Source organism: Choloepus didactylus, chromosome 4, assembly GCF_015220235.1.
Source record: "Choloepus didactylus isolate mChoDid1 chromosome 4, mChoDid1.pri, whole genome shotgun sequence".
In the NCBI taxonomy this organism is placed as follows: domain Eukaryota; kingdom Metazoa; phylum Chordata; class Mammalia; order Pilosa; family Megalonychidae; genus Choloepus; species Choloepus didactylus.
Window position 1 is genome coordinate 116,160,278 of NC_051310.1, and position 1,074,725 is coordinate 117,235,002.

At 41.7% G+C, this 1,074,725-nt stretch overlaps 4 protein-coding genes, 1 non-coding gene and 2 pseudogenes across 33 annotated transcripts; 4 read left to right on the forward strand and 3 right to left on the reverse strand.

Moving 5' to 3' along the window:
• Positions 1 to 73,807: 73,807 nt before the first annotated feature.
• TPM1 (tropomyosin 1) lies at positions 73,808 to 99,824 on the reverse strand. Of its 23 annotated transcripts, none has more exons than XM_037833790.1 (10): positions 99,546 to 99,820; positions 98,611 to 98,736; positions 98,299 to 98,424; positions 87,274 to 87,407; positions 85,386 to 85,503; positions 84,167 to 84,237; positions 83,314 to 83,389; positions 82,792 to 82,854; positions 82,432 to 82,501; positions 73,808 to 74,661 (listed from the first exon to the last, which is right to left on the reverse strand). In XM_037833790.1, exons 1-10 carry the CDS (start codon positions 99,657 to 99,659, stop codon positions 74,579 to 74,581), a joined length of 981 nt encoding a protein of 326 aa, XP_037689718.1. In that variant the 5' UTR covers positions 99,660 to 99,820; the 3' UTR covers positions 73,808 to 74,578. The 23 variants fall into 23 exon arrangements, with proteins under 23 accessions (XP_037689718.1, XP_037689710.1, XP_037689707.1 ...); XM_037833776.1 differs by lacking the exons at positions 73,808 to 74,661; positions 98,299 to 98,424 and adding exons at positions 75,908 to 79,487; positions 80,953 to 81,031 and having other exon boundaries at positions 99,546 to 99,821; XM_037833782.1 differs by lacking the exon at positions 98,611 to 98,736 and having other exon boundaries at positions 73,808 to 75,901; positions 99,546 to 99,821.
• A 1,549-nt stretch (positions 99,825 to 101,373) lies between these two features.
• LOC119533334 (pre-mRNA-splicing factor SPF27) lies at positions 101,374 to 102,257 on the reverse strand. The gene has a single exon (XM_037835388.1). It carries the CDS (start codon positions 102,240 to 102,242, stop codon positions 101,565 to 101,567), a length of 678 nt encoding a protein of 225 aa, XP_037691316.1. The 5' UTR covers positions 102,243 to 102,257; the 3' UTR covers positions 101,374 to 101,564.
• A 40,063-nt stretch (positions 102,258 to 142,320) lies between these two features.
• LOC119532772 lies at positions 142,321 to 149,529 on the forward strand (annotated as a pseudogene).
• A 142,973-nt stretch (positions 149,530 to 292,502) lies between these two features.
• Positions 292,503 to 766,260, reverse strand: TLN2 (talin 2). Of its 6 annotated transcripts, none has more exons than XM_037833796.1 (59): positions 766,127 to 766,260; positions 689,778 to 689,867; positions 582,192 to 582,269; positions 512,646 to 512,817; positions 510,822 to 510,919; positions 509,405 to 509,534; positions 508,451 to 508,603; positions 506,493 to 506,635; positions 504,731 to 504,858; positions 463,192 to 463,255; positions 462,056 to 462,160; positions 454,715 to 454,870; positions 452,283 to 452,384; positions 451,492 to 451,568; positions 448,831 to 449,011; positions 447,800 to 447,913; positions 445,618 to 445,726; positions 444,741 to 444,949; positions 444,129 to 444,227; positions 440,842 to 441,009; positions 439,308 to 439,602; positions 436,895 to 437,061; positions 433,007 to 433,135; positions 431,764 to 431,877; positions 429,502 to 429,615; positions 426,921 to 427,055; positions 424,868 to 424,996; positions 413,403 to 413,505; positions 403,807 to 404,015; positions 402,507 to 402,626; positions 401,295 to 401,492; positions 400,101 to 400,240; positions 394,109 to 394,202; positions 391,615 to 391,704; positions 390,403 to 390,525; positions 388,787 to 388,930; positions 387,027 to 387,188; positions 379,579 to 379,719; positions 379,076 to 379,257; positions 377,867 to 377,999; positions 374,886 to 374,987; positions 369,990 to 370,160; positions 363,556 to 363,702; positions 359,828 to 359,929; positions 357,282 to 357,401; positions 349,950 to 350,096; positions 348,243 to 348,409; positions 347,152 to 347,335; positions 343,540 to 343,665; positions 343,217 to 343,333; positions 340,385 to 340,570; positions 332,708 to 332,815; positions 323,806 to 323,911; positions 322,830 to 322,954; positions 300,198 to 300,323; positions 298,083 to 298,145; positions 297,809 to 297,991; positions 294,817 to 294,942; positions 292,503 to 293,392 (listed from the first exon to the last, which is right to left on the reverse strand). In XM_037833796.1, exons 4-59 carry the CDS (start codon positions 512,779 to 512,781, stop codon positions 293,264 to 293,266), a joined length of 7,629 nt encoding a protein of 2,542 aa, XP_037689724.1. In that variant the 5' UTR covers positions 512,782 to 512,817; positions 582,192 to 582,269; positions 689,778 to 689,867; positions 766,127 to 766,260; the 3' UTR covers positions 292,503 to 293,263. The 6 variants fall into 6 exon arrangements, with proteins under 6 accessions (XP_037689724.1, XP_037689719.1, XP_037689720.1 ...); XM_037833791.1 differs by having other exon boundaries at positions 297,764 to 297,991; XM_037833792.1 differs by lacking the exon at positions 766,127 to 766,260 and adding an exon at positions 765,273 to 765,594 and having other exon boundaries at positions 297,764 to 297,991.
• Positions 532,430 to 533,046, forward strand: LOC119531935 (annotated as a pseudogene).
• Positions 766,261 to 951,938: 185,678 nt separating the features above from the next.
• On the forward strand, positions 951,939 to 952,045 carry LOC119533521. The gene has a single exon (XR_005216651.1). It is a non-coding gene; the product is annotated as a U6 spliceosomal RNA (small nuclear RNA).
• Positions 952,046 to 971,232: 19,187 nt separating this feature from the next.
• LOC119533335 (C2 calcium-dependent domain-containing protein 4B-like) lies at positions 971,233 to 976,497 on the forward strand. 2 transcript variants are annotated; one of them, XM_037835389.1, is made up of 3 exons: positions 971,233 to 971,270; positions 974,758 to 974,996; positions 975,186 to 976,497. In XM_037835389.1, the coding sequence occupies exon 3, from the start codon at positions 975,225 to 975,227 to the stop codon at positions 976,341 to 976,343; it is 1,119 nt and encodes a 372-aa protein (XP_037691317.1). In that variant the 5' UTR covers positions 971,233 to 971,270; positions 974,758 to 974,996; positions 975,186 to 975,224; the 3' UTR covers positions 976,344 to 976,497. The 2 variants fall into 2 exon arrangements, with proteins under 2 accessions (XP_037691317.1, XP_037691318.1); XM_037835390.1 differs by lacking the exon at positions 971,233 to 971,270 and having other exon boundaries at positions 974,731 to 974,996.
• The last annotated feature ends 98,228 nt before the right edge of the window (positions 976,498 to 1,074,725 follow it).

Sequence of the window (1,074,725 nt, forward strand, 5' to 3'; positions counted from 1 at the left end):
TTCCTCCTCATTCACACACCATTCGGCACTGTTAGTTATTCTCACATCTTGCTACCAACATCCCTGTTCATTTCCAAACATTTAAGTTCATCCTAATTGAACATTCTGCTCATACTAAGCAACCACTCCCCATTCTTAAGCCTCATCCTATATCTTGGTACCTTATATTTCATGTCTATGAGTTTACATATTATAATTAGTTCCTATCAGTGAGACCCTGCAATAATTGTCCTAATGTGTCTGGCTTATTTCACTCAGTATATTGCCCTAGAGGTTTTGTCATCAACTCATTTTTTTTTAATATGGTTTTGTTCACTCACCATACATTCCATCCCAAGTAAATAATCGATGGTTTTCTTCATGGTCATACATTTATGTGTTCACCACCTTCACCATTATCTATATAAGAGCATCTACATTTCTTCCACAAGGCAGGAGGGAGAGTCAAAGAAGGTAGAGAGGCAAAAGAAAGAGGAAAAAAAAAGACAGCTAGGAAGCAGCAAAAGGAAAAATAATCTTAAATCAAAGTAGAATAAAGAATCAGACAATGCCACCAATGTCAAGTGTCTAACATGCCTCCCCTATCCCCCCCTCTTATCTGCATTCACCTTGGTATATCGCCTTTGTTACATTAAAGGAAGCATAATACAATGATTCTATTAGTTACAGTCTCTAGTTTATGCTGATTGCTTCCCTTCCCAATGCCTCCCCATTTTTAACACCTTGCAAGGTTGACATTTGCTGGTTCTCCCTCGTAAAACAACATACTTGTACATTTTATCACAATTGTTGGATACTCTAGATTTCACCAAGTTACACAGTCCCAGTCTTTATCTTTCCTCCTTTCTCGTGGTGTCTCACATGCTCCCCACCTTCCTCTCTCAACCATATTCATAGTTACCTTTGTTCAGTGTACTTACATTGTTGTGCTACCATCTCCCAAAATTGTGTTCCAAACCACACACTCCTGTCTTCTATGACCGTGTAGTGCTCCCTTTAGTATTTCCTGTAGGACAGGTGTCTTGTTCACAAAGTCTCTCATTGTCTGTTTGTCAGAAAATATTTTGAGCTCTCCCTCATATTTGAAGGACAGCTTTGCTGGATACAGGATTCTTGGTTGGTGGTTTTTCTCTTTCAGTATCTTAAATATATCACACCACTTCCTTCTTGCCTCCATTGTTTCTGCTGAGAGATCCGCACATAGTCTTATTAAGCTTCCTTTGTATGTAATGGATCGCTTTTCTCTTGCTGCTTTCAGGATTCTCTCTTTGTCTTTGACATTTGATAATCTGATTATTAAGTGTCTTGGCGTAGGTCGATTCATATCTCTTCTGTTTGGAGTACGCTGCGCTTCTTGGATCTGTAACTTTATGTCTTTCATAAGAGATGGGAAATTTTCATTAATTATTTCCTCTATTATTGCTTCTGCCCCCTTTCCCTTCTCTTCTCCTTCTAGGACACCAGTGATACGTACATTATTGTACTTTGTTTCATCCTTGAGTTTCCGGAGACGTTGCTCATATTTTTTCATTCTTTTCTCCATCTGCTCCTTTGCGTGTAGGCTTTCAGGTGTTTTGTTCTGCAGTTCCTGAGTGTTTTCTTCTGCCTCTTGAGATCTGCTGTTGTGTTTCCATTGTGTCTTTCATCTCTTGTGTTGTGCCTTTCATTTCCATAGATTCTACTAGTTGTTTTTTTGAACTTTTGATTTCTGCCATATACATGCCCAGTGCTTCCTTTACAGCCTCTATCTCTTTTGCAATATCTTCTCTAAACTTTTTGAATTGATTTAGCATTAGTTGTTTAAATTCCTGTATCTCAGTTGAAGTGTACGTTTGTTCCTTTGACTGGGCCATAACTTTGTTTTTCTTAGTGTAGGTTGTAATTTTCTGTTGTCTAGGCATGATTTCCTTGGTTATCCAAATCAGGTTTTCCCAGACCAGAACAGGCTCAGGTCCCAGAGGGAAGAAATATTCCCACAATCAACTTTTGAACATTTTCATTACTCCAAAAAATAAAAATTAAAAAAAAAAACAGACAGAACAGCCCATACCCCTTATCCACTCCCCCATTATTTATTTATTTTTCTTTATTTTATCACTCATCTGCCCATACACTGGATAAAGGAGTGTCAGCCATAAGTTTTCACAATCACATGATCACATGATAAAAGCTATATAGTTATACAATCATCATCAAGAATCAAGGCTATTGGATTACGGTCCAACAGTTTCAGGTTATATCCTTCTAGCTATTCTAATACACTTGAAACTTAAAGGAAAATCTCTATAATGCATAAGAATAACCTCCAGAATGACCTCTCGGTTCTATTTGAAATCTCTTAGCCACTGAAACTTTATTTTGTTTCATTTATCTTCCCCCTTTTGGTCAAGGAGGCATTCTCAATCTCATAATGCCAGGGCAGGCTCATCCCTGGGAGTCATGTCCCACATTGCCAGGGAGACTTACACCCCTTGGAAGTCATGTCCCACGTAGTACAGAGGGTAGTGAGTTAATCTGCCAAGTTGGCTTAGAGAAAGAAAACACATCTGAGCAACAAAAGAGGTTCTCTGGGGATGATTCTTAGGCATAGTTATAAGTAAGCTTGACTTTGCCATTGGAGAGATGTTTCATAAGGGCAAGCCTCTAGATTGGGGGCTTGGCTTATTAAATTGGGAGTCCCTATTACTTAAGAGAATAGCAGGAATTTCCCAGGTGGGGAAGTTTAATAGTTTCACATTTTCCCCCAGTCCCCAAGGGGACTTTGCAGATACTTGTTTATTTTCTGCCCAAACTATTCTAGGATGTATTGGGGTATTACATTAGTCTATACAGAATAACAAGATCTCATTCCCTATTCTAGTTTCCATCTAATTACATTGCTTAAATAAACTGATCAGACAGGTTAAATTAGATAGTGTGCTCCAGCAAATAAAAATTTTGTACCAAATAAACCTCTCTTCCTTTGGTCTCACACAGAAGTTGAAGTTTTAAAATACAATTAATATCATCTTTTACCCTGTATTCTAAATACCTTAGTCCTTACCAAGTCTGTTTCATTTATAGCTCTAATTCTGATCTCTTTTTCAGCTTCTTTAACAGTTGCTGTATGGAGTAATGTTGACTTTCAGAGCTGAAGAGCTCTAACTCTGAGTCTCAGGTGTCACACAGATGCCCAAACTTCCAGGGAACTACCAAGTTATACTCAAAAAGCTCAGCATCTCAGAATTTAGAAATAACAGTTAAAAATCAGGAATAGATGTGACTGCTGTAAGAACTTACAATCTAGGAATCATTACAATGAGCCTTATCTGTACCATGCCAACTGATTTTTGACAAAACTGCCAAGTCCACTCAACTGGGAAAGAACAGTCTCTTCAAAAAAATGGTGTGGAAGAATTGAATATCCATATGCAAAAGAATGAAAGCGGACCCCTATCTCACACCATATACAAAAATTAACTCAAAATGGATCACAGACCTAAATACAACAACCAGGACTATCAAACTCTTAGATGAAAATGCAGGGAAACATCTTCAGGATCTTGTGTTAGGCAACAGTTTCTTAGACTTTACACCCAAAGCACAAGCAATGAAAGAAAAAATAGATAAATGGGACCTCCTCAAAATTAAGAATTTTTGTGCCTCATAGGAATTTGTCATGAAAGTGAAAAGACAATCTACTCAATGGGAGAAAATGTTTGGAAACCACACCTCTAATAAGGGTTTAATATCCAGAATATATAAAGAAATCCTAAATCAACAATAAAAAGACAAACAACCTAATTAAAAAATGGGCAAAAGACTTGAATAGACATTTCTCCAAAGAGAATATACAAATGGCTAAAAAGCATATGAAAAGATGCTTGACAACACTATCTATTAGGGAAAGCATATCAAAACCATAGGGAGGTCAGTGTGCCCACTGTGTCCACACAGAGAAGCTGAGGTGACTGAGCTCTGGCCAGAGGCACTGGGGCGCCGGGACAGCTAAGATGTGAGCAAGAGGAAGCTGTATCCCACCCGGGCCAACCTCACCCTGACACCTTCAGCAGTAAACAAGATAAAACAGCTTTTAAAAGATAAGCCTAAACATGCACGTGTGAAAGTTAGTGTTGGAACCAGGGGATGTAATGGCCTTTCTTATACTCTAGATTATACAAAGACAAAAGGGGATTCTAATGAAGACGTTATTCAAGATGGAGTCAGAGTGTTCATTGAAAAGAAAACACAGCTAACACTGCATTCTGAAACGAGTGAGTTGGCTTAAAGTCCCGCAGCCATGCTGCGGTTTGGGGAAATGGTGGGCTGGTGTTTGGTGATGGACTAGTTCTTTAAAAAAAAAAGCCCGGGAGCGGCTGCAGATATGATGGGGAGAGCCGCACAGTGAAGCACAGAGGGAGCAGGCTGGGCTAACGACTCGGTGTCTGGCGTGGAGGATATCCCTTCCCACGCCTGCTGCTGATCGTCTCAAGACCAGAGGAGCAGAGGGGAGCCAAAAGGAGAATAAAAACCGCATTCCTTGCAGCCATCTCCCCAGTGGGCGGGGGATACTCCTGCCCGGGGCCAGACCCACAGCCCAGAGCCATGCCAAGAAACCCAGTGTGATGGGGAATCTTTCCCGCAGCACTACACACAAGCCACAATATCAGCCATAGACAGTGGCCTTTAATACACCCACGGATGATTGTCCCAGAGCTGGGAGGGCGGAGCTGTGCGAAAAGGGGGAAGTTTAATGCATCCCATTCAATCACCTTTGAAGTGGGCTGGGAGCGCCCCTGCATGGCCCAGCGGCCCAGGGCTTCCCTAGCAGGCCGGCGCTCACTAGTGATGTGGCATGGCCCTCCCTCAGCAGAGGTCCTGGAAGAGCACAGCTGGGAAGGGGGAACTACTCGGAAATCCCAGGGACCCTATGCGAATAACAAGGACTTGTGGGTCAGCGGGAAAGACAATCAGTGGAAAGGCTGAAATGAAGGCTTAGGCTCCGGCAACAGCCTTAAAGGTCTGGGAACACCTGGGAGGTTTGATTATTAAAGCTGCCCTGCCTGCCTAACCACCCAGACACATGCCCCACATTCAGGGCAGACAGCACCAGCAACACACCCAAACTTGGTGCACTGATTGGACCCCACAAGAATCAGACCCCCACACACCACAAAGACAAAGTGGGGGAGAACTGACTTGAGGGGATTAGGTGACTCATGGAGGCCATCTGCTGGTTAGTTAGAGAAAGTGTACACCACCAAGCTGTCAGTTCTGACAAATTAGGGATCAAGTAAAGCAAATGCCAAGAGGCCAAAAACAACAGAAAATCTTAAAGCATATGATAAAACCAGACGATATGGAGAACCCAAACCAAAACACCCAAATAAAAAGAACAGAAGATACATAGTACTTGGCACGATTAATCAAAGAATTACAGACAGGCAACAAGAGCATGGCACAGGATATAAAGGACATAAAGAAGACCCTAGAAGAGCATAAAGAAGAAATTGCAAGAGTAAATAAAAAAATAGAAGATCTTATGGAAATAAAAGAAACTGTTGGCCAAATTTAAAAGACTCTGGATATGCATAATACAAGATTAGAGGAAGTTGAACAATAACTCAGCCTCCTTGAGGACCACAGAATGGAAAATGAAAGAACAAAAGAAAGAATGGGGAAAAAATTGAAAAAAATCAAAATGGATCTCAGAGATATGATAGGTAAAATAGAACATCCAGATTTAAGACTCATTGGTGTCCCAGAAGGGGAAGAGAAGGGTAAAGGTCTAGAAAGAGTATTCAAAGAAATTGTTGGGGAAAACTTCCCAAACCTTCTACACAATATAAATACACAAAGCATAAATGCCCAGAGAACTCCAAATAAAATAAATCCAAATAAACCCACTCCAAGACATATTCTGATCACACTGTCAAATACTGAAGACAAGGAACAAGTTCTGAAAGCAGCAAGAGAAAAGCAATTCACCACATACAAAGGAAACAACATAAGGCTAAGTTGTGACTACTCAGCGGCCACCATTGAGGTGAGAAGGCAGTGGCATGACATATTTAAAACTCTGAGAGAGAAAAATTTCCAACCAAGAATACTTTATCCAGCAAAACTCTCCTTCAAATTTGAGGGAGAGCTTAAATTTTTCACAGACAAACAAATGATGAGAGATTTTGCCAATAAAAGACCTGCCCTATTTCAGATACTAAAGAGAGCCCTACCAACAGAGAAACAAAGAAAGGAGAGAGAGATATAGAGAATTTTAACAGACATATATAGAACCTTACATCCCAAATCACCAGGACACACATTTTTCTCTAGTGATCACGGATCTTTCTCCAGAATGGACCATATGCTGGGACATAAAACAAGCCTCAATAAATTAAAAAACAAACAAACAGAAAAAACAATTGAATATATTCAAAGCACATTCTCTGATCACAATGGAATACAAATAGAAGTCAATAATTTTTGATTTGTAACTCCACTATTTACTTCCTACATGATATAATATACACAAACTCTAATGACAAATCAGTAGTTTTGGACTCAATGTAAAATATGTAATTTTTGACAAGAACTATATAAAGGTCGGGGAATGGAGGAGTATAGGAACATAGTTTACGTGTCCTATTGAAGTTAAGTTGGTATCAAAGAAAAACAAGATTGTTATGGATTTAAGATATTAAATTTAAGCCCCCCAGTAAACACAAAGAAAGTATCAGAGAATATGACCATAGAGATGAAAAGTAGAGTAGGGGTTCTGAGAAGTGGGGGAAGGAGCAATCGGGAGTTAAGCGACGAGTGTAGGGTTGCTATTTGAGGTGAAGGGAAATTTCTAGTAATGGAAGGTGATAGCATTACAACATTCTAAATGTGATTAATCCCACTAATGGAATGCTAGGGAGGGGGTGGAATGGGAAGATTTAGGCTGTACATATGTTTCCACCATTGAAGAAAAAAAAAAAAAGAAAGTCTAAATAGGTGACAATTGAATGTCAAGGATGACCCTGGATGGGATCTGAGGATGGAGGACAGGAGGCTCAAAGGGACACAGCTGAGACATAAGGAAAAAAAAAAAAAAAAAAAAAAGGAAATACAGAATGTAAGCTTTGTATCAATGTTGAATTTCTTGAACTTCTTAGCTGCACTTAATGGGATTGCATAAAAGAATGTTCTTGTTCATGGGAATTGTATATGTGAATTATAACGTTTGTTCAAGGTTGTGTGCAGCTAGCTCCCATATGTTTAGAAGACAGAGCAATAGATGATGGATGATTGATAGGGAGGGAGGGAGGGAGGGAAAGAGAAATGGTAGTGTGACAGCATGTTAAAGTTGGTGGATGGGGTATCAGGGGAGGGGGTCAGGGTATGCTAGAGTTCTGTGTATGGGGTTTGTATTGTTCTTGCAACTGTTCCTATAACTTTGAATTTATTTCAAAATAAAATTTAAAAAAAATAAGCACCTTTAAACAGTAGAATCACACTGAGGACCACGTGGACATAGCTGAATTTACTTAAGTTGAATGAATTTTTTTTTTTTTATTTTTGTATTATCTTATTGTATGTTTTTTTTTTTTTTTTTTTTTGAAATTAGAGAAGTTATGGGTTTACAGAAAAATCATGCATAATATACAGAGTTCCCATATACCACTGTGCTGGTTTGGATATATTATGTCCCCCAGAAAAAGTCATATTCTTTAATGCAATCTTGTGGGGGCAGACTCATTAGTCTGTTGATTAAGGTGGAACCTCTGATTAAATTATTTCCATGGAGGTATGACCCCACCTACTCAGTGTGGGTCTTGATTAGTTCACTGGAGTACTCAAGAGAGCTGCAGAGCTGACACAGGCGCTTGCTGACGCTTTGAGATGCTAGCCCAGAAGTTGCTCTGGAGAAGCTGAGAGAGACAAGTCCAGAGATATTTTGGAGAAAGTCGTTTTGAAACACAACCCAGGAGCAAAGGACCAACCAGCAGATGCCAGCCACCTGCCTTCCCAGCTGCCAGAGATGTTCTGGACGCCATCGGCCATTCTTCAGTGAAGGTATCCTCTTGTTGATGCCTTAGTTTGGACACTTTTATGGCCATAGAACTATAAATTTGTAGCCAAATAAATCCCCTTCATAAAAGGCATCAATTTCTGGTATTTTGCATGATGGCAGCATTAGCAAACCAGAACAACTACCCTATTATTAACACTTTGCCTAAGTATGGTACATTTGTTACAAATGATGATAGCACATTTATAAAATTCTACTCTTAACTATGGTCTATGGTGTGTCTTAGGTGTCACTGTGTATATTGACTATCCCATGGATTTTTAAAATTTTCATTCTAGCAACATATGTACAACCTAAAATTACCTTCTTTTAACTACATTCAAATATATGATTCAGTGCTGTTAACTACATGCACCCTGTTGTGCTACTATCACCACCATTCATTATCAAAACTTTCCATCAACCCACATAGAAACTGTACGATGTAATCCTGAACTCCCTATTCCCTACCCCCACACCCTGTCCCCTGGTAACCTATAGTCTAGATTCTGACTCTTATGAGTTTGATTATTCTAATTATTTCATATTAATGAGATCATACAACAACAACAACAACAAAATCAGTTGTAAAAGACTGACATTGAAGGGGTTATATTAATTTTCTAGTATTTTAATAATATCTTCTTGTAACCGTTTTTTAGGCTGTGGTACTCTGAATCCCCTAGGTACTCCATTAACCTGCTGTTGGGTCATAGTGCTTGCCCCCTCTCCCCACAACACCTTTTCCATCCCCTAGATGATTCCTTTATACTAAGAAGAAGCGAGAAGTTATGAGTGGATGTGATTCATGGAATTGTAACTCATCCTGTCTTTTTGTTAAGTGAGATTTTAAACTCTTATTTTGGGATTCAGATTTTCAGTTACTTGTTGAAAGCACACTAAGTGTTGCACCTCTAATTAAAAAAAAACAAACAAACTTTGGAGTTATGTTGAAGGAAAAGAAGCAAACCCCAAATGGTTACACACTGTATGATTCCATTTATATAGCTTTCTTGAGATGACAAAACTATAGAAGAGCAGAACAGATTAGTGGTTACCAGGGGTTAGGAACTGGGGTGGTATAAAATGGCAACATGAACAATCTTTATGGGGATGGGAATGCTCTCTATTTTGACTATAATGGTGGACACATAAAACTGCACAGAACTAATGTCTCACACAATGAGTATAAGGAAAACAAGAGAAATCAAATAAGATCAGTGGACTGTCTCTATGTCAATGTACTAGTTCTGATACTATATTTAATAATTTTGCAAGATGTTACCATTGGGAGAAACTAGGTCAAGACTTCACAGGAACTCTCTGCACTATGTTCTTCAACTGCACGTGAATTTATAATTATCTCAAAATAAAGTTTAATTTAAAAGTGGCAATTAAATAAAAATCCTTGCCAACCTCAATATTTTGTCTATTCCTGAGTGTGATTATTTCCCAATTACCAAAGCTGGACTCAAGTCCTGCCTTCCCCTGTGTAGACCTCCTTGATCAATATCAGCTCTAAATGTTCTCTTCTCTGCCCTCAATCATAAATCACCTTTAATATACTAATTTTGTCCATGTGGATTCTTCTGATTTAGATTGCAACCCACTGACGGCATGGACTGTGTCTTACATGTGTTTGTGTCCCTTGAATACTTAGTACAGGACTTGTTTTGTTATCCTATGGGTCTGAGTGTGGGTGACTAGCTTGGTTTCTTCACCTGTTAGTTGTGAAGATTAAAGGTGCTTCCACCTGTTAAAATTAAAAATGTAAACTGTAATGAGTAGACTGGCTGAGTAGGGGTAGAAATTAGAACTTGTATATTCCCTAATATTTTTCATGAAAATGAAAAATAAAATGCCAACTACTAAAATCCCTAGATCTTTCCTTGCTACATGTGAACTAACCACCCTGCTTGTTTTTTTTGGAATTTGTTTTCCCATACACATCTCTTTCCTTCGACCTTTCAATTTAATTGTTTTGTCATTGCCCCTGTTGATTGAAGGCATAATAGGAATTCAATTTCCATCCTCTGAAGAGCCAGCCTGTGCCCTTCCTGGATTGGGACAGTCAGTAAAGTTAATGGAGAGCACTTTCTTGAAATGTCATGATGACTCTTTTAAAGGAGTAACTGAGTCATACATGAATTCATTCTCACTATAGTAATGGGAATTTTAAATTCTGGAAAACTGGGACCGAACTGTGTAGATGCCTCCACATCCTGCCTCTACAGACCAACAGAGTGTCTTTGAAATACCTGTCTTGAGCTATGTAGCTCCAGCTGACTGTTCTTCCACATTAGCCAGGAGGGCCTGATGGGCTTCCCGACTTCACTGATGCGCAAGTTGTGCTTGGGATCCAACAGAGAGCCTGTCACGGTTGGCAACTTCTCCTATGGCCTTAACAACTAGCCCCAGACTGATTTACCTTTAGTGAAGGAGCATTTGTTTAGGTCCAAAAAGCAAAGAATGGGGTATTTGATTGCTATAGGCATCTACTTTAGTCTCACAGCACTAAACAGCTTGCAGCTGCAAGTGTTAAAAATCTAGACTCTGCTGGAGAACCTGGCAGACTGCATCCTTCTTACTCCCTACCCTGCTCGGAGGGCCGTACACAGCCCACAGCCTTCCATTCACTCCTGTGTGGAGCCATCCCCACCTGGGGCTCGCAGGCTGCATGAACTCACTTCAACTCATGAAACCTTTTACAGTCACTACAGGGCCAGACTTCTCTGCTGGGAACATACAGGGATGAGCAAGGACCAATGGCCTCTCAAGGTGTCCACAGCGAGCGGGGAAGATGGGGGAAGAGCCCTTGTGCATGCTATGACCTGCATGAGGGTGCCTGGTGAGGGGGGAAGGTGGGGCGGAAATCTGGCCTGTGCACCCAGCTTTGGAGGAAGGGGTACTTTTTTCTAATATGCACCAAGGAGCAATAAGTGTTCCCAGCTGCTCTGAACCAGTGTACAGACTTAGAACTCAATACAGTAAGATAAGTGCTACAACAGAGGTAGATACCAAGAACTATGGGAAGAGGAGGGCAGGAAAGTCTCCCTGGAGCAGGGAGTCAAGGAGGTGGTAGAAATGGAGTGACATTTCAGAAGGGCCTTGGAAGAGGAACAGGAATTCACCCAGTAGAATTGGTGAAAGAAAGGAAAACAAGGCAGGGGAAACAGTGAGCAAGATGCAGAGGCATGACAACACAAGGTCTCCTTCTAGAATATGGCTGGTGGAGACGACCAGAAGGTAGGCAGGGCCAGGTGGTACAGGCCCTGTAAGCCACACTAAAGATTCTGGGCTTTCACCTTTAGGCTGGTGGTTCTCAAATGTTGGTGAGATCTATGACATGCAGAGGAGGGCTGGTGGTAAGTGTGGCTTCTTTGGCCCAAGCTCCAGAGAGGGGTTCTGATGCAGGAGACCTGGGGATGGCCCCTAGAAAGAACATCTTAAATGAGTTTCTCAGGGGATGCCAATACAGTGGCCAAGGGAGAAACAGTGCTGAGCCACAGCCTGTAACAGTCTAGTGGGTTCCCTGGGAGCAAAAGTCACCAGCTGCAAGGTGCAGGGTGGGGACAGCTGGTGGAATTCCTTTGCCAGTGCCCTGCTCTTAGCAAGCTACTATATAGAAATTAATCCATCCTCAAGTGTGAAGGTCAGGTAACAGCTTAAAGCACGTGAATAAAGCAGTCAGTAGGAGCAGGAGGTAAGGATTTCAGGCCCCTCTCTACCACCAACCAGCTGGGTTCGTTCAGGCTAATCATCTCCCACCTAAAGCTCGGCATCTAAATCTCTAAACAAACTTGAACATTGAGGCCCTTTCAGCCATATGCTACCAAGAATCTAATCTTCCCAGTGAGAGGTTCATTTCTTAAGCGGATGCTTGATGATGGTAGAGGGGGAAGGAATCTCTGCCAGTGGAAGTTGGAACAGGCTCAGAGGTGTTTGGGGAAGGGAAGTGTTCCTGAAACCTTCTTGAGCCTCTCTCTGGGCCTCACAGCACCCAGCAGTGCTCTGTATCTGGTAGGTGTTTAATGAATCTTTCTTAACAATGAATACCCTCTAGGATGTTAGTGTTGGACCGTCAGGGCTGGGGCACACCTGTTGAACTCCTCTGCCGGTGCTATTCCAGCCCTATGATAACCAGACACTTAAAACAGTGTCCCTCCTGTTATCCAGATAATTAGGATTTTCAATTATCCGGATATTTTCCAATATCCCTAGGTAATGATAAGGCCACAATGATAACCTTGGGGTTGTTGTACCCTATATGTGATGGGGCTGGGAGGGGGGTGAGATTTAGAGATTTGAAAGGTGATGAAAGGCTATTTTTAAACTTGAATACACTTTAATAAATGCAAGGCTGTAGCTTTAAAACTTGGCAAATGGAGGTGGCAACGTAACAGAAAGCAGCCTTTGGTTTGCTGGAGAAATGGTCTTCTTTCCTGTCTCAAGTCAAAAGACAGGTATAAAGTTCCTTTCATTTGTCAGTTTGCAAATTAAGGAGCCTCAGACCAGGATGCAGTTAGGCTGGAACAATGCAGAAAGCACTTGAGCATAGGGAATGGGCCAGCCCGGTGTGGCCGCTCGGACCAGGGTGACCCTACATTTAGAAGATAGTGCAGCCTGAGCGACGCTTCTCAGGTGAGGCAGACGCTGTAGGTGTCCTGCCTTGTCTACCTGCCGGCGCTGTGCCTAAGGACGTTGCAGTGTCAGGGTCTGGCCTGCCCATGAGCAGAACAGGCAGGAAATGCTGGGGAATTATTCCTTCTGAGAGGGGCCCTCAACCAGAGACCGATGGGAATAGGTAGAAAACGCCTCAGCTCCCTTCCCCTCCTGGATAATTTTGTTTCTGATTTTCCCAGGGGGATTAAGCTCCAGTTGGCCATGTGATAACCTGCTTAATAACACATCCTTTTTTGTTTTCTTCCTTCTCCTGTCTCCACCCCCACCCACCACCCCCCACTGCTGTTTCCGGGAACCGTCTCCCAAACAAACTATTTGTACTCGACTCCTTGTCTCAGGCTCTACTTCTGGGGATCCTCAACTAAGACTTCAGATCACCAGGACGTGATCAGTGAGGTCATCGACCTGTAGCCAAGAAGCCAACAGAAGACAGCAGGGGGGGCACAGGAGGAGGTAGCTGAAGCTTCCTGAGGAGTAGTAGCTGAGGAGGAGGAGGAGGAAGTAATTGAAGGGTTCAGCACCAAAAGAGGGAGACTCACCCCACTGGGCAGGGGGCACTACCTTGACTGGATGCCTCTACTCTGGGCCTGACCTTGTGTTTGGTGTAAGATGGATAGTATCTTAAACCACCCTCACCTCAACACCATAAACTAGGAAGACATCATCTCCATTTTACAGGTTAGGAAATTATGATTGAAAGAAGCCAAGTACCTCATTTACAATCACACAACTAGTGAGTGGGGAAGAGAAGGGATGTGAACTCAGACCTGCCAGGTACCCAAGTCTATGATCTATTCCCAAGAGCTCACCTAACAGCATGCACAGAGTAAGTCCCTGTTGGTGACCTGTCCCTGTGGCCTTTACCAAGAAGAGTCAGCAGCAGTTTCTCAGGCCAGGCTTTCCAGGGTAGAAAGACTTTAGAGAGGTCAAAAGGACAGCCACACCGGTTTTCAGCCTAACAAATCCAGAAACTTGATTTGTCAACACCCCCAGTGGTGATCTGGCTTAGGGGGAATTGAATGATACCAACCAAACTCTCCAAAGACTTGTGTGTGATCCAGGTACTACTCTGTTGACCATTCACATTCATTGGTGTATTAGTTTCCTGTTGCTGCTGTAGCAAATTATCATAAGCTTATCGGATTAAAACAAATTGTTACCTTATAGTTCTGGAGCTCAGAAGTCCTAATATCAAGATGTGTGCAGGGCTGCCTTCCTTCTGGTGTCTCCAGGGAAAAGTCCGTTTCCTTGCTTTTCCCAGCTTCTAGAGACTGTCCTCGTTTCTTAGCTCCTTTATCCATCTTCCAAGCTCTCTGCCTCTGATGTGCCTGCCTTCCGTTTACGAGGACCCCTGTGATTACATTGGGCTCACCTGGATAATCCAGGATGCTCTCACCATCTCAAAACCATTAACTTAATCACACCTGCAAAGTTCCTTTTGCCATGTAAGGTGACATACAAGTTCTGGGGATTAGGTTCTGGGAAACTTTGGGGGCCATTATTCAGTCTAGCACAGTTGGTCAGTTCTTTCTTTCCCCTGAAGCAGGAAAGGCTACTTGCAAAGCCAGTCTATGATCAGAGGCTGCTTGGGAAACCTGAAACCAGAACATGGGGATATGGATGAACTCCAGTGACAGGGCCATTGGCCAACTGTGAGCATGCTGGGCACCAATCCTTGGCCAACAAACAGGGAGTAAAACTTCTGAAAGTTGAGCTTTGCTTCTCATAAACACATGCACTTTTGTCAGACAGACTACAGTAACAATTATCAGGTTGCAGCTCTCTGTACTTACAGATTTGGGTGGCTTCCAATTCCCTATCCCCAGCATGTTCACAAATCAGCTTTTATGGATAATTGAGCCCTTTAACCTACCTTTCCAAGGGACCATGTTACAAACCAGCCCTTGGAAGCTTGTTTGCCCAGAACCTCACTGCTCCCTGACCTTCTTTCCCTGACTCTCTTTTGGCCACATACTCTGGGTTCCAAAATCCACTCTGGTCTTCCTCTATGGTTTTGACAACCAGTTTGGACTTTTTCCCCTCTGGATTCTGTGCCCAGGTAATCCCATCCATTGTGTGTTGATTTTGATGAGAAACCTTGTCTTGAGGTTTTGAGAATAACTTACTGTAGCCCCATATGTGCTGGCCTTTTTAAAAAAACTGATTCTCTGTTGCGTGTTTCCCACTTGGTGCCTACTTCTCTGAAATTCATTCAATAAATATTCCATGGGGACCTGCTTATGTGCCAGGTACCAGGTAAGACCCTAGGGATACAATGGTGAGCAGACTTGCCCCTGGTCTCATGGAGCCTAGAGACTAGTGGGGAAGATGGATCTTTATTAAATAATCACACTCATGAATATGTAATTATAAATGGAGATAATTGCTCTTTAAGGAAAGGAACATGGTTAATGAAATCTTCAAACAAAGCGACCTATCCTAGATTGGGGGTCCTCAAGGGAAACTTTCCTAAGAAGTGCCATTTAAACTGTGATCGGGTGGGTAGAGTGGAGAAGAGGGGAAAGCTGGGAGGTTAATGTGATTGTAGGGAGAGAGGGAGGGGGAGCAAGGGTCAAGATGAGGCTGCAGAGGCAGGCAGGGGTCAAGTGAAGGGTTTTGAGTCAGCCTAAGAACAAAAGGTTTTAAGCAAGAGGAGGGTGGTGACACAATCAGATTTGTGCACTGAAACCATCATCTGTTTGTAATATGGAGAACAGATTTTGGGGGTGGGGGCAGAGGGCAGGATAGGTGCAGAGAGAGCAGCAGGGAAGCTCTTGCAGTAACAGAGGCGAGACATGAAGGTGACTTGGCCAGGGTGGTGGCAATGGAGAAGGAGAAAAGTAGTTGGTTCCTTGGAGGTATTTTAGAGGTAAAAATCAATAGGACTTGGTGAAAGTTTGAATATGGGGGGCAAGGGAGTGGAAGGTTTCAAAGATGAACTCCAGTTCAATAGCTTACATAAGGTTACAATTAACTGGATGGATGTTTACACTCAACTGCAACGAGACACTTTTAACAGGATGAAATGCCAGCTCTTGTATATTTTATGACATGCCTAATGAGAACAGCTGCCTTCAGCATGAGGCGGTTGCTCCATCCCCTTGAACCTCAGACATGAACATGGTGGTGGCTTTTGGGAGAAGTTTACACATTCAAATTCAAGTCCTTGGGTGGCCGCAATGGTTGATGCTTTTACCACCAGGCTCCCCCAACATTCTTTGTAGTGGGGGGAGGATTATCTCTAAAACCAAACCAGCAGCAATTGAAGCCTGATCCTGGAGTAAGAGGCTTACGATAAATTGGAGAATTCTAGGAAGCCAACCCCAAGAATGCTGGTTTATTTCCCCACTTATGACTGTTTTTTGAACTTTAGGATTTGGCAGTCAGTCAAACCAATGGAGTGCAAACAATTCCTGCCCCATTGTTTCAGACTAGCTGTCCTTAAAGGGCATGGCTCAGAATCCTTGCCCTTGTCCCTTTTTGGTTAGAACGAAGTCTCTGGTATAATGAGAATCTGCATGAACATTTTTTTCTCAACATGCTTTTCTACAGAAAGGCATTTGGTTGCCTTATTGGGAGAGAATTTCCAAGATTACAAATTTAAGACTCTGGTCCTAAGTATTCTGGTGGCACCATCTGGATGTCCTAATTAATGTCACTTGTTAAACTGAGTGGTTCCTTTAGGAGCTATCAGTCAGATTCTGCTACTCAAAGATCAGCGAACTGGCATCCCAGCTCAGCAGAGGGGTGGTTGAGGGATGAGTGTGCACCCTGGGATGAGCCCTAAAGGCTTGCAGAGAGAGCTCCTGGCCAGGGGCTCAGAACTGGGCCATTATTTTTATTCACTTATACATTATAGAAGAAGCATTGATGAAAGCAAATTAATGCTTAACAATAGTTGCATACAACATATATCTAAGACCCCTGCACCTCATATTTGAGATCTACACCTGAGCTATGACCCCTATTCCCCCTTAACTCCTTCCATCCCCCTTTCCCACCCCCTACTTCATCATTTACATCTGTGATTCTCAACCTTGGTTGCACTTTGAATCACCTGGTGATGAGAGGGGTAATTTAAAACAACTGATGCCTATGGTAATCAGCCTCCTGACTCACCCCATTCACATCTCACCTGACGGCCTGTAAGGCAAGCTATGGGCACTTCAGTTCCATTCTCTGCAAGCACCTCATTTCCGCTCTACTGCCCCTGCCCAGCACAGTCCTGTTTGGGCGCCGTCTCTATACCTTGTCTCGGGGCTGGAACCTCGTGCTGTTCAAGAACTGGACCCTCACTGACCCCTCTGGCTCTCTCCTCTCTGAAATCCCCCAATTCCAGCCTCCAGGAATCCCATGGAGGCTCTGACCTGCTTGGCTGGTGCTTAGGCCTCCCAGAAGGAGTCGGGGGCAGATATTTAGATCTGTTTAAACAATTTGTGAAGTAGGGACTAATATTATTCCCCTTTACAGCTGAGGAAACTGAAGCTCAGAAAGGTTGAGTTATTGACCACCCAGCTTTGGGCTTTACTACTTTTGATTCTGTAATCCAGGGAATCCATTATCCTAGTTTTAGTTGTAAAACAAAAAAGTCATCACCCGCTTACTTGGGTGGTGAGGATTAAAGAGATACAGATGTAAATCTAGTGAGATTAGCATAAATAAGGCTCTGGCTTTGGGAGCCATCTGAATAAATGGCGGGCATTAAATAGCCCTCCAAATGTTGCTACAGCAGTCATTAAATCTCAGAGTTGGAAAAGAACACTATGACCATCTTTTTATTTGTACATTCCTTCCCAATAACTCATTTTCCTCCTCCTCTCCTGGGATGGGAGGGGGGCACCTTTCTGTCTAGATTCTACCCTTGGCTCCAGAAAAGCTCATCCAAATAGACTTTCAAAGGCCTTTCCTGCCCTTGGGTTGCTTATTCACACAAAAGGTTCAGGGATTCCCAGAGGAAGCCCCCCAAATCCTAAGAAGCTGGCTTCCACCTGGATTCAATACCTGTTTGAAATGTCACTCAATCAATCTTTCCACCATTGGCAAGGAAAGGGAAAAACTTTAAATTGCAGGGCAGTTTTTCTTATTCCCCGGGCCATTTTACACTTTAGGTGTGCAGGAAACTGGAAACAGTCCCAAGTGCAAGCCTAAAGGACTCTTCCCAGTGACAGAAGCAGCCTCCAAAAGCACGCTCCAAGGTATGCGGCCAAAGGTTTCGCTTCCCTCTGAAGGACCATAACTTCCCATTTTGTTTTACGAGGCTTTTTCTTATTAAGTTGTTATGTGGGCTTTTTGAGAAAGTCCTAAGAGTCCCAGCTGTATCAGCAGGACACTCCTAGAAAGGAGAAATGAGAACATTTTCTTGTATCAGGAGTTGAATCACCATTAAGAAAACAACTTGAGAACTTTCTAGAAGAGGGTGGGCAGTTTCTCCGAGGTCTTTTCCTTTTAGATTGAGTTTAAGGGTCAGAACCCTGAGGAAGGAAGCTCCAAGTTTCCCTCTCTTCAGGGTACTGGCTTTGGAATTGCTTACCACATTGTTGCCAAATTATCCTTTTTGAGCCTCAGCACATCCCTGAGAGTGAAGAGCTCCTTAAATCTGCAAGTTCTCACTCTCCTCACCCTGGATAACAGTATCTACCTCACAGGGACTGGTGAGGATTAAATTACATAATGTACAAGGAACTGCCTGGCACACAGTCCACATTCAATAAAGGTTAGTTTTTCTTTCTTCCCCTCCTTCTAAAAATATCATTTTGGGAGGGACTATATCCTCAATTACCTCCTAAACTCTGAATAACGATAGCTAACATTTATTCAGCTCTCACAGGCAGAGCACTGTGTCGATAATGATCATTCATTGCATTCTATGTGTTATGTGCTTTATAGGTATCATCCTAAATAATATACTCAACAGTTTGTGACTTAGGTATAATTATCACCACCAATTTACAGGTGCGGAACCTGAGGTGAGAGATTAAATAATTTGCTTCAGGTCAGAACCAGCAGTTTGACTTCAGAGCCAGCCGTGAGAACAAACTTAGGACACAAGCTACATTCTGAAAGGGGAGAGGGAAGAATGAAGGAGGGAAATTTTTTTTTTAAATTTCTTTGCAAGAACTATTGTGTATTTTTACCTCCGTCTTCCAAGTGAATCCTTAAAAGGTAGGTAGACCTTTATTTTACAGAAAGGCTCACAGAGGTGAATTTTCTCAGTAGTGGTCACCTGCTCAGAAATCCATACATGTGCCCATGCAAGTTTTTTTTTTATCATACATCTTCCTTTCCTCTAAAAAAAGTTGGCAATAAAAATCTTTATAGCAAATTGCAGAAAGTGGCCTGGGTTTCAAGGTCCCCACACCTCCAAACACCATTCTATATTCCTTGGACACCATCCTTTCCCCTTTCCCTAAAATCCTAGAAGAAAATACCTGAGCAGGTGGAAGATGCCCCAGACAGGAGAACTCCCAATCCCAGATGTCTTGGGCAGGTCAAGACATTGAGGAAATAAACTGGGGGCCCAGGAGCTCCTGGCTGGCCTTGCCCAGCTGTCTCGCAGACCCAGCAGTAGGGCCTCTGGCAGAATTCTCCATGTGAGTTTTTAACTGAGAACAGTTGTACCGACAGAGTTTGTTCTTGGTTCACAAATACTGCACCAATCAAGTGCTTATTCTCTGCTCACATTTGCTTTTTGGGGGGTCAGGAATTCTTTGTGGTGTCCATTTCAGGTAGGCATTAATTTTGTTTTGTGGCTCAGTGTGTATTTAATAGATTTAGCTTTTAACAGCTGTAAAACAGCTACAAGCATAAGGAATTTGTATATAATTCCATATTGATATATGTTGGTATATATTTAAGAGGGATTCTGATAAAGTTAATTTTAGTAAGCCTGGCAAGTCCATGAGAAATATTTCCCTTTAAAAGTATGTAACTACAATCACAAAATAATTCAAATTACATTAAAGTGTTTGGCTGAAACTGAGTTGCTATTAGCAACATCAATATATGATGCTGATGCCCAAACTGCAGGTTGCTGAAGGACAATTAATTTTGAAAAAGGTAAAATCATGACACTCATGCAAATATAAAATGAGCATGTATCAAATATTGTACTCAACTGAATTAATGACAGAAACAGGAAAAGGCAAACATCAATTTAAAGGGTGTTGAGAAGCTAGGTATTTATAAGCTACTTATAAAGGAATGTTAGACTATGGTTGCCAGGTTAGATACAGAACTAGACAATGTCCTATTGGCAATAAATCATAATCTTTGGAGTCACCTTTTCTTCTAGACAAAAATTTTCTGCATCTCTACCAGGCAAAAGTCATAAGCTAACATGTAATTTTACTAAGTCTGGGGCTCTCATAAACAATGAATCAATTAAGTACATTCCCCCAGTTCAATGGTTCTCAAAGTGCGGTCCATGAGGCAATCAGGAGTCCTAGAAGGCTTCCAGAGGATCTGTGTGTGCAAAACGGTTTCATAATAATACTAAGACATTATTTGCCCTTTCCACTGTGTTAACATTTGCATTGGTGGTACAAAAGTAATGGTGGGTAAAATTGCTGTCACCATCACACAAATCAAGGCAGTAACACCAACTGAAATAGCAGTCATTGTATTCTTCATTGCTATGTACTTGCAAGAAAAAAAGTCCAGTTGCACGTAAGAATTTCTTTTATGAGGTTTTATTAAACCTCAACCTTGAGTACAAATCTTTTTTTTTCATTCATCAAATATTTATTGAGCACCTTGTGTGAATTAGATGGATACAGTATCTGACCTCAGACATCAAAGGGAATAAAGGAAGCCACGTACAAAGTGAAAAGTTGAGTACAATTTTTTAAATATTTGGTGTGACGAAATGGGAAGTACAATAATGCATTTCTGTTATGTATCCAAGTATGAGAGTTGCCTTGAGGAAAAGCATGTGTACAATTGAGTTGTGAACTGAACTAACCACTTTTTTGCATGGTGCACCATTACCATCCAAAAGAATAGCTGACAGACAAATGACGGTTCTTCTGACTCAGGACTTTGGCAGACATTTTCTTGAAAATGAATGAAGTGTACCTGACATTTCAAGGAAATTTTGACAGTATTTGATTCCAATGATAAGCTTTAAGCATTCAAGTAAAAATTAATTGATCTCATTTTGGTATTGATGTGCCTTTTCCTGAGCATTAATAACACTGAACATCTTTTCATGAGCTTAGGGCCATTTGTACATTTTCTTTGAAGAAATATCTATTTAAATCCTTTGCCTGTTTTAAAAAGAGGTTTGATTTTTTATTGAGTTGTTAAGAGTTCTTTTATATTCTAGATACAAGTCCCTTAGATGTATGAATGGCAAATGTTTTCTCCCATTCTTTGGGATGTCTTTCACTTTCTTGACAGGGTCCTTTGAGGCACATGAATTCTTAATTTTGATGAGGTCCAATTTATCTATTTTTCTTTGGTTGGTTGTGCTTTAGGTGTCCTATCTAAAAAACCATTGTTTAATCCAAGGCCAAAAGGATTTATACCTATGTTTTCGCGTTAGAGTTTTGTAGTTTTAACTCTTACATTTAGGCCTTTGATCCATTTTGAATTAATTTTTTGTATATGGTGTGAGGTAGGAGTCCAAATCCATTCTTTTGCATGTGGACATACAGTTGTCTCAGCACCATTTGTTGAAAAAACTATTCTTTCTCCATTGAATTGTCTTGGCATACTTGTCAAAAATCAACTGACCATAGATGTATGGATTTATTTCTGGACTCATTACTTTTTTTAATGCAATATTATTGAGATATGTTCTCATACAAGATAATCATCCAAAGTGTACAATCAGTGGTTCATGGTATCATCATATACCTGTGCATTCATCACCACAATCAATTTTTGAACATTTTCATTACTCCAAAAAAAATAATAAAAATAAAAATAAAAAAGAACACCCCAAACATCCCACACCCCTTATCCCCCCTATTATTTATTTATTTTTTTGTCTTTATTTTCTTACACATCTATCCGTACATTGGATAAAGGGAGTGTCCGTCACAAGGTTTTCATAATTACACAGTCACACTGTAAAAGCTATATAGTTATACAATCATCTCTAAGAATCAAGGCTACTAGACTACAATTCAACAGTTTCAGGTATTTCCTGATACACTAAAGACTAAAAAGGGATATAAGAAAGCTTGAATGACCTCTTGACTCTATTTGAAATCTCTCAGCCACTGAAACTTGATTTTGTTTCATTTCTCTTCCCCGTTTTGGTCCAAGAAGGCTTTCTCAATCCTGTGATGCCAGGGCCAGGCTCATCCCCAGGAGTCATGTCCCATTTTGCCATGGAGATTTACACTGCTGGGAGTCATGTCCCAAGTAGCAGGGAGGGCAGTGAGTTTACCTGCTGAGTTGGCCAAGAGAGAGAGGCCACATCTGAGCAATGAAAGAGGTTCTCTGGGGGTAACTCTTAGGCACAATTTTAAGTAGGCTTAGCCTCTCCTTTGCAGTAACCAACTTCATAAGGGCAAGCCCCAAGATTGAGGGCCTGGCCTATGAAACTGGTAGTCCCCAATGCTTGTGAGAATATCAGGGATTCCTAAGGTGGGGAATTTTACTATTTCCACATTTTTCCTCAGTCCCTCAAGGAAATATTGCAAATACTTTTTTTTTTTTTTAATTTTATTTTGAAATAAATTCAAACTTACAGGAACAGTTGCAAAAACAATACAAACCCCATACACAGAACTCCAGCGTACCCCAACCCCCTTCCCCCGATACCCCGATCCACCACCTTTAACATCCTGTCACACCACCATTTCTTTCTTTCCCTCCCTCCCTATCATCCATCATCTATTGCTCTGTCTTCTGAACACATGAGCGCAAGCTGCACACATCCTTGAACAAACAATATAATTCACATATACATTTCCCATGAACAAGAACATTCTTGTATGCAATCCCATTAAGCGCAGCTAAGAAGTTCAAGAAATTCAACATTGATACAAAGCTTACATTCTATATTTCCTTTTTTTTTTTTTCTTATGTCCCATCTGTGTCCCTTTGAGCCTCCACTCCTCCATCCTCAGATCCCATCCAGGATCATCCTTGGCATTTAATTGTCATCTATTTAGACTGTCATTTTTTTTTTTTCCAATTGTGGAAACATATATACAGCCTAAATCTTCCCATTCCAACCCCTCCCTAGCATTCCATTAGTGGGATTAATCACATTTAGAATGTTGCAATGCTATCACTTTCCCACCATCCATTACTAGAAATTTCCCTTCACCCCAGGCAGAAACCCTACACTCATTTCTTAACTCCCCATTGCCCCTTCCCCCACTTCTCATAACCCATACTCTACTTTTCATCTCTACGGTTATATTCTCTGCTACTTTCTTTGTGTTTACCATGGGGCTTAAATTTAACCTCTTAAATCTATAACAATCTTGTTTTTCTTTGATACCAACTTAACTTCAATAGGACACATAAACTATGTTCCTATACTCCACTATTCCCCCACCTTTATGTAGTTCTTGTCAAAAATTACATATTTTACATTGACTCCAAAACCACTGATTTATCATTACAGTTTATGTATTTTAGATCCTGTAGGGAGTAAATAGTGGAGTTACAAATCAAAAATACAGTACTATTGGTATTTATATTAACCATGTGATCTTTACCGGAAATCTTTATTTCTTCATGTAGTTTCCGTCAATTGTTTAGTGTCCCTTCCTTTCAGCCTACTCAACCCTCTTTAGCATTTCTTATAGTACTGATCTACTGGTGATGAAGTCCTTCAGCTTTTGATTATCCAGGAATGTTTTCATCTCCCCCTCATTTTTACCCTCCAGATGTTTGTGAATTCTCCAAGTCTCTGATGGTTATTGACTTCTATTTGTATTCCATTGTGGTCAGAGAATGTGTTTTGAACAAATTCAATTTTTTCTTTTTTAAATTTATTGAGGCTTGTTTTATGTCCCAGCATATGGTCCATTCTGCAGAAAGATCAGTGATCACTAAAGAAGAATGTGTGTCCCGGTGACCTGCAATGTAATGTTCTATATATGTCTGTTAAATTTCTCTATATCTCTCTCTCCTTTCTTTGTTTCTCTGTTGGTAGGGCTCCCTTTAGTATCTGAAGTAGGGCAGGTCTTTTATTAGCAAAATCTCTCAGCATTTGTTTGTGAAAAATTTAAGCTCTCTCTCAAATTTGAAGGAGAGTTTTTCTAGATAAAGTATTCTTGGTTGGAAATTTTTCTCTCCCAGAATTTTAAATATGTTATGCCACTGCCTTCTTGCCTCCATGGTGGCCGCTGAGTAGTCACTACTTAGTCTTATGTTGTTTCCTTTGTATATGGTGAATTGCTTTTCTCTTGCTGCTTTCAGAACTTGTTCCTTCTCTTCAGTATTTGACAGTCTGATCAGAATATGTCTTGGAGTGGGTTTATTTGGATTTATTCTACTTGGAGTTTGCTGGGCATTTATGCTTTGTGTATTTATATTGTGTAGAAGGTTTGGGAAGTTTTCCCCAGCAATTTCTTTGAATACTCTTTCTAGACCTTTACCCTTCTCTTCCCCTTCTGGGACACCAATGAGTCTTAAATCTGGATGTTCTATTTTACCTATCATATCTCTGAGGTCCATTTTGATTTTTTTCAATTTTTTTCCCCATTCTTTCTTTTGTTCTTTCATTTTCCATTCTGTGGTCCTCAAGGATGCTGAGTTGTTGTTCAACTTCCTCTAATCTTGTATTATGAGTATCCAGAGTCTTTTTAATTTGGCCAACAGTTTCTTTTATTTCCATAAGATCTTCTATTTTTTTTATTTACTCTTGCACTTTCTTCTTTATGCTCTTCTAGGGTCTTCTTTATGTCCTTTATATCCTGTGCCATGCTCTTATTCATGTCCATTATATCCTGTGCCATGCTCTCATTGTTTGTCTTTAGTTCTTTGATTAATTGCACCAAGTACTGTGTCTCTTCTGATCTTTTGTTTTGGGTGTTTGGGTTTGGGTTCTCCATATTGTCTGGTTTTATCATATGCTTTAAGATTTTCTGTTGTTTTTGGCCTCTTGGCATTTGCTTTACTTGATAGGGTTCTTTCAGGTTATAAAAAATACCAATCTCTAATTTGTCAGATCTACAGCTTGGTGGTGTACACTTTCTCTAACCAGCAGATGGTGTCCACGAGTCACCTATTCCCTTCAAGTCAGTTCTCCCCAACTTTGTCTTTGTGGTGTGTGGGGATCTGATTCTTGTGGAGTTCAGTTGGTCCACTAAGTTTGGGTGTGGTGTTGGTGCTGTCCGCCATGAATGTGGGGCATGTGTCTGGGTAGTTAGGGAGGCAGGGCAGCTTTAATAATCAAACCTCCCAGGTGTCCCCAGATATTTAAGGCTGTTGCAAGAGTCAAAGCCTTCATTTCAGTCTTGCCACAGATTGTCTCTGCTGCTGACCCACAAGTCCTTGGTATTGGCATAGGGTCCCTGGGATTTCTGAGCAGGTCCCCCTTCTCAGCCGTGCTCTTCCAGGATCTCTGCGGAGGGAAAGTTGTGCCACGTCACAAGTACCTTCCAGCCCTCCAGGGAAGCCCTGGGCCGCTGGGCTGTGCAGGGGCGTTCCCAGCCTGATGTAAAGATGGTTGAATGGGGCATGTTAATTTCCCCGTTTTCACACAGCTCCGCCTTTCCGGCTCCGGGACAATTAGCTGTGGGTGCACTAAAGGCCACTGTCCATGGCCGATATTGTGGCATGTGTGTGGTGCTGCGGGAAGCATTCTTTGTCACACTGGGTTTCTTGGTGCAGCTCTGAGCTATGAGTCCGGCCCTGGGCAGGAGCATCCCCAGCCCGCTGAGGAAATGGCTGCAAGGGGCATGGTTTCTTTCTCCTTTTGGCTTCCCTCTGCCCCCCTGGCCCCAAGACAATCAGCAGCGGGTGTGGGAAGGGCTATCCTCCACGCCAGACACCGAGGCGTTAGCCCAGCCCGCTCCTGCCGTGCTTCACTGCGCAGTTCTCCCCATCGTATCCACAGCTGCTCCCGGGTTTTTTTTTTTAAAAAAGAACTAGTCTGTCTCCAAACGCCAACCCATGGTTTCCCCATACCACAGCACGGCTGCCGGACTTTCGGCCATCTCCCTCACTCGTTTCAGAATGCAGACTCCCGGTTTCACCAAATGCACGGTCCCTGTGGATTTAGCAGACCTTGTCCAGCTGGTCCATTGCTGGAACTGGTGTTCTGGGTCACCTTCTGGTTTTTATCTAGTATTTTTCATGGAGGTGTTTTTTGTCCTGTATCACCTAGCTGCCATCTTAAGTTCCCTCGCAAATACTTTTTAATTCTCTGCCAAATTACTCTCGGATATATCAGGGCATCACACTAACCTGTAAAAAACAAGATCTCACTCCCTATTCAAGATTCCATTAAATTATGGTGTTCACATAAACTGACCATGCTAGTTAAATTGGATAGTGTGCCACAGAAAATATAACTTTTGCACCAAATAAACAACTCTTCCTTTGGTCTCACATATAAGTTGAAGTTTTAAAACACAGTCAATATCATCTGGACTCATTTCTATTCCATTGACCTATGTCTATCTTTATGCCAGGACCATATTATCTTATTACTGTAGCTTTGTACCAAGTTTTGAAATGGGGAAGTGTGAGTCTCCAACTTTGTTCTTTTTCAAGATTGTTTGGCTCTTCTGGGTCTCTTGCATTTCCACATGAATTTTAGGATCAGGTTGTCCATTTTGGCAAAAAAGGCAACTGTAATTTTGATAGGGATTGTAGATCAATTTAAGGGAATATTACCATCTTAACAATATTAAGTCTTGCAATCTATGAACATGATATGTCTTTCCATTTATTTAGATCTTACATTTCTTTCAAAAACATTTTGTAGATTTCAGGGGGCAAGCCTTAAATTGCTTTTGTTAAATTTATTCCTAAGTATTTTGTTCTTTTTAATGCTATTATAAATGGAATTATTTTCTTAATTTCACTCTTAGATTTTTCATTGCTAGTGTACAGATATACAATTGATTTTTATATATTAATCTTGTATCTTGCAGCCCTAATGAACTCATTTATTAGCTCTAAGAGTTCTTTCGTGTATACCTTAAATTTCCTATATGAAAAATCATGGTGTCTACAAATAGAGATAGTTTTATGTCTTCCTTTCCAAAGCCTTTTATTTCTTTTTCTTGCCTCACTGTACTGATTCGAACTTCCAGCACTATGTGGAGTAAGAGTAGTGAAAGCAGCCATCCTTGCCTTGTTTTCAAACTTAGGGAGAAAGCATTCAGTGTTTCACCATTAAGTACAATGTTAGCTGTGCGTTTTTCATAGATGACCCTTATCAGATTGAGGAATTTCACTCCTATTTCTAGTTTGTGGAGTGTTTTTATCATAAAAGAGTGTTGGATTTTGTCTAGTGTCTTTTCTGTGTCTATTGAGATGATCATGTTTTGTTGTGTCCTTGTCTTTAATGTGGTGTATTACATTGATTTATTTTAATATTTTCAACTAGCCTTGCATTACTGATATAAATCTCACTTGGCCATAATAAATAATCCTTTCTATATGCTGCTGCACTGGTTTGTAGTACTTTGTTGAAGATTTTTCTTCTATATTCATAAGGGATATTGGCCTGTAGTTTTTTTTTGAATGTGATGTCTTTGTCTGATTTTGGTTATCAGGATATTACTGGCATCATAAAATGAGTTGGGAAGTATTCCCTCCTCTTCTATTTTTCTGGAGGACTTCGTGAAGGATTGGTGTTGATTCTTCTTAAACACTAGGTAGAATTCACCCCTGAAGCCATCTAGTTTTTATTGTCATTTTTAAATGAATTAAGTAAATAAATTTCTCAGTTTTAATTTCTGACATGTAAATATCAATAGCTGTGGCCCACATAAATCAAAACTCTTTGGGGTTCTCAATAACTTTTAAGAGCATCAAGGAGTCCTAAGACCAGAAAGATCATCTTTGAGTTGTCTTAATGCCCATTATGACATTGACAGGATATGCTGCCCACCTTTTTTGCCTTGTTTCCAAGTTTCGGATAATATTTTTATAGGGTTCTTCTGAATTTGGCTTGTGTATATCCTATGGTCTATATTCTGCATCTCCACCAGTTTTGGGTTTGAATGACTGGGAAAATTTTCTTCATACAATATTTTGTGATGTCCTGTGACCTAAACTTGTTCACATATCAAGTTTATCTCTGTTCTTTTTCCCTCTAGCCTGTGAAATTAAAATAGTATTATCTGGCCCCAATACTATCTAAACACAGTGCCAAAGTAGACTATGGTATGTGATGGCTGTCCAGATGACCCAGGATATTCAAACATTAATCTTAGTTTTAGTAATCATCAAATGAAAAGATGAAATTTGAAGTCCTTATGGAGAACTTACACATGCTTGAGGAAGAGTCTGCAGATGCCAGTTGTGAAGCCAGAGCTAGCTGGCCCAAGCACAGAAGCTTGGAACCACACTTTGAGAATGGTATTGTCATCACCAGTTGATGGTTACTTAGTAGTTTCTTAAGAGCTATCCCTAAAAACCTTAAGAGTTATTCGTATTCTTTCTATGCTGCAGTCTAAGTTTGAAAACTTTTCCTCTCAGCTTCTTTTGAGCGCGAAGAGACCAAAGATCAAAATTCAGGTCCACCCTTAGTTCTTCCTCCCAAAGTCTCTGCCAGGCACTTCAGAAACATCCTCTTCCTCTCACAGATGCCTCTTTGTTCTAGGTAGAGAGGTCTGAGTCATCTTCCCTCAGTTGTGCCATACTCTGGCCTCTCCAACAGTTCACTGTGTGGTCTTCCCCAAGCGGCTAAACATTTTTGTCTCACAAAACACTCCTTTCTTCCCCTAAAAAGTCAATCAGTATTTTCTCTCATAATTCTTGTACCCTCAGAGTTCATATGCAGATGCTTACGGAGAGTCTGGTCATGTCTTCTTATACCAAACAATTCTTAAATATTTAGTTTCCGTTCTGTCACCTACTAGGTAGCTACTGGGTAGCTTTCTGTCTCAGGGTCTCCATCAATAAAATGGTCATAATACTTCATGCACTGCCTGTCTTATGGGGTTTTCTTGAAGCACAAAATTGATAAAGGATGTGAAAGTAGTCTGAAAATTGTAAAGTGCTAGTCAAATGCAAAGACAGACTTTGACCCAGAAGAGAAGAGAGAGGCCAGGAGAGGCCTCCACGTGCACTGTCATGTGACAGAGGAGCCCAGGACCAGCGATCACCAGCAGCCACAGTCTTTGGGGAGAAAGCATTACCTTGATGGCGCCTTGATTTAGCCTTTTTCCTAGCCACAAAACCATGAACCAGTAAGTGCTAATTGTTAAAGCCAACCCATTGCATGCTATTTGCTTAAGCAGTCAAGAAAATGAAAATACCACATTAAAGAGAATTTAGGGGAAAAAGAAGTAACAATCATCCAGAATCCTACTATTCAAACACAATTCTTTGTGTATTTGCTTATTACTGCCTAGTGGTTACCCATAAGTACAGATAGTTTAAGATGGCTGCAATTATAATGTATAGACCATTCAATATTGTCTTTTTTCACTTAAAATTATGGCAAACTTGTCTCCATATTTCTACATAGCCCCCATGTTTATCATTTTAATGGTCAAATAATATTCCAAGAACTTAATTACCTTGATCTCTTTTGAGTCAGGATTTAGATCATCTCCAGGATTTTTCTTCTGCTATTATTAATGCTGCAATGGACAGCTTCTTATATATAGCTTTTTACATTTGCTGAAAAAAAAATTTCAAGAATAGAATTACTAGTTCAAAGGGCATGAAAAATCTTTATGGTTCATGCAGATATATTTCCTTACTGCTTTCCAAAAGGATTTCACAAATTGCAATGCTACAGGCATCTTTGAATTTGTCAGTTTCATTGCAAATATTCCCACATTGAGTGATTTACTGTTTTATACATTTTTTTACTAGTTTGATAGGTATAAAATGTTATCTTAGCTCTCCCAGTTGACAAAGATGGCTACGTAAGATGCTGCAGGATTCCATTCCCCACAGAATCTCTGAACAGCTAGCAGAAATGGGCAAAGCCATCTTCCTCAAAACTCTGTAAAATAGTTAAAAGGTTGCAGTAACTGGGCAAGTGACAAACAAAAAAAAACACAGCTTAAAAATGGTAGGAAGAAGGTGGATTAGGAGAGGCAGAGCAAAATTTTCCACTATGAAAAAACTAGATAAAAAAAAGCACTCTAGAATAACAGTTCCAGGGTGCCACTGGCTGGGCAGGGGCTTCTACACCACATTGTGGGGACCTAGCTGGAGAGGCAGAGACTGCATTGCTAAGGACTGGAGAGTGTGTTCGGTCCAGACTGCCACCAGGGATGGGTGGCTGGAGCCGGATGACAAGCACGGGAGGGAGCAGATTTCCACGCCCCATGTACCCTTCTCAGCAGTTGGCTAGGAGATTATCCTTCCAAGCCTTGCCGCTGACACCTTCCCTGCTGGATACTAGTGGCTAGAGCCAGCTGCCGAGCTCAGAGTGAGCAGCTTTCCAAGCCCTGTGCACCCAACTCAGCAGTTGGCTGGGGAGATAACCCTTCACAACCCCAGGGACTCATGGGCACACGGTGCACAGGGTCCATGGAGCATTTGAGTTGGAAGGTAAAGACATGCAGTTCCACAGGCCCAGGGTGGTCCACTCACAGCCCCAAGAATTGCTAGGAGGATCACTGTGCCCTGGAGCGGACTGCCTGCTGAACTGCGTAGGGCCCACCCCCCTCCCACAGGGCTGGCAGTCCCAAGTGTACATAGAAAACTGGTGTGCTGACTGGATTTCCACCCAGTTTAGACCCTGCCCAGCACACAGACGAAGTTGGGGAAGAGCTGGCTTGAGGGTAAGAGGTGGCTCAAGAACACCATCTGCTGGTAGGACAGGGAAAGTATACTCCACCAAGCTGTAGCTCAACTAAATTATAGATAAATGTTCAAATAATCCCAAAATAACCTTATCAAGATAAGCAAATGCCACAAGACCAACACAAAAAATCATAAAGCACATGAAGTAACTAGAAGATATGGACAACCTAAATGACCAAATTAAAAAGCTGGAGGAGACACAGAACCTGGAACAATTAATCAAAGATGTACACATAAATCTCTAAAACAACTTCAATGAGCTGGCTAAGGACATAAATAACATCAAGAAGACTCTAGAAGAGCATCAAGAAGAATTTGAAAGAGTAAATAAAAAATAGCAGATTTTATGGAAATAAAAGATACTGTTACTCAAATTAAAAATAGACTTGAGACACATAACAGCAGATTTGCAGGGGCAAAAGAAAGAATAAGCAAACCAGAGGAAAGAGCAATGGAATGCGAACACACAAAAGAACAAATAGTGAAAAAAATAGAAAATTTGAAATGGATCTTAGGGAAATGATGGACAACATGAAGTACACAAATATAAGAATGATTGGTCTCCCAGAAGAGGAAGAGAAGAGTAAAGGGCTAGGAAGACTATTTGAAGACTAGTTGGAGAAAACTTCCCAAACCTTCCAAATGACATAAATATGTAAATCAAAGATGTCCAACGAACTCCAAATAGAATAAATCCAAATAAACCCACTCCGAGACATATACTAATCATATCTGTCAAATGCTGAAGAGAAGGAGAAACTCCTGAAGGCAGTAAGAGAGAAGTGATTCACCACATACAAGGGAAATAACATAAGACTATCTATGGACTACTCAGTGGGCACTATGGAGGCGAGAAGACAGTGGTATGACATATTTAGGATTCTGAAAGAGAAAAATTGCCAGCCAAAAATTCTTTATCCTGCAAAGCTCTCCTTCAAAATTGCAGGAGAGCTTAAAATTTTCACAGACAAACAAATGCTGAGAGAATTTGTTAACAAGAGACCTACCTTGCAAGAATATTAAAGGGAATTCTACCCGCTGAGAAAAGAAGAAAGGAGAGAGAGGTCTGGATAAGGGCACAGAGCCGAAGAGAATTAGTAAGGGAAACAAATGGAAAATAAAATGAGAGAAACGGGGCAAGAACAGATCTGACAAACAAAAACAAAGGATAAGATGGTTGATTCAAGAACTGCCTTCACAGTAATAATATTGAATGTGATTGGATTAAACTCCCCAATTAAAAGATATAGATTGGCAGAATGGATTAAAAAGTATGAACCATCAATACGCTATTTACAAGACACTCATCTTAGACCCAGTGACACAAAGAGATTGAAAGTGAATGGGTGGAAAAGAATATTCCATGCAAGCTACAGCCAAAAGAAAGCAGGGGTAGCGACACTAATATCAGAATAAAATAGAGTTTAAATGCAAAGATGTCATAAGAGACAAAGAAGGACACTATATACTAATAAAAGAGACAATTCACTAAGAAGAAATAACAATCATAAATGTTTATGTACCCAATCAAGGTGCTCCAAAGTACATGAGACAAATATTGGTAAAACTGAAGGAAGCAATAGATGTTTCTATGATAATCATGGGAGACTTCTATACTCTTCTACAGATAGAACAACCACACCGAGGACCAATAAGGAAATTGAGAACCTAAACAATGTGATGAATGAATTAGACTTCATAGATATATATAGCACATTATATCCCAAATTACCAGGTTATACATTCTTCTGTAACATTCACGGAACATTCTCCAGGATAGATCATATGTTGGGGCATAGAACAAGGCTCAATAAATTTTAAAAGATTGTAATTATTCAAAGCACATTCTCTGACCACAATGGAATGCAACTAGAAGTCAATAACCATCAAAGAACCAGAACATTCACAAATATGTGGAGGTTATACAACACACTCCTAAACAATCAGTGGGTTAAAGGAGAAATTGCAAGAGAAATTGCTAAATATCTACAGATGAATGAAAATGAGAACACAACATATCAAAACCTATGGGATGCAGCCAAGTTGGTGCTGAGGGATAAATTTATAGCTCTAAAATGTATACATTTAAAAGGAAGAAAGAGCTAAAATCAAAGAACTTGAAACAACTGAAGAAGCCAGACAATGATCAGCAAACTAAACTTAAAGCAAGTAGAAGAAAAGAAATAACAAGAATAAGCACTAATAAATGATATGGAGAATAAAAACAAACAAAGAAAAAAAAAACAATTGAGAGAATAAATTAAACAAAAAGTTGGTTCTTTAAGAAGATCAACAATATTGACAAACCCTTAGCTAAACTGACAAAGTCAAAAAGAGAAAAGACCCAAATAAACAAACTCATAAATGAGAGGGGGGACATTACTGTGGATTCCGAAGAAATTAAAAAAAAAAAAAAACCACAAGAAGATACTATGAACAACTGTACACCAACAAACTAGACAATTTAGAGGAAATGGATAATTTCCTGGAAACACACAAACAGCCTAGACTGACCCAAGAAAAAATAGAAGACCGCAATAAACCAATCACAAGTAAAGAGATCCAATCAGCCATCAAAAAGCTTTCTACAAGTAAAAGCCCAGGGCCAGATGGCTTCACAGGGGAGTTTTACCAAAATTTCCAAAAAGAACTGACACGATTCCTGCTCAAACTCAAAAAATTAAAGAAAATGGAATACCACCTAACTCATTTTATGAAGTTAAAATCACTCTAATACCAAAACCAGATAAGGACACTATAAGAAAGGAAAACTACAGCCAATCTCCCTAATGAATATAGATGCAAAAATTCTAAAAAAAAAATAGTTGCAAATCGAATACAAAGACACATTAAAAGAATCATACACCACAACCAAGTGGGGTTCATCCCAGGCATGCAAGGGTGGTTCAACATAAGAAATTCAATGTAATACAAAACATCAATAAATCAAAAGGGAAAAATCAAATCACATCTCAATAGATGCTGAAAAAGCATTTGACAAAATTCAGCATCCTTTTTTGATAAAATCACTTCAAAAGGTAGGAACTGAAGGAAACTTCCTCAATATGATAAAGGGCATATACAAAAAACCCACAGCCAGCATACTACTCAATGGTGAGAGACTGAAAGCCTTCCCCCTAAAATCAAGAATGAGACAAGAATGCCCACTATCACCACTATTATTCAACATTGTGCTAGCGCAATCCGGCAAGACAAAGAAATAAAAGGCATTCAAATTGGAAAGGAAGCAGCAAAACTGTTATTATTTGCAGATGATATGATTGTATATTTGGAAAATCCTGAGAAAACAATGACACAGCTACAAATTCAGCAAAGTGGTGGACACAAGATTAATGCACATAAGTCAGTAATGTTCCTATATACTAGAAATGACTTACCTGAAGAGATACTCAAGAAAAAAATTCCATTCACAATAGCAACTAAAAAAACCAAGTACCAGGAATAAACTTAACCAAGGATGTAAAAGACCTTTATACAGAAAATTATATAACTTTACTAAAAGAAATAAAAGGGGACCTAAAGAGGTGGAAAGATATTCCATGTTCTTTGATAGGAAGGCTAAACGTCATTAAGATGTCAGTTCTACCCAAACTGATTACAGATTCAATGCAATTCCAATCAAAATCCAACAACATACTTTGCAGACTTGGAAAAGCTAGTTATTAAACTTATTTGGAAGAAAAAGGTGCCTCAAATTGTTAAAAACATTCTAAAAAAGAAGAATGAAGTGGGAGGACTTACACTACCCGACTTTAAAGCCTACTAGAAAGCCATCAGTGTTCAAAACAAGCATGGTATTGGCATAAAGATAGACACATTGATCAATGGAATCAAATCAAGAGTTTGGAAATATACCCCTGATCTATGGTTGACTGATTTTTCATAAGGTCCCCAAATCCACTGAGCTGGGACAGAACAGTCTTCAAAAAATGGGGCTGGCAGAACTGGATATCCATGTCCAAAAGAATGAAAAAGGACCCCTACCTCACACCCTACACAAAAATTAACTCAAAGTGGATCAAAGACTTCAATATAAGAGACGGTACTATGAAACTCCTAGAAAGTAATGTAGGGAAACATCTCCAAGACCTAGTATTAGGAGGTAGCTTCATAGACCTTACACCCAAAGCACAAACAATGAAAGAAAAAAATAGATAAATGGGAACTCTTCAAAATCAAAAGCTTCTGTACCTCAAAGGAATTTGTCAAAAAGGTGAAGAGGCAGCCAACACACTGGGAGAAAATATTTGGAAACTATATATCTGATAAGAGACTTATATCCTGCATATATAAAGAAATCCTACAACTCAATGACAATTATAAAATGGGCAAAAGATATGAAAAGACATTTTTCCAAAGAGGAAATACAGATGGCTAAAAAACATGAAAAAATGTTCATATTCACTAGATATTAGGGAAATGCAAATCAAAACCACAATGAGATATCTCACACCAATAAGAATGGCTGCTACTAAACAAACAGGAAACAATAAATGCTGGAGAAGGTGTGGAGAAACTGGAACACTTATTCATTGCTGGTGGGAATGTATAATGGTAATAGCCACTGTGGAAGACAATTCTGTAGTTCCTCAGAAAACTAGATATCAAGTTACTGTATGATCCAGCAATTTCACTTCTTGGTGTATACCCAGAAGCTCTGAAAGCAGTGACTCGAACAGACATTTGCACACCAATGTTCATAGCAGCATTGTGCACAATTGCCAAGAGATGGAAACAATCTAAGTGTCCTTCAACAGATGAGTGGATAAACAAAATGCGGTATATACATATGATGGAATACTATGCAGCAGTAAGAAGGAATGAGGTCCTGAAACATATGACAGCATGGATGAACCTTGAAGACATAATGCTGAGTAAAATAAGGCAGACACAAAAGGAGAGACATTGTACGTTACCACTAACATGAACTCCCTGAACAATGTAAAATCAGCATCTTATAATATAGAATATAGGCTCCCTAGAGATAGACAGAAGCTAGTGAGGGGGGAATGATAACCTAATATGTACAGACATGATAATGAGGGTGAACGTAAAGGTATGGGAATGGACAGGGGTGATTTTGGTTTATTAATGGGACTATAAGTGCTGCATTGGAGGCAAAAATGATTGAAAGCGGTTGTTTAAAGGCATGTAACCCACAGAGTAGCACCACAAATATAAATAATTGTTTGCATGACATACTTCTAAGGTATGACACTGGTACAAAGAGTAAACAACAAAGTGGTATATGGAAAACCTACCCATTACATATAATAGATTATATTTTGTAGGAATATCTTACTAGCACTACACTAATACTAGGGATGAATAATTAGGGGCTGATAAGAGCTCTGGGATGTTTGGTGTTATGATAATTGTTTAAAATTGAGGGTGATGACTGCACAACTAAGTGAGGATAATGTGAGACACTGTTATCTTGGACAGAATATAAGCTATGTGAAATTAGGAACCCCCTACTTAATAAGTAAGCCCCCAACCTTGAGGCTTGCTCTTGTGAAACTTAGGGTTATAAATGGGAAGATAAGCCTTCCTATAATTAGGCCTAAGAGGCACCTCCAGAGAACCTCTTTTGTTGCTCAGATGTGGCTTTCTCTAAGCCCAAATTGGCTAATAAATTCAATAACCTCCCCCTTACGTGGAAGATGACTCCCTGGTGATGTGGGACATGACTCCCAGGAATGAGCCTGGTCCTGGCATTAAGGAATTGAAAATACCTTCTTGATCAAAAGGGGGAAAAGAAAGGTAACAAAATAAGGTTACAGTGGCTAAGAGATTTCAGACAGAGTCAAGAGGCTACCCTGGAGTTTATTCTTATGCAAGTTCCAGCTAGACATCCCAAATGGCCACAGCATGCCATGCCCTTACCAGCAATAGTCCCGAAATACCTAGGTCCCTATCTGACATTCTATAAATGTTTCACTCACTAAGTTTATCTCTCAGGAACTTAAATCCAGCAGAGTGTTTCTATGCCAGACAAGTCCTAAAACCCAGAGACAACAGCCTGTTTAAGAACATCAATCAGATGCAGCCCCCTTTCTTTCTTTTTTTTTTAAATTTCTTTTTATTTTGAAATAAACTCAAAGTTATAGGAACAGTTGCAAAAACAATACTAACCCCATACACAGAACTCCATCATACCCTGACCCCCCTCCCCCGATAGCTCAATCCACCAACTTTAACATGCTGTCACATCACTATTTCTTTCCCTCCCTCCCTCCCTATCTATCATCCATCATCTATTGCTCTGACTTCTGAACATACGAGAGTTAGCTGCACACATCCTTGAACATACACTATAATTCATGTATACACTTTCCATGAACAAGAACATTCTTTTATGCAATCCCATTAAGCACAGCTAAGAAGTACAATAGATTCAACAATGATACAAAGCTTATATTCTATATTTCCTTTTCCTTATGTCTCAACTGTGTCCCTTTGAGCCACCTGTCCTCTATCCTCCAATCCCATTCAAGTTCATCCTTAGCATTCAATTGTCATCTAGTTAGACTGTCTTTTTTTTTTTTTTCAGTTGTGGAAACATATATACAGCCTAAATCTTCCCATTCCAGCCCCTCTCTAGCCTTTCTTTTTTTTTTTTTTTTATCTTCATTTTATTGAGATATATTCACATACCACGCAGTCATACAAAACAAATCGTACATTCGATTGTTCACAGTACCATTACATAGTTGTACATTCATCACCTAAATCAATCCCTGACACCTTCATTAGCACACACACAAAAATAATAAGAATAATAATTAAAGTGAAAAAGAGCAATTGAAGTAAAAAAGAACACTGGGTACCTTTGTCTGTTTGTTTGTTTGTTTCCTTCCCCTATTTTTCTACTCATCCATCCATAAACTAGACAAAGTGGAGTGTGGTCCTTATGGTTTTCCCAATCCCATTGTCACTCCTCATAAGCTACATTTTTATACAATTGTCTTCGAGATTCATGGGTTCTGGGTTGTAGTTTGATAGTTTCAGGTATCCACCACCAGCTACCCCAATTCTTTAGAACCTAAAAAGGGTTGTCTAAATTGTGCGTAAGAGTGCCCACCAGAGTGACCTCTCAGCTCCTTTTGGACTCTCTCTGCCACTGAAGCTTATTTCATTTCCTTTCACATCCCCCTTTTGGTCAAGAAGATGTTCTCCGTCCCATGATGCCAGGTCTACATTCCTCCCCGGGAGTCATATTCCACGTTGCCAGGGAGATTCACTCCCCTGGGTGTCTGATCCCACGTAGGGGGGAGGGCAGTGATTTCATCTGTCAAGTTGGCTTAGCTAGAGAGGGCCACATCTGAGCAACAAAGAGGCACTCGGGAGGAGGCTCTTAGGCACAATTATAGGGAGGCCTAGCCTCTCCTTTGTAGCAACCGTCTTCCCAAGGGTAAAACCTGTGGTACAGGGCTCAACCCATCAAACCACCAGTTCCCTATGTCTGTGGTCATGTTAGCAACCATTGAGGTGGGGTAGGCGAATACCCCTGCATTCTCCACAGGCTCCTCAAGGGGGCACTACATATATTTTTCCTTTTTTTTTTTTTTTTTCAACCTGTTCTTCCTTTTTAAATCAACTGTATGGAAAAAAAAAAACAAAACAAAAAAGAAAAACATACAATAAAAGAACATTTCAAAGAGACCATAACAAGGGAGTAAGAAAAAGACAACTAACCTAAGATAACTGCTTAACTTCCAACATGTTCCTACTTTACCCCAAGAAAGTTACCTAATACAGCAACATTTCTGTGAACTTGCTCCTACTATATCCATCAGAAATTAACAGACCATAGTCATTCCTGGGCATCCCCAGAATGTTAAATGGCTTATCTGTTCTTCTTGGATTACTGTTCCCCCTTCCTTAATTGCTCTCTATTGCTAGTTCCCCTACATTCTACATTATAAACCATTTGTTTTACATTTTTCAAAGCTCACATTAGTGGTAGCATATAATATTTCTCTTTCTGTGCCTGGCTTATTTCGCTCAGCATTATGTCTTCAAGGTTCATCCATGTTGTCATATGTTTCACGAGATCGTTCCTTCTTACTGCCGCGTAGTATTCCATCGTGTGTATATACCACATTTTATTTATCCACTCATCTGTTGAAGGACATTTGGGTTGTTTCCATCTCTTGGCAATTGTGAATAATGCTGCTATGAACATTGGCGTGCAGATATCTGTTCGTGTCACTGCTTTCCGATCTTCCGGGTATATACCGAGAAGTGCAATCGCTGGATCGAATGGTAACTCTATTTCTAGTTTTCTAAGGAACTGCCAGACCGACTTCCAGAGTAGCTGAACCATTATACAGTCCCACCAACAATAAATAAGAGTTCCAATTTCTCCACATCCCCTCCAGCATTTGTAGTTTCCTGATTGTTTAATGGCAGCCACTCTGATCGGTGTTGGATGGTATCTCATTGTGGTCTTAATTTGCATCTCTCTAATAGCTAGTGAAGCTGAACATTTTTTTCATGTGTTTCTTGGCCATTTGTATTTCCTCTTCAGAGAACTGTCTTTTCATATCTTTTGCCCATTTTATAACTGGGCTGTCTGTACTATTGTCATTGAGTTGTAGAATTTCTTTATATATGCAAGATATCAGTCTTTTGTCAGATACATGGTTTCCAAAATTTTTTTCCCATTGAGTTGGCTGCCTCTTTACCTTTTTGAGAAATTCCTTTGAGGTGCAGAAACTTCTAAGCTTGAGGAGTTCCCATTTATCTATTTTTCCTTTTGTTGCTTGTGCTTTGGGTGTAAAGTCTAGGAAGTGGCCGCCTAATACAAGGTCTTTAAGATATTTTCCTACATTGTCTTCTAGGAGTTTTATGGTACTTTCTTTTATATTGAGATCTTTGGTCCATTTTGAGTTCATTTTTGTGTAGGGGGTGAGGTAGGGGTCCTCTTTCATTCTTTTGGATATGGATAGCCAACTCTCCCAGCCCCATTTGTTGAAAAGACCATTATGACTCAGTTCAGTAACTTTGGGGGCCTTATCAAAGATCAGTCGGCCATAGATCTGAGGGTCTATCTCTGAATTCTCAATTCGATTCCATTGATCTATATGTCTATCTTTGTGCCAGTACCATGCTGTTTTGACAACTGTGGCTTTATAATAAGCTTCAAAGTCAGGGAGTGTAAGTCCTCCCACTTCGTTTTTCTTTTTTAGAGTGTCTTTAGCAATTCGAGGCATCTTCCCTTTCCAAATAAATTTGATAACTAGCTTTTCCAAGTCTGCAACGTAGGTTGTTGGAATTTTGATTGGGATTGCATTGAATCTGTAGATGAGTTTGGGTAGAATTGACATCTTAATGACATTTAGCCTTCCTAATCATGAACATGGAATATTTTTCCATCTTTTAAGGTCCCCTTCTATTTCTTTTAGTAGAGTTAAGTAGTTTTCTTTGTATAGGTCTTTTACATCTTTGGTTAAGTTTATTCCTAGGTACTTGATTTTTTTAGTTGCTATTGAAGATAGTATCTTTTTCTTGAGTGTCTCTTCAGTTTGTTCATTTCTAGCATATAGAAACATTACTGACTTATGTGCATTAATCTTGTATCCCGCTACTTTGCTAAATTTGTTTATTAGCTCTAGTAGCTGTATCGTCGATTTCTCAGGGTTTTCCAGATATAAGATCATATCATCTTGCAAACAATGACAGTTTTACTTCTTCTTTTCCAATTTGGATGCCTTTTATTTCTTTGTCTTGCTGGATTGCCCTGGCTAGCACTTCCAGCACAACGTTGAATAACAGTGGTGACAGCGGGCATCCTTGTCTTGTTCCTGATCTTAGAGGGAAGGCTTTCAGTCTCCCACCATTGAGTACTATGCCGGCTGTGGGTTTTTCATATATGCTCTTTATCATATTGAGGAAGTTTCCTTCAATTCCTACCTTTTGAAGTGTTTTTATCAAAAATAGATGGTGGATTTTGTCAAATGCTTTTTCAGCATCTATTGAGATGATCAATTGATTTTTCCCTTTTGAATTTTTAATGTGTTGTAATACGTTGATTGATTTTCTTATGTTGAACCATCCTTGCATGCCTGGAATGAACCCCACTTGGTCATGGTGTATGATTTTTTTAATGTGTCTTTGGATTCGATTTGCAAGTATTTTGTTGAGGATTTTTGCATCTATATTCATTAGGGAGATTGGTCAGTAGTTTTCCTTTTTTGTAGCATCTTTGCCTGGTTTTGGTATTAGATTGATGTTAGCTTCATAAAATGAGTTAGCTAGTGTTCCATTTTCTTCAATGTTTTGAAAGGGTTTGAGTAAGACTGGTGTCAGTTCTTTCTGGAAAGTTTGGTAGAATTCCCCTGTGAAGCCATCTGGCCCTGGGCATTTATTTGTGGGAAGACTTTTGAAGACTGATTGGATCTCTTTGTTTGTGATGGGTTGGTTGAGGTCTTCTATTTCTTCTCTGGTCAGTCTAGGTTGTTGATATGTTTCCAGGAAATTGTCCATTTCCTCTACATTATCCAGTTTGTTGCCATACAGTTGTTCATAGTATCCTCTTATAATTTTTTTAATTTCTTCAGGATCTGCAGTTATGTCACCTTTTTCATTCATTATTTTGTTTATATGGGTCTTCTCTCTTTTTGATTTTGTCAGTCTAGCTAGGGGCTTGTCAATCTTGTTGATCTTCTCAAAGAACCAACTTTTGGTGATATTTATCCTCTCTATTGTTTTTTTGTTCTCTATGTCATTTATTTCGGCTTTAATCCTTGTTATTTCTTTTCTTCTACTTGGTTTAGGATTGGTTTGCTGTTCATTTTCTAGCTTCTTCAGTTGATCCTATTAGTTCTTTGATTTTGGCTCTTTCTTCCTTTTTAATATATGCGTTTAGTGCTATAAATTTCCCCCTTAGCACTGCTTTTGCTGCATCCCATAGGTTTTGGTATGTTGTGTTCTCATTTTCATTCGTCTCTATATATTTAGCAATTTCTCTTGCTATTTCTTCGTTAACCCACTGATTGTTTAGGAGTGTGTTGTTTAACCGCCAGGTATTTGTGAATTTTCTAAGTCTCTGATGGTTATTGAGTTGTAATTGTATTCCATTGTGGTCAGAGAATGTGCTTTGAATAATTTCAATCTTTTTAAATTTATTGAGGCTTGTTTTATGTCCCAGCATATGATCTATTCTGGAGAAAGTTCCGTGAGCACTAGAAAAGTATGTGTATCCTGGTGATTTGGGATGTAATGTTCTGTATATGTCTGTTAAATCTAATTCATTTATCAGATTGTTTAGGTTTTCAATTTCCTTATTGGTCCTCTGTCTGGTTGATCTATCTATAGGAGAGATTGATGTGTTGAAGTCTCCCACAATTATTGTGGAAACATCAATTGCTTCCTTTAGTTTTGCCAGTGTTTCTCTCACGTATTTTGTGGCACCTTGATAGGGTGCATAGACATTTACGATTGTTATTTCTTCTTGTTGAATTGCCCCTTTTATTAGTATGTAGTGGCCTTCTTTGTCTCTCAAAACATCCCTGCATTTAAAGTCTATTTTATCTGAGATTAATATTGCTACACCTGCTTTCTTTTGGCTGTAGCTTGCATGATATATTTTTTTCCATCCTTTCACTTTCAGTTTCTTTGTGTCCCTGTGTCTAAGATGAGTCTCTTGTATGCAACATATTGATGGTTCATTTTTTTTGATCCATTCTGAGAATCTGTATCTTTTAATTGGGGAGTTTAATCCATTTACATTCAACGTTATAACCGTGAAGGCATTTCTTGAATCAGCCATCTTATCCTTTGGTTTATGTTTGTCATATATATTTTTCCCCTCTCTCTATTAATATCCTTTATTGTACCCATACCGAATCTCTTTAGTACTGAACCTTTCTCCAGGTCTCTCTGTCCTTTCTTTGTTTCTCTGTCTGTAGGGCTCCCTTTAGTATCTCTAGTAGGGCAGGTCTCTTGTTAGCAAATTCTCTCAGCATTTGTTTGTCTGTGAAAAATTTAAGCTCTCCCTCAAATTTGAAGGAGAGCTTTGCTGGATAAAGTATTCTTGGTTGGAAGTTTTTCTCACTCAGAATTTTAAATATATCATGCCACTGCCTTCTTGCCTCCATGGTGGCTGCTGAGTAGTCACTACTTAGTCTTATGTTGTTTCCTTCGTATGTGGTGAATTGCTTTTCTCTTGCTGCTTTCAGAACTTGCTCCTTCTCTTCCGTGTTCGACAGTGTGATCAGAATATGTCTCGGAGTGGGTTTATTTGTATTTATTCTATTTGGAGTTCGCTGAGCATTTATGATTTGTGTATTTATGTTGTTTACAAGATTTGGGAAGTTTTCCCCAACAATTTCTTTGAATACTCTTCCTAGATCTTTACCCTTTTCTTCCCCTTCTGGAACACCCATGAGTCTTATATTAGGACGTTTTATATTATCTATCATATTCCTGAGGTCCATTTCGATTTTTTCAATTTTTTTCCCCATTCTTTCTTTTATGCTTTCAATTTCCATTCTGTCATCTTCCAGGTCACTGATTCGTTGTTCAACTTCCTCTAGTCTTGCACTATGAGTGTCCAGAATCTTTTTAATTTGGTCAACAGTTTCTTTAATTTCCATAAGATCATCTATTTTTTTATTTAGTCTTGCAATGTCTTCTTTATGCTCTTCTAGGGTCTTCTTGATATCCTTTGTATTCTGTACTATGGTCTCATTGTTCATCTTTAGTTCTTTGAGTAGCTGCTCTAGGTGCTTTGTCTCTTCTGTTCTTCTGATTTGGGTGCTTGGGCTTGGGTTATCCATATCGTCTGGTTTTTTCATATGCTTTATAATTTTCTGTTGTTTTTGGCCTCTTGGCATTTGCTGAACTTGATAGGGTTCTTTTAGGATGTGTAGACTAATTGAAGTCCTTATCTCTAATTTATCAGATCTACAGCTTCGTGGAGTACACTTTCTCTAACTAACCAGCAGGTGGCGTCCACGAGCCACCTGTTCTCCACAAACCAGTTCTCCCCTGCTTTGCCTTTGTGGTGAGTGGGGGAGTGAGTCTTGTGGGGTCCAATTGGTGTACCAAGCTTGCGTGTGTAGTTGGTGTTGCCCGCCCTGTATATGGGGCGTGTTTCTGGGCAGTCAGGGAGGGGGGGTGGCTCTAACAATCAAATCTCCCTGGTGATCCTGGAGTTTTAAAGCTGCTGCAATAGTCTAATCCTTCAGTTCAGTCCTGCCACAGTTTGTCTCTGCCACTGACCCACAAGTCCTTGGTATTGGTGTATGGCTCCTGAGACTTGTAAGTAGGTCCCTCTTCCAGGCCGTGCACCCCCTGGTCCTCTGTTGAGGGATGACTGTGCTATGTCACAGGTGAGTGCCGTCCCCCCAGGGTGGTTCTGGGCTGCTGGGCTGTGTAGGGAGGCTCCCAGTCTGCTGAATTGATGGCTGAATGGGGCTTTGTTAATTCACACTGCTCCACCTTCCCAATTCTGGGACAATCAGCTGAGGTTGCAGGGAAGGCTAATGTCCACACCCAGTTTTGTGGTGTGTGCCTGTTATTTGAAGCACTTCCGTCACACTGGGTTGTGTGGGGCAGCTCTGGGCTATGGGGCTGGCGATAGGCAGGAGTGTTTCCTGTCCACCAGGATGATGGCTGGGAGCGGACACCCCCCTTTTCTTGGGAAGTTGTGGTGTTTAGTGAAATTTCTCAGCCACTGGATTATTGCCTTTTGTCTCAGAGCTCTCTTAGTTCTGCTCTTGTCTTGACCTGCCCAAATTGCAAGTCTTTGAAGCTTTCTGTATTGGGCTTCTTAGAGTAATTGTTTTACAAAGAGAAAAAAGGATTAAAAAAAAAAAGGGGGGGGGGCCTTCTCACAGATCTAATGGGTTATTGAAATGCTAAGAGACAAAGCAATTAGGGCCATTAAGGAAAGGTCCACAGGGCAGAGAGATCAGCTTTTCTTCAGGATTTGCATATTAGCCTCAGGGCCTGAGCTCTGCCCTTCCCCTTTCTATGTTCACCAGAACTCCAAAAATCCTCCGCTTTTATTTTGGAGTTTTTCGTGCTGTTTTTTTTCTATGTCTGTCTCCTCTCTGCTGTGGTGGCTGCTCTCAGATTCTCTGGTGTCTGGTCTCAGTCTATGTATGGTTGGAGTTTGGATCAGTAGAATGAGTTTCCGATAAGAGCTGCCACTGCAGTTCTCCCTTCTCCTTCCCGGAGCTGACAGCCCCTCCTCCCACGGGACTGAGCCTGGCAGGGAGGGGCGCGGGTCCCCTGGCCGCAAAAACTTACAGATTTCGCTGATCTCAGCAGTTCCACATTTTCTTGAGTGTTGTATGAAGTATGCCCAAAGTCAGATTGCTCTGTGGTGTCCAGTCCACGCAATTCCTGGCTTTCTACCTACTTTCCTGGAGGAGTAACTAAAACATACGGCTCACCAGTCCGCCATCTTGCCCCCTTATCCCCTAGCCTTTCATTAGTGGGATTAATCACATTTAGAATGTTGTAATGCTCTTTCCCACCATCCATTACTAGAAATTTCCCTTCACCTCAAACAGCAACCCTACACTCATTTCTTAACTCCCCATTGCCCCTTCTCCCATTTCTCTTAACCCAAACTCTACTTTTCATCTCTATGGTTATATTCTCTGATAATTTCTTTGTGTTTACTGTGGGACTTAAAATTAACCTCTTAAATCCATATCAATCTTGTTTTTCTTTGATACCACCTTCACTTCATTAGGGCACATAAACTATGTTCCCATACTCCTCCATTCCCCCACCTTTATATAGTTCTCTAAAATTACATATTTTACATTGAGTTCAAAACCACTGATTTGTCCTTAGAGTTTGTGTATTTTTTATCATGTAGGAAGTAAACAGTGGAGTTACAGTTCAAAAATTATTGACTTTCTCTTTGTATTCCATTGTGGTTGGAGAATGTGCTTTCAGTATATTCAATTTTTTTTTTTTTAAATTTCTTGAGGCTTGTTTTATGTCCCAGCTTATGGTCCCTTCTGGAGAAAGATCTGTGATCACTAAAGAAAAATGAGTGTCCTGTTGATTAGGGATGTAAGGTGCTATATATGTCTGTTAAAATTCTCTATATCTCTTTCTCCTTTCCCTGTCTCTCCACCGGCAGGGCTCCCCTCAGAATCTGAAGTAGGGCAGGTCTTTCATTGGCAAGTCTCTCAGCATTTGTTTGTCTGTGAAAAATTTAAGCTCTCCCTCAAATTTGAAGGAGAGTTTTGCTGGATAAAGTATTCTTGGTTGGAAATTTTTCTCTCTCAGAATTTTAAATATGTCATGCCACTGCCTTCTCGCCTCCATGGTGGCCGCTGAGTAGTCACTACTTAGTCTTATGTTATTTCCTTTGTATATGGTGAATTGCTTTTCTCTTGCTGCTTTCAGAACTTGTTCCTTCTCTTCAGTATTTGAGAGTCTGATCAGAATATGTCTTGGAGAGGGTTTATTTGGATTTATTCTATCTGGAGTTCGCTGGACATTTATGCTTTGTGTATTTATATTGTGTAGAAGGTTGCGGAAGTTTTCCCCAACAATTTCTTTGAATACTCTTTCTAGACCTTTACCCTTTTCTTCCCCTTCTGGGACACCAATGAGTCTTAAGTTTGGAAGTTTTATTTTATCTATCGTATCCCTGAGATCCATTTCGATTTTTTCAATTTTTTTCTCCATTCTTTCTTTTGTTCTTTCATTTTCTGTTCTGTGGGCTTCTAGGACACTGAGATGTTGTTCAGCTTCCTCTAGTCTTGCATTGTGAATATCCAGAGTCTTTTTAATTTGGCCAACAGTTTCTTTTATTTCCATAAGATCTTCTATTTTTTTATTTACTCTTGCAATGTCTTCTTTATGCTCTTCTAGGGTCTTCTTTATGTCACTTATATCCTGGGCCATGGTCTTCTTGATGTCCTTTAAATCCTTTGCCATGTTTTCCTTCCTCGATTGTAGTTCTTTGATTAATTTTACGAGGTACTGTGCATCTTCCGACATTTTGATTTGTGTGTTTGGAGTTGGATTCTCCATATCGTCTGGTTTTATCATATGCGTTAATATTTTCAGTTGTTTTTGGCCTCTTGGCATTTGTTTTGCTTGATAGGGTTCTTTCAAGTTGTAAAAAAAAAAAAAAGGGATATCGATCTAATTTTTCAGAAACACAGTTTGGTGACGTACACTTTCTCTACCTAACCAGCAGATGGTGTCTGTGAGTCACCTATATCCCTCAAGTCAGTTCTCAACCTTGTTCCCGCGGTGTGGGAAAGATTCTTGTGGGTTCTGTTGGAGAACTCAGTTTGGGTGGGTTGCCGGAGCTGTCTTCCCTTAATGTGGGGCGTGTATACTGGTGGCCAGGGAGGAAGGGCAGTTTTAATGTTCAAATCCCCCAGGATCCTGGAGAGTCAAGGCCACCACAAGAGTCTAAGCCTTCATTTCAGTTCAGCCCCAGACCCTCTTTCTCGCTGATCCACAAACCACCAGACTTGGCATAGCATCCCTGGGTTCTCCGAGTGGGTCTCCCCTCCCAGCCGTGATCCTCCAGGAGCTCAGCCGAGGGAATGCCGTGCTATGTCACCAGTGCGCACCGTCCCTCAAGGGAAGCCCTGGGCTGCCAGGCTGTGCGGCGGTGCACTCTCAGCCTGAAGCAAAAATGGCCTAACGGGGGGTCTCAGCCCCCTCCTCTTCGCACAGTTCCTCCTTCCCAGCACTGGGACAACTGGCGGGCTCTGGGCTGTGGGCACGGCCCCGGGCAGGAGTTTGTCCAGCCCTCCGGGGGGCCAGCTGCTAGCCGCGGGTTTCTTTCTGCTTCCGGCTCTCCCCTCCATTCCCCCGGCCCCGAGGGTATCTGCAGCGGGTTATCCTCCAGGCCAGACACCGAGAGGCTGGCGCAGCCCCCTCTTGCTGTGTTTTACTGCATGGTTCCCACAATTGCAGCTGGAGCCACTCCTGGGTTTTCCCCCCCTTTTTTTTTTAAAGAGCCAGCCAGTCTCCAAACGCTGAACCCTGGCTTCCCCAGACTGCCGTGCAGCTGCGGGTCTTCCAGCCAGCTTACTCACTCGTTTCAGAATGCCAACTCCCGGTTTCACCAAGTATACAGCCCCTCTGGAGCTAGGAGCCCTCGTCCAGCTGGTGCATTGCTGTAACCGGTATTCTGGGTCACTTTCTGGTTTTTAGCTAGTGTTTTTCACAGAGGCGTTTTTTTTGCCCTGTCTCAGCTAGCTGCCATCTTAGTTTCTCCCTCAGCCCCCTTTCAATATGAACAAGTTAGGGTGGTCACTGCCTAGACACCCCTGAAGATGGAGAATGAGATTAAATGAGAGGAAGGGGTAGCAACAGACAAGATAGGATTTAACACAGGATTACAAATTCTGCATCTCTATATAAATTTTTTTTTAGGTGCTAGGGTATTAGAATAGCTAGAAGGAAGTAACTAAAATGGTGTAACTGTAACCCATAAACTTCTTTGAAATTTGCTCTCTGGCTACTTGTTAAATCCTACTTTGAAAGTTATCACAGCTATGTATATATGTTAAATTTCACAATAAAAAATAATGTAAGAAAAAAAATTGTAGGAGAAACTTGTGGCACCCTTTCTGGTCCCTCCCAACCCTGTCCCCTGCCTGGAGTGGAGTGAAGCCAGCCTGTGCTTCCACTGTGGGTCCCCAGCCCTGTTCCAGAGAGACCAGAGTAACCCCTGTGCACATACTAGCTGCCTGTATGTCGGTGACAATCTAATGGGTGGAAGTCTGAAAGACTGAACCAGGACACTAGTCTCCGATCGCCATTCCAGAACTTGTACTGCAGACAGAAGCAGCTTGCAGACAGCTAAAACTGTAAGAAACAATTAGATCAAAGCAAGCTGGGGCAAAGGATTACCTGCTTTAAGTCATTTAATGGAGCACCAGGGAGGGGGAGAAAGTCTTTTTCATCGGAAGTAGAGGGGGCATTCAAATTCCTATAAATGGGGGAATTCCCAAGGCCACCAGTGAGTACAAGCCCAGGACAAGAGGCAGGCTCAGAAAAGACGGAGAGAATCCTGTGCTTCGCATCACCTGGGCTAATCTTCTTGATAGGAAGGCTAAATGCTGAAGGACAGCACCAGCCAGTGCAGATCCAGTTTGCAAAAACTGTGAAAGTTGTTGCTTGTTTTTTTTTTTTTAATTCCTGGCACTCAAGAAAATCCCTGTCACATCACTATTGGATACAAACTTAAGGAACAGATAGCTTAGGGACAAAATCCCACAGATAACACATTAAAATATTAAAATACACAGTGCTCAACAAAAGATTATAAGACAAACAAAATGCTCTCTTAGAGTTGCTTTCTTTTTACTTCCATAAAGGAAAGACAATTTTCGAGGGTTATTTTTTAGAGGGAAAACTTTTGGCAGCAAAAATGAGAAATCCAAGTGGATTTAGGCACTTTGTCCATTTTAAGAAGTGGGAGACTGGTTGGTCCCCAACGTCCACTTTAGAGGATAAGACCAAGATTTGCCCCTCTGCTTGCTGGAACTTACCAATAGAGAGTTCAGATTTGCTGAACTTCTAAACATGAATAGATTCAGGAAGGAATATCAGAGTGGCAACCTGCAAGTTGGTTATCATTCAACCACTGGCACCCATTTCCAGTCAGCAGGAATTTCCAGGCAAACAGAATCTGCTGTGATGTTTACACCCCCTTAGAGGGAGCCAGGCCTCTTCACTTTGCTATTTGCATCAGTTCTCAAGGGAACTGGAGGGAGGAAAATTCCCACTCTGGTTTCCTCATTTGGGGTTTCCCATTTTCTAGATGTCTTGCCTGAAAGAGGTGATATAAAACTTGTGGACAACCATCTTGAAAATGCTGTGATGATCTCAGATGGAAGGTATAATTTTAATTGTAAAAGTTCTTTCCATTAAAAAAAAATCAGATCCCTTTTTCACTCTTTCATATTCTGGTTCAGCTACTCTTTTTTTCTTTTTTTTTTTTCCTTTCCTTTCATTCAATTTTTTTTCCTTTTTAATTTTTATTGGGATTGTTCAGATACCATACAATTATCCAAAGATCCAAAGTGTACAATCAGTTGCCCCAGTACCCTCACACAGCTGTGCATCCATCACCACACTTAATTTTTGTTCAATCTTTAGAACCTTTTCATTACTCCAGGCAAGAAATAAAATGAAAGATGAAAAAAGGAAAAAAGAAAAGTAAACTCGAATCCTCCCATATCCCTAACCAACCCCCCTCAATTGTTGACTCGTAGCGTTGGTATAGTACCTTTGTTACTGTTTATGAAAGAATGTTGAAATACTACTAACTGTAGTATATAGTTTGCAATAGGTATATATTTCTTCCCTATATACCCCTCTATTATTAACTTCTAATTGTCATACATTCGTTCTGGTTCATGGAAGAGATTTCTAATATTTGTACAGTTAATCATGGACATTGTCCACCATAGGATTCAGTTTTATACATTCCCATCTTTCGATCTCCAACTTTCCTTCTGGTGATATATATGACTCTGAGCATCCCCTTTCCACCTCATTCACACACCATTCAGCACTGATAGTTATTCTCACATCTTGCTACTGACACCTCTGTTCATTTCCAAACATTTAAGTTCATCCTAGTTGAACATTCTGCTCATACTAAGCAATCGCTCCCCATTCTTAAGCCTCATCCTATATCTTGGTACCTTATATTTCATGTCTATGAGTTTACATATTATAATTAGTTCCTATCAGTGAGACCCTGCAATATTTGTCCTTATATATCTGGCTTATTTCACTCAGCATATTGCCCTTGAGGTTTTATCATCAACCCATTTTTTTTTTAATATGGTTTTGTTCACACACCATACATTCCATCCTAAGTAAATAATTGATGGTTCTCTGTATGGTCATATATTTACGTATTCACTGCTTTCATCACTATCTATATAAGGGCATCTACATTTCTTCCACAAGGCAGGAGGGACAGTCAAAGAAGACAGGCAAAAAAAAAGAGGAAAAAAAAAATGACAGCTAGGAAGCAGCAAAAGGAAAAATAACCTTAAATCAAAGTAAAGAGTCAGACAACATCACCAATGTCAAGTGTCTAACATGCCTCCCCTATCCCCCTCTTATCTGCATTTACCTTGGTATATCGCCTTTGTTACATTAAAGGAAGCATAATACAATGATTCTGTTAATTACAGTCTCTAGTTTACGTTGACTGCATCCCTCCCTCAATGCCTCCCCATTTTTAACACCTTGTAAGGTTGACATTTGCTTGTTCTCTCTCATAAAAGAACATATTTGTACATTCTATCACAATTGTTGAAAACTCTAGATTTCACCAAGTTACACAGTCCCAGTCTTTATCTTTCCTCCTTGCTTCTGGTGTCTCACATGCTCCCAACCTTCCTCTCTCAACCATATTCATAGTTATCTTTGTTCAGTATACTTACATTGCTGTGCTACCATCTCTCCAAATTGTGTTCCAAACCACACACTCCTGTCTTCTCCTATCACTCTGTAGTGCTCCCTTTAGTATTTCCTGTAGGGCGGGTGTCTTGTTCACAAAGTCTCTCATTGTCTTTTTGTCAGAAAATATTTTGAGCTCTTCTTCGTATTTGAAGGACAGCTTTGCTGGATATAGGATTCTTGGTTGGCAGTTTTCCTCTTTCAGTATCTTAAATATATCACACCACTTCCTTCTTGCCTCCACGGTTTCTGCTGAGAGATCCGCACATAGTCTTATTAAGCTTCCTTTGTATGTGATGGATTGCTTTTCTCTTGCTGCTTTCAGGATTCTCTTTGTCTTTGACATTTGATAATCTGATTATTAAGTGTCTTGGTGTAGGCCTATTCAGATCTATTCTGTTTGGACTACGCTGCACTTCTTGGATCTGTAATTTTACGTCTTTCATAAGAGATGGGAAATTTTCATTAATTATTTCCTCTATTATTGCTTCTGCCCCTTTTCCCTTCTCTTCTCCTTCTGGGACACCAATGATATGTACATTCCTGTACTTTGTTTCATCCTTAAGTTACTGGAGACATTGCTTATATGTTTTCATTCTTTTCTCCATCTGTTCCTTTGTGCGTAGGCTTTCAGGTGTTTTGTTCTCCAGTTTCTGAGTGTTTTCTTCTGCCTCTTGAGATCTGCTGTTGTATGTTTCCATTGTGTCTTTTGTCTCTTGTGTTGTGCCTTTCATTTCCATAGATTCTACTAGTTCTTTTTTTGAACTTTCAATTTCTGCCTTATGTATGTCCAGTGTTTTCTTTACAGCCTCTATCTCTTTTGTGAAATCTTCCTAAACTTTTTGAATTGATTTAGCATTATTGTTTAAATTCCTGTATCTCAGTTGAAGTGTACGTTTGTTCATCTGACATTTGACTGGGCCATAACTTCGTTTTTCTTAGTGTAGGTTGTAATTTTCTGTTGTCTAGGCTTGGTTTCCTTGGTTACCCCATGTATTAGTTAGGGTTCTCCTTGGAAACAGAATCAATGAGAGATGTCTCTTATTATCAAGTTGTAAAAGTGACTCACGCAACTGCGGGAGCGCACGAGTCCAAATTCTGCAGAGCCGTCAACAAGCTGTCAACTCCAAGGAAGATGTCTGATGAACTCCTCGGGAAACGAACCAACAACTTTGATGAACTCCTCAGGAAACGAACCGGCAACTTTGAAGAACTCCTCAGGAAACGAACCGACAACTTTGACGAACTCCTCAGGAAACGAACCGGCAACTTTGACGAACTCCTCAGGAAACGAACTGGCAACTTCGACGAGCTCCCCAGGAAAAGCTTCACTGAGCAGCTGAAGAAGAAGTGCAGGTTCTCTAACCATCCGGCTTATAAGCCTCCAACTGATCACCCGGACCAAATCCAGCCAATTGCATTCTCTCACTGTGGAAGCACGCCCCTTGATGAGTCATCAGTCAGCTGCAGCCAATTGACTGATGATCTGACAAACCAACCAGCCTCAAATAGCCTCACAGCAATCGTCAGGCCAGTGCCCGCTTGACCAGACAGCCAGGCCACGTAGCCAAGTCGACACATGAACCCAACCATCATACCCCAATTAGGTTTTCCCAGACCAGAACAGGCTCAGGTTCCAGAGGGAAGAAATATTTAGTATCTGGTTTCCCTGAGGGTGTGTCTTAGAAAATTGGTACACCCTGTGATGCCTCAGGTCACTATGCTTTTCTGCCCAGCAGGTGATGCCTGTTAGCCTATAACTCTTGACTGGTGTGAGGAGGTGTGGCCGTGTTCCCACCCCTTTCCTCCTAGAGAAGATAGACCCCCCAAGTGGAGGTCATTAGCATTTCAATGGTCTCTCTCTCTGCCTGTGCTATCTCCACCATTCTCTGAGTCACAGCACTGGGAACTGAAAATGGCTGGGGCTTTCTCCACCGAGCCGAAAAGGAAACAGATAGTCCTCTTAAGACCTAGTCTGAGGCAACCCTCCGGCATTCCAAGGTCAGTTGTCACCCAAAGCCTCTGTCTGTTTTTTGGGGATTCGTACCTGTAGTGAGCAGTTCACACTCACTGCTTAAAACCCCAGTTGGAGCTCAGCTGAGCTATATTCACTTGCTGGGAGAGAGCTTCTCTCTGGCATCACGAGGCTTTGCAGCTCAGGCTATAGAGGAGGGGGTCTCATGACTTGGATCCGCAGGATTTACTTACAGATTTTATGCTGTTATCTCAGGCATTCCTCCCAATTCAGGTTGGTGTATGATGAGCAGATGGTCTCGTTTGTCCCCCTGCAGTTATTCTGTATTCTTTACTAGTTGTTTATGGTTTTTTTCAGTTGTTCCAGGGGTTTACTTAGCTTCCACTCCTCTCTATGCTGCCATCTTCCCTCTCTTTCAGCTACTCTTAATAAAATCAAAGAGAATGACTCAGCTTTAATTTTGATAAATTCAAAATCTGTAGCAAAATATAAAGGGAAATGCTTTACTAAGAAAAATATTTAAAAATCTAATATATGAATATAAGCAGGGGTGACTTTAGGTATTCAGAGACATTTAATTGTTCCCCACCCTGGTTTGCCCTTTATATAGCTAACATTTTTCTGGTAGGAAGGTAGATTGCAGATGGGAAAAAGTCATATAGAACCTTAACAAATGACAAACTCCAGTTTGAAATATGATCTTATTTCATCTTAACAAGTTATATGAAGCAGATATCATTGTTGTCTTCATGATTAGGAGGAAATAGACTCTAAGAGGCTAAGGGTCTTGCTCTGAGGTCACATGGCTCAGAAGTGTATCTTGACTCTCTTATCCTAGTACTTCCACTTCTGCACTTGAAATTGAGGAATGGCTGAAATTCTTGTACCTTGGCCATAGAATGGGTGTGGGAAAGACAGTAATGAAGATCCTGAAAAGATCATGAGTGAAGCCACTGGAGAGAAGTTGGATGCAGAATGTCTGAACAGCAGGTGGCAGCAGTGTCCTTGGAAAGCAAGGTCACTGCATACCAGAGAAGCTCTGACCTGTCTCCCACCACTCACCCACTTCCTAGATGGCATCTAGAAACACATTTCCCATTCTCTGCAGCGACTTCCTGAGGAACCAGTCAGGGCGAAGATTGGGAAAGAAGATGAGCAATGAATCCCTTGAAGTCATTTATAGCTGAAAGGCTTCCATCTAGGTAAGTGTGATAACGTACAGTTGTGTAACTAACTTCGGCATATCACCCTCTCTATTCTGGGATATCCTCTTCTGTAAAATGGGGATAATGGCCATCTGCCTTGCAGAGCCATTGCAAAGATTAACAGGACATGACACATGCACAGCACTTAGAAGGGCACAGTGCCTGGTGCACACTGTGCATATGATACATGTCACTCATATTATTCTCTCAGTAGAGGGCTTTATCATTTGCAGAAGGCTTTCATACCTGTCATCTAAGTTCATCCTCCCACCATATTTTGAGATGCAGATATAATGCCCGTTTAATGAAGAAGGAAATTTAAGATGAGCCAGAGAAGGGTGAAAATTAGCATGAGCTTTGAAGTCAGATTCCTCCAAGGTGTGGGACCAAGTGAAGTTACTTAATGCCTTGGATTCTCAGTTTCTTTATCAGTAAAATGGTGATAATATTACCTACCAGGTGAGTTTGTTATGAAGATTAAATTAAACAATGTAAATGAAGCCATCTGGTGTAGTTCCTATCACATAGTAAACACTTAAAATTATTAAAACAGTGTGTATAAATAAAATATATAGAAAAATATAAGGAAGGCAAGTAAAGTTATTCAAAATCCCATCACCCAGAAATAACCTTGTTATTATTGTGATGTGTTTCTGTCCAGTATTTCTAAGTAATAGAGCTGAGATAACATTACATATGTTCAAGTAATTTGACCAAAGTCCTGCAGCTAAGAAAGTGGTAGAGCTGGGCGTGCAAGCCAGGCAGGCTGTCTCCAGGTCCCCACTCGACCACTTCTCTACGCAGTCTCTCTGAAGTTAAAACTTAAATGCCTTTTGAGAAACAGGAGAGAAAATATTCAACATGTTTCATGTTTGAAGATATATACTTACATGTAAAGAAACTGGAAGTCAGCGAAACAATCCAGTAAAGGCTGGAATTTTGCCTAGAAAAGCAGCGTTTCATAAAGAAAAAGTGTTAATTTCTACAATTTCTGTTTAGCCAACATTTTTCATTGTTAAAACATTGCTGTTCAAGGTGTTACAACTATAATGATAAATTTGGTAAAATTAGCAAATTAATCGTTTGACAAATTGATCAATTGACAAACCAAGTGAATTAATTATTCAGCAGAATGGGTCTCTGGGTGTATTGAGTTTTCGCAAATTGGCTTGTATCTATTGGACATGGAGTAGGGCTCAGTATATGTATTTGTGAATAAATTAGTACATGAATGAATGAATGAGTGGAATTGAATCTTGCCATAAACTAAATGTTTGACCCTCTAGAAATCAATGATTTGCATGACATTGGCATTTTAAGAGCCTTGTAAAACTTTCCTGAGACAGAAACTCTGGTTCTAGGATCATGGATACTCACAGCATGTGTACTCCCACCCCACCACTCCCCTCCACTCTCAGTTTCCTCCACGGGCAGTGTTGTCTCAGCCTAGTGGGTTCTCAGTGACAGCTGGTGCTTCCCTGTTGGATTTCAGGGTTGCAGCCCACTCAGTCAGGAGCTTGGTCAGACAAACCAGGTTCACGTCTTGCTTGGCTCATCCACCTGCTAGACATTGGCCAAATCAGTTTACCCTTGAATGGTTTTCTCATCTATAAAATGGGGATAATTCTGATGTCTGCTCCATTCTGCTCCTAGCATCACTGTCAGAATTAAATATGTGAATGTTCTCAGGAGCAGGAAAGGGCTGGATGAAGAGCCTTGGACCTCAGGGCTTAGGGAGCAGGAGGGCCAGGCCTGCTCTGGAGGAGCATCACTCCTCCCCTTTGCACTTTGGTTTCTGCCTTTCTGGTCACTGACACCCACGGAAGAGAGGCCCGTGGAACTATTAAACTTAAACTGCTGCCCCAGGTCATGTGCCAGTGAAGAACAGCCAGGCACAGTCCTGCAATGCCCCTCACTGGCCACATCACAGAGAGGTTGACACAGAACCCCCAGGCCTGGGGAGAGGAGACCACGCCTGGTTCTTCCTTAGTCCCTCCCAATTCCACAGGGCCTGGCTGGGTGCGTTCTCCTCGGCCGGGCCTCTCTACCACCTGCTGCTCTGAACCCAGCCCGAGAGGGCTCTGAAGGGGTGTCTGCGGGCCCCAGAAAGAGACCTGCAGGCAAAGCACCTGGCTGGGGCAGGATGCCGGGGAGAGGGAGAGCAGCCGGGTGTAACAGGAAAGGGGATGTAAGGGTTTAAAAGGCTGAAAGCAGGATCAAAACAGGAGTGAAAGAGAGCTGTCTGGACAGCACAATTTTTTTCTCCTCCCTTTGCTCACATGAATTTTTAAGAGTGAAATGATTAAGGGAAAAATTCAAAAATATGTCCTTCAAAGGGAAAACAGTAGTCAGTGTCTGCTTTTAGTGCTTGAGTGGGTGACAATACGTTCTGCTATAAAACCAGAAGACCTAGCAGGGCTAAGTGAAAGTGCAAGGCCCCCAGCCCCCAGCTTCAGATCTGGACCACCTGCCCTAAGCAGGCTAGCTGCTAGCGAAAGGAGCATTTTACCACTAGTTCCTCCTGATTCACTTCCAGGAGTTATAATAGTTCTAGTAGGGACAATATAACAGGGCATTGCATTTGAAAGGTGCATCTTCCTTCCAGAGAAACTTCACACCCACCATCTAAAAGCCCATGCCTTTGAATAACCCTTCAGGGTTGAAAGCACTTGTGTACAATCCGACTCTGACCTCCTTCAACCTGGCCTGAACCCCAATTCCAGGGCCTGTGACCAGGGCTGGTTAAAGATCTTTATGGGCCCCAGGACCTTTAAATTGTGGAGTCTGCGTTCTACACCACAAACACATTATAATATACCCATATTCACATTAAATATATAAGTTTTGCTGTGAAAAGTTGAAAGGATTTTATTAATCTTGTTCTTGAAATTATTTGGCTACCAATGAATCATTTGCCATATGGCTAAGATTTCTGAGCTGTCATCCTGCATGCATGGGAAATTTTATAGTGAGAAAATCAAACCTTAAAATTATTTTCAAATATAAAGAACTTATCCATTTATAAATTCCAAATTAAAAAATGAAGTTGACATAATTTTATGTTTCATAAATCCTTAATTAAAATGTGTTACTTTCAATTTTATAGTTTTCTCTTTGTGTTTTATAGCCAATAAATTTCTTTTGCGGTTTTACGTGTTCTCACAGGCCTGTGATAAAAAGCTCCTCCTCTTGACCAGATATGGCTCTGCTTGTGATGCTGAAAGCTCTCCCCAAGATTTTGGCTGGTCCTTCATTTCACTCCCAGCACCTTTCTGATTCCTTGCCCCTGCCTATCTGCCTGTGCTGTTTTGGTTTCAGCTTGTATCAAAACTGGTCACAAAGCTCAGCCCTTCACTGTTTCCTACAAAATATCCTACCACACTGGACATTTCATGAGGTTGGTGACTTGATAAATTCTGAGGGTCATGGAGAGGGATCACGTACACACCTCTCAACCTTCCGCCGGCTGGTGGGCCCCACCCTGGCCCTCCCCTGCAGTTCACACCCTCTCTCCTGCCTGTGCTAGTAGTAGTGTAGCCACCCAGCCACCGGCAACTCTGCAGCAAGATGACATCACGGCATCCATGTCCCTGTTCTGGTTGCTTCTCTCTTAGCCAGTAAACGTGCCAGGAATGCTTGCGCTATCCAGTCTCTCTGAATTCGCCCAATAACATTTCCTCCATCTCCTTACACAAGCATCATCTGGCGCATGGGACCCCCTTGAGACCTTCCTGGCAGGAGCTGCCTAGGAATGGGGACCTCCCCATCTCTCAGGTGTTGCCTTCAGGCCCGTCTCACCTGGAGAGTAATGAGATTACTCTGAATGTGCTTTCTTCTAACACTCCTGGTCCTGCCCCTGGGCTCCTCTGCCCTTCCCCATACCCAGGTACAGAGTGGTATCTCCATGGGGCAATTGAGGAGTCAAATGGCAAGGTCCCAACTGAGATACAATCTTGGGCTTTCTCAGGTTCACTTCTATTTCCTGTCTTTTAGTATTGGGATTTCTGCAGGGACGAGATGCACTGCACTGTGAATCTCCATCAGCAAATACAGACTCTCTGCTTGTTTAATTAAACCTAACCATGGTGGGGGGTGCCATGGGGGGTGCAGAGGTGGGCAGCAGACCAGCCTCTCCATTAGGCATAGTAGGTACAGTGTCCAGGACCCCCAATACTTTTAGGGGTCCACAAAAACATTTTATTTTCTTTTAGCATCAGAGGGAAAAAAATGAACCTTTAGGTCAAAGAAAAGGTTTAATATATAATATTCATATATTCATGTTCATACCAATGCTGATGTAAAATATAAAATTTATATATATCTCTATCCCTTTCTATCTATCTATCTATCTATCTATCTATCTATCTATCTATCTATCTTTGATAGGCAGGGACCTCCTCACTGAACTTTAAATGGGCGGGTGGGTTTAAGGAGGCAATTGGGCTCCTGTGGGGATAGAGGGCTGGCACGTGCCCTCCCGCCCAGGAGCAACCATCACCCCCACCAGGTGAACAAGATGACCCAATTAAAAGGCTGGTTCTGCCATCATGGTCAGCATGCACTGAGTCCAACTGCCCAGTCCGTTTAGGGAATTTCCGTAAGAGGAGACATCTATACAAAGCATGTAGTTGTTTTGTTGCTGAAAAAGAGAAATGGCATAAAACTTAGCTGAGGTTTAGATTAGAATTGGTTCTTTATCTCATAAGCTCAGTGAGCCTGAGTACAGTGCTCTGCCCTAAGCATCACAGGGGATAAGAGAAGTGATGCCATGGACTGTTGTCCCGGGAAAGGGGGTTAAGCTGTCTCTGGCCAGGGGCGGTTTATTTTTTCCTTGGACTTCTACCCCAGGTCGAGCTCAACCCAGGGCCTCCCGGAAGGACAGGTCAGCAATCCACCAGAAGGCTCTGCTGCCTTGTCTGACTCATCCTCAAACTGGACCCCACCACTGGGCCCTCTCTCTGCAACTCGTTAGCATTCTCAGCAGGGAAGCAGCATAAAATGGTCAAAAGGATGTGAGCGTTGAAGCTAGCCAGCCCTGGGTTCAAATCCTAGCACTTCCACTTCCCAGCTCTGTGTCCCTTCTGAGCCTCCATTTTGTAATCAACTACAATGGGGATAATATTACCTACTCATGTAGTTGTTGTATTAAATAAGCTATACAAAGTTCATAGAAGCTTAGGGGTGTGTTAGGCATTGAATTGTGTTCCCAGGAAAGATATACTGAAGTCCTAACCCCAAGTATCTTAGAATGTGACCTTACTTTGGAAATAGGGTCATTGCAGGTATAATTAGTTAAGATGAGGTCATCCGGGAGTAGGGTAGACACTTACTCGATTAGTCTGGTGTGGTGTCCTTATAAGAAACAACAAAAAGGGACCCAGACACGGAGGAGAGAAGGCCGATGGTGGCACACACCATTGTCATTTAACTACAAGTCATGGACACCAAGGATTGCTGGCCACCACCAGACGCTAGGAAGAAGCAGGAAAAGATTCTTCCCTAGAGCCACTGAGAGAGCATGGCCCTGCTGACACCTTGATTTCAGACTCCTAGCCTCCAGAACTGTGGGAGAATAAATTACTCTTGTTTTAGGTCAGCAAGTTTGTGCAAGTCTGTGGTAATTTATTACAGCAGCCCTAGGAACAGAGAGTGGCAGTGTGAAAGTAGGGTCTAGGACACGTGAAGCTGTGTTTTCACAGCACGTTATTTATATCAGAGATGAGAATGGGCATCCCTTGGCACCTCCTCTATCTGGCATATGGTAGTTCTTCTCTCTTCTTTTTAACAACTTGGTTCCATCCATCAATAATTTTCCTTCCTGGTTCTACCTGCACCTCCCACCCCCTCAGCCGCTGGAAGACAGGGATGTAACAGGAAATGTCAGGGTTAAATGTGAACCCTGCTGCCCATCAGCTGCAGGACCTTGGGCAACTGGTTTCAACAATCTAGTCTTCAGTTCCACATCCAAAGAGTCACATCTCCCTTCCAGTTTTAACGTCTTTGATTTTATGACTCTGGGCAATTTCATAGTTTTTTCACATCAGGAAAAGATTGGGGATTCTTTGTTTACAAGGTATTTTGTGACATACACCCCATTACAATATGTAAACAGGGAGATAGAAAACTTCATGGACCGGGCAGTTAGCGTGCTGCCTTCCACTAACTCCCCTCAGTTTGCATCCTGAGTGGAGCTGGTGTTTAAATTACTCACCAGCAATCCAGAACACATAGGAGGTTCTGCTAATTCTCATGCATTACCCTGCTGTGACACTCTCCCCTTGACTATGATTTTGACCAATGTGAGAAGGGAAAATGGAGCTTCAAGGCACATACCACTGAGCCCAACAAAACCCCTTAGCAAATACAGGAAAATCCAAAATTCCAGAGAGCCAGGGGAAATCACACCAGAAACAGACTGCATCAACTTTCCCTACTGGGAGGTGACGTCTTGGCTTAAAAATCCCTGTGCTGGCAACTCAGCCCAAGTTTACTTCCCTTGAAGCTGACCAGCTGCAAAACCACAAGTTTGGGGAGAGAGCCCAGGTGGGGAAAGGAGGGCTAAAATGCACAATCCAACATTTACCAATTAATTTGGGGGTGGGGTTGAAGAGAATGGGAGAAAAGCCAATTCTGAATTCCTATCTTTGTCTAGCCCCCCCCCCCCCCCCCCCCACACTCCTTGCAGTATGGAAACAATTTAGCTGCAGACAGATGACTTCCCAGGCATATTGCTGGGAGTACCCAGAGTAAATCACTTCCTTCTCTACCCCTGGGAAAACGTCTTGCTTGGCTCATAATTCAAACAGTCTGCCTCTAGTGAGCTGAGACTTGGAGATTAAGTATGGAGCACACCAGCTCCAATGGGCTTGAGCTTGGAGAATTATGAACAAAGACAAGAGAAGGTGCCTCTGGGATAAGGCAGATCCTGATTCAGACAAACCTGACCCCCCAAAATTGGAGAGAACATTTTTTTTCCCTGTAAAGCAAAGTAATTACTTTAAATAGAAATATTTTTAAAAATTTAAATATTATTTTATTCATAAGATTTCTATTTACTCATAATTTTCTGGGAATCTATATATCTCACTATAGTTCATTTGTCTCCAGTGATTTTGCAAAAAATACTGGATCAAGTCGATGTGATAATTATAGGGGTATAAACAGCTTCCCTTTAGAGCAGGGGTCAACAAATTCTGTAAAGGGCCAGATAGTAAACATTAAGCTTTGTGGGCAATCCAAGCCTGCAATTTAGCACAAAAGCAGCCACAGACAATGTGTAAACAAATGGATGTGGCTACGTTCCAATAAAACTTTACTTATGGACACTGAAATTTAAATTTCATGTAATTTTCATATACAACAAAATATTACTCTGAGGTCCCCCTCTCCCTCAACCATTTTAAAAATTTTAAACCATTCTTAACTCTCAGGCTGTACAAGGACTAGTGGGGGGCTCAGTTTGACCTACAGACCATAGTTTGCTGACCTCTGATTTAGAGCAGTCCCAGGACAAAACTGCAAAGAAGGCACTTTTGGTTTTGGTAAATGTAAACCTTTTTCTATGGCACTGATATATTAAAATAAGACAAGTGGGTGAGGAAAATGAAAGTCAAAGGAATAACTTCTTAATAGAAGAATTTCAAGAAGAACAAGGGAACTATTTTGAAGAAGGTCCCTCGTTTGACACCTGGTAAACAACTTCTAACTCTACCTTCAGGCAGAATGAGTTGTACCTCTATCAAATTCAACAGAATTTTATTCATTTCTATTAAATTCCAGGAGCACACTAAGTGCAAAGATAATTAGAAGACACAGGCCTTGCCCTCTGGGAGCTGGCAAACGTTATTAAGTAATAAAAGGTCTTTTACATTTAGTAATAGGATTCATCCAATCATTAAACAAACATTTACTGAGCACCTTCAATATGCTAGGCGTAGTGTTATGTGCTGCACATTCTGAAAATGTTAATGGTGAGCAACTTTCTTCTTCACTACTGCCTTGATCTTTTTTTTTTTTTTTTTTTTGAGGGTAAAACTGAGGCACAGAGGGTCAAGCTGGCTTCCCAGATGTGCTATCAAACAAGGAGACCAAAGCATGACTATGGCCTGCCTTAGCAGGGCTGGGGCTAAGTGGAGGCAAGTGAGGTGCCCAGGGTGCAAAATTCAAGAGGCACTCACCTGTAAGTTCCTGCACAACCTCGGGAGTGAGCCTCTCCTTAACCTTTGTACCCTAGATGCCTCCTTGCCTCATCCTAATCCCAGCCTGTGCCTTAGCTCCCCTTGAGAACTGCTGTGATCCTGGGGGCTTGAACCCCGAGTCTCACTGTAGAGCCTGCAGGCTCCTCACGCACTCCAGCCAGCACCACCACTCTCCACATCCCTTTCTCCCTCTAGGGTCCCTGCTCTCTGCTACTCCCCAGCTCCAGGGAATCCCCTCTGGAGTGGGCATCCCCATTGCAGTAATTCCTGGTGAGGAATTCCTTCTTTCTCACTGTATCACTCTTGTGGAGTTCCCCTGTGGGCCTCCCTCTCCCAGAGCCTAGGCTGGTGCCAGGCACTGGGACTGGACCATCAGTTGCTCCCTTCTTGGACTATGAATCCAAGGCAGAATGAGTTGGTTTCTGATTCTTGCTGCCAATGACCGTGGCACCCACAGTCTTCCTGAGTGATGCCAACCTCTACACCAAATCAAACTCCAGTTATGCCTCTGTCAGAATCTGTATTTTAATGCAACGATCCCCAGGTAACTCCTGTATGCATTGAAGCATGGGAAGCGCTGTTTTTTACCTCTTCCTCGCCCTCCCCCCCACTGCTTCCCCTCTGTCCCTTGAATTTCAAACCTCAAGGGTCCTGGGGAAGGGGACTTTCCTGGAAATGCACGAATTACTGAAGCTAGGGAGGCCCAGGGCTGGCCCTGCCTTTCCCAGAAGGGCCTCAATCCCTGAGGAATCCTCAGCCAAGGTCCTCTCAGACACACTCACCTGGTGCCTGCCTCTAAAATAAAAGAAAGGTTAGGCACTGATCTCAGAAAATAATGTCAGCACCACCCTTTGAACAAGCTTCTTTCCAGAGAAGCCCCTCTTCTTCAAAGTTTTGTGGCACTGGAGGCAGCAGACCCAAGAGGCTCCTTTAAGGGGAAAAGTTTCCATACAAAATCCCTCAGGCTAACATGGCGTTCTGCTTACCTTATGCTGCTGTTATGCAAAATAGCAGAAATGGGTTGGCTTCTATAAAGGGGATTTATTTGGTTAAAAAGTTACCATTGTAAGACCATAAAAGTGTCCAAACTAAGGCATCAACAATAGGATACCTTTACTGAAGAATGGCTGATGGCATCTGGAAAACCTCTGTCAGCTGGGAAGACCTGTGACTGGCGTCTGCTCCGGGTTCTGGTTTCAAAATGGCTTTCTCCAAAATGTCTCTGGGCTTGTCTCTCTTAGCTTCTCTGGAGCAAACTCTGGGCTACTGTGAGAATTAGATTAAGTTTAGCTCTCACACAGGGTGGGGGCAGTTAAGGAATTGGCAGAAGGTTAAAAAGACAAACTGTAATCCACAGTCAGTCCCCCTGCTTATCTGCCCACTATCTACTGTCCCTGCAAGGTGGAGACTCGGGGTAGAGTTTCCTTAAACAGCTTCATAAGTTGTTACCAAACTAGCTCAGACTGGCTCTGCAGCTCAAGAACAAAGGAAAGAGGGGTGGATACTTGTTTCAAACAGTCCAAGTTTGCACAGGAGACTTTTTTTCAAATGTTTCCAATTTGGGCGGGCTGCATGTTTCAAATTTGGGTGGGCTAGTTAGGCTTGTCGAATAGAATGTAACCTCTGAAGTATCCAGCCAATGGAGAAACAGGGGAGGGACTTGTGGTTAGGTGTAGGGAATAAATACTGCTGGGTCTATTGTTCTGCGTGCCAACCCCCACATTTTGGTTGGGTGCCTGTTCTTGCAAGACCGTGAATAAATTCATTTCTTCTCCACAATCGGGTGAGCGTTTATTCCTTTTTAGGAATAGTGCTTGTTTCTCACAGCTACCACCTCCAAAGTGTCAGCTCCCAAGCATCTCTCCAAAAGTCTCTCTCAGCTGCAGACTGAGCCCCTTCTGTTTATGAGCTCTTACAGCACCCCAGTGATTTAATTAAGACCCACACTGAATGGCTGGGGTAACCCCTCCATGGAAATAATCTAACCAAAGGTATTACCTACAGTTGAGTGAGTCACATCTCCATGGAAACAATCACAAGTTTCCACCCAGCAAGTTTGGGTTAAAAAATCATGGCTCAATTCTGCAGGTAAACTCACTGCCCTTCCCCTTACATGGGACATGACTCCCAGGGGGGTAGGTGTTCCTGGCAACATGGGACATGACTCCCGGGGATGAGCTTGGCCCTGGCATCATGGGATTGGGAAAGCCTTCTTGGACCAAAAGGGAGAAGAGAAATGAAACAAAATAAAGTTTCAGTGGCTGAGAGATCTCATATAGAGTCAAGGGGTCATTCTGGAAGTTATTCTTATGCATTATATTGATGCCCCTTTTTAGTTTTTAGTATATTGGAATAGCTGGAGGGAAATACCTGAAGCTGCTGAACTGCAACCCAGCAGCCTTTATTCTTGAAGACGGCTGTGTAACTATATAGCTTACACTGTGTGATCATGTGATTGTGAAAACTTTGTGGCTCCCACTCCCTTTATCCAGTGTATGGACAGATGAATAGAAAAATGAGGACAAAAAGTAAATGAATAATAGGGAGGGACAGGGGGCTTTGGGATGTTTTAGGTATTCTTTTTTACTTTTAAGTCTTATTCTTTTTTGTGTGTGGTAATGAAAATATTCAAAAATTGATTGTGGTGATGAATGCACAACTATATAATGGTACTATGAACTGACTGTACACCATGGATGACTGCATAGTATGTGAATATATCAATACAATTGAATAAAAAAAAAAAGATCATGGCTCTTTTTGGGGGACATAATATACCCAAACCAGCACAGATGGGATGGTGGGTGGTGGTGGTTCCATTTCATAGAAGGAGCTTGCTTTCTGTCCCTTTTAGAAAGGGCCAGGAGTGAAGAGCAGGTCTGAACAACTCCAGTATTTCTTGATGGCCTACCATGTACCAGGCCCTGGACATCTTTTACCTTTTCATCTTTAATCACCACCATAAGGGACATGCTTTTACAGAGGAGGAAACGGAAATTCAGATTGGCCAAGTAATTTGCCCCAAATCCCCAGTTGTTAACTGGGAAGAACCTGGGATAGAACCCAGGTTTTATCAGTATTGCAGACTAACAAAAACACATGAGACATAACACATGATGTCTTCCCCCTTGGGAGGAGTGGTGGTGGTGGGATGACGGCGGCTCTGGGTGCGGCCGTGTGTGAGCGTGAGATGTGGGAGAAGGAGGCCTGGGGTCCTCAGGAGTCAAGGGCACATGTGAGATGCCTGCAGAGGGGCTCAGTGGTGAGCCAGGGCACTGATGAGAATGGGTCCACTTAAGACACCCTTCACTCAGAATAAAATATCACTTAATTACAAAATAAGCGTAGGTAAGGCCGAGGAAGTTCAGAGTTTTCCAGTGATTATTTTGTCAATGCTCTTCTTTTTTTTAAATTTGAAATATTAAATTCCATGTTTTTTTCTCAATTTTTGAGTGCCCTGTTCTGCTGATACACTCAATATATATCCCTGCAGAATAATCCGGCCTTCTGCCTGCCAGCTCTAAGGCCAAGAACGCTCTCCCAGCTATGTGGAGGCAGCAATAGCACTCTCCACCTGGAAGACAAGCAGTGTGCACTGTCACCAGAGAAGCATTTGGACTGAAAACTCATGTGAGCCACTGCTCCAGGATTTCTGGAATGCCCGCTATCCCCATTCCTGGGCTCTGAGTCAAGGATGTAACTGAAGCCCTAGAACAATAGAGTGTGAAAGGAAAGATGTTCCTGGTATCACATACCCTGGCCAACCAGACCTGAAAGCACAGAGCAGTCTTGGCTTTTTTTCCCCTTGTGCTGGTTGGTTTCCTTCACTGTTTCACAGCCCAAAGCCTCTCCAGGCAAAAACCACAGCTAACTAAGGAGCTCAAGCTCATGCAGGATCTCCCCTGGCTGAGAACCACATACACCCCCCTGCAGGCACCCTAGTTTAAAGGTTCAGAGGCAGGAGCCCACCAGAGGAAACCAAGAAACAGAACCTTAGATGCCAAGGATTTCATCAGAGGTGGAAGACGATATTGTTATTGTCTGAAATCAACTTTCAAGTGCCCTAGGTAACCTTCCAGAGTCTGAGAAGATCAACAACCAGGTGAGCTGGATTTTCAGAGTGTCATCGAGAAGTCCCCAAGAAACCAGACCAGAGGTTAACCCCCACCGTGCCCTGGGGAAGACACAGGACCTGGACTCTCTCTTCTGGGTGTCCTGGGGAAGGAGGCTCTCTGGAGAGCTGGTGATGGTTGGTCATTCGGGGTCTACTCAGACCCCTCCTCTCACCACCTGAGAGGGGCCATTACTATTACTCACCAAAGCTGGATTTTAGAACTGAAGGGCAGTGAAGCTTTGTCTCGTGATTTCAGGGGGATCTGGCCACTGAAGACCAGAGGCAGCTTTGAAAGAGAAAAGACAGCACAATATGCAGTCTCCCGGGTGAGTATCGAAGAGAGGAGGTGCAGCCATTTCTTTGAAGCCCGGGCAGGGTGGCTATAATAAGGGCGGAAGGCATGGGTACAAGACTCAGGTGTGTTTAAGTAACAACACAGCAACAGAAGGTGTCCATTGTTGAGGGTTTACTGTGTCAGGCCCAGTACTAAAAACTTCACATGCAACTTCTTATTGAATCATACCCTGAGCTTTGTCAGGCAGGTACTATTATCATCAACAGCATTTTGCAGCTGGGGAAACAATCAGAGAGGTTAAGTAGCTTCCTCAAAGTCACAACTAGTAAGTGGCAACGAGGGTGAGTTTCAAATTCTGACCTTACTTCAAAGCCAGGGTTTTTAACCATTATCCTCTCAGTGAAGTGTTAACTTTCCTTTACCTCTGTTTTCCTCCATCACTGTTCATTATCATTAAGGGTCTTAAAATCGAAGGCAGGAATAGCCCTGGGCAGTGCCACTTTTATCAACTCTGGGTCTAGACATGGGGTACAGGAAAGAGAAGCGTATTTTTAAGTCCAGCTGTGTGTTTTGGGGGAGGAGACTGGGGAGATGTGGAGCTAGATTTCTCAAAGGCTTCCACACCAAGCAGTTTGGGAAAAGTGTTTTTGTTTTTTAAAGATCCTAAATCCTGGAAATAAAAAAAAAGGGGGGGGGGGAGCTGTTTGGTCCAGTCCAGGCTGGTGCAAAAATCACTACATAGTTAAAACAAACAAACCAAAAACCAGCTTAATAATGTATTTATGTCTATGCTTAAAAGAAACAGCTTTTTAAAAGAGTGTATACTATCATTTCCTAAAAGTCAGAAAATATCCAAATTACAAAGAATCTCACATCAGCCCTGGTTATGAAAGCACAGATGGAACAGCACAGATGATCAAAAATAGGAGAAAAATAAATTATGGCACGTTAACCAGATGGAATATCATACAACATTATGAAGACAAGGTTAGCAATATAGGAAGGTACTTATGCAAAACTCTTTGAATAAAAAATAAATTTTTGAATAAAAAATCCTACACATACACAGGCAAAGCTCATGGAAAATAATTATTAAATGGTGGTGGGATTATGGGTGATCTTTTTATTCTTTATAGGTTTTTCTTTATTGTTTTTGTCATGTTTTGTGATAAAAATCTCCAAATGTATGCAATGATACAGTGGCTTTTACCTTATGTCTATATTTTGGCTTATTTACTTTACAACTCTGTATCCAATTGTAACAAATAGCTTTTCATTTGAACTTGAAAATTGCTGCATGAAATTTCTATCTCTCTTTACAAACATATCACACACCTATTGCTGTTAAACAAATTGGAATTACTTCTTCAGGATAGTCTTTTTCATCCAAATAATTATTCCATATTTATCAGCAATACTTTCTCTCTCTTGGGTGGGAACCATAACTAAAAAAGCAAAAGGAGTGCTCCCAACCCCCAACAATTCATATTAATACAGTTGTGAAACCAGATTCTCTCTTGCACACTGCCCCACTTTTCCTCTTTCCTGGAAGGCTGGAAAATGGATTATCTGGACACCTCCAGGGTTCCTAACCCATCAGGAAGGCTCTGCACTTGGCTGAATTTTCTGAAGTCTGGCAACTCCAGCTGATGAGGCCACTGTCTTCCCTAATGACTGCAAGAAAACAGCACTAGGGATTCTTCCCATGGGAGAAGTGAATGTTGGTGGGATTCTTATTCATTTGCTTTCCCAGAAATCAAACATTCTCTCCAGACCTCACTAGTGGAGTAGAAAGCTGATTTCATAGTCTCTGTAAGAGTTTATGTATTTATTTATAGTCTTTGCTCTGAAGAGAAAGAGATGCCCTAACATAAAAGCAAAAGTAGAGTAAGACCAAAATTTAAAAAGTTAAATGGGACAAAACAAGGAATGGGGAGTGGGAATGGAGAGGGTGGATTTTTATGAAAGTCTGATAGAAGGAAGCTACAATAATGAACAAAAAGGTTGGTGACCAGAGTAAACAGAAAAAGCAAAGCATTTGTAAATCAGCAGAGCTCTCATTTCTAAGATTTGAGAGGTGATGCTCTTAAGCTGTGAATTGCCTGTGACTGGAGTGTCCCTGAGAAAATTAGACAGCATGCCCAAGAGTCTTTTCCACTGGTTTTTGGTGGTTAAAAATCTTCCAGGAAAGGACCATGATGTCTGTTTTCTATGAACTCTGTATCACTTACTCTTTAATTTGCTATGTAATCATATCCTATCTAGCATTATTTAATGTGTGTGCTTATATTCAGTTGTTTCCTCCAGATTAACAAGTTGAGGGCCAAGAACTCTATTTTATACTTTTTCTCTATTGTCCTCCAACCTCCAACCCATAGTCTTTAAAATAATGTAAATAATTCTTAAATGGAAATGGAATTTAATTCAAAGTCCCTTAGGCCAAATCGGGTCATTTTAATTTCTAAATAGTCTCTAGTTAGTGGGATACAATATGGAAGTCCTTTCTGTGTCTGTGAGAGCAAGCAAACAGGAGGACAAGAGATTAGGGTAACAAAAAAATTGTAGCAAGAGGGAGAAGAGAAAAAAGCAAGCTAGAAACAGGAGACATTCGAGAGAGGAGTTTGAAGAGAGGTGAGCAGTTCTGCCAGGATCTGGGACCAGGAACAATTAACTGAGGCACATTTTCTTTACACCCATTACATTCCTATTCCTAGACAAATTATTCTGCTTTTCTATCTTTTAAATTTCCTGGGAAGGTGCTAGGCAGACATCCCCAGAGTGTTCTGGAAGGGAGTGCTTTGTGTGAACATGGCAAGAAAACAGAATGGCAGTCTTTGAGCTGAGTAAGCCAGCAATTAATCACTTTCCAGCTGGGTTCCCAAGATGCAGATATGCTAGTCATCCCAGTGAAGCCAGCACCCCTATTAAAAACAAAAACTCTATTGCCTGTGCACTGGTTCACATTTCTAATATGCTGATGGCTGGACTTGTAGCAACAATACTTAATTCCTTTTGGGAATAGTGACAGGGCTCACTTCGGAGAATGGAGACTGTGACCACAACATGGTTCAAACAGTTACTTGGCAGTTTTATTGTGAAACGTGGTTTTCACAGAGGAATTGGGCTTGGGATGGGGGTGCTGACACAAGATGTGGTCAGCCCATAAAAAACCTTGCTCATCGGAAGGCTGCAGGGCTGCAGGGCTACAGGTATTACAACACAGGTACCCAGGAATGTAGTATTTGATTTGAGTCTAAGCAACAAGAGTTCCACTGGAAAGGAAATATTCCACATCCTTTACTGAATATCTCCTGAGTTGGAAAAAGATATGTGTGGTCCCCTCCCCTCAGCATCTACCAAGACAAGCCAGCCCTTGGGTTCCTCTAAATTAGCCAGGCCTGGTGCCACACACACAAATATCTTTTTCCCTTTCCCATCGCTTTCCTCTGGAGACGCGGATTCCACAGCAGTCCTGCTGAGAGGCTCCTCAAGAATGAATGAGGACTGAACTGCTTCATTTATATCTGCTCCCGCCAACAAGCAATATTCTGTATTCTGTAAACTTCCGCTCAGCACCAAATCCAGATGTGATTTGATAATGGAGCAACAGAAACTTGTTCTCAAAGGCCAGTGTTCTCCTTAAAAATGAAATTTCAACCTTTTACTATGAAACATTTTTCACCTGTGCACCAGAATTGTTACTTGAGCGTTTTTTCCTTTTTTCGTCTCTGAGCCATTTGTCCAATCAACAAATGTATTTTGAATGCCTTTTAGGTACCATTGCAGTGCAATGTCCTTCGGGAGAATGGTTCTGGGGATTTTCGTTTCAAAAGAAAAGAAGTTAACTTTCAATTTCCTGAAAGACTCAACAGTCATCAGAGTTCATGTGCAGAAAAGGGACGGAGGAGTAAGCGAGGGGGTGGCATCCTACACACATCACCTTCTCTCGTTCTTAGCTCTGTGAGGAAGTACACGAGCATGGGAAGCAACTGCTGCACAAATGGTCAAATTCACCTGGGGTCACACACACACAGTGAGTGGTGGAGCAGCATTCAAACTGGGACCTCAGGTTTCCACGGCCTTCTCCCCACCGCGCTGCCTGCCTTCCTTGGGAGGGGGTTGCACTCCACCAGCTGAATGTCTGGGTAAGCTGCTGAATCTCTTTAGGTCTCACTTTGCTCTGGCCTCTTCCAGCTCTGAGTCAGCACTAAGGCTTAGGGCATCAGCCTTGGCAGGCCCTGATAAAGGCTTAACTCTGCTCTTTGTTCTCCATGGCCTTGGTAATAAACTGAAATAAAACTCTTACAAGCAGCAGGAACCAGCCTTATCCGCTGGATCGAAGCCCATTTGTCAAAAATTTGGCAAAAGTTGCATTCATATTTGTGAGCCCTTTACATAGCTTCATTCATTGTTTGACACAAGATTTATGACATCTGACTCAGGAATGTAGCTCTGAAAATGCTCAATGTCAAAAAGTATATATAATGGAAGGAATACTTCTTGTACTGCCTGATGTTTCTAATTCTTTCCAAGCCCCTGTCTCCAATTCCAGAAACAATGGCTCCCCAACTAGCCCACTGCTTTTTGCTTTGATTGGAGAATTCAGACTTTTTTCTGTAGGTACATCTGACAGTGGAGTTAAAAAATTTACATCTACAAATAGCGCTGACAAGTTGAAAAAATGGTTAACAGACTCAAATATTTGCTCAAGCAAAAAAGATATGTTCCTTTTTCCCAGAGGGGAAAAAAAATCAGGTCAGAAGTATTGAACTCAGAGATACATACCAGTATACACAGAAATCATATATATATTTTTTGTCCTAATGTCATCTCTATGAGCAATAAGTGGAGAACTGTTTTCTCTTCAATGCCAGTCTCAAAGATCTCAGAATTTGCACTCCTCCCTGCCTGCCTTAGTAACAGACTGTAAAACTCTTGGCACAAATTTTAATTTTTGAAGATTCTAATGTTTTTACCCTGTATCCTTTCCTCTGTGGACAGAGTTCACGTTTTACTCTGAACAGGGCAACTTTTCCAGCTGCTCATTCTGAAAATTTGGGCCTGCTAAGTTTCAGCAATGGAATTTAGAGTATGAATCTTGAATTCTTTCTCTATACTTGATGGTTTTCTAAGTGGTGACTCTATTGGCTTTCCAGACTGAAGAGTCCTAATCTCCTTACCAGGACCTCCCAGGCAGCATGTTCGAGGTCAGAGCCAAGGTGCAGGTCAGGGAGACAGGGCTGTTCTCCCTTCTGTTAATCTGAAAGATCAGGCTATAACAATTCTTCAAACTGGCATGATGCTCCATAATTGCTCCTGCCTGACAGAAAGAACCCAGGGAGGAAGTTAAAGGTTACACCACTCACTGGGCATGTCAGTTGCTAAGTGGTAGATTCAACCTGCATCTTCCCTGCCTCATTCTCTCCTACCTATACCTGCTGCCTCATGTTTTTACCTCTTATGCCTAATAGTCACTTTTTTTCTGCTGTAAAACGTTTGCAACAAGTAGAAGGGCTTTGGAGTCACACAGGCCCGAGTTTGAAGCCTGAATTCATCACTTGTGAGCTATGTAACTACAACGTTTCCTCAGTCTCCTTGAGTTAGCTTCTGGGTTAGTAAAATGAGGATTGATGCTAGGCCTAAATGAAACATACATTCATTGCTTATTCCAGGTCCTGGCAGATGTAAGTGGTATCTGAGAATACTATTTATAACCACCATCATTTGGGGCAAGGTTAGTGTCATCCCAGCTTCACAAAGATGGATACTGGATATCCTCTATGGCAGTTTTGGAGCACATGCAGCAGACCTGATGACAGCAGTAGTTAGCTTTCACTGAGTCACGCCCTAGGTGCTGGCACTGTGCTAGGTATTTTACATGGGTTATACATTCAACTCTCACAATCTTATGAGCTAGGTGCTGAGCTCATCCCCATTTTACAAATGAAGCAACTCAGACTTAGGGACTTTCCAAGGTTAGGCAGCTAGTAAAGGGCAGGGTCATGAGGTGAAGAAAGTATGGTTCTAAGAGAGGAGTGCTTGGTTTAGGAAAGGCTTCCATGATTTCAGTGAGGCAGAAAAGCTTTTTTTTTTTTTTTCCCCATACTGGGTAAGCCTAGGGGGTGGTGAAGACCCAGACCATTTATTTGCCTTAAGCAAGGGGATAACTTTTGAGAAGTAGGATCTACAAGCTAGGCCTCTGGGCTTCTGTTTGAGTTCTTTGCCTTACACCCTTTCTCTTTCTGCAGAGACTAACCTGATTATGTTATATGGAAGAACAGTTCCAGAGATATCTAATGCTTTGGGAAGAAAATACTATACCTGCATCCAAATGAGTTTTCACTTTTTCCCACTCTATGGTGCTTACTTTTCATGAAAACATCCTTTTGTTCCCCCTCCAGCACAAGTTAAGCAACTAATGTTGTTTGCAATTTATTTTTGTTTCCTTAAAGTTTTCAGGGGCTAGAGAAACAACCTATGATACTTCAGTTGTCCAAGTATGGGAAAATGAAGAATTAGAAAGCAGAAAATCACAAGGATCTTTTAAAGCAATACTTTGAAGTACAATCACATTGCTGGGGACAACAGATTTGGTGTAAGTAATTCATAATTTGTTGATGTGTGTGTATGCACTGCTAAAGATGCAGCTAATATTTGGGGAGAAAATACCAAATATTATCTAGTAAAACTACCATAAAAGGCCTAGATATACATGTAGGTGTACACCAATAACATGACAAGTGACTTTAGGCAGGATCTTGCCTGCTTGGCTGCAACTAGAACAGAATAAAGTAACGCTGCCTCTAGTGCTTCAGAGAGGATGACTCTTGAAGCCCAGTTTCACCCAGACTTCAGGAAGTTGTTCTAAGAAACCATTTGTGATGGAAGGAAGTACAATTGCAAGTTCACAAAATAAAAACACAAATGACAGTACCACCGAATTTAGAAAATGTCCTACAATGTGCATTTTATTCCATATCATCATACAATGTTTACATATAGATATAACTCTTAAGAAAATGTTTTTTTACCAATTGTATGTAGTGCCTAAATCTTTCACTTTAACATGGAGAACTGAAGAGTGGAAATCCAAACTGAATGCTATCCTACAGATTGTAATGAGCTGCAAGAGTGCCAAATTGAAAGAAACTGAAGTCTTAAGAAGAGCAGCGTGGCTTACAAACCCTTGGCTTTCGTGAATTCAGGCATATAGGATCCATATTCTCATTTCATAGTTAAACTCAAGACAAAATAAATTAGTGTTGGACAGAATTCTAAATTGTACAATATTGAACAAAAGATCACAGAGGGACCTTTTGTTTAAAGTAGCACCAATCCACACCTGATTGTGTTTCTGACATGAATCTTCCTGTTGAATATATCGTTGGCACTTTGAGTGGAAATCTTTCTGCTTCAGAGAGGATTCCTAGACTGACTAAGCATACTGTGTTGCTAAACTCTCTACAAAGCGTGGCAACGTCAACCTGGGAAATGGCACATTGAAATCACTGTTGCCCTGACACGGGCTTGCCTTTTTTGTGTGTTTTCCCCACCCCCTGACCTAGCTGGTATTTTTGCAGCTGTTTCTGTGACAGTGGTAAAAGTAAATAAAAATGCATTTAAGGGGTTCCATGGCAAGCAGGTGTTTAAAAACAAAACAAAAAAAACAACAAAAACAAAATGAAAGAATGTGGTCGCAGCTAAGGATGTTTTCACATGTTGTTTAACTCCAGTAAAGTCTGATCCAGCATCTGATGCATACTAAGGTTTTCTTCTTTGGCATGAGCCACTTTCTCTGTGGTGGGATTAGAAAATTAAGTCATGAATATGGCTGCGCTTTGGACACATTAGTGATTTGTACATTTAGGCAAGCAAACATCAATCACAAACACAGGATGAGATGATTAGAACTAGGCATGCTCATAAGACATTGCTCATTTCCAGACAAGGACCTAAGAAGGGAAAACACATCTCTGACCCAAAGGACCCACAGGCACAGCAGGGTCTCAGAGCCATCACGTGCACCTTCACCAGCAGCCTACTCTGAGAATGAAACGCAAGTGGCCCTTGGTGAAGGTTCACTGATTGTGTGCCGTGGGAACAGGGAGAGGCAAAAACCAAATACAGCTTGCAGTACTGTTATACAAACTGGAGAAGTTAATAACGGCAGACATTTCTGAGTTACAGGCAGTTACAGGTTCTGGGAGTTGTGATTTAAAACAATCTCACAGAAAACAAAGATGATGTCAGTAGGTTTTCTGACAACTCTTTAAATGATTTATTCTATTGCTCATTAAAAAAAAGATTATCAACATGTTTCATGCACACTTCATTAGGACATTCTCTTAATAGTCTTACAGTGTTCTATTTATTATTAGCATGACATTCCCAACCAGATCCCAACAACACCGTTATACTGAACAAAGCATACCTTTCAGATAACCAGGGACTTCTGACATGAGCTCCTGTTTTCAAAAGCTATTTTGCCCAAGCATAGGTACATTTAATCGAACAGCATACCAGATAGTAAGAAGTTAGGAATATGAATATTTAATATAGGAATATGAATATTTAATATACGCACACCACACACACATACTCTCTGCTTTGGCCTTCTAACTTAAAGCAGGACACTCAGTTCTCCATGGGAAAGAGAAAATATTTTGGTCCTCATCATCAATCAGTTCAAACAAGAGGACCTTCTATTGCAAAGAGGAGTGCTGAATTGCTTGTTATAAATTTGTATCTGTATACACAATAAATGTATTTTAGCATAAAGCTGTTTTGGGATGAACAAGGACGTAGTTGTTCCAAATATAAAGAGGAAAATATAGGCAAGGCCAGCCTTTCAGCCCATCCCTTTCATTGGCATTTCTGCAGAAAGCAACTGTTTTCAAGCCTATTAGTCGCAGGTATGACAGTCATTCCTAGAATTCAGCTCAAGTTCTTTCACACTTAAGTTTAATCCTCATTCAGGGCCAGCTTTAGTTCATTAGTTAGACGGCGGTTTTGCTCAAGTTGCTGGTAGAGTTGGTCTGTACAGGTCAGCAAGCAGGTTAGCAGAAAAAAAGAGGCAGAAGGAACAGAAGTTAGCCAGGTGTGGTAAGAAGTTAACAGAGAACAAAGAGACTCCTTAGGCAGAGCAGCAGGTGGTCACTTGCCCAGCAGGCTACCGCTTGCCCCATGGCCACCTGCCTTGTGACCAGGGAGGGTGAACGGTGAAAAAGCCAGTAGACTTAGCATGGGCCAGCATTTTCTCTAAAGGTGGGGAGAGGAGGGAGAGAGAGCAACAGGATACGAGACAGAGAAAGAGTGAATGTTCCTCTTGTACTTCACTAAACTACTTTGGGAATTAAGCTGTATGTATAGTTTCCGGCAACAGCCTCAGGAACTGAGGCAGGGCTGGAGGTGAGCCCAGCATCACCCCTCCTTGCTAGAGCTCACTGGAGATCTTATGGTAAAACCTTGACTTGACCCTCTCCTTTCCACCCACCTCTTCTCAGAACCCTATCATCTCCACCCACAGGGTAGGATTTATGTTCAGATAGTACCAAGAGGGGGCTATTGCTGTCACATTAAAATTTTTTGAAAGGCAGAACTAAGCTTCTTGTCCTTCCGTCAGTCATTGTGATAAAGGTGCAAACTCTGAATGCTTGTCCAACAATGATACACAGTGTGCATTACTCTACTCAAATAGCAATAAACATTTAGCTCCACTCAAAGCTGATTTAGAATTTATCTACTTATTTCTTAGAGAGCATGGCATTTATGTTTGCTTTTTAGATAGATGTGTATAAAAATGAGAAACTCTTGAACATATACATGGAGATACATTTTAAATATTAATATGTAATCCACTCACAGGGCAAGTAAACCAACAAGAGTCAGTCTCTATCTGATGATCCAGGGGAGATCCAAACAATTACAAGAGCCATGCACCCTCCATAAAAAGCTGGAAGATACATGACTGCTTTGAATTATGGAAGGGTCAAGGATGACAACCAGAAATTCTACTTAATGATCTTGAAAGGCTAATAATCCTACTCCTGGGGAAAATATCCAGTCTTTAGCACCCCTGTCTACTGGGAAGTTGGGCAATTCTCATCTTAATTTTCCCTCATATATGGTGGGAGATGGAGAAGATGCTATGTTCACTGTTTTCTAGTTTGAAATCTTCTCTGCCTTGTCCTCTTTGCTCGTCCATATTTTCTGAATACTCAAAACCCCATTCAAATGACACCTCCTCCCGGAAGTTCTACTTGTACACTGTCTTCTACTAGTTTAGTCTCACTTCACTTATCTATCTTCCCACAAGATGGTCAGCTCACTGAAGGCAAAGAATATTTCCAGCTCATCTCTGTACCATACCCCTAAACCTTCCAGTATCTTGAGGGCCCATGTTTGGGGGCTGCAAGATGAAAATTCCACCGCTACATTCACACACTCTTGGGAACTATCCCCATGGTCAGGCAGGATGTCTTTGTTTGCTGAGCCAATGTTTGGCCAAACTGGAATGGGAGAACTTGGAAAAATTCCAGAGAATCCAGAGGGTCTATGTGAATTCAGCTTAGAGGACAGCTGTCCTTACCACAGCCTCCTTTGAACCCTATATGCTTCAGTTGCCCTGGGGCTGGTGTGCTTGAGGGCAGGGACCAGACTTGGTTATCCACTTGGAAGTATTTTCCACTGGGAAGAGTGTTCTACTTCCTAGTTCTCTGCAACCTCTAGTGCCACACAGCAGTGCTTCTGGTTTGGTCCAACTGAGGTTCTTGCAGCAGCTAATGCTATGGCCTGAACCCCTGAACCAGAAGCCTGGGTTCTGACAGTTTCTTGGTAGCCTCAACTTGCTTTTTTATCCTCTTGTGTGCCCACACATTCTTGGGCTACCCCAGACATGCCTTCTCAGGCTGTTAGTTTCCCATTCCCTCAGTAGAAGATACATTTAGAAAGTGTGGAAGTCTCAGGAAGAATTTCTCAAAATCATATGCCTCCAGAATAAACTGAACATCTGCTCAGCAGAATTCAGACATGTCATTTTTTTTCTATGGCAGGAAGCAGGATTATTCAGAGAAGGGCACACTTCTACTCTATATTTTAAAGCAGGCCCAAGAGCCTTAGAAAAGGGAAAAAAAAAAAAAATTACTGAAGTCCCTATACTCTCAAGGGAGACATCATCCAGATTCTAAATCAAAAAACAAAACAAAACTACTCTGCCACTACTAAAATACTTCAATTCACAGCACTCTTAAAAAAATATTCTCTCTCTGTTCTGAAGTCTTTGTAGGTTGACTGACACTATTTCAAAAGTCTGTCTAGATTTCAGTTTGGTAGTATGGCAACCCTCTTGGATTAATACAAACTACACACAAGGCAGATGAAACTTACCCACATTTAAAATACGGGAAAAATATAGCCAGAATGTTGAGGATGGAGAAATGTTGGAAATTAAGAAACAGAAGTTCACATCATTTGAAGGTCCTAATTTTGTAACACGTACTTTTAGAACAATTACTTAATTGCTCTTTGTGAAGTAACAGTGAAGCCCAAATGAAACACAACAGTATTCTGAACAATTTCAACCAACTACTTTTCAGAAAAAAATAAGAATCAACTTTAATGACTGGACTTTAAAAAAAATTCCACAAATGAAGAAAACAGCTATTAAATACAAAGATTACGTACATACAAATCCCTCCTAAAGAATACACGATATCCTTAAGAGTACAGAAATAAAGCTCAACTTGGACACAGAAATCGTTTAGAAAACCTAAGATATCATTTGCATGATCAAAACGAAGGCACCTGAGCAATGGATATATTTTAAAAAAGCTTTAGCTCTTCTCTGTCCTGTGAAAGGATGTTTAACAATTACCTTAATTTAGATTGTTTGGATCAAAGTTCTTTTTCATCTTTCTCAACTTAGCTATGAAGCCATTCATCATGAGCCTTCATCAGTTCGCCACATCCTCTGATGCCCAAACAGGGCCACATACATATCAATAGAGGGGTCACCACACCCCAATCTAAACCTCTGGCACAGGAAGGTACTGCTCAAGGCAGATCTTCTGACTCCAACAAGCAATGCCCCAGGGCAGTGGTTATCAACTGGGGTTGTGTACCAGACCAATGTGATCTTTAAAATATACAGATGCCCAGGCTTACTCTAACCATTGGGAATCAGAACTCTTGAGAGGACCAGAGCATGAGTATTTTTTGAAAGTTCTACAAGGAACTACTGCTTTAAACATACTTGATTTTGTACTTTTGACATTAACACACAATGTTCATAATGAAGAAAAAAAAAAAAAGCAGCCGCCAAAAATTAACCCTTTACATGCATGAAGCAGATTTGTAGTTTTATTCAGTGTTGAAACTGAAATGTCAATAAATACTAAGGAGTAAAAGGAATAGCAAACAGAAATGGCTTACACACAGTGTTTATTTTACACTGAAATGAAGAGCTTCTGTACAATAGAAAGCACAGTGTGTGCTGGCCCTAAGACAGGATGCTAAAAGAAAGAACCAGGGTCAGCTGGAGAACAGACAAACTGCAGAGCTCAGAGAGGTGGAACATCCAGCTTGATGAAGGAGTCTTGGGAGAAGTGAAGCAAAGAGATTTATCTGCGTGAACATAAAAGATGGGAGAGAAAGAAAAAAAGTGGCAGAATGGCAAAAACAAAAACCAAACTAACAGATGAGAGCAGCACTTGAAACACAGGCAAGAAGCAAACATGCAAAAAGCACTGCCAGCGGCACCTGGGGAGAGATGTCTATCCTTGCCCACCAATGTCTGGACCACTACAGGCCCACTTTGGGTAAAAGTCCATTGCAAGAAAACCCTTGAACAGATTTAAAAAAACACATTTTCAGCAAAACCCACCTTTCAGAATATTTAATCATATTGGATGCTATACGTTTTTCTCCCCATAGACTCACCAGAATTTTAGCACTGGAAAAGACCTTAGAGACATAGGATCTGATCCATCCCCTCATTTACAAGTGAGGTAAGAGAAGATGGAATTCTCCCTAGTCTCCATGGTGACAGTCATGTCTCTAAGGGTAATTGTTTTCTTTCTGAGTGCCGAGATTCTATAACCTTTAAAGCAGCAAGCACATGCCACACTCCTCAAGTTTCCATTTTTCTCCATGGGTGAAGGAATGACAGGTGGGCCTGAAAATTAATTTCCAGCTTCAATGGAATTCAGTCCAATATTATTAGAATGAAAAACCCTCTGTGAAACATTCCAGGTTAGAATTTAAAGAGGCTGAACAAGTTTAATGTTTAAATATGGTTAGTAATATGAAAATTAGGTATGTGCTCAAGCTTCTGCTCATGAGAACAAGACTATCTACCCCAACTCTCACAGCCCCTGTGCTCACTGTGAAACCTAGGCCACTAACTCCAAAACTCACACTGCACAATCTGTGTTTTATTTCACATTTCTTTGACAGAAGTTGTGGTAAATGTTTATTGTGGGTATTTTAATTCTTTTTACACAAACAGAAAATTAAGGAAAGACCTAGTTACTCAGCAGAGGGCTCCTTTCTCTCTAGAATTCTTAAAAGTCAGCACCATTTTTTAGGCTGTATTGGATTCTGTCAATTTCCTTTCCTTCAAATCCTCAGTAACGTGAAACTTTAGAATTTCCTTAAATTTATATTTCATTTATGAAAAAGATCATGCTGCATTTGACTGAATCTCAGGAAACCACTTTTGGTATTTCTTGGGACATTCCTGTACAATTGCATGGCTTTCTACTTTCATTTGAGCCTAGTTCAATTTCCTAAAAGGATAGTGGCTCAAAATCATCTGTTTTGCAGTCCATTGCTGGATGGTAAAAATCTAGCTCAGAGACTGCAAATTTAATGCATCCAGACAGGAAAATGATTTGCATGGACAAACTTCACCTACTTGGCCCTTATATTAATAGACTGTAAAAAACAATGCCTATCGTAGATGATGTGAAAGAGAGTGAACAGAAGGGTGTAAAGATGGAGCTTATGGCGGTGAAGAAGGGAGCAGTGGTGAGTTTATCATATTAGCAGGAGGGCACGGTGTGAGCAGGCAGGGTGGATGAACATTTACATGGAAGTCATATCGTTGAGAGCGTGGTCCAGCTCCTCGCTGATGGCTTTGTACTTCAGTTTCTGAGCGTACAGCTCGTCTATGACCAGGAAGTGGAAGGCAGAGGTGCAAGGACATGGAGAGTGATCAAGAGATGGAGGGTGAGCGAGGGTGGCATGGACACCACCCCGACACAGCAGCAAGGAAAGGGCAATGCATGAAGGAATTGGTGCCGCAGCAGGTGGCCAATGCAGGAGGCGTGCGTTTTGTTTTTAAATGAATTGAAACAAAAACAAAAGAACAAAACCCATTAGAAAATAAAATAAGAAAGACTCAATAAGAAAATCATAACAAACATGGTAGGTCTATCAGTAAGCCACGTTAAACCCTAGACAAGACCATAGATGGCTGTTTCCTGGGTGGGTAATGGAACATCTTTCTTTTAAAGAGCTCTATTTTAATTATACCACAGTAGTCAGCCACCTGCAGCTATAAACGGTGGAAAAAAATATCCAAGGGCAGTGTTTTGGAGGAACACTCTAATCCTTAGCTGACTCCACCTTCAAACCACTGAGTTCCTGAAACGAGATTGTCACAAACTATTCTTGCGCTCTTCCCACTCAAGCTACCTCATTACCTCATTACTGGTACAGGGGGCTGGACAAACAAGGAGAGTCACACTTTTTGTGGTGGTGGTGTGGCAAGTCTGCAATTATATTTTTGCAAAGATGAAGGCTTCATATTTTGTTGTGCCTTGACAGAATGTTTTATAACCATTTGTCATCTCTTCTCCACTAACTTGGTTATTATATATCTGCACCAACATCCAGTTCCTTCTCCAGCCTCTTCTGCCTGTGATACGTACACTATAGGTATTTTTTCTTTCTTTTTCACAGCTGACCCTTCATAAACTTCAGAGCTCAACACTGAAGATTTCTGTGAGATAGAGCAGGTGCTACAGAAATATTTTAGGAGTGAAATGCATAAGCATAATCTCAAAATAGAATCCCTACTGACATCTCTCCTTTTCAGGATATAGAACATTTTGCTAAGGCAATTATGACTTAAAATAAAACCCAAAACCTTACATTGAATTGATACCCGGAGATAGGATGGGCTGTTTCTAAAAACAAATTGATACTATTCTGACGATGAGGAAGTATCCTCAAGAAGCAAATTATACTTGAGTCACTCACACCTACAACCACCACATGACAATGAAAAATAAACCTGCCACTCTGCAGAGCATGAAGTAAAGCTGGGTGGCACCTGCTATTACAAAGACATGCCCCGTCTGGTGCTAACCAGTCACCTGGTGAGCAGAGGACTCAGGTCCAAGAGTTTAAGAGCCAAGCATGAAAACCCCAGAGGAGAGGGAGGGGGAATCCGCAAGAGCAAAGAAGTACATCAAGGTGTATGCACTTAAGATTGGAAAATCATTTTTGCCAGGTCAATGTTCAACCGTAAGGATTAAGTTAAAAACAAAACTTAAGATCTTACCTTCTAAGTCATCAATGCTTTTCTCCAATTTAGTTACTGACCTCTCTGCAAACTCAGCCCGAGTCTCAGCCTGCAACGATTCAATTTATTTGAGTTGAAATTGGGAAGTTTTAACTGTCTAGGAGCTACAAATATAGGGAAAACTAGAGAAGGGAAATCAAGCACAGCACCCACGAAATGGGCCTGAAACTACCTGTACTAGTCACTACAGCGAGAAAAGGCTGATAGCACAGCACATGAACTCCAAGACTAGTTTGCTATTTCTGACTCATCATAACTTCTATGAAAAAAGCATTGACCACAGCCATGAAAATGAACTTGTCTAAAATGCAGCTGACTTCACCCAAACTCTCATATTACCTCCTTCAGCTTGTCAGAAAGGACCTTGATCTCTTCCTCATACTTGTCTTCCTTCTGCGAGTACTGAAATTAGAAAGCATTCCAGATGTCAAGCTGCAGCTCACGCTATCGTCATGTCTTCTAATACAGAAAAAGCACCAGCCCAGCCAACAGATGTTAAGGCTCTCTTAGGAGGTAACGGAATCTCTGATATTAAATGGCGCTCTACAATACCTTGTCTGTTTTCTTGCCTATTGTTTTACATGGGATAAGAACAAGATAACTTATCTGTTTGGCCCTGGGTTTAAATTAAATTGTCACAGATGACTCATGCATTCAACATAAAATACATTATTATTTGTTTTTATAAGAATCTGTTATCTAATAACCATCAGGAAATCACCTCAAAATGTTGCCATTTACAAAAATGCCTACTAGACTGTTGCTTTCGTTGGCAGGGTCTCAGAAGAGAAAAAGTGGGCCTCTTTTGAGCAGCTTCTAAAAGACGCCTTTTCCCCCACACCATGCTGCTTGCTGGCCTACCTTCTCAGCCTGAGCCTCCAGTGACTTCAAGTTGTTCGTCACAGTTTTCAATTCTTCTTCAAGTTCGGCACATTTGCTAATGTTTTCAATCAGAGGCAGAAAGGGTGGGAGACAAGCCAAAAGGAGGAAGAGAGAAAAAGGAGAGGGATGGGAAAAAATGAAAACTGAGTCCTAGAGATGAAGGGCTGCCTTAAAGTAGCCAAATCATCAGGTATTAAAATGCTCATTTTTGCCATGGACCCTGCCTCCCAACCTTGCAACAGCAGAAAGGCAGGGTGACAAAACCCAACAACTTTGAAGTGTGATAATTTGGCTTCTTTTTTTGGCTGCACCAAAGAGCATTTATGAAGGAAAAAACCAAAGGAGCATACAGGGCCAAAAGAGAGCACTTAAAGCAAGATATAAGATACAGAGGGTGTAGTGAAGGTGCAGTCGTTATACCAAACGAACCAGTAGGCATTGGAAGCTAAAAGACTTCTGGGTTGCAGTTAAACCTAGAAACCACACATGAGCCATCAGTACCTTATCCTCTGCAGCCATTAATGCTTTCAAGGTCTGATCCATTATTCTTAATTGTTCTTCCAGCTGTCGAACTTGGCTGTTAGTGGACACAGGAAATGCACAAGGCCATTCACAAAATCAGTGTGCAGGTAAGTCATGCAGTGGCACACGCATTCATACACAGACACCCCACACAGTTCTCTGTGTTCCATCCTCATGGCTCATTCAAGTCAAATGAGCATATAAGGAGCCGGAGCTGAAATAGGTAAATGTGCAGCTGCCAGAAGGTCATGCTGTTTAGTCACTGCTCTGCAGCACCCCACACACAGCCTCCTGTGCCGGGCCCGCTTACCCTTCTGAGAGCTCGGCCCGCTCCTCTGCACGTTCCAGGTCACTCTCAATGATGACCAGCTTACGGGCCACCTGCAGCAGGACAAACAACACATGTGCCATGGGGCTTGCAAGCTTTGCTGTAAGTGCAGGTTGGGGCTGGGTACTGGAGCCATCAGCCCCTCGAGGTTTTTGACCACAAACAAGACAATTCTGTTTTCCCACAGACCGGAGAGAGGCAACTGTCTATCAGGAGCTGCTCACCAAGACCCAGAATGGTTAGCTATGGCTAGAAGTCTCAATTTTATGTCTGGCCCAGGTGAAATTTGTACAATTACCCACAGCCAGGCCAAAGTGTAGATGGAGAGAGAGATACAAAATGATACAAAATGCACACTTGCAAAATAGCAGCATGATGAGACATGATCCATATTAGGCTGAAAAGGTGGGGACTGCCAAGAAACTGCAGAAAATATTCTTTAAGAACATCGTCAATTCAGAGCTCTGTACATCAACCCCTTTTTTGTGGAGGAGGTTAAGAATGCTGACAGAACAGCAAGAGAAGTTGACATAAGTTGGTATGACTAAAGAAGTCAAATATGTATTCAGTAGAAGAAAGAATCTGCAAAAAGAAATGTTCTGAAGCAGTACCAAATTAGCAGGCACACTGTTGTCTGGAGGTAATAATAACCACCACCAAAAAAAGGTGGATCAGTGCTGTTTCAGCATAGCCATGACTTGATAGAATAAAAGAAAAACTAAAATCTTAACAGTCGTGTTGATTTTGCTACCACAGGCACAGGCTGACCTGTGAGCCTGTGTAGATAATGGGATTCAAACACCCTTGGAGGAGACAAGGGGACAGACTGCAAAAGGCTTTCAGAAAAATATCCAGGTCTAGTCCACAGTCTCTGAGCTGGACTAGACTGCCACTAAGTGAATTAGACTGGGAAGAATGACAGCAAGAGGGTCCTTCCACAACACACACAAGTCCAACTCTCCCTTCTCCTGGCCAAAAATCTTGTGACTTGCCTCTTGATTGGATTCATGATAACACTGAGATTCCCTAGCAGGATCAAAAAAGAACTGTTTTCTAGAGAAAAGAATCTGCTTCTCAAAACCACCCATTTGTGCCAAGAAGCAGATCACGTCACTCAGGAATGTTAGGCTATACACTGCTTCCTGGCCATCCCAGGGCCACTGCTGGGAAGTCCATGAGGCTTTGGGCCCCAGTAACTGACCTCTTCATACTTGCGGTCAGCATCTTCAGCAATGTGCTTGGCCTCTTTCAGTTGGATCTCCTGAATTTCCATTTTTTCCTCATCCTTTTGGGCTCGACTTTCAATGACTTTCATGCCTCTGAAAGGAAAGATAAACAGAAAAACCCAAGACTTAGAGTTGACCTCTACCAACTCACACTGCACTGCTGTGGTTTGTGAGGCTTGGTTTAACTGGCCGACCAAAATAGAGCACAGAGCTACTTTTATTTTCCAAACTATGAAGCAAGAATTTCCAGTGCTAATGACAGAAAAAAGCCATATACTTCTCTCTGTTCATTGTGAATTAAATCTCACATTTTGGGTATTGGTGAAACTGTCCAGGCACTTAATGCTAAATGAAAGGTAACAACCTGTCAGGATCCTATCTGAACCTGGGGAGACCTGGAAATAAGAAAAGACAACATGCTTTACTTGCTAAATAAACACTGGGAGGGCTTCCTTTCCCTGGTGGGAAGCTTTAGCTTGAAAACAGACTAAACTTAGAACAAAAGCAAATTCATCTGCATGTATCTCTTCCTAAAAAGAAGGTAGCTGTTCTCACCCTATAAACCACAAACAAAAATATTAGGTTGAACCATTTAAAATCGCTGATATTTGACCATTTCAGACCTGCAAAAATGGCAATTTCATATACTTCAAATTTATACTTTAGATAAAAGAAAAGATTAAAAAAAACTGAGTTTTGCCTTTAATGGACTAAATGATCTCTAATGGACTAAATGACCTCTAAGTTCCATTTTATTCCAAAGGTTTAATATTACCAGACTGCCTTTTAGGCTCACTAACAAGCATATTTCAGGAAGAAGTCAGTCACCAAACCACTGTTATGTGTACACAGTTTGAGATGATTAGGCATCTAAAGAATCCTAAAACTTTTGGTTAGAGAAGAAACAATAACCAGCAGTGAATAATGAGGTGAAAGCTTTTTTAATCCTAAAGTTTGAAACCATCATACATGGTAAGCAGGGAGCAGAAGCTCACTTTAAATATGGAGAAATGGACAAAATGGCTTGACCATGTTCACCTGCCCAGGTCAAGCACAGGTGGAGACCAAATACTGCTGTGTCATCCCTAAAGCAGCAAACATTCTCTAGACTCACAAAGTCTTTTTTGGAGTGCTTCTATGCAACATGGCAAGTACATTTACTTGAACAGGTGAACATAAGAGAAAATGTCTTCTAGAGTAGTGCTGGTCTGTAGGAGACAGTCTCCCTTTACTACCACAAAGCTGAATCTTGGAGTAATAATTCAGGTAAAGCCAGGTTATGGTGGAGGTGGGCTCAGAAGACATGAGTACCTGACTATATTTATGTGTGTGCACATCTTATTTAAATTAAACTAAAAGTAGACTAAAACAATTTACTTTTGCAGATCATATTTGTTTTATCTGCCCTTTTCTTCCACCAATTTGTCAGGCTATTCAACAACTGACAGCCTATATATAGTGCATTTATCTAGGCCTCAGCCTCTCTGGTATATTTTCAAATAAAGTTAAACTTTTAAAAACTGTATATTGTTCTGTGGTCAGCAGAAATGAAAGAACCAACAGGTATCCCTGGAACTTCTTACTGACATGCCCATCTTCCTCCCTGGTTTGTGTGCTCTGAGATGGAAGGAACAGAATCTTTTCCTTCTTTATAACCTTGGGGCTAGGAACAGTGCCTTGCCCCCAGGAGGTGCCACACTAATGTTAAACAAACAAAACCAACAAAGTTATATCTGGGATCAACTGAGGAAATGATCCCACCAAGAGACTACAAAACTCTTAAACCCGAAAATCAGAGCCGCCCTCCATTCTACCAGGAGGAAAGGCCTGTGCTATGTAACGTATCAGAGGATGAGTCCTCACCTCTCGCTCTCATCTGCTGCCTTCTCAGCCTCTTCCAGCTTCTGCAGAGCTGTTGCCAGCCGCTCCTGGGCACGATCCAACTCTTCCTCAACCAGCTGGATACGTCTGTTCAGAGAAGCTACATCGGCTTCAGCCTAAGCAGGGAGAGTAAAAGCCATTTCAGATTTGGAGAGCAAGTGAGGGTGGTGCCATCAGGAAGTAGCTAAGACTGAAACACTGATTTCAGGCAGGAAGCCTGAACTGACAAGCCCTATCAACTTTGGAGTTCTCACATACGTTCATAGGTGGGTTTAAACAGCGCATGACCGTATTTGTGTATATACAAACACACAGACACAATTCTCATTGGGCAAATGGACCTTGTTAGTTAGTAGATGCTCTTTCACTTGGTTCCTTTGTTCCACAGATGTTAACGCACTGGCTTTACCTGCTTATTAAAGGACAACTGTTACAGCCACCTCACTCACTAGGGTGTGAGGTATGCACAGAGACCTCAAGACTTCCCCAGGCTCAGCCACATAAGACAGGAGCAGCACAGCCAGAAGCTGAACTCGGGTCTCAATTCTCTTTTCTCCTGGCCACTTTCTCAAAGGGGCCTTATAAAGGAACTAAAACATTCAAAAATTCAGTAGTTATGAAATAGACACCATATAGAAAGACCCCAAAAACCTAGTTAGTTTTCCCCCCACCCCCCACCCCCTTTTTTCAGTAACCCCTTTAGAATAACTGTTCACACTGAAACATGGCCAAGATTTCCCAAGTGCTTTTGACATAAGCCTACTGGAATATCTTACAAGTCAAGGTTGCAATGAGAAATGTATCAAACTCTTAAGGAGAAAACCAATACAGATACTGTTTTACTTGGTATCCTCTCTGAAATAAGATGTTTCTCTCTTAGGAATGCAAAGATGACTTAAGGCCACAAGCCTCTGTTTCTATGAGCCTCAGAACACTTTCCAGAGTGTGATGGTCCAAAATACAAACTTGGGTCGGTGGACACTGGATTGTTATGGATGGAAGTGGAAAGATGGGATTTACTAATCAGTTACCATTTCCTCATCCTTGTCTACCTTGCATGGATCCCTATCAAGGTGCCACGGGATTTTTCAAGGCACTTGGGAGTTTTCTAAAAATTTTAATACATACTTAGGGACCCATGTTGTTCTATACATACATTCCTGTCTCGTTTGCTAAACTGTAAGCTTCCTAAGTGCACAGTTCTCTGCACAGAGTGTGGGTTCAGTAAATGTCTAACGAATAAAATGAGTGAAACCAACCTTTTAAACTTTTAAACAAAAGCAACTTTCCTGGCTCATGGATCCATGGGACTCAGGTAGAAATGCACACGTAATTAGGGAAAGGCTGTGGTTATGCCCTTAAATTGAAAGAACATGAGAATATTCAGCTCTTTGCTCATCTAAACGTGGAAGATTTTTAATGCGAGTTTTATCTAGGAAAGAGAGGTGATTAGGGCATCTCCAACCACGGTGGGGGACTCTCAAAACAAAACAAAACTGGAAGGGTATCTGTTAAGGGAATAATTTGGGGTCAGATTTCCTCATGTTCCTTTATTTTCTATTTCCAATAAAATTGTTTCTTTTACTAGCAGAGGGAAAACAAGCAAGCAACGCTGAAAGTTAAAGCAAAAACAAAAACAGATTGCAAAAAACCCCCAGTGTCTGGGTCAGGCACCCAAAAAGTATATTTGTTTTCTTTTTTTTACCCCTTTTTATTTTTATTTTTCTTAAGTAGGAAGACAAATATTCTTGTTACAGGTGCTAAGGTCAATTAGAAAAATGTCAACAAGTCTCTCAAAACATTTTTACAGCCTCTAAGTTCTAAGTTCCCTGCCCTGCTCTAGATCTGGGCCCAAACCTTGAGGACTTTGTACCCACGGAAAGACTGTTTATGCTTCAGGAATAGAACCTTGTGGGTGACAGTCCAGCTCCCCACACCACTGGGGCCAAGGCCACCAGAGAGTAAGGAGACAGTATCCAGAGTTTGCTCCCACCTCTGCACATGAGATGTTCCTATTGGAAAGTCCCCTCCTGCCTCCATCCATCTGGGTCTCCTCTCCTTTTGTACCTCGCTCCAACCCTACTTTCCCTTAGCTCTTGAAGCTGAGTTCAGCAAAATGACTGTTTTATAAATGTCACTAACCTTTTTCCCATAGGAGCACTGTGTAGAACCTTAGACTTCTTGATGTTAGAGGCCCTGTCCTCTAGGAAGACCAGCTAACCAGGTCTCATGCAGAGCGCCCAAGCAATGATTCTGAGTAGAGATCTGTTTCTAGAAGCCAATTTGCAAAACAGGCAGGATTGGCACACGCAAAGACAGCAGACCTGTGGGCAGCTGGTCCTTCCAGAGGAGCTGTACAGGTCTTCAAACCAGGTCTCAATTTTAGAGCTGGAAGTGTCCCCAGGCACTGGTCAGCTCAGCAGTTCCCACAACTGACTGGGCATTAGAATTAACTAGGAGCTGCTTATTAAAAATATAAACTTCCAGGTCCCATCCCCAAAGACTCTGATTCGGGAAGTCTGAGGCGAGGGCAGGACTCTGCGCTATAAATAAGTAATCTCCCCTCCTCCCAAGAAGCTGGCAAATCCTGTGAGAACCACTCATCCAACTCCATCTATTCATTAAAAAGAAAAAAGAAGAGGGAGGAATCTTTGACTCAGAGTGCTGAAGTATTTGGTCAGGTCACACAGTTTGGTCAGCAGGAGGTAGAACTAAAACCCAACTCTCATAGCTCCCTGTGTGCTGGCTCTTGTCATTTACTTCTAGAACCTCACAGAAGCCCTGGAGTTAGCAGTTCTTACCCTGGAGTCCTCTTCCCTTCTGATGTCAGAGTGGGAGGGTCTCTCCTATGTCCCCCTCCCCAAATGAAAAGGAAGGACTCCAGGGACAGATCCTAACTATGACAATGAGAAGGGCTATCAAACAGCATCCATTAAACAAGTCATCCTAAGCTGTTTTGAAACAAAGTAGGGTATAATATGAAAAACCTCACAAAATACCAATAGATAATACGCAGCTCATATAAGGACATGGAGCCTTTGCTCTCTACTCCAGAAGCCAATGCCTGCCGCCCCCAAGATCCCCAAGATCTTAGAGCAGGAGAGGCACTGGGGCCTGTAGATGAGAACTGGAACTCAAGAGTAGTGTCTGAGGCACACATCTTTAGGTAAGCTTCCCCTGAGAAAACCCTGGACCCTGACTGGCTTGTCAGGCCCTACTGTACAGATCAAATCTTAATTTTGTTTATGATATGTTTAATTACATAATTTAATTAAAGGTGCTTCTTTTCCTCTCTTTTTATTTATTTTTTCTGATTTATTATGCTCGGTGTCCAAAAGGCCCACCCACATCTCTCATCCTCCCCAGCTTTCATTTCCCATAGGTTTCCTCTAAGCTCAGAGGCATATACGGATATTTTCTAAAGCTCCTTCCATCACAGCACCTGGGCAGACTTCAGTCCTGCTACTGCCTGTTGGTAAAAGACCACTGTCACATGACAAAATAAGGCATTTGGATAGGGTTGTGACCCCAAATGCAAGTTATTTCCAGGCCTGCAAATCACCCTTAGTGTAGCAGGGAAGCCGTCTTCTAACAACGGCCCATGTGTTGACACTGTCAGCTAAGTCTTTCAGTTTGGGATACTAATTCCTTTTATTTCAAAACTGCTATTGTGTCCCAACATGTAATGAGCTACTCAGAAAAAGAGACTGCTGTAAGTAAAGGCTACCCATGTCTTCCTGCAGATCTGTTGTTAAACAACTACCTAGGGTGCTGCACTTGTGAGCACTTTAGAGCTGCATGAGCCCCACCTCTCCAAGGTCCTAGCTACCCATCCAGAAAACAGGGGCATGCCTGCCCCAACACAGCAAAATAATACTCCAAATCAATTTTGAAAAAAAATTTCACAAGGCCTAGATTTTCCTGAAGGCCAGATGTTTGGGCCCTCAAATAAATTAAAAACAGCAATGACTTTTACTTTTTTTAAAAAATAATTCCAGTTAGAATTATTAAGCGACTGATAAAAAGAATGTTATACCCTAAAAATGAATCCTCGGGAATGTTTTCAAAGTCCTGCCTGAACAAGAGTGGAGCATGGCATGATCAAAGGTCAGGCCTTTTTATTTCATGCAAACTGTAGTTATCTAGAAAAGATTTCACCCAACTTGCTGTGTAAGACCAAGTAACTTCAGCCAAGCTAAACTTCTGTCCTTATATGGTAAGGAAAGGCAAAAAACCCCGCACTGATGACATTAAGGGGCACTCCCATGGATAACAGATAAACACAACCTTCTCATTCCATGCCAAAGCCTATAATTTATGAGGCATATTTGTATTATGAGGGAGAACGGACAAGAACAGGACATTGTAGTGCCTGTGCCCTGCCTACATATGAAAGCAGAAATCAAGAAACATACCAGTTACAGCTACCCTGGGAGTCCCAGTGCAAGCACAAAATGCTCTCTCAGGTTCCCAGACCCAGAAATATCTAACAACTCTAAAAAAAGCAAGGGCTGGGAATGTTTGTAAATTGGTTATTTCCCTTGATTTAATAAAGTTATCAAATAAGATCCTACTGCTGCAACCTTACTTCTCTTTGTTTGCTGGGTACTACCCAGAAAGGAAGGAGTAGATTAGCTCTTTGTTTACACACACACACAAGACCTAGAGTTAAGCAAAATAGCCTCATTCCAACATTTTGAAGTGTCCGCACATTTTGGAAAAACAAATGAGGAGGAAATAAGGGATGGCTGCTTTTTTGAAGGTAAGTGCTGGTTTATCAGGGTCTATTAACTACAGACTGTCTGAAGTTTTGAGAATCTGAAATTAAGGCCAATTCTCCAAATACTTCTTGCAGTGGCTCATGACTCTGTCACTAAACCTTTATCTTTGCTGCCAAGAGAAACAGCTACTGCTAGCCTCACAGCCCAAACTCTATCTGGCAACTACCAAGAAACAACCTTAAATGAGTTACCTTTAAGTTCAGTTTCAGAAGTCAGGAACAACTCTAAAATTCTCTCTTCAGTGGTCTGACTCCGTCTTCCAGTTGCTATCTTGTAAGGTACTGGGTCCTGCACCTCATATCCATTGCTAGGCCAAAAGTCAGTAAAAGGTGCTCCTGCATAGGGCCACACATCCCCTTCTCAGCAGGGGGAGGGCCATTTCACTGAGTTCCACCACTAATACCACTTCAACCCACTAAGCATTCCTTCCAGTCTGCCCACTTTCTCTCCTCAAGTTCCAAAATGGAAAACTGCCAATTAAAAGCATTTAAATGGAGTATTTTAAGATGAAAGAATTAGTAAGAGGAGCAGGTCATCTTCAATGCCCTTCACTAGTAGTGAATCGAAGGTGAAGGAGCACAGTGCAGCTGGTGCTTCTACAGCATTTAACTCTGTAGTGCCAGGCACACTGAAACCTCTTTACACATACTAGCTCCTTTAACCTTCACCATAGGTGACCCACATTTTGTATTAGGGCACAGAGAGGTTAAGCAACTTGCCCAAGGTCTCGCAGCTAGTAAGGAGTGGAGCCAGGATTCAAATCCTGGCACACTGGGTCCCGAGTTCTCATTCTTATCCATCATGTTCTATTAGTTCTGATGGTTCAAGGACAGTTGCTGGCCAGAGAGGGAGTCAGAGCTCCCTTATCACTCAGCCAAGTTCAGAGACATTCACAGAATCTTTGCTGACTTGCCTTTAAAGCAAATACTGAAAACTATCTTTTGCCAACTGGTTTCTTTACCCCTGTCTGTATTACGTTAAACTTTCTCTCGTTGGACTGTCCTCTTAAAAGGATGTGTTTGCTTCTCTATTTCATGCAAAACATGTCTTTCGGTTTCTGTGGCCAGCCATTCTGCCATCAAAAACATTACTTAATGAGAATAATTTACTCAATTGAGAATATTAAACACAAATAAACATATTATCACTTGTCATAAAATCCCCAAGATGTCTGAGTCTCCTGACTTAAAATACACACACACACTCAAAATCAACAAATAACAACTACCTAAACTACCTCTGAAATCCTGTTTCCGTATGCTGGGTACATTTGCTTTAAGAGAAAGGAAGCCAGGTATTACATTCGACGAGGAGGAGGGGGAAGCCGGCAGGAGAATACACCCAATAATTGCTGACACTTGGCCAACTTTTCTCAAGACAACAAAGGAACATCTATCTGTATAGGAGAACTTGGGAGGGGGATGTTAAGACATGGAAGGGTAAAAGGGTTGCATACTATGAATTCCTCCATCAAAACCAGACGCTGTCAATGTCTCAAACACCAGAGAAACAGGCTTCCAGGCAACCAGTTCAAAGGAGATGGTAGACTTTAACATCTCCAGGCCCCCAATTCCGCCTCGCAGACTTGAACTGTGAGCGTTACTTCCCAAAGGAACGATTTCCAAAACGGGGAATCTCCTCCTCCCTCCGCTAGAAGAAATAATGCCAACAGCGCAAGTGCACATCCCGGAGGCCCCAAAGGACGAGCGTCCAGCCTAGTGAGAAGGCCACCACCCCAGAAACAGAGCCCCTTCCTGGGAAAATGCTGTTTCCAGAACCTTCTCAACACCATTCCTGCTTCTCTTCGGAGATTTACTTTAGAATCAGACAAATGGAAAGGAAGGGTTGAGGCAGATGGGCAGGGCCACTCCCCAAAGCCCGACGCTAGCTGGCCCAGGTGCGCCCCGGAGGCTTAGGGTCGACTGCGGAGGGGGCGCCTCCGGCTGGGTGTGGGAGGATTGCCTTACGGTCTCCCGCAGCTTCCTCTCGTGGTCCAGCTCACGCTGCAGGCTGCCCGCACGTTCCTCCGCGGTATCCGCCTGCTCTTGCAGGCTCCGGATCTTCCTCCGCACCGCCTCTAGCGAGCTGCTCCCCGCCATCGCGCAAGGCGGCGGCGGGCTGGCGCACAAGCTGCGGTAGGAGAGGCCGGCAGCCACTGCTGCTCCCGAGCGCCGGTCCGTCCCGCCCAAACCGCTCCGCGCTACAGCGGCGCCCCCTGCGGCCTAAAAGCAGTCCGGAAGTCGCGGCCACTGTGGCCGCGCGAACCGCAGGCGAGTGCGCGAACGCTGGGCGGGCACAGTCGGGCGGGGCGGGGCGCTACGGACCCCGGGAATTTGCAAACCGCCAGAGGCACTGCGCATGCTCGCGGCTGCTTGCGGGGATGGTTGCGTGCGAGGGCATGGTGCTCCGACACCGGGTGGGCTGGACCCTGGGTTTCACTTCGATCCAGCGCTCCTCCGGGACGGAGGTGATCCGGGGTAACGGACCTGGCTGCTAAGGGCAAGAGCTCCGCCTGTTGGCCGCTGGAGCGCTCCATTCCAGAGCCCAGGATTCCCCGTGTACGGGAGGAAGAGAAGCAGAACAAGGGGTTTGGGGCTTGAATGTGCCCCCACGGGAGTGTTCCTCTCATGTAAAGAAACCCAGAACACAGACGTTGACCACAACATCCCTCCAAAGCTCGCGAAGTGAACACCATTAATATATGCAGCATAATGGTTAAATCTCCTGTTCTAAATGCAGCTTTCCTAGGTTTGAATTTGGCTCCTAGTTCCTTGCTGGCTGTGAGCTTGGGCAAATAACTTGACTTCTTTGGGCTTCACCGGTACAAATGGGGCTAATAATACTACCATTCCCATAGGGTTTCTGTGAGGATTTTGAAATAATTAATGTAAAGCACTTAGCACAATGTCTTGTACACAGTTATGCACTGAATTGATAGCTGTAATGATAAATATGCAAGTACTGTCTTCAGAGTCAGGCTGGTACCCATTACCAGCTGTGATCTCAGGCACACCAACCTCCCTAGGAGGCTCACTTTCCCTTCCGTAAAAAAGGAGGTTAAACAATCATCTCGAGGGTCCTTTCTTTAATTACAGCCTTCTCTGGTTTTAGACTGGCCCCTGAGACATTCTGGAATCTCACTGATTCTGGGCTGGACTGGGATGCCTTTAAAAGGTACCCCATGGAAGGCCACAGAACCCAATGGGAGCCTCTGGCTGCAGCTGAATGAAAACCACCAGTGGACACAATCTCTGGGAACTGACCTCTGCAGGTTCTCCTCTTGAGCTGTGTTTTTATGCCTTAATCACAGGGCTTTCTTTCCTTACCTTTCTTACAGGAGACCCTTAAAGTCAGTTCCTGAGGAGTTCGAGTGTAGGAATAATGAAGAAAAAGAAAACATTCTTGACAATTCTCTCCTTCTCCAAAGCTCTAAGGAACCTGCTCTGCCTTCCTAACTCATTTTCTATGGAGTTTCTCAATCTCTGTGGCCCCTCAAAAACCCCAGCATAGGCTCTTACATCCTGAAAGTAGAGCCTCTTGCTTTGCTTCCACACAGTTCCTCAGGTTAGGCCTGGGGTGGGGTGGGGGTGGGGGGGTAGTTGCAGCTCCTTCCCTAAACACTGTTCTTAGATAGTGGGCCTCCAAACTTCAGGGTGGGGCAGGGGGTGTCTGGGGCCTCTAAGAGGAGCCAGGGAAACTGTTGGATACTTGCAAATGCTCTAAGTCAGCCAACTAGTGACTCAATGTCTTGCTTTTCAAACACCTGGGAAGGTCAGTTTCAGGTGAGTTCATTTGCATGCTGATGTCACTATACAAGAATTGGGAACAGTTGTTCTTAGCCTTGGCTACACATTGGGATCACCTGGGTATTTAAAAAAACTATTTCGATGCCTGCATTTCACACCGGCCCCGTCCTAGATTCTCATTTAACTGGTCTGGGGTGCAGCCTGGGCTTGGAGTTTTAAAAACTCTCCAGGTGATTTTGTTTAGATAAGGTTGAGAATCACTGATTATGGAGTAAAGACTCATATACTGCAAATATCAGATATATTACAGTTATTGGGGAAGGGACTGGAGACAAGAGCGAAAATGGAGGCCTTCATCCACCTGAGCCTCACTTAGGTGGAACAACAACAAAAAATTCAAAACGAAACCATCAGTTATGCTACCCCATGAATTATAACCTTCTAGCATAGGAAGAACCCGTTTCTGGAACAGGGTTTGTAAAGTACAATAAATTAAATAGTAGAAAACAAGATTTATAGAAAAATGTTTTTACACTGGTGGATAATGACAGCAAAATGCCATAATCCCAAATGTAATATGATTCCACCTCAGGAAGCTGAACTCTTGCCCCTTTACTTAGTGACATCTGTCCCTTCCTCCTGATTTAACTATTTATACTAGTTCAGGAATAACTCTAAATATAGTATTTCTCCACAAACTTCTTCAACATCCCTACAGGGGTTCTAAGCAACCTAAAGTGTCATAAAGGGGAAAAGCATCGATACACTATACATACTCAAAAAGGGATTTTTCCACTGGAAGAAAGAACCAAAGCAAGTTTCAAAAACCTACCTTCTTGGCTAGCCCCATCCCCCACTTCCCAGTTGGCTTTAAATACCCTCTTTTCCACTTCTGCCCCACCCCATTCCAACACTCCCTTAAACAAGACTTTTCAATAAAGATATGATAGCACTATATAGTTACAATAATTATCTTTTTTTTTTTTTTTTTACGAATTGTAGTAGCATTTTTCTCTTTGTCATGCCTTCAGTCTCACTAGGCTATTTTCAAATTCTCTGCATTCTTTTCCTTATAAGGAATATCTCCCCATCTATCAGCGGCTCTTTTGAAAAACCTAAGTAAACGTCCTGCTGGAGAATTTGGGAGAGACAGGCATCCTCCATTTAGCCATATACAGAGCAGACATCTGATCTAAATTACACGAAACAGATTCAGTGTTATATCTGGTTTTGGGTTCTTTTTCCAAAGCCAGGTAGGTTAGAACTTAAATGTTTTAGCTAACTCACTGCTTCCCTGAAACCCCTTTCCAGGAACCTCGATTTTGACTGAAAAGTTCTTTATATTAATTCTAAATATCTAGATTTCTCATTTACAAAGCACACCTGGGGATACCTTTCAAATCTTTCATGCCACAAACAGCCTTTACCGATTTCATGACCCAAGACCTTCTAGTAATTTGCATTTCACTCTCTGCAGTTGCCCATGATGCTTCAACTTCTGGGTATAGTTTTTCCTGATCCTGATGCTCATAAATCCTTTGAATTGTTACCAACTTCCCAAGGAATTCTTTCCTAATTGGGCCTCTAGGCTTACTTAGCTTCTAGAATGGAAATGAGCGGTGTGAAAAAAAATCTGTCCTTTGGAAATCTAATGCTTGTTTTGACTTTATGTGGCAGAAGAGGAAAGCTCTTCAGTTAAAATGATTGTAAAGGGAAGTGGACAAAGTGTTTATCTGAGCTTTAGCAGTAAGTGCATCACCCCTGAAACTATGTGGTGGTTGTCAGAGGGCTGACAGGTGGGGGTGGGGCAAGCAGGAGGGGCAGGGGGCAGCTAGCTCACTATACCATATAAAGCACTGAGCTATATATAACTCCCTTTCTGGATCTTAAGCCCTCAGACTGCAGACTCAAGCAAGTATCATCTTCCCAGGCAGATCTTAAGGGATGGGTTAAAGTTTCCCTAGTGAGAGAGGAGGCCTCACCATCAAGCTCAGCCTCGTAAGTAAAAGTACCACCATGTCATTCCTTCAGTTTAGGTGCCAGGCGCTCTATACCCTGACTAGACCCACTACCAACTCTAGGCCTTCCCACCCTCCGACCACGGCAAAAAGAAAGTAAAGTCATTCTCTGTTTGCACAAACCTTGGCGATGAAGCTTCAGAGATTTTCTGCCACCAAGGAGGCAAGGTTCACCTCCAGAGTCCAATTTCAGCTGCTCTATTCTGGCTTCTCTACCCACCCACCTCCAACCCCAAAGGGGAAAAGAAGAGGGAGAAAAAAATAGAGGAATGGAATGGTTGAAATATAAATGAATGTGTGCAGTAGCAGTAGGAGGGGGCATCCAGTGCTCTGGGCCATGGCAGGGCTGTGTGCAGGTGTCCAGCAGGAGGAGGTGACCCTCATCCATTGCTTTCTGGCCCCTGTGGTGATCCCAGGGAGGCCAGGCAGGAGGTGAGGGAGACAGTGTGTGTGTGCACTTACGTCGGTGGCCTTTTTCTCCGCCAGCTCCAGCTTCTCTTGGGCATCTTTGAGAGCCTCGGAGTATTTGTCCAACTCATCTTCGGTGCCCTTGAGTTTCTTTTGCAGTGCCACCAGTTCATCTTCCAGCTGGGAATTGGCCGTGGGGGGCGGGAGGGGGGTGCAGCAGGCAGCGTGATCCCGCAGGGGAGAGGTGTGGGTGCACAGAACCAGAAGGACAGGGACAGCGGGAAAGAGAGGGAGAGACAGGGAGGGGAGAGAGAGAGAAAGAGACAGAATTAGCCATTCGTGCGCTGCGCTGCGCGCCCCGGGTACCTTGGCGGCGGTCTCGTCGGCGGCCAGGAGGCTGTCCTCCGCCTTGTGCAGCTCCTCCAGCACCCGGTCCCGCTCGTCCTCCGACACCCGCAGCAGCTTCTCCTTCGCCGCGATGTCCTCCTCCAGCTGGGGGGGGGCAGCGGCGGAGCGGGCGCGGGCGGCCGGCACGGACCGGGTGTTAGACACACACAACAGACGGGCGCCCAGTTGGCTGGGGCCCTCGGACTTGGGGCGCCGCCGAGTTGGGGTTCAAGGGACCCTAGGAAACCTTCTCTCGCCCGGGCTGGAAAAGAACCGTGGCCCACCCCGCACCCCCGCCTCCCTCGGGGCGGGTCGCCTGCGGAGGTCTCAACAGGCTCGAGTCCACAACTTGGGGGAGCCGAAAAACGCCCCAGTTTCCTTAGCCTTAAGACTGTATCTTCCATCCTGTCCCATCTTTGTTCTTTGGGAACGACTCCGTGACTCCCTCAATGCTCCCAAAGTTTCCATTCCACTTTAAGGTCCTTTTCTCCCCAGGCAAAGAGTCCAGAAGAACTAACACCTTCAGGACTTGACTCCCTTCCCTTCCTCCCCCTCCCGTCTTTCAAACGCCCCGGGCAGCGGTCACCCACCCTCCACCCTCCCGGATCCAAAACAGGTTCCCAATCCTGAGAATCTACTGCCTTTAGGACTTGAATTTACTTCACGAGCTATGGCAACTAAAGAAAGGGAATGAGCTTCCTTAGAAGAGTCCAAAAAGTGAGAATAAGGCTGTCTTGCTTTTCCCCCTCCCCCTTCTCAGACGCGCGCCCCTGACCGCTCTGGGTGGGGGTTGGAGCTCCCCGCGTGCTCCGCGGGGCAGAAAGTGGGTGCCGGGCCCGGGTTCTGGGGCCCTGGGGCACCCAGGCCCGCGGGGCGCGGGCGCTCGGCGGGCGCGGGACCCGGGAGGCGCAAACCTGCTTGCTCCGGTCCTCCGCCGCCTTTTTATCGGCCTCCGCCTGCTCTGCCCGATCCAAAGCATTCTCCTTGTCGAGCTTCAGCATCTGCATCTTCTTCTTGATGGCGTCCATGGTGGCGGTGCTGAGGGGCCCCTAGGCTGCGGCGGGAACCCGGGCGGGGAGCGGCGAGATGAGCGCGCTGTCGGGCAGCCGAACCAGAGTGCGAGCGCCGAGCAGCCTGCTGCCTCCAGATATGTACTTTCCCAAGGGGGCCACTGCATTCCTCAAGACAGCCAATACTTTTTTGGAAAAGCTTTTTTCTCCTGCCCCCTTTCCCTCTCCTCTCTCCGCCCCTGCCTCCTCCCCTCTCCTCCCGCGGGAGCTCTCGCCCATTCGCTGCCGCCTGCCGGCCTCCCGGTTGACGGTGGATATGACTATATATGGGGACCAGAGCCGCTGAGGCGGCGGCCGGGCGAGGCCGTCCTGTTTCCAAACTTGTGCGCCAGGGAGAGGGCGCTGGGGCTGAGCCGGGGGCAAGGCGCTAACCTCTGGTCTCTGTCTTCGGAGCCCCCTCCTCTCAAGGCCGGGCGTTCCCAGGCCAGCCCGCCCTGAGCCATGGGAGGCCGGGGGAAGGGGCGGGCAGTGGGTGCGAGTCGCACGTCACCCACACGATCCTCTAGCCTCTCCGTGTGGAGCCTCAGGCCTCCAGAGCCCACAGCGCCCGGCCCGGCCCACCGCCGCCAGGCAGCTCTCAGCCCACCAGGTGTCATCCAGGGCGCTCATGTACTGGAAATTGAACTGGAGCAGAAAAAGGGAGGAAGGCTTGGGAGCCGTTCCTGCGACTTTCGTTGCTGGTGCGGGTCTGAAACCAGGGTGTGGCACAATAAAACAGGGAATCTGTCGTTTGGATGTCCTGCCCTAGGGGAGAGAAAGTCAATTACTCTAGGGACACAGGACCCAGTTGACTTAGTTCTGCCTGTTCCTGTGTGTGGTACTTCTGCAAAGGGTAGTGTGTATGTGTGTGTGTGTGTCTGTGTGTGTGTGTGTGTAGGTAGGTAGGCAGGTGGCAGCTTAAGGGGAGAGAATATTGAGCTTAGACACAAGCAGTTTCTTGGTCTTTGGTCTCTAGTCTTTCACCAGCAGCTGAGTGACCTTGTCAAGTGACACAGCCTCTGGTAGTTTCCTCACCTTTAAACCCACCGGGTAGATAGTCTCTGAGATCCTTCCAGATCTAAGTTTTAATCATTTCTCTTGCACTAGTGTTTTTTTGTTTTTGTTTTTGTTTTTAATAGAAGATCCCGAACACTCATATATTGCTGGCAAGAGTTAAGTTGATAAAACTACATTAGTGAAAACCACCGTGTTTGCTAAAGTTAAACATTCACATATTCTCTATGTCCCAGCAGTTTTACTCCTGTATATACACCCAATATAAATTAGTGCTTAGGCCTATTAAAAATAATCATAATACATGGAAGGCTATTCAGAGCATCTTGCACTGGTTTTTAGGAGTCAACCTGTTTCTGTGCTAGGCACTGTGGTGCCATGTTGCTGAAAATGTGGGGTAAATACCATCCCAGCGAAGTCATTGTATTTACAGCCATAACCCTGATGAGGGAATAGGCACAGCTCTGCCTTGTGAGCTCTGCTTGGAGGCAGGAGGACTTCCCCTACCCCTCATGGTTGCTTTTAATTTTACTCCTCGCAGCATCCAAAAGGGAAAAGCCTGCTCTTTCATCAGAGCTATGGTGGGGGTGGGAGAAAGGGGGACCACCTCAGGCCTTGCCTGAGACCTGGTGAGGCAGAGTTAGTGAGGGTCTTGTTTTTTTTTTTTTTTTAAGTTGAAAAGTTTTTATTTTGCTAAGATATACAAATGGAATTAATACAATAGTCCACACATTCTATGGTTTCTAAACATTTACCACCAATGGTTTCCATAAGAGGCTGTTTTCCTTCAGAATTCAGAAACAGTTCAGATGTTTGAAATTCTGAGAAAGTCCAACTTTCCCTCCTTCCAACCCAAATTAATTTTTCTTTTCAGAAGTCTTGCCTGATGTTTTCTTTGTTTGCCTCTCCATGTTGCTGCTTAATTTGATAGATTTCATTTTCTAGTTGTACAATAGTCCGTTCAATCTCATAATTCTTACTAACCAGGGATACCCAAGTTGACTCCATTTCTCTCAATTTAGATCCAGCTGTTAGTTGCATGTTCTTTCGCTGCCAGTTTAAATCTTGAATGTGTTTCCTTAACTTCTGGAGCTCTTTCTGGGCATGTTCAATCATATGAACTAAATTTTCATTATATACTTTCCAGGCATTGCACCCATGCTGTGACATTAGCTCCAGATTCTCAATTCGAACAGCCTGATGCTCTAACTGGGCCATAGAATTGTTTACACATTCTTGCCATGCAGTAATATCATTTTTCTGACCTGAGGAAGGAGCTGGAAGCTCATACCGTTTCATACTGAGCAATTCAATTGGTTGTCGGGCAGCCAGTCTTTCAAATTCATTTCTCATTATATCGGTTTCAAAAGCAGAATAATCCGGGGCTGTGAGGTAGCTCAGGTAGTTCTTAGTAGGTCGGTATCTGCGAGTTTCCTCCTCCACGAGCGCAGCAGCCGCTTCCCGCACACCAGGTGCTTCATAACCTTGATCAAAATAGGGTAGCGCATCCACCACAACCTCTCCAGCAACCAAACCTGTGCCCGCCATTCCAGGAACCTTAAGTTCGTGAGAGTTTTCTAGGGTCTTGTTAACAGTCCCTGCAGAATAGTTCACAACGTGTACTACATGGATACCGAATATTCCCCGGACGGTATCTACACAGATTAGGCAGGCCAAACAACTTGTAAGCCCTTCAGAGAACGATCAAATTCCCCTTCAGGATTTTATCAGGTTTTTTACACTAACCCAACTGCCCAGGAGGGAAAAAAATACCCTGACCTAATGGTCAGAACATTAGACCTCTGTGCATAGGGGCTACATGGTACAGAAATTCACCAGAGCCCTTTAATCACTATATGTCAACCCAGACACTGGAGCACTGATAGTCTTCAAGGCCTATGGGCAATAGACAGGTGGCAGCACAGGAAGCTGACTCCCCAGCTTGAAGCTTGGTAGAGGGGGCAAGAGCAGGGACTTGGGAGTTAGACCCTGGGAGCCAAACCTGGTCTGGCCACCTCCTTGCAGGATAGCTTTGGCCATGTTACAACTTCTCTAAGCCTCAGTTTCCTTTTCTATAAAGGCAGGTGGAAATACTTCCCTCTTAGGGTCATAAAAGGATGAAAATGAGATAAAGAATGAAAAGCATTTTGTCTTGCACACAGCAAGCATTCAATTAATTGTGGCTGCTTGGGCATGAGGCAGTGGGCAAGTCATTTCTCCTCTCTGGGCCTCAGTTTTGTCAATTATAAAATGAGGCAACTGCAGTAAAGAAACTCTTTCTTAACTGAGAAGGAAAAATACCGACTTTTTTTCTTCTCTGCTGAGGCTAACATAGGTGAAGAACTCATTAAATTTTCTTTAAATGAGTTGGTGCTACATATCAACACATCATTATTTATTTATTCACACCAATTTTGAGTATCTGCTATATACCCAGCAGACACTAGGCTCCAGAATCCAAAAATGGTAAGACACATCTATGCCCTTCAGGAATTACATGAGCAGCATTATTCAGAGGAGGTAGAAATAGAAATCACCAGGTTGGAGCAGGCAGAAAATGCTTCTCTGAAAAGGTGGTAGCTTTTAAGCTGATTTCAGAGATCAGCAGTGGTTAGATAGAGAGGAGGGGCTTAGTATGAGCCAAGGAAACAAAAGGGAATATTTGAAGGTGGTTGTACAGTAAGTTGTGTAATAGGTAGTTGTATAGCAGACCTCACCCTGCTCCTCCCAATAACCCTTGTTGGACCAGTAGCAAGATTGAGACATAAAACTTTGTTAGTTTAGGCCACTGAGATCTGGGGGTTGTTTGTTATGGAAGCATGTCTAGCTTTCCCTGACTAATATACCACAATAGGCCATGTGTCATCTAAGTAACCAGGAAGTAGAGAAGTTGGTTATAGAGAAAGGAGAATAGAACAGATATCGAGATAAACAGAAGTACCACTAAGTGAAAGAGACTGGGAGAATATGACTGAATTTCAGTTCCAGGGGACTTATAATAACACCCTTTATTTTCTGTGGTTTCTTGACAGAATCTGTGCTCCTTGAAAGTGAAAAATACTGACCACATCATGGTGGTATGGGAGCCTACACTACATCCTTAGACCAGAGCTTCTATGTGAATGCCAAGAATATGCTTTGAGTTTTCAGGAGATTTCTCCAGTAGGCTTGGCATTCCATTAGTTCTCAAGAAATGTGGAGGACTATGTTCCAGTTTGCTAAAGCTGCCATTATACAAAATACCAGAAATGGATTGGCTTTTATAAAGGGTATTTATTAGGTTACAAATTTACAGTTCTAAGGCCATGAAAGTGTCCAAACTAAGGCATCAAGAAAAGGATACATTCACTGAAGAAAGGCCGATGGTGCCCAGAACACCTGTCAGCTGGGAAGGCACATAGCTGACGTCTGCTGGTCCTTTGCTCCCAGATTCTGGTTTCAAAATGGCTTTCTCCAAAATGTCTCTTGGCTTCTGTCTCTCTTAGCTTCTCTCTCTCAGCTCCTGTGCATCCTTGCTTGTTCTCCCAGGGCATTTCTCTTTAAGCATCTGGGGGTCCTCTCTTAGCTTCTCCAGAGCAAACTCTGGGCTTCATCTCTTAGCTTAGCATCTCCAAATGTCTGTCTGTCTGCATCTTCACGCATCTGGGTCTGTGTTAGCTCTTAGCTTCTCCTGGGGGCAAACTCTGGATTAAACTCTTAGCTTCTCTCCAAAATGTCTCTCTCAGCTTCTGTGAGCTCCTTCTCTCTGTGGACTCCTTGCTCTCTTAAAGGACTCCCGTAAACTAATCAAGACCCAACCCGAATGGGCAGGTTCACACCTCCGTGAAAATAATTTAATCAAAACATCTCACCCACAGTTGGGTGGGTCTAATCCCAATGGAAACATTCAATCAAAAGGTCCCACCCCACAAGATAGGATTAAAAGTTCATGGCTCTTCTGGGGTCCATAATAGCTTCAAACCAGCACAGACTATTTATTGGCTATCAGCCACACAAGTAAATGGGAGAAACAGTAACCTGGAAGGCAGGGTAACAAAACTCGGCTCAATTCAAAATCTGAAGTCTATGTTTGATTTTCTGAAGACTGAATATAAATACTGTGATAGTAGGACAAAAATCCCATAAGAATTTTCTGAACATATTCTGTGTCAGATGTTTAACTAGGGTTAATGGGATAAAGGAAGGTGGATAAGAGACATACATTGTTTCCTTTAGGAAAAGTGTCGATACATAATCCCAAGTAAAACCCTCTCTCTGGGTGTCATTGAACATGTATTTCCAACAGTGTTCCAACAAATGCTGCCTGAGGTCCCCTATAGCTGTGAGGATCACATATCTCAGGTTTTCTTGGAGAGTTTTAATATTGAATATGCTGTCACTTTCCCCACATAAGAGTGCCCATAATTGTCATACTACATTTCCCAATACGTGATTAGAAAAGAGTCAGTATGAGCATAGCTTACTAATCACTAAATTACTAAAATTACTAAATTGCGACACCTTTGACAGAAGCACTTGCTTGGTTATGTACACCAGGGTTTGTTTGTTTGGAAAAAAACATAGAACCTCATTACCTGATAGTCACACCTTGCTTAACAGCAATAGCTCTACCTGTGTTTGCTGACTCCCCCAGAGTCCACAGTGCTTACTCAAGCAATTAAGGGAATGAAGAATCTATAATTAAACCAAGAGACAATTGTTTCTTCCATTGGGTTTTGGAATGCAAAGTGTTATGCTCACGGCTCATTGTCCCATGGAACAAGATTCAACATGCTCTCCCCCTACACAAGGGAGCTTTCTTTTCCAAGGATTTTGTGATGCTACCACCAGGAACACAGGGAGAACAGCTCTGCTTTCAGAGAGGGTTTCAAGCTCTGAGAAAGGTCTTTAGGTCCTTGTGGATGCCTTCCTTCTCTTCACTGCTTAGTAAAACAGCTGGTCCTGGTACTTCTGAGAGACCCTTGAGGATACTTGCTACCTGGAAGCTTTGTGCACAGGCAAAATGGCTCTCCAGTGGAAACAGATAAATACGTTTTCCTGCCTTACACCTTCTCTTGTGTCTTTTCAACAGTGGCAATTCTCTCTAGGGTTAATCAAGTCAGTCTCATGGTAGAATTTAGCTGTCTCAAGAATGGTAGTATTCCCGTATCTATGTAAAGTTCGAAAAGCACTTTTGAATTCATTTTCTCACACCCTCCTATGACAGCGTCAGGATGAGTGTTGTTATTTCTACTCTATAAGATAGAAAACCAAGGGCAGTGACTAGTTCAAGATCGCCCAACTAGGAGGCAACAGAGCAGGGACAAGAACCCAGATGTCCTGGCTCCCAGCAACAGTGCTCTTTTCATCAACCACCCTCCATCCTGTTTTTATATTCATGTTTGATTTCATATTTAAAAGCTGTACATTATCACGTGAAGATGAAGAGGAGAGGGGGCCAGCAGAGATCTTTTCTACATGTTGAACATGGTTAAAACCTAATTCTAACGAGGCTGAGACTGAAGGGGGTCTTATCCCACATGGGACAGCTCAGTACTGCAGCCTGGGATTTTAAACTCACCCGTGCACACTTTGCTGGTGACAACCTTTCCTCACTCTTCGTTTATGGCCCAAGATGGGGCAATAAAGACATCTTCATGAATATAGAGAGGCAGGTGCATTAATTCTTTCCAGTAGCTTCAAGGAAGAGTTTGAGATGGTCATTGAAAATCTAAATCTGCTTCTCTCAAAACCCTTGGGGTGGCAAAGGAATGAGCCACCAGATCAATCTTGGCAGTATGTTTGGGGAAAAATAAAGACAAAATGCATGGTCAGGATGGCATCTAGTGTCTCATCAAGCCACGGATTGTGGAGAAATGAAAGTACCCTCAGGCTTTGCAGTCCAGAGACCTGAGCCAGCTCTAGGGACCACATCTAAACATTGGAATTGTTTTAATCATTACTTTCTGGCAAACTCTGCATTCTTTTCATATTGAATGCCACCTGTTCATTTCTATATTTTTATACTTGGTTCTCAAGTTTCCACTGATGTCCTTAACAGGAACATACGTGAAAGTGACCTTTGCAGTCTCCTGAATGGCAAGTAGAAGCCCACTCTTCCTTTGCAGACAGTGAAACCTGATGCAGAAGTGTCATGGATATGGACAACGCAGATGCTTCCTGCTCCAGCTGACATCCCTCTACAACTCACCGGGCCTCTAGGAGGGCCACCATGTAGGCAAATTCAAAATTGGGATTTCTAACAGTTTGTCCCTGTGGTCTACTTCATACCCACTGCCAACAGCTTAATTTTCAGTAGAGATGACTTGGTTTGGTGACCTATGGGTTTGGATCCTAAGTTACTGAAAATAGGCAGTGGGATTCCTTTTGTTTTTGTGAAGTCCCTTTCTTGGCTATTAGGAAAACCCTTCTACGCAGGCACTTTTTACCGGGACCCTGGACTCTCTTTAAGAAAGCCTGTTTTTGCTGGATTTAAGAGAAATTGCTATTCCTCAGTAGAGATGCTTCTTGAAATCGTTTTCTTCATAGTACCGTATCCCCGTCAGTGACTTCAATGGAGTAGGGAGCCGGACAGCAGACCTTTCTTACTGCTTGAGGCCGAGGTCCTCTTTCTCTGAGGTCCTACCACTGGAGGAAGGAGTGCGGGGCTGCCTGCTGAGTTCCAGAAGAGGCCAGGTATTTTTAGCATGGCCTTCTTCACTTCCCAGCACCTGCTATGATCTGTAATGCAAGGGGCTACTTGAATGCCAGGATGATGACTGAGGTCAAGGCAGCCTGAGCTAATGTCTTAAAATATCACCTTTTTTTGTGGGAGCCATCTCATGTCTAGCTCATCTCGTCTCCTCTGAACTGTGGGGCTGCTACAGATCCTGGCTGAGATGTGACTTTGGGGACACATTAGAGGAGACCTCTGGATTCATCTATTGGCATGCCAACCAGCTATAGTTATGGTGATTTTACCTTTGGCTCCCAATTTAAATCATTCTCTGTAATGTTCATGCCAGGTGCAGGCAATGAAAGACTATCTAAGCATATTTCCCTGAAGCAAAATCTTTTGATATCCATGAAAATATGTGAAGAAGAGAGACCAAGTTCAGTTAGTGTTTTAAATCAGATAATGGTAATGGGCATGCAAAAGTTATGGCATAAAGCTAATGGGCATAAAAAGTTATATCTCATGGATATAACTCATGGAACTCATTATCCCCTAAAGATGGTACAGCTGGAAATAGAAATGTGTTCTCAAGAAGCCTAGATCCAATTGTGGGACAGGTGCATCACAGGTCATGAAGGATAATGAGAATGTCTTAAGATGTCGCTAATCCTGGAGTTTGACATCAGCCTTTCCCATCCACAACATTCCTTAGTGCCTCTGTCAGACATGCAACACTGGGCTGATAAATTCTAGGGATGACCCAGCATGGAAGCTCTTATGTGCCTCTGATGATTTCTCCAGCTACACTAAATTCCCCCAAAGACCTGGTTATAAAGTCAAGAACTTAATTTAAAAGGAAGTGAAACAGAAATTAAATATTGAAATGGGTTTTGTCCCCTTTAAAGTGGTCACTTTTAATTTAGTTGTTTAAAAAATCCAAGTCGAATCATACAAATGGTGACACAATTTAGTAAAAAATGATGTGTAATACATATCGTACCTATGTATGAGTCGGTCTGTCTATCTATCTATCTATCCTTAAAAATTATGCATCCATCTTTTAACTGAGTTCACTTCCTCTGGAAAGTTGGGAAGGGACTAGGATTGGAGATGGTGGTCTAAAAGAAGTGTAGCCGTATCTTTAAGGTTTAATTTTTGTAAGTAGAATATGTTTATAAACCATATAATTAAAGTATTAACAATGTCTTATTTTCCCTTTATTGTGATTTTAAAAATACATTCTTGAGTGTATTACAGAAAATTCTTGAGGGCTTATACTTGCCTGTGTTTCTTTGATATATATGTTAGCCAGAGAAGTACAGCAATTAACAATTAATTAAAAATTAAAGTGGTCGACCTCCTTCAGGGCACCCAACTGTTTTTAAGGACCTATTATGTGTCAGGCACAACTCTGGGCATCAGAAATTTAAAGATGAGCAGCCCAGCAATCTGGCCATCCATGAGAGATCTTTTGTTACTAAGTCGCTGCTTGTGGCAAACTCAAGTTTCAAACTACCCTTTGGAACTGCTATTAGTGTTGGTTTACAAGCCACCCAATAAAATTAGTTTTATTACTTTACCATCTTGTGTTTGGACAAAAAGCTACATGCCCCCAGCTTGATCACTTATCAAATTTGCACACCTGTTTCCTAATGACTTACAGATGTTTTCAAAACTACAGCCTACCTTCAAAGGATGGAGACTTGCCTCACTAGTCAAAGTGAGGCAAAGAATGTGCTAAGGGAATAGAAGCTCCAAATGTGAAGCTCCAAAATACTTTTGGCATGGGATTAAGAATGCCTTCTTAACTAAAAGGGGGAAAAGAAATGAAATAAAATAAAGTTTCAGTGGCTAGGAGATACCAAATAGAGTCAAGAGGTCATTCTGGAGGTTGCTCTTATGCAAGCTTCAACCAGATATTGCAAATGGCCACAGTATGCAATCCCCAACCAACAGTATTACTGAAAACTCTAAAGAAATCCCTTGGCTCTAAGACTCGATAAATGTATTACCTAGCAAGTTTATTTTTTCAGAAATTTAAGGCCACCAGATTGTTCCTATGCCAGATAAACCCTGAAACCCAGAGGACCAGTCTCTCTAAGAACATCAACCAGTTCCATTCTTCTTCCCCATAAAGTTGACACCACTTTCCAGCATGAAGAAATTAAAATGGTCATTGCTCAGATATCCCTGAAGATTGAGAAAATGATCAAATGAGTGGGAAGAGGTGTAACCGAGAAATCAGAATTTGACAAATGATTATGACTACTGCCTCATTATATAGATATTTCTTTTTAGTTTCTAGTGTATCAGAATAGCCTGAAGGAAATACCTGAAATTGAACTGTAATCCAGTAGACTTGATCTTTGATAATGATTGTATAAATATATAGCTTTTATCATGTGACCATGTGATTGTAAAACCCTTGTGACTGACACTCCCTTTATCCAGAGTATGGGTAGATGAGTAATAAAGACATGCATGAAAAAAAAATAGTAATAATAGCTTGGGAATAGGGGGGAAATGCTCCTACATAAATTATGGACAATAGAAATAGTACTACTTTAATAATCTTTCATCAATTTTAACAAATGTAACTACTGTTAAAAAAATAGTAGAATTACAAAAAAAGTTTTATCATCAATTGTAACAAATTTTCCACACCAATGCAAGTGCTGGTGGTGGCATGGTGTATGGGAATCAGGTATTTTTTTTTTTTTAATCTTCATTTTATTGAGATATGTTCACATACCCGCAGTCATACAAAACAAATCGTACTTTCGATTGTTTACAGTACCATTACATAGTTGTACATTCATCACCCAAATCAATCCCTGACTCCTTCATTAGCACACACACAAAAATAACAAGAATAATAATTAAAGGGAAAAAGAGCAATTGAAGTAAAAAAGAACACTGGGTACCTTTGTCTGTTTGTTTCCTTCCCCTATTTTTCTACTCATCCATCCATAAACTAGACAAAGTGGAGTGTAGTCCTTATGGCTTTCCCAATCCCATTGTCACCCCTCATAAGCTACATTTTTATACAACTGTCTTCGAGATTCATGGGTTCTGGGTTGTAGTTTGATAGTTTCAGGTATCCACCACCAGCTACCCCAATTCTTTAGAACCTAAAAAGTGTTGTCTAAAGTGTGCATAAGAGTGCCCACCAGAGTGACCTCTCGGCTCCTTTTGGAATCTCTCTGCCACTGAAGCTTATTTCATTTCCTTTCACATCCCCCTTTTGGTCAAGAAGATGTTCTCCGTCCCACGATGCCGGGTCTACATTCCTCCCCGGGAGTCATATTCCACGTTGCCAGGGAGATTCACTCCCCTGGGTGTCTGATCCCACATAGGGGGGAGGGCAGTGATTTCACCTTTCAAGTTGGCTTAGCTAGAGAGACAGGGCCACATCTGAGCAACAAAGAGGCATTCGGGAGGAGGCTCTTAGGCACAACCATAGGGAGGCCTAGCCTCTCCTTTGCAGCAACTGTCTTCCCAAGGGTAAAACCTGTGGTAGAGGGCTCAACCCATCAAACCACCAGTCCCCTATGTCTGTGGTCATGTTAGCAACCATGGAGGTGGGGTAGTCGAATACCCCTGCATTCTCCACAGGCTCCTCAAGGGGCACTACATCTTTTTTTTTCCTTGTTTTTCTTTCTTTCTTTTTTTTTTTAACTTTCCCTTCTTTTTTAAATCAACTGTATGAAAAAAAAGTTAAAAAGAAAACAAACATACAATAAAAGAACATTTCAAAAAGACCATAACAAGGGAGTAAGAAAAAGACAACTAACCTAAGATAACTGCTTAACTTCCAACATGTTCCTACTTTACCCCAAGAAAGTTACCTAATATAGCAACATTTCTGTGAACTTGCTCCTACTATATCCATCAGAAATTAACAGACCATAGTCATTCCTGGGCATCCCCAGAACGTTAAATAGCTTATCTGTTCTTCTTGGATTATTGTTCCCCCTTCCTTAATTGCTCTCTATTGCTAGTTCCCCTACATTCTACATTATAAACCATTTGTTTTACATTTTTCAAAGTTCACATTAGTGGTAGCATATAATATTTCTCTTTTTGTGCCTGGCTTATTTCGCTCAGCATTATGTCTTCAAGGTTCATCCATGTTGTCATATGTTTCACGAGATCGTTTCTTCTTACTGCCGCGTAGTATTCCATCGTGTGTATATACCACATTTTATTTATCCACTCATCTGTTGAAGGACATTTGGGTTGTTTCCATCTCTTGGCAATTGTGAATAATGCTGCTATGAACATTGGCGTGCAGATATCTGTTCGTGTCACTGCTTTCCGATCTTCCGGGTATATACCGAGAAGTGCAATCGCTGGATCGAATGGTAACTCTATATCTAGTTTTCTAAGGAGCTGCCAGACTGACTTCCAGAGTGGCTGAACCATTATACAGTCCCACCAACAGTGAATAAGAGTTCCAATTTCTCCACATCCCCTCCAGCATTTGTAGTTTCCTGTTTGTTTAATGGCAGCCATTCTAACCGGTGTTAGATGGTATCTCATTGTGGTCTTAATTTGCATCTCTCTAATAGCTAGTGAAGCTGAACATTTTTTCATGTGTTTCTTGGCCATTTGTATTTCCTCTTCAGAGAACTGTCTTTTCATATCTTTTGCCCATTTTATAATTGGGCCGACTGTACTATTGTCATTGAGTTGTAGGATTTCTTTATATATGCAAGATATCAGTCTTTTGTCAGATACATGGTTTCCAAAAATTTTTTCCCATTGAGTTGGCTGCCTCTTTACCTTTTTGAGAAATTCCTTTGAGGTGCAGAAACTTCTAAGCTTGAGGAGTTCCCATTTATCTATTTTTTCTTTTGTTGCTTGTGCTTTGGGTGTAAAGTCTAGGAAGTGGCCGCCTAATACAAGGTCTTGAAGATGTTTTCCTACATTATCTACTAGGAGTTTTATGGTATTTTCTTTTATATTGAGATCTTTGGTCCATTTTGAGTTAATTTTTGTGTAGGGGGTGAGGTAGGGGTCCTCTTTCATTCTTTTGGATATGGATAGCCAACTCTCCCAGCCCCATTTGTTGAAAAGACCATTATGACTCAGTTCAGTGACTTTGGGGGCCTTATCAAAGATCAGTCGGCCATAGATCTGAGGGTCTATCTCTGAATTCTCAATTCGATTCCATTGATCTATATGTCTATCTTTGTGCCAGTACCATGCTGTTTTGGCAACTGTGGCTTTATAATAAGCTTCAAAGTCAGGGAGTGTAAGTCCTCCCACTTCGTTTTTCTTTTTTAGAGTGTCTTTAGCAATTCGAGGCATCTTCCCTTTCCAAATAAATTTGATAACTAGCTTTTCCAAGTCTGCAAAGTAGGTTGTTGGAATTTTGATTGGGATTGCATTGAATCTGTAGATGAGTTTGGGTAGAATTGACATCTTAATGACATTTAGTCTTCCTATCCATGAACATGGAATATTTTTCCATCTTTTAAGGTCCCCTTCTATTTCTTTTAGTAGAGTTATGTAGTTTTCTTTGTATAGGTCTTTTACATCTTTGGTTAAGTTGATTCCTAGGTACTTGATTTTTTTAGTTGCTATTGAAAATGGTATCTTTTTCTTGAGTGTCTCTTCAGTTTGTTCATTTCTAGCATATAGAAACATTACTGACTTATGTGCATTAACCTTGTATCCCGCTACTTTGCTAAATTTGTTTATTAGCTCTAGTAGCTGTATCGTCGATTTCTCAGGGTTTTCTAGATATAAGATCATATCATCTGCAAACAATGACAGTTTTACTTCTTCTTTTCCAATTTGGATGCCTTTTATTTCTTCGTCTTGCCGGATTGCTCTGGCTAGCACTTCCAGCACAATGTTTAATAACAGTGGTGACAGCGGGCATCCTTGTCTTCTTCCTGATCTTAGAGGGAAGGCTTTCAGTCTCTCACCATTGAGTACTATGCTGGCTGTGGGTTTTTCATATATGCTCTTTATCATGTTGAGGAAGTTTCCTTCAATTCCTACCTTTTGAAGTGTTTTTATCAAAAAGGGATGTTGGATTTTGTCAAATGCTTTTTCAGCATCTATTGAGATGATCAATTGATTTTTCCCTTTTGAATTTTTAATGTGTTGTAATACGTTGATTGATTTTCTTATGTTGAACCATCCTTGCATGCCTGGAATGAACCCCACTTGGTCATGGTGTATGATTTTTTTAATGTGTCTTTGGATTCGATTTGCAAGTATTTTGTTGAGGATTTTTGCATCTATATTCATTAGGGAGATTGGCCGGCAGTTTTCCTTTTTTGTAGCATCTTTGCCTGGTTTTGTTATTAGATTGATGTTAGCTTCATAAAATGAGTTAGGTAGTGTTCCATTTTCTTCAATGTTTTGAAAGAGTTTGAGTAAGATTGGTGTCAGTTCTTTCTGGAAAGTTTGGTAGAATTCCCCTGTGAAGCCATCTGGCCCTGGGCATTTATTTGTGGGAAGATTTTTGATGACTGATTGGATCTCTTTCCTTGTGATGGGTTGGTTGAGGTCATCTGTTTCTTCTCTGGTCAGTCTAGGTTGTTCATTTGTTTCCAGGAAATTGTCCATTTCCTCTACATTATCCAGTTTGTTGCCATACAGTTGTTCATAGTATCCTCTTATAATTTTTTTAATTTCTTCAGGATCTGCAGTTATGTCACCTTTTTCATTCATTATTTTGTGTATATGGGTCTTCTCTCTTTTTGATTTTGTCAGTCTAGCTAGGGGCTTGTCAATCTTGTTGATCTCCTCAAAGAACCAACTTTTGGTGATATTTATCCTCTCTATTGTTTTTTTGTTCTCTATGTCATTTATTTCTGCTTTAATCCTCGTTATTTCTTTTCTTCTACTTGGTTTAGGATTGGTTTGCTGTTCATTTTCTAGCTTCTTCAGTTGATCCATTAGTTCTTTGATTTTGGCTCTTTCTTCCTTTTTAATATATGTGTTTAGTGCTATAAATTTCCCCCTTAGCACTGCTTTTGCTGCATCCCATAGGTTTTGGTATGTTGTGTTCTCATTTTCATTCGTCTCTATATATTTAGCAATTTCTCTTGCTATTTCTTCTTTAACCCACTGATTGTTTAGGAGTGTGTTGTTTAACCTCCAGGTATTTGTGAATTTTCTATGTCTCTGATGGTTATTGACTTCTAATTGTATTCCATTGTGGTCAGAGAATATGCTTTGAATAATTTCAATCTTTTTAAATTTATTGAGGCTTGTTTTATGTCCCAGCATATGATCTATTCTGGAGAAAGTTCCATGAGCACTAGAAAAGTATGTGTATCCTGGTGATTTGGGATGTAATGTCCTGTATATGTCTGTTAAATCTAATTCATTTATCAGATTGTTTAGGTTTTCAATTTCCTTATTGGTCTTCTGTCTGGTTGATCTATCTATAGGAGAGAGTGATGTGTTGAAGTCTCCCACAATTATTGTGGAAACATCAATTGCTTCCTTTAGTTTTGCCAGTGTTTCTCTCATGTATTTTGTGGCACCTTGATTGGGTGCATAGACATTTACGATTGTTATTTCTTCTTGCTGAATTGCCCCTTTTATTAGTATGTAGTGGCCTTCTTTGTCTCTCAAAACATCCCTGCATTTGAAGTCTATTTTATCTGAGATTAATATTGCTACACCTGCTTTCTTTTGGCTGTAGCTTGCATGAAATATTTTTTTCCATCCTTTCACTTTCAGTTTCTTTGTGTCCCTGTGTCTCAGATGAGTCTCTTGTATGCAACATATTGATGGTTCTTTTTTTTTGATCCATTCTGCGAATCTATATCTTTTAATTGGGGAGTTTAATCCATTTACATTCAACGTTATAACCGTGAAGGCATTTCTTGAATCAGCCATCTTATCCTTTGGTTTATGTTTGTCATATTTTTCCCCTCTGTCTATTAATATCCTTTATTGTACCCATACCGAATCTCTTTAGTACTGAACCTTTCTCCAAGTCTCTCTGTCCTTTCTTTGTTTCTCTGTCTGTAGGGCTCTCTTTAGTATCTCCAGTAGGGCAGGTCTCTTGTTAGCAAATTCTCTCAGCATTTGTTTGTCTGTGAAAAATTTAAGCTCTCCCTCAAATTTGAAGGAGAGCTTTGCTGGATAAAGTATTCTTGGCTGGAAATTTTTCTCACTCAGAATTTTAAATATATCGTGCCACTGCCTTCTTGCCTCCATGGTGGCTGCTGAGTAGTCACTACTTAGTCTTATGCTGTTTCCTTTGTATGTGGTGAATTGCTTTTCTCTTGCTGCTTTCAGAACTTGCTCCTTCTCTTCTGTGTTTGACAGTGTGATCAGTATATGTCTCGGAGTGGGTTTATTTGGATTTATTCTATTTGGAGTTCGCTGAGCATTTATGATTTGTGTATTTATGTTGTTTACAAGATTTGGGAAGTTTTCCCCAACAATTTCTTTGAATACTCTTCCTAGACCTTTACCCTTTTCTTCCCCTTCTGGGACACCAATGAGTTTTATATTTGGACGTTTCATATTATCTATCATATCCCTGAGGTCCATTTCAATTTTTTCAATTTTTTTCCCCATTCTTTCTTTTATGCTTTCATTTTCCATTCTGTCATCTTCCAGGTCACTGATTCGTTGTTCAACTTCCTCTAGTCTTGTACTATGAGTGTCCAGAATCTTTTTACTTTGGTCAACAGTTTCTTTAATTTCCATAAGATCATCCATTTTTTTATTTAGTCTTGCAATGTCTCCTTTATGCTCTTCTAGGGTCTTCTTGATTTCCTTTGTCTCCCGTACTATGGTCTCATTGTTCATCTTTAGTTCTTTGAGTAGCTGCTCTAGGTGCTGTGTCTCTTCTGGTCTTTTGATTTGTGTGCTTGGGCTTGGGTTATCCATATCGTCTGGTTTTTTCATATGCTTTATAATTTTCTGTTGTTTTTGGCCTCTTGGCATTTGCTGAACTTGATAGGGTTCTTTTAGGATTTGTAGACCAATTGAAGTCCTTATCTCTAATTTATCAGATCTACAGCTTCGTGGAGTACACTTTCTCTAACTAACCAGCAGGTGGCGTCCACGAGCCACCTGTTCTCCACAAGCCAGTTCTCCCCTGCTTAGCCTTTTTGGTGAGTGGGGGAGTGAGTCTTGTGAGGTCCAATTGGTGTATCAAGCTTGCGTGTGTAGTTGGTGTTGCCTGCCCTGTATGTGGGGCGTGTTTCTGGGCAGTCGGGGAGGGGGGGTGGCCCTAACAATCAAATCTCCCTGATGATCCTAGAGTTTTAAAGCTACTGCAATAGTCTAATCCTTCAGTTCAGTCCTGCCACAGTTTGTCTCTGCCACTGACCCACAAGTGTTTGGTATTGGCGTATGGCTCCTGAGACTTGCAAGTGGGCCCCTCTTCCAGGCCGTGCACCCCGGGTCCTCTGTTGAGGGATGACTGTGCTATGTCACAGGTGAGTGCCATCCCCCCAGGGCAGTTCTGGGCTGCTGGGCTGTGTAGGGAGGCTCCCAGTCTGCTGAAATGATGGTTAATTCACACTGCTCTACCTTCCCAACTCTGGGACAATCAGCTGAGGTTGCAGGGAAGGCTAATGTCCACGCCCAGTTTTGTGGTGTGTGCCTGTTATTTGAAGCACTTCCATCACACTGGGTTGTCTGGGGCAGCTCTGGGCTATGGGGCTGGCGATGGGCAGGAGTGTTTCCTGTCCACCAGGATGATGGCTGTGAGCGGACACCCCCCTTTCCTTGGGAAGTTGTGGTGTTTAGTGAATTTTCTCAGCCACTGGATTATTGCGTTTTGTCTCAGAGCTCTCCTAGTTCTGCTCTTGACGTGACCTGCCCAAATTGCAAGTCTTTGAAGCTTTCTGTATTGGGCTTCTTAGAGTAATTGTTTTAGAAAAAGAAAAAAGGATTAAAAAAAAAAAAAAAAAAAAGGGCCCTCCTCAGAGATCTAATGGGTTATTGAAATGCTAAGAGACAAAGCAACCAGGGCCATTAAGGAAAGGTCCACAGGGCAGAGAGATCAGCTTTTCTTCGGGATTTGCATATGCGCCTCAGGGCCTGAGCTCGGGCCTGAGCTCTGCCCTTCCCCTTTCTATGTTCACCAGAACTCCAAAAATCCTCCGCTTTTATTTTGGAGTTTTTCATGTTGTTTTGTTTCTATGCCTGTCTCCTCCCTGCTGGGCTGGCTGCTCTCAGATTCTCTGGTGTCTGGTCTCTGTCTGTCTATGGTTGGAGTTTGGATCAGCAGAATGAGTTTCCCATAAGGGCTGCCACTGCAGTTCTCCCTTCTCCTTCCTGGAGCTGACAGCCCCTCCTCCCACGGGACTGAGCCTGGCAGGGAGGGGCGCGGGTCCCCTGGCCGCAAAAACTTACAGATTTCGCTGATCTCAGCAGTTCCACGTTTTCATGAGTGTTGTATGAAGTATGCCCAAAGTTAGATTGCTCTGTGGTGTCCAGTCCACGCAGTTCCTGGCTTTCTACCTACTTTCCTGGAGGAGTAACTAAAACATACAGCTCACCAGTCTGCCATCTTGCCCCGCCTCTACCTCTCGATTTTAAGCCTGTGTGTGTAAAGTTCGTGGGAGGGACCAGATACTCTATTGCAGTGACTCTCTCTCCTACTGCCTGCGCCTTCTTACACCTTCTTATGTCTCTTTTGCTGAATCCCAGGCAAGGCAAGAAATGCTCGGGAATCAGGTATTTTTTGCATGGTTGTCCTGTAAACCCACAACTTCTCTAGTTAAAAAAATAAAGAAAAGGAAAAAATACTTTTGGAAAAAAATACAAATAAAAGAGCATACACCAAGATGTTGCCAGTAGTATTTTGGATGATGGTATCATGCGTAGTTCCCAAATTTTCAGAAATATTTTCTGTATTTTCCAAAGTTTCTAAAATGAACATGCTTTACTTTTATAGGAATAAAAAATCAGTAAATGTTGTTTAAAAACTCCTGTAAGCACAGCAGCAGTGTTTTATATGTAAACATGAGGCCTCCCAAAGGGACAATTTTGAAAGGGACGGTGTTTATAACTCTGAATTATCCGTTTGGTTATTTGTCATATTCTGGCATGTTTCCTATTTCACAATCACAGGCTATCTGTGTGCTTTTTTAATGCCTCACCTAGAACACTCCTTGAGCACTCTCTCCCTACCAGTACCCAGTAAAGGACTTTCACTGAATAATATTATAAGTAATAACAACAGCAGACCCTCACATGATGCATTCTCTGTGCCAGGCACCATTCTGAGTGCTTTATAAAGATTATCAAGACTAAGAATTATAAACCCCAGCACAACCCATGGGGCAGGTACTTTTATCCCCATTTGACTGAGAGATTAAGGAACTTGTCAAAGGTCACCCAGTTTGTAAGTGGAAGGTTAAGACTTGAACCCAATTTAGAGAGTTCGTCTTCTTGACTACATGACTATATCACCTCTCACAAATACCTGATGGTATTGCTGGAGAGAATCAGGAGCCCTGAGAAGTAACCGCCCAGTCACTGAGCACCCCTGACCTTGACAGGCCACACCCAGGCCTTCCAGTTCAGCTCAACAGCAGAGAGGGACAGTTCAGAAGTCAACACAAGGATGTAGATGGCCTTGTTTGGGGTTAAAAATGCACTTCTGGGCTTCAGAGCCACTCAAGGAAGAGTTTGAATTGGGACGAAGGCCTTTCATCTCTCCCAGCTTCAGTTTCTCCTTCTGTAAACTAGAGATGAGGATACCTACCTCATAAAATTGTTGGGAAGGTTAAGTGTGATAATGGGCTTATGTGTCTCTTGCTTCCCCTCCAATATTCGCATATGGAAAAATGATCAGCAAGTGAATTATCTATTTATCCCTTGAAACAAACAAGCTCACTTGTCTTGCTATCAAATGTGTCTTCATTACAAGCCATTGATGAATGAAACAGGACAGTTCCTGTCTTATATTTCACACAGGGGAGCCAAGGGCACAGACCCTGTGTTTGTATTTTTTTTCTTTTTGTGGAGATTGGAACTATTATTTTGAAAGTATGGTTTTTTAAAATTAGACCAATCTGGTTTTTACTTTAGCCAAGTCACTAAACCTCTCTGAGCCTGTTTCCTCATCTGAAAAATAAGGATAATAATGGTACCCACTTCAGTGGGTTTTTTGGTGACAATTAAGTTGTTCAGTGCAGGTAAACCACAGTGTTGGCAATGTAAAAGTGTTTAATAAGTATTACTTTGATAATTATTACAAATTTAACAAAAGGTCCAAGGCATGTGCACACATAAATATGTCCAAACACCTGATAATTACACCATTTGGGGATGACTCCTTGGCAATGAGCTCTCCCCTACCCCAGCTTTTCTCAGAACACAAGTACCTTTCTGTGACTTGGCTCCTGATTCCTATCCATTTCCAAGCCACTTTGGTTGTTTTGTATTAATCAGATATTATTTGTATGAAAATGTGAGGGAAGTGGGGCCTTGAAGTCTTGTCCAGGACTGTAGCAGGTGGGCTTTGGGGATGAGTCAAGACTTGCCGCCTGTTTGTTGCATTTTTAAACTTTTATCTGTGTATAACATGCATACTGAGATGTGCATATAACATACTCACACAGCTCACTGAATGTTCACAAACTCAACATACCCATGTAACCAGCACTCAGATCAGGAATCAGGATATTCCCAGCACCCTCAAGCTCCTTGCACCCCTCTCCCCCCTTCCCCAGACTATTTCCTCCAAGGGTGACCACTATCCTGATTTCTAGTCCCCCTCCCCCCTTTTTTTTAACTTTATAGAAATCTAGCTCCTGTTTTTGAGCAGCTCAGAGAATATGTTATTAGGTTTTCACCTGTCATTGGTTATTAATTCAAGTGTTCAACAAACTTTTATTCAGTAGCAGCTATGTGCAAGGCACTGCTAATGAACTAAAGCAGTGAGGCAAAGGAAGTTCAAAGACTTTGGTGAGTGCTTTTTGCCATATTTCTCACATGGAACCTCCCCTATGAGTTGTGTCTCTGTTCTAGTTTGCTAATGCTGCGGAATGCAAAACACCAGAGACGGATTGGCTTTTATAAAAAGGGGGTTTATTTGGTTACACAGTTACAGTCTTAAGGCCATAAAGTGTCCAAGATAACACATCAGTAATCGGGTACCTTCACTGGAGGATGGCCAATGGTGTCCGGAAAACCTCTGTTAGCTGGGAAGGCATGTGGCTGGCGTCTGCTCCAAAGTTCTGGTTTCAAAATGGCTTTCTCCCAGGACGTTCCTCTCTAGCAAGCTTGCTCCTCTGCAAAACGTCACTCACAGCTGCACTGAGTTCCTTCTCTTTGAGTCAGCTCATTTATATGGCTCCACTGATCAAGGCCCACCCTGAATGGGCGGGGCCATGTCTTCATGGGAACATCGCATCAGAGTCATCACCCACAGCTGTGTGGGGCACATTCCAAGCAAATCTAATCAGCACCAAAACGTCTCCCCACAAGACTACATCAAAGATAATGGCGTTTGGGGGACACAATACATTCAAACTGGCACAGTCTCCCTGGAGTGAGGCACAAGTTTCCCACATTCTATTCTCTTCTCTGGCTTCCAATCTGTGTCCTATGCCATTTGCTTCCTAGGTCAAGATCCCAGCAGTTTCTGGCTAGCATATCCAATTTCAATTCCATAATTCCAGGAGACAGAATTTGATTGGCCTGGCCTGGTCCACTCTTGGTTATGTGAACTGTGGCTCGAGGGTTTAGGAATACATGATGCCCAAAGACTGGGGTCCCACCCCAGCAAAGAAGGAGCTCTGCTGAGATAAGGGAAAGATGTGGCTTTGGAGGTTTGCAGCCAAGGCATTGGTTGCAGTTCTGATAGTCTATGATTTCCTTGTCTTCTCAAACACGTATTCTTGACCAAATGTCTAAACTGACTTCTTGTTAACCCTCTGCACCAAATTTGAACAAAAACAGTTAGATAACACGGATCATGGAAACAGTTAGATAACATGGATCATGGAGTATACGGCCACTGCTCCCCACAGTGCCACGTGAGGGGCGTTGCTGGCTCAGACACAATGGCCTGCCGCCCAAGGAGGCAGCATGTTGATCTGGCTCTGAGGATCAGCTGAGTTTTATAGACACACACGCTCTGCAGCCTCTCCCTCTGAGGGAGGGGAGTGCTCCATCGCAGCACAGATCTGGCCCCTGAAAACTAATTTCCTGGTTGCAGGGACCACCAGCTGTTTATGATGATGGTGATGATGGTTGCAGGGCATTGGAATTCCTGCTGAAGTTCCCAAAGTCACTCATGTGACGGTGTGTTTGCAATAGGTTCTGCATCCTGAGCAACTCTGGTCAGAGTGAAGAGCACACTGCTGGGTCGATGGGCCAAGCGCTGCTTCCGACATGTGCCGGGCCAGAGACCGAAGCCGGACCTGGACTCAGTTAGCTTTACAGGCACAATCTTGTTTAACCCTCAGGGAAAATCTAAGAGGGAGACGCTACTCTCCATTTTTATGGATTTGTAAATGGAGACAAAGGCTAAGCGTAATGCAAGGAAAGCACATCATCGTTTATAATGTGCTTTCTTCTTTATCATCTCATTTCATCCTCGTGAATCCCCATTTTACAGATGAGCTTCTTGTGGCTCAATTTCCCAATTTTGAGCAGCTCCTAAGTAGCAGAGCTAGGACACAGACTCAGAACTCTGGTAAGGCAAATCTGCAAAGAACTATACTAAGAAAGGGTGTGGATGAATGCCTTTAGATCACTCAGGTGACACTCTATGGTGTGTCAGAGAAAGGTAAGCTCATATACAGATGGAGAAAATTGGGGAAGATTTGAAGGAGCAGATGATACTGAGACCTGGTTCTTATAGGTTGGCAGGAATTGGACAAGCATAATTTGGGGGAGTGGTACTCTAGAAGGAGAAATCAATATAAGAAAAAGCCTTGGGGGGGTATATTTGGGAAATAGTGGGAAGTCATTTGATGTATTGGGGAGACTGACGGCACAGAGTGTGAGATGATACTGGAAAACCAACATGCCTCAAATGGGCTTTGGTAATTGCCTCCTTGAGATGAAGCAGATGGGACAGTGGGTTGTCAACTCACAGGTGGATATCCGTGACCTCAGAATCACTTGACCATGTTTCGTCCGCTTCACTGGATGTGTGTGGTTAGGGACAGGGTGGGGGTAGTGGTTGGAGTGCCACGTTATTTACAAGTGCTAAGGAGATCCAGCAACTTTCTAAAAGAAGGAACAATAAAATTTTTATATGCCATTACAGAGTCAGATGCCCCACCAAGGTAGTCAGACTGTGTGTGTGTGTGTGTGTGTGTGTGTGTGTGTGTGTGTGTGTGTGTGTGTGTATTGCGAAGATTGCAGGGCAGGGGGGGCAGAGAGCAAGCCAGCCAGGGGCTACCAGCCCTGTATGGCCCCCTCTGGCCCCACACATTGGTTACCTACCCCCAGAGGCACGGCCTATTGGAGGACAGCATCCCTTCTCTGAGTCTCAGTTTCTTCATCTACAAAAGGGGAGATCATAATACCTGCCTTCCAGGTTGGCTGCAAGGATCAAATGGGAAGTGTCTAAATGCGTCTTGTACCATTACCTTCATTGTTATATTACCTTTAATAAACATAAACCTTCTCATGGGTGCATATCTACCCAGCTAAGAAATAAAAGTCCTTAGGAGCAGGGCCCTGACAACTACTTTTAATCTACCAGTACCTAACAAACACACAGGAAATTGTTTCAGCAAACAAAAAGGACAAATATTTAGTAGGGTGTATTTACCTGTGGCATGAGCCTGTCCCAGGGTGTATGTTTCTGGAAGCCTCACCTTAGTTTCTGAAATTGAAATGACCCAGATCTCAGTGAGCTGAGAGCAGCAAGGTGGGTTTCAGGGACCTCACACTGTCCTTTGATGTCCATGTAGTAAACCTGCCTTGAGCCCCTCTTGGGGCCTGGCCATGTGAGTCCTGGGCTTGTCTGAGTCCTGTTCCATTGGACCTTCTGCTCTGCAGAAGTAGCTTATTTTAGAATGAAGAGCATGAATGTGTTTAGGGGATGATAAATTAATGGAACCAGTTAATGAAAAATGAAGATGTTGTTTTTCCTGCTGCTACAGGCTCAGCAGCAGCAGAATGGAGAGTTAATTCTCAGTTGAGCCTCACTGGAGCAGGCAGCCTGCCTTCCTCTTCTTGAGTTCTGCACACTTCGCCCCGTGGGATGGGATGAGGGGCTGATAATGAACAAATTTTTTGTGACTCCAGGAGCAAGTGGAAAAACATATGGGCTGTTTTGGAAGGTCCATGTCTACCTAGGGGGAAGGTTTGATTGTTTTAGAGGAGAAGGGGTTAGGGGCTTAGGGCTTGGAACGGGGAAAAGATGGGAAATCTTCATTCCTGAGGGTGGTAGGACCTGGGATGGAGTCCTGGATGTTTTGGGGCCATGGCCCAAGCATCACACCTCCAGAGCCTTGGCAGAACCTGGCAGGGGACCATGGATAAGTCCATGGAGCAGTCTACCTTTGAAAGTGGACCAGGGACCCTGACAGTGACCATAATGGGCCATAACCAGAGGCCTTGCCCCATTTTCTCATGGGCCATGAAAGCCCTGGGGTCCTGGAACAACTCCAGAGAGAGCAAGGGAGGCACACACACAAAATGGCCAACACGGGACTTCACGCCGAGCACGGTTTGTGAGGAATTGGAGTCCAATTTGATTTAATTAAGAAACGTTTCCATTTATAACATTTCTTACAGCTCAAGACAGGCACAGAGATTCATATTAGCTAGCGTAACTATGGTGAATGTTATGCAGAGAAATTGCTATAGAATAACTGTTCTCAGACCTGAAGATAGGGGTGTTGAGGGCAGAGGTTGACATGGAAGAATTCAGAGCCGATCTGCATAATGTTTGGGAATAAAATTTTTTTGGAGAATTTACTTTTGGGGTGAATGCCTGGAAAATTTGATCAAATTTGAGCCTTTGATATATTTCAAAATTTGAGCCTTTGATATATTTCAAAAATCAGGAGATGCCACAAAACCACAGGTAGTCGTTAGATGGGAATTTGGATTTGAGCCTGTCATTTTACATTGTTTTCTACTTTTGTGTTTGGATAGTATTTAGCTTTTGGAGAAGGCACGGATATTTTTGGAAGGCAAGGGCCTTATCTTGGTTGCCTTGTGTTTTGTTTCCATTTGATTACCCCAGGATTCCTGGGCTGACTGAGTCCTTTTGTGTTGATGCAGTTTCCTGCCTTGACAGGGTCTCACAACCTGGTGTTATCACTAGATTTTGTACTGTTACCTGTTTGGGGGACAATTTTTAGTGCCTCAGGAGCCAAACGACTGCAAATGAGAAACCTGTGAAGGTGTGACTAAGGAGGACTTCTTCACCTGAGATTTTGATATGGAAGAACTGTGTTACAGCTCCATAATCCCAAATCAAGGCAAATTCAAGACTTTGGAGTTGCAAGTCTTTGGCGTGAGTCGGGTGGGAGCTCCACTGGAGGGAGGGGTTCCTGGGGAGAAGTTTCCAGGATCCTGGATGAGGGGGGAAAGGGCAGCTCAGGATGCTTTGCCGGGTTGAGGATGAAGAATCACAGTGGAAAGGAGGTCAAAGCTGCAACCAAAACGAACACACTATGGGTTATATTGAAAAGGTGTCTTAAGTGGAAGAGGAGAAGGAGCAGAAGGAGCAGGGGAGAGTGGGGGGAAGAAGTCAGGCTGAAGGATGAGGACCAGGTCTGTGCAGGGACATGATACGCTAAGGCTCCCTTGACACTCAGTGGCTGGTCCACTCCCCCGAGGAGAGTGCTGCTCCAGCCAGCCAGCTGGACTACCACGCACCCCGGGGTCCTTTGAGGATCTGTGGAATTTACCTTCTAGCCTGTCTGCTTTTCCAAAACCATCTCACTGTCTAGAATCTGGGCTCTGACTGTCTGGACCCTTCTATCTACCTGACCCTCCATCCCAAAGTGGGCAGGGGGAAGGAAGCACAGAAAAACTACAAGAGCCCTCTTGGCCACAAACTGATAATAAAAATGAAAAACAGCTTCAAATGAGGATCAGAGGCTGAAATAAGTAAACTTTTCAACTCATGGTTTAGTTTCTGTCTCCTTACCTCTCATTACTCGGGGGAAAGAGATCTAACAGTACTCACCAGCACAAGCCCTCTCCCAAGCTGCAGATGGATCTAATCTCTGTTCATTCTTCTCTCCGCTTTACAGGGCTGGGCCTCTTTAACTGCCTCCTCTGCACCCTGAACTCTGTTCTGGGCTCCCGGATTAAGCTAGACCTTAGACAAGGGGTATTTCAGGGGCCTGAACCTGCAGTTCTACAAAAGCCCGTTGAGTCAGGCTTGCTCCTGGTCCTTCTCTGTTCTGGGTGCACCCCTCAGCTCCTCCTGCACCTGAGCTCCAGGAATTACTTTCTGACTTGCTTAGCCTCTCCATCTTGATTCCCTAGTCCTCTGTGACTGGGTTCCTCCATTTTGTACCCCCTCTCACAGGTATCTCTTTGTCTAAAGTCTTGCCCTTGAGTCTCAGTACGTGTCCTTTGATGATGACCTTCCCTTCCTCCAATCCAGTCCCTCCAAACTGCATCTCCCCGACCGTAGTGCTCTGACTAGTTATCCTCAGGCCTCCCTCAGGCCAGCCCTCCTGGACTTCTAGGATTGCCTGTGGCCAAAACCATTCTCAACCACCTGCCCAGATTTGGAAGTCACAGACTCTCACTTCTAACATATTCTATTGGTCCCACAGTTCAGTACCAATTCACTGTGGTACAGAATAATACAAAGGCATAGACAATAGGAGGCAAGCATCATGGGGGCCATCTTGGAGACTGACTGCCAGACCAAAGAATCCTTCAGCAGAAAGACCAGTAAACAAATCAGTTTTATTTATTAAAGAGATAATATTTGTTTATTGCTCTATCTTCAATGCTAGAACAGTGCCTAGCATATAGTAGGTGCTCAATAAATATTTAGTGTCTGACTAATTGAATGAACAATATACCTTACCTTTAAGAAGTGCTTTACAGTTATAAATTACTGTTCTAGTTTGCTAATGCTGCAGAATGCAAAACACCAGAGATGGATTGGCTTTTATAAAAAGGGGGGTTATTTGGTTATGCAATTACAGTCTTAAGGCCATAAAGTGTCCAAGGTAACACATCAGTAATTGGGTACCTTCACTGGAGGATGGCCAGTGGTGTCCGGAAAACCTATGTTAGCTGGGAAGGCACGTGGCTGGCATCTGCTCCAAGTTCTGGTTTCAAAATGGCTTTCTCCCAGGATGTTCCTCTCTAGGCTGCAGTTCCTCAAAAATGTCACTCTTAGTTGCACTTGGGGTATTTGTCCTCTCTCAGCTTCTCCAGAGCAAGAGTGCTTTCAACGGCTGTCTTCAAACTTTCTCTCATCTGCCGCTCCTGTGCTTTCTTCAAAGTGTCCCTCTTGTCTGTAGCTCCTCTTCAAAACATCACTCACAGCTGCACTGAGTTCCTTCTCTTTGAGTCACCTCATTTATATGGCTCCACTGATCAAGGCCCACCCTGAATGGGTGGGGCCATGCCTCCATGGGAATATCTCATCAGAGTCATCACCCACAGCTGTGTGGGGCACATTCCAAGCAAATCTAATCAGCACCAAAACGTCTGCCCCACAAGACTACATCAAAGATAATGGCGTTTGGGGGACATGATATATTCAAACTGGCACAAGTACTTTTACAGACTTTATATGATTTGATAGTCACCTCTGTGCAGTATATAAGCTAGTATTATTAATTCTATTTTAGAGAAGAATAAACATATACTCAGAAATGTCAAGCATTGCCCAAAGTCATACAACCCCATATCTGAGACTCTTCCCCATTTGTGAGTGCAACATGTCCGTGCTCACTGGCTGAGAGGCAGATCTTGAAGTGTAGGTGAAATGACTCTTGGGAGGCTGGGCCAACCCCCAGTTATGGTTCACTGGGACAGATTTACCGTGAAGCCAGTGATGCATAAGCTTGAAAGTCTCTCACTTGCAGGATTCTCCTAGAGCAATTTCCAGCTTTTTTGCCAAGTGAAAGCCATCTATCTACGACTTCATTTAACAAAACTAAACAAATCTGGAAGATTGTTATTCTGTTGTTTGGTGCCATTCATAGTCACTCATGACAACACAGCTGTTAAGAGGTGAGGACAAAGGTCTGCACTCATTTTTTCAAAACATTCATAAGCTTTCAGAATAGGTGTCATGTATAGCTTATTTCCTCAGTCTCACAGGAGAAATTTCCCTTTCATGGGATTTGAAATTGTTGACCTTTCCAGTGTTTTGCAACAGTTCTATTTTTGCTTTTCAGTTTTGTATTGTAGATGGAATATTTTCAATATAGATGCTAAGTTGAAATTTTTTTGCTAAAGCAACCAGTTTTTCTTTAGCTCAAGAGCTGAGAAAATTCAGAAAAAATTAATAGACTATAAATTAGATGATATCAATATAAATTTTTCTGATATCAAGAATTGAATTGTAACAAAAAATTTCTTCATATCATATCCAAAGTAGTAATTCATTAAGAAGAAGAGATAAATTTTGGCAGTAAGTAATAGGGTCTTAGCCTGTTGATAGTCCCATCTCTGGGGAGGGGCTCCTCTGGGTGGGTGGAGGCCTCCCCCAGAACAGCCGAGCAGGGGAGCCCCAGGAGCTCAGACTTCTCCTGCAGGCTCTTGACCACTCAGGTCCTGCTGTGGCCCATGCGACCCAGCCTCTGTCTAACGAGCCAATTAGGGGTTCTTAGGCATGAGCAAATAAAAAGAAACCCAGAAGAAACATTCTTTGTTTATTTAAAATAAATATTTGCTCCCCCTGCCTCCTCCACCCTTCTTCAGTTTCAGAAGACCCTTTGTCTCTGGATCAGTCCAGCTGAAGTTATTTTTCTTACCCTCTGTGAGGAGGATTTTCCACTTTTCCAACAAGAAAATGACTCTTGGGCCAAAGGAACTGTAAAAATGTTTAGTCTCCAGAAAGGCATGCAGACTCTCGGGGTGGCAGAATCCTTGCAACCTGACATTGGAGAGAGCCATTGTGTCATTTATGAAAGAATCTCTCTTGCTTTTCCTTTGCACACACAATATCAAATTCCTAACCCCCATAAATTCATAATAATTTCCCCCTGGGATGTCATGAGGAGATTTATGGAGGGGGGCTGTGCTGGAATGCATGGTTATCTGAATAGATGGTGTGGAGCACAAGAGTGGGTGCTGGGCTTGGACTCTGGAGACCTGACTCTAATCTCAAGTCTCTTGCTGGCTGATCATGAGAAAGTCCTTTCCTCTCCCTTGGCCTCAGTTTCTCAAAGTGTAAAAAGACCATGATGAATTGGATGATCTTCTTTTCAGGTTTCAGGATTTATATGTTACCCTGGAAGGGGGAGGGGTAAAACCAGAAGCAGGGTAGTGAGAATGGAGTTTATACAATGATTTACATGAAATAAGGGATGAAGAAGGCCGATCTCTGTGTATGCTTGGGGAAAAATGAGGCCTTATTTTAAAAGTATATATTCTTATTAGTAAAATGTATCATGCTAGGCCAATGGATAGCAGGGGATATTTGGAAAGATTGTGGTCATTGAAGCAAGGTTGACAAGAACCTGGCTCAGGAGGATTGTGGCTGAAGCTGTCAATTAAGGCAGATCAGGAAGACAGAAGCCAGTTGGAAGCCAGTTCAATAGTTAGGTACCAGAAGACAGTCAGAAGGCCAGGATAAATGCAAAGCAGAACAAGGAACTAATGGGCAGCACAAATAGCAGCAGCTAAAAAAGATGCAACTAAGGTCCCTCCTGCTCCATCTAGGGAGCCTCTTACAGGCTTTCTGCTGAGCCAGGGGCTAATGAGGAGGGCCCAGGCCTGGCCAACCCACTGGGAGATAAGTGAGTGTGGCTTGAGTGGGGAGTGCAGGATTAAATTCAGAGCAAGCCCTGGCAGGAGTGTGTTAAGAAGAAATTTATGAACATGGAAGGAAACTCTGCAAACCACAATGAAGTGTAGTATTGCGAGTTTCACAGTGGATTCTGTCAGGATCATCAACTTCACTGTGGAGGGATGGATGGGGAAGCTCAAGTAAGGATTTGACTATGACAAGGATTGAGTATGTTTCCAAATACAATGTGTTGCCTGTCCTTATTAGAAACTTGAGCATTTTGACATCTTTAGAGAGTTAAGCCATGACTTTTGGACTTGGTTAAGGTTGATGTGGTCAGTTGTTTTTCTAATGACAAAGTTTCTGGCATTGAAAGGGATTGAAGACTGAATCTTTACTTTAAGCATATTTGATTTCCTTCTCACCCATTCTGGGATTTTGTTATCAATTGTTACTGAAGAGCTGCAAATTGGGTGAAGAATGGCTTGACTTTGGCAGACCGGGATCCAAGGAGAGGCTCAAGTTTGACTGGAGTCTTTTATAGCATTGATTGTCTCGTAGAGATAAGAAGCCCAGCAAACCTGGGATGATGACTTTTGTCTATTGTTCTCTCTTGGGAAGAACCTGTAAAGAAGAGTAACAGGACGTTCAGGGGAATAGGGAAAGGGAAAGAATGATACTGGCTCGACTGTACTTTGGTGCTGAAGCAGAGCAGCAGCCATTGGTGGTTTCAGAAATGGTTAATTGTATCGATTCCTGATTCCTCAGCGTCCCCCTGTAGGAGTATGCCTACAAGGGGGTCAAGTTCTCCACCTACTGAAAGGTGTTCTTTGACCTCTTTGTGGCCAATGTTGTCCTGCAGGAAATGGGAGCAGTCACTTGCACATGTAGGTATGCTGTTGCCTATTCTTAGATATTCATAGGTGAATAAAGGCCAGTAGGTTCTTCTTTGTATTTACTAGCCAGTGGGATCTTCTTGTTGCTGCCTTGCCTTCCCTCTGTTCAGTAAGAAGGGATGCTACACTGGATAGGATGCTTAGAGATAGATGTTTGAATTTTAAAAACACAGGGCAGAGGCAATAGTTTGAGAGAAAAGGCTTTGAGTTACAAAAAAATTGTAGACTTTTGAGTTCTAAAAACGTAGCCCCTGAGGATGCTCAGGTCATAGAGAACAGGTGATAAGTCAGACCTAGAAGAGAGCTGGAGAGCAAGTATGAGAGCTTAAAAGGAATATGTCCTCGACGACGGCTTTGTAGTCTCCCCCCTTTCCCAGCCAAATCTTCCAGAGAGGGACAAAGAATGCCCCAAAGATTTAGGGAGTCCTGTACTGTTCACCTAGGAAAATGGCAAGACTTGGATCTCTTTGCCCCTCGTGTGTGGTATCAAGAAGCAGTAAAATGGTTTTCCCTGTGCCTGAGAGGGACCCGGTGATAGCTGAGAGAGAGTCAGACTAGAGATGCCTGGGGTCTGAAGACAGGGACAGCACTGCATGGACTGATGACCAAGGGCACCGATGGCTGATGGCAGGCGGGGAGGGCGATTGTCCACCTAACACTTGCTGGGCTGAGAAGAGAGTACAAATGGAGGCCCACATGTGGTACGTCTCAAAATTTAAAACTTACAAATCAGGCTAACAGATTGTTAAATCAAATATGTTCTACTCCTCTCACCTGACAAACGGACCTTTGTAACAACAGCAAAATTTACTTGGCCACCAACAAATAATACTTGTATACCAATGTTCGGAGTAGCTTTATTTGTAATATCTAAAACTGGAAACAGCCCAATGTTCATCAGCAGGTGAATGAATAAACAAAATAAACAAATGAATAAACAAACAAATGGTCTATCTATACAATGTAATACTACTCGGCAAATGAAAGAGTGAGCTATGGATACATGCAACGACATGGATGTATCTCAAAATAATTAGGCTGAGTGAAGGAAGCCAGACAAAAAAGAATACATACTGTCTGATTCCATGTATACAAAATTCTAGAAAATGCAAAGTAATTTATAGTCACAGAAACAGATTTAGCAATGGGAGTGAGGGTGGGGAAGAGGCGGGAGGCAGGAATTAACAATAGGTACCCAAACACTTCTGAGGGTGATGGATATGTCAATTATCTGTATTATGATAATGGTTTCATGGGTGTTTACTTATGTTAAAATTGATTAAATTGTGTACTTTAAATACCTACAGTTTATTGTATGTAAATTATATCTCAATGCAGTTGTGAAAAAGGGTCAAGATGTGTCTTTACACAACTACATATGCAAAATTATCTATTAAAATTGAGAAGCTATAAATTAATATCAACTTCAAAGATAAAAATTACACAAAATTGTTATTTAATCTTTTGAAAATGCAAATAAATCTTTAAAAAGTATCTTTTTTCTAACTTAATTCTTCTGCATGTAGATATCCAGTTTTCCTAACTTCATTTGTTGAATAGACTGTTCTTTCCCCAATTAATGTACTTGGCCAACCATTTTGAAAGTCAGTTGGCCATAGATGTGTGGGTCTATTTCTGCAAAGACATTATGCTCAGTCAAATAAGCAAGGAACATAAGGACAAAAATTGTATGATATCATTTATAAGAGAGGACTAGAAATAGCAAATTCGCAGAGACAGAAAGCAGATAGAGGTTACTGGGGGGATGGGGAAGGAGTCGGGGAGTGTTTATTAAAAAATCAACAATTTTTTTAATAGAAATAAAACTATTTACAATTCTAGTTTCAAAATCTGCCTATCATCAACATAAATAATTAGTATTGTGCTTCCTGTAAGTTATGAATAGGCCTGGATATATACAAATAAAAAGTATTATGATTTGTTTAATATGGGAAAATATTCCTTAGCCATCATGTGCAACCCTTGTGAATATTGCATTTACTTTTGAGTACCTCCAGAGCCACAAATTAGAACACAGAAAGATGCAAGAAACAGACACTCAGCATACTAGGGTTAGATGCTTCATCTTGCATGAGTCTATTGCATTCATGCTATCTGAGAGGAAGAATTTTAGAAGTTAATCAATTTGCGTTTATTCTTATCTGCCTGTCTGCTGTTCAAATCCTGCTAACACTCCAAAGGGAGGAGTTCACTTTCAACACTGGCAGCAGCACAACCCATAGGCCTTCATGTCATCTGGATGTTGTTCCCTTTTGACTCTTAGACATCGGGCAAAGAGACATGGAGGTGGGGAAGTGTTTCCCTGGGGCCTGAACAAAGTCTCAAGAACGGATGTTTATGTTTACGGATTGTGCTGTGCCAATGCTAAGTGATAGAGAGCGCGCAGGTTCTTTAATACATTCATTTATTTTGTGTTTATGAGATGTGAGACTTACTAAAGCACGGGGCTCAGAGAAGGGGGCCCTCTTACCCAGGTCTCAGGGTGGTACTACGGGATGATGGACAACTTGGTAGATGCCAGAGTAGATGGACGATGGCTAAAGATTAGACACTCAACAAAGAAAAGAAGTTGAACATAGAAAAAGTTCCATTTTTAATCACTCCTCTGTGAAGCCTTTCCTAATTTCTCTTCTTCCTCTATTGACAGAATCAATCATCATCCTTTGAACTATTCCTATATGTAATTTTTATTATAAGTATCACTCTATAATATATAATTTTAAAAATAGATTAATATTTGTCTCTCTGGCTAGGCTGAGATTCCGAGAGTGGAGATGCTATGTTAATTGTCCCCATGTTTCTAGTATGTCGCACAGTGGCTGATATATTGCAGATATGTGAGCTGAAGTGGACTGTGAACGTTAAGAGCCTGCACTTTGGTTCCAGATACATCTGGGTTTGAATCTTGGTCTCACCACTTCCCAGGTGGGTGACTTTGGGAAGTTTCTTAATCCCTCTAAGCCTCATTAACCATCTGAAAATGGGGAGAGTGACATTCCCACCTCATACGGTCGTTCTGAAGCTTATGTATGATAGTATTTTTAAATGTTTAGCACAATTTTAGCTGTGTAGTTGTTCCATTATTAATCATTCAATAAATATCCAAAGCAAACCATCCCCTTGCCCTGCCTCACAGCGCTGATATGAGATAAACCAGGCTGTGTGGACTAGGGCACTTGCAAGGGTTTAAAGTCTGTACAGACAGGAGGCATGATTATTAGGTTAATTCCTAAACTTAAAAGGGACACTGAGTGTGTAGAAGGGCCACAGGTCATTGAGCCAATGGGGAAGGAGGAAGGATTAAGGATTCATCTAAGCTAAAAGAGTCCTGGAACAAATGAAAAGTAGATCTTCAGTTGTCATTTTCCTCCTGAGGGTGATGCTCTCTGACAAATATTTCCTGTCACTAACGGAGTGGTGGTGAGGGCCCTGTCCTGACGCAGCTCCCATCAAAAGTTGAGGAGCCTGAGCGGATGCGTAACCTGAGACCTCGCTCCAGTGGGGCCTGAAATCTCAGCTAGATAGCGCCCTCATTCCTGAGCAGCCGATTTGGATTGGGTTCTGCGACACATCAGGGATGGCTGTGTCCTGACTGTAAGGTACAGTGCACGCTCTTCCTCTTCAAACACACAAAAAAAGCACAGGCTGTCCTAGGGCTGGCATGTTCCTACCTGTCAGCCGACTTTAGTAATCCTCTGCCCTGGCCCTGAGAGGCCTCAGCTTCCCATTGCCTCCTGGACCACAGTATTCGCTATTTGGGGCCCCGATAGGTGGGGTCTGTGGCCTCCGCTCTGAACCATCCGTGGAGCAGCTACTCAACAAGCATTTAGTAACCTGTGACTAATCTCCAGGCACTGTGCCTGGTGTGCAGGGAACAGGAAAAGTGTTTGGAGGCTCTCAGGTGGCTTACACTCTAGTTGGGAAAAGATATCAGATGCTACTCAGCTGGTAAATATTTATAATAAATGTGTGTGTGTGCACATTTGTTTGAAACAGTTTGAAACAGTTATGGATCCCTGCAGAGCCATGTTCTTTTAATCCAGTCCTGTTGGGTGGGACCTTTTGATTAAATGTTTCCATGGAGATGTGACTCACCCAACTGTGGGTAAGACCTTTTGATTAGATCATTTCCATGAAGGTGTGACACCACCCATCCAATGATTAGTTCACTGGAGTACTTTAAGAGTCATAGAGAGAAGGCACTCAGAGAAGCTGAGAGAGACATTTTAGAGTGAAGCTAAGATATGTAATCCAGTTTGCCTCCAGGAGAAGCTAAGAGCCCACATAGACGCAGACGCTTGGAGGTGCAGACAGAAAGACGTTTGGAGATGCTGAGCTAAGAGATAAAACCCAGAGTTTGCCCCAGAGAAGCTAAGTGAGAACCCACATACACTTAAAGAGAAGGCCACTGGAATCAGAAGCTGAAAGCAACACAACCTGGGAGCAAAGGACCAGCAGATGCCAGACGTGACTTCCTAGCTGACAGAGGTGTTCTAGATACCATTGGCCGTTCTGCAGTGAAGGTACCCTCTTGTGGATGCCTTAGTTTGGACACTTTTATGACCTTAGAACTACAAATTTGTAACCTAATAAATCCCCTTTATGGAAGCCAATCCATTTCTGGTATTTTGCAAAACAGCAGACTTAACAAATTGAACAGCATGCTAAGTGTCAAATTAGGGCTTTGGAGGGCAAAGGGGGGTTGATTGGGATGTTCAGTGAGGGAATCTCAGAACAAGTGAGGTTTCTTTCCATGTCAGGATGAGTCCCTACCTCTCTGTTGCCCATTTATCTTCAGTGCCCACAAAACCAGCATAGGTACCACCATCCTATTACCAGGATTGAGGTGCGGGGTGGGGCTCAGGCTCTTGCCCCAACAGGTATGAGAGTGTACTAAGAGCAGCCTGGTGTCGAGTTTGCCAGTTACTTCAGGCTCAAGGGCAACCTTTAGAAAAGGTGAAACCACCATGGAACAACTTCCTCTAGCTCAAAGTTGGGATGGGGGAAAACAGAGCTCCTGTTGGAATATAGAGTCTTGGAGTGTGGGCTTCCATCCTTATGTCTCTAGCAGCTACAAGACTAAACAGGCAAGGGACTCAGGCAGGCCAAAGGTCTGGCTAAGCTGAGGTGACTGGGTCCACGCCATAGATCGCAAGAACCACAGTGGGGCTTAGAGTAGCACGTCCATCTTGGATGCTCTAGAGTCTCAAGTCAGGCCACAAAGAGTTACATTTGCAAAGCATGTCTCAAACATGCTCTGGACTAATCCCTGAGGGACTTATAGCAATTTCCTTATTGGAAGATCCTGTTGAAGTCCAGGAGTAAAACCAGCTTTGAGGGTTCTAAAGAGCAATTATTACTGAGAGGCTGGTCCATTCCAAGTTGTTCAAAAGAGCTGTTATCAGATGGGAGTAATTTGCCTCTCCAAGGAATCCTGAAATGGCACCACATTAGGAGGAACTATAACATGTCTATCAGCATCATCATCATCATCATCACCACCATTTATTATACATGAGCAGTCATTAGGCACCTACTATGTGTCAGGCATAGTGTTACATGCTAATCCTCATAACAACCTTGTAAGCTAGATGGTATTTTTCCCATTTTATGGTGAAACAACTGAAATTCAGTATAGTTAAATAACATGTTGAAAGTCGCAGTGCATTAAAGTGGCAGGGCTGGGATTCAAACCTACGTCAGTCTGATTCTAAAGTCCATGCTATACTTCAGCCATTGTTTCCACAACAGCAGCAGAGATGTAACATGGTGGCTTTGGCACAAAGTGAGCTTCTGCTGAGAGTAACTGCCAGAAATGTGGGACCAGCCAGAATTCTAGGTTGCAAGCAAAAGAAACTGACAAGCTAGCTTAAACAGCAGAGGATTATTGGAAAGACAGACTAACTCAAATACTGACAGTAAGACTGAAGAACCAGGTAGGAATCTGTCCCCGCCAAGACTCATATGATGGGAAATTTCTGTATGAAGGTATTTGAATGCTGGAGGGCCAAAAGAGAATGACAAACATCTGCTGCAGACTCCTAGGAATGGCAGGGGACCCAGAATGCTGGAATTAGAGTCATAACAATGACAATTTGTGGCCAAATGTAGCTGAAAATCTCAGCCATTGGCACCCAAGCCTTCATACCCTTAAGGCTGAGGGTCTGAAAAGACAAGTCATCCGGGTAGGTTTGAGCAAACAGGCAATTGAGGCCCTTCCATTTGCCCCTCCTCACACATCAACCAAACTTAAGTAGGAGAGCTGTATGTAGCAACTGAGATGATCCATCCCTCAGGACCCATTCATTCTAACCAACACTCCCATGATTAATACCTTTATCACCTCGGACTGGCAGTATGGTAGCCAGCCTCCAAGATGGCACCCAATGATTTTCACCTCCTGGCATTCATGTCATTGTATGGTCCCTTCCCATATTGAATCAAGGTTGATCTACGTGAACAATAGAGTTCGGTTGATGTGACAATATGTGATTTCCAAAGCTAGGTCATAGAGGCATTGCAGCTTCCTCACTGGCTTCTTGGATAGGTAGCTATGGGGGAAGCCAGTCGTCATGCTGTCAGGACAGGCAGCCTGATGGAGAGGTCCATGTGAACAGGAACCAGCTTTCCAGCTATGTGAGTAAGCCATTGAGTTTTCAAAAAATTGCTATAGAATAATAACTGGAGATGAGAAAGAAAGAAGGTAACATGTGAAAGCAATAACCACTGGGGTGGTGTCTGGCACACAATAACCAGGATTGAAAGGAACCTCTGGCAGGTGTGGATATGTTCTCAGTAACATCTCTGACATGGTGCCCAGACTTTCTGAAAACCTGGAGCTCCCTTACCTATTCTTCATGTGTAATTGTTGTTTGCAAGAGATGCTGAGTACCTTGGCCTTATGGGACAAGGCCAGTGTTCTGGTTTGCTAATGCTGCCATTTGCAAAACACCACAAATGGATTGGCTTTTATAAAGGGGGTTTATTTGGTTACAAAGTTATAGTCTTAAGGCCATTAAGTGTCCAAAGTAAGGCATCAAGAGTAGGGTACCTTCACCGGAGAAAGGCCACTGGCATCTGGAAAACCTCTGTTAGCTGGGGAGGCACGTGGCTGGTGTCTGCTTGCTCCCAGGTTGCGTTTCAAAAAATGGCATTCTCCAAAATGTTGCTTTTGGGGCATTTTATCCTCTCTTAGCTGCAGCTCTCCGAGCTCCTTCTCTCTGAGCTCTTACAGTGCTCAGGTAAATTAATCAATACCCAGGTTGAATGGGTGGGGCCACACTTCCATGGAAACATTCAATGAGAGGCCACACCCTAACCAAAGGTGTCACTCACAGTTGGGTGGGTCACATCTCCATAGGAACAACCTAATCCCAATATCCCATGGGATTGGATTAAAAGATCATGGCTTTTTCTTGGGGAATATAATATATCCAAACTGGCACAGCCAGTAAGTAGGCAATGGTGGAACCAAGGGTAAGGAAGTTCAGGAGCAGGGTCCCCACTATGGGAAGTTTCCCTTCTGGCCCTTAAGCCTGTCTTCAAAGCTAGATCTAACATAGATCTTCAAATATTGTGTTTTCCCTTTGTTTAAATCAGGGGTCAGAAAACTATGGCCTATGAATTGGCTGCCTAGTTTTGTAAATAAAGCTTTATTAGAACTCAGCCATGACCACTTGTTTATGTATTGTCTATGATTGTTCTTTATGCTATGATGGCAGAGTTGGGCATTTGCATGGATAGTGTATGTGGCCTGCAAAGCCTAAAATATTTACTATTGGTCCTTTTAAGAAAATTTTGATGACTGCTGGTATAAAAGGTCAAAACATTGTTGACCAGTGCAGCTGGGAGCCTGAGAGGAAGCATCAGTTGTCTAATTTCCGCTTCTAACTCTAAGAGGGGAGAGAGGTGCGGTAGCTTCTCTCTTTTCCTTTCTCAAGATGAAGGACTTGCTAACGGAGAGAGAGAGAGTGGAAATGTCAAGGGGAATCTCACAAAATCCTGACACATGGGCCAACAGATTGTCTACTCTTCTGTATTAGTTATCTACTGCTGTGTAACAAATTACCCTGAAACTTAATGGCTTAAAACAATAAATAGTTATTACCTTTAACAGTTCCTGTGGATTAGGAATCTAGTAATGGCTTAGTGGGATGGTTCTGTCTTGTGGTCTTTCATGAGGTTGCAGTCAAGATGTCAGCAGGGGCAGCAGTCATCTGAAGGCCTGGCTGGGGTTGGAGGATCTGATTTCAAGGTGGCTCATTCACTTGCCAGGCAAGTCAGTACTGGTTTTTGGGAGGAGGCTTCACTCCATGGGCTTCTCCACAGGTTGCTTGAGCTTCCTCACAACATGGCAGATGGCTTCCCTGAGAGAAAGCAGTCTCTCATTTCTGCAACATCTTGTTGATCACCGAGGAGGTGGGGGAGAGACTACACAAGAGGTGAACATCAGGAGGCAAGAATCATTGGGGGTCTTTTTTGGAGGCTGGACATCACACATACCACCCCAAATAAGAGTGCTCAGGAATGATGGAAAGTGTTCTTTGGACAGAGAAAGAGATGGATGCTCTTACTGGTCTGTGCGTGGTGGGGTAGAAAGAACTATGAGCTGACAGTCAGGAGACCTGGGTGTCAGTCCTGGCTCTACTCCTGACTTCCTGAGTGTCCTTGAGCAAGTCATTTCCCCTGTTGGAGCTGCAGTTTTGTATCCATGAATAAGGAAGGTTTTTAAACTTTAGTCAGTTCGGAATAGGGGGCTAGCCCCCACCACTTAGCAAGTGCCTTCATCTCCATGGACTTCAGTTTTCTCATCTGTAAAAAAATAAGGATAAAAATTCCACATCCCTCTTAAGGGATAAATGTGAGAATAAATGAAATAGGCCATGTCATATGGCTAGCGTGTAGAAGGTGCTCAACAAATGTTAGCTGTAATTAGTGCCAGCAGAAATAGCAATATCACTTCCAGCTTTAAAATCTTTGATTCTACATCTGCTCTGAGCTCTGAGCACATGGGATTTCTGTACCTTCCCTCTTCCTCTATCAGTTCTGGTTCTGGGTTCACTCTGAGGCTGGCTTTGGGTAGGTGTGCTTAGGCCTTTAGGGTAGACGGGGAGTGTCTGTTTCCTTTCTCGGCATCCAGAGGTCAAGACACTTGCAATCTTGTTACAACTGGTTGAAATCTGAAACTGAGCAACCAGAATAGCTTCACACTGTATCTTGGAGTTGGGGCCAGTCCTTGAGACAACAAACAACGAAGTGTGTGATCACAGGGTGGCAGAGATGGAATGGACCTCAGACCTTATCTAGCCTTTGATCTGGCCACCTCTCCAGCCTGTGGGGCCACCATCCCTCCTCACAATCCCTAGTTGAGTCATCCTCTGAAGACCCACAATCTACCACACAGGGTCCATGAGGCCTGAGGCCTGCCAAAGTCATTCTGTGGTCAAGCCAGTGTGTGAAGCCTTGGGCCCCAAGTGCTTACCTCATTACTAGAGATCACAGGAGTGACACTCATCACATCCAATGCCCATTCTTAGTCAGAGCCAGGAGCCCAAGCTTTTCCATGCCCCCATTAGCTTTCAGACTCCATCTGCACATTGCTGTTTGCTTTCTCAGCTGGCCCAACCCTCCTACCCAATCCACCCAGACCCCTCCACTGCTCCATGACATACATAACTCCTCTGCACCCTCCACATTTTCTGGAACATTCTCTTCTTAGCCCATTCTTGTCAATCGGGGACTGTTTATTCTCACATACCCCACTCAGGTTCAGAGGGGCAGTCTGAAACCCTCCTGGCTTCCCAGGGCCACTTGGGAAAGCCCCTGCTCCTTTGGACTCATGCCATTCAGCTCCTTCCCCATCCCCGATGCTCTATGGGTCTCCTGGCCAATCCCCTCACTCACTGACCTCCATGGTCTCTGGCCTCTGAATGCCCTTTCCAACCTAACTCCCTTATTATTCTTGGGCCCTTTATCCATTGTCCATGTAGATGAGTTTTTCAGGATCCTAACCTGGACCTCCTCATTTCCAAGAAGGGTTTCATCCATTCTACCTCAGCCAGCCACTCCATGGTTAATCTTGACCCATTTTAGAACCAAAAATGGCATAATCACCCAGATCTCTAATTCAAGTATCTTACTCTCTGACCATTATCTCCTGTCCTTCCAGCTCACTTCCTCAAGGCTCCCTACAACATAGTTCTTTCTCATGATTCATCAGCCTCCTCCTGGGCATCGCTTTCCTTGATTTCTTAGTTTCCATGGTCCTTCACTGGAATCACTCCCTTGCAAACACTCCAACTCCCTTGCTTCTCTGGCCCCCCTTCACATTTTACAATACTGGCAATAATGCCTTACATTAGCACAGGGCTTTTTGGTTTACAGAGCTTTTTAAAATGTGTGAATTCCGTTCGATATTTCAATGGTCACAGATGATGTTGGGCAGGCAGCAGGGAAAGTATTAATCCTTCTGTCTTATAGATGGGATACCAGGGTTCAAAGAGGTCAAGTTGCTTTTTTGAGTTTGCCCAGCTTGGGCCTTAAAACCTCAAACCCATGTCCCTTGGCTCCAAGTCACCTTGCCTTTTTTTTTTTTTCCCCCTCAGCATATAGGACAGACTAATGGATTTTAATGTAACAGAGTGCAATAAGTTCACTGATATGGGTCAAATTCTACATTGCAACTAACCTTTAAGAAACAACCACTTGAATTCTGGCATACTATCAAATAAAAATATCCATAATTTATTTACCAAAGCCCATAAAGCTTTAAAGCACAAAAGAATGAACCTTAACATATACATGCAAAAAAAATCATTTATAAGGTCTGGGGATTCCAGGAAGGAATGCAGACAGACTATGACCAAAAATTCCAACTATATTACAAATGTATGAAACAACTTCATTGATTAGTTAGGAGGAAAAAGTTATGACCTTTGGAAATCAGTGGAGTCTGTAAGATTAAAGGCAAAAGGAATTGCACATAAGTATTGTACTCCAGCTGATGGAGTTGTTTTCCATGGAGGTATGGGTTAACAATTTTGATGTTGCTATGCAACTGTACTAGAATTGAACAATTGCATAAATTGATGGAGGACGGTGGGAGCCAGGCTTTTCATTGCTGGAGTTGGATTTTACAAAAAAGCAAGGGAAATAGGCTAGAATGATCCATGTAGTAGTGGATAGAGTTGAAAACATCAATATGCTCATGTTTAGCTTAATATAGATTTAGATGGTTACATGTTGAAGTACATATGTGTATATATACAGATTGGTATACATACATTTTTTTCCTTGCTCTGTCAGCTGAGAGAGCCTAGAAGCAACAACATCCCAGTAGCAATGAGTAGATCTTTGTTTATAATAATCTTTGTTTATAATAATATAATAAATAATAAATAAATATAATAATAATTCTCCAATCAAAGGAACCAGGTTCATTCAAGAAATGGCTGGTTGTAGGACTGTGGCAGGAAATACACAAGATGATCTTGGAGTATTTTGTAGAAAATATCAGAAAATAAGGAAGAGCTGAAAATAAAAACAAATACTCTACATTGACGGGGTTGTCAAAGGGACACAGGAGCCAACTGAATGAGCTCCCAATGGCCAAAGCTAGAACAATATGAGCAACAAAATAAATTACTACTGGATTATAACTCAAAGCATAAAATAATATCCATGAGTCCATGCTGATATAAATAAATGATTGAATACATAAACAAATGAGGTAGAAGAGACAAATCTCTGCAGAAGAATTCCAAATAATTTATATGGTTATTCCTCCCTCAAGGAGGGGAAGCATAAATCCCTACTCCTAAAGTGTGGGCTGTGTGTGGTGAAATCCTTCCAAAGAGTACAGTATGCGGAGGGGGGAGTAATTTTACATTGGAGAAACCTAGCAACACTGTGTCAGTCAGGTGATTAAGGTCAATATCAACAGCGGTAAATCATTTTGATATCATGTACCCTGGATAGATGTGATTAAAAATGGCACTTTACCTCTGTGGTCTTCTTCTCAAACCATAACCCCAGTCTAATCATGAGAAAAATATCATACAAATTCCAATAGAGGGTATCCTACAAAATACTTGACCAGTGTGATGGTTTGAACCTGTATGTACCCCCAGAAGATCATGTTCTTCAAGCTGATCCATTCCTATGGATGGGACCTTTTGATTAGGTTACTTCAGTTGAGACATGCCCCAGGTGGGTCTTAATCCTTACAGAATTCCTTTACAAGAAGATGAAATTCAGAGAAAGAAGCACAGAAAAGAGCCACAGAAGCTGAGAGAGGAAGCCACTGAAGCAAGAAGCTGAAAACAACAAAATCCAGAAGAGAAGGGAGGGACCAGCAGACATCACCCTGTGCCTTGCCATCTGACAGAGGAGCTGAGGATCATTGACAGCTAGTTTCAGGGAGAAAGCGTTGCCTGTTGATGATGTGATTTGGACATTTTCATGGCTTCAGAACTGTAAGCTTGTGAGTTAATAAATCCTCATTGTAAAAGCCAACCCATTTTATGGTAGCTGAATTAATGCAGCTTTAGCAAATGAAAACAACCAGTAACCCTCAAAATTGTCAAGGTCACCAAACATAAGGAAGGTCTAAGAAACAGGCCTCACAGCTGAGAGGGACTTAAGGAGACATGACAAATAAATGTAAGGTGGCATCCTACTACACGGGATTCTGGAACAGAAACAGACAGTCGGTAAAAAGTAAGGAAATCTGAAATAAATTATGGTCTTTAGTTAATAATAATATGTCAATATTGGTTCATGAATTGTCACAAATAAACCATACTAATGTAAGATGTTAATCACAGGGGAAACTGGAAGGGGCATGTGGGAATTCTGTGTACTCTCTTCTTAATTTTTCTGTAAATCTAAACCTGTTCCAAAAAGTAATATCTATTTTTAAAAAAGTATATTAAAGTCCTGACTAAAGAGGACTGATACGCAATTATAAAGGTAAACTTGATGGCTATGTCAGAAAAGTCACCTTTCAATGAAAAACCTTGAAAATTCCACAATTCAGCTACATTAGGTCTACACACTTCTAAATAAATAAACAGTTTAACAATGTGCTCTTCAACCTACTATTTTTTCCTCCCATCTTTTGGCATTGTTTATAAATATAAAACTCTTCAAAATTAACTTTATTGAGGGACTGAATTACATGAATCACTTTGGAGGATGTAACTAGACTCCAACTGTAGACTCTATAAAATTTGGAGTCCTCAAACAAAATTCTAAACCCAATATTCTTTGATACTTGAATTTTCAAATGGAAATTCTGGTTGAAGAAGTTTCCAGAAATGACCAATAGTCCAACCTAATGACAAGTCCATGCATCTTCATCAAGTGATTATTTATTGTGTTATCAGATCATTGATATCTCTTGAAAGCAAAAAAACAACTCCAACTTTTGGTTCACAAATGCATTTCATTCTGTGAAATGGGTCAGTGGTTAAACCTTAAGTTCTGCTTCTGGATTTTCAACTGCAGTGCATTTCCTGCAGCTCCGGATTCCCGGCTGTTTAGGAATAGCCTCTTGTTAAGGATGAGGAAGGGGGTTGAGAATTCCGGGCGCCCGTGTCCCCTTCTCCAGCCTGGTACGGCACGCTGCCGCCAGCGGGAGGCTGCCAGGCCGGGTGCGGCCCCCGCGCACAAGGCACAGGGCTCGCGGCGTCCCCCGTCCGGGCGCCTTCGTCCCGGGGAGCCATCGGGGGACCGGTGGAGCGGGCTCCACTGCCTGCTCCCCGCCGGCTGACGCGGGGAGTTCCGGGCCGGCCGTAAGGACTGCGCTCCGCCCGCTCCGAGGGCGACGCCGGGTTCCCCCCGGGGGCGGGATCTCTCCCGACTCCACCCCATCGACACCCCACCGCCAGGGCGCAACCTGGGCGGGAAGTACCTCACCATTTACCAGCCGTCACCTCGGCTGAGGTAGAGGTAGTATGCAAACCCACCTTGTCTTTTGAAGGCAGCCCTTCTAGAGAGGTTGACTTTGTAAGTAGAATTGTGTCCCCCCAAATGATCTGTTCAAGATCGAATCTTCCTCCCGGGAATGCGACGTGATTTGGAAATAGGGTTAAGATGAGGCCAAATCCAACATGACTAATCCAATAAGAGGAAATTTGGACACAGACACAGAGAGACACCAGGGAGAAGCTAATATGAAGATGAAGGGGTAAGAAATTGGTGTGATGAACCTACCAGCCAAGGAATGCTGAGGCTTGTTGGCAAACACTGGAAGCTAGAAGCGGTGACAAAGGATGCTCCCCTACAGATTTTGGACTTCTAGCCTCCAGAACTGATACAATAAATTTCTGTTGTTTTAAGCCAGCCAGTTTGTGGGGCTTTGTACCGCAGCCCTGGGAAATTAAGATGATTGGGATTTGGATCCTTGGCAATGGGAGTGTGGATAGGGGGAGGGCACCCCCAGAAGAGGGAAGAGGGCTTCAAGGCATGATGGGGCAGGAAAGCAGCTTCAAGGCATGATGGGGCAGGAAAGCAGCTCTGCTGAGGGTCTGGGATCTTGGTGCCCCTCTCACGCCCTGCAGAGGCTGAGAAATCCTCTCCCAGAGGCTGGGTTGCAGAGGTGTGCTGGCGGCGAAATGCAAAACCAGATGCCATTGGTAACACACACTGTCTGAAACAAAATTCCTCCAGCTTCCCAGCCTTCTGCAAATACCGTTTTCTTTTCTTGCCGGAGGCTCAGGGAGCAGAGGGCTCTGCATCACTCTGCACTTCAAAGGCACCACCAGCTTTCCTAATACACCCCTCCAAGGTTTTCAACCAATCTTTGACAATAAAATGGCTTTTAAATAAGAACTAAGACTCAATATTGGGCAGGAAAGGGATTAACAGGAGCAGTCGGGGGATGACATCATGCTATTTTTGTTGGCAAGGCCCCAGCTCAAGTGCAAAGAGTCTGGGTGTGGAGGGTAGAGAATTTTTTTTCTTTCTTTTCAACTGACTTGGCTGTTCTGAATCTAGGTCTGGAATATCCGGGAGTAGGAGGGAGTCGGCAGGCTGAGGCAGCCCTCCAGCAAGGCCAAGGCATCCATCTGAGGAGATGAGGACACGGGCCTTCAGGACAAGAGCAGGGAAAGAGATGGACTTTGTGCTGAGTCATTCTCCTGAGACCTCAGGCCACAGGAAAAGAAAGGCTCCTTTTGCTGCTTAGACCCAGAACTCGCAGAAAGGGGCCCTCCAAAGTGGGCAAGTGCTCTGGTATGATCAGTGGAGAGAGGCTGGGCCTAGAGAATCCAGGCTCAGCTCACTCATGCAATGGTCACTCAGCAATGCCCACAAAGAAGGAAGGACGAGAGCCTTAGAGGACACCCTTCGAGAATTTTGAAACTTATATTTTTAGTTAAGAAGCTCTTGCTTCAAATGAGACACTAAATGCATCCCACTACATACAGCCAAGTAGTGGAGTGGAGCTAGAAGCCTTGAAGCCTCCTCCTGGGCCGCACTTGGAATTTGACACCAAAAATACCAAAGGAAAACCTCTGGAGAGTCATTAATTCATTCCTTCACCCAATCATTCATTCACCCATTCCTTCAGTGAACACTGCTGAGTGCCTGCCCTGTGCCTGGCACTTCTCTAGGTACAGCAGGTGCATTGGTGAGTCAATGCAGGCACAGCCCCTCTCTGCCCTCATGGGGCTTATAGTTTGGTGTGGGAGACAGACATTGCTTAATCAAAGAATCACACAAATAAATATGCACCCCCTCCACACCCTAATAACTGAACAAACTGCTATGGGAAAGTGCCAAATTCTTTGCTGGGCATTCAAGGCTACCTTTCCAACTTTGCCACATAGTACTTTTCTACCTGAACAGCCAGCACCCTCCAGACCCTTGCCTTCCTCCAGTGAGCTGCTTTATCCCCCCTTTCCCTCCTTCCCACTTTCTCCCAGAAAGCCCAGTGACAATCCTATGCATCCAGAAGTCTTCCTGGGCCTCCTCCACTGCAAGCATGTGGGTTCTGTGACCTAATATCTCTATTAAATTATTAATGTCTTCTCTCTGAAACAGTAATTAATTTGGGGGTATGGTACAATTTAAACCACATAAGAGAAAGTTAACGGCATGCTGGAGCTGGCCTGCACTGACTTGCAAGAGCTAACTGATAAATTTTGGGGGATTTTGCAAGCTGGTTGTTAAATGCTGCCATTATTAAAAAGTAATTATATAAATGTACAATTACATATATATTAAAATGAATGTAAGAAATACTCAAAACTCAGCACTTGCTCATTATTTTACTACAGTTTACAATTATCTATGCTCTTGAAGTTACTTATGCCCATGGAATTGATAGAGTGGAATACTATATGTCTCCTACTGTGCATCTCTGCCCAACTCCAAGTTCAGTGACATCATGATGGTATCATGAAATCAGCCACGATGGCAGTATTCACACCATGAAACCTGGCAGCTGCTAAAATCAGGGCTCCTTCCCCCAAACCAGAGGTAAATGGTAAACATTTACCAGCAGCTGACTGGAGAAAGACCATGTTCCCTCAGTTGGCTTGCCCCTCGCCTCCCCAGTATGCCTCGTCCTTTTTCAGGGTAGTACTTGGTTTCTTGCCTGTCCTGCCTGGGGCTGTCAGAGCTAACAGCCCTTAATGGCAGCTTCCTTATTACTCAAGGAAGTACTGAGTCACTATTTTAGAGGGGGAAGAGTTGGCCATTCTTCTGGCAATGAGAGGTACATTTTGCCTGCTCCTAACTCTGCTTGCTGGAGTGGAGTTCAGGAAGGCTTTCCAGAGGAGCAGGTGCTTGCACTAAGGTAGACTCCACATTGCCGGAGGATGTGGGACCTGTGCCATGGGGTAGGAGAAGCCCTGGGATAAACCTGAAGCCTCTCTCAAGAGTATCAGTTTGCTCAATGGTAAGTAGTTTAAAATATTTTAAAAAAATGAAAATATTATGTAGCAGTATACAAAATTTGTATAAATTAAATAATTTTTTTCATTGTGGTAAATACACATAACATAAAATTTACCATTTTAACCATTTTAAAGTTCAGTTCATTGCCATTAAGTACATTCCCAATGCTGTGCAATCATCACCACTAGTTCCAGAACTTTTTCATCACCCTTAGAGAAAACCCCCTACCATTAAGAACTTTGGATGAATTTTTCAATTAAAACAAGAAACTGCAAAGAAATTTCTCCCATATGGCAGTTTCCTCCAGGTTAATGCCCCAGACCCCAGGGGTAAATACTCACTCTCTCTTATGTTAAAAGTCCCTTGGCAGAAAAATCTGAGCAGCCCAGAACTAAGGATTTTTGAGATATCAATAGGAAATAGTTGAACAGAGGGGTGGGGAGGAAATGGCTAGGGCATCTGAGAAAGTATAATTCAGTCAAAGAGCGAGGGCTTGGATCCTGGGGTTGAGTTCCTGCCCTGCCACTTATTAGCTGTGTGAACTTGGGTAGGTTACTTAATTGCTCTGTGCCTTTGTTTCCCCCAGCTATAAACTGAGTATAGTTAAGAGTGCCTATCTAATAATAGGTTGTTTCAGAGATGAAATTAGATGTGTGCACAGAGCGTAGGGTGGTGACAATTCGTTTCCATTTATTCCAAGAGAGGAAACTGCATGAGCAAAGTGTGGGGCCTAGAGGGGTGGTATAAGAAATGGCAAGCTGTTCCACATGGCCAGGGCATGACGGGCAAGTAGGGAGGGGCGCAGGAAGAGGCTGGGGGCTCCCCTGGCTCATCAGCCAGGAGACCTAGTGCCCCTGGGCAGCTCACATCCCCCGCCCAGGTTCTTCCTGCAGTGAGGGGAGTGGGCTTGCTGCCCTCCAAGGTCCCAGCTAGCGACTCCATCCACTTGTAAATGCGCACACACCTGTCTGCTGGGGCAGCCTCAGCCCCAACAGAGTGAGGTCAAGTAACTGAGTCCTGATGGGAGGTGCTAGGGTTTTTTCCTTCCTGACAACACTTAAACTAGATCGTAAAGAACAAAGTCCTATGTGGATTTTTCTTCCTTGTGTTTTAATGCCAGATACTGAGCATGGTCTAAACTCTAGGTGTAGCTTCCTGGGACTGTAGGTGATGTCAGTCTAGCGAAGGTGAGGAAGACTCAAGCGTGGGACTGGAATGGTTTTTCTCCCTTGCTCATCACACAGCCTCTGCTGAACCTTGGCAGATATCCCTGGGTCGTCTCCCCTCCTTGTTTAACTATCCGGCCATGGTGAGGGCTGCCACCGTGATTATTATTATTATTTTTTTTTTTAGTTTAATGTATTTTAATAGCAAACTTACAGGAACATTAAAAATATGTACTTGCATGCTGGACAACTCAGAAAAGTATAGTGAATGGGTGGAATCTACTGTATGATAAAAATGCTACAAACAACATTTAGTTGCTATCAGTAAGAAATTTTCTTGTTTTAAAATCTGGAGCCATGTGCACTGTCACCTGAGACATCTGCATAGCTGGGTGTGGCTTACTGCAGCCCAGATTTTTGGACTGCTCTTTGACTCTTGTGAACCAGAGGAGCTTGTTAGAGAACGGACTGCCAAAAAGACTGAGAAGAGATTCTTGCAACCTGTAGCAGTCAGGTTTCTAACAAGCAATCTGGACCAAAAGATGAGAAGTATCTCTCTAGCCTCTTGCCAGCAGTTGCATTCCAAATTCTTGGACCAATCTCTAGGAAAGCAGGTTGTTAAGAATTTGTTGTTTGTAGCCGAAGTTTTGTATTTACTGGTACCTGATTCTGACGATAAGCAAGATGAGACAAAAGAGGCACAGAAGAACAAGAAGCTTTAGGAGATGGTGTGGCCAAAGAGGAACTAGAACACGAGGCCCATGCAGATGAAAAGGTGGAATCTGACAAAGACGAGAATGAAGAGGCAAAGGAAGAGCCCCACGAGCCAACCACGCTGCTGTAGTTGATCAAAAAGTTATCCTGGATAGCAAAACTGGAAGCTGTTTATTCACTTTGAAACCCATTAACAAGAACATGCATCTTTAAATTTCTTGGAGCCACAGCAACAGATCTTGGAATAGACAGAATAAAACCATATCTCCTAATGATCATTACTCCTTTGTTTTGAGAACTGAACAGGACCTATTCCAAACAAGACCCTTTGCTGAAGAATCTGTCCCAGGAAATTATAGAATTACTCAAAAAGCTGGCTGGGCTCAAGAGCTTCTCATTAGCCTTTGCCTCTGTGTAGAAACAGGCTGGAGAGAAAAGGACACTCCGGAAAAAGAGGAAGTCTTTAGAGTTTGTAACTAATCCTGATATTGCGGTCAAGAAAAAGCTGAAGAAACATAAAAATAAAAGTGAAGCAAAGAAGAGAAAAATAGAGCTCCTGCATCCAGGCTATAAGGCGAAGAGACAAAAAAGCCACAGTCTGAAAGATTCAGCAATGGTGGAGTAAAGTGCTCCCTCGATTGAGACCCAAGCAGTGATTGACATCCAAAGTCTCAACTCTCCCCAAAGCAGAAATTTTCTGGTGTATCCTGCTAGTCTGAAATCACATCTTGTGCTATTGGTTATATAAATTTAAGTTAAACTTTGGCATAGATTGTATAATATACAGTTTAATATAATCATGCTTATAATTTTTTAAAATTAAAACATGCTTAAAACATTTCATAAAAAAATGTAGCTGATGTTTCATTTCATCTTTTTTCCCATCTCTTCCCCATTTAGACCCCCAAAGTTTAGTGATTAAATAATTTTTTATATTGTTCATCAATTACCCTGTGAATTACTTTCCATCCCCAAACAATGACAATTATGTATTATAAAGGGGGGGGGTGGTGGTGGTGGGAAGTGGTTTCAACACTTTTAAACTAAGGCAGATAGTCCAGTCTTATAAAATTGTCTTTTTTTTAAAATAAAATTTGCATATTTCATAGCACACTATGGCACAACACACCAGAATGGAGGAATTCTATGGTCTGTGGAGCCAGAGAGATTTGGGTTCAAATCCTGGTCCTGCAACATACTAGAACTGGACAACTTGTTTCTCCTTTTTATTCATCTCTAAAATGGACAGACAATAAGAGGACCTACCCTACAGGATTACTGTGAAAATTAAATGAGATAAACCTGGTCAAATGCCCTCTGGATCCTCTCTCCACTGACTGGCTTCCCCCTGCTGGGTGTGGTCAGCAGACTGTGCCCCCCAAACCCCCCACATGGCCCTGTCACACTGCCCTATCACACGCCCTCTCCACAGGGCTCTCGGTCTCCCACCTCTCACCCCTTTAGTTCCTGGTGGTAATGACTCCCACTCTCAACCCTAAGGTCCTGCATTCTCTTGAGGGGTTTCTCCACACCCTTCCCACACCTTTGTAAGTAGGCCTTTTATTCAACTCTCCTCAAATTACCTAGTTTGAGTGTTCAGTCTGCTTCCTATTGGTGTCTGACCAAAACACTGCACATAGTACCTGGCCCATAGTAGGTGCTCAATAAATGGAAGTGATTATTTACATGCAGGTAGAAAACTCGGTCCCCGTTAAAGGGATACCTGGGCATATCTAGCCAATGGCATTCACTGATACAACAATTTGCCATATGCCATTTCTTAATTTTATTTTTCATTTATCATGAAGCACCCACTACTTGGCAGACAGCAAGTTCCCTGGGGATTAACTTCTTGCCTACTGATTTCAGCAGGGAGAGGCTATTTCCTCATTCCTGCCAACTGACAAGAAAATTCACTAGTTCAAGAGCACCAGTCAGTGCTTTTACCTAGAATTGAGCAGTTAATCATTACCAGGAAAGTGAATTCTATTTACTGAGAGCTCTCTAGGGAGGATACATCTCCCCACACAGAGGGGGGTTAATAATGGCCCTGTCCAAATGGACCCTTCCTCTGGCCCTCACCCAGATGTGAAGTCCTATGTCAGACTTGGGGGATTCCCAAGAGTGAGGGAAGAGACCCGGGTGGGCAACAGGAGACTGACTTTCTGTGGGTGCAGGGATGGCCCTCTTTGGGACTTGGTGTCTTCCTCTGTAAATTGAGATGGTTGGATCATAGGTTTGCATTAGTTCTTTCAAGTCCCAGCCCTTGGAAAGTGGGAGGGTGTGTGGGATTTCCTGGTTAGGCAACTCGCCTTGGCTGGGAATACTTTAAATATATTGGGCAAGGGAGAACATCCTCTGGGCTTTGTGAGGACAATCAGTGATCATCTGAGGGCCTAACTACCACCAGCAGCACTATTACTACTCAGAACTATTACTATTACGCATTCTTGTTTCTACTCTACACTACCATAGCAAACTCCCAGTGTTAATAAGCTATACTACCATAGCACCCCTCCCCCAATTACTGCTCAATATTACTATAGCACCTCCCTCACTGCCACTACTCAATATTACTATAGCACCCCTCCCCCATTGTTACTACTCAACTCTACCATAGCACCCCTCTCCCACTATTACTACTCAGTATTACTATAGTGCCCCTCCCCATTGTTACTACTCAATATTACTATAGCATCCCTCCCCAACGTTATGACTCAATATTACTACAGCACACACCCCCATTGTTACTACTCAACTCTACCATAGCATCCCTTCTCCACTGTTACTACTCAGTATTACTATAGCACCCCTCCCCATTATTACTACTCAATATTACTACAGCATCCCTCCCTCCCCAATGTTATGACTCAATATTACAATAGAAGCACTCCCCCCATTGTTTCTACTCAATTCTACCATAGCACCCCTTCCCCACTATTACTACTCAGTATTATTATAGCAACACTCCCCCCATTGTTACTGCTCAACTCTACTATAGCACCCCTTCTCCACTGTTACTACTCAATACTACTATGACAGCTACAGTCCTTGCCACCAGTGCCCTTTACTGGCTTCTCTTATGTCCTGCCTCTGTACTAGGCACCAAAATAGGCACTCTTCCATCCTTCCTTTCTCTTCTTCCCAGGGTGCCATGAGGTTAGTGTTATTACATCCCCAGTCAAAGTTAGGAAACTGAGAATTCACGTAGCTACAAAGTGGCAAAACCAGGATCTGAGTGCCTGTCTGGCTCATCCAGAGCTCACATTCCTTCCATATATCCGGATATTTTAACAGTAGCGAAATAGGCCTCAGTGTTCGCTTTTCTTTGATGATACTTGTTTTTCAAGGCAAAATTGTGAAACTGGCAACCTGAGTTCATAAAGTTTCCCTCTGGGTTGCCTCTTCCTGTCTTTCTCTTTCTCCCCATCCAGCAGAGCCCCACTGGCGGAGTGGATTACCTGAGCCTGCTCTGGTGCCCTCACTTCCTTAGGTCTCTCATTCCCACTAAGTTGGGGATGTCTGATAACAGCATACAGTGCTGCCCACACCCCATCTTCAACTCGCCAGGGGGTTCTGTGTTTTACTAGCATCTGGCCCCAAGTGTGTGAAGTTTTTATCACTGAGTCTTCCTTCCTTTGCCCCTGTTCCTTCTAAGGGCCAGGCCAGGCTCTATGTAATTGACCAGGGCAGACTTTCTTGCTCCACTTTAACAGTTTTTATTGTATTTTTATATAGTATAACCTCTTATTTACTTAGTAATTTTCTCTCACTCAAAATACTTTTTTTAAAAAAAAACTTAAACACATCCTTTAGCCTGGTCCTAAACTACAATATTCACAAAAGCATGGACTCTCTGTGTGTTCCATATTTTTTTCTAATACTTACCAAAATTTGCTCATTTACCCCTAATATTGTCTCCTGTACTCCAGTGGCATGTGAGCTGCATTTTGGGCAGCTATAATAATGTTCTACTGTCCATGTGAGGTGCTCTAACGATGTTGGAATTTGAGGTTGGGGGAGTGGGGATTAGGAAAGATCAGAAGGAAAAGTTTGGGGCCTACAAATTGATATAACTCTTTTGGAAATTGGTTTGGTGATATGTATTGAAAGTCTTATAACATTTAACCTTATAATTCTACTTCTAGAAAATAATTTCGGAGATGACTCCAAAGCAGATGAAGCTTGATTTATTTTATAACGCAGCAATTTAAGATTCTAATGACAGGGAGAGGATTCTGTAATTCCTGGTATACCCTTTCTTATGGAATATTATGCAACTATTAAAATGATGTTTATTCCACAATATTAATTGAAAAAAAGCAGGGCGCACATAAATGAATATCCAATATATAGCATGATTACTAGTAAAATAAATAAAATATGCATAAAAGAAAGACTGGAAGGAGATATAGCTAAATGTTAACAGAGGCTTTGGAGAGTGGAAATACAGATAATACTTTTCCCTCTAATTTCTACCTTGACATATTCCAAGTTTTAGTAAATAAGCCTAAGGATGGGGGATTAAATGATTGACAAGATTATTTATGTACTTTTATGTTCACTCTCTGGATAGGGCTACCACCATTTCAAATACCACAGTGATGGCTCCAATTTATTCAGTCTAAATCAAAGTCTCCAAAAAAGAAGAGGCATAATGGTTTGTGTTTGGGAGTGGGGGGAGGGTGAGGGTTATGGGAGTATGGGTGAAAGGGGGGTGTCACATGAGTGCCTACTGAGGACACTAAAGATTGACAGGCAGTTCCAAAACAGCCCCTGAGGGTCCAGGCCCAGCCTGCACACTACTGCCCTGGCAGGGCTTGTGCTTAAGACACACTGACCTCTAAGAGAAATGCCCAGCCTGACAGCTCAGATTACAGCCCAGGCAAGGGGAAGACAGCTCAGCGATTCCCCAGCAGTGGGGTGCCTCCTCCTGGATGTCTTAAGGATGGTTCTTTGGTCACTGAAGTTCTGAAAGACCTTTGTCGGCAAGTGGGAGACCTTAGATAGGTGCTGAGCTCAGCACTGGCGGGCTAGAAAACAAGCCTTGAGATGACATAAACTAATGACAATGAATAACCATAACCACAAAGTAGACTCTATTTGCTAAGTGCTACAATGCATATGCATACAGTGATATGTCCTGAATTATCCTGTTTAACACTCACAACCATCCTAGGGGAGGGAGGGGGGTGCTGTAGCTGGGATTTTGTGAAAGAGGAAATAATTCAGAGAAGTTATGTAACCTGCACAAGGTCACACAGCTGGGATTCACACTCAGGTCTGGTGGGTTCCAACACTCCAACTCTTTCAACTGTTGGAGTGACTCTCCACAGAAGAGAACTAGCACTATTCATACCCTCCCCTGTTTCACCAGTTCTATTAAAGGGTTGGGTAATCGGGTAATAAATCAAGCAGCGGTTCCCAGGCGATACGAACCACAAGCACTGCTTCTACTTGCTCGAGCCATGTTCATTTTACCTTCTTTGGGCTGCCAAAAAAAACCCAGCCACGGAGAGAGTCAGAATCCGTGGGAGGTGCTGAGACGCTTATGAGTACGTATGTGGTCTACTGTGGCCTCACCAACCAGGTTAAATACTTTATTAAATGGTCATGTTCATTACCTTCATATTAATAGGAAAAAGTATAGTTAGGCACCCCCTTTCTCCCTACGTTCCTCTTAGTCCTCAGGAGCCTGGAGCACATACTTGTGGCTAAATTATTAACCCCTAACACAGGTTAGAAATGATGACAGCTGTAATCCCTAAACACACACACACACACACACACACACACACACACACACACACACACACACACTCTCCTTCACGCCATAATTATTTGTGGAAAATGCTGACTTAATTGTATTAACCTAATTGCTAAGATGAAATGATGATGATGACAGTAATAATAAAAGGATTGCTCTCAAATTATTCTGAATGATATTGCAACATCGTTTGCCATACTCATTCCCCAAGAAAGAATTCGCATTTTAAGATTCAGTTCACATCAGACAAATGGCTCCCTAGGAAGATAAACAACAGTCTTCAGCGAGCTTTTCCCTGGCCGAGAGTAAAACCTTACCCCTCTCTGCAGAAGCAGGTCAACACCAATTTCTAGACAGGGTTCTGGCCAAATTTTCAAATATCCAGACATCCAGGGGACAGATTGGAAAATGCAATCTGCTAAAATTGGGGGCTCTTGAGTTAAAGCAGTTTCCTATAGGGCAGCATTGCATTTTAGCTGTGGTTTCAGCAAGGTCCATTACCTGGTAGGAATGTGGCTCTCCAGCTTTCTCTGGCACAGAAATGCTGAGAGCTTTTGTGAAATGTGTGTGGAAATGAAGGTGGGGATCTTTCCTAAGGCCAGGTCAGTCAAGCCATGGTCTGAAATGCTCCAGGCAGTTAAAGACATAGGGTTGGGATGGAGTCCCATCTGCTGTGTGGGGCACTCTGCTAGGCTCTACGTAGATGAAGATGACTAGAATACAGCCTCTATACTCTGGAGTTGACAGTTTGCAAAGAAGAAAGACATATAAACAGATAATTAATTGAGTTCAAAAGTTCTTTACAAAAGAGATGCTTAAAGCACTTTGGAAGCCAAAGGGTGGGAATAAGGAGTTGAGTCCATGACAATTGAACTGGGTCTTAATAGATGAAAAGTATTTCTGCAGACGAGGGTGGGAGTGGGGAGGTGGGTGTGGGGGAAGTAGGAGAAGACGGACATCCCAGACAGAGATAGCAGCATAAGCAAAAGCGTGGAGGAATAAAAGGGCATTTCAGAAATAGTCTTCTCCAGAATTACTAAAATTCTTCCTTCTGTCCACTTGCCCTTGTTTTCAGGGTTCCCATCTGCTGTCTTAGTCCCCAGTCTCCCGGGATGTCCCTGTGGTCTGGAGGTGTCTGGGTGACAGGAACCACATTTGTGCTGCCCTTTGTGATTTTGATATATAATACTTTGTTGTCATTCAATTATAAATGTTTTATAATTTCCATTATTATTCTTTCTTTGGCTTATTAATTATTTAGAAGTGCATTTTAAAATTTTCTTAACATTTAGGCTTAATGGGAAAATATTTGGTTACTGACATATAATTTTATTGTTCTGAGGTCAGAGAATGTAACCTGCATATCAATTCTTAGGTATCTTTTGACATTTCCTTTGTGGCCTAGGGTACATGGCTAATTCTTGTAAGTATGTACTTGAAAAACATGTTTATTTTTTATTTATGAAATGCAAGAGTCCAAAAATATCTGTGATTTTTAAATCTTCTGTATCTTTAATTTTTTGTGTGTTTAAACAGTTTCTAAGGGAAGTAATTAAAATTTACCACTAAAATTGTGGATTGTCAATAGCTCCTTTTAATGTCAGTTTTTGCTTGATATATTTTGAGGCTATCTTGTAAGGTGCATTTAGCTTTGGGATAATTTTCTTGATGAGTTATTCCCTTTATTAAGAACTTCTTTATTGCCAGGTTTCAGTCTTAAGGTCTATTTTTTTTCAAATTAATATTGCTAAATCACTCTTCTATTATCATTTATCTGGTACCTTTTTTTTCCCCCCTAATCTTTTGCCTTCAAGCCTTTTCTGTCTTTGCTGTCTTTGATGTTTTTAAAGATGTGCCTATGAATAGCTTTTAGCTGGATTCCGGTCCCCCGGCTAGAACCTAACATTTACTAGGGGCTAATAATTATTTGTTGAATGAGTGAATGAGTGGAATGGAAAAAAATTAAACCCAGTCTGAAAATCTGTCTTTTAGCAGATGAGTTTAATATGTTTACATTTGTTGTGATTACTGATATATTTTACTTATTTCTATCACCTTTTGATTTCTAATTACATGTTTTGTCTTTACTTCTCTCTTTTTTTTTCCAATTTATTGCCTTCTACTGGATTGGTTAAATATTCCTTATTTCATTTCCCTCTTCCACTAGTTTGGAAGTGTTTTGTTTTCTGTTCTTTAGTTAAATAATGGCCCAATCACTTCCAATCATGCTTGACATCGATCCTTTGATCAGCATAACAGCACTGTGAGTTTGATATTATTATTCCCATTTTACAGACAAGAAAATTGAGACTAGAGAGTTTAGATCATTTGTCCCAGGCCATACAGCCAATGAATAGCAGATCTGGGATTAGAACCCTGATTTGCACGATTCTGAAGGTTGTGTACTTCCCACTGTGTGCCACACTGCTGACACAAAGACCAATCTCATTTGCTGAAGGACAGTTATTAGTCCCCACAGCCAGCTGTATTCGGATCAGTGGACCTTGTTATCTCTGTATCCCAGCGATAACTCAGAAATAGAAATGAATCACAGACCCAAGTACAGGTTCTGAGCAGGAGAAAGCCAAAAGCTGATAAGCAAGCAGAGCTTTTTAAACCATCTCCTCACTGACCACAAATGAAATTGACCACAAACTGGATGACTCTTGTTGACTTTTTAAAATGACATCTCAGAATTGACCACTTACTGTATTTGAGGATGCTTTCTCTTTTCCCGCTGGCTATTTGTCCTCAGGCAGAGCCCATTAATAAGCAGACCTAAAGAACTGTAGTTCTTGTCACTAGTTCTACAAACCACTTTTCACATATTTGTTCTTTCTTCAAACAGTTTCCATTCTACTTTGATTCCCTCCCTCTGGAAGGGGTCTAGGGACCCAGATTAGTGAGAGGGAGAAACATAGGGCCATGGAGTCCCTGGTTATAGGAAAGGAAGGACAGAAGCTTCTGAGGTGGAAGTAAGATTTGGTGAAGGACAAAGGATGGATGGGAGGCTGGAAGGGCCTCAGGAGCCTTTGTGGAGGAAGCAGGTGCTATTACCCGCAATTCCACTGGCTCCAGTGAGTTCCTGTTGTGCACACAGCGCCCTCTGGAATCACAATCCTGGCGGTGATGTCTCTCTGGTCTTCCAGGGGTACATGTACGTCTTTGTCTGAGAGGTTGGCATTCCTTTTAAGAAGAGAGTATGAAAGAACGTGACAAATACATGAAATATTGTGCAGGGACTGAGGCATGCCCAGTTAACTGCACCAGCATTGGAGTTCCTGGAGCATGTGCCCTGAGCCCTGTTCAGCAGTTCGAGGTCTCCAGCGGTTGCATATGAGGTGGACCGTCCCTTGAGAGGCATATTTCAAAGTGCAGATCACCTGAATCAGAATCCCCTGGTTTGGGGGCAGGGTGGGAGGGATGGTCGTGCTTGTTAAAAATGCTGATTCTGGCCCTGACCCTAGGCTTAGTGAATCAGAGTAGGATGGGAAGACCTCAGGAATCTGCATGTTCAGGAAGAGGCCCAGGTAATTTGGGTACTGATTCTCACTTGTTCGTCCAGGTCTCTCCGCAGGTGCCGAGAGCTTCCTGCAGAGTGGCCTGGCTGGAACGAGGAGGCATGTGTGACGTGGTAGGAGGGTCGGGCCCTGGACTAGGAGTCTCGAGTTCCAGCTTTCCCTTGGTCTTTCTTTGCCATTCTGGGCCTCATCTCCTTGTCTGTTAAATAAGAGTCATCCAGAACTTCTTAATGGAGAAGCCAGATCAGAACTAAGAACTTGGGTCTCTATTTTGAACCTATGTGTCTGAGGGAGAGCAGGACTTCCAAGTGGATGTAATAACTATGGCTAATTTTTACTGAGTGCTTATTATGTACCAGGCACTATTTTAGAGATTTATGTATATGAGCTCATTTTCTTTTCACCACAGCCCTACGAGTTGGGTACTTTTATATTCCCATTTTACAGATAAAGGAATTGAGGCAAAGAAAGGTTAAGGTCATATAGCTAGTAAGAGGTGGAGCTGGGTTTCAGACTCAGACAGTCTGACTCCAGAGCCTGGGTTCTTGACAACAAAGATATACTATCTCTCAGCCATAAATGTTCTGCTGGCAATTGGAAATGCCAGACACAGCTGAGAGGCTTTGTTATTATCAGGCAAATGTGGCAGTCATCTAAATAGAGGTGAGGTGGGAAGCTAGAAATGGGAGGAAAAGTGTATAAAGAGCAGAGAGCTGGAGTACCAGTAAGTACCCATTGACTCACCAACCCAAGGCAACACCGCTTACTGCATCTATATGGTTGTAAAACTGTGACTCAGATGGTGGAAATTTAAAGCATAGTGACAGGTGGGTGGGGGAAGTCATTTCAGAGCACCCTTTGCCCAGCATGTTCTGTGGTTCAGGATGGCTGTAACTATATTCTTTCCTTTTAAAGAGATCTGAAGGCAGAAATGGACCCCTCCTTGAAACAAATGTTCCAAAGCTTTGAAGACATCTTTGGGAAGTTCCAGAATACCTACAAAGCCACACTTCCTTCATCAGACTTAAATGTCCAGGGCCTAATTTTGGCCCCAGACAGAGACCTGGCTTGAAATGTATAATAGTACAGCAGGTAAAGCAAGTGCCTACAGAAAGCTAAATTACAGTGTGGGTTCTCTCCTGTCCTGGATTAGCAAGGGGCTGGGTTTTCCATGAAAGTGAAGGTTTTTGTTGGTGATGGATGCCATCATCCTATAGCCTTCATGTCTGTGTGCTCTTCCTGGGGGGGTTTCTTTCCTGACCCAGCATCAATTCTCACCCTCATGATAAGGAGTCTCCCATCTCTGCCCCAGTCCTGGCCTCTGTCTGGGGAACCAGACTGTTAATATCCAAAATCCTCCAGGACATCATCCATGGGGAGGCCCTGCTGGTGTCTCAAACTCAACTTGTCCCAAACTGAATTCAGTGTCTTTACCCCTAACCCTGTCCTCTTTTGTTCTCCTCTCCCTTGGTTAATGGAACCACTGTTTACCAAGTCCTTCCACAGTTTGCATCCCTATGGGGTAATTTCCCGACTCTTCTCACATGGAAACCAGGGATTTTGGGGAGTTAGCTCCACTCCCTTCCCAGCCCCATAAGCAAACCCAGCCTTTTGCATTTCAGCCACACCTGTGACCTTTTACACCTTGGTGCATTTCCTCCTACTATTTTCTTTTCTTAGAATGCCCTTTCTTGCTCTGACAGTCTAATTACTTTCTTGTCCTTCAAGACCTGGCCCAACTCTTGAGAAACCTCCCAAGGATTGCAAACTCTCTCCCAGGAGCTTTTTGACGTACCCACTTTTCACTTTGCATTGCTAATATCTGTTCACATCTCCTTCCCACTGGACAGCAAACTTCTGCAGCTTCTCCGCGAAGAGAAGCTCCATCAAAGATGTTTATGCGATCTTGTGCTCCCAGTACACGGTAAATGTGCAGGAGATGCAGTTGAACAAATGAGCATGTGATTCAATAAATGGATCAGAATTTCTGGGAATATGGGCCTGCAGTTTATGGAGCACATCAGGATTCTAGCCACAGCATAAAATCATGGTAGAGGGAAGGACGGATACCTGGAGAGACAGGCCAGAGACTGTGCAGCCTGGGACTCTGCAGGTGATTGATTCTCCGAGAGTGCTGGGCTCAGGCTGGGCATGACTTCTGGGCACCCTGGCCCACCTTCCATGCTGCTTTCTCCTCGCACTGTCCCAAACACTGCAACCACCCACCCACCACCTTCACTTCCATGGAAGACCCAGCCCCTTGCTAACCTAGGGCAGGAAGCAGCACATACTATAATTTAGCTCGTCTGTGAGACCAGGACTCTTCCTTTGTTCTGGTCCTTTTTGAAATTCCTCACCTCTTCTAGGAGACTGTGAGTTTTTCCAAAGCTCCAAAGTCAAACAACCTTCCCTTCCTTGACACCTCAGATTAATTTACAGAGTGAGGAGGGGAAGCACAAAAGAGGACAGGGGTGTGCTTCTTAGCCCTACTAGAGCAGCATTTCCCTACGTGTCTCACCGGCATCGTCTGGGCTATTGGTCAACCATCCACATTCTGGGGTCCATTCTAGACCTACCGAATCAGAATCTTCAGGGGAGGGGCCCAGAAACTCTATTTTTGACAGGTTCCTCAAATACCTTTAAAAATCATCAGACATGTGCATAACCTACTCTCAAATGTTTAGAAAAAAATAGAGACAGGCAGACCGGACAGACAGACAGATGCATAGATGGATAGAAAGACAGAATGATATGGAAAATGTGGCAAAATGTTAAAATTGGTGGATCTAAGTATCAGGAGTGAGGTATGTTGGAGTTCTATTAATGAGCTTTCTATTACTGCAACTATTCAAAAAAGTTTGAAATTAGTTCAAAATAAAATTTAAAAAATCATCAAGCTTGAGAAATGCTGTGTTAGATTTTAAGTGCCAAATAAATCAAATGAGCTTCTGTGAGCTCATTATGTGGAAGTGCTATGTAATAATCAAAATCCTTATAGTGAGCACTTACTTGGCACAATTTCAAGTCATTTATATGTATTAACTCATTTGATCTCTGTAACAACTCTATGAGGTGGGCACTATTATCATCTCCACTTACCAGAAGAGGAAACCGAGGGACAGAGAAGTGAAGTGAGTTGCCAAGGTCACCCAGCTAGCAAGAGCTGGGCTTAGAATCTAAGGAGTCTGAGTTCCGAGTCCACGCCCTTAACTCATGAAACACAGAAAAGCAGGCGCATGCTGCTACACGCTGTAGACGATGAGTACATATTCATTGAAAGGATAAATTGGAAACAGACATAATGGGAATGTTTGATTTATGAGGCTCATCACTCACAGAGGGCCAGTTCTCTGCCCACAATAACTTGTTCACTTTCACAACCTCCCAGGGGAACAGCTCTGGTTCTGTAGATAAAGAAATGAGGTCGAAAAGGAGCAAGAGTCAGACCACCCCCACTGGCCTGGGGCACCCACGTCCATCTGTGTGATGGTTGGGGAGGTCTGTGATCTCATGCTCACAGGCGTTCACAGGCAGGACTTCCATTTGCTGGTCCTTTTCATGCTATACCACTGACTTAAGGCTACAGAGGTCCAGTGCAATGAATCATTTATGGAAATAAGTAAATTGGGTAACAGGAGTGATAACTAACCAAGAAGCTACCGGCCTAGAGCTGGCTCCCTGTTCCCACCCCAGCTCACTCTCTGTGGCCTAATCGGATGGCATCAGGTTAGCAGGACTGCACCACTCTGGGGCCTTGGGGCAATGCCCCTGCCCCTCCTTTCATGTCCCTGGTGAATCCAGGTGAATTCCAGACTATGATCTAGCTACTGCTGGCTAAGGAAACTCACCTTTTCCCTGGGAAAGCATCAAGGCCTTGGGGCAGTGCAGGCCGACCTTGACAAAGTGGGGGCAAGCCCCATAACACCATGTGCCTGGGCAGAATCTCTAGGGCCTGCAGGTGTTGCTGTTTCCTGAGAAAATGCCTGAGGGGGTGTTGGGAGCTGGCGGCTGCCCTGCTCCAGGCTCTGCCCTCCCTTGAGCTGTGCACCTGGGGTCACCGCTGGCTATGGTGAGAAGCACTATATGAGTTTCTCTTCATTCCTCTGAGGCCTCTGAGGCAGTGAGTGGGGAGAGGGAGTGAGTGAGTGTGTGTCTGTGTGTGTGTGTGTGTGGGGGGGGTGGGGGCGGCACAGCGACAGCAGACTATCTCTGTGCACCAGGCCCAGCCCTATAATTCAACCCAGCAGACTCTGTGCTGTGGCTGAAGAGAATCCCCAAAGGCCCTCTCTATGCTGATTTGCTCACCATCACTGCATTTGAGCCATTCCTTGGAAGGCCTCTTTTAAAAGCAGCTTTGCGAGGGAGCTAAGAAGTCAAGCTCCTGGAGGTGATGAAGCCATGGGCTAGCTAGCTGGGATCAAGCAGAATGTGGGCCCTCAGAGAACGGGACCATGAGAGAGGAGTTGCTAGGATAGAGGTAGTGATGGGGGAATTTGAACTTCTCAACTGTGTCCCTTTATCTCCCAATCTTTCCCTTAGAATACTGGTTTACAACCTTGGCTGCACATTGGAATCATGTGGGGCCGTTTTAAAAAAGTACCCGTGGCTGCTCACTCCCACCCAAACCCAGATTCTGATTTAAACGGTCTGGGGGTGGGGGGAGGTCCTGGCACCAGTACTTTTCATAGCTCCCAAGGTGATTCAAATGTAAGTCAGGGCTGAGCTCCTCAGCCTGGTCTCCCACACTGGCAGATATGGATCACTAACATTTGTTTGTGGCAGGACAAGTAACACTTACTTGGGCCCAGCTTTGGTCCACTGAGAAAACAATTTCTTTATCTTTCTCACTAATTGCTGAGCTAAAGACCTCTAGGCAGAGAGAATTTGCAACCCTAAAATTTTTGGATCTAACCTCCAAGCTCTGAGTGGACATGGACCACACTTGCTTTGTTTTATTGGGACCTCAGCAACTTATAAGAATGAATGTTTGGTATCAGAGTACCAAGACAGCTATTCATGTTTTCCTGATATCTTTTGAATTAGGGGAGCTCACTGCTTTGACTGGCCCTTAACTTCCTCAATAATACAATGGGTTTAACAATAATAATGTCTACCTCACAATGTTGTGAAGATCAAGTGGGGTTGGTATGTGAAAGAGCTTTGGAAAGTCTGATTTAACTGTTAATTGTTGCATTGCCTGCTTTCTCTGCAACATGAACTCCTCTTCATCCTTTAAAACCTAGTCCAAGTGTCACATCCTCTGTGAATCCTCCCAGAAGATTAATCTTCACCCTTATCACACATTTTACACAAAGCTCTATTTATGGCACTTACCACTCTATACTCAACATGTTAGTCAATGGCTACTGAGCTCTGACTTTGCCATTTACAGGGTCAAAAGGTTTAACACAATGATTTGATACTTACACATCTCCGTCATGGTATTTGTTGTTCTTCAAGAGCAGGAGCATATTTAATAAGGTAAATCAATATATCCCTGGCAATGCATAGAAGGGTTCACTTCTAAGAACTTTGTAAGCAACCAAGAGAATGTCAGTTCTTGTGTTGCTGAGATGTGAGTAACTATTGGGGATTTATGAAAAAAGTGGGATCTTGGGTTGGGAGAACAGAGAACAAAGAATGTGGTGTGTGGGAGCAGGTGGTTTCAGAATGTAGGTCAAAGGATGGAGGAAAAGTTAACAGGGTCCCACAAGGGCACTGCAAGGTGAAAAGTCTTGCTGCTATGGAACAGTTATCATGGTTGAAAGGCCAAAGCCATACAACCCCATGAACTGGGAGGATGTTGAGGAAGACCTACTATGGTGGGTGGGTTAAATAAACACCACCCCAAACGTGATCCATCTCAAGCTTCAGAGTTTTTCTGCATCCATTGGAGTCAGACAGTATCTCAGCAACATAAACGCTGAAAGGCATAAACTTTGATTAGATGATGGCTACAGAAAAGAGTAAGAGTCTTATTGTGTAGGGTATCAGTAATAGAGTGTAATGGATCTATAAGCCTTTTAGTAGTACTTCAGAGGAGGGAGAGAGTTTCTAGTGAAGCAAGTATAATTCTGATAACAGGACAAAGATAAGGTTTCCAAAGTCCATGCCTCAGATATGAGTTCTGCAAGATGTTAATATGAATGATCTGAAAGAGAGGCTCTGTGGGTAATTATTTTGGGAAATGCTGGATTGTACAAGTTTAAATATGGATTTCTTTATCTTCTTCAACTGTAGCATGACTTAGAGACTTTGAAACAGCAATATATCTTGAGTATCTCCAGGAGAGGTATGTAACATTTACCAAACCAGTTTTAACACATAATTTTTCTTTTCTTTTCTTGCTTCCCTTTTTTTTTTGGCAACACAGCTCATAGGAATAGTGTTCCATAGAACACAGTTTAGTTTCCACTGCTGTAAACTAATCTCTCCTTTGAATATAACAATTGTGAAGATCCTAAGTACAATACAAATAAATCAAATTCAATAGAACATTTAAAAAATTCATGTTGACAAATAGGTTTGATTTCAGAAATGTAAAGATACTTTAGTATTTGGCAATTATGACAGCAATTCCTAAGATTAACAGGGAAAATAAGAAAAAATGATAAATTCAACAGAAAATGAAAATTTATTTGTTTTTTTTATATCCATTCCTGATTTAAAAACCTAAAAATTAAGGTTAGGCAAATAATTCCTTTTGGGAAAAAAATAATCCTTGGCATATTAAGACAAGATCACTGATATCACTGCAGTTCTTTAACATAGTTTTTGAAGTTGTATGGTAATTCATGGAATAAAAATTATACATATAAAGGAGAAGATAAAATTATCATTTGCAAATGGTATAATTATTTTCCTAGGAAAAAGGAAATCAATTGAAATAGTATTAGAGTTATTCAGAGAAAGCAAGAGAATAGCTAGATAAAGGGTATGTTTTCAAATCAATAGTTCAGATTAGAAGCATTTAGAGAAAAAAGATCCCATTGTTGATATCTCAACAAAAATTAAATTGTATGGTAATTACCTCAACAAGGATCTTTGGACTCATTTGAAGAAAACCTTTGAGCTTTATCAAAAGATATTAAAGAAGGTCTAACTAAATAGCCAGAGATGTTATTGATGGAAAATTTGAGTATTGTAAAAATTACTATTTTTCCCAGTTTATAAATTTAATAACTTTGCAATCCAAAAAGCAATGGTGCGTTTAGTTGTTTTTCACAATACACACAGACCCTAGACTTATATATATTATATAACTATATATAGTATATATATAATTAGTGTACGTGTACAAACTAAGTAAAAGAACTGAAAGGAAATACATTAAAATGTTAATGGAGGTTTGTCTGGATGGTGGGTTTATGGGTTCTGAATTTCTTCTTTGTGTTCTTTACAAATTTTCTACAATGGACATGTGTTGGTTATCTAATCAGAAAAATAATAAATGTGTGTGTGCATGCATGCGCGTCTGCACGTGCTTAAAGAATGTGCTCTTTTACCTATGAAGATCCCTGGGAAAGAGTAGCCTTTATGCAGCTGTACTAATCTATGCCTTCCCAAGTGTGCACTGTTGTGAAAGGAGGGGGTGGTAATAAGGGCCTAGGGTTTGCATGTGTTGGGGGCAGGGAGGGCGATGGGCTTTGAAGAGAGAAAAGGGTACAGAGCAGACAGACATCAATGGTGGTGAAGATGAATGTTTCCAGCTTCTTGATTTTCCCTGAGCTGGGATTTTTGAAGCCAAGAAAACAACAGAAAGTGGAGAACCTTTTCCTCGTCAAAGGAGCTTGGTTCCAAGGTTATAATGCTGCCCTGAAGGTTAAGCAATGGTGAACAAAGAGGGAGAGATTATCAGACATGTTCTGCAACATTTGCCCCCTGTGACTTCAATAAAACCTCAAACTGGAAGGAGTTAGGGGGATGCATGTGGAAGTGGCCCTGAATATCCCGTGTGAGCTGGAGTTGCTTGTAAACATCCCTGAGAGCTGCTGCGGCTCCCTGCCTGAATTGCTCTCAGAGTGGGCTTGGAGAGACCCGAAAGCTGCTGTCTCACCAGCTTCCTCTCTATCTGCCTGGGAAGCAGAGCGCTGTGTGCAGGGGCGTGGCTGGGGATGCCGATGGAGCTGGTTCTAATCCTGACTTTGCCACTTGCTGAGTGACTTTTTGCAAGTAACGTAGCCTTTGCTAACCTCAATGTCTTTCTCTGTGGAATGGAAATAGCAATCCCTATTTCCCTTTAGCAACTTTCCTTGCTCCCCAATTGGACTTTCCAAAAGACTGGTTAGGAATTCAAGTTTGGGTCAGAGGAAAAGGAAGACGAAAAACAAAAAACACAAGTAGCATTTGAGCAATAATTTTCTCTGTCAAACCACAAAGGACTTTGCTAAGTTCTCCAATTTCTGGAATGACAAATGGCAGCCCTGGGGGAGGTGGCTGGGCCGGTCATTTGGGAGAGGGGGTTGGGGAAGAAGGAAATGCTCAGGACACTGCTTTGGGATCATAGGACACTCAGCTATGCTGCCCCTTGGTTTGAGAATTTCAGGCTTTCAGAACTGGAAGAGGTCTCAATTTGACAGGAGGGGTAAGAAGCTAAATAACTTACACCCAAGATGGTGCTGTGGATTAATGACAGATTCCCAAATGAGGACCCAGCAGAGGCTCTTACCCTGCCTCACTCATGGGCCTTTGGTCTGGGAGAAGTAGTGCTGTCATCCCAGAGTGGTTTCCCATTTCTTCCTCTTGTTAAGGTTATTCTACATTTAGAAGGTGGTAGCTTGTGCTATTATTTTAACTGCCCAAAGAAACATTCTTGAGAACTTTGAATCTTCCTTGGCATTAATTTTCTTTCAAAATGCAATTTCAGGGAAATGTAAGTCAGGATGATCTTTTCAGGATCCTCTGTCTTTAAATGCAGAATAAAGAAAGTCTAAATATAAGAAGAGAAAAATAAAAGGACAGGTACACTTAAAAGCAAAACAAATATCTTGGTGTTCAATAAACATCACAGGACACAGACCCACGAGTGGGGTAGGGCTCAGCTGGGGCCACATGACTCAGGGTCTGGAAGCAGGCAGGGAAGATTGGCTATTTTGGCTCCTCTTGATGTAACGGGGAGTCAAAGGATCAGTGTCAGGTGGGGATGAGAGCCAGGCTCACTGTGTGGGACCAGGGTGGGACAGGACTCCCCTCTCTGTGAAAGGAGGCTGGAGAGCAGTGACCGCTGCCTGGGCTCCCTACCGCTTCCCTAAGGCTGCCTTCCGTGGGAGACAGAAGGAGGTGGACACTGCTGTGTAGCCAGGTCCTGGGCAAGGCCAGCCTGGACACTGCGCTCAGATCTGTTGCATCACAGAGTCGCTAACAGAAGCTTGGTTCTGAACCCGGGTTGCTCGCTCAGGGTGGAGGCAGCAACACAGCTGCTAGAGAGGGAGGCAGGGGTGACCACAGAGGAAGGAGAAATGCAAAACGAAATGCAGCAAGCTCTAGCTCCAGAGGTACCTGCAAAGCCAAATTCTAAAACCCAGGTGGAAAAGGGATGCTAAGACAGATGGCCAATAAAACCAACAAATGGGAGAATGTTTCACAGAGATACCAGGAGAGGTAACCTTGGTGGAGAGAAGCTCAAGAGATTTGTAAAACAAAAAACCGGCAGAGTGAGGCAAGACCAGATGGATATGAAAATGAACCAATTATAAATCCTGTCAATGGAAAATAAAGTTACTGAATAACTCAAAGCCAGGATAAAGTTTAGTTTGGCACAGTGGGAGAAAGGACTAATAAGATGGAAGAGAGGACTGAGGAATCCACACAAAAAGTTTCAAAAATGTGAAAGAAGATTTATGAGGAATTTAGTCTTGATTGAGAGACTCTAATATATGTTTAATTTAATAGGAATTCCAGAAGACAAGAATAGAAGGAATGTTGGAGAACTATTTGAGGAGAGGGTGGTTAAGAAGTTTCCAGATTCGAAATAAGCACAAATTGGGCAATGCAAATCAGTGCTTCCCAGGTGGACTCATGGGAGCTCTTGTTTTCTGTTAGTGCAGACACACTGCAGGCTGCTGTTTCCTGGGCTACCCGTTTACTCCTTACAACCACCTTCTGGGACAGGTGTGATGAGGAACCTGGGAGACATGTGGGTGGTGAGACTTGCCCAGCATCCGACAGTCATAGGTGGTGGAGCTGAGCTTTGATGTCAGCAGAGAGCTCCAAGTCAGCAGAGGGTGACCAACTTGCCCTGGTTTGCACAGGACTTTCCTGTGTTGAGTAACCCCTGGTTCCTGGCAAACAGGGAGAGCTGATCACACTAGGTCACGTGCAGGGGCTTTGGAATTCAACAGACCTCCCCTTGAATTCCATTTCTACATTAATTGGCTGTGAGACCCTGCGTAAATTATTCAACCATTCTAAGCCTCAGTGTTCTGATCTGCAAAACGGTAATAACATAAAGCAGATAGGCAGATTAAATGGTGATTCATTTAAATCTCTTAGCCTGGTATCAGACACCTGACATGCAGTCAAATGTTAGCGGCTGCTGTTATTTATATCATTACTACACCGTGTGTCTGTTTCCTATTAAGATGCTCCACCTCCACAGGGGGAGGACCAGCTCCAGAGGGTGTGGGTGGCGCACTTAGGTAGGTAGTTCCAAAACCTGACTGAGCATCAGAATCAGCAGGCAGCTTCGTTTAAAACCTAGATTCCCAGGACACGGCCCCTAAAATGCTGATTCAGCATGTGTGGAGGAGGGCCTGCTGGTCTGCAATAAAAAGTCTCTGAAAATTGTTTAAATACCACAGAAACATTAGAAAACTTTCTAATGTGCGTGCTGGGCAGTTTGCTGTGCATGGATGTTTTGAGTTGCGGCAGGCCTTAACTGCTGTGGTCAGATGGGCAAAGTTAACGCAAGGTGAGCCCTTGCTCTATCCAGGACAGGAGAAAAGCCTATTGTTTTGTTCTGCTTCCCCTAGGGCTTGAGCCTGCAGGAGGGTGAAACTATGAAGCAGCTTCCTGAGACCCTCAAAGAATTCTAATCTGCAGGGCGAGGGCAGAATTCCTTTTCCTGGAGGCCTGTGCCCCACTGCCCCACTCCTGGCAGCAGTCCCAGGCCCCCACCTCTGCATTCCCTCCCCATGACCTCATCAGAAACGCTCCCCTCCTCCAGACCAGGACTTTCACTGCAAATTCTTCATGCACAAAGGCCCCGCTGGCAGACTGAGAGTGGGCAGTGTGTCACACACGGTCCCATTTTCTCTAGCTCTGAGTCCAGACTGAGGACTCCTAAATGTTGGGAGATTGCAGAACAGCAACCAATATAGTTTATACAGATCACCTGTGAAAATTTTCCTAAGACCAATGACCAGACCAAAAAAAAAAAAAAAAGGAAACTAACTCTTGCTTCTAACCTCCTTCCCCTTTAAGTGGAAATATATCCAATAAAAACAAAAAGGAAGCCATTAAATCAGACTTCTTTGCAAGGAAGAGAGAGTGTTGTGTCTTCTTTTACTTCCACGTTATATGTAACATTGAATTATTTTTTTCTCTCATGGCACACCTGTGTGTTGTTCAGGGCACTGGTGTTCCGTTAAGAATATAATTTAGGAAGGCCTCTAAATGAGAAAGCTCTGAATTGGGAGGCAGAGAGATCTGGGATGTTGCTGTGGTTTCATCACAAATGGGCCCAAGGCGTCTGGTAAAGGCCGTCTCTCTCTGGGCCGAGGTTCTTCCTCTGCAAGAAGGGGTGGGGTGGGTGGGGTGGGAAGTCACTGGGTGTTGTGGGATTAGTTCAGGGCTTTGCTGTCCAATGGAGTAGCCCTAGCCACATGGGGCCATTTAATGTAAACTAGTTAAAACTAAATAAAGTTAAGAATACAACATTTCAGTTGCACCAACCACATTTCAAATGCTCAATAGCCCTATGTGGCTGGTGGCCACCATACTGGATGGCACAGTTGATAATTTCCAGTATTGCAGTTCTATTAGGACACAGTTCCTTTCTACCTCTCCTTTCCATGTTGTGCCCTGAGAGCCCTCGCTAATCAATCACAGCATTCTTTTCTGCTGTGTCCTGAGGAGTCTACCAACTTTCTCAGAGATCCAGCTGTGTTCAATTGACATGGGCTATGTGTATGATACAGACTATGTGCTTCCAGGGACCGGTTCCGAATTCTTAACTTTTTTTGTCCTGTGGTTCCTTTGCAGTCTGGTGAAACCTTTGTCTCCTTGCCCTATCTCAGAAAAATGTTTTTAAATGCACAAAACAAAATACAAAGAATTATAAAAGAAACCAATTATGGTGACCTACATTTCCAAATATTTAAAGAATAAATGCTTGACAGAGTAATAGATATTTCCCTACTAATGCATAAAATAACAAGATCTGGTAGCAGGTAATTTTTTTAACATATAATTTTCTAATTTTACTGTAATTTTGAAGTAGCTTTGAAGGTAAATGATATTTTGAGATTTATGCAGCAACTATAATGAGATTAAAAAAAATAACTATGATTTCTTTGGTGAGAAAGTGACAGATACGCAACCCTACTGTGGCGTTGCCTCCATTCATCCCTGAAGGAAGTGCTCGATTTCTGCTAATGATTAGTGAAAATAAAGACGTAAATTTTTCCGCCCAAATCCACAGACTCATTGAATTTTATCGACAGAGCCCTTGGAGATCCATGGATCCCATGTGAGGAATCTCTGAAGTAGGTAATGTGACACCCTCCCATATTTGTTATTTTGTGACCCCATAAAATAAATTTCTCCAATATGTTAATGCATTTAGGGAATCTCAGCGTGCCAGAACTGAGCTCTAATCACAATCCTGTTCTTTAATAACATCCGTGCAGTTGAGGACTCTTGGTGGTGGGGTGATGGGGCTGTTGGGAATGGGGAAGGGAGAGGGGAGTGAGAATGAAGAAAGGAGTCAAAGAAGACTGGAGAAATTTCTGACACCTCTGTCACTCCCTGTGGTGAAGAGAGGGAGGAGAGGGGCTAATTGGCACTGTGAAATGGACCACAGCTGATCACAAAGCCATTGCCTCCACAGAGAGCACAGAGTTAACACCATGAACTCAGTGCATGGAGCTAGGAAACCGAACGGTCAGCATCTGGAAATGACACCCTCTCCTCCCAGTCCCCCCACCAAAGGCTGCTTATGTTATGACCTTCAGTGCTTTGGGGACAATTTTAGGTCTTTTAAAAACAAATGAAATGCCCATTAGTGAAAAAGGAGTTTCCACAAACACCAGTGACAATGTAGGAATAAATATTTATAGCCTGGGCTCTGAGACTCACATATTCTCATCTCTTGTGGAGCCTGGAGCCAAGCGTATGCCAGTGAAAATTGATTTACACAAGACTTTCTTTTCAGTGTATATGAAACATGTGCCTGCCACTTTCTTCTGGAATCATGACAGATCACAAACGCAGTCAAACTTAGAAAAATCAGCTGGCCATAGCAGCACCCAAATCAAACTTGACTGCTCATTAAATCAACATTTCAGGATCTCGGAGCTGAGCAGCAGATAACCCCTCTACAGGCTCTCTCCTGGCAGAACCTTCTCCCATGCCAGTCAACGGAACGCTCAGTTTCCCTGGCAGGACCACTTTTGTGTATTCAGAATGTATTATTTCATTCTTTCAGTGCTTTGTCATTTGTGTACTCATTCATTCATTTGGCAAATAATTATTTAATAGTTACTAATTGTCAGTTCAGGATTAGATGTTGGGGGGACAGGAACTAACATTTATTGGGCACCTTTTATGGTCCAAGTACTCTGTGATGCACCTTCTCATCCCTTATCACACTTAATTCTTGCAACAACTCTGTGATGTTGGGATTATTATTCCCAATCCTAGAGATGAAGGGTCTGAGGCTCAGAGAAGTAAAGTAATTATCTAGTTAATTAACCAACTATTAACTAGTAACTAGTAATTAACTATTTAAGTGATTTCCTGGAAAGGGAAAAATGCATGATTCTGATTCTCCAGGAGCTTACAGTCTAGATGGGGAAAGAGTATAGATATAGTTGAAGTTAGTTACAGCTATAACTATAGATATGAGAAAAGATTAAACAACAATGGGAGATGGGGTGATCACATTTTGAAATGAGAGATGAGATAAGGAATGGGCTGGAATGGTCAGTAAAGATAATGGCGTTTCCATCAGAGGATGGAGAAGACTTAGATATTGGTAAGGGGATGAAAGGGGGTATTCCAGGTGGTGGGGTGGTGGTAAGCAAAGACCTAGAATCAGAAACACAAACTTGGGTGGCGGGTGGAGCACCCTGTGAGGGTACAGACCTGTTGCAGTGAGGGTATTCCTTAGCATAGTGCCTTACATGCAGTCAATACAACATAAATACTTGATGGAGGCACACTAGATGCATAAGAGAATGTAAGAATGAGTGAATATGTGGGTAGGAACGATGTTGTAGGCCTGGGTCATGGAGGGTTTTGACATCAGGCTGAAGACTGGTGTGTCCACTCATGGGAATACACTGTAATCCAGCCCCCTGGAATCTAGCCTGCACATGACTTTGGAGATAGATTTGATCTATGTTGAAGGGGACCAGATGATTATTCCTGATTCTTTATTTGTAAAGCATAACGTACAGTTAAATATATTACTATCATGACATCAAAATCCAAGCTAATAAAGAATTCAAATAACAACCCCCCCAAACATTTTTGGTGTTAATCACATATAAAAAATACCTAGACATTCCGCAATAGAAGAGTGGTTCTAGATAAATTGTGGGGCAAGACTGGATACAAGGGAGATCAGTTAAGAGGTTGTTGATGTAATGATGGTTACTGGTCTTGGAGCACTTATAGTAGGAATGAGGAAAAGTGGAAGGATTCTAGAGCTATACTGGAGGTAGAATCCACAGGTCATGGCGGCTGATGGATGTGAGAGATGAGGGAGAGGGTGGTGTTGAGGGTAGTGAATGTCTGGGTTGCTGACTTGGGAAATTGAGTGGATAAAGGTGCCATGTACTGAGATGGGGGTGGGGGGGGTGGAGGACACAAGAGGAGAAGCAGGTGTGTGTGGGGAAATGATAAATCCTGTTTTCAACAGGTTGAGTCTGAGATCTCACTGAAGATATTCTTCAGTTAGCTATGCGGGTTTGAAGCTCATGGGAGAGATCAGGGCTAGAGGCATAGATTTAAAAATCACTAGCTTATAGATGGTAAATGAAGACACTGGAGACTGCCCTTTGAGTATAAGTAGAGTAAGAAGAGGGTCTAGGACAAGGTTTGAGGCACCCAACATTTAAAGTGTATATAGAAGAATAGGAGCCCAGAACAAAGACTGAGAAGGAATGTCAGAGAAGTAAGAGAAAAACAGGGAAGGAAAATTTTGGTCAACAGAGTCAGATGGTGCCAAGAGGTCAGGTTAGCAAAGGACTTAACAGTGTCCATTGGATTTAGCATCGAGAAGGTCACTGATAGCCTTGGCAGGGGCAATTTCCATGGAGTATTTGGAATTTGAAGCCTGATCAAGTGGTTTGAGGAGAAACTGGGAGGTTAGGAGTGTAGATTGGTTGTTTAAGAAGTTAGGCTCTGAAGGGTATGAGAGAAAATTAGCAGCTGAAGGGGAGGAGACAGGCTAGGAAAGGTTTGTTAAGATGGGGGATCCTTGATCATCTTTAAAGGCTGTCAGGGGGGAGTGGAAAGGACATAGAAAAGACCTGGTAGGAAAAATGCCAAAATGTTAACAATGGTTATCTGTGGGTAGTGGAATCATCTTCAAGAGGCCTCTGAATGTTCAAAGACAGGCCAAATAATGTTCAATGGAGTTAAGTACTGTCTATTTTATTACTACCAAAATCCTTGAATGTGTGTCCATTGGTGTTACTCAGATATGCAGAGATTTGATGAATGGGAACAGCAGAGAGCTTAGCTTAAAGCATCTGTGATGATGAATACCATGGTAACTAGCATCTCAGAGGGCCAACAATGATTCTCACCTCCTGGTATTAAAGCCTTCATAGAAGCCCTTCTTCTTTTGTGTCAGGAATGGCCTGTGACCAGAAAGGTCTAATGGGCAGAATATATAGTGTGACAGTATGTGACTGCCAATGCTAGTTCATAAAAGGCATGCTGCTTTAGCCTTGGTTTCTTGTACTGCTCACTCTGGAGGAAGCCAGACACTATATGTTAAGGACACGCAAGCATCCATGCAGAAAGGCCCACAGGGAGAGAAACTGAGGACCCTAGCTGACAGCCAGCACCAACTTGCCACTCATATGACTGAGACGCCTGAGAAGTGAATCCTCCAGCTCAGTCCAGCCTTCAGATGTAGCCCCAGACGACGGAGGATGGCAACCTCCTGAGAGACCCAGAGTCAGAACCTCCAGCTGGGTTGCTCCCAAATTCCTGACCCAACAAATTTTTTTGTGAGAGATATTAAATGACTGTTGTTGTTTTAAGCTACTACATTTTGGAGTGATCTGTTATATGACAATAGATAACAAATGCAGGTATTTTACATGCATTGGGGAGCCCAGAGAAGGTTGCATCCGATAACCAACAGTCTGGATGCAACAACACTTCAAAACAGATGTATCGATTGTGTGTTAGATTTTAATAATGGACCACATGGCTCAGGCAACCTTTCTTACCTCATGACATAAAAACTTGATAACTAGTTATTTTGCAGATAATACTTAGCATGCGACTATTAGGCATGACCCAAATATGAGTCAAGTATGTGCGGAGACTTTCAGATGCCATAGTTTCAGCATGTAATTTTGGTGAAAGTGGACTAGAACAGTTGGAAATTGCATAATTAATGACATTCCATTTCCATGACAACCACTAATTAATCAAGCTTGTTAGCATGAACTTTTAGCTTGTGGGGGTTTAGGTCCTTCTAGGCTCACATGCGAGAGCAGCTATGTTAGACTTTCTTTCTTTCTTTCTTTTTTTGGTAAAGTGACTAGGGGTGGAAGAAAGGGGTGGTGTGGAGGTGCCGCTCCTTGGGAACCACCTGACCAGAGAACTTAGCACCTGGCCTTGTCAAAAACTCCCTACAGTCAGGGATTAGGACAATCTTTTTCATAGTTGTTTTCCCATTGCTGGCACAGTTCCCAGGCTGTGGTGCTAGTTCTAAATATTTGTTGAATAAATAGCAGCTGAATACATCGTAATTCCATTCCTCCTCTCTCCCTCTACTCTTAGAGTTGAACTGAAATCCTTTTGAAGGTTTCAGCCGGTTTCAGCTCTGTGGAGGGGAACTGAGGAAAAGCACTTCCCAGGGGACCTGAAGCCAATATTTTGGTGGTAGGGATTAGAGTACCAACCTAGCCGGAGGATGTGGGACCCGGCCCCTCACACAGACCCCTCTCCTTTCAGTCAATCAATGCTAGTTGGATGAATAAACGGAGGCCAATGGGGAGGTTGACAACAGTCATAGTGGCAGAGACTCGAGTGTTTCTGGAACATCTCAGGAAAGGTCTAGTGGGCAGGAGTGAAGCGATGGAAGAGAGACCCATTAGGCATCTGGCTGGGCCTTCCTGGTTTCATCTTGTAACCCAGGGGGTAGAATATGGCAGGTGGGAGGTGCTCTGGTTTCCCAAACAAGCTTGACCAAGTCTCCCTCTGTCCTCCTGAAGGCAGGCAAGTCTCCCTTCAGTCAGTCAAGGGATTTGTGTCTGGCTATTGTGGTCATTTCCAGGAGGAAACAAAAACACGTTTTCCACTCCCACAGCCTGGCCACTATGTCAGGCAGACAAAGACATTCCTGGCTCACCCTGGGGCATTCTTTGAGCTCATCACCTGGACCTGATGACAAGAGACAGAGTTGTTGTTGTGGGACATGTGGGCCAGGGAGCTTTGATGGATCTGAGGGAGGATCCAGATCACGAGACCGGATTTGTGGCCACGGCCACCAGCAGCTCTTTAACTCCCATGATGATGGGGAGAGATCAGCCGCGAGAGATGGATGGCTGGAGATTGGCAGCAACAGGTGTCCTGGATTTGGGTGGACTGGGGACACCAGGATACCTACTGTTGGAATATTTGTAGCAAGATTACTTGTTGCTGAAACCGGATACCTTGTAGTAAACAGTTCCGTCTCCAGTTATAAACTGCTGAGGCAGTTGGTCTAGGGAGATAACAACACAGGAATTAGAAAAACCGTGTGCCAGCCCAGCCTAAAGGCTCTGCGTGAGGGGGGCGCAGTGTGTTTCTGGTGCTCTCAAGTGTCCCTCTTTCGAACACTTTTTGAGCTCATGGATGCCCCTGTGCTCACTCCCTCCTCTGCTCTATCAGAATCTTTCAACAAAGGGTCTGGTATCAGTCATGTGCACTGTAGTGAGAATTCAAGTTGTTTAAGCCTTTTCTCTGAATATGACTCTAATGGCTTGAGGTCTCATCAGTGAGAGGCAATCTATGTTGATTCATCAAAGGCTGCAGTGCAAATCTTGCTTAATTGAAAGAAATTCTGGTCTTTTTGTTTTTGCTTTTTCAAAGTACATTAATTTTTTAACCTTCCTGTAACTTTGGGAAGTAAGTTGGACAATTATTTTTATTTCCAAATTGCAGAGAGGAAACAGGCAGAGAGCTTAAATGCTGTGCACAAACCCCCACAATGATTCCATAGACTGGTTTTGGCATGAAAGTCTCCTGACCCAGGCAAAAAGTTCTTTCCAAGGAACCATACGTTCTTTTGTAGGCCAAAGGCAGCTCCCCATTTTGGGCTTCTCTGAGAATGCCAAGGGCTTCATGTCCGTGCGTCATGTAACCCATACAACAGTATCACCCATTTCACAGATGCAGGGATTGGGGCTCAAAGAAGTTCTGCAACTTGCCCAGTTTCTCATAGCCAGTAAGTGGTGGCGCTGAGATTTCAGTCCAGGTCTCTAACTCCTGACTGGTGCTCTCTCTGGGTCATTTAGAGACTCCTGGCCCTCAGTCCCTCTCAGCACCTGAGCAGAGGGGTGGGAATTGTGAGGCGGAGGCTATAGCTCCCCGGCCTCCACCTCTGATGGGAAGGGATGGGGTTGTCATGGGCACATTTCCAAGTCCTGGTGGCACTGCAAGTTCCCATGGACATAAGATCTGACAAGTTTGGCAGGAAAAAGTAAAAATGCACCTTAGGCTGTTTTAAAACTACATCACATTTTAGTGATGTAATATTTTATAAAGGGAACAAGTGATTTCCTATGGGGAGAAGGGGACTAGTCTCTGCTGTGTTGTTTATATAGGATGGCTGATGGAATTCCCCTCCTGCAGTGTCTCGGGCAAGGGCCTGTGATCCTCCAAATTCCTCCTCCATGTTGTCACAAGACAGGGAGTCTTGTAAAACACCAAGAAAGGGCTTCAATGTCTACTGCCAACTCCCCACTCACTCCAACCCTCTCCCAACCTCCAGGAGACTGTTAATTAGAAAGGAAAGCTCACGGCTTCTCTAGCAAACCTGCCCAGCAATTCACTGAAATAGTCAAAGAATTTCTCCTAGCTCATCTATTCATAAAACATTTTCATAAAACAATCATTCATAAAACATTTTCCCCAGTGTCCATTTGTATGAGGTGCCGTGTTATAAATACAAAAAATAATAATACTTAGCTAATATTTGGTGACATTTACCATGTCCCCAGGCACTGTTCCAAGTACTTTACATGTAATAACTCATCTCATCCTTATGCTAGCTGTATGAGGTAGGCATTTTATTACTCCCTATTTATGGTTTAGGGAAATGAGGCCCGGAGAAGTAAAATATCTTGGTCAAGGCTACATATAGGTGTGACTCCAGCCTGCCTGAAGGCCATGTAGCCCTCTTACCCATCACGGATACCCTCTCCACAGAGACAAGGGTGCCTTGCTGACAGAGGTACGGACAAATGCTGGAGGGTACAGAGGAGGGAGGGACCCTCGGCCTGGGAGAGGCTTGTGGGAGAGAAGCTTTCACCGAAGAGGCATTTTGTGACCTGAGAGCTCATCTTGGCCTTGAAAACAATTACTTTATTGCTGACTGTACCAGTTTGGATATATTATGTTCTCCAAGAAAAAGCCATGATCTTTTAATCCAGTCTCGTGGGATACTGGGATTAGGTTGTTTCCATGGAGGTGTGGCCCTGCCCATTCAGCTTGGGCCTTGATTAATTCACTGGAGTCTTATAAAAGCTCACAAATAGAAGGTCCTTGGAGCTGCAGCTAAGACAGATATTTTGGAAGATGGCCATTGAAAGCTGACACTTTGGAGAACGCCATTTTGAAATGCAACCTGGGAGCCAGCAGACGCCAGCCATGTGCCTTCCCAGCTAACAGAGGTTTTCCAGATGCCAATGGCTTTTCTCCAATGAAGTTGCTCTACCCTGGATACTTTATGGCTTTAAGACTATAACTTTATAACCAAATAAACCCCCTTTTATAAAAGCCAATCCGTTTCTGGTATTTTGCATGACGGCAGCATTAGCAAACCAGAACACTGGTATAATCCATGGTTGCTGTCTAGTCTCTCCATGGGAACAGGATAACGGTGGTAGTAGCAGCAGCAGCAGCAGCAGTGATTGTAGTGATAACAATGATGCAACGTGCAATGTTTAATTTGTCCAACATCGTGGCAGGGATCCAGGGTTTTAGATCTGCCCATTTTCCCTGATAACTGAAGTCTAATCCTTAAGGGCAGCATCTGTGCTGGCTGCAGTCTATGTGGTATTTTAGGCCTCTCCACCTTTCTGTGAGGCAGCTCTTGCCATTCCCCTTGTGCATTTAAGGAAACTGAGGCTCAGAGGTGTTAAGTGGCCTCATTGGGATGGATGTGGATTTGAATCCAGGTCAGCATGGCTCCCAAACCTATGGTTTCCCAGCTTCACCTCATTACCATTTTTAAGTAAAATTTTCCTAAAATATGCCTCACCCTTACTTTCCCTACTAAATGTAGCACAACATGATTTCGCTTTTTCTTTTTGACTCAAGGCCACCACTGTGAATGCAAACCGTGGTGTGTGGTGTGCACTTGGGCAATAAGGAAGGGCCTGGTGATAAGCTTGAGTGATTGCTGACTTGATCCAAACTGCCCTGCTGCTGTCTACCTCCCCAGAGATACTTCCAGGGATTATTAAGTTTTACAGAGTAATGGAGTTTTATAGCCCTATAAATAGCTCAGACTGTTCTGTCCTCAGATTCCCACCCTGTGACCTTCTTTGTTCTCTGTTATCACTCCTTCAAGCCAGGCGCCAGAGCATCTATTTCCAGCACCTTCACACGTCCAAACCAGCATTTCCCCAACTTCAGTTTAGAATTTAGGCTGGAACTAAATATAGATTGCCCAAGGAAATCAAGGATTGTGTTTAGAATTAATCATATATGATCTCTACCCAAGGAAGCATAAAGTGAACGGGATCTCTGACATTTCTTTAGATCGACTTTCTAGGTATTTTGCTTCCAGGTTTACATCTCCCCAAACCCTGTGCTATAGGGAGAAAGAGGAATAATTCCACAGCTTGACAGATCTGGAAACAGAAACTCTGGGATAGTAAGTGAACCTGCTTAGGATCACGCACACTCATGAGCTGGGATTTGAAACCAGGTCTTTTACTACCCAGCTTCCTGCCATTCCCACCGGGTCACCTTGGAGCCCTGCAATGATGGTCAGGCCCTTCCAGCCACTCACCTGTGGCTTCACTGCAACAGTGAACTTTCAGACAAGATATGATCAAAAAGGTCTTTGGATCAGGGTCCATATTGTAAAAAACCTCCCGAACAACTGTCTCTGCTTAAAAGCATCATTTTGTGTGACACAAATGGCTAATGAAAATGTTTTGGGGGGCACTAACACACTAAGTCACTGTAGCCCACTAACAGCTCAGCAATTAATTTATCATTTATTCATTTGTATGCCAGGTATCCAAGTATCTTAGCCTTTAAGATTCAGATGAAATAGTTTCAACCCAATCCCATGCATGGGAAACTGCTTCTCCTTTTCCCCTCACTCCTAATTTTCCCAAGGATTATGGTAGAAAGGGGAGCTTGAGTCTTTCCTCATAACCTTGGCCTCTGAGAATCGGCTTCTGTTGAATAAGTTCAGTGGATGGACTAATTTCCTGCCCCTATTCTCTGGGGCTTCACTCCAGATGTGCAAGACAGCTCTGTTTCCTTGATTTCCCACAGAAATATCACCCGCACAGGGTGTCTGTAAGTGCAGCAAACTCCAAAGAAGATTGAGGATAACAGTGAAAGGTGGCTACATCCACACCCTATCAACCACTGATTCAGAGATTACACTACCCCATCCCCCTTTTCTTAAAAATTCCTTGGCCGTTTTTATTTACTCTGGGTTTCTACTATGTTTTTGTTTTAGCCTTCTGCCTTCCTCTTTTCTCTCCCTCACTCCCAAATTCTAGTTCATTTTTCATGCTGAGCAAGCAATTCTGCTCCCTCTAACCCTTACCTCAACGGATACCATTTTCTCTTTCTGTTTCTCATTCATTCATTCTTTCAACAAAGGATTCATCAACATCAACTGTGAGACAGACTGTCAGGCACTGAGGAGGGTACAAAGATGAACCAGACCTGGGTCCTGAGCCCATGGAGCTGTTAATACACTAGGGGAGATAAGATACGTACCAGATAACCAGAACGTAAGGTAGGATGATAAGTAATTGACAAGTGTGGGAAAAGAGGCCATGCTGAGGGTGACTGGACAGACAGGGTTCAGAAGGGATTTGACCCTCCCTGGAAAGGTGAGAAAAAAGGTGTGAAGTTTAAGGCAACCTGGCTGAACTGCCACAGCTGGGAAGCCAGGGGAGCTGAGGGGCTGAAAGGAAGAACCCAAGTACCTGGGGTACAGAATCCAAAGGAGGGTTCAGGGCACAGAAAGTCCTTGCGTCAATGTTTCCCCCTCCCTTCCTCCATCTTCAAATCCTGACTCTCATATCAGGCTGGATATAGTAGGGGTGAGGAGGGATGCTCCCACCCCACCACCCCCACTGGGCAGCAGAGCTTGGACCTCTTGGACTCTCACCCTCAACTGTGTGTGTGCAACAACTAGAGGAAGCACCTGGCACATAGAAAGTTCTCAATGTCCATTTGCTAAATGAATGAATGGATGCTGGACAGGACTGGCAATGGGCCTCTGAGTCAATTGGGTTTGGTACACAATATAATTTAATCTACTGAAAGGATAGAAAGATAAAAAAAACTGGGCTGGGATTCATGAGATCTGAGTTTTATGTTCTGGCTCTTTAACCTTCTATCTTGGGCAGGAGATTGCTTACTCCTTCATTCATTCAGTCAGTCAGTCATTCAACAAGTACCTACTCCATGTCTGACTCTAGGCAATGAAAGCTGAGCAAGGAGTTCAAGTCTTGTAGAGCAGACAGAAATATACCCAAATGATTAAAGCATAATTTTATACATACATTACAACAGAGAGGAGCTGTGGGATCCCTCATCAAATGTTGGGGCTCAGAGAAGATGGAATGACCGTCTCAACCTCCCTTTGTCTAGCCTGTCTGGGCAGTCTAATTCAAAACAATATCCTTGAGGTGCATTTAAGTTATTTATAGCCTATTACACTGGAAGTAGTGAACTCTGCTTCATTCTGAGGAGTACCATCATACCAAGGAGTAAGAGGCTGGATATGTGGATCACATTTAAAAAACATAAACCAGATTTTCTTTGATCCTGTATACTTCATAGTCGCTAGGTGAGTTTAGGAGGAGCTTACACCTCTAGAGGAGGACGGCTTCAGCCTGACTGCCAACGAGGGACATGTGGAGGTGTGTGTGGAACTGAGGGTGTGGAAAGAAGGCTGACTCTGCTATATTCTGGACCTGAAATAACAACATTCACTCCTCACTCTGGAAAAGTGCTGGGACTCGGCTTCCATTTTTATACATGGGTGTGTATATGTCTGTATAACATACATTTGCATAGAGAAAATAATGAAAGGATGCATATAAAAATATTGTTACTAATAACTGTGCATTGAGTTCTTTCTATGTATCAAGTGCTTTATAAGTATTATTTCAGTTAATCTTTACAACCAACCCATGTGGTAGAGTATGACCCTATTTTACAGACTAGAAAAATAAGTCATCAAAAGGTGGAATTGACTATTTCATAGCCACTAGGGTTGTTATTATTTTAAAAAATGGAAAATAAGTATTGGTGAGAATGTGGAGAAAATGGAACTCTCATACATTGTTGGCATGAAAGTAAAATGGTCCAGCCACTGTGGAAATTAGTTTGGTGGTTTCTTAGAAAGTTAAACATACAATTACTCTATAACTTGGCAATTACACTCCTAGGTATATACCCAAAAGAACCGAAAACAGACTCAAATAGATATTTTTATGCCAGTGTTCATAGCAACATTATTCACAACAGCCAAGAGGTGGAAACAAACCAACATCATCTGTTGTCCATCAACAGATGAATGGATAAACAAAATTTGGTATATCTGTGTAATAGAATATTATTCAGCCATAAAAAGGAATGAGGTTCTGATACATGCCACAACATGGATGAATCTTGAAAACATTATGCTACATGAAATAAGCCAGGCATAAAATAACAAGTATTATATGATTCCGTGTAAATGAAATATCTAGAATAAGCAAATTCACAGAGACTGAAAGTAGATTGGCAGTTACCAGGGGCTAGGGGGAGGGGGAAATGGGGAGTAATTACTTGAGTTTCTCTTTGGGCTGATGAAGAGGTTTTGGTAATGGATGGTGATGAAGGTTGCACAACATTGTGAATGAAATTAGTTCCACTGAATTGCACACTTAAAATGGTTAAGGTGGTGTGTGTGTATCACCACAATAAAACAAAAGAAAGAAAAAGAGCAAGCAATAAAAGTGGTTTCTCAACATGTTAAAAATGTTACACAGCTAATATTTACTGTGGTCACACAGCAGTAGGTTGATGGTGCTTGGCTGTTGTAGACTGCTTCCCCAAGAGGAGTGAGATGTTGGTCACTTAATCTCTGGGTGGTAGGATGTTGGGTTGTGTTTAACTTTTCTTCTTGACTAACCATATTTTCTAGATTTTACTAAATGAATAAATAAATATTGCCTTTGTAATAAGGAGAGAGATTGACACATCTCTATCCTTCCCCCTCTCCTTCAGAACCGTTCTCTGGGGTTAGCTGGACTTTTCCTGCATCCTGTCCTCTCACATTCATGGAGTGCCACTGGCCCAGTCTCTGCCAGGTCCTGGGAGCCACAGTACTGGGCAGGAAGGAGCACAAGTCTGATGGAGGCCACTTCTCTCACATGGTGGTTTCACCTCTTCAGATGAGAGAGTCAGAATCCAGGAATAGTGATGCTCAAGGCAAGACAAGATGGAGGGCGGACCCCATGACCCTCCCATCTTAAAACATGTACATAAGATTAAAATAGCCAGATCCCAATTCTAAAAGTCATTCTTATTTTTGAAAAGCCCAATTAAAGTAGAAAAGAAGTGTGATCAAGGAGAAGAGAAAATAAGAGCAAAAGTATAGAATACAATCACGAGGAAAGGAAGCCTAATCATAGATCTAGGAGAGATTGGAACAGTTGTAGGCACACGCAAGTGGAACTTACAGCAACAAATTTGAACACCTAGAAAAAATGGATGATTTCCTGGTGATAGACTCAATAAGAGATGAAAAACTTGAATCAATTACTGCCATAAACTTATATACAAAACCTGATACATTTGGTACAAAAACAAAAACTAGATAATCTAACTTGTGAATGGAGATGTTGACTCACTCTTACATATCTGAGATAAACCCTTTGGGGTAGAATATATTATTCTTTTGATATAATGGTAATATTTTATACTTTTCCTTTTGTGTTCATCAGCAGATTAAAGGAGGAAATATGTGATCAGATGTTAGAGGTTGGCAAGGTAGTCAATAAAATTCAGCAGTCTTTCCTAATAAAAACCCTAGGAAGAACAGAAATAGCTATATAAATTCTATTTATCAAAAACCGACAATGAATGTTATTATAGATGGTGATATGCTAAAAATGTTTCTGTTAAAATTAGGAATGTCCACTATCTCCATTATTATTCAGCATTGTTGTGGAGGTTCTAATGGGTGCAACAGAACAAGAAAATGAAATAATTTGTGTGAAAAATTAGAAAAAAAACAAGAGGTGAAATTGTCCCTGTTGCTGATGCTATGACTGTGTCTTGAAAATCCAAGATTCCTAGAACTTGTAAAAAAACAGCCAGAATTAATAATGGATTAGCCATAGATAGAAATGGGTAAAATAACTCATTCATAATAGCAGAAAACTGTAATAAACTTAGGAGTAGTTTTTTTTAAAAAAGGTGCAAGAACTATATAAAGAAAACTTAAAGCACATTGAAAGCCTTAAACAAGAACTGAACAAATAGAAAAAAACACCCATTCTTGGATAGGAAGCTTAAGATAATAAAAATTTAATAAAATTCCTATTGGAATCTCAATGGTACATATGTCTGCTGAAAATCAAGTGTTGGCCTATAGCCATGAAAAGTATTAAAAAGAGATTTGAAAGCTTTACAAGATATTAAAACATACCACAAAGTCTTTGTAATCAAAGCCAGCATTAGTATCAGCATAGGAATAGATGAACAGAAAAATGGAACCAAAAGAAAGCTCAGAATAGGCATGATGTTTATGTGACTGTAATATATGACAAGGGTGACATTTTATTTCAGTTGAAAATAAATATTTCTTTAATAAATGGTGATGGCATAATTGGCCATCCATCTGAAAGAAAATAAATTCCAGATTAAAGTAAAACAAAAGATATTAGAAGAAAATCTAGGAGAATATAAGTATAATCTAGGGATTAGCAATACCTTTTAAACTAAGACAATAGTCCCAGAAGCTATAAATGAAATTACAGATACATATGACTGCATTAAATTTGAAATAAATGTATGGCAAAAGATAAAAAAGCAAATGTTAAATCGGAGGAGGAGTTGTATAACATATGACAAATAAAGATTAGAATCTATAATACAGGATTCCCATTAATTGAATATAAGAGATGAACATCTCAATAGAGAGATAGAACAAATCCAAATAGAAAAAGAGAAAAGCAGACACAAATGGTTAATAAACATATGAAGAGATGCACAACCTCACCAATGGTCTAGGAAATGGAAGATAAAGTAATAACAAGATATCATTGACAGATGGATATGGGGAATGGTGGAGTTTTTGCTCATTCAATGCCAAAGAAATGTGAGTTTTGTTGTAGTAGTTAGGGGCAGGGAAGCTATCTGGCAGTGAGTATCTTTACAACAACAAAAAAACACATGTATATTCTGACCCAGCAATCTCATTCCTGGGTACGCATCTCATAGAGATAAAAGTATCAGAATGTAAAGTTAGCCATAGAATAATATTAATTGCTACCCGGGCTGCAGGGCTGCCTTGGAGGTGTGTGCAGCACCCTGGCATGGACTGAAACAGGTGTGTAGTGGCTGAACACTGAAACCAGGCCACAGCCTCTTAATAGGTGAATGGCTGACAAGTTGGGCATATGCACACCATGGAATATTGCACAGTCCTTCAAAAGGATGAGTTGAGTCTGTACTAACTGACTTGGAGGGATTTCCAGATTGAGTTGCGAGATAAGAAAGGCAAGGTACAGAGAAATGGATATAACAAAGCCCCATTTTTGTGAAATAAACAGTGCTCCCGACTCCCTCATGTTTGAACGAGCATGTAGAAAATACTGGGTGATACATACGGAGGAGGGAGTTTGGGGAGGTAACCCAACCCAACCCAACCCAACCCAACCAAACCAAACCAGCCCAGACCAGATTAAGCCAGACCAGACCAGACCAAATCAAACCAAATCCAACCAAACCCCAATCCAACCATAAGAGACCAAACCAGAAAGCAGATCAGATGTATTAGGATTCTTCAGAGAAACAGAACCAACAGGATATATAAATGTAAATATTAAGAGAGTTATTATAGGAATCGGTTTATGCGATTGTGGGGATTGACAAGTTCGAATTCTGTAGGGTAGACTGCAAGATGGGAACTCTAATGAAGGTTTCAATGAATTCCCCAGGAGAAGGTGACTGGCTGAAGCAGAGATAGAAATTCTGACTGCTGAAATCATCAGTTCTCCTTTAGGGCCTTCCACTGATTAGATGAGACTTTTCTCAGTGCTAACTGCAATCTCCTTTGTTGATTGTAGATGTAATCAGCCATAGATGCAATCAATTCACTAATGATTTAAGTTTACAAAATATCCTCACAGTAACAATCAGGCCAGTGCTTGCTTGATCAAACAACTGGACACCGTAACAGGGCGAAGTTGATACATGAACTTAACCATCCCATCAGACGACACCAAAGCAAACCAAACTCAACCCAACCAAACTCAGCCCAACCAGACTAGACAAAACCAGTACAGACCAGACTAGATCAGACTAAGTCAGATGAGACAAGATGAGACCAGACCAAATCAAAATAAACTTATCCCAAACAAAAACAGACTGTTACAGTGTCCATGATTAAGCAACATATTTGATATCCCTTTTAAATGATGCCCGTGGGTCTGTGTGTAGATGCATACAATAATGAATGAGTGAACTGATAGATGGTTACTAAATTATTAGTGGTGACATCTCAGTGTGGTGGGACCTTGGATGACTTTTACTTTCCTTATACATTTTTGTGTTCGATTTTTTTTTTTTCCAGGAATTTTGGGAGAAAGGGGTGACTGCAGAAAGCAAAGCTTGGCAGATCCCCTTTCAGGGCTGGAAACCAAGCTCTGCTGTGGCTCACACAGAAACTAAAAGGAAAGTTGATCGTGGCAGAGGGCTGAGTCATGGCTAAGGGAGCTCACATTTGATGGGACAAGAAGAATCTCCAGTTACACTGGCGTGATTATTCAGGCTTTTCTCCCTTTGGTTCCAAAACTGGACTGGAGCATGTGGTTTTCTGGGGAGCCTGTGGGATTGAGAAGAGAGTGGGCTCATGATTCTATCTCCAGCTGCGTAATATTGAAAACACAACACAGGCTCTCATCTCAAGCTCTGTGGGCCAGGCCTCTGGTGGGCTTCCTGGAATCTTCTTGACTCGGGAGCTCATGGGGGGATTACACCCTCACCCTTTTGCTCCCCTCTGTGGTTGATGATGGAAGGAAAAGAGTTGCAAAGCCACAGCTCAGTGTTGCGTCTGTTTCCACACTGAACTTGGGCTTCTGTGGGCTCTCTTTGTGCTCACTTCTGCCATCTTTTTTCACGTGCCTGCCTAACTTTCTCCTATGACAGAGACGTCAGTTCTAATGGCTGGAATATGAGAAATCTTGAAGACAGACACAAGAATTAGGCCAGGGGGTGCCCCTTCCAATTGCTTTCTCAAGTAATCTTCTCAGCTTTGGGGGACACCAGCAAGTCTCCCACAGGGCCTTGCACTAATTAGTTGCTCAGTGAACACGAGTTAAGGTAAGGCCTTGTGTCTTTCCCCATGCGTGCGTGAGAGGCCACACAGGAACCCACCTGCCCTCATTCACATGTCAGCACAGACTCATATATCAGGTTAACTTGCAGAACCCCATCTGTTAGAAAAGTACTTTTTTGACTCTCTGGAACGCCTCAAGCTCCTCCTGACAGAAGGGGATAAAAGCAGATACCTTTTGAGGCCTGGGGCAGTGGGGGAAAGGAGACAGGCAGGGCAAGGTATAGCTGCAGAGGTTCTGCCTTGGAGAAAGGTGGAAGGGAGTGGGGGAGAGGAAGAGGGAAAGGGAACTGGGTAGACCTCAAAGGTAGCCGATGAGAATAACAGCAACAACTGTCATCCATTAAGTACTTCCTTACAACCTGGGAGGCAAATCTTTTCCCCTCTTGCTCTGTAGGGACTGTCTGTGGGGTTGCTTTTATTTTAATTTTCAGTCCCCAGAGCCAGAAGCAGCAGGAAGGGATCACTGGGCCAAAGCCACTTGCCCCAGCCCTGGTTGCTTCTGTCATGCCTGGGGTGCTGGCAGCTGCCCCTCTCGGCAGGAGATTGGTGAAGCAGGAGGAAGGCCCTGCACACCTAACGAAACAAGCAGTCTTGCCAGCCAGCTGTGCGGAGGCGAGGGAGGCAAGGCTTTAGGGGAGGCTGCGGCGGTGTAGGAGTTGACTGTGGCCAAACCAGAAAGGTGGGCTGAGCCTGAGCTCCAAGCCCCTGGCTGAGTCCTTTCAACACAGCTGTGGGCTCGCCTGGGGAAATGAGATCATGGCTGGCTCCAGCCCAGGTCTGATCTGCCCAGGACTGCCCTGTCGCCTGCTCTGGGCCCCTCTCCTGCAGGGCTGACTGGTCTGTAGGGAGGCAGAGGGCCAGGCCTCCCTCCTTCAAGAAGCCTTCTGGGCTCCCTGGGGGTCAGGGCACCCTGTGACCTGTGGATCTCTGTGCACCTTGTCTTAGTGACCCAGGGTAAGCTGTTTCTGGGTGGGGCCTGGCATCCCTGCCTTCTCCAGCCTCCCCAGCACTTAGCAAGGGGCCTCCTACACAGGTGGGTCCTTAGGGAATGTTTGAGAACCTGCTGTGAGGGCTGGCAGACTTGGGTGCAAATCCTGCCTGTGCCTCCAATCAGCTGTGTGCCTGTGGGGCAGAGGCAAACTCTGAGCCTCAGTTTCCTTGCTGGGGAGTTGCTGATAAATACTTCTTGGAGCAGTTGTGCAAATTTGATGAAACAATGCATGTGAAATGCTTGTAGCTCAGGACCGACACACACAGGGCTTCCACCAAGACTGGAAACATGGGTCGTTATCTACTTGACATGCATTGTAATGCAATATCGAGAAACCCTTGATCAGGCTGTGGCACCACACTGCACTAGCAGTTATCTTGTTCACTGCTACACACTTAACAGTTTCAAAGAAAAAGAAGCAGCAGCAGTTTCAGTTAAGAATAGCTTTGATGAAGCACTAGGATTATTAATTTGATTAAATCTTGACCTCTGAGCAGATATCATTTTAATATTCTGTGTGATGAAATGGGACATATGTGTAAAGCACGTGGGCTGATACCAAAGCCCAACATTTGCCTGAGGAAAGGTATTTGTGTGATTTTTGAGTCATAAGTTGAATGAGCTGCTTTTCTATGGAACATGATTTTTACTTGAAAGAATGACTGACATGCAAATTCTGGTTGTTTAGGCTTGTATTTGGCAGACAATTTCTTGAAAAGGGATGACGTAGACTTCTACTATCAGCCAAAAGGGAGCAATAGGAACTAAATTTACCCTTTCACCTTAAAAAAACTGAAAAAAAACAGACAGACCAAATATAGGAAACAACTGACTTCAGCCATTGGACAACAGATGCACCCTACAACTGCCCAGGCCACAGCACCGGGTTGGAGTTGGGGGCCCAAACAGAGGCAGTGCTCTCCCCGAGTTGAGAATTCAGGGAGGCTGAGGTAACTAAAATTTGCAGCCCAGGGTCCTGATGAGGAGAGAGCAACACAAACAGAGATCCAGAGATCTGCTGTCAGTCCTTCTCAAGGCTTCAGCTAAGTACCGAGTGAAGCCCAGCACATCTGTGCAGAAAATCATTGCTCCCATTAAAAGGGTTTAAGGAAGCAACAACTCTAGGTCAATGAGACTTCAAGTAGCACTTTGGGACCCGGAAACGACTCTTTATGAGCCCTTTTCTTTCACCCCTGTACTTCTAACCTCTCAGAGCCCAAATTATCTGTCGGGACTGTGGTACAGGAAAGGGACAGGCTAGGGGAAAGGACTTGCTGGGAAGAAATCCTCTTTGTCTGTACCTGACGCTCCCAAGCAGAAGTGCAGGGAGAAGCTCTTGGGGCTGCCCCCACTCGGGGCCACAGGTGGATGGATTTGCCGGGAGGCTTTTGAGTCCTTCACTGCAAGTAGCGGGATGGGCCAAGACGTGCACTCCCAACCTTGTATGTTTTTGTAAAATTTATAGTGCAATTTTTGATATTATTTTTCTTAAGAGGGGTGCCCAAGATACATAAGCTGCAGGTGCTACAAAACCTGGATCTTCCTCTGTGAGGCGGCTTCCCTCCCAGATCCCCATCTGGAGACTCTGTGACAGCCTTTGGGTAGCGCAAAAAGTCCTGCTTAAAAAGCAGCTCATTTTCATTCATTTGTCCATTCAACAAATATGCTCTGGTGCCCTGGGCCTGCTCTGCCAAGACAGGGATAAATGACAGCCCTTAGGAACATTCACTCTGACGGGGAGAAGGGAGGGAAATAATCACCCAACTCATGATTAACTGAGTGTGTGGTTGGTGCAATGGAGGAGTGACATGGGGCACGGTGAGCAAGGATGTGTGGCTCTGGAGGGTGGTGGTCAGGGAACAGGAGCAGGAGCTGGCCTGGCCAAGGGCAGGTGTTGGGAGGGGCAGCTTCGAGGCAGAGTACACCCCGGGTGGCAAGGCCCAGAGGCGACAGGGAGCCTAGACATTTCGAGGAACCGAGGAAGGATAACAGGGGTGAGCTGAGGCTGGGGCGCTCAGAGGGTATCAATACCATAGGCTGTGGCCAGCTGTGTTAAGGATTTTGACTGCTTGTTATTTCTTTTCAGAAAGACCCAAAGCTGAGACAAGACGGCTTTGGCAGAGTTTCAGTCCAAATCATAGGCTCTTTTTGTTTCTTTGTAATTCTGCTCAACATCAAAGTCAAAATTGCCTGCATCTGACGGGTACTCTATCCAGGCCAAATTACAGACATTGCTCTTGGACTGTCACCACTTCCTCACCACGACTCCTAGCCTGAGGACCCAGCCAGAGCCAGCCTGATAGAAAGACAGTGCAAGGCAGAAACAGGGGTGTGGGCTGACGGATGCATGGACAGATGGCTCCAGACGTCCCTGGACTTTGTGCCACCTCAGGGAACATTAGCACTTGGAGTAAATTATCCCTAAGTGCTCCTCACCACCAGGTCACACTGCCCTTGAGCCATTTTCTAGGAGTGGGCAGATGCTCAGAAAACCTTCAGCAACTTCCAGGGCCTGAAATGCCCATTATCAGACTCACCCCTTAAAGAGACCTGTCCTGCAGGGTTCAGTTAGGTTAAAGTACTGTCCTCTGGGATTGAGCCTAGGGAAGGAAGGATGCAGGAGGGGGTTGTGGGACCCAGAACCTGCCCATCTTGTGCCAGTCACTGTGCTGCTGGGTTCTGCAGACATGGCCTCAATTCAACCCTCACCCGCAGCCCAAGTGGGAGATGTTAATCTCCCAGAATAAATGGGGCCTCCTGGTTTGAGCTTTAGCTTTCATTCACAGGGTGTTGCCTTCAGAAATAACACCAGCCCTCCATCCAAATATAACTGGAAAGCAATGTAAATCTTTTCTGCTGTCTCTTGAAAACATCACAGTGGGGAGGGGAGTGGTTATAAAGCCATGATGCTTAGCAAAATATTTAGACATCTGCACCTCCATGGACTTGCCCCATGCCCATCCACAGGAGAAGAGCAGCTGCTCTGAGTTTTCTCATGCCCCTGCCTTGCAAAATTCCCCCAAACTCACAGGGAACTCACCTTGCTGGCTCCTCCCCCCACCACCTCTGTCCACCTCTCCCTTTCAGGGTATCTTTTTTGTTCTTTCCACTGATGATCAATCCAACCTTCCCTTGTTCCATTCAGTTCTACAGACACATCTTCCAACCTAGATGGGGACTGGGCCTTCTTTCCAAAGGTTACATTTTGTGGAGCCTTTTCTGGTGTTTGGGAGGAGGGAGAAGGAGGAAAAGGCCAGGGTCTTGAAAAACCAAAATGTCACTAGCACTAGGCTGGCGGGTCCCGGTCCCCCTGGACGCTGGCTCTTGTGCCCACCTTGTACCTGCAGGGAGGTGGGCAGCAGGCACAGCCTTCCCTTCTTCTCAGTGTGCAGACTGCCTGCAGTTTACACAGACAAATGTCCCCACCTCTAGGAAGCCTCTGCTGAGAGAGTCAAGGGGATCCTTAGGATACTAGGACTCCTTGGGCAGAAGATCTCAGTCACTGGTTCTTTATCCCCTGGGGATGAGAAGAAATACCTAAAACTCTCCCATAGGGATCTAAGATGGCAGATTAGGAGCAACAGAGCAAAATTCTTCCCCGTGAAAAACACTAGATAAAGGACAGAGAGTGCTCCAGAACAGTGGCTCCAGGGTTGCACCAGCTGAGCAGGGGCTCCTACATCCATAATGAATGTGCACTTGGGGAAACTGAGATGTTGCATGCAGAAAGTCACCAGGAAACAGGCAGCCAAGCTGCAGATGAGTGGGTGAGTGTCCAGCCTGAAAGCTACCGGGGTACAGGCAGCCAGTGCCACAGAAGAGTGGACCCACAGACAAGAATCCCCGTGCCAGGGACAGGCCATTGCAGCAGGCAGAGGAGAGAAGAAGGGGTAGCTCTCTACGCCCTGTACAGCCATCTTTGCAGCTGACTATGAGACACCCCTGCAGAGCACTGCAGCTGAAAGCCTCCTTGAGGGAATTCGGGATTCGGCGGGCTTGCAAAGGCATCCACCCTTCCTCCAGGAAGGTGTTATGCACAGCCTAGAGGTAGGGGTGCCACATGGAAGTGCCAGGAGCACTCCCCCAATCCCAGGGACCTGTAGGGGTCCCGCAGAGAGGGACTGCAGGGCATTTGAACAGGAGGGGGAGACGTGCAGGTCTGCAGCCCCAGGGTACGCCACCTGCAGCCCCAGGAAAGGCTGGGACCACTGTGTCCTAAAGTGGTCTCCCTTCCAAACTGCATAGGGCACACACCCACCTACAGGGTTGGCAGTCTCCACCGCACATGGAAAATTGGTGCACTGATAGAACTTCCACATGGTTTGTAGCCCCACTTAGTGCATAGACAAATTTGGGGAGAACTGGCTTGAGGGTAAGATGTGGCTCAGGAGCACCATCTGCTGATAGGTCAGGGAAAGTGCACTCCACCAAGCTGTAGCTCTGTCAATTTATAGATAAGTGTTCAAATAAGTCTACATATCCTAAAAGAACCCTATCAAGATAAGCAAATGCCAAGAGGCCAAAAACAACAGAAAATTATAATGCACATGAAGAAACCAAAGGTATGGATAATCCAAATGCCCAAGTTAAAAAGCCAGGGGAGACACAGAATTTGAAACAATTAGTCAAAGAAGTACTCACAAACATCAATATCATGGCTCAGGATATAAGGGATATGAAGAAGACCCTAGAAGAGCATAAAGAAGAATTTGCAAAAGTCAATAAAAAATAATTGATCTTATGGAAATAAAAGATTCTGTTGATCAAATTAAAAATATTCTTGAGACACATATGACAAGAACTGAAGAGATAAAGGAAGGGATTTGTGAACTTGAAGATAGCATGATGGAAAGTGAAAGCACAAAAGAACAAATGATGAAAAAAATTGAAAAATTTGAAGTAGAGCTCAGGGAAATGAGGGACAACATGAAGCACACAAATATAAGAATCATCAGCATTCCAGAAGGGGAAGAGAAGAGTAAAGGGCTAGGAAGAGTATTCAAAGGCATTGTTGGGGAAAATTTTCCAACCCTTCTAAATTACATAAATATGCAAATCATAAATGCCCAATGAACTCCAAATAGAAGAAACCCAAATAAATCCACTCTGAGACATATTCTGATCAGATTGTCAAATGCTGAGGATAAGGAGAAAGCTCTGAAAGCAGAAAGAGAGAAGTGATTCACCACATACAAGGGAAATAATGTAAGACTTAAGTATTGACTACTCAGCAGCCACCATGGAGACGAGAAGTCAGTGGTATGACGTATTTAAAATTCTGAAAGAGAAAAATTGCCAGCCAAGAATTCTTTATCCAGAAAAGCTCTCCTTAAAATTTGGGGGAGAGCTTAACATTTTCACAGACAAACAAATGCTGAGAGAATTTGCTAACAAGAGACCCACCCTACAAAAAATACTAAAGGGAGAGAGGGAAAAAATACATCTGACAAATAAAGAGAGAGAGGGAAAAAATACATCTGACAAATAAAAACAAAAGGATAAGATGGCTGATTCAAGAACTGCCTTCACAGTAATAAAATTGAATGTGAATAGATTAAACTCCACAATTAAAAGATATAGATTGGCAGAATGGATTAAAAAATATGAACCATCAATATGTTGCTTACAAGAGACTCATCTTATACCCAGAGACATGAAGAAACTGAAAGTGAAAGGATCGAAAAAAATATTCCATGCAAGCTACAGCCAAAAGAAAGCAGGGGTAGCAAAATTAATCTCAGATAAAATAGACTTTAAATGCAAGGATGTCATAAGAGACAAGAAGGATGCTATATACTAATAAAAGGGACAACTCAACAAGAAGAAATAACAATCATAAATGTCTATGCACACAATCAAGGTGCCCCAAAGTATATGAAACAAACATTGACAAATTGAAGGAAGCAATAGATGTTTCCACAATAATTGTGGGAGACTTCAATACATCACTCTCTCCTACAGATAGATCAATGAGACAGAGGGCCAATAAGGAAACTGAGAACCTAAACAATATTATAAACAAATTATAATTAACAGACATATATAGAGCATCACATCCCAAGTTACCAGGATACACATTCTTCTCTAGTGCTCATGGAACTTTCTCCAGGATAGATCATATGCTGGGGCATAAAACAAGCCTCAGTAAATTTAAAAATATTGAAATTATTCAAAGCATATTCTCTGATCAAATTGGAATACAACTAGAAGTCAATAACCAACAAAGATCTAGAACATTCACAAATATCTGGAGGTTAAACAACACACTCCTAAACAATCAATGGATTAAAGAAGAAATTGCAAGAGAAATTGCTAAATATCTAGAGACAAAACAAAACAAGAACACAATGTATCAAAACGTATGGGATGCAGAGAAGGTCATATTGAGGGGGAAAATTATAGCTCTAAATGCATAAATTTAAAAGGAAGAAAGAGCTAAAAACAAAGAACTAATGGAGTTGTAATAGAAAACTGAAGAAGCTAGAAAATAAATAAACTACTCCTAAACAAAGTAGAAGAAAAGAAATAACAAGGATTAAGGCAAAAATAAATTATATAGAGAACAAAAATTTTGTTCTTTGAGAAGATCAACAAGATTGAAAAGACCTTAGCTAGACTGATAAAATAAAAAAGAGAGAAGACCCAAATAAAATAATAAATGAGAGAGGGAACATTACTGTGGATTCCAAAGAAATTTAAAAAATCATAAGAGGATACTATGAACAACTGTATGCCAACAAACTAGATAATTTAGAGAAAATGGACAATTTCCTGGAAATACATGTTAGGTTCAGGCCCTGGGCCCTCATCCCACCCCTGCCCTTAGGAATTCTGCTATAGAGCCACCATTCCTTACCCCACCCTAGGAACCCTGCAAATCTCCAATAAGCCACTGCCTCCACCTTTAGGAATCCTGAACGTTAAAATTTTAAACTTTCCCACTTCTAAGACCCTGCTTTCAAACCAGCCAATGAAAACTTGCCAGCTACCCCCTTTCCCAAAAGTAGCCACTGAGAAACTGCCATATCTAGACCTGCCAGCCTCCCCTTCCCTGGACAAAGAACTTCCCGCCAACCAACCTTTATAAGCCCTACTGTTCCCTTGGCTCGGGTCTGTTGCCATTTTCTTAGGCTTCAGCCTGCCCGTGCATGGCTGGACAATAAAACTCCTTTTGATCACGTTTTTGTCTCTCCTCTTCTCAACTGCAAAACCTAACAACATGGACAACCTAGACTGACCAGAGAAGAAATAGAACACCTCAACCAACCAATCACAAGTAAAGAGATCCAGTCAGTCATCAAAAAGCTTCCCACAAATAAAAGCCGAGGGCCAGATGGCTTCATGGAGGAATTCTAACAAGCTTTCCAGAAAGAACTGACACCAATCTTACTTAAACTCTTTCAAAAAATTGAAGAAAATGGAACACAACCTAACTCATTTTATAAAACCAACATCACTCTAAAATCAAAAACATGTAAAGGTGCTACAAGAAAGGAAAACTACAGGCCAATCTCCCTCATGAATATAGATGCAAAAATTCTCAACAAAATACTAGCAAATTGAATCCAAAGACACATTAAAAAAATCATACACCATGACCAAGTAGGATTCATTCCAGGCATGCAAGGATGGTTCTACATAAGAAAACCAGTCAATCTTATACAACACATTAACAAATCAAAAGGGAAAAATCAAATGATCATCTCAATAGACGCTGAAAAAGCATTTGACAAAATTCAGCATCCTTTTTTTGATAAGAACACTTCAAAAGGTAGGAATTGAAGGAAACTCCTTCAATATGATAAAAGAAATATATGAAAAACCCACAGCCAATATAGTATTCAATGGTGAGAGACTGAAAGCCTTCCCTCTACGATCAGGAATGAGACCAGGATGCCTGCTGTCACCACTGTTATTCAACATTGTGCTAGAAGTTCAAGCCAGGGCAATCCAGCAAGACAAAGAAATAAAAGGCACTCAAATCAGAAAAGAAGAAGTAAAACTGTCATTATTTTCAGATGATATGATCTTATATTTGGAAAACTGAGAAACTGATGACGCAGCTACTTGAGATAAAAAATTTAGCAAAGTGGTGGGATACAAGATTAATGCACATAAATCAGTAATGTTCCTATACACCAGAAATGACCTAACTGAAAAGACACTCGAGAAAAAGATTCCATTCTCAAAAGCAACTAAATAAATCAAGTACCTAAGAATAAACTTAACCAAGGATGTAAAAGGACCTATACATAGAAAATTACATAACTTTACTAAAAGAAATAGAAGGGGACCTAAAGAGGTTGGTAACTAAAGAGGATGGAAAATATTCCATGTTCATGAATAGGAAAGTAGAGGTCATTAAGATGTCAAGCCTACCCAAACTGATCTACAGATTCAATGCAATTCCAATCAAAATTCCAACAACCTACTTTACAGACATGGAAAAGCTAATTATCAAATTAATTTGGAAAGGAAGGATGCCTCGAATTGCTAAAAACATTCTAAAAAGGAAAAACAAAATGGGAGGGCTTACGCTCCCTGACTTTGAAGCTTGCTATAAAGCCACAGTAGTCAAAATAGCCTGGTATTGGCACAAAGATAGACATATTGATCAATGGAAACAAATTGAGAATTCGGAAATAGACCCCCAGATCTATGGTTGACTGATCTTTGATAAGCCCCCCAAACCCACTAAGCTAGTTTGGATATATTATGTCCCCCCAAAGGCCATATTCTTTGATGCAATATTGTGGGGGCAAATGTATTGGTGTTGATTAGGTTGGAACCTTGTGATTGAGAGTTTCCATGGAGATGTGGCTCTACCCATTCATTGTGGATCATTATTGGATCACTGGAGTACTTTAAAAAGAGCCACACAGTGCCAAACGCTGCTGCAGCCTAGAGAGGAAAGTCCTGGGAGAAAGCCATTTTGAAACCAGAACTCCGGAGCAGGCACCAGCCATGTGCCTTCCCAGCTAACAGAGGTTTTCTGGACACCATTGGCCACTCTTCAACAAAGGTACCCTATTGTTGATGCCTTACCTTGGACACTTTATGGCTTTAAGACTGTAACTTTGAAACCAAATAAACCCCCTTTATAAAAGCCAACCCACTTCTTGTGTTTTGCAAAAGGGCAGCATTAGCAAACCAGAACACCCACTGAACTGTGTCATAACAGTCTTTTCAACAAATGGGGCTGGGAGAACTGGATATCCATATCCAAAAGTATGAAAGAGGACCCCTACCTCACACCCTACACAAAAATTAACTCAAAGTGGATCAAAGACCTCAATATAAGAGACAGTACCATAAAATTCCTGGAAGATAATGTAGGGAAACATCTTCAAGAGTTAGTGTTAGGAGGTCGCTTCTTAGACCTTACACCCAAAGCATAAGCAACAAAAGAAAAAAATAGATAAATGGGAACTTCTCAAAATTAAAAGCTTCTGGGCCTCAAAAGACTTTGTTAAAAAAGTGAAGAGGCAGTCAACTCAATGGGAAAAAATATTTGGAATCCATGTATCTGATAAAAGACTGATATCTTGCATATATAAAGAAATCCTACAACTCAATGACAATAGAACAAACAACCCATTTATAAAATGGGCAAAAGATATGAGAAGGCATTTCTCTGAAGAGGAATACAAATGGCTAAAAAACACATGAAGAAATGTTCATCTTCACTAGCTGTTAGGGAGATGCAAATTAAGACCACAATGAGATACCATCTCACACCAATTAGATTGGCTGCCATTAAACAAACAGGAAACTACAAATGCTGGAGAGGATGTGGAGAAATTGGAACTCTCATTCATTGCTGGTGGGACTGTATAACGGTACAGCCACTCTGGAGGACAGTCTGGCGGTTCCTTAGAAAACTAGATATCAAGTTACCCTATGATTCAGCAATTTCACTTCTTGGTATATACTCAGAAGATCTGAAAGCAGTGACACGAACAGATATTTGCACACCGATGTTCATAGTGGCATTAGTCACAATTGCCAAGAGATGGAAACAATCCAAATGTCCTTCAACAGATGTGGATAAACAAAATGTGGTATATACACATGATGGAATACTACACGACAGTTAAGAAGGAATGAGGTCATGAAATGTATGACAACATGGATGAAACTTGAAGACATAATGCTGAGTGAAATGAGCCAGGCACAAAAAGAGAGATATTGTATGTTACCACTAATGTGAACTGTGAAAAATGTGAAATAAGTGTCTTATATTGTAGAATGTAGGGGACCTAGAGATAGACAGCAACTAGTGAAGTGGGGTCAATAATCCAGTAACAACAGATAAGATATGAGGGCAATCTTAATGATATGGGAATGCTCAGGAATGACTATGGTTTGTTAATTTTCTTGGGGAATGGTAGGAACATGTTGGAAGCAATGTAGTTCTTTTAGGTTATTTGTTTTTCTTATTCCTTTGTTTTGTTTGAAAAATTTTTTTTTTTTAGTTTTTTGATAAATAAAGTTAAAAAAAAAAAAAAACTCTCCCACAGCACACAGACAGCAAGAGAGGGGCAGCCGCCCTCATTGCCTTTTGCCGTCTGTCTTTCCCCTCAATCTGATCAGCCCCTTGGTGTCAGGGGCTATGGGGCCAGTTCTTTATTATTTTTTTCTATCACTCCTCCCCAAGAGGACTAGGCTTAAAAATTTTCCTTGATCTCATTTTCAGTATCTGCACATTAGATTCAAGTAGGGAATCTTTAAAAAAAGGGGGGCGGGGCCTTTCCTCCACCAGACCAATTAAATCAGAATCTCTCAGGTACAGCTAGGGCATCAGCATTTCTAAAACCCGAACCATGACACACAGAGATTGTTAGGACTGGGCGGGGCCTTGGCGCTCTGTGACATCCAGGTCTCTAGTGGTTCACTCACAGAGCTGGGGCCGGAGCCCCTGAACTTTGACGGCTGGGCCTTGCTTGGCACAGGGGGCTGCCCATGGTGCAGGCAGGAGCTGCAGGGCCGTGCTCCCGGAGAGCAGCTTTGGAGGCTGGGCTCGTCTGGCAGTCTTCCCCACCTTCCCCAGCGACCCACCTGCTCTCGAGGGCCTGAGGCATCTCCTGAGAAGGAAGGAGAGAGGCCCCAGTGCCAGGGGGCTCTGCCATCAGTCATCTTTCCAGCTTTCCCAAAGAGCATTTCTGCTGTTCTGGTTTCCCAAACCCAGGGGATTTGGGGCAAGTTATTAATCCCTATTAAGCAAGCTATTAATCTCAATTAACCTGTCTGCTTAATTAGGCAGTGCAAAAAAAGAAGGAAGCCCATTGAAATGAAAACTGCTGATGGGGCACAGACAGTCTGTGTGGTCTTTGTGAGCCAACAGGAGTCAGGGGGTCTGAGTTCTGTTCTGCCCTTTTTGGCCAAGACCTGCTGCGAGCTCAGGATTTTACAACGCACATTGCCAGGTATATGAGCAATTGTCAAAGAATTGGAAAAAAAAAATAGTTTCCAATTTAAAACCATACTGAACAGTCTGTCCTTTCTCTTTGCTACAAATTGCATTTCAGAAGTGTGCCCTGTCATTGGTATGGCCATGTGAACGTTGATCAGAATCACACAGCACTGGAAATGGTAATAATAGGCACTCAGTAAAAGACATAAATATCTTTCTATTGTTCTTAACCAGGATATCAGTGATTTACTTTAATTGTGGCTTTACATTAATGAATATTCATTGTAGCAGGTTTGAAAAACACAATGAAGTCAATCTGGACCAATGAAGTTTTGTGTATATATTTGTAGATATCTGTTTTCTATATACAAAGCTTTAAAAAATAAACTCTCTAATATGAAAATCAGTAGGGTTGGGCCAGTTGCCTGGATGAGATTTATGTCCCTGTAGTAGATTCTGTTGGTGGCCTGCCCAAATCCTCTATACTAGGGAGGCCCCATCTCCCAGGTGCTGTGACTATTGATGCTGACGCTCACAGTTGTACCCTTCTCTAGAGACTTGCCCTTGAACACATGGGAACTGCCAAACCTGCAAATGCCTGGCAGGCTATCCCGGAGGTTACACTCTTCTCCCAGGGGCAGCCTGCAGCCAATGACAGTCTGATACTGGGGGCAAAACCCTGGCTCCCTTGCTTCAGGGCAGGCCAACTTTGTGGTGTCATTTATGCTTCAGAGCTCCCTATGGGATCAGGCTGAGGTTAGACTGCAGCTGAAACCACCTCTTTGCTTAGCTTTTTTCCCTGCCTCCTCTGACTTCCTTCACTGCCTTACAAATTTCTCCTAAAAGCACTCCTACAAGAATTCCTGGTTGAAGTTCTGCTTCTAGAGAACCTGACCTCCGACAGCCTCTTTCAGCTCTAATACCTTAGGACCAAGGTGTGAGTCTAATGTCTCGCTGCACAAAGTGTGGTCCCTGGAACAGCAGCGTCAGCATCTCCCAGGAGCTTGTCAACAATGCAGAAGCTGAGGTCCCACCCCAGAGCTACTGAATCTGCATCTGCATTTTAACAAGATCCCTGCCAGACTTGTGTGCTCAATAAAGTTTGAGAAGACTATCCTAGATCATCAGTGTTGTGAGAAAGAGAGCTCTGAAGTAGTGTAGTGGGGGAAGTTGATTCTTCTTTGGCTTAACTTCTCCTGGAGCTTGTCAGGTTGAATTCAGAGGGAAGACTGGGTTGGAGTTCTAAGGATTTGAGCTGCATCCCCGTAGAAAGGGTAAAGAGTACCTTTTTGAGGAGACTAGAGATGGTGGAAATATGTGAGGAGCTGACAAAAGTTGTGGGTTCATCCTAGGCAAGAGGATGACAGGTTCCTGGATAGAGGAGACCTGGTTTCTAATCCTGCCCTTTCCACCAATTCACAGGATGGCCTGTGGTGCATCTCCCCTTCTCCATTTCTGCCCTTTCATATATAAAATAAGGGATTTTGACAATTTGATTTCTAAGATGGTCTGCATACATTATTATCCTGTATAAGTCTAAGAAGAAAACAACAACAACAAAATGGCCTCTGTAACTACAAAGACAAGTATCCAGCAAAGATGACAGATACATTAGTTGTGAGAGGCAGTGGCTGAGATGATGGGATCCATGGGGGCAAATTCTGTGAATACATTCTCTTTCATTGCATCAAAGCATTTTTTTTAAAAAAAGTTGAAATCACAGAGAGGGCACTCTCTGGAAGGTACATGCAGGGATCAGGGGAAACAATGGGGTGAGCAGCAGTTCTTCCAGTTTGTGGGATCAAATGGGATGGCAGAATGGAGTTGATTCAAAACATATTCACTGTCAAGTTACATTGCCTTCTGCACAGCAGGGTGCCTCCCAGAGCTGGCACAGAGCTTAGAGGTAGTTGCATACCCTGGAGCCATGTCTACTAGGCCAAATTCCAGATGCTAAATGATTAGAGCTGTGTCTGGGCAAACTTGAGTTAACTAGCATGTCTTGATACTCTTTCATCCATTCTCCCTTTGGAATTTTCCTTCCTTGCCTCAGATGCCCAGAGCTGCTTGGGAATGCCTCAAGCTGGTGCCCCATTGATAGCTCCATAGATCATGGTCTATGTTCCAGTACGTCCATCAAAATGCATCTGTTCAATGTCAGGATTTGGTTAGGATAGGCTAGGTTGGCTGCTGAAACGTATCTCAGTGGTTTATAAAAACATCAGGCACAGGTCTGGTTGACCAACATAGGGGCAAAAGATGCTCCAGGGTGCTGTCCCCACCACAAAACCTTTGAACAATAGCAATAACTGGCCGAGCCATCTTCCTCAAAACTCTGCAAACAGTTAAAGGGTTTCAGTAACTGGGTGACTGCTGAATCAAGAAATGCAGCTTTAAAAGTGACGACTTGTGATGCCCCTCCTGGCAGCAGCATCTTATGTTTATCTTATTGAACTCAAGAGTGGCCATGTGACTTTCTTTGGCCAATGAAATGTGGACAGAAGTGGCATGCATTATTTCCAAGCAGAAGCTCTAAGAGCCAGCTTGTGGTTTGCCATCTCTCTCTTTTCTCTCTGCCTGACACCAGCGCTGTTTCAGACAGACACTCCTGGAGAGAAGACAGAGTAGAGCAGAGCTGTTCCCAACCCAGGAAGGACAAGCAATGTGGAGTTCAGATTCCGTCCACCCTCACACCCCAGGTTAGCCCCGAGAGGGTGGGGATGAGGGAATGAAGAAGTTCTATTCGGCTCTGCAGCTATCAAGGAAAGAAATGCAACCTTGGCATGACTTTGTTTATGCTTTCATCCTCTCCTAGAAGGCCATTCCCTGCAAGTACTACTTTATATCCCAATCTTGGGACCACCTGTTCCTTAAAACCTGGCAATGTTCCAGAACTTTGCCAACCCTTTTCCTTCCACCAAAACCCCAAAACCATGGGTTTTCCAGCTGTTGACCTCTGTAGAGTTACATATTATTTGACACTTAAAACTGTGCTCTTGAATCAGCAAACTTTTATTATGTATTCATCCTGACTCTTTAACCTGATTACAGTTTCTTTGAGGAGAGGGACCATATCTAATACCTGTTTGTATTTAAGAACTTATCACTTAGCAAGCACTCAAGATCTATGGTTATAAATTCTAGGTTAGTTTTCTTTCCTGTGTCTTAGTCACATGTGGCTATTTAGATTTAAATTTAAGCTAATCAAAATTAAATAAAAATGATTCATCAGTCACACAAACCACATTTCAAGATCTTAAACATCCATAAGTGAGTAGTGGTCATCATATTGAACAGAGCAGATAAATAACTTCTCCACCATTGCAGAGGGTTCTACTGAACAATACTACTCTAAATTACTCCTGTGCTTTATTCACTTGATAGTACATCTGGACAGTATGTGAACATACAGGAGGTGAAGTATTCAGAATGCCTTCCCACTTCTCCCTCAGTATGTCTCCTGCCAATTCTAATTTCACTCTTTGCCTTCAGACACATCTGCTGTTGGCTGAATGTTCTGTCTCTGGGGTCTCTGTGAACCCCTCTCCCCTTCCCTTTATCCCCACAGATAACCAAGGTGTCCACCTATCACCACTGTGCTGAAATCCCCAACATGTCCTCAGAGTTGCATTAGGAGCCACTGCATGGTCATCACTTAGATTAATCACAGAAGTTGTAATTTTTCTAACAATGGAATTGAAAGTGAGGGTGTAAAGCAGCCATGGACATGAGTTCTCCAAACCATTTTCTATATACGCTTCCTAATCCAAAGTCTTGGTAAGGAGGCCTCAGAATCTTGCAGTTGAGGCTAAGGTCATGTGATAATGTTTCAGTTTTCAGGCATTTAACCTGGCCAGTAGCATGTCTCTCTCAGGCCCAGTCTATAAACTATTGAGCACTTTCTATGGGACAGGTGCATACATCATTTCATTTAAACCAATTAAAGTATTACATTAATTGGGATATTAAGACCCTTCTTTGGGTAGTGTAAGGTATAGGACCATAAGACCATCCTTACTTCTGACACCAATTTCAAATTTGGGGATCCCTAAGACCACCTTCAGGCTTCATAATTTGCTGGGAGGACTCACAGACCTCACTGAAAGCTTTTATACTCGTGGTTATGGTTTGTTACAGCAAAAGGATACAGATTAAAATCAGCCAAAGGAAGAGACGCATGGGGCAGAGCACAGGAAAGTTCCATGCATGAAGCCTCCAGTTGTCCTCTCCCAAGGGAGACATGGATGGCTCTAACTCCTCTCAGAATTAACATGTGACAATACTCACACACAGAGTACTGCCAACGGAAGTTCACCAGAAGTGTGATATCCAGAGTTCTTACTGGGGCTTGATTATGTAGACATGGTTGGCCTTTAGTTTCCAGCCACAATGGAGGTTGAGCTGACACTGAGTGACCCAAAGCCCTCACCATAAATCACAATGGTACTATCCAACTGAAAGCCCCCAGGTAAACTGAGACACTCTTCTCAGGTAGGACGTCCCTAGGGCTTAAATTTCACCTCCCAAGAACCAAGGGAAAAGCCAGACCTTTGGGTAAGTCAATTCTTTCCTACACAGGTAGTTTCTGTAATCTACATTGAAGTTAATTTTGTTATCAAGGTGAGAGGGAGGGGTGGACGGACGAAGGAAACAGGGTTGAGGTCCTTTGCAGACATCACCCCATTTACACCTTACAATTGCTCTGAGTGTAAGTCAAGCAACTGCTGCCAGCGTGACTGTCCTACCTCAAGACTGGCAGTGTCACTGTATCACAATGTATAACAGTGATATAGCAATAAGGAATGATATTTACAGTAATGGTAGCTCACATTTGTTTACCACTTGATACTTTAACTGTCCTCACAAAGTCTCAGGAATTACATTGAGTATGTGGTATTATCCTTATGATAGACATGATAGACATGATAGACATGAAGAGGCTTAGAGAGGTTGTGACTCACCCAAGCTAAGTAAACAGGCCTTCTGAACTGCTATCACGCATTCCCTTAGCTCAGCATCAACAGATATAGGTCCAAGTACTGGCTCTAGAACTTTCTGGTTGTGATTTGGGGCAAGTCACTTAAACTTGTCAAGCCCCAGTTTTCTGTAGCATGGGAACTATGCCATTTATTTCATAGTGTTGTTGTAAAGATTAAGTTAGATAATGTATATAAAAAGCACCCAGTCCAGAGCTTGGCTTATAAGAAATGCCCCATCAATAGTACTTAAATTGGGAATGATAAATGCTCAAAAATATCTTTTATGAAAATAATGAATTGTATGGTCGTTTAATTCTCCAAATGCAATATCATTTCTCCCATTTTTGCCTCAGTTTTCTAGAATCATCATCACTATATATAGCTAGTTCCTCAGGTTTGTAAGTGTACCAGCTTCTGTGACTGAGGGATATGAACCAGAAATGGAGCCCAGGAGGGCCACTAAAGAAGAATTCATCTGACTCTCTCTTTCTTAATATGTATTTCAGTAAGGAATATTCAAGGACTTCAGATGCCACTAGAACACAAACACTTCTATGCAGTAAAAAAACATACAGTTTTTTGCCCAACCATTTGTGAGACTCTTTTTGGGATTTGGTTTTCCTCATGTGCACAGTGAGGGGGTTGAATTGATGATTTCTAAGAGTATTTCTAGATTTAAAATTAAATAACTTTATGGTATTGGTTTATTTGACACAATCTGTTTTTAAGTGCAATTGCTGTTCCCCTCCTGGATGGATGGCCCATTAATTAAGTATAGATTATTTAAGCTAATTTTATTCACTGACACTTGCTCTCAGTTTCTTGTTCTGATTTTGTTTAAATATAACTTAGCCTTGTTTAAAGCAAAGCTCTGGTTTCCTGGTTTCCTCTAGAAATGTGCTGGGGAGAACAACTGTACAATAGAGAGAGGAGAGATGTCAGAATTAGACAAGCTTGGGTTTGAATCCCTGCTCTGCCACATACAAGTTGTGGGACCTTGGGTGAGCTACATCACCTCTTTGAAACTGCCACCTCATCTGTCAAATGAGTGCAGAAATACTGCCTCACAATGAGGCATGAAATTGCCCGGCACAAGGTCTGACCCATAATAGGAACTCAGCAAAAATCAGACCCCCTCCTCCTACTAGAATTAAGGCCACAGCCCTTTGCACTTTACCCCCAAAAATTGTCAATTATTTTCTTCTTCTTCCAAAGGCTTTGAATGCAGTGGCTTGCCATTTCTTCTCAACCTGCTGACACTTGAAAAGAGTAGACATTTAGTATCTGCAGTTTTCTTTTCCCTAACTGTGCTAATTTCTCTGCGAAACACTGACCCCTTATTTTTTGCAGTTTTGTAACTTACAAATTGATTGGGGTATTTCCTACAACTTGGAAGGTACCCAGTGATAATCTTCTCTGAGGGTTTATCAAACTGCTGGTTATGACTCTTTTTATCCAAGCCCCTTATATAGGATTTGGAAACAGTTTTGTGGGTTGGCAGAGGCCGCTTAGCAGGAGACATCCCAGCCACGGAAGTCCGGCTCCACTGAATATGCCAGTGGGACATGTGCAAGCCCCACAAGAAGGGTCAGGCAGCAGAGCTGAGAGGGTGAATACGGCACAGCCCCTCCTCCCACTAGGCAACAACACTACAACACTAGGCAACGCTCACTGCAACTCCACACACAATGGAACCCTCAGTCATCAATCAAGGTGTCGATCCAGATGGCCTGTGAATAGGGGATGGGGGCCGCAGGTGGCCTGTGGGTAATGGAGCTCCGCAGCCCTCTCCCAGTGCATGCTTAATGCATGAGAAGATATTCAATCGCCTCCCAGTGCAGCAGTTGGCATCAGGAGAGCAGTTAACTACGCACCAAACTAGAACCCTAATGACCAGGAGAGCTAGCCTGTGACTGAATGGTGGCCCTGGACTTGTCACCCAGTAAATTATTTCTTCAGAGAGGGTTTCCTAGGGATTGGATTAAATAAGCCTGATTCTTCACTCATGCACAAAGAGATGGCAGCAGTGGGGCTGTCCAGCTTCCGTCTCGTGCTCCTGAGTGATGCCCCAGTGGGTATCACTTTCAATCCTGTGCAATTTTGGAGAAGGCTGGCATATGGAAAGGCTGGGCCAGGGCAAGAATTTGACTGACAAGGAAACTATTTTAGGCCAGGATTTGGAAACAGAAACCTGGGAGACAGAGGCGGGAGCTGCCAAATCAAGGAGAGGTGCATTTTTCTGAGAAGCGACTAGGCTAGCGAGAGCTAGCTGCTTCGCAGCTGGGTGGCTGGCTTGGCCCTGCCTGGAGGCTGTCCATCCTTCCATCTGGTCCTCCAGGGTCCAGCTGATTCCTCTCCTCCAGTCCTAGAAACCCCTACGTCCACCTGGAGTTGGGAGGGAGAAGTCCCACACCCTCAGGGTGGGTGGGAGCTCTCGGCCAGACTTGGAATGAATGCCACATATTCTCAAGATTCTTTCTGATTTGTTCTCTGAGGTCAGAGCTAGGAGTGGTTCACAGATGGGGAGGGAACGCTATTCCAGGAGGAGGAAATAGTGTATGCAAAATTTCAGTGGCAAGGAAAAGCATCGTGTATTTGGGGAGCTACACGTGGTTTTAAGCACGGCCCAGGCATGTTGCATAGGCATGTCAAGGTTTCCACATCCCAAACACCACCCCCCCAAATCTGCTCCTCCCTCGCTTGAGTAAATGGCCACTCCATCCTCCTAGCCTTCTAGTAACTCAAGCCAAACCCTTTTCAGTTATCCTGGCTCCTCTCCTTTCAAACCCCACATTCAGTCTCTCAGCAAATCTTGTTGCTCCTCCTTCAAGATTTTTCAAAAACTCAGACCACTTTTTACTGCCGTTAGTTCCACCATCCAAGTCTAAGCCACCACCCCGTTGTCTTCCAGCTAGTCTCCCTGCCTCTGGTGTGGCCCCCTTCTAATCCATCCTCCACCTTGCATCCCAAGTGATCTTCCTGAACACAGCCCCCCCCACTTTGAAAAGTCCCCCTGTGGTTCTCTACACTCTACAGGAAAAAGGAAAATCTCCTTAATATAGCTTATAATGTCTTTTGTCATATGATCCTGTCCCACTTCCCAGGCTCATCTTTCTCCACTCTCCCGGCCAGCACCCCCCACTCCCTCAAATACCATCCAGCCTGTTCATTATTCATTTATCAGTAACTCATTCATCAAATATTTATTGAATGCTTATGATGTACCAGACCCTGTTCCCAGTACTGGGAATATTGAACGAACCAAAGAAATTATTTGCCCCCAGAAAGCTTACATTCTAGTGGGGTGGGGTGGGGAGGAAGCAGGACAAAAAATATGTAAACAGGCAAATGCACAGAACGTCAGACGATGCAAAGGGCTATGGAAAAATAAAGCGGAGGAGGAGGGGGAGGAGGAGGATGGGGAGTGCAGGGGTAGGATGGTCAGTTGAGGTTTCTAGTGCTCACCCATATCCAGATGCCCTCTCCTCTGGGCTGCATGACACAGGAGGACCGCCCTTCCTGCATCCCCAAGCTCCTTGCAGTTAGGTGGAGCCACATCACTAGTTTTGACCAACGGTTGTGAGCCAAGGGGCTGTGAGTGTCACTTCTGGGCTAAAGTATGTGTTGGTGTGGGGCCTTACAGCACTCACTTCTGCCCCAATATCCAAGGAGGCCAAAGGTTCCAGCTGGAGTCTGGATGGTGGAGGTGCTCCTTGGAGTTGGCCAGCTCTGCAGCAGAACTTAGTGGAGAAATGATAAGACCCTGAACTGAGGCAGAGGCAATGAGGATGGCAAGGAGGGCCAGGGTTGGAGGCTATTTAGGAATGGGACTCACCGTGCTGAGAATAAATTTAAGAGTTGAGGATGAGTCCCTGGATGGGTGCCTGGGTGCCAGAGGGTGGGAGAGGGATAATGAATTCAGTTTTGGGCTTGCTGAATTTGAGGTGTCTGTTTGTGGAGCCGTCTCCTAGGTATTTGGATCTATGGGTCAAGCACCTGAGAGAGTTTTCTGTGCTGGTATAAAGGTTAGGGAGTCAGTGACAGGCAGACGGTATTGGAAGCCATGGGAGTGGCTGAGCTCACCCAGGGAGAGGGGCAGAGGAAAAAGGAAGAGGGCTGGGGATCTCCTGGCATTAAAAGGGGCAGATGAGGGTGAAGGGGCCTGCAAGGGAGGCTGAGAAAGAGTGGCCAGGGAGCTATGAGAAGAGAGGGACTTCTCAGTCTTCAGAATACACACAAATAACCTGAGGATTTTGTTCAAATGCAGACTCTGTCTCAGTAGGTCTGGGATGGAGCACATGATTTTGTTTCTATAAAGCTCCCAGGTGATGCTTATGCTATTGGGTGCAGGCCAAATCAAGAAAGAGGCTTTTCCCAGGGATAAAGGGGTTGGCTGTGTGCTTTTCTCTGCACAGCTTGTCTGAGGTAGGGTCAAAGAGTGGGAAGGACTGAGCCATCCAGGATTGAGGAATTCCAGGGCAGGAGGATCTTGCTCATGGGTGACCTGGATCACCTGGACCAGGTGATGCCAGGGGTTCTGGGCTCCATTCAATGGGTTTTGAAAGCCATGCTTCCTCCGAGTGGCCTTCCTGCAGAATGTGCATGTCCCTGGGGCTGCCAGGTAGAGCAGAGGTGTCCCCTCCACCATATGAGTGGCAACAGGGATATCTGAGATGACCTATAATAAATAATAGCTGGATGGGCATTCTGTAGACTCTTCCTGCACTGTTGACAAGAGACATTGGACAAATGGCTCAAGCTGCTCCAAGCTGCCCCTTTGATCTCTAGGACATGGTCATATAGACACCTTCCTCAGGGACTTCCATGGCTGTTGTCAAGATCAGCCCCAGGGCAGGCTCTGGAAGCTGCAGTATGAAGTCCCCATACAAGACAACCCCACATACGAGAGACACTCAGGATGGCAGGATTGGAGAGAGAACTTCCCATTCTAAACCTTCACTGGTTCTCTCCAGTGCATGTTTCTCAGGAGGCCACCCCAAAACACTCCTATCTGAGGTCCCACCCTGATTCTTATCTCCAACATCCTCCTCTCTGGTCTCCTGTCTTAACCCCCTGGCTCTCCCCTAGTCCAGCAATAACAATCTATTCACCTTGGTAGAAGACACTAAGAAATCTTGTGCCGCCTTTCTCCACTCCCATATCAGCCAACATTTCAAGGCCCAGCTCAAATTCCACCTCCTCAGGAAGACTTCTCAGATTTCCCTGTCAGAGCACATCTCTCTTGTGAGCAGGACCCCACACAACCATTTGCACTCCTGTTTTAGCATGTCCCACAGGCTACTTTTGGTTAGTTGATTGGTTATGTTTGCCAATGAGTCTATGAGCTTCAGGGACTTGAAGACTCTTCCGTATTCATCTCTGCTTCTGGAACTGCTGCATCTGGTTGTGCTGGTTGGACACTGCACAAGGGCACCCAGCTGAGGGGATAGAGAGGAATCTGATTCAGCATTGAGCACTGCTCATTAAGCTGTGCTCCTGGCAAGGGCCTGCCTTAGCCTAGAGGAATGAGGTGTCTTTTTCTGTTTCACACAAAGATGCTCTACCAGCTCAAAGGGCCCAGTCTTGTACCCTTCTCAGCACCTGACCACTTAGCGTTGCCGTGATAAGGACTTCACAAATGTCTGTGGAATTGATGCAGTCCTCTTCTTTAACATAAGCTAAATATGGAATGAAGAGTGCTTTCTCCCTTGAACAGAAGCTGGGCATGTCCTATTTTCCACTCTTATCTCTGTGGAATCCTCGAGTGATTTACTTTGTTATTCTGAAGAGGTTTATGATTCTCTGTAAGGATTCTAAAAAACTCTGTCCAACATCCTGACCTGTCTGGAAAGCTCTCAGCCCCTCCCTCATGAACAGCAATGTGCCTCTCTCTGTCCTCATCCGATTTCAGGGCTGGGCCGTATCTCTGGGTGGCTGGTGGGAGACTAGTTATCACCAGAATCATGTGAGGACCGGGTCTAGCTGAATAAATAATTGTGAATTTCTTTCCCCTGGAATGAAAACTGTCCACTTTTCCTATTTCCACCCAACCCAGCCCTTGGTGTTGTCACAGCTACCTACTCTTTCCCAGGCCCAGACGGAGGAAGGAGAAATTAACAGGAAATTCCTTCAGGAATGTGCAGAGGCCACCTGGAGCTCATGTAAGAAAGTCCTTAAAGGAAGCAAAGGAGAGCCTGCTGGAGCCCACTGGGGCTTGGGAAGTTGGGGGCGGGGGAGAGTGAAGAAGGTGAGTGGAGACAGGAGAGCAAGTTGCTCTTTCATGTCCCAAGGCCTCACTGGTTTGAGGCCTCCAACCTTGGGGGAGCTGGATCTGAAATCTGTCCATCCGAGACTCTGCCAGGTAGGCCTCAGTCTTCCAGCCTCTGGCCCTGCTGCTTTTATCTTTGCTGCCCCCTCGGACCCTTTCCAGGTGCCATATCTCTGGAAGTCTTGGCTGCTCACCCTATTTCTTGAAAGGCTGTGATCTTCTGGCTTCCGTGACATTGCATACCCCAGGCCTCTGTACCCCTCGCCCCCAGCCTACACTCTCCTCTCTCTCCCACCCTTGAATGCTGGCGGACCAGGACACTCCTCCCCACACTGCCCGTTCCTCAGTCCCGTCTCATACGACAGACTTTCTCTGGCTGGCCAAGTGTGATGTGTGTCCTACGGCTCTTCTATGCTTTGACAAATGTCTGCACCTGAGTGTGCTCACAGGTTATTCTGTTAAAACAAAAAGTGGAATCCTACCATAAGCATCGGCAGTGTTCTTTACGTTCAGTGATAGCACATCATCCCCTAGGTCAAGGCAGAAGCCTGGGGATCACCCTTGACTCTTCCTGTCTCACACACATTCCAGCTGAACTTTCTAGATAGCTCTGGAATTGTCCCTTCTCTTTATTTAACCTGTCTCTGCCCACTCATCACTCCTCGCCTGGGTTATTATAATCACTTTTTAATTGGTCTTCCTATCTCCAGTCTGGCTTCCCTTAAGTTAATCCTCCACACCAGGGTGGTTTTTCAAAAATATTTTTGTTGTTGTTGAGATAAAAGTCACATAAAAACTATTTTTAACCATTTTAGAGTGTGCAATTCAGTGGTTTGGGTGCATTTGCAATGCTGTGCAACCATCACCACTATCTATATTCGTTTCCTTGGGCTGTCGTAACGAATTACCACAAACCTGGTGGCTCAAATCAAGAGAAGTGTATTCTCCCACAGTTCAGGAAGCCAGAAGTCTGAAGTAAAGGTGCCGCAGGGCCGCCTCCTCTGAAGATTTCAGGGTAGGATCCCTCCTGGCCTCTTCTGATTTCCGGGGGCTCCAGAAGTTCTGACCTGTGGCTTGTAACCCGTCTCAGCCTCTGCCTACGCATGGCCTTCCCCCCTCCCTCTGGCTGTCTTGTCATTGGACTCAGGGCCCACCTTGGTAACCCAGGATGCTCTCCTCTTGTGATCCTTAACGTAATTAAGTCTGTAAAGATGCTGTTCCCAAACAAGGCCATATCACAGGCTCTGGGGTTTAGGACGCTGTTTGTGATGCTTGGTTTTGTGTGTTACCTTGGCCAGGTGATGGTGCCCTGGTGTCTGGTCAAGCAAGCACTGGCCTAACCGTTACTGCAAGGACATTTGTGGCTGGTTAGTAAGCCAGAAGGCTGATTTATTAAATCATCAGTCAATTGATGGCATCTGTGTCTGATTATATCAATGAAGGGCGCATTCTGCAATGAGAGAATACAATCAGCTGGATTTAATCCAAACAGTTGAAGACTTTTAAGGCAGAAGAGAGAACTTGCACTTCTTCAGCCAGCCAGCCTCTCTTGGGGAGTTCATTGAAGACTTTCATTGGAGTTGCCAGCTTGCTGCCTGCCCTATGGAATTTAGACTTGTGCATCCTGCCCTATGGAATTTGGACTCATGCACTCCCACAGTTGCCTAAGACACTTTTATAAAATCTCATATTTACAGATATCTCCTGCTGGTTCTGTTTCTCTAGAGAACCCTAACTAATACAGACGTGGACATATCTTTTGAGGGGCCTCCATCCAACCCCCTGCACTAGCTCATTTCAGAACTTCACATGACTGGTTTTGAAAACATACACCTTCATCCACAGGTGGGCTGTGAAATCAATTTGGTGGTTTCTAACCACCATGTGCTTTTGCAAATGAAAGAGCCATAGAATAGACCAGACGAGATGACATCACAAGGCACTCATTGCATGAGGGGAAAAGAGTACTTATTGTTTCATGAAACTTTGGTTTCAGTCAGATATTTACGTCTGTTTGTGTGTTCATCATAGTGTGTGTACCAGGTCATAGTGCAAAATGATTCCTTACTCTGGGTCATGATGAAAAAAGTAGAGTGGGAAAACCACCATAAGTCTACACGATGCAGCTGGAGTGATTTTAAAGTGTAAATCTGCTTGTGTCACTCACCTACCTAATGCCTGTCAATGCCTAGTCACTCATTAGTTCAGAAATATTTATTGAGAGGCTGCAACACACTAGGCACTGTGCTATGTGCTGAGGATCTAGTAGTAAACAAGGGCACACAAATCCCTGTCCTGGTGGACTTGATAATCTAGTTGGGAGGGAACATAGTAAATAAGAATATTATACAGTATGTTAGAAGGTGATGAGTTCCTTGAAAGGAAATAATTGAACAGGGTAAGTGGGTTCAGAGGTATGGAGTGGGGAAGAAAGGTGGTGTAGTTTTGAAGAGGGAGGTCAAGTCAGGACTTACCAGGAAGGTAACATTTCAGCAAAGGGGGTGAGGGAGAAAGCTGTGTAGATACCTGGGGAAAAGCATTCAGGACAGGGAGGACAGCCAGTGCAAAGGTCCTGGGGCAGAAGCTTCCTATCTTATTTGAGGAACAGGGAGACATGAGCTGCAGCAGAGAGTGCAAGGGAGGGCTCTGGGAAGAGATGTGGTCAGAGAGGTGACCGGACGCCTGGGGGCCGCTGTAAGGACTCTGGCTTTAACTGTGGGGGAAGTGAAGCCATTGTGGATTGAGCAGAGGAATGACATGATCTGGGTTATGGTTTAAAAGGACTGTGCATAGGATTAAGTTCAAGATCCTTAGGCTGAGGTTCAAGGCTCTTTCTATTTTGTTCCTGCTCACAGATCCAGAATCATTTCTTGCCACTTTCCCCTCCTCCTAGGCCGGGTGGTGTGCCACCACCCCACCCCACCCCCCCCAAACTCCTAGCCCCTTCTATTTATCTCCACCAATAGTTTGCTCGATTGTACTGTAACTCCTGTGTCTGCTTTCTTTCCTGTCTCTAATCCCTGGAATAGATAGGAGCTTGCCCTTTTCATCTTTTTATCCCTATTGCCTAGAACAGGCTGCACACAGATGAAGGCACAGTACACAATGCTTGTTGAATAAGCTTTTGCTAATGGGGACTTAGCAAAGCTGAGTCAGGAGTGAAGCTGGGCCCCAAATCCAGTGCTCTCTGCTCCTTGTCCAGTTCTCCTTCCACAACACCATGGGACTCCTGTCCTGAGGTTCCCTGAGAGAGGGCAGCTTGCCTAGGGTTACACTGTGTTCCTTGAACTTGGGAGCCCACTTGCAGCTGCTGGCTGTGCAGTGAGATAAGTGTTCACTGATACTTCACCAGGCTTGCTGTATCTCCTCTCAGCCTCAGATCCCCTTTCACCCAAAGGGCTTCAGCAACATTACAACCCAAGAGGGGGGCGCCAGGCCCTGTGGCCCGTGACACTAACAAGGCTCTGCATAACCTGGGGGCAAAGATGGAGACCCTCCTTAGACTTCTGAGGGGATCATGACCAGAGCTGCCCTGCCAAGCCCTTGGAGGTTAGAGGGATTTCCCCCTAAGTTCCCCTCTCCTGTAGGAAGAAAGGCTCACTGACATATACAAGGCCAGGCTACTCTAAATAGCTGTTGAAAAGGAAAGAAAATTCCCCACCTCCAGCAGAATTGGAGGTTTCCTTCCTCCTCTGCTCATCTTCCCAGAGGCAACCAAGAACAAAACTTTTAAAGTTTACTCTGTAAAGCCCTTCTACCAATGATCGTTAACAGCCTCCGTTTTCCATTCTTCCTTCCTCTGTCTATTCCCTTATAAATATTCCAAGGTGAGGCTGCCAGGGCTGATATATTTACAAGGAGGTATCACTTGCTGCAGCCGTGCACGGTGGCCCAGCAAATGGCTGTCTACAGCGCTCACCAAACTCAGCCTCGTTGTTGTCTAGTTTAGATTAGACGGGGGCAGTTCATTCCGTCTCTAGTTTCAGCTCCAGCCGAGTTAAAATGATTTTGCTTTGAAAATGTTCAGAATGGGGAAACAACAAAACAAAACAAAAAACAAATAAAAATGACTTTTTTAGGAAACTCAAGCCTTATTTTGACATCTCACTATATGGGATGCTATCGTAGAAAAGTGCACACACGTGGCAGGCGGCAACACTGGTGCCTCCTCAAAGCTCCCCACACAAATCTGTGACCTTACAAAAGAGACGGAGGAGGACCCGCCCTGCCCACTGCCAGACCAGTCTCTAATGGACTGCTTTATTCAAAACCTTCCCAGGCCTCCCTGCCTCCTCATTCTCACCCAGGGGTTCTAAGTATTTGCTCATTCGTGCATGTGTGTGTGCATGTGTGTGTATGTGTCAAGGACTCCTCCAGGATATCCCAGAGAAGTACAACTGTGCTCACATGCAGACTATTTCCACCATTTCAGGGGCATGACTGGCAGCAGCTACACAGTGGCCAGTGCAGAAGGAGCCAGAAGAAGAAGCAATCCAGGAGGCTGTGCAGACTGGGTGGTAGCTGGGGCTCAGATCTTGGGTTGGGACTTGGCTACAGGGAGGAAATTAGAAGGAAAGCTAGGCAGGAGAGATGGTCGAAGGTAAGGAAACTGAGATTCTGACAGCATGCCTGCAGAGAAACAGTAAAGGGAAGGAAGTTAATGCTTGCTGGATACCTACTATGTCCCAGCCACTGTGATATGTGCCAGAGGGATAGAGACACAAGAAAGGCGTGGCCCTCCCCTGTGGGAGCACAGGGTCTAGAGGGGCAGGCAGCCAGGTGCTGGAGTACCACTAACCATCACAAGAGTCAGAAGGAGCAGCAGCCCCCACACAAAGCCCTGAGCCTGCAGGGAGGCTGGGCTGGATGCGGATGAATGGCTCCTGGAGCCCCCACCACAGGGTAGAGACGTCAGGCTGGCTTGGCTGGGGTGGGGTAGGCGGGGCCTTTCGGTGTCCCCAGTCTGAAAGCCTGCTGCCCTCTCCAGGGATGCTGGGTCCCAAGGGCAGGGGCTGGCCCCTCAGCTCAAATGGCAGGTGACATCTCAGTTAGGGCTCACTGTGGTCCTGAGATCCCAGGCACCCCACCCCTCAGACCAGACACAAGGTGGGGTCACATCTTGCTTACCGGTGGGTGACTCAGCTGACAGAATTAACTCATGCTAGCGGCAGCTTTTTCTACATCTTATGAGCTGGGAACTGGTCCCCTGGGAAGGGCAAAAACCACCAACCGGTGACATGTGAGGAGTCTTCCATCTGACTCAGCCAGGGAGAGGGGGAGAGAGACATGTATTCTGAGGAGCTGAGGGGCCTCTTGCACTGAGGCCAGGATGTGCCTCAGTTCTTGATCCGCAGCTGGGGAGGTCATAGGGCGTCCACCTCCAGGGAAAACCCTTTCTAATTCCCAGGCTCAGAATGCCGTCCAAGGTATTACAGAGCTTAACTCCAAGGCAGTGCGATCCCTGCAAATGGGCTCCTCCCAGTGTCGGTTCACAAGGCAGCTTCCAGCCCTTGCAGGCTCCCGAAGTGCCCGTTGCTTGCCTCCAGCTATGGTCTTGTACCTTCTGTTCTCAGGGGCCTCTTGTCTTGACTCTTGGATGCAGAGTCCGAATGTGCACCTAACTGGACAACTTACCATGTGGCCCACTCCAAAGACAGCCTCATCTGTGATTTGGACTTTGTGGATGAGGAGGATGCCCTCTTTCTCACTTATCCACATCCAGTCCATCCACTGCGGTTCATTTTATCCCTACTTCTTCCATTTAGAGTCATTACAAAAAAGGAAGTTCACATTTTTAAGAAGTCTGGCCTCCTGCTGTGTACTTACCAACATCATTTCCTTCCATTCAGACAATAATCCCAAGAGATAGATACTATTTAGCAGGTAAGAAAACTGAGCTTACAGAGGATAAATAATTTGCCCAAGGCCACACCATTAGCTGGGGTGGACCTGGAGTTTGGACCCCGGGCTTTCTGTGGTAGGGCACTCAGTAGTGACAGGCTGCCCCACCTCCGAGTTTGACTGTGGTGCTCTCAGCCTCGGCAACTTATCTGAAAATGGGGATTATTTTACATTAATATCAAATGGAGCCCTCTTATCCTATGTGATTGGGACTAGTGGTTAAGTTGAAAATTTTGGTTAAGGTGGGAAATCATAAATCAGGGCATGTAAAAAATTTTTTTTTTATATTTGTCAGAGGCCTTTTCTTTAAAAAAGGGCCCTCTACTGAAAATTCTCCCTGTCTGTCTTGTGTAAGCTCCACCTATAATTTTGTTTCTGTTTTTGGAGAAAAGAGAATGTAAGATATTTGTGAAGAAGTTCATGTGTGGAATCCTTCAGGATTTAGATAACTTCCCTCCTGTATTTTTTTCTTTTTTTTTTTTTTTTTGCAGTTATCTCAGCCAAACTTCATTCACCAATTTTTTTAAAGTCATTCACATTTGTTAAGTCTTTCCAAAGCATCTAACGTGTTGGTCACAAAACAGTAACAATTTTTTTGTTGTTGTTCTACACTCTTCTTTTTTGGTTAAATTACATAATTACAAGGTGGCATAAATATATTTAGGAAAAACATAAGTGGTTCTTGGTAAACTTTCTACTCATTTGCTGGGAGCAGAGGCACGGAGGCATTATTATAGATAAGTCCCTAGCTGGGTGCATCCACTGGTATATTTAACACAAAGAAAGAGAGCTGGTTAACCTGACATGTCAGTTAAGAGGAGTTGGGTTAAGAAACTTTGCACAGGACTTCACAGAAGGGTTGAGGTAAGGATAACTGTAGATACCAGGTATGAAGGGATTTTGCAAAGAGGCATTTGTACATAAGCCATCTTCAGGATTCCTAAGCCTTCCCAGGTAACTAAGCCCACACGGACCTCACACTCTATGAATCCTCCTTTCCTGGGGAACATTAGAGAGCCCCAAATCAGCAGTCCATGAAAACCAGATCTAGTTCCAGCTCTGCCACTAAGCACCACTGTGGCTTTGGGAAAATTAATCTTCTCACCTAGCTTTTCTTCTCTATAAACTAACAGGATTGAATGCAATTGTCCTTAAAGGCTCTTTCGGCCCTGCTAGTTCTGAGCATCTTAGGGCCAAGCTTCTTGCTTCCTCCACTCTTCTTCCTGGGGTCTCAGTCACATTCTGAGTCACAGCAAAGCCCTCCAAAGCCACAACAGCCCCACTTACATCCTGTACTGAATGCCAGACCCATGTTTCCAGTTGTTTACCTGGGCGCCCTGTAAGTGGGATGACCTGATCTCCCAGTTTGCCTGACAGGCTTCCAGTTTACACCCTACTATCCATGCATAATTGGTAATAGTGCCCCTTTTCAGTTGCAAAAGTGTTGGAGGTTGGGCAGCACATTATTTGGTCACCTTAGCCACATGCAGCTCAAACTTCATAGGCAATACAGCCCACAGAGGTGGGTCTCCTGGGCAATAGCAGGGGGGAGAACGGGTCTTGAGGGGCCAACAGAGAAAAACGAGCAAGCCACTTTTCCAAACTTGTCCCTGCCCCCCTCCAGCATTGCACATTTCTTCACACCAACGTACTTGGAATCCTTTCCCCATGCCGTGAGCTTTGATGTTCTCTTGCCTTTATACGTGCCGGTGCCTGAGTCGGGGATGCTTCTTCCCTCTTCCTGTTTTCAGCTGCTGCTCAGATATCTTCGCTTTGATGCTTTCTCCAGGTCTCCCAAATGGGTGGTGGGTGCTCCTCCTTCTGCACTCCCACAACAGACGTTTTATTCTTCCAGTGGAGCACGAGCAAGTTCTGCTGTAATCATTTGTTGATGCGAAGGCTCTGACATGAAACCATGATGGCTGCTTTATTCATTTTGCTTGGAATAGAGTCTGCCATAGGGAAGGTGCCCAACAAATGCTGGCTGAATTGCACAGTATCTTCAAATTCTTCGAAGTTTCTCCCAACCCCAACCAACAGCACCAACCCCAATGCTATCACTGGCTCAGAGGATGGATTTTTTTTTTTTAATTCAGTTTTATTGAAATATATTCACATACCATACAATCATCCATGGTATACAATCAACTGTTCACAGTACAATCATATAGTTATGCGTTCATCACCACAATCTATTTCTGAACATTTTCCTTACATCAGGAAGAATCAGAATAAGAATAAAAAATAAAAGTAAAATAAGAACACCCAAACCATCCCCCCCCAATCCCACCCTATTTGTCATTTAGTTTTTATCCCCATTTTTCTACTCATCCATCCATACACTAGACAAAGGGGGTATGATCCACAAGGTTTTCACAATCACACTGTCACCCCTTATAATCTACATTATTATATAATCGTCTTCAGGAGTCCAGACTACTGGGTTGGAGTTTGGTAGTTTCAGGTATTTACTTTTAGCTATTCCAATACATTAAAACCTAAGAGATGTTACCTATATAGTGCATAAGAATGTCCACCAGAGTGACCTCTCGACTCCACTTGAAATCTCTCAGCCACTGAAAGTATTTCGTCTCATTTTGCATCCCCATTTTGGTCAAGAAGATATTCTCAATCCCACAATGCTGGGTCCAGATTCATCCCTGGGAGTCATATCCTGCATTGCCAGGGAGATTTACACCCCTGGGAGTCGGGTCCCATGTAGCGGGGAGGGCAGTGAGTTCACCTGCGGAGGTGGCTGAGTTAGAGAGAGAGAAGGCCACATCTGAGCAACAAAGAGGTATTCAGGGGGAGACTCTTAGGCACAATTATATGCAAGTTTAGCCTCTTCTTTGCAGTAATGAGCCCCACTAGGGCAAGTCCCATAATAGAGGGCTCGGCACATCAAACTGCCAGTCCCAATGTTTGTGACAACATCAACACCAGTCCAGGTGAGGAAGATCAAAGGATGGATTTTAATAAACCAGCGAGTAATGAATAATTTTGAATTTTAAGTTTCTTTCTGAGATAAGTAAAGTTCATCACAGCCTCAGATTTCAAAAATATGCAAACAGTACAATGAAAGTGGCAAGGAAAGGTATGAATGTGTCTTTGATAGGAGTGCAAAGTGATTTCCTCATACTTTCAATCAGCTTCAGTTGTTTCATTTTCTCCACCTTCTCCTACGTTATTTCAACCTCACTAACCTTTTTGCTCAGCACTGAGCAGGACTCGTCATCTCTGGTTAGGAAGAAAAATATCACCCATGAAACAGATCTGACAGTGTCCATAAGACAATACACCTAAAGAGTGAAATGGGGGTGAACCTAAAGAGTAGTACAGCTAATGAGAACTCAGTCCAGAGGAGAAACCTGCTTTTTATTATCAGATATTTCTCCAACTTCGCTGGTTCTCAAAGTCCTGCAAAATCATCTGAGGAGAGAAAAGGAAACCCAAAAGCTTTGAGACTCAGACACTTCTCCGGCAGAATAGACGCTTCTGTGTGCAGCCTGGAGGCTGGTGGCATTCCCTGACTGGCCCCATCAGGGACATTGTCCTCCAAATATTGTCCCTGGCAGTGAGGCTCTCAGCCGATGCCCAACCCTCCTGCCGGATGGCCCAGAGGGTGCAGGCGACAACACAGAATTGGGATGATGCTGCAAAGCAGGCTGGAAAAATCCCAGATGTCAGGCTGTGGGGCAAAGTTAGTTCTCTAGAAAGAGGAAAGGGGTGAAGTGTGGGAGGCTAACTACTGGCTCCCGGAACAATTCAGAATGAATACAATGCTACCCAGATTACCATGAAAATGCCCCTTCCAGGACTAGTTCAGAGAGGCAGAGTGGTATAAGGAAAAGATTATCCTTTCAGAAGGCCATGTTCAAACTCTGGCTTTGCCACTTTTGGCTGTGGACCTGAGGATTCCTAGGAGTCCATTAGAAAATAATGCCCCGTTAGCTTCATCCTAGGAAGGCAGAGTAACATAGTAGAAAGGCGATGGCTTTGGCTCATACAGGCTTGGTATTGAGTATGTGTTCTGTCGTTTAATAGATGTGCAATCCCATTTTTAAATAGAAATCTTAGCTGAGCACAGAGTCACAAAGCTAAAAGCTGCATTTCCTAGCCTTCCTTATAGCTAAGTGAGATCCCACAACTAAATTCTATTCTTGTGAGTGGGAGTGAGCACACAGCACCCTCATTTGCTGTGAAAGTGAAGAAGCATGCCCTGCCCTGCCCCTTTATGCCTTTTCTTGTGGTCTGGAATGCAGACTTGGTGGGGATATCATCTTGGATCATGCTGGTACTCTCAGGTGACTGACAGAAGCAAACAAATCATCTCTGGAGTAATGTGATTTCAACCCATGCCTCAAAGAATTCCGCAGATGAAGTTCCAAGGCACATAGGCTCACAGTAAGAGACAAGATACAGGCTGGGAGAAAATATTTGCAAATAATATATCTGATAAAGAACCTGTATCCAGAATATACAAAGAACTCTTATAACTCAGTAAGAAGACTACCTAATTTTAAAAGGGGCAAAAGATTTGAATAGATATTTCGCCAAAGATATATGAATGGCTTACATGCACCTGAGAGGAAGATCAAAATTATTAGGGAAATGCAAATTAAAACTACAATGAGATACCATTTCATACCCATTACAATGGCTAAAATCAAAGAGACAATAACAAGTGTTGACAAGGATGTGGAAAAATGGGAAACCTCTGATATTCCTGGTGGAAAGTTACTTTGGAAAGCAGATTAGCAGTTTCTTAAAAAGTTAAACATAAATTTATGACCATATGGCCCAGCAATTTCATTCCTAGATATATATCCAAGAAAAATGAAAACTTATGTCCACACACAAAGACTTGCATAATGGTCACAGCATCATTGTTCCTAACATCCCAAGAGTGAGGTCAAGCCAAATGTCCATTAACTGGTGAATGGATAAACAAAATGTAATATAGTCATACAATAAAAAGGAATGAAATGTTGATACATGGCACAACATGGATGAATCTCAAAAACATGCTATGTGAAAGAAGCCAGACACAAAAGGCCACATATTCTATAACTCCATTTACATGAAATGTCCAGAAAAGACAAATTTGTGAAGATGGAAGTAGATTAGTTGTTGCCTAGGTCTGGGGGTGGAAGCTGGATTAATGTAAATGAGTATGAGGGATCTTATTGAGATGATTAAAAAAAGTTGTAAAACTAGATTATAGTATGGGATGGTAATGGTAAATTTACCAAAAAATCATTGAGCTGTACAATTAAAATGGGTGAATTTTATGATATATAAATTATACCTCAATAAAGTTAAAAGAATATAGAATTTTATACCATTAAAATCATCTTTCATGAACAAGAGCAAAATATATTTTCAGATAGACAAAAATCAAGCTCCTTTATTAAAGGAGCTTCTAAAGGACACTTTGGAAAGAAGAAAAATAATGTTAGAAGGAAAGTTGGGCATGTTAGAAGAAATGATGAGCAAAGTAATTGGTAAATCTAAAAAAACGCTGTCTATATAAAATAATACTACATCTACTTTGTAAATTTAAACAAAGAAAACTAAAATATTGGACAACAAAAGGATATAAATTAGGAGAAGTATTTAGAGTTGAAGTATTTTAAGTTTTGTACTATGAAAAAAGGATAAACATATTGATGAACAAAGAATGAACAAAGAAAATAAAAATACTCATTTTCAAAGAATGAAAAAGGTTAAAAATCACCCTCAATCAAGTAATTCAATATCCAACAAATATTCATTAAGTGCCTACTAACTGCTAGAAACGATTTTAGGTACTAAGGGTGCAACAGTTAGAAACAAAAGTAGGGAAACTTGGATGAACCTAATAAAAAAGCTTCAATATATACAGCAATAATTGAAATAACTTCAAGGAGGAATAGACATATTCACATCATCATAAAAGATTTTTAACATGCCTCTCTCAATATTTGGTGTAGTAAGGAAACAAAAAGGCAGCATAAAACTGACTTTTATACATTTAAGTAGTATAAATAACAAGTTTGAGCAAATGGATTTATATCTACAGAAATTGAGAATGCTTTAACACTAGTAAATGGATTAATAATTGAAGAAAGCATATTCTTTAAAAGCATCTATGGACCATTTACAAAAACTGACTATATGATAGGCCATAAAGCTTCACAAATACCAGAAAATAGGTATTATTAAAAACACTTTTTCTGAACACAATGCAATTAAATTAGAAACAATAATAAAAAGACAATTAGAAAACATCCATATAATGGATAAATAAATGTCCATAAGTATATACAATCTGAATGATAATAAAAATAATATTTATCAAGACTGGTAGGATGTAGACAATGTAATATTTAAAGGAAATATATTGCTTAATTCTTTAAAAAAGAAGAAAAGCGGCTATGTCAGAAACATGAAAATAAGTCTAAAGAAAGTAGAAGGAGCAAAAATTAATGAACGAAAAAACAAACATAACAGCAAGAAACAAAGTTAAAAGTTGTTTCTTTAAAAAGACTAAAAATAGGCAAAATTCTGGGAAGATTAATCAAGGTAAAAGACAAAAGGCACAGATAAACAATATTAGTAATAAAAAAGAGGACATAGCACAGATGGAGCTGAGAGTAAAATAATTTGATGACAGTATGAACAATTTCATGATAATACATTAGAAAACCTACAGCTTTAAAAAATCCCATAACCCTTACAGATATTGATCTAGTGGTTGAAACTCTTTAGGAAAAAATACCAAGCCCAGGTGGATTTACAAGTGAATTCTACCAAACACTCAAGGAACAGATATTTGCATTATTATATAAACTCTTCCAAAGAATAGAAAATGAGGCTGCTTCCTAACTCATTAATGAGGCTAGCATAAGCTTGATTCCAAAACTGGACAAAGGGAAATAGTAGAAAGGAAAATTAAATTACAGGCCAACCTCACTCATTAACATAGATAAAGAAATCCTAAGAAAATTCTTATAAGCTAAATTTATCAAGGTAAAAAAAGAGAATACACCATGACCAAGTTAGGATCATACAGGGGATGAATGAATGCTTTAATATTAGTAAAAAAGATTAATAAATTTTGACACATGAAAAGATTAAAGGGCCATCTCAATAGAATAAGACAAAAGTGTGGTAAATTTCAATATCTATTCACGATAAACAGAAAAACTCTAAATAGGAAGAGAAAGAAATTTATTAACCTCATTCAACGCAGAAGTAAAGCACTATTTTTAATGATGAAGTGTTGGAGATTTTCTCTTTACCAACAAATGCAAACAAGGATATGTACCATCTCCATTTCTTTCCAATTTTGTACATTCCAGCAAAAAAAAAACAAGAAGAAATAGAAGGAGTAAGGATTGGAAAGGAGGAAATAAAACTGTCATTATTTACACATTGCATGAGTGTCTTCTAAAAAAATCCAAGGGAAGTTATAAAGTTTTATAAATAATAAAATATTTTAGCACAGTTAGATAAAAATCAATCCATAAAATTCAATTAAATTTCTATACACAACCAACAATCAGTTTGAAAATATAATCTAAATGGTAACATTTATAATAGAAACAAAAAATGCCAAATACTTAGGTATAAATCTAACCAAGAAGTGCAAGCGCTTTATGGAGAAAATTGCAAAGCTTTACTGAAAGAAATTAAAGAAAACTTAGATAAATTGAAAGCTATACCAATTCTTGGACAGGAAAATCCAATATCATAAAGATGCCAATTCTCCACAATGCAGTTCTAATAAACATCCTAACAGGATCTTTTGTGATACTCTAAAATTTACATTGAAAAGATAAAAAGCCAAGAACAGCTAAGACACTCTTGAAAAAGAACAAAGTTTTGGGAATTACTCTGTCATATAGCAAGACTTATTAATATATAGTAATTAAGATAGTGTGGTAACTGGTGCAGTAATGGATAAATAGATCAATGCAACAGAATAGAGAGATTATAAACAGACCTATATATATGTGGAAACTTGTTTTCTGTCACAACAGGCAAAGCACATCAGTGAGGAAAAGGATGGACAATTCAGTAATTGCTAGAACAACAACTGGCTATCTATATAGGGGGAAACTAACTGAATCTCTGCCTCATGCCATGCACAAAAGCAATTCCATGTGAATTAAACCCTAAAAGATTAAAGGCAAAGCTGCACATAGCATTCAATTGCATAAAAACTGCACACATACATGCACACACACTCACAAACGTTGGTATGCATGTAAAAACTGGTGAAAACTGAATAAGGTCTGTAGTCTAGTTAACAATATTGTACTAATGTCAATCTCCTGGTTTTGATATTGTACTACAGTTACATAAGATATCACCATTGGGGCAAGCAGGGTGAAGAGCTCATAGAACTCTATGTACTATTTTTGAAACTTCCTATGAGTCAATAATTATTTCAAACTTAAAAGTAAAAAAAAAAGAGAAAGGAAAAACCATAAAATATTTAAAAGACAATATAGAATATGTTTATGACCTTAAGACAGAAAAGACTTTCTTAACCAAGACACAAAATGCAGAAACCACAAAGGAAAAAGTTAATAAATATAACAACTTTAAAATAAGACCTATACTGAGGAGAAAAACCAATCAATTGAAACCTATTCAGGACTGACACTGATGTTAGAGTTAGCAGAGGAGGATGTTATAAGAGTTGTTGAAACTGTATTTCATATGCTCAAGAAGACAAAGGAAAGACTGAGCATGTTTAGTAGCAATATGGAACATAAAAAAAGATTCAAATTGTATTTTTAGAGATGAAAACTACAATGCTGAGATGAAAAATACACTTGATTAGATTAATGGCCGATTAGACATTACAGAGAGAAGACTAGTGAACTTGAAGATGTAGCGTAAGAAACTATCCAAAATGAAACACTGAAAGCAAAATGACTGAAAAAAAAAATAAGCAGAGCATCAGTGGGGTGTGGCCAATTTCAAGCAGTCTAATATATGTATAATAGGGGTCCTCCAAAGGAGAAGGGGGAAAAAGCTGGGAAACAGAAAGAAATTTGAAGAAATAATGGCCAAAAATGTTCCAACTTGCTAAAAACTGTAACATATCCTAAGAACAAGAAATGTGAAAAAAATGACACCAAGCCACATCATAATTAAATTGCCCCAAAACCAGTAATAAAAAACTCTTAAAAGCAACCAGAGAAAGAAGACAAATTATGTACAGAGGATCAAAGATAAGAATGATTGCAACCATTCTGTTTGGAAACAATGCAACCAAGATGACAGTGGTACAGAAAGAAAAAAAAATCTGTCAACCTGGAATTCTATACCCAGCAAAAATATTTCTCAAAAATGAAGGTGAAATGAAGAATTTTTTCAGAAATCCAGAAGCTGAAAGAATTCATCACCAGGAGACCTACAGTACAAGAAATATTACAGGAGGTCTTTTGGGCTGAGGGAAAATGACAACACATCGGAAGGATGGCTCTACACAAAGGAATGAAGAACATTGGGATTATACTAACTGTGTGAATAAATAATAAGAATTAAAAAATTTTTAAATATCTTTAAAAGATATTTGATTACATTGAGCAAAAAATAACAACAATGTAGTGTGGAGTTTATAAACTAGGAAGAGGTAAAATGGCACAAAGGCCAGGAGTGGAGAAGTGGAGGCATACTGCTGTAAAGTTCTCACACTGTGCATGAAGTGGTGTACTATCACTTGAATGCAAACATGACAATAAAGATGTATACTCTGAGCTCTCTGTTGGGACCATCTGATGAGGACAGATGGGAATGGGAAGGTACAGGTCAGAAGTTACTGGGATGAGATGAGAGCTCTGGGCAGGAGGTAGACGCTACCCCACAAAGTCAGCAGCACTGCAGGGGAAAGGGAAGTGTGGGGATCCAAAGGCAACCTTGATCAAGCCACAATTTCTAAGATTCAGAACTGAACTAAGGAAAGAGTGGCAAGGGGGAGCTTTTTGGTGTTGACTCTCACAGGCTCCACCTCTGGCATTCACATATGTGTATTATTCCAGAGTGTAACCAGATAAGCTTACATATTCCCAGAGGGCGCCACATGCCTTTTGATATATTTGAGGCCAAATACCAAAAGGTCATAGGGTGAGGCATTCAAATCAAGGAACTATTCTTTGAGATTGAGGAGCTGTGAGAATCAAGAATCAGGAGTGAAAAGGCATGCTTCCCCAACCAAGATAGTGTCTACATGGAAAAAGCTGGATTTTATGAAATAAAATTTTAATCAAGCACTGGCTTCCCAAAATTAACAGTGAAATAACACAAAGATGACCCACTACTACCTCTTCGTATGCCAGGTTTCTTTTGTGTATAACAAAGCACCTATCTAGGAAGTATAGGAAGAAAGCTTTATCTCCATTTCACTGCTGAAAAAACTTAAGCACATAGAGATCGATATGCCCAAGGATATGAACAATAATCAGAATCAGGTCTAAGATTCAGGTTTCTTGAATTCTGATTCAGATTTCTAACTATTTTTTAAATTGGTGGATCCTTAAAACATTTAATTGAAATATAATATCTAGAAATAATATAATCTAGAAATAAAATATCTAGAAATGGCTAAGCATTATTTTTGTGAGGTTCATCCATATTATTGCATATTCAGGTAGATTGTGAATTCTCACTGCTATATTCTATCCCATTATTTGATTATACCACAATTTATTTATCTCTTCTACCAAATGCCACAGGTATTTTCCAGTATGGAGTTATTACACAGAGTGCTGCTAGGAAAATTCTTTTAGGTATCTTTTGATGAATATATATACATAGTTCTGGTGGGCATATACTTAGTACTGGAATTGAGGAGTCTGAGGGTATGAAGATGTTAAGCTTTAGTAGATACTGCAATTAACAGATTTAAAATTTTTCTATCAAAGTTTAAAAATCACACAAGACTAAAAGTTTGCATTTGTTTACATCTAGCCATCTGTCTTATGTTGCTGGCTCACTGTCTTCTCTCCTCACCTAGATTTTTGAGGAACGGCTCATGACTTGAACTTCCCTCGTATCTCTGTGTTGCCAGGTCCTTCATGGTGCTGGAACAGAGAACTTGTTCCTTGAATATTTTCTTATTCAAATGCATAAAGAACTGCATAGACACAGTTTCTGCTTCCAGGAAAGAGACACTGACTCAGACACACATGGGAAGGACATGAAATGTCTCAACAGAAAGAAGAACTAAACCAAGACTGGTTTAAAAACTTGAGAGCGCAGATCATGGCTCACAAATCTTTGTCTCCCTCAGTGTGTCTGACATAGAGCCTTACACATAACAGGTGTTCAATAAATATTTGTCAAGTGAATGGAATCGAGACAGAAGTGATTATGAATTGTTTATATCACATCTAGCTCAAAGGCAGGTGCATTTTGAGATGGGAAAACAAAATGAATACAGAATTGGGTAGAAGTTCAAGAATATACATTGATCTTACTCCTGGAAGACGTTTCATATGGGGAAAGCAATCTCACTGTTTTATTATTTTATCAGCCACCCCTAGCAGGCAGAGAAATCCCAGATTTCTTACTCTGATCCTAAAACAATGTAAAATGGAAGACCAGACAAATTTGAGGGGCTGGAGATTCATCTTAATTCCTAAATAACTAGATGTAGTGGGAGAGGCAAGATTTGAAAAGTTTTACTAATGCAAAAGAAGATTTTCTCTCTAAGAGACCCCAACCTCAAAGACTCAAGAGTTGGAGGAGGAGGTGGGGGTGGTGTGAGCAGAGGACCACTGGAAGCTCTGTCCTGAAGCACTGGCTCCAGATTTAGGGAATTAAGGCTGATCTTCTCTGCTGTGGGCAAGGACATTCAGCAAGTCAGGTTCAAGTTGTAAGAAATAAAGTTGAGCTGCTGAGACTTTTCCTGCAAGGACATTTTGGAGAAAAGGAGAGCTTGGAAAGAGATCTGAACTTGAACAGTGTCTGAATCCCTGGATCTGCCAGCAGTCCCAAACAAGTTACACCAACGTGAGCATTTCTGCTGAGGGCAAAACAAAGGAAGCATCTTTCATCCATTTCAAAACCAGATGGAATGAAATCTAAACCTCTGGGAGTTATGCTCAGTGGCATGTTTTGACATCTCACAGGAAATCGGATTTCTGCCAAGGAAAAGCCAAGAGTTTTTGGTTGGGACCCAAAGGTCTTTTGCAAGCTTTTCATTAGCAAGAAGAGAGTAATACGAGGCTTAAACCACTCTGTAAACCTCAGTATCTCCCCTTTCTTAGAATCAGACAAATCAAAGACTATTTTCTAAAAGGAAAAAGAGCTCCAAGTGGAATATCAAGGCTTTCCTGAAGCCAAGGACAGGAAGAGAGCAACTGTCTTCAAGGCCACTGTAGTCATGTCTGCCAAACTCTGTCACCTTTGGGCCTCAGAGTAAAAGGAGAGAGGGAACAAGGCCGGGGTTGCAGAATGGGAGGGATTATAGAGGGAAAGTGTGCCAGTTTGGATATATAATGTCCCCTTGAAAGACATGTTCTTTAATGTAATCTTGTGGGGACAGACTGATAAGTCTGTTGATTAGGGTGGAACCTCTGATTGAATTATTTCCATGGAGGTATGGCCCCGCCCATTCAGGGTGGGTCTTGATTAGTCCACTGGACTGCTTAAGAGAGAAGCTAAGAGCCGACACAGACCCAGATGCTTGTTGACACTTGGACATGCAGACAGAAGGGCATTTGGAGATGCTAAGCTAAGAGATAAATCCCAGAGTTTGCCCTGGAGAAGCTAAGAAAGGACCCCCAGACATTTAGAGAGAAACACTCTGGGAGAAAGAAGCAAGGACACAGAGGAGCTAAGAGAGAGGAGCTAAGACAGAAGCTCAGAGACATTTTGGAGAAAGCCATTTTGAAATACAACCCAGGAGCAAAGGACCAGCAGACGCTAGCCACATGCCTTCCCAGCTGACAGAGGTGTTCCGGACACCATTTGCCATTCTTGAGTGAAGGTATGCTCTTGTTGATGCCTTAGTTTGGACACCTTTATGGCCTTAGAACTGTAAATTTGTAAACCAGTAAATCCCTTCTATAAAAGCCAGCCCATTTCTGTATTTTGCACAACGGCAGCTCTAGCAAACCAGAACAGAAGGGAGAGAAGGACAAGGAGGTACCAGGCAGGTCAGAGGCAGGAAGAAAATGAACATTTATTGAGCATCTATGCATGCCAGGTTTTTTATATAAAGTATTTCATTCTTAATGTTATTCTCATTTTTATGGGCAAGGATATTGATGCATGCCTGAAATCACATGGCCGATAACCCCCTTAGCCCTGAGCAAGCGGGGCCCCTGCTGGGCACCCATGCTTTAGAAGGCCTTACTTTGGCCCTGCTCTGGCCACACCCCTCCCCATGAGGTAAGGAGTCTATGGAGCAGGGGATATGCTCACCTGGAGCCTGGGATCCTGGAATTCTCTGCCCATATGGCCCTAAGCCTCCTCTCAAGGCTCACATAGACCCTCTTTCTTGGGTCCGTACTCTCAAGGGTGGGCTGGGATATTGGTGAGTGCACTCCCAGGCCTCTGGGTAGCCAAGAGGGTGCTGTTTGCAGGGGTGTGTGGGCTAAGTTCTCTACAGACAGGCATGTGAGGCCCCTTATAATGTAGGAGGAGAGGGGTGTGAGGAGAGGGGAGGGTCAAGGGTGGATAAGGGAGGAGGCTGGAGACTGGGTCTCCTCCTTCAACCATGTTGGCACAGAACTCCAAGGAGTCTGAGAGTTCTAAATCAAAGCTGGCCTTCCAGGTCATTATGAAGGTATATTTGCCACGGTTGGAGGGTAGAACTTATATATTTAACTGTTTGCTATTTTTTTTAATAACTTGTCAATATTGCAATATAAGTATGGAGTCTTCATTTGTACTCTTGCCCAGGTCCCTCAAATGTCGGTAGCAGGGCTGCCTGCAGCCAGTTAGAAGTGGGGCTGGTAGAAAACAAACCCAGCTCTGTCCAATGCCAAGGGTGAGTACGTTTGACTGTCCCATGATGCCTGACCCTACAGAGAAGTCAGGGACAGGATTAGGGCTGCTAAGTATGTGATAAAAATGATCTCATTTTATAGAAATTATCCCTGAGATCCTGAGCTGCCCTGAACTCACTGTGTGGCCCTTGGAAAGCCACTCACATCTCAGCTCAGTCCACAGCTCTGGAAAGTGAAGGGCCCCACAACCTCCAAGGGCCCATTCCATTGGAGACACCATAATTCTAGAGAATAACAAATCTGTTTCTTAATACTACCGGGGATTGGGGGTGTCGGCAAAAGATCTTTTAAGATTGCAAAGCACTTTTTAAAGACTAACAACAAATAATAATAGAAAGACCAGAAAGGGTAAGGGGAATAAGATGCATGGATTGCCTCAGGCAACTGAAAGGCCAGGATGAGGACCTCGGCAGTCAATGTCTTGAAAGGGCAGGGGGCTGGGGCCGGCAGTAGGAAAGAGGGTTGGGAACACCTCGAAGAGACAGAAAACAAGAGGCACAGGAAAGCTTTTGTGGCAGCCAGACTGCACTGCTCCCACCATGTTCCCCGTGTCCCTCAGGGGAAAGGGCAACGGGAGGCACAGGGCAGACTCTGGACAGGAAGGGAAGGCTTTGTGCCCCCAGCCAGTCAGAGCCCAGGCTGAGGGAAGGGGTCTCAGGTCCAGAGGCAGGGTGGGACCCTGTCCAGCCCCCTGGGGGCTCCCATGTAGGCCCATGAACATGGCCCCCGCACTTCTGCCTCCTGGCCTCCATCCCCTCTGTTCTCTCCCTCTCCCTGGAGAATCCTGCCTCCCTCCTTCCCATTCTTTGGCTCAAAGAGACAACTTGCTGCCGAGATTCTCACTGGGGGGCCTGTCCCTCTAGGGAGACACACTGACTTCCCGGCCCATACTCCTGAGCCCCAGGGAAATATAACGCATCTCACCGTGAGACTCAGTGCCAACAGTCTGTGCTTCCCTGCAGGCCTGTGTCCTGCCCCTCGGGCGTGCCATGGTGGGGGACAGCTTGAGAACCCCAGGATGGAAAGAGTCTGGGCTCTGGGGCTGACCTCCAGCTCCTTTACCAACTGACTTTGTGTCCTAGGGAAAGTTTGAGTCTTTCTGAGCCTCCGTTTTTCTCATCTGTAAAATGGGGATATTTTCTCCCATTATGTGGGTTGTCTTTCCACTTTCTTGATGGTATCTTTTGAGACATAAGATGTTAAAATTATTTGATGAAGTCCAGTTTATCTATTTTGTCTTTTGTTGCTTGTGATTTTGGTGTCATATCTAAGAAACATCGCCTTATCTAAGATAATGAAGATTTACTCCTGTTTTCTTCTACGAGTTTTATAGAGTTTAGTTCTGACATTTAGGTCCCTGATTCATTTTGAGTTAAGTTTTGCATATGGCCTGAAGTAGGGGTCCAACTTCATTCTTTCACATTTGGGTATCCAGTTGTCCCAGCATCATTTGTTGAAAAGATTTTTTTTCCTCATTGAATTGTCTTAGCACCCTGGTTGAAAATCAATTGCCCATCTCTTGGCTTCTACCTGCAATTCATTCCACAAACTTTTATGGAGATCTACTCTGCAAAAGCATTGTTTCAGATGCAATGGACCCTGAAAAGGAACAGCATATTGCATATTCCCTGTGCTCAGTGGTACGTGAGGCTAAAGTGCTGGGGTCAGCCTAGGAATACAGATAGTGCAATAAGATAAGACAGAGTATGCTTGACAAGCTAAGTCTGACTATGCAGAATGTCCACTGCACAACTCCAGGGTCACCAGTCACATAAACAACTGGATATGTGAATGGTGCATAATGAAGTTGGACTACACAGTAGCCCTGGGATAAGTGCAGTGACTGAGAGATGCATCAATAAATCTGGAAACATAAGCGAGAGGGCCATTATTTCTGACTCTGTGGAGGGGAAGGCAAGGGCAGCTAAATATCAATATTTATTCTCTCTATACCTCCTCTATACCTTCATTCTATACCACCCTCTTTCTTTTTGGAAAAATATTCCCACTTTTTTGACAGAGCATCATGGTTGCCAGAATGATTCTTGGCCCCGTAATTCTTTGACATACATAAAACTTGGCAGACTCACAGGAAAATGAAGTCATTCTACAAAAGCTTTGTAATGATCGGAACCTGTGCTTTCTATCTTGGGCAGCAAGGCATGACGTGGAACAGGGGAGGACGAGAGTCACTTGGGAGATAGTTATGTCAGCCCAAAGCCTACAAGCTAGGAACCTGTCCTCCCACGTGTGACAGATGGAGCCTTCTACTCCTGTGAAAGAGCTTCATACCAGTGACAGGAAGATTTTCACCTCTGTGCTGAGAGGATGGCTCGGGCCCCTGCTCTTCCCAGCAACGTTGCACATAAGCTCTGAGTGAGCTCATTTTAGAAAGGCATTTAACGCTGATGCTGAAGGACTGCTCCACCAGGGCGCCCACGTAACTGGGGCTGAGGCCGGTGCCAGTCCACCACAAGCTGTAGGGCAACCAAAAGTTGTACTGAGTGACATGAGGCGTCTGGGGAATAAACCCAAGAGAGAGCCATTTTCATCCTGTCCTCTGGAGTTGCCAGATCACATTCTAGCAGGGCAGCGGATTAACAGCTACAGGTTTTCTCCCCACCTAGACTCCAGAGATCTGCTAGCCAGCTTCTGCCAGGAATACTTGGTGAAGTCAGTTTTTTTTTTTTTTTTTTTTTTTTTTTGGCAGTACGGGATGGTCTGTGTATATATACATATATACAACAACCTGGTTTTTAATTTAAAAAAAAAAAGAAAACAAGAAAATTTCCCTGGCATTCTAATCTTTCTCTATTTGAAGCTTATCTTTCTGGCATTGTTTTTAGAAGTAGATCCGATGTGTCTCTATAGAAGTGTTTTGGGAGTTAATTGGTGATGTTTGCTGTGAGGATTCAAAAATGAGGCATCTTTTTGGTCTGTTAAGAGCTTTTCTATTGTAGAGGCACAGAGGACTCACTGAATGTAAATGGCAAGAGGAGAGGGTGGGGCAAAGTTGGGTGCTGGGAAGAACCAACAGCTCCAGGTCTGGTTCTGGTTCTGCTTCTAGTGTGCAGGAGCTGAGGCCCTTGGCCAGACCCCGTGACCTCGCTTTAGGTTTCTCTATCACATGGGGATGACACCTGCCTTCTCCTTGGAGTCAAGATCAAATAAGATAAAGCACTGAAGGATACTTTGAAAGTTAAAAGTACAGTAGCATTACAGAGGATTATTGTTATTTGGCTATTTAGTCAATGCTGGATTAGTCTTCCTTATGAGCCCTAATACTATTAAATGATATGGTTGAAAAATCCAATAAATTCTCCCAACCCACGTATATGAAGAATCTACTATGTGTCAGGAACTGTGTTGGCCACTGAGGATACAAAGATAAATATTGCATGATTTCTATTTTCAAAACTAATATTCACTGAATTTTAAGTGCTTTTTATACACTTGTGGGCTGTATAGATAAAAATTAATGCACTAATGTGCACTTCACTTCCATCTGCCTTTGGAATCCAGGCAGGACATACAAAGACACACACACATGCACACTCACACAATCATTCTCCACTCCTTTCCAGAACCATGATTCTGCAGGTCTTGCTCATCTGCCTGCAGCTGAGGTGCACCAGCGTGGGGTGCACAGGCCACCTTGGGTTGCACAACTAACGTGACACATAGATAAAAGAGAGTTCAGCAACATGTTGCTGCCAACACATGGACCTTTTAAGTCCTCAGTCGGTTATCAGTGTGGTTCAGCCTCTATGGAAAAGACAACACTTTCTTTGGAATTTTTTCCAAGGACGCAAGAGACCTTGAAATCCCAAACAAGTGTATTGACTTGGCCATGTTCCTCTGACACGGAATAGTTGCTTGGGTTTTATTTATTTTACAGACAAGTGCCTTATTTTATTTGCTGTCTGACTTCTGGGGAAGAATTAAGTTATGACTTAGATCTTAATCTGTTCCCAGTGTTTGCTTTCCAAATGAAATGGCTGCTCTCAAGTTGCCCCAAATAGAAAGCTTATGTCCGCAGTTGCACAGTGGCGGGCACAGGGAATTAAGAAACACGTTGACCATGGTGCTCGTGGCCTGGCCATATAGCACGGGCACAGCGAGGGCGAAGAGCTCTCATGTTGGCAGGTGACCTTGGATGGTTGGCTGTCTGCACCTCAGGGGCCTCTTCTCCCAGTGACGCTGCCACACCCCCACCTGCCTTGGGATTATTATTTTTTTTAATTTTATTTATACAAACGCCGTATCTATCAAACTTGAATTTTTTCGAAAATATCTCAGGATTTTTGTGAGGACCAAATAAAGTAGCAAGATGCTTCTTTGAAACACACACACGCAACAGCGCTATCATTTAAGGGACCCCTCACTTTCTATATCTTGATATAGCCATTATCCTCTTTATGCTCATTTTTATTTGAGTCATTAGTTTTTCTTGGTAGAGAAAATGGAATCCCCTGCAGAAGTTATAAATCTGTCACTCTGGACCAAAATATAGCCAGTTGCATTTGCCATGATAACAAGGAGAGTGGACAGAGGCAAAGGAAATAAGTGTGGGGATGGAAAGGAGGCAGAAATGAAGGGTTTGCCCCCAGGTTACAGAAAAACTGTCAGCAGGAGGTGAAGCCACCAAGCCTGAAGCCAATCTCCCCAGCCTGTGGGGAGAGGGGTGCGGTAAGCCCTGGCCTACAGCCCACAAGACAGCTCCCCTGGAGTTTGCATCCGGCCAGCCAGGCTGGGGGTCAGGTTTCTTGGCCCTGTTGAAGGCACCTTTCATTGAGCAAGGCACTGGCCAGGGCTGGCTCTCCTCAGTCACACACTGGTGCCTTAGGGGCCACGAGGCCAGTGTGGGGATGGAATGGGTGGGGGTGGGGGTAGGGATAGCGGTGGGGCCTCTTCCTCCAGGGCTCCTGTTGCTGAACCGGGAACATTTCACTGAGATGTACAGCCAAGGCCCTCAGGGTGGGAATGGATACCACAGAAATCCACTGTAGTGCACAATAGTTCCTGCATATAGGGTTGATCAGAGGACGAGTGGAGAGCAAACAATAAAACACTTGCACAGTGCCTTGTCCATACCAAGTTGTCAACAATGTTTAGCTGCCCTTATTGTTACTTAGTTTAACCCCCAACAACTCTGCAATGCATTGCCTCCATTCCCATCTGGAGACTCAGATTGGTGATGCGAGTTCAAGGTCGCACAGCTCCAAGTGCCAAGCAAGTTCCGGACCCCAGCAGAGCCTCCAGAGCAGGCTACATGATTTTCAGGGCCCTGTGCAAAATGGAAATGATGAACCCTTGTTCAATAATCAGGGGAAAAGTGCCCTTAATGAACTAAAATATTAAGCTTTTTCCACCACGTCTCTCTCACTTTCTCTTGGTGTTTTTTATTTATTACTTAATGCCATTCTAAGTAAAGCAAAATTAAAATTTTAAATTATTTGCATGACTTTTACTGTTCTTATTTTACATTGTGCAATGCCAGTTTTAAATGCAAATAAGAGCATTTAACTCATGCAGAATCACCAAATCATTTTCAGCCTAAGTAGTTGGCTAATACAGGGAAGCAACAGGAGTAAGAAGGGATGCGATAGGGTTCCTTGGCTGGTCCTTCTTAGACCATCACCTTCTTTCTGCATTTGAAGCAAGTTTGGATTCAAATAAGCATAACCTCTTAGGGGTTGTCAGTGCCCCTCTTAGTCACAGACATTAACACACTTACCTTGCACTCTGAGCCTCGCCGAACTCCCAGGTGTCATGGGTCCACTGATACTCTGTGCTCAGGGCATCACGAAGGCTCTATGCAAATAGAGCAGCAAGGAACAGCCATTGTGCACATATTACATGATCGCCTCTGCTCACACGTGTGCACCATTGTCCATTGGACTTCACTTAAAAACACAAGTTCAGAGATCAGATTATTAAGGATTTCAGGACTGTGAAAGCAGAGAATTACACCAGGTGCCAGGCCCTTCTGAGCTGGCTCTGCTTGCCTTTGATCTCAGAGTCATGGCTTTTTAGAAGACACGTACCCCCAACTCCAAGATTCAACACGCTTCTGTCTCAGTTGGGTTTGCTTTTGGCTTTATGAGGGAAACCCTGAGTTCCTTCACCAGGGCTGCAAGAGCTGGGGGAAACCTGAGCTCATGGGGAACCAAGCAGGTGAGCAATCTGTGTCCAGGAACCTTTTTCTCCACAGTGTGGGACCATAGGGCTGGAGTGCAGGACAGGTGCCTGCCCTCAGGGGCAATACAGTGCCACATCAAGCAGAATACGGCAAGAGAAGGAAGCAGTCCTGCGATTGGAATCCTCATTCCCTGAGTCGAAAGCTCAGAATGAATTTGCGCAGCTTCATCCAGTGAGAGACTGGGGGGTGGAAGGGATATGCATCCGGGCTGCAGTTGGCTCCCAGGATCAGCTGCCCAGGGAATATTAAGCACCCACTGGGCTTGGCCTTGGGCCAAGAGCTGAGCTGGGTGCCCTGCCAGCTGCCCCCCAGCCCTCTCAGCGCACCTCCTCCAGCTCTGTGGGGTGGGCTGTGAGGTCTCTTGGAAAAGCAGACCCACATCCCCGTAAACACGGTGACTTAGCTAGGACCCCTTCTGGAGGCCTTTAGACCAGTTCTGGTCATTCCTGTCTTCTCCCTCCCCACAATCCATCCCCAACTCTTACTTGGGTGTTTCCTAGGATTTTACTGGCAACACAGCCCCATTTTTCTGGTGAGCCACTGCAGTGACCAGCAGCCCCCTTGATGAGGGTGGGAGAAGGTGGCAGTCAGCAGTCATTTCTCCTTAGAGCTTAAAGGAGAGTAAAGAGGGCTTGGATTTGTTCTCTGTTCCAAAGAAGCCAATGAGGAGATTAACTTTATGACTCAGTTCCTTGTCTGCAGAACTGAGGAAATAATGCCTAGCATTTCCAGAGGAGGGAAAGAGAAGAGCAAACTGCAGAGACTAACCCTCTAATGGCCATGATGCCACCCACCATCTGCACTACCTTGTGCAAGCCCTACACTGGCTCGGCCTCTGCTCCCCCATCTGCAAAATGAAGACACGGTCCCCACCCTGCAGGTTGTCATGAGGATTCAGATCACAGACAACGTGAAGGGCCTGGCCCACAGCAGGCCCCCATAAACAGTGGTATTGCATTGTTGTTTTCTAAATAAAGGGGTTTTAAAAGCTGCTGGAAAGCAGATTTGCCTCCCTTTAAACAAACAGAATCCATACAAACAATAACCTTTGTCTTCACCAGTTCCAGTATTTTTACTTTAAAGAAAGAGCCATTGTAACAGAGGACAGGAAATAGGATTTGACCCACATCTATTTCAGGTTTACCAAACCTGCCTGAGGGGAACTACTTGGCAGACACCCTCCTCCTTTAGAAGCTTGTGGGAGCTTTGAGATCTCCCTCCATACCTGGAGGGTCTTTGTCTGCTCAGCAGAAATGGGACCTTTCGAGACATGCTGGAAGTCGTCTCTGGTGAAGGAGCCCGGGGGCCGCAGCCTGCGTGGGTTGGAGGGCATCAGGCAACATCGCCTTTTAGGATAGGGAGCACCTTCAAAGGACGCTCCCCCGCACCACACAGAAATGCCGTATATGTTGCACTTACAGCCATGGGACTTCTTGCTCCTTGTTCTAGAGAAAAGGTAGGCGTGGCGCCCAGAAAGTACTGAATTCTCCACCGACTGGACCTGTCTGGCTAATGTCCCAGGAGCAGGTCTGTGCCGTCCAACAGCTGTGGTAGCTGAATAAATATTTCGAGGGCTACAATTTGGAAACATCTGCCGTGAAATTGCCTCTCCCTGGCTCGAGTCAGAAGTAAGAGAAGTAGAAAGCTACCCTCACAGGTTAGTGTTCATGTTCCTGGGCCGGTATATTTAAGAGCTGCCTCCTAAGCTTGCCCCTGTGGCTCTCCGCACCCAGGGCACTCTCGTTAGGCTTGCTCTGGTGGCAGCTGCTGCCTGTCCGGGGGGAAGTGGTGGCTGCATTTTCAGCACAGATGCCACCAGCAAATCCCCTTCCCTTACGGTTGCTAGGCCATGCCAGGTCAGGGAAAGACCTAGGCCAGTGAGGCCGGCGACCCCTGAATCAGGCCGGAGAAGGCCCTGCCTTCATCCTCTCGCCTTCTGACCCCACTACAGCACACTCCAGGATGGGGCTGAGGGGATCTAGGAATGTGCCAATTGGAGGCAGAACTGTCATGCCCCTGTATGATAGGGTGTCTGGCTCACAACCCAACTCCTCCAGGAAGTCTTCCTTGACTTCTCCAGACAAGATGAATTGCTCTTTCTTGAAAATCCATACAGCATGGGTAACTTGGACTATACAATGTACCCATGGTTAGCAGCTCAGTTCACCTGGACTCAAATCCCAGCTCTACCGTTCACAACTGTGTGACCTTGGGCAAGTTTCTTAACTTCTATGTACTTCAATGCTTTAACTATAAAATGACAATAGTGAAGATACATGTTATTGTTGAGGAAAATTATCCAGAATTTAGAAATAAAGCAAAAGAGAGTCATAAAGGGGTATCACTTAGGATCATCCAATGATTTTTTAATTCTCTAGGGGATGTCCCTGTGTTTGACTCACATATTTGCTATTTGGGGTGCAGAAGGTGGTGTCCTCAAGGCAGGCCTGGGGGCTGGGCTGCACTGGCTGGTCAGGAACCTAAAGCGGGAGTCCAGGGCCTCCCGGTGAAGTTCCCCCAGGGACCCAGGAGTCAGTGGTGGCCACCAGCATGCTGTTCTGAATAGACAACCCGGACTTGGTACCTGCCCAGAGGAACCACACTGGGCAAGCTCCGAAACCCTCTAGAATTCCTGAACAACCCCAATACTGCTCTTCTGTCTCTCCTATTGCACACAATGGAATGGTCCTGGCAGCGCACTGAACAACGCCCTCTAGCCAAACCTTGTGTTCCTGCTGTAACTCTTCTGGGCAGGGAGAGCCAGGGCCACCCGGACAGAGCCCTCTCCAGTCCTCAGTGCTCTGTCGAGCTCCTACTGTGTGCCAGGCACTGTCTGCTGCCACAAGTCCTGGCAGCAGTGTGCGAGCAGGGGCCATGTCTGTCCTGTTCACACTGAGCCTCAACGCATGACATTGTCCAGCACATACTAAGTGTTTTTTAAATGAATAAAAGGAAAAACAAACATAAATACAGCTCAGAGTCTGGACCTTAAGTAAATCAGTGTGGAAACTGTTGTGAGTTGCCTCAGAACACTCCCATGAACAGGAGTTAATTTCTTTCTTTTAAATTAAGCTCTGCCTTACAGGCAGCTGTCCATAGTGTTAAAAGTAAGAACTCTGGAGTTGCCCACCTGGGTTCAAGTCCTGGCTCTGCCACTCATCAGCTTGGTGGCCTTGGGTAAGTTACTTAACCTCTCTGTGCCTTAGTTTCTTCTTCTGTAAAATAGGGATGATAATAGTATCTACCTCATAATGTTGTTATGACGGTTAGATTAAATTTAACAAGCCCTTAATAGAATGCCTTGCTCACACTGTGCACTAAGTCAGTGTTAAATAAAGTATGTTAAGAACTACAGTAATGTCCAACAATGAACTGGATACCTAATGAGGAACTGAGCTGTCCATAACCAGAGCTATGGGAGGATGTGTTAGGCATTCAGGATCATTAATAATAACCAATGTCTTTTGAGCACTTACTATGTATCCAGCACTGTGTTAGGCACTTTACATTTATTAGTCTCCTTTGGCCTTTACAATAACCCTCGGAGGTAGGTATTACTGTCACTACTTGACCCAGGAATCCGAGGGTTTGTGGCTGCCTGAGCTCCCAGTGTGGAGTGACAGAGCTGGGATGTGATCACTGTTGACTCTGAGGTGAGTCATGCTCAGAGTTCAGGGAACACCTGGCGTCTGAGATCATGAGATGCATGAGAACAGGGGGGAAGGCAGGTGAGCTCTCTGTGGGCTGGAGGGAAGAGACTCCACGGCCTGCCAGAACCAGGGGTGGCAGTGATAAGGAACCCATTGTGCTGGGCCCAAAGGCAGAATAAGGGTGTGTGAGGGCGAGAAGGTGGAGGCAGCTCTGGCAGATCAACCAACCAACCAAGAAACCAACCAACCAACCAACCAAGAAACCAACCAACAAACATGCCATGTTCCACATTGAAGGGAAGGGGGTGTTGGAGGTGGCTCCTGAAGGCCCCAGGTATAAGGCAGTATTACAGCAGGTCCGGGGAGTTCTCTGAAGTAGGATAGTGTCCCTGGAAAGGAAAAGTGACTGAAAATCCTGGGGAGGAAGGGAACATAGATAGATGGGACAATACTTGGAAAGGAGGGAGACAAACCTTCCATGGTAGGATACAGAGAAGATGAATGTAGAGACATAATTAGAGCCAAAGAGGAAAGTTGAGGGAGCTCTGACCCTATAGCTTTGCTTCACAATAAAAGGAGTTGAGATCAGCTGTTGGGGGCAGAGGGGAGGCAGTGAGGAAGGAGTTTGAGGCTTGAGGTAGGCAAAGTTGGGAATTAGCCTGTGTAGGGTGTGTTAGGAGAGCAAGAGAGGCAAAGAAGTCTTACTGATTAGCAGAAGGACCTGCTGGTGAAGGAGGACAGGAAATCTGGGTGGGCACCTCACAATTCAGCAACAGGAGGACATTTATTAGGGGAGGTGATGACTAGGCCACTTTCACTGCTACTCAGTCCCCTGGTTTTCCACAAGCACCCCAAGTTCTGGGGCTATGGGATCTACCCCATCCACCTAAGGGTAATTCTACCTCCCAGAACTCTCAGGGACCATGAAGGCCCCTTCCCAAGAGCACATGTAGCTTTCCTGCTAGTCCCAAAGGGCTCCAGTGCATAAACTGTTAGAGCACCTTCTACCCAGCTTGTAAATCCCGGTGCTTCTCCACACTACTCTCTAGAAAACATCGGTGACCAAAAAAAACGTAGCACCAAGTCCAGACTGCTGTCTTGGATTGATGTGACATCTCATTTCTAAAGCATTTCCACGGTTATTTCATAGGCTTCTAAGTGGGCACAGCATGAGCAGGATGACTTTGTTCTCCAGGCAGGAAAGCTGACTAAATTACATTCTGCATCACCTGCTAGAGGCATCATGCTTTCTGAGCAGCTAGGCAAGAAGTGTCTGGATTTCTGGTCTGTCCCTTCCTCTGCCCACTACCCCCCAGGGCCCTCCCATCATTACTCTTACTGTGGGGTTCCAGGGAGGTACTGGGCAGAGATGGCAAATACCTGAAACACATGCCTCATCATGCCCTTCCCTGGCACCATTGGCAGACCTCAATAATCAGCCATGCCATGTTTCTCAACCCAGTTCTCCAAGTGGTCATCATAAAACAACTGCAGTTGAGACTCCAGGCAAACACTTTTTGCCATGTCAAATGTAGGAGCTGTATAGCTCCAGCAGGTTTCCCCCTATTGTCTATGAAGCAGGATGAGGCCGGGTAAAAGGTGTATCTTTGGTTTCTAAGCCCTTCTCCCCCAGCCACCTTCCTACGGACCTCTAGAAGCGGGTTCTCCCCAAGTCACTCACGCTCCATTCCATCAGCTCTCCTCAGCATGATCATCGATTGGCAATAATGGGAGGAGCGACACATTCTAATCCCAGCTGCAACGCTGTGACTGCATCTCTCTGAGGCTGTTTTCTTGTCTCTAAATCATTGTACTAATACCCACCTGCAGAAACTTATCCACAGGAACGAGAATCAGAGTGGAAGCCAGGTAAAGGCCTTTTAAAATTCTGACACCTGGAAGTAAGCCTGAATATCTTCTAATTACCAGGACCAACTCCCCTGGATACTTTAACAGGGGTCTTTCGGGGACACAATTTTTCAGTCTGAGAGGAATGCTTCTAATGGTGGCATTTTTAACTTGTAGAGACATTTGGAACCAGGCAGGGCCTTGTGGCACCCATCAAATCCTACCTCATTCTGCAGCAGAACCCACATTTGTGTGGTGCCTGACGGTTGATAAAGGGGCTGTCAGTTTCTTTCAGGATCTCTCACTGTTGCTACTTCAGTTGCTTCAGCAAGTTGCTGTTTCTGGTGAGGTTTTGTAACTTTTGAGCTGGTAGACACTGTGAATCTCTTTCTTTTCTTCTTTTCTATTAAGAGATCTGAGGCGAGCTGAGCAGAGGAATATGGCAGTAAAAAATGTCATCCAGACTGAAAACTCCCAAACTTTGGAGCATTGTCCCCATTTCTGCCACCGGAGCAGGGGGAGCAGCCAAGCTGAACCAAGGGTCATTTTTAATCCCAAAGTTACAGCATTTGAGAACAAACAGCACTGGCCATGGGGGAATCTGTCAAATGAGTGTGGGTCTTGAGAAGGTGTCAGAATGTGGCTGCTTCATGGTCCCAAACCCCTCCAGAAACCAGAGGCGACTGACAGCGCGTATTTTTACACAAGCTGACTTGATGTGACTCCTTTTGCCAAAGGGTCCAGTGAGAACGGGGGTCAGAGCCCCATGCACTGTGACCTTTAAAGCCAGCGCCGGGCCAAACAAGACAACTTCGCAAGGGCCCTCCCGTCTCACATCGCCCTCACCCTCTTCCTGCTGCTCTCATCCCCACCCCATGAGAGAATCATTTTATTTCTTCCTTTCTGTCTTCTTTCCACCTCTTTCTTTCCTTTCTTTACTCTCCATAACACAAATAATCCATATTCATTGTAGAAAAATTAGAAAATAGCAATAAGCAAAAAACAAAAACAAGAAAAACCTTATAACCCCCTGCCTCCTCTTCCACGGTGGATAGTGGAAGTAGGCATTTGTTAATATTTGGTCAATATCTTTCTTGACTTTTTTTTTATGGACATTTACATAGATGTACTTTATAAGGTCTTTATTTTTTCAAAACATGGAATCCCACCCAAGGCCTGGCACCGAGAGAACCAGGAGGGTCACTCAGTTCAAGCAGGGCCTCTGATTCAGATCACTAATGTTACCTCCAAATGAGGTTTTATGGTCATGCTTTGTGCCTGGGATTTGTAATTTGTTCCATGTAAACATTCGTAATATGCCATAACTTTTATAAACATTTTTGGGGATCATTTCTTTATTTTTCAAATATACCAAGAAAGAAGCCTTAGCATGTAGTCCTGGCCTCTGTTGACCTCCAAGAGGCCTTGGTTTAACCAACTTTTTGACACTTAACACTATTCTGTGAATATTTTTCCATGCCAATAAATACAGATTTGCATCTTCATTTTTAATGACTGCTTAGTATTCCATTATATAATGTCCCAGTCCTTTGTCAGTGGACATTTAGGTGATTTCTAATATTTTCTTATTATAAACAACATGGAAATGAACATCTTCATACAATCACCACTAAACAGTTGTCTGATTATTTTGCATAAATTCTATTGATGGAATTTCTGAGTTGGGATAGGCAAAAGGCTTTTGATATACATTTAACAAATCCCTAAATTAGTATAGAAAGATTGCACCAATTTATAATCTCTCCAGCAGAGAATGAGAGGATCATAGGGGTTTTTTTTAAGCAGTTATCTTAGGTTAGTTGTCTTTTTCTTATTCACTTGTTATGGTCTCTTTGAAATGTTCTTTTATTGTATGTTTTTTTTTTTTTAATTTTTTTTTCATACAGTTGATTTAAAAAAGAAAGTTAAGTTAAAAAAAAAAAAAGAAGAAAAACAAGGAAAAAAATATGTAGTGCCCCCTTGAGGAGCCTGTGGAGAATGCAGGGGTATTGGCCTACCCCACCTCGATGGTTGCTAACATGACCACAGACAGGGGACTGGTGGTTTGATGGGTTGAGCCCTCTACCATAGGTTTTACCCTTGGGAAGACAGTTGCTGCAAAGGAGAGGCTAGGCCTCCCTATAATTGTGCCTAAGAGCCCCCTCCCGAATGCCTCTTTGTTGCTCAGATGTGGCCCTCTCTCTCTAGCTAAGCCAACTTGGCAGGTGAAATCACTGCCCTCCCCCCTACGTGGGATCAGACACCCAGGGGAGTGAATCTCCCTGGCAACGTGGAATATGACTCCCGGGGAGGAATGTAGACCTGACATCGTGGGACGGAGAACATCTTCTTGACCAAAAGGGGGATGTGAAAGGAAATGAAATAAGCTTCAGTGGCAGAGAGATTCCAAAAGGAGCCGAGAGGTCACTCTGGTGGGCACTCTTACGCACACTTTAGACAACCCTTTTTACGTTCTAAAGAATTGGGGTAGCTGGTGGTGGATACCTGAAACTATCAAACTACAACCCAGAACCCATGAATCTCAAAGACACTTGTATAAAAATGTAGCTTATGAGGGGTGACAATGGGATTGGGAAAGCCATAAGGACCACACTCCACTTTGTCTAGTTTATGGATGGATGAGTAGAAAAATAGGGGAAGGAAACAAACAGACAAAGGTACCCAGTGTTCTTTTTTACTTCAATTGCTCTTTTTCACTTTAATTATTATTCTTGTTATTTTTGTGTGTATGCTAATGAAGGTGTCAGGGATTGATTTAGGTGATGAATGTACAACTATGTAATGGTACTGTAAACAATCGAATGTATGATTTGTTTTGTATGACTGCGTGGTATGTGAATATATCTCAATAAAATGAAGATAAAAAAAATAAAAACACTGAGTCAACATTTAAAGTTAAAAAAAAAAAAAAGAGTCAGAGAAGAGGAAATGGGAATAAGGAGACAAGGAATCAGCCCTCTAGAGCTCGCCCTCATTCCCGCAGGGTGCAGTATCCTGTCCCAGGGATGGTGTCACAGCCGCTGCCACAATCATCGATACCAACATGGCCACAGACACCCAGGGCCAACAGTCAAGAGGAAGCTCATCCTAATTATACCAGGTCAGACCTGGATTCTTGTACAGATTCTTGGGGCCTCTTTTAGCAGGTGAAACACCAACAAAAGAAATGATGTATAGGAAACTAGTAGAGATGAATAAAACTGATTTGGCCTGGAAATCAGAAAGAGATAAAAGATGACTTTCAGGTTTGTCATAGTCCAAATTCAAAGATGAACTTGACTTGGCTGTATCTCCCTAGGCCCAAAAGATGAAATATAAGACCCACAGGAGATAAAATAACTAGGATATAGAGGGCTACTCTTTGCATATTTCTTTGTCAGTATAAATAAACACAACCTCATTCCACCTGAGATCATTTTGTAGCGATTTTAACATAGGACTGCCCCGCCTATGAAAGTACAGATAAATAGCATCCTAATGATAAAGCCCACTGCAGACTCATGTGTGTTGACATGAAAGTTTCACCTCTGGCCAAAGTTTACTTCCTTATTTTAAAAATGATCCCTATGTGTCTGGACTAGTGGATTGTGCCACCAGCGAGACTTGGGGGATTGCCCAACTGTGCCACCTCTTTTCTGGGTGAGCTGGGAGAGTCTGAAGTGAACTGTAGGATTGCTGGGAAAAAACGATATTAGCCTCCTGGGGAATGTCAGCCTTTGGCACTGCCAGGCAAAAGGGCACTGAACTGGGAGGGCTGATGCCAGGTTCTCATCCCTGCTGGAAGAGAATGAGTCCGAAAATAATTCTGAGAATCAGAGGACAGGTACAATCCCCAGGGCCTCAGAGCTTACAGCTTTTCCTTGCCATTCTTTTTCTGTATGAGATCTAGTTGCAATACTGGGGGGAGCAGACGCAGACAGACACAGACCCAAATCCTGACTGGTTACTTACTAACTCCGTGCTCTTGGTTACTTTGCTTAACCCTCTAAGTGTCGGTTTCCTCCCCTGCTAAATAAGGTAGTGGGGCGTGGAAGTAATACCTTGCGCCCTGTGAGAAGGGTTTGTTAGGACATCAGGGGGCATTAGGGAGAGAATATTTAGCCAAGTACCTTGGCAACTTTCCTCTCCATACTTGCCTTTTCCAGGAGTCATTTTGCCTGCTTCAGTTTTTGTTTCAGGGGTCACCTGAGGCAGAAACCCCCGGGGGAATGGTTAGGAGGGTAGGGTCTGGAGTCAGGCAGCGTGGGTTTAAATCTTTGCTCTACCTCTAAATAACTGTGAAATTGAACAAGTGTCTTAACTTCTTTGTATCAAATTTCCCTATTTGTGAAACAGGGATAAAGCTAGGATAGGTCACAGCCTGGATAATTCAGTGAGATAATAAAGGGAGAGCACCTGCTCAGTAAGCAGAGCTCTGATTCTGCTATTACTATTTTTCAACATTGTGGAGCACCTCCCAGGTGGCATGCACTGTGCTAACTTCCTGTTTGCTTTGGAGCAAATTAATTAACTTCTCTCTTTCTTACTTCCTAAGATAGGCACTAAAGAGCATTGGGGAACGAGATGGGGAATAATTTCAGATTCACATATGGAGTCACAGGAGCTCATTAGCATGCTGGAAAGATTTAACTGGTACTTTCACAAACACATCACTCCAACTGTGGAAGGTGAATCATGAGTGCATGGGGGTTCATCATGTTATTCTTGCTACTTTTGTGTTTGTTTGAAATTTTCCAAAATAAAAAATTTATATATATATACATATCCTGAAAAAACCCACACACATCACTGTTTACTTTCATCTTTTTTTACTTTTTCTGAATTGTTTATATGCATATATTCACAATGTTCATGAATCTTTTTTCTTAAGCAAGACAATATTGAAAGTATTAAAAACACACTGGTGTTGACCGATGCCACTCTGGCTAAAGAGTGTCTTCACTCTGGACTGGTCACATTCCATTGCACTGATGACATGCAGAAGTCACAGCCGACAGGTGATGGGGACAAAGAGCAGACACGTTGGTTGGCACTTGGTGCCAGGCTGCCCCCACCCGCAAGCATCCCAGTACTGGCTTCCAGCCCTTATCATGGGTAACACTTATCTTATCAATGTCAGTACCCAGCACTCGGTGTGCCCCAGTAAAACTGTGAGAAAAGAAGAGGTGATGGTTAGAGATGCCCATCCCGAGCAATCACAGAACTTTTCGCCTCAAGGTCGGGGTCCCTGATGTCTGTCCCCTCCCTCTTCCAGGCCAGCCAGCTGGCTGATCATCCCTTCTTTTCTCTGCCCCTGGCACCCTGCTGGACTTCTGGGAACAACACAACACAGATGTCACATCTATGTAGGACTGAGTTCACATTGCTTTTTGTGATCATCCAGATGCTTTGGTTGTTTTTTGTTGCTACCATTGTTATTATCATGAATAGTTATAGCTTCCATTTATTGCGTAATTATTGGGTAGCAGTATCTCATTTAATCCCCACAACAGCCACTGAGGCAAATATTACTATTATCCCATTTACAAATGAGAACTGAAGCTTACAGAGGTTCAGTGACTCGTCCAAGGTCACAGAGCTATTGAACGGTGAAACTGATTCAAACAGCTTGTCTTGATTCCAAAGCTGCACCAATTAGAGATTGTTTTCCCATCCCCCAGAAGGAGGAGGAGGATGTAAAAGGATGGGTAGCTTTCACTAGACCTACAGTTTTGTTGTTGTTGTGTGTGTGTATCATAATCTGAGACTACCACAGTGGGGGCACTTTTGCTGTCTGGGCTATAATATTCCACTAAGGGACCCTAAGGGTGTGTGTGTGTGTGTGTGTGTGTGTGTGTGTGTGTGTGTGTGTGCGCGTGCACGTATGTCTCTACAAATATGTGCTTCTAAATGTAAAGTGAGTAATCCAATTGGTAGAAGAGTGTCAGAATTGACCCTGGAATTCAACACAGGTGGAGGTTGTGACTCAGAGCTGGCAGCTTGCTATCTTGAGCAACCCACTTTTCCCCTCCCAGCCTCGGTTTCCTCATCCGTAAAACATTGATAATAAAACCTAGGTCACAGTAAAATGAGACCATTGAGGTAAATAGAAAGTGTTCAGCAGAGCGCCTCACCAAAGCAGGTACTGGTCAAAAAAGGTGGTCCTTGCTCCCATTTCCCGCTGCAGGAGGGAGTTTCCTAAAGCAGTGTTGGGAAGAAAAGAGTTGCGAGTGAGCAAGGGAGCCAGAGAGTGGTGTATTAGCTTAGGCCTGTGTGTACAGGATGGGGCGGGGTGAACAACTTTTCCCAGGAGATAGATGGACTGAAGAGCTCTGGAGTCAATTTGGCCTCCCCACAGCTCCTCCGTGTCCCCAAGCCCAGCTCCCCACACACCCAGCCCTCCCCGCTCTTGCTGCCCGGCCTCTCGGCTCCTCCTTTCCCCATCCCTCTCAGGGAAACAAACTTTTGCGCCCAGCCCCCACCTTCTCACTTGCCATAGTTCAGGCCATGTGGGGCCAGACAGCAGGTGGCCTGCGGGTCCCAGAGGGGGTTTCCGGACTGTAAACTGCCTTCCCTTAGGAAACCAAGATTCGAATCAAATGCATTCCAGTTCCCCTCTGCTCGCCACACAGACACAGACACATGGAAACATAGAGAAACACGCAGAGACACGTAATCCCCGCTCCTCACCCCCGTTGCCTGAGGTTCTGCCCTTGTTCTAAAGGGTCGTGGGATTCCAGAGATATTTCCCAGGGCTCTCCTCCTAAGGCGCTTCCCGAGGAACCGCTCAGCTCTGGGCAAGCATCCAGGGTCCACAGGCCCCGAGCCTGAGTCATGCAGAGGGGGGTTTGGGGCCCCAGTCGTAGGTCCAGCCGGAACCTGAGCCCCGGGCTGTGGAAACCCTGCAGGCCGCCCTCCGGAGTCAGCGACTTCCCACAGAAACTCAGTTTGGTGTGGATATAATCGCAGAGTGCTTTTAAAGGCTCATCTGGAGGTAATTTTGAATTTAAGTGACCAGGGTAGGAGATATTTTTAACAGAAGAAGGGCTTGGAATAGTTATGTCATGCCAGTTATTGATCAACTGTTTCCGAGGGACTGCAAAAAAGAATGTTAAGACCTGTTTTACCAAATATGTTAGAAAAATTTCCTTCAATATGTTGTCATTTTTAGTGCAACTGGTATCAGTTGTTTCACAATACTTGGAGCAAGAAATGGCACATTTCACTAATTTTCTAAATCAAATTAAATTCTATTTAGGCTCTCCCTACCAGGATCTCAGGAAATTCAACCCCAGCCTTTTTCAGGGCCCTTCCCTCCACATAGAACCCTGAGGCCTTCAGGATGCTGGAAGTTCCGGGCAGGGGCATCCTGTCCCTGCTGATGTGCTCGTGGTCCAAGCCCACAGGGCCAGTCAAAGGCTATCACTGCTGCTCACAGCAGCCACCCCACATTCAAGGCCACGGTGCAAGTGTGGTGCCCAGGCATCCCGCTGCCCCTGCACTCCCCACAGGCTCTGCCACCTCCCGCCTCCGTGGGCTGGGTGGGAGTTCCCGCCTCCTGAGGGAGCTCAAGGACCCTGCGGCTCTTGAATGACCTCAGGGCCCTGGGCCTCTCCTCTAACCATCAGTGCTAAGTCGCCAGACTTTTAGAAAACCCACAAAAAGCCTCTGACTTTCCCTTGGGGCAAGAGAAGCCCCATCCTCCAAGACATAAAGGCCTCTTGAGAGGAAGAGGGAAAATACCTCACATTCTTTTCTAGTGAGCCAACAGAAGAAAAACAGACGTGGTTAATTTCTCAATCACTGTAGCTTGCCATTTAGTCAATAATTACCTGAGTTACTTAGTGATCCACGCTCTTTGGAGAGATGGAGCTGTGGTTTAAAAAAAAAAAAAACCTTCAAAAAACAAAAAAACCCAAACAAACAAACAAAACCTCCTTTGAATAAAGGTTCTGAAATCTCTTAGTTTCTGTAATCTTCAGAAAGTCTCTTTAGACTACTACTGTTTGGACAGAGGTGGGTTCAAACCTCACAGGCTATTTAGTAGCTTGGTCTCGTTTCTTTTCATGCAAGCATTGCATCCCATTTGAGGACTGGTGAAGGTGAGATTAGAAGTGTTACTATAACTCTATTCAACATAGGCTAGATCCAATTTATGTGCAGCACCACACAAGGCAGTATGACTTATGGTTAAGAGGAAGGACTGGAATCAAATAGATCAGAGTTTGAATTCTGGCTCCATCACTTTTTTAGCTGTGTGAATTCGGGCAAGTTACTTCACCTCTCTGAGCCTCGGTTTCATTTCTAAAATGAGAGTGATAAAGTGCCTCATAGGATGACTAGGAATTAAATGACAGACTTCTGGCCAGGATGAACTTACATGCTGTGGGGAATACTCTCTGCCCTGAACACATAATAATAATATATGAGATACAGAAAGAGAAAATTAAAATGAGGTAGCCCCAATTGAACACATAATAATGATATATAAGATATAGAAAGAGAAAATTAAAGTGATGTAGCCACATTTGAAAAACAAGATTAATACTTCTGTGGACAAGTCTGAGGTGCATCCTGCATAGCGGGCTCCACCGGGGGTCCCTGGTGGGATCGAGTTCCATTTGCCCATGGTGGTGATCAGCTTTCTCTTCTGTGTTTAATTCTTCCCAGTCCCTCACTTCTATTCTTTGACTCATTTCACAAAATATCCAAGCTACAGGCAAGTCCTTATCTCAGCCCTTTTGGGGAGGGGGGAGTCTAGGCTAAGACAACAGAAGAGAAAAAAAGGAAGCAGAGAAAAGAAGAGGTAAACAGAAAACAAAACGACATGGCAGAAATAAGTTAAAATATATCAGTCATCATAATAAATGCAAACAGGTTACCTATTAAAAGACAGACTGTCCATTTCCCTAAAACAAATGAACAAAGTTTATGAGATACACCTACAGCAAAACCACAAAGAAAGATTGAAAATAAAAAGTTAGAAAAAGATATACCAGGCAACTTCTAACCAAAAATAAACATATAGCACTATTCATATCAGACCAAATAATTTTTAAGGTAAAAGTATTAATAGGAACCAATAGGAACCATATATTAAAGCAACATCCTACCAAGAATATACATCAATTACCAAGTTGTATGCATCTAATGCGACTGAATTATAAAGGGAAGTTTATTAGTTCATGTCATAGTGAATTTTCAAAATACATTTCTATCAGGAACTACCTGATCAAAAAGACAGAAAATATTCCAGAGCTATGTAAGATATGAGCAGCTAATTAATAAGCCTCATCCAAAATATATATAGGGAATCATGCACCCAAATAGAGAATACACATTCTTTTCAATCACATGAAGACTATTTTAGCAAAGGAAATCTCAACAAATTTCCAATAATTTATAGCATATAAATCATATTTTCTATCTACACTATTAAATTTGAAAAAAAAAAACACACTCCTATATATGTTGTAGATTAAAGAGAAAGTCAATAAAAATTACAGAAAAATTAGACTTGAACAACAATGAAAGAACTACATAACAAAACTTTGGGATGCAGATAAGTATTACAAAATATTTAGACTTGAACAACTATGAAAGAACTACATAACAAAACTAGTGGGATGGAGATAAAAAGAGTATGGTGATATATTTACAACCTTAAATAGGCTACTGGAAAAATCTTTCAGCAAGATTTTCCTTAAATAGGTTACTGAAAAAATCTTCCAAGCAAGCACACCCATGTAGAGGTACCAGATGATACTTATTGTTGCTCTAGTTTGTGCCTCTTTGGATGGGCCTTTTCTTAGTTTCCAGGAGTCTGAACACACTGGGGAAACTGAGGTAGCTGAGGAGCTGTAGCCATCACTGCCCTGTGAACAGTTAATTGCCTGGCTCTTGTAGAGAAGAGTTTCTAAGGTTACCTGGCAGCTCCTGGGCACCAGCTCTTGGAAGGGGTTGGTTGCTCTCATCAGGGTAAAACCTAGCATCTGTGCAACGCCCTGTCCTTTTCATTTATCCCCACAACACGCCTCTGGGGTCGGAAGGCAATGTTCTGTTGCCTCCTTTTGACATGTGAGGAAGCTATATAGACCCAGATAACAAAAGGAAAGGAGCTCTGTCTATTGGGCTATAGCTCACAGATGCAACCCGGAGGGAGGAAGACGGGGAGGAGAGGATGCTAGGTCCTAAGGCCCTTACCCCCTCCTCCCGTACCCTGCTTCCCTGTGGGACAAATGAACCTAGCCCGTCCCAACCCTCCCTATGCCCAGATGCAGCAACACCCACTGCACCTTCTTGGCGGTCGTGCAAGTAACATAAGGCAGCACAGCACATCCATTCATACCACACGTGTTTAATGCGTGCCCACTGTGGGCCTGGCTCTGTGCTTGGCACAGGGGATGCTGTGAAGAGCCAGACGGACACAAATCACTACTGAATGTCAAGATGGCCTGCCCTTGCAGCAGAAGGACGCATGTTTCTGTGGAAAATGGGGCAGCAGTGAGCAGCCAGGATCGTAATGACCTTCTGTCTGGCTTCTCCTCTGGACTAGCAGCAGAACTGATTTCCTTTGGCAGTGGCTTCAAAAGACAAAGCCCAGCACAGCAGAGAGCTTTCACCAAATCCTTCGGCCTGAAAGATATATGACGCCACAAGGGATCATGTGGTTTCCCTCCTTGTTTAGAGGGTCCCCAAGGCATCAAGGAAGGCAAGGGGGGAGCCCCAAATATCCCTCTCCTCTCCAGCCTGTGAGACAGTTGGCCATCTGCAAAGGGCCCCTCCCAAGGCCTCCAGGAGCAGCCTGGCCCTCCTCCCTTCCCAACGCCTTCCAGCCGCCAGCTCCATGTTGGGTCTGCAGGGTCTCAGTCTGAGCTATAGATAAAACAGCCAATTATAACTGAAATGAGTATACAGTATCCAGGGTTGTTTCCAATTAGAGGTGTTTTGTGTTGTCTTGTTTTCACTTTTTATAAAGCAGAGGGGGTCAGAGTTTCTTAAGTGCTGCTCTCAACATTTGGTAATCACCACCTTTGGCCTCCCTGAGCAGAATGTCCAGAGCACATTCTATTGGGTCCCTGGATAGGAACTCAGAAGTCTCCATTTCAGGTTCATACGTAACTATTTCCTTTTCCTGTTAGTAAAAGTTGTACCTCATTAGATGGTAAGATAACTGAAGGTGACAACAAATTTGAGGTTTATGATGTCTACAAAAAAATATAAACTCATGTGAATGTCAAATCAAGTTTTTCCTGGTGAGATGTCTCTCCTTCGCCAGCTCTATCTCCAGTAAAGCTGCCCAAGTGGAGATTTGTATAGAGGCTTGGCAAGCTGGTAAATGTCTGTTTTAGTTTCCTAGCTGCCAAAACAAATATACAATGGGTTGGCTTAAAACAGGAATTTGCCAGCTCAAGATTTCAGGGGCTAGAAGGCTTGCTTCCTCCCAGGATCAGCATCTTCTGGCTGCCAGCAGTCTTTGGAGTTCCTGGATTTTCTGACACATGGCAATGAACTTGGCAGGGTCTTCTTTCTCCTCTGGGTTCTGTTGAATTCCAGCTTTGGGCTGCTCCAGGTGGCTTCTCTATAGAGCCTCCAGTAATAGGATTAAGACCCATCCTGATTCAGTTGGGCCACACCTTAACTAAAGTAACCTCAGCAAAAGGTCCTTTTTATAAGGGTTTCATACCCACAAGAATGGATTAAGATTAAGGACATATTTTCCTGGGGTACATAACTCCAAGACACCACAGTGACCTCAGTTTGTTTGGGAGTGAGGGTTGTGTCAATTGAGTTCATAAACTACTCGAGGAAATCAGCTGGATCCTTTGGAAAACTGCCCTTTGAGCAGGAGTGAACCCATCATGGTTAAAACCTATTTGTATTAACACTGAAATCATATCATAACCCCCCTCTCCCCTGATAATTCATGAAACATTGACATACATAAGATGTAAGTGAAGGACCTCAGAGTTACCACAAACCCCTGGTTGGACCTCTGGAGGTGGTTGATGAAGGGCCCTTCCTGAATGCCCAGAAAACCCGAGTTGTATGAAGTTCTGGGTAGATGTACAAGTGACTGCAACCTTGGGGCCATCTCCAAGCCTCTGCTCACACTTTTCCCCTCATCTGGGGTGCCACCCTCTCCCCTCTTCCCACTTACCCAAAACCTGGTCCTTCTCAAGGGCCAACTGAAGTCTTGCAAATTAAATATCGGGATCAGTGTTGGAAGAGATCTTAAATGTCACCTACTTCCATGATCTGCTCCCTTCTAAAATGGAATTCCTTCTACAATTTTCCTACCGAATGGTTTTCTAGCCAGGGTTTAAACAGCATCAATGACTGTGGGCTCCCAGCCTCCCTGAGAGAACCCATTCTACCTCCATATAGCTTTATTTTTATTAATAATAATAATACTGACCATTTATTGCATGTCAATTTATTCCCAACAGCTGTCACATGAATGCAATTCTCACAACACTATGAGGGAAGCATCTTTATCGTCTTCTTGTCCCATTTTACAGAAGAGGAGGTCAAGTCTGAGGGAGGCTCAAGGGCCTCCCCAGGGTCACAGAGCTAGGAAGCAGTGGAGCCTGGATGTCTAACTCCAAAGACCCACCCTTCTCCTCTGCACGGCACTCTCAAGGGCCTCCTGAGATACAGAAGTTTCTCACTTCTGTATCTCAGGTAGAGTTGTAAAGTTGTGTACAGTTGTTGAATTTCCTTTGAGAATTCTCAGGGCTTAGAATCTGTTCCACGCACAATGCAGCATACAGTGGTCTCAATTTGCAGTCTTCCACTGGGCATCATTTCAAGAGTTCAGTTTCATTCTCCAACGAAATTGTAAGTTCTTCAAGGGTAGGACCATACCCTATGCTTATTTTGTGTAGTTACTCTTAGGGTATTTAATTTTCAAGACTTTTTGTATCCTTTTCAGAATCCAGTATAGACAGCACTGAGCACATGCCAGTTGCTTCACACACCTGCCAATCAACTGAGCAGTATTAGAGAGAATACCAAAGAGTCAGGAGCGCCAGGTTCTGGCTCCAGCACTGCCACTGCAAGATCAGTCCACTCCCCTCGCCACCTCACCTCCCCACTTTGTCTCTTTGCTCATGTGAACTGGATGGTGGTTGCCATGACAAATTTTGACGCAACCAGCTAAATGTTGGGTGTTCTCCCAGACCACAGGACTGGTGGCTGTCAGCACTTTGCTTTGGTGGCGAGGGCAAGGCTAGAGAGCACTACTAGCCCAGACTCAGATACCCACCCGTGAAGCAGTGATGGACCCCAGAATGCACAGCTGGGACAGGGCTGGATATAACGTGTGGGGTATGAACTCATTTCTGCCAGCACCCCTGGGCTGTTTATCCCTTACCCTCCCTAGACTGGCAAAGCAGAAATCCTGCATGATTCACCATCTTCCAGCTTCTAATCCTTTAGGATCGCTCTCAGTGTTTCAAAAGAGAGTTTTACACAGCATCAGTGAGAATTGTACCAGAATTGCAGAAATTTCTCTGGGAAATCCCTCACTGATTAAGTCAATGCCACCCAATAAGGAAGTTAGTCTGGGTTCAGCCTTCACCAATGTGCTGGGCAATTTTTCATTCGTTTGTTCGTTTGTTTCATAAACATTGTTTGTGGGCTCATCAAGTTCCAGACATTGTACTGGGTGATACAGAAACAATGATGAATAGGGTAGTTCCTGCCCTCAGGGTGCTTGCTGTCTCACTGGAGAGGGCAATATAAACCAAATGATCACACAAAGATATGACTAGTGCCATAAAGAAAAAGGACACAGGGTGCAAACAGGGAGAGCTAACAACCTGGAAGTGGGGGATAGATCAGGGTAGGCTTCCTGGAGGAAGTGACATTTAAGCTAAAACCTGAAGCATGAATAGGAGACAGCCCAGAAAGGGGACACCAGGGGATGGGGGTGGGGTTGATGGCACTAGGGGAGTAGGCTGGATAAGGATCAGATTGCTATCCCAGCTGTGGCTCCCCCTGGCTAAGAGACTTTAAGTCACCCACATTCTCTGGACTTCAGGGGGTTTTTGTTTTGTTTTTTTGTTTGCTTTGTTTTTCTAAAATGGGGGTTGTAGCTGCTACTTCAAGCAGATGTTATGATGCTCAGGTGAAAGCAATGGCTAAAATATCACCCTGAAAGCTATAATTCTACACAAATAAATATGAGATCCTTATTACTGACTCTTCCCTCTTGGAATTTACTGCATCTGTGGAAGTGAGATTGTCCAAGGGAGAACTTCATTTAACATTTTAAAAATGAAAGGGAAATGAGTTTTCCTTCTTTGGATTCTCCACTTTATACCCAATATACCCAGATTAGGTACAGACACATGAGGGGGATGCAGAGGGATTAGGAAACCTGGTCCCAGATACATTTAGAGGGAAAAGCCAACTGACATGTGACAGGAGAAAGGGGCTTATTAAACGAAACTTGCTGATGGTCCTTCTACTCTCTTCTTTTCCAGATGTAGCTCAAAATGCTTTGCCAAGAATTCTAATGAGAAACAGATTCTCTTGCTCTCCGTCCTTCACCTGCAGATTTCTAAGCAGAGATATTGCTGCCCACTTCTGCTAAGAGTCAAAGGGTGGTTTGTTTTAAATTCTCCCCTGTAGGAATCAGGGCTTTGAGAGTCAGAGAAAACATTTCAGAATTTTCCTTTCTTTATACTTCAGCCAAAAAGCATGGGGTCAAAATATGAAAGGGGAAAAACACAGGGCCATTTGGTGGGGGGTGGGGTGGGGGGAGTGGGGCTAACTGCCAATGGGAAGCCCTCGTAGTTAATTAGCAAAGCTCTTAAATAGAAAGAAAGCAGAGGGTTCCCAGTTTGCACGTAGGAATGTACGTGAATGTTCATGTTTGTGGTCCCCACCCGCTCGCCCACAACATACTCCTGCGTATGTCAATGAATCTATTGTTGAAGCAAAGACATCCCAGGCAAGACCTTAGCCAGAGAAACATAAAACCTGAGGTTATAAAAGATTTGCCATCTTCTACCATTCTGGGGAAGGAAATGTCACGAATTTTTGTAACTGCCTAGGGTTCTCAGACAAACATGGTGTAGGCTTTTGCCCTTGTGGCCAAAACTCCAGCCCTATCTTGCTTCTCCAGGGCTGTGGCATTGTCTTCCTGGGGCCTGTCTCGAGCTGCCATGTTTGTTTGTTGCTTCCCACAGCCTTCGCCTGCTCAGCCTGCGGGGCGGAGGGTGGGGGCACACTGGCCTGCCTCCCCAACCTCCCCTTCAGGAACCCAGCACAGACCTTCTGGGTTTACACATAACCGTGGAAAAGTCATTCTTTTCTATTTCCCATGTCATTTTGTCTCTTTAAACAAAAATCCTTACTTAAAAAACTTCCCTTCCTAGGAGAGCAATCAGGATGGAGATTTCTTAAAAACAATTGGAGCTGTAATCAGTCTGATGTAGTGGGAAAAACAGTTCTTTAATTTCCTGTGGCTCCACCATCTCAGCATCCATTCCCACAGCATCCAGCTCCGTTAGAGGAGGGTGATTTCCTCTTTGAACCCCGTTCCATCAACAGCCCGGCCAAGCCAAACTTTACTTGAAGGAACTGCATTCACATCCTGGTGTTCAGCAGTGTGCAGGCCACAAAACGAATGTTCAAAGGTAAAAACTAGGTGGAAAATGGCTTATGTTATAAAGTCATATAGGAAAAAGAAAGCATCAAGCAAAATTGGATTTTAATGAATGCAAAAACTATGAAGCCCAAGCATTACATCAAAGATAAAAATGCTTGCTTAAAAAAAAAAATGTGGAAGTAAAGAGTGGAAAATGTTCTCTGGTTGTGAGGTATAGGAGATAAGAATTTGCTTTGGGGCTGGGCTGCCTGCACTTAGAGACTGAGAAAATCCGTGGGTCTGACCGAGCCTCAGCATCCTCAACCGAATTCGGGAAAGATGGTTCTCCCCTCTGAGGATTCTTGTGGAGATGAAATGATAAATATGAAACTCCTAGTGTGGTACTTGTCATGCAAAAACTTTCATCATCCTTGTGTTAGGCTATACTAGGTAGTTTTCTCTTTCTACTGTTCTGCATTTTCTACATTTTCCATGATGTGCATATTACCCTTATAGTGGGAAAATGTAAACTTAAAATAATTACAACCACCATCTGGTTCATGCTATGTGGAGATGTCAAACAAGCACAGTTTGCCCCAATCAGATGTCATATCTGAGCTGGGAAGAGATCTTTGTTAACACCTCTAAAGGCATCCTAAAGCTTTTGTAATAACTGGCCTAAAAACACAATCATTTTATCCTGCCAATTCTCAGCCTCAGACCCCGATCTGCCGTTTTAGAGAGACGGTTCCATTTGTTAGTAACTGACGACCACTACAGGCAGCACATTTCAGGGATGTTGTTGCCTCTTATAGTGATGCAAGGAACTTTGCTTTCTGCTTTGAAAGATGCCCAGCAGGCCAAAGCCCTAGGAGAAATGAGATTTCCACATATTCCCTGAAGTGGCAATATTCCTCTCATCAAATGTTTTCATTAGCATCTTTCTGAAACCCATTAAGTCTTCAGCAGCAGCTTCCAGGAGTGCCACCTGTTTTCCATCAGGATTCAACCCTAAGCCAGCACAAACATGTGTGATAAGTTGATGCTAAAATACCATGACACACTCCCTGGATTTACTAGCATTTAATAAATGAAGGAGAAAGCTTTACCTTGTATAGCCCTGAGCCTCCTGGGCCCAAAGCAGACATAACAGTTGATTCCTGCTAAGCATTCACGACCCACTGCTTTCAGATCCGAGCTGATGGCCATCTCAGACTGCTGGGCCATAAGGGCAGGAAGACCCCTTTCCCTAAGAGTGGCAGGTCCAGTGTCCTCAGCCCTGAAGGTAGATCAGTATCAACTGAGGAACTTTTTAAAAACACCCATGCCCAGGCTGTAGCCCCAAAGATTTGGATTTAACTGGTCTAACATGGGACACAGGCATCCGTAATTTTTAACAACTCCCCAGGGACCTCTCAAGTGCAGACAAGATTGAGATCTGTTAAAAGTGGGAAGAACAAGGAATTGGAGGTAGGAAGGAATGGATTTGACTTCACCCTCTGAAAAGGATGAGCTGTGTTATCTTAGGCTTTCTAAAAATCTTTCAACCTCAGTTTCTTCATCTGAAAAGTGGGATTATTAATACCTATTTCATAAGGCTGGGGTAAGGATCAAATGAAATAATACAAGTAAATTGCAAAGTACCAGGGCTTAACATACAGCAGGTGCTCAATAGGTGTAAATTACTACTATTAATGAGCTGAATGCCATTTTCTTAGAACCAAGATTCTTTAGGAGAATATAGTAATTCCAGTGTCATCTTATGGGGATGACAAAGCCTTTTTTCAAGCCACAGTGCCTACCATATAATGATCTGTTCAGCATTGTACTGGAGTTTCTAAGCCAGTGTAATAAGGCCAGAAAAAGAAACAAAATGCATGGAATTGCCAAGGAAAATATAATGTCTGTGTTTGCAGATGACAGGAATGACATAGAAAACCCCAAGAAATCTTAAAATGCTATTGGAACTAATGAGTGAATTTGGCAAGGTTGGAGGACACAGAACAATATATAAAAATCAATAGTATTTCTATATACTAGCAATGGACAGTTGGAAATCAAAAATTAAAAAGCAGCACCATTTACAATAGCACCAAAATCCATGTAATATTTAGTTATAAATTTTACAAAATAAGTGTATAAGCGGTATACTGAAAACTACAAATTGCTAATGAAAGAAATTGAAGAAGTCCCAAATAAAAGGAGTGATATGCAAATTGGAAGATGAAAGATCATTAAGATATCAATTCTCCTCAAATTAATCAATAAATTAAAAGCAATCCCAATCAAAATCATAGCATTTTTTAGTAGAAAACAGATTTTTTTTTGGTAGAAATCAACAAACTGATTCTAAAATTTATATGGAAAGATAAAGGACCTAGAACAGATAACTCTGAAAAAGAAAAATGTAATAGAAGGATTCACACTACATTATTTAATACCTACTGTGAAGCTAGTGTAATTTTTTTTCCAGAGAAAAAGGGACTAGAAATAGACCTACACATATATAGTCAATCAATTTTTGGCAAAGGTACAAAAGCAATTCAATGGAGAAAGGACAGTCTTTTCAATAATTTTGCTGGAAAAATTAGATATGTAAGAAAAAAAAGAAGAATCTTGACCCATATCCCATACCTCATACAAAAATTAACTCAAAATGGATCACAGACCTAAATGTAAAACCTAAACCTATAAAACTCCTAAGAGAAAACATAGGAGAAAATCTTCATGACATTGGTTAGGCAAAAATTTCTTAGCTACCAGACCAAAAGCGTAATCCATAAAGGAAAAATTGATAAATAGGACTTCATCAAAATTAACTTCTGCTCTGGAAAAGCCGCTGCTAAGAAAATGACAAGACAGCCACAGACCAGGAGAATGTATTTGCAAAACACATATCTAACAAAGGACTTGTATTCAGAATATATTAAGAACCCTCAAAGCTCAATAAGAAAACAACTCAATTTTTAAAATAGGCAGAAGATTTGAACAGGCACCTTACCAAAGAACACACATCGATGACAAATAAGCCCATGAAAGGATGCTCAGCATCATTAGTCATTAGGGAAATGCAAATTAACATCATAATATAATACCACTACATACTTATTAGAATGGCTAAAATGAAAAAAAAACACAACAAAACCTGGCAATATTAAGATGTCATAAGGATGGTGGGCAACTACAACTCTTACAGATTACTGGTGGGGGTGCAAAATGGTACAGCCACTTTGGGAAACAATTTGGTAGTTTCTTAGAAAGTCAAATATATACTATGAGACCCAGCAATCCCATTCCTAGGTATTTATCTAAAAGAAATGGAAATTTACTTTCACACAAAAACCTGTATACAGATAATTTATAGTGATTTTATTCAAAATTACCAAAATGTGGACACAACCCCAAATCCATCAACTGGCAAATGGGTAAACAAATTGTACGACATCATGCAATGGAATACTACTCAACAATAAAAAGGAACAAAGTGCTGATCTGTGCAACGACATGGATAAATCTCAAATGCATTTTGCTACATGAAAGCAGAGGGACACAAAAGGCGATGATCTTATAATTCTATTTACGTGACACTCTGTAAAAGGGAAAAACTTTTGGAACAGAGAGGATCCATGGTTGCCGGGGCTAGAAGTGGAGGGAAAGGAAGATGACATTGCAGCACAGGGGAAGTTTTTGGGGAGATGGAACTGTTCTATATCTTGATTGTGGTGTTGTTTATATGACAGTGTGAGTTTGTCAAAACTCATAAAATTTTACCTCAAAAAGTATGAATTTTGCTGTATGTAAATTATACCTCAATTAAAAAAAAAAGATGGGACATCTCTGAATTGAGCAACTATGGTATCTCTTTATACATAGATTGGCTTGATCCAAAGCTAGGAGCTGTGAGTGAGGGTGATCCCTCCCCAGGGTCACCCAGAAAGTTAAGAGAACTGTATGGACTAAATTAATCCAAAGGTTTCAAATCAGTTCGCTGGAGCCCTGGGAGTTTGTCAGAAAAGACAGTGACTGGGACTTTGGAATTACTTTCCACATTTCAAGAAAACGCCTAAGGAAAATCATGTTTTACCTTAGATACGGTTGTCAAGAAGGCTGAGGAAAGTAATGTCTTTTGCTTTTGGCTAGAGTTCTCTTTTCTCTTGATCGTGTCTAGTTCATAGAGAATTTTAAAAGCCAACATCCAGCCTGCTTGACAAAATCCTTCAAAAGAACAAGCCCATGGAGGAAGAGTTATAAAATGGGTTTTTGGAGGTGAAGTTTGTGAACCACCAGAGTAAATCAGACATTTGAGGGAGATGAAGGGACACTGTCTTCTAGGAAGGTCTGAAAACCCAAACAACTTTTTACTTGCTCAAGATAGGTTTGGGGTTGTTCCAGTTTGCTAATGCTGCCAGGATGCAAAATACCAGAAATGGATTGGATTTTATAAAAGGGGGTTTATTTGGTTATACAGTTACAGTCTTGGGGCCCTAAAGTGTCCAAGGTAATGCATCAACAGTTGGGTTCCTTCACTGGAGTTGGCCAATGGTGGCCGGAAAACCTCTGTTAGCTGGGAAGGCACATGGTTGGCGTCTGCTCCAGAATTCTGGTTTCAGAGTGGCTTTCTCCTAGGATGTTTCTCTCTAGGCTGCAGCTTCTCTTCAAAATATCACTCTTAGTTGCTCTTGGGGCATTTGTCCTCTCTTAGTTTCTGGGCGTTCTTCAAAGTGTCCCTCTTTGCTGTAGCAAGTTTGCTCCTTCTGTCTGAGCTTATATAGTGCTCTGGTAAACTAATCAAGGCCCACGCTGAATGGGTGGGGCCACATGTCCATGGAAATTATCCAGAGTTATCACCTACAGTTGGGTGGGGCACATCTCCATGGAAACACTCAATCAAAGAATTACAATCTAATCAACACTGATATGTCTGTCCAGACAAGATTGCATCAAAGATAATGGCATTTTGGGGGACATAAAACATTCAAGGGTCATCCTGTCTAATGTAGGGAATGAACCAACTGGCCCTCCCCAGGTCTCTTCCAGCCAGCAGAAGTTCCAAACCAGACAGACCTGTGTAAACTGGAGATGGGCAAAAATACACCCCACCTGAGGATCAATGCTGCAGGTATGTGCCCTACCAGAGCAGCTTCTCTCTCTGGACTAGAACACTCAATGAAAAGAAGTACATTTCCAGGGCCAAACCTGAGCCTCTTTGTTGACATCCAGCATATCCATTTTATAATGTCTCAAAAAAAGTTAGGGTTTTATACCACTAACACTAGAAAAAGTGGTACTGTCTTGGTTGAGGTGGGGAGATGTGGAAGATTATAACAGCAACATTGGACTCAGGCCACTTAATGTGCCCTCCCTACTCAGTTTGCATCGAGCTCAAAGAGCTTAAAAGGATTAGGGGTAAATACCTTGTTATTTTAAACAGAGCTGACTATCTTATCTCTCCATTGTCCTTGCAAATAACCTCTTCATAAAGGGAGATCTCCAACCTTAGAGACATAACAGGCAAGACTAGATAATAATTTGTCTGAGGTTTTACCTGGGAGTGGTCTATTCAGTTTGGTACCTATAAAAATAGAATCATCATCTTTGACATTTTTGCCTTTATGGCATGGAGAAAGTTCATGGGCTTTAAGTCAGATATGTCTGGATTTGAACCCTGATTCTGCCACTAGGTCTTGGTGAAGTCATCTTTCCCCTTTAAACATAAATTTCCTCATCTGTAAAATGAGGATATTGCCTATCACACAGAATTATAAAGATTAGAGGTAAGGAATGAATAGTACCTGACATGAAACATGGCACCAAATAAATCCTCAATAAAGGTTGGCTGCTTTTATAGGTACAGGTATATAGATATATTTAGTTAAAATTAATTAACAAATAATTAGGAGAATTAGGAGAATAAGACACATACTCTTCACTTTTGAACATCAACTGATGTAAACAAAAAATTGCTAACACAAAGAGGAGTAGGTTGTGACATGGCTGTCATTACTGGATGCAAACAATCAAATCTCTCTAAATGGATCACAGAATCACGAGCTGGGGGAGGCTGCGGCGGCTAACTTGTGCCTTGTGGAAGATTAACACTACACATCCATTGGCCAAAAGTGCCTGGCTAGCTTTCAAATTTCCAGTGATATGTAATTCAATTACAGAGAAAACAAAACCATGAGTTTAAGCAAATAAGAAATGTACACAAAATCTGACTTATTATCTGTCTCACTCAGGAGTTCATGGGCACAGGATCCATAAATCTACATTTCTCTGATAGTATTTGCCTCAACTGGGAAGAAACTTTAGACCCTGAATGCAAAGAAAACTTAGAATCAATTTTAGATGATGATGTTAAAGGACAAAATGGTATGAGATTATATAGATAAATGTGTGCACTATTATCAATTTTAATAAGTTGTGTAATTTGATATGCCATTTTTTTCCTGAAAATCTATATTAAATTGATGTTGCACCTTACAATTGATGAAATCTTATGATATATGAAGCATGGTAATACTAACCTACTTCTCTCATCCCTGGATGGTATCACATTTGCTCATTTTAATGTCTTCTGTGACATTGGCTGACTGGGTTGATTGAAAATTAGCAGTGGCAGGCAAAATATATGGCCAATGAACATATTCAACTTCATTAATGAACAGAAAACACAAATCAAAACTGCAATGAGATGCCATTTTATAACCACTCATTTGTGGGGAGAGGTAGGGATATAAAACAGTGACAATACCAAATGTTAGAGAGAATGTGGATTCACGGGATCTTGTATACATTCCTTGCAGGGATGTAATTTAGTACAGCCACTTTGGAACACAGTTTGATATTTTCTCATCAAGTTGAATATATACATACTCTATGATCCAGCAATTCCATTCTTAGTCCAAGAGTCTTTTGCACATGTGCATCAAGAGTCATGCACAAGGAATTGGCTAGTTCAGCAGGCAACTCAAACAATTGCAGATGCCTTTCCTTAAGACACCTATTGCATTTTGATGCCCAGCAGAAGTGCTTTATGCATACTTCCTGTTTTGTCACACAGAATATTAAAAAGATATACTCAAGGGTTGAGACTTAATAAAATTAATAATTTTTACTGCTTCATCAAAATCATTCTTAAGTGAAACTGGTACATTTTTACTGAGTGAGGCGATGAAGAATACAACGACTACTAGTACATTTTGGTGCCACTGCCTTGACTTGCGCTAAGTCGCCTGCGGTTTTATCCACTATTGCTTTTGCACCATCTGTGCAAATGTCAACGTAGTAGGAAAGGAAAATAATATCTTAGAATTTTTATGAAAATTGTTCTGATCTCGCAGACCCTCTGAAAGGATCGCAGGGATCCCTAAGAGTCAGTGGCTCACACTCTGAGCATGCTGGTGCATGGTATTTCAATATATGAATAAACTATAATTTAATTTATTTGTTCTTCAATTGGTGGATATTTGGTAGTTTCCAATTTGAGGCTATTACAAGTAGTGTGTAGCCAGATACTCAAATAATTTGTTTCTTCTCGCTGCATATAAAATGTACTTAACCTAGTACCTGATATATAGTAGACATATAATGAATAATGGTCATTAAAATTCCTTTACAGAGGGGTTCTCATTATGCTCTTTTCAGGATTCCCTGAACCCCTTCACTTTTAGTATATATTAGCATCTCCATGCCTCCAGATGATAAGACATTTTCTTAAAAGGCCATAGAAAGAAATGAATTAGTCACATTAGAAAAAGCAGAAACTAGAATTTCTGCCCCCACCCTCCTGGCTCCTGGGACCCCCTTTGCCTCAGGCTATTACTGTATTTTCCAAAGCCTAAGTGTGAAACTAAAACTCCTGGAAGAAGTAAAAGTTCTTCCTGGCAACCACTGCCCATTCCCCATAGGAAGCTCAATAGCCCAGAGAGACCACCGAGAAAGGCCGGATGCCTGTCATTTAAGGCCTCTAGGCCTCCCTTCCCCAGATGCCAGGAGCCAGAGGTCCTGCTCTCTGCTCTCTGGGCCAGAACGCTGGGCTGAGATCCAAGTCTCTGCTATCTGGGTCTCAGACCTGTGAAGGAAAGATGCCAAGATGCAGGACAACTGAGAGCGTACCCATGGCAATGGTGTGGTGTTTCTGTGACATGACTGCAACCTGCTGGCTGCCTCTCTTGGTTCCTATTTTCCAAGCCCAGTTTCTCCAGATTTCCTGCTCATTCTGTGAAATTCCCCAAGGCCTCCCTATATTTTCCTTCTTTCCTTAAATTGGTTTCTGTTGTTTGTACCCAATGATTCTGACTTATTCTACACCTTCATCAAAAGCCTATTGCCAAGAATCCTCTCTCAGGAGCAGGTAGAGGCCCAGCCTGTGACCCAAGGAATCACCTTTGGTGTTACAACATGGGCCAGCTCCTCTACCACTCCCTTTCAACTCCCCACCTCATCCTCCATCCCCACGCCCGTCTCCCTGTTAATCTCTCCAGGCCTCACCTGGGCACACACTCGGCCTTCTAATCAAGCAGTATGGAGGCAGAGGAAGGTGGCTTCATGCCTTCAAAGCCTCTTTTGCTCCCATAGGCATTAGTCAAGACCACCTCCCTCTCCCAGTGCTTTGTCCTCCTCGCCCCCGTTGCACGCCAAATCACAGTCTCTTACGGCTGTTTGTTTGCCCATCTGCTGTCCGGCTGCCTCTGATCTCCTCGGGGCTGTGGGCCTTCAGTGACTGATTCAAGAATGGTGATCCAGGAAGCAGTTTACACCTTAGCTGACCCCAGCACAGAAATGACCATGAGCGAATGACAAAATACGCTTTTCTCCCACTCCCATGTGAGTCCAAGGGCTGAATAACATAGTTCTATAAAGAGAAGGCAGGTTAAAAATGGGTGGTTGGTTTTCACAGAAGGAAATTTGGGGTTTGCTTGGTAGAAGGTTTTTCCTTAGATTCCAGGGGCTCTCTTACCAGGGGAGCTGGGAGGAGCTGGCCTCCACCGGGAAGGTTAGAATCACCAACCAGCTCCACACCACCCTGAGAGAGTGGCTCCAGGGACCCCTTCATGGAACCTCTCGGGACACAAGAAGGACTTCAGTGGAATGAAATACATTTTACTAGAGGCAAGAAACCCTGAGTGTCCACAAAAATGCTCCTCCTCTCAACAGTCCACCTCAGAACCTGTAACTGCTGGGAAAAGCCAACAAACCCAGAGAGGAGTGACAGTGGTTGTGGTCTGAGGATCCTCTCTGCTGCTCACTAACGCTCATGTACTAACAGGTCCTTCCTGACAACTCTAACTGGACACTGGAGTCCAGTGTCCTCGGCCAGGCTGCAGGTGAGCTTCTTTGAGCTGCACTAGGATTCGTCCGGGTAGAGCATCAGGGATAGCATTGGCCTCTTGCTCCTGAGGCTTCCGTTGGCCCCTTGCAGCCTGCTCTGGTCCTCATTTGCCCAGCAGCCTCTGAAAGGCCCGTTACACGCAAAGGCCCAGGGTAGGGTGGTCCTGGGCAGGCCTCCACCACTTCAGAACTGGAAGAGGCCTCGGGGGGTCATCCCGGCTGGTGCCTGTCAGAGATAACTCAAAGTTTTCCCAGTTCTGGTCTGGGCAAACAGTGGTTCCCCCAAGCTGGCTTCACCAGGGAAAGCATTCCCCCTGGGCCCTGAGAGTCAGGTTAGCCCCTTCCTTGCTGTGACCCAAGGCCAGGGAAGGCAGGGCCTGGTCCTGTCTCATTCCCTCCCACAGGGCACATTATTAAATAACCTGCTTGGTGGCTATGATGACAAACACAAAAAGGATTTTGAAGGCTACTTCACCCCCCAATGCTGCTGAGAAGAAGGGCAGCCTGACAGATTACCAAAGGTAGGCTCCTCACCCCCAGGAACAAGGAGGCAGAAAGTAACTGGGCACAGGAGAGTCGCTTCAATGCGACATCTCTTGAGGAGATAGAATTAAAGTTAAATGGACTGCTCAGCAGATGGAAGATTCCAATTTGCACGCTTCCAACATCAAAAAGCCAATTCCTCAAGGAACCAAGGGCAATAAGCAATTAATGCCTCTCACTACCAATGACAAAGGCGAAGGGGCTCTCGGCTCACTATAACCATTTTCTTCAATGCTGTCGGCTTCCCCTTATACCCTGAAACACTACACAGCAGAGAGGACCCTGGGCTGAGACAGAACGACATGGAATCCAGCTCTCCCACTGAGGAACACCTCCTGCACCCTGCTGAGCCCCAGTTTCCTCATCTATAAAAGGAGGGCAAAGGGCTCTACCCTGAAAACCTTGTGAGGTCTTTGTGAAGCTCCAATGAGATGGGGCATGTGAACTGATGTGTAAAATATCAAGAGCTTCAAATCTGTTCTGGTTTGCTAATGCTGCCGTTTGCAAAATACCAGAAATGTATTGGCTTTTATAAAGGGGGCTTATTCGGTTACACAGTTACAGTCTTAAGGCTATAAAGTGTCCAAGGTAAGACATCAACAATAGGGTACCTTCACTGGAGAAAGGCCATTGGCATCCAGAAAACCTCTGTTAGCTGAGAAGGCATGTGGCTAGCATCTACTTGCTCCTAGTTGCATTTCAAAAGGGTGTTCTCCAAAATGTCTGCTTCAGCTTCCAAAGGCCGTCTTCAAAATGTCTGTCTCAGCTGCAGTTCTAAGGGTCTTCTGTTTGCAAGCCCCTTTATAAGGCTCCAGTGAACCAATCAAGGCCCACGCTGAATGGGCAGGGCCACACCTCCATGGAAACATTCAATCAGAGGTCACACCCTAACCAAAGGTGTCACTCACAGTTGGGTGGGACACATCTCCATGGAAACAACCTAATCCCAATATCCCAAGAGATTGGATTAAAAGATCATGCCTTTTTCTTGGGGGACATGGTATATCCAAACTGGCACATGGGGCATGTGAAATGATGCATGAAATATCAAGAGCTTCACGAGGCAAGCTGTTGTTAGTGCTATTTTTGCTTGCAAAATGTGTCCATCCCTGCCTGGAAGGTGGCAGAATGTGCTTGCTTGGCAGAGAATGTGGCCATGGGGACCTGGCAGTGGCTGTGATTCCAGGAGCCAGGGATCTGAATAGGAGAAGGTGGGCAGGCCTGAGGGCGTGTACACTCACACTCCATTCCCTCCCAAAGGGTCTGAGAGGGTAGGTTTCAGGACCTGAGGTTCTTAGAGCTGGAAAGTAGAGCAGGGGACCAGATTCTGAGGCTGGAGGTGGGGATGGGAGCTGCACTGAAACTGCCTTGAGCATTTGCTGTGGGAAAGCCAGTGCCCATAGTCTCTTTGTTGCTGGTCATTGCCCTCCTTGCTGGTGAGACGGAGCTTATACACCTTTAAAATTGTTTGACGTCTCAGAGATTAGAAACAGCTCCCCAGCACAAGGCCTGCAGTAGCTATGGAATGCTGTTTTAATATAAAACTCTCGCTCGCAGTGGATTTAAACTGATACTCCCACTGTTAGGCTTTGGAGAGAAATCACCTATTATGGTCCTGGAAAAGGCTTCGGATTCTCTGAGCCAAGTCGTCTGTTCAAATACTGGCTCTGGAGCCAGAAGGCAGGGTTGAATTCTGGCTCTCCTATTAAATGGCTGTGTTACCCTGGGCAAGTTACCACACCTTTCTGATCCTCAGTTGGTTTCCTCACCTATAAAATGGGAATATTAATTGTACACATTTCAGGACTTTATGAGAATATATAACAGCCTAGCACAGCAGTTTTCAAAGTATGTTCCAGCAACACTTAGAGTGCGTAAGACCCTTTCACGGTATCCATGAAGTCAAAACATTTTCATGAAAATACTAAGATGTTATTTGCCTTTTTCATTCTTATTTTCTCACAAGGGTACAGTGAAGTTTTCCAGAGGCTACTGGCTCTGACAGCTAATGGAATGTGCTTTCTTGTTTTTAAGTTTTCCTCAATTTTAATTTATAATTAAATGGCAATAGAAATAATCCACATAAACAAAAGCTCTTTGGGGGTCACCAATAATTTTTAAGGGTATAAAGGGGTTCTGAAACCAAAATGTTTGAGAACTGGTAGCCTAGCACAATACTGGAAACATAGTAGTTTTGCTTTTGTTTTTTTTTTTAATTGCCCCTGAGCCTGTCCTCCTCACTGCATGTTCCCATTCCTTAATTTAGTAAGTCCATCCTCCACACTACCAGGAACTCATTTTTTTGTTCACTTCTTCCCAGTCCCCACTTAAACCTTCATATGTTGAAAGATTCCAACTACCCAACCAGATGCCTTGGTAATGTTTCCTTGTCTCATTGTGTAATGCTGGATACATAAATGACAACCAGGCCAGCAGTATTCCCTCCCTATGTTGATTTCATTGTGGTCAAAAGCAAAGAGGATGGGCCATTTAGAAAACTGAGCAGACTAAGACCTGCAGGCTTCCCCTGGCTAGACACTAACAGGAAGGCAAGAGAGGGTGGCTTTTGCCTTGATCATCAGCCAAGATCTGCTTGGCTTTGTCTTCAGCCTTTGGAAGTTCAAATGGTTGAATTCCTACTTCGAGACACATTGTTACCCCTAAACTGGAGTGTGATCAATTATCTTGTGACTGTGTGTGTTACTTTATCAGTCATGGCTTGGTCGGGAAAAGAGAAGCCGCTCTAGAAAGTTAGGGTAAGGAGAAGTTTGACACAGGGAATTAGAGGTATTCACAACCTTTGGAAGAGCTGGGGGAGGGGAGGTCAGAAGGAAACTCTCAAGTGTGGACACGCTGGGATCCCAGGGGAATGGTCACTAATGGTCTCCGTTTCCTGCAGCACCAAAGTGGGTGGTTCTCAAGGAGTGACCCCCAAACCGCAGGCAAAACCCCACAGATGGAAGTTGTTTCAGTGTCTGCCTGCTCTACCTCTGAAACACTGGCTTCTCCTCGTCCGCATTCTAAAACTCAACTGAGTGCCTCTCATGGTTAGGATGTAACCTGACGCTTGCTAGCCGGGGAGTCTGGAAGTGCTGTTTCCAGGGTTTTTGTCCCTGTGGTTTAGGTAACCGCTTAGAAGGTAGGGGAATCAACAAGCAACATCCACATGACTGCATGTCAGAGCTAATCTGTGAAACAATGTCAATAGGATGACCAAGGATGTCATTCAGATACATTGTTAGTATTTGATTATTTCCTCTCCAATTCTGATAAGCATTCTAGATGTACACTTTGGAAAAAAAAAATCTTGAAGTATATATGTAAATATTTATTATTGCGTGAATAAAACAATGCAAAAAATAATGATTGTGAATGCTGTTCACATTACATAAATAAAACTATTAGGTTCAAATAGTTATGAAAAAGGGGAAATTAAAAGAGGAACCATTATCTAGATAACTTTAGAAAGACTATTGTTTTTTTTAATTCTAAATTGATACATTTTAAATAATACTAGGCAAAATAATAGAGACTAGTTTATATCATAATTCTAATCTTTGTAGAATTGTTTCATGGACTAATCTTTTAACATAACAAATGGTAGTTTTTATCTATTTAATCGTTTGAGGCCAAAAATCTTTCAAAAAATATGCTATTTGGAAATTCTTCACATTTTATGAGGATTAATTAAAAGCAGAACGTCAGCTTTGACACCTACCTCACGATTTCACAAGGTGTAAAAAACCTAAAATAATGTGAACATGCATGACAAATCATCTTTAATCCAGAAATAATAAAGGATACAAGAATATGAATCAAAGAAGTGTTAAAGAAAAATGCAGTGCCCCAAATATATTTTGATCTTACTAATCGCACTTCAAAGATTTTTATAAAAATTCCTTAAGAAGATAATTCCTTATCTTTTTGAATTATGAAGATTATATTTTTAAATTTTCAAGATGATTGCTCTAGACCATCAACCATTTTCACAACTTGAAGAATTTTTAAAGATTTCCCAAAATTATCATATTAGTTTCCTATGGCTGTTGTGACAATCACCACAAACTTAGTGGCTTTAGACAATACAAATTTATTCTCTTTCTGCTGTAGGTCAGAAGTCCAAAATGGGTTTTATTGGTCTAAAATAAAGGTGCTCTGTATAGATCCCATTTCCTTGCATTATCTAGCCCCTAGAGGCCACCACATCCCTTGGCTTGTGGCCCACAGCTGGCCATTGCCTCACTCCATCCTTTGCTTCTGACTCTTCGTCATCATACATCTCCTCCTCTGACCCTGACCCTCCCCCTCCCTCTTACAAGGAGCCTTGTGATAACACTGGACGTACCCAGACAATCCAGGATAATCCTCCCATCCCAAGATTTTAAGTAAATCTTGAAAGTCTCTTTGGCTGTATCAGGTAACATATGCACAGGTTTCAGAAATTACGATGTGGACATCTTGGGAGGATATTATTCTACCACATACAAATCACAAAAGCATGTTACTGAAAAACATTTCCTTATATTATATTGCCATGTGTCAAAAAGGTTAGTGATATTAGTAAATGTGTCAGCTGAAAGTGAACGTCTACTTACAATGCAAATGTGTGGTATAGTAACTATAGGGACAATCTAGCAACTGAAGTGCTGAGAAATTATATTTCTTGTGGTGTCATGTGAAAGTTTAAAATGTTAATCACGAATATAACTTTTTCTTAGTCACATTGTAAAAATAATCAAAAATTAAAAATAAAATTTCAGATTTATTCTTGTATCCCAGAAGTTTTTTCTATGATCATGATATTTGACTCTTGCTGACTGTTCATTTTAATACTTGGTCTTTCAGTATTTGGCTAAAATGTGTATTTGGTGCATGTGGTAGGTTGAATTATGTACCCCAATAAACACACGTTTTTTAATCTGTGTCCCTGTGGGTCTGACCCATTATAAATGTTATTTATGTTTTGAAGATGTTGCTTTTAGTTAAGGTGTGCTGGGCCTGAATCTGGATTACTGGAGCATTTAGGAAGAGAACCCACAAGTCACAGAAGCCGGAAAGGAGAGGACATCGCCATGTGATGGGAGGCACAGATAAAAGCCAAGGAATCCCAAAGATTGCCAGCAGCCAGCCGCAGAAGGTACAGACTGCTGGGAGGAAGCACGCCATCTAGCCTCCAAAACCATGAGACAAAAATTCCTGTTGTTAAAGCCAGCCCAGAATGTGGAATTTGTGATAGCAGCTGAGGCAAACCAAGACGGGGTACTCTTGCTGAACTTCCAAATGAATATAGAGTTGGGTGGAGAGACCCTTTCTTCACAGGATACCTCTTTCTTTACATTCAAAACAATGGATTATTGCATGCATCGAATATAATACATTTTAACTTACAGAGATGGTCTTTCATTGCATGTTTGTCTGTTATTTGTAAACGGAGGGTCTCACCCGCTCACGGAGGGCATGGTTGTAGTCCCAAAGTCTATCTGTCTGCTCTTTGAAAGTTTTCTCTTTTAATACACTGACTTTCATAGTCTAAGTTCCCTCTTTTGTTAGCTTTTGTGATTTTCTGGGAGGCATCTAAAAAGATTTATAACGTGGCTAACAGCACTTGAGTGAAGGGCACTAGGGCAGGCTTTACTCGTTTCCACTCGCCTGGCCGACCAGCCTGTTGCCCCAGGTCCATTGACCAGCTGGATTTAGGGCTGGTGGCACCGCCTGTGAGTGCCCCCATATCTCTCCCTCAGGGGCAGCCCAGAGACATGCCAGTGTCCTGCCAGTGCAAGAGGGATCTTTCCTTCTCATTTCTTCTCGCAAAAGCCATCAACTTCATTCACCTCTGGATGCCTAAATAAGTTGTCCTTGGAGACCTGAGCTAAGTGGCCTGTGCTTCTGACTTAGTCATGTTTTGATGCCTTCATAGATCAGCCACCTGGACAGCTGCTTGGCCGGCCCAGCGGTTACTTCAGCTCCATTAATAGTAAAAGGTGTGACGTCTGTCAGACTCTTTGAAAGGCTGAAAGTCACTGTGCACATCCCGTCTCCTCCCTTACCAGTTTTGCCTACTGTGTTCTCCATAATCTTCACCTTCTCTCAGATACTTGAGGTCTCAGTGGGACCAGACGCAGAAAACAAGAAATTCCCTAGGGGGTTCCCAGGGCTTTCTGGTCCCATCACTCAGAGACGAACATGGTAGGAATTAGGGACAATTTGAATCCATTAAAAAATAATTCCGGGGGCCCAGTGGAAAGGCGAGAGTGGCTTCATTTGATACCCGGGTAGCGGTGGAGAGCAAGGGCTCCGCTGCAGAGGGGCTGGAGATACGGTGCAAGAGAGCAAGCTGATACCAAAAAGTGACTTAAAAGGCACACAGTAAAGAAAATATTGCATATATGTCATGACTTCGTTCTTTAAGTACTATGCATACACATAAACACACAGACATAGCACATGCAGGAAAGGAGGGTCGACAAAGTGTTCATCTCTGGGTAATTTAAGTTGATTTTTTTCTCATGCTTTCTTGTATTTTAAACAATTTTTACCTTGAAAAAAAAATATATATATATGTATCAGCTGTATAATCTGGTAAATATTCTGATAATTAGATAATAGGAAAACAAAAAATGAGTAAAGGCGGTAGAGTCAGATTGCCTGGGTTCAAATCCTGACTCTGCCACTTAGTAGCTGTGTACCTTTGGGTAAGACCATTAGCTTCTCTGCGCCTCGGTATCCTCACTTCTAAAATGGGAATAATAAGTTGTACTTGATAGGGTTGTATGAGGAGTACATGAGTTAATGTGCATGAAGTGCTTACAACAGAGATGACAAAACCATCAGCTGTTCATTCATTGCACCAATATTTTTTTTGAGCTCTCATTATATACCGTGCTAGGTGCCACAGACAGACAAGTGTACAAACAATAATAATAGTTAAAGTGTATTGAGCACTTTCTAAGGACCAGGCACCATTCTAGACCTTTTAGGGGTACCTGTTCATTTAACTCTCACCATAACTCTCTGACATAAGTACTATTTCTATTCCTCTTTTACAAGTGGGAAAACTAAGGCACAAAGACTATTAAGTGGCAGAGCAGGATTTGAACAGGCAGTCTGGCTCTTAATTGTTTTGCTTCCGTGTCCCAAATGCACGCAATAAAGAACAAAAGGAGGGCTAAGATGATAGAAGTCTGCCCAGGACATTACCAATGATGGCACATAAGCTATTTAGGAAGAAAAAATACTTAATGTATTTAGAGAAAATACCTCAAGGCCCACACTGGGGGGCACCCGCAGCCACTACTTTTATGAAGTGGTGTCTCTTGGCTGGATCAAGTGGTGCAGATTCCTAGATTAGAGTTAGGTTGCTTCGAACAGTTCTTTTATAATGACATTAAAATTTGCATCGAGTCCCATGACCTCAATCTCATTTCATTCTCAAGAGGAGTCTGTGACTCAAGAAAACCCCAGTCCAGAGAGGTTTAGCAGCCTGCCCAAGATCACAAAGAGGGACAGAAATCAGATCTCCTGACTCCCAGCCCACAATTGCTATTTCCACTCTGCAGCTTTCCCAAGAAAGTGTCCTCTGCCCAGTGGAGTGTAGAGACAGGGTGATTCTCCCCAGGACAAAAGAGCTTCCATATGCCCAGGGAACCTCTCCCCTGGGCTCTGCTCTATGCCTGGCCATGCTCCCAGAGGGCAGGGTCTCCAGCTTTGTGCCTCCCCAGCATAGAACATTACCTGGCACAGACACTCACAGAGGGACAGGCCTGGAAGGGACATGGGATGGCCTGGTTTTCAAGCATGTTTTAAGCAGTAGAACCCTTTTGTCCAAATGGGGTTATACATGGAAGGCAGTACAAAAAGCAGACTAAAGCAGCTTGTTGAAGCAGATATGGGGGTCCAGTCCTGACCTCTAGCCTTCCCTTCACACCTTCTTCCATAGGAGGCCCCTGGGAATCTCCTGAAAACCTAAACTCCATGCAACTTCAGTGTGAAAACTACAAGCTAGTCCAGATCCTCCCTCCTGCAGCTGGGAAGACAGAGAGGGGAGGTGACCAACTACTGGTCCTCTAGCAAGGGTGTTCGAGCCAGGGTCATGAAGACAGGTCCCTGACTCTTAGTCCATACTCTTTCTAGTACCCTCAGCCTCCTCTCCACATGGCAGGTGTTAAGTAAATATTTGTTAAGTGAATATATGAACTTTCCCAGAAAGTAGTTCATGATTTTCCCTTGTCCTGACCCCATTTCCTTCACACCCAGAGTCTTTTTGATTCTTGGACTGGTTCAAAGTACAAAGCACATAGTACTCAATCAACATTAATTGCTTCTGTCACTAGAACCATATTGTCCTGTTTATAAGTCCCACAGGTACTCAAGCCAAAGCTACATCTAATACTAAGACTGGAGTGGTACCTATGACATTGTCATATTATGGGGCATCAGAGCTGCAAGGAACCTCCAAGGCCATCCTACTCTATTCCATCTCCATTGGTCAGGTGATTTGACCAACATTTATAACCACCGGCTTTGCACAAGGCAGGACCCCACTCCAGGGATACAGATGAAGATAATATAACAACCCAAAGAGTTGTCAGCTATCTTAGACTTACTATGTCAAGATTCGTTGCTAAGCACTGTACACACTAACCCCATCAGGACTCATTTGATGGCAATCAACAGAAACTCAACTCAGACCAATGTTAGCATAGAGGGGAATTTCTCAGAGGGACCCCGGGGTGGCACACAGAACCAAGAAGGAAGACCTTTAGGAGGCAGGTCAGCTCCAGGACCTTGGGAACTAATTCTCTCTTCTTTCCTGCCTGCTTCCTTCTAGACATCTACCGCATGCCCAGGAACAAGGCTTCTAACACCTCTGAGGTCAAATCTCCATAGTCCCCCCAAGAAAAGAAAATAAAAAGAGGTTCTTCCCTGCTAGATCCAGTCAGAAAAATCATGGAGTAGAGTTTTCTCTCAAGGACCTTAGAAATCATTGGGGGAGATGGGCACACATGCAAACCGTTCTGAGATAGGCTGAAAGGACAGTGTTCTCTGGAGGAAACGCCTGGTTAATGCAGCAGCTTTTCAATTTGTTCTCTACCCCTTCATCCTGAGACGAATTTCCCCCAAAGACTGTATTGTGTGTCCCTCTGCTTAATATGGCAAGCTGGGTGTACCGGCCATGCCCAAAGCCTCTGCCTTGTCTGAGCCAAACCAGGGCAGCACAGTCTGAATTTAGATTCCTGCCAGTCTGGGTGGCAGCTCTGTGCAGCTGGTCCAGGCCAGTGCCTCCTGTAGCTGTGAGGAGTTTGGGCCTTCCTGTTAGCTCTACCTGGGGCATTTGCCTTGCACAGAAATTTTCTGGTTCTGTAAACCTTGAGGAAAGAGACAGTTCCAAGATCTATGCCCTCAGCCCCACCCAGGTGGCACTTATTTGCATTGCTCTTCCTGTCCTTTCCTGTAGACTGTGTGTTTGCTGAGGACAAACTCCCTGTTCAATTTACCTTTGACTTTCTGCACCAGTCCACACCTGGGCAGAGGGTCCCTGAGCATTGACTGTGAGCTTGCACGGTGCTGACGTCTCACCAGATTGCTCATCTAATACCCACAGCAAGTTCCCGTATTTCATCAACTCTAGGGCCACCGTCAAGGATACCTCCCAGAAAAACTCTTCTTCACTTTTTAGAGCTACTTTCTGCGTTGGAGTCTTGATGTATATGTTTTCCAACACAATCTGATTCTCTGTGAAATGATGTCTTATTTCGTAAAAGAACCCTCCGCCACTGTCTGAGATTCTCCTCTGGGCTGCTGACAATATTCTGCAAGTTTGATGGGCAAGTGAGGGGAGATCACTATAGCACAACTGACTGCTGCTTGCCTTCAACTATTTTAAGACAGATGTTGATTTCAGAGGTGTTAAAGTGTGGGGAAAAAGGGTGTCTTAGAACGGATGAAGTGCAGGATTCATCCACTTAGAGTCTTAGATCCTGAGATATCCATTCCTACCCCATGGGAGACGCTGAGATGGTCCGTCACAGCTGGATAAATGGTAGTTCCCCAATCAGACCCCACTTACGTTGTTTCCCACCCCAACTGCCCATTGTGGTTACCCGAAGTGGTGATACAGTAAATATCTATTGAGAGATTGATTTTGGGCAGTCACTGCATGATTCAGTGCCTCAGTTCCCCTGTTAGTAAAATACAGATTACCTCCCCATTTAAAATTAGAAAATAACAGGGGGCCCAGCTGAGCACACACTGAGATGTAAATGGGTCTGAGTAATTAGGGGCATGGATGAGAATTTTTTAACTTCTTTATTGAGGTATCATTTTATAGAATTATTATAATCTATATGCCATAAATCCCATCCATTTTAGATGTATAGTTAAATGATTTTTAGTAAATTTGCCAAGCTGTGCCACCACCAGCACAATCCAGTTTTAGAATATCTCCATCACCCCTATTAGATCCCTCATGCCCAGTAACCCCTGCCCAGGCAACCACCAAGCTACCTTCTGTCTATAGATGGGACTTTACCTTATATTTCCTGTAAATGAAATCATAACATATTCTTGTGCATGATGGGGCTTGTGTGTGTGTGGGGGGGGTTGTTCCCATGGCACAGTGCCTGAGAGATGGGCGGTAGGGAAAGCTGTGTGGAGTCACTTCTCCCACATGGCTCGGGGACAAGGCCTGAGCCCCAAGGGAAGGGGGGCTGGAGGCAGGCGGAGAAGGGGCTGTGAGCATGGGGGGACTTTGGAAGACACAGGGGAGGAGAGGTCCACTCTTTGAACTGTCCCTCAAAATTCAGGAGCAGCATTAGTTACAAAAATGAAAAGTTGGAGAATAAACTAACTGTCCAGTTGTCACGGAATTTCTAAGAACACTAACTTGTGCCTACAGCAGTCCTTGGGACAGGAACTGCCCAATCAGTGTTTGGAATATGAGTTTTGGGAACCATTCCAAGTAAGCATGGAATGTTCATTCAGCCAACCCCTTACTGAATATCTGTGGTTAACAGGCACTGCTCTAGGAGCAGAGAAAGATGGGATTAAGAGATCAAATAATGACACAAGTGATTGGCCAATGCCTGTCATAGGGTCCTGAGGAACTCTGTGTATTAAATTGTAGATCTACTGTGATTATGTAAGAAGTATATGCTCTGGGAATTCTAATAAGGGTTTATCCTGCAAGGTTTAAAAGTCAATCACTGATGTAATTCAGCTATTTATTTGTTTATTTATACCCCCACCTTACTCAGATAAGGATCTGAGGTGGCTTAGAAGCTGGTTTCTGGTTGGTCCAACTGGGGGACTGAGGTCAGTCTTGGGTGGCTACAGGATTTGAGCCTTTACCTTAAGGGCCAGACACGGAAGGTGAGAGAGCAGGGTTTCCTCGGGAACCACGTGCTTCGGAACCACACGGTGCTCATTAACAAGGGTGGTGACTGGGCCTCAGTAACACCAGCTGAGTCAGAGTCTCTGGGGTTGAGGTGCCAGAATCTGTGGTTTTCTAAATTTCCTTGGGTTATTGGTCAGCAAGACACATTTTGGGTCTTCTGGGGTTAATGCCCTGCTGCAGTTCTGTCTGGGATCCTTCCTCTTCAGTGTGAGGACATGGTTGGGGCCTGGTTCCTCACCTGCACCCTGATCTCCCAGCATAGCAGGACAGCGGTCGGGGACACCCTCTAGTCACACACACAGCCAGTAGCGTGGACACGGAAGTGAGTGAATGGAAACAGGATGCAAATCGTCCCTATGGCAGTGGTTCTCAAAGAGCAGTCCCCAGAGCAGCAGCAGTGCCTGGGAACATAATAGGAATGTAAATTCTTGGGTCCCACCCAACAGACTGCACAGAATCGGGGGATGGGGCCCTGCATCTATGATTTAATGAGCCCCCCAGGGGATTTCGATTGACACTGAACTTTTGAGAATCACGGATCCATGAAGTAGACCCTTGTCATAATTATCATCTTTAAACCTCCCTGGCAGCTGTTTGAGGTGAGGGTACTGGTCCCCTTTTCGGGGAGGTGGTCACAGAGCCTGCTGGCGGCTGAGGCAGGAGCCACGCCCGGTAGCTGGACTCTGAGCCCATCTACCTGGCAGGGGCTGAGAGCCCAGATGGGCAGGCGTGGCTCCTGTGGCTCCCCCCACCCCTCCTCCTCAGAGAGGGAGGGCAGGATGTGGGAAGGAGGAAGCGGCTGCAGCCCCAGGAAGGCCTCTGGGGGAGCAGGGAGCCCCCAAGCTTATTCCTGCCCTGCCCCACCACCCACCCCACCCTCTGTATAGCATGGGCTCCCCCTTTCCCTCCTACCCTCAGCGTTCCTAGTAAGTGTGTTGGGGGGTGGGGGGTGGGGGATGCTCAGGTAAAAGCCTGGATATGAAATTTTCATTCAAAAAATGCCCTGCCAGAGTTTCTGTTTGGGATGATGGAAAAGTTTTGGTAACGGATGGTGGTGATGATAGCACAACATAGTGAATATAATTAATCCCACTGAATTGTAAACTTGAAAGTGGTTAAAATGGCAAATTTTGGGTTGTATGTATGTTACCACAATAAACAAATTGAAAAATGTCCTGCCAGATTTACAGGAGCTGCGGTGGAGGTGACAAGGGGCTTTTTCCCTTGGGGAGGTACCCACTGATAAGGAAAGCCGCGACTGCCAGGGGTCTATTATAGGTGAGGACTGCTGTGTGCTCAGGTAGGTCCCTGCCCCTCCTGGACACCTTGCTATGCAGGTAGTAGCAGCAAATCCATTCTACAGGCAAGGAAACTGAGGACCAGCAGCAGAGGGCGGTGCCAGGGCTCCACAGGCATTTGGATGCTTAGACCACACTCTCGTTTGCAGCCTGCCTTGGGCTTGCATGCTGACTTGTCTGGTACAAGGTGGTCCAGGCTTCCAATTGCTCGGGGAGACGCTGGCCACCCTGGTGGTCTCTGTCCGTCCAGCCCAGCCCCTCTCCCACTGGACAACAAGGGGGCTGGGTAAATATAAATGTTTTCATGCCAAACTAGAATTTGGGTTTAGTAAAGGCTGCAGGAATGGAGAGGTGGAAGACGGAGTTTCTCTGACTTGGTTTTGTAGTGATGAGAAAAACTTTGTTTCCTGACTTGGAAAGGGCACTTGCCCCCTAATATTAGGTAAGTGCTTCTTTATCTGTAAGTGGGGACAATACAACAACAGAATTTTTCTGAGTAGTAAATGAGATAGTATATGTGATTTTGGTCTAGCAGTATCTGGCATGAGAGGTACTGCATAAATATTTGTTGCTTTATATGCAATACAAATTCCATCTGTGAGAATTTAGGTCCCTGGCACTGAAGAAACAGTAGCCAAAACTACAGGCATAATTATGAAAACCCAATCTGCCAAAATAAAAATTTGCAAACCAAATAAATGAAGGTAAATTATTCTCTTTGCAGAAGGATTCTCCTTTTTACAAAACACACACATACACACAGATTCCCTTTAAATGGCCAATTTCCCAAAGTCCTCCATGTTATGATTTTATCTATTCACAGTTTTTTCAGGAACAGATTTATTGGCTAAAGCAAAGAATTAAGGACGATCTGGGCATCTACAGCTCAGAATTGCCCCAGGTCTGAATCCCAAGGATGGGAGTAGGAATTTGCCTCTTAAATGAGTTAACCCTGAGCCATTGAGATTAAGGAAAAAAAAAGTCCTGTTAGAGATTCTCAGCATAAATATTCCATTGTTCTGAACTAGGAGCCATCAAAAAATGTCCATAAAGGGAAACATCGATAAAACTATAAGAACGTATTTTGTGAGAGAAACCACCTCACTGGAGCCTCTTACCGAGCTCATCTCTCTCTCTAATGAAATTGTTGATTAACCCTGGGCCAGCTGGGTGACCTCTCTAAGCCTGGGTGTTTGCATCTGTAAACAGAGCCTGGGGGAGGCATCAGGGGCTAAGGACCCATCAGACAACCGGCAAGGCCAGCTTCCTTCCACCTGTGGCCACTGCCACTTCGACCATTTCCATGCTCTCAGAAAAACACTTATTTCTTTTGACACGAGACAGTCTTTCAAGCTGGTGGCTCAAACAAAAGTTTCAGCCGTAGTAGACTGGGGGAAATGCTCTGCTTTGAGGGACTCCCGGCTTAGCTGGGCAAGTGCAGAAACAAGGCCACCAGAGAGGCCACGTGACGTCTGCCTGGACGAGTTTTCAGACCACCTGCTGGGGATGCCCCTGTACCTGGCAAAGGTGGGGACCCTCCTTGTTGGGGGTTCTCAACCATGGCTGCTTGTCAGATGCATCAAGGAGGGGGCGTACCCACTCCTGACACGGTGAATTCAGATTTTTCAGGGAAATGCCACACAGCCCGGTCTGATTCCAGGCCATTAGCATAGAACCGTGGTCCCCTTTTGTGTCTCCTGCCCAGAGCAGCTTTAGCCATTTTAGGGTTAAACAGGAACTGATGTGCCTTACTAATGTCATGTTCCTTTCATTTGCCAGGCCTTTTCCATATAACGTCTGCCTCATAACCATTGCTTTTGTGCCTGGCAAGGTAGTAACATGTGCAGCAAGCACTTCCTGAAAGAATTTTCTCGAATGAGTACAATGATGCTCAGAGGGATAAGGAAATTCCCCCAGGCTCACACAGCTAGAAAGAGGAGAAAACGGGATTCCAAGTTGGGTCTCTAAACTCCCAAAACTGCTCTTTCCACTGCTTACAGAAGCATCGAGTCAGCCATCTATGGAAACTTATGAAAACTTAGAGATTTTCATTGCCAAGTGATGACTAGAAAAAACAAACCCACACACAGCCAGAACTAGAACCCAGGTAAAATCTAGCCTGCTGCCTGTTTAAGTAAAGCTAGCTAGCTGAGAATGGGCTTTACATTTTTAAAAGGTTGTAAAAACCCCAAAGAATGTACAAGAAAGAAATTCTGTGTGACCTGCTAAGCCTAAAATATTCACCACCTGGCCCTTTACAGAAGAAGTTTCCTTGAACCCAGATTAAGACACTGACATATGTCTGCTTGTGAGCTCATCTTGGGACAGTAGGGGAGATGACATGGGCCCATGTATCCAACCGAAACTTCACTGTTAAAAACGCCCTTCACAGCAGTTCTGAATCATTTATGGAACTTGGGACGCTCGTCAGTTGAAATCCTTGTTCTGCTGGCTTGGCCTGCAGGTGGCACATGCTCACTGGGACATGTCCGTGGTTGCCAGAGCATCACAGAGAGCTGAGCGCTTTTTAATTTTTCCCCTGAGTTTTCTAGCAAGGGCAGCCCTTTAACATCTAGGGGCTGGAGCCAGTGGCTAATCCCCCTAAGAAGCCAGAAAAATGACTGTCCCAGTCCTGTTACCCTCATTTGATTCTTGCAAAAATTCTGTAAGATTAAAAGGAGGGTATTTCATGCCAGTTAAAAAAAAAAAAATCTTTACAGATGATGAGAGTGTGGTGCAGAGACTGTAGCGATTTGCATGAGTGCATAAAATGGCGGGGCCAGAACTTGAACCTCGGGGTCTCCTAATCTAAAGCATTGTGCTCTTCTAGGCTACGGTAGCCGCAGGTATTCACCAGCTCAGTGTCCTGTGTTAAGAAAAAAGTACCCCAAGCTTAGAGTTAGTCAAAAGAACGACTGCAGGGGGCATGAGCTGGGCCCATGTGAGGATTATCTATATCTCTAGGGAGATATTCCTTTGTTTTGACCTTCTATTTACTATTAAGTAGGATGTTTTAGGACTCTGCATAGACATTTAAGCTGTAGGAGACCAATAATGATGCAAAATACTTGTCTTACTGAGGTGCCATGATTTTGTCCAATAGGATAGATTACAACCCAAAGGTTATAGTTTTGCTGTCTTATTGGGCAATCAATTTTGTAAGTGATTTAGCAACATGAACCCAGCATTCTTTCTTTCAGCCTTGCCATTCTGTTTATGGTTCCCTTCTTAATGACTTAAATCAATCTTTGACATATGCTCACTGTATATTTGCATGAGGGTCATGTTTTTAAATTTTTGAAAATTATTTTGACACCCTCATCATGGTTATCAGTGGAGACCTCCAAGCTCAAATCCACCAGGCTGCAGTCATCACTGGGGAGTCTGAAGGTTCTTCTCTCTTTGGGCACATTAATCCATCGAGAGGTGGTACAAAGTGGTAGAAACTTATGCATCATACATATCTAGGTTTAGCTTGTCTCCATCATTTAAAAGCTGTGTAACCTTGGCCAAATTGCACTTCTTTCAGCCTCAGTTTTCTCATGTTTTTAACAAAAAATAAATACTATACAACAATAGCACATAATGGTTAAGGATACAAATTCAGGTTTCAATTCCTGCTATTTTCTAGCTATGTGACCTTGGGGAAAGTAATCAACTTTATCGTGCCTTAGTTTTCCTCATCTGTAAAATGGGGTTCATACTTATAGGGTTGTTGTGAGAATTAAATAAATCTATCTATAGTAAGTGTTTTGGACTAGCATATTGTAAGCACTTAATAAATGTTATCTGCAGTGAAGAGGATGATCATAGCAGAGCACTTAGAATATAATTAGTACTCTAGAAATTTTTAGCTGTCAAGCATGAAGGATGTTGTCTACCATACTGACCCATCTGGAGTCATGGGCAAAATGCCTGTTTACACATGGAAATAGAGAGGCCTGAGAAGTTAAGAAATGTGCAAAAGTTCACCCAGCCAGAACTAGAACCCAGATCTCATGACTTCCAGTCCCCGGCACAAAGCTAAGGAGCTGGACAATGAAAGTGAAGTACAACGATTCATGTCATAGTGTCTTGTCCTGCCCTGTTATCCCCTGTGGCTTTCAGTGATTCTTCTCCCCAAGGAAATGCCTTTCCTCTGCTGTTCCTGCTGCTCCTAAAGTGACTCAGCCCCTCTTGGGAAAAGTCAGAGCCTGAGCAAACACGACCAGACAGGGATGGTGCCATCCGGTCCCCAGAAGAGGAAAGGGGCAGGACTGTTTAAGTCCCTCCCCTACCTTCCACTCCCTGGGGCCCTCAGCTCCATGCTGATGCCTCTAGACAAAATAGTTAGAGATTTTCATTGCCAAGTGATGACTAGAAAAAACAAACCCACACCATACCACATACCCTAAATACCAGACATTCCTCAGATGGACTGCCTTGGAGGTGAATGGCCAGAGTTCTCTAGCTTACCATTGGCAGGCATCTTAGAGAGCAGGGGATGGGACTGCGGGTGTGGGAAGGGGGAGGGGAGGGACTTGTGCTCCAGCTCTTCATCCCAGGGCCTGCAAACAGGACTGGGGTCTCTAGTTTTCTATAAGTAAGACGGTTATTTTTCAAACTCACCAAGCTAGCTACACGTTGCAATCTGGGCATTATGAACATCAGACTCCAGAGGTGAATCACAAGGAGGAGGCATTCAAATATTTACTGAAGACCTACTATGAGTCTGACACCATATTAAGCCCTAAGAGAGCACTCCAGTTAAACCTTGAAAGTGAAGAAATGGGGGTTTCTTTGGTCACATTTTCTAGATTGCTTTTTAGGTAGGTGTGAGGGAAAGGGGAAATAAAATTTTGTTGGACACTCTATTAGTTAGGGTTCTCTAGGGAAACAGAACCAACAAGAGACATCTGAAAATATAAGATTTTATAAAAGTATCTCAAGCAACTGTGGGGATGCATGAGTCCAAATTCTGTAGGGCAGCCAGCAAACTGGCAACTCTGATGAAGATGTTCGATGAACTCCTCAGAAGATGCTGGCTAGCTGAAGAAGTGAAGGTCCTCTCTCTTTCTCCCTTAGAAGATTTCAAATGATTGAATTCTCTCATTACAGAAGACACAACCTTTGTTGATGTAATCAGTCACGGGTGTATAGAAGGGTTAAAAAGGTCACTGTTACAGCTGCAGCCAATTGACTGATGATTTAATAAACCAGCCTTCTGGTTTATTAACCAGTCATACATGTCCTTGCAGTAAGGGTAAGGCCAGTGCTTGCTTGACCAGACACCTGGACACCATCACCTGGCCAAGTTGACACATGAACCCAAGCATCACAGGCACCTAATATGTGGGCCAAATGCTTGCTGACCTTTCCCTATACAACTGCTGTATGGGGTAACTTAGGGAGCATTTGGTAGCAAACCCAACTCAGGCTGGTTTAAACATGGCAGAAATGTTTTAGGTTAGGGATTAAGAATTGAGGTTAGACAAGCACATGGACAATGTCATCAGAGATGCAGATTCTTTGTCATCCTGAGATGGCTTCTTCATTCACTACTCATGTGGGAGAGAGGCTCACAACTCCAGCAAACATCTCCCCTCATCTCCTTGGCCAGAATCAGGTTGCATGTCGATCCCTGAACCAATCACTGGCAGGGGGAATGGTGTTATTTCCTTCCCTCAAATATTGCTGAGGTTCCACAGTGGAGAGGGGAATAGAGGTTGGGGAACCAAGTACAGTGTCCACCATAATCTCCCCTGAGGGTTTGGAAGCTAAATGACTTCCTCAAAGCTGTGTCTATCTGAAGGCCAACCCTCGGGCAAGTTCTTTTCACTCCATTGCGTTGGCTCATGCGGCAAGAAAAGGGAAGGAAGGAGGACTGGGGAGCTGAAGTCCAAGTGCCTTTATGAGGAAAGGCAATGGAACTGCAATAGGACACTCGAGGTTTATTAAAGAAGTCTGCTCCTGCAGCCTTTCCCTTTTCTTCCAGATTGCCTTCACATTTCACTGGGATTTGGGATTTTGGTTGGGATCAGCTCATACTATCTGAAGTCCTTTCAGTATTTTAGTAAAACCCCTTTCTGGCTGGAGCCCACCTTCTGGATCTTGCTGGACAATGGTGAGTGTTACCAGGAGGTTTTAGGATATTTAGGACCAAGTTGTGTTTTTTGCAGGGAACCCCAGAAAAGCAATTTTTGGAGACAGTAATTTAGGCAAGAGTGTTGCCCTGTGGTGTGGAGGAGCCATCTGAGGAGGGAGGAAGGGGCAGGTGTGGGAGGTGGTACCTATTTGAGAACAGTTATTTTTTTTTGCTTGTTCAAGTCCAAATCATCCAGAGTCCAAAACAACTGATCTCCAAACAGGTCATAAATACTGGTTGCAAACTGCATGGTCTGAAGTTGATCACCCAGGCAATCAATCTTTATTAAATAGCTCATCTATCCAAGCCTCAGTTTTAGGTGCTGGGGAGGCTATATCTGACAAGATGTGATCCCTGCCAGTGAACTGGTTGAGGCCGCTGCACAGACAAAACAACACCTAGACAGAGAATGCTACATAGACTACGGGGGAGGGGAGGAGGCCAGACAATAATTCCAATGGGATTTTAGAGCAGGGCTTCCCAAGGTGTATTCCTTGGAACATCTGTCCCTCAAAGTACACTGGGATTTTTTTAAAAAAGGGCTCTAAGACCAAAAAATTTGGCTAACGCTCTAAATTATAAGCTCCTTTTGGAGATTCCCAATACATAATAGTATTAAAGTCCCTAAGATGTTTTCTGGTAGATAGGCCCTTTTAACTTTTAGCACCTTGATTCCTAAATGTATCTGCTCATGCAATATCCCCCTTTTTTTTTTCAAGGAAAACAGGAATACCATATCTACTCATGTCCCATGGAACCACACTGCCCCCTGTGGTCAAAGCGCCCCAGGATGGATAACAACGAGGATAGCAAACTTGGGTGCAAAGGGCTTTTCCTCCATGTAACCCAGGAATAGCATGTCCCTGATTGCAAAAACTGCATTGTCAGGATCCATCTAATCAGCAAATACGGATCCCTCAAGGATGCAAACCGGAGAATAGGACTGTCAGGTTGCTTGCTCGTAACCAAACGTAACTCCCTGATCCATCAGGTGAGCTGAAGGTGAGCTCCCAGGAACCTGGAGACTGGCTACCATGCAGAAGGCAGACAGCCTGAAGGTCTGCTGCGTTCCACCAGGCTTCCCTGTCCCCTCCTTCATTCTGGATGAAGCCGTGTGTCCGCAGAGGGCTGGCAGCTCCATCCTTACTTGTCCCACCAGCTTTAGTTGTCTTCATGGTCCTTTCTTCCCATCTTGGTCTGTTTCATTTCTGTCCAATCTGCCAGGCTCAGACCCAGGCTTTCCACAGACTATTGGCTAAAAACGTGAGCTTTGGAAACGAACTGGAGTTGGAGGCTCTGGTCTCACAGCAGCCCCTGACCCATTTTTCATACCACCCTCCCAACCACTTTCTGAAACATCTCCCACCCTAAGATGCAAAAGTTTCCATTTATCTTTTCTCCAATTTCCAAAATCCCCACCTACACTCCCCATAGATAAGTTTTTAACAGCTCCAGCCAGACCAGTCTTAATTGGCTTCAACCGCAAGTATATGTGTAGTTAAAAAGAAAGTTAACCTAGAAGAAAACTTTGTCTAATTACAATAGTAAAAATCACACACTCTGAACCATAACCCAGACACCTTGTTTTGCTGATACTGTTTTCAATCTGAACCCTGTAACTGGACAATAACAAGACGACTTGTGACTGGCCCCATTTGTATCCCCTTATCTTGTTTTGCAACCCTGAAGTCGGGTGCCCTTGCACGTAGCCCCTTATTAATATGTGTCAGCCCAGAACCAAACATCCCGAATTCCTAAGCTATCTCACTGAACTAAGCCAGTTGTAATCAAGAGTCAGCTCGCCTGACATGCCCTGTAGCCTAAGCATGTAATCACTCCGTGCTACTAGTAATTGGACTATCTCCAACCTTGTCATCTCGAACTGCCTTGCTCATTATCCTAAGCCTGCCTGTCTTTGGATGCTATAAAACAGTTTCTCCAGTTTGGGGAGACAGATTTGAGTACTGCTCTCCTGTCTTTGCGAGGCTGGTCTTTGCTAAATAAACTCTTTCTTTTCTCAAAATCTCTGTGTCAACTGATTGACTCCATGTACATTGAGCAAGGACTTACTTTTGAGCCACAACAGTTTGATACTCACTGGCTGGGTGATCTTTTCATAGCCTCTGGGAGCCAAATTGCCTGGGTCAGATCCCAGCTCTGCCACTTGTTAGCTGTGTGGCCTTGGACAAGTTACCGAACCTCTCTGTGCCTCAGTCTCCTCATCTGTCAAATGTGGATAATAACAGTGCCTGTGCATCATGCTTTCTGTAGCTGTGGTGGTGATTAAATGGGGGTAAAAGGGTCAGTGCATGCTCTTTGGTAACTGTTGGCTATCTAGAGGGAATACTGCTTCCCTGGAAGTAGCCTGTCCTGCCTCCCCAGCAGCAATCCCCCTTCTGCAGTGCGTCACACTGGAGAGGCTCTGTGGCTTGGCTCTGAACTTCTATGGCACAACAGGGTGGGACCTAATTTACTCCCTAGTTGCAGTACTAACTCCCTTTGTTAGTACAGATTGTGAAAACTCCAAGGACAGACTATCTCCTCGGATCTCCCGATGGAGCGATTCCCCCTGAGAAAACATCCCAGTTGAATTCAAAATCCCCTGGCCTCTCATCGTGTGTCCCGCCCACCCTCTTCTCCATGCCACATGCCCCAGCCGTGGCCTCGTGGCCTCTCTGAATTGCTCCAGCTCCCTGTAGGCCATCCATGCCGCCTGCCATCTTCCCCACTCTTCTCTGCCTGGTAAAGTATTCATTAGGAGGCAGGAAAAATGCCCTGCTCTGGGAAGCCTTTCCCACCTCCAGGGCTCTGTCCTCTTCTTCAGCAGCCCAGGGCTGCTCCTCACAGTCGGTTTTGGGGCTCTCAGTCAGGTCTTTTCCGATGGGTTGTTTGGTTTAGCCTCGCAGAGGATCTGAACTCCTGTAGATGGCTTCTAACTCCATGTCTGCCACTTCCAGGCCTTGCTGACTCTTGGTTTGCCCTCTTTAAGAGGCCACATCACTTCTCCACAGCTGCCGAGGACTGGGCGAGCTTCTAGTACCGCGTTGATGCAGGAGACTCGACAGCGTCTGCTCCTTCACCCCTCCTAGCCTGTGTCGAGGCTTCTCGCTCAGTCCCAACCCCAGCTTTTGTCTCAAGTCAAAGACATGAGAACCATGTTTATCATTGGCTTAGAGACCCCAAATCACTATTTTAAGAGGGAAAGCAGTCACTGTTGGTTGCCATAGTGATTCCTTGATGCCCCTCTCTTGCAGAATAGAAATGCCTCATATTTCCAAGTCTGGTTCCTCCAAAACAAGGACTCTGGTTAAGCAATCTTGTACCTACTCCACTAACCCCAGGAAGGAGGGGGAGTGGTAATTTTCGGAGGTTGCATTTTCTACTTCAGCTGTGGGAGGTGAACCTAACCTTCCAGTTTTTCCCGTGTAAGGTCCCACATCAGGTTTGGAGATGAGCACATGCACTTCTGTATTTCGCTGTGTGTAGTCCAAAGCTCCTGAGCTACTTGTCCATGAAGCCTGTTCTTTCAGAGGAAAATGACTGCCTCTTCCTACCCAAAGTCTATTTCTTCTTTGAATTTCCTCAGGCATCAGTGAAGCCTTATGGAATTCCGTGGTACCCTGTGCCTTTGCCTCTGTCTCTTTCTCTCTCTCTCTCACACACTGAAGCCATCCTCTTGCTCGATGCTCTGAAAGGAAAGCTCCCATTCCCAGATGCAGACTCATACCTGCATTATCTTCCTTTGATGGAGAACCAGAAGTCCCCTCAATGTCACACCTACATAGTGCCTCATAAATAGTGCCCAGGCAAACCACACCTTTTAATAATTTTATGAAATGAGAAAAGAACAAATCAGCTGTAGGCCTTTCACACAAACATGCAGAGTGGATGAGGAAGGGACATGAAAAACCAGGACCACGCCAGATGACAACTGGGAACCAACTCCCAAAGAGCTCCTAGCAACAGCAAATCCAGACAGGGGGTATTTATATAGATCCTCAAAAAGAAACTTTGTTCCATGCCTACTCTTTAAAGCTGTAAAGGACAGGCTTTTCCATTTGGTTTGTCTCTGGAGAAGTTTCTGGTATCAAATGCAGTAGAGATTTTAAACGACTGAGGCAGGGAAAGAGAACTCACTGCCAATCTCCGTCTTGATCCTGGGATGCCAGGATGTGACAGGGTGGGAGGGAAAGAGGGGCAGCTGTCCTGGGCATAGCCTGGAAGAACAGAAGGTGGAGGGGTGGGGTGGGCTGGGCCAGGGAGTTGCTACCCAGAGTCCCGTGACATGAGACCACTAACGCAACTTGATTCTGAGCCTTTGGATCTGACTCGTAAGTATCTCAGGAAGCATCCTGTGCTCACCCTGTGACCTCCAGTCCGAGGGGCATGCAGTGACCCTCTCCCCATATACTCTCTCCACTTGCTTTTCACTTAGACTGTATTACCTCTAACTTTTTACTAATCTGGAAAAAATTTTAATATGTGTAGCATTTACAGATCTCAAACATGAGAAACTGTCAAAAACTGAACTATATTTTAAAGCCATAATGTGGGCTAGGTTCTGCTCAAACAGGGGCACTGGGCAAGGTCTCAGGGTGACCCTTTCTGGGGACCAAATCCCTCACTTCCCCCCTGGGCAGGACTGTGCCGCTATCCCGGGCATGAGGTGTGATAACATATTACAGAGAAGAGGAGACTGAGCGCCTTCAACAGACAGCAGTTTTGAAAACCATGGATGTCCTAATACTAACTCATCTTCCATTGTGAACACTTTCAAAGACACTTCCTATTCGGCATGAAGTCTACCCTGTGAGCATTCATCCTTCATATGCTGTACTGTCCTGGGTAAAGGCTCAAATGAAAGTTAGAGTCAAGGTCTTAAATGCCCTTCCAAGAAGACATCTCTGAAAAGAAGAGAGAAAAGGAGAGAGGGGGAAAGATGGTATAAAATTCTAGGACTGTGGCATCCATAAGATGGCCTCTGAATAAGAGAAGTCTTCTCTTATAAGGTAGGCTAATGAGCATAACCACTATATTAAAGGTTCACCTTAAATTTAGGAATATTAAAATGTAGAATAATTGTCCATCTTGGAAGAGAGGATGGATGACAGATTTTTAAACAGAAGCCTTCCAGTCCTGAATTCTGACCATTTTGAGAGCAGAGAAGCCAAGGCAGGACCTGGAAGAGATAACAGTCACCAAGGCATTGCTTTATTCCAGCTGAAACCCCACCTTGGAAACTTTAAGAAAGGGATGTTGTCTTGACTGTCATCTGGGGGACACGGATTTGTGTGGGTGAATTTGTATGAACTGAAACAGCCTCTGCAGAATAAGGAGCCCACGTGTTTTATTACAGGCCCTGCTTGCCAAGCCCTGGCAGGCCTCCCATACCTCTGCCCTTTGGCTTATGGAGGCAAAAAAAAAAATAACCATTTGATTTTCTGGGCCACAGAATACAAGATGGGTCAAGATTGTACAAAGAGCTTATACACTGAGGCAGGAAAGCGTGCAAACGGGAGCGGAAATTCTTCACCTGCTGGGGTGAGCCAGAGCTCAAGACATGGAAGGAGGATCCCAGTTACCCTCCTGGAGTCCACACTCGTTTATGTTTCTGGCTTTTATTATCCGTGTCCAACTCCAACTTCCATCTTCTCCTGAGAAGAAGAATATCTATATACGTCTCTGACATCATGATTTTCCCCGAGCCATTACTTTTTTCCAATTAAGATTTCACAAATAGGCCCGAGAGTAGGCCTAGAGAAGGACCAACAAAAGCACAGGTGTCTGAGAATGACATAATACTGACTTCTCGTTTTTTGGTAACAGTCCATATAAACATGCGCCCCTCTCTCCTGAGATGTGGTGAGGCAGAGGGAGGTGGCAGCGGAGCTGTGGGTGGGACACTGTACCGTGTGACATCATGATCATGCAGCCGATGCCCGATGGGACACAGGAGGGAGGATGAACACTCAGGGCCCTGGCTCGCCCCAGGGGGAGGAGGCAGTTCCTAGGTAAGTGTCCAGCCTCCCAGGAACACTCTGTCCAGTTCTGGCAGGGCTGTCCCCTGGGGCTTGCTATTGCGGTTCTGGCCTTAGCTCTCATCCTCCCTCAGCTCAGTGGGAAGAAATTTATACTGTTGCTGACGGATCTGGGCCAGTTTTTTCCTTGCTTCTTCTAGTTCTCGCTCTTTCTTCAGCATTTCCTCCTGGGCGGCAATGATCTAGAATAAAAAGCAATATGGTGGATGATCAAAGCCTTTTCAGGAAAGCACCCTCCCATGCCCCCACTACAATGGGACACAGCAGTGCATTGGGACCAATGATCCAGGTGGTCCAAGAAGACAAGGTGACTTCTGGCCACAAACAAACATCTACCGAGTCCCTGTTCCGCTCCAGGCTGTGGTGGGAACACCTTCCGTGGATTATCTCATCTTCATGCAACCCTGTGAGGTAGGCCCTGTGGACAGTCCTACTCTTTCCAATGAGGAGCCTGAGGCTGAGAGACGTGAGTCCACTTCCCCAGAGTCACCCAGACAGCAGAGGAGGACGTGGTCCAGGCAAGCTTGAAGTTAAAGCTGGTGCCCTTGACCCCTAGATGGCCTTCGTGTATGTACTCCATCTTTCTAAGGTGTGGTCTGTGGGATACTAGTTAATAGTATCATGTGAAAAGGGGAAGTTTATTTTCAAGAAAGTGAAGAGGTTTCTTTCCTGTGGGACTTTTCAGTCTTAGATATGCTAATGAATTTGTAATGCTCCAAGGCAGGGCAGAAAGCATAGTTTTCCCAGACTTATTTGATCAGAGACCGTTCCGTGTGAAACATCTCATGGAACTTTCCAGAAACACATTCTGGGGACAAAATATATCCCAGGGCATTTCCAAACACAGGGAGCGGTTCAGGAAGAGCCAAGAAAGGCATGGAGAATATGTAACTTAGGTGACAGCATCTCCATGCTCCAGGTGGTGATAAGAAAAACAACTTCGTATAACTGATTCATATTAACACACACCCAAAACTGCAGGTCTGATTTCGTGGAATCTCCTCCACACTCCCATGCATGACAATGCAGTCTTGCATAAGTCAGAATCTCACTTACTTCTGTAAAGGTCAAGGAGGGCCAGCATTCATTCTCTCTGTAGGGCCAAATATCTGGAGTGCGCAGCAGCTCCATATGCATCATTTTATTTAAATGACAATATTGCTGTTCTTCAATTTCTAGTCTTCCCTTTTTCTATAACAGAATCCCTGATTTTTAGCTAGGCACATTATTGCTCAGAAAGTAATACTGCATTTCCCAACCTCTTTTGCAGCTAGGTTGGCCATGTGACTAAGTGCTGATCAAGGCATGGGAGTGAAAGCAATGTATGCAACCTCAGTCATGCCCTCCTCTCCTCCTTTCCACCTTCCTGCTAGCCAGAAAGCAGAGGTGGTTGTTGAGACAGCTTGGACAAAGTGGCCAGGAGCAACATCCTGGGGAAGGTGAAGCATTAAGGCAGATGGTGTCTGGGGCTTGGACATGAAGGAACCACCATACCGTTCCTACCTAGATTGCTAACACCCATATTATTTAAGCCATTGCTATTTTGGCTCTGTTACAACACAGTGCCCATTTTGGGGTAGACACTGTTCTGGATTTAATCACACACCTGAGCAATACCCCCCACAAACTTTGTTTTCACTACGACATCATCATCATCAGCTTTGCCAAATGCTGCCTTCTGGGCTGCACGAACAAGATTGTCTGAGGCTCTTTTCACAGCATTTCCTGCTGCCTGGAGAGGGAACAAACACAAAATACATCATCAGAAACAGCCATTTGGATCTGGCAAGAACAGACATGAAGGCACAGTTTCATGAGCCCATGAGTCAATTTACCATTCAATGATAAGACAGATGTTCCCTCTAGCCAGTGAGTATCTGTCTGTCTGTCCTTCCATCCATAGATTCTACTAACATTGGCACCTACCACTTGCCATCTCAGCTTTCCTCACAGATGAATGAATTACAGTTCCTGGCCCCCAAGAAGCACACACTCTCTTGTGGAAAACAATCATGTAAATAAATAAGTACAGCAATGTGATAGGTGTGTTACCAGAAACACACTCAGGGGCTGCTTCCTTGGCTTCGAAAACTTCTTCCTGCTCCCCAATCCAGTTCAGCACATGTTTGTAGGACTTGGCTCAGGTATCACCTTTTCCTCTCCAACTTGTCCTTACCTAATTCTCCCCCTCAAGGCTCCTGGAGTGCTCCAGGCTTGCTTCTTTGTAGCCTTTACCATGCTTGTGGGTGCCTGGCTCCCTCCTAGACAGTGAGCAACTGGAGGCCAGGGGCTGTGACTTGTGTCTTTGCATCACCAGCACTTGGGACAAAGGCTGCCCAAGTTGGTGCTCAGTGAATGCCTTTTGAAGGAATGAAAGGCCATCCATGAAAGGACAAGCAAGGGAGCTCCCTGTGTGGGAGGGCTGGGAGCCTCAGAATAGCTAGGACCTTTCTAGATGTCCTTGTACAATCATAGCTTGGCTTTATGTTACATGCTCAAGCTCAAGGATGGGGCAATTGTTAAAGACAGTTTAAAAAGCTTTTCAGTATGAATTCCAGAGCTTCATTAAGCGCTACGGTTCACACTGGCTTACCAATGTGGTAATAATACACATGGAGGGTGGCTCTCAGAATATGCCCTCTCCCGCTGGAAACTGGAATTTTCCAGTCCTGGTCAAAGTTTCATTAATCCTCCTGTACGCCCTTCCCAACCCTCCTCAGAGTCAAGGGCTTGTGCTTGGGGGTTAGTCATCAAAAAGTTGGGATTCTCTCTGTTCTCAAAGCTAAATGGCCCGGCTAAATGGTGATCCACTGTGACCAGTGGAGACAGTGAGCACTTGCTTATATCACATGCCATCGTGTGCTTATCTTCTAAATAGCTTTATGGGGTCAGAAATCATTAGTTCACTTTTCAAACGTGGAAACTGAGGTTAAGTAACTTGTCTAAGGTCCTGCAGCTGTAAAGTTGCAGAGCTGGGATTTGAACCCAGGTTTAGCTCAGTAGTTGCTAAAGCTCAGTGTAAGGGGTCAGACATGACAATTCCAGCATCTGATTAAATCTGTATGATGGTAACAAGAGTGATGCTTTGTTACATCTGTGTAAGTCCTCAGGGCTTACAAAAGCACTTTCTTATCCGTTATGCTATTTAATCCTCATAAGAGGCAGTACAGGTATCTTTACACCCATTTTACACATGAGACAACTAAGGCCTAAAAAGTTTTGAATGATTTATATAAGATTGGGCACCAAATGCATGGCAGAGGCAGGACCTGAACCCAGGTCTCCCTTAACTCATGATATTTTCCTTGGAAGTGATCCCAAAACCCAGGAATCACACAAAACATGCTGCTCCTCAATTTCCTCCCTCCTGAAAGTCAAATGGAGATGAGGGAGGTGGGTCAGACAAACAGAAATGTACTCGACAACTCTCAAAATAAAACTAGAGTTTTTAGTTTTTGTGGAATTGTGCACACATTTCTGCCATTTATGATTTTATTCATTGACATATAAACATATATTTAGCAACATAAACAGTCTGCATTATAATACTTAGAACAAAAATCCAGAAAATTGGAAATTAACTGTCCAATCTATAGGGAAATTCTGGCATAATCACTTCATGTAATATCATGCAATCATTAAAAATGAGACTTGTGAAGAATGGAGCAGTTAGCTTTGCACAGAGAAATTATGAAGCCTTTTCTCCAAGAGAAAAAATATGTTATGATTAAATGCTAAGTGAAAAAAAAGCAGAATGTATCTCATGATTACAACTAGACAAAATTATTTTGTGTGTACCTAAAAAAAGGAAGAGAAAAAAACTGGTAACATTCGATGTATGAAGATGTTGAGGCTATGTGATTTTTCTGTTAAACCTTTCCTTTGTTATGTTTATAATATTTTTATCATTAAAGCAATCAGGAAAAAGTATATGCTCTGGGAAGGTCTTGATTTTCAGGTTCATGAGCATGCTCTTTAGGCTCTGGGAAACCTTAGCAATTGTATTAGATGAATCCTTCCATCCTTTCACTCCCTTCTTTAGCAAACATTGAATGAGGGCCTCTATCAGGTGTAAGATGCAGAGCTGAAGATATGGTACCTGTGCCTAAGATGTGCACAGTCTTGTCCAAGACAGACAGCAAAATAAATGTGGTGGTGCAATGTGATGGGAGCCTTATGCATGGTCTGATCAGAGGCTCTGACGGGACAGAGGTGGGACTAACTACCTGAGGCCTGGGAGTCAGGGAGGGCTTCCCTGAAGAGGTGACACTAGCAATGAGTCACAAAGGACAAGCGGAAGTCTGCTACGTTGGGTTGGAGTGAGGAGGAGGGTCAGGGCAGTCTAAGTGGAGCAAAGACTTGAGTGAAGGCCCCAAGGCCTGAGTCTAGAAGTCACACGTGGAGAATGTGAGTTTGGTGGGGCAGGAGGTGTAGGACACATGGAAGCAAGTGGTAGAAGATGAGGCTGGAAAGTGCGACAGGGTTGGCTGATGGAAGGCCAGGTGTGTCATGCTAAGGAAGTGAGACTGTCCCTTTTGGTGACAGACACTTACCCGCTCCAACAGGAGTATTTTCCTACCAGCATCAGTGACCATTACCTGTAGCCGCCTCATGGCCTCTGAATCCTGATCTGCTTTCACCTTGCAGGCCACAAGCAGCTGAGCGGTGGAAGCGGCGACTTGCTTGGCAGATGAGATGAGTTTCTCTTCACTGGCATGTCCCTGAACGGAGGCATTGGCTGCCTCACAGAGACTGCTGGTTGCTGCTGCCACCATCCGGGCCTGGGGACAGTCAACAGAGAGGTGACCCAGGGCCCCCACCTCCCTCAGGGGGTCCAAGAAGCAAAGGGGGAGTTAGGAGAAGGTGACTCACGGCAGAAATCAGCCCCTGTGACCACTGTCCATCATCTGCAGCATTGGCGGGGATGGAGCCGACCTAGAGAGTGGAGTTTGGAAATGTGAAGTGAGAGCTGGAAGGCTCAGGGCAATCAGCACCCTCACCTTGCTCTGGAGCTAGAGAAGAACAAACATCTCAGTTGGGCCACACTGCCTGCCAGCCACTGCCACAGACAGCACCAGGCCTGGGATGGAACCCCCTTTCTCACAGGGGACCCTGGCCAGCTGAAGACTGCACTGGCACACCCTGGCTGGTTCCACCAGGGCCACAAAGAATCTAGGAAAAAGGCTCCGGACTAGCCACAGATACTCTCTTCCTCTGAGGACCTTTCTCCGTTTGAAACACCGGAGCCACCAAGGGAAACTTACATCTCTCCTGATTCCTGGCCCTGAAAGCTGCAAGGTGACTTTTCTGGTAGACGATGTAAAAAAGGGTGGGGCATCCCCCTCCCTGTGAGTGCAGACCCTTGTCGTAAGGAAACACCGACCATCTTGTCAGGGGTGGGGTGAGAAGAGGCCTGATGTAAAAGATCTCCGTTTCTATTTACAGATCATGGCCACGTGTGAAACATTTTCTGTCCAGACCTAGAGGGAGCCGCTATGGCAGCAAAAGACCTTTATACTTGTGGGAGGTGGCTGGAGAGGGAAGACGCGAGTATCTGAATATGACAATGAAATGGGGGATCCGTCAAGCAATTTCAGGCACCACATTAGGGTTTGCTGAATGCCAGGTAGAATCCCAAGGTCCTGCACATAATCCTCCAGTTCACCCCAGTTCAGCTGAAGTTCCTTTACTGACTTTTTGAATGCTGAACTTAAGTTTCTTAGAGGACAGTTCCCATGCCATATTCAAGTCTGACTCTCTGGTACCTAGCAAGGTGTCTGGCAAATAGAACACCCTTTAGTGATGTTGAAATAAACTGAAATTGTTAAGTAGGCTGTTCTTCTCAATCTTCCTTTTTTTTTTGTCTCTACTTGTTGGCCGGTCAACAAGTACTTGCTGAGTCCTAATGACAAGGCCAGCACGTAGGTAGAGCTGAGGATAAACAAGGAGTGTAAAGAGACAGACTGCACGTCAGCTAGGGAGATATACAAATACCCACATTGAATAACACATGATGCTTTAGAAAGAGGAGACCAGGTATGGGGCTTGGACTAAGACCTGGCTGAGTTCACAAGCCAGGGAGACTTCCTGGAGGAAGACGGACAGCAACTGGTCTGGCAGAACTTCCTGTCTGTGTTACGAGCTCTTAGATCAAGATGCAATCATTTCTGCCTATCTGTGCACTAGCAGCAAAAGCCTTTATATATCACACAGAGGAGACTGACAATTATGGTGACCAAACTTTCCCAACCCCAACTCGGGCCCAGGCGCTGATGGGATTTATATAGTGTCTCTTGTCTGAGAGGCTGTCTGCAAGACACAGCTTGGATGGGGTGGTTCAGTGTTGTATGGGAGTAACAGGATAGATGGAATACTTCAAATTGGAAGTTCTTCCCATAGCCAGGATTAGTCTAATGTATTTTAATCCTCTGGATGATTAAAAAAGAACTCTGCTTCCATGCTAATGCTGATGGAGTGGGTGACTGGAGATGAAGCGGACTGAAGAAATCTTGGATTTAAAACCAGACTAGCCCTCTGACCAATGGGCTCAGGAAAATGCTAACTGTGTAAAGTGGGATAGCATTCAGCTTTTCAGTCCTAAAAAAGGACTGGAGCCATTTAAGGTTGGAAAATGGTACAATAAAGCCCCCTAGCGCAGGGTTTACACAGTTGTCCACCAGGAAAATATGACAGTTTATGTCTTTAAATGGCCTAGTGTACAGTGGGAATATAAATGTCTTGTTTGGAACCTGACCGCCTTTCAGAGTGCAATGCTTTCCTTAATAAGAAGCAGATGAGAGGCCTGGAAGCCAAATCCTTAATTCTATTTGTCAGGTTTAAGCAAACAGAGTTTTCAGTTAGTTGGGGCAAGGCCCGGCAATTCAGTGCATGTCCTTGGTCAGGCCCAAAGTTGCTGCACCTCTTCCTCAGCCCTTGGGGGCTCTCCCTATCGAATGTTCCACCCCTTGGCCAGTGGGGTTCACCCACCTTTCCTTGGGCCACCAGCTCCCTCTGGGCTGCTGAGGCCGATTTGACCAGGGCGCTTGTGGCAGCAGCGATGGATTTAGCAGCTTCCAAGATCTGTTCTTCGAAATCCAGCGTCTCATCTGCTTGCTATAATCAAAAGAAAACAATGTCATGTGCAATTCGTATCCACAGAGCTCCTGCTGCCAAACTACTTACTCTTGGCCATTTGACCCTTCATCTGCCCATTCTTTTTGTTGACAAACCATATCAAGGGTAGAAATGCCTTTCCGTCTGCTGCCCACTCCCCACCTCCCACTCTATAAAGGGTGAAAGCTGTTAGCATTGATGTCTTACACAAATTCAAAAACTGGAAATTCCAAGACAGACTGTTTTATTGGACCAGAACCCTTAAAGTGACATAATAAAATATACTCAAATGTTTCCATCAGCATCAATAATCAACATCAAAATAATCAATAATCAAAATTCAAAGACTGGATAGTGGAACGCTTTTGGAGCTTAAAGCTCAAAAATGGGTCAAAAAGGGGAAAGGTGGCTATTTTTTTTGTGTTTGTGAAAAGCCTTGTTTTTCTTGGGGAAAAACAAAAAGCAAACTAGCATTTGCATTTCTGTTGTTGAGCATGGAGAGAATTATATACCAACCACTGATCACCCAGCAGTAGATAAGAAATCCAGGCCACATGGCATCAGGGTGGAGCTTGTTTGGTGACCTGGGGCACCGAGGCATGGCTCCATCTTGGGAAGATCATTGGACACCAATGCGAAGGTGGTTAGGCCATCAGGACTCTAGTCTAAATTCACCACCACCCTTATGTCACTGTCAAGATAACACAGGAAGTTGAAGAGAAGCTTTGGGGAAGCAAGTGGAGCAATGTGAAGACTATGGTCCGAGCTGGGTGGGATGGAGTGCCACAGTTTGGTGTAGCTCAACTGGATGACCCCCAAGGTTTAACATTCTTTGATTCTAAGTCAATGTGGTTCAATTTCTCTTGGGTCACATGATGTTGAAGATATGGCTGGTACCTTTTAGGCATTAAGAGATGATGATCAGGCATAATGATGTGTTTATATACTGTCTACTATGTGCCAAAGATTTTATAAGGCACTTTCACATACATTAACTTATTTCTCACCAATAGATTAAAAAAAAATCCTACACTGTAGCTGTCTTTATCCTTATTTTTACAACGAGAAAACTTGGCCTCAGGGAGGTAGAGTATTGGGCTCCAGGTATTTGCCAGCATGAATCAAAAACCAAACTTAAGTTTCTTGACTCCAAAAGAACATGTCTTACTATCCTAGGCCACACCTTAAGGCATCAATGAGAAATGACTTGGCTACACAATTCCAGTGGCCAAGGCTCAAAGTCATCTTTGTTAACAGTCCCTATGAAACATCAGACTGGATGGATACAATTTTTCCAGTCTCTTATTCTTAATGGCTACATTTTAAATCATGAAAGACGGCAATCTTATTTTTTACAACCCATATCATCAAAACAAAATTTCAATGCATATCTAGTGGACGTAAAGAAAAATGGCAGCATTTTGGAAGTTTTAGGATCATTCACGATGGAACTGGATTCGGTTCTACTGGGTTCATTTTGGATTCCTTTACTATAATAGGGCAGGGGTAGGCTGTAGTGGTAGTGGAATACAAAATATGTTTACTGAAATAAAAAAAAAATGATTCATAAGACACTCCAGCATAAAAGGTTTTCTCATACAGATTCAAAAGAAATTACATTAGACTCTGATGTGTTTATATGTATGTGTGTGTATATTTATGTTTACATATTATATATATATATATTATATATGTATGTATGTATGTATGTATATCTTGAGATATAAAGAGCTTTTCCGGAAATCCATTCTGCAAATGAAAGTCAACCATATAACAGATTAAGGCACTGGGGAAATCACAGACTTTCTGAGTACAAACAGACCCCCGAATCAGCTCCTTGTTTTGCAGAAGAGGAAACAGAGGTTCCTCCAAGTCTCCAAGGAGACTCAGGAGGCCTCATCTATACTTTGGGTTCCAAGCCTCAGTCCACGTGACAGTGTGAAGCACCCGGTCAGCAGATTTCTGTTTTCTCAAATTTTAAGATTCATAGAAAATGGAGTTTCCTATTAAAATTAAGTGCTAACTATCAGCACAGATAGAGCCGACAGATGCCTCTCATGATAACTGATTTGAAGGGCCTCTCTCATATCTTCTGTTGCCCTGAGTTTTTATTTTTTTATTTTGTCAACACCTGCTTGAAATATTCAACTTGGAAATATTTTTGACACTCATAGATTTTTCTTTTGATAGCTATTGTTGTACAGCTCTTTGATGAATGTTTATTTTTCTTTCCATAACATTTCTATGCCTTAGAACGTTTTATATCTGGGAGACATCTGCTCTGATTAGAAGCCATTGGATAGTTTTCCAAGAATGGTGCAATAAAGCTGCCTGCGTAGGCAACAGGGATCCCCAGGGCGGACGAGGAAAGTTTAGATGCTGCAGTTTGGGTGGAGCCCCAGAGGATGTCAGCTTTCAGCTTGCTGGATTGGTATCTTCCGGATGCCAGGTTTCTCATTAAGGCTAAATGCCCACCCTCTCTCTCCTGCTGAAAACAGACATCGCCACTTAATGTATCCTCACATCATACAACTTCTAGCCCAAAGGTAAATGGAATTGCCCCAAGGCAAGGGGACCCATTAGCTTGGTCTTCCACCAGCACACAGAATGGAATCTGGGAGAAGGGTGGTGAGGGTGGGAAGGTGTGCTGGTTTGAATGTATTATGTTTCCCAAAATGCCATTATCTTTGATGCAGTCTTGTGTGGGCAGACGTATTGGTGTTGATTAGATTGTAATTCTTTGAGTGTTTCCATGGAGATGGGACCCACCCAGCTGTAGGTGATAACTCTGACTGGATAATTTCCATGGAGGTGTGGCCCCGCCCATTCAGCATGGGCCTTGATTGGTTTACTGGAGCACTATATAAGCTCAGACAGAAGGAGCGAGTTTGCCATAGCCAGGAAGGACACTTTGAAGAATGCACAGGAGCTGAGAGAGTAGCTGCAGCTTACAGAGACATTCTGAAGATGGCTGTTGGAAGCTGACACTGAGATTTTGGAGAATGCCATTTTGAAACACAACCTGGCAGAAAGGAGACGCCAGCCACGTGCCTTCACAGCTAACAGAGGTTTTCTGGATGCCACTGGCCATCCTCCAGTGAAGGTATCCGACTGTTGATGTGTTATGTTGGACACTTTATGGCCTTAAGACTGTAACTGTGTAAACAAATAAACCTCCTGTATAAAAGCCAATCCATTTCTGGTGTTTTGCAAAAAGGCAAGCATTAGCAAACCAGAACAGAAGGGAAGAAGGACCCCAAGCCTAAGCATTCTACAGAAAAGGAGAAAGACTTCAAAGGGCTTTCCTAAACAAAAGGATCACAATTAAAATGCAGGATTAGTTAATAGAGCAATCCCCACTGTAGCTGAGAGACAGGAGAATAAGCACAGCCATGTGGCGCTCCTGCCAGGGGACCCTGGACCCCATGAACCGCTGAGGCCAGGCTCCTGTCACTGAGCTCTCACATTCACCTACTCATCCCAGAGGCTGGATTGGTTGGCCTCTTAAGATTCTCTTTAGCAGAGATACATTGACATGACCAAAGGTTCCCAGATATGTACTTCCAGCTTAGGGCAGACTGAGAACACTGAAATCCTCATTCCTGAATTTTTTTCAACAACTGGATTATGAAAAGAGATTTTAACATTGTTAAAATAATTTTTTAAAGATGATGACTAATACTATGCATGTGGTGGGCTATTCTTATTTCTTTATACCAAATGGCATCAAGCAAAGGCTACCAACTTAAGAAAATGTAATTACGAAACAGGTTAGACTGAGGACCTCACTGCAGAATCACCTGAGGATCTGGTTAAGGATGCAAGTTCTGTTTCAGTAGGTCTGGGTGGAGGCTGTTAAAAGTGTTTCTAATGGAGGTGATTATGAATTACTTTATGGAAAATTCTGGCCTAGACTAAGGAAAAGAAGCACTAGTTAACTTAATCCCACCAGCCTGTGATCTCCTTCAGGGCACAGATTGTGTTCTATTCAATTTATATCTCTCTAGCACAAAATCAGGGAGAGGAGTCCATGTGATAGATGTTTGTTGAATGAATATTTCTATTCAGAGTGTAGCGAGAGTACCCTTTATATGGTAAAAGAAGGAAAAATACATAGACTAAGCATTCATATTAATAACTGTCCATTCCTGAACCACGGAGGACAGATGCACCCACATCTGTGCACTGGCTTCTGCTCCACTGAAGGCTGTGGGTTAACTCACTCTGCCAGAATCCCTCAACTGTCATTCACAGTTTGTGACATTTAACCATTTATACACATAGGCAAATACATGAGCTAAAATTTTACCGAGAGGTACTCCTACTTAAAAAAATAGTGCTGGGAAAAAGTACATCGTACAAACTAAGAACCTGTTGATGGTTTTTCCCTAATGAAGGTATTAGCTGTACTCTCTGAGTGCTGAATTTGTCTTCTCATCCTTTGTAACAATGTTCTTTTCCCCATTCCCCTCCACCTGGAAAGATCACCACTAGTTCTTAGCAATTGTCTTTTGTGGCTGGTCTTTCAGATTCTAGCTAAGGATGGATTTATCCTCACCTTGGCTTTTCATTAGCTTTGAGAGGGTCTAGGCACATTGGGCTGGTATTTTTTCCTGTTTGATGACCTTCTGCAGAGCTCAGCTATTTGAAAGTTAGAGAGGCATGGAGAGATTCCCTTTTGGGAAAGGCTTCACACTGGGTTGGCTGCCTTGGTTGTCTGCTTCCCACCCTTGGGAGGATATCTGAGGCCCTATCTAGCTGACAGGTCTCAACTTCCAGGAGCGAGAGGTCCCACTGGAGAAGGAGAGTGGAAAGGAGAAGAGAGCAGTGGAGGACTGTCCTAATTTATATTTTTCAAATTACTTTTTTTTTTTGCCTTTCAAGGATTCTGAGAAAACCATCTTTGCAGTGATTCATTCATTCAATAAGACTAGCTTCTCTCCTACCTATAGGAAGTAAATGGTTAGTATATGTAAAGCATGATTGACTCATGGTAAATGTTCAATAACTATTAGAATTCTTTTCATTATTCTTTCTATTATGTTCTATTACACTTTTTGTGGTTTTAAAATTGTTTTTCAGACTCTGGGCTAGGCTAGTCTGTTTCTCAGTCTGAACACTGTTTTACAGTCACAATTATTCTAGCTGTCATTTCTGATTACAACTTAACAACAACAAAAAAAAATCAAAGATAGATGAGAGGATTGTAGGAAGATGGTGGAGTAGGACGCTCTAGGAATCAGTCCCTCCACTGGAACAATTACTAAACAGGCAGGAATGTCTGAATCAATTATTTTGAAACTCCAGAGTCTAATGAACACTTCGCAGCATCCGGGAAGAGGCTGGTAAGTACCAGCAAATAGAAGTGAATTTCACTTTCCAGTGCAGCAGCTCCCGTCGCCCATCCCCCCCCCCCTCACAGTAGGCAGCACTGAGGTCCTCCACCCCGGCTCCTGGTGCAGCTTGCTGGTGTCAGGGTGGGATATAAAGACTTAGCTCCCCAAGATCCGGGGGCGTGAGGTCCGACGGCTGAACGCTGCGTGTGACCAGCCACTTCAGATTTCTGGGGTCCAGCTCTGAGGGCAGCCATTGTTGCCACCCACCTTGGGAAAAACTGGCAGAGGCATCTTAAAAACCCTTAAACCTTTCCCTCAAAACTATGGAAAACAGGTGAAGGGCTGTATTTACTGGGCAAGTGCTGAATCAGGAAATAGCCATGGTACTTTGCTGGTGCTCGCTTTGTGGGTCCCTGGCCTCCTTGCAGCCGGGAAAGACTGACTTGGGAAGCTCCCCTCTGGCTCACCCCTCCTCAGAACTTGCCTTTCAGGCAAAAGCAACCTGGGCCAGGGAAAGCAGTGTAAGAAACCAGTGAGTGAGGCAGCCTGGGGCAAAGGCTTACCTGCTCTGAGTTCTGCTGTGGAGTACCCAGGAGAGGGAAAAGGTCTGTTTCCTGAGGAATGGAGGGGGTATTCAAATTCCTGAGAACAGGAAAACTCTGCATGCACAAACCCAGGACAAGACATAGGTTTAGAAAAGACAGGGAGGACCCTGCACTTCACATTCACCTTGAGTTGACCTTCTTCATAGGAGGGCTGAACACTGAAGGAGAGTGCCAGCTAATGCAAAGTCAATTTTCAAAGAGTGTGAAAGATGGTTTTTGCAATGGTGTGTTTGGTTTCATAAATTCCTGGCACTCAAGAAAATCTCCATCACATCACTAGCTGATACAAACTCAAGAAATAGACAAGATCAGGGACTCAATAATCCCAGAGTTAACGCTTTATAAAATATTAAAATGTACAGTATGGAACAAATGACTACAATACATTAGATAGAGCCTATCAAAAGGAAGAGGGTAAAAATCCAGGAAATATCAATGAAGAACACCGGACTGTGGACAGACCAGACAAAGACTTCAAAAAATGATTTTCAATACACTCAAAGGGAGGTAGGAAAACACAGAGAAAGAACTAAAGGATATTAGGACAATGATGAATGAACAATATGAGAATGTCAATAAAGAGAGAGAAATTTTTAAAAGGAAACAGACAGAACTACTAGAGTTTGAAGACCACAGGAACTAAAATGAAAAATTCCAGAATTTGTCTTGTCCCAGAAGGCAAGACAATTGAAAGGAGTCAGGCTGAGGAGCAGAAAGAAGAAAGTGCACTGTATGCTATTAAAGTTAAATTGGTATCAAATAAAAAATGAGAAATGATACAGAAAAGATGGCAGAGTAGGGAGCTCCAGGACTCAGTCTGTATTCCAGAGCAGCTACTAAACAGCCAGGAATTACCTGAAACAACTGTTCTGGGGCTCCAGAGGAGTGGGAGGGAGAGACCAATAAACTCTGGTGAAGAAATGTGAGTAGATCGCTCTGTAGCAGTGGCTGGTATCTATCCCTCACTCCTGTGGCAGGTCACCTTGGGATCCTGTTCCTGGCTGGCTGCTGCTATTAGAAAGGGACATAAAAGTCCTCTTCCCCAAGAATGGGAGAAGGGCATGGTCAAACACTGATTGTGGCTGTTGATTAGCGAATTCAGATTGCTGGGTCCTGGCTCAGAGCTATGGTTTCAACCTGCCCCAGACAAAAGCAGCTGGCAGTTCTTGTTTCAACCCCACCCCCAACAGGGGTGGAATCAGTGGAGACTTAAAGGCACAGTACCTCCTCAGGACGGCAGTGAATAGTTTGATGAAGAGTGCCATCTGCTGGGCAGGCTAGAAAAGCACAGATTCCGGGAGTGTCAAAGAGACCTTTGGTGTCTTTCATGGTCTCCTTCCCAGGGCACTTTGGAACTGGTCTACACCCACTTTGTGGGCTGTGCCCCTGTTTTGACTGGGAACTACTGACTTGGGAAAGTCCTCTTTGGGGTGACCCCCCTCCCCCCCAGCATTTGCCCTCCAGGAAAAAGCAGCTAGGGACAATGAAAGGAGTGTTAAAAAACTAGAGTCAAATAAAATAACAAACAGAAAGATCAACATTCCTGAAGAAGGAACAGAGGAAAGAAAGCTTTCTCCTGGAGGAGAAACAAATTGCACAAAGGGTGCAATCTCAAAAATTTTTCTGTATATTTAGGGCAAAAATCAGATTAAGAAAAGCTGAAAATATCTGTTTAGCGAAATATGGGCTATTCTGAAGGTCTAGAATAAGTTGAACCAAGTGTCAAAGAAAACCATTAACATAAAGCCAATCAACAATAAAATCCTATGCAAGAGAAAGTGATCTCCAGAGTAAACTCAAAATGATAATCAGATGCCTAGATGTCAGCAAAAAATTACAAGCCATACTAAGAAACAGGAAGATATCGTTCAGTCAAAGGAACAAATCAAAACTTCAGAGAAGATACAGAATTTGGAACAACTAATCAAAGATGTTCAAACAAATATCCTAAATCAATTCAAGGAGATGAAAGGATATATGGCTAAAAGAGATAAAGGATGTTAAGAAGATAATGTGTGAACATAAAGAAGAATTTGAAAGTATAAAAAGAAACATAACAGAAATGATGGGAATGAAAGGCACAGTAGAAGATTTAAAATATATTAGAGGTTCATAACAGCAGATTTGAATAGGCAGAAGAAAGGTTCAGTGACCTAGAAGTCAGGACAATTGAAATCTTACAGACAGAAGAACAGAGAAAAGAATGGAAAAAATTGAGAAGAGTCTCAGAGATTTAAATGACAGCATTAAGCACACAAACATAAATGTCATGAGTGTCCAAGAAGAAGAGAAGGGGAAAGGGGCAGAAAGAATATTTGAGGAAATAATGGCCAAATATTTCCCAAATCTAATGAAAGGAGCGCAATGTACTCCAAACAGAATAACTCCTAATAGACCTACTCTGAAATACATATTAATCAGAATGTAAAATGCCAAAGATAAGGAAAGAATCCTGAAAGTAGCAAGACAAAAGCAATTTGTCACACACAAGGGAACTGCAATAAGACTAAGTTCTGATTTCTCATCAGAAACCAGGGAGGCAAGAAGGTAGTCGCATGATATATTTAAGGTACTGAAATAGAAAAACTGCCAGCTAGGAATTCTCTATCCGGCAAAAGTATCCTTCAGCAATGAGGGCATTTGAGAGAGTTCATTAACAAGAGATCTGCCTTACAAGAAATATTAAAGGGAGTCCTACAGGCTGAAAGGAAAAGACAGGAGAGAGAGGCTTGGAGGAGAGGGTAGAAATAAAGAGTATCAGTAAAGGTAACCAAAAGGGTAAAAAGAGAGACAAAATAAGATATCACATATAAAAACTAAAGGATAAAATGGTTTAAGTAAGTACTGCCATTACAGTAATAACATTGAATGTTAATGGATTGAACACCCCAATCAAAAGACACAGACTGACAGAATGGATAAAAAAAAATGAGCTATGTATATGCTGCCTACAATAGACTCACCTTAGACCCAAGCTTGCAAATAGGTTGAAAGTGAAAAGCTGGAAAAAGATAGGTTGAAAGTGAAAGGCTGGAGAAAAAGATATTTCACACAAATGGAAAAAAAAAAAAAAAGCTGGGGTAGCTGTACTAATATTGGACAAAATAGACTTTAAATGCAAAGATGGACATTTCATATTAATAAAAGAGGCAATCCACCAAGAAGAAATAGCAATCATAAATACTTATGCACCTAATAGGGAAGTCCCAAAATGTATGAGGCAAACACTAGCAAAATGGAAGGGAGAAAAAGATGTATCTACAATAATAGCTGGAGACAACAATACACTACTCACATCAATAGAACATTTAGACAGATGATCTGTAAGGAAAGAAAAATTTGGATAATTTGATAAATGAACTAGACTTACAGACATATACAGAACCATGCACCCCAAAACAGCAGGATATGCATTCTTCTCAAATGCTCATGGATCATTTTCTGGGATATCACATTAGGTCACAAAACAGGTCTCAATAAATTTAAAAAGGCTGAAATTGTACAGAGCACTTTCTCTGATCATAATGGAATGAACTATGAATCAACAACAAGCAGAGGATTGGAAAATGCACAATTTATGGAGGTTAAGCAACACACTCTTAAACAATCAGGGGGTCAGAAAAGAAATTGCAAGAGAAATCAGTAAATACCTCGAGACAAATGAAAATGAGAACACAACATATAAAAATTTATGGGATGCAGCAAAGGCAGTGCTGAAAGGGAAATTTATATCCCTAAATGCCTACATTAAAAAAGAAGAGCTAAAATCGAAGACCTAACTACATACCTGGAGGAACTAGGAAAAAAACAAACAAACAAACAAAAAAACCCAGCAAACTAATCCCAAAGCAAGTAGAAGGAAATAACAAAGATTAGAGCAGAAATAAATGAAATTGGGAATAAAAAAAACAATAGAGAGAATTAACAAGAGAGAAAATTAACAAATCCAAGTTGGTTCTTTGAAAAGATCATTAAAACTGACAAACTTTTAGCTAGACTGACAATGACAAAAAGAGAGAAGATGCAAATCAAGTCAGATATAAGATGGGGGACATTACTACTGATCCCAAAGAAGTGAAAAGGATCACGACAGGATACTGTGAACAACTGTATACTAACAAATTTGACAACTGAGATGAACTAAATTCCTAGAAACACACAAACAGCCTACACTGCCTCTAGAAGAAACAGAAGACCACAACAGATCAATCACAAGAGATTGGGTCAGTCATCAAAAACTTCCCGTCAAAGAAAAGTCCAGGACCAGATGGCTTCACAGGTGAATTCTACCAATCATTCCAAGAAGAATTAACAGCAATTCTCAAACTCTTCCAAAAAAAAAAATCTTAGAGGAGGGAATACTACCTAACTCATTCTGTGAGGCCAGCATCACCCTAATACCAAAGCCAGATGCTACCAGAAAAGAAAATTACAGACCAAATTTCTCCAATGATTATAGCTGCAATCGAATCCAACAGCACATTAAAAGAATTATACACCATGATAAATAGGTTTTATCCCAAGTATGCAAGGGTGGTAAAACACAAGAAAATCAATTAATGTAACATATCACATCAACAAAACAAAGAGAAAAAGCCACATGATCATCTCAGTAGATGCAGAAAAGGCATTTGACAAAATCCAGCATCCTTTCTTGATAAAAACACTTAGAAAAATAGGAATAGAAGGAAACTTCGGCAACATGATAAAGGGTGTATATGAAAAACCCACAGCTACTCAACAGTGAAAGACTGAGAGCTTTTCCCCTAACAAGACAAAGATGCCTATTGTCACCACTATTTATTCAATATTGTGCTAATAGTTCTAGCCAGAGCAAATAGGCAAGAAAAAGAAATAAAAGGCATCCGAATTGGAAAGGAAGAAACCAAACTTTCATTATTTGCAGGTGACATGGACCCTATATATATAAAGTCCTGAAAAATCTACAACAAAGTTACTAGAGCTTATAAATGAGTTCCGCAAAGTGGTGGGATACAAGATCAATATGCAAAAATAAGCAGTGTTTCTATACACTAGTAATGAGCAATCTGAGGAAGAAATAAAGAAAAAAAATTCCATTTACAATAGCAACAACAACAACAAAATCAAATATCTAGGAGTGAATTTAACCAAGGACATAAAAAATGACTGTTATATTTTAGTTTACTAAATTAAAAAAAAATTTTATTCTACAATAAAATATATTCTCCAATGAATACAGCTGCAATCAAATCCAACAGCACATTAAAAGAATTATACACCATGATCAAGTAGGGTTTATCCCAAGTATGCAAGGGTGGTAAAACACAAGAACACATATACATAGAAGTGATAATTTCTCAAGTGCAATTTAACAAGTAGTGTTAGAGAGCAAATTTCAAAGAATATATAGGTTACAGTTCCAGTTTCAGTTATTTCCTTAATGTGCACCACAAAGAAAATGCATGAAAAATATATCAAGAAAGAAATGAAAAGGGATTCAATACAAAAAAATCAAATGAATATGAAAGTACACATTAACAGGAATTTGAGGGTAAAAAGAGGTATAAGACTTAAGTAGCAAAATGGTGAAGAAAGTCCTGCATTATCAGTAGTTACTTTAAATATAATGTTATTAAACTCTCTAGTTAAAAGGTAGAGATTGGCAGAATGGATAAAAAAGCAGGACCCAATTATATGCTATCTATCAGAGACTTAATTCAAAGATGTAAGTAGGTTGAAAGTGAAAGGATAGAAAACAATATATCTTGCAAGTAATAATATAAAGAGAGCTGGGGTAGGTATGTTAATATCCGATAAAATAGACTTTAAATCAAAAAATGTTACTAGGGACAAAGAAGGTCATTATATACAGATAAAGGGGTCATTTCAACAAGAAGGAATAACAATTATAAATACATATACACCTAACAGCAGAGCCTCAAAACATATGAAACAAATACTGACAGATTTGAAGGGACAATAGAAATTCTATATTAATAGTAGAAAACATTAATACACCAATTTCAATAATGGATAGAACATCTAGACTGAGGATCAATAAGGAAATAGATAAGAAATAAACTATACTCTAAAACAACTAGACCTAACAGACATATATAGAACCGTTCACCCAACAAAACTAGAATGCACATTCTGGTCAAGTGCAACTGGATTATTCTCCAGGACAGACCATATATTAGGTCACAAAACAAGTCTCATTAATTCAAAAATATTGAAATCATACAATGCATATTCTCTGACCACAATGGAATGAAACTAGAAATCAACAACAGAGGGAGAGATGGAACATTTACAAACCTGTGGAAATTAAACAACATACTCTTAAACAACCAATGAGTTAAAGAAAAAGTCACAACGGAAATTAGGAAATATCTGGAGGTGAATGAAAATGAAAACACACTTACTTAAACACAGAACTTATGTGATGCAGCACACAGTGCTGAAAGAGAAATTTGTAGCTCTAAGGGCTTACATTAAAGAAGGAAGAACCCAAATAAGAGACCTAACCTCAAAACTAAACAATCTAGAAAAACAAGAACAAACTAAATCCAGAGAGCAGAAGGAAGGAAACAAAGATGAGAGTGGAGATAAGTGAAATATAGAATGAAAAAACAACAGAGAGAATTGACAAAACCAAAAATTGGTTCTTTGAAAAGATCGACAAAGTTGACAGACCTTTAGCTAGACTGACTGAGAGGGCGGGGAGAGAAGGAGAATGGGGTCACAAATAACTAAAATCAGAAATGAAAAGGTGGCCACTACTACTGACCCCACAGAAATAAAATGACTTTAACTCATTCTATGAGGCCAGATAAAGATATCACAAGAGAAGTACAGAACAATTATCTCTTATGAACATAGATGCAAAAATCCTTGACAAATTACTAGCAAACCAAATCCAACAGCACCTTTAAAGAATTATATACCATGATCAAAGTGGAATTTATCCCAGGTATGCGATGGTGGTTCAACATAAGAAAATCAATTAATGTAACATACCACATTCACAAAATTAAGGGGGAAAAAACCCACGTGATCATCTCAATTGATGCTGAAGTGGCAATTAACAAAATCCCGCAGCCCTTCTTGATTAAAAACAGAAAACTAGGATTGAAAGGAGACTTCTTCAATATGAAAAAGGACATATATGACAAAACCCATTGTTACCATCATGTTCAATGGTGAAAAAACTGAAAGCTTTCCCTCTAAGGTCTGAAAGAAGACAAGGATGCCCTGTCACCACTGTTATTCAACATAGTATTGGAAGTTCTAGCCAGAGCAATTAGGCCAGAAAAAGAAATAAAAAGCATCCAAATTGGAAAGGAAAAAGTAAAACATTCCCTCTTTGCAGATAACATGATCCTATACACAGAAAATCCTGAAAAATCCACAACAAAGCTACCAGAGCTAAAAATGAATTCAGCAAAGTGGTAGGGTACATCAACACCTCCAAATCAGTAGTGATTCTATACATTAAAATGAACAATCTGAAGAAGAAAATCAAGAAAAAAATCATTTACAATAGCAACTAAAAGAATCAAAGATCTAGGAATAAATTTAACCAAGGATATAAAGGATTTGTATGCAGAAAACTACAAAACATTGATAAAGTAATCAATGAAGACTGAAATAAATGGAAGGACATTCTGTGTTCATGGATTGGAAGACTCAAAATTAAGATATCAATTCTACCCAAAGTGATTTACAGATTCAACCAATCTCAGTCAAAATTCCAAAGCCTTCTTTGCAGAAATGGAAAAGCCAATCATCAAATTTGTGTGTAAGGGTAAAGGGCCCTGAACAGTCAAAGCCATTTTGAAAAAGAACAAAACTGGAAGACTCAAACTTCCTGATCTTAAAATTTACTACAAAGCCATAGTAATCAAAACAGCATTGTACTGGCACAAGGACAGATATATAGACCAATGGGATTGAATTGAGAGATCAGAAATCAATGCTCATATTTATGGTCAACTGATTTTTGACAAAGGTGACAAGTCCACTCAATGGGGAAAGAACAGTCTCTTCAACAAATGGTGCTGGGAAAACTGGATCTACATATTCAAAAAAAGAAGGTGGACCTCTATCTCCCCCTATATACAAAAATTACCTCAAAATGGGTCAAAGATCTAAATATAAGGACCAGAACCATAAAATCCCCAGAAGAAAACATAGGGAAGCATCTTCAGGACCTTGTGTTAGGAAATGGTAGAAAAAACAGGTAAGTGGGACCTCATCAAAATTTAAAACTTTTGGGCATCAAAGGACTTTTCCATGAAAGTGAAATGACAACCTACATAAGAGGATAAAATATTTGGAAACCACATATCCAAAAAGGGTTTAATATCTAGACTATATAAAGAAATCCCACAACTCAAAAATAAAAAGACATACAACCAAATTGAAAAATGGGCAAAACACCTGAATAGACATTTCTCCAAGGAAAATATACAAATGGCCAACAAAGCACATGAAAGATGCTTAACATGGTTAGTTATTAGGAAATGTAAATCAAAACCACAATGAGATACCATTTCATACCCACGAGTATGGCTCCTATTAAAAAAAACAGAGAATGTGGAGAAATAAGAATTCCCTCCATTGCTGGTGGGAATATAAAATGGTCCAGTTGCTGTGGAAGACAGCTTGGCAGTTCCTCAGATAGTTAAGCACATTACTACCATATAATCCAGCAATCCCACTTCCAGGTATATACCCCAAAGAACTGAAAGCAGAGACTCAAACAGATATTTGCATACCGATGTTCATAAAGACATTATTCAAAATTGCCAAAACACAGAAGCAACTCAAGCGTCCATCAACTGATGAATGGAAAAACAAAATGTGATATATATATATATATACACACACACAAAGAAATATCATTCAGTTGTAAAAAGGAATGAATTCTGATACATGCCACAATATGGTGAACCCTGAAGACATCATATTGAGTGAACTAAGCCAGACCCAAAAAGACAAATATTGGATGATCTCACTGATATGAAATAACTAGAATAAGCAAATTTGTAGAGACAGAAAGTAGAATATAGGTTACCTGGGTCCAAGGTAGGGGTAGGAAATGGGAAGTTAATATTCAAAATGCACAGAATTTCTATTTGGGATTATGGAACAGTTTTGGTAATGGATATTGATGATGGTAGTATAACATTGTGAATGTAATTAACAACACTGACATAGATATTTGAATGCAGTTAAAAGGAGAAAGTTTAGATTGTATAAATATTACTAGAATAAAAATTAAAAACAATTCCATGGAACTGTACGACACAAATAGCAAACCCAAGTAAAACCATGGACTATGTTAATGGAATAATTACTAAAATGTGCTTTTATCAATTGTAACAAATGTACCACACCAATGTAAGGTGGAAATAGTAGGGTAGTATATGGGAGCTCTGGATTTTCTGTAGGATTTTTCTGTAAATCTACAACTTCTCTAAAAAAAAACAAACAAAAAAAAACCAAAAAAAACACCATAGGGCAAACATAATTTCAAAAAGTTTACTGAAAGGGCTAAGTAAATAATAGTACAAACAAAAGATAAAGACAAGAAACACAGGGTGCAGACTAGCTGTGCTGCCAACTTCTCACTCAACACCAGACCAGGAAACGGGCAGCCTGGATTAGTCTCTGCTCTGTACTTCTGAACTGGGACTCTTCACTGCCCTTCTCCAGGTATCAGCTAACCCGTTTCCTGTTTGTAATTTAAGGAGCAACTCAGGCTTCCCAGTCCTTTACCTCAGACATGTTATGGTATCAGGTTAACCCTTTCTAAGAAAGTGTCAATTGAAATAAGCAGGGTCTACTTCTTTTTCTTTCTTTCTATAACCTGGCTTCTTCCTCAGGGGGGCCCTGCCCCCTGCCTGCAGGATCCCCGCCAGCCTACCCCCTCCGCCCCCCAGCTCACTCACCCTGCAGGCCCTGGGCAGGTGCTGGACCAGTGAAGAGGTTTCTGCCCAAGGCCCTTCTTCTCACCCTTTTCTTTGTGAGTTGTACCCCTGCACCCTGCTGGCCGCTTCCCCCATGAACTTGAAGGAGGGAAAGGAGTCAAAGGCACCCACAGGAGAGGGCCAAAGGGTCAATGCCCTGTTTTTTGCACCCTTTCTCCCCCAAAAACCTCCTTTGAGGGACTGCCTTGCTGACAGTTGATCAACACAACGATCACTTTTCTTACAGGTGGGTATATAAACCACAGAACAACTCCCAGTACCATCTTTCCCGTCAGGTTTACTGAAAGTCTTGCAGAGGGCTTGCTATTTACAACAGGTAATATCACATCAGAACCTGAAAAGAAAGTCTTTGCATATCATCTATTGTTTAAAATCAGGGTGAACATTTTGCATGTAATTGAAATGTCCTTGCGGGAGAAAATAGCCCAGCTCCTAGAATGCTCACAGTGAGTGAGGGTGAGGCATTTTCTGCTAGTTGGAAGCCTGGAGTGCAACAGGGAGCCATGTGTCTCCTTTTTTTTGTAGGGAGTTTGGCTGCTACCAGTTTGCTCCTGGTAACGAATTAAGAGGAGCCTTGAGGGAGACCTTAGCCTGTAGGCTAAGACCCAAACTGCTCAAAAGCCAGATCAGCGTCTCTTCTGGAGGACCACAGGTGGGCTTGGCTTTAGGACCATCAGCGTTACTAGTGCTAATAAAAACGAAACCTCCCAGAACAACTGGAACTGCCTGGTCGCCCCCCGGCTGGCCTGGTCTCAAGGAAGGCTCCAGGGAGACCACAAACAGACAAAGTGGGCGACAGGGAGAGGAAGCACAATGATTACGCCTGCTACCTGGGAGGGACCACCTTCTGCATCCAGATGTGGAATAAATGCAAGTTCATGCAGCATCCACTGGAAAAGGTCCAAGCTTGCATGATTAGTACCTTGGGAGTGGTTTTCCTATGGTATCCACTCCTTCATTGCTTTTCTTTTTCTAAAATGAAAAGTAGGACCACTAAAATGATCTTTTAATCACTATTTCTGCTTCATAGAAAATCCTTAAAGATTTTGTCATGCTTTCAAAAAAAAATAATAATAAGCATTTGAATGTCTATACAGGAGGCAGGGACAAAGAAAATATAACAGAATTCTTTCAAAGATTTAATCAGGTAAATGTGCTGCATCTTCGATACGAGTCCTCTATGTGTCTGAGGGCCTGTTCCACACTGGTGGGACTCACGTGGTAATGCGTGTTGGCCGAGTTCCCAGCACACTTCTGCTTTTTATTCCCTATACATCTTCTGGGCTGATATCAACTAGTGCCAGATGAGCTCAAAGCCTGTAGTTTAACCATACAGCAAATGCCTTTTTTGCTCCTCCTCCTCCCTGTACATATGATTTTCTTTTCCCATTTGCCACATTAATCCATACAGAGAGCATGCTGGTTGACAGCAAAATTACCAGAAGAAACACAAAAACCACATCAATTTAAACAGACGGGCTTCATCTTAAGGTTCTCTCGAAACGATGCTTTTCTTTATCCAAGAGAACCTGTTTCTTTTCCAGCCAGTGTCATTTTGGTCGAACAACTTTAATTGGATTCAAAACCAGAAATGATGCTCTCTAGTTGCATGAAGCTGAGATTAACTTTGGCAGCACCTTGAAAACAGTCTGAGTGACACACACAGACCACTTCTCAGTGGAAAATGACCCCAGGGACAGGTTCCACTTGATAGCTCAGGAAGCCGGGACTCCAACTCTTTCCCTCCTTCTCCTGTGCCATCACTTCTATGCACTCTGCACCCCCTGTAAGCCAGCAGAACATGACTCCTAGACATGTCTGGGAGGCTTTCATGACCAGCCTGCTTAAAACGCTGTCTCACCACCTGTGCCCCCTGAGTGAAAGGACACCTGTGTGGGGATGCTGCTAGCTAATATATAATATACATAACTCAGGAGTGCTCTTTAACAGACAGCTTTTCTCCTCCAAACCTAGCTATTAGCAAAGCAGTCCTCTTTCCAGAAAGGAGTGTTCACCAAGTCTTTTGTTGAGGAGGCTCAGAATGAACTTACACATATTTCACAGGCTGTGCTATGAGGAAGGGGTTAAGACCAACTGAAGAAGATTGTTACATATCAGGAAAAATATTTTCTACACCACTATCCCCAACTTCTGCTGTAGCCAATTAGCCTATAGAATTACTGTGATTGTTGGCTTATTCTAAGTATTATTGGCATCTGCTGACAAGTTAAACCATAACAGGAAATTCAACAGACAGTGTGTAGTCCACATTACATGATCTTTATTAGATATATTTAGTCCTAACCAAGGTTTGTAGAAAGACCAGTGACCCACCATCCACATGGCTGGTGGTTTATATGTGTGATTTGCTTTATGCACTTTGTTACTAGGAGTGGAAAGGAAAGTTACTGATGATTTGTGCTCCTTGAATTTTAGCTGACACCTTGATTATGAAAATCACTAACTACTAAATTGAAGATCAGGATAAAAATGAACCAAAATGAAAACAAAATATGAATCTAAATGTGTTTGGAGGTTATAATCCCGACCATTATCCCATGTCACAAGCATGGACTAGAACCTTCTATTCCCCACCCCCACTCACAAGTATATTCCTTAGGGATTTATCATTGCATAAAACTAAGCTATACATAACATCTCAAGCTCTATGAAACATCAGTATTTATAATTTGTTTCTGTAATAAACAATCTAATGAATATTGATACAGGTCTCAAATATGACAAGAAGAAATGGAATATAAAACATAATGAAATATAACACTCTGTCTTCTAAATCTACTTGTGATTTTAACATATTCTTCCCTGTTGTCTTATAAACTATATTAGGAACCCCCGGAGACAGGGCAAGACACTGTAGGAATATGTTTGATATATAGTTGGATTAAATAACAACCTAATATATCAAACATATCACACAGAGGCCTGCAGAAAAGGCATCCAGGTTTGACTGAGCTCGAGAGCAGACACAGGACTGAAGGCTACAGTGCGGGGTGGTCACTCACTGCAGCGACTCCTCTACCTGCCTGTGCAGGCACAGGTCTGTCTGCGAGTTGGCAACAGGCCTTTTGAGATACTGTGGGTACACGCACCAGAGCTCACGGACATTCTCATTTTGCCCTCATGCCATCTTCCCAAACAAAAGGTGAATTCAACAGTACAACTTTGTTCTTTACTCATTTCAGGGAGATTCCAGGGAAAAAGAGATGCTCAAATTTTAAGGGCCTGAGGTGGGAATATACCAGGAATCATCTTCAAAACTATAAGGACCATTCCACTTTTTAAACACACGACCTGAGAATGTGGTGAGCAGAACAGCTAAACAAAAACATTGTCCCTCCCCGAAACTATTCCTCAAAGCAGTGCAAATGCTCCCCAGTTATGGAAGGAAGGCATATTCACCTGATACTGAGGGTGGGGGGAGGGAGGGAGAGGGTTCTAAGTATAGGGATGAGATAGCAATTGTTTATTTCCAGTATTCTGAAGATGTTTTATTTTTATTTTTTAAGATCATGGGAGAGGGTGGAGAGAAGTAATTAACCTCAAAAGACTGGCTGATTATTGTGTCACACTGAATTTTTTCTACAGAGGAAACAAATCTTTTACAGAGGCAAGGATCTTTTATTTCACAAAGATATTATGGCAAAGTGGATGGTGCTCCCAGACAGGCACAAAACCTAAGGTTTGGGTTGATGGCTTCTTCAGAATGGTTTTTTAGATAGTATAATCCACGTAGCAAGAGACTCTGGTCATTGCACAGAGAAAGGCTTCAGACCATCCTTAAAATATCCTAGAAGTGTCAAGCATCCTTCCTAATGCAAAGGTGGGACTGCCCTGAAGGAGGTGCCCCCACGTGAAAGGACTCAACTCAGCAGCTTACGGTAACTTGGATCCTCACTGAAGGATCCCTTGGCTTTCCTATAAAAACCTCCACTGTAAATGCCAAGTCTAGATGATCCTGGAGTGTTGGAGGGAGTGCTCTCTGGCTGCTTCAGCAGTCATCACCAATTTTTAAAGTGCTGTTATCCTTAAAACCTTTGCTTTATAAAATATTACAACACAGACCCCCCTTTATCTCAATTCTACCATGATTCTTGTGCATTCCTCACCCACCTCCTTCACATGCAAGTGCTTTTTATAGAGTTCTAATCACAATGAGTGTATAATTCTGCATCTTGGGTTTTTGTTTTTAAAAACTCTACATTAGACCACAGAATACCATCATTATATTTAATGGCCGTTCAGCATTCCTTCAAGGAGACACCAAGTTTGCATCGAACTTCTCACTACTACAAACATGGCTGCAGGAGACAACCCTCTCATACACACAGAACTCGCTTCCTAAGGACAGATTCCTCTTGGAGGGATTAATGGCTCAAAGGACCCGGGCAAACCACAACAGCCCCTTTGGGGCCGCACCAGCCTTCTCCCACGCTGGGTGGACACGTGCAGTCCTCCCAGCTCAGGCATGGTGATCTGACCCTGACAAGGTAATTCAGCTCTCGGGGCCTCTAATTCCACATCTGCCGAGAGTGGATGAGAACAATGCCCATCTTGTGGCCTTATTCTAAGGACCAGGCAAGTTAATCCATGTAAAGCACCTAGAAGACTGTCTGGCACATACATGGCATTCAATAAATGTGAGTTATGGGTTTTGTTTTTATTTTTCCTTTTTAATTTTTGTTAAGGACATCAGTTCACTGGCCTCTGGAGTAATTTTTATTTCAGGCATTTTCCTAGGAAGAGGTAGACAAAAGTCCCCAACAGCATTTGTCTGCAGTGCTAATGATGATGACAACAAGGTTGATACAGCTATGGTTTCCTGAGTCTTATTATATGCCAGGCACTGTATTCTCACATTATCTCATTTAACTGTTATAACAACAATCCAATCATATGGGGTAGGAACCCTAATAATTTTGTTTTTAAGATCAAGAATCCTAAGGTTAATAAATGGCTGGACAGAGGGAAAGCAGGATGCAGAGACAGACAACAGTTCAGAAGGGCCCTGAAAAAGGACAAAGGGAAAGGGATCAGAGCAGGAGTTCTTGGAATATGGTAAAGTACTAATATTAAATTAGCACCAGGTTAATTCCCCAGGAGAATCAAAGTTATCAACTGACATGGCTCAGGCATTAGCCGGCAGAATCTTTCCCAAGATAAAGCACATAAAGAAAAGGAAAAACAAATTAAGCACCAAACATCTGTGTCTTAGTTAAGGGTTGCTTTTTAAGTTTAAGGAACACTTTTCATTCATGATTAACTTGATTTACTCAGCAGAAACAAAGACAACCAGGAAATGGACTTTCTTCTCTACTCACACTTTGCTCTTATGCTTGTAAGAAAACCTGGGACAACCTCAGACAACCCAAAACCCTCTCACTAGAGAGGCCAGCAGAGAGAACACTGGTGAACCCAGAAATCAGAAGCCAGACTTACAAGTTATATCTGGATGAGAAATTAATTATTTAAACAGTTTTATCAATGCTAGAGAAACTAGTAAGAGATGGGGTGTAAGAATCCCATGGTTCCAAGAGTGTTTTCAAGCTTCATCAACTCACTATATTATTATGCCTGTTGTATACACAACATTGGCCTGGGCACTGCTTTTTAGTGGTTCAGTATATTTCAGCACTCAGATTCCTCCCATTAGTCCTATAAAATAAGCTGGGGTTTTAGGCATACCTAAACTGAGGGATCCAATTTTTTTTTTTTTTTTTGAGGGGAGGAGCCAGATTCTATTTCCTAATGTATTTGGGTCCTTGGGTGAGTTTTACAGGTATCAGCAACGACTTGCTAGGATGGGGAGAAAAAGAGGCCTCTGGTTACATCATCTTCACGCTGAAGACAGTCATGAGGGAGGTGTGTGTGTGTGTGTGCGCGTGCGCACGTGTGTGCGTGTGTGGTTATAGCTTCTTAACAGGGTTGGGTTTTGCTCCTGGGCAGCACTGGCTTATAGACCTTTTGTTTAATAATTGCCTTCCTGACTGCCCAATCTAAAAGTATCTGTTTCCTTTAAATGGCTGTTTCTTTTACAATACTCTCATGATCTTAATTCTAAAAATTATCTAGATGACAAACGTAAATGAAGAAAACACACAGTCTCCATCTATATTGGAAAAGTCTGTTAATGGGTAGACTTTGGAGATTCATATTACTCTGTAAAGATTTTAAGAAAAGGAGAGATGAAGCATTGCTATTTCTTTGTAGAAAGCATAATGGAACCCCGGAAATTGGAGGCTGACAACCTCATGTTCAGTAAGAGGAACTTTCTGAGGGAAGCACTTGATACTTGCTTTATATAATGGAACTAAATCAAATTGCAAATCCCTGATTCTTCATCTGGATACCCAAAGGTATTTTTCTGGGTGGTTAACTTGAAAGAATCACCTGTTGTTGTTTTTTCCATACCCTGTAAAAAGGTGGTGGGCAGGTAGAGCAGGATGGCAGCTTGCTTCTCTAACCACCTGGAGGGCAGGAGACAAGCCACCGGAGCACACCTCACCCATTTCATAGCTACCCACCAGAAGATTTACTCACATCAGACAAGTGCTACAAACAGACACTCACCTTTGGTTTTGCTCGTGGCTTCAGCTGCTCTAACTTCTTAGCAGCAGCCTCAATGGATGCTGCAGCCCCCAGCAGTTCTGTTTCTGCAATGACGGTTGGGTCTTCTGGATCCACCCACTCAGTTCCTATAATCAGTCCAAAAGAGAGTCATTCTTGGAGCTGCAGACCTGAGGGCTCTGGCTTAATTAAGAACAGTATCTGGATTTGCAGGCAGGAAGGCTCTCTGGGCCTACCACTAGCACTGTCCTAAGGGATCTTCCATCAAGCTCTCACAGAGGTCATCTGGCTACAGGGGGGCTGTAGGATCCTGGTTTTCTAAATCAGTTGTCTGTACAGTCATTTCACGGGAGCAGTCATCAATAATGGTTTTGAAAAATCAAGATCTCATGTTGAAGGTAAGGCTGAGCCTTACTCTGACTTCCAACTTAAAGCCCATGGATGCAGGTAAGCATCCTCAGGAGACTGGAATATGCTGACCACAGATACTTGCCGTTCTCTTCCCTTGAGCACATAGGAGGAATAGCCACTCACCTCAACTCAAAGAAAGGAAAATCTGTGCGAAAACCTTTCCCTGATGAACTGAACTGAAGAGGTGGACAATGTACTCAGCACTGTTTTCTAAACACGAACGTATTATTTGAATGGGAATATTTTGATGAATGAAAGTGCAGACAAAAAAAAATGGCAAGATCCTTATAGAGAGAAGGGAACAATTCTAGACTGATTATACCAATTAAGTAGAAGACTTAATACAAAGACTGGAGAGAAGATTTGCTTCAAGGAGATGTTACTTTTTAAATCAAACTCTATACCCATTTGTTTTAAAAAGCAGCTCCGTGTACTCCTGACTGCACTTGTCTACAAGGGGCCTGTGTTGGCTGTGCTTTTCCTCTGCTCGGTTCACTGGACTAGCCCTGCCTTGGGGTGGGGCAAGCACTGCGGCTGGGTACAAGAACACAGGAGAGGACCAGCCTACCTTTCATGGCCTCCGCTGCCTGGATGAGCTCGGTCACCGCCCCCGCCACGCGCTTGGAGAAAGCAGCCAACTGTTGCTTGAGTTCTGGAGTTGGTTTCTGAAGAACCTGCGGGTGAAGAACATGTGAAATGTTTAAGGAGGAAGGTAACCATTATGCAACCACTTGCTGGTGGATGCACAGTTGAACATCCTGCTTTTAATTTTAAGTTGTAGCTCCGTCCCAAGGTGACTTCAGAATCACTTAAGACTCATCTTTCGTTCCTCATGTGAGAAATGAAGAGTTGGGCACAATAAGGGATGTCATTGAAGTTCTTTCTAATATATTTCACAAAGGTCATGCACAAAAGCCCTGCACTACAGGCCACCTGGTACTTATTAACAAAACAAATATAGGACCAGAGGAAATGTGTGACATCAGTGGGCTCTTGGAGACAAAATCCCCAAGCAAGCAACAACTAACTGATTGACAGGGTCAGTCTTGAAAGAACAGTCCATCTCTGGAGTTTTGACTACAAGTTTTCTGGGAGAAGTCCTGAGGATTTGCCCTGTCTTTAACTAGTTTCAAAGGCTTTTTAAAATTTGTTTTTGATTTTTATTTTTCATAGTATTAAAAAAGGTGTTGAAAAATCCTACTCCCAATCCAACTTAAAGAACATCCTCACCTGATTTCTTCTCAAATTCATCAAGGAATGGAACTAAGAAATGAGATGGGTTTAAATTCTAATTTATATCACCCTATGCCTTCCTAAATTTGAAATTCCTCTTCTGAGCCTCTTTTCTGCATTTCTTCCTCATGTTTTACAGTGGTAACACTCAGATTTGGAAATGTTAACGGAGTCAGGAGGAAAGCACAATGGGAGGTTTATTTGTAAGAATCAAAAACTAGAAAGAACTCACATGTCCATCAACAGGTAAATGGATAAAGAATAAACAAATCCATACAATGGAATACTACTAGGCAATAAAAGGGGACAAATTATTAATACATACACATAGACGGAATTCAAAATACTGAGGCTGAGTGAAAGAAGCCAGACAAAAAAGGAGTACATGCCATATGATTCCATTTATATAAAATTCTAGAAAATGCAAACTAATCTATAACAACAAAAAGCAGATCAGTGATTGCCTGGAAATGTTTGGGGGTGATGGATATAATTCATTATTTTGCTTGGGGTGATGGTTTCACAGGTATATTCATACATCAATACTCAAATTGCACACTTTAAATACGTGCTGTTTATTACATGTTAGTTATACCTCAATAAAACTGAAAAGAAAAAAGGCTTAAGGGTGTGGTGCAGAGAACTGGATTATCAAAGTGGCATGATTAAAAACTTATGTCTTTAAGAGAAGAGCCCTTGATGGAGAGAGAGCACCACATCTGTGTACTCTACAACCCCATAAGAAAGGAAATGCCTTATGGTGAAGAACCCTAGCTTTGGGAAAGGCAGGAGGAAAGAAGCTCTATTTTTATTATACCATTAAGTCAAAATGATTCCTAATAGCAGGCCACAGACAGAATGAAATTAAAGCTCTGCTAGTGGAACTGAGGGTAATTATAGCCCTGTCAAAGATCTCATATTGTGGTTTTGTGTAAACATTGAACTGTGATTGCTGCAGAGGCAAAGGGACTGCCTCTCACCCTGCAATCCAAATCCTCCACGATGAACTGGCAATCAGCAAATGTGTCAGGCCACCGCCACTCAAACGAGCATCTCTGGAGCTTCACACAGCTGCTTGCAGGGCAGTAGGGAGATGGCTCTACCCAATTTTGATTCCGCTGTTGGGAGCTAACTGGATTCTCCAAAGAAAAGGTTTTGCCGAGGAGGAGCTCTCATTTTGGAGTCTCAGGTGCCAAATGGATTCAGTTGGGCACTTGGGTCTGTGAAAACTCTTAATAATTTAATGAGCGTTTTGTGCCTATGTGCTGATGTATCTTTGAGAAGGGTGGGAGAGGCAGGAAATGGCCAAGGTTTCAACTCAAAGGGGACCAATATCCACAAAAGGTTTCTAAGAATGCTAAAATCATGATCCTGTAGTTATTTCCTTCCAACAAATTAGACCGGGATGGGATATAAAATTAATCACTATTATCATACTTCAAGACATAAATAGGACAAAATAGGACAAAATGGTAGTTTAAATTAAATACAGATGGCGGGCACATGGGCATTGGTATTATCTTCTGTATTTTTAAACCTTTTCCATAGTAAAACTAGTAGGATACACAAACCAACAAAAAAGTTAGGAATCCTTGGCTCTAAGGGATTTTAATTGAGCAGGGGTAAACTAGCATAAGTTTGCCTGCATACTCATGTACTAAAATGTAGGAAAAGCAGTGCACTAAAGAGCTCTGAATCTCCTTGTGCTGACTGAAAGTGACTTCAATTTACTTCTGTAAATTGTTGAATTCTTTGTTCAAACCTTAACTTCCAGAATTTTCTTGTTTTCCGTTTGTAAAAAATTATCTGGCCTTTCTTCAGTTTTCAAGAATCTTACCAATTCTCTTTGAGTTGTTAAAAACAAGGGATCAATATCTCAAGTGTTCCAGGAGGTGTCGTAAGGGTCTCCTGTTCCAGTGCTGATTTAGGTTGACTTTCTTTCCAGAACGGGGATACCATGGTCATCTGATCACACCTGGTCTGTCTGTTAAGATCAAAGAATGGGGTAGGGGGTGGTGGTGGTCTAGGGAGTCTAAATCTCCAGATTCTTTGTTGCTTTTTTATCTACCTCTGCCCCAAATATCTAACCCAATCATAGTATTGTATTCCATCCTAAAGAAGAATAAATTTCAATGCAATTTTGATGAAAATCTTTTGTCTTTTCTAAATTAACAATTTGGCTTCCACTTTCTCATTCTCTCTCTTAAAACTTCCTCAGAAAATGAACACTCGTTTCCATGCTGGGCATCCTCATTCTCCTTGTTTCTTACGGGGTCTCCACATGGTACCCGACCTCCTCAAGGTGGAATAATCTTCCCTCACTCTTAAGACCCATTTTAGCCTGGATTTCTCTGAAGTCTGCCACGGGAACTTAAAATTTTGAAGGAGTTCGGCCTAATAGTGTGAATATGAACTTAGTTTTAGCAGTGGGCCCAAGTAAACTACAGACACCCACAACGTGGGTGAGAGATCACTATCACAGCGGTTCTATAAACATCAGTTAGTAGTAACTTGTATTCCACATAGGTTTGATAATCCCATGGAAATTGAGGTGTATTTTTCCCTATATTTTTATTAGGAAATACCCTTCGAAGACTGTGTCTAGCTTTCTAAAGAGAACTAAGAAAGAAAACACAAATAAATACATGAAGCAATAATCATTCATTTTACCTTGGAAGTCAAAGTCATCAATACTTGTCACTATTAAGGTGCAAAAACATCCTTCTTGCAAATTCAAGAAATTCTATACATTTTATAAAAACAGCTTTAACATCATTTAGTTTTGCCTTCTACAATGATTTCATTTTAGCAGCAGCTACTTCATACCATGAACCTCCAAATGGCCATGGAGAAATAGGACATTTATATTTCTCCCACAATTACACGTTACAATTACAATAATTTTATATAAAGAAGTTTTTAACAGATGCATAAATCTCTCAAGTTTGCAACACATAAGGTGTGTCTTATTTGTACAGTAATACAAGGAAGAACCTGTGAACAGCAAACAACTAAAATGTGAGCAGCCATGTAAGAAGCATGTCTAGCAGCAAAGTGCAATCTGCTCTTGCCCAGGGCTCTGTAAAGGAAGGCAGTGGTCCACACCCCTCCTTCCAACCTGTCCTCTACAGTGACATCCCAGATGAAACCTCCCGAATTACATGTGATGTTAGGGCTCCTTGTGGCAAGTGCCTTGCTTCCTTTTCCAGAAAAGCTGCTGATTTTCATTAGGGCTGATGTCTGTCATGATGATATGTGGACATTAGGGGTCCACCAATGTGTAGCCTGGCAGTGGTCCCTAGACCTTCTCTAATGTTAACAGAGGCCCCTGACTCCTCAGTGAAGCCAACCATCCGTCCACCCTTTCAGGATTCCCCTCCTTATTTTGCTCACCAAAACGAGGTGGGCATGGAGGGGAAAGGTGAGGAGGGAAAAAGAAAGGCTTTGGCAGATGCAGCAATGGGTTCCTAGATACTGGGAAAAGGTGTAAAGTTGGCATGAGGTTGGGAGAGGACCCTGTCAGGGTTTCATTTTCCTTCTCTCCTGGGAGGAACTTCTCGAGACAAGTGTAGGTACTTGAACTTTATAAGAGAGAATTCTTCTCCTGAGTACAAGCTGTCTTCTCACTGGTGAGTGAAGGAGATCGTGATGTCACTAAACATCTTAAAGGCTGTTTGTCCTCTTTTCACCCAGGTCTCTGGATTTGTAGGAGATGAAGCTGGAGTTGGACCTCTACGCAGCAGCATTCTTGATAAATGCTTACCAAGAGCAAAGGTGGAAGGTGTCTACTTGATGGCCGCGTGTGCAGGGTCCTGGACCTACAGATGCTATGATGGTCCTAGGACACTCTTCCTCCAGGCCTCCTCACCATTCCTCCCCCTAACTTCACCACCCGAATGACCATTTCTTACAATCATGTAGCACGGTCCGTTCATAAAGCTTGCCCATTTACTAGTGGGTGCCTCAACTGTTCTGGGCCTCAGTTTCTTCGTCTGAGAAAGAAGGGGAGCATTAATGCTCACCACTAGTGTGGTTCTTGTGAGGATTCAACAGAATAATGTGGGAAGGGTATTTGGATGTGCACAGTACTTAGCAGGTACCTTCAAAGGCTTACCACTAATAAGAGTAATAATCATGTGAACCGCCTGACAACTCAGGAGGTCAAGAGAGCAGGTATTATGCCCATTCCAAGGTGATACAGTTGCTAAGCGGCAGAGCTAGCATCTGGACCCAGGTGTTCACAGCCCAAGTCCACTGCAATTTCCACCAAACGGAAGACTCCTCCCCTATGCAGTGATCATGGCCCTGATGCCAGGCTCCATGAGGCAGCAGGGGCCCATGGTCGGGTCCCTTCAGCACCACTCACCCGATCCTGGAAATCTGTACAGCAAGCTTCTTATATGTCCCCCATGACATGCCCTACTTGAGAAGGCCACTTTTCATGTTGCCAGGTCAAGGGTGATGGTAGAAGTACAGAGGGAAAGGCGTATGTCTTCCCTACGACCTTGCTGAAATGCCTACTTGGTATTCCAGGCTCTTCGCAGCACCTCTGAGTGGAAGGCTGAGTCAAACGTGGCAGTGCCAAACTGCGGTTAGAGCCTGAAGAGCTGGGCTCTCATCCTGACTCGGCTCCTAGGAAAGCTCTGGATTCGGGATAGGTCACTTAACCTGTGCCTCAGTTTCCCAGACTGTGAAGATAACACCTTCTTCCTAACACGTTCCATAGCTTTGCTATGAAGTTAAAATGAGATGTAAAGAAGTTTTTTGAAATAAAAAACAGATGTCCAAGTATAAGATGTCATTTAACATAACTTAGAGGAAACTGGTGGCTGCTCATTGTATAAATTCTATCTCTTAAGCCCTCTATTGATCATTGGGATAGATATCTGATGATAAAAAAATGTCTGCGACGTCATTTCTCACACCTAGTTCTAGAGTACTACTTCTGGAAAAGTTTGAAAAAAGAAATATTTAATGGTCGAACAAGCTGATTATTATGTTCCCTACTAACACTCCCCAAAGCAAGTTAGCACAGACAACTCTGAGAAGTTCTGCAATAAATGTCAGCTCTGCTTAGCAAAATTTTCTCAAACAAATCTGGCCATGAAATCTTCTCACTGAAAATTCCTACTACTACTCCTGCACAGAACATTGGTTCCATGGAGCCCAATTTGGGAATTCTCTTCTACCTCCCTGTACAGGGAACAGATGATAGCTCACAGGTCCTTTGTCCTAGGGCCTTCATCATCTGTGGGCAAACGTCTATACAGTGGGCTGCAAAATAGACCCACAGGGAAGCTCTGGTTTAACATATATGGTAGAGTCATTATTATTGCATAAAATGTCCCGATTAAAGGTGTTTCCCACAACTCGATAAGATGCCAGAGCCGTCTGTCTCCCACAGCTGTCTCTTCCTTGACCAAAATGTGATTGGCCTTAAGGAAGGTTCACATCAGGACTCTGCCTGCAGTTAAGAGGCTCAGAAACCAGTGTCTCACCCCTGGGACAGAGAGTGACAAGTTCCGGGCCCTACCTTCCCTGGCAGGACAGGGCAGAGAGAATAAATGCTTTGATGCTAGTTCCCAGAGAGTGCACAGAGAGTGGACAGCCTGATTTGGGTGGGGACACAGTCTGGGCTCACCAGCTGATCTCTGGTGACAGGTGCTACCAAGCATCCCAAATCCACCCTCCCTTCGCTGGTCAGGTTCCTGTGGCTCTTGCAGACACAGCCTCATGCACCGCCCCAGTGTGCTATGCCTTTTCAACCTCCAAGCCTTTGCATGTGCTCTTCCTCATCTTAAAATGCTCCTGTCCCTTAGGTGACCTCCTTTCTTTGTCCAGCCAATTTTTACCCTTAATTGAAAAGGCACAAGCCTTCCCTGATCCCCACGTCTTATTTATAATAATGCCTGCCTCTGGGCATTTTAATTATCCCTCTGCCTTGGTGCCTTTTAGTGGCCTGTTTTCTCCCCCACTAGACCATAAGATCCTCAAGGGCAGGGATTTTGGGTCTCCATGAAAACTTGACAAACGGTGAACAGATGACATGTGGTAACCAGTTGGAAAGTGTACTTGAAAGCATTATGGCTAAAGCAGCTGTGATGATGCTTTCCTTTAGCAAATACAGAGACACAGTTTCCAATGGGCAGCATCTACTCAGGAAGTATCAGTTATCAGTGCTGCACAGATACAGACACAGGTGCTGGAAAAAAATACAGTTTAATAAAAAAATGGAACTGGAGAAAAGTGACAAAATAGAAATGAGTATCCCTTCCCAATTAACAGACAAGACAAATGCAAAAGAGAGAGAGAAAGAGAGAGAGAGAAGAAAACAAGAAAGAGAAATAGGGTGCAGGGGAAGAGACTGCGCTCAGCAAGCAGCAAGGGCTCCACGCTTGTGAGCCCAGCCCCACTGCTCAGTGGGAGACGGCACATACCAGACAGGGGAGTCCATTCGGCAAGGGTTAGCTCAACCACACAGCCTGGGTTTCTAGACATTCTCATTTAATCCTCCACTCAACTGTCTGTTTGACACTTGAAGAAACTAAAGTCCATATAAGACAGTGATGATTTATTATGGCATTTATTGCACTATTTATGTGGCAGACAAATGATTCAAACTCAAGTCTTCTTAAACCTAAGCCTAACACTGTTTCCACTCATACTTCCCAATTTTCATGGATGGTAAGAATATACTGTTCCATAAAGAAAAGGATTCCTTTTGGAAACCTTGCCAGTTTCATCCTCTTTACTGTCAGTTTCCTGCTAGGCATGCCCATGGACTGAAGGGCTTTAGCTGGATCCCAACACTCGGAGCGAGCCTGGCTGGAGAAGCTCTTGCCTGTGGACACTGACAAGCTAAGACGCTCACCATGTGTGATAACCCTGGTTTCTAGTCACAAGGGGACAGGCCTTGGGGGCCCTATATTAGCAAGTCCAGACTGGCTACTCTCCCAAAAGATATACTTCTGCACTGACCACAGTTACCTGGGTGAAAAATAACAGCAATAATTGCTTAAAAGACCTAAAATGGTTAACATCGAAAGGTAGTGGGCATTTGTTTCTGTTTGTTTTTAAGGGAAAACAGTGAAATGACAGAATGAACACAGAGCTGGGAACAGGGAGAGTTGGGAGTTGGTACCAGGTCTGTCACCGGGTATCTGGGTGACCTCAACCAAGGGGCTGGACATCTCTGGTCTTGGGTCATTCCTTTGCCCTGCTAGCCTCACATGGCCACACAAGGACAAAATGAGAAAACAAACGGAGAATATCCAGCAAATGAAAAGTGTGACAGTCCTCCTCCAGGGACATGTATTGTGTGTCCGACGGTGGCCTTCTAGTCTGGGGGAAGAGTGAGGGCAGTAATGGGAGGGGAGACATCTTCAGTTCTCTTCTGGGGCGGCCCTGCCACCTGAAGACACTCTTCCATGGCCTACTCCAGACCTCACACAGTTCTAAATGTGGTCCTCAGGGTCTGACAGAGATGGATGCACACCAGTATACCTCTTGGTTCTCTGTGGTTTGGTCCTCAGGGTCTGGGGGGACTCAAGTCACCCCAGGAACTGGGAATCTGGGAAAGCCTGAGGCTCACACAGCCAGGACCCTCACCCCAACCCTTCCAGGGCAGGGGTCTTCCATGTTGGCCCTCTTAACCCAGCCTTGTGCTGGGCACTTCAGGCTCAGAGGAAGGGAAGAGTCATTTTCAATGTCATCTAAGCCACTCATTCAAGGGCTGAAGGAAGCCAGGAGAGGCTACTCAATCACCTGTTGCACTGCTGAGGCTTTGTCTTAACTTGTCACATAGGCTGGTGTGGCTCCTGCAGGAGCATCCCTTGCCCTTGCAGGATGAAGTGGGGTCTTCATAACAAGGACCTCCTGACACTGTTTCAGTGGTGGCACCGACTGCCACCCCCGTGTCCCTCCCTCTGCTCACCCCTCATCCTCCCCCTTCCATGTCATCCTGCTCTTGCCTCTTTGGTGCACTGAGAGAGCTGGGCTGCTCTAACTTCAACTTCCTCATACTATGTTTTTAACTGTGTGCTGGATCAGTGCAATCTGGGAAAATTTCAGCTCAACACGGTCTCAGCCTCACAGGTGGTGCCTGGACAATGCCCTAAGAGGGGTTTTCCTGAGGGACAGATGCTCTGGGTCTGAGCCAGCCATGGCAGGACTTTAGCCAAGGCGGTGCCTCCTCGCGTGCAGACGGTTCTTCCCCAGCCCTGGCCCACACTCCTCACCACCAAGACGTGCTCCAGGAGGCCCAGGTAGCCGAGGCTGCATTCCGTCCCGTACCGCAAGGCTCTGGTCCGCACTTCTTCACTGACATCAGGGTGGAAGGACGCTTGCTGAAGAGAGAAGAGAATGTTGACAACTTAAACAGGAAGAGCCAGACGCTGAGTGGACCCAGGTGGCGAGGAGGGGTCACCTACTCAGCAGTGGTGGGCGACCTGGACCCAGAGTCAGGAGAACGTGATTCTGGAACCGACTATCTTAACCTCAGTGGCTTCTCTGAGAAACCCTGACTCTCTGGATGGAAGTGGCGCCCTCCTCCACATTCTGCCATCTCCCACCTCTCTCCACAGCAGGTTTTCTGACAATGGTCTGTGTCTTGATTTTGCTCATCCAGGGCCAGACAACAGAAGCAACTCAGTCTGGTCCCTCTTTCCTTCTTCCACTTCTTCTTCTTTTTTTTTAATGTATACTAAAAAGCTCTGGAAAGATTCACGATTAGGGCTTAAGACAGGCTACACACTGTCCTGTGTCAGCCTGGCCTCCTTCAGCAATGTCAGCTCCGAAGGCTCCTCTCTGTTCACAGACTACTTGAGCCCAGGTTCTCACCCCTTGGTCTGATGAAGCTGCAGTCACAGTGAGATCTCCTGCAACCAGGGCCCTCTGGCTCTTGGGAAACCTCAGACAGTGAGCTCCCAGTACTGGCAGAGGCATCATCAATAACTCCTGTCACACTGTATACATCAAGATAAGCAAACCAGGGCATATGGTTAACACAGCATCTTGCACTTGAGCCCTGCCAATTTGAGTCATTCACGATCTATCATTTCAGGCAGCATACCCCTTCATGGGGTTGCCAGATAAAATAGAGAGTGCCCAGTTAAGTCCGAATTTCACACAAACAATGAATATTTTTTTAGTGTAAATATGAGGTGCTCTGTTTTTTTTTTTCATTTGCTAAATCTGGCAGCTATACCTCTTCAGCTTTCCTCCTTCTAGAGCCTTGCTCTGGAAAGAACCTGGAGGGGCTTACAAGAATACATAAAATAGAAACTGCAAATAATTCACAAATGAGGGCAATTATCAAATGTACAATAGAATAAGTCAAGGCTGAAGGGGAGTATCGAGCAGCTTCCCCACATTTCTTCTGTTATAGCCTGTCCCCCAGTGGGGAGTGCAGCTGGGGGCTCTCCCGTTACCTGCTCCCCACTTCCTCCCCCAAAGGAGTGGGGCTAATTCGAGTGGCCAGCGTCTGTCACTGTGAGCCTGGTTTAACTCCTCTGAGCACTAACGTGCCGCAGTAGCAGGAGACAGGAGTTCAGAACCACGCCCTTAATCACTACCACATTTTATTCATCCTTGAACCCCTGTGTCTGGAAGTGTAAGGCAAAGAGCAGCATTTCTGATGAGACACCGTTGTAGGAAGATGCTGGTTATATTTACTACTCGACATCACCATCATTAGGTCACGTGCAAGGCCCTTATTTTAGGGGTGTGTGAGAGGTGAGGGTGAAGTGTTTCTATCCCCTGAGAGTGGCTCTGTAATTTGACAGAAACTTTGAGAGCACAATCTGGCAATAATTAAAATGTTGTATCACTTGACCTACTAATTCTACTACTGGGACACTTGTCTAAGGAAAGAATGCAAAGCATAGAAAAAACCAATATGCCCCAAGATGTTTACAGCAGTATTGCATGTTTAAAAAAAGTCATGGACCATCTAAATTTCTGACAATAGGGGAAGGATTATATTCACTAACAGAGTATTTTATAGTCACTAAAAAGTTGGTTATAATGATTCACAGCAACATAGAAACAATCATATAATGTTAACTGAAATTGTAGATACACAATTGTATTTAACAGAAATATATGCACATGGAAGACAGACCAGGAAGAAATACACACTGGAAAAAACTTAGGGTGTAGGTAAATCTGTCCCTGCCTGAGGAGTCAGTGGAATCCTCCCATTCTGGTAAGATGAGCCTGCGTGTAACTTACTGCACTTCCCTTTTGCCCTGGCTCCCGACACTCTGCCCCAGAGACAGTGTTCAAGCACATCAGCTTGACCCTTCTGCTTGGGATAGACGGGTTTCTTTGTGATCTACCACTCAGCATCCCCAGACCTAGTTCTCTGTAGCCACCTCATTGTATGCACACCCTTTCTGGCAAGCTGCCTTGTTTCCTTTCCTTTCTATAAAAGGGTGGGGAATACAGGAGACCAAAGGAAATGCAAATGTTTATAAGTTTACTGAATAAGTTCTATCCTAAGAGGAGTCTTAGGGCTCTGCAGCGATGCTTTTTATCAAGCCTGCTTTCAGCATGTAAAGCCAACACACAGGCTTCAGAGCTCTGGCTGTTATTCTGTCCTGCAGAGTCAGGATGGCCTGATCCAGGGACAAAATAATGGAGAGAAACCGAGAGGGTAAGCAGCACCCATACTTTTCTATCTAACCTCCTCCCCTGAAAACAGGGGAACCTGTGTTAAGGAAGAGACTTGGAAGTATGAGCTGCCTTCTGTTTCCACCTTAATCAGGACTTTTTCATTCTGTTTAATCTCCCCTTTTCATTTGCTGTCTATAACATGGGGACAAAAGTGACTGTCTCTCATCAATCACAGTGATCTTGAGCATTATGGCTGAGAAGCCACAGGCAGCAGAAACAGAACTGGATGTGAAATCAGAAGACCTGGTTTCAGTTTCAGTTCTGATTGTAAATAGCTGTGTGTCTTGGTAATGCCACTTCATCTCTCTGAGCCTCTGTTTAATCACGCAACAAATCTGGATATTTACACTTCCCCTTCCCCTGTAGGATCAAATGACAGCACATATACGACAGTACTTCCAAAACCATGTACAAGGCAGCACTCAGGACCATGTTCCACCAGGTAAGTACTAGTGTCTGCGACTAAACCTTCTCGAGGTTATCACCGGTGTGATATACGGCAAATATGTGTGGCTTCAGGACAGAGTCCAAACTCCCTGGCCTGGTACTCATGGTGCATCATCAAGCTGGCCCCACCTGTCTTCCCACACTTGCCTCTCCACCCCACCCTCACACTCTACCCTCCATCGTGCCCAGGAGAACCGTACGTGTGGTGCTGTCTCTGACTGCCAGGATCTTGCACGCCAGTCCTTCAGCCTGGCTGCCTCACCCCCTCTTCACTGATCCTTCAGGGTCCAGCTGAATAGTCACTGGCTCCGGGAAGCCATACTCAACCCTGGACAGGGTGAGCTGCCTCACCTCTGGTTAGAGCATCCCTGGGTGCACACTATGGTAGCACTTTCCATCCTGTAAGTTTGCACACTCTCGTTATTTGTGGTGGGTTGGCTCTATAGAGTCAATATGAGCACTGAATTGTTAAATATTGAACCATTGCTCCTGGGGGAAATACAGAGTTAGGTCCCTGATGGATCAACTCATAACTTTGTTTGATGTATGTTTCTGTTTAAAGACATCTTATTTAATATATATTGTTGATTCATTAACAATGAATTCACTGCCCATAGCACTATTCTTATGCTCGAACGAAGCTTATTGAACATGTGAAATTTCTCCATCAGGCCTTCCTGCGCTTAGGAACACTGGACAGCACTTTAGGACTATACTTGGGGGTCATTTTAAACAGCAAATCACTAACAAAAAGTACAAAAACAAGAAAAATGTGGCACTAAATGTACCATGAAAAGGATACTTTACAGTACAAGAGCTGAAACTAGAAGGTGGAATGTCACCTGTTTGACCTCAGCTGGGCACACGTGCATCAGCAGACTCAAATTTTTCCTGGCTCTGTGTGTCCTCGCTTGATGAATCAATAGTTAATTTGAGGGTTACAAATAAATTTTAGCAAGTAAGTGAATTTGCAAATGCAGAACACATGAATAATGAGGTTTGAGTATAAACAACCCCAACCCACCCACATGCGGGCAATCCTGCCCCCTGGACCAAGAGGGGAACTCCTTGAGGGTGGAATTTGTTCTCTTCACATAGGATCCCAGTGTGCTTGAGAGTGCCTGGAACATAGCTAGTTGGTGCTTCTTGTATGCTGAGTCCCCTGGAAAAGCTAATGGACTCCAGAAAGTACCTAACTTCCAGCAAAAACACACTGACCACACTGAGCTGGGCAGCTTTCTTGAAATGAATGTCGTGACAGTGACGGCACTGCCACCACCAAGCCGCGAGACTCACGTGTTCGTTCAGCGCTAACTTTGGCCCAGCCCTTGATTTATTCTACTGAGAGGCTGCCAGTAGGTCCCACTGACAGCTGCTTGCTTGGTGCCAGGGCCTGTGCCTGGAGCTGGGGATACAGAGAGGAATAAGACTAGGCCTTGTGGAGACACGGAAGGTTCCCTGGCTTGATAGGTTATACAGGGAGGCCGCCTCCTAAGCATTGTGTGCCTGAAGGCAGGCACCAGGCTGGGAGAAGGCCAAAGCTTTGTGGGCCTAAAGGCAGGCAATTTAGATAAGGATAAAGTTGCCTGGCTCCTTCCCATCCAGCCCTGAAGAGATTGTCCCTTGAGATCAAAGACATGCAATCATGACCTTATGGCTTTAGAAAAAAACGCACCCTCCCTGTAAAACCTGAAAACAGTCACTAGGAGACTACCTTGTATGCTATAAAAACCTGTAGGAATGAGTAGAATAAAGTTTCTTTTGCATGAACACAGAGATGGAGTTGGCTCCCTCCTTTCACAAGGCCTCACTCCCGAAGATAGCAGGATACAGAGGGCCAGACCCCAGCACACAGCCACGATCACAACCCCCAAAACCTGGGTAGCAGCGCACAAGCTAAGTGCTGCGGGAGTGCAAGAGAGGGTGCAATTGCCTCTCCTTGCAAGGTGGGGGGGAGGAGGAGGGCTTGGAGGGTGGCGGGTAGTGAGGCATTCGAGCTGAAAGGGTAGGATGCAGGTTGTGCACAAGGGGCTTCTAGGCCAAAAGAAGAATGTATGTATGAGAATGTCTACAGGATCTGGAACAAATCTTTTTTTTTTTTTTCCCCTACCCATTACCCCAATTCCAGATAGTCATCAATATAACACCTCTTTTCTTCTATGTTTTGGGGTTCCATTTCATACCCATAACACATGCCTCTATAGCACAATCCAATGACAGGAAGGCTTTACATAACCAGACTGTGAAATTCCAAACGGGGAACCCCCTGGTTCGAGGACAAACCAAAGGCCCCCACCAGGTACCAGATCTGTGCCGTCCTCTCCCCACATCCTGCTTCCATTGTGGGGAGAGGAGAGGCTGTCGGCTGGGAGTCCTGAGTCTTGTTCCAGTCTTGGCTCCTTCACTAACCAGCTGTGAGGCTTTAGCCAAGGCACTTGGGCTTTAGTTTCCTCCTCTGCAAATTGGACTTCATAATCAGATGAGAACATGGAATCATGAAAGGCTCTAAAAAATGTCCGATAACATAATTATATGCCCAAATGCAGGGATCCAATCCCTAGCTGGTGACAGAAGAATAAACTAAGTCTACCACAACTCTCCAAAGTTAGCCCTGGGCCTGCACGTCTGGATCACAACAGCCACCCTTTTCAGGGCCATGACTTTCTTGCCAGACTCTACTAACCCTCAAGAGTTAACTGATGGCAAAGGCATCAGCTGCTGTGTCCCTGCAAGGGGCTGATTTTGCCATTAAACCCTCTCTGTCCCTGAGACTTGGGGAAGACTTTGACCACCCTCTTTGCTGAAGCTGGAGTTTCCCACATCAGACTTCTTCTTCCTGGCAACTCCCTAAAAAGAAGCCACATAAACAGGTTTCAGAGACCCTTTGAGAACTGCCTCAATGCCTCAAAAGGACAGGCTTACACTCTCAAGTTCTCATCCTTCGACTGGAGAAAATGCCTAAGGAGGAAACAGTGGTTCATCTTGACCTGCACATTTGCTTGTGGAAATGCTCACTGGACCCCTGCATAAGGGACAACCGTATTCTCGCTGGTGTGAAGCGAGAGCTGTCTGTGGTCAGAGGTGAATGGAGGAGGTAGGGGAGGCCTTCCATTTAGAAGAGTACCAGATGTCAAATGGCTGTCTCTGTGCTCTTCTTTTGGGGTGGAGGCTGGATGTTAATTTTGACATTGACCTAGTGGCCACCACAGCAGCTGACCGGCCAGGAAAGGCTCTGATGTGACTCTAACTCAGTGAAGGCAAAATGACCAGTGATGGTGAGTGAAGTGGGTGGGCCGGGAGGGGAGGGGGTGGTGGTGTACTGGGGAGCAGGATGGGCTTGGGTGAGTCCCACCCTACAGCAACAAAACCCAAGGGACACAACTTCAGGTCAGATATCCATCTCTCGCTTGCTCTTGGCATTAAAAAACCAAAACCAAAAACAAACTTTGGCGTTCTAAAGTAACAATTTATCCTATTGAGACTTCCCTAAGGAACTTTTTCTCCCCGATTGTGATAGGGACAGGGGAGTAATAGCAGAAAAATTGAACTTGTAAAGACCCTATTTTTAAAATGCTATCAGCTCTGTTATAAAATGTGGATGATAAACCCTAATCTCCATGTTCTCTCCCCAATGCCTTTTCACAGCTGCTGTTGTGAAAATTTTTTTCTATACCACTATGAGGATAATTTTATATCTGTATGTATATTTTAACACTGTCAAGTTTAATAGCTTTCATTCCAAAGCATATATATATAAGTTTTAAGAAAATATCATCTGATTTTTAGTGAGAACGTTAATAATGACCATTTAAGTATAACCAGTATCCATGTACACAATAGTGAGCTTAGCAGAGAGTTTCTTAGGGGTGCAGATAAGACTTTGAGAGAAGTAAATATCCAGTACAAACAAGAAAATTCAATTTTGGGGGCTCAACATCCTACTCTTAAATTTCACAACGCTTTAAGATTCTCAGGTTTTTTTAGTCCTTACATTCTGAGGAACCTCTGAGAAGTCAGAGTTGGACCTTACACTAGCTCGCCCTGGAGAACTCTCTTCCATAGGGTGGTCTTTATTCCCCCAGACCCTGAGCTGTAGAAGCTGGTGAGCAGTCTGTGATTAACTCCCACCCCTTGCATGGCACTTGATCATCAATCAGTCACTGGGGCAAAGTTGGCCCTCACTTGATTAAAAAAAATAAAATAAAGGTCACTGGGCTCAGGTCTCCCCAGGTTCCTCACCACGCAGGGCCCAGGCAGCTGCCCTCGGTGCTTACCCAAGGGTCGAAAGAGTTTCTCCAATGTCTGGCACAGAGAGCAAAAAGGCAGTACCTTAAAGTTCTAACTCACTTCATCACACAATTATAGCAACACGTCTCTTAGCACAAAAGGGCTGACCTAATGGAGATGGGAAGGGGTCTGGGCAGAAGAGTGAACCTGGTTTTCATTTGGAGGACCTGGAAGAAGACGCCGCAGTCCCTATTTACTACTCTCAGTACAGCTTGTACTACATTCTCTGTAAGAAGGCTTCCTGCGTCATTAGGAAGAATTCAAAGTGAAAGAACTGGGAGGGTTAAGTCAACAGGGCAGAATCCATCTTCTGCATATAAAACTATCCTCAAGTCATTTTCCACAGGCTGATGCATATGCCTTCAGCATTCGTTTTATTACCAAGTTTAAGGTATTAAGCCATTACCTTCTATACATTCTGGCCCTTCCCTTTCTCCAGACCAACCCAACCAACTCAATCACAAGACCGACTATCTATCCAACCACAACAATGCCAAGGCCGTTACCTTGCAAGCTGTCAGCATATCTGACACGGCTTTCCGGCTCAGGTTGGCTGTTGCAATCACGTCCTCCTGTCTGCATGAGTTCCCAGCTGCCACGGCTTTGGCTGTTGCCATGGTGATGCCTTTCGTCATCCTTATCGACTCTTCAGGTGATGATGTCTTTTCAGGTACCTCCTTGGACTGGAACACCTGGAGGTAAGAGGCAGTAGGAAAAAAAAATCAAAAAGGGAAAGATAGAAATAATTTATTTGTCTCCGATCAGTCTGCAGCTCAGCAGCTTAACATCACGCCAGCTATGGGAAGAAACCATCAAATGGCAGGAAATTAGGAATTTAATTCTAACGAATACAGTAACATCATTCTTGCTTTCAAGATTCTATCACTCATAAGGCTTTAGCACTTCATTTGTGGGAACAATATGGTGAGGGAGAAAGTTAAATGTTAACCTGTTCATCTGCAGAAACTGACACCCAATATTTGTCAACTATCTATTCCCAGGGAAGGTTGTTGTGAGGCTTACCTGTTCTTTTCCCCTATCTCTGCTGGTGCTTCAGCAGTTTTCAGAAATTCCACAGTCCTGATGGTGGTTCCAGGTAGGACTAACCTGGATGCATCACTCAGGACTTGCCTCTCTCTTTAAGAGGGTGTAGGGTTGAAGGAAATGAAGCATTCAGTTCCTTCTATTCTTAGTCTGTCTTACAAATATAACTACATAATTGTGCAGAGGCGTGCATGTCGAGTGCGCCATGGTGACATTGTGAATTTTTCAACAACACACGTGTGCATGCGTGCACCTTTAGAGAAACTGAAATAAATTAACTGTGGTAGCCAAATATTCCACTTTAAAGTTCCACCTGTCAGTCAAGACAGCTGCTTCTGGCTCAACCTCATCTGCCTTGTCTTTCTAATATGAATGAAGGGTGTCCTGGCTGTGTGCTGAATGTGCATCTGTTCCCAGAAAAGGAGCCCCATCAAGTCAGTGCTGCTCTGTCTGCAGCCAGAGGCAGCCACGTTTCAGTAGGAAATGCTTCCCAGAGGCCTGCCCTGCAGCGGAGTGGAGCACCCAGCCAGCATCCCAGCCATGGGCCACCCAGTCTCAAACATCACCAGCACCCCAAAATTGGGCAGCTGCAATTAAGCAGCCCCAGACCAAAAATCTCAAATCCAGCCTTGAATGCTATCCCCTGTGGAATCAAGGCTACATGTACAGTGTACTCCACACTAACGTGGTCCTCCCTTGTGGCACATGCTTTGCAAACCTCATCTATACATAGAAATGCACTCAGTCTGGTAAATTCTAAATCACACTGGAAGACAAATTGACCACGTGTCTGTAATTTCGCAGGACAGCTCCAATGTCAAATCTTTTCTTCTGTTGCCACCATTGAACACACCCTCATGTCAGAAAATGTGTCTAGACTTTAGATAGGAAATACCCAGCCTGGGCAGCCAGGTGAGTGCCAGGAAGCAGTGCTTAAGGATGCTGTCATCTTTTTTTTTTTTTTAAACTTTTAACTGTAGTAACATATATACAACTCAAATTTTCTCATTTTAACTACTTTCAAGTGTACAACACAGTGACATTAATCACATTCACAATATTGCGCTACTATCACCAACATCCATTACCCAAACTTTTACATTACTCAAACAGAAACTATGCACCCACACACCAATAATTCCCTGTTCCACTCACCTCCTGACCCTGGCTCCTAGTAACCTTTAATCTACTGTCAGTCTTTATGAATTTGCTTATTCTAGGTATTTCATGTAAGTGAGATCATGTAATACCTGTCCCTTTGTGACTGGCTTATTTCACTCAACAAGATGTCTTCAGGGTTCATCCACGTAGTTGCATGTATCAGAAATTCATCCCTTTTTTATGACTGAATAATATTCCATTGTATGTATATACCACAGTTTGTTTATCCATTCATCTATTGATGGACACTTGGGTTGCTTCCATCTTTGGCAACTGTGACTAGCGCTGCTAAGAACACAGGTGTGTATATATCGGTTTGAGTCCTTGTTTTCAATTCTTTTGGGTATATACTTCACCATTTTACATTCTCACCAACAATATATCAGGGTTCCAATTTCCCTGCATCCTCACCAATACTCATTTTGTTTTTAATAGCTAGCTTAGTGGGTGTGAAGTGGTATGCCACCAACTTTTGAGTTGGTCCTGTATTTTTCAGTTTTTACTGTAAAGTGTGGACTAAGTACAATATCAACAAAGTGGACTCATTAAAGACAAGACAAAAGAACCCAAGGCTCCATCACCAAAACCCAATGGAACTGCTCATGTATTGATCCTCAGGGGCTTATGGCCTCCACAGTTGACCTTGTGAAGATGTGGAACAACCAGCAGCCAAAGGAGCCCAACTCCCCCCCCCCAAAAAAAAAAAAGGGAACCAGTGACTTAAAAATCCACAAATGTGCAGCAGCATGAGCTGTTGCTGACAACAAAAGAGAATCAAGTGGGGCTGTTTGTGGCTACACATTATATACATGATTTAAACTCAAGGCAAGTGCAAACAGCTGTACTGACTTCTTTTGCTGGGGATCTTCTGTAATGTTTAAATTTTATGCTACAATTTTAGTAGAATTAAGTCTGAATAGCCCTAAATGATACATTTCATTTTATTCCTTATCAATTACCATTGCAAACTGATCCAAGCCTTCCAACTAAACTCGGGAGTGCTCAGTTATACAATGGGTGAATGTGCCTCCCTCTTTCACGTGCACCAGGTAAAATCTCAGGAGCCCCACGCCGGGGCCAGGCAGGCTGCTGTTGGACACGGTGCCTGAGGGAGGGGGCGGCTGGCTCCTTACCGTGAGCTCCTGCTTTATGTACTCGATGGTGGCCTCAAGTGCTCGTGTGCCTCGGGTGGCCTCGTCCTCCACTGCCTTCACGGTCTTGAGGAGGGAGGTGACGTTGGTCACCATCACCTGCACGGGGAGAAAGGCCACGAGAGAGCACTGAGGTCCAGCCCCTACTTCTTTAACTTGGGGATCTAATACCATAAGCAAAAACATTCTCTTTCCTTTAAGTGAGGAAGGTGCTGAGATGCATTTTCTCCAAATATTCCTGTATCTGCTCCTCTCACCCCAGCACTCCCCCTGCATGCTTGTCCCCACTGGGTGCTCCATTCTACCTTGGCAGCCCCCTTGAGCTGGTACATGGAGGGGTCATCCGCGGGTTTGCTGGCAGCTCCCTTGGTAGCACCAATGAGATCCGAAAGGGCCTTGGCCACGTCTTTGATGGCGTTGATCAGCACCACCTGAAAGAGAGTATGAAGCCCAGGTGAGCTGGGCCAAGCAGTCATCTGCTGACTTCAGCCTGTGTCCAGGCTGCGGGTATCTGGGACACGAAAAGGAAGGTCTCAAAATCAGCAGCTCTCAAGCCTGTCATGTGGCAGAATCACCTAGGGAGCCACCTCTGGAGGTTGTGATGCAGGAGTCTGGTGAAGATCTAGTACCTGGACATCCCAAGTTGAGGCTAAGGCTCAGCCAGGATGGAAAACTCAGGTCTAAATACACAGCACATTTCAAACACCATCTAGCTGGGAGCTAAGTTGACAAGTTGCCTATGAAAGGATGAAGTCAGTTAGGTAGACACCTGTGCTCTGGAACCAGCGAGAACAAATCTAATCCTCATGCCGGGGCCTGCAAGGCCTTCATGGCAGCCCTGCCCACCCCTCCAGCTTTGATCTGTAGGATTCTCTGCCTCACTCAGCATGGATTCTGCCACACTGGTCTTTTTTCTACTCCGTGAAGACCCTAACTCATTCCTGCCTCAGGGCCTTTGCCCTTGCTATTCTCTCTGCCAGCATCTGGCTCTTTCTTGTGGTTCAGGTCTCAGCTCCAACATCATATCCTCGGAGATCTTTCCTGACCACCGGAGCTGCGGGCCCAGCCCCCACAAACAGCCTGTCACTCTCTGTCAGGTCACTCTGTTTTATTTAGAGCACTTATCAGTATCCGGAATTATTTTATTTATTCACTTACACTCTGGTCTCCCCCCCCCCAACTTAGATGTAAACTTCAGAAGGGTTGGCCTACACTTCCATTTGGTTCTGTAGTTGCTGAGTTAATATTGTGGAACGACTGAGCAAATAGATGTGTACCCACATTAAGGGTGATATGACAGATTATTGATAGATTATCTACATTCACTTTTCTAATTGGGCAGAGACCACTGACCATTTGACAGATGGAGACATCTTTTCAGTGTGTTCTGGACTTGGAACCCAAAGTCCCAGTTACTACATGATACTACATTTAAGTCTTCTCAGAAGCTAAAACTACTACTTGTATTATAATAATAGTTAGAATAAATAATAACTTCCAAGTCCTGAGGGCAATGTGCTGGGTACCGCACCAGGCCCTCAGCACACATCATCCCCTGAATCTCACCACCGCTTTTTCAAGTGGGAACCAATGTCCCACCCTGCCTGAGCCCAGGAGTGGCAGCATTGGGATTCAGACTCGGGTCAGTGAGATCCTAAGGGTCGTGGTCTTAACTTCCACACTACTTAACCTCCTCATCTACAAGTGGCTTTAGCAATGCCAGCCCTGTCTACTTTACAGCACTGTTGAGGATAAACTGGGATAATGTACGTGGAACGTATTAGAAACTCTAAAGTCCCAGACCCCTGCAAGCTTAGCAGTACTGTGACTCTACAGCCTCCTGCCCTCTCCCACCCCTCCATTTCATCCTGCCTCTTCCCCCTCAGTCTTCAGAAACCACAGGGCAGGCAGTGCCTGTAAGGTGCTGATTCCTGAGATCACAGTGGGGAGGGGGAGAGAGGAGACTGAGGCTCAGCAAGCAAAGGTCTGCAGCCAACACTCAGGGCATGCACACTGCTCCATCCCTGCTCACTTAACAACTGAGGACATTTTTTGGGTGGTGGTGGTAGTGGTGGTGGTGCATTTTTTACTAGCAAATTCTCACTAGAAGTTGGTGCTTCAGGATCTCTATCTAGACCATTTGGGAGTTAAGACCCTATAGCAATTCAACACATTTCCCTGTGCTCAAAGATTTAAATCCTCTGGTCAATTCACTTTTTCTATGGCTGAATCAGGTTAGGAGAGAGGGCTTCTGCAGTATAGTTCCAATTTCTGTGACCATGTTTTCAAATTTTTCCTTCCTCTATGGAGGTAAAAACAATACCATGGGCAGGGATTTCTGTGAATGCTTAGAATTCCAGAGGGCAGCCAATTTGAATTCGGATGCTATCAAAATGAAATCCAGCAGAAGGAATAAAAGGCTACATAAGGAACGTTTCCTCCCCCAGCTATGCGTAGTAGAGGATGGCAGAAAGGAAAGGGGCATGGCCATCAGAAGCAAAACTGTTGCCTTACACTAATGAGCACAGTAGCGACTACCTGGGCACTGGAGGAGGAGGGGTGGGGGTGGGTTCCTATCTAGTTTTGGTCAAATGGGCCAAGAAAGACGAGTTTGCTGAGTGAGGATTAAGCAGTGAAAACTGAAGGATTTACCATCTGATGGTGCTGGGATAGAGGAAAACAGAGGGATTCTAAATTTTGCTCTCTGGGAATGGGCAGAATCAATTTGTTGATGGCTTTGGTTGGCTGTCAGTCCCACATCAGTTGAACAAATATTTGTTGGGTATCCACTATGTGCCAGGAACTGTGTTGGGTGCATACAAAGATTAATACTTACAAAGATGAATTGCATTTCAATTTGAATTTCAAAGATTAATAAACCATGGTTACTGCCCTTGAGGAGTTTGCAGCCAAAGATGGGGGACCAAGAAACAGGCAGGTGGTTTCAATGTAATTGCTAAATCTGAAGCAGGGTGTCAGAGTTGCTCAGAGCCCTCCCTTAACCTCTCCAGCTCCTCTCTCTGCCCACCTTTCAGAGCCAAACTTCTCAGATGGGTTGACTCCATGTTCTGACTTTATTTCTTCACTCTCATCTGGCTCCTGCCCCACAATCCCAAACAAATAGCCCTTGCTGAGGTCACCAGTGCCCTCCATGGTTCTAGAACAACGGCCAACTCTCAGACCTTCATCCTTTTTGATTTCTCAACCATCTCTGGTGGGTTGAAACACTCCCTTCTCTTAATATCAAACCCTCCAGGATTTCCTCCTACTAGCTGCTTCTGCTTCTCAGTCTCCTTGGGCATCTCTTCCTCCTTAATATGGTCCTCACTACTGGATTCCTCAGACCTCTTTCTTGGGCCCCCTTCTTCTCCCACTCTAGGCTTTTCCTCTCCTGTAGTTTCAATCAGTGCCTATATGTGAACAATCCCTGAATCTGTGTCTCCATACCTGAGCAGGCGTAGGTCCACTCACTAGATCCACATGCGTGTCTCACTGGCACTTCCAACTTAACACTGCCCAAACTGAACTCCCCATAGTCTCCCCACCCGAACTGGCTCTTCTTCCAGGGAGCTCAACCTCAGTGGAGCCACCAGCCTGAAACAAGGGAGTCATCCTGCACTCCTCCCTCTCCCTCACATCTGGATGTTCACTGCATTCGGTTAATCACCAAGCCCAGTTGAAACTTCCTTCTAGATTTCTCTCAAGTCTGTTGGTTTATCCATCCCCACTGCTACCAACATAGTACATGCCCATCTCTTGCCTGGACAACTGCTTCCTACAAGTTCCCCAAAGCACAGTCACACTCACACACGTATTGCTTGCTTTAAAAATTCCCATTGGCCTTTAGACTTCTTCTGAGGCAGACATAGTGCTCTGTGGGAATGCAAGGAGGACCCACTACCCGGATCCACCCATACCTGGGTCTCAGGGTCATCGGAGCCCAGGCTGGCTGCCCCCAGCTTGACCACCTCGGCAAGCTGGGTGATGGTGGCTGCTGAGGACTGGGCTGCCTGCGCCAGCTTGTCTGGAGTGGACGCAGCCCCAGACACCAGCAGTTTTGTGTCTTCAACCAAGGCCTTGGCTGTTTTTAGAATGTTCTCCCTGAGAAAGAAGGGAGGGGGGTGGAGAGAGAAGAGGGAGACACAAGCTTGATTACTTGCAGTTAGGAAGAAAAGATACCCTTCATAGGGGGCTTTTCACTACAGGGCTTTGATGAAGAGAGACAGTGTACTCCCCCCGCCCTTAGCATGGGGGCTGCCATCTTCTGTGTAGGCAAAATTGGAGAGGGAAGTGAACTTAAAAGTCATGTATTAGAGTAATACTAATGCTTCAGTTAAGGATTCAAACCCACCAATTGGCTTCCTTACCCAGGCCCTATAGCTAAAATAAAAGGCCAGCTTCTTTTCTGCGGCTCCCACCAACCCCTTAAAATACTTTATAGGTACAAGGAGCGGTGAGGACACATGGATTGGAGCATCTTGTCCAAGACATCAGAGCCCAAGGAACTGGGTTCTGGAAGGGATGACAGAATACTGGAGAGTCCCAGAAGTAGCCTTTTGCATGGGGGCTGAAGAGCTAGCATTCTCAGTACAAGCCCAGGAGGGACAGCAGGCTTTAAACCACACTCCTCCAGTCTTCTGTAAGAACTAAATGCACCTGCCCCTGCAATACCCAGCCCTGCTAGGGTCAGTGAGCTAGAAAGTCAGAGGACAGTCTCTCTAGCTTGGAGAGCTAAGAGATCAAAAAGCCACTCTCTGCTGGAGCAGGTTGGATTTAGGACTGTGACAGACAAAGTTCAAACACGACTCCGTGTTTACAGTTGGCGGAAGGGGCTTCTTTTGATTATGTAGTTCACTTTTCCGACTTGAACATCTTGTTGAAATCAAAACAGATAACCATGTTTCTGGATCCTGGGCCACGTCTCCTAAGTTGATCATGGGGATTCAGACGCAGGCCAGCCTGGAGCTCTACCCGCCTGGGAACCTCCAAGGGGCCTCCGCTCCTGTACCTGTGGTCTGCGAAGGTCTCATTGTTCTCTGCATTCAGGGTCCCTGCCGTTGCAAACATGATGGTGGTGTCCAGGTCAGCGATTATCCCGGACACGGCAGTGGCGGCCGTAATACATGCCTGGGTCCCCTTATTCCCAGCCTGGAGAGCTGACAGCACCAAGGACACCTGTCGGCAGAAAGAAAATGTGAGGAGGAGCAGGGAAATGGAGAAAATGCAACCCAAAGGTGTGCTAACTCTGAAAACACTGCATTTTTTCTCCTGAGAGTCAGTGTAGCTTAAGGGTTACCAGTACATGTTTGGAGTCAAATAGACTAGGTCTGAATCCTGGCTTTGTCATTTACTGGCTGTGTTACCTCGGGCAAGCTGCTTCTCTTAAACTCAGTTTCCTCATCCTTAAACTGGGGCTATTATTTCTTACCTGTCAGGATTGTAGTGAGGATTAAGAGGGGGTAAAAAATGGATATACAGTGTCTAGCATGGAGCTTGGCACATAGTTAGTATTCAGTGGAAGGCCCATGCTATTCTCTATTTAACTACTGTTATGTTTCTGAAACCACAAAGAGAGATAAAGGATTAGGATCCTGTGAAAAGCATGGTCATTTCTTGTCTTTTTCCCATTGCCGTGTCTTCCAGCGATCGGGTTTTCTGTAGGAACCACCCACTGCTAACGCTGTTCAGTCCTTCCCTTGACTGCTTCCTGATTGGAAATTCTCCATAATGGACCCAAGAGAGGAAAGAACCTGGAGGAAAATCTACCAAGCTCCATGTCCTACAAATCCAAGCAAACCGAGAGGGAAAAGCCACACAAAGCACAGATACTTCAGCCTATGCTCAAAGTAGCCTGCAAAATAACTGACCTGAAAAATGATTCCCAGAAATGTAAGCAAAGCAAAAGATTAATACACTGTGGGTGAAAAAGAGAGCTACTGGGAATGAAAGGATGTTATACAGAAATGAGTTTTGGAGGCAAGTTTTTAGGAAAGATGTGTTTAGTATTTACTAAATGCTTAGCCCTGTGCCCGGTACTGTGCCAAGAACTTTTACGTATAGTAGCATCTTTAATCTTCACAACCCTCTGAGCTATCTACCATTCCTTTATCCCCATTTTGCACACTGATAATCAAGGCTTGGAAAGGTGAAATAGTTTAGCCAAAATTCTAGGGCCTTGTTTACTGCACCTTGCAATTCTCTTTAAAACAGTTGCCTTTAGAGTTAGAAAACCCAGTGCAAGTTACAGCTCTTCCATGAAGGAGCCATGGGACTTAAATTAAGTTGCCCATGTCACTGTCCTTAGTCTACAAAAAAAAAAGGTTGCACAAAAGGTACCCTTAACACTTAGGAGCCTCTTGACAAGGAAGACAAGGGGCATAACTTGTCAGAAGCCCTTGCAGAAGAATTTCCAGCTCCAGGCCTCCCCACAGCAGTCTACTGGCTGCTGATCGGGACTCTGAGGCGCTCTGTCCGCAAGAGAGCCTTCAAGAAGCTTGCCCACGAGAGACCTGACATTCACAGGACACTATGGATGTTCCCTGTTCCCTGACGTGTCCCCCATCCCTGGGGAAAAGCCGGTGATGAGGGAAGATGAGGTAGCTGTCTTGGCTGCATTATTTGGCTTAGTGTCCCACTTACATCCTGGATGATGGCAGACAACCAGGAGCCAGTGCTGGTTGCCGTGGCAGAGTCCAAGCCGATGACAGCTCCTTACCTTCTCGGTCACGGCTCGGGCACACTCGATCAGCTCCCTCTTGGTGTAGCTGTCTGTGGGACACACTTGGAGGGCCCCCGCCTTCTGGACCAAGAAGATACAGCCGTGGCCCAAGTCCTGTACACGGGTACGGATCTGGAATCCAATCTGCAGAGGGAAACCCAGGATGGGGAAGGAGAAACATGATGGACCCTGTCATCAAGGGCTTCCCTACATGGAACATTCCCCCCATGTCCTATGGGAGCCTGGCTAGGAAAATTCCACTCCCATCGGGAGTCTGTGTTTGGTTAAGTATGGACTTTGGTTGACTTTGCTGCCCCTTCAGAGATTGTAAAATGCCCACAGCCCCCATTGGGCAAGCCAGTACAGCCAATCATTTGATCATAATGCCTTCTGAGTATCTGCTTCCTTTTCTGGTTTACAGCTTCTCTGTATCCTGAGCCACCTGGTAGGAATACTAACTATGTGAACTTTGTGGGATAATTCAGTTTATTCAACAGCATTTATTGAGCCCCTGTGTGTTAGAATCTCTTGAGGCAGGTAATACATTTAATTTCATTTATTCCTCACAACAACCCTAGAGGTTAATTAGAAGTTCATCTAGTATTAAGCATATTTTAAAGTGTTCAGATTCTTGCAAAATTGGTAAGTTACCAAACAGAACACTCCCTTCCTCAGCTGCACCACATGGTGAGATTGACCTTACTGAGTCCAGGCTTCCTTTCTATCAGGCCAAGTTTGTGGTTTCTTTAAAAAGGCACATTTTATTTATTTATATATTTTTTAAAGACACATTTTTGCAGTGAAGGGTTCAGCAGGCACGCATTCTTTTAAATGACCACTGGTTGTGGGATTATAACGTATGCTGCCTAAGTTCCATGCAGACTGAGGAGCCAAATGAGCTCCACTGTGCATAGCTCCTTTAAGGTGTAATGAATTCCACCCCAGCCTCTCCCAAAGTTTGCCTTCCTCCCACTCTGTTTCACATCAATTTTCACTTTGGTCTGATCAATGCAGCTGCCAAAAATAATCTGCCCTCCAGCTCAGGTAAGCAACTAAAAACAAAGCAAAACAAACTGAAGCATGAATCGGTAAGGGCTATTTTCAAGAATCCATAATAGCTAGAAGCCGTGGCTTATCCCTCCAGCATCTATCAAGAATATTTATTAAAAGAGCTCAGCTATTATGGATAAAACCTGGGAGCTTCTGGCCACCTGGATGCCATCTTCTGCTATCACCTCCTTAGTTCAAATTTAAGGAAGGGTGACTTCGGGGAGTGGACTGTGATTGCTCACTTTGTCTTATTATTGAAACATCCTACTTTTTGGAGAAAAGGTTACTCCTTTAACCATTTACAGTCCTAAGGACTTTTAAATCCATTTAATAGAATTTTCTCCTGATACAGAACATTGAGCTTCTGCTCTTCTGGGTGTTGTCTATTTTACATTGGGAGCTGCGAGAGCTTCACACTTAGGCAGGGCTGTCTCCCTGACCAGCCCCATGGAGAACGCAACCTCAACTGCATCCCTGGATTGTTCTGTGCAGCAGCTCTGCAAACAGGTCTGCACTAGGGCAGCAGCGACGCTGCCACTGAGGTGGGAAAAGACATTAATTCAGCCCACACAGTGGTAATGTCATTTAAACATATCTGTTCGCCAGACATGTTTGTTCATTTACAAACAAGGTCCAGCTGAAGCAGGATGATAGCCCTTTAACATTTTAAACTCAACCTGGCTCTCAAGGCCTTTCAGATCCACTGAATTTAACCCTAAGGGTTCAGAGGTCAGGGTGAATCCACAGGCAAGGGCTCTGCAGTCAACGACCACCATGGATCTCTAAATGTTAAGGCTCTGCTGGGAAAGTCAGGGGAGAAGAAAATGGAGTAAGACACATTCATGGAATTCAAGATAGGAGAGACCTTCCTGGTTCAACCTCCTGATGTAACAGATGAAGAGACTGAGGTCTAGAGAAGTAAGATAATTTGCCCAAGACCACATAGCTGCTCTCTGGCAGAGCTAGGTGATGATCCAGGTCTTTAATCCTGGGCACGGTGCTCTATTCATTGGATCAATATTTTTCTAACGTCTTCTATTTTTCCACTTAACAGCAGAACCCTTTGCCCCACCCCCCACCCCCCGCAATGAAATGTTTTCTGGAAACTCAACATGTAAAATAGATAGAAATAATCTGTTATTAGTATACTCTTCCTTTATAAGTTAAAGTTGATATCCCTGAATCAATAAAAAAATCAACAACGAGACTGCATGACCCAAAGTTTTAAGGGAGTGAGGGGTGGGGTGGGTGTGAAGGCAAGTTGTGGCCTCAGCCACCAACTTATTTCCATACTGTGTTTGGTTGCACAGTGTTGAGAAAACCCTGTTAGGCATGTAAATAACTGCAAATAGGAGCAGTTTTCTCACAGTTCCTCAACCATAGCAGTGAAGACTGAAGTAGCATCAGTCTGAAGTCTGCACAAAAGTAACCTAGCAGCCCAAGTTACTTCACTTCGTGACTCCCAATGGGTTATCATTTAGCCTAGAACATACTCAAGAGAACATGCAGCTTTTCCCAACAGTTTTTAAAATAGTTAACATGTTTAAAAAGTGAGTCTTGAGACAAACATGTTGCAGAACCTCCAGAGTCCTTCCCTGGTTGAGGGCTCTTAAGGATACGGTTGGAAACCATTGTACTAGATTAGGTCCAGTCTCTCAAACAGCATTTCCCCTGCATTCCTCCTGCTCCCGGCACAGAATCAAGCCTGAGCTTTCTGTTTGCAGAGTGACGGTGCACTGTTACAAATGTACCCCTCTGAAATAACCCTGGGCCCAAGGGGGAGGAGGTAGGAGGGACCTGCCCATGAGCTGTCTCAAACCTGAAACAGATGTGAAGACAGGTGATAAATGAGAATATGTCCTCAGCAACACTCCTGTGATCCCTCAGCCCCTCTCAAAAGGCACCCAACATCCTGCTGCTCTGCCCCTTTCTTGGAAGTAGCATAATGCATGTAGCAAGGGACCCTATAAATCCAGAGGTGGAGCTGGCAACACTGATGAAATTCCAGTCAGGAATCTCCAGGGAAAACTAGCATCAGAAAGGAAAGGGATGAGACAAAAACAAGGCAGCAGATGCAAAAGTCCTTGGAGTTCTTGGTTATCTCTGGTTTTGTCGTGACAGTGATCTGTGCCTGGATACAATGATCTCCTAAGCACCCAGAGGCCCCTTGGCTCCTGGCCATACAAACCTCTTATATACTTTGCTGCACAACCCTACTTAGACAGCTTGAGGGGGACTTAAGTGTTATCAGGGACAAATTGAAATGGACCTCACTCACTCATTTTCATGGGTGAAGAGGGCTGAATGTGACAGTAGGGAAGGGATCTCAGGAGTCCAGTCCACTGCCACACCTCTCAATAAACTACAAAGGACTCTAGACCCGGCTTCCAGCTCTGCCCTTACCCTGGCCATTGGACTGTATGGGTGAGCCCACTAATCTCACAGGGCCTTTGTTCTCTCACCAGTGAAACTGAACAGTACCGGCCCTGCCCACTTCCCAGGGCTGATGGGAAGACCAGATGAAAAGGTGCATGTGAAAACATCTCAGAAAGTAGGAAGTTTTGATAAAGAGGCAGCTTGGTATAGGTGAAAGAGCAAGGGTTGTAATGCCCAACAAACCTGGGTTCAAATGCTGGCTTTTCCATTATTTACTAGTTAACATTCACTTATTTGCTTACTTGAAATAGTCACTTATTTCAAAATATTTTTTAAAATGGCTCTAACACTAACTACTGCAATTGTGTGGTCTTGGGCAATTTTAATGAAGCTTCCTGAGCCTCAGTTTCCTTATCTGTATAACAGAGAGCAAAGGATCCCTGTCTCATATGGTGCAGTTGTGCAGGTCAACAGGACAGTATGTATAAACCACCCAGCACAGCTTCTGACATGTGGTATGGACTTTAAAAATAACTCTATTATTTTCCATGGGCACAAGGGAAAGCTGGGGCACTTAAATGAAAGGGGACAAAAGAACTAACATACTACCCTGGCAATTTCACAGAACATTTTGTCCCATGGGAGGAACAGCCTAGAAAGGGAAAGCATTTCTAACACTGCACCAACCAGATAAGGGATTTTTAAATGCTAAGCTTCTCAAAGCAACACTCACTTCTCAGCAAATACGACCAGCCCCAAGGGTAATCCTGCTGACAGTGTCTATTATAAAGGAAAGTTGCTCAAAGTGCTCAAAGACACAAAACTTGGGATTTTAACTGGAAACTGTGGTAAAGCATGACTTGAGCCTTAAGAAAAACCCTCAATTTCCTTCTTACCCAGATAAAAGTAAAATGGTGAAAGATGTCTCCTGATTTGTGCCTTGAGGGAAATTAGAAGCCTGGCCTTTATGAAGTTTCAGACCAAATTTCAATGGTCAGGATCTACAAAATACCAATCATCTTCCTTATTGCATAAAACTTAACACAATGCACTGATTTTTCTCAAGTCTTAAAACAATTATCTTTGAAACCAGATCAAATATAATTTGTCTGGGATATTTTGGGAGGGTTCACAAGGTAATAGCAGAAGTTATCTGACAAACTTTGTAGCTTCTCCTTGATAAAGGGAGGGAAAAAGAAAGTGGCTACAATAGAAGCAGTGCAGCACTTTCCTATCTACTGAAAGTATGTCTTGGAGTGGAAAATTTTAGAGAATTCTCGAGTGGACACCCATGTCATCTGGGGAAAAGGGCTGTGGTTCTCACCACAGGCGCTATGAGAAATATTCCTGCCAGCTTTTCAGACATCCAGTATTACAAGTGACCACAGCAAACTTTCCTCAGAGAAAAATACTGTAGTCACTAAATCTTTTCCTCAGAATTTACGTTTCAGGAGTTGTGGCTCATAGGATCTAAACTTCTTTCTTCTTTTTTTTTTAAAGAGGAAACTAATCTTAAATTGCAAAAGTGCTTATGGATTTTAACTTTTCTGAAGAAATAAGTTTTTATGGTGATGTCCATAAAAGTTTGAATTTTCCATTGCAAAACGAGCAGATAAAGGCCCTGCCTGGCGTTTAGAGGGCAGAGCTTTATGTGCAATTGTCACAGGCGTGGAAAAGACCAAAATGCTGACTCGGTACAGCAGACTGCAGGACCGCAGAGAAGGGGAGCAGCTTCTTATTTGCCCTGAATACAAATATTTTCACATGGTGTGATATGGGACCCTCTTGGGTACACAAATAATCTCAAGATCTTGGAATAGAAAACTACATTGCTTCAGGGAACTCCTAACCTTCTCTGTTTCCCCCAAATATCTGTCTGGCAAATGCACACCATGAATTTTCCTTTGCAAGCCAACGGTAATCTTATATCCTCTCTGCCCCTTTTCATTCCAGGTCACACTGCTCTTATGTCTGGAGTGTAAAATATGTCTCAAGCTGTAATGGTGAAAAGGGAATATCTTAATGAAAACGTCAGCTGCTACAAACGCAAGGCCAATAGTTATAGTAACAGCAAGTTACTGCTTTTAGCCGTATGTGTTCTTTCCTGGCTGCTTTGGCATTATTTCCTATTTTGCTTCAATGGTCTGGATTGCAATAAGAAAATCTGTTTGTTTCACACATGGGGAGGGTAGCTTATAGGAACTCAGATTTGGAAAGGGCTCCACACAGATCATCTGGTCTCCACTAGAAAACTCAGGCAGGTCAGTATGCAAACTAACTTATGGCACGTTGTCGATTCCATTTTTAAAGATCTCTGGAGACAGGGATCCAAATCTCCCTCACAATCAGTCTGTTACAGTTTTCAATCCCCTTTCAAAGCCAAACACTTCTTTCTTTTGTCCAACCAAACTTTTCCTTACTGTTATGTAAGTTACCTTATACTTATTTATGAAATTCAAGATTACTTGTTAATCAAATGGCTTATGAGTCCAAGCAATCTTACTAAAACAGGGCATCTACTAAAAAACCAACAACAAGAATGGTGGGCCTGCATAAAGGATCAACAGAATCCTGACACAGGTCTTTGATAACTGTTCTTGGTAAAGACTGAACAAACTACAAATAGAATTATTCATGCTGTAGCCTAATTCTAAAATCTCAAAATGCAGGCACTGTTAGAAACTTAAGTAATCCCATGCTCATATATATATATATGTAAGTACATATATATCATAATTCTATTTACATGCATTGTTATGACACACGTTAGAAAGTGATTTTGTTTTGGATCTTTGTTTCTACAGTATCTCTCAGAGTCTTTTTCCCTGGAGAAATGGCAGCATTGCGTAACTTGGGGGACCCTGACAGTCATCACAAGCAGAAGGGAAGACAAGTCACAACCATCTGTCTTGACAGCCTAGCTCATTTAGGGATTTCTTGAACAGGGTTTGAGCTCAATAAATGGCATGCCGAATTTCGTGGAATGTAGCTACCGTCATCTTCCCAGTGGCCCCTGCAATCCTGTACATTATTATTTTAGATTGAGCCTTCTTTTTCTAAGAAGGCATGTATTTGCCTGGGACCCAGGGCCCCCTGTGTTTTAACCCTGACATCGGTGCACTAAGGCACCTGGAGCTCTGCCTACCCTGGGTGCTTTCGAATGGACCATTCGATTTCTCAGAGGATTAGAGATGGGAGCTTGTAACAAACTGGCATTAGGAGTAATTTTGCCCTTGTAAGACTCTTAGGGGCCCAGCAATTCTGAGGCAAAGTTTACACTGGCCACTAAAGAAAGCCAGTTTAGGAAAGCAGTAGGTAATAGCGAGAGGAGTCCATGTGAGTTATGGAGCAGAAATCTCAGCCACTTCTTAGAAAGCCTCCAACACAATTTGGGCAAGACTTTGTTTCATGAAAGTAGATTATGAGCTGTTTCTCAAGAAGGGAGCAACAAAATCCCATAGGTGGCTCCTCTGACCCTTCTATGAACCTCTGTAAAACTGAATCGAAGGGGATGTGCTATCTGGAAGCAGGAGTGAGAAGAAGGTGGGACAGTGTGTGGCTCTGCCCTTGGCCACCGCAGGCTCAGGCACGTGTGAGCGGCATCAGCGAGGGGCTGGGGGTTGGGTGATCTGCCTGAAAAACAGACCCCTTCAGTCTGAAAACCCACCTCCCCATGTGGCCCCAGATGTTGGCCACCCTGACTCAGAAATGGCAGTCCGCCTTGAGCAACGCCTGGGGCGCCCTGCCTGAACCTGAGGAGCTGGCAGCCCAGGAGCATGAACTAAACCTGCTTCTGGCTATGGGGTCGGGGTCTTGTGGAGAGGAGCTGAGCTATGGAGAAACCCTGGGAGTGGGCACCAGCGTGCGCTTGCTTCTCAACATAGGGGCTTTGAGATGGCAGACCTCCTCTGGCTCCGCCGTGGCCGCTGCCATCTGGCCCTGGAGAGCCAAGTGCCCATAGTCACTGGTCATTTGTGAAGCCAGTCCTCCCAACTCCTCCGGGTTAGTAACCGACTTAGTCATCTGGAAAAAGAAAACAAGCAAGACACACACACAGAGAAAAGCATAAGAACTGTGTGTTAATACCACTGGAAGCCAAAGAGTTTCATTCATTTTAAGCCCCTGACAGGGTAAAAGGCCAAAACTTGCATTTGGGGCTGGGGCGCTGGAGAGGGTGGTTCAAGCCAAGCCCATGCTGCATCGCACACAACAGGCCAGGGAGGTCACTGCCGCGTTCGTCTCGGGCCAGCGGGTTCTGGCAGAGCCGGTGGGCGACATGCTCAGCGTGGAGGCCGTGCAGAGTGGAGGCCAGCCCTCGGCGCCCATCCTCTGGGGCAGTGAGAGCGGCAGCTTCAGGCCAGCCCCGCCCGGTGGGGTTGCCCGAGAAGTTCCCCCGAGGAAACCACCAGAGGGAGCGCCCCGTGCAGCATATATTCCTGCTTACACCCTTCCACGGGAGCTGCTCTGGTCTCTAGGAACCCAGAAGCAGTCCCACACGGGCGAGAGAGGGCATGAGGACAGGGCTGTTAAGGAGACCCTGAATGAGAAATGAGGAGTAAGCCGAATGTTTTGGAGGAAGAAACTCCTAGAGAATACGGCTTTGTAGTAAATTTGTGCCGAAAAATGACAAGGTTTTGGCCCCTAAATTAGCTTAGGGTTTACTACAGCCCAAATGTTCAAGTTCTACTTCCTTTTCGTTATCAAAATAGTCAATAATTTCTTCCTGTTTTAAAGAAAAATCTACCTCAATTTATCTGACCTAGCTAGAATGCTGGTTTCTAGTTTTTCCTCTTTCTCTGACAAAAATGCCTCTTAATCCTCACAACAGCAGTTTCAGCCCAGAAAGGTGTCCCATCCCTCCCGTCCACCTTTTCTCACTGGACAAAGGTTCTGACTCTCATGTTGTGGCATTTAAAGGCCTTGATTTTAAAGGGAGTTTAAAACCCTTTTTAAGTGACTCTACATCCACCCAGGCAGGATGGGAATGTCCAGTCAGTCCAAGGCATGTTTATAAGCAAATGTCACAGGTTTCCAGGCCAACATGTAGTTCAAAGGGATGCATGCCGAACCCCAAGGGAGTGAGGCTACACCAAGAGCTGCTCCCCATGAGTCCTGCCAAATGGGAGCACAATGATTCTGGGGGTGACTGATGGGTCAAAGGCGGTTCTCACCAGCTCTCTGACGGGCAGCAATGCAGCTCGAGGTGGGGCTCCCCAAGAGCACAGACCTCAGGAGTCAAGACAGACAGTCCAGAATCTCGCCTAAGAGATATTCCAGAAATCTCAGGAGGCCACACAAAAACGTGTTAACCTACTGCTGCCCTGTGCTTCCTGCTAAGGGCTGCAGATTCGACCTACCATCAGCGCCGTGAGCTGGCCTGATGATGGCCAGTTTGGGCCCAACTCCAACCTTTTTACAATCCACTGTAATGGGCATCGTTCCTACCTCCTTCCCCAGCCCAAATCCTTTTAAACAACAACAAACCTGGCACAAACACTGAGTTTCTGTGAACTCTGCAGCGGCAGCCAGGGAAGCCTTTGTGGTCCAAGCTCAACCTCTAGTGGACACGCGATTATATGACAAAACCATTCAGAGGCGCCTGGGCCTGTGCGGGCAGGAACCAGGTGGCGGCCTGACTGTGGTCCCTCAAGGACACTGGATTTCTCAGCTCAGACCGATGTGGCAAGCATCAAAGAGACATCTTCCAAATTTTAGCCTGCAATAGGAACTTTGTTTCTATGTGCTCCTATTAATTCTTTGAGAATACCATTTGTCATCTTTTGTAAAACTATTTAACATCTCAAGATATCAATCACTGTCTTTCAATGCCATTTATATTTGAGGATCCATACAATCCAATTCTGACTGTATTACATTTACATTTTAACTCCCAAAATATTACCTCCAAAATTACATGCCTTCTATTGTCAGGAAAAAAAAAATTATGTAACCATACTGTTTCATTTTGCCTAAAGAGTGGCAATACACTTACTTTCCAAGTATTATAATTTGCTTCTGTCAGACAATTTCTGTTCTATCCTAAAATGTCTTCTCTTATGCTCTAATTTTAATCTGCAAACACACCCCAAGTCCCCTGAGAGAAGAGAATTTTTTTTCTTTCTCCTTACCTCCAACTTCCTTCTTGTTCCTCCTTGATTCTCATTTTTAATCCTTCCTTTGCTCCCCTGTCCTCATGCCCGAGTCCCAGTCATCTTTAATTAACCTCTTGCAGCTTTATCATGAGAAGGTTAACACCAGGGTATTGGGACTTTTAAGTCACAGGCAGCCAGAAGAACCACAGAAAAACGACAGAAGCTGGGGCCCAGGAGAAACCAGAGACAAGGCCCAGGCCCTCAGCTCTCTGACACGGACCCCAATTTGAAGACTCAGTGGTGGTGGTGGATAAAAGGCAGCCAGTATGTAGGTGGGGCAGCTCTTTCTCTTCTTACCATTTCCTGAGCTGTTACCGCAATGGCTTTGGAGTATTTAACCGCGGTCGTCTGATAGTCGACAAACGTTCCCTTTGGTTCTGGAGGAGTGCCTTCATCCAGCTACAGAGGGGAGGAAAAGAACCCCAAAGTCATAAGACACATGTGGACACGTGGACTGTATGTAATAGAATTAAGAACTTTGAAAACTGAAGAGGTCCTCAATGATCTTTTGACCCAGAGTCTAGAGAATTCTCCAACTTCTGTGATAAGGATTTCAACAGCGGTGCTTGTAAGGCACTCAGGGCAGGCAAGGAGAGGCCCCAGCTTTCTCTGAGAGGAGCAGGAGGGCTTCCGAGAGGAATGGATGCTTCAGGTGAGTTTTACCAGGTGAGGAGGGACCTGCTACCTATAACGGGTGGGAAGGGTGTTCCGAGAAGGGGAACAGCATTCAGGCCATGGTGTGTGAATGAGCCTGACACCTCCAGGTAAGCACAGAGTGGCGGAAGATGAGGTGGGAGAGAAGGCAGTCTCTACACTGCGAAGGGCTTCTCCAGGAATGGCTTAGCCACAGATGCCTACACCCCAGTGCCCTCAGTTAGGATCTATGTGGGCAAAAAGAAGAAGAATTACATGTCAAAGCACTAGCCGAAACATGAGGCTCACCTAACTCTAAGCGCAAAAAGACTTGAGAGATGGGTGAGATCATTGTGGGGTGAAACAGCTAAAGCAAGAAGGACAGCGGCTGTGTCTTGAAAGATTGGGGTTACATTGTTTCAGAAGACTTGTATTTGAAACCTGGCTCCAGAGCTTGTGAATGGACCCTAAGCTGGTTACTTAAACTCTCTGAGTCTCAGGTCTCTCACCGGTAACTTCCAAATTTGCAGGTTGTAGTAAAGACCTCAATCGGAGACTATATTGGGCCAAGTGCCACTGTACAAAGGAAGAGGAGACAATGACCGTGATAATAAAGCTAATGATGATAAAAATGATGATAATGTCAGCAATGACCATGATGAAGAAGGCGGCAACCCATCTTCACCACCGTCACCATCGTTACCGTCATCACTGACCACTGAATGATATTCCAGGTGAGGAGACCAGGTGAACAGAAATGAACTTGGAAGAGTGAGTATAGTGAGGTCAGCCTGACTCGGACAGAAGAGGGCTGCTGAGAGAGTAGCGGGAATGAGGTTGGATTTGTTTCATGGAGAACCTTGAAAAGGAAGAAGAAAACAGTGGGCTCTGGAGGTAATTGATAGAGTTGAGAAGATTTGCCTGGCAGCTCTGGGCTAGATAGTTCGGAGTCAGGGAAGAGAGCAGAGGCCAAGAGGTCAATTAGGAAAATGTTAGATGGAGCCTTCGATGAGAACTACAGGTCAATAAGGCACAAACTTCAATACGAGTAGAAGGAACACCTCACTGTAGCCATTGACCTGGCTGCATATCCTGGGGTATAATTTTCACCAAATAATCAACACAAACTCCAGGCTAGATCTTAGATTTTTTTTTTTTTTTTTAATTAGGGAAATAGATGCTGCCAAATATCTCCATCACAATGCCCTGCTAATGAAATGAGAGCTGAGTTAAACAGAGTTTTTGTTTGTTTTGTTTCTTTAATTTCCTTTCTTGGCAAAAAACAACAACAAAAAATGTACTGGATCATGAAATCTCAAAGGCTGAGAACCACTAGCCTCATTGAATTCTTTCGTTCTATAGGTGGGAGCTTCAGAAGGGTTGAGTGATTTATCCAAGGTCTCCCAGAAAACTGATTACTTCATGTTAATCTATTAGTTTCAAAACTTTCTAGGGCTTAAATACAGGGAATTTTGGTGAGAACCTCCACAGCAGAAGCCGCAAGGGTGTCAAAAATTGTGTCTAAGTTAGAATCACCTTTGGCTATATTCAGTTTTTCTGCCAGTCACTGCCTTTGAAAATTTTAGAGAATGATTCTAAGAGTACAATGTTTTTAACCAAATAACTGACATTTTGGTGGAAAACACCCACTGTTCTAATGACTTGCTGCTAGGGGCCCAAAGGATATGCAATACCACTTAATATGAAGTTCCCCGTGTTGGGCAGGCCGGCATGGGCTGAGTAAAGGAGAATAGGGGCAGAGGTGTTGTGTGGTGCCTTGGGTGCCAGGCTGGGGTGGATAAGAATTCAGGGATACCAATGAAACTCCCAACTGTATACTCTGTAGAACTGGGGGGAAAAGCAAACTACAAAAGCCTTTTTTCCTGGCCCCTGTGGCTCATGTTGTCAGCAGTTCCTAATTACTGCTATCAGGTAATACCAGACTTATTTCCCAGCCCTTCCAGAAGAATCGAGTGTGTCCTGGGCTGAGAGAACTGCTTTCTCTGTTGATATCACATAACAGTACACGAGGCTCGAAGGTTATGAACAAAAGCCTTCAGGGATAAGATTTCCATCTACCAGGGATTTATGGAACTCTTCCCTATTTCTAGAGTGATTCTGAAAAACATCTAAGAAGAGAAAGACCATCATTTGAATTTCTAATTTCTACCAAGAACCCTTGGGCTCCATTATTTAATGACTCTGGTAGATCCATGGCTTATTCTCAAAGCTCTGGTGTTCCGATGTCCTGAAAACCAAACAGACTCACTGAGACTTATCCCAGGGCCCTAGGAAAGAAGAGAATCTCATTCATTTTCTGCCAAACTGTCCGATTCAAAGTATGAGAAGTTCACACCAAAAATTAATCGAGTGCCTTGATGAGGCAGAGCCCTGGGTCTCCAACCGGAGCCACAGCATCTCAGCTTGGACTTGTTACTTTATCAGTCTAATAATGACTACATAATGTTTAAGGATAATTATTCCAATTATAGTGCTATCTAGTTTTAGGCTATCATTTCTTCATGGAGATATGAACAAATAATTTTCTCAAGATTAGCAATTAAGGACTGTTTATTATCCCGAAAAACCGTATTAATGTATTTACGATCTGACAATGGACGTTACAAAACACAGATGATGTCTAAATGCTTGGCTATGCTTTCACAGGATGGCAATTAGATGTTGATGAACAATTGTTAATTCTAATGAATATTAAACTGATATGACTAATGAAGGATTCTTTGGGGGAAAGAGCAGGAAATAATGGAGTTAAAGCTATCTCCAGTAGTATTTCCCTACTGACCTAAATGAGAAAATGATAATCATTTTATCTTAGATTTCTGTTGCTTGTGAGAGTGCACCAAAGCTTTTACTCATACTATTTCAATAGATGTCACATCTGTTTACACATCAGAACCATGGGGAGATTTAAAAGTTAGAGATTCCTGGGCACCACCCAACAGATTTTGATTAAGCAGGTCTGGGGTGGGGAATCTGCATTTCTGTTAAAACTCCCCAGAGATTCCAAAGTAGGCATTCCAAAGGCCAGTACTTAGGAATCACTTTGTTATTTCGTTTTGAGATTTGTTCCTCGCAACAGCCCTATGAGGTAGACAGGGTAGGTCATTATTTTCATTGCATAAATGAAGAAACCAGTTCATGTTTTTCTTTCCCTGTGTAAAACTGGAAGGAAGGGTGCTACTGGCTTACAGAAGTGAGAATGGGTGATTTGATGGAACTAGGACTGGACCTGTGGACATTCACCAGAGTTTCTGAGGAAAAGGCTTCTTGGTCTTAGCGTTCTCCCTCAGGCAGCTCCTTAGAGAAGAGCACTAGGGGACCGACTCTGTGGGAAGCCGAGGAGGAACCAGAGCCCCGGAGCCCAGACCCACCTTGCTCATGGCTTCGGCTATGGCGTCGACCATGCCTCCCACCAGCCCCACCTCGCTGGCGGCCTCGTTCAGCGTCACCATGATGTCGTCCACAGCCTCCTTCATCAGCTGTGTGGCTTCCATGATGGCATCGTGGGTGTGCTGTGCCTGAGAGGGGACGGGAGACGAGAACTGGGAGCTGTTTCTTTAGGCAGAAGAAGACAGTGTGCAGTCTTTTAAGAACCACTTTGTTTCCTTTAAGAATAACCTTAAAAAGCTGAATACAAGACTATATCTACGTTACGGAGCATGACAATGTATTTCCCTTTTCTTTATTATGTTTCTACATTGGTTCACAAAAAAAATAGAAATCAGAAAAAGAAAAAGATCTCTTTTCATAATTGAAAGGAAAATAAAACTGCAGTAGCAAACAGCATCTTATGACATGTCTAATTGTATATGGTACTTTGCTCATGGTGGTAGGAAGAGAATTCACAGATTTCTGAATACATAAGTTGACACATTTAATTAAAAACTAACATAAGGGAAAACTGTGTTCACAACAATTGTACTTCTTTTCCAAGTTGTGCAACACATATAATTTCCTTTCTACAAATAAATTTGGGTACAGAAATGTGGGTACATGCAGGAGAAATAAATCTGTATGAGGCCTAACATGCTTTAGAACTGTCACAAATTACACTGCCATGGGCTTGGAGGGATGAATGAGGATAGTTCTCCAAGGAAAACTGCTCTGCTGGCAACGCCCCAAGGATGCGTGTGCCCTACACTGAACCCAAAGGTGCCTTGAAACCTGCAGGCATTTCACCCATATGTCAAGCACTGAGCAGGGGCTCAGTAAATGAATGAATGAATGCATGAGACAGCGGCAGTGACAGGATCCCTGAAAGATACCTCAAGTGGCAGTAAGATGCAGGAGAAAGAACAAAGTTCCTGGGGTCAGCAGAAGCTGGGTTCTAGTTCTGGCTGCACCACTAACTACCCTAGGGGCTCTGGGCTCGGCTTCTTCCTGAGAAAACTGGGAATAACTATAACAACACCATGCAGGGAGATTCTGATGAGATAATAAGGGAGTAGGCACCTAGAAATGATAAGCCTTTGTGTAAATGTCAGCTATGACCAGTACTACTAAAATTACCTTAGGAGATAATGAAAAATAACCTTAAGGAACAATGGTTCCTTGACTTTTTAACCAAGCTGGTGTCCAGCTCTCTCCCTGATTGCTCAGGTCCTCCATTGGGTGGGGAAGGCAGCCACCCTCTCTAGACTTATTTCTGCTCCTCGCTGGCATGGAGTTCTGGCTGACACCTGGCTGGCCTCTTCACCGCTCCACCCTCTGCCTACAGTGTCTCCTCCCTCCTCCCTTCCGCCCAAATCCTCCCCTCCTTTCGGGTCCAGCAGAACACCACCTCCTCCCAGAAACCCTCCTTGGGTGATTTTCTCTGCAAGCCCTCACGTCCCTTCCTTTGGACTCTTAGAGCCCTGAGAGGCAATTCTGGAGCCAGAGTCGAGAGGTGGAGTCTGTTTTCCCTCCCCTGGAAGCTGGGTGCCTCGGTGAATAGACTTTGGCAAAAGTGGCACTGCTTGACTTCTGAGGCCAAGTCATAAAAGATGACATAGCCTGCATGTGACTCTCTCCCGCAGCACACGTCTTTGGAACCCTGACCCTCCATGTAAGAAGCGTGGCTCATCTGAGGCTCTGAAACTGCAAGGAGAGACCGTGTAGAAATAGACAGGGGAGCCTGGGGAGCCCCAGCTGTCCCAGCCCCCAGATATTTGAGTGCTTTCGGCCCAGGCACCAGACACGAGTGACTGACTGTGCCTCAAGTAATTCAAGCCCCAGCCACCACCTGACTGCAGTCACATAGCAGACTTTGAGTGAGGACCACCTAGCTGAGCTCAATCAACCTGCCAAGCCTGGAGAGAGAACAAAGTGTGGCTGTTTAAAACCACTAGTTTTAGAGTGGTTTGTTTGCAGCAACAGAATAACTGGAACAGCATCCAAGGAGGCCCCCTAACTGGGCTGTGGAGCTTAGGGAAGACTTCTCAGGAGAGGTGTCCAGGTTGAAGCTGAGACCTGAGGGAAAAATTCACATCAGCCAGGCCGAGGTGATGGGGTGACGAGAGAGGTGGAGTGGTGGTGGTGGTGGTGGAGGGAGCCTTCCAGGCAGAGGAAACTCCTGTACAAAGCCCAGAGGCAAGAAGGAACGTGGGTTGCGCTTATGTGAGGTAATGTAGGCAGTGTCCCGGCTGGGGCTGCCCACAGCTCCTATCCCTCCGTTGTTAACATCTCACCCACACCAGCCCCATTTGCCCAACCAGACTGCATCCCTCTTGCAGACAACTTACTCTGCTCCCCTCTAGAAGCACAGCATTTCTAGGAAATGAAGGGCTTGATAGTCACCAGGTGCTTTACCAGCTCAGGTGAGGCTAAGGCAGCAGGTGAGACTAACTAATTCTTATATTCAGAGGCACTTTCATGAGGATAACCTTCACAGGCTGTTGGGGCAAATTTCTCCTCTGGAGACTTGTTCAGAAACAAATTGGACCATCTGTTGTTTGCTGCAAAACAGGCACAGGTGAGGACAGACGGCCTGGGGTGGGGAGGTCACAACAGACTGTGCTCATTCAGGCCATGATGACAAGCTCTAGCTCTCTTCCACCTGGAGCAAGGATCACCTGCCTACATTCACCGGGACACTGGTAAGACGCCAAGGGGTAGTGTATCTGATACAACTCAAGAGCCAACTTCTGAACCCAATGTGACACTGCACAAAGAGTCTATATTCTTAGGACGTCATTAAAGTCTATATTCTTCTATCTTGAATGAGGCTTTTTCGGATTTTATAGACAATGCTTTGTCCTATGTGACAGATGGGGAACTGAGATTAACAATAATTTCAAAACATATAATAGCAGCAACTGCAAAGACAGCTGCTACCATGTTTTAGGGACGTCTCTGTGTGTGGCACTGTGCTGGTCACTTCCATGCGTGTCTCCTTTAGTCCTCACACCCCAGTAAGGGAGGAATTGTCCAAGCTCTAGTACTTAATTGGAACTAAAGCACTAGCACTTACAAACCTGGTGGACGAAAACTGCCCGAGACTGGCTGGTTGTCTACTAAGCCTATGACACTGGTCAAAAGGAAAATGAGGATAGAGCCAACTCAGATTAAATTATCACCACTATTGAAAGCATAATACTCAGAGCAGGCAATATCCTATCTACAGAGGCGGTTTTAGCCTGTTCCCTGCAGGTGCTTTTAAACCTGGTGAAGTCACCTAGGCCCCACGTGGCAGAGGCACCTCAGCAACCTAAGTCCTTGCAGTTGGCTTGGGGCCCCCTCGCTCCATGTCCTCCTCTTTATTCCAGTAAGAACCTGACCCCTGGCTCTCTGGGTTCTGCCTCCCATTGTGGGCTTCACGCCTGTAACTGAAGTTGTTCAGAGTCCCCATGTTTCCCCTGGGAGCTCCTCAGGACACAGCCTGCAGGTACCTTCTGGCTCCTGTTAGCTCACCACCAGGTGAGCCCTGACTCGGGGAACTTGACCAGGCACTGGGTCACTATGCAGTGGCTGTGGTTGCCCTGACCCCCCTCAGGGGCAGAGGGCCCTTCCAAAAGACCCAAGAAATTGCATTTTTACCTTGGTAAATGAGAAAGTAAGAAAGTCAGTGAGAGAAGATAAATGATAACTTTTAAGTGATTTTAAATAAAAGAGAAGAATTCCAAGAAGAGGGTATGTGAGTCATAGGAACTGGCCCTCTGCTGAAAATCTATTTCGTGCAGTAAAGGGTTAACTCAGTAGATTTGGGGTGTTCAAATGCTGCACATTCTAAACAAAAGGACTGGCCCTTGACCGGCTCTTGGGAAATAACCTCTAAGCCTTTGGAATATCTTGCTTGATAAAAGTTCCTTTGGATACCTGTGGCCTTGGGCCATGCCAGATAGTTTATGCCAACAATGTGATTTGTGGGGAGGGGGTGTTGGGCCCTGCTGTATCTGTTTGACCTCTGGAGGGTCTGGAGATTGAGTTCCTAAAGTCAGTCACATGGGTGTACCATGTCTCGGTGACTGACCCCAGTAAAAACCCTGGACACCAAAGCTTGGGTGGACTTCTCGGGTTGGCAATATTTTGTACATATGATCACGCATCATTACTGAAAGAAGGTCCATATGACTCCACTGGGAGACGACAACTGGAAGCTTGCTCCTAGGTCTCTCCTAGACCCTGCCTTACACATCTGTTTTCTTTGCTAATTTTAATCTGTATCCTTCACTGCAGCAAACCATAACCATGACTGTAACAGCTTTTCTGAGTTCTGTCATCCTTCTAGTGAATCATTGCACCTGAGGGTAGTCTTGAAGACCCCAACACACATGGAAGCAAGAAGAGCTCTTCAAATACAACATCTGATGAGATATGAAATACGTTGACCATGGATGGTCATTCTTGGGGCAACTATGTCAGGATTGATAACTTTCTTTCTTAGGGATGGGAGGGAGTAAACTGGTAATTTAAGTTGAAAGCCGATTTCAACATGTACCAGGCCATTTGACACAGAGACAGTAAACACAAAAATAAAGAGATCGCTTTATTTTGATCATGGGAATCTAAAAGTGACATTGCCTATATATAACTCTCCAGAGAGAGCATCTCATATAAATACATTGTCATTTATATAGAAGGTGAAATGGAAGGTGTTTATTTCTCTAAATCTCACTTTGAATGAGATAGCTGTGGTAGCATAAAATGACAGTAATTCTATAAATACATATTAAAACAAGGCACACATACATTTTGGGGAGAGGTGAGAGTTGCATGTCAAGTATCTCCTCTCCCATGTGGGCTTAGAAAGTTATCAGAAGCAAATTTTGGGGGCAGAAGTAGCAAATTACAAAATTACTCCCTGAACTCCATCAGAAATTTAAGGGACACTTGCCCCACAACGGGTCCCAATATCTACAAAAATATACCCTTGCTGTTGGCTACACCAGAATTGACTTGCCCTTCCATCTACCTCCACACACTGCTTGTGCTGGTGAACTCTCTAGAAGGCTTGCTTTGCTTTACTCTAGGTGTTCAAATTTTACACGTCCTTAAAGGGTCAGCTCAGGGTCTCTCTCTTCTCGGAAGCCTCCTCCAATTACTCCAGGCCTCATCCAGGGGCTTTGCCTTTGAACTCCAATGGCAAATCTCATCTTCATTATACAGCCTAGACCCCATTATACACACCCGCTAGCTGATCACAACAGTTTCAGATACCCAAAGTCACAGTAGGACGTCAATTAAGGCATGTTTAAAAGACTAACAGCAATCTTGAAAATGGACTTAGTAGAAGTAACAAAAAAAGCTGTTATTTTAGATTCTGGGAGAGCTCCTTGTTACTGCCCCTCACAGCGCAATACATGAGAAAAAATCAGATTCTTTTCTTCTTTTAGAAAATGTGTCTTAAATCCACTTCCAAGGGAGCCTTACTTCTTTATTATAGTGCTTCAAGTATAAAGCCCGGTATGGCAGGCAAAGACATCATGGGAGTATGGAAAATGGAAGACAGCTACAGGGTGCAGGTTTCAACTTTAGTACAGGGGCAAAACAACTAATAATTAGCACTGCCTGACAGCGGACAGGGCTGTGATTTTGCTGGAGTGTTGCAGACAGCAGCTGGAGGGGTCCATCAAGGAGGCTGTAGAAAGGAAGCACCAGGGAGGGAAAGATGATGGCAGAAGGGCCCTGCGGGCGGGGATGGGGGTAGCAGAGGGTGAGGCTACCCATGCTTGTGAGTCACTGACACCTGGCTCTGGGGCTACCGCGTTTTAATTTTTTTTTTGCTTTTTTTACTTTTTTAAACACCTGTGGTGTCAGGCACATTATCTCATTTAATATCTCCAACTGCCCCACGGAAGCAGTCATTAGTAACCCCACTGTTTAGATGACAAAACAAAGAAATTGTGTCCGATCCCAAAGCTTGTGCTATTTTTTACCAAATCAAAGTCACTGATCATTATTCAACCACATTGTCCCCATTTCTCTGCAAACAGGGACCTACTAAACCTAACACATAGCAAGCTCCTAATTAATATCTGCCCAATGAATAACAGGCAATCTGATTAGGCCTGGGTATCATACTCTTTAGGAAAGGGCCTAAAGAAAGCAAACCTCTAGTGTTCCAGGCATCCACTGTGATGAGCCAGTCAGGGTTTGCAGAGAGGGGAGAGAAAACTTAGCTTGCCTTCACTCATCACGTTTTATTTATGTACATTTCTCGCTTTTCCCCTAATGACCATGGGGAGGGCCAAAAGAAGACTATTTCCCACCTGACAGTGGGAAATCAAATGTCAAACAGTGAGCACGGGAGGTGTTTTTCCTCAGAGGGATGCAAATACATCAGGAATGACTTCTTAAGTGTTGTAAGTGAACCCCTAATATCACTTACCTTGGGGTTCCCTCCACCTTCTTTGGCTGCATACAACATCTGTAGGGCAGACTCTGCGAGTGTCTTGGTCTGGTCCAGCACTGTCATCTGCTGCTGATGGTCAAGAATCTTGGAGGCGACACCAACCGCAGCTAAGATCAAGGGTTCAAAGTAGCTTGCTAGCTGGGTAACCTTACAAGAAAAAAAATCCACAGATGCATTATGTAAGCCCATAGATCTCCTTCAGGGACACAACTGGCTGGGGAGTGGGAATGCAATGAATCACAGGAGAGGCAAAAATCTTCTAACATTTGCCTTTGAAAGTACTAGCTAGTTAATGAACTCCTGCTTAGTTTTTACTTCCTTTGGGGAGCTCTATATCTCTTCTTTAATTATAGCATAAGTGCTAAGAAACCTACTCTGAGATCCGGAGTTAGGTGTGAGAATTGAATTCAATTTTACAAATTGTCAGTTTGCAAATAAACAAGCTTTTTAAAAAACCAAAGATGAGCATCTTAAAAAAACAGAAGTAAGGAGGCTTAGGAGAGGAGCAGGGGGGTCAGGGAAGCTGAGAAAAAAAGCTTTGCAATCAAGGCACCCTCCCCAAAGCTGTTGGGGAAGCCAGTCCAATTGCCTTCTGCCCTGCTGTCTGAGCATTTCAATCAAGCCTTGAATTTGGAAGAAAAGCAAAATGATTTCCTGTCATCTTAGATATTCTGTTCACGATCAGCCCAAGCTGGGAAAAGAAAAAAATCAGCCACAGCAACTAGCCACTGTCACAGAACAGGTCTATTTCCAAGACGCCTGAAGGAAGCGAGGAGAGTGACAGCATATCACCAAGGCTCACAAGCTGGGGATGACAGAGCCACATGTTGCAAGCATTTATTGGGTAGGTCCTCTATGCCAGCTTCTGTGCTAAAAGCTTAACATGCATTTCCTATTTAATCTCCACAAAATTTTTATAAGGTAGAATCAATTGTTATTCCCATTTTACAGATGAAGAAACGAGGCTTAGACAGATGAAGGAATTTGCTCAAGCTCGTGTAGCTGAGAGGCAGAGCTGGGGCATGACCCAGGACTGAGTTGTCAACCACCATGCTCTACTGTCTCTTTACTGCTTTGAATTTTTATTCCAGTTCTGCTGCTATTGTAGTATTTTATAAACAACAGAAGTTTATTGCTCTGAAATGTCTTTAAAATAAAGTTGGAGAATATTATAGTGTGCTAGTTTGAATGTATTATGTCTCCCAAAATGCCATTATCTTTGATGTAATCTTGTGTGGGCAGACGTATTAGTGTTCACTAGACTGTAATTCTTTGAGTGTTTCCATGGAGATGCGCCTCACCCAACTGTGGATGATAACTCTGATTGGATAGTTTCCGTGGAGGTGTGGCCCTGCCTTGGTTAGTTTACTGGAGCCCTACAAAAGCTCAGACAGAAGGAGTGGGCTTGCTACAGACAAGAGGGACACTTTGAAGAATGCATGGTAGCTGAGAGAGTAGCTGCAGATGAGAGACAGTTTGAAGACTGCCGTTGAAAGCAGACTCTTGCTCTGGAGAAGCTAAGAGAGGACAAATGCCCCAAGAACAACAGAGAGTGACATTCTGAAGAGGAGCTGTGGCTTAGAGAGGTATGTCCCGGGAGAAAGCCATTTTGAAACCAGAACTTGGAGTAGATGCCAGCCACATGCCTTCCCAGCTAATAGAGGTTTTCCAGACACCACTGGCCATCCTCTAGTGAAGGTACCCCCTTACTTTGGACACTTAGGGCCTTAACACTGTAACTGTGTAACCAGATAAACCGCCTTTTATAAAAGCCAATCCATTTCTGGTATTTTGCATCTGGCAGCATTAGCAAACTAGAACATATAGTAATACCCAGCACCAAGAATACTAGATTTTAGCATTTTTCCATATTTTTTCAGATACCATAATCCATTTCCTTTCAGATATAACACAATAGCAACACTCACATTTTTCTGTTCAGTCCTTCATTTTGTGTGGCAATCACTAAGTGCTAAATTACCCCCATCAAGTGGAAAGAAGTTCAAACTTTTAGCCGGCAATTCCCTTAATGCTTCTTCCTATTACACGGAAGGAAGAGTGAGTGTCATGGGGATGTTTGCAGGCAGAACACTTCACACTGGTAGCAGAAGTCAGTGGGTCAGAAACAGAGGGAGGAGGATGGAAAGGGTGGGTGGTGGCTGGGCAAGGTGGGGGTGGGATGGGGTGGGGAAATAAGAAATGAAAGTCCATTAAAGCTAGTAATGAGGCAAGAATATTGGCTAGCAATAAATGTACTTTTACTTTTTTATCCCTGATTCCAGTTATTTTACAAATAGGTTTTGAAGCACCTGGGTGGGGCTGCTGCTGGCCCTTATGGCTCCAACGTATAAATTTTAAAGAGGCACCTCTTCCTCTGGATGGATGGGATCGGTGCCAGGGCACGTGACTTAGCAACAGAGCACAGGCTGGATTTTGGTCCCACTTCCCCCTCTGGCCAAAGGCAGGAGGCAGCCCTATACCCTTGCACTGGATTCCATCTTCTTCCCTGGGAGGGATGCTAGGGTCACCAACAAAGGGAAGAGTGCACTGTTGAGGCATCAGGGGTCAGGGCTCAGGATAGGCCTTGTATTTACTAGAGAAGGGGTCAAAATGGTTAATGCATTAGAGTCTTGCGTATTTGCTAGATTTTCAAAGTACATTCCATGAATTCAACTGTAAAATGTCTAGGGGTTGATGAATGATAAGAATAATTAACTGCAATAACTAAAAGGCACCCTACTTCCCCATGGAGGTCTATGGCTGGGTGAAGTCTAAGCTCTAGCTTCAGAGCCACTGGATTTGAATCCTCCCTGACACTTGTTTTTTTTTTTTCAATTGAGAAATGTTAGACAAACTGCTTTGTATTAAGCTTCAGTTTCCTCATCTGACATATGGGGATTAATAATGGCACCAAGTTCATTAGGACTGTTAGGAAGATTAAATCACTGTCCATAAAAGCACTTAGAACAATGCCTGCCACGTAGTAAGTTATGAGGGGCAAGAAATGCTGGCTATTGTTCTTCTTCACATAGAACAACGTGTGCTTTTCCCCGTATTTAGGAGCATAAACAAGGACTCTAACACCTTCTGTTCTTGAAAGACATGACAGAACAGGAAATACCCTCATCTAGGTTAGCACATAAAGGAAAATAAGACAGAATTTTGAATTTTTTGGCACATGACGTTGAATCACTATTTCTGGGGAGGGAGAGTGGGTTGAATGGTGGCCCCCAAAGATACATCCATGTCCAAATCCCTGAAACCTGTGGATGTGACTTTATTTGGAAAAAAAGTCTCTGCAGATGGAATTAAGTCTTGAGGTCATCCTGGATTACCTGGAGGAGCCCTAAATGATGAGTGTCCTTATAAGACAGCAGAAGCCACACAGAGGAGCAGGAGTCAGTGTGACCAGGGGGGCAGGGATTGGGGTGAGACAGCCAAGGATGCCGAGCAGCCACCAGAAGCTGGAAGAGGCAAAGAATGGATTCTCCCCTAGAGCTTCCAGAGGAGTCTGGCCCTGCTGACGTCTTGATTTTGAACTGCTGGCCTTAACAACTGAGAGAATAATCGTGTTGTTTTAAGCTACCCAGTTAGTGGTAATCTGTTACAGCAGCCACAGGAAACTAACCCAGGTGAGGTCTGTGAATCTGCATTTCCAATCACTCCCATGTGATGCCCAAGCTACTGATGGGGGACTGTGGACCATGAGCACCGTAATAAAGCATTTGACACAATGTGGGTATTAAAATGTGGGTAGTAACTCCTCAACCGTGAATCCTCTGGATTGAGGGTCCCTCAGGCTTCCTTTGTACAAAACACACAGAAGGTGAGAGACTGACTTAACACAAGCAATGAGAGTAAATTTCCAACTTAAGTAACACAAATATGTTGATTATTTTTGATGCCACCCATCGACACATATTAACATGGAATCTGCAGAGACAAGAACACTGCCCTCTAAAGAAGTCTAGAAATATTTTCTTACAAAATTCCTACTGAAATGATGTCCAGCTTCTCTGCCAAACCCAGTTTCCCTGTCATAAACAAACAGGCAATGGCCCCAGGGAAGTCTCTGAAACCTCTTCACACAGGTGGACAAGCACTTTTATCCTAAAGCAACTCAGCTGAAAAATGGAATTTGCCACACTTGAAACGGCAGAGACACTGGCCATTTTAAATCTCAGAAACCCCACCTCAGAACCAGCAGGAAGCTTGGTAGATCCTTAGGCTATTCTGTAATTTAAAAAAAGCAAGAATATTGATTTTTAAAAATCAATACCTGCAGAGAAGATTTTGGATTTCTTGATATGCACATTAATACTGACGGTTGCACTGATAAATGCTAGGAACTCCAGTGGGGTTAAAAATCCAATTTCTGGCCTCGTTCTGCTGACGCACAAGCTATATGACATGCCAATTATCCTGGAAGGATTTGCAAAATGAACCCCAAATAGTCAAAACAGCATTCAGCACTTAAAATGATGTGTGCGTTAACTCTTAGTCGAACAAATTCCCTGGAGTGGGCCCACTGGAAGGCTCTGGTTGTCCAGAAGTTAAGATGGCAGGGATTGCCTTCCTCATATATAAGGACAGACACCATATTAGAAACCATGGAAAACAATGTACCCCTACATACACAAAAATGGGGCCAGATGAGGACAAAAGATGTCAGAGGCAGACATCAGGCTAGGAATGATTGGCTTATTTTAGAGAAGGTTACGATCAATGAATGACTATAAATGCCCTGTTGGCTGAAAAGGCTGATCGCACAGAGCCTGGCACCACAGACATCTGGGAACAAAATATGCTGTTACAATCTTGTCTGTCGTGGACATACACATGCTCTCTGCACGATCCTCCCGTGTGCATTACCTTATGTCCCAGCTGGGCTGCTTCTCCCCGAGCTGCTGTGGCAATGGGATCTATAAGGTGCCCGATTTCCTGGACCACTGAAGTCAACTGCTCCTGTAGTGCCTGAGAAGGAGAGAACTGTCAAGTTTATCCCACTGCGGTTCCCCATGCAGCTGCAGATTCAAAAACCCTGTGCCATCAAGCTCCTGCTCCACCTGGCCCTTCCTGGTGATGCCTCAGCTCTCTGGGGTTCCAGGTCCCCTACAATTCTTCCTGAGCAAGACCAGAGCAGTTCTGAAAAACCCTCTCAAGACTTCCTGACAGCCCTGATCCTCCTACTGGCTTCTCACTCCTGCTAACCAGAAGTGACAACTGAAGCTACTGGGATCTTCCTTGAGGTTACTCATCATAATTACTGGAAATGTGGAGCAGTCATGGCTTTTGAGGAAGGAAAGACAACTTTGTCCAAATGCAGAGAGCTAATGGTGGGGACTGCAGGAACACCAGGTGGTTGTTCTCAGAACTAATAACCCCTAAAGTGGGGAGGGGGTTGACAGAAGGATGAGATCACCTTGTTGACAGCAGGAATGCTTCCCAAAGAGGGCTTTGTGAAAATGCCAGCTGAAATGCCCACTGAGCTCCACATGGGCTCTCAGTTCCCTGCATTTTGGTGAGGCTGACGCAAATATGGAAAATGGCACCCTCAAGCTCTTCCCAGGCTTGAGAGATGGCTAAATCTCTCCATCCCAGTGAAATGAACTCATCCTAGGAAGAGATGGGGCAAGACACCTAGATGATGCTGGGAGGGTGAGGGGTGGGGAATCCAAAGGTGGAGATTATTAGCCAGTAGCAGAAAAGATCAGATCCCTTTGTAGGCATCTTCACAGGGGCTTTGCTTATTAGACATAGGATTAACATATCAGAACACTGACATTTAAGTCTGCAAACACCACCACAGGATTGGGGCATTCCAGACATAGTGACAATGTCTGGCTCATCAGAAATGAGACTGGTGCCTGGAACTTTCCACAGAATAATGCTGGGTATGGACTGGGGACTTTGGGTTGACTTTGGTCAAATGAGAGGAACAGCCTTATATTCTAGCTTAAAAACAAAATCCTGGAAAAGAAAAGGAAAGAGATAAAAGAGAGGGTATATATATATATATTTATGTATGTATTTTAGATGCTAGGGTATTAGAATAGCTAACAGGAAATAACTGAAATGGTGGAACTGTAACCCATAACATTTTTTGAAATTTGCTCTATAGCTACTTGTTAAATTGTACTTTGAAACTTATCACCTTTCTGTATATATGTTATATATCACAACAAGGAAATAACTGAAATTGTGGAACTGGTAACCCATAATATTCTTTGAAATTTTCTCTCTACTTGTTAAATTGTGCTTTCAAAGTGATCACTGTACTGTATATATGTTAAATTTCACAATAAAATTGAATTAAGAAAAAAACAGAGAGGGACGGAGAGAGAGAGAGAGGGAAGGAAGGGGAAGGGGGAGAGAGGGAGGGACTGAGGGAGAGAGAGAGAGAGAGATTGAGAGAATGCAGGTGAGAGAGGAACTTCCACACTTCCAAGGTTTGTTTAGCTAATTACTTATCTTCACACTCACAGTGTGACTCTAACCAAGAAGGAAGAATACTCAGTAATGTTGTCTTATTACAGACGGTTTATTAAGTTATTAAGTTAAATACAGTATAACTAGGGTGCACATGCAGTTAAAGGGGAGGGGTTTTCTCCCCAGTGCAGTAATTCCGTACCTAACAGACAATTTCAACTATACAGCAATGACAAAATGGATGAATTGCAAAGAAAACCATACTGCTATGTGAAAGATGCCAGATACAGAAGACTATACACTGTAGGATTCCATTTACTTAAGGGGAAGGAAGGCAGGGAGGGAGGGAGGGAGGACGGAAGGGGAGGACAGATAAATGGGGGCACAAGGAGGGCTTCTGAAGTGCTGTCGTCTTTGTTTCTTGATTTGGACACTGGTTAAAGGGTGTGTTCATTTTGCGAAAATTCTTCAAGCTGTACTTGTATGATACGTGCACTTTTCTGCATAACATGGTTTAATAACAAGTTAATAATAATTCTAGCATACCACACAGGGTGAACATGCTTGGTCCTTTCTTTTCTTGGAATTTGGTGCGTGCATGTGTGTGTGTGTGTGCATGCATGTGTGTGAAGGTTTGATGCTAGAATGAAATAGGTAGCTCTGTTAGTAAAAATGGGCAATATTGACTCTGGGCTCACTGCTATAGACAGGAACCAAAAGTCCACTGATAATGAATTCAGTGGCAGTAAGGTAAACACCAGCAAACAGATTTATATTATGACACACCTTTGGAGTGTCAGGCAGTATGTTTTCAATAGAGAGAAAGAAGTATGAATCAAAGGCCTTTGAGAAGTAATAGAAAAAACTCAAAGGAGAAAAGAAGGAAAATGCTATCATCAATTTTGGAAAAACCAACAGTAGAGGGCAAACTGGACCTAAGCTAATAACGGAACGTAAAAGGACTTCAAATACTAGATATTGAATAACTTAGGGTAGAATCCTTTAGCTTTGAACGGACCAAAGGCACTAGAGTTTAATGCTAAACTTGCACATTAACCAAAAAAGTGCACTGATGAAATATGACAACAGAGAAACATTCAAATTTACATGCCTCGGTCTGCTCTGCTGACTATGGTAACCATACCCCGCCATACTGGCACACTCTAGATGATTTGACACTAAGTATCCCCAAATCTCAGCCTCACTTGAACTCCTTCTTCCCCCAGCAGGATGTGTGTCCCTTCACCAAACCATCATTCTCTATTCAGCATTTGCCCCACCCTGTCCAGAGACAACCACCCAAGTTATTTTCAAAGGGGAAGGTTTGTACAATGATGAAACTCCAGCATCAACACATTTTGGTCCCTCTCCCCACTTTACCCAAAGCCTCCAGAGGCGTCTGAGCTGGCCAGGGCCCAGCGTACCTCCACGGAGATGTCATCCCGTGTGGCCAGGCTCTGACTGACGGCTGCAAGCGAGGCCTGCTCGATGTCCCGGATGCACCGATTGATGCTGTCGATGGAGTAGTCACACTCCCGCTGGCCGGGGGCCTTGTCCCTGGGAGGGGCAGCACGAGTCAAACATGGGCTCAAGTTCCACAACCTGTCCCCGCTTTGGTGGGCCCAGAGCCTCTGTCTACTTCCTATCTACTTAATCATCTTATTTAAGGAGTGATTCTCCGACCCTCGCTTGGCACTGCCTCTCTGTACATCCTGTGCATTTCCTCATTTAACACTTGAGATAATTCGTTTTTCTGGTTGAAAGGATATGGTGCTGTCCTCCATTTCAGGTAGCGGCCAGGCAACTGCACAGTGGAATAATTCGGATTTAGAGTTTCCATTTATTGGTTTAAGCAGAGGACCCTTATGAAAAAAAGTCAGCACTATTTTCAGTGCAAACATACTATGCTCTCTATATTACATGTGATTTGCAAAGTCCTGGGCTACAGTAAGAGTTAAAATATGTAGTGGATTTTTCTTTTCAAGGCATTAAGAAAGAAAGTTAACTGTGGTCCTGAGCTTCCAAAGTAATTGAGAAACAAAATATAGCTAAGGAAGGGGATGCATTCTACTCTGTGGGGTATTAATTTAGGTAAACTTCGAAATGCATGTCTACTTGGAGGATGTTTTTTCAGGGTCCTAAAATCACCAGGGATGTCAGAGGTGCCCACGGTTACTGTGGGCAGTAGAATATTCTTTTTGTCTTATCAGCAAACCAAAGGTAACTCCAAATCTTGCTAGATAAACATGGGTGATGACAACATGGTACAATGGTTAGAGGGACTGGGAGTGGAGTCATGGGACCTGGGTATAACCTTGGGAATGTGACTAAGTCCTTTCTGCCTGAACTTTCTCATTGGTAAAATGGAGATAATGGTAGAATCTTCCTTACAACACTGATGTGATGACCAAATAGGTAATTTAGGTAGTAAAATGCCCGGAACAGTATCTGGTACACAGTAAGTGCTTAAGTGAGCTATTGTTACTATGACCAGGGCTACCACTGGTTCCATAGAGATGGAGAAGGTGGTAGTGATCAACAGTGTAATTATTAAGTAAAAGGCCCAAGGGGCTTCTCTGCCTCCTGCCCTGCTCAGTCGCAGGGCAACAGCAATGTCCAGAAGGGAAACTGACCTGATGGATGTGATGAGACTCTTGATGGAGTCCGACACGGTGTGGGAATGTCCAGCCAGCACGGACCACGTCGGGGGGTCTTTGGGGTTGATGGCCAGGGAGCGTGCGGTGCGGATGAGGTATGAAGAGCTCTCCAGCATGGTCTTGGCTGAGACCAGGATCGGTTCCTGTGCCTGGGAGCCCTGGGGCCAGACAGCAGAAGTGAAGGGCAGGGTGCACAGACCAACTCACCACCTCTGCCCTTTGGAAGGACACAGAGGGTAAGGTACAGTGGGCCTGGAGGATTTTTCAGCATGCCCCAAATCCATGCACAGAGACTGTTCTCAACATCTAATGCTAAGATATTACCTCCTAGGTGTGCAGAGATTGACTGTCATCAACCTGTGCATGTAACAGCAACAGAACAACTAGAACACCCTACCTAGTGACAGAGGGAGCTTTGGGATTTGATGCTATGCAATCCTGCCCAAGACCTTAGCCCTGCCTCTGCTGCAGGCTCCTACCTCGGAGCTGATCTGGGCAGGAATGCTAACAAACTCAGGGTTCGACGCGAACGCCGTCAGGTTCTCCACCGCCTCGATCAAGGGCGCCGTGGCAATGCGGCACTTATTGCGGTTGTCTTCAGAGAAGTCCCCGTCCAGGGCCTGCCAGGAGAAAACACAGACATTTCCCTCTAATGAGAAGCAGAAATCATCCTGGAGCACGGCGATCATCTCCCACTGAAGGAAGGTGGTTTAGTGGGAATACTGAATGCGTCTGGTGAATTCATAAAGGGTAAGAACTGACTAGTGAGATCCCTTCCATAGAGCAGTCAGCAACTGTAAGGAATAAAGCTGCATGTGTGGCTCACAGGACAGCTGATCTTACAGCCAACTTCCCATTCACAAGAGACAGATTCAGGTAGTGCTCTTCTCTTCCTACTGATAAGCCATTCTGCCAAACCTTGCAGCTGAGCCACTTTCTTTCCCACTTTTTGGACTATAACCCTTCAGCTCTTCTGCACCCCCCATTTCCACTTGGATCAAATTTATTTCTTCCCAAACTATAAAAATACTTTCCATTGGATAGCACCTTTAACTTCTATGTTTTACCTGGATGTCCCCGAATAGCTCTGAGGGAGATACAGCAGACATAACCGCCACTTTGAGAAGGAATAGACTGTGACTGCCCCCAACAACAAACACCAATCTCACAAACATAATGTTCAGTGAAAGGCCAGACACAAAAAAGGACCTACTATATGATTCCACTTGGGCAAAGTACAATAACAGGTGAAACAAATCAGGGTGTTAAGACTTCAGGTCACTCTTTGGGGCAGGTGAGACTGGAAGGCACCATAAAGAGGGATTCTGGGCACTGGTAAGGTTCTGTTTCTTGATCTGGCTGTAGTTAGCCCAGGTGTGTTCAGCTTGAAAAAAATCCATTATGCCATATGCATGTGTTTTTTCTCTATATACCTTATGCTTCAATCCTTTTTTTTTTTTTTTAAATTAGAAGCATCGTGAATAGCACAATGGCATTAAGTGACCAGTCGCAGAGATGATTAATGGCTCAGGACAAGAATTTAGGAATGTGGCCTGTGGCCCCTGCTGGGCTGCCTCGCACAGTGTTAACACTTAGATTTGAGGCCCCCCCACCCCTGGGCCTCCACCTGGCAGAACAAGACTGTTAGAGCCAGCCAACTGGGACCAGCAACAGCTTCCCTGCCTCCCTGCAAAGGGCTACATTTAAGGCCAGTTACATTTAGAGAAGAATGTAAATTCCCTAGTTAAATGACCACTTAAGCTTTGAGTTTAAGTGCTATGAAAGCAATACATAAAAGCCAATTTAAACATTTAATGAACAAAAATCCAGAGGTGCCAGCATTGCAAAACAAGCAGGATCGGAGATGGGAACATTTCTGTTTTTCAATAAGGCAAGAGTAGGCAGGCATGGCCGGTTTGAAGGCTATTTCTGAATAACAACCGCATCCCAATCAAGCCTCAGCAACTTGGGACAATAATTACACAGCCACCACGCTAATATTTTCAGAGGAATTCCCATGGGCCTGGCTAATTTACTGTTACCTCTATTTCTGTGCCTTGCTGGCCTCTGTACACACGCCACCCCCCACCTCCGGTGGACACCGGCCCCACCCTAACTTCTCCCATTCCGCCCTTCTTTCAGGCCCAGTGGAAAACGTACGTGCCCCTATCTTTTTTTTTTTCTTTTTCATGGCTCACTCTTTTTTAAAAATCAGTTTTATTGAGATATATTCACATACCACACAATCATTCATGCTGTACAATCAACTGTTCACAGTACCATCATATAGTTGGTGCATTCATCACCCCCAATCAATTTTTGAACATTTTCCTTACACCAGAAAGAATAAGAATAAAAGAAAAAGTAAAAAAGAACACCCAAATCATCCCACCCCATCCCACCCTATTTTTCATTTAGTTTTTGTCCCCATTTTTCTACTCATCCATCCATACATTGGATAAAGGGAGTGTGGGCCACGAGGTTTTCACAACCACACTGTCACCCCTTGTAAGCTACATTGTTATACAACTGTCTTCAAGAGTCAAGGCTAATGGGTTGCAGTTTGATAGTTTCAGATATTTACTTCTAGCCATTCCAGTTCACTAAAACCTGAAAAGGGTATCTATGTAGTGCGTAAGAATGCCCTCCAGAGTGACCTTTCGACTCCATTTGAAATCTCTCAGCCACTGAAACTTTAGTTTGTTTCATTTGCTTCCCGCTTTTCGTCAAGATGTTCTCAATCCCATGATGTCGGGTCCAGGCTCATCCCCAGGAATCATATCCTGCATTGCCAGGGAGATTTACACCCCTGGGAGTCAGGTCCCATGTAGGGGGGAGGTCCCCTACTTCTTGCTCACATATAAGGACTCATTTCTAATTGCCACTGCTGTATCTGATGAATGTTGACTTAGCACCTGCTAACTGCCAGGCTCTGTGCGAGGCGCTGATGATGTGGAAGTGAACTGTCTCAGCTCTCTAACCTCTCTTCACTTTTAACATTGGCATCTCCTTGAGGTCGGGCTATACAGGCTTTAGAGCAATGGGGGATACCAGTGGGAGGCAGGGTGGGAGCCACATAGCAGCAGCAGACACAAACAGCCCCAGTACAGGCAAACCAGGGAAGATGCATGGCAGGAGTGGATCCTGGATTCTGAAGGACTCAGTCCCAGTTCCGCCAGTGCAGGGATGAGCTCTGCCAATCAACACCCCTCTGGATAGGATGACTGACTTCTAGCTCAGTGGGCAGCGCTAAGCCTCCCGTTAGTGCTCCTCACCTTTCCTGCTGCTTACTCTCACACTCTTCCCTTCCCACTCCCTTCTCTACCTCCCAGGGCCCTCTCAGCCTGGCACTTCTGAACAGGAAGGCATCTGATCAAACCCCAACCCTTAGCCACGCTTATTCAAACTGAAAAGATGACTAACCAAGGTAAATCCAAGGGAATGGTTTTCTAATTGCACAGTTTCAAAAACTGCACCAACAGGATGTAAAAAGGATTTTTAAAATTTTAATTTTAATTTTTTTGAGCAGGAGATTTAAAATCACGTAACACTTCGCCCACTGGCTCATCACAGGACAGGGCCTCAACTAACTGTGGAACAGAAAGCCAAGCTACTTCAACCCCTTTTTGTTCTTCTTCAACAGGGAAAAAATATTTCCTCCCCAAGGAGGCAGTTAGCATCAGAAAGGATACTTTGCAGAGATACTATTTCACTTCTGAATGCCTCTTCCACAATGGGCACAGACAGCTGAGCCACCTGAGAAAACTGAATACTCATCTCTGACCACGGCGGAACCTTAAGCAGCCGTGCACAGGTTCCCTGCAGTCCTGCTACAGGATGCCTTGCACACCAGCCAGGGGAGTGAAAAAAGAATAAATTCTCTTTGCCAAATGCCCAGGCCCTGTCAAGACAAGGGATCCTGTTCCCTGGGCCAGCTCCTCTGAGTGTTCTCACTTGATAAATTCTCACATGGATTCTGAGAGAAACAATTTCTGCATGGATACAAGAATCAAAGATTCACTGACTTTGGTGGCCAGAAGAGTCCTTAAAGATTCCAAACATCCATTTTCCAGATGATAAAACCAGCACCTTGAAAGTGACATGATCTGCCAAGGTCACCCCCTACTTACTGGCATGCCTTAAACGAGAACCCAAGGCTCCTGGCTCCCTTCTCTACTCCTTTTTTTAGACAAAAGCAATAAGAATAAGGAATAAGAGAGGGCAAAGTTATTTTTATCCTTTCTCTTTTGAAGAAACCTACTTTACCAATCCAAACATTAAGGATGACCAAGAAAACATACTTACAGCCAAGTCAATTTCAATTAAAGAGAGATGGATTGGGTGTCTTTGGAACACACTGCAAGTGCTTAATTGCAAAACACTGAGCTTCAACTTTGCTGTGAGAGGCAAGGCCATCCTCCAACTTCTCGGAAAAACAAGAGCTCTTGTTGCACAATTTCTACTTGGCACCCAAACCTAAGCAACCACACAGTTAAAATAACATTCCATTCCACACATCTGATTTGAGACTAGGTAATGGGCTGACTGAAGAGAGAAGAGCTGGCAGCCACATACGTGGTGACCAGCTGAGAGATGGCCTTGTGAGGGGTGCGTGTCCTTCTACCTTGCCCAGCATTTAGAGCAGTGCCTGTATGGAGTAGGGGCACAGATGTTAACTGCTCCTGAGCTATATGTTGGGGTTTTAAAGGATGCTATCAACAGAGATTTAAGATTCCTGGAGTCCCACCACAGGTAATTGCTTTTTGCTCCCCAGTCCTCCTTCAACTGGGATTTAGGGCTGGGCAAATCACCATGCTTAAAAAGGCATATTAAAAAAAGGTCCTAAGAAGCATAAATCTTGGAGAGCAGTGCAGCTGTCTGAATGCAGCTGTCTGAGCTTTTAGAGTATTTAATATTCATTTGTTTCTCTAATTGACAGGATTCTTAACTATGCCTTCAAATAGGAAACCTATCCTGTACCTGGTGTGGCATGTAGAGTGGAATGACCTTTTCCATTTTCCTAATAGTAAATTAAAAACAGAGCTCATAGCTCCTGGCAAACCCTGCTACACTAGGGGAACTGAAAAATCAAGCACATTTTGATGAGTTGCGGGGCAATGTGTTCATTTCTGTTCCGGTGTTACTGATCCCTAGGTTGCTCACAGGCGACAGGGGACTTTATCTCCCCTACACTGCAGTCACCCTGCATTCCTCCTCTTGTGTTTCTGCACAGGCCTATCTTTCAGGCCATCACAAGAGCTCTTTGTTGCAGGGAATTGGAAAGAGGGTTTGACACTGTGGGGAGAATCTGAAAAGATGAAATCTTAACAGAGATGTGTTTTACAGAGATAGATCAGGATTTTAAACCAAAGAGGAGGCAGAAAATAAAGGGCTCAAGGAATTTTTATAGAAGAGTTTCTTTTCTTTTTTTCTCCCTTAATCCATCTAAATAACATCTTTTTTTTTAATTATCAGAAAGTGGCCAACTTTAACTGAGATAAGTTATAATTATACAGCAACCAACAATGATGCCACTACTATTAATTTTAATGCCCTCTTTCAATTTCTGCCTCCCGCAAAATGTTTACCAAAGCTCTGTAAACACATCAAGATATTTCTCCCCAGCTTGAAAAACTGGAAGACCGATTTGTCTTTCTATTGCAAAGATGTGAACAGCATGCCAGGAGTGAGAAGTAGGACTGAGAGTGGTAAGAGGAGGGGCTGGGTCACCTTGAGAAAGTTACTTAACCTCTCTGTGCCTCAGTTCTATGTCTGTAAAATGGGGATGATAGCCACAAGGTGGCTGTGGGGATTAAATGAGTTAACCACAGAATGATTATCTGGAACAGGGTTTTGCACAAAATAAGCAAATATGTAAGCTTTATTAACTTCTAAACTATATTAACAGATGAAGCGAGCTGCCTCTTGGATCACAAGGGCACCTGGGCACAGGCCTTAATTTATTTGTTCATTTTCATTCTCTTTTGATTTTGTGTTTCAATCAGCTTTGTTTAAACACCTAAGTGACTGCTGACTGGGTAACTATGCCATGTTCTCGCAAGTCTGTTTTCAACTGCTACCGGGCTAGATGTGTTCTCCTTTGCTTTTGCTTGGCTCATCCTGTTGACTGATTTCTCTAAGTGATTACATTGGTTTTCGTTGTGAAAGGAAAAATAGGTGCGTAGTGTTATGTCCTATGGAGAGAACTGGAAAAAATCTGATTTTCCCAGGACTTGACCCAGCTACAGTGCAGAGCCTCCTATCTAAATACATGTGAAAAGCCTTAAATAAAAACGGTTACCGCCTCCTGTGCCTTTCCCTTCTGCATGTCAGGGTTTCCAGAAAGCTGCTATCTTGCCTCCATGACAGGGTCCACTGGAGGCTTGGCGGCGGAGGGGGGCACTGGGCCCTGGGCCTGTGGTCTGCTCGCCAGGCTGTAGCTGTTTCCCCACAAGGTCAGCCGCCTGCAGCCTGCTTGGCCTCAGCTTAGGGCACTCAGTGTTTGTGGTTTTCACACCCATCTACAACAACTACAGTCCAGCTGCTCCAATTCCCTCCTTGCAAGTGCACCCCCCTCCTCCCCAATATGGCCTGGAACCAAGACATTTTGTTGCTTTAAAATCTCCCAGGCCATTAATTGTTTGAAATTCTGTAATTTTCTTGAGTGATGAATTACTAGAGTAAACTAAATACTCAGAGACATTAAAGTATCTTTCATCTAGGTCTTAGACCATCTGGTCTACCACCCATAGGCTACATTATGAAAAACTCTATATGAGACAACCCTGTTTCTTCAACAAATTACAAGGAAAACAGATGGGAGGGGGAAGTCTATACATTAGAGAAAAAAAAATTGTCAAATAGACCTCAAAAAAGATGTCTAAAAATAAAAGGGACTTAAGAGACATATCAGTGGGGAAGGGGAGGAGGAGGTGTTGAAAAGGAGGAAGAGAAAATGGGGGAGATGTGAATACAATGGACACTGGACGACAGTAAAGAATTCATGTTCACTTTTAAACAGTGTGATAATGGTGTTGTGGTAATATTATCTTTCAAAGTGTCCTGATCATACAGAAATACTTACGGAAATATTACTGATAAATGACATCACAGATTTGCTTCAAAGAAGTCAGAAGGGGGAAAGATGCAGTTTATAAATGAAACAAGATTGGCAAGGATTTGACACTGTTGCAGTGGGTGAAGTGTACATGGTGTCCATTTATGCTATTACATATGTGAAATTTTCCCAAGATAAAAACTTAAAATCATTCATGAAATATCAACCATGACTATCCAAGGATGGCCATTTTGTAATTGGTAGAGAAAGATGGTATCTTCACTGTTAATAACTTTCTCCATAACCACGAGTACCTGTATTTCTACGTAAAGATGCACTTCAGCCTGTCTATGGCTTTTATCACCAAGATTAACTTTTCTGAATATGGAGTACTCTATTTTAAAAAGTTGATACTCCATTAACAGAATAGATATCACAGGAGAGTTTAAGTGATAGCCACACACTCTCTGGGTCCACATACTCCTTGGAACAAAGGAAGAGCCATCCATCAATCCATTCAAAACTATCCCAAGTAAACACAGTGTAAGAAAAACCGGGTGTTTGCTACCCAAACATAGCTTCGAGAGGTGTCCCACAGCCAAACCCTTCCAATCAGATTTCTGCTTCTAAGCAGAAAGTAAGAGCCCCTCCAAATCTACAAGGTTAGTAGAGACCAACACTGTTAGTTTTCACGATGAATACCTCCATTAGTAAGGAACTCTTCTCCTCAATGACATGAGCCATGAGACTGAATTGGAAGTTAAACATCACTAGGCTTAAGTCTTAGCAGAGCAGACCTTGAATCCTGCACCTTTCCTCTCTGTGACAGGTTATGCAGGAATTTGTAAGAGCGATAGTTCCATGACCTACCTTGATGGTCTTCACCAGGTTGGCAGTGCTGTTGGCGACTTCCTTGGCTGACTGAACAAAGTGCCTTTTGGCCACTGGGTTGGCTGTCTTGGATGAGGCGATGCGGCAGGCGTTGCACAAGGCTGAGGTGTGCTTGGCGACAATCGTGGCAGCTGACAGGACCTACAAAGCATGGAGCTGGGTTGGGGGCACCCACGCTTCCGTGCAGATGGGTTCAGATCACTCTCATCCCAAGCCCTGGATTCCTCCTCAACTGTCATGCAGAATAACCTCAAGATGTGGGCCTAGCTCTGCCACCCCCAAAGTCCCTCCAGGAAAGGAGAGGGCTGAAAATATAAAGCAAAGGAGAATAAAAAAAGAAAAGGAAAGGAGGTACTGATGTAGTGGTGAGAGTAGGCCCCATATAGTCTTAAAGAGGATGCAATCAGCCTATCCTTTGCTACCTTCAGCTAGGAGGGAAATGGTCCCAGGTCTAGACCAGTACTGCCCAGCAGAAAAATAATGCAAGCCACATGAAAAATTTAAATTTCCTAGTAGCCATATTAAAATAAGTAGAGAAAAAAGAGGAATTAATTTTAATAATACATTTTATTTAACTTGAACTATCCAAATTACCATTTCATCAATATAAAACATTATTACTGAGATACGTTACAATCTTCTTTTCATAAATCTTCAAAATCCATTTACAGTACAGCTCAATTTGGATTAGCTCCATTTTGAGTGCTTAATAGCCACATGTAGCTAATGTCTACATATTGGAGAGTCCAGGTTTAGAAGATGCAGCTGAGATGATGAAAGTCAACATCAAGGTGATGTCAGGCTGTGTCTCATCCACAGGTGGGCTGAAGGCACCTTCTTAAGTGGTCTGGCTCAGGAATCTCCACGGGCTCCAACCTCCTACCCCCACCCCCCCCCATTTGCTCTCCTGAATCCACCTGCTCTACTTTACTGAGGCTGGTAACACTCCTTTGGCCTAAACGGAACAAGTAATGAATTCCAGCTGCACTGATTCTGTATCTGTCAGCTCTCAGGCCTGTTGTAGATCCAGATGGCTCCTGTATTGCCTCCTCTACATGGGTCCTTCTTCTGCCTTAAGAACGCCAGTCCCAGGATTCACTTAGGATGTGCCACTGGCAAGGCTGCCTGTGCTCCCCATATCAGACTGTTCTCATTCCTTACAGCATAAAATGCTTTAGTAAGTGAATGGGTCCTATGCCACTTGGGTATTAGAAGTGCCATGGAAGGTCACATACACAGTCTACTGCTAAAATGTCTCTCTGGCTCCTTTCTGCATTGTGGATTCTTACCCAGTTTTGAGGGCTGGCTCAGATCTGCCATCTCTGTGAAGTGACCCACCCCCCTGCATCCCTGGCATCATCATCGTAGCCTGATCACTGCATGGTCCAGGCTTTGTTCATGCTCACCTCCTCCACTAGACTAAGAGCCAAGGGGGTGGGGGATCAGGTCTTAGCACATTCACCTTAGTGTTAACACAGAACAAGCTGCCTTGAATTGAATGTAATTGTGACTCCCGAGGAATCTCACTGACGACTTCACTCCTGCTGCCTTCAAGCACCTCATTTCATAGCACCCACAAACTTCCACTTTCACATTTTACGGTCTATCCTATTGTCATCATCTATAGTGATGCATTTAGCCAGCATTGTGTGAGCTCTGAAAGAACAGTCTTCACTACTCTTGCTCTTCCCACAACCCACCTAGAAGAACTCAAGGACTTGCAAACCTCAAGCGGTTACCTGTGATGGGCTGCTTCCGGGGTCCACCAGGTTCTGGCATGCCATCTGGATCGCCTGGTTAGCCCTGGCAAACTGGATGGGGTCCACAAGGCCCTGGTGGCCTGCCTGGCTGTTTGGATCAGAGATGCCGACTAAGTACGCAGCCTGGAAAGTGAGGAAAAAAGCCACAGCTCAGGTTCCTTCCTCACAGATGAGCCTGTGGTGGACAACGGTCCAGCTTTGTGCATGTGGTGGTCATGCACGGGTCATTTGTGCAAGCCAGGCAGGGTAATCTCATCCCTCTTGCCAATAAGGCCTTGGAATGGACAGGCCTGGGCCAGCTTGGGCTAGCGATACACCAGCAGCCTGACTGGCTTCAGTCTTCTGGGAATGAAGTCTCCTTATTCTAAATAGAGAGCCTCAAGATGCTCTTCTGCAGGACCTGAGCAAGAATGGATGCAGCCCTGATGGCTTCAGGCAGCCATTTTATGACCATGAGGGTAACCAGCCTCAGCATGCAGCTGATGTCATGACTGGCAGAAAGAAGTAGGTGCAGAGACAGTGTAGAGCTGCTTGCTGGGTCAGCTGCCTTGGATTCCTCCTCACATAGCCAAACTTGTCCTTATTGTTTACGCCAGTATTTCTAATAGCAGGAAGAATCTTGGCAATCAAGTAAGAAGAATGTGCCAACTAATTCTAATTAGGCAATTACATGGCTCTGATGGCTCAAAAGAAAGGGGGGGGGGTAGTATTTGGTCCCCCGGAGGACCAGAGGCTACAAGAGAAGGGCTTCTCTTTAAAACCTTTTGGATACATTAGGCAAATAAAAAGGAGAATGTGAATTTCTGAGTAAGATTTTTGAACTTAATTCATTTATCCTGGGATGAGAAGGGAAGGATGAAGGTAGAGAATTTCATCCCCCAAACTAGGATGCTTTTCTTGAGTTCAGTAAAATCGTCTAAGTTCAAGATAATTGGCAAAAGATAAATTCTGACATTTTTGAAGGCTCAGTCACATAAGCCCAATAATTATTGGAAATGCACAGAAGAGTAAATAAAAAAAAGAGGAAAGACATGCCACATCTTGCCTCTGTGTGATAGTATCTAATTTTTTCTTTCTTTGATCCAAAAAAAAAAAAAAACCAACCAAACAACAACAACAAAAAAACAACAAAAAACCGACTTGCATTTTTCCAATTCTAAATCCTCAAGGCAAATTTAAATTATGTAGTGCCTATTTTTCCCCAGAAACAACTCACCTGCAACAGTGGATCACACACACACAAAAAAGTTGGGTCTGCAGTGTTCACTGAGTCTCAGGGTCCCAAACTCTCCCTTTTACTATCCTCCCCAGACTGGCTCCACTGCTGCTCAGGCAGCCAAGGCAGGACGTGACCAGGGCGCCCTTCCTAGGCTCTGCTCCCGGGGCATAATTGGCTGACATCTGCTACCCCACCCAGCACAGGAACAACTGCCTTCTCCATGGTTTCTGATGTGCTGGTTAGAGGAGCTGAAGCGGGTGCTCCCCAGGGCCTCCCACAGGCATGCGGTTACTCCTGGTGTCCGAGATCCGGGACAAGACACAGGTGGAAGGTTTGCACCGCAGAGGTCATCGGGACATCGGGACCAGTCCCTTACCTGGGCAGCGGCCTCTGTGAGCCCACAGAGAGCTTTGGATGCAATCCCCACACATTCCCCAAAGGCAGGGAGGTCCCCGGTCTTGGCATTCTGTGAAATCCCTGCCATTGACTCGCCCAAAACCTGGAAAACAAACAACCGGGGATATTCTTTGTCCAGCATTGCTTCAAACCATGGGGTAAGGGAGGCTACACTTGCAACTTTAACATTCAAGGCTACTTAACTTATATTTATACTCTTTGTCATTTTTCTCCTTTACATATGGATCATCCCCTTGGAAGTCCATTACTGCATAAAGGACTATGCAGTAGAGAGCAAACTCTAGTCTTAGCCCAACACAAACCAAACCCTCCTAACATCATCAATACGGATAGTCTCCCCAAAGCTAACATAAAAATGTTAACAAACACACACTCATGCTCCAAGTATAGAGCCAGATCGCAACAGCTCAGCATCCACTCATCTCAGATGCATTTCATCTTAACCTTCTGATTTCCAGGCATTCTCAAAGGACAGTCAAAGGATTACACAGATCAGTGTTTCTCAACCTTTTTTTTTTTTTTTTGGAACTGCTTCCCTAAGGAGCCTTTTTAGACTTTTTTCTTAATTGTTCCCTTCCCCCAATCAAATCAAATAGTAAGAAAAAAAATTCTGTTGAGTAGATGGTTTGAGGGCCACAAACCATTATAACATCTAAGATTTTCTTGTCCCCCCCAAACCCAATTTATACTCCCCTTGAGATTACATGCCACAGATGGATGGCACAAAGAACATCCAAGAGGGCCTAACATAAGCCAAGGTCACTGAAGAGCTTTCCACAGCAATTCAGCCCCCAGGTGTAAAAAATACATGATCTGATTCACAATGAGCCATCTGTGATACAGTATAGAGCAGTGGTTCTCAAAGTGTGGTCCCCAGATCAGCAGGACAGGCACCACCAGGGTGCTTGTTAGAACTGTACACTTTGGTCCTTCCCAGACCTCCTGAATCAGTCTCTGGATGTGGGGCCCAGCAATCTGTGTTTAACAAGCCCTCCAGCGGATTCTGATGCAGCCCAAGTTCCAGAAGCACTTGAGCAAAGGACTACAAACAAGGCGTTGACATATGCAGTCATATATAGTGGATACATGCAAATGCACACAAAGAACATCTTGATTTTATCCACCCTGAGAAGCAACATTAACTACTGAATTATAGCACAGACAGTCTTACCTTGGAGTTTTCCATCACACTCTCAATGCAGTCAAAGTAAGAGAGGTCACTAACAGGTTCATTGGGATTATCCAACATCCCCTTAACCGTCTATAGAAGGAGAGTACAACTTAAAAAGCAAGCAAGTGTTATACAACACGTAACACAAAATACCAAATATCAACTTCCCCTTTGTATATAATATAGGGTTTTGGTCAATGATCACTTGTTTACCCAGTTTATTGAGAGGAATTTTGATCACAGTATCCATGATTTTGGGTTTCTTAATCAAATTTTAATGCTAGAACAATGATTGGGGGGGTGAGGGGGGATGAGGTCCCGTTAGCTTTCCCCGAGATAAGTCTTCCATGTTTAGGAGAAGCAGCATGGCATCAACAGAAGGATGTTCTATTTTGTTTTAAAGAAATTTGAAGGTTAATGCAAGGCAAGATATTTATGGTCAATTAGTGCAATTTCTCTGCTGGATAACTCCAAGGGATTTAAATTTCAAGGACACATTCTTTCATTTCTTCTTGCCTGAAAACTGCTAAGAACCTTCAGTCCTTAAATTCTGGGAACTTTTAATGGGTAGACATGAAAGAAGGCAATTCCCCAAGATTATCCCCTGGGATGTTTCCTTTGTTTTTAATTTTAAAAATATAGAAAATGTTCAGTCTTATTTAGGCCCCCATCAAGGAACTGGGCATTGGACCTACCTTTTCTTTGTCCCAGGCCACTGAAAATCATTGCTAGCCTTCATATTGTAATGACCTTGGGTCATCACTAATGAAGGACTTTTCTGGGGGAGAAAAGCCTGGTGATGTCTCTGTTCAAACATCTCCCCATTGAGTGAGAATGTATGTACACACGATGGAATACTATGCAGCAGTAAGAAGGAACGAGGTCGTGAAACATATGACAACATGGATGAACCTTGAAGACATGATGCTGAGTGAAATAATCCAGACACAAAAGGAGAGATATTGTTTGTTACCACTAATGTGAACTCTGTGAAAAATGTAAAATAAGTGTCTTATATTGTAGAATGCAGGGAACCTAGAGATAGACAGCAGCTAGTGAAGGGGGAACAATAAGAACAGACAATATATTGAGGCTGATCTTAATGATATGGGGATGCTCAGGTGTGACTATGGTTCATTAATTTTCTTTTGGTATGGTAGGAGTATATTGGAAAGAAAGAAATTATTTCAGGATATTTGTTTTTCCCATTGCTTTGCTTTGTTTTGTTTGGAAATTTTTTTTATTTGATAAGGTAATTTTAAATAAAAAAAAGAGAGAATGTACATTAGATCTCAACAGCTAAAAGCCTTTGGGGCACAGCCAGCAAAAAGACAAGGACATCTGAATTACAAAGGGTTGAGGGAAAGCAATGGTGGAAACTGCTGAGCTGTTCAGCTAAAAATACGTGGGAAAGTGGGCAGCATAAAGAATGAGCCAATTTCATTGAAGTACCACTTCCCACTCCCTGGGTAGTCAGAACTGCCTTAGTAAGAGTTACCCTGAAATAATAGTTTCAGGCCCAATTATTTTTGTGGCCCAATGGTATCAGTAAGGGACAGTAAATGCTCCTAGGCCAACGAAGCCCACTTAGACTGACAGCCACATAACATTTATATCTGCAAGTGTGAACAGACCAGAATAGGGCAGTAATTCAGCCAACTTAAGAACATTCTCAACCATTTCAGTATACTTCAGTCCTGGGAAAATAAGCTGGCAGTACAACAATGGCTAATTGCCATCATCAGACAGGGTCTCAGTCAAACTCTTCAGCAACTGCTTTGGATATTCCCACTCTCCCAGCCCTAAGCTAACCATCCAGAAAACTAAAGCCCCACCGAGTACAACCATATCTACTGAGATAGTCATTTGGCTGTTTCAGTATAACCTGCATTGGTTGGCACTGCTCTACATACAAGTGCACACACTGATTTTATGGTACGCACACACATTCTATGGGAGAAAATGAATTTTTACAAATAAACACACACTGCAGGTTTATTGAAGAGCAACCATAGCTGTGCTCTGGGCTGCTGGGGGCAGGGGTGTAGGAGGGCTCCTTGATAGTGTAGAACTCATTGTCACTCCAGGCTTTCTGCTTGTGTGTCCCTTGTATGTTACAAAATAAAATCCATGGGGAATTCATTTTTACTCAATAAATATACCTAATCCAGTCTATATTTCTCTCTCAATTGTCCCAGAATAATCTCTCCAAAACTTTTTAGTAGACCTCTTATCTTCTGCCTACATCCAATACCATAGGCCCCTTCCTGTTGGAAACCAAGAATCTTTTAACAAAAAAAAAATCTCATGCTGGTGAAAAAGAGAAGGTAGGGATAATGATTCTAACAAATCTAATTTTAATTCAGTTTCTTCTCACTGGATTGGAACTTGGGCCCCAACAGTCTCCCAGGAACATGCAAGGCAAGGACAGAGAAGAAGAAAATAACGCTGTAGGGAAAGGGCAGGAGCACACCCCGGCCCTCCCAGGACCTACCTCCAGCTCCCGTAGGGCATTATCACACTCTTTCTGGCCAGGGGCCTGCTGCGTGCACAAAGTGATGAGCTGATTGATGCTCTCTGTCACAGCTCTAGGAGAAAAGGTATTTTTTGAAAGATCAACAGTAATTTCCCCAAGAATGGTTTGCAGGTTCAAGAGAAATACAATTAATTCACTTGTAGGCTGGAGTCCTCATCATAGTTCTTCCACAAGCCAAAGGCTCTAAACATCCAGAAATAACCCCACCCAGGGAAGACAGAACCCTTTCAAGCAAAAGAAATCGCTGTCTTGCTTCCAATTGTTCATTTGATTTACTTACAGTTCTCTCTTAAGACATTATGACTATCATTTAATAGATTCACAAGAAAGAATTCCCAATGAAGTTGCAAATAGCAAAGAGATCATGTTAACATGGATTTCAAGGCCCTTCCTTAGAAACTCATGAGGAATAAGATTATCTGAATAAGGCTATTTTGGAATATGGTAGATATATTGTAAACTGTGCCTATGATTTAAAAATCTCTACTCTCCATTAAATGTTACATGATTGATTAGTTCCTAGAAATTGCCCCCAAATCATTCTTTAAAACAGCTATTCTTTTTGTTAACATTAATAGAAATAAATTAGAGCCTCTTGTATGATTTCAGATGTGTGTTTATTCTTAGAACTTAAGAGAATCCCAGATGTTTTTCTCTACATTGGCAAGAATTCTACCCCTCCCTAGGATTCTATACCCCCTCCCTGCTTAACTTGTCTTAGGTTACAACATGGATTATTTAGAAAGCCCATGATCCATTTTGAGTTAATTTTTTTTATATGGTATGAGAGATGAGTCAAGGTTCTTTTTTTTTTTGCATATTGAAGAACAATTTTTCTAGCACCATTCATTGAAAAGACTATCCTTTCACCACTGAATTTCTTTTCTTTGCTTCTTTGTTGACAATCAATTGGCTGTATTTGTGTGGTTCTATTTGAACTCTATTCTGTTCCATTGATCTTTGTCAACACTACTACAACTGTAACTTTACAGTAAGTCTTAAAATTGAATGCCCATGTTTTATATATGAAATAACCAAGAGACAAGAGATAACTCCCTAAAGGGATGCTAAAAGTAAGGAGGAGAAACAAGTTCACACCTCTCTGATTCCAAATCCAGAGGTATTACCACTTTCTACTGGGTCACAGCTAGTCTACACTCTAGCAGAACCTGAAAGACTATGCACAGTTACTAACCACTGCAGCTAAAGGGTAACTTAAAACAAAAACAAACAAAGGCACACACTGCTGCTAATCACCAATACCGCCTAATATAAAAGATACCTCATTTTATTAGCTAAATTGGCTTTACAGCTTCCCATAGAATATGAAATTAGATGGAAAATGATGTTGCGAATGTACAAAGGCAATCAGTTTAATTATTTGATGAGGAAATACTGCTTTGAATTTAAATTTACCTAGGATGATGAGCTGGGAAAGAAGAAAAACATCCCTGAACTCAAGAAAGAATTCCCAAATAGTTTTTCTAAGACTGACTCTAGTGATTCATTTATTTGGGAAAAAGTGCTCCATTAAGGTATGGTTAGAAAGCACTGTGTTCTCCATTGTGCAAAGGAAAAAATGAGAAGAATAAGACAGAGGACAATCCCTCGTTCCGACCACCCTGGAGGGTTTGGTCCCTGATGTATTCATTTCAGGTGCCCCTCAGAGAGTCTGAACCACGTTCGACGTGCTAGCTGTCATGACACACTTCTGGGTAGACAGACTGGCATATGTTTATATTACAACAGATGGAAATGGATGGAGATGACACTGCCACATATAACATGAGCTTTCCATTTAACTTATTTCTTTCAATGTTTCCTGTTTATCTAGTGATTTTGAAAACTTAGTTTCTACATGTAAAGATTTTTCCATTTAAAAACTGCTTAAAATCGGCTCATCCATAGGGTATACAGCTGTTTGTTGTCCTATTCTTTTAACTTTTTTTATAGATGTGAAAATTTTTCAAATAAAAACCTGGGGTAAAAAAAAGAAACAACTAAGGGTTTGTAGCTGTATAATCCATAAAAGTCAGTCCAGCACCGTAGGCCTGAATGAATCACTTGGGTAATATTGATCCATGAGTAAGGAGGTATCATTTATCCTCGCAATTCATTTTAGAGACCAGGTTACATAGTCAAATAATAAAATATTGGCCTAGTGGCACATGGTTACGTAGATTTGACAAGGAAAACAACTATTTTTCGACTTCAAACTATAGCAATTATCCTAAAGAGCAAAACAGAAGCAACCCCAATATGCAACAATAAAGTATTGATTAATACAGCCCACAACAGAATTCTGGGGACCCATGAAAAATCATGGTGTACAGCTTATCACTAATGCCACTGAAGAATATTTATGATACACACACAAGGAAAATAAAATCACTATATACAATATGAACCCACCACTGTAAAAATAAATATGTACACATAGAAAAATGACAGAATGACATACCAAAATGTTTTTAACAAGTTTTTACAGAGAAATCCTTAATAAATCTACCAAAAGTCATGAATTAAACAACTTACACTATCATAAAAAATATGCCTGAAATTAGAACTATCCCTCTTTTTTCCCACAAATTTGTGAAAAAACTTTTCACAATTTAAAAAATAACAACTATCCATGTTTATTAAAAAAAAAAAAAAACACACAGAAAAGTTAAATTATCAAAATTCCACCATCCAGAACTTTTTTTGTATTTTATTTTTTAGGCATTTAAAAATGCCTAGATTTAAAAAAAATCGGTATCTATGACCTCAGAAATTAAAAAATACTTTCTAATCTAAAAACCGCTTAGTGTCCAGAGATACCAAAATGATTCAAATGGAGTTTGGAATCTCTGGAAATTTTAAATAATTACAGAATTGGGGTGGGGGTGGGGGTGGAGAAGATAATCAACCAACTTCTACTTTTCATTGACCTACTAAGTACAAATCTCTTGATAAGTAGCTCAGAAGGGAAAAGAAAAGAAATCCAGATTAGACCTTTCTCTTCCTCAAGGGAGGAACATTTAGGAAGAAAGAATAAACCAAAATCCACACACAAGGATTCCCTAGATCCTGCTGTGCACAAGTCATGGGTATTAATAAATAAGATAGTTTAACTTGCTCTCTGATGGCAAGGGGCTCATAACCTAGCTAGAGAGGCAAGATGACAAAAAGAAAAGACACAAAGAAGCTGAGCCAGAGAAGGCAATGTGAGGGGTGTGACACCAGATGGGGCAGGAGGGGTGCTGAACCAGAGGCCAGGCTCGTGCTGGGGACTTGCAGGGAGCACGGAAAGGAGAGCTCCATGTGGATGGAAGCAAGGGAAAAAAGGCAGGCCTGAGCGAGATCCTCATCTGGGTAAGGGGGAAAGAACATTCTAGATGAGAACAATAGGACGCGCAGTCCCCATAGGCAGAAGGTATCTATTCCCCAGAAGCAAGCTTCTTTCTTCAGAGCAGGAAAGATCCCAGAGGCCACAAAGAACAAGGGATTCAAATTTGCTGACAAGAGCCAAGTTGGTCTGGGTCTGAGAAGCCGCAGTGGCATCTCTGGGGCCTGTGGGGATCTCTGTGTGTATGAGAGGCAGGGCTCGGCTGTCTCAAGAACAGGGAAGGCAGAGGGACCGACAAGGGACGGCAGTGAAGCCCAGATCCCCGCTGCTCAGCCTCCATGAGCACTTAGGTGCAGGGCCTGGTGAGGCTCAGAATGAAAAGGGGGAGCATGCTCTGTGGGCACCCTCTGCCCACACCTCTGTCTTATTTGCATCACATGCCAAGCACCCAGAGCTGGGCCTAGCCCATATTAGGCATGCAATAAATACCTGCATAATGAGCAAATGCAAGAATGAATTTATGAACAAGAGAATGAATTAATGAACCCCACTGCGGTGGAGCTTTACCTCCCAAGAGGAGCTCCCCTGACTCACTTGATCTGGCGGGAGCTTCTACTGGGAAACAACCTCGGGGATATAGAAGCTTGCCAAAATGCACCAAGGAAGCCAAGGAGACTGTGCCAGCATCTTCTTGCAACAGTTCTATCCTGAGACAAGCATTCTCATGTGATGATTTTTACTTGCTCACTTGGCTATAAAACCATCAAGTGCGAACTCCCTGTCAAACAGCAAGAAAGTCAGGATGGAAAAGGCAGTTTTAAAAACTAGCCTCTAGAGCTTTTCCTCATTATCACCAGCAGGGGGCCTTCAGGTACCCACAGAACCACAACATCAGCAACATTCCTTTGGGGTCTGTGTTCCTTCTGTATCTGGCTTTCAAAGGCCAAATTTATTCCCTCCCCTTCTTTCTGTAATGAAAGAGAATGAACAACACGTTCCAAGTGGAAACTGTGATTCTGAAATGATACAAAAAAAGTGAAGATAATGAAAACCATCTGAACTTAGATACCTGGAAACATCAAAGGGTTGTCTTATCCAAAGGGTCTCTGTAGGAATAAAGAAGTGATCCAGAGAAGGTTTTATATCAGAAACAGCTGCTCCAGAGAGCAGCTATCACCTCCACCCCCATCCTTTATCATTACCACCACCAAGGGAAGATACTCATTTACTGGAATAATCACAGGCAAAGATAAGATAGAGGTGGCAAGATATGAAGATATTTATCCAATTCCCTAGTGGCTCTAGGGGTTGTCTGAAGCTAAAATATCTACTTCAGAATAAAGCAAGAAACTCAAGGGTTTTTGAGAGAGCTGCTTTGACAGGGCCCAACCCCCCACCAAAAACAAAACACAAGCCAAGAGGGAGCCAGACATATTTTAACCATTAGTACCATGAGACTTTATACTTTGAGAGCTGGAAAGAAGCTTAAGGATGATCTAGCACACACCCTCCTTTTGTGGATGGGAAAGTTTAGAGAAGTGACCTGACCAATGTCACTGAATTACTCAAACATTAAAGCTTGGAATGAAATTCAGATTTCCAAATCAACCATCGAGCTCCCAGGGGAAACAAAAAACATGAAAAACAAATAGGCAAACAAAGACAAATTAAAAAAAAAAGAGCAGAATTGAAGCTGTGCATTTCAAAAGTCACCGATCTGCACATTTTGATAAGGTTTCTAACAATTCTACATTCCCTAAGAGTCCTGCATTTAACCTCTCACTGCTGTCAGCTTTCCTATACATAAAGCCATGTCAAAAATGCAAAACATGTCTACACCACCACAGGATCACAAAATACCCCATGGGTTCAGGAAAATGAATGTGGTCTTGATAATATAAGATCTTCCTGGGCTGACATCTCAATTTCTCCACATACCAGCAATTCAATCACTAATTACTGAAATAAATTGCCCTAGTGGCCGTGGAGCAGAAATTGGCCTTGGAGCAAAAGCAACAATGAAGAAAAACATTAACATCATCCGAAACTTAGATTCATTTTTAATATCTTCCAAAAAAAATTTTTTTTAAAATTTTTTACTCCCCCTATCCATCCTAAGCTGAGCCCTTTCACGTGGGACAGACTGAATGTTAAAAACCAGTCTAAATAACATTGATGCCAAGCACATAGTAAGTGCTCAATAAATATCTGTTGCATGACCAGTTGAGCATAATTTTCCTCTTAATACTTTTCAGTATTTTCTGACTTTCCTTTCAATGAACATATATTACTTCCATAACCTGAAAAATATAAACCTATTTTTAGGAAATATACTAAAGCCATTGTGTTTACAAATCAAGGGGAGACTTAAGTCTGAGCACAGTTTCTATCGAAAAGGTCATATGAGAAGACAGCAGACATTTTTAGTAGGGAAAGCACATGCAAATGAATATAGTATTTTATAAACTACTAAAGACTCCATCACTCTTATCTCTACCTCTGACAACATAAGGACAGCATCATTTCCTTGCTCAGTAACAGCAGCAGGATGTCAGGCGTATCTTTCAGATGGCAATGACATTGTTTAATCACAAACGAAAGCACATATTGTCCCAATCTTACCTTGCAGCTGCTGCCAAGAGATTTTTTGCATTGGGGGCTCCTGGGTCTACAGAAAGAGACTTGGCAGCTAACAACAGCTTGCTGGATGCCATAGAGATATTCTTGAGGTTGCCTATCACTTGCATCTGGTCTTCTTTTGTCTGGAAGGTGAAAAGGTGTCAGATTAATTAGGGACAATCCATCTCCTCTAGGAAGAATTCAGAGACCTAGGAGCAACATCCTAAAATGGAAACAGGTTATTTGCATTGGGCACATTAAGGCCAATTAGTTCTGCAGATGCCTAACTCGAGACACTGAACAGTGCCCACCCTTACCCAAGCAGATGCCCAGATCAAGACGCATGCAACAAGATCAGAAATCCATACCCAAGTGGGTCAGCCAAGAGCTGTGCTTCTCACAAACAGAGGAATTAAAAGGGGAGAGAGAGAGTGCGCCAGCGCACAGACCAAGCAACAATCCCAGCATCTTGCTTAACAATGCTAGAGTTGTCAAATAGCTTGTCCATCTCAGCCTGGCACAAACGATCAGCACTGTCTTGATATTCTGAGCTGATCACATCCCAGAAGTTCCTGAATCGGGAAGTTCTTATTTCTCACCTGATTTGCCATCAGAGAAACAACTCTTATAGATCAAAGCAAGAAACAACCTGGATATCTCTTTTTGGAAGTTCATAGGAGCTTAGGGGGAAAAAAAAAACAGCTCAGCAAGCTGGCTTGAGACCAGTTAGGCTCCCTTGTTCTAAACAAGGAGTTTATCTGTTCATCTGGAGGAGGTAATTTTAATAGTATGACACTCAGTATTAGACACAGACCCTTCAACTGGGCCTGCTTAACCTCAAATACATGGTTTTTTTCTCCTACTATATTACACCATGTTCGAAGAGCTCTCCTAATCTATGCTAAACATTCTCCCTCCTTCTCCCACCCTCTCTCCAAAAGTAAAACGATGGATTCTGTGGGAGGATCATGGGAAAAGTTATTCTGCATCACTGAGAAGCACTTCACACACAAGTTGATAGCATCTTTGGGAATGCCATTCCTGTGAAGTCATGGAGCATCCTCAGCAGCAAAGAGAATGCAGCCAACTGTGGTCTGCTAACAGGTACCCTCTTCCTGTTTGCCCAGTCTCAAAGGTGGAAAGTCCAACAGAGTAGAGAGGACAGGGTCAACTCCAGACAGCCACCTGCACACCCACCTGAGCTTGGCCAGCCATCTCAATGCCGGCATCAAGGAACTCGTCGAAATCATCACTGAACTTTCCGGAGGCTGCAGCCAGCTCTCCACTCTGGCCTCGGGTTGCATGGACTACTTCCCCAGCAGACTGGTTTAGATCAGCTGCTGCCTGGTTCAGCTCACTCTGGGCTTCCTGGAAAGGCTTCGTGCTTGGAGGTAGCTATGGGGAACAGAAGGTACACCCCATGGGAAGTTTAACTCTGCTCAGAAGGGACAAAGGAAGGCATAATAGAGGGAAGAAAGACTCCCCAGAGACTTATGTCCGAGTTATCAAGACTAAAAGGCTGTGTGGTCTGAGCCCACGTTACATTTGACCTTCCACATATATACGTTCATTCATTCTGTTAAAATTACTAAACACCCCTTAGTGCTAGATACCGCAGATATAAAAATGGTGAGGGCAGCTCTCTTCAGGGGCTCACGGTCTCCTAAATGGCAGAGCCAGGATTCATGTCCAGGCAATCTGATCCCAGAATCTGCTCTTTCACCCACCACACTATCCTGCCTCAAGATGAAAGCTCTCAAAGTTTTTGCCTTCTAGAACTAAAAGGCAGCGACTATCAACCTCCAAATCCTGTTCTTCCAAACTAATAGCAACCAATTTTGTTTGATTAGTGGTCTCTGCTGATAACATAACTTTTCTACGGAATGAAAATGTCACTAAAAGAACTAGAAGTGTTTGCGAAAAGTTCCAGAGAGTTAGGCTAGTCTATATTAATCACTCACATACATTGCTTTTGTACCCACTCTGTGCCAGGCAGTGCACAGAGAAGTAATAAAGATGAATGAGCACAAATCCCACCTTCAGGCGGCTCACAAGGCAGGGAAGGGGACAGACCCCAAGTTGAAATTCCTCCACCATTCCCTTTCTCATTAGCCTTGGATCCCTGCCCTCCATCACCTGATCATGCCTGTCTGGGATGTCCAGGTAAGAAGTCAAATGACCACATATCCCCTTTCCTGTCCCCCTGGGCTGACTAGAGAACAAACAGCAACATGGGCGCAAAAAAAAAGTAAACTTTAAGGCTCCATGTGGGAGACTGATTCTGATCAGAAAACAAAACAAGGAAATAGGACTCCTGCTCAGCTGCTTGGAGATCCCACAGAGGGGAGAAGCCCCGCTCACACCTACAGAGAAGCCCAGTGTCCCTTGCCAAATCCAAGAACCTCTCACCGAATCCACAAGCAGCTTCTTGCTGGACTCTCCGATGCTCTTCAAGGCCACATCCACATCCTTCTGCCCGGGGAGGCAATTCACACAGCTATTCAAGGAGTGTGAGACGGCTTTGGCCACCTGAATACACAGTGGTTGTGGGGTGGGGAGTAAGAAGTGCCGTAAGAAAGGAGCTCCGGGAATTTCAATAGAAACATTTTTGCACATCTGTTGGGAATGAGCAGGGACAGTATGCAGAGCTGAAACAAAATGGGGATTCCGGCCTCATACTCCAGGAGCATAATCTCCTAAAGGTATAAGATGGGGACATTGCCCACCAACATCTACCTGACACTGTTTACTACATTAAGTAACCTTGTCTAGGCCTCTTGGCCAAGAGCAAAGCCAAGCCCTCTCACGGGGTTAATATTCTGTCTTGGCAAAGGATATAACACAATGATCCCCAAAGCATGGGTATCAAAGTCACGGTTCTGTGATTCAAACACAGAACTCTCCATATCAGGGCAGGAACTGAAACAATGATATCAAATGCCAAGAAAATGGAAATACCTCCCTTCTTGGGAGCTCTGCTAAGGTCACGGAGGTACAAGTAGGCCTGGAGTCCTGGGATCACAGGTAGCTAGCCTTGTGGTGGATTTCTGCTCAGAGACCCTCTGGTACAATCATTCCCAAACCTCACTCTTTCCAGGGGCAGGTAGGATGCTCTGAGCACTACCAGAAACCAACTTAAGCTATAATGTTCTGGAGCTGCTCACCTACCACCTGGAAGGATATATAAGTGACTCCTTTCTGTGCTCTTGGCTGCATCATGCCCCTTAAACCCTAAACCACCTCCTTCTCAGCCCCATGACGAGAACTTTGCCTGGACAGTGTCTAGCCAATTGGTTTCATTAGGTAGTTGAAAATCATCTGAAGGGGAAATTGAGAATCAGGGTTAAAAACTTTGAGCAGCTAGACTGTACATTGACCTTACCTTCCAGGCTAAGCATCAACAGGCCTAACGCAAACATATTACCTCCTGGCTCCTAAATTTCCAAGGACAGATTTCAATAAAGCCTCCCCACCCTCTCATACCCTCTGTTGACTGTGAATTAAGCAAATCTCAACTTCATCTGGGGACTACTAGGTAAGACTGACAAAAGCGGCTACCATTTACGACCAGTGTTGTTATGGCACTTTGCAAGGCTGTGAAAACACTCACTGAGTAAATGTGTTCCTCTCAGGCAAAAAAGCGCTCAGGAGACAACCTGACAACATGTTCCCATTATTGATGACCACAGTCTCCAAGCCTGGGCCTCACCTGAGCTAGTCTTTGTTGCCGCTCTGCATCTCCAGGTGCAATCAGGGCCTGCTTGGCTTCCTGAATGAGCATGGCTGAGCCCTCCATCACGTCTCGAGCAGAATCTAACATGGCATGTGCAGCTGTGGGGTCAGTGGTGGATGCCGCCACTCCACGAGCAGCTTGGGCCAGTGTTTTCAGCGCTTGGGCCGTCTCTCTAGCAGCCACTCCTGGGGATAAAAGCCCACCAGATCGTCTATGAGATGTCATCTAAAAACCACACTTCTACTTGGGAGTAAACCTCCAGACGGTGGCCCTCTTGAAAGGAAAGAACCCTATCACGCTGCCCGGAACACAGTGAGGTCCAAGTTACTTTTTATAAAATTTGAATTTGCTGTGTTTCTCAAAGAAGTAACCCATACTGTTGGCTCTAGGACAATCCAAGAAAGATGTTCATAACAAATACAATGCTAAAAAATATCCTTCTGGCTCCCCCTTGCTTCCACTGCCCCCATGTCCCTAGACCTGAAACACCAAGTGCACGGGAATAAGTACACAGATGCTCATACCTGGGTGGACACATAGGCTTGTGGGAGGTTATTTAAACTCACTTTTCTTCCCAATTGGCTTAGTGGGGCATAAATGACATATATAAAGTGAACAAGTCTTACGTGCGCAGTTCAGTGAATTTTAACATGTATATACATCCATGCAACCACCATCCAGATTGAGATAAAGAATAGTTTTATCATCTTATCCCCTTTCCAAGTTAATAACTCCCCCATACCAGAAATAATCATTATTCTAACTTCTATCACCTTAGACTAGTTTCACCTATTCTTAAACTTCATGTTAACAGAACTACACAGTATGTATTCTTTTGTGTCTGGTTTCTTTCTCTGACCATAATACTGTGGGATTCACCTGTGTTGTTACATGAGGCAGATCATTCTTTTCTTGTAATCTATAGTATTCTATTATATGAATACACCAAAACTTACTTATCCATTCTTCAATTGATGGGACATTTGAATTGTTTCCAATCTGGGACGATTATGAATAAAGGATATATGGACTCATTTCTCTTGGGTATAAATGTAGGAGTTGAGTTGCTGGATTATAAAATGCATATTTAGCTTTAGGAGATACTGCAAAACAGTTTTTCAAAATAGTTTTATCACTTTACACTCCACTAGTAATGTATGAGAGTTCCAGGTGCTCTACATTTTAACCAATGCTTGATATTATCTTTTTCCATTTTAGCCATTTCTGGTGGGTGTGTAGCTCTATCTCACTGAGGTTTTAATTTGTATTTCTCTGATTAGTAATGATGTTGAGCACTTTTTCATATACTTATTGGCTATTTGGATATCCTCTTTGTGAACTGCTGTTCAACTTTAAATTCACTTCTAAACTGACACTGGGACTTGGTGATAAACTGAGTATAAGCCAATCCTTTAAATCTACAGCACACCTCATGAGGAATAAACACGAGCCTGACTACATGGCGACCAGCCTCTGGCACACCCAAGAACAGGATGAAGACTGCAGATGCCAGGGCACATGCCAAGGGCCCAGGAACTGCCGAACAGCTGACCTGAAAGCTCATCTCATCTCCATCTCAGCCGACCATTTCACAGATGAGGCCTAGCGTTGCAAAGTACCTTGTCCACAGACACACTTTTACAGGCATCACCAGACCTAGATCTGAGGTTTCTTAACTTTCAGGCCAGACTCTTTGGGATAGAGAGCTATGAGGGCTTCTTATTAGAACACCTGTATGAAAAATATACACATCAATCTCTCTCACATCCTAAACTTTGACCTGACTAGTTTCTGAAGGATTCAGCTATATGGTCTATAGGCACACATTGAGTGTGGCCTTTACCAGCAGTTGCTTTAGCTAAATCAGCACAGATGCATTAGGCGGTCCTCTTCTTACTAAGGATGACACTTCATTATACAATTAAGTGTGGAATTGGCCCCAGATCCATAAAATGAGACAGCTTTGCAGTGCCACAGACTTGCTAATTTGTAAATATTTAGTAAGTCACACAGCTGGGACATAACTCTGCAATCTAATCAAGGCAAATTACAAAGCTGCCAATCTCCCATTTATCACACGGCACTTCTGAGTACAGCTTGTTAAGTGAAAGAATTTTAAACAAAGTGGTTTTTTTTTTTTTTTTTTAAATGGCAGAGGAGAAGCCCAGAAGAGAAAACACAAAGGTAAATAAAATCAAGGTGAAGGAGAGGAACAGGAAAGTAGAACGGTCCTTCCACTTTATGCTTAAGCTTGGTCAGGGTTGCTCAGAAGAGTACCAGATGAGGTAAGAACTCATCCTGGCTCTGGCTCTGTGATAAGATGCGTGATCCAGACTGTTGCCATCTTTCTCTGGCCACTGAAGATTCTGGACCTCTCTTCTGTGATTTCTAGCCCTCTCTTCTTCCCTTCCCACTTATTATACAGACTCTTGAATTCATTTCTATTTCAGTTGTATAGGAATTTAGAAAACATATCATATGCAATCTGAAAAGACATGTTTATGCAAAAGTCATTTATTGAAAAAACTTTTACATACTTAGACAATTTAAAAAAGGCAGAAACTGGAAGAACTAAGTTCTAAAACCCTAGGCCTATCCATCCACGTGTCTTCCACTGAGGACTCATTGTGAAATCTCAAGACACATCAACGATTCTCTCTGGAGGGATCAGGTTTCCTGGAAAGAGGAAGCCATATCACCAAAAAGATGAAACAAGGTCACTAGGGGTCACAGAGCTCTGTGAACAGTCCAGGCCGTACGTGGCTGAAGTCACAACAGCATTCTCAAAGAGAATCACCACAGAGGCAGGAGTGAGAACAGACAACATCTCCAAAAGAAAATGCCCCTGCGGGTAAGAGTGCATCACAATGCCACAACCACCAGTGGGGAAATACTGAAGCAGACTTTTGTTTCAATAACCACAGTCTCAGAAAATACAGACTACTTTCACAGTATTCTTGCCATCTGGATCTTAAATTATATTAGTAGCAGAGTCTTAAGATACATCAGTGATACGAAATACAGAACTCCTTCTAACAGTTGCTCTTTATCAGAATTCATGTAGACTGTGTGTAAAGACAGTATTGGGCCACATAACAAGCGCACAAAATAAAAACCAGGTGTAACAGATTTTTTAATCTGTCCCAAATTTCTGAAAAGGATTCTATGTAGAAGCACATTTTTGAATACTGAACTGGCCAAACAAAAACACATCTGACCACTGGCAGTTCATGTGTAACTTCTGAATCTCCCACAAACCTCAGGTGAGTTACACAAGGGGATTGAGACAGTTGCTCTCTTTCTTGCCTTCCACTCATTCCTTAACTTTCCTGAAATCACCTTCAACAAGGAAAGCCATGACCTCCTTATTCCTGAAGCTTACGGGTACTTCTTTAGTTCCACTCTTACATGACCTTTTGGGCAGCAACTGCCACTGTTGGCCATTCTCTCTAAGTTAATAGTCTCTGGCTCTAGAGACATCCAGACTCCAGCTGCCTTGTTCTCTCCGGGGCTGGATGTTCCCATTGCTTTCAAAGGTTCCTACTGCTCAGCCTTCCCCTTAAATACTTGGATTCCTCAGACAAACTTTTTCTCACTCTACCACTTCCCTTTGGCAAACTGATCTACCTCCATGATTTCAATCATTATCATTTACTAATAATTTCCAAATTTATATCTCCAGCTAGCCTTCTTTACTGAGTTCCAGAGCCAAATGTCAGGCCACCTAACAGGCACTTCTTCTTGGCTATCCTGCAGGCACTTCAAACAGAACACATTAAAGCTGAACTTGGCACCCCTGAACTTCACCCACACACAGATCCGCCAATGGTCCTGTGTTCCCGTCGCAGTGATTCATAATCTTTTTGTTCAGTTATCAGGCCAGACAGAGTTAACCATGTTACCCTCCTTACCCCATCCCTGACAATTTCTAACCAGTTGCCAAGAATTCAGTCTATTTCTTTAATCCACCCCTTTGCCTCCACTGTAAGTCTCTATCTTCTCTTATCTGGATTAATGCAACACACTCCTCACTGGTCTCCCTGTCTCCAGCCTTGTTCCCTCCAGTCCGTGATGCACACAGAAGGTGAGGCAACCTATACAAAAAGCTGAACTGTGTCCACAGCCAAAAAGACTTAATTTTTTTCAAACTTTCTTGGGTTAAATGCCAAATTATTTAAATTGACTTCTGAGGCCTTTGGGATCTGATTCCAGCCTACCTTTCCAGACTTATCTTCTTATTCTCTACCTTCCTTGCCTTTTACTTGAAACTTTCTCAGTTCCTTCAGTCAGTCTTCTATATTCTCACCTCTGGGACTTCATACATGCTGTTCCTACTTCTACAACCACCTTTTCAGCATTGAAACTAAATGAGGTACTTCCAAGCTACTGTCCAAACACTAACCAGACAGTCTGTCATCCTGGATGTTATCAGTATCAGATGATGCAACCTATAAACCTATCTTCCCTCCACTAAAGACGTATTTCATTGTCCAAGCAAAATCTGGCAAGATCTCACTAATGTGGAAAGTTTAGAAACTTAAGTATGTCATATACCCTATGCGTAAGCATCTATACATACTTTTCCAGTAATGCTAAATGATTATCAAAACCCTGATTAGATTTCAATTCTGCTCTAAAACTTTCCCTTACCTTCCCATTAGGGCAGAATTATACATTCTTATTACGATAGGCACTATACTATAACCTAATTCTTTTGTCCTCCTAATGTGCTTTTTAAAATTTTTAATTTCAATGTAATAAATATACATAGTTTTAAAAATCAAAGAGGATTTTACTTATAGTAAGGGCAAAATAACTTACTGCAGATCAATCGTCCCACTGAAAAAGCAACTAAAACACTGGAAAAATATACAAAACGCGCGTTCATATGCACTGGCGAGGGAGAGATACTAAGGCACAAAGAAAAGAGGGCCAAGATCTCTAAGAGAAGGAAAGAACAAAATGGTGAGTCCAATGTTCAGGGATGCTTTCCCCCTCAAGGCATTTCCTAATTTGTAAACTGTTGCCAAGAAGCTGAGAAGCTAAGCAGAGTTTCCTGAAATTTCAGGGAACTAAGAGGATAAAAATGTAGAATTCTGGGTCCAAGAAATAGGAGGGGCCATGGTAAATACCAGGGACCCACAAAGGGGTACAACCTACAGGATAAACTGGAAATGGACTTGTGCCAGTTTGAATGTATTATGTCCCCCAGAAAAAGCCATATTCTTTGATGCAATCTTGTGGGGCAAGCATAATAGTGGGGATTAAGTTGGACTGTTTGGATTAGGTTGTTTGAATGGAGATGTGCCCCACCCAGCTGTGGGTGGTGACTCTGGTGGGATACTCCCATGGAGGCATGGCCCCACCCATTAGGGCTAGGCCTTGATCAGTGGAGCCATATAAATGAGCTGGCTCAAAGAGAGGAACGGAGTGCAGCTGTGAGTGATGTTTTGAAGAGGAGCAAGCTTGCTAGAGAGGAATGTCCTGGGAGACAGCCATTTTGAAACCAGAAGTTTGGAGCAGATGCCAGCCACGTGCCTTCCCAGCTAACAGAGGTTTTCCGGATGCCATCTGCCATCCTCCAGTGAAGGTACCCGATTACTGATATGTTAACTTGGACACTTTATGGCCTTAAGACTGTAACTGTATAGCTAAATAAACCCCCGTTTTATAAAAGCCTATCCATCTCTGGTGTTTTGCATTCTGCAGCATTTTAGCAAACTAGAACAGGACTTCATAGGTCCAGTAGGTCCAATAAACTCAGTCCCTGACTGGATTATGGTAATCTGCCCCTATTTTATCCACCTGCCAGAAGAAAAAGAAAAATCCTCTCTAGGGAAGGAAATACAAGCTAGAGCCTCAAATTATCTGTACAATTTCAAACACCAATATCCAGCATTTAAAAGAAAAAGAAAAAGAAAAAGAAAAAGAAAAAGAAATACCAAATACCAGAGAACAAATGGCAGGAAACCAAGAGGAAAAAAACACAATAAAAATGGGCCCATAGCTGATACAGAGTTTGGAGTTATCACACTTGGACTTTAAATAACTGTGATAAACATGTTGACAAAATTAGATGGCAAGATAAAGAACTTTGGCAGAGGAATGGAAACTATACGAAAATAATCAAATGGATATTCTGAAATTCAAAAATATGACATTTAAAATAAAAAATCAACAGAGAGGGTTGAAAGTAGAATAGACACAGCTAAAGAGGAATAGGGAGCTAGAAGATAGAGCAAAAGAAAATACTGAGATAAGCTACAGAAAGAAAAGATGCCAGAAAATATATAAGAAGGAGATATATGAAACACAGTGAAAAGTTCTAACATATGGGGTAACTGCAGCCTACAAGGAAGAAGAGGGGGAGAATGGGGTAGAGCAATATTTGAAGACACAGTGGTTGGGCATTTTCCAGAACTGACATGAGACAAAAATCCCATTTTCTAGGAGTATTACAACCCAAAGCAGGATAAATAAAACACAAGAAAACTTCTATGGCACACTACTTGAAAACCAGAGACAGAGAACATTCAAAAAGTAGGCAGAGGGGAAAAAATAAAATCACATTACCTTTAGAAAAGTAAACTGACAGCTGACTTCATAAGAGAAATAAAGGAAGCCAGAAGACAATGGAATAACATCTTCAAAGTGCTGGAAGAAAATAACTGCCAACCTAAAATTTTATAATAAGTGAAATTATACATCAAAAATAAAGGATAAGCAAAGGCACTTTCAGACAGACAAAAACTGAGAGAATTTGTCACCAGTGGACTCACACTAAAGGCAGAGGGAAATGATCCTAGATGGAAGCATATGGTGATGCAGGAGGGAATAAAGATCTATGGAAAGGGTAAATATGTGAGTAAATCTAAAGGAATACTTATTGTATGAAATAATATTAAGACTGATCTGAGGAGATTAAAATATAAGAGGAATTAAAATACACTGTTAAATGAAGCTAAAGTGTCCCAAGATCCCTGTACTATCCAGGAAGAGGTAAACATACTAATTTATAAGACTTGAAAAAAAATGAAAGAATAATAAATGAACCTACAACTAACAAACTAATCAAGGAGACAAAAATAGAATTTAACAAAAACATAAAAATCCAAAAGAAGAAAAGGAGAGAAAATAACAAATAGTCAGATGACAGATTCAAACCCCAATATGTATGTAAATACACAAAATAATCCAATTGAAAGAAAAAGACTGCATGCAAATAAATAGATCCCTACCCCACAAAAGAACAACTACAGGTAACTCGCAAGCTACATGTTAAATATAAAAATACAGAAAAGCTGAAAGGATGGAAAAAGATATACCATGTACACATTAACCAAAGCAAGGCTTCTTGCAGAAAACTATAAAACAGTATTGAGAGAAAGAAGGCCTAAAAAAATGGAGGGACGTATGTTCACAGATTAGAAGCCTCAATAATTAAGAATATCAATTCTCCCTAAATGACTCAGTGTAATCCCAACTTGGAAAAGAAATTGACAGATTGATTCTAGAATCTATGTGGAAATGAACAGAGTCAAAAAAAGTCAACACTAGCTTGAAGAAGAAAAGTTGAAGACTTATATAATCAGATATTAAGACTTACTATAAACTGCCATAATTAGGAAAGTGTGGTATTAATATAAGGACAGGCAATTAAATCAATGGTAAAAAATGGAAAGACCAGAAACTGACCCACTTAATTTCACTTAATTTATGACAAAGGTGGCCCTAAAGACTATTGGGGAAAGGATGGTCTTTTCAATCAGTGGTATTGGTCAACTGGATATCCATGTGAAAAGCAATTAAACTGGAACTTTATTTGCACATACACAAAATTCAATTCCAGATGTAATTCAAAATATGAAAGACAAAACAACAAAGCTTCCTGAATATAACACAGAAGAATATCTTCACGATCTTGGGATAGGCAAAAACTTTTACATAGGACAAAAATAGTAACTATAAAGGAAAAGACTCATAAATTAGACTACTAAAATTAAACAAAAAATAAAAAACAAACTTTGTTACACAAAAACCCTGTTGAGAGTGAAAAGGGAAGCTACAAACTGAGAGATGATACAAGAAATACATAAATGATAAAGAAGTCCTACAAATAAATAAGAAAAAGATAAGCAAGTTTTTAAAATGCGCAAAACATAAGACCAGGCAATGCACAATGGATGTCCGTTTGGCCAATAATATATGCAAAGTTCCTCAAACATATTGTTCATTAGGAAAATGCAAATTAAAACCACAATGTGGTACTACTACACACTCACCAAAATGGCTAAAATTAAAAGATTGACAATATAAAGTGGTATCAAGGATGTGGAAAAACTGGAATTTTTTCGTGCACTGCTGTAGTGTGTGCCAGTCGATGACCCTGCAATTCCGCCCCAGGTACATACTTAGAAAAGACTTACTTATGTTCACGAAGATACATGTACTAGAATATTCATAGCAAAATTATTTGGAAACAACCCAAGTGTCCATCAACAGAATAAACAATAACAAACATGGATATGTACATTAAAGAAACACTAGAGAAAGGAATGCAAATTAAAGAACTGTTGCACGTAATACAGATGGAGTCTTACACCCTTAATGCTGAGCAGAAGAAGCCCAATATAAACACACATATTGTATGATTCCATTTATTCATAGTTCAAAAACAGGCAAAATTAATCTACGATGTTAGCAGTCATGGGTGTTTACCTCTAAGGGAGGAGAAAGGGGATAGAGTTTGGGAGGGGGTACTAGGACACATCTGGGTAGCTGAAAATGTTCTATTTCTTGGTTTTGGTAGTGCCTTCTTGGGTGCACTGAATTTATGATAACTAACCAAGGTATACACTCAGGATTTATGTTCTCTTTTGTACGTATATTATACTTTAATACTCTCTCTGGGTTTTGCAGCACAAAACATTCCAGTTCTATGACTTACCACTCATCTGACTCCTTTTCTGAAAATTTCACTGACATCTTATTTGTTGTCATCTCCTCCCCTATTTTCTTTGAATTTTTGTATTCCTTTACTTTAGGGGATTTCAGGAGTCAGAAGCAGTCCTAGAAGTCTACAACTACATTTGCTTATTGTCTAGCAGGGGTGGCCCACGAGGAATTTGGAGAAAGCATATTTTATTATTCTTTGTATGCTTAGGATCAAGCCCAGGATGAAACAAACCTGGGTGTTACTTTCAGCTCTGTCACTTTTGGGCAATGTGACTTCAGGGAAGTTACTTAACCTCTCTGGGCCTCTGTTTTCTCCTCTGTGAAATGGAGATCATGATGATCTACTGTTTGGGTTCCTGTGAGGGACAACGAGAAGATTGCCTGTGAATGGCACCTTGAGGGGCATCCCATAAATGGGAGCCCTCATACAAGAGTATGGGGAGGGAGTATCACTGGCATGTAAAGTGCTTGGAGAACATGTGTTGAATTGCTGGAAAAAAAGAGTCAGGATTACTGTCAAACCAGCGAAAAGAACACTCCCTACCAACTTTCCAGCACTCCCCTCCACCCCCATGCACCTGGCCACATGGTGTCACAGAGGGCACAGAGAGCCTTACCTGTGTAGTGCTCATTGCCTTGAGCAGCACAGGTGAGGAGCTGTGCCATGGAGGAGCCCACTGCTTTAGACGTACTTCCTAGGTCCTGCGCACATTTTTCCAGCTGTAAGAATATTCAAAGGAAAAGAGAAGTTAGAAGAAAAGAAACATCCACTGAATTCTTAGTGTGTATTAGGAAAATCATGCAGCTCAAATCTTGGGCTTCAGCTGTTCCCCACCTAATACACAGATGGCTCTAAAAAGAATCCGGGTGACACAGGGGAAGGAGCCCAAACTTTAGAAAAAACAAACCTGTGTTCAAATCCCTGCCCACTTCCCCAAGATAGGGTAGGTTACTGAATCTTGCCAAACCTGGTTTCCGGAGATCATAATTTGAAGCTCAGAAGGTTTTGAGAGCATTAATGTAGGTACTCAACAAATAGTAGCTATTAGTATTATGCCTTTAGAAGCAAGTCTGCAACAAATCCTTAGTGGGAATTAATTATGCCTTGGCAGGAAATGGGCAGATATCCAGCTGCCCCACCTTCCTGGCATGTGGGACCATTAACATTGTTCAATTTGATCATTATACCCTGAGGAGCTCCAACAGAAAGGAAATGCAATAGAAATAGAGGCTTGGAGTGCTAAATGAGATTAAGAAAATGGGCAAAGTGCTTGCTTCCCATGAATAGCATGTCATCTTGCTTTGTAAACTGAATAAATAATTTAGAGAACAAAGTCAGCAAAGGCCTAGGGTACAGATAATTATTTGATTACTAGATAAGGACAACATTTCAGATAAGAACTTGCAGGCATGCAGCAAGAGTACAGAAAGGCATCGGAGAATGTGTACATCTTTATCCTCATGACATGTCTCCAAAGAGAGGCAGAGCTTCGAATAAAAAAAATACAGCCTAGTCCATTATAGCCAACAATGTCATAAAGTGGTACACACACATTTTTTTTTAGGGAAAACAATTACTTTAAAAATTTCATTGTGGGGGCAACACCCTCTTTCAGGACTTGCTTGTGGATGTCAAACAGACGAGCAGTAAAGTCATCTCTTTTGATAGTGCTGGAGGAGGAAACAGAACATTTTTCAGGCTACTTAGGACCTTAAGAGTCAAGGAGTGGGAGGCGGGGCAAGATGGCAGACTGGTGAGCTGTAAGTTTTAGTTACTCCTCCAGGAAAGTAGGTAAAAAGCCAGGAACTGCGTGGACTGGACACCACAGAGCAATCTGTCTTTGGGCATACTTCATACAACACTCATGAAAACGTGGAACTGCTGAGATCAGCGAACTCTGTAAGTTTTTGCGGCCAGGGGACCCGCGCCCCTCCCTGCCAGGCTCAGTCCCGGGGGAGGAGGGGCTGTCAGCTCCGGGAAGGAGACAGGAGAACTGCAGTGGCTGCTCTTATCGAAAACTCATTCTACTGATTCAAACTCCAACCATAGATAGACTGAGACCAGACACCAGAGACTCTGAGAGCAGCCAGCCCAGCAGAGAGGAGACAGGCATAGAAAAAAAACAACACGAAAAACTCCAAAATAAAAGCAGAGGATTTTTGGAGTTCTGGTGAACACAGAAAGGGGAAGGGTGGATCTCAGGCCTTGAGGCGCATATGCAAATCCCGAAGCAAAGCTGATCTCTCTGCCCTGTGGACCTTTCCTTAATGGCCCTGGTTGCTTTGTCTATTAGCATTTCAATAACCCATTAGATCTCTGAGGTGGGCCGTTTTTTTTTTTTTTTTTTTTTTTTTTAAATCCTTTTTGCTTTTTCTAAAACAATTACTCTAAGAAGCTCAATACAGAAAGCTTCAAAGAATTGCAATTTGGGCACGTCAAGTCAAGAGCAGAACTAAGAGAGCTCTGAGACAAAAGGCAATAATCCAGTGGCTGAGAAAATTCACTAAACAACACAACTTCCCAAGAAAAGGGGGGTGTCCGCTCACAGCCACCATCCTGGTGGACAGGAAACACTCCTGCCCATCGCCAGCCCCATAGCCCAGAGCTGCCCCAGACAACCCAGTGTGACGGAAGTGCTTCAAATAACAGGCACACACCACAAAACTGGGCGTGGACATTAGCCTTCCCTGCAACCTCAGCTGAATGTCCCAGAGCTGGGAAGGTGGAGCAGTGTGAATTAACAAAGCCCCATTCAGTCATCATTTGAGCAGACTGGGAGCCTCCCTACACAGCCCAGCAGCCCAGAACTGCCCTGGGGGGACGGCACTCACCTGTGACATAGCACAGTCATCCCTCAACAGAGGACCCGGGGTGCACAGCCTGGAAGAGGGGCCCACTTGCAAGTCTCAGGAGCCATACGCCAATACCAAAGACTTGTGGGTCAGTGGCAGAGACAAACTGTGGCAGGACTGAACTGAAGGATTAGACTATTGCAGCAGCTTTAAAACTCTAGGATCACCAGGGAGATTTGATTGTTAGGGCCACCCCCCCGCCCCGACTGCCCAGAAACACGCCCCACATACAGGGCAGGCAACACCAACTACACACGCAAGCTTGGTACACCAATTGGGCCCCACAAGACTCACTCCCCCACTCACCAAAAAGGCTAAGCAGGGGAGATCTGGCTTGTGGAGAACAGGTGGCTCGTGGACGCCACCTGCTGGTTAGTTAGAGAAAGTGTACTCCACGAAGCTGTAGATCTGATAAATTAGAGATAAGGACTTCAATAGGTCTACAAACCCTAAAAGAACCCTATCAAGTTCAGCAAATGCCACGAGGCCAAAAACAACAGAAAATTATAAAGCATATGAAAAAACCAGACGATATGGATAACCCAAGCCCAAGCACCCAAATCAAAAGACCAGAAGAGACACAGCACCTAGAGCAGCTACTCAAAGAACTAAAGATGAACAATGAGACCATAGTACGGGATATGAAGGAAATCAAGAAGACCCTACAAGAGCATAAAGAAGACATTGCAAGACTAAATAAAAAAATGGATGATCTTATGGAAATTAAAGAAACTGTTGACCAAATTAAAAAGATTCTGGACACTCATAGTACAAGACTAGAGGAAGTTGAACAACGAATCAGTGACCTGGAAGATGACAGAATGGAAAATGAAAGCATAAAAGAAAGAATGGGGAAAAAAATTGAAAAACTCGAAATGGACCTCAGGGATATGATAGATAATATGAAACGTCCAAATATAAGACTCATTGGTGTCCCAGAAGGGGAAGAAAAGGGTAAAGGTCTAGGAAGAGTATTCAAAGAAATTGTTGGGGAAAACTTCCCAAATCTTCTAAACAACATAAATACACAAATCATAAATGCTCAGCAAACTCCAAATAGAATAAATCCAAAAAAAACCCACTCCGAGACATATACTGATCACACTGTCAAACATAGAAGAGAAGGAGCAAGTTCTGAAAGCAGCAAGAGAAAAGCAATTCACCACATACAAAGGAAATAGCATAAGACTAAGTAGTGACTACTCAGCAGCCACCATGGAGGTGAGAAGGCAGTGGCACGATATATTTAAAATTCTGAGTGAGAGGAATTTCCAGCCAAGAATACTTTATCCAGCAAAGCTCTCCTTCAAATTTGAGGGAGAGCTTAAATTTTTCACAGACAAACAAATGCTGAGAGAATTTGCTAACAAGAGACCTGCCCTACTGGAGATACTAAAGGGAGCCCTACAGACAGAGAAACAAAGACAGGACAGAGAGACTTGGAGAAAGGTTCAGTACTAAGAGATTCGGTATGGGTACAATAAAGGATATTAATAGAGAGAGGGAAAAATATGGCAAACATAATCCAAAGGATAAGATGGCCGATTCAAGAAATGCCTTCACGGTTTTAACGTTGAATGTAAATGGATTAAACTCCCCAATTAAAAGATATAGATTCGCAGAATGGATCAAAAAAATGAACCATCAATATGTTGCATACAAGAGACTCATCTTAGACACAGGGACACAAAGAAACTGAAAGTGAAAGGATGGAAAAAAATATTTCATGCAAGCTACAGCCAAAAGAAAGCAGGTGTAGCAATATTAATCTCAGATAAAATAGACTTCAAATGCAGGGATGTTTTGAGAGACAAAGAAGGCCACTACATACTAATAAAAGGGGCAATTCAGCAAGAAGAAATAACAATCGTAAATGTCTATGCACCCAATCAAGGTGCCACAAAATACATGAGAGAAACACTGGCAAAACTAAAGGAAGCAATTGATGTTTCCACAATAATTGTGGGAGACTTCAACACATCACTCTCTCCTACAGATAGATCAACCAGACAGAAGACCAATAAGGAAATTGAAAACCTAAACAATCTCATAAATGAATTAGATTTAACAGACATCTACAGGACATTACATCCCAAATCACCAGGATACACATACTTTTCTAGTGCTCACGGAACTTTCTCCAGAATAGATCATATGCTGGGACATAAAACAAGCCTCAATAAATTTAAAAAGATTGAAATTATTCAAAGCACATTCTCTGACCACAATGGAATACAATTAGAAGTCAATAACCATCAGAGACTTAGAAAATTCACAAATAAGTGGAGGTTAAACAACACACTCCTAAACAATCAGTGGGTTAAAGAAGAAATAGCAAGAGAAATTGCTAAATATATAGAGATGAATGAAAATGAGAACACAACATACCAAAACCTATGGGATGCAGCAAAAGCAGTGCTAAGGGGGAAATTTATAGCACTAAACGCATATATTAAAAAGGAAGAAAGAGCCAAAATCAAAGAACTAATGGATCAACTGAAGAAGCTAGAAAATGAACAGCAAACCAATCCTAAACCAAGTACAAGAAAAGAAATAACAAGGATTAAAGCAGAAATAAATGACATAGAGAACAAAAAAACAATAGAGAGGATAAATACCACCAAAAGTTGGTTCTTTGAGAAGATCAACAAGATTGACAAGCCCCTAGCTAGACTGACAAAATCAAAAAGAGAGAAGACCCATATAAACAAAATAATGAATGAAAAAGGTGACATAACTGCAGATCCTGAAGAAATTAAAAAAATTATAAGAGGATATTATGAACAACTGTATGGCAACAAACTGGATAATGTAGAAGAAATGGACAATTTCCTGGAAACATATGAACAACCTAGACTGACCAGAGAAGAAATAGAAGACCTCAACCAACCCATCCCAAGCAAAGAGATCCAATCAGTCATCAAAAATCTTCCCACAAATAAATGCCCAGGGCCAGATGGCTTCACAGGGGAATTCTACCAAACTTTCCAGAAAGAACTGACACCAATCTTACTCAAACTCTTTCAAAACATTGAAGAAAATGGAACACTACCTAACTCATTTTATGAAGCTAACATCAATCTAATACCAAAACCAGGCAAAGATGCTACAAAAAAGGAAAACTACCGGCCAATCTCCCTAATGAATATAGATGCAAAAATCCTCAACAAAATACTTGCAAATCGAATCCAAAGACACATTAAAAAAATCATACACCATGACCAAGTGGGGTTCATTCCAGGCAAGCAAGGATGGTTCAACATAAGAAAAACAATCAATGTATTACAACACATTAAAAACTCGAAAGGGAAAAATCAATTGATCATCTCAATAGATGCTGAAAAAGCATTTGACAAAATCCAACATCCCTTTTTGATAAAAACACTTCAAAAGGTAGGAATTGAAGGAAACTTCCTCAACATGATAAAGAGCATATATGAAAAACCCACAGCCAGCATAGTACTCAATGGTGAGAGACTGAAAGCCTTCCCTCTAAGATCAGGAACAAGACAAGGATGCCCGCTGTCACCACTGTTATTCAACATTGTGCTGGAAGTGCTAGCCAGGGCAATCCGGCAAGACAAAGAAATAAAAGGCATCCAAATTGGAAAAGAAGAAGTAAAACTGTCATTGTTTGCAGATGATATGATCTTATATCTAGAAAACCCTGAGAAATCAACGATACACCTACTAGAGCTAATAAACAAATTTAGCAAAGTAGCGGGATACAAGATTAATGCACATAAGTCAGTAATGTTTCTATATGCTAGAAATGAACAAACTGAAGAGACACTCAAGAAAAAGATACCATTTTCAATAGCAACTAAAAAAATCAAGTACCTAGGAATAAACTTAACCAAAGATGTAAAAGACCTATACAAAGAAAACTACATAACTCTACTAAAAGAAATAGAAGGGGACCTTAAAAGATGGAAAAATATTCCATGTTCATGGATAGGAAGGCTAAATGTCATTAAGATGTCAATTCTACCCAAACTCATCTACAGATTCAATGCAATCCCAATCAAAATTCCAACAACCTACTTTGCAGACTTGGAAAAGCTAGTTATCAAATTTATTTGGAAAGGGAAGATGCCTCGAATTGCTAAAGACACTCTAAAAAAGAAAAACGAAGTGGGAGGACTTACACTCCCTGACTTTGAAGCTTATTATAAAGCCACAGTTGCCAAAACAGCATGGTACTGGCACAAAGATAGACATATAGATCAATGGAATCGAATTGAGAATTCAGAGATAGACCCTCAGATCTATGGCCGACTGATCTTTGATAAGGCCCCCAAAGTCACCGAACTGAGCCATAATGGTCTTTTCAACAAATGGGGCTGGGAGAGTTGGATATCCATATCCAAAAGAATGAAAGAGGACCCCTACCTCACCCCCTACACAAAAATTAACTCAAAATGGACCAAAGATCTCAATATAAAAGAAAGTACCATAAAAACTCCTAGAAGATAATGTAGGAAAACATCTTCAAGACCTTGTATTAGGCGGCCACTTCCTAGACTTTACACCCAAAGTACAAGCAACAAAAGAGAAAATAGATAAATGGGAACTCCTCAAGCTTACAAGTTTCTGCACCTCAAAGGAATTTCTCAAAAAGGTAAAGAGGCAGCCAACTCAATGGGAAAAAATTTTTGGAAACCATGTATCTGACAAAAGACTGATATCTTGCATATACAAAGAAATCCTACAACTCAATGACAATAGTACAGACAGCCCAATTATAAAATGGGCAAAAGATATGAAAAGACAGTTCTCTGAAGAGGAAATACAAATGGCCAAGAAACACATGAAAAAATGTTCAGCTTCACTAGCTATTAGAGAGATGCAAATTAAGACCACAATGAGATACCATCTAACACCGGTTAGAATGGCTGCCATTAAACAAACAGGAAACTACAAATGCTGGAGGGGATGTGGAGAAATTGGAACTCTTATTCATTGTTGGTGGGACTGTATAATGGTTCAGCCACTCTGGAAGTCAGTCTGGCAGTTCCTTAGAAAACTAGATATAGAGCTACCATTCGATCCAGCGATTGCACTTCTCGGTATATACCCGGAAGATCGGAAAGCAGTGACACGAACAGATATCTGCACGCCAATGTTCATAGCAGCATTATTCACAATTGCCAAGAGATGGAAACAACCCAAATGTCCTTCAACAGATGAGTGGATAAATAAAATGTGGTATATACACACGATGGAATACTACACGGCAGTAAGAAGGAACGATCTGGTGAAACATATGACAACATGGATGAACCTTGAAGACATAATGCTGAGCGAAATAAGCCAGGCACAAAAAGAGAAATATTATATGCTACCACTAATGTGAACTTTGAAAAATGTAAAACAAATGGTTTATAATGTAGAATGTAGGGGAACTAGCAGTAGAGAGCAATTAAGGAAGGGGGAACAATAATCCAAGAAGAACAGATAAGCTATTTAACGTTCTGGGGATGCCCAGAAATGACTATGGTCTGTTAATTTCTGATGGATGTAGTAGGAACAAGTTCACTGAAATGTTGCTATATTATGTAACTTTCTTGGGGTAAAGTAGGAACATGTTGGAAGTTAAGCAGTTATCTTAGGTTAGTTGTCTTTTTCTTACTCCCTTGTTATGGTCTCTTTGAAATGTTCTTTTATTGTATGTTTGTTTTCTTTTTAACTTTTTTTTTCATACAGTTGATTTCAAAAAGAAGGGAAAGTTAAAAAAAAAAAAAAGAAAAAGAAAAAAGACAAACAAGGAAAAAAAAAAAAGATGTAGTGCCCCCTTGAGGAGCCTGTGGAGAATGCAGGGGTATTCGCCTACCCCACCTCCATGGTTGCTAACATGACCACAGACATAGGGGACTGGTGGTTTGATGGGTTGAGCCCTCTACCATAAGTTTTACCCTTGGGAAGACGGTTGCTGCAAAGGAGAGGCTAGGCCTCCCTGTATTTGTGCCTAAGAGTCTCCTCCTGAATGCCTCTTTGTTGCTCAGATGTGGCCCTCTCTCTCTGGCTAAGCCAACTTGAAAGGTGAAATCACTGCCCTCCCCACTACGTGGGATCAGACACCCAGGGAAGTGAATCTCCCTGGCAACGTGGAATATGACTCCCGGGGAGGAATGTAGACCCGGCATCGTGGGATGGAGAACATCTTCTTGACCAAAAGGGGGATGTGAAAGGAAATGAAATAAGCTTCAGTGGCAGAGAGATTCCAAAACGAGCCGAGAGATCACTCTGGTGGGCACTCTTACGCACACTTTAGACAACCTTTTTTAGGTTCTAAAGAATTGGGGTAGCTGGTGGTGGATACCTGAAACTATCAAACTACAACCCAGAACCCATGAATCTCGAAGACAGTTGTATAAAAATGTAGCTTATGAGGGGTGACAGTGGGATTGGGAATGCCATAAGGACCAAACTCCACTTTGTCTAGTTTATGGATGGATGTGTAGAAAAGTAGGGGAAGGAAACAAACAGACAAAGGTACCCAGTGTTCTTTTTTACTTCAATTGCTCTTTTTCACTCTAATTATTATTCTTGTTATTTTTGTGTGTGTGCTAATGAAGGTGTCAGGGATTGATTTAGGTGATGAATGTACAACTATGTAATGGTACTGTAAACAATCGAAAGTACAATTTGTTTTGTATGACTGCGTGGTATGTGAATATATCTCAATAAAATGATGATTTAAAAAAAAAATTTCATTGTGGTTATTTGTAATCTAACTGTCCATTTATTTTATGAAAAGGCAAAATTTGTGTCAGACCACTCTCTTGGGCTCCCTGGAGTTTGCAAAGGGACAATCTGGACCACTTTGGAAAGCTGCTGGACCAGGAGCCAATCTTCACTCTATCATCAGCTGGGTGACTATAGTTCAGTAAATTCACATTTATGACCCTGAGTTACCTTGTCTTTCTCCCCCTCCCTTAAGATGTGGGTTTACAGAAAAATCATGCTGAAATAAGGGTTCCCATATACCACTCTATTATTAACACCTTGCATTGGTGTGGTATATTTGTTTCAATGAATGAAAGCACATTTTGTAATTATACTATTAACTATAGTCCATTTTTATGTTGGGTAGTTCCAAAGGTTTTTTTTTTGTTAATTTTTTTGATTCTAGTAACATACATACAACCTAAAATTTACTCCTTTAACCGCATTCTAATATATAATTCAGTGCTGTTAATTACATTCACAATGTTGTGCCATCATTACCACCACCATCCATTACCAAAACCTTTCCATCATCCCAAATAGAAACTAAACATTTTAAACATTAACCTCCTATTCCCTACCTTCACCCTGTACCCTGGTAAGCTATCTTCTAGATTCTGACTCTATATTACTTATTCTAATCATTTCATATCAGTGGATCATACAATATTTGTCTTTTAGTGCTTGGCTTATTTCACTGAATACAATGTATTTGAAGTTCATCAGAAATTGAAGTGCAACAGAACTTCATTCTTCTGTTGCTTCATTCTTCATGCTTTCTATTCACATCCCACATAGAAGGGAGATTGCTGGGTCATACGGTAATTCTATACTTTACTTTCTGAGAAATTACAAAAACTGTCTTCCACAGCAGCTGCACCATTTTACATGTCCACCAGCAATGAATGAGTGTTCTTATTTTGCCACATCCTCTCCAAGACTTGCAATTTGCCATTTTCTTAATAGAAGCCATTCTAGTGGGTATAAAATGGTATCTCATTTTGGTTTTCCTTTGCATTTCATAAATAAATAATGATGCTGAGCATCTTTTCATGGGCTTTTTGGGCATTTGTATACCTGCTTTCGGAAATGTCTATTCAAGTCTCTGGCCCATTTTTAGATTTGGTTGTCTATGTGTTGTTAAGTTGAAGGATTTCTTTATATATTCTGCATATTAAACCCTTATCAGATATATGGATTCCAAATATTTTCTTGCACTGAGCAGGTTGCCATTTTACTTTCATGATAAAGTCCTCTGAGGAACACTTGCTTTTAATTTTGAGGAAATCTCATTTATCCATTTTCTTTAGTTGCTTTTGCTTTGGGTGTCAAGTCTAAGAAACCATATTCTAACATAAGGTTGTAAAGATGCTTCCCTATGTTTTCTTCTAGGAATTTTATAGTTCTGGCCCTTAAATTTAAGTCTTTGATCTATTTTGCAAATGGAGGTACGGTGTTCCCAGAACCATTTCTTGAAGAGACTATTCTTTTGCCATTGAGTGGACTGGTCACTATTATCAAAAATCAGTTGGCCATAAATGTGAGGGTTAATTTCTGATCTCTCAATTCAATTCCACTGGTCTATATGTCTGTTTTTGTGCTAGTACCATGCTGTTTTGATTACTATGGCTTTGTAATAAGTTTTAAGAAAAGGAATTGTGAGTCTTCCAATTTTGGTTTTCTTTTTCAAATCTTGGCTTTGGCTATTCACAGCCACTTACCCTTCTGTGTAAACATGATGACTGGCTTTTCCCTGTCTGCAAAGAAGGTTGTTGGAATTTTGTTTGGGATTGAATTGAATCATTTGAATTGAATTCATTCATTAGCTCTATGAACTTTCTTGTGGATTTTTCAGGATTTTCTGTATTTAGGATCGTATCATCTGCAAATAGGGAGAATTTTACTTCTTTCCAAACTGGATGCCTTTTATTTCTTTTTTTTGACTAATTGCTCTGACTAGAACTTCCAGTACAATGTGAATAACATTGGTGACAGTGGGTATCCTTGACTGATATCAGAGGGAAAGCTTCTGACCTTTCGTCATTAATTATGAATTGGCTCTGGGGTTTTTTTCCCCTTTATTATGTTCAGGAAGCTTCCTTCTATTCCTAGTTTTCTAAGTGTTTTATCAAGAAGGGGTGCTGGATTTTGTTAATTGCCACTTCTGCATCAATTGAGATGATCACGTGTTTTTTTTCCCTTCTTCTGTTAATATGGTTCACTACATTAATTGATTTTCTTATGCTGAACAACCCTTGCAACAGATTCCTGTTCATTCTCACCCAAACCCCAGGAAAGCATGCAAACAATCACCAACCTGCCACACCCCCAACTGCCACCATGATCTTTATCTTAGCACAGTTCTAAGGAAAGGTGACTGTCTAGGGCTTTGCGTTCAAAATGCTTGCAATCCAGGCACCCGAACTTCTGGAGGTGCTTCAACAAGACTTTAATTAAAGGTAGACAATCCTGCTCCCCAGCTAGCTCTAAAATCTCTTACCGTTTCTCCTGGAAGTGGTTTCAGCTGACTCTCCATGGCAGCCATCTTGGCATCCTGCAGTTCATTCTTAAGTGTCTGCACAGTGTTCAGAGCTGAGTCAATTTCCATAGGGCCACAGGCTTCATGGGCCTGTAAACAGAGTTGGAAATATGTGTACACAGTTGGCTTTGGAAGTGTTCCTGACACTTTGCAATGATGAAATGCCATTCTTGATATACCCAATGAGTCTCCAAATCTAGCAATAGGAGGCAGGGGTAGGAAGTATTTCCCAAGAGAGCAAAATAATAGTCAGGAACTCAGTCCTAACTTCCCTAAATAATCAACTATATATGTTGCATACCTGGATTTATTTAAAATCTCCTTGAAGCTTTTTTTTAAAATCTGACATGAATTTGCCTCTTAGACTACGAGGATCCTTCACTGGCTGAGTCTGAATTGTAGAGACAGGGCACCTAGCACTGTATGTACGTGTGCACACAGAGGCTCAGGAAGCATGTGGTGAATGAATGAACGACTGAATGGACCCAGGACTCTGGGGACAAATCTATATCAACCTTATTGTTTCTCTTTACAAATTTCTAGATTACAAGTAATTCTCTTTTCATACTGAAGATTAGGAAAGGCTTTTTTTTCTAGTAATTTGTTCTAAGAAAAAATATTTCATTCTCTTGATCATTTAGAACATTGGTATCCAAATGTTTTGATTGCATCCCTCCAATAATCACAGTAATAAATTATATACATGTATATAATGATTGATCAGTATATTAAATATGGGTAATTCTTAGGCTCTTTTTTTAGATAATAACAGCAGCTAATATATACCGTATATACTGAGGGATTTCTATGTTCCAGCAATATTATGTGAGGAAACTGAGGCACAGGAGGTTAACTAACTGGCCCAGGTCACAAAATTAGTCAACAGCAGGGCCAGAATCTGAATGCAGATGGTCTGAATCCACAGCCACCACCTTAACTCTTATACTATATTAAAATATATTTAAAAGCTCTCACGGTGTCTTACTGCACCCCAGGGAGAGTCTTGTTTGAGCTCCACTTTGGGATTCTCTGTTCCCAAGCAGTTGTTTGATGTTAGTGTATATCTAAGACTCATGGAGAAAAATGGAGATGTTAAAATGCAGATGTTCAGGCTCTATGACCAGCGATTCTGATTTGGGTTTTCAGGTGCAAGGCCCAGGAACCTGCATTCTAAAGGGCACTCCCAGGTGGTGCCAGAGCAAATGATCCCAGGACCTCCCCTGGAAAAACAAAGGTCAAAAGACTTTTTATTGGACATAGTTTAACACTCTGTATTTTATTTTGTTTTTGTTTTTTGTGATACTAAAAATTCATATCAACTTTCATCTTCTTCCTTTTGCACAGGTATGAAGCTGATGGTTTCCATAAGGGGACTGCCACAATGAGGAAAAATGAATTCATACTAGAATTTCATGCTAATACCACATCAAACAGTGTAGTAATTATGACCTTTGGTAATTATTAAGTTCCAGAGACAGAAATTCATTTAAATCCTAATTCTGGTCTACTGAAGACCTTGTTAAGGTAAACTCCCCCCCCCCCCAGGGAAAGAGATGAAAACCTTTCAGGGCAAAGAGGGATAATAGAAATGACACCCCACCCCATCCCCCAAAATAGATTTGCTGCCTCCATAATTTATTAACTTCACAAGATGATCACTGGAAGATACGATCACTTATTTTGGCCCACAGTTTATCTGGCACCAAGAAACTGACGACCAGCAGTCTCCCCTAAGACGAAAAATGTCCAGGGCTCAACCTAAGGGATGGGAGGACTTAGAAGAATGAAACCTAAAAGAGTTTGAGAAAAGTCATCTGTAACTGGAGGGTTATAACTAAGTCTAAGAGATAACAGCTTAATCTGCTAAATGCCAATCCAAAAGAGCACTTTTAAATGGTCATGCAAATGAAAGGGCAAAAATTTGTCCGGCAGTGTTCGGGTCCTGGGCAGCAGCCACTCTCCACCAGCTTATCCGTTCCTGACGAGCAGACCGCTCTGACCAGGCCCCACTTGCCTTCTGTGAGGCTGTGCGCAGCTCCGCCAAGCTGGTAGCGAGGTTCTTGGCACACTGGCTCAGCTGCATGGCTGCAGCCTGGTCACTCACGGTGGGCACCGCAGCCTTGGCAGAGGACACCATCTTGCTTCCAGGCTATGGAGAGAGGAGCGGAAAGTAAGATGAGTGGCTCCTGGGAAGCAAGAGTCAGCAGAGTAGAGACCCACAAGGAGCAACGCTGCCACAGCATCCAGAACCTACTGTGCCTTACAAAACAGAATATTAAAACCCTCTAGTTTCCCCCCAAAATTGCCACTCCCAAGTCAGACACCCTAGGGCAGTACATTCTAGGAATATTAAAACAGAAAACAAATGGTGTGAGTGGGAACAGGAGGCAAAACTGGAATAGATGCTTGAAATTCTCATTTAAAACAGATTTCAAACACCTGGGGTCAGATGACTACAGGAGCCACAGTGACCCCACATCCTTACACAGAACCCTGAGGGCTTTGTGGAGAGTATCTTATGACACAGGCTTTCTTTATATTTCTTGGAATAGTTCGTTGCTATTTGTCACAAATCTTTCCCATAAACTTTTCAGAAAAATACATTCAGACAAAATGAAGCAAACAAAATCACCTCACATCCCACAAACCAAAATGATTTCATGTTGCATGGACGTCTGTGTAGATGTGTATACATATATTTTCAAAAACAAGATCATACTAGTTACTCTATTTTACAATCTTCTTGTTTCTCATTTTCTATCCTTTTAATATCTCTACATATTCCATTGTATATATGTCAACATTTCTCAACCCCTTTTTTTGTTTCCATTTTTTCCCAATATAATGAAAAATGGTGTGATAAACACCTTTGTACCTAAATACTTAATCCTTGTACCAGTCATAATTTTCTTTGTATAAATTTTTAAAAGTAGAATATCTGGATCAAAAACTATACACAATTTTAAGGCCTTTAAAGTATGTTTAAAAATGGTTCTTTAGTAAAGTTATAACAATGCTCAGCACTCTAAAAATCAAGGAAATGCAAAATCAAACAATAAGAATCTTACCAAGCAAATTATTAAAAATACATATTTTTAAATGCTTAATTCCCCATCTTGGAAAAGACATATTAAAAAGTGTTCTTTATATTTGCTGGTAGTATATGAAGTTAGATAGTAGTCTATAAGTTTTATAAGTTTAGATTCATTTAACCTTCTGGAAGGGCAATTTTATATGTATGAAGAAAGCTTAAAATGTACAAACTTTCTGACCTGGCAATCTGATTTTTATTTATTTTTAACCCTGCCTTGTTCTTATAAAGATATGATGTATCTACGACAGCAAAACTAAAAGAACAATAGAAAAGGAAAAATGAGATTAGGGACAGAGCAAAACCAAGAAGGCATCTATGTTACTCCATCCTAAACACGCTCTAATTCTGCCGGCAGTGAGGACACCACAACTGGCTCTAGGCTCTCTAAGCACCCAAATGAAAAGAGAAATACCTTGTCCAAGTTACAATTCTCAGTGCTCCAAAGAAATAGAAATAGATTCTATTTCTAGGAATTTACCCTCAGGAAATAATTCAAGAGGGGAACAACGATTTGAGCCCACAACGATTTTTTTTTTAAATCATATCACAGGTTGTTTATGACAGCAAAAATAAATGAAAACAATCTATATATCCAATGACAGGAGAATTTTTGCTAAACAAAGGGGTATAGCTATATGAGAAAATATTATTCAAAATCATAAATGCTCGTAATATAAATGTCACACAAAAAAACAAGAACTCTACATACAATAAACCCCAATTTTAAACTATATATACATATATATAGAGTTGAAATATGAGAAAATGTCCTAAAATTCCATGTTTTATCTGTGCATGTTGGAATCATGGCCCTTGAAAATTTAACCAAACAGCCATATTGCTGAGTTCTGCAACTACAGGTTGAACTATAAAGAGTTGAGAAAGAGCATTTAATTTTCATATAAACCATTTATGGGATACAAGCAGACAAAAGTGCTGGTAGAGATGTGAATACCAGCACGTGTAAAGGGAGTTTTTTCATTAACTTAATATTCTTATTTTATACAATCTTCCTTAAAAGGAATCTATCCCTCACTCCTACAAAGACTGACAGTGCTTACTGATGGTACAATTGCCACAAACAATGATTACAGCTTCAGAGAAGATGCATCGACCACTTCTTTTTTTCCCCAGTTCATGAATAACAGCATAAGGCACCCTGGAAACTCACAGTCCTAAAGCAATAACCAGTACAGGGCTGTTTATCAAAATTTGCAACTTATTACATGTTTGCTCTCTTAGAGGAGAAATAAATATGACAGTCCCAGGAAGAATGGATCATGTGCCGTCTCCCTGGGCAATTTCCCTGCACATTATCATTTTCTTTACCAAGTTAAATCTACCTCTCCTGAAACTGGAAATATAAAGAGGAGGTCTTCAAGGTCTGCTTACTGCAAAGACTTTGCTAAGACTGAAATTAGTTCATTCCTCTCCTTAAGGATACAGGGGACCCCTGCCCACTGGGGGCTCTGGGCACCACCAAGGTGAATGCTTACATTACCTGGAGGAAGTTCTGGCTAGAGATGATGAGAGCCAGCTGAGCACTGAGGTCTTCTGCTTGAGCTTGACTTCCTCTCACTCCCTGGACCAGCTGAGGTATATGATCAGCCACGGCCTACAGGAAGCAAGGAAAGGAAAAACTGAGCACACCTGGCATGGGAGGAATTGTCAAAAGAGGGTGGGAAATGACTCAAGGTGATGTAATTTGGGGATATGCTATTCATTCATAGGGGAACACCTGTCCCAGGCCTTGGATTTATCCAGATGTTTACCCAGTTAGGTCCTTGACAACACCACATCCTAGTCTCTGGTTCTCTTCTCTCACACAGGCTCTACCCTGTGGTCCCAAAGTTCCAATACACTCAGCAGAAGACAATTCTCCCCAACAAGGCTTTAAAAGAATTTCCTCAGGTGCAACTCATACCACCCTGGTCATTAGGGTTGTAAAACTTAGAATCGAAGAATCTGCACAACGCACATGTGAATAAATTGAAGTCATATGGTACCATAAGCAGAAGAAAGTGAAATAACTACTAGCACATTCGCTGCTTCAATTTCTTACTCTACAGGCACACATTCTCCCAATTGAGTTTTCATGTCATCATGCCCATCTTCCTCTATTCAAAGTAGCACTTCTCATTTCTCAAACTGGAAAACCCAAAGCCCGGGGTAAGTGGGAAGGGGTGTTCCCAAGGCAGGACTACTCTAAAGTCACTGATTCCCACACTGCCTGAGGGGGCGAGCCTTTTACTCTGTGTGTGCTCCTTCCACATTTCTCCTCCATATCCACCCTTCACCCGAATCACCAGCTCTCAAAGTCATTGCTCCATGGCCATCATCGCTGATGCCACATTGATCATGGCCTGGTGATACATTTTTTGGGGACCCCTTGCAGCAAAGAAAAAAAAAAATACACACACACACACACACACACACACACACACACACACACACATATATGTCCATGTAATTTGCTCCAAGCCCACTTGTGTTTGCTGCCCCAGCAATTTGGTGCCACCTTTCCCTCTCTAGCACAATCTGATAAATAGTTATCTTGTCATTTCTTGGCAGTTAACACCAAGAAGCTATGTATCTTCAGTCTGCTTTGTGTTAGGGAGAGGGGAGGTCATCCTGTAGCATTTCCCCAGACACCAGTAGCATGTGCTTCCTGAGATGGGGAAAAGCCATTTATGCCCCCCTCCCCCACCCCACCACCGCTGCCTTTTCCAACAGAAAACAAGCCCTCCCACGGCAGGGGCCTCGTTGTCAGCAAGACCCATTTTTCATTTGCTTAAGGTCCCAGGACAGTGGGCTTTGGGCCTTCCTGCACTGCTGAGGCTTTCTGCCTAGAGCACACTCATTCTCTAACAGGGTGAGTCTTGGTCCCAGAGAACCCAGAGCTAGATTGCCAAGCTCTGGGCAGTTCTCCTAAGAAGCAAAGCCATTCAGAAATGGTGGAAGTGGTGACACCTTTTAAACGTAAATCATCATTTCACAGAGGAGATGTGAAGAAGGAGAATAGGGCAATTACATCTCCTAACCCAGGCTCAATCACATGTACCTCTCTACCAACTCCCTCTGCTAACTGCAAATATACTGAGATTCCCGTCAGCCCTGTTGCCAACACATGGGCAAGGGCTGCAAATTCAAGGTTTGTGTCTGGCACCATTCAGAAGTCTCCTGGGAGAAGGTGACTCCAGGTTGTTGACTGTGTCCTCTGTCATACGCTGGCTCCAACACTGCATCCCTCATCAATGCCCAGGTAGCAGAAGAACAAACAGGCCACAACAGAAAGCACCAAAGCACACAGTCACTGGGGCCAGTCAGATGAAATAAATCCTCCAGGTGCGATGTGTGGAAAGCAAGGAACAACAAATCCTCCTCTGATGAGTAAAGCCTGAATGTCAAGACAGCTCTCAAAGGGAGAAAAACACTCCGGAAATTCAATGCCTCATTACTATTTCAGAGCCTGAAAATGGCCTCAGCATCGATCCTCTTTGATTTGGTCTCTTGAATAGAAAGGAAAGAATGTGGACAAAGGAAAGGTAACACTGGAAAAAACCACACATATATTCTCTCCAAACACAGCCATCCGCTTAAATGACAAAAAACAGACGCGTGTACACCTGGAACAAGGGAGCTGGTGCAAACTGGATCAGGGGCCCAGAGGGTCTGCGTTAACCAACTGGCCAGGGTGCTTGAAGTTCTCAGGCCATCAGGATCATCTGCAGCAGCCCTTGCTCTCGGGCAGCCAGAACCTCACCTTGCAGCTCTGGACCAGCATCTGCTGCGCCGCAGGGTTCTTGTTGGAAACAGCCGCGTTCTGGGAAGCCGCGATGGTCTGTGTGGCAGCTGCTGCCGCCTGCTTGGCTGCAACCTGCACAGAGGACAGTGAGGCCACTGAGGGTCTGCATGTACAAATATACATTTATTTACACCACTTCTATTAAAGGCTTAGCATTCAGGCAGCTCACACTCATGAGAAAGAGACCTCCAAGACCAGGCTCCAATTTTTAAAAATCACTAATGAATCTAACCTAACACTGCCCTGTTAATCTTTGTTTGGTTAACATTCCCAGGGACAAGCAATGAAGACAGCCACGCTTGAAAGCTGAAGTACCATTTGTCTTTCTCCAAAAGACAGGAAGAGTTCCAAGAACATGATGGCACTGATAAGCAGCACCAAACTCAGTGTTTTAGGGAAAAAGAGAGATCTCCCACAAGAAGCACAGGCTGCTGTCTGGGTCATGCAAAGAGGCGGACGCCTGTGACATTCCACCAGCAACACACGGGAAGACTTGGCTTAGAAATACATAGACATTTTCCCACTGGAGTATTTAATCATGTTTATTCTACATCTCCTTCCAAGAACAAAGAAGTCAATTTCCTTTCAGAATAGGCAGACAGCATATGGAGGGATTCCTTGTTAGAAGAGTAGGTTCTCAGCCCCTTAGCCAACAAATTTTAGTGTAAGGGTCCCTCCCTGTATAGAGTCATGTATAATTACTATAGGCAACTTTTTATTGGTAATAGATAAATGTTCTGAAAATCAACAAATATATTTTTTCCTATTCCCTCCCATTCTCCTCTATCCAACTCTGATCCTTCATTTCCAGTCTTCAGAAGTCCATATTTTCTATAGGGAGACCTGGAAAAGTCATTGCATCTGGCAAAATATATGTTTTCAACTAAAGGTACTTTTCTGAACATGTATATCCTTTAATGCAACAAACACACAACAAAAAACCCCAAAACCTGGTTCCTTCTTAGAAAATTCTGAATTCTATTATACTTCCTTATTAAACTCTGAAAGGATTTTAGGTTTATGGTGTTTCTATGAAGCCAGGACTGAAGCAATTTTTCAAATCATGTCAACTAAACTATGTACTTAACCTTAATATAACTTCCTTTATATAGGCATCATCCCATTAACTCAATTATTATTTTTTCAAGTAACTCTTGGCAATCTAAAACGGGCTTCCCAGTAAAGCAGCCTCTTTGCTGACCTCCAGTCGGTTGACTATTTTTTTCTTAATAGCATTTTGGGCAGCAGCATTGGTTGCCACTCGGAGACCTTCTGCAGCTTCTCTCAGTCTTTGTTGCTGGTCCTCATTCTCAGGGTTGGCTGCAGCCCCCTGTGAGGGTGAAAATAAAGACGTCAAAAGGTCCAGGGTGCTGAACACCCCAGACACTGAATTCATGCCTTCTATTTTACTTTTGCCTAGTAACAGGTGGAAAGTAATTGGAAGAGAAAGCCAACTGCCGCAAGCAATATTGTTATGATAAAGATGTTTTCTCTTAGAAGAAAAAAATATCTATCAGGGGATGTTTCAAAACTGCACCACTAAGCAGTAGAATTCCAGTGGTTATAATTAAACACTTGAGATCATAGCTTTAGCCATCCATACAAATTAACTTATGGTCACAAATCCATGGTTTGAAAGATAGGATAAATTGTCCCCTACTCCCAATCTCTCAGGGCATATTTTATTTTAATTCACATGAAAGTCACAGTAATGTTAAATACATCCTCAAGTCACTGCTGGAAGATTTTCCTTCCTTGTGGCACTACTGATTGTGAAAGGGTTAAGATTCCAGTACAAACCTGTGTGCAGGGGTGGTGAGAGTGGGGAAGTGGATGGGAATGCCAGCCAGAGTGACTATAAGGAAATGCTTTAATGTTTCTTTAGAAGTAACATGCCTAGAAATCACATTCCTGGAGAGCCTGAGATGGAAGGAAGTAGAGCTGGTACCCAACTGTACTGAGTAAGTGAGAGAAATCTGATGACAAACCTGGCAGGGAAAGAAGACGATGCCCAGCTCACCACACCGTCCCTTGTCCAACCCCACGGCCCTTTCACTACATGGCTTTAAAGAGTCTTGGGATTCCAAGTGAATTTTATTTGGATGTGTGGGATTTTGAAGCTGGGAAAGGATAAAGGTTATGAAGGGAGAATACACATTTATTCTACAGTTAATTCAACAAAGACTTAAAGTACATTCAGCCCTCCTCTCCCACCTAGAATAAAAACAGCAATCAAGATTCTTCCCACAGCACCCAGTTGCTTTGTGACCAGCGCTGGGTGTATGTAGTTCAACAAGTTTCTTTCTATGAATACTTGAGGGCTGTAATATTTGCTCACAAGGCATGGAAGACAGCAGAAGGAAATAGGCCAATTTACTGGAAAACAATTTTCCAAATAGTCAATTTGCCAAATTTACCAACTTATAAGAACCTATTTCTTTTAACTGTTTATAAAAGTTAGTCATACTGGATGGAATGGTTTTAACATCTGTGGCAGAATTGTTTTGACAATCCTCTTGAATAGAACAGAAACTTTACTAACAGTCTTAATTTTATGTTTCTAGCAATTAAAACATTACATTTCTGCATTTCATGTGTGAAAGGATTGTTCAGGCCACTTTTGAATTCTTTTCCAAGTTTATGAAAGTCATTTTATTTTTTTCTGGTCATCAGGTATGTTTTTAGAGCACTCTTTTAGCAATGCCTCCAGTGGCACATCAGCCTTAATTGCATATTTTGAGTAGCTAGAAATCAACATTTTCACACTTGACACCGATGTGGTGCTCTGAATCCTTTAGCAATGGCTTTTTTTTAAAATAATAAAAGTGTGTCAGATACGGGGAGCTAATTGTGCCGGTTTGAATGTATTGTGTCCCCCAAATGCCATTGTCTTTGTAGTCTTGTGGGGCAGAAGTTTTGGTGCTGGTTAGATTTGCTTGGAATGTGCCCCACCCAGCTGTGGGTGATGATTTTGATGAGATGTTCCCATGGAGGCGTGGCCCCGCCCATTCAGGGTGGGCCTTGATCAGAGGAGCTATATAAATGAGCTGACTCAAAGAGAGGGAACAGAGTGCAGCTGTGAGTGATGTTTTGAGGAGGAGCGGGCTTGCTGGAGAGGAACGTCCTGGGAGAAAGCCATTTTGACGCCAGAGCTTTGGAGCAGACGCCAGCTGCCTTCCTAGCTAGCAGGGGTTTTCCGGACGCCATTGGCCATCCTCCAGTGGAGGTGCCCGATTGCTGAGATGTTACCTTGGACGCTTTGTGGCCTTAAGACTGTAACTGTGTAGCGAAATAAACCCCCGTTTTATAAAAGCCTATCCATCTCTGGTGTTTTGCATTCTGCAGCATTAGCAAACTAGAACACTAATCTTTCCCTGAAATATTGGTTATTGATCATGAAATATACATTTTTTCTGCACGTTCAACATATTATTTGAAAGTCTAACCACCTATGTTCTTTAGCTTTCAACAAATTGGCCAGTCTTAAAATGCTGCTATGGAGACAAAGTGACAACTTTTAACTAAAAGTTAAAGGAATTAGCAAATACACTTAACACTGTCCCATCTAATATAAACAACTTAATTATTTATACAAGTTTTTGGTAATTTGGTAAATTTGGTGAATTGGTCTGGCAAACACAGCACATCTGCTCGCGGCTCAGTTCTGGTTATGAGATGTTAGGCTTAATCATTTTGAACTTTAATTTTTTCATTTGTAAAGTCAGAGATTGATTTAGATTTTCTCTAAGGCTCTTTTTAGGCTAGCAAATAGTTTTTTACTAACAGGAGGGTCTGATTGAAATAGCGATGTTTACAAACAAAGGGGAAACAAAGAAAGAAAATATTAGGGAAACCCTTAAAAAAATATGCCATGACATAAAACCCTATTATATATTTTTTTGCTACAATGGTTTTTGAAGGGCAGAGCTTCTTTGGCTGAAATGGGTCAGGGGACAGAGGAAGGAAGTTCAGACCCTGCCTCTTTCTTGGGTCTCTCTTTTACCCGAACCCATGAGGGATCTCGAAGAACTTGCGGTCTTTCAGGTAACACAACAGCAAGTTCAGACAAGCAGGATCCTGCACATTATACACTGCAGGCCACACCACACTGTGAGGAAAGTAATTCACTTATCTGGTTGAAATATGCAACTATTCTACTGGAGGCAGAGAGGTAGGATAAGATGTGGGAATGTTTAATAAATCTTATATGCATAGAAATACACTGAAAATTTTATCTTGGGGGTGATGAAATTGAAGGTGATTTTTATTTACTTATTTACATATATCTGCATTTTTGATTAATTTCCCAAGAAATGTTAGTCACATAATTAAAAAAAAAAAACAGAAAAATATACCTTATCCATTTTAAACAGTCTTCACCTAGAGGTATGCATCTCCTGTGGAGCATAAACACATGCACATGCACACACACACACACACACACACACTGGCCCCACAACTGACCAGTGAATCAGAATCTTTTGGGGTAGAACTGAAGTACATTCATTTTAATATCTTTTATGAGGCCTCTGGAACAAACCTCTGGTTAAGAATCACTGGCTTTTGCTGTTACATTGCACAATATTGGCTCTCAACTCTCTTTTGTCAAATTTTTACCAAATGTAATCTTTACAACTGCCACTGGGATTGGACCAGTAAAGTAGGAACCACTATACTATGCAACCTCTTGTTAGGAGTTTAACTGAGAAGTCAAGTGGAGGGCAGGGTAACATTTAAGGTTGCGGGAAGAAAACACATGGAAGTGAAGTTACTGCTGAAAATCTCAAGTCTGAATTAATCACCATTTTCAATACGGTCAATGGTGATGAGCCAGTGGGAAAACAGCCCTTGCTAAGCAGGGCAACCTGTTGTCTACAGCTGAGTCACACCACTCTCCTAAAGAGTTTCATTCATAAGCTCTACATCCTTCTCCTTTTCCACCTGAACAAGGTTAAATGTTACAAAGCCATACAGGCTTCAAACAAACAAAAATGCACTCATTGCTGACCATCCTCTATCTTGAAGGTAACTTCCAAATCCTAACTCTCAATAATAATCACTTTCCAACCCAACAAATCCAATGCAATACCTTTGCCGCTTCCACCATGCGAGCAGTGGAGTCAGCCAAGAGTTTTGCTGCTGCCAGGAGCTTCTTGGAATTCTCCATGTCGATTTCCGCTTCCGCATCTGATCTCATGGCATTGACGAGGTCTGAGGTGGCCTGGGCCAGGACCCGAGCCTGGCGCACCATCTCACCTAGAGGATGGGATAGAGGTGGCGGAGTGTTTCTTTGCTTCTAAAGCGCAATAAAACCTCAGGAGTTGGTGATTGTAGCACAACATTGTGAATGCAATTAATGCCACTGAATCGTACATGTAAAAATGGTTAAAATGAAAAATTATGTTACATGTTACCAAAAATTAAAACAAATCAAACCAAATAACAACAACAACAAAAAGCCCCACAAACAAACAAAAAAACCCAAAACCCTCAATAGCCAATACAGTCCTGTCTCTACTCCTCTGGCAAGCTGGACAGAGAGAACTGAGGCTCATATGCATCCTCTATTCTTAAACACCACCTGAGTTAGAACCAGAACCGAAAATATTCCCTGTGGCTGCCAAGACTGCACACCCAAATACATCCAAGTTCAATCAACCTATGAGGGATAAACATGACATAAGAAACCAAAGAGGATAATTTTATAAAGAGAAAGCAGAGAGCAAAATTATGTAGATTTATTGTGTAGACTTACTTTTAGTAAATAATGATTGAGAAAATATTGTTTTTCTCACCGCAAGAATCCGCTAACACAAAAGCCCTTATAACAAACTCTGTGAGTAATGGGCATAGAAATAAATCATTTTTAATTTTGGATACTAGATGAGTAGTATCCTATAATCCATTATATTTGTGCCATTTTGCTCCGGCTAATAGGAAGCACAATCAGTCCCCAGTTTTATGCTCAAATGCTCAGATTTCCTTTGACCAAGGGCTCTCCTTATCATTTTTCCCCTTCTCCCTGCTCACCCTCCCCTTTTCCTTCCAGTACTGGTTTTGGTCTTAACTGCAATTTTACTGATATCTGTTTCTACCGCTCTTGGAAGTGGGAGGGGTGTAATAGCCAACAATAAAAATAAAACTACCGAACCGTAATGGATTTCTTTCTTTTCCAAAGACCATTTGAGAAGAATGCCGAGGCAATGTAACAGTAAGGGAAAAGGGCTTTTTATAAAAATCAAAATGTGCTAATAAATACAAAGTGGCATACTAGATTGGATCCTGGAAGTGTAAAATGACATTAATGGAAAAACAAGTGAAATCTGGATACAGTTTGGAGTTTAGTTAATAGTTACACTACTGTGTTAGTTTTGGCAAATGTGCCATGGTTATGTAAAATAATAAAAATGGGAGAAATTGGGGGAAAAAAACGGGAAAGGGTTATGCAGGACCTCTCTATTATCATTATCTTTGCAACTTTTCTGTAAGTCTAAAACAATTACAGAATAAAAGGTTTATTTAAAAGAACAAAAAGAAAAGAAAAAAAAATCCAAATGTATAGAGAATTCCTATCTTCTCAAATCATTTAAGGAACATCTAGAAGGTCACAAGGTAATTTTCTGAAAAATACTTATGGCAGGTGAGAAAGTGGGAAAACAGTCTTACAAACTACTGATAAGACTGCAAATTGAGGAAACTTTCTGAAGATAAGTTTCATAGAAACTTAAAATAAAAAACTACAGACATGTTGGTCCAGCAATTCCAACGATAGGAACTTATCCCACATGTATTCTCCCCAAGCATTGCCAGATAAAGAATGCTCACTGTAGCATTATTTTTTGGAAAAGCAAAACAAAATAACAACAAAATAACTTGGAAACAACCTAAATGACCATTAAAAGATAAATGGTTAAGTAAATTGTGATACATCCATAGAAGAGGATACTAGGCTGTCATTAAAAAGATTAAGGAATAGGTTGACATGAAAAAAGTCTTAAGATATATTAAAGCAAAAGAGAATGTATAAAACAATCCCATTTATATAAAACTAAAGCGGGAGCTATACCCATATACATATATACAAACATATGTATGTTTTGTATGTACACACATTTGTTTATGACTGTAGGAAGATCAAAAATTTCTGGAAGGTTAAAATAAAGTGGCAAGTGGTCAATTTGGGGGATGTGGATGGGGGTAGTGATGGGCTTGCTGGTGGAAAACTTATTTTTCAACTTACAAATTGAAAGATTATTTATTGCAAATCTAAATTGTAAAAGAGTAGAACTAGTTACTTGTTTTCTTTTTTGAAGTCACTAAGTGTTGCTATGGAAGGGTGTGTCAGGCGTCTCATCTTTTTACCAGCCTCAGCAAGGAAGGCTCTCACCGAGGCTGACGAGAGGTGGCCCTTGACAGTCACGCGGGCAGCCTTCTCCTTCCTTCCTCGTGAGCCTCACCATGAGGGAACCCCAAGCTGATCCGCCCGCAGCCCAGCCCCTCACCAGCATCGCCCATGGAACTGAAGATGCTCTCGGTGACACACATGATGGTGTCGGTGGCCTGGTCGTAGCGGCCGATGGGCTCTCCGCGGCTGGCAAACTGTCGGACATGCTGCAGGAGGTCGTGCAGGGCCTGGCTGACCACGCTGGCTGCCGCGCTGACCTGCTTCAGGAGCTCGCTGTCGTCGGTGGCCGCCTGGCAGGCGCGGACACAGTTCTCCACCGAGCGGTCCACAAGCTTCCCTGCTTCGATCAGCTGCTCCTGGCACACAGGGGAGCTGATGGTGGGGCTCACCACCTGAGGAAACGCAAGAGCAGGTCTTGGGCACTGCGGGACGACTCTTGGCCCCAGCGTGCACGAGCATTGCCACCGAGTTCCTTAGTGCTTTGGGCCCCAGTTCCTTTCTTACAGGGTCAGGGATTAAATAAACCATTGCTAAGGTTTCTCATACATTGTTCTTCTACTTTACCTAGGTGAGATGTTCTGATAATTAATTTATGTTTTCATCTGTGATACATGACAATCCATACTACTGACTACACTTCTATAAAGAGACATATCCAATATTTACCAATTATGCCTCCAACTTTTAGAAACCTCTGAATTGAGTCTTCTGGGCTGGGAAAAGCAGATTACTTACAAGAATTGTATTTCTTTCTCCAAAGACACCAAGGCTTTAATGAGTAGGGGAATTCTGTCATTTATCTGTGGATCCTGGGAGAGTAGGCAGGGAAAACAGGGGGGAGACTACCAAGGACACCTCTGACTGATGCTGCAAATCTTCCCATCAGATACGAACAGCCAGGCTGAGACAGATCCCTGATCCACACAACACTGCACACCATGAAATCGAGAAACAGTTATCTCCCATCTTCTGATGCATCATCTCAGCAAAGACACAATGTTGTGGAGTAGAAAGGGCATTTGGAGTCAGAAAGACGTGAGTGAGAACCCTAATTCTACCACTGACTTCTCCTGTGGCCTTAAGCTACTTACCTAACACCTAAGGGCTTCAGTTTTCTCATCAGTAAATGGGGGATGATGATGTCTGATTAGCAAGACTGTTGAGGAGATTTAATGAGGTGAAGTATGCTGCAGAGAACATGTACACCCTAAACGGTAACAATTAATATCCTCACTTTGGCACTGGGCAGTATAGAAAGTGCTCTTATAAACACTGCAGATTATTTCTGAACCCACTTATAGTGCTGTACTGCATAATGCAAGAACCCTTAGGATGCAGGTATAATAAGACATATTGAAAAGTCCAAAAGGGGGAAATAGTGATTTGCAAACAGAGATTATGGTAAGACACAGAAAAGTACTAAGTGCTTGAGAGGACCTGTGCAAAGAACAAATGATAAAAGCAGAATTAGACAGATTATGCTAAAATCCTATCCAAAAGAAGATACTTTAAGGAAGCCCTGAGTCTTGGGCTATTTTCACAAGTTCTGCCCCAATTCCCCAGGAGTGACTAGAGGCAGACAGGAGCATGTGACACTTCGTAGAGAGGGCTGGGAGTGCCGGCTGGCTTACCTTGGCACATGCCACAAGCTGGGAGGTAGAGAGGGCGCACTGGGTGGCAGCGGCAATCACCCTGTTCTGTAGGACCGTGTCCTCGGCCACTTGGGCAACGTTCTTTGCCTTTAGTACCAACATGGCAGCAGCATTGGCCACAGCTTTGGCCAAACTCATCAAAACATCCTGAGGAAAGGGAACCAAAGACCATTCACTTATATTTTCTAATTACTCATCACAGTCTGAAAAGAAAATGTGGCAGCTACCTAAACATTTTATTAAAATTCCATATGATTTTCCCTCTAGCACTTTAATAGTTTTTCCATTCATTTTTCAGAAATGTCAACTTATCCTTAGAGATAATTAAGGAAGGAGACTCACAACTAATAACATGGTCTCTTATACATCCGTTAGGCAGCACAGGTTGAAATCTCAAATAGGTTCATTTTGGGAAAGGATTTTCATTTTAACCAGGCATTCACATTCATGTACTTATCTGATACTAAGAGTCTCTACCACATCTCTTGGATATGTGATCAGTGTGGTCGATCAGGTGTAGCTTGAAAATATATCCAGACACCACAAATGCCATGTGTTACAGAAGGTTAAAGTTCATGGCCTCCAAGCCACCATGCTCCACTGTAACTTGAAAATCTATCTTTCAGATCGCTACTCTGCACAAGGATCTAAGTTATTTTCAGAAATTCAGCCACATTTCTGCCTCCAGAGGGCAACGTTGGACATGCACAGGCAAATAGCTGTCATCAACACTGACAGCTCAAGAGCCGAGGAATTCTCTGTACCTAAGTTATTCTCAGCATTCTGCAGCCTTAGGGATTAAGTTACTACGGAAAGTGGAGAAGGATTCTATATAAATAAACTAGTCACAAGAAGGTCTGAAGATGCAAGAAATTCTGACCCCTTGAGGAAAAGTTTTTGCTTCAATTCAATGAAAAGACATTCTGGCTGCAGGACAGAGGCTCCTTTGCTTTAAAGCCTGCTAGATTTGTCCCCCATCTCTTTGATCTGAAGAATAACCATGGTTACACAGAATTTACATCTTTGCTTTTAATAGTGAAGGTAGCTTATTGGGTTTGGAGGTACCTTCCCAAACATATGAGTGATTTTATTTTGAACAAACACATCCAGGCTTTCCCCCATAGGAAATGCAGTCAGAGTCTTCATTAATTCATCAGATAATAAAAAGCACTTTTGAATCTAAATGCAAAGGGAACCCACAGAGATTTTACAGTTATTTTATGAGAAGACATACTAAATTCTGTAGAATTCTATACAGATAAAAGACTACATGCTATCAAGGAAAATCAGAAACCTGTGAATCCACCAAGTAAGTTAATTTTAAAACTGACAAAAACCAAGCGGTCTTAAAGGAACAACTTAGTCCAATATATTTTTATGTCTCTGTTGTACTAGATATCCAAGGAAAACCCAAAGCCTATGTTGCAAAAACCTGAAGATGCCTTTGGCATCTGAGTGGTGCTTGTCTGCCACACAACCCTTAAGAGAGTGCTTCCAACACAATCTGCAAAGTCTTAGTTCCTGGACACCTATCTCTAAAGGCCCAGTGGAAAAAAGGCTTGAATGTCACAAAAGTATTAAGAAGATTTTTAAAAATAACTTTCCAAAGTGGGCCATAGTATTCTTTCACTTTATTTTTAATCCATTTTTCCCACAGGGACCAAGATTGGTCCTGTAGAATCATGATTGTCCTACAGTGCTTTGTTACAATCACTGAAAGAAATCCTGTTCCTTCTATTAATTTTCTCATGCAAAAAAGAAAAAAAAAATACAGTTAGAAAAAGAACATGATACTACAGCTATAGCTGCTGACAAGGCCTTTGTCAAACTTTTCAACAAGACCACTATTATGTAGCCCATGTAAAATAAATCTTTGTTAACTCTGGGAACATGCAGTACATTGAGAACGCAAGTAAAGCTCCAAGATAGGATCTCAAGAATCAGGAAAACAGAGACTAAGAAATCCAATGTCAGTAAGCCAGGGGCTACCCACTACTGGAGGAGTTTGAAGTATCACCTTACTGCACTGGTGTTTACCAAGAGACCTCACAGAAACAAAAAATACGGAAGTCAGGTAACAAAGTCTGCTACTTTCCTGAACCTCATCCTGAACCTGAACGTGCTTCCCTAGCACACTGGAAAGAAATAAACATTACTACAAAAGAAAAAAGGTAAAGCCTTTAAAAATCCTACAAGGATGTAAGCACCTTCTCTTCAACCTTCCCAAATCCCTTGGGAGAAACAATATTTTTTTCAGGAAAGTAAGTTGACCACTTCAAGATAATTAAGCAACTGAATCTCAGATCTACCCAATTCCTAATTAGATGCCTATCTGCAAAGAATTACCTGCCATAATGCAAATTCTGCAGAACTTCCAAACAGTAAACTTGACACTGTATATGGAAAAGGACACCTTCCAAAGGACCTATGCTATAACTTCATGTTTTAATTAGGATGTAGTCAGAGATAACACTTGCAAAACTGGGAAGAGGAAGCAGAGAGGGAAGGCATCTGCCCATAAGTATGTGAGAAGAGAAGCACATCTTAGCCTGTCCCACCCCAGCAGCAGGACTGTGAACCCCCATCAGTGGTGGACCAGCAATGCGCCCAGACAAGCTGAACTTGTCTGAGCGGCAGTGGGGTGAGGCTGGCAGTGCATCAAGTCAGCTGCAAACATTGGCTACAGCTGTTCACCAGAGGACAAACAACATGTGTTCCTGGTATTAAAAAAGAAGGGTCACAAAAAAGCCTTCTCTGTTACACTAGTGGTTTTGGAAAGGACACAGAAAATTGAAATTTTGTATTGTTTGAATACCAAAACAGGCCTAAACTCAGTGTTTGTGGGCACATGTACCAGTGTGCACATGTTAGCACTCATATATGTACAAGCAATTAAGAATTGCCCCTATAGAGATAGTATGAAATTGGCCATGAGTTGATAATGATAGACCTTGGGTAGAAGATACATGGGGATTCATGACACCATCCTCTCCACTTTTGTGTTTAAAGAATACCAGCGCACCAACAAAAAGAAGAGCTAAATAATTGTATTTCAACAATGATGCATGATACAAGTGAAATGAATTTTTCCATTAAAAAGTTTTTTAAAAATTAACATAAAAAGACCTTTACCCACAAATAATCTACCTCAATCTTAGTCTTGATGGCTCAGGAAAGATACAGTTTGTTTATCATTACATTCTCCCTGTTCAGGTCTATATATCACATATTCTCCTTTTAAGATGGCGATGCTGCAGAAATCTTACTTGGAATCGCTCATCGGTCTCATTCTCTCCGATCTGTCTCAGAAGATCCCCACTGGCCTGTCCAATACTTCCAGCTGCAGTCAAAACGGTCTGTCGAGGCTATGAACAGAGAACACACACACCATGGATGGAAAGAAAATACATTCCCTCTTTGGTCTCATCAGCGTGGCTGAACAGGGAGAGGAATCCTGCAGGAGTGTCTCAGTTGTCTGCCAGATGGGAGGCATAAACATCCTCGTGAAACTTAAGAAGACACCCAAAGAAATCAGCAGTAAGTAGATGGATCTGAATGTTCAGCTGGAAAGAAAGTGAGATGTGCTTTAATGGAATTTAGGATGCAAACTTGTATCCCATCCCTTTAAATGTGTATTAGTTATGTATGTTAGTTTCTGGGGTTGCGTCCAATCAAGTACTCTTGGTGGGGAGACCTTCAACCAATCCCCATGGCTGAACAATAGCTTCTGCGCCCAATTCAACAACTTCCAAATACTACTGTGTGGTAACACACCCCATCAGGATGGAAGGAAAGCTCAGGAAGCAAGAGCCCCACGGTACCCAAAGGATGCACTTGTCTCATTAGAACCTGAGTAGCTGCTTGTCCCAACAGCTCACCTCTCCAGAGGTAGGCTGCACAGCTTTCAGCAAGTCCGACACTGCCCCAGCGAGGGTTCTTGCAGCTCTCAGCAAGTCCTCCCCGCTGCCCACATCATCGTCCATGAGGGCTGCCAACAGCTTCACGCCCTTGGACATCTCCGTCAGGTTGGAAGAAATAGTGGTGATCGCACATCCCACAGCTGTGTAGTCAGTGTCCGCGGGGTCACCTGGGACAGGGAAGGATCAGCACCATCAAGGGAGGGCAATGAAGGTTAAAGACAGACCAAGTTGGCAGGATGTAAGTGGTCCTGGGGAGAATTCTCAAAACCCCACACTGGCAGGAGCTTCCCACCCACCATCTTGCTGAAGTCAAAGGCCCAAAACACTAAACGAGCACAATTAGACTACTCTTCAAAAGGTTCTTTCCCTGTGAGGCCTCATATATTGAAATACTGAGCATGAACATCTTTAAAATTCCAAAGGAAGTCTCAGCATCTCACAGCCCTTTTCATTAAGCCCCTGTCAGCAGCTGAGGGTGGCCAACTCCGCCCCTGAAACACTGGTTGTTCAAAACCATGTTTGGAGTGTAAGCTCCCAGAAGGGAGAAACTAGCCTCAATAAATTGTGAAGGATGTCTAGCACACTGACGAATGAGTAGAGCCACATAAGTGCTTTTTAATGACGATGCATGATGTAGCCAAAAAGAGGTAAGATTTTCCCTACATTTCTCCTGGATCAAGGGGAGAAAATGCCAGAAGCACTGAGTTCCTAAAAATAGACTGTCTCCTCATAGTAGGAAAAATCTGTTGTTTCACTCAAAAAATAAAGAGTTTGGGTTTTTTTTTTTTTAAAACAAAACCATGATACACCACAGATCTCTACCTTAGAGACTTACCAGCCGTGAGGTTAACAACTGAAGCCGTTCCAGCTGTAATGGCATCAACTTGAGAGTGAATTTCATGTTTGGATTCATCAACTTTGTTCTGAACCCATACCCTAGACGCCTGCAAAACCAGACAATTGCAAAATCACATAATCAGTGCACAGAATTACCCAGGAAACCAGAGAAGCCACATCATAAAATGAGACCGACATTTTGGCTGCACTTTTCCTCCTGGGCCTGCAACAGACAAGGCCCTTAAGTCATCTTAAGCAACGTCCTTAACAGGCCTCATGCCTGTTCACAGATGCAGAACAAGTAAATACTCCCTGTTTCTTATAACACTTTTTCTTTTTCTTTTTTCACTTTTACGATCTTACAAGCAAAATTCTATGTGGCTTTACTTAGGTAAATTCAATTGGAAAAGGATGAGGAGAAGCATTCATGGCTAATAATAATATTGCACACTAGCACCAACAGTTGTTGCTAAATTTTGTCTTGTTTTTTAAGAAGCAGAGTTAGAATTAGTGTGTTTCAGTTCACATGTTTTCCTTTTTACAACATGAATTGCTGTGAAGATGTGGCACTTTTCCTGGCAGTGCTGGGGGTCAGGTACTGGATTAGCTCTACCATTAACAAGTGATATGACCTTGGGCACATCTCAACCAATTGTCTTTAAAAACCTTTCTAGCTCTTATGCTTTATGTTCATTGGAACCTATGAACAACAAACTCTAATTTCTGGCATTTCAGAACTTCGCCAATAAATGATCATCCTCATTAATAATGATGACCCTGCAGCAATGTTAGGTGCTGATCTGTTTCCCAAAACACAAAAAATACTAATCTAGGTTCAGGATATTTCTAGCACTAATGATATTTTATTGCATTCTAAATCTTTGAAAACTGGGGAAGCAGGAATGTTAAATTCAAATATTTTAAAACTTCATCTCACAATTGGGCTGGAATTGTGAGTCTGCCATAAATATTTCCATTTTGAAGCTCCCAAAAGGAAAATTTTAATGGTTTAAGGTACTTGGAAAAACAGCATGGAAGACATTAGCAACCTATATACACATAAATATATAAATGGAAAACAAGGCTTTCAGGTAGGATTTGGAGGGCAGTTATCCTGGCTGGATAAGATGGGGCTACAAATTGCATCTTGGTTCTCCCCTCATGATGGCAACAATTAATCCAACAGCAGCACTTTTTAATGCTGGTCCATCATTGGACTCACCTGGGGAGATTACAAAACACTGTTAGTCAGGTCACACCCCCCAGTAAAACTGATTTATTTAGCCTGAGATGGGGCCCTAGGTTTTTAAAAAGCTCCTTAGGTGATTCTAGTGTACAAAGTATGGTTGAGAATAACAGCACCAGCTAGTGCTTCTCAAACTTTAATGTGCACATGAAACAGATGAGGACCTTGCTGAAGTGCAATTCTCATTCAGTAGGTTGGGGGTCAGGACTAAGATTCTGCATCTCCAGTAAGATCCAAGGTATTGCCAATGCTGCCTGTTGAGGACAATTTGACTAACGAGGGACTAGATGACTTAATGCTGCAGCAGCTACGCAAGTCCTCTTAACTAATTACTCTGCCTGCTGAAAAGCTCAATGGTTCATTCCCTGGTGCTCAAAGTGTGGTCCCCAGACAAGACACATCAGCGTCACTGAGAACTTGTTGGAACTGCATCAGACTACTGAATCAGAAAAAATGGGGGTGCAGCCCAGCAATCTGTGTCTTATGTCCTCCTGGTGATTCTGATGCATGCTCAACTTTGGGAACCATTGGTAGTAATTAATAACAAAAACGGTTAATACTTATTGGGCTCCTACTATGTGCCAGGCACAACAACCCTATTTGCAGATGAGAAAATGGAAGCTTTGAGAGTTAAGTTGCCTGGATTCACACAGTCAGTGCGGTGGAGCTGGGATCTGAACTTAGATCATTTTGACTCCAGAGTCGCCAGTGCCTATTCCTAGCCCTTGTATATTCCTACTATCAGCCAGGAAGATCCCACTGTTCTCTCCTCCTGCAGATGCAACCTAGGGAAAAGACTCAATATCTTATAATTAGAAGATGGGTCTCCACTTCACCTAGCTTGAGAAGGGACAGAATGCTGAATACAGGCAGAGCACGTAACACTGTTTTCTGCACAGAGATGATGAATGAAAACCACGCAGACAGTATTTACCATATCCTGGCCGAGAGGCGGCAGCGAGTCGAGCTCACTGAGGTCATCCTGGGCCTGCTGGACAGCATGCATGCTAGTGTTGATGGTCCCCATAAGAGCCTGCTGGGCTGACGTCTGCAAAGGCAAAGGAACATAAGGTGGATCAGACCACACCCTGGGATGGACACAGCCCTCTACACAAATCAAGGCCAAACTGAATTCTGGGTTCAAGGAAAAAAAACTCAAGGTAGACTTCAAACTACTGCCTGAACCACTGCCCATTTCAACTTGGGGGGCCAAAAAGAGATATTCGGTTATATTCATGAAATACTAAATAAGGGTTTTTGCAATAGGGGGATTACAGTCAGAAGAGTGTGTGGCTTAATTAGCCAACAAGAATGTTCAGGAAGAGTCCTTGCAAGGACACTAAGGAGATCGACTCCTTGAGCTGGGAGGACAAAAGATTTTACACATAGGAGACACATGTGTGTAAAACCAAAACTCTTCTTGTTAAATACTCAAGGATTCCACCCAAACTTACAGTCAACACACTTCTTCAGAGTCAAATTACTTTTGAGCATCAAGGCTCTCAGCTTTTAGAAAGTTCTTGATTCCTGAGGCAGGCCTGAGAGAGGCACTGACAGACAGGCAGACCAGCACAGCAGAAAGGACAGGACAATCTGCTCAGGTGTAGCGTCTGGCTCACTAGGGTCCTGGTTTATTACTAGGGCTCTCCAAGGAGCATCTGGGCTAATGAGCTTGAGGCTGCAAAGGCAGGGAAGTAGGGTTCTATTCCTGCATGAGCAAGTTACTCTAAAAGATGACTAAGTCTTTTCCAGCCACCGAGGACAACTCTGATCCTAGACAGGGAGTTAGTTACCAGACTCATGCAATTAAGAGAATGCACTGGGAATGCACAGCTGAACAAGCCTGTTTCACATGAGAACTGTTGAGAGGGTAGATGACACACAACCTATCGCACTGCTGGAGTCCCTCCCTGTGCACTGGAGGCAGCAGGCTGACGAGCAGGAGCAACACGTAGAGAGCCTCACCAGCGGGGGCATGTGGCCTCGGTGCATCTGCCCGACCATGACCTGCTGCTGCGGCGAGGGCATGCTGCCGATGTTGAAGGTCTCGGGCCCGCTGGAGCCCGAGCGCATCACGGCTGGCAGTGCCACAGAGCCGTGCTCTACCTTCCCGGTCCGGTTGAACTGCTGCTGCAAGATGGTGGACCTGCGGGGGAGAGGCAGTCGAGTCACTCCCTGTGGAGTGAAATGTAAGGTACCACATGTCACAATTTTTCATTACTTTATGCTGCAGAGGACACTTTAAAAGAGGCACACACAAATGGAGAACTGCAAACAAAGAAGTCACACTAAAATGCCCAGAAGAACGCTGAAACAAATCCTTTTAAATAATTATTCCCAATTTAGCGATTTACTAGGCTCATGATATCATGCAACTGCATGTTCTTAGAAAAAAAGACAGTCCCATAATGATGATGTTCTTCAAGTGCAAGTGAAAGTTTTGGATAAATCCATCTACTGTTAGATATATCCTATCTAAAATAGCATACATTCTACAAATATCTACTGCATCAGGTCCCATTCTAGGTACTGGGATATAATTTATTGGTTTATCCTCAGTTTGAAGGGAGAAATATGGAAATGAACTTTTGTATTAAATCTCCCACAGCCTTAACGCCCACCCCTCTAACCCCACCCCCACCACCCAGGTCCAAGGTCACTGACCACAGAGAAGGTAGTCCTTCACAATATAGCAGACTTTGATACCTCTTCCAGATGACCTCCAGCTAAAGTTCGGGGAGACTCCTAGGGTTTCTAACTAAAAAATTATACAGCTTTTATTTCTTGAAATTTTTTTAGAATGAATGATAAGTGCAAAAGAAGTTGAACATATGAAGGTAAGAAGTCTGAAGGTGGCATATCTGCTTCAGCAGCTCAGTGGACAAACCCCTGGGAGAGGCGGTGGTGGTGGTGGGGTGTCTGTACATGTGAATGGGCAGGGGTGGGGGGAAGTGTATAGCTGCATTAAGTGCAGGGGCCTCTGTCCCAGGGTTCCTGAACCATCACAGATCAATTTCTATTGCCCAGGGCAAAGCTCATGAGCCAAGGAAAATGCCAGGATACCATGCCATGGATATCTGTGGAGAAATACTAATGTCTGACATGAAGGGTGGTAGATCAGGGAGCTCCAGTAGAAGTCAGCTACATTCTAAGATCTCAACCAGGAGAAATGGAAGGTCTAGATAGGGACCAATGTGAACCATCCTTCCTGCTTGCCTTTGATTAAACCCCACAGTGATGCCCTAAGCATCAGTAAGGGGAGGGTCCCCACACTCTGGGTTTGGACACAACTACTCCTATGGGAAGAAGCTCAAGTGCAGCAGAGGCCTCAGAAGAAAACACCTCACCCTGCCAGGCAGCATTAGCTTGCCAATTTCCATCAATGGCCATTAATAATTTCAAGGATTTATGGTGTTTTGCCAGAGGGTAGCAAGAACTTGAAATATGTCACATCAAAGCTGGTTCCAATTTGTGTATTGACAGGAGATAAATGGAAAAGCACCTTCAGGGTGATTATGAAGCAAATTGTGAGAAAGTAGCAGAAAGGGTGGAAAAGTTAGAGAAACAATTACTATGGCTAAGGAAGTTCAATATACTAGAATATGCTAGAACTTTCTGGCAGTGTGCTATGGGAACAGCAAAATATCTGAATCTAAGTTCTAGATCTGTTACGTGTATATCTCAACTAACTTCCACAAGCTTCCGTTCCCTCATCCATGAACTGGAGATGGTAATACCTGGCATAACTTTTGCATACTGGGATGTTCTTGAGATCAAATGAGATAGCATGTCAGATACACACAGTAAAGTGTGGACAAAAAAAAGTTACAACACGCTACTTGACACAATGGTCACAGAGTTTTCAAAACAAGTATCACTTACTAGATGTTACTGAATTTTAATAAATTTCAGTTTCCTCATCCTAAAATGCGTCTAAATTGAAACTATTCTGAACTAAAAATGACTATTCTGAATTTAAAATAATGCCAATGATGATATCACTAACTATATGCCAGGCATTGTTTTATGGACTTTATGAATAATCAGCCATCACAACAAAACCCATAAAGAAGGTACTACTATTATCTCCGTTTTTGAGATGAGATCACAAAGGCAGATATTAAGTCACTTTCCCAAGGCCACACAGTTAGTAAAAGTCAGATTCCACATTTGAATCCAGGAAGTCTGGCTCCAGAACCCGTGTCCTTGCTCTCTGCTATACTCCAGTGCCCATAACATTGTGCAAGCATGGCATGTAGCGGGTGCTTGTAAACAATAACTCCTCCAAACCGAAAAGGGCCAGAATTAAACAGAAGCTTATTCTCCAACCTTTTGACGATAATGACTCAGATCATGAAATTTAAATCAGAAATGAAGAACAGGACTCACAAATGTTCGCTGCCTCTAATGACTGAGTTAAACACCACACCCCATTCAGTGTCTCCCCGCAAAAGACACCAATGCTGCTCGTCTGGAGCCCACACTTTGCGTAGGAAGACCTGTCTATCCCATCTACTGTCATCTCCTCCAGGCGACACACTTCAGGGTGACAGCCCCAGGGCTGGCAGGAGGAAATCTGCCCATTTTGGGAGAAGGCAATCTGGCAGCTCTTATCATAATACATACTTTTTTGGAGAAACGGACTCTTCTAACATAGTTGACTCCTCATCGCCCTCGAGTCCAAATCTATCTTTACTTTGTTTCTGTAGGTAAAACAAGGCACAAGAGTGGAACTTAGCAGATGGCACATGGATCTTTTAAAAGACTTTTGAAGGGAGCCCATAAACAAAAATGTTGAGGTTTACCAGCATTTCTTTTATTGGATATTTCATATGTGATGGGTGAATAAAATCAAAAATAGCAACAATAAAAAAAGACGACCATCATTTAGTATCTATAATGTCTTCTGTTGCCCAGGCTCAATTTTACATAGTTAAAATCAAGACATATGTTAATATTCGAGATCTTGGTTATTTCACTGGGCTGTATTCTGAAGCTTCAGGAAATCTATATACAACTATGGCATATATCTCCATTAAATTTGGTAAAATAAATATGAAAAATGCAAGCAACATTTTCAGCCCTTTAAATTGGATTCTACAGAGGCTGGAAAGCACAAAACACACACACAGCTAGGAAAGGAAGATGCTGAGGGGTTGGCTAGACCCATTCACCAACTAAACTATATTGTCTTGTTCATTACTTGGCAGTAAATGATAGAAATATGTGCTGCAGCAAAATCAGAAATTCTTGTAGGATTCTAGGTCAAGGATGACATATTTAAGCAATATTAATGCCAAAGATTAAATTAGCAAACGATATATTTCAAATAGGGTTTTTTCAAGGTATCTACGTCATCTAAATTGAGCCCTTTTATAGAGTGGCCTTGCTTTTCAAATTGGATCCATATAAGATACCTTTTTGAGGATGATGTCAATGTAGCCTGCAATCAGCTGGGATATTTGCTCTCCCTCAGTGGTTTGTACTGAGTAGTAGCTTTCCTGATATTCCCCAAAATCCTGGGAAAAAAAAGAACAGTACTGGAAGAAATATAGACATACCAGCAGTTTTAAAGGCTAGGAGCTCCAGTTCTGAACAAGATGGTAGAGATTTACTTTTCCCTGCTCCTCCCCTCTAAATAACACTAAACACCCTAAAATTATTCAGCAAACAATGGTAACAGGGTTCTATAAGCTGGAAAGAAGGCATGTCCATGGTCTAAGTATACCTATTCAAAGACAGAGATTGACAAAGTGGATTTAAAAACATGGCACAGCTACATGCTGTCTATAAGAAATTCACTTCAAACATAATAACATAGGTAGGTTGAAGGTAAAAGGAGGAAAAAATATATCATGCCAACAGTATTCTTAAAAAAGGCTGTTGTCGCTGTATTAACATTAGATAAAGTAGACTTCAGAGCAAAGAAAAATACTAGGTAAAAGAGGGACATTACATAATGATTAAACAATCTATCCACCAAGAAGATATGTGTATGCACTAAACAACAGAACCTCAAAATACACAAAGCAAAAATGATAGAGCTGAAAGAGGAAATAGACAAATCCACATTAGAGTTGGGGAGTTCACTCTCAGCAATTGATACAAGTACTAGATGGAAAAACAACAAGGATATAGAAGAAATGAACACACCATCAACTAACAGGATCTAACTGACATTTATAGGGTACTCCACCAACAGTGGCAGAATACACATTCTTTTCATGCATCCATGGAAGATTTGAATACCAATGATGACCATATCCCGGGATATAAAACATATCTTAAATTTAGAAGAGTTGAAATCCTACAGAATATGTTCCCTGGCCATAATGGAATCAAACTAAAAGTCAGTAACACAAAGAGGCAAAGAAAAATCTTCAAATACTCGGAAATTAAATAAAGGCTAGGAATAGGTTACAATTATTAATATAACTTCATATGTTCATGAAAATATTGATATTCATTCTCTCTTGTGCTGTTAGGTACTGAGATTCATCACTATTTCTAATTTATTTTTTAAATACATTTTTGTTTTTAAAACGTAGTACTTGGACCTAGTTCAAAAAGTCAAACAGTATTACAACATGGGTAGCAAAGCTGTCCCCATCCATTCCCATCCAAAAATTCCATCCTTCCAAAGGCAACCATTCAAACTCTTTTAGAAGTTTCTCTAATATTTCTAAATAACATGTTTATACTGATGTCTTAATTTTTCTATTTTAGGAATTACCCACTGACTTCCTACAATGGAAGATGAGGACTTCGCTCTCTGAGGATGAACACCCCCATTTTTAAGGGTCAGGCAGGTATAGTTGTCACTGACTACAGGAGGAAAGGAGGTATGATTCCTAAAGATTCTTCCAACTTGCATGAGTCCATCAATCAATGATCAAATTAGACAGCCAAGTTACTCCCTCCAAGGCCTCTTCTTGACACCATTTTGGCTGATATCCAATTATGAGATCTTGCCTAGATGCTTGCTGACATTTCTAGTGTTCAGTGGAGATGGAGAGTAGTATACCTCAGGAGATTTGAAGGAACTGGCAAATCTTAACATTTTTCGATTTTTCTTGTTGCTCAACCTGACCCATAAATATCTGTCCTGTCTAATCTTACATGTGAATGTGGCTATATTTAAGGCTACACAGTCATACACTGCTAACAGCATATACTGAGGCTGGAGGAAGGCAGACCTGGAACAAGTACATATTTTCTCTATTTTGTAAGAATTTTACGCCAAGCATTTCACCACCATCACCTCACTTAATCCCAGCAACTCCATGAAGGAGGTATTACTATTCTCATTTTATAGCTGAGGAAATTAAGTCTCAGAGAGGAGAGGTAACTTGAGCAAGGACATAAAGCTGGGAAATGAAGTGGGATTTTCAATACTAATCTCAAAGTCTATGCTATTTCCACTATATACCATACTCTCTTTCTAGGCAGCCAGGGAAAACATTCCTCAGCAAGATAATGTAATTCTCAGGAATTTCTAAAACAACTAGAGATACAGAGGAGCCCTTGGGCTTCCAAGTGCTATAAAGCTTCATTTCAGGATGTCAACAGGAATACAGAACCCTGAGAGCCATTGTGGTCCTAGTTAATGAACTGCGGCAGACGTAGAGCACCAGGAAAGAATCGGTGGCTGAATAAACCTGGGCTTGCTGACATCTCTCACTCGTACACCAGGCCCCCTCTTGGCAGATGGACTTCCACCATCTTCCCCTCTCTATGCTGGCTCCCTAAGGCTTGGGAAACCCAACAGGCTTAGATCTGTCCTTTCTACTGCCCCCACGATACCACCAAGGCCATGCTGGGCCCGTCGTTGCCCTCTACCAGCCCCTACCAGCGTGAAGCTCTTGGGCGAAGCTGCCCAGCGTTTGACCGTGGTGAGGGGCCACTCCTGCAGCACCTCCTTGGTCTTCTCATCCACACGCATCACTGAGTCTTTGGTGATACCCAGCAGGCGAGGCACCAGTTTGTTCTTGCCTTTCATCTTTTCCTGAAAGAAGAGATACCAAGAGTCACTGCTCTTCCTTTGAATTCATCTGATTTTGCCAAGAGGGTGGTAATTTCACAATGTTTTATCTAGAGTTAATTTATGGATACTGTGTTTCAGACAGTCAGGGTCACTGGAAAACCAGGGTTCTAAGGCTAAGTAAAAAGCTCACTAAAAGGGATGGGAAACAATTGGAAAAAGCTGATTCAGAGACATCAGAAGACCACAAAGGTGTTCTTTCTGGGAAGGACATCATTCTAGGAAGACCTGGAGAGAAATGCCTTTCAGAAGGGCAGGTTGCTCCAAAGGCAGAGACAGCATCAGAAAGGAAGGACAGAACTGAGCAGAAGGAAAGAAATGGAGGTGAACGCCTAATGTCATCACAACCAGTAACCAACTCAGTAATAAAAGAAGGTTGATGTGGAATTTAATTATAGCACTTTAGCTATTTAAAATACTAAGATCTGCCAAAGCGGAATCTTCTCATTATGAAGAGACACACAGCACATTTTTTTTCTTAATTTAAAGTATATTTCTACTTAGTTTCTTTCTTTTTGGTATTTTATACAACTACTCATTCTTTAAAAATTTCTTATGATTAGTTTTACTAAGTTTTTTTTTTTAAGAAAAAGTAACCACATCTATTAAAATAATGGATTGCTACCTCCCTCTCATACCAAAACAAATTCAACATGGATTAATAATTTAGGAAGAACACCCAGGTGGACTTTCTAGCAAAAACACCAAAATAAGAAACCATAAAGGAAAGCATTAATAGTTTTAACTACAAAATATACAGACTTTATACATCTAAAAAAAGACAGAGACATAGAAGAAAAAAAAAGCAAATGGGGAATAAATATTTGCAACAAATATGATAGTAAAAGATTTCATATTACTGTATCTGTAAAGAGCACAAATCAACAAAAATAATTGGTGAAGAACATGAACAGAAATTTAGGTAAAATTTTAATTATGCAAAATAGCAGATATTTTTTTCTTTAAAATTCAGAATTGAGGAAGGTATGAAGGAGGACCATTATTGATAGGAGTTTAAAATGGCAAAACATTTATGGAAGGAAGAAAATGTGTCAGTATCTACCCAAAGTCTTAAAAATGTTCATGCCTTTGAAACAGTTCACTTACAGAAACTTATTTAAAAAAAAAAAAAAAGATCATGCTAAAAAAAAGAAAGCTCAGCCAGAGTTTGTCAGAGTAAAAAACTAGAAACAACCCAAATTTTCCAAAACAGAGAATTTGATAAATAAATCGTTGTACAGACAAATAACAAGACTACCCTGCAACTATAAAAAATCATATTATAAGAAAACAATTGGTTTCATGGAAGCAAATTATTCACATTATAAAATAAGAAAACTGTAAAACAGTAAATATAGAATGATCCTATGCGAAATACAATTTTAAGAACAGGCATATATTCATTAGATAAAAAAATGATGTCAATGATCATCTCATGTGATTTGTATTATTTTCTTGTGATTTTCCTTATTTCCAAAATGTCACTTAATGAATATGTATTTGTAGTGTCAGGAAAAAAAAAATCCAAAATGCCAATACCTGTCATATTTGCTGAAGGTTTATAGATATCTTGGGAGGAAACCTAGTGATGTCCACACCACTATTCTCAGAGGAATCCACAGATACACTGCCTCACACACTATGTATCTTCAGGTGGGTGTGTACACAAAGGTGAACCTGCCCAAGGCAGACGGCGGTGAATGGGAGATCCATGATTTGAACATAAATTACAGTAACTCAGACATTTCTCTGACTGACTTAAAAAGCAGACTGTCCAGAGTTTCCTGGCTTCTAGTGGAAATAACCTGAGGAAAGACAAAAATACCCCCCACCCCTCCCCCACGAGCACTTCAAAGCCCTCAGACGTGCTGGCCACGCACACCTCCGGCTTCCTCAGGAGCAGGCGCTAATTCCCTCAGGAATCTCTGGGTGTCTGAGTGAACACCACACTCTAAGGACCTCCAATTCCTTAAAAAACGCTGAGAAGACCCAGGCCACAAAAACAAAACAAAATAAAAAACACCGAGACGAGTCAGATTCTTTTTTAAGAGAGACCATTTCCACAAGGGGTGAAATTAATTCAGGGAGGACAACGCGGCTAATCTAATTTGGCTTCGGAGCTACTTGGAGATGAGGTTGAGAGGTTGTAGGCAGCTAATTTAGTCGCTTAGCATTGGCGCAAGCCCAGCTCCCAGCTGCTGGGACCCAGGAAAGGGACTGGAAATAAAATATGGTTTGCAGCTGTTCACCTCATCCTTTCCCATCTGCACCTCTCCCCAGTGAGGAGCTGTGCGTGAGGAAAGGAGGGAGGGAACACAGCATCAGGATGGATTGCCCTCATTCTTGTCAAGCCCATTCTGGCTTGGGAGAGGAAGCCACAGTGAACAAGCAAATGACTTACGTGGGCAGTCCATCAGAAGGTCACGACCGGGGGAGAGGGATCGAAGGAACTCAAAAAATACTGAAACATAGCAACAGGGATCCCGGACAAGGGATAATATTATTTCAGCTCCAAGTCACAAAATGCAGAGCAGCTGGAGAAAGTTAAACTCGTGACTAGCTCAGAAAGGCTCAGGTGGGTGTGAGTGATGTAGGGTCTTCCATGGTACAGAGTCCTGTCTTAGACCCTCAGTGGCAGGACCCGTGTTTTAGGAGATTCACAAGGTAATAAGGTTTCCTCTTCCATCCCATGCCTGGCATCTCATTCGACCCACATCTCTCCTCTCCAACCTTCAACTACACAGACCAGCATCCATATATCTCCAGTATGAAAAAGCTGGCTAAAGCAAGCTCTAATAAAAACCCATCTTTCTCACACACGAGACACACGAAAAGAGACTCTAGTTGTGATTTTGCCACCCATATAGAAACATCTCTCTAGAGGTGGTCTTCATTAGGTTGGTTTTGTTTTGACAATGTCTATACAAAGCATAACTTAGAGGCAGGAGAATGTATGCATCACACTGAGACACAGGATCTGTTATAAGCCGCCTCCCTCCTCTTTCAACCAGGGCTCAACCTCTTCTAAGGGTTCAGCACCAGCAGCTGGCTGTGATCAAGTCAATGCTTCTGAGGGCTCTTCTCACAGGTGCAGAGGTTGCCTGCTCCTTACACGGTTTGCACCATAAATCTGAGAAGGGCGGGAGGGGCGAGATACAACTGGGCTCAGCTTCCAACATGCTTTAGCTCTAGGTCCTCACCTGAATGCAGCCTAAGACCAAAGAGTCCTCCACACAATCCAGCTGAGCTCACTACAGCTCTACAATGGCTTGAGGCCAAAGCACTGGCTTGCGTGCATTGCGCTGTCATCCCGTACATGTACTTCTTTTAAGGGTGCAGCAGAAAGGGATGCTGGTCAAGAGCAAAACTGGATGGTAAAGGTCCTATGTATTAGTCATCTCTCTCTCCAAAAACTACTGACAATGCATTTTGACTCAGCTCAGGTTTCTAAATTCCCTCTGTGAAGCTTTTACAGTTGGGGGGAGGGGGTGGGGGCAGCCCAATGCCTCAGGTATCGCACCTCAACGCTGTGGCTGTGGCTGTGACTGCAGGGAAACGTCAAAAGAAAAATTATAAGTGAGAACGCACAGGGTTTTCCTGGAATGGAACAAGATCCCTCTCAAGTCAAAGGAGGTGCCTTACCATTGTTTGCAGGATTATATGAGCAGATCATGATGAAATGCAAAAGAAGGCAATGGCAGAGGGTGACTACAGACATTTATCGCTTCCATTTATTGAGATCTTATATGAGACAGTCCTCACATCTATATTGTCTCATTTAAACTTCATAAAAAGTCCATTTTACAGGTGAGCAAACTGAGGTAACCTAAGCTAAGGTCAAACTATTAAGTGGCAAAGCCAGGATCCAAACCCTCATCTTTCTTTTCAAAACATATATTCTTAGCCACTGAGAAAACTGCAATGCAATGCTGTTCCCTGTGTGCTAGCTGGATGGCTAACAGACATTCTATATATCAGGGGTCAGCAAACTATGCCCCAAGGGCTAAATCCAGCCCACCACCTGTTTTTTTATAACCTGAGAGCCAAGAATGATTTTACATTTTTAAATCATTGCAAAACAATCAAAAGAGGAATAATATTTTGTGACATGGAAATTACATGAAATTCAAATTGCAGAGTCTACAAATAAAGCTCTATAAGAATTCAATCAAGCCTACTGGTTTATGAATTGCCTGTGACTGTTTTCATGCTACAAAGGCAAAGCTGAGAATTGAGACAAAGATTGTATGGCCAGCAAACAGTAAGGATGGTGAAGGCAGGTGACTGCATCTCAAACTGGTCACCCTATCTTAGGCAGCAGAGTCCAGTGGTTGGGAACATGGGCTTTGAAATCAGAGAGTCCTGAATTCGAGGTTTGGCTCCTTCAGTTACTAGGCAAATGGCCCCAGCTGAGTCCTTTGAAATGTCTGTGCCTGCATTTTCTCATCTATAAAAAGATAATGCTAGTAGTTCTCCTTCTTGGTTGTTGATAGATTCGAATGAATTATGCCTAGCATATAATAGTTTGCTAGATGCTATAACTCTAGTATAAACATTGAGAAATGGAATCATCATTATCGAGAAGACATTCAGATCCATTAAAAAATTCACTGTTAGTGGTACTGGGAAAACTGGATATCCATATGCAAAAATTAACTCAAAATGGATCAAAAAGCAAAAGCATAAAACTCCTAGAAGAAAACATAGGATCTTTAGGACCCTGGATTAGGCAATGGTTTATTAGACTTTAAACCAAAATCACAGTAATAAAAGAATAAACAAATGGGACTTCATCAAAATCAAAAACTTTTTTGCAAAGGAATTCATCATGAAAGTATGACAGCCTACATAATGGGAGAAAATATTTGGAAAACACATATTCTATAAGGGTTTAATATCCAGAATATATAAAGAAATACTACAACTCAACAACAAAAAGAAAATAACCCATTTAAAATGGGAAAAAGATTATAGACATTTCTCCAAAGATATGCAAATGGATAATAAGCATATGAAAAGATGCTAAGCTTCATTAGCAAATCAAAACCACAATGAGAACCATTTTACATGTACTAGAATGGCCACTATTAAAAAAAAGGAGAAGAAAATAATAAGTGTTGACAAGGATGTAGAGAAATAGGAACTCTTACTCATTGTTGGTTGGAATGTAAAAGGTGCAGCCACTGTGGAAAACAGTTTGGTGAGTTCTCAGAAAGTTAAGTATAAAATTATCATATAAACTAGTAATCCTACTTCTAGTGGGATGTGAATTGAAAGCAGGGCCTTAAGCAGATATTTGCACACTGATGTTCAAAGCAACATTATTCATAACTGCCAAATGAAGGAAGCAACCCTAGTGCCCATCAGTTGATGAATGGGTAAACAAAATGTGGTAGTTACATACAATGGAATATTATTCAGTCAAAATAAGGAATGAAGTTCTGATGCATGTGACAGCATAGAAGAACCTTAAAGACATCATGTTGAATGAAATTAGCCAGACACAAAAGGATAAACATTGTATGACCTCAATGACCTAAAGTAATTAGAAAAAGCAAATTCACAGTCAGAAACTAGAAAACAGTTCACCAGAGGTCAGGATGGGGTTAGGAATAGGGAGTTAATGCTTAATTGAAACAGAGTTTCTGTTTGGAGTGATGGAAAAGTTTTGGTAATGGATGGTGGTGATAATAGCATACAACATTGTGAATTTAATTGACATGACTAAATTATATATTTGAATGTGGTTAAAAGGGGAAATTTTAGGTTGTATATATGTTGCTGAACCAAAAATATTTTTTAAAAAACACAGAATTGTACAACACAATGAACCCTAATGTAAACCATAGACTATATTTAATTGTCTAATTATAATAATATTGTTTCATCAATTGTTAACAAAGGTACCACACTAATACAAGGTGTTAATAATAGGGAAAATGGGAAATGCTCTATAGGAACTCTCTCTGCATGATTTTTCTGTAAACCTACAACTTCTCTAATAAAAAAATAAACGAAAAATAAAACAAAATTCATTGACAGTTTAAAACTCCCACTAAATGTAAGAGTCAAATTCTAAACTGCTTTCCTTAAAAACAAAGTGATAATGTGCTTTCTTCATTGGCAAGGACTCCAGCATTTTCTGCTGTAAAACTGAGAGCTGACTTGGTTGATATAACTAAGCAACATGAACCATATGCTTCTGTTTATTATGACATCTTTATTCCTCCTTGCCCCAAATGAAGCAGCTTGCTCCAATGAGAAGTGGAATCAAGAAAAGCATCTGTATCTCCAAACACTCTAGAATCAAACATTTACTTTCTTCATTTGCAGTTCTCTTTCGCTGTGAGTAAAGAAACCTCCTTAAACCACCCTGTCTCTGCCCTTGCAACTTCAGTTCTTGGAAGAACCTGCGACAAAGCTTCTTACACTCCCATCTGAGGCAAGCAACACAAGAAACTTCATCACATGGTGGAGATTTTTCTTGGGCAAAGGAAAAGGGGAAGGAGGTCCAGGGTCACAGCAAAACAAGTGGAAACCAATGAAACCTCTTAGCTGGATGACTAAAATAAAGTATCCAAGGATGGGAAGGGCAAAGGGGAATGCAGCTAATGAGAGGATTTGTCAGTCAACTTGAGAATACACCCACCAAGAGCCTGCCCCTGCTTGCTCACAGGTTGAACTACAGACGCACCTCTTTCCTTTTGATAGTTCAAATGGAAGACAATTTCCTTAAAACAGATCTGAAGGCCACAAAAAACCCAAAAAACCCATAATAAAGTACACAAATCAGGTATCATATTTACCACATGAATTTAATTTGGTCTTTACTTAGGAGTATTAACACTGGACTCTTGACTTTCATAAGGAAAACTTTCTTGGGTAAAGACCTATCAATTAAAAATGAACTCATTCCTTCAGTCACTTTAAAGAGAGGGCAGTGAGTAGTTGAGAGGCAGCTGCCAGGAGGCCTGCGGGCACCCAAGCTTCACCCACCAGCCTTGTGGCTCATGCACTTCGTGTCTGGAACCACAGCGAGGTCTGCATATGCTAGGACTCTACGTACGACAAATAACGTCACAGCAAACACTTTAACAAAAGATAAACATGTGGCAGAGATTAACACCCTCTTCATCCTACCCAACTCACCTTCACCAGGAAAAAGGACACACCGTATGTCCGGAGGGACCGGGCGAGTTTGACGTACTTCACCTTGGCTTCTATTTCACTCATCTCTCCGCAGTTCTTGTGCTCCTGCAAGGGTGACAGTGGCAGAGGATGAGTTAATGCAGCTCTGCCAGCAGGTGGACGTGGCAAGAGTGGTTACTACACGTGGGGCATCTGGTGCCTACGAAGGACCAGCAAGGTTTGTATGGGAGGCCCCCTCTGTGATAGAGAATCCCACTCCAACCATCAGCACAGAAAGCACTAAAGCAGGACTTCTTCACTAGAGTTTGAGCCTAAATACCCTGTATAATTTGCAACTGAATGCAACAATTCATGCACTTGGGCAGCATGGAGGAACAGGGTCAATAGTTGTAATCAGATTTTCAAAGGCCTCCTCATGCTGAAAACATTCAGAACCCAAACTTTAAATGGTAGGTAGAAAAACATTCTTCTCAAGAGAGGTTATCATTCTAACCTCCATCCAACATACCTTTTTCAAAGAGCAGGATATACAAATGCCTGTACATCACAGTGCTTGGAACAATACTGGGCAAAAAATGTATTTCATATACTTGAAATTTATATTTCAATTGATATTTATATTTCAAGAGCAAAGAAGACTTCATTATTTTAGATTCACTAGAGTGACCATTTCATGACCAAGCTGATGATAGGGCTTTTTCTACTGGTTGTCCAGAATGGACAAGTTTTTGACTTTTAGGAGAAATCTGGATTAAAAAAAAAAAAGACATCCGTTTCTAAATTCCAGCTTCAAGAAACAAATCTCAGGACAAAGAAGCTATTTGAAGCTGCTTCCCCAGTGCATTTTAACAGTATATCAGATTGTTTCAATGCTACTAGATAATGCCTTTTGAAATTAAATGTATGCACATTTTTCTCAGAAGGGCTAAGTAACCTTTAGCAAAAAGGTACGGATTAAAATAATAAATCTGCCCAAAGTAGAACTGTCAGGTTCTTTGCTCTTGAGTCACTAATCATTTATTATATAAGCAGAATACATGCACAGGGTACAAAATTACCATGTGCTAAGGCTCCTCTCACTAATAAATGAGGGTAAGGAATGAGGAGAATAATAAATTTCTGTATACTTCTCATACCTGAAATATTCTCTTTTCAGCTCCTCGCTGCTTGATGTATTCTTTGGGTAGGAATTCTTTTAGACTGAGGAGGAGAAAAAAAATAAAAAGATATGCATTTATCAAGTTCTGAGATGAGAAACAAAGAAAAGAGACTTTTCATAAAACCCACAGTTAAGTCACTAACTCTCCCAATTTCTCATGGTGTAATTAATAACAGACTGCCGTTTCCCAGGATGCACTTAAATAAGGACATGAATAAAACCAGTCGGATAAAAAGGATCAAATATATTTAAAGAAGAATCTTCCAAGATATATTGTAAAGTGAAAAATCAACAGGCTTAATAAGTGTACACAGTATGCTATCCTTTGAAAGGGAGAAAAATATTTTTCATTTTTAAAGACAATATTTACGTTGTTTTTATAGTTTTTAAAACAATGTAAGGATAAACCTAGAACTATTAAAAATAGTTCTCTTTGGGGAGAAGGAAAAATACGGAGAAGGGAACAAGGAAAGAAACTAATATTTCCCTGTATTACAGTTTTGATTTTGGAACCACATGAAATCTCAAAGGGAGAAAAGGCAACCCCTGAAAATCTAAAGCATACTGAAACAAAGGAACATAACAATATATGAAGTTGGCAGCAAATCTACAGGAAGCATAATTGTTTCAATAACTGTGAAAAACACTTTTTTGACTATACATCTCTAATGGATCATATCTCAAAGATAAAATAAATTACAGAGGACTTGTTGGTAAAAACACTGATATCATTAGTTAAAATAGTCTACCTCGTTTTCTCTAAATACACATACTAACACACATACATACCATATAGAATATAAAATTAGAATATTACATTATGTATAATAGAATGTTATATATACTTAGGATAAAGTAAATGAGTAATTAGTTTAGTTGTTAGAAATTAAGATTTGCAGCATAAAACAGGTAAATATAAAGTGAAAAAGTTAAATAAAAATCCTGTAATATTTCATTTGAATTGGAAGTTTTGGCCTGAACACCTGATTCATTTTTCTTTTTCTAGTTGTGTCCACTATGGAGTCTATAAGAAAAAACAATCTGCTGGCAATAAACACTCCCAGTGCCTTGGCCATGTGTTCTTCAAATACCATTTTCCACTAAAAGGAGCTGGAGATCCTTGGAGAAATGGCTGATTCTAGGTCTAGAGCAGGGAATTTATAAAATGTTCTGGGGGCTTCCTGTGCCTTGCATCAAGGAAATTATCAAAAGGAATCTGGCACCAACATCAAGGGATTCCCCACTGGCAAAACATGGGATGATTTTTAAAACTTTATACAAAAGAAGAGAGAACAGTATAATGAATCCATCACCCAGCCTCAACAATTAACAACTCATGATCAATCACGATTCATCCACTCCCCAATGCACATCCCTTCTCCTGGAATACTGTGAAGCAAATCCCAGACACGATATAATTTCATGCAGTGGGACAATTTGAGCATCAAAAAGAATGATGACTGCAATGCATTAAAACACAGATATATAAAACTCCAAAAGACCCTTTTAAAAAAAAAGTTCATTTGGAGGCCCCACCCTGATAAAGCTGGCAAAGTGAGATGTTTCAGGGCTCCATCTCCCTCACAGAAGCTTTAAATAACAGCAAGAACTGGCAGAAAAATCTTTTTCAAACCTCCAGAAAGAGACTGCAGTATCAGAGAAAGCACCAAATCAAGAAAAAGGCTACTTGAAAGTGGTGGCTCTGGCTGGCCCCTCCACCCACCCCTTACCGGCTCAGCATGGAGCCAGCACATGCTCTCAGTGCACATCCCTGGTCCTGGATCCAGAGGGAGCAGAGTAACCCTTGTACACACACAGGGAGTATGTACGCTTGGCCCTGTCTGGTGGTGGCTTGAGGACTCACCAACCCAGACCTTTCCCTGCATGTAGAGGGCAGCTCACTGAGCTCGCCTACAGAATGCTGTGGGAGAGCAGTTATGTTATGCTGCCTGGGAAGGGATTGCTGGCTGTAGGACACAGAGTGAAGTGCCCAGGAAGAGGAAACATTTGGAACTATATAAACAGGGGAATTCCTAGGGGCACACAGGCATGCCCAAGACAAGAGACATGCAGAAAGGCTCAAGGAACCTCTACGCTCTGGCCTGGGGCTATACTCTAAACTCAATGTACGGATAAGCCCCAAAGGCCCACATTTGCACAGGTCAATCTGCAAAGACTGGGAAAGGTGTTTTCTTTTTTTTCCTTCTTATTCATTATTACTTTTTTAGCTCCTGGCATTCAAAGAAAGCTCTGTCATAACGCTAGCGAATAAAAGCTTAAGGAATAGATGACTGAGAGACTAAATTCCAGCAATAACTCATTGAAATATCAAAATGTCCACATTTCATCAAAAAGTAGTAAAACAAAAGAAACAGGAAGTGATGGCCCAAGCAATGAAGAAGATTAAAACATGAGACATCATCCATAAGAAGAACCAGACCTGGGACATGCCAGACAAATACCTAAAAAAATTGTCTGAAATATGCTCAAAGAGTTAAAGGAAAATATGGACAAAGAACTAAAGGAAATCAGGAAAACCACAGATGAACACAAAGAGAATATCAATAGAGGGGTGAAAATGATGAAAAGGATTCAAACAGAGATGAAGATCACAGTAACAGAAATAAAAAATTCCCTAGAGAGGCTCAGCAGCAGATTGGAGCTGGAAGAAAGACTCAGAAAACTTGAAGATAAGATAATTGAAATCATCCAGTCTGATGAACAGAGGGAAAAAAGAATGAAGAAGAGTAAACAGAGTTTGAAGAATCTGTGGGATACCATCAAGCATAGCAATATACACATGGTGGGAGTCCCAGAAGAAGAGAGAACAGGGAAGAGAATGTACAAAGAAATAATGGCCAAAAACTCCCCAAATTTAACCAAAGACGTGGATATACACATCCAGAACACGCAACAAATGACAAACAAAATAAACTCAAACAGACCCACACCACACCACACCACTGTCAAAAGACAAAGATAAGGAGAGAATTCTTAAAGCCACAGGAGAGAAACCATATGTTAGGTACAAGGGAGCCTCAATAGGATTAAATGGTGATTTCTCACTGGAAACCATGGAGGCAAGAAATCAGCGGGATGACATATTTAAAATGCTGAAAGCAAAAATCTGCCAACAAGAATTCTAAATCTGGCAAAACTGTCTTGGAAAACTGAGAGAGAGATAAAGACATTTCCACATAAACAAAAGCTGAGGGAGTTCATCACCACTAGACCGGCCTTATAGGGTACGCTAATGAGATTTCTGCAGGTTAAATTAAAGGTCAGTATACAACAGATCAAAGCCACAATAAGAAATAAAGAATGAAAACATGGGTAGATATAAACGTCCTTCCTACTGCATTTTTAGTTTGTAACTCCATGTTTTACTTCCTAAAAGGTAAATGCATACAATGTAATGATAAATCAGTGATTTTGGACTTATAATGTATACATATGTAATTTGTGACAAGAACTAAAGAAAGGTGGAGGGGACAGAGGAGTATAGGGACATAATTTATATATACTATTGAAGTTAAGTTGGAATTAAAGCCAGTGAGAGTGTTATTGTTTAGGATATTAAATTTAAACCCCATGGTAATGACAAAGAAAATATCAGAGATTATGTAAGCTCATAGAGACAGAAATTAGAGTACAGGCATCAGATGTGGGGGGTGGGGGGACAGGGGGAATAGGGTTTTTGTTTGGTAAGATGGGAAAGTTTTAGTCCTGGAAGGTGGTGAGAGTACCACAATATTGTGAATGTGATTAATCCCACTGAATGGTATGCTTGGGAGTGGTTGAGATGGGAAAGTTTACACCGCATATATAAAGAAAGAGCAACTAAAGAGACAATGACAACTAAATGTAATACATAATCTTGGATAGGAACTAGCAAGGGAGAAGAAGAAAAGGCTCAAAGGAACATTATTGGAATATATGAAAAAATTAGAACATGGACTATGGTGATTTGAAGCTGTACGTACCCCAGAAAAGTATGTTCTTAAAGTTAATCCACTCCCGTGGGCATGGACCCATTGTAAGTAGGATCTTTCGGTGAGTAAGATCTTAAGATGTGACCCACCTCATTCAGGGTGGGTCTTAATCCTCTTACTGGAGCCCTTTATAAAAGAATGAAATTCAGAGGAAGAGAGAAAGCCTCAGAAGCAAGAAGCTGAAAGCAACAAACCTGGAAGAGAAGGGTGAGACCAGCAGACACTGCCATGTGCCCTGCCATGTGACAGAGGAGTCCAGGATCGCCAGCAGCTGGTCTCTGGGAAGAAGTATCACCTGGTGATGCCTTGATTTGGACATTTTTCTCAACCTCAAAACTGTAACCTTGTAAGTTAAGTTAATAAATTTCCACTGTTAAAACCACCACATTTCATGGCATCTGCTTTGAGCAGCTTAGCAAACTGGAACATAGACTAACTTTTATGAATGTTAAATTTCTAGATCTTGAAAACTACACTTAAGATGATTACGTAAGTGAATAACCTTGTTTTGTGGAAATGGACATGGCAGCATTAAGTGTTCAAGGAGCGTGATATATACAACCTCCATGCAGGTGGTGAGGAAATGGATTGATAAATACACAGATGGACAGACAGACAGATGGACAGATACATACATACATAAAATGATAAAGCAAATGTTAAAATTGATGTATGTGTATATCTGGGGGTGGAGTGGTAAAGGTATGTTGGTGTTCTCTGAATAGGGTTTATATTGTTGTAGAACTGTCCTGTAAATTTGAAAGTATTCAAAATGAAAACATTAAAAAAAAATTCACTAGTCACCTTAGGAGGTTGTTAGCATACTGGAAACTGATAAATAAAGGGAAAGAACCAAGTACTGATCCTGACATTTATGTATGTTAATGAGGGAAAGAATTATAGCTAGTAAATACCAAAGGAATAACAGAATTCCAAATTGATCATTTTATAACCCTCAATGAAATAATGGCTAAATCAAAATGAGCATCAAAGGCTGCTAAAACCAGTAAGAGACAAGCTGATGAGGAACTTTGTACTGGATGGATTAGTTTGACAACATCTAAGTCCACTGACAATTTTAGTATTAATAAAATTGGGTTAACCAGATAACATAAGCCTCCTGACTGATACAACAGGAAATAGGCAGCACCAGCAAGGAAGTATTCTTAGCAAAAAATAAAGAATAGACAGAGAGATGGAAGAAGATGGTGGCATAGAGAGGAGTGGAAGTTAGTCAGTCCCCCTGGAACAACTAATAAATAACCAGGAACAACTGGTAAATAATCTGGAATGACTGCTGGGGACAACCATGACTGTTCATACATCATACACCAACCTAAGATTGGGAAGAATGCCTGAGATTGCAGCATAAAATCTGTAAGTAAAAACTGCGGATCCAAGCCGGGAGCCCCTTATCTGCATGGCAGCCTTAACTGCAAAAACCTCAATGTGGTAGAGCGCGACACTCTCTGAAAAAGTGAATATACTTAAGTCCAGCTCCAACTGGGGTTTTATTTAACAAACATGGACTGCTTAATACAAGCACAAATCCCCAACAAGCAGACAAAGGCTTTCAGTGACAACTGACCTTAAAGAGCTGGAGGACTTCTCTGTACCAGGAGGGGGAACCCAGAGGACCAGGTGCTATCTCTGGTCAGTGGGTGAAGCTGGGAGGGGGGTGGGTGGCACGTGGGCTGGCCCTGAATGGGGGCTTTCTGTCCCTTTTTCTCTCTCTCAACCTGGGCAGCTCAGTGGAGAAAGCCACAGTCATTTTCAGTTCACAGCGCTCTGACCCAGACAAGGGTGGAGATAGCAGAGTCAGAGAGACAAAGAACCTATTTAAATGCTGATGATCACTTCCTAGGGGGTGTATCCTCCCTAAGAGGAAGGGGGTGGTGCCCAGACCTACTATCGGCCTCCTATTCAGAACCACACTTCAGAGCCTGGGGGAAAACAGCCAAAACAGAAACTGCAGGCCAAACAGCCTTACACCAGTCAGGAACGACAGGCTGACAGATGCCACCTGCTGGGCACGTTAGGAAAAGCACAGCAGCTAGAAGCCTCACAGAGTGTGTCAATCTTCTAAGGCACACCCTCAAGGAAACCTGGTACTGAATACTGCCCCCTTCTGAAATCTGAGCCTGTTCTTGTCTACGAAAACCAGATTGGGGTAACCAAGGAAACCAGATGCCTAGACAACAGAAAACTACAACCTACACTAAGAAATGTGAAGTTATGGCCCAGTCAAAAAGAACAAACTTACACTTCAACTGAGATACAGGAATTGAAACAACTAATGCTAAATCAATTCAAAAAGTTTAGGGAAGATACAGCAAAAGAGATGAAGTGTATAATGAAATCACTGGGCGAACATAAGGTAGAAATCTAAAGTTCGAAAACACAACTGGCAGAATCTATGGAAATGAAAGGCACAACACAAGAGATGAAAGACACAATGGAGACATACAACAGCAGATCTCAAGAGGCAGAAGAAAACACTCAGGACCTGGAGAACAAGACACCTGAAATCCTACACACAAAAGGACAGGGAAAAGAATGGAAAAATATGAGCAACTGTGCTGGTTTGAATGTTATGTCCCCCAGGAAAAGTCATATTTTTTGATGCAGTCTTGTGGGGCAGACATTTTGGTGCTGATTAGATTTGCATGGAAATGCACTCCACCCAACTGTAGGTGATAACTCTGATGAGATATTTCCATGGAGGCATGGCTCCACCCATTCAGGGTGGGCCTTGATCAGTGGAGCCATATAAATGAGCTGACAGGCAGAGGGAACTCAGTGCAGCTGAGAGTGAACTTTTGAAGAAGAGCTACAGCCAAGAGGGACACTTTGAAGAAAGCACAGGAGCTACAGATGAGAGACAGTTTGAAGACAGCCATTGAAAGCAGACTCTTGCTCCAGAGAAGCTGAGAGAGGACAAATATCCCAAGTGCAACTAAGAGTGACATTTTTGAGAAACTGCAGCCTTGAGAGGAGTCCTGGGAGAAAGCCATTTTGAAAGCAGAAGTTTGGAGCAGACGCCAGCCACGTGCCCTCCCAGCTAACAGAGGTTTTCTGGACACCATTGGCCATCCTTCATTGAAGGTACTCGATAGCTGATATGTTAACTTGGACACTTTATGGCCTTAAGACTGTAACTGTGTAACCAAATAAACCCCCTTTTATAAAAGCCAATCCATTTCTGGTGTTTCACATTCCGACAGCATTAGCAAACTGGAACAGCAATGTCTTAGGGAATTGAATGACAACATGAAATGCATGAATGTACATGTCATGGGTGTCCCAGAAGGAGAAGAGAAGGGAAAAGAGGCAGAAGCAATAATAGAGGAAATAATCAATGAAAATTTCTCATCTCTTATGAAAGACATAAAATTACAGATCCAAGAAGTGCAGCATACCCCAAACAGAACAGATCTCAATAGTCCTAAGCCAAGACACTTAATAATCAGATTATCAAACGTCAAAGACAAAGAGAGAATCCTGAAGGCAGCAAGAGAAAAGCAATCCATCACATACAAAAGAAGCTTGATAAGACTACGGGCAGATCTCTCAGTAGACACCATGGGGGCAAGAAGGAAATGGTGTGATATATTTAAGATACTGAAAGAGAAAAACCACCAACCAAGAATCCTATATCTGGCAAAATGGTCCTTCAAATATGAAGGACAGTTTAAAATATTCTCTGAAAAACAGACAATAAAAGAGTTTGTGAACAAGATACCTGCTCTACAGGAAATACTAAAGGGAGCACTACAGACAGATAGGAGAAGACAGGAGTAAGCAGTCTGGGGCACAATTTTGGGTGATAGTAGCACAGCACTGTAAGTACACTGAACAAAGATGACTGTGAGTATGGATGAAAGAAGAAGATTAGTAGCATGTGGGACACCAAAAGGAAAGAGGAAAGATAAAGACTGGCGCTGCATAACTCAGTGAAACCTAGAGTGCTCAACAATTGTGATAAAATGTTCAAATATGTTTTTATATGAGGGAAAACAAATGAATATCAACCTTGCAAGGTGTTAAAAATAGGGTGGTATTGGAGGAAAAATACAATCAATACAAACTAGAGACTATAATTAACAGAAACATTGTATTATGCTTCCTTTAATATAACAAAGGCAATACAACAAAGCTAAACGCATATAAGAGGGGGACATAATGAAGGGGTACGGGACTCTTGGCACTGGTGATGTTATCTGACTCTTTATTCTACTTTAATGCTATCTTTCCTTTTGTTGCTTCCTGGCTGTCGTTTATTTTTTTTCTCTTTTTTTTTTCTTTTTCTTTTGTCTCTCTACCTTCTTTGACTCTTCCTCCTTCTTTGTGGAAGAAATGGAGACGTTCTTATATAGATACTAGTGAGGTGGTGAATACATAAATGCGTGACTATACAGGGAACCATCGATTGTTTACTTAGGATGGAATGTATGGTGTGTGAACAAAACCATCTTAAAAAAAATGGGTTGATGAAGAAACCCTCAGGACACTATATTGAGTGAAATAAGTCAGACACATGAGGACAAATACTGTACAGTCTCACTGATATGAACTAATTATAAAATGTAAACTCATAGACATAAAATATAAGTTACCAGGATATAGGATGAGACGAAACAATGGGGAACGGTTGCTTATTATGAGAAGAATGTCCAACTAGGTTGAACTTAAATGTTTGGAAATGGACAGAAGTGATGGTAGCACCTTGTGAGATAACTAACAGTGCTGAATGGTGTGTGAATGTGGTGGAAAGGGGAAGCTCAGAGTCACATATGTCACCAGAAGGAAAGTTGGAGGTTAAAAAATGGGAATGTATAAAACAGTGAATCCTGTGGTGGGCAATGTCCGTGATTAACTGTACAAATATTAGAGGTCTCTTTCATGAACTAGAACAAATGTATGACACTGTAACTAGAAGTTAATAATAGAAGGGCATATAGGGAAAAATATACACCTATTGCAAACTATATACTACAGTTAGTAGTATTTTAACATTCTTTCATCAATAGTAACAAATGTACTATACCAATACTATGAGTCAGTAACGGGGTGGGGTGTGGTGGGTAGGGGTATGGGAGGATTTGAGTTTCCCTTTTTTGTCTTTATTTCTTTTCTGGAGTAATGAAAATGTTCTAAAAATTTTTTAAAAATTAATTGTGGTGATGGACACACATCTATATGATGGTACCGTGGGCAACTGATTGTATACTTTGGATCTTTGGATAATTGTACTGTATGTGAACAATCTCAATTAAAAAAATTAAAAAAAAAAAGGAAGGCACAAAATCTGACCAAATTGTATTCAAGGTTGCCATCAGAGACATGATCCTCATTGTTTCCCTTTTTTATGCAGTTTGCTTAGATTTTATTAAAGCTTCTACATTTCAGTGGGTGGGATCTGTAAAAGGATGGGGTTCTCTATCCAGAGAAAAATCGATGCTCACTAACAAAGAAGAAAGGGAGCTCCAAATTAATTTTTTTAAAATAAATAAATAAAGAATAAATACATAAAAAAATTGAGCCCAAATTGGATTAAGCTGCTAAATCTAAATACTAGATTACAAAAGAGGTACAGAGGAATGGTTAAATTCAGCCAAAGCCAAAAATAGGAAATCTCTACAAAAATCACCCAGGATCTGTACAAATTAATGTTTTGGGGGGTGGCCGTGAAGACAGGGACAAGCAAAAAAATGAAAAGAGATGAAGAAACCTATCTATTGCAGGGAGGCTCCAGGAATCAGTCCCTCTATCAGAACAACTATTAAACATGCGAGAACTGAATCAACTAGTTCAAAACTCTAGAATCCAATAGGACACTGTACAACATTCAGGGAGGAGGGAGGAAATTGGTAAATTACAGTAAATACCAGGAAACTGTTCTTCCCACGTGGCAGTTGCCATCACCCATTGCCTACTCTTGCAGCAGACAGCAGTGGGGTCTGGGCCCTGGTGTAGCTTGCTGATGCCAGAGAGGGGTATAAAAATCCACATCCCCAAAATCCAGGGAGAGGAACAGGGGCCGATCGCTGATCACTGCTTTTGATTAGCTACTTTGGATCCCTGGTGGCTCAACTCTAAGGGCAGGCATGGTTCTAACCTGCTGGAACAACGGCGATGGAAGAGACTAAAAACTGTACACTCCCTCACAGCTGTGGAGGCCAGTTGGCGGGCTGCATTGTCTGGGACGGGGCAGAGTCAAGAAAGTGCAGCTTTGGGGAGCCACTGAAAAAGCTCCTGGTGCCATTTCTGGCCCCTCCATCAACCCCTGTCCAGGGTAGTTTGGAGGCAGCCTATGATCCCTTTGTGAATCCATGGCCTTGTTCCAGCTGGGAAAGACTGACTTGGACAACTCCTATGGGAATTTGCCCTCCAGGCAAAAGCACCTTGTGACAAGGAAGGCAGTGTAAGAAACAACTTGAGACAGATGGCCTGGGAAAACGGTTTATCTGCTTTAAGACCTGCGGTAGAACACCCAAGAAAGGGAGAAGTTCTGTTTCCTGGGAAGAAGAAGGGACAAACCCCTATAAACTGGGGAACAACTAAGGCTACCCAAAAGCACAAGACCAAGACAAGACCCAGGCCCGGAAAAGACAGGGAGGACACTGTACTTTGTATTTGTCTTGGCCTGACCTTCTGGATAGGATGACTGAAGTCTGAAAAAGAGCACCAATGCAAAGTCAATTTGCAAAGAGGGTAAAAGGAGTTTTTAACTTAGATTTGCTTGGTTTTATTAGCTCCTGACACTCAAGAAAATCTCTGTCATATCACCAACTGGTTACAAACTCAAAAAAAACCAGACATCTCAGGGATTAAATCCCAGAGTTAACATTTATTAAAACGTACAGTGTGCAAAAAGATTACAAGATAAACAAAGAACAGAAACTCCCCAACTTAGCAAAAGATGTGAATATGCACAAGCAAGAAGCACAGAGAACTCCAAACAGAAGAAACCTGAAGAAAAATATATATTGTCACATACTAAAATACTGTCAAATGCAAAGAACAAGGAAAGAGTTCTGAGAGCTTCAAGAGAAAAACAGCATGTTAAATAAAGAGAGTCTCAATTAGATTAAGTGCCTAATTCTCATCAGAAATCATGGAAGCAAGAAGGCAATGGTTTGAAATACTTACAGTGCTGAAAGAAAACAACTGCCAAACTAGAATTTTATATCTGGTGAGACTGTCTTTGAAAAATGAGGACGAGATAAAATATGCACAGATAAGCAAAAGCTGAAAGAGTTCATCACCGTTAGATCTGTCCTACAGGCAATGCTAAAAGGAGTTCTTCAGACAGAAAAGGAAGACATGAGACAGTGGTTCAAAGCAGTACAAAGAAATAAAGACCTCTGGTAAAGGTAACCATTTGAGTAATTATAAATGCTGATAATATTGTATTGTATTTTTCTTACTCCACTTTTGGAGGTGCTAAAATGCAAATGCATAAAAAGAAATAACTCCACGGTTTTGGACATACAAAGCAAAAAGACATAATTTGTAACAAGTCCAAAACAGGGAGGGGGGATGGGGGGTACAGGAACAGTTCATATATATGCTACTGAAGTCAAGTTGATATCAAGTCAAATATGATTGTTATAGATTTAGGATATGAAATTTTAACTCCATGGTAACCATAAGGAAACTATTTGAAAAATATATCCAGAAAAAAATGAGAAGGGATCCAATATGTTAAAATAAAAAATCAAATAAGTATGAAAGTAGGCATTAATGGAAGCATTAAGGGGCCAAAAAAGTATAAGACTTATAAAGTCTAAATAATAAAATAGTAGAAGAAAGTCCTGCATTATCAATAGTGACTTTAAATGTAAATGGAATAAACTCTCCATGCAAAAGGCAAACATTGGCAAAATGGATAAAAAAGCATGACTCAACTAAATGTTGTTTACAAGAGACACACGTTAAATTCAAAGACATAAGTAAACTGAATGGAAAAGGATGGAAAAAATATATATACTTTTATATACTAAAAGTAGTAACCAAAAGAGAACTAGGATAGCTATCCTAATATCAGAAAAAACAAACTGTAAGTCAAAAACTGTTCCAAGTGACAAAGACAGTCATTACATACTGATAGAGGGGTCAATTCAATAAGAAGACGATAACAATTACAAATAAACATGTACCTAAAACTAGAGCCCAAAATATATGAAGCAAATACTAACAGAATGAAAGGAATAAACAGAGGATTCTACATTAATAATGGGAGATTTTAATATACCACTTTTAATAATGGATAGAACATCTGGACAGAAGATCAATAAGTCAATACGAAACTCTAAACCAACTAGACCTTACAAACATTAATAGAACCCTTTATCCAACAAGAACAGAATACACATTTTTCTCAAGTGCACATGAATCATTCTCCAGGACAGACCACATCTAAGGTCATAAAACAAGTCTCAATAATTTGAAAAATACTGAAATCATACAACGTATCTCTGCTGACCACAATGTAATAAAGCTGGAAATCAATAACAGAGGGAGAAACAGAAAATTCACAAATATGTGGAAATTAACATTCTCTTAATCAACCAATGAGTTAAAGGGAAATCTCAAGGGAAATTGGGAAATATCTCAAGATGAAAGGCAATGAAAGTACAATCTACCATAACTTAAGGGATGTAGCAAAGGCAATACTGAGAGGAAATTTATAGTTCTAAACCTTTACATTAAAAAAAGACGAAAGATTTCAAATCAGACCTAACCTCAAAACTGGAAGAACTAGAAAATGAACAGCAAACTAAACCCAAGTGAGCAAAGCAAAGGAAATAACAAAGATTATAGTGGAAGTAAATGAAATAGAGGATAAAAAAAATAGAGAATTAATGAAACCAAAATTTGGTCCTTTGAAAAGATGAATAAAATTGACAAACCCTTAGCTGGACTGACAAAGGAAAAAGAGACAAGGCTCAAATAAATAATATCAGAAATGAAAGGGGTGCATTACTACTGACCTCACAGAAATAAAAGGATCATTAAGAGGACACTATGAACAACTATATGCCAACAAATTAGATAACCTAGATGAAATGGACAAATTTCTAGAAACACACAAACTACTTACATTGACTACAAGAAACAGAAGACCTCAACAGACTAATTGCTATTAGAGATTGAATCAGTCATCAAAAACTTCCCAACAAAGAAAAGCCCAAAACCAGATGGCTTCAAAGGGGAATTTTACCAAACATTCAAAGAAGAATTGACACCAATCCTGCTAAAACTCTTCCAAAAAATTGAAGAGAAGGGAACACTCTCTAATTCAATCTATGAGGCCAACATCAACCTCATACTAATGTGAGCTAAAGATACCAGAAGGAAAGAAAATTGCAGACCTATATTTCCGTTAAATATAGGTGTAAAAATCTTCAACAAAATCTAGCAAACCAAATCCAAAAGCACTTTAAAAGAAATTTATACCACGATCAAGTAGGATTCATCACAGGTATGCAAGAGTGGTTCAACATAAGGAAATCAATAAATGAAATATACCACATTAACAGAACAAAGGAAAAAGCAAATGATCATCTCAACTGAAGCAGAAAACCTGTTTAACAAAATCCAGCACCTTTTCTTGGTAAAACACTTAGAAAAATAGGAATAGAAGAAAACTTCCTCAATATGATAAAGGGCATATATGAAAAACCCACAGCTAACATCATACTTAATGATGCAAGATTGAAAGCTTTCCCTCTAAGATCAGAAACAAGTCAAGGATGCCACTATCATCACTATTATTCATCACTGTACTGGAAGTACTAGCCAGAGCATTTAGGTAAGAAAAAAAAATCCAAATAGGAAAGGAAGAAGTAAAACTTTCCCTATTTGCAGATGACAAGATCCTATAAACAAAAAAGCCTGAAATATCCACAACAAAGTTCCCAGACCTAATAAATGAATTTGGCAAAGTTGTGGGGTATAAGATCTATATACCAGTAATGAACAAGCAGAAAAAGAAATCAAGAAAAAAAAATTCCATTTACAATAGTAGCTAAAAGAATTGAATATCTAGGAATAAATCTAATCAAGGATATAAAGGACTTGTATACAGAAAAGTACAAATCACTGCTAAAACAAACCAAAGACCTAAATAAAAGGAAAGATACTCCATGTTCATAGATTGGAAGACTAAATATTATTAGGATGCCCATCCTACTCATAGCAATTTATAGATGGAAAGCAATCCCAATCAAAATTCCGGCAACCTTCTTGGCAGAAATGGAAAAGCCAAACATTAAAATTATATGGAAGGATAAGGGGCCCCGAATGGCCAATACTATCTTGAAAAAGAACAAAATTGGAGGACTTACACTTCCCTATCTTAAAACTTACTACAAAGCCACAGTAGGGTTGTGGGGTTTCTCACAATTATTTTGAAAATGTATTTGTTAGAGAAACATACTGAAGTATTTATAGATGAAACCATATGCTGTCTGGGATTTACTTTAAAATCCTCCAGCAAAAAAGAAGGGGGGAGGTGTAGAGGTTCAGGTTCTGACTCCATTAAGACTCGGTTAATGATGTCTGTTCAATCTGCAAACTACTTCTGTAGACAAGTTGTAAGCACATCTGGAATTTTAGGGATCTGTGTCCGAGCACAAGCAAAACACTCTTATCAAGAGACCCCAAGGCAGTCAACAAGAGGGATCCAAAAAATATCTAGTCAGCAGCAGCTTAGATGTTATAACCATGTTTAAGCAACTTCCTGAAGGAAAACGAATGAATGAAAGTTAGAGAACTAGAAGGCACCAATGTAACAAAAGAGGAAGCTGAGTCACACAGTGTAGAGTGACCCAACTGGTCACAGGACTTGTTAGTAGCAGAGAGCCTCTGATCTCCCCAAGCAAGCATGGTCCACAGTTCAGCCTTTCTGCCAGAAGCACACTTAAAATGATAATGAAGACATATTAAAGAATGAGCCACTGCTGTAGGCCTCTGGACCGTAGGCTCCTATGCCATTAACAAAGAGAGACCTAGCTAAGGTTACCAAAAGTGCCCCCAATGGCCTCCAGACAATCACCCTGGAACAATGGTTATGTTTTCCTAGAAGAGCATCAGACAGTGGCGTCCAGTGGCCAAGCAGCGGTAGAATATACTAGGCATCTATGGCAAGAAAGTTCTACAACAAGCTGCCATGGATTCAAACTTTGCAAAACCAACCCACCTGCGCCAGTTTGAAACTGTTATGGACCATAGAAGAGCCATGATCTTTTAATTCAATCTTGTTGGGTGGAACCTTTTGATTGAGTGTTTCCATGGAGAGGTGACTTACCCAACTCTAGATGAGACCTTCGATTAAATGATTTCCATGGAGGTGTGGACCCCACTCATTCAGGGTGGGTCTTGATTATTTCACTGGAGTACTTAAGAGAGCTCAAGAGTTGACACACGCTGATGCTGGGAGATGCTTGGAGATGTGGACAGAAAGACGTTTGGAGATGCTAAGCTAAGAGATGAAGCCCAGAGTTCACCCTGGAAAAGCTAAGAGAGGACCCTCAGATGCTTAGAGAGAAACATCCTGGGAGAACAAGAAAAGATGCACAGGAGCTGACAGAGAGAAGCTAAGAAAGACAGAAGCCCAGAGACATTTTGGAGAAAGCCATTTTGAAATGCAACCCGGGAGGCAAAGGACTGGCAGATGCTGGCCATCTGCCTTCCCAGCTGACAGAGGTGGTCCGGACGCCACTGGCCTTTCTTCAGTGCAGGTATCCTCTTGTTGATGCCTCAGTTTGGGCACTTTTATGGCCTTAGAACTTAGGTTATTTGTAACCTAATAAATCCCCTTTATAAAAGCCAATCCATTTCTGTTATTCTGCATCATGGCAGCATTAGCAAACTGGAACACCACCCAAATCTGCCTCCTATCCATTCTTTAGTGGTTACTAGAAAGAACTTCCAGAAGCTTACCCTAGAGGTGTTCTCAAAAGTAGCACTGGGGGCAGAGGGGAGTTTGTTTTAAAATATTTCAAAATATGGAGAGAGTGTGTACATATATGCATATATGTGTATGGTGCATCAGCAAATAAGTAAATCAACAAAGTGCACAGCGTCAGCACAAAACTGGAGGGAGTAGGCAGCCTCTCATCACTGCCTGCCAGGAGGCAGTGCAGCAGTTCCAGCTCGGTTGTTGTTTTGATCACCAATCCTGAGGCTGGAAGGCTGCTGAGCAACTGGGACATGCGTACAAGTGAACTCTGTCAGCCTTCTCTGAGAAAGTGGGTCAGACTGTCAAACCTGATTGGAAATTTTTCTCCTAATTAAGCTCTGGCCAAACAAAGTCCCTCCCACTTCCTCCCTAAGTATTCCCATCTTACAAGGACAGCCATCTGAAATGCAAGCATCTAGACCTCACCCCTCTTCAAAACTCTACTGCCGGCCTTTTTACTTATCACCTTTTCCAAATGCAAGAATACTAATAGACTCTCCACTTTGCCAAGTTAGCAGACTAATCAATGTTCTTTTTCCTTTCTAACACCCATGGGAGGTTAAAAGTTTATGCCAAGAGGCTCCTCAATAGGAGCCCCCCAAAGCTGCACCGGCCAAGGCAGTATTCCATCCAAGAGATGGCTGTATTTCATCTCCAACATGCTGTGACTGTTACACACACATGATTAAGTAATTACTGACATCTCCTGTAAACTGCTAAAATAGTACCAAAAGGGAGTTACTGAATGCTTCCTAACAGTAAACGTTTGCAAAAAAACTATTAAGTTAGATATAGGTGAGACAATTCGAAAATACTGAAAAGAAAAAGTCACAATAATATAGAAATATTCTTTCCTCAGATATTCTCTCATTGATGATGCATTACAAGCATGGTTCACACAAGAAAGGTAATGTAGAATCCCAATCAGGGGACTCAGACCCAAATAAAACAGCTTGGCCTTGCAGCATAAGATTGGAAAACCAAGGATGATCATTAATAGTATAATTACAAAAATGTGCTTTTATCAATTGTAACAAATGTATCGTTACAAATGTAAGTTGTTAACAATACAGTAGTATGTGGAAATTATGATTGTTCTATAAACCCACAGTTTCTCTAATAAAAAAGAAAGGAGGGGAAGGAAGACTGGGAAATGAATGCATATGGTTAAAGTTAAAGTAACTGGTTTCAGAGAGCCAAATATAATTTGTTATGATTCTACACTGTAAGTGGCTTTTTAGGGTTATCCAGCCAACAGTCTAACCTATATTGATAGAGGGTTTCCACTATTACCAACAGCTGCCCTTTAGTGAAGGTCAAACACTGTTTCAGGTGATTTACATGCATAAGTAAATTAATTAAATTCTGACAAAAGCCCCAGGAAGAAACTATTCCATTTTGTACATGGAATCTGAGGCTCAGTAATAGGAAGTAGCCTACCCACAGTCACTGTCAGCAAGTCAAACCTCTGCCTGTGGCTCCAGAGACTGTACTCTTAAGTACTACCCAGCTCCCACTCTTCACATTACCCTCAGTCAAACGCCATCTCATATGATTAGTACTTCAGAACCTTTAGACGAGGAGAGGAATAAAAGAAAAGAAACACCAAATCAGATGATGACAGAAAGGACCATGGTGAGAGAGTCGATTTTTTTAGAAATGCCAGGAGCCATCCATTGGGTAAGGGTAATTTAATAATTAACAAATTTGGCAAGGAGGTCTGAATTCAAATGCAGGTGTTTGTTAAAACTTCGTTTTCTTGTGTAAAATTTAAATAACTCTACAAATAATTCCAAAAGATGGAGCTGCAAAGACGTTCTCAGGTCTGGCAATAAGTGTACAGCATACGCAGAGTCAGTTGTGATGTGGGATAGTGTGAACTGCCTCACTTTTGTCCTAGAGCTGTCACAGAGTAACTGCATGACATAGGCAAGTCATGTAGTTACTCAATGTCATGCAATTATTCAACTTATGTCATGGAGTTGTTCAACTTATCAGCTGAAAAGTTGAAAGGATTCCCACCTAGGAGTGTGAACGGGTCATGTGAACTTAAAAAAAAAAATAATGGATGACCCCTCATTTATGGAGACATCAATGCAAACATACCAACAATGTAGATAAGTGTCTATCTGGTGGAGGGTGGGGCAATGGAGAGGAGGAAAGATACAAAAGTGCAGCATCTTAAATTTGGTATCACATAAAGTTCTCAAAAGTGCAGTCCCAGGACCAGCAGTCTCAGTGCCACCTGGGAACTTGTTAGAAATGCCAGTTTTCAGGCTTCATCCCAGACCTGCTGTATAAGAGGCCCTGGGGGTGAGGCCCAGCAGTCTGTGTTTTAATAAGCCCTTTAGGTTATTCTGATGTGTGCCAAAGTTTGAGAATCATTGGAGTAGAGTGTTAAAAGCTCAACTTACGGCATGAGACACTTGGATTTGAATCAAGACTCAAAGATCAACAATTCAAAATGTCTGCATGATGAGTTAAGTTCTGCTTAACTTAGGTAATGATATAAAGTAGAAGGAAGCATTGACTGAGTAGGGAAACGTTTAGGTGGCAGGAAGAATTAGGGTGAAAATGGCATGGGAGAAGCCAGAGACTTGGATTCAAGGGTCTCACTCAGCAACTTACTCAGTAGTTCTACGATTAGTAACGAATCCAAACGTCTTTTAATCTAAGGATGGGCCACTGCTATGGAACCCAAGAGGCACCCTCTGGGTGGAAATAAATCTAGAGGTCTCTCATTTGAATGTTCTAGAGCTTGAAAGTGGCCAGGAAGGTAGGCACCAACCCTACAAGGCAGAGGATGTTGCCAGGAGAATATAGTAGAGATGTCACCTCCCCAAAATAATGTGTGAGCTCTGGGCTGGAAGGAGCACAGGACAGATGCAAACAACAAACAAACAACAGTGCAAAATAATGAAATACATGCATACATACATATATAAATGTAATGTTTAAAATGAACAAAATAATAAAAAAAGACACAACAGTGCAGAAAGGTGTGAACATGTCCTTTGATGTATTTTACTTTTAGTTTAGTGAGCAAATGGTGGTGAGGGACAGAAGGTGAGACGGAGATGATGAAAAATAAATGCTGAAAGGCCTGCTTCATTGTTGGTTGTAAAACCGAGAATCCAAAGCCAAATTATTGACAAAAGCACACAGAAGACCAACTCCAAAGGAAGAAAAGAAATATGTGTTTCAACAGATGCCAAGAAAAAGCTGAATTAAGACCTCCTACTGGGTCAAAAGCTTTGCTTGTTGACAGAAGAATTATCTTGGGTTTGTGGGGAGACTTCCCCAAGTCTACTCTAAACTCTTCCCCAAAAGAGATTCATACCATCAGTTGCTTTGTTTTCTCAGTAAATACTTGCAAGGAGCAACACTAAAGCTACGAGAAGGGTCTCTGGTAATCCAGGACAAGTGAGAAGTTACCTCGGCCTGTTACCTGCCTACCTGCACTCAGTCTCTGGACTGTTTCTTCCTGTTAACATACAGCGAGAGGGAGGCGGGGCAAGATGGCAGACTGGTGAGCTGTAAGTTTTAGTTACTCCTCCAGGAAAGTAGGTAAAAAGCCAGGAACTGCGTGGACTGGACACCACAGAGCAATCTGTCTTTGGGCATACTTCATACAACACTCATGAAAACGTGGAACTGCTGAGATCAGCGAAATCTGTAAGTTTTTGCGGCCAGGGGACCCGCGCCCCTCCCTGCCAGGCTCAGTCCCGGGGGAGGAGGGGCTGTCAGCTCCGGGAAGGAGAAGGGAGAACTGCAGTGGCTGCTCTTATCGGAAACTCATTCTACTGATTCAAACTCCAACCATAGATAGACTGAGACCAGACACCAGAGACTCTGAGAGCAGCCAGACCAGCAGAGAGGAGACAAGCATAGAAAAAAAACAACACGAAAAACTCCAAAATAAAAGCAGAGGATTTTTGGAGTTCTGGTGAACACAGAAAGGGGAAGGGTGGAGCTCAGGCCTTGAGGCGCATATGCAAATCCCGAAGCAAAGCTGATCTCTCTGCCCTGTGGACCTTTCCTTAATGGCCCTGGTTGCTTTGTTTATTAGCATTTCAATAACCCATTAGATCTCTGAGGAGGGCCGTTTTTTTTTTTTTTTTTTAGATCCTTTTTTCTTTTTCTAAAACAATTACTCTAAGAAGCCCAATACAGAAAGCTTCAAAGAATTGCAATTTGGGCACGTCAAGTCAAGAGCAGAACTAAGAGAGCTCTGAGACAAAAGGCAATAATCCAGTGGCTGAGAAAATTCACTAAACAACACAACTTCCCAAGAAAAAGGGGGGTGTCCGCTCACAGCCACCATCCTGGTGGACAGGAAACACTCCTGCCCATCGCCAGCCCCATAGCCCAGAGCTGCCCCAGACAACCCAGTGTGACGGAAGTGCTTCAAATAACAGGCACACACCACAAAACTGGGCGTGGACATTAGCCTTCCCTGCAACCTCAGCTGAATGTCCCAGAGCTGGGAAGGTGGAGCAGTGTGAATTAACAAAGCCCCATTCAGCCATCATTTGAGCAGACTGGGAGCCTCCCTACACAGCCCAGCAGCCCAGAACTGCCCTGGGGGGACGGCACTCACCTGTGACATAGCACAGTCATCCCTCAACAGAGGACCCAGGGTGCACAGCCTGGAAGAGGGGCCCACTTGCAAGTCTCAGGAGCCATACGCCAATACCAAAGACTTGTGGGTCAGTGGCAGAGACAAACTGTGGCAGGACTGAACTGAAGGATTAGACTATTGCAGCAGCTTTAAAACTCTAGGATCACCAGGGAGATTTGATTGTTAGGGCCACCCCCCCTCCCCGACTGCCCAGAAACACGCCCCACATACAGGGCAGGCAACACCAACTACACACGCAAGCTTGGTACACCAATTGGGCCCCACAAGACTCACTCCCCCACTCACCAAAAAGGCTAAGCAGGGGAGAACTGGCTTGTGGAGAACAGGTGGCTTGTGGACGTCACCTGCTGGTTAGTTAGAGAAAGTGTACTCCACGAAGCTGTAGATCTGATAAATTAGAGATAAGGACTTCAATAGGTCTACAAACCCTAAAAGAAACCTATCAAGTTCAGCAAATGCCACGAGGCCAAAAACAACAGAAAATTATAAAGCATATGAAAAAACCAGACGATATGGATAACCCAAGCCCAAGCACCCAAATCAAAAGACCAGAAGAGACACAGCACCTAGAGCAGCTACTCAAAGAACTAAAGATGAACAATGAGACCATAGTACGGGATATGAAGGAAATCAAGAAGACCCTAGAAGAGCATAAAGAAGACATTGCAAGACTAAATAAAAAAATGAATGATCTTATGGAAATTAAAGAAACTGTTGACCAAATTAAAAAGATTCTGGACACTCATAGTACAAGACTAGAGGAAGTTGAACAACGAATCAGTGACCTGGAAGATGACAGAATGGAAAATGAAAGCATAAAAGAAAGAATGGGGAAAAAAATTGAAAAACTCGAAATGGACCTCAGGGATATGATAGATAATATGAAACGTCCGAATATAAGACTCATTGGTGTCCCAGAAGGGGAAGAAAAGGGTAAAGGTCTAGGAAGAGTATTCAAAGAAATTGTTGGGGAAAACTTCCCAAATCTTCTAAACAACATAAATACACAAATCATAAATGCTCAGCGAACTCCAAATAGAATAAATCCAAAAAAACCCACTCAGAGACATATACTGATCACACTGTCAAACATAGAAGAGAAGGAGCAAGTTCTGAAAGCAGCAAGAGAAAAGCAATTCACCACATACAAAGGAAACAGCATAAGACTAAGTAGTGACTACTCAGCAGCCACCATGGAGGCAAGAAGGCAGTGGCACGATATATTTAAAATTCTGAGTGAGAGGAATTTCCAGCCAAGAATACTTTATCCAGCAAAGCTCTCCTTCAAATTTGAGGGAGAGCTTAAATTTTTCACAGACAAAGAAATGCTGAGAGAATTTGCTAACAAGAGACCTGCCCTACTGGAGATACTAAAGGGAGCCCTACAGACAGAGAAACAAAGACAGGACAGAGAGACGTGGAGAAAGGTTCAGTACTAAAGAGATTCGGTATGGGTACAATAAAGGATATTAATAGAGAGAGGGAAAAATATGGCAAACATAATCCAAAGGATAAGATGGCCGATTCAAGAAATGCCTTCACGGTTTTAACGTTGAATGTAAATGGATTAAACTCCCCAATTAAAAGATATAGATTCGCAGAATGGATCAAAAAAAATGAACCGTCAATATGTTGCATACAAGAGACTCATCTTAGACACAGGGACACAAAGAAACTGAAAGTGAAAGGATGGAAAAAAATATTTCATGCAAGCTACAGCCAAAAGAAAGCAGGTGTAGCAATATTAATCTCAGATAAAATAGACTTCAAATGCAGGGATGTTTTGAGAGACAAAGAAGGCCACTACATACTAATAAAAGGGGCAATTCAGCAAGAAGAAATAACAATCGTAAATGTCTATGCACCCAATCAAGGTGCCACAAAATACATGAGAGAAACACTGGCAAAACTAAAGGAAGCAATTGATGTTTCCACAATAATTGTGGGAGACTTCAACACATCACTCTCTCCTATAGATAGATCAACCAGACAGAAGACCAATAAGGAAATTGAAAACCTAAACAATCTGATAAATGAATTAGATTTAACAGACATATACAGGACATTACATCCCAAATCACCAGGATACACATACTTTTCTAGTGCTCACGGAATTTTCTCCAGAATAGATCATATGCTGGGACATAAAACAAGCCTCAATAAATTTAAAAAGATTGAAATTATTCAAAGCACATTCTCTGACCACAATGGAATACAATTAGAAGTCAATAACCATCAGAGACTTAGAAAATTCACAAATACCTGGAGGTTAAACAACACACTCCTAAACAATCAGTGGGTTAAAGAAGAAATAGCAAGAGAAATTGCTAAATATATAGAGACGAATGAAAATGAGAACACAACATACCAAAACCTATGGGATGCAGCAAAAGCAGTGCTGAGGGGGAAATTTATAGCACTAAACGCATATATTAAAAAGGAAGAAAGAGCCAAAATCAAAGAACTAATGGATCAACTGAAGAAGCTAGAAAATGAACAGCAAACCAATCCTAAACCAAGTAGAAGAAAAGAAATAACAAGGATTAAAGCAGAAATAAATGACATAGAGAACAAAAAAACAATAGAGAGGATAAATATCACCAAAAGTTGGTTCTTTGAGAAGATCAACAAGATTGACAAGCCCCTAGCTAGACTGACAAAATCAAAAAGAGAGAAGACCCATATAAACAAAATAATGAATGAAAAAGGTGACATAACTGCAGATCCTGAAGAAATTAAAAAAATTATAAGAGGATATTATGAACAACTGTATGGCAACAAACTGGATAATGTAGAAGAAATGGACAATTTCCTGGAAACATATGAACAACCTAGACTGACCAGAGAAGAAATAGAAGACCTCAACCAACCCATCACAAGCAAAGAGATCCAATCAGTCATCAAAAATCTTCCCACAAATAAATGCCCAGGGCCAGATGGCTTCACAGGGGAATTCTACCAAACTTTCCAGAAAGAACTGACACCAATCTTACTCAAACTCTTTCAAAACATTGAAAAAAATGGAACACTACCTAACTCATTTTATGAAGCTAACATCAATCTAATACCAAAACCAGGCAAAGATGCTACAAAAAAGGAAAACTACCAGCCAATCTCCCTAATGAATATAGATGCAAAAATCCTCAACAAAATACTTGCAAATCGAATCCAAAGACACATTAAAAAAATCATACACCATGACCAAGTGGGGTTCATTCCAGGCATGCAAGGATGGTTCAACATAAGAAAAACAATCAATGTATTACAACACATTAAAAACTCGAAAGGGAAAAATCAATTGATCATCTCAATAGATGCTGAAAAAGCATTTGACAAAATCCAACATCCCTTTTTGATAAAAACACTTCAAAAGGTAGGAATTGAAGGAAACTTCCTCAACATGATAAAGAGCATATATGAAAAACCCACAGCCAGCATAGTACTCAATGGTGAGAGACTGAAAGCCTTCCCTCTAAGATCAGGAACAAGACAAGGATGCCCGCTGTCACCACTGTTATTCAACATTGTGCTGGAAGTGCTAGCCAGGGCAATCCGGCAAGACAAAGAAATAAAAGGCATCCAAATTGGAAAAGAAGAAGTAAAACTGTCATTGTTTGCAGATGATATGATCTTATATCTAGAAAACCCTGAGAAATCAACAATACACCTACTAGAGCTAATAAACAAATTTAGCAAAGTAGTGGGATACAAGATTAATGCACATAAGTCAGTAATGTTTCTATATGCTAGAAATGAACAAACTGAAGAGACACTCAAGAAAAAGATACCATTTTCAATAGCAACTAAAAAAATCAAGTACCTAGGAATAAACTTAACCAAAGATGTAAAAGACCTATACAAAGAAAACTACATAACTCTACTAAAAGAAATAGAAGGGGACCTTAAAAGATGGAAAAATATTCCATGTTCATGGATAGGAAGGCTAAATGTCATTAAGATGTCAATTCTACCCAAACTCATCTACAGATTCAATGCAATCCCAATCAAAATTCCAACAACCTACTTTGCAGACTTGGAAAACCTAGTTATCAAATTTATTTGGAAAGGGAAGATGCCTCGAATTGCTAAAGACACTCTAAAAAAGAAAAACGAAGTGGGAGGACTTACACTCCCTGACTTTGAAGCTTATTATAAAGCCACAGTTGCCAAAACAGCATGGTACTGGCACAAAGACAGACATATAGATCAATGGAATCGAATTGAGAATTCAGAGATACACCCTCAGATCTATGGCCGACTGATCTTTGATAAGGCCCCCAAAGTCACCGAACTGAGCCATAATGGTCTTTTCAACAAATGGGGCTGGGAGAGTTGGATATCCATATCCAAAAGAATGAAAGAGGACCCCTACCTCACCCCCTACACAAAAATTAACTCAAAATGGACCAAAGATCTCAATATAAAAGAAAGTACCATAAAACTCCTAGAAGATAATGTAGGAAAACATCTTCAAGACCTTGTATTAGGAGGCCACTTCCTAGACTTTACACCCAAAGCACAAGCAACAAAAGAGAAAATAGATAAATGGGAACTCGTCAAGCTTAGAAGTTTCTGCACCTCAAAGGAATTTCTCAAAAAGGTAAAGAGGCAGCCAACTCAATGGGAAAAAATTTTTGGAAACCATGTATCTGACAAAAGACTGATATCTTGCATATACAAAGAAATCCTACAACTCAATGACAATACTACAGACAGCCCAATTATAAAATGGGCAAAAGATATGAAAAGACAGTTCTCTGAAGAGGAAATACAAATGGCCAAGAAACACATGAAAAAATGTTCAGCTTCACTAGCTATTAGAGAGATGCAAATTAAGGCCACAATGAGATACCATCTAACACCGGTTAGAATGGCTGCCATTAAACAAACAGGAAACTACAAATGCTGGAGGGGATGTGGAGAAATTGGAACTCTTATTCATTGTTGGTGGGACTGTATAATGGTTCAGCCACTCTGGAAGTCAGTCTGGCGGTTCCTTAGAAAACTAGATATAGAGCTACCATTCGATCCAGCGATTGCACTTCTCGGTATATACCCGGAAGATCGGAAAGCAGTGACATGAACAGATATCTGCACGCCAATGTTCATAGCAGCATTATTCACAATTGCCAAGAGATGGAAACAACCCAAATGTCCTTCAACAGATGAGTGGATAAATAAAATGTGGTATATACACACGATGGAATACTACGCGGCAGTAAGAAGGAACGATCTGGTGAAACATATGACAACATGGATGAACCTTGAAGACATAATGCTGAGTGAAATAAGCCAGGCACAAAAAGAGAAATATTATATGCTACCACTAATGTGAACTTTGAAAAATGTAAAACAAATGGTTTATAATGTAGAATGTAGGGGAACTAGCAGTAGAGAGCAATTAAGGAAGGGGGAACAATAATCCAAGAAGAACAGATAAGCTATTTAACGTTCTGGGGATGCCCAGAAATGACTATGGTCTGTTAATTTCTGATGGATGTAGTAGGAACAAGTTCACTGAAATGTTGCTATATTATGTAACTTTCTTGGGGTAAAGTAGGAACAGGTTGGAAGTTAAGCAGTTATCTTAGGTTAGTTGTCTTTTTCTTACTCCCTTGTTATGGTCTCTTTGAAATGTTCTTTTATTGTATGTTTGTTTTCTTTTTAACTTTTTTTTTCATACAGTTGATTTAAAAAAGAAGGGAAAGTTAAAAAAAAAAAAAAAAGAAAAAAGACAAACAAGGAAAAAAAAAAAAAAGATGTAGTGCCCCCTTGAGGAGCCTGTGGAGAATGCAGGGGTATTCGCTTACCCCACCTCCATGGTTGCTAACATGACCACAGACATAGGGGACTGGTGGTTTGATGGGTTGAGCCCTCTACCATAAGTTTTACCCTTGGGAAGATGGTTGCTGCAAAGGAGAGGCTAGGCCTCCCTGTATTTGTGCCTAAGAGTCTCCTCCTGAATGCCTCTTTGTTGCTCAGATGTGGCCCTCTCTCTCTGGCTAAGCCAACTTGAAAGGTGAAATCACTGCCCTCCCCCCTACGTGGGATCAGACACCCAGGGAAGTGAATCTCCCTGGCAACGTGGAATATGACTCCCAGGGAGGAATGTAGACCCGGCATCGTGGGATGGAGAACATCTTCTTGACCAAAAGGGGGATGTGAAAGGAAATGAAATAAGCTTCAGTGGCAGAGAGATTCCAAAACGAGCCGAGAGATCACTCTGGTGGGCACTCTTACGCACACTTTAGACAACCTTTTTTAGGTTCTAAAGAATTGGGGTAGCTGGTGGTGGATACCTGAAACTATTAAACTACAACCCAGAACCCATGAATCTCGAAGACAGTTGTATAAAAATGTAGCTTATGAGGGGTGACAGTGGGATTGGGAATGCCATAAGGACCAAACTCCACTTTGTCTAGTTTATGGATGGATGTGTAGAAAAGTAGGGGAAGGAAACAAACAGACAAAGGTACCCAGTGTTCTTTTTTACTTCAATTGCTCTTTTTCACTCTAATTATTATTCTTGTTATTTTTGTGTGTGTGCTAATGAAGGTGTCAGGGATTGATTTAGGTGATGAATGTACAACTATGTAATGGTACTGTAAACAATCGAAAGTACAATTTGTTTTGTATGACTGCGTGGTATGTGAATATATCTCAATAAAATGATGATTAAAAAAAAAAAAAAAACATACAGTGAGACAATATCAGGCAAAAAAATGGAAACTTTTTGCCTGACGTCCAATTCTATGAATTTTGGTTTTGCTGTGGGTGATACATCCAACTTCAGTGAATACAGATTTTTACTCCCTCATGCCCAGACTACTGCAATTTCCTTTTTTCTAAAATGAAATTTTATTGAATATATTTACATACCATACAATCATCCAAAGTGTACAAAAATTGTTCAAATGTCACACAGTTGTGTATTCATTACCACAATCAATTTTTGAACATTTTCATTACCCCCAAACTAAAACTAAAACTAAAACTAAAAATAAAAATAGAAGTAAAAAAGAACACCCAAACACCCCATACTTCTACTTCCTCCCTAGTATTCATTTACTTTTTATCCCCGTTTTTCCACTCATTTGTCCATACACTGGATAAAGGGAGTGTGAGCCATAAGGTTTTCACAGTCACATAGCTTCACTATATAAGCTATAAAGTTATACGATCATCTTCAAGAATCAAGGATACTGGATTGCAGTTCAATGGTTTCAGGTATCTCCTTCTGGCTATTCTAATAAACTAAAAACTAAAATGGGATATCTATATAATGCATAAAAGTAACCTCCAGAATGACCTCTCTACTCCATTTGAAATCTCTCAGCCACTGAAATTTATTTTGATTCATTCTCTTCCCACTTTTGATCCAGAAGGCTTTCTCAGATGCATCCCCAGAAATCCAATCCCACATTGCCAGGGAGACCCTACACCCCTGGGAGTCATGTCCCACCTTGGGGGAAAGGCAGCAAGTCCACCTGCAGAGTTGGCTTAGAGAGAGAGGACACATCTGAGCAACAAAAGAGGTTCTCTGGGGTGACTCTTAGGCACAATTATAGGTCAGCTTAGCGTCTCCCTTGCAGGAACAAGCTTCATAAGGGCAAGCCCCAAGATCAAGGGCTCAGCCTACTAAACTGGTAGTCCCCAATGCTTACGAGAATATCAGGAATATCAGGGAAAGTTTAATATTTCCACATTTGCCACAGTCCTGCAAGGGGGCTTTGCGAATACTTTTTATTTTTGCCCAAATTACTCTCTGGGATGTATTGCAGTTTCACGCTAACCTGTACAGACCAATCAGATCTCACACCCTGTTAAAGATTCCATGTAATTATGGTGTTTGAGTAAACTGCCCTACAAGTTAAACTGTATAGTATGCTACAGAAAATGCAGATTTTGCACAAAATAAACATCTCTTCCTTTAGACCCATGCAGAAGCCATAAGTTTTAAAGCATAGTCAATTTCACTCTCTTCCCTTTAGTCTGATCTACTCCAGTCTCAACCAAGTCCATTTCATTCATACCTCCAATCAAAGTATGATCTCTTTTCAGCCTCTTTTAACAGTTGCTGCATGGGGCAATGCTGACACTAACAGCTGCCAAACTCTGGCACCAAGTCTGAGATGCCACACAGACACCTGAAGCTCCAGGGACTGAACAGGTCATACAAAAGCAGCTCAGCATCTCAGAATTTAGAAATAGCTGTTACAACTCATGAATAGATGTGACTGCTTACAATCTCGGAACCTTTACAATAAGTCTTCCCCTGAGAACCCAGGCTCCCAGATTCAATTCTCTGAGTTTCACATTATCATTAGTTCATATTAGTGAGGCATTATAATGTTTGTCTTTTCGTTTCTGGCTTATTTCACTCAGTGTACCATTTTCAGGGTCCATTCACTTAGTTGCATACCTCACAACTGCATTCTTTCCTGCTGCCACTCAGCATTCCATTCTATGTACATAACACAGTTCACCATTCTGCTTATCCATTGATATACCCTTAAGCCACCTCTATCCATTGCAAATCGGGAATGCTGCAGCCACAAACACCAGTGTGCATCCACTCATGTCCCTGCTCTCAGTTCTTGCAAGTATAGATCCAATAACAGGGCTGCAGGACAATATAGCAACCCCATACTTAGCCTCCTGTGGAACCACCACACTGCCCTCCAGATGGGCTGTGCCATTCGACTTCCCCACCAACAGTGAACAGGTACATCCCTCTCTCCACATTTTCTCCAGCACTTGTATCCCTCTGTTGATTTTTTAGATGGTTTTATTCATACATCATATATTCCATCCTAAGTAAATAATCAATGGTTCCCTGTATAATCACATAGTTCTGCATTCACCACCAAAATCTATATGAGGACATTTCCATTTCTTCCCAAAGAAAGAGGAAGAGGAGAAAAAAAAAAGAATAAAAAAATAGATGATAGAAGAAAAATAAAAATAAAATAAAATAAAATGAAATGAAAAAGTCATACAACAACAACACCAAGAATCCCATACCACTCCCTTATATCCCCTTCTTGTAGACATTTAGCTTTGGTATTCTGCCTTTGTACATACAATTAATGGAAGCATATTACAATGTTACTGTTAACTGTAGACTCTAGTTTCCATTAATTGTATTTTTCCCCATACCATCCTATTTTCAAAGTTGCAAAGTTGAGATTCATTTGTTCTCCCACATGTAAAACATTCTTATATTAGTACATTTAATCACCATCATCGACCCAGTCTAGGTTTCACTAAGTTATACAGTCCCAGTCTTTATCTTCTATCTTTCTTTCTGGTATCATACATGCCCCTAGCCTCCCGCTTTCACCCATACTCACACTTATCTTTGTTCAGAGTACTTACAATATTGTGCACTATCACACAGTATTGTGCTAACCATTTCTGGATCTATACAATCAATCCTGCTGAACATTCTGTACTCCTTCAGCATCAGATGCTCAATCTCTTCCTTCTTTCTATCTCAAGATAATCTGTGTTCTCAGCTTCAACTCTCAAGTTTTGCTGATTAATGTTACTTCATATTACTGAGACCATACAGTATTTGTCCTTTTGTTTCTGGCTAATTTCACTCAACATACTGTTTACTGTCTACCATTTTGTCTTTTGGATTTTATATGTCATATCTTGTTTATTTTTATTTTTTTCTCTCTCTCTTTTTACCATTACTGTTAGTCTTCATTTCTATACTCTTCTCCAAACCTCTCTCCTATCTTTTCCTATCTGCCTGTAGTGCTCCTTTTAGTATTTCTTACAGAGTAGGTATCTTGTTCAGATACTCTCTCAGCATCTGTTTGTCTGAAAATATTTTAAACTCTCCCTCATTTTTGAAGGACAGTTTTGCCAGAGATAGAATTCTTGGTTGGCAGGTTTTCTCTTTTAGTATCTTAAACATATCATACCACTGCCTTCTCACCTCCATGGTTTCTGCTGAGAGATCTGCACTTAATCTTATCGAGCTTCCCTTGTATGTGATGGATTGCTTTTCTCTTGCTGCTTACAGAATTCTCTGTCTTTGACATTTGACAATTTGATTATTAAGTGTCTTGGTGTAGGTCTATTCAGGATCTATTTTGTTGGGGTATGCTGCACTTCTTGGATCTGTAATTCTTTGTCTTTCATAAGAGATAGGAAATTTTCAGTGATTGTTTCCTCCATTATTCTTCCTGCCCCTTTTCCCTTCTCTTCTCCCTCTGGGACACCCATGACATGCATATTCATGTGCCTCATGTTTTCCTTCAATTCACTGAGACATTGCTCACATGTTTCCATTCTTTTCCCTATCTGTTCTTTTGTGTATAGGATTTTAGATACGCTTTCCTCTAGCTCACGAAACCTTTATTCTGCCTCTTCAAATCTGTGTTGTAGTCTCCATTGTATTTTTCATCTCTTCTGTTGTGCTTTTTATTCCCATAAGTTCTGCCATTTGTTTTTTCAAGCTTACAATTTCTTCTTTATGGTCACCTAGTATCTTCTCTCTATCTTTCATCTCTTTTGCCACATTTTCCTTCAGCGCATTGGTCTGATTTAGAAGATTTGTTTGAACATCTTTAATTAGTTGTTTCAACTCCTGTATCTCATTTGAAATGTAAGTTTGTTCCTTTGACTGGGCCATATCTTCATTTACCCCAATCAGATCTTCCTAGACCAGATGGGTCCAGGTCTCAGGAGGCGGCTGTATTCAGTATCAAGTTTCCCTGAGGATGAGACCCAGCAGATTGTCAGACTTTCCTGTGAGGCCTCTAGACTCTGTGCTTTTCCTTCCTGCCCAGCAAGTGGCGCCTGCCAGCCCGCAGCTCCCCACTGGCATAAAGAGGTGTGGTGCCTTTAATTCTAAGCAGACCCTTTCCCTGCTAGTGGCTGAGGGTGTCAGAAGTCAAGCTTAAGTTGTTTCTGGTCCTCCCCCACCCCCGCCAGGCCCTGGGGTCTGAATTCTCTAAAGGAGGGCAGCCACTTTGAGCTGCCCCCATCCCCTTTCCTTAGTGAAGATAAGTCCTTTAGGGAATTATATCCTTCACTTGACTTTCTCCTTTGTCTCTCTATCTTAACTCCAACCTTGCCTGGGTAAACTCTGACATTTCAAAGTGCCTGAGGCTTTCTCTAATGAGTTACTTAGAATGAGAGCGGAAAAAAGAAAAAAAGATAGAGATCCCCTTTTCAGAGCCAGTCCCCAGCCTCCCAGGTTTGCCAGTTGAGAGCCAAAGTTGGCAACTGGTTCTATGTGCCCCTTTTCTTGGGACACAGCCCTTTTCCAGTATTCTGAGCTCAGAATCACAGATGTCCCCCAGTTGTTCCAGACTATTTACAAGTTGTTCCTGGCTATTTACTAGTTGTTCTATTTCCAAATCCTCTGTTTTTATTTTTCATTTATTTTTCCATTAGCTCCACCTCTTCTCTGCTGGGAGAGACCTCAGGGTTTCTTTCCTGCTTGCTCCAGGTTTATCTGTGTTCATAGCTTGTATTTAGTAGTCCAAATTTGTTAACTAAAACCACAATTGCAGATTGGTTGAGCTACCTTCCCTTGCTCCCAGGAGAGATCACTTCTTCTTCTTCTTTTTTAAATTAAATTCAGTTTTATTGACATATATTCACATGCCACACAATCATCCATGGTGTACAATCAACAGTTCATAGTACCATCATATTGTTATGCATTCATCACCCCAATCTATTTTTGAACATTTTCCTTACACCAGAAAGAATAAGAATAAAAAATAAAAGTAAAAAAGAACACCCAAATAATCCCCCACAAACCCACCCTATTTTTCATTTAGTTTTTATGCCCATTTTTCTACTCATCCATCCATACACTGGATAAAGGGAGTGCGAGCCACAAGGTTTTCACAATCACACTGTCATCCCTTGTAAGTTACATTATTATACAATCGTCTTCAAGAGTCAAGGCTACTGGGTTGGAGTTTGACAGTTTCAGGTATTTACTTCTAGCTATTCCAATACATTAAAACCTAAAAAGGGTTATCTATATAGTATATAAGAATGCCCACCAGAGTGACCTCTCAACTCCATTTGAAATCTCTCAGCCACTGAAACTTTATGTCGTTTCATTTCACATCCCCCTTTTGGTCAAATGTTCTCAATCACATGATGTTGGGTCCAGATTCATCCCCGGGAGTCATATCCTGTATTGCTAGGGAGATTTACACACCTGGGAGTCAGATCCCATGTAGGGGGTAGGGTAGTGAGTTCACCTGAGATCATTTCTTTTTCCCACAGTGAAGTGTTCCAACTCAGCCTGCTGTGCCAGTAGGAGAGAAGTGCCAGCCTCTGCCTTTTGGGGGGGCTTACTTACAGTTTTATGCCGTGGTCTTGGCCCTTCCACCTGTTCCAGACTGATGTACCATGTGTGTCCAGTCACAGATGTCCCCCAGTTGTTCCAGACTATTTACAAGTTGTTCCTGGCTATTTACTAGTTGTCCTAGAGGACTAACTATATTCCACACTTTTCTATGCCACGACTTGCCCCACCTCCTGCAATTTCCTTTTTAAAGAAATGCTAATTGTGAAACATTTCAAATATACAGAAAATAATATGTCTTATAACTTATATACCTACCACCAAGGTTAAATTCTTAACACATTGACATATTTGCATTAGGATCACTTCCTCTCTCCATTTTTAAAATAATAGAAATTTCAGATTTTACTGAAGTCCCATACCATCCTTCTCTCCCTCCTTAATGGAAGTCACTTTAAGAATTTAGTTTCCATGTATATTTTAATATGTTTGTCTTGGTTTGCCAGGCTGCTGTGACAAATAAGCACACAATGGGTTGGCTTAAACTATGGGAATTTATTGGCACTCAGTTTTAGAAGCCAGAAGTCCAAATCAAGGCACACTGACAAGACTATGCTTTCTCTCAGGGCTGGTAGTATTCTGGTGGCAGCTTGTCAGCAATCTTTGGGGTTCTCTGGCGTTCCTGTCACATTCCCATGTCCTCTCCTTTCTCTTCTGGGCTCCTGCTGACTTCTCACTTTCTACTTTTGAGACTTACAGATTCTCTTTAAAAGGCCTCCCGTAATCCCAATTGAGACAGGTTCTCTTTAAAAGATGTCCAGTAATCCCAGCTGAGACCCACCCTATTTCAGCTGGCCACACCTTAACTAAAAATAACATCTTCAAGAGGTCCTATTTACAATGGATTCACACACACTGGACTGCAGATTAAGGTTAAGAACATGTCTAATCTACCACAACATTCCCACATCTCCTTGAATTTAGAAACAATATATCCCGTTTCGTATTCTGAAATGTTCTCTTTCTTTTGTAAAGTACTTTAGGGTTTTCATACATTTAAATTTGTACCTATCTGATGGACATGAAATGCTATATCCTTTTTTTATTTTGTATTTTCCAAATTACTTATTAGGTTGAGTATCCTTTTGTATCTGTACAAGTCAATTGAGTTTCTTCTTCTCTAGAGTGCCTATTTATATATGAGTGATCTTTCTTTGAAAATTAGAGTTTTTTTAATATCTTCTGGATATTATTATTTTCTTGGTAGTTTGCATTGAAAATATGCAGATTTCTTCTTTCAGTCCAAAGCTTCACTCAACTTTGATGATATTTTCTGCTTAATAAAATATTTTAACTTTTTTTAAATTTTAATAATTTATTGAGGTGAAATTCATACAACAAAATTAACCATTTTAAATTGAACGATTCTGTGGCATTTAGTACATTCACAATATTGTGCAAACACGACCCCTATCTAGTTCCAGAACTTTTTCGTATCAAAGTAAAACCCCTCACCCATTAATCAGTTTTCACCATTTCCCTGTCTCACCAGCCCTTGGCAACTACCAGTCTGCATTTTGTCTCTATGAATAAACCTATTCTGGATATTTAATATAAATAGAATCCTACAATATGTGGGACATTGTGTGCCTGATTTCCTTCACCCAACATAATGTTTTGGAGGTAAATATTTTAATAAAAGTAGATTTATCAAACTTTTAAACTCTTATATCACCTTACATCAATCATATAGTGTTTTAATTACTATAGCTTTGCAAGAAATTGTAATATAGTTGCATGAGTCCTTCGTGTTTCTTCAATCAGCCTTGGCTGTTTTGAAACTAGACTAGTCCATATTAATTTTTAACAGCTTTATTGAGATATCCATATTAATTCTAAGATGAGTTTTTCTCAGTACTTGATAAGCAAGTACAATTTTTGGCAGAATTGTAGGGAATTTATAGATAAATTTGGGTAGAACTGTTTTCTATAGTATGACGTCTTCTTCCCCATTAACACAGCAAATCATTCCATTTATTCAGACCTTCTTGCATGTTCTTCAATAAACAATTACCATTTTATTGTTAGATCTTGGAAGTCTTTGGACAGCTTCATTCCTAGGTAAATTACACTTTTTGTTGCTATTATCAAAGAATTTCTTTTTTTTACCAAATTACATTTTCTAATTGTTTATTATGCATGGGTATACACTTTGTTGTTAATATATATTGATCTTTATTCCAAAGACCTTACTTAAACTATTAGTTCTAATGATTTGTTCATAGATTACCTGGAATATCTATGTAGATAATCATATCCAATGCAGCTAACGACAGCTTCGTTATCCCAATCCTGATCTTGTTTCTTTTTCTTTCCTTATTGCACTTGTTACGGCATCCACTGTTGTGTTAACCAGGAGAACTGACAGCAGACATCGACATCTACATCTACTTCCTGACATTAAAGGGAATGCTTCCAATGCTAAACCATAAACCATGATATTTACTATAGATGCCCTTTAGAGATTAAGGAGGTTTCCATATTCCTCTTGTGGCACAAGGTTTGTTTCTCTTTTAATCATTGTTACTGAATTTTTACCTAATTCTTTCTCTCTGATAATTTAGACAATTGCATAGTCTTTTTTCTTTAATCTGCTAACATGGTAAATTAAATTAAAACATATTCTATTGTTAAAACCAGAAAAGCTCAAGTATCTTCTCCACAAGGCTTTCCTTGGTCATCCCTTCTAAAATGGCAAATTTCCCCCTTACTCTCTAAAACACACATACTTCCTATTCCCCTTTTCTGCTTTGTTTTTCATCTTGGTTTTATGTCATCATTTAACATATTTTGCATTTTACTTATTGTTATTATTTATCATTTGCCTCTCTGCACTAAACTATAAGTTACACGAGGGCAAAATGTTTGATTGTGTTTCCAGTGCTGTACCCTCTAGGCCTATGGTCTGCCTTGGAGTAACATTCAATAAATTACTTGTTGAATAAATGAATTCTGCAGCTCTGGAAGAAATGCTAATTAGTTATGACAATTTGCACTTATAAATAAATACATGTTATACTGGACTTTGTTAACATTTTACTATCTTTTGGAAGAGAGCATCTATAGTAATAAGTTAGAATGAACAACGCTTAAAAGGTTTTATATGGTCTAAATTCAATTTTGGTATTATGATACTGCTAGTTCCAAATTAAAGTGAGAAATTTTCATTCTTTTATATTCTCTGAAATAACCTGGGGCTAGGTTTTTGTTCTTGTTTTGTGTTTTTAATTGGTATATTTAAAAATAATTAATGAATTTCTCTACAGATTATAGGTCTATTTCAATTTTCTAATCATCCATTTAATCTTAGTTTTCCATTTTTTCTGCTTAAAATCTCTAATCTATAGACAAGTTCCTTTTTCATTATTAATAATGTTTATTTATGGCTTTTTCTTCTTTACTTTTTCTTCATCAAACTTGCCAGGGGTTTACATATTTTATTAATTTTTCTCAACCACTTTTGTTTTGTTGATCCTCTCTATGGCTTCTATTTTATTCATTGATCTTAAATTATTTCCTTTTTTCTATTTTGATCTTCTTGTTCTATCATTCACTATGTTAAATTATCCCACTAAAACTTTGTATCTGAAATCTCCTTGCAATTTTGTCCATTTTTCCTTTTTATATTTTAATGCAATGTAGTTAGGTGCATATAGATTCACAATTATCATGTCATCCTGCTGAATTATTCTTTGTTTTTTTATACTGATCTTCTTTATCTCTACTTATGCATTGTTTGCATTAAAGTCTATTTTGTGTGATATTAAAAATAGCTCCTCTAACTTTGATTTTACTAGTAATTCCCTGTCACATTATTTTCCACGCTTTTACTTTCAAGTGTGTCTCTTAGAAATAGTTTACAGCTATAATTTTTAAAAATACCATCCAATATGAGAACTTCTATTAACTGGTGAGTTAGATTTGCTCATATTTGCTATGACTGAAAATACGTATTGCCATTATCTTATTTTGTGTACCCTATTTACCATACTTTTTCTGTCTTTCTTTCCATAATTCATCCTTCACAGCTCCTACTGTATTAATCAAGTTGTTGGTATTGCTCTATTTTTTTCCCCTGTACTGGTTTGGAAGTTATACAGTCTATTTCTATTCTTTTAGGCTACCATCAATTTTTTTCTCAACATTTTATTATGAAAATTTTCAAGCATATGAAGAAATCTACAGAATTGCACAGTGAATGTTACACCCATCACATAGGACTACCTTCAATTTTATCACATATACTTGATTTAAGGTCTAAATTTATCAGTATCTCTTTTCTCCTCCCACAGAAGCCTTTGCCTGTGATCACTTACGTCTTAATGTTTTCCACCTTGCTTTTAAGGGTCATGAAATTAGTTATTATTACAACATGCTTTGTTATTGTTGCTATTTTAAGAGTTAATTCTTCTTTTGATTTTCCTTCTATTTTGGAAAATTCTTGGATCAACAGTGTTTCTTGCAGCATACTCTAGCTGCCTTTCTAGCAACAATTCATAGTAGCCCCCACATCCTGAATTGAAACTTTTGGCATACGAAACAGACCATCCTGCATTTAAAACGTAGTTAAATGGTTGGAACTTTGGCTCTCCATAATCAACATTTCCTATGCTATTTGCCAAAGAGACAAGCAAGGAATTAGTACATCAACTCCTTTCTGTCTCCCATGAACCTGGCACAACTGAACACACACATAGGAGATCCTTGAATAAAAGAAGAAAATCCAGCAGGCTTTCTCCAAGCATCTTCTAACAGAGAAGAGCATAAAGTATATACTTGATTATTAGACTATCAAACTCCGATAAAATGTCGCTTTTTTGGGATCCTCTGGAGGTGGCCTGAGGAAAACTGTCATGTAAATAACAAGCATCAGACTTGATTCTGGAGCCCTGGCTTTTCTCCTGGCTTCCTGCTCTCACCAGTTCTGGGCCTTGTTTCTGCCTGCCTCTCTCTAGGACCTATTTTTCCCCACCTGTAGAGTAGACGGGGTGCATTAAATTATCATTCAATCTCTAAAAGCTATGAAAACCTTCCACTTGCTGATTTCCTTTATTCTAAATGAATACCTGCACCGAGGTGGTATGAATCCAGAAATCATTTAAGGGTCTGAAGAAGGTAATAGAGAATCTCATAAAAATGTCTGTATTAATGTCAACTTTGAACAAAAGTGCTAAACACATTTTCAAGAAATTAAAAGAAATTTAGTCACTAAACACACGTCCAGGTTCCTTACTCAGAAACTCTGGGATTGAAATCTCTGGCTGGCCTGTATCTTCAATCTGGCTCTGTGACAAATCCAACCATCTCACTATTTTCTTTTTTTTTTTTTAATTTAAACTCTGAATTGTTCAAGCAGATAGCACATATGAAAGCTAGATGGGGAAAGACACAAAAGCCTGAAAAACACAGCTCAGCCAGTCACCAGGGACAGCCCAGGGATATTATCCTTGAAAACAGAACCCAACTACCCAAATTAAAATCAAGGAAATGTAGCCTCACCATTTTGTTTTAATTACGAGGGGGAACTTTTACTTGTACAGTATGCACAATAATGACCACAATTAAATGATAATGTCCCATCACTCAGACTAGATTTGGCTTACTTGAAAAATAAATCATATTCACAAAGAAAAATAATTGCCACCAGGTATAATAAGCTTGTTTTAATTTGGAATCCAAGTAAGGATACATGTAGCACTAGAGGCATGAGCTTCATATTATAATTTCATCTGCTATCTTAGATTAGGGACTGTGGTGGTCTGAAGCTGTTATGTACCCCAGAACAGGTGAAGTTCTTTTAAACCATTCCTGTGGGTGCAGGCCTATTGTAGGTGGGACCTTTTGGTGAGGTTATTGCAATTAAGGAGTTGTCCAAAGGTGGATCCTTTATCCCCTTACTGGACTCTTTATAAGAGGACAAAGGACACACACAAAAAGCCCAGGGAGCTCAGAGAAGCCCCAGAGAAGCTGAGAGACAAGGATACCCACAGAAGTGAGAGAGGAAGCCAATGAAGCCAGAACCTGAAAGCAATGATACCTGGGAGAGAAGGACCAGCAGACACCAGCCATGTGCCTTCCCATGTGACAGAGGTGTCCCCTATGCTGGCTGCCTGTTTTCAGAGAAGGTATCTTCCTATTGATTCCTTAATTTGGCCTCAGAACTGTTAATCTGTGAACTAATAAATCCCTATTGTAAAAGTCAACCCATTTCTGGTATATTGCATTCCGGCAGCTTTAGCAAACCAAAACAGGGACATGATAAGGTGAACATGCAACACTCAACAGGATCATAAATTGCTGTGCACACTGTTAAGAGCAAGTGCTGATCCACTGATGCTTATTTGCAATCTTGGCACAAGCTGTCCGCGGGTACGAGAACACTCACTGTGATTCAGCTGGCACAACTCTTAACACTAGCAAAAAGACAAAGGACTCTGTAATCACATTTTTAGGTACTTTCTTAATTTTACTGCATATTAGGAGAATCTATGAAAAGGGGTAAATGCCCTAAAAGTACAAATGCCTTTGAAAATGACAAGAGTCCAGTGTTAGCAATCAGAAGCCATTTGCGGAAAAACTCTTTAAGTAACTGTGACCAAGCCACTTCTTTCTGTGGCTCTCCTTCCAAAGCTACTACGAAAAATACTCTTTTTCCAATTTGCAATGAGGCCATGAGAATGTTTCCCAGGAAAAGGGGCATTAGTTAAATGGCCAGGGTCTCACTGATAGTTTAAACAGCAGTTGAATGGTTATGTTTGGATCTCCTTCCCACCAGGGCCATGTAGGTTTATGGCTGTGAAAGTCTAAAAACAGGTAAACATTTTTATTTAAAATGTTTGGTTCATTAATCTTCCCTCCATTTTCTCCTACTTTCCATCAGTCACTAATAGAAACAGTTGCTCACAGAAACTAAACAGGCCTGATTAGTTCTTGATGCTTCCTTATCAACTTCTGTGGCTATAATCTTCAGTTTTAAGACATCAAATGTTTCTGAGGGATAAACTGGTAGGTTAGAAGGTGGCAATGTGAAAATTACCAAAGCACATGTGCCCATGGTGTTCCGTAAGGCCTCTGGGGTGTCACAGAACAGAGGATGGCAAGCTTCCTCCGCTCCTGGAGGTAGGAAGCTACACTAGCCAGGTAGAAACAGGCTCTGAGAAACACCTGACCATATGACTCATTTGGATAACAAAGAACAAAGTAAGTGAAAGATGCTGCTCAGAGCTGTTCTCAGAGTCAGGGTCCTGTATGGTATATTGCAGGACAAAGCATCATTGTGGAAAGGCTCTCTGAGATTCATTAACCCAAGGGTGGGGTTTTTTCTAACAGTTCAGTTTAAACCAAACAGCAGGCTGGCTACGCATTCTCTGCCACCAGGGAAAAGTCAGGTGTTCTTCTTACTTAAGGACATATGATATTCCCAATTATTTTCCACCAAGTGAGAGTGGGGTCAAGGGACAAATAAATTTCACATTATCCTGGCCGCTCAATACACTTGGACACAATACAATTAATGACCCACTCAACACATCTCATTCTGATGCATCCTCCAGAAGAGCTCACATCCTCCCAATCCTGTGGTTGGCATTCATATCAGGACCCCAATTCCAAAGCCTCTACAAGTTAACTGCAGTCTAGATACCTGCATCATATTACCATGCTGAGACGCTGCAGTGACTTTTTGGCTCACCTAAATGTTTCCTCTGCATTAAGATGAAGTACAAGGGAGACAGAAAAGGAAGGGATGGGGGATGGATAAAGAAAAGGAGTGTTACTAGACAAAGAAATATACAAAACCCTCGAAAAACTCCAGATCAAAACAGAGGGGAGGGTAATTTCAGATAAACAGCCACCTGTGTATGCCTGGAGTAGTCCTTCTGGGCATTTCAAGGAAACCCAACCCCAATGCCCGTATTCTCTGGGGCCATGATGAATCTGTAGGGGTAGCTTTCCCTTGAATCTAGATGTCTGAAGCCAGAAAGAACCATCGTTTTATAAAAGAGAATAAAACACTAGATGGGCAAAAAGACTGGACCAAGAGTATATACATCATATTTTCAGAGCAACAAATAATCCATAAGATTGTAATAAAGAATACAAAGTACTCTTGTTTACACTTTGTCGTTCTAATACAGGGATCTTATAAAGAAATTAAAGAAGACAAAAAGTGGTCTGGTATGAACAAGGAATGTTCTAATAGCAGAGGTTTCAGACAATGGAGGATGTGAGTTCCCAGAGGTATCACAGAACAGGTTAGACAATAGCTTGGAAAAGTGCTACAGATTCTATGGTATAGAGGAAATCACATTCTTCCTGAACTTCGGACAAATAGCTTTTACAGTCATTCCAACACTGAATTCCTTTACACCTTGCTTTCCCAAGGTCCACAAATTTGATCAAATAATCAACTGAGTAAAAACTGAGATTCTCTCAATTGATTGAAACGTGGGTGTGTATTTCAGGTAGCTAGCTCAAAAATAAACAGGTGAAAAGAAAAGAAGAAGGGAAACAAGAAGAGAGGAGGAGAGAAAAGAGAAAGCAAAAAGAACAAGGAAGGTCATTTACTCTAAGAATCCAGGCTTGTGTTTATGCTCCACATGAGGTCCAAACTGTATCTGTGCTTGAAATCCACCAAACTCACAAGCTTTCTCAAAGGAGACAGGGTGGGAGCCATTGAGGATGTCATCCCGAGCCTGAAACACAAGAAGAAGCAAAAGTATCAGAAGCTCAGTAAATGACACATTCTCTCCATTGACACATCCCTATGGCAGAGCACATACTTCTCCGTGGAGCCCTGGGGAAATGTGCCAGTCAACGCAGAATGATGCATTCAAGATGCTATGGATGGCTGTACCACAGGAGAATAAAAGGAAAGCAAGTCTTTGCCCCCAACTGCATATAGATGGACAGCATCAGCAGTGTCTAGTACATCAAAACTAATGTTTGACTTATTCTAGAAGGTAGAAGTGATTATGAATGAATAAAAAAAAAAGGCAAAGGACAATTCTTTTTGTTAACTGATCATATTCATAGAGACTAAAACAGGATATAATTTACTTTGTGTTGCCCTAAGTTATAAAGCTAGTTGAAAAAAAAAAACCTTGGGGTGAAACCAATCCAACCCCCATCCCAAGACAAAAAGACCAGGAGAGAGAGGGAGACAGACACACACACACAGACAAGAATTCCATACTCAAGACACTTAGGAAAAATGACAAGCAAATGCACGCATTGGGTCTGAAGTCTTTCTCCCAGTTCTCAATCCATCACTGTTATTACTCTTTATTCTTTTCTTTCTGTCTTTCCTTTCTCCAGTTAAAAGAGCCTCAGAACACCCTTAAACGTACACACACAGCTATCACTCTGAGCCTTAGAACAGCGTTTTCTCATTGTCCTGATATCTGCCTTTCTTCCTGCCTTCCACCTCTTTCCTGTCAGCCCTCCTTCCATGCCATTCTTCCTTCCTCTAACTCAGGGGCCAGCACACTTAGTCTGTAAAGAGCAAGATAGTAAATTATTTTGGATCTTGCAGACAATAAAACCTCTGTGGTCTCTGTCGCAATGACTGACCTCTGCCATAGGAGTGTGAGAGCAGCCATGGGCGATACGTAAACAAGTGATCTGTGTTTTAATAAATGTTATTTTCAAATCCAGCAGCTGAGCGGCCAAAGTGTGCTGCTCCCTGCACTATTTCTATGGGCAGATAGGTAGGTAAATGGAAGGAAAGAAAAGGGAAAGGATGGAAGGAAAGGAAGAAAGGAAGTGGAGGGGCGGGCAGTTAGGAAAGAGGAAGAAAGATTAATTATGTTATTCTTGCACTGAACAAAACCTTGGGGACCATGTGGTGCAATGCCCACATTTTACATTTTGGGAATCTGCAACTCAGATAAGTTCAATGACATGTCCAAGTTAAACAATCAATCACACAAACCTTTTATGTAAAGACATACAAGGTTACTGAGAGGATACCTTTCAGTTAAGAAGTATGGATTTTCTGACTGATGCTTGTATTCTAAGATGCCACCTAGGAAGGCTTTACTGCATTTGGAGTGGTGGCCAAGTATGTTCAATGGCAGAGAGGGACAGTATCAGCCACCAGGCTAAAGAGAACCAAGAGAGGCTCTATCCTGGATGACCGGCAGCTCACTTTGAGCCTCATTTTACACCACAACCAAAAAACATGTGAGGAGCCCACAAGCAGCACCCACTAGAAACTGGAGGCTGTAAACGTGACGGAAAGCAGAGCTAAGCTCCTCTCACTACAAAACATAGCCAGGAGCTTCCTCAAACTTCACCGACCTCAGTGTCTGAGCATTAAATACTGTACCTGAACATAAAGCAAGTTCAGCTGCACAGGGTCTCTTGAATCTACATTCTGATCAGAGTAAAAGAACTTCCGTCTAAGCAGCAACGTTTCGTTTTCATCTACTCCTTGTTCTCTGAATGTTCGGCTGTGATCCAGCCAATTGACTGCAACACAACAAGACATATGAAAGAACTGTGTTTATTTTTCCTTGTAATTAAAGGGGATTTACCAAAATAGCAGTGTGATACAGATACTGATTTCTAGAACTCTGATACTGAGTTATAATTACTTTTTATATTAGAACTATGCTTTTCAACTTTGCAAAGTAATTTCACATCTATCATGTGACAAATCACAAATGTAATGAGAGAAAATTTGATGGAGTATATTTGGCCTCATTAATTCCAGCCATTCCTAAAGTTAGCTAAAGCACTACAGCTGAGTTTATAATACATATCTTCCCCTTTGAAAGAGAGAGAAAAAAAATAGAAATAAGGAAATCAGTGTTTTGTGTTAAGATAATCATGTTAGGATTTTCCTTTAAATCAAGAGCAGACATAGTTTCATCATGTGAAATAATTCACAAACTAGGCATAATGAGTTACTTCTGACCCTAAGAAGAAAAAAAGAAAATTAAAATCATGGGGGGTAAGGGGAGGGAGAACAGAACTCTAGGAGGTGAGGATGGCAGAAACCCTGCCCCTGGACCAGCTTGAATCTCTCCCATTCTAAGAACCCTCTACGAAAATCAAGCCCCACAGGAAATCGATCTTTCTCTACATTTTCCAGAGCTCTTGTGCCCACATTCCTCCCTGGGCTTAATACACACACTGTGGGTCAGTACTTATTACCAGCCTCACTAGATTATAAGCAACTTTACACAGGGACTTTGTCTTATCAACCTCATCTCCCACAGTACTTGGGAGAGTATTGTGCAAATATTAATAAAGCCTCAGGATTTGTCTACTAAAGTCTCATTTTGAAAGAGTATGCTACTGGAAATCAAATGAGGCATAAAAGAGAGGGAATGGAAAAAGGGTCACAGGAAATGCCAGCCTAACCAAAGATCAATAAACACAATGACAACGATGACATCTTCCAACGCAGTAGCAAGAGCAAGAACAATGAAAGAAAGGGCAGGGAGGATCTAAGTGAGCTGTGAAGTGAATTATGATCCTCTCAGTGGAGGGTCAGACAACAAGGTGCACACAGCATGGGCTTTGGGGGCACATGGGGTGTACATACTGGCACTTCCTTGTATTAACTGTGTGGCCAGAGAAAATGACTTTCCTATAATAGAATTATCTTACCATTTTGTAACCCCTAAGGAAATACTGGCTGTAGGCAGTGATCATCAATGGCTAACATCACAAAAAAGAGACAACCAGATACGACCTAACAGAAAGAAACAATGCCATGGAAAAAGGAGTCTTTGTTTAAAAAAGAAATATTGACACACATACACACATATGCACACAAGAACTTGATCAAGCTTCCAGATCTAAGGACAGAGGATTATGTTAGATGACACAACAGGTATGGAATCATCAAAATACAGACTGTAGGAAACACCGTGCAATTAATCTGGCTTCTTCATCAAAAAAATTGCAAAGGAAAAAATAAAAGAGATGGAGGGGTAGCCACTGACTAAAAGAGTTAAGCAACATGTCATCTAACCTTATATAGATCCCAGTTCAAACGAACTGTTTAACATTTTTAAAAGACAGTGGAGAAAATGTGAACATGATTTGTATATCTGATATTAAGATTTTTTTTTAGAAGTGAAATGATATTATAGTCACCTTTTTTTACCCTTGAGAGTCTATATCTTTCATTGACACAAAGCAAAATATTAAGAGATGAAATTTTTAAAAATCCAAAAAACAAAAAACGCTGCCTTGAGTGATATAGGTGAATAAAGGAGAGCAAGTCTTGGCAAACCAATGTGCCTATATCACACTTCCTTCCCAAACACTTACGATCATCATCTGTGTGAAGCTTGGCCTTTAGCTTCTCCATTTTCCTTTCGTCTCGCAACAGTGTTCTGTCTTTTTTAAGTGTACCTGTCCCTTCTTCTTTCTTTTCTTCAATAGTTTCTTGGATTAAAGAATATTCTTCATAGTTTGTTATTCCTAAAAATATAAATTAGGTTATAAATACAAATGATTAAATTGCCATCAATCCCTTTCTCCCCGGGGTTTGTAATACTCCAAGAAGTCAGTGGTGGCAAAGAACAGAAAGAGGCCTTACTAATGTGAGAGTGAGAGAGGCCATGCAATGGAGCATACATCAGATAACTCTGGCTAAAATGGAGGGTTTTAGCTAGTTAAGTCCTATTCAAGATGTCCTGTTCGATTCTCTTGTCCAATACTCAAGGAACAAGAACAAAGCAGAGATCAAGCGGAGGAAGGCAAGACAATGTCAAACAAGAAGGGCCTGAAAGAAGTGGACCTCCTTTGCAGAAAAAGAAAATGAAGGTAGACAAGGGAACTATCTTCAACTATTTGAAGGGTTGCATGTAGAAAGGAGGCTGACGTGTTCTCTGGGGAGACAGACAGAAGCTACAGGGAAAAAAAGCTGTCCAATAACCAATCACAAAGGCTTTGCCATGTGCATTTAAGGAGAATCTGACATCAGTGATACTTTCATAGAATCCCAGCAATGGGTGGGAGACTGAACTGAACTGTTTTAAAAACATTACTTTCAATTTGAAAGTTTCTTTCATTTTTGAAAGCAAAATAAAAGTTCTCAATTATGACTAAGCGAGTTCAAATTTTTACAATACCAGCTAGTAGATTTGCAAAGCAGGAGAATGAATGCTCTCTCGTGGGACTGGACAGAATTAGTGTGTTATAAGACACCAAACGGGGGTGAAGAGAAGAACAGACATGTCATTTAAAAAATCAAAAAAAAAAGCTCATGTGAAAGCTCACCTATCCTGCTGCAGATAGTAACCAAGAGTTCCCCAACGGTCTTGGAGTCGTCCACCATCACCGTTTTCACAGATCCATCCAGCATCCGGATTTTCTGAGGTCTCTGTTTCTTTTTATATTCCAAAATATCCTAGAGCACAAACCACACAAACAATGCGCAATGGCCTTTTCCTGGATCTAGGTATTACAGTGAGTGGGAAAATAGAAAACCAACTTGGGCACTTAAAAAAAAAGAATTTTCCCTAGCAGACTCTAATTTCCTCCTTTAAAGTTTCCATGGGGTTGTTGCCATTAATATAGTACAGAATATCCATAGCTAATAATTGCTTTCATAAAGATCTCTTTAAAATCTGATAGTGAAACTGTATCCAAAGAAGTAATTTTTATAGCTCACAATCCTGAAAACTATCCTGTGTAAAACGAATTTCACATTTGTTCTCATATGTAGTGGTATGTTTCTCCAATTAACTCTTTTGCTGTCACAAACAACTTTTATTTTATATATATATATATATATATACACAGACATGCACACATATATATAGTACACTATATATGTATGTACATACATATATATATATACACACACACACACACATGAATAGGGACACAAATAACACCCTCATAATTCTTTAGAGCAGTATGCTTTTCATGACAGTACAGAATGTACAATAATGGCAAGACCAAACAAGGGTAATAAGTTTGAGAGTTATTCTTAATTAAGAGACTTCTTTTTCACTACATGTTTTAAAAATAGAGCTATGAAGGAGAAAATTAATTGGCATCACATACTTCTCTCTTGCTTTATGGAGTAGTGACCATTCTGATATGATCACCTCATCTATGTTCCAAAAACGCAGGATCTTGGGTTATACAGAAGGTTTAACACTTTTTTTTACTTATTAGCTCTCTCTTCTTCTGTAATACAACATTTTGATGCTATGGTTACCATTAGTGAAACTTATTAAAATCAAATCTCTACTTTCAAAAACAAAAAATTGATTAATATGTAATATCCAATAAACTTCAGATTACGTTTTAGTTTTCCCTCTATTCTATCCTTACTTTCCATCACCAGCCACAAGGATACCTCCTACATACTTACAGGAAGATGCCATACCTTATCTTGTAACTAACAACAATGTCCAACAATGGCATTTAAGAGACCACTTAAAATACTAACCCCAACCTGCTTCAGTCTCTCTGTGGAGTTTCAAGAGTTTAGATTGTTGGCATTTTCTATCACCACCTGGAGAGCCCTTAAAAAGAACATTACATCAACTATAAATAAAATGTCCTTGAGTAAAAACAGATCAGTGGTCCTCTCCTTGTCTTCAAAGCATAATTCTGTTGGCTTCTATAGAAGGCCCAGGGACAAAGCATTGGAAAGAAATAAAAAAGGGGACCCACAGCATACCCCATTTCGCAACATGTAATAATCCAGTGTTCTGCCTGCTTCCAGCCAAATGCCTTTCCTGGGGTCTTCATCCGAAAGGAACAGCCCATAGTCAGAAGCTGGAACATAAAAAGAAAGAAAAATAAAAGACAAAGTGATGACGCTGCCATCACTGACTGCTAGACCCTGAGCCTGCTGACCTGGCAAGCAGGTGGGTATCCTCCTTCACCAGAGAGAAATGTTTCATGTGTGACAACATGAGCAGTCACTGAGATGAAAGCAAATCAGGAGGAATCAGAGCTGAGCTGCAAAAGAAAAGCCCATGTTTCTTAAAACCAGTGGGTCAGAAGTTACATCTAAAATTCAGGGGAAGGGCCAAGAAGAAAAGTCTAAATTTCTAACTGAATTTGGCTTTCATTTTTATCACTTGCTACAAGAATCCACAGGAATGTCAAGATAGCCATGGAGAAACCAAGGAAGTGACCATCTGAGCTCAGGCCACCAAGGCAAAGGAGGACAGATGGAATCTTTACACTACAAATAGTTAAAAAGATACACAGCAGATGAAGCCTCCACTCTCCACTACCACCAAATTATGAGAAAAGTTGGAAAATTAAACTCCATGTTCTCCTTGGAATTCCTTTACTCCCACTCAGGAAGGGCAAGGGGGGCAAAAGCAGGCGAGGAGCAGTATCACTTCTTGTCTAAGGATGTTTCTCTTCCTTAATGCAATTCAACGAAACCTCAGAGACCCGACGAGGGTCAGACCTCCTGCTGTTCCTGAGAAAAACAACTTAAAGTTCTTTAAAGTTTTACAGCATCACCGGAGCTGCACAGCAATCTGACCTGAAGAAATAAAGGAAGAAATACCTGGGAGAAAAAGAACAGGAAAATAAGAGCACCAGAAATGACGACACAACCAGATCTTGGAGTAACGGGGATATGAGCAAACTTTATTTTCATTTCTGGGAAATTTAGAAACAACAGAGTGTTTTGACTAATATAAATAATGCTTTTACACCAAAAGATGAGAAGAGTTTTGTGAGCAACAGATCTTTTCAAGAATACCCATCTCCTACCTCTAATTACCCTGGATGTTAGGTTTGATTTTTAATCCTCCAATTTTTAAGATAAACTTTATCCCATTTTCACACCAGAGGCTTAGCAATTTGGGGATGATCCCAGTTTCTCAACTGTCAGTCAACAAAACACTAAATAAGGGCAAGAAATGTAGACAGAAGACAAAGCGAAATGGAAAATAATGGAAATCGTATGAATGGCTATTGTTTAACAACTCAGGTTAATGGGGGTCTCAGTGGTTTAATGAAACGCCAAATAAAACATGTATCATACAGGCTTTTTTCAAGTAAGATTTGAGTTAACATGTATAAAGCCTCTTCAAGGTGCTTGAAATATATATAAAACTTGCCCTAGATCCTGAGGGCAGTTGGGCCAGCAATTGTGGGCTTCTTCAGGCTGCCAGCAGCAGAAAGTTTTCATGTACACAAAAAACAGTTAAAGATAGATATAGACAACAACTGTTAGAGCAGCTTCATCTATGCTTTATTGGGCAAATGAGGTAATGTATCAAGAAGTGTTTACGTAAACTGCAGAGCACATTCGTGATATACCAGAATGACGACTGTCATGTGACGATGATGATGATTCAGTGGTGGAAGCAATCGTTGTCATTATGAGCCTCATACAGGCAGGAAACAGTGTCCAGTCTAAGACTTTTCACCTAAAACACATACTGGTGGGCTTGTGCACCACTCAGAGCCTCAGTTTCTTTAGCTATAAAATGAAGAACACCCTGACAACCAATAAATAACCCCAATGACATACCTTGGCCAGTTTGGGCCTCAGGTACCCGCTCCCGAATGACTCGACACGCATCGTACACAGCTGTTGATGGCTCGAACTGCATGGTCTTTACCACGTTGCAGTGGCGGACACAAATCTTTAAGGACAGGGCCACCATTTTCCTAGATGATTTGAAGGTCCTCTCTTAGAATTTCTGGAAAACACAAAATGACAAACCCTGATAGTCAGAATTATTATTTATCTTGAAGGAAAAACAACAGACTCTGAATCAGCTATAACAACTGAAAGAAGCTAAAACAGCAATTAAATAAAATGCCTTAAGATAAAAAACAAATTAAAAAGTAGGCTTCGAAATTTAAAACTAGGCTTTAAAAGTAAAATGACTGCCTACAGTCTAAGGGTTAACTTTACCACAGCGTGAAAAGGAGAATCCTTTGGAAAGACAGAGCCACAGATGTTCAGTAAACACTCCTTTCAATGCCCTCTCCTCTGCTCCCCACAGAGCCCGACCACATCAGGTACCAGAAGATGTGGTTTCTAGGCTCAGTCCTATCCCTAAGAGACTTTTGAACAAGTCACTTTGGCCATTCCATGCCTCAATTTCCCCACAAATAAAGTATTAGCCCTGCACAATTCATGAGAGAAGCAAATCTAGGCCATTGAACAGCCATCCCTGATGAGGCCAGAGTGACTGATTTTTAAACACCAAATATTTCAGACAGCTTCACACTCTGTGGGAGTCTCAAAGTAAAGGACATAATTCAATTCTTACTTAGTTCAGACAGATTATTGGGAAATTTTGCTTCTCTTCCAGTTCAATGGTTTTAGGTAATACACAGGTTTAGATGAGATGTGAACTATTTTATAAATGCCTTAGTTTTAAAATAGAAGTCCAACAATTTAGTACATTTCCTTTAAGTTGGTGGTGCATGGTTTATTTCAAGTATCTGTTCTATTTCATGGCCAGAAACTCCCCCTGCAACCGAAGTCAGCTTCTATCAAACACACGCCTTGGGCACAAGGGAGAGGCAAAAATAAAGTTCACTGCCATTTTCCCTGAGCTTGAAGAACCAACACAGACTTAATCAGTTGTCTGTCACCCTGACTATCAGAACAAGGCACTTCACACTTGGTAGCCGATAGAATCCTAGTGCAGCACAAATAACATAAACCCACAGGAAAGTCAAGCTCACACTACTTTCTTGTCTTTTATTAGAGATATGACAGGTTGTAAACCTGGACCCCAGTTCCCTTTACTGCGCTTTCCCACTTATGAACACAAGGGCCAAGAAGCAATACAGTGGCGAAAAAGCAGAAAGGACAACAGGCTGATCGGGCCCCAGACAATCCAGTGGGTGCCAATGGGGACCTGCTTCACAGCTCGTTTGATTGCTGGCTCCCTACAGACGGGTGACTGGGGGTCACCTGAGCACAGAGGACATTTTTAAATGATGTGCTAGTGTCCAGAGCAAGGTTTACATACAGTTTCATGAAGCAACCATTCAGGCTATCCAACATTAAGGTCATTCTGACCTCTGGTTACATTCTGCATGAGTTTTGTCTGTGAAAATATTTTTTGATAAATGTCAAGACACACAGCTCAACAAATAACAGCATTGTCCACTGGGCATCTGCCCAAAATGGAATCAATTTACTACAGCTTGTGTAGTGGTTGGAATGCTGACGAGGCAGGAGTTCAAAATATCCGACAATTTCCACCTACAAAATTAAGGACTTTTAAAGCAATACACAAAGGTTTCCCACACCTCTTTTTACAGGCATATTTAACCAACCAACTCCCCAGTATGAGGAAATAAAATGTAAACTCTAAGTTAAATTCGCAGATCTGCTGTGATGCAGACTGCTCCATGCACTGGTTTGTCCCTTGAAGCTGGTGACAACTGAGGGGACTCCTGGACCACCGAGATCCGTGAGTGTGGCTGGTGGAAACAGTCGGTGGGGAAGCCCCTGGAACTCAGTGCCATCATGGATGTATCAGCAAGGATGGGACAGTCAAGCTCTTCTGTTCCCTGCAACAGGAAGCAATGGAGGTGGCACAGTATGAAGACAGTACTTCCCAAGCTAAAAAGTGGGGCTTTCTGAAAAGAAATCAATCGTCCCTTGTTCTAGTTTGTTAATGCTGCAGAATGCTTTACAAAGCAGAAGATTGGCTTTATAAAAATGGGGTTTATTTGGCTACACAGTTACAGTCTTAAGGCCATAAAGTGTCCAAGCTAACACATCAGTAATTGGGTACCTTCACTGGAGGATGGCCAATGGCGTCGGAAAACCTCTGTTAGATGGGAAGGCACATGGCTGGCGTCTGCCCCAAAGTTCTGGTTTCAAAATGGCTTTCTCCCAGGATGTTCCTCTCTAGCAAGCTTGCTCCTCTTCAAAATGTCACTCACAGCTGCACTGAGCTCCTTCTCTTTGAGTCACCTCATTTATATGGCTCCACTGATCAAGGCCCACCATGAATGGGTGGGGCCATGCCTCCATGGGAGTATCTCATCAGAGTCATCACCCACAGCTGGGTGGGGCACATTCCAAGCAAATCCAATCAGCACCAAAACGTCTGCCCCACAAGACTACATCAAAGATACATTTGGGGGACACAATACATTCAAACTGGCACATCCTTCTAGTGATGCACAGAGAGATTTAATCAAAGGGAAAGACAAGGCCATGACAAGGGGCCAAGAGCAGAATGTAATAGCAGGACTCAAGAGCTCAGAAGGAAGTGAAGACACCAGAAGAGCAAGGAGAAAGGGGCAAAGAGAGACTCAGAGCAGAGAGGTGCAGAAGGCCCTCGGGGCAGAGCAAGGCGCCTGGGGATGAAAGCATCACCGACAAGCCCAGGGGAGAACTCCACACAGAGTTAGCAAGCTGAAGGGAAGGAGAGAAGCAGAAAAAATGTGACGGTCAAGGGAAATCTCTATCCAAAATACCTGGAAAAATGAAGATGTCAGGGACTGAGGTGGAGAACGCTGCTGGAGGCCCAGGTGTGGGGTGAAAGGTCTCTTCGAGTTTGTTTGGGATGAACTAAATGGAGAGGGAGATGCAAAGCTGAAGATAAAGTCATCATATTTAAATCCTTGGCACTAGAAAGGCCACCTAGGGAATGAGTAAAAGAGAGAAGAGACCTGAGGGAGGAGACCCAAAGGAGGGAAGGTCCTGGAAGAAAGGGCATCAAGCAGGATGGAGGGGTCAGCTGTGACACTGATCGCAGGTCAGGTAAAATGAAGACCTGAATCTGACAACGTGGAAGTCTCTTATAATAGAAAGAAGGGGGTGAGGGTGGGGCAGTTGTAGCAACTTCAGACCCTTCTCCTGAGGAAGACTGCAGGGAGGGATGGGGGAACAGGCTGACTGATGCTTTTAAGGCTCCAAAAAAGAAACTGCATCATCCGAATGCTGCAAACTCTGTACAGAAGCATCTGCATACACATGGTTTCCGCCTTCTTATGGCCTAAAGAGAGTTCCAGGAGAACTAGGCCCTTCCTGGAGAAGAGCATCTCACCACATGTGATCTCCATTCTGGGCCCAGCCCAGGTTGCTGCTGCCTGGGTATGTGGGAGAGGAGACAGCTGGGGAAGTCTTGTTTCCTGGAAAGAGCACTGGTTGATGGGTCTGTGGTCCAGGATCAATCCCAGGCTTCCTGATTCCTTGGACCTCTGGGCCCATGACTTCCACTCTTTCTGCCCTTCAGAGCATAGGAAGTGACTGGCACCCATGAAACGAACTTCCCCCAAACCCACGATTCTTGGCCAGCTATTCCCATTTGATCCCCTTGTCTCCTCACCCTCATATCTCACCAGGGAGCCCACCCAATGGAGGCAGCGATCTTGGTTCAGTGTAGACGGTCAACAGAACTAGGAACACCAGAGGTTCATTACAGGATTCACGTTCTCAACTTTCCTACCACCCAAAAACAAGTACTGCAAAGAGCATCAATATTACAACATGGGAACACATTATACAAAAAACAAAAATAAAATCAAAACAAACAACCCAACCAGTCATTCTTGGAGAGTACTACGTCCTGGTCTAAGACTAAAAGATGCTGGTTTCTTCTTCTTACTCTTGGCTCCCTGTTTTATTATGACTCAGTTTTCCCAAGCATGACACAAGACTACAATTTACTCTATGGGAATGTTAAAAAATTCAAAGGCAAAAAATGCTTTTTAAACTATAAAATGCTATTTAAGGCAAAATATTATTATTATTCAAGATGATCATCCACACAGGAAAATGTCAATGAGGTCTGAAGTAAGAGTACCTGACGTCTTCATCATCCTGCTAAGCTGTTTCTTGAAACAACTAACAACAGAATGAGACACTTACAAAATGGAGATTTGTTGGAATTAAGTACTTGGACTTAAACTTTGGCAAAAATAAAGTGGAATTAAAGCATATAGCAATCAAGAATATCAAGAAAAGAAGGGCATGTATTTAACACTCGGGAGTCGTCTCACTAAACATCCACTCAAGTACAGAGAAAATAAGGCAGCTCAGAGAATACACCTAGATAAAGATTTAAGCTCCCTCTTCCTTGGTGATGCGTTCAGGGCAGCACAACCTTGGTGCAGCCAGCACTGACCCTCACCTCCCCTTTTCTGTAACCTAACCCCTCTGCTGATCCCTGTCTCTACAGGCTCTCAATGGTCCAGATTCTGAATCTAGGAGAGCTGATCAGGTTTTCTTAGCTGGTTTGGCTGTAAGAAAGATCATTGCCAAATTTGCATACAGTTTTTTCTACAGTGTTGCTATAGTCTAATTCCTGTCTCTATTTTTGATTCTCTTCATAAACAGATTCTTTCTTCTTTTACCCTATTTTTAATGTATGCTATCTCATCGGATCTTTGTTCTTTTTTTTTTTTTTTTTTTTTGCAAAAAGACAGGGTATAAATTCATAAATCAGGCATTATTCTTCCTTTTCATCATCTATTCTCTTTGCCTTGAGTATATATTTGAAGGTCACCAGGACCAACACAAGAACCTTCCTTGTGTGGCATCCAGCAATTTGGACGAGGAGCCAATGGAACCAGTGGTAAAACCAGACATTCTCATTTTGAAATAAACACTTCTTGGTCCCAGGGAGTTGTAAACAGCCCAGGATGATGGCAGCAGTGCAGGCTAAGCCTGGCCTACCCAGGGACAAGCAAGCCCAGCTCCAGCCAAGGCCACCTCCTCTCAGAAACAAATGCCCATCATTGGTCAGGATGAGCAACCGCCCCTTGGATACTTGCCCTGGTAAGCAAGGGCCACGAGGTGTTCCAACCCCACCCCTGTCTTACCAGAGGGTGACCTTGCAATGCTTACTAACTGCAATCTGCCTTCATTTCCTCCTCCATAAAATGGAGACAACAGACTTACCTATTAGGTTGCTGGAGAATTAATTGAATTAATATATGGCAAATGTACATAGAAGGTGCTAGATAAGTGTGCCACTTTGAATATATTATGTCCCCCAAAATGCCATTATCTTTGATGCAATCTTGTGTGGGTGGACGTATTGGTGTTGACTAGATTGTAATTCTTTGATTGAGTGTTTCCATGGAGATGTGACCCACCCAAGTGTATGTGATAACTCTGATTGGATAATTTCCATGGAGGCATGGCCCTGCCCATTCAGCATGGGCCTTGACTAGTTCACTGGAGCCCTATAAAAGCTCAGCCAGAAGCCAACTTGAAAGGTGAAATCACTGCCCTCCCCCCTACGTGGGATCGGACACCCAGGGGAGTGAATCTCCCTGGCAACGTGGAATATGACTCCCGGGGAGGAATGTAGACCTGGCATCGTGGGACGGAGAACATCTTCTTGACCAAAAGGGGGATGTGAAAGGAAATGAAATAAGCTTCAGTGGCAGAGAGATTCCAAAAGGAGCCGAGAGGTCACTCTGGTGGGCACTCTTACACACACTTCAGACAACCCTTTTTAGGTTCTAAAGAATTGGGGTAGCTGGTGGTGGATACCTGAAACTATCAAACTATAACCCAGAACCCATGAATCTCGAAGACAGTTGTATAAAAATGTAGCTTATGAGGGGTGACAATGGGATTGGGAAAGCCATAAGGACCACACTCCACTTTGTCTAGTTTATGGATGGATGAGTAGAAAAATAGGGGAAGGAAACAAACAGACAAAGGTACCCAGTGTTCTTTTTCACTTCAATTGCTCTTTTTCACTCTAATTATTATTCTTGTTATTTTTGTGTGTGTGCTAATGAAGGTGTCAGGGATTGATTTAGGTGATGAATGTACAACTATGTAATGGTACTGTGAACAATCGAATGTACGATTTGTTTTGTATGACTGCGTGGTATGTGAATATATCTCAATAAAATGAAGATTAAAAAAAAAAAAAAAAAAAAGCTCAGCCAGAAGGAGCAAGCCAAGAGGGACACTTTGAAAAACACACAGGAGCTAAGAGAGGAGCTGAGGCTTACAGAGACATTTTGGAGACGGCCTTTGAAAGCAGACTTTTGCTCTGGAGAAGGTAAGAGAGGACAAATGCCCCAAGAGCAACTAAGAGTGACATTTTTGAGAAACCGCAGCCTAGAGGGGAACATCCTGGGAGAAAGCCATTTCAAAACCAGAACTACAGAGCTGACGCCAACAACATGCCTTCCCAGCTAACAGAGGTTTTCCAGATGCCATTGGCCATCCTCCAGTGAAGGTACCTGATTGTTGAGTGTTACCTTGGACACTTCACGGCCTTAAGACTGTAACTGTGTAACCAAATAAGCCCCCATTTATAAAAGCCAATCCATTTCTGGTGTTTTGCATCCTGGTAGCATTAGCAAACTGGAACAATAAGTGTTTGATATTATTAATATTAGTCATGGGAGTTGGAGAAACATTGGGAGCAGAGTACTGTGTACAGCCACCACCTAAGCTATGAAATCTGTTTTACTGTTTGTTTTGCATCTATTGTGTTCAAGGCACTACAAAGGCATTAGGAAGTGAAAACAGACAAGAATGCTGTCTACATGAAGCTCACCATCTAGTACAACTATAGATTTGCTGAGTATACAGCTCCTATGTTCATCCTTATTAACTCATACAACATACATTTACTAAACATGAACCTATCTTAGGGATGGGCCGTGATGCTGGATATATCTGTGAGGCAGGTAACTCCTCGAGACTTAGTGACTTGGCAGTCAGTCCTTCCAAAAATAAATAGGAAGAGCTTAAGAGGAAAGAAACACACTCTCTGGGGGCAGGACTGGTTTCATGAAGGGCTCCTGCTCTGGGCCTTGTCAATGGATTCCGCCCAGGGATGGGTGGCATTTGCACATTCCCCTATAGAGCAGGGGCATTGTGCCAGGCTGGATCACCATGCCTCAGTGGGGCCCCGGATCTCCCAGGAGAGAGAGCTGACCACAATTCTCCATACCTCACTCTACCTTCAGTCACTGACTTTTCACTATGGCCCACTGGATGACACCATACCCATTTGGGGACTGCTGTAACATTATCCCCCAATCCCCCACCTCCTTTACATCATTCCTTTTCAGCAGCTAATATATAGCATGCATCATATAACTGAATGTCAACATAAAATGTGGGCACATACAAAACTATCATTCATTTATGTTTTCATATCAACCTCCTGTGTACAGTTCCGTGCTCTCAAAGAAATGCCAAGGAGAGAGAGAGAGCATGCCTTCTCCCCATCCCTTACCTGCTCTTCTGCAATGGAGGAAGAGAAGTAGCTGACCTGACAGGTAAGAACCTATCACGCCCTGGGGCACACCCTCCTAGAGATGCCTCAAAGGCAAAAGCCAGCTTTTCGCTCTGTCCTGCTCTCCTGGGCTGTCTGTGCTCAGGTATACTGGGGCTCCATATGGTGAGCAGATTGGGTATGTGCAGGTGTCTTTCCTGTCAGCATCTAGGAAGGTAAGAGATGACAAACCTTCACCAGGAGCCAGCTGTCTTTAATTCAAACAGAGGCCAGGAGTGGAGTAAGCAGGGCATCCCCTTTTGGGCTCATCTCCAGTCTCGCTTCATTAGGGAGCCACCTTTTCGGGAAGTGACTAGTCTTTTTAAAATAATCTTTCCATCTGGTGAGAGCCCAGAAGGCAGAGCCAGAGTAACCCAGTCTCCCACATCCACACCTTGTGAGAGCTACATCTAATACTAAGCTCATGGAAAACACCAAGAGAACATAGAAGATGTGATTTTTAAATGTAGTTAATGATGTGATTTTTAAATATGGTTAGCATCCCACTTAGAAAAGGACTGGGATGATCATGCTCCCCTTTGCAGCTAGAGTAGAGAGACCAGAGAACATGCATGCTAGAATCACTCTTGTCTTTCACAGCAGCAGAAGAGGCCAGAGTATTGTTTGACTTTGAATACTTCAACTAGAAATAGCCATCTTATTAAAAGGTCAAGTGTTAGAGCACAGGAGAAATAATTAACCACCCACACTGGTGTGAACTTAGCAGCAGGCCAGGAAGGGCAATACAAATTCCTTAACCCCAATACTGGGTATTCTCACCTGTTGCCAGTACACCAGCAATGAGATTTACAAACTGGAATCAGTGACAGATTCGCTGTTAGGGGTCCTTCCCCCACCACTGGACCCTGCAGGATTACAGTCACCTGGAATCATGAGGTCCAGTCATGGTGCCCAGTACACCGTAGACGCTTAATAAAGGCATGTGAAGTTAATGTTTAATCCATGGATAGTTTTAAATAGACACTTTTTTCTAAGTTAATCATTAGAAGACAAACAGAGGGCAAATGCCCATCACACCAAATTATTTCCACCCATCAACAACCTGCCTCTGAGACCTACCCTACAGAGGCTTATCCTGACAGCCCAGAAGACGAAATTCTCCATCTTGGCAAACAAAAAACCCAAAAGAGAACTAAAGCAAAATAATTCTAGGGTTGGAAGCTCTACGAGGTTAGGGACCATGTGTATGACACACCGTAAAGTACCTGCCACAGAGAAGGGCTCAATACATATTTACTTAATGCATGGCAGAGAAGGCAAGTCAGCATTCCTACCACCCCAGAGAGGGTGCCTGTTATAGAGAATACAGAATGACGGGAAAAGACCTTTGATATTGATTTTAGATTATGAGACCTTCACAAGGTAACACTGCTAGAAAACACAACCAGGCCTTCCCACACTTCTACAATGAACAGAAAAGGCTTTGCACGTGGTGTGATTAGACCTCTCCAAGGATCCCTCCGACTTACCCTCCCATCCCCAAAGAACTCCTACATCAGCCTGGTGCTGGCACCTGAGACATCATCACCAAGTATATTATAGTGCCATAAAGATTTGTTCCCAGTTAAACATTACTAAAAAGGTGGATATTGCATATATCACCTATTACTGTCTAAGAATAGTAAGTTTCAGAACCTTTCAGACAAATTGGCTGAGAACTGTCCTTTATTAAACACAATATGTGATTAACAGGAAATTCTGAGGAGAGAAGGGTAGTGTACTCTAGGCCAATCCAGAACTCTGGAACTGGCAAGAGGGGGCAAGGAGCAGGGAAGTGGGAAAAGAAAATCAGCTGAAAGAAGGGGGAACAGACACCCGTGCTCTCCACTGCTTTATAATTCTGCTTAGAGCTGATTTTTAATGTACACAGCATTTTGAAATGTATGGGCAATTACATCAAACTCTTTAGTCCAAGGGTCAGGGCCCCCCTCCATCACACAGCCTCATCCACCCACAACACTTTTCCCATTTATACTGTAAGAACTCTGCACGTCAACTAAACTGATGTATTTACTGTCCGTTCAAAACTGCCTCAATTATTTTAGCCTGTGTGGGCTGCCTGTGTCTGAAATGCACTTGCCTCCTCACCAATTCCTTACTATTACTCACCCTTCAAGGCACAGGACCAAACTTGCTTCTAAAGTACCCCTTCAAACCATCCTAGCCAGCAGGGCTCTCTCTCCTTAATGTACTTACCTGTGACCCTCCCTCCAGCACCAGCCCTCCTGGGCTCAAGTCACTACAGAAACAAACATGAGATACTATCACCTAATACTCATTTAGCACTGAATAGAACCCTGGCACTTTCATATATGTCTTTTCATTTGATGTGCTCATCAGGTTAGAAAGTAAATTAGATTCCTTTTTCCAGCTGCCCCATTTTACAGGTCAAGACAGAGGATTCAGAAGGATAAGTGAATTCCTGCCACATGTGTGGAATATATTGTCATTTTCTGTCAGACCACTATGAAGTCTGCTTTTCCACCAATCTCATTGCTCACGTGCAGTTGCTGAGAGCTGCATAAATCATCCATATATCTTAGTGCTCTTTGAGTCTACCTGTCAGTCCTTTTATTTTCCTTCTTTCAAGTTAAAAAAGGAAGAATGCTCCAAACTGAACTCTGATTTTGACTTCTTTTTTACCCTTACTCATTTAAATGAGTAGAGCCTGTTTGCAAAAATAGATATAATAAAAAACATAAAAGGTCAGATGCAAGAAAAATAAATAAAAGTGAAGGTCAAGATCAGGAACAATTTGAATTAGTTATCATTCATTTGGATAACTGGGAATAAACTCATCCCATTATCTGGTTTCTTAATCTGACTCTTGGTGTCATACCTATAAGATCCCAGGAAAGCAGATTCTCTAGGCTACTGCTGAGGATGATAATCATAAATTTTGTCATTAAGACACACACTAGGGGCAAGATGGCAGACTGGTGAGCTGTATGTTTTAGTTACTCCTCCAGGAAAGTAGGTAAAAAGCCAGGAACTGCGTGGACTGGACACCACAGAGCAATCTGTCTTTGGGCATACTTCATACAACACTCATGAAAACGTGGAACTGCTGAGATCAGCGAAATCTGTAAGTTTTTGCGGCCAGGGGACCCGCGCCCCTCCCTGCCAGGCTCAGTCCCGGGGGAGGAGGGGCTGTCAGCTCCAGGAAGGAGAAGGGAGAATTGCAGTGGCTGCTCTTATCGGAAACTCATTCTACTGATTCAAACTCCAAACATAGATAGACTGAGGCCAGACACCAGAGACTCTGAGAGCAGCCAGCCCAGCAGAGAGGAGACAGGCATAGAAAAAAAACAACACGAAAAACTCCAAAATAAAAGCAGAGGATTTTTGGAGTTCTGGTGAACACAGAAAGGGGAAGGGCGGAGATCAGGCCTTGAGGCGCATATGCAAATCCCGAAGCAAGGCTGATCTCTCTGCCCTGTGCACCTTTCCTTAATGGCCCTGGTTGCTTTGTCTATTAGCATTTCAATAACCCATTAGATCTCTGAGGAGGGCCGTTTTTTTTTGTTTGTTTGTTTGTTTGTTTGTTTTAAATCCTTTTTGCTTTTTCTAAAACAATTACTCTAAGAAGCTCAATACAGAAAGCTTCAAAGAATTGAAATTTGGGCACGTCAAGTCAAGAGCAGAACTAAGAGAGCTCTGAGACAAAAGGCAATAATCCAGTGGCTGAGAAAATTCACTAAACAACACAACTTCCCAAGAAAAGGGGGGTGTCCGCTCACAGCCACCATCCTGGTGGACAGGAAACACTCCTGCCCATCGCCAGCCCCATAGCCCAGAGCTGCCCCAGACAACCCAGTGTGACGGAAGTGCTTCAAATAACAGGCACACACCACAAAACTGGGCGTGGACATTAGCCTTCCCTGCAACCTCAGCTGAATGTCCCAGAGCTGGGAAGGGGGAGCAGTGTGAATTAACAGAGCCCCATTCAGCCATCATTTGAGCAGACTGGGAGCCTCCCAACACAGCCCAGCAGCCCAGAACTGCCCTGGGGGGACGGCACTCACCTGTGACATACCACAGTCATCCCTCAACAGAGGACCCGGGGTGCACAGCCTGGAAGAGGGGCCCACTTGCAAGTCTCAGGAGCCATACGCCAATACCAAAGACTTGTGGGTCAGTGGCAGAGACAAACTGTGGCAGGACTGAACTGAAGGATTAGACTATTGCAGCAGCTTTAAAACTCTAGGATCATCAGGGAGATTTGATTGTTAGGGCCACCCCCCCTCCCCGACTGCCCAGAAACACGCCCCACATACAGGGCAGGCAACACCAACTACACACGCAAGCTTGGGACACCAATTGGGCCCCACAAGACTCACTCCCCCCACTCACCAAAAAGGCTAAGCAGGGGAGATCTGGCTTGTGGAGAACAGGTGGCTCGTGGACGCCACCTGCTGGTTAGTTAGAGAAAGTGTACTCCACGAAGCTGTAGATCTGATAAATTAGAGATAAGGACTTCAACTGGTCTACAAACCCTAAAAGAACCCTATCAAGGACAGCAAATGCCACGAGGCCAAAAACAACAGAAAATTATAAAGCATATGAAAAAACCAGACGATATGGATAACCCAAGCCCAAGCACCCAAATCAAAAGACCAGAAGAGACACACCTAGAGCAGCTACTCAAAGAACTAAAGATGAACAATGAGACCCTAGTACGGGATATGAAGGAAATCAAGAAGACCCTAGAAGAGCATAAAGAAGACATTGCAAGACTAAATAAAAAAATGGATGATCTTATGGAAATTAAAGAAACTGTTGACCAAATTAAAAAGATTCTGGACACTCATAGTACAAGACTAGAGGAAGTTGAACAACGAATCAGTGACCTGGAAGATGACAGAATGGAAAATGAAAGCATAAAAGAAAGAATGGGGAAAAAAATTGAAAAACTCGAAATGGACCTCAGGGATATGATAGATAATATGAAACGTCCGAATATAAGACTCATTGGTGTCCCAGAAGGGGAAGAAAAGGGTAAAGGTCTAGGAAGAGTATTCAAAGAAATTGTTGGGGAAAACTTCCCAAATCTTCTAAACAACATAAATACACAAATCATAAATGCTCAGCGAACTCCAAATAGAATAAATCCAAAAAAACCCACTCCGAGACATATACTGATCACACTGGCAAACATAGAAGAGAAGGAGCAAGTTCTGAAAGCAGCAAGAGAAAAGCAATTCACCACATACAAAGGAAACAGCATAAGACTAAGTAGTGACTACTCAGCAGCCACCATGGAGGCGAGAAGGCAGTGGCACGATATATTTAAAATTCTGAGTGAGAGGAATTTCCAGCCAAGAATACTTTATCCAGCAAAGCTCTCCTTCAAATTTGAGGGAGAGCTTAAATTTTTCACAGACAAAGAAATGCTGAGAGAATTTGCTAACAAGAGACCTGCCCTACTGGAGATACTAAAGGGAGCCCTACAGACAGAGAAACAAAGACAGGACAGAGAGACTTGGAGAAAGGTTCAGTACTAAAGAGATTCGGTATGGGTACAATAAAGGATATTAATAGAGAGAGGGAAAAATATGGCAAACATAATCCAAAGGATAAGATGGCCGATTCAAGAAATGCCTTCACGGTTTTAACGTTGAATGTAAATGGATTAAACTCCCCAATTAAAAGATATAGATTCGCAGAATGGATCAAAAAAAATGAACCATCAATATGTTGCATACAAGAGACTCATCTTAGACACAGGGACACAAAGAAACTGAAAGTGAAAGGATGGAAAAAAATATTTCATGCAAGCTACAGCCAAAAGAAAGCAGGTGTAGCAATATTAATCTCAGATAAAATAGACTTCAAATGCAGGGATGTTTTGAGAGACAAAGAAGGCCACTACATACTAATAAAAGGGGCAATTCAGCAAGAAGAAATAACAATCGTAAATGTCTATGCACCCAATCAAGGTGCCACAAAATACATGAGAGAAACATTGGCAAAACTAAAGGAAGCAATTGATGTTTCCACAATAATTGTGGGAGACTTCAACACATCACTCTCTCCTATAGATAGATCAACCAGACAGAAGACCAATAAGGAAATTGAAAACCTAAACAATCTGATAAATGAATTAGATTTAACAGACATCTACAGGACATTACATCCCAAATCACCAGGATACACATACTTTTCTAGTGCTCACGGAACTTTCTCCAGAATAGATCATATGCTGGGACATAAAACAAGCCTCAATAAATTTAAAAAGATTGAAATTATTCAAAGCACATTCTCTGACCACAATGGAATACAATTAGAAGTCAATAACCATCAGAGACTTAGAAAATTCACAAATACCTGGAGGTTAAACAACACACTCCTAAACAATCAGTGGGTTAAAGAAGAAATAGCAAGAGAAATTGCTAAATATATAGAGACGAATGAAAATGAGAACACAACATACCAAAACCTATGGGATGCAGCAAAAGCAGTGCTAAGGGGGAAATTTATAGCACTAAACGCATATATTAAAAAGGAAGAAAGAGCCAAAATCAAAGAACTAATGGATCAACTGAAGAAGCTAGAAAATGAACAGCAAACCAATCCTAAACCAAGTACAAGAAAAGAAATAACAAGGATTAAAGCAGAAATAAACGACATAGAGAACAAAAAAACAATAGAGAGGATAAATATCACCAAAAGTTGGTTCTTTGAGAAGATCAACAAGATTGACAAGCCCCTAGCTAGACTGACAAAATCAAAAAGAGAGAAGACCCATATAAACAAAATAATGAATGAAAAAGGTGACATAACTGCAGATCCTGAAGAAATTAAAAAAATTATAAGAGGATATTATGAACAACTGTATGGCAACAAACTGGATAATGTAGAAGAAATGGACAATTTCCTGGAAACATATGAACAACCTAGACTGACCAGAGAAGAAATAGAAGACCTCAACCAACCCATCACAAGCAAAGAGATCCAATCAGTCATCAAAAATCTTCCCACAAATAAATGCCCAGGGCCAGATGGCTTCACAGGGGAATTCTACCAAACTTTCCAGAAAGAACTGACACCAATCTTACTCAAACTCTTTCAAAACATTGAAAAAAATGGAACACTACCTAACTCATTTTATGAAGCTAACATCAATCTAACACCAAAACCAGGCAAAGATGCTACAAAAAAGGAAAACTACCGGCCAATCTCCCTAATGAATATAGATGCAAAAATCCTCAACAAAATACTTGCAAATCGAATCCAAAGACACATTAAAAAAATCATACACCATGACCAAGTGGGGTTCATTCCAGGCATGCAAGGATGGTTCAACATAAGAAAAACAATCAATGTATTACAACACATTAAAAACTCGAAAGGGAAAAATCAATTGATCATCTCAATAGATGCTGAAAAAGCATTTGACAAAATCCAACATCCCTTTTTGATAAAAACACTTCAAAAGGTAGGAATTGAAGGAAACTTCCTCAACATGATAAAGAGCATATATGAAAAACCCACAGCCAGCATAGTACTCAATGGTGAGAGACTGAAAGCCTTCCCTCTAAGATCAGGAACAAGACAAGGATGCCCGCTGTCACCACTGTTATTCAACATTGTGCTGGAAGTGCTAGCCAGGGCAATCCGGCAAGACAAAGAAATAAAAGGCATCCAAATTGGAAAAGAAGAAGTAAAACTGTCATTGTTTGCAGATGATATGATCTTATATCTAGAAAACCCTGAGAAATCAACGATACACCTACTAGAGCTAATAAACAAATTTAGCAAAGTAGCGGGATACAAGGTTAATGCACATAAGTCAGTAATGTTTCTATATGCTAGAAATGAACAAACTGAAGAGACACTCAAGAAAAAGATACCATTTTCAATAGCAACTAAAAAAATCAAGTACCTAGGAATCAACTTAACCAAAGATGTAAAAGACCTATACAAAGAAAACTACATAACTCTACTAAAAGAAATAGAAGGGGACCTTAAAAGATGGAAAAATATTCCATGTTCATGGATAGGAAGGCTAAATGTCATTACCTAGGAATCAACTTAACCAAAGATGTAAAAGACCTATACAAAGAAAACTACATAACTCTACTAAAAGAAATAGAAGGGGACCTTAAAAGATGGAAAAATATTCCATGTTCATGGATAGGAAGGCTAAATGTCATTAAGATGTCAATTCTACCCAAACTCATCTACAGATTCAATGCAATCCCAATCAAAATTCCAACAACCTACTTTGCAGACTTGGAAAAGCTAGTTATCAAATTTATTTGGAAAGGGAAGATGCCTCGAATTGCTAAAGACACTCTAAAAAAGAAAAACGAAGTGGGAGGACTTACACTCCCTGACTTTGAAGCTTATTATAAAGCCACAGTTGCCAAAACAGCATGGTACTGGCACAAAGATAGACATATAGATCAATGGAATCGAATTGAGAATTCAGAGATAGACCCTCAGATCTATGGCCGACTGATCTTTGATAAGGCCCCCAAAGTCACCGAACTGAGCCATAATGGTCTTTTCAACAAATGGGGCTGGGAGAGTTGGATATCCATATCCAAAAGAATGAAAGAAGACCCCTACCTCACCCCCTACACAAAAATTAACTCAAAATGGACCAAAGATCTCAATATAAAAGAAAGTACCATAAAACTCCTAGAAGATAATGTAGGAAAACATCTTCAAGACCTTGTATTAGGAGGCCACTTCCTAGACTTTACACCCAAAGCACAAGCAACAAAAGAGAAAATAGATAAATGGGAACTCCTCAAGCTTAGAAGTTTCTGCACCTCAAAGGAATTTCTCAAAAAGGTAAAGAGGCAGCCAACTCAATGGGAAAAAATTTTTGGAAACCATGTATCTGACAAAAGACTGATATCTTGCATATACAAAGAAATCCTACAACTCAATGACAATAGTACAGACAGCCCAATTATAAAATGGGCAAAAGATATGAAAAGACAGTTCTCTGAAGAGGAAATACAAATGGCCAAGAAACACATGAAAAAATGTTCAGCTTCACTAGCTATTAGAGAGATGCAAATTAAGACCACAATGAGATACCATCTAACACCGGTTAGAATGGCTGCCATTAAACAAACAGGAAACTACAAATGCTGGAGGGGATGTGGAGAAATTGGAACTCTTATTCATTGTTGGTGGGACTGTATAATGGTTCAGCCACTCTGGAAGTCAGTCTGGCAGTTCCTTAGAAAACTAGATATAGAGCTACCATTCGATCCAGCGATTGCACTTCTCGGTATATACCCGGAAGATCGGAAAGCAGTGACACGAACAGATATCTGCACGCCAATGTTCATAGCAGCATTATTCACAATTGCCAAGAGATGGAAACAACCCAAATGTCCTTCAACAGATGAGTGGATAAATAAAATGTGGTATATACACACGATGGAATACTACGCGGCAGTAAGAAGGAACGATCTGGTGAAACATATGACAACATGGATGAACCTTGAAGACATAATGCTGAGCGAAATAAGCCAGGCACAAAAAGAGAAATATTATATGCTAACACTAATGTGAACTTTGAAAAATGTAAAACAAATGGTTTATAATGTAGAATGTAGGGGAACTAGCAGTAGAGAGCAATTAAGGAAGGGGGAACAATAATCCAAGAAGAACAGATAAGCTATTTAACGTTCTGGGGATGCCCAGAAATGACTATGGTCTGTTAATTTCTGATGGATGTAGTAGGAACAAGTTCACTGAAATGTTGCTATAGTATGTAACTTTCTTGGGGTAAAGTAGGAACATGTTGGAAGTTAAGCAGTTATCTTAGGTTAGTTGTCTTTTTCTTACTCCCTTGTTATGGTCTCTTTGAAATGTTCTTTTATTGTATGTTTGTTTTCTTTTTAACTTTTTTTTTCATACAGTTGATTTGAAAAAAGAAGGGAAAGTTAAAAAAAAAAAAAAAAAAGAAAAGAAAAAAGACAAACAAGGAAAAAAAAAAGATGTAGTGCCCCCTTGAGGAGCCTGTGGAGAATGCAGGGGTATTCGCCTACCCCACCTCCATGGTTGCTAACATGACCACAGACATAGGGGACTGGTGGTTTGATGGGTTGAGCCCTCTACCATAAGTTTTACCCTTGGGAAGACGGTTGCTGCAAAGGAGAGGCTAGGCCTCCCTGTATTTGTGCCTAAGAGTCTCCTCCTGAATGCCTCTTTGTTGCTCAGATGTGGCCCTCTCTCTCTGGCTAAGCCAACTTGAAAGGTGAAATCACTGCCCTCCCCCCTACGTGGGATCAGACACCCAGGGAAGTGAATCTCCCTGGCAACGTGGAATATGACTCCCGGGGAGGAATGTAGACCCGGCATCGTGGGATGGAGAACATCTTCTTGACCAAAAGGGGGATGTGAAAGGAAATGAAATAAGCTTCAGTGGCAGAGAGATTCCAAAACGAGCCGAGAGATCACTCTGGTGGGCACTCTTACGCACACTTTAGACAACCTTTTTTAGGTTCTAAAGAATTGGGGTAGCTGGTGGTGGATACCTGAAACTATTAAACTACAACCCAGAACCCATGAATCTCGAAGACAGTTGTATAAAAATGTAGCTTATGAGGGGTGACAGTGGGATTGGGAATGCCATAAGGACCAAACTCCACTTTGTCTAGTTTATGGATCGATGTGTAGAAAAGTAGGGGAAGCAAACAAACAGACAAAGGTACCTAGTGTTCTTTTTTACTTCAATTGCTCTTTTTCACTCTAATTATTATTCTTGTTATTTTTGTGTGTGTGCTAATGAAGGTGTCAGGGATTGATTTAGGTGATGAATGTACAACTATGTAATGGTACTGTAAACAATCAAAAGTACAATTTGTTTTGTATGACTGCGTGGTATGTGAATATATCTCAATAAAATGATGATTAAAAAATAAAAAAAAAAAAAAAAATAAAAATAAAATGCTTCTGGTCCACCCTTGCATTTTATATAGAGAGAGACTGAGCTCCAAGGAGGTGAGGAGGCTAAGTGACCTTGCAGAGGGGATGACAGTGTTGGCGCTGCTTCCAGCAGCCCGGAAGTCCCCTGTGCAAAGAGTCTTTTTTCTACTCTCATGGAAAGATACAAACCCCTTCACACTGCTCATTTATTAAAAGACTGAAAATCCAAGGATTGCTCAGTATGTGTTTTCAGGTCAGATTTTAAAGAGAACATCCATGGTGTCTAATATAGTAGCTGCTAGCCACATGTGGCTATTGAGTTCTTGAAATGTGACTAGTCCAAATCAGCATGTGCTAAAAAATGTAAAATACACATTGGATTTTGAAGACTAGGTATGAAAAAAATGTAAACTGTCTCAATAGTCTTTATATCAACTACATGTTGAAATGATAAATTTTAGATCTACCGGGTTGAATAAAAAATATTATTAAAATTAAAAAAAAAAAAAAAAAAAAAAAAAAAGACACACACTATTGTGATGGTTACAGAAATACTGTCTTTTCCTTGGAAAAAATACAGAGCTTTGTTCTATAATGATCTGGAAAAAAAAAATAGTATTTCCCAAATCAAGCCTGGAAGAATGTGTGAAAAAAACTGCATACAAGTTCCTTTTCAAGTCCCCTCCGTCATGCCTAATTTGATGCTAAAATAGTGCAGCCCCGAATGAAGGGTATCTGCTAAAGTAGAGTGAATTTGGACTGTGAAGTGACAATGCAAATCTAAATTATCACATTTGCTTTCACTTAAGAAACTGGAGAAATCTCCCACTTCCTAGCTGTGTTCTCTATGATTGAAAGGATCTTTACCACCAACCTCCAAGCAGTAAATCAAAAAGCAGCAAACCAATAACAATATAAATCACTCAAAACAGGCAGAGTCCAGGGTTTTGATAAGGAGGAATTTTGAAGAAAAAAAAAAAAAAAAGAAAATTAAAAACGTATTCTGAGTTACAGAGCAGAGAGAGTGAGGAGGCCCTGTCTGGCTCCTGCTCTCACAGCCACTGCAGTGCACTGAGCTTGACAGAGACAGAGCCGGGGCAAGTGTGAGTCGTGTGGACACAGGGTGACTCTGTGCCTTGCGGGTGAAAAATAGCTAGACATGGGCATAGGAGACCCCAAGAAGCCAAGAGGCAAGAAGTTGTCATGCACATTCTTCATGCAAACTTGCCAGGAGTAGCGCAAGAGAAAGTACCCGAACCTTCAGTCAACTTTTCAGAGTTTCCTAAGAAGGGCTCAGAGAGGTGTAAGACCATGCCTGCGAAAGAGAAAGGAAAATTTGAAGAACTGGCCAAGGCGGACAAGGCCCGTTATGAAAGAGAAATGAAAACCTATATCCTTCCTAAAGGGAAGACACAAAAGAAGATGAAGCATCCCAATGCACCCAAGAGGCTTCCTTTGGCTTTTTTCTTATTTTGTTCTGAGCATCGCCCCAAAATCAAAGGCGAAATCCTGGCCTATCCACTGGCGATTTTGCAAAGACACTGGGAGAGATGTGGAATAAGACCATGGCAGGTGACAAGCAGCCGAATGAAAAGATGACGGCTAAGCTAAAGAGAAGCATGAAAAGAATATTGCTGCATATCTAAAGGAAAGTCGGATACAGCAAAAAAGGGAGTTGTCAAGGCTGAAAAAAGCAAGAAAAAGAAGGAGAAGGGAGACAAAGAAGATGAGGAAGATGAGGATGAGAAAGAAGATAAAGAAGATGATGATAAATAAGTTGTTCTAGCGCAGTTTTTTTCCTTGTCTATAAAGCACTTAACTCCCCTATACACAACTCACTCCTTCTTTGTAAGATGCGTTTTTAAACTGTACAGTATCTTTCTTTGTATAGATTACACACTGCCAAATGTGTCTTTAGAGAGCCCTGTCCTGGTGGCCTTTTCAAAGCCACTAACCTTCCTGGTATAACATGGGGGTTGTAAACTGGAATGGAAATGTAAAGCAGGTTCTTGTGGGTGCACAGCACAAATTATATATGGGGATGGTAGTGTTTTATCTTCAGTTGTCTCTGATGCAGCTTATCCAAAATAATTGTTCCATTAAGTGAGTTCCATTTTGTAATTGCCCACCCCCCCAAAAAAAAATTGCAGCTGTTTTGTTGACATTCTGAGTAAATACAATTTTTTAATTAAAATAAAAAAGTACTCTGGTTCCTTATCTTATGTTAATGCAGTCAGCACAAATCAGAAGGGTATTTTCTGTTACAGAACAACCTAAAAATCTGGCATATATTTGGAGAACTGAAACAAACCAAGAAACTTGACTAAATTTTACATTTCTGGAGACTGAGAGGGCAGCGGCGCACCATCAGAGGACCCCGTCCAGCATTCTCACACCAGATTAGATTTTCCAAAGTATCCCTACTTCCTATGCCCATTCATTCCAGGTTATCCCATTTTATATTTAAAAATCTGCATGTTTCAGTTGAACTATAGCTTGTAGTATCCTGATCTCAGACTGAGAAATCAAGTTCAGCTCTCCACAGGGACATAAATCCTTGATGTAACTTCCCCCATTCTCCTGAATGTAAGTAGTAGCAATAATAAATGCATACGTTTTAAAATTTTAACTAAATAATAATAGCAGCTAACCTTTATAACTGACATGTGCCTGACAGTGATTCTAAGCACATTTTATAGGTCAAGTAACTGAATCATCAAATAATTCCATACTAAGAAGATAGACTTTATCAGCAGACCACTGAGCTGGGGCTTTTCCTCTTAATATGTGCCCATTTAAAACCAAAGGAAACACGGAGAAATAAACACAGTGCTGTTTAAGGAGAGGAGTAAAATGGGTGAAACTTTTATTATTAATAATGTCGCTCTTATTAATCCTATTTACCCTGGATAAATCAGGCTTCAGAGATGTTGTGTCTCAGAATTACAGGAAAACACAGGAGGAAGGGGAGGTTTCAACTCAGGTCTGTCTGAGTCCAGACTTCTGTACCCCCTCACCTCACCCCAAGATAAGCTAATGTTATAATACATCTCCTTCAGGTCCTTATGCAAATTTTAGGTAGTTGAGGTGACACTTCTATATTATTCTATATCGTGATATTTTCTCCACTCTAATTATATCATAACCATTTCCCATAATATTGCAAGCTCTTTAAAAACATTGTTTTAAATGGATATATAATATTGCAATGCAAGGCTCCATAATTCACTCATCTGTACCTTTGTTTTGTGTATGTCAGCTACTTACAAATTTTCAAATTATAAATTAGGCTCCAATAAAGATTTTTCCATATAAAACCTCTTCTGTTCTTTATCTTAGATTTTTCTGAAGCTAGATTTGCTCTTTTTTTTTTTCTTAAATAAATGAGCAACCCACAAGATATCAAGACAAAAAGAAATAATGAAATTTGAATGTACAGATATCAGCAGTTTGATTTATGGGTTAACTAAATGAATATGCATTAACAACCAGAAAGGCCAATAATCAATCCAGGTTTTATAGTTCAATCTACCTACACGAACAACCCTACCATCAGGGGGCTCAGACTGAAAGGAACCATATCAAGAGATAGAGCTGACAAAGAATGAGTGGGGGAAAAAATCTGGCATGGGCAATAAACCAGATGTACTGAAAAGAGGCAGAGCAAAGATAGATGTTGAACATAAATTTTAAAATATACTGCAAACAGCAGAAATGACAAATAGAAGAAAGGAGTGGATTAGAATTTACTAAAGAAAATAGTGTGGATGTGTGCAGTAAACACAATGCTCTGCTTTTTGTAAGCACAAGCTTCTAGAACTGCTAGCAGATTGAACCAGAATTACAAAAAGGATATTAACTAAATTGAAACACTCTGATGGAGTATCATTTCTCTATACTTCATAAAATAAAACCAGATAAAAACTCTTGCCAATTTCACCATGAGTTATGGATAAGATTTACATTTCCCAATGAAAATAAGAAATCACATTTTATGCCTGTATATATAAATATTACTTCATCCGGAGCACATGGGAGAAACAAACATGGGAGGTGACATGAAACGATGACTTCTCAACAGCAAACCTTTCCTAAACGAACCTAAATGATTAATGGAAAACAGTGTCACATTTATTATACCTCCGCAACCTGGACTTGTTCTTGAAAAATACCTCCAGAAACAAATATAAAACAAAGTAAAGCTGGAAACAGAACAGAAGTAATGCAGAGACCAGTCAATAAAGAGGGTCACAAAGGAGAGCATTCCTAAAGAAAAGGCAGGTCTGAAGAATTTCCCAATTTTGAAAGTGCCCATGCCTCGTCTATGGGAATTGCATTACATCTGCCAATATTAGTCGATATTCATCTTGTCCTTCAACAGATCACTTAACCTGGGCTAAAAATGGTTCAATTACTATTTTAATTCATTCAGTTTGTCTAAATGTAGTTCTTTTGACATGAGTTGACTAACAGTATAGTCAAAATCTGTGAGGAAATTATACATGAACATCTAAATGCAGACATAAATGTCGGTGTAGGAGTAGGAAAGGCATAGGCATATGTTTACGTACATGTTCTGCCCAAGGTCCCAAAGCTAGTGAGTGAGGGGGCAGGAACTCTAATCCATCTGCCTCCAGGGTCCACAGCCCTTCTACAAAAACAATGTACTGCACCACCCAATAAAACCACATCGTAAAGTGGGACATGCTTTTGATATTACAGTGGTATGACTAAAGCTATGTGGAACACATGGTTCTTATCGACAAATATGGAAGACACTATGCAAGAATTTTATTGGAGTAGTGGAACCATACACTTGTTTATTTTGGTTTATTTTGAATTTTGTTAAAATGTGGTCTTATAGTACACACTTTTTTCTCCCAGAAATTAAAATATATAAGTTTGACTACAACTCAAGACTACTCTCAATGACTCTAATTCTGATTAAACTAAAGAGCTTTTTCCCTTGTATGATCGTCCTCTCCATTGTATACAGAGATGGAAAGAGAAATTAGGCAATTGATGATTAAGAAGTACGGAATGTTCAATAAGGCTCACTGCAAAGGTTCCTAGATTGTAAGCTCTTACAGCAGTCACATCTATTGCTAAGTTTTAACTGTTATTCCTAAATTCTGAGATGCTGAGCTCTTTGGGTATGACCTGGTAGTTCCCTGGAACTTGGATATCTATGCAACACCTGAGACTCACAGTTAGAGTTCTGTAGCTCTGAAATGCAGCATTGCTCCATATAGCAACTGCTAAAGAAAAGTTGAATAAGATCAGACTCCAATTAGAGATATGAATGAAATGGACCTGGTTAGGAGTAAAGGTAAGGTAAATCAGAATACAGGGTAAAGGATGATATTGACTGTATTTTAAAACTTCAACTTCTGTGTAAGACCAAAGAAAGAGATACTTATTTGGTACAAAATTTAAATTTTCTGCCACATATTACCTAATTTAACCTGTATGACCAGTTTATTTAAACAGCATAATTACATTGAACCTAGAATACAGAATGAGATCCTGTTATGCTGTACTGGTTAATGTTATATCCCAATGTGTTCCATAGTACTCTGGGCAGAAAATAAAAAAGTATTTGCAAAGTCCCCTTGAGGGATGGGGGTAAAATATAGAAATATTAAACTTCCCCACCTAGGGAACTCAGGATATTCTCTCAAGCATTAGGGATTCCCAATTTAATAAGCCAAGCCCTCAATCTTGGGGCTTGCCCTTATGAAACTTATTCCTGCAAAGGAGACGCTAAGCCTATTTATAAGTATGCTTAAGAGTTACCCCCAGAGAACCTCTTTTGTTGCTCAGATGTGGCCTCTCTCTGTAAGCCAACTCTACAAATAAACTCACTACCCTTCCCCCATGTGCGATATGACTCCCAGGGGTGTAAATCTCCCTGGCAATGTGGGAAAGGACTTCCAGGTATGAGCCTGGCCCTGGCATTGTGGGATTGCGAAAGCCTTCATGACCAAAAGGATGAAAAGAAATGAAACAAAATAAAGTTCCAGCGGATGAGAGATTTCAAATAGTCAAGAGGTCATTCTGAAGGCTATTCTTATGCACTATATAGATACACCTTTTATTAGAATAGATAGAAGGAGATGCCTGAAACTACAGAATTGTAATCCAGTAGCCTTGATTCTTGATGATGATTGCATAACTAGCTAGCTTTTATGGGGTGACCATCTGATTTTGAGAACCTTGTGCCTGACACTCCCTGATCCAGTGTATATGGGTAGATAAGCAATAAAAGAAAGATTAAATAAATAAATAAATAAATAATGGGGGTAAGGGGTATGGGGTATTTTGGGTGTTCTTTTTTAATTTTATTTTTTTATTTTTTTAATTTTTTGAGTAATAAAAATGCTCTAAAATTGTGGTGAAAAATGCACAACTATATGATGATACATGAGCCACTGATTGTATTATTTGGATGGTTCATATGGTGTGTGAATATATCTCAATAAAATTGCATAAAAAAAGAGAGAGATGGGAAGAACCTCAGATTTTTGCATGTCAGGTAACTGCATAAAACATTCCATTCTTCAATTGAGTTGTTTTCACTATCTTCTGCAGATATTCTCCCACATTTAACACAACCACCTCAAATTGTGGGCACAAATATCTATGACACAAATGTCTCATGAACACAGTAAGAATCAAGACTCTTACTTCTGGGTGAGGGTGAAAGCAACAGAAGGGGAATACCAATCAATAACTATCAATCATTCATGCTGTACAAGATACTGCAAAGAGTACTTCAGGGGAATAAATAAGTTGGAGCAAGACTGGTCCTGCATTCAAGAAACTTGAGTTCTCACAGCATACCTATGACCCACACTCAGAAAGAGAAGAACGCTCCTAAGAGGTAACCAAGGAGTTCTGAAGAGGTAGAAGTGATGACAAGAGGGCCAGAAGTAATTCACAGGAAGAAGAGACAACTTTGGGATGAGTCAGTTAGAAAACACTACAAGCTAGAGGTAAGATACCAGTTCAGTTCTTAAAGTATGTGGACCAGATTCAGATGAGGGAGAAGGGCAGCATAATGGCAAAAAAGAAATTATATTTGATGCCTCCTCACCCTGCTGCCTGGCTTAGTCATAAGTTTCCTTTGGAGCAGCCACCCTAACTAGCATAAACACAACTAGCAGGGCCTGTACCTCCATATGGTTTGGATGATAAGAGCTGCCCTCTGCTTCCCCAAATAGCCTCCTGCCTCTTCTTCTCTGAAAATGGACCCTTGCCCTTTCATGCCACATAATTTACTTGAAAGTTCCATATCTCTGTATGGCTTGGATGATAAGAAGCTATCCTCAGATTCTCCAAATGGCTCTTGCTGCTTCTGCTTTTTTGTGACATCTAGTGAGAAACTTTCAATCCCCATGAGCCACAGGAAAGCCCTCCACCTCCCTGTTCCAGTTTGCTAAATCTGCCACTATATAAAATACCAGAAATGGATTGGCTTTTATAAAGGGGATTTATTAGGTTACAAATTTACAGTTCTAAGTCCATAAAAGTGTCAAAATTAAGGCATCAACCAGAGGATACCTTCACTGAAGAAAGGCCAATGGCACCTGGAACACCTCTGTTAGCTGGGAAGGCACGTGGTGGCATCTGCTGTTCCTTTGTTCTCAGGTTGCGTTTCAAAATGGCTTTCTCCAAATTATCTCTGGGCCTCTGTCTCTTTCAGCCTCTCTCAGCTCTCTGCTTGGTTCTCCTGGGGTGTTCCTCTCTAAGCATCTGGGAGTCCTCTCTTAGCTTCTCTGGGGCAAACTCTGGGCTTCAGCTCTTAGCTTAGCATCTCCACATGTCCTTCTGTCTGCATCTCCCAGCATCTCCAAGCATCTGGGTCTGTGTGGGCTCTCAGCTCTCTTAAGGACTCCAGTGATCTAAGACCCACCCGGAATGAGCAGGGTCCACACCTCCATGGAAATGATCTAATCAAAAGGTCTCACCTACAGTTGTGTGGGTCACATCCTAGAAACATTCAATCAAAAGGTTCCACCCTAATCAAAAGACTAGTAAGTCTGCCCCCAAAAGACTGCGTTAAAGAACATGGCTTTTGTAGGGGACTAATAGATTCAAACCAGCACACTCCTCTCTGGGTCACAATAAAGGCAAGAAGAGCCAGGGACCCACTTGCACTTCCTGCCCCCCACTTCCATGGACCCTCACAGGAGCCTACTTTATGTAAGCCCCAAGCCCCTCCATCACCCGCATTCTCCCCACTTCCCCTCCGCCACTGCTGATCTAACAAAGCTGTCCTTTCATGCGTTCTCAGCTGGCTGGGTATCTGTGTTTACACGTCATCACCCAAAGAACTTACATATAACATCCCAACTGGCAGTCAGGTGAAGTTCCTCTTCTGCCCCTGGCCAAGTTCTAGTCCTTGTTGAAGGCCCTGTTGCCATCCCCACTCTACTCCTCTCTCCAATAGTACTTGCCGCCCAGGGCTTTGTGACCACTGGGCCTGCAGGGCCTAGCTCAGAGCCTGGCAGAGCCTGAATGAGTACACATTTCCGACCTGCTTCCAGCATGTAACTGTGAGCTCCTTGAGGACCCACAACTATTTGTTATCCTCAGCGCCTGACAATTTCTCAATAAATATTTAATGAATAGGCAGATGCAAACACTCCGTCTGATTTCTTTCCTTTTTATTACAGAGGAACAAGCATCAGAAAGAAAACCACAGCTCTGTTAAGAAATTAAGCCAGTTCCTTCAGGGGACCATTCAATAAAGGCTTGAAAAGATTTATATTATCTTAATGCTGCTGCCATCTATAAGCGACTTTAAAGCCCGTTCCTGCCACTGTCTTAACTAATACTAAGACAAACCATGTTATGGAGAAAGCAAAGGATTTGGAGTTAGAACACCTGGCAGTGCCACCTCTTAAGGGCTGTGCAAACTTGAAACAGTTACTTATGTTCTGTCAGTCTCAGCTTATATAAAACTCACCTTAAATAACACATAGGAAAGAACTCAACTGAAATGTCCAACCACATTAGTGGCCACTATCATTATTACTTAATGTGTTGGATAGAAACAGAAAAAAATCTGGAATTCTAAAAGGTATTCCTTCATCCAAAAAAGATACAAAGCGACACACGTCACGCTGGTGGAGAGGGTAGGAAGGATAATGGCTCTTCACTAAAAACCAGCTTCTTAATATGCCCTGCTTGTGAGATCATCTACTTTTTCCTTGCACAAATGGTGGTCATTTATGACTCAGGTTTTAGAGGTAGAAACAAATAAACAAAAACTTTAAACAAGGGAGATGAGGTGGCTACTCTAGTACTAAAATTTTATGCAAAACTGAATAAAAAAAGGTAACGAGTCAGACAGATAGCTGGGTTTCAGTCCTGGGTCTGGCTCTCACTATGGCCTGAAGTTGAATACTGTCAACAGAACAGCATGCAAAATAACTGTTTTTAAGAATGCTTGTTTCTTAATAAAGTCATTCACTTGTCTGTTCACCCACATATAGTCCCTGAGCTCGGTTTTGTTGGCCAGATGGCTGCTCTTACAGAGAGGACCCCACTGCTGCCTGGCAAGAGCTCTTACTGGGTCATAGGGAGGAAACCAACAAGCCATATGGGGTGAAGAGTGCTGTGCAAGAACCCAAATGGCTCTAATCTTGAAAATCCTTCCAAGATCTGTGCAATTCAAGGATGAAGCCAGGGCTCTAAGGATTCAGGTGGCTGGGAGTCCTTAAGGCCCCTAATGGGCTCCAAGATTAACCTGGGTCCCTTTGGCCCTCCCCAGGCAAGACCCAGGTGAATACAGTGCAGTCAAAACAGGAATGGGCTCACGCACAAGCAGAGCAAGAGCTGCCCAACCCAGACCACATCCTACCCAGTGGCACAAGCACCTCAGCACACCCTCTACTGTGTAACAATTGAAGACCTAAAAACGGCTGCTGGGACTATCTAGAAAGCCATGGGGGAACATTAGGTTAGTATGCAAAAATGGTGCGGAGAGCATAAATAACTTCTAACCAGCACACACAGAGACTGCATGTCATGCTCTCTTACTGGTGGTTCAGGGCTGCATCCACATCATCACAGCTCCTGAGGATACAGGAGTCTATAGGTGTCATCATCATTACCATCATATATATATATATACAGAAGTGACTATTAAAAAATACCTCACCATAAGGCTAATAAACTTAAAAACAAAACAAAAAGCAATGGAAGGATGATTGTGTTGCAGAAGGCATCTTAACTTAAATAAGGATACCCTGAACAAGCTCTCTTAAGAATTCACATGCTGAGTCCCAGTATTTGTCATAAAGTCCTCTCCGGACTCCTGCCTTTAACTCTGGGTTCTCTGCCAAAGATGGCCATAAGGACCCAGAAGCACGTGAGCTCAGTACTCTCCATTAATTTTTGTATATACACCTCAACTTTTTCAGGTGATTTTTTTTTTTTTTTTTTTAATTTTGAAACTCCCGGGTTTTGAAAAGATCTTATTTACTCTCAAACTGCATGCACTTACATTAATCAATTTTCCATTTTCTAGTCACTATTTCTGATCAGCACATATAATAACCACTGCCACCGCACTGAGCTGCCAGAACTCAAGCAAATAAAAGAGCAGAGCTTTTTTTTCACCTGCCTCCCTAACTTCAGGATTTCTGAAATACAGAAAATACACTCAAGGAACTCCAAGCAAGGAAGCACTGCTTTGCTTCCTTGCCTTATCCCTGTATCCCAGCCTACAACTTCCCAACTAAGAACTCTAATAGGGGCAACTTCCACACTGTCTGCCCAGGTTGCCCAGGCCTCCTTCCTCCCCAAGAAAGGCAACTGAGCCCCTTAGGCAGCTGGGTTCTGGGCTGCTAGGAGGGTCTCTACCCACTATTGTGGCTATCAAGCTGGAAACGGAGGCAGCAGCAACCCAGGCAGACATGAATGAAGTCAGGCCTGGGAGAGAGGAGACATAAGGAAAACATGAGAAACCAGGACCAGAGAGGGATGGTGATAGGGTGATACGGGTGGAAATATAGCTCATACAAAAGACCATGTTGAAGTCCTGATCCCCATGAATGTGACCTTATTTGGAAATAGGGTCTTTGCAGATACAAGTCCATAAGCATGAGGTCAGACTAAATTAGGGTGGACCCTTAATCCAATATGCCTGGTGCCCTCATAAGGAGAAGAGAGACACAGAAACAGGGGAGAAGTTCTTATGAAGACATTAGGAGAGGCCAAGAGCCACAGAGCACCCAGGAATGCCCGCCACCACCCGAAGAGAGGCAAGGAGTCCTCCTCCAGAGCCTTCAGAGAGCGCATGGCCTTGCTGTTGTCTTGATCTGTTGTTTTATGCCACCACAGTGCAGAGAAATGAATACAGATGGGGAAGCCACGGGACACACAGGAAGCTGCAAACTGAAGAAGGACATTTGCCTTTTGGGAGCCTTCAGTTGCTGTATCCCCGACTATTGCTACCCTGGATGAGAAAGGCTGGCTAAATATTCCAATGCCACATGTAAAAAAAAACTATTTATTATAATGAAAAATTCTTTTCTCTCTGAGTTTCCCTTTTTTCTATTTATCTTTTGAAAAGACATCTAGAAAACTGACAGAGGGAAAAAAATGTTTCTTCATTTTTTTTTCCCCTCAGTGGTGAATCTCTAAGGGAACCAGTTTGAATGTCAAAAGAAAAAGGCATCTTCTCAGGAAAATATAAATATTTATAGACAGCATTACTCCATCACTCCTGAAATGTTAAACAGGGCCATTTCTCCATTCCCTTCTTTATTGATTTAGTTACGTGGTACATAATAATCAGAAAGCAAAAGCGGTAACAGTGGAACACAAGTCATCAGGTCATGCATCAAATAAATGCAGACCAAAACAGATTCATTAAATCTCTTTGTCATATATACCCAGAAGGTGGTAACAGAAACAAGAAATCTATGTTAAAACCAACCTAGCCTCGGCCCACCAGAGAGGGGCTGCTCAACTACCTTCTTCTGTGATGAGAACCTCCAAGTACATGAAATTCCTCCTCTGAGACAGACACTCCTAGGGTTAAGTCCTACCAATCTGACTGTGGAGCCAGTGGGAAGCAGAGGGAACAGAGTGAGATGGATTAGAAAAAAAAGCTGCATGGGTTCAAGTCCTCACTCAGCTGGAAAAATGTTTGGGCAACCCTCTTCAACTTTCTAGCCTTTCATTAAACTGGATAACTTCTAAGGTCCCTCCAGATTTGTTTTCTTCAGGTACCTAAAGTCTGCCTCTACCTACCTGGCTGTCCTCTTTCCAAGTGATGAGAAACCCGGGAATAAACAAAAGCTATGATTAGGCACTGCCAGAGTCCCACAACTTTTCCAATAGTTGTGAAAGAGTTCTCACTATATTATCAACTATTTCTATCAGCTTTTAAAGCCAAGAAATAGTGTTCCCTTAACTTTCACCTAATGAAGGATGTGGCGAGGCGGAGGTGGGGGGTGGGGTGGAGTTGCTAAGGAAATCCAAACTCAAGATTCATTTAGGAGTGATGAGGAAAGATAGCAAATGAACTATCTTGATGGGTCTGAAATTACCTTCAGTAATTGTAGAAGCCTGTGTTTGTGAGCAGTAATTGAGGTGGGGCTTAGTGCTTGGTGGTTTTCAAATGACTAGCCAAGTAACAGGAAGGCTTCATATTAAGGTACCCCATCTTTAAACCAAAAAAAAAAAAAAAATCAGTTAAATGAAAAGTTAATGGACACTAGTGATAGGGCATGCACACTGGAGGCCCTAGAAGGGTATAAAGAACACGTAAGACACAGTCCCTCATCCTAAAGGGCTTGGTGACTGGTTTGGGAAATAAGGCTGGTTGCCCAAGGAAGCAGTTCAATCTCAAAGAGGGAAGTTGGGTAAATTAGACTGTCATTAAAAACAAACAAACAACAACAAAAAAAACCAAACTCAATTTCTTTCAGGATATATATCTTACATGCTGAAGCCAACAAGACTAAAGAAATAATCTAAATAGGGCACAAGCTACTGTGACACTGGTTGTGACTTTACAGTGTTGCTAATGACCATTCTGGCTCCTCTTTTTAAGTGTTACACAACAGACAGCCACCTCACCAAATAAAAGAAGAAGAAAGAAAATTTCCTGACTTTGGAGACAGACAATTCTCTGAATTAAAAATGATGGAAAGAGGGTGTTAAAATGGTCTGTGCATCCTCATTTACCTTTTGAATGTTCATATATTTTCTAAGGGATTTTTCCAGGGCTTAAATGGACTAGAACTCCAAGCTTTAACTGCTGCCTGGGGCTTTATCCTAACTGGTTTTTAAATAGGATAATAAGCTCCCAAACTTATTTTGTCCCCATGACCTCCATATTTACCTTTCATTGGGTCCTAGAATCACTAGAAAAATGCAGAAAAGAAAAATATACCCAAAAACATATATTTAGGAATATGTGGGCAGATGAGTAGAAAATATGCAAAATTAGCATATCAATTATTCTCAATGAAACAAACATTTAATTAACATCTGCTCCGAGCCAAGCTCTTGCAAACAAAAAAAGGTTCGGAGAGGTCATCACTTAGTCTTACATGGAGCTGCCTCAGAATGTCAGGATGACTTCAGAAAATGCCTCACTTGGGGGAAAAAAACAAAACTAACAGATACTGACACCGAAGGCCCGCTCTAAAATATGAAATTGTAAAACCAAAAATCACAGCTGGTAATACCAAGATATCTCCCCGGAAGCTCAGCTCAGGGTTTTTTTCTAAGGAGGGGAATCATCTTGGAATCAGAATAACCTAGGAAACCGTTCCATGTGGCTGATGTGAAAGCACCATCTCACAGACAGATGGGAACGCCATTGACTGCTCAGTCATTATGTGTCATGCATGTTTAAAATGCTTCTCCCATTTGGCCCATCCAGGGACTACATGAAATCAGTGACACCTAGGAAGTGGTAGAGCCTAGATGAGGTCCACCAGGCGCCACTATACTAAACGTCCGAGGCGAACGACAGAAAATTAAGAGTCACACCATCACACGGGTCAGTCTCCAAGATAGTCTAGGGAACCCTTACGGGTTATCAGGGCAGGGAGTTCCTGGAGTGGGAGAAGGTGCAATGGAGTACCATACTTTTATGACTGAATCCTGTAAGCCACCCAGGACCATCTGCTCTGATTCTACAAACAAAAAGCAAACTTCTATTCTAGTCTCTGAGGGGGCTTCCAAGTGAAAATTCATCTGAAGAGCCCTTCCTGATATAGCAGATCCATCTCTCTTTACATCTACTTAAGGACAATAAACAAAGAGTCCATAAACAAAGATTTATGGAAGGGATTCTCAACATCCCACTTACGTTGGCTGACCAACTTTCTTTCCCCATGTACCATACACAGGAACACTCAACTCATCTTCTATTCCTAGATCTTACTTATGAGGATGAATCACCAAGACTCTACTTGATATCTAGATCTTCCTTTGAAAAACGTCTCTCTTTTTGCATACACAGAGAAAGCACATGGTCTCTACCATAATTCACACGCACTTACCATAATTCCATTTAATTCAACAAACACTTATTGAAGGTCTATTGCAAAAATGTTCTGAGTTAAGTATTAATATTATTTAAATGTCTGCTCCTGTTTCAATGGCATTGTCAAATTGGGATTACGCCTATACAAGGCACCCCAGAACAACCCAGTGGGATGTTCACCATGCAGTGAAACCTGAATTTGCTTTACAAATCCAAAGCAACCTGCGTGAGTACATGACAAGTTTCAAAACTACAATCATTTCAGTTTTACCCCAGAATTATACAGTGAATTATGAGCAAAAGAGAAAGAAAATTATAGTCCTCACCTTGTTACCAAGACTAACTGTAACATGAGCTTTAAATAGACCAGTGACTATCAATTAACGTCATTGTTAACCTTAAATTTCTCGGTGTAAAGAATCTAAGTATGCTATGAAATTCTGATTTCTATAGCAATAGTTTATAGAAAATGAGAACACTCACTTTCCCTGTTAACAGTCCATGTGTGATTTCACCCTTTTTGTAATTTTCTCTATTGAAAAGTAAAGTCACAGCACAATTAGAATGTTAATGGATTAAATTCCAATGCTAAACACTTCAAAACTCCACATGACACAAAGCACTAGAAACATAGCAGGATCCCTACCTGGAAAGAATTAAGAGAAGGGAAAATATGCAAGTTGAAAATTGCCTACTAGAAATTATTCATTCTGGAAGTTTTAATACTTAGAAAAGGCAAAGAAAATTAATGTACTTGATACTGATAATGTAACTGCATAATAACCAATTTTTAAAACTCAAATAAATAAAGGTAATTCTGATACAGCTAAGAGGCAAAACTGGTAACATGCATGCAGTATGGCTCTTTTTTTTAAAATAACATAGCATACCCAAAACAGTTCAACTTCTGCATTAGCCTCTAAAAAGCACATGTCAATGATTTACAATGTGATTCTGTACATGGCAAACCTCTTTGCCTATCTCAAGGATAACTGCAGCTATTAAATATTACAATTCTATGAATATATGGTAAAAGCAGAAATAAAGACTTTGCTTACCTAATTCCCTCCTTGGCTGGCTCCCAAAAATCACTAACTCCATCAGGAATGACAAAGGTACATCAAGACAGAAATGACATATCTATAAATTTCTCCTCATGATTAAACCAGCTGAGGTATTTGGGGTATAACTCCACTCTACCAAAAGGCAGAATGACACAGAAATTTTAATACCTAACCTTCCTTCCTGCATATCCAAGAGGAGGCTTCATCCCCTTAAGAATTCTCTTTTGCCAAGAAACAAAATGGTCTAACTACTACTAGAACCGCATCAGCTTCAGTGATAATGAAATTTTAAAAGGGATGTGTAATAAAGGCATGGCTAGCACAAACAAGCTTGATCCAAGGCTGTTCCTTGATTCTTTTACTACAGGCTTAACCTTAGCTCTTCCTTTCAACCCCCAAAATATGTCTACAATCTTATTTTAGTAGGGCAGAGTTTAAAAAACTTATGTTGATGTAACTGAGTATCTGCCAAGAGGAAACATATTTGTATTTGTCCTTGTACCAAGAGCAAACTACCTTTCTCCGGCTTTTTCTCTGCTGTGTCCACTGTCCAGCATCAAGTACCCTTCACGTCACCCATCTTCAGTTTCATCTCTATGTCAACTTCACACCAGTGCATCAGATACCTGATCCAACTAAGAGCTTACATTTGTAACTTTGCACATAGCATCGCATGGGCCTCTAAGAGCTGCATGTCCTTGGACAGGGCATTTACTATCTCTTAGTGTCACCTTCCCTGTCCATAAAACAAGTGGCCTCACAGTGGCCTTCTTGCATCCAATGCCACATGTTTGGTGTGCATTCATTCAGTTGGCCTGCCTGCAGCAGGGAGAAAGCTATTTTCATTCTCAGGATGTGATACTCGGTTGTCTCAAGAGAAGGGACTTTATAATTAGGGAAGAAAACAATAAAGGGCAGTAGTGAGTTGTTCATTTATTTCCCCACATTCAAGTCAATATTGCTTTGGCCTGCTAGGTCTTTAATTGCATGTAATCATCCAGGGGGCTACAGACTGGGTCTTGGCAGACATCAGCACACTACTTAAGTTATTATTCTAGGCAAAGTAGGCCATAAATATCTATTTTTGTTTTTTATTTTCCTTGTTCGATAGATGAAAGGCACAAAAATAATTCTGTGTATTTTCCTAAGACACAGAGCACACAATTCTAGCCAATACTAGATAGAATTATCACTGCAAAATTATTTGAGTCAATAATTCTAAAATCCTCAAACGCATGACCACCTTCTATTAAAATGTCTTAAATGTATGTCTATATTCTGAGGCCTTATATGTCCTATTATCCAAAGTATTTGCAAATCATTAGGATGAATGGTTTGAAGTCAAGGGGTGTAGGAAGACACATGCTCTCTAACTCACCTTCTGGCATGGTGGAGAATGTGGCATCCGCCCATTATTAGGATCTGATTGCAAATGGATTTCACAGGGAACTCAGGTCCCACACTCCCTATAGCCTAGCTGTACTCTGCCTCTCTCTATTGCACATTCACACATGAACGGGCCTGTAATCCTTCCTCTAGCATCCATTCCCATCTGCCCACTCAGATCTCTGCAGTCTCCAGAAAATGACATCACCAGAGCACAGTCTGAAAGCCAGGCTGGCAACATGGAAGCTCAGAACTGGCTGGATCTGAAAGAATCTCATTCTTTAAAAAGACAGGTGGCCCCATTTAAAATTCCTCCCTGCCCGTCAGCCCTTGCCTGTGCTTCCTCCCACCCTCCCTGACATCAAGTATATGCTGTGGAAGTTCCGGTCCCTGCCCTTGCCAGGGCATGTGAGCCTAGCTGTTCTCAGCAGCTGCTGGCTTCCAACAGAAGGTATGCTGAAACCTCTAGGACCATCTCATAGAGAAAGGCTTTCCCCCTATTTCTTGCTCTAGCTGCAGCCTGTGGCCTCTTACCTTTAATTCAATTAAAAAGATAAATTTATTGGTCTTTGACACTGAAAGATCCTCAGCTTACACTGCAGCCCGCAAAGCCTGACCATGTCCCTCCGTAGGGGGCTTTGCTACATAACAATATGTTGAAAGGTGCACGTTGTGACCACAATGGCTCCAACTTGGAAGAGCTCTCCTAACGTGTTCATTTCGGCATGAGTAACCAGGAAAAGTAGGTCAGGGGCCTGAGTCACAGTCTGAAGGCTGATGTTGCACATTCGCTAGCGAAGAGTTAAGACCCACAGTTCTGTGATTTGCAAGGCGCAAGCGGTGACATTTGCAGATCTTGGAACTGCCTACACTGTTACCCGACACCAGCCTTGATTTCCAGCACAATGACACAACACACACCTGCATCTTCCATTCATTCTGAAAGCCCAGCAATATACTCCTTAGGAAGCCAAAAGAAAAGGCAATTTAAAGATGTTATTGGTACAGGCAGCTTTGAGGTCACCATGCTCTAGCAGACCAAGGTAATAGCGTCTGATTAAGATGGGTTTGATTTTTCGTAGTCACATTGATTTGACTTTTCTTATTTGGTCAGTAGATGTCACATTAACGTGTTGTTTTCAGTCTTTAAACAAGTCCTCCTCTTGCCTTTATTCCCATCATGTGCTTACATACCTACTTGTAGACACACACACATGTACACACACACACTTTTGATATTACGCACTGGGCTGCTGAGGAATTAAGTCAGCCCTCCAGGGAGTCAAGAAAAGTGTTTTAAAACAGACTGCCAAAGAAGCAGAGGAAAACTGTCAAAGCTGATGTGTCTCTCCTTTCTCTATTCTTCCCTCCTAACTCTGCCCCCAAAGAGAAAACCTTATTTATGCTTTTTAAGAGCCCGATTTCTCAGGCAAAGCTACAAACAACACACTCACAAGTCCCATCCTATTTGAGCTCTTTCCACTTCAAGGCTTTCCTGGGCCAGAATACGCCACACCTTTCCATGAAGACACAGGAGAGGTGGCTCAGAGGTGCAAGACATGGCTGACTCATCGGGTGAGAAGCAAAGAACCTCCTGAAGTGCTACAATCACTTTAAAAACAATGAGAAAAATAATAACGCAAAACATCTAAGACTGGTTTTCTTAAACTTGGGAATGATTATGGAAGTATGCGATCATAGGGAAAGGGCACATGTCATTACAGGTCAAATTGTGGACCTTCCTTAACTTTCTATTAATGAAAGTTAAGTGTTTTTAGGGGATGGTTTAAGTTAAATTAGTAATTTAATACCAACCCCAATATATTACTTTTGAGTGGAATATAAAATTCTCACACAGCTCGATTAGGAAACTACCTGGAGCAGGGTCCTTCAAATTAACTTCTCAGACTCCCAGGGGATAACAGAATCTCTCACTTTCCTGATTATTTAGGGATATAGTGAAAATTCTATATTTCAGCCATCACAGTGTTAGCAACAAGGTATAAATTACAACAATATCCCAAGTAAAGAACCAAGTAAGGGCAGATCTGACATTAATGGTGAATTTGATAGGACACTCTTCAATAGAACAACAAATCAACCAACCTTCCAAAAGTAAGGGTCCATATGCCTCCCTTAGAATACTAGGACACATTCTAATGGATTCCCACTGTAATACCCTCATATCTTCATCCCCGTAACCCAGCCTAGAATTCTAAGCCTACTTTTTTCCTTCCCATCCAAACTCTACTCATCCTTCAAGGATTATCTCAAATGTTATCACCCATAGAAGCTTTCCTGAACTTCCCTGATCAGAATTAACTGTCCCTCCTCTATGAACCCACACAAAGTGTTCCTGCTTCTGCAGCACGAATTCTGATATTAACATGTATAGTGGTTAAGGGTACGTGTGACAGTCTATCCACAAGATTATAAAGCTCCTGGAAGAAAAGATGAGCCTGTATTCATGCTTCTCCGCCACACCAAACACCTTGCCTTACATACGGCATACACTCAATGACATTTGTTAATAACCCCAAAGGTCCGAGATTTTATATAAAGGATTATAATTATATGTCCATGAATTAAACTTGCCTTTGGGAATAAGGTTCATGGACCTATGCTGGTGAGTACATTATCTTCCAAGTTGCATGAGGCTTTTGTTGTCTGTAAGACCCAAAGGTAGTATCACAATCATACGGTTTCTGCAAAAAAAAAAAAGTACTCCTTTTCATACTTAGTTTCCAACAGGATCAACGCCCTCTAAAATGCCAGGACCTAAAATGATCAACTCATGAAGTTACATCTGATACAGGTAAGAAAAAAACAATACCTACTCTAAAAAGACTATCAAATGAACATTGACAAGATTTTTAAGGACAAAGAGACTTAAATAGTCTCGCCACAATTATAGTCAAGAGACTCTTGACTTAAATGGTCAAGGTATATGTTGAAACAAGTTTAATGAATTGATGGGTTTTATCATAATTTTGTTATTTTGTTTCTGTTTATATTGTAAAACTCTTCATATCCATATGAAAGTAGTGGGAACAGCATAGTGAAGCCTCATTTACACAACATCCAGTTCTAATTACAAACTCACAGATAATTTTGTTTCATCTCTACCCACTTTTTCCCTCTTCCCTCCCATGCATTATGTATGTATCTCTAAAAGGTGATGTTTATTTTTAGACATAATCACAATCAATTAATGATTTTCAAACCCTCTTCCTTTCACCAGCTAGAATGAATTACTACGCCAGCAAAAATCTACCTATTAGTCAAAGTCTGAAAGAAATGTCATTTCCTTCAGAAAATATTTCCTGATTGTCTCATGTTCTACTCCTCTTTCCCCCAACTTTCACACCCCCCTCCCTCCAAAGAAGATCTGATCTCACTTTTTGAAGCTTTGGGTACTTTGTTTACTCTCTATTATAAGAATTATCTTACTGTCTCCTATTTGCTTTGACCACCTCATTAAGGACTTAAGTACAATAAGCTACGTTTAATTCATCCAAGTGTTTTCTGTAACACAACAGTACTCAGATAAGCAAGATAACGGAAGTCAAAAACTTAGAGGCAAGATCATGGGAAAAGTGGGTGGGAAATGCCTATTTTCAGCTTGACCATGTGAGGCATGGGTTTGGGATCAGGAGAGTCCTCTTTCTCTCTCCCTATCCCTCAAATTTTGATCTCAGAATTTTTTACTAGAGTTTGACCAACTGAAAGGTGAAAAAAAACAAAACAGGAACTAGAATATAGAAATTCAATACATTCTCAGTTGATAAGCCCTTCTCTCATATTTTACTCTCTTACCAGAATTATTCTCATCCTAAATGGAACACATGAACCCAAAAGAAATAGGAAAAGCAAAGGGAAATAAGTTCTAAATCAAATGAAAAAAAAAAAAAAAAACTGTAATGATAACATTCAATATGCTAAGAAACAAAGGATTACAAAAAATGCTTATTCTAAATAAATATTAACAGTCATCTCTACCAAATGGTGATCACTGTTTGTGTTGACACAGCTTAACTAAAGTTTAAACTTTAGGTACAATGCATTTACATTTTATAGAGGTTTATGGTTTCACACATGAACCACAGAACGAATTTAGAACTGTATCTTAGCAACACAGGCAGCAAAAGTTCAATCACAAATTTACACTTGGTTTTGGTAAATGGAACCATCACTAGATCACAGCGTGAACAGTATAAAATATACCATCTTTCCCTTTAATTTCTAAGCTATGAGATTTTCAGTCAAAATAGGACAAATGATTTTCCATATGTGTTCAAACAAATAGCCCTCTCCAGGCTTAGTCATGGAATATCCAATGGGAAATAATTCTGAAGTGCTATAATATCTGCCTACACTCACCTGGTTTGGGATATCCTGCCCCAAAGAGCTTTTGCTTCCATGGATATGGTAATGCTTAATTCTTTTCCACTCTAGCAAAGGTTTATCAGCAGAGGGCTTAGTTAAACATCCACTACCCAAACAGCCACTCTATAGAGATATTAAGTAAACCAAATCCACTTAGTGATTGCGCCACGGAGTAGGGCCATATTGATCATCCTGATTAGCCCTGTCAGCTGCAATAAGAAAGACTGGCTGGCGCTAAGGGCCAGCTGTGCAGGGTACACAGAGACAATGGGCAATATCGAGGGCCTCTGAGCAATTGGTCTGGGCAGTGATGGATGCTATGCGGACAGATTACGGTGTTATTAGGGATATAGAACCGGCCTAAGAGAAACTTAAACTCCATCTTCTTTTATTAAGATAAAGTTGGATTATCCATGACACAGTGCAGGACTAAGGAAGCTTTTATTTCCCAGAGTTCACTAACACAGGAAAAAAAATCAATTTATGTATTAAGAAGTAAAGAGCAACTTAACTCAGTGAGCCTATGCGTATAAGAGGGCGAGTACCAAATACTATGTCCGCATTTTAAATTAAGAATAAGATATATATAATTCTTCAGTAAATACAAGTAAAATGATTTGAGTCCACATTATTTAATCTTTAGTATTAATTACATTGTTTAAGGAAGAAAGGAGAGCCAAGGCCTTCTCTGCATTCTTCTGGGCATATGAAAAGCTTGAAATCAGAAAATTTTAAAGAATAAAACATTCCCCTATGTTTACGCACACACTCATTTGCTCACGTTTCCCCCACTTTTTCCTTTTCAGCCCAAAGACATTCCTACTAATTACTTTTAATTGTATGACCTGGAGAGTCATTTTAACTCTCTGATACTCTGTTTCCAACTTAAGACTAATAATTATTTCCACATTAGGAATACTAATACCTATAAACCATAGGATTACCCTGAAGACTAAATTAAATAGAATAAGTAATTTCTGGAAGAGTTCATATTCAAAAAATATCTTTCCCTTCCCCTTGCTCTCTCCCCACCCCCACCCCCACCCCAGACCCCAGCACTTAGTCTCTTTAGACCGTGAAAAGCCTGGCTCATGCACAATGTCCTCCAGAACAGGTAGTAGAACATGTTTTCTACTGGACACCAGCAAGATTTTCCTGAATGTACACAAATGACAACTAAACCTAGCAGAGCAATTCTGCATTCCGGATTGGTTTTACATCCTGAGCCCATCTGTGTTAGGAGGTCCCCTTGGTAGAACTAGTTAGAAATTCTATGTGAAGAAATCTCCCAGATTTTGACATTACTTTTTAGCACCTGCTGATGCCAGTGCTACCAGCAGCTGCTTTGGAGACATGAGGTTCCATTTGTATCAGGCCAATTCCTCTGTGACCAGGAAGAGCTTCACAGCAACTGAGCAGGCCCTATGTTCCAAGAAATCGATCCAAAGAACAACACATGAAAGTTCAAGACTGCAGAGGCACAGCAACATTTCTCAACCATCTAAGTACCTCCACCACCACTTTGTGTGAACATATTGCAGCTGCATAATTGAGCTTCACAGCATGAGAACCTGGACCATCTGTACCGGAGCTTCCAATATACCTTTGAGAATCTGGTGCTGGGAGCACACGGGGAAGCTGAATCAAAGCCAACAAGATACTGTGTATTTATCTCCATTGATCAAAAGTCATTTCTGCCTTTTAAAGACACTGGTTTTCTTGCTTTCAATAATAACTGTATATTGACTTTCCTTTCTTCTCATCCTAACAGCTTAGACCAGCCTATTGTTCCACAAATGCTGTATTTCCCACTGAACAATAGAAAGGACATGGCTGTACAGAATCATCCTGCATTCTTCACAGGGTTTTCCTCCTCCTCAGGCTTTTCAACTTGTTTGTAGGCACTGTAATGCCAGTCTTTGAGTACTGATAATGTGAACAGATTCTTAAGACACACAATCGATTTCTTCCTTAAGTCCCAAGGTGCTACAAGAGACAAGTTTAAGGAATTTGAAAATTCACTTTTGATGGGAAAACAAAGGCAACAGGCATCCATCCCTGCAAACAACTTTTAAGGTTGAGATGAAAAAGACCTGAGAGTTCCTTAGAAGTATAGGTCAGTGGTAAATTTTCTTTTACAATTTATCAACCAAATTAAAAATGGAAGGTACATCAGACACAGGAGCTTCTTGAATATGGAAAATTGTACTGCATTGATTATAAACATGGTATTTTAAATCTTATAAACTCAGAGTACTTCAAGCTGAAAGTCAGTAAGAGACTGACCTTCAATCGTGGTCATTTCGTGCTGGTTGTTAATGAAAAGTCAAATTGAACACTCATGCCAAAAATTACCTTGACATAAAAATAATACTTTCTATAAAATTAGGAAAATGCAGAATACCATATACATAGCCATCGCTGAAACAGGATTAGACTGTAACAACTGGAAAATGGGGCATGTGACGCCTCATCTAAGAGGATAAACTGAAGGTGTCTAAGAAAATCCACAATGAGTAAGCTCACACCAACAGTTCCACCAACTTCTCTAAAGGAACAGACTTGTGTTATCAAAGCCAAACACAGAAATTATAATGAAAATTTTCAGGAAAAATTGCACCATGTCCTCCTTTCTCTCATCTCCAACCTGAGAAAGATTTGTAGCCAACACATACTGCCTTTTTACCCAGATTCATGCTAAGCGCAATTAAAAAATCAACCATTTCAGCATCCAGGCAACATAAAACATCCAAACGAGAAAAGAAAACTGATCATAGTATAGGCCACAGGTAGAAAGGCTAATTTGCTTTTCAAAGTTATTATGCAAAAATTAAAAGCATAACTATTCAATTCTGTACTTTTTTTAAAATTCAATTTTATTGAGATTGTTCACACACCATACAATCATCCAAAGTGCACAATCAATTGCCCAAGGCACCATCACAGAGCTGTGTATCCATCACCACAATTAACCTTTTTTTCAGTATTTAGAACATTTTCATTACTCCAGAAAAGAAAAAAAAAAAAAAACTCAAATCCTCCCATACCCCTAACCACATCGCTCCATTATTGACTCATAGTATTGGTATAGTACATTTGTTGCTGTTGATTAAAGAATGTTACAATACTACTAACTGTAATACATAGTTTGCAATAGGTATATTTTTCCCCTAGATACCCCTCTATTATTAATTTCTAGTTAGAGTGTCATACATTTGTTCTAGTTCATGAAAGAGATTTCTAATATTTGCATAGTTAATCGCGGACACTGTCTACCACAAGATTCACTGTTTTATACATTCCCATATTTTAACCTTGAACTTTCCTTCTGGTGACATATGTGACTCTGAGCTTCCCCTTTCCACCTCATTCATGCACCATTCAGCACTGTTAGTTATTCTCACAATAACATGCTACCATCACTCTGTCCATTTCCAAACATTTAAGTTCAACCTAGTTAAGCATTCTGCTCATAATAAGCAACTGCTCCCCATTCTTTAGGCTCGTTCTATGTCCTGGTAACTTATATTTCATGCCTATGAGTTTACATATTATAATTAATTCATATCAGTGAGACCATAATATTTGTCCTTTTGTGTCTGAATTATTTCACTTAATATAGTGCCCTCAAGGTTTCTTCATCAACCCATTTTTTTTGTTTGTTTTTTAAAGATGGTTTTGTTCACCCACCATACTTTCCATCCTACGTGAACAGCTGATGGTTCCCTGTATAATCACGTATTTATGCATTCACCACCATCATCACTATCTATATAAAGACATCTCCATTTCTTCCACAAAGGAGGAAGAAGAACCAAAGAAGGTAGAGAGACAAAAGAAAAAGAAAAAGAAAGGAAAAAAAATGACAGCTAAAAAGCAAAAAAAGGAAAGAGAGAATTAAACTAAAGTACAATAAAAGAGTCAGACAACATCACTAATGCCAAAAGCCCCATACTCCTCTCTTATAATACCCTCTTATAGGCATTTAGCTTTGGTATATTGTCTTTGTTACATTAAAGGAAGCATAATATAATGTTTCTGTTTACTATAGTCTCTAGTTTGTACTGATTGTATTCTATTCCCCAATACCACCCCATTTTTAACACCTTGTCAGGTTGACATTCATTTGTTCTCCCTCATGTAAAAACATTTGTACATTTTATCACAATTGTTGAGCACTCTAGGTTTCACTGAGTTAAACAGTCCCAGTCTTTATCTTTCCTTTTTCCTTCTGGTGTCCCACATGCTCCTAACCTTCCTCTTTCAACCATACTCACAGTCATCTTTGTTCAATGTACGTACACTGCTGTACTACCATGACCCGAAATTGTGTTCCAAACCTCTCACTCCTATCTTTTCCTATCTGTCTGTAGCGCTCCCTTTAGTATTTCCTATAGAGCAGGTATCTTGTTCACAAACTCTGTCATTGTCTGTTTGTCAGAGAATATTTTAAACTCTCCCTCATATTTGAAGGACAATTTTGCCAGATATAGGTTTCTTGGTTGGTAGTTTTTCTCTTTCAGTATCTTAAATATATCATATCACTTCCTTCTTGCCTCCATGGTTTCCGCACAAAGTCTTATCAAGCTTCTTCTGTATGTGATGATCGCTTTTCTCTTGCTGCCTTCAGAATTCTCTCGTCTTTGACGTTTGATAATCTAATTATTAAACGTCTTGGTGTAGGCCTATTGAGATCTATTCTGTTTGGGGTATGCTGTGCTTCTTGGATCTGTAATCTTATGTCTTTCACAAGATATGGGAAATTTTCATTGATTATTTCCTCTATTATTGCTTCTGCCCCTTTCCCTTTTCTTCTCCATCTGGGACACCCATGACACATACACACATGCACTTCATGTTGTCATTCAATTCCCTGAAATATTGCTCATATTTTTCCATTCTTTTCCCTATCTGTTCTTTTGTGTGTAGGATTTCAGGTGTCTTGTTCTCCAGGTCCTGAGTGTTTGCTTCTGCTGCTTAAGATCTGCTGTTGTATGTCTCCATTGTGTTTTTCATCTCTTGTGTTGTGCCCTTCATTTCTATAGATTCTGCGAGTTGTTTTTTCAAACTTTTGATTCCTCCCTATGTTCAACCAGTGTTTTCTTTATAGCCTTCATCTCTTTTGCCATATCTTCCCTGAACTCATTAACTTGGTTTATGAATTGATTTAGCATATTTCTTTGAAAATCTTAAATTGATTGTTCATTAAAGTGAAACAGTATCTCAACTGTATCTTAACTGAGGTGTAAGTTTGTTCTTTTGACTGGACCATATCTTCGTTTTCCTAGTGTAATTTGTAGCTTTCTGTTGTCTAGGCATCTGATTTCCTTGGTTATCTCAATCAGATTTTCCTAGACCAGAACGGGTTCAGGTCTCAGAATGGGGCTATATTCAGTGTCAAGCTCCACTAAGGGTGTATCTTAGAAGACTGACAGACTTTCCTCTGAGGCCTCTAGCCGCTGTGCTTTTCCTGACCTGCCCAGCAGGTGGCGCCTGTCAGCCTGTCACTCCCGACTTGTGTAAGGAGGTGTGGCCCTTTTAATTCTCAGCTTTTGACTATTTTCCCCCAGCCCCTGGGGTCTGAGTTCTGAAGGGAGGGCCAGCACTAGAGCTGGGCCCCACCTCCTTCCTCTTAGGGAAGATACAACCCCTAGGGAGTTATCTTCTGCATTTGAATTACTCCTTTGCTCTCTGACTCTGTTATCTCCACCCCATCTGGCTCAGAGCACTGCAAACTGAAAATGGCTGAGCTCTCTCCACTGAGCCATACAGGTTTAGAGAGAGAAGAAAGGGAAGAAATCTCCCTTTCAGAGCCAGTCCACGTTCCCCAAGTTTCGCCCGTCGGTCAGAGAGAGCACCCGGTCTTCTGGGCTCCCTTTCTTGTGGCACAGGTGTTTTCTGGCTCTCTAAAGTCAGCCATTTTTAAAAGCCTCTGCATTTCTCCTTCTTGTTTTTTAATTAACTTTTTTTTCCATCAGCCCCACCTCCCCTCCACTAGGAGTGACCTCAGGGTACTCTGCTGCTTGTTAGGGGTTTGTCTACGTTTGTAGCTTGTATTCAGCAGTCCACATTTGTTAATTAAAACCCCAGATGGAGCTGGGCTGAGCTATATTCACTTGCACCGGGAATTCTGCTTTCTCCCACAGCGAGGTCTTGCAGCTCAGACTGCCGTGGGGGGAGGGGGCTCCTGGTGAGGTTCTGCAGTTTTTACTTACAGATTTTATGCTGCAATCTCAGGCACTCCACCAAATCCAGGTTGGTGTATGATGTGTAGACAGTCACGGTTGTCCCCTAGAACTTGTTCCAGATTATTTACTAGTTGTTCCTGGTTGTTTATTAGTTGCTCCAGGGGTCTAACTAAATTCCACACCTCTCTATGCCACTATCTTCTCCCTCCCTGTAAACTACTTTTTAATGTCATGAGTTTAAGTTGTAGGGTTAATATCAGCAACACAAGAAATGAAGCCATTTTAACAACATGTGTTTTCCAGCTAAACCATACTTCTGTACCCCTAAAGCTGGGAATGGTTTCCAATATCTGCAGCACAGTATTTCATTTTAAAAACTTACACATCAGGAGAAACAATCTAGAGAGCTTCAGAAAGCATTTGCACATCTGCAAACTGTTTCCAAGAAGGAGACTGTTGCTGTTCTGATTCACTCGGCTCGTTATACTCGAACTGTAGATGCAGGCCCCATACAGTGCACAAGTCATGACAAACGTAAGAAGTCAGACATAAAAGGCCACATATTGGATGATTCCAGTTATATGAAATATCCAGAATAGGTAAATCTATAGAGACAGAGGAATGGGTCTGCTTAATCAATAATAGGTTTTCTTTTGGGGCAATGAAAATGTTTTTGAAGTAGATAGAGGCGATAGCTTTACAACATTGTGATTATACTAAATGCCACAAATTGTTCACTTTTAAATGGTTAACTGTATGTTATATGAGTTATACCCTCAATTTAAAAAAATAAAAACATAAAGAAAACCACAGTGATCACAGTGATCCCATCTATACCCTCTAACCAGTAGCTCTTACTGAGTCTTCTGTCAGCACTAGGGGTCTAAGGTCTAATTTGGCAACTTATAGTAACAAATACATGGGTCTGGTGGCCTGCCTTTCTATCATGGCAGTGAGGAGTGGCAAGAGAAAGAATCAATTAAAAATAAAATATGCAAATTTTGTACCAGAAAGTAAAATCAGTGAAGTTGGACATAGGCCTATCAGAACAATCTAAACGAAATGCAGACGAAGCACCTGAATCAGCAGTCAGAACGTGCAGGGAGGCATCCACGGCATCGAGCAGCCTCTGTGACCGAGGTGACAGCCAGCGCAGGGCCACTAGCAGAAGCATGACAAGGTGGAAGGAGGCCACTATACCCCACCCCTGCTTATTTTCGAATCGTGTTTCTTCTTTCTTCAGGTTTGCTAATAGCTCTTATGAGCATGCAATCGATAATAGGTGCATGCCACAGGATATCAGATGACGGAGGTAAAACCTCAACATCAGTTAGCCAGGGGAGAGTGCCAAAAACAGAAACTGATCGGCACATGAACTCCAAAGGATGGCTCAAGAGGCAGATGATGCCAAGGGTGTAGTCACGTTCCGGCAGGTCCTCTAAATTCAGTCTTAACACAGAGATGGTGAATCAGACGGGCTGACTTTCCGCCCTCTGCTCTCAAGCTTTTCAGCTGCTATACAGTTTTCTTCAAATGTGTAAAGCTGACAGGCTGAAAATAAATCAGCTGCCCCCACTCCTGATACTGCCTGTGCACTGTGACTTTAAACTGACAATCTGCACTCCATGAAGCCTCACATTCAACTCCAGTCCCCGATGGTGACATTTTTATGGGTATGTGGCACCACATGGCCCCATCTCCTTTCCTGAGCTAAAAAATCCTGCATGGAGAGGCACACTCAGGCAATAGCTTCTCCTCCACCAGAGCTGGTCCAGATGGCTAGGGTCACTCAGGTCAGAGACAGGACAGGACACATAATCTCCGCACTGCTTTTCTGAAGAAAGTAACTACTATTCATCAAGTGCTTTCTAAGAAAATAAGAGACTGAGACAACTCAGATTAGATAAAAAGCAACAGCAAAACACGCATTTTTTTAAGGGTTGAGTATAAAGACGTTAAGAATCAGAGAGAAAAATTTTCAGGTGAGATAACAAAGGTCCTCCAATTCCACACCCAATTCCTGCTGAAAATAGCAAAATAGGGAAGGAAGGGGGAGGGAGGTGTAATACCACCAGGAGCCTGAGCTATAGCCCATCAAGAAATAATTATTCGGGAAAAAAATAAATAGAAAGTAGCAAAGAAAATGCTGAAAAAAAATGGGAACTTGCCCATAAGACAGTAAAACCAAATGAAATGAAAGAATGTTCAGAAAGTAGTGCTAGGCAAGTTATCTGAGAAGAAAAGTTAGATCATACTTCCTACCATATACCAAAATAATATTTATAAGAATTAGAAAGATTTTAAAAATAAAGCCTAAAACAATCAGATTTATGCAGTTTACCTGAATGAGTCTAGGAAAGGTCTTTCCAAGCAAAAACAAACCAAGAGAAGAAATCACAAACCTTTTCATGATATAAAAAGTAAAATCATTATAAAATAAAGTCAGAAGATAAACTATGATCTTTGAAAATATATCTGAAGAACATGAAAAACGGTTACCATCTGCCAGACACTAATGAGAGCTAAAAAAAGAAAAGAAAATTAATACAAAAATAAAACAAATACCCTATACAAATGGATAAAGAATAGTAACAAAAATTTCACAACAGAACAAATGCAAATGACAAGGAAAAAGAATTGAAAAGAAAGTTCATCCTCAATAACACCTTTAAAATATAAATTCAAACAAAATATTCTGTCATGTTGGCTGCGATCTGAACACTCACATAGGCAAGTAATGCCGTGAAATACACACTCCTCTCTATGGCAGGTACAAACACTTTGGCAGTCAATAAGGTACTATGATTTAATGGTCTTAAATAATATGGTCACACTTTTGACAAGAAGTTTATCTAAGTAAATAATTAGAGGTAAGTACAAGTATTGATGTTCAAGGATGTTCATCACTGCTTTGCTCATAAGCAGATACAAAATGCTATAAACTACACAGACACACACATGCATAAAAAACTAAAAGAAAACCCACCAAAATGTTAACAGTGAAGGTCTCATAATCAACTTCTACTTAACCAACTTACTAAATGAAAAGCAACCCTTCGGTGGCTAGGCTACAGCCACCAGTGGATGGTAAGCCTATAGAGTCAGAGTGTTTGTTCTTAAACCTGTTCAAGTCAGTTGTTCATATTATGTAACTGTACAGTAAATATGATATGGACCAAAGAAATACGAGTGCAAAAAAGAGTTGTGCTGGCTGTAAGAAAATTCAGTAGAATGCTTTGATGAGTCGCTGGCTGTAAGAAAATTCAGTAGAATGCTTTGATGAGTCACTGAAAAAAGAAAATTCCTGCCAAATTAGGTGAGGCCAGACAACTGTAAAAGGATTGGGGAGATTTGTTTTTCTTTAATATGAAAGGAGTTTGCACTCAGATTACATCACAACTATCTTTTAAACTGGCATTCCACTTTAAAGAATTTCCAAAACTGGAAATTATAGACCCCACAGCATGGGAGTGATTCATGATAGAAAGATGTCACAGAACTCCAACAGACCCACATTCAGAGAAGTTTGTTAAAGACAAGTATATATTTCAGGTTAAAACTCTTTATGATCCTCAGTTTTAACTGAGTTTTTTGATAAACTAATAATTACAAGTCTGCCCATGTTAAATAAGAAGGCTATCTTTACATTCCTTTTAAAAAGGAGGAGGAAATATTCTTTTGAGCAGTTTGCATTTTTTAGAATTTTATATAAAAGGAATCACACAGTATGTAATCCTTTTGTCTGGCACCTTTCATTCATTATACTCATTTTGAGATTCAACCATAATGTTCCATATACCAATAGTTCTTCATTTTTATTACTGTCATATTCCCTTGAATGGATATAGCACAATTTATTGATCCTTTCACATGTGGATGGACATTTGGGTAGTTTTCAATTTGGGGCTATTACACATAAAGCTGCTATGAACATCTGTATATAAGTCTTTGTATGGACAGACATGGGCATACATTTCTCTTTGGTAAATATTGAAAGTGGAATTGCCTAATCACATGGTAGGTTTATGTTTAACTTTCAAAGAAACTGCCAAACTTTTCCAAAGAGAATGTGCCATTTTACATTCCCAGCAGCACTGTGTGAGAGAGAGTTGCTCCACATGGGCTATATGTACATTTTGTAGGGCACAGGATCCACTGTCTATGCAACACAACACATACTGCATACAGTTTTGTCCACTTTTTAGGAATCAGAGCATAAGTTGACCATTCTAAATAATTACAAAAGTAATTATTTAATTTCTGCCCTCTCCCAGTGGAAAAGATTATAATGAAAAGAAGCAAAGTGTATCAATTAGAACAAAAGCAAACATTTGAGTGTTTACCATGTGCCTGATTCTGTGTATTCTATCCCATAAATACTCTACAACAACCCAACGAGAGTAGGTGCTAAAATTGAACCCATTATATTTTAAAGATGAGGAAACTGAGGGAAAGAGAAGCCCAAAAACTTACCCATGATCACAGAACTAACAAGAAGTCAAGTCAGGATTTCAACCTGGCAGTCTCAGCCCAGTGCTTTAGCTCTTAACTACTAAACTGTATCCCCAGCTACCACCTCATATTTCTGAATAGTTGCTACTTAAAATACAAAGCTGTGAACATAATTCTTTCCATTTCCACCTCAGGGGCAATTGATTTCAAGCCTTTAAGAAAGAGATTGGGTCATAAGCCCTGGAATATCATTTTGAGCTAAAGAGTCAGATCAAATGCTGAATCCGAACAATACCAAAATTTCTCCATAATATAAAATCATCAGAGCAATGACAGAATGGAAGTTGATCAATTCAATCCAGTGGATGTCACCTATTAAGTGCAAAAGGTGATCCTAAGCAGTAAGAAGACATCGTTTCAAAGAAAATGGTTTATTTTTAACATAATGCTTTTCTGGTCAAAAGAAGGAAAAAAAATCTCATGAGCAGACAGACCCATAATCCACTGTATCTCAGACTGCTGTGGTTTTACAAAATCCAATTCTGTTACTAAAAGGCCTTAACATAAAGACCCAGAGATGGAAGATAACCAGGTCAGCAATATGTCATGTTTTAAGAACTTCTTGGCATTTGTTGTCACAGCTCTAAAAAGGTAAAAACAGAGGGTAATTATACAACCACTTTTTTATCTAAAAAGAACCTAAGAGTACAATAGGGACCAAGGATAACTTACAGTAAGGATAAAGCAAGGAAAGCAAGACTTCCTAGCAGCAGCAGACTGTGAAATCGACCCATGTTTCATAGACTATTGATTCATAATCAAAAAAAAAAAAAGAATCAACATCTCCCCAGTGCTCTGAAAAAGGGTAGGAAACTGCTCTACCAGCAAGATTATGTACAGGGAGAGAGATCTTACTGGGAAGGAGGCTCGTTCAGTGACAAATCAACATATATTTAATAATTACTGTGTGCAAAGCACTGGTCTAGGTTGGGGTGGAGGAGCAGGAAGGGTAGGTGGTTAGATAAAAACAAGGAGGAAACAAGACCTCTATCCAATTTGGAGTTTATCATCAAATTGGATAAAGGAACCAGACTGAAAAAGATGATGACACTCTCAGTCCCAGAAAAACAGCTATTTGCCATCAACATCACTGCTGACATTGACTAAGTATAGCCACTGTGCTAAATCCTTCCAAAATACTGTCTCATTTAATCCTCACCAAAATCAAGTGAGGTAGGCATTACTCTTATCTCCTTTTTACGGACTATTAAACGGATTTGAAAAAGTTATGTGACTTGCTCTTGACCACACAGCTAAAAAGTAGCAGAGCTGGGAATACAACACAACTGTTTGACCCTAAAAGTGACGATCTTAGGTAATATGCTATAAAACCTCTCCTAAGCCTTCAGAAATTCTTGTGAAAATGATCCCTCTGGGTAGCCAGGGCCCTGGAAGGCTCCCTGTCGAAAGGAGAGATGTGAGCTGCCCAGGGAAATTGCGGAAAAAGGTCTCCAGGCAGAAGCTGGGCAACCACTGGGTAGAATGTGGTCAAATAAAGTCCATGAATATTTACCAGTTACCTGCATAAGGCAGACCCTGAGGCTATAGTAAGGAATAACTCACTTAGAAAATATCATTTTCTAATTGCTTAGAAAATAGCATTTTCCTCAAATTTGAGGAGACTTGCATTATTTCAAATTTGGAGTATAAAGGGAGGCTTTATAAATATTTCTATAGCACCCTATCTTAAATTGGCATAACAATAGAAATGTGATCATAACATATAATTGCAGCCCTCCCCCTACTCTTCCTTTCCTTAGCAATTCAGTCTTAAAGCCATTAGACAGGGAAGGGTCAGGCAGGCATCCATGCCAACAAGGGGCGGCGGGGTGGGGTGCCAGAGTGGCTCATAGCAGGGTGTTGGAGCCCAAGCAAGGCGACAAAAGCATCTGCACAGGGAGGACCCAGCCCAGGGAGTCAGTGTAAGTGTGGTATGGGGATCCAGGCAGGAAGAGACCTGAGGTGAGCATCTATGCACAGGCATGGAGCGTTAGAGCCCCAGTTGGGAGGAGGGTGTCCACAGAAGGGGTGAGGCCCTGCGTGAGGAAGATATCCATGTGGAGGGGGTGGGGGCAAGGGAGTCAAAGTCCAGGTGGGGCGAGCAGTCTGGCACAGGGATGATGGAGCCCAAGCAGCGGGACAAGGGAATCTGCACCGGACAGTGGCTCAGTATGAGGTGCTGGCATCTAAAAGGGGTGAAAGAGTGGCAGAAGAGATGGAAGACTGATAACCTGCAAAAGGATTGATTCAATAAGTAAATATAGGAAGGATAATGGGGGCCAGGATTCCCCCTGTTAGAAAAGGGAGATACAAATATGGAAAAGAGAAAAAACTGGAATGAACTCTCTGGCATTAAATTGGAAGTATCAGTGTGAACTCATGGTTTTTTAATAGATTATAGATAAGATAGAGTATGTGTATGGGTGTGTGTGTGTGTGTAGTGGTAGTAGGTATACACATCAATATATGCCCTGGTCTACTGAGAGGGCCTGGGAACAGTGATACCCCGATGGCAAAGAGCTTACTTAGTGACCTGATCTAGGCTTCTGATTACTGTTCTCTAGTAAAAACAACCAGGACTCCATGAGAAATGGCTGGTTCTAGGCCTGGGGAAGGGGAAGTACACGGGCCTGGAATATCTTTCTGTGCCAGAAAGGAAAGACATACTCAAGAATGATGGAGACATGTCAGAAGTACACAGGAGCCAGTTTAACAGGGTTCTGATTGTCCAATTCAAGAACAATTTGAGCATAAAAAAAAAATGATAGTAACAGATTATAGCTTGTTGAATATGAAACCATGAGTCCACATATACAAATAAATGAATGAATGGAAATTTGATGAGTGAGATATTTGCATGGTTTCAAAGCACCTCCCCACAGAACACTTAGTTAGCATGGGGAAAGGAACAGCTTTACTGAGGTGAATCCTGGCAGACACCACCTTCATCAAGTGCTAAGCTGAACATCATCACTAACTGGACAAATTTAAACTGTGGACCACCTGACCACACGTGCACACACCCATACACATACTCTATCTGATCTATAATCTATTATAAAACCATGAGTTCACACTGATACTTCCAATTCAGTGCCAGGGAGTTCATTCCAAAAAAATCCAGCATCATTTCTGTGACATTCCTGCCAAAGATGCATAATCTGAATTTTATCATGAGGAAAGGGAAAAACCCAATTTGAGGAAGAGGCTACAAAATAACTGTCTTCATTTTCAAAACAGTCAATGTCATGAAAGTCAAGGAAAGACTCAACAACTGTTCCAGACAAAAGGAGACAAAAGAAACTTGAATAAATGCAATGAATATTCTGGACTTGATCCTTTTTACTATAAAGGAAGTGAGTGAGACATTTGGTGAAATGTGGTGTTTGGATTCGATGGTAGTAATGGACCAATGTTCCTGATTTTAATGAGTGTATAGGTGGTTATATTTGAGAACATCCTTTTATAGGAAATACACACTAAGAGTAAGTGGGGTCAGCAACTTACAATCAAATGGTTCAGGGAATACATTTTTTGTGTGTGTGCTGTACTTTCAGCTTTTCAGTAAGTCTGTGATGGTTTCAAAAAAAATTTTTTAAGTATTTTTTAAAAGAGTCTGCATACCATAGATCAGAAAGTGTTATAAGACAGAGAGCACAGGAGGGGCACCTGCATTCTTCCACTGACTCCTCATTCACCTTTGAAGAGTAACTGTCCCCTCTGCCCCACACAAGCCCAAAACTGTCCAGGCTTCTGCTCCACCATGGTCCTTCCTTACTCAATCACGGTTCCTGCCAGAGTTCTCTACACCGACAAACCTCCCATTCCTCACCTTTTTCCTCGTAACACTCCACCGGAATCTGCTCTAGCCAAGGTCACTCATGTCTTCCCTGCCAATGATGCAGACACCCACTTTCCACACTGCCCCCTAGATGGGCTGCACCATTCTACTGCCCTACCAACAGTGAACAGGGATACCTCTCTCTTTACATCTTCCTCAGCACTTGCATCTCTATTTATTTTTTAAGAAGTATTATTCACACACCATGCAGTCCATCCCGAGTTTTCAATCAACAGATCCCAGTATAGTCACATAGTTATGCATTCACCAGCACAATCTATATGAGAACATTTCCATTTAGTTCTGCGCTGTGATCTCAGCCCTTCCACCCATTCCAGACTGGTGTACAATGTGTGTCTGATCATGGAAGTCCCCCAAATAGTTGTTTCAGACAATTCCTGGCTAATTATTAGCTGCCCTAGAGGACAAACAAAATTCCACACCTCCCTATGCTGCCATCTTGCCCCATCTCTAACTTCACTCAGCTTTAAACCCTCTAATGAGCTCCCGGTGCTCATAGGCAAAAGCCTAAATACCTTACTGGATCACAAGATCCATTTATCTATCCAACTCCCTACCTTAAACCCTCTGCACCAACTATATTTAAATAGTTTCTATTTCCATCTTGCTAACAATAATGTGTCCAATATCTGGCAGAATGGCTGGCACTTTGTAGATGTTCAATAAATGTTTGTTGCATGAATGAATGAGTAAATCAGTCCATTAGATGGGGGAATGGTCAGCCAACTTATTATTTAACTCAAATTCAAATCCTCAGCTATATGAAAATATTAAATACATGACTCTTAAATCTTTAGCAAATGCTTAACAAAAGTGCCAGAGAGGGTATGCATAAACTAATTCATGGCTCAAGTTCAAGGTCCTAGAGCTTAGATACTAAAGAGGAAGAGGAGAACATGCTCACAGACAAGCAGGCAGTGTGCCACATGCCACAGCATGACTCAATCCTACAGTATATAATGTGTAGGGCACACTGCCCATAGTGTGCTGACAATAAACTCAAAAAGGCAGGGGTGGAGGATTGGGGAACAGGGGTCTGGTCTGCTCCATGGGGGTGTCAAATAAAACCTAGAGATCGAGGACCAAATTACAGCTATAAAACCAAACAAGAAACATCTACAGAAACTTACTTAGCAAATGTTATGGAAGGATCTTTTTCAACCTTTCATTTATTATTCCTTGTGCTTTCCCTAAAACTCCACTATGATACAGACATTGTAGAGGCTTTGCTAAAGAATAGAGGCCAATATGTTCCCAGCTACTGTCACACACTTTTATTTAGGTAATGCTGTAAAGTCAAAGGAGAGACGGAGTCAAGAAAAAAATGCAAAAGCAATGGAATTAAGGCCATTTTAGCTTAAAGCCATCACTGAAATGGAATCAGTTATCTAATTAAAAAGAGGGGTGTCGCAGAGGGCTGCCATTATCCTTTCAAGCCTCAGAAAGAGTCTTGATTTCTGGATGACAAATAAAAAGCTACATGACTCCTGTGACCCCATGACTGTTCTGATTCCTATTAAGCATTGAAAGAGATCTTTTCCCTGGAGGAAACAGAAAGTCTTAATAGGAATCCAAGGGTGCTTGAAGGGCAGGAGAAAGCCCTGCAAGCACAAAAAGAAAGAAACGTTCAAGGGACCCAGCACCACGGGCAATAAAATCACTGCTATGAAGACAGACAAGTAGCATAACCATATAGAAACTCATCAGGAGATGGGAAAGAACAGGGGACTCTCCAGGCACTGACGATGGTGGTAGTAGTGACAGTAATGAGGATGATGATGATGATGATGATGATGATGCTGGTGATTATGATGATGATGGTGATGGTGGTGATGATGATGGTGGTGGTGACGGTGGTGGTGATGATGTTGCTGCCGCCAACAGCAGCAGCCCACCATGAAGCACATGCTATGTACCAAGCCCCAGGCTTATCTTACAACAGACTGTGAGGAAAGTATCATGAAATCCATTCAACAGCTGAGGAAAGGTCAATACTTGCCAAAATTTTAAAATCTGAGTGGTAGAGTTTGGAGTTGAACTCGAGTCTGCCCAATTTCAAATATCAATGACCTTCCTTTTGAAGTACTGTTTCCAGTTATTCATTTGTGAAGGACTGCTCCTTTATAGAAGCCTAAAGAGAGTGCCCACTGAAACAGAGAACAATCTGGTAGTTGGGAAGTTAGCTGGGAATACTAAGACAAACAAATGACCTTATACCTGGGTTAGCACAATAAATGCTTACACAAGGCTGATCAGGACAGTATTTTTGACCTACCATGCTACATGGGGAAAATTAAATACTGTCCTCTAGGCCTGGATTCCACCAGCACTGAACATTTTATTGTTAAACCACAGGTATCCCTTTCCTAGTATTACAATAATTTCAATCTTAAAAAAAATCTAAAGAAGTTATTTTATGCTCAGTTTCTTTCTGAAATGGTAAATGCTGCCTTAATAGATTCTCTCAGTTGCCAATAACACTATTAACCATTACCAGTTAACTCATAACACTGGTATAACACTAGTAACAACAGTTACTACCATAAAAGTCTATCAAAATGTATCACATATCAGGAGGGAAATTCTAATATTCTGTCCTTCAAATGCCTAACTGTCATAGAATACATATATGAAGAGGCATTTGTTGGGATTGGAAATTGTGGCAAACACTGTGGATGGCCTCACTTATAGCATGGACAGGCTGGGAAGTTAAACATTATATTCCCAGACTCCTTTGCTGCTATGGTGTCAAACACGACAGACTCTACCAATGAGATGGGTTCATGGGCAAATGTGACATGGAATTGCATCAAGGGGGAGAGAGCCTTTCCGGAGAAGTGAGAATTTGTTTGCACACGAGGCAGAGTGCCAGAGTTAGCAGCTCAAGTTGTGGGTTCCTAATTCAGCAGCAGCAGAAGCTGTCCCGATTCTGGTAAAAGAGAATGGTTCTGGGGGTGGGAGATATCTGGGAAGCTAAGCCTAGACCGTGTTTCTCCAAACCTTCCAAGGCTTCTGGAAGCACTTAACCTCTGGATTAAATCTATTTCCGCTTCAACTCCCTAGAGTGGATTCTGTGTCTGATACAGGAAATGTGAACCAAAAGAAGAGGCTCATCGCTTTTATTAGTTTATTAAATTCATAGAATATTAGGAATAAAATCCTGAGCCAGAAAGGGTAAAGAAACAAATCCATTTTATTTTAATTAAATTTTGCTATTATATCATTTAGGTGAAGGTAATTTATATAAACTATAGCATCACCCAATTTTATAAACCTAAACCTACACTGTAATTCACCTCATTCATAAACATGACATTACTTGACCTACTTTCTAAAAGATACTCAGCTCCCTCCTGTCTGCATTAATCTGCAGTGACATTTTAAAAGTTGCTCTAATAATTTCCATTATACTAAAAATGCATTTTCATTTACATCATCTTTGATTGTCCTCCCACAAACAGAATACTGTTTTCAACAGTTAGCCTGCAAATACTATAAGAAACAAGACGTACAAGACAGCTGATACAAAAGGGTCACCTTCAAATAGGGCTCAGTATTGGGTTTCTTGACAGGGGGTGAGGGGAAGAGGAGGCAAAGAAGGATACAATTTGGCCCTAAGTCCGCACAATGTGGGATGGTGGGTTTGGCTATCTCTTCATACATAAGCCATGGAAAATTATAGAGCACAGCCTTTAAAAACAAATGTAAATTCCAAATCAAATTATATAATGAGCTCCATGCTTCCCAAGAGTTCTCTAAACTCATGTCACAAAATAAAAAAGAAGAGAGAAGAAACCTACCTTCCACTCTTACAACCTCCTTTCAATTTTATCTACATTGTAAACACCAATATTCTCTTTAATCTGGGCTTCCTCCCTCCAGAAAAGGCCCTGGTCTATATAGTGTGCACAACCCTTCTAAGCAGGTCACTCCCATGCTCAAGAATTTTCTGTGGCTCCCAAATGCCAAGAGCATGGCAGACCACTGCCTGTGAGATAAGAAAGATTTTTACACCTTCTAATGGTTTGGGGTGGGGATGGTCAAAAGAATAATAATTATTTGTGATACATGATAATCAAGTGAAACTCAAATTTCAGTGTCCATAAATCAAGTTTTATTGGAACATAGCCACACTCATATGTTTATGTATTGTCTAAGGCTGTTTTTTGCACTTTGACAGCAAAGTTGAATAATTACAACAGAGACCGTAGCCTAAACTATTTACTATCTGGCTCTTTACTGAAAAAGATTTCTGGCTCTTGACCTGGGGTATAAAATCCAAAGCTATTGGTCTGGCAATCCAAGTCACTGTAATTTAGACCCAACAGACCTTCTTAACCTTTTTTTCTTCTACTTGAATGCATAACATCTGTTCTACCCAAATACTCTTCTCATTTCTCCCAAACATAACTCTCTTTTCCTTTCATGCTCTGTTCACACTAGTCCCAAAAGCCTGTAGACATCCTTCTCTCTCCTTATAAAAGGAGTCACACCACATGTACATTAAATTGCCATAATGTTTACAAAGAAAAATGATTTTAAAAGTGCCCAGGGTATGCTCCGTAGCACTATATTAACAGTAAAAGATGGAAACCACCCACATGTCCATCGGTAGGGGACAAGTTGAATAAGCTAGAGCAAATGCACACAGCAGAGGACCATGTGGCTGTACAAAGGAGTGAGGAATATTTCTAAACACCACTGCGGAATAAGAGCCATGGTCGATCAAGTGAAAAAATCAAGGTAGAGAAAAGTATGTACCATATGCTATGGATTAGCTAAGAAGGGGGGGAAATGTGAAAACACACACATTTGTTTATACACATACATATTTTTTAAAAGCCAGTGTTTATCTAAAGATGAACCATAATTTTCCAACTGTTAACTCTTGGGCAGGAGGAAACAGGATGGAGAGGAGAGTGGGGTAATACCTTATTCTATAGATGAGACTTTTGAACCTTGACAATAGTATATGTGATTATTAAAATATTGAATTAGAAAAAGGAAATCTCTAAAAACAGAAAATAAAATAAAACCAATGAACCTAACTATATATGCAGTTGGTGGCACAATCACACAGAGAAGTATTCTAAATATGTTTAAAACACAGGTTATTGTGTATAGAGTGCAGGATAGAGGAAATGAAAAAATACGGTGGTATCCTGGGAACTGGGATTTGAGGCACGGGTGAAAAAATGCAGATGGTAAATTGATGACACTAATAAAAAACCCTATATAAATGAATTTCAATTGGAAGTGTCAGTACAAACTAATAATGTGTTTTATCTTCATATGTATTATATATATACATAAATATATACATATATAGACATATATATACACACATACATATAGATATATACATATACTCCCTAGTTCTGTCCACTGGAAAGATCCAGAAATGAAAAAGAATCTACTAACAATAAACATGCATAGTTTCTATACTATAGTTTTTAAATACTCAAAGAAACCAGAGCTCCCTGTAGAAGTAGCTGATCCATATCTGGGGCAAGAAATAAATAGGACAAAGCTGGAATTTTGTGTAACACCAGAAAGCAGGCACCCATCAAAGAATATAAGAGTCATGTCAAAAGGACCCAGGAGTTGACTTGAATAAGTTCCCACTGGCCAAACATGGGGCAATTTGAGCATCACTAAGAAAATTAAATTGGAACACAGGAATTACATTTACACTGAAAAAAAAAGAAAAAAAAACAAACCCCAAAAATACAACCTCAGTGATCATTTTTGGAGGATGCTGCTAGGGAACCAACTCACTGGTTTTGAAAGTAAAGGGAAACTATCAGGCATTTATCCTGTCTTTCCTATATGAACCTCAGAGTAAACAAATAATTTGATCAAGTGTGTGTTTCTCCTTATAGAAGTATTCCGGTATATAAGAAAGAAGGCATGATAGAATTAGAATATCATTATTTTATAATTACTAATGAAATTAAAGAATAGAGGCAATGATCATTGATGAGAGCATCACAAAGAAAGACTGCCAGTCATTAGGTATTTCCTAATGAAAATACACAGCCTGCCTCTGATGTATTCTTGTCCCCCCTGTGGGTGGGACAAGGGGGGAGGACTACACACACACACACACACACACAACCCCACAACAACCCAGATCTGAATCTGATAAAACCTAAAGATTTAACTACCAAATCATAGAAAATATAAGGAACAGAGGAACATGTTAAATGGCACCATGGGGAAGCAATCATGAAAATCCAGATTCTGGAAAACTCTACAATAAGGTTTTTAAACCTTGACACTTTGGGTGGGACAATTCTTTGTTGGGGAGATGAAGAAGCTATCCTGTGCATTAATTTAGCTACCCGCTAGATCCCAATAGCCTGTGACAAGCTAATATGCCTCCAATGTTGCCAAATGTCCTGGGTAAGAACCATAGGACAAACAACCCAGTTTCTTCAACAAATTGCAAGGGGAGATATGATGGAGGGGGGGGGGGAAATGCATACATCAAGGGCTTAGAGAAATATCAACTAATTGCAATGAATAATCCTTATTTGGATCCTGACTCAAAGAAACAAGGAAAAAAACTTATAAGACAATTGAGGAAATGTTACATTAACTTGATATTTGATGATATTAAATAAATATCATTAATTCTTGTGTTTTACATGGTGTTCCAATTTATTAAAGCTGCCATTATGCAAAATACCAGAAATGGATTGGCTTTTATAAAGGGGATTTATTATGTTACTGATTTACCATTCTAAAGCCATAGAAGTGTCCAAACTAAGGCATCAACAAGAGGATGCCTTCACTGAAGGAAGGATAATGGTGTCCGGAACACCTCTGTCAGCTGGGAATGCACATGGCTGGTATCTGCTGGCCCATTGCTCCTGGGTTCTGGTTTTGAAATGGCTTTCTCCAAAATGTCTCTGGGCTTCTGTCTCTCTTAGCTTCTCTCTCTCAACCTCTGTGCATCCTTGCTTATTCTCCCAGGGTGTTTCTTTCTAAGCATCTGGGGGACCTCTCTTAACTTCTCTGGAGCAAACTCTGGACTTCATCTCTTAGTTTAGCATCTCCAAACATCCTTCTGTCTGCATCTCCTAGCATCTCCAAGCATCTGGGTCTGTGTGGGCTCTCAGCTCTCTTAAGGATGTCAGTGATCTAATTAAGACCCATCCTGAATGGGTGGGGCCACACTTCCAGGGAAATAATCTAATCAAAAGTTCCCACCCACAGTTGGGTGGGTCACATCTCCTTGGAAACCATCTAACAAAAAAGGTCCCAACCACAATAAGTCCACTCCATAAGAGTGGATTAAAAGAACATGGCTTTTCCTGGGGTACATAACATTTTCAAACTGGCACAGGTGGGATAAGGGATTATAGTTAAGGTTTTTAACAGTCCTACCTTTTAGAGATATTTACTGCAACAGTGACAGAAGAAACAATAAATAGCAAAGACGTGCTTCAAAATAATGGGTGGGGAGGGGGGGAGGCAGGGAGGGAGGAAGGAGATAAGATGAAACAAGGTTGACTAAGAATTGATCATCACCAAAGCTGAGAATGGGCACACGGATCACAGTACAATTCCCCTCACTTCTGAATATGTTTGAACTTCTGCAGAGTAAAAAGACATGAATCCAGCAAGCAGTTCCACACCCATTCCTCTCCGTGGGCGTGTAAGCCCCAAAGTGACTGTGGGCGAGAATATGAAAATGTATAGTTCCCCGAGCTTGCTCTGTTTCTCAATACCTCCCAGGGATCAAACTTGATGGTAAATGTGATTCTATTGCTTGCAACATGGCCATTAAACACAAGAGCCAATTATTCAACAGCAAGCTATTTAAAAGATGGCAGAAAAGCCTGCTGTGTTGGACTGACCAGAAAATGGAATGCTGGCCTCCAATGTGGCACATTTCCAAGGGATGTTCAAGAGCAATTTTGTCTATAAGGGACTTTTGCCTATGTGCTGAATTTAGAAGTTCAGTTCGATGTAAGGCGTGACTGCACAGCACTGAAAGTTTACTCACAGTGGAAGGAGCCCAAGTCCCTGCTCAACCTCCATGAGCCCTAAATGGCTGACCTCCAGGCTTCACTCTAGGTAAGAGAAAAATAAACTTCTTCTGTCTTGTGTAACCCACTGTGATTTGCAGCCTTTTCAGCTATAAGCAGCAAAACCAACATCAACTAAGCCAGAAATGAACTCTACCTTTTCTTGGAAATCTAATTTACCCTGCTAGGAGTATCCCCTTCTTCATCTGAACTTACTCTCTTCCTGCCTATCTGTCACTTATAGAAGAGTCCTCTGCACTATAGTTTTTGCAAATATGTAAATAAGAACAGAGCAAGACCCACATCATTGTATCCTCCACTGATCTGATTTTTATTTCTTTCCTTTCTGGTTGGAGTATTTGGATACGCTTCCTGTGAACCCAACATTCTGAGAAGAGTGGCCAAGGAGATAAAAAGAGACTCACTTTTTTTTTTTTTTTTTTTAATCATCATTTTATTGAGATATATTCACATACCACACAGTCATACAAAACAAATTGTACTTTCGATTGTTTACAGTACCATTACATAGTTGTACATTCATCACCTAAATCAATCCCTGACACCTTCATTAGCACACACACAAAAATAACAAGAATAATAATTAGAGTGAAAAAGAGCAATTGAAGTAAAAAAGAACACTGGGTACCTTTGTCTGTTTGTTTGCTTCCCCTACTTTTCTACACATCCATCCATACACTAGACAAAGTGGAGTGTGGTCCTTATGGCTTTCCCAATCCCACTGTCACCCCTCATAAGCTACATTTTTATACAACTGTCTTCGAGATTCATGGGTTCTGGGTTGTAGTTTAATAGTTTCAGGTATCCACCACCAGCTACCCCAATTCTTTAGAACCTAAAAAAGGTTGAAGAGACTCACTTTTACAGTGCTCCTCACCCCGTGCCTGCATCAAACTTTCCAAAGGGACAGCAAAATGAACCAAGCATCCTGGACAACCTAGATGCACTGGACCACAAGTTCTCCTGCAGGGGACACTGAGTCATTCTTCATCGCTTAGATGTAAATAGACTAAAGAATATATAATTTATTTGGGGAATCATTAAATGCAAGTAATATAAAAGACATTTTAATTTTCATTAATTTCCTTCTCTTGACAAAGTGTTGGGTTCTGTCTTCCTTCTGGAAGCTACATTTCTAGGTGTTGGATAAAACTTTGACAAAGATTTAAATCGTCCAAACAGATTTGGCCCCCTAAATCACTTTTATCCAAGTTTCACTGGGCTTTTCTAACTATGAAGACTAGTGATTTTTGTATAATGGAACCAAAAAAATTGGTTACAGAAATAACCCTATTTGTTCAACACTCTATCCTACCCTTACAATCAATCAATATAAAAATAAAAATAAACTTCAAGTACAGAATTAAACTGTTGGAAGCTGACAGTAGGGTAGCTTTGGACTGATTATTACTATCAAATTAAAATGTGGGAAATCACACTTCATCACCATTGTGAAAGAGTAAACAATGATTCCCCTATACATACACTAAGGTCAGATATCTCTTTCATAAGCAATTGAGGCCTAATTCTAAAAATTTTTCCTTTTATTCAATACATATTTGGAGGTATAAACATAAAAGGTCAAGATATTTGGAAAATAAGCACCACCTTGACCTAATAGGTAGGTAAAACTCCATCCATGGCCACCACTCCTCAACGTGCTACTTGAGTAGAAAGCCGAAGACCAACTCATTAGTAACTTCAGTTTATGGAGAGGCTGTGGGATCTACTGCTAAGGTTTCACCTTGTATCTGCAAGCAGCCTGGAGTAAGGGGAGGAGAAAATTCCACCACTGTGTGAAGGACCCATCTTCCCATCTCCTAGGGCACCACCATCCATAGTAGGTAATTCACTAAATACAGTTACACAAAAAGATTTACGTAGACCACCGCATTAAGGAGAGAAAATGAAGTACTAAAAGTAAAACTTTATTGTCTTTCCAGACTTTCTTCTAAAATAACTACAAGAATGTACTAAAATAATCAAATTATCCTGATGCATATACATATATACTGTGTATCACGAGCTTTAAGAAAACAATTCAGTACTGACGACTGACAAAGGACCTTTTCCCCCTTACAAGAAGGGTGGGTATGAAATCCAATTTCCCAATTCAAACTCATAAAGGAAACATTAAGTAGATAAGGATATTCCCACTTCCGGTCACAGTAGAATTCCATAGAATGAGCTCCGGGTTACAAGGTATACCTGCAGCAAACACCAGGCTGGAGATCAAGTAGAGCTGACTGTTTCTTAGGAGTGATTTTCTAGGGGGAAGGTGGAGGTTTGTTGAGAAAAGTGTGCAAGACACTCCAAGAGACAGAAAAGTCATTTCCAACCTATGAAACCAGAGCTGGTGACTATCACCCCAGCCTGCGCGGGACCCAAGGAGGTCGTGGAAAGTACTGTAGGCCTTGGGTGATGACTTCACCTGTCTCAACTTCTTCACCTGAAATGCCAGCTGTAGGAGGACCAAAGATATCAATCAGGCCCCGATCCCTGGAATTCCTTATGTGGAAAAAGGGTCATTATTAGTCAAAAGAGAAAATGCTGCTTATTAGTTTTTAATCATCAGAATCAAGTTATAGATAAATCATGGAAGGTTTAACTGAGATTAAAGAAAAGAATATACATATTGACAAAAAGGATAATATATTAATTAAAGCTACAGCTGCCCCAAATTGAGAAGTTGGAAGAGGGTAGAAAGAAATAGTGCAGAACAAGAAATAGGCTGCAAGTGTCATCTGAGGGTGCAGAGGTAGCTGTGAAGGACTCAAAGCAGAATCAGAAGGAGATTGGGACAGTGAGAGTAGCCTAGTCGGTGTCACGAGACACCAAGGAAGAGCCTGGAAAACTGACAAAGTAAGTGCTGGTGCTGCAAGCATAATATTTACACATGTGGAAACTACAGAAGAAGAAGCAAAAAATCACCCCCCATGCACAAAAATGGCTGTCTTTGGGAAGCAGGACTAAGTAAAGGAAGTGGTAAGGCAAGCAGTGTTGCTTTTCATTATAAGCTTTTCTGTGACATTTGCAAACATCACTTTGAATTTAAAACTTGTTTAATGAAAGCTTCTCTCTAAGAACACTGTTTAGATCATAGCAGTAGGATTCTTCTCAACTCTTACCAGGCCCTACTTACAGTGGTGTGTTGAAACTATTGCAGATGGTCTACAGTCATGTTTAAACTCAACAAGCACGCTAGTTATTTTATGGATCCAACTGATTTGTTATAAATAGAATACAATAACAATGGCTTTTATGACCATTTTAGATTTTTGCAAAGTGGGATGTCACAGATAAAAAGAAGAGCAAGTTTTACAGGTTCAAGTTCTTTAAGAGAATCATTTCAACGCAGGCAAAAGTGATCCAGAGCCATTGAGGCCGTGAAAGCTAATCAGTTCTTAGATAGAAAAGGCTCACATCTTGAGTTCTCCAGGAGGGCTTTTTAACTTTGAAAGAAATTAACTGATGAACATAATTAGCCAAAAACTCAAGGAAACAACACAGCCTATTAAACACACGGAGCTATAAGTTTAATTATGAAAAACAGTCTGCCCATTGTTACTGCTGTTGTTCTGAAACATTTACTGAGCACTGAGAGCTGAGCTGGGACCTCAGCAGACACCCAGGAACCCTGATGACAAGACGATGCTCATTAGGACTTGCAGTCACCCGGGAGCCCGCAGCTCTGGAAGCAACCGTGGTGCCAACTAAACAAGCAGAGTGACCTAAAGAAATCAGCTAATGGAGGATGGCAGGCAGACAAAGTGCATAAAGGATTACATTTTTAATGAAGAAAAGGAAGCTCAGGAACAACTTATCTTCACTGACGTCATAGCCCTTGAGTGACTGATACAGTATGACAAATAGCTGTGTAGATCCTGCTTTGAATTTCACAGATTCAATACCCTCCCTAAAGTGCAGTGGGAACTAAAAATTCCCAGCGAGCCAAAAACAATGACTTTCATTTCAAATGGGCTTTAAATATTTTTCTTACAAGCCTACAAGGAAAACTGTGGTAAGTTCGAATAATGTGTTTATTCTCAAATCTGGAATGTATCTTGAGTCATTAAGTAAAGCGCTAAACAAATCATTTATCACATGTCCCCCTTTTCTATCAACCTCTCTCTTTTTTTCTCTCTCTCACACGTGCACACACACATGCACACATGCAATCTTTCAAAGCTTTCTGTGAAGCATTAGTAGCTCCAGGCTGTCTCAATATCTTAATTGCTCATCCCCATAAGATCTCATCCAGCATGTCCTGGCCTTCCAAAAGGCTCAAGGATGTAATTGATTGATTGCTTTGCTCATTCATTAGATTTTATTCAACCTTGGACTGGTCTGGATCCCTTAAAGCAAATTCTGCTTCTTCTGGTCTATATCAAATAAAAACCAACTGTTAGCATTTATTTATGACTTTAGACACTTTGAGAAATGTCAAGAATTATTGACTTCAAGTTTCAAGTTGCCATACATTTAAGAGAAATGTTTCCAATTGTTGTTTGAAACAGCTTTTCCCTAAAAAGGGCAGTGAATAAATATCCCCAGGACAGAAGCAAGCCAACTGAAGCCTACAAATTAGGCAGTAAACCAACAATTTTGTTTACAGAAGGGAAAACAACCAGGTAAGTTTGTCAAATTTCACTGAAGTTTCACAGGAAAGAGGAATGTTTAAACAAATGAAAGCCTGAAATCACTGGTGAGGGAATTCAAAAGAACCAAAGCACCGTGTTCCAGTCAGCGCACACGACAGAAAACATCATGGAAGTTTCAGAAGCAGCTAGGGCTGTGCACGCTTCCTGGAATAGGGGCACCGTGGCTCCTTCCTCACATTATTTCATGGTCCTAATAACTGAGTCCATTGGTCCCTCTCTGTCCTCCAACCACCTACTCCTCAAGTAATCCCCACACCCCAAGAAAAGTAAACAGAAAGCACAGTTTCCATTCTCTACAGACCCAAGGCATAAAAATGCAGCCAGCACATCCCTTTCTGAACAGAAATCTTGGAAAAGGCATATGTTGTTGTGCTTCCTGTCCACTCTGCCTTTCTGCCAGGCCAGACTACCTATGTCCTGTGCAGGGCCCACACCAGGATGCCCAGATGATCCCTGTCCCACCACCCTCAGCTCCAACATCTCGGCTCTCTGCCCTCAACTTCTACCCAGCCTTGAGGTTCTCGCCCATCTCCCTCCCCCTCGCTCTCAGCAAGCAGACACTTATCTGCTATTTACCACACACAAACACCTGGCCAGAGGATGCACCACAATGGGAACAGAGGATTCTGTGCACTTTTATCAAACTATTTAAAATGCCTGCCAAGTTTTCATTTTTACATTGACTGGAAGGCAGCTCATAGCTAAATTTAATGCCCACATGGATGTGCCATTTTTATATGGGGTCCTGACAAAACAATCTCTCCTCTTCTTCCACTTGGCCTCTGACTTCTCAGACTTAGTTCAACCAGGTTGGCTGTCACAGCACTTTCTGGAAACAGGCAAAGTAGAACAAGAGTACAGTTCTTTCCTGCTTCAGAGAAACCAATAGTTTTAGAGACAGAAGAGCCTTAAGCAACTGCATACTTCAATATATTTCCCAGTCCTAGTTCTCAGATTAATGTTGGGTAGTCTATGACTAAGAGTCACTAGTTGCAGAGAAATGAGAAAGATGCGGGAAATGAAGAGCATTTTTCATAATGCCAAATATGGACAATGTATGACATTCCTACTATTTTAGTATTAAAATATTTTTTATTTCATGAAATGATGTTAGTAGATGGTAGTTATTCTGTAAAGATAGATCTGCTATTATAGAGAATTCCAAGCACAAAGAAGAGACAATAACTTTAACAATTACCAAATTTGTTTATATATAGAAAAAAAAAATTGACAAGCCTATGTTGGTCTTGAAACTTTTGTTACCTATTCCACAAAATCCAAAATGTAGGAACAACTAGGCTGAGCCAGCCTATAAATTTTACAGATGAGAACACTGGGACAACCAGAGATTCATAACTTGTCATCAGTTGTGCTGCTGGTCAGGAACAAAACTGGCATATCTGGATGTGCCATAATGCAGCCTTTACAAAATTATCTTACATTGGCTGTCTCTTCTTGTTCACTTTTACTTAGTTCCTCTATCACATCTGTGAAGTGGATGGACCCTTCTTGCTTCAACTGTTACCAAGTCATCCCCAGTTCTCTGTGACTTGGAGAACTGACCATTTAGCACCTTACTCCACAGAAACCCAATCTGAAGCAGAGCAACACCACAATCAATTGTAAAAATCAACAAAATGGCCCAACCACAGTTAAGAAATGGGATTCTTGAGTAAGGACATTCACATGAACCAATGGAACAGAATGAACATCCAGATACAGCCTGGTTTAACCTTGTCAGACCTCAACGGAGGCACACCTCAGGCCTGCAGAAGACTCCCGGTGCACGTATCCCTGACCAGGCTATTTCAAACACAGAAGGTGGACCAAGCAGTCCCAGCTAGGACAACCAAAGTAGAAACCAAGAATCCACAACCAAAGTTCACTCTATCTCATGCTAGAGTAATCATCTCCCAACCTTGGAAGGCTCCAGGAACCCCAAATCATTTCAATTCAAAGACCATTATAAGTTTCTATATTAATTTCGTACCCACACCTCAAAAAAAATTATTCATGAATAAAACAGGTGTGAATGAATGATGAGAATTGGTAAAGTAAAAAACCAGCTACTCATCTCCTCTTCTAGGCCCCACCAAACTAGCAGATGGAATAATTAAACATCAATGGAAGCCATGAGACCAGGCACTTTCCATGCCTCCTGCCTCACAGAACATGGTGACGATCAAATGAGACAGTTTAAGCAACAGGGTTTTAAAACTTTAAGGTAAACCAACGTAGGATGGTGGCCAAATTTGATAAAAATAAAGTCTTTGTTTAAGGGACTCACCCAAATGTTCAGTTTACGTAAAGAGTTGATTCCCCTGAAGATATCCTGAAGCATCTGAGAAGTCTCCAGCAGCAATACCTAAAACCATAATAAAAACCATTGGAATCAAGTGATGTTGCAGACGTCCGTTTTGGAAAAAGCTTCTGTCTATACATTTGGCCATTTCCTCCACACTAAGCATGAAAAGAAATAACTCAGGAAACAATGAATTTCCAATGCAACACATGGGCTGAGAATTTTCTTTACCAACAGGGAATTGAGGTCCCAAGATATTTATTTCAAAGACCAAAGTTATGTTACTGTTGGCAGAGGCAAAACATACCCCTCCTCCCCAAACCCTGTGGTTAAGAATGCTTAATGTCTAGTTTATAGATGGATGAGGAGAAAAATGGAGGAAGGGAAAAAAAAAAAGCACCGAGCGTTCTTTTTTACTTTAATTTTTCTTTTTCACTTTAATTTTTATTCTTATTATTTTTGTGTGTGTGGTAATGAAAATGTCAAAAATTAATTTTGGTGATGAATGCACAACTATATAATGGTACTGCAAACAACTGAATATATGCTTTGTTTTGTATGACTGCATGGTATGTGAATATCTCTCAATAAAAATGAATTTAAAAAAAAAAAAAAAAGAATACTTAATGGCTCTGAATTTGAACAAAAACCAAAGGATATGCATCCCTCTTCTTTACCCATCCCCAATGGCTCAAATAAAAATCTCAGGCACTGCACTCTGGTTCTTTATAAAATTATCTTACATTGGCTGTCTCTTCTTGTTCACTTTTACTTAGTTCCTCTATCACATCTGTGAAGTGGATGGACCTTTCTTGCTTCAACTGTTACCAAGTCATCCCCAGTTCTCTGTGACTTGGAGAACTGACCATTTAGCACCTTACTCCACAGAAACCCAATTTGAAGCAGAGCAACACCACAATCAATTGTAAAAATCAACAAAATGGCCCAACCACAGTTAAGAAATGGGATTCTTGAGTAAGGACATTCGCATGAACCAATGGAACAGAATAAACATCCAGATACAGAATCAAGTGTTCATATGAAACAGACCCAAATACATATAATCAAATTCTGGTAGGTATGAGAGATTAAAAGGTGTTGTTTAGCTATTTAGGAAAAGGGAAAATCTGGATTTTTCCATCTCTACTTATGAAAAAATAAACTCCCAATAGTTTCAAATGAGTACTGAAAGAATATAAAGCTGAACTGTTTTATAATATAGGAACAGGAAAGACTTCTTTAAGCATGACACAAAAATCTCAAATATAAAGGACTGAGACATTTGGCTGGTTAACATGTTTTAAAAATCTAAAATAATTGAATGGCAAAAACAAAACAAAAATGAAAACAAACCCTCATACTTTTGTCAAAAGATAAAACAAAAAACTAAGAAAAATATTTACACATGAGACATACAAAAGATTGTTATCCTTAATATGCAAAAATGCCTTAAAATCAGTAAGAAAATTAATATTCCCCCCAAAATGGATAAAACAAATTATTACACTTTCCACAGAAGAAATAGTAATAAACATAGGAAAAATATCAATTATAGAAGCAATGAAAAAATACAATTTTAAAAAATTGAGGTCTTACTTTTCACTTATCAGAATTGTAAAGATTTCAAAGACAGACAATAGTCAATGTTATGGAAACTCTCTTGATGGAAGCATAAATAGGAAAATCATTCTGCAGCCACTTAGGCAATTGTGTCAACTTGTAAAATGGCATATCCTTTCATACAGCAATCCCATTTCTAAGAATTCAAAGCACACAATTGTGTAAGCGGATTGTTTATAATCATGGGGGGAGGGAGTGAATGCCCTAAAGACCCACACAAATAGGAGACATGTTAAGTAAACTGAACAGACATTGAAAATAATGATGCAGGTCTGTAAGTCTGATAGGAAAAGATATCCATGAGCACTTTATTTAATACTGAATGAATAGAATAGGTAAATGACCATGTGCAATATGATTCCATTTGTATTTATATGTGTGTGTGTGTCTTCCCAGATGTCCAGAGAAAAGTTTAGAAGGATGTTTATCAAAATAATTACAGTCACCTCTGGTTATCAGAATTTTAGATGGTTTTTACTTCTTTCTTAATCGTTTGATTTCATATAATGAGCAGGAATTATTTTTGTAAAGAAAACTATGGTATTATTTAAAAATTTTAATCTATTGTTCAGGTATAAAGTAATGTACTACATAAATTCTACTTTCTTTCTCTGACAACTGTCCTCTCTGATTGTGCCAACATGCGTGTCATCTGTGCTGGCAGTGAACACTGACTGGGAAGCTCCCCTCCTCACCTCTGAGGGACACTCTGTCCTTGCTTTTGGGTCCCTAAGACACCCCTGTATCCTTATAAATCTCCTTTTTGTACTCAGGCTAGCTCAAGAGAGTTTGTTACTTGTGCCCAAAGAAGTCCTACCCAATATAGTGTTTCTATTTTCCAGCTTCTCAATCATCCCATTTCATTTGAAAACAGAACAATAAATCCTGTAATCATATAGATGCAGATTTATCTTACACAAATTCACCTAATGTTTATGACCTATAGTTGCAGCAACCAAGCAAGAAGTTCAAAGCTAGTATAAAAAAGGCAAAAAAACATTTCAGTAGACAGAATCATTCCTGACTAACAAAGGAATTGGCAAGAGACTATTTCCATAAGAATAAAAACAAAGGAGACATAACTGTCCAGATGGGCCATTCCTATGGTTAAAATACTCCCCATTATAACATGTTTAACCACTTCACAAATTTATTTTTATTAGGTTGTATTTATATATGAAAAGCTTTTTTTCCTGTTTAGACTATAAAATACCGAAACGTATTCCCATAATGGGCCCATTATGTTCAATTTACTTCTAGTAAACAAATTTATACTTCTTATTGCTTATTTTTAAAGTTTCAGGAGTTCCATGTAACACATGAATCCTCATAATACCATAATTATAAATCTGGCCATAAAGCCATACTCCCTTGTAGATGTGCAAATCCCTTTATAGGTTTGCTAGATGTAAAATACAGATCCAATAAAACCCCCTGTCTCCCCACCAAAAAAAAAAAAACACCCCTAGAAGATAGATAAAAGAAAGAACCACTATCCAGTTTCAGGGATGAGCACTTAAGACTTGACTCAGACTAGAATCTGTGACTCAAGGCCCAATCCAGACAAACCCACTCTGTTCTGCCCCCTCGTCAGTGCAGGCATCTTTCTGAATGGATGGGTAGAGGAAAGGGAGAGAGAGACGACAAGTCCACATTTGAATCCAAGACACACTAGGACTTATGAGACATATCACTGCACTTAGGGAAGACAACAGTTCAGTGGTTAAGAGGAAAGCGCTTGATCCTTTCTGTCACTTACTAGTCCTTTGGCCCCAGTCAAGGGACTTAACCTCTCTGTGCCTCAGTTTCTTCCTCTGTAATAATGCCCACCAAAAGGGCTATTTGAAGATAAAAGGAGGTAATATACTTAAAGCAATTAGCAAAACTCAATAGGCAAACATGATCTTGTTTAACCTCTAGCTCAGTCAGAGCAGTGGTAGAAACTCATCATTTGTTGTCTGATCATCACAGCAAGGTCCCCAGAGAACCCTGGAGATGGGATACGTCTTCACTTAGGCACACCTATGTATTTAAAGTGCAGATTTTAAACATGAATAAGATCCTTGCAAGTAAATAAAAACATTTTAAAGGTGGCAGGAACTTTTATTTAAAGGAGCTGTGCCTTAAATTAAGTAGCCTTCTCCAATCATCACACAATAAATCATTTGGCAGCTGCCACATTGTGCCTTTTCTGGGGTATTTCAAGAGACACAGGTGAATGTGAGTGAAAGGCAGCAAAAGCTACTGCCTAACATGCTTGTCATTACCAGCAGGCTGCTAGGGCAGGACTCACCTCTTCTGTATCCCGGGGATTTGCTACTGGCTTGGGAACTTGAATATACCCCTTAACCTCTCAGAGCCCAAGGCTGTGCATCCTTGGAGCTGAGCTGTTAACACTTAGCTATTTCAGATGTTGTGTGGATAGATAAAGATGTTAGCACAATGCCTGGAATGCAGTAAGTGTTCAGCAAATGTTACTCTACAATTAATTATCAAGTTAATTGCAATAAAGAAACAAAGCATTTGTATGGACTTGAGAAAACACACATTATCTGACTGATAACATAAAAGGCACTTTCTCAACAAGACAGTTTTGTGGACTCTTCACTTTTCACTTGGCTTGACCTACACTGGAGTGTGTGGCCAACTCACAGGAGATCTGAGGAGCCACCAGGGTCAAAAGCCACAAAGGGCCTGCTCAATGCATGTGGCCGACACTTCACCACATGCTACAGATCCCAAGTGGCCAAGAACATATTTGCCATAAATTTTCATTAAAAGGCAGGGAACAGCGTAACACAGCACTGAAGCTTTGCCCTAACACCATCTGTACAAGCATAAATGGGGCCCACATGGGCACCATCCCAAGTGTTTTTGCTGCCCAAACTTACAAGAATGCTTTTATAACATTCAACCAAGCAAAGAAAAGAAAACCCATTAGATGTAGCTGAGGATGAACAGAGTATTCTCTTGGCTTGAAGTTATCCCTAAGGCTTGAGACATTTACGACTAATTGCTCGAAACACTAAAATCTAAGATGCAGAGAAATAAACCAAATAGTTGGTCAGCAGCCCTAAATAGAGGTGGGAAGAGTCAAAAACAGAGAAGGAGAAATTTGGAAAACAAAAGTCTCTCTACCTTCTCCAACTTGCTTGCCAAGGATTTGTCGTTCATGTGATTTTTTGGAAAACTTGCGAATTCTTCCAGTGTAAGGAGAGCCAGCGATTGACTGAAGTACAGACCCTCCATGTAAGATTTCTGACTCCAAGGGGAGATGTTCAACTTTCTTTCCGTGGCTTCCCCTGGCTGACTTTCCAACTAGAGGCCAGGACAAGGTAAAGGAAAGGCAAAAAAGCCCAAGCCTTCAGCATTAGCGCGAAGACCTTCTGAGATGGGAAACAACAGGGCAAAGAGAAAGGGTTAAGTTTTTCATCTTCCCCTAAAAGTAGCAATACAGCAAACTAGGAGGTAAGAGATGTTACATGGGAAAAAAAGATTCTTGGTATAAATGAGAGAAATGCTGCTTTACACAAAGTTAAAAGAGTTTTTCCAATTCAGAATATTTCAGACCCTTTAGCCTGGGTAACGTCGATTATGAGTCAGTGGCTCTAACCTTGTTGGGACACAGATTCTTGATTCATTTATTCCTGTGGTCTAAGTCTCAGGACAAGTGTCCCATACAACACACTTTGGGAAATACTGTTACAATAAGTTCTTTCATGAAAATGATGATTAAGGGCTCATTGTGCCCCACTGTACTCACAATTAAATGACTAAGTGCAATCCCTATAAATGATGAGTTAATAGTGCAAACAATCTTAATACTAAGCATCGTGAAATACCCATTTTACTGGGAGGGTGACAGAAATCCTATAATTCTGCTGCTTTATCTCCCTCAGTCTTTAGATGCTTTTGAAAACTGGAAAAACAGAGTTGCCACAAATTCCTTATTGTTTCAAAAACACTTAAAAGAAAAATTAATCAGTAACATGTGTAACTAGACTATAAGCTCCATGAGAACAGGGACCCCATTCTGTACAGGCCTCTACCCTCGGCCGGTAACACTGCTAGGGACAAGGATGCCCCAGAGAATATAAAAAAATGAATAAACTGTTTTTAAATTTATCATTAACACACTATTTTAGGAAATGGAAAAAGCATATATTCTGCATTTTTATAGTTTAAATTGATTTTGAAATGCTAATTATAAAAAGAAAATCACATTTCTCTTTTTGTCAAAGAAGTTTTGTTTGCCCCATTTCATTACTACCATACTCATCCATCCTTTGCAACCTCCAAACCAAAAAAAAAAAAAAAAAAGAATTAAAGGATATTTTCCTTATGACTTCTAGAAGAAACTTTTTGTCTCTAGACCAATCACTATATTCAATACATTATTACAGTCAATTATTTTCATTAAAAGCCCAATTAACTAACATTCAAATAACTAGGAATTTCAATTAATCAGAACCATGCAGAGGTTCTCCTCTGGGGGAAGGAAAAAGAAACACATCCATCTTTTAGAAGGAGGCAACTAAACAAAAATAAGTTTTTATCACTGATTTGCTTACAAAGCAACTAAGCATGGAAATACAGATATGGAGAAATATTGTATCCTATACTACTAATTAACATCCAATATTCTGAACATAATGTTTAAAATGACAACCCTGAGAACTTGCAACATCTTCAAATGAACAGACAAAAACTCATTTTTGCTAAACTCAATTGACTATGACAAATAAAACCTGGCAATGCATTTTAGAAAAATTTGTAGTGACTGATTTTCTTTTTTAAAGGCATGGGAGGAGGAAACAGCAGCCAAATAGTGTTCTAATTCTCCTTGATCATTCAGAAAATTAATTAGACACTTCTCCACCCCAATACCTTATACAAAGCAGTTAATGGCAAAGGTTTCCCTGTTTAGAAATCCCATATTTTGGCTAGGCTAAATTCTGATCCACTGCAGTGGTCCTACCCAGTCCCACCTGCTTGTCAACACACTCCACCACCAGAGTAACTGGCTAGGACAGTTATGCTTTCACCAGCATTTCTCTAAAACCCTTCAGTGGATTGGGTCCTCACTCCCTATAAAACTAAGGCCAAGCTCCCAGGCCTCAGGGATCTCCAGTGCCTGCTTCCTACCTCTTGCCGCACATGCCCTGGAAGTTCATGCTCCAGCATCCCTGAGCCATGGTCCTGGGGCCCAGCACCTTCTGAGCTGCTTCCCCTGTGGGGCTTTGGTGTCCAGCCTTCATGCTTAAAATGCACCCCTCCCAACCCTCCATTGGGCCACCCATCAAGTTTCACCTACTCCAGAGAGACTTCAGTGATTTCTGCACTTACCATAACACATTGAAACAATTTAAGTGTCTATATTTCCCCTAGACTGTGAGCTCCTTGAGAGCAGGAACTGTGGCTTTCCCCATATTTCTATCTTCAGCTCAGAGCATGATTCCTAATACATGTAAGTGCTCTGTGAATTAACAAATGTACCATGTATGATCAGTAACTACAGGAAACTGGGGACAGAGGGTGGGGGGCCCTCAAGAGGCTGTGCCATGGCAGCAAGTTCAGGATGGGGTCAGGAGCGTGTGTGCGCACACTCAAGCAAACACACACATATGCACTAAAGAGCAGGGGCTGCCTCATTCTATGACCATCCTCCCAGTACTTCATGGTCCCCAACTAAACCCCCCTTTTCTTCTCTTGGTCCCACGGATTGGCCAATTACTGAAACCTGGTGTTCCTGAATAAGCGTCTCTCCTGTTTGGCCTGTCATCAATCAGAGAAATACACCATTTTACACTTAATGCCTGCTTTCCCATCCCCAAAGCAAACAAAGGTTTTATGAGAAATAACGGTTAGATAATGGTGCAAAAGATCTCCACCTCTATATTATTCTCCCATCCTTAAACCCTAAAATAGATCTATCCATCTGTCTATTATTCTCACTAACTCCAACCCAGTCCCTGTAGGTGAGCACAAAGACACACAGAGAACCAATATGGAAACAGATGTGGACACAAAGGTCAGTTGTATTCATCAATGATCTGAGCATTTCCTTTGGGAAGCTGACGTGAGAGGTTGCGGCGTAAAGAACAAAAAGAGAAGAGCAACGTGCTACAGACACCACCCAGGCTCTGAAGCCAGGGAAACTCCTCTGGGGTCCCTGGCCATGGCAGACCAGAGCCTGGGGAGAAGTTTAGAGTGGGACAAAGTGGCTTGACCCCGGGAACCAGTGATGGAGGCTATGGGGTTCTCCTGGCCATCTGGAGGTTGAACAGGGCCTACATACAAAGAGCTCCATCTTGCAAAAGCGACTCTGAGAAGTTTCATCCTCCCCACTCTTATTCTCACTGCTCCTCCAGCCTCTCACTCGAGGGCCACTCCTTCACACTAACATCTAAGGAACTGCTGCTACAATAAAATGACCCAACTGAAGGACATGGAGAGAGAGTGTGACATTCCCCAAGTGCTAAACCACCTGGCTTTCCTTACTAATGGAAAACCCATCATCTGTAAGGAAGTATCCCAGGGCTACAACCAGAAGTAGTAGGCTTCCTATTTAGGGGACCTGCTCATGTGAACACACACAATGGCTCACTCCTCCTGCTCTCTAAGCCCAGTTCCCCACATGCTATGCACCAGCATATGCAACATAAAATAGCGACGGGAAGAAGCAAGGTGCACCATGAAATTTCATCAGCCTCTTGGCAACCTAAGATAGCTATCACAAACAAGAACATGGGGTCATTTGGGAGGATGCTCTGGCTACTCAAGAACAAATCAGCTACACATAATAAGGAAATCAGGAAAACTTATTTTTTATAAATAAGAACCTGTCATCACTTGTGCCCCTGATTAACAGCTATTGTAACTCTCAAAAATCATCTTTCAAAAGCAATTTTTGCTGCCCTAATCTCTCTTACCAAGTGAAATCTGGTCTTCATAAATTGCCACCTTATATATTTTCCAAAAAGCTAAATACTCTCCTTTCATTCTTCATATGGGCCAATGATTCATTGCATATTCATTGTGGTACATTTCATTCAAAACGAAAACATACCTCTCCCACCCCCACACACACCAAACAAAAAAGTATTATTTTTTGTTTGAAGCTCTCTCTTCTCGGTACATTGCAAAAAGTAATTTTCTTTAGCCTTACATGTCCCTGATCTGCCACCCAAGTCTCACCTTTTCCAAGAAGCCTTCCTTGCCCTGTGGTCCCCTATTCTTGCATTCTCCAAGCTTTCATGGGTCTTGTAGATTTCTCTGCATGATTTGTCAATAAATTACATCATGTGGTATTCCTTCTAATAACATTCCACATGGCTATAAGACTGTGAGAGACAAGGGAGACTCCAGCGCCCTGCACAGAGCCTGGCACCAAGTCGCCCGGGACCAGTGGCATCCTTGTCTCTCGCCCTGGGCCTCGCTCCACTCCTCTGCAAACAGCAGCAGGAGGGCCTCCCTCACAGGGCTGATCCAAGGACCGCAGGAGCACAGGGGCTGGTGTGTGACAGGCCTGCAATAAACACTGACTCCCTTTTGCTTCCCATGTGTGCTTGCGTGGCTCTCCTACCTAGACTAAAATCTATGAGCGCAGGATCAGGACTCATGCCTTTCCTGTGTTTCTTCAAGGCAATTCCAGAGCATGGAATATCAAATATATGGCTTGAGAATAATGTGTTCAAGTTAATGGCAATTATCTCCAGGTGACAAGATTTCAGAACTTTTTTCTTCACAACTTCACATATCTTACAAATATGTTTTTAATTTTCTATTTAGGGGACCTGCTCATTCCTATGGTTAAAATACTCTCCATTATAACATGTTTAACCACTTCACAAATTTATTTTTATTAGGTTTATTTATGAACTTCAAACTTACATAAAAATAAAGAAAATAGTAAAATGAAACACCTTTTCCTCATTCAGATTCAACAATTATCACCTCATGGCCAATATTATTTCATCTAAACTCCCTCCTACTTCTTCCCCAATCCCCACAGGCGGTTGTTTCTAAGCAAATTCCAAACATCATGTCACTTCAATATAAATATTTTATAAAACTAGTATTTTTAGTCAGAAAAAGAAAAAGGCTCTTTCATTTAGAAAGAAATAATAACAAAGCTGTGCTCATCAATTAAAGTGAGGACCATGTAGTTCTCTCTGTTCCCCGGGGCCCACAAGGAGTCACTTCCCAAGAGAGAGCCAGCAGGAAGGAGGTTGGGATCCCGGTGCGCACAGCGGGTGCAGGACGCCCGCTCTCCTCGACCCCACCCCTGCTCCCACGAGAGGAAACCAGGATTTGCGGGCTCTTCCAGCTTGCTGGCTCTGACGCGTCCAGCTGCCTGCTCGGGCTCTGCTTCCGCAGTCCCCCTACTTTCCCTTTATGCTCCCAGTGACTGTCCCTGTGGTTCCCAGCACCAGGAAGTTCCCTACTTGCTCTTAGTAACACACAGAATAAATACATTCAAATAGCAGAGTCTTCTCCAGGAGCAAGATTCCTCCATGTTATCCTTTTATTTAAAATCATCATCATCATCATCACCTATTATCTTTTTTTCTCCAATCTCTTCAATTTCAAAGCAAGTAATATGAAGCATGTCCTCAGTCTCTCTTCTGGTGTCCATCCTTATGGAGCAAGTAAAAGCAATTCTGCTGCCCTTTCCTGCCCCCCTGGATGAAATAACCAGCAAACCCATAGCTCTCACCTGCTAAAATCATCGATGCAGGTAGCCAGAGGGCTGTGGGTGGAGGGCAACTCCCCAGAGGGCACACGGCTGCCCCTCCCCCTCTAAGGTAACCATGAAATTAGATTCATCTAATGAAATCATCTAAAAATTAGTTTGAACCACATCACAATTAAATATAAAACACAGAGATAACTGCAAATTATCCATCTCACTGTGAATGGGAATCTCTAGCTCTCTAATGTCCAGTATGATAGTCACAACTCATTTGTGACTTCTCAGCACATAAAATGTGGCCAGTCCAAACTGAGATGAACTATAAGTATAAAATACACAGCAGGTTATGAAGACTAAGTACAAAAAAAGAATGCAAAATATTTCATTAAATTTTATATTAAATATATTTTGGAATGTTAACATTTTTAGATACATTGGGTTAAATTAAATCTGTTAAAATTGATTTCAGCTGGTGCTTTTTTACCTTTTAGTGTGGCTACTAGAAAATTTAAAATTATATATATGTCTCATATTATATGTCTAGGACAGTGCTCCTTTAGATTCTAATCCCTTTTCACAATAGCATAAATATATTGCAGGTCAACCCATTTTATTATTTGAGCCATGACCCTAAAGCTAAAATTAATTTACTTGGACTTCTTTCTTGAATTCTTTTGTATAATTCCCCTAATGGTTCCTGCCAATCCCCATTACAATTTAAATATTTAAGTGTTCCAGTAAGACCATAACAGCTATCTTGAGCATAAAATTTCACGTAATCACCGATAGCACACCTCCCCAGACTGAGAGTCAAAACATTTAACTGCTGTGCTATTTAAAAAGCAATTCTCAATCCATATTTTTTTTTTTTATCTCACTAACAATCAGAACACAATAAAATTACTTCTGACTGTTATGACCTTGGGATACTAGAATTTCACTCTGCACAGCTCGGAAAATATTCAAATTCCCAGTTCTACCACAGGACAAGGGAGAGGTGGGAGTGCTACAGAAACCAGAATAGTGTTCACCTGCCTGCTGCTGGTTTCCAACAGATGAAATGAATATCTAATTAAAGCAAGGATTGAACACTGCCAAGAGTAAAAGTGTGATTTTTTTTAAAGGAAAGCCAAACAAGCATTACTTCCTAACCACTGAAGTTCAGTGGACTTTAGGATGTTCCCAGCTGTATTTACCAAATAGTCAGAAGTTGTTAGAATAATTAGATTTTAAAGAGTGACTGCAGAAATGATGAACTAAAAACCTGCATTAACTAAGCCCACTGCTACTCAAAGTATGGTTGGCCTGCAAATGGTTTGTTTCTGGTCCATGATTAAACAAGTACAGAAATTGAGAGTAAATATTTAGAAACATTTTAATAGCAATTTGACAGGATAATTTATGTTAACTTGAATCTAAAAAAAAAAGCTTGTATTATGTTTTTCCCAACTATTTCATTTTTATTGAATTCTGCAAAAGTCAGCCCACAACAGATTATAAAATTTTAAAATGGTCCTTCCTTCCAGATGATTTGACAAACACCAATCTAATGCAATTCAGCAGCATCCTTAATTTACTGGGTATCCTACTCTCTCCATTCACAGGAGAAGGGATGGGAGGACCAAGAGGGGAAAAGGAGCTAGGACTCTACATTTTCAGGAAAAAAGAAAAAGCACTTAGGAGAAAGTGAGTAAAGCAGAATTATTTCCATGACATAGCTATGATTAGGATGTATAACCTATTTTTTTTTTTACTTCTACAACTAAAATTCCATATTTCCTTAATTCTAAAATGCCATGGATTATACACTACAATATGATTTAATAACAGTGTTGATGGGTCCTGATTTCAGAAATACTAAAATATATACAAGCCAAAGTTCCAAAGTTCATATATGGAATTATTACATTCCAAATGAACAAACATTTCAGGTGCTCATGGCATGCACACACGAAGAAATTAAATGAACATGGTTTTTAAATGACTTTGTAGTTGAGGTTACAGCTAAAAGTTTCTAGATAACTAAGGAGCCCACTGTATTAGTTAGGGTTCTCTAGGGAAACGGAATCAATAAGAGAGATCTATAAATATGAGATTTATAAAAGTGTCTCACGCAACTGTGGGGATGCACGAATCCAAATTCTGTAGGGCAAGCAGCAAACTGGCAACTCCAATGAAGATGCTCGATGAACTCCTCAGGCAGTGAACTGGCAACTTCGATGAGCGTGTTCGATGAACTCAGAAAATGCTTCCTGGTTAGCCAAAGAAGAAGTGAAGGTCCTCTATCTGCCTCGCTTAAAAGTCTTCAACTGATTGCATTCTCTCATTGTGGAAGACACCCCCTTCGTTGAAGGTAATCAGTCACAGCTGCAGCCAATTGATGATTTAATAAACCAGCCTTCTGGTTTATTAAACAGCCACAAATGTCCTTGCAGTCACGGTTAGGCTAGTGCTTGCTTGACCAGACACCTGGTCACCATCAACTGGCCAAGTTGACACATGAACCAAACCATTACACCCACCATGAAGTACAAACTATTTCCCTCCAAAGTGTTCTGAGAGACGGAAAAGAAGAGACAGCTTCTGAAGAATTCACCATCTAGATGGGAAGATCTAAAATATCCTGGTATCTTGATCTAAAGTATCAAGGAGTCGAGAAAGTTAAGGAGCATAAGCCTCAATGACTCCCGTGGTCTGTCACATTTGATCTCCAACCTCCTCCCCTAAGCCCTCACCAACAGAGGGTCCTTCCCTCTGTCTTCCATCCAAGATTGAGGGCACAGGCAGCCTGAGCTCCATGCTGCCCCCAACATTGAGCAGCTGCTTGTGAACCTGGCAAGTTACTTCCTCTCTAAGCCTCAGGGTTCTCATCAGCAAAAGAGGGATAATAATGTTTAATTGATGGAGAGTTTCTGCTTGGGGATGATGGAAAAGTTTAGTAACGAATGCTGGTGACAGGAGCACAACATTGGAAAAGTAATTAACACCACTGAATTGTATATTTGAAAATGGTTAAAATGGGAAATTTTAGGTTGTATATGTTACCAGAATAAAATTTCTTTAAAAACTGTAGACACAAAGAGTGAACCCTAATGTAAATTACAGGCTATAGTTAATAGCATAATTGTAATGATTTTGTTTCATCAACTGTAACAAAGGTATCACACTAATGCAAAATGTTAATAACATGAAAAACAGTGAGGGGGTGGATGGGGATTCTATATTTTCTATATTATTTTTGTAAACATACAAGTGCTCTAATTAAAAAAAGGGGGGGGGAATAACACATTCCCTTGGGGGCGCTTCAGGAAGGATCCATTTTGTTGTTGAAAGATCCAGGGATTTAGGTAAATTGTAGACTAAAGGGAAAGAGCAAAAAGAACCAGATAAACCCACCCAGGAAGGGAAAAAGATTCCTGGCTGCAGGAGACCTTGGAGGAGGTGGGAAGGGCTGGACTCCCCCACCCTAAGGGTTGTTCTCTCAGCCTGGAGCACAGGCAGGTAAAGAGGAGGGAAGCCGGGCAGGAGGCACCCCAGGACCTCTGTTTCCCAAATGGGATAGGAGGAAGGTTCCCTATGAAAAGCAAGGGGCAAGGAGGAGGTTGGTGGAAAAATCTGTACTCTTCCCCGAGGAACATGAGCATGTGTGGACAAGGGGAGGCTTCATGTGTGCTGGGGCCAGTCTTGAAGGGGGAATCCAAAGGACTCAGCCAACCCCAGGCCAGGGGCAGCCACGAGGTCTTCATTCCCCAGGGTTCGGAGCAAGGACATGGCAGGTACTTGGGTTGCTCAAAGGAGGCCAAGCAAAGAAGGAAGTGGGAGGCCAAGGAGGAGTTTCGATAGCAAGGTTTCAGTGAGGTCAAAGAGCAGGTGGGACAGGGGCTATAAATAAGATATTGTGATCAGGGTGAACAGAAACTGTCAAGAGGGCACAATCTCTGGGGAAATCACACCTGATTCCGGGTGTGGTTACTGAACTGGAAGGGAAGGCTTGAACAGAGGGCTGGTCGAGAGGCAATTTGGGGGTCAGGTTGGTAATGGGCTCACCTGTAGGGCACTGCAGCTATCAGCTATAAGAGAGTCTGGAGCAGCAGGGAGGTGGTGAGAAGGGACTAGCTCCTTGTGAAGCCAGGCAGTGGCCAGGAGGGGACAGCACAAGGCTGGGAAGGGGCCATTCAGCCCTGACAGGAGGGTGTGGCAGGGGACAGGAGGATTCCTAAGTGGCAGTGTGCAGAGGGGAGAGAAGCCCGCAGATCCCTCCTCCAGCCCCCAGGACCTGTGGGAGTGCAGGAGAGGAGGCAGCCCCCACAGGGAGGCGGGAGAGGCAGAGGGTGCAGAACGGGGAAAGCCAAGGGAAGCCTGGAGTGAAAATGCTGAGAAGACGGGCAAGGGGGGTCGGGGGATCAGCCCAGGTTCTATACCGCATCAAAATGAAGACAATACAGAGTGTGTGGAACCTCTGGAAACTGGAAATTGCTGATACACAAGTGGAATGCCCTCACTAATCCCCTATTCTTGTTTTAATACATATCCCTTCCTGAATCCTACTGGGAATTGTCAGAGATGAGGCAAATAATCTGGCTCTCCCTCAGGGATTTTCACAAACCAGTCCACCCGTTCTGTTGAAGTATTAATTGCACAGGCCACCGCCCTCCATTTCTGGTGACTTACACATGGAGGTAGGGATGGAAGTGTTGGGAGGAGTGATCTGGGTTCAGTTTTGTCACTGAGAGAACACTCACAGCATTAGGTATCCCATTTTCATGTACTTCCAGGAGCTCTGGCTGGTACCACAGCTACTGGCACAGAAAAGTTTGGCAGAGGGTAGGTTAAAGCTTCATCTCAAACAAACCAACCAACAAACAAAAACCAAGGTTTCCAGCAGCCCACCCAAGAGCAGGTATGTGGGGAGGAGCTGCCAGGCAATTCAAAGCACCTGCCAGGTGAGCCATTCCCCTGAGAAATCAGTCACGCCCAGCATCAAGCCAGAGAACCTGAAAGGAAAAACACAACTTAACAGAATTCGAGCAAACAGGTATCTATCATTCTCTTGCGGGTTAATAGGCACTAGGCCCCACACTTCCACATATAAAAATATTAAAGGCAAAGAGAATGAAAGATGATTTCCGGGACACGCCTTTGCCCTTGATCAAAGGTAAATGACAAGGTCATACACCACAAATAAAAGAGGCGTAAGACACACAACCAAATGCAATGGATATTGACTATTCAGGAATTTTTATGTGTAATAGTGGTTCAGTTATTTTTAGGTGTGACGATGAAAAAATACCCCAATTTTTTAGAGTTATATACTGAACTATATACAGACGAAATTATGTTAAGGATGAATATTTACTTCAAAATAATTGAGGCAGAAGGACCGTTCTAGATGAAACAATATTGGTCATGTGTTGATGATCATTGAAGCTGGCTGATGGGTACATGGGAACTCATAACCCTATTCATTCTACTTCTCTTTGAAATTTTCCATAAGAAAAAGCTAAAAATGAATGAATAAGAGGCAACACTTGAAGGTAAAATACTTTGTTTTTAACCTACTTGTGACACTACTGCAACAAACTGAAAACTCTGGAGACGTGTTTTTAAAAATAATTAACTGAAGGCTTTAAAGATACATCAACAGTTCTGTAGGGAAGAATCTTCTCTTTATGTTTTCTAAAGGAAGACTGGCTGGCTGTACATAGTGCAGTCACGCCTGAGGAGATACAGGAACTACATCTGCCCAAACAGCATGTCACCTTGACATCCAAGTTCAGCACCTACCCCTCTGATGGCATGCGATGAGTCTGACTGATTCACAAGTGTGATGGGCAACAGGCTCCTGTCACGCTTTGCTGCCCGGCTGAGGAACCAAGCAATGGAAAGGTGCCAAGTGTCAAGCCATCTCCTGAGCACCCTCTGTGTGACTGGCATTCCCCATTTAAAAATCACCGGAGGAATGGCAATAAACTAGAAAGGAAACTAGCTAATAGCTGCTCTGAAAGTTAACAGCCAGTAATGTAGATGTGATCCTCACCAGCTGCTGTCATCTGTACGAGACCCACATCATGGTGAGGTCAAGCACAGCTGGGTTAGAAGGTGACTCTCAGGAAATCAGAGTCAAGGTTAAGAGAACCAACCACCACACCTCCCTACACAGAGAGACCCAGAGATTCTCCCATCACCAAACTCAGAAGGTGCACGCCACCAGTGGTACAATTTCGCACTTTGGGAAGGACTGCCTTAAGCCAGTGGTTCTCAATCAAGGGCAATTTTGCCCCCATGGGGACATTCAGCAATATCTGGAGAGTTTTTTAGCATTCAGTGGGTAGAGACCAAGGATACTGTTAAAAATCCTACAATGCACAAGACAGTCTGGTACAGCAAGGAATTATCTGGCCCAAAATGTCAATATTGCTGAAGATGAGAAGCCATGGCTTAAATGATTAAAATTAAGGGCTAAGAGAATATTCAGACTTGTTCAGAGGAAGCTTAAAAAAAACCTCACCCCTCAAAAAATATTGCCTTTTTTTTAAAAAAAAAACAACTTCATTTTCAAATAATTTCAAACTTACAGGACAGTTGCAAAGATAACTCTATATGGCTAACATACCCACCCCTCCCCCCAATATCCAGATTCACCAACTTAACAATTTGTCACACTTGCCATATGCCTTTCTTTCAGAGGTCCTTTATTTATATTTTTCTACCAATATTTTTTAAACAGATGTGGTATTTGCTGCCATGCCCTCTGGTGTAGCTCCTAATCTGTGCACTACTATAACAGAGGCCAGACACTTAAAAGAATCCAACTGCCAAGACAAATATTTGCTTTTTTCCAACTGCCATGTTTACCTAAGGTTATTCTGTTGTTGGTGAACTGAAAACGGACTCGATGTTGACACACTTGGAACTGGGTCAAGGCACAGTTTGGCACCCTCCCTACAGGTGGTGAAGGCAAGCATGGTCCAAGAAGGCCAACTCCTACACATCAACCAAGCTTTTACATGGAACCACTTTCAAACCACTTTCAGAAACATGTTCCTATCAGCAGGCAATCCTGTTACATTCTCAGCAGAGCCGGAACGTTTCGAGAAGAGGAAAGAGAAGGGCAGTGACTTAAGGGATACCAAAGGGAGGCAGAGAAGCAGAAAGAGAAAACAATTATCACCAAAGAATTTAATAGTGCTTTGACCTGAACAAAGTAGACTCAAACTCATGCACAATTGTTACTCCATCAACTATAGTTTTAAAACCAGAAGAGAAAAATACCTTTAGCTTGATTATTATAAACCCTGAAATAGGACCCACACCTGATCTCCACAATGACCAGCAATAGCTTCTCATTTGAATTATACTGTTTATATCCACAAATGGAGTGTTTATATAACAAAGACTCTGGTAACTGAAATTCAGCTGGGCCCATTCTAAACCATCATAAAATTTCTCCCACATGCCACAGAACTCAGGGTTTTTTTTCAGCCTTTCCCCTTTCCATCAAAAATTTTACCATAGCAACAATTACTACCACCAAGTTCACCTGCTCACATAGGAAGAGAGAGATTTCTGACTCAAGACCTCACCAACCCCATTTGTGAGCTTCCAATCATATCCCTTTAGATGTCTGGGCACCATAGTCAGGAAGTAATCCTAACATCCTAGCACTTCTGGGCACCAAATGCAATGTTAATGCCTCTCTCCCAGGAGGAACTTTCTCAATCTCCTAGCTTCTCCTAAAAAGGAACTTAAGCGCTCAAGTCAGGAGGTCAGGCCAGAGATGGACATGTTGGCTTTCCTTGCCCTGACGGTCCATAAAGTTAAGGAACAGAGCCCAGTGTCAGAGCAGACCCTTTGGTCCTCCCATGAGATCACACACCCAATCACTGAACCTCACTGGGTAGCCTGTGGAGAGCTGAGTGGTGCCCCCCCCCCCAAAGATATGTCCACATACTGATCCCCAGTACTTGGGAATGTGACCTTATTTGTAAAAAGGGTCTTTGCAGATATAGTTAAGGTATATCTGGGGAGAGTATCCTGGATAAGCAGGGTGGGCCTTAAATGCAATTTCATGTGTCCTTATAAGAGGGATACAGAGGGATATGTGAAACACAGAGAAGTGGAGAAAGCAATGTGCTTATGGAGAATGAGGCAGAGATTGGAGTGATGCAGCCACAAGCCAAGGACTGTTGGGGGCTACCAGAAGCTGTCCTTCCCTTCCAGGGACAGATAAACCACCTGGGTGTGAGCTGGCCACCAGAATCCAACTGTCTCCAGTGAGGAAAGATTCTCCCCTAGAGCTTTTGGAGGGAGTCCAGCCCTACTGTACCTTGATTTCAGATTTCTGCCTCCAGAACTGAGAGAGAACAAATTTTGCTGTTGTGAGCAACCCAGATTGTGGTAATTTGCTATGGCAGCCCTAGGAAACTACTACGGCCTAACCATGACCTGTCCAGCCTCAGAACCTCAGAATCCTTCAGGAACTTCTTCCCATGGCCACAGGGAATATGTCTCCAGCCCTGAAGCTCTAGGCCAAGGATGTTTTCCAAAGGACATGATTCTGGGTCATGGCCAAGAGGTAAATATGCTTCCATCTGCCATTGCCAAAGCACCACCTAAAGAAACAAACCCTTCCCAAATGGCCTGTGAGGAGGCAGCTCCGATGCCCTGGGGATCCTCCAATAAATCATTGGCCTCATCAACCTCCACTGCTGGCAGTTACTGAGCACTTCCCATGGGCCAGGCATCATGCTTTCAACAACTTTGAGTGATCACTACTTACTCTGTTTTGATTTCATCACTCCATGCCCTTTCTTTAAATCACCTCCTATATATGTAGGCCTAAAAAAGTAAATTTAGGGTCACATTTAAAAAGAGATTCCCTCTGTTGAAAATCCTCCTGATGGAACTGGAGCACAGAGAACTTGAGCAGTTGCCCCAGGTCACGGCGGGGGGTGGGGGGGGGCAGAGAAGCCAGAAGCATGACCCAAAGAGCCAACTCTGCAGAGCCCACATCTTCCCCCCAGCACCAATACTCTGCTTCACCTGGGGCCCAGAGGTCTGCCTTCTCCCCACTTCAAGTGCTCCCTGCCAGCCCCAGCCCCTGCCTCAGCCCCTCTGCTCCAAGGACCATTTTCCTGCCCCAAACCACAGTCCTTTCTCCCTTCACTCCCATATTTTACTAGAGTTTGATTTAAACAATAATTAGGTACATAAAAATGCTAAAGCCCTGGATAGGGTCCTCAGAGAACTCAACTGGATGGACAGAGACCTTCAAGCAAACGGTTACATTATAAGAGTTATAGAAGACAAGGGAAGAAGAGGGAATTCCGGAAGTCCTAAACTAAATGTATCATTTTTAGCTACAAATCAACTCTGGCTCTTGCTTTCACCCCCAAGGCTAACTGATTCACCTTAAACCCACTCAACCCACATTCAAGAGAGGTCTTGTCATCCTTCCTCAGAAATGCCAATGCCTTAGGGGAGATGTTATCTGCCAACTGCTCAGATTCAGTCCAACCTCTTATTGTTCAAATCTACCCTCCTCCAAGTTTCCAGCTGTCTTTGAAACAGATAAAGGTTTATGAACCTTTGCAGTCAGTACAATCGCTTAGGAAATTAGTTAAGACAATATGTTTCAAACAACTTTAAAATATGATCACAGTTTTAGAGATCTTCCACCAGGAAATAATCTTAAATGCAGAAATGCTTTCTTTGGTAGGGGACAGTCCTAGAGGAGCCTGCCACCTTTCCCTGGGACCTACAAAAACATCTTGTGCTCAGGACCAGGTGTGTCAGCCTGGGGGGATAAAACACAATCCCTAGTAGATAAGGGGACTGCAGTACATTCCTTCCCCCATTGTCCCAAGCATGGGTAAACATTCACTAGAGACAGCGGGATTCTGGTGGCTAGCTCATGCCCAGGTCATTTATCTGTCCCTGGAGGGGAGGGAACAGGGTCCCTCCATTGTGGTAGCAGAGAAACACAAGAGAGAATGCTGCTACTCCCTGCTGTGGCCACACAGTGAGACCTGCTGGCTATAGGGAACCCACATCTACTAGTGAAGCTGACCTTGATCTGTCTCTTCTCTAATGAGTGAAACATCCTTCCAAGAGAACCTGTGTGGAATGTACTTTTGTTGGACTCTGACATCTGTCTTGGAGTGGGTTGACATCTCTTTAGGTTTCTCTTCTGACCCACACTTTCATATATAAAGATGCTAAACATACATTATTTATGCTAATAAAACTTGGAAACTACTTGATGATCCAAAAGCAGGTGATGATGAAGGTAACCATGCTTCATACTCTAAGATGGATATTACATGGTCACAAAAATACTGTTTATAAAAACTTGAGAAAATGCTTACTCTATAATAAGTACCAAGAAAGCAGAAAGCAAAATTGTACTTATAGTCTGATCACAACAATGTCAACTCAGGAAATAAACCAATTAACCAACCACACAGGTAAACAAATCTGAAAGGAAGTTTGTCAAAATACAGATTTTTCCAGAGTGGTGAGGATATGGTTATTTATTTCCCTCTCTTTTACTTTTAATTTTTAATACATTTTCTATAATGAATAGGCATTACAATTAGAGTAGAGGAAGAATGAATTTCGTGTGAAAAAATAAAAAAATAAACCAAGCCTCCCATGGCTACCCATTGCTGCCAGAGTTTTTTAGAATGAAACACAGGATCCTTCACGAAGGCGTGCTTACCCCTGCTCATCCTCATCACCTCCTTCCCCTGCACCCATACACCCTACCCTCTGGCCACATTTAATTACTATTTCTAGAATCCATCTTGCACCTGTCACCTCAGTGCTTTTATGTACATTGACATGTGTGTCCTTTTGTCTCTCTCCCATTGGAATGTAGACTCCAAGAAGACATGGGTTTTTATCTGCCTTGAGTCACTACTGTAGCCCCAGTTCCCAGCACAGTCTCTGGCACATCACAAGGGCTCATAAATGTTGAATGAATGAATAGAAAAGATCCGCTTATACGTAGCCCCCTCTGTAACAATTTCCTAGGCCACAAGCCCTTACACCAGCGGCCCCACCCAGGAGTGAGCTGTAACAGAACACTACACAGACTTAGTTTAACAGAATGTTTGTTATATTTTAATTATTTCTTCACCATATTAGAAGCAGCCACAGCAGAGAGACAATGAACAATTATGTCTGAGTTATTTACAAGTGTTATCTTGTTAATGCCTCACAATAACCCTCTGAGGTAGGTATCATCACCAACCCCATTTTACAGATGAAGAAACTGAGGCTTAAAGAGGTGAAGTAACACACATACTCCCACAGCTAGTAATTGGCAGAACTGTCTGACTTCAAAGCCTGGGCCTTGACAAAGATAGGGCCAAAGGCCAGTTTGCATAGCTGTGCTCGGCAGTGGAGTATAACCTTCTTGTGGGCAAGAGACATCTCTACTACTCTTTGAAAGCTGACAAACACTGTTGCACACAGCAGACATTCAAAGGCCTGTTGACTTGAGACATAAGAGGATGCCATTAATTTGGACTACACTAATTCATAATGTGAGATAATCTTAGACCTACAGGGTTAAAAGTTTAAAGAAAGAGTCTGCCTAGGAAAACAAGGGTAATCAAAATAGTTTCATTCAAGTTAACACATGGCTATGTAAGGTATTTAAGGAGCCAAATGTTGCCACAGAATACCCTTTAAACAATCCAGAAGCACCAAATTATGAAGTGGTATGTTAAATTGTTCCTAAATATCCACTGACATACTTCCCCAAAGACCTCTCCTAGGCAGTAATGTCGTAAATTTGCGTCACAGATCGTATTTCAAAAAAGCTCTTTCAGACAAATCATCTTTCAAACTATTGCAATTTATTATGTATAGTGTTTAAATAAAATCATGTTTTCAAATTTCCCCTATAATTCTCAGACTTTCCATTGTTCCAAACTACTGAAATTTTACTGTAACAAAAGAATACTGTTAATGGAATTTATAAACTTCATTCCCAAGTGGCAATCAAGAGAGGCCACTTCAAGGGAGAAATTTTTGTCCCCTGAGTGTTAGCTGAGACATCATCCAGCATGCAGACCCCGTGGAGTTTAACACTTATTAACAGCTTGTCTGTGATTGCTGCCTGTGAATCTCTAAGCTCAAGTAGACAAGGACAAATTAGCAACTCTTACATACATGCACTTCTCCTTCTCCAGGCTAATTTCACAAGAGACAAGGGGATATTTTAAAAGCTTTTCCGGGTTCATGAGTGTCAATTGGGAGAATGCAGTGTCATACATAACATGGAAAAATTAATGTGTTCAGGAAAAACAACACGAAAGTATCATTTGTAAGAGAATCTACAAGGTGGAAGAGGAGGGGGCTAACCTCAGCACAGCCTTCTGTAGTGGTCTAAGACCAGAATCTCTAAAATCTTCCCAGTTTGAAGACTAAACTGAGCATGACCACAGACGTGGAAAAGACCCAGAGACTATGCCCAGGATGATTCTGACAGTGCTTCCTGTTCCTGAGGGTCTAGCCTCTTGCTCCCCTCAAGCAAACCTCAGCTGCCAGACCCTGCCCAGGGTGTGATTTTTATCAAGCCTGCAGGAGCAGCCTCATATGGTGAAAAAAGCTCAGCAGACACAAGATTCTGAAAGCAGGAGGTAGAGTCCCAGTCCAGCCTCAAACAAGCCACGTGGCTGAGATTCCTAAGCCTCTCTGAATCTGCATTTCCTCATCTGTAAAACAGAACTTGCACTGCTTATAGCCACAACTTCTGACAATGTTAGGATGTGTAAAATAGGCACGTTGCTGTTATTAAAAAAATTAAAATGCCCTTCAGGACTACTGAATCAATGAGTAGTAACTGCACACCTGCATGGGGCTAAGCGCCAGGCATACAAAAAGGAGCAAGGCCTACAAGCCTCTGCCTCAGAGGTCCCCGTCCGATGGGAGGAGAGACTCGCAAACAAATGACTAAAATAAAATGTGTGCACATCAGAGGATTTCACACAAAGTGTCCTGGGAGGACAAGTGTCAGGGAAGCTGAAGAAATCACAGAAGGCTTCCCAAAGAAGGCAAGGACAAGCTGGTGCCAGAAGGCCACCATCCCTAAAACAAGACAGGGACAAAGGCAATCCGTGCCTGAGGTCCAGTGTGTGCAAAAAGGAGCAGTGTTTAGAACAGAGTTTTAAAAGGAGGGGAGTATTTCAGGAAAGCTGGAAGGGGCAGGACCAGGAGGGAGCAGAGGGAGGTACAATCAGAAAGTTGGTGGGGACAGGTACCACCACCGCCTGGATTAGGTCATTTTATCCTCACTGTTCTGCTATAACCATAACCGAATCCCCAGGAAAAGTGAAGACCACAACCCACAGACACCAAATGTCAGGTAAGTGTCTCAGGGACTCCTTGCAGCATAATCATGGTCTCGTAGCATTTTCAAGTTTAACAAAAGACAGCAAGACACATGGACAAAAAAAACTAAAATGGCTTAAAAAAAAAAGTTTAAGATCCTAAACAGACAGGGCTATGATAGAAACATTTATCTGAAAATTGGGCATAAATTGGCTCTAGTAAAAAATAAAAATAGAACATATAATTTAAGAGCAGAAACAATGCCCCCAAATCATTCAGACATATCTATTATGTGCCAGGTATCAGCTATTTGTAGATGAATAAGACACAGTCCTTGGCCTCAGGGAGCTTGTAGTTTCAAAGAGAGAAAAAGAAGTAAAGCCCCCATTTATCACTGTGTGATAAAAGCTAAAACAAGTGAGCACAAAGTGTTTTGGGGCCTGGGGGGGGGGGTGAAGACAGGGATGCATAGGAGAGAACCTCCTCAAGGGAGATGATGTTTAATTCCCAAAGGCTGAGGATGGCAAAGGGGAGGAGGAAAAGCAGAAAGCAGAAGGACGCTGCAAGAGGAAGCGGCAAGTAGAGTTCTAGAGGGAGAAGGAGGCTGACACATCAGGGAAACCTCAAGGGGGCTGGAAAGGCTGAGGCCAGTGGGTCGGGAATGGCCGGGGAGGAGGCCCAAGTGGTGACCCCAGACTGAGAACAGCAGCAGGCCACCAGGCATGTCGCAGAGAATGATGCCCATTGTCCAAGAAAAGAGACTTCTCATCTACTCATTTTGCTCTCCCCCATGTAAAGTGCCTGGCTCATTCGTGCTCAGAAATGTTCCCAGTTGTTACTGGAATGTCAAAACTCTGCATGCACTTTCTGTTCAGTAACACAGGGAAAGGGTGGAGAATTTAGCCACAGGAGTCCCTAAAGGACTTTAACATAAGGTAAACTCACCTGTAAAATGAAGGCATGGTAATTATTCAGCACAGGCTCTTAGCTCCTCTGGTGAAGGCATTAACAGTTAAAGGAGAGGCTGGAGGAAATGCTGACACGCCCATGGAGGAGGGGCCTCAGTGGGGTGTGCTACATTCCTTTGAAAACAGGGCCCCTGCTGTAATTTGTGCAATCAGACCAGAGATTGGACTACAGAACTCTGTTTCCCATTTATTACAATATCGCGCTCCTGCCCAGGAAGCCCCACCCAAGCTTTTGTTTGGAATTCTTTTCCCTGATTAGGTGTAAACCCTATTATTCCCGCCACTCAAAAATAACACATGCATCTGATGGAGTTGCAATGTACAGCACAGTCAGAAGCCTGACTTCCAGGAATGAGGCTAGTTCTTTTCTCTTTCTCTCTCATTTTCCTTTTGCTTTTTCCTTTCCCACTCAGCAGAGGAAGAAGGGAAAGCAGGGATATTTTGTACAGATGGGAAGGCAAGTCTTTTTGACTCTGGAAATAGCCACTCAAGCCCAGGAGAGCACTCCCCCAGGCTGGCACAGGGCCCCCTCTCAGCTGCCTAGCTTTGACACCCTCTGCAGCAGCTCTGCACACTCAGCTGGTGGGAAAGCATGGAGCAGGCCTCAAAGTCCTACCACGGCATCTTTACAAACCCCCCATTCTTTGTAGGGAGGCCCGTCTCTCTGCCTATTGGCAGGAATGGTGGTGCAGAGGGCTGGTGTTATCTGGCTATGTTAATTATGCAAGTCAGCTGGGATTCAACTCCAAATAAGGGCTGGGGAGCATGGCAGGGATCATCATCCAAAAAGACAACTCTTATAGCCAAAGACAGGGACTGCAGGGAAATTTCATTTCAAAGCATAGAGCATTAGAATTGGGAAAAAGGATGAAGCACATTTAATTCATCATTTAGCAAATACTTTAGCAATGTTAAAAGGTATGTTTTGGGGTCTGTCCAGCTCAAAGAGATAGCCTAGGGTGCTGCGGAACCTACTCCACATCCCTACCCCACTAAAGCTACCTGGACAGGGACAAAGCCCTGACCCTAAGGCAGCCAATCTGTATGTGGCCTGGGCAGGGGCCTAATGCTCGTATGACCTGACTCAAACAGAGAGTCTCTTTTCCTTGACTAATGGGATTCTCCCCAGGAAATCCAAGCCATTCTATTTGGTGGAACTCTAGCTGGAAAGTTGGAAGGTTAAGGATTTCACAAAGACCTAGGTAGGACTGGGGTAGCCACAGAGGCCTACAGCAAACTAGCAAGTAATCACGACTATGCAAGCTCATGTGTACAACAAAAAAGATAAAGCACACCCCAAGACCGATCAGGAACCAGGGAGCCGAGGAGAGCACCTTGGGTACCTCAGTCCAGTTCCCATTAACTGTAAGGACTCTAGGCTTCTTTTCCTGGGTTATCTCCAAAGGCACACAAATCTTCCCTGGTTGCCAAACTGGTGTGAATGGGTTTCTCTGACTAAAATAAACATACCATATGAGTTAGATGCTGTGACAACAGTCCTATCTGAAAGCTAGTAAAGAAGACAAAAATCCCTAACTTGACAACTGGAGAATATGGCAGCAGAGTTGCAATAAAATGCTGGTGGTACAGACCACACAAAGTCTGGCCATAGAATGCAGAGCATAGCTCAGCTGTGGGCTGGGTTTGCCAGAGAGAGCTCCTGAGAAGATAAAGGACTCCAATCTGGCCATGATGAGTAGGAAGCATGTAGTAGAACACTGAGGATGACATGAATAATCCTGCTGAGACAAGGCTGTATTACCACAATTCCTCCTGGCTCAGTCCACACCCACTGCACTCAGTTACTTTAGCCCACGCAGAACTGGGAGAGGTTCTGCTAGCAAGCGCTCCATCAAGTTTTGGTGATCCTTGTAAAACAGAGCAATTCCCAGAGGAGGCTCTTTGGAATTCTCTTACCAACTCGCCTGCAAGCTGAAAGACAAGAGGGAAGCCAGGCTGCAGGTGAACTCTGACCTCGAATTTCTGGCTTGCTGCCTTCTTGGCATCAGTAGCACATGGTAGAGAGGAAGTTCATTCACAGGGAATCAGGAACTACATCCTGAACTTGGTGGGTAGGTGTTCAGGGGAGAGGGTGGGGTGGTAAAAAAAAATAAGACACGAGCATGTACTTAAGAAGCTTACCATTTACCAGAGGAAATATGACTTGTACACAATTGACCCAATCACATACCTGTGCATGCTAAAGGCTCCAAGGTCTATAGAAGATGCACAAGGAAATCATTTCTAAATTTTCCTTCAGAATAGCAATTGAGCTAGAATGAAATTCCCATAGTCATGTAGATAAGATCAAAATTACTACACAATTATACATAATTTAAATTAGTTAAATGAATTATAAGAGTGGCTTCCCATTTTTTTAGCAGTAGTCTTTTCTTCAAAGGAAATTTGATCCAGAAGCCCAATAAGCAATGTAAAAGAAGGGTTGCTCTGACTCATAAAATAAGAGTTGCTCTGGTTGAAATGGGGGGCTGGAAACTGGAGCCCCACTACTTATGGTCCAACCCTCTGAGCTGTCTCCAAAAATACAGGGTCTTGGGGCATCAGCAGTGGCTAGACAGCTCTGTTCCACCCATGCTCTCCTACAGAAAACAGAAAAAGCAGTTAGGTTCATTAAAAGTAAGCCTCACCCAAAGTGTGTTCCTAGGGTGTCTTCAGAGGTTCTACCATCTAATAAGTCCAGAGAGCCTTTAACATGTTCCTTAGAGGAGAATTGAGTATGAAAATCTTAATGAATCTGAAGCCTTCTATTCTTCGGCATATCTTACATCACTTCAAGATCCTTTGGGAATCAATCAATGACAAACACCCCCTCTGCCCCCATTATAATTACAATTTGAACCCTACCAACAAGTATTTTTAAAAATTTTTCTTTGAGATAAAATTCACATAACATAAAATTTATCATCCTAAAGTAGACAACTTAGTGGTTTTTAGTAATTCACGATGTTATACAATCATTCACAGGGACAGTTCCATGACCCTCAACTGAAACCCCTCATCTGTGAGCAATTAATGCCAATTCCCTGCTCCCTCCAACTCCTGGCAACTATTAATCTACTTTCTGTCTCTATGGCTTTGCCTATTCCATTTCATATAAATGGAATCAAACAATATTTGACTTTTTGTGCCTGGCTTCTTTCATTGGCATAATGTTTTGAAGGTTCACACATGTTGTGGAATGTATTAGTACTTCATTCCTTCTTACTACCAGATCATATTCCACTGTACGGCTCTACCACAGTTTGTTTATCCATTCATCAGTTGATGGACATTAGGGCTGTCTCTACCTTTTGGCAATTGTGAATATTGCTGCTATGAACACTGGTGCACACGTTTTTGGCTGAATACCCATTTAAAATTCTTTTGGGTATATACTTAGGAGTGGAATTGCTGGGGGTAATTCTATGTTTTACCTTTTGAGGAACTATCAAACTGTTTCCACAGGGGCTATACCATTTTCCATTTCCCTCAGCAATGTATGAGGGTTCCAATTTCTCCACATCTTCACACAAATTTGTTATTTTCTGGTTTTTTATTATAGCCCTCCTAATTGGTATGAACTGATATCTCATTAAGATTTTGATTTGCATCTCTCTAATGACTAACGATATTGAACATCTTTTCATATGGTTTTTGGCCATTTGTATATCTTCGTTGGAGAAATAGCTATTCAAATCTTTTACTGACTTTTTATTTGGGCTTTTTTAAAAAAATTTAATGGTAAGAGCTCTTTATATATTCTAGATAATAACCTTTATCAGATATGCAATTTGCAAATACTTTCTCCCATTCTGTGGGTTATCTTTTCATTTTCTTGATGGTGTCCTTTGACACACATAAGTTTTTCATTTTAATGTAGTTGAATTTATCTATTTTTTTTCCTTTTGTTATTTGTGCTTGTGTCATATTTAAGAAAACACTGCCTAATCCAAGGTCATGAAGATTTGCACCTTTGTTTCCTTCTAAGAGTTTTATAATTTTAGCTCTTACATTTTGGTCTTTGATTCATTTTGAATTATTTTTTTTATTATGGTGTGAGGTAGGGGTCCAAATTCATTCTGTTGCTTCATGATAACCCAGCAATTACTTTCTTAGAAGGAAAGGTAACCCCATAATTTATGAGAGTGAGCAAACAAATGCTATATTACATCCCATTAAAATCAGAAACATGGCAGAGATACCTACTATTAAAATTAAACATTTTACTTCACCCTCTAGTCAATGCATACAAAAACTAAATACTGTAAAAATATTAGGAAGGAGTCACTAAAACTTTATTTGCAAATGAAATGGCGGTCTGCATAGAATCAAATTGACAATTGATGGTCAGATACAATAACCATTTAGAAAATGTCATTTAAAAAAAAAATCCATCCATAATAGGAAAAAGGAAACCAGGGATGAAATGGAGGGAAAAGAGAAAATAAAAATAAAAAAAATAATAATAACAATCCCTACAAATAAATCTCCCCATAAATATCATTTTAAATTTTACTAAAGGACATAAAAGAAGATGCAAATAATGGAGAGAGAGCTACCATTTCCTAGATGGGAAGGCTCAATATTTTAAGATAGTAATTCTCCCTCAATTATTTTTTAAATTCAATGTAACCCAACCAACATCTCAACTGGATAGTCTGTAGAACTTAAAAGATGATTCTAAAGTTGAACTAGTAAAGAAAAAGCTTCTGAATGACTAATTTATGTTTTTGAGAAAAGAATAATGAAGGGAAACTTATGCTGGTAAAACTAAACATCTGTAAAACTACAGTAATTAAAACTGTGATATCATCACAGAAACAGACAAACAGATGAGCAGAACAAGATAGAGAGTTTCGAAAAAAACAGAAAAACATACTTAGGATCTAATAAAGGTGTCATTTAAAATTGGTATGGAAAGAGCAAACTATTTGAAACATTATACCGGTAAAAGTAGATATCCATATGAACAAAAATTAAACTACAACTCTACCACTGTTGTACATAAAAGCAAATTCTAGGTGGACAAGAGAAATAAATATAAAAATATTCTAAAATTGTCAGAAAAAAATATGAAGAATATAATTTGTATTCACAAACTCCGAAGACATAATTAAAGTTCACAGATAGGCAACACAATAGTTAAAACCTTCTATACCACATAAATAAAGCTAAAAGACAAGCAACAAAGATACATTATTTGCAAAGGATTTCTTGGAGGGGATGGGGACACGATTAACTTGATCTATTACTTTTTACTCTAATGCTTCCTGTAATGTTTAAATCTTTCATAACAAGCAGAGAATTTGAAAATTGTCAATGGCACACATAAAAAAACTTTATCAAAGAAAGGTTTGGATAAAGAAACACTTTAACAAAGTCCTTTCATAAATATTCACAAATTTAAAAGAAGTTTGCTTGCGATTTTTCAGGAATAAAAATAAGAAAGGAAGATGGAAAATGATCTGAAATATTTTCTTTTAAATGTTCCTCTTAGCACCTCTCCCATGGATGTTTTGGATGAGAAACTATGAACTTCAAAGGGTGTGCCTCCAGGTTTTTGATGATTATCTGAATGCCTATACTAGTAAGAGCAAATAAATAAAATCATCCCAAGAGTAAGCTACAAGTCTCATAGGAAAGATCTCATAATCCCTATCCTCATGGTAGGGTGTTTTGGTTTTTCTGTTTTGTTTTGGTTTTGCCTTTTTAAATCAGAATGTACAAACTTCAAAAATTCTGTGATTTTTCACAGCAACTACTGGGTAAAAGATTTTTAGAACTCCACATCTCTGCCAAACCCCTGAGTTTTCTCCACATGTAAAACGAAATCTACTGCCGTCTTGCTAGAGTGCTGAATTTGGGATCAAAGCACAAAGTTATCATGTAAGTGATACTCCCTTATTGGAAAACAGAATCCTAAGAACCATAAAATTCTCCTAGGCCTATCTCCTTGTCAACTGAAAAAACTGACATCTGGCTGTTGGGTGAGTCATCCTCTTAGCTCAACAAGTGGCATGAACCCAGTCTATTCTGCTCTTTCCAAAAAAAAAAATAGATCTTCTTGGTCTTTACTTTTTCTAAATAGCAAAGTTAACCCTAAACTAAAAATTTTGCTGTTCCACACCATCCTAGAAAAAAATGTATCCCACTTATTTCAAAGGTCTGCATTTCTTCTGAGTTTTTCCACCAAAGCTACCAATGTTTTAGTCTTTCTTTCCCAATAGCATTTTTATTGTCCATCTCTAAGCTATCTCAAATTGAAACCCCAGCTTGCTGATATAACTAGGGCTTAAAAGTCAATCAAAATTCTCTATCTAGTAACAACAGCTAGTACAAGAAGGTCTCAGTTCCTCACCATAGACCAAGGGAATCTATCTCACCTACAGGAATTCCAGTCAGAGTCCAAGCCTGAAAAACATGAGTGAGTGCCAACTGTCCCCAATGTCCCCTTTTCTCCTGCCCATGGGGTGGGTGGTAGGGAAGGTTTAAGAGTCACTGTCACTAAAGTATACCTCACATTGCAATCATTCTCCAAGCATCTGCTGTACTAATTCATATTAGGCATCCAGACTCCTCTGGGATAATGTTTAACCAAATTGCATCCACTGATTAACTACTTTTCTATCAAAAAAAATGAATTTTTTGAAATTCTCTGTCAAGTCTAGTAAAAGAAAATAAAATTACAAGACTGAATTTGTGGTGCTATGTCCTGTAGCCTTAGCTACTGTGGCAAAAAGATAAGATTAATATACTTATCACAAGCTAATCGCTTAGCACACTTAGCACAAAAGTTAAACAATAGCTATTAAACCAAGGCATCACTTATGTAAATTCTCCTGACAACTTAAGTATTTTTAAAGTATTTTATAAATAATAAGGAAGGATTTTTCCACCTAAATTATATGAGGTAACATAAAGCATAACACAAGGGGCACTTCATATTAAAAATCCATTTCCTTCCATATTAAATTAATACTTTAACAAAATAGGGATATAAATGTACTTATCTATATGTGCATTTATTAAAAGGTTTGAAATGACACATACCCAATTCTTAGTACTCATAAAAAAGAAATGGGAAAAGGTAAAGAGAAACTTTCAAGTTGTATTTTAGACATTTTTCTATCATTTGAATTTTCTTTAATACATATGTATCAGTATTGCCATTAATCTAAAAATAAGATGAAAAATACAACATAATTCTGGCAAAGATGCACTGAAACTAGCATTGTTGTAAAATGCTTGTGGCAATATAAATTGGTACAACCCTTTCCACAACTTATGTAAGAACTTTTAGAATATTTATACCCTTTGACTCAGCAATTATTTTACAAGTTTTCCATAATGTAGCTATGTTATTTTGTAAAGAAAAGCAATCTTGCTTATACATACATCACATTAGATCTTTAAAATACAGGCTTTTGAAATTCAGGCTAGAAAAATACTAGTACGTATTCAACTTTTTTTAAGTGTGTATTTACTTTTAAGAGAAGAAATAAAATTCTCAAAAGACAGATTAAGAGCAGAGTAAAAATATAACCCATAAAAAGTTTTCATGGCTAGCTAACTCAGTGGTTCTCAACCAGGGGTGATTTTGCCCCCAACGGACATTTGGCAATTTCTAGAGGCATATTTTTTTAAATGTTTTAACTTTATTTATTGAAAAATTAAAACAAACAAGCAAACAACAAAACACATTTCAAAAAAAAAAAAAACAAAACATAGGATTAAGAAAAACAAATAACCTAAAATAACTACTTTGCTTCCAACTTGTTCCTACATACCTAAGAAAATTAACAAACCATAATCAAAGGCATTCAAAACCAAATTTTTAATGCATTGAAGCTACTTTTTAATGCATTAAAGCTAATTTTTAATGCAATAGCTTTTTTCACTTTATCAAAAAATTAAAAAAAAACAATTCAAACAAAACAAAGGAATAAGAAAAATAGATAACCTAAAATAACTACACAGCTTCCAACATGTCCCTTCTATACCTAAGAAAATTTACAAACCATAATAATTCCTGAGCATTCCTATAACATTAAGATTACCCTCAACAGCTTATTTGTTCTTATTAGATTATCATTCCCCCTGCACTAGTTGCTGTCTATAGATCCGCTACATTCTACAATATAAAACATTTGTTTTACATTTTTCACCGAGTTCACATTAGTGGTAACACACAATATCTCTCTTTTTGTGTCTGGCCTATTTCGCTCAGCATTATGTCCTCAAGGTTCATCCATGTTGTCAAATGTTTCATGACCTTGTTCCTTCTTACTGCCATGTAGTATTCCACCGTGTGTATATACCACATTTTGTTTATCCACTCATCTGTTGAAGGGCATTTGGATTGTTTCCATTTCTTGGCAATTGTGAATAATGTCTAGAGGCATTTTTTGAAGGGGTGGGGACAGGTGGGAGGTGGGTGCTGGTATCTAGCAGATAAAGGCCAGGAATGCTGCAAAGAGACAATGGACTCAACTGATCCAACAAGGATATTCCCCACAACAAGACCTGGCCCAAAATGTCAACAGTGCTGAGATTGAGAAATCCTGTGCTAACTGACCAGCTACTTTTTTTTTTTTTTTTTTTAAAGTGAATGTCCCTACGCCTTCAATCAATCCACACTTCACTGTCTTAAACAATAAATAATTAAATGTCAGGGAGGAAGAAATTCACATGCTTCGTTGATGGTAGCCTTTTATTTTCAAATGTGACTAGTGAATTTTTATTAAATAAAAGTTATTACACAAAGCAGTTATATGCTATATTGAAAAGTATGACTCTGTGGTCATATTCTATATATGCCAGTCATTTCCACTGACCTTGCAATAGTAATGGGAATAATTCCAACAATAATGTAAAAATTAAGCATAGAGGCAGTTTGAAATCTAGATCCTATTTTAATACCAGATAAGTAAAAACTGTCATTGCATAGGAAGTAAGAAATGTAATCTATAATACAATGTCCATGACGTAGATGTAAAACCCAGCTCACTCCGAGCAGCTTTCAGAGCAAGTCAAGAACCATTTGAAGGAGAAAAATCAGTGTCTTTGCCAAGTCTATGAAAAGAGCCTCAATTTAATTGTTCCCTCCCCAAATATCCGTAACTATATAAAAGCCATACATCCCCTCCATTGCCCCATTGTGGATTCAGTATTACACATTTATTCAGTCTTGAATCAATCATATTTTTAAATAACAAATCAAGCCATTTGTAGCCATGGTATCAAAGGTTATTCAAGTACATTCCAAAATCATCATGCTAGCATAACAAGGATAAATAATTCCCAACTGGGAAGCAGACTAGGAGACGAACAACTGCACTTGGAGTTCGGAACCTAAATTCTCGGCTGCATGTGTTGAGAGCCAAGTGATTATAACAGTCTTTTAGTCAGGAAGGATGTTTTAGCTCTACTGTTCAAAAATCAGGCTCAGATGTTATTTCTTGTATTATTTCTTATTCTATGTATGCTCTACTGGAGATAATATGCTCTGCAGCCAGATGTCTTCAACTTCCTACAGGGTTCTTTTGAGCACTCAGTCCTGGAAACTCTCCCCTACCCTTCATCAACCTCTCTGGCCACTTCTTCCGAACTCCAGATCTTTCCCTGCCCAGACCAACATTTACAGGCTCTTGCCTCAACACTCCCAGCCCCACACCCAAACCTACTCTCCAGGCAGGGTAGTCTCTGGACCACCATTATCAAGACCACCTAGAGTTTGTGCTCAAGATGCAATTCCCAGACCACATTCTAGACCTTCTAATTGGAATCACTGGTGGCTACTTGGGAAACTGCATTTTCATTCCACCTCCCAGTTATTTGAGAACCACAGCCCAGCCACAGAAACCACTTAAAGCTTCCTGAAAATGCCATCACTACATCGTTGATTCATTTATAGTGGTTCCCTCTGCCTAAACACCTACCCACTGTCCCACCCCATGCCCCAAACCCATTTTAGGTATCATCTCAACTAGGAAACGTCACCTGCCAATATTCCCAGCTGAGAGAAAGGCCTCTCCTCTAAACGTTATACACCTTCCAACACATACAATCAGAACTGTGGGTTTGTCAGTTGCCCCAACGAGACCAGAATCTCAAAGGCAGGGACCATGTACCACACCTAGGTTCATCCTCAGCAGCCAGTATAGTTCCTGGCACATCATTTGATGAATGAATGAATGCAGGGATGGATGGATTGGCTCTTAAATGGCACTACTGAACTTCAGCAATCGTACATAATTTGTGATTAATATTAATATGAACAAATGGAAGACTCAAGGTATAACCTCTAACAGTAGAATCTTAAGTGAGTGGGGGTATGGTGTTCAGGGAACCCCACAGGGAAAAGGAGAGGTATTCCTTTATAGCCATTCACGTTTGGCACTCTGTAAGGTCTCAATAAAGTCAGCTAATTAATTGAGCCTGTGTGGTCCTTAGAAGGAGGATGAGAAGGCAAATTGGTCACCCAAGAACTTTTCTGGTATAAGTAGTTCGTGATTAAGGTCAATGGCAGATCATTAAACATTCTTATCTTAAAGGACCAAGACAAATACTATAATAATCTCAAGTGGATCTGCCTGTAAGCTAAAGCTAGAATCACTCATTTACCCTAGAATTCAAAGCTGCCCATAATTTTGTCCTAGCGTGGACATTTTTTAATTGTTAATGCATCCTCTATCCTTCCATTCCTTTCCCTTTCTAGATTTTCCTTTGGAAAACCACTGTGTCGCAGTCACAAGACTTGGGTGGTGTTGACCCCAAACTGAGATCCAAGGATGGACTCTAATTTCATCCCCATTCTGACCAGTCTGGGCTGAGCAGAAACTCAGGCCTGAGCTCACAGCATTACTCTGGCCACATGATAGCTTAGACTGGTCCAGTCAGAACAAGGTTCAGGCCTTTTGTTTGATAGCTATGACTGTGAACAAGGAAGTACGCAGCCCTGGTTGCTGCTGACAGTCATCTTGGGAACACAAGGAAAACTACGGGAAGGAAGACAGACCCTAGAGAATCGTGTCTGCAACGTGAAAACTGGGACTTTCCTCAGTTATTGAGCAAATGCATTGCCTTTATTGTTTCAGCCAATTTGGGTTTTCTACTACCCAAAGCATCATGATACATACCCATATCTAACTTTCAATCTGATCTATCGCTATTCCCTTATGACATATATGAACCCACTACTCCAAGAGACACACACTATCCCCCAAAACACCTCCCCCATTCCCACCACCACACTTGCCTAAGAATGCTCTTCACTTGTTCTCTCTCATGTTCAAATCCTGTCGGTCTTCTAATCTCAGGCTGGGTCCTAAACGCTGAGGGCAGATATTCAAGACCATAGCTTTCTTGTCCCATCTGAGCTCCAACCTAGAATACATTTACCTGTACTAGTTATCATTGATTTCCTACCGCAAATTTTTAATTATGTTTTCACAAGTATAGTCTCAAGCTGGAATGCAAGCTCTCTATATTTTTGCAACTCTGGTGACCGCCTACACAGTTTCTTGTGATTAGCAGAAGCCCAGTAAATCTTCTAGGCACCTTCAAAATGTGATGTGACCTCTTGATCACTACCAGCTGTACCCTTTTAATTCACATGGCAGTGTAGATGATAGAAAGGAATTTCAGATGCAACATATTTCAGTATCACACAGTTGGCCATAGGCCTGTCAAATTTCACAAGCAGACTGGCAATAACAGCTGGATAAGAATCAGAAATGCATCAGGCTGCCTTCCCATCCACAGATCACTGAAGTCCTTCCAATGAAGATGCAAACTTAACTCAGTGGGGTCTAAAAAAGTAAAGATCAACACCTTTCAAACTTCTGTATAAAATCATCCTAGGGCAAATCCTGAATGCAAGCACAATAGGCTCTGACCACCTCCAAGCCTTTTCAAACCCTTCCATACTTAAAGTCAAAGGTCCCATTAGGGTACTCCAGGGGTACATCTGTAAGAGTTAGATGAGGGAAGTGAAATAAACAGAGGTTGGGATTTATCCCCATCACACAGACAGTCAGGAGATATTGAGTAAGTTTAGGAACTATATCAGGACCCAGAACTTTTCCACTGAAGATGACAAGAGGACGGGAAAAGGAAACGTAGCCATGTGTACGTGTATGTGTTCACATACAAGCAGCAAAGACATCGACGTGCCTATAAGATTGACAATTATCCAGGCCACTCAAGAATCAATCCCTTTGTCTGTGTGGCATGACAAGTCCCTACCTGGACAAGGATTCTGACACCCCAGTTAGTGTCTCCCAGGTTCTGGCAAGCCTGCATTAATAGAACCTGAACATGTTCTTTGACAAGTTATAAAAAGGGCTACTTGACAAACAGACAGACAAACAAACAAACAAAAATACCACTATGAATAATGTACAGAGTAAAACAGAAACTTCAAATATGAGTATATCTATAATAATTGAAATCTTATTAATAATTAATCCTCCCCCCATAGGACCAGTAGTTTCTTCGATCATAAGTGGCCAAGTTCCATCTCTCAGCACTGCTTCTTCATACTCTCTCTTCCCTGATTAACATTATCTTCTTCCAGTCGAGACCATCTGCAGGGGCTTGCATACCAGCTGCAATACTACAGATCAAGAGCCTGTCAACCACAGTGTTGCCTGTCTCCCAGTGTCCTCAGCATATGGCATCTCCATGAGGGGTTTAGTTCTTCTAGTTCCTTCTAGGCGCTCTCAAGGCTGAACTGTGTTGGCCACAGGGCCACTAGAGCTGGTTCTCAGAGCCCACCTGCTCTAAGGGACTCTGCCTTAGCTGTGTGGCCAGGAACCAGACTGGTCTCACTTTTCCGTCTACACTGGCCATGGTGCCAAGGGGGCCTCACTGCTACTCATGCGAAAACGGGCTCTCTATCCTTTCCCTATGACCATGCAGAAAGAAACCTCAGGACAAAGTGGTGCTGGGAAGACTGTTTCCTAAGAAGCTATACAATCTGGGCCCCACCCCCTTTCCTGCTTCCCCTTCCAAAACATCTCCTTAGTTCCAACTGTGGAGCGAGAAGTGAAATAACCAAAATTAATATTGCAAAAGCAGAGGCATGAATTCAAACAGCTGCAGTTCCATCAGGGCGAAAAACAAACCAACCACAACAAAATCCCTGTCTATGCTCTTAAATCCATTCCAGGAATCCAACACAGGAGCAAATCAGCCTTGCCCCAGTTCATCTGTCTGGTTCTTCTCAAGGGGGAGGTCTTCAGCAAGAATCGATTTCAATAAAGCCAGATGGTTTGCAGCAAATCCCTTTCCTTGTCACCAACAAGTGAAGAAAGAGCCCTCTTCAGAAGTGGTAAGTACTGAAATCACTGCCTGGCTCCCTCCCCACACTATCCACAGGCAGACCAACCACACGAACTCAAATAAGAGGGCCTTCTCTTTCCTCATAAAGCAGAAACGGCTATGCCCACTTCATCAAGTTTACAGTCATCCAGAATGTTCTGATTCCACCTAATGAACTGCATGTCTGGCTCCTCTGCTTTATAGAACCAGCAGAGTACAAAGAGGAAACAAAATCCCAAAGACCTGGGATTAGTAGAAGTAGCCAAGTCCTTCCCGGGTGCTCTTTTCAAAGCATGTTGAAAGAACTGTCAGGATCAGTCTAGGATACAAAGACTCAACTTTTGGTTGATATTCTGGGTATCCATTCAACAAATATTTATTGAATGCACAGTCAGAACAAGGCACTACCTATATACCCCAGCCAAGTTAGGCTTGTACAGGGGTTCTAAGATGATTAACCAGCACACACAGAGTGATATGGATTTCAGGCCTCTGTCCAAGAACAGGGAACAATTGTTCGTTACTGATTCACTTGAGCATAAGAAGGATATGCAAATTTGCAAAAGATTTGCAGCTCTGCTATGCCTGGAACCCTGCCAAAAAACTCAGGAACGAACAGAGGGACACACACACACACACACACACAGAGCAGGGAAAGAGGCTACGCAAATACAAGGTTAAAGAGAGGTTGCCTCACAGAAAATGTTTCCTGCCCTTTTTACCTATGCTTTCTCTTCCCTTTTGCTCTTCGCTTCCACAAAAGAATGTGGATTTCTCCCCAGTACCTTAATCATCATTGCAACAAGCCATTTATTAAAGAAAGAGAAAAGAAATGTACTATTTTTTTCACCCCAATTTTCCTATACACACCAGACAGTAAAAGAAAACTCACAAAACACATAGTGAATCACCCCTGAGGCCATCCCCAAATCTCCACTGACTTATCCCAGACCCTGAGTTATTAATACAATGGCTGTGTTGCCACTACTGATAAGCCACAAGGAAAACCACAACAAAACTAACTTATCCTGACACTGTTTTTATTACTTCCATTCCTACTCACTGTGGAAACATCAGGCCCTGATGTTTTTGGTAACTCTTTACACTTAAGCTTGTTTTTCAAAGGTTTATCTCCCCACAAAGAGTGGATGATCAGAAGAGTGGAAGGGAGAAAAGACAGAAAGTGTGGGGGAGGTAGGGATAGGTTAGGAATGGGTGCTCCAGGAAATGAACAGCGTCCTATGCAGGTCTGGATTTTAAGCCTTGCCAAGACTGTGACATTAGTGTCCTTTTCAGGAAAATGTGGCCCTTCTGTGTCCACACTGGACAGGTTTTACTTCCAGGTAACTGTGGTAATGAGTCATTCCTGGAATACTTGATCAACCCCATGCCTTCCTCTCCTGCCTATAACCTCTTTGAAAAGACCTCTTTGAAAGAGAGCTGGGATGCAGGTTCAGACGAAGGGGAGAAATGAGCTTGACCACAAGAGCGGGGGGTGGGTTAGGAAAGGAGCACTGAGCTGGGCTTGAACCACCCAAGACACACCTGTTATACTGCAGACCCTCCCACAGCGTTTTTTTTTTTAAGTTCTGGAGAAACAATGATCATTGCTTTTATTTGTCATTTGGATTGTTTAACATAAAGAAAGGTAGGCTGAAGTGGACATTAACTAACTCGAAGAACACAAATGATTATGATACAGAGCACAATAAGTAACTCCTCTTACAGCTTTCTGAGAGACAAGGAGCAAAATTGTCCTTCCATGACTCCATGTTAGGTCTGAGAATGTTAGGGCTGGAAGGACCTCAGAGCCGCAATGCCCCTCACCCCAGGCCAGGCTCTGAATGTGGATGTTCTCAGCCCCAGCCTGGATTCTCTTCTCATGCTTTACCATCCTCCCCATAAATGCACTCATGGCTTCCCACTGTAGTGTTGAACACAGCTTAAATTATATATCTGTATGATTACTCCATTCATTTGACAACTATTTACCAAGGCCCTACTATGGGCGACAGCTCTGTCATACACCTGTAGTTCTCATAAGGGCAGAAGCCGTGTTTTCATTGCATATAATTCCATCTCCAGCCCCTGCTATAGAGCCTGGTAGGCACTAAAAAAAAAAAAAAACGAATATAGCCCAACTTCCTTATTTTCTTTAGAGTTGAGAATATTGAGTTTCTGACATTTGGTGATGGGGGCAAATTCATACTCCTAAATAATGATGTGCAACAGACTAACTCCCATGGCTTTCCTAAGGAATAATCTTGACAGCAAAGGCTATGAAATATTGTTTTAAGGAAAGCAACTTTAAAGGAGCTATCATTTGGATTAAAAGGCTTTGGAATTGGATGGCAAGCAGTACATTCAGCCTGTCCCCGAAATGTACACCTGTGGACATCCTCGCTAGCACTCGTTTTTCTCCTAACCAACAGCTTCTGCTTGTGTTTGTGCTTCTGAAGAAGTTTAGGACTCCACTTCAAGGCACATGTCTTACGTCGGCCCAGTCCATTGGCTACAGTGATGGTTTCAGGACAAACATATGACCTGAACCAGTGCAACCCAAGTGAATTTCAAGACTTCTACTTGTTATGCTGGTTCAGAGCTGCTGGCTCTTCCCTAGTTGATGCAGTACTTATTCGTGAGACTTAGAAATTGAGGCTTTTTTCACTACCATGAATGAAGACAGCTTGAGAGTGAGGCTTGCATATAGAGGACAGCAAAGCAGAGCCAGATCCCTAACGTCAACATGAATTTCTGGATCAAACTGTACCTGAAGCACATACCTCGGGTGGGTATCTCAGTCACAAAGACCACTAAATTTTCTTTATTGTTTAAGCCAGTTTTCTTTCACTTGCAACCAAAAGAATCCTAATGTACACTCGGTGTGTAACCTTGGAAAAGTAAAAGTGGAGAAAACATCTACTTCAAAAAGATAATTTACGGATAATGGGGGACAAGGAAGGGCTTAGCACAATGCCTGGCACTTAAGCCCTAAGTAAATATTATTTGCTTCTTATGAAAATATATAGATGTTAAAAACTTCTACAGCTTCTAACAGCATCTGACACTACCGCAAAGACAGCAGTACCTCACTTCAATTCAGTCTGACTCTTACCTACCCAGCGTTAGGCCAGACCCCATAGGTTTAGGGCAGTCCTCTGCAACATTGCCCTGCAGGCACCAGTCGCAAGTTCCAGAGGCCCAGGCCACACTTCTGACCGCTGGGATCAACTGGCTACAAATCTGTGGATCCCACCTTCCGCCCCACCCCCATTCAATAATTTGTGAGAACAACTCACAGAACTCACTAAAAGCACTATCCTTATGATTATAGGTTTGTTGCAGTAAAAGGATGCAAATAAGAAGCCAAAAGAAGAGTTACACAGCATGAGGTCTGGGAAGATCTCAAACACAAGTTTCTGTGTTCTCTCCACATGGAGTCAGAACGCATCACCCCTCTGGCATGAAAAAGTCATTATCAATCATGGAAGCTCATTGACATTTCCAATGTCCTGAGATTACATGGGCTTTCGTTACGTAGACATGATTGGTAGAATCACTGCCCACATGGCTGAACTCAATCTGCAGTCCCTTCCTCCCCCAGAGCCCTGACTTGACAGGACTCAAAGGCCCAACACCCTCATCTTTCTGGTGCGGCCAACCCCACCCCCATTGGAAGACTGCAGGTGTGGCTGGTCCCACCCCTGGGCCACACCCCTGACTCCTATCCCAGGAGATTTCAAGGATTCGGAGGTCCCTCCCAGGGACTGGGGACAAAGACCAGCCAAGCTCTGCAACACAGCACAGAAGGGATTCACCAAAGTGTTCCTTTAGGTAATCTGCTCACCTATTACATTAAAGAATATGTTTACAAATGATCTGAATTTAACAAAGAACTGGGGAAGCCAGAAGTAAAGACATAAAAAGATTAAGAGTTACTCATAATCGAGGTTCAATGGAAACAAAGATCCTTGGAGTTATAATAAATATCTATATATTCACCTATACGCACTCAGATGCACAGGCTTTACTATTTAATATACTCACACCTATAAACAAAAAATATGATTCAATGAAAATCTAATCTTTACAGAATATTTTAAGAAGACACCCACTGTATACAGTGGGTATTACTGGCTGTGCTGTCTTTGGTGCCGTCTCTTCCCAGCTCAGCACCTCGACCCTGCCCATCCACAAGGGGCACCTGAGCAAACGAAGGTCCAGTCAGGTGGGCTCAGGGCCCAGGGGAGGCCCCAGGGCTGAGGCGAATCAGGAGAGGGGGCTCCTGTAGGAATCAAGAGGCACCTGAGAAGAGACACTGGCGTGTCCTTGGGAACACCACCCAGGGACAGAACCAGAAAAGCCAGATGGGCCAAAAGCCTGCAGGGCAAATTCCAAGCAGGGAAACAGAAGAAAGGGCCAAGAAAGGCAGGAACAAGAAATAACAGAGTGGGGAGGGAAAAGTGAAATGAGTCCCAGACAGAGGCCTACCAAGCACAGCACTGTACAAGATGCTTACTATACCTGAACCATTTTGTTTAATACTCAGGAAACTCTGTGAAGCTATTCTTCTCCCCATTTTACAAAGTTAGCATGGAAAATGTGACACACACACAAAGGTGGAGAGAACAGTTTAATGAAACCTCATTACCTATATAACCAGCTACAAGAATAGCATACTCAAGGAACTCTTGATTCACCTGTACCCACCCCCCCTTCTCACCACCACCCCAACCCCAACAGGAAACACGTGCAAGTCATCTCACCAAGCCTGGGGGAAATCTGAGTCAACCTCTTAATTTTGACTTCACCAGCTCAGGGCCTGCTCCCTAAAGCAGGCGACTCGCTTCAACTGGGTAGGAACAACATCTACTATTCTGTTCTGTGGTCAACAGCAAACACCAGTGGGACAGCAGTTGAGTTTCCACATCTAAAAGATGAGGAAACTATCTCCAAATCCCTGCTTTCATCCAAAAATCCCATTAGGGATGTATGAATTTATTTTAGTACTGCCACTGCCTGGATTCCTTGTCGATTTTCTCCATGAGTATGTTAACTTTTTCTTTCCAACTGGATTACACACTCTGACCCTGTGAGCCCATAGCGTAAATGCCTTCAGGATCAAATCCAAACAGTGCCCCCAGGAGGAAAAGCCCCCCACAATCTGGCACTTGCTTTTCTCTCAAGTCTCTCAGCACTCTTCATACCCCAACCAGACGGAAGTCCTTGGCGTCCCAAGGTCCAGCTCCTGGCCCTCGGCAAGTGTCTTCTCACCTGCTGGCCTTTGGTTGGAAAATCTTTCCTCCTCAACACCACCCACAAAGTCCCAAAGCAACCCACCTGCTTCAGAAAGTCTTTCTGATAACCTGGCCCACCCCTAGACAGGGTTGAGTGCCTTACCTGTGTGTTCCCACAAAGCCCTGCACATCATCCTAATGGTACCTTTACCACATTTTATAGTAACTGGTTCTTAGGTCTCCCACCCCCAATGTTAAGGAGCACTCCTGGAGGGCTGGGACTTCTACTCATTAGTCTCCAGTGCCTCACAAAGGTCTTGGCCCATAGCAGGCCTTCAGTTAATGTTTACTGAATAAAATGAACAACTGAAAAGATGGACAGATGGATGATGGATAGCAGAGACCACACCTTTAACTTCTCTAAGTCTCTCCCAAAGAGCAGGTCATGCCAGGTAGATAGGTAGATGTCTAGAGGTCTGCCTGATTCCTCCCTGGGGCAAGGAGCTCCTGGGTTAGTGTGTGGATCTACCTCCTTACATTTTCGAGTGCCCACTAATTCCAGGGCTCAGGGGTTTGACAGACAAACCCTCACACCCTTCATGGTGACTCTGTCTTTACTCACATCTTCTGCCAGGTCCTTGTGTGAAACCGACTGCAGATTCCTAATCTCTTGAGCATCTCCCCACCACTGAAGGCACCCACCTGCATGCTGTCCTTTTCTGGACCTGAGCCAACTCTGAAATGGCTGTCTTAGAAATGCCACCATCACCATCATGAAGACTAGTTAAAGCACAGTGGATCAAGGTACCCTCCAAACCCCCAGGTAATTTTGGCAAATGTGTTATTTAACATTAATAACCTTTCCCCACCTCCCACATCCTACATGGTATAAAAACAAAAATGCTTCCCAAAAAGTGTGCCTCATTCTATCGGAACTGCCTTGGAATTTTGTTTTACAAACTCACCAGAGTTTATAAGCGTTTATAAGTGTGGTGGATAGGGAAGGAAAATCATAAAATCCTTCTATGCTGGTAACCCAAGATTTCTGCTTTGAGCATGGACTTAAAATTTCAATTCCACAGCTATTCTCTCCCCCAGGTTATTCCATTTGCAAATCACAACTGAATCCCCCTAATTCCACAGTAAGACATAAACTACAAGACACTGTATTTTAAGGGCTATTGTCATTTCATGTTTCTCTGAAGAATAATTTTATTATGGTAATCAGCAGGCTATAAAGTACTTACCCTCTATCCAGAGTAAATCAAATCAGATAGATTTCCCCCCAGATTTTTTATAGCACTCAGATTGTTCTTAGAATTTGTAACTATTCTTTCAGAATGACAGTCCTAGGTTTAGCTCAAAAATGGCCCAAGTATATCAAGTGGGTATGTTTTTCTCCACAAAGAAAGAGGTTGGGATGGGAGACTTTAACCATCTAATTTTCAGATAGAACTAACCTCTTTTTGCCTCCTAGAAAGTGCACATTGAACCTTGTGGTCATAGAAGTCAAACTAAAACTCTGCGTGTAAAACCAAAGAGAAAAGATGATCCAGAGGGTTCCTCAAGCCCACAAATTCCAGGGGTGGAATATGCTTCTGTAAGTACATGTCTCTAAATTGGCCTTTCCACTCCGTAAGTTGGAAATAATTGATTCAACTGATCCAGCTGAGTTCCATCTAACCCTCTGAGCTCTGAGGTCTTACAAAATAATTTGATACTCCTACAAGAGGGTGATGTATGAATAAATGCTAATGGAGAAGTGCTCATAGATGCTCAATTTCAAATGGATAATACTATATTATTCTAAAACCTTTGCTAAAAGAATGGAGGTGTTAGAATAGTAAAAAACAAAGAAAAAAATGCTGTTGACCTCAGAGAGTTTAGGAGGAGAGTTGTTATGACAAGAAAATGGTTTAAGACATTTTAGAAGTCTTCCCCAATACCCTAAAAATGAAAGGTGCCCTGCTTGAATGTCTGAACTGGGCTCTTCAGACTAAAAATTCCCCAGAGTAGAGATGATGGGCAATCTGTCAGACTGGAACTTGACAGAAGTACATACCTCCTCTAACTATCTTTTGTAACCTTTTCACCCATTATTTAGCCTCCTAAGGTGGTTAGGTGGACCTAACCACTGCATAAACAAGCTTTCTAAGGCTCTAAGGCTAAAAGTAAGCATCAGCTGAGTGACAAAGTAAATCACTTCTTCCCTTGAGGCTCTGTTTCCTCATCCATTAAACGGGATTCTTCTAAACATCAGTGGGAGATCCTGAAAGCATTTTAGCAACTTTATATAGAGCATGGCATTATCCCACTTTCCAGGATGAGTGCCTCTAGGTAAGCTGGTTCAGCTTCTGCACTACAGGAAGATTAGACCAGCGCACTCCACCCCTGATTATCAAGAAGCAGACAGTCCTAGAAATGAAGGGTGTTCCTCGAATAACAGTTATTAAGAAAAAACCTTTTTAAAATTACAATTACAGCATCTATTCTTAGAAACACATAAGTTAGGAATGCATTCTATTTACTTTACAAAGCCCAAGCAGAGAGCATCCATCCATCTAGTGCTACATTCCCACAATAAAAAAGCACATGATTGGGAAGTTACTGAAAACCTCTTACCATCACTGCCCCACAGACACCACAATTAAAATCTGCACCATTACAATGTTGTAGAGAGAAGACAAAACAAATGTGCTGTATAGACCAGTGATATTTCACTGCAGCTAGGCAAAAGTACAAAAATATATTAATTAATTAAAAATAAATTAATTAATTAAATATATTATTATTTTTTGAAAAAAATGTAAAACAAATGGTTTATAATGTAGAATGTAGGGGAACTAGCAATAGAGAGCAATTAAGGAAGGGGGAGCAGTAATCCAAGAAGAACAGATATGCTATTTAACGTTCTGGGGATGCCCAGGAATGACTATGGTCTGTTAATTTCTGATGGATATAGTAGGAGCAAGTTCACAGAAATGTTGCTATATTATGTAACTTTCTTGGGGTAAAGTAGGAACAGGTTGGAAGTAAAGCCTTAGGTTAGTTGTCTTTTTCTTACTCCCTCGTTATGGTCTCTTTGAAATGTTCTTTTATTGTATGTTTTTCTTTTTTGTTTTTTTTTTACATTTTTTTTTCCATACAGTTGATTTAAAAAGGAAAAAAAGGTTAAAAAAAAAAAAAAAAAAAAAAAAAAAAAAAAACAAGGAAAAAAATATGTAGTGCCCCCTTGAGGAGCCTGTGGAGAATGCAGGGGTATTGGCCTACCCCACCTCGATGGTTGCTAACATGACCACAGACATAGGGGACTGGTGGTTTGATGGGTTGAGCCCTCTACCATAGGTTTTACCCTTGGGAAGACGGTTGCTGCAAAGGAGAGGCTAGGCCTCCCTATAATTGTGCCTAAGAGCCTCCTCCCGAATGCCTCTTTGTTGCTCAGATGTGGCCCTCTCTCTCTGGCTAAGCCAACTTGAAAGGTGAAATCACTGCCCTCCCCACTACGTGGGATCAGACACCCAGGGGAGTGAATCTCCCTGGCAACGTGGAATATGACTCCCGGGGAGGAATGTAGACCTGGCATCGTGGGACGGAGAACATCTTCTTGACCAAAAGGGGGATGTGAAAGGAAATGAAATAAGCTTCAGTAGCAGAGAGATTCCAAAAGGAGCCGAGAGGTCACTCTGGTGGGCACTGTTACACACACTTTAGACAACCCTTTTTAGGTTCTAAAGAATTGGGGTAGCTGGTGGTGGATACCTGAAACTATCAAACTACAACCCAGAACCCATGAATCTCGAAGACAATTGTATAAAAATGTAGCTTATGAGGGGTGACAATGGGATTGGGAAAGCCAGAAGGACCACACTCCACTTTGTCTAGTTTATGGATGGATGAGTAGAAAAATAGGGGAAGGAAACAAACAAACAAACAGACAAAGGTGCCCAGTGTTCTTTTTTACTTCAATTGCTCTTTTTCACTTTAATTATTATTCTTGTTATTTTTGTGTGTGTGCTAATGAAGGTGTCAGGTATTGATCTGGGTGATGAATGTACAACTATGTAATGGTACTGTGAACAATCGAATGTACGATTTGTTTTGTTATGACTGCGTGGTATGTGAATATATCTCAATAAAACGAAGATAAAAAAACATCAAAAAAATATATATATATAAACAGTATTTAACCATCCCCATAATCAATATTCACTGAGAGGTAACTTTCTTTGATTTCTTTTCAAAAATGCACCCAAATTGGTGCTAAACAAGAAAAAATGAGATAGACACACCCTGTGGCTGAGAAAAGGGGCGTGACTGTTGACAAGCACCCTGCCTGATCAGGAGGTATTTTACTGGAGAAGGATTAAAGTGGTTCTCAGGCCTGGCTGCCCACTGGAAACACCTGGGCAATTTTAACAGTGCCAAGGCTGGGCCCCACCCCAGAGATTCTGGGATAGCTGGTCTGGGATGTGGCCTGAACATTTGTAGTTGTAAATGCTCCCCAGGTGATTCTATTGTGCAGCCAAAACTGAAAACCAATGATTAAGAGTGTCTCCAAAATGCATATTAAAAAAGGACTAGGAAACAGTTTTGAAATTTTGTATGCTTAAGATACTGGATTTCAGACATTTTGTAAAACGAATAATAACAACAACAGTAATAATAAATATTATGGGAAGGCTTTATGTTTCAGTTTGTCATTTAAGAAGAAAAACTCCAAAAAGCACATTTGTAAAAATCAAACGATAGAGGGAGGAAAAATCAAATGATAGGAATCTTGATTGTTGTGGTGATTACATGACTATGCATTTGTCAAAAGTCATAAACTGTGTACAAATACACACAAGTTATTGTAGGCAAATTAAAAATAAATTAAAAGCATACCAAGGAGAAAATCAAATGTATTCATTTAATCCAATAACTCTATTTTGGCTTAGAATCATCTGGGGAGCTTTTAAAAATCCTAATGCTGGAACTGTCCCACAGATCAGTTACATCAGATTCTCTGGGGTGGAACCCAAGCATCGGTATTTTTTAAAAGTTCCCCGGATGATTCCAATGGGCAGCCAACAGCTGGGAACCACAGATCTAAACACTTATCCACAGAAAGTGTTTTATGATCTTAGAAAGCTATTGAATTGGTAAGCTTCTGGATTTGTTAAAAATGATTCCAAACCTCTCTATTTTTTTAAGTTAATTCCCATTTGGTTTCAAAATACTGGCTTAACCCATAAGCCAAACATAAGAAGGCACCTTGACCCACTAGTAGCAGACTAAACTCCCTCAAAATATGCTGCCAACTTTTTTTTAATTAAGATTTATTCATATACCATAGAATCATCCAAAGTATATAATCCATTGATCACATTACCATCAAATAGTTGTTCATTCATCACCCCGATCTATTTTTTTTAACATTTTCCTTGCACCAGAAAAAAAGAAAGAAAAAAAAGAGTAAAAACAGAACACCCAAATTGTCGTGCCCCTTCCCACCCCACCCTATTTTTCCTTTAGCTCTTTTTGCCCCTGTTTTTCTACTCATCCATCCATACCCTGGATAACGGGGAGTGTGATCCACAAGGCTTTCACAATCACATTGTCACTCCTTGTAAGCTACACTGTTATACAATCGTCTTCAAGAGTCAAGGCTACTGGGTTGTAGTTTGATAGTTTCAGGTATTTACTACTAGCTATTTCAATTCATTAGAACATAAAAAAGGGTTGTCTGTATTGTGCGTAAGAGTGCCCACCAGAGTGACCTCTCGGCTTCTTTTGGAATCTCTCAGCCACTGAAACTTCATTTCATTTCATTTCACATCCCCTTTTTGGTCAAGAAGATGTTCTCCATCTCACGATGCAGGGTCTAGATTCCTCCCCGGGAGTCATATTCCACCTTGCCAGGGAGATTTACACCCCTGGATGTCAGATCCCATGTAGCGGGGAAGGCAGTGTGATTTCACCTGCCAAATGGGCTTAGCTAGAGAGAGACGGCCACATCTGAGCAGCAAAGAGGCACTCAGGAGGAGACCCTTAGGCACAAATTATAAGCAGGCCTAGCCTCTCCTTTGCAGTAACAGGCTTCCCAAGGGCAAACCGCCAGTTCTTAATGTTTGTGAGCACATCAGCAACCATCCAGGAAGGGAAGCCCAACACCTCTGCATTTTCCCCCAGCTCCTCAGGGAGGCCCTGCATGCTACCAAGTTTTAAAGCAGTGGTTCTTAAACATCAGAATCACCTGGAGAGCTGGTTCTAACAGATTGCTAGCACCACCCCCAAAGTTTAAAATTCAGTAGGTCTGGGGTGGGACACAGAATTTGCATTTCTAACAAGTTCCCAGGTGATACTGTTGGTCAGAAACATGAAAACCAGTGGTTAAGTTAAACCACACAGTCCTTTGTAGCAAGATGGCTAGTGTCCTGAGACTCCTGATCAGTTTCAGTGAACAAGATGACATTTAGAAATGACCTTGAGAAAGCACAGGACTTCCGTGAATCACAGAAGAGATTATCTAACCTAGACACTTGCTATTCAAAGTGCAATCCATGAACCAGAGGCATCACATCACCTGGGAGCTGGTTAGAAATGCAGAAACCCAGGCTCCACCCCAGATCTACCAGGTCAGAATCTGTTTTCTGAGGATCCCTGGATGACTCAAATGTTTGTCAAGTGCTCCTAAGGTTTGAAAAGCAAGGATCTTGACCAATTTCCTCATTCATGCAACAGATACTTATTGAACACCTCCTCTGTGCACTATACCCAATAGTGAATAAGCCAGGCAGGCAAAGCCCCTGCCCTCGTGGGCCTTATTCAGAACAAAGGTTTCATAAAACTAAGGCCTGGAGCTGTGGGCTTTGCCCCAGGACACAGGGCCAATTCATGACAGAGGCAGGTCTAGAAACCCACATCTCCTAATTTCCTGTAGATTAGAAGGAAAAAAACAGGCAACTGCCTCCATCAAAATCATGCAACTCCCCAAAGGCAGATTACCAAAACATAAATTGCAAATCCATTTCTACATATCACATTATGAAAGCTGGAAATCAGAAATCTAATTCTCACAAATCTCTACTCTCTGACCAAACCAGCATGGCCAGAGAATATTGGCCAACACAGGGTGTCATATGAGTAAATTTTTCTCAGTGGATTCTGAACAAGATGAACAATAAAAATGCATTAGAAGAAAAACATCTTGACCACAAGTATTACCTAACACTGAAATGTTTCTTTTGGTACTTTTAGAAATCTATTGAATTGGTAAGCCTCTGGATTTGTTAAACATGTATTGCCCTGATACATTTTAGGACAGAACTGTGATGATCCAATAGCTGGTATGTCTTACTTCTTCTTCCTCGTCTTATACACAAGGTCAAGTTGGAGGAGGGCTAACATTTGTCGAGCTAGGTGCTTTACTTAGATTATCCCATTCAATAGCATTGTGCCTATCCTACCAAGAAGAAAAGTGAGCTTCAGCAAGGTAACTTGAGTAAACAAAGTTATACAAGATAGCACAGCTTGTAATGGCAGATCAAGATTCCTAATCCCTTATTACTCAAAGTGAGGTCCCTGGACAGTCCACCTGGGAGTGTGTGAAATGCAGACCCTCAGGCCCCAGACTAGACCTCCTGAATCAGAATCTGCATTTTATGAAAGCCCCAGGGGATGTCCACGCTGACATCTGAGAAGCACTGGGGTACCCACTATCCAAGAGCCAAGTGACCCAGCTCACATTTCTTAAGACACTCAGCAAATGTCTGGGTCAGCCATAAGCAAACAGCAGCCAGTCACCTAAGCATGGAAACCACCAGGATGGGTATTTGACATACCACAAACTCATAGTAAATCACAAGGCTTGCTGCACAGGGCTCTTCTAAACAGCTGCCCACAGGCTGTTGGACAGAAAGACCAACTTGCCTTCCCGGGCAAAGTACCAGGAAAACCTGTAGGCCTCTTCCTGGTACTAACATCAGCAAACACCCAAAAAAGCCTATAAAAACATGCCTAATTCAAATCCTCCATGCAATTTTCTTTTAAGAGCCACAGGGTTAAACCTCTTTGTTAAGCAACCAATGAGGTGAAAAATACAAATACTAATGCTCTCAGATCAACAGGAAAAAAAAATCACAGTTCATCAATTTAAGCCTTCTCTCTTTCTCTCTCTCTCTCTCTACCTCTCTCTACACACCAACACACAAAATAATCTTTACCTTCCAAAATCCTGAATTAGGACTCTAAGAACAAAATATAAATTGGATCCCAATATATCATTGTTGGGTGAAGGGGCAAAGCATGGGAGGCCTAAAGGAATAAACCCCCACCAGCCTTCCCTGACTCCCCTAAAAAAAAGTGTGGATCATGCCCCAGAATCCTTAAAATGACCATTAAAAAATGCAGCGTCCTGGGCCCAAGATTCCCCCAGGGATTCCTTCACATATAAGAATTTGAGACTAACTGCCCACCTGACCTAGGTACAGTTAAAGAGAATTACCAGACTCATGATTAACCTTCGCAACCACTGCGAGCCATCGTGACTCCCAGTTTTCTGAGGAACAGAGGGCCAGGAAAGTTAAGTGTCTTGCCCAGGATCACAGAGGAGGTAAACAAAAGAGACGCAGCTAAGATGCCACCATATGTGGGCCCTCCCAGAGGCAAACTCACAAAAAACAAAGAACAAAGAGGCCCAGTGCTGTTGTCAAATCAGTGTTTGCCATGTGAGGCCAGATCAAACCTTTCCAAAAAAAATATTGGTATCTCAGAGCCGCTCTGGGCCCCATTTCCCAGGACAGCTCGACAACTGCCAGAGGGAGCTGCTGTGTAGTGCACCCTAAAGGACCGAGGTGAACAGCTGGCTGGTGGCTGGGGACAGGCACCAAATACAATCCCAACGGCCTGAGAAAAATTATTTTAGCATCCAATGAATTCAAATTATTCCCAGTGAGTGATACATGAAGTAGCTTAGATTCTTATTCCCAAAATATAAACCCAGGTCACTCATCACTCAGGGACTTGGGGTTTCGGCACTCACTCTAAGGCAGTGACCCCCAAACGCACTGGCTTCAACAGAATCACCTGAGGCTGTTACTGGACAAATGTGGACTCATTGCCTGATGCCCATAAAAGCCAATCGATGACACTGGGGTTTCAAAGAGAGAAAATGCTTTATTACAGAGCACTGTGTAAGGAAACAGAGGGCAAAAAGCCTCAGATCTATCTTCCCCAAGTCAAAAGGTTTAGTTTTTATGCAATTTGAACAAAGGGAAGTAGAAATGGTGACACTGGCATATACTGGTTACGGTTACTTGGAAGTGTGTAATGGTGGGTCTGAAGACTGACAAGAGCTGGGGTAGGCATTAGGTTACAGTTTACAGCAGTGTTGTAAATACTTTAATTAACATAAGATAACAAGTAAAGAGACTAAGCTATACTTCAATTAACATAAGATAACAAGTAAAGAGACTAAGCTAAACAAAGGGACTATAAGATCTGACAAAAAGTTGGCTGGGGTAAATAGACTGTTTCCAGTTACAGCAGTGTTGTAAAACATAACAAGTAAGGGAGTGGAAGTAAACTAAAATTATACTTACAGTTAAAATCTTGAGGTCAAGTATGATCCACAGGGAGATACAGGCTTTTCCCACGGACCCAATGGAGGGGTCCCAAAGGAAGGGAAATGGGCTAATTGAAGACAACAGCAGCTACACAATTATAAGACTCTGATCTAAAATACAGACTCCTGATCAGGAAGACTCTACCATCAAAGAAACTCTGATCAGGGATGAAAAACAAATCCAAACTGGTATGGGGAGGGGAGAAATCTCCCACATTTACAAGTTCAGTGGAGAAAGCCCAAATACAACACAAAACCTAGAATTCATGTAGGAAAAGATGGATAAATTCAATAGAACCTCATTCTTTAAAAATCAACAAACGTGGTTCCCTCTAAGAATCAGGAACAAGACAAGGATGCCCACTGTCACAGTTGTTACTCAACACTGTGCTGGAAGTTCTAGCTAGAGCAATTAGGCAAGAAAAAGGCATAAAAGGCATCCAAATTGGAAAGGAAGGAGTAAAACTTTCAGTTTGCAGATGACATGATTCTGTATGTAAAAAAAATCCTGAAAAATCTACAGTAAAGCTACTAGAACTAATGAACAAGTACAGCAAAGTGGCAGGATACAAGATCAATGTACAAAAAATCAGTAGTGTTTCTATACACTAGTAAGGAGAAATCGGAGATGAAATCAAGAAAAAAAATCCATTTACAATAGCAACCAAAAGAATCAAATATTTAGGAATAAATTTAACAAAAGGACATAAAAGACCTATTCACAGAAAACTAAAAAAAATTGCTAAAAGAAATCAAGGAAGACCTAAATAAATTGAAGGACATAACATGTACATGAATTGGAAGACTAAATATAGTTAATTTGTCAATTTTACCTAAATTGATTTGTAGATTCAATAGAATCCCAATTAAAATCTCAACAACTTACTTTGCAGAAATAGAAAAAACAGTGCTCAAATTTATTTGGAAAGGGAGTGTGCCCTGAATAGCTAAAAATATCTTGAGAAAGAAAAATGAAGTGGGAGGTCTCATACCATCTGACTTTAAAGCATATTACAAAGCTACAGTGGTCAACGAAGCATGATACTGGCACAAAAATAGGTATACTGACCAATGGAGTTGAACTGAGTGTTCAGAAGTATACCCTTTAATCTATGGACAATTGATCTCCCATAAGATGGTCAAGTCGACTCAACTGGGACAGTGCAACCTCTTCAAGAAATGGTGCTTGGAGAACTGGATATCCACATCCAGAAGAATGAAAGAGGACTCCTATCTCACACCTTATACAAAAATTAACTCAAAATGGATCAAAGACCTAAACATTAGCACTAAGACCATAAAACTTTTAGAAGAAAATGTACGGAAATACCTTAAAGATCTTGTTATAGGAGGTGGTTTCCTAGACCTTACACCTAAAGCATGAACAATGAAAGAAGAAATAGATAAATGGGATCTCCTCAAAAGTGAAAACTTTGTACATCAAAGGACTTTGTCAGGAAAGTAAAAAGGCAGCCTATGCAGTGGGAGACAATATCAGATAAGGGTTTAATATCTAGAATATATAAAGAGATCCTACAACACAACAACAGAAATGGATAGCATAATACTTTGTGATGGTAGCACAATATTGTAAATATAATGAACGAAGCTGAGTGTGAGTATGGTTAAAAGAGGAAGGCTTGGGGCATGTATGACACCAGAAGAAAAGATAGAGCATAAAACTGGGACTGTATAACTTAGCAAAAACTAGTGGACAATGGTGGTGATTAAACATAGAAATATGAAAAAAGTTATTACATGAGGGAGAACAAGTGAATGTCCACATTGCAGGGTGTTGAAAATGGAATGGTATATGGGGAAAAACACAATTAATGAAAACTAGGGTCTATAGTTAACAATAACACTGTAATAGTCTTCTATTAATTGTAACAAAGGCAATACACCAAAGCTAATGTCAACAGAGGGGGATATAAGGGAGAGGCATGGAATTCTTGTTGTTCTTGTTTCTCCTTTTTTATTTTATTTTAATTCTTTATTCTTTTATCTTTATTCTTTTTCTTCCTCTTCTTTTTTTGCAGAAGAAATGGAAATGTTCTCATATAGATTGTTGTGGTGAAAACATAATTATGTGATTATTATACTGGGAGCTATTGATTGTTCACTCAGGATGGACTACATGGCATGTCAATAAAACTGTCTAAAAATAAACAGAAAGATAACTGCTGGAGAAGATGTGGAGAGAGAGATATACCTATTCACTATTGGTAGGGAAGTAGAACGGTGCAGCCCCTCTGGAGGACAGTGTGGTGGTCCCACAGGAGGCTAAGTATAGAGTTGCCATATAATCCTGCAACCCCATTATCTGGTATCTGCTCGGAAGAACTGAAAGCAGGGACGCAAATAGACATTTACACACTGGTGCTTAGAGCACCAGTATTCATGATTTGCAATGAATGGAGGCAGCCTAAGGGTATATCAATGAGTGAACAGAAGGGCAAACTGTGGTATATACATACAAGAAAGCTGCAAGAAAGAATGAAGTTGTGAGGCATGCAACCAGGTGAATGAATCTTGAGGCCATTATGTTGAATGAAATTAGCCAGAAACAAAAGGTCAAATATTATAAGGCCTCATTAATATAAACTTACTACAATGAGCAAATGCTGAGAATTGAATTTGAAAGCATAGGTACCAGGGGATTGAATGTGGACAGGGATTATTGGGCAATCGACAATGCATGAGTGTGGGGGGTTCAACAAGGCTTGTTGTAAAGGTTAGTAGATTGTAAACTCTTACAGCAGTCACATCTATTCCTGAGTCTTGACTGTTATTTAAGAGATGTATACTTGCTACAAAATTTATATCCTCTGTAGCACATTTCTAATATAACCCGTATGGTCAGATTATTTAAATAACATGGTTGCAGGGAACCTAGAAGGGGGATCTTGTCATTCTGTACAGGTTAATGTGATACCCTGAGGCACCCCAGAGTACACTGGGCAGAAAATAAAAAAGCATTTGCAAAGTTCCCTTGAGGGACTGGGGGAAAATGTGGAAATATTAAACTTCCTCATCTGGAGAATTCCTGACCTGCAAGCATTTGGGACTCCCAATTTAATAAGTCAAGCCCTTGATTTGGGGGCTTGCCCTTGTGAAACTTATTCTTGCAAAGGAGAAGCTATGCTTACTTATAATTATGCCTAAGAGTCACCCTCAGAGAACCTCTTTTGTTGCTCAGATGTGGCCTCTTTCTCTCAGCCAACTTTGCAAATAAACTCACTACCCACCCCCTTACCTGAGACGTGACTCCCAGGGGTGTAAGTCTCCTTTGCAATGAGGGACATAACTCCCAGGGATGAGCCTGGCACTGGCATCAAAGGATTGAGAATGCCATCTTGACCAAAAGAGGGAAAAGAAATGAAACAAAATAAGGTTTCAGTGGCTGAGAAATCTCAGATAGTGAGTCAAGAGGTCAATCTGGAGGTTATTCTTATGGATTATATAGCTATTCCTTTTTAGTTTCTAGTGCATTAGAATAACTAGAAGGAAATACTTGAATATGTTGAACAGTAATCCATTAGACTCGATTCTTGATGATAACTGTATAACTTTCTAGCTGTTATCATGTGACCATGTGATAGTGAAAACCTAGTGACTGACACTCCCTTTAACCAGTGTATGGGCATATGAATAATAAACTAATAACAAAAAATACATAAATAATGATGGGAGATGAGGAGTATGGGATGGTTTGGGAGTTCTTTTTTATTTCTTTTTTAATTTTTTACTTTTTTAAATATTTTTATATCTTTTTCCTTAATTTTGCAGTAACAAAAATGCTCAAAAATTGATTGTGGCAATGAAAGCACAACTATATGATAATACGGTGTGGCACTGATTGTATACTTTAGATGGATTACATGGTGTGTGAGTATATCTCAAAAAAATTGCAAAAAAAATCAACATAGCAAAACACACTGTGAAAAAAGTGCAAAAAATAAATGACAAACTAGGAAAAATTACATGCAACTTTAAGGAAATTCACTAAAATGTTAACTAAGAGCAGTTATCTCTAAGGTAAGGAAAACATCCAAGTGACTTTTTCGCTTTACTTTTTATTTTTTGTATTTTCCACGTAACTTTCATAATCAGGAAAAACAATAAACTTTGAAATATGACAGAGAAAAGGACAGAAAATCATCAAAATGGTAATAGTTGCTGTGAAACAGAGTATTTCATTCTACTTTTATAGTACTTTCAGTAATGACCATCTTATAATTTTATAATCAGAAAAGCATTTTTCCCCTTTATGAAGAGAAGCTGGCAGTGAATAAGAACTACCAGCTAAGGACACAGTCCTGGAAGTGAGAGTTAAAGCCTTAACTGTATTCAGCTATAGGTTTCCACACGTTCCTGATTAAAATAAAATCTGTTAGTCTAACTGTCTTGCTGTGGGAATAAGACAGAAGATTCTGCACAATCCCTAAGGCATGTGGCTATCCCTGGGGCTGATTTGCCACCATTTTGAGGGGATGAGGTCACTTTTGCCCAGGACAGACATTTTGATGGTACCAATTATATTAGTTTTCTCACTGCTAAAACAAATACAATACAATGGTTGGCTTAACAACTGGAATTTATTGGCTCACATTTCAAGCCTTGAAGGTTTGCTTCCTCCTGGGGTCAGTATCTTCTGGCTGACCGGCAGTCTTTCGGGGTTCTTGCAGATGGATGCATCTTCTCCTTTCTCTTCTGGGTTCTGTTGACTTCCAGTTTCTGGCTGCTTGCCGTGGCTTCTCCTTCCGTGTCCAATTTCCTTTGCTTGTAACAATATCAGCCATATTGGATTCAGGCCACCCTCATTCAGTCTGGGCACACCTTACATAATCCATCTTCAAAGATCCTATTTACAAAACAGGTTCACACTAACAGGACCAGGGGTTGGGACCTACATATGTCTTTTGTGGGGGACATAATTCAATCACCAATACCAATATAAGAACCTTGAGCAGGTGATAAGCTAGGCAGGCTTTTCCTTTAGCAGGGTTTGCTTTGCACCCACAATACAGGCTGACAGTTTCCTGGTACAGAAGCACTCGGAAATCTATCTCCAACCCCAGAAGTACAAGGACAAATCTCCTGGTCCAACCAGGCAGCTCTCACCACGAGGCATGCCACACTGACAAACAGCATCGCGTCCTGTGGGCCATACCTCCCTCACAATCATTGTCACCAGAAGTGATCTCTAAAGAAAACTCCAGATTCCAAACACCTGACACAGTGTGTACTCCTCACCTACAAGGACAAAATCCAAACCACCCTTGGAGGTGTTCCCAAGCATCAAAGGACCCACTCCTCCAAGCTCATCACTCAGTGTAGCTCTTTGGTATCATGCAGACATATGTGTGTGTACACGTGTGCTTGCACATGCACATGCATGTAATTGTATGCATTCTATTGATACATATATAGACTCTAACAGACTCTATATATAGACCATATATTGGTGTGTGTGTGTATGTGTGTGTGTGTATATATATATACTACAATATGCATACATACATGTAAATCTTGTGAGCTCTCTACTGAAGAATAATTTTTCAGTTATTCCTGGCTTGAACAGAAGATAAGTTCCCTGAGAACAGGAGCTGTCCTCTGTATCCCCCATATACCGCTCACACACTGAAATGGAGAACATTTCCAAACTTCCTAACAACATGGAGACCACTTGGGACACAAGTGGGAGAGATTTGTTTTGCACCATACCTTAAACTTTTAAACATTGCTTCTGTTGGGAAGGAGAACACCTTCAGGATCTCCCAGGCACCTGCACGGCAGAGGAGAATGCCACCTGACCTGCGGGAAGGGCAGCAGGCCTGCCCCTAGGGCCACCCCTGACCAAGGGCCTAGCCGGGTCCTGGCATCAGCTTTACTGGGCTTCAGAGGGGACTTGAGATGCAGAAGCAAAGGTTGAGTGATGCGTGTGTGCATGCCACTGAGTGGGGGTGCATGAGCACGCTGGCCAGACGTGCATGTTTCTGTCTAGAGTCAATGCATCAATGTTTTCATAGTGATTAGACAGAAAATTGATACAGTTTTTTTGCATTAAATATATAATTTATTGGGTGTGTTGAGTGTCTCACATAAGAAAAAATAATAACCAAAATAAAATTAAAACCATCCACATGTTGAGTCATATCATTACCCAACTCCCACCCGCCCCCTCGTGCCCCATCTCTGCCGAAAGAGCAGGACTAAAGTCTTTGGTTTACTCTTCTTTCAGCTTCCCTTGCAGTTCCCACTGGCAGCAGAGTTGCGGATCCAATCCCAATCCCACCAGTGAAGAGTTCGGACAAACAGAGACTCTCAGAATTCCTCAGCAGGATGGCATGGGAGGGACACTGACAAAGAAGGCCTTGAACCAGAGACACGGCTGTGGCGTGGAGCTGTGGGGGCAGCATCCGGCTGGACTCACCTCTGTTGCTAAGCAACAGCAGACCTGTGGCCGTCCCCCTCTGGGACTCGGCCTCCTGGTGCCTTAAACTGCGTAAACCCTAGGGGTCCTTCCAGACACAGCAGCACACAAGTCTCATCAGACGTCCTGTTTCCTGCAAGGCATTTGGTACTTTGTTATTGAAGGCGTAATATGAGGAAACAAAGTGGAAGCAGCCAAAACTGACAAGAAAAAGGGAGAATGCAATATATTTTCACCAATTTCTGATACCTGAGGAAAAAATCAAACTGAATTCTAATATTACCACAGAAAAGTAATTGTACTAATCTCAAGTACGGTTCTGCCAATGCCCTGAAAAAATATGGCAGGAGATGAGGGGACAGAAATCCCCCAGGGACCCTAGAGAATGACCCCATTTCAGAAATGAACACCAGGACGTATTCAATAAATGCTGCAGAATCAAGTTACATATATCTGTATGCAACAGTTAATCCCATGCCGGTTTTAAATCATCTCTAAGAGACTGGTACACATTTTGGGGAGATCTGAGAACATTTAACAATCACTCTCGTTTGTGGAAGAAGATCCCTTGCCTACACATGGCTGGCATTAGCAAATTAATTTTAATAAGCAGATTAAACATCCCAGAGTCAAAGAGGTTCTGGTTAGGGAGTGCAGCCAGAAGAGACAGGGCTGGAGCTGTGTGCCCTTGGGCAAGTGTCTTCCACTCGCCAAGCTTCGGTTTCTTTGTATGTAAAACTGGAATAGCAACACTATTTTCATAAGGTTGTTGTGAAATGAATTAACACACATACAATATGTGGTGATGACTAGGATGATGACTAAGATGATGTTATTCTTGTCCAAGTCTGGCCAACTTTATGACTTGAGGGGAATCATTTGAATTATGTGAGCCTTTTTTTTTTTTTCCCTTTTTGATTCGAGTGCAAACCAAAGGGAGGAGGATCCTGTTCTACTTCACAATCGTACAATTCTACACTCCTCTCTGTTCACTTGCTCAGGAGACTCATCATGTACAGTAGAAACCAGCTTGAACTTCCAGATCCTACCACACTTCCTCACATTTTTGAAAGAATGAATGAATGAAAGCAAGCATAATAATACATGTATGAATGAGGCCCAACTGAGCCCAAATTTTGTGAGTCTGGACTAACGAAGTTTGGGTAACTATAATCTCAATAGCTAGCACTACCTGACACCATACACTGGGCACTACTTCACAGTAGATTCATTTTGAGGCTCGGAGAGAAGTGACCGGCTCTTCCCCAGAAGACACAGCTCTCCCTGGATCCCAAGCCCAGGGTCTTCTTTCTCTATGCCACGTTTCCTGAGCACCACTGATAAGGACGGGCCATCACACTACTGCTTCTCTCTCACACACACACACACACACACACACGAACAAGTCCCCCTGAGAACAGGAACAGTTACAGTTAGAGAAAATTTTGGAGTACAAAATCCTCCATTTACAAAGCTCCTATTCACAGCTTTGTGAAAGCCAGTGATTTTAATTTATGAAGCAACAAGACATGTTTATTTCCCAGCATTGAAAAGGCTGTGTTATCAGGGCGCGGAATGCTGCAATAGTCCAGAAGGCTCATAAATACCGAGGCCCAGGTGGTTTGCAGGGCTAACTCCCAAGGGAGTTGGTGGGTAGGGATTTACGATTACAAAATGCCTAACTGGGAAGCAGAGAGTTGTTCCCACATCAAACGACTCTCCTCCTCCCACCCGAGCTCCTCAAGGGAACAGGCACCTAATCCCTGGTAACCCCAGCCCCATGACCGTGAGCTCCTCCCAACTAGGGTAGGTTGCTCACTGTGGAAAGGAATTAAAGGGCATCTAACATTCCGGCAGCACAGGACAATTCACTTTTCTTTTTGTCCTTAATTTCTAGCTTAATTGGTTTTGAATTTTTTTAAAAAAGTGGCCTGGATGATACTGAGTCTTTCAAATATTGAGGTGTACACATAGTTAATTTTCATCAATGTTCCATGTCTATGCTTAAGAATATGTTTTCTCCAGTTATGAGAGCTGTGTTCTATGCATCCACTAGATCAAGCTGGTTATCCTCCTATATCTTTACCATTTATTTATTTATTTATTTATTTTGCACATTTGACATAGATCAATTACTGGAAAAGGATGCACTAAATTCTCCCACTATTTGTCAACTTCTCCCTTTGTGAATTAGTCAATTTTCACTCCCTCTACATACACATGTATAAAAAGCTATTTTATTATGGCAAACAAGCTTAGAATTATTATATACCCTATATTTACAACAGAGCTTTGTGGTTAAGACCACAGGCAGCTTCAAGAATCACAGAGACTTGGGTATGAGTTCCAATTCCACAACGTACTCTTTTATTTATTTTTTTAATTAGAGCTGTTGGTTTATAAAAAGATCACACAGAAAGTACAGAGTTCTCATATACTCACCCCGTCCCAGGCACCATTTTCCCTATTATTAACATTTTGCATTAGTGTGAGACCTTTGTTACAACTGATGAAACATCATTATTATAATTATATAATTAACTGTAGTCCATAGTTTACATTAGGGTCCACTCCATACAGCTCTATTCTGGTAACTTATAAACATCCTAAAATTAATCATTTTTTCTACTTTCAAGTACACAATTCAGTGATATGCAACCTGCTTCCAGACCTCAGCTCCCTCATCCATAAAAAGGAGATAAACACTTGTATCTCATGGGGTGATTGTGAGGATTAAATAAGAAACTGCATGTATTTGTAGCATAGTGCCCAGCTCATGAGATGTTAGCTGCTAATTAGGGTCTGTGACTTGCCTAAGTTCATGCAGCTACTTGGTAGAATAGACCTAGAACCTTCTAACTCCCCATCATCTGCCAATCAGGCAGCATGAAGGGGTAGGGGAGAAGGCAGAGTTATCCAAAGTGCTCACTCCAGGGCTTTACAATTAGATAAGCACAGGACAATGCCACCATGACCATACCAAATGGACAATGCTAGTTCACAGGTCAGCTGAACGCAGCTTAATTGCAATCGTCCAGTTTAAAATGTGCTCTCTGGGATTTGTTTCCCCTTATTGCTGGTTTGAAGGATCTGTTCAAACAGCTGCATGACAATGTGCTTTATAAACTTCTGGTGCTGAGGAACACTTGGCATATTTAAAGTGGGCAAGAGTTAGGATCTGAACTTTAGATAACTTTTGAGGACTTTTCCAGCCCTGGGAACCATGGAATTGTATGGGGGGAAAATGCATGTGTGAAAGTAAGTTCAGGGTAGAACATGCATTTCGTTAGCAGCTTCCAAATCCTCTACAACATTCTCCTACATCCCAGTGGGGTGAGCAAATTTTTGTCAAAGTCAAAGTTAATTGCACATCAGAGGGCAAATATGAGATTTTCTTCTCTGGCTTTTGAACTCTGAAATTGACACTTGGGAGGCATTCTGTCCTTAAAACGTCAGCTGCAGAGGAAAAAAATACAACAAAAAAGGCAAAATAAACCGGCAAGAAAAGCTGCCAAACAGAACATTCTTAGAAAGCCTCAGGAGTTAGCAAGGCATGAATCTGCTTAAAAAAAAAAATAGAAAACAAAAATGCTACCCCTGCTGAAAAGCAACTTCTGCAACTAGCTTTCTACCTACAAGTTTCTCAGAAACAGTTACCTGTAGAAAGTCCACAGGGCATGCAGCAGGGTACCCGGTCCAGCTACCAGGAGCCAGCATGGACCTACCCACACACTGGTTGTGCCTTGCAAGCTGACCCACATTTCATTAATGAGAATGTGGTAAATGGACCACCACAGCCTAACACCGTATTTGGAAACCATCCCTCAATAAAAGGTAGAAACCAAGTAACCGTATAGTTTGTCAAATCCAGAAAAAAATTTTTTTACAGAATTTACTCACGTAAATTCTCTCTTTTATTTCTTGATATCCACTCTAAAATGGAAGGGGAAATTATGTCAGTCAACATTTTCTGCTTTCTTTAATCCTTGAGAGTCCCACCGCAGTGGTAGAACTGCATGTCCACCAGCCGATCTCATGTCCATAAGTGGCCACGCTAACCTGCTCCAGGGCTCCCACACCTTGACTTCCACCAGCCGCCCTGTGCTTCCCAGGAATCACTGGGCAGGATAGGGCCCAGGCAGGTAAAATCCAGTAATAGGTAAGAAAGCCAAGAGTGAGAGGTGATCTGCAATTCACCAAAAACTACTTTTACTTATGATCACCTTCCTATTCAAGTTTCAAGTTGCAGTTTAACCACCTGTTGGGGATTAAATCATGGCCCCGACAAAAGGCATGTTCAGGTCCCAACTCCTGGTTCTGTGGGTTTGAACTCATTTGTAAATAGGAATTTTGAAGACGGTATTAGTTAAGTGTGCACAAGTTGAATGAGAGTGGGCCTTAATCCAATATGGCTGAAGTAATAATAAGCAAAGGAAACTAGACACATAGAGAAGCCACAGGGAGTAGCCAGAGGCTGGAAGTCAACGCAACACGGAAGGGAAAGGAGAAGATGCTGCCATCTGCACTGCTATGTGAAGAAAAGTCAAGGACCATGACGTGGGACATGGATCCCAGGAATGAGCCTGACCCTGGCATCAAGGGATTGAGAATGCCTTTTTGACCAAAAGGGGGAAAAAAGGCAACAAAATAAGGTTTCAGTGGCTAAGAGATTTCAAATAGAGTCAAGAGGCTGTCCTGGAGTTACTCCTATGCAAGCTCACCTAGATATGCCAAATGACTACCGTATGATAAGCCAAGTCACCAGTAGTCCCGAAAATCCTAAAGAATACCCAGGTCCCAATCTGAGGCTCTATAAATGTTTCACTCGCTAAGTTTTATTCAGAAACTTAAATCCTCCAGAGTTCCTATGCCAGTGAAATAAGCCAGAAATGAAAAGACAAACCTTATAACACCTCATTAATACGGACTAACAATAATGTGCAAACCCTGACAATAGAATCTGGGGGAGCATAGGTTATCAGGGGAAGGCTTATGTAAAGGTTCCTAGATTGTAAGCTCTTACAGCAGTCACATTTATTCATGAGTTGTAACAGTTATTTCTAAATTCTGAGATCCTGAGCTGTTTGTGTGTGACCTGGTCAGTCTCCAGAGCTTTGGGGGTCTATGTGGCACGTGGGACTCAGAGCCAGAGTTTGGCAGCTGTGATTATCGGCACTTGCCCCATGCAGCCAGTGTTAAAGAGGGTGACAAGGAGATCAGACTTCAATTGGAGATATGAACAAAATGGACTTTGTTGAGATTGGGGAAGATCAGACTAAAGGATAGAGGATATTAACTGTGTTTTAAAACTTTGGCTTCTCTGTGGGACCAAAGCAAGAGATGTGTATTTGGTGAAAAATCTATATTTTCTGTAGCACACTATATAATTTAACTTGTATGGTCAGTTTACTCAAACACCATAATTACGTGGAACCTTGAATAGGGAGAGAGATTTGGTTGGTTTGTACCTATTGATGTGAGGGATGCATCCCAGAGTAGTTTGGGCAGAGAATGAAGGGTATTTGCAGGGCCCCCTTGGGGACTGGGGAACCGTGTAGAGGTGTTGGACTTCCCCAGCTGGGGAATTCCTGATGTTCTTGCAGGTATTGAGGACTGCCAGTTTGGTGGGCTGAGCCCTTGGTCTTGGGGTTGCTATTGTGGGGTCTGTTGCTACAGGGGAGAGGCTAGGCCTACATATGATTGTGTCTGAGGGTCACCCCCAGAGAGCCTCTTCTGTTGCTCGGATGTGGACTCGCCGTCCTCCCCACTCTCAGGGGTAGGCCTGGACCTGGCATTGTAGGACTGAGAGGGCCTTCTGGACCAAGGTGGGGGTGGAGGGGGCAAATGAAGCAATGTAAGGTTTCGGCGGCTGGGGGATTTCGGGTAGAGTCAAGAGGTCATTCTGGAGGTGACTCTTGTGCATTATATAGACATCCCTTTTCAGTTTTTAGTTTATTGGAGTGGATAGAGGGAAGTATTTGGAACTGCTGGGCTGCAGTCCAGTGTTCTTGATTCCTGGGGACAATCGTGTGACTATGTGGCTTGTGTGGAACGACCGTGTGATTGTGAAAACCTTGTGGCTCACACTCCCTTTGCCCAGTGTAGGGACAGATGAGTGGAAGGATAGGGACAAAAAGTAAATGAATGAAAGGGGGGTAGGACAGGTGTGGGATGTTTTGGGTGTTCTTTTTTACTTTTATTTTTATTTTTATTTTTTTGGAGTGATGAAAATGTTCAAAGGTTGATTGTGGTAATGATTGCACAGCTATATGATGATACTGTGAATGACTGTTGTACACAATGGATGATTGTATGGTGTGTGAATATATTTCAATAAAATTGCATTAAAAAAAAAAAAAACTTACAAAACACCAGGCAGCTAGTGACATGAAATTTGAACCAGTCTGTTTTATCTGTTTTATACTCCTTCTACCTCCCCAAATCCCATGGCAGATGCAAGTAACTAATAAGGAGTTGCTAGGCAACATTTAATGGGTGTTTACCATGTATAAGTAAATACTTTATATCCACTCTCATTCCATTTAGCAAACATTTGGATAGGAAAAATCATTACTCCCATTTTACAGATGAGAAAACTGAGGCTTAAACAGTTAAAGCAATTTGTCCAGAGATATCAAGCAAACAAGTAGGAGAGCTAAGACAGGGCTGTCGAGTCTCCCATAATGGAAGGGAGGGAGGGAGGACACAGCTGCTCACCAGGTCCAGTAAACCTTTGTACCATCAAATCAGCATTTCCATACAGCAGCTAGCATGTTTATTTGTTTTCACAGTGGGTAGTATGGTAAGACAAGAAGTTCCCAATCTTCTTATAATAACATTAGTAGTGTGTTTGACTTTTTAGAAATTTTTTTTAGAATCCTCACAAAATCCCCAGGGCAAAGTTATTTTTGCTGAGAAATAAATAAATAGGTACAAAATTAAAATGTTGCAGGCTGGGAAAATTATTCAGATTCAATGCACAACAGCAATCATCACTTCATTTTTTTTTCCATTGCCCAACAAAATGAGGTGGGGTAAACAACCACAGCCCCAAGCAAACTTAAAAACAAAAATAGAAACAATTTTGCTTGCATTTGCTTTATGTTTGCATTTATAAAGATTTAACTCAGTTATTTTTAAAAATAAAACCATGAAACTTCAAATTGTATTCCAAATAGAACTAATGCTTCAGCCTTTACTGTGGTTTTCTATTAACAGCAATGTGGGGTATGAAGAAAAAGGAGGGAGAGGGGTGAGTCTCGGGGGGCAGTAAAGCTGGAAAAACAGATAAACAGAGACAAAAAGAGCAAAGGAATAGGCACAGGAAGGGGGGAACTTTGAAGGGACAAAAATGGGAGGAAGGAAGAGGGGTGTAGTATCTCTGAATTGGAAATGGTGACCTCTCAAGTCCACATCCTCTTACTTGGCTTAAGAAACATCCACCCGACTGAAATCTTAGCTCATTCATCCATATCACTGTTCTTCAGTGAAACAGTAAGAGCTAAGAGGTGCCTCCAGAACGAACAGCAGAGGGTACTTGGGCAATATCTTCTGAACTGCCGCATCACATTGAGCGATACCATCCCTTGATGGTCCAAAGGAAACCCATTTTCCTTCCTCTCTATTCAACGACTCCTTTGCAATAAAATTCAGGTCCAGGATTATCAAAACACAATTCTGCCTCTTTATCAGTGCAATTGCTTACCTCACCTCCCACCTGAAATTTTATACAAATTGTCAAAACTCCTTTCTGCTATCAAAAGAATGAGAGGCCTAGCTCCTACGAATGACTGCACAGCATCAGGTAAATAAGCAGCCACAGGAGAGATCACCTGCCTACCAGAGCTTCCACCCAAGTAAGCCGGCGTGCAGTGGCAGCACTGAAGGCAGAAGGACATCGGGCCTTCAGCCACAGGAAAAAAGCAACAGGGCTGAGGGAGTGAATCTCAAGGTTGCTGTAACTGTCTAGAAGCAAGCATGTAACTTGAGATAATTATAGGTCACTACCGAGAGCATGCTATGAATGGTGACAGATAAATTTTATCTTATTTGCAGTCAAAACAAATCTCGAGTGAAATTTAGAATTCTTCAGGCAGAGCAGCAAAACTCCTAACTAGATGTCAGCTTAATGTGATTAGGACCAAAATAAACCTACAACCCACATTAAAACACTGAGAGCATAAACCAAGCCAGGGAGGATGCTGCATGCCATGTACAAAGGGAGAGAATGGAAAAATCTCTCTCGCTCTAATTTAAAAGCTTTCATTGCCAAAAACTAATAATAAATTTTGAGTGAATCAAGATCCCTTTCAATGCTGTCCTACCCTCAATCAATCAACAATAATTGAAGACAAGCTGCAACACAAACAGTGGAAAAAGACATGGATTCTATTTGGGTAAATCATTTTACCTTTCTAAACCCACATCTTCTGTAAAATTAGATGGCTGGATTCGACAATCCACAAGGAAGAGTCACATTCCCAAATTTCTTCAGTTTTGGAATTTATCTCCACACCCGATTGGCTCCCTCAGAGTTAAGGCTGTGTCATATTGGAGCTGCCCTTCTCCACCCTTGTGGACTGAAGAGTTTATAAAGTCCTACGGGGGCCACAGCAGTGAGGCCTGGATTTCAGGGAGGTACCATCGCCAAGTATAACTGGCAGGCAGCAAGTCCAATCCAGGGAAGGCTAGGGTTGCTTACAAAAGGAATGTCCAGGATGCCCTGCTAGATTCATCTATACTTTTCAACTGGTCCACTGCCAAAAGAATCCACAGAGTCTTCTATAAAAACGTATGTATGCAGGGCAGTTCAAATGACGACACAATAAAAAACGAGAAACCACATGGGGGTGTGTTTTCTCTACAACACTCATCACTTAGTCATTGGGAGCATGTCTCCACACTTATAAGTCCAATGGTAATTTCCTCTACATGAGGGACGATGATGCTTCAAACCTTCTAGCATCCCTTCTACAAGGCATAACTCTCATCAGAAAGTTTACTAACCTTGACAAACAATAGGACTGTGCATAAGTTTACCTCAAAGAAAAGGGGAGAGAAGAAATTTAACTTCCTGCCCCTGAAAAACAAGACCACAAGTCACTGGCTTTTTGGAAGAGCCCAAGCCTGGAAACCACCCAAATTTCCACTGCCAGTAAATGGATAAATAAACTGTAAGATATTCCCACAATGGATTACTGTATAGCAATTAGAGCAGACAAACTGTGATATAGCAATAATATGGATGAATCTCCCAGACTTAATGCTGAGGTGATACAGTAAATTTCCTTTCTCAGGGATCAAAATTATTTCAGTGAGGGTGAGTGGGGAAAGCCATCTACCACATGGATTTGAAGAGCAGATCACAAAAGTCCAAGATACAGAAATGATGAAATTTTAGCATTAGAATGGGCCTCAGATCTCTAGCTCAGTAGTTTCATTTCACAGATGAGGAAATGGAGGCCCAGGGGAGGGAGGCCTTGCTCAGTCACAGGTGCTTTAAATCCCAAGTCTGTACCTGTCAAAACATCCTAAACTCATGCTTCTGATCTTTCTGGTGTAATTACAATGTATGAGAATAATGCATCCTGCATATTTGCTTTCTTCAGGGAAAGAGTTTTTGCTTCCCCAATTTGTTAATTCCACACCACAACAGGATAAAGACAAGCTGATTTAACCCTTCTCATTAGTGATGCCAATTATTTTGTGACACTATCTGTTGAATACTCACTTAAGGACTGCTAAGAGATTAAATGCAATTTACAACTCTCCAAGTCTTTGATGCTTCAATTATAATCACAACCTGACACAAAATTAATTTCCCTGTTTTGAAATAATACACATTATTGATACAATCTCTGTGTTTTTCCCCCTGTTAAAAGTCAATGCCCATGAACTGCTAAAATCTCTTCTAAGGTACTTTAAGGTCAGATTATGTTTACATGCTAATGATTTCTTCTGAATTAATTACCACTCTTAATTAAACAAGCTCATCTGCCTAATGCAACATATGAATGACCTTTGAGAGAACGAAGCCACGTTCCAAAATGCCATATGTACTTTAAAAGGGAGACTACTGGGGGGTTTTCTTGAGGGCACCTGACATACTATTTTTGGCAGAATTATATTTTGCTGAAACAATGGAGGGAGTTTTATATGGTTATTTTTTCATAATGCTACTGACATATTGAAATCAGGTAAAACCCCAATATGACATTGAAATCAGGGAAAACTTCATTTATAGTCCATTCAAAATTTTTGCTTTCAAGTAATAAAAAAAGAGAGCCTCAAGGAAATCAATTACTGAAAAGAACTGAGAAAAGGCAGGGGGTGTTTGCAAGTTCAGCTAGTAGCCTGCAAGAGATTTGTGATGGAAGGAAAGGGGGCAAGTCACTGTGTGTGCCAAGTGCACATATGAAGCAAGAAAGTGCAAAGATACATCTTCAAATTATAGGAAACTTAAGGGTAGGGTTTCTGTCCACTCCCTAAGAAGCTATTACCTTTCTCTCTTTGTTTCAATAAAGGTGGAGAGAAGGGGCTAACATGTAAGATATCTGGAATAGTCTCTGCCATAGTAAGGAGAGAAATTGGTAAAATGGAGCCAGAGTTACAGCTCCAACAGACATAGCTACAGGCTTTGACACCAATTTAATCTGTAATTCCAAAATGCCATACAGGCTCTGGGAAGGTTTGCATTTCAATCAATATTCACTGAACACCAATTTCATGCAGAGCTATTTGGACTGGAAACTGGGGGAGGAAATGGCCTTTACCGAGTGCTCCCCATGTACAGACACCCTACTAGAGCCCTTCTGTCACATCTCATCTTTAGGGGAGGAGTGATGGGCCATTTCACAGATAGGCTAAGTGGAGGTTAAGTGACTGGCCCAAGGCACACAGCTGACTGTGAGAAGCAGGAAGTGAGTCCAGGAATACAGAGTTACTGGATGCACTCATGAGACAGCCCTACACTGACCCCAGGCTACAGAGCACCTCCCCTTCTCAAAGATGAAGGAAACCCAACATTTAAAACAGAGCAGGAAACTACAATATAAAGGAAAAAAAAAAAAAGCACTATGGTGAGACCAAACGACACAGGGGCTCAAGCAAGGAAAGCACAATCTCCCAACTACGTAGTAGGTAGGCAGCAGATGGACCAGAAAAGGATCTGCCAAAGAAGAATCACTGGAGCTGGGCTTTAGGGAATCAGACGGATATGGATGCCTGAAAAGGGGCAGACAAGCACAAGCAAAGGAAAAACATGGCACATGCACAAGGGTAAGAAGGGTACTTTGGCTGGACTACACAGGGGTGGTGAAGGGAGAGGAGGTAAGGAAAGGATTTGGTTCATCCTTGCGAGAAGGACTCTGAATGACTGCCTGCATTTATATTTCATTCATTTGGAACTGACAAGTCATTGGACAGTCTTGAAGCAGGAAGAGCAGCTGAAAGAAGGAGCAGGGCTTGGGAATCCTCATGTTGCAGCCACAGGTTGGATGCGTAAAAGGAAGGTGCTGAGAAAATGGTGACTGGGAGACCAACCACAACCATCTAGGAGAAATTAGGATGTCTGAATCAGGATGTCAGAAAAATAGGCTTGACAGGACTCGGTCACTCAAAAAGTGAGGGCCAGAAGAGGCAAGAAGGAAGACAAGGAGAATTTGAGAAAGAAAGAAGGTTCAATTTCACATCCAGATGAAAAGGAAAACAGATGTTGTTACCAATCCAAAGAGGGAATAATATCAGTGTAGCTCTGCAGATATCCATAGAGTGTTCTTTCCAAAACATCCCAACCCAAACCAGCAGTGCAGTCTAGAAGATTTTTGTAGGATGGTTTCTTCTTCCAAGGAGCCAAATGAACAAATCACATCTATAAAAACATCCTCTATGCAAGTGGAAACCAAGAATTATCAATGGTTAGCTCTATCTCAGCAACCCTAATACAATTAAAGAACTTTAAATACCACCCATTAGAAGAAATAAAACATAGATTCTGAAGGGAAAAATCATGTCCCTGATCAATTGCTATCTACATTTTTAAAGTATATCAATAAACATCTTGATAGGTGTTCAGGTATGCTAATGCTGCCATTATGCAAAATACAGAAATGGATTGGCTTTTATACAGGGGGTTTATTCAGTTACAAATTTACAGTCCTAAGGCCATAAAAATGTCCAAACTAAGGCATCAAAAAGAGGATGCCTACACTGAAAAATGGCCGACGGTGTACGGAACACCTCTGTCAGCTGGGAAGGCACGTGGCTGGCGTCTGCTGCTCCTTTGCTCCTGGGTTGCATTTCAAAATGGCTTTCTCCAAAATGTCTCTGGTTTTTTCTTAGCTTAGCATCTCCAAGCGTCCTTCTGTCCACATCTTTGAACATCTCAAAGTGTCTCTGTCAGCTCCCAAGTGTCTCTCCAAAAGTCTCTCTCAGCTGTTTCGGGTGTTTTATCCTCTCTTAGCTTCTCCGGAGCAAACTCTGGGTTAGCATCTCATAGCATCAGCAAGCATCTGGGCCTAGAGCTCTTAAGTAGTCCAGTGAACTAATCAAGACCTACCCTGAATATGCAGGGTTAAATCTTCATGGAAACATTCAATCAAGAGGTCACACCCTAATCAAAAAGTGATTATCAATCTGCCCCCACAAATTGCATTAAAGAGTATGGCTTTTTCTGGGGGACATAACATATCCAAACTGGCACAATAGGGAAGACAAAGCACTCACTTTAGTTATGAAAAGTCTCTACGGCAATCTGTTTTTGTGGGACTTTTGGGGTCTTCTTAGGAAGAGTTACCATGCTACCTCTCAAGAATGGGGAAAAGCTTAAAAACAGAAAACAAAAAAGACAGATATTTTTCTACCAAGAGGCATGCTGGATTCCCAGAAATGAGCATCTCAAAGAGAAGAGACAACTCACTCACCGAGAGGACTTGAGAACTGATGTTCTTTCAGTGAAATGCAGGCATTTCACCATTAAAAGACTAAAATTCCCTGTTACCATGGCAGACCCAAATTGCACAGAAAGACGACGAGGGCTTACGTGAGCGTGCAACATGGCAAATGGTAAAAAGGTCATACCAACCGTAAAGCAAATAAAATGCACCATGGGATGGAATGTAAAATCGAAGCATTTTAAAAGGAAAAAATATATATATGAGAATTAAAAGAAATTTTCACAAGCCTCCAATGGGTAGCTTGGAGAGAGGCCCAATGCTTCCAGAGGTAGGCGCTGGATTTTTTGTGGAAAAGTATAGGGCGATTCTTATACTCTCATTAGCCCCTCTTCTTTAACTTAAAAAACATTCCTAAACATGAAGAACAGACTCATATTCCCAAAATTTTTTCCATGTCTATATGTCACTGACACCAGTTACTGCCAGGAGCTGCCTTCTCATGCCTGGACCATCCCCAGTGTGACCTGCACACAGCACAACCACGGAAGGGGTCAATGGCTGGAGGTCACTCCAACGTGAGGACAGGAGGACTCACCTGCAGAGCCGAGCACTCCACAGGATACGGTCCGTGCAAAATAAATGACAATACCGTTAACTTTGCAGAAAGTTCTTGCAGACATCCTTTAGAACTGTAAATACTATATACTTGGGGTCAGGGGCAAAGGACAATCTGTACATTTTAACTTTTATACTTCATTCCAAATGCGCTTACCTTTCTAGGACTTAAGAGCATGTGGTATCACTTTATACCATGTTTTTGGAATTTCTGGGGGTTGTCCTCTTTCACATCCATAAAAACACATTTTATTAATTTTAGAATGTCATTCCAAGGACCTGGAGTCATCACTTGGTGACCAAGTGCTCACGCTGGACCCTGCAAATCCAGCAAGCCCCAAGACATCCAGCCACAGAATTGCCCTGGAGTGGGTAAAACTTTGCCATACATGAATTAATGGGGGGGGGGGGAGGAGAGGCTGTATGTGGGGGTCCCCTTATCACAACACCCATATCTTACAAATTAAATGGCATGCTAACTTCCAGGCCCAGCTCAAAGAAATAACATGTCTTCCTATGTGTTGGGCAAGACCCATATACCATAGATATATTATCATTAATACATATTTCTATACCATTTCATTGCCTAAATTAACTCAACTATTGCATGAGACAAGCATCAGTATGTCCCCACCTTACAGTTTACAAACCTGAACCTCAGAGAGGCTAACTTACTTGTCCCCTGATCCTCTACGCCACAAGTCCAAGGTGTCTGACCTCTCTCCTGAGTCTCTGAGGAAAACCACATGCCCTGGTGGATCCCCAGTGCTGACCCTGAGGGGCTGGCACCTTACATGAGTAAGGACACTGAAAATGGGCAATTTGGGGTTCTGGCCACTACTTACCAGCCTCTGCTTTTTAAAGGTGCTTAACTAAGGCTACCTCTGAAGACACCAAAATGAATGAGAAAATACAGACTATTAGAAAGATTCCAACCTTAAAAATTTTCCCATGCATTAAAAAAAAAAATTCTACACAATTTACTGAATCAAGATTTTAAACACAGAATTAAATTGAAACTAATGTCCCTATCCAAACTCCAGTTTAAATGTTTCCTTTAATGGTTCGGAGACTGAATCAAAAGCCACTAGATTCTCTCCAGGGAGCCCAAGGGCGAAAGAGTGGGTGGAGGGAGGGAGTCCCAGGCCTGGAGGTGGGAGATGACCCAACCAAGTCCATCAGCCTCCTCCAGCCTCAGTGGTCTCGGGTGTGAAATGAGGCATGTGGACAGCCAAGACCTGACAAGCCCCCCAGAACTCCCTTCCTTTCTGGCCCTGATGACTACAATGAGATGCTACAGGGTCGGGGCCCAGGGGGCTGGGCAGTGACCAGTCCCCTCCCTCAGAGCACACATGTTCCAGGCTAACCGAGGATACCAGTGGAGATGGACATACAATGCCCTGCCATTGTGTGACAAGTGGAATTCCACGGTTAAATCATTCTTTGGAATCTAGCTTCTATTAAAAGACACCTTGAAAGTGTGCTAAGACAAACAGAGAGATGCCAACTGGATATTTTTATTATTTATTATTAACACCAGATATACATTTTTTAATAAAATTAATTTTATAAAATAAAGGAAACAGAGCTCAATCAATAGAATGACATGTACCAAATGCAGTTATCCATGACTGGCTAAACAAATAGGCTCTACTATCAAAGCGCAGTATTAGCACACAAGCTGCAACTTTCAAAACAACAAAATTCTCATACAAAATACACCAATCTATTTCTATTAAGGAGCTATTAGATCCTGAACCACTCTCCACAGCCATCACTGTCAGCATGACAAGCAGAGGAGGAGAAGTAGTACAGGGAAATGGTTAAGATCACAGACCCTGGAGCCAGACCACCTGGGTTCAAGTCCTGGCTCCACCACCAAATAGCTTTGGGATCCTAAGCAAGTTATTTAAGCTCTCTGTAATCTTGTATCTTCATCTGGAAAACGGAAATAGGAATAGGGGCCTACCTCACAGGGTTGTTAAGAGGCCAAATAAGTAAAGCACTGAGATTAGAGTCTGGCTTATGATGAATGCCATTCATATAAGTGTCAACTCTTACCATCACATATATGTGCAAGAGCACCTAGAAAAGAATCCTATTTAGAAATAATAGATGATTATTTCATTCACAGAAGTTACGGATAAACAATTGCTGTACACAGACCTGATCTAAAGTAATACACTACAGAAAAAAATCTAAACAGGAAAAGATGAACCTAAAATAATTTTGTACTAACTAAAAATTCAAGTTCAATGTGCTACCCATATTTTCAAGGGAAATTTAAGACAGCAACCTAAGTTACAAAAATTTTACTTCATTTTATCATTCACTCAATCAAGTCTTTTTTTTTAAGAAATAAATTTTATTTCCCTAAATTTCTTTTCAAGTTGGTACCAATTCAGTCACTTTTAATTCAAATTGCCCCTGGCCCTCCTTTCTTTTAAAGAACATCTGCTTCAGTGATCCTCTATGGCCTTAAACGGCCATTCATCTAGAAGAAAACATCATACATTTAAATTTGCCATTATGATTAGATGGTATATTCGGTCACCTCTACCAAATGTACCTAATTAAGGCTTATTCAGAGAGCCACTATGGAGAATTTATATGGAATCCTACTCTTAGAGTCCCCTATTAAATGATATATACAGAAAAGCCCAAAAATGTATAGCCAAAAAAAAAAAAAAAATACTTAAAATGTCATCAAGAGTAACAAGTAAATATTCCGTAGGCCAAAAATAAAATACTATAAAATAAAGAATATTTCAAATAAAACTGTGACTCTGATGTTCAGGTACGATACAGCGGGAGTGGGCTCATTATTTCTGAGCAACACCTCATCTATCTTCCTTAGAAGACAAAAGGGCAAAACTGTGCAAAGAACAGCTTGTTAAAGACATCTGTGCCCCTCCTGCCCAGGACTGTCTACATCCTTGGGAAGACAACTCAATTGCTTACTAAGCATGCCACATTTTATTATGCTTCAATTACACAGTTCCTCTGATCAACCATGTTAGCACTTAATTACCATGCAATTAACTCACTGCACTAACACAAGCTCTGGGCATTGCTGCTTCGGCCAAAGAATCATCAAACAGTTGACCCGAAGCCCACCCCGCATCTTCCCCACCCACTTGTGCTCTGCCTCCCAGGCCCTTCACGGGTTATGATTATGAAAGCTCCACAGAACCCCAATGTCAAGCAGCCCAAATAAAGGCCAGGCTGCTCCCTTGGAGCAGGGGGTTCCCAGCACAAACACCCTATTTGACAAGGACACGATAGTAAGAAGAGGGCAACTTAAGCATCAAATGGGATTTTTGACTAGACACATGGTTACCAGACTTTGGTATTCCTTAGCAGAAAATCCCCAGCCCTTTTAAAATGGGGGTGACTGATAACTCTGTCTTTAGTTAACTTGAGAAAACAACCTCAAAACATCATTTCATTTAAACAGACACTTGAACACCTAAAAAGTAGGAAGGATAATTTCTTTTAATAAAAGTCAATTCTTTATTGAATTCATTTATCTTCATAAAAACATCATTGGTGTTTTTCTCCTTGTGACTTTTACACCAACTCATGGATCAACTTTTTGGAAAACAATGGATTTAAAGTCCCTTCCAATCCCTAAATCACAATGCTAAAGTATTCTTAAGCTGAACAGAAGTGGAGCATATTTAATCATTTGTCACCAGTAAATATGAAAATACCATGTAATTCATTCATTTCACATATGCTAAAAAGACAAACATATACGAGCCAAAAAAAAAAAAAAAAGAGGGGCAAGGAGGAAGCATTCTGCTTTCCTGGTATAATTTCTAGGAAGATTAATATCCTGTCTGAATGCCATTCTGCTCATACATGATTTCGAAAAGATGTTTTTCTGCTCTATGATAAGAATGAAATCAGCTGTTTTAACGTGAGGCCCTAGAGTCAAACTCTCAAGTTGCCTAGTTATTTATAACTTCAGAACAATGCCTGTTTCTGCCATATCAAAGTATGCAAGACCCTAAGGAAATGTCATGAGACAATGCCACTTGTTTCAAACACACTGGCAATTTAAAACTCCACCTTTGAAATGGCTTTCAAATTAGGAATGCTCCAGAAATACTCTAAAGGGTCTCTTGGCAGGAGGGTGCTCATTTTTCCTGGGTTCTGCACAGTTCCTATGAATTCAAAATGTTAGTCTGAAGAGTTGGATTGCAGGCCAATGTTTGTAGTACAACCCATGTGATCATCTCATGCAGGTATGCATTTGCTCAATAAATATTTGCTGAACATTTCCTATTTTGTAAGGCACCATGGAAGATTCTCACTCTTTTCCCTCATCAACACACCCAAAAAAATGTATGACAGTCCAGTTTCTGGAGGACAACCTAAGCCCTTACACAAATAGCGACCACACTGTTGGATCAGGCAGCATACACAAATGATTTCAGAGGACAAAGGAGATATCATAGTTGGCTGGATTTGAGCTGGGCCTTTGGAGAAAGAGACAGTTGGTAAAAACGTAGAGAAAGTTCCAGGAAACCTCTACTCCCAGGGTGTAGATTAGGGCCTGATCTTTGCAGGTGTTGTTCAAAATTGTTTTCCCCATGTTTAGAACAATGTCTGCAAAAAAGTAAATGGTCAATAATAGATACTAGCTTGACAAAACCTTTTATTTAAAAAGAAGAAAGGAAAGAATGATCCTAGATCTGTCAAGGACTTGGCGATCATGTAACTAGCTTCAAGGCTTGAACCCTCAGTGGCATTTGGTTTTATCATAAGGACCAAGTTCAGGCTGCCCAACATGGCAGATCCCACTCCCACCACAACCACCTCCAAGGCAGGCAAGATCCCAAACTGTAAGGCACAGATTGAGTTTAGGGAGAATTTCTTTCACCCTTCCCCACTTATCAGTAGTGAATTCCTTAACTTGCTCCCTACAGATGTGACAAATGAATCCTTAACCCAGCATGTGGAAGAAGGAGATTGACTTGTACCTTCATCTACCATCTATTGTTTGTGCATAAAATGAGAGACAACCTGTAGTTTCCAGAAGTCCAGGAAGTGCTCCAGCCTAGGACCACCCAGATAAATTACAGAGCCAAGCCCAGGCCCTTGGGGATCTGCCCACCAGCTGTGCTCCCCTCCGCCGCCCACCAGCTGTGCTCCCCTCCGCCACCCGCCAGTTAAAGGGCAAGTACAGCTCCAGCAGGAGGAAACACAGCAGAAAAACTGCAGGAAGGACACTGGCTAAACAGGATTTCTTGCTTACTAACATGATTCCTCAGGATTGTTTAAATGTCAGGATTCCCTAGTATATTTTTAAATAAGTTTAAATTAATGTAAACCAGATATAAGACAACTTGGGGAATAGTCCATAAACTAAGTAAGATTTGCTTGCAAAAAAGAGAGGAAGAAGAGGAAAAGGTGGGAGGATCAAAAACTACCATCTGAATGGAGAAATGTTAATGTTATTACCCAGCATAAAATAAAAACAGATCACTTCTTTCTCTGCTGCACTCTCAGCAGAGAGGTACCTCCCTCATGCTGACTACAACAAATAACCTAAAGGAACAATGAGTTCTTACTTTAGGTGTATGATCCATCTCAAGCTAATTTTTCACACAGTATAAGGATCAAGGTTCACTTTTATCCAAATGGATACCCAATTGTTCTAGCATCATTTCGATTCCCCCAATGAATTACGTTGGTCCCTTTGTCAAAAACATGTTGAACATATATGCATAGGTCTATTTCTGGACCCTCCACTGTGTTCCATGGATCTAATATGTGTTCCATGATCTAATATCTTCATGCCAACACTACACTGTTTTGATTGCCGCAATTTTACAGTAAACCTTGAAATCAGGGAATATTAGTCCTCCAACTATGTTGGTCTTTTCCAAAATTATTTGGGCTACTCTGGGTTCTTTGCATTTTCATATACATTTTAGATTCAGCTTGGTGATTTCCTTTAAATTAAAAAAAAAAAAAAAAAAACACCACCCTTCTGGGATTTTGACTGAAATTGCTTTGAATCTATAGATCAATTTGGGGAAATGAATCCTAACAATGCTAGTCCTCCAAGCCACAACATGGTATATTTCTCCATTTATTTAAGGGACCTATCAAAGTTAAACAAAAACAACAACAAAAAAAACAAAACATCTACAGCTATTCCCTTGGTATCAAGAAGTGAACAATTTGAGAAGAGCAAATGCCTGCAAAAGAATTTACGATCTTACACAGTTCTTTCAGGAGCCTTACATTCAATGGATTCTACAGTTTCAGAAAATAAATGCTCAGAAATAACATCAAGAAATGGGCAGATATGGAAATCACACCCAAGTACTCTTCTCCCAACTTCAGATGTGCAGGTCACTGAAAACTAAGAATCGAAGAGATATTGACAGGAGACAGGAGAACAAGCAGGGAGAGGGTGTGCGTCCCACCACAGGATGCCCACCTGCTCCTAGAACTAAGTAAGGCCTCCAGGTTCTCAAACAAGCGCACAGTTCCAGGTTCCCGGACAAGTTCACAGACAGAGAATGAGAAGAAGGAACCATTAAAAGGAAATAAAATAAATTCAGAGCAGGAAAAAAAAATCTTCCAGAAAAGCCCCAGCTGGAGAAAAGCCATGAAAGGAAATGGGGCAGGGAGTAACAAGGGAGCTCCAGAGAACAAAGCTCAAGGTGTACTCTTGGCCACCAAGATGCCTGGGAAATTCCAAGAAGGGAAAGACTGGGGAGGAGGGCGGGCACTGTAATTTCCTTTTCACCCCATAGAAAAAAAACCACTTGGAGCTTTAAAAGACTGTGGCAGTGACTGAATCCACTAATCACTTAAGAAATCTTTCTGTGTATAAATCACATTTGGGTAAAGCAGAGAAGTCAGTACTAAAAGTTACAATAAGTGGAGGATTCAAGCCCAGAGCAGAACAATTACAAACCACACAAAGATACATGGATAAGTCTCTGTTGATCCCAGATGTCTGTAGATGGTTAGTTCCATCTGTCACACCTCAGTTCTGCCGACACAAGGATTGAAGGCCAATTCCTAAAGGATCAGTCAGTGTGGGTGAATTTTATTTGCTTTTCTTTATTTTTCTACATCTTATAGATTATCTTCAGTGAACACATATTACTTTTGTAATAAAAAACAATAAATATATATATTTTTAATGGCTATAGAGAGACCTTATTGCCTCTGCTGCAGCAGAGCTCAAAAACTGGCCACATAAAGCCAGACACCATGGATCAGGGTAGCCACAAGTACGAAGGACTTGACCTTGGAAGAGTGGGCAGCCCATAAGGCAGTACTTGAAAATGCAGCCAACAGAGCTATAAAGTAAAACTTTCCCGGCTTCACAGAATTGCTCTGCTCCACCCCTTCCCTGGGCTCTATGACAACCAGAATGAGAGGATTAGCCTCAAAGTTGTTAACTAATTTACAAGGGCAGAAAAAAGACCATTTACCACCCAGCCTTTATAATTCACATTGACTTGCATTTTTGCAAGCAGCAGTTCTCACAGCCTTCCTCTGTGTTCATGTTTCCAAATTCCATCTCCAAATCTAGATCCAGAGTCCCAGATAACGCCTCTCCTTTCCCTAGTTCAGTCTGAAGCCAAGCAACATAGTCTTTATGGATCAATATCGTGTGATAACTGACTCTGAAGTCAAGAATGCAGCTGATTCCTTTCTGAAATTTGTGGTTTAAAGAGACACCACGTATCACCAGGCCCAGAGCCTCTGGCAATGAACCTGGCGTCTTGGCCCATAGAGCAGCTTGTCCGAGGTCAGGACCCAAGTCCATGAACAGGTTTGCTATCCTGGCTGACGCCCCAGTGCTTTTCCCATGATTCCACTATGTCCTTCCTTCTTAGAAACTTCAAAACCCAAAATCTAAAATTCATATCCTCTCCAGAGGAAGTCAACAATTCAAGCATTTGTTTATTGGCAACTCCGTGATATGAAGGCATTTGAGCAAACGCTGTCAAATACAGTAAATTCAGGCTACAATGTCCTTTCCTAGGAAAAACACTGGTTAAATTGTTTTAAAAAGGAAGTAACTGCCTGGTCAAGGGGAACAGGCCACAAAATTCTCTGAAGATTCGTTTAACTAAGAGAAGTTATCGGATGCCTTCCAGGCCACGCACTAGATTGTCATGTTCCCGAAGGCAAAGCTACCTGGGGCCAAATCTCCTGCTGGGCCCATCACAGGCATAAGACAAACAGGAAAAAAAGATCATAAAACTATACCACATGCCATGCTCTGTCTCCACCCTATTGACTCCACTGTTTCCAAAGTACATCTTAATTTGTTTCTGTTAGGGTCTCAGTATTTGACCCTCCACGGAAATGATTCCCTACCTCAGAAATAATCACCTCAAAGATTAGTCAGAAGGCTTATGAGATTCATCAAAATAGATCTTTAAACATAAAATAAAAATATGAAAAGATCAGTGAGCCTTCATTAACCATAGCATAACATCACTGACTACCTTAAAAACCTGCTGGTATAACTGCTGCCCTATTCAAGAAAAAAAAACTTCTAAATGTTCAATCATATCAGCGTGGTTACATCCTTCCAACTGTGTTTCTTCCTTCCCAAAGATAACTCACAGTCTTTTCTGAAATTCAGATGTCCTATACTATAGCAGGTGGCCTTTAATTCAGTGGGTGACCAAATTGAGAAAAGCTCTAACCAGGAAGTAAGGTTTTCCCAGGGCAATGTGAGCATAAGCTTCATTTTTCAGAAGAGCCAACCCAACAATGGAGGGTATCCAGTCAAACCTTGTGGGAGTGTTTCTCCTTCAGCACAAGTCTGGCCAGGATGGAACAGACGGGGTTTCTCAATCACCAGCCTGGGACAGCCACCCCAGCCTCCCCTTGGCCTTAACTGGAGGCTTGTTTGACAAATCCAGGCAGAGAGAGACACATGTGACTCGCCTCCTCATTGCTCAGGAGGAAGGGGGATAAAAGGGACTTACATAGCCCTGCACATGCCAAGAGATGGTCCAACCCACTTCTTCTGGCCAAATGAAAGCAAGAATTAGAGACAAAAGTGCTCCCTTTTCTTAAACAATGCACAGAAAGGGATTTACCTGTCCCATGATCTGGCATAATGAGTACTTCCAACCTGTGGTGAAAAGTCATTTGTCTTCTGCTGTGTTGGTCTAGAACATGGTCCAAAGCACACTGCAGCTTTAAGCAGAAGATTTCTAAACTCCTGGACTTTCACAAGATGCATTTTTCAGTGGCATTATTTGGGAGGAACAGAAGTGCTCTGGCAAGACTGCAAGCCCCCTCAGGTTACCAAAATCTGAACAAACAAAATTGTGTTGACATATGGACTGTGGCCGGGCTTGCACTCTCTGAAAAGATGGCCAAGAGCAGCTTTGGGAATTGTCTCTAAACAATGCTATCTTTCTTCTCCATTTTTAACTGTTTGAGAAGAGTATGCATATTAAATAGCAGGGAAAAGTTACTCAATTGAGGCAAAAATTCCACTCCCAACATTGCTCCTTCAACAAGGAATTTCACATTGTGCAAAACTTCAAGTGAGCATTGATGTCACTTCAGATTGCTGCAGCAGATATTCGGGGACTTTCTCAGCCATCTCTAAGGGCATTCTGCGTAATAAAATCTTTCTTCCCTTACCACGCTTTAGGTTTGTCGACTATGAGCCTGGTTCTATTTAGGCACCAGGGATCCAAGGGCAAGTCAAACTCTTCCCTTTCCCTTCAGAAACTCAGTTTAAGTATTTTAAACCACGGCAAAGGTGTCTTCTTGTTTTGCAGTATGGAAGCCAGCCACAATGCCTTCCTATATACTGAGTTCACTGGAGACAATGAAAATTTGTTACCCAAGAATTATGTTCTACAGAGCCATTTTGCCCAGAAAAGCCTTGCTGCATTCCTTTTGAACAGGAAAAAAAAAAAAACAACAACCAATGGCTGCCAACCATGAGGGGCATTCACTCCTAGTCTCATCTGAATTGTGATTTCAAAAGAAATTTTGAATTGCAACCAACTACATATACCAGTCAGCATGTTTGTGCCACCTCCTTTTTCTCTATTTCAAATGAAGTTCGTCATTTGGCTATATCACAACACAGGGAAAAGAGGCAGGTATAATATAATAAATAAGGTGGAGATCAAAAAAATCCTCATTTGGCTAAAGAACACAGCTCATCTCACAAAGGAAGTATATTTAAATGAAACACATTATTTTGGGTGTGTGTGTGTGTGTTTAAGGTATACATCAGGCTAGACCACTCAGAAGTGAAAGGATCACAATCCATGAAAGAGATAATTCACATATTATGATTTTTAAAAACTGGATCTATGCAAATTATAGCCCAATTCTTAGAAGAAGAGCATTGATGAAACAAATACATAAATGCACAGGATCAATATTCTGCTACCAGGAACACTGATCATATTACACACCATATGGAGCAGGGCTTCTCACACCTCAATGTGCACACATCACCTGGGGATCTTGGTCTCTATTTCCAACAGGGTCCCAGGCTGTGCAGACACTGCTGGGTCCAGGGTACACACTGAGTAGAGAGGGTGAAGAGGGCCTTCGGTTCTCAGTCCTCACAGACCACCCTGGCCACAAATGGGCTCTATAATAATATAAATTCCAATCCTCATCTGAAACCTACTGAAACAGAATCTCTAGGAGTTGGGGCTCCCTATAATTTTTAAGCTGTACAGTGGGGTGCAGTCAGGCTTGCGAACCACAGTCCAGTGGGCCTTCTCTCTGTGCAGGGCACACCTTGCCCCAGCAAATGGGTCAGTTCTCTCTTAGAGGGACTGAGCAGCAGATTCTGACGAGGATGCCCAGCTAAGCTGGCTAGACTGGTCCACCCAACCATGGTGGTGACTGGAATCACAGCGTCCATGGGCCGGCATCACAACCTCTGAGGAGAAACCATCCTGACCCTTTCAGTTCACTGTAATTGCGTTCCATGGCCAGTTCTTAGATCATTATCATAGTCTGTTTCGCTTCATAAAACACACAAAGAGGAAAAACAGATCTACTCTTTTTGCCTAGAAATTATAGATAAGAGGTCATCCATGATGAAAGACTGGAAAGAAGCCTAAGAGACAAACATGTAATTAACCAGACCAGCACCTCCAGGCCCTAATCTTAAAAGGGCTCTCGGGCCACACCCTAGCTCACCGCTCACCGCAATTTTGTTAATAAAAAGGATCAAGTGGAATGTGATCCTTCAGGGCTTTTACACACAGAATTGCTACTAGAAAAAGGAAGAGTAATAACAGGTGAAAACAGGCAGTAGGTCTGGGCCCATTTTATAAATACCGGCATTTCAAATATCCCCATATTAAACAAGGCACTTCAAATTCTGTTCCACGTATTCAGCTTCTTGCTACCAAAAAAGTTGTATGCCCTGATCCCCTTCTTTCCTTTGCTTACCATGTGCTTAGCTGGCGGGACAGGAAAATTTTTCAACAGTGGTTTCACCCCTAAACTTGGAAATACCATTCCTATAAGAGGCTTTTCTAAGATTGGTTTCCAAAGTGTTACTCTTGGGGTCAAAGGGCAGGGCCATGTTCTGATCTTATTCAGCTCAATGCTCTGGGGAGAAAGACCCAGAACTTCACATGCCACGATGTATCTTCTTCATCTCCCTATTCTTGCAGCCTAGAAGGGTAATTGTATAAAGAAATTAATGGCTGGATAAATGACTGGAAATAACAAGATGAACAACATCCTGTCCTCCAAGACTTCAGTTTTCTAGCTGGGAGACTGCAAAGGCATCGTGCAGTACAACTGCAAGTGCAATGAAAGAAATTCAAGCTCAGAACACCAGAATGGCTCAGCTGGTGGGTGATAAAGCCGGGATTTCGACCCAGGTCTTCTGATTATACATCAGGGCGCTCTCCTTTATATGATGTTGCCATCTCAGAAACAGATGGGAAGAGAACAGTAAAGGACGGCTAAGTCAGGCGTGGGGTGACCGGGGAAGGCTTTGCAAGAGTATAGCATTGAGCCAAGCTTGAAGGGGGAGCTGAGCTGGCTGGGCAATAAGAAGCGACATCATTGTTGAGTTATATTTGAGTGAATCTGTTTGGAATCTGCTCACCACTGACCGATATTAAATAACCATGGCAGGACAGGGCGAACTGGGGAGGACAACGTCTTTTCAAATTAATGTCTTTTTTCCTCTTCCTTTCTAAAAAATCTACTTTATCCTTGTTTGCTAGGAATGGAAAGGATGGAACAAAAGACTAGGATATGCAAGAAATATAGATTTTCTTTCACTAAAAAGAGACTTTGGGAGGGGGGTAGTCAGAAGTTACCGATAATTTTATCACATCTATAGAAACATGACTTGTAAAACGGAGAATCATCCAGAAAATGCCCCATGAGACCTGAACCTCTGCCATGTAATGATTTTTCCTTCTTGAGGGAATAAAGGTTAACAAAGTGTGGCCATTTTTCTAAATAAGGTCACACAGACCTTTTCCAGTGAGCTTTCTGCTTGGAGGAGAATTAACAACATGTGCAAATCCCCCGCCTGAATGGATATCTCCCTAATCTACTTCTGGAGAGACTCATCCTTTTGTTTAAAATCCACAAGACCGCTGCTGGCTGAGGTGCAGCAGCAAGCACAGGTTGGAATTTAAATTTCTCCAAGGGCCCAGGACCTCAGCCCTAGGGGCACTGAGACATGAGGGGAAGGCTATAGGGCCAAGGTGCTCCTCCTTCCCCACCACCCCAAAACCTCCCCAAACACGGAGGAAACATTGCCTCGAGGGTTGGGGACACTTTGAACAACTAAAGATACTAAAAGCAATGAGGATAAAAGTACATGTGAAACCTACTGGCCAGCCTCCCATCCTTTGGTTTCTTAACATTTATTGTCTTGGGATTAAAGGAATCACAGTGTCATCTAGACAGAGGGGGGGCTGCACCCCCAATTCTGACAGATCTAAAAACAACCTTCTTCCTCAGCATCCTCCCTTCATTTAGACAAGGTTGCTCAGTGTTATTTATTTGGGGGGGGGGGGGTCTTAGATGTAGACCACCTGTGTTGAATCAGCTTATTACGTGGGAATGTAAAAGGAGCTCTGGCTGTGTAGGTCTGGGGGATCTTTTTGAAAGGCAAGGTTAAAACAGATTTGCTCCTGACAATAACCTGCTCAAATCCAGGCTACCCTCATAAAAATAACAATAGTGGGAGGAGGACAGTAGTTTATTGAGTGCTATAATTTATTGAGCCAGGTAAGGTGCTGGATGCTTCACCTCCATTATCTTGTTAATGCCCTTCTCACAACAATCCTACAAGGTGGGCTCCTGACCAGTATTTTACAGGTGAGGAAACTGAAGCTCAAGAGGTGCGCAACTGGCCCACAGTCACTGTCATTAGGTGATACAGGGAGGATCTGAACCCAGGTCCACGTGACTCCTGTCTGGAAGGATGGCACTGCTGTCTCTGGCACTATTTAAGATTCGCAGATGAAAGCTCACTGTTTGCCAAGTTACCTGTACAGCAGCTGGCCAACAGCTGTTCAGGGTCCAGATTTCCTGGATCACAATTTATGCACATTATCTGGCTCTCCAGTAAAACCACCAACATCCTAGTCAGCACCCCAAAAAAGGAGGCAAGGAGGGAAAACAAATCAAATGCAATTATTGATTTCCAGGTTTCCAAGCTCTCCAATACCACAACCCCCAAACAGAAAGGCCACACTGTAAGAAAGGAATAAGTTTCGTTTTCACATAGAGACAGCATGGAATAAGGGAAATGGAGGCAAAACCAGTTTAAACAAGCCCCAGACAAAGAGAAGAGAGAATCTGCCTGATGTAAAGAGACATGAGGTAGTATCAGAGGCGGGAACTCACAGCAAAAAATAAAAATTTGGGGGGGCATTGGCTAATCAGTTCAAAATCTCAATAATGAGCTAGTTGGCTCTCTGGGATTGGCTGTACAAATTAAAATCTCAAAAGATGAATTAGTTAGTGTTCTCGGATAGGCTGTAACCTCTGTAGTACCCAGTCAATGGGGAAACAGGGGAGGGACTTGCGAATTAGGAGTAGGGGATTTAAACATCGCCATTCTCTTCCTCTGGCGCGCCAGCCTCCCGCGTGTTTGGCTGGACGCCCCATCTTGCAAGATTGTAAATAAATTCTTTTCTCCTCCAGAACCGAGAGAGCGTTTATTCCCTTACAGGCACCGCTTTATTTCCGACACACACCAACACACCAGCTTCTCAAATGTAACCAACAGTAGGAAGGGTGGCCAGGACACTTTTTACAAAGCACCAGCTCAATTCCTCTTCCAAGGATCATTAGAGACATAAGAATTTACAATGTTCTCTGTGACTGTAAGAATTATACCATAACAGAAGGCATTTCCTTTATTCACTTTTAAATAGATTAAAGCAAAATAAAAATTTATTTGCACATTTTCATTTATACATTGCACCATTTTTGGAATTCTGGGTCACAAGGAAAAGATAAAATTATGATATTTACTGGCTACTACTTAAAGCAGTGAAGTATATAATATACTTTGGGCAGACTGAAAACAAAAACTGAAAATAGTTTGGCCTGTAATTGGGGAAAACTTCAATTATTTAGAAAACTCACTCATTCTGAATTCCTCTTTCCCAGAAGATACCAAAGTAAATGAAGCCCCCATTGCATTTCATCTTACTTTTATCATAGTTCTTCTCAAAAACCTCATTCTTTGCATTTCAGAGACATTTTAGCTCTATTCCATCAACCCCAGTTTCCCTTCCCACCCCACCCCAACACTTACACCCAACATTCCCAATGCCAGACCACATTTATCTAGCATTTATGTCCTAGGCATAGAGGACTCAGTGTAAAAATAAATAAATAAATAAAGTGATACATACATGGCCAAAGACCCTTCATTACACAAAAGTTCCAGATGTGAAGAAGCAAGTGACATATAAAGTGTCATATAAAGTGACATACATCAGTGTCTTTAAAAATTGAGATTGAGAACACAAACAACCCTGTGATGCTTCTGCTGACAGCAAGACACAAGATAAGGAAGTAAATTATTAAAATCCTTTAGGGAAAGACCTAGTTTTCCTAAGGTTGTGTGTAATTTTTACTCCAATTCCACAAGCATAACCCCTAGGAATATATGCCCAGGAATATTTATTTTTCAACCCAGCTGTCTTAGGGATGTATGAAGGCCTGCTGTCACTGCCAATTCCTCTGAAGACATGAACAAATACGTGTCCCAAGTCATACAGAGATATAACCCCCATGTAAGTTCAATCATTAACAACTGCTGAGAAAATTTTTAAAATATTTGAGAAACAAATGAACCCATAAATTGATTTTAATCCTAGCAACAGTTCCTATAAAAGAAAAGGCCAGTAGAGAGTGGTGTTCAATATATCTACCACTTTAAAAAGTAAGGCTGCAAATTAAAGTTTATAAGAATAAAACCCCTGTGGATTATGACCCAATGCTACAAATATTCCAAAATCATTGCTAAAGATCTATATTTAGTCATTTACTCTGGATGAGAGTATTAGTTATCCATAGTTACATAACAAATTACCCTAAAACTTAGTGGCTTAAAATAAACATTTATTATCTCTCAGAGTCTTTAAGTCAAGAATTTGAGAGTGGTTTAGCTGGGTGGTTCCCTCATGTAGTTCCCATGGCGATGTCCACAGGGGCTCTGCCCTCTGATGGTTTGGCGCTGGAGGATCCACTTCCAAGATGGCGCCCTCACATCACAGTTGGGTAAAGTCCTCAGCACCTCGCTACCTGCACCCTGCCGTGGCTCCTTTAGTGTCCTCACAACATGGCAGTTGACTTCCCCAGAGTGAGCGATCCAAGAGACAGAGCAAGGAGAATGCCAAAGTGCCCTCTATGACTCAGTCTCTGAAGTCACACACTGTCACTTCCACTTTATTCTATACATCAGTGACTCATTTCTAAGTCCAGCCCACAATGAAGGGATGGAGAATTAGCCTCCATCTCTTTCAAGGGAAGTCTATTAAAGAATTTGTAAACATATTTTAAAACCACCACAGTGAGGTATTTGGTGTCTTGGGGTAAGGGGGGGAGTGTTAAGAAATAAAGTCAGGATTCAGGAATTGTAAGTTCTCCAATTCTTAATAGCTATATGATAAGTTTCAAGGAATGCTTCTAAGGAGCAAATGGTTGCAGAATGTATATTCTGACACTGGTCATTTTAAAAATGCCTCCGAGATGGTAAATCGTGTCATCATTTGGGACTATATTTTTGTGTCATGTCTGAAAAGCTGTGCTTGTTTTTGATGCGTGACCTGTTTGGTTTTTCATAGATTATAAAACATCGAAAGTTCCAAAGAGACTATTTTAGTGAAAATATAGAAAGGAGAAAAAGAAGAAATGTGTGCACTTTTATGTCCTTCATGTGGTTGTGGGTTTTGTATTTATATCATTAACCATTCTTTTTAATTCGTCCTGAAATATTCATACTCTTACTGCATTCTCTTTGGGATTAAATCAGCAGCTCAGTAGATAAACTCTCCCAGAGCTAGGCTCAACAAACATTTTCAGATCAATTAGGAGCCATTTGGCTGATCATTGTGTTCTGGAAATAATCACTCAAGCATATTAGATTATAAAGACTTTCCATTTGCATTTCATCAGACAGAATTTGAAAAATCCAAGTTTTTGTTTTAATTGGCAATGCTGGGTAGTAATTCAACAATTACTCAAATTCCCTCACAGACACAAATTCCTGCTGTTTTGCAGTGGTTCTCACAGTCTAGTCCCACTGAATCCTGCCGGTGGTCTGCAGCTGAGCTTTTGCTACCAAATCAGGGGGGACCTATAACCCCCGCCTTTGTGTTACCAACAATTCCCATTACCATCCCACTCTTCAAGGTTCAGTTCAAACACCTTGCTTGGCCAAGCCTTTCCTGACCTCTCCATACTAAAAGATTTCCCCGCCCCAACTCTTGCCTCCAACTGTACTCCACTGCAACTCTCTGTGTCAATCTTAGGTAATTCATTACCTGAGCCATTTCTTTTGTTTCTATCCCATACCTACTCCCACTCCCCCCCACATTCAGGAAGCTCAGGTACTGTGTCATATCCTTTATAAAGCAGCATACTAGGTAAGATAGCCAAGATATACAGTTGCTTATAATGAGTGATCATTTATTATATTTCATTTTAAAACAGTACCATTTTTTTCTATTGCTCCTAAGGTAGGCTATATGTATTTGCTTCTGTAATGACAAGTGGGAATAACAGATAGAGGTGTCAGCAAAGTCAAATGCCCAACATAAATTAGTTCATAAAACAGAAGATGTTTTAGAAGCTTTGGCCTAGGATAATCTGTTGGCATAGGATTCTGAAAATGTTATTAGTTAAGGCCTCAACCCAATATGGCTGAAGGTCATTCTGCTGGTTTGGATATATTATGTCCCCCCAGAAAAAGCCATGTTCTTTAATGCAATCTTGTGAGGGCAGATGTATTACTGCTGATTAGGTTGGAATCTTTGGATTAGGTTGTTTCCAGGGAGATGTGACCCACCTAACTATGGGTAATACCTTTGATTAGATTATTTCCATGGAGGTGTGGCCCTGCCCATTCAGTGTGGCTCTTAATTAGTTTACTGAAGTACTTGAAAAGAGAGCCACACAGGCCCAGAGCAGCTGCAGCTTAGAGAAACATTTTGGAGAATGCCACTTGGAAATGCAAACTAGCAAGCCAGTCATGTGCCTTCCCAGCAAACAGAGGTTTTCCAGATGCCACTGGTGTTCTTCAGTGAAGGTACTTGTGCCAGTTTGAATTTTTTGTGTCCCCCCAAACGCCATTATCTTTGATGCAATCTTGTGTGGGCAGACCTATCAGTGTTAATTAGATTGTAATTCTTTGAGTTTTTTCGTGGAGATGCGCCCCACCCAACTATGGGTGATGACTCTGATTGGATAATTTCCATGGAAGTGCTACCCCACCCATTCAGGGTGGGTCTAAATTAAATCACTGGAGCACTATGTAAGATCAGACAGAAGGAGCAAGCTGCTACAGCCAAGAGGGACACTTTGAAGAAAACACAGGAGCTGCAGATGAGAGACAGTTTGAAGATGGCCGTTGAAAGCAGACTCTTGGTCCGGAGAAGCTGAGAGAGGACAAATATCCCAAGTGCAACTAAGAGGGACATTTTTGAGGAACTGCAGCCTAGAGAGGAACATTCTGGGAGAAAGCCATTTTGAAACCAGAACTTTGGAACAGATGCCAGCCAGAAGATACTTATCCCAGGAAGAAGCAAGCATTCTAGGCTCTGGAACTGTAAGTCAATCAATTCTTGTTGTTAAGCCAACCCATTTTATAGTAATTGTTTTAGCAACCAGGAAATTAAAACACCCTCCTTCCACAGCGCAGCCGCCTGAGTCCTGACAGTCACCTCACAAGGAATCCCAGAATCACTGTAAGAGGAACCATCGTGAGTCTTAATAGCAAACATAAAACAACCTGACCAAACCGAACTCGGCCCAGAGAGCCAATGCCAGAAGAGAAGCAATCCACAGGGAGAAAATGCAGCTGTAGCCAGCAACCTGCACCAACAGATTTATCATTTACACAACTGCCAAATGTGTGCTAGGAAGAGTTTTCTGTGTCCTGATCTGTCTTTTCCACCCCTAGGAAATTCCCAGGCAGCCAGGATAGTCAGATATGTTCAAAGGGAACCCAGCAGGAAAACTGCATTTGTGTTTCTATCTCCAGAATGGACCTCACTCTTGCCAGAAGGGCAGAGATAATATTCTGCTGAAATTTCTGGCAATTTATTGTTCATGAACTCTCTTCAGACATTGCCCTTCCACCTCTGTTAAAGAGCACACCTTGAAGAGTACAAGGGTGCCACTTTAGGAAAATCTAGTATTTAGAGGGAAAGATTGTCCTCTTTAAATGCCCAACTTTAAATGTCCATTGCCACTAGAATACATATATTAAATTCTGCAAATTCAATACCACATTAACCAAGGGTTCAGAGATAACATCACCAGTTAAGGGACAAAATGACATCATGTACCCCTGGACGTGATATACAGGAGACATAAAACATCATTTACATAGCATTCCTGCCCAAAACACATTTCATCATGAGGAATCTGGTAGTGAAGAAACTTTATAAACACCCAAAATGCTACAAAATAACTGGCCTGTACTCTTCAAAAAATGTCCATGTCACCAAAGACAAAGAAAAGTAGAGGAAATGTTCCTGACTAAAGAGACAGGACAACTGAAAACAACGAGTAATCATGGACTGAATCCTAGACTGGGGGAGAAATGCTCTAAAGGACATTATTGTGATAAGAGGTGAAACTGGGATATGAATGGTATATTAGACAGTAGTATATCAATGATACATGGTCCTAATTTTACTAACTGAACCGTGGTTATGAAATAGAAAGCCCTTGTTCTTGGGAAATACATGCTGAAGTATTTAGGGGTAGAGGGTCAGGATGTGTGTAAGTTATTTTCAAATGCTTCAGAAAAAAACAATATGTAATACAGAGAATGAGAAATCAAATGTGGCAAAATATTCATAATTGATGAAATTAGGTAAAGAGTACACAGAAGTTCTCTGTATTCTTGAACTTTTGTGTAAGTTTGGAAATTATTTCAAATTTAAGTCTTTGAAAATCATACAAATTCAAATACAATTTGCACAAAGCTTTTCCACAGTAACCCTTGTTGAAAGGCAAGCATCCCCGCTCCTGATACTAAACTCATCCGTAACCATCTACCCCACCCACAGGCCTAGGTGACTGTATCCCTCTTGCATCCACAAGCCAACTGCACACCCGGCCCAAACTCAAGTCATTCATTTTCATGTCCTAGGAGTTGGAAATTGGGACACACGGACTGAGCCAGGGAGCTGTGAGAAGCTGAGCTGAATAGGGGTAGTCTCAGGGGTGAGGTCTCCATATGAAGTGTCTGCAAAGGAGCCGATCGGTTCAGATAAGCAGGAGAATGGTGTCACTGTACGGAAAGATTCCAGAGCTGCTTCCTTCAGACAGCAAGACAAGGAGAGGGCAAGAAATAAAGCCTTGGTGGGTCCCAAATGCGCTCTTTCAGGCACACAGTAGGCACATTCAACAATCCTCTCATCCCGACCAACTTGATTTGAGCTAGCTTGCTAGGTTTCTGCCCTTGCACACAAAGAATCTTGACAAGAACAGAGCCAAATCAATACAATGGGACACACAGTCAATGTAACCTGTTATCCAGCAAGGTGGAGCTCTTGGATGACACGCACTCACCCTGTGCCCCCTGCCACTCCCCAACAACCCAACCTCGGCACCTCCATCCTCTTTCCATTCTCACTGCCTCTCATCCAGGGACCAAGTAGCTGTCATTAGGGGTGTAGCCTCCAGCAGGCATCACGCAATGCAATCAAACCATAGGAAGGACAGGGCTGATACCCTGAGCAACCAGAAGAACTGGATCCCTGAACTTGTTTCTGACACACACCTTGCTGTGAGCCCAGCAAACTTCTACACGTCTGACCCTCTCATAGGAAGAGCGGCTCCTCAAAGATGTCCAGGTCCTATTCTCCAGAGCCTGTGAATGTCACCTTATATGACAAAAGGGACTTTGGAGATGTGTTTAAGTTAAGGCTCTTGAGATGGGGAGATTATCCTAGATAATCCATAAAGGCAGGAAACCTCTCCCCACTTGGTAAGAGGGGAGACGTGACCAGGAAAGAAGGATTAGGAGGAGGGAGATGTTACGTTGCTGGATTTGAAGACGGAGGAACAGCACCACAAGCCAAGGAATCCAGGCAACCTAGAAAAACTGCAAAAGGCAATAAAACATTTTCCACCAGACTCTCCAGGAAAAAAAACACAGCCCTGCCCAAACTGATTTTAGCTGAGAGAGACTCATATCAGAATTCTAACCTACACACTTGTAAGAGAATGTATTTGTTCTGTTTTAAACCATTGTTTGTGGCAATTCAATACAGCAGCAATAGAAAACAAATAAAAACCTTGCTCCTTTATCAGAAAATAAGTGAGTTTAATATATTATTTAATTTATTTTTTATTAGAGAAGTTGAAGGTTTACAAAAAAATTAGGCAGAAAGTTCTGAGTTCCCATATGCACAACCTCACACAAACTGTTTTAACTATTAACAATTTGCATTAGTGTGGGTGACTTTATTACAATTCATGAAACTATATTATTATACTTACACTATTGACTATAGTCAATAGTTCACATTAGGAGTCACTCATTTTGTTGTACAGTTCTATCCTTTTTAATTTTTTTGTTGTTCTAGTAACATACTGTGCCAGTTTGAATGTATTATGTCCCCCAGAAAAAGCCATATTCTTTCATGCAATCTTGTGGGGCAGACATAATAGAGGGGATTAAGTTGGAACATTTGGATTAGGTTGTTTGCATGGAGATGCGCCCCACCCAACTGTAGATGATAACTGATGGGATATTTCCATGGAGGCATGGCCCCACCCATTCAGGGTGGGCCTTGATCAGTGGAGCCACATAAATGAGCTGACTCAAAAAGAAGGGACACAGTGCAGATGTGAATGACGTTTTGAAGACGAGCAAGCTTGCTAGAGAGGAACGTCCTGGGAGAAAGCCATTTTGAAACGAGAACTTTGGAGCAGGTGCCAGCCACGTGCCTTCCCAGCTAACAGAGGTTTTCCGGACACCATTGGCCATCCTCCAGTGAAGATACCCGATTACTGATGTGTTACCTTGGACACTTTATGGCCTTAAGACTGTAACTGTGTAGCCAAATAAACCCCCTTTTTATAAAAGCCAATCCATCTCTGGTGTTTTGCATTCCGCAGCATTAGCAAACTATAACACATACGCAACCTAAAATTTCCATTTTTAACTACATTCAAATATGTAATTCAGGGGTGTTAATTACATTCACAGTGTTTTATAATCATCACCAGCATCTATTACCAAAAGTTTTTTATCACCCCAAACATAAACTCTACACCAATTAAGCATTAACTCCCCATTTCCTACCCCTACCACAGCCCCTGGCAACCTGTATTCTACTTTCCGACTCTGTGAATTTGTTTATTCTAATTATTTCATATGAGTGAGGTCATATAATAAGTGTCCATTTGCATCTAGCTTATTTCACTCAACATGATTATGTCCTCAAGGTTCAACCATGTTGCCATGTATATCCAAACTTCAGAACTTCACTCTTTTTTAGGGCTGAATAATACTCCATTGTGCACACGCACACACACCATATTTTGTTCATCCATTCACCTATTAAAGAATACCTGGGTTGCTTCCATCTTTTGGCAGTTGAGAGTAACGTTGCTATGAACATCAGTGTGCAAATATCTATTCAAGCCCCTGCTTTAAATCCTTTGGGGTATATACCTAGAAGTAGCATTGCTGGGCCATAGTATAATTCTACGTTTAAATTTCTGAGGAACCAACAAATTGTTTTCTACAGAAGCTGCACCATTTTACGTTCCCACCAACAATAAAAGAGTAGTCCTATTTCTCTACATCTTCTCCAACACTTTATTTTCCAATTTTAAAACAGTAGCCATTCCAATGGGTATGAAATGGTATCTCATTCCAGTTTTGATTTGCATTTCCCTAATGGCCAATGATACTGAGCATCTTTCCATGAGTTTATTGGCCATTTGTACATTGTCTTTGGAAAAATGTTTGCCCCCTTCTTAATTGGGTACTTTGTCTTTTTGTTGTTGAGTTGTAGGATTTGTTTATATATTCTATATATTAAACTCTATCAGATATGTAGTTTCCAAATATTTTCTCCCATTTTGTAAATTGTCTTTTTGCTGAAGTTCTTTGATGCACGAAAGTTTTTAATTTTGATGAAGCTCCATTTATCTAGGTTTTCTTTTGTTGCTCATGCTTTGGATATAAATTCTAAGAAACTACTACCTAATGCAAAGTCCTAAAGATGCTTCCATATGTTTTCTTCTAGGAGTTTTATAACAGTGGTTCTTATATTTAGATCTGTGATCCACTTTGAGTTTTTGTATATGGTATGAGGTAGGGGTACACTTTCATTCTTTCTCAGAAGGATATTCAGTTTTCCCAGCACTAATTCTTGAACACATTATTCTTTCCCTCTTTTCCCTGAGTAAATTTGGCACCCTTGTCAAAAAGCAATTGGCCATAGATGTGAGGGTTATTTCTGAATTTCAACTCATTTCCTTTGGTCAGTATGTCTGTCCTTGTGTCAGTACCATACTGCTTTGATAACTGAAGCTTCCTAGTAAGTTTTAAAGTCAGTATGAGTCCCCCAACTTTGTTGTTCTTTATCAAGATGGTTTGGCTATTTGGGGACCCTTACCCTTCCAAATAAGTGTGATGACTGGCTTTTCCTTTTCTGCAAAGAAGGCTAATGGAATTCTGATTGGAATTGTGTTGAATCTGTAATTTGCTTTGGGTAGAACTGACATCTAAACAATATTTAGTCTTCCAATCTATGAACACTGAATTTCCTTCCATTTATTTAGGTCTTCTTTGATTACTTTAGCAATGTTCTGTAGTTTTCCATGTACAAGTCCTTTATATCCTTTGTCAAATTTATTCCCAGACATTTGAATCTTTTAGATGCTACATCTTCATTTCCTCTTCAGATTACTCATTCCTAGTGTATAGAAACATTACTGACTTTGCAAGTTGATCTCATACTCTGCCACTTTGCTGAATTTGTTTATTAGCTCTAGTAACTTTCTTATAGATTTTTCAGGGTTTTCTATATATGGGATCAAATAGGAAAAGTTTCCCTCCTTCCTTTCCAATTTGGATGCCTTTTAGTTCATTTTCTTCCTAACTGCTATGGATAGAACTTTCAGTACAATATTGAATAGCAGTGGTGACAGTGAGCATCCTGATAATATGGAGAAAGCTTTCTTTCTTTCCCACTAAATATGATGCTTTCACATATGTCCTTTATCATGTTGAGGAAATCTCCTTATGTTCCTAAAGCGTCGTTATCAAGGAGTGCTGAATTTTGACAAATGCCTTTTCTGCATCAATTGAAATGATCATGTGGTGTTTTTCCTTCATTCTAATAATGTGGTATATTACGTTAATTGATTTTCTTATGTTATACCAGCCTCGGATAACTGGAGATATCCCACTTGATCACAGAATATAATTCTTTTTATGTTCTATTGACTTCAGTTTGCTAGTATTTTGCTGAGCATTTTTGACTATATACATTGAGGATATTGGTCTGTAATTCTGTTTTCTTCCAGTATTTTTATCTGGATTTGGAATTGGGGTGATGTTGGCCTCAAACAATGAGTTAAGGCACTTTCCCTCCTCTTCAATTTGCTGGAATACTTTGAGCAAAAATGGTGTTAGTTCTAAGAACAAGTTAGGGTATTTTCCTTCTTCTTCAATTTGTTGGAATACTTTGAGCAGAAATGGTGTTAATTCTCCTTGGAATGTTTGGTAAAATTGTGCACTGGTCCCGAGCTTTTCTTTGTTGTGACTTTTTTTTATTAACAGTTCAAACTATTTACTTGTTATTAGTCTATTGAGACATTCTATTTCTTCTTGAGTCAGTGTAGGTAATCTGTTTTGTTTCTAGGAATTTGTCCATTGCATCTAGGTTATCTAATTTGTTGGCATAGAGTTGTTTATAGTATCCTCTTATAATCCTTTTTATTTCTGAGGCGTCCATAGAAATGTGCCCCTCCCTCTCCCCCTCCCTCTTTTTTTTGGGGGGGGTCTGGCTAATGGTTATTGATCTTTTCAAAGAACCAACCAGTAGTTTCTGTGATTCTCTCTATTGTTTTTTAATTCTCTATTTCATTTATCTTCACTCTATTATTTCTTATTTTTTTCTACTTGCTTTGGATTTAGCTTATTCTTCTTTTTCTAGTTCCTCCAGTTGTGTGGTTAGGCCTCTGATTTGAGATCTTTCATTTTTAATACACGCATTTGGGGCTATAAATTTCCCTCTCAGAACTGTCTTTGCTGCATCCCATAAGTTTCAGTATGTTGTATTTTCATTTTCATTTGCCCCAAAATATTTCCTAATTTCTCTTGTATTGTTTAAGAGTGTATTGTTTAATTTTGACATATTTGTAAATTTTCCAGATCTCCCTCTGTAACTGATTTCTAGCCTCATTCCATTGTGGTCAGACTGTATGATTTCAACATTTTTACTTTATTCAGACTTGTTTTGTGACCTAACATATGGTCTGTCCTGGAAAATGACCCATGTACACTAAGAAGAATGCATGTTTCTCTGCTGTTAGAGAGAAAGCAGAGGAATTACCCAGGGTAAAGTGTTCTATATATGTCTGTTAGGTCTAGTTGGGTTAGAGTATCCACTCAAGTCTTCTATTTTCCCAGGCCCCGCCCCCTCCTCCATTATGAGATACACACACAGCCACCTACATGACCAGGCGACAAGGCCTCTCCTGCCTCCAGGTGGGGGAAAGCATTAAAACTTCCCTCCTCTAATCACTGTTAGTAACCAAATCTCAGGAGACCTTGTTGTAACCAAATCTCACAAGAAAACTCCTTTGTCACAAATCTTTATAAACCCCAACCCCCTCCCCCCAATGACCTCCTCCTGGCATTCCTTTTTCTCTTTCTCTCTCAGTGTGGAACGCTAACTTCACTGTTCCCGACCCCTATCACACTCAGGAAGATTTCATCTCCTGCATGTAAGTCCCTAATTAAACCCAAGGGTAACTCTGTGCTAGGCAGGTTCTTTGCTCTTGGGGCTAATCTGGGTTGGAACACTGGTCTTCTGTCTAGATGTTTTATCCTACATTGAAAGTGACACTTTGAAGTATCCTACTATTAATGTAAACCCATCTATTTCTTCCTACAAATCTGTCAATATTTGCTTCATATATTTTGGGCTCTGCCATTAGGGGTGTGTATGTGTGCGTGTGTGTTATATTATAATTGTTATCTTCTTGAAATGACCACTTTATCAATATATAGTGACCATTTGTCTCCCTCATAACAGTTTTTTACTTAAAGTCAATTTTATTTGAAATTAATACCGCTAACCCAACTGTCTTTTGGTTGCTATTTGCATGGTATATTTTTCTTGTCCTTTCACTTTCAACCTACTTGTGTCTTTGAATGTTAGGTGAGTCTCTTGTAAAACAACATATTGTTGGATCATACTTTTTTAATTCATTCCACCACTCTCTGCATTTTAATCCATTTATATTTAAAGTAACTACTGATAATGCAGAATTTTCTTCTGCCATTTTAATATTTGGTCTTTGTCTTATATCTGTTTTGTCCCTCAATTCTTCTATTAATGCTTACTTTCACAGTTATTTGACTTTTTTGTATTGTACCATTTTGAGTCCTTTCTCATTTCTTTCTGTATATATTTTTTGTATATTTTCTTTGTGGTTACCACAGAGGTAAAATTTAACATCCTCAATCTAAAACAATTATGTTTTATTTGATACCAACTTAACTTCAATAGACAACACATACACTGTTCCTAACCACCTCTGTGCCCCCCAACTTTTTCAAATTGTATCTTCATACATTGTATATATCCAAAATCATAGATTTATCATTACTTTTTATGAATTTGCATTTTAGAACCAATAAGAATTAAAAAGTGGAGTGACAAACCCCAAAACACAATAGTACTGGCATTTATAACCATCTGTATGGTTACCTTTATTTCTTGATGCTGCTGAGATCCACTCTTTAGTATCCTTTCTTTTCAGTCTGAAGAACTTCCTTTACCATTTTTTGTAGGGCAGGTCTAGTAGAAACAAACTCCCACAACTTTTGTTTATCTGGGAATGTCTTAAGCTCTCCCTCATTTCTGAAAGACTGTCTTGCTGAATATAAAATTCTAGGTCGGCAGACAAGTTCTAAAACCCAGATGCAACAGCCTCTTTAAGATCAGCTATCAGATGTGGCCCCATTCCCCATACTGTTGACACCCCCTTTCAATATGTACAAGTTAGGGTGCTCACTGCCTAGACACCCCTGAAGACGGAGAAAGAGATTAAGTGAGAAGGGGTAGCAACAAACAAGAAAAAAATTTAACAAAGGTCTATCAATACTGAAACTTTATATTATTATATATATATTTTTGGATGCTGGGGTGTTGGAATGGCTAGAATGAAGTAAATGACATGGTGGAACTGTAGCCTATAGCTTCTCATTGAATTGTGCCTTGAAGTTCTTCAGCTTTCTATATATACCTTGTATTATATAATAAGGAAAGAACTGAAGCTATGGAACTGTAACCCATGACAATTTTTGAAATTACCTATATGACTGCTTGTTGAACTGTATATCGAGAGATGATACCTTTCTGTATGTACATTATATTTTACAATAATGGAAATGGCTGATGTTGTGGAACTGTGACCCATGACATTCTTTGAAATTTGCTAACTACCTATGAAATCATACTTTGAAAGTTATCACTGTTATGTATGTAAGTTAAAGTTCACAATCAAAAAAATTTTTTTAAAAATTCTAGGTTGGAAATTGTTTTCTTTCAGCACCTTAAATATTTCATCCCACTGCCTTCTTTCCTCCATGGTTTCTGATGAGAAATCAGCAATTAACCTTACTACCACTCCCTTGTACATAACATGTTGCTTTTCTCTTGCAGCTTTCAGAACTCTGTCATTGTCCTTGGGATTCAACAGTTTGAGGACTATGTGTCTGGGCATGGTTCTCGTCATGTCTACCATTTGAGATTCATTGGGCTTCTTAAATGTGTATATTCCCTCCTTTACAGTACTCTGAATGTGCTCTCCACTGTCTATGAAATAGACCTACCCACTCCCAGAGGTGCTCTATTGTATTTTAAAGCCAGTAATCCTTTGTCCCAGGCCACTTCAACCTGATTGTTTCTTACACTGCTTTAGCTGCCTGCAGGCTGCTTCTGGCTGCAGGGCAAGTGCTAGAAGGACAAGTCAGAGACAGTGATCTGGCTCAGTCTCTCAGGCTCCCACCCAATAGACTGGCACCAACATACAGCCACCAACATACAACCACCCCAGTATGCACATAGGGTTGACTCTGCTCCTGCAGTAACTGAGCCAGGGACCCACACTGGGGGAGCAGGCCAGCTCTACATTATGTCACGTAGGGATAGAGAAAGGACTATCAAGGGCTCCATAAGCTTGCCCTACCTTTTTCAAAGCTGTGTTTTCTTGATTCATCACTTGCCCAGTTACTGCAACCCTTTAACTGTTTTCCAGTGTTTTGAAAAAGATGGCTCTTTTACTAGTTTTCAAAGACTCTGTGAGAGATAGGCAGCCTAGAACAACTTACACCACCTTCTTGGTGGACCAGAAGTTTCTTCATATTTTTTAAGGAGCTACTGGAGCCCAAAGACCCTTGGGGCATCACAGGGAAAATCTTGGCCCCTGGACCAGATGATCTCTAAAGATAACTAATTTACAGAACTAATGACCTCCATGTCAGACTGAAATTATTTGGTAATATCTATCCTTGTTTTGCAGAATATTTTGCCACCAGATCACTAATCTTTGTTTTTTTAGCAATGAAAATAAAATCTGTCCCAATTTACTAAATAGTTGACAGACCCCAGGGGCCCAGAGCACTAGAATCCAAGTCCCATCCACTTCATCAGTAAACTCTCCCCTGCAACCACACCCACCCTGGGCTGTTCCTCCTCTGAACTGCAGTGAAATCACCACAAGCACCTTCCAGATGACTGAATCATCCTCTCCATTGCAGGCCCAAGCAGCAGCAGTAGCTGCTGGACTACAAACTCAAGATAGCAAAGCTCAAACCAGCTCTGGGAATTCAGCTGCTGCACAAGGGTCACTCCCTCCCCACCCCCAGCCTTAACATCTTCTCCATGCAACTGCCCTTTGTCTCTGGGGAACTATGCAGCTGACCAAAGGACATGCTGCCAAATGTGATCCATGGGTGAAATGACGCGCTCCCGCTACACAGCGGGAGCTACTTAACTGATTGCCTCTGTTCTCAGAAAGACATTTGAGGGTATTTTAAATCACTGAAATATTTCCATTGAACAAAACATCTGAGAGAGACAGCTACTGCCCAGACTACTATGCTGTTTTGTTCGCAAGGCCCATTCCAAGCCTCATGACTTTTCTCGAGACGGCTTGTTTTACAGTAGAGCCCATTTGGACGTCCACTTCTTCATTCTACCAGCAGCTGCAGAGGGGGAACCCCCAGCAAGAGCTGTATCTGGGGAAGAGGTAATGGCAGCTCAAAGCAGACCCATAAGAAAAAAGCTGCAACTGTTTTTGACAACCTGCTTTCCATCTACTCAATAACTGAAGCCCACCATGTAGGCTGCCCAGGAGATCTACACAGAGATAAAGAATACTACTTTTTAAAGGAAAAAATAAAATATATATATATAAATGGAGGACTTCACTGGAAATGATTCAGGCCCAAAAGAGAGGTCTGATCCAGGACCCCGGAGCAGGAATCAGTCATACAGCATGCTGGCTGCAATACAGAAGGAAAAAGCCTGTCTGGGGTGGGCAGGCCCGTAAAGCGCATCCCATGGGGAATTTTTATCAGCTTTGTATCATCCTGTCATTGTCCAGTGCTGTTACACAGAAGAACTGCCACAGATGCCTGACGCATAACAAAAAGGGACTAGGACGCTGTCTTGGGGAAATATGCTTCCAACAAATGTTTAAGAGTAATTCGGGGTTCCCGGGAGACCCCAGCAGCAGACAGGCTACCATGGCCGCAGCAAGTGCACAGAGGAGCTGCTCTCTGAGCAAGAACAGAGTGAAACTGAGCAAGGGAGAGAGCGGTCAAGGCTGCAGCAGGGCCCAGCCAAAGAGCAGCCTCCGCCCCGTCCACATCTTCTATTTCATAGACACTTGAACAAGAAGTGGTTGCTCTTGAGCATCCATGAAGTACTAAGCACTGCCAGGTATAAACAAGAACTGGAGGAACAAAGCAAGGAGCCATCGGGGTGGGCTAGGCACATCCAGGGAGGGACTGTGATTAGGCCTTGCCCACTACACCACAGGGCCAGAAAGAGCGGCCTAGCAGCCCCCGGGTGTCTACCAGCATGAAGACTTTGTCTGAAGCCCTATGAATTCCTACATCTGGCACACTCATATTTTTTAGTAGCATTTTTGTATTCACTTAACTTTCAAATTAGAAAAAAAAAAAAAATTAAAGATTACGATTAATAAATTCTGTGCAAGTGAGGGCCTCCACATACTTGTTAGGGATATAAATTGTAATATCTTTTGAAAGGGAAATTTTTAAAGGACCATATCCTAGAAATTCTACAAAAATGCCTACACTGGTCTAGAAATAAGAGTGACATGGGTACTTATTGCAGAACAAAAAAAAAAACAAAACGTTAGGCAGAACACAGACCCAGCTGAATAGTATAGTTTTTCACGTAAAAAATAATGCATAACAATTAACGTAAAGAAATAACATGCAGTTGTTACATATGGGATATACATTTGTATTAACATGGAAATGTCCATATGTAACTTAGTAACTTTACAAAAGCATTACACAGAGGATTATATTATTATTTTTGTTAAAAACACATACTTCATCATACACAAAGGGTCATGAGGACTCTGCGTAAACCTTCCCCTCTAATACCACCTTGAAAATATTTTTCTGTCTCACAAAAAGAAAATGGGGTGAACAGGCTATTATATTGCCTACTGTAGTTAAGCAAGATAAGATTTTTCTCTGCAAGGGAAGAGAAAGAGTAAAAACATGCAAATTTCCAGTTAGTCATCCCTTTCACTAGAAATCATGCTTTTTAGATTTTTTGTTTTATTTATTTTTTTAAATACAGAGAAACATACCACTCTGGGTCCCACATGAGCAAGAGAATTAAGACTGGATGTCACCATACACACACAATTTCAGACAAGGAAAGGTAATAAAATGGATCGGAACATCCCCCTTTGCTGGAACCGGGGTAGGGGAGGCGACGCGGGTGTAGACTGCAGGCAGAATCCCTCTGCTGCACCCCTCCCCTCAGCTGTCCTTTGAACAGTGTTGGCTCTGGGGTTGGGGCAGTTTGTAGGACTAAGGAAACTGCCTTGAAGTAAGGATGGCAATTTATAAAGTATCTGAATACTGTTTACAATGCGTTTGAAGGGAGAAAGGGCCTGCATCTCTACTTCCAGGCATCTTAAAATTTAAATTTCATTGTGTTTTTTTTTTTTTAAAGTACAGTCTGGAATGAGGGGAGACAGCCCCAAGTCTGACAACCCTAAGGCATGCAACACACAAAACAAAAGGCAGAGTATGGGAAGGTGCTTTCCCTTACTTTTATATATTATCTTTTTTCTTCCTTTACTTATTTTTAACCTCACTTTTTATCTTTATTTTATTTTTTATCAAGCAGATTATAAATTACTTTTGTAACTTGTAAAAGAAAAACACTGTAAAGAAATATGAATAAAATCTCTTACAAGAAAGAATATAATTTTTTAGATACTCAGCCATCTCCCACTCCAACCACTGTCCTCCATTATCTCAAATAATTGAAGATCCCAGAAAAAACTGCTAAAGTTCACAAAAGACAAGGAAACACTGACCTTTCTTTTTCATTTGAAGGCTTATAATTACAAGAGGCCTATTTACCCCTGTTCCCACTTCTATGTTTGCTCAAGTATTCTTCAGCAATGCCTGTTAATTCATCACACTTCAGAAAGGTTGGATTTAGATAAGCAAATGGAAGAAGGAAATTACTGGGTTGGGTTCATTTAATCAATGTGCATTGAGTCCAAGGCCCAGTGCTAGACCATAGGATCCAAAGATAGAAGAAGTATAACCCCTGCCCTCAGGAGCTCCTGTCTAAAGACAACAGAACTGGCATCAGACAAAGGGATAAATGCTCAGTTAGAGGGAATTCAGCCAGACACAAGAGGAAAGGGGATACTTCAGCCAGTCCTTAAAGGATGAGTGGCCAGGAATTGTGCAGGGTACTTTATGAGCACCATGTCTAATCCTTAAATCAGCCCACCCTGCTAAGTGGAAATCATCTCCCTTCTTTCACTGATGAGGAAACAGGATGAGAGAATAGCAGCTAGTGGTCACTGGTACCTATATAGGGAAACTGAGGCCCAGGTAAATGCACACGGGCATGAGGTTATCACACTGCAGAGCTGGGATTTGAACCCAGCTCGCACTGGCTCTGGAGCCTTGACGCTGGATGGAAAAACAAGTTAAGCCCCTAACCCTAAGAGAAGCAAAGAGCTGCTTTTAAGATCCAATTCCACCCCCATTACTGGGCAGACATCCCAACAGTCCCGAGAGGAAGGTGTAGGCATGGGTTTAGGATAGAGTTAGTAACACAATTCCTGCCCATCATTGCTGAAAATATGAGAATTGGAAGCACATTTTGCCACAGAAGCCTGGCAATGTGGGTTCCATTTAAATCTGCATCTGGTGAGTGGCTTGGCCCAGCCCAGAACTAACACACACATGAAGCCAAAACCAAGGAGACTAACTGAAAACTTAAAACCTGTAAGGCATTAGAACTCATTACCTAATATACAGAATAGCCAAAATAACCCTGAACAGAGTGAGATTATTTGGAGATTGTCTTTGATGCTGAAATCATACAGATTGGCCAGGAAAATGTTCTTCAGAACACTGAGTCAACCCCTACCCCTTGCCTCCTGCCTCCAAGCCCCAGGCCATCAGTTGTAGCACAATCTCCAGAACTCCTGGAGAACTGTCTCTGGTGAGGCTGGCAGAGGTGGGCGAGGGAGAAGTCTGCCTCCAAAATGAACACACCCTTATTCATTTCTGCCCCTCAATGACCAAGTTCCTCCCCTAACTCAAGGGTCTGGAAGTACTGAGAAAACATTTTAAAGTTTGCCTCCCAGGGTAGGGTCATAAGAGGGGTGTTATGTTCTGGGAGAAGAAAATTGCACGGATCACTGTCCACCCAGTCTTGTCACAAGCAGTAAACCCCGTTCCACGATCCTGGAGGGAGAGACAGCCCTGCCCCGGGATCTAACAGACCAGGCTGGGTCCCAACCCTGACACAGACTCACTGATGACCCCAGGGAGTTCTTCCACCCCTGAGCCTCAGTCTCCCCTTCTGTCAAACAGTGACTACACCTGCCTCATAGGCTGTTGGGAGGGTTGAGGATCAAGAACACGTATCAAGCAGCCAGCACAGTGCCTAGTACACTGTGAATACCCATGCTGTTGGAACCGTTAACTACTAAAGCAGACAACCCACCTGGCTTCTAGTGAAAGTTAAACACAGTTTTTGAAGGGTTCTCCTGTGGGAGCTGACCAGCACTGTGCTTGCAACATCACACCAGTATCTCGGGAGCACAACCCTGGGACCAGTTCACTGCAGAGAATCCAGACTCCGCTTTTACATTACAGCAGTGCCCTGAACTCCTGGCCTTCTCCTCACTCTCACCCCACCTGCCCTAAGGTTTCTGTAGTCAGTTCACAGCTTCCAACCTGGTCTCTCTTCTTGACAACTTGCTACAAACCCCACTTTAGCCCCAGCTGATAGAGCCTGCTCCTAAAACACATCAGTATTTTCAGAAATGCCAATTCACAGAGTATGTGCTACACACTGCAGAAAGACACCATAGGGTTTCATCTCATGAATCTGAGAAGCACAATATTTGAGAGAGGATTCCATTAACAAAACCACAACCTACAATAACCATAATGAGGTTCTAAATACATGGATTCAGGTGATGGTAATGGGTTCCCATATTTTTCAGTCAGGCTTGTATTTCAGACCCTCAGTCTCATGCAGCCTGGAGGAGACTGGACAGTCAGACGAAATCCAGCCCCTCTTGTTTGACTGCCAGGTCTCTAGAGGCTTGGCAGACACATGCCTCAGACAGTTCACCAAGCATCACACTAAAGGACAAGTCTCACTGGCATAAGAACATTACAGCCTTCTTTCTCCATGTGCAGTCTACAAATCTGCAGCTTGTTAGTAACACAGACTCTCAGGTCCCTCCTAGACCTACCAAGCAGAATCTGCATTTTAACAAGATCCCCTACTGATACTGCTTTAGAGTATTTAGAACAAAGCAGTCTATCAGGATGGGGTTATGATATTTTACTTGGGTTTTTCTTTGGATGTTTTGTCTTTCTTAATGGATTGGAAGCTCTATCACAGCACAGACTGTGCCTGACTTAGCCCGGGAGTATCTACAGAGGAGATAAATATTTTGTTGAAAGAATGGATGAATGAATGAATGAATGAATGGGTAGTCTACCAAGTGACTGAAGAGACCTATTGTGTAGTAAGTGCAAACAAGGATGCAAACAAAGGTTTAAAGAGAGAGAGAGAACAGCTGGAGTAAGGGAAGATGTAATGTAAACAGGTAGCCAGGTGGCATTATTTTAAGACTCAATGGGTAAGGAGGAGAGCAACGGGGAAAGATACAGGAAGAGAGTGTCAGGTGGAAGGAAACACACATATATTTGCCACCATTAAGAGAGTTTTCTCCTGAGGCCAGTGAAGAAAGGCCAGTGAGGCTGGAGTACCACGAAAAAGGGGAAATGAGACAAGGTAGTAAAGAAGAGAATCTGAACTTGTCTGTTTGGCTGTGGTGGGGGCACTAAGCAGCCCTGAGGAAGCAGATTCAGAAGCCCCCATGGTCATCATGACTGGTGGTGAGACAGAGTCTGTGTCTGGAGTCACAAGCTGCTGTCTCCAAGGCTCTCGGAGCTGCGTACGAGAGATGCTGGCTAGAGGGAGAGGGTCCAATCAAGCAGACCCAGGTGGACTCTGTGATTGCTGGCACAGTCCCCCTAGCCCCGAGATTCCACAGGTCTACAGTTGATTGCAAAATCGAAACACGGCAATTACTCACAGTTTTCAACAAGTCAACCCGGGAACTTGTAGGCAGCTGAGCATCCGAGGGGCCAGGAACCAAGTCCAGATGTTACCCTGCAGCAGCGCGCTGGCAGAGAAGAAACAAATGGCACGTGTCAGTGCAGGCGGCATGGCGAGTGGGTGAACCCCACTCCTAGACATTGACCGACTTTGACCGGGTTCAGGTTATAAAGAGGGAGGAGCAAGAGGAGGCCTCACAGGATAAAGGGTCTCAGGGTACTGTGTGGCGATGAGGTTGGCAACCCCACAAACAGCAGCTCCAGGGCAGCCTCCCTCTCCAAGTTGCCCATCATGGAGTTCAAACATCCAGCTGCGCAGGGCCCCTGGAGAAAATCAGGTCCAAACTTCTCTTTACAGGTGAGAAAACCAAGACTCAGAAAGAAGGCAGTCTTGCCCCAAATCAGCAGCAAACAATGGCAAGGCCAGGAAGAGAATCACAGAATCAAGTCTAAAAAGCTTAGATTTACCTGCAAATTACCTTTCTAATAAAGCTCAGTTTCTAAACAAACGTTATTTTTATTCTGCCTGACTTTTAACCCAGGAGAAGAGACAAAGCAGCCTGCAGTTCCAAATCTTCACAATTTCTCTTGTTCTTTTTCCTTAAACCCCAAAGACTTTTACACAGCCAAACTGAAACGCTTAGTTTTCTACAAAAACAAAATTTAAAAAAAAAAAAAAAAAAAAAAAAATATAAAGTCTATGGAGAGAAATCTGAAAACCTGAAGAAAAAAAAAATCTGAATTCATGAGACATAAGGAACAACACAGAGCAAAGAGCAAAAAGGAAAGCTCCCTATCCATATGTCAGATTTACAGATCCGGAGAACAGAATTCTCCCAGAAATGCTTGGAGACCAGAAAAAATAGTACACATCAAAGATAAGTGGCCAAAGATAGTTGTCAATGGTCATTTTGGTAAAATGAAATGGATGATGAAAACGCTAATTCTCTAGGAAATGAGGCTTCTGATTATATTTCTTTTTAATTAACTCTTCATCTAATTATATATTTAAACATAATCATCTAAATAGCTACCTCTTCCCCCTGGGGGTTCTAGTTCCAGCTGGCCCTGACAAATCTATGCATCCTTGGCAGATCACCTAACCTTACAGGACCTCAGCCAATTTATCTGTAAAATAAGAAGCATGGATGAGATAAACCTCAGGTGTCTTTCAGCTAGAAAATTCTGAAGTTCCCTTACACATCTGGAACAAAAGTGAAAGTACATCATACGAAATCGGCTTACACAAAGTATAATTACTCGCCTACTTTGAAGAATTGAATGTCAGTCATTATAAATTAAAATTACCATATCTCTTAGGAAATAACTACTAAGTTGGTATAATAATGGTTGTATTCTGTTTCTCCAGCGTAAGCTTCAGCAGTGACAAATCTTCCCCCACTCTCACTAAATGGATATTTGGATATGTTTCCCTAAAGGTCCATTATTATTTATAAGGCAAAAGTTAGGGTTTCTTTTGCATAAAGCGGAATTTAGGCAGTGAGGTCATTTGTTTTGAAACTACAGCAACCATTCCCATTTTCCTTTTTTTTCCATCATAGCCTTCTAGTTACTCTGGGTCAGGAAAGGGATATGCAGATTTCAGAGAAAATGCAAAGCTTGCTAAACCACCCGCAGCTCAGTCAAGGATTACACAAGACAACTCAGGATATAACTTACTTCTCATTTCCCATTCAACAGGCACTCTCAAGTGTAAAAAGCCAATATAGAATCAGACACAGCCAGACCAAATACATGTCAAGAAAGCTTCACCTGTCCCAAGATTAAAGGAAAAAAAGGAGGGGGAGGGTCTATCATAATGTTCACATTATTCATTTAAAACAGCAGTTCTTATCCTTATTGGGGGGGAGGGGCCGACTCCTCTGAGAATCTGATGGACCCTTTCACCCAAAAAGAAAACAGAAAATTATGCATTCAGTTTCAAGGAGTTCATGAGGCCCTGAAATGTCCCTCTGTACCTAAGTTAAGGTTCCCTGCTAAATTAAAACATTATAAGGAATATTCTTTTATAGTTCTCTTTGAACCTTCTACAGCCCCTTTGTAAAAGGGGTTGTAAATGGCAACTCCATTTATAAAGTCAAACACAGGGCCAGGAACCTGCGAGAAGATAGCCTTTTTGCAGCATTTATGATGACTAAGGATGGCTCCTCTGCTAGCAACGCTAACAACTGGTTTTGAGCCCTCCACTTCTCTTAGGAGCATGTGCCTAATAGTTTCATTAGGGGCCTTTCCTGACAAAGCTAGGTTTGTGCTTGGTACTCAATTTTTTTAAACTAACATAATAATAATAAATTAACAACAAACAAAAACACATTGTTTAGGAATGCATGCATAGTGTGTTGGAGAATTTTATCTGTCAATTTGGCTAGGTTATGGTATCCAGTTATTTGGTCAGGCAAGCACTGGCCTGATTGTTACCTGAGGGTATTTCATAGCTGGATTTACATCTACAATCAGTTGATCACATCTGTGGCTGATTGCATCTACAGTCAACCAAGGAGACTGCCCTCAGCAATGTGGAACGTCTCCTCATCCAAAGCCAGAACTGAGGATTGCAGGAAACAGAAAGAAGGATTTCTGCAGCAACTTCAGCCAGTAAGCTTCCCCTGGGGAATTCAGACTCAATTTCAGCATCACCCTTATTGGAGTTCCAGCTTGCACTCTGCTCTATGGAATTCAGACTTGTCACCCTCCACGGTCGCGTTAGCCAACATCTTATACATACACGCACATACATACTGTCGGTTCTGTTTCTCTGGAGAACCCTGACTGATACCAACAGGGAGTAAAACTAAGGAAAGAAAGCACTGGTTAAAATAAAAAGTTGAGATGCGGGTCCCCTCTGAAGGGATGGGAGGGAACTTCTAAGGTATTGGGGATATTAATTTCTTAACCTACATAGTTCATTTTACTCTTAAAACTATACCTAAACATTTTATATACTCTTCTATATGTATGTCACAGAGCAAAGCAATTTTTAAGAAGAGACAGATTCACATCAGGGACAGGGACCTCCAAGAGTTATTCCCGTCTCAGCGCCTGTCAAAGGGTGGGGCCGGAGAAGGAACAGTTACACATTCTGGCCTCAGAGACACTGTCTATAAATACATTTTCAGTTTTCAAGTCCACGCCCTTGGACAGTCGTGTGCTATGGACTGAGGCCACTGTGACCTCCGATGCTGCCTGTCAGTCTGGGAAAAGCTGGTGTTGGGTTTCTGAGAGCCAGTGGTCTTTCCTCTTACCTGCTCTGCAGGCCTATTTCCTGTGGCACATTCTGTTACCATGAACGTCCCATTAATTCACGCATAACAGCTGACAAGGAGCAAAGGACCAGACACTTTTGTAGAACTGGAACATCAGTCCATATCCCTCCTCAGCTAGATACAGAAAACTGGATTCCTTGCACCCACTCTGTAAAGTGTCTTAAAACATTAACTTTACCTTCCACATGAGAATTTTGCTCTTTCAGTGAATGGTCAAATCATTCATTGGTCAAAAGAATAGGTCAAGAGTATGGAAATACACATGCTAAGTCTCTATTCCTAGCCTTTCCCACACTTACCAAAGTTTTCTTGGCCAAATAAATAAGAAAGCATGCTCCTTTCCTAATAACATCAGCAAGGGCATCTCATTCAAAAAAGGGTGATTTTTTGTTTTTCTGTAATCTGACTGGTAGACAAAGTTGTTTTTATCCTTGAGTTATAAGAGCCAAAAGTTGACATCATGACCTCAAACAACATTTTACCCAGTTTTGCACAGACCGCCTCACACCCAGCGCAGGGCAGACGCACAGTGGTCTGTGCCAAATGAAGAAAATATTTTAGTTCCTCTTCTCTTGTTAAGAGCCTCTTCTCCCCTTCTCCTGGCTAAAATCTGCAGTTTAAAACACCAAAAGCCAAATTAAGAATACAGAACTCACTCTCTGATAAGTCACCTTCTTCAAAAGTAAAATGTACTGCTGGATTCTGCCATCTCTCCTGAGCTTAAGATGGGCACGGCTTTCCTGGTTATGTGTGTGCATGTGTATGCACCCAACATTCTTCTCAACTGACTCAAAACAATAGCTTCACAGGGAAACCACTGCTAAGACCTCAGGAAAAGTAAAATCCTGCCAAGTGCAGAAGGACACAGGGTTTCAGCAAGTAACATGGGAACAAAATGATCTCATGCCCCTTTCCTACTCAGACCGTGCATAAGTGGGATCCTTCTCAAATTCTGATTGCTCACTTACAGACACACTCAGTGTTTCCATCCTATGGGACACAGGCGGGAGGATGACCAAGCCAGGAAACAGATTCCAGAGGTAGCTGTTTGATGTTTAACCCAGACAATCTGCCAGCCCCGGCTCCTCACCAAGGAGTGGGCTGGAACTCCCCATGAAGAGCAAGACCCTGGCTTACCCTCAAGCCTTTAGTCTGTACATTCCAGGGCCTGGACCAGCACTGAGAGCCGACCCTCCAGTAACAGCACTGTATACCTGGGGCACTAGACTGGGCTAAACCTTAATTCCCGGTAACTTGCTCTAGCAGGCTGCTCACAGGCCCGGAAAACACCAGCAGGAAAAGGCTACCTGCTCCATGCCTGATGGTGCCTCTGCCCCTTCGGTTATTACACCAGCCACCCGAGAGTAGCCTGGAACAGAAACTGGGCTATGGGAGTGGCATGCAGTCCAAAGGGGCGTGGTGGAGGCATACATGAGCTCCGTCACTGGTCCAGCTCCCCTGGGGCACCTCACCTTTTAACTATCATACACCCAAGTGTCAAGCATTTAAAAGAGGGAATCTTTTAAGGTCAAAAAGTTTTGCAGACTCCTCCTACACACAAGTGTAGTTGTGCTTCTGGTGTCCTAGGAGAGAGGCTATATCAAGACAAACATGCTCTTAAATGAATTAATATTCAATTAATCCCCATATACATTAGAAACATATCACAAAATAATTCCAAAGCTAAGTAATTTATTCTATAGGTAATACTTGACATACAGAGATTAAGGATCCCTTGAATCACTTCCACACCCTATTAATAAGATAACCTCTGTTCTGCCCCCAAGACAATGCCGGGGTGAGAGACAGAAACAAAATATTTGCTATAGAGACTGTGCTGTTTGAAGAAACTTTAGGTCAGATGTGAAGATAGAACATGTTTTTGAAATAAGCTACAACCTGCATCGGCTCCCGCAGTTAGAGTTTTCTCCAGTGCACTACCCCAACCAGCGCCCCTTATACAGCTATCCTGCAATTCCCTTTGCAGAAAAACCACCACTGCCTGTTCATACTCTACTAGAATCATCCTTTCACTTGTCTTTCTAAACCAGGAGCTCCTTAAGGGCACGGAGAGCCCTTTCCTGATGGCTTCTCTAGCAATTTAAATGGATCCTGGAACCCAGTAGATTTATAATAAGGAATGAGAGAGAAGAAAGGAAAGATAATTCTTTATAGAGGACTTTGCAAGGAACTAAGATGAACAATAAGAGAGTTTGAGGAAAGTATGATTGGGCCTTTCCCCCCTGGAGTCCAATATAATTCAGTGATTTCACATTCAGGTTTGAAAACTCAGGACTGTAATAAAGATACAGGAGAAAAAATTCAACAGTCTTTCCAAAGGTCCAGCCCACTTAGGCAGCACAGTTCCCCTCATCAATCAGTCAGACAGCCACAGAAAGACGAAGAACCAGACTCAAAGGTATTCTTTTCCTTCCGTTTTCTCCCTTCTTGTGTCTTTCTATCCTGCTTGCAGTACTTTTTCTACCTCCTTTCTCCTCTCTCCCCTGCACCTGAAGTTCCCTATCACATTCACCATGCAGCTCACATTTCTTAGCTTAGGATTCAAGGCTCTTCATACTTAAATTCCCACCTGATTTCCCTTTACTCAGACCCTATTCCCACCTCTTCCACAGACAGACAGACAAACACCACAAACCTGCCCCTCGGGTGCATCTGGAGACTTGGACTCTTCCTACACCACCACATCCTGCCTTCTACTCACCCACGTGGGGGGAGCAGGGGGTCTGTACCCAAGATATTAATTCCGGGAAAGCCCGCCCCCACCTCATCTATCTCATATAAATCTTCCTTCTCCCCAAACCCAGATCATATCCCCTCAGCCTCTAAGACCCCCTCCCCGGACCCTCCTGATCAAAATGAGTCTTTCCTTCCCCTGAACCCCTGGCGCCTTTGTCCCACCGCGGGAGACCACATACCTTATTTTCTGCGTGCCTTCCGCCCACACTAGAATGAGTTCCTGGCAGGCACGGATGCTGGCGCCTGTATCCTTGTATCCTACACAGCATCCACAGGGGCAAAGGGAGAGGATTCATATACCTCTTGAATTGCCAATTCCCAAGCACTTCAAGGGTCCTTGTGGGTGGTACTCAAAGGGCCAATTCTAGAATCAAGCCAACTGTACAAGCAGCCTGAACAAAAAAATATTTTTTTCTTTGCACTCCCGACGAACACCAAGTATCCACTCTCATTGGTTCAGCCACTCGAGCTCTATTTCTTGATGGCCAAACAACTAGACTTGCACTGCAAACTCAGTGTTCCTCTGGGACCTACTAAAAAAGTGTGCATCTTCTGAATGGACAGGCACACTTTCCTTTATAAACAACACAGCTTCTGGATTAGTACCATTGTTAAGGGAATTGAATTTATAAATTCAGTTCTCCAAAAAGCCACAGATTTCTTTTGAGAAAGATCACTACCACTACTACTACCCTCCCACACACACACACACATGCACACATGCACACACAGTTTCTCCTCAGATTCATTAAGTGTGCTCTGTGATCTAGAATTTAAGTAGTTCCCTAGGTCAGAAAATGAATTTACTTATGAACTGACATAAATGGCAATGTTCTTAGTGCTTGTCTCAGATGAGGAGTCTGCTTACATGCTCCAAATAAAATAAGGAAGCAATATTTGACCCCAGTCAAGAGGCCTCTGGAATTTTTTTTCCAACACGCAGATGTTTCTCGGTTGGTCCAAGCTCTGTTTCAATTACATGCCAAGAAAAGACAAAGAAAACCCCCCACTACCACCTACTCCTGCTATTGTGAAAGCATTATAAATTATCTTTATTACGTCATATAGTAATGTAATTGATGACAAATGGTTACGGGAGCTGTTTTCTCAGCAGTTGTTTTATGTATCGGTGTCCTGTTTTTGGTCTGTCAGGGATCGGCCTTATTTCTCTCCAGAAAACAACTCTTAGACATCAGTTTTCAAAGAATTGTCCTCAAAGTCAACATCAAAAGGCAACTCCTTGTAACATTAAACAATTTCAGAAAGGAAAACTGACTGGATAGCATGCTCAAACATCCTTTTCCCCAGCTAAGTAAATCCCAGCTGTGAGTGGGATGTCAGTAGTTTCAACTCGCATTTCAACCACACTGGCCAACCCCTTCTCTGTCATTCTGGCAGGGGCATTTCAAGAAATTTAAATCAAAACGCTATCCCCTCTGGCACATTTCTTAGAGGAGATAAAACTCTTAGGTAACATCACTAAAACCTTGAGGGTTTCACACTGCACTAAGCCCATTCTCACTTCAGTTTTAGACATAGGCTCACACTCCAACATGGAAACCCAAAGCTTTCAGATTTAAACCAAAAGAGGGAAAGAAAATATGAAGTTCCAGAATTCTTAACGGTTAGACAACCTTTATTAATGCTGTGCTTCTTCCTAAGGTCCTCTCTGTGAACTTACACAAGATCCTACACTAAGGATGTATTTTTCCTGATCCAACCAGAAATGCTGGATGCAGAGGGATGTCTGGCGATCACACGGCCCAGGGATTCTCAAACCTTCCCATCAGAGTTCCACCAAGGACGGAACGGGGTGAACCATGTGCATCGGGAAGCCATTTGCAGCAAGTGCAAGGTTTCATACATTTCATTTACGAAGTTTTGTGTTCTACCTTACATTTGTGCAAATTTTGCACATATTTGATAAGTGCATGCTTACTTTCATATTAAAATAACTTTTTGTCTTCCAAATCTCCCAAGTAAAATGAAGGCTACAAAAGATATCTTAGGTTTATCCTGTGGTCTCCATTTACCAGAGCACTTCAACCCTATTCCTGAAAGCAAGAATCTTGTCTCTGTCCTTCCCCCGGCGGACAAGAAAATTATGCTAAAAATAAAAACCACGATTGAGTCTACCCAAAGGAAGCTGTCATTCCAAACACAATGTAGTTCAGTTCAGACCTGCATTAGCCTAGTCCCTATAAGTGACCTTTGAGCCAGTGTTATATCCTGTAGGAGTTGGAGTAAAGACTAAATATCTTAGCTGTATATTTCACATCTCAAAGTGATAGGGGAAAAAGAGCCACGCAGTTGTGTTTATAAATTCCAAGGGGCATCATACACAACTACAGCAGTGGTTCTCGACCTGGGCAGTTTTGCCTCCCAGGGGACATTTGACAATGTCTGGAGACATTTTTGGTTATTGCGATGTCGGGGGAGAAGTTCTACTGACATCCACTGGGCAGAAGCCAGGAATGCTGCTAAACAACTTGCAATGCAAAAGACAGTCCCCACAACAAAGAACTCTTCAGCCAAAAATGTCAATGGAGCCAAGACTGAGAAACCCTTACCTAAAATGCAGGAAGCAGGAAGAGGATTGGGGCAAAATCATGAGTACTAGTTCTTCCTTTGGTGGGCTGACTAGTCTGGGTGTACCTCCAGACCTTTCTAAGTCTCTACTTCATTGTCAGTAAACAGAGAAGTTGATCTGTTTCAGGGAGTTTGCAAGCCCTAAACTGGATACAATCATCAATTCTCAAAGCCTTTCAGTACAGAAGTTCTCCAAGCCTGGAGTCACCATAATGCCCCTGGTTCAACGGGCACTTCTCACCAGCCTTCTTAGCGCCCTATCACATTTCTCCTGGAAAGAGGAGCAAAGCCAAAAGCAACTTTTTCTCCACATCACCACCCAACAAAAAAGTCCTTGGTGATCTCACAGTTCAGAGAAATGAAAAGCAGTGAGTTCCTGGACTGACTAATTATCTTCTTCCAATTTTAAACTTACGATTCTGTTCAGTCAACAGCTAAGGACAGACATGAAAACTTCATCTCCAATTCTATGTTCTGCCTTGCAAAAATGCATAAGCAAATAAAAATAAACAGTCAGCCTTGCAATAAAATTAAAAGGAAATAACTCATGGCTGCAACTGCATTCAATATATATATATAAGACATTTGCATTTTAAAATACTTGGCAACCGTAAATCAGCCCACCGAGTTCAGGAGATAGACTCAGCAGTATTAAGCCATTGTTTTGCGGATAGAAAAAAACATGCTACACATGAAAGGCTACCTCGCCAGTCCCAAATCCTTCTCTACTGGCCCCATCCATGTACCAAGCTCCCATGAAAGAGATCAACCTACCTGAGAAGCTGATCCTCTCCACATACAATCCAATGGTCTCCAGAACCACAGAATACAGAAGGAGTAGTTTAACAAATAGAAGTCTTACTTTCAGGAAAAGGAATGCAATTTGCCTGACTGGGGGAGAGGATTCACATCTTGCACTGCCTCCATAAGTTTATCATTGCACTCTCTCTGAAAGAGAGTTCTGGAAAGTGATACACATCCCCAGCCACACTGCATGGGAATGCAGTCATCTCCATTATGCACAAGGCCAAAGATTCCTCAGATCCCACGCTGGGATGGAGCAGCCAGGCTAATGGGAAACAGGAGAGAAGCTCCCAGAAGAGAAAAGAGAAGGAACCAGAACATTCTAAGGCTAAACAGACAACACTGCTATGTAGAAGAGCTAAAGGGCTTAGCACATTTCATTTGCCTCAAAAAACAAACAAACAAACAAAAAGAAATCCATCATCTCTAGAGCAAATGAGAGAGGAAATCCAAAGAACATCAGAGGGGGGTTAAAAAAAAGCAAGACTAGGGAAAACTCAACAGAGCAATCACACAGCACCCACATGCTGGAAACAGAGGGTTAATGTCCTGGGGCCAAAGCTTCCTCTCAGAGAATACAACTCCGAAATCATAAGAAAGATAATGAGTAATTTAGTCATCATAAGCCCTCCCTTCGGCCATCAGAAGGAATGGCAAAAATGCAGAAGGCATGCTGGAAGCCAGAACAATTTCATTTTCCTCCTAACTGTGCAAAGAATTTGCATTTAAAATGAGCATTTCATCAGACCTTCCAAGAATGCTCGATATTTCACTGCTAACATTAACAAGAATAAAACTGAGCCTCCACAACACCAAATTTCTCATTAATTAATTTCAACAAAAATATCTGGGTACCCTATAGACTGAAAAACATTTCTAGCTAATTACATATTACCAAGTCAGGGGCCAGATCAACTTAAAATATTGTCAAATCACATTAACTGAAAGAAACACAGGAGGAAAAGTAACTTCCTGGCGACTAAACCCCACCATCTCTACCATGAATCAAATTTTATTTTCTATATAATTTCACACTTGAAAGGAAATAAAGATCTGTGCGAGAACTAAAAAGAAACTAGTATGAAAGAACACTTTGAAGGCTTCCCCCCAATTCAACAGCTAGGGGTTGAGTGTTAAACGCTGGCAGCCCTGGGGGCTGGGGTGTGACAAGGCACGGGGTCCTAACGGCAGGAAAACCCGCAACAGGGCACCCAGCCAGGAAGACGCAGATGATACTCTAAGGTCTACACGTTAACACTGGTTCTCGGAATCACACCCAAAAAAACAGAATTGCCATTCGATTAAAGGAAATAACAGATCCAGAAGGGAACAGTCCAGAGTCCACTTGACAATTCTTCAACCCTCAAAGGTGAGGGTCAGAAAGAGGGTAATTCCATGGGTAGCTTCAGCTTTGCCCCAGAAGAATGGTTCTAAGAAGCTAATGATTAAATACAGAAGAGCCTTTTCTTTTCTTTACTCATTAATAATTTTGAAGGGTGGAGAGAAATGGTGGAGAAACAACAGAAGTTCAAGAAAGGGCTATGGAGACATAAGGTTGGGGGACAGGCTAGAAGCGCCCCTATTCTGAAGGGGAACCTCTAACTGGCTATAAACCCCCTGCAGTCCTAGCCAATGGCAGATCTGTACAACAGAAAAGGAATTCTTGGGAGTCTGAAATTGTTTTAGTGTCTCCTTCCACATCCTCTTCCTTATGGGGGTGGCTGCTCTGCGATCAGGATGGATTTTCACAGAATAGAAAATTTCCAAACAAGGGCATTTTAATTAAAGATGAGACACAAGGCACTGGAAGAGTAGTTTTACAAGTAGAAGTCTTACTTTCAGGAAAAGGAATGTAATTTGCCTGACTTGGGGAGAGGATTCATATCTTAAACTGCTTCTGTAAGTTCATCCTTGCATTGGAAGGGGAAAATAGGAACCACCAGTGGATGCTGTCCAGCCTGCACCCTACAACCTGCATATGGTTCCCATTCCCACCAGAGCCCCATGCCACGCTGGCTTTATATCTGATGGTCCTGGAAAGGAGGCCTGGGCCTGCTGGCAAGAACCACAGCCACAGCTCTGGGCCATTTCCTCCTAAGCATATCCCACCCTTCTCCTAAAAACAGTATCTCCTCTGACTAGGCAGGCTTCTGTGCATGCTGGGGCAAGACACCGCCTCCAACAGCCAGCCTGGCAAACTCCCAGCCTGGGAATCTGGCCCCTGAGGGTCCAGGAAAGAGGAGTCACTGGTTAAAAACCAGGAACCCAATGGGTAGTCTGATCAGTTTCCCTCCAGTGGACAGGACAGCCCACGGGCCTTTCAGCTGAGTCAGTAGAGCATGCTGCCTGGTACTCTCCTGGTGGCTTCTTTGAAACATTTCACTGCTGTTCTCCTCCTCCTTCCATTATTTAGTTTGTAAAGAAAACCAACACAGCCCTCCCTCCTGTCTCCTACAAAGAAAAGTTAAATTTCTAAGGCCATTACTTCATTAGCTTGGATAGGGTCTTTTGATGGTTAATCTCGCATGTTACCATGGCTAGGCTATGGTGTCCAGCTGCAAACAGCTGAACATATAATCTAGGTATTGCTGTGAAGGTATTTTGTAGATGTGGTTAGCATTACAAACCAGCTGGATTTAAGTAAAGGAGATCACCCTTCATAATGCCACTGGGCCTCATCCAATCACAGAAGGCCTTAAGAAACAGGTTTCGCAGAGGAAAAGAAATTCTGCCTCAAGACTGCAGCACCAACTCCTGTCTCAACTTTCCAGCCTGCCGGCCTGCCCTATGGATTTTGGACTTGCCAGCCTCCCAAGATCTTGTGAGCCAAGTCCTTAAAATAAATCTCTTTACACACACACACACATCCTAGTGGTTCTGCTTCTCTGGAGAATCCTAACTGATACAGGTCTAGTCAGCACTTGGACATTTTCAGCACTGACCAGGCCACTCTGTAGTGAGCATGCTGTTTGTTGTTCCTGTGTGGAATAGTTTTCCCCAGGTGCCTTATCTGGCTGGCTGACATTCATCCTGCAAGTCTCTGCTTAAATGTCACCTACTTAAAGACCCATCTACACTAGCTGCCCCTCTCCCCAGTTCTTTCTGACACTCTCCCACCACTAGGACTTGCTTACCTTGGGGCTCCTGCTGTCATCCTAGTGCCTAGTGCAAAGCCTGACCCACAGTGGATGCTCAATTACCCTTATCAATGAATGAATGTGCTGGGAAAAGTAATCAAAACCTATCTGAAATACTTATCCTAAGCATAGGCCCACTGTCTCAAAAGATATGTACAAGCATAGTCATACCAGCTTTATTCCTAACAGCCAAAATCTTGAAACCATCCAAATGCCTATGAACATAAATAACTGTGGTACAATCACATAATAGAACACTATACAGCAAGAACAGACCTCTAGTTCATCCCAGTGTGGATGGATCTCACAAACATAAGGCTGGGAGAAAGCAGCCTGAAACAGGAGGACACACATAATGATTCCACTTACACAAAGATGAAAAACAGGCAAAATAAGTCAGGATGGTGATTACAGGGGAGTGGGGAGTGGCTCTAAGGGGCAGCAGGAGGCTCCTGGGTTCTCACTGTGCTCTGTTTCTTGATCTGGATGCAGGTTCCATGAGTGTGTTTAATTTGTGAAAATTCATGAAGTTGTACATTTGTGATTTGTATACTTTTCTCTATATTCTATGTCAACAAAACTTCATTACAAGTAAATAAAACATATCTGAAAAAAACATAGGATTCTTTTTTCTTAAAAGACCCCAATAAAGTCTCCTTTTTGTCATAAAGACTGGCATCCTACCAGGAACATCCTTGCATGATGTGCTTGCAGCACCTGCCTCTTCACCCACTGCAGGGCTGGCTGCTCAGGTGAGGGCTGAACACATCAAATGCTTCTCTAGGCAAAAATACACCAGGACATCTGGCTGTCTGCTGTACCCTTTCCCTTCCCAGCTCCAGAAATGTAATCCTACAACTAATTTAGTTGCTTTAAATGGAAACAGATGGCAGGAACAATGCTGCTGAGGTAGAAGCAGCACCTGGAAAGTCATCTGAAGCTGGCTCAGAGCTACCCCAGGTCCTGGGTCACATCAGAGGCAGAGGATAACAATCGTGTGTCACCCACTGCCTCTTTCTGATAATTTCCTCTTTTTAAACTGCTCTGTGAAAACTGAACATTCAAGGGGAAACTCCTCTCCTAGATGGGGGGATGGGGTGGGTGGGTAATGAAGCAATGGCCTCCTCACCCAGGCCAAAGCTTAGGACCTGAGACAGCTAAATGCACCCAGGCCAACTCTGATCTGGAGGCCACACCTCGAGAAAAGGATCAGTGGGAGCAGAAGAGAAGAAAGACTCCTACCATGCTCCATGTCACCCAGCAAGACTCAACCCAAAGTCAATGACGGGTTTGTATACTCCATTGCATTAAAGGGCCCCAAAAAACAAGTTTTGCTCAGATCATTGTCTTACTATCAATCAGCAAAACAGAAGTTCAAACTTGACTTGTCTAACATATCTGTGTATGTTCATTAGTACATGGATACACATGTGCACACACACCCTCTAACTCAAACTCCAATAAACCTGCTATTGTAAATTAAATTTCATAAGATATTCAAGGCTTCAGGAAATACATATATATATATGTATATATATAATACTTTACTTTTTAAAATAAAGTACATTCACATTTTATATCCTATTTATGTCTCCACCCTGTGAGGTGGAAAGAGCAGATGAACTGATCTCCATTTTACTCTTTCTTTTTTAAACTAGAGGCCACTGCTTTCCAAATACAGCCTGCCCCACATGAATCAGCAGACTCCTGGAGTGGTGATTTAACCACTAATAACTTCCTCCCATGTCCTCTTGTCACCAAAGAGGGAAGCAGGAAGGAAGAAAGACCATAAGCTGAGAAATCAGGGCACACAAAGGGTGAGGAAGACCTCCCACTCAACTCAACTCAACATTGACTTCAGATTTCTTTAGTGTCTTCAAGAAAAAAAATCTCCCCCTCCTCAAGGTTTGAGAGACAGTCCAGGAAAACCACAACCAACCAGAAATGTCTCTTAATTGACAATTAATAAATGTGCAATTTTTCATTAAGCCCAGCTCGGAATGAGAAAACAGAAATATTTGAAGAACCAGGCCCTCAGTGTGAAAGTGATTTCCAAGCTTGCTGTTTCTAGTGCCCATCTCAAGGAAATCAGGGAAGAAGCAAGGAGACAACACTGCCTGACCGAGAAATTGGAGGAAAAAAAAAAAAAAAGCCTGGGCACAAGAAGCAAGCTTTGTCCCCACTCGCCAGCTCTACGTAAGCCCTTGCTCCAACTGGGATGCCAGAGTAGCCACAGCAGAACCACCCTGGGAGCTGCCAGTCATAAAGGCTCCACTATTGACTCATATTAATATTTCCAAATTCCAAGAAAGGGAAGCCAAGGCCCAACAACTGTTGGTGAGGGACAGTCAACAGTACATGTCACCATCATGTCAGGAAAAAATTTTTTACCAGTTGTCTGGTAGACGTGCCTCCAAATCATGGTTATACAAGGCCAGCTAGTTTGAGTCATTACAAGCCACACAAAAGGAAAACACAACAGGGAATCCGTTCTGGATGCTCAAAAGAGAAGGTGATGATGAGAGAGAGGAATGCTTGCAGCCAACAGGGAGGTGGGAAGGGTGTGACTTGGCCATCCTGCACCAAACCCTGGCACCTGGCTCCCAGAGGCACAGCTGAGTGAGCCTACCCACACTCCTGCACACCCTCAGCAAGTCCCTCAGCTTGTTATGGTTTGTATCATCTGGAGACAGTGGAAAGTCCCAACACCTGACACCAAGCTTCCTGCCCCTCCACTCTCCTGCCTACCACTGTCCTAGCAGTAGTTCTCCCCGGGCAGTGTCACTGTTCACAGGGAGGTCAGTCACTGGACAAGGCTGGGCTACCAGCAGAGACCTGTACCCCGAGGAAGGTGGAGCTCAGCATCTCTGCAGTCATCAGTCTCTGTCTCAAAGAATCTGCTGCTCAACAATCTCCAGGAGCAGGGAGAAACTGCTTTGGAACTGAGAAGGGGTGGTTGTACAACACTGAACAGATTAAATGCCACTGAATTGTTCACTTTAAAATGGTGAGATTTTATGTTATGTGAACTTCACCTTAACATTTTTTTTAATCAAAACACCTCCAGGAGACCCAGAGAAATTCCATCTTACCAAAGGAAGACAATGTCACAGGCAAGCTAAAATGTGTGTCAAGAATTCAGAGTTTGTAAAACCTACCTGGTGAGGCCTGGTGTCCTATAATCAAATCCTCTCCCTCCCTAAATCCCCTCCCTCAGCCTCGTGACCTGATGCTACCATGTCCAGGAGCTGTGCACTCTCGCCTTCTTCCTGCCAGGGGGCAGCAGGAGGGGACAGCTGGGAGAGCCTGGCCAGTGAAATGCTGGCTGGACAGAACCCTGGGGTAGTGCCAAGCCCCAGAGAACAGAAATGACCATAAAACCTTTGTACTTTCAGTCTCCCAGGGAGATCAGAGCCTCTGAAAGCATACTGACTATATGATAAGCCTTCATTCCCATCCCCAACCACTGGGAACCTAAAATTAGCCAGAGAAAGGGTATACTCAGCTCTGTGTCTCCTACACTGCACCTGATAAGTGTCACTACCTCCTTTGGCAATAACTTGCCTTGGGGAGTGCTAAAAATACCACCTGATGTGAATTATGAATACCAGGAATAGTTTCAGGGTTTCCAGGCACTGGCTATGTGACAGGGATGTCAAATTCAAAGTCGTCTGTGCAAGACGCAGGCCCAGAGAACACACAAATCCCTCGGGCCCAACCCCACATTTTAAATGGTGGGGAGGATCCATTCGAGTGCAGCCACTTTCCGTGCAGCTGCAGCTGCCACCACTGCTACAGCTCTAAAAATTCAAGGAAACACTCTTCACCTTTTGTCAAATTGCTAGGCAGTATGAGGCTAAGGAACATTAAGACGTTTGCAATCACAGAAAAGGACAAAGACAGTTTTGGTCTTAGATATTTATATCTAATTCAGAGCTTTGAAGGCATGAGGCTGTTGGAAATGGAAAGCTATAGAGGAAACAGGTATTGACTGCATGATCATCGTCTGTTGCTTTCCCTGGGGCTTGCATCTAGTAGGTGCTTAATATTTGTGGAATGAACTTCAGTTCTCTGGGTTTCAGGTGTTCACAATTGCAGAACCCGAGCCCCCAGGAGCTCGGCTGGCTGCACTGAGATGGCCAAAGGAACTCACCTAAAAAGTAGAGTGCCAGCTGGGTAGCCCTGAAACTAGGTGACAAGTAAAGCCCTCTTAGAGGGAACAGGTGAAAAAGGAAGGAAGATGGAAATAGAGCTCCGAGGACAGAACCCTGGGGAATGTAGATACACGCAGGAGACAGGTGGGAATGGCAGGGAAGGAAGGATCCAGAGGGAGGGAAAGGACAGCAGTAGGGTGTCCCAGAAGCCAAATGGGAGAGAGGGTGTTGAGAAAAGGATGATTAGCAGGGAAATGTGAAGAGCAGCTTAAAAGAGCACCAGAAGCTGTGCTCCAAAGCATCTCAAGAAACCAAAGCATCTCAAGAAATTCACTTGCAGTATTGTCAGCAAAGCGGACAGAGAACAGGGAGACACTGCCTGCCTTGGGCACACTTGAGATGACCTCTCAGAATGCTGGAGACCACCCAGAAATAGCCAAAGGACATGCAGAGGGAGAATTCTTCCAGGCAGTCAGGCTGTAGATGTTTGAGCTTTCAAGTTTAGTCGTTAAGAGTAAATGTGTTCTGATAAACTCTCTTAATAAAACTGAAATTTTATAAAAAAAAAAAAAAAAAAAAAAAAGAGCACCAGAGAACAAGCTATGAGATCTGACCACCAAAGGTCTTCCAACAGGTCTTCCAGAATGGTGTTTTCATGCAGTGATAACAGCAGAAGTTGAAGGGTAACTAACAGGAAATAGGGGCAAGAAGTATAGGTTATTCTTTTTTAAAGTTTGCCAACTGACATCTAACAACTTAACACCGGGCCAGTGGCTTAAAAAAAAAATTGCCCTGTGCACTTCAGAGTCCCAGCCTCTTAACAACCTCTGTGCTTTCTGTTTTCCTCCCACCCTGTGCCTTCCCACCTCCTTGTCTTTGCCCATTTAGTTTCTCCCATCCAGAATGCCCTCTCCACATCTGCTTTCTGACATCTACGGATCCCTCGAGGCTCGGCTAAAGCTGCACCTCCACAAACCCCTCCCCAAGCTCCGCAGTCCCCCATCATTTCCCCTCCCTTTTGGGTACCTCTCTTCTGACCCATAAATTGCAGCTCTTTTCCTCCCAGTCTAATCCCAAACTCATTGTAGGCAGGGTCAGAGTCTTGCTGCTTCTCTAGTTCTCTCAGCGGGTGCCACAATCCTTTGCCCAAGACAGAGTCTCAAAAAAAAGGGCAGTAAATCAAATAAGACTGTTTCTTTAAAAACAGTTGTTTTCTTTTTCTCCCACCTTTACTCAAATTCTCTGTGCTACCCACTACACAACTCCCCCATGTCAAGTATTTTCCCAATATGTTTAATTCTGTCAGTCCTTCAGAGAGAGCAGAAATGGTGTGTGAATCAGACTGGACAGACTGGGGGGAGGTTAAGACAAAATACTATGCTGTATCTCTTCTCTCCCTTCCCCCTGCAGGGTCAGAGAAAGGCAGGGCCTTGCGGAGAACATCCCAGAAACCAAATCTCCTCAGACCGTTATGCCAAGGGGTTCGGTCCTGACTAGGCTATCCAACTCCTTCTCCAAAGGGCTGAACAAAGGAAACCAGCTCTTTCAGGGTCTGGGCTAAACTAGGAACTGGACTGAAATGCCCAGAACTAAACTCTCCCTCCCACCCAGGCATCAAGTGAGGTCCCACGGAGGTGAGCTCAAGGGAGCCCAGTGGAGGCGGTGGGTAGATGCAGCACCCAACTTCCTGAAGCATGTGCTCTGAGGCACCTGCCAGACACCGCACCCCTCACCACCAGTCCTGAAACTGACCCTGCACCCTGTGAAGGGCCCACCTTCCCCACCTGGCAACCTAAAGCTCTCACTGAGGCTCCCCCACCTCCCCTCTCACCCCCTACTCACCCGGCCCCCACCCCCACCCCCACCACTGGACCAGCAGCCCTGCAGGAGGCAAGCCTCAGGTGCCAATCATCTGCAGCCCAGCCAATCAGATTACTTCAGTAAGCCAGAGGCGGGAGCACAGTTAAGAGTGTTTATGCCAGTGCCTGGCTTCCCTGGTGTGTGGGGGGCAGCAGCTGAATACCACTCCAGGGTTTCCAAAGGCCCCCCTGTCTTCCCTCCCTCCTTCCCGCACAAACATTTGCTGAAGTCTGCTCTATAAACTTACATCAGTGGAAAGGAAACATCCAGATTACAATTAGGATTGAGTCACTAAATTTCACACAGTCCCTTAGGGAAAGAAAATGGCAAAAATGAGCCACAAATTGCCTGGGCTCCAAAACCCCCAAGTAGAGCATATATGCCTTTGTTCTGAACAGAGCATCCTGTGCACCCCATCTGCTCCAAGCCTCAGGGGGCCTCCTTCGGCAGGCAACCCGCTCACACTCTCCCACAGGCTGCCTGCCAGGGGTCAACATCTGCATCTGTGGGATGGCCAGGCCCCTGGAGAACGGTACCCAACACTGATTTTCCCCACCTACTCTTCCGGCAGCCACGGGAAGGACTCGCACTGTTTGCAAACCCTGAGAACCAACTGTCTTCCACAATACTGAGAAGAAAGCAAACCAACCACAGGAACCAAATCCAAGGGGCAGCATTCACACAGAAAACCAAAAAAAAAAAAAAAAAAGTGCTTACATGCTGGCCTGACTTACTGAGGGCAAACACTTAGAATCAGCTGCACTTTTGTGGAATTCTCACGTGGCAGGTGGATTCAGAGAAGTACCAAAAAGAATAAATCTGAGGACAGTTGACTGTCAAACAGGAAGGGAAAAGAGGGAAACTTTGAGTCAAGTTTCAATTATTCACACTACATAAAATCACCTCTCAGCAGCTGGCTCTATCAGTCAAACAACATAAACCATGGCCCAGGGCCGACACGCAGCTGGCTCTAGGTTACTTCTCAAAACACTGTGTCTTGTGTCTCTGTGAGTAGCCAGTTATCCCAGCATCCTCCTCAGGAATAAGTGACCTGTATTAGGTCTCGTGTCAGGGTTCCTACAGTTGGTACCTGGCACTGTACCTGCACGTTCCTACCAGTGAGCACCTGCTGCCTGCTTATCCACAGACACAATCATCAGTCTAGGCAATCACTTTAAAATCATAGTGTCAGGATCTGTATCTTCAATATTCTACCAAACGTATGTTGGTAACGCCAAATCACTTTCCCTCTCTACATCAAATTATCCTGTCTTCCAAAATCTCTAGCCATAGCCAACTCTGTTATAGGGCCTTTTACCAAGGACCCATTTTATTTTGTGTTCACTGTTGGATAGCCAGACTTAGCAAATAAAAATACAGGATCCCCATTTAAATTTGAATTTCAGATGGACAATAAGTAGTTCTTTACTATGAGTATGCCCCATGCAATATTTGAGAAATGATTATATTTTGAAATTATTCATTACTTATCTAAAATTTAAATTTAACTGGTTCAGTATTTGTCTAGTAACACTGTTTCACCGTCATTGTAGAGAAAACAGTGGAGCCTGAGAACAGCCGGAAGCAAACTTGGGAAGCCACCAGCTGCCGACTCATTCTACACAGAGGATTAGTGAAGGGGATACACTGGCCTTGCCACTCTGGTCAGAAACAAGGACCAGCCAAAGGGAGGAGGATTGCCTGCCAGGACATAAGAGTAAAATCAACTCTCTTCCATATGTCTCAAAGGACTTAATTAAAATATCAACATAGAAAAACGGAAACTTAAAAAGACCAGCCAATTTCTTCCCATATCCAGTTTAGCTCAGTTTTGCCCTCTCATGTCTAATTCATCTCTAACTTTATGGAATAGGAAGGTATCTGCTGTTACAAATCTTCAAAAATTTACAAGAAAATCAGATTAGCAAAATACAGATGAAAAGCAAGAGCAAAACTGAGGGGCAGGAAGAAGGAGGAGAATCCCTGCTTGGGAGGACAGTTCATGAGCCCACACAGTTCCCGTCTATCAGGCCTCAGCATTTCTCTGCAGAAACACACTCACATCCCACTTCTTTTCCCTCAGTGTGTTCCAAGAGCACTGTTCTCAACAGGCTCAAGAAACTTTCCAGGAACAGAACTCCAAGAGGGTCAATAAAACTAATCTCCACTAGCATCAAAGAGGCCTCCCCGGCCATGGGAGTGGAGGCGCCCAAGAAAAAGGCCCCAAGCTTTCCCTGCAGTTGGAACAATTCCCTTTTCCAAGTGAAACCACCAGGCCTTCAGGTCCTGAATTCATCTTCGGACAAATGAAAAGTCAAGCGCTGAGTAAAACACACTGAAGACAGAAAAATTAATTCCATTCCTTTTGGATAAAGAATTCTTTCCCACCTGCTCACACCTTAAATCATGCACATACACACAAACACACATGCGTGCGCGCGCACACACACACATCAATTCTGGAGACCCAGAGCAGGGGTCATGTCAAAATAACATGTGATCTAAAGCTTGGAGGGTATTTGCCACTAAACAAGGTATGGGAACTTCAGAAAGGCTCTGACATGTAAAAGATGACACTCACACAGAGCCAAGGGCTAGAAAGTATTCTCGAAACCCAGAAACCTTTAAAACGGTCCAAATGTTGATTGGGGGGCAGCTGTCCAGAACTAGCCCAGGGCTCCCACATTACAGCCAGAATATCAAAGCTGTGTAAAAACTCTAAGAATCCAGATTTGCCTTAGAAATCCTCAATTCCTTGCCCCAACCCTGGTCTGGCCAGACTGCTGAATGGCCACAATTGCCCCTCAAACTGCATATCACACCCAAAAGGGGCAGTCAAGACTGGAGAAGTAGCCAGTGGAGGCTGTAGCAGAGGTTGTTCTCAAACCTGTGTGTGATGACATCAAAAGCATAAGCACAAAAGAAAAACACAGATGAAGCAGACTTCATCAAAATTAAAAAACTTTTGTGCAATGAACATTATCAAGAAAGGAAAAAGACAACCTACAGTATGGGAGAAAATATTTAAATATTTGGAAATCATATATCTGTAAGAGTTTAATATCCAGAATATAAAAAGAATTCCTATGATTCAACAACAAAAGACAAACAACCCAATTAAAGAATGGGCAAAGGACCAGAGGACCAAAGGACTTCAATATATATTTCTCCAAAGAAGACATACAAACGGCCAATAGGCACATAAAAATATACTCAACATTACTGCCATCAGGAAAATGCAAATCAAAAGTACAATGGGACACCATTTCACACCCAATAGAATGGCTACTTTTAAAAAAAACAGAAAATAATGTGTGTTGACTAGGATGTAAAGAAACTGGAATTCTCATGCATTGCTAGTGGGAGTGTAAAATTGTACAGCCACTGTGGAAGGCAGTTTGGTGGTTCCTCCAAAAGTTAAACATAGAATTAATTACCACATGACCCAGTAATTCCACTTCTAGGTATATGCCCCAAAGAATGAAAGCAAGAACATAAACAGATACTTATACACCAATGTTCATAGCAGAATTTATCACAATAACCAAAAGGGGGAAACAACCCAAATGTCCATCGATAGATGAATGGATAAACAAAATGTGGTATATACACATAATAGAATACAATCCAGCTATAGAAAAGGAACAAAGTTCTAATTCATGCTGCAAAATGGATGAACCTTGAAAAGATGGTGCTAAGTGAAATAAGCCAGACACTAAAAGACAAATACTGTATGATTCCAACTGTATGAACTATCTAAAATTTGCAAATTCCCAGACACAGAAAGTAGATTACAGGTTACCAGGGGCTGAGGGGGAGGGAGAACGGGTAAGTTATAGCTTAATGTTTTGGGTGATGATGAAGTTTTGATGGTAAGGGTGTGTTGGTAGGACAACATTGTGAAAGTAGTTGATGCCACTGGATTTTACACTTAAAAATGGTTAAAATGGCGAATTTTTGTATTTTATATTCATATATATATATATATATATATATATATATATATATATATATACACACATATGAACACCCCCCTCAAATAACCCTCAGTGTGCCTCATAACCACACTAGTGCCTGTCAAAAACAGGGACTTTCCCTAAGAGTCACCCCCAGAGAACCTCTTTTGTTGCTCAGCTGTGGCCTCTTTCTCTAAGCTAAACTCTGCAAATAAACTCACTATACTTCCCCCTACGAGGGACATGACTCCCAGGGGTGTAAATATCCCTGGCAACATGGGACATGACTCCAGGGATGAGACTGGACTCTGCATCATGGGATTGAGAAAGCCTTCTGGACCAAAAGGGGGAAGAGAAATGAAACAAAATAAAGTTTCAGTGGCTGAGAGATTTCAAATGGAGTTGAGAGGTCATTCTGAAGGTTATTCTTATGTGTTAAATAGATATCCCTTTTTAGTTTTTGGTGTATTGGAACAGCTAGAAGGAAATACCTGAAACTGCTGAACTGCAACCCAGTAGCCTTGATTCTTGAAGACGACTTTGTAACTATAAAGCTTACATGGAATGACTGTGTGATCGTGAAAACCTTGTGGCTCACACTCCCTTTATCCAGTATATGGACAGATGAGTAGGAAAATGGGGACCAAAATTAAATGAATGATAGGGGGAGACAGGAGGGATAGGATATTTGGGGTGTTCTTTTTTACTCCAATTTTTATTCTTATTTTTAATTTTTTTGGAGTAATTACAATGTTCAAAAATTGATTGTGGTGATGAATGCACAACTATATGATGGTACTGTGGGTGATGGTAAGGTATGTGAATATATCTCAGTAAGATTGAATTAAAAAAACAGAAAGAAAGAAAGAAAAAAAAAACAGGAACTTTCATTCCAGATTCCACTTTTGGTCTAGAGTAGGGCTCAGGAATCTTCAAGGTTAGCAAGAACTCCAGGCAATTCTAAAGAAGATCCTCAAAACACACATTAAAAATGACAAGAAAGGCACAATATGGCCTAAAAATGACAAGAAAGGCACAATATGGCCTTTAAAGACACGTAATGAAGACTATTTAATGATGTATGGTGTTGTGGTTTGAAGCTATATGTACCCCAGAAAAACATGTTCATAAAGTACATCCACTCCTATGGGTGTGAACCCGTTGTAAGTAGGACCTTTGGATGAGGCTACTTCAGTTAAGGTGTGACCCACCTCATTCAGGATTGGTCTTAATCCTATTCCTGGGGTCTTTTATAAGAGGATGAAATTCAGACAAAGAGAGAGAAAATCACAGAAGCAGGAAGCTAAAATCAATGAAACCCGGACGAGAAGGGAAAGACCAGCAGACAGCGCCATATGCCGTGCCACATGGCAGAGGACCCGAGGATCGCCAGCAGCCAGTCTTTGGGAAGAAAGCATTGCCTTGATGACGCTTTGATGGGGACATTTTCCTGGCCTCAAACTGTAAGTTAATAAATTCCCATAGTTTAAGCCAACCATTTCATGGTATCTGCTTTCCGCAGCCTATACTAAAACACAGGAGCATACTCACAAGATAATGACAGATGGAAACAAGGCTGAATGCCCAACTGTATATTCTGTGGGGATAATCTATGCCGCGTATGTATTTATATACAAATTAAACTTACTCCCAAGTTAACTAAATTAAGTCTTTCTTTTACAAAGAAGGTGGTGATTTTGACACACCAACAGCTTCAAATTTGCAACCTCAGCTGCTTTGCGATATTTGAGTGCACGAGGGAGACACCAGTTTCCTGTTTTCTACTCTGTCTGAGAGTAGGATTTGGTATTTAGGAGGAAACAGTAGTTGGTGGGGAAAAGAATATTCAAGGCAAGGGGTCTTTTCTGAGCACAAAAAGGGCAAGGACACCAGAAACACACAGGTCAGCCTGGGTTGGCCAGAGCAGAGATTCTGCAGGGGACCGTAGGAAATAACCTTAGAAAAGTAAGTTGGGGTCCGGCTGCAGAGGCCCTCGGGGCCACTGAAGATTAGTGAGTAAGAGAATGAAGGCGGCAGCGCACAATTTAACTTTGAAACATAACTCCACCAGAAACCCAAATCCTTTTACAACCAGGACAGGGAGGAAATAGCAAGAAGGAATCCAGGGGCGAGTAGTGAGTAAAGAAAATAAAGACAGAAAATCGTGGAACTGTGCACCTTTGATTGTGAATACTCAACCTAGAAATATGGCTACTTCCCAACCTGGCTTTGGCCAAGGTTTTCTTGTTTTGTTTTTGTTTTTAAAGGGAATTTAGCACTCCTGGGACAGTGGTTCTCAATGCTGGAGAGCCCCAACACAGTAGCAGGTGCCGCCCAGGGACTTCTCAGCTTTTCCTGCCTCTGGCCAGCTCTCTTTCATCCTGGCCTGTCCAGCATCTACTTCAGCCCCAAGGTTCCTGGAAGGGGAGAGAGGAGCGCGAAGAAAATAGCATGTGCAGTTTCAGGGCCAAACTCTGACACAGACCATCCTCCAGAAGCAAAGGATTCAGGTTATACTTAAGACTTCCACAGACTCACACACATAGAAACTAGAGCACCAACCATCCCTCCACTTAAATCACCTACCATCCAAGATTCCTCTAAGACTTTCTAAATCTCTGAGGCTTCTCTTGTTAAGTTAAGCCACTTTATTTCAGGCCTTGAAAACTAATGCTCTGTGATACACTGTTTTTCCTGTTGCCAAAGAATTTAATACCTAGCACTCAGAATTTTATATTAAGATCAGTTATTTTTGCTACACATCAAAAGCCAATTTCCCACTGAACCTGCAAAGCTGAGACACCACTAAAGAATCCAAAAACGAGTTAAGAAGTCAGTTGCCCTGCAAAATTATGCAAATAATGCCATCTCTCCCTGAAGAAGCAAAAAGAAGCCCCCTAGACAAATAAAAGAGAAGAAACTGGAAGAAAATATGCCATCTTCATCCTCTGCTAATAGAAAAAGTTGCACCTTCACATTTTAAACTAGATCAGTACGTGGGCCCTGGTGTTGGGCTTTAAAAGCACATTCTTGCTTCAAATTTGGGATAAAAGACTGGTGAATCTAGAGACCCTTCCCTGAATTATTATTCCCAATAATCAAAGCTCTTTCCTAACATTTTATATCTTAATTAAATAACTGTATTACTCTTGCAAAAAAAAAAAAAAAAAACAAGCATTTCTTCTGTGATTAAAACTAAGCTGCACCATATGATTGAAACATAAATGTCTTTCCCCCTTGGATTTCAATTTTTCTAGTCCTTAATCAGAAGTAATCAACCTGTCATCTCTCCATAACAAATAATTCCACATAGTGTTACAAAAGAAACCCAAGACCAACAGGGTACTGGAGGCAAGAGCAGACACACAACAGAAGAGAGACAAGGCTCCTTCCAGCCTACCAAGGTTATGCCTGATTCCTCCCTCCCTGGACCACCATAATATGATCATGCATTTCTATAACTACATTTGCACATGAGTGACTCAATTCAATATCTGCTACCTAATTCTATAAAGAGTTGGGATGTACTTGTTTGAGGGAAAATATATGAAATTAGGACCTTAACAACTGGGAGCTGTTACTCTTACTTCTCACTGCAGAGGGGCCTGGGGTCTACAGCACGCAGATATAACAAGCCTTCACCAAAGCAACCCTTGACCCAAGGTGGCCAATGAAATCCAATATAAGGCAGGTCTACGTAGGCTCACAGGACCCATCCAGAGCCAGGTGGTTCCCCACAAAGGCCAGTGCCCAAATCTATGGTCTTGGGGCTTATTGAAAACTCAGATTTCTGCAGCCCTCCCTGGAGGATTCTGCTTCAGTGGTCCTGGGGAGGGGCAGCCCCGGCTGACCTGGTGTAGCCAGTCCTTGGACCTGCCTTAGGAGGCTCAGTCCTGGCCCACTCAGGGCGAGAAGTGGCCAAGATCTATTTTGATTCCATGAGCCCCTCACAGGAGCATGTAAGGCAGTGTGAGGCTAGAAATCAGCTTATTGCTACTGGATACAGCAGGAACAAAAACAGAAAGGCACTTGAGTGAGGGGTGATGGCAGGGAAATCAGCCTTCCCCTCATATTCCAGAAGATGTGGAACTTGAGAGGGGTTAACACTGTCAAAGGAAAACTTCTAAGAAGGACAGAGCCTGAGAGGCTGAAGAAACCATAAGGAGGCCTTTGCTCTGTTTCATTAACTGGTCTTGACAACTCAACCATAAGCTATTCACTTCCACACTGTCCCACACCAGCCTTCGCAGCTATGCAAATCCTTCTCCTCATTCAAGACTCAGCTCAACCACCACCACCTTCATAAAACCTTCCCTAGCTGTCTAGCTACCTCTCCTCACCTTCAACTTCTAACATATTTAGCATTAATACCAATTTCTCAAATTGCATTCCATTCAACTAGTGAGTAGTTTATGATTAAAAAAAAAAAGAAATCAAGGGCTTCTTAGACAATAAAGTATGGGAGGCCAAAGATTACACAGATATGCATTCATTATAGAGCTTCATTTATTAAGGATCTGAGAAGGTCCTTAATAAATAAACTGTTTAATTTTATCTGACCCAGCATTTTCTAAACTCAACTGACCTAGGAACCCATTTGTCAAGGAAAACCTATTACCGTCTTGCAGAACTGATGACTCATAGAAGAGTTTGGGAAATGCTGGTCTATTCCATTCATCTAACAACTAATTGTTATGACTTTAGTTTGCTGTTTAACTGACTTTGAACGGTTATTTAATCTTCTGTTATTTATCTTTGTATGTATTTACATATTATCTTAAGTAAAATATTTTTTTTTGCCCTAGAAGCAAGTCTTGCATGTCTTTGACTTCCCTGCAGCCCCAGGTTTAACCCTTGTATAACAGATACTCAGGAAAAGTTTTACATAATTTGGAAGAGTTTATCTGGTATCTGATAAAAATCACAGATGTTTCCTAGAATATATTTTTTAAAAAATTAGAGATCATCCAGTAAGGTCCTATTTATTTTTTGTATGAGGAAACAGAAATCCAGAAATGTAAAATGGACTGTCCAAAATCACAAGTTAATGGGTTTTCTGACTCCTTATCCAGTGCTTCTTCTGTTATTCAAATAAGCTTTACCCCTCCAAGTTCTAACAGTTTCCAGTAGAAAAAAGAAGAGAGGGTGTTCTAGTGATTTGAATTCCAATGACAGTATGACACAGTCAACTACTAAGTATAAAGAATTGAAACACAAAAAGAAGATCCAACAAATATCAGAGCTAGCTAAACAGGAGTTAAGCACTCTCTGAAGATTCCAGCATGCCTGTTAGGATTCCTCAAGGCTTCAGAGCTCAGCATCAAGAATACCAAGAAAAGATAGTGCCGTTTGTAGTTTGTAGAGATGAAGAAGACACTTGACTATCTATGGGAATATTATATTAAATCCCCGCATTCCCTTTCTAGATAGGTGCATTATACATATAAGGTCTTACATTCAAACTAATGCCAGTTAAGGGTGTAAAGGCGTACTCATGTTTATGTGTCTGTGTGTCTGTGTGTGCGTGTATGTGAATTTTTGCTTGTCCCTAAAGAGTTACAGCAACGAAATCTGAATCTCAATATAATTTTCTTCTTCGAAATCATAATACCTTTTATTCCTCCACTAGCCTAAAAGCATCACAGAATTCCTCTAGCATAAACATCACAATCACTTGGGTAGGGAGTGGTCTTTGTCATTTGCTAATGCAAAATCAAGACCTCCACAGATGGGGCACTGATCTCTGCAGTTTTACAAAACCCACAGGTGATTCTGACCCACAAGTAGGGATGAGAACTACCTCTCCGGAGTCCTGGGGGTCAGCTCCGTCTCACATACAGGCGCTGTAACCTGGGCATTTCAACTGATCAAATTCTAATCCTAAAGGTCAATTACTGCTAGAAGGCCTCCCTGACTCCTGGTTTCCCCAGCCTGGCAATTTTTTTCCTGTCCCCAGAACACCCCCAGCTCTTGACCTGTGTAACAGTATTCTCCTAGTGGCTTCGTGGTCAGGATACATGGTAACTATAATTTTATTAAAGCACAAATTGTAGTTCTTTGTACTTTGTAAACACACACACGACACCTACCCATACACACATTCATGTGCACACATGACATACACAAACATGCACACGCACACACATGCATGCAGACGACAAGCAACGTTTGCATCCCCCATATCCCAATAGCAGTGCCCAGCACCATGTGCATCCTCCAAAGCGGCTGGTTCTGCTTCTACCTCTTTCCTCCCCACTCAAGAATGCATGCCAGAATACATACAAGAGAAGAGTAATCTTAATTATATGTATTACCTTGCTTTCCACTTTTCAGTAAGTCATCCGCAAAGTTCAGTGCCTTAACTGGTAATTAGGAGCAAATGACTCCAACACTCCTCACAGTTGGTCATTACATATTAGTGAGTCACTAAATGGTGGTTAAGAGCTGATGACTTAACTAGTTAGTAACAGTCTTATGATGGTGTTGCTAATGTAGATACAGTAAAGAGAACTAAGAAATTATGCTTTTTCAGAAAATAGAAATATTGACTTTAATCCTGTTAATAAAACCCTCAGGGGTCAAAAGTGCCACACAAAATTTTCAAAGTATCCATTACTGCATTTTGGGCAGTAACAGAGAATTCACAAATATAGGAATTCACTATAGGAGAATTGACAATAGGAGAACTCACAAATTTGGGAATTCACAAAAGTCCAAGACAAAGGTCTTATAAAATCAAGACTATTACTGCTATGCTTCTTTTATGAACTTATTTCTCCTATTATTGTCAAGTACCACATCATCGATAAGCATCTGAAGACATGGTCTACATCAGGTTCGTCACCTCCATGGAAACAGCTAAGGTCACTGATGAACTCTCATTAAGGTCATTAAGGACAAAGGCCATTTCCCAGTCCTCTCTGTCCTTCTCCTCTCAGCAGCATCTAGAGTTCCCCACCACAACCATTTTTACGCTCTCCTGGCTTTCCTTCTCCCTCTCTGGCCATGCCTGCTCAGTCTCTACCACACAAGTAACTGTTAAGATCCCACCAAGCTTATATTAGTAGGCGATCAATAAAGGTTTGTTGCCTGGATGGTGAATTCTGTTAACACCACTGAACTGCTGGAAACCAAATTCCCATTCTTGAGGTACCCTATAAACAGACTGCCAGACTCTCCAACTAGCAAGTGAAACCAGGGAAAATGAGGGAGCTGCACTCAAAGCCCACTTTCACCTTTTCTCTTAAAGCTCATTAATCGTTTTGCTTTGGGTTTAGGAATTTTAGTGGATTTTGATTAGGTCTCTTTTGAGGTAGACTGGAATAAAAACTGAAGAAAATAAATTTCCCTTTACAGCTTTAATAGAGCTCATTCACAGCACAACATATTTTCCTTTTGCCCAAGTTTTAGCGTTATAACAAAGGATGCAGAACGTTTACTAATAGAGTTACTGTGGAACAGAATTATTCTTAATGATGATAAAACAAACTTCAGATTTATAGTAGAAGCAGTTAAGGAAGCAGGAAGGGTGTGGACAATTACAAAACACTTCAGTCAGATGAAACATGGAAAGGTATTTATTAAAACTGACTTATTAAAGAAAAAAATGTAACACATTCATTAATAAAATTATTAGCTGTGGCAGACTGAATAATGGCCCCCCAAAGATGCCCACATCCTAACTCCTGAAATCAAAATGTGTGACTAAGTGATCTTACATGGATAAGGGACTTTGCAGGTGTGATTCAGTTAAGAAATTTTAGGTGAGGAGATTATCTTGGATTATCCAGGTAGGCCCAATGTAATTACAAGGGCCCTTAAAAAAGGAAGGGAGGAGAGTCCAAGTCAAAGGGAAGGAGAAGTGACTACAGAAGCAGAAGTCAGAGAGAGGGAGAATGGAAGGTGTTTAAGCTGAACCTCCAAAGACGGAGGAAGGAATCACAAGCCAAGGAATGCAGGAAGCTTCTAGAAGCTAGACAAGGCAAGGAAATGGGCTCTCCTCTAGAAGGTCAGAGAGAATGTAGTCTTGCCAACACCTCAATGTTAGGACATCCAACCTCTAGCACTGTAACAGAATAATTTTATGTTGGTTTAAGCCACTAAATTTGTGGAAATTTGTTACAACAGCAAAATGTATTGTTTTGATTTGATTTTGAAGTTTTGGTACATATTTTTGAAATAAATAAGCTCATTTTCAATGAGAAAAATATAACTTTTTCTCTGGGAAGTAGAGACTATCAAACCTATATTTTGGGGAAAAAAAGTAGTACTGTAATAAAATCACAATTCCATCTTGTGGGCCTTTAGTGTGATTTGTTGTTTAAAGATTTCTAAAATCATTTATGCCCTTAGTTGTGAAAGTGCATCAACTCTTGAAAACTGGCCCAAGGAACAGATAAAATTAAGCTGGAAATCAGGTCCAGTCCGTAGGCAAGTTTGCAGATTTCTACGGTATAAAATGCTCCTTCCATAGCCAAGTCAAGCTACCAACTTACTGTCACTGAATACCCAAGTTCAAAAGAAATACATTCAGCTCACCTGAGCTGGCATGAGCCAGCTAGGAGTTAATTTCATAATTTTCTGATTCAAAGAGCACCTAATACATAGCTCGATTCTAAGGAATGATGGGGTCCTATGAGATTCTTTTGTAGGAAAAGTATCCTATAAATAAAAATTCGGGAAACAGAGTACTATACTCCTCAGAGATTCATACCTTAAAGGCTCTGATAAGTTCTACACTCTAAAAGAAAGCCTCTTTAGAACAGTTTTCTCCTGATTTGTGACCAAGGATAGATGCAGGTCTTGTTGGGCCGGAAGCTCACACAACTTGAAAAGCCCTTGTGACAGTTTGGATGTGTTATGCCCCAAAAACGCCATGTTATTTGATGCAATCTTAGTGTTGATTAGGATGGAACCTATTGATTGAGTGTTTCCATGGAGATGCGACTCAATCAACTGTGGGTGAGACCTTTGATTAGGTAATATCCATGGAGGTGTTACTCCACCCATTCAGGTGGGTCTTAATTAAATCACTGGAATCCTATAAAAAGAGTTCACAGACAGAAGGAGCTCAGAGCAACTGAGAGTGACATTTTGGAGAGGAGCTGCAGCTAAGAGACATTTTGGAGAACACCATTCTGAAACACAACCTGAGAACAAAGGAAGAAGACGTCAGCCATGTGCCTTCCCGGCTAACAGGTTTTCCAGACACTATCAGCCATCTTTCAGTGAAGGTACCCTATTGTTGATGCCTTACTCTGGATACTTTATGGCCTTAAGACTGTAGCTTTGTAACCAAATAAACCCCCTTTATAAAAGCCAATCCATTTCTGGTATTTTGCATGACGGCCGCATTAGCAAACCGGAACAGCCTTCTATAAAAAAAGAATGCACACACATGAATACAAAATTATGTAAAGGGCCTTATGTAAAGGGCCTGTATGTGAAGGGACCTGCAGCTTAAACTTCATAACTTCATGGCAAATCCATCCCTGCTTGTATTGGAACCCTTTAACATTTACAAACATCTGACACATCACAAGTTCTAATGGGCACATATCAGGAAACACTATCCTAGAACAACTGTGAAATGGGCAGGAAACAGAGAAAGTACTTGTTGAACAAAGCTTTCTATTATACTCCAATCTGATTATATCCAGAACATGGCTTTGTTTCCATGGGCCATTTTCCAAAGATAGAAATAGTCTTGTTTTATAGACTACTTCCTTCAGAAAAGCATTCTCTGTAACAGTTATTTACCCGTGCTTTCAACATTTGCTAAGCACCACATGTAGAGGATATAAAAATTGTTGAAATTGCCTAAGGAGCTAAACTTTTGAAGGGTAAGAGATGTACAGCCATATTACATGCTGTTTTGCATGACAGCTCCATTTTAGAAAGAAGTATCAATCATAAATAAAAGCAGGATGGTTGATAGTTCCTGCTGTGGTGACCCAAGAGCCATAGCCAAGGGCAAGGCAAGGCTGAGGGGTAGGAGAGAATGGGGAAAGAGAGGGGTTGCCATTGAAACGCTCGCTCACCAGAGCACAGAGAGCTAACACTGTCCTCCCCATTCCCAGGCACAAACCAGCATCCTACCACCTTATAGGCTACGGGTCTATTGCAAGAAAAAAACACTCTACCACTGAGTCGTATTTACAGATCCGCAGACAGATCAGACTCACCTGCAAGTTTATGATGCACCTCACCCAATGAATGGAGCCCACGATATGCTTAGCCCTGAGATAGGCAAGGAGAGAAGATATGCAAGAACCAGAGACAATTTGGTCTCTCCCTCGTGTTTAAATCCAGGTAGTTTTAAAAGGCAAGGTATACCATAAAACTAATGTTTTAATTCAGCATTAATGAGATGCTAAAATCTAAGTTACAGACTACCTCCAGGAGGTGGGAAACCTGGCCAGGGAAGGAGGTACAGAGATTGAGGAGATGGGTGAGCAAAGGAGTAGGGCTGAGAATGAACACAGTGCTGGCACATGGAGGGTTCTTTAGGAAAATCTGTTAATGCAAACAAATACAAACATGTCTGAACTGAATGAAGAGACCATCCAAATTACACTGCCCACATCTCAACCCCTGTCACTGCACCTGGTATCCTGCCCTGCTGGGTATGAGAGTGTCTGTCCCAGCCCAAGGTGTTCCTGTCCCTAGAATAAATCTGACCATGATTAACCTGAGACAACTGAAAGAGACACCAAGTATCTTCTTGTCCCCTCACTAATGGTCTCTGACTTCATCGCAAATCAGGTTTTGAAACTGCAAGCTCACTGGAATCCAGTCCAAATTCTCTTACGTTCCCACAGGACAACACATTCATGAAGGGAAAAAAAAAAAAAAAAAGACCAATACTAGATAGAGGCTTTTACAATCAGAAAGTCATTGCACCAGAAATAAACACTCATTCCCACTGTGGAGCTTCCACAGGATGGTGGCATACTGACCCAACCATAAAGCTAGGTAAAATATGATAAATGTCCTGTGTCACAGGATCTATCTGAGCCCAGGATAACAAACAGGTTTCATCACACATAGCAACAGACTGGCAGTGATTGCCTCTCCTAGGATCAGAGGAAATGTGCCATGATCTTTTAGCAATGTCTGTAGTGGGTGCAATATGGAAAGTGAAGGCACGTGTGCCATGCATTTACTATCCCTGATCCTAAGTACACACACAAACATCCCATTATCTTTTTCCCTGAGTAGCTTTTAAAAAAAAAGGAAAGAAAAGCTGTATTACAAACAACCACATCTAAATCACAACCTCAGTGTTAAATCCTCCAAAGTAAAAAATAAAACAGAAAATTAAGCATAGGAAGTATTCTTACATGTGTTAGCCTAGTCACTGCTGTAAGGATCCAACTGTATTTGCCTGGCCAGGCAGGGAAGTGGAATCCCCATGAGGAAGACAAGATTCTCCAAGGAGGCACTTCCCTTCTCAAGCCCTAGGGAATACCTGAGCACCTGCCTGCTTTGCCTCATGCTCTATCACACACAGGAGAACTCCACAGTGCAAGGAAGACTGAGCCTGCAGAACTGTTGTTCCCTGTCCTGGGAGCATCACTTGGTCTCACTTTAGACCCCTCAATAGCCTTGCGATTTTCCCTATTCCCAGGCTCAGACCTAAAGATGGTGAATGCTGACCTCACCTAACTCCCGTCTTTCCTCTTGCATCTGCTACACTATAAACACAGAGCAGATCAATTATGTGACAAACCCATGGTCCAAATAAGTCCTGCAAGAGCCCAAAGTCAAGGAGATCACAACTCCTTAACGTCGAAAAGGATGGCGTATGCTTAGAGCAAACCTTAGCACATAAAGCTGTGCTTCCATCTATAGGGGAGAACAAGGCAGAATGGAATTTGGCTAGGAAAGGACTTCTGAGACAGACGTAGCTTTACAAGCAAGGTTTTCTTCAACTTGCAAGGACACACATATTTCCACAGGGTAAAGCTTAATAGCCTCCATTTAAATATCCTGCCAAATGTGCAAAAGCAAAAAACGGTGGTCTGCTGCTCCCAGTGCCCTCTGTTTTCCACAAAATACCCACTACTGGATTAGGTCATGTCACTGACTATTTCTAGAGCAGCAAACAATGGCTTTCCGCCAGATGTACTGGAAGCCAAGTGTGACTTTCTGACCAAGGCTGGCTTGCAATGGTTCCCTGAATGCTTTTGGGCTCTGATCTCGTCCCACAACATCCTTTCTGATGCCTGCCTTCCCAGATGAGCTGTTGGGGAGCAGTGTGCAGCAGATCCCACCAGAGGCAGGTCTGGGTAAGAGACAGACTACAGATGTCTCGTGCTCCTCCTACACCCTAAAGCCTGTAAATCAATTCACTGCCCTGCCAGTTGCAGCATAAATGATTTATTGCTGTGTTAATCAATACATTTTTTGCAGACACTGCAATTAAACCCTGATCACTTCAAGGGGAAAATATATAACTTGGGATGCAGAGGCCAATGCACCGGATTGGCATACACAAAAACTCACACAAATCATGGTTCTTTGTGAAAGTATATTTACATAGGAGAAGTGCTCTGGGTTGAATTGTGTCCCCAAAAAGACATGTTCGAGTCCTAATCCCCAGTCCCAAGAATATAACCTTATTTGGAAATAGAATCTTTGAAGATGTGAGTAGTTAATATGAGGCCAAACTAAATTAGGGTGGGCTCTAATCCAATAAGCCTGGAGTCTTTTTAAGAAGGGGACAGGAGAGACAGATAGAAGGGGAGAATGCCACGTGACAACTAAGGCAGAAATGGGAGCCCGAGGACTGCCAGCAATGCACCAGAATCTAGGGAGGGGCAAAGAAGGGTTCTCCCCTACAGATTTTAGACTTCTAGCCTCCAGAACAGTGAGACAATAAATTTCTGTTGTGTTAAGCCATCCAGTTTGTGGTACTTTGTTACAGCAGCCCTAGCAAGCAAAGATACTGACCTACAACAGAGACAACAGATCCTCAAACAGGAGGTAGAATTAGAAGCTCATTGTCAGTAAGGAGAGGCTGCAGACAACAGTGCAATGATTACGACCTTTGCCCAAATTCACCTGTGCCAAATATACCTAGGAGCAGGGAAAAAGATCACCTTTCTTTATAACTAATGTTCCAGGTCACAAATAGCAAACAGGCAGCAACATGGCAGAACCTCCCCTCCCAGTGCCGTGGCAGACATCATTAATCCATCACTGCACTTTCAATCACCAAGGAACACACAGCCGCACGGCCTCTCTCACCTCCACCCTCTCAGCAGCCACAGGGGGTGAAGCTGAAGATGAAAACAATCTGTACATATGCTTAATTCCTACTGCTGCTGTTGATGGATGGACTCATCAAAAAGTACTCCTAGATCTCTGGCAGGCTGTACACCAGCACAGGAGATACTCTTTTAAGAGCTCCTACAATAGTATTCCTAAAGCAGTTTATAATCCATCAGAGAGATGAAACAGAACTGTGCAAATAACAAAAAGTCAAAGGGATAAAAGCCCACTGAACAAAAGTGTTGGGCATTCTACCTAAATGTCAGAGGATGTACCTAAAAGAGAAATTGTAGAACCAAAGAATCATGGAGCAAACGACCAAATTCGTAACAGAGCCCACAGCACACACCTCCCCCAGCTAGTGACCTGGCTCCTGCAAGCCCCTCTAGCCCCTCTCACAGGCCTGCTCCAGCCACACTGGCCTTTGCTAGTTCCTCAAAACACAACAAGCTCTTTCCCTCCTCAGGGCATTCCAAGAGCTTCCTCAACCTTGGAAAGCTCTCTCACCATCCCTAAAGCCTGGCTAACTCCTACGCAGTCTATTGGTGTCCAGTTAGATGGATTCCCTCAAATAAACCTCCCCTGAGCCCCTCATGACCACCCCATCCTCCTTCGCAGCACTCATCCCAGTTTCCAATGACCTGGTTTGCATTCTACATCCTACTTATGCTTTCAATGAACTCTGAGAGGGCAGGGCAGATGCCCACTCTGTTCACCACACAGCATACTGCCTGGCACCTATAGAGCACAATGAATCAATGAATTAATACATCAGTGGATGAATGAATATATGGCAAGAAGGCAGACAATTAGAATTGAAGGCCAAACAGGAGTTTAGCAGGAGATTTGTGATACACAGGATGATAGGGGATCAGGAGAGAGGGTTGAAGCAGTTAGGTACAAGAAACATCCTAACACAGTGGAATTGGCAGACAAAAAACGATATCATGGGGCATGACACAAAACCCAAAAATCATTAAAAAATGATTAATATGTAAAAAATTCAATATCTCTTCAGAGAAAAAGCTACCATAGAGATAGTCAGAAGATACATGACAAAATAGGGTTAAGTATTTGCAGCATGTGATGGAATGCCAATTTCCATAATATATAAAAGGCAAATACAAATCAACAACACAGTAGACACATAGGCAAAAGACATGAAGAGAGAGTTTACAGAAAAAAGAAACACAAATTACTTAAGCATATAAAAAGATATTCAATCTCATACACAGTAAGTGAAATGAGATACCATGTTCACCTACATTTTGTTATTTGATTGACATATAACAAAAACTTTTATAATACATTATATTGGCAAGGGTACATGGGGAAAGGCACTCTCATACATTACTGATTAGAGAATTAAAATTGGTACAACATCTTTGGAAGACAATTTGATAATATCTAGTAAATTAAAAACAAATATACACTGACTCAGCCATTCTACTTCTAGGAATTTATCCCACACTCATGCTTGTGTGGAATTGTTTTGTGTGTCTGCATCAGCAGCACTGTATAAAGTAGCAAAAGATTAGAAACCACCTAAATGTTGATCAACAGGAACCCTGTTAAGAGCTGCAGTGGAAATTATACAACCATTAAGAAGGAATGAGGTTCTTATACATGCTACAACATGGATGAACCTTGAAAACATTATGCTAAATAAAATAAGTCAGACACAAAAGGGCAAATATTGCCTAATTCCACTTACATGGAATATCTGGGAAAGGCAAATTCATAGAGACAGAGAGTAGATCAGAGGTAACCAGGGAAGAGGGAATGGGTAGTTACTGTTTAATGGGTACAGAGTTTCTGTTTGAGGTGATGAAAAAGTTTTGGTAATGGATGGTAATGCTGGTAGTACAACATTGTGAGAGTAATCGATTCCACTGATCTATACACTTGTAAAGAGTTAAAATGGGAAATTTTATGTTATATATATATATAACATATATATATATATATATATACATGCTACCACAATAGTTTTTTTTTTTAAAAAAAAGAATGAGGCTGATCTATATAATCTCATATAAAATGGTTTCCAAGTTATAATGGTAAAAAAAACAAAAACAAAAACAAGGTACATAAGAGTGTAAAGGGTACTCTATCCATGTGGGAGACAAGGGAGGAAGCAAGGGGAAGAGAAGAGAGACAGAAATATAATACACGCTTGTGCATGCATACACACACACACACACATACAGACCATTTCTGGAATGATATACAAGCTGGTGATAACAGGTTTGACTTTAGGAAGAGAACTTGGCTCCTCAGGGAAAAGGGGTTAGAGGGATACTTGCTTGTCATTGCATACCCCTTTCTACTGCTTGAAATTTTTACCACATGTGAAGCTGATCTTTGCAAAAATTGAAATTATATTTAAAAAAGGAAACAAAAATACAAATTATTAAAGAGGGATGAGAAATTAGACAGGAAATCTGAGTCACTCAAGCTTCAAATAACTTGAGGCTCGAACCAAGAAGGGCATGACAAAAAAATATCCCATACACCAGAATGGGGGCCGTTATGCACAGAAACCACTGGGGAGAAAGACCTTGACTCAAAGCCAGAAAACACAACCCATCCTAAGGGCAGGCCCAAAGCAAGTACATAACTTGTTTACAATCTCATAGTCAAGATGACTGCAGCATAAAATTCAAATAACTGAGATTTGCAAACACCAAGACTAGAAAAAAGGTCATGCCCCAGTAGAATGTCTTTGCATGTTTTTCATAGTGCTTTCACACATGTTATCTCATTAAATACTGTCTCCATTCCCCAGGCTGCTATGGCAAATACCTCACAATGGGTTGGCTTAAACAACAGGACTTTAGTTGCTCACAGTTTGACGCTAGAAGAAGTCCGAAATCAAGACACTGGCAAGGCCTGCTTTTCTGTAGTGTTCAGGTGCTGGCTGCCAGCCATCCTTGGGGTTCCCTGACTGACTATATCTCTGGCTCCTGTCACATGACAAATCCTCTCCTTTTGGCTTCTGTGACTTCCTGGTTCTCTTTATAAGCCTCAGTAATATAGATTAAGACCCATCCTGATACAGCCTGCCATATCTTAATTTAAAATAACATCTTTGAAAGATCCTATTTACAATGGGGGTTCACATCCACAGGGATACAGATTAAGATTAAGAGCGTGTGTTTGTTGGGGTACATAATTCAACCTACCACAAACCTGTATACTTCCAGCCTAGCACAAGCATAGCTGAAGCATAGTACCTGGAATCTAATAGTTGCTCAATAAATGTTGGATGAGTAAATGAATGAAAGAATAAATGAATGAATTTGTCTTTGTGGAAAAATGCAAGTTTCCCAGAAATAGGAGGAGATAAAAGAAACACCTGATTCCTGTTTTCATGCAAGATGTTTAGATTATAAAATTCACTCACAATTCAGTTGATCCTAACTCTCCTAAGCTCAGAAACATTACTTTAGAGACTCTTAAAAACTTCTGACACAATGTCACTTACTTCCTCCACTGTCACACCACATCATTTTCTGTTCAAATGGAGGATTAGTCTCACAATGTTGATTGTATTTTCTTTTCCAGAGATTTCCTCTGATGCAAAATTTAATAAAGGTGCTGACAGTATTAAAGGCCTTTTAATTTTTAATTAAATATTTGCATATATACTGAAAGAACACAGTCCAGTCGCTGTTACACCACGAGGACAGCTATGATTCTGAATTACAAATGAACTTCTTATCTGCATCATCCAGAACTAAAATAGAATCACGTCCCTTTCTGACAGATGCCCCAAAGTATCCCACTGACCCACAGCCAGAGGTGGTGGCCCCAGGCCCACTGAGGCCTCGACCAAGTTTACCCACTATGAGCTCCTATCCCTGTCATTTTGTTCAAAAGAAAAGAAATCTAGAAGACTTTACCGCCACAGTGGAGTCAGACATAGAACTAACTGGATAAACTGTTAGAATTTATTTATTTATTTACCAACTGATGCAATTTTCCCTTGCCCACCTCAGAATATTTATCTAAACAGGGGAAGCAAAAGAAAGCTGCATAAATCCGTATTTGCTGAGCTCTAAAGATTCCTTCAAAATCCAAACTTAAGCCACCAAACTCAAGCAAGCCACTTGTCACCGTTTGGTTTCAAAATTCCAGAGTCTGAGACTATAAGTGGTCTTTCAGGGCACAAACCCTGAAAAACAAAATGAAACAAAATAAAAAAAAAAAAACAAAAAAAAAACAACCAGTCCAATCACAGTTGCAGTTATCCAACCTCACAGGGGTTGTGCTGGTGTCCTGGGGATATGCAACATGTTTCAATTGCCTAATTATGTAATTATCCAGTTTCATGTTTAACATGTCATCAGTGTGCAGTTAAATTATATCCACAAATATGTAAAAGAGACTGTTGAGGCTTAATTAGGTATTTATTCTTAGGGCTGGGCTGCTCTGATTTCAGATTCAAAAACCTAATGTCATGGAACTAGATCATGTTTTTAATGTTCACTTTAATATATAGATGCACACACATATAAATAAATGTACTTCCCTCCTCTGAGGGGAGAAGCCACACCCATGCTCCTGTCAGGTCCCAAAAGGCTTGTGACCAGGACACTGGGAGACCCCGGGAAGGCACAGTCCTCTGCTTGAAGTAAGATGGCCCAATGGAGAGACCAGTTACTTGTCAAAAAAGCTGTTTCTCCTCCAGCCTTCCTCATTATTTCTCAACAAGAATCCAGTGTGAGATAATCACTTACTCAGATCCTCTCTCATGTTTTAATAATCCCAAATTACCACCATCATTCTGGGAAGAGTTTCCCACCCATCTCCATTTACTTGTTTATTTATTTAGTTATTTTAGTTTATTTTGCTTTTCTTGCTTTACAGTCCTTTCCACCTCCTTCAGGAAGGTCTGTTCCTGACCAAACTGCTCTCTCCAATCACTCCAAAGCAAATTAACCTAAACTATTTATGCCTCTACATTACTTTGAACTTCTGCCCTATAACCAACACTCTCCCCACTTGAGTGTATTTTGCTTGTGAGGCACATGGGTTTCAAGCTCAGTGTGAGGCACCAGTTGATTCTCCATAAATACTCATTGGTTCAGCTGACTGAGTCTCAAACAATGGAGACGGGATCTGTCTAGTATATATCTAAACTCCTACAGAAACAAAGCCACTGTGCTCAAAAATCTAGGTGTAACAGCAGCTTGTGTGACCTAGGTCAGTTAAGGTTTGACCTAGTCTCTTTGTAATATCAGGTGCTAAATGTAATCTACACCCAAAACTCCCTCCTCCCTGAGATTCCCTGAGATACTGTTATCTATGAGATAATCTATAATCCTCCCCTCCTCCCTGTTGATTACAATCACTTGCGCTCCTTACAATATCAGAAAATATCAGAAACACTCCTTACAATCACTTGTGCTCCTTACGATGCACAACCCCCACTCCCCGCCTTATGCTCTCATACCCATTGGAATGTCCAGCTCTTATAATCAGCTTATTCAGCCCCCCAAAATGCAGACTATTTCCACCTTGTGCTCTGAACACGCCACCATTCAGAGCAGCTCCTGAATTCCTGAATCCATTCAGAGAAGCTCCCGATTTCAGGGCAACATGACTCGACTTCCCCACCCTGTAGGTAAGCCCTATATAAAAGCTCATGTCTCAGAAAAAAAAAAAAAAATCTAGGTGCAAATCATTAACTCAGCTAGCGCTATCTTCCCCCAATACAAACTACTACCCCAAGTAATCCAGAATAAGTGTCATTTAGAAGAAAGACTAGGAAAAAAAAATAAAAGCTAAATTTCGAGTTGGGGCCAGCATTCCTCTAAGCAAGCAGAGCCTGGACAGGAAATAACAGTTATAGAGTTATTTTTGCTAATTACTTTTTCTATGTTTTAAACTGAACAGTGAATGGCCCAATAAAAGATATTCACAAATACACAAGTTTGCCTTTCATCTGAAAGACAAAATAGCTGTTTAACTTTCCAGACAGTGGTATGTTCCCCAAAGTCAATTAAACTGGAATGGAATTTTATTCCTTTGAAACACCAATAGTAAATCATAGCTTATGCTAGAAGCCCAATAAAAGTGTTCAGAAAAATGTAAACCTAGCCACAAAGGTCTAAAATTTCCTTTTTTAAACTCTAAACTACTATATACTCCCCAAAACATAAAGAACTAGAGTAAATTAGCTTTTTAGAACATTGCTTGATGAGAATTATTGTTTAAAAACATTTTTTTTTCTTCTCAGTTGGGGCTGGGTTTAGGAAATCTCAATATTTATATCAATTTTATAAAAACCCTTTCCGGTGGATCTTGGACAAGTCACTTCAAGGCTGAAATAAGACAATACTTTTCAGGAAAATATAAAAAAATACTGGCATTGCTCCAACTCCAAATCATACAAGGCCTGAATCATCCTTGCAAGGAAACTGAACAGAGGTGCAAATACTCCAACATTTAGTTATGTTTGCTTCTGGAGTGTTTCTGATATTTTCTGTTATTGCCCAAATTTTTAGGAATTCACAATTAAAATTAAAATGCCCAAATCACACTGTGCAACTTGACCTGAAGAGAGCCAGAGCATCTTGCAACTTCTACCCCCAAAACTAACCCAAGCCCACTGAACTGCGTCAGGAAAACACCCAAGCTGCTTTCTTCCTCCAGCTTTCTGAAAATCACTAGTAATTAAATACTTTGACCACAGTGGATCTCCTTTCTAGACTATGAACTTAGTACGCCAAAAAATTAAACACTGCACAGGTCAAGATAGGTCTGGAGTTCTTACTGAAGCCATGCTTGCCAGAAACCACAATGCAGAGGTGGCAAAACGTGATCATAACATATTTGCTTTTTGTGAACTATGTAAGACCTATGTAAGGTTTTTAAAGCAACTAAAAGGAAGGGTTCACGGCATTTTCACCAGCCAATTAATAGGTTCATCCCCCTGGCTTCCAGCACAGCAAGGTCAGATAGCCCAGGCAGGGTGATCATACCCACACAGCCCTTCCCAAAAGATTCACCTCACCCCACTCAGGCCCGAGGAACAAGGGTAGGTAGCCTGGCAACCTGTCAAAATTGGCAAGCTTTTCCAGTCTCTTTAAACAGAAGTCAGGCTGGCTATATCAGTCTTCCCTGGAAAGTTTTCAAAAACAGGGTTCCAGATCCCATCCCTAGAGGTGCTGAAAAAGAGTCTGGATGGGTTTCAGAAATCTGCATTTTCAAACCTGCCTCTGGTGATTCTTGAAGATCAGTCAGTATCAGGAACCAAAATATACTAAATTCCTATTACTCAAAGAACACATTATAGCCTTACCTACAGTAATAATACTGGCACGCAGAATCCCCGTACTTGCAGCTTAGCACAGAACATGTGACACCTGGCACATTCATCAATATACAACCACCTTCCCCAGAGGCACCTGCCAGGTTTCACCTGCCATCCCTCTAGAGAAATTAGCACAAATAGCTTGAAATAAACCCAGACTTTTCTCTTCATAAAAGCATTACCTACATTCAGCAGTGGGAAAGAATCCAAAGCAATTCTCCTATGAAAATGGAAAGCCTAACTGAAATGATCAGACAACGGATGAAACTGGCCTTAAGATGACCAGACAGAGAGGCTGCACATGCTTTCTACCTCGAACTCAGTTTATAATCCTGCTCCTACTGCCGTCCTTAAAATAAATTGTGGAGACACAAACATTGTGTCTACATTAAACACAGACCACAGAAACCAAGTAAAGAAGGAAATGTCTGTGCATCCAAAAAAATAAGCAAAAAACAAAATTCCTGGTTGTAAACATTTAGGGTCAACATCAACCCGACTCAAGTTGCAGGCTAGAGGTCACTAGAGTTAAAGCCATCAGCGACTCCCTCTCCCTCTTTCCCCCTTCCATCTCTCCTCCACCTAATTCCTGAAATTCATTATAAAAAATGCAAATCTACCCAGGAAAGGTAACTTTTTCAATGGGGAGGGAGAGAGGAAGGTGAACGTTCAAGAACTTGGAGGCTGAGGGTCCTAATGTCTACCCCCCACCGATGGATCCTAGTGATGGGTCCTACCCTCCCTGCAGTGGGGGGATAACATATTCACCAGTCATTTCTACAAAGGTTTACTGATGCCTTTCATGTGTTGAGCACCAGGCGTGGTCTGGAAACAATCCTCAGTTATGTTCCAGGCAAGGAACCAGGCTAGTACAACAGTGTTTGAAGGTCAACGGCAGGAGTGAGCAGTACAACTAGGAGTCCAGGAGGCTTTCCATGGAAAAGCCTCCAAGGCTGGGCCAAGCAGACAACGAAGGTGCTCCCGCAGTGGAGACCGTGCAAATGTGGGGCTGAGGGAAGGTAGGGCTTCCCGGAGAACCGTTCCCATAGGTCGCTGCCTAGAAGACAAAGGAGAGGCCAGAGAGATAGAAAAGGGATAATCTGACCAGCTTGACAGCTGTTCTAGTTTGCTAATCCTGCCAGAATGCAAAACACCAGAAAAGGATTGACTTTCATAAAGGGGCTTTATTTTGTTACACAGTTACAGTCTTAAGGACATAAAGTGTCCAAGATAATGCATCAACAATCGGGTACCTTCACTGGAGGATGGCCAATGGCATCCAGAAAACCTCTGTTAGCTGGGAAGGCGCGTGGCTGGCGTCTGTTCCAAAGTTCTGGTTTCAAAATGGCTTTCTTTCTCCCAGGACATTCCTCTCTAGGCTGCAGTTCCTCAAAAATGTCACTCTTAGTTGCTCTTGGGGTGTTTGTCCTCTCTTAGCTTCTCCGGAGCAAGAGTCTGCTTTCAACGGCCATCTTCAAACTTTCTCTCATCCGCAGCTACTCTCTCAGCTTCTGTGCATTCTTCAAAGTGTCCCTCTTGGCTGTAGCAAGTTCACTCCTTCTGTATGATTTTATATAGTGCTCCAGTGAACTAATCAAGGCCCATGCTGAATGGGCGGGGCCACACCTCCACAGAAACTATTCAATCAGAGTCATCACCCACAGTTCGGTGGGTCGCATCTCCATGAAAACACTCAAAGAATTACAACCTAATCAACACCGATACATCTGCCCACACAAGACTACATCAAAGATAATGGCATTTAGGGGAACATAATACATTCAAACTGGCACAACGGGTCAGAGAGATTCCCCTCTGACAGTAGCCTGGGGAATAAAACAGGGCAGCTGAGGGGAGGTAGAGTCTGCAGGGTCCACAAAGGCTGTGCCCAGGAAGTATCGAGGGTGGGTTTCTGCCTTGGGAATCAGCCCCCAAAGGATTGGCTCCGACTTGTAATTTGGCCACATTAAAAATGAGAAGAGGAAAAGGAGAAAGACTGTTGGACCTAGAAGTGAAAAAGGGAGGCAGGACTTGCTTTTGAGTGTAGCAGGAAAGTGTTTTGAAAAATTAGCATAAAGCAGCAAAAAAGAAAACAAGAGTTCAACAGCAAAACATGCTGTGAACACAACTCCAGGATGGAGAAGACACAGCAGGAACACATGGACAGACCCACCCCCATTATACCAAAACTCCCAAGTAATTACATCTGTCCTGGAAATCCAAGATTCCCCTCCTTGCCAACTGCTCTGCTGACCCAACTTCCAGTTCCCCACTGGAAAGTGTGCAGGGGTTGGGTTTGTTCACTGGTGTATCCCTAGTGCCCAGAATAGAGAAAGGACTCAGTCAATACTGATTAAAGCAGTGGTTCTCAGCTAGGGTGATTTTGACTGCTAGAGGGCATTTGGCAATGTCTCGAAGACATTTCTGGTTGTCACAATTGGAGGGGGTGGGGGGATGCTATTGGCACCTAATGGGTAGAGACCAGGGATGCAGCTAAACATCCTACGATGCACAGAAGAGCCCACAATTAAGAATTATCAGGCCCAAAATGTCAGTTGTGCCAAGGCTGAGAAATTTAATTAACTAACCATAAAATGCTGGTGGCAGCAGGCTCAGTGAGCCTCAGGGCAGGCACCTGGGCCAGGGCTCCCACAGGGTGGGCCTGCTGCAGAGCAGAGAGGGGTGAGAGTGCCACGCCAACCTCACCCACCTCAGACCTGCCAAGTTGAACATGGCCAAGCCCTGCCCATCTCTCACCCTGCCTTCTCCCCTCCACTGACTCTTCCTGCTGCTTTCAAGTTCAACTTGGGGGCTGACCACTCAGAAAGTGGAGGGTACCTCAGAATGGGGACTATTGCAATGCAAAGGTATTAGAAGTTTGGCCAAGGGGGAGCAAGGCAAGAGAACCCCACATGGACAGAACTTTCTTATGCCACCAACCATAAATCTGAGCTGGCTACATAAATTACCCCCCACAGTTCCTGGCAGACACACAGACCCATAATTCTAATGCCCATGGACAAGCACAGCAGGATATCACACAAAAACCTCAAAATCAACATACACAAAAACTGAATGCCCTACCCTCCCCTCACTGACACTGCCCCACTGTAGCATCCAAGCCAAAAACCTGTGTCCTACTGATATATCCAACCTCTCACAAAGTTCTGTTGACTCTGCCTCTAAACCAGCCCCTTCTCTCCCCTCTCTATCCCTTTTGCCACCATTAGTTTATGTCCCATCGTTTCCCACCCAAGTGATGGCAACACTTCCAGAGCAAAGCTTCTCACACTTTGTGGTAGACAAAGAATGGGAAGCGGTTTAGAGAAGCACGTTAAAAATGCAGACGTAGTGCCATTTTAACAAGCACAGAAGGTGAATGTGACCCAGACGCTTCCAGACCACACTTGGCCAAGCAGGCTTTGGAATCTCAGCAGGCACTGTGGTCACCCCTGGGTCCCCAGCACTCACCACAAGGCATGGCCTTCCACACACACGTCTCCCGAGGGAATGAAAAAGCACCATGGAGCTGCCCATCAAATGGAAACCACAGTGGAAAGATGGGACTGAAGGAACAGCATGCTCCCAACCACTCCACATCCCCCAGTGACTCCAGCGATCCTACTAGGAGCGAGTTTACGCAAACTTCCATGTTTGAGCCATAGCCTATTATCATTCAAAGAATTCAGCAGCTGGTCCAGGCTGAAGTGCACCCTGGTCTGAAAGGCCCTTCTCCTCCCATCACAGTGCCCCCCCTCCTCGGCCCCAGCCCCTCCCCAGCCCCTGCCCACCTCCTTCCCAGTCAGAGCTAAAGCTCTAAGGCACAGACTCAGCTCCCAGACTAGACTGGAGGTCCCCAGAGGGCAGCAATGGTTCTGTTCTTTATCTTCCAAGGCATCTGGTACAGGACTTAATGAATGTTTGCTAAAACATTAAAAATGAAACAGGGAAGGGGAGAAGAAAAAGGTGAAATATTTCAGGTTGCACATTTCTCCTACAATAAGCCGTGATACAAGGATTTGCCAGCACCACATAAAGACAGGGAAGGAGCAAGTGAGGGGCAGCCTTTTAAGTCACCACACCACCAGCTTCTCCTGGGCTTTGGCCAGGCAAGGTCTTAGAACAAATTCTTCTACATAAATGTATCTGGCTGGGCTGTACTGTAATAGAGACCTCCCTTTTACTGGGGAAAGGCCAATTCCCACAATGAACTCTCCCCATCCTGTCCCAGCAAGATGCATATCGCATTCCAGACGTCTTTGAGAGAACGTGAAGTAACTGAAAACTAGCACCACAAATTGAAGACCAACACCACAAACAAAAGGGTGGTGATTTTAATGCCTCCCAACAGTTCAAACACAAGACTGGGCTTTCTATAAAAAGTGATTTATTATATGTGGGCCAGTAAGTTCTCTTCAAAAACAATGATGGCAGGTTAAATACTGCAACTACTACTGAAAGCAATGGTGGAAAAGGACAGGCCAAGTGGATCCTATAGAAGGAAAGCAGGCTAAGACTCCTGACCCTGCTGGACCACCACTTTCATGGGGTTTAATTAAACTCAGGGAGGACCTAATCCATAACGGAAGTGTTCCCACCACTAATATACCCACTTCCTAACAACCCATGGAAGGAGATGAATGCCAAAGCAGGGAGATTTACTCCCCAAACCACAGTACTAATGGATTGAGACAACCGTATGCTATTGTCTCCCAGTCCTCTTGGGAAATGTCTCTTATGAAATCCAACCCTCTCCTATAAAAATCCACCCAGCCTCTGTGATGCTGAGGAGGGTTTATCTTGTGACTGGATCCCAGTAAAGTCAATGCACTGTGGACACTGCGAGGTGAGGCCAAGGGTCCCCATGAGGAAAGGGAATTTTCAGGCTACCACGCTGAAAACACATTTCAGACAGCGAGCTCGGAGCATGGAGCACTCACAGGAAATCATCAGCAGTCAGTCTGCCTGGGGGTGCGTGTCCCTGGCTGCACATTACAATCACCTGGGAAGCTTTAAAAAGAAAAAAACAGGGATGCTTGGGGCCAGCCTCATTGCCTCAGATTAAACTGGTCTGGGATGGAGCACAGTGCAGGTGTGGTTTAAATGCTCCCTGGTGAACCTAATGAGCAGTTAAAATTCAGACTCATGGGTTCATCCCCAGGAAGAAGCAAGCCGTGCAGCTGGAGGAGCACAAGAGCAGACAGGCTGCTCATGTGGCTAGTCTCATGACAGGCTCTCTTCCCATCTGCTGCCCCCATCAGAGCCCCTCTGCAGATCCCACTTGCCAAAGACAGAATCAAGCCCCACCTGTGTTTGAGGCCTTCACCAGCCAACTTCCCATCCAAGGCTCCTTTCTACAGCCACTCACACTTCCAGCTGCCCCTGAAAGCAAACCCATTCATGGCCAGGAGTAGCAAAGTATCGGGTCCAGCAAATCACAACCCAGGCAGACCTCCCCAAAACAATCGCAGCTACTATCACCCTTAGTTAGTGAGCATTGACTATATGCTAGGTCTCATGTTAAATGCTATACGTACATCATCTCATTTAACACTCATCACAACCCACTGAGACCATTACTGTTATTATCCCCATTCTACAGATGAGGAAACTAAGGCACAGACAGTTAAGAATTTACCCAATGTCTGACAGAAGTTAGCAACAGAACCAGGATTCAAATCTAGGCAGAAGGGTTCCAAGTCTGAGCTTCTAACCACTTAGCTACACGGATAAAATCTAGTTAAAATTAACATCAAGATCAGCCTTCCCAGAGAGGCAAAGTTACCAAATGAAAGCACAGAGATAATTAAAGCCCTGAATTTGATCTCTGAAAAGTCAATTTCATCAGTACAGATGGGAATGCCTGATTTTTTTTTCTCCATAATTTTTTTAATTTACTTTTCAGTAAGTTTAAATCCTTTCAGGGTACATCACACAGATTCAGTGTCCACTGACCTTAAGGTTGCTTCAGAAGTTGGCACAAATGATGCCTGTTTCCATCGGTGCAAATTACCTTCCCCCAGAGTACCCTGGTTTTGTTAGGTTTTCCACCAGGAGTCACGGTGATGTTTTTTGCTTTAAACAAACAAGCACATCTCATGCCCAAATAGAATTCAGTTTCATCTCAGGATCTTTTTTAATTAAAATAAAAATCTCCAATTTTAAGAAGAGCTATGTGCTCCCTCTGGTTCCAGAGACCCCACTTATAGCCAGCAAAAATGGCCCCTTCAGGATATATTTGCCATTTCAGAAGTCCTGTTCCCAGCATGTCTCCACAGGCTCCAAGACGGCGGATGAAAGAAAAGGGTATGCCTGATTTTCACATGGTGATGTGAAAAAGACGTGATTTCACAGAACTGTCCATTCATTCACACACATTTATGGGACAGGTTACAGGTCAGATACAGTACTAAATGCTGGTGATGCAGGGACAAATAGAAAAACCACAGACCATACCCTCCAGATGACTTGTTTTGTTTTGTCTTCTGGATGACTTTTTAAGCACTAATGTGATTAAGGGCTACATCAGGAACAACCTCCTCCTCCTCTTGGAAGAAGCCAGCCCAGTCCACTCTGCACTGGGCAGACCACGTGGGGGCCCCAAGGGCAGCGTTTGTGGGCTTTGTTTGTTTGACTGACTGGCTGGTTAACATTGGTTTTAAAGAACAGTGCTCAAGCTCCACCCTAGATCCTCTAAATCAATATCTCAAAGGGTCTATCTGCAGCTTACAAGTTTCCACAGATGTTTCTGATCAGCCAGGGATGAGAATCAGTGTCCACAGCATGGAACTAAAAGGTAAAAAATCCAGAAACCACTCACATGAGAAGGAACTGAAGATGAAATGAAAAAAGTTGACTATATTTATCCTGGAAAAAAGATGCCGTGAGGGATAGGAGTGGGGTGCAGGGGCTTTCCAGAGGATTTGGACCAACGGTGGACAAAACTGAGAGAGAACAAACAACTGGCTCCTTCAGCTTGGAGGCTTTCCTAACGCTGGCTGCCATGCTCTGAAGTTCTTCAGAATAAATGCTCTAATGCTCTAACAATTAGAGGGGAGACAATAAAAACTGCAATTTTAAGTTAACAGCAACTAACTACCCTTAATTTTCTGGACAAGAAACAATCTGAAGTCATGTACCTGTTTTTAATGTAAAATATTTTATAGGTAAGTCTCACACAACACATGACTACCTAGAACCTTCCCTGACCACAGCGTTTGCACTCTTTTTTAAACTACTATTTGTAACTCATTTTCTCTTATAACCTAATGTTGTTTTCCTTCATGTGCAGGTATAGGGATAGGTGTGCATGTTAACCTCCCCAGTAAGCCCAGAATATACCTAACCAGAATACCCCACACACGGGGTGCTCAGAGAATGTGTTCTGAGCAATTAACGTACACTCAACTAATTTTTGAATGCCAAGACTGGTCCACCATTATGATCCAAAGTGACACGAAATTCTATTGAAAATTTTTATTCAACTCAAGCTTCACATTATGAAAGCAATACAGAATTGCCTTCTTAAATAAGCATGTAAAGATTTTAAATACATTTCCATTTGTTGATATCACACTTCCCATGGCCCTACCACTCCAGTGTGCATGCAATAAATTCTGGACCTCGCAGCTTTTAGTATGTTTGCTACAAAGTGAGTCAACGTTTTGAATTTCTGAGTTTCATAAAGCTGATGGGTTTTATTTTTCTCTAATTGGAGGATTAATGTAAAAAGTCAGAAGGAAGCAAAGTTGGATCAACAAGGAATCTTGAGGAGCCCAGGCAGAGGCCCATCTTGCAGGAAATAAATCTGCTAAGGAGTCCCCTGAGCCATCAGGAAATAAAGAATGCAGACTTCCTGGAACTGAGAAACCTTTGTGGAAAAGGATGCTTTCTCAGACTTGCCCCTGGAGGGCACTGTATTAAGATCAGGAAGGTGAGCCTATGGTTTGGTATTTGTAAGAGACCAGTTCTACTCCATAATACAGGCAGGCCACAGAGGGAGACCCCAGAAAGCATCACTCTTTCCAGAACTCTTGGCACTAGCAGCTTCCCTGTGGACTTCAAGCCACTTCCAGATAGCCAAAAGTCAAAGGCAGCACTGTCCAATAGAAATACAATGTGAGCCACAGATGTGATTTTAAATTGTCTAGTAGCCACATTTTAAAAAGTAAAAAAAAAAATGTGAAATTAAATTTAATAACATTTTATTTACCCAATATATCCAAAATAATGTCATTCCAACATGTAATCAACAGAAAAACTATTAATGAGATACTTCACATTCTTTTTTTTAACCAAGGCTTTGAAATCTGCTACCTACTATACATTTACAGCACATCTCAACTTGGATGCTGTGTTTTCATTGGAAATTCTTGATCTATATTTCAATTTCATAACATTTACAGCTAGGAAAATCTATTCATATTCCCAAGATCTTTGAAACATACTTAAAAGTTTTCCAAAAGCCAAATTGAGAATCTGGTTTTAAATTTTAAATTAAATAAAATTTGAAATTCAGTTCCTCAGTCTCACTAGCCACATTTCAAGGGCTCAACAGAGGCCAGTGGCTACCGTCAGACAAAGCACGTCTAAGGTTTTGAAGTTCCAATGGCCAGGCAAAGAACAAAGCATGATGGATTTTGTAATGTACTTTCTTAAGAATGAGTAAGAGTTTGTCAGGCAGAACCAGGAGAGAAGAGGACACTCCAGTAGAAAGGGACTGGAGGCAGATTCCCGGCATGTCTACTGTGAGCCACATGCTGCATTGAGTATACTGTAGCCACGATTCCACATAGTCCCCACATCTCATAAGCAGCATATCATTAAATGGATCAAACAGATAAGGAATCTGAGCTCAGCCACAATGAGTAACTTGTCCCTGGCCCCACAGCTATTTCCCAGGAAGACCCTTCCTTTCTCCCCATGCCACATCAGGATCCAAGGATGAGAGGAGAAAGACATACTAATTTTAATATCAAGCAAAATCCAAGACAGACCAAAGTACAGGAAACCAGCAGTGGCAAGGTTAAGGCACTTGGGCAATCACACAGTGGTCTGAAAATAAGAGTGAACAGGAAGGGGGCCAAAAGGGTAAAAGAGAAGAAAAGGACTGATAACTGTCCAGTTTTTACTTTTTTGTCCTCTAAGTATGATTCTTCCGGTGGTACCCCTCACTACTCACCGGGCACTGGTTCTGATGTGTCCAAGCACCAGGGGCTGAATTTCTACCTCTGGGACTTGTAGCCGCTCAGAAGCTCTTCTTTAGCTCTAAATTCAGAAACCTCCACCCAGACTCAATTCAGTTCTTCCAGAACCAGGATGCCAAGTCTGAGGTTCCCACACGTGCCAGTTTGAATGTCCCCAAAAACACCATTATCTTTGATGTAATCGTGTGTGGGCAGACCTATCAGTTTTAGTTTTCAGGGGGGTCTGAATTAAATTACTAGAGCAGTATACAAGCTCAGACAGAAGGCGCAAGCTTGCTACAGCCAAGAGGGACACTTTGAAGAACTCACAGAAGCTGAGAGAGTAGCTGCAGATGAGAGACATTTTGAAGATGGCCGTTGAAAGCAGACTCTTGCTCTGAAGAAGCTAAGAAAGGGCAAACACTCCAAGAGCAACTAAGAGTGACATTTTTGAGGAACTGCAGCCTAGAGAGGAACATCCTGGGAGAAAGCCATTTTGAAACCAGAACTTTTAGAGCAGATGCCAGCCACGTGCCTTCCCAGCTAACAGAGGTTTTCCGGATGCCATTGGCCATCCTCCAGTGAAGGTACCCGATTGTTGATGCGCTACCTTGGGCACTTTACGGCCTTAAGACTGTAACTCTGTAACCAAATAAACCCCCTTTTATAAAAGCCAATCCATTTCTGGTGTTTTGCATTTCGGCAGCATTAGCAAACTAGAACACCACAGTAGGGCTGAATCTGGCAGAGTAAACTATTTTCTGATCAAGTAATTGAAGGATGATCAACTAATTGAAACAGTATCTGAGGGGATATTTCGGTATGTGAACACTATCATTTAACAGAAAGTTCCTCGTAGAGTCCTTAATAAAACCATCGCAAAGCAATTCTCTAAGCTTCTTTGGGCATGCTTGATCTAAGAGGCATGCAAAGCCTTACCACTTCATCTGGAGAAAGCCCAAGAAACTAAGCTGGTGAGGAAACAAAGATTCTTCCTGATCCTGATTTGGAGAGGAAAGGACAGACATAGTTGTGGGAAGGAAGCAAGCCAGGGAGGGCGGGAGATCATTGATTTTCATTAATTTACAGAGGCAGAGAGAGGCAGATATGGAGAGCAAAGATCAGACAGCAACTGTCAGACAGAATTATCCGTGGATTCCTTCTTGTCTTGGAGAGGATGAGGGTGGTCTTGCCCACTCACAGCATAAAACCTATGTAACTGTACCTTAGCAGCCTCGTAACAACGTCGTGACCGTGTACTTACCCCCTTGTCTTGTCTCGTAACGTAGAAGTCTTGTGATCCTGCTAGAAGCCCCCTTAGTGTTGATTAATGAAGAAAGCTGAGTCAGCCCACCCTAATTCCTGGTCTATCTTGCTAGATAAAGCCAGTTCTAACCAGAATCAGCCTGCATGACACGCACAGTAGCCTAAATCTTCAACCTGTAGTAACCTATACCTCATTATTAATACTAAAAACCATGCCCATTGTCATGTTAAGGCCACCATTTTCTTACATGCATCCTATGACCAAGTATGTAAACCATCTGCACATGCTCAACAATCAGACTATCTCTAGCCTCCTCCTCTCAAGCCACTGCACTCACTATCATATGCCCACCTTTGCCAAAATGCTGTAAAACTTACAGAGCCTGTCCAGTTTGGGGAGACAGATCTGAGGCTCGCAAACCTCCTGTTTTCCTTACATCGCACTTTGTAATAAGGCTCTTTCTCTCTTTGAAACCCCGGTGCCATAGATTGGCTGTTTTGCACATTGGGCAGCATGCCCACAGTTTGTACCAGCAACAGTGGCCCAAGGAAATGGGTGCAGAGAGCAGAGCCCCCACGTCATGGGACCACAAACTCTAATCCAAACTTTCCTTCTTCAAATGAGAATCCTGAGGCACAGAAAGGGGAGAAAATTGCCTAAGATTAAGGCCCACATCAGTGCAGAAGCCTGGTCTCAGAGGCACCCCCATGAGCTAAGGGCCAGCCCTGAATTAGGGGAGTCTCAAACCACCCTCACCAGGGCAAAGGGGCAGAGCTGCCCCTCAAAGAATCACCCTGACCCCCACCGAGACCTGGCTTCCTTGAAGTTATTTTTAAGCCCATTACATCTGTAACTAAAATGGGGGGAGGAACAAATGTGATATTTATGATGTTTTCTGCCTTTTGAAGAGGGAGGGGCACCCCCACAATTCACTTGGAAAGTCTGAAAGAAAAGATGGAACTTGGCTCCTCTGAAAGGTAGTTTGGAGACAGTCTCTTGGATCAGCCCCCATACCCTACAAGGACCACAAATTCCAGTCTGGGAAAAACTCCCTATGGGTCACAGTATGCCGAAGCTTGCTGCCCTCCCCCAATTTGTACACACAGTTCCTGCTGCCTGGAAAGCCTGCCAGCCGCCCCCTTCCTAGGAATAAGCCCTACTTAGAGCAGAATCCTGTCTTATTCTGCTCAGCACGTTTCCCAGCACAGAACGCTCAATACATTATCTGTTAAATGAAAATACTTGTAACTGTCCTTTCACCTCCCTCCAAATCAAAGTAAATACTATCTTCACACTGAGTTTGTTTCAGTAGAAAACATCTGTTCCACTAGGAAATGTTTCTTAAACAGCGAGTTCAGTTTCAACCATTACAATCAAAAAGTCCCAAGAGAAGAATGCTCACCAAACATTTTCACTATCACACAGCCAGCAGCAACACAGGTGAAAAACACTCGTTGCTCAGCCCTGCTGCTTGCTATGATTGATATTTCCTCAGCAGAAACCTGTTTCCCTGCAAGGCCCTCAAGACAGTTTGGGCGCATCTCCCACTCTTTCAACTATCTCTGTCTATTCCTGACAGGGACATGACTGTCGAAGGCACCCTTGAGAGGAAACAGTCTTAAATTTACTGCTTCTCAAGTTACAATCAGGGTTTGCTTTTTGCAGGGCCAAATTCTAGATGGGTGGGCCTGTCCTCTCCATCTGGGACCGCAGGGCTGCCATTAATTATTACCGAGCACTAATGGAAATCTAACTTTATTAACCCCATCCATTTGGCATGTGGTACCAGTATAAGGAACCAACTCAACATGAAATGCTTTGTGAAACAATCCAGACTGAATGTCCAAACAGTTTTGCTGCTAAGTACTATACAGCAGTGGTTCTCAACCCTTGGTGGGCATCAGAATTCCCCTGAGCGTTTGTGAAAACACAGCTTCCGGGTCGCATCCCCTGAGTATATGACTCAATACATCTGGAGGAAGCTGGAGAATCTGCATTTCTAGTAAGTTTCCAGGTGATAGTGACGCTGCTTGTCCCAAGACAACACTGCTGAATGCAGCACCTCATTCACCAGCTGAATGGCTGCCAGATTGGGCTTCTTAATGAACTCACTAGGGGCAAGGCCAGCCTAGTGGTTCTCAAATCCAATTTCCCTGGAACACTGGTATTCCACCACTAAAATCAAAGCATGGCACACACCCGCCCACCCCACCTCCAATTTTTGAAATCAAATTAAACCTCTGGAACCACTGACTACTTGCTTCTACAATAATCCAAAAGAATTTAATTTCTCACCAAATTACATATTTATTTGTTAACTCTCATTGCATTCAACCAATAGGAAATGTAATTGAGAAAAATTTGCAACAACGTGGCTGACACAGCCAACACTACACAAAGAACACCAAAATTCAGCCGACTTGGCCTCTAGCTCATGTCCAAATTCTTCCTTGACTGCTGCACCCAGATATTCTAATCACTCAGCAGCATGCCCCTGGAACACCGAAGGAATGAAGGACATGGTTCCTACCCTCAGAACTCAATCATTGTTTTGGACACAAACAAATGGGCACATGCACTGCACCATTTTTAACCAAGACAATGTGTAATCTAAGGGTAAACTATATGGCAAAAACATTACAAGTTTGGAGACTCCACAAGCTATTTGGTGGTTCATCACAGAAATGGCTATATCTACCTCATCTTCCAGGGCACAGCACCCCTGCGCTGGTTTGAATCTAATATGTCCCCCCATAAAAGCCATGTTCTTTAATGCAATCTTGTGGAGTAGACTTATTAGTCTTTTGATTAGGGTAGAATCTTTCAATTGAATGTTTCCATGGAGATGTGACCTAATGTAGGTGAGAACTTTTGATTAGATCATTTCCATGGAGGTGTCATCCCCCCATTCCAGGTGAGTTTTAATTAGATCACTGGAGTCCTTTAAGAAAGCTCACAGAAACAAGGAGCTCAGAGAAGCTGAGAGAGACATTTTGGAGTGAAGCTAAGATATGTACTTCAGAGTCTGTCCCTGGGAGAAGCTAAGAGCTGACACAAACACAGACGCTGGGAGATGCAGACAGAAAGACATTTAGAGATGCTAAGCTAAGAGATGAAGCCCAGAGTTTGCCCCAGAAAAACTGAGAGGGCCCAGAGAAACGCCCTGGGAGAACAAGCAAGGATGCATAGGAGCCAAGAAAGAGAAGCTAACAGAGACAGAAACATAGAGACATTTGGGAGAAATCCATTTTGAAACCAGAACCCAGGAGCAAAGGACCATCAGACACCAGCCACGTGCCTTCCCAGCTGACAGAGGTGTTCCAGACGCCATCGGCCTTTCTTCAGTGAAGGTATCCTCTTGTTGATGCCTTACTTTGGACACTTTTATGGCCTTAGGACTGTAAATTTATAACCTAATAAATCTCCTTTATAAAAGCCAATCCATTTCTGGTATTTTGCATTCTGGCAGCTTTAGCAAACCTGAACATACACTCACCTCTATGCCTCTACACTGAAGCCCTTCTGGATCCCCTACTCAAGTTAAGGGAATCACTGCAGTTTCAGCTGTCCCAAAATTTAATTTAAAAATTTAGTGTGCCCACTTCCAAAGCAGAGGCTCCCCATCCTGTCTCCAGTAAGCCACTCGATCTGGTGCCTCAAGCCAAGAGAGACAGCCTGGAGTGGCATCCCCAACAGCAGAGCTATTTACTGGGCTTGTGATTTTTCTCTGCTGACATTCATCCCTGTACACTTTAAGTGTACTAACAAATTCAACCAACCAGCAGATTAAAATATTCTACTTCATAAAACAAAAAAGCACCACCATGTTAGCTTTAACGAGGGGAGGAAGCCAGCACATCTGGATCCAATCATCATAATTTTACATTCTTAGGATCTTCCATCCCAGGGGGAAGGCAGCAAAGGACAATGGACAGAGCACAGAACTAACCAAGATCCCTGAATCCTGATCCAGGCTTTGCCATTAACCCAATGTATGACCTTGTGCAGAGTCCCTAACTCTCTGGGGATCACTTTTCTCAAGAGTCTTCCAGGCCACACCATTAATGCTAACAAGCAATATGATTCAAGTGTTAATGAATTAGCAATGACCTTTGCTTTTCCGCTTGATTTTATCTGCAAAGATTCCATTTCTCCTTGGAGAAGACAGACATCGTTCATTTCTCTCGGGGACACATCCCTCCCTTCTCTCCTCCGTCTCTCCCAAGCCTGGCAGCCTCTCCACTTTCCTAGCTTGGCTTCTCCAAGCAGGGGCTGTGATGAGAAGAAGCCCAGAGGAGAGTCTCCCAGATTGGCGCCCAGCTCTCTCTGATTAATGTCTAGCACAGACGGCCTTCAGTTCCTCAAATAAGCTTCTAACTGACTTTTAGGAAATGTGCGTGGACACTTATTTCAAGCCATTTGGCAAGTGACTTGTGGGTATTTTTTCTGACACTGTGATTGGAGGAGAAGGATTTAAGAGTTTGGAGGAGCACTGTAGAAAGTGGCACTCAGAAGGTGACTTCCACGGAACATACCAGAGCAGGAAGCTCCAGAACTCAGTCCTCCTTCCAAACAATCTAACAGGCTGGAACTGGCCAAAACAAAAATTTTGAAACTCCAGAAACCAGAAGAACACTGTACAGCATCCAGGGAAGAGGAGGAAGATGCTGATAAATTATGTTAAAGAACTGTAAATTGCTCTCTCTGAGTGGCAAAAGGCCACTGTGAGGTCCGGCCACTGGCTAACTGCTGCTGACAGAAAGGGACATAAAAATCTTCTTCCCCAAGAACAGGGGTGGGCAGGGCAGATTGCTGATCATCTCTTTTGATTAGCAAATCAGATAGCTGGGTCCCAGCTCTGAGGGCAGCTATTGTTTCAACCCACCCTGGACAAAGAAGGTGGCTGTCATTGTTTCATCCCCGCCCCACTAGGCAAGGCAGCCTCTGTCTTAACCCTCCCTGGACAGGGGCAGAGGTGGTGGAGATTTAAATACACCGTGCTTCCTCAAGGCTGCAGGGGACAGTTAGTTGAAGGGCTGCATTTGCTGGGCAGAAAGCTCAGTTTTGGGAAGCCATCAGAGAAGCTTTTGGAGCCTTTCCTGATCCCTCTCCAGGACACTTTGGAGCCAGCTGCACACTCTTCGTGGGTCCCTGGCCCTGTTTGGGCTGGAAAAGACTGGCTTGGGAAAGTCCTCTCCAGGGTGACCCTCCTCCAAGAATCTGCCCTTCAGGCAAAAGCAGCGTGAAAGAAGGAAAGGAGGGTAAAAAACTATAGAAGCAGACTGTCAGGGACAAAGGCCTGCTGGTATCAAACACCCGGGAAAAAGAGGTCTGTCCCCTGGGAAACAGAGGGGACAACAGAGGAACTCCAAAACAACCACAAGCAAAAGCTCAGGACAAGACACAGGCCCAGGAAGACAGAAAAGTCCCTGCTCATGGCATTCGCCTTGAGCTGATAGGAGGACCAAAGCTCAAGAAAATCTGTCTTATTACCAGCTGGTAACAAAACCAAGAAACAAATATTGCAGGGAGTAAATCCAAGAGTTAATACTTTAAAATATTAAAATGTATAGTGTGCAACAAAAGAGTACAAGACAAAGAAACAGGAAATGATAGCCCATCCAAAAGAAAAGGATAAAATACAGAAAACACCAACAAATAAGACCAGAATGTGGACACACCAAACAAAGCATTTAAAAAGGTGATCTCAAAAATGCTCAAGGAGATGCAGGAAAGCAAAGAGAAAGAACCAAAGGATATCAAGAAAACAATAAATGAACAATATGAGAGTCTAAGTAAAGAGTTATAAATTTTAAAAAGGAAAAAAATAGAACTACTGGAGTTGAAGACCAAAATAACTAAAATGAAAAATGCCCAGAATGGTTTGAAAAGCACATTGGAGCTGGCAGGAAGATCTAATCCAGTGTTTGCCAAAGGTCTCTGAGAAGAATCATATGCAATAACTGTTCAAGAGACGAATTCCGGGCCCCAACCCAGACCTCATCAGGCAGGCCTGGTGAGTTGTAAATTTAACCAGGACTCAGGGGAGTTTGAGACACCCTCATCCAATTCACCCTCCTTTAAAAGCTCCTACACAGCCTGTGGGTGCCCTTCAGTTAACTTAAAATCTAGTAACCTGGACCCTGCTTTTGGGGGTCCCTATAGCTATTTAGAGAGCTGAAGGTTCTCCCAAGCTTTACCAAGTCCTGGAACACTTGGAAAATGATAATTTTTTAGGACCTGAGCTCTGACAGACCCAAAGGGGCTGAGGAAGGACCGAATGTGTCACTATCTCAACACACCTGTAACCACAGCTCAGCTCCCTGGTTAGAAAGCGTGGCTCCAACCTCGGCATTAATTATTAATGAGCAAAACCAACCAGCCATCCAATACACTTCCCTGTTGCTCTCAAGATGATCCAATATAGAAGTTGTCTACAAGGGCCAATGCAGCACGATATAGAAGTTGTCTACAAGGGCCAATGCAGCACTTGGGGAGACGGGGACATACTCATCCATTTACTCACCATCTCTACTGAACAGCACCAAATCACCACGTGCCCAGGAGCACGCACAGTCTGCACTGAACCTGACAACCCATGACATGGGGAGGGCTCATTTGCCCACTGTACTGCTAAGGATGCCAAGGTTAACTGAGGTCAGGTAGCTTGCCCAAGGTCACAGTGTAAATGGTGGCCACCCTGAGACAGGCTTGCACACAGCATGTATGTGACCCTCTGCAACATGCATCCCTCTTCTGGATTGTTTAAATGCCTCCTGTACATTCACAGTTTCCATGAGGCAGGGCTGAGGTCCACTCTGTTCCAGGCTGTATCCACCATGCAACACCCAGAAAAATATTTGTCAAATGGATGAATGACCCCAAAGCCAGGGCTCCTCCACCATACCAGGCTGCCTCCAAAACCATAACCAGCTTGCCATGAGCCAGCACACAGGTGTGCTCTGGTTTAAAAGACTCCCAACTTATAAATAATGTGAATTTACATGACAGAAATTGGAGAATAGATGGTGGAAGAGCACCGGACTGGGAGTCAGAAGACATGAAAGATTCTCCACCAAGTTCTGCCACATCCAGGCAAGCCGCTTGACCTCTCTGAGCCTCAGTTTCTTTATCAATATGATGGTTTAATTTATCCCCCAAAGCTTTGTGAACTCCCATCAAGTACCAGATGTAGATCAAGAGTAAATGGATGAAGATGGTTCCTATGCCAGATAGGTCCTATCTCTCCAAGAACATAAACTAGTTTCATTCCTCTACCCCATAAGGTCAACACCCCTTTCCAGCACAAAGAAGTTAAAATGGTTATTGCCCAGATATCGCTGAAGATTGAGAGAATGAACAAATGAAAGGGAGAAGCTGTGTGCCAGTTTGTATCCATTATGTCCCCCAGGAAAAAAAAAAAAAAACATGTTCTTTGATGCAATCTTGTGGGGGCAGATAATTTTTTTGATTAGGGTGTGACCTTTTGATTGGATGTTTCCATGGAGAGGTGACTCAATCAACTGTGGGTGAGACTTCTGATTAGATAATTTCCATGGAGGTATTACCCCACTCTGAATTAAATCACTGGAACCATATAAAAGAGCTGGCAAACAGAAGGAATTCATGAGCAGCTTACAGAGACATTTTGAAGACAGCCGTTGAAAGCTGGACGCCATTTTGAAACGCAACCTGGGAGGTAGCAGACACCAGCCATGTGCCTTCCAAGTTAACAGAGGTTTTCCGGATGCCAATGGCCTTTCTCTAGTGAAGGTACCCCATTGTTGATGCCTTACCTTGGACACTTTATGTCCTTAAGACTTTAACTTTGTAACCAAATAAACCCCCTTTATAATAGCCATCCATTTCTGGTATTTTGTGAAAAGCAGCATTAGCAAACTGGAACCAGCTGTAACTGAGAAATTAGATTTAACAAATGATTATGACTACTGACCAATTACCTAGATATTTCTTTTTACTTTCCAGTGTATTAGAATAGCCAGAAGGAAATACCTAAAACTTCTGAACTGTAATCTAGTAGCCTTGATCTTTGATAAACACTGTATAACTATATAGCTTTTGTCGTGTGACCCTGTGATTGTAAAAACCTTGTGACTGACATTCCCTTTATCCAATGTATGGGTAGATGAGTAACAAAGTAAAAACACAAAGAGAGTAAAACAAAGAGAGGGAAAAAACAAAAAGAGTAAATGGAGGAGAAGCCAATTACACTCCTCCCACTCTCTTAAGCACAAACTAAGATAATACACACAGAAAGGGTTTCAAACAAAAGTATGAAACAGAGGGTTCCAGAAGGCACATTTGCATCACTAAAGGAATCTTTACTTTGCAAACCAATTCATAAAAGGATGGCCAGAGGCAAGCTCCCCTGAAACTTTGTTTTTTTAGGTCAGGTTTATTGGCATATAATTCTATACAATATAATTCATCCTTCTCAGATGTACCATTCTATATCTCTGACAGACATATATCATCCATGCTGCATTTCAAAAACTCATTTATTTATCTCTAACTTTTCAAGAACGATTATTTAAAGTGATATGGGCATGTGTGGCCCAGTGACATACATTAATTTTAGCTTCCCATTCTAAAAGTGAAGGTCCCATTCTGACTAAAGAAAGAAAATAGAGCTGAATATCTTGTCTCCAGGGGAAAAAATTAATTTGCAGAAGAATCTACAAGGCATGGAGCATGGATTACCAAGATCTATTAGTCAATGCAATTGACTCTCCTTTACTAATAGGAAAGTCTCTCCTGCCAACTCTCCCTCTCCCATATGAAAGCATTTACTTTTTTTTTTTTTTTTTTTTTGTTAATATGGGATACAGAGCCCAAGAACACAAACATATTTCTACCAAAGGTCATCCTTTAACCACCTGTGCAATTTAAAACCACAAAGCCTTCTTGAGTCAATTCCAAAAATCTCTAATATATTTCACATGCTATCAATGTTCCAAAGGAATTTACCTGGAAAAGAAACATAACTTTTTTGTTTTAAGACATAAGCTGAATTGCATGAGCTTATGTTAAAAAAAAAAAAGGAGGGGGAAGTGGTTATTTAAATAGAAGTCTAACATTCTATTAAAATACACATCTCTGCTGCAGAATGAGGTCCTGGTAACTTCAGACTGCCAACCGCATAAGCCAGAAAATGGAAACAAATGCCACTATAAACAGTCAATCTATAAGTGTTTATAACCCTTCTATGTGAATAATGTAGGATAAGAGGCAGAACTGACTTCCAATCCCTTCCTAAGTGGCACTCAAACTTTAATGTACATAAGAATCATCTGATTATGAAAACTACAATTTCTTGGCACATCATTACCTACCAAATCAGAATCTCCAGAGGTGTACATAGACATCCACAAGGGTGAATCAGAATCCCAGCTGATTCTGATGGTGGTGATCCAAGAACCACCCTCTAAGAAACTCAGGCCTAGCTAAGAAACCATGTATTTTGTTAAATAATCATTAAAATAAAGTCAAGATAGTGAAGTAACATGGGCATTGGTTTCAACTATATGTTTTAATTTATAGGCTAATGGCCAAGGCTTAGAAATTTTTTCTTTAGGCATAGACACTGCCATTGCACTGTCAACAAATGTACTACAGAGTGATGGTATTTCACTAATGTTGGGTTGCCTAACACAACACTGCTAAAAGTATGGTTCCCAGACTGGCAGCTTCAGCAACGCCTGGAATTCTTGCCTTAGACCTGCTGAAAGAAAATTTCTGGGGGTGGGACCCAGAAATTGTATTTTAAAATTTTCTCCAGGTGATTCTTTTACACCATGCATGCTCTAGCACATTTTAGTTAATGCAAATTATTTTATGATGATAAATACTTAATAAGCACAATTTTTTTTTCCTGCCTTGTCCTCTTACTGGCTTTATTTCTGTTTTCATAAAGCATGGGGTGTTTGTTACCACACCCTCTCAACTGATCCCCCACCTCCTCACCCCATTATGGTGCAAGGAGCTTCTGTGTAGCACAGAAAGTTCAAGCCAGGCTTACTTCCCCATTAGGTGAAGTACAATTATCATGACCTGGGCAGCCAGACAGCTCAGAGCCTGCCCATCAGTACAGTGGTAGGAGTTATTTATTGGTATAAAATGTCCCTCCAGATCTAAGATTTCTAATGCCCTCCTGAACCCAGAGAGAACCTTTCCAGTTGCCTGCTAGGGCCTCCCAGGCAAGCCAGTCAACAAAAAAATCAAATGGGAACTTGGTGCTGTTAGTGGTTTTTATCCCCTTAAAATATTATTATATACATGGTAGAGTGCTTTCGTTCTCACATTCTGGTATGCATCAGAATCTCCTGGGGAAACATTAAAAATATAGATTCCTTCATTGCAACCTCAGTTACTGATTCAGTAGTTTTCCACAGGTCCCCTCAAATACGAATTTTTTGACAAGCTGCCCAAGAGATTGTTATGCCTATCAAGATTTGAGAATCATTGGTCTTTTAGAAAAAAAACTATGATCTGGAGTAGAAAATCTGAGATTAAGTCAAACTCTACCCCATATTTAGTGTATAAACCTTGTTACACCTCAGTTTCCACAAAGCAGAATAATACCTGCCTCACAGTGTGGCTATGATGACAATACTATGTGCAAAACTGTAGTAAAATGTCAAGTGCCAAGTATATGTCAGTAGAACCGTCAGATACAGGATTCTGCAACAACTGCCAACTTGGGTCCTCTTAGCCCAAAAAGGTAACTTTACTAACAAGCATTCCAGGTCACACTCCAATTCTGACAGTCTGACCATCAGTCAGCTTCCAATTCAAGAGAAAAGGGCCCTTCTTCTGTAAGGACACTTGGCCAGGTCTTGTTCTAATATCTTCATCACATACATTTATGAAACTCATGTAAACAGTTCTTCTGAAACCCAGCAACTATTACTCAATCAGACTCCGAAACATCTGCAAATTCACTGGCAAGTGATTTACCATCCTTTATAAATGTTAAAACCTATCCTTGCACAGCCAACTCACACCCCTTTGTTCCTTTTGTCAGGGAAGCCTCTGTGGTCAGCTTCTAGCTCCCCACCAGCTTGTCTGAGAGCTGGTTAAATCTCCACCCCAGAGCCTTCTCAATACTCAGGCACCTAGGGATGCTAAGAAAGAGGACCCTTGCAAGCCCTCAAGGAGAAGATTTTTTCAAAAGGAAAAGCTGCTTTCATTCTCGCTAACTAGGGCAGAACATGTTGGAAAAAAGCCAGGAAATTAAATCCCCCCCAATGAAAATAAAAAGGCCTTTCTATAAATTAAAAACGGAATCCTGTGGTCTCATTCAGTAACCAGAGAGGCTGTAGAAGAGTGAAGAGCAAACCGTGACCCAGTCAGGATGGTTGTCCTGCATCATAAATGAGCCTTGTCTGCCCAATGTTCAAGGACAGCAGACATTTGCTTCTGCAGGGTGACAGCCCCAGTCCCAAACCTGCCTTTACCTCCTACACACCCATCTTGGGCAACCTGTCCTAGGTAGATTTAAAAAGCCCATGTACCAAAAACACACTAGGCCCCCTCAGAGGTTCTGATCCAGTGAGCAGAGTGGGGTTCAGGAACTGGCATTTTTAACAAGCTTCACTGGTAATTCTGATACACGCACAGGGCTGAGAACCATAACCCTGAATTAAAGGTAGACCCAGCAAAACGTCCCGAAAAAAAGAGAAAGTACATGGTATGTTCAGGAAACTGGGATTCCAGCGCCAGTTTTGCCAAGAAGCCCTAGGTCAGTCTCACCACTCAGGGCCTTGGTTCTTTCTCCGTTAAAGAAAGAGGCTGACAGACATTCAGGCCTCACCTTCTCTAAAAAAAAACAAAACAAACAAACAAACAAAAAGCTTCCCTGAAATTACTCTAAGATGGCCCATGAAGACATCTGCCATTCCTTCCTAGGGGTGCTAAACCAAACTGCTTTGTGGCTGCCCTCCAGGCAGCCCCTCCTCAGCCTGACATCTCACCCACACCCAGGGGGTGAGGGCCCGGGAGTGACAGGTGTTAAGCCCCATAGAGAGCCCTTCAAGGAGAAAATTAAGCCTCTTAAAGTGTCCTTGATGTAATCTCTCAAACCCAGGAATAAGCCATGCTCCGCCTGGAACATCTGCCATCTGTGACCTCAGGCCACACTCAGGAAGATCTTTGTCACTTCCATCAACCAGGTATAGACATAGGACGCAGGACTTGAATTTAAAAGCTCTTGAGAGATCAGAGGTGAGGGGAACTATGAACACCCCCCACCCCAACTCCATCTGCAGGAATTCACTCCTCCGTGGGCTCACACACCATGCGAGAACAAGGAGACCTCTCCCATGGGGTCAAGTGGACTCAGGAGTGACTGGATTCACCATCACAGCTGACCACAACACTGGGGTCAACGATAAACACTTCAGACAAGTCAATTTACCGTCTTCAGCCCAGCGACAAAAGTTACCAAGTACACTGCTTAAGTGCCCCACTTCAAAGATAAAAACGAGAGGCAACCATTTGTCTCAATCTAGCAGACACTGTCTATCACTCAACAAGTATTTAACAAAATGTGTTTCATTTGTTCAATACTTGAACCCTTAACTCTCAAAACATGACGTGAAGCTATTGCATCCATGTTTTGCACCCCAACATTACTCTCTTCCTTAGCTCCAATGCAGGAACGATTTATTTCTGGAACCAGCAAGTTTTCTTCATCAATTATTCATTAATTCTGGGTTTTGACTGAGTACTTACGTCGTGCTAGGCAGGTTCTAAGCACTGGGAATACAGTGAAGGGGTTGAGTCTCTCGTGGAGTTTATATTCTAGTGCCATGAGACAGACAGCTAATGAACCAGATATATAATATCAAGGAATGGCAAATGATATGAAAACCAAAAAAGGAGAGGCTCAAAAGACAGGGGGAGACCTCTGAGGAGGTGATATGGGAGCAGACTCCTGAATAAAGTAAGAGAGAATGCCTCCAAGCTTTAGAAGCCCAGAAAGACAAGATAGAATTAGAGCAGCCAGGGAGGTAGAAGGAGAACCAAGTGACGCAAGTCAGGTGATGCAAGCCCAGAGAAGACAGTGTCCTAAGGACACAGAGATCCACTGGCTAAATCCTGTAGAGAAGAAGCAGAAGATGACAGCCAAGAGCTGGCCACTGGATTTGGCCACCTGGATACTGCTAGTACCTTAAAAAGTGTGGTTTCAGCAAAGGGGTGGAGCAGAAGCCAGACTGGAGTGGGTCCAAGGAAGAATGAGGAGCAAGGAAATGGAGTCAGAGCATATGACTATTGTGTTGAAAAAAATTTACTATGAAGGACGAGAACAGGAATGGGAGAAGAGCTGATGAGAGTAGAGGAATGGGAGAAGAGCTGATTAGGATATAGAATCAAGAGAGTTTTGTTGTTTCTGCTACTTTTGTTTTCCCTTAAGATGGCATACTATAGCATGCTCTGATGAGTATCATTCAACAGAAAAGGGGGAAAGTGATGATGCAGAAGGGAAAGAAGATGCCTGCATGTGTGCAAGTCTTAAGTGGCAAGAGAGAATAGGATCCTATGCACACTTCCACAGGGACAAAGGCAGCAAGTATAGTTAGTTACAGGTGCAGGTAGGCTGGTAGAGTTAGCATGGAACGATGATGATACTAGTTCCTAAGTGCTTCCTTTTCCTCAGTGAAATAATCCAAGTCATCAGCTGAAAGTGAAGAGGGGATGAAAACACAGTGGCCCTGGCAGTGCTGAGAGTCCCCCCTTGAAGTTTATGGTCATAAACTGAAGGTAAGAGGAAGCAGACAGCTACATATTTTGTCCAGCCAGGTTCAACAGGCTGGGGCAGAAGCACAGTGGACAGAGAGAGGAGTTTAACCAAAGTTTGGGTTTTCCTGGAAAAGGAAAGAAGGTGAGAACCTGAGCTGGGTACAGGGGTGGGGAGTGAGGACAAGAGGGGCGATGGGCTATGAAAAAGTGGAAGGATGATCTCCGGGTCAGAGGCCACACTGGGGGAAAGACTAGGTGGAATTAGGTACCAGACGGAATGACATGAGAAAAGGTGAGGGCCAGGTTGAGATGACTGTCAATCTGGATTTGGGGACTGGTAGTTACTGGTAGTGATGAAGGTGTCTACAAGCATGTTTTTCAAATGATGGGCTGCAAGTTTAGTAGGTATGAAATTTAGTGACTCAAAACAGAATTTTTTTAATGAAACAGAACAGAAAGTATGAGAGTATATTATACCTAGCAAACATAAATATTATTTTGTAAAACTTTTGTTTCAATTGTATATGTGCATGTGTGTGTACGTGTGTGTGTGTTTGTATCGGGTCATCACATAAGATGTATTTATCCTATAGATGAAGGTTAAAAAAAAATTAAAGACATTAGTCTAGGGTAGGATTTCTCAACCTTGGCATTATTGACATTTTGGACCAGATAATTCTTTGTTGTGGGGGGGCTGCCCTGTAAATAAGCCAGACAGAAAAGGACAAATGTTGTATGACCTCACTGACTTGAAACAATTAGAATAAGCAAATTCATGCAGTCAGAATCTAGAATATAGGTTACCAGAGGATGGGGTGGGGAAAGGAAATGGGAAGTTAAGGCTTAAAATGTACTGGGTTCCTATTTGGAATGATGGAAATGTTTTGGTAATGGATGGTGGTGATGGTAGCACAACACTGTGAATGCAATTAACAGCACTGAAGTGTATATATGGATGTGATTAAAAGAGGAAATGTTAAATTGTATATATGGTAACAGAATAAAAATTAAAAAAAAAAAAAAAATCCACAGAGCTGCACCACAGTTACCCCTGATTTGACCCACGGACTTTAATTGATGGTGCAATTATTAAAATGTGCTATCATCAGCTAGAAGTAAATACCTGAAGCTACCAAACTCTAACCCAGCAGTCTGGACTCCTGAAGACAATTATATAATAATGGAGATGACAAGGGGTGACAGTGTGATTGTGAAGACCTTGTGGACCACACCCCCTTTATCTAGTGTATAGATGAGTGGAGGAATGGGGATAAAAACTAAAGGACAAATGGGGTGGGATGGGGGGATGATTTGGGTGTTCTTTTTTCACTTTTGTTTTTTATTCTTGTTCTGGTTCTTTCTGATGTAAGGAAAATGTTCAGAGACAGATTGTGGTGATGAACGCATAACTATGTTATCATACTGTGGACAGTGGACTGTATATCATGGATGATTGTATCGTGTGTGAATGTATTTCAATAAAACTGAATTTAATAAAAAAAAATGTGCTATCATCAATTATAACAGATGTTCCACACCAATGCAAGGTATTGGTGATGGGGTGGTGTAGGGGAGTCCTGTACTTTATGCATGATTGCTCTAAAAACCTAAAACTTTTCTAATAAAGAAAAAAAAATGGATGTGATTTCCCTTTTTTTCATATACCCCATCACCACTACCAACTTTGCTTTGCTAATAACTTGCATGTGAAATCATGAGAAAAGAATCAATGCACTAAAAATAAGTGACTGGAAAAAAAATGTGTTTACATGCTAAAGAATTTGAGAATTAGGTAATCAGTGGGGAGAGAAACCTTTCACGGGAACCCTCTTCTTGAACTTCAGATCATCCAAATCTCTCAAGGATGCCCACACAAGTGACCACCTTGGAGGACAGTCAAGCGATGAACACTGTTAGTAAGTGATCCCCTCAGGTGACTTTGCAATAAACGGTTGTTGAAATTAATGGCTCTTTCAGTTAATTTACTCTAAGAATGCATCAATGATCAGATTGCAATACAATTTAAGCAACAGTTATCATTTGGTCAACATTTTATTCTCAATATCCCTTGAATGTAGCTAGCTTTTTATTAAAAGAAACCAATGACATCAAATCTTGAATATGTATAAATTATGGTGCGCCGGTTTGGATGTATTATGTCCCCCAAAACACCATGTTCTTTAATGCAATCTTGTGGGGGCAGACATATTAGTTGTTAATTAGGTTGGAATCTTTGGATTAAGCTGTTTCCATGGAGATGTGACCCACCCAACTATGGGTAATACCTTTGATTGGATTATTTCCATGGAGGTATGGCCCCGCCCATTCAGCATGGGTTTTGATTAGTTTACTGGAGTCCTATAAAAGCTCAAAAACAGAAGGACCTCAGAGCAGCTGCAGCTAAAAGAGACATTTTGGAGAACTCCATTTTGAAACACAACCTGGGAACAAAGGAAGAAGACTCCAGCCACGTGCCTTCCCAGACAATAGAGATGTTCCAGACACCATTGGCCATTCTGCTGTGAAGGTACCCTATTGTTGATGCCTCAGCTTGGACACTTTTATGGCTTTAAGATTGTAACCTGGTAACCAAATAAACCCCCTTTATAAAAGCCAATCCATTTCTGGTATTTTGCATAATGGCAGCATTAGCAAGCCAGAACATATGGGGGGAAAAAAACAGGAGCCAGAGATTCCCCAACAATTCTCTCCTCTTTCCCATGAGAATACAGTACTGAATACTTAAAACAATACCCATGAACTCCAACTCCAACTCTTACTGTTGATTAAACACCTCAATTCATTTATGAAACACCTACAATAGATACAGTCCCAAATATTTCTTATTCCCAGCTTGGTAAAACTGAGCAACTGACAACTGAGTTGACTTGACTGAGATTCTAACTTTCATCCACGATAGGGTAGAGGACTAGCTGGAAAATAGCACAAGGATCTGCAAAACAGAGGTAGCTGGTTCCTCTAAACCTGCGGTTCTCAAAATGTGGTTCCTGACCAACAAGATCAGGGTCACCAGGGAACCTGTTAAAACATGCAAATTCTCAGACCCCACCCAATAAGACCTACTAAATCTAAAACTCTGAAGGTGTGGGTCCAACAATCTGGGTTTTAAAAAGCCCTCAAGTGATTCAGATGCATTCTAGTTTGGGAACAACTGTTCTAATTTAAACAATGGCTTTAAAATTGTGCAGCCAAATCTTAGCTTCTAAGTGTGCTGAGGTTCTAGGCATCCCACCAGGATTCACAGGGGTCACCTGGGTTGCACAGTTTTAATGTGGATGGAGTTTCCACTGGTTTTGAAAGCCTGCTTTTAGCTACAACTACCAAGAACTCATAAATTATATCAAGATCTCAAAAGTCACATTAAGAGGCAGGGTTGAAAACTGTATAGATGAAATCATCAGCTAAGCCAGCAATAGTGTGGAAAGAGGCCTGTATTCCAAAGTTAGCACAGACATTAAACACCACTGCTCTGAACCTCGGATGGGAAAACGAAAATCGAGGAGATGCTGCTGTTATCTAAGGAAGACCCTTTAATTGGCCAGAAGCCCTTGCCTCCAAGGCTCATCTACTGCAGTATGCACCTCAGAAAGGGATCAGAGAAAGTCAAGAAAAAGGAGAGTGCTAAAAGCTTTCATGGTCTCTGTATTTTCACTACAATACTGGGGACAGATCCAGAACTAAATGGTTTTTCCTGAAGCCATTCTTTAACATATTTACTCTACTAAAGGTTGGGAAACCTCAGAATTTTAGAAAATAATTAATTGAAAGATTCTAAAGTGATAAGAGATTACTGTAGAAGACATCAGGGATACTTCCCATCCTTTGTTTCCAAAAACAGTTCCTGGTGAGTTTCCTATGAATGTCTTCATATAGAAAAGCATGCTTGTAGGAACAAATCAACCAACTGAGGCAAATAGAGAGAAAGTTAATTATATTCCCTCCACCCTCCCAATTTTAAACAATATTATTTGTTGCATGTCCTTCCAACATGTTTCCCAAGGTGATCCCCATAGGGCTTCTTTTTTAAATCAGAAATAGGAGCACACTATATACATTATTCTCCACTTTTTCATTTACTGTAACATGGACAGTCATTGTAAAATAATCCATACGAAGGATATACCAGATTTTATTCAACCAACTAATGCACATTCATGTTGCTTCTAGTTTATTTACTGTAACAATGCTGCAATAAACATATCCTTACATGCTAGTGTTTTTATTTTTGTAAGAAAGGTCTCCAAATATGGGGCTGCCAAGACATATGGCATGCATCTTCCAAACTTTCATAGAAACTACTGGCTTTCCCTAAAGGTTGTAGCAATTCACACTCTCACCAGCATTCTGAGAATTTCCCCCACACCCACATAGCAGAGGATGTTACAAACTTTTTAAATGTGTGTCATTTGGAAGGACAAAAAATTAATACATCTCTGTTTTCAATTTGCATTTCCTTGACCATCAAGGAGGTTGAGAATCTTCTACATGTTTATTGACCATTTGCATCTCCTTTTTTGTGAATTGCCTGTTCACACACTTTGCTCATCTTTTTATTGTGTTGTCCTCCAAGTACTATTTAATCACACATTCACTCCCTCTGCAATCCAGTAGATACATAAAGTACAAAAGAATATCACCCTTTAGGAACACAGTGTAGGGATGAGGGCAGGGGGTGTCTTAACAAAAAGCACATGGTAAGCCCTGAAAACATTTGCTGAATAAGTGAACAGCAGATGTAGAAAAATTTGCCTGTTAGAACTGCAGCTAGAAGAGTAACAAAGAAATACAAATATTCATTACTTGTTCTATATATTCAAAACAGCATCAGTTTGGCTGAAATTAAACTGTTGGTTAAGATTAAAACAAAACCAGTCTTGGCACTGACTCTAAAAATCTGTGAAATGGAGGGCAAATGAGTCCAGTCTTAATTCATAGCTCTGGGCTACACATAAATAAAGGATCTCACAACCAAAGCATTTTGTACCCAAACATGTTCACCAATTGTCATTCAAATGGCACCTGCCACGTGCAAAAGGTTGCTAGGACGGCCAAAGGACAGGAGAGGCCTACCTTAAGCAGTTACTTAAAAGTATTGTTTGTTCATTTTGGGGGGTGTGGCCCTCACCCCAAGAATTTTTTTTCCCCTTTCAAAACCGCCTGTGTTTTTCTTTTTGTTTTGTTTTGTTTCGTTTTGTTTTGAGGGGGATGAAGGCAAGGAGAAAGTATGAGGGGGTCAGATTCTTTAACTCTTAACTTTAGGCAAAACATCCGGTTATACCCACTAGTTAACCCTATAATTTGTAATAGTTTTGTTTGGCTTATGTTTTAACTAGTCTCCTTATTAAATGTAAAGGTAATAGGATTAAAAAGTTTTAGGGGGAAGTACTATAATTAAAAAGGCACCAGTTGGATATGTGAAGCTATAATTCTGGCCCTGCTTATTATGTTTTCCTTCTTGTCTTTAAAATTTTTTGTACCCAATAAAAATAACTTTGAATTATTTAACACTTTTTTAGTATTTCCTGCATTGGCCAAACAGCTCTCAAAATCTCCAAGAAAATGATATGACTCAAAAGTTCTGGAGCAATAATGTCACAGATCACAAGTTTTAGACACTTTCCCAAGAGTCTGGGCATCTCACACATACACACACACACACACACACACACACACTGCTCACAGACTGGTAAATGCACAGGTAGCTTTCATAAAAAAATGCAGGAACTTTGATCAATACATGAAGTTACAATAATAAGAATGAGGCAAGAGGCAAGGCAAGAGAGCACTTATTTTCTATGCCTCTCACTGTTAAGAGAGGCATAGAAAATAGATAAATATTAAGGTAGTAAACTTGGGAATGAAGATTGGAGGGTTTGCAATAAAGCCTCTCTTTTTAAAGTTAATTTCTATTATATAATATTTTATATATGCACAAGAATATATGTGACATATATATAGTTATAAGCCAAAATGCCAAAATGAATAAATACTGAAATGAATAAATCTCTAGATTTTAGAGATTCATTATTTATAGACTCGCTTGCAAAAACGCATACTGTTCACCACCTGTAACAATTCCTAACTGCTCTTGGGAACTAACGATGTGCTGGGAGTGTAGGGTGGGAGGAATCAGTATAATTTTGAAATATAAAAGAAATGAACTAGACTAGTAAATAATACACACCCACTCACACACACGTCCTCTTTCTAAAATATTTTAACTCCACTTAAAAATATTCTAGGCAACAGTGTCTGAAAAAAAAATTGAACAAGTAGGTTCAGTAGTAAGTGAATTCCAAGCCACATATACAGACTTCTGTACAGAATATCCCCAGTAACTCATTCAACAGAGTCAAGGAAGTTCACTCTCCTTTTGGAGATAGAAGCACTAGTATATCCTTGGTGACCTGAGTGGGTATGAAGGCACAGAGAAACCAGTGGTTTCCTCAAGTTTGAGGAGCACTGTGTTTTGGTGATTCAAGATAGCAGCTCTAAGACTGAAACCAAGTTTGCTTTTTGCAACTGATTTGATTCTCTTCTAAGTTAGTTATGCTACCTTTGGAGAAAGGTATCTTGAGCTTTGGATATTTTCCACTATTATAGGGCTCAAGGAAAAAAAAAAAGAAATATATATATATATATACACACACATATATATATATGCCATTCATGCAGGAATCTCTTCTCTATTCAAGGCCACTTGTCACGCCCGCCACTCCTCAGTCTATGCATGGATGACCCACATCAGTAGTTCTGGGAGATAAGCCCTTGGAAGCTCAAAGGTTGGCACTCCCACCAGTGGCAATTTCTGAAGTGGACAAGGAGAGATGGAGCCTAATTCTTGACATCACAGGGCACATCTCGAAGACGAAAGGTCTCCCCTAGGTTTCTATGGCCCCTTCCAGCCCTCCATGAAGGCCCAAAGTGCTGACATAACTTCAATACTCAGGCCTCATTTCAATTAAGACCCCAAAGAAAAGATTGGCACATTCCTGCACTCGGTTGATTGTAGGTCAGCAATCATGCCCTTCAGATAGATGCTCCTTCACAAGGCAGAGAAAACTATATCAAAAATAAAGTCTCATTGCCCCACTCCTAAGAAGTCATTAACTCCAAAAGGCTGGAGAAGGGAGGACAGATTGCAACCTGATGAATGCCATAACTTAACATGTCCAGGCACTATTAGAAACCAAAGTAAGGGGTACTTAGAGCAGCAGAGTGCTTATAATTTACATACATTTTGGATTCATGACTCCAGGCCATCACTCTTAACCTCTTGACTTTAATCACGTCATTGACGACGGCAACACTTAAGCTCATTCCTCTCTCATCCTCCGGAAATAACCAGAGGTCAGTTTTCAGCACTAGACGCAGAGCTTCTGGCCCAACTCCCTTTCCCCAAGACACCTTACGTCTCCACGGGCAGCAAACAAGTTTCCCCACGCATCACCAGAAGCCCCAACTTCTGGAAACGCCCCCCTTCCCTAACCTCCAGGAGCTGGCATCGCTGCTAGAGCCGAGCACGCAGCCGGGGGCGCTTCTGCTGCCGCCGCTGCAGCCGAAGCGGCGACTGAAGGTTGGGGATGGTCGGCGACTCCGGCGCGACCGCAAGCCAGGCCCCTTGCCCGGATCCACAAACCCAGGCGCCTCGTCTCCCACAGAGATTGAGCTCCGGCGCCCTGAGTACCACCGAGGCAAGCCTAGCGTCGGGGAGAATGCTCTTCAACAGGCGCCCGGCGCGGGGACGCCGCTCCTGCCGAGCGCCTGGGCAGCCGTCGCGCGGGAGGAGAGAGGCGTGTTCCCTGCGCCTCCGAGGCCGGACCCCATCTCTCCGTGGGACAGGGGAACAGAACGAGACGAGCGCGCTGCTCCTGACCACAGCCCTCAGCCGCAAATCCCGGCCGGAACCGCATCGCGATCTGCTGCAGCCCGCGCGCCCTTGCAGGGCAGCCGCCGTGTGCGCTTTGCGCGGCCGCCTCTGCGCCAGCCCCGGAGCGCAAACTTTCCCTGCTTAAACTGCCCATGCCTCTCCCGCGGGGGTGCCGCGCTATCCATAGAGCTCATAAACTGTTCGCCCCTTCCCCTTCGCAGCAAAGACCCACTGAAAATATGGCGCCCTCAAATGTCGTTTCTCGGTCCCCCAGGGATCGCGAAATGCCAGTATCCAGGTTCCCTCAGCTCCCATTGGGCGCGAAATTCCTGTTCGTGGGGCCGCGGAAAGAGAGGGTGTCGTTTGTCCAAGTGCGAGGTCAGCCGCGCTTAATCCAAATCCTGCCCTCGCTCGTGGCTGGGCGCTGCCCCCGACCTTCAGCAGCCAGCAGTTTGCTGGCAGCGAGATTTCCAGATAAAAGGGAGTTGAAGAATCGGCAGGTTTGAGAGTACAGGACCGGGGACGGGGCTACGCACTGGCGGGCTGTCTTTGCCTGGAGGCTCGGTCGGAGACTTGTTTGGAAAGTGGCGCTGGAGTCGGGACGGCCAGTGCTGGAATGAAGCCGCTCCGCCCTCTCCAACTCTCCTGGCGTGGGGACTGGGCCGGGGCCGAGGGGACACTCCATGCAGGCGGGGCCGCTTTTTAAAGCCCAGTTACCGGAAACCCTGAGGGAGCCCTGGAGAGGACTGGCTATCCACGGCCAGGAATCCGCTCTCGGGCTCCGGCTGCAAGGCTGTGTGCTAACCGCTGCGTCCAGGTCGAGTGCAGTAAAACATGCATGTGCAATAGACAGGTGCATTAATTTAATTTTATTTTTAATTTCCTGCAAAAATCCCCCCGAGAACATCAAACCTGGGAGCTTTGCGAGTTTTTTTCTGCATTAGCATCACTCACGAGATGCAAAAGGAAGGAAAAAAAACCACCCACATTTTCCTTCTGTAAAGGGAAGGTAAAAGACACGAGAAATTCATGCAACGTGCATGCAGCTGGAAGAAGAGGAAAACCCGAGCAATCCGTGCGCCTTACCGGGGGATGCATTTACTGTCTCATTGCAGAGCGCCTGCCCCGAAGTACAGCCGGCGTTCCCCCCACCCCCGCGCGCCTGGCGACCGCTCTACTCTCGCAGCCGCCTCAGCCGCTGCCGCCGCCGCCGCCGCTAGCTCCCGGCGCCGAATAAGAGCCGAGGGCGAGCGCGAGCGCACGCGCACGGTCCGCGAGCGCCGGGAGAGCAGGAAGCGCGTCATCACTCAGGGACGGCGCGGCTCCGCGCGGCCCCGGTCCAGTCGCGGCGTTGCGCAGCACTGGGACTAGGCCGGCAAAGATGCTCGCGGGCTTCTGCTGGGTTTTCACCTTGGGACGTGGCGCTGGAAGGGTCCACGAGGGAAGGCGACGCACCGCCCGGGCTGTCGTGGACTTAGGGGGGAGTATGGAAAGTCTGCGCCCCAGAGCTAGGGCTTTGCTATGTTAGATGAGGAAGAGATGTAGGCGGACGCGTTGTCTTTTGGAAAGAGGGACCCCCTAGACCACTAGTCAGGCCCTGAAGGCAACGAGGTTCCGAAGGGAGAATCTTGGTGGGCGGTGGGGTGTTGCTGCGACGCCGTGGGCAGGAACCGACGGCCTGGCTGCCTTTCTCAGCATGTGTTGTACTCGCAGGCACCGAAACCCAGGCAGATCGGAGGTCTCTTGAGGATTTAGAGAACGGCAGTAGGGATGGGTGAAGGAATGTGCTCTATTAAAGTAATATGAAAATGGGAATTTTCTCTTGAATGAAGTCAAATATATTCTATACTCTTGAATAAAGTCAAATGTATACCTCAACGTCTACACAGTCATTAGGAAATATCGTGTGATATGGAATAATGTGAAGTTAAAGGAAATTAGGGGACAAATGCAAAACGCTATGTGCCATGTGATCCTGTTTTTAAAAACTAAGGCTTATGGAGAGAGGCAAAAAAGACGGGAAGAATTAACACCAAAATATTAACTAGGTCTCTCAGTGGTTAGCAGAATTGTGCGTGGTTTTTCTTTTTCTGCTTTGTTCTACCTTCAATTTTTCTTCAAGGGATCCATTACGTTTATAATTTACAAAAAAAAAAAAAAGTTTAATAAAAAAAGACAATGGTGGGCTTCACATATCCTTCCATCCCACTACCAAATGACCAGTATAGACCCCTCTTCCCAAGAAATAGAGAGCAACTCTCAGTTACTCATAAAAGAAACTGCTGAAACATTTGAGTGTTTCTCAGAGCATAAAGAGGCTGTTGCTAAAAATTGGAGAGTGAGTTGAATTTATAAATTGAAACTATCTTGAAGAGGTTCATTTGGACTTGGAACATGATGGACATTGTGTAAGAACGCTAGCATGCCTTTGTCCAAGTTGATGAATCTGATTTTTTTATGATGTCAAAGATCGTTATAGCCGTAGAGTATGACTTTGTAACTTACTGTGGAAAATTGGCTTTATAAATTGAAAAGCACAGTCAGAGAACGAATTACTCAGCAACTTAAGAAAATCCTAAAAGTTGCATGGCACAGACTGTTCCTAATTGCACAGGTAAAATGTTTCTGTTCACCACACCTTTTTAATACATTCACCAGCCTAGCAGAATAATTCATGGTGGCAGCATGCCACCTCAGGGGGTGGTTAAAAAGTAAATGTTTATTGATTGCTGGAAGAGATTGGTAACAAGGTCTTTAAATTAATACAGACAAAATTGTCCCGTGGTTTCCTGGCAAAGAAAGGTCATATTTTTATAGCCCAAATGCCAGTGTTCATGCAACAAGCTCATTAAAAGGGAAAGGACAAATCGTTGCAACTGAAGTTATTTTTCCTTCCACTGAGTCCTCAAGTCACAGAACCCAGTGGTTTGCAATCAAGTACCTCAAAATCAGTCCCCAAATTTCAAGACTTTCCATCACTTGGCTCACCTTCAAAAGTATCCACAGGTTTTCCCACTGCCCACAAAGCAAATTCACTATTAAAAGTTAAATTTGGTGAAAGCAAGGATCTTACGTGCATCTCTGGTGCCTAGAAGTTGGTGCTTAATAAATACTTGTTTCATGAAAATAGCTTATTTGTTCAGTGTCTACTTGCTCGTTGGTGAGATATATGTAAAGTTATGTCCCCTAGGATAATAGGAAATTTGATTGTCAGCCTGATCCTGGGATGTTAAGATCTTGTGGAAGTATAGCCTAGGCTTAGTTCAATAACTTGACTTTCAAAATAGCAGGTAAATCCTAGGAAATTCAGAGCAGTAAGGTGCAGGCATCTGAATATCAATCCAATTAGCACTATTTTGTGACTCTCTGAGATGAAACCCTTTTCCCCAGTGAGGAATGACATCTTGAAGAAGTTCATTTGGACTTGGAAAATGATGGACATTGTGTAAGAACACCAGCATGCCTTTATCCAAGTTGATGAATCTGATTTTTTTATGATGTCAGAGATCTTTATAGCCATAGTTGCAGGCATCTGAATATCAATCCAATTAGCACTATTTTGTGACTCTCTGAGATCAGTCAAACCCTTTTCCCCAGTAAGGAATGACATCAATCCTAGAATAATTCGCTTTAATCCTGGCTTCCGACTAATTAATTTGGACACCAATTAATTTTACAGTGCCTCAGTTTCTCTTACCATTCTTGAGAACTCAAAGCTATTTATTCTTTCTTTAGGAAAACCAACTAGAACTGTTCTATTGCCTAGCAGTGTATTTTTCAACAACTTCTTCAACAGAAGTAAAATCGATTTTACCAGTAGCCTGTAGTAACTGCTCTGAAATTGAGACTCCTCCCTTGCACCTGAAAAGATAGTTATGTCTAAGGTTAGAATCAGCTATTAATATTAACTATCTTTACTAGTCACTATGATCAGAGTTCATTGTAAACCAGTGAAAATCCAACTTCTTTTAACAAGAAAGATCACAGTCTTGGGCTTTATCTCCACCCAGCAGAAGTAACCATGGGGATAGTTTATCTTAGAATATCTAGGACCTAAAGTAAAACTCATTCCATCTGAGCAATTTTACCAAGCCTTAATATTGTCTCACTTCCTGCCAAGCAGATCATTAGAAATTGAAAAAATATATACATTTTGTGTGAATAAAGAGTTCAACATTTGGGGAAGTAAGTCAAAGAGATAGCTTCCAAGGCTCTTCCTTAAAGAGCCAGATGCCGAGATTGCTCCCCTCCCCCATCACACTTCTTGCTTTAACCTCCTGACTTCCTATTTGCTCATGGTATGTATCTATCTGGGGTCACCTTTGCTCAGTTTTCATATCTGTGCAAATCCACCTGTGTCCACATTGAAGAGCAAAAGAAATTCCACCAAATATTTTGCCCCACTTTTATTTATATATGATATTTTGTACCTTGCTAAAATATCCTCTAGGGCTTTCTTGATACAATACTCCAATAGTTCATGACTTTTCCCCCTTTCAAAAATGTTTTTATCCACTCCCAAGAGCACAGGGCGGGGGGGGTCCACATTTTCTAAAATTTGATTTCTACAGCCCATTCCTCAGAACCAGAGATGAAAGCAAGATACTAGGGATTCTATTCTCATTCAACATCTTCAGGTTTATAGAGATCTCTCCATCTCTTCTCTAATCAAAAGTTCTAAAAGAGATTATTCTCTAATAATTATTGAAGGAAATCTCTGAGTTTCAGTGCAGCATATAGCTGATAAGTTATTTTAATTTTATTTGAAAGGCAGATATTTGACATCTTGCAAAAATTAATATATTTTAGTTTATTAGGTCTCTCTAAGTATGGGAGTCTCACCTCATTCCTAACTCTTCAGGATGGAGTGATAGATGCAGTTGTAAATGCCTTTTTTAAAGAGGAAGTTGCTCATATAGATTCAGGAAGTGATTGTTTTCATTTTACCCAACAATGGACATGCTTGAAATTATTTTTTTCTTTTTGTAGGGTATGTAAAACATACTATAAAAGGTTCTTTAAACGTCTCTGAAGAAACATGCTGCTTAGAAGAAAGCCCATCAATATTTTGCTAAATTAGATTCATCTTCAATCCAAATGAAATGGTTAATATAGATTGAGCAGTGTGTGAGTCAGGATGTTTCTCTTTAGATTGCTTGCCCACTGGTTTGAGAAGACATATTTGGGGTTATGATACTGGTGTTAAAAATCATTTTAAAATATTATTTTCATTGTGGATCCTCAAAACTCTTTCATTAAAGAGGTGTTTTTTTAGTCTCTGGTTATTTAGAACCTTCAAGAAATGTTATAGATAATTATATTTTCAAGAAATGTTTTATGATACCAAGATATTATAAAGAGACTTTAAATTTTTTAAAAAAATTTTAATTTGTAATCCTAGCCAATTTTGCCTTTATTACTAACATATTTTTAATAAGATTGGCCTCTGGCTCTGGAAATGTATTTATTCAGAGGGGCCAAAGATCTCTTTTAAAACATTTTGTTTAGGGACCAGACCAACATTAATTTAAAAATAATTTATCTTTTATCATATAGGAAATATCATTCTAGGTTTACCCCAAATTGAATGGATTTGTTCTAAGCAAAAAAAAAAAAAAAAGATGATTAGATCATGTCTAAGTTATTAATTTTTTATTATATAATTGAAGTGATCAACTGAAATATAGTGTACATGTATATAGACAGAAATTACTTAAATGTCTTTTATTCAACTTCAGGGAGTTACCTGGTGACTTTGGGTCTATATCAAAAGTAAAATAAATATATTCAACCCTATTGTTACATACATATTTCTTTAAATCAATTTGACAAATACTTATTGACTTGGTGCCAGGACCCATTAGAAGCAAAACTCTCTCCAGCCCAACAGCGGTAAAATTCATCTGAATAAAATCAAGTCCCTGCCTTTTTAAGATTAGAGCTGCCACACTAGGTATTCACATTGATTTTGTTAAGAGGTCTTTTAACATGTCTTTTCATCTTCTTGTCATTTCCCTGAGAGCTGCAAGCTCCTGGGGCTTAACAAAGACAAAAAAGAAAAAAAAAAAGAAAGAAATTTTTTTTCCTAACAGGACAGTCATAGGCACAGAGGAATATCTGTTGTTTATTTAGTGCTGTTTCCTGTTGCCCAGCAATCGAAAAGGAGACGTCTTAGGATGGCCCAGAACCTACTTAAGGTTAACTACATTGCAAGAGCTCTTCTGAATTGGATGATACATTATTTGTCTCATCATTTTGAACATCCTTTTATTTCCTGCCATTACCGACTTCCTGGAGCACCATCAATGTGGGACATTTTGATTGTTCTCAGTTTGCCTCAAAAGGTGATTCCATTAATGAAATAAGCTTCAGTAGCAGAGAGATTCCAAAAGGAGCCGAGAGGTCACTCTGGTGGGCACTCTTACGCACAATTTAGACAACCCTTTTTAGGTTCTAAAGAATTGGGGTAGCTGGAGGTAGATACCTGAAACTATCAAACTACAACCCAGAACCCATGAATCTCGAAGACAATTGTATAAAAATGTAGCTTATGAGGGGTGACAATGGGATTGGGAAAGCCATAAGGACCACATTCCACTTTGTCTAGTTTATGGATGGATGAGTAGAAAAATAGGGGAAGGAAACAAACAAACAAACAGACAAAGGTACCCAGTGTTCTTTTTTACTTCAATTGCTCTTTTTCACTTTAATTATTACTCTTATTATTTTTGTGTGTGTGCTAATGAAGGTGTCAGGGATTGATTTAGGTGATGAATGTACAACTATGAAATGGTACTGTGAACAATCAAATGTACGATTTGTTTTGTATGACTGCGTGGTATGTGAATATATCTCAATAAAATGAAGATTAAAAAAAATGTGATTCCATTGAAATTTGGCAGACTTTGGCATTTTCATATTATCCTATCTTTATTTTTACAAACAAAATGTTCAGTCTTAGTCAGAACCACCTTTGCAAAGACTGTAAAGATTGGCATAATAAGGAACCATGCAAAAGGTAAGGAGAAGTTGGAAGGCAGATGAGGAGAGAAAGAAAAAAGAAGGAAATTCAGAAGTTTTTTAATGCATGGGTTCTTTACATTTATCCTTTAAACATTTCCCCAATGCAATCTGAAATGAGAGTAAAACAAAGTGAAATTTCCAGCACCAATTCAATTACCTTAATTTTTTTCTACCAAAAATATAATAGAAATAATAGGCTAACATTTCATTTGCCCTAACATCAGAGAGAATATCTGCAAAAACATTATTTGGTCTCCTATGAAATTAAATGGATTTTAAGTCTTTCAAATGTATTCATATATCTCAGAACCACAAGGCTACGATTGAAAAATAGAGCTCTTTATAATAATCAGTGGAATTAAAGTCTTTTTTTAATCATATTTTTTATTGTAGAATATAACATACATACATAGAAATGATAACTTTTAAAATACAATTCAACAAGTAGTTAGAGAGCAAATTTCAAAGAATATTATAGGTTATAGTTCCACAGTTTCAATTATTTCCTTAATATGTTTTCCTGTTTGCTAATGCAGCCAGAATGCAAAATACCAGAAATGGATTGGCTTGTATAAAGGGAGTTTATTTGATTACACAGTTACAGTCTTAAGGCCATAAAGAGTCCAGAATAGGGTACATTCACTGAAAAATGGCCAATGGTGTCTGGAAAACCTCTGTTAGCTTGGAAGGCACATGGCTGGCATCCACTTGCTCCCAGGTTGCATTCCAAAATGGTGTTCTCCAAAATGTTGCTTTTGGGGCATTTTGTCCTCTCTTAGCTGCAGCTTCTCTTCAAAATGTCACTCTCAGTTGCTCAGGGGTCCTTCTGTCTGTGAATTCCTTTATGCAACTCCAGTGATCCAATTAACTCCCACCCTGAATGGGCGGGGTAACATGTCCACAGAAATTATCCAATGAAACGTTTCACTCACAGTTGATTGAGTCACATCTCCATGGAAACACTCAAAGGATTCCAACCTAATCAACACTAATACATCTGCCCCCACAAGATTACATCAAAGAATATGGCTTTTGGTGGGACATAATATATCCAAACTACACAATATGAAATATAACATGTACAAAAAGTTAATATCTTTCAAGGTATGATTTAAAAAGTAGGTGTATAGGAAATTTCCAAAATTATTATGACTTATAGTACCATAGTTTCAGTTGTTTCCTTATTGTGAAATATAACATATATATAAAAAGGTGATAGCTTTCAAATTACAATTTAACAAGTAGCTATAGAACAAATTTTCAAAGGATGCTATGTGTTACAGTTCTACCATTTCAGTTTTTTCTTCTAGCTATTCTAATACCCTAGCAACTAAGAAAAAGAAAATTATAAAAAGATTCCATATTCATAATCTTTTGTTAAATTCCTTCTCATCTGTTGCTATCCCTTCCTCTAGTTTAATCACTTTCCCAATCTTCAGGGATATCTAGGCAGTGACCATCCTAAGATGTTCATGTTGAAAAGGCGTGCCAACTCTATTAGCATAGGGGACATGTCTAGTTATGTTCTTGAAGAGGCTATTGCCTCAGGATTTTGGGAGTTAGCTGGCATAGGAGTTATCTGAAGGATTTAAATTTCTGAAGAATAAACTTAGTGAAACTTTTATAGAATCTCAGATAGGGATCCAGGTATTCTTTAAGGTTTGGAGGACTACTGTTGACTCGGGCTTAACATACTGTGGTCATTTAGCATAGCTAGATGAGGTCCGCATAAGAGTAACCTCCAGGGCAGCCTCTTGACTCTATTTGAATTCTCTTAGCCAGTAAAACCTCATTTTGTTGCCTTTCTTTTCTCCCTTTTGGTCAAAAAGGCATTCTCAATCCTTCTATGCCAGGGTCAGGCGCGTTCCCAGAATCCATGTCCCATGTCGCCAGGAAGACTCATTCATCTTGAGGGTCCTGTCCCACATCATGGGGATGGTGAGGAATTTATTTGCAGGGGTAGGCTTAGAGAAAGTCCACATATGAGCAAAAAAAGAGGTTCTCTGGAGGAGACTCCCGGGCATAATTATAGGTGGGATTGGCCTCCCCTTTACAATCATAAGTTTCACAAGAGCAAGCCTCAATTTCTAGAGCTTGACTTTAAAGCAGGGGGTTCCTAAGTTCTTATAGCATATGTCAAGTCCATGATAATCCATCCATATCTCACATTATCATCACTTAGTTGTACAATCCTCATCACTCTCCATTTTAAACAATTCTCATGACCTAAAACGTCTCATAGCTCTTGTCAGCTCTTAATTATTTGTCCCTAGTATTTGTGTAATTGGAGTACTATTAATTGTAATTCCTAGTATGCAATATGTAGATTTTTCCCCAAAACTTTTCTGTTGTCAACTCCTTGTGTTAGTGTCATACCTTAGAAGTATATCATGCAAGCACCTGTCTGGATTTGTGGTGCTGATCTGTGGGAAACATAACTTTAAACAATCTCTTACAATCCTATTCACCTTTAATACAGCTCTGATACTTATAATCCCATCAACAAACAATCGTCACTCCTATCCATCACCATACCTTTGAATTCACCACCATTAACATATCTGAACATATTAGATTATCATTCCCCCTCACTAGTTACTGTCTATTGCTAGGTCCCCTATATTCTATATTATACAACATTGATTTTACATTGTTCAGAGAGTTCATAGAAATGCTAACATACAATATCTCTCCTTTTGTGTCTGACTTATTTCACTCAGAATTATATCTTCAAGGTTCATCCATGTTGCCATTTATTTCAGGACCTTGTTGCTTCTTACCGCTGCGTAGTATACCACATTTTGTTTATCACTTGTCTGCTGAAGGACACTTGATTGTTTCCATCTCTTGGCAACTGTGAACAATGCTGCTATGAACATCGGTGTACACATGTCTGTTTGTGTCACTGCTTTCAAATCTTCTGGGTATATACTGAGAAATGGAATTGCTGGATCATAGGGTAATTCAATATCTAGTTTTCTGAGAAACTGCCGATGTCTTCCACAGAGGCTGTACCATCAAATATTTCCACCAGCAATGAATAAGTGTTCCAATTTCTTCACATCCTCTCCAGCATTTATTGTTTCCTGTTTGTTTAATGACAGCCATTCTTATATTGGTGTGAGATGATATCTCATTGTGGTTTTGATTTACATTTCCCTAATAGCTAGTGAAGATGAACATTTTTTCAAGTGTTTTGTAGCCATTGTATTTCCTCTTCAGAAAAATAACTTTTCATATCTTTTGCCCATTTTATAATTTGGCTGTATGCACTACTGTTGTTGAATTGTAGGATTTGTTTATATATGCAGGATATCTGTCTCTTATCAGATACATGGTTTCCAAACATTTTCTCCCATTGGGTTGGCTGCCTCTTCACCTTTTTGGCAAAGTTTTTTGAGGCACAGATGTTTTTGATTTTGAGGAGTTCCCATTTATCTATTTTTTCTTTCATTGCTTGTACTTTGGGTATAAGGTCTAAGAAGTAACCTCCTAATACTAGGTCTTGAAGATGTTTCCCTATGTTATCTTCTTCGAGTTTTATGGTACTGTCTCTTATATTGAGGTTTTTCATCCACTATGAGTTAATTTTTGTAGGGTGTGAGGTAGGGGGCCTCCTTCATTCTTTTTGTTATGGCTATCCAGTTCTCGCAGCCCCATTTGTTGAAGAGACTGTTCTGTCTCAGTTCAGTGGATTTGGCTGCCTTATCAAAAATCAGTCGACTATAGATCTGGGGGTCTATTTCTGAACTCTGTTCGATTCCACTGATCAATATGTCTATCTGTATGCCTATACCATGCTGTTTTGACCACTGTAGCTTTATAGTAGGCTTCAAAGTCTGGAAGTGTAAGTCCTCCCACATTGTTCTTATTTTTTAGGATGTTTTTGGCAATTCAAGGCCCCTTTCCTGTCCAAATAAATTTGATAACTAGCTTTTCCAAGTCTGCAAAGTAGGTTGTTGGAATTTTGATTGGAATTGCATTGAATCTGTTTATCACTTTGGGTAGAATTAACATCTTAACAATGTTTAGTCTTCTATCCATGAGCATGGAATATTTTTCCAACTATTTAGGTCCTTTTTTATTTCTTTTAGTAAAATTTTGTAATTTTCTGTGTAGAGGTCTTTTACATCCTTGGTTAAGTTTATTCCTAGGTACTTGATTTTTTTAGTTGCTATTGTGAATGGAATTTTTTTTAATTGCTTCTTTAGTTATGTCATTACTAGTGTATAGGAACATGACTGACTTATATGTGTTAATCTTATATCCCACCACTCTGCTGAATTTGTTTATTAGCTCAAGTAGCTTGTGGTTGAATTCTCAGGATTTTTCAAATATAAGATCATATCATCTGCAAATAATAACAATTTTACTTCTTCCTTTCCAATTTGGATACCTTTTATATCTTTGCCTTAGTGAATTGCTCTGGCTAGAACTTCTAGCACAATATTGATTAATAGAGGTGACAGTGGGCATCCTTGTCTTGTTTCTGATCTTGGGGGAAGGATTTCAGCCTCTCACAGTTGATCACTATGCTGGCTGTCAGTTTTTCATATATGCCCTTTATCATATTGAGGATGGTTCCTTCAATTCCTACCTTTTGAAATGTTTTTCTCAAACAGGGATGTTGAATTTTGTCAAATGCGTTTTCAGCGTCTATCAGGATGATCATTTGATTTTTCCCTTTCAATGTGTTAATGTGTTGAATTACATTAATTGATTTTCTTATGTTGAATCATTCTTGCATGCCAGGACTGAACCCTACTTGGTCGTGCTGTATAATTCTTTTAATGTGCCTTTAGATTCTATTTGCAAGTATTTTGTTTAGGATTTCTGCATCTATATTCATTAGGGAGATTGGCCTATAGTTTTCCTTTATTGTAGTGTCTTTATCTGGTTTTGGTATCAGAGTAATATCATCTTCATAAAATGAGTTACATAGTGTTCCTTTTTCTTCAATATTTTGAAAGAGTTTGAGCAGGAATAGTGTCAATTCTTTTTGGGAAGTTTGGTAAAATTCCCCTGTGAAGCCATCTGGCCCTGGGCTTTTATTTGTAGGTGTATTTTTGGTTACTGATTGGATCTCTTTGCTTGTGATCAGCTTTTTGAGATCTTCTATTTCTTCTTGGGTCAAGTCTCGTTTGTTCATGTGTTTTCAGGAAATTATCCATCTCCTCTAAATTGCCTAGTTTGTTGGCACACAGTTGTTCATAGTACCATCTTATGATTTTTTTTTTTTTAATTTCTTTGGGATCTGTAGTAATTATCCCCTTCTCATTTTTGATTCTATTTATTTGGACTTCTCTCTTTTTGACTTTGTCAGTCTAGCTAAGGGTCTCTCAATCTTGTTGATTTTCTCAAAGAAGCAACTTTTGGTTTTATTTATTCTCTCTATTATTTTTGTTTTTGTTGTTGTTGTTGCTGTTGTCGTCCAGCTCATTTATTTCTGGTTTAATCTTTGTTATTTATTTTCATCTACCTGCTTTAGGGTTAGTTTGCTGATCATTCTCTAGCCTGTTCAGCTGTTCAGTTAGGTCTTTAGTTTTAGCTCTTTCTTGCTTTTTGATATAAGCATTTAGAGCTATAAATTTCCCTCTCAGCACTGCCTTCACTGCATCTCACGGGTTTTGATATGTTGTGCTCGCATTTCCTTTTGTCTGTAGATATTTACCAAATTCTTTTGCAATTTCTTTGACCGATTGGTTGTTTAGGAGTGTGTTGTTTAACCTCCGTATATTTATGAAAGATCTGGTTCTTTGGTGGTTGTTGATTTCTAGTTACATTCCATTGTGGTCAGAGAATGTGCTTTGAATAATTTCAAAATTTTAAATTTACTAAGACTTGTTTTGTGCCCCAGCATATGATCTATCCTGGAGAACATTCCATGAGTACTGGAGAAGAATGTATATCCTGGTACTTTGGGATATAACAATCTATATATGTATGTCTGTTAAATCTAATTCATTTATCGTATTGTTTAAGTTCTCAGTTTCCTTATTGTTCCTCTGTCTAGTTCTAGCTACAGAAGAAAGTGGTATATTGAAGTCTCCCACTGTTATTGTAGACATGTCTATTGCTCCCTTCAGTTTAGCCAATGTTTGTATTTTGGAGCTCCTTGATTGGGTGCATAAACATTTATAATTGTTATTTCTTGTTGGTGAATTATCACTTTTATTAATATATAGTGTCCTTCTTTGTCTCTTATGACATCTTTGCATTTAAAGTCTATTTTTTCTGACATTAGTATAGCTACCCCAAGTTTCCTCTGATTGCAGTTTGTGTAGAATATTTTTTTTCCAACCTTTCACTTTCAGTCTCTTTGTGTTGCAGGGTCTAAGATGAGTCTCTGGTAAACAGCGTATCTATGGGTCATATTTTAAAATCCATTCTACCAGTCTGTATCTTTTAATTGGAGAGTTTAAGCCATTCACATTCAAAGTTATTACTGTGAAGGGAGTTCTTGAACCAGCCAACTTATCCTTTGGTTTTTAGTTGCTGTATCTATTTTTTTACCTCTCTCTTTTTTTTCCCTTAAGTTACCCATTACTAACAACTCTTCAGTTCTGTGCTCTTTTCCAGAGCTCTCTCTCTCTTTTCTTTTTTTCTCAGCTGGTAGAGCTCCCTTTAGTATTTCTTCCAGGGCAGGTCTCTTTTTAACAAATTCTCTCAGCGTTTGTTTGTCTATGAAAATTTTAAACTCTCCCTCAATTTTCAAGAAGATCTTTGCTGGATAAAGAATTCTTGGCTGGTAATTTTTCTCTTTCAGAATCTTAAATATGTCATACCACTGCCTTCTTGCCTCCATGGTGTCTGCTGAGTAGTCAGTACTTAGTCTTACGTTGTTTCCCTTGTATGTGGTGAATCATTTCTCTTTTGCTGCTTTCAAAAGTTTCTCCTCTTCAGCATTTGACAATCTAATCACTAAATGTCTCAGAGCAGGTTTATTTGGATTTATTCTATTTGGAGTTTGTTGGGCATCTTTGATTTGCATATGTATATCATTTAGAAGGTTTGGGAAGTTTTCCTCAACTGTCTTCAAACACTCTTCCTAGCCCTTTACCCTTCTCTTCTCCTCTGGGACACCAATCATTCTTACATTTGTTCACTTCATGTTGTCCATCATTTTTCTGAGATCCATTTCAAATTTTTCAATTTTTTCCCCATTTGTTCTTTTGTGTGCTCGCATTCAATTAATCTGACTTCAAGTTCACTTATCCTTTCTTCTGCCTCTTCAAACCTGCTATTTTGTGTCTCTAGCATATTTTTAATTTGAGTCACAGTATCTTTTATTTCCATAAGGTCTGCTATTTTTTTAATGTATTCTTTCAAATTCTTCTTTATGCTCCTGTAGAGTCTTCTTGATTTCCTTTATGTCTTTAGCCCTCTCATTGAAATTGTTTTGGGGATTTGTTGGTACTTCTTTAATTAATTGCTCCAAATTTTGTGTCTCTTCCAACTTTTTAATTTGTTCGTTTGGCTTCTCCATATCTTCTCGATCCTTCAAGTGCTGTGTAATTTTCTGTTGGCTTCTGGGCATTTGTTTGTCATGATAGTGTTATTTCAGCAAGTGAAGAATTATTTGAACATTTATATATAATTTGGTAAAGCTATAGCTTACTGGGGTGAAATCTCCCAATCCTACCAGCAGGTGGCATTCTGAAGTAGTGCCAAACTTCTCCTGTGCAGTGGACAGAGTCCTAACCAGGTGGGGAACCAATCAGTGCACCTGTTCTCTGTGTGCACTGGTGAATACCTGTCCTGGGGCTGTGATGTAGGCCCTGAGCAGGTAGACAGGGAGTCTACTCAAGGGCACCCTGCAGATGGAACATGGGCTCTGCTTGCCTGCTCCTTGTCTGCCATGCACCCGCAAGTCTCTGTCATGTAGGAGGGGCTCCTGATCATCAGTATGGTGCCTCTCCCTTCCTTGCTTCTCGCTGCTACACCCCCCAGACTTCTGTGGGGGAAGAGCAAATGCTGCCTACTGGGTTGCCTCAGAGGTGCTCCCTGCTATCTGACTGTAGAGGATCATGCCCCTAGCAAACTGTCAAGGTAGGTGCATGGGAGTGGAGAGCTGCTGCTCACTCCCTTGTCTGGCAGCAGTTTTGCTGCTGCTGGCTGGGAGGTGGTACAAAGGGAGCACAATCACCATGTCCCTCAAGCTGCCATCTCTCTTCTGCTTTTGTTGGTGTTCCTCCACATACTGTGGAGGACCCTCTATGGTCAGTCACACCCTGAAACCACGGTCCCGGGTGTCCTCTGGCCCATTTCTAGTTACTTTCTCGGAGGAGAAGCCTGTTCTGCCTCACCTACTCCGCCATCTTCCACCTGAGCCTGGCGAGCATGGGCACCACATACCAGGGCCCCAGTACTTGCCGGCTGCCATAACATAGCGACACCTCCAGATACAATCGTGTCTAACCTGAAGTAGTCTTTTAATATCACTTAGCTCTCTAATTCCACTCCATGCTATTCCAACTTTTGTATAATGGATTCTTACTTTTATAGTATGTAAGTACAGAGTACCCAACACAAACTTTCTACATTCCCTAGGCTTTAGCCAGACTACTGACTGATGAATCTCTATCTTAACTGTCCCTATCAATTGATACAGTGAAATAAATTTCTGAGTGGACCAGAAGGACAGTCAAAATAAAAGAATTGGTCATTCTGAGATTCTGTAACCCAGAGTTAAGAATTAACAAATAATTATGAATACTGAATCATTATATAGATGCTTTTCTTACTTTCTCATATACTATAAAATAGCCAAAAGGAAATACCTGAAATTGCTGAACGATAATCCAGCTGCCTTGATCTTTGATAATGATTGTGTAACTATATAATCTTTACCATGTGCCCGGCCCCCTCTTAGACCTTCTTATCCTGTTTTACAACTTTAGAGTCTTAAGATCACAAAGACAGCCCCTAATGTTTATTAACGAAGGAACTTGAGTCAGCCCCAAACTAACTCTCCCCAATTCCTAAACTATTTTACTAGACAAAGCTGGCATGTAATCAATCTGCACATGCTCAATAATAAGATCATCTCTAACTTTTGTTATCTCAAGCCATTATAGTCATTACCCTCAAGTCTGCCCATCCTTTGATACTATAAAACTGTCAGAGTTACTGCAGTCCAGGGAGACAGATTTGAGGCCGATAGGCCATCTAATCTCCTGCTTCAGCTTGGCAATACACTCTTTCTCTCTTTGAAACTCAGGTGTCATAGACTGGCTGTTACTCACTTCAGGCAGAGAACCCTGCCTTTGATTGGCATTAATTCCTTCTTATTATGCCTAAAAACAAAAGTAAAGCATGACCATGAATGGGAAATAAAGAGGTTGGGTCAGGCATTTAGTGAATTGACATCAAACCCTAACATTTAGAAGCAAGTTGTCTGACTCTTCCTTTTGTCCCCTAGGACCCCAGCACCCATAGCAGCAGGTGCTGAATATATGTTTATTAAATAAAGTTTTCTACTGTCATTTAGATAAATTAACCCTCTCAGCTGAATGTGGCCCACAAATGTCCAGTTTGCAACCAACAGATGACTAGGGCATTGGAAGGAATAAAACCAAACTTTGGAAATCTGATTTCTCTCCTTTTGTAACATCTCCATCTCCTCTTCAAAAAATGGACTCCAATAGTCTCTCTCCCATCCCTGTCCCCCAGTCACCTAGTGCCTCTCTCCAGAGGCACTTAGGTCAATTTCTTGGGTATTGTTTCAGGATATTCCATGTGTATACAAACACAGACATATATGTTTACTCTTCCACAAATGGTAGCATACTGTTCTGCTCCTTGCTTTTTTGTTGTTATTTTTTTGTCTGTAGAATTTTTTTATTTTAATACATTATTAATGAAAAGTTTCAAACATATAACATATAAGAGAGAATTGTATAATGAACCTCATGTATCCAATAACCCAACTTCAATAATCTCAAAATAGTGCCACCTGCTTTGTGTATCCTCTATTTGTATGTGCATATTTTAAAGCAAATCTCAGACATCATATCATTTCACCCCTACTTGAGAAATACGCTCTACTCTCTAAATCATATAGAGGACATTTTCTTATATAAGCACAATGCCATTATCACACCTAGTAAAATTAATAATAATTCCTTGGTATCATCTTGTACCCAGGCCATATTCACATTTCCCTAATTGTCTCCCAAAATACCAAACATTAGATTTGATTTTTGTTTCTTGAGTCTCTTTTTATCAAGACATCTAGGGTGGTCCATCCTTATTTTTTTTCTATGGCACTGATGTGAAGAAAACTGCTTGGTTGTCTTTTAGAATGTTCCACATTCTAGATCGATCGGTTGCTGCTTTGTGCTGTTGTTTAACTTGGTCCTCTACCCCGTTTCCACTAAACTGAGAGTTTGTTCTACTGGCTTAATTTCATTCAGGTTCAACTTTTAGGCAAGCATACTTCAAGAACACTGCATCACCTGAGGAGGTGTAATGACAGGTTGTCCCTGTTTTAGTGAAGCTGAGATTGATCAGTAGGTTCAGGAGGTCTGATCCCTCCTATGTAAAGCTCCTCTCAGCCTTTCATCAAGTGCTTTCATCCATTAATGATTCCTGCCCAAATCAATGATTCATTAGGGGATACAAAGGGGGGATATTCTAATTCTAGCATTAATTCTCACTTAGCTCAAAGTTCCACTGTTATCTTGGAGCCCAGTCCAAATTTATTTCTGTCTCATTCATTTAAATAGCTGAACAGGATAGTACTGATGCATCATTATTTATTTAGCCACTCTCTTATCAATGGATGTTTGGGTTGTTTCCATCTCTTGCTAGTATTTATTTGCTTATTGTCTGCCTCCATTCAACTGGACTACCATGTTACATCGCTATTGCCTAACACAGTGCCTAGCACATAGTGTAAGCTAATAAACATCTACTGAATGAATGAAAGGTACCCCTGCTTTCAATTCTCAATCAACCCATGCTTTACATATTATAGCCCCCTATTCTTCCAAAAACATCATTTTATACTTTTTACAAAATGTACGTTAAACAGTTAGGTGGGTTCCCATTCATCTACAGAGTAAGACCTGAACTCTTTACAAACTGAGTACTCTGACAAACACTGTTGTCAATTTTTCCTGATTCTGAACCCTTCACTCTACACAGATTGGCCTTCTCCTTGTTAGAAAGCCAGCATGGTGCTGCAGTTAAGCATTCATAGCAGGGAGCCAGACTGCCTGGGTTCAAATCCTAGCTCTGTTACTTACTAAATTGTTTGACCTGGAGCAAGGTATGTAACCTTAGCTGTAAAGTGATATAACAATAGTGTTTTTGTAAGGATTAAAGGAGTTAATATATATCAAGCATTTAGAATGATGCTTGGCATATGGTTAGTGCTCCATAAACATTATGTATCACATTCCACAAGCAACCCTTCTGCCTGATAGTCCCCTTCTCTCTTCTTATTAAACTCTCTTCATTCCATAAGGAGCAGCAGGAATCCTGTATCTTCCCTGAAGCCTTTCTCTCAATACCCAACACATGGGATCTCACCTTCTCTGAACGTCTTTAATACCCATGGTCTATATGACGCACTAAGCACTAACCAGGTGTTTGCTATCTAATCTCATAACTATTGATCATGCTCCTTGAGCAAGGGACTGGAGCCTACAGTCCTTAGTATCAACAGCATATAACCTTCTGCCTTAGTCATGGTAAATGAACAACAAAAGACAGGGGAACAATTAATCCAAGAGAACAATAGCTTCTAGGATCTTGTATTTGTTTTTCGGTTTGTCTTTGGTGAATGTAAGAAGAAGAGATGGGAAAATGCACCATCACATAAGAAAGAGGATTGAAAAACCTTAAAGAATGCCACATATGAGGTCTTGGAAGGACTTTAGAGATAATACATGTCAACATGTATTATCCAAAGCCATTAAGTGAGCAGTACTACTGGGATTAGAACTCAGAGTCTAGTTTGTGGCTCTCTCCAAACACCAAATAAAAGTTTTAAACATGGGTTTAGCTCTCTCTGTAACCAATTGCAGGCTTCTGTGTGCACAAAAGAAGCAACAATATGTGACATTATCCCACTGACACTCTTGAACATTTTCTGCATCTTTTCCCACTGAAGTATTAATTACTGGCCAGAGGAAATCTTTGTCTAGGCTGGTTTCTCTGCCATCCTAGAGTCACAAGTGCATTATTACCCAGCTCCAAAGAATGATGTAAAAGGAAAAGATGTTCATTTTGTCATAATGGTGTCCCCACTTTGAGCCTCAAAATAATGTGAATAATTCTACCTCTCATAATTCCTGTTAAAAAATCAGTCTTAGTATTTCTGTTCATCAAATTTGCCTTAAGTTTGTACAATCCAGTATTTTATATGAGTACCACATAAGCATCAGAGTGTGAAAGAGTATACTTGGTGGTAAGCATTTCTTTCCCTAAAAAGGCTCATGAGCATCTTAGAAGTCTTTGAATTGGAATATTTATAATAAAATTCATGGAAATATATCATCACAAGAATTAGCACTAAGGAGGCCCCCCAAATTCCTCTAAATTTTAACTAAATGAAGATTGAGAACCTTTAGTTTCAAAAGCCTTTTTGTGTGTTCATTTTTTAATGTATAAGAAGTCTTTAAAAAGACCATTCAGAAGCAGTTGATATTGTCACTTTTGGGAGAGGGGATTCTGCAGTTTTACAACATTCTAAATATAATCTATCGGTGATTTTTCCCCTTTGTGTAACAGAGCTCATCCATATCTGCAGCAAAGAAATATTCTCACTCAATCTGAAATTAATTATAGAATTATTTCCCTTTGCAGAATGTCGGAAAGGCGGAAACCATCCTCTCCAAGGAGGAAACCTTCAGGGAGGTGAATGTTCCCAGAATTGCAGACCAGGGGAAGCAGGGAACCATTTTGTGCCTGGGAGGCAGAAGAAAGGGAGGATTTCTAAGTATCAGACAGTTCTCTGGAAGGAAGCACGTCTCTCTGCAAGCAGAGACTTTCAAACTTAGACCCACTGAACTGCTCATTCAAATACCTAGGCCCTGCTCCAAGAGATCCAGGTTTACTATGTCTCTGCTTTTAAAAGCATCCCAGGTGACACTGATGCAGTCAGTCCAGAGACCACATGTGGCAAAACCTTGTCATAACAAGCCCTGAGTGCTCAGAATGTCACGTTTGCCTCTTGGATATTGCCTAGAAAAACTGATTCATTGTAACACTATTTGGGTCTGAAATGTTTTTCCTTAATAATTACAAAACACAGTCCTTGCACTGCACTGTGACAATGTATGCATTTCTCCTATACTCTTTGCAAGTTAATCACGTATGGCCAAAGAGAGTACTGGCATGGACAACGAGCATGGGTGCACCCTGCAGCAGAGCCTGGTCCATATCGAACAGTGCTCCATGTGCCATTCTGGGTTGAGTGAGTTCTGCAATGACTGTTTCATACTCCACCATGCCCTCCTTTCAGGCATCATTTTTGTGTTCTGGAGAAGTTTTAACCCACTATAGCTGAAAAAATGTGCCAGTGATAGTCCAGGACCCATCATGGAAGAACAAAGGGAGAGCCAACGTGGGGCGAGAACACCTCCAAGGATGTGGTTGGAGAAGTGGAGGGTAAAGAGCAGCAGGTATTAGGGATTGGTGAAGAAAGACTTTCTGGAGGATGACAGGTATTGAGGGGTATAGTAGCCAGGGTGGATGACCCAACATGAAACTAGAAGGGCAGGCCTGAGACTTCAGAGAAGATGAAGAGAAGTGAGGGGCAGCCACCAGTGTATGGTGTTGGGGGCATCTCTACTGGGACTATGTAATAACAACTTATTCAGCCCTGAGTTGGCGAGGCAGCCTCACCCCAGCCTACCGTCATTTCCCCACAAAAAGATTAATCCTGTATTTGTCTCTGAGCTGGATAATGAACCATTTATGAAGGAAGAAGCTCTAAAGTATCAAAGATGTATGTGTGTGTGTGTGTGTGTGTGTGTGCACATGCAATACCCCATGCTCTCTGCAGAGACCAGGAAACAGGAAGACACTGAAGGGACCTGGGAGAATAGCAGGTTCACCTACAAAGGGACTATGGTAACCAGAACTCATGACTAAATCACAGAGGAATGCTGGAGAAAAAAAAACAGCCCAGGATGGAATATTTTTTGTTTGTTTCCAGAATGTATTGAGAAGCTGTGTGCCAGTTTGAATATATTGTGTCCCCCAAATGCCATTATCTTTGATGTAATCTTGTGTGGGCAGAGGTTATCAGTGTTGATTAGATTGTAATTCTTTGAGCGTTTCTGTGGTGATGTGCCCCACCCAGCTGTGGGTGATGACTCTGATTGGATAATTTCCATGGAGGTGTTGCTTTGCCCATTCGGGGCAGGTCTAAGTTGAGTCACTGGAGCCATATAAATGAGCTGAAGGACAGGGGGAACTCAGTGCAGCTGAGAGTGAGCTTTTGAAGAGGAGCTACAGCGAAGAGGGTCACTTTGAAGAAAGCACAGGAGCTGCAGATGAGAGACAGTTTGAAGACAGCTGTTGAAAGCAGACTCTTGCTCCAGAGAAGCTAAGAGAGGACAAACACCCCAAGAGCAACTTTTGAGGAACTGCAGCCTAGAGAGGAACGTCCTGGCAGAAAGCCATTTTGAACCCAGAACTTTGGAGCAGACACCAGCCATGTGCCTTCCCAGCTAACAGAGGTTTTCCGGACACCATTGGCCATCTTCCAGTGAAGGTACCTGATTGCTGATGTGTTACTTTGGACACTTTATGGCCTTAAGACTGTAACTGTGTAACCAAATAAACCCCCTTTTATAAAAGCCAATCCATTTCTGGTGTTTTGCATTCTGGCAGCATTAGCAAACTAGAACAAGCTGTTTCCAAGGAAGCGCGAAAAACCTGAAGAATCACTAGACTGTCCTGATAGCAAAGAACTGGGAGAGATTCCCGAGTCAGAAGCATTAAGGGGCAGAGCATGGAGACTATAACTTGGAGCAGGAGATGCAGGGCCCTGGGATTAGCAAGAAGCCACGCCCTGACTGTACTGAGTGATCTGGGATGGTGCATGATGTGGGATGGGATGAGACTCTTGGTCCCTTCACCATACGTATGCTTCAGAAAACAAAGCAAAACAAAACATGTCGTGCATGTGTGTTTGTGTACGTATCAATTAAAACTCTTCAATATTAAGAACATACTAGTGAAAGAATAGTGCTGGGAAATTCAAGAAATGTGTTTTCCAGCATGAGCACAAGCTAGGCACACATTCTCAATACATTTATTGAATGACTAAACAGATGGTGGGTGAGATTCAAGCCAAATGACGTGTTATGCCAAAGGAAATAAGTGATCTGACTTCTTTGTACCACAGACTTCTCCAACACCACTCACCACCAATGTTCCCATTATGTTTGTTAAATCATAGCACTGATACACGATTCATATCCACATATGTCTTCTCCAACAGACTGAGCTTCCTGATGGCAGTGACCATGTCTTACTCATCTTCAAGCCCTCAGTTCTTACAATAGTAGCTAGTACAAAGTAGGTACTAAGCAAATATCTGTTGAATGAATGACTGAAGGAATGAATAGGTAGTAGCTTGATTATCAGAGGACACTGATCTTTAATATCAACTCAATTCAGTGTCCTGTACATTGCCCTTCTGTGCCCCCATGATCCACCAGGCTCTGCTCCCTACATATTTGAAGAAGTAACTGAAATGGATGGAGAAAATAAGCTATACGTTTCCAGAAGGAAAGGAAACCCCTAGCAGTCCAGATTGACAATTAGATGACAGCAAGAGCTACTACAGACCACGGTTATGGTTTACCAAACAGCCCTGACAGAGGCTGGATGCCACCACTGTGGTCTGTGTTGATGCTGCCGGTTACTTACCCACATGTTCTTTGTTGTTTTTTTGGGGAAAGACTCAGAAAACATTTCCCATATCCACAAAATGAGCATGGCTGGAGCTGCCCATTCCTTCAGAAGAGATGGCGGCCTCCCACATTGCCACAAACAGGCAGGCAAATGATGAAACGTGAAATTGCTTAAAAGCTGAGGGGAATCTTTCCAGCCCCTGTTTTGACTGGTCCATTTTGAAGATTAAGACCAGAGATATTTGCTTGAATTTAATTATTCTGCTATCAAAGACCTATTTGGGGTTGAAGGGTGGTTCTTGTTTTCTCCTTTACTTAGCTCTATTAAAGATGGCCCACATCAGTCCTGTCAGAAGTAATTACTTCTTAAGGAGGCAGTCTACTGAGGAGGAGAATAAAAATTGAAATGGGAATTGGGAAACCTAGGTTCTACTTGTTGTTGCAAAGAAGATCTTTGTCTCTTCACTTTTAATATCGGAGTGTTCTCATTTGTAAATTGAGCAGGTTGGGTCCAGTAATCCATAATTCTTTCTTGCTTTCTATCATTTCTCCACACATCCATAAAACATATTCTCTCTGCCACTCATATGACACTTACAATTTACTGCCTTGTGGTGTATTTAATGCACATGTCTTATGCCCTCAACTAGATCATGAACTGCTTAATGGCTGAAACACTTCTCATACTTTGTAGTAGGTGCTGACATACTCCTTTCCCATGCTTCTGGGAGAGTTGGTTTGGTGGCTGCTAGCTCTCATCTGAGTCCCCCTCTGCCCCTTCCTGGTATGAAGGAAGTTGGGGGGCAGTATCCAGAGATGGGATAGTGAAGTTGGGGGGAAGCCAGTAATACAGGCCAAGGTGGGATACTCCTAAGAGCTATCCCAGCAGCGGAGCTTCCCTTGGGATCTCCTGAGGTCTTTATGTGACAGCCTCACATTTCAACCTCTTTGCTTATCCTGCTTCCCTTACTCCCTCACAGGTGTGATTCCTCAGGGCATTCCCCAATCAACCTCCTGGATGCAGATCTCAAGCCACAGTCTGTTTTCTAGGGATCATAACCACATACATACCTTAGTCTCTCCTCCCACATTCCACTCCCCCACCCCACCCCATGTGCAAGGTGGGCTAAGATGAACTGAAGTCAAAAGGGCCCTCAGCAGGGTGGGAGAGAAGCCGATGTTGGGAGAATCCCTGTTCTTTGTTTCTACAAGTACTGAAACTGACCATGTTTTCCCAGGACTCCAAGTCTCCACTAGTAAAGCCAAGAACAGAAGAAATGCTCTCCATCGGTTTGGCACCACGTGTGTTTGGTTCCTGCTATTTCTTGTCATGGGTATGTCTAATTCCTGGCAGCACTAGAGTAGAGGGGCTTGGTCCTACATAACTTGACCAAGACCAGCAGAATATTTAAATGTTGGCAGGTCTTCTTGTTCTTCTAAAGGCAGAGAAAAACCTTGGTTTTCAAACTGCTTCCTCTGTCAAATGAAAACCTGGATGGAACTGATTACACGTGATAGTCTGGGATCCATCAGCATAGATGTTGTCAAGGTGTTCAGTAAAGCTTGCTGTTCCCTTCCATAACAAAGGGAAAAACTGCTTTTAAGCAACCCCCAGCTCCCCATATGTCCTAACACATTTACTTAGTGGTTGCTCTTATGAGAGTGGTGTGCTATTTTAACTTGATTAATTCAGAATCAGCACACACAGACACACACATACATCTTAACCCTTAAAACCAACTATTACAGGCATATCTCAGAGATATAGGAGTTTGGTTCCAGACCACCACGATAAAGAAAATATTGCCATAGAGCAAGTCATACAAATTTTTTTGGTTTCCCAGTGCATATAAAAGTTATATTTACACAATCCTGTAGTCTATTAAGTGTGCAATAGCATTATTGCTTAAAAATATTAATGTTCATACCTTAATTAAAATAGAACACAGAGACACAAAGTGAGCACATGCTGTTGGAAAAATGACACCAATAGACTCGCTCAATTGAGGGTTGCTACAAAACTTCAATTTGTGAAAAACAATATCAGTGAAGCACAATAAAGCAAAGTGCAATAAAAGGAGGTATGCCTGTATATCCTCTTGTGTTAACAGAAACCCTTCAAATGAACACTTTTATTATGCAGTATCGTTTGCTTTCCTCTGTACACTTTCCTTTCATAACTAGGAATATCTGTGCCCAATATATATATTTTTTTTTTGCTCACTTTTTTAGGTCAGGAACTCAGACATTTGATATGATTTATAGAAGTGCAGTTCTTTGAAATGATAAGCAATGAACTGCAGACTTGGGGCATTATTTAAATAATTCAAACATTGTCTGAAACTGTGCGGTTCCAGGAGAAAAGGAGAACAGAAAATTTCCTGCTGGAATGCTGCCAACGAATAGCTGGCCGTCCTGGGGAGGTCCGTCATTATGGGACTTTACTGTTTGTAAATTTAATAAACGACTCACATCTGCTTGTGATATTATGGAAGTCAATGCTAAAAGTACCTTTTGCCTAAAGCACATGTTTTATTTTAAAAATCAATACTTTCTGTTTCTAGCATTTGTCAGGGTACACAGGAGAAACACTACACCTGTAATTACACTTTAAAGCACAGGCCACGACCATCCACGTCCTACTTGTACTTTTAATTGCAGTGTGATCCTGCTGAATCCTTGGAAATCAACTAGCCCTTCTCCATCACGGGACAACTGAGGCCCAGAGAAGGTAAAGGGCTCGAGGGGAGCTCACCTGGAGTTAGTAACACTCAGGACTTAGAAGGTGCCACAGCCCTTCCTTCCTTCCTTCTTTCCTGCTTCTGTTTTCTGGTTACTTATATTCCTCAGTCCATGACACAGAACATCATGGCGTGTCATGTGACATCATTGGTCCTGATCTCATTTTATCCCCCAGGCTACTTCCTTCCCCTCTCTAGAGGCAAACCATTTTAATGTGCTTAGTGTGCATACATTTATATTTATATACCTTGAAAAATGTGTATTTTCTCCCCCTCCCCTGACACTCTGCTTTGGAGATTCCTCCGCATTGTTCTGCATACGGTTAGTGCATTGCTTCCACTTGATGCGGGGTTCTTCAGCTTTTCCTTGCTCACTGTGGGGTCCTTCAGCTTTCCCTTGCGGACTGCGCCACCCTGCCTCAAGCTATTTCACCTGACAGTGGTTCTAGGACAGCCAAGCTTGGCTCACCTGCTTTCTCTCAAAGCAAAATCCACATATTTCCCCCCTATTAAACTTACAGGGCAGAGTAAGTTCAAGGAATATAAGTGATTTAGCAGTGGCTTCAGTAACCTTTTACCTGTAGATAAACTGCTGGTATGATTTAATACAATATAGACAAAGCGTTTTTATTCCATCAGAATGGTTGGAGTGCTTTTAAAATGTTTTGCCAGCACTAACTGCAGTTCCTCAGAGAAAAATATCTTCATGGTTAAAACAAAACAAAAAGTTGGCAGGAGGATGGGGTATTGAAACATTTTTCTGAAGGGCAATTTGTCAGTATGTATCCAATGCCTTTGATCTAGCAATTCCACCTATAGGAATTTGTCAGGAGGCAATAATAAGGACCAAGTGCAAAGGTTCACCATAGAATGTTCACTGCAGCATTATTTATAATTGTGAAAAAAATTGGAGTTGATCTCAATGTGTCCCAACAAGAGATAAGTTGAACTAATTAATTCATTCAACACATATCTATCGAGTCCTGCCTATGTGCTAAATGGCGGGGATACGAAGATCAAAAGAGATTAGGTCCCATCCTCTTGGAAAACATTGAGCCATTAAACAGCAGGACCTGGGAAAATTCATGACATCATAAATGAAAAAAAAAGCAGGTTACAAAAATTATTATTACAATGTACAATGTTTTATTTTTAGATTTATAATCAGAAAAAGTTATTTTTTAAAAAAAGAGCAAAGGTTTTCCTATAAGTTGAGTACAAAATAACAGACATGATTTAAAAATAATTAGTCCAGGCAGCACACTGGCAGGGGAGCAGCCAGCACACCCTGGGGGCAGCCCTGACGCCAAGAGGCTGCTGCCCTTGGGGCAGGTTGGTGCTGACTCCATCTTAATGACCAGGTAATCCTTGAACTGCTGGGCTGGTGGCTGAGAGGTCTGAGTTCCAGCCTATACCTGCTAGGACCTCGTATGATCAAGAGCAAGCCTCACCTGCTCATGACAATAGTTCCTCCCTAAAAAATTAAGGTGCTGGACTGGGGGTCCCCTATAATGCCCTTCAGTCCTGAAGTTCTTCCTTTTCTCTGGATCGTGTCTCACTTCCATTTTCCTATTTTTGTTTGTGATGTGACATGTTTGTGTTTTTTAACTCCCTGAATGACTGAAATGAGTCACTGCTCTGCAAATCAGATTGCCAGTCTAGTCAGTGGAAATGACTAGAACCACTTGATTGTCCATGCTGTGAACAGTAAAGCTGTGCAGTACTCAGATGTCCTTAGGGTTTTCCTCTCCAGATTGTGTGTTACTAATAAGTAGTAAAACTGATTCCAGGAATCACTTAATGGATCACAGTTGCAATTTTAATAGTTATAGCTCACATTTTCCTCTTATTAAAGTATTTTATAATGTTAACTTTCTTCTAAAACTGGATTTTTAAATTCCTTCTTTTTATTGTTAGAAGTAACTAGTCAAGTGCTATTTCAAAGTAAGAGCATGTTAAACCATCAAAACCCATGGAAAGAGTAATTATCCTCTTCTTAATACAATTATTTTAAACATCTTTTCTGATTGCTGTGTTACAATTAGATTTAGATCTGTTAAAAATCAAACATAGTTCCATTTTAGGAGATGGATATTACATAGTAAAGAGCAATTGAAATAACTGGTGCAAACATCTGACGGATGCTTGTTAAATTTCACTTGCTTTTTTGCTAACTAAACTTCGCCTAGTCTTTCTGCAACCAATACAACATTTGATAACAGCATCCTATGAATATTAACTCAATTTTCCTAAAAAGTAGTCTGCAGACCTTTAGGAACAACTTCTTATGGTCATTACAAACCCAGATTCCTGTACTCAAATCCATATCTTCTAACTCAGAATCTCTGGAGCTGAGACCTTGGGATCTGAAGTTTGGACAAGCTCCCCAAATGATTCTTCTGTGCACTAAAATTTGAGAAATTAAAATTAGCTATTCTCAAACATTTTATCTTCTCACTCTTAATCCCATTTTCCATTTGCCCAATATAGCATAATTCCCAGTACTAAACCTTGAATTAGTCTTCACAATTAACCTTTCCTCCTGGAAAATTGGCTATTAATTTCCTTTATGTATGTATTTGTGTGTGTTTCTAGTTTAATCCAGGAAGATCCCATGACAGGATCTCATTTCTCATCATCATTGCTATATGGATTTTTATTTTTAAGACACTAAGATATTATTCAACTGTGGAATCTGAAATTAGAATTTTTTTTTTTTAATGTCAAAAGAAAAAACAACTTTGTCCCTCATTCATACTCAAGTGCTTCTCCAGGGATATCTCAGCAGCTCGGAATCCACATGAGGTGTGCCTTCCAACCAAATCAGCCTGCTGAGACCCTATTTACGGAAAGACAGTAGAAGAGAGAAAAGATAGCAACAATACCTAAAGTCAGATTTACAGTCTATTTGAAAAACAAATGATAAATGTCAAATATACTAGTCTTCCCCTCTCCCCAGTCTCCCATCTCCCTACTCTGGGAGTGTTTTAATAACTAGAATTTAGGGGTTAATTTTCTGACCAAATCTGTGTTATTACTTACATACTCAGATTACTTTCTATATCAGGTGCTTATTGCTACATAACAAGTTATCCCACATTTGGTGGCTTAACACAACAGACATTTACTATATCATGATTTCTGTGGGTTAGGAACCCAGGAACAGCTCAGCTGGATGGTTCTGGCTCAGGGTGTCCCATGAGGTTACAATCAAGCTGTCAACCAGATCTGCAGTCTTCTGATGGCTTGACTGTGGCCAAAAGGTCTGCTTCCGAGATGGTTCATTCACCTGCCTGGCACGTTAGTGCTGGCTGTTGGCAGGAGACCTCAGTTCCTTCCCCAGGTAGATCTCTCCATGGCACTGCTCGAGTGTCCTTGTGACATGGCTGCCGGCTTCCCCCAGAGGGAGTGGTACAAGAGGGCAAGACTGTCTTTTATAACCTGGCTTCTGAAGTCACACTTCATCACTTCCAAAATATTCTATTGGTCACATATGTCAACCCTATTCAATGTGGGAGGGAGGTAAATAGGAGGTAGTGACGATCACTGGAGGCCATGTAGGAGGCTGGGTATCAGGCTTTGCAAATCACCTGCTTCTTCCTGATTTTCCCTACTCAGCACCAATCCTTCCTCACACCACACACACACACACACACACGCGCACACGCACACGCACACGCACACTCACACGCACACAGAGGCTCTGCCTCCCTCCAAGCTCCCTTCCCCAGAAATAAAACAATCAGAAGGGAAAGAAGTAAGGCTCCTTGGGAAGGGACCCTTCAGAGAGGTGTGAAGGGAGCAAATGGAGTAGCTTTGGGAGGTTTCTTCAGACTCTTTTGTTCCATACTTCTTGGTCTGAGTTCCTTTTTGGTGTTTTTTTTAACCTTTTGCCAAAAAGCTGTTGAGGATTCTTTTTTTAAAAAAAGGAAAAAAGAAAAAGAAGAAAGTCAAGTCAGGAAAAGTCACCACTTTTTTCTTTCGCCTCTGTGGCAAAAAGCTGATGGCAAAAGGGGAAAGTAAAATTTTTAGTTTTCCAGAGAAATATGGATTACATGCAGCAATGCAGTGTGGTACATCTGTGTGTTTGGATCAATAATCTCAAAGCCTCTCATAAGCACTGGTTGTGAGAAAAATTTTCATGGAGTCTTTTTGGAATTGGAGAGGTGGGGAGGAGGGATTATCATATTGGAAATACATTGTGAAATGGATCAGAACTATATTTGTGATTTTTCCTAAACCCTGGGCATCTAGGCTTTTAATAAGTGATTTGCTTTTATTAAGAAAAAACATGGGAGGAAATGAAACCCTGGAACAGAGCTCTGAAGACCTGAGGTCTAATCTGACATGACATATGAGAGCTCTTACCCCCTCATGGTTGGATTTGTACCTTTCTTCTTCTATATAAAGTAGGAGTAATAATATCAAAGGGCTGCATTACACCTGAATCTCTCACCTAAAGATTAAAGAATAGGCTTGTTTAAGGCACTAGAGGAAATCTATAAACTAAAAGCAGGAGGTGGCAGGTAGGAAAGGAAGAGAGGATTAAGAAATTGGCCACTGGCTGTGAGCAGAGAATCAGAAGGAATAATTTAAAAAGCAAATACGACTCCATTTGGACACCTGCATTTTTTCACCCAAGTCTGTGGTCAACGTAATTCCTAGAATTACAATCTATTCCTAGAACAGATTTCTGACAGTAAAAAACTATTCTTAATTTGTTAGCTACTCATCTGAGACTCTTGTGGTGCACTCATCTTTTGACTCTATTTATCCATATATATTTTATCACAGGCATTTCTTGATAAAAAGTACTGAATGTTTCGCAAATATTCCTTCTGTGTATGTTTGATATGAGTTATCAGAGAAATCTAAAGCAACATATGATGGAAATAAATCTAAAGCAATATATGATGGAGTTCAGAGAAGTGAAAGACTTGTGAGATGGGTCTAGAACTAAGGATTCTGGATCTTGCAGTTTTGCAGTGTTTGCTCCCATTTTCCTGCCTTGGAACAATTACCCTACACACCAAACACTTCTTTAACCTTCAGTTAAAATGAGGACATTGCTGATGAAGAATAAGAACTGAATAGACTACTTATTTCATTTAGAATCTGCCAACATTGCCACTTAACTGAAAACTCGTCTCCTCACAACTGTCTCCCTAGTGTACTTCCACTCAAACTCTATATTAACTCTGAATTGAGTAAAATATGTCAAGCAAGTTCTTCCCAGTGATATGATTCTTTGACTCTCTATGTGGGTCTGCACAGGTAGATGGTTGCAGATGCACTTTAATGCACAAAAGTATTCTATGGGAATCATGACAGAGAATAAACCCATCTGTTAAATTCTTTTTTTTCCTTTCTCATATACACAGTTAATTCTTAGGAAAAATCACATTCTTGCTGAAGCAGATGCCCATGATCAGGAAAGTGAATGGCAAGATAAGATCCCCAAGTGAGTGAGGGAGTGAGCTACCTAGCAAAGTGAGTTGCACTGAAAAGTCATTAAGGTTTTCTGGGGTCATAACATGTGAGGCTGGAAATTTGGCATTCTGGTAAAGCCAAAACTGAAATTGCTTAAAAAGAAATATGAAACAACAGCACCTAACTATGACATTGGTATAGGTTTTGAATTAAACCCTGCAAAGGAATCAGGATGAATTATCATTGCTTAGTGTTTTTAAAGGAGAAAGTTTCTCATGATCCAGGAGATTGAGTGGGACCTTTACTAAGCGTTAGCTGGTTTTAAAAAAAGTCTTTGCTAAGTTACCAAATCCGGATGACACCTTGCATTAAACTGGTCAATTATTATCCAAGTCCTCATATGTGGCCACACAATGTCTTACTCACAAAATGGTATAAACAAAAAGCAAAGAGACACTTACTTCATTTACTACGCTCACAAATATGTGACATGCCACTATCAATTTTGTCTTCCAGTATTCTATAGAAACAAATCAAGTGTTCAACATTACCCGGCTAACTTAGTTTGAAGACTTCCTTTTAATATTAAAATAAAAATCAAGAACTTCCATGTAAAAATATTTGTACTTTTGGAATACTAGTTGATTCAAAATATATCATGGAAAATAACTACTTTGAATTTATCAACTACTTTGAATTTATCAACAAACATTTATTTTCGTATTTTATTTATAACATTAGCATCTATGCGTATTTGAGAGAAATAATAAATTGGTGGTGAAGCAAAAAGAAAAAAAAAAAAATATATATATATATATATATATATATATATGATGGAAAAATACGAACCCTGCTCTTGTGAAACCCAGCTTTGCTCTTGTAAAGCTCATTTGTAAGGAAACTGCCCTGAGACTTAGCATAGGCAAACCTCAATTTGAAAATCCTCTCCACCACTTAGTGTCCTTGAAATAGTCACATAACTTTTCTGAGTTTTGTTTTCTTAACTCAAAAATGGAGTCATAACATCTACCTAATGCGGGTATTGTGAAGATTAAATAAAATCTCTTATGGGAATGTGCCTGGCATGTCCCCAGTACCTGGTTGCTGAATTAATCCATGGTCACCAAATCGGCATCTCTATTTTTTAAAAGAGTTCCCAACAATGTTCTTATTCTTTCAACAAATAGTTACTGAGAATGCACCATGAGCCAGGCCTGCCTCTGTGCTGCAGTTTCAACAGGAACAAGATGGTTGTGGTCCTTGCTGTTGTGGAGTTTACAGCCTAGAGAGGAATGCAGACTAGTAAGCAGGTGGTTGCAGTGAGGGGTGCCGAGTGCTACAGGGTAAGAAGAAATTTCTTGTGCTCAGGTTGGATTCACATCAAATCTATAGCTAAGTAGTTTTCAGAATTTGTAAAACCAGGAAACAGAAACACCGGGCAATCTCAGGTGGGATTGTACCCCATGGCAGGCCCCTTCCTGGGCCCAAGTCAGGGTGCCCAACCCAGCAGTGGCAGCCTGGCCACCCTTCACCTGCCTGCACAGGCTCTCCAAGATTTTCTTCTGCTTATGAGGTTTCTGGGGAGATGGTTTTTGTGCCCTCAAGACCATGGGCTAGAACCAGCCCTTGAGGTTTCTTTTTTTAAAAATCAGTATTATTGAGGTATAATTTACATACCATAAAATCCATTCATTTTAAGGGTACAATTCAATGATTTCTCATAAATTTACAGATGGTTGTGTGATCATCATCACAATCTAATTTTCAAACATTTTCCATCACCCCAAAAAAGGAACCCCATGCCCATTTGAAGTCACTCCCTGTTTTCACCTACTCACTTCCCTAGGAAACCACAAATCTACTTTCCATCTCTATAGTTTTGCCTGTTCTGGACATTTCATATAAATGGAATCAAATAATATGCAGCCTTTTGTGTCTTGCTTTTTCCACCCAGCCTAATGTTTTTGGGGTGCATCCATGTTGTAGCGTGTTATCAGTACCTTTTTAGTGCTGAATAGTATTCCAATGTATGGATATACTACACGTATTTAGCCATTCACCAGTTGATGAACACTTGGATTGTTTCTACTTTTTGGCTCTTATCCTTGATTTCTCTTAGCCCTTCTATGAATGGACCAGATTTCCAACAGAGTTATCCTTGTTTTTGCCCCACGTACACAATCACAATGACATTAATGTGTTTAGCTGCATCCTCAAGGGAATGTGGATTTCTTTCTCCGTTTTTTCTTTGGCCATCTTTCTCTGCTAGGTCTTTGTCTTTCTCCTACCTTCCCCGTCACTTTTCCCTCTTTTTCTTTCGGTCAAGTACATGCAGCATGGTTTATTGGGAAGGTACTCAAGTGACAAGCCAGACACTTTGGGTTTAGTCTGGGTTTAAGTCTGCTGTTAACTAGACCTTATCTGAGCCTTAGTTATTTCATTTGAAGCAGATGGACTAGAACCATCTCATTTCATTCTTTCAACAGACACATTTTCTTGAAACAAAATCTTAGGTAGAGAAGGCGGGGCAAGATGGCAGACTGGTGAGCTGTATGTTTTAGTTACTCCTCCAGGAAAGTAGGTAAAAAGCCAGGAACTGCGTGGACTGGACACCACAGAGCAATCTGTCTTTGGGCATACTTCATACAACACCCATGAAAACGTGGAACTGCTGAGATCAGCGAAATCTGTAAGTTTTTGCGGCCAGGGGACCCGCGCCCCTCCCTGCCAGGCTCAGTCCCGGGGGAGGAGGGGCTGTCAGCTCCAGGAAGGAGAAGGGAGAATTGCAGTGGCTGCTCTTATCGGAAACTCATTCTACTGATTCAAACTCCAACCATAGATAGACTGAGGCCAGACACCAGAGACTCTGAGAGCAGCCAGCCCAGCAGAGAGGAGACAGGCATAGAAAAAAAACAACACGAAAAACTCCAAAATAAAAGCAGAGGATTTTTGGAGTTCTGGTGAACACAGAAAGGGGAAGGGCGGAGATCAGGCCTTGAGGCGCATATGCAAATCCCGAAGCAAGGCTGATCTCTCTGCCCTGGGCACCTTTCCTTAATGGCCCTGGTTGCTTTGTCTATTAGCATTTCAATAACCCATTAGATCTCTGAGGAGGGCCGTTTTTTTTTTTTGTTTTTTTTTTGTTTTTTTTTTTTTAAATCCTTTTTGCTTTTTCTAAAACAATTACTCTAAGAAGCTCAATACAGAAAGCTTCAAAGAATTGAAATTTGGGCACGTCAAGTCAAGAGCAGAACTAAGAGAGCTCTGAGACAAAAGGCAATAATCCAGTGGCTGAGAAAATTCACTAAACAACACAACTTCCCAAGAAAAGGGGGGTGTCCGCTCACAGCCACCATCCTGGTGGACAGGAAACACTCCTGCCCATCGCCAGCCCCATAGCCCAGAGCTGCCCTAGACAACCCAGTGTGACGGAAGTGCTTCAAATAACAGGCACACACCACAAAACTGGGCGTGGACATTAGCCTTCCCTGCAACCTCAGCTGAATGTCCCAGAGCTGGGAAGGGGGAGCAGTGTGAATTAACAGAGCCCCATTCAGCCATCATTTGAGCAGACTGGGAGCCTCCCAACACAGCCCAGCAGCCCAGAACTGCCCTGGGGGGACGGCACTCACCTGTGACATAGCACAGTCATCCCTCAACAGAGGACCCGGGGTGCACAGCCTGGAAGAGGGGCCCACTTGCAAGTCTCAGGAGCCATACGCCAATACCAAAGACTTGTGGGTCAGTGGCAGAGACAAACTGTGGCAGGACTGAACTGAAGGATTAGACTATTGCAGTAGCTTTAAAACTCTAGGATCATCAGGGAGATTTGATTGTTAGGGCCACCCCCCCTCCCCGACTGCCCAGAAACACGCCCCACATACAGGGCAGGCAACACCAACGACACACGCAAGCTTGGGACACCAATTGGGCCCCACAAGACTCACTCCCCCACTCACCACAAAGGCAAAGCAGGGGAGAACTGGCTTGTGGAGAACAGGTGGCTCGTGGACGCCACCTGCTGGCTAGTTAGAGAAAGTGTACTCCACGAAGCTGTAGATCTGATAAATTAGAGATAAGGACTTCAACTGGTCTACAAACCCTAAAAGAACCCTATCAAGGTCAGCAAATGCCACGAGGCCAAAAACAACAGAAAATTATAAAGCATATGAAAAAACCAGACGATATGGATAATCCAAGCCCAAGCACCCAAATCAAAAGACCAGAAGAGACACACCTAGAGCAGCTACTCAAAGAACTAAAGATGAACAATGAGACCCTAGTACGGGATATGAAGGAAATCAAGAAGACCCTAGAAGAGCATAAAGAAGACATTGCAAGACTAAATAAAAAAATGGATGATCTTATGGAAATTAAAGAAACTGTTGACCAAATTAAAAAGATTCTGGACACTCATAGTACAAGACTAGAGGAAGTTGAACAACGAATCAGTGACCTGGAAGATGACAGAATGGAAAATGAAAGCATAAAAGAAAGAATGGGGAAAAAAATTGAAAAACTCGAAATGGACCTCAGGGATATGATAGATAATATGAAACGTCCGAATATAAGACTCATTGGTGTCCCAGAAGGGGAAGAAAAGGGTAAAGGTCTAGGAAGAGTATTCAAAGAAATTGTTGGGGAAAACTTCCCAAATCTTCTAAACAACATAAATACACAAATCATAAATGCTCAGCGAACTCCAAATAGAATAAATCCAAAAAAACCCACTCCGAGACATATACTGATCACACTGTCAAACATAGAAGAGAAGGAGCAAGTTCTGAAAGCAGCAAGAGAAAAGCAATTCACCACATACAAAGGAAACAGCATAAGACTAAGTAGTGACTACTCAGCAGCCACCATGGAGGCGAGAAGGCAGTGGCACGATATATTTAAAATTCTGAGTGAGAGGAATTTCCAGCCAAGAATACTTTATCCAGCAAAGCTCTCCTTCAAATTTGAGGGAGAGCTTAAATTTTTCACAGACAAACAAATGCTGAGAGAATTTGCTAACAAGAGACCTGCCCTACTGGAGATACTAAAGGGAGCCCTACAGACAGAGAAACAAAGACAGGACAGAGAGACTTGGAGAAAGGTTCAGTACTAAAGAGATTCGGTATGGGTACAATAAAGGATATTAATAGAGAGAGGGAAAAATATGGCAAACATAATCCAAAGGATAAGATGGCCGATTCAAGAAATGCCTTCACGGTTTTAACGTTGAATGTAAATGGATTAAACTCCCCAATTAAAAGATATAGATTCGCAGAATGGATCAAAAAAAATGAACCATCAATATGTTGCATACAAGAGACTCATCTTAGACACAGGGACACAAAGAAACTGAAAGTGAAAGGATGGAAAAAATATTTCATGCAAGCTACAGCCAAAAGAAAGCAGGTGTAGCAATATTAATCTCAGATAAAATAGACTTCAAATGCAGGGATGTTTTGAGAGACAAAGAAGGCCACTACATACTAATAAAAGGGGCAATTCAGCAAGAAGAAATAACAATCGTAAATGTCTATGCACCCAATCAAGGTGCCACAAAATACATGAGAGAAACATTGACAAAACTAAAGGAAGCAATTGATGTTTCCACAATAATTGTGGGAGACTTCAACACATCACTGTCTCCTATAGATAGATCAACCAGACAGAAGACCAATAAGGAAATTGAAAACCTAAACAATCTGATAAATGAATTAGATTTAACAGACATCTACAGGACATTACATCCCAAATCAACAGGATACACATACTTTTCTAGTGCTCACGGAACTTTCTCCAGAATAGATCATATGCTGGGACATAAAACAAGCCTCAATAAATTTAAAAAGATTGAAATTATTCAAAGCACATTCTCTGACCACAATGGAATACAATTAGAAGTCAATAACCATCAGAGACTTAGAAAATTCACAAATACCTGGAGGTTAAACAACACACTCCTAAACAATCAGTGGGTTAAAGAAGAAATAGCAAGAGAAATTGCTAAATATATAGAGACGAATGAAAATGAGAACACAACATACCAAAACCTATGGGATGCAGCAAAAGCAGTGCTAAGGGGGAAATTTATAGCACTAAACGCATATATTAAAAAGGAAGCAAGAGCCAAAATCAAAGAACTAATGGATCAACTGAAGAAGCTAGAAAATGAACAGCAAACCAATCCTAAACCAAGTACAAGAAAAGAAATAACAAGGATTAAAGCAGAAATAAATGACATAGAGAACAAAAAAACAATAGAAAGGATAAATATCACCAAAAGTTGGTTCTTTGAGAAGATCAACAAGATGGACAAGCCCCTAGCTAGACTGACAAAATCAAAAAGAGAGAAGACCCATATAAACAAAATAATGAATGAAAAAGGTGACATAACTGCAGATCCTGAAGAAATTAAAAAAATTATAAGAGGATATTATGAACAACTGTATGGCAACAAACTGGATAATGTAGAAGAAATGGACAATTTCCTGGAAACATATGAACAACCTAGACTGACCAGAGAAGAAATAGAAGACCTCAACCAACCCATCACAAGCAAAGAGATCCAATCAGTCATCAAAAATCTTCCCACAAATAAATGCCCAGGGCCAGATGGCTTCACAGGGGAATTCTACCAAACTTTCCAGAAAGAACTGACACCAATCTTACTCAAACTCTTTCAAAACATTGAAAAAAATGGAACACTACCTAACTCATTCTATGAATCTAACATCAATCTAATACCAAAACCAGGCAAAGATGCTACAAAAAAGGAAAACTACCGGCCAATCTCCCTAATGAATATAGATGCAAAAATCCTCAACAAAATACTTGCAAATCGAATCCAAAGACACATTAAAAAAATCATACACCATGACCAAGTGGGGTTCATTCCAGGCATGCAAGGATGGTTCAACATAAGAAAAACAATCAATGTATTACAACACATTAAAAACTCGAAAGGGAAAAATCAATTGATCATCTCAATAGATGCTGAAAAAGCATTTGACAAAATCCAACATCCGTTTTTGATAAAAACACTTCAAAAGGTAGGAATTGAAGGAAACTTCCTCAACATGATAAAGAGCATATATGAAAAACCCACAGCCAGCATAGTACTCAATGGTGAGAGACTGAAAGCCTTCCCTCTAAGATCAGGAACAAGACAAGGATGCCCGCTGTCACCACTGTTATTCAACATTGTGCTGGAAGTGCTAGCCAGGGCAATCCGGCAAGACAAAGAAATAAAAGGCATCCAAATTGGAAAAGAAGAAGTAAAACTGTCATTGTTTGCAGATGATATGATCTTATATCTAGAAAACCCTGAGAAATCAACGATACACCTACTAGAGCTAATAAACAAATTTAGCAAAGTAGCGGGATACAAGATTAATGCACATAAGTCAGTAATGTTTCTATATGCTAGAAATGAACAAACTGAAGAGACACTCAAGAAAAAGATACCATTTTCAATAGCAACTAAAAAAATCAAGTACCTAGGAATAAACTTAACCAAAGATGTAAAAGACCTATACAAAGAAAACTACATAACTCTACTAAAGAAATAGAAGGGGACCTTAAAAGATGGAAAAATATTCCATGTTCATGGATAGGAAGGCTAAATGTCATTAAGATGTCAATTCTACCCAAACTCATCTACAGATTCAATGCAATCCCAATCAAAATTCCAACAACCTACTTTGCAGACTTGGAAAAGCTAGTTATCAAATTTATTTGGAAAGGGAAGATGCCTCGAATTGCTAAAGACACTCTAAAAAAGAAAAACGAAGTGGGAGGACTTACACTCCCTGACTTTGAAGCTTATTATAAAGCCACAGTTGCCAAAACAGCATGGTACTGGCACAAAGATAGGCATATAGATCAATGGAATCGAATTGAGAATTCAGAGATAGACCCTCAGATCTATGGCCGACTGATCTTTGATAAGGCCCCCAAAGTCACTGAACTGAGCCATAATGGTCTTTTCAACAAATGGGGCTGGAAGAGCTGGATATCCATATCCAAAAGAATGAAAGAGGACCCCTACCTCACCCCCTACACAAAAATTAAATCAAAATGGACCAAAGATCTCAATATAAAAGAAAGTACCATAAAACTCCTAGAAGATAATGTAGGAAAACATCTTCAAGACCTTGTATTAGGAGGCCACTTCCTAGACTTTACACCCAAAGCACAAGCAACAAAAGAGAAAATAGATAAATGGGAACTCCTCAAGCTTAGAAGTTTCTGCACCTCAAAGGAATTTCTCAAAAAGGTAAAGAGGCAGCCAACTCAATGGGAAAAAATTTTTGGAAACCATGTATCTGACAAAAGACTGATATCTTGCATATACAGAGAAATCCTACAACTCAATGACAATAGTACAGACAGCCCAATTATAAAATGGGCAAAAGATATGAAAAGACAGTTCTCTGAAGAGGAAATACAAATGGCCAAGAAACACATGAAAAAATGTTCAGCTTCACTAGCTATTAGAGAGATGCAAATTAAGACCACAATGAGATACCATCTAACACCGTTTAGAATGGCTGCCATTAAACAAACAGGAAACTACAAATGCTGGAGGGGATGTGGAGAAATTGGAACTCTTATTCATTGTTGGTGGGACTGTATAATGGTTCAGCCACTCTGGAAGTCAGTCTGGCAGTTCCTTAGAAAACTAGAGATAGAGCTACCATTCGATCCAGCGATTGCACTTCTCGGGATATACCCGGAAGATCGGAAAGCAGTGACACGAACAGATATCTGCACGCCAATGTTCATAGCAGCATTATTCACAATTGCCAAGAGATGGAAACAACCCAAATGTCCTTCAACAGATGAGTGGATAAATAAAATGTGGTACATACACACGATGGAATACTACGCGGCAGTAAGAAGGAACGATCTGGTGAAACATATGACAACATGGATGAACCTTGAAGACATAATGCTGAGCGAAATAAGCCAGGCACAAAAAGAGAAATATTATATGCTACCACTAATGTGAACTTTGAAAAATGTAAAACAAATGGTTTATAATGTAGAATGTAGGGGAACTAGCAGTAGAGAGCAATTAAGGAAGGGGGAACAATAATCCAAGAAGAACAGATAAGCTATTTAACGTTCTGGGGATGCCCAGAAATGACTATGGTCTGTTAATTTCTGATGGATGTAGTAGGAACAAGTTCACTGAAATGTTGCTATAGTATGTAACTTTCTTGGGGTAAAGTAGGAACATGTTGGAAGTTAAGCAGTTATCTTAGGTTAGTTGTCTTTTTCTTACTCCCTTGCTATGGTCTCTTTGAAATGTTCTTTTATTGTATGTTTGTTTTCTTCTTAACTTTTTTTTTCATACAGTTGATTTGAAAAAAGAAGGGAAAGTTAAAAAAAAAAAAAAAAAAAAAGAAAAAGACAAACAAGGAAAAAAAAAAAAAAGATGTAGTGCCCCCTTGAGGAGCCTGTGGAGAATGCAGGGGTATTCGCCTACCCCACCTCCATGGTTGCTAACATGACCACAGACATAGGGGACTGGTGGTTTGATGGGTTGAGCCCTCTACCATAAGTTTTACCCTTGGGAAGACGGTTGCTGCAAAGGAGAGGCTAGGCCTCCCTGTATTTGTGCCTAAGAGTCTCCTCCTGAATGCCTCTTTGTTGCTCAGATGTGGCCCTCTCTCTCTAGCTAAGCCAACTTGAAAGGTGAAATCACTGCCCTCCCCCCTACGTGGGATCAGACACCCAGGGAAGTGAATCTCCCTGGCGGCGTGGAATATGACTCCCGGGGAGGAATGTAGACCCGGCATCGTGGGATGGAGAACATCTTCTTGACCAAAAGGGGGATGTGAAAGGAAATGAAATAAGCTTCAGTGGCAGAGAGATTCCAAAACGAGCCGAGAGATCACTCTGGTGGGCACTCTTACGCACACTTTAGACAACCTTTTTTAGGTTCTAAAGAATTGGGGTAGCTGGTGGTGGATACCTGAAACTATTAAACTACAACCCAGAACCCATGAATCTCGAAGACAGTTGTATAAAAATGTAGCTTATGAGGGGTGACAGTGGGATTGGGAATGCCATAAGGACCAAACTCCACTTTGTCTAGTTTATGGATCGATGTGTAGAAAAGTAAGGGAAGCAAACAAACAGACAAAGGTACCTAGTGTTCTTTTTTACTTCAATTGCTCTTTTTCACTCTAATTATTATTCTTGTTATTTTTGTGTGTGTGCTAATGAAGGTGTCAGGGATTGATTTAGGTGATGAATGTACAACTATGTAATGGTACTGTAAACAATCGAAAGTACAATTTGTTTTGTATGACTGCGTGGTATGTGAATATATCTCAATAAAATGATTAAAAAAAAAAAAAAAAAAAAAAAAAAACCTTACTAGGAGAAAAAAAAAAAAACCTTACTAAGTACAGAGTTTCTGTTTAGGATAATGGAAAAGTTTTGGTAATGGATGGTGGTGATAGCAGCACAACATTGTGAATGTAATTAACAGCTCTGAATTATGTATTTGAATGTGGTTAAAACAGGAAATTTTAGGTTGTATATTCATTACTAGAATAAACGTTTTTTAAAAATAGGACTATAGAACACTGTGAACCCTATCGTGAATGATGGACTGTAGTTAATAGCACAATTATTAAAATGTTCTTTCATGAATTGTAACAAATGTACCACACTAACACAAGAAAGCAAAGTGTTAATAATAGGGTGGTGTATGGGAAATCTGTGTTTTATGCACAATTTTTTTCTGTAAACCCACAACTCTTCTAATAAAAGAAAAAAAGTCCTGGTAAGGGAAAAAAAAAAAAAAAAAAAAAAAAAAATATTAGGTAGAATCTTTATGCATAAGACATTAAATTGCTACAAGGTTGAAGTGGAGCATGGAGTTTAGATCCTGTTGACCCTGTCCCTGGGGTATTCTGCTAACCTCTGAGCTCTGGAGTTCCTAGTTTGAAATACCCCGTATTAGTTCAGTTCTAGGGGTCTATAGAAGTGCTTTTAAAACCTCAGTTTATCCTAACCCTTTTCTACCATATTCAAATGGAAGGAACCAGAGGTAGTGGCAAAAGCACTAGGTATAAGAACCAGAAGACCTGGTGCCAACGCTAATTATCTGTGTGATCTTGGGCAAATTATTTAACCTGAATCTTAGATTCCTCATCTCTAAATTGGAAATGGTAATATATACAGTGCCATATCATTTGTACATTTAATGTACAGGAATTCATCTGTATACATTTGGTACAAAAAGAAATTTCACTGTTATACTGGACCTCATCCTATCTGCCCTCAGATCCATTCCTCACCCTTCACCATGGCAAGGGGACTGACCTCTGCAGGCTGCGTATGTCTGGTTCCTTTGTCAGCTGACTTCTAGCTGGGGTCCACTGGAAGGCAGGAAGAAGGGAGAAGCCAGGGTATTTCTTCTCCTCCTTCTCTCCTTGGTTGGCTTCCCTGGCAGTGCATCTCCTCTGTGGCTCCAGTTCCTGCTGAACAGGCCCACCTCGGTTCCAGCTCAACCCTGGTGATCCTAGCCCCTGGGTTCCGGTTACACCTCCTCTTCCGGTTTTCCTCCAGCCAAGGGGTGGAAGTGGCTTCCAGAAATTGGAAACCTCTGGGTTGCTTCGTCATCTTCTGTTTGGCTTCTCAGCTTTCTTTTTCTAAGCAGTCCTATCACCTGTGCAAACGATTTGCTGTATTAAAGCTTCGTTTGTTTGAGTACCTAGAATGGTTTCTGTTTCCCTGGTTGGCTCCTGACTGATGTGACCAAACGCTTGGCAAAAGAGAGGGAAACTGTGAGACTCTAAACAGGATGGGCAATTCCATTATCCGTTCCTTTCAATGAACCTGTGCCCTGGAGTGAGGGTGAGGTGGGAGCACGAGGCCCTGGGTCAGTCTCAGGCCTTAGTGCTCCTCGGTGTGTTTAAAGTTATAGAGGTTTTGGGTACATTCTGGCCTCTAAATGCAATCTAAATAATTTTCATAAACACAGAACTATGTATTCTGTACTTTGTGGTCAGGAGATGTTCAGTCTGTGTGATTTCACCCTCCCTGGTGACTATAAAACCCTACCCCTCATGCAAGATAAACTCTGCTGAGGATCACTGCGCAGTATGAGGATCAGATAAAATAGTTTATAAACTGTAAAATTCTGAACAAAGATAGAGCATTATTATTATTTATATTTCAAGGCCAGGTCACCTGGCAACAATGCAATGTGATATTGCCGTTTCAGAAATTACCTTGGCACTTTTTTACTGTACCACATTATTTTCTACAAATGCTCTATAGGGGAGACAAGGAGAGAGCATTACTTAAGTTGACAGTTTCACCCCTTTACTAGAAAGACAGAAAACCAAAACACAATATTTTCTTTTTTATACAATTCATTGGAAGTTATAGAATCATAAATGTGTCACTGAGCTCTTTGTTTTGGAGATGGAACTGGTGTGGGAAAATTATGGAATTTTTGGCTTTTCCTGTCTAAATGTTCAATGTCAAATTAATGTTTCTTATTATTTCCCTATATATTTCTTAAATCAAAAAAGAAGTTTACAATTCCATTTTCCTCTTCTCCAAGTCAGAAAAGTGAGTTTTGACAAAAGGATGTTCACATTTCTGCACTAAAATACAAATTACACTGTTCTAGTTTGCTAATGCTGCCAAAATGCAAAACACCAGAAATGGATTGGCTTTTATAAAAGGGGGTTTATTTGGTTACACAGTTACAGTCTTAAGGCCATAAAGTGTCCAAGGTAACACATCAACAATAGGGTACCTTCCCTGGAGGAAGGACAATGGCATCCAGAAAACCTCTGTTAGCTGGGAAGGCATGTGGCTGGCGTCTGCTCCAAGTTCTGGTTTCAAAATGGCTTTCTCCCAGGATGCTCCTCTCTAGGCCGCAGCTCCTCTTCAAAATATCACTCTCATTTGCTCTTGAGGTATTTGTCCTCTCTTAGCTTCTCCGGAGCAAGAGTCTGCTTTCAATGGCCGTCTTCAAACTGTCTCTCATCTGCAGCTCCTCTCTTCTCAGCTGCTTTCTTCAAAGAGTCCCTCTTGGCTGTAGCAAGCTCACTCCTTCCGTCTGAGCTTACACACTGCTCCAGCAATCAAGGCCCACACTGAATGGGTGGGACCACGCCTCCATGGAAATGATCTCATCAGAGTTATCACCTACAGTTGGGTGGGTCACATCTCCATGGAAACACCCAAAGAATTCCAATCTAATCAAAATGTCTGCCCACACAAGATTGCATCAAAGAACATGGCTTTTTCTGGGGAACATAAACCAGCACATACACTAATGTGAACTAAGCCCCCACAGATTTCTTCCCCTCCTAATAGGAATTTTTTGGGCTTCTATTTTGAACAAATAAATGTCTTAAGTCTTTGTTTAGATCTTCCTTCAAATTTCTTTACTGCTGCTGTCTTTTAAAACCAAGGACTGAATATTTTTTTTCGTTCTATGAGGGAAAGAAGCTAATGAAGCTACTTGGACACTTATAAAAGCTAGCCTGTTCAATTACTAATTTCCGTTTTACAAAATGATGGTGATGATCATGATCATGATAAAGCCCATACAATTGTTGTCTTGGGTTTCTCAGAGTTGAGAAAGAGTTGCTAGTCAAACCTCATAAAACCTGTACCCTGGTTGCTGAGTTTGATTAATTTGTCTGTCTGGTGACACATACCCGGTTGGACCCGCAGAGTGCCAACTTCTTGCCTGATCTTTTTTTTGGCCACCAATTGAGCAATATATCTGAATTTCTATGTACGTGTCCAGCTTTTGGATTTTTCTGTGTCACCACAAATGTAATAAAGAGCCCTGAATGAAATTTTGAATAGTTTGAAATGCAGTCTTTTCTATTGAAACAAACATTGATGGATGTTGCTAGATTCCTGTCACCCTGTGTGTGTGTGCTTTGGGGAAGGGGGTGGTGGAAAGGGACAGGCAGGATCTGTTTTGTTTTACACAGGCCTGAAGTCTTACCATATAGCTATTAATCAGGCTAAGGACAAATAATCCCCACGAATACATTTACAGTGAATTGACCTACATTTTGCATTAGATGAAACACACTTAAGTCATTAAATGAGTTTTTCCCTCCGGTTCATTAGTTCTCAGCATGAGCTGATCCTTTCCCCATTTGTCACATAGCTCATGAAAACTGAATATGGAAAAAAGAAGCTAAAGTATTGCATCCACCCCCTTACTAGCTCAGGATATGTTTCCCATAGAGGAATTGTTATGAAGTTGGGATTGACCGGTTCTACTCTTGCTCTTGGGTAACAGACTGAGAAATTACACGTGACATGTCAGCCTTATGGAGTTCTGCCAAGGCCTATGCACATTAACAATTATGTGCCCATGCTAACATTCACCCAGGAGTCGTCAATTATTAAGAGCTTATATTCAGCATTATGAGAGCCCTCAAGAATGGATGTAGTGACAGTTCTGAGCAGCAGAGTTGATGATTAAAGAGGTTGGCCATTTAAAAATTTCTCACTTGAAGCACACACACCCTCCCTTTCCTCTCTGAAGGTGCTCATTGAGTAAAGGGGTTATAGAGGGGAGCATTGTAGGTCTGCCCAGATAGCACTTGTCATGCCAACTGGGCCTATTTTTAAATGACGCTATCATTCTTGGTGGAAACTAATGGTGGTTCATGAAACTGCTGGTGTTGCTTTGGAGAGTCTGAGAAACAAACAATGTTATAATATTAGCTCTTCTATTGGGCCCAGGAGCAGCTGTGTCCAGTACTTTAATAATCAAGCTTATAGATACAGTAATGCTCTAGGAAGGAGGGAACATGAGCTCTGAGAAGAAGAAAGAAAGGAGACCAGGAAAAACAGCATTCTCTATATGCCAACAGTGGCTGCTCCCAAAGCTCACGGATGCTCAGTTGGCTTTACGAGAGTACAGATGACAGAATGAGATGGTAGTGCACTGGGAAGGCCCAAGCAATGCTCTTTGTCCAGAATTTGGGGCCGTACTTTAAGAGGTATGTGGGCAGAGTGGAGCAGGTTCAGAGGTGAGCAATATAAGAGGTGCCATATAAAGAAGTGATTATTCAGATAACACATAGAAAGCCAAGCTCTGAGCTGGATGCTAGAGAGATACAGCGAGGAATATGACACCCTCCCTGCCCTCAAGCTGGTCGTGACTGAAAGAACCGAGAATTGGTTGCTAGGTAAAGAAGACTCCAGGTGTTCAAATACTTGGGAAAAACAGTCATGTGGAAGAGGGATTAGTCCTGTTCTGTGTGTTACTAAAGAGTAGAATTAAGTCCAATGGGTGGAAGCCAAGGGAGACTCATTTCACGAGGCTGAAAATTCCAACAGTGAGAGGTATGTAAATGTATAATGGATGGCTTGAGGAAGTCATGTTTAAGAACAGGCCCAGTGGCACAACATTGTGAATGTAATTAGCAGCACTGGATTATATATTTGAATGTGGTTAAAAGGGGAAATGTTGGGTTGTATAAATGGTACTAGAATAAAATTTTTTTAAAAAAAGAACGGGCCTGATGGCACCCTGGCAGGAATGTAGGGGTAGTGGAGATAGTGATGGGAGATGTCTACTCACTCATTCACTACTTCTCCTACTAGGTGCCAGGCCCAGTCTCAAATTTTATGGATATACTCGTGAGCAAAACCAAAGTCCCTTGCCTCATAGAGTTTGTGCCTAATGTGAAGAGACAAACATGAATCAAGCAATGACACAAATATATGTAAAACTGCAACTGCAAAAAGTGTTTTGGTGGAAGGTACATGGTATTAGGAAAGCAGATCAAAGAGCATTTGACCTAGTCAGGGAGGTCAGGGAGGACTTTTAGGAGGAGCGCTCAACCAGCCGAGCTGAGGCTGATGGACGAGGGGGAGTAAAGGACATTCCAGGCAGGAGGACAGACTGTGCAAGGTCCTGTGGTGGGAAGGAAACTGTCCGATAATGGTGGTCCTCCATGAACTTAAAGCTCCCTTTCTTTCTTTTTTTTTTTTTTTAAATTGTACTTATCTATTGAATGGGTAATATATACATGGAACAGAATTCAAATTTTCGAAAGAGCACAGGGTAAAAATAAGTCTCTCTTTCTGCTCGACACTTTTAGAGACAGTCTCTGTTGGTGGGCTCTTCTGATCCTTCCAGAGATATTGGAAGCATCAGCAAATACTCTCTTTTTTCTCCTCCACAAATTGTAGTGCACTATACATCATTCTCCTTACAATATCTTGAGGTGCTTTCGGTGCATTTAAGCGGTCTTACAGTTTTGGATAGCCACACAGCGATCTAGTGACAGAGACACCATAGTTTATCTGTTGAGGTCACTCACAATCACAAACAATGAATATCCTTGTATGCATATAATTTTGCACTTGTGAGTATGTCTGGAAGGCAAATGTTTGTTTTTTCTTACCAAATAAACTTTCTTACCATTTCTGATTACAAAAGTAGTACATGCTTACAGGAAAGTATTGAAACATTGCAGAAATACACACGGCAGAATATGAGAGTGTCCAAGAATCCCCCCTCCCATACATGACCACCGTGAATGTCAGTTTGCCTGGACAATTCCTCGTCTAGGTGACTGAGTTGTATCATTATGTTTCCTTGACTCTACAGTGCATATTTGGTTTGTGTTTAAATATGATAATGTTGACCTTTACCTGAGCCCTGTAATCCTGTAATAGAGAAGGTTAAGAAATCCTCCCACCCCTTGTGTTCCGGGAAACATCTTACTGCAGAGGATGCCCTTCCCCATATGACTTAGAGAAGACTCACAGTGTCCCTTTGTTTTCTTATGACGATGCCAGATACAGACCTTCCAAAGTCCCATTCTTTGCCTCATACATGATTAGCTGAACTGCTTGTCGTCACTGATCAGTTAGAGCAAAATGCCTGCTAACCAAACTTTGGTTATGCTTCTCTCCTTCTCCCAGGTCCTGGAACTTTCACCACTCTTGGCCTGAGCCAGCATACAGCCTCTCCTCATGGTCCCTCCTGAGAACAGGCTGACCTCAGCATAAAACTTTCCCCATTTGAGCTCGCCTCCCTTTCATTCCACTTCCCCACTTCTCCCCACTCAGGTCTTTCTAGCTTTGTTTACTCTTCTCTATAAAAGAAACACCCCTTTTGCCTAATACTTGAGATGCTTGTAGCTTGCAGATCTTACTGTCAGAGGGTTCGAACTATTGCAACAAAAGCACCACCACCACCTTGCAATAATCCTTTCAAATAAAGTCTCTCCTTACCAAGTCTGGATTTGTCTTTTATCTGACACTGAAAAGGAAGGGACATGTGGCATAAGAAGCAGATGGCATGTTCCAGAATCTCTCTCTCTATAGTTTGGAGCTCATATGGGAGAGAAATCATAATTCTTCCCAGAAGGTACTGATAACCCTGATAACAAGGGTTTTTAAATGGAGCTGCACAAGTGGTTTCAGGATATAAATTAATTTGTCAACACGTGCATTTTCCAAGGAAAAGGGCCTATAGCTTTCATGAAATTCTCAAAGGGATGTATGACCTGCCAAAGATTAGAGTACCTGCTAAGAGGGAAGCCGTCAGGTAAGTTTCATTTTTAAGAGCAGTGTCAATCTTGGTAGAGAGGTCTCTTCCACAAGTTCCTGAATTCTTAAAGAATTTGGACAAATTATTCAGCCTCATCTAAAAAAAATAGGGATAATAAAAGGAGCTCATAAAATGGTTGTGAGGATTAAATAAGTTAATATATCTGAGCACCTAGAAAAAATTGCTGTCAAATAACAAGCCCCACATACATGTCCACATCTTCTCTGCCTGCCGCAATCCTAGCGAGAAAACCAAGGCTCGTAAGCAGAGAGCAGCAGACTCTTGACAAGCAGCCCAGACCTCCTGAATAATTTCTAATCCAGAATCCTCCCCCAGGGCAGCATGCTATCCCTTCCCAGGGATCAAAATGTATCTAGGTCATTGGAGAAAGTAGTCAGGCAAGAGGATGTTGAAGTGCTGCAGATGTTAATTATGCAGCTAGTAAGGGCAGTCAAAATTCCAACAGAAAGAGAAGGAACTAGCTCTAAACCAAAATACCTGAAAATGTACAGTTCAAGATGTATAACCAGCAAGAATTGTGATGACTTCCTCTTTCTTCACCGCCACCACCCTGTGGCAAATAAAGTATATTATTTTACTTATTATAAAATGAAGCAATTGAATGATGTTTTCTAAAAGGCACTTTAAATATTTCTGATTCTTTGAGGACTGTTGAAAAAGCACTCACACACTCTAATTCCAGGTCCTTCATTTTTCTCCATCTATCTTACCACGCCATGTGGTAAAGTCCCTGCACTAGCTAAACTGTGGGTAGCAGAATGAATTAGTTCTGTCTCTCAAGAGTTCACAGAGCACCTAATCTGTGCCAGGAGCCTCGAATAAAACAAAGTCAGATGCAGTCCCTGCCACTGATAGCTTGAAAGTAAAAGAAGATGATTGAATTAAATGATTAATCCATCTTTTTCTAGCTCTGAGTTCTGTGATTCCTGTCATGTTGAGGTAAAACCAAGCAATCGTTTGCCGCCAAAAAATCCTTCAGAAATATTTATCCACAGCCTTCGTGATGATCCATCGCTGCACAGATTTCATCCCATGGACAGTACTCCCTCCAGCACTTGGAGTGTGTATCATGAACAATGATGAAGTATTTGTACTGTGCTCCAGAACACTTCGTGACAACCGTGGGGCAGAGAGCACCGGTAATTGTGTCTCTATTTTTATAGATAAGGAGCCTAGGTCTGACTTCTTGTCCGGGCTCTTTCTGTCGACATCACCATTCTGCTTGTGACATGCCTCTGGGCACTGGCCCCACTGTGGGTTTAATCGTCCTTCCGTTCCTGTATTGTATCTCCCATCTTGCCCTGGGGACGCCTTGCTTCACTCTGGGGCAGGGCTCTTCCCGTATCTGTTTGGCTGGGCTGGGAGGCTGCTCTTGGGTGGATCAGTGCTCCTTGAACAGGCTAAAGAGTAAGCAGTTATTCAAAGCTCCTGCTTGCCTGTGTCTGAGGGCAAGAGAGACCCCTGATGCAGGGTCTCTGCCACCTACACTGGCTGCTCTGTTCCCCCAGGCCAGAAACGTGAGTCCAGGGTTCTTTGAGCCTCTTATCCCAGCATCAGTGGACCCTGAATTGCTTCATTTGAAACTCCCTGAAGGAAGCTTGTTTCCAGCTGGACTTGTTCTATATGAGGTTTTGATCTCAGAAGAGATGAATGGGTCATTTTAAGTGCTTCTGTGTATGACTCTGAGAGACATGCAGCCGAGGCTAACCCACCCAAGGCTAGCCCCAATAGTATCAATATCTTATAGTTTCCAATAATAATAACAGTAACGTGTGCTCATACTCAGGTTGGGGCAGACATGACTGGCCCTTCTTTATAGATAAGGGAAGGAAGATTTGAGATGGGAACTCAGGATCCATGGAGCTGTTAAGTGGCAAAGTTGAGATGAGAACTTAGATCTACCAATACCAAGACTTGAACCATGCTGTAGAGCTGGCCAGGTTTATCCTGGAGACTGTCTGACCTTTTGTGACCCCCTTTCCAGGTTCCAGTCCCCTTCAATAACCAGGAAAGCTCTCCCTCATCATCACCTGAAGGCTGCCTTCCCTTAGGGAAAGGCACCAGTTCTGAAATGGCCCACTTCTCCATCCACCCCATCGAAATTTCACTATGGTTATTGTTATAAACAGATCACAGCTTAAAGAGGAAAGTAATAGGATTAAATTCATTTGCACATAGATGTGAATTAATGAATAATTATTTAATGTGTTTGTCAGGGATACTTGCAGAATTTCCAAACAAAGTCCTCCTTAAGAATGGCATTTTAAGTCACTACTTCTGGGCACACAAAATGACTGCTTACTCCCTAAACTCTGTTCTAGAAGCCCCAAAGCTGAGATGCCTGGGTGGAGCCAGAAGAGGAGCTTCTCAGGCCCAGGACATCATCAAGTTCTGAGCCCATGAGCAGTAATAGTAGGGAAAGTGGGCAGATAGGATACGAAAGAGTTGTGACTAATTCAAGTATGGACTCTGAATTAAACCATGAAGTATGGCAGCTGAGAACAAAGTTAGGTCCATTACACTGAAAACCGGTTCCCATTGATGAGTTCGAGGCCCAAACTGTTGTTGAGTCACACCAGAACTCCTTCACCACATTCTTTGCACTGTGCTGACCAGGTGGCAAGGCTCCACTCCTGGTACACTGCAGAGTGGCTGTTCTGCTGCCACCCTCACTCCCTATGCCTGCTTGTCCCTGGAAGCCCAGGAACAATTCTGTGACAAGAGAGCAGTCGAGAATCCACCCAGAGGCTCTGGAGCCCATGCCAGACTGCTAGCTTTTTTCAGTGGGAAGCTCTGGGATCCTTGATTTACTTATTCCTCCAATCACAAAACTAACAGTCCCCAGCCATCTCTCTCCTCTTCAGCTACCACTGTCACCTGCTATTCCAGACTGTCTCTGAGCCTCCTGCTTCCATCCCTTTAGTGATTGAAGAGAACACCTCAGAAACAGGCTCATCTTCTTTCCTGTCCCTTCTGGACTTTCAGCTTCATTCAGCAGCACTCTCCCAATGTCTAGACCCTCCCGCCTATGCTAAGAGATCCTCTACTAACATGCCACGAGGACCCACCAATATCAGTGGGGATACATTTGCTAACCTGAATTGGGCTCTGACCACAGCTCAGGTCCCCTGCTGAATGCTTGCCATGGATTGTTTCACATAATCCTCATAACAAGCTAGTGACGTAGGTACTATCATTATGAATTTTACAAGTGAGGAAACTAAGGCACAGTTAGGTTAAATCATTCGTCCAAGGTCACATCAGGAAGATGAAGGAACTGGCACATTCTTCCTAATACAAATAATGCTTCCGTGAACAGCTTTGTGTTTTTATCTTTGTAAGCCATAGAATAAATTCCTTGAAGTAGAATGATGGGCCAAACAGAAGGCACACTAAAATTTTAATAAATCTTACCAAATTGTCCACAAAAATAGTTGTACAAATCATACCCCAACATCTCTGTACAAGAGTACCTGTTGACCAACGTCTTTGCCAATATGGGTGTTTTCGATCCCCTAAATCTTTGTCAATCTGAAAAGCAAAAGTAGTCTTGTTTTAACTTCCATTCTTTAATTAATAGTGAGGCTGAGCATATTTTCATGTTTATTGGCCAGTTACAGTTCTCTGCACAGATGTAAATGTTAATTGCACAAAACATTTCCTTTACTCCTGTTGATTCAGTTAGTGGCATTATCATCCACCAGTTACCCAAAACAGAAAGCCAGGAATAGACTTTGGTTCTTCCTCCTCCTTTTCCCTCTGTATCTGGTGGATCAAGTGCATGGACTCTGCCTCAAAAACACCCCTAAGATTGACTCCTTGCTGTCCCTGAGGCCTCCCCAACTGTGCAATCCCTCAGGGCTATTCTCAGAACAGTCCTGGGGGGCTGCTGCTAGACAACCACTGCACAGGTCTTGTCCCCCTTCATGCTCACTAACCTCACAGTTGAGTACTATTATCTCCATCGTACATCGGGACAATGACCTACTCTCTGGCTAATGAGAGAGAAAGAATTTCCTCGCCCCCTTTTCTACTGCTCAGGATGGCTCCCTCTCCTTGTCCCCTTCTTCCTACCTCTGGCTCTCGCACCTTCCAACGTCCCTTCCACCTTCTGTGGAGGACTAGTTTACTGCAAGCCCACTTCAGACCTCCCTGCACCAAGGAGGCCCCTGTAAGGTCAGAAAGGCTGTAGTGAGGCTGGCTTGTCCGAGAGTTCAGACCGTGACCCGTTGTCTCTGGGTGCTGAGTGGCTTTCTTTCTCTTTTTAACACTGGTTGCCCCCTTCTCTTGTTCTTTGTATCTATCCACGTCTTCCTTTTCTTTGTGCCTCCCCCCGTTTTCTGCTCTTATTTTCTCTGTATTTCTTGCTTTATAGGTTCTCTTCCTTTTATGTTTTACCGTTTGTTTCTATGTCACTTTTTTTCTAGTTCCAATCATTTAATTACCTTTTTTTGCCTCCTCACAGAAGGTCTCAGGTCCCCAAGAAGGAAGCAGAAGGGGGAAGGCACCACCTGCTTCTCCACCCTGGGAAGTAAACAACTTCTACTTTCCCTCATGCCATCTCTTGGGATAAGCATGTAAATCTGGGGTGGGGGGGGTGCTGTGCCAGTTTGTATATATTATGTCCCCCAGAAAAAGCCATATTCTTTGGTGCAGTCTTGTGGAGGTGTGGCCATGCCCATTCAGCCTGGGCCTTGATTAGTTTACTAGAGACTTATATAAGCTCAGACAGAAGGAGCTCACAGCTGGAGCTGAGACAGACATTTTGAAGATGGCCATTGGAAGCTGATGTAGACATTTTGGAGAATGCCATTTTGAAATGCAACCTGGGGGCAAGCAGATGCCAGCCACGTGCCTTCCCAGCTAACAGAAGTTTTCTGGATGCCAATGGCCTTTCTCCAGTGAAGGTACCCTTTGTTGATTGACACTTTGTGGCCTTAAGACTGTAACTATGTAACCAAATAACCCTCCTTTATAAAACCAATCCATTTCTGGTGTTTTGCATCCCGGCAGCATTAGCAAACCGGAACACGGCCCATCCAGCTCTTCTCCAGACCCATGCCCAGCTACCCAGGGGCTCGGCCCCTTACCAGCAGCTGGGAATTCTCACCTTCAGGAGTCCAGGTCCTCCACCCAAACTGCTGCCGCCTGTCTCCCTGCTCTCACTGTTTCCTTGGGGCAGCTCTTGGCCCCATTGCTGAAACCAATCCAGACCTTTGCCCTGGAGCATCCCTCTGTTGGGGACCGTTCAGCCAGCACCCCTACTTCTCCACCCCAACTGCGGTCCAAGAAAGACCAGCATTGTGCAGGCTTTCTGCACCGTTCCCACCTGGATGCCATAACAGAGCCCAGATTTTTTAGGAAATCAATCCAACAGCATCCTGAAAGCTGGCTTCACTAGATAAGAAACTTTGGGGATTTGTCAGATGAATCTCTATAAAGACCAGTATCTCTAATCTTCCCCAGAAGAAAGCTGATTTTCGTTATTGTGTGAATTTTTTTTTAATTTTTAAAAAATGTTTTGAAGCACAAATGAGGAAAAGAATTAGGCAAATCTGGGGTGATGCTATGTATGTGAGGCAGATGGGTTGGAATAAAATGGGGTTCTCTGATGGCTGTACAGCCTGGGCCTGATGCAGATTCTGTGGGTGCAGGGGCTGCTTTTGAGAAAGGAGAGGAATCAAGTGGAATCCAGTGAACCACAATGGGTGACTCAGAACCTGGCAATCCTGACAATTCCAGTCCTCTGTTATTGATACCTCCCTCTGTAGCCATCAGCTCTTCACCACAGAGGTGCAAAGGGCAGGCCTGATCTTCAGCTTAGAGGCGGGGGTCTCTGAGGACCCTCCCGCCTGAGCCCCCACTTGCAGACGAGGCAGATGCATTACCTGGACCTGCCTTGGGCAGGGGGACATTTTATGGTCTTTGGAGCTTTTGTGCCCCTCAGCAGAGAATGAATAATACCTTTTCCCTGCCCAAACAGCGTCTTTGTTGGCCTTTCTGATCCCACTTCTGGTTCAAGAGCCTCCTTAGCTCAGGTTCCATTTCTGTTACAGACGGTATTATTCTCTGACTTTAACTGAGGTTTGAATGTTTACAGTTTTGCTTTGTGATTCTTCCGAAGCCTGGCCATGGTCTAAGCCTCTGTATCTGGTTCTGGTTTCCACCTGGTTATGGGGTCTCTGCCACCGTAGTGTTTCTTAGAACCGTGCTTCTGGAATGTTGGCTTGCATCAGAATCACCTGGGATGTCGGTTAAAAATGCATATTCCCAGGCTCCTCTTCACATCTGCTGAATCAAAATATTCGGGCATGGGAACCAGGCATCTTTATTTTTTAACAAGCTGCCCAGGGGGTCCTGCTGAAAACCAATAACCGGTAGGGGGCAGGAACGTGGCTCTGGATGAGGCCTGGGTTTTCAATCCTGGCTCTGCTGCCTACCCTGAGTGACCTTGGGAGTGTTACTTAAACTTTCTGTGCTCCAATATTCTCATCTGTAAATTGGGGCTGATGATAGTACCTCCCCAGGGGAGGAATGAACAGGCAAAGCATATAAACCATGCCTAGAACAGTGTCTTCACATAGCAAATGCCTAATAAAGACTGGGCATTATTATTCTCAAGCCCCTAGCTGGTAGAGCAGGCGCTCCCAGGACCCTCTGCCCTGTGGTTATGGGGGTTCACTTTCTAGACTCGGTCTTTGTGACTGTGCAGAGCTGGAGCCAGGAGGTAATGAAACACTGCCTTACACATGATCTCTAAGTTTTCAAAAAATGTATGTTTTATCATCCCACAAGGTCAGAAATTCCACTTGGGCAAGGACTGGTTCTGCTCTGCTCCAACACTTCTGACTCCTAGCAGAGTGCACGGGGTGGGAGCCCTATAGAGGGTGTTCGTTGCCTTGGCCCCTTCCTCCCATCCAGCCCAGGCCAAAGGGTCTCCATTCAGGCATTTGAATACCTCCTGAAACAGCAACGGCATCCCCAAAGCCTCTTTCCTCCTGCCTCCTTGCCGTTGGGGCATAGCTTGTCCCTCAACCCCAAGGTTGTATTTGACTATAATGTGACCCTGTGCTCAGTGCCAGGATGAACACTTTACCTGTACCCACCCAGCAATTCTACCAGGCAGGTAACATCATTAGCCCCATTTTTCAGAGGCATGAAATAAGGCGCAGGAAGGTCCCATTACTTGCTTAAGTCCACACAGCTAATAAAGGATGGAGCCAGGACCCCGTATTCCACTCTTAACCACTATGTTCCTCTGGGCAAAGGCCTGTCTCTGTGTTCTCTCCTGACATCTGGCCCTTGAGCTACACTGTAGGATGTTCCCTGCTTGCTTATTTTAACTTTGCATTTCTTCTTTCTTTCCCTGTGCAGTTTTCTGCAGGCTTGTCTGTTTGACACAGTATAGTATTAAGCGCTCAGGCTCTGTGTGGGGCTGAATCTCTTGCTAACTGTGTGATCTTGGGCAAGTTAGTTAGCCTCTCTATGCCTTGGTATCCTCATCTGTAAAAGTAGACTCATAATATTACCTACCTCATAGGGTTATTGTGAGGATTACATGCAGGGCTTAGCTCGGTGGTAGCACTAGTCATCTGTGTATAAATATTCATCATTATCAGTCCCACACCTCCATCTTCTAGGACTGGCAAACTATATGACCCATGGGCCAAATCTGCCTGTTTTTGTATGGCCCATGAGCTAAAAATAGTTTTTACCTTCTTTAATGGTCTGAAAAAATCAAAAGAAGAAAATGTTTTATGACATGAAAGTTATATGACATTTAAATATTAGTGTCCATACATAAAAGTTTATTGGAACAAAACATGCTCACTTGTTTATGTATTGTCTATGGCTGCTTTCACACTAAAACAGCAGGGTTGAGTAGTTACAACAGAGATCAAATAGAATACTTACCATCTGGCCCTTAACTGAAAATTTTGCTAACTCCTATCCCAGGGCATAAAGGGCTTAATCTAGAGGCTTCAACATGGCTATAGCCTGGACTGTGAGGAGTTACCTGCTGAACTGATGGTAAGTATAAAGCAGCAAAGTCCCCATTTAACTACAGGCCACATTGAAAGAGCAGGTCATGGTGGATTGCCACAATCTAGGCTTTAGACAGAGAAGCAGAAGACAATGGGTACTAGGGGCAGAAAAGGTTAGAAAGAAGGTAAGGTTATTAGCTGTGACTCAGAGACCCACTGTCATCTCTCCAGCAGACATACTTCATCATCTGCTTTCCCATAATTTCCCTGCCTCCCTGGCATTCTAGGTGGGGCCATGTGATTAAATCCTGGACAATGACTTGTAAGCAGAAAAGCTGTACCAGTTTCCAGAAAACTTCCTTAAAAACAGCTAGCATGTATACAACTTTTTGGACTTTCCTTCTCCCTGCTCTCTGGAATGTGGATGTGATAGCTGGAGCTTTAGCATCCAGTTTGAACCATGAAGAGAAGAACCACTTCCAATCAGTGGCAGAACAGCAATCTGGAAGAAGGCTGGATCCTCAAAGACCTTGAGAAATAGAACTACCACTCCAGCCCAAATTGCTTACCTCCAGACTTTTACATGAGTGAGTAAAACAACAACAACAAAAAATTTCCTATTTAAGCCACTCTTATTTTGGGATTCTTACTCTTAACCAAACTTAATCCTACTGATACAGGCCTCATATTGTCTTCTGATGACACTTTCTCTTTTCTTCCCTTTCTAAATTGTCTTTTATCTTTGTCTGGATAGTCATTCCCTGTATCAAAATGTAGGGAAGCTGTGGTGGGGGGGAAGTGCAGTGTCAGGGAAAGGAGATAAGTCATCCTTGGTGACGGAGGAGGCAGTACAGGAGGGCAGGAAGGAGCACAGCCTTGGTGAGCACAGGATTGCTAACGGCCCTGTTCTGGTTTGCTGAAGCTGCCTGTATGCAAAATACCAGAAATGGATTGGCTTTCATAAAGGGGATTTATTAAGTTACAAATTTACAGTTCTGAGGCCATAAATATGTCCAAACTAAAGCACCAAGATGATGCCTTCACTGAAGAAAGGCAGATGGCATCTGGAACACCTCTGTCAGCTGGGAAGGCATGTGGCAGGTGTCTGCTGTTCCTTTGCTCCCAGGTTGTGTTTCAAAATGGCTTTCTCCAAAATGTCTCTGGGTCTCTCTTAGCTTCTTCAGCTCCTGTACATCTAAGCCTCAGGGTCCTCTCTTAGCTTCTCCAGAGCAAACTCTGGGCTGGTATCTCCAAACGTCTCCAAGCATTTCCGCGTGTCAGCTCTTAGCTTCTCTCCAAAATGTCCCTCTTAGCTGCTCTGAGGTCCTTCTGTTTGTGAGCTCTTTTACAGGACTCCAGTGATTAAATCAAGCCCCACCCTGAATGGGCGGGGTCCATATCTCTATGGAAATAATTTAATCAAACATTTTGCCCACAGTTGATTGAGTCACATCCCCATGGAAACACTCAATCAAAAGATTCCAACCTAATCAACACTAACACGTCTGCCCCCACAGGACTGCACTAAAGAACATGGCTTTTTCTGGGGGACATAATATATTCATACTGACATAGGCCCTTAAGCCAATTTCTGTATTTACTTCTCTAAGCCTGGCAAAGGAAGACGATGGCAGCATCTTCCCTATCAGCGTAGTATTGAGCTAGGCACATACTAAGAGGTTTTAAATTCTTTATTTTTTTATATCTGAAGTGAGCTATTTTCACTATTATAGTTTATTCTCTGATTGTTACCCTGTACCAAAGATAAGCATTCCCTTTATAAAATGAAAAATGGGTCACTTCACTCCCTTTTTTTTAAAACTTGTGGTGCCCAACATTTCACATTGGCCATAAGGTGAAGACCAAAGTCCTTAGTCCAGCCACAAAAACCCTTCACGGTCTGGCTTCCACTAGCTTCTTCGTTTCATCTCCTTCTGCTCTTTCAGACACACCTGAGCTGTGCCGTTGTGAGTGGCCCACCATCCCCTGAAGTCCCCGTGCAAAGGCTTCTTCCTTTTTAATGCCTGGCCCAGCTCAGATGCAAGACTTGCAGCAGCATCCCGTTTCGGCAGAATACTGTAGAAGTTAGCCACTAGGGGGACACTTTTCAAAGTTCAAAAGCAGAATGAGGGAGACAGAGAAAGACAGAATGTGTATGTCAGGTGTGGGGGCTGGGGGAAGGATGTGGCGGGCTTAGATCCCTGATTACCATCTTCCTCATCCAAAAGCAAGTGGCAGAGGATGCTGACGTGGTTTGAGGCCTTGACAATTTATTGAGGCAGGTTGGATCAGGGCCTGAGGGGCAGGGCGGAGAGTGCAAGTGGAATGGAGGAGGGAGGGGGCACTGAAGAATGAGGAGTCTGGTATAGACTTTCCTTACTCTCCTCATTCTCTAAATGAATTCAGAGCCTGAATAAATTTCAATAAATTTTCCAAGCTAGGGTTCAAATCCCTCACTTCCTAACTCAGGATCTCAGAAACCAAATAGTTTTAGATACCATAATATCCCTCTCTATCTAAATTCACTTTCCAAACTCAGGAATCAAATGGATTGGGATCACAAGGGATATTTTTTTTAATATAATTTTATTGAGATATATTCACATACCCTACAGTCATCCACAGTGTACAATCAACTGTTCACAGTACCATCATATAGTTGTGCGTTCATCACCAGAATCAATTTTTGAACATTTTCCTGACTCCAAGAAAAAAGAAAGAAGTAAAAAAGAACACCCAAATCATTCCACCCCACTCCCCCATCCCACCCTATTTTTCATTTAGTTTTTGTCCCCATTTTTCTACTCATCTGTCCATACACTGGATAAAGGGAGTGTGAGCTACAAGGTTTACACCATCATACAGTCACACCGTGTAAGCCATATAGTTATAAATCATCCTCAAGAGTCAAGATTACTGAGTTGCAGTTCAACAGTTTCAGGTATATCCTGTATATCCTTTTGGCTATTCCAATACACTAAAACTTAAAAAGGGATTTCTAAATAGTGCGTAAGAATGACCCGCAGAGTAACCTCTCAACTCCATTTGAAATCTCTCAGCTACTGAAACTTTATTTTGTTTTCATTTCTTTTCCTCTTTTGGTCAAGAAGGCTTTCTCATTCCCATGATGCCAGGTCCAGGCTCATCCCCGGGAGTCATGTCCCATGTAGGGGGAAGGGCAATGAGTTTACCTGCCAAGTTGACTTAGAGAGAAAAAGGCCACATCTGTGCAACAACGAGGTTCTCTGGGGGAGACTCTTAGGCACAATTCTAAGTAGCCTTAGCTTCTCCTTTGCAGTAACAAGCTTCATAAGGGCAAGCCCCGAGATCAAGAGCTCTGCCTTCTAAATTGGTAGTCCTCAATGTTTGTGAGAATATCAGTAATAACCCAGGTGGGGAAGTCCAACATTTCTGCATCTTTCCTCTGCTCCTCAGGGGGGCTCTGCAAATATATTTTTATTCATCATGAGGGATATTTTGTGCTTTATGCTTCAGGGGAAAAATTCATTGTGAGGTAAGAGAAAATATTTGCTATATGATACCTAAAGGATGAGTATGATGAAAACAAAATTATTACACTCAATGACTTAAAAGTCATGCATATTAAAGTATTGACATCTTTTAGGTTGCTTATGTGTTTTATTCCATAAATCCATAAGGATGACAAAATGGTTTTTAATTGTCATTTTTTTCATGATCACACTTAGGCTGTTGAATCAAGTTCAATTTCTCCAAACTGATGTTCAAGACCGTCCACAGGGTGTGAGACAGACATTTTCCTTCCTAGTTAAGTGGTCTTACTTGTCTCTACACCTGCTGTACATTTCTTGCCTTTGTTAATAGTTCTCCATGCTAGGAATTTACCTTCCAAATCCCTTCTCTGGAGAGAAGCCTTGCTTTTCTGAACTGTGATTCTTAGAATCTATATCACAAATTTTAACATTTCAGAATAGATTTATTGTTTTCTGAAGCTTCGTGTGTGTTAACCTTGCTCCTTAACAAAACTGTCAGCTATTTAAGGATGAGGTTCGTATTTTCTTTCTTTCTTCCTTTTTTTTTTTGAATTCTTTATTCGGGACCAGACCAGCAGTAAGTTTTCAATAAATATCTCCTGAATCACTACTAAATTTGCCGCTGTTCAAAGGCAGACATTTGACTTACAAGTGCACCAGGAGCAAATGGGAACCAGAGATAATAAAACCCTATGAAATGTAATTTCCTGTTTTGTGTAATGCTGGAATCAAATATTTCTACCATATCTCCTAGGAAATATAGAACAAATCAAAATTGAAAACTGTGAGGAAGCCATCTGGATGAGTGCTAAAGAAATAGACAGCAATAGGTTTTTCTAACCATAGACCCACACAGGTGACAAGTCGCAGAGTAGGGCTGGCCTTTCCATGTACAGAGCCCCCCGGTAAGCCCAGAGCCTGCCCTGCACCTGTGCAGGTGTGGTCTTTAACTCTGTTCTTTCCCTTTGGAAGCCGGGGTTTCTGTTAACAATGAAACGCTACACTGCAGGTGGGAAGTGACTGGAGGGCAACTTCTGAGGGGCTGCTATAGCAAAGGGCCAGGGAGCAGATGCAGAGGCTGTGTCTGGAAGGTGGGGTGCGGGTTTCGTCACTTCAACTACATTTCCCAGACAGTCCTGCCAGCTGCTTCTGGTGGGGTTCTGCCTCTGAGAGGCACTGGCAGGAGCTGGGAAAGCAGGAAGAGGAAATAAGCTGAAATTTTCTCCTGTTCTTGGTGGAGTATCTGGCAGTGGCTGCAGCACCAGCAAGAGTGTGGGCCCTTGTTCCCAATTAGGATGGTAGTGACGGTGGCAAAGCCTCCAGCAGGTTGGTGGTGAGTGTGGCCTCACACCAGGTCCGTGATATCTAGGCAACCCCCTCTCCCTTGTATCTGTGCTCTGCATCAAATCCTTCTGTGTTTGCAATGTATAGAAAGCTGTTTTCCTGTCTGGACTTTCACAGATATGGAAACCCAGATCAAAGCAGGAGTTAAATGCTCCAGAATGAAGGGCCCAGGTGTAGAGCTAAATTGGGCAGAAAAACGAGGAAATGCAGGGAGGAAGGAATATGGGACTGAGAGGACAGCCAGCTGCAGAAAGCTTGCTATGCCATTCACATAACAGTGCCTGACGGGGCAAGGGCTGGAGGGCGGGGGCAAGTGGGGTGTGCAGTTAAAGGCAGGTGCAAACGAAACTGTCAGATCCTTTCCTGAGGCCAGGTTCTATGGGCGGGGAGGAGGGAGGGATGGAGAAGACACAGAGGCAGTGAGGTCCTCAGGGGTGGAAGAGGGAGGCCCAGTGAGGGGCAAATGGGTGGCCGGGTTCTCAAAGACACATCTTGCCTTTCACTGTTTGGCTTAAGTTTGGCCTTGTAGACATACAGCAATGAGAAAATTGGATTTCAAGCTATGGCTTAAGAACACACATTAGTGGTGGTTCCTCAGGAAGCTGGGTATGGAGTTGCCATGTTATTTGGCAATATTGTTACTGAAAGCAGGGACGCAAATAGACATTTGCACACCGGTGTTTATGGCAGCATGATCCACAATTGCCAGTGGATGGAGGTGGCCCAAGAGTACATCAACTGTTGAGCAGAAGGGCGAACTGTGATGTAAACATACAATGGAATATTGTGCAGCTACAGAAAGGAATGAAGTCCTGAGGCATGCAACGAGGTGAATGAAACTTGAGGACATTATTTTGAGCAAAATAAGCCAGAAACAAAAGGACAAATACTGTATGGTCTGTAATATTGTCTGATGTTAAAGCTTCAAAACCTGTATGAAACCAAAGGAAGAGATGTTTATTTTGTCCAAAATTTAAATTCTCTGTAGCACACTGTCTAATTTAACTTGTCTGGTCAGTTTATTTAAACAACCTAAATGCATGGAGCCTAGAATAGGGAATGAGGTCTTGTTATTCTGTACAGGTTAATGTAATACCCTGATAGATTCCAGAGTATTTTGGGCAGAAAATTTAAAAAAGTATTTGTAAAGTCCCTTGAGGGACTGGAGAAAAAAATGTGGAACTATTAAACTTCCCCACCTGGGGAACTCCTGCCATTCTCTCAAACATTAGGGACTCCCAATTTAATAAGCCAAGCCCTCAATCTTGAGGCTTGCCCTTATGAAACTTATTTATATAATGTCGAAGCTAAGCCTACTTATAATTATGTCTATGAGTCACCCCCAGGAAACCTATTTTGTTGCTCTGATGCGGCCTCTCTCTCTCTCTCTAAGCTAAACTCTGCAAATAAACTCAATACCCTCCCCACCCATGTGGGACATGACTCTCAGGGGTGTAAATCTCCCTGGCAACGTGGGACAAGACTCTCAGGGATGAGCCTGGCCCTGGCATCAGGATTGACAATGCCATCTTGACCAAAAGGGGGGAAAGAAATGAAACGAAAAAGTTTCAGTGGCTAAGAGACTTCAAATAGAGTCGAGAGGTCATTCTGAGGTTACTCTTATCTGAGCTTTAGCCAGTTATTACAAATGGCCACAGTATGCCAAGCCCCAGTCGACAGTATTCCTGAAAACCTTAACGAATACCCTGGGCTCTATCTAAGACTATGTAAAAGTTTTGCTTGTTAAGTTTATTTTTTCAGAAACTTAAAGCCTGTGCCAGATAGACCCTGAAACCCCGAGGTACCAGTCTCTCCAAGAACAACAACCAGTTTCATTCTTCTACCCTGTGATGTCGACACCCCTTTTCTTTTTTCTTTATTTTTATTTTTAACTCATTTTTATTGAGATATATTCACATACCATGCAGTCATACAAAGCGTACATTCAGTTGTTAACAGTACCAGTATATAGTTGTGCATTAATCACCAAAATTAATTTTTGAACATTTTCATTACCACACACATAAAAATAATAAGAATAAAAATTAAAGCAAAAGAGAACAATTAAAGTAAAAAAGAACACTGGGTGCCTCCATCCTTCCCCTCCATTTTTCTACTCATTCATCCATACACTGGACAAAGGGGAGTATGGTCCATATGGCTTTCCCAATCACATTGTCACCCCTCATAAGCTACATTTTCATACAATCATCTTCAAGATTCATGGGTTCTGGGTTGTAGTTTGATAGTTTCAGGTATTTACTGCTAGCTATTCCAATTCATTAGAACTAAAAAGGGTTGTCTATATTGTGCATAAGAGTGTCCACCAGAGTGACCTCTCAGCTCCTTTTGGAATTTCTCAGCCACTGAAACTTATTTCATTTCCTTTCACATCCCCCTTTTGGTCAAGAAGATGTTCTCTATCCCATGATGCCAGGTCTAGATTCCTCCCTGGGAGTCATATTCCATGTTTCCAGGGAGATTCATTCCCCTGAGTGTCTGATCCCACTTAGGGGGAAGGACAGTGATTTCACCTGCCAAGTTGGCTTAGCTAGAGAGAGAGGGCCACATCTGAGCAACAAAGAGGCATTCAGGGGGAGACTCTTAGGCACAATTATAGGGAGGCCTAGCCTCTCCTTTGCAGCAACAGTCTTGCCAAGGGCAAGTCCCGTGGTAGAGGGCTCAGCCCATCAAACCAAGAGTCCCCTATGTCTGTGAGCACATCAGCAACTATAGAGGTGGGGAAGCCCAACACCCCTGAATTCTCCACCAGCTTCTCAAGGGGGCTCTGCATAATTTTTCATTGTTTTTTTTTTATTTTTAAATTAACTTTTTTTAAATTAACTATATCAAAAAAAATTTAAAAAAACACAATAAAAAAACATTTCAAACAAACCATAACATAACAAGGGAGTAAGAAAAAGACAACTAACCTAAAATAACTACTTTACTTCCAACATGTTTCTACTCTACCCCAAGAAAATAACCTAATATAGCAACATTTCTGGTGACACCCCTTTTCAGCACAAAACAGAATGGTCATTGCCCAAATATCCCTGAAGAATGATCAAAGAAGAGGGAGGTGTTATAATGGAGAAGTTAGGATTTAACAAATAAGTATGACTATTGACCCATTACATAGATTTTTCTTTTTAATTTCCAGTGTATTGGAATAGCCAGAAAGAAACACCTGAAATTGTGAACTGTAATCCAGTAGTAGCCTTGATTCTTGATGATGATTGTATAACTATATAGCTTTTATCTTGTGACTATGTGATTGTAAAAACCTTGTGACTGACACCCCCTTTATCCAGTGTATGGGTAGATAAGTAATAAAATAAAGACATACATGGAAAAAAATAGTAAATAATAGGTTGGGAATATGGGGAAAAATGCCCCTACCTAAACTATGGACAATAGTAATAATCTTTCATCAATTTTAACAAATATAACCACTGATAAAAAATAGTAGAATTAATAAAAGAGCTAGTATCAATTATAACAAATTTTCCTAACCAATGCAAGTGTTGGTGGTGGGTTGTGTATAGGAATTCTGTATTTTATACCTGATTGTTCTGTAAACCTACAACTTCTCTAATAATAATAATAATAATAATAATAATAATAATAATAGTAAAGAACCCACATTAGAATTAAGGTGGATTTGATAAAACTTTTAAAATTCCAGTTTTGTTTGGGCTTTGAGAATGATGTTATCCAAATAGAAGATGTTTTCTTTTCTTTCTCAATGTTTCCCAGTCATTAGGCTGGGTGCAGCAACTTGCTTCTAATGAATAGCATACAGTAAAGGTAAAAGAATGTCACTTCCAAGTTTAGATTATGAAAGACAGGGACTTCGTCTTGCTAGTGCACTCTAACTCTTCTCCCTTGCTCTCTCTGATGAAGCCAGCTGCCCTGTGGAGAGGCTGGTGTGGAAGGAAACTGAAGGCAGCCAGTGACTTAGAACATGTGGGGAAATGAATCCTGCCAACAACCCCATGAGCGAACTGGGAAACAGATCCTTTCCCCATTGAGCCTTGAAATAACTGCAGTCCCAGCCTACACCTTGACTGCAGCCCCATGAGAGACCCAGAACCAGGGGACCCCGCTAGGCCAGGCCCAGATTCCTGATGTCTAGAAGATGTGACATAATAAGTGTTGTAAACCTCTGAGTTTGGGGTTATTTTGTTACACAGCATTAGGTAACTGATATAGATACTCTACCCTGAGTCCAGCCAAGGCGAGGGCTTCTGTCCCCTTCCCCCTCTATCTGCAGATCCAGAGCATGGGCCCCATTCAGCAGGGGATGGACAGAGATAAATGACCAATGACTCTCTGAAGACTGACCCCAAGGAGAGGCCAGGTCCTTTGATGGGGGGAGGAACATAGGAGATAAGTAAGAGGGAGCAGGGGAGGGGAAGGTGGAAGGGTCCAAGGGGAAGGTCCTTGAGAGCTGACAGTTAGGCCCACTCCTATTAGAGCAACTGGGATTGGGGGTGAGTGTGCAGCAGGCCTGAAGCTCAGCCACAAATTCAGCTGTGAGAAAAATATTGCATTTTCTTTGCTTTTCTTAAATAAGCTTTATTCCAGCTGCAAGCCCATATCCTGGGGAGCAGTCATTCTTAAGGTTGTGCTACCTTTCCTAGGGTGGTGCAAAGGTTCAGAGTCATTCCTGAGGTCAGGCACTGGCGACCGTCCTGGCATGTGTCAGGAGGTGCCTACTTACCATTGTCCTAGTCTGTACTGTGCCATCAGTTCTGCTGACTGTGCTGTGGCTGAGCCCTCCTTGGAGCACAGGGGTGTTTGGCAAACTTAGGGCCCCAGGTCTGGGAATCAGCCTCCCCAGAGCACTGAGCAATGCTTCCTTCTAAGGCTCTACCACCCTTTCGCCTTCCCCCAGGTTTTGGGATGCAGGGTCTGTCTCCTTCTGGCAATCCTAGGCTCCTCTCTCCTCTCCCCATCCTGGAGGAATTTCCTGCGGGTCTGAAGCAATTCCTATCTCCCTCCTGCTCTATGCATTTGTCAAAGTTCTACCATCTCCCCTAAATCAGACAAACTCAGATTAAGGGACAGTCTACTAAACTGGCCTGTGTTCTTCAAAATGTAACCCCAGGAAGGAAAAAGGCTAAGGAACTGTTCCAGAATAAAGAAGATTCAGAAAGACATGACATTTAAATGCAATGGTGATCTTGAATTGGAGCAAGGAATCTGAGAAAAAAAAAAAGGCTAGAAAGGGCATTATTGAGCAATTGTTAAAATTTGAGTGTCTTCTATATATTAGATAATGGTATTATATCTATGTTAAATTTCCTCAATTTGTTAATTGTATGGTAGTTATGTTCGAAAATGTCCTCATTATTGGAGCTACACACTGAAATATTTTGAGGTAAATAGGCAACTGACTCCCAAATTGTTCAGGAAAAAAAAAACACCAACATATACACACACACATAAATGTATACAAACATATATAGACACATCCATACACCCTTACATATGGAGAGAGAGAAGGAAATTAAGCATAATGAGATAAAATGTTAAGAATTGGTGAATCTAGGTGAAAGCTCTGTGGGAGTTGGATTGCTGCTGGAGAGCAGATCCACGAACAGTGTGTCAGAACCCGTGGGAGAACCCAAGTAGACAGCAGCTCCTGTAATGGCTGCTTCCAGATTCCAGGATGGGAGGTAGAACTGGTGACTGGGCCCATGTCAGATGCTCCCGGGAATGAAAAAGTGGAGACTTTTGGGGAGGTGTAGAGTTCACATCTGGGGGGCGAGACTGATTCAATCAAGGAAACATTACAGAAATGGGGTGCACTGGAGGAGCCTGGCAGGTGTGCAGGGTCCTGCTGAGCGGTGTGCAGGTTGAAAGGAGAGCACTGATTGACCTGGCGAGTATCTGGAATTGCCTTTGGTTGGAGAGTGCAGATGAAGTTTCCCAAGTTCTTGATCACCTGGAAAATTGTGGGCAAAACAATTTCTAATTATTTAATGAAGAAGTTTCCAGCAAGGCAGTGAACAAGAAGGCTTTAGAGCATAAAATTGGTTGTGACTTAGACAAAGTATTGGCAGAGGCCTTTATAGCCCAGCTTGCCTGACTCGCCTCCATGGAACCCTTCTGCCAAGGCCCTTACCTCGCATGGAGGATGGAGTAGTCGAGGCAGTGAGGATGATAACAGGCAGGTGGTTGCTCTTGGACCTGGGCTCACAGATGGAACACTGATGCAGAAGAGGCTGTAATGAGACTGGTGAAGTGCTGGCCACACACTAAGGCTTCAGGGATCATGAGGATCCAGGCTAAACTCACAGTCCTTCCCCACAAAGGGCCCCTCGTCAGGGATGCTGGTGCAGGCAAGATGCAGCTTTGGATGCCCCACCAACCATCTCCCCTGGGGAGGGGCTGGGAGACTGGGTTCCTACAGCTTCAAATTCCAAGCTTCCCCAGAACCTGAGGAGAGGAAGTTGAGGTAGTGATGAGGTAGCTAGAAGGTGCTGTGGAGTTATATCAGGTGTATATTTAATTCATCAATTCAGCTGTCTGTGCTAGAGGCTCCTGCAGAGGGCAGGGGGTAGAAAAAGGAGTAGAAAGAGAAGAGAATGAGAGCAAGAGCCAGCATGAGAAAGAAAGAAAGCAAAGCAATTGGGTGCTTCACCTTTCCTTGTCGTTGTCCCTTTACCTTGTCCACACCTTTGAAAACAGTCCTTTCGTTAAGCTCTGTTTAATCACCCTTTGCACAAGCTTTTTGTTCCTTCCCAGGACCTGACCTAAATAGTGGTATAGGTTGCTCAGGCCACAGAGAAAAGTCTAAAACAGTATGTGGCCACTCTGCTATCAGTGCTTGCCTCTGGCGGATGGGATTATAGAGGAATTTTACTTTCTAGTTTTTATATTTCCATCTTGATTAATGATTTTAACATTCTTTTGCTATTTTTATACTCATAAAAATGATATTACCTTTGAGTACTATAAAAACCCTTGAAATTTTGATTTGGATTATATTAAACCTCTACATTAATTTGATAAGAATTGTTATCTCTAGAAAAATTTATCTCCTCATCCTGTACATTATTCAATAATACTTTTATATTTATATTTTTAATAAAATTTGGTTATCCTGGTGTGTGTTTAAAGAATAGAGGAACTCTAAAATGCATCAAGTGCCTTCTCTGTGCCAGCTACTGTTCATTCATATTCCTTGTTTTTAATATAGAAACTTGGGACTTGCTGGGATAATGGTTCTGGGATTCTGGCCCAGATCTAGGTGATGAAAAAGCTTGCATTTTCTCCATTTCACCAGGCTCTATTAAGTTCCTTAAAGTATGTAATCTGGTTGTAGACTAGATAAGTCATGTGACATCTATTACATATTTCATGAAGCTGTTTCCCCTCTAGGCAACCAATTACCAATTGGATATACTACAAATACAAACTCTAGTATGAGGTAATGAATAGTTCCATAAAATATCAAATACTCTTTGAAATATAACTTCCTTCTAATGACTGCAATGGCCTTTATGAAATACTTTTATTTCAAGGACTCAGGACTTTAATTAGCATTAAGTGTAATCATCCTTAAGCACTTTTGGAATGTATCACGACTTTTTCCATTTCACACACCCACAATCATTTCTTCTTTAAAGTTATTTGTTTTAAGGGTTATAAAGATTTTTTTGAAAATAGGCATTCTTTCAAAAATATTTTTAATTGTGGTAACATAGAATTTGCTATTTTAATCATTTCTAAGTATACATTTCAGGGGCATTAATTACACTTACCATGTTGTGCTACCATCACAACCATTCATTACCAAAACTTTTTTATCATCCCAAACAGAAACTCTGTCCTCATTAAACAATAAGTGCCCATTCCTCCCTGTCCATAGAAATCTCTAATTTACTTCCTGTCTCCATGAGTTTGCTTATTCTAGATATTTCATATAAGTGGAATTGTATAATATTTGTCCATTTGTATCTGGATTATTTCACTTAACATAATATTTTCAAGGTTAATGCGTATTGTATCGTGCTATTTTTATGACTGAATACTATTTTGTTGTATGTATATACCTCATTTTGTTTATCCATTCATTTGCCAATGGGCATTTGGGTTGCTTTCACCTTTTCACAATCTGGCTATTGTGAACAACACCTGCTATGAGAAGTGGTGTACAAGGACTTGTTTGTGTCCTGCTTTCAATTCTTTGAGGTATATACCAGAAGTGGACTTACTGGGTTATATGGTAATTCTATCAAATTAGACATTATTGAAGAAAGCTAATGCCAGACATGTAATGCAGATGTTTGTGTTTCTTTTCCCTCACAGGCTGTAAGCCAACTATGGAGCAGCCCCTTAGGGTAAGAGGTAAGAGCTGGCACTGCCAGGCAAATGGAGCTAGGTTTGACTCCCAATTCTGCCATCATTTCTTGCTGTGTAACTGTGAGTAAATTACTTAACTTCTTTATGAGTCAGGAAAATAGAAATCCACTGACAATTTTAACAGAGAGAATTTAAAATAGGGAATTGGTTAAATAGTTATGAGAGGATTGCAAGAGCAAAAAGGCAACACTGAGAGAACATAGAATAAAACTGCAGGAAGCAGCCACCATCTTTAGTGCTGAAGGTCATGGGGAAGAAGTTGGGGTGATCAGAATCTAGAAGCTTGGGGGGGGTGCCTCATGGAGCTGGAGCCCACACCTCTGAAGTGAAGGGTCATTGCTGGGAGGATGCTGACAGGAACAGGAAGCAAATTGAAGAAGCATGTAATGGTTAGGTTCATGTGTCAACTTGGCCAAGTAATAGTGCCTAGTTGTCTGGTCAAGCAAGCACTGGCCTAGCTGCTACTGCAAGGACATTTCCTGGACTTAAATCATCAGTAAGTTGATTGCATCTATGGCTGATTACATCTACAACCATCTAAGGGGAGTGTCTTCCACAGAGAGGGATGTTTAATCCAATCAGCTGAAGGCTTTAAAAGGAGAGGTGGTAACTTCAGCAGTCAGAAGAGAGAATTTACATCTCTATCTCAGCCAGCCATCCTCTCTTGGGAAGTCATTGGGGTTGTCAGCTTGCAGCCTGTCCTATGGAATTTGGACTTGTGCATCCCCACAGTTGCATGAGACACTTTTCTAAAATCTCATATTTATAGATATCTCTTGTTGGTTCTGTTTCCCTAGAGAACCTTTACTAATACAGCTTGGTACCAGGAGTGGGGTATGCCCAAGCCATAAAGTTGGGCATGCACAGCAGCACTCCATCATAAAATAGAAATAGTATATATGAGATAGGACTTGAGCAGGTCATGAAAGCACAAGTAAGTTACATGAGGAAGTGGCCCAAATGCCCATGGCCCCCACTCCTGCCACATTACCTTCTCTTTTCCAGCCCAAAGCTATGGCCTCTTGGGGAATTCCTTATAATCAGTTGACTGAAGAAGGGAAAACTCAGGCCTAGTTTACAGATGGTTCTACACAATATCAGGTACCACCCAAAGGTGGACAGCTGCAGCACTGCAGCCCCTTTCTGGGATGTTCCTGAGGGACAGTGGTGAAGAGAAATCCTCCCAGTGGTTGGAACTTCAGGCAGTGCACCTGGTTGTTCCTTTTGCTTGGAAGGAGAACTGGCCAGAAGTGCATTTGTATACTGATTCATGGGCTGTTGCTAATGGTTTGACTGGACGGTCAGGGATTTGGAAGGGGCATGATTTGAAAATTAGCAACAAAGAGGTCTGGGGAAGAGGTATGTGGATAGAACTTTCTGAGTGCACAAAAAACATGAAGATATTTGTGTCCCCTGTGACTGCTCACCAGAGGGTGACTTCAGCAGAGGAAAGTTTTAATAATCAAGTAGATTGTTAAGATGACCCATGCTGTGGATACTAGTCAGCCTCTTTCCTCAGTCACTCCTGTCATTGCCCAATGGGCTCATGAACAAAGTGGTCATGGTAGTAGGGATGGAGGTTATACATGGGCTCAGCAACATGGACTTCCACTCACAAAGGCTGACCTGGATATAGCCACTGCTGAGTGCTCAATCTGCCAGCAGCAGAGACCCACATTCAGTCCCCAATATAGCACCATTCCCTGAGGTGATCAGCCTACTACCTAGTGGCAGGTTGATTACATTGGACCACTTCCATCATGGAAGGGGCAGCGATTTGTTCTAACTGGAATAGACACATACTCCTATATCCATAGGTTTGATTTCCCTGCACACTTCTGCCAACACTACCATTGGATAAGGACTTACAGAATGCCTTATCCACCATCATGGTATTCTACACAGCATTGCTTCTGACCAAGGAACCCACTTCACAGCAAATGAAGTGAGGGAATGGGCACATGCTCTGCAGACTCTTTGCTGTGTAAATGTCAGCACTGCCACTTTTGTTAGAGTTTGGCTGCATTGTTTTCCTCTTTGGGAGGCCTTATCAGGGTTAGTACTTTAGGCTAGTTTCTCAACAGTGATTCTCAACCTGGGCTGACATTGGAATTTCCTGGGGAGCTTTGAGAAACTGATGCCCAGGTCCCATCCCTAAAGATTCTGATGTAACTCACTGGGATAGAAAGACTCCGCGACCATGCCCGACCAGGTTAAGATTCATGCATGCAGTCATTTATCCATCAAGTTTTGTTTGAGTGCCTATTATATGCAAGGCACTCTGCTAGGCACTGGATTTACTAGAAAAATCTCTGGACCAGCCAGGAGTCAGCCTACCTGGTCTCTAGTCCTGACTTATGCTAAGAACTCTAGCAAGTCACTTAAATTTTCTGCTTCTATGTTTGTCATATATAAAATGGGAATGAAAACATGTGCCTTTCTTAACTTAATTTTTTTTTCTGTCTAAGTGAAATTTATTTGGAATTTTAAAGCATATGAAATCCTGTACTTAAATGAGACGTTCTAGGAAAGCAGGCATCCTCTGCAGCTAAAATCTTAAGAGATGGAACAGGGTTGACCAGGCTCAGATCAGAGGCAGATACATGTCCAGAAGACCAACTGATATTCAGAACTATGGGGATACTTGGGTGGGAGTCTAGCAGGTCTTTTAAATGTAGAGCAGGAGAAAGGATCAGTCCAGGAGACTTCTTGATCCGAAGGGAGAAGATGTACCTTTGGAGAAGGTTGCCAAAAAGGCTAGAATAAGGACCTCTCAGGACTATGGTTTTAAAAAAATAATCGCCTACTCTAACATTGTAGAGGGCGATTAAGGTAGCATGCATGAAGTCCACCTTCAGCTATGCCGGAGATGTGCAACATGGCCGCCAGGGCTGATACAACAATAGCTTAAGTTACCCTCAGCCTTCTTTATGGAAGTAGTTCGCGCCGAAAGTGCTAGTTCGCGCCAAAAATGCTAACCCTACATCTGCTATCCGCCCTAGCAACAGCAGCCACCAATCCTAGACCGCCACGAGCCCTTGCTAGCCACTTCCCCTTCTCCTAGAGTATATATGCTCTGCCTCTTCAATTAAGTTTTGCAGCTTGATCAGAAACCTGTCTTGCTGTCATTCCTCGTGTCTCTTGTCCCATACCATTCCTCCCTCACAGGACTCGGAGCCTCCGTTGAACGTCCCGCGGGCCGGGACAAACATGGAGCTCCATCCAGAGCATCATGGTGAACACAAGGGATATCCTCTTGATCTGGAGAAGGGGTTGACATCACAGCTGTGTATTTATTTATTAGAGGCAGATAAAAGGAATTGTTAATCAAGCTACACAAGGGACAAATCCAGAGACTGCTGCAGATCCATCAGATGGTCCCAGAGGTCCAAGTGGAGGCTCATCTGCAGGGTCCAGAGCACCTCTAGGTGTGTGTCTACGTTGGGTGTAGGATACAGCAGCCCACAGTGGGTCCCTCACCTCAGAGATCCTGATGACACATAGCATAAACTCAGTAGGTCATTTTGAAGATTAAATAAGATTATGTATATGAAAACATTTAGTAAGAAAAGAGGAATTTTTTTTTATGAAATTCAATTAGCTTGTGTAACCAGAACCATTTCAGTACTCACCTCAGTCAGCATAGAGTTGTTTTCTTCTCTACCTGATAGACCAGTGCTGTGAGGAAAAGAGCAAAGCAAAGAGGAAAAAACAACGGATTAGAAAATAGTGTGTTCAAGATTCAATTTTTGTAGGAAACTCTTTTTTGACTAGAAAAAGGCTGGAAAGATAGATTAAACACTGAAATGCTAGCAGTGGTTATATCCTGAGTGTTGAACTTCTGAATAATTTCAGTTTTCCTTTTTTATTAATCTACATTTTCTGAAATTTCTACCAAATATAGATTATTGTAAAATTAACATATAAAAGCTGTTATGACTTTTTAAAAAAGAAAGGAAAAGAGGTGGAGAAGCAGTTTTGTGTGACGTGGGAACCAGGATGTGGGTCAGCCAAGTCTCTAAGCCTTTGCACAGACATAAGGCAACTTCGCACAAACTATCAAAATCTATTTCTTGGTTGACTGGCTGAAATCTACAAGGAAAAGTTCTGGTGAATCAAAATGAGGAAATGGCTAAGACCCACATAGGAAAAGCTTCCTGGGGTCTTTAACTCTATTTTTTACTGCAAAATATCTTGTAGGGCTCTGCATTAGTGCTAGAAAAAAACAAGTCTCTGACATAATCATCCAATAAGAAAGAGAGAGAAAATTTTAAAATGGAAGCCCTTCAAAGACAAGTCTAACAAAATGCAATATAATTTAAATATTTGTATCCTGACAAGAGCCTTTATTTTTTGAAAGCAAAGAAAGGAAAGCAGGGAAAACTGTCCACGTGACACTCCCAAAACGATTTTTGATCTTCATTCCATCAAAGAGAAAACTATCCACAGTTGTGTTTTCTCTCCATTTCATTTTTTTATTATATTAAGAGTTTTATTATATAAGCACTACAAAAATTATTATGATTCCAAGAAATTATGAGCCAAGGACATGAACAGACTATTCACAAAGAAAAAATGCAAATAGCTACTAAATATAAGAAAAAACTTTCAATATTATTATAACTCAATAACTCAAAACAATGCGACATACTTTTTTTGGTAATTAAGATTTTTAATTTTGGGGTGGGGATGATGTCCCATTTATGTTTTTTTAAAATATTTTTTATTGGGAAATATAACATATATACAGAAAAGTGATAAATTTCAAGATACAGTTTAACAGGTAGTTATAGAACAAATTTCAAAGTATAATATGGGTTACATTTACACAATTTGAGGTATTTCCTTCTGGCTTCTCTAATACACTAGAAACTAAAAAGAAGTATCTACATAATGATTCAGTAGTCATAATCACTTGTTAAATCCTAACTTCTCTGTTGCAACTCCTCCTCATTTGATCATTTTCTCAATCTTCAGAGATATCTGGGCAATTCTAACTTCATGTTGAAAAGGAGTGTCAACATTATGGGATACTGGGGTACAACTGGTTGATGTTCTCTCCATTACATTTTTTTTTTTTCGACATACAAATGTTTAATGAGCACATGAAAAGTCGTTTAGCATCATTAGTTATTAGTGAAATGCAAATTAAAATCACAATGAAGTCCTGCCCCGGTGCAGCTAACTATGTCTCCACTACATTTTGAGGGCCTTTGATCTCTCCAAATCCACCCATTAGGAATAGCCAATTAATTCATCTTCTCCCAGAAGCATATGGTTTGGAAAAAATGATCATTATGAAGGAGCTGAGTGAAAGGCTTCCACCTCCAATACTTAATAACGAGAAGGAATGCTCAGTTTACCTCAAAGTCCCAAGTCAGGCACAAGAGGACCCCAGAATTCTGCCCATCTGGGGTCACATGTGGCCTGTTTCCACAAAGCTTTTTGTTACTTTTTCTTTTTTCATCTAATTTTCTCATTTACAGCATCATGTTTTGGTAAGCACTGAATTTTTGAAGTCGTTTTTGTTTTGATTCGTGGTTTAAAACCTGATGGTAACAATCAAGCTAAGCAATGTCACGCAGCCAGATGAGAGTGATTTTAGCTTTTACCATACCTAATTGGGTGGCACCTGCTCACCTGCAGGGGGAGCCCAGGAAGAGACCCCCAAGGCCCAAAGATGAGGTGGGAGCTGGGTGGGCATGCACGAGGGGAGGGAGGAAGGAAGTAGAACTTACTGTGAAGGAAATCCTCTTGCAGCCTCCCAAAGAGTTTTCAAATTTATTATTTTTGAGTAGATAATACAAGCATTATGTAAAAATTTCAAAAGATACAAAAGGGTATGCAGTGGTGCTAAGTGTATTTCATGCAGTCACATTGCATATGGCTATGCAAGTAGTGGACTGCACAGCTCCAGGGAACACCCCTCACATAGTGTGCTGGTTTGGATGTATTATGTCCCCCAAAACTCCATGTTATTTGATGCAGTCTTGTGTGGGCAGATGTATTAGTGTCGATTAAGTTGGAACCTTTGGATTAGGCTGTTTCCATGGAGATGTGACCCACCCAACTGTAGGTAATAACTCTAATTAGATAATTTCCATAGAGGCATGGCCCTGCCCATTCAGTGTGGGCCTTGATTAGTTGACTAGAGCACTATGTAAGAGCTCAGACAGAAGGAGCTTGCTGCTGCGATTTACAGAGACAATTTGAAGATGACCATTGAAAGTAGAATTTTGGTAGTACGGAGTTTTCCTGGAAGAAACTAAGAGAATACCCCCAGATGCCTAGAGAGGAACATCCTGGGAGAAAGCCCTTTTGAATCCAGAACTCCAGAGAAGACAGAGGTTTTCCAGACACCATTGGCCATCCTCCAGTGAAGGTACCCAGTTGTTGATGACTTACCTTGGACACTTTATGGCCTTAAGGTTGTAATTGTGTAACCAAATAACCCCCCATTATAAAAGCCAATCCATTTCTGGTGTTTTGCAAATGGCAGCATTAGCAAACCAGAACACTAGTCTAAAATGTTTATGTATTTATTTTTTCTAAACAAACTTTTAAATTTTATAAATAACACATCCTCATAGGAGGAAATGTGGAAAATACTGAAAAGTCCATACCACATGAAAATAATCTGTAATCCCATCTACCCAGCAATAACTTCTGCCTACATTTGGGATGTGGTTCCTTTCATTTCTTTTAAAAACATGCATTTGTCAAGTGTATTAAATAACATAATTGCATTAACTCAGTGCATTTCTCCTCCCATCTGCTAGCTAATTCCACCTCCTACCAAAGGCCAACTCTAGCCAGGGCCCAGTGAAGGCTTTGCTCTGTGCAGATCAACCAGCATTTGGATTGGGGATGCCTGTGATGTCGAGTTCAGTCTTTTGTTTGTCATACATATGCTCTGTAACTAAAATCCTGTAATTGGCCAGGGGGTAAAGGTGAGGCTTCAGATACTGTCAGCATGCCTCAGGGCTTTCTGGAAACTTCTAGCAACTTCTGGTCAAAATCTATCCCCTTGTTTTTAAAAGTGAGTGGTTACAAAATGCCGTAGGTACATGAAGAGGTTTTTGTTTATTCATGTTGAAGTAAAAAAAATAAAGACAATGCAATATTTTTCAGAGTTAAATTTGTTCAATTTAAGAGAATTGCCTTTTACACTATCCTACCTTTTTTTGTAAAATAAGTTCACGTTTTTGAAACAATGAAACTTTAAAAAACTATTTCCATAACAATAACACAAAAAAGTTGGCAATCCTGTATCAGTGCCCCAAAATACTTCTGGAGTTTTACTGACCTGTGAAATCCAGAAGTCTTTGAATTATTGAATTTGATATGAACCTCTTACTGGACTAAGACCTAAGCACTGTCATTTTTTCCCCCAATTCAGTTTTATTGGGATATGTTCATGTACCTTACAATCATCCACATGTACAACCAGTTGTTCACAATACCATCATATAGTTGTGCATTCATCACCAAAATCAATTTTTGAACATTTTCATTACTCCAAAAAAGTAAAGAATAAAAATACAAGTAAAGAAGAACACCCAAAACATGTCGTCTCCCCCAAACCCCCTATTATTCATTTAATTTTTGTCCCCATTTTTCTACTCATCTGTCCATACACTGGATAAAGGGAGTGTGAGCTACAAGGTTTCCACAATCACATGGTCACACAATATAAGCTATATAGTTATACAGTCATGTTCAAGAATCAAGGCTACTACAGTTCAAAAGTTCCAGGTATTTTCTTCTAGCTGTTCTAATACGCTAAAAACTAAAAAGGGATCTCTATATAATGCATAAGAATAACCTCCAGAATGACCTCTTGACACAAAATTTGACATCTCTCAGCCACTGAAACTTTATTTTGTTTAATATCTCTTCCCCCTTTTTCAAGAAGACTTTCTGAATCCCACGATGCCAGGTCCAGGCTCACCCCTGGGAGTCATGTCTCATGTAGTGGGGAGGGTAGTAAGTTTACCTGCAGAGTTGGCTTAGAGAGAGGCCACATCTGAGCAACAAAAGAGGTTCTCTGGAGGTGACTCTTAGGCACAATTATAAGTGGGCTTAGCCTCTCCTTTGCAGTAACAAGCTTCATAAAGGCAAGCCGCAAGATCGAGGGCTTGGCCTTCTAAACTGGTAGTCCCCGATGCTCATTTGCCTGGCTCACCCAAAGTATTCTAAATGTTTGTTGAACTGTTGAAGCTGGTGGGACTGGGCTAAGGCTCTCTGGTACACTAAGTCTGAGGAAGGGGATTCCCATTTGCTGGGTAGTGCTTTATATTATTTTTATTATGGAATTGCTCATAAGGATGCCAAATATAAGTATCATTATTCTTGTTTATAGAAGAGAAAATGAAGACTCCTTGAAATTAGATTGCCCAACCCACACACACATAGTAAATTGTAGGGTTTGGATTAGAAACCAAGATAGTAGAGTGCCAGAGACCAGACATCTCCCACTATGCCACACCCAGATCACAAACCACCAGATAAGAGACCCTGATCTGGGCAATTTAGGGATTTCTTTATCCACCTCAGAATTTTCTGCAAATATAAGGTGTGCTGGGAAGTAACAATTAACCTATCTGACATGCATAGAACTGCAATTTTCAAAGGATGAGAGTTCAACAAAATACAGTAAAATAGTACTTCCAAAAGTGTGTCCTATAGAACACAGATTCCATAGGATGTCTGATAGAACAAACCAAAGGCAGAGGTTCTTTGCTCTTATTTAAGTTTGGGAAATTTCCTACATATACATAGCATGTGGTATCTACCTTTTGTAAGATTTACAATGTCCATTAGCATATTAAAAGCTCTGAAAAGAACTTCAGTAAGGAAACTTACAAAGTATGGTTTATAGACTTGGTCAACAGAATGTATGAATTGTGTTGTCATTGTTTTGTGAATAGATAAGTACCAAAATGAATCTAGCAAGCATTTAGAAACTTTAGAGCATTTTGACAGAGTAATTTAATCTTTGTTGACTCAATTAAAAAAAATTGGATAGTATTTTGCGTGTCTGTTTTTGTATTTGGTTTTTATTGTATTTTAGAAAACAATTGGTCTGAGACAAATTGGAAATTTAAAAAAATTTGGTCCTTCATTACAGAGTTTGAGAATTGCTGATTTAAACTACTTTTTTCCAAATCAATTTGACCGCAGAAATCCTACTACACACCATCCTATTAACACCTAATAAAAGAACTGGAGTTTTGCAGACTGTGTTTTGGAAAGTGCTATGCAAAAATTTAATCAGACATAATACAGTCTTTCTTTAGTAATTTAAAAAGCACTTCAGGATTTTTAATTTCCTCAAAGTCATAATTTAGAGTAAGAATTATCACTGTACTACCAGCCTCAGTTACCAAGCCCTTGTAATGCACTGATGGTCAGCTGTGTTTGTCCCCTGAAGAGCCTAAGGGTGAATATTGATGGTTAGTGTCATGCTTTGACAGTCTGAACAAAGAGTGAAATTTGCAAAAAGCAGAAACACTGAAAAAAAGGAGAGACTCAAGATGTTGTACCTCATGCTAATTAAAATTTCATGCTTAGTGAAATCAACTACTTATATTTTTAAGAAATTGTCGCAGCCCAAGAGGGCCATGCCAGTCCAGAGGCCAAAGAAGACCATGAGCATTTTCTGATACATGAACTTTTATTCAGGGCTTACTTACAGGGTGAGAAGTCATGGAGACATCATGACGGCTCTCTCAGGCCGGGCCGGCATCACATTTGCAGGGAAGTGACCGCGTGATGCAAAAATGACAGAAAGCCATTTATAAGAGTTTAAGGCAAAAGCATTCCCAAGGGTGGGGGGAGCACAAACGAGGGAACAGGTCATTTTGACCTGAGGGCTGGTGCAGGAAGGTCTAGAATAACACTTATACAATTACCTTTTGCTCTTTTTGTGAGACTAAGAGCCTCTCACCTCCTGCCTCTTCCCACAAAGTTACATTTTAAGGTCAATTTCCCCTTTTTCTCTTTACTGGCTTAGAAAGACAATAGGTTAAACATTTAGCTGCCTAGGTCACGCAGACTGCTGTGCACTGAAGATCTTGCAGGCCTGTTTTGCTTAGGCTACGGGTTGCCACAGAAATTTAAGACTGTAATACATTAAGAAAATTTTATTTCATTTTATCATTTCTTCAAATATGAATTGAAAGCCTTTTCTTTTTTTTTAAAGCCCTTATTTTCCCCAAATTATCTTCAGTGCTAATTTAATCTCTTCATTATTAATTCAAATGGCAAAGCTAAAAGAAATCAGTTTCTCAGTTGATCATGCGTGATAAAGAAATAGATGGCTTCATTTAAAAATTTTACCACTATGACTGCTTTATTTATTTCTCTCTGCTAATAGGCTAGTCATTTGGGTGCCTTTACCAGCCTCCCGCCCCCTCTTCTGTTTACTTCTGTGTACTTTAGGATACTGGGGCTGCACATCCTTCGTCTCCCTGACACTGTGTTAGGTTCTACCCTCGCGAAGCTCTGATAAGAGACTGGAAGGTAGGAGTAGGAGAGGAGAAATTCCTTCCCCTTTCTGACTTCTGGTCGCGTCGCTCCTTCTGCTGAGGACGGTTCCAGCGCCTGAAGCGCGGCGACTTCTCTCAGCCCCAGCGGCAGCCCCGACGCTCCCCGCCTCCTAGCGGTCGGACGCCGGCAGACACCACCTCCTCCGTGGAGGCCGCACCTACCCCGAGCTCCGTCCTGAGCAGTCCTGGCGCTAGCCTGACCGTCTCTCCCTGGCGGCCCCAGACGCCACGAGATACCCCAGCAGCACAGCAGGGAGGGGGCACCTGTTACCCTCACCCTCTTACGTTCCTCCAGCCCTGGGAAGGATAATATTTCTTAAATTACTAATATTTGGGTTATCTCATCTTCCATTTTAGCTTTCAGCCCTTCCAACATGTTAATAACTAGTTGCTTGTTTTAAATACCTTCTGTCTGAAGCAAAATACCAATCAGAAAACTACCATGAAGAAAAACCGGTATAGGCACCCTATATACATACATATTAAATTTAGGGTTCAATAAAGACTACCCTTGAAAATATATTTTTAAAATCCACTGGCAAGACCTCCCTTTACCAAAATTTGTACAAAATTGCAATTGATCATAAAGTAATGAAATAAACAAGGAAATTGACAAACAAAAATAAAGATGGTTGGATGGTGGTAGGTGGATGGGCATGAGAATCAGTGTTTCACAAAATACATAATAACAGATACTGGCTTTAAAAATGCATTACTTAATATGTTTTCTTATAGTTTCACTCCTGAGTGCATTGAGCAAGAGTTTCCCAAAGTGTGTTCCACAGAACACTGGTCTTTGCTTAAAAACAAAGGTTGGGGTAGTAGGGTGAGGGAGAGCTTCTGTGTTCACATAAGTCTGAAATTCAGCGCATACTTTACGTCTCCACTTAGAGATTAACAATGTATATTAGTTTATAAATAGCTCTAAGACAGCCTAAAGATATCGACTTAATTTTTTTTTATCATCATTTTATTGAGATATATTCACATACCACGCAGTCATACAAAACAAATTGTACTTTCGATTGTTTACAGTACCATTACATAGTTGTACATTCATCACCTAAATCAATCCCTGACACCTTCATTAGCACACACACAAAAATAACAAGAATAATAATTAGAGTGAAAAAGAGCAATTGAAGTAAAAAAGAACCCTGGGTACCTTTGTCTGTTTGTTTGCTTCCCCTACTTTTCTACACATCCATCCATAAACTAGACAAAGTGGAGTTTGGTCCTTATGGCATTCCCAATCCCACTGTCACCCCTCATAAGCTACATTTTTATACAACTGTCTTCGAGATTCATGGGTTCTGGGTTGTAGTTTAATAGTTTCAGGTATCCACCACCAGCTACCCCAATTCTTTAGAACCTAAAAAAGGTTGTCTAAAGTGTGCGTAAGAGTGCCCACCAGAGTGATCTCTCGGCTCGTTTTGGAATCTCTCTGCCACTGAAGCTTATTTCATTTCCTTTCACATCCCCCTTTTGGTCAAGAAGATGTTCTCCATCCCACGATGCCGGGTCTACATTCCTCCCCGGGAGTCATATTCCACGCCGCCAGGGAGATTCACTTCCCTGGGTGTCTGATCCCACGTAGGGGGGACGGCAGTGATTTCACCTTTCAAGTTGGCTTAGCCAGAGAGAGAGGGCCACATCTGAGCAACAAAGAGGCATTCAGGAGGAGACTCTTAGGCACAAATACAGGGAGGCCTAGCCTCTCCTTTGCAGCAACCGTCTTCCCAAGGGTAAAACTTATGGTAGAGGGCTCAGCCCATCAAACCACCAGTCCCCTATGTCTGTGGTCATGTTAGCAACCATGGAGGTGGGGTAGGCGAATACCCCTGCATTCTCCACAGGCTCCTCAAGGGGGCACTACATCTTTTTTTTTTTTTCCTTGTTTGTCTTTTTTCTTTTTTCTTTTTTTTTTTTTTAACTTTCCCTTCTTTTTTCAAATCAACTGTATGAAAAAAAAAGTTAAAAAGAAAACAAACATACAATAAAAGAACATTTCAAAGAGACCATAGCAAGGGAGTAAGAAAAAGACAACTAACCTAAGATAACTGCTTAACTTCCAACATGTTCCTACTTTACCCCAAGAAAGTTACATAATATAGCAACATTTCAGTGAACTTGTTCCTACTACATCCATCAGAAATTAACAGACCATAGTCATTTCTGGGCATCCCCAGAACGTTAAATAGCTTATCTGTTCTTCTTGGATTATTGTTCCCCCTTCCTTAATTGCTCTCTACTGCTAGTTCCCCTACATTCTACATTATAAACCATTTGTTTTACATTTTTCAAAGTTCACATTAGTGGTAGCATATAATATTTCTCTTTTTGTGCCTGGCTTATTTCGCTCAGCATTATGTCTTCAAGGTTCATCCATGTTGTCATATGTTTCACGAGATCGTTCCTTCTTACTGTCGCGTAGTATTCCATCGTGTGTATATACCACATTTTATTTATCCACTCATCTGTTGAAGGACATTTGGGTTGTTTCCATCTCTTGGCAATTGTGAATAATGCTGCTATGAACATTGGCGTGCAGATATCTGTTCGAGTCACTGCTTTCCGATCTTCCGGGTATATACCGAGAAGTGCAATCGCTGGATCGAATGGTAGCTCTATATCTAGTTTTCTAAGGAACTGCCAGACTGACTTCCAGAGTGGCTGAACCATTATACAGTCCCACCAACAATGAATAAGAGTTCCAATTTCTCCACATCCCCTCCAGCATTTGTAGTTTCCTCTTTGTTTAATGGCAGCCATTCTAACCGGTGTTAGATGGTATCTCATTGTGGTCTTAATTTGCATCTCTCTAATAGCTAGTGAAGCTGAACATTTTTTCATGTGTTTCTTGGCCATTTGTATTTCCTCTTCAGAGAACTGTCTTTTCATATCTTTTGCCCATTTTATAATTGGGCTGTCTGTACTATTGTCATTGAGTTGTAGGATTTCTTTGTATATGCAAGATATCAGTCTTTTGTCAGATACATGGTTTCCAAAAATTTTTTCCCATTGAGTTGGCTGCCTCTTTACCTTTTTGAGAAATTCCTTTGAGGTGCAGAAACTTCTAAGCTTGAGGAGTTCCCATTTATCTATTTTCTCTTTTGTTGCTTGTGCTTTGGGTGTAAAGTCTAGGAAGTGGCCTCCTAATACAAGGTCTTGAAGATGTTTTCCTACATTATCTTCTAGGAGTTTTATGGTACTTTCTTTTATATTGAGATCTTTGGTCCATTTTGAGTTAATTTTTGTGTAGGGGGTGAGGTAGGGGTCCTCTTTCATTCTTTTGGATATGGATATCCAACTCTCCCAGCCCCATTTGTTGAAAAGACCATTATGGCTCAGTTCGGTGACTTTGGGGGCCTTATCAAAGATCAGTCGGCCATAGATCTGAGGGTCTATCTCTGACTTCTCAATTCGATTCCATTGATCTATATGTCTATCTTTGTGCCAGTACCATGCTGTTTTGGCAACTGTGGCTTTATAATAAGCTTCAAAGTCAGGGAGTGTAAGTCCTCCCACTTCGTTTTTCTTTTTTAGAGTGTCTTTAGCAATTCGAGGCATCTTCCCTTTCCAAATAAATTTGTTAACTAGCTTTTCCAAGTCTGCAAAGTAGGTTGTTGGAATTTTGATTGGGATTGCATTGAATCTGTAGATGAGTTTGGGTAGAATTGACATCTTAATGACATTTAGCCTTCCTATCCATGAACATGGAATATTTTTCCATCTTTTAAGGTCCCCTTCTATTTCTTTTAGTAGAGTTATGTAGTTTTCTTTGTATAGGTCTTTTACATCTTTGGTTAAGTTTATTCCTAGGTACTTGATTTTTTTAGTTGCTATTGAAAATGGTATCTTTTTCTTGAGTGTCTCTTCAGTTTGTTCATTTCTAGCATATAGAAACATTACTGACTTATGTGCATTAATCTTGTATCCCGCTACTTTGCTAAATTTGTTTATTAGCTCTAGTAGGTGTATCGTTGATTTCTCAGGGTTTTCTAGATATAAGATCATATCATCTGCAAACAATGACAGTTTTACTTCTTCTTTTCCAATTTGGATGCCTTTTATTTCTTTGTCTTGCCGGATTGCCCTGGCTAGCACTTCCAGCACAATGTTGAATAACAGTGGTGACAGCGGGCATCCTTGTCTTGTTCCTGATCTTAGAGGGAAGGCTTTCAGTCTCTCACCATTGAGTACTATGCTGGCTGTGGGTTTTTCATATATGCTCTTTATCATGTTGAGGAAGTTTCCTTCAATTCCTACCTTTTGAAGTGTTTTTATCAAAAAGGGATGTTGGATTTTGTCAAATGCTTTTTCAGCATCTATTGAGATGATCAATTGATTTTTTCCCTTTCGAGTTTTTAATGTGTTGTAATACATTGATTGTTTTTCTTATGTTGAACCATCCTTGCATGCCTGGAATGAACCCCACTTGGTCATGGTGTATGACTTTTTTAATGTGTCTTTGGATTCGATTTGCAAGTATTTTGTTGAGGATTTTTGCATCTATATTCATTAGGGAGATTGGCCGGTAGTTTTCCTTTTTTGTAGCATCTTTGCCTGGTTTTGGTATTAGATTGATGTTAGCTTCATAAAATGAGTTAGGTAGTGTTCCATTTTTTTCAATGTTTTGAAAGAGTTTGAGTAAGATTGGTGTCAGTTCTTTCTGGAAAGTTTGGTAGAATTCCCCTGTGAAGCCATCTGGCCCTGGGCATTTATTTGTGGGAAGATTTTTGATGACTGATTGGATCTCTTTGCTTGTGATGGGTTGGTTGAGGTTTTCTATTTCTTCTCTGGTCAGTCTAGGTTGTTCATATGTTTCCAGGAAATTGTCCATTTCTTCTACATTATCCAGTTTGTTGCCATACAGTTGTTCATAATATCCTCTTATAATTTTTTTAATTTCTTCAGGATCTGCAGTTATGTCACCTTTTTCATTCATTATTTTGTTTATATGGGTCTTCTCTCTTTTTGATTTTGTCAGTCTAGCTAGGGGCTTGTCAATCTTGTTGATCTTCTCAAAGAACCAACTTTTGGTGATATTTATCCTTTCTATTGTTTTTTTGTTCTCTATGTCATTTATTTCTGCTTTAATCCTTGTTATTTCTTTTCTTCTACTTGGTTTAGGATTGGTTTGCTGTTCATTTTCTAGCTTCTTCAGTTGATCCATTAGTTCTTTGATTTTGGCTCTTTCTTCCTTTTTAATATATGCGTTTAGTGCTATAAATTTCCCCCTTAGCACTGCTTTTGCTGCATCCCATAGGTTTTGGTATGTTGTGTTCTCATTTTCATTCGTCTCTATATATTTAGCAATTTCTCTTGCTATTTCTTCTTTAACCCACTGATTGTTTAGGAGTGTGTTGTTTAACCTCCAGGTATTTGTGAATTTTCTAAGTCTCTGATGGTTATTGACTTCTAATTGTATTCCATTGTGGTCAGAGAATGTGCTTTGAATAATTTCAATCTTTTTAAATTTATTGAGGCTTGTTTTATGTCCCAGCATATGATCTATTCTGGAGAAAGTTCCGTGAGCACTAGAAAAGTATGTGTATCCTGGTGATTTGGGATGTAATGTCCTGTAGATGTCTGTTAAATCTAATTCATTTATCAGATTGTTTAGGTTTTCAATTTCCTTATTGGTCTTCTGTCTGGTTGATCTATCTATAGGAGAGAGTGATGTGTTGAAGTCTCTCACAATTATTGTGGAAACATCAATTGCTTCCTTTAGTTTTGCCAATGTTTCTCTCATGTATTTTGTGGCACCTTGATTGGGTGCATAGACATTTACGATTGTTATTTCTTCTTGCTGAATTGCCCCTTTTATTAGTATGTAGTGGCCTTCTTTGTCTCTCAAAACATCCCTGCATTTGAAGTCTATTTTATCTGAGATTAATATTGCTACACCTGCTTTCTTTTGGCTGTAGCTTGCATGAAATATTTTTTTCCATCCTTTCACTTTCAGTTTCTTTGTGTCCCTGTGTCTAAGATGAGTCTCTTGTATGCAACATATTGATGGTTCATTTTTTTTGATCCATTCTGCGAATCTGTATCTTTTAATTGGGGAGTTTAATCCATTTACATTCAACGTTAAAACCGTGAAGGCATTTCTTGAATCGGCCATCTTATCCTTTGGATTATGTTTGCCATATTTTTCCCCTCTGTCTATTAATATCCTTTATTGTACCCATACCGAATCTCTTTAGTACTGAACCTTTCTCCAAGTCTCTCTGTCCTGTCTTTGTTTCTCTGTCTGTAGGGCTCCCTTTAGTATCTCCAGTAGGGCAGGTCTCTTGTTAGCAAATTCTCTCAGCATTTCTTTGTCTGTGAAAAATTTAAGCTCTCCCTCAAATTTGAAGGAGAGCTTTGCTGGATAAAGTATTCTTGGCTGGAAATTCCTCTCACTCAGAATTTTAAATATATCGTGCCACTGCCTTCTCGCCTCCATGGTGGCTGCTGAGTAGTCACTACTTAGTCTTATGCTGTTTCCTTTGTATGTGGTGAATTGCTTTTCTCTTGCTGCTTTCAGAACTTGCTCCTTCTCTTCTATGTTTGACAGTGTGATCAGTATATGTCTCGGAGTGGGTTTTTTTGGATTTATTCTATTTGGAGTTCGCTGAGCATTTATGATTTGTGTATTTATGTTGTTTAGCAGATTTGGGAAGTTTTCCCCAACAATTTCTTTGAATACTCTTCCTAGACCTTTACCCTTTTCTTCCCCTTCTGGGACACCAATGAGTCTTATATTTGGACGTTTCATATTATCTATCATATCCCTGAGGTCCATTTCGAGTTTTTCAATTTTTTTCCCCATTCTTTCTTTTATGCTTTCATTTTCCATTCTGTCATCTTCCAGGTCACTGATTCATTGTTCAACTTCCTCTAGTCTTGTACTATGAGTGTCCAGAATCTTTTTAATTTGGTCAACAGTTTCTTTAATTTCCATAAGATCATCCATTTTTTTATTTAGTCTTGCAATGTCTTCTTTATGCTCTTCTAGGGTCTTCTTGATTTCCTTCATATCCCGTACTATGGTCTCATTGTTCATCTTTAGTTCTTTGAGTAGCTGCTCTAGGTGTGTCTCTTCTGGTCTTTTGATTTGGGTGCTTGGGCTTGGGTTATCCATATCGTCTGGTTTTTTCATATGCTTTATAATTTTCTGTTGTTTTTGGCCTCGTGGCATTTGCTGAACTTGATAGGGTTCTTTTAGGGTTTGTAGACCAGTTGAAGTCCTTATCTCTAATTTATCAGATCTACAGCTTCGTGGAGTACACTTTCTCTAACTAACCAGCAGGTGGCGTCCACGAGCCACCTGTTCTCCACAAGCCAGATCTCCCCTGCTTAGCCTTTTTGGTGAGTGGGGGAATGAGTCTTGTGGGGTCCAATTGGTGTACCAAGCTTGCGTGTGTAGTTGGTGTTGCCTGCCCTGTATGTGGGGCGTGTTTCTGGGCAGTTGGGGAGGGGGGGTGGCCCTAACAATCAAATCTCCCTGATGATCCTAGAGTTTTAAAGCTACTGCAATAGTCTAATCCTTCAGTTCAGTCCTGCCACAGTTTGTCTCTGCCACTGACCCACAAGTCTTTGGTATTGGCGTATGGCTCCTGAGACTTGCAAGTGGGCCCCTCTTCCAGGCCGTGCACCCCGGGTCCTCTGTTGAGGGATGACTGTGCTATGTCACAGGTGAGTGCCGTCCCCCCAGGGCAGTTCTGGGCTGCTGGGCTGTGTTGGGAGGCTCCCAGTCTGCTCAAATGATGGCTGAATGGGGCTCTGTTAATTCACACTGCTCCCCCTTCCCAGCTCTGGGACATTCAGCTGAGGTTGCAGGGAAGGCTAATGTCCACGCCCAGTTTTGTGGTGTGTGCCTGTTATTTGAAGCACTTCCGTCCCACTGGGTTGTCTGGGGCAGCTCTGGGCTATGGGGCTGGCGATGGGCAGGAGTGTTTCCTGTCCACCAGGATGGTGGCTGTGAGCGGACACCCCCCTTTTCTTGGGAAGTTGTGTTGTTTAGTGAATTTTCTCAGCCACTGGATTATTGCCTTTTGTCTCAGAGCTCTCTTAGTTCTGCTCTTGACTTGACGTGCCCAAATTTCAATTCTTTGAAGCTTTCTGTATTGAGCTTCTTAGAGTAATTGTTTTAGAAAAAGCAAAAAGGATTTAAAAAAAAAAAAAAAAAACAACAACAACAAAAAAAAAAACCAGCCCTCCTCAGAGATCTAATGGGTTATTGAAATGCTAATAGACAAAGCAACCAGGGCCATTAAGGAAAGGTGCACAGGGCAGAGAGATCAGCCTTGCTTCGGGATTTGCATATGCGCCTCAAGGCCTGATCTCCGCCCTTCCCCTTTCTGTGTTCACCAGAACTCCAAAAATCCTCTGCTTTTATTTTGGAGTTTTTCGTGTTGTTTTTTTTCTATGCCTGTCTCCTCTCTGCTGGGCTGGCTGCTCTCAGAGTCTCTGGTGTCTGGTCTCAGTCTATCTATGGTTGGAGTTTGAATCAGTAGAATGAGTTTCCGATAAGAGCAGCCACTGCAATTCTCCCTTCTCCTTCCCGGAGCTGACAGCCCCTCCTCCCCCGGGACTGAGCCTGGCAGGGAGGGGCGCGGGTCCCCTGGCCGCAAAAACTTACAGATTTCGCTGATCTCAGCAGTTCCACGTTTTCATGAGTGTTGTATGAAGTATGCCCAAAGACAGATTGCTCTGTGGTGTCCAGTCCACGCAGTTCCTGGCTTTTTACCTGCTTTCCTGGAGGAGTAACTAAAACATACAGCTCACCAGTCTGCCATCTTGCCCCTCTCGCTCCTGTTCTTTTAAAGGATTACTTAGGAGAAGGAGAAGGTATGTGTGATCCCCCCTGGGCTCTGAATGTCTTTGAAAATGGAGAGATGCATGGGCCAGAAGAGCCTTCCAGAGGTCTCACTCCACCCAGGGGGACCCTGAGGTGTCTAGACTTAATTTTGTTTAAACAATATTTTTCAAAATTTAATTGATTGGGGGATATTTTTTCTATTTATCAATAGTAGACAATCATATTTTAGAACTTCTTATGGGCATGACATTTTGTAAGAATTATTTTCTTTAATCCACTGCTTAACACACACACACACACACACACACACACACACATATATTTCTGTCACATCCCTAAACAGCTATTGCTGATTCTTTGGATTAAAGGAGATATTAGAAAAAAAGATAAATATTTCATCACATGTTATGCTTATCTCCTTATACTGTCACTCTGTGCCATATTGGACTTTATATTTTAATTATAGACATTTCCTTGTGTTGTTTAAATAGCAAGAATAGCGAGTATATGGTTTTCCTTAGCCATATGCTGGCAATACATTAAGATCAACAGCATCTACCCTAGAAACTGCTTTTCCTTCACAAAACATCCTGGGATTAAATCACAGAAAGATGTAGGAGCAAAGAATTATTCGGTGCTTTCCACATTTGTATTTAAACACAACACTCATCTTAATGTGATAAGTAAAAATAACCAAAGTCTTGAAGGAAATAAAAGAAAAGCACAGCTTTATGCCTGTGTTTTGAGCTACAGGGTAATAATTGGAATAGTACAATATCCTGTGTGCCAAATGACTCCCTAAGTATAGAGCAAAACTGAGCCAGTTTCCAATCAGCAATCAGGAACCCTGTAATATTTCTAGTCCAAGGTACAGAACCACAGCACAGTCACAGGAAGGGCTGTTTTCTTTTTTTAAAGTTAAATCAGCTGTTGGAGGGAGGATCTTTTTGATTTCTCTTTGTTCATGTGCGAACAAGCTCCAGCACATGCTGCTGCTGCTCCAGAAACTGCAAACACAACTTGGAATTTGAATCTGGATGGTTCCTAATAGGAGCCATGGTTTGGATTTGGCTGAAAATTCTCCATCTGATTTTCCAGGACAGGCTGATGATGGGCTGCTGGCCAGAACCCAGGCCTAGCTTGGCAGAGCCTGCTTTATCCCTTCCTCCTGTTTCCCTCCCTTTGAATGGGCCTTTGAGATACCCAGGAGCTAACAGCTGCTGGAGGCGGGGCAGAAAGGCTGGCAGGAACAGGTGGCCCCACCTGTGTCTCAGTGGCGCCAGCTCTGACAACTGGTCACCCTGAAAGGGTGAGGACAGTGGGGTCGGAAAGACAAAAATGAGGGTGGGGAAAGAGGAGAGGCAAAAAAGATAGGGTGGGAGTTAGAGAGAGGAGAGAGGGATGAGGGTGAGGCAAAGCCTGTTCAGCTATTTTGGTGCAAAGGATTTGGCTCTTCAGAGGAATTTTCTAGTGTCATTTAGCACCGGCAAATCAGGAGAGCTCCCCCAGGAGTTCAAGTGGACAACAATTCTCTTTTTAAAAAATGGCCAACTAATTACTTTACTAAGGTACTCTGATCCTACAATTCTAAACAGTTTGGAATTTACTGACTGCCAGAAGTAAACAAACCACACACAGTCCCCAGGCTGGGAGGTAAGTCTGAGTCCTTTTCTTAGGAGGGCTAGACAACCTAGGGAGCCAAAGGCCTTCAGCAGGAAGCCAGGGGGCCCAGGAACAATGAGCAAATCAAAAGGCAGGAGCAGGATCATCGCTAAGGGGCAGGCAGGCTGAGCAGCCATGGGCTCCTCAGGGTCCCAGTCTGGTTAACTTAGCCCCAAGCATCCTCACCTGTCCACTCACCTGGAATTCTCACACCATTTATCCTTTTCAGGCAAACCCCAAGGGGCAGGATCAGCTACCTCAGGTGCTCCACGTAATCCCTTTTACTGTTCTCCCGCCCCTCCCCAGCCTCAGTGTGCTTGGACTTCTGGCACCTTTGAAGTGGTCTTTGGAGAACTGCATGTGGCTACTGGAGCCATTTGGCCACATGCACAGAGAGCCAGAAGTGCCTGGGAGGTTCTGCCTATGTGGCCCTTAGCCAACAACCGGGGATACCAAGGTATGGAACCCAGCTCCTTTGCTTCGGGTTGGGACAACTTCTGAGGCATAACTTACCCTTCAGAGCTCCCTCTGAGTACCAGATGGAAAGTGCCTTCTGCAGGACTTTGCCTGAGATTGTGCCTTTCCCTGTCTTGCTTCCCCACTTCCTTACCAGTCTCCCCTGGAAGCACTTCTTTAATGAATCATTTGTACTCAAATCCTCATTTCAGAGTTTGCTTCTGGGGAACCCAAGACAGGCAGTTTCTAAAATCCAGGTGTCCCCAAGAGGGGCAATGCCTTGAGGGATAGTGCTTTAAGATATTAACAGGCAGACTCTGATTATTTAATAAGAGAAGTCTCATCAAAGAGCTGGCCTTGACAAAATTGTGCTTAATAGTGGTAAGTTTCAATGTCCTACTGCTCTCCAGAGAAAGCCTTGCTGGAGCTGGCACTACCCCAGGAATAGCCAGAGGTCTTTATGGCTTTATGGATTGGAGGCTTAAAGGAAAGAATTAAAGACAGTGATGGGAGCTGAGGTAACAAACCTTTGCTTCGGGTTGCCTCTGCCCAGTGGCACTGAATGTGATTCAGATGCAGTCCCTGCTTGGAGGGGGCGCTCGGTCAATAACCAGCAGAGCACTGGGCTGGCCCGGCAAGCGCCCCGGCTACAGATTTCAAAGCAAAAGAGCTGCTCACAATTTCTGGAAGCTTTTTACCATTACTGCAATTCTCTATAGAATGAGAATGCAGATTAGGAGATATTTGAGGCTTTATTAGTTTTAATGATTTTAGCAATGTTTCCACTATCTTAAAAACATAGCCTATAGAAGTAATGAAAAAAACTTTTTAGTAAAACAAGTGCCATTAGCAAATAGATATTTTGAATTTAATTATATGATATTACTCCATTATGTAAAAAACATCATGTGTGAACAAGTATCATTTGCTGAATAAAATGGGATGTCTTCTATTTGAGCATGGTGGGAAATGTAAACAATTTATATCTTCAGGCATGAATGAAAAGTTATGGTAGAAATTGAAAAATCTGAATAAATTTAGAAATCAGTTTTCATTTTTATGTTAAATACTTTGGGACCAAAGCACAAAGAATATTATATTAATTTAAATAAGTACTTAGGGCTGAAAATATAGGTTTCTTTTTTTTTTTTTTTTTCTCCTTTCTCTGTGCATGTCTTTATTTTGTTACTCACCTAACCAGGCACTGGATAAAAGGGGTGTCAGAACACAAGGTTTTTACAATCACACGGTCACACGATAAAAGCTATCTAGTTATACAATCATTATTAAAGAGCAAGACTACTGGGTTACAGTTAACAATTTCAGGTATTTCCTTCTGGCTGTCCTAATACAGTAGAAACTAAAAAGAAATATCTATAGATTGGTTCAGTAGTCATAATCATTTGTTAAATCCTAACTTTTCTGTTACAATTCCTCTCTCTCACTTGATCATTCTCAGTCTACAGGGATATCTGGGGCAATGAGGATTCTCTTTTTAAAATGTAAGGAAATCTCTCTTAAATTAATTTTAAAGTCAGAGATATATATGATTATTCTCATACTTTTTTGTTCAATATGAGGTTGGGAAAAGGTGAGGGTGTTGTTAGTATATGAGTCTTTTTAAAAACTCTTTTTTTATTGGAAATATATACCAGAGGATATACGATACATGTCTATAGTTTGAAGACCCTCAGAATCCCACCCCCTCAACTCTTGCAATCTTTCCTCTTCCTTAAGAGCTAACTGGGGTCCTAAGATTTGTAGCAATCATTCTTTTGCTTTTCTTTATAGCTTTACGCATAGGTATCCAGACTTCGATAATAAATTGTTTGGCTTTGCATGCTTTAGACCTTTATATAAATGGAATCATGCTACATGTGTTTTTCTGTTGTGTGTTTTTTATTTCTTTGAACTTTGTTTTTGAGATGTGTAAGCTGCATTTCATTCGTTTTTATCGGGCTACATCATTCTATTGTATGATTATACCACACTTTTTTTTTTCAGGGGGAGACTCTTAGGCACACTTATAAGCAGGCCTAGCCTCTCCTTTGCAGTAACAAGTTTCTTAAGGGCAAGTCCCATGATAGAGGGTTCAGCACATCAAACTGCCAGTCTTCAATGTCTTTGAGAACATCAGCAACCATCCAGGTGAGGAAGCCCAACGCTTCTGCATTTTCCCCCAGCAACTCAGGGGTACTCTGCATATTTTTTTCATTTTTTTAATTAACTTTATTAAAAAATTTAACAAAAGACAAAAACATTTCAAGCAAAACCAAAACAAAGGAATAAGAAAAAAACAAATAACCTAAAATAACTACATTACTTCCATAATGTTCCTACTCTACCCAAAGAAAATATACAGACTATAGCCCAGCAAAGGAATAAGAAAAACAGGTAACCTAAGATAACTACATCTCAATGAACTTGTTCCTACCATACCCACCAGAAATTAACAAACCTTAGTTATTTCTGAGCATTCTCAGACATTAAATTTCCCCACGATAACTTATCTGTTCTTTTTTTTAAAATTCATTTTATTGAGATATATTCACATACCATGCAGTCATACAAAACAAAACATACATTCGATTGTTCACAGTACCATTACATAGCCGTGCATTCATCACCAAAATCGATCCCTGACACCTTCATTACCACACACACAAAAATAACAAGAATAAAAATTAAAGTGAAAAAGAGGAATTAACGTAAAAAAGAACAGTGGGTGCCTTTGTTTGTTTGTTTGTTTTCCCCCATTTTTCTACTCATACATCCATAAACTAGACAAAGGGGAGTGTGGTCCATATGGCTTTCCCAATCACATTGTCACTCCTCATAAGCTACATTTTTATACAATCGTCTTCAAGATCATGGGTTCTGGGTTGTAGTTTGAACTTATCTGTTCTTATTTGGTTATTGTTCCCCCTTCACTATTTGCTGTCTATCACTAGGTTCCCTACATTCTACATTCTAAACCATTTATTTTACATTTTTCAGTATACCACACTTTTTTTAATCCATTGTACTCTTTTTTGAAATGCAATTTTATTGAGATACATTCACATACCAGATAATTATCCAAAATGCTCAATCAATGGCTCACAGTATCATCATATAGTTGTGCATTCATCACCAAAATCAATTTTTGAACATTTTCATTACTCCAAAAAAATAAAAATAAGAATAAAAATAAAAGTAAAGAAAGAACACCCAAAACATCCCATACTCCTTATTCCCCCACCCTATTATTTATTTATATTTTGTGTTTGTTTTCTTACTCGTCTCTCCATACACTGGATAAAGGGAGTGTCAGTCGCAAGGTTTTCGCAATTACCCAGTCACACCTTAAGATCTATATAGTTATACAATCATCTTCAAGAATCAAGGCTACTGGATTACAGTTCAACAGCTTCAGGTATTTCCTTCTAGCTATTCGAATACACTAAAAACTATAAAGGGAGTGTAGCATTTATTTTATAAAAGAAAAAAGCAACTCACATAAATGTATAGAGTACAGGAAACTTGGCTTAACAACTGTGTAGAAAGACCTGAAAGATTTAATTGATTCAGGATTTTGTTTCTCAAAATCCTGATAAATTTTTAGATTACATTAATATTTTCTATCTGTACAATACACAGATAATCCCAATACCTGTTGCCCTGGTTGGACCACCCCTGCGGTGCTGTGTCCCATTCCAGACCACATACTTTATATTGTGGGTGTACGGAACAATCATGCATAAAGTGCAGGATTCTCATACACCACCCCACCATTACCACCTTGCATTGGTGTGGAATGTTTGTTACAATTGATAATAGCACATTTTTATAATTGTACTATTAATTAAAGTCCATGGTTCAACTTAGGGTTCACTGTTGTGTAGTGTAGCTACATGGATATTTAAAAATTTTTTTTTCTGTTACAATATATACAACCCAACATTTCCTCTTTAATCATATTCAGATATATATTCCAGTTCAGTTAATTGCATTCACAATGTTATGCTACCATCAGCACCATTACCAAAACACTTCCCATTACTCCAAAAGGAGCCCTGTATCTGTTAAGCCTTAACTTTCCATTCCCTATCCCCACCCCATCCACTGGTAACCTATATTCTAGATTTTGACTCTATGCATTTGCTTATTGTAATTGTTATAAATCATTGAGATCTTACACTATTTGTCCATTTGTGTCTGGCTTATTTCATTCAACATAATGTCTTCAAAGTTCATCCATGTTGTCACATGTATCAGGACTTCATTCCCTTTTACAGTTGAATAATATTCCATTGTATGTACATACCACATTTTATTTATCCAGTCATTGGTTGATGGACACTTAAGTTGCTTCCATCTTTTGGCAATTGTGAATAATGCTGCTATGAATATTGGTGTGCAAATATCTGTTCAAGCCCTGTTTTCAGTTCTTTTTGGCAATATACCTACTAATTGGATTGCCAGGTCACATGGTAGTTTTATACTTAGCTTTCTGAAGAACCACCAAACTGTCTTCCAAAGTGACTGCACCACTTTCCATTGCAACCAGCAATGAATGAGTATTCCTATATCTTCACATCCTCCCCAACATTTGTTATTTGCCTTCAAACAAAATAGCAGCCATTCTAATGGGCATGAAATGGTATCTCACTGTGGTTTTGAGTTGCTTTTCCCTGATGGCTAATGATGTTGAACATCTTTTCATGTGCTTTCTGGCTATTTGCATATTTTCTTTGGAGAGATGTCTGTTCAAGTCTTTTTGTTTTAACATTGTGTCACAATAACTTTTTTAAATGCATTTTTTTACTATGAACTTTAACATATTTACATAACAGTGATAACTTTCAAAGTATGATTTAACAAGTAGTGAGCAAGCACATTTCAAAGAATGTCATGGGTCACAGTTCCACAGCTTCAGCTATTTCTATTATTGTAAAATATAACATACATATAGAAAGGTGTTAACTTTCAATGTACAGCTCAACAAGCAGTTATATAGGTTATTTCAAAAATTTTTATAGGTTGCATTTCCACAGTTTCAGTTCTTTCCTTATTATGCTATGTAGGGTATATACGGAAAGGTAAAGACTTCAAAGCCCAATACAACAAGTAGCTATAGAGCAAATTTCAAAGGATGTTATAGGCTACAGTTCCACCATGTCATTTACCTCCTTCCAGCTATTCCAACACCCCAGAATCTATATATATATATATATGTTTCAGTATTCAAAGACCTTTGTTAAATCTTATTTTGTTTGTTGCTAACTCTTTCTCTCACTTAATCTCTTTTTCCATCTTCAGGGGTGTCTAGGGAGTGAGCACCCTAACTTGTTCATATTGAAAGGGGGTGTTGACAGTATGGGGAAGGGGACTGCATCTGATTGTTGTTCTTAAAGAGGCTATTGCCTCTGGGTTTTAGGACTTGTCTGGCATAGGAACACTCTGATGGATTTAAGTTTCTGAGAGATAAAACTGAGTGAGTGAATCTTTTATAGAATGTCAGGTAGGGACCTAGGTATTTGGGGACTACTTTTGGTAAGGGCATGGCATTTTGTGGTCATTCAGGATGTCTGGCTGGAGCTTGCATATGAGAAACCTCCAGGATAGCCTCTCAACTTCATTTAGGATCTCTCAGTCACTGTTACCTCAGCTTGTTACCTTTCTTTTTTCCCCCTTTTGGTCAAGTATGCATTTTCAATCCCTCACTGCCAGGGCCAGGCTCATTCCTGGGAGTCATGTCCCATGTCACCAGGGAGATTCATTCCCCTGGGAGTCATGTCCCTCGTGGTGGTGGTGGTGGTGGTGGGGGTTAATGAATTTATTTGCCAAGTTGGGCTTAGAGGAGAAAGGCCACATCTGAGCAACAAGTGAGATTCCCTGGAGGTGCCTCTTAGGCATAATTATAGGAGGGCTCAGCCTCCTATTTACAACCCTGTTTCACAAGAGCAAGCCTCAAGTCAAGGGCTTGATTTATTAAGTAGTGGATTCCTAATTTCACTTAATATATATTCCATCCCAAGATAAATGGTTAGTTTCCTACATTGTCTTCACTTAGTTGTACAATCATCATCACTCTCAACTTTAAACAATTATCGTAACATAATACATCCCAGAGTTCTCATCAGCTGCTAATTATTCATCCCTGGATTAGTGTAGCGTTGGTAAGATATTCCTATTAAATATAGTCTTTAATATGTAGTTTTCCCATATACAACTCTGTTGTTAATCCTCTGCACCGGTGTCATACCTGTATCATGCTAACACTTATTTAGGTTTCTGGTGCTAATCTGTGTGTTACATGCCTTTAAACAACCCATTTACGAACATGTTCACCTTCAATGTGTCATTGATACTTATAATCTCATTAATGAACCATAGTCACACCTGACCATTCCCATACTATTAAGTTCACTCTCATTATCATAACTGTATATATTAGATTATCATTCCCCCTTCACTAGCTTCTATCTCTAGGTCCCCTATATTCTATATTATAAGACACTTATTTTACATTTTTCACAGAGTTCTCATTAGTGGTAACATACAATATCTCTCCTCTTGTGTCTGGGTTATTTCACTCAGCATCATGTCTTCAAAATTTATCCATGTTGTCCTATGTTTCATGACTTTGCTCCTTCTTCCTGCTGCATAGTATTCCATCATATATATATACCACATTTTGTTTATCCACTCATCTGTTGAAGGACATTTGAATGCTTCCATCTCTTGGCAATTGTGAACAATGCTGCTATGAACATTGGTGTGCAAATATCTGTTCATGTCACTGCTTTCAGATCTTCGGGGTATATACCAAGAAGTGAAATTGCTGGATTGAAGGGTAACTCGATATCTAGTTTGCTGAGGAATCACCACACTGTCTTCCAGAGTGGCTGTACCATTATACAGTCCAACCAGCAATGAATAAGAGTTCCAATTTCTCCACATCCTCCCTAGCATTCTTAGTTTCCTGTTTGTTTAATGGTGGCCATTCTTGTTGGTGTGAGATGTTATCCCATTGTGGTCTTCATTTGCATCTCCCTAATAGCTAGTGAAGATGAACATTTTTTCAGGTATTTTTTTAGCCATTTGTATTTTCTCCTTGGGGAAATGTCTCTTCATAACTTTTGCCCATTTTATAATTTGGCTGTTCGTACTATTGTCATTGAGTTGTAGGATTTTTTATAGATGCAAGATATCAGTCTCTTATCAGATATATGGTTTCCAATTATTTTCTCCCATTGCATTCACAGCCTCTTCACCTCTCTGACAAATTCCTTTGAGGTACAGAAGCTTTTGGGTTTGAGGAGTTCTCATTTATCTAGTTTTTTCTTTCATTGCTTGTGCTTTGGGTGTAGGGTCTAAGAGGGGAACTCCTAAGACTAGGTCTTGACGATGTTTAGCTACATAATTTTCTGGGAGTTTTATGGTACTGTCTCTTTTTTTTTTTTTTTTTTTTAATCATCATTTTATTGAGATATATTCACATACCACGCAGTCATACAAAACAAATTGTACTTTCGATTGTTTACAGTACCATTACATAGTTGTACATTCATCACCTAAATCAATCCCTGACACCTTCATTAGCACACACACAAAAATAACAAGAATAATAATTAGAGTGAAAAAGAGCAATTGAAGTAAAAAAGAACACTGGGTACCTTTGTCTGTTTGTTTGCTTCCCCTACTTTTCTACACATCCATCCATAAACTAGACAAAGTGGAGTTTGGTCCTTATGGCATTCCCAATCCCACTGTCACCCCTCATAAGCTACATTTTTATACAACTGTCTTCGAGATTCATGGGTTCTGGGTTGTAGTTTAATAGTTTCAGGTATCCACCACCAGCTACCCCAATTCTTTAGAACCTAAAAAAGGTTGTCTAAAGTGTGCGTAAGAGTGCCCACCAGAGTGATCTCTCGGCTCGTTTTGGAATCTCTCTGCCACTGAAGCTTATTTCATTTCCTTTCACATCCCCCTTTTGGTCAAGAAGATGTTCTCCATCCCACGATGCCGGGTCTACATTCCTCCCCGGGAGTCATATTCCACGTTGCCAGGGAGATTCACTTCCCTGGGTGTCTGATCCCACGTAGGGGGGAGGGCAGTGATTTCACCTTTCAAGTTGGCTTAGCCAGAGAGAGAGGGCCACATCTGAGCAACAAAGAGGCATTCAGGAGGAGACTCTTAGGCACAAATACAGGGAGGCCTAGCCTCTCCTTTGCAGCAACCGTCTTCCCAAGGGTAAAACTTATGGTAGAGGGCTCAACCCATCAAACCACCAGTCCCCTATGTCTGTGGTCATGTTAGCAACCATGGAGGTGGGGTAGGCGAATACCCCTGCATTCTCCACAGGCTCCTCAAGGGGGCACTACATCTTTTTTTTTTTTTTTTCCTTGTTTGTCTTTTTTCTTTTTTTTCTTTTTTTTTTTTTTAACTTTCCCTTCTTTTTTAAATCAACTGTATGAAAAAAAAAGTTAAAAAGAAAACAAACATACAATAAAAGAACATTTCAAAGAGACCATAACAAGGGAGTAAGAAAAAGACAACTAACCTAAGATAACTGCTTAACTTCCAACATGTTCCTACTTTACCCCAAGAAAGTTACATAATATAGCAACATTTCAGTGAACTTGTTCCTACTACATCCATCAGAAATTAACAGACCATAGTCATTTCTGGGCATCCCCAGAACGTTAAATAGCTTATCTGTTCTTCTTGGATTATTGTTCCCCCTTCCTTAATTGCTCTCTACTGCTAGTTCCCCTACATTCTACATTATAAACCATTTGTTTTACATTTTTCAAAGTTCACATTAGTGGTAGCATATAATATTTCTCTTTTTGTGCCTGGCTTATTTCGCTCAGCATTATGTCTTCAAGGTTCATCCATGTTGTCATATGTTTCACCAGATCGTTCCTTCTTACTGCCGCGTAGTATTCCATCGTGTGTATATACCACATTTTATTTATCCACTCATCTGTTGAAGGACATTTGGGTTGTTTCCATCTCTTGACAATTGTGAATAATGCTGCTATGAACATTGGCGTGCAGATATCTGTTCGTGTCACTGCTTTCCGATCTTCCGGGTATATACCGAGAAGTGCAATCGCTGGATCGAATGGTAGCTCTATATCTAGTTTTCTAAGGAACTGCCAGACTGACTTCCAGAGTGGCTGAACCATTATACAGTCCCACCAACAATGAATAAGAGTTCCAATTTCTCCACATCCCCTCCAGCATTTGTAGTTTCCTGTTTGTTTAATGGCAGCCATTCTAACCGGTGTTAGATGGTATCTCATTGTGGTCTTAATTTGCATCTCTCTAATAGCTAGTGAAGCTGAACATTTTTTCATGTGTTTCTTGGCCATTTGTATTTCCTCTTCAGAGAACTGTCTTTTCATATCTTTTGCCCATTTTATAATTGGGCTGTCTGTACTATTGTCATTGAGTTGTAGGATTTCTCTGTATATGCAAGATATCAGTCTTTTGTCAGATACATGGTTTCCAAAAATTTTTTCCCATTGAGTTGGCTGCCTCTTTACCTTTTTGAGAAATTCCTTTGAGGTGCAGAAACTTCTAAGCTTGAGGAGTTCCCATTTATCTATTTTCTCTTTTGTTGCTTGTGCTTTGGGTGTAAAGTCTAGGAAGTGGCCTCCTAATACAAGGTCTTGAAGATGTTTTCCTACATTATCTTCTAGGAGTTTTATGGTACTTTCTTTTATATTGAGATCTTTGGTCCATTTTGAGTTAATTTTTGTGTAGGGGGTGAGGTAGGGGTCCTCTTTCATTCTTTTGGATATGGATATCCAGCTCTTCCAGCCCCATTTGTTGAAAAGACCATTATGGCTCAGTTCAGTGACTTTGGGGGCCTTATCAAAGATCAGTCGGCCATAGATCTGAGGGTCTATCTCTGAATTCTCAATTCGATTCCATTGATCTATATGCCTATCTTTGTGCCAGTACCATGCTGTTTTGGCAACTGTGGCTTTATAATAAGCTTCAAAGTCAGGGAGTGTAAGTCCTCCCACTTCGTTTTTCTTTTTTAGAGTGTCTTTAGCAATTCGAGGCATCTTCCCTTTCCAAATAAATTTGATAACTAGCTTTTCCAAGGTACTGTCTCTTATATTGAGATCTTTGATATAAGTTGAGTTAATTTTTACATAGGGTGTGAGGTAGGGGTCCTCTTTCATTCTTTTGGATATGGATATCCAGTTCTCCCAGCCCCATTTGTTAAAAAGACTGTTCTGTCCTAGTTCAATGGATTTGGGAGCCTTATCAAAAATCTGTTGACCATAGATCTAGGGATCTATTTGCCAATTCTTAGTTTGATTCCATTATCAATATGTCTATCTTTGTGCCAATACCATGCTGTTTTGACTACTGTGGATTCAATGTCAAGAAGTATAAGTGCTCCCATTTTGTTTTTCTTTTAAAATTTTTTTTAGCAATTTGAGGCCTATTTTCCTTCCAAATAAATTTGATAACTAGCTTTTTTAAGTCTGCAAAGTAGGTTGTTGGAATTTTGATTGGAATTGCATTGAATCTGTAGATCAGTTTGGGTAGGATTGACATCTTAATGACATTTAGCCTTCCTATCCACAAATATGGAATCTTTCCATCTCTTTAATTCCCCTTTTATTTCTTTTAGGAAAGTTATGTAATTTTCTGTGTAGAGGTCTTTTACATCCTTGGTTAAGTTTATTCCTAGGTACTTGATTTTTTTAGTTGCTATTGTGAATGCAATCTTTTTCTTGAGTGTCCCTTTAGTTAGGTCATTTCTATTGTATAGGAACATTACTGACTTATGTGCATTAATCTTGTATCCCACTACTTTGCTGAATTTGTTTATTAGCTCAAGTTGCTGTGTCATTGATTTTTCAGGGTTTTCCAAATATAAGATCATATCATCTGGAAATAATGACAGTTTTACTTCTTCCTTCCCAATTTGGATTTTATTTCTTTGTCTTGCCAGATTGCTCTGGCTTGAACTTCTAGCACAATGTATAGTAACAGTGGTGACAGTGGGCATCCTTGTCTCATTCCTGATCTTAGAGGGAAGGCTTTCAGTCTCTCACCTTTGAGTACTATGCTGGCTGTGGGTTTTTCATATATGTCCTTTATCATATTGAGGAAGTTTCCTTCAGTTCCTATGTTTTGAAGTGTTTTTATCAAAAATGGATGCTGGATTTTGTTGAATGCTTTTTCAGCATCTATTGAGATGATCTTTTGATTTTTCCCTTTTGATTTGTTAATGTGTTGTATTGCATTGATTTTCTTATGTTGAACCATCTTTGCATGCATAGGATGATCCCCACTTGGTCATGTTGTATGATTTTTTTAATGTGTCTTTGTATTCAATTTGCAAGTATTTTGTTGAGAATTTTTGCATCTATATTCATTAGGGAGATTGGCCTGTAGTTGTCCTTTCTTGTAGCATCTTGATCTGATTTTGGTATTAGAACGATGTTGCCTTCATAAAATGACTCAGGTAATGTTCCATTTTCTTCACTTTTTTGAAAGAGTTTGTTTAGGAATGGTGTCAGTTCTTTTGGAAAGTTTGGTAGAATTCCCCTGTGAAGCCATCTAGCCCTGGACTTTTAATTGTAGGAAGCTTTTTGATGACTGATTAGATCTCTTTACTTGTGATTGGTTTGTTGAGGTCTTCTATTTCTTCTCTGGTTAGTCTGCATTGTTCATGTGTTTGCAGGCAATTGTCCATTTCCTCTAAATTGTCTAGTTTGTTGGCGCACAATTGTTCATAGTATCCTCTTATGATTTTTAAAATTTCTTAGGGATCCATAGTAATGTTCCCCCTCTTGTTTATTGTTTTGCTTGTTTGGGTCTTCTCTCTTTTTGACTTTGTCAGTCTAGCTAAGGGTTTGTCTATCTTGTCAATCTTCTCAAATAACCAACTTTGGTTTTATTTATTCTCTCTATTGTTTTTCTTGTTCTCCATATCATTTATTTCTGCTTTAATCTTTGTTATTTCATTTCTTCTACTTGCTTTAGGATTAATTTGCTGATCATTTTCTAGCTTCTTCAATTGTTCCATTAGTTCTTTGATTTTAGCTCTTTCTTCCTTTTAATGTATGCATTTAGTTATAAATTTCCGCCTCAACACTGCCTTAGCTGCATCCCATAATTTTGATATGTTGTGTTCTCATTTTCATTCATCTCTAGATATTTAGCAATTTCTCTTGCAATTTCTTCTTTGACCCACTGATTGTTTTAGAGTGTATTGTTGAACTTCCAGATATTTGTGAATATTCTAGAACTTTGATGGTTATTGACGTCTAGTTGCATTCCATTGTGGTCAGAGAATGTGCTTTGAATAATTTCAATCTTTTCAAATTTATTGAGGCTTGTTTTATGCCCCAGTATATGATCTATCCTGGAGAAAGTTCCATGAACACTAGAGAAGAATGTGTATCCTGGTAACTTGGGATGTAATGCTCTATATATGTCTGTTAAGTGTAATATGTTTATCACATTGTTTAGGCTCTCAGTTTCCTTATTGGTCTTCTGTCTGGTTGATCTATCTATAGGAGAGAGTGGTGCACTGAAGTCTTCCATGATTATTGCGGAAAAATCTATTGCCTCCTTCAGTTTTTCCAATGTTTGTCTCATGTACTTTGGAGCACCTTGATTGGGTGCATAAACATTTGTGTTTGTTATTTCTTCTTGGTGAATTGTCCCTTTTATTAATATATAGTGTCCTTCTTTGTCTCTTGTGACATCCTTGCATTTAAAGTCTATTTTAGCAATACTAAATACTATTTATTGTTGCTACCCCTGCTTTCTTTTTTCTGTAGCTTGTGTGAAATATTTTTTTCCATCCTTTCACTTTTAATCTCTTTGTTTCACTGGGTCTAAGGTGAGTATCTTATAAACAGCATATTGATGGTTCATATTTTAAATCCATTCTGATCATCTGTATCTTTTAATTGGGGGGTTTAATCCATTCACATTCAATGCTATTACTGTGAAGGCAGTTCTTGAATCAGGCATGTTATCCTTTGGTTTTTATTTGTCAGATCTATTTTTTCTCTGTCTCTCCTTATTTCCTTTAAGTTACCCTTACTAATACTCTTTGATTCTGTGCCCTTCTCCAGGCCTCTCTCTCCTTTCTTTTTTTCTCAGCCAGTAGAGCTCCCTTTAGTATTTCTTTTGAGACAGGTCTATTGTTAACAGATTCAGAATTTGTTTGTCTCTGAAAATTTTAAGCTGTCCCTCAATTTGGAGGAGAGCTTTGCTGGATAAAGAATTCTTGGCTGTCAATTTTTTCTCATTCAAAATTTTAAATATGTCATATCCCTACCTTCTTGCTTCCATGGTGCCTGCTGAGCAGTCAGTACTTCATCTTATGTTGTTTCCCTTGTATGTGGTGAATCACTTCTCCCTTGCTGTTTTCAGAACTTTCTCCTTCTCTTCAGTGTTTGGCAATCTGATCAGAATATGTCTCAGAGTGGGTTTATTTGGATTTATTCTATATAGAGTTCATTGGACATCTTTGATTTGCATATTTATTTAATTTAGAAGGGTTGGGAATATTTCCCCAAAAATGTCTTTGAATACTTTTCCTGGTCCTTTACTCTTCTCTTCCCCTTCTGGTACACCACTGATTCTTATATTTGTGTGCTTCATGTCATCTATCAGTTCCCTGTGCTCCATTTCACATTTTAAAATTTTTTTTCACTATTTGTTATTTTGTGCTTTTGCATTCCATCATCCTTTCCTCGATTTCACTAATTCATTCCTCTACCTTTCAAATCTGCTGTTATCTCTCTCAAGAATATTTTTAATTTGATCAACAATATCTTTTATTTCCCCAAGATCAGCTGTTTTTTTTTATTTACTCTTGTAAATTCTTCTTTATTCTCTTCTAGGGTCTTCTTCATGTCCTTTATATCCTGAGCCATGACCTTGATGTTTGTTGTATACTTCTTTGATTAATTGCTCCAAGTTCTGTGTCTCCTCTGGCTTTTTAATTTGGATGTTTGTATTATCCATATCTTCTGGTTTCTTCATGTGCTTTATAATTTTATATTGTTTTTGGCCTCTTGGCATTTGCTTGTCTTGATAGGGTTCTTTTAGAATATGTAGGATTATTTGCAAATTATCTATAATTTGCAAAGGTACAGCTTGGTGGACTGCTCTTTTCCTGACTTACCATCAGATGGCGCTCTTGAGCCACCTGCTACTCTCAAGCCAGTTCTCCCCCAACTTTGTCTATGCACTGGGTAGGGATCTTAACCATGTGGAAGTCTAATCAGTGCCCCAGTTTTCCGTTTGCACTGGGGACAACCAGCCCTGTGTATGGGGGGACATGCCCTGTGCAGTTTGGCAGGAAGTCAGCTCCAGCACACAGTGTTCCTGGCCATTCCCAGGGCGGTGGGTGCAGTATTCTGGGCTGCAGAGCTACACGTCTCACCTCCCAGTTCAAATATCCCACAGTCTCTGTCTGCCTGTGAGTCCCTGGGATTGGGGGAGGGCTCCTGGAACTCTGTGCAGTGCCCTTGCCTGTAGGTTGTGCACCACGGGCTTCTGTGGAAGAAGAGTGGATGTTGTCACAAGCCCACTGAGTCCCAAGTTCCCTCAAGGAAGCTCTTGGCTGCAGGGCTGTGAAGGGTCATCTCCCAGCCAACTGCAAAGATGGCTGCATGGGGCCTGAAAGACTGCTCCCCTCTGTGCTCATCAGCTGGCCCCAACTATCCATTTCCCAGTGCCATTCCGGGCCACACACTCACCAGTCTTAAATGCAGTCTCTCGGCTTCTCCAAATACATACTCACTATGGGTGTAGAAGTCCCTGCCCAGCCGGTGGAGCCCTTGAACTGCTGTTCTGGGGGCACTTTCCGTCCTTTACTAGTGTTTTCCATGAAGGAGAATTTTGCTCTGTCTCTCCTAATCTGCCCTGTTTAAGTCTTTTGCCCATTTTTAACTTGGGCTGTCTTTTTGTTGTTTAGTTGAAGCATTTCTTTATATATTCTGGATATTACACTTTTTTTGGATACGTGGTTTCTAAGTGTTTTCTCCCATTGTGTAGGTTGTCAATTTCCTTTCATGATAAAGTCCTTTGATTCACAAAAGTTTTTAATTTTGGTTAAGTCCCATTTGTCAATTTTTTCTTTTTTTTTTTTGCTTGTGCTTTGCGTATGAAGTCTAAGAAACCATGGCCTAACACAATATCCTGAAGATGCTTCCCTATGTTTTCTTCTAGGAATTTGATAGTTCTAGCTCATATATTAAGGTCTTTGATGCATTTTGAGTTGATTTTTGTATATGGTGTGTGTTCTAGTTTGCTAATGCTGCCGGAATGCAAAACACCAGAAATGGATTGGCTTTTATAAAGGGGGTTTATTTGGTTACAAAGTTATAGTCTTAAGGACATGAAGTGTCCAAGGTAAGTAATCAACAATCAGGTACCTTCACTGGAGGATGGTCAATGGTGTCCAGAAAACCTCTGTTAGCTGGGAAGGTACATGGCTGGCATGTGCTCCAAATTCTGGTTTCAAAATGGCTTTCTCCCAGGACATTCCTCCCTAGGCTGCAGTTCCTCAGAAATGTCAATCTTAGTTGCTCTTGGGGCTTTTTCCTCTCTTAGCTTCTCTGGAGCTAGAGTCTGCTTTCAACAGCTGTCTTCAAACTGTCTCTCATCTGCAGCTACTCTCTCAGCTCCTGTGAGTTCTTCAAAGAGTACCTCTTGGCTGTAGCAAGCTTGCTCCTTCTGTCTGAGTTTATATAGTGCTCCAATAAACTAATCAAGCTCCATACTGAATGGGTGGGGCCATACCTCCATGGAAATTATCCAATGAAAGATCTCACCCACAGTTGACTGATAACGTCTCCACAGAAACATCCAATCAAAAGCCTCCAACTCAATCAACAGCAATACGTTTCCTGCCCACACAAGACTGCATCAAAGATAGTGGCATTTTGGGGGACATAATACATCGAAACCAGCACAGTGTGAGATAGAGCTTTTTTTTTTTTTTTTTAAATGACAATCTAGTTTTTCCAACACCATTTGTTGAAGAGAATATTCTTTCCCAATTGAGTGGTCTTTGCCACCTTGTCAGAAATCAGTGGCCATAAATGTAAGGGTTGTTTTCTGAGTTCTAATTTCTATTCTTTTGTTCTATGTCTGTCCTTCTTCCAGTACTACGCTGTTTTGATTACTGTGGCTCTGTAATAAGTTCTCTAAGATTGGGAAGTGTGTGGTCTCATGGATATTTATTTTTATACTTTGGACTACAACCTAACATTACTTTATCTATTTTGTTGTTCATTATTGTTCCAGCTTTGGCCATTGGGAACTCTTTCAGTTGGTTTCTGTGTTCCTTTTATATACTTCTATCATTGTAAAATTCTTTTAGCACTTCCTTATTTTCTGGCACAAGATACTCCAGGCTTATCTTATATATTCCTTGCCCCAATCCTAAAATCAGCCATTTCTCCTCATAGCCCTGGTTCTTTTTGTAAGAGAATGGTATTAGAAATCAAAATCTTGGGCATAAGGTATACTTGTTGCCACCAGGATGTCATTCCTTCTAGGCCCTCTCAGCTGCCAGAGCAAGGAAATACATAATAATATATTTATTATCCCTTGTATATATACATATCTATAAATATTTCTATATGTAACTGTGCCGGTTTGAATGTATTGTGTCCCCCAAATGCCATTATCTTTGTGGTCTTGTGGGACAGACGTTTTGGTGCTGGTTAGATTTGCTTGGAATGTGCCCCACCCAGCTGTGGGAGGTGACTCTGGTGGGATACTCCCATGGAGGTGTGGCCCCACCCATTCGGGGTGGGCCTTGATCAGTGGAGCCATATAAATGAGCTGGCTCAAGGAGAGGAAAGAGAGTGCAGCTGGGAGTGATGTTTTGAAGAGAAGCAAGCTTGCTAGAAAGGAACGTCCTGGGAGAAAGCCGTTTTGAGGCCGGAGCTTTGGAGCAGATGCCAGCTGCCTTCCAAGCTAGCAGAGGTTTTCCGGACGCCATTGGCCATCCTCCGGTGAAAGTACCCGATTGCTGAGGTGTTACCTTGGATGCTTTGTGGCCTTAAGACTGTAACTGTGTAGTGAAATAAACCCCCGTTTTATAAAAGCCTATCCATCTCTGGTGTTTTGCATTCTGCAGCATTAGCAAACTAAGAAAGTAACCATCATCATAAGCTAAATATGAGTTCATACTGATGCCTCCAACTTTAGTCCGTTACCACATGTCGTCTCCTTGCTTATCTGTAGTCTCCCACTCCAAGAGTGAGAAACTTGGCTGCCACCGTCTACCATCCATTTAATTAGTTGTTAAGTTCCAGCATAGAAGTATATTGGTTTCAGAATTTTTAACCATATCCCTGTGGACACAATTTTTTCACCTAGAATATGGTGCCTATGTATAGTTCCTTTAGTTTCCAGCTTACTTTTATCTTTAAGACTCCACTCATTTCCAAAGATATTTAGGTCAGCATCTCTCCCCCCCCCCACCTTCAGTGAGATTGTTTCACACATTTGTGACACAATCAGATTCTTTTGTCACATTCTGCATCCTATCCTGGAATCCCCAAACTGCCTGAATGATTGTTTATAAATTTGTATGCATTAACATTCACTCTGCTATAAAGCTGTAGGGATTTTGACAAATGCATGTGCATCATTACAGTAACATACTGGAGAGTTTCACTGCCCTAAGAAACACCTACACTTCATCTATTCAACTCTCCTTCCCCCATTCCAAACCCCTGACAACCACTGCTAGTTTACTGTCTCTATAGTTTTGCCTTTTTCAGAATGTCATATAATTGGAACCATACAGTATTTAGCCTTTTCAGACTGGTTTCTTAAACTTAGCAACATGTATTTAAGATTCACCCATGAATTTGTGTGGCTTGATAGATCATTTCTTTTTATCACTGAACAGTATTCCATTGTGTGATGGTTAAGTTCACGTGTCAGCTTGGTTAGGTTATGGTGTCCAATTGTTTGGTCAAGCAAGTGCTGGCCTGATTGTTACTGTGAGGATATTTCATAGATTTAAATCATGAGTGTTGACTGCATCTGTGGCTGATTGCATGTACAGACAACAAAGGAGATTGATCAGCAATGAGAGAAAACTCTGTGATTTCAGTAGTCAGAAATAAGAATTTCTGTCTCTACTTCAGCCAGTCAGTTTCTCCTGGAGAATTCATCAAAACCTTCACTGGGGTTCCCAACTTGTGATCTGTCCTACATAATTTGGACTTATTAAGTCCCACAATTGTGTGAGCCAATTCCTATAACACTCTTAATATTTACACACACACACACACACACACACACACATCCTGTCAGTTCAGTTTCTCTGAAGAACCTGGACTGACACACATTGTATGGATGTACTACAATTTGCTTAACACCATTTATCACAATTTGCTTATCCATTCATCTGTCTAAGGACATCTTGGTTGCATCCAGTTTTGAATGCATGAATAAACCTGCCATAAACATTCACAAGCAAGTTTTTAAAATGTAATTGTAAGTTTTCAAATCACTTGGATAAATATCTAGGAGCACAATTGCAGAAAATATTTTAGCTTTGTAAGAAAATGCTAAACTATCTTTCAAAGTGGGCTGTACCATTTCACATTCCCACCAGCAATGAATGAGTGTTTCTGGTGTCCCACATCCTAGCCAGTATTTGGCATTTTAAGGTTTTTGGATTTTAGCCATTCTAAAAGATATGTAGTGATATCTGTTGTTGCTGTTTTAATTTGTCATTTCTTCATGGCATTATATTGAAAGTCTTATTTTTTTGCCATTTGTGCATCTTATTTGGGGAGGTTTGTTCAGGTTTTTGGTCCATTTTTAGTAGGATTGTTTTTTTTCTTATTTTTGAGTTTTCAAGTGCTTTATATATTTTGGATACAAATCCTTTATTATATATGTATTTTGCAAGTATTTTCTCTTTTCATTCTCTTAGCAGTATCTTTCACAGAGCAGAAGTCTTAAATTTGTGTGAATTACAAATTATCCATTTTTTTCTTTCATGGTTTGCTGGTTTGGATGTATTGTGTCCCCCAAAACACCATGTTCTTTGATGCAATCTTGTGGGGGCAGACATATTAGTGTTGATTAGGTTGGAATCCTTTGATTGTTTCCATGGAGATGTAACTCACTCAACTGTGGCAGAGAGCTTTGATTGGATAATTTCCATGGAGATGTTACCCCAACCATTCAGGGTGGGTCTTAATTGAATCACAGGAGTCCTATAAAAAAGTTCACAAACAGAAGGAGGTGCTGCAGCAAGAGAGACACTTTGAAGAATGCACAGGAGCTGAGGGTGAAGCTGGAACACAACCTGGGATAAGCAGACACCACCCACGTGCCTTCCCAACTAACAGAGGTTTTCCTGATGCCATTGGCCTTCCTTCGGTGAGGGTATACTTGTGCTGAGGCCTTCATTTGGACACTTCCATGACCTTCAGACTGTAGCTTCGTAACCCCCTCTATAAAAGCCAATCCATTTCTGGTATTTTGCATAATGGCAGCAGTAGCAAACCAGAACTCATGGACTGTGCTTTTGGTGTTATTTCTAAAAACTCATCACCAAACTGAAACACCTGCAGATTTTCTGATTTTCTCCTGTTTTCTTCTAAATGTTTATAGGTTTGCATTTTACATTTAGGTCCATGACCCATTTTGAGTTTATTTTTGTGAAAGATGAAAGTTCTTAACCTAAGTTCATTTCTCTCCCTCTCTCCACCCCCCTTTTTTTTGCACATGGACTCCAATTGTTCCAGCATCATTTGTTTAAATGATTATTTTTTCTCTGTTGAATCATCTTTCTGCCTTTATCAAAGATCAGTGGACTGTATTTGTGTGCCAGTTTGAAACTGTTATGTACCCCAGGAAAGGCCATGTTCTTTTTTTTTTAATTCATATTTATTGAGATATATTCACATACCACACAGTCATACAAAACAAAGCGTACATTCAGTTGTTCACAGTACCATTATATAGTTGTGCATTCATCACCAAAATTAATTTTTGACATTTTCATTACCACACACACAAAAATAATAAGAATAAAAATTAAAGTGAAAAAGAACAGTTAAACTAAAAAAAAACACTGGGTGCCTTTTTTTTTTTTTCTTCCCCCATTTTTCTACTTATCCATCTATAAATGAGACAAAGGGGAGTGTGGTCCATATGGCTTTCCCAATCACATTGTCACCTCTCATAAGATACATTTTTATACACTCGCCTTCAAGATTCGTGGGTTCTGGGTTGTAGTTTGATAGTTTCAGGTATTTACTGCTAGCTATTCCAATTCATTAGAACATAAAAAAGATTGTCTATATTGTGCATAAGAGTGCTCCTTTTGGAATCTCTCTGCCACTGAAGCTTATTTCATTTCCTTTCACATTCCCCTTTTGGTCAAGAAGATGTTCTCCATCCCACGATGCCAGGTCTAGATTTCTCCCTGGGAGTCATATTCCATGTTGCCAGGGGGATTCACTCCCCTGGGTGTCTGATCCCACGTAGGGGAGAGGGCAGTGATTTCACCTTTCAAGTTGGCTTAGGTAGAGAGAGAGGGCCACATCTGAGCAACAAAGAGGCATTCGGGAGGAGGCTCTTAGGCAAAACCATAGGGAGGCCTAGCCTCTCCTTTGCAGCAACTGTCTTCCCAAGGGTAAATCCTGTGGTAAAGGGCTCAGCCCATCAAACCACCAGTCCCCTATGTCTGTTAGCACATCAGCAACCATCGAGGTGGGGAAGCCCAACACCCCTGCATTCTCCACCAGCTCCTCAAGGGGGCTCTGCATATTTTTTTCATTTTTTTTAATTAACTCTTCTTTTTTAAAAACCAACTATATCAAAAAAAGAAATTAAAAAAATGCAATAAAAAACATTTCAAACAAACCATAACAAGGGAGTCCAACATGTTCTTACTCTACCCCAAGAAAATAACCTAATATAGCAACATTTCTGTGAACTTGTTCCTACCATACCCATCAGAAATTAACAAACCGTAGTCATTCCTGGGCATTCCCAGAACGTTAAATTTACCCACGATAGCCTATCTGTTCTTATTGGGTTATCAGTCCCTCTTCATTAATTGCTCTCTATCGCTAGTTCCCCTACATTCTACATTATAAACAATTTATTTTAGGAGTGTGTTGTTTAACCTCCAGGTGTTTGTGAATTTTCCAAGTCTCTGATGGTTATTGACTTCTAATTGTATTCCATTGGGGTCAGAGAATGTGCTTTGAAAAATTTCATTTTTTTTTTAAATTTATTGAGCTTGTTTTATGTCCCAGCATATGGTCTATTCTGGGGAAAGTTCTGTGATCACTAGAGAAAAATGTGTATCCTGGTGATTTGGGATGTAATGCTCTATATATGTCTGTTAAATCAAATTCATTTATCTGATTGTTTAGGTTTTCAATTTCCTTATTGGTCTTCTGTCTGGTTGATCTTTCTATAGAAGAGAGTGATATGTTGTCTCCCACAATTATTGTGGAAACATTCATTGCTTCCTTTAGTTTTGCCAGTGTTTGTCTCATGTATTTTGTGGCACTGTGATTGGGTGCATAAACATTTATGATTGTTATTTCTTCTTGTTGAATTGCCCCTTTTATTAGTATGTAGTGACCTTCTTTGTCTCTCATAACATCCTTGCTTTTAAAGTCTATTTTATCTGAGATTAATATTGCTACTTCTGCTTTCTTTTGGCTATAGCTTGCATGAAATATTTTTTCCATCCTTTCAGTTTCAATTTCTTTGTGTCCCTGTGTCTAAAATGAGTCTCTTGCATGCAACATATTAATGGTTCGTATTTTTTGATCCATTCTGCCAATCTATATCTTTTAATTGGGGAGTTTAATCCATTTACATTCAACATTATTACTGTGAAGGCATTTCTTGAATCAGACATCCTATCCTTTGGTTTATGATTGTCAGATCTGTTTTTTCCCCTCTCTCTCTTATTGCCCTTTAATGAACCAATATTGAATCTCTTTAGTACTGAACCTTTCTCCATCTCTCTCTCTCCTTTCTTTGTTCCTGTGTCAGTGGGGCTCCCTTTAGTATCTGAAGTACGGCAGGTCTTTTATTAGCAAAATCTCTCAGCATTTGTTTGTCTGTGAAAAATTTAAGCTTTCCCTCAAATTTGAAGGAGAGCTTTGCTGGATAAAGTGTTTTTGGTTGGAAATTTTTCTCTCTCAGAATTTTAAATATGTCACGCTGCTGCCTTCTCGCCTCCATGGTGGCCACTGAGTAGTCACTACTTAGTCTTATGTTGTTTCCTTTGTATGTGGTGAATTGCTTTTCTCTTGCTGCTTTCAGAACTTGCTCCTTCTCTTCAGTATTTGGAAGTCTGATCAGAATATGTCTTGGAGTGGGTTTATTTGGATTTATTCTATTTGGAGTTCGCTGGGCATTTATGCTTTGTGTATTTATATTGTGTAGAAGGTTTGGGAAGTTTTCCCCAACAAATTCTTTGAATACTCTTTTTAGACCTTTATTTACCCTTTTCTTCCTCTTCTGGGACACCAGTGAGTCTTATATTTGGATATTTTATTTTATCTATCATATCTCTGAGATCCATTTCAATTTTTTCAATTTTTTTTCTCCATTCTTTCTTTTGTTCTCTCATTTTCCATTCTGTGGCCCTCGAGGTCACTGATTTGTTGTTCAGCTTCCTCTAGTCTTGTACTATGAGTATCCAGAATCTTTTTAATTTGGTCAACAGTTTCTTTTATTTCCAAAAGATCATCTATTTTTTTATTTACTCTTGCAATTTCTTCTTCGTACTCTTCTAGGGTCTTCTTCGTGTCCTTTATATCCTGTGCCGTGCACTCATTGTTTGTCTTTAGTTCTTTGATTAATAGCTCCAAGTACTGTGTCTCCTCTGATCTTTTGATTTGGGTGTTTGGGTTTGGGTTATCCATATCGTCTGATTTTTTCATATGCTTTAAAATTTTCTGTTGTTTTTGGCCTCTTGGCATTTGCTTCACTTGATAGGGTTCTTTTAGGATATGAAGGATTATTCAAAGACTAATCTCTAATTTGTCAGATCTACAGCTTGGTGGAGTACACTTTCTCTAACTAACCAGCAGATGGTGTCTGTGAGTCACCTATTCTCCTCAAGTCAAATCTCCCCAACTTTGTCTTTGTGGTGTGTGGGGGTCTGATTCTTGTGGGGTCCAATTGGTGCACCAAGTTTGGGTGTGTTGTTGGTGCTGTCCGCCCTGAATGTGGGGCGTGTATCTGAGTGGTTAGGGAGGGAGGGCAGCTTTAATAATTAAGCCTCCCAGGTGTTCCTGGAGATTTAAGGCTGTTGCAAGAGTCTAAACCTTCATTTCAGTCTCGCCACAGATTGTCTCTGCTGCTGATCCACAAGTCCTTGGTATTGGCTTATGGTCCCTGGGATTTCTGAGCGGGTCCCTCTTCCAAGCTGTGCCCTTCTAGGGCCTCTGCTGAGGGAAGGTTGTGCTACATCACAAGTGCACACTGTCCCTCAAGGGAAGTTGTGGGCTGCTGGGCCATGTAGGTGCGTTCCCAGCCTGCTGTAAGGATGGCTGAATGGGGCATGTTAATTTCCCTCTTTTCACACAGCTCCGCCTTCCCAGCTCTGGGACAATTAGCTGTGGGTGCACTAAAGGCTATTGCCCATACCCAATATTGTGGCATGTGCACGTGTTGCTTTGGTGCATCTCTGGGCTGTGGCTCCAGTGCCAGGCAGGAGCTTTCTTAGCCCGCTGGGAAGGTGGCTGCAAGGAACATAGTTATTTTCCCCTTTTGGCTCACCTCTGCTTTCCTCGCTCTGAGATGATTAGCAGCAGGTGCATGAATGGCTATCTTCCATGCCAGATATTGAGGCGTTCGCACAGCCTGCTCCTGCTGCGCTTCACTGTGTGGTTCTCGCTGCCGTATCTGCAGCCGCTTTTTGGTTTTTAAAAAAAGAACTAGTCCACCTCCAAACGCCAACCCACAGTTTTTCCACACCACAGCATGGCTGCTGGATACTCAGAAGGCTTTCTCGCTTGTTTCAGAATGCAGACTCCCGGTTTCACCAAGTACACAGTCCCTGTGGATTTAGCAGACCTTGTCCAGCTGGTGCATTGCTGCAACTGGTGTTCTGGGTCACTTTATGGCTTTTATCTAGTATTTTTCACGGAGGTGTTTTTTTGCCCTGTCTCTCCTAGCCACAATCTTAGGTTCTCAGCCATGTTCTTTTAATCCAATCTTGTGGATGCAGATTTATTGTGGGTGGGACCTTTTGATTAGGTTATTTCCATGGTCCTGTGACCTACCCAACAGTGGGTGAGAACTTTTGATTAGATTATTTCCATGGAGGTGTGACCCTGCCCATTCAAGGTGAATCTTGATTAGTTTACTGGAGTCTTAAGAGAGTTCTGGGGCCGGCACAGATCCAGACACTTAGACCTGCAGGCAGACAGATATTTGGAGATGCTAAGAGATAAAGCCCAGAGTTTGCCCTGGAAAAGCTAGGAGAGGACCCCCAGATACTTAGAGAGAAACACCTTGGGAGAACAAGCAAGTTTGCTGAGACAGAGAAGCTAAGAAAGACAGAAACCCATAGACATTTTGGAGAAAGACATTTTGAAACCAGAACCCAGGAGCAAAGGACCAGCAGATGCCAGTCACATGCCTTCCCAGCTGACAGAGGTGTTCCAGACACTATTGGCCTGGGACTTTACTCTAAGAACAGTTTTTTTTTCTTTTCTTGGATTTGAAAAATAAGTACTTTTAATCCCCAGTCTCCCCCTTTTGGTCTTCTCTCAGTCACATCTGCAGGAGAGGTCATAAGGAATAGTCTAGATTTTGATTTGTGGAGGTATGATTTTCAGCTTGGGTTGTCATTTAAGTGATTTAAATGCCAATTACCATGGCAGAAAAATAACTGCTGAAATTTTGTAATTTATCAAGATAAACTCAATACAGAACATTTTGAGAAAATCAAAATTCGAGGCAGGACAAAAGCATTAAATATAGGATGTGCGTATTACAGGACATCTGTCAACACTGTCTTGGGGTCACCACCCCATAACCTTCCCCTGGCCCAGGAGAGGCTTTCTCTAACCCCAAAGATGGAGGTGGCTTGGGATCCAGGGTGTGGGCACCCTAGATGACCCCCCAGCATGCCCTGGGGCCCTCCAACACAGGGAGTGGTCCTCCTCTTTTCTGTACTTTCTGGCCCTGATGTGTACTTGTTGGTACCAACACGATTTTATTATTTTCTGTTCCTGGCTGTTATACAACATTTCAATTCAAAAATGCTTCCTCCACTTCGCCAAAAGGCACATCTTTCCAAGGAGAGGAACCTGTGGCTGGACGAGTGGTGGTGACCCACCCAAGTTCTGGGGCATGAAAGAGGCACAGCATAGCCTTTGGGGACAAAGAGGTGGAGAAATGTCTTCCCAGCCAACTGAAGAGGGGCTCTCAGGCCGGCCCGAGGCCTCATGATCCCACAGGAAGCCTGTCTCAGTGTCGACAAGATAGGGGCTGCTGTGTGGATTACATCTGGGATTGCGATCCCATCCCTTCCACTTGCCTCTCTGAACTTGGTCAAGTGGCTTCACCTAGCTGAGCCCCAATTTCTCCATCTGTGCAATGGGAGTATCGGCAATACCTGTCTTGTAAAATTTGCTCTAATTCTGCACATTGAAATCACGTGTGTACTTTATAAAATACCCATTCCCAGGCTCCACCTTCAGAGATTCTGATTTAATTGGCGTAGGATGGGGCCTGGGCATTGGTATTTTTAAAAAGTTCTCCAGATGATTCTAACTCACAACCATGGTTAACAACCACTGCTCTGATGGGAAAGTCCTTTCTAAGGTGACTCTTTACATGTGCTGGCTGCTGCTTTGAGTTTTGAGGGCACCAGACCACCCATCTTTCCCCATGGATGCCTGACATCCAACTGAAATGGAGTGATGGAAAGGCACTCTGAAAAGGAAGATGAGGGGTCCTGGAGGGCTATTGGGCCTTCAAAATTGCCAAGCCAACCCTGCCTGCAAATAGATGCCTTGAGCCACCAGCCATCTCAGCTCAGACCCTGACATACCTGCCCAGAGGGTACCGGCCTTGTGGCTGACCAACAGCCCTCCATCCCCAGATGCAGGCCCTGAGCCAGGAGAGTTGGTCAAGGTCACCCTGCTCCTGTTGCCACCCTCACTACACTTGGAGGTGAGGGGCAGAAATTGCTAGGGATTAAGTGTGGAGAGAGCCAGATGCTCTGTGCTGGGGGAGGAGAGGATGCTTGGGGGCCTGGTAGAGGGAGCCACCTTAGGTGTGTCCTGAGTTCCTCTCCTATTACCTCCTATTTTGCCATGAGGCTGGGAAAACCAAAGTTCAATTCACTGAATTTCAAAAAAAAAAAAAAATCCTAAGACAAAAGTTGGTTTTGATGCTAAGTTTATCTCTCTAGATTCCTGAGATTTTTACCTGAGTATTCCTGATTTTCTTGCCAGCTCTTTAGCATATTTAAAAAATTAAAAAATTTTATCTAGAATTTGTTTTCAGAAGGAAGATTGTTCAGAGTACCTAGTCCACCTTACATTAGAAAAATATTGTAGGTTTTGCTATAACCTAGAAATTGAGATCACTGAACTCAAGCAGTAGGCTGTAACACTTTGGGGACATACTCTTGAAAATGATGAAATTGAGGGTCCAGGGACTCTTTCTCTAGGAAAATGCATTTGTACACACAAAATTATGCATGTTTGTTCCCCTGAAACTGTTCATGGACTGAAGATTAAGAAGATAATTTCTGAGATCCCTGACAGAGCTAATTTTGATGGCCTTGCTCTGATCTCTGCCCTAGGTAGAGAATTTCTGTCTTCTCTTGATGGGTATGAGGAACATAGACCTTTGCGTTTTTGCATTGAACCAGGGCCTGATGGGGAAGGGAAAACTGAGACTTGGCAGCGGAGACTTGCACAGAGCTGAAGCAGACTTCTCCATATTTATTCATTCTTTCAAGAATTATTTATTGGACTTGTTCCAATTATCTATTGTTGCATAACAAACTAATGGTTTGAAACAATAGCAATCATTTTTCTCTCTCATGGTTCTGTGGTGACTGAGCTCAGCCAGCTGGTTCGCATTTGGGGTCTATCAGGTGGTTGTGGTCAGATAGTGACTGCGGCTGGAGTCATCTTGAAGACTTACTCTCATGTCTAGTGGGTGTTATTGTCAGCCGGAACCTCAGCTGATTTGTCATCTGGGACATCTACACGTGGTCTCTTCATGTGGCCTGGGCTTCCCCATGGTGTGGTGGTTGGGTTAGTAGGTAAGCACCCAAAGAAAGAGAAAGCCTGAAAGAAGTTGTATTACCTTGTCTGACCTAGCCTTGGAAGATACGTGGCATTACTGGAGGGCAGGAGTATCAAAACCATGCAGACATGTTTAAAAATTATCATAGGCCTTTCCTCTGTGTCAGACTTCAAAGGAAGCACTGGGGATACAGCAGTGAATGATACAAACTAAGTAACAGTCCTCTTATGCTCACAGCTTAGTGTAATCAAATAATCATAAAAGTATGTATATAGTTAGAAACTCGGATAGTGCCGTGGGAGTGTAATGAGAATTTATATCACACATTTGTATCACCTGGACCAGAGAACCAAGGGAAATTCCCTGAAGAAGGGACATCTAGGTTGAGATTTGAAGCATTTGTGGGTGTTAACTAGCTGAAGCAGGTGGAAGAAAAACCTTCCAGGCAGAGGGAACAACAGGCCGAGGCCCCAGGGCTGGAGGGATTGTGGCCGAAAAGCCAGCCAGTGAGCCTGGAGGCAGATAGCAGGGGTGGGAGGATGAGGAAGGCTGGGGCCAGACCTCTCAGGCTTTGTAGGCCATGTGAGGATATTGTTATTTAGCCTAAGAGCTATGGGGAGCCATTGGAGGTTTTACACTGGAGATAGGAACAGATATGCGTTTTGGCTGCTGTGTGGATGGCCCTTGCCAGATGCTGAGTCAGGGCCAGGAGGGCTGGGAGACGCCCATCTTCAGTACCTCCCCTCCCTGTGAGACTTGCCCACACACATGCTCAAGCCAGCAGTGGCCCAGGTCCTCCATCTCCTGGCCTGGGACTCCAGCCCGGGCTCTTGCATCCTATGCTTGGCCTCCTCACTCCTCTTCCCAGGCACAGGAAGTCCTGCCATCTTGCAATATCAATTAGTGGCTCCTTCATTCTGTCTCTCAGTCCATGCAGTGGGTTGAATGGTGGCTCTAAAAAGATATGTCTATGTCCTAATCTCCACAACCTGTGGACGTTATCTTCTTTGAGAAAAAGGATTTTTGTGGATATAATTAAGTTACAAATCTTGAGATGAGGAGATCATCCTGGATTGACCTATAAAAGGGAGTCAGAAGGAGATTTGATGGACAGAAGAGGAGGAAGCTCTGTGATGGGGGTGATGCAGCCCCAGGTCAAGGAGTGAGGACAGTGGCAGGGAGAGAGCAGATTCTCCCTAGAGCCTCCAGGGATGGGCAGCCCTGCTGACACATTGATTGCTGGCCGCCAGAATTGTGAGAAAGTAAATTTCTGTTGTTTTAAGCCATTGCATTTGTGGTAATTTGTTACAGCAGCCACAGGAAACTAATCCAGTTGGGTGCCTCTCTAGCTCCTTTCCGGCTCCCCCTCCTTTGCCGGCAGCCTCTCACATGTAGGAGTGCCTCAGGCTCCATTCTGATTTCTTTCCTTCTTTCCCTATTCTATCTTCATACACGATCTCATCTTCACTTGGCTTTTAAAATGCGATTTATTTTCTGAAACCTCCACATTTTACTTCCTCCCAGATCCTTCTTAGTGCCCAGACCGTCTCCACAGGTAGACGAGGAGAGAACTGTGGATCGAGCCCCCTACCCACCCCCAGTCTGTCCCTGGGCCAGGCTTCCCAGCCACTCAGGGCTCAAGCTGGAAGTGTGGGAGCCATCCTAGATTTCTCCATTTTCTGCAGACCTGACCTCCAAACTCCCAGCAAGTCTTGTTTAAGTCTCAAACTGTATCTCAAACCTGTCCATGCCTCTCCATTTCTGTGGCCACCGCCCCTGTCCTAGGCCCCAGCACCTTCAATCTCTCACCCCCATGGCTGCACCAGCCTCCTAACTCAACTCCCAGCTTCTGCTCTTACCCGCTCTCGGTCTATTCTCCTCTCAGCAACCAGAGTGAATTTTTAAAACATAAATTGGATCATGTTGCACAGTTTTTAAAAATAACTTTTTTGAAGTACAGTTGACATGCAATAAACTGTACTTCTAAAGTGTACAATTTGATGAGTTTTGACATATGTATATACCCATGGAATCATCAGTACAATAAAAATAATGAACATATCTATCATCCCTTGTGTCCCTTTGTAATTCAACCCTCCCTGCCCCACCATCCATTCCCAGGCAACCACTCTTCTGCTTCCTGTAACTATAAACTAGTTTGCATTTTCTAGACTTTTATATAAATGGAATCATACAAGATGTACCATCTCTGGTATGGTTTAATTATTTCATTCAGTGTATCAATGGTTTCATAGTTTTCCATCATGTAGCTATACCATAATTTGTTTATCCATTCATTTGATGGACAACTATGTTGTTTCTAGATTTTAGCTATTACAAATAAAGGTACTATGAACATTCATGTAGAAGTCTTTGTATGGACAAACATACTTATTTCTCTTAGCTAAATATATGAGACCAGAAACCAGAATGGCTGAGTTGTACAGTAGGTGTTATGTTAACTTTTTAACTGTCAAGGTGTTTTCCAAAGCGTTGGGCTATTTTACATTCCCACCAGCAGTGTGTGAGACTTTCAGTTGCTCCACATCCTTTCCAATGCTTGGTATGGCCAGTCTTTCATTTTAGCCTTTCCAACAGGTGCATAGTGCTATCTCACCATGGTTTTAATCTGCATTTCCTAGATAACTAATGATGCTGACCATCCTTTCATGTGCTTATTGTCAGGCTCACAACACACAAGGCCAAAGCCTGACTGATTGACTGATAAATAACAAGCCACTTCAAGATGCAGACAGTTAACACTTACATAGATAGCAAATGGAATAAGTCAGAGGTGCCAGCTCCCCGTGGCCTTTGTCCCATCCAACAAAAGGGACAGCACCAAAACAAAAGGGGCCAGATGACTGCAACACGAGCTGTGGGGTACCCCGTCCCGAGGAGTCAAATCTAGACTGCAGCCAAGCAGTGGAATATTCTGCAGCTCTAGTCTGAGGGAGGTGGTGCAGAAAGCCCCACACCTCATCCAGCCAGGGAGGAGATGAGAGTCTGTCTCAAGGCAGCCTTCCAGGGGAGATTGTCTCAGAGTCCTCACACTGCTCCCTTCCTCTCCTGTCCTGAGACAATCACAAGGCATTCTGCGAAAACCCAGATAGGCTGCGGTTCAAGCCTTGGCTTGCCTGGTCGGGGCAAGGTTGTGAGTGAGGGCATGTGGCAGAACTGCTCCCTTATGCTTACTTGCCATCCATGAATCCTCTTCCATCAAATGTCAGTTCAAATCTTTTGCCCATTTAAAAAATTGAGTTATCTATCTTATTGAGTTGGAAGAAGTATTTATATATTTTATGTGTCTTTTGTTAGATATACATATTGCAAATATTTTCTCTTGGTAACTTATCTTTATTTTCTAATGATGTGTTTTGGAGGACTGTAGTTTTAAAATTTTATGAAATCTAATTTCTTTGTGTCATATCTAAGAAATCTTTGCCCAACCCAAGTTCACAAACATTTATTCCTATATTTTCTTCTAGATTCCAGAAGTTTTATAGTTTTAGCTCTTACATTTAGGTTTATGAACCATTTTGAGTTAGTTTTTATGTATGGTATGAGATAAGGGTGGAGGTTCATTTTTTTCCATACATATATCCAGTTTTCCAGGATCATTTGTTGAAAAGATTCTCCCCCACCCCCACCCCACCTTAAATTACCTTGGAAACTTTGTTGAGAAACAATTAAACAATTGACCATATGTATATGGAACTATTTCTGGACTCTCTTTGTTTCCCACTGATATACATATTTATCTTTACATCAATGCCACACTGTCTTGATCCCTATAGGTTTATACTTAATCTTGAAATCAGGTAGGGTAAGTCCTTCAATTTTATTCATTTAAAAAATAATGTTGGCTCTTTTAGGTCCTCTGCTGTTAATGTTATCCTTCATCTGAGAAAAATTTGGAGGCTTTCTTTCTTTTTTCAAGTTCTGGATATATTAAACTGTTCGCTAAAGTCTATGTAGAATTTCTCTGTGAAACCGTCTGGGCCCAATGTGTTTTTGGAGGCTGGGGTTGCTCTCACAGTTTCCTGAAAAATTCATTTCACCCAGATTTTCAAATATACTTGCATAGAGTTGAATAAAAGAATCAGTTATAGTTCCTTTTATTATTTTTTTTCTATTGTTCCTTATTTTAGTTATTTTGCCTTCTCCCCCCTTTTAATTGATTAGGTTATTTATTTTATCTTTCAAAGAGTTAATCTACTTTGTAACTTAATTTTTCAAAGGACCAGCTCTTGTTTTTATTAGTTTTATCTTCCTGTTTTAATGTAATGATTTTCCATTTTAATCTTTATTAGTAAGTTCCTCCTTTTCAGATTTTTGAGCCAAATGCATATTAGTAATTTTTTCTCTTTTATTTACATTAAGAATTCAAGGCTATGAAGTTTACTCAGAGAAAAACTTTAGATAAATCCCATAGTTTGTGATATTTAATATTTTCATTATTATTTTCTGGATATTCTACAATTTTAGGGTTGATTTTCCTCTTGTATGCTAGAGCTAAGGGGGTTTAAAATAAATTCCAGGTGGTAGTCTTTGTTTTTAACCTCTTAATTTTTAGTTTGGTTAATTATGATCAGAGACTATTATCTACAAAATTTTCAATGTAATATTTCCACTTTGGGGAATTTATTGAGGTTTTCTTTGTGGTATAATAAATGGCCACTTTTTGTGAATGTTTCATGAACACTTGAAAAAGTGTTGCCTCTTTTTTTTCAATGATCAGAGTATAATATATATCAATTAAAATCTACCCATCTGGGAAGATATTTTTGTGTTTAAATAGTGGTAATATACTAGATCTTTGCCCCACAGATTTTAGAAAACATCAAGGTTTTATCCATTTCTCCCCCACTTACCCATCTTTCCATTTATTTCTCCTCCCTTTTATCTAACCTATATGTAACAGGTAAATCAATTTAATTTTAAAAATTAGTTATTTTAATGTCTGAAAATAATGTTCTGTGTTCTTAATTCAAAAGGCACATGTTGGCTGGAATAGTTACTCTTTATAAAGGGAAAAGCATATGTTGAGTAGCTGTTTTGAATTCACATGCCCTTCCCACTCCTATTTGAGATGATGGGCTTACGCGTGTGCCAGAAGAGAAGTTTGTGTAGGAGGATGGTCACTGTAATGATTAAAATACGATAAGATTTAAAACAACCTAACAATCCATCAACATGTTTATGGAATAGCATGCAGCTGTTCAAGAAAGGAGAAAGATCCACATACACTGACAGGGAATCAGAGTTTTAAAATGGAGTATATTACATGTACAGATGTAATGACAGTAAAAAGAACTGGAAGATGCACAAGAAGCTGTTGCCAATGGTTACGTCTGTAGGATAGGTAGGAGGTAAATGGACTTTTTACATTTACTCTAAATTCCTCCTGATTTCCTGAATTTATATGAGACCATACAAGTATTACTTTTTTTTCTTTTCTTTTCAAGTCCATGGCTCTCCAAAGTGGAGGAGAAATCTGTCTGGTCCCTCTGGGTAGGTGTAGCAAGTATGGCAGTACTGTAGAGTAGACACTTTCCTTTTTCTGCTCCTCAAGGGGCCTTTCAATTTCTTCTTTCATACACCATTCCAGAAAAGTTGTGACAAACTCACTCTTCCTTTTCAACCATTTTTGGCATCCAAAAATCATCCACCTTGATGATCTATCTTAGTAAGTGTGTGAGAGTAATAGGCAATGTTGAGATCTACCCCTATATTTTCTCCCAACAGACTTTACACCTGCCCTTATCCTTTTCCCATAATTTATTTCTTACTAAGTGAAAATCAGCAGTAATATATACCAGTGGATACCTTGAAGCTTTGAAGAAATAGTATTAGCCCATGAATATTTTTCAAAGGTAAATCATAAAATAAGCCAGGCAATAACTTCTCGTTATTAGAAGATATAATTGAGTCATCCCAGGATGGTGGCGCATTTCTCAGAGGTTTCTGCTTTCCCTTCCCCCAGTCTGGAGGTGCCAGAAGGTCCAATCTGAAGTCCAAGGGCGGGAACTCCTGCTCTTCTCCCCAGTCTCCCATCACATTGTGTTCAGTAGTCCCCACAGACTTACCTGAGCACCAAGGTGTTTGCAGGGAGATGTTGATGCGCCACAGCCAATCACCAATTGTGAAAGGCTGAAAACAAAAGCAGGGATCTTGTCTGGCTCCATCAGTGATTGTATGGTGATACATGAGCTAACCCAGTACAGGTAATGTCGCTCCGGGTTGAGCAGCTTTCATCCTGGTTCCATCAGAGTTTCTTGGAGCAGTCCTCCTACTTCTTTTACTCTGAAACTTTGAGGAGCAGACTCATTCTCAGGTCGCCGTCAGGGATGAAGTTCTTGGAATCTAGAAACATTGGACCCAAAGTACCTTTTTTTTCTCCCAATTCCTTTTCAGTTATTATAGGGATTCAGATCCAAGTTAATCCTGCTTCATAAAAGAATTGTATTGTTTTAGGGTCAGTCAGGGACTCTGGAAAACCATGAGTTTATTATTTTATAGATGAGAAAAATGAAGGTCAGGAGGTGAAAGATCTTGCTCAGTGGCAGACAGCTGATGATAATAACATGGGCAAAGTTGCTGTCCTGCCCACCTTCAGCTTGCAGGCAATCAGATGACGTAATGTCAGTTAGCAAATGTTACAGGTTTTCCCCAACAGTTTCAATTTCCAATATTCTAGCCTGGCCTCAGACAACACTGTTAAATTTGCTATAAACCTCATATCCACTGCACAAGGATGTATGATTTTTTTTTTCTGCAAGGAAAGACTTCTGTTGATGAAATCAAATATTTAACACTCAGTCTCCCATTCTGAAAATTTTATGCCTTGAAACTTGTCGGGAATCTGATGAAAACTATGAATCTTCTCCCCAGAAAAATGCCACTCACATATAAAAATACACTTCTGCCTACAATTTTGAGAGGTTTACAGACCATTGAAAGCCCATCAATATCTACAGAGTATAAATTAAGAACGGTAGAAATTTCAGTATTGGTAGGAAAGCATGGGAGCTCCATGGAAGGTGAGGGTGTGCAGGTGCAAGCTGGCAGCACTCAAGCAGTAAGTACTACTGTTAGAAGTAATGTGACATGCTTCACACCCTACAGAGAACCTCTCACCCTCACAACACTCTGTGGTTTGCCCAAGACAAAATAGAGATTCAAGAAGGTCAGGGGACTATACCAAGATCTCTTTGCTGAAAAATGGCAGAATCAGAACTAGCGAAACAAATCTTTTTGTCCCAATCTAGCACTTTCTCAATGACACTCCATGCAGGATTCCTTCTAAAAAGGACAACCGAACACAAACCTTCTCTGATTGCAGTTCTCTTTAAGGTCTTATAAAAATCCTCAAAGAGTACTATGAGGAAGAGGCATATGAAACAATCCAGTGGAATTCAAACCTGTGGCTGCCCCCTTGGCTATCATTTTGTAAGATCCCGAGGCAGTTCCCAGAACAGACTGGTTGAACCTCAGGATGAATTCTCATGGTCACCAGGGCAGAATCTGCAAAGATTAATGCCTTAGAACCCTCTGCTCTTTCCCAACAGTTACCCCCAAGCAATGATGTCTGACGTGTCATCAATTAGAACTTCATTATTTGGTTCCAAGAACCGTCATTGTTCCAAAAGAAAAAAAAAAAAGGATCTTTTCTGCTCTACTCTGAATTATCTGGCCTTTTTTCTAAAGGACAAAGGAGAGGTTGTTTTAAAAGTGGGAAGAAGAAATCCTAGAGAATAGTGCTAAAAGGAGAGTTAGGAAAGCTAGAAAACAAACGCAGATTCCATCATCCATCCATTTCACAAGGGAAATGATTCCAAAGCAGGACAGTGGGATGGCATGGAAAGTGCATCTCTAAGTCAGCAATTTCAGAAGTTGCAACAATGACACCCCCCCCCCCAAACAAGTGGAAAAAGTCCAAGTCCTGTATAGACTTCAGGTCTCACTGCTTATTATCATTGGACCTGTCTCTTGGACAACAACTTGTAGAGACAAAAATGGGGAGCTGTATGCCTTTTTAACTCTAAGATGAGTTATCAGGCTTCCTGCTGAAAGACAGTGTAAGGTAGTCTGGCGTGAAAGACAGGCGACGAAGCCAAATGGCAAGTAATAAAAGAAGTTTTATTAAGAGAAGCTGCAGGACAGCCCCAGCCTGCAGAGAGAGTGCCGGAGGGGAAACTGCGTGGTCAGGTGGTGGGATTCCTTTTTATGGGAACTTCTGCCAGTTAGGAGGTTGTACGGTGTCTTGGACATGTAAGGTACGTGGGCTTTGGCTAATAGGGGATTACACATAATTCATCTTGTAACTTGGCAATGTCTGGTTTGTACATTGAAACAGGAGAGGTGGGGGAGGGAGGGAACAGTAACGTGCTGCGTGGTCTGATCTGCAGCCTGGCTTTACAAAAGAGGGAAATGGGGGTCGGGCCCAGGGCCCAGACCTATCAGACAGCTGAGAGTACATTTTATCAGGGAGAAGTAAACAGATGAAAATACTGTGAAGCATTTGATAGGAGAATGTGGAACTGTATGGGGAGGTGGATGACCAAGAAAACAAATTTCCATATTTCTTAAAGAGATCGAGGGCCATCCGTGAGTAAAGATTCTACACAAATCTAGAGGTTCCCCTCCCTGCAAAGTGTGGCAGTTCCCGAAGCAGAGAAGATGGGGACCCAGAAGGTGTACCCGTTAAGTCAGGGATCTCAGAAGTGACACCAGTTACCTGCCTGAAAGAGAGCTGCAAGAAGGCTGTGGGATCAAAGTGGGAAGGGGAAGGTGGAAAACAAACACTCAAACTTGACAAAGAGGTCTAGGGCAGGATACCGGAAAAGCTCCATACAGATCTTAGAGACGCCTTCTACAGAGAACATAGCATAGCTTAAAGCTTACAACATGAGATACATGTACAAGTCAAATTATTTCAGAAATGACACCGTTGTCTCTTTCCCAGGAACAGGAGAAAAGTGCACATCCCCATGAGCCTCAGGCTACATTCCTGATGGACCATTAATCTCTCCCTGGGGAAATACGCTCAACAAGGCGCACAGGGTTGGGAAGGAAGCTGTAACATTGAATTATTGAATTCTCTGGCCTATTTTTTTTTTTTTTAATGAAACGTGGAGTTGGTTTTGTACAGGTGGAAGAGAGAAAATATCAGGAGAATGGGTACCTAGGAAGTGACTACTTAGAGAGTAGAAAATAGTGCCTAAGCACTAGCTGGGACAGCAAGAAAAGGAGTTTCTGTATTTCATAACAAGGCCAGAGCAAACGCTGGAGCAAAAAGTTTCCCAACACCCCAGAAGTACTTCCCACAGTAGAAACTGGCATGTCCCAAAGCAGGGTAGGATGAGGACACAGAGCCTCCTTCCTGTAAGTCAGAAGTTTCAGAAGTGCCTATCACTTATCTTTCCCCCGGAAGGGGGACATGGTAGATCTACGTGGGCCTTTGGCAAATTTGAACGCCTACTTTGTACACATTGCTCAGTGAGGCACAGAGGTTTGTGTGGAATTGAGGTGGTTTCTAGGGAGCTAGAACTGGACTAGTAAAATGAGGCTCAAATCCCTTTTTAAGGATTTATGCGGATCCAGGAAAAAGTTTTCACTGGTGCAAGCAAAAAAGAGGAAAGATAAAACTATGTAATGTGTTTTAAAGTCAAATTATGCCACTTGAAGGCTTTTCCTTTATTCGTTCTTTAGTCCTTCCTACTTTTTGCTGCCTTTTAAATATAATGACCCAATAATATAAAGCAGCTTTGTTTTGTCTCTGTTAAAATGCTCTTTTTCTAGGCTAAATAAAAAGTTGTCAAACCTACATTAATTCTGTTTTCTTTTTAATTTTTAAATTTCACTTGTTTATGAACTCCAAATATGGGACCAACTGGGTTAGTTCACAGTATCCTCAGGTGACATATAAAAAAAGGAGGGCAGGTAGCAGGGGGAGAAGGGAACTTTTGACAACTTCTCCCATATGCATCCTGTTCTTCCCTTTTTTCCCACCTCCGGTGGCAAATGGGTTTTCTGGGCACAGGATTTGTTTGGAAGCAACTTCTGGTCCTACAGACCTCTAGGGAGCCACCCAATACAGACTTACTTCTACCTGTCTTCTTCCTTGATCCCAGATTATTCTCCCGAACCTTCCTCATATCACTGCTATTCTAGCTACAATGAATATGTGGAGGTAGACAGATGCTGTTTAGCAAATTTTCTCTGTTCCACAAGGATGGTGAGATGATTTGGCGATTGAGAAGAAACAGAAACCAAGGGAAGGAGGGGCACTGAGTATTCACAGGGAAGAGTTCACTGATGTACAAAAGGGATGGAGCCCATTTTGCTACCCCTTGCTTTCCCTCTAAGGGTTTGAGGGACCAATCCAGCAAGTGACCTATTCTTAGCTCTGTTGGGACTCAGACCAGGCTAAGGGCACTAAGGTGCCCTCAAGTACCATCAACAATAACAAGAGACAACCAAAGTAGTTTCCAGTCTCGCTGCCTGACTATACAAATGTGTTCCTCAGAGTTGCTTCCTCTGGGCACCCCCCAGACCCCAACCATAGCCTGCATCTATACTCCAAACCTAGGTAGAGCACAAGTTGACTCAGAAGGTTGACTTTTCTGAAAACTCCCTATATGCAGTACCAGGAAATAGGATGGAAGTCTCCAAGGACCCTCACAATAGTACCCCCATCCCTCAAGGTTCTCCTCACTAGGGGTGAAATCAAGGATAATTGCCCATCTCCGTCACAAGTTTTACCCCAAGAGGTTATTCTTAACTTCTCTAAGAACCTCCTAGGTCAATCATTCTTGACCAAAGATCCATGTATATTCTTAGGGGATTCAGGGAACTGGAAATAGGGATCCAAATACATATGTGTATTTCCTTCTTTTTCTCTTTAAAATACTTTCTATTACTTTGGATTAAAACTGATTTTTATTTTCTTCTTTTTTTTTTTTTTGTACTCACCAAGTTTTCCAAAATTTAATTCCTCTGCTCTCCTTCACTCAGTAAGGACCAAATACTAGAATGACCAAAAGAAGAGGAACTAGAAGAGAGAGACAGCTTGTGGACTACCCAGCAGCAGGGGAACAGAATCAGGAAAGGAAGGAGGTAGCTTCAAATCCTCTGCCTAGTCTGTCTTTAGATGTTGGGAGCGAAGGCATGAGACATTCATTACCTCATCCCCCACTCCAGACCCTTGCACAACAACCCTAAAAAGCCACCCTAGGTACCCCCAAGGGGGAAGTCAGCACCTTTATGGATCTGAAATTGCAGCTAATGCCTAGATAACCTGACATCCTGCCCAAAGACTTCTATCTTCTAGGAATAAAGTTGGGGTGCAAATCTTCTGTAATCCTCCTTCCACCTCTGACACATAAGAAGAAGAGTCATTTGGGCAATCCCCAATTCTCTTAATATTTTTGTTCGAATTCAGCCCAAAGCCATCTCTAAGTCAGAGGTTTCAGACGTGCATTACCCCTCTCCTGAGATAGGGGAAACAACTCAGGCTACAATCTTGGTCTTGGCATCCTCTCGTGAGCAACAGAACAGAAAGGGAAAAAAAGGAAGATATGTGTATTTTTCACCTTTGTGACAGTTATATGGCTGCTTCCCAAAGGATAGCTGAGGGCTGACGTGAATAAGGAAGAAGACAGAACATGAAGTCTCTAAGCACCTGAGAGGTGATCTCAAAGAGATCAGCTGCAGGCGAGGAGAAGCCAGAAGACAAGCACCTAAACTTCATGGAGGTCTACAGCAGATCCTGGGAAATGCTCCATGTAAAGACTGTAGAGAGGCCCACCTGCAGCAGAGGGTGGCATGTCCCAAAGCAGAAGGGATGAAACAATCCACCCATAAATCAATGATTTTGGAAGTGACACCAGTTACACCTCTCCAAGAAAGGGGAGGATATGTAGATCCCTATAAGCCTCAGGCAACATTCCTATCCCCAGGGAACTCTCCCCTGGGAAACAGATTACAAACATAAGTGGAAACCCAGGGATCTCTCTGACTGTAGTGCTCCTTATTTGGCTTCTTATCAAGAGAGCTGAAAGTTGATTTTGACAGACTGAAGGAGAGGACAGTGGGCATGATGGAGGAGATTGCTAAGATGGAAGAGAGAGGTCAAAGGGGAGGTGAAAGAGAGCAAGAAAACAAACTCCTCATTTCTTGAAGAAATTTAGGGCAGGTCCCAGGGAAAGATTCTAACCATAATATAGAGTTAGAGTACGGCACATCTCAAAGTACATATGATAAGGACACTTACTCCAACTGTAGGTCAGAGATTTCAGAAACAAAAATGTTCCCTCTCTCACTGGAAAAGGGAAAATGTGCAGATCCCTATAAACCCTGGTGACATTCCTATCAGCCACTGAACTCTCCTTCATGCAATAGGTTGAATGTCAAAATGAGAAACTGTGGCTCTTTTTCATCTTTGTGTGGGGTACCTAGCACCTTCTCAAATGACACCTGACCTTTGGTTTTAAAAAGGGAAGAGGAGACAAAACATGAAGGCACTTGTTGACTAAAAGGAAGCCTTGAAAAATGCTTCAGCATTGAAAAGGGAAACGGGAGAACTGGGACATAGCCACATTTCACAGAAGCTCAAGAGAAAAAAAACAAAAACAACAATAACAAAAAATCCCTTTGCATACACATCCCAAAGATGCCAACAACAGTAGAGGGTAGCATGTCCCAAAAGAGCATGGGTCCCATCCATAAGCTGGGTATTTCAGAAGTAACACCAGGTACCCCTCTCGTGAGACAGGGAAAGCACAGGTTCTTATGAACCTCTTTAGACCCCAAATTTTGCCACTGTATCCTCCTTTGAGCAGAAGCTTGGAAAGACAAAAACTGAGGACGGTGTTTTTATTTCACCTTACTGTGAGTTATGTCACCTCTTGCCAAGGATAGCTGAAAGCTGGTCTGGGCAGGTGGGATTATGTAAGATCAAGGGACTGGCCACCTAAGAGGAGCCTACCCTGAAGAATTTAGACAACTTCAAAAGAGGAGCTGGAATACAACATCCAAACTTCATCGACTCTGGGGGACCCATTGAGAACAATTCCAAGTCAGGCCCTAGTGATGCTTTCCACAGCAGAGGAGTCAAGCTCCAAAGAAGAAGAGATGAAGACCCATAATTTGTCATTCCAATGTCTTTTCTTTTATCACTTTATGATATTAATACACAGTAGTTTGCATGTGTGTTTTGTTTAGTGCCTGTGATAGCTACCTATTCAGGAAAAGGGGAGGAGGTACATCATTTCTACCAGAATATGTGTGAGTAAGGATGCAACAGCTACCTGCCCAGCAGTCCCAAAATACACACTTAACACATTCAGGGCAGCCAGAAACTTTAAGGGCTTGAATCTACCCACTACCCACATTACTAGGCTCCCTGTACCCAGCAGAGTCTCAACCAGTGAGGAAACTGTGGACTCAAATTTGGGGTGATCGAAATCAATCGCTCCCAATACACACAGAGCATGCTCTGCACCCCAACCCAGCCTTGTTCCCAACCACAGCCCAACTGCAAGTGAATTATCATTATCCTTGTCCTTTGTAGGTTTGCACATAATTCACAAGCAGGGAATTTAAGACCAAGGAGTTGGTTTTATTCATCTTTTTAACCTTGTATCTGGCCTAGTGGCATAGTCAAGCTCTCAATATCTATTTCTTAAGGAATAAAGGGGAAAGAGAGGGAAGGGAGGGAGTTGGAAAGCAGACAGAGAAAATATACTGAAGTGTAAGCAACAAAAGGGAGGAAACATGCTGCTAGGTTACTCTTTCTTTCCCCTCTTGAAAGATTCTTTCTCATCCTGTGACTTTTTCTCTCCTTCTCCTTGCTTTATCCTTCTCCCAGTGACTAATTCTCTTTATTTTTAGTTTCTTAATCTCTTTCTACCTGTTTACCAATGCCTTACTTCTGCTCCTATATGCCTTTTTTTTTTACTTTTCTCTTTTTCATTCTCTGATGCTTCTCTGACACTTCTCTATTTGACTTCTTATTCCATCATCTGATAACTGTTTTTTTAAAAGTAGTAATGACAGGGCCTCGGGAGAGCCAAGGAGTAGAGGACTAGTTAAGGGCATCATCTAATAATTTCCAATAGGCAGATGGCCCATTCATCCTTCTTCCCTTTGCCTTGTCCCAGAATCAGAAATGACTATTTAAAGATTGTCCTACCCCATCTCCTTTTGGACTTTTCTTCATTGCTCTCTCAGATCTACCAATTACTGTCAACAGGGAAGCTAACCTTTTCAGATATCACCCAGCCTCTATCCTCTAGTGCACTACCTCAAAGAGGCAGCCCCAGGTCCTATTTTTGAGCAACAGCAAAGACACTCCTTCTACAAAAGCCAATACAGCTCTCTGCTTTTTCCCACAGTCTGCTTCTCCAAAAGCTGACATCTGAGAGTTCCAGATACTCATGTCTGGCCTTGGTTTGGAAGTTCCCAGGCAACTTCCCAATAACAGGTACAGAGGCTACCCTTAACTGAGGGGTGAATTTTCGGTTTGGCTCACAACTCCAACTTCACCCTAAAACCAGCTTCACTAGTTCCAAACAGCCTTCACAGGGCAGGGGCTATGTCTCATTCATCTTTTAATCCCAGCCATCAAGGATTGTCTGGCCACTGTAGGATCTCTCTCTTTAAAGAATAAAATAATTTCCTGAAGGCATAACGTTTAAAATATTTTCTAAAGAAAACACATATATGCTTAGGGAAAGAGATGAGTTTCTTTATGTGCAGAATGAGGTAAGGGAAGGCAGAGAATGTAACTAACAGTCTTGGATGGTGAAAAAGGCATGGATTTGTCTAGAGACTCAGATGCCAAGTTTTCAGACTGCAATGAGACAGACTCTGTGAAGGTCCATGCATCAAAGTTCTGAAGAAATGGAGGCAAGAGTTGAAAGAGGTCTTTCCCTTTTTCAGATCCCTGGATCTGTAGCTAAGAAGAGGATCTAAACAGACACTAAAAATGCCACTTAGAGCTACCAACTGTCTGATAGCATTACTGTGGTGGCTTGGAGTTATGTATCCCAGAAAAGTATATTCTTGGTCTTAATCCATTTCTGTGAGTGTGAACTCATTGTAAATAGGACTTTTTCATGAAGTTACTTCAGTTATGACATGGCCTAAATGAATCAGGATGGGTCTGCATCCCCTTACTAGAGGCCTTATAGAGAAGGCCCCAGAGAGAGAAGCCACAGGGAGCAGCCAGAAGCTGGAAGTCAACAGAACGAGGATTGAAGAGAAAGGAGAAGACACTGCTATGTGCATTGTCATGTTACTGAAAAGTCAAGGAACCCCAAAGACTGGTAGCCTAGCCAAAAATACTTATCCTGGGAAGAAACAACCCTTCTAGCCTCTGAAACTGCAGGGCAATAAATTAAGGTTGTTAAGTCAATCCAGTGTATGGTGTTTGTTTAGTAGCTGGGAAACTAAAACCATTACTTCCAACTAATGACTCCTGCTGCTTAGACACCAAGCTCTTGAAGGGAATGATTAGTCTCCAATATAGCTCAAATTCATCCAAGCTTTTAGAAAAACTTGACTGTGTTCCCAGGGAAATTTCTTGAAATGATGCCTGAGTTTAATTCTTGCATTGTAGAATTATCATGCATTGATTTCGCCAATTTGAAGTTCCCTTTGAGCAGGGCCTGGCGCCTTATGTGCACCTTGGTACCTTGCAGATGTAGCAAGATGATTTAGTAACTATTTCATTAGTCTCAACTCTGACCCTTTTCTTTTGTTGTTGAAATTTCACTGTTCTCTGCATTACTTGCATCAATTTTTAGTCATTTTAATCTTTAGCCCTGAATCCCAACATGGGGAGATACTGTGTCTAGAAACCCTGCAGTTGTTTTCTGTTAAGTGGCTCCTCTTGAGTCAGCTGATTCTAAAATTTTTCCTGAGTTTTTCTTAGATCCTGACTATTCAGGGTCTGTCCAGTTTTTTCACCGATTACAGTGGAAATGTACCTGGTGGTGGAATAATAGGGGCACTATCAAAGTTTCTGTCTTTCCCACAATTAAGTCTCCCAAGGTCAGTGGCCTGTAACTGAGTAATTGAAATTTCATCATCATTCTAATTTCCCCAAATTAAGCAATTGCCCTCTAAATGCAAACGGAAGGATCAAAAAGGCAGTTCAAGCAGGTTTTGAGGCTAGAGGAGGGAAAGAAAAAACTGGAGAATAGCGGGAAGGAGGAAGGAGTGCCTAGAGGGTGAGATCATACCTGCCGTTCCATTGTCCTCATCTCTCTTCCACCCGCTCTCCATTAAAGCTACTATTGTCACTTGGGAACTGCCCAGTGGGGACAGAGGGTCTTATCAGCTAGTTCTTGGCTTATTTCAGTCCTTTTATCTTTATTTGCCTCATGCCTCCTATCTTACATGTCCCCCTTGCAATCTTTTCTGGAGTTATTCCCTTTCCTTGCCCTCTCCTATCTCCCTTCCTGGCTTTACAGCCCCTCCCCCTTCCATTTCTCTCGCTCTGTCCCAGTCTTTCTCTTGGTCTCTCAAATAGTGCCATGACCCACATCTACAATTACAAAGGACAGGAAGAGGAAGGAAAGACTTTCTTTCTTAATTATAAATTGTTCCTTTGAGCCAAGAGTGACTCTGCTGCTGATGCCCAATGCTCCCTTCCTTTTGGACTCATACCAAGTTGTTTTGTTTCCTTCAAATCCCATCACCATGAAAGCTCTACTATCTTCATAGACAGTAATGTAACTCTCTGCCCTTCAAAGAACGCCCAGTTCCCACTCTGTAAGTCTACCACAAGTCCTAGCTATTCACACATAATCTTTTTCCTTCCTCTCAGAGCTGATGCAACCTTCCCCAATTTGTTTCAGGAATCCTCCTGTTCAGCTGGCTGACATCTCTGCTGATTCCCACACCTAATCCCTGTGCAAAACTATTGCATGGTGTGAAGTTTTCCAAGGACCAACCTGAAGTCTATGTCAGATGTTAGATCTGTCAATAGACTATTCTCAGAGTTTTATGCAGTTCTCTTACCAGGTGAACCCTAATGTAAAAGATCCTTACCCTATTAGAAAGCAAAGCTAGCAGTTTCAGTGGATAGGAAATTCTTTGAGGCCAAAAACAATCCAATTATTTTATTCCTAAAGCCTGGTGATAAGTCCAGCACATGGAAAGCTCTTCATAATTCTTAATTTCTCCAAATACGTAAGAAGAAAAAGCAAACAAAGTTCATTTTCTATAGTATTTTGACTAGGGCTGGTAAGAAACAGGAAGTAAGCGTGTGGTGGTACTGCATGATCCAAAGCAGAGAATGCGTAGAATGTGCTTGGGAAGTGGGGGGACAGAAGGGAAATGGGCAAATCCTTGAAGATATTCAGCTTTGCTTAGTTGCAGCAGAAGTTGTAAGTGGGGTACAGGTGCTTATTTTGATAACCCAGCTGCAACTGAGAATGGGGAAATTTGTGGCCTGAAGACCAAGAAGATCCCTAAGGGAACAAGAAGTAGGTTTTCCCCAAAAGCTATTGCTGGGAGATCTTATTAGAGGAAAAATTTTTACCTCAATATCTAACTAGGAATCATCTACCCTCTCTGTGGTTCATATTCAACATATATGAAATCCAATCAAAATATTCTCTCAGTTGGAAGTCTTTCATATAGTCCTTTTTTCCACAGTAAAGTTTGGATTTTGAGGGGGTGTTGCCAGGGGTGATGCAGAAATTAAGGTTAAAGACAAAAATATCTCTTGGAGACTGGGAGCAGGGGACACACAGCCTGTCTGGCAAGTGTGTGAGTCCCATTTCCAATACCCTTATTTATTATGCTTTTAGGGTAGAGTAATGCTTTACTGTGCACGTAGACATTTTCACATGGTTGTTTACATCTGTCTGCAAAATGGGTCTTATCTTATTCTCAAGGACAATAACAGGAAAACAGTTCCCCAGCTGCATTCTCGTGTCCACGCATACTTGAACGAGATGTGCTTTGACAGTGTTCTGTCTCAGCAGCAGCCCAGCGTTCCAGGCCCCCACCTCAAGTATGCGGGAAGGAGAGGAAAAACTTCAGGCTCTATTTTCCACATGTCCCCCTTTTTGTTTTCTTATTGCAGACGTGATGGCTGGAATTGTAGATTTCTCAGTTAAATCAGAGACTGCTTGTCTTGTGCATCAGAGGACTAGACATAAACATAAAAGACAAATTAGTATTATAAAGACACTTCCTAATATTCCACCACCTAAGCTTTTAACCTATGGTAAAGGGTTTAGCTGTTGTAGTCCATCAGCTCTGCCTTGAAAGATTTCAGACGAGGATAAAACTTGGAGATTAGCTTGTTGAATTGCATGAACATCGGCTTGCAACTGGGAAATATCAATAGATAAATTTTCATGTTATCCCATTAAGTGTTTTTTAATTCTATCCTAGCTTATTGCCAAAGAATTGTATTCATGTGGAGTTATGCAAAAGGTGGTTATATTCCAGTCACATGTTAATTGTATTCTATGCCTTAGATTTTCTATTTCTTCTCCAAGTAAGAGAACAGCATTTTCTAAGTCAACTAAATGCTGGTTAACTTCCTTATCAATTCTCAGCTGTTCTCCCCAAGCTTTACTAGCGTTCTCATGCCATGTTTGTACAAAGTGTGCCGTCTGTACCGATTGATGAAGCGTGGTGCCAGCTACAGCAGCGACAGTGGTTATTGCTATTAAACCTATAATAAATGCAATTAATATACCTAGAAATCTTTTTAGTCTATGTAACTATTTAATAATGCTAACAGTATATGCATATCGGGAGATGATTCCTAGGGCCTTTCCTAAGTCACTGGTATCTAGAGGCCCTTTTGTCTTCGTAAGATAATTAAGGTGAGATTGCTGTTACTTAAGGTTCTATTTGTACAAGAATATAAAGCACAAATGGCATTAGCATTACAAGAAACTTCCTTAGAACTCATGTTAAGAGAGAGGTTACCTACCCAAAATACATATGGGTCTCTAACACAAGCTTGCACACTAAAGAGTTTGAACTCAGTAAAGTTTAAAGTGTAATTATTTTTATGGGAATATGTTCCATTTCATATTTTAATATACTGTAGAGCCATTGGAATCTTCCAAATAGATGTTTGGGGGGCAAAATTATTTAAAAAAGGCCATGGTGGGACCATTCCCATACCATGTCATATTATAGGTTTTCTGGCTTTTGTTTGCATGCTATCAGTATCATTTAGAAGGGATGCCAAATTATGCGTATGAATTTTCCATCTTAACTGTTCATGTGCTGAGCAGGACTCGTTTTGGCCACTGCAGTTTTGCACTGTGAACCCCTTAGGGGACCAGTCAGTTACAATTCCATAGGAACCATTAAGCAGTAGCACACCATTAGTCCCTTGACAAGTTTCCCAGTGTAGTCTCATTAAATCTGGAGACCAATACTTTGGCACTTGGAAGACAGGACGCTGTGGGGTTTCATCATTTTTACTACTATTCTGTTGGTATGCAAAACTCTGACCTGTCAACAAATATAACATAGAATGAGAGACATTTCCATGCTTTGGAATTATTGAAAGCCATGCTTGTTGTTCAAAAGACAAACATTCTTTCCCTTATCCCAAACACAGCAGTAAATGTAAGAAGGCTAAAGTAGAATTATACTGAGTGCCTTCCTCTTTAGGATGTTCTAGCCTGTCATCCTCCGGGCCAGGAAGCCATGCTGTATAATTGAGATAAATAAGAGGGGCTGGATCATTCCATTCCACAGGCTGTAATAGAGGAGGATTGGGGATATATGCCCAATAAGTATAATTATGAGCATGGGCATCTACTGAAGGAAGCATACTTAAAGTAGTAGTTACAATAGCAAATAAAGCTATCACCATATTAGAGGGGGTGAATGGCCAGTGCTCCTGCCATACCAGCCATTCAGCCTGTTGGCACAAATTTTTAATTTGTCCCTATGTAGGAGGAAAAGCCTCAGTGGTGGCTGGCGTTGGTCCAATGCGAGTTGTTTTCAGCGACGTGCCCTCCATCTGCGTCACTGGAGGTTCTATGTCCCACATGAACTTTCTCTTTTTCCCGCTCATGGTACAGTTTCAAGTGTCATGCAGGCACCCAAATAGGAGTCTGATCTTCACCTGGAGAGACACAAGCAAACCTTGCCTCCATGTTAACAATTTTTCTATTGTCCTCTGCCCTGTCACAGGGTCCTTCCACCACACAGGAGGACTTTTAGTAAAAATATATTTGGATGTAGTAGGAGGGCTGAAGAAAGGTCTTTCTGCAGGAGTGCCATCAAGTTTCTCATAGAAATTTTAATAATTCAAGGTAAACAAAACACGGGAGAGACAGACCGCAGGAGTGATTTTATCCATACTCTCATCTCCCCCTTTTTATTTTTGTAAATATTTTTTTTAATGTTTTGCTACAAAATGTAAAGTTGATGAGGTTTGGAATAGCATTTAAGTGCATTTTATTTAGATCATTGGAAATGACATTTTACAAAATGAATTTTATTTTCAAATTAAGATTTTAATAATTTTACTGTAGTGACATAATAAATCACTGATAATTTATAAAATAATTATTAAACTGTAGTTGATTACACAGTAGGTTGAAGAAATTCAGTGTTTTAATAGTCACTTTAATTTTTTATTTTGTAAAGCATTGTTTTGTTATTAGAATAACAGAAAGAATGTGAAATAGTTGAGGAAATTTATTTTTATTGCTCACTATGTGGTCATACAAAGAATAAAGAAGCAGATTTTTTACATTTCACCAATTTTATATTTTGTTTACTGAATTACAAAGTTTTTGATGTATTCATGATTATAAGTTATATATTAAAGTTCTTAAATGAACACTCTTAAATATAACTGGGCATTTTGATATCAATTACAGTTTAAATTTACAAGATTAAATCTATAATTTCACCAAGTAGGAGAAATATGAGCATAATACATTAATAAGAATTTTTAGAGGTAAGGATATTGCAAGTGAATTAAATTTAATTTAGATAAATGGACTTAGTTTGGTAAAATTACTTACAGAAAGGAAAGTAAGTTAAGTGTTTTTAAAAACAAAGAAGCTATTAATAATAGCATGAATTATATTCCCTTATATTTTTCTAAGTATTGCTATCATTGGAGCATGATAGACATTATATATATATATATATATATATATATATATATATATATATATATATATACATACGGGGGGGGTCCCACACATTAATGCTATTAATAGGCTTCAGAGAATCCTCCAGCCCATTCTCACACTCACTTTGTGGTCAGAATCTCTTTCAGGGCCCAGATCTAGTTCTCAACTCCTAGGGTTTTTGAATTTCCAACTCTATGATATTTTCTATGAGGTCAATAGAGTGGGGAAGAGGAGGAAAAAGAAAACGTTATATCCTTCATTTCAAGTACATCCCCTGTCCCTTTCCATTTGTGTTCCATTCAGATATATCCCCTAAACCATTTATCTTTTCTCATATCTCATTCTTCTCTCAGAATTATAGAAATTCTTTCTAAAGATTCTCACCAACTAAGACAGAGAGGCCTGGGATATACTGTTTGTTCCATAGACTATCTCCCAGCCAGTATCGGCTCCCTTCCTGTCTGTTGGTCTCTAATGCCATGAGCCTTGATTTTTTCCTCTTCACTGCTTTCTTTTAATCACCCCTCTTTCAAATTTGTTTCTTCCCTCTTCCTTTGCTGTAGAGTCAATCTGCATTTTTTATTTGTTCTGAATCCATCTCTCTGTTTCTGATGCAATCTCAATACTTGAATGTTTGTGTGTCTTCCACTCTTACAGTTAAATGTATTTTTTAAAAAAAAATTTTGGGAAGGCCTAGGTGGAGAAAATAATCTGACTACATGAGTAGAACTACTTGAATTATCTCTGTGAGCAGAAAACAATGTACTTTTTTTCCCCTTCTGGGCCCCTGCAGGTCAGAAATGACTTTCTAGACAGTACCCACTCCTGTCAAAATCTGTGCTCTAACTTGCCTCTTCCAATTTCTATCATTATGAAGGGAATATGTATAGGGAATATAGATCTTGACCTAACACATTAACAGGCCAAGATCTCCAACCTTAACAAAAAACATCAAGAAGTGGTTTCATGCCCTACACCTACCTGACACCAACAATGATCAACCTCCCCAGTGTCGGGTTCCTTTGCGAACTCAGTTCCTCTGAGCCTATACCCCATTCCCCCTATCTTGATCAAAGACTTGGAAACCCCATGCCCTATCCTTCTCGGCTGGGCCCTCTCGGTCTAGGTGACTGAGCCACAGCTGATGGTGTTAAAAAAAGAAAAGAAAAACCAACAATAGTCTCCCCCTGCCCTCATACCCCAATAGGAATTGTTGCTACAAAGGCAGAGACTGATACAACCCCACACACGCTGCCGCCTCAGCTGCAAGTCTCTCACTCTTGGCAGTGTTTCCAGGGCTTCTCCACAGGGCTCCAGGCATCCTGGTAGGGTTTCCAGGGATGTCAGGCAGGGGCTTCAGACTTCCTGTGAGAGGTTTTATGGTTTCATGCTAAGATTTCAAGGAGCACCTTGCAGGAACTGTAAGACGGCTGTGTTTCCAAAACTTCCACTCAGAGACTATAGGGCTCCCTGTCAAAGATCATATGAGTTACTCTGTGAACTTTTTAGAAGTTGTGAGTAGCAGCTCATGGTGGTGCTTTCTTCCAGAAATTAGGGAGTGGCTGATTATTATCAGTCAGGGAGGCTTCTAGAGACTCCTATCAGCATAAGCTTTTCTCAGACACCTCCTTTCATTCATTCATTCAGTAAACATTTAGGGAGCACCTACCATGCTCCCGGCATTGTGCTGGGTTAAACCTCGTGACACATAGCATCAGTCTCAAAGGGCTCACAGGCATAGCTGCTCCTGGGACTCTCCTCCTAGTGGGGCTTCCACCATCTATTCCTGGAGATTTCAGCTTCCCTGGGGTCCCTAATTTCTCTGGCCTTGGCTCCCTGCCAACCCGAGCAGCTCAGGGTTAAATCTTTCAGTTCCCCGGCCAGAAGCAGCTACTAATGGAGTCTCTGGCATCAGTCCTGTTCTGAGTTCTTTCAAAAAGTTTGTTTAAACGTCTTGGGGAGTGACACTAGGAGAACGAAATCTATCACCCCACCAATTACAATTCTCAGCACTTCTTTTGCTGTACTCTGAGGTGTTGATAGGGAGCTTCAAAGAGCAAGAATTTGAAAAGGTCATTTAGTCCTAACACAAGTCCTGCCCAGGCATCCTTCATTGGCTCGGTAGTCACTTTCCACCACAATTTCAAATTTATTCCCAGGAATAGATTCCACAGGTCACAACTAAAGAGGAATTATATTTATTTTCTAATGAAACATGAGGAGTGGGATTGCAGGGTACCAGCAAAATCCCTCCCCATCTTCCAGAGCCTTCCTCAGCCAGGGCCCTCCTCCATATAGCTGAGATTCCAGCCATGTTCACAGCTCTATTCACGGGACTGACCCCTATTAAAATGAAAAATTTCAGAGACTTTTTCACATCTGAGATCCCCTCAGAAAAGATAGCTGAGAGCAGGTTTTGACCTTTGGAAGAAAGAGAAAGGACATGATGGCACTAGGTACCTGAGAAGAAGAGAGAGTTCGAAAGGTGCAAAAATACCTCAAATAAACTTCCCTATTGCATTACTGGTCCTTAGACCAACCCTGAAAAGAAGACCCAAGCTACCGAGGTGCTGCTTACAATGAGGGGACACACTCTAAAAGAGGTCAAGACCAGGACCCACTTGGTGTGGCAGGTTTCAAAAGTGTTTGGAGGTTGTCTCCTTCCTCCAAATAACCAGTATAGGTAACCCAGTACCCCCTTAGTGATACCCTCTTTTCTCCTTGTTTATCACCCACCCCTCTTTTCTCCAATAGGCCACAAAAGCCCTGATGGAGTCTTTGAAAGTATATGACATCACGGTGGGTCCATGGTGGACCTACCCCATGGCTGGGAAAGGCCGAGCCGTGATGGAGGAATATTAATAGTAACTGCTGACATTTATTGGGGGTTTATCATGTGACAAGCACCGTCCCAAGCACTTTACATATATTGAGCTCATTTTATCTGCTCAATATCCCTATGAGGTTGGTCCTAATATATCATCCTCATTTTACAGTTGAGGAAACTGATAAGCAAAGAGATTTTAATAGCTTGCCCAGTGTCACACAGCTAGGATAATAGCACAATTTGAACTCTGAAAGATTTGGCTATAGACTCTGAACTCTAATGCCTGCACCTCTCCAAGGTGACTGGGAACTTCTCTGATGAGACTTCATTTCCCTTCAGATCAGTTTTTTCCCTTCTTTTCAATTTTTCTTCCAAGGTAGTCATTTAGATGCTTAAGACTACTTTTGGTCATGGAGAGTGAGGGGGTGGGAGGGCTGCCTATTCAATCCATCAGTCCTCCTGGGCCAGAATTTTCTCTCTCACTTTTCCATCCTTGGTCCATTTAGTTAACTCCTTCTAACTTGCCTTTACCTCTGCCTCCTCCTCCCCAACTGGGAAGCCTTGCAAACATCATTCTCCCCTTCCCTTGGAGGTGAGAACTGGGAGGAGAGAGGTCTGGTGTGGCCAGAGAGCCAGCCTGCAAAGTCAGAGCACCCTGTGTGATCAGTGGGGTCTGAGTCTTAGTGTCTGAATCTGTCCATGTCTCCAGCTTCTCGTGGGGCTCTCTGATAGCTGAACCCCACCGCTTGCTCTTTGATCACATTGTTTTTCATTGCTCTTTTCTCTGCCATCCTTTCTCCTGGACAGTTTACTGGTGCCACCTCCACCCCCTCTATTGTCCTTTTCCACCTTTTTGCTGCTATATCTATTTTTTTCTGCCTTCTTTCCCTTCTTCCATTACATGTTTATCTTTGGGGTACTTTTTCCCCCTCAGTTTACTCTTTAAGTATCTTGCTGAAAGTGTTCTGCATCTATTTCTTATTGCATTTTTTTTCTTTCGCACAATGGTTCACAGCCCCAGGGTAAAATACATTGTCTTTTAACGTGGTTAAAGGCCCTTGCTTCTGTCTCCACTTTCAGTTCTTGCTGTCCTGCCCTCCAACACCATACTACAGCCACAAAGTACTTATTTTTACCCTAAGTGTGCTCCAACCTTCACAGGCACCTTTCCCTCTGCTGGAAAGACTTTACCTGAACTCAATATTCAGCTAACTCCCACTAGATATTTAAGTCTTGCACCTATCTGCCTCTAGGAAGATATTCTGCTAAAATAATTATCATGTGTATTGTGTTTGCCTATTTACTTGTTTGTTTCCCCCTCTAGACTCTTTGAAGGCAAAGAATGGTGACTTCATCATTATATGCTCCACACAGTGTCTGGCACAGAGTAGGTGCTCAAAAAGTATTTGTTTGATGGCTGATCTGGAAGGAGATACCACTTTATCCCACCTGGCTCCATTTCAGTGGGTTAGGAATAATCACAAGGGACATCCTGCCTCTATCTCCCATTGGCCTCCTCCTTGGATAGCTTCTCTAGTTTCCATCAGCAAGGAGATAATACTTTCAGCAGTAGGGGTCTTCATTTATCACTCTACCAGACTTTCTTCCTTTCAACAGGATACAGTAAGAAGATCACTCCTGACATCACTCCCTACCAACCATCCTCTCCTCCACATCATCCTCTGAAATGTTGGCTCATTTCTGCCAGGTCCAAGTCCCGGGAGATTTGGGTCCCTCTAGGGCATTTCTTCTGGGATTTCTCACATCAGCCCTTATTTTATTTTTTAAATAATGAAAGAAAGAAGTTTGGGGGTTCCTTCCAATGACCGTCTTGATGGCTCCACCTCTCAGCAGGAAACTTAGATAAAGCCAACCACATATCAGTAGCCTTTAACCACTGTTCAATAGTGACGCTGTGTTCTCCTCGAGGGGAGGTACCGTATCTCATTCTTTCCCCTTCTCCCAGTGCCCTCAAAAGCATTTGGTGAAATGGTTCATTCAATATTCATACACACACATATATATACATATGTGTGTGTATATATATACAACATTATCTAGATATAGAGAGTTCCTCTACATAGAGAGGTTATATAACAGGATAGGGAAAGGGCTATAAGTCTTGAATGACAGTACCCTGGCTTTTCTGGCTGCATCTGAGAAATTTTGAGTTTGGGCCATGCATTGGATTCTGAGAGGAACTGTTTAGTTCAAGCATCTTCAAATCAGAGCTGTGAGTTCATCTATTTTTCTAAAGGAGCATGTCTCCTCTAACACTTGCAGCCAATGAAAAACTATGTCATCAGCTGGCAGAAGTGATACCATACGAACAGCCTGTAATGTTCATTGAATAAATATTTGTATATTTTCCAGCCAACTTACATTTCTTTATTTCTTTGCACATTCCCCTTCCCTAGAGAGGGAAATACGAGCTAGGGTACATTTCAAAGTTTCTATGACTATCTTCACCACCAAAGAGCAGGGCCCACTCTGCGCTGGTCTCTCTCTGGCCAGAGGCAGCTTCCTACAGCTGAGTCTACACCAGCTAGTCCAAGTCCCCAGTCTCTCTCCTCCTTGCCTAGCCCCAGAATCTCCAGACAACTGAGCACTCAGAATTACCCTCTCCATTCTGTGCTCAGCAGCGCTCTGGCTGAGTTGCCCAGAGCATTTTCAGTCAGTACTTGCTGTGCTCCAAGTACTTCAATTTCTGTGCTCCAAGTACTTTCAATAAGTGGTTCTTTTTAGGAACTTATGCAACATCTGGTGATATAAAACTCCTCAGTAGTCTTTGCCTGATTTCTTAGCTATTTTAGACCTTCAGCTTCCTACATGAATTCTAAAATCATTTTTATCTAATTTTGAGTAAACAGAACAAAAGGATTCTTAAGATCTTTTTAAATCTCCTACTATAATTGTTTTTTAAAAACCAAGTTCTTGCACATCTAATGATTTTTGGCTTGATACTTAGCTGCTATGTTGTTTGGGTATACAAGTTTTTGACATAATTTTTTCACCTAGCCTACTAGTGGTATTACTATTCCTGCCTTCTTGTATATATATTTGTGTTTGCCCCTTTCTTTATTTTTTACCTTTTAAAAACACTTTAAGTGTATTTATTGTTAAATGCACCATAAAGCAGATTTTTTTATAACCCAATCCAATAGACTCCTTAATAGTAGAAGTCAGCTTATTCACATTTCATAAAATAATTATACTTCATTTTATTCCTTTCATCCTACTTGGTTTACCATTTATTTATATCCTTTTTTGCTTTTCCTTATCTTCCATTTATTCTCTTCTTTCCCCTTGTTAAAAAATTCTGCTTCTTTATTTTTCCCTTCCATCCGCTCCCAAATTTTAACACTCATGATCAAATGAATATTTTTTTTTAATAAAAAGATCTAAATATCCTGCCTTCCCTGCAAATTTCATGCTATTGTCATAGACAGATGGGCACCTCCAGCTACCCAGGCACACCTGGCTCAAGGTAAAGAGGGGCCAGACCTGAGAGTGGGACTCCAGTGATCCCATCAAAGTCTCTGCCAACACTGAGAAACTAAATTGAACAATTCCCAGTTGCTGATACCCTAATCTCCCACTATTAAAGCTGGAAATGCCTCTTTCAGTCTTGATGTGTCTGTTATCAGGTCCTTTATGAGATCAGGTGGGAAGAGATCTGGAAGAGGGATGGGAATGAGGGATGGGGGGGTGGGAATAAGAAGTGGAGAAATGTGCCAAAAGGAAAGTTGAGGGGATGACATCTAACTGAGGAGTCACTCTGCCTGGTAAGGGATTCTTGGCAGGCCCAGAGGCTCCCCAAAGCCAAGGCCTGTTGGGGTGCTGGGGAGGGTGGGGAAGGATGAGGCCCATGGGCCTAGGTATTCACAGAGAGGAGAGTAAAGGGGGAGGAAGGGGAAGAGTGTCTCTTGGGATCACAGTTGGAGAAAGAGGAGACGATGGGGGATGTGGTGGGCAAGGAGGGTAGATAAAGGGATCTACTCTGAAGGCAGGACTTCCAGCAGTGGTCCAAGACAGACTGGGTTATATGACTGGGGACTTCCAGCTTGGAGGAGTGGGATTTTGGCTGGGGAGGGGATGTAGTATCCCAGGGTCTTGGGGCTGAAGCATTTCCTCTTAGGGAGTGTAGAAGGGCCTGGGGGCAGTCAGGTCATCCTTGGATTGGGATGGGGCAGGCCCTTTTTCTCTTGGCCCTCAGCAGAGCACTCCACGTTGGGTGGTGGGGTTGGTTCAGAGCCTGGGTGAGATTCTCCATTACCTCTGGGGGGAGAGGGACCTGTGCTCTGGTCAGACTCCTCCTCCAGAGACTCAGGACCCGGGTCCCCAGCACCCCTTCCTCAAAATCTGCAAAGGGCTCTTTGAAAAAGAAAGTATCTTAGCTTGACTGCCTTGTATTAAGCCCGTCCAAAGAGTTGGAAATACAGATGAGAATAAGACAGTTGCTAAAGGAGGCCATTGGGCTTGGGTTGGGCAATGTTGGGAGAGCAAGAAGATGGCTACCAACAATTATTAGTTGAGCACTGGCTACATGACAGGGGCTATGCTGTGTGATAATCCTTACAACAAGTATTGTAATCAACTTGTTTAGAGATGAAAATCAGAGCCTTAGAGTTTACGTACCTTGCCCAAGTTTACACACCTACCTAATAGGAGAATTTAGATGAAAGATTTCAAAGCCCACGTCTTAATCTCTAGACTCTCTCAAATTATTTTCAATACTTCAGTAGCCTTAATTTGGAATCTAGCCTTACACTTACTAGTGAATGAGGAAGGAGCCAAAGGGTTGAGCAAATGAAAAATGGGAGCCCTCTGTGACAGGGCACTCTGCTCCCAATTTCTTACACACACACTGCTGTGCAAGGTAGGTTGGCTGGTCCCATATACTTGGGGAGGTAACATGGATCATTAGGTTCCTCTGTCCCCCAAACTATGGTCAGAAATAACCTTTTCCTCACCAGTTCCCCTGATCCTCCCCAAGCTGCCCATGCCTCTTCCCCTGTTAGAACCTGACTGAGCAGGAATGGCCTAGGGGCATTAAGGGAGATTTCCCCCAAAGAGCAGCAGATCCTCCCCTTGAACAGGCTGTCCAAGGGCTTGCTCAGTTCTCTATTCCCAGTCATTCCATGTCTTGGCTCTCTTTAAATTAATTGAAAATATCTTCTAATTTCAAATTCTAAAAGCAATATATTTACATTGTAGAAAAATACAGATAAAAAATAAAATGGAAAGCACTAATCCCATCACTCAAAAATAACTACTGTAACCATTTTGGCCTCTCTCCCCTGAGAAAGTTGTAGAGCCAAGTGTAATAAACAAAGCTTGACTGTTGTCCTTTTTTGGTAGGGGGTGGGGGTGGGGGAGAAAGCTATTAAGGTTTTTGTAAGGGACTTAATAAATTTGTTGTCCACATTGTGCTTGCTCTTTAAACTATTTAAGTGTTCAAAACATACCACACTAACTTTGTAATTGCAGTCTAAATAATATAGGATATATTTAATAATTGCATCTGTAATCACTGAGTAAATGTTCAAGTAAAGTTTCTAAAAATAGATTTGCTATATGAGTTTAATAAATAGAGCATGAGACACTGTACAAATAGTGTCGTTTTTTCTGCACAAAAGCTCTTTGGACGTGAAGGAACATCAGCATAAAGGAGATGTGATAAAAGAGAGAGAGGGCTGGGAGAGGATGATGAGAAGACAGCATAGAAAACGCCAGAAAGACCTACAAGGGGCCAGAAACATGGAAGCAATAAAACAGATGCCTCAGATGCTCCAAAACAAGCGGGCAGCATAGGGAGGTCGTGGGACAGCCGCCTTTGTTGGCCGGACGCCTCCTTCGACCCAGAGAAATTGAGAGGGATGACTGCAGGCGTCAGACAGAGCAGGGGCAGGAACAGGCATGATAGGAGGCCATCTGAAGGAACTGCAGAAGGGCAAGGGAGCGATTATTCTATTCCCAGGGAGGACTAAGAGATGGGAAACGGGCACCTTCCCCTCCTGCATGATCCAGAAGAGCTCAAGACAGTCTAACCAATTCAAAGCAAGAAAATGAGGATGGAAAGCAAGGGAAGAGGAGGGGAAGCATTGTACCAGACTACCTCCCTGGGTCTGGCTTGGATCTCTGGTACTCAGTATGCCTAACATTTAAACCCTCTCAAAATCCTGTCCCACCCGGAGTCCCTGTAGCGGTGTGGGGAGAGCGGGAGGAAGCCGGCGCGGGAAGCGACCTCAGGAAGGACCGACCCCCGGGGCCGCCACCAGGTGGCGCCCGCAGAGGGCAGAATCAGGCGTGTTGAACGCACAACCCGAAGGCAGAGTCTAGCGCGAGGCCCGTAGGTGCCCAATGCACAAACTTTATGGACAAACAAGTGCATCTAGCCAGGGGGCTGCCAAGGAGAGCGGCCACGAGGGCAGCCTTGACGGAGGCCGGGCCTTTGCTTCAGCCCCTGCCAAGAAGCTCCGGACACTGTCAGCAATCGACGCGCCCCTGCTAGATCTCGGAGACCGCTGGTCGTTGGGGGGCGTTGGCGGCGCACGCGCCCTGGCTTCGGTTGGGTTTGGAACCCGCGCAGCGGCTTCGGCGCTGAGGGCTTGTAAAGTTCGCTCAGTCTGGAGGCAGAGCAATGGGAAGGTGTGCAAGGCCGAAGACCCCCCACCCACTCACCCCCCAAATCTAAATTGTTGCCTAGACCTTGAATTGTAACAGAGCCATATATTCTTGTGGTGATAGTGGCCTTAGGAAAATAATTCTGTCTCTAGGATAAGATTAGGTCGGAGTTGCACATATGTGGTGGCCTTTGGAGTGACCTCTAGAAAATTTTAAACACTGTCGTGGGAAGGAGGGTTATATTGTGTATATCAAATTGGAAGAAATTTGTAGTTGTTACCGTAAATACTAAGCTTGGGCTTCCAGCAAGGCAATAAACGACCAATTATTTTGACTTCAACAAGGCAATAGACAGGCTTCCTGCTCTTTAAGTGGTCTTCTTGGGATCCTAGTCCCAAGATTAAGATTTAGTGAAGCCTAGAAACCGAGAGGTTTCAATCTACCCAGCCCCTGCAACGAGCTTGCAAATTCTTATCATGGCCAGACAAGCCTAGGGGGTGCTACCGACCAGGACATCATCTATTTTCCTTCTGTTCCTTTTCATTCTCTCATCAGTTATGATAAGACAATGTATTTTCACCTTTCTCCTTACTAGACAGGAGGAAAAATAATTCCCTAAATGACTTTTAAATCATTGGAGAAGTCGCTTAACAGTGGGTTGATAGGTTGAAGGGATTGAACAAAAGAATATTGCCCTCACTGAGTTTCCTCTCTAGTGGGAGATGTCACCTTTCTAATTAGGCACCCTGACTTGTAGGGTAGACTGGAATGTGGGCTGCATAAGGCACTGAAGTTTGTCTGTTAATGGGGCAAACGTTTTTGATGGTCCTAAGTTCGGACCCTGAAATGATACTAGACTGAGTCTGGGTGTGGGACTCACTGGAGTTATTGGCCATTGTGGGGTTGGGGGAGTGATTTTCCTGAGACTAGAACCCCAGGAAGCAAGATAAATTCTGGGTGAAAGGAAGCAGTGGATTGTAAGAAGGGCTGCCTTTGAGATCATGTGGTAGGACATTCTTGAAACCTATTTTTAAATAGGTTAAATCTATATATGAATGTCAGCATCCATGGTGATAGTAATTAGAGAATACTTAATGCAGTTGTTGGGAACCCAAAGGAAAAGAAGGTGGGATACCACTGGAGAGTCTTTCCTGACATAAAGGGACAGGTCTAGAATGAGAAGAAAATTACCTCCTCATTTCTCCTGAATTAGTAGTCTTTGTAACTACTAGTGGTCGTGGAAGCTAGAAAGAATATCTCAGAGATAACTAAACAGTTTGAATTTAATTTTAAGAATTTAGGGTCATGTTGAGATTAAGTACTCTTCAGGGAATGTGTGGGTCTGGCAGATATCAGAATAGCAGGAGTATTTGATCGAGGGTGATCTGTGATCTTATTAGGGAGGTGGTGGCTGTAAATAGTGTCTCCCATGTCTTCTTAGATCCTCTTAACTAATGTCAACTATACATCCACATCCTGAAATGGAAAAGATCACTTTTAGTGATCTGCTTCTTTTATCTCTTCGCTCTCCTCTCCATTTTAGCATCATTAAATTATCTTAAGTTAGCAGGTGCTGTTTGTCTCCATGCTCTGAAAATCTGCCCTCTGTGCTGCTAGGCTAGGTGGTAAAGAGTCTAGACTCTAGTGGGAACCTGGGGTTCAATGCTTAAGTATCCTAAATTTTGTCCCTTCCCAGTTTATGAGAGAATCTGAAAAGACCACAAAACTTTCCAACGCATATTAGAGTTGGGAAGAGAGCACTCTCAGAGGTGTCAGAAAATGAGGTAGAGACACAAGGAATGTGGCAGTGGTGTTGAGCAGGGACTCGCCTCCAACCTTGAGGTGGTGCTCGTTAGGGCCTGTGCTGTTGCTGAAAAATAGGACCTGGTGCTGCCTCTTTGAAGCTTGGGCCGAAAGACAACGCACCCTGTGTTCCATATACAGATCCCTGAATGTGTCAGTTCCTACGTTGATGGCAAGTGGAAGAGCTTTGGGGGTGACTTTGAAGAAACCAGAGAATAGGTTAGAAAACACACAGATGGTAATTTTGTCATCCGTTGTGATAAAGCAAGAGGAGAAGGGAAATAATTACTTCTATACTGGACCAGTGGGCCTTACCTCTGTGGGTGGCCAGATGATACTCTCCATCTTAGCTATTCTTCTCTGCCTGATCCTTACCATAAAGAAAGAATCATTAAATGGAGGCAGAGAAGGGATGACAAGAGTAAGCAAAGCAAGAAACCAAGATGAAATTATAGACAATAAAAAAGAAATTGGGCTACAGCAAGCAGGGACAGGGTGACTGGAAAAAAAAAACATTAATGAAGAGGTTACATGGTTTTGAAAAAGAAAAGGTAAATGAACATTGAGGAAAGGGCAAAGGTTAAGAAGAGAGGAAAGGCCATGGGAGAAAGTATAAGAAAACCCGAAACAAACCCAGGAAAGACTAAGTCTCTTTCCCTCACTTTTTACTTCCCTCCCCTGATCCCTCCTTTCATTCCTACAAATCTTGAATGTCTACTCTGTGCAAGACACTCACTAGTTACTGAAGATAAAAGATGAACAAGACTCATTACCTGCTCTAGAAGAGCTCACAATTTAGTGAGGAGATAGAATGCCATGGCTGACAACAGGGCGTGGCGGGGAGAAATGGGTCTCAAAGTTCTGCCTTTTCTGTGTGGAAGAGAGGAGGGGACTAAGATATCTGGAGCCTCCCGCAGTGGGTTCCGGAGTTAGCTTTTTGATATGGAGCTAAGGGTAGAAGACCAGCTGACATGTGTGGGCTGATTTTCAGACCCTCCTTGTGGCTTCTCTTTGGATGATAACTGGGGTAGCAATACAGAGACAAGACAGGTTTCTGAAGTGAGCCAGAGATGGGATGCCTCCTGTGTCCTCAGTTTTGCACCCACAGGCACAGTGGAAGGGATCACATTACCCTTCTCCTTTTCCTGAATTATCCTCTATGCTGCTCTGGGTTGCCCAATTGCAAATCTCCTCGGGGTCTCTTTTCACTGTCCTGCTATGTGCTAAAGAGAGGAAAATGCAGTTGTGAAAACTTTATCCCCCAAAAATTGAAGGAGAAAAACTTGGGTGTCCAATTTATGGGTCACTCAAGTCCAGGAAGCCCAAAGACCATAGAACAAATACCCTTCTTACAGGGTAAGAGCTCAGTATTTAAGAGTTGGTTAAGGATCTTTATACTGAGGCTGGGGTTGGGGCTTGACAGAAAACTCCTAGGTTTCCCCCTTTGATGAGAAAACCTCTGTGGGGAGGTGCTATGGTGCAGGTTTTAAAAACTTCCACACTCTTACAGGTGCAAGGTGCAGGTAGTTCCCACAATACGGGCCTTTTGATTGGGTCGGGATTTGTTATATATCTACGTTTGGAGTTGTCAAGCAGGCATTTATGAGTAGCTGTGAATTTCCAGAATTTTGGGGAAACATGATTGGTAGTTTAGAATTGGGTCCTGGAACTGTTTTCTAAATGGTCTTTTTCGGAAGGTATTGATTCCTTTTGAAGGTAATTGGGAAGGGGGCTTAAGGTTGTCTAGCCAGAGCTCCAAAGAAACTGGGACTAAGGCACTGGCTCAATAGACACTCTAACAAAATGTGAAGGATATTGACTGTATTACTCTCATTTTACTGAATATTTTGAAAAATATTTAATGTACCTGGTCCCACAATGAGAGACAAGCTTTAACAGCACCACCATTTCCCGCCCCCCTCCCATTTTTTCCATGTGCCACTGAAAACTTTGATTTAATTGTCCCAGTCCTGGGACAGCATTTGATTTCCACTGCTCTGGCTCAGCTCTCCCTCCTCAGAAACAGTGACATAAAGTCACATTGCTTCCTCATCTTTTGTTTCTTTGAGCAGGTGGCCAAGGGAGAAGTTCTGGGCCACCAAGTAATGTGGCCTGAACTTTGTGGAGATTCTGAAATCTCTGGCTTATGGATCTATTAAGGGTTCTCACCCTGCCTTCTCCTACTGAGGGCACATGTCTAGGCCACTTAGAAAATTTCCCAGGTCTTTTATAAGACTTGAAAGTTTGTTTTCTGGCTCTCATGTGTTCCCTTTGGTGTAATCTGCCTTTTCTGCTCTCTTCCCTCCAACTAACTTTCAGCTATTCTTTGGAAAAAAGACCAGATAATTCACAACTACAGTGAAAAATACCCATATGACACCACTTCTGGATCTAGTTTGGGTTTTTTCCCCCCTTTAAATGGTGTTTAATTTCTGGACCACAAAGCCTGAAATTATAATGATATACTTTCTGGTATCCTTGCCTGGGAATAATTCTTGGGAGAGTGCAACAGTTAAATAGCAGAGTGGGCTCCAATATGTAGCTCCAATTCTCATCATTGTTCAATGTAAATAGAACTGCTTGTTGAGAGGGCTTGCCATTGAGTTTCACCTGGGTAACTTCTCAGGGACCCTGATTCCAAAACTGAAAATACTAGATTTGTAGGTGTTCTGAGAAAAGGAACAAAAAGCCTGTGTTCTAGTCCTGGCACTGCCTCTATGAACTGTGTGAACTTCGGTGAATCTCCAGACTCCTTTGGGCTGCAGTTTCCTTATGGGTAAAATTGGGATATTAACACCTACTTCACAGGGTTGTTGTGAGGATTAAATGTGCTCTGTAACCTAACATGCTATATAAATATTTGCAATTTTTTGTTATGATTTAAGAGCCAGTTTTAAACAAGCCCTGCCACCCAGCAGATCGACTGACATTTCTACCATCAGATCAAGGGTTTTCACCTGTTACGTTTTGCCATACTAGTCTTTAAATTGCTGGAGGAAAATGTTATGTTTCTACATAAATATTTTTGTTGGAGAGGGTCCATAGCTTTCATCAGCTTCCTAAAGGGGGTCTGTGACCAGTGCTTCAGAGATGAAAAAAGTTGGATTCAATAACAGGAATATTATTTATTGCTTTCAGAAGATCTCTCTTAAAATGTCTGCAGTGGTAGTTGCAATGCTTTTTTAGATAGTGAAACACTTAATGTGCCTTGCTGACTCCACAGAACATTGAAATTGGGCCTGAAAATCTTGGGCCTAGGATGATGGGTAGCTGTTAGTTTCTCCAATTGCCTATGTTGTGAAGGTGGGCATAAAACAAATTATTAGCCTTATGGCCCTACAAAACTCACCTTACCCCATGGAGTCTGTTACCTCATTTGTAAAATGAGAGGTTTGACTTTGAAGATTTCCAAAGTTCCTGTCTTAGATTTCCTAGGAAAGTAAGATCAAAGCTGTACTCAGATGGAGCCCTATTATGGCAGAAATGAACCAGGTTTTGTATAAGAGGGAAAAGGAGTGTCAGTGTGAGGAGGAGGGGCAGAACATCCAAGAATATGATTACCCAGAGTCCCATTTTTGAGAAAGATGGGGAAATTGGGCCTGCAAGAAGACAGCAGGTGGGCCATCTTTTAAGGTCCAAGGACTGTGATGGACCAGAGACTCAACCTCCATGTTTTGCCCTGAGTGACTTGACAGAACACAAGCTACCCCTCAGGGAGTGAAAACATCATCTTTCCCGCACTCTGAGAACTTCGATCATCACAGAAACAAATGCCTCCAGTCTTCCTACTTTCCATATCCCATGGTTTGGCTACTTCAGGAAAGCGCTGCCCTCCAAACATCTCAAGACACAAGTAAGTCCAGAGAGTGTTGAGGCTGTTTGGAGAGCTAACTTATATTTTAGGGTGGCTTGCCCCATATCAGCAACTTTAAGCATAAATCTTTATTGTGTGTGTGTGTGTGTGTGTGTGTGTGTTTTAACTGGGTTGAGGCTACTTGTGTGTGTCTTAACTTTTTGAAAACAACTTTATCAAGGTATAATTCTACAATAAGCTGCACATATTTTAAAGTGTACAATTTCATAAGTTTTGACACATGTATATGCCCACGAAACCATCACCACAATTAAGGTAATGAATATATCCATCACCCACAAACATTTCCTCCTACCTCCTTGCAATCCCTCTCTCCCACTCATATCTGTCTCCCTCTCCCCAGGGAACCACTGATCTGCTTTTTTGCCTTTATAGACTAGTTTGGGTTTTCTGGTATTGTATGTAAATGAAATTAAGCCGAAATCGTTCCTTTTTGTCTGGCTTCTTTCACTCAGTATTATTGTTTTGAGATTTCATCCATGTTGTAGTATGTGTCAGTAGTGCATTCCTTTTCATTGCTGGGTAGTATTCTGGTATATGGTTTGTTTATCCATTCACCTGTTGAGAGGGACATTTGGGTTGTCTCCAGTTTGGGGCTATTACAAATAAAGATGTGTACATTTGTGTGCAAGTCTTTTTACACGAATTCACCTTGAAGTGAAATGACTGGGTCCTCATGTGGTAGGTGTATATCTGACTGCCAAAAAAACTGCCAAACTGTTCTCCAAAATGGTTGTACCATTTTTATTTCTACTAGCAGTGAACAAGCATTTCATCCTCACCAATACTTGATATGGTCAGTCTTTTTAATTTTAACCATTCTAATAGGTGTGACAGGTATCTCATTGTGGTTTAAATTTGCATTTCCCTAATTATTGGTGATGTCAAGCATCTTTTCATGTGCTTATTTGCCATCTGTATATCTTCTTTGGTGAAGTGTCTGTTCAAATGTGTTTCCCTGCCTTTTTTTTTAATTGAGTTGTTTTATTTTAAGAATTCGTTTTTATTCTAGATATAAGCCCTTTATTGGATATATCAATGCAAATATTTTCTTCCCATTTGTGGCATCTCTTTTCATTTTATTAAGTGTCTTTTAAAGAGCAGAAATTGTTAATTTTGATAAAACCCAATCAATCATTCTTTTATGGATTGTTTTTCATATACTATCTAAAAAAATTTTTCCTAACCCAAAGTCACAAATATTTTATTCATTGTTTTCCACTAGAAATTTTGTAATTTTAGATTTTACATTTAGGCCTATTTGAGTTAATTTTTGTATATAGTAAAAAGTTTTGTATGTGGTTCTTTGAGGTATGGCTTATCTGTTGTTTTTTTGTTTATTTTTAATTCATATGGATTTCCAGTTCTTTCAGTTACCATTTGTTGAACAGACCATTGTTTCTCTACTGAATTGCCAATGCAACTTTGTCAAAGATCGTTTCCCTATAATTGTGAGTCTATTTCTGGACTTTCTATTGTGTTCCATTGACCTATTTGTTGATCTTGATGCCAATATCATACTATCTTGATTACTTTAGCTTATACAGGTCTTTAAACTAGACAATATTAGTCCCCTGACAACTTTTTTCAAAGTTGTTTCTGGTTCCTTTGCATTTCCATATGAATTTTAGAATAAGCTTTTCATTTTCTCCAAAAATGCTTGCTGGGATTTTGATTAGGAGTGCGTTGAATCTATTGATTTATTTTGGGAAATTTGCCATCTTAACAATACTGAGTCTTCTAAACCATGAAGCATGGAGTATCTTTCTAGTTAGGTTTTAAAAAATTTCTCTCAGCAACGTTTTGTAGTTTTCTGATACAGATTCTGCACATCTTTTTTTTTTTTTTTTCCAGATTTATCCTTTGTAGTTCATATTTTTAAGGCTATTACAAATGGTATTGTTTTTCAATTTCCATTTCTGATTGTTCATTGCTAGCAGTTAGGAATACACTTGATTTTTGTATATTGATGTTGTATTCTGCAAACTTACTAAACTATTTATTTGTTCTAGTAGCTTTTTTTAAGATGCCACCAGATTTTCTACATAAAGAATCATGTCATCTATGAATAACCACAGTTTGTTCTTCCTCTCCAATCTGGATGTCACTGTCTTTTCCTTATTGCATTGGTTAGAATTCCAGTACAATGCTGAATAGAAATGGTGAGAGTGAACATACCTATGTTCTTCCTGAACTTAGGGGGAAAACATTCAGTCTTTAACAATTAAATATAATATTGCTATAGGGTTTTTTTTGTTTGTTTTTTATTTGTGTGCGTGTGTATGTGTGTTGTTTTGTTTTTACAGATGTCCTTTATCAGGTTAAGAAAGTTGCCTTCTTTTACTAGTTTGCTGAGAATTTTTATCAGGAGTTGATGTTGGATTTCATCAAATGTTAAATGCTTTTTCTACTTCCTTTGAGAAGATCATATGTTGGTGTTTGTTTTTTTTTCTTTTCCTTTTTTGTTAATGTGATTGATTTTCAAATGTTCAATCAATCTTGCATTCCTGGAATAAACTTGACTTGGTCATCATCCCTTTTATGTATTGTTGTATTCAATATGCTAATATTTTGTTAAGAATTTTTGCATTTATGTTCATGAAGACTATTGGTCTGTAGTTTTCTTGATATGTTTTTGTTTTGGTATCAGGGTAATGCTGGTCACATAGAATGAATTGAGAGCTTGTGTGGAATTGATATTGTTTCTTCCTTAAATGTTTGGTAGAATTTACTGGTGGACCCTGGAGTTTTCTTTGTGGAAAGGTTTTTAACTACAATGTCAACTTCTTTAATCTATGTAGGGCTATTCAGATTATCTATTTCTTTGAGTGAGTGTAGCAGTTTGTGTCTTTTAAGGAACTGGTCCATTCATCTACATTGTCAAATTTTTTTGCATAAATTTGTTCATAATTTGTAGAATAATGACATGTAATGATGTAGCCTCTCTCATTCCTGATATTGTTAATTTGTGTCTTCTTCAATTTTCATCTGATCAGTCTGGCTAGAGATTTATTAGTTTTATTGATCTTCTCAGAGAACCAGCTTTTGGTTTCAATGATAGTCTATATTGTATTTCTGTTTTCTACTTCATTTCCTTTTAATCTTGATTATTTCCTTCTACTTTGAGTTTCACCTATTCTTCTGGTTTCTTTCAGTAGGAGTTGAGAGAATCAGAAATACTTCTCTTGAGTTAATAATAAGGAAGAAACTTTTCAATAAATATATCAAAATAAATTTTAAAACATGTAATTGATGTAGTATCCCTATGTTAGAACAGCCAACAAAGGGAGAAATGAAGAGTAAGGGACAGAGAAAGAGATAGATAAAATTTTTATGCTTCCTAAATGGGTGAAGATTGACTAATACACCTAAGAATACACTCTCTAAAACAAAGTCAACTCAACTTTTTTGATTAAAAAAGGGGTAAACTGCCAAAGTCATTTTGAAATTGTTTTAGTTGCTATCTTAATTATGGAAACACATTCCTCAAACCCCTATTTTCATACGTTTTTATGGGAAAAAAAAAAAAAAAAAAAAAAAAAAAAACTAGTTCTGTGGACTAAAGAAAATGGTTTCACAATTTTTAGGAACCAAAGATTAAAATTTTTAAAGTAATACCCTGATCTAGTGATCCTTTAGACCAGTGATCAGCAAAATTTTTCTGTAGTAAATATTTTTTGGTAGTAAATATTTTAGTTAATGTTTTATGCTTTGCAAGATATATATGAATGGAGTCAAGAGGTCACTCTGGTGGACATTCTTATGCACTATATAGATAACACTTTTTAAGTTTTAACGTATTGGAATAGCTAGAAGTAAATACTTGAAACAACCAAACTCCAACCCAGTAGCCTTGACTGTTGAAGACAATTGTATAACAATGTAGATTACAAGGGGTGACAGTGTGATTGTGAAAACCTTGTGGATCGCACTCCCTTTCTCCAGTATATGGATGGATGAGTAGATAAATGGGGACAAAAACTAAATGAAAAATAGAGTGGGATGGGGAGGATGATTTGGGTGTTTTTTTTTATTTTTATTTTTTATTCTGATTCTGATTCTTTCTGGTATAAGGAAAATGTTCAAAAATAGATTGGGGTGATGAATGCACAACTATATGATGGTACTGTGAACAGTTGATTGCACACCATGTATGGTATGTGAATATATCTCAATAAAACTGAATTAAAAAAAAAAAAGATATATATGGTCTCTGTTCCTTATCTTTATTCTTTTTTTACATATCTTTAAAAAATGAAAAGCATTTTTAGCTCACAAATAATTTTGGTCTGGCCTCCTGAGCTAAAGATGGTTTTTACATTATTAAAGAGTTGTAAAAAGAAGCAGCAGCAGCAACAACAACAGAGATGTATGTGGACTAAAATATTTACTATCTGGTCCTTTACCAGACAGAGTTTGCCAACCTCCTGTTCTAGGATATTATTACAAAATACTTTGAAAGGAATGTACATTTTCATATACTGCCCATCGGCCAGATTAAGCCAAGGTATTGATAAATAATCAGTGGCAGCTTCTCATCTGCAGTACTAGTCCTCAAATTGGGGTGCTTTTTTTTTTTGAAGAGTGATTATTAAAAGTGTGTGGTATGAAAAAGCCGCTGAGGATCTGTTCTAGTTTGCTAACGCTGCTGGAATGCAAAACACCAGGAATGGGTTGGCTTTTATAAAAAGGGGGTTTATTTGGCTACACAGTTACAGTCTTAAGGCCATAAAGTGTCCAAGGTAACACATTAGTAATCGGGTACCTTCACTGAAGGATGGCCAATGGCATCCGGAAAACCTCTGTTAGCTGGGAAGGCCCGTGGGTGGCGTCTGCTCCAAAGTTCTGGTTTCCAGAAAACCTCTGTTAGCTGGGAAGGCACATGGCTGGCATCTGCTCCAAAGTTCTGGTTTCAAAATGGCTTTCTCCCAGGACGTTCCTCTCTAGCAAGCTTGCTCCTCTTCAAGACGTCACTCACAGCAGCACTGAGTTCCTTTTCTTTGAGTCAGCTCATTTATATGGCTCCACTGATCAAGGGCCACCCTGAATGGGTGGGGCCATGCCTCCATGGAAATATCCCATCAGTTATCATCTACAGTTGGGTGGGGCACATCTCCATGCAAACAACCTAATCCAAACGTTCCAACTTAATCCCCACTATTATGTCTGCCCCACAAGATTGCATCAAAGAATATGGCTTTTTCTGGGGGACATAATACATTCAAACCGGCACAGGATCTGATTGTTATTGTTAGCTGGAAATTAATTGATGGTAACTATGTTTGATTTCTCAGAGATTGGGAGACTTGGCTCCTTGGTTTGGAAGCATGCTGAGACTTGGTTCTTTGGAGATAGACAAGGTATAGTCTTGATTGTCTAGTTCTTGGGTCTTTAATGACATCTATGAAGAAGTAATTATATTCCAGACATTATTTCAGGGGTTTTATGTTTTGGGCCTATCTCCTTTTCTATAAAATGGAGATTTAAAAAATGTTACTAATACCTCCTCATAGGGTTGCTGAGGGGATTACATGTGGCCAAGCAACTTTCCTAATAAATTCATACAGCTAATAAGTGGTGGAGCCAGAATCCAGCTTTTAACCACAATGCCTTTGTAGTATGTTAGGTTCTCCCTCCTCAGCTTTCTGCCTTTACCATCTGGCTTCCCCGTGTCTTGTAGGTTGCCACTGGGGTAGTTGAGATGTGAATAGAAAGTCCCAGTAAACACCCTTTTTATTGAACTGTGAGATTTGTAGCACCTTTAAACAGTGTTCAATTTTAATTTGTGGTACAGAATGATGTTTTATCAATCTTTATTTAAATCTTTTAATGAATTCAAAATCTTATGTGTGGGGAGAGCCAGAATGTTTTAGAGAGAAAGAAAGCAACTAGGAAAGTTAAGAATTCTGAAAGAAGGAACCTCTGACCTGAAAACAGAATTTGAAATTTGGAGGTAGTCAAAGAGCTTTCCCTGGCATAGCTTGATGTGGATTGATTGTAAACCAATTTCTGTTTTTCCAAATGAACCTCGCTGAAGTAACCAATAACTGCATATTGATTATGATACTGACAGTATTAAAGGTCAAGAAATAATATAACCAAAATCCAACCATTTCATTCATTATGAACTACCTCCTCAACTTCATTCTTCCTAATATATACCTCCCCACAGACACTGCTTTTCTTGCCTGGAAATGGGCAGGAATCTGTCTGTCCAATGCTCATTTCCACACGGATTCATACCTAGTGAGTTATTCTCATGCACTGCCCTGGGCCAGATTGATTAGTTCTCCTATAGGCTCATGGTTCTTGGCTTTCCCCCTTTATAGATAAGTCCAGGGCTTTCCTGTCATAAGGTAAGTAGTGTGGGTCTCTTTTTGCTTAGCAGGGGCCAGAGTTTGACATTTAAAGTCACTAGCAAAACTACACTGTTGTTAGGTCATAGCCTTTTCACTTTTTCTTGGGTTTTCAGGGAACTCTTATCCCCTCCTGGGTGTCTAAAGCCTTTTACTTTTACCCAGGCTTATTCTTTTGCAAGTACTCCAAGCTCTGAAGTGACAATATTTAATACACTAAGTACATTTAAAAGTTCTATTCCTGGTGTCTTCAGCTATTGGTTACTAAAATTTATTGTCAAATTAAAGTAACTTTTGGTCTATGTCTCACCAGGAGTATCTACTTCTTGGAGGAGGGGAGGTCGGTTTTCTACTGTAGAGGTCATATGTCTCATTATTTTGATGAATCCAGAAAATACAGATGAGCAAATAGATAAATATTACAATCATCTATAATCCAACCATCCAGAGTCAACTTGATGGGAGAATTTTAGTAGATATCCTCATGGTGTTGCCCATATACGTGTTTTTTTCAGAAGTGTGATCATTTAGTATAATACTGATTTGTAGCCTTTTTTAATAAATTTTTTTCTCAGCTTATAAGTCTCCTACAGCATCAGTTTTGATGCTCCCATATAGGTAACATGCTCTAATTTATTTAATGAATCTGTTATTGTCCACAGGTGCCATTTCAGGAGGATTTTCATGTAGAAGATGGATACCAATAGAGACACCGAGAACAGGGGTGACATGATGTCATGTTTGGTTGTCATTTGATGAGAAGGACAAGTGTGTATTTGTAGTCAAGTATTGGATCGGAGGATTCTGTCATGTGGGGCTCCTTTGGAACAGATGGTGCCATTATATGCTCAGCACCAAGGCCTATAAACATTGTAGTGAAACTTTCTTGAGGTACTTGCCTCCTCACTATGCATGTACTTCAAAGTGATACTAGGGAACTATAAGAAAGTATTCTTTTGATAACATATGATCTGACAAAACATTTATTTGTATGAAACATCTTTCATATTTAATAAAAGTTTTTAAGTTCTATATGTAATATATAAGGACTTCATACTGTTGGAGGTGAAGAAGATGTCATATTGTTTGGAGCCCTTACTTGTAAACGGCAGTAAGAAGTGTCCTGTATTAGTCATTTTTGGAGGGTCCTTCAATATTTAGGCTGTACCAGGACCCCAGGATTTAACTCTGAGAAGAGGGTAAGAGGAAGGTGGATAACCCTTTGGCTTTCCAGTTCATTGGGTTGCTTTGAGGATGCCCTTGTTAAAGCCCTCAAGTCTCCTCAGATTTAGGCAAGTCCCCTTTTGGCTCCATTCACTCTGAGCTAGGCTGGCTACAGAGAACTTACTTCACTGCTGCTCTTAGTACTTATGTGCATAGTACAGAGCCTCCCAATGGAGTCTTGCTGCTTTTTTATTTCCAAGATGTCTCTGCCTCCAGGACACTGAATGTGAGTAGAGTGGCAATATAAGCCACTGTCAGAACTGGAAACTCCCTGCTACCCCAGTGGATCCAGAATTCATCTTTTCTCCAACTTGGACGGTTCATCCTTAGAGCCTTGCTGGGCATCTGTCATTTGAAGAGTAGAAGGCACAGGGACATGGCAGATTGTGCTAAAAGTCTTTGAACAAAGAAATTGTAGTTAAGGGAAAATGTTAATTGCAGAGAGAAAATCTGGCATTTTAAGAAAAAAAAATTCTCTAAGCTGAATCAAGTTCTGTTGTTCGTAATAATTATTTCAGAGAAGGAAAAATATTTTAACAGCTCTTTGCCTCCCTTAAAATTTCCGTAAGCAGCAACTTTTGTACTGCACCAATTCTGGGACAAACTCAGGGATGAGGCAGGGCCCTGACCAAATTGGTTAACATTTCCCCAGGGAGGCCAACAGATTTTGACTGACTTCTCTAGTCTAGGAGCAGAGGTATAGAGCAAACCCTGGTTGCTGTGCTGTGGACTGCTTATTCATTGCCTTTGATGATTTCTGTCTGTTTCCCAGCCTAGGCACTGAAGTTACCCCATCTTATTAAACTGAGTTGAAAAGACATTGCTGACAGGGATAATAACAATAATGTCCCAACATTGCTTGCGATGTTGTTGAAACTAGCTAATGTGATTTATCTCTAAAATCCCATATCAAATACCACTAATTCCCACAGTATTTCCTGTCTTTCCCAGACAAAATTAATCCTCTTTGTATTTCCCAAAACTCTTGACACGTTCCTGGTGCCTTGATTTAATAGTTGAGTTTTCTCTCTTCAACAGAGCTTTTTGAGAGCAGGAACAAGACTCATCTCTGATATTTTGCAGTACTTGGTAGTAGATTATGAACTAAATTGGCCCATCTACCAAGGAAGATAACATCAGTGATGTTTGCCTTTAGATTATTTCAGCTCAGTTCCTCCAAGGCTACCCTTTACCTCATTCTTTCTCCATCAAGTGCCTGTGAACATCTGCTCCTGGATACTTTGTTTTCCCTTGGGCAAGCCTTCTCTGACTTCTATGGAATCAGAAATACCAAGGCTTGCTAACTTGTACCCCTCAAGATCTAGAGATTTGTTGTGATCTGAAATTTCTTAGTTTCATACTTCCTCTCAAAAATCAATCCAAGTTCTATGTTTTGTATGTTCTATCTGCTACATGTAATAAGTCTTTTTTCCATAAAACTTCTGGAAAATTTGCATAATTTCATAGTTCCAGGGAGGTAGATTGAGAAGCATGGAGCTAAGTAATTGATAACATTGCAGCTTATTGTGAGCACTCTCCTAGGAAGGCATCAGATGGGGTTCTACGAGGAAGAATTTCTGAGACCAGGAAAATGAGGGAATCAGGAGGACAGTGTCCAGGCAGCAATTACCTTACTTAGTTGTATCTAATTCAGCCTAACAAAGGGTTTTTTCCTCACGGGACTTTGGAATTATTTGAAACCCAATGTTAATTCTTGAAGGAAATGACATTGAACTTGTATCAAATTTAGTGCTTTGATTCAGCAAGCAACAACAGTTAAAAACAAGGATATAAGAAAATTTTGGGATGGTATCTATGTCTCTGAAAAAGAAACAGTTCAGCAGGCTGATGAATAAGATCTAAGAGTTGTGCAGCAATGGAAACAAGATGCCAGACCTATTTGTGATTTTACAGATGCAATAAAATTCATCTGTTAAAACAAACAAACAAACAAAACTAACACCTTAAAAATAAAAGAACTTAACTGCAGGGGAAGCGTTTTAAAAGAAGGTTGTATTAGTTAGGGTTCTCTAGGGAAACAGAATCAATGAACGATATCTATGAATATAAGATTTATAAAAGTGACTCACGCAACTGTAGGTATGCACGAGTCCAAATTCTGTAGGGCAGTCAGCAAACTGGCAACTCCAGTGAAGAAGTTCGATGAACTCAGGAAACAAACTGGCAACTTCGACAGACTCCTCAGGAAACGAACTGGCAACCTCAAGGAACTCTTCAGGAAACGCTTCACTGGGCAGCTGAAGAAGTGAAGGTCCTCTATCTGTCTTGCTTAAAAGTCCTCAACTGATTTGATTGGATTACGTCCAGCCAACTGCATTCTCTCATTGTGGAAGACACGCCCTTCATTGAGTCATCAGTCACTGCTGCAGCCAATTGACTGATGATTTAATAACCAGCCTGTTGGTTTATTAACCAGCCACAAACGTCCTCACAGTAATGGTTAGGCCAGTGCTTGCTTGACCAGACAGCTGGGTATCATCACCTGGCCAAGTTGACACATGAACTTAACTTTCACAAAGGTCTTCTGGTTTTTCTTAAAATAAAACATCTAAGTTGCAAGGTTTCCATCCATATTTTAGGGTTACCATGAGACAAGATATTAGGTAATCTATATAGAATTTTAGAGAATTAGAAATACATCTTATCATTTTATCTTCCCCGTAGCCTATGAGGTATTATTTCTACCAGCAATGAACAACACTTAATAGGATCTTCAAAGATTCTGTTTACAAATGAGTTCATATCCACAGGACAGCGCCGGGGTATGGGGTGTGGGTAGGACTTGAACCTTGTCTTTTTGGGGAGTATGATTCAATGCATAACAAATGATAAGCCCAAAACTCAGGAAATAGTTAATGCTGGGAGAACGGGAAAGAGGGGGATGTGATTCAGGAGGGTAACTCATGGGCTACGAATGCCTGAGAAATTTCTACTGTATGTATGCTGGGTACTTGGTAAACAAGTTTGTTATAATTTTGCATTCATAAAATACAATTTAAGAAATTAAAAGGAAAATATGAATGGGTATTGACATCATGGACAAAAAAAGTATGTCTTCAAAATAAATTTTGCTGTTGGGATGGCTCACAGGTCAACATTTTAGTGCCAGCCATGTGGGTAGGAAAATAGGATACTTGTAATTGGGCTCCTGTTCCCAGACTTGGAAAGAAAAATTAAAACATAATAGACCAACTAGGATCAAACAGCTAGTTAGGGATCAAATAAAATTTGTTTTTAGATAGCCACATGAATTATAAATAATTTTCATCTTAGGCTCACATATATTCATCAAATTGAGTGAAAGTTACATCAATTACTTGGATTAAGATAAGAGCATCATAATTGTGTCAATAAGTTTTAAATGTTATAAAACAAATTTGACTTAAGGAAATTCAAGTAACATTTGCCACGGGACTTAACAACATAATAGTTATATTAACACAGTTTATGCAGGAAAGAATATATTAACTTGTATAGAGTGGATAACTTAAGAAAAAACATGTACTAGTTTATGGTTCCTTAAGCAAGAATATGGATAATTAAAGCATGTTAACAAAGTAAAGTAAATTTAAGTGGATGAACTGTTCACTCAAGTATTTTTCCTTGTTATAAACACAGCACTGATCTAGGTAAAGATGAAAGATGTCCTTGACCTAAATTTACATAAATGTTGGTTTAAAAGACTTTGATATATAAACACATTCATGGAATAGCACTGCAAGACAGAGGCTAATTCCAACATTTAAGCACGTACTAAGTGCCAGCACTGTGCAGAGTGAAGGAGTGGGGAAGAAAAATTTCTCTCCTTGAACGAGTCCAGTAGGAGAGACTGTCAGGTACAATAAAGCAATTGGAATACAGTGTGACAAGTGTTGTAAATAGCAGTGTGAGGCTGTGAAAGCTCAGAGAAGGGGCATGTGCCTTGGTCTGAGATCAGGGAAGGCTTTCAGGAGGAAATGATGCTTAAACTAAGACGTGAAGGATGAATAGGGGTTATGAAGGCAGATGAAGGGCAGGTATTCCGAGGAGAGGGGACAACATAAGCAAAGGCATGGAGGTGAGAGAACATTAGCTTCCAGGGAACAGCAAGCACAGTGACTGAAGTCAAGGGCATGAGGGGTATAGCAGGAGACAAGACTAGAGAGACAGGTGAGGACAGGCCAGATCATGGGGGTTCTTGTACACTAGGAAAGGAGTTTGGGCTTTATCCTGGTGGTAATGGGACACTCATAGAAGGCTATGAGTTTCTTCAGGGAGCAATGGGGAGAGGGCAGGCTGAAGGGGGGTGAGAGTGGAAGCTGAGTAGCAGCAAGGAGGCATGCACAGAGATATAAATTGAAGCCATGGAATGTATCTCCCAGGGAAGGTGGTCAAAGTGAAAACAGGGTGTTCAGGAAAGAACTTTGGGTAACAACAGCATCTCAGGGCAGGATTACCTGCATAATTTTCAGGGCCCATTGAAAAACTGGGCCCCTCTTCCAAATACAGGATAAATGTACTCATTAAAGGTACTAATATATAAAGCTCTTTCCTTCTGTGATCCCTCTCTTGACCCATCATAGTCTTTTTATTTTTTTTATTTGGTATTTGATGTCATGCTCTCTCAGACATGGGGATAGTTGTGGGACAAGTGTGGACCCTCAGGGCATCCAGGGACCTCACCTGTGACATGGAATGAGCATGTGGTCTACCAGCTGCAGAGTCCTCCCATCTGTCAACCACCAGACTGACACTATATGCCAGGGCTGCAATAACAGCCAGCATCTCCCCCTCCCGTGGACCCACTGCTCCAATCCATGTGGCTGGGCGACTCCTAAAATTATCGTGCCCTCAGCTCAGGAATATGCTAGGAAACTGGAGGTGGATGGGAGGCCTGTCCCTGAGAAGGCTTCCACTGTGCTGTGATGCTGCCAGCCCAGGGCAGGGACAGTTGCTGCCATGCTCCATCCTGAGGTGTCATGGGGCACACAGGCCCAACCCTGACCTCCCTGTGCCTTCCCCAGGTCCCTGTCAGGGGAGGAGGGCCAAGTGGTCACTAGGTGGTGGTAGGGAGTGATGGTTGGGTGCTGCCCGGGGTGCCAGGGAGCAGGGGAGTGGGCTTCCAAGAACCCGCCTTGAGGAGGTGTCTGGAGGTGGGACGGCACAAGTCAAGGCTCCAAGCCCAGGTGCATGCTCCATTGTTCCTCCAAGATAAAGTTATTAAGAATTTCAAGATGGCAACTGCAGGGCATTAAACCCCAAGAGCAGAGCCCTCCTGAGCATGGGGCCCTGTTTGGCTGCACTGATCCCTTAACTCTGAAGCCATCCCTGTCTCAGGGTAGGCAAAAGCAGAGGAGGCCCATTAATGAGACAGAAAGAACAGCCTGAGAGGTATATGTGACCAAGATACAGCTTATTTTTAAAAACTTGTCTCAGAAATAGTATTTTTCAAGAGCCATTCTTTCAAATATACGTCATATATTTAATATACTTTTGCAAATTAAATATTTTTCAAAGGAATGAGTAATAATAATAATGTCAGCTAGCGCTTGCTGAAACTTATTTGTCAGGTATTTTATAAACTTCTCCGTAATCCTCACAAAATGGAAACTTGCCTCAGGTCACTCACATAGAATGTGTCAGAACCAGAATTGGAAAGCCAACTTTGAGAGGCTCTAAATTCATGCTGCTTCTCCCTACACAAATCTGTGTATTTCTTTGGTTTGGAGGAAAATCATAGAAAAGGGACACATTGTCCAATCTAGAGAGGTTTTGGAATGCTTCCTTAAGGAGGCAGCTCTTGAGCAGAGTAAGAAAGGATAAATGGGAAATTTGAAGATAGATAGGGCAGGGAAGGAGTAAAAGTCAAGGGCACTTGATGGCTTACAAATACTTTCAGCTTATTTTATCTTCAAAACATGTATTATCATCATCTTCCCCATTTTATACATGAAAACAAGACCACAGCAAGGTTTAATGTACCCAAGTACACAAATCATGAATATTGCTGAGCTGGATCTGATGCCAGATCCTGCACTCTCTCCACTTCTCTGCTCTGACCCCAGGCCTCTAGGCCCCGTGATGCTGTGACCTTCCCTGTGCTAGGCTTACTTACTGCGCTTACTTCTGTTTCCTACCACCCTTCCTTTCTTTTCCAATTCCCTCTCCCACTTAATATTCATTTTATTTTGTCTGATTATATTGTGCGTGTGTGTGTATAAAATGGCTAAAAGCATCTTTTACCAAACCAGAGTTTAAATAAAAATTTTTAAAAACCCAAAATAACAGAAAAATCATTCAAAAGTCCACCTCCCTAACAAACACATCAACTATTATTTAGTTTATATTCCACTCCAGATCTGGTCCAAAGCATCCACATTTTCACCCAGGTGTGATGTCAAGTGTAGATGTAATTTTCTGTTTTTGCTTTTCTTTCATTCAATGCAATATGAAAAACAGGTTTCCATGTTGCTACCATATTGAAACACAATGGAGAATAGCCTTAAATAATAAAGTGTGTCTTTTCAAAGCATCCACCCATATTGTGGTGATTGTGGAATTCTATATTTAGAATCAAAACTGATCCTAACCTCACCAAAATTAAAAACTTTTGTCAAAGGACTTTATTATGAAAGTGAAAAGACAATACTCAATGGGAGAAAATGTCTGGAAACCACATCTGATAAGGGTTTAATATCTAGAATATATAAAGAAATCCTACAACTCAACAATAAAAAGACAACCCAATTTTTAAAAAAAATGGGCAAAGGACTTGAATAGACATTTCTACAAAGAGAATATACAAATGGCTAAAAAGCACATGAAAAGATACTCAACACATTAACTGTTAGGGAAATGCAAACCAAAACCGCAATAAGATACCATTTCACACCGACTAGAATGGCTGCTATTAAAAAACAGAACACTACAAGTGTTGGAGAAGAGTGCTCATTCATTGCTGGTGGGAGTGTAAAATGGTGCAGCCTCTGTGGAAGGCAGTTTGGCAGTTCCTGAGAATGTTAAGTATAGAATAACCATTTGACCTGGCAATCCCTCTACTAGGTATATACCCCAAAAAGTTGAAAGCAGGAACTGGAATAAATATTTGCACACCAATGTTCATAACGGCATTATACACAACTGCAAAAAGATGGTAGCAACCAAGTGTCCATCAACATTAATGAATGGATAAACAAAATGTGGTATATGCATGCAATGGAGTATTAGTCAGCCATAAAAAGGAATGAAGTTCTAGTTCATGCAACAACATGGGTGAACCTTGAAGACATTATGCTGAGTGAAGTAAGCCAAACACAAGAGGACAAATATTTTATGATCTCACTGATATGAAATAATTAGAATAAGTAAACTCATATAGTTAGAATCTAGAATATAGGTTATCAGGGGCTGGGTTGGGGGTAGGGAAAGGAGAATTAATGCGTAAATTGTACAGAGTTTCTATTTGGGTTGATTGTAAAGTTTTGGAAATGAATGGTGGTAATGGTAGCACAACATTTTGAGTGTAATTAACAGCACCAAATTATATATGTGAATGTGGTCAAAAAGGGAAATTTTAGGTTGTATAAAGGTTACTAGAATAAAAATTAAAGGAGAAAACATAGGGCTGTACAAACACAGTGAACCCTATTATAAACAATGGACTATAGTTAATAGTACAATTATAAAAATGTTTTTTTTTCATGAATTATAACAAATGTACCACACTAATGCAAGGTATTAATAATAGAGTGGTATTTTGGAAAAAAATACACCCTAATGTAAACTATGGACTGTTGTTAATACTACAATTATAATATTCTTTCATCAATTGTAACAAAGATACCACGCTAATACAAAGTGATAATGGGGATGAGAGGGAAGGTATATGGGAACACTGTATTTTTAACATGATTTTTCTTCTCTACATCTACTCTAGTTAAAAAAAAAATTTAACGGTCACAGATTGTCCGGCGCTTTCTCCGCCCCGCCTCGAGTCCTCGGTCGGCCGGCGATGGGGACCAGAGAAATAAGGGGAGAGAGGGTGCGGACAACGTCTTACCCGGAGCACTTGTGATCACTCAGGACTCGCGGTGGTAAAGCAGATAAACTTTTAATGGGACTAGGCAATCATCATCTTTACAGGTTCCACCCGGGGCGAGACACCTCGGGGGAGAACAACCTCGATGCGGCCGTCAGGTACGGCTCCTTGTGGGCTGTCTCCCCGAGCTCTGCCCGGGAACTTTCTTATAAACCCTGCGTGTATCCAATGGGCTAACGCTACGCACACAAGCATAATTGGTAAATACAGCGGGTGGTTGCATACATCAGAAGGCGGAAGCAGGATGTGGGCGCCATCTTGGCACCACTCGATGGGCGGGGGGAACTCAAGGGCAGGCTGCAGCTTAACAACTAGGCCAAATCCGGAAGGTGGCTGCTCACATCTCCCCCTTTTTTGTTTTTTATGCCCCAGTGTCTCCAGTGATGAATGTGCTCCCGTGGACCAAGATGGCCCACAACGTATTTTTTGGTGCTTTGGGGAGTCTGGACTAGGTCCCGGCCATACTGAGGTGGGACCTCTGGCACCGACCAGAATGCTCACTTCATATAGAGACCGGAGAGCCCGTGAGCCGGAAACCACGTGGCTCTCCTTGCAGTACTCAGTCTCGCAACTGGGGGACAGGAGGATTAGAAGGTAGCCAGTGCCGAGGGCGTCACTAGGAGCCTCTGTGCAAACGCCAAGGGTCCCGTCTGGCCACAACTAGGACTCTGCGTAAGAGGTCCACCTGAGACAAAAATTAGGGCCACTGGTACCGAATGTTTATAAACGGGATTTTTCCATATGCATAGCTGCAAACCTTACCCTCGAATGCCCCGCTTCGAGTGGTTGGGATGGGTGCTGGGCAGAGGGGCTATAGTCATCAGGAGGGTTACAGGCAGAGGACATGGCCATCATGGCGGTAACGCGCAATTGCTGCTGTTTTTGAAACAGACGCTCCAGCAAGCTCTTAACAATGATCAAACCTACTAACAACCCCACAGCAAGAAGAACCCAGTTGGTCAGATTAGGCCAAGAGAACCAGGAGGGAAAAAAGGTCAATATTCCTGGCCCTCTTCCCGGTCTGCTGGGGAGTGGTCGACACCGTCGACATCATTTGACCGCTCATCACGCGAGTTGAGGACTGGATCCAACAGGTCACGTTGGGGGTTTAACGACCCGTCAGGCTGCAGTTCTTTGGTGTTCTCAGGCGACTGCACGGTTCTCACCAATCTCTCCGGCACCCACACTGGCTGACGTCCTAGTTCCTGGGGAAAGACACAAACAGAGCCTCTGGCCCAGCTGAGCACTGGGTCAGGGCCTTTCCACTGCCCCGTTAAAACATCCTTCCAGCGGACCAGGCCTCTATGTAGAGGACCTGGGGTGGTATGTTGCAGGGCAGGTGTCATGGTCGATGTGTTTTCATTTAAATAATTGTATGTAAATAGGGCAGCAGACAATTGGGCCCTGGGGGTATCCTGTCTGATTCTGGGCGTGAGCACCTTTCCCTAAAAGCATATCCGCATTCCACCCGCCGTGCCTTGCCACAGCGTTTCTTGCGGCTTGTTCCTCAGCTAACTCCTCAAACCACGCCTTCCAATCGATAAACCTGCCAGGAGGCAAGCAAGAGCGAGCCAGCTGAAGGATATCTGCAGGTGTATGATTTAGGGTGGAGAGGTTCTCAACCATGTTCAGGGTGTAAGGGGCGTTGGGGCCGTACTGATGTACGGCTTGCCTCAGCTCCTTCAAGAGCTTGTAATCATAGGATTCATGCAGATTACGACCTTGGTGATTGATGATGACTGGGAACATCTCGGAGGCTGGTTCGGGTTCATTGAGCAGCGGTCGGTAGCCGCCCAGAACGCCAAAAGGTCTGAATGTGGTGAAAAGGCTCCACCTCCAAAAATGCCTCCTATTGGGTGAAGGGTGCGGAGGATCCGCGTAATCGGGTGGGGATTCTGGGCATTGCACGGGAGGGCCAGGGTATCTACTCGGCATGACCGCTAGAGGGAGCTCTCTATACGGGCCCTTTACGGAACCACCGAAACCGTCCACCGGATGCAGGTGCATCCTCAGGGGCGCAACGGTCGTTGCCGGTGGGGCAGAGGGCCGCGTGGGTGAGATAGGGGGTGCCTCTAGATCAATCAGCGGAGGCGCTTCCGGCCCTTCGTCTGCCTCACTCTCAGATCCTGAGTCAGAATTATCAGAACTAGTATCCGACTCCAGCGGCTTGCCCTTATGGGAGCCCTCCGCAGACGAAACAGACTGAGCCTCTTGGAGTGCATGTCGCGCCTGCAACAAGGCAGTGGGCGTAGTTAGGCCAGTGGCTGATTCTAACTCAAGTACTGCACGAACAGTCTCCCATATTGGGACTAGAATCGGGTCCAAACAAACACCCGTTTGGCGCGCTCGGTCTATATCATGACCAAGTTTCATCCAAGAGGGCAGGTTGAGGCTGCCAGAGCAGGGAAACCAGGGGGCAAAAGTGGCCACATCATCAAGGAATCGTTGGAGAGAACTTTTCTTAACTGAGATACCCCACTGTTTCAAAAGGGTCTTTAAGGGGGTTAGTAGGGGTGAACTCTCAGACTGCCCCATGCTTGCAGTCGGCACTATCTCTTAATCACTCGGAGAGCTCTTCCGAGTCCCCGGGGCTACCTGAACGCCCACGGGCCCTAGTCCTCGCACGAAAAAAAGGGGTGCTTACCTTCTCGCGGTGATCAGTCGCGGAAGTCAAGCCACGGATCCCGGGAGCACGTCTCCGTCGGGTCGAGGGGAACGCGAATGAGGTTGCGGGTTCGAAGTTCCCCGTACGGGCCACCACTTGTCCGGCGCTTTCTCCGCCCCGCCTCGAGTCCTCGGTCGGCCGGCGATGGGGACCAGAGAAATAAGGGGAGAGAGGGTGCGGACAACGTCTTACCCGGAGCACTTGTGATCACTCAGGACTCGCGGTGGTAAAGCAGATAAACTTTTAATGGGACTAGGCAATCATCATCTTTACAGGTTCCACCCGGGGCGAGACACCTCGGGGGAGAACAACCTCGATGCGGCCGTCAGGTACGGCTCCTTGTGGGCTGTCTCCCCGAGCTCTGCCCGGGAACTTTCTTATAAACCCTGCGTGTATCCAATGGGCTAACGCTACGCACACAAGCATAATTGGTGAATACAGCGGGTGGTTGCATACATCAGAAGGCGGAAGCAGGATGTGGGCGCCATCTTGGCACCACTCGATGGGCGGGGGGAACTCAAGGGCAGGCTGCAGCTTAACAACTAGGCCAAATCCGGAAGGTGGCTGCTCACAACAGATGAGTGACTGTAAATGGGTACAAGGATCTTTTCCATGTGATAGAAATATTCTAAAACTGGATTGTGGTGATGATTGCACAACTGTAAATTTACTAAAAATCACTGAATTGTACACTTAAAAAGAGTGACTCTTGTGGTATGTAAATTATACCTCAATGAAGATGTTTTTTAAAAAGCAAAAACAAAAACAAAAAAACTTGATTCTAAATTGGAAAATTCAAGGGAAAGTGTAGGCCTAGAAGGTCGAGCTGATTTGAGGCTAGTGACACATGATTTGACGAGGGGAAAGCTCTCCTGGAGGCAATGGTAATTTAGGAGATCTTGTCACGGAGCTCAGAAAATAGCAAGTGGAAAGCTTAACGACATGCAGAATTGGGGTCCTTGAGGAAACACTTGCTCCTCTAACACCACTCCAGGGGAAGTTGAAAAAGCAGTGAAAGGCCTTGGAATAGGACCACCCGGTGGACCTGCCGCGGGCCATAGAGTTCAACACATTATACTAATCTCTTGTGTTTGCTAGGGATCCATGGGCCAAAGAAACTTTGGACCCCGTGAGAACTGAAGACATGCCCATATGCAGTAAATCGACGCCTAACAGACCTATCAGATGGGGCTATGAGATGTTTGGGGACTGCCACCACTGTCTAATACATTTTTGACTTGCTGACACGGTGCCTGGCACATTTTAGGGTCCTTTAAATGTTTTTCAAAAAAATTAACCACGTCAGCGGGCGGAAGACAGCAGCTGCTGTAGGGAGCACCGGGAGGCTTCCCTAATCAACGCGCAGCTGCAACTCAACAGCCCCTTCCCGGAATCTCTGACAGGAAGTGCCGGTGCCCCTGCGGTGAGTCTAGAGAACCCCTTACAGGAAGCCCTGGAGCCCCCCGTGGAAGTCAAGGAAATCCTGACAGGGAGGGACACAGGAGCGTTTGGAAGTAAGAGGAGTGTGGGATTTGATTTCTGCGCTGTGCTTTTTATCCACATTTCTTATTGGGACAATGGAACAGGGGAGTGTTACTACCTTTTTAACAATGGTTAATTGTGGAGGGAGAAGCAGAAGATCAATCAAGAAAGCGGGTTGCTGTGTGAAAAGCTTGGCTGGAGCAGACCCACACACAGCTTTACCTGCCGGTAAGGGATCGATTCGTGAAAAATAGTGAATTCATTGAAAAGTATAATTTTCACAATTTATTTAATTTAGCAATGACTTAGCCTTTATTTACCTTTATTTTGCAAGGAGCATTTTTTATATTAGACTAAAGTGTAGGTCATATTATGGGTGGTTTCTCCTTTTCTCATCTTCAAACATGGAATTTTCTTAAGAGTGTGATTTTAAGACTATGGTATCCAGGGATCAAGAAGCAGCTGAGGGATTGAATGTAAAGCTGTTAAATAAAAACTTGAGCAAAATTTGGTTAGATCTCAGAGAGTTTTATTGAATCAATTCATGACTTGGGGAGACCCCAGTCGCCTTGAGTAGAGAGGAATTCTGCAGAACAAAGAGAGCAACGGGCTTTTATAGACAGAAAAAAAGGAGTATATTGGGAGACAATCTTCATTGGTTAATGCATTTGGTAATACGGTTATTGCAAGTGGTTGTTTAGCAATGAGGAAGTTAGATGGCTTAAGAATAGAGAGTTGGCAATAGCTGATTGGCTGTTTTAAATTCTGTTTTCTGGGCAAGCCACCCATATGTACTTACATTTTAGTTTTGCTGTCATGGGGCTTAAAATTTTATTAACTCCCCTTTCTTGATCTGGCCCTTGGCCAAGATGCGGACTGAGATAAAATTTTAAGGCATTATCTCCAATCTCAGTTACCATCTGCTGGCTCTAGACGGCTCTCCTAGGAGTTTAACTCTAGGTTAAGAGATTTAGAGGGGTTGGTCGTTTTTGTTCTCTTCCTGCTTCTGTTCTAGGTGGATAGATACCATTTGGAAAGATGGTCGGGTGCAATAGTTTAAAACTTTAGAGAGGATACCATGCAAAGTGACAATATGTGATTACCATGCATAGTAAAATGCCCACTGTTTGGAGTATGTTTTTGAGCCAAGGACTCTAGGACCTAAATTATCTGAAATTAAAGGAATCAAAAAACAATCTTGAGGAAGAACTTAACTTATTTGACCATGTGGCTTGTTTTACTATTTCATGTAACTGCATTTCAACTTCCCCAGAAGAGTTTATGTACAGCAGGTGGTATTGATGATAGCATAAATTCCTCCTTGCTCAGCCAGCAAATAGTTCAATTTTATTATTTAAAATCACTTCAGCTGAAGAATCTAAAGATTTTTGTTGCACAGCAAAAGCCTTTGCATTGGAATTAGCCATTTTTCCTATTGTTTTAGAAAAATTTCTAATCATATTTTCTTTGGTGTTAATTCCTAACTAAGGCAATAAAAGGCCTATTTGGCATAAGTGACACCTCCAGGCAATTTGCATTTGGCTCGGAATGTAAATTAAGTGGGGTACTCCAGTGTGCAGCTTTGAATTTGTTAACGAATTTCTAAGGAACAAGAAGATGACTGAAGGTGCGTTGTCCTGTCATTGCCCAATGACTTCTATGCAGGGATGATGCAACCAGTAGAAGTTTTATTTCCTCCATTAAGAAAAATAAACCCTGGAGGTGTACAACCTATCCCTAGAGATGTTGAGGTCATCTCGGGGATACCACTGGATATATTAGTGAAATATTTGCTATTTTTGTTATATTGGGAATTGTTGCATCTTGCCAGGTTGCCCCTGGGTATGGATGAAGGGTGCAGAGCTAATAGCTGTGCTGTTATCTTTGTCATAGGGTATAAATGAAGACTTTTCTGACGTTTTACAAATATGAGGCAGGGGACATCAGCTTCTCAGGTAGCAATCCTGACTTGACAGAGAGGAGAGAGATATCAAGGATGAGTAATATTTTTTAAAGGTGGCATTTGGGACCTGAGAGTAATTAGTCATGGGTAAAACAGTTGGATCTCTGGCATCATGTACAGATGGTTTGTGGTGACAGATTCAACTATCTGTTAGATTCCCCTCTTTGTGATGGCCTGGGAGAAACAAATGATTGCATTTTCTTTCCAGGCCATGGCAAGAAGGAAGAAAGAGAGAAGCAAGAAGAGTTTAAATATTTTTGGTGGTAGAATTTTCTAAGATGGAAAAGGTGTGCAAAAGGGGTGTGGAAACAATAGAAATGCAATAATAACTGTAAAGAATAATATGATAAGGAATATGACAGGAACACAGGGGTTCATGGGATCTTGTTCTATGATCTTGGGTGGAAGCTGTCCACCTTGTGAAGTCATCTACTTCTCTTCCTAATAAATTTTAGTTGTAGGTCCCCTCTTTGGTCGCAGTCCAATCATTGGAAGGGGAAACCTTTTTAAAATTGTGAGATGTGAACCAAAGGTTTAATCCCTTCTATTTGACTGCAGTGTCAGAAGTTAAGAGCACCTGGTAGGGTCCCTTCCAGCATTGCTCAAGGGCTGTTTTGATTTGATGTCCCTTCTAGTATACTTAATCGTAGGAAGTTAGGATGAGAGAAATTCACATCTGGAAATGCATCCCTCACCTGCTGGAGATAACCCCTTGCACACGTCAATAGAGATTTACAATATTGAGCTATCTCCTGCTGGGAAAGCAGGGGACCATTGTTAAGATGGAGGCCAATTGACATAGGTTTTCCAGTGACAATTTCATAGAGAAAAAGTTTTTGTTGCCCAAAAGGTGTGCTTTGATTGGCCATAAGAGCCAGTGGAAGAACTCTAGGCTAAGGTAACCTGGTTTCTTTAGTTAATTTAGATAGTTTAAGTTTCAATATGGTGTTTGTTCTCCCCACCTTTTTTAGAGGATTGAGGGTTGTGGGGACAATGATAATGCCAATGTGTTTGTAGAATCTTAGAGCTTTAATAACCTGCTCAGTAAAATGAGTGCCTCAGTCACTAGAAATAATCGAAGGCATTCCGTGGGGAATACACTTTCTAAAAGTTTTTTTAGCAACTGTTACAGCATTTGCTTTCCAGTAAGGAAAGACATCTGCCCATCTTGAGAATAAAAAGATAATGACTAGGACATAGTTATTTATAGTTCATGCTGAGTGGCAGTTGAATGAAATCTAGTTGTAAATGCTCTAAGAGGCCAGAGGATGGCGGTATATAACTTCTAGCAACTGGGATGGTTTTTCCCAGGTTGTGCTGCTGACACATGATGCATTTATTGTAAATGCTGGTAGCAGCCTTATGAAAATTTCCCCACCATATTCACTTAGTATTTGAGCCATTTTATTAGCACTATGATAAGAGAAGGAGTGTAAAGTTTTAAGGACTGGTTCCTTTAAAGCAGGAAGCACAAGCCACGGTCCTTACTTTCCAAAAAAAATCTGTTGGAATTAAATAAACATCCTTCCGCTAGCCAAGTTTGTTTTTCAGCCATAGGGGCCTTGTCTTATTTTACCCTCAGGTGTTCTGAGCATGTTTGATTAAAATCAGGGACTCCCAGGTCTAAGAGAGAAAATTGAGTGAGTACATCTGGAGGTGGTTTGGTTGTAGCTGTCTTTCCAAGGAAGTCTGCCAGAGCATTTCCTTGGTACTCTGTTTCTGTTTTCTTGGTATGAGCCTCAATTTTAATAATAGGAAGAGATTGAGACAGTAGGATGGCAGTTAGTGAATCAATGACTAGTTCTCCATTCTTTATAGGAGATACAGTTGAGGTAAAGAAACCTTTCTGTTTCCATAGCGTTCCAAAATCATAGACAAATCTGAAAGCGTATTGGCTGTCAGTATAAATGTTAACTGTTTTTTGAAATGACAGTATACAAACTGTAGTAGGAACATATAGTTCTGCTTGTTGGGCCGAGATACAATGAGATGTTACCTTGTTCAGGTGGTTCGAATAGGGTTGTGACTGTATACCCAACTTGAAATTTTCAATTAATTCCTCAGATATAGGTTCTGTCAACAAAGAGGTCATTGCATTATTCAATACCGTTTCTTGTAAGTCAGGGTAGGGAGTCATTAACTGAGATGCAATCAGCTCACAGTTATGAGGATCTCTTTCATGAGGCAAAGGCAATAGTGTGGCGGGGTTAGGGGTATTGCATCTTTTTAGAGTTAAATTAAGAGTTGAGAATACAAGGATTTTGTAGGCAGTCAGTCAGCTGGCAGATAGATGCTGAGTAAATTCAGAGTTTAAGAGGCTTTGGACAGCCTTGGACAGATGTAAATGTACATAGTTGCCTGGCATTTTTCCTGCAGATGCTTCAACTATTTTTGCGACTGCTGTGGCTACTGCTTTTAATCAGGCAGGGTATACTGGAGCCACAGCAACTAATTGTAAACTATAATAAGCAACAGTTTTCCCCCATGTTCTTGTGTTAGTGTCCATTTCTTTCATGAACAAATGAGTAAATGGCTTAGAATAATTTGGTAGCCCCAAGGGTGGAGGGGTTGATAAAGCCATCTTAAGTTGTTTAAAGTCTTCTTGTGAAAGTTTTCATAAGGCACAGGTTCAGATATATTGGCTTTAGTTAATTCATAAGGAGGTGATGCAAATAAAGAAAAATTTGGAACACAAAATTTGGAACCTGCCAGCCCAAGGAATCCTTTTTATGTCATGGGCTTAGGGAATTCCTGGATCAGTTTTATTCTTCTGGGTGATAGGTGAATTCCTTCAGCATCTAAATCATGACCTAAGTGGTGGTTTATCTCTTGAATAAGCTGGAGTTTTTCCTTAGAGACTTTATGTCCCTTTTGAGCTAGTTGTTGAAGTAAATAGAATCATTTAAGGAGTTTTCTTTAATAGAGGAGCAGAGCAATAAATTGTCCACATATTGTAATAGAGTGGAGCCATCAGAAAATTGTAGGGTGCTCAGGTCCTGATGTAACACTTGAGAGAAATTAGAAGATGCCTCTGTAAAGTCTTGAGGCATAACTGTCCAAGTGTATTGTTGATTATTCTACATGAAATCAAACAGATAGGGGCTATCTGGATCTACTAGAATGTTGAAGAAGGCAGAACATCTACAACTGTAAACCATTTAGAATTGGGGGAACCCGGATAACAGGGTGTTTGGGTTTGAAACTACAGGAAAGCAAGGGATGACTAATTTATTAATGGCTCTTAAATCTTGAACAAATTGCCATCTGCAACCATGAAGTTTCTTTACAGATAAAGTAGGAGTATTACAAGGACTAATGCAGGGAATAATATGGGCTTTATTGCTAACCCCCACTATTGTAATCTGCTTTTAATTCCAAGGGACCTGTTGTTTTAAAAGTGTAGGGTTTAGAGTTGAAAGTGTGGCCTCAGTATCTACAAGAACCTTACATGTTTCCCCATTTATTTTTAATTCATTTTCACCTTGTGCATTTAAAGGGATTATGGGGAAGAGGTCACAGGTCTCCAGAGCCCCGTCAACATTGAGCAGGGTTTCCTTTATGCCCTGGTAGAAAGGTTTTTTCATTTTTCTGAGGGGAATCTCTTCCAGTGGCCTGGCTGAGTACAAATTAGTCACCTGTTTCTAGGACTTTGTTTGAGAATTTGGTTTCTGGACTTAAACTTGTAATTTGTTTGAAACCCTCTATTAATCTGTCTGGTCTGGGTCCTTGTAGTTGTTTTCACTACTAAGGCATAAGTTTGGCAGGTTTCTGGTTTTTTTTTGTTGTTGTTGTTGTTTTTTTAACCCATTTCTAAGTTGTTTTCAAAATGTTCAGTCATAGGTGTAAGTTCAGCTTGATCCATTGCCTCTCAACCTATTCTTTGTCTTTTTTTTTTTTTTTAATTCTTTTTCTTTTTATAAGTTCTCTTATTTGGGGGTACAGGACATTTAGAAGTAGAGCCAGCAATGTGGGCTTGGTATTGGCAGTTATTTCTTTAAACTCTGAGTGTTTTAGAAAAAGGGTTTCTAATCAAGATTCATCCACAGATTCATCCATTTTTGTTTGTTTGTTTGTTTACAGGTTTGAATGATTGACCAATCAGTGCATGCTGGAAAAACTTTAGGGATGGCTTTTAGTAAATCAGCTGTGATTTTTCAAGCCTTTTCATGTTGGTGGGCAGATGTCCCCTTGGAGATTTGGGGGTTTTGACTATCTGCCCCAGGGTCTAGCCAGTCTGCCTCATGTATCCATTTTTTAGCTTCCTCAGGGATTAATTGATAAAGATATGGTAGCCTGGGGTCATGGACTTTTATAAGTATTTTTAAATACCTCATATAATTTTTTAGGATCTTCCTATGGCTTGAGAAAGTTCTTTATTATAGCTCATAATTCAGCCTTTGACCATGGAAAGTTATTCACGGTGGTTCAGGCAACTATTTAACTTCCTCATCTGGAAAGTAGGGTAACTGTTAGTGTGTTAGTGAAGTGGGGATATTTAGGCAAAGGTGGGTAAAGAGAAGAGAGTTGCAAGACTAATGCTTACTGACATTAAGAGTTTGAGCTTCTAGTTTCTCATGAACTTTTTTAAAGGACTCCTTTAAGAAAGCTATTTTAGAGTTCTGAAGTCTTTGGACAACTTAGTGTGCCAATTGAAATAGGCATCCTATTCATTCTGCTATAGTTGGGAGCCCACTTTTTCAAGTGTACCTCTAAAATGAGTAATCTTATTAAACTGAAAAGTTCCTCATAAGGGCCATTGTAATTTTAAGTTATCCTTAGTGATGTTTTGCCATTGAGTTAAGTAGATGCAACTCCGTGCCCCATAATTTTTAAACGTAAAAGATTCTGGAGTGCTGGCTGGGGAGTGCTCTCGGAATTTGAGGATCCCATCAGTAAACCAGCAGCGAAGATGCTGTGGACCCCACAATGGAAATGCTGTGAACAAAACCAAAGGGTAAGGACTCAGGTTTCTTAGAAGGGACTTTCTTGAGGAGAATAAGTTGGCCCATTAACACCTGATCAGGAACTCAGTGAGCTAAGTGAGTTCGAACACAAAATGAGTGTAAACACAGACCCGAGAGGCACTCACTGACCACTCTGATGAAACAGCAAGGACATTGAACACAACGAATTCTAGCAGATGCCACACCTGTCACTCAGGTTATTCCCAGATTCATCAGCAGTTTCCTTCATGGTTGCAAAAATAACTGTTAAAGTAAAAACTTGAGCAAAATTTCTTAGCTCTCAGAGAGTTTAATTGTATCAATTTGTGAATTGGTGAGACTCCGATTGCCACGAGGTAGAGAGGAGTTCTGCTGAACAGAGAGAGCAAGAGATTTTTATAGGTAGAATAAACAAGTATGTTGAGAGAGAATTTCTATTGGTTAGTGTGATGCAGATGGTTGCTTAGGAATGAGGAAGTTAGTTGGCAATAATTGATAAAGATCTGGCTGTATTTAAATTTGGTCTTCTGAGTGAGCTGGGCATTTATAGCAAATAGAAACTTGATTAGGTGTTTTGTTTTGTTTTGCTGATACGGGGCTTAGTATGGGCACCTTCATGTTGGGCCTATGAGATTTTATTTATCAAATCTTAGTGTAGAAAATAACTTGATAACTATGCTTGATTTCTCAGAGTTTAAAAGACATAGATGCCTTATTTTAATGCAGTGCTAGTACCTGGTTCTTTGGAGATTGATGTGGTATGGTTTTGATTGGCTGGCATTGTTTCTTTAAGTCCTCTATTTTATATATTTACTTACTAAATATCTCTTAACTTTCTCTTTCCCAGGCACATTCCTAAGGGTTTTGTTCTCTGAGTCTGTTTCCTTGGGTTTAAAATGGGAATACATAGTCATAATACCCAAGTCATTGATTTTCTTCCTAGGGAATGGGTTGGAACCTTCTGTCAAATGCTCACTTAAACTCAAGTCATCATCTAGCGATGGGGCAGTTCCTGTGTAGTGCCCTATGACAGACCTGAGCTTTTTTCCCAGAGGAAGAGCTTAATGGCTTTCTATGATGTGGTGTTTCCTTAACTTCTCCTGAGTTGATAGATTTCAATTATATGGATTTACATATATGCCAATTAAGTAGTTGTATGTTTCACTTTGCTTCACATGATGCCCAGAGTACATCTGATGTGCTCATTACAACAAACTGCCTTTTTCACTGGTTGGCCTGTGAAAGCACCAATTAAAACTGTAAGGTTGGTAGGTTTCCTGTGAGGCAACCACTTTTCTGTATTGTTTTCACTTTGGGGAGGGTATTTCAGAGAATTTATGCTTACAGCCATGTGTCTAAATTAGTACTATTCCTAAGAAACAGGTAGAATTATATTCTATTGTACCCAATATATTAAAAACATTATATTTTAAGATATCAATATTTAAAAATTGTTAGAGATATTTTACATTTTTGTACTGTCTTTGAAATCTAGTGTGAATTTTACACTTATAGCACATCTTAATTCAGAGTAGTCACAATTCGAGTGCTTGATAGTCACATGTGGCTAGTGGCCACTATTTTGTTCAGGGCAGGTTGTTATGGATTGAATCATGTCTCCCACAAAGACATGTTCAAGTTCTAATCCTCAGTCCTGTGGATGTGAACATATTTGTAAATGGGATCTTTGAAGATTCTATTAAAGTAGAGGCCAAACTAAATTAGGGTAGGCCTTAATCCAGAATGATTGGAGTACTTATGAATAGAGGAACAGAGGAAATTTGCACACAGGGTATTAGGAGGAAACAAAGGAGACAGATGGCCATGTGACAGAAGTAGTGATTATGTTATAGATTGCTGGCAAGCCACCACCAGAATGCTGCAGACTTTGGAGAAAGTATGGCTGCTGACACCTTGATTTTGGACTTCTAGCCTCCCAAGTCAAGACAATAAATTCCTTTTGTTTAAGCCAACCAGTCTGTGGTATCTGTTACAGCAGTCCTAGCAAATTCAGACATATATCTAAACCTCCTTTTACCAAGACTTGTCCTTACCTAAAACCTTGGACTCTGAAATGGCACTTTAATATACAGACTTCAGTTAAAATCTCATTCCTGATTTCTGTAGCTGGTGGTTAAGCAAATCATTATTTGATCAAAGTAGACATCAGCCTACTCCTTACAAGTGTCTACTTTTTTGAGGGGAAGATAAGCTTCCCTACAATAAAACTAACATATATTTATTTGGTTGATTAAAAAAATACATTTAAGCAAAAACAGAAAGATTAGAATAATCTATAATCCCAGCATCCAGCGATAACCACTGTATTTTAGAGACCATTCTTATCAATTTTTCCTGTATGGGATCATATGGTCCATATTGTTTTGTTACCTTCTACCCCTTAACATCCTCACAGAAAATGTTCTCATATAATCTCCTGTAACTTCGATTCTAATTATCTATCTTTTGGGTATGCCTCAGTTCATGTAACCAATCAGCTGTTGCCCTCAGGTTACCAGACTTTGAGAACTTGCACGTGAAAGACAACTGGCTATCACTTAGATAAACCTAAGAACAGCCCTACAATGTGCTGGTTGGTTGTCTCTTATTGGGGAGGCAATGAGTGCATTTGCGACTAAATGAGGGACAGGTGGATTATGTTAGGTGAAAGAGTGTTTGGAATTAGATATTTCTGCTTATGAAGCAAAGGGTACCAGCACATGCTGAGCAGCCGTGGTGTGTGTTAAATGCATTAAAGCCCTCTTACAGTGTTTGTGCATCTCATAGTGTACGTACTGCAGAGTAAGAGCCCTGTCGTGGAGGATGCTGCAGTGTCCTGCAGACACCTCTCCTCTTTAGTTTCTAAGCACTCATTCCCCTAACTGTGGACAAATCACAGCTAAAGCCCTCTTCAGGAATTGCCTTAGCTAAAGGGACATCTACCCCCACCCCCCCACCCCACCCCCATCAAGGTCACGCCTCCTTCCCTGGGCGAGCGCTTATCCAATGATTAGTTGATGTGAAGATATGATTGCCAGCCACCTTTCCTCAGTTTGGGACAACTCCTCAGGGCTATCGAAGTTCCAGCACTCTCTGTAGAACTGGGTGAGGCCTGTGTTAGGACTACATTGCAGCTCTTCTTCCCGCTCTGCCCAATCTTGCTTTCTTCTCTTCACTCCCCCACAGGGCTATCTCCCGAGGAACACCCTCCTATAAACTTCTTACATGCCAGCCTCCAGCTTAGGGTCTGCTTTCCAGGGAACCCAATCTGTTGACAGGCCCTAAAATAAAGTTTACTTTATTGGTCTGACGAAGAGTCCATGTCTATGAGATGTCTTACAGTGGCAATAACATTAAATAATATTTAGTTCTAAGTGTAATAGTTATAGATTTCTCCACAATACAGGTATTGCTAAAAAGGTAACATTAACTTTCTAAATTAAATGAAATCTGGCTTGGAGCCCTCACTTGAAAAAGTCAACAGGAAGTTATTCTGTTGTAGCCATTTTCCATGGCTCCTTCCCCACCATTTGGTCTGCACCACCATCTCAGGTCTCAAGTCTGAGAAGGTCGTGGGGGTAGGCCTTTGGTCATCAGTGATTGCTCCTAAGGATGCCGCTGCCCTGGCCTTGGCAGTCTTCGCATAGGTAAGCAGTTACCTTTGTGGCACCACTTACTCGGTGCTGGCCTGGGACCCTCACCACTCCTCTCAGAACTGATGTGCTTGGTCTACAACCTCCCTATGAGCCACATGTGCCCTCTACATTGAGGAGGAAACATTTTTATAACCTGTTTCCATCCTTGAAATTCCAGGCTTTGTTCAACAATTTCCTATCCTTGAAATTCCAGGCTTTGTTCAACAATTTCCTTATTTTTGATGAGGGGATTTATTTCTTAAACAGCCACTGTTGGCTGTCAGCCAACCTGGAGCAGCCCCAGGAAAGTAGCAAGCCCCAGCTAGGTTGGCTAACTTTCATGTTTCCCCAAGGGAGGAAACAATTATAAAATTCTCTACCCAGAAGCAGAGTGTGGAAGTGACCTCTGGTTCCTCTGCTGGGGATTGAAGGTTCAGTTTAGACCCTGAAGTTCCCTCCATTCTCCCCTATATTAAGCTGGATTGGGAGGCTATTGCTGGCATATGGATCAGAGAAGGTATGCTTTAGCCATTTTCTCAAAACCTTTGTCAAGGGCAGAAATAGCCTTGGTAGTCTGTCTTATAGTGTAGAACTTGATCAAGCACTATTTAAAAGGTACTCAATTTCTAACTGCTAGGGAGACCTTTTATTTGGATCAGATTTATTGTGATTGTCTCTCTAACAGTTGAGCACCACAGCTGAGAGGTCCATTTCTACCTCAGAGAAATTACTGAGGCTAAAAGAAAAGCTGACAGGGTGCAGGAAACTGCACCAAGAGTCACTGGGAAGTCCTTACAGTCTGGATTCAGGCTGGGGTACAGGAGGGACTTCTTTAGTGGACCTTATGCAGCTGCTCTGTGGAATTCGTAGATTCTGAGAATTAAACTCTAGAAAAGAATTTGAAGATTACCTGGTACCATTCAGTGTCTTCTGTCCTTGTGAAGGAAACCAGAATCTAGGACAGTTAAGTTATTTACTTGTCCAGGATCCCAGCAAGTAAATGAAGGGACTATGGCTGGAGCTCCAAGCACCCTGAGGATGTAGGTCAGCATGTTTTCCCCACTCTGGGCTCCCTTGCAGGCCTGTCAAAACGTTGTGCAAAGTTAGGAAGCCACTCTGAGGAAACCTACACTGACTTCTCAAAATTGGTTAGGTAGATGTGGCTTGGGGAACGGGTCCATCAATTTGATTGAGCTGCAGATAACTTATAAAAGGCAGTGTTAATGAGGCACAGACCTTAGCCTTTTGCATCAGTAATAGTGCTTAGATCCTAACTCTGTGATTAGAGGCCAAGGAACTTTAAGGGGACTTATTTAAACTTTCTGAGCCAGAATTTATCTTTAAAAGTCAGGTAGTTGTAACCTTGCAAGACGGATGAAAGATCAGATGAGTGATCTTTTGTAAAGGGATCTTTTGTAAGGGTAGTTATCTTTGTTTAGTTCTTTTTTAAGTATTTGTATATTAAAATTTAATTAGCTTTTACTACTAATAAAAAAATTGATCAGATTTAGGAAATGCCATGCACTCTATCACAATGGCTTTATATGGATTATCTAATCAGCATAACTCTAGGATATAGTTTCAATGGTTTTTTTATAGATTAAAAAACTGAGGGTGCTCGCTTCGGCAGCACATATACGAAAATTGGAATGATGCAGAGAAGATTAGCATGGCCCCTGCACAAGGATGTGACACAAATTCGTGAAGTATTCCATATTTTGGGGAGTGTTCTTCTTTACTTGTATTTTTACTCTTATTTTAATTTTTTGGGGGTAATGAAAATGTTCAAAAATGAATTTTGGTGATAAATGCACTATATGATGGTACTGTGAACAATTGTGTGTACACTCTGGATGACTGTAGGGTATTTGACTATGTCTCAATATAACTGAACTGGAAAAAATATATTAACTTGTTTAATTCTCATAACAACCGTTTGAGGTGGCTACTATTATTTTTCCTATTTTTCAGGTAAGGAAACAGAGGAACAAAGAAATAAGAAAATTGTTTAGGACAGAGCTACAATTCATGCCCATTCAGCTCCAGAAAACATTCTGCTAACCACTAAGCTACAATGACTCTTTTCACATTCCAATCTTCCTTTCATCCACTGTGCAAGCCAAAGTTAGAACAATAAGAATGCAAAGAAGTGGTCAGCAGGTGACCACTGTGGAGGAACAGCATGAGAGTAGGATGTAGCTAGTGAAATCATTGACTGCGAAACTAGAAATCAGGTCAGGGACATTTAGAGGACTGGATAACCTAAGACTTTTATTCAGGGAGAGAAAAGGTAGCTGGGAGAATTCAAGCAGAAGATAGCATAATAAAGAGAGTGCTTCCAGTACAGTGAAAGTAGCAAGGGAAGGCCCTTCACCCTCCCATCATCACCACCATCATCATCATCATCATGTTTGTCTGGAAAAGAAAGTAGGCCAGCAGAACTCTGACCCTTTAAAAAAATCTTTCACAGAAGTCTCACCATGCAACTTCTGCTTCTGTATCATTATTTAGAAGTGGGCCACATGACCACTTCTAAATGAAAAGTGACTAAAAATAAAGGAGCTCTAGATGGAGTCAATCTACCTGACACAAAAAATAATTCACAATGAAAACAAAAATTTATGTGTATAGATTTCATTACAGCATTGTTTATATTAGAAAAAATACGGAAACAGAAACATCCAATGATAAAAGAAGAGAATAAATGAAGTAATTATGAAACATCCATACAATGGAAATAGGCAACCTATAAAATCATATTTATAAAGAGTAATGTCATAGAAAATTTCTTGTGAAATAAGGCAGTGGGAAATACATCAAAATGTTAGCAGTATATCTCCTTAGATAGTGAAATACAGGTGATTTTCAATATGTAAGTTATAATGATCTATATTTTCTGAGATTTTTACAATAAATATTATGCTTTCATAATTAAAAAAAAAAGAGGCGGGGCAAGATGGCGGACTGGTGAGCTGTATGTTTTAGTTACTCCTTCAGGAAAGTAGGTAGAAAGCCAGGAACTGCGTGGACTGGACACCACAGAGCAATTTGACTTTGGGCATACTTCATACAACACTCATGAAAACGTGGAACTCCTGAGATCAGCGAAATCTGTAAGTTTTTGTGGCCAGGGGACCCGCACCCCTCTCTGTCAGGCTCAGTCCCGTGGGAGGAGGGGCTGTCAGCTCCGGGAAGGAGAACGGAGAACTGCAGTGGCAGCCCTTATCAGAAACTCATTCTACTGATCCAAACTCCAACCATAGATGGACTGAGACCAGACACCAGAGAATCTGAGAGCAGCCAGCCCAGCAGAGAGGAGGCAGGCATAGAAAAAAAAAACACGAAAAACTCCAAAATAAAAGCGGAGGATTTTTGGAGTTCTGGTGAACATAGAAAGGGGAAGGGCAGAGCTCAGGCCCTGAGGCTCATATGCAAATCCCCAAGAAAAGCTGATCTCTCTGCCCTGTGGACCTTTCCTTAATGGCCCTAATTGCTTTGTCTCTTAGCATTTCAATAACCCATTAGATCTGTGAGGAGGGGCCTTTTTTTTAATCCTTTTTTCTTTTTCTAAAACAATTACTCTAAGAAGCCCAATACAGAAAGCTTCAAAGACTTGCAATTTGGGCAGGTCAAGACAAGAGCAGAAGAGAGCTCTGAGACAAAAGGCAATAATCCAGTGGCTGAGAAAATTCACTAAACACCACAACTTCCCAAGAAAAGGGGGGTGTCCGCTCACAGCCACCATCCTGGTGGACAGGAAACACTCCTGCCCATCGCCAGCCCCATAGCCCAGAGCTGCCCCAGACAACCCAGTGTGATGGAAGCGCTTCAAATAACAGGCACACACCACAAACTGGGCGTGGACATTAGCCTTCCCTGCAACCTCAGCTGATTGTCCCAGAGTTGGGAAGGTAGAGCAGTGTGAATTAACAAAGCCCCATTCAGCCATCATTTCAGCAGACTGGGAGCCACCCTACACAGCCCAGCAGCCCAGAACTGCCCTGGGGGGACAGCACTCACCTGTGACATAGCACAGTCATCCCTCAACAGAGGACCCGGGGTGCACAGCCTGGAAGAGGGGCCCACTTGCAAGTCTCAGGAGCCATACGCCAATACCAAAGACTTGTGGGTCAGTGGCAGAGACAAACTGTGGCAGGACTGAACTGAAGGATTAGACTATTGCAGCAGCTTTAAAACTCTAGGATCACCAGGGAGATTTGATTGTTAGAGCCACCCCCCCTCCCTGACTACCCAGAAACACGGCCCATATACAGGGCAGGCAACACCAACTACACACACAAGCTTGGTACACCAGTTGGACCCCACAAGACTCACTCCCCCACTCACCAAAAAGGCTAAGCAGGGGAGGACTGGCTTGTGGAGAACAGGTGGCTCGTGGACGCCACCTGCTGGTTAGTTAGAGAAAGTGTACTCCACGAAGCTGTAGATCTGATAAATTAGAGATAAGGATTCAATTGGTCTACAAATCCTAAAAGAACCCTATCAAGTTCAGCAAATGCCAAGAGGCCAAAAACAACAGAAAATTATAAAGCATATGAAAAAACCAGACGATATGGATAACCCAAGCCCAAGCACCCAAATCAAACGATCAGAAGAGACACAGCACCTAGAGCAGCTACTCAAAGAACTAAAGATGAACAATGAGACCATAGTACGGGATACAAACGATATTAAGAAGACCCTAGAAGAGCATAAAGAAGACATTGCAAGACTAAATAAAAAAACGGATGATCTTATGGAAATTAAAGAAAGTGTTGACCAAATTAAAAAGATTCTGGACACTCATAGTACAAGACTAGAGGAAGTTGAGCAACGAATCAGTGACCTGGAAGATGACAGAATGGAAAATGAAAGCATAAAAGAAAGAATGGGGAAAAAAATTGAGAAAATCGAAATGGACCTCAGGGATATGATAGATAATATGAAACGTCCGAATATAAGACTCATTGGTGTTCCAGAAGGGGAAGAAAAGGGTAAAGGTCTAGGAAGAGTATTCAAAGAAATTGTTGGAGAAAACTTCCCAAATCTTCTAAACAATGTGAATACACAAATCATAAATGTTCAGCAAACTCCAAATAGAATAAATCCAAATAAACCCACTCCGAGACATATACTGATCACACTGTCAAACACAGAAGAGAAGGAGCAAGTTCTGAAAGCAGCAAGAGAAAAGCAATTCACCACATACAAAGGAAACAGCAGAAGACTAAGTAGTGACTACTCAGCAGCCACCATGGAGGCAAAAAGGCAGTGGCACGATATATTTAAAATTCTGAGTGAGAAAAATTTCCAGCCAAGAATACTTTATCCAGCAAAGCTCTCCTTCAAATTTGAGGGAGAGCTTAAATTTTTCACAGACAAACAAATGCTGAGAGGATTTGCTAACAAGAGACCTGCCCTACTGGAGATACTAAAGGGAGCCCTACAGACAGAGAAACAAAGACAGGACAGAGAGACTTGGAGAAAGGTTCAGTACTAAAGAGATTTGGTATGGGTACAATAAAGGATATTAATAGAGAGAGTGGAAAAATATGACAAACATAAACCAAAGGATAAGATGGCTGATTCAAGAAATGCCTTCACGGTTATAACGTTGAATGTAAATGGATTAAACTCCCCAATTAAAAGATATAGATTCGCAGAATGGATCAAAAAAAATGAACCATCAATATGTTGCATACAAGAGACTCATCTTAGACACAGGGACACAAAGAAACTGAAAGTGAAAGGATGGAAAAAAATATTTCATGCAAGCTACAGCCAAAAGAAAGCAGGTGTAGCAATATTAATCTCAGATAAAATAGACTTCAAATGCAGGGATGTTTTGAGAGACAAAGAAGGCCACTACATACGAATAAAAGGGGCAATTCAGCAAGAAGAAATAACAATCGTAAATGTCTATGCACCCAATCAAGGTGCCACAAAATACATGAGAGAAACACTGACAAAACTAAAGGAAGCAATGGATGTTTCCACAATAATTGTGGGAGACTTCAACACATACCTCTCTCCTATAGATAGATCAACCAGACAGAAGACCAATAAGGAAATTGAAAACCTAAACAATCTGATAAATGAATTAGATTTAACAGACATATACAGGACATTACATCCCAAATCACCAGGATACACATACTTTTCTAGTGCTCACGGAACGTTCTCCAGAATAGATCATATGCTGGGACATAAAACAAGCCTCAATAAATTTAAAAAGATTGACATTATTCAAAGCACATTCTCTGACCACAATGGAATACAATTAGAAGTCAATAACCATCAGAGACTTAGAAAATTCACAAATACCTGGAGGTTAAACAACACGCTCCTAAACAATCAGTGGGTTAAAGAAGAAATAGCAAGAGAAATTGCTAAATATATAGAGACGAATGAAAATGAGAACACAACATACCAAAACCTATGGGATGCAGCAAAAGCAGTGCTGAGAGGGAAATTTATAGCACTAAACGCATATATTAAAAAGGAAGAAAAAGCCAAAATCAAAGAACTAATGGATCAACTGAAGAAGCTAGCAAATGAACAGCAAACCAATCCTAAACCAAGTAGAAGAAAAGAAATAACAAGGATTAAAGCAGAAATAAATGACATAGAGAACAAAAAAACAATAGAGAGGATAAATATCACCAAAAGTTGGTTTTTTGAGAAGATCAACAAGATTGACAAGCCCCTAGCTAGACTGACAAAATCAAAAAGAGAGAAGACCCATATAAACAAAATAATGAATGAAAAAGGTGACATAACTGCAGATCCTGAAGAAATTAAAAAAATTATAAGAGGATATTATGAACAACTGTATGGCAACAAACTGGATAATGTAGAAGAAATGGACAATTTCCTGGAAACATATGAACAACCTAGACTGACCAGAGAAGAAATAGAAGACCTCAGCCAACCCATCACAAGCAAAGAGATCCGAATAGTCATCAAAAAGCTTCCCACAAATAAATGCCCAGGGCCAGATGGCTTCACAGGGGAATTCTACCAAACTTTCCAGAAAGAACTGACACCAATCTTACTCAAACTCTTTCAAAACATTGAAGAAAATGGAACACTACCTAACTCATTTTATGAAGCTAACATCAATCTAATACCAAAACCAGGCAAAGATTCTACAAAAAAGGAAAACTACCGGCCAATCTCCCTAATGAATATAGATGCAAAAATCCTCAACAAAATACTTGCAAATCGAATCCAAAGACACATTAAAAAAATCATACACCATGACCAAGTGGGGTTCATTCCAGGCATGCAAGGATGGTTCAACATAAGAAAATCAATCAATGTATTACAACACATTAACAAGTCAAAAGGGAAAAATCAATTGATCATCTCAATAGATGCTGAAAAAGCATTTGACAAAATCCAACATCCGTTTTTGATAAAAACACTTCAAAAGGTAGGAATTGAAGGAAACTTCCTCAACATGATAAAGAGCATATATGAAAAACCCACAGCCAGCATAGTACTCAATGGTGAGAGACTGAAAGCCTTCCCTCTAAGATCAGGAACAAGACAAGGATGCCCGCTGTCACCACTGTTATTCAACATTGTGCTGGAAGTGCTAGCCAGGGCAATCCGGCAAGACAAAGAAATAAGAGGCATCCAAATTGGAAAAGAAGAAGTAAAACTGTCATTGTTTGCAGATGATAAGATCTTATATCTACAAAACCCTGAGAAATCGACGATACAGCTACTAGAGCTAATAAACAAATTTAGCAAAGTAGCGGGATACAAGATTAATGCACATACGTCAGTAATGTTTCTATATGCTAGAAATGAACAAACTGAAGAGACACTCAAGAAAAAGATACCATTTTCAACAGCAACTAAAAAAATCAAGTACCTAGGAATAAACTTAACCAAAGATGTAAAAGACCTATACAAAGAAAACTACATAACTCTACTAAAAGAAATAGAAGGGGACCTTAAAAGATGGAAAAATATTCCATATTCATGGATAGGAAGACTAAATGTCATTAAGATGTCAATTTTACCCAAACTCATCTACAGATTCAATGCAATCCCAATCAAAATTCCAACAACCTACTTTGCAGACTTGGAAAAGCTAGTTATCAAATTTATTTGGAAAGGGAAGATGCGTCAAATTGCTAGACACTCTAAAAAAGAAAAACGAAGTGGGAGGACTTACACTCCCTGACTTTGAAGCTTATTATAAAGCCACAGTTGCCAAAACAGCATGGTACTGGCACAAAGATAGACATAGATCAATGGAATCGAACTGAGAATTCAGAGATAGACCCTCAGATCTATGGCCGACTGATCTTTGATAAGGCCCCCAAAGTCACTGAACTGAGTCATAATGGTCTTTTCAACAAATGGGGCTGGGAGAGTTGGATATCCATATCCAAAAGAATGAAAGAGGACCCCTACCTCACCCCCTACACAAAAATTAACTCAAAATGGACCAAAGATCTCAATATAAAAGAAAGTACCATAAAACTCCTAGAAGGTAATGTAGGAAAACATCTTCAAGACCTTGTATTAGGCGGCCACTTCCTAGACTTTACACCCAAAGCACAAGCAACAAAAGAAAAAATAGATAAATGGGAACTCCTCAAGCTTAGAAGTTTCTGCACCTCAAAGGAATTTCTCAAAAAGGTAAAGAGGCAGCCAACTCAATGGGAAAAAATTTTTGGAAACCATGTATCTGACAAAAGACTGATGTCTTGCATATATAAAGAAATCCTACAACTCAATGACAATAGTACAGACAGCCCAATTATAAAATGGGCAAAAGATCTGAAAAGACAGTTCTCTGAAGTGGAAATACCAATGGCCAAGAAACACATGAAAAAATGTTCAGCTTCACTAGCTATTAGAGAGATGCAAATTAAGACCACAATGAGATACCATCTAACACCTATTAGAGTGGCTGCCATTAAACAAACAGGAAACTACAAATGCTGGAGGGGATGTGGAGAAATTGGAACTCTTATTCATTGTTGGTGGGACTGTATAATGGTTCAGCCACTCTGGAAGTCAGTCTGGCAGTTCCTTAGAAAACTAGATATAGAGCTACCATTCGATCCAGCGATTGCACTTCTCGGTATATACCCGGAAGATCGGAAAGCAGTGACACGAACAGATATCTGCACGCCAATGTTCATAGCAGCGTTATTCACAATTGCCAAGAGATGGAAACAACCCAAATGTCCTTCAACAGATGAGTGGATAAATAAAATGTGGTATATACACACGATGGAATACTACGCGGCAGTAAGAAGGAACGATCTCGTGAAACATATGACAACACGGATGAACGTTGAAGCGATAATGCTGAGCAAAATAAGCCAGGCACAAAAAGAGAAATATGCTACCACTAATGTGAACTTTGAAAAATGTAAAACGAATGGTTTATAATGTAGAATGTAGGGGAACTAGCAGTAGAGAGCAATTAAGGAAGGGGGAACAATAATCCAAGAAGAACAGATAAGCTATTTAACGTTCTGGGGATGCCCAGGAATGACTACGGTCTGTTAATTTCTGATGGATATAGTAGGAACAAGTTCACAGAAATGTTGCTATATTAGGTAACTTTCTTGGGGTAAAGTAGGAACATGTTGGAAGTTAAGCAGTTATCTTAGGTTAGTTGTCTTTTTCTTACTCCCTTGTTATGGTCTCTTTGAAATGTTCTTTTATTGTATGTTTGTTTTCTTTTTAACTTTTTTTTTCATACAGTTGATTTAAAAAAGAAGGGAAAGTTAAAAAAAAAAGAAAAGAAAAACAAGGAAAAAAAAGATGTAGTGCCCCCTTGAGGAGCCTGTGGAGAATGCAGGGGTATTGGCCTACCCCACCTCGATGGTTGCTAACATGACCACAGACATAGGGGACTGGTGGTTTGATGGGTTGAGCCCTCTACCATAAGTTTTACCCTTGGGAAGACGGTTGCTGCAAAGGAGAGGCTAGGCCTCCGTATGGTTGTGCCTAAGAGCCTCCTCCCGAATGCCTCTTTGTTGCTTAGATGTGGCCCTCTCTCTCTGGCTAAGCCAACTTGAAAGGTGAAATCACTGCCCTCCCCCCTACGTGGGATCAGACACCCAGGGGAGTGAATCTCCCTGGCAACGTGGAATATGACTCCTGGGGAGGAATGTAGACCTGGCATCGTGGGACGGAGAACATCTTCTTGACCAAAAGGGGGATGTGAAAGGAAATGAAATAAGCTTCAGTAGCAGAGAGATTCCAAAAGGAGCCGAGTGGTCACTCTGGTGGGCACTCTTACGCACACTTTAGACAACCCTTTTTAGGTTCTAAAGAATTGGGGTAGCTGGTGGTGGATACCTGAAACTATCAAACTACAACCCAGAACCCATGAATCTCGAAGACAGTTATATAAAAATGTAGCTTATGAGGGGTGACAATGGGATTGGGAAAGCCATAAGGACCACACTCCACTTTGTCTAGTTTATGGATGGATGAGTAGAAAAATAGGGGAAGGAAACAAACAGACAAAGGTACCCAGTGTTCTTTTTTACTTCAATTGCTCTTTTTCACTCTAATTATTACTCTTGTTATTTTTGTGTGTTTGCTAATGAAGGTGTCAGGGATTGATTTAGGTGATGAATGTACAACTATGTAATGGTACTGTGAACAGTCGAAAGTACGATTTGTTTTGTATGACTGCGTGGTATGTGAATATATCTCAATAAAATGAAGATTAAAAAAAATAAAAAAATAAAAAAAAAAGACAACAAACCTGAGGCTTAAAGAAATTAAGCAACTTGCCCAAACTCACATAACTGGATAGTGGTGGAGCTGGAATAGGAACCCAGGCATTCTGTGTTTTATGTGACTAATAAGAAAAATCAAAAACAGCAATATTTAATCCCCAATGTCTACCATGAAATTAGAGCAGAGCCATGTTGCAAAGCAGGAAACTACAGGTTGCTTATATCTAATTCTTTACAAGTACCAAAAGGTGGCAATGTTTGTCAATTTACAGCATTGCTAACAGGTCCATAAACTGAAATGACTTGGTAAAGTTAGTTGTGTCTTTCAAGTAAGAATCAGTAAGTCATGTGTAGTCAAGATATGTTAATCAAATACTTAGTATAATATTTGAGATGTATTTTTATAGGTATATTATCCTCTATTGTACTCAGATCCATGACCAAACTGACAATATGGTTCATACATCCATATCGTTCTTAAATCCTCCTTATGTCATCCTATCTCATGATTGTCCATACTAATTGAGCACCTCTAAAGATGGTATTTCAGTTTGCTAAAGCAGCCGGAATGCAATATACCAGAAATGAGTTGGTTTTTAACAATGGGGATTTATTAAGTTGGCAAGTTACAATTCTAAGGTCATGAAAATGTCCAAATTAAGGCAGTCAATAGGAGGATACCTTCTCTGGAGAAAGGCTGCTGGCACCCAGGATTCCTCTGACACAAGGAAAGGCATGTGGCAATGTCTGCTGGTCTTTATCTCCCAGGTTTAACTTCTGGTTTCAGTGGCTTTCTCTCTCAGCAACTGTGGGTCCTTCCCTTGCATCTTTGGGGCATTTCTCTCTTCGTTTCTCTGAGCTGAGTTTCATCTGTCTTTTATCCTCTCAGAGGACTCCAGCAAAGGAATAAGACCCACCTTGAAAGGGCTGGGTCACATGTCCATGGAAACAGCCTGTGCCAGTTTGGATGTATTATGTCCTCCAAAACGCCATTATCTTTGATGCAATTTTGTGGGGGCAGATGTATTAGTGTTGATTAGGTTGGAATCTTTGATTGAGTGTTTCTATGGCGATGTGACTCAATCAACTGGGTGAGATCTTTGATTGGATAATTTCCATAGAGGTGTTACCCCACCCATTCAGCGTGGGTCTTTATGAAATCACTGGAGCCCTATAAAAAAAGTTCACAGACAGAAGGAGCTCAGAGAAACTGAGAGTGACATTTTGGAAAGAAGCTGCAGCTGAGACAGACATTTTGAAGCCAGCCATTGAAGCTGACACAGACATTTTGGAGAATGCCATTTTGAAACGCAACCTAGGAGCAAGGAGATGCCAGCCATGTGCCTTCCCAGTTAACAGAGGTTTTCTGGATGCCATTGGCCATCCTCCAGTAAAGGTACTCCATTGTTGATGCCTTACCTTGGACACTTTATGGCCTTAAGACTGTAACTTTGTAAGCAAATAAACCCCCTTTATAAAAGCCAATCCATTTCTGGTATTTTGCAGATCAGCAGCATTAGCAAACCAGAACACAACCTAATTAAAAAATCCCACCCAACAATAGGTTTGCCCCCATAAGGATGGATTAAGAGAACATGTTCTTTTACAGGGTACATAACAGATTCAAAACAGCAAAGATGGGGAGCACATCAGCTCTTCAGGGAGCCCTGACTGAACATTTTGTCTTACAGTCATCAAGTTAGTTATCAACTTAAGTTGTTCTTTAACCATTAAAGAAATTGAATGAATAGTTTAAAACAGCAGGCTTACATGGTTTATAGAAAAATTCTATCAAACCTTCAAGGAAAAGAATATTTTAATTTTATACAAATTTTTCCAGAGAAATGCAAAAGAAGAAATACTCCCATAATTCTATAACTCATTTGTTAGGACAACATAACCATTAAGCCCAAACCAGGAAAGGAAGGAACAAGAAAGAAAACAGCTACCAGTCAGTCTTATTTACGAAAATTGTATGAAAATCATCAAGAAATATTTGAGAACTGAATCCAAAATGTTTAAGAAGGATAATGTATCATGATTAAGTTGGATTTAACTCAGGAAAACAAGGTTAGTATAATATTAGAAAAATGTGTTGGTATAAAGTAAACTAAAGAGAAAAACCACAAAATTATTTCAATAAATGCAGGAAACACTTTAATAGAAGACAGTACCCATTCATGATAAAAGTTTTTAGCAAACTAGGAATAAAAGGGCACTTTATTAACTGATGAAGAGTAGCTACTAAAAACGTACAATGAACATAATACTTAAGGCTTGGTAACTTTGCCCAATCTTTTGACAGGCGTACAAAGGAACCCAGAGTGGAGAAAACATGCTGACCTGCATCTCAGGGTCCTCAGAGCTCCAGTCCTAGTCCCATCATTTACTTGCTGGGACTTCTGAACAAGTCAAGTACTTAATAATACCTAAGCAAGAGATGAGGCTGGAGGTATAGGAGGGGAGGGGCCGGTTCATGAAGGTTCTTGTATCCCAGCAAAGGAGTTTGGCCTTTGTCCTGAAGGTAGTGAGATACCACAGAGAGCTGTGAAGTAGGGGAGTGACCTGATAAGGTTTGTGTTTCAGTTCCTTCTGGGAGCATTGGGGATGGGGCAGGCTGAAGAGAGGTGACAATGGAGGCTGACTTAGTATCGAAAAGCATGCACACAGAAATGTGAATTGAACCTACGTCATGCAGATGGAATATTTCACTAGAGAAGATGGATGCAGTCGGAAAGTAGACGGCAGTAAATACTCTGTGTAACAGCTTCATTTCAGGGCAGACAAAAGCAGAGGAGAGTGGCTAGAAGGAGAAGATACATGCACATTTGCCTAAAACTCTCTGTCACTTCACACTTCCTGACAATTTGCTATGAGTTGCTCTTTCTAAGAAAGTAGCTTTCCAGTATATTTTATAGATACCCTGGGTGGTAAGCCACTGAAATTACTGTTTTGGGAAAAGAACATGAGATATGGGGACAAGGCCAGGGTTTGAACAATCTCTCAGCCATGTGCTAGTTGTGTGATTGTAAACGAAACATTTAGTGCCTCTGAGTCTCTGTTTCAGCATCTGTAAAATGAGTTTAAGATTGATGTGATTGTTGTGAGGTTTAAAAAAGTTCAGTACTTGTAAAAATGTTTTGAGGTTTTACCAACATATAGGAGACCATTCCCCTACATCAAAGGAGAAAGTCTAATGAGCTAAAGACTTAGAAAATGACCACAAATTAGCCAACCCAGTTGTTTGAAGAGATAAATGATGGGAAGTCCTAGAGTCCAGACACACATACTCTAAAAACATGGAGATTTATTTGATTAATCTTGATTCTCATTTGTTAACAAACATTTACTTATAATAATATTAAGCAGTCTGCAATTCTTTGTAGCTCTTTCAGTGTGGATAAGGAACTAGTTTGTCTTTTAAAGTTGTTTCACACAGTTTTCAAAGCTATTTTTCAAAAGGAATACTTTCATAATTGACTTATTGTGCTTTAGGAAACTAAATGGGTTTGAAAGTTGAACATGGGCAACATCCAAATAAACTATTTTAGTAATAATCAGAATTTACTAAGCCCTAGTATGTGCTGTGTCCTTTCTATACTCTTTCTGTAATCCTCACAAAATGGAGGTAATAGGTACTATTACTCTCATTTAATAGATAGGATGATTAGCTGGGAGGGTTTTACAAACCTGGCCAAGACCACACATGTAGAAAATGGCAGAGCCAAGATTGTGAACCCAAGTTTGAGAGACTCCAAAATTTACTGCACTCTCTCTTTTTGCTCTGAAGGAAGATCACAGCAAAGGGGCACATAACCAAATCAGGGCAATTGGAGAGGGCTTTCAGGAGGAAGTGATGTTTGAACAGAATTCCAGAAGGATGAATAAGAGCCTTGAAGGAAGATGGAGAGTGTGTGTGGAAGGGGTGCATGGAAGTGAGGAAATATACTGCTTTCAGGGAACTACAGGTAAAGGATTTATTGCAAATAAAGGTTTACAGAATAATTTCACATGCAGTTTCTCATTTTATTTTCTGAAGGGATTACCATCTTTCCCAAATTATGGATGAAAATAAGTCATACTGGAAGTTCAGTAACTTGCTCAAGGACATGGAAAAAGTAAATTGCTAAACTAGAGCTCAAGCTCAGCTTTTCTGGTGCCAGATCCTGGGCTCCTCTTGTAGTGTTGTGGCAGTTTCACAAGATCTCATATTTTCCATTCTAACCTCATTTCTGGTTTTATTACATCTTCCCTACTCTTAGTTATCTTCTGTTCCAATTATTTCACCTATTTATTTTTATTTTATGTTATCTGATTGTGTTGCATACATTTTTGTGTGTTGATCTTGTAGCCTGCTACTTTGCTGTATTCATTGACTAGTTCTAGTAGCTTTGCTGTAGATTTTTCTGGATTTCCTACATATAGAATCATGTCATCTGCAAATAGTGAAAGTTTTACTTCTTCCTCTCCAATTTGGATGCCTTTTATTTCTTTTTCTTGCCTAATTGCTCTAGCTAGAACTTCCAGCACAATGTTGAATAGCAATGGTGATAGTGGGCATCCCTGTCTTGTTCCTGATCTTAGAGGAACAGCTTTCAGTCTCTCCCCATTGAGTGTGATGTTAGCTGTGGGTTTTTCATATATTGCCTTTATCATATTGAAAAAGTTCCCTTCTATTCCTATCCTTTGAAGTGTTTTCATCAGGAAGGATGTTGAATTTTGTCAAATGCCTTTTCTGCATCAATCGAGATGATCATGTGGTTCTTCTGCTTTGATTTATTGATGTGGTGTATTACATTAATTGATTTTCTTGTGTTGAACCAGCCTTGCATACCTGGAATAAATCCCACCTGGTCGTGGTGTATAATTCTTTTAATGTGCTGCTGGATTCGATTTGCGAGTATTTTGTTGAGGATTTTTGCATCTACATTCATTAAAGAAATTGATGTATAATTTTCTTTTTTTGTAGTATCTTTGCCTGGTTTTGGTATTAGGGTGATGATGGCTTCATAGAAAGAGTTAGGTAGCTTTCCCTCTTCTTCAATTTTTTTGAAGAGATTGAACAGGATTGGTACTAATTCGTTCTTGAATGCTTGGTAGAATTCACATGTGAAACCATCTGGTCCTGGGCTTTTCCTTTTTGGGAGCTTTCTGATGACTGACTCAATCTCTTTACTTGTGATTGGTTTGTTGAGGTCATCTATTTCTTCTTGAGTTAATGTTGGTTGTTTATGCTTTTCTAGGAAGTTGTCCATTTCATCTAAGTTGTCTAGTTTATTAGCATATAGTTGCTCATAGTATCTTCTCATTATCTCCTTAATTTCTGCAGGGTCGGTAGTTATATTTCCTTTCCCATTTCTGATTGCATTTATTTGCATCTGCTCTCTCTTTTTTTTTGTTAGCCTAGCCAGTGGTCCATCGATTTTATTGATTTTCTCAAAGAACCAACTTCTGGTTTTGTTGATTCTCTCTATTGTTTTCCTGTTCTCAATTGCATTTATTTCTGCTCTAATCTTTGTTATTTCTTCCCTTCTGCTTGCTTTGGGGTTAGTTTGCTGTTCTTTCTCTAATTCCTCCAGGTGAGCAGTTAACTCTTCAATTTTTGCTCTCTCTTCTCTTTTAATATAGGCATTTAGGGCAATAAATTTCCCTCTCAGCACCGCCTTTGCTGCATCCCATAAGTTTTGATAAGTTGTGTTTTCATTGTCATTTGCCTCGAGGTATTTACTAATTTCTCTTGTAATTTCTTCCTTTACCCATTGGTTTTCTAAGAGGGTGTTGTTTAGCCTCCATGTTTGTGAATTTTATGACCTTCTGCCTTTTATTTATTTCCGACTTCATTCCATTGTGGTCTGAGAAAGTGTTTTGTATAATATCAATATTTTTAAATTTGTTGAGACTTGCTTTGTGACCCAACATGTGGTCTATCCTAGAGAATGTTCCATGAGCCCTTGAGAAAAAAGTGTATCCTGCTGTTGTTGGATGTAGTGTTCTATAAATGTCTGTCAAGTCTAGTTCATTTATCATACAATTCAACATCTCTGTTTCTTTAGTGATCCTCTGTCTAGATGTTCTATCCATTGATGAGAGTGGTGTATTGAAGTCTCCAACTATTATTGTAGAGGTATCTATTTCTCCTTTCAGTGATCACAGTGTTTGCCTCATGAATTTTGGGGCATTCTGGTTTGGTGCATAAATATTTATGACTGTTATGTTTTCTTGATGAATTGACCCTTTTATTAGTATATAGTGTCCTTCTTTGTCCCTTTTAATTGTTTTGCTTTTGAAGTCTAACTTGTCTGATATTAATACAGCTACTCCCGCTTTTTTCTGGTTGTTGTTTGCATGAAATATCTTTTTCCAACCTTTCGCTTTCAGTCTATGTTTGTCCTTGTGTCTAAAGTGAGTTTCTTGAAGACAGCATATAGATGGGTCCTGTTTTTTAATCCATTCTGCCAGTCTGTGTCTTTTTACTGGGGAGTTTAATCCATTTACATTTAGTGTTATTACTGTAAGGGCAGTACTTTCTACTACCATTTTGTTTTTTGGAATTTATATGTCATATCTTATTTTTTCCTCTCCTTTTACCTTTCCTGATAATCTTCATTTCTGCACTCTTCTCCAACTCTCTCTCTCCTGTCTTTTCCTATCAGCCTGTAGCACTCCCTTTAGTATTTCTTGCAGTGCCGGTCTCTTATTCACAAACTCTCTCAGTGTCTGTTTGTCTGAAAATGTTTTAATCTCTCCCTCATTTTTGAAGGAAAGTTTTGCTGGATATAGAATTCTTGGTTGGCAGTTTTTCTCTTTCAGTATCTTAAATATATCATGCCACTGTCTTCTGGCCTCCATGGTTTCTGCAGAGAAATCTGTACATAGTCTTATTGACTTTCCCTTGTACGTGATGGATTGCTTTTCTCTTGCTGCTTTCAGAATCCTCTCTTTGTCTTTGACATTGGACAATCTGACCAGTAAGTGTCTTGGAGTAGGTCTATTGGGATCTATTCTATTTGGGGTACGTTGTACTTCTTGAATCTCTAATTTTCTGTCTTTTATAAGAGTTGGGAAATTTTCAGTGAATATGTCTTCTATTACTCTTTCTGCCCCTTTTCCCCTCTCTTCTCCTTATGGGATACCCATAACACGTATATTTGTGCGTTTCATGTTGTCACTCAGCTCCTTAAGACCCTGCTCATAATTTTCCATTTTTTTCACCATCTGTTCTTTTGTGTGTATGAATTCGAATGACCTGTCTTCCAGTTCACTGATCCTTTCTTCTGCCTGTTCAAATCTACTGTTGTGTCCCTCCATTGTGTTTTTCATATCTTCCATTGTGGCCTTCATTCCCATGAGTTCTGCCATTTGTTTTTTTAAGTTTATGAATTCTTCTTTATGGTCAGCCAGTGTCTTCTTTATATCCTTCAGCTCTTTTGCTATATCTTCCTTCATTTCATTAAATTTATTTAGCATTAGTTGCCTCCACTCCTGTGTCTCAGCTGAGCTATTAGTTTGTTCCTTTGGCTGGTCCATGTTTTCATGTTTCCTGGTATGGCTTGTTATCTTAAGTTGTCTAGGCATCTGATTCTCTTGATTAGTTTATTTTGGAGCTTGTTTTCTGTCTTTTACCTAGTGGTTTTCTTGTTGGTTGGCTTTGTTTTCTGGCCTCTGTTATTCAGTTCAGCTTATTCTAGACCTCTAACTTAGGTTCTATTTAGTTGATCAGAATTTTTCCTCTCTTGTTTTTTCTGTTTCTTGCTCTGCCTCTGTGTAACCTTTTTGTGAGTGGGTCTCCTCAGATATGGTCGACCCTAGTCAGATTTTCCCAGTCTAGTGAGGCCCAGGTCTCATTGGGAGGGTATGGAGTTTTCCAGAGAATGAGACCCTTCTATGAGGCCTTTAGAATTGGTGCTTTTCCTCTCCTGTCCAGCAGGTGGCGCTGGCCAGCCCGCAGCTCCCCCACCAGTGTAAGGAGGTATGGAGCCTTTAGTTCTCCTGGTGACTCTGATCCTGTCAAGGGCGTGGCTGACTGAAGCTGGAATCTGAATTCCAGCCCCTGGGGTCTGAATTCCCAGAAGGAGGACTGCCAGTTGAGCTGGGCCTCCCTCCACTCTCCCAATCCTCAGAATTCCAGTTGTCTCTCAGGGGCACTATTCCCTTCTCCTCTCTCCTCTTTGGGGCCTCTCCAGGTAGATTCCTTGGTCAGCCTGAGTTGCCAATTAAAGACGGGGGTGGAGGCCTTCAGTAGTGAATACGGAATTCAAAGACACTGTGGGTACTCTGTCTCCCCTCAAGCCCAGCCTAGTCCCTCAACCTGGGCTTTCCGATAGAAAATAACCACATATATTACTTTTAGATTAAAAAAAAAAAAAAAAAAAAGTAGAAAAGAAATCAAGAAAAAGAAAAAAGGGGAAAAAAAAAAAAGTCTCTTTTAAACGTCTTTCCCCAGCCTGGAAGTTTTGTCAGTGTCAGAATAGAGCATTTAAAGATATGCTTTGGGCTATTGTCTGATAATTACTCTCCAAAGGCTTCAGTTCCACCCCTGCCGGGGGCTACTGAAATGCAAAAAGATAAGGGATCTGTGAGAAGCCAGAAGGGACAAAATGTAAGGGAAAAAAAAAATGGCTTTTTTGGAGTCTGGGAATGGGTGCCCGCTTTTACATGCCCCCACTTCTTGGAGCCCAGCCCTTCTTTAGCACCCCAGCTCCCAAAGTTAGTTAATTAATTTGTTAATTAATTCTGCAGTTGAGGCTGGTTTGAGCCTCCCTTCTTGCCCTCAGCAGATTGCTGTTTTTTGTTGTTTTTTTTTTCCCCCATTTCAGGGAGCCGGCAGCAAGACAGTCTGTGAGGTCTGGGTGGGGAGGGGCGCCAGACCCCTGGTCTGGGGAACTTACAGTGTTCGCTGCGATCTCAGCTTTTCCTCCAATTCCAAACTTGTGTCCAATGTGTGGCTGGTTACTGGAGACCCCGAAAACACTGTTTCATATAGTTCTTGGGTAATTGCCAGCTGCTCTAGGGGAGAGACGAAATTCTGCTCCTCACCACTCCGCCATCTTGCCCCGCCTCCCTGTGTTGCATACATTTTTGTAAGCTTGCTCAAATTAATTTTTAGTGAACTAGGGTATAAATTGATAATAATAAAAAACAATGACTTCAGTAACCCCCAAAAGGAAATAATAAAAGAGAAACTTTCCCACAAGGCCACCTCCCCAGCACACCAACTGTTTTAATGTTTTGTATCTCCTCCAGGTCTGGGTCTTAGGCAATCACATTTTTATCCAATTGTGATATTAAGGGATGTGTAATTTTGTATTTTGCTACTTTAATTGAATCTTCCATCGAAAACGTTTTTCTGTGTTGCTACATTTTCCTCGATGATGATTTTCAGTGATTTCAGCAACTGCGTTTTGTTCTGTAACGGGATGTGGCCCTATACCACCGGACTTTCAGGCTGGTTCTTCACTGGCTTTCCAAGGCTAGTGGATAGGGAGGCTCTCCTGTAGGATTTCCAACCTTCCCAAGCCTTCACACTTTGCCCTTTCCATTCCAGGGGTATAGGTTTGCACAGTTATTCAGGGTTCTTTACTCAGTTAATGGTGGGTCTTTAACATTTTCACCTGGTCAGGCTGTAGTAGTTGAGAAATTGCCTGTGTCTTTGTTAGGTAAATCACTTGGTATCCTTTTTCGAACAAGGGATGGTATAAATAAAGGGAATGAATACACTTCCCTTCCTGGGAGGACAAGGATTCTGTTTACAATGGTACAGCACCAATATCATAACTAGTGATTTTCTACTTATAACAATTTCATGCTTTAATATATCGGGATCTAGTATAATCAGTAAAGTGTATAAGTTTCAACCCAAAGCCTTTGAAGAAGAGTCTCTTTTTCTTTTATCTGGTCTGTGATGGTTTGCAGGCTTTATGGACCCCAGAAGATCATGCTCTTAAAGCTAATCCTTTACTGTGGGTGTAGACCTATTGTGGGTGGGACCTTTTGAGTAGGTTATTTTAGTTGAGGCATGCCCCAGGTGAGTCTTAATCCTCTTACTGGAGTTCTTTAGAAAGAAAGCCACGGATGGAGCAGCCAGAAGCTGAAAGCAATGAAACCTGGGAGAGAAGGACCAGCAGACACCGCTGTGTGCCTTGCTATCTGACAGAGGAGTCCAGAATCACCAGATTGCCTGTTGATACCTTGATTTGGACATTTTCATGGCCTCAGAACTGTAAGCTTGTAAACTAATAAATCCCCATTGTTAAAAGCCCATTTATGGTATATTGTATTTCAGCAGCTTTACCAGACTAAAACAGTTTTGGTATCTGAACAGTGGATTGCTGAGATTGCAAATACCAAAACTGCTGGAACAGCTTTATAAATGGATAAGGGGTATATTCTGTAAGAATTGTGAGATGCTTGATAGAAAAGGGCTAGATTGCTTTGAAGAGACTGTTGGTAGAAATATGGATGTTAAAGGTACTTCCAATGAGGACTTTGACAGAAATGATGAATGTGCCATTGCAAGTTGGAGGAAAAGCAATCCTTGTTTTAAAGTGGCAGAGAACCTGGCAACATTGAGTACTGATGTTGGGATGGAAGACAGAATTGGAAAGTGACGAGCTTGGATATTTAGCTGAGGAGACTTCCAAAGTAAATGTGCAAAGTGCAGCCTGGCTTCTCCTTGCAGCTTACAGTAAAATAAGAAAGAAAAGCCAGAGAAGCTGAGAGAGAAAGACACAGAAGCTGAGAGAGAAACTAGAGAAACAGAGAGGAAGCCACTGAAGCCAGAAGCTAAAAGCAGCAAAACCCGAAACCCGGGAGAGAAGGGAGAGAGCAGCCGACGTTGCTATGTGTCTTGCCATGTGATAGAGTAGTTGCAAATGGCTGACAGCCCGTCTTTGGGGAGAAAGCATTGCTTGTTGATGCCTTGATTTGGACATTTTCATGGCCTTAGAACTGTAAACTTATAAGTCAATGAATTCCCATGGTAAAAACAAACCCCTCTCTGGTATATTGCATTTCGGCAACTTTAGCAAACTAAAACTTGTTCACATAGAGATGAGATGGGCTCAGGAGAAATAGCTTTGAGGGAGTACTATAGGGAAGTGGTTATAAGATAAATGGACCTGGGTTTGAGTCCAGCTCTGTTCTTACTAAATGTGAGAGTTTGGACAAGTTGTTTATTCTCTATGAGCCTCACTTTCTGTATCTTTAAAAGAGGCTTAATATTCTACCTTCTTTATTGACTTGTTTAAGGATTAAATAAGATAATGTATATGAAGCATTTAACATGACTTATATCCAGTACATAGTGAGTGTTCAGTAAATGCTAATATAATAATTTTTTTTGAAGCTTTGAACATAAGACATTAATGCACCTTATGTCTTCATAAGGTACAAAATAATGAAACAGCTGGAGCAATTAATTTCCAGTGAGGTGTTTTTTCACTTTTTCCCAAAGTGATTTAAGAATCAGGAAGGAAACCAGACCTCTGACTTTGGGTACAGTCTCCAGCTATGGGTTTAAATGAATGAATGGCTGGGTTGTGTCCCTGTGTAAATAATTTAATTTCCCTGTATCTTATTTTCTCTTCATGGAAAACTAATGGTTTGGGGAAGCCCTCTAGATACTGTGTTTATAGCCATGCTTGTGTTATTCTGTGAGCATGAAAGTGCTGGTAGTGCAGTCACTCAAATTCATGTCTTGCTTTCACTGTCATTAACTCACTGATGAAAATTTTTTTGTGTTAATCTCATAAAAAGCCCTTGGGATAGTGAAAACCATTTTCACTGAGGTCTGATTTGAAGTGAGCTGGCAACTGCTTTAGGGCAAAATGCAAATATATGCTGCTTTAGAAAAGACCATTTGTCCACAGACCTGCAGATAAGCCAGATGAACCAGGGATACCTCAGCCTACAGGTTGGCTTCAGCAGGAATGGCTACTGCTCCCTGGGTCTAGTGGCTGTGTATTAAATCATACTTGCCCCATCTAAAAAGCACATAGTGTAGGACAGTGATCAATTCAGGAAAAAAAGCATTTATTATTAATTCAGGGAAAACATTCACTCTCCTTACCTTAAAAGATGTAGAAATTGTAGCGCTTGTTCCAAAGCAAAGGTGGAAAATACCTAATGGTTGACTGAGTTGTTTTAAAAATTAACTTCCTAAAAAAATTAACTTCCTGGGTATAATGTGCTATACAAGCCTCTATCCTGGACACACAATAGGCAGTGAATTATATTGAGCTGAGTGGGTGGATGGAGGAAGGAAGAAAGGAGGAAAGGAAAGGAGGAAGGTAGGAAGGACTGGAGGAAGGGAGGAAGGAAGGAAGAAAGAAGAAATTAGCAAAAATGACCAGAATTTAGGATATGTGGATTATGTCATTGATGATTCATAATTTGAGTTTACCCTAGACAAGTCCCTTAATTTGAGATTCAGTTTTTCATCTGGAAAAAGCAGTGTTTACCTCATTGGTTTGTTGTGAGAAAGCAACAGAATAATAGCGGTTATGTAGTTGAAAGCACCTGACAGTCATAAGACCTGGATGCTAGATAAGGCTCAACACAATATAATTCAACAAATATTTACTGAGCACTTACTGTTTGCCTGGCATTGTATCCCAGGTGCTGGAATTGGATAAGAGATGAATAAGTCAGCCAGGCTTTACCCTTGGGTATGGCAACTGGGATGGCGGCAGACCCAGGGTTAGGGTCTTAGACTTCTTTTATTTTACGTATATTCATAAAAGGTGCCTAAACTCCACTCTGGTTTAGCTGCTCCAGCTTCTGCCCTCAAAGAACTCATAGTGTAGTAGGGACAGCAAACCTGTAAACCAAAAATCCCAAAGAGTGTGTGAAATGCAACAATGGTGGTACCTAGAGTATGGAAGGAATGAGGAGGGACTGATGGACTCTAGTTGGGGACAATAGGTAAAGGTTCCTAAAGGGGATGATGTCTGGGCTGAATTATGGAAAATAAACAGGAGTGCCTACAGACAGAAAAAAAAAGAAAGGGCATTTCATATAACAGGAAGCATCATATGCCAAGGCAAATAAACAGACATTGAATAGTTACAGTTTCTGCCATTAAGTAGCTCTATTTAATCCTTAACGGAATTTCCTCAAATCATTTGGGCTTTTCTCGTCTTGGATAATGGAAGGGGGTGAAAAGAGGCAACCTAGATTTTCTTTAATGTGCTTTCTAACTAGCATCTTTCCATACTAGAGCAAAAAATGGTTACCAGTGGAAACATCAAGTGCTGTTTTTAGGGCATGAGACAGAAGCCCCATCTTCTGTGACAATCAGGGTGACAGACAGAGTCTGCAGTCATTCAGAAATTTTTGCATATATTAATTCATCCACTTCATCAGTACTTAGGACCTGGACTGAGCCAGGCCCTGTGCTCTTAAGGTGGCCACTGTCCAGCAGAGGGAGACAGATGCAAAAGTAAGTAGGTACACGAATACCATAGAAACCATATTGGTCTGCACACAGTGGGTATACAGAGCCGGGCAGGAAAACAGAAACCCCTAGGCGCTAGGTCATTGGCAGGATGAGGGGATTTAGTTTCTAGTCAAAGGAACTTCCTGTTTCCTCATCCTGCTTCACTTTTTCCAAGAGGCAGCAAACATTTTCGGCTGCCAATTCTTCCTTGGCAGGGAGAGCAGTCACCCTCGCTTCACCCCTACTCTCCCGGGCCTGTGTACGGATGCAGGTGTCAGCGCAGACCAGAAGGTGTCGGCTTCACGGTTCCCGGCGTCAGCGGGAGGAGATCGCCCGGAAGGTCGACTGCGCAATGGCTCCCTGCCAGCGGGGCGGGGCTCAGGCTACGAGTTATAAGAGAGGAGCACCAGTGTCCAGCAGCAGTGCTGAAGCTAGCACGCCAGGCGGGACCAGGAGACCAAGGGCGCTGAGCTTACCACGAGTTCCTGAGTGACTGAAGAAGCAGGAAAGGTCCTATTTCTATTTATTCGTTTACTTTTTAGAAGTATCAATGAATGGAAGGTGGGGCGGGTTTGTGGGTGCCGGAGAGCTCTGCTGGGTCTGGCCCTTGATTCTGGGCTCCTCCGTATAAAGATTCAGGGGGTGGGCTCCAGCACCCCGGGCGGGGGCCGAGAACTCAGCAGCTTCTCGTCCCTGCAGGAGCGCTTCTTCCCGTCACTCCCGTCCCTGCCTTGGCAGATGGGGCTCCTCGGGAAACTCCGCGCCTCGGCCCTGGGCAGTGCTGCTCCGGAGCCCGCCTACTCCAACGTGCTTACTCCGGGTCGCATCCCTAAATTTTGCATCCCACCGCGGATGCCCGCTCCCTGTACGCTGGAGTCATCGCCCCTGGCGGACGCCTTGCCCCGGCGTTGCGCTATCGAGTCGGATCTGTGGCTCAGACCCGAGAACGCGGGCCGCACGGACTGGGATCCCCGATCGCAGGCTGCGCTCTCGTTGCCGCACCTGCCCCGTGCGCGCACCGCCTATGGCTTCTGCGCACTGCTCGAGAGCCCGCACACCCGTCGCAAGGAGTCACTCTTCCTCGGGGACCCCGGCACCACTGCGCTCCTGCGGCCGCCTGCCGCCCGCCGCCCGGCGAGTGCTCACACCTACCGCCGCGGAAGCGACGTTCTCTGCGTGCCCCAGGGCTGCCCGCGAACCCCGGGCGGAGCTCCCGCCGTCACCCCCACAGCCACCGGTGGCCACTGTCCACCTCGGGATGCGGTCATCTCACGGCAACACGGCCCCCGCCTCTTACGCGCCCCCGACCAGCTGCTGGGCCGCGCGCTGTGGGCTGGGAGGAGTCGCGGTCTGGCCCGCTCCCGCTCTGTCTCCAGCGGGGACGAGGACGAAGAGCGCGGTTCCTGTTCGGGACAGCCGACCCCCTCTGAATCCTTGCCGCCGTCACTCCCGGTCCCGCGGCCCGAGCGTCTGGAGGCCGAGGGCACCGTGGCTCTGGGGCGCGCCGGCGGCGCCCTGCGCCTGGCCGCCGAATACTGCCCGGGCAGCGGGCGCCTCCGCATTCGGCTGCTGTGCGCCGAGGGCCTGGCCAGAGGTGCCGAGGGACCCCGCGCGCTAGGCTGCCGCGTCAGCTTGGTCCTGCAGTCGTCCGGCAAGACGCGCAAGCAGCGCAGCACCGTGGTCCAACGGAGTCGCAACCCGATGTTCGACCAGGACTTCTATTTTGATGGGCTCACGGAGGACGAGGTGCGCCGCATGGCCGTGCGAGTCAAGGCCAAGCACAAGGGCCGGGGCCTGGAGCGGGACCGTGAACTGGGCCAGGGCGAGCTGCTGCTGGGCTCTCTCCTGCTCCTTTGAGGGGATCCCCGGGCTCCTACAGCAACTTTGTACAAAATAAATGTTATTTATTCGCTTTTCTATTCAGGGTCTTGTTTTATTGACTCTTTACTTCTTAGCCTGCCTTTGTTATCGTTTATTAGTAGGTTAGGAAAAACTAATGAAGCCCTCCTATTCGCCGCACCTAATCCCTCTTTCCTAATCCCACTTTACGTTCAAAGGAGAACAAAACAAACTGACCTGGGGGTGGAAGGGAGAGGAAAGAAGTAAACCACATCTACATTGTTTTCTTGTCTTCCAGCTTTGTATCAGTCCTGATATATAGGTCAAAAGAATGAAAAAACAAAAAACAAAAACAGAAGTTTTACATTCAGAATCATGCCCCATGCCACTTTTCTACACAGCTTTATATATTTTCTTGTGCTATAGGTTCATATCCTCATCCACAGATGCACACATACATACGTATGTATCCCACATTGTTGCCATAGCAGAGTGAGAGACTCTGTTCTTTTATAAGGACACCTGGTGGGAAAAGGATTCCTTTCTCATTAAGAAAGAACATGATTCTTTTCAAAGTGAAGACTTCGAAAAATGCTGAGGAAGAGGAATACAAAGGAAGGGGAAGATCTTCCAATGGATAGTCATATAGGGAATAGATAGTCCTGGCATCTCTCTCTTCTCAAGAAGGAGCCCTGGGAAATCTTGCTATTTCAGAAGAGAAATCTTTCCTCACTCTGTAAACAACTTGATAGTTTTTATGACATTATTCCCACCCATCTGTATATCTAGACTACATAGCAATTAACGGCCTTGCATAGGATTTTCCAGATGAGGTGGAAAGTAAATTGTCGGTTTCTTAAACAGTGAGTTCTAAGAGAGTATTTCTTAACCTTAAGTGTTTCATATGGTGATTCAACAAAGAGACCTAGAATAGAGTCCATTTAAAGTTGTTTATACCTGGCTTTGCTGGTAATATAGGCATCTGTGGTGTAGTGGGAAGCACAACAGAGTGGAAAGCAGCTGTATATTCCAGATTTCTTTCTGCCATTTGCCACTTGTCAGAACTAGGGGCAAATTAGTTCATCTCCCTCCACCTCATTTCCTTCATCAATGAAATGGCAGTATCTAAATCTACCTCACAGGGTTTTGACTTAATATGCAAGTAAATCTCTTAATACATATGCAATGCAGTAAAATACCTGAAAAGGTTCACACTGTTCTACTGAATAAGTGCCAATAATGTTGCAGAAAAGGAACACCACCTCATCTCTTCCTTCCTTTCCAGTTGTCCTGGAGTGGAGCCTGGAAGAATGGATGGCTACTTTGGACTGAGAATTTTGGTGGAGGGGGTGGGCAGGAGTGGGAACATGAAACTCTTCAGGATCCTTGTGGTAAATAGTGTCGTGCTCATTCTGCATCAGAAAGCCCTTCAGCTTTGCTATTACCAAAATGAGGATCTGGATACAATTTAGTTAGACAAAAGGAATGAAAATCTGGATTTTAAATATAATATTTCAAAAGTGGACAAATTAGCCTCTTGAAATCATCTAATAGACTACTTTTAAAATTGAGAAACTGTCAAAGCAATATGGTTAGTAACTGAGCTCAGACAAGAACCTAGTTCTTCCGACTTCTCCAGAGAACTGACCTACCCTTTGTTTAGTCACTCAGCAAATCTTCATTGAGCCCTTACTCTGTGGCCCCAAGGGATGCAGACAAGGCTTCTGTTCTCCCAGGACATATTTTTAGTGGGGTTAGCCATACAGTAATCAAATTTTATTATTACAGATTATGATAATATAATGAAGACAATAAGATAGGGAGTATGATAGATACTATCTGGGCTGGAAGTGGCAAGTGGGATGTTTTAGGGACAGAATGTTCAGGGAAGGTCTCTCTCAGACCTGAAGAAGGAATCATCTACAAGAGGAACTTGATATATCCCAATGATCCCTTAATATACCTCCACCTATCTGAAGCTCAATGTCATCTTTGTCCATTGTCCTTTTTAGGTAAATTGTGTCCCCTCAAAAAGTATGTTCAAGTCCTAACCGCTGGTACTGTGAAAGTGAACTTATTTGGAAATAGGGTATTTGCCGGTGTGATCAAGTTAAAATGAAATCATGCTGGATTAGGTTGGGCCATAAGTCCAGTGACTGGTGTCCTTATAAGAAGAGGAGAGGGCACACAGACACAAGAGAAGAGGGCCATATAAGGATGGACATAGAGATTTGCAATGATGCATTTACAATTTGAGGAAAGCCAAGGAAAGCCATCAATTGCCGGGAGATACCAGAGCTAGGAAGAGGCAAGAAGGATTCATCCCTGGATTCTCCAGAGGCAGCGTGGCCCTACCAACAACTTGATTTTGGATTTCCAAGCTCTAGAACTGTGAGAGAATACATTTCTGTTGTTTTAAGTCACCCACTTTGTGGTATATTGTTACAGTAGCTGGTAGGAAATTAATAAAACATCCAAAACAGAATTCTTGATTTTCCCCTGCTAAATTTTCTCCTCCCCTACTCTTCCTTATCTCAGTAAATAGCACCATCATTCTTCTTGTCACTCAAACCAAGAAATTGGAGTCATCCTTTAACTTGTCTCTCTCATACTCCGCTTTACCCTGAAGTAAATGTCCACCTCCTCAGAGAGTCGTTTGCTGGCCACCTGATTGAAAAAATAGCACCATTGTCACTATCTATTTACAAGGCTTTTAGTTCATAGCACTTATTACTACTTAACATTATGTTATACATTTATTTTGATGTTGTTTGTGTGTTCTCTCTTCCACTAGAGTATATGCTTTATAAAGGCAGGGTCTTTGTTCATTTATTCATTGCTCTATTTCCAATGCCTAGAACAGTGTATGGCATACATTAGCCACTCAGTGAATATTGAATATTGCATGAACATTACCTGAATTGAATGTTGAATGACTACAGGAAGAGGAGTAAATAGAGAAGAGTAGATGTAAAAGGCCCAAGCCTTGAGGCAGTCCAATACTTAGAAATTCAATGGAAGAGAAGAAGCCAGTGTTTGAGAGTAAAAGAAGCAGCAATCGGTGAGGTAAGAGAAATACCAGGCAAGTGTGGAGTCATGGAAGCCAAGATAAGAAAGTATTCCAAGAAGGAGGGGATACTGAGACAGTTTAAATCCTTTTGAGGGTCAAGAAAAATAAGAACAGAAGCATGTCCATTGGAATTGGCAAGATGGAGGTCGGTAGTGACTTTGACAAGAGCAGTTCAGTGATAGTACTGATGACAGAAGCCATACTAGACTGGTTAAAAGGTGAATGGAAGGTGAAAAAGTACAGACAGAAAGTTATAGCTGGAAGAGAATGTAGAATCTAAGGAGGTTTATTTTGTTTTAACATGAAGGAATCCAATGCACATTTGAACACAGATGGAAATATTCAGAGAAAAGGGAGCTATTGATAGTAAAGAGTGTGTGAACTAGCAATAACTATAGAAGCAGAGTCTTTGTAAGAGCAAGAGAAGGTCCATACTATAAGTGGATAGAAGCAGTTATTGAGAACACACTTTCCATTCTGTAACTCTCTTCTGCCATCTACAGCATCCCAAGACAGATCACTCTTGTGTCCTAGGATGGTGGCCACTAGCAACCAGGTCTATTCCATGACTTCTTGTCAGTGTCCAGGCTGGGGAGAAGGTCTAGCTTCTAAAAATACTCCCCAAACCCTTTCTCACAACCCCCCAGCAAACTTCTGTATAGATTTTATTTGCCCAAATTAGTTTGCATCCCCAATCCATAATGAAATCCTGCAAGAGGAAGGGTGCTAGCCTTAGAGTTATTGTGCCATCTCTGTAACTGAGGGTAAGGTCAGCTTCTGCTGAGGCAGATGCTTCCTGCCGTTAGGAAGTAAGAAAGGGGAAATGAAGTAGAGTATTAGAAAGAGCAGAAAGTCTGAGGTCATAAAGACCCAGCTTCAAATCCAGGTTCTGCTACCAACCAGTTGTTTGACCATGGGGGAAATGCTTAACCTTTGTGAACCTCGGTTTTGTTTTTTCTAAAATATTGGGTATGAAGGTAGGAAGGGTTAAGTGCGATAATTACATTTAGTCACTTCAAGATACATATTAACAGGTGGCCATCTCTTGTTTTCAAATATAGTTTGAACACCTCCTATTTAGCTTATGCTGATTGGTATAATTCTGCAAAATGGCTTTTATGCACATCTGTGGTTCTAGTTTTAAGTCTGCACAAAGGGCATTCTGCTGGGAACATGTCTGGGTGACTGCACTAGATGACACAAACACAAAGAATTACATTTTTCCATTCCACTGGTTGTACACTTCACACTCCATCTGCCATGTTCCAGAGAGAAGACCAACAGCTCATTTGATGTTTGCTTCTAAAATCCAGCCATAACTACAAGGAGTTTTTTGTCAGATGTAAACATCAAGGCCTTGATTGAGATAGCCTAATGTAACAAGAAACTAGAAAAGCTGATTACTTGTCCTAGCAAGAAAATCCATAGTTTACTTTATTTGGCAAAAATGGGATTTTTTTTTTTTTTTTTTTTTTTTTTTGTGGACTGGTAACTGGTCCTGATTTAGCAAGGAACCAATGTCTCCTGTCTCATCTGTCTGTGGGGAGAGGGTGCCTCATTTTTCAGGACCATCCTTGTAGCACACTGGATCTCTAGCTCTTCCTCCTTCTAGTCAGCCTGGGCTAGAGCCCCTCATCTTCCTCTTTTACTTATCTGCTCTCAATTGCCATCCTCACTATCATCAATTTATTTTTTTAATAATTTCAAGCTTACAGAACACTTGCAAAAATAATACAAAGAATTCCCGTACCCTTTACCCAGATTCCCCAACTGTTAACATTTTGCCATGTTCATTTTTATCATATATATATATATATACACACACACATATATTATATATTTATATACATAATAATAAGTACATATAATTTTTTCCTGAAAGATTTGGGAATAAGTTGCAGACATGTATCTCTTTGCCCCTAAATATTTCCCTGTGTATTTCTTAAAAAGAAGGACATTCTCTTCCATAACAATGGTATAATTATAAAAATCAAGGAATTAGTATTGATTCAGTACTGTTAGATAATCTACAAATCTTATTCAGGTTTTGCCAGTTGGCCATTTGTTTATTTATTTATGAAAATCCTGGACCACAAGCCACATTCAATTGTCCTGTCTCTTTAATCTTCTTTAATTTCAGACTTTCATGACTCTGAAATTCTTACTGTAAGAAAGAGCTTTATCTTTCTCCTCACTTTATCTTTCTCTTCATTTTTTTTATTTATGTCAGTATGGACTTGTGAATTTTTCTTTTATTTTGTGGATTTTAATTTTATTTTTTTTTATAAAAGACAAATTTTAAGAATTTAGGAAAGAAATACTATTTATTTATAAAAGGAGACAGTTTGCAAATTGAGGAACATTCAATGCTGAGACAGAAATACTCCCTGTGAAAAAAGCAGCTTATATAGTACATATAATGAGGTTACACAAGAATAAAATATGATTGGTTAGAAAAAAACAACAACAACAACAAGAAAAGCAAGCCTTGTAAGGCAATGGAATGCCAACAGGCTACTGACAAAACTTATTTGCCCTGTCCCCAGCCTCAGTTCCCAACAAAATCCTGGTTTGGGGGATATCAAGGCTCAGGTTCAAAGAATGTTAGAATGTCGTAACAGTGTGCAAGGTTGGCTAATTCTTCCTTTTGCTGTCTATGTAAATAATTAGCTGTCTGAATCTAAAAGTGACTCATTGTGTCTTTACAGGTTGAATTCAGCAGCCAGACCTTGGTCTTTGCTTTGCCTTGTCTTATGTGTGTTTGATCCTGATCTGTTATTCAAACAAAGTTTGTATTCCTATATCTTCAACAAATGGGCTCAGAAGCCTACTAAAACCTATTGTTGGACAATTTTTAAACAAATCAGAAAATTATGTATCCAGGTTCCCTTAAGTGTTCAATTATGGAAAAATTTATGTGACATGCCTTCACAGTTTTCATTAACAGAAATCACTTAACAATGGAAATATTTTCAAACACCTATTTTCAAAATGTCCTCCCTATAGCAGGAGTTTCTTCTGAAAGGCAGTTACTTTATCATTCATTGGCCAACCTCTTGACTGATCTGTTAGACATGTTATGTTTTTACCCCCATAAGTTGGTCCATAAGGAACTCATACCATGAATATAAAAAGTGTCATATAAAATATGTTCTTATTTTAAGTAGCGTTTGTATTATTAGCATATTTTCAGTCTGACTGTTTTAGTTTCCTTGGCTGCTCAAAGCAATACCATGAAATGGGTTGGGTTAAAGAAATATGAATTTATTCACTTATAGTCAGAGTCTGGGAACATCCCAAATCAAAACGTCAACAAGGTAATGCTTTCTTCCTGAAGACGGGCTGCTGGTAATCCTTGACTTCTCTGCTACATGGCAAGGCACATGGTAGTGTGTGCTGGTCTCTCTCTTCCAAGTTTTGTCACTTTCAACTTCATACTTCCATGGCTCTCCCCCTGCCCCCACCCCCACCCCCCCGTGTCCATTCCATTTATAAAGGACTCCCGTAATAGGATTAAATCCCATCCTGAATGAGGTGGGTCACACTAACTGAAGAAACCTCTTAAAAGATCCTACTCATAAGGGTTTACACCCACAGGAATGGATTAGATTTAAGAACATGTTTTCTGGGGTACAGTTTCAAACCCCCACACTGATGTTTCTTTGCAGAAATATTTCAAAATCTTTTGTCCATTCAGTGGTGGCTGTCTTGAAGTTTGATAATATAGTTTGTAAATCTAGTAAGCCAAGCACCAGACATTACTGTATGGCATAATATGCTGAAAGCAAAGGGCTGAACGATGACTACCTTCAACCTCTCTCTGATACAGAATTTCCACTGTTTCCTTAGAATTCTCTGACATCTGGACCAAGGAAGGGCACAAGTATCAGTGCTTGTAATTAATATTAGTAAAATTTAATCTCTTAATTTTAAGATAAAAATATAAATAAATGTATTGATTTCTTTTCATATTGTGATAGATTGTCTTGGCCCTAGGGTGCACATAACATGTTTTGGAGAACAACACTAGATTTTCAATTGGCAAGCAGACAAAATATCCTTCTTAGGTAGATAAATCTGTTTATTAACTGAAAGGAATGAGTTTTGTCCTTAATAGAGATATGAAAGAATTTGAGACTTGAATAGATGAATTTGTAGTGAATGAGCAGATATTTTGTGTAAGTGCTGGCCCTTTTTGAGATCAGTAAATGTATGAGTCCTGGTAATTGTAGTTTGTCTGACAAATGGTTCTTGACTATTCTCTTCCCACTCATCCTTTGTACACCTATCCCAATTAGTAATGGGTATTTATTGGTTTTGATCAACAGTAATTTATTCCCTGTGGTGACAATATCTGGACTTTCTTATGTGGAATCACTCCACAAATTCTCTTAGTCCATATGTTTTAGGTAATGTTGATTCCATATCAAGTTTCAGGGGTGCGTCTGACTCAGGCCTGGCCAATAAGAGCATCTTATGCCTTCCGGCCACAGTGATTGGTTCAAGGGTATATATGTGACCCAAATTGGACCAGTGAGATTCAGACCAAAACTTGTTTCCAAATTGTTGGGAAAGAGACAAACTATGTTTTCCTGAATTTGAACCTGATAGGATGCAGGCCTGGAATTCTTGGCAGCCATCTTGGTAACATGTGGAACTCAAGGATAAAGTCAACATGGACAAGAGCAGAGTGGTAAATGGAGAGAATCAGCGTTCTGATGATGTCACTTGCATTCTGAAGGTAGTTGCCAGCTGTAGCTAGTTTACCCCTAAACTTCTTTTTTGTGATTTAACCAGATTTGAGTTGATTTTTCTGTCACCTGAATCAAAAAGAGCTTTGACTGATAAACCAGATCTTTAATGCACCTTATCACCCACCTTCCACCCATCCTGGATCCCATTCTCATTTCTGATTTCTAACCCAGAAGACAGTGACAGCATGAGATGAGGGACAGCATAAGGCTCAGGGATAGGATAAATATGTGTATTTCACATTTTAATTGGTCACTTAAAAAAACAACTAAAAGTTTAAAGATTTGTTTTGGGGCCAGATTAAAATGTCCCCACATCAAGATGACTGTGTCAAAACGTCAAATACTTTTCAGGTAAGATTGTATACCCAGCAGCAGCTTACCTGATTACATGCTTCATACTTGGCTGGAAACATGTCTCTGAAAGAATAATCTTTGTAAGACCAAACTTATTATAAAAAGACAAAAATCTTAGAGGTGGTGTTTGAATTATATATACAGCCTATATAAATATTAATAACAATTTCCTGAATATCATTCCTTAGCCTTAAAGTACATTTACCCCTGTTGGTCCTTAAGTCAGGTATAGATTTATTATTATTATTATTATTATTTATTAACTTTGTTTTACAAAGGATTTTAATAAATTGCTCATAGTAATCCATCAGTAAATGAAGAGGCCAGGAATCAATCCCAGGTCTTCTAATTATCAACATCACATCTCAACTGAATTGTTGGGATAGACTCTTGAATGAGGGTCTTTTTCTTATAGTTCTTTATAAATTCCTGCCAACACCCCCAGCCAAGCTGTATGTATAGGAGGTCAGCTTGCAGTGATACAAGTGAAAATGTGCCTTTTGATCATCAGAACTGAAAAGGACAAAATAGAGAAAGGTAACAGTGAACTTCGGATATTTGGGGGAGAAATGGGAGGACACCCAAGCCAAGCTGAGTATTATAGTCACTAGGCCTCTTTTCCCCCATTCTTCCTCTAACTTTCCACAGTCCATAATCTACATGAGGATGTTCAGTGGATGGTCACAATATTTTAACACTCTATATAACATTTATTATAGGATATCCTTGTTTCTGAAAATCTTTTAATTAAAAAAAAATCAGAACGTTAAGGTAAAAATCAGGCTTGATGTGGTCAATGATGTAAGGGGGAAAAAGTGACAGGATAAAGTTCATATTTTAACTTTGGTTTTGGTTTACTTAATATTTATTCAGTAATGAATGCATGACTAGATTTTATGTGTATATAATGTAAACAGTTCACAGAGAATTCAGATATAGTGTACTTTAGATAAAGAAATACTGGTTCAAAGAGACTTTGATATGCCTCTAAAGGGATGCTTGTTTGACTCATTTTATATTGTAGTTATATTTTGATTCTCCTGGAATCAAAGTAGAATCATTCTGAAGTTATGCCACAGTTACTCTAGAGTCCCTTAGTGGATCCTACTGGGTCATCTCCCCACTGGAGTGAGTAGAGCTACATCTTAGGCTTCATGAAGGCAGTGAATCATCATGAGAAAAGACAGTCTCTATAGAGATGGATGATGCCTGGGAAGTAATACATAAAATGAATATCACTGCTGTGCTGGTATGGTGGGATTGTGGGTGATCTTTCCCTTTATTACAAGCTGAGGTTACATCTGTTTTTCTAATTAAAAAAAAAAAAAGCAAAAACAACCTCTCTACTCAATTTACAGAGATCTTAGAACCTTAAAGAATTATCTTTAGCAAGTTACTTAATCTTGCTAAGCCTCAGCACTACCTACATTATAGGATTATCTTAAAGATCAAATGAGATGAAGACTGCTCATATTAGCCTGGGAACTAAGGTGGAGACAGCCTGGGAAAAACTGAGCCGTGTGAGGCCTACTCCTTATCCAGGGAAACAGGCAAGGGACAGGGTGAGAGGCAGGCAAATTCTCGCTACATGGATTTGAGAATTTGGCACATAATAGTGATGATGATGGTTGGTAACTAACATTTATGTGTGTGTTTACTAATAAGGCACCATACCTAGCATTTTATATGTGTAGTTTTATTTAATTTTCACAGCAATCCTACATGAAGTGGATATGAGGACTTAGAGAATAAATAAGCCTAGATTTTCAAGCTAGGCAATTGCAGAACTGGGCCTAGAACCAATGTTTTATGGGGTATGGTTAACAGCATGGAATTTGGAACCCAGCTGTCCCTCTTCTATTTATGAGCCATGTGACCTTCAGTGATTTACCTTTTGCTTTGTGCTTCTGTTTCCTCATTTTGAAATAGGAATGTATTATTATCTACTTTGGAGGGTTCTTGTGAGAATTAAATAAATATGTGTAAGGTACTGGCCTTCCAAGCCTTCATTCATATGTCAATCACCCGGTCAAGATTTTCCCAAAGCAAAAAGATTGAACTGAAGAGACACATGAAGAACTCAGAATCAGAGTTAAGACTTCATTCTTAGCTGGAAGTCCTAGAATTCTGACTTTTCCAGCTGACTTTTCCTGATGAGGACTTCTGTTCTGGCCCCTGACCCAGTGTCCCAAAGAAGAGCCTCATTCTCTGCTCAGGTAGCTCTGGGTCGGCTTTGCCTGATCCCAGCCTGTTGTCCAGATGCTGAGACCATGTCTGCACATCTTGTCTACTCCCTGACCCTGGAGTGATTATCTGTGCTGGGGATTGCAGGTCTCAAGTATGTGAGCAATGTTCTTGCCTTTGGGAGAACAGAGTGTGAGGGTAGTACCTCTGAGAGCTCCCCAAGGTCATTTGTCTTGTACTTTAGGTTGCTGGGAACTGGGGGTGGGGGTGGGGAGCAGAGGGGACGGAGAGGAGCAATGCTGGGAAAAGAGAGGTTGTTGCTGGAGGAAACCTCTGAGCCCGATGAGAGGCAGATTCTCTGTCTATGATGGGATGTGATTGAGAGAGAAGTGACCATTTAATCTTTCAGGGTGTCCTGGGCTATGACCATTCTCAAAGCAAAGGGGAGAAGAATCAGTGATAGGGGGATCTCATGCACAATCATGAACTAGTTTCTCCCCAACAGCCTCATCAAGAAGGGTTGGACACTGTCCCCCTTGCTAAAGATCAGAGCTTTTGCCTCTGGATGTGAGGGCCTCTGAGGAGCAGAAAAAGGGCAGAGTCAGGAGATCTCAGGCTTTCAGAGCAGAACCAACCTTGATTTTATAGCTTAGCTTATAGCTCAGCTTTCTCCCCCTGCCAGGCAGGAAGTCTGTACTGAAGCCTTATTAAATCTCTCTGGGACTGAAGGCCCCAGCGGCAGAGGCCTTTTGGCATGGGCTGCAGGTTTGGGTCAAGCAGAACAGGGAGGCCAAGCTGCAGCTGGTGGGTGCAGCCCAAACTAGAGCTGAGTGTGAACAAACAAAGGGAAGGAGGCAAGGGAGCCAAGGGCATTGGCAAAGGAGTGGTTGACCGGTGTGGGGAAAGGGATTTGAAAAGAGGAGGGGCTGATGGGCAGAATGAAAAGACCGTAGAACAGCTGCGTCTCAGTCCAACTGTTAACAGTGTAATTGGATTAAGGGATGAGAACAGGCAGGATAGAGGAGTGTGATCAGAACTCTGATGAGATGGACAGTTATGGGCACTGCTTTGGGGGGGGTTGATCTGGGTGGGTTGCTGCAGTTAAAAAACAAACAAAAAAAACTATTACTTTTCAATGAGTTCTGAGTCCAAAGCACTGTTCTAAGTGCTTTTCATCTGTTAACTCATTGCATCCTCATAGCAACCCATTATTAATTCTACATTGCAAATGAGGAAACTGAAGGACAGAGAGGTCAAGTTACTTGCCCAAGTTCACACAGTTAATAAGAGGGTAGAGCTTAGATTTGAACCTAGACAGGCTTGCACCAGAGGTCAGTGTCTTAAACTATTTCACCTCTGTAGAATACTCCAGAGATGAGGTAGAGGAGTTTTTTTCCAGGCATTAGCCTGAAAAATGTAAATCCTGCACAAATCAAGGTGGTTAAAGAGAAAATCCTAATGCCCTTTCCTCTTAGTAGTGCTATAACTATATCCTAGGAATCAAATATATCTGTTTATGTGCCAGAATTTTTTTCTGAAGATGGATATCATATGGACTCTGTTTAAAAAATAAAATAAGTGGATACATTCTTTTGAAGGGAAAAAATAAAAGTAATTAGTAAAACAACCAGCTTGAGACAAAAGCAGACAACTTTTAGAGCTGTGAATGGAACATCTGATGTGTAGCTCATGTGACAGGAAACTCCAACTAAATCAGTTTTGTTCTTTGTGTTTCCATTCACCATAATGGAGTCATGGTCACAATGTGATTTTTGTTCTGATCAACAGAAATCCAGAAAGGATTAGGTGAGAAAAAGAGGAGAAGGTGGGGTTGGGGTGGGGTGAAGGGAGCAGCTTACCACAAAGTGCAGGTTCCTATTACAACAGGCCATTGTTGGGTTCTTTCTCTTCTGAAGAGGAGAGAATGGAGCTTATGGAACATTAGAGAATGTCAGTGAAGCACTTACTCTGTGCTGCCTCAAGGAAGTTATCTTGTGGAGGAAAAGATGTGTACCAGGCAAGAAAAATAAAGCGAAAGAAGCCCGACAGAGGCAGATGCAAAGATGAAGGGGTTATTGGATCTGACTTTCAAGGGCCCCCTTATGGGCAGGGCTGGTCCTGCTGCTTTTACACTCTGCTTTCTCCCTCCTCGTTCCCTGAGTGGGCACTCAGGTGCCTGAGACCAGCCCCCAGGGAGTTTAACTTGGCTCACAGGATGCTGAGCTTTTGCACACTTTGAGGGCACCAGGAGGGAAGAGGATACAGGTGGAGAATGTGATTTTCATCAAAGTCTGACTCAGTGGTCTGGGCCTGTTTAGGGCATGGGGTGGCCTGGGGCAGCCTGCATGTGTCTGGGAGGCTGGTCCTGGGTCACATCTGAGCGGGCAAGGAAAAAGGTTGCAATCCTGTTGGAAACCTGGCTTACCTGGGTCTGGAGAGAGCAAGTTCAGTTTTGTGGAGTGGGGAATGGGGGAAAAGGGCATGGGGAAGAGGGGATTTGGCAGTAGAGGCCTTCTGTTGGGTGCTTGCCCACCCAGCAGCTGCCCTGGGCCTGCGTCCCTATCTCCTTTCCCACCTCCTCAAGATCTCTTTCCAGAGGCTTGTATGGGAACCAAACATTTGTAAAATGAATTCTATTTTTACACCTATTTACACTGTACTTTCTGAGATGTTTTATCATTTCTGTTTGGCCCTCAGTGGTCAGTGTTTCCACAAACATTAGCTTTAATTAACCTTCTCTTTCCCCAAGCCAACCTTCTCCTTAATTTCTCCAACTTCCTCTTATTCACTCTTTAATGCAGAGGGCAAGACTTATTGTTTAAAGGAACATTCTAAACATTCTTAACATTATGCCTTTCCTTTTATGGATTTCTATATATAGTAGGGACAGGGTGATGTCAGAGTATCTGGGTTCCATTAAGGCTCATCCACTTAATGTCTTTGTGACCTCCGGTAATTTACTTAAATTCTATCAGCTGTAGTTTTATCGTCTCTAAGTGGGGCTAATAATAGTAATACCCTCCTTACCTAGGGTTGCAAGAAGAATTAGAGATAATATATGCAAAGACCCTGGCATGGTGCCTGGCACATAGTGAGCACTCAGTAATGGAAACCTATTTATATTGTCTTATATGCGGCCATTTCTGTACTTTTTAACACCCTGGAAAGCAATCTACAGCACAATCCTGGAAATTTGTAATTCTTACATTGTGAGAATTGGCTCAGAATTACAGTGTTTTCAGGCATGTCTTGTTTTGGGGGACATTTAATATTTCATGTGTGGTTTGGATGTAAGAATCAAAATAAGCTCAGTTTTCATTGTGAAATGAGATCCTGTTTATTGTCTGTCTTTACACACTAGAATCTAACTTCCACAAGATGAGGATTCATGTCTTATTTATTACTGTCCCTAGCACACAGTACTTGGCACATAGTAGACACTCAATAAATATTTGTTGATGAATGTACAGTCAAATTATTTTCAGTAAACTCTGTTTAAGGAGACAAGAAGATATGTATCAATATCGATGTATCTATATATACTTTCTTTTGGGATCTGTGACTATATCGAGAATCACACTAAATGTAAATAGATGAATGTCCTATCTTGGAGACTGAGTGGGAAAATAGTGATGGCTGAGGGAGGAGTGCCAGCCTGTGCACCTGAGGGAAAGCTTGAGACATGTGAGGTAGCCCCAGGAGGCATAAGAAAGCATCACAGAATGACCCATGGCTCCTTAAGAAAGGTTCCAAGTGGTTGAAGTGAGCTGGCCCACCCAGGAGGGCCTGGGTTTCAGAACCAGGAAGAAGCAGAGTGAGGGGGCCCAGTGGCCAAAAGCTATGCTGGGGCATAGACATCAACAACGAAGCCAGTCCCCAAGGATGTGGACCAGATGTAGACCACAAGGCCCCTGCCCAGCACAGCCAGCCATCCTGACAAGGCTCTTGATCCAGGCATGTCCCCCACAGGAAAAACAAGTGAAAGGTAGAAAGAGGTGGAAAATATTGAACAGACTGAATTTAAACTTTGAATTCTCCATTAAATATGGAATTACTGAAGTTACTGTAAACCTAACACACATGCACACACGTGCACACACACACAACCTTATCCAGGAACTTCACCAGAGAGAAAGTGTTTATGATATCCAAAGTCAAATGTTTAAAAAAATGTGATTTTGAAAATACGTGACTAACAAATATGAAATTATAAACATCTGCTCTCTCAAAACTCCTTGTAAATTGGTTTGGTCTGGCAGGTGCCAAGGTCACAGTTAATTTGATAACTGATTATTTATCAGAAATGCAGCTGCTTATTAGAATTACAAACAGGTTGAACTTTGGTCTGAGTTGGCAGTTTCTAGAGAAGCAGGTGGTGTTGGTGAAAACCAAGTGTTGGGTTACACAAGCCATGTCTGGTTTTGTTTTCAGTGGGGTGTTATGACTTGGAAGGTAATGATAGGCAGTTCCTGTAAGTGCCACTTCAGGCAGATACAGGATGCTCACATGGAAGACCATTGGGACCCAGTGGCTGCTGTATCTCATAGTTTGATTGCCCTTGGGTTCCCAGTAGCATCACAAAATGCTTTGTTCAGGTTTAGGGTTCGGGTACATTGCGAAGGTCAGGAAGGTAAGTGACTGGCTTGAATAAGAAGCTGGGGATGGGGGAAACTTCTAGGCCTTGGAGTGAGATAAGCAATATGCAAGCAGTGAGAGCTGAGCAACAATTGGAGTGCTCCAGTGGGAGACTGGGGATACCTAAGTAATCCAGTTATCAGAACTGGGGCTACCCTAGCTGTTATGAAGACTTGATGCTGAGCCCTATGATGTACAGCTGCTCTTGTTAATTTTTTTTGCACCAGGTCAAGATTGTACCTGGGAACCAGGAGCGAGGGTGACCCTGCTGGTGGGATCCCACAGCACTGGCTGGGAAACAGGGTGAGTCCAAGAGTCTGTATCCAGTATCTGCTTCCTTACATTGTAATGTAAATTTTTACATGCTTCTGTGTTCTATTGCCCCAACTAGGCTGTGGAGAGAAGGGACCATGCTGCATACCTGTTTCCATCAGGCATATTACTCATCTTTTTGTTGATGTTCAGTACATGTATGCTATGGATCAGTGGGTCTTGGGTCCATCAAGTTATAAAGAAAATTGCAAAGCTGCCTTCTAGGCAATTTTGCTATATGAAAAAGAGCTGTTTTTCTGGTTTCCTGCATGGCAACTGAGCTGGAAGCAGGGTCTAGGAGGCCTTATGGGGAAGGGAAGTGTATGGAGTGGGCTTGTGGTCAAGTCAGGGACCACAAGGAACATTTTGGGGATGCTCCTGCTCTTCCCTGCCACAGACCCCCAGGGGTTCGGATTCATCTGGAGCTGAGCTTTGTACTGACGGACCCAAAGGCAATGCTGGCCTCCAGGCTCTACACCACTTCTCAGGCCTCCAACACTTACTAACGAAGCTCATGGGCCTTAGATTTTAGGTTCTGCTCACTAAATGCTCTGTGTTCCTTTACTCCCCAAACCCCTATGTTCAAGGACCTCCCTCCGCAACTGAACTGAGTCCCGCCAGTTTGAGTGCTGAGGACAGTGCCCAGGTCTCCTCAGTTCCACATGGTTGTCACTGTAAGGGAGGTCTAGGCTGTGGCTTGGCATGAATCAGAGATAATGGGAAAGGAGTAGGGATTTTCCATTTAGTTGAAGGAAGTCCAAAGGATTTCACACTGACCTTCCCTCTGAAGCCCCGTAGGGGCCACAGCCAGGAGTTCCAGGGCAGGGGAGGAGGAAGAGAGGAGATATGGGCACCCAAGTGCTCAAGGCAGAAGGAATCAGAGAATGGGTGTGGGTCCAAGGGAGAGCCCCAGGTAGACCAAAATCAGGGCAATGATTGGAAAGGAGATCAACTTGAAGAGATGGGTTAGAACACCTATCTATGCCTATTACGGGAATGTGGAAAGAGCCCTAACCAGGATTCAGGGGCCTAGGTCTCTTCTATTGCAAAACTACATATTTCTCAGCCTATCTCTCTGTAAAATAAGATACTAATAATGCTCTCAGTGTGCTAGTGAGAATTGGATGACAGAACATACTTGAAAATATTTTTTAAGAAATTCAAGGGCCAAAAACATTGTAAAAGAAAGGGTGATAATTATGTCCTTTGCTATAGAAAGTTGTAGATTTGGAGTGTTGTTATGTACTGATATCATGTACAAAACACTGATGTTTTAAATTTACTTCACATGTTTGGTTTTTCTCTTTTGTGTCAGATAGTAATAGGGGCCTATGAGGCCAAGTTTTAAAAGGTAAGGAAAGGCATCAGTGAAATGGCCAATATAGACTGTGAGCAGAACCCAGTCTCCTGATAAGATATTTACATTTCCACTTACTATTGGCACTAAGACTAAACAGTAATGTAAGACTGTTGTATGGACACGCGCTTTAATGGAAAAAAAGGCTCACCAGCTCTTGATAAAGGCTACTTGAACCACTTTTCTTGCTTGTCCAGAGTAACAAGGTCTCTATTGCCATCGGTTTCTATTTATTTTTTGGCTAATTATCTTTGTATTCTTACTATGATTCCACCTCTTTTTAGTATTTTATAAGTAGTGTCTTTATATGATATTAAAAAAATGGGGGGAGCTGTTATTGATTTACAAAAAATCATGCAGAAAGTAGAGTTCCCATATACCTACAGCTTTCCTTATTGTTAACATTTTGCATTAGTGTGGTATATTTATTACAATTAATGAATCAATATTATTGTATTTTGTAATTATATTATTATCAAAAGCCCATAGTTTACATTAGGGCTCACTCTTTGTGTTGTACAATTCTATGTTGTTTTTTTAAATTTTTTATTGTGGTAACATATAAACAACCTAAAATTTCCCAATTTAACCCCTTTCAAAGTATGCATTTCAATGGTGTTAATTATATTACAATGGTGTGAGACCATCAATTTTATTCGCTATTTAAACTGCAGATATTTTAAGGGATTCTGATGACCTTGAAGCCCATGAGCGCTAATGGTGTGAACTTGTTTCCTTTAGAGATTTGAGATGAATGTGGGAGAAACACACTTCAAGGGCTTAATCACAAATTGTTAAAATGCTGAAGAGAGTGAAAGGAGATGTTTGCTAACTAAAATAAGAACAATTCTTAAAGAGCTAGGTTAAATCTGAATGAGAAAAAAATTTTTAAGGTGACACCAGGGGAAGATCTGATAAAAGCATGAAAAATAACGAGTAAAACATGTAAGAATTAAGATAGCAATAGAAAAGCTTAAGAAATGGGTCCAGAAGTTTCAGAGTCTTCCATTACAAATAATTTGCCTATGTCTATACCATTTTATAAGTAAAAACTTCCTGGAATTATTTTAATTTGAAGACTGTACTAACATTTCAGAAGATTTGGAAACCAATAGGAGAAATTAGTGACAATCCTACCACGTTAGTGCAATAGTTAGCATCTTTTCATATTCTCCCACATCTTTACCTGTTTGCATACTTCTCTAAAGTCACAATTGTACACATCATGCAATTTTATACATTTCTGCATTGTCACGGTTGTCACAATTATAATGTTCAATGGATATTTTGCTGTCTTGCTGTCTTCCCTGACTTCTTCCCCTTGTCTTACAAACATGCTCTAATTTCCTCATCTTAAAAAACCAAAAGGTCTTCCTTGGCTCTTTATTTTTAAATAGAAAGATTAAATCTATATTGCCAAGTGAAAAAAATCAAGGCTCAGGAAAAAAATGTGTATGGAGTGCTGCTTGTTCCTTAGAAGTAAGATGTTCTCTTTGATTATGGCAAGTACTGATTTTTGAGACTCTTCTAGTTAGGAAAGGTTATAATACTGCCAACAGAAAAGCTATTGTGCTTGTTTTAGCAATTCTTTTGCAGATTCTCTTTCCCCTAGTAATTCCTATCTTCCTCATATCTCTTTTTTTTATTAAAGAAAAACTTCTTTCTCTAATACAGAAAAATTATGCAGAAAATTGAGTTCCCCTATTAATAACACCTTGCATTAATATGGTACATTTGTTCCAGTTGATGAAAGATATAATATTTGTACTATGCTATTAACTACAGTCCATGGTTGTGTTTGTAGGTGGTAATAGGCTTTCGGCTGCTTCCTTTGGAAACAAAATGGACACTTGGCTGCTCTGCCATTGTAAGTAATGTGTACATCATGTTTCACAACCAGAGAGGAAAAAAAAAAAAACACGTGGGTTGTTCTGGGAGATAATACAATAATAAACTCACCATGTCTAGTTAGGGTTCCCAAATAAATGAAGCCTTGCTCATCTCTAGAAGCTTTGCTAGATTTCTAGCCTCTGTAATCCCTTCCCCTCCCACCACTTGGCTAGCCTTGACTTTTGCAATGCTGATATCTGATGATTTGTTATGACTTTGGGGGATGTTATAATCCTTTGAGAAAGTTGTTATTTTTCTACTGTGGCAGGCTAATGTAAACTAGGTAACTTTGCTAACATTGAGGGATTTTTCCTTTAATTATCTATCCTGATTTTTGTTTTTGTTTTTTGTGAACCTGTTTTTTCTGAATTCTGACCCCCTTAAAATTCTTTGAAACTAAACTTCTTTTCTTTCTCAAATACTTTTGTTTCTGAATCGTCCTTTCTGAAATCTGGCATAGGTAGTTTAGTAATTTACTTTGGACTGTGGGAGTGATGGGCACCTATTGTCTCGGAGTCTCAGCCAAAAATGAGACTGAAATTATTCCTTTTTAACATGCTGGTCCACAAGTCAGGTGCAAAACTGGGATTCAAAGCCAGGTAATCTGAAGCAAGCCATACTTGGTGTCCTGGTTGCCATGGCACTAAAGTACTTGAGTTGTGTCTCTAATTGTGTTTAGACTCATCTCTCGTAGTGTGATGGAAGATGTTGTCACCAGTGCTTCCATTTCCCTTAGGTGATCTCAGAGAAGGAGGTTGTAGGACACAGTTGTCCTGGAGTTTCTAAGCTCCTACCAGGTGTTCCTCCATGGAAGAAGTTTAATTCTGGGAAGAAAAGTAGGTCAGCATTTCACAAATGAGTTTTAGCTCATTGGTAACTATGAGATCTTCCAATAGTGTCAGGTCTAACATGTGCTCCAGTCTCTGTAATTACTTCTCCTTCCCTTTCCCATAGCTAGGGGTAACTTGATTTCTACCCATAGGACTCACCCCTCCCCCAATTTCCTGGTCCAATTCAGATGGAGGCAGGAGGTTTTCAACCAGCTTTAGCACTGAGTTCTGTGGGCCATCAATGATAGCCCCATACTGAGACATGTATGAACTTCCATTACTTTCCTAAGTCCTAGTGCCCTACTACCCCATGTGCCTAGTTCTTATCAGTGGGCCTTGATCTTGAACTCTCTACCTGAGCTTCTCCTCTGGTAAACACCCAGAACCCTGTCCTCTCCAGGGGCTCTGACCCAGAACTTCAGGAAAGACCTTATCTGCCTGTCTCAAATTTGGGTCCCCTGTTTGTCTCTGGGTTTCATCCACTGATTGGGATGTCCTGACAGTTCCACACATGCATCCTTACTTCTCCTCCATTGCCAACATCTGCCTGGGTTGGACCAGATAGGCACCACACCTGTTCATCAGATGGAACCTCCCCAAGTGCTTGGTGGGAAATTCCAAAAGACTATACCTTGCTGGGTCTAGGATTCAACAAGAAGCCTTTTATGAGGTGCTGATTACAAGTGTCTCTGTGACGTCTCATTTACTCAAGCAACTTTAGCAGCAGCATTTCTTTCTTAAATATGAAGGTCAAGAAAAAAGTAGAGTTTCCTGGTCACCTAGAAGGTTGGGATCGATTTCTATTCCACTTTTCTCCTACTTAATTAGTTGTAAGAATTGTTTTGTTCCCTACTCCGATGAGGGGATAAGATGGATTACACAGTACAAAGGGCAATTTAAAAGGCTCATCAAGAGTTTCACTAACTCTCTCCCTATCTCAACTTCTCTTCCCACCTGTGGCTCTCATCACACATACATATTTGCTCTTAGAGCTATGGGCTGGAGGGAGCCAAGCACCTGGTGCCCATTATTATCTTCCAGATGACTAGCAGTAAGAGGGGGACAGGTAGACACATCCCTGACAGAGGGGCAGCACATGTTGGAACTTGGTGAACTGGGGTAGACATGCTGCTGTGCATGCTGTGTGTATGCATGCTGCTCTCACACCACTGCCTTGTCAGCCCTCCCTGTTGGCTCTGCCATGTTTCAGGCCTTCCCCCTGCTCACTCTCAGATGTCTCCTGTTGACTACCTGTCTCAATACCTGCTTTGCACCTCAGCTTGGCATCTAGTCCCCCAGACTGAAACTGATGCACCTCACTGGTCCTCTGGCCCACCTGCTGGTACACTGTCCTGCTGGGCCTAACCTGAGGGCTCATGAGTGTAGTAACTACCTGGGGAGCATCCTGAGCCAACGGAATGAAGTGGCAGGTTATCTGCCCTCGAGACTCTGACTCTCCTTATTTACTAAAAAGGCAAACAAAACACATTTTAAGGATCAATGGTGTGCTAAGCACTGTGTAGATATGTATAACATATATAGCCAGTTTCCCCAGGAACTCACAGCCTGGTGAGGGGAACAGAACTGTAAACAGATAATTGCCATTCAGTGTGGTAAACTGCTGTCAAGTTAATTCCTAAAAACTGACACCATCTTAATGTGGTCTCCTTCCCAGGCAAGGCACTGTATGGCGTCAGGCTCTGTGCAAGTAGCTTTACCTCATTCAGCAGGCGTTTCTTAAAGTGGAATAAGCACCATGATTGTGGGCATGTTTTTGTTTGTATGTGCTCACTCATACACATTCCCTGGGGCTTTTCAGAATCACCCATCCTTTCCCTGATGCTGGGCATAGGAACAAGCCCACAAGATTTAGTCAGAAACCCGAAATTCAGTTTCAGTATCTGCTGGGTATTCTTGGGAAAGCCTTATGTTCTCTGAGCTTCAGCTTCTGCATCTTTGGAACAAGATGAGATTCTGCCTCACAGGGTGGTCGTGAGGGTGAAAAGAGGTAATATGTATAAAACTTGCTTTGTAAACTCTGAAAGGGTGAGCATGTGTGGCCTGGAATGACTCCATCCAAGGCTTTGGGTGTTTATTTTGAATAGACCAAGGCCTGCCTTGTAAATGCCTCTGGCTCTTGGAGAACTCGAGGATCCTTGCTATGCCTGGCTCCACGTCTCCTCCCATGTTGTGTGTCAGGCACGCCCCTGGGTAGAACCTGCCTGGCCCTGCTGCTCAAGTTGCAGGGGCTGTTAGCTGCTGCTGGGAAACCGAGAGGAGGCCATGGAGAACAAAGGGCGGCAGGCCAGGAAAAATAGGAAGTTGGTCCATTTAGAAGGTGATGGGGATTTTTTTTTTTTTCTTTTTGGGTGGGGAGATAAGAGTGTTTTTGTTAGTTTAAGGTGGGGTGGGCATGGTGCACGTAGCAGTTATCTGGCTGGACCTTGTTTGTGGATGGCTCAAGTCTTTGAGGCCTGGGCAAGTGCCGGCACTAAGTGAAACTCAAGTGTTTTTAACACAGGAAAAATCCCTGAACTCTCCTGATTAATGCTGTAGTGCTAAAGTCTGCAAATGGGGACAAACATTGAAGGCCAGATTGTACCCATTTGGGGAAGTGGCAGGGATGCTGCAGAGGGAATGTCACACATTTGGTTTCTGCTAAAATAAAATCTGTAGGGAGTCCTCAGAGTGTTAAGGTGAAAGGCTGATCCTCTCTATGTTCTGGAGACAACAAGCTGGATTATCTAATCAGGGGAATAGAAGAGGGCTGCCCATAGCCCCAAGGCCTCCAAGGTGAATTCCTAGACACAGAAACTCTTCACCCCTCTTGCTGACTAGCTCTACAGTCCAGGGTCAAAACCCTTTGTGAGCTAGCCCCAGTCAATCCTCTATCAGGCTCACCTCCCACTCTCTCTGCCACACACCTTTCCCTCTCCTCCATTCTCTAATCTTATTGGTGCCCTTTTCTTTCTCCAATCTTTGCCTCTTCTTGGCATACCCCTTCCTCTTTTCAAAGCCCACTGAATTTCTCATTTGTTACCTAAAGGTGCTATGAAGCCTTCTCCATGCTCCCAGGTGGGGCTGATACTTCCCATAGGGCTTTGTCCAGACCTTCACAGTACAGCCCTTGCTGCATTTATTGCAACCACACACATAGGCATCTGTTTGCCCCACTGGGATTGACGTCAGGGCCTGTGTCCCTCATTCATCTTTATAGCCACCTCACGGCCTGGTATGAGAGTATAGCTTCAAAAAGTGTTTGCTGAATGAATGAATAAATGAATAAATGAACTTTGACTCTGACTACCAAACTCAAAGTTGCCCTTCTATGAACTTCATTTCAAATTTGACCTCTTTAGGGTAACTTTTCAGGTTCCAAAAAGCAACACAGAGCAGCAAGAACTCTGGACTCAGGGAACCCTTGCTTGGTCCAACACTTACAAGGTTTTTTTTTTTTTCCCCCTGCTGTTTTCTCCCAAAGTACCCTCCCCCTTGACAATGTTGTCACTGGACACTGCTTAGGGCCTGCTTTTGAAGATAACAATGTTTTAGTCTAAAGGGAGATCAACTCTCCAATGAGATAAATGGAGTGCAGTGGGGTCTTCCCAGAGTATATGCTGCATAGGTTGGGGCAGGCCCTATCCAGAAATGACCCTTTACCTGTGGAATCATTGTTCAATTGGTAATGTGAGCTCCTGGGACCTGTTGCTAATAGCCCTCCTGATGCCTATCTCTTCCTCCATTGAGGCACAACCTCACCAGATGTGAAGCAAGCAAACAATGCACTTTGCCAAATACCATCATCTCTTACCTTTGTTATCTGGGGTACATCATATTTGGAAACTTACAAGACCATAATGTGATTGCAGAGAGACTAGGTGCAAATTGGAAGGCTAACCAAGATGGCTCTCTATGGTTAGTTTTTTCCTGTCTGTCCCCCAACCCCAACTGTAGAGTTCATGGGTCATTTGTCTTTGTATGTTTAGCATCTGGTGCAAGGTCTACTCCTTCAAACATTGATGACTGGTAGATGAGAAGGCCAGTCTATCCTCAAGGGAAGTACAATCCAACAGGGAGTAGAGATATGCGCAGGTCGCTTTACCATAAGGCTGAATGTGATCATGGCATCAGCAATGACAGTGGGATTCTGAGAAAAGAAAATTTACTTCATGCTGGGGAGTGCAGGAAAGTTTCCTTATAGAGCCAGGCATTTACATTTGAATAGTGTTTTAGGAAACACCTTGACATGTGTTATCTCATTTGATTATCATAGCTAAGATTATCATGGGCAGAGAAAGCATCATCCCATTTTCTAGTCGAAGAAACTGAATTTCAGACTGGTGCATGATTTGCTGAGAGTGCACAAATAATAAGTAATTAAGCTAGGACTAGAACTCAGTAGGTCTTTTCACTCTTAATCCAGTGTTGTTTTCATCATGTAAACTGTGGTGTGCAGAACAGTGGAGAGGTGAAACCAAGGTGCTAGCCACAGGAATGAAAAGGAAAGGTTAGATGTTCAAGAAACTCAGAGGAGCAAATGGACCAGACCCAGTGACCAGAGCTGTACAACAGGTTAAAGAAGACATTTTTGCCCATGTTACCAAAATGAACCATGAAAAGTTAGGGAAGACTGGAGAAGATTCTAATGGAGCTTTAGAATTACAATTATGGAAGCCTATGTTAAGATATGGCCAGTTAGATTTTTAATGCTCATTTTATATCTGGCAGTAGGCATAAAAAAATTCTGACTGGGCTAATATTCTACAAATTTAGGTAGCATAAATCAGACAAATAATCTTAGGGGCTGGAGTCTAGTTTTTCTGAGGTTGTATTGATGCTTCACAGGAAGGCCAAACTGAAGAACAGAGAAGCACAATCAGCAAAGCCATTAAAATAACATTTGTTACATAGTCTTTTTCCCCCCTAATTCTTTACACAATGGCTGTTTCTGATTCTGTGTTTGCTGCTGCTTCCTGGCTAAGAAGTCGTCATGGTGCTTGGAGCACCTCCTTTAGCAGGAGACTAAAGCAAATTTCCCCTTCTGCATGCCCCTCTCTGGACTATCATTTAAGGTTATGGGGGAGCACACCAGGAGCATAATTGGATAGGAAAGGAGGAAAGGGTTGCTTGCGTGGGAAAATGTACTGGGAAGGAGTTGTTGGAGGCGAGGAGTAGGGTCAACAGACTGAGTGGCCCCTATAACACTAAGCACAGCCCATGAGTCATATGCCCACTTTAGTGGGGAACCTGAGGAGGAGGGAGACGGGGGAAGGGGAAGAAAGAGAAGGAGGCCAGGATGAAGACTGTGGAGCTGACAAACGTTGGTTAAGTGTGGCTAACATTTGAGCTTACTGCATTCAAAGGGGCTTGGCAAACCAGGGATTGATTCCACCTATGGTTAGTATCCAGAGGACTTCAGGTCTATGAACTGGCTAGGGCAGAGATTGATAAACTATGGCCCACGGGCAAATCTGATCTGCTGCCCACAAGCTAAGAATGGTTTTTACATTTTTTAAATGGTTGGAAGAAATCGAAAGAGGAATAATTCATGACCCTTGAAAATTATATGAAATTCAAATTTCAGTGTCCATAAATAAGGTTTTATTGGAGCACAGCCATGTTTAGTTCTTTATATACTGTCTGTGGCTGTTTTTGCATCATAGTGGCAGCATTAAGTAGTTGTGATAGAGACCATACAGCCTGTAAAGCCTAAGCTATTTACTATCTGACTCTTTACAGATAAAGTTTGCCGACCTCTGGGCTAAGCTCTGGGAATTAAGTGAAGGCCATCACTTTCCATTGTAGTTCCTCAAGTCCATACATACCTTTTCTCTGGTAGTTAATTTCTGCCACTTATTTGTCTCTGCTACTTTGGGATCCCATTTTCCCCACTGAAATCAGAAAGTCCATTTCAACAGAGTATCTCCTTCCGTTATCACCCCATGTGTAGATGACAGCCACCACAGAAATATTAATTGACCCTGGACTCCCTCTCACCAAGTTGTCAATGCTTTGGTGAGGAGAGTGCCATATGGGCCCACCTGGGAGGCAGAGTAAGGAAGTGGTTGGGTGGATCCCTCATGGTAAACTCATTCTTGCATTACTTTTCCCCTAGACCCTTGGATTCCTTTCTCTGTATTATACCAAGGAAGTTTTGGCAACTCATCTTGATTTAGTGGAGCCCATAATGTAGTCCAGGTTTTGGTTAAACAACAGAGAAGACTGTCGGAGCCACTCCCAGCTGCTCAAACTTACACTTTTAATCTAGAATCTCTGGTAAGTGCAACCATATGGGAGTGTTTTATCAATATCAATTAGATTGAGTTGCTTAATAGTATCGTTTGGGACATCTGCATCCTTACTGATTTTCTGATTATTTATTCTATCAGTTACTGGAAGAGGAGTGTTGAACTAAAATTATGGATCCCTGTATTTATATTCTCAGATCTTTCAGTTTTGGCCGTGTGTATTTTGAAGCTTTGTTATTATGTGCATATAGATTTAATTTTATTGTGTCTTCTTGGAGAATTGACTGTTTACAATTATGTTAATGCCTCTCTTCTGATAATATTCCTTGTTCTGAAGTCTACTATGTCTGAAATTTAAAAAGCACCTCCAACTTTCTCTTGGTTAGTGATTGCATGGTATATCTTTCTCTATCCTTTTACTTTTAGTCTATCTGTGTCTTTTATATTTAAAGTTGTTTTCTTGTAGGCAGCATATAGTTATCTCTTACTTTTATATCCAATCTGATAATCACTATAATTTAACTTGTATGTTTAAGTCATTCACATCTTGAGTGCTTATTACTGTGATTGGGTTGAAATCTATCATCTTGCTAGCTTTTTTCCATTTGTTCTATTTCTTCTTTTATCTTTTTCCTGCTTAGTTTTTTGTCTTCTGTGGGTTTAACTGAACCGTTTTTGTTCCATTCTATCCCTTTTATTGACTTATTATTTATACCTCTTTTAAAACTTCATTAGTGGTTGCCTTAGGGTTTACAGTATACGTTTATATAATCTGAGTCAACCTTCGAATAACACTATACTGCTTCACATGTAGAGTAAGAACCTTAAAACACTATAGTCCCAATTTTTCTCCCTTCTATCCCTTGTGCCATTTTTGTCATACATTTCAATTTTACATATTCAATAAACATATATTAATTACATACTCACAATATTGTACTACTGTACTACCATCAAAATATTTCCATTTCTCCAAACAAATTTTGTTCCCATTATGTTACTGTGTTTTTTATTTCTAGCATTTCTTAGAACTTTCCTTTCTGCTGAAATTACCAATCGGATCTTGCATGCTGTCTACCTTTTACATTAGAGCCTTTAACATATTAAATCATAGTTGATTTAAAATTTTCTGTGTCATATCTGAGTCTGGTTCTGATGATTGTTTTGCCTCTTCAGACTGTATTCTTGTCCTTTTGTATGCCTCCTAATTTTTTTTTAAATGGGGAGATGTTGTATAGTATAGTAGATTCTGATGTAAATAATTTTTAAGCTTGTCTCAGTCTTAGACAGATATGTGAACCTAGGTCTCAAGCATGGCATCTACAAGTGTTCCTAACCCTCCTTCAGATATAATGCTGGGCCCAGTTTGTATTCTGGGCGGAGTTTGTATTCTTGCCTACCCCAAGTATAGAACTTCTTACCCCTTTTCCTGATTCGCTCCTGCAACTGCAGTGGGTTTCCACTAGTGCCCTCAGACACAGATTTAATGGCCTTCCCTCTTAGGGGAGGAGCACCTGTAGTGACTGCTATTGTCTTCCCCCAATCAGCACTGAAGGGAGGGCTTTCTTAAGATCCTGTCAGTCTCCCCTCTGAGTGGCTATTGGGTTCCTAGAGGAGAAGCCTGCAGGAGGTAGGAACCCCCTATATTTCTGGCCCCAAAGGCTTCACATTCTTACACTAACACACACTCATTCTTTAGCGATTTGTTTAAAACTTATAGCTGAATCTTCTCACTGATTTATATGGCATTTAACCTTATCTATCTCAGGTAACACATGCACAGGTATTGTTTCTCCCTGTAGGCACCTGTTCCTCTAATTTTTGGGTTAGTTGTTTGCCCTGCAATGTCAATTCCCTTGTGTATTTAAGAAAAGCCATTATTTTGCAGTTTGTCCACTTTTTTTTTTCTAATTGTAAGGGTGAGAGCAATGCTTTTTCCAGCTCTCATAAGAACTGAAACCATCTACCCACACAGCTTGGATACTGAGTATTGAAACAACTTATCCTTCCAACAGTTTACTGTGAACATTAACATGGATTTCCTATTCCATTGTCTTCTTTAGCATAACTTTATTTTTCCGGGGACTCTTGCCCAGGGAAATAACTTGAATGCTCATTACAGGAGCTTCCTGAAAGACCTATTAACTCTTCAATAGAAAACATGAACAAATAGTTTATGCCCTTACCTCAGAATCCTCATCTTATGGTTTCACCAGTCCTAACCTGTTATGTCATGATCCTTACCCAATTTTAATCAGGCATTCCCACCCTCATTGAAAGACCACTTTAAACTAATCTTTAAACTTTTGTTAAAATCCAGCCTTGCTTTCTGTTGAAGTGAGGTTGCCTCTTACCGAGGTATGCAATAAACTGGGCTCTGTCTTAGCAGCTGGTGGTTGTGTTGGTGATATTTGGGGAGCCAGCATTTGACAGTAGTTTTAAGTTGCATCTTGCCAATTTTTCTGTAGCATTATTGAATTCTTTTACTTCTTTATTTTTAGAAGCTTTTTGTAATTAAGGATATTAACTCTTTAACCGTGATAGAAGTTACTAGTATTTTCCCCAGTTTGTCATTTGTCTTTTTACTTTGTCTTTTGTGGGGTTTTTATGCTATGAAAAAAACATGTTTTTAATGTAGTTAAATTTATCAGTCTTTCTCCTTATTGTGTGTCTGGTTTTTGAGTCTCACAGTCCCAGGTAATACAGGAATTCATATGTGTGTTCTTTGACTACTTGTGTGGTTTTATTTTTATATTTAAGCGCTTAAACACTTTGAAAGTATCAGGATGAATGGTGAGAGAAATTGATATAATTTTATCTTTTTCCATATGGCTATCCAGTTATCCCCAATACTGAAATAATAAAAAGTCCAGTTCTTTCTCACTGATTGGATAAGTCCTATGCTAAATCCAAAAGGATATTTAATAGAAAATAACAAGCTGATTCTAAAGTTCACACGGAAGAGAAAATGTGTAGAATAGCCTCCCTCCAAAATATTTTTGCCAGCAAAGAAGAGTAAAGAGGCACTTACCCTATCAAATTTCAAAATGTAATAAAAAACTATAGCAAGTAAAACGTTGTTGTACGACACTGAAATAGGATTAGAGATCAAAGAACCTGAAAAGAAATGGAGCCCTGTGTATTTGAAAATGAGGTTTATGATAAAGGTGATATTGTAAATCATTAGATTTTATCAAGAAAATGGGCTATCCTTTTATAAAAAGAACTTATTCCTGATTTGTGTGTGTGTTTAGGTAATGATATAGCCAGAGGAAATGTGGTGACTACAATTTTGGTCTGGGGATTTACTGGCTTAATACCCCAAATATTAAGACTCCTTTCAGAAGGTCATCAGAATAAATTAGAAGGATTTTAGCCTCAAAAATACAAGCAATTTTATTATGATGAGGTAAGTGAGACCATATAATTATGATTAATTGAATGGGATGAAGTAGAGTAGTGAGCTTGCTGTGCACTTCTGCTAGTAATCACAGTTACATCTGGATAAGCTCTGGAAAAAGGAAATGCTTAACTTAGCAATAACCTGCTTACCAGCTGTGCCAGGTACTCAATGGAGTGCTGCAAATGCTGGGAATTCTGGATGCAAATATGTTCTCTGGCCCCTACCGGGAAGAAGATGCTCCATACATGGGCATGGGCAGAGGTGTGCTCTGTCTGGCTAGCTGAGAACACAGCTGGGTGGGTGTGATTGTGCATATGCCTCCTGGCTTCTCGGCTGCAATAAAGTAAGCTCCGGTTTTTAACGCTTGCTGGAAGTGTAGGCTCTTTGTTGCTAGGCCTAAGGCCAAGTAAAGGAAAATGAGATATATGGTAGTGAAACTGCAGATAATGGGGGGTACAGAGGAAACCTTAAAAGGAGTTAATGGGGATGAGTGGAGGAATGGGGACAAAACCTGGATGGGGAGTGGGGTGGGATGGGGGGTTGATTTGGGTGTTCTTTTTTTGTTTTTGTTTTTTGTACTTGTTCTGGTTCTTTCTGGTGTGGGGAGAATGTTTGAGGGTAGATTGGGGTGATGATTGTGCAGCTGTGGGGTGGTGCTGTGGACAGTTGATTGTGCACCATGGATGGTTGTGTGGTATGTGAGTGTATCTTAATAAAACTGAATTTAAAGTAAGAAAAAAAAAGGAGTTAATGGGGGAGAGAAAGGAGAGAGACCGGTGATAATTAGAGAAATACTTAGGAAAAAGTGAGTTTTTTCTTGTTTTGTTTGTTTTGCTTCTGAAGATGAAAGTGATTTCAGGTTATTTATGGTGAGGGGGATGAACTAGTTTTTTTTATGACTATGGTATGGTATTAGTGTTAATGCCTTGATTTTTATAATTTGACTGTGGCCATATAAGCAGAATACCCTTGTTTTTAGAAAACTGAAGTATTTAGGGGTAAAAATTCATGCATACAGTTTTCTCTTATATGGTTCAGAAAAAATATGTGTACATAAAAAAATTCTGTTAAGGAGGAAATAGTGCTGAGCTGGACATAGCTAAGATGGAGTACTAAGAAAGTACCCTGAGACACCACACCAAAGCAGCCCATCACAGCTGAAGTGGTTTCCTTTGAATATCCCAAGAGTAGAATTCCCTGACCGGCTTCTTTTCTAGCTGCTTGCTAATCAGCAACTCATCCAAGGAGAAACACTAGTTTTAAAAGGGATTAAAACTACATGACCAAGCAGTTCCACTCCTAGGTATATATCCAAAGAAATTGAAAACAGGGACTCAAACAAGTACTTTGTACACCAACACTCATAGCAGCCTCATTCACAATAGCCAAATGGTAGAAACAATTGAAGTGTCCATCAACCAAGAATGGATAAACAAAATGTGGTATATACATACAATGGAATATTATTCAGCTGAAGAAAGGGAATGAAGTTCTGATACATGGTACAATATATGTGAACTTTGAAAACATATGCTGAATGAAATAAAGAAGGCACATAAGGACAAATACATGATTTCACTTTTATGAAATATCTAGAAATAACAATTTCGTGGAGACAGAAAGTAGGTTAGAGATTACCAGGGCTATGGTAAAGGAAGGTGGAAGGGGACATTGTTGCTTGGTGGGTACAGAGTGTTTGGAAATTTTGGAAATTTAGAAAACAAAACAAAACAAAAAGACAAGATTAAAGATAGAGGAGAGGGGGAGGCGGGGCAAGATGGCAGACTGGTGAGCTGTAAGTTTTAGTTACTCCTCCAGGAAAGTAGGTAAAAAGCCAGGAACTGCGTGGACTGGACACCACAGAGCAATCTGTCTTTGGGCATACTTCATACAACACTCATGAAAATGTCGAACTGCTGAGATCAGAGAAATCTGTACGTTTTTGCGGCCAGGGGACCCGCGCCCCTCCCTGCCAGGCTCAGTCCCGTGGGAGGAGGGGCTGCCAGCTCCGGGAAGGAGAAGGGAGAACTGCAGTGGTAGCCCTTCTCGGAAACTCATTCTACTGATTCAAACTCCAACCACAGATAGACTGAGACCAGACACCAGAGAATCTGAGAGCTGCCAGCCCAGCAGAGAGGAGACAGGCATAGAAAAAAAAAAAAAATAACACAAAAAACTCCAAAATAAAAGCAGAGGATTTTTGGAGTTCTGGTGAACACAGAAAGGGGAAGGGCGGAGCTCAGGCCTTGAGGCGCATATGCAAATCCCAAAGAAAAGCTGATCTCTCTGCCCTGTGGACCTTTCCTTAATGGCCCTGGTTGCTTTGTCTATTAGCATTTCAATAACCCATTAGATCTCTGTGGAGGGCCCTTTTTTTTTTTTTTTTTTTTTAATCCTTTTTTCTTTTTCTAAAACAATTACTCTAAGAAGCCCAATACAGAAAGCTTCAAAGAATTGCAATTTGGGCACATCAAGTCAAGAGCAGAACTAAGAGAGCTCTGAGACAAAAGGCAATAATCCAGTGGCTGAGAAAATTCACTAAACACCACAACTTCCCAAGAAAAGGGGGGTGTCCGCTCACAGCCACCATCCTGGTGGACAGGAAACACTCCTGCCCATCGCCAGCCCCAAAGCCCAGAGCTGCCCCAGACAACCCAGTGTGACGGAAGTGCTTCAAATAACAGGCACACACCACAAAACTGGGCGTGGACATTAGCCTTCCCTGCAACCTCAGCTGATTGTCCCAGAGTTGGGAAGGTGGAGCAGTGTGAATTAACAAAGCCCCATTCAGCCATCATTTGAGCAGACTGGGAGCCTCCCTACACAGCCCAGCAGCCCAGAACTGCCCTGGGGGGACGGCACTCACCTGTGACATAGCACAGTCATCCCTCAACAGAGGACCCGGGGTGCACAGCCTGGAAGAGGGGCCCACTTGCAAGTCTCAGGAGCCATACGCCAATACCAAAGACTTGTGGGTCAGTGGCAGAGACAAACTGTGGCAGGACTGAACTGAAGGATTAGACTATTGCAGCAGCTTTAAAACTCTAGGATCATCGGGGAGATTTGATTGTTAGGGCCACCCCCCTTCCCCGACTGCCCAGAAACACGCCCCACATACAGGGCAGGCAACACCAACTACACACGCAAGCTTGGTACACCAATTGGGCCCCACAAGACTCACTCCCCCACTCACCAAAAAAAAGGCTAAGCAGGGGAGAACTGGCTTGTGGAGAACAGGTGGCTCGTGGATGCCACCTGCTGGTTAGTTAGAGAAAGTGTACTCCACGAAGCTGTAGATCTGATAAATTAGAGATAAGGACTTCAATAGGTCTACAAACCCTAAAAGAACCCTATCAAGTTCAGCAAATGCCACGAGGCCAAAAACAACAGAAAATTATAAAGCATATGAAAAAACCAGACGATATGGATAACCCAAGCCCAAGTCCCAAATCAAAAGACCAGAAGAGACACAGCACCTAGAGCAGCTACTCAAAGAACTAAAGATGAACAATGAGACCATAGTACGGGATATGAAGGAAATCAAGAAGACTCTAGAAGAGCATAAAGAAGACATTGCAAGACTAAATAAAAAAATGGATGATCTTATGGAAATTAAAGAAACTGTTGACCAAATTAAAAAGATTCTGGACACTCATAGTACAAGACTAGAGGAAGTTGAACAACGAATCAGTGACCTGGAAGATGACAGAATGGAAAATGAAAGCATAAAAGAAAGAATGGGGAAAAAAATTGAAAAAATAGAAATGGACCTCAGGGATATGATAGATAATATGAAACGTCCAAATATAAGACTCATTGGTGTCCCAGAAGGGGAAGAAAAGGGTAAAGGTCTAGGAAGAGTATTCAAAGAAATTGTTGGGGAAAACTTCCCAAATCTTCAAAACAACATAAATACACAAATCATAAATGCTCAGCGAACTCCAAATAGAATAAATCCAAATAAACCCACTCCGAGACATATACTGATCACACTGTCAAACACAGAAGAGAAGGAGCAAGTTCTGAAAGCAGCAAGAGAAAAGCAATTCACCACATACAAAGGAAACAGCATAAGACTAAGTAGTGACTACTCAGCAGCCACCATGGAGGCAAGAAGGCAGTGGCACGATATATTTAAAATTCTGAGTGAGAAAAATTTCCAGCCAAGAATACTTTATCCAGCAAAGCTCTCCTTCAAATTTGAGGGAGAGCTTAAATTTTTCACAGACAAACAAATGCTGAGAGAATTTTCTAACAAGAGACCTGCCCTACTGGAGATACTAAAGGGAGCCCTACAGACAGAGAAACAAAGAAAGGACAGAGAGACTTGGAGAAAGGTTCAGTACTAAAGAGATTCGGTATGGGTACAATAAAGGATATTAATAGAGAGAGGGAAAAATATGGCAAACATAAACCAAAGGATAAGATGGCCGATTCAAGAAATGCCTTCACGGTTTTAACGTTGAATGTAAATGGATTAAAATCCCCAATTAAAAGATTTAGATTCGCAGAATGGATCAAAAAAAATGAACCATCAATATGTTGTATACAAGAGACTCATCTTAGACACAGGGACACAAAGAAACTGAAAGTGAAAGGATGGAAAAAAATATTTCATGCAAGCCACAGCCAAAAGAAAGCAGGTGTAGCAATATTAATCTCAGATAAAATAGACTTCAAATGCAGGGATGTTTTGAGAGACAAAGAAGGCCACTACATACTAATAAAAGGGGCAATTCAGCAAGAAGAAATAACAATCGTAAATGTCTATGCACCCAATCAAGGTGCCACAAAATACATGAGAGAAACACTGGCAAAACTAAAGGAAGCAATTGATGTTTCCACAATAATTGTGGGAAACTTCAACACATCACTCTCTCCTATAGATAGATCAACCAGACAGAAGACCAATAAGGAAATTGAAAACCTAAACAATCTGATAAATGAATTAGATTTAACAGACATCTACAGGACATTGCATCCCAAATCACCAGGATACACATACTTTTCTAGTGCTCATGGAACTTTCTCCAGAATAGATCATATGCTGGGACATAAAACAAGCCTCAATAAATTTAAAAAGATTGAAATTATTCAAAGCACATTCTCTGACCACAATGGAATACAATTAGAAGTCAATAACCATCAGAGACTTAGAAAATTCACAAATACCTGGAGGTTAAACAACACACTCCTAAACAATCAGTGGGTTAAAGAAGAAATAGCAAGAGAAATTGCTAAATATATAGAGACGAGTGAAAATGAGAACACAACATACCAAAACCTATGGGATGCAGCAAAAGCAGTGCTAAGGGGGAAATTTATAGCACTAAACGCATATATTAAAAAGGAAGAAAGAGCCAAAATCAAAGAACTAATGGATCAACTGAAGAAGCTAGAAAATGAACAGCAAACCAATCCTAAACCAAGTACAAGAAAAGAAATAACAAGGATTAAAGCCGGAATAAATGACATAGAGAACAAAAAAACAATAGAGAGGATAAATATCACCAAAAGTTGGTTCTTTGAGAAGATCAACAAGATTGACAAGCCCCTAGCTAGACTGACAAAATCAAAAAGAGAGAAGACCCATATAAACAAAATAATGAAAGAAAAAGGTGACATAACTGCAGATCCTGAAGAAATTAAAAAAATTATAAGAGGATATTATGAACAACTGTATGGCAACAAACTGGATAATGTAGAAGAAATGGACAATTTCCTGGAAACATATGAACAACCTAGACTGACCAGAGAAGAAATAGAAGACCTCAACCAACCCATCACAAGCAAAGAGATCCAATCAGTCATCAAAAATCTTCCCACAAATAAATGCCCAGGGCCAGATGGCTTCACAGGGGAATTCTACCAAACTTTCCAGAAGGAACTGACACCAATCTTACTCAAACTCTTTCAAAACATTGAAAAAAATGGAACACTACCTAACTCATTTTATGAAGCTAACATCAATCTAATACCAAAACCAGGCAAAGATGCTACAAAAAAGGAAAACTACCGGCCAATCTCCCTAATGAATATAGATGCAAAAATCCTCAACAAAATACTTGCAAATCGAATCCAAAGACACATTAAAAAAATCATACACCATGACCAAGTGGGGTTCATTCCAGGCATGCAAGGATGGTTCAACATAAGAAAAACAATCAATGTATTACAACACATTAACAAGTCAAAAGGGAAAAATCAATTGATCATCTCAATAGATGCTGAAAAAGCATTTGACAAAATCCAACATCCCTTTTTGATAAAAACACTTCAAAAGGTAGGAATTGAAGGAAACTTCCTCAACATGATAAAGAGCATATATGAAAAACCCACAGCCAGCATAGTACTCAATGGTGAGAGACTGAAAGCCTTCCCTCTAAGATCAGGAACAAGACAAGGATGCCCGCTATCACCACTGTTATTCAACATTGTGCTGGAAGTGCTAGCCAGGGCAATCCGGCAAGACAAAGAAATAAAAGGCATCCAAATTGGAAAAGAAGAAGTAAAACTGTCATTGTTTGCAGATGATATGATCTTATATCTAGAAAACCCTGAGAAATCGAAGATACAGCTACTAGAGCTAATAAACAAATTTAGCAAAGTAGCGGGATACAAGATTAATGCACATAAGTCAGTCATGTTTCTATATGCTAGAAATGAACAAACTGAAGAGACACTCAAGAAAAAGATACCATTTTCAATAGCAACTAAAAAAATCAAGTACCTAGGAATAAACTTAACCAAAGATGTAAAAGACCTATACAAAGAAAACTACATAACTCTACTAAAAGAAATAGAAGGGGACCTTAAAAGATGGAAAAATATTCCATGTTCATGGATAGGAAGGCTAAATGTCATTAAGATGTCAATTCTACCCAAACTCATCTACAGATTCAATGCAATCCCAATCAAAATTCCAACAACCTACTTTGCAGACTTGGAAAAGCTAGTTATCAAATTTATTTGGAAAGGGAAGATGCCTCGAATTGCTAAAGACACTCTGAAAAAGAAAAACGAAGTGGGAGGACTTACACTCCCTGACTTTGAAGCTTATTATAAAGCCACAGTTGCCAAAACAGCATGGTACTGGCACAAAGATAGACATATAGATCAATGGAATCGAATTGAGAATTCAGAGATAGACCCTCAGATCTATGGCCAACTGATCTTTGATAAGGCCCCCAAAGTCACTGAACTGAGCCATAATGGTCTTTTCAACAAATGGGGCTGGGAGAGTTGGATATCCATATCCAAAAGAATGAAAGAGGACCCCTACCTCACCCCCTACACAAAAATTAACTCAAAATGGACCAAAGATCTCAATATAAAAGAAAGTACCATAAAACTCCTAGAAGATAATGTAGGAAAACATCTTCAAGACCTTGTATTAGGCGGCCACTTCCTAGACTTTACACCCAAAGCACAAGCAACAAAAGAGAAAATAGATAAATGGGAACTCCTCAAGCTTAGAAGTTTCTGCACCTCAAAGGAATTTCTCAAAAAGGTAAAGAGGCAGCCAACTCAATGGGAAAAAATTTTTGGAAACCATGTATCTGACAAAAGACTGATATCTTGCATATACAAAGAAATCCTACAACTCAATGACAATAGTACAGACAGCCCAATTATAAAATGGGCAAAAGATACAGTTCTCTGAAGAGGAAATACAAATGGCCAAGAAACACATGAAAAAATGTTCAGCTTCACTAGCTATTAGAGAGATGCAAATTAAGACCACAATGAGATACCATCTAACACCGGTTAGAATGGCTGCCATTAAACAAACAGGAAACTACAAATGCTGGAGGGGATGTGGAGAAATTGGAACTTTTATTCATTGTTGGTGGGACTGTATAATGGTTCAGCCACTCTGGAAGTCAGTCTGGCAGTTCCTTAGAAAACTAGATATAGAGCTACCATTCGATCCAGCGATTGCACTTCTCGGTATATACCCGGAAGATCGGAAAGCAGTGACACGAACAGATATCTGCACGCCAATGTTCATAGCAGCATTATTCACAATTGCCAAGAGATGGAAACAACCCAAATGTCCTTCAACAGATGAGTGGATAAATAAAATGTGGTATATACACACGATGGAATACTATGCGGCAGTAAGAAGGAACGATCTGGTGAAACATATGACAACATGGATGAACCTTGAAGACATAATGCTGAGCGAAATAAGCCAGGCACAAAAAGAGAAATATTATATGCTACCACTAATGTGAACTTTGAAAAATGTAAAACAAATGGTTTATAATGTAGAATGTAGGGGAACTAGCAGTAGAGAGCAATTAAGGAAGGAGGAACAATAATCCAAGAAGAACAGATAAGCTAATGTTCTGGGGATGCCCAGAAATGACTATGGTCTGTTAATTTCTGATGGATATAGTAGGAACAAGTTCACAGAAATGTTGCTATATTATGTAACTTTCTTGGGGTAAAGTAGGAACATGTTGGAAGTTAAGCAGTTATCTTAGGTTAGTTGTCTTTTTCTTACCCCCTTGTTATGGTCTCTTTGAAATGTTCTTTTATTGTATGTTTGTTTTCTTTTTAACTTTTTTTTTCATACAGTTGATTTAAAAAAGAACGGAAAGTTAAAAAAAAAAAAAATAAATGAAAAACAAGGAAAAAAAAAAAAAAGATGTAGTGCCCCCTTGAGGAGCCTGTGGAGAATGCAGGGGTGTTCGCCTGCCCCACCTCCATGGTTGCTGGCATGACCACGGACATAGGGGACTGGTGGTTTGATGGGTTGAGCCCTCTACCATAGGTTTTACCCTTGGGGGACGGTTGCTGCAAGGGAGAGGCTAGGCCTCCCTATATTTGTGCCTAAGAGTCTCCTCCTGAATGCCTCTTTGTTGCTCAGATGTGGCCCTCTCTCTCTGGCTAAGCCAACTTGAAAGGTGAAATCACTGCCCTCCCCCCTACGTGGGATCAGACACCCAGGGGAGTGAATCTCCCTGGCAACGTGGAATATGACTCCCGGGGAGGAATGTAGACCCGGCATCGTGGGACGGAGAACATCTTCTTGACCAAAAGAGGGATGTGAAAGGAAATGAAATAAGCTTCAGTGGCAGATTCCTAAACGAGCCGAGAGATCACTCTGGTGGGCACTCTTACGCACACTTTAGACAACCCTTTTTAGGTTCTAAAGAATTGGGGTAGCTGGTGGTGGATACCTGAAACTATCAAACTACAACCCAGAACCCATGAATCTCGAAGACAGTTGTATAAAAATGTAGCTTATGAGGGGTGACAATGGGATTGGGAAAGCCATAAGGACCAAACTCCACTTTGTCTAGTTTATGGATGGATGAGTAGAAAAGTAGGGGAAGGAAACAAACAGACAAAGGTACCCAGTGTTCTTTTTTACTTCAATTGCTCTTTTTCACTCTAATTATTATTCTTGTTATTTTTGTGTGTGTGCTAATGAAGGTGTCAGGGATTGATTTAGGTGATGAATGTACAACTATGTAATGGTACTGTAAACAATCGAAAGTACAATTTGTTTTGTATGACTGCGTGGTATGTGAATATATCTCAATAAAATGATGATTAAAAAAAAAAAAAAGATAGAGGAGAAAGTTCTGTCTCCACAATCTTGTCCATGATCACAACTGTAATTACCATTGAAGCTACTACTTCGAGAACACTCTTTCAAGACCCATGTTTTCAGTTACCTACTTGACTTTAGCCTTATCTGTAATGTCTTAATTTCTTAGAAAGAGAATCCATTGGTATATTTAATGTGTCAATGGAAATTAATTTATTCCACTGTCCAATATAGGAGGGAAGTAAGTTCTTGTAAAGGATGAGGTCCACAGCATGGATGATGAGTAAAGATCAGTCTTTGAGAGAGGGGAGTGCATGAGGTAAGAATGGATAAAGATACTGGAAAATTAATATGCAAAAAGCAAGGAAAGGTAGCATTTCTCTGAGAAATAGTATGTGCATTCCTCTCACCCTCAGGGCATCAGTGGGAAATGCCTTTTCCAGCCTGTAGGGGTTGGAGACGCTTCTTAGCTTCAGTGAAAGGAAGTGTGCCCAGGTCCCATGCCCCACCTATCTTGGTCAATTCAATTGGGGAAACCAGTCCTCTACCCACCTCTGATAACTCATCATGCTGAATTCAGTGATGCCTCTTCTGATATGAGCTTAGAAATGATGCTCGCAGCTCAGGCTTGTTTTTATGGACTGGCAGTGTGTAAATGCGTAGGTGAGTCTGCTTAGCCTAAAGGACCAAAAGCAGGGTGGCATGTAATGGAAGAAGTTGCTGGAAGTAGTTGTTGACTATCTAAAATATTGCCTCTTAGCATCGAGGCCCCCACTGAACTTCTAATGGTTCTCTCCATATACGAGAGGGAGATATGGAATGATTTCCTGTTTCATTTTAATTAAAATTTACCAACTGCACTAACTCATTCTTACCACTGAAAAATGATTATGTGTTTGAATTTTCCTAAGGATGTTTGCATTTCAAACAGCTTGCCTATAATACTAGGGATCCAGAAGCAGTTAATATTTACACTGTCCTTTGTTATGTAACAGTTGCAAATCATATCAGAGTAAAGTACAAGCAGTTTCCTGACTTCTGAATATGCTTATTTTTGCTATTGCAGACATTAGCTGTGTTTGTCTAGAAAGAAGCTAAAAGTGGAAGGGCTACCCCAACACAGTGATAAAGAACATTTTCTAGAGAAAGGCTATCAAGCTGTGAATCCTGATTTCACTGTTACAGCTGTGTGACTTTGAATGCCATTCAACTTCTTTCAGCCTCAGTTCCTCCTCCTTCTATATAATGTGAATAGTAATAACATGGGCCCCAGAGCATTGTTGGGAGGATGGAATGAGACAATTCTTGCAAACTACTTTGAGTGGTGCTAGAATCTAGTAAATTACTGAGTGCATCTTGACCTAAGGTGTTAGATGGTCTGTGGATTACAAAAAATTCTATCATAACTTTCGAGCTTGAAAGGGATGTGTGAGATCATGTAGTACCAGAATGGCAAAATCTCTCATTTGCCATCATTCTTTTGTGCCAGTACCTGTGTCACATATCATTAATCAATCCCAGAACTATTTCTCACCAACACAATTAAGATTTCAGAAGCCTCAACACAGTACTTCATATGATCACTAGCAATTGATTGGGGTTGATCCTTGAGAAGAAGCCCATTTACCACCCCTAGTTGTGTTCAACCAAAGTTGTAAAATGCATTTCCTTATTGTGACACAGTTGATTACTGTTAGAGTCTGGACAAAAATCCAGTCTCTTAATGTATAGTTGATGTGATGGTTAGGTTCATGTGTCAACTTGGCCGGGTGATGGTACCCAGGTGTCTGGTCAAACAAGCAATGGCCTAACGGTTGCTGTGAGGACATTTGTGGCTGCTTGATAAACCAGAAGGCTGGTTTGTTAAATCATCAGTCACTTGGCTGCAGCTGTGACTGATGAGGTCAATGAAGGGCATGTCTTCCACAATGAGAGAATGCAGTCAGCTGGTTTAATCCAGTCAGTTGAAGACTTTTAAGCGAGTTAGAAGACCTTCACTTCTTTGTCTGACCAGTGAAGCATTTCCTGAGGAGTTCAGCGAAGTTGCTGGTTCGTTTCCTGAGGAGTTCATCGAACACATTCGTTGAAGTTGCCAGTTTGCTGCCTGAGGAGTTCATCAAACATCTTCATTGGAGTTGCCAGTTTGCTGCCTGCGTTACAGAATCTGGACTTGTGCATACCCACAGTTGCATGAGACACTTTTTATGAATCTTATATTTATCTATATCTCTTGTTGATTCTGTTTCCCTAGAGACCCCTAACTAATATAGTTGACTACACCATCACTATATATAATTTACAGCTTTACATGATATAAACTTTTAAAAGGATCTTAAAAATAAATCTCCTGGAAGAAAGAGGATATTTGAAAGAAACATTTGTGGTCTGAAGGAAATGGGAAATGGAAAGTGACTCTTGTCCATATTTTAACTCTTTTAAATATTGATTATTGTCCATGTTTGGCTAATGAGAGAGATTAAGCTGATTGCAGAAATCATACCTTTTGCAGCATTTCAAGAGACTTTATTAGTCCACTTACTTGACAAATATATATTTGGTGCCAGCTTTGTTCCAGGCACTGCAGTAGGCACTGAGAAGATATGGATGATCAAAATATGACCTTGACCCTCAATAAACTCAAGAAACAGTAGGAGAGACAGACATAGACAAAACTGGATGCAACAGCAGTGTGCCAGGCGTGTACAGGATATTGTGGGGGACAAAGGGATCAAAGCTACTAAGGGGATGGGAATCAGAGAAGGCTGATAGAGCTGAATGAATCTTCAAGGAAAAATTAACCTCATAACTTTACTGGCAAACTAGAAATTGCATTTCTGGATGATGAAATATTTGTGGACTTGAATTTACTTCATTAAAAATCGGTCTTAGTAGGCCATATGGCTTTGTTAGGGCAAGCCATAGTGAATATTGCTAACTGTTACCAAACTAAAGGCATAATTCTCATTTTCAGAAGCAGCTTGTTTTATATATTTGCCTGAGGGCCAAATATACTTTCTGTTCTACCAGACACTCCTTGTATGTCCATAGGACTGATGTCAGGAGTTCAGTGTCTCACAGGACTCTAACCTGTGTGAAAACATCTGTAAGGCCAAACTGGTGATTTACCTGGTTTCATGTCATAACCTTAAAATCAAATTTGCTTACCCTCATTCTTTTGTTATATACACTCTGGTTATTGTTCTGATGTTTAGGTAAGGGAGGGAGATAAAGGGCCTCTATCCTGAAAACTTTGGACTATAAACAAACTCAAAGTAGCTGCAGACCATCCAGATGCCCTTAGGTGACTGGTGGCCCACAAAACCGAGTGCCAAGTAGGTCACCAAACCTGTTAAGGCTAAAGTTGATATAAGACTTATGAAAGTGTTTTCCACTCTCTTTGACAAGGATGAAGGGAAATGTATTCATTTAATTAGAGTCCAAGAAAATCAACCTTGCTTCAAGCTCCATGTCTAATGAAAGGCTCTGTCACCTTGTAGACCATGACAAAATGTCATTGATTTAGATTCATGCTGAATCAATATCATTAAGAGAGGCTGACCCAATTTCTATGTGGCCTTTACTTTCTTTTTTGTATTTGGTGTTGCCTAGGTTACCACAGATTCTGAGGGACAGGAGTCCCATTTGATAAAATACTTTGTGTGAATTGCCCTGATGCTCCATTAGGAACCACTGAAATGAAATTTGGGGCAGGGTAGTAGCTAGAGCCCTTTCAAAGAGTGGTTGAATATTCATTTAGAGGAGAGGTCCTTGGAGGGGGTGGGGATGGGGGGGTGGTCAGTGAAGGAAGTTTGTCCTGGCTAACAGCTTCTCCTCTCTGTTCTGGGCAATTCAGCTCTGGATCCAAACATGGGTGCTATTAGTCAAAGTAAAACTTTGACGGCAGCCAAGTTATTACCTGTTAGCGGAGTTCACCCCTTGGGTCTTTACATCCCAGTCAAGCAGCTTCTAACTACATGTAGTGCTGGGAGGAGTTGAGGTAAGTTCTCCCTTCCATTACCTTGCTGGTGATGCATCAGTGCCCCTTATAGAGGACTGCTCTGGGGAAGCAACTGGCAGGCCCATCCCTGTTATTCTGAGGGGGAACCTGTACCTCCCGGAAAGGAAAGAGGTCTCTGAGGAGTCCTATATCCAGCTGAGCATAGGTGGACAAAACCAAAAGCTGAGTCCCGAGATCAAAAGGAAGCAAGATCTTCCAGAAAGCGCTAGGAGGTTTTAGTACCCAATTCTGGCTGTAGGGCTGGGCTCACCAAACAAAGGTCCTGCTGTGCTAAAGTGCATAAAGATTTGATAAAAATTCAGATCTTTAAGAAATGTAAGCATCAACATTCAGAACTACTCACATTAGTGACCATCTTCCATGTTAAAGTTTGGTCTTTGACTCCACCAGTTTCCTACCTTCCTGACTGTGCCAGTTTGAATATATTATGTCCCCAAGAAAAAGCCATGTTCTTTAATGCAGTCTTGGGGGGGGGGGCAGATGTGTTTAGTCTTGATTAGGTTGGAACCTTTGGATTAGGTTGTTTCCGTGGAGATGTGACCCACCCAACTGTAGGTGATAACTCTGATTAGATTCTTTCCATGGAAGTGTGACCTTGCCCATTCAGTGTGGGTCTTGATTAGATTACTGGAGCCCTGTTAGAGCTCAGACAGAAAGAGCTTGCTGCTGCAGCTGAGAGACACATTTTGGAGATGGCCGTTGAAAGTAGAATTTTGCTGACACTTTGGAGAAGCTAAGAGAGGACAAAATGCCCCAAGAGCAATATTTTGAAGAATGCACAGGAGCTGAGAGAGGAGCTGGAACCAAACGCAGGATCAGCAGACACCAGCCATGTGCCTTCTCAGCTAACAGAGGTTTTCTGGACACCATTGGCCTTCCTTCATTGAAGGTATACTCATGTTGATACCTTAGTTTGGACATTTTCATGGCCTTCAGACTGTAAATTTGTAATCAAATAAACCCCCTTTATAAAAGCCAATCCATCTCTGGTATTTTGCAGGATGACAGCATTAGCAACCAGAACACTGACCCTCTCTCCTTCATTAATTCAACACATATTTACAAAGCATTTACGCTGCCACAGTTATAGTTGTAAGCAGGGGGAGGTGGAACAGTAAAGGCATAAATCAACTCCTTGCCCTCATGGAGAATACCTTACAGAGAAGGGAGAGAGGCAATAACAAGTAAACAAATAATTTCATTTTATGTAAGGCTCTGCTAAATCTCTCCTCTTCTCCTGGGGAGGAGGGAAAAAGGGCGCCAGAGAGAGGCATCTCTTGTATACTTCTCCAATTGGGGCACAGAGCATGAATTCCCAACTCTCAGTGAAAGCTTGGGGGTGGGGAATAAGTGTTCTCTTCAACATGACCAAGTGTAGGAGGCAGGATGTGTGGACATTCCATCCACAGGAGGCTCATTGTTCCTAATCCTGATACCAGACCAAGGTGATGGATTTTCTCTGCCTGATGTGCTCAAATGACCAATTTTTGAGACACCAGGATTTCAAAGACAGAAAGAGTTTACTCTGAGGTGCAAAGGAGGAGAGCAGATGGCCTATCAGCCCAAAAATCTGTCTTCATGAACTGCAGTAATTCTGATAGTTTTATAGTATTAAAAGTTGAGCAGGTTTTAGGATAATGAGCACAGTGGCCCCAGATAATGTAATTAGAGGTGATCTAATTATTGAGCATGTGCAGATTGATTTCATGTTTAGTCACAGAAGTACAGTATGTAAGAAAATCGCAGCCTTAATGTGATGATGGACATGATTTTTAGTGTTATAATGAGGTATAGTTTACTTATAGGTTAAAGTCTAAGCTACTGTGCATGACAGGCGGGCCCATTTTTGTTAGTTCCAGATTTAATTATCAAGATAGCTTTTGAATTGGGGTGGGGTTAGTTCTGGGCTGACCCAAGGTCCTTCGTTAATAATTAGGGGCTGTATTTAGTAATTAGGGGCTGTCTTTAGTGATCGCAAGATTCTAAAGTCGAAAAACCAGATAAAATGGGTACAAGTGAAGGTTAGGCACAAAATTTTTACAATCACAGGTGCACAAGATAAAGGCTATACAATCATTATCAGAGATCAAGGCAGCTGGATTACAGTTCAGAGATTTCAGGTATTTCCCTCTATCTACTTTAATATACCAGAAAGCAGAAGGGAATATCTATATAATGATTCAGTAATCATAATCAGCCCTTAAATCCTAACTTCTCTGTTACAATCCCCCAGTCTGACCTTATGTATCCTGGAGATGTGGTTGGGCTCCAGATCCCATCTTGTGGTGACAGGCAGCTCACACTCAGCTTCCCTTCATTCTCTGACTGCCTATATACCGTTCACTCTGGATTCAATTATAGCTAGGTGGTAGGCTTCTCCTCTGTCGGGGATGACATTGCACTGGAGGGCAGAGGCACCCTCATGGTTAGTGAGATGACATTGACCCTGGTCCTGTGCTTAGCCAGGCAGACTTCATCTTGGTGACCTGGCTGGTGAGGGCTAGGGGAGCGGGAAAGTGGGAGGAAGGGGTAGGAGGAGCAAATGTGTATAGATGGTGTTGGCACACAGTAAAGGGGATTGGAGTGATGCCAATGGGTATAGACAGGGTTACTTTTTGGGGTGATGAAAATGTTCTGAAATTAAATAGTGGCGATGATTGCTCAATTTTGTGAATATATTAAAAACCATTGACTTGTACATTTTTAAAAGGGTAAATTTTGTGAGATGTGTATTATATTTCAAATAAAAGAACAACTCCAAATCCAGCAGAAAGGGGGAAAATTTTGGTCTTCTGACTTCCGATATTATATGCTTCCTTGCACACTACAGCTACCTCTTTATTTTATTATTTTGTTAACTTATCTTCCATCAAAGAACAACATCATAAAGTCAAAACCATTTGACCAATTCTGCCGCAGGGTTTTCAGGAACTTCTGGTTTCACTTTTGCTTTAGACTCAGTCATTTAGTCTAAGTGCAGATAAAAATAAGTGCAATGCTACTAACAGGAAGTCAGGACCAATGCCTGTGCACAATAGCGTGAATTGCCATAAGAATAACACATTTTTGAATCGTCAGAGTGATGAGTAAGAGGCAGGAAGGGAAGTGGGCTTGTGGTATTGCTGAAAGTGAGAGCTGAATTGTGTTTCCCCAAACTGTTTCCATTCTGGAGAGCCCTGAGAGGGATTGCAATTAAAATCAGTAACTCCGTATTCTAAACACAATGTGGCAGCACCAGCTTGATGGGAGAGGGAAGGGAAGCTCATTGTCGGGCAGGATGACCGGGTTTCTCGCTGCTTCCTACAACCGCACTAATACCTGGAATCAAGTGCAGGTGTGGAGCCTCACAAGGCTCACCTATAGAATTACAGGGAAATTCAGCAAAGGAAACTCCTGGCTATGCCACTCACACCTGTAAGACCTCTCTGAATTTGTTTCCTCATCTTCATGGCAGGGATATTAACAGTGCGTTCTTGATAAGGCTGTTGTGAGGACGAAATGAGATGCTGCATGTGCACACTGCCTGGCACATCGAACGCTGTCAAAAATATGGTAACTCTCCTTTGACTAAGAGGTAGCTGGGGAGGTGTCGTGACCTGGGATGTGAACAGATGGAGAAACTACAGCCGGAGAGAGCACTTCACAGCTTTTTAGGGGCAGAACTGAAGAAAATCATGGTTTCATGGCCTGGCCTAATAGATTGTCGGTGGAAAAGGTCTTAAGGATAATATATAAGAGGTACCTAAAACCAAAGAAGAGTATGGAGGCTCCCATCGTCATTTCCCAGTCGTTTCCAAACCATCCCCTGCCTTGTCTTTTGAAATCACAGATTTTCTCATGACACACTGTCCTGCTCACAAATCTTATGAATTCCCCTCTCCTTTCTGGAGAAGTTCCAGCCTCCCTGATGTGACACATGAGGCCCTTCCAAGGCTGGTTCTGGATCCGCTGTCCACCCTTTTCTCCTGCAGCTCCTTCCTTTGGGCAGTGCTAAACATTTGCCTTTCTGTGCCAAGTATGTTACCTGCTTGCCTTTGTACAAGCTGTGCCCTCTGCCCAGACTGCCCTATTCCCTCTCCTGTCATCTCCCACTCATCCCCAAAGGTCTCATTCAAATGCTGCTGCACTTGAGAAGCTTCTTCACTTACCTGGCCCCCTTTAGTTCCTCCAACCTCCGTGCCCACAAAGCTCCTGCGTTTCAGTACATCAGTGACTCCTCCTGAAGCCCAAGAACTTGGTTTGTGAAAACACTTGAGATGCCAGAATTTTGCAGTTAAATAGCTTAAGGCCTTATGAGAAACAGAATTGGAGACACTGAGGTCACGGACCTATGAAACATCTGGATTTTTATTTTTACACTTACCCAAAATCAAATAATAAGAATTATACACTAAACCATCAGTAATATTTTAATACATATAAATAAGTGATAGTTCTTCAGAAATGTTGCCGGATCTCTCTCCCTTGAGGTCTCAATGATAGGCTTGCATACACATTTGCTCTGTTGCCAAGAGGCATTTTGTTTTCCCTGTCTGGTTTTATGACTGATGCTGGTGACTCTTCTCTTCTGCTCTCACCTTGTCTCAGAAACACACTTAACTGCATGCCTTCACTCTACTCCTTCTCACCAGCAGAGTAAAGCCTAGGTTTACCTTTCCTTATCGTTCTTCATAAATACCTTTGCTCCTGCCCTGCCATGTGTGCTACCACCCCTCTCTTTTCCTCCAGCAACTCTTTTTTTCTAATTTTATCCGAAGAGGTGTACGGAAACAAAATGCAAATTACAAAATTTACAAAGGGAGAATGCATAAATAGAACTCAATTACCTTATCTCTAAGAATCTATCTTTCTGCCCATGAGGTGTTGGTCCTTTTGAAAACAGGAGAATAATTTTTCCAGTTCTGTATCGCCAGTACAGGGTCTGGTGCATTGTAGATCTCCTAATAAGAGTTTGCCAAATGGATGGATGCCTGAAAGAATAAATTTATAAACAGAGTCAGGATGATTAAAGTCCAGAATGAATTTAGGATTGAATATTCTATTAAGAACTACAGTAAGGACTGTTTTTATTTGATTGGGAGTAGGAAGAACTGCAAAGGCATGTGCCTATTGTATGGGGTAGAAATACAGTGTTTACAGGTGGACAAGAGAAAACACAGCTGTTTTCTGTTTTTTAACTTTGCCGTTTGTGATGTTAATTTCATGTGTCAATTTGATTAGGTTATGGTGTCCAGTTGATTGTTATTGTGAGGGTATTCCCTAGATTTAAATCATTGATCAGTTGATTGCATCTATGGCTGATTATGTGGACTGTCAACAAAGGAGATTGCCTTCAGCAATGAGAGAAGTCTCAACCAATGAGTTGAAGACCTTAAAGGAAGAAATGATTTCAGCAGTCAGAAAGAAGAATTTCTATCCTTACTCCAGCTAGCCAGCTTCTCCTGGGGAATTCATCAAAATTTTCATTGGAGTTCCCTGTATTCTGCTTCTCTGATTCTCTAATATACCATACTATCAAGGTTGATAATCTGCAGAATGAAAAACATGGGGATCAGGAAAATAAAGCCAAAGATAGGGGAAAGGAGTGGGGAGAAAGAGCACCAAGTAAGTTCATATCCTGGTTCAAGCAAATTACAAGTAAATGAAATTGCAATGTCTATAAGTCCTCTCTGAGGGAAGTACTAAAAGCATGGAGAGAGGAAAACACTTCCCTTCTTGTCAAAAAAGGAAAGAAGGTGGAGACTACTAATTGTTAAGTGAATGTTTTCTGAATTCTTGGTTGGGTGAGTAAAAATTCACCAGGAGCCAGCAGTAGTTCACTGTAAATCATGCCCAATGAATTTATTTCCCCTTTAAATAGAGTAATTGGCAGATCAGAGCAAGGGCCTGCAATAGGCATAGTGTATCCGGATTTAAGAAGGTATTAAACAGACCCTTTCATGATATCTTGGGGACAAGATAGAAATATGCTGATTTAATTATGATAGAGTTAGATTAATCTGAAACTTTTTGAAAGAGAGAACCTAAAATATTGATTGATGAATGGATGACAGACTGGAAGATTTGTAGATGTGTTCTGTTGAGCTTTGATCTTGAACTGTCATGTTCAATATTTATTTCAATGACTTGGATACAGAAGTAGGTCCTATAAACTTTAAGGTTTATAGAAAGATGAATGATAGTGAGTTGTAATGGCAGAATCAGATTTATAAATCAGGACACAAAATAATTTCATCAGGGTAAAACAGTTTGCCAATTTCAACATAGCAGAATGTTATGGATATAAATGTATTTTATTTAGATTTTATTTAGATTTTAAATATTAACTGCCATAGAAGAAGATGGGAGATGTGAGGTCCCAGAGCAGTCTGTGTAAAAGAGACCTAGGGGTTTAATTGATGACCAGCTCTGTGAGAGCCAACTGTATGTTTTGGCTTCCAGAAAACTGAATTTAAACCTCAGAATCTTGTTGGAGGTGTTTGTATCCAATAGCCAGAAATAATGGCATTTTAAAAAATAGGAGTATGGGGCCTGGATCAAAAATATTCCACCCTGTGTAATGCAGGGCAAACAATATCAGGAGTACTGGGTTTGGTTTTGGGTGGTATAGAAGCAACTTGAATGCACTGGAAGATATCTCAGATACAAACACTAGGATGACCTGGGGCCCTGAACTTATCATATGAGAAATTATGGAAAGTCCTGGGGATGTTTGGCCTCAAAAGGAGACGACCTATGGGGAAATGAGAAATATTTTCATAAACCTGAGCAGCAAAGTCAGGACTAAGGATGAATGAAAACTACAGTTCAAAGAAAGGAAGAACTTTCTGATAGTCAGAGCTGTCTGAAGATAGAAAGAAGGCAGTAAGCTCCCCATCACTAGAGCGATCAGATGAACAAGGGTGCAAGCCTTCCCAGAGGATATGGCAAAGTGATTTCATGGTTCTGCTCATTGGCCTTCAAGCAGCCCTCCAGTGACAGATTCTATAGACATACGACCTTTCCCGCACTGAGGACAGGCTGAGCTGGCTCCAGCCAGTGGGGAAGAGGGCAGCAGAGCAAGGCTGGGAGAGCAGACTGCTTGGCTTCCAGGGTTCTCCTTGCTGTCAGGGCTGCCCTTCAGCCCGCTGTGGTCTTTCCTCTCAGCCCCCACAGATTTCTAGGGAGCTGACGGCTTTGCTCACTATGTATTTCTTGTCCATGCAGTTGTCTTCTTTGGTCATCTATAGGGACTTTGAGCCTCCTTGACACCCCTGGTCTTTGTTTCTGTTTGTCTACCTAGACTTGTCACCTACTGCTCCCTTTAACTAAGAGGCAGCAGTGGGGGTCAGGACCAGAGGCAGTGAGGACTTACTTGAGATGCTGGGAGTCTCCAGCTGAGCAGCACTGCTCCTCACAGGGCAGGGAGCTGGCCAGGCAACCATGATGTGATCGGGTTTCCAAGGCATCAGGGACTCAAGGACCAGAGGTATGGGCCAAATTGAAGTCTGGAGAAGAAGCTGGATCTGAGCTCTTGGGAGATAAATACTAAATCTACAGTTGGTAGAAGTGGAGGGTTGGGGTATGTTTAGGTTTGTTAAAGCTGCTGAAATGCAATATACAAGAAATTATTTGACTTTTACAATGGGAATTTGTTAGCTTATAAGTTAAAATTCTAAGGCCGTAAGTGTCTCCCCCTGAGTACCTCTTTGTTGCTCAGATGTGGCCCTCTCTCTCTCTAACTGAGCCATCTCGACAGGTGAACTCACTGCCCTCCCCTCTACGTGGGACCCGACTCCCAGGGGTGTAAATCTCCCTGGCAACGCAGAGTATGACTCCCGGGGATGAATGTGGACCCGGCATTGTGGGACTGAGAGTATCTTCTTGACCAGAAGGGGGATGCAAAATGATACGAAATAGTTTCAGTGGCTGAGAGATTCCAAATGGAGTCGAGAGGTCACTCTGGTGGACATTCTTATGCACTATATAGATAACACCTCTTAGGCTTTAATGTATTGGAATAGCTAGAAGTAAATACCTGAAACTACCAAACTCCAACCCAGCAGTCTGGACTCCTGAAGACAATTATATAATCATGTAGATTACAAGGGATGACAGTGTGATTGTGAAGACCTCGTGGATCACACCCCCTTTATCTAGTGTATGGATGAGTGGAGGAATGGGGATAAAAACTAAAGGACAAATGGGGTGGGATGGGGGATGATTTGGGTGTTCTTTTTTCACTTTTATTTTTTATTCTTGTTCTGGTTCTTTCTGATGTAAGGAAAATGTTCAGAGATAGATTGTGGTGATGAACGCATAACTATGTTATCATACTGTGGACAGTGGATTGTATATCATGGATGATTGTATGGTATGTGAATGTATTTCAATAAAACTGAATTTAATAAAAAAAAAAATTCTAAGGCCATGAAAATGTACAACTCAAGGCATCAACAGGACGATACCTGGACCCTGAAGACAGTGGCTGGCATCTAGTACACGTCTGTCACATGGGAAGGTACATGGCTAGTATCTGCTGGTCCTTTGCTCCTGGATTTTGTTTTTTGCAGCTTCTGGTTCCAGTGGCTTCCTCTCTGAGCTTCCGTTAGACTTCTCCTAGCTTCTCCAGGGCTTTTCTCTATGAGCTTCTCTTTATTTCATCTCTTAAAATTTCATCCCTTGAGTGGGGTGGGTCACATCTCAGTTGAAATAACCTAATCAGAAGGTCCCACCTACAATAGGTCTGCACCCACAGGAATGGATTAAAAGAACATGGCCTTTTCTGGGGTACATAACAGCTTCAAACCAACACAGGGTACAAGCCATAGAGCTAAGACAAGTGGAGATGGGACCAGAGCAGTAGTGGATGGGAGCAAGAGAGGTCTTGGGACACTCTAGGAAACAGGATGGTATTCTCAGACCACCTTTATGGGCTGAGTGGGTGGGAATCATAGATCACATGTTGGATCAAAGGACTAATAGCAGGGCAAGCAGTTGTAGGAAAGAGTGACCACTGAGCAGGGAATGACAGGGCCTTGGTCTGTGTTAATGTGTGTTTGTGATGATAGTTGAAAGGATGAGACATGAGGGAGTTGAAAGTTAATGACTACTTGACAGACAAGTGAAATGAGATGATCCCAGGGAGTGGGGATGGTGAGCAGTGCACATGGGCTTTGAAGTCAGAGTGACTTGGGTTTGAATCCTGGTTTGGCCACTATCCAGCTTTATATTCTCAGAAAAGTCATTTAACTTTCCAGATGCTCTATTTCTTCCCCAGTATAAAGGGGGCAATAATACCAACTCTCATGTTTTAGAGAGGAGTAAGTACATTCTCAGGGTCCAATGGGAAGCCTGTGCCGGGCACAGGGTGAGCCCTCAAAGTTAGTGTGGGTTCTTCCCCCTTCCCTTGCTTCTACATTCTCCCCTCTCCTTTTTCATTTATTTTCTCAAGTGCCATAGGATAGCAGAAGTTGGATGCAGTGCCCCCTTTCCAAGCAAGGTCAGGGGCAAATACTCTCTTAGGAAAACCTGACAAAGGGAGTGGGCCCGCATCAGCAATTCCAAGGCTGGTAGCTCACAGCCACCAGAGCTGTCTTTGCAGGACTATTATTTCAGTAGAATATCCCCTTGTCTAAGGTATGGAATGCCTTGGAACAGCACGTTGCTTTGGGCAGTATGGTAGTTGTACCAACAACCCTTCACCCCTCAAGAAAACCTCCTGGAGCTCTAGGGGAGTTAGTTCAAATGGGATTTGACTGTCTTTCCTATTTACTTGCCAAGGCATCTTTAGACACTAACCATCTTCCTCGTGGTAGCAACTACATAAACCAATTTTCTTGCCCTTCCCATGTCTCCTTCCTTCTCAGATTCTCTCTATATCCCTTGCCCAGTGCACAGCCAGAGTCTACCCTGACCCTCTCCATTCACAACAATACACAGTTTATATTTTTAAGAATGCCTTAAAATATGTACCCATTTTCATAATGGATGAACACTTTTTGAAGTGATGAAGAAACAAAGCCTTAACTCCAAATGTATACTTAGGGACCACTCTTCCCAGCATGAGGGAACACACCACAACAGCACTGGCATGTGCTGCACTGATGATAGAAAGCATCTGTATTAGTGTCCTGTAGGTGCTTTAAAAATTTTCCACAAACTGAGTGGCTTCAAACAAGAGAAATTTATTCTCCCACAGTTCTCAAGGACAGAAGTCTGAAACCAAGGTGTGAACGGGGCTATGCTCCCTCCAAAGGAAGGCTGTAGGAGAGAATCCTTCGTTGCCTTTTCTAGTTTTTGTTGGCTCCTGTTGCTCCTTGGCTTATGGCAGCATCACTGCCTCTGTCTTCACATGGCCTTTTCCTCTGTGTGCTTCTGTGTGTCATCTCCTCTTCTTACAATGACACTAGTTGTTGGATTTAGGAACCACTCTAAATCTGGAATGATTTCTTCTCAAGATCCGTAATTAATTATATCTGCAAAGACTCTATTACCAAATAAGATCACATTCTAAGGCTCTGGATGGACATGAATTTTGGAGGGATAGTATTCAACCCACTACAACTTTCTTTGCATCTGTGCAAACTTTAGGTCTTCCATTTTGGAAGCAATGTGGAGCAAAGACTACCAGTACAGGTAGCCATAAAATCACCCCCTGAAATTATTAAGACTTGACAGACTATTAAGAAATAATTTAGAAAAGCAAAGCAAGAGACTGATTGGATTCTAAGCAGTTTGGGGGTTCCAGGAGCTGATGTTGTAGCCACAGTCTAACCTGGAGAGCATAAACACATAAATAAGCATGACCCTTAGACCCTGATGGTGAGTGGGACTGGGCTGGGTTGAGGGCAGGACCTGAATTATTGGTTGGTGGGCACATGTGTACTTGTGTGCCACCATTTGACCACCTTGTCTACATGTCATAGGCTTGCCCATCAGTGTGTCACTTGTATACACCAACCCCTGTATCACTTCTTCCTCTAACTTTCCAATACAGGCTGAATGATTCTCCTACCAACGCATTTCCTTAAATTCTTGAAAAAGCTCCTCTTTAGAAAATGAGCCAAGGGGTATGACCATTCCCTCTGCTCCCCTAGGTATGCCCCTATCTCCTCATGAGCTCAGCCCCACTTCCAGCTCTTAACTTCTGTGAGATACCTGTTTCCTTCCAACATAGTCCCCATTTTTTGTTGAGCTAATGTCTTGGTTTTCTAGAGCTGTCATAACAAAATACCACAAACCAAGTAGCTTAAAACAGCAGAAATTCAAAGCTTCATTCCTCTTCATGGCTGAATAATATTCCATTATACGTATCTACCACATTTTGTTTATCATTTCATCAGTTGATGGACACGTGGGCTCTGATATACGCTACAATATGGAGGAAACTTGAGGACATCACGTTGAGTGAAATAAGCCAGACCTAAAAGGACAAATATTGTTTAGAATAAATATTAATTAGAATAAGCAAATTCATTGAGTCAGAAACTAGAATATAGGTTACCAGGAGCCAGGGTGGGATAGGGAAGGAGGAGTTAATTCTTAAACTGTGCAGTTTCTATTTGGGACGATGGAGAAGTTTTCGTAATGGAATGTGGTAATGGTAGTACAACACTGTGACTGTAATTAACAGCACTAAAGTATATAATTGTGGCTAAAATGGGGAAATTTTCGGTTGTATATATGTTACTAGACTAAAAATTTTAAAAAAATACCACATAGGACTTTACAACACAGTGAACCCTAATGTAAGCCATGGACTGTAGTTAATAGTATAATTATAATAATATTCTTTCATCAACTGTAACAAATGTACCACACTAATGGAAGGTGTTAAAAATGAGGGGTGGGAGGTATGTGGGAACTCTGTATTTTCTGCTTGATTTTTCTGTAAACCTTCAACTTCTCTAATTTAAAAACACACACACACACAGAAATTTATTGTCTCATAGTTCCGGAGGCTATAAGTCCAAAATCAAATGTCGACCAGGCCATGCTTCCTTAGAAGTCTGCAGGGAAGAATCTGTTCTGTGTTTCTCTCCTGGCTTCTGGCCGTGTCTTGCCGGCAATCTGTGGTGTTCTCTGCGTCAGCTGTTACATGGCATTCTACCCTCGGTCATTCTGTCTCTGTCCAAGTTTCCTCTTCTTCTAAATCATGTTGGCTTATGGGCCTACCCTACTCCAGTATGACCTCATTTGAACTTGCCTAATTCATCTGTAATGACCCTGTTTCCAAAGAAGGTCACATTTCGAGGTGCTGGGGGTGGAGGTAGGACTTCAACCTATCTTTGGGGGAGACACGATTCAATCCATAGTAGCTAATTTGAGAGAGTTTCTGTCCTTTGTTTCCTGACTAAGACCCCTCCAGCACACAGGGATAAAATGACATTTGCCCAAAGGAAGGAGAGAATCTGAGCAGAGAGATAGATACAGAGTTGCTCCCTGAGCTCTAGGTGGAGGGCAAGTTCCTGTGGATAGGAAGGGAAACTGTTTCAGGATGTAGCCCGAGAAAGGCATCTTAAGTAGTTGGAGAGTGGAATTTGTTTGTTAATTCCAAGTTTGGTAATCATTCCTTTGTTAAATGATTAGAAAATGCAGGCTTATGCTTTAAAAACAGGATTCACCATCACTGGCAATGCCTTTTATTTTATTCTCATGTTTACCATGTCTTGGCTCAGCAGCAAGAAAACACAGCCCACCAGTGACATTAATATTCACAAGTACAAAGGGAACCATGAATAGTGTTTGGCTCCAGCAGTGAAAAACATGCAATAATGATGAGAGAAATGTGAGTAAATTATTCTGACAGTGACTCAGTAATTCTGCTGCTCCAAATGAATCATTTGTAGGGGCCAAACAAGTATTAAAATAGGGGACAAATCTGACATTCTGTAATAGCTCACCGTGTCTTTTATAGTCCAAAACAGATGAGCTTGGGAACACGTAATTTTGTTGCTGAAATCAAAAAAGGCTGGTCCCCGGCCAGTGCTTGGAATAGCTGTTGCAATTGTCTGGCAGATGGAGAGAGCGCCACCTCAGGTCTCCCGGTCTCGCCCTTCTGTTGGCCTGGACAAAACCTGGCTCTGGAAAACACCAACCTCGGTTGATTGCTGGCCTCCTCAGTTCCTGCACTTATTGAGGGGGCTTTACTGCACAGACCCAGCACCTTTACACTTTGGTATGATGTATCTTGGTTTCTCTCTTTCTCCAAACAAAACAAAACAAAACAAAACAAAAAAACCAAGACAAAACATTATTTTTCTAAACTGTTACAACACAGACTGAGTCATAAAGGTCACCAGTTATTTCAGCAATTTTCTCTCCCATGTGCGAAAAAGATTTTGTGCTTGGCTACGTGCTGATAACTACTGCTGCCCTGGCTGTGGGGCCCAGGGAGCCTCCTGGCTCTGTAGGGTAGTTAGTACTGAAAGCACCTGAACTAGGGGAGACTCAAATTTAAGTTCTCATGATGGCTCTGTCACTAATGAGCTGTGTAAATTGGAGCAAGACCCCACCTTCCTCTGAGCCTGGTTTCTTCATCTGTAATGGGATGGAAGGGGGCTGGGATCAGTGGCTTTCAAACTGTCCTGCAGAGATGCTTCAGAGGAGCTAGCTGCAAACTCAAATTTCATTAAAATGTCTTTAAACTGTAATAAAAGATAGCAAGAATAATCAAGTGGATTGAATTCTAATTTTAAGCATTAGGAGGTCTGAGCACATGAATTTGTATTTCCATGTGAACATATTCTGTGGCCTTGGAATAAGCCTTTTCTGATATCCCCTATGCGTGTATTTAGATAACTTGTAGATGTGTTCTTGACCTGGAAGTTTGCTGCTCCTCAGTGTTCTTGTCTTGCCTTAAAGTCAGGGCTGTGCATTATCTCAGTGAGGCAGTTATGGAAGGAGGGAGGGGGAAGTGACCCTAAGACCTGTAACAAGAAGTTCCTTTGGTGTGTGCACACCTCGCCCACCTAGCCCTGGCTTAGGTCAGAACCTGAAAAGAACCAATGAAAAGTGCAGCTCTTCAGTCCCTTATTAGCATAACCAGAGGGGAAGGGCCCCTCCAAGTCCTTATAATGCAAGGATCCCGACCTCAGAGGGCTTCTCTTCCTTTGGAGAATGCCCACACACACCCCCTTTGAACGTGGACTTTTGCTACACATTAAACTTTTTGACTGTACACACTGACTGGTCCTTGAATTCTTTCCTGCAACTGAGTCAAGAACCCTTACGGGGCCAGTCGCTGGTTGAGGTCCCCACCTCTCCGAGAACTCCCGGGGCTCTCTGGCATCAGCAGCACCTGTGTGCCACACTGGATTAAAGGCCATGCAAAGCTCAACTGCATCTCGTTGGACATACTCTCATTGCAGATTGTCATTTTTGCAATAACTAATGAATGCCAAACATGTTGCAGTGTAAAAATTTAGTTTAAGCACTTAATGTAATTTCTCTGTGTGTGTATATGTATGTGTGTGTTATGTGTGTATATATATGTACTATAGTTAGTGGTACTGATTTTCTTGGAAGCAGAAATTTGCTACTACCTCTCTTTCAAGCTTTAATTACAGTCTTATAAAAGAGTCTCCTGAGACTAACAGAAGAACTTTTAAAAGACTGTAACCATTAGAAGTTACTTATCTGAGGGCAGGATTTTCCTGATACTGAGGAAAACAACAACAGCATAATAATAATAATAAATCAAGGATGATAGAAAATACAACTATCATCTAAAGCCCTAATTTCAAAACAGCCTCTTGTTTATATTTTTCCAGGTTATAATGAGTAAAGATTATTAAATTGAACTAAAATAAATTTATATCAATATAATATGGCATGTATCTGTTTTATAAATATTAGGGCCTAGGGTAAGATTTGATTTGAAGAAAGAGAGGTGTTTGCTGCTAAAAATGTTTCCAAGCCTCTGAAATAGATACTTCTGCCACTTCCATGGCATTCCAGCTGGGGGATAACTCGTGAAAGGGGGGCACCTCCCTGGGTGGTGGGAGTTGGGGCAACTGAAGAATTCTTGCAAAATTGGAATTAAGGTCCTGTCTTTCCTTCATAGTCCACATTCAGGGGAAGGACAGAACCTTTGGGCTTTCTTCTTTTTGCTATATCTAGAAGGGGATTGGCTTGCCGTGTCTGTAAGGGATGCCAGAAGGAATTAGAATTCAGCAGGGAATGAATTGCAATACTGAACTCATTAGTATTTAGGTTTGGCCTTTGCAGGAAATCACTATAATCCAAGCTGAGCCATATCCCTTGGTTTTAGCCTGAAAAAGAACAGATTAAGTGTCTGGCCAGTAAGGACTGAAGGAGAAAACAGGATGAACGTGTGTCTCTGAAACTCCCACATGAAACTTTATATTTATTACAGATTGATAATAGTCACAACAACTGCTTCTTGTGTCTGGTTGACAGGGTCTGGTTACGGATTTAACCAGGGTGTGATAATGATAAGTGCCTGCCATTGTGTGTATGAGGCTTTTGAAGACGTCACTTTTATGCACTGGCCTGGAGTTCCTGGTGGGCAGAGACAGACCCGTTTAGTCTCCCGCCCTGCCTCCCAGCACTTGGCACACCAGTTTCCAAGCACAGCCGCCCCTCTCCAGAGATGGGGCCCATAAATGTGCACTAAAAAAAAAAAAATCTCCACCGGTCATTTTGTTGAAATATAATCAGTGCTGAGACCCACTTATCTAGCCTCTTACATAGGGTTTTGAAAAATTATTTATTTTTTGCTGAGCAAATAATTGGAAAATTGAATGTTGTGGTGGCCATGTAAATGTACTACTCACATCTCCTGCTGGCAGGAGGATAATTAACTGGCATCCCCAGCTGCAGCCCCTGTGTTTTCACCAAGGTCTCTCTTCCTGTGGGATGTCTCCAGCCAATGACTGAGCATCGTGGAGAGACTGGTACAGACCCTTTGCTGTGAGATGCAGGACTCTTCTGGTGACTGACTTTGGCTTGAGGACAATCTATGGGCCTAACTGAATTGTTCTTCAAATTTCTGCAGTCTGAGGCTCTTCCTGCTCTACCCTCCTTACTTTTCTTTATCCTTTTACAGTTCTCGGCTCTGCATTGCAGTCTGAGGCTCTCCTTGACCTCTGTCTCTTCTTCCTGCTTTTCCCTCACAGGTGTTTCCTTCAGTGAATCTCTTGCACATTTACTCCTATCTTGGAGTCTGCTGCCCAGAGAACCTGAACTAATCCAAGTGTAAAGAAAATAATTCTGTTTGGAAATGCAATATATTCCTGAGATTTGGTAGCACAATTTCGTGAATGTAATTGATACTTCTGAATTGTATATTTGAAAAATGATTTTAATGGGAATTTTGATTTGTGTATATATTAATACAATAAAAAGCTTTTAAAAAATCCTAATAGTAGGTGACAGATTCCTTGAAATATAAACCCAAATTTATTTTGGACTTACATCCCACTTGCCAGAATTGATAGATAAAGCTGTGTTTCCTGCCCTTAACCCACCCCACAACTGTCTTGGGACTGCCTACCCCTACTCAGGAAGGGAGAAGGGACAATGGCACCCCTGCTGGAAGAATTATAGCATTCCAGAGCTAGAAGGAACCTCAGAGATTATCACTCAAGTCCAGTCCCTCACTTCATACATAGGGAAATTGAGCCCCCAAATGGTTATGTTACTTGTCCAGAGTCACACAGCCAACAAGTGGCTCTTATCAACAAATCCAGGGATTCATTTCTTAGAAGGAAATAGCAACTCTTTATTTGAGATGAGATATTTGGATAACCTATGAGTTAATAGTCATTTCTCCCAGTTACCTCTGGCTCCTGTTAAGGAACTATTGGCTATCTGGTCACCTACGCATGTTGGAAAGATGCCATTCTCCCTTTCAATGCCTGGGGATACTTCCGGCCACAGGTTCCTGCCAGCATGAGAATGGGTAGACTTTTGAGCTGTCACAGAGGGTAAAACCTGGCTCTGTAACTGGAGCTACAACATACCCTCACAGGATAGATGCCTGCCTTGGACTAGCAGCAAACCAGGTGGAAGCTGCCTCTCCATTCATCTTTCACTGGCAGATCTCTTATACCTTCCCCAGCAAGCCAGCTGCGGTTGTGGCTGAGCCTTCAGGCCTCCACCATTCCTGTTTTTTCAAAATCATTTGTGTACCATTAATGTGGTGGAAGATCCTAATTGTTGATGAAATGGGGCATCCCACACCTTACAGGAACCGGAGGCCAATTTAGAGCTGAGTCATAGGATAAGAAAATTTCACAATTCCTTGGTTAAAAGAGTTCTCAGGGCGCCAGATGGTTTCTTATGAAACATTAACACTTTTGTAGGCATTGATGGGGTAGAGCCAACCTTCCAAAGGAAGTAGTCTGACTGTTGTAATAAAAGTTTATTTAAAAACATGCAGCCAGCCTGCAGGTCATAGTTTGCCAATTCGGTTTTTAAAAAATATTGAATTAAAGTATTATTTCTCTTGTTACTGAGTATTTTGGTGCCTCCTTAAGTTTTGCACCCAAGACAAGTCCCTCACTCAGCTTACCCTAGTCCCAGCTCTGGGACACCTCTTGCTTTCTGTCCAGCATTTATTTCCCTCCTTTTGGCACCACCACACCAAGTTTCCTTTGAAAACAATCCCTCTGTTTCTATTCTTAGTTATGTGATATGGATGGGATCGATCCCTCCCCCAGCTCCAAGAGTGGGCCCTGACTGGCTTAAGCCTCTCAACAGATCCCTTCCCCGCAGGATGGTTGGTTCAAGGGGTGGGCAATTACGTTGGTCCAAGAAGGGGCAAGTTGGGATTTATCCCAGGAATGTAGGGCCCCAGACACTTTCTCCTCTTGGGTTTGTGGTGTGAGGATATATGGTCAAGGAGCTGCTGGGACCCCAAGAAGTAAGCCTAAAACTCTGGGGCTACCCCCTCGGTCCTGTCACAAAGATAGAATTCAGGGATGGATGCAGATTTTGTGAGACCTATAGTTTATACGGTTTTGGTGTTCGCTTTAAGAAAATGAACACATGATTAACTATGAATACAAAATTAAGTACAAATATGAACAATCAGAATGAGAAATCATGAAAAATTATAAATTGGAAAGAGCGGACAAATACTAGAAATTTCATAAAACCTAGGAAAATAACATAACATTTTTATTAAATAATACCTGATACATCGCTACAGTACTTTTCCTTATGTTTTTGGATGCATACTATTTGATCACCTCTTTTTATGACAATGATTTTGTAATTTGTTTTAGAGAGAGGGTGAAAGATAGGATTTCCTTTACTATGGTTGACTGAAACTTTTGTATTATTGATAGTTTAGAAAAGTCCATTTTAGAATTTCACAATTCAGTATTGCTAATGTTATATAACATTTTTAGAATTGTTGTCAGATGTGGGAAACTCAAGTTTGTCTTGAGCTTGCCTTTCTGCTTTCCCATATGTAAACTAGATGTTAAATGGTATCTCCCTCTATCTTAAGATCTGTATAAGATTTGGATTCAAATTTCTGCTCCTGGCAGGCCTTGTAAAATAAAAAATTTCTTCCCCAAGATTTCAGCATTATATTTTCCTGGTAGTTATTTTTGGGCAGCCCAGCATCTATCCACCCGATTTCAGTGATACTGTTTGCTGTCTTTCCTTCCCTTCCTCACTATTATTCTGTATAGTTAAGGGGGACTCGCCTCCAAAATTATGGGTTGGAATTCATGCCCCATACTCAAGTCCAGTAGCACCTTGCATTCCTCTTGGTCACAGCAATTGGCTCTGGGATGAACACAGGACTCAGTCAGAGTTCATTATACTCAGTCCTCTGTTGAAACTCTTCGGAAAGAGATTACTTGCTCTCTCCTGAGAAGGTGTAAAATCTGATAAAGTATGAAATGTGTCTAAGCAATTGATGGACTGGGTGAGCTCATTTGAACAAAGAAAGAAAAGTGGGCTACAATTAGCCTTTTTTTTTCTGCTTTTATAATATTTGGGGAAAGGAAATTATTGTCCCATTGTTAGGTTGATGGATGCCAAGGTTCATGCCAAAGAAAAGAAGAAGAGATGCTGAAAAGGGGATTGAGGAGGGTGCATTAAAGAACTGAATTTGATTCTCCTTTAAAGGGGAAGGCATCTGAGCTTCTTCACCATTAAGGGTAAGTGATGGGTCCCGTCAAGACCATGGGCAAGACAACCAGGTTTCTCTATGACCTTCAACTTTATGGTCCATCTATTTCAAGTCACATTTAATGCCTAGAATATTTGAGTTGGGAGGGCCCTTCTGAAAAGGAAAGGATAGGAAATAGTAGAATTTTATCGCCAAAAAAAAATTTCATATTTGATGGGAGTCTGATTTGCAATTTTTATTGATCTTTCTTATTAAACTCCAATGACACTGGGAATCCTGGTCTGTATGAGTTATCATGAAAACTCAAGACAGAATTAGTCATCCAGTCTTCTGAGCACCCTTGGTACTTTACACATACCAATCATGATAGATTTTTTCTCAGTGTATACGTGCATATGTTTACAGATCTATCTTCTGCACTAGACTGGGATCTCCTTGAAAGGATCTTGCTAGATAGACTTAGATTTGAACTCCCAGTTCTTCCACTTGTTCACTGGATTCCTTGGGCAAATTATTTTAATCTTTATGAAGCTTTTACCACATGCTTGGTACCAGAGTACACACTCCTCCATCTGAATAAATGAAGCTGAGATAAATATTATTTCCCAGCAAACTATTAAGGACAGATGTGGCAAGAATTCATGATTTTTAGACTCCTAATCCAAGTGTCTTCTATACCAATCTTTTATTTTCAAGCAAGGGAAAGCCATTTCTGGAACTTGCCAGTTTCTTCATGTTTGACAGGAGAATTGTAACTTATAGCAACTCTAGCCATATAGAACCCTATACAGAAGGAATCACATGGCCAGGCTCTAGGCACAGCTGATTAAATATTTGAGCAACTCATTTTACAAAGTGAATTTATTAAATGGCTAGCCATTGTGCCAAAACCATCAGCATTTATAGGGCTCAGAAATATCCTCAGAATGCAAAGGCACATCTTTCATGGCTTAAAATAGAAAAATCACTAACACTCTCCTGAAGGATGCAAATAGAAATGTTGTGTCATATGCCATATTTAATGACAGCCAGAGACAAGTCCATGTCATTGGGACTCCTCAGAGGTGGCCCAAATGTTACCATAAGACAAGAAGTTGTAAAGCATGATTTAGGACTTGTGTTCTGTTGACAAAATCCAATAAATACAGCCACGGTTAGGGTTTGCATTTATGTTAAGCTCCTGGAGAGCAATCACTTCCTTTTGAGTTGTCCATGGTTGCCTCATTTCCTCTGAAGTTAATGAATTAGGCAGACTTCCTGCTAAACATATTTAAAAGAAGAATCTAATGAGTTAGAATTTTCCATTCACTATGGAGCATAGTGGATCATGGCCAGAATTTTTTTTTGTAATAAAATGGAATGGAAAAGAATAGAATAGAATAGAAAACATTAGCGTGCATCACATGTGGTAGGGTAAATGATGTTTCTTGCATCTTTTGTTTTAGTTTCATATGCAGAGTAGATAGTGATGTTTTAAAAAAAGCAACTTACTGTGGTCATGGTAAGAAAAGAAAAAGAAAAAAAAAAAGAAAAAGAAAAGCAAGCCCTGGGTTTGAGGACTCTCCTCTTTGTAAGGTGGTTTTGCCACATGTTTGTTTTCATCTTTTGACATGAATATTTCAGTGAACATTAAATACTGCCAAACTTTTTTAGTCATGATACCTACTATATATTGGGTACCTACAACATCCCTGACAGTGGGGAGGGTGCTTTGCATATTTTATTTTTAATGTATGCTTTAATATCCCTATTTTAGCATTGAGGAAGCCAAGGTTTAAAATTGTAAATTGGCATGTCCAAAGTTACACCACTAACAAGTATCTCCCTCTAGGTCCTACCCCCTTTTCCGTATATATGGCATTTTAATGAAAGCTAAATTAAGCACAGAATTTTAATTATAGTATGATAAATACTAATATAAATACTAATATAAATAATATAATAATAAAAAAGAAATTGATGTTGCACTTAAGTCTCAGCTCATTACTGATATTGATATTGCACTTATTTATTAGTCCCAGCTCATTAGTGAGAATATGTCATGCTTCCTCATTTTCTCAACTATGTCAATATGTAGTTTATCTTGGCATGTTATCCCCACGTCAATTAAGGTTACTTCCCGCTTTTCTTATCACAGATAAATAACTCTTGTCTGCTATTATGTATCCTAACGCTAGTTTCTAACTTTAGTGTCCTCCTCTGGTACCACTGCTCTTTCTCTTTCCTTTACTTCTTATATATTGAATGTCGTCTTATCTGCTTCCTCCTCTTAAAACCCAACTTGTTCAATATCAATTGCTTTGTTATGACATTGAGGAGTGACAAAAGTTTCACAGGAAACACACCTCCTGTTTTGTAATCCTACCACATATTGAGTTATTTATTCCATCTTTAGTACTAAAAAAGACTTCAGGGGAATATATCCTTCAATAGGTGATGAAGAATAAAGGGTGGACTGGAAAAAGATGCAGTTATTCAGGTAGTGGTGGAGTGGACATTAAGAGTCGTTAATGGAGTAAGATAGAAAAACAACAGGCAACTCTAAAATTAATATATAATTTCAATATTAGATTTCTTATCATTGTTCTAAAAATTAGAAGTGATGGTAAAATTTTAAATATTAAGAAAAGTTCTTGATGAAATTCAGTAAGATTCTTCTAATTAATTTATATCCATGTTTTAATAATATTTGGTGCTAAATCTGTTAAAGGGAGTCTCAAATATCTTTTGCTACATTTTTGCACGGGACAGCTACAAGTGCAGACTAACAGGTGTGTGCAGTACCCAGCATGTGGCATTATAATCTACAATGATGAGCAACTCTTGATACATTTCCAAACAAAACAATTATGAACTTCCTGATTTGCCGAGCAGTTGTATTCTTGGAAAATCAGTGTATGTATTAAAACAATGCAAAACTGACTTCATGTTATATATAACACAGAACTCTAGGTTCTAGGCTCAGTAATCATAAAAGGGATTTTCCAGTATGTAAATACCTACTGGAATGTTCCAAAGGCATTCCAGACTTTGGGAAATTTTTTATCATATGAGACTATTTTGCATATTGCAGAGCTTTTAGCATCCCTGTTCTACCCACCAAATGTGCATAATGTCCCTACAGTCATTGCGATGACCAAAAACTCACCCTCAAATTTCAAATGCCCTGAAGATATTATATCACTCCTTGGGAACAGCGGTTTTAAGCCATGAATGATCCAATCTGCCTTTTCCCCAGCTGTTCGATACAGGGCCGCTCTTCCCTCCACTCTCCCATGCCAAGCTCAACCCCAGGGCCTGAGTTGACAGCTGTTGCCCAGCACTTTGCTGATGTGTTTTCCTGGGACATGATCCATCTGCTGTGGTTCTGCATGCCATTGACAGCCCCTCTCTCACCTCTGCGGTTGCGGTTACTGCTTCTGGGGGGAGTGGCGGCCGGTAGCTGAGCCCTCAGCTCTCGGGGCTGCTTAAAGGGTACCGGCGGCGGGGGCTCTTTCCCGGAGGCGAGGGCGAGGCGGAGGACTTGGCCAGGTCCTCGGCGGGAGGCGTGCAAGGTGTGGAGGGCGGCGATAAGGACAAGACACTTTTCATTCAGTAGGAGTATGCGCCAAAGAGATTTATTCAGGGGTGATTACAGGTTATATAGGCTGGTAAGAAGGGCAGGGCTGGAAAGGAGGTGAAGTAGCCTTAAATGGCAATACTGAAGGGAGAGGGGCTAGGATTGGTTCTGAGAGGACGCAGGAGCCGTCGCAGCGGGCGGGAGTTGTTCTGGCCACGGTGCATGCGCGCTGGCGGTGGCAGGAGTTGCCTTGGCACAGGGGAGTGTGCGGGTAAGATAAGGAAGTGGGGAAAGGGCGGTTGGGAGAAAGGCGGTTCCCTCCGGCAAGCCTCCCCTGCCCGTGACATTTTGGGTGAGGAAAAGGGAGCTGCCTTGACCTCGCTCCCCAGGCTCGGGGGGGCTGCAGAGGGCACTAACGCCCGTACCTACTACTCTCCCCAGGGGGTGATATCAGGTCCCCTGGCCCAGGCCTGGTAAGTCGAGGTACAAGCTCAGTCACCCGCAATTCCCCTTTCTTTTCTAATTAGAGGAAGAGGCTTTACCAGAGAGGCCCGCTAAGGGTGAGGGAAGGGGGAGGTCAGGGAAGGGAAAAAGGGGTTGACGGTGGCTCAGCGAGGCTGGAGCTCAGTGTTGGTGTGGTGCCCGGGCGCTTGACAATGGCTTCGCTGCAGCGGGCTGGGCGAAGGTGAGGGGTTTAAAGTTCAGGGGTTTAGAGAAGCTGGAACTCGAGGTGAGAGCGATGTTCAGGTGATTGAGAAGGGCCTCGTGGTCGGCGGGTCGACCGGTGGCATTGAGGTCGCGGAGGGTTGGCTGTCATCTTGGAGTGGGGGGCGTCAGAGGTGGCGAGTCGCTGATACTGGATTTGCACGAACGAGGAAAAAATGGCATCTGTTTGTTTTCTTACAAGCTGGACAATTTTGCGGATGAGGCAGGGTCCTAAGATGAGAGCTAGAATAATTATTAATAAGGGGCCAAGAAAAGGAAGGATGTATGGGAGAATGGGAGTGAAAAAACTGGACCAATAACTGGTGGCTTTACGATCTCTTTTACGCTTTTCCAGTCCTTCTTGGACCCTTTTCAGGCTGTCCTCGACGAGACCTGTGGAATTGGCATATACACAGCACTCTTCTCCTAGGGCGGCGCAGAGGCCTCCCTCTTTGAGGAGGAGAAGGTCAAGACCTCGGCGGTTTTGGAGCACTACCTCAGAGAGGGAATTGACAGAATTTTTTAGATGGTAAATAGCGTTTTGTAAGTGACGAATGTCTTCGTCAACAGCCGCCCTGAGGTGAGTTAGGGCGGAGCCTTGACTGGCTAGTGCAGCGATTCCGGTGCCAGTGCCGGCAAGACCTAGGAGGGAGGCAATTGTGAGGGCGGTGATGGGCTCTCGCTTTTGCAGAAGGGCAGGAGCTGCAGTTCTTTCCAGACGGAGGAAGAAGTCTTCTTCGCTGTGGTATAAGACCCTAGGGATAAGGACAATTAGGAGGCAAGTTTCTTTATATTCACTGATGATATTCGTGCTGAGACAGGGGGTAAGTCCTGTAGAGGAGCAGAGCCATTGGGAGGAGTTATGAGGAATGAGAAATTTTGCCGAGCTGCTGGGAGATGAGTAGCTGGCACAGGCAGTGAGGTCGGGAGAGTTAATGGAGCGAGGGCGGACGCACTTTCCCGTATAGGAGACTGAATGAAAGGTTAGGGGGACGGCAGAGGTATTCCAATTGCATTCCAAGGGGTTGTTTTCTGTGCTTTCTGAAAAGGAGAGGTTGGAGGCAACGGGCTCGTACAGTGAGGAAGAGGTGGAGAGGTAGAGCCAGCAGGATGAAGTAAAATTGGGGTTGGAGACATTTAGTGAGGTGAAGGTTGCTTGGATAAGGCTGAAGAGGGGAGAGGAGTAATGAGAGGGGGGTAGAAAAGGTTGGGGTGGTGGGGTTGGCGATGCATTGTTTGCAGTTGAGGTACGGCTTCCGGTCGCGCTGCTTGTACCTGAGGTGCGGCTGGGGGGCTGTGGAAAAAGGGGGTTAATGACTTTATTGGGACCTATGCCAGAGGGTGTTTTTAAAGCAGTATTTTGGTATGGTTGGCTTATAGCCTCCTTTTTTATTAGAATAAGTGATTCTCGGTCGGTTCCTTTCTCATAGATTCTGAAGCCCCAAGTTTGACTGAGTAACCAGGAGGGATCAGTGGGGAGCTGCACTGTAAGATTAAGATGTGTGCAGGATCCCTTACTTTCTTGGCCGAGCCAGTTAACAGTAGGGAGTTTGCACCCTGTAGGGGCCCACTTTAGGGTAAGGTAATGATCAGGAACAGGAGGCTTCCAATTAGTGGTTAGTGTTTCACACCCCCAGTATGCACAGTAGTACTCGTTGGGGGAATTACAGTACGATTTTCCAGGATTTGAGGATGGGCACATGTAATATTGGGCCTGGGGATTACTTACCTTTTGAGCGCAGGTTTCTTCGACTCTGGAGACAAAGGTGGCGAAAGGCTTACTCGGCTCCTGGAAGAGCTTGGTGAATTTATTAGGCCGACAGGCAGAGCAGTTGGCAAATGCTCGTAAGGCGATTCCCCAAAGAATAGGCCAAAAGGTGGCAGGTGCATTAATATAAGCAGACGCATTTAGAAACGCTCCAGTGCCCATATAGGCTTCGGGGGGATGATAGACTCCAAGGGCTGCGTCTTGCTCACTTTGCTTAGCTGCTTCTGCCTGGAAGTGAGCACGCCAGTTAACAAACTGACCGGGGTTAAGAATGGAACGGGCAAGCGAGGCCCAGTCTTGGGGGATGCAATAGTCCATGCCGAGATCCTGCAGTATTTGGGAAGCGTATGGGCTACCTAACCCGTCCTCCTTGACGGCCCTGCGAAGCTGCTTGATAGTATCTGAGTCAATGGGATACCAGTCATACGGTTTCTGTGGGGTGGGGGCAAGGTTAAGAGGAAAGCAGCGAAAAGCACGAGAGAAAGAAGGACGCGCTTGCAGAGGGCTTGGCGCGGGAGTGGGGGTAGGGGGAGCGTTGCCCCAAGGGTTGCCTTGAGGTGTAGAAGGCAGCCAGGGGTTGTTAGTCGGCAGGGTGGAAGGAGCGGCTGCAGCTGCCGGTAGCGGCTCCGAGGGGGAGCTCGCTGAAGGGGGAGACGGGAGTGGGAGGCCCCAAGCGTCGCAAGATGGCGGCGCGGTGGGCGTGGCTAAGACACAAGATGGTGGATCAGCCCCGCCCTGTGAAAGGGCGGGGCCCAAGGCATAAGATGGCGGACTAACTCCGCCCTGTGAAAGGGCGGGGTAAAGCGTACGCGGTTTCCGGCTCAGCTTAGGGCTGATGTCATCGCCGGAGCATTTCCTCCCCTCGATGGAAAAAGAAGGAGGAAGTTCGCCATCTTGGCGTGGCGCAGTGTTATTTTGCTTTTTGGGAGTCACCTCGAGCGCGTTGTTAATCTGCTCGACTAAGGACTCCGTGTCCGAGTCATGATTTGAATTAATATCGCTATCTGAATCTGTTGGCTGGGTTGATAGGGCCTCCTTGGATTTAACGGGGCCTCGATCAGGGGGGAGGGAGCCTTGAAGGCAGGAGCGGATGGTTATCAAGGTGGGGAGCAAGCCGGGAGGGAAGCGCTTGCTCTCATGTTCCATGGCGTTAGTGACTTGATCAATAAGATGATCATAAGTAACAGGGTCCCAAAGATGGCAAGTGGTGAGCCATGGGTTAAAGGGCAGCAGGAGGTCCCAGTATACTTGCAGCTGCCGAACAGACACTTTGTAGCGATGAGTGTCTAGGAGACCCGCTAGAGCACGAACTTGAGGTGCCTGGCACGTAGACAGACGATTACCCATAGCTGAGGGGGGAGGAGGGGGGGTTGTTTACCGAGCAGAGAGAATGAGATAAACTGTGGCCGCAAGGCCGAAGGAGATGGCGAGAGCAGAAAGCAGTGCCCTCTGGCAACGGGAGTAGTCGGGGGGGGGGCGGTTGCAAAGAGGCACACGGCACCAAATGAGGAAACAAAGATACAAAGAACCACAGCAAAGTAATGGAGGGGAAGAGGGAGAGCGTTAGGAGGAACGGGGGTCATAGAAGTGCGCATACAAGAGGACGAAGAGAGCTCTCCTTGGCGCACACTCCCACCGGACGAAGAGAGCGTGGGGGAAGGGAGGAGCGGCCTCGGAGCAGTGAACCTCCCACGGCTCCGGAAGCGGCGAAGGAGAGGCGGCCCTTACCTTGCAGGCGAGGAAACGGGAAGCTGGAGAGGCGTCTGGGCGAGCGGGCGACCTGCCGAACTGTTGTGTGGAGACGTTTCCTCACACGGGGCACCAGTTGCGGTCGCGGTTACTGCTTCTGGGGGGAGTGGCGGCCGGTAGCGGAGCCCTCAGCTCTCGGGGCTGCTTAAAGGGTACCGGCGGCGGGGGCTCTTTCCCGGAGGCGAGGGCGAGGCGGAGGACTTGGCCAGGTCCTCGGCGGGAGGCGTGCAAGGTGTGGAGGGCGGCGATAAGGACAAGACACTCTTCATCCAGTAGGAGTATGCGCCAAAGAGATTTATTCAGGGGTGATTACAGGTTATATAGGCTGGTAAGAAGGGCAGGGCTGGAAAGGAGGTGAAGTAGCCTTAAATGGCAATACTGAAGGGAGAGGGGCTAGGATTGGTTCTGAGAGGACGCAGGAGCCGTCGCAGCGGGCGGGAGTTGTTCTGGCCACGGTGCATGCGCGCTGGCGGTGGCAGGAGTTGCCTTGGCACAGGGGAGTGTGCGGGTAAGATAAGGAAGTGGGGAAAGGGCGGTTGGGAGAAAGGCGGTTCCCTCCGGCAAGCCTCCCCTGCCCGTGACATTTTGGGTGAGGAAAAGGGAGCTGCCTTGACCTCGCTCCCCAGGCTCGGGGGGGCTGCAGAGGGCACTAACGCCTGTACCTACTACTCTCCCCAGGGGGTGATATCAGGTCCCCTGGCCCAGGCCTGGTAAGTCGAGGTACAAGCTCAGTCACCCGCACACCTCCCTGCTCCTTCTAGTAGTGAGTGGCACAGAAACCACTGACAGGGAGGTAAACTGGGAAGAGTGAGGAGCAGAGGTTTATATCATGTATCTCACTGAGATGATGCGACATGTGATTCAGACTTTTTACCACAAGTATAACAACGTGGAGGAAATGTTTATTCAGCATAATTCTTCTTGCTGCCCTTCTCTCCTCCCTCAATAATGTAAGTGTCTGTAACTCTTTAATGTTGAAGGCAATCCATTTCTCTGTCAAGGTGCTGCCCAGGGTTGCTGCGAACTCATACAGTGATGGTGACTTGGTGTGAACCAGTAAAAGTCACTCTTCCTAGGCACGTCACCTTCTTCTATCTGGAAATGTTATAATACACTGTCATAAAACACTTGTTTGTTAGAACAAGACACTTTACTTCCATCAGTCAGATACTTTCATAATAAATACACAGATCTGTGCTGTCTACATTGTGAATGCTCCATGCTCTCTATCAGCGTTGGGCAGTGCAGGACCTGCTCCACCATAGAGGGGGCCTTGGTCTTATCTGTTTGTATGATATGATTCAGGCCACTGCTATCTCCAAGTCATTGCTGATTCTAATCATTCTGACTCTGAATTCAATAAACAAGCATCTATTGATCATCTGCCATGTATAGGGCTCTGTGGTCAGCACTGATAGGGAGAGACATAAAAGGGAGCAAAAAATTACCCCTTGAGACATTTATAATCTAAGTTTGTGGAAAGAAATATATACTGTCTGTTGCTCCCAGATCAGCAACTTTATGTTAGATACTTTGCTTATCCTTATTGTAGATGTTTTTGCAATAGGTATTCCACTTGGTTCCACTAACATCTCAGTAATTGTGTAAGATGTGAAGATTTGAGGAAAGTTTCAGGCAATTCAGACATTTTAAAAATACAGGTTTGTAAAATTTCCATTTACATAACAGAACAGCTTTGGAATCTGAGCCTTGTTGGAAAGTATAACCCCTTGCCTTTAAGGCAGTCCATTTTATCTTGAAGCCAGTTAGAAGATATATCACTTTTTTTGACTGTCTCTTGAGCATTCTCTTCAAGTAATTTCCTGGCAAGCTTCTTTTATTTTTCAGCTGATTATGCACACAGGGTGTGTACTTCACAGGGGAAGGCTACAAACTTGTAATAAGAGGAAATTGATGGTTTTAATTAGACCTTTGACATATCTTCCCCTAGGAGCTCTTCAACACTGAGATCATGAGATTGAAGTACATTTATAAAATTGTCCCCATCACAGAAAGAGGACCAAAGCATGTACATGTCCTTTAGGAAGGTTAGCATTGGATCTTTCATTCTACTAGTGAAGGTTCTTGGGTGCAAGCAGTAGTAACTAACTCTAGTCATTCAAGCAGAAAAGGAATCTATTGACAGCATATTGACTTCTCATAGGTTCTCTAGGAAAGCTGAAGGACCAGACTTAGAAAATGGGAGAAACAAAGGAAATCTAGGTAGTCAGAATGAGAGCCAAGAGCCACCACTCAACAATTCCATGAAGATGCTAATGCAGTCCCCATAAGCTCTAATATTGCCACAACTGCTGCTAACCCTGTTGTCATGGAGACCTAGCCCTGCTTCTCTGAGTGCATCCAAAACTGGGGGTATCTGACTGGCCAAGCCTAGGTCATGGGGTCCAGCCCTAGTTTTAAGGGAGGTTGGAAAAATGAGTCTGACTTTTTCAGCTTCTGTGGTGAGAAGTGCCTTCTGCATCCCACCAAGCCTCAATAAGGGAATTCTGAAACATAGGAAGAGAGTTCAAATGCTAGGCAGCTAAAGGCATGCATACATTCATTTCTCTCACAGAATCACTAAGGAAAGCAGTTGGAACATGTATATGTTTTATCTTACTCAGATGATATTGCATTATTTAAATCTTCATTCCCTCTTTTTTAAAAAAATTGAAAAGAAATCCATGTAGCATTTTTGCTATGTTTTCCCAAGGGCTTATGTTTGCAAATAAATACCTTTTTTTCCCTTCTTAAGAAGCCAAGACAGAGGGTACTTGAGGCACAGTGTTTATTAATGGCTGCCTATGTCTTTCATTATTTTATTTCTCTGATCAAGAACTTAAAGTGGTTCCCCATTACCCACCAACAGTGAGTCCCAGATCCATCATTTCTTTGCAAAGAGCTCCCAGTTCTAACAGGTTACTCCACTCCAAAATAAATGGAAACTTGTCAAGCAGTCTATCAGTGACTCTGCCCCACTAAACTAGTCTTCAGAGGCTGGAGATCTGACTCCTTCTGCAGAATTCTCCAGCAGATTTCTTCTGAATTTCACCAAGGAAAGACTGGTCACAGTAGTTACCCTAAACTAGTCTGGCCAATTCATGGGCTTCAGCCTGTGAGCCAAGGAAAGTGAAGGTGATCTGAATTTTTAAATTGTATTAATCACAGCCATTGAATGGGCTCTTGCATTTTTAAATGAGTATGGTATTAATTGTGTTAGTTCTGAAACAAAATTGTATCTGAATAAATAGATATCTACATTAGCTAGACTTTCTTTAAAATCTATTACATGACAGCCCTGGTGCCCAGATTTTGAGTTGGCTTTATATTCCATTACAATAGAGGAGAAAAATACCATAAACATCAATGCATACCTATACTCTATTCCAGTGGCCTATAGGTAATAAATCATCTAGTAAGTTGCATGGTAACCTAAGTCCTGCCTTCATAATCCCTAGTTGGCTCAGCAATTTTAAAACCAAATTATATGACACTAATTAGAAAGTTAATAAGATATCACTAAAATTTAAAACTTCTGTTCTGTGAAAGACACTGTTAGGAGAATGAAAGGACAAGCCATAGATTGGAAGAAGGTATTTGCAAAATATATATCCGATAAAGGACTCATGCCCCAAATATACAAAGAAATCAAACAACCCAATTAAAAAATTGGCAAAAGACCTGAGCAGATACCTCCCAAGAAGACATACAGATGACAAATACGCATATGAAAAGATGCTCAACATCATATGTCATTAGTGAACTGCAAATTAAAACACAATGAGATGCCACTACATACCTATTAGAATGGCTAAAATTAAAACACTGCCAACACACAATGCTGGTGAGGATGTAGAGCAACAGAAACTTTCATTCATTGCTAGTGGGGGCGTAAAATGGTACGGCCACTTTAGTAGTCTCTTACAAAGCTAAATATAGGTTTACCATATGACCCAGCAATTGCACATCTATGTGTTTATCCAAATGAGTTGAAAACTTCTGTTCACACAAAAACCTGCATGTGAAAGTTTATAGCAGCTTTATTCATAATTGCCAAAAGCTGGAAGCAATCAAGATGTCCTTCAATAGGTAAATGGATAAACAAACTGTGGTACATCGATACAGTGTTCCCTGATAAAAAGAAATGAGTTATCAAGTCATGAAAAGATATGAAGGAACCTTAACTACATATTGGAAGGTGAAAAAAGCCAGTTTGAAAAGGCTACCTAGAGTATAATTCTAACTACGTGGCGTTCTGGAAAAATCAAAACTATAAAGACATAAAAAGATCAGTGTTGCCAGGGGGGAGAGGGTAGGATGAACAGGTGGAACACAGGGTGTTTGTAGAGCAGTAGCTATTCTATATGATACTAGAATGGTGGATACATGACATTACACATTTGTCAAAACCCATAGAACTGTACAACACAAAGACTGAAACACGGATTTTACTCAAAGGTAATGCATCTATATTGGCTCATCAATTGTAACAAATGTACCAGATTAATGCAAGATGTTAATAATAGGGAATGGTGTGTGTGTGGGGGGAGGATGGGAAGGTGTATATGGGAATTTGACTTTCTGTTCAATTTTCCTGTAAACCTAAAGCTGCTCTAAAACATAGACTATCAAAATTTTTTAAAAAGTTAATATGGACATGAATCACTAAATTGTCTGTATAACTCAAATTTGTTCTTCTTTTGCCAAAGGCTGTCTTTCTTTTTTTAGTTACTCCTCAGCTTATTGGAATAGAGTATAGCCCACTTGGGTTATTATCACGCTGAAAGAGATAATGTATCAGTTTCACCAGTAAGTCCAGAGCTTCTGTGAAAGAGCTTTGATCTTTGTCAACCTTTTAGGCAGAGACCCCAGAAGATTTTGTCATAATCAGCAAAGATAAAGAACTGTGACAATGACTAATAGTCCTTTGAGATCTGGCCTAGTTTTAAGTCAAGAGGATGTGGAAGTCTTTGTTAGAATCATATAATGTTACAAGTCCACAGGGCTGTTCTAAGGCCAAATGGAAATTTATTTTTTCAATTTTTCCCTCTACCAGAAATTTTCCGTTGTCTGCTATTTTACCCATACTCAGTATTTTAAAGCCCCCTTTAATGTAAAGTATACATAAACAGAAAACAAAAAGGTATAACTCAATGATTAATCACAAAGCAAACACTTGTGTACCTATCACGCAGGTCAAGAAATGGAATGTACACAAATGTTTATAGCAGCTTTATTCACAATCATCCAAACCTGGAAACAACATACTATGTCTTCCAGTGAATGAATGGACAAACGAACGGTAGTATGTCCGTACAATGGAATACTACTCAGCAATAAAACAGAGCAAACTGTTGATGGATGCCACAATTTGGATGAATCTCAAAGGCATTATGTGAAATGAAAGAAGCCAGTCTCAAAGGTTACATATTGTATGATTCTATTTTTGTGATGTTCTTGAAAAGACAAACTGTAGTGATGGACAGCAGATGAGTGATTGCCAGGGGTTAGGGCTTGGGGAAGATTATGACTGTAAAGAGATAGAAGGAGGGAGTTTTGGGGGAGTAGTAAACACCAATATCCTGATTGTGGTGTTGGTTACACAAATTTGTACCTGTGTTAAAATTCATAGTACTATACATCAAAAAAAAAAAAAAAAAAAAAGAGTCAAGATGACTTTAAGAATTAAATTAAAAAAAGAGGAAAGAAATGGAACCTGGCTAGCACCCCAAAACCCTGCTGGTTCCCCAGGTTCCCCTACTGTTGCTGAAAAAGTCATCACTTACTCAATGATATTTTAAATATTTCATATCATCTTCTTTGGCTTACTGATATGCTTAAATTCAGTCTGATTGCTGTCCAAGCAGTGTTTAAGTGAAGGGATTGTAGAACAAGTCATGCAATTTCAAGGGCTACGGACAGTGCTGATAGTTTGCATTTCATACTCCAACACAGTTCATTCAAACTGGTAAAAAATAACACAGGACAAAGGGTGCAAAAGATATTTTAAAGTGCCCTACAAATTGTTATCAATTCCAGGTGTAAGTCTCCCTGGCAATGTGGGACATGACTCCTAGGGATGAGCCTGGCCCTGGCCTCTATATAGCTTTTATCGTGTCACCATGTGATAGTGAAAACCTGGTGTCTGACACTCCCGTTAACCAGTGTGTGGGCAGATGAGTAATAAAATAATGACAAGAAATATATAAATAATGGTGGGGGGAGGGGTATGGGATGGATTGGGTGTTCTTTTTAATTAATTAATTATTTATTTATTAAACGTTTTTTTCTTTATTTTGGAGTAACGAAAATGTTTGACGATTGTGGAGATAAATGCACAACTATGTGATGATACTGTGAGCAACTGATTGTATACTTTGGATGGTTTATATGGTATGTGAGTATATCTCAACAAAACTGTATTAAAGTTACCTAGGCATCATTAAAAAAATCATTATCAATTCCATTACTGCTTTACACAAAATCATCAAAAAGAAAAATCATAATTATCTGTAAATTTGTTGCAATAGGATAACATACCATGAAATGAAGGCAAAGTTTTTGAAGCACATTCTTTACCACTTTTATTTTTCACAGTTCACATCAATGCATCTTGTAGCAGAATGTTTTTTTTCCTCGTTCTCCAAATGAAAACAAAATAAAAACTATTTAAGGAACTCTGCAGGATAAGAAAATTTAACAAGTTACCACAAGTTATTATAAAAATACAGGCAGCTAAAAAATGGAAGTTATAAAACCAACAATATCTGAGTAACATTTTAAAATTTATGTCGGTAGAATATTTTCTTTGCTTTTGGTTTTAAGTTTCAAAGTTAGTTTACACAGTAATTTGTCTTTCATCAAAAAGAACATTATTTGGTTTTCAATAAATTATGTATCCATGTGTGACAAAGTGAGCTTATTTTTATGTACTAAGGGTGGGCGTTGGAGGACCAACATCTGTTGTTTTTATCTGTCCAGCATACTTGCCGTCTCTCTTCTGGTTTAGCTCCCCCTTCCTCTGTGAACTGCCCCTGCCCTGCCTCCTGCAAGCCAAGGAGTTTGCACTGATGCATCTGCAAGCCAAGGAGCACCAGGAGCCACCAGATGCTGGAAGAGGCAAGGAAAGATCCTCCCCTAGAGCCTTCGGAGGGAGCATTGGTCCTGCTGGCACCTTGATTTCAGATTCCTGGCCTCCAGAACTGTAAGAGAATAAAATTCTGTTGTTTAAATTTACCAAATTTGTAGTAATTTATTACAGCAGCCCTAGGAAACTAAAACACCTAGTTTGATAGAAGCCTGGAAATGTTGGCAACCGTGGCTTCTGCCCACTCCACTCACTCCTTCCTCCACTGCACAGAAGAAGCGTGATCATAGGAGAAGAGGAGATGGAGAGAGAACCAGAGATGGTGATCTGCTGTAGTCAAGAATCTTTTGAAGATCCAAGTTCCAACCCAGCTTGACAATACCCTTGTACATCCCTCTACCATTGTGAAGCTGACAGTTAATTATACCCTAGGCCCAACTGCAGACAATAACAGTAATAGACAGTAACAGTGAACACTCTGAGTATTCACTTAATCCATCATAGCTTAATCCATCATACTCTCTGTATGATGGATTAAGCTATGCTAAGCCCTATACCACCAGATTGTATTTTTGTTCTCACACCCACCAAGAATTTTTGTAGGTTCAGTTACTACCTCCAACTTGACTGAGGCACAGGAAGTTTAAGATGTGTGTCCAAGGTCACAAAGCTAGTAAGAAGTAGAGCTGGGATTGAAGCTGAGGAAGTCTGATCCCTAGCCTCAGTTGGGTTTCTAAGCTTCCCAGGAAAGAGAGATACAGACACAGGAATTCGTGCCTCCTCCATGAAGCTCTCCTTCATCACACAGGCCACACTGGCCTCCCTGTGTTTCAGCCTCATTTGTTCTTATGGCCATTTCAACAAAAGGTTAACACGAGAAGCAGTATAAGGTAGTGGTTAAGAGTCTTGGTTCAATCTTCTTGACCAAAAGGGGGACATGAAATGAAATAAGTTTCAGTGACTGAGAGATTCCAAAATGGGCCGAGAGGTCACTCTGGTGGGCACTCTTATGCACAATATAGAAACCCTTTTTAGGTTCTAATGAATTAGAATAGCTAGCAGTAAATACCTGAAACTATCAGACTACAACCCAGAACCCTTGAATCTTGAAGACAATTGTATAACAATGTAGCTTATGAGGGGTGACAATGTGATTGGGAAAGCATGTGGACCACACTCCCCTTTGTCTAGTTTATGGATGGATGAGTAGAAAAACGGAGGCAAGAAAAAAAAAAAGCATCCAGTGTTCTTTTTTACTTTAATTGTTCTTTTTCACTTTAATTTTTATTCTTATTACTTTTGTGTGTATGGTAATGAAAATGTTCAAAAATTAATTTTGGTGATGAACACAACTATATAATGGTACTGTGAACAACTGTACACTTTGTATGACTGCATGGTATGTGAATATATCTCAGTAAAATGGAATTTTAGAAAAAAAGAGTCTTGGTTCAAATTCTAGCTGTCTCCTACTAGTGCTGCAGCTTTGGTTTCCTCATTTGTAAAATGAGGATAAAGTATAGTACCTAGATCTTAACATTGTTGCAAATATTAAATGTGTTAATACGATAAGCATCTGTCATGTGAAATATTGCTGTAAAGGTGTTAGCTGTTACCCTATTGTTCTCCAAATGCTTATGGTGTCCAGTTTGCCTCCCCATTAGAGTTGAAGCTCTTTGAATTCTGGGTCCCTTGTTCCATTGCATTCTCTAAAGAGGCTGGTGTAATGGGGGGTACACAGTAGGGACTTGTGGGGTAAATTATTGTGGGTGAAGCTTGCCATCTTTTGGCTCAGTGTCCCCATTTGTGAGCATTATTAAAGATGTGTAAGATGAAAACTCAATTGAAATTTTGCTTTTTATACCCTAAGTTCATAATATCTGTGTCAGTGGAAACCTTCAATTAAATATTTCTGCTCTATAAAGGTCAGAAATGCAGACTGGAAAATCAGGCTCATTTTCTGGGGAACTTCCCACTCTTGGCTCAGCATTTGCAAATCTGATGCTGCTCCCAGCAACCACCACAAGAGGTGGCCAATGGCCAGAATGGGGGAAGCAGGGAGCTAGAGAGGAAATGTGAGCTCTGAGGAAACAGTCATTGCTTTCAAAATATTACCAGCAGAATGAGGTGCGTCAGGACCAGCTGACATTTCTATTTTATTGAAGAGATGCAAACAAATGATCCAGTGAGTGCTTTGGTCTTTATTGAATCAGTGTTAATTGTTCCGGGGGCTTTACTTAGTGAAATCACAAAGATCACTGTATTTAGGTCATGAAAGTCATTTTTCAGGTGAACGACTTCATCATTTGTCAGCTGGTTACATCCATTATTAAGTAATTTCTCTCTGCATGAGGCTGGGCATGAGCTCATAGGGCCGATTCTATTTTTTAAAAGTGGGAAAGAGCAAGGTGTTGAAGTTGGGCGGAACTGGATTCAGAACCCTTATCTGCCAATTGTAACTGTGTGACCTCCTGAACCTTCTCTGAAATTGGAGAGAAATCATATCAACTTTGCTGGGTTGTGGTGAGAATTTGAGATAATGCATGGAAAGCACCTCATTGTGCTTTGCATATAGTGGGTGTTCAAAAAGTATCTTTCCTGAATGACTTAATGCCTAAAGGTCAGAGACAGAATAGCTGAGTTGATTGTTACCAGGCTTGCATTCAACAGTTATTTTGTAACTAAGTAGATTTGGACAAGGCTACATCCAATTTAAGGATTCTGTTACATATATAAGAAATGGAGTTTGCCTTTCAAAACATACATAACATTTGAATGGACATTCAACTCTTGTTACCTCTTTCTGTTCATGTTTGTATTTTAACTAGTGCCTGCTGAATACAGGCCTTTAATGCAAAAGAAGGACTTAAATCAGGAACAAAATACTTGCCAACACTCTATTCCCTATGCTCATGGCAGACATTACTAATCAATTACAGTTCTCTTTCTTGTTGAGCCTGGATGTGACCTCTCTATCCTTCTCAGCACTTTGTTCTAGGCAGTCTTTAATAATTGATCACACTTTATATTTGAGATAAATGCTATTTGGCATCCTGGCTTAAATTTGGATAATTCCAGAAAGAAGAGAAGCCTATGGAGGTAGATAATTTGGACATGCGAGTCCTCTGTGTCCCTCAAATCAAACCACAAGCAGCTGCCTATAAGATCTTGCTACAGTGGATTAAAACCAAACATCCGTCCACCTTGAGACTTTTTTGCAATTTTGCTATTTATAGTATTGTTCTCATGTGGAGCTACTGGCATGGATTTGAACTAACGCAGCTTATTTTTTTTGAGAACCCACTCTTTGTTATACAGTACGTTATCATGAATATGATAGGGAAGAAAGCATGGAGACAGTCTGTAGAGAGATCTGTGTCTTCAGGTTCCAAGGGGCTGCTGGTCCTGTTCTGTCATCCAGAGGAGGAGGAGTGATGGCACATGCACACCAAGCACCACTGTGCATTTGAGACCCTCACTGGAATTCTTACCTCCAGGGAGGACAGATGTGGCTGCCCTCTGAAGCCAGAAAAGCTGGTGAAGAGGTGGGTTTGGAGTAAATTGTGGTGATGATTTAGAAGCAAAAATATTTCCCATTATTAAAAATTTAAATGTTTTGGCTGGAAAAACATTAGGGCCGTCAGATCACACATTCTCCCCCAGGCAGCAGCTTAAACTTTAGTGCCCTAGCTCCACAGGAGATTGGATCCAGAGCCAGGAGGGAGACTTGCAGGTCATCCCTTGCATGCCCAGGGATTTGCAAACTGTGCTCCTAGAAATCCAAGGGATTACAGGAGGTAACCCAGAAACTGCTGTGAGGAGAGAGGAGGCTGGGGGTGGGGAAGCTGAAAATATGTCCAGACTCTGGACTTATTTCTCCCACCACCTAGACTGCTACTGCCCTGGTCTGAGCCACCATCATCTCTGGTCTGAATTACTGCAGTAGCCTCCTATCTGTCTCTCTGCTTCCATCCTCCTCCCCTTCTAGTTTATTCTCATCACAGCAGCAAGAGCGAGCCTGTTCAAATAGAAGTCACATCAGGTAAGTTCTCTGCTCAGAATCCTGCAGTAACTCCTCATTTCACAAGAGAAAAAGCCAAATTCCTGAAGAGACTCTTCAAGGCCCTGCACAATCAGCCCCCTATTACTGCCCATCTCCTATACTCTCCTCATTGTTCATTGCACCCTAGCCACTGTGGCCTCCTTACTGTTCCTCCAACATGCAGATATTTTTCCACTAGGGCCTTTGTTCTTGGTGCTCCCTCTGCCTCCAGAGATCTGCATGGTAGTTTCCTCACCCCCTTCAAGTCTTTACTCAAACCTCACTTTTTCTATGAGGTCTTCCTTTGACCTTGTGCCCTATGGGAGATTTCCCCACACCAACTCACTCTGGATCCCCTTTCCCCTGCCCTACTTTTCTTATTTCTGTTTTGCATATCCCTTCTAAGTTATTTAATTTGCTGATTAATTATGTTTATGATTTCCCTTGCTAGAATGTAAGCTCCAGAAAGGAAGGGATATTTCTCTGTTTTGCTCATTGATGTTTCCCAGGCTAGAATACTACCTGGCACAGAGTAAGATTTCAAAGAATATTTGTGGCATGAATGTATGAATGAATGAATGAATAAATGAATTTATGACTGGATAGATTATGGATCCATCACCCTTTCATCAACCAGAGCAACTTCACCCTAAACACCAGGTTTGATATTGGGCTTTAGCGTAAGAATCCATTTGAAGAAAAGATTCAGCAGCTAAAAAGCACATTTGGAAACCAGCACTCTGTTTCATTCTTTCCATTTCACAGATTGGGAAGCCAAGACCCAAAGCAGTCACATTTTGGGTTTACGGTAGGTTGAATTATGTACCCCAGAAAAACGTGTTCCTAATCTTAATCCATTCCTCTGTGTATGAACCCATTGTAAATAGGAACTCTTGAAGATGTTGTTTTTAGTTAAGTTTGTGACCAACTGAATCAGGAGTTGTCTTAGTCCTATTGCCAGATGCCCTATAGAGAAAACCACAGGGAGAAAGCCACAAAGGAGGAATAGAAGCTGGAAGTCAACCCAACCCAGAAGAAAAAGGATGCTGCCACCATTATTGCCACATGACAGAAAAGTCAAGGACCCAAGGATCGCCAGCAGCCAGCCCCAAAACGCTACAGTCTTTGGGGAGATAGCACTACCTTGCTGACTGATGCCTGGATTTTGAACTTCTCCTAGCCTCAAAGCTGTGAGCCAATAAATTCCCATTGTTTAAGCCAACCCATTTCACAGTATTTGTTTTAGCAGCTGGGAAACTAAGACACAGTTAGAGCAAAACTAGAAGAGGACTCATCTCTGCCGACTCATACCCTCAGCCCTCCTCAGTCTGCTTCACCCTTATTCCCATCTAAACTCCTGCCTTAAATTTTTACAACTCCTTTTTCAGAAGCAGCATTTCACAATTAGTCTAATCAAAAGTTCCACTGCTGAGAATTAACAACAGGAGTCTTACTCTGAAAAGCCCCTCTCCCATTTTTTAAGCTTTGTTTGATTCCCACAAGTGACAGGTTTGTAAGTATGTGATAAGCTGGGTTTTCTATTTCCAGCTCAACCACCCCAGGTGTGATTAGGCTTATTGAGGCTGTTATTACTAGTAATTACCATTTATCTTTTATTCTCCTGGCAATGCCCAGTTCCTAGAAATTTTGCAAGCATTTCTCACACATGCAAAGGTGAATGAAGTAAACATCACCATCTGTTCTGTATTTTCCTCCCGAGCAAAGGTTTTTTTTTTTCCTCTTCTTTTTGCCCTTGTGGTACCTTATGGAGGAAACAGTTGGCCAATCATCCAGTCAGAAACATTGAGATAATTTATGGATTTTGTCCTGTTTCCAGCTTTAAGTAAAAATGAAAGAAAGAAAGAAAGAGAAAGAAAGAAAGAAAGAAAAAGGAAAAGGAAAAAAATCCTCCCACAAAGATGAAGCTAATGCTTATCTTAATAAGATTTTAGTATTTAGGAATGAACAGTTTGACACTGAGGGACACATTATAATGCCTGTGACCCAGAAGAGCACAAACTCTCCTTCTAGACTGGATCACTTGTGGTAATCAAAGCTGAGGGTTTTTGAATTTATTTTTATTTATTTATTTATTTTTACTCATTTACTTTCTGTCTTCATCCCCAGCTAGAATGTCAACTCCTGGAGAGCAGGGACTTCATTTGTCTTGTTCCTTGCTGTATCCCAATGTCTGGAAGAGGGCTTGTTGTAAGTTAAGTACACACCTTCATTTATCCATAGTTTATAAGCCTGTACCTCATCTAGAGTCACTAATCCTGGGTTACCTCACTATCCCCTCTTTTGCTGTCACAGTTCTCCCAACACTATGTAAGCAATTCCCTGTATTCAATTATCTTTGTTTGAAATACCCAGAATGGTTTTTGTTTTCATAACTGGATGTTGTCAAAGGTTGTTGAGACCACCACCCAATATCTGAAATAAAGAAATACATATGAATTTATTATCTCTGCTTACTATATTAAAGGAGAGCTATATTTCTCAGCCATAGTCTCTCTGAATAGAGCAGTATGCTAATATTGTATAGGGGTTTGGGGAAGCAGGGAGTTACGGATTGAGGGAATTTTAGAGGAGTAAATGTGTTGACATTATCTGCAGAAGCGTGCTTACTTGTGTGAGACTGTGGTTGATTGGTTGGCATTCAGAGGCATGTTTAGTGAATCGAATCCATCCCTAAATGATTGTCTTCTAGAAGTGAGGCTTGACACTGATTGGTTGGCTTACAAAAGCAAGTTTGCTGAAGTGAGTTGTTGCTTGATTAAATAGGTTTAAAACTAGTTTTGGTGGCTCCTTGTTACCATGTGTACAGAAAATCAGCCTTTCTTACGTCTCCAAGAACATTTTTATTCTCAGTCTCCCCTTTTAGCTAAAGCTGCAGGAGAGGTCATCAAGGATTGTCTAGATCTTCACCACTGTTCTTGATTCTCCTTAACGATGCGGTTTCATATATGGAAATCTGATTTTCTGATTACGTGTTGATCAGTGTGATTTCTTCCTGCTTTCATCTTAAAATCATTTGTGGAATAATTTATCACAACAAAAGCATTGAAGACTGGGCAACAGATACTGAACAACTGTGAGACAAATGTATCTATGAGTATTATAAAAAAGGAACCAGAAGACATTCCAGCACCATGACCCAATATTTTCCAAGCTAGGTGAAGAAAACAAGTCCCAGTAGTTCCTTGCCCCATCACAGAAAGCCTGTGTAGTTACTGCTTTTAGCTTAGGGATAGATTGTTTTATCTCACCTGTAGTGTTAATCCAGGTACAATATAAAGTGTGAGCAGAGGTGACTACTAACTAATTGGCAATAAATAAATGAATAAATAAATAAATCCGAGTGCCTAGAGTTTTTTTCTGGACATAAACACCTCTGAAATTACAGAAACAAAATAATGGGAAGCTCCTTCATTGAATAAGGAGTATACAGTTGCTAGATTAAGAATGTCTCACTAATGTGTTGTAATATAAGAAGGAGAAAGTAATAATTCATAATTAGCTACTCAGTAGAAAAAATGTGTGCTTTCTGTTAGCAAAAGAAATTTATTATGTGTGATAACATGGCTTTAAATAAGGCTTTGTATACCTTCTAAAGATGTATTTGCTGATTTAGCTGAAGCCTATAACTGCTCTGAGGCTGGGAGCCTAAGCATTGGTTATTGAATGAACAAATAGGTTTTAAAATAGGCAATGGGTCTTTTGATGAGTGCTAGAGCAAAGCTGAACCTTTTGTGTTTGTATAAAATGAAAGATTTATGTAATCTTGGAAGAGGCAATTTGGACTCTTAGGGACACTGCTCCAATTAAGCTGTCTTGTCCATGGAATCTTTTGTCCATAGGGATCCTGGGACCATAGTTATTTTATTTTTTGTAACTTCTTATACAATAAAGATGTCCTCCTGTCTAGATCAGCTATAATTTGATCATGTGTAGGAGCTGAAGTACATTTTGTCTGAAAGTAGATCCTAATCACTAAATGTATAGGTGTTGTGTCACAGAGAATAAAGGAGTATGATCTCCAAATAACAGTTACAGTTACTGTATACCCTCAAATTCATATTGTTATTTATTGTTTTTATTACTGTTTTGCAATTTGTCACCACCAGTCATTTTTACTTTAAGATAAAATTTCTCCTTTTTGTCTGACTGAAAGCAAATTTTGCCTTCCTTTTTGCTTTTCAAACAATTAAAAATGTTTCTCTGTAAGATTTGATTAATGGATCAATGGAGATATAGTCATGAGTTTGTCTATATCAAAGCCTCAGCTTCCACTTAAAGAACTTCTGCTTCCTATATAAAGCCATATTCCTAACTCTTACACTTTCCCAGTAAAAGACAAGAGATTTCAACTTATAATAACAATAGCTATTATGGTAATTTTTTGACAAAGCCAAATATCAGTAGTCTCCTTCTTTAATTGGTGTGCTGACACCTCAAAACAAAGTCTAATTACAACATAGTCTCTCTCAAAGAGAGACTATGGGATCAATGGGGTAGTGGGATTAATGGAGATATAATGGTGCCCACATAAATAAGAAAACTCTATTGTTTGCCATCTATACTTATAGACAATGCTCCTTGTAACTTAGAGGAAAGACAAGAAATTACTTATGTCTTTTGAAGTGGCATCATTGGACAGATTTTGGATAATTGTCCTTTTGATTGTTGCCAATGTGGGACAATGATATTTTCAATGACTCATGTTTATAATGTCTGCAGGTGTCCTTAAGTGTCCATAGGCTAAGCTCTTACAGAAGAAAGGCCCTTTTGGTTGTTTTATCTAGAGATCAATAAATTGTATTGATTTCTAGCTTGTTTGCTCTCTAGGCTGTGGAGATGTCTGTCCACATATGGGATATTTTCTTAATTGGCAGTTTAACATTTTAAATTATTTTTTCTCAATTAACCACTTAATTCAAGTTTAAGCCCATTTATAAAATGAGAAGACAGGGCTCCCTAGGTCTATTTCAGAATATGTTTGAAAATTTTCTGAAGTCTATTTTTCATCTTTATTTAGTTTACCATTTTGAATGTTAATTTAAACTAACCTTAAAAGAAAGAAAGACTTCTGAAACTGTCTTTTGTAGTGTATTTTTTATTTAAAAATTTCTTTACATATCTGGGCTATTTAAATTTTTTCTTTTTTATCCTGCTGATTTTAAGCATGTTCTCCCACCTGAGAAACTAACAATTAATTGAACTAGTTGGTACAGGAAAGTAAGTATCTAACAAAATTCTGAATTCTGTAGCAAATTGTTGCCTGTCTTCTGAAGTTAAGGAAATTCCTTAATTATAGCCCTTGATTTATCTCTGGACCAGGGTTTTAATTTGACTTCTATAAATCTCTTTACTGGCCTTGCAACTTTACAATGTGAATGTTCTTTTCCTGAGGAAATGCTGAAGAAAGTGTAGCTCATTAAGGAGGTCTGGTCAAGTCTACAAGAAAGAGAGAAAATGCAGGAAGGGTAGGGTTTCAGAACGTTATAAAGTCTTTGAGAGAGACTATGTTGTAATTAGACTTTGTTTTGAGGCGTCAGCACACCAATTAAAGAAGGAGGCTATTGATATTTGGCTTTGTCAAAAAATTACCATAATAGCTATTGTTATTATAAGTCGAAATCTCTTGTCTTTTACTGGGAAAGTGTAAGAGTTAGGAATATGGCTTTATATAGGAAGCAGAAGTTCTTTCAAGTGGAAGCTGAGGCTTTGATATAGACAAACTCATGACTTAAAAGAGAGGCCACTATAGTTGGTCAACAGTGTGTGCTTATACCAGTGTCTTGGGTAACTCAACCAAGCAGAGGCTAGGAAGGAGCTATCTGATCAACAACTCAGCAGTCACTGACTACAGATAAGGACTAAAGAAAGTGCCTTTCTTTCACAAATTGACAGGACAAGGAATGCCCTCTTGAAGGTTTTTTAGGAGACCTGAGGCAGGTTTGACCAGTTGCTTTTTCACAAACTGGTCGTTGATTTAGAGGGCCTCAGCTATTAGGCTTGGACTGGATTGGACTGGAGAATTACTGGGCCTATATCTCCATCTGTTCTTTATGGAACACTTCCTTGGAAGTGAAATGGAACACATTCAACAGAAAAAGACAATCAAGGAAAGAACCAAATACACATGAAACAAGAATTTGCATATGCAAACAACAGCAAAAGCAAAACAAACAATAATAGAATATGCAGGTTAATGGTGAACATATTTGTCAAACGGTATACCTTCACAGTGGGAGGTCTAATGCCTTTATACAGGACCTAGTTCTAATTATTTACCAAATGGTGCCCCTGCAAACCGTAAGTTCTAGTAACAAAGATCTAAGCCTAATAACCTTATATGAAGACCTACTTGCTGACCACAATGAGACGTCAATGAAACTAGTCAGCACCTGTACTGTTATTGAGACTGACTCATCTGGACACAGATCTGAAAAACAAATGGAGTTTGAGTACAAGGGGTCCAGTGAATGCATATGGAGAGCAAACCAGTTCCTTTGGAACCCTGCCAAGCCAGTCTTCAAAATGATCTTGGTGGAGCCTCCAGAATTGTTAAAGGATGATATGAACACAACTGTATATCTGAAATAAAAAGAGAAAGCTGATTTTACTGGTTACTCTCGTAAGGCAGAGCTAGTTGGTCAGGCACAGTGTCCTGAGCAGAGTCATCTGATGATATTTTATAGGAGTTTGAGTTCAGGGATTAGAAGACTTTTGGAGGTATAAATGTGTTGACATTATCTGTAGAATCGTGGTTACTCATGTGATACTATTGTGGCTTGGTTGGCATGCAGAAGCATGTTTATTGAAAGTCCCTGACTTGCAGAAGCAGATTGACAATAATTGGTTGGCTTGTAAGTGTGTATTCACTGAGGCAAGTTATTATTGATCTATCAAACAGGTTTAAAACCAGTTTTGGTAGCTTCTTGTTACCATAGTTACATAACAATTAGGCTTTTCCTAAGTTTGTGGGAACTCATTCTATTTTTATGCTTAATCCTGGCTGATACACGTACCTTAGTGCAGTTTTGGACTCTAGGTACAGTTCCAATTCTGCTCCTTATTAGTTTTGCACCATTTCTTGAACAAACCACTTAACTTTAGTGAATGTCAGTTTTCTCATTTGTAAGTTTCAATGTTATAATTAGTTGTGAAAACTCTGTAAATTATAAAACATCCTGAAAATATAAAACGCATTTGAAATCCTCTCAAAATTTGATAATATATGCCAAAATGGTGTGCAAACTCTGAAGTGTTATGTAATTATTATTTACATTTATATCCTTTTTTAGTATTTTTAATTAATTTTTTAGCATTTATGTAATTATTAGCTTGCCCTATTCCATTTTTTATATAATTTTTTTAATTTTTAATTTTTTTAGTTGCTAGGATATTAGAATAGCTAGAAGGAAAGAACTGAAATGGTAGAACTGTAACCTATAACATTCCCCGAAATTTCTCCGCAGCCACTTGTCTAACTGTACCCTGAAAGTTATGAGCCCTCTGTATATATGTTAGTTATCCTTCACAATAAGGAAATAACTGAAACTGTGGAACCATAACCCACAACACTCCTCAAAATCCCCTACATAACAACTTGTTAAATTGTACTGTGAAAGCCATCACCCTTCTGTATATATGCTATACTTCACAATAAGAACTGCAAAAAAAAAAAAAACAAAGATACATATAGCTCAGCAATTAATAACTAAGGGGTCATAAGTTTTGATTTATTTGCTATAGTTTCTGGTGGTTGGACTTATCTCCCCAAGAAGATTGAAGTTTACTTAGGGCAAGAATCTTGTCTTTATTCTTGCCATTAAAGAATATCAGAACTGGAGAAATCATCTAGCTGAGGGCCAATATATAGGGGCACACTTACCCTACTCCATTTTGGGCCCATATAAACTTAGCTGGTCAATCATGTTACTTTTTCCTTCTGAGCCCAGAAGTTGTTTTAGCATTCTTTTCATCATAGCACTCCAAGGAGCACTGTAAGTTCAGTGGAGTTTACACCTGAGATAAAAGCCTACTTGGCTGTCCTAGATCAATTTCAACCTTCTCATTTTCCAAATGAGGAAATGAAGGCCCAAAGAGGGACTGACTTGCTCATGGAGCACGAAACCAGAACTAAAACCTATGTCTCCTATTCCTGTCGTCATTAACCCCGCTGTATTGTCAAAATCCCCCAAAGTGCTAAGCTCATACTGGTGTTCAGCAGACACTGTGACCATCTTCCTTCGGGCTGAGCTTACATATTTGGAGAGCAGAAGAATTCCACAACACTGTTGACATTGTAATTTAATACTGTCATGTCTGCTTGGAGTAGCAGCTTAATTTATGATTGTGAATTATCTGACATTTCAATTCAAAATTATGGATTTCAATTATTTTCCTCCTATAATGAGGCCTAGAAAGTATGTTCCAAACCTCACATTACTCACTGGGTCTTCCTCCAGACATTAAAAATGGGCACTAATCAATACAGGAATTAAAGGCACTAGGTTTTTCCCCCAACACAAATAGTATTTTTGCTTTTTGGAGGCTGTTGTAACTAGACCCTGATGTGGCAGAGGGAAGAGGAGAGGAAGGGGGTTCCTTGCTCAGTAGAGCTACCACATCCTTTCAGAGAGAGTTCCTAATATCCATTAATTAATATGTAAAAATAAGAAACCAAGACATTCTCATTCTTTTTTACTTGCTGTGCTATCACTGGGAACCCAGGGGGTACGGTGTTTTCTGCAAACAGGTTCAGCTCTTTATAGTCACAAGCCTGTTAAATTTAAGATTTTTCTACTCCACTTTGCTCATTTCATTCTGTAAAAGAAAATGTAACAACCAGAAAAGGCAATTCATTAGTATGTATTAGGAACCATAACAAAGTTCATAGCTTTTGATACTGGAATCTCATCATTTAGAATTTATTCTAAGAAAAAAATAATAAATTGGAAGAATATGTAAAAAGTTCAACAATAGGGAAATAATTATATTAATTATTATATATCTGCTTCAAGAGATATGCCAATTAAAAAGACTATAACAACATGAACAATTCTTAAATTTAATAATAAATAAGAGCTGAAAGCAAAATGGTATGTACATGTATACTCTTTCTGGGATGTAATGAATATAAGTATACTTATGGGCAAAGACTGGAAATAGTGGACAAATATAAAAATAATTTAGATTAGAGTGCTAGGTAAGTGTGTTTTGCTGGTGATCATTTTTCAAAATGTTTTTTAATAATATAAAATATTAGCAGTACACCTATGTAGCTAGTATCATGACATATGGAAGCAACAAGAGTAGGTTGGGAGTCAGGAAACGCCGTTAATTAGCAATATGATCCTGGAAAATCCTTTCATTTTCCAAATCTCACTTTTCTCATGTATAAAATGAGGACACTGAACCAGTTATTTCTAGGTTCAATTGTAGTTTTAAATTCTATCATCTTTCACCAAGTTTACTTTCTTCTTTACTTAAGTTGATGTTTGAAAGTGTTTAAAATGTTTAAGGATGCTAAATATTTTCAAAATTCGGAGCATTGGTCCATTAAATAAACTCTCAAGCTTAGAGAAATACGTTACATAAAATCAAATGTAATATATTTGTCTTGGTTCCTCACCAGTCATTTTTTTTCTTGATTGTAAAACTGATTTATTTACCTTCAAAAAGCTCACACTTTCAATCTGCTCCTGATTGCATCATTAATGGAATAGTAAAATGTCTTTAAATGATGGAGAAATAATGTTATTCATGGGTCAATCTAATATTATGAGTGAATGGCATGGATTTGCCTGCTGACATAGGATCAATTGCTCTCTTCTGAAGTGTTGTGAGACACCATATTATCTATATTTGCTTTATGTGCCAGGAAGTTAGCAAGTCAAAGTTCCCAGCAGGTGGCAACATAACACCAATAGAACCTTCCCTAAAAGTGCTACCAGGGGCTGTTGGGTACTTAAGCAGTGTTTCCAGAAAACAGTTTCCTTATCTTAGTTCCAAAACTTAGTTCCTATTCAGAGGCTACCCTTCTCTCTCTTCTCTGCAGACTGCAACTCCCAGCCAACCTCTTGGGTACCCAAGGCCTAGTGGAGGTTTTCTAGTCATGTGCACATGGGTGCAAATCCTGCCGTAACTGTTACCAGCTGTGTGGCCATGCTTCTCCTCTGAGCATTAAGCTTGATTTATAAAGTCCTTCAGAGGACTGTGGCACAAGAGATCTACTACTCTTGTGCCTAGTACAGTGTCTGGAACACAGTGAGTATTAAATAAATGTCAGAATCCTTCTCATTTCTTGATACTCCCTTTTAGGAATTCTTGCCTGTAGTATTATTGTTTTAACACTTGTTTTGACTCTTTGTATTGTTTTTCAAATAACCCATACAAATACAAGTTGTCAACTAACTCTCTTGGATGTAGGCACCCAGCTACATGACAGACATTGGGTAAAGTGCAGTGACATCATCCATTACAAAGAGGCCAAAAAAAGAAATAGTATTAATTGAGCAGTTCTATGTACCAGGCACTGTGCTAAGGACTTTGAATACATTATCTCCCTTAATACTTACAAAAATCTCACAAGGTAGGTCATATTACTTCCTTTTCTCCTGGTAAAGAAATGACATTTAGAGAGGTCAATTGACGTGCTCAAGAGATACAGATAGTAAATGACAAGCTGAGATCTAGAACCCACATCCCTCTGGTTTTGAATATAAACTCTTCTTAAAAAATGAATTTACTATTAACAATCAGTGCTTTTAGATTTGCTATAAAGAACACAGGGCACAACATTCAATCCCAGATTTGTAGATACAGTGGTGCCTTTTGACTTATCACTGTTGGAAACTGGTTCTGCAGCAGTGTTCTAGCTCTGATGTCATTCACTAGCTCATATTTCTGCTCCACCAGCTGCAAAATAATACAGAAAGGAAAGGAGGGATTGTCAGCTCCCTGGCAAAGATGATCTCTATTAACCTACCTAGAAGAAAAGCAAGAGTCTCTCTGAGCCCCATCTCTATTCAAATGCTTCTTTAATGATTTAATTATTTCCCTTAATTGACTCTCACAAAATTTCATCCTGCTCTCTTTTATCTGTATTGGTCTTAAGTGACCAAACTAATGGCTTTTGGAAAGAAATCCAGTAACTCTTATTGAACTCTGAAGATAATTGGATCAGCTCTGATTATTTAAAAATCTCGATGTTCCAGGACTTTTAAATGGATCTAAATATTTATGGGCATCTTATACCATGATAATAATTATTATGTTGACATATTTTGAAATTCTGTCCCAAATGGTGCTTTTGCCTAGTTGTTATTGCTACTTTTTATTTATTTGTGAATAATTAAATCTGGGGTCCAAGTTCTTGAGGGGACTAAAATTTATGGTTGTAATGATACATAGGTAATAAAAAATAGAAACTTTAAATACACATTTCCTTTTATGGGTCCTTATATGTGCAAGTATTGGCAAGGATGTAGTATATCTAGAGCTCTCATATGTTGCCAGTGGGATATTCAAATGGCCCAGTGACTTGAATACAGTTTGGCAATTTCTTAAAAAGTTAAATATATACCCACCATGTGATGATCTAGTCATTCCACTTAAGGTATTTACCCAAGAGAAATTAAAGCATATATCCACACAAAATCTTATACATAAATGTTCATAGCTTTATTTATATTAGCCCAAAACTGGAAACAATTTCAACTTCCTGAATGAGGTCAGATTTCCTTGTTTAACCTTAGAATAAGCCCCAACATGTAAAGAGCTTAGAAGTTTTCAACCCCCATACTCATTACAAGAAAAAAAGCAGAACAAATTGAAAATCACCACTTTTCTTGGACCTTCAGAGAATTGAGGTTGCAGGGCAAACCACTACCCTGAAATTTGGAGAGACAAGCAAATACAGAGAATCCCAGCCATTAGTTTATTTGGAGCAGAAGCGTCTAGATCCATAAACTAACTGATAGGAATACTTAAACGGTAATTTTGATGACTTGTTAGAAGCTGATTGTGGACTAGTATGAGGGTGAGAAAGTCCTGGGACTACAGTGATAGCAGGAGCCCTGCCACACTTTTGTGGGTTTTACCTCCAGGAACCTCACCAAGTTCTCATAGTGAAAAGTCAAAGAAAAATGCCAACATCATGTTTTTGGCAGGGGTAAGGAAAAAGTAATCATTTTGAAATATGCCCAGAGTGTTTCTCTCTCTCTCTCTCTCTCTCTCTCTCTCTCTCTCTCTCTCTCTCTCTCTCTCTCTCTCTCTCTCTCTCTCTCTCTCTCTCTCTCTCTCTCTCTCTTTTTAAAGCTTACACTACAAAGGAAAAGAGTCTACCAGAGCCTTATTGATCTGGGAGATGGAAATTACCCAACTTCAGCCCTGCTAGCTTTCCTGTCTCATGTAACAGAGGGGGAAGGAAAAAGCTAAGAAACACTTGTGAAGGTTACAACCTATGGACACAGGGCCACTGAAAGACTGCAATTTAATCATAGGATTATAGACCACTTCCCCTTCCCAATACCTTACCCGTCACATCAACAAGGCTGCAATAGGGACAGTGGATTACAGCTGAAAGAGCTGCATGGCAGAGACTCTTTAAGGAGTTCTTAGAGAAGCTCAGAGGAGAAAAAAACAAAGGCAGTAGAGTAAATGTAAGCCTCTGGCACCTAAGAGCTATTGCAAATATTAAACACAGCCCAACTCTAACTCATAATAAAGGCTTATTTGCCTAATACATCATGTCCAGCTTTCAAAAAAATTACAAAGCATTCTAAAAGGCAAGAAAATAGACTGAAGGGACAAAGCAAATGAACCAGACTCAGATATGGCACAGGTTTTGGAATGACCAGATAGGGAATTTAGTAACTATGATTAAAATATTAAGGACTCTAATGGAAAAAGTGGACAACATGCAAGAACAGATAGGGACTATAAGAAGAGAGATGAACCTTCTGAAAAAGAATAGAAAAACAAATGCTAGAAATAACCACTGTGACAGAAATGAAGAATGCCTTTGATGGGCTCTTCAGTAGACTGCACATAGCTAAAGAAGGGATCAATGAGCAATTGTACCTATGTATAATGTTTTTTTTTTTAATTGGATCTAGATTAGTTGTAAAAGTATACTGCAGACCTAGGTCAACACTAAAATGTTTTCAAAAGTAGAATAATTTATGTTAAGAGAGAAGAGAAAAAGGAATCTTATGAAATGTTTAATAAAACCAGAGGAAGCAGAAAAAGAGGAGTAGGAATTTAGGAGAAACAAAGAACAAGTGCAAAGAATAGGAAATAATTATAAACAGGTTGATGGATAAATGAATTGTACATCCATAGAATAGAAACCCATTCATCAATAAAAAGGAACAAACTATTGATATAGGCAACAATACAGATACATCTTGGGATAATGGTGCTGAGTGAAAAAAGACAGACAAAAAAAGAATATATATTTTGTTTCCATTTTATGGAAAATTCGATAAAATGCAAAGTAATTTATGGTGACCAAAGTGGTTCCCTGATGAGAGAAGGATACAAAGGGGGCATGAAGAATCTATTGGCGATTGTTGTGGTTTGCTTAAAGCTGCTGAAATGCAATATACCAGAAATGGATTGGTTTTTACAATGGGGATATATTAGCTTACACATTTACAGTTCTAAGGCCATGAAAATTCCAAATTAAGGCATCAACACGATGATACCTTCTCTGAAGAAAGGCTGCTGGCATCTGGGACACCTCTGTCACATGGGAAGGCCCATGGCCAGTGCCTGCTGGAACTTCTGTCCTGAATTTCATTGCCTTCAGCTTCTGGTTTCAGTGGCTTCCTCTGTTTTCTGTGTGTCCTCCCCTAGCTTCCTTTTCTCTATGAGCTTCTCTGTATTTCATCTCTTATAAAGGACTCTAGTATGAGGATTAAGACCCACCCTGAATAAGCGGGTCACATCTCAACTGATATAATCAAAAGGTCCCACACACAATAAGTCTGCACCCACAGGAATGGAGCAACAAACAAACAAACAAAACTGTGGCCTTTTCTGGGGTACATAATAGCTTCAAACCACCACGGGGGTGAAGGCTATGTTCATTGTCTGGATTGAGGTGATGGTTTCATGGGTGTACAAATATGTTAGAACCCATCAAGTTGTATGCTTTAATAGATGCAATTTATTGTATGTCAATACAGTGTCTGCCCTGTAAGAGATGTTCGAAGTGAACTGATACCTTCGAATACCTTTTTATCCACTTATGCATTTTTCTTGCTTTACTATCTTAGAGATCACATTAAACCCTTTTTTCCCCTCTGCCTTTCAAATGTCTTTGACAAAAAATCGTATTCTGACCTAAGTCCTGGGAATGGAGATGGGGGAGAGTTTTTGTGGATTGCTGAAGTATACATGAAAGAAAATTTGATTCTAAAGAAATAATCTTCTAGGCATGTTTGAGCCATATTGAAGCTAGTATATTAGATGTAAAATGCATTATCTTTGTAAAACCAAGTACAAAGCAGTTGGTCTGATTTGTTAATTCATACTCAATTAATACTATTTAAACTAGCACATTCACTGTCTATTGTGTAGGTTTTTTCTTTGAATATGTTCAGATATTTAAACTAAGAAGAGGCAAGATCGTCCCATATCATTTGTGGAGAAGATGTGGGTGTCTATCACTCAGTGAGAAACATGGGAACTCTTAAAACTGTTTTCTGCAACCAACATGCCATTGCCTCACACTTCCAGCTTCATTATTATTATTTTTTTTTAATTTTTATTAAGATTGTTCAGATACCATACAATTTTCCAAAGATCCAAAGTGTACAATCAGTTGCCCCCAGTACCCTCATACAGCTGTGCATCCATCACCACCCTTAATTTTTGTTCAATTTTTAGAAACTTTTCATTACTCCAGACAAGAAATAAAGTGAAAGATGAAAAAAAGAAAAAAAAAGGAAACTTGAATCCTCCCATATCCCTAACCAACCCACCTCAGTTGTTGACTTGTAGTGTTGGTATAGTACATTTGTTACTGTTTATGAAAGAACGTTGAAATACTAACTGTAGTATATAGTTTGCAATAGGTATATATTTCTTCCCTATATGCCCCTCTATTATTAACTTCTAAGTGTATTGTCATACACTTGTTTGGTTCGTGGAAGAGATTTCTAATATTTGTAAAGTTAATCATGGACATTGCCCACCATAGGATTCAGTTTTCTACATTCCCATCTTTTGACCTCCAACTTTCCTTTTGGTGACATATATGACTCTGAGCTTCCCCTTTCCACCTCATTCACATACCATTAGGCACTGTTAGTTATTCTGTTAGTTAACAGAGACACCTCTGTTCATTTCCAAACATTTAAGTTCATCCTAGTTGAACATTCTGCTCATACTAAGCAACCGCTCCCCATTCTTAAGCCTCATCCTATATCGTGGTACCTTATATTTCATGTCTATGAGTTTACATATTATAATTAGTTCCTATCAGTGAGACCTTGCAATATTTGTCCTATGTGTCTGGCTTATTTCACTCAGTATATTGCCCTCAAGGTTTTGTCATCAACCCATTTTTTTTTTTTTAAATGGTTTTGTTCACACACCATACATTCCATCCTAAGTAAACAATCGATGGTTCTCTGTATGGTCACATATTTATGTGTTCACCACCTTCACTACTATCTATATAAGGGCATCTACACTTCTTCCACAAGGCAGGAGGGAGAATCAAAGAAGGTAGAGAGGCAAAAGAAAGAGGAAAAAGAAATGACAGCTAGGAAGCAGCAAAAGGGAAAATAACCTTTAATCAAAGTAGAGTAAAGAATCAGACAACACCACCAAAGTCAAGTGTCTAACATTCCTCCACTATCCCCCCTCTTATCTGCATTTACCTTGGTATATCACCTTTGTTACATTAAAGGAAGCATAATACAATGATTCTGTTAGTTACAGTCTCTAGTTTGCATTGATTGCATCCCTCCCCCAATGCCTCCTCATTTTTAACACCTCGCAAGGTTGAATTTGCTTGTTCTCCCTCATAAAAGAACATACTTTTTCATTTTATCACAATTGTTGAAAACTCTAGATTTCACCAAGTTATACAGTCCCAGTCTTTATCTTTCCTCCTTTCTTCTGGTGTCTCACATGCTCCTAACCTTCCTCTCTCAACCGTATTCATAGTTATCTTTGTTCAGTGTACTTACATTGCTGTGCTGCCATCTCCCAAAATTGTGTTCCAAACCACGCACTCCTGTCTTCTATCACTCTGTAGTGCTCCCTTTAGTATTTCCTGTAGGGCGGGTGTCTTGTTCACAAAGTCTCTCATTGTCTGTTTGTCAGAAAATATTTTGAGCTCCCCCTCATATTTGAAGGACAGCTTTGCTGGATATAGGATTTTGGGTTGGCAGTTTTTCTCTTTCAGTATCTTAAATATATCACACCACTTCCTTCTTCCCTCCACGGTTTCTGCTGAGAGATCCGCACATAGTCTTATTAAGCTTCCTTTGTATGTGATGGATTGCTTTTCTCTTGCTGCTTTCAGGATTCTCTCTTTGTCTTTGACATTTGATAATCTGATTATTAAGTGTCTTGGCGTAGGCCTATTCATATCTCTTCTGTTTGGAGTATGCTGCGCTTCTTGGATCTGTAATTTTATGTCTTTCATAAGAGATGGGAAATTTTCATCGATTATTTCCTCTATTATTGCTTCTGCCCCTTTTCCTTTCTCTTCTCCTTCTGGGACACCAATGATATGTACATTCTTGTACTTTGTTTCATCCTTAAGTTCCCAGAGACGTTGCTCATATTTTTTCATTCTTTTCTCCATCTGCTCCTTTGCGTGTAGGCTTTCAGGTGTTTTGTTCTCCAGTTCCTGAGTGTTTTCTTCTGCCTCTTGAGATCTGCTGTTGTGTGTTTCCATTGTGTCTTTCATCTCTTGTGTTGTACCTTTCATTTCCATAGATTCTGCTAGTTGTTTTTTTGAACTTTCGATTTCTGCCGTATGTATGCCCAGTGTTTTCTTTACAGCCTCTATCTCTTTTGCCAAATCTTCTCTAAACTTTTTGAATTGATTTACCATTAGTTGTTTAAATTCCTGTATCTCAGTTGAAGTGTACATTTGTTCCTTTGACTGGGCCATAACTTTGTTTTTCTCAGTGTAGGTTGTAGTTTTCTGTTGTCTAGGCATCTGACCTCCTAGGCCACCCCAATCAGGTTTTCCCAGACGAGAAAAGGCTCAGGTCACAGAAGGAGGAAATATTCAGTATCTGGTTTCCCTGATGGTATTTCTTAGAGGATTGACACACCTGTGCTTTTCTGCCTGGCAGGTACACCTGTCAGCCTGTCACCGGCTGGTGTAAGAGGATGTGGCCCATGGCTCTCCTCCCCCAGGCTTTGGGGTCTGGTTCTAGAAAGGCAGGCAGTAGAGCTGGGCCCCTCCCTTTCCTCTTGGGAAGCTATACCCCCTCCAGAGAGGTCGTCTGCGTATCAATAAGTTCTTTGTTTCCCTGACTCTGCTGGTCAAAGTGCTTTGATTTTAAAATGGCTGAGGCTTTCTTTACTGCAAAGTGCTGTGGGCTGAAAATGGCTGAGACTTTCTCCACAGAGAGAGAAAGGGACAGAAAGCTCCCAGATTCACCCGTCAGCCAGAGATAGCACCTGATCCTCTGGGCTCCCCGTCCTGAGACAGATATGTCCCCCGACTCTCCCAACGTGAGTTGTCACCAAAAGCCTCTGTCTGCTTGTTGGGGATTCGCTGTCTGTATTGA

Coding starts and splice junctions, on each gene's coding strand:
- TPM1 (XM_037833790.1), bottom strand. CDS start 99,659: ATGGACGCCATCAAGAAGAAGATGCAGATGCTGAAGCTCGACAAGGAG. Junction 87,408..98,298: donor CGGAGAAAAAGGCCACCGAC/GTAAGTGCACAC, acceptor CTCCCTGCTTAG/GCTGAAGCCGATGTAGCTTC. Junction 82,502..82,791: donor TTTCTGACAAGCTGAAGGAG/GTAATATGAGAG, acceptor GAATCGTTGCAG/GCTGAGACTCGGGCTGAGTT.
- LOC119533334 (XM_037835388.1), bottom strand. CDS start 102,242: ATGGCGGGCACAGGTTTGGTTGCTGGAGAGGTTGTGGTGGATGCGCTA.
- TLN2 (XM_037833795.1), bottom strand. CDS start 512,781: ATGGTGGCCCTGTCCTTAAAGATTTGTGTCCGCCACTGCAACGTGGTA. Junction 402,627..403,806: donor GGCAACAAAGACTAGCTCAG/GTGAGGCCCAGG, acceptor CTGTGTATTCAG/GTGGCCAAAGCCGTCTCACA. Junction 391,705..394,108: donor ATGCCCTACGGGAGCTGGAG/GTAGGTCCTGGG, acceptor CTCCTTCTATAG/ACGGTTAAGGGGATGTTGGA.
- LOC119533335 (XM_037835389.1), top strand. CDS start 975,225: ATGGGGCTCCTCGGGAAACTCCGCGCCTCGGCCCTGGGCAGTGCTGCT.